This window comes from Panthera pardus, unplaced genomic scaffold (genome assembly GCF_024362965.1).
Source record: "Panthera pardus isolate Hobbes unplaced genomic scaffold, ASM2436296v1 HiC_scaffold_12, whole genome shotgun sequence".
Taxonomy (NCBI): Eukaryota; Metazoa; Chordata; class Mammalia; order Carnivora; family Felidae; genus Panthera; species Panthera pardus.
This window is the reverse complement of record NW_026526677.1, coordinates 39302863-40456295: the sequence shown is the minus strand read 5'-3', so window position 1 is coordinate 40456295 and position 1153433 is coordinate 39302863. Positions and strand designations below refer to the sequence as shown.

The 1153433-nt window shown below is 45.4% G+C and overlaps 5 protein-coding genes, 3 long non-coding RNA genes, 3 other non-coding genes and 1 pseudogene across 27 annotated transcripts; 7 read left to right on the top strand and 5 right to left on the bottom strand.

Annotated features, from left to right (window-relative positions):
• Positions 1–214532: 214532 nt before the first annotated feature.
• LOC109271243 (uncharacterized) lies at positions 214533–218589 on the bottom strand. Its single transcript, XR_002081894.2, has 3 exons — positions 218359–218589; positions 216688–216770; positions 214533–215215 (listed from the first exon to the last, which is right to left on the bottom strand). It is a non-coding gene; the product is annotated as an uncharacterized LOC109271243 (long non-coding RNA).
• Positions 218590–241607: 23018 nt separating this feature from the next.
• Positions 241608–243117, top strand: LOC109271044 (RNA-binding protein with multiple splicing-like; the record flags this gene model as incomplete). The annotated part of the gene is made up of 1 exon (XM_053900617.1): positions 241608–243117. A coding segment is annotated over one exon (741 nt), but the record flags the coding sequence as incomplete, so codon positions are not given.
• Positions 243118–292608: 49491 nt separating this feature from the next.
• On the bottom strand, positions 292609–292743 carry LOC128776333 (small nucleolar RNA SNORA1). The gene has a single exon (XR_008421410.1). It is a non-coding gene; the product is annotated as a small nucleolar RNA SNORA1 (small nucleolar RNA).
• A 6492-nt stretch (positions 292744–299235) lies between these two features.
• NAV2 (neuron navigator 2) lies at positions 299236–795475 on the top strand. 14 transcript variants are annotated; one of them, XR_008421181.1, is made up of 40 exons: positions 400401–401520; positions 526700–526817; positions 537535–537587; positions 559661–559733; positions 569405–569663; positions 574313–574381; positions 582756–582922; positions 624668–625769; positions 630782–630894; positions 635889–635997; positions 637903–638292; positions 670391–670513; positions 719398–719536; positions 727301–727592; positions 728340–729042; positions 731692–732159; positions 732832–732897; positions 734277–734321; positions 736775–736935; positions 738752–738940; positions 744927–744979; positions 750217–750240; positions 750355–750429; positions 754969–755052; positions 755439–755550; positions 756800–757020; positions 760045–760217; positions 767887–768040; positions 769427–769589; positions 770313–770413; positions 772318–772413; positions 774213–774381; positions 777772–778007; positions 779769–779923; positions 780136–780207; positions 781721–781917; positions 782860–782978; positions 789099–789302; positions 791988–794440; positions 794539–795475. XR_008421181.1 is itself a non-coding variant. In XM_053899896.1 (39 exons), exons 1-39 carry the CDS (start codon positions 299516–299518, stop codon positions 792111–792113), a joined length of 7257 nt encoding a protein of 2418 aa, XP_053755871.1. In that variant the 5' UTR covers positions 299236–299515; the 3' UTR covers positions 792114–795475. The 14 variants fall into 14 exon arrangements, 13 of the variants coding, with proteins under 13 accessions (XP_053755871.1, XP_053755875.1, XP_053755869.1 ...); XM_053899896.1 differs by lacking the exon at positions 400401–401520 and adding an exon at positions 299236–299599 and having other exon boundaries at positions 791988–795475; XM_053899894.1 differs by having other exon boundaries at positions 400401–401400; positions 791988–795475.
• LOC109271245 (uncharacterized) lies at positions 320790–325086 on the bottom strand. Its single transcript, XR_002081896.2, has 3 exons — positions 324735–325086; positions 322146–322480; positions 320790–321341 (listed from the first exon to the last, which is right to left on the bottom strand). It is a non-coding gene; the product is annotated as an uncharacterized LOC109271245 (long non-coding RNA).
• Positions 452227–452298, top strand: LOC128776324 (small nucleolar RNA SNORD45). The gene has a single exon (XR_008421400.1). It is a non-coding gene; the product is annotated as a small nucleolar RNA SNORD45 (small nucleolar RNA).
• A 23324-nt stretch (positions 795476–818799) lies between the features above and the next one.
• On the bottom strand, positions 818800–819564 carry LOC109271356 (60S ribosomal protein L7-like; annotated as a pseudogene).
• A 2057-nt stretch (positions 819565–821621) lies between these two features.
• Positions 821622–826940, bottom strand: DBX1 (developing brain homeobox 1). The gene is made up of 4 exons (XM_019456670.2): positions 826492–826940; positions 825736–825837; positions 823582–823784; positions 821622–823125 (listed from the first exon to the last, which is right to left on the bottom strand). Exons 1-4 carry the CDS (start codon positions 826856–826858, stop codon positions 822766–822768), a joined length of 1032 nt encoding a protein of 343 aa, XP_019312215.1. The 5' UTR covers positions 826859–826940; the 3' UTR covers positions 821622–822765.
• Positions 826941–942478: 115538 nt separating this feature from the next.
• On the top strand, positions 942479–942585 carry LOC128776385 (U6 spliceosomal RNA). Its single transcript, XR_008421448.1, has one exon. It is a non-coding gene; the product is annotated as a U6 spliceosomal RNA (small nuclear RNA).
• A 7186-nt stretch (positions 942586–949771) lies between these two features.
• LOC128776167 (uncharacterized) lies at positions 949772–990220 on the top strand. Of its 3 annotated transcripts, none has more exons than XR_008421180.1 (5): positions 949772–949838; positions 971762–972014; positions 972839–973040; positions 987894–987985; positions 988946–990220. It is a non-coding gene; the product is annotated as an uncharacterized LOC128776167 (long non-coding RNA). The 3 variants fall into 3 exon arrangements; XR_008421179.1 differs by lacking the exon at positions 949772–949838 and adding an exon at positions 970832–970938 and having other exon boundaries at positions 972867–973040; XR_008421178.1 differs by lacking the exon at positions 949772–949838 and adding an exon at positions 970832–970938.
• A 6124-nt stretch (positions 990221–996344) lies between these two features.
• On the top strand, positions 996345–1010637 carry HTATIP2 (HIV-1 Tat interactive protein 2). 2 transcript variants are annotated; one of them, XM_019456532.2, is made up of 6 exons: positions 996345–996420; positions 996974–997169; positions 999497–999604; positions 1007308–1007445; positions 1009482–1009543; positions 1010258–1010637. In XM_019456532.2, the coding sequence occupies exons 2-6, from the start codon at positions 996975–996977 to the stop codon at positions 1010481–1010483; spliced, it is 729 nt and encodes a 242-aa protein (XP_019312077.2). In that variant the 5' UTR covers positions 996345–996420; position 996974; the 3' UTR covers positions 1010484–1010637. The 2 variants fall into 2 exon arrangements, with proteins under 2 accessions (XP_019312077.2, XP_019312076.2); XM_019456531.2 differs by lacking the exon at positions 996345–996420 and adding an exon at positions 996451–996632.
• A 2800-nt stretch (positions 1010638–1013437) lies between these two features.
• Positions 1013438–1152677, top strand: PRMT3 (protein arginine methyltransferase 3). The gene is made up of 16 exons (XM_019456533.2): positions 1013438–1013652; positions 1013934–1014069; positions 1015672–1015754; positions 1017451–1017500; positions 1018282–1018384; positions 1025371–1025530; positions 1027288–1027432; positions 1031539–1031604; positions 1042501–1042622; positions 1061983–1062082; positions 1088513–1088591; positions 1101894–1102081; positions 1104037–1104123; positions 1135486–1135536; positions 1135732–1135819; positions 1148825–1152677. The coding sequence occupies exons 1-16, from the start codon at positions 1013625–1013627 to the stop codon at positions 1148932–1148934; spliced, it is 1596 nt and encodes a 531-aa protein (XP_019312078.2). The 5' UTR covers positions 1013438–1013624; the 3' UTR covers positions 1148935–1152677.
• Positions 1152678–1153433: the final 756 nt, after the last annotated feature.

Below are 1153433 nucleotides of genomic sequence, written 5' to 3'. Positions count from 1 at the left end.
AGTAATGCAGAAGGTCCAGATGACTGCGCGGGTAGCCCCTGGGTCAGGGACTGCAGGGCCCCGGGGCAGGGGGTCAGGGAGGCCCATCTGCACCCAAACCGGGCCCACAGAGGAAGCGCTCTGGGCCTACCTGGAAGCCTCGCACCTTCTCTCCTTCTGTCCAGACTGGTCAAGCCCGTGCTCGTCTCCCTTCCTTCAGGGATGCCTGGCTGACGGACCATAGCCTGTGGATCACCGCTGCGCCTGGACTGCTCACAGCAGGCTCTGTTTCCGCAGTGCTGGGCCAGCCGCCCGATACTCAACGTGGCACGTACTCCTCCAAGCATTCGTGTGAGGCAGATGTTATTCCCATTTTACAGACAGGGAAGACGAGGCTCAGACAGGTTAGGTGACTTTGCCAGCATCCCTCAACTGGGAAATGGCAGGGCTAGGATCTAAAAATAGGTCTGCCTGGCTCTGAAAACCCAAGCTCTGTTCAAGGAACCAAGATGTTCCAGTGACTGTCACTGAGTAACAGATGTCTCCAAACTTCAGTGGCATGAGACGACCATGTATTGGACTCACGTATAAATGCAGGGAGGGCATGGCGAGGAGGGCTTGCTTCCACGCCACGGTGCTAAGAGCCTTAGCCGGGAGATTCAAAGGCTGCAGGCTGTACTCACTGCAAGGCTGGCTCACTCCCGCTCTGGCGAGGCTGGCTTGAAGGGGGGAGGGGTGGTGGCTCTGTTCCTCTCCACGTGGATCTGTCTCTGAAATGTCTCCCCACGATATGGCGGCGCCCACATTTGAGGGTCCAGAAAGGAGAGAGAGAGAGCCAGGCAGACGTCATACTGGCTTTTATGACCCGGCCTCGGAAGGGGGGCAGTTCTGCCCCCTGGTCAAGGCCGTCACAGGGGGCCGTGTGTACCCCTGGGGAGGGGAACTAGACTCCACGTGTTGGCGGAGGGGTAGCAAGGCAATGTCTGAACAGAAATATTGCCATGGCTGGCTCCTTTTGGAAAACACAATCAGCCACGTAAAGGAACGCATCCAGTGGGCTCGCTAGGGCGGCTTTGTCTCCATCGTTGTACCACTCGTAGACCCAACACATGGGGACACGCGTGGTGTTTGGTGGGTTAAATGAATAAATACAAAAAATCCAAGTCAACCTCAACCCGGTTTATTCTTCTTCAAGCTCTTTTGGGGGCTTTATTCTTCTTCCAGTTTTCCACTTAACTGTTTCCGCTTTTAACTTCTGCAGCCAAAGCATTCTAGTTCATCGTTTTGCCTCAAGATTTGTTCCTTCCACCAGGGATTCCAGGAGATGCCATTTCATTGTGGACACCTGCTTCATGCCTCGCGGGAATCTCTGGGGGAAAAGCTCTTAAAAGCCTTGAAGGCATGTCATCGAACGTCCGTCAGAGCCTTGAACTCTGAGGACAGCATCGCCTTTCCCCTTTGCCCAGCCATGCTCAAAGCCTGGGGAGTTTTCTTCCCCTTGAGCTTTCCATGGACTGTACCTGGAGGTGACAGGGGACCTGAAACTGTGGCCTTGAGGCTTGTGTTGGACATTTGAGGGCTGGCGGTATGTAGCCCCGTGACTCTCCCATTGCTGCCCGTGAGACCGCAATAGTGGCTCTATGTGGTGGACAGCACAGCTGTCTTTTTCTCCCAGGCAGGAATGGGTGTGGGGTTTTTTTTTGCGGGGAGGGCAGGAAAAGGCACGTTGCTTCTTCAGCAGAACATAGGGCACTGGTTGAGGAAGACCAGAGGGGAGAAGGGGGGCATAGCCCTCTGGCAGCCCTGGGTTTGTGTGGGCAGGTGGCCGCTGAGGGCTGGGGAGAAGGACAGCAGGTAGACTGGCAGCCCAGTCCTACCTTAGAGCTGACAGCTTTCTTGGGGAGTAGAGGGAAGGCAGAAGGCAGGCAGGCAGGGTCCCCTGCTCCTCCTGCCCGAAGAGGATGAAGCCAGCAGGTATGGCTCAGCGAATAAACCCCGTGCTCCATTGGTGACCCCAGTTAACATCAATGTGGAATTATTTCTTTCATAGGGGCTATTGCCCATTAACCAGGGAGGCACAGCACTGGCAGCTTTTGTAGAAATCATCGGGGAGCCAGGCTGACAAGTGGGGCCCAGATAACTGTGCATCTGCTGTGTTTACAGAGCCTCCAGGTGGTCTTTAAATCATTCAAGGGTCACATCCAGAGAGCTGTGAGGTTGAGAGTAGAATTAGGGAATCTATAATTCTCTATAGAAAGTAAACGTTCAAAAATTTTAAATCACAGGGAGTATGTTCAAAATGAAGAAATTTACAAATACAGAAGGTCAAAAGAAGAGAGCAAATACTCAAAAAAGAAAAAAGCCTTGGTCATATTTCCAGAAATTTTTTTTCTGTACATATATACACACAGGTAGAAAATGTTTTGAAGCAAATACACATGGCTTATACTTTACAGTATATACTTTATACTGGTGACTGGCTTCCTTCACTTTCCTACCCCTAACCCCCATGTTTCCATCAATAAGCATTTCCCTTTTGACACCCACTTTGAAGAGTGATTATTCATTTTATGGGTGTGCCATGATTTACTTTACCAATTCTCATTTTAGGACATTTAGTAAGTTTTCTTTCTTTCTTTCTTTTTCTTTCTTTCTTTCCTTTCCTTTTCTTTTCTTTTCTTTTCTCTTTCTTTCTCTTTCTTTCTTTCTTTTTTTCTTTTCTTTCTTTCTTTCTTTCTTTCTTTCTTTCTTTCTTTCTTTCTTTCTTTCTTTCTTTCTTTCTCTTTCCTTTTTTTACTAGAATGAACAGCACAATGGGCTTTCCTGCGACTAAATGTCTTCATACATCTCTTGTTCTTTCTTTAGGATGTATTCCTGAAAATATAATGCAGTTAGTCGAGGCTGTTTAAAGACAGCTTTTGAAAAAGCTGAGAAGAATGTCTCTCAAAAGTTTGTAATTTATGTAATAGCATCAGTACTTGGGGTTGCTAATAACTCATCACTGATGCTTAGCGTTTTCCATGTGACAAATATGGTTGAAGGCTTTACAGACATCGTTTCAGATTCTCCACCGACTTTATGAGACAGTGTTGTCATCCCCACTTTACAGATGGGAGAAGTAAGGCCCAACGGGACAAAGTAACTTGCTCAAGATTATTCAGCAGGAAATGGCAGAGTGGGGATTCAAGCCCAACTCAGACTGGCTCCAACCCTCTGCTCTTATTCTCATGCTACCTTCTTCCACTTGCATGATCATGAAAACTGCCATCTGAAGAAGTTTTCTTTTTCCTTTTTTTCTTACTACCAAGCTAAGCGTTCCTGCTGTTGGCCGCTGTTGTCATGGGCTGAAGAGGCTCTGAGTGACTCAGAACCATTTTTGATTAATTAGATTTTTGTTGCCAAGGAATTAATTTGCTCCCCCCGCCTCTCCCTTCTCGCTCAAAAAGCACAGGAGAAAATGATTTTAGCAGCGGGGATAATTATAGAAAATGTGGTGTTAACTCGGATGGAATGCAAATAGTTTAGATTTTTTTATTGTTCTCCAGGACCGCCAGCGTGGAAGGAAGAGAGTGAAATACACATCAGCAGACACAAGGGGAGGGAGCAGACACCAGGCGGAGAGGCTCACACTCACCTCCGTGCCCGCCCCTCTAAAAGTCTCCCAGAGAAGCAACCTCCGGGTTTGAGCCTGGATGATTGCAGGAGGGCCGAGGCCCCCTGGACGCTGGGTATGCTCACAGGTCAAAAAGTCCTCACAAAGGCACAGGTGAAGCTGAGGCCTTTCTTTTTCTGGCACTTTCCTTGCCTGGTTGTCATAGATTCTCTCCGACAGGTGCACAAATACCTCAGCCCCATTGGAGGTTCACACCTGTGGGTTTAGCCTCTGAAGGCTACAGGCGATTGTTTGTCAAGAGATAGAAAAGCGAGTGGCTCTGGATGGGGGCTGTCACTAACACGGGCCATCCAGGTGGACACGGATAGGACTCCATCCTTAGTTCCCCTTGAGTAGACTTGTCTGACACTTTCTTCATTTACTCCTTCATTTTGCTTGAACACCTCTTAGTAGCTTCGGAGGAAAGGATCCAAGAGGATAGATTGTCTTCATTTTTGCCAGCCTCGACATTCCATTGTTCAGCTCGCTCACGATTGATAGTTTGGGTATGTAATTTGGGGCTGAGAACTAGAATCTTGAAGGCATTTCTTCTTCCACATTGCTATTCAAAGTGTGGTCCGCGGGCCAGCATCAGTCTGCAAACTATCTGCCATCCATCCGTGAGAAGTACAGAAGCTGAGAGTAAGCTTTCCAAAACTTATACTAATTTGCATCATTGTTTGTCTATTGAAGCTGATGATAACATTTTAATTTGGCTTTTACTTTGTTTTGTCTAGGAATTGTTTCCTACTCTATTTTAAAAAAGTAGCAGCTAGTGACAGATTGGAAATAAGCGAATTCTTTGATTCATATTTTGAGAAGCACTGTTTTAGTATAAGGTGCTGTTCTTTAAAACCAAAAAAAATTTTAATGCTTTATTTTATTTTTGAGAGAGAGAGAGAGAGAGAGAGAGAGAGAGAGCAAGCAGGAAAGGGGCAAAGAGAGAGGGAGTCACAGAATCTGAAGCAGGCTCCAGGCTCTGAGCTGTTAGCACAGAGCCCAATGTTGGGCTCAAACTCCTGAACCATGAGATCATGGCCTGAGCCGAAGTCAGACACTTAACCCAATGAGCCACCTATAGGTGCCCCTATAAGGTGCTATTCTTGAGAAGTCCTTTGTCAGTCTGGTTTTGGTATTTTGTAAATAGTGAGTTTTTCTCTCTGAAGCTTTTAGAGTTTCCTCCTTATCCCTAGGGTTCAGAATTTTATTATGAGAAGCATTAGTGAGGGCCTTTTGTGATTCATTGTGCAGGGCTGCAATGGGTCCTTTAATCTGGAAATTCATTCATTCATTCATTCATATTAATTTCTTCCCTCTCTTTTCACTCTGTTCTCTTTTTCTGGAGTTCTTATTAGTTGGGTATTGGGCCTCCTGGCTCATATGTTGAATCTCTTATTTATCCCCATATTTTCAGTCTGTTTTTCTGTTTTACATCTTATAAGAGCCTTCAACTTTATCTTCCTATTTTTTCATCTATTAATTTAAGCCATCATTTATTATTTATATATACTCTCATTTAAAAGGAATTTCACTAAAAAAAATTTTTTTTTAATGTTTATTCATCTTTGAGAGACAGAGAGAGACAGAGCATGAGAGGGGAAGGGACAGAGAGAGGGAGACATAGAATCCGAAGCAGGCTTCAGGCTCCGAGCTGTCAGCACAGAGCCCGATGCAGGGCTTGAACTCACAAACTGTGAGATCGTGACCTGAGCTGAAGTCGGATGTTCAACTGACTGAGCCATTGAGGCACCCCAAGAATTTCATTCTTAAGTAATCTCTACCCCCAATGTGGGCCTTGAACTCACAACCTCAAGATCTAGAGTCGCATGCTCTACTGACTGAGCCAGCCAGGTGCCCCTATATGAAAATAGTTTTAATTTCAATAACTCATTCTTATTTTTTTGATTGCCTCTTTTTTGGTAATATTTTCTTCTTGTTTTTTTTTAATGTTTTTATTTTTGAGAAAGACAGAGTATGAGTGGGAGAGGGGCAGAGAGAGAGAGAGAGAGAGAGCGAGAGAAGAGACATGGGATCTGAAGCAGGCTCCAGTCTCTGGGGTGTCAGCACAGAGCTCTATGCTGGGCTTGAACTCATGAACCGTGAGATCATGACCCGAGCTGAAGTCGAATGCTTAACTGACTGAGCCACCCAGGTGCCCCCTTCTTGTTTTTGTTTTGTTGTTGTTGTTGTTGTTGTTGTTGTTTTTAATGCAGCAATCAGTTATTTTGAGGAAACTGACCAGATGTCTGTCTGTCTTTCTTTCTTTCGTCTTTGTTTCCTACATTATATCTGTTTCCTTTTTTCTATTGATTGAGTTCAGTTAGCCTCTCTTCACATTGTCCAAGATCTCGGTTGTCCATTCCTACCTGATCATAAGGCATGAAAAAGCTGATGCATCGATCTGTGCGTGAGTATGGATATAGGGGTTTGGTAGTTGGTAGACTGCACCATTGGGCAATTGGGTGGGAGGCTAGCACTGGGGGAAACCCAAACAATGGCCTGTGAAAATTTTTTTCTTTGGGACTGTTCAGATTTTCCAGGTAAAGAATTTCCTGATCTCTTCCCTGGGGAAGGGTGGTGACGGGTGAGGGTGGTAGGTGTGTCTGACCGCTGGTGCTCTGCATACCTGGTGGGAGGAAAGGACTAGGGGTTCCAATGTTCAGATACAAAATGTGTGTAGCTCTGTGCTGCCCCCGCCCTTCTCCATGGCAGTTTTTAAAGAAAAATTTTTTTTAATGTTTATTTCTTTTTGAGAGAGAGAGAGACTGACAGAATGCAAGCAGGGGAGGGGCAGAGAGAGAGAGGGAGACACAGAATCTGAAACAGGCTCCAGGTTCTGAGCTGTCAGCACAGAGCCCGACGCGGGTGGGGCTCAAACTCAGGAACCCTGAGATCGTGACCAAGCCGAAGTCAGACGCTTAACAGACTGAGCCACCCAGGAGCCCCATTCATGGCAATTTTAATCAAGTCTTGAGCTTCTCCAGGGTTCTGTGGGGGCAAACTGGGGAATCTTTCTCCTTAGCCTCCTCTGCAAACATTTTAATTTGTGCCTTTCTCTGGCCTGCTGTATCATTTCATCACTGTTCAAATAACTTTTCCCCTTGCAAAAAATTATTGAAATCTCTCATCCACTGATGTCCCGTTTCCCATTCTCTTTGTCTGGGAAGGAGAGCAGATACATGTTTGTGATCAACAGATCATTTAAAAAACAATTTTTTTAATGTTTATTAATTTTTTTTTTTATTTTTTTATTTTTGGGACAGAGAGAGACAGACCATGAACGGGGGAGGGGCAGAGAGAGAGGGAGACACAGAATCGGAAACAGGCTCCAGGCTCCGAGCCATCAGCCCAGAGCCTGACGCGGGGCTCGAACTCACGGACCGCGAGATCGTGACCTGGCTGAAGTCGGACGCTTAACCGACTGCGCCATCCAGGCGCCCCAATGTTTATTAATTTTTGAGACAGAAAGGCAAAGCATGAGTGGGGAGGGGCACAGAACGAGGGAGACACAAAATCCAAAGTAGGCTCCAGGCTCTAAGCTGTCAGCACAGAGCCCGACACGGGGCTCGAACCCACAGACCGTGAGATCATGACCTGAGCCGATGTCGGACGCTCAACCGACTGAGCCACCCGGGTGCCCCTCAATGGGTCATTTTATTATTTTATTTTTATTTTTATTTTTTTAATTTCATTTTTTATTTTTTAAAATTTACATCCTAATTAGCATATAGTGCAACAATGATTTCAGGAGTAGATTCCTTAGGTCCCCTTACCCATTTAGCCCATCCAGCAACCCTCAGTCTGTTCTACTTATAAATATGGAGATCAATGGGTCATTCTAAACCATAAGTCTACATCCTGTCAGGAGTAGATTCCTTAGGTCCCCTTACCCATTTAGCCCATCCAGCAACCCTCAGTCTGTTCTACTTATAAATATGGAGATCAATGGGTCATTCTAAACCATAAGTCTACATCCTGCTCCTTTACAGTTAACTTGTGTAAGATAGAATATTTCTCATTGGGTTTAACCCATTTTGGATCCCATTTTGGGTTTAACCCTTCCTTGTCTTCATCCAACTTAGTGATAAGAATGTTGAGCAAGAGAGGCTCCAAGAGAAAGCTCAGGGGCATATTCCTGAAACCTCCCCTGATGTAGACAGACGCTGTGGCTGTCCTGTTCGTGCTGTAGCCCCTGCGTGGGAACTTAATTGTTGCATAATGAACATTTGTTGAATGTAACAATCGTATCAAAGAAAGAAATGAGGGTGATCCTGTGAGATTTGTTTCCAGCAACCCATGCTGCGTGTAGTGCTCCCCATTTCCCTTTTGCTCATGAAATGTTATTAGTTAATTATCCCTCATAGGATTTTTGTAGGGATGGATAGTCAATTCATTGGTTGTGGCTCTTGGAATATGCCTCTTTTCTCCTTCTGAAAAGAAGAATACTGCCTTTCCTGGCTCCTCTCCTGATCTCACAGATCCCAGTACATTAGAACACTGGTATTGGAGATGCCTCCCTGCCCTGGGTTCGTTGGTGTGGGCTTGGCCCATCCATCTCATTTAAAATAGCTTAAGACCGTCTTACCAGTTCTGTTTACCTGGTGCTTCATTGTCTTCCTAAACATGTATATTCGATGTTTTCAGGTGTGAAGGTCATGGTCCGTGATAGAGCTAAAGGAGTTAAGTAGATTTTGCCTTGCTTTTCTTATTTTTCATCTGTGAGCATCTCAGACCACCCCTCCTTGTTCTTCCTGGTCTGGACGTTGATTTTAAGAAAGGGGGAAGCTAAGAAGCCACTCGATCAGGTGCCTAAAATCTTACTACTGCCTGAAGTTATTTTACTTCAGTCCGTCTTCTATCGTGCCAGTGAAAATTGGTATGTTTTCTTTGGTAGGGGAGCCTATTTGTAGCATTTTTAGAACAGCTCCCGCTGGATGCAACGGACCCAAGCAAGGTTCCGAGCCGGGGAGCGATCAGGTGAGGTTACAGGGAGAGCCAGGACTTCTGGACAATGGCAAGGTGAGGTCAAGGCCAAGCCCTGTGGCTCAGATGGCTAAGTCTGCTGTGACCTTTGACCTCCTCTTAGCCTCATCCCAAACCACACTCTCCTTGCTTACTATGTTCTGGCCAGACAGACCTTTCTGTTCCTCAGACCCACCAGGCCTGTTCCTGCCTCCAGGCCCTTGGCATTCATGTCCTCACTGCCTGACAGCCTGTTCTGTGTCCAGGTCTTTGTGTGTGAGCCCCTTCTCTTCACTCTGACGTGAGCTAGGAAGCGCCCTCCTCAGGAGCCCTTCCCTGACCACTCTAGCCAGACTGGGCCCTCCCCCTCTCTCACCATTACTTTTAGTCATTATCTTTGAATCACTCATCGATACCAGAAATATTCCCATTTGCCTGTTTCCTGGGTTAGTGTGTCCTCCTCTGTCCAGTGTAAGCTCTGGGGACTTTGTTTGCTTTTCCGCTTCTGACTTGCAGGGTTTCACGGACAGCGTGGCTCCCTGAAGGAAGCCGGTACGTGTTCCTTGAATAACTGAATGGGAACAACTTTGCCAGCTTCATACTTGTCCTGAGGGCAATCCTTGACTACTCCAGGCACTCCTTGAGGATTTTCAGTCTACACTCCGGAGTAAGGGTCTGCAAACCATGGCCCCTGCGGCACATCCAGCCCGCTGTTTTTGTATAAGTCAATTTTAGTAGAACGTGGCCATGCTCATTCCTTTCCAAATCATCTGTGGCCATTCGCCCCCCACAATAGCAGTGTTGAGTTGGTGAGACAAAGACCATATGGCCTGCAAAGCTGAACATTTCTACTAGCTGGGCTTTGACGGAAAAGTTTGCCAACTGCTGCTCTAAAGGAAAGATTCTCCGGATTACTTCAGACCTTTCTTTCATGTGAGTTGATGCCGCGGTGGCAAGAGGCTTTGTTGCTTCCCAGCTCAGAGGCATCTTTCATGCCAGCCTCTTTAGATACGGGACCAAACCTTCCTGTTCATAAAATTGTCGGCCTTGACAATCTGCTTAATTCAGGTGGAAAACTACTTTGACCCGAATCATCCGGAGAACAGAGATCAGTGTGTTTTCTCTAATTGTTAATTATCAGAATGACACGTGATATGAGCCGCCCTGCCTGTCTGTCTTTTTATCTAGAGGAAGGGTTTAGCACCGCGCCTTGGTGGCATGAAAGATAGACTTCATCTGTAAGAGTTTATTATTTTTATTATTTCCCTTTGCTTAGATCTCTATAAGAATCATGATGTTTCCAAGGCAACACATGGCTTGGGGAAATTGGAGAGAATACTCTCGATGCAAAGGGATAACATCACAGCTACCACAACAATGCTATCCTGCGTGTAAATGTCGGATGTTCAGAGGGACCAAGGCATCTTGATTAGAATCTAGGAGGCTGGAGTTTCAAAGTGGAATAATCGTGCTTCTGTTCCATAAATCCGCAAGTCTTCCTTGTAGTGCAGTGGAGAAGGGAGCACGCTTGCCACAACGTATGGGACTCGGCTCAGGTATGGGATGGTTGTCAGGGAGCGTTTTATTACCTTGCCAGGATGAATTAGATGCATTTGAATCTCTTTTCTATTGTACACGTCTACTGGGAACGCTAGTTTCCTTTTCTTACCCGCCCAAAGTATCAGGAAGCTATTCACCTTGCCAGATTGTTTTCCCTGAAATGACACTCATTTCTTAAAAAATAAAGAAAGAAAGGAAATGTTTATTACAAAAAAGAGCATGTGTATTGTAGAAACACCAGAACAGACAGTTATTTAAAGATAAGAAAGCAAAAAGATCAAACTGCTACTCTGAAATAATCATTGTTAATATTTTACTATAAACTTTTCCAGACTTTCCCTTATGGGCTAAAATAAAACAATATATATTCACATATATATGAAGCAGTCATGGCAAAGTATTATGCCCACTAGTCTGTAATCTGTTTTCTTTTTAACTGAATAGCCTGTCGCGAGAATTTGTACGCTCTGCTGTGGTCAGGATAGTGTGGTGTCGGTATCATGTACTCTGAAGCCTGACTGCCTGGCTTCAAATCCAAACTCTACCAATTACTAGCTAGATCACCTTGGGCAAGTTCTGTAACCTTTCTAGTGCCTCAATTTCCTCATCTGTAAAATGGACATGATAACGATGGGATCTACTACATCTAGTTGTTGTGACGATCAAATATGTTAATACAAAAAAGCTCACGATAAGATGCCCAAAACGTGCCTCTCATTAAATATTAGCAGTTATTATCTTTCCACGTCAATACACGCACGGTGACGTCATCATTTTACTCTCTGCGTGTCGTACTATTGGACAGGGGTGCGGACGCTCTTTTCTGCTGATCCTGGTTTTGTGGTTGTGTGTGCACTTCGAGGCTACACCTGCTTTAATACTTTGTTTTTGTGTACCGGGGAGCTGGAGTTGTGGAGTGCGTCTGAGCAAAGAGAACTGAGGAGTCCGTTAACCCTTTTGCTGTAGGAGCTCCTGACAATGTCAGGGTAGGGGGCAGAAGACTTTGCATTTGTGCTGCCCGGTAGTTAAGAGGTGATGCAGGGACCACTCATGAGCTTTGTGGAACCTGGCCTTGGACCCGCTACTTTCTGGTCATCACGAGAAAGCTACTTAGTGTCTCCACACCTTAATTTTCACATCTGTACAATTAGAACTCTTTCGGCATCGGCCTCCTTAGGTTCTTGTGAGTGCTAAATTAGATCACTGATGTGACGAGTTTAGCCTTTGCCTTGTGACCGGCAAGGCTCTTAGTAAATAGTAGATACTATTGTTAGAAATGGGAAGCTGCCATCAAATGTGATATTCACAACCAGAGGTAATTCCTATACCCGTACACTCACACACTGTCTGCTTGCACATTCACACTGCTTATCTATAGAACAGTCATTTGGTAAACTATGAATTTATATGTCTTCTTCCTCCTGTTTCTATTATAATGCTATTGTGTCTCAATACTACTTTTTATACTTGGTGTTGTGATGCTGGGGCTGGGAGCTGGGACCCTGTAAGCCCCTGTCTCCTTGGCCAGCGGGTCCGTATTAGGCTCTGGCAGCAGGGGGCGCTAGGTGGGGACTGGAAGGCTGGAGGAGGGAAAGGAGATGTACTTCTCCCTGTTTGCTTCCAGTTCCTTCCGGCATCACCCCCCTCACCTTGGCAGGTGGCAGCTGATTTCAATACAGCACCTGACCCTGGTTTCGTTTTTTTCTCACACTCTCGATACCGGTCTCTGTCCCTCCTCGGAGACCCCAGCCCCAGCCAGTTGGTGGGCCTTCCTCAGAGGTCTGGGTTCCATCTCTGGGGGCGTCCTCCATGCTTCTGGGTCCTAGAGCCCCAGCCTCTTCCCTTTGTTCCTGCAGCCACTTCGGCCAGAGTGGCTTCCTGCAGTCAGTGTGGTGAAACTTCAGTGTTCCCCCTGCTGCTTCAGTCTCCTGATCCCTGGTGGACTGAAAAATTCTCCCTCCCTGCCCCCCACCCCTGCCTGGTTTTATTGAGAGATTATTGCCATGGACCATTATATGAGTCTGAAGTGTATAATGTAATGATTTCATACATGAATTTATTGTGAAACAATTACCACAATAAGTTGTGAACAATTTTTTATACCAGATGACCTCTCTTAAAATGATGATTTTTTTTTTCTTTTCTTCTTACTTTCTTTCTTTTCTTTTTTTTTTTTTTTGTGGACGAGACCCTATCGGATACTATCCACAAACTGTGCTTTTCCTGAATGAGTCACTGGAGAGGGACACCTACGTTTTATGAGCAAAGATCTCAGTGTTGCACTGCACAAAGGGTGCTGGGAGTCTGCTCTTTATCCCAGTGCTCTGTGTAGACTCTCTTCAGAACAGCTGAGGAGACACCACCTGGCCCCTGACTGTGCTTTGTGGGCCAGGGTTGCCTCGGGGAAGCAGGGCTCAGACTTCCGTGGAAAGTCAGTCTGGTCGAGAGGGGAGAGCTGTGGTGACCAGGGGAGTCAAGAAGGACAGTTTCTGGGGAGGAGGAGTTGCCGAAGGCCAGGTGGAAAACCTGTCACCAAAGGCTGGCAGAGGCTGGGGCTGGGGAAAGACAGGGCATCCAGGAGGATTATTAGGACAGTGTCAGCCTTTCGTTTATTTACACATAATAAAAAAGGCCTGCACACTACGTTGGTCAACACCGCTTTCTTGCTTCAGTGGTTTCCAAAAGGACTCGCCACTTCCCTGCTGAGAGATTGTTTCCAGGAGCCCGTTTTCAGGTCATTCGCCATAACCTCCTCGCTCTGTGCTCCGTTCCTCCCTGTCTCTGTCTGTCTGAGTGTCTGTCTGTGTGTCTCTCTCTCACACACACATACACAGGGAGTGCCGGGAATCCCCCGGCCTCAGCTGGGATGCTCCTCCCCACCTGTACCCCAGTAGCGGTCCCCTCCAGCACAGATCTGGCCAGTGGGGGGTTTCAAGGGACCAATGGCAGAGGCACCACTGCCCTCTGACCCTTGGCTGCCTGGATCCATGCATGACCAGGATGGCTTTGTTGAGTTCAGACTGCCGCTGGGGCTGCTGATGGCGGGGGGGGGGGGGGGGGGGGGGCTTTGGAAGGCAGAGGGGCTCCGGTGGGGGAGGAGTTGGAGGACTTGGCTGCCCTGTTGTGTAGGGTTTTATGAGTCACAGCAGAGAAGCTCCTGCCTTTGGCTTAGAAATTAATTCGTGGCTGAAAAATAAAATGTAGATCTACTCTTCTTGGGAGCAGATCCAACAAGAACACAAGTGCCTAGTGCCTCCACTGAGATTTTTTTAAGACGCTTTTTAGTTTGGAATAACTTCAGTTTTGAAATTTGCAAGGATAGTACTCAGATGCTCCTCTCCTAGTTTTCCTGTTGTTCTCATCTCGCAATATTCATTGGAACTAAGGCACCACGGTTGGCACATTCCTAGTGTTAACTTAAGTCTTTATGCAGATTCCATTAGTTTGCCCATTAGTATCTAGTGTCCTTTTTCTGTTCCAGAATCTCATCTAGGATACCATATTCCATTTAGTCTTTGGGTCTCTTTACTGTCCTCTGGTCTGTGACAATTTCTCAGTCTTTGTTTCTGATGACCTTGACAGTTTTGGGGGTGTTGGTATTGAATAGAATGTCCCTTAGCTTGGGTTTGTCTGATGCTGAGACTGGGGTTATGGGTTTTGGGGGAGGAAGACCACTGAAGTGAAGTGTCCCTGTCATCACGGCTATTAACCCTTCCTCCTCCAAGTTCCCTCCTGCTTCTTTGTCTCCAACCCTTTCTCCCATTCCCAGCCCCTGGCAACTATTGTCTGTTTTTTGCCTCTATTTTTCCTTTTCCAGAATGTCATATAAATTAAATATACAGTATGCAACCTTTACGTTCTCAGGGTTTTGTTTTTTTTTTTAAGTTTATTTTTCAGAGAGAGAGAGTGAGCAGGGAAGGGGCAGAGAGAGGAAGAGACAGACTCTCAAGCAGGCTCTGTGCTGTCAGCACAGAACCCAATGTAGGGCTCAATCCCACAGACCATGAGATCATGACCTGAGCCAAAATCTAGAGTCGGGTGGGCAACTGACTGAGCCACCCAGATGCCCCTATTTTCTCAGTTTTAAAAGCAGTGTTATTGAGGTTTAATTGACATAAAATGTATTGTACATATTTAAAGTATACAATTTGATAAGTTTTGACATACGTATACACTTGTGATCTCATCACCATATCAAGATAGGGCACGTAGCCCTAAAAGTTCTTACACTCCCTGGTGATCCTTTCCTTCTGTTGTTTGGCCTCACGCCTTGTCCCGACCTCCTCCCCCTGCCCTGGGCATCCTTGCAGATCCCCTCACCCTCCCTGGTACCTGGTGCTTGTTCGCACTCTTAAGTTCTCCTCCCGCAAAGCTACCCACCCCGTCCTTTCGGTCTGCCCAAATCCTGACCATCTTTCAAGTCTCTCCTGTCACTCCCCAGACGGCTAATGGGACTTTAAAGAAGAATCTGGCTTACACTTGCCACTTCCTTCTCTGGTACTCATGTACTTATGCAGAGCCTCTTGATGGCCTTCTTTATTTACTCATGCAACAATGTTTGTATCTTACTGTCCTAAGGTGAGGTGGCCCAGTGGTTAGCAGCGTGTGCTCCGGGCTTGGATACTTGGGTTCATATATTAGCCTCAGGCTTCTTCTTAACCTCTCTGTGTCTCATGGTCCTAATCTGTAAGATTGGGAAGATAATATAATACCTACCACAAAGGGTTATCATGAGGATTGATTTGATTTATCCACATAGAGCACTTAGAAACGAATTTTGTTGGGGTGCCTGGGTGGCTCAGTCGATTAAGCATCCGACTTCAGTCCAGGTCATGATCTTGTGGTTCATGGGTTAGAGCCCTGTGTTGGGCTCTGTGCTGATGGCTCAGAGCCTGGAGCCTGCTTCGGATTCTGTGTCTCCCTCTGTCTCTGCCCCTTCCCAACTTGCACTCTGTCCCTCTCTCTCAAAAATAAATATTAACAAAAAAAAAAAAAAAGAGAGAGAAAAGAATCTTGTTATACAGTGGGCACTTAATAAACGTTAGCTCTTAGCAGCAGGATCATTATTGTTAAAAGCCCTTTAAGGGCAAAACTACAGCTCTTGCTTCACTTATGTGACCATGATGCCCTGCACAGTGGTAGGCATGTGGGAGAAACTTGGATATCTGCTGGATTTAGGATCCAGGGACCGTTCCCGTGAGACACGAGTTCCTGTGACTGGTTAACATACTACGGTGCGTGCGTTCTTGTGTTCTGCTGTTTGACAAAACAAAAACAAAACAAACCAGCTTCCCGAACCAAAAAGCTGTGACGCTTTTGTCTGGGTAAATATAGCCATGACATGTCTATTTCCATGGTCTAGAATATCACCAGTGGAAATCTACAGTGGAAAATTGAGTACAACGCTTTTGTCACATGACTCGTTTTACTCATGTTTGGGGATGCCAGCAGCCTAGGAACCGGGTGGCGGAAGCTTTCGCAGTGAGGAGTCTGCTAGAATGCGTTTTGCACAGAAGGCAGGAAAAGAGTCAGACATTTACTGAGCATCTACCTCAGGGATATGCTAGAGATGGCTCGACTGTTAAACTTTCAGGGGCTTTGCAAGCTGGTTATTAAATGCAGCTGTTATGAAAACGTATAGACTTTGTTTCTAATACAAATAATGATACTCAACTAATTATTTTCCTGGTACCTATGCCTTTTGAGGTTATTGACATTTATTGCATCTGTGTGGTGAAAATACTATATAATGGTGTGCTATGTCCTAGCTCTTCCCGTCTGTTTTCAGTGATGGCATGTTGGTAGCTTGAAATTGACCACGGTGGGAGTATTTATACCATAGATATTGGCAATCGCTTAAAATCAGGGCTGTTCATCCCCGGAGCACTGGCTGTCAAACATTTACCAGCACATCACTAACTGCACACGTGGTGTGGCAGTTGAGTGGTTTTGGTTGCCAGAAGCAGACTCGTGTTAGTTCAAGTAAAGTGAGGAAGGGTTTATGCTAAGGGCATTTATTGTGAGAAAAAGGAGCTAGACTATCCTGGAGATTCAAGAACAGGCCCTTATCCAAGGGCCTGATGGAGCTGGGGGCTGGAGGGTCTGGATCTAAGGCTACTATAGTGGCCCCAGCACACGGCCTTGGGGGTTGTGCTCTGGTTCACTGCTATTCTCATGGTCCTTACTTCTTTTTGTCCTTTTCTCAGTTGGCTCCCACGCCCCCTTTATCCTATATCATCTCTGTTATTGCTTCTGCCTCCTTATGATTTCTCATATCTTTGGCTTGTATTGATTAACCATAGCCATTCCAGCTTTTCGCTATTTGCTCCTGTTGAAGACTGTGTTACACTCTGCTGTTTATTTGCTGCTGTAATTTCTGAGGGGGGGGGGATCAGATGGGTCCAGCTCGTTTTTTCACGGAAGGTAGTATCAGTTGGTAGCTGGCCTATGATTCCCCGGGCTTTCTGCCCAACGCTCGTCTCTGGCCACTACTGGCCGGGAAGGAAGGAAGGGTCGCACAGTGCAAATTTTGGCCTCGTAGGTGAGGGATATAAAGAGGAGTTAGCTAAAGTGAAATAGACCAGACAGAGAAACTCAAAAAGTATGTATGCTATCACTCATATGTGGAACAACAACAACAAAAAGGAAGTCAAACTCATAGAAATAGAGAATAGAAAAGTGGTTGCCAGGGACTAGGAGTAGGATGGGGAACATAGAGGTTGGTAAAGGGGTACGGATTTTCAGCTATCAGATGAATAAGCTCTGAGGATCTAAAAGGTATAACGTGACTATCATTGATAACACTGTATTTTATCATTGAAATTTGCTAACAGAGTAGAACTTAAATGTTCTCACCAAAAAAATAAAAATAAAAAAAAAATAATACATATGTGAGGTGATGAGATGTATTAATTAACCAGATGGGGGAAGCCTTTCACAATGTATACATATATCAAATCTCCATGAGGTACACTTTCAATCTCTTACCATTGTGTATGTCAATCGTACCTCAGTAAAGTTAGAAAAAAGAAGATGAACTAGCTATTACTGGAATGAATAAAATCAAAAAGACCAACAAAGCTTGGTGAGGATTTGGGGCACTGCTCCAGATTTCATACATTGCTGGAGGAAATGAAAATTTGTACAGCTAGTTAGAAAACCATTCAGCAGTATCTACTAAAGCCATATACTTGCCCTGTGATCCAGAAGTTCTGCTTGTGCTCACACCCAACAGAAACGAAGGTTGGTTTCCATGACAGGACGTGCGCGAGAATTTTCCTCAGAGCGCGGCCTGTTACAGTTCCGCACTGGAAACTCCCTCGAGTCCATTCGCAAGAAAGCAATCTTGCGAATTTCATGCAACAGGAAAGAATGTCGTTGCCACACATAACAGCATGGATACGTGGATACATCTCAGAAACATTATGCTGAGTGAGCAAGGCGGTATTCAGAAGAATAGATACTGTATGATTTTGTTTATATAATCAAGGATAGATCAATAATCTATGATAAAAGAAGTCAGAGGGGCATGTGGGTAGCTTGTTGGGCTGGGTGTCAAGCTCTTGATTTTGGCTCAGGTCATAGTCTCAGGGTTTGACTCACGGTCATGGCTTGGGATTCTTTCTCTCCCTCTGTCTCTGCCCCTCCCCCACCCTCAACATAAATACATAAACTTAAATTCAGGATAGCATCAGCTCTTCTGGGAGGTTCTGACGGGGAGGGGCATGGAAGCACTGGGGGGCGATTCATCTCTTGATCTGGGTGGCGGCTCCCCAGATATAAACATGTCTAAATGTTCTTAGAGGTATACACTTAAGATATAGGCTCTTTACTGTATGTACAGTAGCCTCAGTAAAAAGTAAATAAAAGAAGATAAAGAAGAACGAGATATAGTCATTGCTTCTAGGAAGTTCATAGCCCACCAGTAGAGGGAAGGAAGTGACTGACATTAAAAACACAGAAGTGGGGGGCGCCTGGGTAGCTCAGTCGGTTGAGCGTCCGACTTCGGCTCAGGTCACTATCTCGCGGTCCGTGAGTTCGAGCCCCGCATCAGGCTCTGGGCTGATGGCTCATAGCCTGGAGCCTGCTTCGGATTCTGTGTCTCCCTCTCTCTCTGCCCCTCCCCCGTTCGTGCTCTCTCTCTGTCTTAAAAATAAATAAACATTAAAAAAAAAATAAAAAAAAAAAAACCACAGAAGTGGGGCGCCTGAATGGCTCTCGGTTGGGCTGCTGACTTCAGCTCGGGTCATGATTGTGCGGTTTGTGAGTTCGAGCCCTGCGTCCGGCTCTGTGCTGACAGCTGGGAGCCTGGAGCCTGCTTCGGATTCTGTGTCTCCCTCTCTCTCTGACCGTCCCCTGCTTGCACTCTGTCTGTCTCTCTCAAAAATAAATAAACATTAAAAAATTTAAAAAACCCGAAAAGTTCAGTTGTGAAGGTAAGTGCTAATTAAAAAACGTGTGAAATGCCCATCGGTAGATGAACGGGTAAAGAAGATGTGGTATATATATATACAACAGACTGTTAGTCATAAAAAAGAATGAAATCTCACCACTCATGACAACATGGATGCATCCAGAAGGTATTATGCTAAGTGAAATAAGTCAGACAAAGATAAATACCATCTGATTTCACTTATATGTAGAATCTAAAGAACAAAACAAATAAAACATCCAAACAGACTTATAAATACAGAAAACAGACTGGTGGTTGCCAGAGGGGAGGTGGGTGAGGGGTGGGCAGAACAGATAAAAGGGATTAAAAGGTACAAATTTCCAGTCATAAAATAAATAAGTCGCAGAGATGAAAAGCACAGCATAGGGAATATAGTCAATAATATTGTAATAATGTTGTATGGTGACGAGTGGTAACTGCATTTACCGTGCTGAGCATTTTGTAATGTATGTAATTGTCAAGTCACTCTGTTGTAAGTCCATATGGAACCAATATAGCATATGTCAACCATACTTCAATGAAAACCAATTTATGAAGTGCTATGGGACCTCGGAGGAAGGGGCAAGTGGATTCCCCTGGGAGAACAGAAAGGAAGGAATAGTTCGTGTGCACAGAGTGTCTAGTGTGTATAAGATGCCTTAAATAAGTTACCTCATTTAGTCCGGCATACTCTTCCCATGCTACAATTTATAACACAGGAAAGCTCTGAATGGGCTTTTGAGTGATACGTGGGTATTCAACACAAAGTAATGAAAACAATTATTGCAGGATTGTGGGACCATTTACAATCAAACCTTTTTGGTGCATTAGTTTCCAGAGACTGCTGTAACACATTAACACAAATGTGGTGGTTTAATGCAACACAAATTTATTCTCCAACAGTTTTTGCAGGCCAGATGTCTGAAATCTGGCAGGTCTCTGAGAAAAATCCAGCTTCGGGTAGCTGCCCTGACATCCCTGGGCCTGTGGCCGCAAAGTTCCAGTTTTTGCCCCTGTTGTCACATTGCCTTCTCTGTGTTTCTCTTTTATAAAGATACTTGTGATGGCAGTTAGGGCCCACCCTGATAATCCAGAACTTGATCTTCATGTCAGGATTCTTAATTTAGTCACATCTGCAAAGACCCTTTTTTTCCAAAAAAGGCAACATTCACAGGTTCCAGGGATTTGATGTAGACATTAGCCTACCACAAATAGTATTGAATCAATAATATATACCAGCTTATTAAAAATAGATACGTAGGTGTTTGCTAGGCAGAGGGGAAGGGAAGTCTGTGTATATAGGAGAATCCTGGACTGTGCTTCATGAGGATTATAATATATTTCATTGTATACTTGCCCCTGGCCCCAAACTCCTTGGTTGGAGGAGCACATACATTCATGCACATGTACACATGTGAGTGCACTTTGCACGCACACACAACTTTAGCCTCGTCTGGGATCGTCTAGAGATCTGGAGTCACCTATAGCCCTTAATTCACCAACCTCCATGTGCCCCTCCAGAGGGAAAACATTTTGAACTCTTGTATGTATCCTAAACCGCTTTTAGCTGTAATCCTTTTCTTCAAACAAAAGCATGTTGTGTGTTAACTGATAAAGAGCTAAAGCCTGGAGCCCCACTTCTCCTTGATGCCCTTGGTCCATTCTCCAAAGAGCCCATTTAAAAATTACTGTTGTCTCAGATCGGGAGTTGGCAAATTTTTCTAGTAATGAGCCGGAGAGTAAATATTTAGAGCTTTCCAGTTCTTATGGTCTCTGTAGCAACTATTCAGCTGTTATAAACCATACAAACACAAACAGCATGGCTGAGTTCCAAAGTTAGCTTATGGACAGGGAACTTTGTGTTTAAAAAGTTTTATTTTGTTGTTTGAGTATAGCAACATAGTGATTCAACTCCTCTATACGTTATGCTATGCTTGCCACGAGGGTAGCTACCGTCTGAATGGACACTGAGATTTGAGTTTCATATAATTTTCACATCATGACATAAAATTATTCTTTTGATTTTCCCCCCAGCCATTTAAAGATGTAAAAAAATTATTCTTTTTTTTTAACGTTTATTTATTTTTGAGACAGAGAGAGACAGAGCATGAACGGGGGAGGGTCAGAGAGAGAGAGGGAGACACAGAATCTGAAACAGGCTCCAGGATCTGAGCTGTCAGCACATAGACCGACGCGGGGCTCGAACTCACGAACCGTGAGATCATGACCTGAGCCGAAGTCGGCTGCTTAACCGACTGAGCCACCCAGGTGCCCCAGTAAAAAAATTATTCTTAGCTCATGGGTAATTCTTAGCTGTCTGTGCAAAGAGGCAACTGGCTCAATTTAGTCCGCAGGCCGTAGTTTGTCAGGCCGTCTTAGATAATAACATCTGACCAGTGGAGGCTCTTTTGAGATTCAACATCCCAGAGCCCCAGGATCGGAGAGGACTGCAGGGGCTACTAGTCCTTAATTCCCACCATGATATCCACCTGCCATCCAGTGGCAGCCTCCCTGAGTTGTCATCCAGTGCCTCCCTGAACTCCTGCGGCTGCAGGAAACACCACCTCCTGGGTCAGCTCATTCCGCTCCCCCTAGACCGCGCTGATTGCTGGAGTTCTTCCCCACGCAGAGCGGCACCTGTCTCCAGCGAGAGCATCTCCAGGATAGAGTTGGAACTGTGAAGCACAATATTAACACATCAGGTTAATTTCATGCTCTGCTTGTCTTGGGCTGATATTAACGAAAATTAAATTTTGTGCTAATCTGCCCTAGCGTTCGGCATGCACGACACAAATTTGTGGTTTCTGGCAAGGGTGGTTAAATCATATTTATGCTATTTGTGTGGTGCCTGAATAACAGGGAAATACTATTACCAACAATTAAACTCCCAGGTTGACAGATGTCACCCTGAGCAGACATAGCCGAGTGCAAGTGCAGATTCTTCTTAGCAAGTTGCAGGTGGAAAGGACACAAACCAGGAGCCGCAGCTACTTTTCAATTTCCTCCTTTCCTTTGGATAGCTAATTCTGAACATTTGACTCATGCAAATGATTTTACTCTGTGCCCTGATTTCGGCTCCTTCCCCCTCCCTTCCCTCTTTCCCCTTTTTTGGCTTTGAAAAGTACATTTTTAGGGACAAGAAAGGATTGTTTTCCTCTTTCCTGGATGCCATAGGAAGAGGTCTTTTGGGCACCTGAAAAGCTTTCTTGTTAGTTGCATCTGGCTTATTGGTGCGAGCAGTTGGGAACTTAAAAGGGAGGTCTCGTATTGGTCAGCAGAGCTGACGAGAGGAGGAGTAGATGAGTGAAACCAGTCTGCGTCCGGAGTGTCTTCCCTCTTTAGGGGAGAGATGCTTGCCCAAGCCCATGGCCAGGTCATCTGGCGTTTTATCTGCGCTTTCTCTGTGATGAGTCAGTCACTAGCCGAGGTGCTGTGTGGATGCTGTCTTGTAGGTCTTATTTCCTGGAGAAGGTAAGAGCCACTGAGCTCACTGGCCCCAGATGGATTTCTCTCCAAAGTCCCCTGTCAAGGAAGCGTCAGGGGAATCGAAAGTCCTTAGGCTCTTGGATGAACATTTCAGTAAGAGTCACTGAGTGCGTCCAGAGATAGGCTCTTGAAGGGTACCTGGCACATCTTTTTTTCTAAAGGAGACTGTGCGCTCCTGGTTACTAAGCTGCAGGATCAGCCTTGTGCCCGTGGGGGCGGGTAAAGCTTTTATACCTCCTGTCGGTAGGGCGATCAGTCAACCCAGTTGGCCTGGAACTGAGGAGTTTCCTGGGATGTGAGAATTTCAGTGTTCAAATGAGAACAGTCCTAGGCCAACTGGGGTGGTTGGTCACTCCACCAACCCCCACTCCCACCAGTGAGGCCAGACGGGCAGTTCTAGGCCACCACCCGGTAAATTGCTCATGGTCCCCCAAAAGGCTCTGGCAATTGTGTCTGGAGTTTGGCGAACCCACCTCTGGCAACAACTGGGGCCCTTCAGAGCCCCATTTTGCTCCTTCCCTTTTCTTTTTCCATGTGTCCAGGTCTCTCCTGCAGGGGCCAAAGAATCCTCATTTGGAGAGATGGGCTGGGGCAGAGGGCTGCACACCACACGCTTACTGGCTCTTTTGCTCCCTGACCCTGGGCAGTCAGTGCTAAATGATCTTGCCCCAACCCCCCCCCCTCCAGGTTGGCCTCCTCCCAAACACTAATCCCAGGCAAGTTCTACCAATCACTAGAAGTTGGCACAAAAAATTAAGACCCGTCTGTCATCTCTGCACTGGGGCGTTCCTCCAGAAGCTGGTATGACCCAAGGGACAGTTGCAAATGGAAACCAAAGTGCTGAAGGTACGACTCAGCCAGTGAAGCGCCGTGGGCACCAGGCCAAGGGGAGGGTTTGAGGACTGTGGAATGCAGGAGCCACCATGGTGGTCAACCGATCCAGGGCAGGCCCCATTTCCAGTGTATTCAGATTGGGTGCTGATCTTGCAGTAAGGGGGCTGGTAAGCTGGCCCCAGGGTCCTTGGTCAGGCTGACCTCTGGTGCCACCTGGACTCACGCCTGTGCCCTCTCTTTACCCGGTAGCCTGGCTGAGCACCCAACCTTGGGGCAGCATAACAGGCCTCTGTTCCCCCTCCTCTGTGTGGTGGGTCCGGCCTTGGGACAATGGTGCTCATGTGCACAGGACACTCCTGTGGGTGCACCTGGGGCACATTCGTAAGGCCGTGCTGGCTGCCAAAGAGTGAAAGGGTCTAACGTTGGTTGGTTGAAGAGCCAGTGCCCCGAGGACCCGGAGGGCCACGTTTCTTCTTTCGCTCCCTACCGCTGTGGCACCACTGCCCTTCACGCCAGGACCTCCAGGTCGTCTTCCCCATCCGGCAGCTGAAAGCCAGGCCTGGTGCAGAGGCAGCCTCTAGGCCTGATCTGTCGGGTCCGACGTGGAATAGTAGCACTTTCCAGTGTTATGTGATATGTCGTTCCTAAAGCCCTGGCTGCAGCCTCGCTTTTCTCTCCCACCCAGGAAGCGCATCAGAATTGCCTGTGGTAAATAGTACATATTTGGTATTTGTACCCAGAGCCTTTCCAACATCACCCCCTTTAACTAGTAGGAAACAATCATAGGAGCGAATACATCTGTAGGATTCTAGACATTTTAAAATGCGTTAGTTCATTTAATTGTCGCAGCAACTCTGTGAGGTACAAACTATTGTTATTCCCATTCTACAGATGAGGAAACTGAGGCACGGAGAGGTTATGTGCAGGAGTGTTAAGGGCAAGTGGTCAGAGGCCACCTCTTGGGGTCCTCACGCGCTCACACAAAGCATGGAACGCAGTCGAATGTGGTCCTGTACAGCAGGACATGGAGGTCCAGCCGGCCTTGGGCCAAAGCCACCCGAGCAGCCATATGTGTGACTCACACCCAGAGACCAAATGGGCCCAGGAACATCCCCGTGGATAACAGTGGGCCAGGTGATGACTGAGAAGACACCTCTTTCCCACATGCTTTGGTACCCCCAAAATAGAATAGACAACATAAAGGAGAAGAGCTAGGAAAAAAAAAAAAAAAACCAGAGTGAATAAAATTCCACTGAGATTAGGTTTCTGCAGCTCTAGTACAGAAAAACACAGAAGGTTCTATTTCTTGCAACCATTTCTTCTTAATTTTCCCTTCGGTGCTTGGCTCTGGCCAAGGATCTGGCTCTATGGTTCTGTTTCTGGTTCCCTGTTCTGCTTAATCCCCCAAAACGGGAGACGATAGGTGCCTTGTGGCCCCATTTAGCTGCTCTGAGGGGGATAACTGGAAATGCTGGGGGCAAGGAGATCTATTTGTCCACATGCCCCCTCACTTGCTTTTCCTAGGCTCAGTAATGCTTTTGAGTGTCAGTTTACTGATACTTTGTCTTTAGCAAATTTCCTAAATAAAACAGCGAGTGCATTTCAAGAACAGAAGCCCAGGGCTGCCCCGGTACTACTATGAAGTACCCAGACCATTTGGAGAAAGGGGACACAGGAGCAGACACAGAGCAGGACATTTGTTCCATTATCTTCTCGCTGGCCGCAGGGGCCAGGTTTGAGCTCCAAACCCCAAGATGTAAAACAGGTGTAATTTCGTGCAATGACTAGGGCCACTGGAGTACAGCTGTGTTAAGAAGGATCCTGAGGCTGGGTCTGGGCTCAGCAGGGAAAAAAGAAAGCGATTGATTGATAATGCCTAACGTAGGCCGGAGCATGGAGGCAAGGGCGACAGTTCCTGCCAGGTTCTTGCAGAACTTATTCAAAGTCATCCTCTCTGGAAGATGTAATGAGGGACCCCAAGCAGTAAAGCAAAGCCTGGTTTCTCCTTGATGTCAAAGTCGTAGGTCACAGCGGCCCCTGAGCCGTTAGCACCCCAAAGCAACCAAGCATGACAAGGCAGGACTGGATCTGAGACTCTTGTCTACAACCCCCAAGAGTGTTTTGGTTTGTTAATTTTGTTTTGCTTTTTAACTGCTTGGAGTTACCTTTCTATCATCATCATCTCCATGAAAGGTATAACCCCATGGGCAAAGTGGGCAACTGGCTCTTTAAGCTCTGAACCAACAGGGGGCACCAGAGAGCAGAGAAGAGCCAGTCTGCCTGCCCCCACCCCCACACCCCCTCAATACCCAGGAAAATGCTTCCAATCTTCTTCTACTCCCTTGGAAAGAGAATTCTTGTGGGCTCACAATGTTGAGCCTGTTGTCCACACAGCGGTGTGGTTCAAAGGCACAGCAAGAAAAGCCAGAGGGCGGGAGACTTTCTTTGTGGTTCAGGTGGACAAAAGCCTTTGTTGGATGCCACACTGCTGTGAGACTAGGGAGGAGGAGGAAGAATAAGAAAGAATGAGTGACAGTTACCATTTACTCAGCACCTATAAGGCCCCTCTGTGACTGTTCTTTCTATTCACTTTTTCAAAACCTCTAGTTTACAGATGAGAAAACGGGGACCCAGAGACTTACCCCAAATCACGTGACTAAGGAGGGACTGAACTAAAATTTGGACTCTCATCTGCCCAAGCCTCTGAGTTATCATGCTCTTCCAGAAAGGAGGCAGGAAGGTGCATGTGGCATTAGGGTGTCCCGGGGGAGTTCTGCGGGCCCAAGAGACGGCAAATAGCCCTCCTGGTGCAGTTTTCTCTCTCCTGACGGCCATAGATGCCCCCACCGTATTTAGCCAACTCATTGGCTCATGGATCCATTCACCATCCCAGGCAGGGCCGGGATGAGACGCTGGACCACAGTGAGAGTGCCAATGAGTGATGGTGATGGAGTGAAATCTATCAGTGAGATGGTGTTCTCATGAAGGCGTGACTATCCAAGGAAGCCCTCCAGCTGGCTGAGTGAGAACATAGAGTGGCAGCTCGTAGTAAGACCTGAGGAAGCACTTGGCCCTGGGCCAGCCATCTCCTAGGTCCTTCTTCTTACCTCTGTCCCCCGACTCCCATTTGAAGCCCTTATGTCTTCCCTTCTGCCCTCATCCTGTGCATCCATTTATTCTGTACTCAGTGGCCCAAATGATTCATCTGCTCTGTGTGGACTGGAGCCATGGCAAAGGACAGTCCCAGAAAGGGATGGAAGAAAGATTGTAGGAAGTTGTATGGAACTTTCAAGTGCTCATCATGGAGACCATTGACTTAATCACCCATCTGGGAGGTAGTTAGGTCACCTCGGAAGGATAGGGACTAAGCAGGGATTAGAGCCTCCCTCATCCCCTGTGGGCTCAGCTTCACCTGGGCTCAGAAATAAAGACTGGCCTCACTTAGGGGAGGATATTCATGCACATTCGAAATTTTGGAGGTGGGCTTGGGGGCATTGGCACCAAGGGCATCTTACTGTCAGCATTGTCCCCAATTCTGAGAACTCTACTAAAGTCATGTTCCTGAATCCAGGCCTGGTTCTAGGAACTGGGCTGCTGCCTCAGTCACTGCCCTGTCCCCTGGGTCCCCACAGTGTCTGTTTCTCCCACCCAGCAGTCTACCAATAAAACCATGTGGCTGAATCCCAGCTGAGGTCCAACTTGTGAGCTAACTTCAATTCCTGACTCAATCACTTCTTTGGTGTTGCCTTTTTTTAAAGTATTTTTTTCTGGTCATTAATATTTTTTAGAAAATATATTAAGGCATAATGGAAAAAAAAATCGCTTTTACCATCCCCTGCTTCTCGATTCACTTCTTGAATGCATTTACTACTGTCTGATGCCCCGTATCTTTTCCTTATTTATGTGATTACTGTCTGTCTTCTCTTCCAGAAAAGGAGCTTGACAGGAGGAGGGTCTTTCGTGTTTTGTTCACTGCTCATTCCTTAGTGCCTAGAATGACACCTGGCACATTTGTAGAATGAGTGAATTTAATTCTTAATGCCATGAACTCAGATCTAATTTTATTTACCATTTTACAGGGAGCATTTGTCAGTGCCAATAAGTGTTCCCCAAAAGCATCATTTTTTAAATGTTTATTTATTTTAGAGAGAGAGAGAACGAGGGAGCACGAGTAGGAGAGGGGCAGAGAGAGAGGGAGACACAGAATTGAAGCAGGCCTCAGGCTCTGAGCTGTCAGCATGGAGCCCAACGGGGGGCTCAAACTCATAGACCGTGAGATCATGACCTGAGCCCAAGTCTGACACTTAACTGATTGAGCCACCCGGGCGCCCCTAAAAGCATCATGTTAAATGCTGGATAATCGTTTCTGGTATGGACATCTAAGCTGTGTTGACTATTCCTATGGTTTTGGACACTGGAGGATTATATAGATTCAAGGAATTCTCCACTTATCAAGCTATACTGGGGCTATACCTCTGCCTTGTATGTCATTTCTTGGTTCCTTGTTCCTGGTTGAATGAATAGATGTGAATGTCTAGTGGCCCATGGAAAATTCCCGTCATTGCCCTCTTTAGCATGGGCCTAGCACTGTGGAACCTCTCTCCAGATGTCGTGGCGAGCAGCTGTCTGGGCTCTGTGTCCTAAAGGAAAGGGACCCAGGGTGAACAGAATCAAGAGTTGACCCCTGTTCTTATAGAAGCTGCCTGCATGCCCTTCGGCAGGGGACCTTACCTTTGCTCGTGTCCCCTTCTGTAAAATGCTGGTTACGGTTCTCTTACCCCTTTCCCAAGGATTTCCCAGGAGCACATGAAAAAACTGTATGTGAAAACATTTCTAAAAGTCCTCTCTTACCTCCAATTTCTATTCCAGAACAGTCCTTTATAAGAACAAAGAATTAAGCACAGAAGTTGGGAACATTTTAGATCAGCCTCAAAGAATGCAGGAACTGTGGGATCCTGCTTGATGAAAAAGGCATTTTAGAGTTTATTTGGTGAGATGAGACCTAAAGAGAGCAAAGGGCCTCGATTGCCAGCAGGCTCTCCCAACTTCGGGTCCTCACTTCAGCTGTTTCCTCCGTCTGCAGTGCCCTTCCCCTCATCTGCCTGTGGAAAGACCCCGCTTCCAAGAGGCCTTTCTGGAAACTTCTAAGTGGGGAGTGAGCTTTTTCTCGGGCACTGCACATACATAGCCTGTGCTATTCACCACTGACTGCTTTATTCAGTGTTTGGATTGCTGAGGACAGTGGTTCTCAGCCCTGGCTGCACATTAGACTCCTGGGGAGCGTTAGACTCACTTGGCCCCATGGATTGGCATCGGTATCGTTTACAAGCTCCCCAGGTCAGGCTAATGTGCAGCCAGGGGCGAGAACCGTGGGCTGAGACCTCCTCCCACCTCACATGGAATTTTTCTCCAGGTCTGTTCTCAGAGCCCACAGGCCCTTTTCCCTCTCGACCCCCAAAGAGAGACGAGTTTCCACGAAGAGAAGATCTTAGTTCTGACTTGATGTCTTCAGCAAGAAGTGGAAAACCTAATTCACCGTGTCAGCCGGGTCCTGAATTTCTGTTCCAACCCCTATGGCCAACTGGCAGCCTGGACTGGGGTGAGCGACAGATGTCTCCTGAGCAGGACAGCCAGGTAAGCATATGCATCCACAACCTGCCCAGAGAACCAAGAAGCATCTTGTGCCTAAAGGGCAGGGTGCCCATGTTTGCTGGTGAGCCCTGTGAGATGGAGTTATTTACCTGCCGTTGTGGGGTCAGCAAGATGCAATTTTTCTGGGGAATTCGGGCCCGTTGGGTCACTTCAGATCAACGGCATAGAATTCTCCAGCTTCCATGGCAAATGGGCATCTGGATGTCTGCTGTGGATTGTAAATGAAGCTTGCTTGGTCCTGGGTCCTTCGTGAAGAAGACACTGAGCTTGGGTCGCAGATACTTTGAGCGCATCGTTCCTTGCTTGTTGCCTTCCGTGGCTTGCTACTGCTTGAGCCTAAACCCTCCTTCGCCGGGTACTCGAGGCCTCCTACCATCAGAACCTCGACTTACCTTGTCCAGATCTCAGGTAGTCATTAGAGATGTCCTAACCCCACAGTTGTTATTGGGGCTCCTGGAGTAGGGTGGATGGTGCCAGAAACTTCCCCTACTGTTTTATGCCCTATCTATCTATCTATTTTTTTTCCTGAGGAACAAATCCATAACCTTCAGGTTACCAGAAGGATCCATATACCCCTGGTGGTTAAAGAACTGTTAGTATCGTCTAATTTTGTTGTTTTATAGAGGAAGATACTGAGGCCTAGAGGGGGCAGCTTGTCCAGGGCCACATAGAGCTGGTCTACAGGTGCCCCCACCAGGCCCTCACGGATCAGCCCTGGAAGTTCCCAGCTTCCTCCGCGATTTCCCCAAGTGAATGGATGCACTGTACTTTTCTTAGCTGATCTTCTTGGCAATTCTGATCAGGGCTCTGGCCGTTAGGTTGGCTGAAGCTGGTTTTCCTGGCATTTGCTCTCCCTTCATCCTTCTTGGGTCCTGAGCATCTGTTCATGCAATGGGCGACCCAGCTGGCCTCCTGTGAGGACCTTCTCCAGCCGTGAAATGGGTCTCATGCAGGCATTTTCTTTCTTTTTAAAAAAAAATTTTTTAAGTTTATTTATTTATTTTTGAGAGAGCAAGAAAGGAAGAGAGGGAGAGAGGCAGGGAAAGGGAGAGAGAGAATCCCAAGCAGGCTCTACACCGTCAGCACAGAGCCTGATACGAGGCTTGATCCCAGGACTGTGAGATCATGACCTGAGCCGAAACCAAGAGTTGAACGCTTAACCAACTGAGCCACCCGGGGGCCCTCAGGCATTTTCTCACTAACGTACTGCTTACCTTCTCTGTCCTTTGGCATCTGATTCACATGAAGTTCGGTTAAATAGGGCTTTCAGGTGTTTTTAATTTTTAAATTATTTTGATTTTCATTCTTTAGTGTTTTGGCCTCTATCAGATTACCACCTCTTGATTGATTAGTAGGGCACTTAGCATCTTGATGCTTCATTAATTTGCAACTCAGATATCAGTTGAACACATCTTACAGTCACGTGACGGACAGGAACACTGAGGCTTGAAGTCCTCGTGACTGTCTGCTGTATCGTTTTTACGATGAATAATATGGGTGCTAAAGTGTGGTGGATGGGCGCTAACCGGATGGTAACCATTTTCATTGTCGTTGCTGTTTTTGTGGGTTTTATTCTGGGGAAGACTTTGCAAATTCCTCGAGGGCAGGGATTATGTCTTACACTCTCATTATCCCGACTGCAAGCTGCACAGTGCTGGACATTTCGGCAATGCTCCGTAAATCACCGTGTGCCGATTTCAAAAAAGCTTTCTGCCAGCTACAGGCTGGGGGAGGAGATGCCTGGGAGGAAATGGTCAGACTGGGTGCTGTGTCTGCTCTAGGAAGGGTGTGAAAGAGTGACTTCCTGGTGAGTGGTCTTCCTCCCCTCGTCAGGAGCATACCTCGGTCCCAGGGGCACAAGCTGATCGGGCTTCCTACCGCTCCGTGACTGTGTGATCCCAGGAGAGGAGGATCCACAGACGCAGCCGGGGCCCCCACTAACAGTGCCTCCACTGTGGTCACTGGGGTGGAGCCTCTGGACAGACCCTTGGTCATGTGGCAGATGGTCTGTACAGATGGAAGTTTGAACATCTGCCGACTTGAGCCCAAGACCTGGGAGGTTCCTCCTACACAAAGCACTATGGTGGGACCTGGGGCTCGTGGCACTGACTCCTCACCTGCACCCAGGAGCAGGTCCTCGCTGCGCGTTCAAGATGCCAAAACAGGGCTGACTTAAGTCCGTCTCCCTTGCCCACCTCTGGCAGGAAGATGGCTCTGGGAAGACCCCACATGCACACCATTGCCCTGTGAAGTCGGTGCCTCTCTCCAGCCCCTCTCCCTGTGTCCCATCATTTCCTGTCCCTTACCTGGGATGTCCTTTTCACTTCTCTCTGAGCCAGATCTGAACTGCCTCCCCGCCAGCTGCCTCAGACCTGGCATCTCAGAACCAGGTCTACAGGGAAATGTCTTTAGGGTGCAGGCGAATTCAGGGCTAAACTTCCTGGTCAAGATCATTGACTTTGGCAGCAGACACATCTGGAATCAAAGTCCAGTTCTACTCACCGGCCAGGTGAACTTGGGCAGGAGCTTCCTCTTTCCTAGCCCTAGTTCTATCTGTAAAATGGGTGCGTGTGTGTGTGGTGGGGGTGTGGGGGGGGGTAATACCTGTCAGCATATTGCGGACAGAATTAAGAGATGTCAAATGTGAGTAATGTCTCTGGCCCCTAGCCAGCCTTCAGTAAATGGAAGTCATTTTTTAATGCCAAGCCTTCAGCTCACTGGTTTTCTAAGTGACTATGTGCCCGGGCCTACCTCTGCTTAGGACCCCCAGGATGTGGGGATGTCATTGGCACCCTGACTTTCTCGGCACGTTCCTTTGGAAAGCCTGTGGGGACTGTGAAGTGATGTTCTTCCAGAGGCTGCCCTCTGCACCCCCATTTCAGGGAGGCTGGGATGGGAGGCCGTGTCAGTTTAGATGTCAGGCAGACGTGGCTTCCCAGCCGGTGCCGGTGTCTAACCTCAGTAAACATCATTTGGATGTGGTGCAAGCCTCAGTCCCCTGACCTAGACATCAGGGTGTAGTACCTATCAGGGCTGGTGCAGGTGCTGAATGAATGAGTTGATACAACGTAGTGATCAGGAGCCCAGCCAGATTCTAGAACCAGACTGCCTGGGTTCAAATCCAAGCTCTGACACTTTCTCGCTCTTGTAATGCCCCCGATTTCGAATCCGAGAGACCACCAAGGAGCCGATACCGATGCAAACACACGAGGGTTTATTTGCAAGCTCGAGCTTGGGCCCAAGTATACCCGACACAACAGAGCAGGGACTTGGACCCCGAGGTTGAGAGGCATAGCAGTTTTATAGGCGCCAGTGGCCAATGAGATTGTTAACACACACAGAAAGTTGCATAGTCATGTCAGTCCACACAGGTGGCCAATTGAATTACAATTTACCCTATAGTAACTGTTTGAACTAGCCTATCACTCTGGTCAGAATTGGCGCGCAAGTTTGGCGGGCAAAGGGCGGGGTTTACATTCTCTTGCGGTTAGGGTTTCCGCATTCCTAAATGAGCCGGTTTCCGGTAAGGGTGCGCTCAGCGGCTTGACTAGGGTGGGGGAGCGTCTTAAGCAATAAGCAGGTCATGTGGGGGTTATACATGAGATGGTGGGTGTAGCACAAAATGGAGTTAGTCTTGCTCTGCTTGTCCAGGGGTAGGGGATTTTTGTTCAATCCCTTGGGTCCCACACTCTGCAGTTTTGAGCAAGTTAATTGCCTCCTGGTTTGAGTTACTCTTTTGGAAAGCAATATTAATATCTATTTCATAACACTTTCGCATGTAAACTCCTCACAATATAGTTTGGCAATAGGTACACACTCGGTAAACATTGGGTCCTGTTTTATGATGAGGAGAGCTCCCGATACAGTGCTTGGCACACGTTAAGCTGCTCAATGACACCTTTCCTTTCATTCGCCTTTCTGACCCGGGGTGGATGGTGGTGCCTGAGATTCCACCGCTAGGAATTTTTGATCTCCTGGAGTCTGACAATCATGTGGAAATACTCTAATTCGAGGACAAGAATCCCCTGTGTATTATCCAGTTCTGTTCTACAATATCTGGCTGTTCTGTCCCAGGTGCCCCTCTCATCAGCGATGCTAACTTGAACGGGATGCGATCCCTGCTTTGGGCTCACAGTTTCTTGCGGATTTCTTTATTCATGCATTTATTCCCGTGTACATTTGTTTGCATCTACCAGAGGCCTGAGATAATTGTGCACAAACATACAGAGTGCAGCAGGTGCCATGACGGAAGCTATGGAGCCACAGGGGTAGGGGCAGGCAAGTTTTCCTTTCAGGTGATATTTGAGCTAAGCCTTGAAGTCTGAACCAGAGGCTGGGCATGAGAGTAACAGTGGGGGTGGGAAGGACATGCCAAACAACAGTAAAATTGGAACAAAGGCCTGTGGGCTTGGAAGTGTATGTCCTTCATTCACTTACCAAACCTGTAGTGGTGCTATGCTAGGTGATAGACACGGGAGGGATGGTCTCTGCTCTCCTCTGGCCCCTCACTCCTGGGGGACACACCCGCTGTCTGGGCAAGAAGGCTGTGTCTCTCCCTGTGATCTCCTGCCCCCTCCCAAGCCTGCCAGTTGCCAAACGAGTCAGATGGCTCGTTCAGTGTTGACTGGCTCACAGTCATCAAGGAAAGCAATAGATGTGGAAAGGGGGAAGCCAGGGTGTCATTGTGCAGGAAGAAGTTGAGATCAAACCGAAGAAGTTGGGAGTTTGTGCCAGCCTCGCACAGAGAAACTGACCGAGAAACTGACCACAGCTTTCAACTCCAGGATATACAAGGTGTGAACACTATTATTTGTGATGGGAGTTTGCTGGGGGTCACTGATGCCATTCATGGGCCTGAAGGGGCTCATCTGTCCACTAGCCTGCCCTCGTCCTGTGGACCCAAAGAGAGGTTCTAAGTCAGCACAGCTGGCCTTGGAGAGGAACTCAAATAGCGATCTCTATAGTAGCTGACAAAATCCACGTCAGCTACCAGTCCTGACAAGCATAGGGATTCATTTAGAATTACAAAAAACAAAAAACAAACAAACAAACAAAACCCAAAGAGCACATCAGAACTACTAGGAGAGTCAGCAACTCCAAAGAGGAGGATCAGGCTAAAAAATTCAGAGCAAATATTTCTTTTTGTAATTTAAATTTTTTTTTAATTTTTAAATTTTAGAGAGTGCACAAGTGAGGGAGAGGGGCAGAGAGAGAGAGAGAGAGAGAGAGAGAGAGAGACTCTCAAGCAGACTGCATGCTCAGTGTGGAGCCCAACACAGGGCTTGATCTGACCCTGGGATCATGACCTGAGCCGAAATCAAGAGTCAGACACTCAACCTACTGAGCCACCCAGGTGCCCCCAAATACTTCTGACTTACATAGAATTAATGTAGAAAACAGAAGAAAAAAACCTTAAGTGTCCAATGAATATCATCAGAGGTATTTTAAAAGATACTGAATCAATAAAGAGAAGGCTGTCAAAAAAAGCGGAAAACACGAAACAGAAGTGTTTTAAGAAAAAAATAAAATGAAAAAGAAAAAAAATCAATAGTGACTAGTAGAAGGGGCTACAGCTGAAAGTAGGATTAGTTCAATTTAAAGACAACTTGGAGAAATTTTCCTGAATGCAGAGCATGAGGACAAAGCGATGGGAATTACGATGACAAATTGTGAGAAACATCTAAAATAAAGCTAGCAGGTTCAAGATCCACAAAATGAGAATACTGAAGTAGGAAACAGAGTGAATCCAGGAAACAGAAAAAAATAAAATATCCTCCTAATGGAAGGAATTGAAAAGTCTCCATTTTATCAAGGCACAATCTGGTCTACATCTGAAGTTTTAGAATTCTAACCAAGAGAAAAACCCTATAATCTTTTAAATAGGAAAAGTAAATCGGCTACAAAGGAGGAAAGGTCACGTTAGTATTGGATTTCTCATCTGTAACACTAAATGTGAGAATATGAGTTAGAGGGGGAAAATATAAGGACCTTATATATAACCACTCAAATTATTCTTATGTGAAGGCATAAGAAAAAAATTTATAAGACAGACTCAGAAAGTATGCTACCCACATAACCTTTAAAAGATAATTCCTTAAGGAAGCTCTTCAGCCAACTAAACAAAGAATTAGCACAAGACGCTCAAGCAGGAGGAAGACAAGTGCACAGGAAACAGTGATGAGTGATGGAGCTCACAGAGCATGGCTGTGCTCTAATGCAGCAGCCGAGAGTGTGCGCTCTGGTGGGAGATGGGCCGGGGTGCAAATCTTGACCCTTGTCCTGTTGCAGCTGGAGATGTCTGGTTCTCGTGACGGTTGGAGCATCAGACAATAGCTAGACCCTGACTCCTTCTTATGCAATTGAGGATACGCGTGCCACAGAAGCAGGAATGAGAATCAAAGCATAAACTTATCAATATTTGTGAGAGTGTTCAGCACAGATGGGTGGACAGGCCTTGTGGGAAAAGTTGAATTGAGTGGATGGGTGGATGGATGAATGGATCAGTAGATAGACAGATGATAGATAGATAGATAGATAGATAGAGTGAGCAAGCAACCTACAGAACAGCCTCCATCCAAATGTTTGCAAGTACAGAGATAACAGAGAAAAAGAAAGCCATGGTTAGATCTTCCTGAGGATAGGAAGTGGAGGTAAGAAACAGAGGAGAGAACTGTAAACAGTTATTGGCCTTTAAAGAAAAGTATGTGCATCAAAAGACTTCCCACTGAAGATTCTGGGCTCTGCCCCATTAAGTCACCAATGGCCAGTCCCTTCGGTAGTTAGCAGCAAAGCTGACAAGAGAATGGGCAGAGCTTGGGTTCATGGGCCCCGGGGTTGGGGGGGGGGGAATGCCCCCTGGCTCTGCATTACTCTCCTGTCGTTCTGTCTTAATCCACTGGTCTTAGGGGCCAGGTCTGGGTCAGCCAGGACTCTCCTCATCAGGAGGGTCTTCCTTCCTCTTTGCAAGGCCGTTGGCATCTGTTGCTCTGTCATGTCCTCCTGGGACCAGGCGGGCAGTACAGCCTCTGAAATGGGTCAAAGCTGAGCGTTATTTAACTTGGGGTCACTCTTAGGAACATTTCAAGTAAGCGTACGTTATCTAAAAGTTTGCTCTTACGTTGTTCATCTCAAATTATGCCCAGCTATGTCATGTACCCTCATGCAGAAAAATATTCAATGAACCAAATTCATATGAGACATTCCAAATTTGAACACAACTCTCTTCCATTTTAAGATTCCATTGAGAAATTAAGTTTCAAAATTAAATTCCTTTTGCATGTAAAATCCCAAAGGAAAAGTGTCCACAATTTCCTTCTCTGCAAATTTTTTTTTTCCTGCCCATTCTCAGCTGGAGAGGTACCACTGAGATACATGGGTGCCATCTGGGTTTCTTCTTCTGTCGCTTTAGCCCCTATTATCTTTTATTGAAATGATGAATACCTCTTCACCTTCAAAATTCAATTCACCAAACCTCAAATCTCTCACATGTTCCAGTTTTCTCTCCAGTCCCAGAGGGTCAGCAGGTCAGGGTAACACCTTTAAAGTGGGAGAGTAGACTGGCTTGGCAACGAGCTTAACCACCAGTCTCAGATATGCCTATAAATTTTGTTACTTTCTGCCATGTACCTTTCTAACAAACCACCGAATTTTTAAGGACCCATAATTTTCTATGCGATGTTTTTCTAACATTCAAGAAAACTGGCCCCAAATGGCTACATACAATTATGAATGTAGATGAAAATCATACTGTAGAGAATGTTAGCAAATTAAATCCAGGAAAGTATTAAAAGCACAACAACCATGACAGAAAAAGGTTTTGTTCCAGAAAAGACGGTGTGGCTCAACATTAGGAAATCTGTTAATGAATTCATTTTACTAATAGATTAAAAGAGAAAAAACATGTGACTTTCTCCATGAGTGCTGAAATACACTTCAGAAAATTCATCATCTTTTCCTAATTAAAACCTAAGAAGTTCTGAAGAGGAGGAAAGTCTAAAAATAGAAGGAATATGAGAAGTGAGCCGCAAACATCACACATTCAGTAATACAACAATAGAGGTCTCTCTTGTAAAGACAGGACAATGTAAGGGACCTACTGTCTCTGTCTGGGATTAGTCAGAGTGGAACTGGAATCTCAGCCAAAGCAATGAGATAAGGGAAAGGAATGAGAGGTTCAAATATTGGAGGAAAAGAGACAAACATTTTATTAATTAATTAATTAATTTGAGAGAGAGAGAGAGGGCACAAATGAGTGAGGGGCAGAGAGAGAGAGAGAGTCCCACAAGGGGCAGAGGGGAAGAGAGAGAAGTGGGGCTCACCCGGAACTTGAGTTTTACCTGAAGCAGGGCACGAGCTCACCGGTTGTGGGACTCGAACTCACGAACGGTGAGATCATAACCTGATCCGAAGTCAGATGCTTAACGACTGAGCCCCCAGGTGCCCCCAAATTATAAGTATTTAAACATGGTAAGAGTGTATGGCTGAACTATCTAAGGTCGACTATTAAGAGTTTTTAGTGGTAAAAAAAAAAAAAAAGGAAAAAAAAGAATTTTTAGTGGTAATAACTTTGTATGGTGACAGATGGTAACTAATCTTATCGTGGGGATCATTTCATAACGTATAAAAATATCAGGGGCGACTGGGTGGCTCAGTTGGTTAAGCATCTGACTTCAGCTCAGGTCACGATCTCACAGTTCGTGAGTTTGAATCCCGCATCGGGCTCTGTGCTGACAGCTCAGAGCCTGGAGCCTGCTTCCGATTCTGTGTCTCCCCCTCTCCGCTCCTCCCCTGCTTGCGCTCTGTCTCTCTATCTCTCAAAAATAAATAAACATTAAAAACATTTTTTAAAAAATATATCAAACCACTAGGATGTACACCTGAAACTAATAGGATATTTATTATACGTCAATGATACTTCAAAACACTTTTATGAATTTTTTTATCTGAAAAAAAGAGAAATATACAAAACAACAGTAACCTTTGTCTATATTGGTTATATCTAGTTAGGCAACACAATAGGGAAGAGGTTGTCACAACAGTACTATCTATAAAGGACATAGGAATAATTGTGGCTCGAAAATTTCAAGACCCATGTGAAGTAAATCATAAAGCTTTATATATGCAAGAGGAGGCTTGACTAGATGGCAAAACACACCATGTTTCTGCATGGGAAAGCTCAACATTGTAAAGATGATAATTCTCCTCAAGTTAGCGCATAAGTTTAACCTAAATAAAGAATCCGATGGGGTATTTTTGGTGAAGCCAGATAATTTTATTCTAGAATTAATGTGGAAGGATAAATATGAAAGAGCAGCTGAGAAACTCTGAGAAAAAAGCATAATGTGGGCACACTTACATTACTAAATACTAACACAAACTATGAATTTCCAGTGACTCAAAGCGTATAATGCTGGTGCAGGTGGAAAGAAACCAGTGGCACAGAATAGAGAATACATAGGAATTCAGCCAATAACAATAGTAGCATTTTAAGTCAGTGGTGATGAGAATAGGTAATTTAAATACTGTTACGACAATGAACTATCCACTTAGAAAAAAGATCTAAACAGAACCCAAAGGAAATATTGGAGAGTTATTTTTTATAATCTTAGTATATAGGAAGCTTCTCTTTCTCCTTTAAAAAAATTTAATGTTTATTTTTGCGAGAGAGAGAGAGAGAGAGCGAGAGCGAGCACGGGCTGAGGAGGATCGGAGAGAGAGGGAGACACAGAATCTGAAACAGGCTCCAAGCTATCAGCCTGATGCGGGGCTTGAACCCGTGAACCGTGAGATCGTGACCTGAGCCTAAGTCAGATGCTTAACCGACTGAGCCACCCAGGTGCTTTTCTTGAAATATATCGAAGTCCCTAATGCAATACACAAGACTGACAGATTTGGCTAGATACGAATTTTGAATATCTGTACAACAAAAGACACCATAAACGAAGGTAAAAGATGAGTGACAGGCCATGAGAAAAATATTTGCAAGTTGTATCATGGAGAAAGGATTTCTATATATCCTGTATATATTCTATTCTATATATCCTGTATAGAATATACAGGATATACAGGCATATTCTATACAGGATATACAGGCAATCCGTTAGAAAAGTGCTAACAATCTGATAGAAAATGGCCCCAAAGTATTGGATTATTTAAGGAATGCTTGCTGACGTAACACATATCCCCCAAATCTCATGCAAAGTCTGAAATGAGTGTAATTATGTGGCAGCTGTCCCACAGTAGTGACTCAGGGACCCAGAAAGCGACACATGTAGCTTTCAGGCTCAACATGCTCCACTGCTCATAAGTCAAGGTCTTGGCTCAAAATGGTGCTTTTATTTCAGTCGGGGGAGACAGACTGGAGAAAAAAACAAGCAAAAATTTAAAAGCCAGGTAATTTCAAAGGGTGGCAAGTGCTAAAGGTGGGGAACCTGAGGTAATCAGTGAGTGCCTCTCAGGAGGTGACGTTTGAGTTGTGACATTCATGAAGATGAGGGGTCACCCATGTGGGCATCTGAGGGAACAGCACTCTGGACAGAGGAAAAGCAAGAAAAAGTCTCTGAGACGGGAATGAGCTTGGCTTACTTGAGTTGCACAAAGAAGCCTGGTTTGGAGAAGTGAGTGAAGAGAAAGTTCTGGTATCACGGACGGGGGTCAGCCAGGTTAGGCAGGACCTTACAGAAAAAGTAGAGGAGTGGGATTTTATCCCACCAGCGATGTGAAACCAAGATGTCATGGTTTCACGGGTATGGGCATGACAATACCACCTGTCTCATTCCATAGAGAAACAAAGACAAACCTAGGGGCGATGCAGACAGATTTTGAAAGTACTCCCTGAAAGGCTCTTTGAACCAACCTGCGTTAGTTCTCCACCTCCTCTTTAGGCTGAGCTTTGCTGACTAAAGTCATTTAACAAGGTTTCGGCGGTGTCGAGAGTGTGAATGGTATGCAGAATGAATTACAGGTCTGTCGACGCTCGTTTCGATAGAAATAGATTCTATTAACAAAGCTCACTTTATGGAGCAGCCCCAAATGATTTATCCTGGGCTAGCTTCTCAGGAAATGTTTCAAGCCCCGTGAACTGTGAGTGGCTGATGGAATTGTTAAGAGGTGTCCCTTCGACTAGGAGCTCTAGCTGTGACTTTGGAACGTGGCTTTGATTTCTCATCGACATATAAACCAGACCCTCAATAGAACACCCAACGCAGTGCCTGGCCCCCAGCCCGTGCTCAGTGCTGATGAAGGAGTGTAAATGTCCCTTACCAAAGAGTCCTCTCTCCCCGACCATGGATACGCTCCGGGAGGATGGGGCTGGTGTCCCTAATACCTGCAACGGTGCTTGACACGTGGCAGGTGCTCAATGTGTCCGAATGGCTGAAATGTGATCGATGACATTTCGGGACTTCAACCACATTTTCACGCACAATGGACCGTACATCCACCTGGGGTCCCTGGTTTGACAACATTTCTTTCGAAAAGCGGACCATGGATTAGGACCATTGACATGGTACGCAGGTGCCTGCCTGATCTGGCACTGCCCCGTCTCCTGCGCCCTCGCCCCCCCAGTGCTGGGGCCCTGATGGCTTCTGCTAGAGCTCCTCCTCAGGGCCTTTGCAAATGCTGTTCCTCTGTGGAAAGGCCTCACCTGTACCCCATCCTCACTTCACTGATTGGTCTTACTAACTCCAACTTTCCCTTCAGGTCCCGGCTCAGATGATGCTTCTCCCAGAAAGTTTTTGTGACGGTCCCCTCCCCCACCACGATGTCCCTTTGCCCTCTCGAGCAACTTCCCCTCTCGTGTACTTCTTTTCGTAGTGATTGTCAAAGTTTATGATATGATTCTGTACTTATTTTGAGATCGCATTGTGTTGTGATCACGAGCAGGGATGAATCCCCACTGGGCTCTGATATCAGCTTTTTCGTCTACAAGCTGTATCAACCTCGGCCAGATATTTCACCTTTCAATATTCACTTCCCCGTCTATGGAAGACGATGGTAATAGTACCCACTTTTAGGGTAGTTGTGAGAATTTAACATAGAAATGTAAATGCCACCTAAAGTTAGCTATATCTGTTTGATGAATGTGTGTCTCCTCCATTAGACCTTAAGCTCCACGGGGAAGAGACACAGAGTCTATATTTTACTCGCCATTATGTCCCTGATGCTCAGTGGTGTCTGGAATGAAGAAGTGTGGAGCTTTTCTCCAGCAAGCAGGTGTGGTACTGAGGGAGGGGGCCTGCTGCAGAGAACACGCAAAGGCCCGCTGGACAAAGTGCCCGCACCCTTGGTCTGCCAGTGTGCCTGTCATTGCTAATACCACCATGTCGTAGGTCTGGAGACAGCTGGGAAAGGAAGCCCTTTCAAAGCCGACAGCAAGCACACCCACTGTGGGACAGACCCCGAACGCCGACCTGTCCTGGCCCGGCAAGTCCTCACAGCCTAGTAATTCTCTCGAACACACGCCAACGGTCCTGATAGAATGTGTTAAAATAGGGCAGTGGTTTTCCAACTTCAGGATGCATCAGACTGAGCTGCAGGTTTGTTAAAACACAGATTGTTAAGACACCCTCAGAGTTTCTGATTCAGTAGCCTTTCTAGAATTGGCATTTAAAAAAGATTTTATTTTTTCAAGGAATCTCTGTACCCAACTTGGGGCTTGAACTCACAACCCCGGGAGTTGTGCGCTCTTCGGACTGAGTCAGCCAGGTGTCCCAGGATTGGCATTTCTAACAAGTCCTAAGTACAGTGGACCCTACTGGTCTTGGGACTACGGCTTGAGGACACTGGAATAGGAGCATGTTCCATGGCAGGGGGAGGCAGGGGGATTGGATTAGACTCTGGGAGAGTGGTCACACTGGCGGTGACATTTGAACTGGGTCTTCAGGGATGAACAGGGTTGGGCAGGATGGGGAAGGGGGTCCTGTGTGGAGAAAAAGCTACAAACAAGGGTGTGGAGAGTTAAGAGTATGTGTTTGGCAAACCGTGTACGTGGAACGGGCCGGAGGCTGTGGGGGCTGCCACACTGCGGGGCTCCTGCTAATTGATCCCGTGTTCTTAGCGTGGGGAGAGGCAGCCTGAGGAGGAACCAGAAGAGGACCGGATAGGCAGGAAGATTTGGAGTGAAGACAGACCCGGACTTGCGTCTTGACTTCACTACTCACCACCTACTGGTCTTTCAACAACAAGTGACCTTTCTCAGCCTCAGTTTCCTCGTCTGTGAAATGGGACCAGTAATAATACCTGCTTCATAGGGTTCTGTGGATGAAATGAACTGATGGATATTTGGCCCTGGTGCATAGGCAGTAATAGCACTATCGGCAGGTTGGTCCAAGGCAGAAGAGGAAGGTCTGGAGACCGCGCTGCAGTTGTCTATACCTCTGCCTCCCTCACCAGGCTGGGTTGCTCTGGGCATGGGCTGTGACACTTCATCTGGGTCGGCCCACCCCTAGCAGAGCCAGAGACTGGGTGGAGCCCAGATGGAGCCCAGAAGGCTCAATGTGACTTGGGCTGGGATCTCTGCTTCCATGCAGGGCTCTGGTGGTCTGGGGCCAGCAGACGCTTGGGGAGGAGGGGAGGGGCAGGCAGGTAAGGTGAGGCAGCCTCTGCCTGTGCTCCAGCAGAGGGCTCAGCCCCAGGTGGCTGGGGCCCCAAGTTCGGGCCACAGGGATTCCTCTCCCACTGGACGCTGTAGGGAAGAGGGTTTGCCATGCCGCCTCTCATCAGAGCCTCTCCAGATGGACAGTGCCATGACCTAGGCACTCATGACCGAGGGTCCTAAGAAAGCAGATGCCGCTTGATAGCGCTGGCCTTGGAGTCAGAAGGTTTGGGTCCTAGTAGTCTCTTTCACCTCTCTTCCTTGTGGCCTTGGGCAAGTGGCTTACCTTCTCTGGGCTTCTGGTCTCCTCTGTTATGTGAAGATAATGTCTTCTGTCTCTGAATGCAGGAGGCTGGGTCACATGTTCTCTTGAAGGGAGAGGACCAGCCCTGCAGAAGGGGGCTTAGAAGCAAGGGGGATCCATCTTTCTATCTTTCCTTCCTCCCTCCTACCTTCCCTTCTGCTGCCACGATTTACTGGGCCAGATACTGCGTTTGGTGCAGGGAACATAGCGGTAAGCAGGACCGACAATGTCCTGCATTCATGGAGCTCAGACTAGGTGAATTAGAGGTCAGGAGAGCTGAACCAGGTAAGAAATCAGGTCAGTATTCAAGGAGATCACAGGAAGCTCTGGTCCTTCGGTAGCAAGTCTAAGAAAAAGTCCTCATAAGTACAGGACTAAAAGCAGCGGTGGCCCAGACCCTTTGCAGCCCTAGAATACAATGTTTCTTCAAAGATGCCAGAAAAGCCTCCCTCACTTATTCATTCATTCCACGGCTATTTTCTGAATGTCTGCTGTTTACCAAGCACGGTTCTAGGTCCTGGGGTCTCAGGGTGCAGCTGTAAACAAAGCAAAGTATTACCTTCCTGAAGTTTGCATTTAATGTGGGCAGCCAGCAGAGAAACAAATATGATCGAAACCATCGGGTGGTGAAAAGAGCTATGAAGGAAATAAGGAGGGCACGGGGGACGGGGGGAGTCACATCTCCCCCCTCCTCTTACCCCTCCCCTGTGGTGCGGGTGCCTGTCCCCCGGGAACACTCCTCCCGGAAGGAGGGGCTGTCCACTCTTGGTGATCTGGGATAAAGAATGGATTCTGCTCTCCTCCTTTCCGTTCTGCTGGGTGTGAACCTACCGTCTGCAAGCACCAGCCTGCTGCACTCCTCTAGCCTCACCTCTTCGATGTCTCGGCTGCCTAGTCTAGCAGCGCCTGGCTGGCTGAGTCCGTCTGCCTGCTCAGCTGGTTGGCACCCAGAAGCCCACTGGCCCACAGGTGTAAGCCTCATTTGCTAACATCAGTTCTATTGGAAATGAAGGCAACATTTTGTTCTCCCATCTGCCTTGCCTTCCCCCCACGCTTATTTTGCTATTGAATCAGAATTAATGTGGGGTGAAACTCTCCAGCCAAGAGAGTTACAGAGTGATGAGAGGATTGAGGAAGACCTTTCTGATGAAGCGACACTTTAGTAGAAAGATCTGAATGAAGTGAGGAAGAAAGCCATGTGGGGGACAAGCATTCTAGGGAGAGGACACACATCGTGCAAAGGCCCTGAGGCAGGCATTTCCTGGGTGTGTGTGTGTGTGTGTGTGTGTGTGTGTGTGTGTAACATCAAGGAGGCCAGCATGGCTGGGACATAGTGAAAGGAGAGAAGATGTTTCTTAAGAATTCTTGGCTTTCTGACTCAGATAGGTACTTACTTGGATTGGATAAAACCAGCAGCTAAAAAGTCTAGCGCGCCTTCTAGTATCAAATACACGCTTCCATCCGGAAGCCCACAGGCTTTTGTTCTGAGCAACCTGCAAGTCTCTTCCATCCCTGCTTAGTGCCAGGACTCCCCTCTGAGTGCCGAGAGCTGGAGAGATGTGCCAGGGACCAGCTTGGAAGATGCATGAAGTCTCTCGGGAGAGAATGGCTGGAAGGCAAGATTCACAAGACAAAAAAACAGAGGTGACCCTCAAGTTGAAAGGCTTGAACCTAACTGGGTGATTGATTACCAGGAGACCGCCCTGATTTTGTTCTCTAATTACGGTGTTTATTTGATGCATCATATTGGGCCTGAAACCCTTAATACCAGCCGGTGCTGTTCATTGTTACAATGTCCTAATTAAGCTTTGATTTATATGCTAATTTTATTCCAAGTGTGTTCAAAAGAGGGAAAGTTATTAGACTTTATTTTGAGATTACATTTTAATCCTGGGGTCTGCCGGGTGAGCACCATGTTTATTCTGTCGCCTTTTGTTTCCAGGATGTTGGTGGCAATTGTGATTATTTCCTTGGAGGGGAAAGATGATGAAGTGGTAGGAGCTGTTCAGAATCAGTGGGGCTTCTGCTAATTGGAGTTATGTAACCTCTTGCCTTTGCCTTGACAGTTTCGCAGTGAGGCTTGCTTTGACTGCCCAGCTGGTTCGGAGGGGACAACTGGGCTGTGCCTTTGGGGATGTTGCAGGATAGTAAGCGTTTGGAAGGAAGTCCATTCCACGAAGGCTTGATCGGATTTTAGAACGTGAATGGAATCTGGGCTTTACCACACGAGTCTCTCAAATTTGTAAGGGTCGCACAAAAAGTCTGGTAAGGGGGGCTGCTGGTCTCTGCTGCAGAGAGAATGCCTTTCGTGTGTTGTGTGTGTTTGCATTATCATCTATCCTAAGAAGATGACGTTTGGGTTTTTCTGTTCACGGATTAAAGTCTTGCCACGAGCAATACGTGTCTGTTTCTCTCTAGTCCTTAGACTTCATAGATGTGAAACGGTATCTGAAATAGTACATGTATCTACATGTGTATATTTTTCTGGGGAAGGGTCCAAAGTTGTCATCAGATTTTCAGGAGTATTGGTCGTCCACGATGTTGAGCATCTCAGGCTCGGACTGATTTAGCCATACGGAACAAACTCATCGGGTCACCCTTTTCTGGGACTGAAGCTGCTGTCTCTTAAAGTGCCACGCCTTTGGGGTTTGTGTCAGTTAGTGCCGGAGAAATCTTGAAGAGCATATGTACAAAACTGTTTTTAAATTTTATATTATTTTGAGACTTTGCTTCTTTAGGGTTGGGGCACACTGGTCACCCCGTCTGGCTGACAACTCTCTACAGTCTGTGGGCTGACAGTGTGCTGATCTTTTAAAAGTTTCTTTCCCTACCCAATTCCCCTTCTCGGTGAGGTTTCTGTGAGGTCTGTTGGGTGTGCATCCTGAAGCTTCTTGGCTTACAGTATACTCTCCTCCAGGGCGCTCTCTTTGCCGGCCGATTGAGAGAAAGAAACCAAGAGTGTAACTGTTTTGATAGTGAAAATTGACAAGTGTCTTTTTATTTTTTAATTTTTTTAACGTTTATTTATTTTTGAGAGAGAGAGAGAGAGACACAGAGCATGAGTGGGCGAGGGATAGAGAGAGAAAGGGAAACAGAATCCACGAAGCAGGCTCTAGGCTCTGAGCTGTCAGCACAGAGCCTGACGCAGGGCTCAAACCCATGGAGTGAGATCATGACCTGAGCCGAAGTTGGACACTCAACCAAATGAGCCACGCAGGCGCCTTGACAAATGTCTTTTTGAAATAAAGAACCAGTGCACCGCCCCCCCCCCCCCAAAAAAAAAAAAAAAAGGAATCTCAGGCTTGGGAAGCATTAGGCTTGGATCTGGAATGTAATGTCCTAAGATTGTGCGGCCTGAATAAGCCAATTAGCTAGTGGCCCCTTCTCCCTCCCCACCCAAAGGCTGTCTGCCCAGGTGCAGTTGACTCAGGAGCGATGTTTACCTTGAGCTTGTCTTACGCTGAGCAAGAGGGCAGGGACCCAGACTCTTTACTCTGACTCGCCTAAATGTCCGTTTTGTCTCCCCTCCTGAGGGAAGAGCTGCTTATAAGACATGAGGACCTGTCAGTCCATTCAGAGACACCTGGTAGTAACCTGCAACTTGTGTGGTCCCTAGGTCACTGCAGGAAATGGCCCTCCGTTGGGCCTTCAGATTTTCTGATTGGGTTTTATGGTTTGTCATCCTCCTTCTCCACCCCCTACTCTCCACTCAGCAGTGAACACAAAAGAAGACAGGTTCAACAGGAGTTTCATAGACTTTCATTGTAACTGGTGCAGGGTCTGTGGCTCAGTAATCTATTGCCTTTGACTCCTTCGTTTATTCTAAAACATTTACTTTAAGGATTCTGATTCTAAAATAATTGTAGAAGATAATGTTAATTGAGCCCTTATATGCTAAGCATTTTACCAGCCTTATCTCATTTTCTATTCCCCAAACTCCTCCAGGGTAGGTCCTATTATTATCTCCATCACGTGGATGGAGAGGGTGAGGCTACGAGAGGTTAAAGGTCATCTTGGGGTCACATATACAGTGTGGAGTTAGCTGGGATCAAAGCTGGTCTGCCAGGCTCCGGGTCCATGGTCAGGACCACTATGCTGAATTGTCTCCTATTGGGCTGTTACTTCTTAGGTGTCTCCTGTTCAAAATTTCATGCAGAGACCATTCATCCACATCTTTGGGTATAAGGACATGGAGGACGGGTCAGCTCCTCTAGCCCAGGGGTGTATCCTTCAAGGGCGTGTCAAAGGCTGGTTTGTTAGGTACCAGGACGATGCCTCTAGCCTCAGCAGGGACGTGGCCCCAAGTTGGACACACTGCCTTCATCTTCTTGGGGTGCCTTGGCTGGGCACCCCTCATCTGTCTTGTGTAGTCGAAGCCTTCCATCTGACCTAGTTTCATTATGATGTGACTTCAGGAAGGTTCTAACACTTGCTTCTGATGCTTGTATATTAGCACCTTTGCTATTCCTTGCTACTTGCCTGTATTTTTAACCTTACACTTCAGGTTTTCTCACCTTTTCCAAAAAGCTGAAATGTCCCTGTTCACTTGGTGCTGCTCCAGAGGAAGAACATTTACCACTTTCCAAAGACGTTGACCCTGGGATGGAGACATCTGTTTCATTATGGTTCCAGGTGACCCTTAAAAAGTTCTCTTTGAAAACATACCCTTTTCAAATGGATAGCATGAGGGCGCCTGGGTGGCTCTGTCGGTTAAGCATCCGACTTTGGCTCAGATCATGATCTCACGTTTCATGAGTTCAAGCCCCGCATCGGGCTCTGGGCTGACAGCTCAGAGCCTGGAGCCTGCTTCCGGTTCTGTGTCTCCCCCTCTCTCTGCCCTGCTTGTGCTCTCTCTCTGTCTCTCAAAAAATGAATAAATGTTAAAAAAATTTTGTAAATGGATAGCATGGATTTTTTTTTTAATTTTTTTTAACGTTTATTTATTTTTTTGAGACAGAGAGAGACAGAGCATGAACAGGGGAGGAGCAGAGAGAGAGGGAGACACAGAATCGGAAACAGGCTCCAGGCTCTGAGCCATCAGCACAGAGCCCGACGCGGGGCTCGAACTCACGGACCGTGAGATCATGACCTGAGTCGAAGTCGGATGCTTAACCGACCAAGCCACCCAGGCGCCCCAACATGGATTTTTAAAAAATCACATATCATCTTCCCACCTCATTATAAGGAATTCATTTGTCCTGTTTCCTTCCTTGTCTTTCTTTGTCCACACGTACATAAGTTGTACTTAGTCATGGTGATGGCATACATCCATTTTATGTTTACACTTAATATAGTGAATAGGAATTTCACAAGTTACATTTTAAGTGTGCAAAGATGGTCATTTTATTTTTCTATAACTGAAATCTCTATTTTGAATTCCCTTTACCCCTGGTGGCAAAAACGAAGGCACACACACACACACACACACACGCAAATCTTACCTAATTTAGTCAATTCTATAGAAACTTCATCATCCAAAGGTTTCCTAAACCTCTTTTGGATAAATTCAGTTGATTTAGAATGTTCTACCTCCATCCTCCCCTCTGAGAGTGTGATCAATCCCCAGGGGTCTCACATGCTATTAAGACTTCACTTGAAGGTGAGGGAGGCTTCTGATCCTCATTCGTCAAAGTCCAGTGAGGAAAAAGAGGCCAAATATAACACAGAAAGTTGGACATATCGATTATGGAAGTGCTAAGAAGCCAAACAAGGAAAGAGATTAGCTCCAGGGAATCTGCTATCACCATCAGGTTGGAGGGACACAGCAAAATGATGGTGCCCCCAAACCAGGACGTTTTGTCTAGAACCATTGCAGAGGCCTCCTTGCTGGAGCAGCATGACTACATAGGATGGGCCATTTGGCAGGACTTAGAATCAAAGGAGACAGCGTGAGGCAGGCGAGACAGAGACAGGGAGAAATACCCCGACTTCTCTCCTGCCCCATCACTTCAGCCTCTCCCCACTGCCTCTCGTTGGCCAAACCAGTTGGCAGAGGAGCCTGGGAGATGAAGTTGCCTGGAATAGAGAACAGAAATGGGGTATTCTGAGGGCAGGAAATGGATGCGAGAAGAAACAAACGACCAAGCCTGACGTTATTTGACCTATGCTAGCAGCTGTTGAGGAAGAACCAGGCCCTCTCTGATGTGTGATGGCTGGCATCCATTCATGTTGGCCTCCACTGAGATGTCCATGGGCCTTTTGTGGCCTCTAGTCATTGTTTTATAGACTCTTTATTTCCTTGTTCCCTAATACCCCTTCAAATCCATCGGACCCCCTTTCAACCCATGTACACCCCTGTTGGAGATTATGGCAAAGTCTGGATAATTCACCGTGCTCTGGAGAGGGGGCTATCGCAGGAGACTTAAAGGACCACCTCAGGCTTGCTCTGTCTAGTTTTGTCTTGCCAGCATGCCTATCCCATTGTGTGAAACCATGTTAAGGCAGGGATGATAGGGACAATCTCCCTGAGCTTCCCTAAGGAAGTAAGGTATGGGTGTCCTCACCTCTCAAATTCCCCCAATCCCATTGTTAAAAATTATTTGTATTCCTTCCAGGGCTGGCCTTGGGGGTAGAAGGAGACGAAGGATGGTGTGGGTGAGGGCATGGGACTTCCTTCTCAGAGTACCTGCCAATACCTAACACTCTCACTTCACTTCCATGTCCCTAAAGAACACTAAGGAAAAAGTGAAACTTGAGCTAACACCTCCACGTTTTATTTGGCTGCATGTGTATGGATACGTATTAAAGGAAACTTAACTTACTTAACCATTCCCTTTTTGGACATCCGGATGGTTTTCAGTGTTTTACTACCAATCAGATGGTGGATGTGTGTGTAAAAAAAGGTGGCGGAAGATGGCCACCTGCCCCTGTGCCTTTATCCCCTGCTGACCCCCTGTGCACCTTAAAGCCAGCACAAAGAGGAGCAGGGGGCTCTTGGGCTTATCCATGGCAAAAAGACGAGACTTCTCAGCTTCCATTTTGTGCTTACTCTCCCTGCCTCCCAGTCTTGGTCTCTGCTTCACGCTAGATCCTGGCTAGAGATGTGGCATCTTCTTTTTAGGCTGGTCCTTGTCTCACACCGTCTTTTTGGGTTTTGCCCAAAAAGTGTCTTACACTGTCCTTTTGGTTATACCACTCTGGGCCATCCTGGGTTACTTCCTCAGAGGGAGGAAGGACATAAGAGGTGGGCTTTAATTCCTAAGGTCTGTGTCCTAACCCCAAGCTACAGATGATACCTCCAAAGTTTATCTTCAAAATTGTGTTTAATTTTAAAGTAATTTATTTTTTTAAGTTTATTATTTTTTTTTAAATTTAAGTAATCCCTACACCCAACTCAGGACTTGAACTCATGACCCCTGAGATCAAGGGTCACACGCTCCTCTGACTGAGCCCGCCAGGAGCCCCAATTTTAAAGTAATGTAAAAAGTAATATCTGATCAGCTTAGGAGATGTGGAAAACATAGAAAAAGAAATGGAAAAAATTAAAGTTACTTCAAATTCTACCATTCAAAGGCAATCCCCACAAATTCCACAAGAGAAAGGATGTTGCTAATTTTGTTCTCTTCTGTAACTCCAGGGCCAAGACCCGTAATAAGTGCTCAGTACGTATTGCTAAATTAATAACCTTTCACTTAATTTTTTTGGCCATTTAATACAAATAGAATCATACTGTACCTACTGTTTTGCACGTAATAAGTGCTCAGTACGTATTGCTAAATTAATAACCTTTCACTTAATTTTTTTCGGCTGTTTAATACAAATAGAATCATACTCTACCTACTGTTTTGTAACCTACTTTTTGTGAAGTAATATATCATTAACATTTTCCTAAATCGATACATATTCTTCAATATTATTTTAATAGTAGTAGGGTATTCAGTTGTAAAAGTGCACTGTAATTAATTTAACTAGTTTCTTAATGTGATACGTTTAGGATTTTTTTCTTAAACTTTTTACTCCTCCAAACAACTTTATAGTCTTGCACAATTGTTCACCCAAAGGGAACGTAACACGCGTTTTCAAAGTTTATTTATTTATTTTGAGAGGGCGGAGGAGAGGAGCAGAGAGAGAGGGAGAGAGAATCCCAAGCAGGCTCCACGCTGTCAGCACAGAGCCCAATGTGGGGCTTGATCTCACGAGCAGTGAGATCGTGACCCGAGCCAAAATCAAGAGTTGGACGCTTAATTGACTGAGCCACCCAGGCGCCCCCACAGACACACATTTTTAAGGCTTTGGTGCCTTCTGCCTTCTAGGAGGTGTGTGTATTTCTAGAACAATGGATTATACTGGAATGTACCTTTTATGAAGCAGGGATTTTGTCTAGTCGTACTATACCACAGTGACCCTGGCCTAGGACAATGCCCAACACAGAGCAATGCCTAACACAGTCGGTTCTTAATAAGTATGTGTTGAATTTGCTTCCCTGTATCCAATAATTTGGATACTTACTATTGTTTTAAAAAGTTTTTTTACTTTTGTAAAGTAAATGCTTACTATTGTTTTAAAGTTTTTTTTTTTCAGTTTGATGGCAAATATAACACTTCCTACATTTAAAAATCATAAACCTGTCCTACCTTCTATCCCCAAGTGCTTAATAAGCCTGCAGTAGTTGGACGTAAATATTTAAAAACTGTTCTGAAAATCGAAAGCTAGTCAGGCATAAGCTCTTAGAGAACTGGGATCTCTGGTTTCAGAGATTCCCTGAAGCTCAAGGTGCTATGACTCGAACCTGCTCCCAACCACATAAAGCCAAGCCTCCCACCCCCGTGGGAGATTTCCGCAGGTAAAAGAAGACAATGAGATTCGGGGCAACAGCACTCATCCGGAGATACTTTACCATGAACGATACATCTTTGTTTTTTTTCCACAAAGCCAACCTATTGACCCGGAAAGAAAAAGTTGGTTTGTTTTTTTCCCTCCTTTTGCTTTGGGGATTTGGAAAATGGAGGCTTCCATCAGGCAGCCCCCGGGGAGAAGACAACAGCATAGAGTGGTGACATCACCAGACTGCAAAGATGCCTTGAAGCAGGATTTACGTGAGGGTGGGGGCCCTGGGAGCCCTGTTGGTACAGGGCTGTGTGTGTGCAGGCACATGTGCACATGTGTGCGTGTGTAAGTGTGTGTGTATGTGCATGTAAGCACCAGTCAGGAGATACCAGGAAGCTACCCAACAGAATCGAAGTCGGGTTTTTCTTCTGTGTGCCCTTGCTTAGTCTGCTGGGCTTTGAGGGGTTAGACCACTGACACAGGGTGAGAGGAAAGGAATTTGCCTTGATTTCCAGGTCACTTTCACCTGATGCACCAGGACCAAAAAATGAAAATAAACATAAACATGAACATAGAAATAAAAAAAAGGTAAGATAAGATAAGATAAGATAAGATAACATAACATAACATAACATAACATAACATAACATAACATAACACGGGGCCCCTTTCCAATGGAGAAACGAGATTCTGGAAATGCGAATACTCCCAGTGTGCTATGCAAAGTAACCAAGCCAGAGGCCCCACACCTGCCTTCCCAGGAAAGTTGCCATCCATCCACACACAGGAAGCAAGGGTGGGCCTTGTCATCAAAGCAGAGAGCCTTCCCTTTGAAGAATTTAGACAAACAAAGTATCAATGGAGAGCCACACACCCAAGAAACGAACACTATTCAGATATGAAGTAACTGTGAAACTTATTCAAAGTATGGGAGGACCCACCCGGTCTCTTTTAGACAATAGGCTTGTTCTAGATTTGGAAGTGGTTCCCTCCTGGGCCCCCACAGTCTCTGGGTGATACGCCCAAGCATTTCTCCCATCCCTTGAGTCCCGATCCTCTCTCTCTTTCTCTCTCTTGCACTGCTGTCACCACCTCCTGTCCCCACATCTGCGGTCTTTCCTGTTCTAGTCCATTCTCCACATTGGTCACCAGAGATATCTTTCCTAACGGTGCATCTGACCACATCACTCTTGTATCTCCTGCTAAACATCCTTCACTGGCTCCCTATGGTCTTTAGGAGGAAGCTGGCCCTTGAGGCGGCGTATTTCCTCACCCTTGGCTGACCTCTCACCTTCAGTCTCCGGACCTTTGGACACGGAGTGTCCTGTGCTGGACCCCCCATCCCTCTTCTTCCTCTGATTTGTTCTTGCTCTTTGCTTTCCCCAAATCTCTTCATTGATCAGTGTGCCTTTCCCATAGCATCATAATGATTGTCTTACAAACAGGATAGAGGTTATTAACTGTTTTTTTTCTTATTTTTAAAGTTTATGTACTTATTTTGAGAGAAAGCCAGAGAGGGCGAGAGGGAGAATGGGAGGGGCAGAGAGAGAGGAGAGAGAGAGAATCCCAAGCAGCCTCCTCACTGTCGATGCAGAGACTGATGAGGGGCTCGAACCTCGAACTCACAAACTGTGAGATCATGACCTCAGCCGAAACCAAGAGTCAGATGCTTAACCGACTGAGCCACCCAGGCACCTCACCTTTTTTTTTTTTTTTTGGATGAGAAACTTGAGGCTCCAGGAAGTTACCGTTCTTTACCCAGATCACAAAACTAGTGAATGGAAGGTCTGGAGCTCAAACCGGGCAGTGCACTCCGTCTCCTCTTGGCTTCGCTAGATAAGACATTGTTGGGAACAGGAGCAGCAGCTGCGGCAACATCTATTCCTGTATTTTTCAACGTCCACGTTCAAGATCCCTTCTCAGCAATGTCTGATCTAAAGCTTAGAAAGGATTTCAGATTTCAGCACAGGCCTAAGATCAAGGCCTCTGTAGCCAGACTACCTGAGTTTGAACCCCAACTCCACCCCTTACTAGCTGTGTGATCTTGGAAAGGTCACTCGGCCTCTCTGTGCCTGTTTCCTTTTCTGCAAAAGGAGGATAATAATAGTTTTTCTTTTAAAGTATAGCTGTGAAGATTAAGTGGGTTCTCTAAGACTTGGAAAAGTGCCTGGAACGGTGAGTGATACAGAGGAGCCAGCTAAGATGACTGCCAGACCTGCTAATTGTGGCCTGCAGTCCACAGCACCTTCCATGACAGACAGACCCGCCATAGGCCCGTCTGTGACAGTCAGGGGGCCTGCCTCCCCAACCTGTCCCAGAGGTGAGCACCTGATCCGGAGAGAAGAGATAACTCATAGGATGGCCTGGCACGGGGAGACAAGCTGGGTTGATCAGATCCTCCTTCTGGCACCTGAACTGGGCCTACCCGGCTGTCAGTGGGAAGGGAGGCCAGAGGGGGCTCTGGGTCTGGGTGAGGCAGCAGGCGAGCTGAGGTCCCAGGAACTCAGTGTGTAAATGGTGGAACAGATGTTCAAAGAGAGACTTACATCACGAGAGATTCAGTGATCGTGTGGGTGGTTCTTCCCTAAGGCTGCCAAGGCTCCTGCTGACTTTCCCGCACACCCCCTGGATGCTTCTCTTTCCAAAATTTATTCTAAATCGGTCCTCTCATGTCCATCTCTACCCTAAGCCAGTGTTGTGTCTTGTCTGGTGACTTTGGTGGCCTTCTAACTGGTGTCCCTGCTTCTCTTATCCCCTACAATCCAGTCTCAGTGGCACAGACACAGTGACCTTCTCAAAACGTGTTCCCTTAAAACCTTGCCACTGCATGGAGGACAGACTTCTGGGGCCTAATTCCATAGCATTCTTCTCGTCATTCTCCACGCTCTAGCCACACTGGTTTCTTGAATGCGTCAAACTCATTGCGGTCTCAGGACCTTTGCACTTTCTATTTGCTCTGTCTGTGAAGTTCTTCCCCGGGGCTTTCTTTCAGCTGGTTCCTTCTGGTCTCATTTGAATTGTTATCTCCTCAAAGAGGCCCTCTCTGGTCACCCTATAAAATACTGTTCTCCCTGACCCCCGTCATTGTTTGTCAATGACTTTAAAACATTATCCAGGTGATTTACGTGTGTCTCTGTGTAATGACTGGCTCCACTGCTAGGATGTAAATTTCTTAAGGAGAGGAAACCGACCTGCCGTGTTCACTACGGTAGGTATTTCCAGCAGTGACCATGGCGCGCTCACAGAACATTGTAGGCACTCAAATCATTCAAATCTTTTGTTTTAAATTGTAGTTTCCACTCCATTCCCAGTCCATGTATGTCCCCTCTTTTCTTACAGGTATCTTGAAAATCAAATGAGCCTACTAAAAGTAACTAATAGCTTGGATCTTCTTACCCATTTCCACCTTGCTAGAATGTTCCACTCTGAGCCCCTTTCTCTACATTTGACTCCTCCACAGCCCAAATGAGGTGCTCATGTCGCCTGTGGGAGGTTGCCAGCAGGCTTGTTTTTATAGCATCCTCCTATGCTTTAACAAGTGGCAGGGCTGGGGAGCCTGAGCCCGTCCACCCCGTTCCCACCCCCTGCTGGCTGACAATAAACTCCCTCCCAGCCACCGTCTATTTTAGATAGTGTGGCATTGTCTCCAGCCATGATCAGTTGGGTAAACAGTCTCCTTACATTGACTCTGGCTACTCGGTGTGGTAGTACCAAGTGGGGAATGAGGAGAGGAGCCCGCCAGGGCAGGAGGAGAGAGGACCAGAATATCCGCCCGTCCACATCTCCCCTCTCTGCCACCACCACCGTAACCATTCTGCAGATGCTGCTGCTGAAGTGACTTCCGTCAAGTCACTTTTCAGTGAAGCTGCAGGGAATGGAAACATAATGTGAGGGAACGGTACAGGAGGGGGATGGCTTTTCTTTGTAGGCAAACCTCTGACTGCTGTTATCTGGAACTTATGCTTCTCAAGAAGGAAACTTCAGCTGCTCCCTAAAGACTCAGAATAAGAGTAATATTTAATATGATCACAGAAAATGGATCCCCCCCCCCCCAAAAAAAAAACCCCTGTGGAATAGATTTATCCATTCTTGATGCAGCACTATTCAGAGGATAGGATCTGTCTCTGGCTTACTCTCCAATGTAGCTCCAGATTCTAGCACAATTCCTGGGACAAACTTATTGGGTGGATGAACCCTGAGCCCCTTCTTTGAGAACTTACTATATGCCCAGATCTATGCTAAGCGTTAAGAGGAGTAAAAGAGATACAGACAGTCCATTCTCTCTATCTTTTGATTTGGTTGTAAAAGATCTGCTACCAACCAGCTTCGTGACCAAAGGCAAGTTAACCCTTCTGAGCCTGTTTCCTTCCCTTTCTTCCTTCAGAAAACAAGGATAGTAACAGTATCCACGTTATAGACTTCTTGTGGGGCTTGAATGAAGTCGAGTATTTAAAGCAACAGGCATGTCTTAGACTTGCTCAGTAAGTTATCATTAATAATTCCATCAGCATAAAATATTGGCGGTCCAGATTTTGAATCATTTTTGTCAGCTGAACCCTCCTACTAGCCCTGAGTTGGTCCACTAAGTTCCATTTAGCCAATTTGTATGAAAAGCTTTCTAGGGTCGTCAAATCTTCTCTGCCTTATAAGACCTTTGTTGAATCGAGTCAGTGTTATGATGGGTCAGTGCAGTTTAATGAATGGATGAGATGTGTAAGATTGATTGCCCATCCCCTAAATGGTCCCAGATTGCCTGTACCTTTTGTTTTGTTTTTCATAGGTTTATTGGCCTCCTCTCTTCCTGACAAATTGTCCTCTCTGACTTCTTATAGTTGTCAGTTTGCCAACTGCTTGGGATAAATGCCTTCCTCTGATTTGCTTTGGCTTGGAAACTAAATAATCAGTCCCATGAAAAGTGTGAGTAAACCAAGGGCATACAGGCTTTGAACGAGCACCTGAAAGGCTATATCTTTTATTGCAAATTTTGGGTCCTCTTTTTCTGACTTCTCAGCGATTTTCTCATTCTCCCTGTGTTCTCGTTAATGAAATCATCCTGCATGGACATAAAAGTTCTTGGCATATGTAGGCACTCAACAAAATCTATCAACAAAATGAAGGAGCAAGAAAACACAGGCATAATTTACTGTAGACCTAAGGGGTCTGTGCGGAAGGAAAGGATGGAGTGGGGGAGTATAGAGGGAAGTTAATTTGAGGACTTTGAGGTTAAAGTGAGGCATGCTGGAAGAGACAAATCGAGCTGTCTTAAAAGAAAGGCAAGATGGTGGGTGATGATAAAGCTGATATCATGCAAGGGTATAGAAGGGAGGAGTGGACACTCCCCTTTCCCTGCTTGTTTTCCCCAGGCTGGTGTGAACAAGGTATTGATAGAGGATTCACTCACCCATCCGTCCGTCCGTCCATCCATCCATCCATCCACCCAGCCAGCCAGCCAGCCAGCCAGCCAGCCAGCCAGCCATCCACTAAGCATCTAATGTGTTTGATTTATACCAGGTGCAGGAGACAGGAAAAAAAAAAAAAGGAGGTGCTCCTTTGAGAAGCTCTCTTTGTAACTCAAGTAAAAAAAAAAAAACCTAGCAAAGAGTTGATGTTGTAGTCTTGAGTCCAAAGACAAGTATGGAGGCAGGATTTCTTCTTCCTCGGTGACCTCGGTCTTTCCTCATCAGACTTTGACTAACTCAATTAGTTAGTCATTAGGGAGGGTACTTTGCTTTACTTAGTCTACTGATTTAAATGTCGATCACCTCTGAAAACCTCTAAAAATGACCTCCACCAGCAACATCTAGACTGGTATTTGACCAAAAGCTGGGTACTGCAGCCTAGCTGAGTTGACACACAAAACTAACCCTCACAGGGCAAACTGGATCTTTTGGTAAAAGCCCTCCTCTGCAAGGTGCATTATTGCTTACAAAGCATTCATGGTCACATCCGATCCTCAGAACATCTCTGTCAGGAGGAATATAGCTTCTCTGTTTCATACATGTGGAAATTTAGGTGCAGGGAGAAGAACGTGTAGCTGACAAATGACAGAGCGGGGATCCCAGCCTAAGCCATTTGATTTAGTTCTGTGTTCTCGTAACTATATCACACTCCCTACAACCGGGCACACGATGTCACTCACTACCATTCCCCTGCTGGTCTTCCTTGCGTGGCCTCACAGAGACTTGCAGGAATTGGCTAAGAAAATGGTTTTCAGTTTTCATTTTTCAATTCTCCCATCCAAGCACTAACCAGGCCTGACCCCGCTTAGCTTCTGAGATGAGATGAGATCGGGCGTGTTGAGGGTGGGACGGCCGCAGACCATTTTCCAGTTCTAAGTGTGGTGCTCTGGGGCACGACCCAGGTGTGTAATGCGTGTGTACACGTTTGAGTGAGCGTGAGCACAGGTGGCCTCCCACCCCTGCTGCGATTCCCTCACGGCGGCCATCTCACAGCTGGGCCCTCTGCTCCCAGCATAGGGAGGCTCCAGCACCTTTCCTACCACCAGACTTGGGGAGTGGTAGTTGGAGCTGAGGGGTGTGTGTGCCTCGTCAGTCCCTCCTGTTCTGATGGCAGATGGCACGCCTACTTTCTGAGCTGGGATCACCTCCCACAGCTCACCCAGGGGACCAGCAGTAGAACTGGCCTTCCGTTTTGGCCTCTGTCCCAAGCTCCTGTTTTGGTGAGCTGGTGGACAGACCCTGTGGCTTAGTAGCATCTGTGGGCTCTGGAAAGGGCGGGCCACCTTCTTACCAGGACCAACAAGACTCCTTGCCTTCTTACCTTGGACCCCGCACCTTATGGAGCAAGCTTTGACTGGAGGATGAAATAGGAGGGACCCTAGCACCTCTCCTTGTACTCTATGTTTTGGAGCCCGGACTCATTTTAGGAGATCAGAGATTTTTTTTTTTTTCCCCCAGTTCGAATCTTATTTGCAAATAGTGCTGGGATCCTGAGATTCCTCCTCTCCAGGGACTTACATACTCGACCACCTCATGAAAGAGAAGTGGACAGACACAGCTGAGCACAAACCTCTCTGATTTCACAGTGGCCCTGAGGGAAGACGGAAGATGAATGAAGACGTTTCTGAAGAAGGCTCACTGGGGGGTAGGACGCACTGCCTTCTAGTTTCTGAAGTCCTGACTGTTTGCTGGGCAGGAAGCCTCGTTCTGCGTGTCCAAGAGTACAGAAATGGACCTTGGCATGGAGGCAGGCTTCAGGTCCGTGGTGGCAAGAACTTGTCCCCCCAGTCAGAGCTCTACAAGAAGAACGAAGCATTGCATGGGAGATTGTGAGCCCTCTCACCACCCAGCCGCTCCCCCTGCCCCCCAGAGGTGTTCATAGGCTGGACAGCTCCCCGTTGGGAAGCTGCCCCCAGGATTTCTGGATTTAGTGGAAGACTAACCTAGGTGACCTCACACGTCGACTCAGGTTCTCCAGCGATGCAGGTCTTCCTTAAAGTGTCAGGTCCAGGAGAAGAAGGACACCGGTAGGCAGGACCGGATGATTCTCTCTACCCAGCCCTCCTCAACTCCCTCCGGGCCCACCTTCTGAGTAGCAGCAGCTCCAGGGAGGCCCCTGCCTCTCTCTTCGGTCCCCTAGCCTGGGAAAGGGCTCGGGACCCTGCAAGGGGACCGGGATGGCGAGGTCGCCCATTGGCTGCGCGGCGCCATGTGAACGTTGTTGGTTGGTTGGCGGGAGGGAGGAGGAGGCGGTTTCCCGGGTAACGGAGGGGAAGGAGCGGCGGCAGCGGCGGCGGCCCCGGCTGAGGAGCGCTGGCCGGAGCGCGGTGCGAGACCGGCTGGAGGCTGCGGCTTCGCGAAGCCGCGTGGGCGCAGGTAGGAGCTCGCCGCGCCGCCTCCCAGGGCAGGGCTGGGCCGGGCTGCCCCGCGCCACGAGCGGCCGGGGGAAAGTTTGCAGTGCGACGGGACGAGCAGGGAGGAGAGGACTTGGGGATGCTCTGTGCTGGGCTCCGGGGCCGGGCAGGGCGGGGACTGCCGGTGGGGAGTGGGCTGGCCCCGCACCGACCCGCGCAGGGGCCACACCTCCGCTCGGGGACCCTGGCGGAGGGTCGGGGCCTCCTCAGCCGGCGCGGCCGCAGCACAGAGACCCCGCGGGCGGGCGCTCAGCCACCCGCGCACGCCGACGGCCGGCGGGCCCTTGTTCAGAAACGTGCTGGGAAAGTGTTCCCCGGCAGATGCGGGCTGGGGCGCGCGGCGCCGGGCTGCGAGGCGGTGCTGGAGCTCCGCGGCGCACTTTCCCCGCCTCGGCGGCGCGGCACACGCCCCCAGCCGGAGTGGGTGTGCGTCCCTCCGGGTGTGCGTGCCCGAGGCTGGGTGGATCTCCGTGTGCGTGTTCCCGTGTTTCCGGGTGTCTGGTGTCTGCGTGCCTCTGTGCGTTCCCCTCTGCTTGACTGTATCTCTGGGTGTATCCTCACGTCTGGGTCCCTCTGTTTGCTGTTGGCGTGGGTGTCTGTGAACGCCCTCTCCGAGTGCTTGTGTCTGATTATCTCTGCCGCTCCTTCTGTCGGCATGTCTGTGTATTTTCGGTTTTTGTGTGCGTGTGTTTCCTCTCTGTATGCTTGTCTTGTGTACCTATGAGTGTGTGGGTGTGTGCGCGCGCGTGTTTTCTGTCTGTGCCTCCGTTTTCTAGCCACCTCGCTCTGGTACCTGTTTGCGTGTGACCCTCTCTGGGTGGGTGTGCTTCCTGGTGTGTGATCTCAGCTTCTGTAGGTATCTGGGTGTGTGTGTGTGTGCCTCTAAGTCTACGTGTGTGTATGTCTGGATCTCTGTGAGTGTCTACTACGCCTCTGTCCGTGTGTGTCTGAGTCTCTTCCCTGTGTCCATATCCGTGTGTGTGTGTGTGTGTGTGTGTGTGTGTGTGTGTGTGTAGGTGGATCCGAGCCGGGGGCAGCGAGGCCGGGCCTCTCCTTTCCCTGGCGTTCTCTCTCCCACGCTGGGGGTAGCCGCAGGCCGAGGGGCGAGGGCACGGGCGGGGAGGGGGCGCCCGAGCGCCGGGAGCCGCGGCGCCTCCCGGGTGTGCGCTCCGCTGAGCCGGCTCCTTTCTTGCGGGCAAAGGGACCCCGGTGGCGGCAGAGGCAGCCCGCGCGGCCCAGCTGGGGCCCTAGTGACTTATTTTTGTGTGTGATCCTTTCTTTTCTTCAGGGAAGAGGCGGGAGCACGCTCCGCTCGCTTGCCGGGCGCAAATAAAGGCGGGGGTTGGTGGCTGGGTCAGCCCTCCTCGCCGGCTTAGCAGTAGCTGCGGCTCGGCCGACTCCCTTCGGGAGAGAAAAACAAAAAAGAAAAAAACAAACAAACAAAAAAAACCCACCCAAATTAAAAACCCAGCCTGGAAACCACCCTGGTTCCTTGGCTCTCTTTCTTACATCTTATGTAACTTATTTATTGATTGATTAATGAAAGGCTAGGTTTCCAAGAAGCTCCTCGTTTCCCCTATTGGCACTGAAGACTAATTAAAAATGCTGTGTTGGTGATGAGTGTTAATTAGACCATTGGAAAGACGGATGCACCCTTGTTTCAGAAACTGAACTACAGTTATAAGATGAAACAGGTCAGGCTTCCCTTTCTCACCACCACCGAAAACCCCCCTCCCCCAACATTTAATCCAGGTTTAAAACCAGTTTTCCCAGTCTCCAGCCACCTGGGAGAGGGAGGTTTGGTGGGGCTAGAGAGGGAGAGAGAGGCGAGAAAGCCAAGGGGGCTTTGCCCAGTTTTAAAAACTCTGGAGAATTTAAGAAGGATGTTTTAGGAAACCATATAAAATGGGCTCACAATTCTAACGCAGAGGCGGAAGGAAGGAAGGAGTGCCTTCTACCTGGGCGGGCCTGGCCTGTGGCTTGTCTAGCACCTGGAATCCCAAATTGGCATTAATCAAGGAATAGAGTTTTATTGCAGGAAGGAACCTCAGTGGGCCTCTTGGAGGGATGCCTCTATATCTGAGAGTAGATCCTTTCCTGGACCCCCATATTTGGGACTGTACCTCCAAACAGAGTCTTAAATTTTTTTCCCCCTCAGGGATTGCCCAGAAAGCAGGAAGGATTTGAGCCGCTGTGGAATGGGAAGTTGAAGCTTTTTTGGAGACTGTGTTTGGTCCAGGCCAGAGAAAGCCCTGACAGTGTGTTCAGGATGTCTTCAATATGACTAGATTTATCTTCTGGACTTTAAGGGGGAGGCGGGGACTTGCCCTAAATATCCCATCCCCCATCTTATGGTGCAATTGGGTCCAGACTCCTCCTCCTCCTCGTTCCTCCTTCCCTTACAGCTGCTCCTGGCTGACTTATGGCACAGAGAGAAGCTAGTGACATGTTGCTGCATTTAGGGATCATTCCAGCAAATGTGTTGCTTTTTCAACAATCCATTAAGTGTTCTCTTAGTCCTACCTTTCAGGTTTTTGTTTTTGTTTTGTTTTGTTTTTTTAAGTGTGTTTAAACTTTCTGAGATTTCTCTGGGCAGTGAGAAACCAGAGATTTTACATCAGGACTTGCTCCAGGGAAGCCCTCCCTCCTGAATCGGGAAACAGATTGGATACAACAGCTAGCTGACAGCAGCATCTCTGCTGTCCCCTTTCTTGGGTACCCTGTACCCTCCACCCCTCCACCACCATCCCCAGCACCAGGACAGCAATGGCCCCAGAACTGGTGGAGACTGGCTCCCAGAAAACAACAAAAGGCTCCCAGGAGGGGTTGAACACCCTCTCACTCCCCGCTGATGGGGAGGGATTTCTGTGGTGAGAACGTCTGTCCCCATGTGCACTTGGGGCGTGTGCGCCGGCTGGCCTGATGGGATGTGACAGGGTCTCACCCGGGAGAGAGAGAGCTAGGGCCGGGTGCAGAGTGAAGGAGCCCAGAGCTGTGAATGAAACCGTTCCTCTGGAGAAGCCCCTTCCAAGTAGGAGACCCTTTGGCACCTGTCTTTTTAAAAAAATTATTGTTACTCGTCACGAGGAGAGCCAGGAGCTGTAAAAAGTGTGGACTCTGGATTCAGGCTGCTTGTGAAAAGCCAAATAACAGTGATCCTGCCAAAGAGGCCCGGATATGAGCAAGGACTGTGAGGTCAGATCTGGGTTCAAATTTCAGCCCTGCAACTTACTGTGTGTCTTTAGTTAACTTACTTGACCTTCCTTATCCGTTTTCTTATTTCTAACACAGAGCTAAGAACCCCTCACTGAGGCAAGAGAGCTGGCAACAAGCCCTTGATAGAGATAAACTGAATGAATGAATGTGTAAATCAGTAGACGGTGCCTGCCCTGTGGCAAGCATTCAATACATGCTAGTGGTGAACATTTCACCTGCCCTTTGTCGGCAGGTGATCCGTCTTCCCACTCTTGCGTGCGATCATCAGCCCCACTTTACAGATGAGAACACGGAGGCTCAGAGAGGTTAAGCCACTTAAGTAACTTGCTTAAGAGTTCACTTGCGGAGATTCAGACCTACATCTGTCTGAGCCTCCTAGTTTGAGGTCTCGGTGTAGATTCAGAAAAGGGTACTTTTGCCGGAATGTATTTGCGTTGCGACCTGGAATGAAAAAGCACGGATCTGAGGTTTCACCTTTGCCGGGGATCCCTCGAGGGCGCTTTGGAGATAGTGATGCTGGGCAACCAGAGGGTGCCTCCTTCTCTGTGGAAGCTGAGCTGTCTCCTGGGCTAGCAGAGGGCCTCACCTGTGCTGCCTTTAATGTCAGCCGCCCTTGGCTAAAGGAGGTGCCCCTCCTCTGGACATTTCGTTCTCATCGATTCCTGCCAAATTCAGAGCATTTGTGACTTGGGAATTCACTTGCCAAAATCTGTTCTGGTGGAGTGTCTTTTGTGGTTTAGGACAAGCCTTCAACCTTTCTGCCACTTCTCTCCCCTCCCCGAGAGAGAAGCATTTCCCCTCTTCCTCCTCACGAGCCCTTTGTGGCTGAGTCTCTTGTCCCCCTTTTAACCTGCTTTGGCATTGAGCCGTGCGGAAGCCCTTTGTGATAGGGGATGGCGTCGGCCTCATTCCAAAGTAGCCACCAGTCAGGACAGCTGCAAGGGATGGTCTGAGGGCTTCTGTCTCGTGCCCACTGCGGCCGGATCTGCCCACAGCTCTCCCGGAGGCTGGCGCGGCCTGAATTGTAGAATGGCCAGCGAGTTGATTAGAAACGCTGGCAAGAAACTCATGCCTTGCAGTGAAGGGCTTTCCCCCCTTTTTTCTTTCTTCCCTGGTACTGCTGGTGCGATGTATGGGAAGAGGCATTCATGATTATGCGTTGGTGCCTCTTCATGGGAATTCTCAAATACGTTCCCACCTCTCGGATGCGCCCGAGGAAGGGCACACCCCGTGCGAAACGTGTTCCTGGGTGGGGAGGTCCCTCCCCTCTCCTCCCTCCCTGTCCCTTCAAGCTTCTGTGACGTCAGCCGGGAGGTGACTGGGTGCCTGCTCTGCCTGCAGGTTCCAAGGCAGGGAACGCAGCAGCTCGGTAGCACAGTCGCCTTTCAGCCCTCAGCTGATCGAGGCTGCTCTTTTTCGCCTCCCCGGCGACCCTGTCGTCCCGCTGGCCACACGCCGCCTCCGCAGCTGTAACCGAGGGGGAAATGGTGATGGCTTTTTGCTTCACAGACCCCTGCTTCCCTGGCTCATCCTACCTGGGTGCCTTATTCCTGTGGTGGTGATGGTGACGCACCCCCCACCCCGGGTTTGAAAGATAACCCATTTCAGGCTCTGGTGCGCCGATTTCAAGAACAGGGTCCTCTGTGTGCCTCTCACCAGGAGGAGTGGGGGACCCCATGAGGCCCCCCGGTTGCTCGTCCATGGATGTGCTGGGGGTGCTGAGGGGCTCGGAGCAAGACCGCTGGCTATTGCTTGGTTGGGGCTCCAGATGGTGGGCAAGACAGCTCACACCTGAGTTCTTCCACGGAAGACAAATCTGTTGAACGTTGTCTCCTCAGGTATGGGTCTGACTCCATGAAGAAAGACGACAGCCCGGGAGGGGAGCAGCCTCTGTGATGAACGCTGGCAGGAACTGTGAGGGGCGGCTTTGCGAGCAGCGTCGGCGGTGATTTATGGGAGTCGGGGGCTGCCGGAGAGGGATGTGGATGCTATCAGCGCGGTGGATTAAATGCCCATTTACATCGTTACTGACATATAAATTATCGGTGCCAAGGAGACAGTGAGGGAAAGGATTTCAGGGGCAGTAATGTGGCACGTGCCCCAGGACATGGACTCGTCTTTGCCCAGATCTGTCCCCTGGGCTCTCAGGAAGCCAGTCTTGGAACTGAAGTAAAGCCCCAATTCCCAGCTTGCACCATGCCAGCCGCAGCCGCCCTCATTGCTGAGGCAGTGATGGCGAGTGAGGTCCCCGAGTGGGTTTTAAGAAGTCGGGAAGACCTTTGAAGAGGTCGCGTGCGTTTCCTCGGCTGGAGAGGGCCGTGTCCGGCCGCGTGCATGCGCCCCTTTTGCCTGGGATATTTTCCTCCTCTGTGGATTTGGAAGCCTCGCTGAAGGAGAGAGGGATTTTGTTCCTGGGAAATGGAACCGGTTTCTGAGGCCAGCCAACAGCAGAAGAGAAAGCTGGTCACCCACGGACTGGAAGATCAAAAGAGGGTGAGTGGGTAGAACTCCTGTCTCTTGGCTTGTGGTGCTGGAATTGCTAAGCTCGATGCAGAGAACCCAGGTGGTGGTCAGAACCTTGTGTCCTCGTTATGCTTGCTTGTCTTTCTCGGGTGAAGCAGGCGGGGTGGGGGCTCCTGATTTGCTAGGTCCTAGTGCTGGGCTTGAAGTGCGCGAGGGGACAGAGGAAGAAGGGGGAGAAAACCGCATTTCTCCCGCAAGCCAGAAAGTCAAAGATTTATAAGCTGTTGCTCTAGGAGTTAACAAAAAGTGGTGTGCTCTCGAAGTCGAATATGAGCTTATTTGCACGGAAGCCCCCTTAGGGATTCACACACTCTTAGCACCTTTTGGAAATGGTGCTCCTGACAGCAGTGGTTTCGTTTGAGTTATGCTCTGCGTGGTCTGCTGGCTCTTGTGTTTACGGATCAAAAACATATCCTACTCCAGGCTTTGGCCCCATCTGTGAGAATGTCACAGCCATTTAAAAAGGCCTGTTGAGTGTGGGTCATTTGCTGTCATCGGTCTGAAAGCTGCAGTCACCCAGGACCCGTGTCTACCGGTTAAAGTTCAAGTTGCCTTTAAAAGCCAGACACATTCAGGAGTAGCACTGAGTGGCTGGTTGTCTCGAAAGAAAGCCAAAGCTGTGTCTCCTCACTCCCAGGGGAACTGCGAGGACCAGGCGATGGCAAGGGTTAAATGCAGCTCAAGCAGAGCCAGAGTCCGTGTTAATCTGAAAATAATTTCCGATATTTCCTTTGAAATGTTGTGGATGTCAGAAAAACTTCTGGTGATCTCTTGGTGTGGAGTGGAGTATTCCTCTCCTGTTTCCCAAAGACCATTTCTTCCTGGAGAAAAACAAGTGGAGGTGAAAATTAGCCTTACAACTTTGGCTATAATTTAGATGGCTGTGTGTGTGTGTGTGTGTGTGTGCACGCGCGCGTGAAAAGGATTTTGGATGGGGTTTCGCTCTGACTTTCAAAGGATAAAAGTCAACGGAAGCAAATTACATTTTATAAGCATAGATACTGACTCCATTCCTAAAGAAAAATACTCCATTCCTGAAACTACACTTACCATTAATGCAGGAAGAATGCCCACTATCTTAGGCGCCTAGATAAGTAAATTTGTTTTGTGGTGTTTGACTTACTCAGTGTATAACCTGCTGGGTCTGTCTGCTCCTATTTCTGCAGGAGCTTTCTGAGAGACTGGAGGACAATCGGTAATTGTTGTGAACAGAACCTGAGATTGACTGCATTTTACGAAGTGTTAGCCAAGTTTGGTATCCAGACACTTAGCGGAGGAACATTTGGGACCTCTGACACTGTAGAAAATTTTAATTGGGCTGGTACACCGAGATAATATGCAATTATGACGGCCTCTCCTTGGCTAGGTGCGGATGTCTGCGTTTCCCATCTGTGTTCTTGGCTCTGGCTGTGTTGGGTCCACATGTACTATGGAGCCTCTGCAAGTAGAGTATAACCCCAAGTGAGGCTCTGCAGCAGCTGGGGCAACATCAATTGGTCATGCTCAGCTGACATTCATTTTAACTTGAACTCTAGCCGTCATGGCGATTATTAAATTTATAATGATATATGTAAGATCCATTTTAATGACTCTCTACGCTTGAGTGAGCTCTCACTTGCGCTGGCAAAATAAGGCTTACTAGAGTATTACATTTCATCTCCTACTGAATTTTCCAGGCTGTGGTTGAAACTTTGCTGAGGAGGAATGAGATTGTTTTTCCCGATAGGCATCGGGATCCCGTTCTGTCTTGCTCAAGTACAGTTTTGCTCGAGTACAGTTTCTGGGCTTCTAGAAATACTGCCACCGCGGCAGCTTCTGTTGGTGGCGGCGGCAGCTTCTGTTGGTGTGTGCATGTGTGTGTTTGTGGGTAAACACACACCCCATTTGCGTCAAGTGTGAAGCTAAACAAGCCTCCCGGCGTGCAGCCTGGAATGTCTTGTCCACGGAGCTGAAAGGCGACTCCGCAGCGTTTTGGCTCAGATATCTCGGGTGAGCTGAAAACTCTCTTCAGGGGGGATTGGCTCAGAATCCAACAAAGGCACAATCAAGGCATCTGCCTGGGAGCTGGGAAGTCTCCACCAGCATGCTTAAGTTACCAGGCGTTCATTGGCACCTGATCCTTGTGGCATTGCTGTCAGTTTGTGTGTGTGCGTGCATGTGTGCACGTGTGTGTGCTCGTGCATGCATGTGGGTGCACGTATGTGTGTGTGCACGCATGTAAGTGTGCATGTGTGCACATATGTGTGCGTGTGTGCATGTGTATGTGTGTAGGACCGTGGTGGGGAGCTAGGGGGACAAGGCAGAGGGAGGGCGATTAGCTTCAATTTTGATATATTTCCTATTGTCCTGAGCAGCAAAAGTCACTTTCTCTAGGGTTTGGTTGGTTTCATGCAACTCAATGTAGCTTGGCCCTTGTTTGGGGTTTCATATAGATGGAGTGGCTAGTTTTGGGTTCCTCTTGGTGGTATTTGCCTGTGCTTTCTGCATAAAGAGTGCCATGAGCTGCTGACCCCAGAAAGCTGGGTTCAGATGCCAAATGTGCTGCTGCATGCTAGCTGTGCAACCCTGGGAAAGCTATTTAACCTCTCTGATGTTTAGATTCTACATTTTTAACAGAGGATGGTAGTATTTAATTGCAGGGTTGTTAAGATTAAATGAAATAAAGGTGGTAAGGAATTTGGCACTTGGTAATTATTTAAGTACTGTTCTGTATATTCTTGGGACAGTTTGCAATGCGGGAGTCTTTTTTTGTTCTTAGAGGGTTGCATGTGATTTTGTCTTAAATCTTAAAAAAGAAAGCCTCAAGTGATACATCCTCATTACACATTCAAACATTACAGAAGAATACAGAGTGAAAATTCCTCTTCTCTCTAATTCTATCCAGCACTGACTGCTATTAACAGTTTGATATATACCACTCCTGACTATGTTATTTTGTGTTTCTTAATAAAAATGGAATCGCATTGTACATATTTTTAAGAAACTTGCTTTTTCACTTAATATAGTGTACATCTCTGTCTGAGTCACTACATACACACCTTCCCATGCCTTTTAATTACTAAATAGAGTTCCATTGTAGGATGCGCTGATGTTTATTTGAATAATCCCTTAGAGATGTACATTTAGAATGTTTCCAGGTTTTTGTTTTTGCTCTCTGATTTTTTTTTGGTATTACAAAATTCCTTCATTCATTTTTTTCAACAAGTATTTATAATAAGTGCCTTCCATGTGCCAAACACCATCTAGGAGCTAGGGACAAACTAGATAGACAAGGTCTCTGTCCTGAAGCTTACATTTTATTTTATTTTATTTATTTATTTAAAAAAAATTTTTTTTAACGTTTATTTATTTTTGAGACAGAGAGAGACAGAGCATGAACGGGGGAGGGGCAGAGAGAGAGGGAGACACAGAATCGGAAGCAGGCTCCAGGCTCCGAGCCATCAGCCCAGAGCCCGACGCGGGGCTAGAACCCACAGACCGCGAGATCGTGACCTGAGCTGAAGTCGGACGCTTAACCGACTGGGCCACCCAGGCGCCCCGAAGCTTACATCTTAGACCAGCGCTGTCCGTATAACTTTCTGCAGCGATGGAAATGTTCTGTTTCTGCACCATACAATGTAGTAGCCCCTAGCCATGGCTGGCCACGGAGCAATGGAGATGTGGCTAGTGTGACCGAGGACCTTAATTTTAAATCTCATTTAGTTTATTTAAACTGAAATAAACACATGTGACTAGCGGCTACTGTGTCGGGGGCGTGCCTCTCCGAACAGTAAACGGCTGGCAAGTGACTACATCATTTATTTGTGGACAATGGTTTATGCTCTAAAGAAAACAAATAGGGCATAGTGGTGTAATGGGTGAGGGAGGGGTGGATTTCATATTTATAATCAGTTTTCACTTACTTTTTAATAGAGGGGTGACTTAACATCGGTAAAGTGCATGCTTCTTAAGTTTACAGCTCGGTGGATTTTTATACCTCTTATACATCTGTGTAGCTACCATACAGATCAAGACACAGACAATTCTTTGCTCCCAAGAGGGTGTGACTTAGTGGAGTGGAGGGGATGCCTCCCTGAGGAAGTGCTTGTGACTGGAGACCTCACTGATAAGAAGGAGCTGGCCATGGGACAATCAGATGGCTGATTTTAGATGTGCACATGCCCACTCTCATCGTGCCACTTAGATGGGTTCCATTCAGAACTTCCCCTCGGGTGACTCCTCTTGGCATCACTCTGGGCAGTAGGTCCCGTGCATTCCCCAGCACTTGTCAAATTTAAATTTTGTGCTGAAGTCAGGAAAAATCCAGAGAGGCACAGGGCTGCAAATTGCTACGGACAGAAATTCAGTGAGGTAAGTATTGTTCAGTGAGGTAAGAACCCACTTAACTCGCATAGATGGGAGAAGTAAAATTTCCCTGACAGACACCTATTGATCAGTCAGGGGAATGACTCTTTGATTGATTTTTCTCTACTCCTCCTTAGAAGTTTGTCCTTCACAGATGGAGCTTTCCCACAGAGGATGAACACTGTAAAATAAGAATTGTTCAGGGGTTCTTAAGATACTTGATGACTGAGTGGTGACAGAGATGGTTTAGCGTGAATTCTCCTGGCTGTCAGCTTCTCAGCATGAAAGCATCCTGGAGACAGTGTTTTAAAAAATGACTTTGGAGAGGGTGAACTCGGGCTTAGTGTAATTAAAATCTCCAAGGTTGGCTGAACTGCTCTGGATTGCCAAATCCTGCCCTGCAGAGGGGAATATATTATCCTACTGCCCTATCAGGTTCTCCTCTTCGTTTTTATTAACGGTGTCCCCAACTTCCCGGTCACCTGTGGTTGCACTCAGAATCATCTTTTGCCTTTTGCCCTGCCCCTCCCCGCATCCCCCCCCCCCCCCCCCCCAGCCAAGTTCACTACTTTTCCACACAGTCATCAGGCACACTTGCTCTTAAGCCACCATGTATCTGGCGGCTCTTTTTCCTCTTTCTGATCTCGCTACCGAGTTTCAGATTGGAGAATTCTTGCCTGGTTGGTAGCATAGTCTCCTGGCTTCTCCTGGAGAAGTCTCCATTTCTTCTTTGGTCCATCCTCCGCTCCTGGCCAGATTAGTCTTCCTGGAATCCAGCTATTATATCCTAGTTAATGATTTCCCCACCGTATCCTCTGAAGAAGACACTCTCCTCCGCTCCTGGCACTTTACGCTGTGGCCAACTTCTGGCGTGTAATGGGTAAAAGTTTGAATCTCATTGGAGTCTTGTTGACCTCAGCTTCAAGCCTGGAGAAGTTCTGTAACCTCCCTGAGCTTTGCTCCTAGTGGTATTTACTCATAGGTTGTAAGGTGCTTAGCACCGTGCCTGGGACGTAGTAAGTAATCAGTAAGAGGGGACTGCTGTGACCGTCGTAGTCACCCAGTGTCTCTTACCCAGTCCTCTTGCCAGACTCTGATTGCTGTTCTGTGAACAACCTGCCCATTTCCTCCTACTCCTGAGACTTTGCTTATGCGTTGTGGCCCCTGGACGGCGCCCCCTCGAGGCCCCTCATCCATCCTCTGTGAAGAATGGATCCTCCTCAGAGAGCCTGGGTGGCTCAGTCACTTAAGCGTCCGCCTCTTGATTTTGGCTCAGGTCATGATCTCACGGTTCAGTTTGTGGGTTCAAGCCCTGCGTCGGGCTCTCCACTGACAGCATGGAGGCTGCTTGGGATTCTCTCTCTCTCTCTCTCTCTCTCTCTGCCCATCCCTGCTCACACACTTGCTCTCTCTCAAAATAAATAGACTTAAAAAATATTAAAAAAAAAAAAAGAGTGGATCCTCCCCATGTTCCTATACCTCGCTCAAGTGCTGCCAGAGTTAACAGTTCACCATGTTTTCTTCGTGGCCCAGATGTTTTTCCACATGTCACACCCCTGCACCAGATTGTCGACTCACTGGAGAAGGGAACAGCCTCATCCATCTCTCCATCCCCTGGCACACAGTAGGCCCCAAAAAACATTGGTTGAACATGGTTGCTTTGAGATTCCTCTTTTCCTGTGGTCCTAAAGCTGGATCTGCTCTTTCAAAGTGGCTGGTTTAGTATGTCCACTCGTATAGAAAGAAGAGGGAGAAATTGGATTTAAGGAGATGGTTAGGAGTTCTGTGCGATGATTGATATGTTTGATTAAAGGAGGACAGATTGGTTGGGTCTGGTGAGTGGAATAGAAGAAAGGGGTATAGTGAAGCAACGTTTTGAAGGAAGAAGCAGGAGAGTTGGGGTTCATGGCTAGACTGGTCACCAGACCGACAGAGGCAGGGCGGGGGGGTGAATCTAAGATGTTGCTAAGCTTTGGCACTTCGGTGGCTGGAGAGAGCTTGGAGGGGGTTTGACATCATGACATCTTCTGATTGTTTATCTCCATAGAAGGGCTCTTGACTCGGTTTGCACCAGCAGGCTCAAGCAGGTGTCGTGTATTTTCAGACAAAGAAGGAAATCAAGACACACGTAGTTAAAGGTCATTTCCCAAGCACACATGATTAAACTCGGTGAATTTTTCAAAAAGGATTGAGAAATTAGATGAATAGGCTCAGGAGAGGGAAAGGATCCTATTGAACAATCGCTGGGTACTGCAGAGTGTAGTAGGTACCCCTTTTGTTTTCTCTCACTTAGATCTTGATGTAGATATTATTAACCCATTTTACAGATACAAAAGCTGCGATTAAGGGGCTCTCCAAGCCCCTTGACTGTAGCACCTCACTGTCATTTTACCTTGCCATTAGGGTTATATCTCTACACTTTTTAAAACCAGATTTTGCTTTGAAAATCGTTTCTTCCAACTTCGTTGCAGTCATACATATGTATATACATGGGTGCATACACACACGCGCGCGCACACACACACACACACACACACACACATATATATACTCCATAGCAGGATTGGCTTTGTGACACCTTACAAGTGTTTGCTTGTTTGGGAACTATGTCCATATTATTCATCACATCAGCACTACAAGCCACCCCACCCTCCCCAAGGTCGTTCAAAGGCTGTAATGAGGCTGAGCAGCATTAGAAGAATTCTCCTCTGCCCTAGTGATCTGAACTCTGAGGTGCTGCCAGCATGGGCAGGGCTGTGGACACATGGATGCTCACGCATCTGGTGAGGATGCAGGGCCTGGAGCTCTTTCCAGATGAGCTGAAATGCTTAGTCTTCAGCCTGGGCTGCTGTGCCTTTGGAGCCCGAGGTAGCAGCAGTTACAAGTTGATCTGCCTCCTGACAGCTCCCTCCCGGAAGGCCTGCCTGTCTTCCTGGCATCAGTGGAGGGGGTGGTAACCAAGTGCTCCACGGATGGACACCCAAGACCTACCACAGCACATTTCACGTGTCATTGAAGAAGGATGGAAAAAGACGGTAGCCAGACATAATTCGGTTCAGTAAGTTTTGGGGCCCTATTCAGGTATAGGAGGAGAGGGGACAGCAAAGGGGTCAGGCCAACGCCCTGCCTTCATTTCAAGGGAGAGAATGTGACACAATACAAGATCAGTCTCATTCATTCATTCATTTGTTCATCCATCCCGCGTGTGTTATTTACTATTTATTGAGTACCTACTATATGCCAAGTCAGCCATAGCATGGAGCCCTGGAGTCATAATGATGAGCTTAGATACTGTCCCCAATCTCTTAGCACTTTCAGTATCTTGGAGGAGTCAGTTCAACCAGCAGTGACATTTGGGACGTCTGGTTCGAAGAGGTCAGGGGAGGCTTCCCTAGTGAGAAGCAGACTGGAGGAAGGACTACATAAGCAGGTCCCATGGTGGACTGAGTTGTGTCACCCCCAAGTTCATAGGTGAAGCCCTAACCCCGCCATGTGGCTGTATTTGGAGACATGGCCTTTAAAGAGGTAATTAAGGCTAAATGAGGTCATAAGGGTGGAGCCCTAATCCACTGTGACTGGTGTCCTTATAAGAGGAAGAGACAGCAGGAGTGCCTGTGCATGGAGGAAGGGCCATGTGAGGGTGTAGCAAGAAGGCAACTGTCTGCAGACCAAGGGGAGAGGCCACAGGAGAAACCAACCTGCTGATACCTTGATCTTGCCTTCAGCCTCCAGAACTGTGAGATAGTAAACTTCTGTTTCAGCCACCCAGTTAGTGGTATCTTATTATGGTTGCCCTAGCAAAGTAATACGCTGGTGTACAGAGAGACAGAGAGAGAGAGAGAGAGAGAGAGAGAGAGAGAGTTGGCTAAAGGTATTTTGCCTACAACAACCCTGACTGTAAGCTCCCTGAGGGCAGATACTAAATCTGTTCCCTAGCATCTGACACACTGCCTGACGCCTGGTGCGTATTTTGTAAATATTTGTTTAATGAGCAATTGCATGAGTGAAAAGGTTGAGGAAGGAGAATGGCGAGATGGGACAGCCCATGGAAACAGTGGGGATTTTATCCTGTAGGCACTGAGAAATCACTCCAGGCTTCAGAATTGGGGATTGGGTGAAAGGGGTACTTGGGAAGGTTTTAGGATAAACTGGGGCAGATCAGAAGGAGTGTGGGTAGCAGTGTAGCTGAGAGAGCCTGGGATCAAAGAGACCGGTTAGGAGGCCACAGGAGTAATGAAGGCACTCGGTGATATGCTTCTACTCTGGGGCTGGGACACAGGGAAGGGGAAATTGAGCACAGATACAGGGGGTCAGAATTGGAGGAATAGAATTTGGCCAGCAACTGGATATGGTTCCCTCCTGTTCTAGGTGATATGGATCCCGATGCTTTAGAGCCTCCTTTCTGTGTCTGGTAGGACGGTGTCTAATAGCCCAGTGGCTCTTTGGATCATGACTCTCTAATGCATCCTGGATGCCCTGTGATCTCCTGCACTGTCGTAAGCGAGGCATGAACAAGTGACCTGACCTGTCCAAGGTCACACACCAGGTAAAGGCGAAGATCTCTTGTCCTTTTCTCCTCCAGTTTAGGGTCACTTTCCAGGGAATTACACTGCCTTCTTCAATCAGCAGAAATGACTGCTGACGTTTAATTTTTCACTGGGAAAGAAGACTTGGCATTTTGGGGGCTCAATTTTAAAGATGCTGGTAAAGTTAAGTTATTTTTTGGACCTTTTGGTGCTAGATGTTGAATGATAACCCAGGCACCTCATAGGTGGCCATTCCCATTTATCTGCAAGATTCATGTAGCCAATTCTCCAGCGGGTACCCTTATGTAGGTACCTGGGGTTGGCATATCTGTGAAAGCCCTTTTACGGATCTGATCTCTTTAAACTTCACTTTTTACCATTGGTCTGTACTGTGTCACATTCATGCCTTTCTTAAACTTTCGAAAGTGTGGTTTTAAACGGGAGGGGACGAGTGGCAATGTCACCTAGGTTGTTTGGTATTTGTTAACAACACAACCTTGGGACCTTATTACCTTGGCTAATGTATTTATCCTTTCAGCCTGTGCTGCTTCACCTTGAAAATTAGGGTGATAATAATAAAACCTTTGGTGAGGATTATGAGATATAATACACTTGAAGTATTTAACGCAGCACTTAGACACATTTAAGTATTAAATGATAGCTCTTAGAATTCTCCTCATATGTTTCTCTTTGCTCATTTGGCAAAACCCTTTAAGTGGCACATTTGGAGAATAAGATGGGGGGGTGGGGGAGATTGGGCGACTGCTGCTAGTTCATTCGAGTTTACTTTTCTGGCTAACTGAAGGTCACATAACATTCCTTCTAGTTCAAACTTTTGTTATTGCACATCTTCCTAAAGGAAAGTCTTCTGTTTTGCTTTAGAGTACAAGCAGTGAAAACATCAAAATCTTCCTTTGTGTAGCAATCCTGTAGGAACTACCTTGACCTCATCATTCCACACATTAAATTACAGTTTACAGGAATCTGGCGTATTTGAGTTAGGCTAAACCTTTTGTGTGATTCCAAGACACCCCCGCGCCCATAAATTGCATCTTTTCCTTGAATATGTTTTATGAATTTCATTCTTGACACTTTGTGGCATCCTTTAAAACCTCAGTGCCAGGAAAGATAAAAATCTTGTTACGTAGAGGTGAGTTCCAATTAATCAAGGTTTTTCCCAATCCTGTCCTCTGTTACTTTGCTCCTAAAGCTTAGATCAGATTTTTCCATGCCTGCAGTTTGAATCAAAATAATGACATCTCTGACTCCCATCCTCAGGGCATTAATTTTTAATCTTCCTTCTCTTTGGGATAATTAGAGAGGGACGTGGGGGTTGGGAAGAGAATGGGATGCGGATGGCAGAGCAAGAGTGGGTGTTTGTATAATGCAGCCTGTTCCAAGGAGAGGCGGGAGCGACGGAAGCTTTGTGTGCACTTTCCCAGTTCGCGTGGGGAGGAGGGGGGGGGAAGCAGAGGCAAGGATTAGGATGTGGGCAGGTGGCTGGTGGGGCCAGAGCAAGGTGGTTCCACAGGGTCTTTTGGGGAATGAGCCCGGGCTGTGTAACTGGATGCATTGGAGGGGGAGGTCGAGAAGTATGTTGGGGTGTATGTGGGGATTTCTCCCTTGGCTAAGCTGAGTAATGCAGACAAGGTTACTCAAAGCCTTGTCCATTTCCTACATCCATGCTCCCTTGTACCTTTGGGATCACAGTGGCACTTCAGGGACAGGAGTCACCATCTCAGTTACAACTGGCAGGGTCCTACGTCTTTCATCTTTTGTTAGGGTCTCACAGAAGTACCAATCTGGACGTCCGGGAACATAGTGCCTTTATGTTCAGAAACTAGGCGTTTGCTAGTTTCTTAGGTAGGGGAGTGAGGTTCCTCTGGTACCCCCCATGCCCACTGACGGGTGGGTTTTTTAGAGGCTACCTTGGAGCATATGATTCTAAGTTTAAGTTAAAATATTTCTCTCTATTTTTCCACTGATATAATTAAAAACGCAAGAAGCAAAAATGCTTAAGGACATGGGAGAATCTTCATGAAGGTAAAAGGTACAACAAAGAATTACAGTTCATACATCGCATGCGTCTCACTTGTATAAACCTGAATTTAATAAACTGCATGAAGTTTTTCTTCTTCCCCAGCCACTCAGTTTCATCTCCATATTCCTAACACATACTACATTGTTTGGCACGAGGTAGGCGATCAATAAATATTTGTTGAATGAATGAAAGAATGAACAAATGAATGAGAGCCAACCTCCTAAATGGGTAGGAGGGCAGGTAAAGAGAGAAAGTTAGGGCCGTCCTCTGATTCTCTATTGGACTCGGTGACATAGAGCATGTTAGAAAGGAGAAGGTTTTCCTTATCTTTGGTTTTGTGATTGGAGAGTGTCTGGAAGGAGTGCTTAGAGGTAAATGCCCTGCAATTGTATGTTTTTATGTGTATGGGGTGTCTTAACTGGGAAGACCCAGTTTTATTATTGTGAATCTATTATCCACCCCCCGAAGCTGCCCCCGGCAGAGATGTGTCTTTTTTCCTTTGATTTTCCATGGGTCCATGGTGATGGGTGACCTGGAAGGTCACTTCATTGGTGTCTGCATGAGTTGATCATTTAGAGGTGAGATGAGAGGCAAGGATGCCCTCAAAAGGGGATGTCTTGAATACGTCAGTGCAAAATATGCCCTTACGTATTGCGGCACGATGGGACAAATTCTGAGAGCAAGTAACGAGGGGTTAAGGAGGGAGACAGTGTCCTGTTGAAGCCCATGGAATGTTCTCAAATGGAGACTGATGAAACAGTCGTTGATTAGAAATACTTGAGCCTACCTGGGCCCTTTTTGTCCAGACGAGAGGGCATAGAGCAGTAGGTTTATGGTGTTATTCCTCAGGTGATTCTTACAGAGCAATGGGAGGATGTTAAAGAGGCACAGCTCCGTGCGAGAGGCGCTGATTACGGTTGGTCCTTTGAATGTCAGCCAGGGCCGTTTGATCCTAGTATGACCCAATGACCTCTCTGATCAAAGTGCCATCACTAGACTGCATATTCCTTGTTGTGAATTAGATGATTATTCTACAAATAGTCATTTCCCCCCACCTACACCCTTGTGAGAGGAAGGTACTTTCCTGCCCCACTGATGTTCGACGTAGCCAGTGACCTGCTTGACTAGTGGAGCGTGGATGGCAGCTCAGTGGTCCAGATCCAAGTATAGGCCTTGAGAGACATAGCGTGTTTCCACCTGCCCTTCTGGGAGCTTCTGACTTCCATTGTGAAAAGAACATGTCCCAGCTAGCTGCTGCCATTGCATTCTGGGGCTCCGAAACACATGAACAGACCTGAGGCAGAGTTGCCCTAGGAAACATGCTTATTTTTGGACACCACTGAGACTTTCTTTTTGGTTGTTTGTTATGCAGCAAAAGCTGACTAATACACCCTGGAATCACATAGACCTTTACTGGGCACAAAGTATATCATCATGTGTGATGGTTAATAGTTACCCCCCTTGCCAGAAAATAATAATACAATTGACAGGGGCACCTGGGTGGCTCAGTCAGTTAAGCGTCCGACTTCGGCTCAGGTTATGATCTCACAGTTCATGAGTTGGAGCCCCGCATTGGGCTCTGGGCTGACAGCTCGGAGCCTGGAGCCTGCTTCGGATTCTGTGTCTCCCTCTCTCTCTGCCCCTCCCCCGCTCTGTCTCTGTCTCTCAAAAATAAATAAACAACAGAAATACTTCTTCCTTAAAAAGAAATAATACAATTGACAAAAAGTCATTAGATGCAAGGTTTGTTAAAATTTGGTTCCCGAGCATTTGCATCAGAACGACCTGAAACAGCAGCTCAGATCTATACCCACCAAATTAGAATATCTGGGGTTAGGGCTCAGGAAGCTGCATTTTAAAAAAATGCATTCTAGTGATTCTAATGTACACTGAAGTTTGAGAAGTTTGCTTTCACAAATGGATTAAAACCTGTGACCACCCCCATCAACACCAACATCAGAGTCTGCAGGAATGGGTTGGAGGAAAAGGATTTTTATGTAATTGCATAGGTTTCACTCGAGTTCCCTTAGGCAAAAAAAGAAATTTATTGTTTGTTGGTAGAAAGGACACATGTGCTTAGGAACCCAGAGAAATGTCAAGAACCAGTCTTCAAGGAAGGGCAGGGAATAAGGCAGCTCCAGGTCCTGGCCATTCATTCCTCCTTCCGGTCATGTCACTTCTCTGCCTCTCTTGGCACATCCATTCTTTTCTCTTCTTCCTGACACCTTTCCTCCATTGCTCTCCATAGTTTCTCTCTCTTCCCTCTTAACTTCAAGGCTGACCCTGATCACCTCTACTCATCATCACCACCTATCTCTCTCAATATCATTTTCCACTGAGAACTTCCCTCTGTGTTTTTTAGTTCAGAGTCATGAGATAATCTGATGAACCCATCTCAACTTGTCCAGTTTAGAAGCAAACCCGGAGAAGTAGATTAGCCTCTAGGTTGGCTACTCACGAGTTCTGTGTCTGTTCCTGGGCCAATCAGCTATGGCTTTGGTGAGGCAGGGTCACATGGTACACGGCCTTTGAGGATAGAGTTCTCCAGGAGGAGGCAAGCACGGACAGGCAGCGGGTCACATCTCTGAGCTATTGGATACAATTTGACAGAAAGAGGAGGCTGAAGAGGAGAAGGCACTCTCTGGGGTGGGTGGTCAGGGGAGTGATGTAATCATCTGTTGAATGTTTGTCTTTCTCACTGGATTGTCTCTGCCTTCACAAAGCACACGGCCCAACAGAGCAGCCAGGCGTTAAACGAATAGTGAAACAAATATCTACGTAGGTCCTAAAATTGACAAATGGGATATACCAGGGAAGATAGAGCTTTCCACAGTGGAAAACGGGAAGCTGGATGGTACAGTGGGAAGAACTTGCGGCAATTAGGAAAACGGCGATTAGAACAACCTGGGTTTTAATCCCTGCCTCAGAAAGTACTGACTTTTTGATCCTGGGCCAGTTTCTCAACATCTCTGAGCCTCACTACCTTGTCTATAAAAAGTGGATACTAATAGTTTCTACCTTGTAGGGTTATATTAAATGAGATAATGTGTATAAAATACTTAGCATAGCACCTGCTACATTGCATTGGTGCTGACCAAAAGTGAATTCTCCTTCATCTGTCTCTGAGCTCATGCTAAGCCATGAGAAATTGCACTTTGTTGTTGAGGTCAGTGGGTCTGCTCTGGGACCACCATTCCCGGTCTACAGAAGTCTGAAGAAAAGCCACACTTTGAGAGGTCTTGGGTTCCAATCCCAGCCTGTCACCTGGAGTAATGGCTATGACTGCATGAGTCCTGCCTTTCCCTGGCCCTCCGTTCCCGCTGGACTGGTGTGAGATTCTTTGACTCCGTGGTCCAACGTTTTGCTGATATTTGGTATGTGGCTCACTTTGGGGGATCCTTCTGTCTGTAAGGCAAGGCAAAGATCCCAGCTGTAATGTGCCTCCCTCCCTGGCCGCCTTCCACAATACTGAGGCTATTACACCAAGCCCAGGGAACCAACTCATTCTGCTGATTGAGATCAAGGGTGCTTAAAAATGGGAGTGCTGGATGCATGCTCTCTCTTTTCTCATGGCCATCAATCACTGGCAGGACCAGGGTAGGACTGTAAAGAGGGAAACAGCAAATAAGCAGTTTGCATTACTAGAACAACATGAAGCGCTTTGGCTACAGTAATTGAGAAAAATCTAATTTCTGCCCATGTCCCTGGAGTATCTTCCCATTTGGATTCCTATGGAGTCTCCAAATCTTATTATCAGCACAACTGAGGAGGCAGAAGGGATTCACCCCCTGGAGTCGAGTTGTGAGGAGAATCCCGGGGCCCGCAGAATGGTGCCCGACGATAGATCACGGATCTCAGCTAGATTAAGGAGGATGAGGTAGAGATGACGGAGACATGACTGAGGGCAATGCAGATGGGAGGGTGAGGGAGGGCTGGAGAGGCCATTGGTGAGGCATTGGGGTGCAAGGTGCTTTCAGGACACCATTACCTTGAGTCCCCACTTCGTCAACATGTGAGAGGTGATGCCATTGTGCCCATTTTACAGATAGGGAAATAAAGGCTCAGAGAAGTTAGGGAACTTTCCCATGGTTCAACGGCGGCAAGTGGCAGACCTGGGCGTTGAAGCCAGCTCTGTCTGCATGACTTCAAAGCCTCTGCCCCTTTCCAACAAATACCAGTCATAATCGGACATTAATAGACCACTGACCCGATTTCTGTCATATTATTACCCCATATCTGCCTTTAAATTGACTCACTTAAAAAACATTTTAGCCTCGTCTCAAGGATAATATTGGTGAAATCCTGGATTTGATGGGCTGCTTATTTTTCCTTTCTAATATACATTAAAATAAAATCATGGCCATGACATTTTTTAAAAGTTCACTAATGCTCTTAAAATAATGTTGTATACCACCAGGGATATGCAGACCTCATTTCGGGAAACACTACCCTGTACATAAATAGCAATGTAACAACAGTGACACCTCCCAATTGTTGAACACTCAGCATGTACCAAACACTGTGTAAAGCCTCCGAGTGGGATAGAACACAGCCTTTGTAGTCAGACCTGGGGTTGAAACTCAAACTTGCCACTTCCTTGAAGTGGCCTAGTTAACTTTAGCGACCTGGTTAACTTCTTTGTGCCTCAGTTTCTTCATCTGTAAAATGGGGACAATAACAACCTTCTAAGGCTCTTTTGAAAACTGAACAAGTTAATAACACTCAGAAAAGTGCATTGCACTTATTAAATGCTATGGAAGTATTAGCCATCATTCATTCACTCATTCATTCATTCATCCAATCATCCGGACATTTGACAATTAATGTTTGAGCATGTTCTGTATACCAGAGACCATTCTCTGGTATAATCTTCTCAATAATCTGAATGATGTGGGTATTATTTTTGCTGTCAGCCACATTTACAGATGAGAACACTTAGATGGGGCAATTTCCCCCAGCCAATATGATGAAGCAGAAATTCAAACCCAGGTGCATCTGTGATCTGTTTCTACCCACAGAACACTTCTTTTTTGTTAAAAAAATTTTTTTTAATGTTTACTTATTTTTGAGAGAGAGACAGAGAGCGAGTGGGAGAGGAGCAGAGAAAGGGCGAGACACGGAATCTGAAGCAGGCTCCAGGTTCTGAGCTGTCAGCACAGAGCCTGATGTGGGGCTTGAACTCACAGACTGTGAGATCATGACCTGAGCCAAAGTCAGATGCTCAACTGACTGAGCCACCCAGGCACCCCATACCCACAGAACACTTCTGACACCAAATGTGGTGTTTGTTTCTTGACATCAGGTTTCACCACCCCCCTCCCCCAACCAATTCTCTGACACCAGTTGGCTGTCCTACAATTCAATTGAATTCTGACACCATCTACCTGGAGTTAGCGTCAGACCTCGCAAGTTTAGGGCTCCATCCCGTAAGACTGCCCCACTTCAGATGCCGTTTGGAAGTGCAGACCACTCGTACTTCTGAGCACCCAGCTATAAACTGTAGGTTCCCATGACCCTCCCCATGGGTTCAATAATTTGCTGGAATAGCTTGAAAAATTCAGGAAGACAGTTTACTATTATGGGTTTATTATAAAGGATACAACAACCAGACGGAAGGGATGCATAAGGCAAGGTATGCGAAAGGGGGGTGGACCCTCCCATCACCTCAATGTGTTCGCCAGATCTGAAGCTCCCCAACCCCTGTTGTTTAGGGGTTTTTATGGAGGTTCCATGAAATAGGCATAGTTCATTAAATCACTGATGGTTGGGGATGAACAATCTCCAGCCCCCTCTCCCCTTCCTGGAGGTTGGAAGGGCAGGGAGCTCAAAGTTCCAACCCTCTAATCACAGGGTTGGTTTCTCTGGCAACCAGTCCCATCCTAAAGCTACCTAGGCCTCCCCACGCCAAGAGTCATCTCATTAGCATCTCATTAGCTGATACCCACATTTACCAAAGGACAAGACACTTCTCTCACCCCTGTCAGGAAATTCTAAGGGTTTTTGAAGCTCTGCACCAGGAGCCCCAAATACGCATTTCTTAGTATATCACAGTATCATAGAAATGATAGCTTTTTAAAAAAAAATTTACTCTGCCATCACTACCCTACTTCCTGAAAGAGGGTTGCCTACCAACTTATTTCTCAGACGCATGGCCAGATTTCATCTTCTTGGGCCAACTGAACCTCCTTGCCTAGTTTCCTGAGAGCAACCAGTGGTACCCTGTGTGTCTCTAACGGCTTTGATTCTAGTGGTGTGTGAGTGGGTCTTCAGCTCCTGTTAGCCTGTGGTGACCACGCATCTTTGTGTCCCCCACAGTGTGCACCCAGAGCCCTAGAGCTCCTGCACGTAGTAGGTGGTCAACATGTGTTGACTACGGGACTACACAGTGGGCCCAGGGACCTGGAACAGACAGATGCTTCCATGGCAGTAACAACACAGCGTTCGTACACAAACATCTTGCTTTCCGAGGTACAGATGTTAAGGATCTGTTTTCCATTGTAGGAAACAGTGGTTTGCTTTACAGATGCCATCGTAGAGTTCTCTGAGAACTTTAGGAAATTGTGATCTCTTACTGCTTTTCGTGAATTTGTTTAATATGCAAAGCGAGGTTTACCCACACAACGATATTTCGACTTTTTGCCACCTGTCATAGGAAGATCTCTGGGCAAAATTTTATCATGAAGCACACCCGAGCTTCCTTCCTTTTGAGGGCAAGAAATTCACCTTTCTCCCACTTTGGGAAAGAATGAACTAGAAATGATCCTATCTGAGGCACCTTTTCAGGTGTGTTTAGAGTGCAGGTTCCATGGATATGGGAGACATAGGATGTAGAGACATAGCTTGTGTCCGAGCCTTCTTGGACAGGACTGGCTTTGCTCGTGGAAATAGAGGTGCTGTCTGTCCACTTTTACTTTTTCCTGCCCTTTTTCTCCAACCAGCCACCCATGGCCACTCTCCCAAGATTCACCTTATGTTTCTGGCCACTTGAAACTCTCCCTACATCTCTTCTCTCTTGCTCTTTCCTCTCTGACTCTATTCAACTCTCTCTCCTTTTCCTACCTGATACATTATTCATTGAATCACATGTGGGTTAAGAGCATGAGCTGTGGAGTCAAACAATGAAAACCCAGGCTCTGTGGCCTTCGCAAAGTGACTTCACGTCTCTGCCTTAGCTTCCTTCTTTGTTCAGGGGGGAAAACAATAGCTGCTGTATCCTGGCCTTGTTGTGAGGATCAAATGAGATAACACAGATATTTAGCAGGTGCCCAGTAGACGGAAACTATTCGGGAAATGCTGACCAGGAGCAGGGATAGTGGGAATAACGGTAGTTGTGTTCCCAATTAGAACGTAAGATGCTGGAGAGCGGAGATTGAGTCTCGTATTTGTTTTTACCCTCCGGAGTTGATCATAGGCTAACCTTAGAGCAGCACTCCATGAATACCCGATGGATTTAAAGAAGGTGTAAATTTCATGCTTTCCCTTAATGTCTGCCCAATTAGAATTGTGTTTAAGTGAATTTAGTGTTGGGCTGGTACTTAGACCTGTTTTGCAGTTATTAAATCAAGGGTTTAGTCATAAGTGTTTATCTTCTTAGAGTAAAACGCACCTGACCAAACCTGCTTCCGCTCTTGGCCGGCTAATGCAGAGTGTAAGCCCAAAGGGAGAGCCACCCTTGTTCTCTTAGTGTGAAGTGAAACAGGTCTTAGTCTCGAGGCAGCCAGAGAAGACTTAGGAGCGGCTCTGAGAAGGGGGACGTCCTGTGGGAGATGTCAGGAACCAAAATTATCTCTCCTTTCAGCAGCCACTGAAAGGATCCCCACCTGGCCCCTTCTCCCGGGAGCTGACCTCTCCCCTGTGCCGGCATGATGGGCCCAGAAGGGGCGAGAAGGGAGCAGTCATCAGCGGTCGGGTTACCAGCGGGCATGACGTCAGGAGACTCTGGCTCCTCAGAGCCCAGTGCTGGCCTCACGGAGAGGCAGCAGCTGCACTGAGGACTGAGCACGCTCTGTGGTGCCCTTCTAGGTCTGAAGCTCTGGGTGGTCAGGGGAAGGGAGGGCTGTAAACGGCCTCCCCTCACTTGTGGGGGAGCCGAGGCTGCTCCTTCTGCTCAGTTCTCCTAGCAAGGCTGCCTTTCTGCCACTTTCCCTGCGGGGCCGGTTTGCAGAGGCGAGCCAGGAGTCCCTGTGCAGGCAAGAACGTGGGTACTGAGTCGAGGAAAGGCTTCAGGTCCCTGGGATGGACCTGCTGGAGCTGCCGATGGCAGATGGGAGGCAGAAGGATGTTCTGGGGAGAGGTGGAGACCCCCGTATGAATCCGGCCCTTAGGATGGGACCATATGCAACCTGCTTCTCGTCTCTGAGCCTGTGCCCTCATCTGTAAAATGGGGAGAATAACACTTTTCAGAGAACACTGAGACTGTCCAGTGCATAGTAAGAGCTCTGTACACGGCAGATTGTATTAAACTTACATCAGCTATGCACTTTTTGTTTGGGGCACTATCTACAGCAGGTTTCTTACATCTGGTTGCATCCTGCCTTTGATAGTTGGCTCTTTAAATCTAGAGTTGTCATTGTGCACACAAGAACACTGAGGCCCAGGATTGTCACGCCCAGCGTGGCCCAGGACCATCAATCCTTGTCACACAGCACCGTTTGTAATTTCCTGACCCGTTGGGATCTTCTTACAGCCTCTGAGCATTTGCACACGCTTTTCCCTCTGTCGAGCACAACCACCTGCTGACTGTGCTAGACTGTCCTCCTTGAAAATTCAGATCAGGAGTCACCTCTGGGAAGCCTTCCCTGACCACCTTCTCCCTGGCTGGCTTGGGGACCCCTCCTCTGTGCTTCCAGGACCCCTGGAGATGACCTCTGTGGTGGGCTTCTCACACTTCATTGTGGACGGCTGTTTCCCTGTCTGTCTCCCCTGCCTAGCAATGAGCTTTTCAAGGATTTAGGCCAAGTCTTACTTGTTCTTGTATTTCTGGCTTCATGTCTGGCACATTGTAGATTCTCTAAGAACTATTCAGACAGTGAATGAATTAGTGAATGAACAAATAGCAAGGATATAGGGTATTGATTATGACGGCAGCTTTTTTAGAAAGGCTTCCCCAGGTGCTGTTAAGCAAGGTGGCAGACCTTCAGCCCATCTGCCCTTGGACACTTCTCTGCCTCCCTCTGGGCTGGCCTCCCACCGAGTAACCCATACTGCCTGAGCTCTGTGTCTACCCCTGCTGGCTCTAAGGACTGGAAACCCTGATATTTAGGAAAGCCTGGTATTTAGGGTCTGTGTTTAAGACAGCCCCTGCAGCTTTCTCGTGGCTTTGTCCTTGGCTAACATCCTTACAGGGGCTGATTTCCCAGAAGATGCAGTAATGGAGACATCACTATATTCCACTCCAGAGCTTAGCATAAATAACCCTGACGAGCATTCATTCATTCACTCATGCATTCGTTCAATGCATTTCTCCTTCCATTAGGACACATAATCACAAAGTGACTGTACATGACTTTATCACTCACATGGCTCTGGTGTCACTCAGGGTAGGCAATTCAATTTTTCCCAAAGGCCAGATTTAGGGGTCAGGAGGGCAGGCTGATGGAGCTTTGACAAGTTCCCTGATGTCAGCTTTAAAATATGCAGTAGAATCCTGAAGACTATGCCCCTCCCAGAATACACACGTCCCCCACACCCAGTAGCAGGTTTGGAGATACAACTGCTCTCTTCCCTTCCCCGGGGCAGGGAATAACAGGCCAGACCCGGAGTCCCTGCAGGATTTGAAGCCCTAACAATGGCAGCCATGATAATTTACTCTCAGAGACACAAACAAGCAAGCTTCCTCCTTCCAAGGCAAGCCTCCTTGTTCATCTCTGAAAACTGACGCAACACCGAATGGGGCCAGGCTCCCCCCGTGTACTTCAGCAGGATTGTAAGGACCTGGACCAGGGGCGTGTGTGATCTTGGAAGAGTCGTTTTACTACTGTGAGCCTCAGTTTTCTTACCTATATGATGAGGCTGGTCATTCCAGTTATTTCCCCCTCATAAGATGGTGCAGAGGATTAAATAAGGTCACGTTGGTGAAAGTGAAAAGGATACTAGCAGCGAATGTTCCTTGGGTGCTTATTACATCCCAGGCACTGTTACAGTTTCCATTTTATAAATGAAGGACCTGAGACTTGGGGAGGTGAAGCTCTGTGTTCCAAGTCCCACAGCAAATATTAGTGTGTGGATTCATTGTCTGTCTTACCCTGGACCCTGACCTTTTCATTGCTCTGCCATGTACTGTTACTGTTTCATATTTGAGCTGTGTGACATTGGGGCCGTCACTTCCCTCTCTGGTCTTCAGGGGGTACCCTCTGAAAATGAGAGACTTGGCCCGGATTAGAACTAAGGGCCCCTGTAGCTTGAGAGTCCTGCTTTCATTTTAACAAAGGATGCGGACCCACACCGCCATACAACCCTTGCTTCTTCTGGGTCTGGTCTTCTGAACATGGAAGAACTTGACCACGTGTAGCCTCTGGCCAAGAAAGTGTGGTAGAGGCTCAAGCAGATTGCAACGCACATCTAAATAGCAGAGCTGAGTCTGCCTAAGTGGGAAATGGATGTTGTAATACAAAGGCAGTTAGCTGGGTCCTTGGAGGTTTCAGCAGGATGTAATTATGGTTCTTTAAAAAAAGGCTCGCATATGTTTTTGAGCAAACTTAACAGATGCCCGGATGTCATGTCTGTATTCTTCAGGGAGTCTAGGATGACTAATTTAATACAGCAAGTTTGCATAGCACATTGGAACGGCCCATTGCAAATCAATTCCTAGGGTGCAACTTAATGAAAGCTTTCATTGATGATTCCGATTAATAATCTAAAAACCTTTATAAAATGACCACGACTTCATTTCTGCCTGGTCTACTCTGTGTTTGATAAACTCGATGGGTAATCCTCTCCGTAGTTCTAGTTTAATGTGATGCCTTTTTCCATAGCCACGCCTATGTACGGGGATTGAGGGTTTTAATGCCGTGTGGCTCATTTCTGGTGCAACATCCTTTGCAAACTTTTGGGACTTCCTCAGAGATTTTCTTTGAGCCGTGCCTGAGGGAGATCTTCTGGATGGTTCACTACCATTTTATTGTAGAATTAAATGCACATCGATTCTAAAGAATCAATGCCCAGTTAAGGCAGTTTGGAGGCCATTTCCATACCCCAGCATACTTTATCTGGAAAAGTCTTTTGGAAACCTGTGTCCCCCCGAGGCTGTTGAGAATATTGAGCAGCTGCATGAGGAAATCGAAAGATAACAAGCCTCGTTTCCTTCGGTGGGCACCTTGACATCTTTTTCCTTGTTGGAGCTCTCACCAGTCTGATACGTTTCCAATTGAATGTTTTGCATCGAGTGATTCTTGTTCCCAAGACCAGGTTGTAGCCTTCTGGGTTCACTGCTCCGTACTGGTGGCCTTGGAGCCAAGTTTTCCCCGTAATAATAATAAACAGTTGAAAACAGTTGAAGATAGAAGCCTTGCACGTGTCCAGTTGGGGCAGAATGTCAGCCTTTCAGTTGCCTCCCACTACTCATAACCCTCCATAATTTCATTGCCATCGATTTCCCCTCCTCCCTGACACGCTCTCTCATTGGCCTGTTGCCCATATCCTGTAATTGTGCCAGTAACCCTCCTGACCTTTCCTTTGCTGAGCCTGATTAATAATGTACTCGACACATTTCCCTGTTGCATCAAATACCAATTTGGCCTGAATGGGCGAAAGAATGGCTAATGAGGAAATGGTTAAGTCTTCTTATTGGACAAGTCTTTTCATTGAGCTGGTCTTGGGAGATGGGGGGAAGAGAGGAAGCTGCATTATAACATTTTGTTCAGCAAGTTTTTCTCCAACTCTGCAGCAGAGTCTGATTCTAATTACCCAGATGCCGCTTTTGTACAGGAGAGAGTATGTCATGTGATATCAGGGGACTCTGAGCCGTAAAGGCCTCGTGTGACACCGCTTTGTGGCAGGTGCTTGTCTGCCTTTCAAATGTTTCTGCTAAATATTTTGGGCCGAAAGGAGAGTAATTGCAACATGGAGTAGAATATATATTTAGGAAGGGAGGGGGAGAACTGTCCTCTCTTTCCTCTGAAACTTTCTTTGTGTCCTGAAATGACCCAGGAGCGTGCTAAGTCAGAGGATGGAGTTGGGTAACCAGAGGGGAGAACGTGGCACCCGCACTTGCTGGCTCTCCGTCCTACACGGATACATCATTTGCAGTTGCTTCAAAGGCCGGGTTTGCTGACGGTTAGTGTGAAGGGGACATGTGCCAGGAGATGTGGCTTCCAAGCTGTGTAACAGCAGCCAGCTGGGCTCTCCAACTCTGAGTTTTGGGTGGATTCCACAGGTCCCTGGCAAGAGGCATTGCCTTGAGATACCTGTAGCCCCAGAGAGTGTCAAAGGTGGAGGTTCTTTGAGTCCATATAGTCCAGTCCCCATTGTACAGATGGGAAAACCGGGGGGGGGGGGTCTTGGCGCGTTTTCCTGAATTGCAGGAAAGTGGAAATTACTGCATTAGTCAAGTTTTATTGAGCACGTATTATGTACTCTCCTGTATTATTCTGTACGAAGAATTCTAGGTGCATTATTTCATTTAGTCTTCAGAAAAATCCCAGCAGGCAGGTACTGTTCATCATCTCCATTCTACTGATGGGACAACGCGGTTTTGAGACAGTAACTTTCAGAGGAGCCGGCACTCAGATCCTCACCACCTGACGCCAGTCTTCATTCTGAATCACCATGTTCTTACCTCCTTTTGACTGAGTCTAGTTTAACTGCCCCTCATTTTACAGGTAAGAACACCTGTAACTCCAACAAGAAAAACACTTGCCCAAGGCCACTCACAGAGGAAAATACTGTTATTGCTATTGAAAGTAGCGGACATTTATTGAGCACTTACTGTGCACCAGAGATTGTGCTGTGTGCTTTACATTTTTTTCTTTCATTTTTCCCACAATCCTAGAAGAAGACAGGTGCCGTTAGGTGAGGTAATTAAGGTCTGGAGGGGTTAAGAGTAACTTGTCCGGTGATTGATAGGATTCCAGTGGAAACTCCAAAATTTGGCTATCCTAATTCTAGTTTGTGAGGCCTGGCATCTCAGAATCTTACACACACCCATTTCCGTATCTCATTTAATCCTCATGGTGACCGCAGGCAAGGACTCAGGAAACCTAGGTGTAATCTTAGCTTTGCTACTAAATGCATCGTGTGCTCTCATGTAAGCCACTTCCCCCACTGTGGGTCTCAGTTTCCTTATTCGTGGAAGAGGGGTAGCTCCCTTATTTATGCCCCAGGGGCTTGTGAGACAGCGAATGTGCATGTGCTTCCCCAGCTAAGGAGTGCTCAATGGGGATTATTTTGGTTCTTTCCATTAGGTCCCTTTATCCTTTGAGGCCTGGCAGCTTTCTCTGTAGCTCCATCCATTCAGATCACCACTGGAGGGCCCACATTTGTTGTGAGTTAGATGACAGCTGGGTTTGTTATTTTCTTCGGATGGAGCGTGGCCTGGATCTTAAATGGCTGTCAGCGAGACCTCTTTGCTGGCTGCTCAGAGGGACGACAGAGCTGGGCTGGCAGTGCTCCCTCCGGATGTGTGGGGTTGACCGCAGAAGAGAGCAGTGGGACCTCCAGCACTAAGTCCCTGTGTCTTTGGGCCTGAAGGATAGTGCACAAAAAATAATGGCCCCACACCGAGACAGGATGAACCCTGCTTCAGGATCCTGCTCCACTTCCACGAGCTGGGGGAAGAAGGACCGGGCCCGCAGGGTTTTTGGTAATAAGTAATGCTGAGAAATGGCGGTAGAAACCAGGTTTCAGGGCCTCCCGGCGGCATCAGTGATGTATTGTAAACATTTCACAACGTTTGGCCATTTGGGCCCTTGGGGTTTCTAGAAAAAATTCATTTTAACCTTAACCAGGCTTATTGTGTTCTTTTTTTTTCTTTTTCTTCTTTTTTTTTAATCGGGATGAGGAATATTGTTTCTTTCTCTAGTCTACACTGATTTCTTCCTTCTCTGAAGTCCTGCACTACCTAATTCTCTCTGAAACCTAGGGGAGGCAGGTAACATCATTGAGAGCCCTCTCTTTGCTGGGCAGTATGCTAAAACTTTTACATACATTATCCTGCATTGTTCCCACAAGACCAGATCACTCTCTTCTTGTAACGTTCACATTCTCTTGCTTTTTCTCCCATACGAACGGTTTTACCTTTTCAGTCTCTTTCGTTGGTTCCTTCTCTGAACCTCAGGTGCCCCTAGCTCAATCCTTAGTCCTTTTTCTTCTCTAGGACTTCGTCGGTGAGCTCGTCCAGGCCTTTGGGTTTATCATGCATCTTTGTGCTGAGAATGTCTAAGTTGAGGTCTCCAGACTCTAGCATCCTCCTGTGCCCCAGACTCCCATGCCCCACTTAGAAGTCTGCAAGAAAGCTTGGCTTCTGCCTGTCTCTTCAGCCTCTTCCTCTCCCCGTGAGGCACAGTGGCCTTTGTGCTGTTCCTTGAACCTGTCCGTGTGTTTCTCCCTCAAGGTCTTTGCATCTGCTGTTCCCTGTGCCTGGAAATGGTTCCTCCGGTGTCTGCCTGGCCGCCTCGCCCTTCCCCCAGGGCACCTCCTCTGAAAGATGTGCTCTGATCGCATCATCTAAACAAGCCTCTCCTGAATCCCACCTCCTGCTCTGTGCCCTTCTCCTGCCCTTGTTTTGGTCACAGCTCTTATCCTACCTGCACTGGTGTTGCATGCTTATTTGTTTGCTATTGGTCCCTCCGCCTCCGAGATGTAAAATCCACAAAGGCAAACACATTGTCTTATTCACCTCCTGAGCACCAGCACCTGGAATGTCGCGGCGTGTGGCCGGGGACTGATGAATGTTTGCTAGATGTTGAATGAAAGAATAATGTGAGAGATACGTACCACTTTCCCAGTTTTATAGGTGAGGAAGTGGAGGCTGAAAGATAGAAGACTCCCTGTACCAGTCTTTTTTCCCCCTCAGAAAAGGTGTAATAGTTTTAATTGAGATGACCTACATGAAAACACTGCATTGAGTTATTTTGATAATAACTTTTTTTTCAATTTTTAGATGTTTATTTATTTTTGAGAGGAAGAGACAGAGTGTGAAGGGGAGAGGGACAGAGAGTGGGAGACACAGAATTGGAAGCAGGCTCCAGGCTCTGAGCTGTCTGTACAGAGCCTGATGTGGGGCTCAAGCTCACGAACCATGAGATCATGACCGGGGCTGACGTCAGACGCCTAACTGAATGAGCCACCAGGCTCTCATTGCAGAGATCTTTCTTTGCTGTCCAGACAGCAAAACTCAGTATGTGCATTGCATAACAATTACAGTAATGGATTAGGATCATAATTTACCTCATGTATGACCAGTCTGTTTTTTCCTCTGAAACACATGCTTTTCTGACCTCACAAATAATCTTGTTGTCTTGTTATTTATTATGTGGACAGTAATTGGCACCCGTAATTCTTCGTCACTTCCAGCAGATGACCATTTATCTAGGAATCTAAATACCCGACGCATTCAAAGAGAATTTTTCTTAAAAGATTTAAAAAGTAAGTATCCATTTAAAAAACTTCTCATCATGGGGCGCCAGGGTGGCTCAGCCGGTTGGGCGTCCGACTTCGGCTCGGGTCATGATCTCGAGATCCGTGAGTTCGAGCCCCGCGTCGGGCTCTGTGCTGACAGCTCAGAGCCTGGAGCCTGTTTCGGATTCTGTGTCTCCCTCTCTCTCTGCTCCTCCCCTGCTCACATTCTATCTCTCTTTCAAAAATAAATAAACATTAAAAAAATAAATAAATAAAACACTCATCACTGTCCTCACTGAAAAATGATTTGCCATAGTGCCTGGTGCAGGATAATGGGGTGACCCAGGGTCAACTGAATGGTCGCAGGACCCCATGGTCTAGTCTCTGGTTGCACATAGTTGGGGGGGGGGCTCAGTCAGTCCTGTGCTTCAGCAGAAGCCAGTTGTTTTGAACTTTTGTGTTGCAATTATGCAAGTGTATTTTATGTATCCATTCTCAATCTGCACAATGGGAGGAAACAGCAAGAGAATCCCACTTGAAGCTGCTGAGCCAGGTCAACAACTTTTTTTCTTTTTTCTTTCCTTTTCTTTTCTTTTCTTTTCTTTTCTTTTCTTTCTCCTTCCTTTCCTTCCTTCCTTCCTTCCTTCCTTCCTTCCTTCCTTCCTTCCTTCCTTCCTTCCTCTTTCCTTTTAATTTTGAGAAGGCTCCACTCTGGAAATATCCTAAATCCAGGATGTTCAGAATCTGGATATTCAGGGTATATAGTCTTTCCCCCACTTGGTTCCCTAACTGTACATCCCAGCTGGCCGTTGGGCGTCCTTGATCTCACTCAATTGCCCTGCAGGGCTTTTTCTTCTCTTTGGATTTGACGCCTGTCCCAGTCTCTCTATGTAGACCTTGCTCCACCTCCCTTCTGACTGGCAGTTCTCTGGAGGCACACAAAAGACGGACTTTGATTGTATCTGTTCCTCCTGGCTGGATGCTGCCTGAGTCACCCAAGCCTTCGGATCAGGACGAGGACCCTGATGTGAGCCTCTCTGGCCACCTTGAAAGCTCCTCCTCGACAATGACGCTTCCACGTTTTAGCCCAAGCCTGGCTTCCTGGAGCCACTCGGTAAAGATCCATTTGTCCAACTTCTTGGCTGGTGGCAGCTAGTTGTTGCTGTCCATGATCCCCTCTACACATGTGGGTAAAGATTCTTCACGACATTATGGCAGACGATGCCCGCAGGAGCACTATTTCCTCGCTGCAGCTGCTCAAAATCAGACATGTCAGAATCCATCCTAGAGGAGGGTGGGCACAGACCAGAGGCCATGCATCGAGAAAGCTGGCGGTGCATTGCTGTTTGCCTTCCTTCCATTGCAGCAAAATTCTTCGGGGTTGTTCTTTTCCTAGTGCTCGCATTTCAATAGCTACTCCCTCCGCTCCCCTCCAATCTCAGCTCTTGCTGTGCATCAGTCTGAATTTACTGTTCTCCCAGCCTTGCCTTCCTATTAAATGAGATATCAGAAGTTTCCATCAACGGGTGCCGTTCTGGGGGTACAGTTGGCAGTCTCTGTGCACGACCCGTCGGATGCTGTGGCGTGACTGGATCTGCATTAATCTACAGAATTACACGAAAGCCCCGTGCCTTCATCTGTGCGGGCGTTCAGGTCCTGTCACCCCTACCTAGTAAAACACTAAGATCCCCTGGAAGGTCTCAACAAAAGAATCCGGTGTTATTATCTCTGGGCATTCCCGTAGCTCCTTATTTTTTAATCTGCAAGTGCTGATGGGGGGTGCGTGTGTGTTTACGAATATTTTATCAGCCTTTCCCCAGAAGATTCATTTTTATTAAAAACACAAATATCACTGTAACTATCTTGACAGGGAAGTTGAAGGGGATTCCAGGAGAGACTAGGCCAAAGGACTGAAGGTCTCTAGGCTTGACCTGTTGCTTAAGCAGATGGCTATAGTACAGCCACGGACTTTTCTTACAGGAAGCCTTAGTTCTCATTCAGATAGGGTTCGGTGCTAAAAGCTTGGTGTTTTGAAGCCAGGCACATCATGGAGGAAAAGGGCAAGTTTGTGGAGATGATTTTAAGAAAAATCACGTTTTCTACTTTCTGTAGTCATTTTCTGCTCCAAATGTTTCCGAGTTGTGCATTTCTGGTTATGTGAGCCAACAGGTTTCCTTGTTTAAGCTAGGTTAAAATGGATTTTCTTTTGCTTGCTGTCTTGGGCGTCCTGATTGGCAAATGCAGGTGACATGTATGCAACACTCAGGAGTTTACAAAGCACCTTCACATTTATGATCACATTCAGATCTCGTGACAACCCTAGGTTGGGTACATTCAGATTCCCCTAGCACAGAAGAGGAGCCTGAGGTTCTGAGGGGTGGGAGACTCATCCAGAGCCATACTGCCCACAAGTGGTAGAGCTGCACTTGAACCCAGGTCCTTTCGTTTCTGCTTCAAATTCTTTCTATAATCTCACACTGTCCTACAAAGAGAGAGGTTGTTCGATTGCCCATCCATGTGCCTGCCTGCCATCCATCCATCCATCCATCCACCATCCATCCATCCATCCATCCATCATCCATCCATCATCCATCCATCACCCATCATCCATCACCCATCCATCCATCTATCCATCCATCATCCATCCCAAACCATTCATTAAGCACCCATTGTATACCTGATACTGTCTGGAACTCCAGTTTGGCAGGGAAGACAGTGAGTGAATGGAAGGATAATTATAGTCAAGTATGACAGGTGCTCAGGCATTAGCATCAGGGCTCTGGAAAAGCAGAGGAAGGATTCCTGGCCTGGGCTGGTAGTCAGGGAAAGCTAACTCAGTGTATTTAACAAGCATTTATTTACCTGAGTGGTATGTTTCCTATGCACTGCTTTTCTGCCTTGCCATTATATCGCTCTTAGTGGAGCTCAGTTGTGAAGAAAGCAGTGGGGTGGAGATAGTTCAGGAAGGAAGAGCATTCCCAGCAAGGGAACTTGGAGTGACAAGGTGGCCCAGAGAAGCCTGTGAACACATGGATGGAGAAAGTCCACCAGCCAAGAATTGGGAGATCTGTTTCTGTTGTCTTGCTTTCTTACCAGTGGTATATAGGAGTTGGATCTTTAAAAAAACTGACACGTGATGTCCCAAGCAGGCAACGAGAACAGGGCGGATAGGAGTGTTGTCAAGGAACTTGGCAGGATAGGCTCATGCCTACACTGGCTCTTCCTCATTTGGCCTGCCTGGAATGCCTTTGCCCATCTTGTCCATCCGCTAACCTCTAACTCACCCCCTGCCCTGTTCTGCCTGTTCCCAGGCAGATACAGAAACCCTTCTCAGTTCCCACGGAGCCCCGGGCTACAGCATGTTCGTCCCACAAACCATGTTTGGATGTTTGCATGCTTGATTCTCCACTAGGCATGGGCTCTATGGAAGAGGGACCATACGTGTTCCCTCTGTGTTCCTAGCATGTAGAATGTGTGAATGAACAATGGGGTGCTATGGGCTTGGTTTGATGATAGACCTTTGAATTGGAAGAGGTTTCCAAAAATGGTTTGGGTATTCAGAATATTTTCATGCCCACTATACAGATGAAACTCTCAAGGCCCAGAGAGGTTAAAGGACTTAACTGAAAATAACAAGCCAGGTCTCCTGCTTCCCAGGACAAGGGTTCTGTCATTCCATCAAGACTGCCGGGATTTCAATTGCATTTCATTCCTTTGGGAAAACGGAAGAGGCATTTTTTGCTGGTGTAAGCTTTTTGTTTTTAAAAATTTTTTTAAATGTTTATTTTTGACAGAGAGAGAGAGACTAGAGCCTGAGTGGGGGAGGGGCAGAGAAAGAGAGAGACACAGGCAGAGAGAGAGAAAGAGAGAGAGAGAGACAGAATCTGAAGCAGGCTCCAGGCTCTGAGCTGTCAGCACAGAGCCCGACGCGGGGCTCGAACCCATGAACCGTGAGATCGTGACCTGAGCCGAAGTCGGACATTCAACTGACTGAGCCACCCAGGCGCCCCTTTGCTGGTGTAAGTTGAAGGAGCCAGGAGCTGGGATATAACAGCTTGAGGAGAGGAATGATGGGAAGTGTGTGAAGGTTCATTTGGGTAACAGCCTTTTGAATAGATTAAGATGGTGAGGCTGTGGGGGCAGGTGGAAGATCAGAGGAGGCAGCATTTGACAAGGCGGAGCTGTCTGGGCCCGGAACAAACAGCCCATCTCTGGGGAGGGAGGGGAGGGTTTCAGAGAGCGTGTGTGTGAGACAAGCTCCGTGTGCAGTGAAGTGATGTGTACCACAAACACGTTTCTCCCCCCGCCTCGGCTGTCACAGACCTGGCCCGTCTGCACATGTCATTTTTATTTCCATTTCCAAGTTGCAGCGGACTCTTTCAGGCCATCGGAAAACAGGGGCTGGGCTTCCTGGGGGTGCCTGCTTCGTTCTCAGGTCCGGTCTTCATTGCTTTGGGGTTTTGCTTTGGTCTTTGTTCCTCTACCCCTGAGTTTATTCCTTGGCAACGTGTCTCTGGCTCTGTGGGGCCCCTGGCGTGGCTTCCCGAGCTGCTGCTTGTCAAAACCCAACGAGAGGCACCTTATCAGTTCCCTGGCAGGCGCAGGGTGGTGGCGCCGTGTGCACGCACTGAATCGCTGATAGACGCCACTCGCGGGATCAGCACGCGCCTTTAATGAAGAGCCCCGTCTCGCTATTTGCTATGATAGGGCTGGTCGTGATAAAAGCATCTCGTTCGGATTGGCTTTTTAAACGGCAGATGGAGAGCTGGGCGGGGTGGGCAGGAGGGGTCCCTGGCAGAGGAGACGCTCCCTTTTGTAAAAGCTGACTTCGTCCCTGCCAGAGCCTCAAGGTGCCTGGCTCAGAGCAGGCTGGACACTCCCTTTGATTGTGCATTTCTGCTCCTAAAGAGTAGATGATCAATCTACACATTCCAGGCACTGCTAAGACGGTTCTCCCAGGATGTTGGCCAGACCAGCCTCTGAGCTCCTTGAGGGCAGGGCCTTTGTTGTATTTTTCTGGTTTCTCAACCCAGGCCCAGTGCCAGGCACATGTCTTTGTGGATGCCCATGGGCCCGAGTTCAGCCCTGACTTCACCCTTTGTTAGCTGCGTGATCTGAGGCCAATTGCTCAACCTCTCTTGAGTTCTTTTCCCAGTGTGTGCAGAGATGGGGGGCAGAGATGTTTCCTGGATATGCTGCCACCCAAACTGAGTCTTGATGAAGGAGGAGAGGTGGGGCTCCGTGGTGGGCAAGTGAGGTTGGCTGCATAGACTCATGCAGCCAGTAGTGAAAAGGACTGGAAACTTGCAGTGTGGTTCAAGGTCAGGCAGGCTAGATGGAGGGGGAGCAGGGAGCAAGGACACTGAAGTCCTGGGAACAGGGTGGAGAAGCCAAGAGGGTTGGAGAGAGACCTATTTAGAGAGTGAGAACAAAGTCTATTGCCGGAGAGGAAGACAGGTAGTTGGGATGGGGTGCTACGGAGCCGTGACAGTGATAGGGAAAATTCCTAGTGAGATCTGGGCGAAATTTGTACCTCACACTCGACTCACTAGAAAATGTCCATCTTCGGGGCGCCTGGGTGGCTCGGTCGGTTAAGCGGCCGACTTCGGCTCAGGTCATGATCTCGCGGTCCGTAGGTTCGAGCCCCGCGTCGGGCTCTGTGCTGACAGCTCAGAGCCTGGAGCCTGTTTCAGATTCTGTGTCTCCCTCTTTCTCTGACCCTCCCCTGTTCATGCTCTCTCTCTCTCTGTCTCAAAAATAAGTAAATGCTAAAAAAAAAAAAAAAAAAAAAAAGAAAATGTCCATCTTCTTTCTGGTTCCCTGTTACGTCCTGAAGCAGACGTCTGAGTGGCTACTATGGAGGAAAGGGGAGAGATAGGTCAGTGAGAACCACCTTGGACCCCGACACCTGCTGGGCATGGCCTCCTCCACTGCCCTGAGGCCTCTCTCCCCCAGCATCGCTCTGACCTGGCCATGTCCCCAGGGTGCTGACCTCAGCCCCGTGTGTGCTTCTCAAGGGCTTTTTCTCTGTCTCACTTCAGACTGCCTGAACTTTGCTGGGCCCTCCCCTGAGTCCCACGTATCTTCCTTATGGCTTTGCCTTCTGCATGCAGACCCCTTTGCAGGAGCTCTCTGCTCGCCTGCCCGCAGTGCTTTCCCAGGGAGCACTTCCTGCCTCCACCAGCACCAAGAATTGAACAAGCCCTTCCAAATCACCAACAGAACATCTTAAAAGACAGATATAATTAATATCTTGGGTAGCTACCGTGTCTATAATTATAGACATTTATAATAAAGTTATATAATTAATATCTTATACGATAGTTGCACAAGGGATAAATACTGCCGTGACGGTTTTTACCTTCCAGACATCCCTTTTGTCTAATCCTCCTCACCCCCTCATTGTTGTATTACTTGCAATTAACCATGCAAGTGGAATCTTTTTATGCAAACAAATAAAACTAATAAATAATAGAGTACGACTTGTCTTCACTGTGGCAACAATCCACTTGGCCTTAATGAGACTTGAACCAACACAGCGATATTGATATCCATCAAGCTTGTTATAGTGGGATCCTCTCTATATTGGATTTCCTGAGGCTGTTGGTATCCCCTTGCATTAGAGACATTATCCCCGTGGCTCTGCAAGTCTGGAAGACACTAGCTAGGAATTGTGCTGGTTTGGGAAAACCATGGCATGCCTGAACTGTCTCTGGAATTTCCACGTTCTGTCATCTAATGGGCTGCCCCGGGAGCAGAGTGCTTCTGAGCAGGTTGCTGGAGACGTGTGTGTGGCGGGGGGGGGGGGGGGGGGGTGTGAGAGGGAAGGGCTTCCATTCCCAGCAATCCTCTGTGATGTCCTCTGTGACAGCAGGCCGTCAGGAAGTGGCAGAGCCTTCAGGTTCATGGCAAAGTATCAGTAGTCAATGCACTCTGATGTTGTGTTGCCATTGTTGATGTGCCCCGTGTGCCCGACTGCAGAAGCCATTGGAGTAGGCTCTCTGCATGTTGTAAATACGGATCTGATCATGTCACTTGCCCACTCATGATCCTCCATGAGGTCCTCGTCACTTTTGCAAACTGTCCAAGCTCTTTAACTCGACAAAGAGCTCTTTGACTAGGGTGACTAGCTGCCCTACTTTGCCCGAGCTTGAGAGGCGTTCCTGGGATGTGGGACTCTCAGCACTGAAACTAGAAAGTTGGGGCAAATGAGACTGAGTTGGACATCCTATAACCACCACTTAGGCCCACCCATCTGCAACCCCAATCTCCACACCTCTCTATCTACTGGTTCAAACTGGGTTATAATGGTTACCTGCTATTTCCTGCCTCTTTGCCTATACCCCTGCCTGGAAGTCTGCCCTGCTCCCCGTTTGCCTGATTCTCTTCCTCCTTTAAGACTCAGCTAGGGACAACCTCATCTGGGAAGCCTTTGCTGACCCCCTGAGCTGGGGAGTTTCTCCCCTCTGTGCTTGTCCCCATTGTTAGAGTCATCGCTTTGTCCCTTCATTATGTATTTTGGCGGAGGCAGGAATATGACCTATTACACTTGATACTGCTGGCACCTAGCACAGCGCCTGGACATAGGCATTCATTAAATATTTAATTAAAAGATTTATTCAACTATTTAAATATTTAAGCGAATGGATGAATTAAGTTACAGTCCAGGCATTGGTGAACTTCCGAAACTGTGCACCTGCATTCTACTGATAAGCATGTGGAACAGTTCATGAAAGACAGGGAGGGACAGGGTGACTCAGGGCCCAGGGAAAGTGGGGCTGGAAGTAGGGAGGGGATTATGGGATGAGGGTGGTGGCAGTCTGGGGCTCTAGAGCATGCTGGTGTCCTGGGAGCTACGGCGGGGGTGGGTGGGTGGAGAGAGAGGATGATCTGGGTATAAGTGACCCAAATATAACATCAGGGAAAATGGAAGGTCATTGGTCAGGTGGCTCTTTGGTACCAAAGAGATATGCTTAAGTAAGATGTCTACCCAAATACAGGTTGGGGGCCAGAGAGAGAGAGGTAGGAGATCCAAGAAGATGGCCAGGACAGAGGTTCCTTTCAGAGAGGCCCTGCCTGGGCTTCTAAGGGCGGAGTGGAGCTGTGAAGGCACCAAGCCGAACCTGGTAGAGTCAAGGCTCGGATGGGCAGTGTGTCCGGGGCCAGCCTGCTGGGTGGTGGCCAAGACTAGTCCACAGGCCGTTCCCTGGGCTCATTACCACCTGGCCCCCTGGTGGGCACACTGCCGGGAAAAGAAGTCCCCCCGGGCCTTCCGAGGGGGCTGGCTTGTGCGCTGGAATTCTGTCTGCAGGATGAATATTTCAGAAAGGCAGCTGGGAAAGGCAGTGCCTTTTTAATCTAAGCTGAATAGGAGCCTGAGGGGGAAGGGCACGGCGTCCTCAGGAGTGGAATAATGTGCTGGCAACACCATGTTCCCCGCGTACAATGGGACGGGAGACGAATGCGGGAGAGGGCTGTGATTATAGAATTCTTTTCCTCTCTGCCAATACTGAATGAGAGCCTGGAATTGTCGCCAGTGACCTTCGACAGCAACGCAGGGTGAGGCAGTTGTGCCGACCCTGATGAATTGGAACATGTGGGGGAATCTAGCGGTGCCTGCTGTTCGCGGAGCTGCTCACTCCGACCGGATGCTGGCTTGCGCTTTACGTAAATGACTTCACTGTGTCACAGCAACAGCCGGGGGGCAAGACATGATCTCTCCCGCCTTACAGAGGAGGAAACTGGGGCCCAAAGAAGTCTAAGAACTTCAAAGCCCCTAGCACGATGCCTGCCACACCATCTCAATCGTAGTAGCTTGGTTTTAGATAAGGTTTGCTCTTTGCCAGCCATTGTGCCAAGCACTTTTATAAGGACAGCACGTTGAATCCTTCTAACCACCTGGGACGGAGGTTCCATTATTGGCTCCATTTTCCATATAAGGAAACTGAAGACCGAGAGGTTAAGGACCTTGCCCAAGGCCACACAGCTAGTAAGTAACAGTGCCAGATTTTGAACCTAGGTACTCTGACTCCGAATTGTGAGCGCTCAACCATTTAGAATACTATGTTGTATATAGAGAATGCTCCAGGACGCCTGGGTGGCTCAGCCGGCTAAGCGTCTGACTTTAGCTCAGGTCATGATCTCACAGCTAGTGAGTTTGAGCCCCGCATCGGGCTCTGGGCTGACAGCTCAGAGCCTGGAGCCTGCTTTGGATTGTGTGTCTCCCTCTCTGTCTCTGCCCCTCCCCCACTAGCACTCTGTGTCTGTCTCAAAAATGAATAAATATTTATACAGAGACTGATCCATAACTGTTAGCTGCTGTTATGTTACTCTTATTACCTCCCCCTGCCCCCAAAGCATACAGCTTGTGAGGGCAGAGTTGGAATTGAACGCAGGATGTCTTTTGACTCTAAGATATCTGCATTGAATGTCTATATGAGGCTGAATGAGGGATTTGTGGATTTTCCTAATTAACTGGGGGTTAGTAAGAAAGCCCAGTTGCTGTCAACACTGTGACACGCCCTGCTAGAGCCCACTAGTATCTGCGTTTTCTTCCTGGGCTCACAGCCCCATTACATGTCCCTGCTTCCTGTGCAGTGAAATGGGGCCACGCCAGTGAATTCTAGCCAACAGAATAGGAGCGAATCGTTGTGCACTACACATTTGCCCCCATCCCCCAAATAATCTTTGCATCCGTGATCCTCGAGGACTTGAAGGAGGGTCACAGATGGCAGGAGCCTGGCAGCCTGAATGACTACACGGAGCAACCTCCCCCCCCCCCCGCCCCCTCCCCCCCCCACTGGACTATGATGCAAGCAAGGGGACATCTTTATTGGTTAAGTCACTGAGATACTGATATTATTATAGCAGTCAGCTTCCCCCACCCCTAATAACGTAGAGCTTTTTAAAAAGCCCTTGAGCAGTGCCTTCGTCCATTTCTCCACCACGGTAAACAGAGGCTGTGAAGGGGGGGGGGGACGGTTGGAAAGAGCACAGGCTTTAGGTCAGACACAAGGGAGTTCCAGGCTTGTGACTCAGCAGCCCTGTGCCTCAACCTCCCGAGCTGCACAGGCCGGCTCTGTGACATCGGGGCGATACCACCCATGCTGGGTTGTTGTGAAGAGTTAGCCAGCTCAGCGCCTGATGCTCACTAGCTCCGTAAATGTTAAAGTTTTTTCCCTTTGGTGAGAGAGCAGTTGTCCAGTATGTGTCTGAACCTAAAACGTTTGCATGGCTGTTAACCGAACAATTCCACTTCCAGGAGTTTATTCTAAGAAAATGATCTTGGATGCTCAAAGATTTCGCTATTGAAATGTTTATCCCAGTGTTGCATTTAAGTGAAAAATTGGAAACAAGCTAAATTTTAAGCAGTAGGAAATTGGTTAAATAAACCGTGGTTCATCTATTCAATTGAGAACCACCCAGCCATTAAAGATTATGGAATCGAAGGACATGCAATGGTATGAAAAAATACTCACAGTAAAAAAGTGAAAAAAGCAGCTTATAAGACAGTATGTATTGCACGGACCCATTTTTTTAAAATAAAAATAAAAGATATAGAAATATATACAGAGGAAAGAGACTAAAGGATTATACCCTAAAATAGTAAAGTGTTTACCTTTGGGGAGTGGGGTTGTGAGTTGTTTTCTTTCCTTTCCTTATCTGTACTTTCTAGATTTTCTATCGTAAATAGGCATTACGTTGGTAAAAGGAAAAAAAAAAACTAAGTAATAAAAATTCTTTTTTGGCCTTGTCTGCATTTGCCATGACATTGGACATCTGTATCACTTTGTGTGGATGTTGACTTGGATGGTGTGAAAGGCAAAGACAAATGTGAATTGACACAGGGTGTCTCAGGAAATATCTAGCATGGGGTTGTATTGCTGTCATTGGTGGTTTCGTTGGGTGCTGGTTATTGGATGTTTAATATTATGGGTATTATTTGCATGGATGCACCTGCACGTGAATCTTTCTACTCCTTCCTGTGCCTGAAAAAGCGCTGCTGCTAAGGCGAACCTTGTCCTTAATCCTACTCCATGTGCCCTGAGACACTCTCCAGGTGCCCAGTGACCATGAGACCCTCTGGACAGACTAATGACCACAAGATGAAAAGTGGAAACTCCCAGCCTTGATATAACAAGGCGTCTGGCATGGAAACATGTGGTGGAGCAGACTTCTCTGGGCTGATAGGCTCACCACCGGCTCTCTTCCCACCTGCCCCCACTCCAAGCTGGGGACTGATGGATGTATAGGACTTTGTTTTAAGCTTGTCCACAACATGCTTTTTCAGGAATAAGTGAACCACAGACTGGGAGAAAGTGTTCACAATGCATACCTCTGGCAAAGGACTCCCTTTTATATGTCCAGAATATATAAAGATGTCCTACAAACTGACAATAAAAAGACACCTCAACAAAAAAAAAGGGCAAAAACTTGAATAAGCTCTTCAAAAAGGAAGTTACAAGAATGGCCAATAAGCACCTAAAAGGAGTTCCACATTATTAGTGATCAGAAAAATGTAATTTAAAGCCGTGATGAAATACCATTCCATACCTATTACAATGGCCAAAATGTAAAAAGTCTGATAATTCTCAAAGTTGGTAAGGATACGGAGAACTGGATATGGATCTCAGTTCAGGGCTGTTTGTAAATTTCTGTCCACGTACATTCTGTTCAAAATCATTTGATTTATGTGATAAGGTACTTTCAGGATAAATATGTTTACTCATGCATTGATCTAACAGTCATGTAGAGTTCATGATAGATAAAACAGAGTTGATGTCTTCAAGGGGCATATAGATAGTTTGCAAAGTGAAGCCTTGTTAAGTCAGCTACCCATATAGCTAGTGTTATTAACTATATTTTCTTGAGTCTCAGATACGCGTGTTAGTTTACAACCAATCTCAAAACTAATCTGACAACGGAAGAAAAAAAAAACGTGTTTTTGCACCAAAAAATGAGAGTCTCCAGGTGCCTTTGTCTGCATGTCATTCTTTTTCACCCTTGGGCCTGGCTTCCTCAGAAAAGAGACCATTCTCATCCTCTTGCCCTTTGCCTCCAACATTTAAGTTTTTTGAAAAGAAGTGAATGGGAATGCATGGCATTAAAATGATATTGTTTCATCTGTTCTTGCTTTTTCCTCTCTCAGTCTCTTCTTAAATATAGCTGCATTTTGACCTTTCAATATAAGAACATTATCCTGGATGCATACAGTCTTAAGCTGTAAGTCGGCATGGCTTTATTTACTTGATTCTGATATGAGAAACTGATATCACTTTACAATGAGAAGGGCTCTGAGCTTAGGGGAATGTGCTGCACTGTCTTCTCTATATGATCTTGGGCAAGTCATTTTAATTTTCTGAGCCTTTGCTTTCTCCTGGTTGGAAGGAGTACAGTATTACCTATCTTATGTGGTTGGTTTAATGGATCATGTAAAAGAAAAACCTTGCATTGTGATAGGTGCTCAACGAATGCATGTTGAATCTGAATCTCAACAGAGACGCCAGATGTCCCTGAACAGATTCTATGAGACAACACGAGACAGTGCAGGGCCTGTAGTATGAAGTTCAGGACTGGGATGGCACGCCTTTTAGAGTGACTTCTATCCAAGGATGTTTCTGCAGTTTCCAGTGAGTCATAGGACAGCATTTGGAAATGTGTCTCTAACTTTGACCTTGGTTTGGTAGAGAGGAGATGTGACTTGGCAAAACTGAAGTGAGTTTTGAAAGAAGCCTCAAACTATTGTCTCCATGATGCAGAAGGGCGGCAGGTGAAGGGTTCAAAAAGGTGATGGCAGGGGCATGGTAGTTAGAAATAATTTTCTGGAAAAGAAGCAGGCTTGTGGGGCATCTGGCTGGCTCAGTCGGTGGAGCACATGACTCTTGATCTCAGGGTTGTGAGTTTGAGCCCCATGTTGGGTATAGGGGTTACTCAAAAGTAAAATCTGAAAAAAAAAAGAATCAGGCATGAAAAGGGCCGGTGGTAAAAATGGGGAGAGAGAGAGGTGAGGGAGGCCACCCATTCAGTGGGAGGACAGGCGGCCTTTGTTTTGCCTGAGGTATAGGCAAGAGGTGGTGGGAGTGGGTTCTCAAGGTTACACAGGTGGTTAATTCAGGATGAGAAACTCACATTGTGTCCCCAAATATCCTTTTTTGTCTCCTTTCGAATTTTTCTTCAGTAACACTTTCTCAGTCTCTCACGTGCTGAGTGGGTGCACACACACACACACACACAAACACATACACACACACACACACACACACACACACACGCACACACACACCACCCTGCATATGCATATACAAGTTGGCAAGCCCTATCTGTGGGAAACAAGTTTGGTTCATCAGTTCACATTTCTGACTTAAAATCTTCCTTATCCTGGGGCACCTGGGTGGCTTAGTCAGTGAAGCGTCTGCCTCTTGATTTTGGCCCAGGTCGTGATCTGGCGGTTTGTGAGTTCGAGCCCTGCATCAGGCTCTGCGCTGACGGTGTGGAGCCTGCTTGGGATTCTCTTTCTCATCCCCCTGTCTCTGCCCCTAACCCGCTCACACTCTGTCTCTAAATAAATACATAAATAAATAAACTTTAAAAATTAAAAGAAAATCTCCCTTATCCTGTTCGATGTGCTTTAAACGTGTGTGACGCAGGCCAGCCTGGTGCCATGGGACATGGAGGCTGCTGAAGGAGGAGCAGCAAAGGGGAAGGTGCCGGCTGAGACCCAGGGTACCGGGAGCTTCCCTGAGCTGAGCTTAAGGTTGGGTGAGGGCACCAGGCTGCATAAACAGGGAGGGGCTCAGGGTAGAAAGGCCCCTCACAGCAGGTGCAGCGGCCCAGGGCTGAGAAGCGGGGAACATTGGAGAAAGCGCTTGTGGCTGAGGCAGGAGTATGGACTGTGAGGGAGGACGTGGGGCCGAGTAGCTGCTGAGGCTCTTGCATCTCCTCCTCCGTGGGACGTGTTCTTTCTCGTCCCAATGTGGCCAACCAAGTGAACCAGAAAAGTATTTTCTTCCTCTGAAGTGCCAGGGGGATTGGGTAGGTGGTGGGTGTTGAGTGAGGCTGCCGGGTGGCGGGAAATGCAGGGGCTCTGGCTGTCCAGGGAAGGGTGGACTTCAAGACCCTTGACCCACAGAGTCCTGGAGACGGTGAAGAGAGGGCAGGGAACTTTGTGATGTCAGTGAAGGTGGCTGAGGGCGGTTCAGAGTAACAACCTTGGACAAGTCATGCATTTTCTTTAAATCTTGCTCTTTGCTGTAATTTACTTGAGTTCAAAGCCTCACTGAAGAGCTCTGTTCTTAGGAGAAAAGCTCAGTGAGAGGAAAAACCTGCTGATGTCAGGCCTCCTCTGATGAACCCCGGGCATTAGGTACCCACTATATTCCTCACACCTCCCCACTTGTATGTGACCAGTAGCAAGGGCATCGGCCAGGGACTCACTGGAAATGCAGAATCCCAGGCCCCTGCCAGCCTTACTGGATGGGAATCTGCATTTTAATTTTAACAAGAGCCTTAGGTGATTTGAATGCACATGACAGGCATGGAAAAAAATAAATAAATGCCGATGATAGAAGGCATGGCCAGCTTTCCAGGAGGTGAGACCTTGAGAAGGCCATGCTAAAAACCTCACACTTTGGAATGGAAGGAAAGGGAGTTAAGGGGTTTTAGAAACAATGTGTAAATCTTTGTTTGGGAATACTTTGTAAAACAGCGGATTATAAATTGCATGTTGGAGTTTCTCCGGATAACGGGACATGTGTGACTCCCCTGGCGAGCGCATCGCTCTTCTCTGACAGACCTTGCAAGAGGATGGCTTTCTCCAGCTGTTCCCAGTCCCAGAAAAACCAGCTTTACATCCGACGTGCTTCTGGCTTCTCCGAGGTCGAGCCTCCCTGGAGATGTTGAAAGTTTCCCCGCTGATCCTCTTTCTCGTTCTGAAGATTTTAACTGCCGGGCATTAAAAACACCCATGTGATACCATATTCCGTCTGAGAATCTGTTTTTTGAAACGCCTTGCAATGGAATCTGTACAGAAAGATTGAGCTGTAGATGAGAGGCGGCTTTGCGGCCGGGAGGAAATCTGAGGGGGAGTGGCCGTGGTGGTGAATTTGGGTGGATTTGGAGAATGGCTGCGATTCTAGCGATGGATCATAAAATAAACATCAACAGTGTCGGCACACTGCGCCCAACAAAGTCTGTGAGATCTTATTCTGTCATGGACATCAGCCCTAAAATTCGTAATAGCCCAAGTGTATCAAACACCTCACGTTGCAGATTTTATATGCATTATCTACAGCAGCCGCACCACGCAGGTGGCATTCTCTCCATGTAGAGGTGAGGGAGCCAGGGTTCTGAACAATTAAATACCTTGTCTGAAGCCATAGCACTGTCAGGGATGCCGGGATCAGAATCCAGGCCCTTTTAACTCCAGAGCGGCGCTCTCTTTGCTCTGCCCTCAGTAGTCCATTATGAGCCAGATTCATTTTGGGCATAGCATGCCGCAGAACCTACCAGATTTCTTTCTCGACTGGTGGAAGCCAGTCTCATGAACGTGTTCATCCACGAACAGTGGAGGGTGCCCTGGCCTGTGGCCCATCCCGTCTGGTAACAAGTCAGTCTACCGGCTAGTCAATTCCACCAACATTGGGTAAATAGCTACTGTGCACAGGCAGGGTTCTAGGTCCCAGAGGGAGGTAGGAGTTGTTAAGACAGGGTCTTTAGTCTTATGGGGCTGGGGAAATAAATGCACTCACCACACACCTGTACACGCTAAGAAGCATATTGACGGCACAGTGTGCTTTTGCAAAGTCTCTTGCATTTCAGAGACTGCCGCAGCCTATCAGAGAGGGCACAGAATTTGGACTCTGGATGTCTGGATTTGAGCCTTGCTCTCCTATACACTAGACTGGTGATGCTGAACAGATCCGTTTTCCTCTCTGAGTCTCAGGTTCCTCCTGTGGATCATAAGAAACTAGGAACGGGCATCTCCAAGAGCTGTTATAAGGGTCAAAGGCCGTACAATGTATGGGAAGGAGCCAACACGATGCGCGGCACACAGTAGTTGCTTTAAACATGTTTATGGACTTCTGGGTATTTAGTCTTTATTGTTTTCAAAGCTTTGCTGTTCCCAACGTCTCATCTGTGCTTCTGTGGGATAGATAGGTTGGCCTAAGCCTCTTGAACTTCCCTGAAAGCCTTCAGCCCAGCCCCCAGGCCTAAGCTCTACAGAGTGAGGAAATAGCTGTGTTCCTGGATCACTTCTCACCTATGAGCTGCTCAGACCAGGAAAACCGAGGCCTAGGGTCTGAGGTAGAACCCCATCTTCTATTCAGTGGCCCAGGCTGCTCTCTGTCCCTGGCCACATGTGATATTTTTATCCTTTGGCCAGAGTTTTGTAATCACCATTTGTACAAACATTCCAGGAAACAATTGTTTGTACAGGCTCATAAATTTGTAGGACAGTTTACATATGGAGTCCAATTAAATGATAATCTTCTGGAGGCTCAGGGCCCATTGCGGGGTCCTCCCTGTAGCTCTCCCTTTCTCCTGGGCCCAGCTGTGCGGGCCCTGGTGGCCTGAGGCTGTAATGATTCTCCTCTGGCCCTCTTGACGATTTCCCTCAGCCCCTCTGTGGCCTTTCATGATGGCTGGTCCCTCACCCACAGTTTTCTGCCTCCTGCATCTTCCCAAGCAAGAGCTCACTGTCTCCCCACCTCAACGTTCGTTCGGTCTTTGGTGGAGAACTTCCAGATCCGTCCTGCTCCCTTGCCTGCAGAACAATAATCAATATGAATTCCATCCTTCTGCAAACACTCACTGAGCTCCCACTATGTGCCAGTCCCGGGGATTCTGGGTGAATGTGACAGATAGCCCTGCTATCACAAACAAGCAAAACAAAGAAATGCATCATAAAGTTTCAGTTGGGTGGTGGGCGGAAATGAAGCCTCGGACCAAATGGTCAGGGAGGGGAGAGACTGGGTGGACGGCCTGTCTCATAACCGAGAACAAATAAATGAGCCACACCTCTGGTGTGCCTACTCTGAGGAAAGTAAGGGGAGCTGGGCGGTCTGGGGAAAAGGAGGCAGAATGTACAAGAGGCCCTGAGGTGGGAGAAGTATGGTGGGTTTGAGGAACAGTGGCCATTTATCGTGCAGTGAGTAAGTGCCAGGCACTGTGCCTGGTTCTTCATCCATCCTACGAAGAGATGCTAACATTACCTCTTCCAGTGACTCAAGACGTGGGAGCGGCTCCGGTCTCATTCCTCCTCTAAGGATGGAGGCGCTGGGGGGGTGGGAGGCTAAGTGGCTTGTCCGCAGGTGTCCCAGACCAAGTGAGTGGTTTCACCAGTTTCTCCCTGGCCTCTGTCCTCTGGTGCTCACTGCCTCCTTTCTGATGGAACTTCGCCTCCTGTCTTCACTACACTTGCCTCCAAGGGGGCTCCCCTCCCACGCCTTACCCATCCGAGCCCCTCCATGCCATCTCTGGCCCATCCCGTGCCTTGCGCCCAGTGCCCAGTCAGTTCCTTTTCCGTATTTCACCTCTGTCCCTTCCCAGTTGCATTTCACCTGTTCCCAACTCTCTCAGCCTGGCTTCTGCCTGTCCTGTCCATTCACCTTTGCTGGAAGAATTGCCCTTGTCTGTGACTTCCTCACCACCCTCGAGTTAAACCTTCGGTGACTTTGAATGCTCTGAATTTCAAAGGAGATCAGATAGTTTAAACCTTATTAGCGACATTAAGGAGGACCCTTTGAATTTGAGGAGGACACTGGAGCGAACAAGACGTTGACTGTTAATGTGTGTCCTGAAAAGAGTCCTGTGCCTTTAAGTAGCAGAAAGGGTGGACGATGACTTTGAATTTGGGTGTTGTGAATGGCATCACAGTAAAAAGGTAATAGGGATTTTAGCACCTATCCTTGGGGTGTGGGCAGTGAGAGAGGAGCAAGAACGGGTAGAGGAGGAGGATTTTATATGTGCATATAAGCAAACACTGGAGTTCAATCTTTAAAAGAAATTTTTTAATGTTTATTCATCTTTGAGAGAGAAAGAGAGACAGAGTATGAGCGGGGGAGGGGCAGAGAGAGGGAGACACAGAATCCAAAGCAGGCTCCAGACTCTGAGCTGTCAGCACAGAGCCTGACGTGGGGCTCGAACTCATGAACCGTGAGATCACGACTTCAGATGCTCAACCGACTGAGCCATCCAGGCGCCCCATGGAGTTCAATCTTAACTAACTGTAACTTAAAAAAAATCTATGTGTCTAGAATAATGAATGACAAATACTTAGCACAGTGCTGTGCACATAGATGCTATTAAATGTTAATTTCCCACCCCCACCCCACCCCAGGAGCTCAGCCCACAGCAAATTAACCAGATATCCTGGATATGTGTTTATTTTAAAGTTGTTCTCCTAGAGAAAATAATATTTAAATAAAGCTAAAAAATAAATAATGATTACAAATAATAGCTAAGGAGGGAATACATTAAACTCTTGACCAGAATGCCCAGGGAATGGAGAATGTAGGTTAGTGTTTTCTGAAAAGTGAGAATCAGACTCTGTTTTAGGCAATGATTTGATGATGAAGAATCAGGCTACGAAGGTACTGTGTAGTCGTTGTGGGTACAGACTTTGCCAACTGGGTTCAAGTCCTTACAGGTGCCAGTTGCTAGCTGTGTGAAGCAACTTCATCTCTCCAAGCCTCAGTCTTCCCATCTGTAAAATGGGTGTGACAATAATTCGTTGCAGAAACCTTTTGCTCTGTAAAAAAAAATCCCAACGGTGACTTAAAGCAATGACAACACTTATCTTGCTCACAATCTATGATTTGGGCAGAATTCAGCAAGGATAGTTTTCTTTGCTCCATTCAGCCTCAACTGGGACAGAAGCTGGAATCATCCAGAGGTTCACTCAGTGAGTGAGTGAGTGAGTCAGTCAGTCAGTCACTCTCACTCACTCACTCACATATTGGGTCGTTGGTGCTGATAGTTAGCTAGGGATCTACCTGGGCCACATGTGGCCTCTCTATGTAGCTGGGTTACCTCGCCACATGGTGGCTGGATCCAAAGGAGAGCATCCTGAGAGAGAGTGAGGGATGCTAGACAGAAGACCGATTGTCTTTAGTGACCTAGCCTCAGAATTGGTCCCATCTCACTTCTGCTATATTCTATTCATTAGAAGTGAGTTTTGAAGTCTGGCCTAAATGGGGGCGGTGGGGTGGGAATTAGTTTCCACCTTTTGCTGGGAGGAGAGGGAAATGATTTGAAGCCCTGCTGACAACCACCACAGAATTCCCACCTCCTTAGGCTGTCGTGAGGATTTGAATGTCATCTGGCAGTAAAGCCAGGCACCCTGGCACAAATATGTAACGGCAACAGCCATGTGACGTACATCAGACTTCCAGCTTGCAGTTGAAGAAACTGAGGCTCTGCATGGTTAAATGACTTGCACGGATTCCTGGGGAGTACCGGAGCTGAGGCTGGGACCATCGCTTGCAGGCTGTGCGCGGCTCCATCAGAGGCTGGCAGGCAGCACTGACTGACGTCACTGAGCACATCTGCACGTCGGGCCAGGTTGAAATATGCCGTCCCCGTAGTTACGGGAAAAGCATCTGTGAACTGAACGATCTAGCTCTGCAGCCTGAGGTCGTCCTTCCCCTTTCCCAGAATGTCCGTCCTTCCGTCTTCTTTGAAAAGGGCCTTGGTGGTTGATTAGGTGAGGACTGTGCTATTTTCTTTTGCCCCGTGCCCCCAGCTGAGGGAATGACACCATAGGGCTGTGATTCCATCTTTCTTAGGTGGTCATCCAGGAGGCCCGGGCCGAAGGTGCCGGACGGACCTGGACGGCACGTTCCCCCACTGCGCCCAGACCCCCTTGGACCTTGTCCCCACGTACGGCCTGCCGCCTTGCCCTGGAAGCTCCTGTTTTCCACTGCGGCCATTCACTCAGTTGGGCTGATCTGTATCTTTAAAGCATTTCCAGTGTGCTGCACTCCGCTCGCTGTGCTCCGCTGATTTAGAGGGAGGGTGTGGATCCCTTTGTCTGTTTACAGGGCTTGTAAAATATGAGTTCTGGCTGTAGCATGAAATTCTATGTGTCAATAAAATAGTTTTTTAAAAAAATTGACAAAACGTGTTTTAATTTTACAATGGGAATCATATCAGCTGTCAAATTAAAATGTATTCCTCTTCCTTGAAATGAAAAGTACCTTTTGTAGATAAATGTGAGGAAGAAGACAATGTAATTGGGCCACTACCGCAGGCTTTTGCATTTGGATTTTCTTTCTTTTTGTCTCCCCTATACGTCTGGCTATTTTTCTCTCCTGGTAGCAATTTGCCTGTTTTATATTTAAGATGTGCTGAATTTAGAGCCATTTTCCTCCATGTTATTTGTTATGTTTAAAAGGAGAATTTATGACTTAAGATGTTTTTTTTTTTTTTAAAGTCAAATCTCACTTACGAAAGTGTGAAACTTACATAGACTCTGGTCTCAGGAACTTCTCTTTCCATTTGGACTGTGAACACTTAGCTCTTTAAGGAGCAGCATCGTTGAAGACCTGCTTTGTGGGAGGTGGGGAGTGCAGTGGGAGGTGGAAGGACACATCCTAGGTTTCTTCTGGAAACTAAAATGCAAACTACCCTGCATGGTTCCCCTCCCAGTGACCATGTCACAGCCAGGAAAGTAGTTGGGTCCTCTCAGCCTTCTGGGTGCTTCATGCACCGGCATCTGGTGATTTTACTGTTTGGGGGACAGCTTTGGGTGGTGGGAAAGAAGATATTTTTCACTTCTGAATTTTCTTTATGGTATAGATACTACTTTTTTTAGGGAAAAGAAAACCTTTTATTTGAAAACAAAACCACAACACCCAAGGAATTGCAGTTTGTAGCGACTGTTTCCAGGGTTGTTGGGCGGTCAGTCATTTATACCTTTAGGCAGGATTTTCTGAAGCACCTCCTATGTTCCAGGCACTGTGCTCGACCCTGCAGACATCATGGTAAACATAAGTAGCCATGGTTCCTGTCCTTATAGCATTTGGGAGTCTGTGCAAATGACAACAGTAATCATAGGAGCTCACAGAAATGGAGCATCCAGACAGGGATGTGGTGCCATTGGGGGGTAGGAAAGGGAGAGTCAACCCTGGCAGGAAGGTGAGATAAAGCTCTCCTGAGCTGCAATCTGCAGGCAGAAAAGGAGTTGGTGAGTACAAGGGGAGGGAAGAGTGTCCCAGGCAGGGGAAATAGCATGAATGAAAAGCCCAGTGTCAAGAGGAAATGGAGGCAGGAGGGCTTGAAAAAGGCTCAGTGTGGCTGCGATTGAGCCCTTGGGCCAGGAAGTAGGAGAGGTGGCAGGGACACTCCACCTAGCGCTGCAGACCGCATGCAGGAAGGCCGTCTTTGTCTGGGAATATGGCGAAGGGCCTGGTGTGGTCTGCTGTGTGTTAATGAGCAGTACGAACCCTGTAAGGGCAGAGGTGCAGGAAGCTGCTAAACCCCTCTTGTGAGCGGCAAGCCTTTCTCAGGCAGTGAAGTGGGAGAAGGAGCCAGTTCCCATGACCTTCGGGTGTGGGCAGCTGTTGTGTCTTTGGGTTCACACAGTGTCTTGGAATCTTCTGGTGCTGTGCTTTGGGGTCAGTGAGGGAGAAGGAGGCCCGTGAGCATGTCCCATGTGTCTGTGTGTGCATCAGTCCGTGTCTGCACCCGAGGGGGGCACATGCCTGATTGTCGGCCCTGCGAGGGGAGAGGAAGCCCCCACATAGGCCCACCCGCTACTACCTTGGACAGCGCTTGCTTTACCGTCCTTCATTCATTCAGTGTGCATTCATTCAGTGAGGGGCTCCTCTGTGCCAGCCGCCTGGGATGGAGAAAGGATTCTTGCTTCTGACAAAACCACCCCAGAAGAACATCCAGACAGGGTTCAGGCCACTGCTCTGCAGGGGTGGCTGCCTCCAGCTCCCCTTTGCTCAGAGGCAGGTGTGTCTGCTCACGTTCTGGCTGAGGAGGCACCATCTTCGCGGGAGGGTGGAGGAACCCGTGACTCCTTGTAACACCTGTCACAGTCCATGCTGTGCTCAGGGCAGGGGGGCGCCTCCAAGGAGAGGAGGGGCTGAGCCTGCCACGGGTTTCTGGGTGTCCTTTGGAGGCCAGTGCCACGCACTGGTTGCTTCGGTTTTTATTTCAGCCTCATCCTTGACAACGTCTTTCTCCCCACTTTTCTCCTTTTGGTCTCTGCTTTTGTTTCCGCCCCTTCTCTGTCCCTTCACCCCAGAGTGCTTGTGACAGAACCGTGTCTTATTTCCTACCCCATCCCAGCCTTGGAAGACTGATCCCAGCCTTGCAGTCCCCCCAACAAAGGCTTAAGTTGGGAGAATTTTCCATTGGCCTCAGGCAGGAATTGAGAGTTTCCTCATCTGTGCTATGGGTAAAAATACCCACCTCCTGCGGGGCCCCTGGGTGGCTTAAGTACCAGACTCTTGATCTTGGCTCAGGTCATGATCTCATGGTTCGTGATTTTGAGCCCCGCGTCGGGCTCTGTGATGATGGCGTGGAGCCTGCTTGGGATTCTATCTCACAGACCAGGCCTCGGCCCCACGATGTCTGTATTAGGTTGGTGTATGATGTACAACCGTTGACCTACAACCCGTGAGGATGGCTACACGCCGATTCTCTGTGAAGAGTTACGGCGTTATTCAGAACGCCCTAATACTGCCATTCCTCTCATGTCCACGGCTCACCCAGGGCCACGCCGTGAGATCCACGAAGTCTGCAGGGTTTCCAGAAGGAATCTCGTGCTCCTTCCTTCTGGGGGCACCGCGCCTGATGAGGGAGTCTCCGCTGTGAGCTACTTCTCAGGCTCTCTGCCAGCATCCCTTCTGAGGTGCTCACCTTCTGAGGTGAGGAGGAGTTGGGTAATATTAGGTGAAGGGGTGGCCCGTGGGGCGTGCGTCTCATGGGTGGGGTGGGGCCCTCTGCAGCAGCGTGGCTGGGTCGTGCAGTGGGGCTCTCCGTTGAAGCAGATCTTCCCTCTTCCAAAGAATTCAAACCATCCAAGCACATCATCCTTCCTTAGTGGTTAGGCTGCTGTGTGTGGACTTAGGGACACTGGATTCTCCTAAAGTGGGTTTCATGAGTCTTCACTGGAGACTGCTGCCTTGTTTTAAGAGGGACATGGAGGGGTGAGGGAGCAACAAATGTGCAGTTCTCTGTGGTCGGGGCCCTGGTGATGTTTGTGGGGACAGGTAATCCGGACCATGTCCTGCAGGTACCACTGACAGAACCGGTGAGGGCTGCCTGGTGAGAAGATTCCGAGGGCTTTGGGTAGTAGTCTTAGATTCTTGAAGGCCTCCTTAAAAGAGGAAGCAGTGTGTTTGGGGTTGTCAAAAGGTCTAAACTAGGGCTGTGGGTAGTCAAGGTTCTGTTCAGTTAGAGGAGGACCTCTCGGACCACCAGAGCTATCGATCAGTGGACGGGATGCTTCCAGAAGCAGTGATCTCTCTTGGTGTTGGAAGTACACAAGTCAGGACTGAGGGACCACTTGGCAGGCCTGTTGGAGAGAGGATTGGATTCTCTGAGGTGTGTGTGTGTGTGTGTGTGTGTGTGAGTGTTGGGGGCACTGTCCTTGTGTCTGTTGGGGGCTGTAGACTCCTGACCCCTGATGTCCCAAACTGTTATAGCGACTACCAGTGGTGTGTGTGTTTGGGGGTAGGTGGGGAAGTGTATCATCTCAATATTTTATTTTTATTTATGCGTATTTAAGTTGAATTTGTTACAACAAGCAAGCATTGGTTTTATAATAAAAATATATCAAAGTCATACCCTCAATTAAAATTGCCCCTGAATTCCATGTCACAGAAAGAAGACTGGTAGACTCCAAGTCAGGAGACCTGGGGTCTAGCCTCAGCCTCACTGCACCCTTGCCCTATGACTGGGCAGGGTACAATTCCACTCTGGGCTCAGTTTGCCCATCTGTAGAAGGGAGGACGGGACTGTATATGCTAAGCATGGACTTGTACAGCTCTGATACTCAGGTTGGCTGCTGTGGGGGGTCAGAGAGGGACAAAAGGAGAAAGGACAATATCAGTGTCTCTATACGATCGGGGTAGGGCTAGTGACAGCAAAGGGACGCATGTCCTTGGACTGCATCACTTTGTCAATACTGCTCTGTTCCCCGATTCTCCTAGGCAGCCTCTGCCTGGGAGATGTGCGGGAGGTGTTGGCACATCCCTGGTGTCCCAGAAACTCCATGATGCCTGGAGGGCTGGTCTCTGGAGAAGCTGGCCTGGGGGCTAGCACTGCTGGCGTCCCCGTTTGTCGGCCAGTCTCTGTCCCTTCAAACACAGCTGGCTTTCCTGTGCATTGTGCTTCTGCCCCCATGATGGCTGCTGGCCGTACTCACGCACTGGCTCATCATTCCTGAGTCCCCTCTGTGCTCCACCCACCCCTCTGCACTCCCATCCCCGAACTCCTCACCCCTGCTTCCATTCTCCTACCTACTGGAGGTCCTCCCTCCCTTGCCACTGAACCTCAGTTTCCCTTCAGACTCTCAGCTCCGCCCAGCCCCTCAATCCTGGTTAGACCCACAGCTGGGGACTAAGAATTGCCCTGCGAGTGTCAGCTGCGTGCAGCTTCCCCTCCTCAGCAACAGCCTGCCCTGTCCCCCTCTGACACCCCTGACCTTCCAGGAGAGGAGGATTTGGGCCCTTTCCTTCACCCGTAGACATGCGCATAGTTGGTGGGTGAGCAGTGCTTTTGGACACCATCTCAGCCCCTGGCAAACACCTTTCCTGAACCCTGGGTCACTATTGCTTAAGTCACAGCTGGATGCTGACTTCAGAGCACACTGATTTCTCCCAGGACTTTAATAACCCTGAGCTTCGGTTTGCCTATTGGCTCCTTTGTAATGTATCAGTCTCATAAAATGGTCACTTTTGGTTAAAAGATCTTATTACTGCAAAAAGAGATGTTGAATCACACTTTCAAGGTCGCTGGTGAAATGTGATCTTTGAGACTCATTGGCTCTGGTCCAGGGCACGGGGAAGTGGATATTAAGAAGATAAATTAGAAGTCAAAACACAGTGCTGTTTTCCCCTGTGTCTTAAGCTGAGTGTCTGTGATGAATTTTGCAAGGAAAAAAAAAAATTAGAACTCCCTCTCCCTGTGCTGTACTCCCTGCCACCTTCAGAAGTCAGATTCCAACCTGGAAAGATCGTCAGCAGCTCTTTATTTCAGCCTCGACATTACCAGAATGGTAATTTCTCTGGGTAGTCACATGGGCGGCTCTCTTCTCTCCTACAAGTCTCCAAGGTTGGATCTACCCCTCAGCCCAGGTATTTTCAGTTCTGGGCAGTTCAGCAAGCCCTTATGGATGGCCTTGCTGTGTGCCAGGCACAGTGTGCTTGGACAGGGGACACAGAGGAATAGGACAGGGCTCCTGACCTCAGAGCCTCCAGGCTTCCGGGAGAGAGATGGGGAGATGTGGTCAGAGCCCCCTTCTGCCCTCAGTGCTTCTGGGAGAGATGGCAGGCCCTGCTCTAAGTATTCTATGTACATTCTTTCCTCTATCCTAAGCTCTAGGTACTTGGGCAACTCCATATATGGTGAGGAAACTGAGGCGTAGAGAGGTTCACATGCCCCGGGCCGGTGGTGGAGCCAAGGCTGGAACCAGATCTGCCGGTCTCCAAAGTTAGCCAGCTCATTACCCCACATATGGGACTGCCCCTCTCGGCACCCAGAGAAGCCCCAGGCCCTGATCCAGATGCTGGAGAAGCATCTTTAGCTTGTGAAGCCAACCCCCTTGAATGCCATTTTCACATTAATAAACATCCCATGAATGGTTCTCAGTAGCAGGTTAATGCTCTCAAATGACAGAGTCCTGCGTCTGGAGATGAGAGACCAGTCTGCCTTGAGGCACTGTTTTGAGGCCAGGGCAAAAGGGACCATGCCTGTTATCCAAAGGGTGTGTTTAAAGAAAATTGGGGTGGGTGCTAGAGTGAGTCGAGGGACAGCTGTGGACTCAGGTAAAACCAGCCTCAAGGAGGGTGGGAAAGTACGCCAAAAAGCCACCTCTTCCTGTATCCCTACCCTAGCCTCGCTTCTCCCCGTTCAACTCTGCAGTAAACACGGGTGCCAGCACCCACCTGGAGACGGTGCTCCTAAGGTTGACTCACTCTTTGGTGTGGCTGGGCTGTCTCGTAGAGAGAGTGGCAGAGAAATGGGGACAAGAGGTTATTTCTTCCCCTATCTGCTACTAACTAAATCTTTGTGTCTCTAGGGTACTAGTATCCCAAAAGATCCACCATTGTAGCGTTTCATCTCTTTGCAGAGATAACTCTAGATAAGAGCTCTGTAAAAAACCTGGAGATTCCTTGGGGTAAATACTCCACTACCTAAGGACGATCTCCAGGGAAGGTCCCAGAGCCTTCCCACTCATCACTGGAGGAAGGCACAGCAGGGACTGGGCCATGAGTCTGGCCTGTTGGGCTTTTCTAAAGCTCTTAGGACTACTTTGGACTGGCAGATATTTTTGGTTAGTTTCTTGGGCCTCTGAACACTTTCCTGTCTACCATTCATTCGTTCATTCATTCATTCATTGGAAAATGACTCTCTGTGTTTCTAATGTGTACCAGGCACTGTCCTAGGCACTAGGGATGCAAACAGATGAGTCCTGTTCTGAGCTTATACTCTAGTGAGGAGAAGGGATAGTAACTAATCAAGATAAAATGAATAAAACATATAACATGTTAGATGGTTATAAGCGCTGGGAACAAAAACGAAGGCGGGTACAAAGCCTAGAAACGTGGTGACAGAATGCTGGCGGTATGTTACCCAGGCTGGTTGGGGAGGGCCTCGTGGGCATGGCTCACATTTCAGCAGAGTCCTGAGGTGACAGACTGAGGCATGAGGGTGTGTAGAGAAGAGAGAAGAGCAAACACAAAGGCCTTGCAATGGCAGTGTGTTTGGTGTTCCAGGATGAACAGGGAGCTGCTGTGACTGGAGCCGGGAGAGCGATGGGTGCTTGGGGTCTTATAGGCAATAATAAGGACTTTGGTTTTTACATGGAGGGATATGAAAACCCAGGAGAGGGTTTTGAGCAGAGGAAAGACAACATCTGGCTTACTTTTTCAAGGATTCACTTGAGCTGCTGTGTGGACGGTGCCTGGAAGGGGTGTGAGGGCACGAGGAGAGCAGTTACAAGGTGTTGCAGTGATCCTCATGGGCGGTGAGGCTGACCCAAACAGTGGCTGTAGCCATGGAGGTGTAGAGAAGTGGACTGAATCTGGATATGTTTTTAAGTTTATTTATTTTGAGAGAGAGAGAATATGAATGCATGAATATCCCAAGCAGGCTCCTTGCTGTCAGGACAGAGCCCAGTGCAGGGCTCGATCTTGCATTTTGTGGGATCATGACCTGAGCTGAGATCAAGAGTCAGATGCTTAACTGACTGAGCCACACGAGTGCCCGTGGGTATATTTTGAATATGTGACAAACCATACTTGCTGATGGATTAGTTCTGGATTGTGAGAGAAAGTGAGGAGTTAAGGAAGGCTGAAATTGTTGGCCTGAGCCAGTGGAAAAATGGAGTTGTTCTTCAATGAACCTGGAAATGCACTTGAAGAAGCAGGTGTGGGGAGAAGAAAATGTGGAAGGTTAAACTGTGGACACACTAAGGGTGAGATGTCTCTACTAGGGACCTCCAAGTGGAGGTGCTGCGTAGGTGGCTGTGTAGGAGTCTGAGGTTCAGAGGAGAAGACTAGTCCTGATATATACCTTTGGAAGTCATCAGACTATAAATAAATGGTATTTAAAACCATGACACTGGGAATAAGTATAGATAGAAAAGAGATCTGAGGACTGATCTCTGGGTGCTCACTCCAACATTAAAATATCAGGAAGGCAAAGAGCATCAGTGCAGGAGAAAGAAGGAACAGCCAACGAAATGGGAAGAGAAGCAAATGATGCGTCGCATTGTGACCCACATCAGAAAAATACGGTTCCTTGCCATTCTCTGCTTCTTCCATCCACTTCGGGTCTCTAACTTTGGGCTCCTCCTGCAGAGGGAGCAGGGTTCACCCTAAGAGTATATCACAGTAGACTCAGAGATGCAGACTCCTCATTCTATTGTATGTCCTGTGTAGGTTTCTAGGGAGATCCACTGGTCTTTGGCCAGGAGGACTCAGGACTACATTTCAGGTGGCAAGTTGTCTTAGGCCATCCCAGTAGTCAGGATAGATGAAGTTTGCTTATGGATGGAAGAAGGGATGAGAATCTTTAGACTTTGAGTTACAAAGCAAGAATGTGCAGACATCTTTCAGTGCGAAATCTGAGTTGGAAGTCTGGTCTTGGTATAAAGAGACCATAAAACCTGGTGACGTTTCTGGGGAGTAATTATGGAACCACTCCTGAGCAGGTGTTGGCTGCTAGAAACTGAACTGCCGTGGCTTCCACAGAAAATGGCAGAAGGAAGAGACCATTATTTCACTTCAATGAGAATGTAGCCTGGTGTCTTGGAAAGAACAAGAGACCCCATCTTAATTCAAATTCCAGATCCGCTCCTGATGAGTCATCTGTCTGACTACTTAAGATCTTGGATCTCAGTTTTTTTCATTTTCAGAAATATGTATTCAATACTGTATTTTGTTTTTTGTTTTTTTTTAGTTTTTATTTAAATGCCAGTTAGTTGACATAAAGTGTAATATTAGTTTCAGGAGAGTCAGTTGCTTTTATTTGCTTTCCTCTAGGAAGGGCTGGGGCTTTTTAGGAAGGTTAAACACACATATATATGTGCCTCCAATTCTGAAAATAGCCCTCTCTCACAAGCACTCCTCAACCATTTGGAGACACAAAGCCGCTTGCTTGAGAGCATATAGAAGAGTCCTGTGGAGGAGACAGTCTGAGGGGAGAGAGGAGGCTTCAAACATGGCTGAGCCAAGAAGGATGGACAGAGTACGGATGGGTGACCTGGAGAGAGCATCTCTACATTTAGTTCTGGATTGTCCAGAGGTGAGACAGTTAAATGAAAATCCACTTTATTTGAACTCGTTCATTCATTCAGCAGAAATTGTCAGCAACTATGGCACAGAAAATAACAGAAGTTTTTGTCCTCAAGCACTCCCAGGCTTGTAGGGTGTTTGAGATGCAAGAGAATATAAGAGAATATAAGAATAAGAGATCACGTTGATGATCCGGTGTGGTGAGTTCTCTGATGGGATGGGCAAAGGGGCTGTGGCTGCATTGAAGAGAGGCCTCTCATAGTAGACACAAACCTGAGAAGTAAGGGTTTAATTCAGTAAGAGCTTTGGAGAATCTGGTAGATCGCGAGTCAAGAAGGAGCTGAATTGTCTTCATCAAAGGAGTAGAGATGTCCTCATCGTGTTCCAGATGGAGGCTCTGGTGAGGGGCTTTGCTAGCATCACAGGGAAGCAAGGCCCTGGCTTTCCCATCTGTTCCGGCTGGTATCTTCCTTCAGTCTCCTAGAGTTAACGTTGGTCCCTCCGACTGGCCAGCTCATATGTTGTTCAGGCTTGTGCTGCGGGGGAAACAACCCACAGGATTTGAAGCCCGGGGGACTGAGTTTGAATCTCAGCATCAGTCTTGGCCAGCTGTGGGGCTGCCCAAGTCCATGTCTCCAAGTGTAGAATGGGGATAATGATCTCTGAATTGCAGGCCATTCATTGGAAGATGACTAGCTTATATAGTGCCTTTGTGAGAGTTTGAATTAGAAAAAGATATCCCTTCCTCACAACGCCTTTGCTGTCATCTTCTGGCCTATGACATGAATGGTGCCCCCTAGGGTTATATAGGATGACACATTATCCTTTCCATAAATGATGGCTGCTCCTGTTATAATCATTGTTTTCACCTTGATGGAAAATAGCTCCAACCTGACCTTTGGGTGGGTTAGTTGGATCAGCCTGATGCCTGATTAATCTAATTTCATCACAGAAGAGCAGTTCTCTTCTGACCAGCTAATATATAATCATGACAACAGCAGGGGTGTGACAGGAGCTGTGTCTTCTTATTAGAGTTTTTTAACACTTGGAGTCAAAAACTGAAGGTCACCAAAACATTGGCCATCTCTAAATTATTGTGTTGCCAAAATAACTCCTACCACAGAGCAGACTGTCTCCAGCCATTGGAGATCAAAATAGAACCTAATGGATTTAGGAAGCAATCAATGCTTCTAAAGACATTTGTGGGTTGTAGCCCATAAAATATTAATTCTCTCTGTTTGTCTTTAAGTATATATTTTATATGTCAATGCATTATTAAAAAGTGCTTATAATGTTAAGTGACTCAAGGCCTGAACATTGAATGACCAAATTTATTTTTCTCTGTGATATAAATGTAAACTATAACGACAAAAACCACACCCCACTAACCGTGCTGTCAACCAGGCGTTGACAGCCATGGGATCCATCCATACCCTTATGCCATGAAGTTGTTTTATTTGCGTCTGGATGGGCAAATAAATAACTTATGTATGACATTTCCCACCCAATAAAATGTTTCACTGTTGGATTTACTGGGCATGTTTATGAAATCACAACGGTACAGCTCAGCTTTATTTGGCCTTAATGACATCAGGGCTGGGGAGGGTTTTATCTGGATCTTCAACGTACACAATGTTGCAGTTGAAGGAGGAGTGATTGCAAATCAAAGGAAGCAATCTGGAATACTGTTTAAGATCGACCCAGAATTCACCTTCTAGACAGAAGGTACTGCAGACATTTATTTGGACTCTCCTGTGAGTGGGCACAGCGTAAACTATACAAAAGTACCCATGGGGTGTTCCTTGGTATATTTCATGGAACACTAACTACGTTCTGGAAGAAGTGATTTACTGCGCTTTTTAGGGGGCCACGGACCACAGTGAAAATTTAAACCATAGTGCTGAACTTAAGAAGTGTGGTCGTTGGGGCGCCCGGGTGGCTCAGTCAGTTGGGCGTCCAACGGGGACTCTCAGCTCTGATCTAGTCCAGCAGCCCTGTTTTTCACCCCAGAATGCTGAAAATCAAAGAGGGGGTGGCCTGTCCTGGATCACACCGTTCCTGGTGCCTTGTCTCAATACCACCGCTCTAGATGGTAGAGGAAAGTGTTAACTTGGCAGGGAGGAGTATAGACTCTAGAGCAAGACTTCTTTGGTTGATACAGTAGGTTTGCTACTTATTGGTGGTTTGACCTTGAGCAAGTCATTTATCTTTCTGTGCCTAAAATGTCCTCACGTGTAAAATGAAAACAACAATGATACCCACTACACAGACGTGTTGGTGTGAATGATAAATGGACTGATGTATGGAGAGCTTGGTACTTGAAACACAGTAAGCACTTTGTATATATTGGTTTCTGTCATTGTATATCTAGATCAAGGTCCCCTGCGATGTGCTTTCCTAGTTCTTTGTATGTTTTCTTCTCGGTCTGGTGCTTTCCCCTTCATTGTGCCCGTAATGTAATTGATATCTATCGGAAATTATCTTGACTCTATGTTTGCTTATTTGTTTTCGGTTTATTTGAGTGTAAACAGATATGGCTTCATCCCCAATATTTAGAATGGCCCTTGGCACATAGTAAGCCAACAATAGACGTTTATTGGGTGAATGAATGAATGAATGAATGGCCCTTATTATAATCTGTCCCCGTGTACTCATGTGATTAAATAGCATCTGTCTCCCTCCTACTTGGAACCTCCCAATAGCAAGTTCCATGAGAGTATCACAGAAGTTCTCTCTAGCCTTCAGTGCTGTGCCTGGCACATTGGGGGTTCTCAATAAATATGTGTTAACTGAATGTATGAATGTTTATATGGAGGCAGGACTGACTAAGAATGACAGAGGGAGAATAGAGAGAAGAGGGAAAGAGAAAGAGAAAGGATAATATTTAAGGTCCAACATGTATGGCACTTCCCCATTCATTCATTACTAAGGCAATAGGGGGTGGTGTTTAAGAGCCCAGAATCCAGAGCTGGTGTCAAACCAGCTCATTCAGTGGCTCATTTCAGCCACTTACACTGTATGAATTTGGGGCAACTTAGTTAACCTCTCTGTGCCTCTATCTATCTATCTGAAATATGGGGTTATATTAGCACCTGCCTTCTAAGGTTGTTAAAAGGATGGCGAATTAACCTCTGCAAAGTGCTTGGGGTACTGCTAGGCAAATACTAACTGCTCCATGGGTGACAGCTGTAATTATCATGTATTTGCTAATTCGGCAAACGTTTATGGAGTGTTTACTATCCTCCAGGCCCTTGCTCGGTGCTCAAGATATACAGAACAAACAATACATTCCTCCCTGGGGAGCTCAGAATCTCCTAGGGGAGAGAGAGAAGCACATCAACCGTTATGTTCTGGTGCAACGGAGTCAGCAATGGAGTCAGCAACAGAGTCAGGATAGAGCTGGCACCTTGCCAGGCCTGGGTCCAAGGCACAGGGACATGGAAGGTCCCAGAGAAGGAGGGGGCGGGGGTAAAGAAAAGCTGGGGTTGGCCTAGTGATAGAAATGGGAGGAAGGGCATCCCCCACAAAGGAACGTGTTCAGAGATAAGGAGGCACTCAGCAGCACACTATGAGAAGAGCAGACAGAACTGGATGCCGTTCATCCATTTCATTCATTCTGTCGGTATTCGTGAGCACCAACAATGTGAGGGGAAGGCACTGTTCTGTGCCCTGAGGATAGTGCAGAGAACAAAATGGGGTGAAGTCCCTGGTGCCATGAAGCCTCCATTCTAGCATGGGAAGACGGTAAACCGATGTGGGTATCTTGTGTCAGGTACCCATGAACACTCTGGGAAAGGATAAAGCAAAGTAGGGGCCATAGGGCATGTAGATAGGGGAAGGGGTGTTATCTTAGATGGGGTGGTAGGGAAGGCCTCTTTGACAAGCGACGTTTGTACAGAGCCTGATGGAAGTGAAGGAGGGAGCCATGTGACTCTCCAAGTGGACACTGGTCTGAGTAGAGAGACAGTCCCTGAGGTAGGAACGGGCTGGATCTGTTTGAAAAAATAGCAAAGAAGCCGGTCTGGAGAGTGCTCAAGGGGAGAGGGAGGAGGCATGGCGGTGTGCCATGCTCTTGGGCCTTGTGATGACGAGTTGGAAACCTTGAGTCCAGAGTGGAAAGGAATACAGAGCACTTGGGGGTTCTGACTGCTCAGGGCCCCTGGGACAAGTCTGCCAGGTGATTGGATTTTCTTCATGAGAGCCAGGGGAGCCACGGAGAGATTTTCATCATGAGCATTGTGATGATGTTGTGTTTGACAATGATAACTCTGTACTGAGAGTTTATGGGAGAGGGTGGGAGTCAGGTGAGGAGCTCGTGGGGTCACCTAGGTGAGAGAGGAGGGAGGCTTGAACTTGGTGGGGGGAGCAGACCCGATTTCACCTGGGTCTGTCTCGTTCACTATTGGCAACCTCCTTTCCCCCCAAGTCCTTCCCCCCCAACCCCAGTGCCTCACCTGGAGTAAGCATTGCCTCCTAATTGAATTGTGGGCGGGAAAGGCCAAGACAGCAACAGTCAGAAGGCACCTTGCGCGTCTCTGTGTATCTTTCATAGATACAATTTCTGCAGCTCCAAGCCTGGGTTTACAACACGGAGACATTTTTATACTGCATACTGCAATATAAATCAGATTATTTAAAAATAATGTCATCTGTCATTAAAAAATTTTTTTAATGTGTCTTTGTCTCTGTTCTTGGAAAACACTCTTAATTTTTATGCTAAAGTGAGTGATCACAGCCCAAGAGCTCAGCAAGTTTGCACTTTAAACATTGACTCCATGATTTATTTCCTTCCGATGAATTCATGATTAAATTTTAAGCCCACACTCCTATTCAGCAGGGATTCACAGCACAGAGGGTAAAATGACTTTTTTTTTCTTTTTCTATTTTTAAGTTTTAATCTGGGAGTGCTGTCTGTCTGGTCTTCACAACCCCATTGCTGAATGTCTGCCTTCTCAGCTCCCTCTCTGCACCATTCGCCTGGATCTCCAGTTCCCCAAGGCAGTGGACAAGGAGTGTGGACCAAGGACAGAGGCAAATGTGGCTGGCCTGTCCATCCTAGATATTTTGTCTCTATCCCCTGGAAGATAAGAATTGATATTCACTGTCCTAGGAGAGCCCAGAGTCCTGATGCCTCTCTGAACGTTCATGAATAAGAAGAGAAATACTCACTGACAGGATTGCCGAAGGCTGCTGGCTTTAGACCACTAGGTTCCCCCCGCCCCCCTCTCCAACCAAACAGGGAAGCAGATGTTTGCAAAGTGCCTGCCAGGATATTGATAGTTTTTCACCCAGGTTTTGACACCGGACTGACTCCCCTCCCCTTCTCCTTTCCCACCTGGGTCTCCCTCCCCCACCCCTTCTTTTCTGTAGTGGTTGGTTCTGTTCTCCACGGAATTCTTTCTGTAGTCAGGGCTGTTTTTACCCTTATGTGAAGGACTGACGTGGAGGCTATCAAAAGGTGTGTTTGTTCTAAGACCGTCACCCTTTGCACACTGCAAGCAAACCACCCCTGACGCCCCCCCCCCCCCCCAACGTACCCACAGGTGCTTGAAAACACCACCCCATTGAAAGCCAGCTTGACACAGTGGAATAAGCCACGTTCAAGGTTCAGAGAGGCCTAGGTTGGAAGTTTTACTCTGCCCCTCCCAGCTGTGGCATTGGATGAACTATTGAGTTTTGCCAGGCCTCAGTCCCCTCATCTGTAAAATGGGATTGGCAGTACTTTCTTTGTGATACTTGAGCACATGCCCATCACAGAGCAGGGGTATTAGGGAACAGTGACTGTTCTCGTTTTCGCAACTTTTATTAGGCCTTTGGGCGAAGGCACTGGGCCTCCAGACAGAGCCCTGTAAAACCGCAAAAGGGTTATGTAGGATGGATGCTGTATGATGCTGTCACCTGGATGGATCACCCTGGAATGGATTGCTTACCAGATAGGCAAGACAGGGCTATGGTGAGTAGGAGAAGCATGGCGTTGTGTGTGTGTGTGTGTGTGTGTGTGTGTGTGTGTGTGTGTGAGTTTGGGGGGATATGCAATTTGATGCTGGGTGCAAAAATAAACAAATATACAGGAAGAGCTCCTGGGTGCCTGGTGAGGCAGGTACAGGTGGAACACGTTTTGCTGACTTCCAGTGGTCGGCCCAGGCTGGCTTGGCTTCCGTGTTCTCACCTGGCACCTTGGGCTGCCTGGCAGCCTGCCGGGCTCGAGGGAGTGCACAGTTTGGACTTACCCGGTTTGAGTGGGGGCGTGGCCACTGACTAGCTGGTGAGCCTGGACAGGTGACTCTATTGTTCTGATTCCCTGCTTCCTTACCTGCTAACAGAGGGACTTAACTGCTAGGGTGTGGGAGATTAAATGGTGTACATAGGAAAGCACATGAAAGAATGACAGGGTGCAAAGCAAACCATGGAGGGGGAAGTTTTCAAGAAGAGGAAAAGGGAACACAGACAGTGGGCAACTTGCTGAAAGCCACGGCTCCCTCTTCTCCAGGCTGGCCGGCTCAGATGCTTCCTGATACTTTTCCTGGGTGTCTCCCTGGGGCGGTTCATTCCCTTGGGATGGGCTCATGGCCCTAGGAGTCTTCTCCTATTTCCCCTCACCCTGGCTTCTCTTTGCAATTAACCAAACTTCTTTTCTCTCGGAACCCCTACTGTTACCACTGCCTTGTAGGGAACGTGGGCCTCACGGCCTGAGCATCCTCTAGCCAAGAGGGTCTCATTTGCTCCTGGCCTTTAAAACACATCCATAAAGGCAGCACGTACTCGTGACTGTTTTAGGAAACTCCCTGGAATCACCTTCTTCCCCATCTGCTCCTAATTCTCCAGCACCATCTCTTATCTTTCTGGCCCCAGACTTCTCCTTCATGTGCCAAATATCTCTACCTCTGCTCCCCTATTTGGGGTAACTTCCAAGCTCCCTCTTGGAGATTTTGTTTCTGGTGTCCTGTATGGCTTTCAGCTTTGTTAACTCATTTGATCTCTGTCTTCCAGTGCCAGATGGAGCCTCCTTCGGATGAGGGCAGAGGAGGGGGCGGGGATCCCGACCTCACCCTGGCAGGATGTGCGGCCCACTTAGGACTGCTGCATCCTGCCGGTGTGAAGCTTCTTTCGTGTGCATATTTACTTATTCATCTTACAGACAGTTTCAAGCATTTACTTTGTGCCTGGCATGGGGCAGGTACTGAAAATGCCACAAATAAGGCAGACCTTGCCCCAGTGGATCGTACAGTCCGGGGAAAAGTAACGAGGCCTCAACAATACAGCTGAACGGGGCGGTGCTGGGAGAGGCTGACATGGGAGCACTAAATCCCAATTTAATGGTGGTCAGGGAAGACTTCCTGGAGGAAGCCAGTCACAGATGACACATAAAGGACGACTAGGAGTTAGCCACATGAAAGAGTGGAGGAAAGAGTGTTGCAAGGGCCCACATCCAAGGGCATCTGAATGAGTGAAGTGTGGCGGGAGTGGGGGAAAGACCAGAAGTGGTGCAGGCAGGGTCCAGAACGTGGAACGGTGTCTAAGTGTGCTAAGGAGTTTGGACTGTCTCCTGTGGACAATGGGGAGCCCCGGGATGGCTGTAAACAACAGATTTGCATTGTGGAGAGACCCCTGCTGCTGCCTTGTGGAGGATGGAACCAGCGCCCAAGCTGTGGTGGTGATAGATGACCTCAGCCCTTAGAACTTGTGCTCTGTAGAGAACGCCCCACCCCCACAGCCCCCATGCGCACCGCCCCCCCCCCCCACGGCCCCGCCCGCCAACTTGCCACTTAAAAACGAAATGCCAGCCTTCCTTCCCTTCCACACTTGGCTTTTAGTGTGTCCCAGGCTTTGTCCAATCAGCACCGGCTGGCTCAGTGCCGCTCCGTTCCCTGGCTGGGGCCTGATAATGCGTGTCCTCCTTTGTTTCATTGTTCAAATATGTGTCTGCGATGTGGTTGGGACTGATAAGTAAAGAAAATTGTGTAGCTTAACAGCAGACATTTCATGACCTCCGGAGTCCCCCAAGATGCACGCTCCCAGCAAATTGTCGGCAAGCCCATTTATCACCGCTCTGACCTGGGACTTCGTGCACATTTCCCTATGAAAACAAGCCAGCACTGTCAGTTCCCATCTGCCCCGATGCCACCGTAATGAAGCGAGCTTTAACTAACCCTGGTACCCACTGAGCGGCCCCATCACAAATGGCTCTTGGGCTGCAGACACCTGCACGTGGAATGCATCATCTTCCTAATGGTGGATTCATGTGGAAATCCAATACACCCTTGAAGCTTTATTTATTTTTGGCTTAGGTAATTGGATAGCATTAATTATTTATATTTCATGTTGCAAGCGGGCAGAGAAAGGGCAGGAAGGGGGGGGGGAGGTTGGGAGAGGGACAGCCGACCAATTGGGACCATAGCAAGCAGCTAAAATATTCTGAACTTGATTAAGTATGGGTAATTGTGTGCGGTATTCCAGATAATTTTTGTTAGGCGTTTTTTATGTGGCTCCTCAGAAACTCTTTGGTGACTCCATAAGGCAAAATAACAATTTGTCATTCTTTGGGAAGTCCCTTGGCCGTCCAGTTCCTGCTACCCCAAAACTCATTGCCCTCCGCAGTTGTGACTTCAGTGATAAGCGCAAAATGCAAACCTTTGTTGGACGTTCACCGCATGCCAGGCGCAGTGCTGAGTCGCTACAAATGTTACGCTCATTTGAACCTCACAAACTCCATGAATTTTCTGTTTAATTATTATCCCCATTTTACAGATGAGGAAACTGAGGCCAAAGAGATTAAATACCTTGCCAAGATCACAGCTAGTGAATGACAGAGCTGGGATTTGAACTTGAGCCTGGCTGACTCGGAGTCCAGCTTCTTTTTTTCTGAGGATGTTAGTACTCCAGACGGAAGATAGGCACCCCCCTACCCCACCCCAGAACCTGTGAGTCCCACTGGGGTTTTAAGCTGCCTGGTCGGATCAGGAGGGAGAAGTGGATAGAGCTCCGTCTTTTATACTTGGCTTTCTTTATGAGTTGTGAAGCTAAAGGTTACTCTGTTAATTAAATGGGGAAGAAACGGGGCTGTTGGAGGATCAGTGGCAAAGTGACTCCAATTAAACCTTTAATGAGTATATTAAGCCATGTTAATCACACGCCTTTTTTCCCCCCTTTGGGAACATCAGCATCCCTTGGTGAGCAAATCACTGGCCTACCTCGTGTCAGCTGGGGCCTCCGGGAAGCTAGGAACATGGTTCATTCTGCAAGGAAAAAAGCTGAATGGTGTGTGAGGGTTTAAGAAAGAGAAAGTAAGAAAGAATCCCCTTTCCATTGCTGGGGTTTTACTAAATGGGACTTCCAGACTTAACAAAGCAAGGAGACTAATTTAGGTGTCGCCTCGTCCTGAGCTTTCATGAACAGAACTTGGTTTTCTGGGAAGCTGCCAACCTCTGCCAGTCGTCCCCTAAGCTCTCAGCCGCGTTCTTGGGTGGTGGGTGGCACCTGGAAGCTGCCTCCTGTTCCCGTCATTTAGGGAGTCCCCTGGGCTGCCTGGGGGGGCTTTGGCAAGGATGAAGGGACAAGTGATTTGGTGCTCTTCCCTAAATGGAGTGGGGGAGGCCATGAGCTAGAGTCCAAGACTCTGGTCTGTGTAATCATTCATTCATTCATTCATTCATTCATTCATTCAGCAAATCTTCACAGAACTCCCAGGACACTCCAGGCTCCATGCCCCAGAATTGACCATTGCTATTGAATTACATTTTCTCAAAAACCCTTGGTGGTAGACTTTATTACCTCATCCCTGTTCTAAAGATGAAGAAACAGACCCAGAGAGGGTAGTTACTTACCCAAGGTCACAGACCTAATCTGTTGCAGAGCTGGGACTTGAACCAAAGTCTAATTGGCTTCAAAGTTTGGGATCTTTACTTGACCTGGAGTTGGAGAGTAATGACTGAATGTTCTAGTCTGGGCCAGGATTCAGGATTCCATGGGGGAGGGGCCGGAACCTGGGCACAGGAGACCAGACCCTACAGAGAGAGCCCCAGGATATCCACAGCACCTCTGTGCCCCAGCGTCCTCTCTGGAAATGTTTCTCTTCCTTCTAACCCATGTCTCCTGCTTGACTTCCGGGGGCACTGATGGAAGGGGCACCTTCCTGAGAGCTTGGGAACAGGCAGGGCAGTCCTGGGTGCGTTCTAAGGTTATCAAACTTTTTGTATCAGACAACTCCTGCCCCCCTTCATTGGGGCCCTTCCCTCCCTTTCCTCTATTATGTGGAACTTGATTCTGTCCACTGGTTTTCATCTAATCCCTGCTGATTGATTTACGTATTCAGCGCACACTTAAATGGTTTTAAGTGTGCCGGGCACTATTTTAAGCACTTTACAAACACTAACTCACTTAATATCCACAACTACTCTACTAAGTAGATACTACCACCCCTGTTTTACAAATAAGGATACTGAGGCATGGAGAAGTTCATGAACTTCTGCAAGACCACAGTTAGGACATAGCTAAGCTGGAATTTAAACTCAACGAATATGACTCCAGCCTCTGGACTCCTGACCACTACATTGTGCCGATGTTTCTGGCAACTCTTTGATGGGATATTTTCATTCCAAAGAAAAATTTAAAAAACAAACAAACAAAAAAACCCTTTCAGGTATGAATAATGAAGGTTTAATGGGATGGACTGCTGCATAGTAGGGTCGTCTGTCTTAACATCACACTTCAGACTGGGCGGGGAGGCCAGATCTCCCGTAGAGCCAGGCTTCCTTGACACAAGAAGGGCTTTTTCCCTTAATTGCTGAACAGATGTTTCCTGAGCGCCTAGTATATACCAGGCACTGTGCTGGGTGGTGAGGACTTACATGAAACCTCTTCACTTGGGAACATCGTAATAGAGTGCAGGGGACAGAGAAAGGGACAACGTATGACAAGGCTTAGGGTGGAGGGTCAAGAGAGCTTAATGGGTAAGACAACAGACTTTGGCACCAACTTTACTTGGGTTCAGTCTGGCTCCATCACAGACCAGCAGTGCCTCAGTTTTCTGTAGTCCCACTCTGGAAAGTGGGAATAACATTATATTATGATGTAGCTCTCAGTTCTCTTTTAAACCTGGCCCAGCTGTCAGCAAATGAGAAGTGAATGCTGCTGCCACCATTAAAAATGATCACTGATGGAACGTGATGATTTTCCGAAGATCCAGATGGCAGGAGCACACAGTTCGATTTCTAGACAAGGGTTATATTCTTTTTTAAAAAAAATTTTTTTTGCATTTATCCATTTTTGAGAGACAGAGAGAGACAGCGTGAGCAGGGGAGGGGGAGAGAGAGAGGGAGACACAGAATCAGAAGCAGGTTCAAGGCTCCAAGCTGTTAGCACAGAGCCCGACACAGGGCTCGAACCCATGAACTGTGAGATCGTGACCCAAGCCAAAGTCAGACGCTCAACTGACTGAGCCACCCAGGCACCCTGACAAGGGTTATATTCTTAAGTGGAGTGGCAAAGGGTAAAAAGAGGTGACTCAGCACTGGAAAACTCCACTTAATAGTGGTCCCAGGCATCTGGAGATGTCTGGTCCTCTAGTCATAAATTCTCCCCATACAATTGAGGCGAATGCCATTTGTCCAAAGAGTACCTGGCTGTGCTTTTTGTTACCCACAATATTTAGAACCATCGCTCGCTCTTTAGTTGAGGGCTGTGGGTCTTTTCTGCACCAAATTGCTCTTTGGAAAGACAGGTCCTGGGGCACCTGAGTGGCTCAGTCGGTTAAGTGTCCAACTTCAGCTCAGGTCATGATCTACGGTTTGTGGGTTCAAGCCCCGTGTCGGTCTTTGTGCTGACATCTCGGAGCCTGGAGCCTGCTTTGGATTCTGTGTCTCCCTCTCTCTGCACCTCCACCACCCCTCCCCCCCTCAAATGAATAAATATTAAAAAAATGTAAAAAATTAGAAATACAGATCATCTATCATTTGATCAGTTGCCCTTCATTGCCTGACTGACCTCCGTTCATTCTTTCAGACCCACTGTTAATATCTCTAGAGAGAAACCATCCCTGCCTGGCTTGGGCAGAGTGCTCTGTGCACAGCATGCTGTCCCAACAGCTGTCCCTATAGCTCTGTAGTGGTGCTGCGATTGTCAGGGTGCACGAGTAACCACAGGAAGACGAGGCAAGCACATGATCCAGTTTTGGAGCATTGTATCCAAGGATTAACAATCAAAATTAAAATTTTAAAGTAATTAAATTCAAATTAAAAAGTAACTGAAATCCATTACTTACATGTCCCGGAGACACCAAATATACTCATCATCATCTACCACAATCCTTGGCAAAGCTCCCTTTTCTCTCCTCTCTCGTTAGAGCCGACCCCTCTCTCTGCCTCAAACCCCAAATCTCATAACACATGATGTGCGAGAATTTTCTGTCTCTTTCTTCCCTCTGCATGTTCTCTATTCCTTGTCTGTGGATATAGTTCCTTTCTTCGCAAGTAAAAATCTTTCCTTTTTAAGAGAAGGAAGCAGGAAAACCAAGATGGCAATATGGGATCTTCCTTAGCAGGTGAAGGTAAATATAAACACTGAAACACTTAAAGTCAACCAATTTTTGTCCCATCACCCATAGGCTTTCTGTCCTCTCCATTGTGAGACTTTCTAGACTCAATAGGGATTGAGCAATTCATCCCTGTCCTGCCTGTAGCCAGTGTTTCCCGAGGTAACAGGGGAGGAAGGGCAGGAGGCATATATATTTGTTTGCTTGTTGAACCCCTATATTTAAGACTTTATTTGAGTTCCGGGATCATTTTTTTTGACCACGAAGAGAATCAAGGACATGTGCACAGAGCAAATTGGCATCAGGTCTGCCTTTAGCTGGTCTGGAATATGGGGAAACAGGTGTTGGTGGTGCTGGAGGGCATATGCCCACAACTGTGGAAGCTTCCATGCCACCTCCAGCTCTCTCTCATGTTCTTCTGGCCAGTTAGCTCAGAAGGTCTCCACCTGAATGTGTCATAGAGTCACCTGGAGGGCTTTCAGGTGGTTCAGGCACCATTCCCTGAGTTTCCGATGTATTAAGGTGAAGTGAGTCCTGAGAGTCTGAAAATCTGAATTTTAACAAGTTCCCAAGTGGTGCTTTTGCTGCTCTGGGATCTGCACTTTGAATATCACTGCATTAGCGGCAAAAGGTACTTCCTATTCCAGACCATCTTATGAGTTCATTTGAACTCCTGAAGAATTGAAAGTCCCTGGGTTATGGGGCGTTTAAAGGACCTTATAGGAACCAGAACACATTTTCTACCCACATGCCATCAATAGCATTTCCTTCCCCTTCCCAAATGTATCCAGAGTCTTTCTCCTTCATTACAAGACCCCAGATACATGGACGACTAGGAGCCATTTTGTGTGTGTGTGTGTGTGTGTGTGTGTGTGTGTGTGTGTGTGTGTGTCTGGCCAGGGTGTCTTTATTCTGTCAGTCTCTTCTGGCTTTCCTCCTTCTCATTGTGTCCTATTTATTATTTATTAAGAGGCTTTTAGCCCAATCCCAAGGTGCCCTGGGAATATACTAAGGGATGGGGAATGGGGAGAGGTTATGTGGAGAGACTGTTCCCTTCCATCTGGCGAGAAGAGGACCGGAGATCGTACTTACTCTAGAGCACAGCCCTGCTACGGGGTCTGCCCTGCTTGGCACGTCTTCGTTTTGTGAAGCATCTTCACAGCTGGTATCTCACTTTTTGTCACAGCATCCATGAGGTAGAAAGGGGAGGTATTACTGTCATGAATGTAGAGGTGAAGAAATTAAGGCTCAGGGGGGTGAAATCATCTGACCAAGGTAACATGGCTTGTGGCTATGGGAGTTTGGAAAGAACCCCCTCTCTCTGGGCTCCGATAAGGGCCCGCTGACAAACTGTTGTCCAAGCTGAAACTCTTATTCAAGGATAAATATTGACGGTTTAGGAGATGAGGGACAGAGAAAGGACATTCCAAGCAGAGCCCAGCATGTGTAAAAAGGTCTGCTGGCAGGAGAGAGTAGAGTATACTTAGGAAAGACCTCTGGGTCTGGAGCAAAATAAGTCAAGAGGAGAAAAGCTTGAGATGAGGCTGGAAAGGGAGGCAGCAGCCCGATCATCAAAAGGACTTTGAGCGTTTTTCTGAGGGCCATTCAAAGCCATTGGATGCCCTGTTGATGGCAACAGAGTATTGTGATCAGATTCCCGTCTCTAATGTGGCTGGAGCACCACGGTGGGGGTAAGGAGAGCAGTCGGTGAGGAGGTTGTTGTGGGAGTCCAGGTAGGAAGAGGGAGGTGGGCTGGCCTCAGGTGGTGGCAGGAAGGAGTGAAAGCTGGGGACGGATTCTGGAGAGACGGTTTGTAGGATGCAGGGTTTAATGGCATTTGGGAGGCAAGGGAGGGGAGAGGGCAAGGGTGACACCCGGCCACTGGTTGTACATAACAGTTCAGAGAATGTTTACGGACCTGAACACATCTGATGGCAGACACATGCCTTGAACGCTGAGCACTGAGCCCTGGAGGTGTGGGGGTCAGTGGTCCTGGGGGACTGGCTCAATGTTGGATTTTGGAGTGCTTTTCTCTGTCTTTCATGGCCCCTTCCTGCAAGCTGCCTGTCTCCTCTGAACCATATTCTACGCATGTATTTGTTGTTGAAATGCTATGTCTGACAATTATTTACTTTTTAGGGAGCATGTAGCTTTCCTGCCATCTTTAGAGCAAAAGTGCTGCAGGTGAGTCTCTTCCAAACCACTGGAGAAATCCATCACGAGGACTTAGAAAACTGGGGCAACGGGTCTGATGTGGATGGGCCTCATGAATAAGGTTCTCCAGGGAATGTGGGCAGAACGTGTTTCCCAGCAGTTTGCACCCATCGGGACAGCTGAGAACGGATGTTGGTGCAACAGTCCCCTGCTTCTTCCTTTCTGCACTTTGGCTGGTATGAGGAAGGGCCCGCAGCAGGTGAAGCCTGAACACCTGGCTGTTAGTCCAGAGAGAGGAAATGGGAGTGAGAGAAATGAACATTCCAAGTTCTTTTTCAGAATTCTTCGGGATTAATAGTTCTCTCTTCTTTACTGGCTTCTTTTTTTAATGTTTTAGTTTGTTTTTGAGAGAGAGAGAGAGTGATGCATGAGTGGGGGAGGGGCAGAGAGAGAGGGAGACAGAGGATCTGATGAAGTGGGTTCTGGGCTGACGGCAGAGAGCCTGATACGGGGCTTGAACTCCCGAACGCTGAGATGCTTAAACGACTGAACCACCCAGACACCCCTCTCATTAATGGCTTCTTAGTAATACCTTATACCAGGCTTAGTAATAGATGATTTGGGAATGAAAGATGTGAGATAAGGCCCCTTGCCTTCTAGCAACTGACAGTATAGGGAGGTGATAATAGGATGAGACTCTTGCCTAGATGGAGAATTTCTTGAGAGCAGGAATTGTTTCTGATTCATTCCTGTCGTCTCAGAAGCTAGCGTGCGGGCTGGCAGAGCAGGTGCTCCAAAAATGCTTGTTGAATGGAAGGATGGATGGATTGTTGAGTGGATGGATGGAAGCGGTTTATTGGTTGGATGTGTGGATGAGTAGATGGTTGGATACTCTTTAGTTGCAAGAAATCCTGAATCATAAAATGTGTGTACAGAATATATTTCGTCATTTCCGTGACCAGACTGTAGTCTTTATTCACTCAGTCTTGCTGACACTCTGTCCTTTCCAACAGCTTATATTCACAAAGACCTGCTTCATTTGGCATTTGACTTACCAGATGAATTTGGCTCAGTTTCCTCTTAGGATTGACGAAGGATCTTCTGCTTGTTTCTACATGTAGTGAGTAAACCACTCAAACGTTTAGAAACAAATCAGTCCACCATATTTAAATTGGAAGGAACGTCAGAGATCATGTAGTTCAACACCTTCTTAGAAATGGGGAGGAAGTGAGTTGAGTCAGTATAAGCTCAGTGAAAGCATGTTGGACTGGAATCAGAAGAAAATAGGCCTGGGGCACCTGGGTGACTCAGGCAGTTAAGCGTCTGACTTTGGCTTAGGTCATGATCTTGCAGTTCGTGAGTTTGAGCCCTGCGTTGGGCTCTGTGCTGACAGCTCAGAGCCTGGAGGCTGCTTCGGATTCCGTGCTCTGCTCCTCCTCTGCTCTCTCTCTCTCTCTCTCTCTCCCTCACAAAAAATAAACATTAAAAAATGTTTCACAATAAAATAAAGATGAAAATAGGCCTGAAGTTTGTGTCTGCTACTCAGTTCACAAGCTCTCGAGAATAATTTCTTCCTTGCCTGCCTTCATCAGTGTGTCGTAAGGGACAGATGAATGAGCGAGGGCTCAAGTAGGGGTTTGCGCTTTGTAAAGACGAGTAGCAGTTGTTGCCTAATGGCATCAAGCTAGTAGCTGGAGAGCAGACACTAGGCTAGGTCTTCTGAGTCGGCATCTAGGCACTCTCTACTAGACCACGTTGCTTCTGAGAAATGACATCAGCCGACGGGCTAGTCGTGCAGATTGGACAAAACCGAAATATGGGTGATTTATAACCTACCAGAATGGCTGAAATTAAAAAGACAAAAAAATCCCAAGTGTTGGCAAGGACAACTGAAATGCTCACGTACTATTGGTGGGAGTGGAAATCGGCGCACCTGTTTTGGAAAACTGGCAGGAACCACTAAACCTGAACACGTACACGTACCATGACTGAGCTGTTGCATTTCCGTGTATACACCCAAGAGAACTGAGGGCAAATATTGTGCTAGAAGGTACACAGCAACATTATTCATAACAACAAAGACCCGAGTACTATACAGATGCCCCGTAAGAGTAGAATGAATGAACTGGAGCAGGAAGTTCTGCTCCCGAGAATGGACAATTACCCACCAATGAGAACAAACCAGCTAAAGCTACATGCAACTAAAGGGTGCATTCCACGGTGTGCATGGGGGGGTGCTTGGGGGGCCTCCCCTTCAATCCCCTGACTCCAGCCATAATCAGACCCCTGAGGATACCACTCCCCTTGAAGGCGCTGGCCATTTGCTCACCTTAGTGACACAGCTTGGGCAGTCAGAGCTTGGGTTTGATGTGTGGCTGGGGGCCCTGCCCCTTTCCCGCCCTCCACCTCTTCATGCTCACCAGTCTCCTGCACCGGATCAGACCCCACAGCCCTCGCTGGCTGCATCCCCGCTGGAAACTATTCTCTGGGTTCTCAGGGATCAACTTCTGCCTCCTTTGCCTGCTTGCTGTGGTCCCGGTTCCCATCCCACAGCTGCCTCCACGCCAGCCAGCATCCACCACGGAAGACCAGACCACACGTCTGGGGAATGACCCAGACCCAAGCACACACACGCACGTCCACCCAGGCAGACAGGGGCAGAGACTCAGAGCAAGAGCTGAATGGAAGCTCAGAGGTCACCGAGTTCAGCACTTTCCCCAAGCAAGGCTCACTTGCCTCTGATGGCGTGCTTCTAAGTGTTACCTGGAGTTTGTAATTTAATTGTCAATTTCTTTTGTTGTGGATTAGGAAAGAATGTAACCAGGGCATTTACATTCTTGATTTCATGTATAGTATTACCTAGGATGATGTTAAACATTTTATTTCATTTATTTATTTTTTAAATTTTTAATGTTTTTATTTATTTTTGAGACAGAGAGAGACAGAGCATGAGCAGGGGAGGAGCAGAGAGAAGGAGACACAGAATCTGAAGCAGGCTCCAGGCTCTGAGCTGTCAGCACAGAGCCTGATGCGGGGCTCGAACTCACAGACTGTGAGATCATGACCTGAGCTGAAGTCGGACGCTTAACTGACTGAGCCACCCAGGCGCCCCGGTGTTAAACATTTCAAAACAACTTGATTTGAATTTGATTTAAAGACAAACATTAAATATTAGTATATGCGATATAAGTATATGGTAAAAGTCATGAAGGTGGGGGCTTGGGAAACACTAATCTAGTTTCCTCAGTTTACAATGGGGAAACTGAGGCCTGAGATGGGAGGAAAAGCATAATGATTCTGACTCCTAACATTGATCCTACACTTGATGCCTAGTAAGTGCCTTTAACAGAGAGGTTTTCTTATTAGATAGATTTGGCCCAGCATGAGAGGTTAAGATAATGACCATCATTCCTGACTACAAATGAAGGGGCAGGATTTCTGATGGGGCAGTGATGAGAATGTAGGTTTCAAAGCCAGATCAGACTGGAGTCATACCCCAACTCCCCATTTTCTTGCTGTGTGACATTATATGTGTTACTTAACCTCTCTGAGCTGCAGGTTCCTTATCTGTAATAAAAAACCTTATGCACGCATCATGGTGGTGTTGTAAGGCTTAAAAGAGATGATCAAGTCCCAGGCCCACAGCTGGCCCATCTCTGTCCCTAGAGAGAGGAGGGATTCCCCTAGGGCAACGTTCAGAGGCAGAGACAGACCTGGAACCCAGGAGCAATCCCTCCTCATTTCAGTTCTGCAAGTCATTGCCCCAGTGGGGCGGTGCCAGCTGGGAGGAGAGCAGCAGTGTGGTTTACCCCGATCTCTGCTGGGCCGGGCCAACTGCTGGTGGTACGAGTATCAGTGATTTTAAGAAGCCTCCATGACTGAGGCTGTGGAGCATTGGGCTGGGTCTGCCCAGCCACATGGGCTGCCGGCTTGAGTGGGAGGCCCCCCGTTGCCCTGGGGAGCAATCTGAGTTTCTGCAAGGGGAAGCAATGCACCTGTGATGCCAGCCCCAGTGGCCACCTGTGTAGGGTTCTGGGCTGGGCAGGTGCTGGAGGGTCCCATCCCCATCCAGCAGGAAACCATCCCCATGGGCCTTCTGGGGCCAAGTGCAAATGAGAGGGCCGCCCTTTGGTGTTTTATACGCTGGCCGGGCATTGCAGGTTTGGAGACCAGCAGGTCCCCATGGCAGCAACTATGCAGAAGATCGAATGGGTACGATCTGGCCTTATAGGAGCTGCTCAGATTAATTAGAGCATTTGTGAGCATCCTCCTTCTCGTTCTTACTCCTCTCTTCTGCCTCTTCTTTTCTTCCTTCCCCCTCATCTGGCATTCGCTGATTCATTTATTCAAGAGGTACAGTGGCACCTCAAGGGCCCACAGGCAGAGAGACCTGAGTTTGAGTCCTGGCTTTCCCTTTTAATATCAGGTCGATCCATCTGAAATGGCCATGTTGTAAGTCTAAAATGGTCGAGAACTGTGAGCCAGTTGCTTAACCCCTCTGAGCCTCAGTTTCCCCACCTGCAACTTCACTTGTCTCACAAGGTGTAAATACTCATTTGTATTTTCTTAAAGGTGGGGTATAGGCAATTTCATATGGTTTATCTCAGACTCACATAGCTTCTGGGAAGTTGCCATGGCAAGTCTCTTTGAACTGTTGTGTCCTTAACTGTAAAACAGTATCTACCTCAGAGGGTTGTTGTATAGATCAAATGAGCTAATGTGTGTGAAGCACTGGTGGTAAGCATCCAACAACTCCTGGCTATTCTTTTCCTTCCTTCCTTCCTTCCTTCCTTCCTTCCTTCCTTCCTTCCTTCCTTTCATTCATTCATTCATTCTACAGACATTTCTCAGCTAACAGCTGTTCCAGGCTCAGTGCAAGGTGCAGGAAACACAGAGATGAAGGAGACATGGCCGTTTCCTTTAAGAATTTGCCTTCCAGGAGGGACGCCTGGCTGGCTCAGTTGGTTAAGTGTCTGACTCTTGGTTTTAGCCCAGGTCCTGATCTCACAGGTTGTGGGATCAAGCTCCGCATTGAGCCCTGTGTTGAGCTGCACGTTGGGCTCTGTGCTCACAGCATAGAGCCTGCTTGGGCTTCTCTCTTCATCTCTGTCTGTCTTGACCCCACCCATGCTCTCTCTCAGATAGATAGATAGATAGATAGATAGATAGATAGATAGATGAACTTAAAAAAATAAGGGTTTGCCATCCAGTAGACTTGACAGGCAAAGGACTCGTGAATGCTTTATGTTGTGGGAAATAAATGGAGCTGTCAGACTGCTGAACTCAGACTGAGTTTTGTCTTAAGTGGGAGGAGCATTTATTGAGCATCTATTCTGTGCTGGATGCAACATACACATGATCCCATTTAGCTTGGACACAAGCCTAGGAGGTAGGTATTACGTGAGGATCTGTAGTTCAGAGACAGAAGTTGCTTACTAATGTCTGTCTACCTCCAGTGTTCATTATCTTCTTGCTTTACGTGGCTGCCCCCCAGGGAACAGAGGTGGGGAACAGAAGTGACTGAGGACCTGAATGTAGCAGTCAGCTTGATCTGACTTGCTATGGGTTTCCTTCCTCTGAGTTACTCATGGGTCTGCAGAGATGTCTGGGGTCAGGGGAGACTTCTGACAGCCTTTTCCATCTTGCCTGGGGTGGGATCTTTGTGGCTCAGAAATAACTGGGCACTTCCTTAGGGTTGAAGCTTGAGCTGGAGGTCCTAAAATAGCATCAAGTCCCTTTAGATAGAACTCCCCTTTACAAAGATGCCACATTAACACAGGACCTCTAGAGCCCCAAAGCTCCCATATCCTGTGAAAGGAGTGATCTGGAATGGAAGTTGTAGGCTGCTCTGTGATAAACTAATGCTCTTAGAATTTTAGCTATTCATTGTATGAGCTGCTTTGGCAGGGAAATTAGACATGCAAAATTTTAAGCTCTGGCCTTATTCATTTTTAATTAATTTTTGTGTAATAAGCTGTAAGCACATTAATATCAATGAGATACTTTCATCAGTGTGGCTAATATACAGCTTTAAGGAGCCATGGGTATTGTTTCCCCCTCTATTTGCGTTGAACAAAGATTACTGGTTCTCTAAGTATTATTTGCTGGTTCCTGGGAGATGGGGCTGCAAGAGAGGAGTTAAATTTTCCCAGCAGGCTTGAGCTGAAATGTTGTCATGGACATTTATAGCACTATATGGCACTCACCGAAGATTTGACTGTCAGAAATTAAAGGGTCTTCCATAAGAAGCCGTCACATGTGGGACCCATAACTAAACAAGCCATAGAATTTGGAATGGGATTATTCCAGTATTTTTATAAGAAGATCCAAGCCAGAATTTCAAACAAAAAATATTTATTTAATACTTAAAATATTAAAACTGTAGTAGTTTTGCTATGTTCAGACATTATGGGATTCCATTCATTCATTCATTCACTCATTCATTCATTCATTCTGTAGTAATTTGAACACCTACTATGTACAGGGCATTCTGACATTATCAGGTACAAAACATGAAATCCAGTCATGGGTCTAGGAGACTACAGTTCACTATGGAATATTTTAATTTTTTTTTTAACATTTATTTTATTTTTGAGACAGAGAGAGACAGAGCATGAACTGGGGAGGGTCAGAGAAAGAGGGAGACACAGAATCTGAAACAGGCTCCAGGCTCTGAGCTGTCAGCACAGAGCCCGACGCGGGGCTTGAACTCACGGACCGCGAGATCATGACCTGAGCCGAAGTCGGCCGCTTAACCGACTGAGCCACCCAGGCACCCCTGGAATATTTTAATATAAGGCAAAGTGATAAGTATCATCATGCAGGCAAATTAGTGCTCGAACAGTGCAGTAAAGAGATTGTTTGTAGAAGAGAGAGCATGGACATAACTTTTCAACTGGACCTTTGAGGATGCATTCTTAGAGAAAGGAAAGCCATTCTTAAGATGGAATAGCCAATTCATATCCAAGACAAGTGGGGACAGGGTCACCAGATCTGAGGAAAATAATAACATGCTTTATCAATGACGTGTCTTCAATCATGCTCTTCCCTCCTTTGAGAATGCCTTTTCCTTCTTCCAGCATGGTAGGTCTCCTTGTCCTGCTGGTCCCTCCCTGTTTTTCCTCCCATCCAAGGTCAGCCTGTGCTAATTCAACTGGCTCATCTCACATCAGGCAGAGAAGCTTAGAGCCAGAGAGTTAAAAGGACATGAAGCTACTTCTAGTAGTTATAGCCTTCTAGTCAAGGCTATAACTGGATCCTTGTGGTTTACTCTTCTCTGCATTCTATATATTTATGATCCATTATGTCAGAGAATAATGGCCAAGAAACATTCCTCCAGCATGGGAAGTTCAGTGCCGCTTCCATTAATTGCTAGACCTGGGGACAGGGATGGTTCTGGATAATAGAGGCCTATCCAGAAAACCCTTTTGGCATCAACCGTTGTTAGTTCTGAGTTCTTTTTTGTTTTTTAAGTTTATTTGTTTTGAGAGAGAGAGAGAGAGAGAGAGAGAGAGAGAGGGAGAGAGAACGAACATATGGGGGAGGGGCACAGAGAGAGGGAAAGAGAAAATCCCAAGCAGCTCCACCAATGCAGGGCTTGAACTCATGAACCGGAAGGTCATGATCTTGAGCCCAAATCGAGTCACTTAACCGACTGAGCCACCCAGGCGCCCTAGGTCTGAGTTCTTGTTCATACTCTAGTGTATACAGCACAAGGCTCATATCGAATCCCACCCCCCCCAATCTTTTTTTGGACGATTAAAGATGTTAAAGCACCCCAGGCCTGTAATTCTGAGCATCCATGCTTACAGCTCTTTATTGCTGATGTCAAGCCCAAGATAGCTGCTAAAAGTTATTGTCCAGAGCCCTCAGGTGAGATTGTTTTCTTATCTTTTTGCCTTTTTGTTTTCATGACAGAGGGAAAGAGGGAGCTAGATGGCTTCCGAGTTACCGAGGGCTCTGATATGGCAAGGTTTGATTAACTGAAGTTGTGCTCTTTCAGAGAAATGCGCTGTTTTGACAACTCCAGCTCAGTGATTTTGAGTAATGGTGAGAGGAAACGCGAGTTTGGGTTTGGAGAGACTCTGGGAATGTGGTTTTCTGCAAAATTTGACAGCTTCCTGCCCACTCTCTCCCTTACTCTGTGGCTGTAATCAGCGCTCAGAGCACTTGGCATCACAGCTCTAGATGCAAAGAGCTGTCTCTTCCCTGAAGAGGGCCTGGGCCAGGTCACAAGGGAGGTTTCTGGGATGGAGAAGTGCTGTTGTCCATCTCTAAGGAACCAGCTTTCCCAGGGCCACTGGGTGGTGGCTTGTCCCCCCATCACTCTTCCCTGGGAATTTTTGCCATCAAAATAAAGAAATAAATCAGGGATGCTCCTCGGTCACAGAAAAAATATTGGCTTTTCCACTCTAGTCGCTGGTTTCCAAAGATAGTCTCTCGCCAACGATAACAACATCTACCCACAAATGGTTCCATTAACGAGGAGGGACAGGTCAGCAGGAATCCTAGTGTCTCTCATGGCGGACTTGCCAAGAAAGGAATGTGATTCGAGCCATGGGGAGAGGGAAGCCAAGGAGGCTGTAACCAGTGAGAACCTCATTGCAGTCCCAGAGTGCGAAGTCATATCATTTTTTGTTTTCTAACGAGTTGATTGACTCCTCCCCCAGGCACTCTGTTGTAGTAGGAAATTCGTGTCCCTCTCAGGTGCTGTGTGCCCCCCCCCACCCCCACCACATTACCCAGGAACCTGATGATTTATGCAGTGCAAAGGGTCAGTCATGCTTTCTGCTCTAATCGGAGGAAGCAATGGCATTTGACGGGTTCACTGTGGCTGTTTCCTTTATGCAGAGCGGCTGTTGAAGACTGGTCTTGGCACCTCTCTCAATGAGGAAGAGGATTAAAGGAAAGCACAAATTAAATCTCTGGCATGGCACCCTGCTACAGTGTGACTGAGGCATCTCAGCAGTTGCCGAGGGCACTCTTAGCTTCTGGATTTCCTTTCTCTCCTTCAACCAAAACGACCCATATAAAACCACGCTTCTCCTCCACACGGTCCCAAGCTGTGGCTCCTTTGTTCAGCAACTCCCTATACACATCTGTCAAAGAAGGTCAAGTCCCATGGCTGCTCTGAATCTGTGTTCTCCCCTATAACAAGAGGATGACAACGCGCGGGGGTCCGTTGTAGGGGAAAAGTGAGATACTGTGCACGAAGCTCGGCGTGGCTCCTGGCCCACCGTGAAGTTGCAACAGTGCTAGACCCCCTCCGGCCCTCCCGCTGCTTCTCTTTTTCTTTCTCTCTTTTAATAGGAAATGGAAGAGCACACGCAGCTCGGATGATGGCTGGAGCTTATTTATTTATTTATTTATTTTCAAATTTTTGTATTCGAGTGTAGTCGACACACGTTATTACGTTAGTTTCAGGTGTACAACGTAGTGATTCAACTTCTCTAAACATGATGCTATGCTCACCACAAGTGTGGCTGCCATCTGTCACCGTACAATGGGATTACAATATCCCTGACTACATTCCCCACGCTGTACCCTTTATCTCCATGACTTATTCATGCCATAACTAGAAACCTGGGTCCTCCATGCCCCTTTAATCCATTTTGCCTGTCCCCCCAAGCCCCCTTCTCTCTGGCAACCATCAATTCGTTCTCTGTATTTTTAGGTCTGATTCTGCTTTTTGTTTGTTTATTCATTTTTTTTTTTTTTTTTTAGATTCCACTTGAGTGAAATCATACTGTATCTGTGTGGCAGATGGCAAGATCTCATCCTTTTTTGTGGCTGTGTAATATCCCACTGCATGTATATAGGGTGTGTGTGTGTGTGTGTGTGTGTGTGAATATGTGCGTGTGTATACCAAATCTTTATCTGTTCATCTACCAATGGACACTTAGGTTGCTTCCCTATCTTGGCTATTGTAAATAATGCTGCAGGAACTCCCTTATTTATTATTATTATTATTATTATTATTATTATTATTATTATTATTATTTTAGAGAGAGTACAAATAGGGAGAGGGGCAGAAGGAGAGATAGAATCTTAAAGCAGGCTCTAGGCTCACACGGAGCCTGATGCGGGACTCAATCCCACAACCTTGGGATCATGACCTGAGCTGAAACCAAGAGTCAGACACTCAACCAACTGAGCCACCCAGGTGCCCCACACTCTTCGTATTTTTAACTAGAACTTTTGTCTAATTACAAAAGACATGTACAAATTATCATATGTGCTGCTGAAGCAAGCACGGCATGTGCAAATTAAATGCCAAATAGGACCCAAAGTTCGTGTTTCCATCTTCCGAATGCAGGTATGAAACTCTGAAGGGCCTCTCCTCATTGGCACACATGATTAAAAGTCCGATGGTTTCTGGACCGTGGCACAAAATAGTTGCTGTTTAATTTTCTGGAGGCGGAGTTGCAGACAGCCTCACCAACAGAGTGTATTATTAAGGTTTTGGATACTTGCCATTCCAACCTGTGAAAAATGGCATCTCGATGTAATTTTTTTCTTTAAATTATGAGTGGAGCTGAACATCTTTTCTATGTTTAAGAGCCACTAGTATATCATTATCTGTGAAGTGTCAGTTTATATCATTTGCTTATGTCTTACTGGGTTGTTGATCTTTTACTTATTGATTTCTTGAAATCTTTATATACTAGAGAGGCTATACCTGTGGAATGTGAACTGCAGTTTTCCCCCAATTTGCTGTTTGTCTTTTTGACTTTGTTTACGGTGTTTCTGGTTTTTATGGAGTCAAATTTATCAGTCACTTTTTAAAAAATAGCTTCTGGATCCTTTTCTTGGGAAAGCCTTCTTTATCCTGAGGTTATAAAAGAATCCTCCAATGATTTCTTCTTCTATTATGATAGTTTCCTTTTATATGTTTAAATCTTTGAGATCTTCCAAGTTTTTAATTAAACTGCGGAAGTCAGATACTTTGCTAAACGTTCCAGTTGTTAATACTGGCAACTCACTCACGTAATATATACACATGTTCTATTGGCCTAACAAAACCACACACACGGGCCAGATTTGGTCTGTGGACCCCTGATCTGCAGTCTCTGATTTAAGACCAGACTGTCATCTTGCTTGACAATGTCAACTAATTGGGCAGCAGAGGTGTGCTATTTCTAAAGTACATCTCCATTCCCCTAGTACAGTCATTTCCCAATTTGTACAGAAGCCTTTGCCCTCTGTCTACCAGTGCCTTTGGCTTAGAAGGATTGTCTACTGGCCAGTACTGAGCTTTGACAGCCACTGAAAGTTTTGCCAGCTGCAGATAGGGGGTAATCCGATTGGCCATCGCTGGGAATTATCTCCTTGACACACTCAAGCCACTGTACTGCCTGGGCTGTATATAATTGGTTTTGCACCCAAAGAGGAAGGTGCTTATCCCTGGTATTACTTACGCCAACACTGAATTCAGTTTTGGATTACCTGATTTAAAAAAAAAAATGCAGCTCCTGTCCTTCCCCCTAAGTGCTTTGAGATCACTGGGTGAATGGTGCTACTCATACGTGAAGTTCGATACCCTGGGAGCTAAACCTTCAGCTCTGTTCCCTTTGCTCTCTTGAGGGAAGTCCTGTGCCTTGCCGTCACCTTTCCTGTCACTCAGTCACCTCCTGCTGTAAAAGTTTATAAGCAGGGAATCAGGCTGAGAAGAGAAGGGCTGATTGGCATGACTGTTAAATTATGAAATGAGCAGAGATGCACAAACTAATTGTTGGCAAACATTTTCCCATGTGATCCTTCCTTCATCTGTATCGAGAAAGCTCTCGTCTAAAAACCATGACTTGTATGCAGGGCAGTAAGGTTTTTGCACTTGAAAGTAAGCTGATAGAGGACTTTCTGTCAGCCTGATCACAGAGCTGGGGAGCTCAAATTTGGATACTCCTGAAAGAGAGGTTGCCCGGGGAGAAAGGGGCCAGGCAAAATCCTGAATGGACCTCCATCCCTTTCCATCCATCACACAAGCTCACGCACCCCTCTATGAAGACTTTCTAGAACCTCAGAGCCTTCTGCCTTCCTTCTCGGGATTGGGAGCTCAATTAGAATACAGACAGTGGTTTCCAGATCCATATCAGCTCCACTCGCAGCTCCTGGCACAGGAGGTAAACTTGGTAAAGGTTTGCTGGGTGAATGAAAACTTGTGCCAATGCGTTCATGCATCTGGCAGCTTCTGGCACGGCCAAGGGGCCAGACCTCTGGTTACTTTTCGATCAATGACTCAATCAATGACTCGATCAATCAGTCAATCAACCGATTTTCACTGAGCTATTATGGAAATGTTCGGGGGCTTGGTAGAAGGAAGACTGGCTTTGGGGGGAGATTTTGGTCCCAATTTTGACTCTGCCATCAACCTACTGGCTGACTCTGAACCTCGGTTTGGTTATGTAGAGTGTAAAGAGGATTCTGGCTCTCCACAGTCTCTTCAGCCCTGCTGTTCTAGAAGCCCACTGGTTTCAGGGACTAAGGGGAGGGGGACCCGTGTTCAGTAACGGTAGACATGCGCTGGGCACCCCCAAGTGCCACTTTCTAGATGTTGGCATAAACACTTTCATTTTAGTCTTCAAAACCTCTCTAGGAGGTGAGCATTGTTATTCCGCTTAACGGGTGAGGAATCGAAGGCTTAGGAAGGTCAGGTTTGGATGCCGTAGACCAGTGTTTCAAGTTTTCTGAACTCGGGAGGCTCTGATGGGAAAGCACATTGTTTTTTCTCCTGACAGTGCCTTCAGTATCTCACTTCCCTGTCATTTGGTGACACACAGTTTCTAGTCCTTTTCAGCCACTAAAAAGAATTCTCAGCTTGACCTATTTGAACATCAAGTCCAATTTCAATCAAAAACTTTGATATTCAGTTTAAAACTTTATAACTCCGGGGGCACCTAGGTGGCTCAGTCGGTTAAGCATCCGACTTTGGCTCAGGTCATGATCTCGCGGTTTATGGGTTCGAGCCCCGCTTTGGGCTCTGTGCTGACAGCTCAGAGCCTGGAGCCTGCTTCGGATTCTGTGTCTCCCTCTCTCTCTGCCCCTTCTCTGCTTGTGCTCTCTCTCTCTCTCTCTCTCTCAAAAATAAACATTAAAAAACAAAACTTTATCCCTCCCATCAGCTCCAAGCTGTTCTGGAACTCAGGGAGCAAGGGTGGGGAAGGAGGAGTGCCCTCTGCCTTTTGTTCTCTGTTCTCTACCTCTCACCAGCCTCTCCTCCTTACTCCCCCAGCTCTGCTCCTCAGGGTTGGGCAGAGGAAGGAGCATGGCAGAACCTTCTTCATGCAGCTGATGCTCTTTGCACTCCTTGCTTAGCTATCCACTTGTCTTTGCCAGGGTGGTTTTCCAAAGTCAGCACTTCTATGAGCAGTGGTGGGTCCTCAGAGCTCTCTGCACTGCCCCCCACAACATGGACAATTCCCCCACCCCAGCTGACTCCTCTGGGGCCTGCTGCCCTCCTTCAGGCCCCTCTCCCACAGCCTTCTTCAGTGGGGTCTTCTGAGACAGTTCAAGCCCAGCTGGCCTTCTCCAGTGTTCTCTGTCCCGTGGGTACAATGCACCCTTGACCTGCTGCCATGGCCGCCTCAGCCTGGCAATGCTTTCATTTTACGTTCACTTTCAAATTCCTGGGGGCATGCACGCTGAATTCCCACATATTTTCTCACTTCTGTCTGCTTCACTAATGCCAAGGAGTTTTTTGTTTTGTTTTGTTTTGTTTACAAATTTCTAGAACTCAACACACACCAGTTTTGGAGGTGAGAAGCCATTCTCCCCTGCTGCATGGATCCTCAGTCTCTGTAGGGTTCTTCACCCAATGAGGGGTGAGGGTGGAAGGCACCACCTTTCTCTCCCTTCCCTTTCCTCTACAAACGTCTTTAGAGAGAGAGGCCTGCCCCTCACCGAAGCTCCAGGCTCCTCTTACGCAGCCTGGACGGAGAGGGGGTCTCAGAGCTGGCTTCACCATCTCTCGGGTCATGCTGCTGAGAGGTGTCACACAGCTCTCTAGAACATGGGCTGTTTGTCACCTATTACCTTTAGTTGGAGGCTTTAGCCAAGATGTGGACACAGCAGGAAAAGCCTCTTTCCACAGCCTGTTAAAATGCTTATTGGGCTTATTTTAGTGTTACTAAAGGCAACGTGGAAGTGACATCTCCCGCCCGGGAGTTGCCAACGGCCAGTTTCACCCGCTGTCCCTCTGCCCTCGGTGGTCAGACGATGCCAGGGATAAACAGCTCATCCCTTTAAGCCAGGCTGAATTGGTGCTGCTTAAAAAAAATTTAAAAAGAAAAACTATTATTGACACAGCGGGCCATTGCTTCCTAGAGCAAGCAGGTCAGCTGTCATTTTTCCAGCTCTTTGCTGCATTTAAGGACTGCTGGAGTCACGACGGGGAGATGGAGTGTGCCCGTTGGCTTCAGCCTGCCCCAGGAGGGGGCCTGGGGGATCGTGCACGCGCTGAAAAACGAGACCAGCCACTGAAGCGCAGAAGCCCAAGAGGGGCCTGGCCTCTGCAGTTTTCAAGTTTTGCTTTTGTTTCAGGCAGCATTGTTCCCACAAACTCTTACCTGGAATTTAATTGCGTTCAACAGTTTTCCTGGCCAAAGTAGGGGTGGGGCTGGGTGCTACTCAAGCCCTCTGGTTCTGCTTCCTCTCTTCATGGTTCTGAGAGGGCTCTTGGGAATCTTTGGGATTTACAGAGCGGAGACAGAAAGTCCAGTGTCAGAAGACAGAATCTCGATTAAGTGAGAACCTGCAGGCCTGGGACCTCGGGCAGAATCTGTGAAGGCGAATCGTGAGAAGAAAAGGTTTTGCACACACAGGTGCAGGGTGGAGATGGGCAGCTTAGCAGCAGCTGGTAAAAGCACAACTTTGGGATTTTTCTGGGGGGCTTAGAGTGCGACGCGGCCATCGAAAGTGTCGTTCCGCCTGATTCGTGACGTGGTATAGGACAGGCCGAGCCAGGATAGGCTCGCCATCCTGTAAGACCCTGATGGAGCTCCTTGTGTAGAAATTGCCTGCTCCTCCCCTTCATGTTGGTTGGTCAGCGTTCTAACTAGGCCGTAGGCTGGGTGGCAGCTGAGAGGGCAACCTGTTGCTAAGACTGTGCGTGACTGGGTTGATGGTGATTCAGTGATGAAAATATCAAGTTCTCTCCCCGTGGAAGTTTTGAATTTAAATCATAGAGAATATTTTGGGAAAGACCACAAGCCACACACACAGAGGAGGCAGGTGGGAGGAGAAGCCAAGAGCCATCATGGGCGTGAGCGGGTGTCGCCAGGAGTAAGCAGATGCGAACAGACCTGGGGAATGGAGGGGGAGGCAGTTGGTGGACGGGATCAGGAGCAGCAGAAGATGGGACGGGATGGGGCTGGGGCCCCTGAGGAGCCCCTAAGGCCTCTGTGTAGTTAGAACTGCGTCATCCTGAGTTCCCTTACACTTCCAAAGCGTATTCTGGTGCGAATCCATTCCAGGGTTTCCACGAGCTCCAGGTTCTTGCTTCCTCATCTTGACTTTCACCTTCCCAGCCAACTCTACGGTTGAGGAGAGCCTTGCCTTCCACTCAGGTGATTTGTTCTCGAGCAGAAGAGCCCGCTCACCCAGAGCCATAATGTCCTGAGCACCTGGGAAGGTAGCCCTAGTCCTCTCGAAATACCTGTCAGGCTTGAGGCTGTTGCTGGAGCTTCAGTTCTCACAGGATACTGAGGAGCTGGAGTATGTTCTGAAGAAGGGTCCTAGACATTGTGCTCTATGGAGAAGAGAGGACTTTGGGACAGAGATCAGAAAAAGATAAGTGTTCAGCTTTCAGTTCTGTCATCAAATGCATGAAGAGTCAGCCTGTAGAGATGGGATTGAGCTTTTTTTTGGGGGGGGGGTGCCTCTAAACGGCAGATGTGGGACTGAAGAATGGCATTGTTGTGGTTGGCCACTTTAATTTTCTAACTGCAGTGCCCTTCAACGCTAGAGCATGCTTCTTCATCGAGTGGTGAGCTCCCCACGACAAGGGCCAGCAAACACAGGTTGGGCGCTCCATCTAGGATGCTCTAAAGGGGATTTCTGCATTTGATTGGGCAACAAGACAAAGCCCAAGAGTCCTCGCAAGTGTGAGATGCTCGGATTCTTAATTCCTGTGCATTTTCGTGGGGAACAGAGGTCTAACCCTACTGACCTGCATCAAGGGAGGAACTGGAACATGTTGACTGTTGCTTTTTAAAACTGAGTTCAGAAGCAGGCAAAACCAGGTCTATTTTCGGAGCAGCACATGCCAGCACAATTGATGTCAAACCCCCCATCTGCTCAAGTGAAAGGCAGTGGTGTGGACCAAGCATAACTTGTTGAAGTCCCCGTTTGCTACACGGGGACTGCCTGATTAGACCCACGAATCTAGTTGGGAGCTTTATATTAACTCCTTGCTGTTGTGACCACTGCTGGCAAATTGCATTTCCCCCAACTCGAAGGCAGATCTGTGCTTTTCAGAAAAAAATCCCAAATCCAATTGAAATGTTTAAGCACAAATAAAATCTGCATTAGAAAAGAGTTCTCAAAAAACAGAATTATGGGGGCGCCTGGGTGGCGCAGTCGGTTAAGCGTCCGACTTCAGCCAGGTCACGATCTCGCGGTCCGTGAGTTCGAGCCCCGCGTCAGGCTCTGGGCTGATGGCTCAGAGCCTGGAGCCTGTTTCTGATTCTGTGTCTCCCTCTCTCTCTGCCCCTCCCCCGTTCATGCTCTGTCTCTCTCTGTCCCAAAAATAAATAAAAAACGTTGAAAAAAAAATTAAAAAAAAAAAAAACAAAAAAAACCCCCAGAATTATGTTAGAGAAAATAGTGCTAGGTGCTGTAACAGATAAACCTTAAAATCTCAATAGCTTAACACAATAAGGGTGTGTTTCTCACTCGTGCCATGGTCTGAAGTGGATCAGCAGGGGTCTGTGCTTTATATAAATATTTGAGGACCCAGGCTTCTTCCAGCTCAGGGAACTCACATCACCCAGGGCCTGTTAGTATCCTCCATACCGTGAAACTATCATTGACCTTACGGACCACTCTCCGGAGTGGCTGGGTCTTTAGCATCTGGCCAATAGGCAGAAGAGAAAGCATAAAGATGATGCAGGTGATTTAGGCGCCAGGCCCGGAAGTGGCGTTTGTCGCTTTGCCCACACTCTATTGGTACAAAATAATCACATGGCCTCCCTTGAGGGAAGGGGCCTGGGAAATAGGCCAAAGAAGAAAGATAACATTGGTGAACACCAGCCGTCTCTCATAAGAAACAGAGGATATGACTTTCTATGTGTCTCAAGAGATGGCTGCTGCAAATTTATCAGTGAAGTTGGAGCCAGGCATCTGATTTGATACACAGCAGGTGATCGGTGGCTGTTGATGATGTGGACGTTAAAGATAGTAAGGCGTCTTGGTTCCTCAAGGGAGGAGGTGGCACTGGGGGGTCATTTCTGTGCAATGCAGGGATGGAGAAATGAAGAAATTCTCAGAGAAGAAATAATATGTCAGAATGGCCAGTGTTTTATTACTGATAATTAGAAAAAGAAGAATTAAAAACCAGGAGAGAAAGAAGGGAAGGGAGGGGTTGTGCAGTACAGCCTTGGGAAGCAGGAAGGAGCTGAGGTCCTTCCCATTGGAAGCATGGAATCTATCACCGAGTGAGCCTCTGCCTTCCTGGGCTCTGCGTGAGGTTGTGATCGATGGATCCACAGTGGTTTACCCCGATGTTTGGTCCTCATTGCTTCTTCTTTTCCCTCCTCCTCCTTCCTAACTTGTGCTTATTTGTGTCTGTGGGTGTGTAAGTTCTATGTAGATTTTATCACCTGTTCTAAAACCACAAAGACTCCTTATGTTGCCCTTTTATTGCACATTTCTTCTTTAGCTCCTTCAAGAGGCAAGTCCTGTTTTAACAGGTCTCAAGGTGTTTTCCTGGCTTGTGCAGTCAAATTATTCTAGACGGGGAGGTGGGAGCTAACACCTTGGCTTTGTTATAAATGAGCCTTTGAATATCAAAAAGATGTTCAATGACATTGTACATGGAAATTTCAACTGTAATTCAAATCTCTCCTACTTTTATGGTCCAATAGAAGCACAGGAAAGAAGCAAAAGCCTGTGGGAGACTTTCGCCAAGGTCCTTTTCAGCGAAGGTAATGAGTTCTTCTTGTTCCCCAAATCTGTTTTGACTTCTCACATTGGCGTTCATGTCTCCTAAATCTCGATGGTGCCAATCTGTCGGTGGTGGGGTGAGGTAAGTGGAGTGCAGAAGGGACGGCAAAGGCATTCTCGATCATGTGATCTGTCACAAAGGAGACAGTGACCACTCATGAGCTGAAGCTATTACCATCCTCAACTCTCACTTAACTGGACTGTCCCAAGGTCATATATTTCTGGTTATCTGAGGCCAACAAGAAAAATCTTTTGTTTCCAGTCCTTGCCAATTTGTCAATAACCTCAAATCTACTTTCTTTTCCAAACTTATGTGGTAAATGCAATAGAATCTTTGTTTGATAATTGAGGATTTCAAGTGTCTCGGGGTCAGTCTTCTAAATACTGATTCCTGTCAGGATGGGCCCCGTATATGGATAATAATTGCTTCTGACACCTCTGTGCACTCTGCTGTTCATCTTTCTTTTCTATCCCCATCCTTCTCCCTTCATATCTTTTTAGCTTCCTCGTTTTCCAGCAAAATTATCTATGGGGAATATTGGGGACGTAAGGGAGAGCAGTCCTTAATACTTTAGGGTGAATTCCCATTTTTTGGCAGCTAATCCTCACAAACGGGTCATGTGCCAAGTGTCTGTGAGTTAGTGAATTTCATCAAATCTCAGATGCCACTGGTGGTAAAATTCACAGCGATTTTATGTGCCACTCAGAAAAAAAAAAAAAGATTGCCAATGAAACGATGACACAATGCATTCTCATCACTTAGAATTTCCCTCCTTACTGAAAGAGTTCTCTTACATTTAATTAGACATAGCTTGCTATCATATCACTCCTGTGCGTATGAAAAAAAGACACAGGCGAGATAAATTGAGTTAGAGATTCCGAAAATGTCTCCAAGTGGAGCCTGAGATTTCCGAATCACTTTTCGAGTCATCCGTGTGTGTCTTCCCACATAACGTCATTCTCTGGCGATGCCAACACAGGCGTTGGTGGTTTCGTGTTTCTGAAATGAATTCTTAAAATGAAAACCCATTGGTGCTGGGCCCTCCAGCTGCTTTGGCAATTACGTAGAGTGAGCCTACTTTCGACTCCTGCTTCACTTGGCTTCTGATTCGCCCCATCCTTTATCTTATAAGCATTCAATTCTTGGGATTAAAAGAGTCCTTTGCTGAGGCTCCTTACGTGGATGATCTCCTTACATGCCTCCTTACACCGCTCCTTACATGGATGATCTCATTGATCCTTACAACCACCCTACGAGGAAGGTGCTGTAATGATGCTAGTTTACAGTTGAAGAAACCGAGGCTTCCAGAGGTTAATGTGTCTGAGACACAGTTAACGGCGGGTCAGAGTTTGAACCATGTTGGCCTGTCTGCTTATACCCTCAGTGCTGTTAGGATTGTTGACATTATATTGTTGACATATCACCTCAGCTATGACATGTGCGAGTCAGAGGGTTAGGGGAGGCTCAGGTCTGGAGTCACACAGCTCCCAACTCAAATTCTGTCTCCAGCCTTTATCAGCAGTGTGATCCTGGGAGAATTGTTCAACTTTTCTGAGTCTGTTTCCCCAGTTTAGAAACGATGGTAATAATATTGACCTCACAGAGAGGTGGTGAGGGCTTGGGTGGGTGATCTGTATAATAGGCCCAACATGCTACCATGTTCACTTCCTGCCCCCCACATATGCTCACTCACATATTTGGCCCTTAATCATTCACACAGTACACAATCAAGAAATATATTTTTGTGAATGAATGTCATGATGGATGTAATTTCCTAGGTAACTGGGGGTTAATTAGAAATCCTCTTTTGTTCCAACCCTTGTTAAAACTACTTGGAAAATGTCAGAACCCATTTTTCTTACATGCCGTGGGCATGATTTAATCTTTGATTCATTCCTAACATCAGTCCTCATTACCCAGGACTGCAGGTATAGCCAAGAATGATGTAGGATACTGAGGATAACATGCAAATGGGTTAAAAAAAATTAATTCCAAATGTGCACTTTAAGGCCTCCAGCAAAATGCCTATGTATTTGAAGTTATGCCATGAAGGCAAGATATTCGAAGCATTCTATCTTTATATGCAATTGTTACTCAAGTATTTGTACAATCATTCATTCAGAAAATTCATTCAGAGCCTATTATGTGTCAGGCGAAGATAGATCTTGTGCAAGACAGATCTTGGTTGCTGTTACATGAAGTTACTGTCTAGTGGGGAAGACAGCCAATTGGTAGGGGACGTCCTGGGAGCTATGGGAAGCCATGTCAGGGATTCCTACCTCGTCTGGGTTTGGTGACTGGTGACGGTGAAGGTGGTGATGGTCAGGACAGGGCAGGCATTCTGCAGGAAGTGGTCAGGCAGCGTGAGGTGACGGATGAGTTGGAGTTGGACAGAAGTAAGGTTTTCTGTGCAGGAGACACAGAGTGTGCAAGAGTGTGCCTGGGGTTATCCAGAGTGCTGGGGTCATCGTAGCTGGAACAGAGAGTAGGGGTTCCAGGGGGATTGAGAAAGGGTAGAGGAGAGGGGCCAGGTTATGCCCTGACTGACTGTATGGGGGGGGGACTTGTGGGGCTCCAGTCATTCTCCCATTCTTTCATTGGCCATTTACTTGGCACCGGGGGGTGGTGCTGGAGACATTGAGTGTGTTAGACACTGGGTACACACAATAAGCAGGTCATGGGCCTCAGGATTCCCACAGTCAATGGGGAAGAGAGTCACGCTGGTGCCGTCAAGCATGGTGGAGGTAAGGAGGTGGGCACAGATCATAAAGGAGGAAGTGGTAACTCCGCTCGGGAGGCGAAAGTCTCAAGAATGACTCTGTAGAGGACAGGACACATGAACTGTGCCTCGTGCCTGGTCCATGCCTATCTCGTTAACTGCTGGAACCTGAGTGCACAGCCCACACATCCTCTGGCAGCAGTGAGAGGCATCCGGTGAGCATTTGGTGATTGACTAACTGAACAAATGAACGAATGGGGGAGTGGCTCAACTCTCCCTGCTCGGAAGCTACTCAACGTGTCCTCTTCGGTCTGTGTTGCGTTCACGTCTGCAAACACCTCTGCCTCATCGCAATGCAGGCCAGTCGTCCTGTACGGTGTTCTGGAAATCAGTACAGGGAAAATGCAGTTTGACCTTGCTGCCGTGGAGCTCACAGTGGAGTGGGGAAGACAGGCATTAAATAACTAAGCACACAAATAATTATGTAATTAAAATGGTGACACACGATACAAAGAAGATGTACCGGGTGATGTAAAGGCACATAAAGGGGCCAAGAAAAGCTTTCTTAGGAATTGCTGTTTGCATGAGGCTCGGAAGGGGCAAAGGAGGCTGGGAAGAATGTCTTAGCCAGAAGGAGGAGCAGAGGCAAAATCTCCAAGACAAGCAAGAGCATCGTGTGTTCAAGGACACGACAGAAGGCCAGTGGGGCCAGACCCAGGTGTTAGCTGGCAGAGTGGCTGGGGATGGGGATGGGACTGGACGCAGGGCTCCTGGCGGGAGGTCTGTCAGCCACGTTAGAGGTTGTGATCTTTGGCCTAAGAGAACTGGGCGCTGCGGCAAAGTTTTAAACAAGGAAGAGACACGATCAATCACACTGTGAGGCAGGCAGATTAGAGGGGAGCCCAAAGGACACTCACCGCCCCCCCCAGACACACACACACTCACCTACACGCACTCATACCCACTCACACAACTCTCACACACTTGCTCTCACACGCTTACATACACACTCACTACATACACACTCACCCACACACGTGCACACTCACACACTCATTCTCACACACTCACCTACACTCACACACTGAGACTCACAAACTCATGTACTCACACACTCATACATTCACACATGGACACACTCACTCTCACACACTCACCTATACTCAACACCCACTGACTTGCACACTTGCTCTCACACGCTCACTACACACACTCACCCATGCATGTGCACACTCACACACTCGTTCTTACACACTCACCTGCACTCACACTGCCTCACATACACTGACTCTCACACACACATACACACTCACCCATTCACACACGGACACACTCACACACTCACCTACACTCACACACACTGACTCACTTGCTCTCACACACTCACTACATACGCACTCACCTCCATGTGCGCACACTCACCTACACTCACACTGACTCACACACTGACTCTCACACACTCATACATTCACACTCTTACACACTGACCTACACACACTCACCTACACACATGCACACTCACTCATTCTCACACACTCACCTGTACTCACACTGACTCACACACTGACTCTCATACACACACACTCACACACTCATACATTCACACATGGACACACTCACGTACTCACCTGTGCTTACACACAGTGACTCACACACTTGCTCTCACACACTCACTACATACACACTCACCTACACACGTGCACACTCACACTCACCTACACTCAGTAACGCTGACTCACACGCTCACACACTGACCTACACACACACAGTCACTCACACCCACTCATACATACAGAGCCTCCAGCCTGTCTGACAGATTTGTGTACAGATAACTGTGGGAGCCCCAGACTGAGCTCTAAGAGAGGCCCGAAATCTCCACATTATTTCTTGCTAGTCTTTCTGAAACGACTCGCCCCCTCATCCTGCGTGGAAGCTGCCCCTAGAAAGACGGCTGCCACCTGTTACTTTTAACCAATTTCACGAAGCAACAGACGCCGCTTCCCACGTGGTCGTTACTCTCAGGGAGACCGTGAGGGTCACAGCAGACAATGTGCTTTTATCAGAGCCCGTTTTCTCCCATGGTGTTGGGGGGAGGGTCCAGGCCGGAGGTGCTAAAGTCAGACAGGAGTGGAATTCACCCCCGTGTCAGCGTTGGCTGGCAAACGAGCATTAGCACGTATTCAATTTGGTATAGGAGCTCCCCTCGGACACCGAACCTGGTCCTTATCTCATTTTTCCCATTAATAATGAGCTGTTAAATCACATTGCTCATGCCGTTTGCAGAGATCGTGATGTGCTGGCCTAATTGTGGCGGCCCTGACGCCCCATCATCTTAATCCTTCTCCTAATGGCTTGGCAGGGGGAGCGGCAGCTCGAAATTACCGGTCCGGGCCTGCCTTCCCTTAAGAAATCTCCAGTTTCAGAAACAGGGACTATCGCAGCTGAAATGGAGTGGAGCTCGGAGGGGCCAGGGCACTGGGGAGGGGAGACCACAGACGGTCCCATCTGTGCGCTTCCTCCTGCCCATGTCCCCAGAGACCCTTTCAGGAATGCTAATGGGTTGAGGGAATGGGGCTGATGTGGGCGGCCGGGCCTCCACTCCCATGTCTCGTGTCTCGCTTCTTGTGTTCATTGCCTCAGCGTTTCAAGTAGGTCCCTTGCTCCTGTGTGGCTTTTGCGGGCAGCACGGACAAGCTGCTGACTTCTTGGGATTAGGCCAGCTGATAAACAGGGTAATTATGTCTGCGGGTTTGGAATCCCTCAGAACCAAAGGTGAAACAATTCACCTCAGAGGAGGGCTTTCCCCGAAGAAATGACTCATATCCTGTGGTAGGTGTGGCTAGGAAGAAGGTACATTTCTCAAACGTGGGGAGGTGACCATTCTGTGCTCTTCCTGGGGAGTCTGGGCATTGGAGGGCTGGTTGGAGTTAGGGTGAGGGCCTCAGTTTTCTGCAGAAGCCTGCAGAGTTTGGGAGATGGTGGCATCAGAGAAAAGGCCCAGAGCTCTGCTCCCAGCCAGCCACCAATTGGCTGTATGACCTTAGACAAGATGCCCTTCCGCTGCCTTGCTCTCAGAGTCCCGATCTTTAAAATGGCTGTGGCAACGGGCTGTATCCAAAGTTTCATCTCCTCCCTCTCAACCGCCATTTTCAGGCGTGTGGCTCATTTCCCTTGACCAGAGAAGCTGCACAGGTAGAGTGCCCTGTGTTCCTAACGTTTTCATCCCGGCTGCCCCTTCCATCGTGGGGAGAAAGATGGTTTCTTCCAGGGAGAGATCTGAGATGCAGTCCTGCCCCGAGAGGTCTCCCTGTTTCTCCATCAAAGTGCCTGAAATGCCCACATTTGCATCTGATTCGAGAGGGGGACCGAATACTGTAGTGGGGAGAGCTTGAGCCCTGGTGATGAGACACGAGCACCGGGCATTTTCCAGATTGCTCACACCGCCGTCTTTGTGAAGATGCTGTCGCCTCTGAGTCCCACTACCGCCTGGGGCAGCACCCTTGCCAGACAATCCGAGCTGAAACTGTGGGCCCACAGGTGCTCCACACCCTCCACGGGCCCTCGTCCTCGCGGGGTCACTCCTAGCTGTGACACGTGGATGGAACGTCACACTGCAGTTCCCGTTTGTCCTCAGTGCCCACCAAGGGGCTGAGTGATACAATGTCGACATAGAGTCAGGTCTCCACAGATGTGGGCCAATGGGAAGAGGAAACTTGGGGGAGCTGGGCAGATCCCTCCCCGCTCTCTGTCCCTCCCATGGACCACTCTGAGGTACGTCTTGTCCCTTGCGGTGCAAGCACCCCTCTGCCACGTGACCTGCTGTGTGTCGTAGCAGCTTGTGGGGAAGCGGTGGCCAGCACGGCGAGGCATCTTATTGTATCCCTTTCCCTCTTTCCTTTTCCCCGTTCTCACTGTCCTGGAGCTACACCTCCCAAAGAGTGTTTGCGCTTGAATTCCTGAAGAAGCTCTGCTTTCTAGGAGGCCCGGGCTAAGACATCCGGCTTGGCGTGTGGGTCTGCCGCTGCCCAGCTGTGCGCACTTGTGCAAATTCTTCGCATCTCCTAAAACGTCCATTTCCTTTACTCCAGAAGAGGGATCATAAGACCTATCTTCTAGAGGCTGGAAACTAGGTATAAAGTGTATGGGTGCCTTGCACACAGCCTGGTGCGTATGCATAGTGAGTGCTTAACTGACGGTGGCTTCTTTTTATTATCTTTATTACCGCCACAGTTCCTGTTTGTGACAGAAAGGGCTAGCTGTCCACCAAAGATGCCTTCCACGATGAAGAGTTACTGCTCAGAAGCCCTGTCCAACCAGGGACTTCATTCTTCAGCCTTCCTCCAATCTAGGGAAAGCCGCATTCCTAAGTTCTGGCTGATGGAATGTTCGGTAGAGGGGACGTGCCGCCTCCTCCGGGCCTGGCCCGGGAAATGGGCTTGCTGCCTTTTAACCATGTGCAGAAGCCAGCAGAGCACCTACCACTCTGGAGCCCCAAAGGGCTGCAGAGGGGAGACCTCCTGCTCACCCACCCCTCACGCCGCCCTTGAACTTTTCGCGAACAAAAAATGAATTCCTTTTTTGTTGAGCCACCAAGGCGTTGGATTCTGTTGTAGCGGGTACTATAACCTTAATAATTATACTCTTGTTGCTGTTGTCGCTACAATGTATTGTTCAGAGTAAGGCCTCGGCTGGGAGGCCCCGTGAAGGCTCTCCTAGGGGTCAAGCAGGTGAACTCTAGCACAGAATGCCTGGAGGTCAAGTCCAGCTTCGTCACTTCGCTGGCTGTGCGACTTCTGCGTCACGCTACTTTATAAAATGGGTGATGGGGGATTGTGAGGGTTGGGTGAGGAAATCTGCATAAAGAATCGGACCGTGTCCCGCACAGAATGAGTTCAAGAGGCGTTACCAGCCGCCACTGCCGTCACCACCACCACCGTTGTCTTTTGTCAGAAGGGAACTGGGTGCCGAGTAAATGGGAGGTGGAACTGTGGTCTGGCTCTGGGGTTCAAGAGGGACGTGAAAAAGATTCAAAACAGGGTTCACAGCTTGGGGAAAAGCAGTCGAGCCGCGGGAGGATGAGGTGACGTGGCTCTGAAGACAGATGGGGCCCGCCCCACGGTTTGGCGAGGAGCAGGCTACAGTCTTCTGGAAGAGGTGTCAGTCCTCCTGGCCACTGAGCATCTTCTGAGAGCCTGCCATGGATGGAGCACTGCTCTGGGCGCTGTGAGGGATGCAGAGGAGAGGACCCTGAACACCCAGGGAGCATGAGGCACCGGACTGGGCACAGTTACTTGTTGAGCCTTCGCCACAAGCTTCGTGAGGTTGCTGGGACACCCATATTACAGATGAGGAAGTCGGTGCACAGGACTCCGTGGGACCTGCCCAGAATCACACAGTAAACCGTGGAGCTGAGATCTGAATCTTAAACCGGGTAGAGACTATTGTCTTGTGAGCCACATGCCCTCACCAAGGTGAATTCAGCAGAATTTCAAAATGTAGCTGGGGAAAGGCAAGGGACATCAGTAGCCAGGTTCTTGCTTTATCTTTGCCATTAGCTGCTACTGTGGCATCCGGCAAGTCATTTCGTTGTCTCTGATGCTTTTTTTTTTTTTTTTTAATAAGTGGGGAAAGGCTCTGAAGGGAAAAGCCACACATGTCAGGTGCCATACTGGATTCTTTCAGGACAACAATGGACTCATTACCTTTCCAGTAGTTTACAAGGTAGGTGATTGTCATGGCAAAATGAGACCCGAAGAGAGTGAGTTGCTTGTCCCAAATCTCTGTGGCATAGCCAACTTCCTGGGTGTGTGTGTCAACAACATTTCAGTGGTGTGAAGTCCCAGGTTATTGTGCCTGGATGAAGACACACTTGGGTGTCTTCAAGACCTCTTCCAGCTCTTAATTTGTTCAGTCTTCTTTCTGCAGAACTTCTCCAAGAAGCAATGCAAGGAAAGCAGCCATTTGCATAAGCCTAAGATCATGGAAATGGAGCCTCGTAGGCCCTTTTGAAGCATAGGATCAGGGATCTTGGTTCTCCTGGCTGTGAACCCCTGTCTTCCTGCTCCTCCCCCGCTGCCATCCTAGCCATGGCACCCAGCTTCCTCTATTTCTTTAAGGATGGGGAGACATGGCTTCCATGCCAATTTCACATCCCTTCCCCCCAGATCTTCTACCACGTGTTCTGTGTCATTGACCAACTCCCACCCAGCACAGAGAACAAGACCAGGGGTTGTTTGGGTTTAGAAGAAAGTGCAGATACACAACTCGGGGTGTATCTGTTTCAGTGGACAGCTCTCCGGAGAGTGGAGTTTTTGGACTTGTGGGAGGGAGTGTTTTGCCTCTTCATGAGCTGCTTGTACCCCGCCAGGTGACAGCAGGGGGTCAGCGATTGCTTTAGGGGATTTGATAACAAGAGTGAGGACTGCATCTCAGACAGAGCGCGTCCCCCCTGGCCGCATTAAGACAAATAGCTGAAGTGCTGAACTGCCCAGGCTTCTTGGGTGCATGGGAGCTGGAGAGAGAGGCGGGGCATTGTAAGGGTACCTTTGGAATATGACATCCACATCTACAGACTGGGGACCCCACAGCTGCCAGATGTGGATCTGTGTCGACAGCTGTGTGGAACACGTGCTGATATATCCTGGGCCCAGTGGAGAGAGAGAACCAGTGTCAGCCTGGCCCCTCAAGTGTCCTGAGAGTCCTTCAGGCAGGCGCGATTCAATTTCTCACCAAAGAGAGGGAATCAACAGTGAGAAAAAGAACACGGCGTGAGCCCGTGAGGTGATGGCAGTGTCAGTTGGGCCAGAAGGGTGTTCTGTGTATTCCCGTCTCAGAACCTAGATGGTTTTGCACCCACTCATTGTACGATTTGGGATCCACTCTTGTCCAGAAGGCCTGTGGTAAAAGAGGGTTCTCTCCCTTCTGATCCTGACGTGAAAGCCTTTTCCAAATGGACAAACCAGTCGGAAACAAGACGCTGGCCGTCTCTTTTTAGCCTACTTATGGCTCCCCTGAAATTGAGCGGCACGGTTCTTTCCAAAGCTTCACTGGTAGATTTTCATCAGACTGTTCTGCGGAGACCTGAGGGAGCACTGGCTTTTGTACCTTGCTTCGTGGTTTTCAAAGCACTCCCACTTACCCCTGTTTGAGCAGCTCGTGTGAGGTGCAGGTTCAGGACCTGGGCTCTGGAATCTAACGGAGTAGGTTCCGACCCCAGCTCTTCCACTTCCTGGCTGAGTCATTGGGACCATGTGTTCGGCCTCAGCTTCCTGAACTGCAAAGTGGAGATAGCAATTCTGGTCTCGCAGAGCTTTGGGAGAAGATGAAACGAGATGATAAATTTAAGGCACTAACTCAGGGTCTAGCATTGAGTCCACTGCTATTATTATCACTATAAATAATTCTCAAAATGCTATGAGCTATGAGGTAATACTCTATGAGTGACTAGGGAGATGTATGCATAAATAGTATGCATCCTTGACTCAGACTATACGTTTGCCTCATGGCCGGACACCCTATCTCTTTTCACTTACTAGAGAAAGTCACAAAAGGTCAATTTCTGGGCCAATGAGGAACTTGAATTGATTTGTGAAGACGTCCCGGGAAGAATTCTGTCTTCTTATCCTTGATGTTCCATGAACAGGTCCTTCTGCTGGATTCTTGCAGGGAGGCATGAAAGATGAGGCACAATTCAGAACACACGAATCCACACCAACCCACCTTCCTTCTCGGTCTTACAAGCAAACACCCCAGCACCATGGTTTAGCCTAAGCTATTGCCCATCACAAGTGGTGGGAAATGGTTGAAGGTGATAGGTATGGTCTGGATGCTTCTTCAGCATCCCCAGCAGGCCTGACTGTCTCGTTGCATGAATCGAAAAGATAAACAGAGGTGGCGGCCACCTCCCTCTTCCCCAGAGAGAGAGAGATGGCAAGGACGCCTAAGGCTGGGACACCCTAGGAGTTCTGGATCCCTACTCCATCCCAAGTCCATTTTATACTGGATCCTGGCATATGTTTCTCCTAAGGGAGGCCATTTGCTGTTTAGCTGGATAATTTGGGGAGGGCCATTGTGTTTTGTGCTCTGAGCTCTGAGTATTAGTTACCTGAACTTGAGTAAGCTCAAGCCTAACCTCGCTGATCCTCAGTTTCTTCATCTGTAAAATGAGACAACAATCCTTACTTCATAGTAAGAGCATTAAATGCAATAATGCATGTATATAGCGTGCTGCATATTACCTAGTACATACTAAGCACTCAGTAGACACCGTCTGTTTTCTGTTTTGTTCACATAATGATTAGTTGTATAAATAAAGCCTCTTTGGCAATGAAATTACAGTCTGTGCAGGAGAAAGAGAGGGGAGCCAGAGTCAATCTGCTAAGAGTGATAGCTGAGGAAATAGAGCTGTTTAGAGCACGGTTATTTATTTGTAAAATAAACCACCCAGGATTGTACGCAGTGTGGGATTATTTTTTTCAAACTGTGAAATGCAATTTGTATAACATGATCTATGGATTATTAAATTCACTTAGCCTCGAGCAAGCCTGAAATTGAGCGATTATTTTCACCTCTCCCTACCCTCTCCTTCCCAGCTCCAGCCTCTAGGTCTGACAAGCCATCCTGGACTTTGCCTCCACTTTGGGGCGCTGGACCCCAAACTAGGTGGGCTCTGTGCTGAGGAAAGACACATGCATGGCTTTGTCCATGGTGGTGTGTGTGGGGTGGGGGTGGGGCTCTTGAAACCCTCCCTAAGGGAGGCGTCTGAGGAATGTGGAGGCCTGGTTTGAAATGTGGGAGTTGAGAAGTAACAGCCGCAGGCAGAATGTGTGGACCAACCCTGCAGGGAGGGCTGTGAGCTCAGGGGATGCACTTTGCTGCCTAATGATGCTACTTCCGTCTTCCTAGGCAGGGACTGCCACGCCTCGTCTCGTCTCGGGTCTGATCCTCCTTGCTCTTCATGGAGGGCAAAGGGGAAGTTCAGGTGGAGTGTGGGTATGGGGGGGTGGGGAGTAGGCAGGGGTAGGAGCAAGGGGTGTGGTGCAACCTATTATTATAGTCTGTTTCCCTGTCTGCCCCCCACCCCAGGCTGTGTGGTCACGGAGGGCAGGGCTGGACCACGGCAGTGCCTTCTATGTCCCTGGTGCCTGGCACAGGGTCTGGCCCAGAGCAAGTCAGTAGTGGTGCTAAGAAAACAGTTGTGGGCTCCAGTGACCTCTCTTCCTTCTGCCAGCTTCTCTTGTACCTTGCCCTCAACCCTGAAGATTTGTGGCTTCGTTCCGTTATGCTGAGAATGAACCAGACATCCAGAGCAGGGGCCAGCAAGGAGCCTTATTTGCTTTCTGGGGAAAGGCATGACAGGGAGGGATGCTGACCTGAAAATCATTTTCAACTCACCACTGGGACTTCATAAAAAAATTAATTGCCTTAGTGTTTGGAATGGGGTAAAAAAGACCTTTTACGACGAGAGTGAGGGTCTGGTCCAGGACCTTAGAAGTCCATTTGTTGCCATACAGTGCAGCTGCAGGGGTGAGTGATAGTGGGAAATGTGTGGATTTTTAAAAATCCCCTTCTGAGGCACATTGGAAGTCAAGGAGCAGCTAATTTCCCTGAACGGCATCCAATGATTTGGCTCCTGGGTGGCACAGGGTCAGTTGCAACCAGCAGCATTCAGAGGTGCGTTGTCCCCTAATTTCTTCCCCCTTTCATTTCCTTCTTTATCAGTCAGTGTCCAAAGACCAGCTCCTTCGAGTCGCGGGGCACTGGAGGGAAACTATCTGGTTGCAGGAGAATGGCTTGGACTGTCATTTTCTGGCCAGAGCTGGCCCAGGCGAATCACTGGTTCTAAGCCCTGAAGTCATTTGCTATGCATGTAGCATAAATGGCAAAGAAAAAAAAAAAAAAAATCAAACCACACACACACAAAACCCTTTCCTAATCTGTGAATGGCTTATTCAAAGCAGCACATAATTCAGAACCTTTGCTATTCCCCGGCGGAAAAAAATGCCCTATTAATAAAAATATCAGAAACTGTCACATTTGTAGTCTCCTTTTGACTTTTGAATGAAGGTCTGGTCTCCTGCGTGTTGAATTAATAAGATTTGCCCACATAACTTATACAACTTCGTCACTCATGGCAAAATCCTGCCGCTAGACTGGCTTACTCGGTTTGGCTTGAGGTAGCAGCATGGTCGTGAACAGTGGCCACCGAGTGGCATCGATTCTTCTCTCTCAGGAACAAGGTCATGTGTGCGACCGGTCTGTCCTTGACGTAGCTGATGCTTCCTGGTCTGGGCTGTCTGAGCACTGTGGTTCCAACTGGTAGGTGATTGTTTGGGCCTGCTGGGTGGGGTAGAAGTCTATCGCAATTTCCGAGTAAGGTGTGGGCTTAGGGTCAAAGAGGACAGAACCACTTGGAGGCCTCTGATAGGAGTGACCAGTTAGTAAGTGACCACATAGTAGGGACTCCTCCAGTTACCCTCCCAGAATACACAGGGACAGAAGCTTAAGCTCACCCCACATGAACTCTACCCTGAAGCATGGAAGGAGCTGATAGGACACAGGAATCTAGCTTTGCCCCTTAACGATGTCCACAGCTCTCTCCCTCTTGCTCCAGAACCAAGTCCCAAGGCTGCTGTGTATTGTCTCCCTCTTCTCTGTTCCCTGCCCCTCTCCCACTCTCTCCTCTTTGTTTGACACCCAGGTATTCCTAGACATCTTCCTGTCCCCCAAGCAGCACAGAACCTGTGACACCTCAGAAAGGAAAGCATATCACTTGCTAATGGGCTCATTGTCCATCTACACCTCTCCCTAAATGATACACATTTTGTCTTCCTCCCTCCCTTCTCTCCTCCACCTCTTCCTTCCTTCCTCCCTCCCTTCCTTCCTTCTCCCTCCCTCCCTTCCTCCCTCCCTCCCTCCCTCTCTTCCTTCCTTCCTTCCTTTCTTCCTCCCTTCCTCCCTCTCTTCCTTCCTCCCTTCCTTCCTTCCTCCCTTCCTTCCTTCCTTCCTTCCTTCCTTCTTTCCTTCCTTCCTTCCTTCCTTCCTTCCTTCCTTCCTTCCTTCCTCCCTCTCTCCCTTCCTTCCTTCCTCCCTCCCTCACTTCCTCCCTCCCTCCCTCTCTTCCTTCCTTCCTTCCTTTCTTCCTCCCTCCATCCCTCTCTTCCTTCCTTCCTTCCTCCCTCCCTCCCTCCCTTTCTCCCTTCCTTCCTTCCTCCCTCCCTCTCTTCCTTCCTTCCTTCCTTTCTCCCTCCCTCCCTCTCTTCCTTCCTTCCTTCCTTCCTTCCTTCCTTCCTTCCTTCCTTTCTCCCTCCCTCCCTCCCTCTCTTCCTTCCTTCCTTCCTTCCTCCCTCCCTCCCTCCCTCCCTCCCTCCCTCTCTTCCTCCCTCCCTCTCTTCCTCCCTCCCTCTCTTCTTTCCTCCCCCCCCTCCTTCCCTCCCTTCCTTCCTCCTTTCCTTCTCCCTCACTCCCTTCCTGCCTCCCTCCCCCCTCTCTTCCTCCCTTCCCTTCCTCCCTCCCTCCCTCCCTCTCTCCCTTCTCCCTCACTCCCTTCTTGCCTCCCTCCCCCCTCTCTACCTCTCCTTCCTTCCTTCCTTCCTTCCTTCCTTCCTTCCTTCCTTCCTTCCTTCCTTCCAGCAGTTTGTCTAGTGAACACCTGCTACTTGTCAGCTCTGGGCTGGAAGCACACAGCAGTGGAGCCCAGGGTCTGGAGGTGGCACAGCCATTGTGCCTGTGCGAACATTCCAGGTGACCCGAGTGCTGTGGAGGAGAAGTGGGGGATGCCAGAGCTCCAGTGTCAGGCCAGGGAATCTGAGAGGCTTCCCTGCCCTGGGGATATTCCCGCTGAGATGGAGGACAGGCTTCCGTTTCCTAAAAGGCAGGAAGGGGAGAGGGACAGAGCTCCAGCGGAAGGAACAGCTTCATGGCTCATTCAAAGTCCTTGAGGCAGGAAGGAGGTAAGTAAGGTCAGATACTTGGACAGGACAGAGGCTGGCTGGCGCCTGGAGGCTGAGGGATGAGCAGCACCTTGCCTAGGTGGGCAAGGACCAGCACAGCAGGTCCCCACGGGCCAGACCGAGGGCAGGGGTCTTTGTCCTGAAAGAGAGGGGTCACTGGGGAGAGTCGAGCAAGGAAGTATCTTCCCGTAAAGTATCCCCATAAGGGTGGTATCAGCTGTCCCGCCCTCACTATGTGGTTCCATTATCCTGTGATATGCAACCCTGTTTGGTCAGTTCTGTTAGGTTAACAATGTGTGTGTGTGTGTGTGTGTGTGTGTGTGTGTGTGTGCGCGCGTGCGCGCGTGTGTGTGTGTGTGTGCACATATGTATGAAACCAAAGGTCCCCTTCTCCTTGTTTTCTTTCTATTCCTTCCATCTAAGTGGATAGTCCTCCAAAAGTCAATCCAACTAAGGCAAATTTAAGGACATCCTTTCTTTTTTTATGTTTTTTATGAATATAATTTATTGTCAAATTGGCTTACATACCACACCCAGTGCTCATCCCCACCAGTGCCCTCGTCAATGCTCATCACCCATTTTCCCCTCTCCCCCACCCCCTATCCTCCCTCAGTTTGTTCTCTGTATTTGATAGTCTCTTGTGGTTTGCCTCTCTCCCTCTCTGTTTGTACCTATTTTATTTTTTCCCCTTCCCCTCCCTCATGGTCTTTTGCTCATTTTCTCAAGATCCACATATGTATGAGTAAAAACATGATATCTGTCCTTGTCTGACTGACTTATTTCACTCAGCATAATACCTTCCAGTTCCATCCACGTTGCTGCAAATGGCATGATTCCATTCTTTCTCACTGCCAAGTAGTAGTCCATTGTATATATAAACCATATCTTTATCCATTTGTCAGTTGCTGGACATTTAGGCTCTTTCCATAATTTGGCTATTGTTGATGCTGGCGAGGACGGAGAAAAGGAAATGCTTTCTGAAAACTCATTTAAAATGCTAAATAGTTGCCGAGCACCTACCGTGCTCCAGGCCACGCTGGGCCCTGAGACATGGAGGCCAGTGAGGAAGACACGCTCACAGGGTGGGGAAAGGGCCACAAACAAATGGCCCCGTGCCCTCCCTCTTTTCCAGAAACGTTACCCGGGCCCCCTCCCCACACTGTCTGGATGCCAAATGCTCTCTCTCTTCCACGGTCCTGTATTTCCACTCACACAGTAGCAACCAAGATACCACGCACTTACCCAGCGGTTACTATAGGGAACATGTTTTAACATGCATCAACTCAGTCCTCAAAACAACCCGTGATAAAGGCACTTGTTAGTCCCATTTTATAGACGTTGAAACTGACGCACAGAGACGTGAAGTAACTTGGTCGATATCACATAAACCCAAAGTCATAGGGTTGGCAAGCGCGAGAGCTGGATTTTGACCCCAGGCAGTCTGACTCCAGAGGCTGGGGTCATAACTGTGACAGCACATTGCCTATATTCAACTGTTTACTGGTGTGAATTCCCCTCTAGATGCTAACAGCAGATGCCATGTCTATGTTTTTTTTAAAGTTTTTTTTTTTTTTCCCGAGAGACAGAGACAACACAAGTTGGGGAGGGGCAGAGAGAGAGAGAGAGAGAGAGAGAGAGAGAGAGAGAGAATCCCAAGCAGGCTCTGCGCTGGCAGCACAAACCCTGATGAGAGGCTCGAACCCACGGAACTGTGAGGTCATGACCTGAGCTGAATCCAAGAGTCGGACGCTTAACCGACTGAGCCACCCAGGGTCCCCACCATGTCTCCGTTGTTCCCGCTGGATCCCTCAGCACTTAGCGTTGTACCTGGCACATCACAGGTGTTCAAAATAAACACATGGAGACTTGCTCATTTCTAATAAGGGCCAAGTAAAATCCTGGTCAACAGATATGGGGCCAGGGACAGAGTAAACCTCTCGGGACTAGAGGCCCCTGAGGAGGTCCTTAAGGAGGGCTGTGGTCCAGCCTTGACAAAATTCCATCTGGAATCTCTCTGGCCAGAGGGATGTAGATCAGTTCAGGAAAATTGCTATTTCATCTTAAACTGGATGTTATACGTGTATTTGGAGGATCCCTGACCTTGCTGACATTTTCTGGTATATGTGGATGTGTCCCCCAGAGGCCCCCTGGAGACTCCCATGAGCTGTGTCATCTCTGAGGAAACCTGCAGCTTATCCGCGTGGCCAGGAGGCTTGGCCATGCTGATCCTACCAGCCAGGTCCGTCAGCGTGGTCGGCCCGTCTGCTGAGCACTGTAGCTCCATCCAGAAGGCACTTCCTTCGTCAGGGGGCCATCTTCACCTCCCCCGGAGTACCTCGAGGGCTCTGGCTTCCTCTGGACTTGTCACAGCCCTGTCTCCTTAAAAAACTTGCTTTGAAAGCAGCTCACAGTCATTTCTTTATTTTTTTTTTTTCGATATGAAATTTATTGTCAGATTCGTTTCCATATAACACCCAGTGCTCATAGTCATTTCTAACCTCTGTTATTAATTCTTTTCAAATTGACTGGAGGGGCTCCTGGAGCCACGGTCATGGTTTTTGGCTGAGACCCCACTGGGCCACCAGCCCCTCCAAGTTTCTGCTCCTCCTGTAGCCACAGGGCCTCAGTGCTGCCCAATCCTTGAGGCCCCAGCCGCTCTCCGCCTCCTGAAATCCTTCCAGCCAGGAGTCTTAACCTTTCACTGATAAACCCTTTCTTTTTAAAAATGACTCCTTTAAGGTTTTGTCTCCTGCTCAAGGCCAGAGTCAGCTCTTTAGAAAAGGGAGGAGAGAGCCCATCCGGAGCCATCCGTCTGCCTTCCCGTCACTATTGTGCCTTAATTGAACCCCTTTATGTGGGGCGAGGCCATTACGATCATTTTTCGTTATTAATTGCTCATCCGTTTATGCTTCTGAATAGCCTTCATGGGCAATTTTGGACATCATTCTCTGCCGCCGCCGTGGACACAGGTTCTTCTCACGGAGAGATGCTGGCTTGAACAAAACAAGGGACACAGGACTGTGAGTCCACAGCTCGAAGTCAACACCCCTCCTCCCGGGGCAGTGCTGAGGGGGCTGAGGGCAGGGGTCAGACTGCAAGGCCTCCCTGGGAGGGGGACTGGAGAAGCAGGAGGAAGGGCTCGGTCCCCCAAGGGTGACACCTCAACAGTGTGGGGGTTGACTTGATTATACCAGAGGCAGGCTGTGTGCAGAGAGGGAGCCGTCCACCCGGCCTCATCTGGCAGCGGCCCACACCAGCTCCAAATAGCCACCTCAGTGCCGGCCAAGAAAGTAGGTCTCGGGGAGCTTTGAGGACACAGCCTCTCTGTGCCTCCCACTGAAGCATGGATCTCTCTTTCAGGCCCATCGCCCTGAGGCCTGGAGGTTGTCCGTGACACCTGTCATTTATCCTGTGCTCGGCCTGTGCTTAAGGGCTCTATGTGGACTGTCCCAGACTGGAACATCCCTGAGGGCGAGGGTCCTGTTCTTTATTCATTCTGCATATGCTTATTGGCGGCTCCCCACCTGCCTGCCCTGTGCTGAGGTGGTGGGCAAAGCAGAGGCAGCCCTTCCGTTGTGGAGCCCACAGGAGAGTGGGTGATGTAAGCAACGGGCACCCAGACCCAGAATTACCAGGCCAGCAGAGCCGAAAACAATACAGGAGGCAGATGGATGAAGATAACATTTCTGAGGAACTGGAAACTAATATGAGGAAGAGCCGGCCAGGGGAGAGCTGGGAGGTAGGGGGACAGATGGACAGAGGAAACAGCAGGTACAGGTCCTGAGAGGCGACAAGCCTTTGTGCCTTCAAGGAACAAAACGAAGGCCAGTGGCTAAGGCTCAGTTCTCAATGTGCATCCGGAGACCAGCAGCACCAACCAGCGTCACCCGAGAACAGGTTAGAAGTGCAATTTCTCAGGTCCGCTGCAGATCTATGGAGTCAGGGACCCTGGGGTTGGCCGCAGCCAGCCCCCCACTGCCCCCGGTGATTCTGATGCCGGCAGAGTTGGGGAGCCAGTGGGCTTGAGCCCCGTGAGCAGTGAGTCCTGGGCAGTTGCCTTGAATGAGCTGCAGAGCTGGGCGGGGTCAGGGAAGGGGCCGTAGCAAGTCCAGATGGTAAGCACTACAGGGAGTCACCGAAGGATCTCCAGCACTTGGGTGACATGATCTGACTTTTAATTTTAAATACTTCTGGCTGCCGTGTGGGTGGGGGACAGACCACGGAAGACGGAAGGCCAGCCGGGAGGCCGTTGACCATTACCCCTAGCACCTAGAACCACACGTGGTGCAGAGTATATGTTCAGTAGCTGTTTATTGACAGAACGATCACATTTTAGACCGTCAAACACTCTCAAAGCATCCTGTAAACTGCATGCATAGCATTTGCCACATACGGAAGTAAGTGACTCGTGCGTCATTGTTGGTATGTCTCTGCCTCTCTGCTACGACTTCTACAAAGCCAGAACAGGTACCAGGCACAATGCCTGCCACTTAGGGCCTGAGGGAACATATGTTGAATGAATAATCGAATGTAATCATGGCATCACTATAATGGGCGTTCTTCTTATTCCCATTTTGCAAGAGATGGAACATTTCAAGGGGTAAGTAAGTTGTCTTCCTCCCAGAGCTAGGGAGTGGAGGGGCTAGAATCTGAAGCCAAGCTCTTCAGGACTATGTTAACTCCTCCCTCCTTTGTCCTTTTACGTTTGTGCTGTTTAAGAAAAATCATCAGTAGAATTCCAGGGGAACGTCTGTGCTGGCAAAACAGTTCTGAGAATGGTTCCCAGCCTTGAGCAACTGCACCAGAACCACAGCATCAAAAGGCCGGGGATATTTTGGGGCCTGCCGGGTTGCCATGGTATTTGACCTATTGAAGTCAGAGGCATCCTTGCTGTGGCTGAGGCCTGAGTGTGCATATTCATGGGGAGGCCCGCCCTGCAGAGGGGGACGGGAGGAGGCCAAGCCGGGCAGCACCAGCAGCTCCTGTGGATCTGGGTTTGAGTACTGGGAGGTGTGGATCCCTCAGCTACCTGGATCCCTCCCATCAGCTCCTTCCAACCAGGTGAGGACCCAGCTCTGAAGATCATAATCAGAAGGCTCTTTTATAGGTAGGAGAAGGAAAGTAAAAGAATGTGCCTTTAAAGGATACATGCGAGGGTGCCTGGGTGGCTCAGTGGGTTAAGCGGCTGACTCTTGGTTTCGACTCAGGTCATGATCTCTCGGTTTTGTGAGTTCAAGCCCCGCCTTGGTCTCTGTGCTGACAGTCCAGAGCCTGCTTGGGATTCTGTCTGTCTCCCTCTCTCTCTCTGCCCCTCCCCCATTTGCACTGCCTCTGTCTCTCTCAAAATAAATAAATAACTTAAAAAAAAAAAAAAGATGATCTCCCCTGCTCACTAACACATGCTCGTGCACTCTCCCTCTCTCAAAAAGAAAAAAAGGAAGGAAGGATACATGTGATACACCAGGTGTTCCTGGGATATTCCCTACTGTGACTGTAAGTCATAACAGCTATTTAAGAGCACCTACCGCGTCCCAGGTGCCACGATAGATCCACGGGCACTATTTCATCCTCAAATACCGTTCAGAGGTATTAATGATGATTATTGATAAATAACATCTGTGTGGGGCAGCCTGTAAAATAGCTGTTACACAGCCAAAACACCTGGGGCTGGAGAGCAGGCAAAGAACTTGCCTGACCTTCCAGGTGGAAGCGCCAGAGAGGGACCTGCACCAGGTCTGTCTGACTCCAGAGCTCCCCCTCCCTGCCCCACCCCGTGCTCTCCCCTGGGAGCAGTCTTCCGGGATGGCTTGCTGGTCCCTGCCCAGGACTGGACTCTGCTCTCTGGTCTCCTACCATGCAGGAAGACGGAGGGGAGGAGACTCAGAGATGAACTCAAGGCCTTTCAGACTAAAGCTCCTGTTGCCCCGTCCTCTGATGTGCCCTTACTCTGTCACTTCTCTAGGACTCAGCATTTCTGCAAAATGTGACCAAGGTAGAGGCGATCAGGAGACTTTTCAGGTCCTTTCTTTTATCAAAAACAGTTATTGAGCTTCTGTGTACTAGCCAGACCCCGTTCAAGGTTCTGGGGATTGAAGGGGACGTGAAGCCGATAACGTCTCCACTCTCATAGAATTCGTATTCCGGTGGGGGAAGAATATAAGAAGAAGATAGATAGATAGAATGGAAGAGCAGGGAAACAATGCCACCACCCATGTCGTTTGGGTGAGTAATGCTAAGTATTGGGAAGAAACCAAAGTAGAAAGATGCGATAGACTAGGCTGTGTGGGGGGCACCTGGGTGGCTCAGTCGGTTGGGTCTCTGACCTCGGCTCAGGTCATGATCTCACGACTTGTGTTCCAGCCCTGCATGGAGCTCTGTGCTGATGGTTCAGAGCCTGGAGCCTGTTGCGGATTCTGCGTCTCTCTCTCTCTCTCTCTGCCCCTCCCCCAATCATGCTCTGTCTCTCTCTCCTTCAAAAAGAAATAAACATTAAAAAATTTAAAAAAAAGAAAGAGAAAAGGCTGTGTGGGGTGGGGAGGCTGACTCAGATTGCGTGGACAGGAAGCATGTCTCTAGGACGGTGACTTGGAGGCAAGAAGGAGCCAGGATTGTGAAGACCAGGCAGGGGAAGGGCGAATACAGATGCTCTGAGGCTCAGTGGGTGGGAGGCAGGGAACAGTAGTCCTATCTCTGGGAAGAGTGAGGGAAGAGACCTGACAGAGCCAGCTCCGGGAGGGCCTTGTTGGCTGTGGTGAGTTTAGGTTTCATTTAATTAGTGTGGGAGGCCATTTGAAAGATGGAAGCAGCAAATGACACTCTCTGATTTGCATTTTTAAAAGGTCACTCAAGCTGCCACGTGAAGGAGAAATTGCAGGCGGCGGGGGTGGGGAGCAGGAAGACCAGTCATCCCCGTAGGAGGTGCCCCGGCCTGGTGTATAGGAGGCAACGTGAAGAAAAGCAGACAGATTTTATAACAAGTTTTAGGGCAGGACTGTACTGGGCACAGGGGAGAACAGAGAAGTGTGTGACAAAGCCCCTGCCCTAAAGGACCTTACAGACTAGTTGCAAACTTGTGTTTTACCCCCAGGAAATGATTATAGAGAATTAAAGAGAATTAAGCACAGGGGTGGGTTGTGGGGGCACGGGGTGGTCTGCAGGTGCCCAAGGAATTAGAGAAGGAAAGGAGGCAGGGGGTCTCCCTCCTAGGCCCGCTTGGCTACTCCTGCCTCCTTTCTGGCCCCACAACCTCTGTCTGCTCTCCCTCCTCACTGACGGTTGGAGGACACGTAAGGCACCTGTGTGCACGCACCCTGCTCTTGCCCAGTCTGCAAGCCCCGCCAGATGAGAGCATCTGGGAGGCGGAAGCTTCATGGGAAGAGGAGGACATGAGGTGGCCTTTGGTTCTGGTGCCCATCGCTGTCCCAAAGAGTGGCTCATGGCCTGCTCCCAAAGCATGTGAACAAGAGGTCATCCCAGTGACAACCACACTGTAGCTGGGAACAGAGGGTGCCAGTGCTGGGGAGTCAGGGAGATGCAAAGGTGACCAGCCAGCTGTGGCTGCTCCGTGAGCCCCCCTCCCATGGATGTCGGGTCTCAGTGCAGAGGTGGCATTAGATAAGGGACCCTCCACATGTGCACGGAATTCACCAAAGCCTTCCTGTAGCTCTTGGTAAAGGCCAGCCCTGCACCTGCCCCTCAGACCTGCCCAGGAGTACTTCATGGCTCCCTGTGTCCTACAGACAAGACTTAGATCGCTTGTAGTATGTATTTTTTTTAATGTTTATTTATTTTTGAGACAGAAACAGAGCATGAGCAGGGAAGGGGCAGAGAGAGAGGGAGACACAGAATGTGAAGCAGGCTCCAGGCTCTGAGCTGTCAGCACGGAGCCCGACGCGGGGCTCAAACTCACGAACTGTGAGATCATGACCTGAGCCAAAGTCGGACACTTAACCGACAGAGCCACCCAGGCACCCTGCAGTACGTATTAAGCACTGCTCTAAGTGCTTTGTGTTTGTTAATTCATTTAATCCTTACAGTGACCCTTCAAGGTAGAATCTATCATTGCCACTGATTTATAGACCAGGAAGCCAAGGCACAGAGGGGTTACGAGGTTCAAGTCTCCCAGCTGGTAAGGGGTGGAGTTAGGATTTAAGCCCAAGAAGTCTGGCTCCTGAGCCCCCATGTTTAACTAGTTCTCTAAACATAGTAAATGAAGAATAGAGCTCAGAGTCCTCTCATGGCACACTGCGTGCGTTGGTCCCTCATGCCACCTTCAGCCACATCTCCCACCTCTGAAAGGCAGTCTTCCACGGCGGGTGGTCATGCGTTCAAATGCTGAGGTGGGGGAGTGCAGGTTCCAATCCTGCCCTGGCCTTGAGTAACCTTGTGACGGTGGGGAGGGGTGCAGGTTACTCAGGCAGAGAGCAGCTCAGCTACTGGCAGGGAGGCTTGGGTGTGTGAGTTCAGGTGATGACACTGGTGCTGGCGTGGGGGAAGGGAAGTCCTAGGTGATGGCCCTGGAAAGGTAGGCTGGGCTCCTGATGGCTCGGGTCTTCAAGGTCACTCAGGGGACCGAATTTCCCAGTTGTAAGGAGACTGCCAGTTGTAAGCTGTAAGAAAGTCCAACCCAAACTAGCTTCAACATAAAGCGAACATCCAGGGGTAAAGGCGTTTCGGCCCAGGCTAGATCTTGGCACACCATGTCATTAAGAACATGCATCTTGTTTCTGCAAACTACATTCTCGTATGCAATCTCCCCAGGGTGGCAAGGGGGATATCAATGGCCCTGCACTTAAAATCCCCAAGAACAGAGGATGTTTTTGCCTTAGCCCAGTCGTGGAATTAGCTCCGGGGTTAACATTGGCTTGGTTTAGCTTACTTGCCCGTACTTGAATCTATCACTGCGGCCTGGGGGGTGTGGTGCTCTGATTGGTCAGGTCTGGTCACAGGCTCACCCCAAGGTAGACTGAGTGGAGGACAGCCACCTCTATTACCAGTGTGATGAATGGTGGTCACAAATACAGCAGATGTCTTCATAGAGTCATGTTCAAGCAAAGGAACAGTGTAATCGAGCAATATTTTGAAAAGAACGCTTTGGTGGTAGGAGAAGGATGGACCTGGCCAGGGAGATGGGGAAGGAGTGGTTATCTACTTGTGCTTAAAAAGCACTGTTGGGTATGAACCCTGGAAAGACTGTTTGGATCTAGACTGAGGAGAGCCTGAAGCCGGGCTAAGTATTCCCTATGCGCTTGGGAGCCATAGTATGTTTTTGAGCGACAGAGTGCTACAGCCTGAGTTGTTTTACGACGATTAATAACCACAGTAACCTATAGGGTGGATTGGGAGTGGGAAGGAGAAGCCCTTCCGAATTCTAATCATCATGCTGTAGTGGAGAAAGCAAGAGATTTAGACTCAGGGAGTGGGATTCAAGCCTGGCTCCTCCAGTTTTAAATTATGTGACCCTGGGCAAGTTACTCAACCTTCCTTTGCTTCGGTTTTCTCATCTGGAAAATGAGATAATAATCTTGGTCTGAAAGGAATTTTGTGATACAAAAAACTTCTATGAGCACCTAGCCTGTATAGAGCAAATTTGCCAGTATGCAGCAAATAAATCCTAGTCTCGTCTTTTTTCCCCTTCCTCTTCCTGTGATCCCATTCGACTGAAGAGCTTGAGGAAGTAGGTACTGACTTAAAAGAGTACATGCTTGGGCTTTGAAGCCAGACACCTGGATCAAATCCAACCTCCCTATTTACTGGCTCTGTGGCCCTGGACAACTTAGTCAACCTCTCTGAGCCTCTTTCCTTATCTGAAAATTTTCATTTACAATCCTACCTTACCTAACAAAGAAAGCTCGGCATGTTGCCTGCTTGGCACATGGCAGGTGACCCCCAGATAGTAGTTATTAGAAATCATCATTTAAAACAACTCCTGGGCAGGAAGATCAAAGATGAACTTGCTAGGTGTGTGAATATCTCACCTGGCGGCCCTGTAGGAGAGATTCCCCCTTGCTTAGTGGGTGGAGTCCTTTATACTCCTCATTTCCTTCCACATGCAACAGAAGGAGTTGAGACTTACAGCATATTTCTGATGGGATTCATAATTTCAGGTCCTTAGAATTAAATTCGGGTCTGATTTTCCAGGAGGGGGCGATTAACAACTGCAGCGGCTTCCGTCTGCAGAGTTCAGGTGCTGTGATTGTAATTTGTAACCAGCACCTTCCCATTTGGCTCCTTTGCGGCCATCTGGTCCCTTTAGCAGAGATCTGTTTTGTTGGCAACTATTGCACAGAGCAAATGCCACGGGAAAGTCGAAATTTACCCGTCAGAGCTCAGTGCACCACGGAGATTCCCTTCTTAGGCCCCACAGAATGATCATCTCCGACCCTGCCTCCCCCCTCACTGGTCCATTGCCAACACTCCTCCATGGGGATTTTCTAGGGCTATGATTATTTTATTGCCAAGCATCAGAATAATTATAACTTTTGGAGGGATTTCCTAGGAAAAGATACACTTAGATTTATGCAGAAATCTAAGAAGAGGTTTGGAACCTGAGCATTTTATGCGGTTTTAGATGCGAACATGAGTTTCATTTCCCTCAAAAATACTTAGTGTCTACCTGATCCTTACTTCGTTGATGATGATGATGATGATGATGATGATGATGATGATGATGATGGTGAAAGCTACCATTAATTGAGCAACAGGCAATGTGCTAGGTATTTTACAAACATCTCTTCTGATCAGCCCAGTTGGAAGGGACTGCTTGGATCATTGTTTCTTTTCAAGCCATAGCTTGAGATCCACTAATGGGTCATGAAACCAATTTGAAGAACTGGAACCAGCATTTAGAAAATGAAATAGGGCAAAATGATATGAAGTAGAATAGCAAATATCAGAGAGCATTTCTAGTAGGAAGGGGAAGAATGTTGCAAGAAACGTGTGTCTCAGTTATGAACATAATGTGTGTGTTGGGGTATGAAGTTATGACGGAAAATAGATTTCTTCCTGGGGGTTGGGTGAGAGTAGTGTGAACACAGCAGGCCTCCTTCAGCGGCTCCCAAGCTTTTGTGTACATCAGAATCACCTGGAAGCCTGCTAAAGTGGCAGGCTTGACCCCTCTCCAGCGTTTCTGTAAATGGGGATGGGTAGGGCCTAAAGATTTGTTAACATGTTTCCAGTTGCTGCTTCTGCTACCTCCAAGCTACGTTTGAAAATTACTGGCCTAATTATCCCTGTCTCATAGTTGAGGAGGCTGAGATTCGGAGAGATAAAGTAACTCACCATGGTCCACCGTTGGTACGATTAAAGAGCTAGAATTCAGATCCAATCAGCCTGACCCCAAAACTGTAAACCTTGCCAGCCTTACTTTGGTTTTGGAAATAATCTGTCTTCAACGATTGGATCTGGCAGGAATTTCTCACTGTGTATTTTGTGTGTGTTTGCATTTTCGAAGTCCCATATGAACAGCCCAAGGTAGAAGAAACATGGTATTTGCAAGTCTAACCCCCGCACTATCCAGATGAGGGCCTAACACCCAGACTGGGGGAGCGATTTGAAGATCATATCGCTTTTGAGTAGCACAGGCTGGATGAGAAGCCAGGCAGCATCTTTCATTTACATCAAGCTTTGCAAGCCCACGCTACCGCACTCTGTTAATTTCCTTCCTGCTTGGGTCTTAGTTGGAGTCTTGACACACGCATTGCTTGGTTCATTGAAGATCCCAAGGCCAGGAGGAAGCCCCGCTGTTCAGGAATATTCCCTATATCAACTTTGTTTCTGGAAGGGCACTCATAAAGGCCAAACTTTGGTACTTCCTGGGCTGGGACAATGAGTATAATATTGAGAGTACAGTATTGAAAGGGTACTTGAATACAGAACTCAGAGTACTGTATTGAGTATCGTATCAGATGATACTTTTCTTCTAAGTTTAGCTGAGTTGAAAGAGGAGTAGCTATGGGACTAGAAAGAGCTGGGTTAAATCCTGGGTCTATTACAATGTGATCCTGAGCCATCTACTGAATTTTCTCCAGGTTCTGATTTGCCGTTTTTTTGTATAGGACTAAAAATACGTATAACCTCATAGGAATCCTTTGAAAATTAAATAACATACAAAAACCACTTAATGGCATTTGGTGGTTAATAAGTCCTCAATAGATAGCAGCTACTATAGTCTCCGTTTGTCAACTCACAAATGTTTACTGAGCACCTACTCTGTTCCGTGCACTGTTCCTTTTTTTCTTTTTTTTTTTAATTTGTTTTTTAAGGTCTTATTTATTTTTGAGACAGAGAGAGACAGAGCATGAACGGGGGAGGGGCAGAGAGAGAGGGAGACACAGAATCGGAAGCAGGAATCCAGGCTCTGAGCCATCAGCCCAGAGCCCGACGCAGGGCTCGAACTCACGGACTGTGAGATCGTGACCTGAGCTGAAGTCGGACGCTCAACCGACTGAGCCACCCAGGCGCCCCTCCGTGCACTGTTCTATGTATGCCAAAGCTACAAAGCTGACTATGGCCCTGCTCCTACCTTTAGGCAGCTCCCAGTCTATTGCTAAACTGGCATGTCTGTCTCCACTCTCGGAGTCCATGCTTGGGGCTGACAGGGTTAATTGTTTTATCATTTCACAGTGAGCTCAGTATGCAACTTTAGCATCAATCTCCATGGCAATTCGGGCAGCGTTACCCAGCAGATGAGTGAGCATAAACCACTAGCTTCTCTGCCTTCCCTAGGTTAATGAGTGAGACCCAGAAATGGACAATTATGTGATGTGCGTACACGTCACTTGGGGAAAACAGAGGTCCTCAGGAGCAGTGTGAGGGAGAGTATGATGTGTAAGACTTCCAGAAACACCTAAGTCTGGAAGGACAAATAGGAGTGATCAGGGAGAGGGGAGGACAGCATGCATGCACTCATACATATAAGACAGACAGGCAGGCAGGCAGATATCTATCTCCCTATCCCTATCTCTGGTTCTGGAGGTGAACAGGAGCGAGGAGCATTTGGGGACCTGAAGGGCAGACAGAGTGTGGGGATAGGATGTTTTTAAGATTGCAGCAGTAAGGAGGGGCCTTCCGGCCACGTTGGCATCAGCGGACCTTCTCTGTGGCTCTGGAAGCCGGCAGGTGAGCGTCCCCAGCTCCCTGTGAGGGAGCTCAGTGGCCACTGCTATGCTGCATGGGAGGGAAGGCTGAACTGATGCGGATTAACCTGGAGAAAAGAAGCCAACAGGCAAGAAATGTTCCTGCTCTGTGTGAAAACCCCTGAATCCCAAGAAAAGATTTAAGGGATAATGGAGGCATTTCTCTATTTCACATGGTAGTAATCCGGGTCCCTCAGGATCAAGCACAGAACCTGATTAGTGCTGGGCCAAAGCAGCCCAGAGCACCCGTTTCCATCACGAGCTGACTGCAGGCTACACTCTAATGGGATTGTTTGTTTAAAAAAATGCCATCCCTGCTTGAAAAGAATGTCCTTCTTGCTGAGCCCGAGCTCTGTTGCTACTGTCAGGGGACGGGACTGGAAAAGATATTTAAGGTCCCACTCTTGGGGATGATTGCCTTTGAATTTTGGCTGCAGAACTTTCTGGTTAATAGGCTTTCGAGGTGAGGGAGTAGAAAGGAAGTGACTGTATGTTGGAAAATACCCTCTGGTTAGTGCAGAGGGATGCAGAGGCGGCACCCCTCTCGGTCTGGCATTCAGACTCACACCTGCTGGACCTTGAGCAAGACTCTTCCCCTTGCTGGGCCTCAGTTTCTCACCTGCAGGAAGGAGAAGTTGGAATCATACTGTCTACATTTCCCACCATCTGTAACGTTCCTCGTTTAGACGGCAGTTGCCTGGAAGATTTAGTTCATAGGGAGTTTGGTCAGCAGAGTTTCCAGGCTCTTCTCATCCATCAGAGGGATGCATGCTGCTAACATGCCTCATCCAAATTTGCTTCCATGATCAGAAGCAAACCATGTGGTGCAAGAAAGTTATCCGTTGCTGGCAGGTGCCTGCTGAGACCTGTGCTGTGTCCCTATAGCTGGTTTTGGGGTCTCTTGTGTCAAACTCAGAATGCACTTTCCAGGAAATACTCCATTTGGAGGTAACTTTCTTGGCCAACCTACAAAGACGCTGCTTAGCCCTCAGTGGAACGAACATAATGTTGGTTTTATGACTAAGCTGATAATAAAACTATTTCTGTGGAGCAACCTGTGGAGCTCTTTCATGAGCTAGCCTGGAACAGTACTTTTCTGATGGACCTTCTGTGGACTAGTCCCATTTCTTTGGGTTGATCTGGAATAGTGTTGACTTTGACAGGCTGACTTGGGATGAAGCTATCTTGCAGGTGCACCCAGGAAACCATCTGTGAATTAGCATTTTCTGCTTTCCTTGGGGTAAGAGGACCCCAGGGGTATGTTTTCTCCTGCAGGTATGTCAACTATGGTAGCAAGGCCTGAGTGCTTCTGATTGCCCAAAGAGAAGGGAGCCCCCTGCTGGAGGGAGGACTGCCCTGCTGTCCTAGCCACAAAGATGTCAACATTTCTATTTCAAGATTCGTCTGACCTATGGATAGAGTAGAATCAAAGATCGTAATTAAAAAAAATTTTTTTAAAGTGTTTTTCCTATTAAATAACCATTATCTTTCCAAAGATTTTAGTTGTTATTAAATAAATCAAATTTAATTAACCAGTTCAACAAAGAAAAAAAAAAGCCTATAACATTTCAGATTCATAATGAAAGACTAGGAAAGAAACTCTGGACTTTTTGGGTGTTAGGAAGTTCCAGGAAGGGGAACGTGAGAGAAAAGTCCCCTGAATAGGGCTTTTGAGAAAGTGATTAGACCAAGTTGATGGCTGAACTCGAAGAATAGAAGATGGTGTCGCATAAAACGTTTGTTTGAGGATGTGCGGTGGGCCAGCCATCATTTATACGTAACATTTCACGTTTTCCTCAAAGCCAGCCTGCGATGTAGGTGTTTTACAGTTGGGGAAATTGAGGTTTTGCTCACGAGTAGTGGAGCTGTGGTTCAAACCCAGCTGTCTGATTCCTTTACTCTTTCTAATGTCTTAGAATTAGAGATGGCCTTTGTCCCAAGGAACGAACCCGGAAGGCAATCGGTAGAGAGGAAACGAAACAGTTAATGCTCTAGCTAGAAGAGCACCAACTGGTCCCTATAATGTATGATGCTTTCTGGAGAAACACAGGGGTCCAGAAATGCTCGTGAACGGGAGCATCATTAAAATGCAGTTCACAGTAGAGTTCATTTAGTTGAATTTCTTGTTTCCATGAGAGAGTGATGATGATGATAATATTGGTGCTGTGTGTGTTTGGTATTTTATTTAAATTTTTATAGCAACGTGCCAGATGGAAAGAGAGGCAGCATTTATAAAAGCCTTGTTGCTGCGCTGGGTGATAGGCCAAAGTGATGAGTTAGACGTTTCATTTGGTCTATAGTGGTGGGATTTCTCCTCCTGTGACCTCACTGTGGAAAATCCATTTGCACCTGTCCACAATCCTGTCCACCATCCCTTGTTTCTTCTGCCAAGCATCCCTACCGCGCCTGTCCCTGAGATGCGTCTGACAGCCACACACGTGGGAGGGGCTGTTCCCAGTTTGGGGGTGAATGGGCTCGCCCCCAGGTCCTCCTAGCTTTTGTTTGTGAAAGTCTGGGAACAAGGTAAGAGGTGTGCAGGTGCCGGAGCCAGCTGCTGCTCAGAGCAGATGAGCGTTTCTTGGAAATAGTCCCAGATGATGAATGGCTCGCGTGGTACAGAGAGATGCACCGGAAAATTGTCCATTCACTGTGCCCGCTCTTTGACTCTTGAATGCACTGACGTTTGCTTAGTCTACAGCTCCGCGTGGCTCAGGAATGAGCCACACATGAAAGCTCTGGATGAGCCACGGGAGGAGCCCCGTGTAGTCCGCCGGTTAAAGCAGGGAGGGGAAAGGTTGGTGTCTGGGACATATCACTGGACAGAGATGCCACTCTCCTGCTTCCCCTCCAGTTGTAAGACATTGTAGAGAGCTTAGAAAATTACAAAGAAGAAAAGAAATTCACTTCTAGTCTGCTACTCAGACGAAAAGGATTTTTGAAAATGTATCTCCTTCTGTAAATCCAAGAATCTCTCTCTCCCTCACCCTTCTTCTCCCCCATCTATCTATTTTTCTTTCTTTTTCTTTCCTTCCTACAGTCCAGATCGGGGTCATATTGTGTGTACAATTTTGTAGCTTGATTTGTTTTCGTTTAACCTTATAGCACCCGTATTATCCCATGATATTACATTTTCTTCAGAATTTACCTTGTTTATATGCCAGGTATGATAGTTAATTTTTGGAACGATTTTTTAAGTCAGTAAGGCATAATATTCTATGAGCACACTGCAATTTAATCCATCACCTATGGCCAGACATTTAGGCTGTTTTCAGTTTTTTCAAAATAATAAATAGTATTGTGATGAGCATCTTTGAACATAAGTCTCGGTTGGCATTTCTGACCATTTTCTTAGGGAAGATTTCTAGAAGTGGATAGAAACTATGAACTTAAATAAAAGGAAAAACCACGTGTGATATTCGTGGCTTTCTCACTTTCCGGGAAGTTTGTACCAATTTACATTTTCGTTGGAGCCCAAATAGCTTTTTTCAGCGGATCCTGGATGGACGCAGATTTTTCCTTGGGAGACGGCACTGAATTTAGAGTAAGTTGGAGGGACAGACCTGATGTCCGATGCTGCCCAAAATATGTGGGAAATATCTTGTGTCTCATGAGCGTCTGTGAATCTCTCAAGTCTTCTAATGAATCGGAATGACCTCTTGCCGCCAGGCTCAGTGTCCTGTCACTGGATGGGGCAGTCCGAGGGCAGATGGGCAAGTACCGGGTGAGCCTGAACGCCCTGCCCTGGGCTCTAGGCAGAGCAGCAGAAGACCTCACTGGATCCTGGCCTGAAGGAGGTTTCAGTCTAATAATGGAGCCCAGGCTCACCTGGACTGAAGAAGGCCCACAGAGGGGGGCTTAAAGAAAGTGCCACATGGCCCTGCACGCTCTGTGGGAGCATGGGAACTCAGAGAAGGGAGAGGCCATGTGGACAAGGGTCAACAGAGAAGGCTTCTGAGGGGAGGTGGGCCACGGGGCAGGCAGCAGGAGCCGTGAGGGCAGCGGTGCATGCAGAGGATTGACACGTACTGAGCCTTCTCCCGCAGACAGGCCATAGGCTTAGTGGTGGAGCAGGTTGGAGTCGGGCAGCCTCACATTCCATTCCTAGCTCCGCTACTCACTCTCTGTGTGATCCCAGACAAGCCAGTTAATTCCTCTGAGCCTCCTCATTTTTCTTCTCTGTAAAAACAGAAAAGCAGTTGCCTAGGGTTGTCCGTTAATTTCTAGGCCTGCTGTAACGGTACCATTAGCTGGATGACTTAAAACAACAGCAATTGATGTCTTCACAGTCTGGAGACCAGAGGTCCCAGGGCAAGGTGTCGGCAGGGCCACCCTCCCTCCAAAGCCACTGGGGCAGGATCCTTCCTAGCCTCTTCCAGTTTCTGGTATTCGAGGTCTCTCTTGGCTTGTGACAGCATAACTCCCATCTGCCCTCTCCTTGTGCGTCCCTGTGTCTTCACCTGTCTCTCTCCTCTCTGTGTCTCTCTCCTCTTCTTATAAGGCCACCGTTCCTTGAGGCCCCGTCCTCCTCCGATGTGACCTCGTGTTACCTGATTACAGCGGCAATGACCCTATTTCCAAATAAGGTCATATTCTGAGATACTGGGGATCAGGACTTCAGTGTATCTTTTTTGGGGACACAATTCAGCCCATTACAGGTTGGTCAGGAGGATTGAATTGAAGTAAAACTCATAGTCCAGTGGCTGGCTGTAGTCAGTCTAAAAAAAACTGGAAGCTATCATCAGAAGCTGTTATTACCGTTGCTGTGTAGAGATAGAGGCCTCTCTGTGTTGTTATTGCATTTGTGGAAGCTATTTGTCCCCCATTTTTTGAGGAGGAAATTGAGGTGCAAAGAGGTTATGTGAACTATAGATCCCATAATGGTTAAGTGCAGAGATTTGGGAGACGGAGAGCTGAAGTGTGAGTTCCCACATACTCTGTCAGTGACCCCGGAGCTGTGTAATAGGGACGATCAGACTGACCTCGTGGGATCATCATGAGCTCTCATGATGAGAGGACCAAATGAGAGAATTTCATGTAATGCTCCGCGTATAGTCCCTGCATATGGAAAGTACTCAAAAACTGACAGTCATTTTGCCCACGTGGCAGAGCTGGGAGCAAACCCCAGATAAGTGCAACATCTGAGTTTCGCCCCTTCCAGGGAACCCGCTGCCTCCCAAAGGCGGATGCTCCCCTGGCTCCAGTTCTGGCCCCGAGAATGCCTATGTACGCATGCGAGTCAAGGAAAAGCTGAGGCAGGCCCCCGGGATGAGGCAGAGGTGGTGGGGAAGCCATCTCTTCAGACTGTGATCGGTGGCCTTTGCCATCAACTCTGTGGGGGTGGGGTGGGAGAAAACATGGGACTTAAAAGATCGGCCTCTGGCTTCCAGAGGATTGGGTATCTTCTGCCGTCCCTTCCAGACTGGGCAACAAAGACCCACCATTCGTAGAGCCCAGCTTCACTGACCCCGCCAATAAAGCCATCTGGTCAACCAGAGCCATTTTCCCCGAGTGGCCAGTGGTGCTGGTGGCTGTGCTGTCTCATCTCCAGTATGTCACTATGACCTCTCATCTCACCTCACCAGGTGGACTGTCACCAGCCTGCGGGATCCTGGCAGACTTTGCCTTGGCAACTTTGGCAGGCATTAGAAAGGGCAGGTGAAGGAAGGAAGAAACCCACTGAAGTCCAAAAGTTATCTTTCTGATCTGGCCACATTTGTCTCTGGCCCTCCTGCCCTTCAACCTGTCCTGTATTTTCTTGCTGGACCACTTTTAGTTAAATTTTTTTTCTTGCCGTATCGAATTTTTCCAACGAGGCAGCTCTGGCCAGCCGCACGAAAGCCCCTGGAGAGGCTCTCACTTTGATTCCCTGTCTTCTTGGAAGGAGGCAAGAATGCAAAATAAGGCAGGCCCTGTGTCTTGTCTGTCACTTCAGTATCTTTATTACTACTCAGAGAGGAGGGTTACCAGGTGACCTGCTGGTAACTTGACGTTGAGCTTGCCTCTGATTAGAGGGATAGCCCAGGCCATTACCAGGCAGCCCTTCCTGTGCCTGGTGGGAATTTGTTTCCGCAGAGATTCCCTGTTTACAAAGGCCTGGGCAGGGATGAGGGAACCAATAGGAACTGACAAAAGCAGGAGCTATTCCAAGCCCTATTGAACACTATTCTGAGGGAGAGGTGGGGCTCCATGTAAAGCACTCACAAATAGGAGTCAGCTCGTTCCCCTGTGCAAGTTACTGAACCTTTCCAAATCTCCATTTATTCGTCTGTAGGTCGGAGCTAGTAATACCCTCCCCAGCAGGTGGTTGAGATGAGAAACTGTTCATAATGCCCTTGGTTGGTGCCCGGCACATGGTCGATGCCCAGCAAGTAACAGTATTACTAATGAGGAACCGCAATAACTATTTCTTGAGCACTTACTCTGTGCTGGGCATATGTTTTTGACTTTAGGACCATCTACAGATTCGGTTCCCTTTGGTGGACGAGGCACTCTTTCCATCGCGATTGTGTCTATGCAGGACCTGAGGGGTAGAGATTAAGCAGCTGTCCGTAGTCACACGGAGAGCAAATGAGAGAGTTGCCCTAGGACTTTATTCTTATAACCATTAGCCTCTACTGCTTCTCAAGAGTGAGTACATCACCATCCTCACTTAGGTATTCACCTTTGATTTTCAACCAGCAAAGAGTAAGCGTGAAGAGGGCACTGCTTAGCCCAATCAGAGAACCTGGTAGCATTGTAGCCCCTGCTGTACCTGCTTGGGGCTGCCCTGGTACCCATCTGTCTGGCTTCCAGAGCCACCGGAACCTTCTCTTCCACTGCCAGCTTCACTCTGCTTCTTTTCCCATAGGTGCTGCCCTCAGATCCTCCCTCCTATAGGCACCTTCACTGAGCACCAGTGAGATCTGTCATATTCCCAGATCGGTTGATATAAAATATGAAGGTCAAGGGGGTAAAGAGTGCTTTGCTTTAAAATTCATTTAATGTTTATTTATTTTTGAGAGAGAGAGAGAGAGAGAGAGACAGAATCTGAAGCAGGCTCCAGGCTCTGAGCTGTCGGCACGGATACCGACGTGGGGCTCAAAGCCAAGAACTGCGAGATCATGACCTGAGCCGAAGTCAGACACTCAACTGACTGAGCCACCCAGGCGCCCCAAGAGTGCTTTGTGCTTAAACTTGATTATAAATTCCTCCCATTTCCTAGATCTCGGCTCTGCTGCCAGTATTGTTGCTGCCATGTGTGTTATTAGGCAAGTCTCTTTTCATCTCTGGTTCTCAGTTTGTCTATCTGTAGAATGGGGAGATTGGACCTCAAGGCTGTTTCTCCAAGGCCCTTGTTTCTTGGTCAGTTTGGGCAGTGCTGTTCATAAATCCGGTGGTGCCTGGAGGGAAGATGAAACTCTGCCTGTACTTCAGTGGTGGAACCACCACCGAGGCAACTGAGCCTGGTGCCGCTCCCCTACCTGAGGTGGGACCCCTCCCCACCCCCACCCCCAACCCCCCCGCCCCCAGCAGCTCAGCTGTGAGGCTCGCACGAGCACCACGACGAACTGGAGGTTTTCCAGGTCTGGATGTGGAGCCCACCCTTTGTGCTGCAGGCTGGTAGGCCCCATTTTCCAGATGAGAAGACCCAGGGCCCGTGGGAATGTCTCCCCGAGAGAGCAGCCAAGCTGGGATTGGAGCCGGAGTTTCAGAGTTTGGCATTCCGGCTTAGACCTGTACCTGCCTCTTTGGTCCTGATTCTCCCAGCTATGTTTTCTGAGATCAGAGCCAGCTGAAGCCAGAAGCTAATGTGGCTTAGTGGCATCTATGTGGGTCTATTTCCTGCCAAGTCAGGCTTGCTTTGTTCATGCATCTGACAGGATCTTTGACCGTCGCTAGAATCCTTGTAGAATAGGTCAGAAATGGGCCCAGGTTGGAGGGTACAGATAGCTCAGTTCAAAGTCATTTCCATGAAATGGGCTTGCTCATACCCTGCAGGTGGGTGTATAAATCCGCACAGGCATAGGTGAAGGGGGAAGGGCTGGTAGAACTATAGCTGTTAAATTTATTTTATTTTATTTTATTTTTTTAATGTTTATTTATTTTTGAGACAGAGGGAGACAGAACATGAGTTGGGGAGGGGCATAGAGAGAGGGAGACACAGAATCTGAAACAGGCTTCGGGCTCTGAGCTGTCAGCACAGAGCCCGATGCGGGGCTCGAACCCATGAACCATGAGATCATGACCTGAGCCGAAGTCGGTTGCTTAACCCACTGAGCCACCCAGGCGCCCTTAAACTTATTTTAAATGTATTTAAAAGTGCCTACCCAATGACTTTGAACATTAGTATATACTTTAAGCTGTTTTTCTTATTTTTAAAAAAATTTTTTTAACATGTATTTATTTTTGAGAGAGACAGAGACAGAGTGCAAGCTGGGGAGGGGCAGAGAGAGAGAGAGAGGGAGACACAAAATCCAAAGCAGGCTCCAGGCCCCAAGCCGTCAGCACAGAGCCCTACACAGGACTTGAACTCACGAATTGCAAGATCATGACCTGAGCCGAAGTCAGATGCTTAACCAACTGAGCCACCCAGGCACCCCATACTTAAAACTGTTTTTTAGAGAAACTTCAAATCAAATGGATTTAAATAGCACTCAAGTTAACTTTTCTTTCCTTTAAAAGCTGCAAATGATCTCTTTATGGCTAAACCTGCTGGGTCCTGTTGGTCAGAACCTGGCCACTTGTACTTCACCGTGCACGGGCCTGGGAAATGGGGCTGCTGTTCTAGAAGTGGGTGTGGAGGATGCTGAATCGCCTGGGTTCCTTCATCAGGGCTGACATAACCATCCCTAGCTGCTGGAAATATCGGGGACTGATGGTACACAGTGGTGTCTCTCTGGTCATTGCCCAGAGTTGCAGGGAATCATCTTGCCCAAGATCACACTCCCTTGAAGAACAGAGGCTGGAGGCCCTGGGTGGCTTAGTCAGTTAAGCGCCTGACTTCAGCTCAGGTCATGATCTCGCGGTTCATGAGTTCAAGCCCTGCGTCGGGCTCTGTGCCAACAGCTCAGAGCCTGGAGCCTGCTTCAGATTCCATGTCTCCCTCTCTCTCACATTCTATCTCTGTCTCTCAAAAATAAATAAACTTAAAAAAAAAAGTAAAAAAAAGAAGAGAGGCTATTTTTGCCAATAATTAGATTACACAGGCATAAAAAATGCTCCCAGGAGAACTTCTGTCTGCAACACTCCACACCAGAGACAGTTTCAGGGAGCCCAAATGAAGAAATCTGTGCTCTGTACCAGAAGAGAGGTAGAAGGATGCCAGGAGCAAGTCTTCCCTGTCGCCTGCTGCAATCCCATTTCTCACATCGGCTCTGAAAAAATACTTGCAAATGTGCCCCAGAACAGGGTGCAGGCCACTCCTGCAGTGTGGTCGGTGAGGGCAAAAACTGAACAGCTAACGAATCACGGTGTGGCTATATTATGGAACATGTTAAGAAGACTGAGAAAGTTCTAGATTTGCTGCCTTCTATATTCTCCAAGAGTTTATTGAGTATAAAAAGTAAATTGTGGAAACATACACGCAATATAATTATGGAAAAGTGATGAGCACTACATAAATGGGTAGCTATGGATGTATATAGATGATAAATACTTAGAAAAACAGCGGAAGGTCGCTGTAGAAGCTTCTCATGGTGGTAGACTTTGGGAAGCAAAGGAGAGATTTGGATGTGTGAGTGTAGGGGTGGGGTGAGAAGATGGAGTAGGGTGGTATAAAGAGCTTTTTAAAAATTTTTTTAATGTTTATTTATTATTTGGAAACAGGGAGAGACAGAGTGTGAGCAGGGGAGGGGCAGAGAGAGAGAGGGAGACACAGAATCTGAAGCAGGCTCCAGGCTCTGAGCTGTCTGCACAGAGCTCGATGAGAGGCTCAAACTCACAAACTGCAAGATCATGACCTGAGCCAAAGTTGGATGCTTAACTGACTGAGCCACCCAGGTGCCCCAAGAGCCTTTTTTTTTTTTTAAATTTTTTAATGTTTATTTTTGACACAGAGAGAGACAGAGCATGAGTGGGGGAGGGGCAGAGAGAGAGGGGGACACAGAATCCAAAGCAGGCTCCAGACTCTGAGCTGTCAGCACAGAGCCCGACGCGGGGCTCAAACTCACAGACTGCGATATCATGCCCCAAGCCGAAGTCAGAGGCTCAACCGACTGAGCCACCCAGGCGCCCCAACCCCAAGAGCTTTTTAAGCCTTATCTGTAGACTGTTTTGTAAAAAGAATATATTAGCCTACATTCATGGATTATTTGTTTCGTTAGAAATTTATATTAAAAAGGAAAATAGAAATCCATGCACACTCATGGGAATCATACTCCCAAGTCATCTCCTGAGGGCAGATGAAAAAAGCCAGTTTTGCTTTCCAAAGACAATCCTTTATTTTCATTTCAAGAGACCTCGAGGCCTTGGGCAAGTCACTTTACCACCCTCTAGCCTCAGTTTCCCCATCTGTGAAGTAGCAGTCACAAACCTCATCTCATGTGTTGCAAGGTTGAATAAGGTAAAACTGAAGAAGCTGTTAGCTCAGTGCACACCGTGAAAAAGGGGCTGATGAACTTCAAGAAGAGGTCCTCTGCTTCTGGAGGAAACAGCCTGGCCGCTCTTGACAGGGGTTTCGGGCTGGTCAAATGAACAACGGTCTGGCTCAGCCCGACTGGCCAGTGGCCAGCAGCTTGGACAGCCTTCAGCTGGGCCCTGGGTCAGCAGCCACAGGAAAGGGGAGGGCTTCTTTCCTGGTCACAGCCTACATCTGCGGGGGGCCGAGACAGACTGTTCCAGAACGCTCCAGGTGTTCTGGGACTGGGTCTCAGTTTCTGGGATATGAGCAGCAGCTTGTGTAGCTCCCGAGGATGTATTTTGTATTATGTCAGAGGGTTCGGGTGGTTTTTCTGTCCTCTTCTTTCTCAGAATGAAAAGGACAAAGCCTCCCTCTCTCTCAATGAAGCCCAGCAGACCAGAAAGGCTTTGAAATCATGAAATGCAAATACTGGCTGCTTTTGAACTGCGTTGAAGGCGGAGCTGCTGAATTAAATTAACATGGCCCATAAATACAGAGGTTACAAAATGGGACACCAAGTGCTCAGAGCCTTTTGTCCAGAGGAAAAGTAATCACAGGACAATGATCTAGTTTGTTTGGATTACAGGCCGGCCGATATCACATTAGCTCAAACCTGGCAATATTTATGTTGAAAACTGCTGTTTGCTGAGCCCTATTGTCCCAGTTTATCTCTGTGGGGAATCCCTCCAAGCAAAGCGAGCTGGGCGAGGGAAACCTTTGCCTCCTGCTGACCTGCCTGGCTCTGCCCAGATTGCCAGAGTGCTGGGGTTTGGCTATCTGCAGAGAGAAATGGATGGAGGTGGAAGGAGAAGGTTCTAGCACAGACAAGCTGGGGGCCCATAGGAAAAAAATTCAGGGGTTCCTGGTTGGCTCAGTTGATTAAGCATCCGACCCTTGATTTTGACTCAGGTCATGATCTCAACGGGTTCGTGAGATCGAGCCCCATGTCAGATTCTGTGCTGATAGCATGGAGCCTACTTGAGATATTCTCTCTCTCTCTCTCTCTCTCTCTCTCTCTCTCTCTCTCTCTGCCCCTCCCCCACTTGTTCAGGCTCTCTTTCAAAATAAATGAATGAACATTAGAAAATAATTTAGCCTGCAAAACATTGTTTTTTAGGAGCTCTACCATATACGTTTGTCTGTCCTGCTTGCCTTGAGAAATCAAAATAGCAGCAACATTTGAGCTGCACGTTCACGTGACAGTATCATAGGAGCCAAGGAGTGACTGTCCCCTTAGCCAGAATTCTCCTGTTCGCTGCAGTCCCTGCCACTCTCTCTTACTGCCTCCCCCCACCCCCAAAGCCCTCAGGCTGAATGCCATTGCCATCATGAGCTTATCACTCCTGGGCTATTGTTCATCTTTAGGCTAAAATTATTTATTTCACCAAACCCGTGGCATACTAAAATGTAAGATAACATGAGGTGGATCATCCAGAGGCCTCTTTTCTCATAGCCAGCTTTACTCCTGTGGGTGGTTGTGTGGCCAATCACTGGGTTACTGCTGAAGCCGCTAGGCCTGGACATTGGTCTCAGTTCTTCACCGACTGATTTTAGGCAAGCAACCCCTCTGCCCCCCACTTTGGGTTCCAGTGTCCCCGTATGTGAAAAGAAAGAGCATCCCGAGCTGTGTTTCAAGTGGCATTAGCTCTGGAACATAAATAGGGTTCCATGATCCAATAACCTGAGAAGTGATGTTAGAAACAATTAGGTCAGTCCCCAAACGCAGGCCTTTCCAGAGCCCTGAATGCACTGACATGCATCTGTTTCCCAAATGAATTTACCAAAGGAAGCCTATTTTCATGGAGCATCTTAGGACATTAGAGTTCTCTGGCCCGGATCCCAGGGACGGGAAGAGTGATGCCCAAGTTCCTGCCCAGCAGGAAGGCTCAGTGCCCAGGCTTGGCCTCCTGGTCCTGCATCAGGGCGTCTTGCCTGGTACCAGCAGGCCCAGCTGCCACCTTGCGATGGGGCTTCCTTCTGTCTTCCTCCCAGCTTCCACTCCCAGCCCCCCCTGGGCATCAGGAGAATCTGGAAGGCAAGAAATCATCACCCTCCCCATCATATCATGTTCCTCAGAGGTCCTTCACCCCCAGACTGGGGCACAGTAGGATAAAAGTAGACAGTCCTCGGCTAAGAAAAATGGTCTGTTTGGGTAAGGATATAAAGACACTTTTCAAGGTGAATCAGACACTCACACAGCCCTCCATTAATGTTGGCAGATGAACACCAGTGAGGGTATCAGTAAGAAAAAATTGCAAAGTGTGTGAAACCTGTCTTGTTTATGGCCCTTTTTGTCAGACTCTGCTGTTCTGTCTCCTGCAGTGTTTGCTGCTTGTGTTAAACCAGAAGTCCTAGAGGGCAGGGGGCTGCATTGATTTTTTTTTGCATGATCTATTATTATATCCTATACATTCAAACAGTTAATCAAAAGGATTTAGCGAGTGGGGTTGCTGACCCCTCAGGTATAGGGTCCTACGTTAGAGTTACGAATAACAAAATGCCCACAGAGTGGCAGAGTGAAAGCTGCGAACTTTGCAATCAGATAGAACAAGGATAAGATGATCTATGTGACCTTGGTCACATCGCTTCTTTTTGAGCCTCAGTCTCCTCATCTGTAAAGTGGGGATCATACTAGAAAAGTCACAGCCTTCATGAGGATTCCCGGCATAGAGCTTGGTACATAGCAGGCTACAGGAGAATACTGTTGTTGTGATGCCTGAAGGTTTGCTAGAGGCTTCCTTCCACGTACATCATCTCATTCCTTTCTCCTTGAGCTAGGTAAAGCCAGGATCTGGACGATCTGCATTTCGCAAATGAGGAAACAGAAGCTCAGAGAGGTGGAGGGGCTTGCCAGAGGTTTCTCAGCCAAGAGGACGGTGGGAACCAGGCTTTAAAGTTTGGACCTTCTCTTCTGCACTCTGGGTGGCCTCCTGCACAGCACCGGTTCCCGCATGACAGTGGTTTGCCAAATGCAGACAGCATTTAGTACATGGGCTAATGTATTGTTGTGACAAACTCAGCATTTAATGCTATGGGCAAGGATCTCTCCTAGAAAGATGTGCTGGAGCCCTCGAAGAGCCTGTATAAGGATAATAAGCTGCATCCATTAAAAAAGAGTTTTACCAGGTAGAAAGTGGTCAGGATCACCTAGAGAAAGCGTGTACATGTCTGGGGAGAGGTGGGGGGGAGGCACTGCAGCTAGAGCCCCTCTGGGAGGTGGGATTCACAGAGGCACAGCAGGAGGGACGGGCAGAGGAGGCCCCGAGAACAAAGCTCCGCATCAGCAAAGCAAAGGGGGAGTCTGGGTCATTCAGGGTGACCGGACAGGCACATCCAGAGCCAGGTGCCCGCAAGAATCGCTGATGGAGGCCTTTCAACGTGAGGGGATGACAGAGGAGCGGGTGGGGGGTTGCAGGAGACAATGTCAAAGCGATAGACAGTGCAGCCAGCTTCGGGTTCACCCACGAGGAAATCAGCAAGGGCCTAGCAGACCAAAGGACAAGAGAAAAGGAGGGGCTTATGAACTAGTTGATACATAATCAGATTTTTCAGTCCACGCAAATTTATGAAGTTCCTCCTGTGTGTCGGGCTTAGTAGCTGCTTCCGCAAGCACCAAGATAGTACGAGGTGATAGGGCCCAATCTCAGCCAAGAAGGATGAGAGCCGTAGTCCTGCCTGCTGCCCTAGCCCCTCCGCCATACGCACGCCCGTGTACATGAGTGCACAAACACACTCACGCGTGCACACACCTCCCCATTTCCTGTTTCTGCTAGTTTCTATAAATGTCACCAGGCATCCCTCCTCCTCTGTCCCAAGGCAAGGCTCCTAACTTGTCAGGTCAGAAATTCTGATGCAAATACAATGTCTACTCTAGAAACAAGGCTTTCCCCGTAATGAGATCATGAAAAAGGAGGCTTTGCCAGGCATCTGTTTTTCGTTACGTAAGACAGGTGTTTTCCCAGCTTCCAAGGTGTCCCTGATGTTGGCAGTCTGGACCTGGCCTACAGAGGTGGGTGGACTTTTCCCCCAGGCTGCCCCGGCCAGCTGGCTGGGGCTGAGTCTGGGGGGCAGCTGTGAGTTGAGCCGTAGTTCATTTGGTGGCCCGGTCACCGTGTCGGGTGTAATTAACTGAGCTGAAAGGAGGCTAAAGAAACTTCTCTGACAGGGAGGTCAGAGAGGATGAACTCTGATGGGAAATTAATGATGAGAGTCTGGAAACTCCATGAGAGGGCTGTGGCTCCCTTGCTCTGGTGGCAGACTAGTGGTTGGTCTTTCCCACTCCTTACCTCCTAACAGAACATAAGCACCCAAGGGGCCTCTTTGGGGGATTGTTTCTTCTGGGCATTCCAAAGAACACTCCACTGCTAGATAATGGTATTAGTAATGAAACTGAACTGTCATCAACAACATGAATAATTAGCGGGTGCTTACGTGACAATGGCTGTGCCAAGTGTTTTATAGTCTTTCATAAACTGTCACGTTGACTCCACATCTCTACCTCAGGAGCTGTAACAGAGCTTAAGCCATTTACCGAAAATTCTCGGAATCACTAACTGGCAGAACTGGGATTTTGACCTAACCTCTCACCTGCTGTGTTATTTGACCTTTTAGTAGGTCTTGCCTAGAAAGGAAGGCAGGGCTGGTGTAGTTCATGGCCTAGGGCAAAGATTGGCAAACTGTGGCCCTCCAGCTGTATTTTAAATAAAGTTTTATTGGCATGCACTCACGCCTTTTGTTTACACATTATCTATGGCTGCTTTCCACTGTAACGGTAGAGTTGAGTAGTTACAATAGTCTAGATGGTCGGCCAAGCCTAAAATATTTACTATCTGACCCTGTCCACAAAAAAGTTGGTCAACTCCGATTTAAGGAAACCCAGGGCGATGCAAAATTAAATAGGTTTCTTTGCCACATGACTTTGCAGACATCGTGAAGGTCCGAGAAAAGGCCATCGTATGTGGCAAGTCCTCACGTATCTGCCTAGAGGACCCCCTTCTCACGAGGCATCCTCGAGCTTTGGGGAGCACTACTGGAGACTAAACTCAGTCATTTGGTCAAGGAGAAGATGGGCTCAGAGATGACAAACTGGTCCAAAGGCGTGAAGCTTGTGTATGGCTGCACCAGGATTTGATTTCGATTCCGAGAGTTCCCCTAAGCTGTGCTGTGCCGTTTGGCCTTTGCCCGCTTCGGTAAGAGTGACTGGTGTAGGTCCAGGAGCTCCTTCTCCTGAGGGGGTCGTCAGCGGTGGTGGCCATGGAGCAGCCTTTTCTGCATTCAGCTGTCCGATTACAATGATGTTCTACAACGCCGTCTTTATGGGGCCTGTTTGTTCTTCAAGCCCAAGAAGAGAAGGAAAAATCATCATACTAATAATGAATGTCAGGTTTAATCAGCATCATCTGACATTATGAGAATTGAATTTCTACCTTTCACTGCATACATTAAATATGGGGCTTTATCTCCTCGTGCAGAATTGATTTGCTATAATTCTCTCCTTTGGTTCTTGTCATGTAAATCGTGGCATTTCTCCCCTATTGACTGCATGAAGCATAATCTGCAGAAGCAGATTAGAGGTGTGATTCCAGCCTTCCCCACCAGCTGCTGCTGGGCTCTTTGTCTGTCTGTCTTTCTTTTCTCATTCATGCTCTCCCTCTCTAGAATTGTCGTTGGGGCTGCTAGCTGGCCAGTCATGCCCTCTGCAGATGAAACCCACCCGACAGGGATGGTGGTGTGGGGGCTGAACAGATAGGGTGCATGGAAGTCTCGAGACCTCAGCTAGGGGGATCTCCAGCTCCTGCAGTGTAGACTGGTGACCAACTTGGTTTGTAGAGAGGAACCACAGGGACATTTGTAATTCTTGGTCCACGACTGAATCAAACCACCAGTATCCTCAAGAGTGCTGCACTTTCAAATATTCCCCAAGGGGCCCTGGAAAATCTGCAGCTCCTGGCACCTGTTACTGGATGGATGAGGACAGAGGTGGCTTCTGGCTGATAGAAGTGCCAGGAGCCAGGTGGGGACCTGGCCCCCGGGCTGGGCCTATGAACCGTGGCTTGCAAACCAGCGCGAGGTTTGGTGGAAAGGAACAAGTTCTTGCAAGAGCTGTCTCTGACACAGGGGCTGTATCACTTAGTGAGACTTCACGTGTGGACATCTGTACCGCTGCTCCGTAAAGCCCTTAAGCCTCATTTTTATATTGTGACTATTTCTTGCTAAATATGTCAGCGGTATTTCTGGAGGCAGAAAGACCAGGGTTCAAGTTCTATATTTTCCACTTATTAATTGGGTGACCTTGGGTAAATTACTTAACCCCTCTAAACCTCTGCTTTACCAGTCTATAAAACGGAGTCATAGCAACAGCCCCGTCCGTGAACTTATTTGGAAGATTAAATGAAATAATGCACGTGAAGCATCTAGAACAGTGCCTGGCATGTAGCAAATGGTCAATACAAAGAAGCTGCTCTTAATGATAAATTTTTGTCCTGTGCCAGGTGTGTCTGAAGACTTAACTCGTGGTAGACTTTGGCATATCTACCAAAGTGCTTCAAGGCCACTGAATACCAACAGTGGGTCTAGGGGTATCCCACAAAGGTGGGGAGGGGGCAAGCAAGAATCTACCCCTTCCTGAACATTTACTGAACACCAGGCACTTTAATAGTAAAAGGCCAATGACAGGTGGCTTCCATAAATATCACTGATAGCATGTCCCTTAAGTGTTGCTGTCAGAGACAGAATCCTGGGGAAATAATCAAGAGATCTGGCTCCGGTGGAAAATTCTTAACGCTATCTCTAGAGAAGGATAACTTAAAAGGAAAAATACAAGTTACGTTTGTAATTTTAAATTTATAATTCATTTATTGAAAGCTTGCTATGTGCAAGCACTCTGCCTGGAACTTTACTGTGATCTAATTATGTTCCACAACAACCCAAGAAGGCAGGTGCCATTATCATTCCCATTTTATAGATGATGAAACTAAAAGCCCTCTACCTCGTCACTGGAAGGAGGAAGGCATCAGGTCCAGAATCAACTCCAAGATGAATTTCCCCTACAAGCCTTCTGCTGCTCTGTGGTTAGCCTCCCGATTCTGTAGTGAGCCTCCAGTAATGAGAATGTGCTGCTGAATTAGTACCTTGTTACCTGGACTGTCTCTATCTACACTCAACTGTCCTAGACCAGAATGGAAGTCCCTGGGGACCCCTGGGTTATCCTTGCCTGTGGAAGGAGACGGCAGTTTTCCCCAAGTCAAGCCATGGCCAGAGCAGTACTTGCAGATATAGGTAAACTCACTGTAAATGGAGGTGGCAGTTGATCGTAATGACGGGGGAAGGTCAGGCCTTGGTTGATGTGAGCCACTCTGACCGCTCGGCGCAGCCCTCTCCAGCAGCCTTCACAAGCCAGGATGGCTGGCACAGGCCAGGCAAGGTCCTGAGAGGCTAAGGAGTCACCCTGAGCTGGCCAGGTGGGCAATGATCTGGAATCACTCTCAGGACCACCAGAGAAATACCCAGCACACCTTAGTGCTACTCATTACAGGTAAAGGTATTTTCTCGAAGGCAGGTGGGATAAACTTCGGCCTCTCCCTAAGCGTTGTGAGCCTGCTCACTGAGCCTGCTGACTGTGTACCAGGCACTGTGCAAGCCTTTGAGCCTGCCCTCTGGTTCAGTCAGACCCTCAAACACCTGTTGTAGGTGAGTGAGCACTGTAATTCTACTTGGTTTTCAGAAGCAGAGGTGGGAGCACAGAGAGGCAAAGTAGCAGAAGTAGCAGGAAGTAGCGGAGCCAGAATGCAAACCAAAGTCTTGATTCTGAAGCCCCGATGGTTTACTCAGTAGGTCTTAGCCACAGCGTCCCGCCCCTCTGGGTGTTACGGACCATTGTGAGATGGGCTTCAAGCACCCTGTTGCTGAATGAAGTACTGTCTCTTCTGCGTCTCGAGTCTAGTTATGCTGATCTCCGTCTCCTCCCTGCCCCTCATGACCTTGGATTTGTGACTGCTCTTCACATACACACACACACACACACACACACACACACACTCACTCACTCACTCACTCAGAGAATATTGCCTAAAGGTTCTTTCCTTTAAACCATGCTGCCTCCTGCTTCGGGAGATCGGGGGTACTTCGGGGTCACTTACCTCCTCAGCATTCTCAGATACTGGTCCAACCACTTCTATACCCCTCTGATGACGGGGAGGTCACTGCTGTTTCCACTATTGCAAAGCCCTGGATGTTAGAAAGCATCTCTTCCTAGGGAGCCATAATCGTCCCCTGGAAAACCTTGCCCCAGATGAGCAGTTCAACCAACTGGTGTTTTTCTGTGTGGAGGAAGGGAAACTTTAGCTCTTGACCCTGAGAAGCCTTTGCTTGGACCCTGAAGTCCGTTCTTTTAGACCTTGGGCTGCGATTGCTCACTGTTCTCAAAGCTGGATCCTTTTGGGGGAAGTTCCGGCTTCTGGTCTCCTTTCTTTCCCAGAGGGAGGTGACAATAGACTTTGTCCACCCTGGCCCCACCCCCTCCCTCATCAGCCTGCCAGCACCTGAACCCTCCAGCCCACACCCTTTCTAGCCACACAGCTGCCAGCTGCTGAGGTCAGGCAGGCAAAGGGCTGATGGATGGGCCAGCAGGTGCAAGGAAAACCTCTCAGTGTTGAGTCTCTGGCAGCTGGCACAGGGCCCGGCTTTTATCTGCCTACTCTCCTGCCCACATTCCTGCCCCACCCAGCACCCATCCAGACAGGGCTGGGAGGGGACTTCCATAGGGACTGATGGGATAGCTGTGCCCTCAAGGCCAAGAGAAATCTCTGCTTCTTGGGATGGCTTCAGTCCTTCCTGTGCATGTGTCCATGGGAGTTTCCTGTGATAAGTTCTAGGGAAGACACCCCCCCCCCCCCCCCGCCACTGTAAATCAGCGTGGTGCATTGGACAAAGCACAGGCCTGGGATTCCAGAGTCCCAGGATCTTTACTTTGCTATTCACTTGCTATGTGACCTTAGGCAAGTCACTTGCCCTGCTTGGGTGCTGATATTCCCATTCACAAAGGGCTTGTGTGAATTTCTGGAGAAGCCTTGAGGCCAGGTGACATCCAAGGCTCTTTCTGGTCCTGACTTTTCATCGCCAGAACCTGCTAACTTGAGATTTCCCCTGGGTGTCAAGTTCAAGTGGGAAGTGAAAGAATAGAGAAAAATAAGGTCACTTCATCTACCTCTGCCCTCCCTTCTTCCTGGGATAAGACTACTGGAATGTTACCAGCATACAGGGCTTGATTTGGGAGACATTGGAACACCCATCCACCTCTAAATAATCTTTTCCACCCTGTTAATTCAACAACGGCAGTCACTCTTTTGGGAACACGTGGTATCCAGAAGTCACCTGTCAGTATTTAAATATGGTATCTTGGAAGCGAGTTGAATAAACTCATTCCCACCCATTAATTCCCAACAGACTGAATTTGTTTCCTGTGAAGAAGATCCTTGAAGGAGCACATGGGTAGAATGAATTTTGATATGGGAGAGTCTATCAAGGGAAAGGAAGGAAGGAAGAAGGGAAGAAGGGAGGGAGGAAGGAAGGAAGGAAGGAGGAAGGGAAGAAGGGAGGGAGGAAGGAAGGAAGGAAGGATGGAAGGGAGGGAGGAAGGAAGGAAGGAGAAAGGGAAGGAGGGAGGGAGGGAGGAAGGAAGGAAGGAAGGAAGGAAGGAAGGAAGGATGAAAGGGAGGGAGGAAAAGGAAAAGAAATGGTGTCTGCAGGGCAGGGGATGGCTTCAAATGTTAAGGCACAGAGTGTCCAGGGGTGGGATGCTGTGGCATGGAGGTGCTCTGGCATAAACATGGCCTGGGTCCTGATTATGCCAACGATAGGCCCTGTGGCATTGCATTGTGCAGGGTGGGCCTGAGCCAGGCTGCAGGGCTGGGGAAAGGAACCTGCAAAATCTCCTTTACCACATGCCTCAACCTGACCCAGCTGTGGAAGCTTGGCACGGCCCACTTCTCTGAGTGGGGTGAGCTTTGCAGCCCTTCAGGAGTGGGGTACAGCAAAAGCATCTCCCCGAGTAGCCTTGCCCAAGAGGCACAAAATAACCTTCCTCTGATGTTTGCTCCAAGTAGCCTCTGGGGTGCAAGACCAACCAGGCAAAAGCGGGTGGCATCAGAATAGCTATGGGTGGAGTTGAGGGCGGCTGCCGAGGAGCAGGGAGGGTTTCCATGCGTCCACCTCTAATCTCCCCTGGGACCCTGTGCCTCTGACGCCACTGGGTAATGGGTTTCTCCACTGTTCTCTCAATACTCAGGCCTTGGGTCTTTCAGGTTCTTCCGTCTCAGTCGCCCTCCCCACCTTTCATCCTGCAAGACTCGGCTCAGACTCTTCTCTCTGAAGCCTCCTGTGAGTGAGTGAATGAAGGAATGAATGTGCATAGTCCCTCAGATCTAGAACCATCCTCGATTTATCAAAGCACTTTCTGGGATCCTTGAGTCAGTGCTCTGCACCCCCAACGAGCTCCTGGAGGCCCCCACAGGATGCCCAGGCAAAATGGCAATCAATTAGCTACAAGCTGCAAAGTTTCTCCTGAATTTGAGAGGGTAATCAGGATTGGGGTGGATATCCACCCTACCCAGAGTGGGCCTGGGCTCAAAGACCAAAGGATAGGGCCTAAGCACATTACCTGGGCTAAGTCGCTTCCCCTTCTGGGTGCCTTTGTCTGGAAAATGCCTAGAGGGCAGGTATACTGCTCCTGGAGTCTGGATCCTGAAGCCAAGAGAGGCTGACTCAGTGGTTTTAAAATGCAAAGACTTGACACTGGCGAGGTCACCCAGAAGTGATGCTGAAAGGCATTCTTGTTTAAATTTTCTTCCTAAGGAAAAGAAACATCTTCACAAAATGGGAAACGGAGATAGTGCTTTGCTGTACGTAGCTTCTGACTTATTCCTAATGACCTCTGCCTTCTAGAGTTCACTCCCTCATATGGTCCCCTCCCCTAGTGACTTGTTTTTACAAAGTAGAATACCGCAGTGATGTAGGGATGTTGCACTCCTATCAGGTTACAAAAGACCGTGACCTCTGTCTTGCTGGATTCCCTCTATTGGTTTCTCAGCTTGCTCTTGATGAAGCAAACTGCCAGTTGGAAAGATCCAGGTGGCAAAACTGGGGGCAGCCTCTGGCCAACAACCAGTGAGAAACTAAGGCCCTTAGTCCAACTGTGTTCAGGGAACTGAATCATGCCAACAACCGTGTGCGTGAACTTGGAAGTACATCCTTCCCCAGTTGACCTTTGACATGACTCTAACCCAGGTAGCACCTGGTTCGAAGCCTGTAAGAGACGCTGCAGTAGAGAATCCCGTTCAACTGTGCCTGGATTACTGACCTACAGAAATTACCGACCCACGGGGCGCCTGGGTGGCTCAGTCGGTTGGGCGGCCGACTTCGGCTCAGGTCATGATCTCGCGGTCCGTGAGTTCGAGCCCCGCGTCGGGCTCTGGGCTGACAGCTCAGAGCCTGGAGCCTGTTTCAGATTCTGTGTCTCCCTCTCTCTGACCCTCCCCCGTTCATGCTCTGTCTCTCTCTGTCTCAAAAATAAATAAGCGTTAAAAAAAAAAAAAAAGAAAAGAAAAGAAATTACCGACCCACAAATAACATTTGTGTTTCAAGCCACAGAGTTTTGGGGTAATTTGTTACAGAATAGGTAACTTACACAGGCTCCTGGGATTTGAGGGAGCCGTGGATAGAAGCCCTAAGAAATGGAGATACCCTCAAAATTGGGAAGTTCCTTCTCCAACTTCAGAGAAGGAAGGAGAACATCAGGTGCTGACACAGAATGATCTCAGACATGGCACTGGCCCTCCCCTGCCTCAGTTTCTCCATGTGTCAAAGAGGGGGTTGGGTTAGCGCGATGACCTTAATGAGTCACAACTTCAAGATTCCAGGGATCGCTGCCTTACTCCACCTTAGTAATTTTGCTTCCTGTATCAGTGGATTGAAAAGATGCAAACAACAAAAAACTACTCTAACTACAGTGATGCTTCAATCCACTTTATTAGTCCCAGTTTCACTTCTATACGTTTGAGGGTTTCCCATCCCTTTTACTGATTCAACCTGTAGGCATTGCTGGGCAGGGAACGGCTATGGAGGGAAGACGTTCTCTTTGAGCACAACGAAGACGGGACTCAGGGGCACAAACGCGCAGGTGGCAAAGTGAAGTTTGGGAGTGGGGATGCTGGGGTCAGACAGCCTTGGGTTCGTTTCCCAGGTCTGCCCCTTCCCGGCCATGTGCCACCTCTTCATCTCTGAAGTGGGGATCGCAACACTCACCCCAGTGTTGTGATGAGAATTAAATTAGGTAATAGAACTAGCAGCTGCCATTTATTGAGTGTTTGCTATGAGCAATTCTTTGGGGGCAAAACTCTTGGCATAGCATTTCAGACGCCAAACTTACAGAACTTCCAGTCTGGAGGGTGGCTCTGCCTGTTCTCATCCCTATGGGGGTAAAGCAAACAGCTTTCTCCCCTGGGATGCTTTGGATCACTTGGGCGGGCCACCCTCTCGAGGACATCGAGGTGTCTGCTCTCAGGAGTCGGTCACACAGTTGATGCTTTCCTGGGTCCAGAATCCTGCATCGCTTCTGCTCTCCCAGGGTCTGCTGCTCCCTGGGCAGAGTGGGTCATGTCCAGAAGGCTCCCCTGCCCAACAGAGGCGATGAGACTGTCTCAGCTGAGGAGAGGGTATCCCTGGGACTGTGAAGATCCAAGGCCCCCACCCCTTCCCCAGAGAGTTGTACCTTGGGGTGAAGCTCCACCTGCAAATCACCCAAACCCTAAAGCTCAACAATAGTGTCTTAAGCCCCTGTAGGGGGTGGGCAGGGAAGGAGGGTGTTCTATAGTCTGGAATCCTGGTGCCTTTCTCCCTCTGCTCTCACTTCTAATAATATGTTTCTTTGAAAAGAAAGCAAGACTCTGCATTATGACATGAAAAGGCAGAGATTCTGGTTTTAAGCACAGTAGCGTTTAATTCTAGCTTCACAAGTCAAGGCTGTTTGAGTAGCTTTTAGCACTTTTCTGTATCTCAATCCTTCATTCGTGAATGACAGTCTAGCCCCAGTCTTGCAGGAGGACACTTTGAGAGGCAAAGCAGCCGCCTGGATGCCAGGAGTTAAAACGAGATGCACAGAGTAGGTGATCAGTATGCGATGGGAAATCACCTGAGCCTGATTCTCAACTTTGCCCTGGGAAATCAGAGATGACATGGGAACTATCTTGGGGAGTGTTGGGATATACTAGGTACTGGGTAAGTGTTAAGTATCATAGTTAAAATGTTTCTTATAAAGATAGCTTTCCTCCCCCAATTCATGCCCGACTTCTAGGCCCATGATTCTCCCACTGCCTCTTGAAAAGGATACTGCCATGAGACCTGCAGGGAGGCTGGAAAATACATTCATTTTTTTCTTCCACAGTTCCACCAGAACTCCAGTATTTTAGCTGGGTGCATATTCCCACTCTGGGAAACACTATCCTTCTCAGCTTCCTTTATAGCTAAATGTAGACACGTTACTAAGTCTGTTAAGTTATCTATCAGCAGGTATTTAAAGAGGTGGGCCACTCTCTTCTTTGTCACTTCCTCCATCCAGCTGCCTGGAACTTGGTTGTGATGGCTGTGGCTCTTGCAGCCATCTTGGACTATGAGGATCAATTCCATACCCTAAGGAGGGCAGAAGGTAAGGCAGACGGAGCCTGACTTCCTCATGTGCCACTATACAATGTCTGTCTTCAGACTTCTTTATATAAGAATAAGCCTCTGCCTCATTTACGCCAGTGCTGTTTTTACTTTCTCGGCTATATTTAGCACAACTCCATCCCAATGGATACAGATAGTAAAGCTCTCTTTTCCAAAAGGGTTAAAAACCTTGTCTTCCGGGAATTTATCCAAAGGGTATAATTAGATAATGCATAATGTCACGTGCAAAAAGATATTCAGTGTAATCATTTGTTTATGCACGAGAAGTGGATACAACCTACATTTCCACTAGTAATGGAGAGGTTAGCCGGAACGTGGTACATAATAGAGCAGTGGCTGGGAGTTAAGGACGTGGAATCTGGAGTTAGAGACCTGAGTCCGAATCTCCCCTTGGCCGCTTACCAGCTCTGTGACTGCAGCCACTTCTGCTTCACCTCTGTGTGTTGTTTCCTTATCTACGAAGCAGGCTGACGATGACAGTGTGGGTCTGTAATGTTGTCAGAAGGATAGAATAAAATAAGGTGTGCAGAGCACTTAGCGTAATGCCTAGCTCAGTGTAATTACTGTGAAAGCTAGCGATCCTTCTCTCCTCTCCCCTCTCCTCCCTCCTGTTCTTCCCCTCCCCCACTCTCCTTCTTCTCCAATGGGATAGTATCCTGCAACTAAAGGAAGCTGCATCCCTACCACTACGACTAACACAATAAAGATGATCAAAAGATACGCTAGTGGAAATTGGAGAGCCCATTGCACACGTACGTGTTCAGCATGACTCTAGAAGTTTGTACGTATCAGGAGGGAAACACAACCAGCAGCACTTATCTCGAAGATGTGGGTTTTAGTAATTCTACCTTGTCCTTTAAGCCTCTCTGTAATGTCTACATTATGGCGATGGACATGAAATATTGTCATAATTTATCATTACACATGACTTATTATTTGCCTTTCCTAAAATAAAAAAGCTAGGCATCCCTGAGCTATCCCCAGCCTTGGAGGAGCTGATTCTGTAGGGACCTGGTGAGTAGAAAGCCCCCAGGTGGCTGACTCAGCTCTCTCTGGCCAGATGGAGCCCTCATGGTGGGGCAGGCACAGGAGATGTGGGAGAGACCCGTCTCTAAGCAGAGTTACCAGGGAAAACTGCTCCCTTTCCCTCTCCTGAGCATTTCCTCCCAGCCTCTTCTTTGACCTGGAGGACAGTCTCCTGCACCTAATGAATGCCAGCCAGAGAGTGGATTTCAGTTCTCTCTTCTCTATGATGAAGAAAAGTTATTTGCCTAAAAAAAAAAAAACAAAAACAAAAACAAAACCATGCAGGGAAGAAGACATTAGCCCACTAGCCACATACGCTTAGCTAATGTGCTGTGTATTTTGCAAATCCTCTTAGTAGAGAATTGTTCTATCTCCCCTCCGGCTGGGTCTGCCGCTGTGGTGCTGACGGATGCCGGCCTGGCCCCTGCACGCCCAGCAGAAAGCCTCTGGGACACAGGTCCCCCCGGCAGCTGAGTCGCTGCCCCAGGTGCTGTGGTGTTTCAGTGCCTGGTTTGACTGCCCTGGGGAACGGAAGACAAGACAGCTCAATGAGGTTGGAGCAGGGCGGTGGAGGGGCCCAGCTGGGTCACTGAGGCAGGAGCACCCACCAACTGGGTGGGGGCTTCCTGTTGTAAGTCGTTATTCACTTAATTGTCCAAGGGACTCAGGCCAGGCTCCCTGGGATCTCTGAAGTCTCGGCTCGTAGGTGACAACGGCATGGCTTATAGGTTGGTATTCTTCCTAGGCTCCAAACCTTTCTTCTTTGAGCTACCACGTACTGGTACTTACCATACACTTAATAAATATGTGCTCTTTATAAGGCAATCTTGACACGTCATTTAACCCTCATACCTCCCTGTAAAGTTGTCCCCATTTTACAGATGAGGAAAGTTAAGACTCCGAGAGATAATACCACACAGATCATTCGTAGCTGGGCCAGGGTTTGAACCCCGATGTGTCTGGTTGCAAAGCTAATGCTCTACATGTGGAAGTTCTCAGCCCAGGTCGCATATCAGAGTCGCCTGTGGAGCTTGTCTATTCTAGAGATAGTAGGACCCCACCCCGGGTTTCCTGAATCACTGTTTCGCAGATGAGTCTGAAGTACAGCCTGGCTGAAGGTCACGGGAGGTCCTCAGAATCCTGAGTGCTTGCCCTGCGTGGCTCAGTCCACTGGTTCTTATGGGAGCAGGGTTGCTAGGCCTAAGAGCCCATGGTGGCTGTGGCTGTGGCCGTGGAGCACATGGCTGGTCTGGTCTTGGGGCCCTGCCATCCTCTTCCCTGTCCTCCTCACCCCATTCCCAGTTAGCCTCCTGCAGACCCCAGCTGGCCACTGGACTACTGTGGTACTGGGACTCCTGATCAGGACCCCTGCACCCGTCTCCCCCTCTGCCTCTGCTGGGCCTTGTCTCTGTCCCTTAGGGGAGAGTTGTGGGGACACATCAGGGGCCGCCTGGCGGGGAAACTTATGCCTACCCTCTAGGGCCCTGGTCTCCAGAGGACCCGGAGGTAACTCTGTGGCTGGACAGTTGGGAGGGGAACACGCATTAACTGCTCAGGTCACACCGTGAACCCAGCTGTCTGCTCAGCCTGTGACAGCTGGGTTCCCTTATCTTCTCGGTTCTTTCCTTACCTCACCTTGGCTGTCTCCTTCGTTCATTCAGCAAGGGAGCACCAGGCTTTTTGTTAGGGCAGCCAGAGATGAGGCAGTGTCCAGATGCACGGAGTCAACTGGGCATGACAGACCGCAAAGAGACCACTGTGTGCTGCGTGCTGTGTTCTCTGCTAGGAGAAATGGAAGCAAACTCGGCTACGAGCTCGGCTGGAGGATCCACTTCTAAGACGATTCAGTCGCATGCCCGGCATGTTGGGGCTGATGGTTGGAGAAGGTCCTTGTCTGGTGGACCTCTCCAGAGGGCTGCTTGAGTATCCTGACACCATGACAGTTGACTTCTTCCAAAGCAAGTGATTCGAGAAGGAACAAGGCATGTTCCCCAACATGTTTTAGGATCTAGCCTTAGAAGTCACAGGACATCAGAGCTGGAGTGTCCTATTCGTTACACAGGTCAGTCCTGTTCACTGTGGGAGAAGACTATACACAGGCATGATTACCAGGAGGCAAGGATCACTGGGGGCCATCTGGGAGACTGGCTGTCAAAACAGGCACCTAAGAGAAATCTGTTTTTAAAATGACATGAGGTGCACCTGGGTGGCTCAGTTGGTTAAGCATCTGACTCTTGATCTTGGCTCAGGTCATGATCTCACAGGTGTGAGATCAAGTCCTGTGTTGGGCTTCATGCTGAGCATGGAGCCTGCTTAAGATTCTTTCTCTCCCTCTCCCTCTGTCTCTTCCTGTTCTCTCTCTCTCTCTCTCTCTCTCTCTCTCTCTCTCTCTCTCTCAAAAATGAAGTGAGAATTATTCCAGGAAATTTTTGGTAAGTCATCACTAAAAAATCCATTCAGCTTGACTGTTATTGCTTAAGGCCAGGTTGGCTCCTAGTGACAAAACAGGGAGTACAGGCTTTGAGTTCATCCAAACCTAGGGTTAATTCGGAATTTCACTTGTTGTGTTTGGACACGTTACTTAATCATTCTGTGCCTCAGATTCCTCACCTATAAAGTGGAGAGCGATGACAGCCACCTTCTAGATTGCTCATAGGACTCACGGTGAACAGTAGCCATCCCAGCGTACAGAGTTACAGAGTTGAATCCTGGTGCTACCAGATATTGGCTATTTGACTTTGAGAAAGTTTCTTTACTTCTCTTTGCCTCTCCACTTCTATCAAATGGCAATAGTCACAGTCTCTGCTTCATGGGGTTGTCACGAAGATTGAACGAGCATTTTTTAAATGAAATTTATTGTCAAATCGGTTTCCATACAACACCCAGTGCTCCTCCCAGCAGGTGCCCTCCTCGATGCCCAGCACCCTGAACGAGCATTTTTATAAAGTGCTTACTTAGCACTGTGTCTGGCACATCCTAAGTGCTATGTGGATATATGGGAAATAAAATAGTCTTAGTATGTAGTAGGCGTTCAATAATGGGTAACTCTCTTCCCTCCATCCAGGCTTTTGCCCCATGACAGAGACTGAAGGTACCAGAACGTACTGGGGGAAAAAACGTTCATTCCCCTGGTTGAGAGGGCACTTTTAGAATGTGGGGTGGGAGCCTCCCTGGAGTGGTGTAATGTGTTTGCTGTTGCTTGGCTTTTCACTGCCTCAGATTTCCCAGGCTCCCTTCCTATTTTAGAATTTTCTCCTTGCTTTTCCGTGGTTATGCAAACAGCTGCAGCCCCAGGCCCCAGGATCCGCATGGCTCCGGGAGTTCAGGAGTCATTAATCACAGAGTGGGAGTGAATGAATTTTGCTAACCAGGGGGTGAGCCCACCACCTGAACTTGTGACCTGAAAGCCACAGAGAGAAAATGCAGTTCCCTTTCAGAATGTCTTGCTCCTAAACATCAGCTGGCAGAAGGTCCCCCAGGAGTCCCTTTCTGCTCAAATGTTGAGGTGGGGGTTGCCAGGTTTGGAGCGGCAAGCAACAAAAAGGAGCTTGGAACAGCCAACTCTAAGAATGGTCATGAACATCCGTGGCTTGCTTATTCTCAGCCAGATACTATTAGAGCTCATCCTGGGATCATTTTATCTTTGTCCTAATTTTACAGATAAGGAAACTGAGGCACTAAGAAGTTAAGTAACTTGCATAAGAACACGCACTTGGGAAGTTATAGAGCCAGGATTCAAACACAGGCAGCGTGACTCCAGAGCTCAGGCTCCGGGCTCTATATGCTGCCCTAGTGGTTCCAGTCTCTCTGGGCCGTCCCCATGCACTATATGGCTCCTTTGGAGAAGAGGACAACAGACCCAGGCAGCTCCCTGATTCTTATTTGCCACAGACCCGCTGGGGGCTGTGATTAAATCATTGCACTTCCCTCTGCCTCAGTTTCCCCAGCTGCAAAACCAGATCCCCCAGAGTCCTCCCAACTCCCAGTGAGAAGGGCACAGGCTTTAGGAAATTGGCAGACTTAACTTTGAACCCTGGCTTCTTTGGCCAGGTCCCCTAAGTAGAGGCTCCCCTCTCTGAGCCTCAGTGTCCTTTTCTATACACAGAGGATGGTTAAACCAACTCTGGAGGCGTGCAGTTAGAACTGAATGAGAAAATGTATACATCATGTTGATCTCCAGAAGGTGCTCAGTAAATGTTTTCTTCCTGTTCCCACCCAACCCTGTAAATATTGTGGAACTTGACTTTTAAAAAATCCACACCCATTTATTTATTCCGCAAACATTCACTCCTACCTGTTTATCCCCAGATTTATGCTGTTACATTCATTCATCTATCCATCTGCCTGTCCGTCCTCCTCCTATCCATCCGTTCACTCATCCACACATTCATTCCCTGAAATATTGATTGAACGCTGACTGTCTGCTGGGTTCCAAAGATGGGAAAACTAAGGTCCTTGCTCTCAAGTAGCTCACAATCTGGGTTCAGCATATGGTGTCGAGTCTCATGTCACAACCAGACATACAAAGCCTCGTTCAGTCAAGTTTAATTCACTAAGTTGACAACTCTGTTATGAAAGTAGCTTTTCCCCGAGGTTTTTTTCTCACTTAGTAGCGAGGTACTATGGTTAAACCATTAGTTTAACCTCTCATCATGTTCAAATCTGTGTTGTTGAAGTAAATCCACAGTCAACATTTGTCTATAGCCCATTCATTTTATTTGAACCATATGGCCCAGGCAACCTGCTCAGACCACCTCTGGGCTGTCACGTAGATTTCTTAGAGAGCAGAGCCAAACCCTAGGCAGGCACAGCTGCCTTTGCTACCTGGGTAACGTGATTTCTCCAGGAGTGCTCACCTCATCTAATTGGTGTAAGTGGTGAGCAATTAATGACTTGGAACCTCTTTGAAGGCACTGTAAATAAAAGGCCGGGCACCTAAGATTGAAGTGAACCAGAGGTTGCCGTAACGATGATGAATTGTTTCTCCTAGAAGGTTTCTGTTGTTGCATTTTTTTTTTAAAGGAGCTAGTTAGCATCTCTCAACCATGATGACACCACACCAGGGTAAAGGTGGGAGAAGGTAGGGATTCTCTTTGCAGTTGGTGATGTCTGATAGATGCTGGAAGGGGGAAGTGTCATGAGTCATTTCTCAGGAGATGTGGACAGTGCCGGGCACTTAAGTGTCTCTTAAACCAATGAAAGAACGTTTTTCAGAGTGGAGTGGAATGAATCTGGGTTTTGGAATGAGATCGATGTAGCTCAGTATCTTGAACTTGGGCATCTACACAGCTCCACCTTGCTCAGCTTTGATTTCCCTGCCTCTTAAATAGAGATGAGTATAGAGATCATCTTTCAGAGCCACCATACAGTCAATGAGGTAACATAGTGTTTGCAGCTATGTCCCCAGTGACTGACCTGGGCCTGGCACGTTGTAGGAGTGCATCAAATGCTGTTCTTTTGCTCCTTGAGCACTCATGTTAGGCATTCCATTAGAAAAAAGGCTCCCTCCCTAAGAGGTTTTGTTAATCTCCATATCCCCTAGATGAGTTTCCGATTTACAGTAGGCGCCTAATAAATCTCAAATAAAGATGACCCAGTTTTCTTTGCTTTCCTTCTCTGTGGTAGATTAACTATAATGGCCCCAATTCTTCATACGCACGTGCACACACACACACACACACACACCATTCTATCCATGCCCTTAGCCATGTATCCGCACTTCCTTGCACTAAAGAACCATTTACTTGGCTCTAAGGCTCAACCCGTGACATGTTTCGGCCAATGGGATGTTACCTGTGACACATACAGAGGTTTGAAAAGACATTGGCACATCTCTGCTCCTGCTCTTGCTTCATTCTGTTGCCATGAGAAGATGCTCAAGCTGTCCTGGTAGATGGTGAGAAGCACACAGACAAGAGTTTGGTCACCCAACAGCCATCTGGCCACCAGTCATGAGAGTGAACTGAGTCGCGGCCAGCACTTCCCAGACAAGCCCAGCCTAAACCACAGACCCACAGGCTCGTGAACGAAATTAATGTTTATTGTTTTCAGCAACGGATTTTTCAGCTATCTTGTTACATAACATTACTGTGGCAATAAATAGCTGATACGGCCCTCCCCAGTTAGTATCTGGGATGGATCTTAAACAGCGGCCGGGCGAAATGATGAAGCACTTGCTGTCATTTTTTTTTAAATTGTGCCTGGGAAAATATTTGGTCAGGAGGAGGCTGGCATTAATTGCTTAAATGATTTTTAAGCCTTATGAATTGGAAAGTCCCAGCCATCCCAGTTGGGCTGTTTCTCGCATGGAGTGTGGTCAGCTGGAATAATAACATTAATGATATTAAAATCTTACCTCCACAATGCACTTTAAGACTCACAAAACCTTCCCTACTTCTGATAGATGAGGTGACTCAGGCAGGGTCACACAGCTAATGAATGGTGGAGAACTCTTAATACAAGGTATATTCATTTTCTATGGTGGCTGTAGCAAACTATACCACAACTATAGTGACTTAAAACAACACAAATTTATGATCTTACTGTTCTTTAGGTTAGAAGTCTGACAGGGTCTCAAAATTGCGGTGTCAGGAGGACTGCGATTTTTTTTCTGGAGAATCTAGGAATAAATCTGTTCCCTTGATTTTTCCAGCTTCTAGAGACTACCCATGTCTCTTGGTCTGTGGCCGCTCTCCTCCGTCTTCAAAGCCAGCAATGTTGCGTCCCTCTGAACATTCATTTATAGTCATAGCTCTCTGACTGTAGTCTGGAAGTTTCTTCCACTTTTAAGGATTCGCATGACTAGGCTGGGTTCACCTGGATAATCCAGCATTCTCTCCCTATGTCAAGGTCCTTCACCTTAATTACATTTGCAAAGCCCCATCTGCATGTAAAGTGATATATTCACAGGTTCCAGCGGCTACGATGCGGACATCTTTGCAGGATGTGCCATACAAAGGGTCATTTCCAGTGACTTAACTCATCAGGCTTTGGCAGGTTATTGACCACTCCCCCCCCCCCCCCCACCTTTCTCCTGCTTCTTTTTCTTCTTCTTCTTTTTTTTTTTCCTGGACAGCTATAGTTCTATAGCTCCACTGGTTATGAAATCAACGTTTGGCCAAGCAGAGAGAAATGCTAAACACTTTCCCCAAAATAGATCTTGAGGCAGAGTTGCATTTGAGTACTTTGAGTCCAAGGTATTTTAGATTCCTATAAAATCACTTATCATTAGCTACAGACACCTTTCTGATTAAAATGGTCCAAAGGGTGTGTTCCTTCAGCATTTACTGCTTACTCATCTCTGTTGGTGCAAAGAGACCAGATCCTGTAGGAGAAACGGATGTGTTTTATGGCGGGGCAGCAGCAGCAGAAATTACTTCATGCAAATGAAGCTTGGCAGTGTGACTTCATGAATAAGAAATGAACCAGTGCCTCCTCTCCCCACAGGCAATATTGCGCACTGGGAAATTAATTGTGGCATTCATTGGGTGGCCCCGGCTTCCCTGTCAGGGTTTCAGGCAGACACAAAGATGCTTCCCTTCACCCAACTGGATGTAAAACATCTATGTCCTTTACAGCTTTGCTCCATATTGTAAGTGAACAATGGGTGGGTCTCAAGTCTAAAAGCTTCTAAAGACCATTAAGGACTTGAGAGCTTGGGGTGGAAGTCAATGTGGCACTGAGCCACACACAGTGGCCATGAGTTCAGATCACCTCTGAGTTGACCTAAGACGGCCTGGCTCTTTCGAATGACGGTCTCCTTAGTGGTTAAGCGCATGGTCCCAGGAGCCAAAGTAACTGCGTTCAAATCCCTGCTTTGTGCCTCTCTAGCTACGTGGCCTTTGGCAAGACACTTAATCAGTCTGTGCCTCAGTTTCCCTATCTACCGATTAGACCTTATAATAACATTTACCTCGTAGGGTTGTTGTGAGGGTCAAATAAGTAAATGGGAAGAAAGCACTTAGAACAAAGCCAAAGAAGTCTACTGACACCAGGCCATGGAAGTGCCAGATAATGTTACTTCAGCTAAAATTGAAATGAATGGTTGGTGATCTTTGCTGCTGATGGTCTAGATGTTCACAGTGTCATCAAGATCAAATAGAAAAACAAGACTAAGAATGAGAAGTCTTGGGTTCCAGCCCCACCTGTTGGTCCCCAAATGTCTGGATAATTCATTTACCTTACTCAGTCTCTGTCTTCTCATCTGTTGGATGAGGTAATAATTGTTCCAGTTATATGTCACCACGTAACAAATCACCTCCAAAGTTAGTGACTTAAAATAACAACCATTTTATTATAATTTATAATTTTGTGGGTTAGGAACTCGGGCAGGGCTCAGCTGAGTGATTCTTCTGCTCCATATGGCATCGTGTGGAGTAAGGTCACTTGTGGAATTCAACCAGCGATGAGTTGACCTGGAGGGTAGAAGATGGTTTCACCCAACGTATGGGGCCTTGGCTGGAGAGATGCCTCGAAGGCTGGGCTCAGGTGGAACTCTGAGCTGGAGCACCTACACCGGGCTGCATCAGCATGGTGGCCTGAGGGTTTGAAGTCCGATGCTCCCAGAGACAGTGTTCCAAATGACAGAGGATGGGAACTGCCAGCTTCATAAGGCCTGGCTTTGGGAACCGGCACGGTGTCACTTCTGCCATATTCTATCAGAGTGGAAATAGAGCCCACTCAGATTCAAGGGGATGGGACGTAGACTTCGCCTCTGGATGGGCAGTGTGTCAAAGAATTTGCCATCTTCAATCTTCGAGATGATTCTGGCCTTATGATCATGGCGTGTGGACACCAAGTACTGTGCTAACATGGTGCGTGTGAAAGGGAGCTATCTGTTGTCTTTTTCGAAGGTCTCTCCTTGGCTCATGATGGTGACGTACGCAGAAGAGCTTCAGGCTTTGATCCCACGGTGTTACAGAAATCTGGAACTTCCAACATGTCAAAGACTCCAAGCCTGTTGGAGGAGGCAAAGTAAATGTCATAGCTATGTAAAACTTGAATGTGCTGCCTTTGTGAGGAAGTGAGCGTCCTGTCACTGAAGGTATTAGGGCCAAGCTAAATGACCACTTCTTGAGGATTTTCAAAGTGGTCCGGTGTGAACGGTGAAGCTATGTGACATGTGAGGTAGACTTCGGGGATGAGAGTTTATGAATCTTCAGTTTCTGGGGGAAGCCTCTGGGTCTTGTTCTCTCAGTCTAGAGTGCTAGGATGAAGACAGTTCAGAGCGACTCACAGGGCTTTGTGACTACACCCAATGGGTCCCGGGGCCAGAAGCAAAACCTGCCTCTGCAGATAGTCCCCACCACCGACTTGGGAGACAGGGAAAGGGAGTCAGCATTTTGAGCAGATATTGGGGGATGGGGAGCAGGCTGTGCTACGCATGTTATACGCATGATCTCATTAGATCCTCACGCTTACCTTGAAAGATGGTGGTGTTCTCCTGATTTCTTAGATCTGGAAACTGAGGCACAGAGAGGTTAGACTCCTTGCCATGGAGTTCAGGACTCATCCCCAGGCCTGTAGGCCTCCCAAACCCAGCCTCTTCCCACTTCTACATTCCACTCCCATCAGTGGGAATACACTGTGCTCACTGGGCTTCCTTTGGTGGTCCATGACAGAGACGCCATTCGGATGGCATTGGGTAACAGGGGGCGTTTAATGGAAGGTAGTAGATAAGTACCTAGACCAAGTAAACCCCAAGGAGGGTAATAGAGCAGCTGAGCTTAAGGAACACAGGATGCATGCCAGTGACAGCCAGTAAGTCTCTTTCAGTAGCTCCTGCCTTGGTTTCTCTTGGCGTGTTGGCAGAATTCTTCTTTCGTGCCACAGGCTGACCTTATTTAGGTGGCAGACAGCATGGCCACTAACCACTCACGAGATTTCTTACATCCAGCTGTAGATCCTGTGGGTGTTTGTTTCAGAGAGAGTGTGTAAAGGAAAACAGACTGAGTCACTTAATCCCCGCTTTTAAAAAATCCCAAGGAAGGGAGGAATTCATTGGTTCAGCTTGGGTCAGGTGTCCCCAGTGGACAGATTAACCATGGCTTAGGGTGGATGGGAGGGTCCCCGTAAGACTAGGATGGAATGGGCAGGCCGGGAGAAGAAGGAAGACTAGCGCTGGTCAGCAAGGCTGGAAATGACCACTGTATCTTTTAGATGGGGGTCATTCCTACAGCTCATGGCAGGACCAAAGAGCCATAAATCACACCTCACTTCCAAGTTCAGCCTTCCATATGGAAGCTCCACCTTCCATAGTGAGAAGGCAGTCTGCCTAGATGTGTCTTAGACCAGCTTCTCTAGGATACAGAGCCTGAAGCAAAGATGAAGATTTGGATGCTTCATTTGGGGGCTGCCAACCCAGGCCACGAAGGTGAGACAAAAGGGAAATGAGGTGAGAGGATGCGAAACAACGCTGTGGTGTCTTACCTTGATGGCTGTTGTCTCACAAAGAGCCATGGAGAAACACCCAGGTCACCACACAAGATCTCTTGGCTTGGCGCATGGGGATTCTGTGAACGGGCAACAAGAGGAGACTGTTGTGAAATAGTCCATGGAGAGAAGAAGAGAAGGGGAGGATGTGGCCAGCATGCCCCAGTGGGAGTTCACTCTTCTTAATGACTGTGTCCCCCAGTGCCATCAGCAGCCTCTGGGGTGTCAGTTCTCACACCAGGCTGCATAGTATTTCATCCAAGTCGAGAAGAGGTCAGAGGAGCCAGGACCTCTGGGCAGGTGGCTGGGAAGGGCCCCCACTCCTAAGACTTATAAGAGGTTTGACAGAATCACCTGGGCCCAAATGAGGCACAGTAGCAGCCAAGGGAGAGTGAGCGGCCTTGAGAAGGCCTTTGGGACTGTTCATAAGATTTATGTCCCAAGGACTTTGGGAAGTGACTGGATTTCTCTGAGCCTCAGTGTCCTCAACTGTAAAATGGATTTGACAGTACCCACCCATTTTCCAGATCAGAAATCGTATCAGTTCCAGTTGAGTGTGGTGCCCAGCACCTAGCCAGCACGAAGCACAGAGCGACTATTATTTGTAGGGTTATGAGTGGCTCCACTCTGGTGACGTTAGCGTGGCTGCATTCCCTGGGGGAAAACCATTGAGTTTTGATAAAAACTCTTAAGCTATGGGAATGCAAGCTGGTGCAGCCACTCTGGAAAACAGTGTGGAGGCTCCTCAAAAAACTAAAAATAGAACTACCCTACGACCCAGCAACTACACTACTAGGCATTTATCCAAGGGATACAGGTGTGCTGTTTCGAAGGGACACATGCACCCCAATGTTTATAGCAGCACTGTCAACAATAGCCAAAGTATGGAAAGAGCCCAAATGGCCATCGATGGATGAACGGATGAAGAAGATGTGGTATATATATACAATGGAGTATTATTCGGCAATCAAAAAGAATGAAATCTTGCCATTTGGAACTATGTGGATGGAACTGGAGGGTATTATGCTAAGTGAAATTAGTCAGTCAGAGAAAGGCAAAAATCATATGACTTCACTCATATGGGGACTTTAAGAGACAAAACAGATGAACATAAAGGAAGGGAAACAAAAATAATATAAAAACAGGGAGGGGGACAAAACAGAAGAGACTCATAAATATGGAGAACAAACAGAGGGTTATGGGAGGGATTAAGGAGGGGGGGTGGGCTAAATGGGTAAGGGGCACTAAGGAATCTACTCCTGGAATCATTGTTGCACTACATGCTAACTAATTTGGATGTAAATTTCAAAAACAAACAAACAAACAAACAAACAATAAAATTAAAAAAATAAAAATACATAAAAAAAAACCCTCTTGAGCTAGAATATTGGGTGGATTCACAGATCTGAGAGAGAGACGAAAAGAGGAGGAAAATGCCATCCAGAAAAGAACCGCATAAAGTACCTGTCCATTGCTCACTCCTCACATTGCGTATTTTGTGGGGATCACTGCAAAATGGACACGCGCGGCCCCTCGTTTAAAAATTATTAAGAATTTGAAGTTGGCAGAAGCAGAGCACTAAACCAAGCATGGACCCTTCTGAACGCAGAGCCCTATGCGACTATATAGGTCACACGCCCACGACACCGTCCCCATCCCCACAGTTACACATTGTCACCGTGAAGCATATGCTGCTGTGGGCCAGAACTTGGCAATGATCCCTTTTCCCTAGCAACATCTCTCCCTGCCTGTGCCCGCTTGATGGGGTCTTGGAAGCATCCTAGAAGGGGGAGAGATTTGGAGCGGATTGAAAATGCCTCGACCTGAGCCCTGATGGTGTCATCAGCGAGTCAATGTATAATGTAGTGTTTAAGGGCAAATATAGAACATATACGTATATATAGATTTTTTCTGTTGATGCGATTCTATGTACTCACAGGAGTGTTGCCATGGTGATTGGCAGGGCCAGCTGTTGTTTCGTTTCCCCCAAAGAATTGTACGGTAATGATGGCCCCCTGGAGAGTTCCCCTGGGGCAAGGAATGATATTAAAAATCTGCAAATCAATGAACAGGTAGTGTATAGAACCTCATTCTCATTAGTTGTAATTAACAGGATTTTACAGCACATTGATGAGAAGTGGCCAACTTGGGATAGAAATGTAGAGAGTGGACTGCTTTTAGAGCCCGAGTGTGAATCTTTATTGTCACTTAATAGCTGTGTCACTGAATTCCTCCGAGCCTCAGTTTCCTCATTTAGAAAATTGGGATCATTGTGCCAAACTGTGGGGGCATTCAAATTAAGGTATGTGAAACACTTAGCTCAGTTTCCGGAATATTGTAGACATGTGTTTCATGGTTGTTCTGATGGTGATATTAATGATAATAATTAATAATAATAATGCAACTTCCATTTATCGAGGAATCCCACCCATTGTCCTAATGTTTACCTACATTGTTTCATTTAATTTTTATAAGCAACCCTATCAGGTGAGTAAATTGTCATCTTCATTTTATAGATGAGGACACAGAAAGGTTAAGAGACTTGCCTGAGGTTACATAGCTAGTAAATGACAATGTCAGGATTCAGACCTCTGAGGTCTAACTATAGAACCCAAGCTCTTAAGTGCTATATACAGTGTCCCTGGGATAAGGATTAATAAAGACATGAAACCCGAAAAATACTGGGAGCCATGTGGTCTTCTAGATTTCAAGTTGGTTCTGGAAGATGGGTCCTTGATGAAATAGGAACACATTTCTTTCTGTAGCAAAGGCAGTGGTGAGGCAAGATTGGGGCAGGGGGTGTTTGAATAAGGGTCTACCGGTGGGGACTGCTCTGTGGACCAGCCTTGCTCAGTCTCAGGGGTTCAGAGATCTCTTCCTAGGACTGTCTCACCCATTCTTCTGGAGCTGTAGCAGCTCCTACCCTGGTCTGAATTATGGGTCAGGATCAGTGGGTTGACTCACTGACTACCCCCTCCAACGGACCTTCCTCCCCAGGGCTCTGGGGCTGATGATCTTCATCTTCCTCTGAGTGAAACAAAAACAAATAAGTATTCAAGCACAAAACCAGACTTCTCTCTAGTCCGATCTGGTTCCTCAAATCTGGCAGGTAACTCCTCTCCCCAAGGCCTCTGCACTCGTCCCTCTCACTTTCTGAGCTGCTCGCTCCAGCCCTCACCCCTAGTCCCACTCGTTGTTGGACAGATACCTGATCATCCTTCATATCTGAGGGAAATATTTCTTCCTCGGGGAAGCCTTCCCTGACTACCCCCGATCCCAGGCTATGCTAAGTCCTCCTGTTATACGCTCTTACAGCCACCTGTCTGCCTTTTGTATCATTTATGAAAACTTTAATTAACTATGAGAGTAATGATTTGATTAAGATCTGTCTCTCTTAGTAAATCTCTTATTACTCTTGTATCCCTTAATGCTTATAACAATGACTGACTCTGAATTTGCTGAATAAATAGATGAACGGATATAACTTCCAAAGTCCTCCCATCTGCACTGGGGGGAAAGCTTGTGCCTCGCAAGGGGAAAATGTCATAGCTTTTCCGGCTTCCTCAATATTTGGCGGGATGGCTGTGGTCCTACTAAGTGTTCAAGAGAACACAAAACAGAGTCATTACATAGCAGGTCAGCATGGGAAGGAAGAGAAGAAAGTAAAATTACTAAGCATGTATTACAGTTAGAATTTAGTCCTCAAAACCCCTGAAATACAGGGGAAATGATTTGCATTTGACAAATGAGGAAACAAAAAAAGAACAGAGCATTAATTAGGGCAAATTAGTCCATACTCTGCACTCCAGTGCTCTGTCCTGTAAAATGAGGATAGAGATAGGTGGCTGGGACAACCCTTGAGATCCCTTTCAACCTGGGGGTGCCTGAATGGCTCAGTCGGTTAATTGTCTGACTCTTGATTTCAGCTCAGGTCATGATCTCATGGTTCGTGGATTCAAGCCCCCCATCTGACTTTCCACTGACAGTGTGGAACCTGCTTGGGATCCTCTTCCTCCCTCTCTCTCTCTCTCTCTCTCTCTCTGCTCCTCCCCTGCTCATACATTCTCTCTCTCTCTCTCTCCAAAACTTAAAAAAAGATCCCTTTCAACTTGGTCCTTCTGACTGAAGTTTAGCCTCCTGATGTCCATCTGTGTATGTGTGTGTGTCTGTAAGTACACAAAATCATCTGGAACAGGAACGTTGTCATTAGCACGAGCGCAGGGGCTGCAAATTCTCGGAGGAGCACCCAGCCTTAGATAATTACATCCCAAAGTTTGGACAGGAGTGTCCATGTTCTGTGCACCCTGGGGAGGCTGGAATATCTTGTTCAGCTCTTATACTATGCCATAGGAAGGATTATAAAGGGATTAGATGCAAATGCATTTAAGATTTGGCTGAATCAGGCTTGTATTTCCAGCACTGATAGTGGGATATTTATTCAACCCAGGATCATAGGATGCTTCTCCTAGCTTTTTCCTGCTGAGCTGTGATAAATGGTAATGCAATCAGCAGAAGCAAGATGGGAAGGTAATCAGTTGTCCCACCTTCTTTTTGCTGGTTCTTTGCATTTCACCAATGTGTACCCCCTTAAGCCACTGATTTGCCATGCCTAGAACTCTAAGGAAGAAATGGAATTTTATGCTGGAGGCTGATCAGTTGAACCCTTGCTATTTGCTGGAATTGCTTTCATCTTGCCCAAAACATTCAGCCGGAAAGGTTATGAGCTGGATCTTACAGGGACCCATCCCAAAGGATGGGTCTGGGTCTCTCCTCCTTCCCCAGGGTATTAAAGAACTATCTGGTGGTTTTAGTTCCTTGACTTTTATAGGCGCAGACAGACTGTCCAATGAGACTGGAAAGCCAGAGGCCGTTTTACAAGTTGGGGATATGCCAGAAGGACACTTGCAATGGAAAACAGGGACCAGAGAAGGTATTCAGGGAGAGGAAGATATCCAGTGAAAGGAAGATACAGTGAGAGGAAGAAATCCAGGGATTGGGGTTGGTCCATGAGGAAATGAGGAAAAACCCTTTTAGGAAGTAATACTAACCAATCCACCTACAGCTCTGTGTGCCAGGCACTGCTCTAAGCACATTATGTGCATGAACCCACCGAACCCCGCAGTTACCCTATGAGTTTGGTACCATTTGTGTCTAATTTAAACATGAGGAAACTAAGGCATAAAGAGGTGGGAGCCAGTGCTCTTCACAGATTGGCTAGCCTTGCCTTCTGATAATGGCAGTGATAATTACAACCACGATGATATTAGTTAGCAGTGGTGGCTACAATTCACTACTGACCAGTAGCCCAGCTCTGGGCTAAGTCCTATCTCAGGTGATCCGAGCACACACCTCAGGAGGTTGTACCTATTTTTATCCCAAATCGTGCAGGGGAGGAAGAAGGTGGGAGGTGGTCAATTGGGCTTCCAGAGGTGACAGAACAGCACCCACCATTAGGCCCAGGACCATCTCGGTCCAACCCGTTTTTCATCACTGCACAGCACCTTTTGCATTGACACCCTGCCCAGTGAGGACGATCCTGTCATTTTCTCACCAAAGAGCACCGAGAAGTGGGCAGCTCTTCTCTTCCTGGCTTGTCAGGGTAGCATCTCTTGAGTTTTCTTTGGCAACTGTGTCCTAGGCACATGGAGAAAAGAATATGAAGAATAAAGGTGGGGGGTGCCTGGGTGGCTCGGTCAGTTAAGCATCTGACTTCGGCTCAGGTCATGATCTCATGGTTCGTGGGTTCGAGCCCCGTGTCGGGCTCTGAGTGTGCCGATAGCTCAGAGCCTGGAGCCTGCTTTAGATTCTGTGTCTCCCTCTCTCTCTGCCCCTCCCCTCCTCATGCTCTCTCTCTCTCTCTCTCTCTCTCTCTCTCAAAAATAAATAATGAACATTAAAAAAGTGTTTTAAAAGAAGAGTAAAGGTGGGTGCTGGGGCAGAGGACTTGGAATTATCAGGGTAGGAAGACCAGCTCTTTATTTTTCTTTATAAACTCAAAAAAAGCTGGGATTGGGCTCTATTTATTTGCATGTGATGTGCTTTATCATGTACAATGTGTGTGTTCACACGCCCCATCTTGGTGGGTCCTCGCCGCAAGGCTCTGGGACACTTGTTTATTAATCTTGGTTTGTGGCCAAGGGACAGGTCCAGGAGGCTTGGTCAGGGTCTCACACCAGGAAATGGCAAAGCCTGTCCCTCTGCCCATATTTCCTGAGGCCGAGGCTGTGGCCCCAGGATGCTTGAACTGGGTCCCAGGGTGGGGCTTAAAAAGTGAGGAAGGTCTGATTTCACTGACACGAAATATCCAGAACAGGCAAATGTAGAAATAGAAAGTTGATTCATGGTTGCCCAGAGTTGGGGAAGAATGGGGGGAAAGGAGTGACTGCTTGTGGATGTGGGGGGTTTTTTTTGGGCGGGCGTAAAAATGTTCTAAAATTGATTATGGTGATGGTTGCCCAACTCTGAACGTATTAAAAACAACTTAGTTGTGCACTTTAATTGGATGAATTGTGTGAGCAAGATGTATCAATAGAGCTGCTATTATCTAAACAAACTTGAGGAAGGCATTTGGGGGTGAGGAAAAGCAAAGGGAAGTGCGTGAGAAGTGCCGGGCTGGGGGCGGGAGCTTATTCCAGCAGCCTTTCTGGTCCATAAAACTTCTGCAAAGCCGAGGCTGCTGACTTCTCATCAAACAACTGCTATTTCTCTGCCAGTCTCCGTCACCCTTCTGTTTGGGCCTGGGAGGTGATGCTGGAGGGGATCTCTGCCCTCATCACCCAGGTATCAGTGCCCTGAGGACCACCCCATAGGGCCTCTGCCTTTGCTGGGGCCCTGGAGAGCCCAGCAGCCTCGTCCTGGCCTCAGGCCTTGCCATCTGGCCCAGCCTTTCCCTTCTGACCCCGGGCACTTTGCACATCCAACCCAGACTGAAAAACAAAGTCCTATCCAAAAACTGCATTTGCCAAATAGGAGTGGATGTAGCCAGTAACAACACATTCTGGTGTCTAATGGCCAGAATTCTGCACGCTGTCCTCTGGGGTCCCTGCCTAATGCCTTTTGTACCCCAGCCCAGTCTTTGACATAGCTCCGCCTGGACAGATTCCAAAGGAAATAGACAAACTCTGTTGTCCTTCCCACCAGGAAGCTACTCTGTTCCCTGGGGATCTCTCCACCCAGAAGGTTCTGTTGGGACCCTTAGGTGCCCTTCCTGAGGGTGGGAGGGAGGTGGGGGTGTCTGGTCAATGCTGAGAGATGGGGGCCGCAGGGAGGGGGTGAGTGGTACTTTGCAGACTCCTCTGACTTTGTCTCCAGGGAAAATAGCCTCTTTCATTCGCTGTAACTGAAACCCATAGCTGGCAGCTTCCTTTCTTGGGCAGCCGCTGGGCGCAGACGCTGGGACTTAATTAGAGATGAAGGCGGAGGGAAATCTGAGAAGGGAAGGAAGCTATGGGAAGTGGTACGTATGGAGGGGCCAACTGCCAAGAGGTCCAAGTGTCTGGGGAGCCAGAAGAGAGGCTTCGCCAGGGAGCGGGGGGAACAAGGAAAGAGAGTCCCGTCCCCTGATGGTAGGCTAACATCACGCGGTGACTGTAACGCATTCACATTTTATTTAAATTCTTAGAGTAGAAACTCAATTCCCTAGGATGGGGCAAAATGGCTAATTTGAATTTCTAGGTAGCTCAGGCACAAACCACTTTTCTGTTTCAAGCTTTGCAGGAAAAGAGTTTGGAGGTAGCCTCTGTCTCCTCCTTGTCTGTCCTGGGTGGCTTTCTAGCAATATGTCTCAGTGTCGCTATCCCACACCCCTTCCCAGGCATGCCCACCAAATTGCGATCAGATCCCCAAGTAAAGTTGGCTTTTGCAGCCACAGAATACACGTCCTGTTTCCACTGGTCTGGGCGTCGCGACGACGAGGGCGCACAAGCTGCTGTGGATAAGAAGTAGAAAGTTACTTCTCACGATTGACTTGAAAGATGTGAGAACTTGGCTTGGATCATATGTAGGAGAGCACAGAAAGGCCAATAAAGAACTCCACTCACACAAGTGTGACAGCTGGGCACTTTTATAGAAAGGGTGAAACTTGGTTCTGTTGCAGCGGCAACGATGTGATTATCGCCAGCTCGGTTCGTGGTGCCTCACGTCTTTTTATTGCTCAAGAGCATGTCATCCGCAGCTTTTGTACTTGAAGGGGTGTTATTCTCAACCAAAAAAAGTTGCGCCCCAGTAGGGTCAAGGAGCAGGTGGAATGCGTAATGACCCTATTAATTGCAGCGGCCGTTTGTATGGAAAACCGTGTGGTGGGGGTGAGTGTCCCCCAGGGAAGGCCTCTGGGTTCTCAAATCCCAGAGTGGTGGCACCCTGATGTGGCTGCCGTGCTCTTGTCATTGAGCAGCAGGGTGTCTCCATGAAAGGGACGGACGGGCGTTCCTGGGCCGGATGGGGCTCCGGTGGACCGGCCGGTGCACAGTGATGCACACACTGTATACGTGCCCTGCCCCCACACTCCCATTATTTTGTTTCTTTTGTGGCCAGTTGTTATGGGTAGAATCACATCCCCCAAGAAGATAGATTGAGGTTCTAACTCTCACTGCCTCAGAATGCAACCTTATTTGGAAATAGGGTCCTCACAAGATGCAACTCATTCAAATGAGGCCACATTGGAATGGAATGGGCCCTTGATCCAATATGACCCGTGTCCTTATAAGAAGAGGAGAGACAGACACATGGAGAGCAGACCGCCATGGGATGATGGAGGCGGAGATCAGAGTGGGGCAGGCTGCCAGCCAAGGAATGGCAGGGATTGCCGGCCGCCCCCAGAAGCCAGGAACAGGCAAAGAAGGATCCCACCCAGAGTCCCAGAGTGAGCATAGCCTGCTGACACCTTGATTTTGGATTTCTGGCCTCCAGAACTGTGAAACGATACATGTTGCTTTATTTTTTTAAATTTTTTGTTTGTTTGTTTTTGTTTTTATTTATTTGAGAGACAGAGAGAGCACGAAAGAGCGCGGGAGTGTGCACAAGCAGGGGAGGGCCAGAGAGAGAAAGACACAGAATCCGAAGCAGGCTCCAGGCTCCGAGCTGTCAGCACAGAGCCCAATGAGGGGCTCAAACCCACAAATCGCGAGATCGTGGCCTGAGCCAAAGTCAGACGCTCAACCGACTGAGCCACCCAGGAGCCCCAGTAAATGTTGTTTTAAGCCACCCAGTTTGTGTACCTTGTCACGGTAGCCCTAGAATGCTAATACGCCAACCCCCACCATGCCCCGCCATTGCAGCCTGACGTGCATTTTTTCTTTAAAAATTCTAATACCTGCATCGAGGGCAGCATCCAGGCCCACAGGCCTGTGGGCCGGTCTTCCTCCTCAAGATGCTTTTGCAGTGCTCTGCTCCAAGCCCCGTTGTGTTTGTCTCTAGGGTGCCTATAGCGGGGGAAATCCTAATTTGCCCATTTTCAAGCTTCAAGGTGGGACTGTTGTCCTCAGAACCTTACTTTTACAGACATTTTAGGTGAAATTATTTGCCAGCCACCCAGCTCAGATCTTCCCATCAGGCCACAAGAGTCACTCAGGTATGGCTCCCACCCGACACAGCCTGAAAGCTGCTGATGGGACCAGAGTCCACTTTCTCCTCATCTCCGAGCAGCTCACTAGCTTTTTTTTTTTAATCTCTGATGTTTGATTTGGAGGTGTATTTGACATTTAACCCAAGGAAATGCTCCCTAAATCAACTATGCATTTAAAGCCTGGGAGGAAGCCACTCAGGCTGCCCAGGGCGAACTCCTGCCTCCCAGGCCAGTTGGCTGCTTGGCCATCCATAGCAGAGCTCCAGGCTTTCCGAAAGCCTTCCCTGTAGCAACTCCTTCTTTTATGAGGGGGAAGCTTTGGACTCGGGAGCCTGACCAGAGCAGGCGGCGTGGCCCAGGCAAGCCCGGGCTGGCCCAGGCTGTGTGCCAGGCTGAGACCAAGCCCAGAGGACGAGTGTTGAGGGGCTTCTGAGCACATCCACCTTCTGTTTTAAAATAGGACAGCTGACCGGGGAGTTTGGAAACTGAGGCTCCCCACTCCCACTAAATGTATGACTTTGTAAAGGAAGAAAATAATAGTGAAGCACATGGACTTGGGGTTTTGGACCCCAGCTCTGAACATGACCAGCCGTGTGATTCTGGGCTGTATAACATAACACCCATAAGCTTCAGTTTCCTCGAATGTGGCACGAGGTGACGTGGGGGAGAGGGAAACACCTAACCTGAGACAGCTCGTGGGACGAGTAATGTTACGGTGTTTATAAAGCACGTTGCACGGCGTCTGGCACGCGGGAGGATGAATTCGGCTTGGTGAGAAGATGACAGAAGGAATCATTGCTGATTCCCTTGCTCGGGCCCCGCGGTCCACCCTGTCGGTTGCCCGGGTTGTTACGGGGTCATCTCAGAGCTGTATCTTGCAGACGTGCTCGGTTACCCTAGTGCCAGCCTGGAGGGGCTCTGGGTGTGGTTGGCCACCAAACGTCTGGGAGTCATTCCGGAATTCCAGGTCCAGCCACAGAGCTAGATGAGGCTCGTGACTAGGCTTACCCAGATGTTGCACCGGGAGCCAGTGACACACTGGCCAGGTGGAGTGGTTCTCAACCGGGGTTCCGTGGCCCCCAACTGGTATGCCCAGCACCCTTCACGGGGGAGAAAACCAACTAGAATCAATGGGTGAAAGTAATTTTGTTATAACTGGGTGGTAGAGCTGGGATTCGAACTCCGCCCACGGAGCTCTAGAAACTCCAGCAGTGGGTAGCACAGCCTGCGGTCTCCCACCACCTACGGGATAGGGGCCAGTCCATACATATTTGCTCAGTGAATGAAGGCATGCAAGGCTGACCGCCTTCCAGCTCTGGCATTCAGGAAGACTTTCCCCGGCCGTACCTGCTTTAGCTTGTGATCCAGCCAAGCTCACTGGTGAGCCATATTATTCCTCCTGACTGAGCGGACTTGGCCAGGGCACGGGAGTTCACTGAGATCAGACCTGGAGGAGCTGTCCTTCGGCAAACAGCTCTTGGGAGGAAAGAGCATGAACGCCACAGGAATGATGATTCCACAAAGCCTGGCCGGCCTCTCCGGGAGATGCTGTGCCTCCTCTGGGGATGCTGAGGCTGGAAGCAGGATGCGCTTTTGAGAGACAATTCAGCTGCAGCATGAACTTGCTAATTAGGGTTGTGTTTATTTTGTGCTACATAAAGCAGATTTGATGAACTGAGCCGGACGGAAACGTTTTGAGGGAATAGTTCTTTCTCTCTGGCGGGGACTTTGTTCAGCTCTCTTTGGGCCTGAGGGCCCCGAGGTCCTTTCTTTGCTGGCCCAGAGAAGGCAGAAGGTTTCTGGCAGGGCACCTGGAGCTGGGCTGTCCTCCAGCTCAGGTGGCCCCTGGCTTTAGGGATGATATGGCTGCCTCTAGCCCTTTTACGTGCCATGCACCTGTAAACAAACACGCATGGCAATTTTGCCAGATTATGGTCCAGATGCTAACACTGTACCATTTTAAGGCACATGTGGCCATCTACAGATGAATTTAAACAGTTTGCTGAAATCTAGGAAACTATTAAAGGACTTACCCGTACAGAAGAGAACAAGCCACATGATGCCTATAGCATGGCAAAATTCTCCCCATGGCCTATGCCCCTCCCCAACTGTCTCTGCCCCATCTGTTCGGCACTTTTCCCATCCTCACACCCTACTCTGTGCTCCAGCCACACTGCTTGCTTTCTGGTCCGATGCCAGCTCCTTCCTGGCTCAGGGTCCTTGCAAACACTGTTCCTTCCTCTTCCTTCCTCTTTTCTCCTCCTTTGGGGATGCCCTCCCCTAGTTTACTCTGTCTTTAGGGACTCCAACTGCAGGCCTCTTGCAGAGAACACGAGCTCCCCAGTAACATGAAAGATGGTCCGGATTTCCGAAAAGAAGAGTAAGAGAGCCCAGTGGTGTATTTCCAGGTATCTCTGGGTACCAGACATTCTGCTGGTTTCTGTCATGATCTGGCATTCACAGGAGGAAGGGGTGTGGGCCTCGAGAGAGCAGAGGCCACTGCCAGCTGCCACTGTCATTTCATTACTCATCTGCTAATTGTGGCAAATGGGGATTTTACAGCTCCCCTGGCCCTCATTGTGAGCTGTGGCAGTGTTTTGATGGAGAAGGGGTGGGGGGAGGAAGGCCAGCCTGAGAATCCTTTCAAGGGGCCCATGTGTCTGCCTGGCTGGTTCATGTGGGTCTTGTGAGCCTGAGACTGGGTCCTGTAACCGTTTGGTGATGAGGCAGGGAGGGTAGGGACCCATAGATTCCAGGCCGAACCCTGCTTCTCCCGCGTCTTGGCGAAATCGGCAGCTTGGATCGTTCACATCTGGTGGTCAGTCGTTCCCACTGGGCTGAGAAGAGTGCTAGGTCATGTGTGGCTGCTGGGCTGACCTTCTGAGGGGGGTGGTGGGGGCCAAGGGTAGACACAGGACTTCCTTCTGAAGACCACGGATCCAGAAGCCAGTCCCCAGGTCCTGGGCGGCCATGGGGAGCCAGAACAGCAGGGAGCAGGGCTCTGGAGAGCATAGGCTCAGGAGGCTGACCAGCAGGACCTGGCTGGCTTCAAGTGGCAGGTCATTTCATCTCTAAGTCTCAGTTTCCTCACCTGTAATGTGGGAGAGTAATCCTCCCCTCTCCGGGCCGTGAGGAAGATGAAATTAGACATGTGCATAAGTGCTTAGCAATAAAGGATGGCTTCCAAGAGCCAATTGTCAGGGAGGGAGAAAATTCTCATGCCCTGCCCAGAGCACAGTTCCGTTCTTGGCTTATCTTCCATGTTAGTGGGGCTGTTTGAGGAGCCCCATCCTATCTGCAGCTCTGTACTAATAACCATGAACCAGAGCTGCCTTTAGGGAGCACTTTTTAAAGGCCAGAGCTTAAATAGCATATTTCTGGCCTTACAACCATGCTAGGGCCTCTGAGATCCATTTCCCAGGTGAGAACGCAGGAATCAGAGAGGAGAAGAAACTTGCCCAAGGTCACTCGGGAGATTCAAACCCAGGACTGTCCCTCTGCCTGGCTTGGGACCAGGGGTTGGCTGGATCCTTCCTTTCTCTTTGGCCACTGTCATTTGGTTAGCCAACTTTAGGGCCCCAGCCAACTTTATCTTTCCGTCTCCTGCTCCAAGAGGTGGAATGCAGCCGGAGTTAAAGCAGGTTTGGGGAGTTCAGACAGACGAGCGTCTGGATCCAGCCCAGCCCTTACTAGCTACATGGCTCAGACAAGTCGTTTGCCCTCTTTGGATCACACCTCCCTGTTTGTGAAGTGAAGATAAGGTCTGCTTCACAGAGAGATCCCAAAAGAATAGAGGAGTTCCCGGATATGCCAGTGCCCAGAAAGATGCCAGATCTCTGTCCCTTCCTCAGGGACAGCTGTGCAGCTTGGAAGTCTCCACAGAGCCTCCTTCTGCAGACCAGCGAGAGGGTTGGGGGCAGACTGGACATGAAGCCAGAGTGGGCCCCTCACAAAGGCCTGCCCTTTCTCAGTCATCTCCATGCCAGGGGACCCACCACCTCATCCTTTTTAATAAGAGAGGAATGGTCCACAGAGCTCCTGTTTCTATGGTTACAGGAGTGTGGCCTCCAGAGGCTTCTTTCTGATCTGGTGATGAATGGCCCAGGGAAAGCGGCCTCACACCTTCAAGGGGCCCGCAGAGATGCCTCCTCCTTCCTACCTTTCTCACCAGCTGGGGGCAACCGAGCCCCCCACCTCTGACCCCAGCAGGAGCGCCTGAGGCCCTCTCGTTCTCCCTGTGGTGTGCACCCAGGCTTCAGACGGTCACTGGGCCCTCCACGGGCACCTTGCGGCCTGCATTTGCATGTGTCAAAAGGGCCTTTCTTCACTATAAAGCCATCTTTCCACACAGGAGAAAAATCAGGAAACTTCTGAAGAGGGGACTGCTGTGTTATCCTTCAGGAGAGGAAAATATGCTCCGGCCGAGCCGTTGTTTCGTGTCTGTGCTTACCACCCCCCACCCCGCCCCCCCGCCCATGACTCTCCCGTGTCAACAAGATCAAGAACACGTGCCTGAGCTGGCACTCAAAGTTCTCCATGCACCCCGACCCACCTCTGGGATCATACTAATAGTTATAGTTGTGATGGGGAATAATGATGGTTGTTGATTAACATAATCAGCCATCTACCTTTGAGGCCTCACAAGGCGAGAGGTGATGTCCTAAGCACTTTGCTTGCGTTACCTCGCTGAATTGTGATGACAACCTCAGGAGGTAGATGTTAGGTCCCCGTTTTCCAGTGAGGAGACTGAGGCCGAGAGAGGGCAAGTCCAGAGGCTGCTGGACTCCAGAGCCCAGACCTCCCTCTACAAGACCATTACCCATAGAGCTAAGGCCCAATCTTCTCTTCCTGTGTGCCTTCCACCATCTTCCCTCAGGCCTGCTCATGCTATTCCTCTACCAGGAAGTCCTTAAGAAGCAGCATGGTGTAATGGGTAGGACACAGGCTCCAGATAGAGTCAGGCACACCAGGGGTTGGAGTCCTGGCTATACCGTGTCCCAGCTGCCAACCTATTTAGGCTCCCTGGGCCTCAGTTTCCTCACCTGGAAAATAGGAGCATGGCATGGCCTCGCTGATTTGATGAGTCAACATATGCTTAGCACCTGGTTGATAACACGGCTCACCTGTCCGAGTTCTGCCTGAAACTGGAGGCCCAGCCCTGGCGTCCCCTATATCGTCCCCTCCATCGAGAACTTCTCTGACTGACCCAATCAGTTGACATTTCTTCTTCTGAACTACTCTGTGCCACCACTATGTATGTCCCTTGCTCGTCATATCACTTGAAGGCAGAGGCTGACATTGACCTAGTTCTATCCCCTGTAACATGCAAGAGCTTGATCAAGATTTGTGGAATAACTGCCGCAGGGCTCTTCACCGTCTGTACGTCGTCTCCCTCTCCAGCACCCTCACTCTGTACCCCAGGGTCTTGACCCTTCGCTCCCTCATCCCACACTTGTGCCCCACCGTGCCCAACTGCCTGTGCTGCCTCAGACGTCAGTGTTCTCTCCTCCCTCCTAGTCCCTCTGTCTGTATCGCCTACCTCCATTCTTTCCCTGGGTAACTTCTGCTCCTCCTTTAAGACTTGGTTCAGGCAGTCTCTCCTCCTCCAGGAAGTCTTCCCTGATACTCCAGGCTGGTTAGATACCCCTCTTCTATGTTCCCTCGGCCCCTCTGCTGACCTCTCCTAGCACTTGTCACAATGTATTTGCTGTATTTGTCCAGTTGTCTATCTTGACTGCTAGGCTGCGATCCCCTGGGGGCAGGGACTACGTCACGGTCATTTTTGGAGCCCTGGCATTTGACACAGCGTTCACCGTAAAGCCAGTGGTTGTTGAGAGGATAGAGGGATGAATGGATGGATGAGTGCCTGGCTGAAAAACTCTCAACACTTGCTATTTGAAGTATCTGCTGACTGGCTTATGCACTGTCTGTGCCCATGATGTGACTCGGCCACTTTTGCCGTTGCATCCTGGAGACTGCACCAGGCTGTTAGGGGACAGGACCCAGAACTGCAGAACTGTGTCTAAATCTGCATGTGCATTTCGTGCTTCCAATTCAAACCTTGTTCATTAGCACAGCAATTAACAGCAGTGCCTAATGACAGATGGTCCGGCTGCGTGCCTGAACCCCTGGCTCCACAGTGGGTTTGGAGTGGGGCAGACACGTCTGGCAAGGTTGATGTTTTCATTGATCTAGCAAGTCTGAGCTCCCAGGGCTGCCGGCAATGGAAATAGTGAGCTGACGTCAGCGCCGGCATTGGTGGGGGCTGGGCCTAAAAGGGCCAGGCCTTGGAACTAGCGCTTGGAGAGGCTGGGAGCGCGTCCTGGGGCCATTCTAATCCTAGCATTTTTGTTTTTTTTTAAAGATCTGAATTTCATATTGGGAAGCCCTTGATTTTCTCAAGCCACTAAGCTCTAGAGAATTCTCTGGGAGCTGGTGTCCCTTTCCTATTAATTCCTTAGAAGCTTCTGGGCTTTCTGCAATCATTTTTTAGACTTGAATGACCAGGCCCCTTGGGTTAAGCTAATGGACACGTAGAATTTAGTATTAGGAGTTGTGTAAGATCTATGTTTGTATAAACACAATTATATTTAGGTGACTTCGGGGAGAGAATTTTTTTTCCTTCCTTTTAATCCCTGGTTTGAATTGGCTCAGGAATACTCATTCCTCCATGAAAGAAATATCAGATTGGCATTCAGATGGCTGTCTTGGTTGTAAATTCAAGCCAGAGTGTAATATCCTAAACCAGAGTGAGTTTCACAGAGCTGGAATCCATCCCAGAGTTATCCTGCTATCTATCCTGAGATAGAGCTAGAAAGGATCTTCTTTTCCATCCCTTCCTCCTCCCCACACACAGGGAAACTAGGACCCAGAGAGGTACATTGATTTGCCCAAGAACACACAGCAAGCTAGTGGCCCAGCTGGATCCTCTTCCCTACACCGTGTTTCAGATCATCAGAAATGCTCAAGCTTTGCCATGTGCCCACCTCAAACCACTCCAGCAGGTTCTTTAACAGGTACGGGGTATGCTTTCTCCATGGCCTGTCAACAGACTCAGTCTGAGTCAAAAGGAAGAGAGGGTGTGGACTGAGGAAGGCTGTGGTCTGTTGTTAGTCATGCAGAAAGCACACGTCTCATTGTGAGAGGTGTTGACAAGGAGCCCTACTAGAGAAGAATGTTAGCTACGGTTGAGGAGTCCCCCAGTAGGGAGCCTTTGTGCCATGGCACTTCTCTTGGATGGGGGGCTGCAGGCAGGATTGGTTCCCATAAGTGCTGGTAGGAGAGATACCCGTGGTGTAATGACCTCCCCTCAACAAATCTTCTTACCAAATGGACAGACTTCCTGGAGAGAACCTTCCGGTGCTTCCCATGCTCCATTTGCTATAGGCCCTCGCTCTCCCCTTCCTCCCTCGTCGGTCTGTAATCCTAGGTATTGATCTGATGACCTGCTGAGGGCACTGTGAGGAAGAACTTGGTCCTCCTGAATCTTCAGCCTTATGTGCAGTTTGTCATCAGAGGACAGAGAAAAGGATTCCTGAGACCAATGTCTTAGAGCTGAGGTCCATGTGGTCTTGGTGACCCAGGGACAGGTCCCACCTCCCCTGGCAGTGTTCCCCACCCCCCTGTCTGGACATGCCAAGGTTTAGGGGGGCATTGTAAAAAGTCCTGGAAGAAGGGTTCATTCTCTCTCAGCATCATGCCAAGAATGTCCACGGCCTTATTCTCAGTTGTCACTGGGGCAAACCTGTCCTTTCTTTGTCTTTTTATTTTTTTTTGAAGACTTTTTAGTTTTTCAGTAATCTCTGCACCCAACGTGGGGCACCAACTTACAGCCCCGAGATCAAGAGCTACGTTCTCTACCAACTGAGCCAGCCAGATGCCCCTGTCTTTGTCTTTGTCTTTTTATATTTTATTTTATTTTATTTTGTTTTATTTTATTTTATTTCATTTCATTTCATTTCATTTCATTTCATTTCATTTCATTTCATTTCATTTTTTTGGTCTTTGTCATTTTAGAAACTTGTCCCAGGGCCCTACCACTAAAGGAGGGTTCAGGCACACATTCCCCTCTTAGGACACAAAACCATGATCAAAATTTATCTAGTCTTGGGGACATTTTCTCCTTTTCTTCTTGGAAGACAGTTTTTTTTTAATCAAAATATAAAGGTAACAGGAAGAAATTTTGATGGGGAAAAAAACATTTCTCCTATAACCCCGTCATCGTATCATAATTTTTCCTTCCAGGCTTTGCGTGGGCACGTATATTTCACGTAACTGTCACTTTAGTATAAATATAATTTTCTTTGTACTTTTAAAATTTAGAAAATTCATTTTATGTGCTCTATTAGGGTGCAGAATAAGCTTTTGTTACTTTGTTTAACAAAGAGCCCCTAAAACCAGTGGTTTGAGCAAAGCGGAAGTTTATTTCTCTTTGATGCGAGAATCCAGAGAAAAGTGTCTACCTTTATAACGACCATCACCACTATACTAGTGTTAGTATATTACCACATCACGCTGCTCCCACTACTGCTATTACCCAAAATTCATTGAGTAGTGCTGTGTCCCAGCTAATGTGCTCTGTGCTTGAAATGTGAAAATTCCTTCTAATCCTGACCTTATCCTTTGGAGGATTACCATACCCGTTTCACAGATGGGAAAAAGTCACCCTCCCGGGGTCCCTCAGCTAGTATGCGACAGAGCTAGGGTAGGACTTCACATGCTCTGCCTCACAGTCTTTTTGGGGGAGCATGGTCACCAAGACCGGAAGGGCCAGAGATAGGATCTGGGCCGGAGTCGCCTGGCCAAAAGTTCCCGCCCTTGGTAGAGGTGAGATCGGGAGTCTCCACGGCTGGAAGAAAGCAAGGCAGATAGATAGATGCCTGGGGTGCTGGGGAAGGACTTGAGGCTCGCTTTGGGGACTGGTTTCGAGGAGCTGGGGAGGAAGGGCGTGTTAGGGTTCCCGATGACAAGAAACAAGGAAGCACTCTTGCTGCAGTAAGGAAATGAGTTCACTGATAGGAGGCAGCTTGTGGACCTGCCAAGAGGCTGGAGGCCAGGCTTAGGAATGGGCAGGCAGGGGGACGCCGGGGGGTGGCCAGGACCCCACCAGGTGCCTCAGGGGCAGTCTGCTGGGGCTCCCGCAGTGGCCCTGACCCCGTTGGCTTGCACGGCTGTCTCCCGTGGGCAGCCTGGCTGCAGCCCTTGTCACAGCTGCCACGGCCACCGCTGGACACTGAACGTGGCCTCTGCTGCTTCTGCCATGCCAGCGGAATGCTCCTCCTGGTTCCTCATTCCTGTGCGCTTTAGTCAAGCACAACTCTGGGGATGAAAGGAACGACTTCCTCTTTGTCTCTGATGAGTTTTTCTGCTTCTCTTGAATGAAAACGCAGAGAGGTCCCCTGACTTGTGCATGCACTGTTAGGCATATGTTAGGTCACTGGAAATCACAAAGCCCAGTCTCCACCCTGGAACTGGGATGCCGGGTCCTGTGTGCTAACTCCAGCTCTGCATGCGGTTTAAAGGGGGAATCTCCGGGGCGCCTGGGTGGCTCAGTCGGTTGAGCGTCCGACTTCGGCTCAGGTCGTGATCTCGCGTTTCATGAGTTCGAGCCCCGTGTCGGGCTCTGTGCTGACAGCTCGGAGCCTGGAGCCTGTTTCAGATTCTGTATCTCCCTCTCTCTGACCCTCCCCCATTCATGCTCTGTCTCTCTCTGTTTCAAAAATAAAGGTTAAAAAAAAAAAATTAAAAAAAAAAAAAAAGGGGGGAATCTCCACTTCTCCTTCCGGGGCCAGCCTCAGGGCCAGCCTTGTCTCCGGGTGTGCGTAGGATCAGACTCTCCTCCCTCTGTTCTCCCTTCACCCTCGGTTGACAGACTGCCGGCTCCAGGCTAGGGCAGAGAGAAGGAGAAGGGGAAAGTAGGAAAGAGAAGATGTCACTGAATTGGCATGTCGTGGCAGCCGGCTTTGGGCTGCTCCGTGGGGCCGACACTTAAAGCTGCCTCTGCAGCCGGGCCCCTGCACACTTTCTCCTAGACCCCCGTGTTGCTCCTGCAGTTCCTGACCCTGGCTGCTTGCACTTGACCCTGAAGTCACTGCTGGCCTGGTGCCCCACAGGAAGCCTGAAGCTTTCTTTCTGCTGAGGTCCGTCATATCCTCGGTCAGCTCCTCCTGCATAGCTCTCCCTTCCACGTCTGGAAAACACCATTTTTGTATCCGCAAACCCTAGGAATAGGGGAACAGAAACTCTTCTTTGTGTCCAAGTATCCCATATGGCTGGTATTTCTATAGAAGTCCCAGGTCCCTAGGGTTCATGCCCCCTTAACCACTGCTGGGGAGGGAGAGTTAGTTTTTGCTCCGTGCAACAGCACCTCTGTCTGTCTGTCTCTCTACTGACAACCATGCTCCCTTGCCTTTAATTTTCTCAGGCCAGTATCAGGCACCGGCCCAATGAACCTCCAGTCTCCGGTGGACATCCTTCAGGCTCTCCAGCACTCTCCACCACTTTCTCTAAGCTTGAGGTAGTGGCCCCCTCAGCCCCCACTGCTGCCCCCGGTAGCCCTCTTCAAATCCAGGACTGTCTTGAATTTATCAGACACTGACCATGAACTTCTGCATCCTGGCCTTCACGACACTATGCAAAATACACAATATCTTTTTGTCTGTCTTCGGGTCTTGGCTGAAATGGACTCTTCGTCCTGATTCACAGGCTGGGCTGGTCCCTTCTGCATGGTGGGGCCTGTCTCCCACCAGAACCCCTACAGTGGAGAAATCCGCAGGCTTCCCTGAGTCTCCCCCTGAGGGCTGAGAGCAGCCAGATCACAAGGAGATAACCCCCTCCTCCCCACCAGTCCTGAAGATTAGGCTACAATTGTTCCTCTTAACAAATGGTTGGGGCGCGGGAGGGGAGACTTCTCCGGGAGCTTTGTTAAAGCAAACCGCGTTCGTCCCTTCATTCCCTGCTCTGCGATACGGTGGCAGACATGAAGGGTTAATAACTTTTGCGCCAAGGAAACATAACACACTCTTAGTGCCTGCCCCCCAGGCCAGCTGCACTTTTCAATCTTAGAGAGGGCCAGGGGGCAGCAAAGGGAATGAAAGAGTGATGGTAGAATGGAAAAAAAAAAACAAAAAAACAAGAAGAAGATGGTTTCAGAGAAGACCTTTTGCATGAGCCCCCGTTAAATCTGCCCTGGTACATCCTGGGCATTTCCCCTTCCCCTGCCCTTTGGAACAATAATGAGTATTTTGCAGTTTAGGGGCAGCCTGTAGATGACTGTATTTCTCACATGCGCAGTATGACTGCCAGAGGCCTGAACCCCATCACCCCAGCCCCAAACCAGGGACGAATCTGGCAGGTGCACAGAGTTATTCAGGAGCATTTACCATCTCCCTCTAGGAGGCAGCCCGTTTCCTTTAACCTTGAGGCTGCCAAGGAGAAAGGCTATGAAAACAGTGGTTCCCGTGTCTTTGGATTTCACAGACCAATAACATTTTTTAAGGCTGGGAAGAAACTTCTTTTGTCAAGGAAGGGCATCGAAGAAAAAAGAAACCTAAAAGAACATTTCCTAGCACCATCATTTCATAAAACAAAGGACATCGTAGTGTGTGCACATACACACAAACGCACACGCACACACACACACCAAGTAGGAAGGAACCTAATCTCAGAATACACAACCCTTTATGATAAATGAATTTAGACTTTTGTCTGAAAACGGTCCTTACTTTTCTTATTTCTCACTTACAGTGAAGTTAAAACTTCACTGTAGTCTGTTCCTTGGATTAAAGCTGAGAAAGCATGAGCTGGAGTCACTGAATTGGTCACAAGGTTAAGTGCAGTCGTGTATACAAACAGTGGCATATCACTGCATTTACTGATGTCAGTGTTTAACATACGGGTGTGGATTGCCTAGTTCTCCCTGGGCGCTGGGTTTGTGTGGAGATACACATGGCTCCCTGACTTCAAGGGAGTGTGTACCTGGGTCTGGGATATGGAACTGTCACCTCCTCAGAGAGGTCCTCCTAGACTACCCCATCCATACTGGCAGCTGAGACCCTCCCCCCTCACCATCCCCAGTAATTCTCTAATGTCACCTTTTTTTTTCCTTCAGAGCCCTTGCCTTCATGGAAATTGCCTAGTTTGTGTCTTTGTGGCCCATCTTCCTTTGTGGCCCATCTCTGCTCTCTAGAATGTAAGCCCTGGGGGTGCAGAAACCATTCCCTCCTGATTCACCACTGATGCTCCCACATGGAGGAACCGGGGTTCCCCAGGGCGGTTGGGGTAGGGAGGGATCCCAAGGCTGGAGCAAGGGGTGGAATGAATGGCCTCACTATCCTGGGCCTCCTCACCCTGCACATAACCTCCCACCTGCTATGAATGGCTGACCTGGCTTCTGAGTCATTGGAGCTCCAGTCACGAAAATAACTTGGAGTGGAACAATAGTGTTTCTTTAAAGGAAGGGGAAAAAAAAAATCTGCCGTCTACCATTTAGTTCCTTTGCTCAGAATGTAGAGGTTGCTGGAAGGTCATGGACAATATTTAAAATAGAAAACTGAAAAGGTTCCCCACTGCCCTCCCTCCAGTGGAAGTCAGTGAGCCCAGAAAAGCACACTGGGGGCAGCAGGACAATCTTCCTCACTGGCTCACGTCGGAAGTGGTCAGAGAGGTCTCAGGCATTAGCATCCCCGTCGCCCTGGCAAGGAGGCAGGTGTGGGGACTGCCTCTGTGTGGGGCTGGGCACAGTGTGGTTGTTTCTCAGGGGATCGTTGTAGTTACAGAGAAGCGACTGCAAGCTCCTTCCGCTGGGTGTAGCTACAGGAAGACAGGCTAAGGTGAAGCTCAAAGCCACGCCCTGGGCGTCAGGACCCAGAGAGTGAGCTCTGCGTTTGTGGGAGAAGCCGGTTAGGTGGTAATAATGTGAGTTAATATTTGCTTAGAATTTGCCATGTGCTATGTGCGTGCACCAGAAATGCTCATAACAATCGTATAAAATAGATGTGATCATTATCTGCTCTTCATGCGTGAGGACACTGAAGCTCGGAGGGGTTAGGTATTTCCCCTGCGGTCACACTGCTGATGTATGACTTTGCAGGGACTCGGATCCCAGGCTGCCTGCCACCCCCCGCCCCCTCCCGCTCCCACTGAGTGTATGCACACCTCTGAGCTCACCTCCAGCACGCCCTGGTTTGGTGATAAGCCCCAGAGCTCAAATTCTAGAGGTTGGAACAACAAGAATAATAATAGTAATAAATGACTACAGAGTACCTAGTAAGTGTCAGACACTGTGAAGGTGCCTTTTTTTTTAAGTTTATTTATTTTGAAAGAGAGAGAGAGAGAGAGAGTGCAAATGAGTGGAGGAGGGGCAGAGAGAGAGAGAGAGAGAGAGAGAGAGAGAGAGAGAGAGAGAGAAATCCCAAGCAGGCTCTGTGCTGCTAGCGTGGAGCCCAACATGGGGAGCCTTGAACCCACGAACTGTGAGATCATGACCTGAGCTGAAATCAGGGGTGAGACACCTAACCGACTGAGCCACCAGGCGCCCCTGTGCAGGTGCTTAGTGAATATTAACTCATTTAATCGTCACGACAGCCCTGAGAGGTACATCTTCCCATCCCCATTAATGCAGGTGAGAAACAGACCCCAGTAGTTTGAATGAATCTTCCCACTCACACAGCCACAAAGCAGTAGATTCAGAATTTGAACTCAGGTTTGTCTGACATCAGTGCTCCCTCAGAACCATCATCCTGGGGGAAATAATTCATTCAAATATTTATGGAGCACCGACTATATGCCAGGCACTGTCCCAGAGGACAGGGATTAGGCACTAAACAGGAGAGACAAAAATCTTTTCCTTTGTGGGGCTCGCATCCTGGTGGAGAAAACAGACGATAAATGCAGAAAGCAATAACCCTGTGTAATTTCAGCGAATTATAAGTTATTTAAAAAATTAAACAGAGTGGGGCACCTGGGTGGCTCAGTCAGGCGTCCAACATCGGCTCAGGTCATGATCTCACGGCTCGTGGGTTTGAGCCCCGCATCGGGCTCTGTGCTCACAGCTCAGAGCCTGGAGCCTGCTTCAGATTCTGTGTGTCCCTCTCTCTCTGCCCCTCCCCCGCTGATGCTCTGCCTCTCTTTCTCCCCAAAATAAATAAATGTTAAAAATTTTTCTTAAAAAATTAAACAGAGTCATGAAGCAAGAGTGAGGGTGGTAGGGAGCTGGGGGGTCCGGCAGCCTGTCTTAACCACCGGCCCCCTCCAGTGGCACACGGAGTGGACACTGTAGGTGGGCGGGACAGCAGGGGACCAGTGCAGAGGCCATTGCTATAATCCCGGAAAGGGATGGGGGTGGCCTGGAGCAGGGTGGTGGTGGTGGATTGGTGGGAGGCGGGTGGATTCAGGGTTTATTTTGAAGGGAATCAGCAATTTGTTGATAGATTGGATGTAGATTAAGAAAGAAAGTGAGGGGTCAAGGGTGACCCCCAGATTTTAGGCTAAACAACTAACAGGGCGGAATTGCCAGTTGCCTAGCCAGGGAAGGACCGGAAGGTCGGGAATTCAATTTCATTATTTGTGTTGGAGGTGTTTATCCCCCATCCAAGGGGAGATGTTGAAAAGCCATTGTGATTTATGAGTCTGGAATTCAGAGGGTATTCTGCAGTAAGCCTGTACCATATTTCATCAAATATGAGATGCCACTGACCGGGACCCCCATTATTTTATGTACTAGTATGAAAACGCGCTGCCAGTTAAACTAGGGCATGTCCCAACTTCGAAGATATTAAAATGTGTCTTAGAATCAACAGGGTATCGTCAGCGTGGGAGTTTCCAGAATAGAGATGTTACTCAAGGTGGTGGGAGGGGAAGAAATCACCAAGAGCGTGACAGAGCCTAGAGAGAGACAAGAAATGGAAGTCTGAAGACTCTGTCCACCGGACGGCAGAGTTTTCAGCAGGCACCCCCGTGGCCCCGTTCCAGCCAAATGCGAAGTCAGGCGGGTCACACTCTTCTTCACAGGCAGGTGCCGTCAGGCCCCTCCCCGTGAGGCTCCAGCCTGAGGGTTCAGAGCTCCGAGTCCGGGCTGGCTGCACAGCACACGGCATCACCTGGCTCCGGTACGTGGCGTCGTCCAGAAAGCCTCACCTGGCTTCAGTCCTGGCCTCGGTTTCCTCACCAGAGACACACGCATACCGTGTCCGCTCTACCCTCCCCAAACCCAGGAAACAAGCCGGTCTCTCTTCTGGGCCTCGGATTCTGCCCCTACAAAATGAAGATGTTGGCCAGAGTAATCTCTCAGCCCCCTTCTAATTCGGGCGTTGCGGCAATAACGTGAGCAGCAGGGCTTTGAGCGTCTACAAGGTGATTTACAGAGCTGTTCATCATCACAAACAACTATTCAGCCATCCTGGGAGAAGGTCGGACCACCGAGAGCCCAAAACCCCGTTGCACCCTGTTGGTCAGTGACCTCCCGCTGGGTGTCAAACCTTGGGAGCTCTCTCTGCTTTTCAGACCGTTTCGGGGCTACGAGGGTTCTCTGATAAAGCTTACATCTAAGCGGCCTGCAAGTGTTGTCAGCTCTGACAGTCGCTCAGAAGCGGAAGCCACAAAGCAAGCTTTGAATGGCATCCACTTCGATCCCCAAGTTCCACAAACGCTGCTAAAGGCAAACCCGAGTGTGGCCAAGAACAAAGTCACCGGGCCTCCAAACCGTACTTCTCTGCCCAAGATCGACCGCACGCAGTTCGCCACTGGAGACCCATGTGAGCCCACGGTGCCCGTGCCTCACCCCAGTAGCCCTCGCACACTCTGCACCCGGTGGAGTTCGCGCCTGCCCTACCCCCTCCCGCTTTCAGCTCCCCCCATTCACTGCAGCCCCCGTGCCCCTGGCTCCAGGCTGGAAGTCCCCACGGTGCTGCTGAGTACCGGGTTCCCGGTGCGTGAGGGGGACGGCCACCTGTCTTGTGGATGTCGATGCAATCTTCGTGGCCGCTGCTCCCAAGCTGTTCTACAAAACTGGAGCGTGCTGGCTCGGAGCAACTTTGTGTCCAGTTTTGATCCCTTCGAGAGTTTGCCACAGCCTCTATCACACTTCCGTGTTTCTTGAACAAAAAACAATGTGATACGAAGTTTTACTTAAAAAAAATTTTTTTTAATGTTTCTTTATTTTTGAGAGAGAGAGCACAAGGGGAAGAAGGGTGGAGACAGAGAGAGAGAGAGAGAGAGAGAGAGAGAGAGAAGGAGAGAGAATCGGAAGCAGGCTCCAGGCTCTGAGCTGTCAGCACAGAGCCGGAATGTGGGGCTTGAACCCATGAACTGGGAGATCATGACCTGAGCTGAAGTTGGATGCTTAACTGACTGAGCCACCCAGGCGCCCCAAAAAGTTTTACTTTTTCACATGGTAAACAAAAAAAGACCGTTCAAGTAAGTATATTATTAGTCTCATTTCACACGAGGTAGCTGAGATCGAGAAGTGGGGCAGGCCACTCAGAGCAGTGGAGCCAGGCTGCAAAGCTGAATATTTAAAATTTTTTTAACGTTTTATTTATTTTTGAGACAGGGAGAGACAGAGCATGAACAGGGGAGGGTCAGAGAGAGGGAGACACAGAATCCGAAACAGGCTCCAGGCTCTGAGCTGTCAGCACAGAGCCCGACGCGGGGCTCGAACTCACAGACTGCGAGATCATGACCTGAGCCGAAGTCGGCCGCTTAACCGACTGAGCCACCCAGGTGCCCCAAAGCTGTGTATTTAAAGCCAAGGTCTCCGGCTTCTAACCAAGCTGCCTGTCCCCCTGCTGGGACTAATGTGTAATTCTCGAACTAAACTTAGTAGCATGGTGGCTAGCGCCCAAGGGTGTCCCCTTCCTATAATATGATAAATGAATTTCAGGATCTCCCATGCTCTTATGGAAATGGAGTGGCTCCTGGAAAAGTGAATAGAAAGAGGGGTTGGGGCGCCTGGGTGGCTTGGTCGGTTAAGTGTCCGACTTCAGCTCAGGTCATGATCTCACAGTCCGTGGGTTCAAGCCCCGCGTCAGGCTCTGTGCTGACAGCTCAGAGCCTGGAGCCTGTTTCAGATTCTGTGTCTCCCTCTCACTGTGACCCTCCCCCGTTCATGCTCTATCTCTCTGTGTCTCAAAAATAAAAATAAAACATTAAAAAATTAAAAAAAAAAAAAGAGGGGCAACTGACATTGGGTGTAGAGGTAACTTATACCCAATCCTGTGGACTCAGAGTCCAGTGCTCTCTTAGACCACATTTTTACATGTCAAGGGCCATTGTCTACACAGAGTGGTGCTGAATGGGGTTCCCTTGGTCAGAGCAGCTGGCCAAGTTTGCCTGATCTCCTCTGTTGTCATGAGAGGGTTTCTTGGGCAAGAGGTGGGAGGGAAAACCTGGATTTGGGTGAGTTTGTGTGACGGGGCAGAGCTGACTGTTGGCCTAGGCCCAGAGCTGCCCGGGGTCAATTGCTGTCAGCACCTGCATCACCGTTGTAGTGTAAATCTTGGCACTGGGGGGATGTCCTGTGCATTATAGGATATTTAGCAGCATCCCTGCACTCTACCCACTAGATGCCAGTAGCGGCCCCCCAACCCCAGTTGAGACAACAAAAAATATCTCCAGGCATTGCCACGTGTTCCTCGAGGAGCAAAATTGCACCAGCCCCTTCCCCCGTTTGAGAACCATCAGTATGAGCAATTTCCTTACCCTCCAAAGAAGGTCATCAGCTAACCGCTTCTTTGCATGTCCCGGGGACTTCCTGGGGATTCTCCACGTGGCATCTGACTGCAGGGCAGAGTGAAATCTGGACTCCAGTAAACCAGGTTCTCCCTGTCCTTTCACTAATTGTCCTGCTAGAGCCACCTCAGAGCGAAACCTTCTCTGGACAGGTGCTTTCTCCCACTCCCTTCTATGTCCACTGGGCACCTTCTTCTTCTCCTCAGACACACTAAATGTGTTCCCACCTCGTTCTGCCTGTCTGTGCATCTCCTTCTCATCATGCAGGTCTCCATTCACACTGCATCATCTTATGGGCCCTCCTGATTATCACTCCAGTTATGACTTGCTGTATCTCTCTGCCTGAGTTCCTTCAGAGCATTTTTCCACACACTGGTATCATCTTGTTCGTTAATTTGCTTATTGGTTTCTTGTGTTCCTCCCCCACGGGACTGTAAGCTTCCCAAGGACAGAGACCTGGTCCAGTCTGTTCCTGGCTGTATCCACAACGCCAGCTGCAGGGCATCGGCTCATTGTTGCTTGAATGATTTTGGCGAGCACTTATTAGGCACCTACTCTGTGCCAGGCACTGTGCTAGTCGCTGAGAATGCCAAGGTGAATAGCACAGTCCCTGCCTCCTGGGAACTCAGTGCCTTGTGGAGGGACAGCAATGAAGGAAGTGAGGATAGAGAAGTATAGGAGCAGATAAACCTGCCTGGGAGGTGAGGAAAGATCTCTGGGGAGGTCGTTCGAGGGGAAAGGGGAACACACAGCAGCCACACAGTCATGGACATACAGGGGATCATGGATGACGCTAGGGGACAGAGAAGGAGTGTAGCCCAAAGCTGGGCGCTGCAAGAGGGCTAGTGTAATGTCTGATGCAGCAGGAGGTGAGGATGTGGAGTACATGAGGCCTGGGATCCCATATGAGGAAGCTGTGACCTTATCCCGTAGCAAATGGGAGCCACAGAGGCAGCATAGGCTCACGGTTAAGAACTTTGGTGTTGACGTTCGTTTCAGATCTTGGTTCAAATCCTTACTCCGACACTACCGCATTGCGTGACTGTCCCAGAAACGTCATGTCTTTTAACCTCAACTTTCTCGTTTTTGAAATGGGGTTAACGTTTATCTTGTTGGGTTGTTGGGAGTATAAGACGAGTGCTTAGCACAGTGCCTGGCACATAGTAAGTACTCGGGAACTCATTGCTGTTCCTCCTGGCGTGGTTAACAGGGAGGCATTGGGGCTTTTCCAAACAGACGAGGGATGTGACCGTAGCATCTCAGCAAGGTCGCTCAGGCAGCGGTGGGAAAGCAGGTGAGACGGGAGCCAGTTAGGAGGTTGCTGGAATGAAAAGGGAGGCGGGGGGGGGTGGGGGGGGGGTGGGGTGGGGCATGTGTCCTGGGACCCGGAGCCTCTAGTGCGGCAAACTGCAGTGGCAGGAGGTGTGGCCATACTCCACCCCTCAAAGGAAGGGCATGGGGTGTAGAGGAGGAGACCCCAAGCCTGACAGGTAATAGACACCTAGTGAGGACAGGTGGGGACTACAGCTCAGCCTGACCTGGGCTCCCTCAGCGGCTCACAGCCTCTGCACCCCTGGAAGATACAGCCAGCCCTGCATTTCAGACAGCTCTCATCGTGAGAAGGGGCGGCTTGCCGTTTGCATGGGTGATATACTTTTAATTAAAATGGTAATCATTTGAGCATTCCTTAAAGTTTTACTTTGGGAATTTGCCTTCTTGCCAGCTCTGCCCTAATTTGCATTCCCTTTATCTCTTATTAATAAATTGTATCTCAGCAGTTTCCTCCACCTCCTTTGATCACAGAGTTGCAGCATTTCTGAGCCAAACTCCATTCCGTGTTGACATTCAGGGTGCCGTAGACCCAAACTTGGGGCTTGAGAATTAGGGTCCTCGACTCCCAACAACATAGGGACCCATCTTCTTGCTGCCCAGCTGAGCCGCAGGTAAACATACAACAGGTGCGCCTCTGAGGTCAATAGTGCAGGACCCCATGGGGGCAGACCTTTTGAGGAAGGACCTAGATTAGGCAGATAGGCCCGAGGCAGTGGCCACAGATATATTAGGAATCCAGGACCAGAACTAGGAAAACAGAAACAGGAGCTAGTGGGGTAGCTCATGCTTCAACCCCAGGCTCAGAAAAGTTAAGTAACCTGATTCGGGTCACAAATTCAGGTAGTCAAAGGTTAGGGAATCAACAGAGACTCACATTTACTGGGTATGTACCATGTACCAAGTCCCACGTTAGGTGCCCTATGCTCATGGTCCCTGGTACTAGTCCAAGCCAGCTATGCAGGTGTAGACAATTTTGTCTCCAGTCTCCAAAAAAGAAAACCAAGTCTTGGTGAAATTAACCAATATCCCTAAAGTTACCCAGCTAGCAAGAGGTCCACTGGCGTTAAAGTCAAGGTCTGTCCATCAAAGACCTCTCAGCTAACTGCACCATGCTGCCTGCGTTAGAGCCAAGATCTCCTGGGTTGAACCCCCTGACCTGTCTTTTAAGGTCCCATCTGGAGGGTGTTGTTAGACCCTTGCTACTCAAGCTGTGGTCCAGGGACCAGTACTATCAGCTCACTTGGGTTCGTGTTACAGATGCCGAATCTCTGTCCCCAAACAACACGTGTGAAGAATCTGCATTTTGACAAGACCTTCAGGTTGTTCCAATACTCACCAAAGTTCGGGAAACAGATTAGAGATTTGATATTTGTTCCGTACCTACTACATATCTGCACCAGCCTGCCAAGGTCAATGCTATTACAACTGAACAAACATGGAAAAGGGTTTGTGACTTCTCCCGGGTCTTATATGCAGTTAGTGGCAGCATCCAGATGTGGGCCCTAGGCGTGGCCTTGACCTGGATTCTAGAAGCTGAGGTCTGAGATTATCCTGTTATTTTCAGGTTGGTGTCCTTGGACTTCAGGAAGATGGTTATGGCTACTGGGAGCCATTTTTAGCATTCCTCAAAGCCCAACTGTTATCTCCTACTTCATTCTAGTCAGATCGTAGGGACATGAGCTCAGGCACAAATGCCTTTGCTTTTGGCAAGAATTATAATGGGCCATCCTGGAAACTGGTTATTTCCTGGGGAGAAGGAGTTTGGATTGGCAATCATACATGTCCTTGATTAATGAAAAATGGAGACATAAATTAATTACCTTTCAAAAATTTGACGTGTATAGGAGACAATGGCTTTCAAATTGCAAACTTCATAGTGGGGAGGAGATTATAAAAGGAGTCCCTAGGGGTTTAGTAACAACTTTTCATTTGTGTTGAAGAAGAAAGCCCGTGGACCAACGTCACTAACCATCAGGGAAATGCAAATCAAAACCACAAGGAGCTGTCACTTCACACCCATTGGAATGGATATTATCAGAAAGACAAGAGATAACAAGCACTGGAGAGGCTGTGGAGGAAAGGGAACCCTCACGCACCCATTGGTGGGAATGTAAATTGGTGCGGCTACTGTGGAAAATAGTAAGGAAGTTCCTCAAAAAATTAAAAACAGAACTACCGTATGATTGAGTGACTCCACTCCTGGGCATTTATCCAAAGGGAATGAAGACACTAACTTGAAAAGAGATGTGCACCCCCATGTTCATTGCAGCATTATTTACAATAGCCAAGACATGGAAACAACCTAAGTGTTTATTGGTGGAAGAATGGGTAAAGAAAATGTGGTCTATGCACGTGCATGCACTTGTGCATGTGCGTGCACGTGCGCGTGCGCGCACACACACACACACACGCACACACACACTGGAATATTATTCAGCCATAAAAAAGGAAAGAAACCCTGCCATTTGTAATACCACGGATGGACCTTGGGGGTATTATGCTAGGTAAAATAAGTCAGACAAAGACAAATACTGTATGACCTCACTTATAAATTTAATCTGAAAAATCCAAACCCAAAGAGAACAGACTAGTGGTTACCAGAAGTGGGGGGGGGGGGGGGGCTGGAGGCTGGGGATTAAGGGGAACGTGTGAAGGTGATCAAAGGGTACAGACTTCCAGTTCAAAGTTGAATAAGTCCTGGAGATGTAACGGACAGTGTGGTGACTATCGTTAACAATGCCGTATCGTATATTAGACAGTTGCTAAGAGAATAGATTTTAAAAGTTCTCGCCACACGTACACGCAGAGTGTAACTACGTGAGATGATGGATGATGGATGTGCTAACTAGACTTATTGCGGTAATCATTTTGCAAAACATACAGATATCGGATCATTACAGTGTACTCCTTAAACTTATGCAATGTTACATGTCAGTTTTAGCGCATTAGGGCTGGAAAAATCAAATTAAAATTTCCAAGTTAAAAGAAGAGAAAACCCGTAGAACTGCAGGGAGCGCTGACATGGGTGTTATCACACGGGGTCTCTATTTCTCACTAAGCCTATGATAATTGCAACGGTAACAGCAACATATAATATTAATAATAATAATGGCATCCGATATGAAAAAACTGCCCACTCTGTGTCAGCTGATGTTCTAAGCCAGCCTCCCAAAATTTTATGAGGAAGGACTACCATTAGATCCATTTGTCACCCCCATTTTACAGCTGAGGAAAGGGGGACTCGGGGAGAGTACGTGACTTGCCCAAGGCAACTGACCTGATAAATGGTGGAGCCTGGATTCAGACCCATCTCCCAAGTACCCTGGGAGTACTTTCCACAGCACCCTGCCTCTCCTGCTGCATGGCTTCTGTTTGTCATGCCATTGAGGCTGACAGCTACACTTCAGCATTTCAGAGTCAGGGCTTTAGAATTGACCCTCTCTCAGCAGCCACTAAGTGGACCTTGTCTTTTCCTCCCGCTCTTAAGTGAATTCTGGACACGGTCACCTTTACTCTCCATTTGCAGACTGGCTTCTCTAGTTCTGGACACAACCTCACAGCTATTTCAGGTCTAGACCAAGTGCCTTTTTCAAGTCAAACAGACCTGGATTCAAGTCCTGGCTTTGCCACTTTCTGCGTGACCTGGGCAAGTTTCTTCATCTTCCTAAGCTTTGGTTTCTCTAAAATGGAAATAACGATAGCATCCACCTCATAGGGTGTGGTGAGGATTGAGAGGTAAAATATTTGTGAAAGAATTGGCCTGGAGGTTGCATTTTGCAGGGAAAGCACCTGAGTTCCAGAGGAAGGAGCAACTTGGCAAGGTTCTGAGGCTTCTCAGAGGAGGGGCCGGAATCCAGGCCAGGGTCACTTACCTCACCTCACCTTCTGCACCATCTGTGCTCTGCAGTGGGTTTGATGGCAAAATGCCACACAGAAAGCCACTCAGACCACTGGAGAATCTCAGTTTGCTTTTTGGTTCCCATCCCTTTACGTATCGTTGACATTGGAAGGGCCCAGGTGAAGTCCAGTAAGGCAGCTGAGCTAGAAAAGGTGACTTCTCTAGAGTGGCCTGGCCCAGAGGGCTCTCACCTATCATTCGGTTTAACTGTGAACTTTTCTTTTTTTTTTAATATATCTTTTAATGTTTATTTATTTTTGAGAGAGACAGGAAGAGAGAGAGCGAGCGAGAGAGCACGAGTGGAGGAGGGGCAGAGAGAGAGGGAGACACAGAATCCGAAACAGGCCCCAGGCTCCGAGCTGTCAGCACAGAGCCCGATACGGGGCTAGAACCCACAAGCCGTGAGATGGTGAGATCATGACCTGAGCCGAAGTGGGACACTTAACTGACTGAGCCACCCAGGCGCCCCCTAACTGTGACCTTTTCTGAGAGGTCTCCCCTGACCAAGCTTTGGAAACTCACTGTTCATATCCTCGTATAGTCCTCTGTTTTATTTTCGATTTACAGCTTTCTTATTTATATTTTTATGCTTCATGCCATTCTGCATGTAAGTTTGTGTTTTATTTAATGTCTTTTTTAATTAAACTTTTGATTTTGAAATAACTCATATGCTGCTGTAAGAAGTAATACAGGGAGATCTTGTTTATCCTTCATCCAGTTCCCCCCAATGGTCAAACCTTGTAAGATTATGGCGTAATATCACAACCAAGATACTGACATTGTGTTTCTTTTTAAAAAAAAAAAAAAAGTTCCTTCCAGGGGTGCCTGGGTGGCTCAGTTGGTTAAGCGTCCGACTTCGGCTCAGGTCATGATCTCGTGGTTCGTGGGTTCGAGCCCAACGTCAGGCTCTGTGCTGGCAGCTCAGAGCCCGGAGCCTGCTTTCGATTCTGTGTCTCCCCCTCTCTCTGCCCCTCCCCTGCTTGTGCTCTCTCTCTGTCTCTCAAAAAATGAATAAATGTTAAAAAAATTTTTTTTATAAAAAAAAAAGTTCCTTCCACTAGAAATTTAGGCCATTAAACCAGTGACGTTGTCTTGTTCAGCACAATATTCTCAACATCTAGAACAGCACCTGACATACAGAGGGGTATTGTTAAATGTTTGCTAAATATATGAATAAAAAAATACAACGCAAGAGCCTGTGTCATTTTCCATCCGTTCCCTCTCTCTACCCAGTCTTTTAGTGTCTCTGTGATACCCGGACAGCCTTACTATGGAAAAGTCACAAGTTTATCCAAGCTCTGCGTACTGAGTCTCTGAGTCTCGTTAAGATCAGTTAGCCTTCAAAGTGGGGTGAAGATTTTGCGGGGGGTAGTAAGTATGCATAGTTTGAAGGGACTCAATTTCCAGATACTTACTCAATTTGTTCTTCTGCTCTTTTCCAAGACTGATCTGCCCAAGAAGGAGACCTACCCAGAAGGGTTCACAGAGGCTCTTCTCCTACTTGACAAAAAATAGACCCCTCTCATCCCAAACCTTAACAGGATGTTTTGCCCTTGGATTTCAAGCCACCTGCGGTGTCAAACAAAGGGATAAGTTGAAATGCTAGTTTGGAGTAAGTCATCTTTAATGATTAACTATGGTACCTTAAACACACAGAGCTTTCTGTCTTTTCCTGAATTGTACATATTCCTGATATAGGCAAAGCATAGCACTGGAAATACGGTCTTTGAGCTTGCGTTGAGATGTTTTGAATCCAGAATACACAAAGAAGTATGGCTTGGTGATATTGATCTTCTCAAGGTGCTTGGATGTTTTTCAGGACGACCATTTTTTTCAGGCTGTATTGGTAAAAATCCATGGACAAAATTGATATGTGATCTCTTTCCTATTTGATATGCTTTCTTCCATTAAGGTGGTTCAACCTTATTTTTTAAATCACGTCATGAGATACTTATTCCAATTATACCTCCTTCTAATTTTGTTCCATCTTATAAAATGTATACTATTTGCTACTTCCTATTAACCCAAAGTACACTTATGTATATGCATAATGACAACTTTGAGCTGATCAGTTTAATGATGCACAAATGTTTTTTCAACATTCTTGGTGGGGGCGTGATTGGAGCAAAAAGATTGAAAGCCACTGACACAACACAGCCATTTGGGAAGCCCATTATCAGCTGCCATTTTGATTCAAGATTTAATGTCGTTGGCATTTGGAAGCTTTTTTATTGCATCCCAAATTTGATGCAATTAGTCTACTCCCTGAAAAGTTATCAAGAAGCAGCCAGGCTACAAATGCTCAGGGTTGAATAGTTCCCTTGAAAGAGGCCTCACTGTGCTGAGCTGATAATCAAACGAATGGCTACATTGAGATAGGTCGCCAAGGGGGACCCACCGCACCCCCATCCCTTATCCAAGCCTGGGCTCTGTTTCTCGCCCGATAGGAACGCATAATCCCATCAGCGCCAATGGGAGTTATGTGCCTGCGGTACTGGAGACAATAGGCCGTCTGAGAGGGACAATTGTTCCCAGCAACTGAGGGGGTAAACACAATTGGCTGTTCCCAGCCACCATCCAGGAAGGGCCCGGCTGAGACCCCAAAGCCCTTTCTTTGTTAGGCTGCAGAGCTGGAGGATGGCGGACGAGGACGTGGCCTCCCTTCTCCTTCAGTGACTGCCATCCCCACCTCCAGTGGCGACCTATCTCTGGGGCATCTCCCTAGCTTGCAGCCAAGACTAGTTGTAGGAGGCCTTCCCACCTTCTCTCCTCCTTGCTTCTCACTCTTTCTAAAGACAAACCCGAAGAGCCTTTTCTAGTTCATTCTTCACAACGACATCATGATCGTATCAATGATAAGAATTGCAACCATTTATCGAGCACTTATTATTAGCCCAGACACTAAGCATTTTATATACATTGACTCATTTAGCTTCAAATGCTTTTGGCAGGGTAAATATCATTGTTCCCATTAAACAAGGCAAAACAGAGCCCTGCATCTGGTAAACTCTAGAACCCCTTCCCAAACTCCCAGGGTTATTCAGTGTCCAAATGCCACGCCCCAAGTTCTGCAACTGTTTCCTTGGAGATACTCTGAGACAAAGTTTCAGAAATGCTGTGCAATATACCTGCCCACTCCCTCCCAGTCCCTCTCTTGGAGATTCCCAATGCACTTTAGTTTATTCAAAGGTCTGGACGTCCTGCAAGAAGGAACCTTGTGAACTTGCTTAACTCAGTATACCCCAAGTTTTTATCCTTTTTCGCACAGCCCAGATCACACTTAGTTAAGGTCAAGGCCACATTGTGTTGATGCGGGGAGAGGGGCTAGAAGGAGTTCTAAATGTGTCCAGCTCTTGCACTCACAGCCCCTCCACCAGCCGTGGCAGAGCTACTGACTGCTGCTTTGGCTTTGGGTGGCCGACGAGGGAATCACAGCCACGTCCTCTTACACTGCTCTGGCGGCAGCTCAGAGCTCCACTTTCCAGCGTCGAAGGAGAGATAGAGTGCTGTTTTGAGACTCTCCTGCCCTGAGTTGGAGCTGAAATACACCAGGGCAAGAGTTTTAATATACATGAAAGCTTTGGGTCCTGGTCCACCTCTGGACTGGAAGCCCACGGCAGGGTCCCCATGTGATTTTGGCTGTCCCTGGGGCTCTCTGCAGCAGCAGGCTGAGGCCAGGGCTCCTCCACTGTGCCCCGGGGGCTCCTCCTCTACACTGGGATGTTCTCACAGCTGAGGCCCCTCATCTCTTTGTCCCACTGGAGGGAAGGGACAGAGCCTCAGGCGTCAGGCAGAGCACGAGGTCCAGGCTGATGTGGGACATGCCCAAATGACATGTCATAGGGATTTGTGGGCCTCACCGGAGCCATTTCCTCCAGGGGGTCATTTTATTTAGTTCCAATTGGACCCTGTGATTGGTCTCAGCCCTGGGCCACCTGGTGTCCTGGCTCCATATGGCAACGGCTAGGAAGATGCCATTTTTCAATTGAAATATGCTTCTGCCCTACTGCGGATCAGTCTGTAATTGCCTTTGGCTGAAAGGGGGGCTTTGATTTTTAAAACTAAGCCGGGAAGTCATTTCTTCACTTCTGATTTGTTGAGCTGATGGGTCAGTGTCTTCTCTATTAATTCAAAGTGAGGGTCACAGCATGGGAGTGACAGGCAGGGTTTTAGAGGTCAGCAAGGGCCACCGTTGACCTCGTACAGGAATCCCTTCCACCTACCCTTGACAGATGGCCTTTCATCTTTGGCTGAGTGCCACCACAGACGGGGAACTCACTCCCTCACTGTGCAGACCTGCCTGCTGCTGGCCACCCCTCAGTTCTTTGACCCCACTTGGAGCTAGGAACGTGTGCCCTTTGGGGAATGCTCACTATCTGCCAGACTATGCCAGGCATTTCCTGTGCAGGTCTTCTTTCATCCTTGTAATAACTCTCTAAGGTAGGTACTCTTATTATCCCCACTTTGAAGAATGAGCAAAACAAGTCACAGGGGGTTCAGGAAGCTGTTCAGGGTCTCACAGGCAGTAAGTGATGGAGCTGGTGTTTTCCGGAAGGCTCATTCCAGAGCTTGTAAGCCCGTGGCTTTCGGCCTTGGAGAAGAAGAGCTCATGTTGGTTGAATATTTACTAGAAACCGGGCTGTGTTCTGAGGTGTCCCCTATATGCTGTCGCGTTTCATCGTAACAAGCTGTGAGGCAGTTCTTAGTGTGCCCGTGTTAGAAACGAGGACCGGAGTGTCTGGAGACCGTGATTCAGCCAAGGTCACCAGCAGAGCCACACTTGTCAAAAGCTGCCATTCTGGAAACTGAGACTCTGGAAATTCAGGAGTTTGTCTGAGGTTTGAGCTAGAAGTCTGAGCAGAACTCAGGAGGTGGCCCGACTCGACCATGAGCTCTTCCTTGGCTTCCTGCTCACCTCCAACACTGCGCCTTCCCTCTCCTGTCACCTGGGTCCTGGAAGACAAGACAGGGCCCTCTGAGGAGAGGCTAACCCACCTCCCTGTCTCCCCCAATAGCTTTAACATGCTTTCCATGTAGCTGGTTAAGTGTGGGTCTAATTGCCCAAGTGTGAGGACCACCCAACTAGAGACAGCTCATGGTCTCTTCCAAGTTTGGAGTTCTAAGAATCCCTCCATCTCTCCTTGGTCATCTTCAGAAGAGGGTCATGTAAAGCAATGTAAATTTGGAAGTCAGAAAGACGTGGGTTCCAATCTCCTCTGTGTGACTAAAAGCAGATTGAGCAACCTCCCAGAGGTGCGGTTTCCTTGTCTACAGGATGGAGATAAAAATGACTGCCTCGCATGGTAGTCAGTCTGCCTGTTTTGGAAGAGGGGCTGCCTCCTAGAAGTACTTTCTTCTTCTTTTTTTTTAATGTTTATTTATTTTTGAGAGAGAGAGAGAGAGAGAGTGCGAGCAGGGCAGGGGCAGAGAGAGGGGAAGACATAGAATCCAAAGTGGGCTCCAGGCTCCGAGCTGTCAGCACAGAGCCCAATGTGGGGCTCGAACTCACGAGCTGTGAGATCTTGACCTGAGCCGAAGTCGGATGCTCAACCGACTGAGCCACCCAGGTGCCCCCCCTCCTGGAAATACTTTCTAAAGGTATCTCTGAAGTTCCAGGAAACATAGCTTGAGCTGTTGATACCCTGCGTTGCCCACTAATATAGCAGCAACCACTGCTGTGGCTGAGGAGCCATCCCTGTGTTTTCTGTGTTTGCTTGCACACTCTCATGTCTGTTTGTGCTTCCTTTGTCCCCACAACAAACCCCACCTAATCCCATTGACCCAGTCTCTCCAACTTGACTCCTCCTTTAAGAAAGGTTCAGCCCGTTGTAGGAGTTAAACTCCACAGGCTCTGGAGTCAGGCGTTTTGCCGCTGTGGGCTGTGTGATCTCACACAAGTCGGGCAATCTAGCTGAGCCGGCCTCCCTGAGCTAGAGTCGTTCAAGGTTAAAGACGTGTTTCTCGTCGCCATCAAACATCATTTCTCTTCCTATTCCTTGCCCTCTGCGCTCTCCCTTTGGCCACCTCTGAGGCCGACCTCCCAGCAGTATCACCTCCTCTCCCTCTTGTGTTTCCAGGCTCATGCTCTTGGTTTGAGCTGAAGGATAATCTATCAAGTGTTATGATGGACACAAGTGTACTTTATAGCCTTATAAAAAGGAGCATGCCAATGTAAACCACTTCTTTTTGTCCTTCCAGGCCACATCTTGTGAATTAAATACATTACTATAGCAATATGATTTGCGCTGTATGCATGCATATTTCTTGAGTCTCACGTAGGTATGTAGTGATTATACTATGCCTGGTGCATAGTAAGTGCTTGATAGATGTTTGCTTGCTGAATAAATGATTGAATGAATGAATGGATTACTTCAAGGTAGCGGGACACGGGCAGAGCTGGCTGCCATCTAAACCGAGTGACTTAAGGGGTGTGAGAAGGAGATAGACTTTGGTTTCAGACCCTCTAACTCTTGAGTTCTTTCTGCTGTGAGTTTCCAGTATGAGCAGGATGGGATCCGTGCTATAAGCCAGCCACAGATTTCAGGGGTGACAGTGTAGATGGAGGTCACCATAAAGGCCGGTTCAGATCTGTCATCCCCAGCACTCACTGGTTCCAGGGCCCTGCTTAGGCAGAGTTGGAAACCCAACGTTTTGAGCAGCCATCAAGGCTTGAGCTGGGTTCTGCCTCCCGGGAGTCTCTGTTCCACACTTGGGAAATTGAAGTCAGGCAGGAGTTGGGCGGGCCGTGTTTCACTGGGGGCACTTGTCTGTGCTGATGGCTGGAGTCGGGGAGCGAATCCACTCTTCAGAAGAAATGGGTTTTCCTGTGCAGCCTCTTCCCAGTTCCTCACCCCCTGGCTGCTTACCTGGCCACCCCATCCTCCCAGAAACAGTGAGAAGAAAGCATGGGAAGCCAGAGTGGGCGACTGAGTCCAGCAGAATGAGCCCTGGCTCTGGAGCCAGGCAGAGGTAGAAGGAGCCTGGCTTCACCCACTAGCTGTAAGACCACAGGCAAATCTTCCAGCCTCTCCCTCAGCCTAAATCCTTGCAAATGACTTAAAGCAAAGGGATGGGAACGGGAATCATAACACCTGCCTCATCGAAAGGCTCCACACGTGTAGAGCACCTAGCACGTGCCTAGACTATGGTCAACCTTAGATTCTCCACCTCTCCATCCTGCTTTCAGCACAGGAGGCAGTGAAGCCAGTTTGGAGGAGAGAAGTCACCGAGATTAGACCCTTTCCTCCCACCGAAGCTGCTCTGGGCCCTGTGGTTCTCATCCATCATTTGTTTTCTCGTCCGCCTCCTGTATGCCCCAGCCCTCCTTGCCAACGTGGGCATTTATGATTAGGAGCTCCCAGAGGGCCAAGTTGCTGGCCAGCCCTAACTGGCGACCGTTGTAAGGTTTCCTAGGGTGGACAGACGTGCATCTCAACGCTGCCTCCAGCTTGGTTTGCACATGGCAGCCCATGGAGTTATTGGCTACATATGTGCTTGGTCTTCATCCCTTTCCCTTGGAGACTCTTGTTTCGTTTCATTTTTTTTTTTTTTACGTTTATTTATTGAGAGACAGACACAGAGCATGAGCAGGGGAGGGGCAGAGAAAGGGGGACACCCAGAATCCAAAGCGGGCTCCAGGCTCTGAGCTGTCAGCACAGAGCCTGACATGGGGCTTGAACTCATGGACCATGAGATCATGGCCTGAACCCAAGCTGGTCGCCTAACTGACTGAGCCACTCAGGTGCCCCTGTTTGGTTTAAAGACTGACGGTTGTGTTGGGTGTGGCCTCCAGGGATAGAGCTCCTTCCTATAGGACATCTGGCCCACCCTGAGGATGGTCAAAAGACGAAGGTCCTGGGGGGTCGTCACCTTTGTCATGGCGCTCCTGCCTGGAGACCTCACTCCTGCCTGGAGGCTGGTGTTGAATAACTAGGAGTCAGCTTCTTGTCCATTTAACTTAGGATGAATAGGCCACAGTGCATTTTTTTTTCCTTGAGGGTACTAACCATTTGGGGAAATCACCTAATAGTTGTAACCTTTGTTTAAGCAGAGGAACTCTTTTGTTGTTTGTCCTCAAATAAAATTGTACCTGAGCTGTGACTGAAGGCAGAACAGCTCTCAGTGGGTCAGGCTTCTCTCCCTGCTGAGAAAGTTTCCAACAGGTGCTGCCAGAGAACACTAGAATTCCACGGAACTGTTTTATTTATTTATTTTAATGTTTATTTATTATTGACAGAGACACACACACACACACACACAGAGAGAGAGAGAGAGAGAGAGAGAGAGAGAGAGAGAGAGAGAGAAGGAGTGGGGGAGGGGCAGAGAGAGAGGAGACACAGAATCCGAAGCAGGCTCCAGGCTCCGAGCTGTCGGCACAGAGCCTGATGTGGGGCTTGAACTCATGGACCATGAGATCATGGCCTGAACCGAAGTCGGACGCTCAACCGACTGAGCCACCCAGGTGCCCCAGTGGAGCTCTGTTTTAAAACCAAGGGAAGTCCTTCTCCAGAAAACCACACCAAACTGTGTTCAAGCAGGCATGGAAGCAAATAGATGTGTTCTTGCAAAGAAATCTCCTCCCCATTTGGTCTTAATTTGGAGCCTCTAACAAGGCCCAACGGATTTCTGAAGAGCGGATGACAGGGGAGCCTGAGTCCCTAGCTGAGAGACTTCCTCTGCTTTCAAGCCTGGCTGTTTCATAACTGACGCCATACTGAGGGCGGGACTGACTGATGGACTGACGGGTGGGGGTCCGGCTGCCGTGACTAATGCAGGCGCTGTGGTGGCCCGTGCTGGGGGCCCAGGGTGTGGGGTCTGGGTGGCAAAGGCTGAGCCGCTGGGGGCAGGTAGGAGAACAGCCTGGCAGCTGGGTAGTGGAGCCGGCTGGACTGCCTCAGCTCAGAATCCCAGGCTCTCCAAAGCCACCTGCAGGGTGGGCTGACTTGGAGGAGGGGTGGGGGGAGGAGGGGGGAAGCACTGAAGGAGGGGCTGGTTCCCGTGGTAACCACCCTCTGTTGTCCAAACTCCAGCGTTAATCACCCTGGGCTATTTGGAGGTGTTTTCTATTATTTAGATTGCCTTGGGGAACGTAGAAAAGATTTTATTTCCCAGGTTTTGAGCTAGTGCTCGCGCGCTCTTTCTTTAAAGTTCCTCCAAAGTAAATGTAACCATTTTAGACTCTTTTTTTCCTCCATTTTTCTCCTTGAGATGGGAAGACCCATGCCTAACACATGTCATTTTCTAACCCCCAGATGCAAACATCTCCCCATCTATACAAGGAGCCTCTGGGTACCCTCTAGCCAACACCACTTCTGACTCATTTTTAGATCAGGATCTGGGAAATCCATTGAGATTTAGGCCATAGTTAATACGTGGATTCAGGAAGCCCGGCTTAGGCTTCGTACCTTCCTTCTGAATGGCAGGTAGAGAATGAGGGGTGGGTGCACAGAGACCGTGTCACGTGTGCTGCCGGGGGTGGGGGGCGGGGAGCAGATATTGACAGAGGAGGGTGGGCCTCCCAGCCCTGCATGTGGGGTTTAGTGATGCAACTTTAACTCCGGAGGCCAACTCTCAGGTTGGAGTGCAGTTGTTAATTGAGGTAGCGGAGCCTGCGAAGCCCTCTGTGGAGCCCAGTGGAGCGCCTGCTTTCTGGCCCGGCAGATGGAGGGCCCCAAAGAGGCTGCAGACACTTGAGCCCCGCTCGCCCACCCCCAAATGTAATGCCAGATAAAAGCAATACTTCACCACGAAACACACAACTGGGACGTGAAAATAGCTTCCTTCTGCTTTTCCTGACTGCAGACTTGGGATAAGTGGTTGAAGCTGGTTTCCCCGCCTTTTTCCTTCTCCCGCCACTGCCCCCCTTGGTGGAGGTGACTGTGTTCTTGCTCTGCAGGCCGGACGGTCAGGCATTGACAAGAGGCTGCTGGCTTCTGGCCGCAGTTCCTGTCTTCTCTCCCTCTTCTGTGGCTTTCTAGGTTTTGTCTTCCCTTCCCTTGGGGCCCTTTATACGAAGGATAAGCTGGTGGCTGAGAGGCTGGGGGAAGACCCTGCCCTGCACTTCTCCTTTTCTCCAAGACCTGCCCATCCTTGCTTCTGGATTAGTCACAATAGCGATAATGATGATGATGATAATAACAGCAAAGGGCATGAGAACGCACTTTCACTAGAGGATTGGGCTGGCTTTCTGAGATGTTTCTGGGCTTCGATTCCTTGCTAATTAAAACACAGCAAGTGCAGAGTGGAGGGTAAAATTTCAATTTCTGCAACTTGGTGGGTCTCTTTAAGAAATGGTTGAGATTCGGGCAGCCTCACTCTGGCTGCATTGATCTTCCCTGAGTATCTCTGTTCACAGGGTGAGGTTAGTTAGCCATGATGTCTGTTACTTGACAATTTCATGGCTGTCTATAATGAGTATCTCCAAAGAGCAGTTCACCGTGAACAAAAAGGAAAGAAATTTAAGGAAAGGGCATGACAATAAAGTGAAATCCTGAAACTGCAAACACGAGCAGTCAAAGGGAAGTCAGATGAAGGGGGACTTCGGTTACAGCCTTTCGCTCCCACCCGCAAACATCCCTGCAGCACGTACTGGGTGCCAGGTGTAATTCTGAGCGACGTGGCATCCCAGGCCCCAGGAGGTGGGACCCATTCTGGTCTCCATCTTGCAGATGCAGTAATGGAGGTACAGAGATACCAAGTCATTTGCCCAAGGCCACACCGATAGTGGAAGAGTGGGGATTCATGGACCCATATTGTCGAGGCCACACTTTGCCTTTGTAACAAAAGAGGGTGCCCTTTGCCAATTACCTGCCAACCATGAGTAACAAAATATTTGAAAACATTCTGGAGTGTTTAAACATGTGTAAGCTCCTCAAAGATGAGATAATTTGTAGTAAGTAGGGGTGACTGATTCTCTCCACACCTTCCTTCTTGCCTGACCTGGGGTAACAGACAAAAGAGATGAGACTATCCTTTCGAATTACTGATTCCCCAACCCTTCCCCAAGAAGGGTTCAGAGGTCATCTGGGCCCCAAAGTAGGTGAACGTCTCAGCTTTGGGGACCCAAAGTCATTCTTCTCTTTATGACTATGACAGGATATTAAGAGGGACATTTCTTACTGTCTTGGAGTTTTGTCTGAGGCTCCTGAGCTGACGGCAGGTGTCCACACTTTGTAAAGCAGGAGCTGAGCCGTCCTCTCTGGACTGGCTAAGAGGTGACTAACATCACTCCTGAGGTTCCTACTTCCAGGGTGAAAAAAGGCAGCCTGAGGTGGGTGATAAGGGAGATCCCCTGGAACCATTCAGAGAGACTGAGGCTGCCTTCAGGAAGGGAGACTGGCATCTTATCCCAGCCATATGCCTGCCAGTCCTTGTGGAAACCCATAGGCATCCTCTCTCCGCCTTGTGCTGTCTCTTGGGATTGAAGGACAAGGGTCCCCAAGAGCTTGCGGGTTCCCCTGACAAAAAGAGATGCCCTTGACTCCAGAGCAAGGAAGACAGGCACCATGAGAGAGTGTGACCTTTCCTCAATAGTGTGGCAAGTGGACAGTGAGTGGTAGTCAGGCTGAGTCATCTTTCAGGACCCCATCCCGGAGGGAGGGCTGCGTGCCAGGGAGAGGGGACAAGAGCAGCAGAATTTCAGGGGAGTGCTGGAGGGCAGGCTCCCAGGAGGAGTAAGAGGCACCCACAGGACGTGGAGGCCCCAGGGGGCAGAATTCAAACTGCTCCCATGAGCACCACGTCATCCGCCATCGAGGGCTCCCTAAGCCAGGTGACAATGACGTCACTCACACTACTTGTGTCCGAATCTGCCCTTTCCCCGTAGCCTCTCATCCCCTTCCCCTGGCTCTAGAGGGGCCAGAACAGGAAGGCAAGTGGAAGGGAGATGGGGCCAGGAAAACAAAGCAGGAGACCGCCTCTTCCTGCCCTCTTCTGCTTGTCGGGATCCACGGCTCACACCTCAGCCAGGGACAGAGGACACACGTGGAGCTGGAAGAGAGCCACGTTTTGGTTTAGATGGCACTGGACTTTTTATTACCTGAAAATGAGATTGTTCAAATATCCAAAGGCAACCAGAGAAACTCTGGGACCTGCCTGAGATCTTGTCTAGGGGCAAGGAAGGGAAATCTGACAGGGCAATATCTGAAGGGAGACACGAAGAAAGCTCTTCCTGGCGTTCATTTAATAAACTGGCCACGTGAAGGGAATCAACGGCGGAGAAACTCCAAATGTCCTTCCAGAGCCCCTCTTGTAACAGGAAAGAGGAGGGGAAGAGGATGCACATTAATTAAGCACTTACTGAATGCAGGCACTATGCCAGAACCCTTGTACCTAAAACATCATTAAATCCTGCCAGTAGGGGCGCCTGGGTGGCTCAGTCGGTTAAGCGTCCCACTTCAGCTCAGGTCACGATCTCGCGGTCTGTGAGTTCGAGCCCCGCGTCGGGCTCTGGGCTGATGGCTCGGAGCCTGGAGCCTGCTTCTGATTCTGTGTCTCCCTCTCTCTTTGCCCCTCCCCCGTTCATGCTCTGTCTCTCTCTGTCTCAAAAATAAATAAACGTTAAAAAAAAATTTTTTTTTAAAATCCTGCCAGTAATCACATGGGCTTGGGATTAACGATTAATAATTTCTATTTCATAGATAAGGAAACGGGGACCCACAGAGGTCAGGTGACTTGCCTGAGGGCACGGACACGTGGAACCTGGAGCAGGGATTAGAATTTACAAGACCATGTACCACATGGGCAGGAACTACGTATGTGCGCTCACTGCTCTGTCTTCGGGGCCTGGCACGTCATGGATGCTCCATAAATATTTGCTCAGTCAAAGCCCACCTCGTGGGGGACTTAGAGTAGCTCACCCACCTCTTTCTTTCTGCAACTTGCGTGAGACTGTGTGCAGGTAGCAGGCTGATTTGCACTTGGGATCAGGTTCCAGAGCGTACACGCTGCAGGGGAACAGACCACTTTCTCTCGCCCACAGGGACCTCCTGAAAATTACCACCTGAGGAGGGGGTAGGGGACCGGGCTGAGCATCAGAGAGGTCACGGGACATACCCCCAGTCAGCCAGCGTGTCCTCCTTGCTGAGCCGAGGACCCAGGTGGCTGCTCCGGGCCTGGCCCCCCGCAAGTGTTCCTCTGGCTCGCAGCGTTCCCCCCACCTCTGGCCCTCAGCCCTCCCCCCTCCCCTCTGGCCTGGCAGCCGCCAGGTGTGCGAGCAGTCAGCTTCCTCTGCGCCGTGTTGCAGAACATTGGAATTGGCAGGGCTGACGAGGCTCCACAGTGCGTGGTTCAGACTAGTAGCTTAAGCAGATGTCTTGTCAAAACAGAATAAGAAACTGTGAAGAAATAGTCTGTGAAACCCAGCCATGTCCTGCTTCCTCTCATTTCTGGGGTAAAACAGCAGCGGGGGGAAAAATGGCTTTTAGTTCTGTTCGAATGGTGCGTTTCATGCGTGATGCATGCACAACTTCTAGAATTGTTATTCTAGGTCAGGTTGATTCTCCTGCCTCTCCTCACCCTTGCCTTCCTCCCCCTCTGCCCCTCACCCCTCGAATCCTCTCCTGGCTCTCCCCGCCTCTCTTCTCCTTTGGAGAGGACTTTAGCTGCCCGACTCTACAGCCCTGGGTTCCAGGCGCGAGGCCCGCACATTCCCCTTTCCTTTGTCTGAAGAGCAGAGGGGAGGCTGGTGAATAATTGATGAAGTGCAGCACTCCGGGAGGCCCGGGGCTGAAGCTGGGGTGGCCCGGGCCCCTGGAGAGGGCACAAGACTGGTCAGTTTGGGAGCCTGTAGGGTGCAGATGGCAGAGTTTCTGCAAGGGGGAAAGTGCTTCTCACCTATGGTTTCCTCTTTGCTCCTCCTGGGAGCACTGGGGTTACTGGGAATCTGCAGACAGATGGAGCCAGGAGAGGGGAGGGGTGTGTGTGACTCCTGTAGGGAATTCACAGTTTACCGTCACTGGGTGTTCAGCCTCCCCACTGTGCTCCTCTTCTCCGAAGCAATTCTTAGAGACCCAAGGGCAGCCCCGTCATGGCGAGGGGGCCCGGAGGCCAGTGCCCGCCTTGCTGGGGTCAGGAGCAAACCCCACGCCCGGCCCCCTGCCATCCCACCCAGAGCAGGGCAGGATCTCCCCCAGCCAGAATCCCATTTGGGTCCAAGAACCAAGAAGAAGCTCCATTTGTCACAAGGCCATGGAACAACATTCAGGGGAACCACTCTGAGGCATGACGGACAGGCAGAACCGTAAGTTATTCAGAGTAGCAGATCTTATAGGCATTTTGGAAAGAAAGTGAAAAAAAAAAAAAAGAGAGAGAGATTATTTCAGCGCTGTAGTCTGAAAGAGCTGAACCACATTCATTGGCCAGCATGCTGTGAGGATTTTCTGCCTTAAAGTAGCTTTCTCTGAGGAGCTGTTTCCTGGGCAATAATTCTATCCAAGGAGGAATTTGCTTACTCCGTTAGCATTAATGTTGAATTGTGTGTGCATGTGCGTGTGCCTGTGTGTGTGTGTGAGAGAGAGAGAGCGTGTGTGTGTTTGACTCAAGACGGTGAAATTAATGTGTAAGCAGAAATTCTCGTCCGCTGCATCTATGGAGTGATAAGGCAGATTTCGGCAGCCCTGTCTCTGCCCTCGGCAAGGCTGTGTAATGTGCTCTCCATGAACACACTGTACTGGAAAATGTCACTAGGGTGAGGGGAGGCTGTCCCTGTCCCTTGAAAGAGCCCTGCTTAGATGGATTCTTGAGAAAGGCAGCACTCTTTGGATGCATGGTCCTGGACCATCCCAGGAGGCCCTTCAGCCAGAGCCTCTTTCTAGAAGGTTCCCCAAAGCTTTGCCTGGTCTCTAGAATCTGAGATACAGGAAATCAACATACACTCTGACCCCAACTCTGGGCTTTTCACTTGTTAATTTCACTGTCTCGAGCAGGACTCCCATCTGTCAGGGGGCATGTGAGGGCTCTGCTCCAGAGTTTGCCCAGATTCCCTACGGAAGGAGGAAAAAAGGTTGGGGGGCACCCCTGCTTCACTCCATGTTCCCTCCTGGTGCCCTTCACTTAGGGCTCATGGCCTCCAGAGCATCCATATACTCAGATGAAGACAAAGCACGTGCACACACGTGCACACACACTTTGTCTCTCCCTCCCCCCACCCCCAGGATGGCTGAGCAAAGACATTGGCCACCAGGTTGTCAAATGCCCAGGAAACGGTGGGCTGGGGTTGCTGGTGGCTGCAATCTGGTTCGAATCTCCACCTCCAGGCTGCATTGTTTGTAACAAATGGAGGTGTTTAACAGAAGAGCCCATTCAAACATGCTTTGGCATCGCAAATTGAATCCAGCCTTTGCTGCTGCTGCAACAGCTGAAGGTCTAGCCATTCTGGTTTTGGAGAGACATTTCACAGCTGCCTGGCTCCAGGAAAAGAGAGGTTCCGAGGCTGGACCTGGCTGTCTGTGGGAGTCTGGGAAGTAGTCAGATGGTGGAGGCCCTGAATGGGTGGCAAATCCTCTGGGCTTTAGGCAGAGTGGTGCTGCCCTCTGCTGGCAAGTCTGGGCTAAGTCACTGCCTAGGTAGCACTGATTCTTAGACATTCCCTCCCTGGTAAGGCTCAAAGGGCCTTGCACCCAGTGGAAAGGGAGGCTGGCTTCTGCCCTCTGGCACGGAGAGAAGGGGACAGAGAATCTGATCTAATTCCATCCTGAAAATCTGTGAGTGTTCTTTCTTTTTGGAAATACTGTGCTCTATGCCCAGGTGGTAATGCAAGATAAGGGAGGCCCTAGGAAACAAAGGCTGGCTCGTGCTCTCTAGGGCCTGGAAGTGCTGAAAAACCTACATATAGGTTTTTATTTTAATGTGTGGCTCAGTGAATAACTAAGCTGTCCTGAAGACACAAAGCTAGCAAGCTGCAGAGTCAGGATTGAATTCAGCATGCCTGATGCCAATGCCCATGCGATGACCACCATACAGGTCAGGATTTCTCTCTGGATGTGAGAGTGAGGGCAGGGGAGATGCCAGACCCTGTGGGGGAGACGCCAGCCTTCAGGGCCCTGCTTCTCCCCACTAATGGAATCAACTCCTGTCTAGATAATGGGTTATTTTAAACAAAGCTAGTGAGAGGCAGTCTTGTGGGACCGAAGCACCATTCGTCCAGCTTTGAGCTCGGACTCTGATGTTTATGGGCCGTGTGACTTTCAAGTCACTTGCCTTGTGGGATTCTGTGGGATTCTGTTTCCTCATCTATAAAACGAGGGAGTAGGCGGGGACCGGAACTGGATGTTGTTGTTTTAGCCCGCAAGGATCTTTGTAAAAATGGTTTCCTACCTCATGGGCACCATGTTTTGAAAACAATCATATCTACCGTTGTGTGTTGTAATCATTTATTCCTTCTCTGATTTTTTATTAAATCAAGATATGGAACCGTCTTAGGGTTCCCAGAGAATGCAGAAAGTCGGGGTTTGCTTTGGCAAGCCATCCGTGAGGGAGTGAGGGAGGGCGGTGGGAGTGGGCAGAAGAGAGGTTGGAGAGATGCGTTTGAAACAAGGGCCTGAGTTCATCCCCAGGCAGTGCTGATCAGAGGGGCTGTGGAACTGTCTCCACTGGGTGAGGGTGCTGGGCCTGTGGACCAGACATCAATCAGGCCGGGGCCACAAGCTTGGGTAAGACAGCTCCCTTCAGGCCAGTGCAGCTTCTGGGGAGGGACGGAGCCATGAACAGAGCTGGGGACATGAGGGCCTCGGTCCTGAAACTGGGATCTGGGAAGCACAGCACAGCATCCACTATAATAACTGTGTGTTCTTAAGGAACAAGAGACTGCAATGACCTTCAACCTATAGAGGGTCATTGTTAATTTTTATTCAATGTTTCGGAAATAAAACATGCTCATGAGCCCACATTTGTGCTTCCCCAGATACTATAGGCCCAGGCTAAAAATGTGCTTCCTTCTTTGTAGCATTATCTAAGGGTATGCTTGTATATCCCAGAAACCTCAGGAGATGCCGCCACTAGGGAGCAGTGGTGGATTTCTCCAGTAGGTCTGCCTCTGTTCCCATGGTGCTTTTGGGAAGACATGCCTTCCTCTGGGCTGTCAGCCCCAGGCATTGTGCATGGATTGTAGGGGAGACTGAGTAGAAAGCTCAGCGCATAATTATCACCTGAGTCAGATACCCTTGATCAGTGCACAGCCTGCACACATGTCCATGGCAGCCTTGTCCTCCCATTTGTTTTTCTGGCTCTACAGCCTCTCTTTCCTGTACCTTTTAAAGCATTCTCTCTTTTCTCTCTCTCCTGATTGTGAGTGCATTCTGCACTCTGGGAGTCAGGGAAGATGTCCAAGCTTTGAAAGTGTTCACTTTGCCACTGCTGGGCGTCTTTGCTCAAGGAAACAATCTAAACTATGCAGGAAGATGCTTCTCCCGATGTCATTTATAAAAGTGACAGATTCAAACCATCCTGGCTGGTAGCCAACGATAGGGGGATGGTATATTATGGTGGATCAACAAAATAGACTATTATGCCACCATTAAAAATTATAAGGCAAGAGATACCATGAAAACATGTTTGTGGCTAGTTAACAATGCGGGATACAAGGTTGTAATACACAACCTGATCACAACAATATGAAATAAGACTGAGAAGACAATCTGCCCTGTTCATGGGCTTGAGTGGAGACTCCACAGCAGTAGGACTTACCTCTCTGTGGGCAACGAAATCTTTCTGGCTGCTTGGTAAGCCTGTGGGCCCCTCTCAGCATGTTTTTAAGTGTGTGAAATATACAACATAGAATTTCAAAAAAACCCAATGATATTGAAATATGGATATCAAAGTGTTGAAACAAATTTGCCATATAGTAATGTGTATGCTTCCTTTTACTACCTTGAGTAATAAGGATTATCTAGCAGGAGGTCAAATAACTACTATACCTACGAAGGAGTGACAAACACAAATAAAATTTCAAAATCCTTGCAGAAATTAAAATGTGGCATAAAAATGCCTGGGATTTCTATCAGGGACAGTGTAGCTTGTACAGCCAAGACTTACTGTGGTTTGATGCCTGTATTCATAATGGATGGAAATGCTGCATTTTAGTTAGAGCCCGATGAAGTAAGTATGTCACTTTTCCCATCCAAGTTCATGGACCCTCTGAATGGCTGCTGATTTAAAAACCCATGCATCAAAGTCTTTCTTTCCTTTGCCTCCTTCCTTCCTTCCTTCTTTCTTTCTTTCTTTCTTTCTTTCTTTCTTTCTTTCTTTCTTTCTTTCTTTTCTCTACCTCCCTCTTTCTTTCTTTCTTTTTTTTTCTCTATTTCCCTCTCTCCCTCTTTCTTCCTTCTTTCCTTCCTTTCTTTTATTCCTTCCGTCCTTCCTTCTTTCCTTCCTTTCTCTCTTTCTTTCTCTTTCAGTATCCAAATTTTATGTAACAAACATGCATTACTTCTATAATGTAAAATAGTAGAGGAAAATTAAAACTAAAAAAGCAAATGAGCAAAGAAAATAGGATTCAGGCTTCTTGATCGCTTGGGCTCTGAGGCGTCATATCATTTACTCCCAGGTTAACTTTGTGCTCTCACAAAGCATCTCTCTAGATGCTGTCAGGATAGCATTTTGCGAATGAACACTTTGAGGCCAAGGGAGGTTAAAGGACTTGTCCGAGGTTGCGCAGCCAGTAAGTGATAGAACCAGAACTCGAACCCAGGTCTGTCTTTTTACTTGATAGATTCCACTGATTCTTCTAGTCTGTGGCTAATGATGAGTAAGGTGAATGTTGCATGTGTCTGCTTGGTCTGTCATAGCCACTGTAAAACAATTTCAATGTGAACGTCTCCATTTCTGAAGAACAGCTGCCTTTGATTACATCCTGTCTCTGCAGTTCTCGGTATGCTGGGCTTGGAGGAAGAAAACTAAGGGTTTCTGGGAGCTTCGCTTCCGCCGATGGTTTGGGCAGGGGCGTTCTCTTTCCCCAACTGCTCTGTCGGTTCTCCAGGAGTCTGGAGGCACCTCAGCTTGAGCTTCAGGTGGGAAGCTTTCTTCTGAGCAGTTAACACGACAAGCCATGGCTGAAGCAAGATACAAACAGAACGGAAGGGAGCTGCAGCTCCAATTGGGAAGCATGGGGGCGGGCTCAAGAGGGTTCCTGAAGGAATGACACATTCCTAAACTGCCTGCCTTTGCTTGGGGATGTGTCATAGGCCAATACAAGGCTATAATAGTCAGTGGCCACTGGAGGGCAGCATTGAGTCAGATTACAGAGGGGCTTTTGGTCCAGTTACTACCTGAGCCCACGTGGAGCTTCCTCTCCGAGGAGGGGATGCCACTGCGGGACCACACTCTGGAGGGACAGTCTCCTTAATGACTCTGAGAGGCATGTGCTTTTATAACGTGGTGCTTACAAACGTGGATGATGGAGTTAGCTCGCCTGGGTTTAAATACAGCTCTGCCATTTGTTGGGTGTGTAACTTCGGGCAAGTTCTTTAAACGTTCTGTGCCTCAGTTTCTCCATGAAGAGTAAACAAATGTATACAAATTAGGCACTGGTTTATTTGTCTACCTTCGCAAAACAAATCACCCAGAACAGCAACCGTTTGCTCACGATTCTGCAATTAGAGCAGAGCTCCGGGGGGGGGGGGGGGGGGGGTGTGCAACTCTTTCCTCCATATATGATGTTGGCCGGGACAGTTCAAATGGGGCCAGATGATCCACGAGGCTTCCTCAAATGTATGGTAACTCATCTAGGGGCTTGCCGGACCTCTCTGTCCAGCAGGGTCATCAGAATGTTTTTACATGGTGGCTCAGGACTCCAATGGAATGAGTATAAAAGCTGCCACCCTCTTCAGGCCTAGACTAGAAGCTAACAGAGGAACTTGTACCACATTCTGTAAGTCAAGGCAAGTTACAAGGCCAGCCCAGATTCACGGAGGGGAGAATAAGCCCCGTTTCTTGATGGGAGTACTGACTTGCACTTCAGCGATGGGGGGAAATATTGGTGGCCATCTCTGCAAACAGTCGAGCACAGATACTTAGAACAGTGCCTGGCACAGATGAGACTCTCCCTATACGGTAGTCCCTGTTGCAACTGAGCAGACCAAGGCCGAGAGGCACTACAGAGATTTTTCCCAAGTTCCCACAGCTGGTAAGGGTAGAACTGGAATTTAAACCCAAGGCTTTCTGAATCCAAAGCACATTCACTTACCTCATCATCCACGCAAGCTGTGTGCCTTTGGCTGAGTCATTGAACCTCTCTGAGCCTTTTTCTCCTCACATGATACCAGACGGATATAGTAGAGACAACGACGTCATGAAATGACCGTATAGATTAAAGAAGGAAATGCCCGAGAAATCATCTTATAACCTATGAAGCATTGTGGGAGCAGGCATTATTTGGAGATGTTACTTTGAACCTCATTCATCTGGAATTTGTCTCTTGCTGATAGAATCTGGATTCATGTTTACCTTCTCTGGCGCTGGCAGTGAAACTAGTCCGGCTAAGGGTAGATGACTGTAGAGGGTATACAGTGCGTAACCCACAAGCAGTAGCCGTTTCCAAGCCTTTGGGAAGCAGCCATTGACATGAATGTTAATTACAAGCCACTCTGATCTGTTTAGTAAAAAATTTCCCAAGAACCTCTTTAATATGAAAGATGAATCTGGAGACAGGAAGTTGCTTTCTTTTAAAGCCTCTGGGCTTTTCTCTTTCTCAAGGCCAGTCTGGTGTTTGTACTGTCTCTTCTGGTAAAGTCTCCAGAGCACTACCCGCCCCCCCCCCCCCACCTCAATAAACTGCTCTGCGCCCTGAGCCCTTCTGCTCTTTGGAGAGTGGACAGACAGACCCCCCTCCACTCCTGCCTGTTCTACCTTGAGTCTCCACTTCCTGAGTGGCCTCCCCCTTAGCCATTCACCTCACGTGCCTGCCTGCTGTAGCTGCAGGGACCAGAAGCCATGCTTTTATTAAATTTCATCCCCATCAAAATTGCATTTGGTAGTTTTCCAAGTTATGACTTCCTAATTAGCTCTTTGTTGAAGCTATTTTTCATTGCTTCGTTCGGAGTCAGTGGTAAAATGGCCCCCATTTTCTTGATGGTTTGGCCTCCTTTGATTATTTCCCCCACTTAACAAAAAATAAGAGAGCAAGGATATGCTTCCTGAGACATCTGATAACTAATCATAGCTTTGGAAAAACCCTGATATTCCCAGGTTATCAGCAGCGCAGACATCTGCTTCCTGCATGCAGGGAAACAGCGTCTGCTCGGCAGCTGGGCAGGGGCTGGGAGTTGGGCTCTGCAAACTTTCTGGGTTCAAACCTTGGCTCTGCTATTTCCCAGCTGTGTGACCCCGGGCTCATTCATTGGGTTCTCTGGGCCTCCGTGTCTTCATCTTTACAATGAGAAAGATAAGTACATACTTCAGAGGTCTACCGCATAGCTCAACTAACGTCCTATCTGTAAAAGCCCTGCCTTGGAGAAGGCCCTCAACAACACTGACGACTCTTATTATATCCTGAGGATAAAATGAAATACCATGAGGGGCGCCTGGGTGGCTCAGTCGGTTGAGCATCCGACTCTTGATTTCGGCTCAGGTCATGATCCCAGGGTTGTGGGATCAAGCCCCATGTCGGGGGCTCTGTGCTGAGTGTGGAGCCTGCCTGGGATTCTCAGTCTCTCTCTCTCTCTCCCTCCCTCCCTCTGCCCCTCTCCCCTGCTTGTTCACACTTTCTCTATCTCTAAAAAAAATAATAGTAATAATTAGCGATCTGGCCTTGGGTAACTCTCATTAGCTTTCCAGATATCTGGACTAGATAATGGGTTACAAATTCAGTTGCCTTCAGTAAGCAGGGATGTACTGAAAATGAGTAAAGTGGACCCGGTAGAAGTGTTATGCCCATAGTTATTAGTATAGAAAAAAGTTCCAAAGTTAAATAAGTTTGGGAACAAAATGGAACAGGTATCTTTATGCAGGGTTCCTCTGAGCCTTTAAAATGCCCACCTGCGGGGCGCCTGAGTGGCTCAGGACTTCGGCTTGGGTCATGATCTCGCAGTTTGGGGGTCCGAGCCCCACATCAGGCTCTGTGCCGACAGCGCGGAGCCTGGAGCCCGCTTCGGATTCTGTGTCTCCCTCTCTCTCTGCCCCTCCCCTGCTCACACTCTGTCTCTCTCTGTCTCTCAAAAATGAATAAACATTTAAAACAATTAAAAATAAAGTGCCCACCTGCACAGTGCATAAGGGCAGGAGAATGCATACGTGTGTATAGGGTTTTCCAAACCTCTCTGACTCCAGAACCATTTTCCCACTAAGACCAGTGTTATATTGAATGCCCTGGCACTTTCCCGGCCTGATCTCAACCATCCCTTCCAGTGCTGCTGTTCGGCCAACCCCCTCTTTTGCTCGGGTCTGTATGTCAGAAAGAGGAATTTCTCATAGATGATAAAAGGCGTGTGGGGTTTTTCCTTTTATTGTTGATTGTCACCAAAATTACAATGAATTCTGTTCATATGAGTATAGCTTGGTGTGGTCAGCTATCAGTGAAGCACATGTCTGGGCATAGATGCTCCCAACCAAGCTGAACTTCCATCAGAGACAGAGACAGGGGAGTCAGTGGGAGGCCGGGGAAGGGGCACGGTGCTGGGGTCCCTCTGTTATTTGGGGAAAACCAGGAATCGTCCGGACTTCTCATTGGCTGGGCTCAACCTTGGCATAACAAGGGTGAGGTTCAGAAATCCAAGGTCTGCACCAAAGGCCATTTGAGGCTGGCCTTTGCTTTTATTGTGCTAATACTTTGACTGAATGTCTCCCCGTTAGTGATGGAAGAAAAGTAAATCAGTGAACATTGTATGAGCACTCACTATTACTAGGCATCCAGAAGTCACTTAATCATTTCCATCAACTTGTTTAATTTAGGTATATGATGGGGACTCCCTAGCATCTCAGTTGAATTGCGGTGAACCCCAAATTCCATAGCCTACAGGTAGGAAAAGCCCTTCCTAAGATTTCTGCTTCCTACACCTCTTGGACACTGAGTGCGTTGAGTGGGACCTCTGTCTCCACCCTCTTTCTGTTTTCTTTTTCTTTCTTTCTTTTTCTTCTTCTTCTTCTTTTTTTTTTTTTTACCTCACAGGGTGATTGAGAGAGTTTAGGGAGGTCAGCCAGGTAAACTCCTTGGCATCTTGCAAGTGCTTGTTTAGACATAGTCCCTGTTTTCAGCTATCCACATGGAGGCCACCTGGAGGTCCTGAGGGGTCCCAGGAGCCGGTCCCCCACTCAATCCTGCTCTACCCCTCTCAGGAGGCATATGCTAGTGTAAGAAGTCTGGACCCACCCTGTCCCCCCACAGTGGCAGCGGTCTTGGTGGGTGCAGTGGCAATGGCCACCTGCAGGGGGAGCCATACACACACACATTTCAGTGCCAGGCCCGCGGGCGATCCCTGAGGAAGAGGGCTTTCTATGGGGAATGGGTTGAAGCTGGCATCAGCATGTTTTCTGGAATCTTCCTCCCATTGTGGAGAGGAGTGTCTGGGGATATTCACAAGGCAAGGTGCTGCTTTTCCTCTGGTTGCTGGAAAAAAGTGAGAACTTGAGCTGGCTTGATGCTGGAGGCCTCCCCTGAGGCCTCAGAAAGCGCCTTATTAGCTGTTGATTTTATTTTCACCACCCAGCCTGGCTCTGGCAGGCCCTCCGCAGACTGCTGGCTGCAGTGCCTTTCTAAGGAGCCTCTTGGCAGAGCTGTGAGCTGGGCCTCGTGTTCTTCGCTCCATCTGAAGGAGCAGACCTGCGCGGGGTGGCTGGCCATGCTTAGCAACCTTCCTTCACCTCCGAGTGGGGGCGGAGAGTGGGGTGGAGGCATGAAAGTGTACAGACCTGCCCTCCGATCCCCAGCTAAGTCCGTTTGCTGCCGTTCCCTATGGAACAAGGGACGAGGAAGCCAGTCACCGTGGTGTGAGCACCTCTGTGACCTGTTCTGCAACCTCAAGAGCATTCTACCGAGGTAGAATGGAGGCTCAGAGAGGTCTGGTGACTTGCCCAGAGCCACACAGCTAGCAAGCAAAGATGATAATGCTATATGCCACTAACTGAGAGCCTCACCGTTGGCAGGCTTCACGGCAGTCGCATCACATATGCTCAATCCTACAACCAGCTTTGTAAAGCCCGTCTTCTGCCCTCAAGTCCGCACTGCCTCCGGACCCTTCAATGGACCACTCTCCTGTTTCCCCGGTCTTTCAAATTGCTGAAATTCCCTTTTGCCCCACGGTTTGAAGTCCCCTCTTCCCTCTTACCCAAGAGTACTTTGGTGAGAGGGGCCATGGTCCGACTTCAGCTCAGGTCATGATCTCGCAGTCTGTGAGTTCGAGCCCCGCGTCGGGCTCTGTGCTGACAGCTCGGAGCCTGGAGTCTGCTTCGGATTCTGTGTCTCCCTCTCTCTCTCTGACTCTCCCCTGTTCATGCTCTCTCTCGGTCTCAAAAATAAATAAACATTAAAAAAAGATGCACTGCAGGACAGTGCCCGGCATCCCTGTCGGAGGGCTAGCCTCAGGGGTCATTGTAATTTACAGTGGTTACAGGCAGGATAACAGACTCTCGACTCTAATGACCTCTCTGAATCCAAAGGAGACTGGGGCTGAATACCACCGTAAGCCTCAAGGTTATCTGTAAACTTGAGTTCTGTGAACACCATTTGGCACAGTTCTGAGATTCTTTCTGTCGTTGTGATAGCCGTCCCAGTGTCAGAGAGACGAGGAGCCCAGGCAGCTTGTGGCAAATGGCCTCGTCTTGGTACTACTTGGGGACTCGGGCATTTCTGACCTGCTGCTCACATAGGAAGTTCATGTGGTGGAGAAGACCAGAAGAAGAGAATTTACCTTGACTCAGCACCCAGATGCTCCATCTTATGGTCATATCATGAAGATGTCTGTATAAGCTCCATGTAGGTATAGGACCCAGCCCATGGTCACCCAAGTGGCACAGAAAGGTTCCAGGAGCAAATCTAGGTAGGTCTAACGCAAATCCATGCATTTTCACTATTGCCTGTGGGATAAAACGTCCCAAGTATCACAGAGGTGCGTCTTCATTTGTTTTATGGAAAGGGGCCCATACTTTCTGTCGCCGTCATTTCTGCAGGCAGTGAGAACACCGTCCTGGCGAGGGAAATCTACGTCAGACCAGAGACTGGACAACGGAAGGTTGTTTCTGAAATATTTATCCCTGCAAAGTAAATATTTCTGTCTCCATCATTCCAGAATTTCCCAGTTGACAGCTTCACAGCTTCTTTTTCTTTCCTCTTGAACATTTAGCCGTCGCTAGAGACAGGGACACAACTGGTTCTTTTCATTTTCGACCGTGGACTTCTTGCCACCAAAGGAAGGAAGGCAGGCAGGCAGGCAAGTGACCCAACTAGGGTCCCGACCAAGGACAGGGAGTGGGGCTGGGGAGGGGGGGGGCGTCAGGTTGGGTCCCCTGTGGTAATCCTGGGGGAAGACTCACCTGCTGGAGAGCCAAGCTAGGGTGCAGGTGGTTCTTTGAGGTCATCTTGCAGACTTGCTGCTATAATGTTCTCACATCCATTCTGTCCCCTTCTCTTCTTTCTCATCAGTACCTCTTGGAGAAGTTGAATAACTTGCCCAAGGCCTCGCAATTAGTTAGTGCTGGCTTTCCACCTCCCTAGTGATGACCTTGCCTACTGCTCCTGCTGCTCTGTAATCAAAAGGCCCTTGTCCCCAAGCTCATCCTCGGGCACCTCACGATAGCCCTCTCTGCTCCGGCCTGCTGTGTACCAACCCCTCCAACGGAAACTTTCTTCCTCGTCTTTAGACCTTGCTGGGGCCGCTCCTGCTGCCTGGGACTCCCTTTGTTCATGTTGTCCTCTCTGAATAAGAAAGGTCCTCAGGGAACCTTCATACAGTCATGCTCAGCTTAAAGATCCCCTCTTCTGAGGGGTCTCTCGTCACTTATTCACCTGCTCCTCCCTAGTGCACATACCCTGTCGCCCGCCTCACTCCTTGTAAAAGGCTCCCCCCTCATCCCAACGCTGATCACACTTAGTGGGACTTCTCATTTCATTTTCTGATTCCCCGACCATGAGCTCTCTGAGGGTGGAGGCTTCTTTACAGCTACAACCCCAGCAACTGATGCCCGGCCTGACCCACCGTAGGTGCTCAATAAACATCCAGTTGATGAGAGCGTGAGTGAGCAAGCTAGAGAATAAGTAAGGGCCTGTACTCATTTGTCACCGTGGTCCCCTTGGCCTGACACACCCTCCTCCGTGCTTCACACTTACGTTCTGTGTGAGTCTGCTTAAAGGGCTTGTCTCTCTGTGCCTCGGTTTCCTCATCTGTCAAAGAGGAAATAGTAACGGTGTACCTGAAAGCTTCCGGCACTGTGCCTGGCCTGTGCTAGGTGCTTAATAAATGACGGTGATTTTGTGATAGGTCGTAGCGGGATATTAATTAGCATAATCACCCGGGGAAACCTATGCCAACGCGCTGAAGCTTGCCAAGGACAACTTCCCAGAAACGGCACACCGCGAGACCTACAGGGGACAACATCATTTCTTTTGAAAACCTGGCCCCAAATTGCATTTTACAAAATCTCTCGTTGACTTTTTGTTCGGGACCTGTTTGGTCTCTGAAGCCTAGGGAGGATTCCGCCTTGGCGTTTCGGCTCAGAAGGCAGTCCCCTTCCTTCCAGGTGTGCCCGGGCTGTGTCCACTGTCTACAGGTTACCCTCTGCCCCCCGATGGCCAAGGGCCAGCCTCATCACTGCCTGTACTTCTCAGAAGTCACCCTCTTGGCGCGCCCGCCCCGGCCACCCTTTCTGACCCTCCGGCTGCCTCTCCCCCACTTCCTAACCTCCCTCTCATCGCGCTTTTCCTTGTTCAGACATTATCCGACCCGCTGTATCATCGGTGCCTTGTTGATGGTTCCCTCTCCTCCCCCAGCCCCCTAACTAGACGGCAAAGTCTTTGAACTCAGAGATTTTGACCGTTTTGCTCATTGCCTTTTCTCCAGGGCCCAGAACGTGCCAGGCACAGAGCACGGGCTCCGTGCATGTTTGTTATGTATTTGAGTGTATGGGTGGGAAGGAGGGTTTGCTGGCAGGTTCTGAATTTAGAACCCACCTGATACAGGTATGTGCTTAGCAGGGAGAACCAGTCTTCCCTGAGCTGTCCGTCTGGGCCAGCCTTGGGTAGTGCTTGACGCCTCACTTCCTTCCATCTTCACGGTGGCCTTCTGGATGGGAAAGTTGGGGCTCAGAGAGATGGAGAAGCTTCCCTGTTACACAGTTTATGGGCAACAGAGCCTAAGGACTGTGCCCTCCCATCCTGGACAGAAAGCAGTGCCTTTGCCCTCTGCCGCACCCCAGCCTGTCGGGGAGGCCTCCGCGGGTGGTTTCTGAGCTGGCTGCTTTGCAGGGCCAGAAGGCCCATCCCTCCTCACCTGTCTGTGTGCGGAGGCGTTTTTGGCATGTGCACGGAGTCAGGTGCCCCAAGCAGCTTTCAGCGGTCGGAGGTGGCAGGCTAATTATCGGCTCCGGGAGCAGCGGGTGGACGTACTGGGGATTGTCTGAAAAGTCTGCCTAGAACCGTGGCCTGGAGCAGGACGCCCTCCACCTCCTTCCCTGGGGGAGTGGGGTGCAGGGCAGGGCCAGGACAGGCAACGTGACAGCGTGAAGGGTGTTTTCTGCCCAAGGGAGATATTAGACAAGAGTTAGAAAGACCTGGATTCTGATCCTGGCTCTGCCACTGACAAGTTGTGTGAAATTGACTACGTTTGCTCAATATCTCTGAGTCCTCTGCTCATACAACCCCAGCGGTAACCCAGGCATGCCTCCCAAACTTGGGGGCATGATCCACGAGACAACGTCAGCAGCATGCTTACCGCAGGCACAAAATAGATGCTAGCTGTTTTATGTTTATCCATTGCAACATGTGACTTCCTGTCTTGTGAAGCGTGGAATGAAAGGTTTCATTCAGCAGAACAGGCCTGGCACACAGTAGGCACTGAATAAAGGTCAGTCCCCTAGCTCTTCCCCTTCCCATCCTTCAGCGCCAAGTTCCAGGCCTCTTTGTCCCTGGGGACGTGACATCCCTGCCCCTGCCCTGGGGGGGTTTCTGTGGGCTCCTGGTTAATGGGGGACTGGTATGGTCATTTTGGAACGATTGTGTTAGAAGCCCCCCTCCCTTCTTCCTTCTTTTCTCTCTCCCTTCCTTTCTTCCCTCCGTCTCTCTCTCCTTTCTTCCTTCTATTCAATTCATTTTCAGTGAGTACCTACTAAGTGTCAGTCACCGTGCTAGGTGCTGTGAATACTGCTGTGAGCAAGACAAGATCCCTGCTATCATGGAGCTTAAGTGTAGGTGGAGTCTGGTGATGGAGGAGAAAATAAACAAGTATACAAGGAAATAAAATAAGCATTATAAAAGCAGAAAATAGAATCATATACTAGGAGCTGAAGGAGGGCTAGTAAAACTACTTTAAATGGGGAGCCAGGAAAAGCATTGCTAAGGAAGCAATATTTGAATCCAGACTTGAAAGATCAGGGTAGGCCCACCACGTTCAGCCTTGGGAAAAGGGGTCTCAGGCTGCAGGAGCAGCGTGTGCAAAGGCCCTGGGGAAGGCTGTACTTTTCAGTGGGGACAGTGGGCCCCCAAATGAAGCCCCATCTCTGCTCCCCCGGCTCAGGCAAGGCAGGCAGGCTTTGTCCTCGAGGCTTGGCTGCACTTAAGATCCTGCTCCCAGGATGTCCTCTCTGCACTTAATTTGCTGCAATTGGCAGAGGTTAATCCTGTTCATGTTCCTCAGGGCCCCTGCCAAAGCCAGCCCTTCTCACAGATGCTGGTTTAAATTAGAGGGATTGTTTTCAGAAGATGAGATTCCAAACTGGTCCTATTTCTGAGCCTTCCTAATGGCAGGCAACAAAAAGAATGCTGGGCTAGGCTGGCATCTTGACAGGTGGGGGGGGGGGGGGGTGCCAGGTCCTGCCAGTCCAGTGAGAAGCAAGTCAGGCCCCAACAGCCCCCCTCCTGCCAGAATGCCGACCAGACCTGCTGGTCCCCCATTTGAGGTGCTCCAGGCTTGGCCCCCACCTGGCTCCTCCCTCTTCCTTCCTGTGCACGCCCTCCTGCCTAGCTCCGTGCCTTTGCCTCCCCTGCCTTCTGTCCCCACATGGGAAGGTCTGCTCACTGTCCCAGGATCTGCCTCCTAGAGAAAGACTTTACAGACACTCCCTGGGGGAACCTTTTCTCCTTTAGTCTCCTCATTTCTCTTATGGTCTTTAAGGCATTGGCCGTAGTGTCAATTGAGCTGGGGAGACTGAGTTCCACTGGAGTGTGAGCACCTTGAGGGCAGGGCTCCCAGGTGTTCGTCTCTGCCTTTCCGGGGCCTCGCACATCATGCATTCAGCAAATGTTAATTCATCCAGCCAACGTCTGCTCTGTCCCAGGCTCCCCGAGAGGCAAAGGGGGAATAGCTCTGGGTGAAGCATGCCTCTTGCTCTTAGCTTGCTCCTGGCTTAGTACTGGGGACAGGCCATGAAGAGACATTGTGACACGGAGGAGGGCTGAGCGGATCAGGGTGCATGCTCTCGTAAGGGGTGCCCAGGAAGGTTTCTCAGAGAAAGTGATAGCCATGACACATAGACTGAGGACAGTGAGGGCCAGGGGGTAGGATGGCTGGCCCCAGATCTCCTGTGTAGCGCATGGCAGAGTGAACTCTCAAATCGGGGCCCACATCAGTGCCAGAGTGGGTTCCCTGCCTACCACACCCCCCCAGTTAGCACACTCCTCTCTGATCCTGCCCCACAGGGTAAGAAGGAAAAGTGTCAGACCCACTTGCTCAAAGCCTTGCCACATTCTGCTGCAAAATCTTCTGTTTCCAAGCCACTTCAGACTTGTGATGACTCACCAGGTCCTTGGAGTCGCAGAGACTGTCAGCAAAATCCGAGGCCAGTGAATAGATTTCCCACCGCAGGGTATTGTGGGACAGCTCGCTTCCTACTGACGGTTGTTTCTTCCCCCCCGCCCCCGCCCATTTCAAAATAATGCATACTAATTGTAGAAAATTTGGGGAGAAAATGCAAATCGCCCATAATTTCACGACCCAGAAATAACCATTGTTAACGTTTCGGCGTACTGAGATGGTTACTTTGGGATTTTATTTAGAAGTCGCTACAATATATAATTACTGCTTATTAATATATGCAAATATATGAATATAATTTACCTTGTATGTATTTAGCTTATTGTAAAGATTTGCACCCTCTACTGCCTGGAAACCTCAAAGACGGAGAGCGTGAAAGAAGTAGCTCTGAGGCGCCTGGGTGGCTCAATCGGTTAAGCGTCCGACTTCGGCTCAGGTCATGATCTCGCGGTTCGTGGGTTCGAGCCCCGCATCGGGCTCTGTGCTGACAGCTCAGAGCCTGGAGCCTGTTTCAGATTCTGTGTCTCCCTCTTTCTCTAACCCTCCCCTGTTCATGTTCTCCCTCTGTCTCAAAAATAAATAAATGTTAAAAAAAAATTTGGGGGCGCCTGGGTGGCTCAGTAGGTTAAGCATCCGACTTCGGCTCGGGTCACGATCTCGAGGTCCATGAGTTTGAACCCTGCGTCGGGCTCTGTGCTGACAGCTCAGAGCCTGGAGTCTGCTTCAGATTCTGTGTCTCCCTCTCTCTCTGACCCTCCCCCGTTCATGCTCTGTCTCTCTCTGTCTCAAAAAGAAATAAACATTTAAAAAAATTTTTAAAAACCTTTAAAAAAAAAATTTTTTTTTAATTTTTTTTTTAACGTTTATTTATTTTTGAGACAGAGAGAGACAGAGCATGAACGGGGGAGGGGCAGAGAGAGAGGGAGACACAGAATCTGAAACAGGCTCCAGGCTCTGAGCTGTCAGCACAGAGCCCGACGCGGGGCTTGAACTCACAGATCGTGAGATCATGACCTGAGCCGAAGTTGGATGCTTAACCGACCAAGCCACCCAGGCGCCCCAAAATTTTTTTAAATAAATAAAAAATTTTAAAAAAGAAGTACCTCTTATTGCCGACCTACTATGTGCCCAGCTGCAACTCACACTCTTTGTACTGACAATGCGAGAGTCGCCCTTCTGTGATGAAGCAGACATTCTCTCATTTATCCTGATGGCGACCCATCAGATGGCTATTGTTCTTATTTCCACTTGACAGATTAAAAAAACAAAACCGAAAACAAAATAAAGGAGGCAAGACCAGTAATCCCTTAGCCAAGAGCACAGAGCTGGGATGCAGTGGGCCTGGGAGTGAGCTCCTGGTCCGTCCTGCTTTCAAAGTGCATGTTCATTCTCCCTGTTGTGAAGTCCCACGTCCTTATCAGAGGCCTCGGAGAGAAGGCACGCATGCTGCCCTTAGAGATGGCCAAGCGGAGGTGACTAATGGCCAACAGCTGGATGTCACCATCATTTCTTTATCCAGCCCTCTGGCAGACAAACCCGGGGCCAGCCTCTGGGGGGCTCACAGGGAAATAGGCTTCTCCCAGTATTCTGAGGTTGCTGAGAGACCTCAGCCTTCAGAGGAGGGAAAGGGTCACAGAGATCAGCTAAGAGCTGTGGCAGTCACTGCACTTGAAAGAAGAAACAGGGTCTGAGGTTGTAGATTCCCCGGGAGACACCTCTGCTGGCCACCAGCCAGAAGGCCTCCCAAAATAGATCTCCTGTCATGATGACAGCAGCCCAAGGCCTGACCCTAAGCCTGTAGGGCCCAGAAGCTGCCTCGTAGCAGCCACCTCCCACACACCAGTCGATACTCCAGACATGAAGCTATTGATCTGCAGGGTGTTGCAGCCCGGATTCTGCAGGTTGAGATGGGATAAGAGGTGTCAATGGCGTCCCAGGGAGTAACACCTTAGAAAGAAGAGGGCAGAAAGCGTGCTTGTGCAGGAGAAGCCTGGGTGGTGATGCAGACAGGACAGAGCCTCTGCCAGCCCAGGAGAGAGCAAGCGCCCAAGCAGAGATTGCCACCAGAGGGGTCTCACGTTGGACAAAAGTGGCTGGGGCCTTGCTACGCTGCCTTGCTCAGTCACTGAGGAAAGCACGCCCAAAGGCACATCACACGCCCTGCAGCTGGGCATCCGGTCCTTTTTGGCAGGAGGACTCGAGCCACGCATCTCTGTGTCTGCCACACAAGGAGAAATCTAACCACCACAGGGTCTAGAAGGCTCCTGTTGGCTTCATCAGTGAGTTCACCCCACATGGAAGAGCAATGTGGGAAGCCAAATAGGATCCGAAGGGTACTGGGTGGGCATGGAATCAGACCATAGGAATTGTAAAATCGAAATCCTTAACGGCACCAGGCTGAGGTAGTCTGACAAGGTGACAAGCTGACCTGCTCTTACGTTAGGCTTTTATTGCCCCTTGTATTAATTTGCGAGGACGGCCATCACCAAGTGTCAGACTGAATAGCTTACACAACAAAAATTTATTCTATCTCTGTTCCGGAGTCTGGAAGTCAGACGAAGGTGCTGGCGCCCTTGGTTTTCTCTGAGTCCTCTGTCCTTGGTGTGCACATGGCTGTTCTCTCACTCCCTCTTCACATGGTGCCCCGATGTCTCCCTGTGTGTCCTGATTTCCTCTTCTTACAAGCACATCATTCAGGTTGGTAAATTTCTAGGGGACATAATTCAGCCCATAACAACTCCTAGCCCCTCTTTACATGGACAGAGTCTGCCTAATGTAACTGATTCGGACACAAGTCTTGCCTTGATGAGTCCATCCTGCCTCTATAGGGCGGAGATGGTTGACAGGGGATAAACTTGTAACGAGATACCCGGCCATGAAGGCCCTTGGATGTCAGACTAACGAAGTTGTATTTTCTTCTGAAAGCCAGGGGGAGCTCTTGGTGGGGCAGTGGCATGATCAGATGCATATTTTTGGAACATCACTTTGCCCATCACTTGGAGCATGGATTGAAGGAGGCAGGACAGGAAGGAGGAAGGTTCATAGTGAAGAGAGGATTGTACTAGTCCAGAGAAGAGATGATAAGGCCTGAACTGGGGTGGCTGCCCTGGGAATGAAGAAGAAAGAATGACTTTCAGAACCTTTTAAGATATATCCTTCCACAGTATCGTGGCAAGGGCTGAGGGAGGCGACATTCAGATGGCCAGTACACTCATTGAACAAGAGAACCTAGTCACGTGAGTCATCTTTTTAACATCAAAATACTTCCTCCGGGTGAAATCTTAAATGGGAGATAAGCATATAAACAGCTTATATAGAGAGGTTATATTTTGTTTGGGCAAAAGTCATGATAGGGATCCCAAACCTCTGCCTACGGGGGTGACCATTGTCTCCTAGTGGGTTCTAGAGACCCTGTTCCCATCCTTAGAGTTCCTCTTCCTTCAATTCTTCCTCCTTTTGGGGGCAGACATTTAGCTGGCACACATTGGTACAACCACATCTCAACCAGTTGGTGACATCCACTGCCCTGAGCCCTCTATGTGCCTCCCTGCTCAATAGCCTCCAAATATCCAGCCCCTGCCACAGTTCTTAGACCTCCCAACAGTCCAGCAGCCAGTGTGGGCAGGTCCAGGCACACAGAGGGGCTCTTGGACCCAATTCTCCAGCACTGTGGCCAGCATCTGTTGACTGGTTGGACCTTTGCTGTGGCAATTATTAAATCTGTTGAGTATCACTAGTCCTTATATCTTGCACACCAGCCATTTCCAACTATGGACATTGTTCTCAGAAATACCATGGTATTTGTTCCTTCTCATGGGAATGCTTTCTTCTCCTTTCTGCCTGGCCGGCTCCCGCACATCCTGCAAGACTTAGCACATATCACCTCCTGAGGCCTTCCGTGCTGCTCCCAAGGCAGTGTGCATGGTTCTCTTTTAAACTTAATTCTCTTGTGGTCCTTTTTGTGCCCCAAAGACATGTATCTGTTCACCCCTGTCTTTTTGTTTAATTGTGTGTGTGTGTGTGTGTGTGTGTGTGTGTGTGTGTGTGAGAGAGAGAGAGAGAGAGAGAGAGAGAGGGAGAGCCATGTGCACACACGTGCATGAACACATAGGGGACAGGCAGAGAGAGAGAGAGAGAGAGAGAGAGAGAGAGAGAGAGAGAGAGAGAATCTTAAGCAGGCTCCACACCCAGTGCAGAGTCCAACGTGAGGGCTTGATCCCATGACCCTGGAAACATGACCTGAGCCAAAATCAAGAGTTTGACGCTTAGAGGACTGAGCCACCCAGGCACCTCCTACCTGTCTTCTCTACCCAGTTTTCTTTTTCAAAAGGGTAGACCGAGCCTTTCTATTATTCTTTCTCCAGAATGTAATGCATAGTAGGTACGTAGAGTTGGAAGGACTGTCTGTGACAAGGTGCCGTGGGGCTCTTCGATTCAGCTGTTTCTGGGCGAGCAGTGCTGGTTCTGTATTTCAGAGGAGCGTTCTCCCTTCCCTGCTGTGTCCCCCAAGGAATTGAAATACCCGACAGCAGGATTTTATCTTCCTCATCAGAGTAGGCCGGGTTCCCAGGACAGCGCCTGGTACACAGAATGTCCTCAGTCCGTGTTCGTAAAAGCCCAAATGATCCAAATAATGCCGCTTTGGTAGTTAGAATGCAGGTATTATCACCACAGCCCTATGACATGACTCTAACACTGTGTTTATTTATCACATAAGGAAACTGCGGCTCAGAGAAGCTAAGCGGTTTGTCCACGGTCACCGTGTTAGTGATGGAACCCCAAAAGCCAAGTTCTTGGTTAGCCTCTACCCTGCACTCTACCCGCTTCCCCTGTGGGGCTGCATTTCAGATCCCCATCCTCCGACATCTGTCCTACTTGAAGGAACTTGCCAGCTCACCCTCTTTCCCTGCCTTGAGGCCAGGTGACACAGCACAGGATTGGTACCCCTGAGTGCGAGCGCAGACTGGGCATCCAGGTGGCCGTCCTGGTCTCTGGGCTCTGTCCCAGCTACTTCTGGGTTCCCCGGACTATCACCGTCAGCCCCTCTTCTTCCTCTGTGTCCTTCACCGCCGATCTTTTTCACAGCTCTGCTTCCCCTCCCGTCAACAGATCTCTCAACAAATGTTTTCCATCACTGCTGGCTATTTTTATCCCTTTATCAGAGTTATTTCCTTTGGTAAATAGCTCCCTGGCACAGGGTGGGTAGCCTCACTCAGGTGCCAGCAAGCACATGCAGGCAGGAGGTGCGGGGCCGGTGGGCATCTGGGAGAGGGAGGAACGAGCGACAGGGGCCGGGCCCGGCGCTGGGGGACTGTGTTCGGTGCTGATGGCAGTGGCAGCAAGAGGTTCATTCATCCGCGCCCCCCCCCCCACCCCCATTTCAATTTGTTAAAACCATTCTCTGAGAAGGCAGTGTGTGCCGAGGGGCCTCGGAAGCAGACAATCAGTGACAGGCGCCCAAAATAGCCTCGGAATCAGCAGCGTTTTGTTTTGCTCCAGGCTTTTCATGCCTGCGAGGGGAGGAAAGAAAGGATCCAGAGCATTTTCTGCGTCCAAACACACATCTTTTTTACAATAAGACAAATGACTCGTATTCCTGCTATTAAACCCAGCAGCGTCCCCTCCCCACCAGCCACCCCTTCTCTGAAGACCTCGCCAACATTTCCTTTTGTGGCTGCAAGAGGAGAGAATAGCAGCTCACGCGGGTTCCGGCGCAAGGAGCCTCTGCCTCCCCGGGCTTGCCTTTTACAAGCGGGGATTTTAATAAATTAGCGCCAGGGCGCGTGCCGCTCACTGCAGCTGCCGTGACAGCTCTCCAGGAGGGCCTGCGAGAGCCAGGCCCTGCTGGAGAGGACCGAGCCAGCGGTTTGCTGGTGGGAGCCCCTCGGCCTCAGTCCCAGCTGACACCAGCCCCGCGGTGGCCCCTCTCCGGCCGCGGCCCCTCGCAGCGCTTACGGGACCGGCCTCAGCTTCTGGAGGAGACTCCTTGGGGTCCGGGGAGGCCGCGTGCATCAGGAGGAGTCCCAAGGGGTTCAGCACGACCCCTGGACTCCAGTCTTACCCCTGTGCTGACTCCCCGAGCGGCCTTGTCCAAGCCGCCGCTTGCCGTGAGACCGGTTCCTGGGGAGTCAACTCTCAGAACAGGCTGCTCCCTCTCCTTTAGAGCGCTTGCCCCGTGGGAACTTAGCTCTTACTTGTGGGGCAGTTTGGCCACTTCGATCACGGGCCTGCATACTTTTTAGGCCCATAGGCCGTATCTGGCCATACGCGTTTATGTTGTCTGGTCTGTGGCTGCTTTCACAAGACAGTGGCAGAGCCGAGCAGTTGTCCTGCAGAGGTGGGATGGGCCCTAAAACCTAAAATATTTACTCTTCAGCTTTTGACGGGAGAAGTTTGCCACCCCCTGGTCTAGCTGGTGAGTCCCACAGAAGGTTTAGAGACACTTCTCAAGATTACTCAGCCAGGCCTGAAAGGAAATATGAATGCGGAAGCCTCAGTGCCCCAGACTGTCAGGGATGTTCTCAATTAAATGTGCACAAGTAGAGTTGGGATTTGCTAGAACAGGAATCCCTCCCAAGCTAGGACATTGCCTGGCAAATACTGGGGGCCTTCTCCAGCCCTGGTTCCCCCCACTGGTCACAACTGAGCTCCGACTGGTAATGGACGACATGTTCTATCCTAGCCTCTATCTGAAGGTCCTTCCTACACGGCTTACATGGCTAGATAGAGAGAGTAAGGGTCCTGGGATCACGAGGGGGAACAGGATGTAGAGGCTGAAGACTTGGGAATCACTAGCTCAAAGCTTGGTGTTACTACTCATCGAGCCACATAACCTGGAGTGTGTCGGTAGACCTCTCCGAGCCTCACTATCTGAAAGGCAGAAGGAAAACTAGAGCCTTCCTTGCAGGGTAGTAATAAAGATTAAATGCAATAATGTGTGCTGTGTATTCAGCGCAGGACCTGGCGATCCAGAAGAGTAAATAGTAAGCATTTAGTTGTTGTTCCCCTGCGGAACTGGTTTAGGTTTATTCCAGCTTTTCCTGAGTTTCCCAGGACTGGTGGCTATGGGTGTCTCTAGGCCCCTCATGGACTTCACCTTGGGAGTGAAAGGCTCTGACAAGTCCTCTGTTTTGTCTCACTGAAGTGGAAATTTCTATAAAACCCAGAGGCACCACATGCCAAACCAGCCTGCTACGCTCCTGGCATGGGGACCAAATAGTGACTTTGAAAATGTGTGTTTTCCTGGATAAAACCTCTAATTGGACAATTGTAGGTCTTCTGGCTTTATGTAGACTTTATGACTTTGAAAGCTCTTAAGCTGGGGCGAGAGAAAATTTATGAATGGGATTTCTTTATTTCTGTAACACTCTGACTCATGCTGTTGATCCACTTGGGGGGCTGGGCTTCCGTTACTTGCTAATTTCTCTTTGCCAGGTGGTCCTTGCTCTGCCTCAGTGAGCCACAGCCAGTGGGTACTGAGCCCCAGAAGGGGGTCAAAAGGGGCTAAAAAATTGTTCTGGACCCAGATTGATTTCCCAGGCAAAGAAATAGAGTGCTTGGGAATTTCTCAGGGAAGCTCTATAGTTTTTCTCTTAAATTTTGAAAGCTTGTTTTTACCGGGCTGTTTCAGTTCCTCTCATAGGAAACTCTCACTGTCTACATAAGGCACTGGTCTTAGAGAAAGGGCCGATTTCTGGCTGAGGGACGTTTCCTCTGGGTGCCCTCATCCAAGAGCTCGTTTGAAGGTAGGCAATGGAGCTACCAAGATGTGTCTCGATCAGCATACTAATGAGACTGACTTTACTTAAACCGTGTTGGTTAGGGTAATGTACATTTCTAAAACAAACAGATTCCAAAATGGATAAAGGCTCAAACACAATAGAAATTTGTTTCTCATTTACATAGTCATCCAAGGCTGATATTTCTGGTAACAGTGGGTGGCTTTCATCCACCCAGTGATTCAGGAACCCTGGCTCCTTCTACCTTATGGCTTCATCATCCTCTCTAGAGCCTTGAAGTAACCTGCATCTAGCCAATGGAGTTGAAAAAGGGCGCAGGGAAGGCTCACCTTCTTCATATAAGCCTTGGCCCAGAAGTGAGTGTTACCATGCCCTGCATTCCATTGGTGAAGTACACGGCTATACCTAAATGCCAGTGGGGCTGGGGACTGCAGTCGTTTGATGGGAAACCGCTTCACATGGACAACTGTGTGCAAAGGAAGGGGGCACATGAATTTTAGTAGGCAATCAGCAGTATTTGCTATAGAAAGAGAAAAGTATCAAAAGAGAAAAGGCCATCGAAGATTAAATACAGAGAGGATGCCATTGGGTCTAGCACCTGGCCAATAATAAGGACCATAACTATCCTTGTCTGTGAATCCCCATCCCTTAGAGCAGTGCCAAGCATACAGTAGGTGGTGAGTAAATGTCTGTGAAAGAAATAAGTGAAACAGAAATGAGAAAGTGAAAGAAATAAGAAATAAGTGGCCCAGAGTGCAAGGGTTGGCCCAATGTTTCCCCAAAAGGGATCCAGACGCTTATAGTTACTTATTCAATTTACAAGTTGCTTTTATTGAAGGCAGTAAAAAATCATATAAATTTGGGACTGTCCCGGACAATCTAGTGTATAGATGTTGTACCCAAGGTTTCACAGGATTTCTGATTAGAAGATCCCTTCGAGGACATCGAGGCCCATAACTGCAAATGTGTCCCAACTCACAAGCTAATGCAGTGACCGCCTGGCATTGGATTCTGCAGGAAAATGTGCTGTGATTGACTAGTGATGTGTACCACAGGCAAGGGGAAGAACAATATGGTAAGCTAAGTTTTTGACAAATCCTATCAAGCCTAAGATTTCCCCCATAATTTATATATAGGGGCGAGGCTCAGAGAGGAGAGTGGTGGGCAGCTGCCTTTGGAGACTCGTTGGAAGGCCTGGATGAGGAGGTGATTAGAGCCAGGAACTAAGTAGATGATGACAGAGATCGGAAGAAGGTATGCTGGAAAATTCTCTTGGAAATCCAAGGGAGCCAGGGGCTACAAGACTGGTCTATCGTGACTACTTCCGAAAGAGAAAAGTGGAGGCAGAGCACCATTTCAACTCTTTGACTGACATGCTTTCTACTGAGCTTGGTCAGCCTTAGAGGGGTTGTGGTCCAAAGCGTATCTCCCCAAAATTCATATGTTGAAGTCCTACTACCCGGTACCTTGGAATGTGACTGTATTCTGAGACAGGGTCTTTGAAGACGTCATAAAGTTAAAGCGAGGTCATTGGAGCAGACTCCAGTCTAATGTGATTAGTGTCCTTACAAGGAGAGGAGATTAGGACACGGATACGTGAACAGAGGGAAGCCCACGTGAAGACACAGGGAGGAGACGGCCATCTACAAGCCAGGGAGAGAGGCCTCAGAAGAAACCTACTCTGCTGACACCTTGGTCTTAGGTTGCCAGCCTCCAGAATTGTGAGAAGATAAGCTTCTGCTGTTCAAGCCACCAAGTCTGTGGGACTCTGTTATGGCAGCCCTAGCAAAGGAAAAGAAGGGGAAAATGAAGTCTGCTGTTCTTGCCTGCGTTTCTGTCTAGGGCATGTGCCATAAGGCAGACCCATGAGGTCACTGGGCAGTCAGCAGATGGCTCGAGGCCTTCCTGGGCCTCTAGGACTCCCTGGAGTTTAGAGTCCAGCAGGCATCTCATGGTGACCTGGACACAAAGGGCACCATCCAGTCCACGAGCCCCACAACCCATCACCAACTGGTCCCTCCTCTGTCCCTGCCCGTGCTGCCGGCTGGGGGTACAGAGCCACAAGGGTCATGGCTCCCAACCCTGGGTGAGCTCGGTCTGGAGCGAAGAAGAGTAGTGTGTTTCCTGGATCCTAAGGCGACGTTGATGACAAAATACGTTATCAATTCAGCAACGGTGTTTCAGGAGGCAAGAAATACTCCCAAATTAATGAGAAGCACGGGTTGGCGGAACTATCCCGATTTTAGTAGAGTAAAAATAGGACCACCTGCACGGCTTTGAATCAAGAAAGTGGAGTCGATCAATGGTTAGAGTACTGGGTGCTTTGTGCTGTTACGGGGAGGGTGGTGGGGAGGGTGTGATTATTCCTGCCTTGGCGGGAGGTCAGGGCCCTAGAGAGGGGACATCTGAGGAGCAGTGTGCCAGGCCGACAAGTCAGGAAGGGTATTCTCAGCAGAGGGAACAGCACCGGCAAAGGGCCAGGGCGTATGCATATCTGCAACCGTGTACACAGAGGAAGAGACTGAGGTGAGGGTGTTCAGACAGAGCAGCCTGTGAAGTGCCTAGAATGCCATGTCCAAAGCCCACTTCCGCTAGAGCAGAGGGCGAGCAATGAGGCCTCAGGCCAGGAGGGAGCGAGCCCCGGCCCCGTTCAGAACAGCATTGTAGCCAAACCGCCCTGGCAGCTCCTCTCCGTCAGCGGCTCCCAGAGCGGGAGCACAGGTGCGTGGCAACCAAGAGATGGTCTGTGTAAAGCCACTTGCGAGCTGGTTCTGGAAGGCACACTGAGGATGAGGGAGAGAGGGAAGGAGCGCGTCGGGAGGAAGACGCTCTGAGAGGAAATTGCTCTGCCCCTGCTGAGCACCCTGTGGGGTGTGGGGCAAGTCCCTGCTGCCCTCTGGGCCCCCCCTTCCTTGGGACCTGGTAGTGGAAAACCGTGCAGGTGCAGAAGCCAGCTGCGTGGGTTCAAAGCCAGGCTCTCTTGCTTATGATCTTGCTTAGATCGTATTGTTAGATCAGATTGCTTAGATCAGTTGGCCGAATTACATAACCTCTGGGTCTAAGTCTTCTCCTATGTGGAATGGGATAATAATGGTACCTGTTCTTTAGAGTTGCTCTGAGGATTGCATGAGACAATACATGCAAAGCACATTTAACGGTGCCTGGCACGCGTGAAACTCCCCAAATCAGCTATTGTGAAAAGTGGTGGTGATGATGATTGGTTGTGTAGGACTAGCTTAGTGGGTTTTAAATCTTAAACCATGGAACCTTTCTTCCAACATATCTGGAACATCAACGTGCAGAAAAGGTTACATTGAGCTCTTTTTTTTTTTTACTGTTTATTTATTTTGAGAGAGAGAGAGAGCAAGCGAGCCAGCACAAGGTAGGGAGGGGCAGAGAGAAGGAGAGGCGGAATCCCAAGCAGGCTCCGCACCATCATGGCAAAGCCCGATGCAGGGCTCAAAGTCCCAAACGGTGAGATTATGACCTGATCCAAGATCAAGAGTCAGACGCTTAACCGACTGTGCCACCTAGGCGCCCCAAGCTCTTTTCGTTGAGGCAGGAGACCCTGAGCCCAGACCCTCAGCACCCCCTTCCCCAGAGCTGTCTCCCAGCCCAGCGGGGGCACCTCTGCAGAAGCCTTAGGCTGCAGAAAACCAAGATTGAAAGCAGCTGTCCCAGAGGATCTTTGAGGTCCCCCTCAGCTGCTCCTTTTTATCTATTTCTTCCTTCTGTAGCTTGAGTATACATCTGGAAAAACTATCTGTACAGCTCAAAATCATGTTCCAAAAGCATTAGCCGAGCCAGGCCCCGGGAATAGCCCAGTGAGGGCAAAGCAAAGTGGACACGCGAGCAACAATCCTGACTGCAAAGACCCACAGACAACTAAATACCAACCCCACATTTTCTTAAGCCCATAAATTTTTATTTAAGAAAGTTTACATGTTATGATTCATTCCACTGTCCCTCAGAGTCACTTTAGTTCCTGCAAAGTCTGAGTCAACTTATTTTTAAGATAGACCTTTTTGGGGTGCCTGGGTGGCTCAGTCGGTTAAGCATCCGACCGGCTCAGGTCATGATCTCGCGGTTCATGGGTGTAAGCCCCACGTCCGGCTCTCTGCTGACAGCTCGGAGCCTGGAGCCTGCTTCAGATTCTGTGTCTCCCTCTCTCTCCACCCGTCCCCTGCTCACACTCTGTGTGTGTCTCTCTCTCTAAAAATAAATAAACATTAATTTTTTTTTAAAAGATAGGCCTTTTTAAAAGATCTCATGTCTCTTGAATAGACACTTCTCCAAAGAAGACATCCAGATAGCCAACTGACCCATGAAAAAATGCTCAACATCGCTCATCATCAGGGAAATTCAAATCAAAACCACGATGAGATACCACCTTATACCCGTCAGAATGGCTAACATGAACAACTCAGGCAATAACAGATGTTGACGAGGATGAGGAGGAAGATGATCTCTTTTGCATTGTTGGTGGCAATGCAAGCTGGTGCAGCCACTCTGGAAAACAGTATGGAGGTTCCTCAAAAAATTAAAAATAGAACTGCCCTATGACCCAGCAATTGCACTACTAGGCATTTATCCATGGGATACAGGTGTGCTGTTTCGAAGGGACACATGCACCCCCATGTTTATAGCAGCACTATCAACAATAGCCAAAGTATGGAAAGAGCCCAAATGTCCATCAATGGATGAATGGATAAAGAAGTGGTGTATATATACAATGGAGTATTACTCGGCAATCAAAAAGAATGAAATCTTGCCATTTGCAACTACGTGGAAAGAACTAGAGGGAATTATGCTAAGTGAAATTAGTCAGTCAGAGAAAGACAAATATCATATGACTTCCCTCATATGAGGACTTTAAGACACAGAACAGATGAACATAAGAGAAGGGAAGCAAAAATAATATAAAAACAGGTAGGGGGACTAAACATAAGAGACTCTTGAGTATGGAGAACAAACAGAGGGTTACTGGACGGGTTGTGGGAGGGGGGATGGGCTAAATGGGTAAAGGAGCATTAAGGAATCGACTCCTGAAATCATTGTCGCACTATATAGTAACTAATTTTGATGTAAATTAAAAAAATAAAATTAAAAACAGAAAAAAAAAGTAGAAGAAAAAAAGATCTCATGTCTCTACAAGCTGAAACGCAGAAAGTACATTGCTCTTTTGGCTAGTGATCTAAAATGTATTATTCCTTAAAAAAAATAAATAAATAAAATGTATTATTCCTTGGGGCACCTGGGTGGCTCAATTGGTTGAGCATCCAGCTCTTAATTTCAGCTCAGGTCATGATCTCATAGTCATGAGATCAACGAGCCCCACATCGGGCTCGGTGCTGACAGCACGGAACCTGCTTGAGATTCTCTCTCTCCGTCTCCCTCTGCCCCCACTCTCTGGCACAGGCACAGTCTTTCTCACTGTCACTCAAAATGAGTCAATATTTTTAAAAACATATTGTTCCAGGGGCACCTGGGTGGCTCAGTCGGTTAAGCGTCCGACTTCAGCTCAGGTCATGATCTCACCATTTGTGAGTTCGAGCCCCGTGTGGGGCTCTGTGCTGACGGCTCAGAGCCTGGAGCCTGCTTCGGATTCTGTCTCTCTCTCTCTCTCTCTCTCTCTCTCTCTCTCTCTGCCCTCCCCTGCGTGCACCCTCTCTGTCTCTCAAAGATAAATAAACATTAAGAAAAGTATTATGTCATAATACATTTCTAAGATGGAGGTCGTGTTGCTTTCAATTTCCCTCGTGATCTTAGCAAAAAAATTGCAGGTCTCGCTGTCACGGTTGCAAGACATTTACTGAGATGGAAGCATGATCTGTGTCTCAGGTTAGCCCCATTAAGAATTTCTGGACACCGGGACCGACGGTGCCCATTCTCATGGGAAGTGAGGCTTCACCTCCTCAGTTTTTAAGACAAGTTATGTCGACGTGACTGTCTCCGCTGGCCGCGGTCGGCCCTGCCGTTGCCCTGAGTGTGGTGCACCGGGCTTGACTCTCCCCCGCTAAGGGGCTGCGTCTTGTTCCTTCACCTCCAATCCCTGAGCACAGGGTCTGCGTGTAGCAGGCGCCCAATAAGTCAACACTGGGTCCATCGGATGGAGTTGAATCTGGACACCTCTATGAGGTCGACTCCAACCTGGGTTCAGCGATGACCCAGATAGCCTTCGATACTGACCACACAGAAGTTATTGTCAGGGAAGGAAGATAAATAAGTAAGTACAAGTGTGATAGGGTTCCTAACTCACTGTTGAGACTTAAAACTCCAAAGCCCAAGATAACTGTTGTGGGGCTGTGGGACGCACAAGAGACAGAGGTTGCTAGGTGGGACCTCTGTTGTGGGCAACAGAGGTTGCTTCAGGATCTGCTAGGTCTGGGCCTTGGAACGACCCTGGAAAACTTTATCTTGAGGTCCTTAAATGGACCTCAAGGACCTCCCCGCTTCCTGGGAGCCCAGAACCCACTGTGCAGCTCAGCCTGACTGTTTCAGCATAAACAGAAGGCTGGCCCCTTGTTGTGTACTTTGTTTTAACTACACGTGCACTTTCCACATTGCCTTTCAACTCGCCGGGCCTTTGCAGGTTACAGTGAAGGAGCCCAGTCCCCAGCCTGTCATCCAGAGCCCATCTTCACTGACTGCTCTCTGCTTTTCCTTCATCTGCTGTCACTACCCTGGGTCATTGCTGTTCTCCAAGCACTCCCGCCACTTAACCATCAAGTTCTTTCTGTCTGAAATGCCTTTTCCTGTACCGCTATTCCCTTTCACGCCTACTTAACCCTATTCCTCTTTCTTTTAATGTTGGTTGTTTTTTTTGTTTTTTTTTTTTTGAGTGAGAGAGAGAGGGCATGAGTGGGGCAGGAGCAAAGAGAGAGAGGGAGACACAGAATCCAAAGCAGGCTCCAGTCTCTGAGCTGTCAGCACAGAGCCCGGCGCAGGGTTTGAACTCACAAACTGCGAGATCATGATCTGAGCTGCAGTCGGACGGTTAACCAACTGAGCCACCCAGGTGCCTCTCCTACTCATCTTTCAAAACAATCCCAAATGCCACCTTCTCCAGGAAGCCTTCCTAGATCTCCTCAGTTGAAATCCTATAGTCTATCTCCTGTCCTCCCACAGAACTTAGGTTCTGCTTGGGTTTGAGTTATATCTCTTACTTTGGTCACTATGTTATAAGCTTGACTAGAGCAAAGATTTTTACCTTAGTGGTCTTTGTACCCACATATATATATATGAGGTCTATGGATTTGGGCTTCAATTTCTCAGTCTTTCTGGGTATGTGAGCTTAGGCAAGTTATCTAACGTACCTTAGTCTAGCATTCCTGTCAAAAAAATGGTAAAAAAAACAAAACAAAAAACCCTTCCTCATAAGCTTATTGTGAGCATTAAATGAAATGACTTCTATGATGTAATAATGAAAATGACATAATAATCATGACAGCTAATATTGATTAAGTACTCGCTTAGGCACTGATCTAAACTCTTTACCGTTCGCTTAAAACATGGATTTGCAGAAGTTGCAAAATAGTACAGAGTTCCCTCACACCCTCCACCTGGTTTTCTCCAGTGGTTACATCTTACATAATTGTAGTACAGTATAAAAACTAGGAAACTGACATCCTTATGATGGCGTGTGAGTGTGGTTATACGTTGTTTTATCATTTGTGTAGATTTGTGGAACCACCACCGCAATGACGATGCAGATCTATTCTGTCTCGGCAAGGATCTCCCTTGTGCTACCCCTTTATAGGAATACCCAGCCTTCTCCCTTCTTCCATCCCTAACTTCTGGCAACAATTCGTATGTTCTCCATCTGCAGAATTTTGTCGCTGCAACAGTGTTATCTACATGGAATGACATAGTACGTGACCTTGTAAAACTGGATTTTTTTCACTCAGCGTAATCTATCCAAGTTGTTCTGTGTACCAATAACTAGTTCATCCCTTTGTTGTTGCTGAGTAATATCCCAGGGTATGGATGTACCATAGTTTAACCATTAAAGGACTTCTGGGTTGTTTCTAGCTTGGGCTATTCCAAATAAAGCTGGGTATATAGATTTTATTTGAACGTAAGTCTTCATTTCTCTGGGATGAATGCCCAGGAGTACAGTTGTTAGGTTATATGACAAGGATATGTTTAGTTTTTTAAGAGTCACCTGTTTCCCAGAATGGCTGTACCATTTTACATTTCCTCCAGTGACTCCGTTTTTTCACATCTTTCCCAGCATTTGGTGTTATCACTATTTTTTATTTTAGCTGTTCTAACATGTGTATGGTGGCATCTCATCAGGGACTTAGTTTTCATTTCCCCAATAGCTAGTGATGTTGCGTATCTTTTCAGGTGCTTATTTTCCATCTATATATCCTCTTTGGTAAAATGGCTTTTCCTGTCATTTGCTCGTTTTCTAATTGAATTGCTTGGTTTTTTAATGCGGAGTTTGGGGAGCCCTTCTATATGCTAGATAGGAGTCCTTCGTTAGCTATGTGGTTTGCACCACTTGCTTGTGTAATCCTCATAACATTCCCATGAAGAGGACACGAAGATTGTTTCGATTTACTAGATGAGGCAGTCGAGGCACTGAGTGGTTATTCTGACGCCCGGCACACAGCAGACGTTTAGTGAATAATCACGGGGAGCTTTACACAGATGGAGCTCAGACTAAGGCACACACAACTCATGGTGCTTTCGTGGAAATGGTGGGGCAGCTGGAGATAAGATAAGAAGATGCAGGTTGAAGCCGCAAATAGGGGACTTAATACCTGGCTGCAGGCCCATTTGACAGGCTGAGAAGTTGAGGTACAACAATTAAAATCGACTTCCGTCTGTCCAGAAGTCCCAGTAAGCCTGCTAAGACTGTTCCTTCTTTCCATCGACATCCTATCCCTCTCCTAAATTGCAAGTTTAATGCACAGCCGGCCAGTGTCCACCTCAGGGTCTTGTTTCTAAGGGAGGGGATTTCTCCCATGCCTGCCCTTTCCAGGGTGCTGGGAGGCCGCCTGCTGTCATGGGAGGCACAGGGCCGGGAGTCAGAGTGCCTGGGGCTGGTCCCAGCCTGCAGGTGACTAGTGTGGAAACTGAGTGCTGTACTTTCCTGAACTTTCCATCTGCACATCTGTCAAATGGGAGAAACAACAGGTGCTAACTGGCAGGGCTCTCCCCTTTCTATGGGTTTCTGTGTAAGCTTTCTATGTAACCTTGACCCAAGAGCTTAAGATTTCTAAGCCTCGGTTTCCTTATCTGGAAAATGGGGACAATCACAGTTCCTACCTCAGAACATCTGGGCAAAGATTATATGAGACGATGCATATCAAATATTTATACAGATCCTATCTCAAGAGGGATATGCTTCATACAAACTAATGCTTATTGAGCACTGACTTTGTGCCAGATCTGCTTGTCTTAAGTTGGGCTCATCCAAAATAAGATTAGGCACCAGAAAAGGGTATAGATGCAGGAAGTTTATTTGGGAGGGGATCCCAGGAAGCAGAGTGAGAGAGGGGCAAGGAGACGAGGAAGGGAGTGCTTCCATGGGCCAGTGGGGCTCAGCCCCACTGGGCACCCTCTGAGAGACTGGGGGGGATACTCAGACTTTTAATTTTTTTTTTTAATGTTTATTTTTGAGACAGAGAGAGAGAGAGAGACAGCATGAGTGGGGGAGGGGCAGAGAGAGAGAGAAGGAGACACAGGATCTGAAACAGGCTCCAGGCTCTGCGCTGTCAGCACAGAGCCCGACGCGGGGCTCAAACTCGGGAATGGCGAGATCATGACCTGAGCCAAAGTCGGACGTGGAACCAGCCGAGCCACCCGGGTACCCCTGGGGGCATATTCAGAATCCCTGCACTGAGGAGTCCTCATCAGCTGAGAGCTGCTCCTGGGGTATTAATTCCACCACACTGACACTCGCCTTGGGCTCGCGCTAAGTGTATCCCACAGCCAGAGAGCACCCTCAGGAGAGTGACTCAGGATGCTGTTGGCACATGCTGGGAAACTGGACTACCTCCAAGGGGACATGGGTGGTGCTGGTGGCCTGTGCTCCACTGCTTCACCCACTTAAAATGTTAATCCATTCAGGGCCTACATCAATTCTATGAAATGGGCACGATCTCTATCCCCATTACAACCCAGCTCCCAAACACGCTAAAGAAACTCAACCTTCCACAAGGCAATGCTAATCCTTGCTCTGTGCAGTGAGTGCACTCTAAGATTTTCTGGTCTTCTTGTTTGTTTGTTTGTTTGTTTGTTTGTTTGTTTAATCATGTTATTTTTAAAATGCTATTTGTCGGGGCACCTGGATGGCTCACTCGGTTCTGTGTTGGACTCCTGACTTCGGCTCAGGTCAGGATGTCACAGGTTCGTGAGTTCGAGCCCCGCCTCTGGCTCTGCACTCAGCCTGCTTGGGATCCTCCCTCTCTCTCTATCCCTCACCTGTTCACACTCTGTCTCCCTCAAAATAAATAAACTTAAAACAGTCTTTTAAAATAATAAGGACAACATTTTTAAAAATTTAAAAACTGATATTTATTACCCACTAAACTGGTTTCATAATCCAGTAATGGGCTGCAATCCACGGTTTTGGAAAAAGCCGGTGCCCTAACATTCTGTTTACTAGGACAATGTTGATGGCAGTGATGATGTCATAGGCTGGCATCAGGCCCGGTGCCCAGAAGGTGCCCAGAGAATGTTGGTTTCCTTGCTTGCCTTCCTGGCAAACCAGAGCCTGCGAGCAGCTGCCTTCCAGGCTTGCAGACAGAGGCTTGGGCTGGCCCCAGCGTGTCTCCTGCTCTGACCCAGACTTGCCTCGGTGGGGTCTACACAGCCCCCTCCCTGGAGATGGGCACCATCTTGGGCTGTGACCTTCAAGACACCAGCTCCCCAGAAGCCAGCCCCTCCTTTGGAGGCGAGGTTATGCCCTGTCCCCACGATGCTGTCACTTCCTTCCCCTGAGTCTTTCTGAGTGGAGATTGTTCCCCTAATCAGGATGGAGACGCAGCTCATTACAAGCTGGTGAGGCAACGGCTCTGTGCTCCCGGCCCGAGACAGGCTGTCTGGGAGCTTGGCCAGCTTCCCGCTGCCCCGAACACCAGGGCAGTGGCCTCAGAGCTGAGCCAGCCCTCTGGGTTTGTTTGCCCCCTTCCCAAGGGACAGAGGCAGACAGACACTCTACTGAGACCTCCATGGCTTCCACTGCTGCACAAACTCTGCCATGCTCAGATGATGAGTTTGCTGCTTCTGAGAGCATCCGAACAGCTCCTGTAATAACAGCTGGCATTTACTGGACATTTGTCGTGTGCCGAGCACTGTACAGAATGCTTTATATGCAGCATGCTGTGTCGTCGTTATCGCAAACCCGCTAGATAGGCATGATTAGCCCCACTTTGCGGATGTAGAAACTAAGGCATGGAATGTTTTGGTAACTCGACAAGCTCTCCAGTCGACTAGAAGGGGGCCACATCCAGCTGTCCCCACTGACGCCGCACCTGCCTCATATCGCCATGTTGCCTGTGAGAATGCGACCCAATGTTTCCCCGTCCTTCTGGGTTCCAACCTTGGCTTCCCTCTCTGTAGCGGCCAGGTGAGTTCCCACAGGTGACATCACTTCTCTGAGCCCGGTACCCTCATCTCTAAAGCAGTTCCTCATGGCACGTCCTTCCTAAGGTTGCTAGGAGGAATAAATGAAATCGTGTGTACACATGCATCTCTTGGCCCTCGAGACAAGTTAGAGGTGCTCAGTGAATCTATTTATAAAAGAGCCAACTCAGCTCTTTTCCCACTGACTTGACAATAGCCTGCGGCCCTTTCCCAAAGGCATGATGTCACCATCCCCAGGGGGACGGCAGCCCATCTAGAAACCTCCATGTGCTCCTCAGCTTCTCCCGTTCGAGCCTTGTCTCGCTCCGCTGCCTGGCCGTACTGACTTCCCCGGCAGAAACCTCCAGAATGACTAAGATCTCTTGGAGGACTGTGAAGAAGCCGTTCGTTTTCTCTAACAACAGACCCCTCCGCCCGGGGAACCAGGGGGCTGGAGCGGTGGCTGCAGAGCGGTGGTGCTGAAATCCTCGTTAGCTGTGGTTTAATTACTGCCTGCAATATAGGTTTTTAATAACCGTGAGTCCCAATTAGTTGCTCGTTACTTCAGAAATAATTACCGATAGTGGCCCTTTGTCTTTGTTGTAATTCCCGCTTCATTCTCAAGCTGCAGGAATCTGAGTGAAAAACTTGGGGGTTCCGGGGGTGCGTGAGGAATGTTTGCACAGAACCGTCGGTGTGGCTAGGGTGCATGCACCTGTCTGAAAGGGCCATCCCTGACCCCTGAAGACACCTCTGGAGTCAGGGAAAAGCCCGGGGCCTTTATCGTGAGCAAAGGATGGAGATGGGGTTCTGCTGTCGAGGGCAAGTGGGTCTGAGACATGCTGCCCTCCTCGCAGAGAGACCACAGAGCTGCCGGCTTCCGGTTGTGAACCGTGCCTGTGCCCTGCCCTTCTGCGGCCCCGGGGGGCCGGCCTCCGGTCACTAACCACAGCAGCGACAGGCACAGCCGGATGGCAGAGCTGCTTTCCAGTGCAAGCAGGGGCTGTGCCCGTTCCTTTGCGGGGACAGAGCCCCAGTCTCAGCCACGCTTCTGGTCTGCCATCTATCCGGGCCTTTCTACCACACCGAGGTGAACTTGGGAATGCCGGGGGGACCTCAGAGCTCTCACTGCACCTGTGGCACGCACAGCCATCAGCCATCTGTGCTCCCTCACAGCTGTGCACAGGTAAGGCCATCGCGGCTTTGTTCTAGGCACGACGGTCTCCTGGCTTCCGGGAATCCTTCTTTGGTCTGACCCGCTTTCATGCTGCTTTGCCTTTTCAACTTTTGGTCTGTTGCACTTGTGAGAACGTTGTAGTGCCGGGGAGCTATTGTCTACTGAAGCCGTGTGGTAACTACAGGTAACGCATCGGGTACTCAGGATACGCCAGCTCCTTTTCCAGGTGCGCTAGACATACTGACTCATTCAATCCTCGCAGACAACTCTCTGAAGTGGGTACGTTTATTATCATCAGCTCCGATTTGCAGATGGGGAAACGAAAGCACACAGAAAGGTCAAGCATTTGCCCAAGGTCACCCAGCACATCAGCGGCAGAGCTGGGGGATCCCTTCAGGAGGTTTGGCTCCATAGCCAAGCTTTTGCCCAGTAGGTCATCCTTCCTCCGACTGGAAGAGCCTGAACCCCTGGAACTGGGGGCATTGCAATGCAAATACCCCCCACCCCCCATATTTTCTTTAGTCAGTTCTGAATAATACATTCAGATATACTCTATAAATATTAATATGAATAATATATAATATATTCTTTCATGGCCAGGGTTTTTTTTTTCTTTTTTAAAAAATCCTTGTGTTGCTTTTTCACTCTGACTGCGTTCCCTGAAAGCTTCTCCCCATGTGGACCTTCCAGGGCACTTCCAGCCAGATGACCTGCATTTCCAGTGTTTCTACAGCTTTATTCGTCACGAATAAAATGGGCAGGGAACCTTTGGGACCCAGCCCCGGGACTGTGACTTCAGCAGCCCTCATTCTGAGGTGACACGGTCCCCCTTCCCCATCATTCTGGCCAGCTCTCAGCCCTTTTCAATGTGTCCTGTCCCCGTTCCCTCATGACCGTCTTGTCAGGGGAAGAAGCCACGTTGCTGAGCCAGTGATTTTCTTTTTTCCATCATGTTCTTTGGTCTCCTTCCTCCTGAGCGTCCTTTTCAAGGAAATTGCAAACCATTTGTCTGGAGGAACCTGCTGAAAATTCATCCTGTCTCTTGCTTTTTCTTTTTGCCTCCCGTTCATTGAATCGTTGAGCCCACATCGCAGTGCTGTCTTACGGTTCATAAGCTGGGCTCTTCTGTGTTTGGAAGTTCATTTGGAAAACGGTGTCCGAGAGGCCGAAATGCTCCACTTCATCCCCGACACAAAGGGGCCGTTTGAAGGTGCAAAGGGCCTGGGATTAAGTAAGTAAGCAAACAAGTATGGGCTTTGAGTAGAGGAGTATGGGCAGGTGGGGAGAAAAGAAAATGGCCTCATGAAACCGTGCCTCAGTTTATTTAGACCAGAGGGGCTCATTTGTGCACGTTCTACACTCATGTCCCAGAGCTTCAAGGAATGCCCCTGTGTGCTACTCCATAGGCACCGGGGATCTTGCCAGAATCCCTTGATGGCCAGGCTTTTTGAAGTGTCGAGTGAAATGTGGGCTGAGGGGCTGTTCTGCTTGAGAATCGGTGTGAGGGGAACCTGGTCCAGGTGCCCTTACTGGGAGTTTCCCCTTCTGTCCGAGGGCTTATCTGTGCCTCTCCTCTCTCTAGCTCTTCCCCTGACAGCATCCAGAAACATCGCAAGCCTCAACAGGTGATATCTCTTCTTTTCCTCTCTCTCCAAACTGATCCGCGTCGTGTCTTAGCTTTGTCCTCCAAACAGACCCCGAGGGAGGGATGGCCATGCAAGTCGTTGATTTGGGAAGTGATCCCATGGGCTATTTATTCACTGATTCACATGCCTCAGGATGCTCCTGGGGTGTGAGCACCCCAGCGCTACCGGCCTGCCCTCTTCGATGGTCCAGCATCCCCCTCAGAGAGGGAGAGAGGGAGAGAGAGAGAGCGCCTCCATGCAGAGGGGCACTGTTACCATTGTGAGTGACCGCTAGGCCAGGCCAACAGCGATGCCTGAATGTCAACAGCATCTGCTACAGCAGCCAGATGGTCTAACACCACCACGAGTGTGGAACAAAACAATAACCATGGCCAGTATTTACCTCTAACCACTAACCAGCTATGTGTATATTAACCTTACCGGCCCCCAAAACCTCAGAGATAGGACTGCTGTCATGGATTTTGGAACTGGAATAAGTAGGTTCAAATGTCATCTTTTCGGCTGAGCTGTTGGTTGTGTGACTCAGGCAAGTTACCTAGCCTCTTTAAGCCTCAGTTTCCACACCTGCAAAATGGGGATAACTATAGTACTTATTTCAGAGGGTTGTGTTGATGCTCAAAATCGCTGACACATATAAAAGCGCTTGCAACAGGGGCACCTGGGTGGCTCAGTCTGTTAAGCGTCGGACTTCAGCTCAGGCCATGATCTCGCGGTCCGTGAGTTCGAGCCCTGCGTCGGGCTCTGTGCTGGCAGCTCAGAGCCTGGAGCCTGCTTCGGATTCTGTGTCTCCCTCTCTCTCTGTTCCTCCCTGGCTCATGCTCTATTTCTGTCTCTCAAAAATGAATAAACGTCTTAAAAAGTTAAAAAAATAAATAAAGGCACTTCAACAGTAGCTGGCATACGTTAAGTGTTCAATAAACCCTAACCATTGGTGTCATTCTACAGACAAGGACTTTGAAGCTCAAGGAGGTTATTATGAGCTGAAGGTTGTGTAGCCATCAAACGGTGGACTCAAGGCCTTAACTCGGGCCTTCTGCAGCAACAATCACCACTTTCCTACTCTGCCACATGACCTTGTAATCATTTATGTGTGAGGAAGCACTTTATAAACTGTAAAGTGCTCCCTAAATGCTTTGGTTATGTGCTGACTCTGTCTCAGTCCTTGTAACAGCAGATACAGTCTTGTTCGCTCAAGAGCTCTCGTCTGGTTTTTGAACTCTGCTATCTGTCATCGCTCCACAGCTGGCACTGGGCGCGGAGCCTGGCTGGACGTCAGCTAAGCGGATGAGTTGCCAGAGGCCCCAGGACAGGCCCCGCTCACACCTCCCGTCAGAGCTCCCACCTTGGAACTTCTGTCCGAGTCAGGCCCTCCCCACCACTTGCCCCCGATGCTGTCTCTGTCCCACTCCGCACTGTCTTCTGCCTGCTCCAGGGATCACCGTCACCCACACCACGGCCTCCGTAGTGTGGTGTCTCCTTCCCCTTGCCTCCCCCAGCAGCCCCCCCCCCCGACCACCGCCCCCCACCCCCCCGGGCTCAGAGCATCCTTCTACTTTCTCCAACCCCTACCCCGACATGTGCTCCATCACAAGCTCCTCACGAGCTGCTCTCTCCCCACCCTGACCCCAGGTTCAAGGGCAGAGATGGGTGGCATTCATTCCTTTCTTCATCTGTTTGTCCACTGTGGTTCCAGCCACCGTATCCATTTGGGTAATTGACTAGGAAATGGGGACCCACACATGGAGATCATTGCATGACTAGAGGAGCTCAGTCTACAGGGAGACTGGCATGCGAACACCACTGGCGATGACAACGAATCTTGGTGGGGACCCAGAGCTGAAGGCGCCCCAAATCTCGGGCCTTCTGTCTCCACGAAGTGGAGTCAAGGAAGCCCTTACAGAGGTGACACTGGAGCTCGGCCATTAGATCAGGATTGATTTGGTTGGAAGGAAAAGCAGTTTTCTCAAGGAAAAGCCAGGTCGAGGGAAAGTGGGGTGGGGAGGTGGATAACAGAGAAGTACAAGGGAGCCTTTGGAAAGCAACGAGCAGGACCTTCCCTCTGGGAGCCAGAGAGTCGTCATGACCCCTGGTCTCCTTTGTCGCTGGTGTCCATCCTGCACACCTCTGCTCAGCTCCCTTTCCCTGTACGACCCCATGTGTCCCAGCTCTGAGCCTGGATGACCTTCCTCCATCAGCGCCCGCCCTGTGGCCTCACCATGCAGTTCCCAATGCCCGTGCCACTGTCTGGCCCAGCCTGGGCCACCTGCCTATCCTTGGTCCAATCAGCTTTGGCCAGGGAAGCAGGGGCATCTAAGTGCAGAAAGGTCACCTCAGACCCAGCACGGCTGGGAGCCCAGGACTGCATCTGTACAACAGTCTTGAAGGGGAGCATGCGAATTTCCTGTGGCTGTTGTAACAAATAACCACAAACTTGGTGCCTTAAAACGACAGGAGTTTATGCCCTCACCGTTCTGGAGGCCAGAAGTCCAAAATCAAGGTGCTGGCAGGTGTCTGGGACGTGTCTGTTCCATGCCTCTTCCAGCTTCCGATGGCTCTGGTGTTTCTTGGCTTGGGGCCACAGCACTCCAGTCTCTGCCTCTGTCTTCACATCGTCTTGTCCTCTGTATCTTCTCTCCATCTCGTCTCTCACGAGGACGGCTTGTGATTGGATGCAGACCTCACCCTAATCCATGATGATCTCATCTTGAGATCCTTAACTTAATTACATTTGCACAGACCCTTTTTCCATATAAAGGTCACCGACACAGGTTCTGGATGGACACATCATGGGGGGGGGGCACCATTCAACCCCCTCTAGTGAGTCTGACAGATGGACCAAGCTGAAGGAACAGTGTGAGCAAAAGATCACCGTGACTCAGGGGACAATGACACACTACTGCTCCAGGAGAACAGGGTTTGCTGATGGCAATAGAGGGATCTGAGGCCGGGTGGGACCAGACCCCAAGAGAGCTTCTATATGATACAGTAGTTTCGCCCTGTGGGCAGCAAGGGGCCACAGGTGGTTCTTAAGCAATGAAGGAGCATCATATGATCTGTGTTGTGGCAAATGAAACTGGGCACAGCATGGAGCTGTCTTAGAGGGGGATAGGAATGGAGGGAGAGAGTTGTTCAATAAATGGTTACAAAGCACCTACTATGTGCCTGGCATGTTTCTGCAGACTTAGAATAAAGCACTGGGGAAAAGCAACGAAGCCACTGCTATATTAGGGCTTAAAATAGAGGAAGGAGGGGGGAAAAACCCACAAAACCCCCAGATTTATAATATTAACCAGCAATAAGCTAAAAAGGAAAATCAAGCAGAGAAATGGGCATAGCACATGATGAAAGGTTTTTCTTTTTTTCTTTTTATTTGGGCGGGGGGGGAGTATTTGTTTATTTTGAGAGAGAGAGAGAGAGAGAGAGAGAAGAGAGAGAGGGAGAATCCCAAGCAGGCTCCTCACTGTCAGCATGGAGCCTCACGCAGGAACTCAAACTGACAAACCGTGAGATCATGACCTGAGCCTAAATCAGGAGTCGGACGCGTAACCGACTGAGCCACCCAGACGCTGCTGAGGAAAGGTTTTTATACGGGAGGTTCGAGGAAGACCTCTCTGATGAGGCGACGTGTGGGCAGAACCTGACGGAAGCGAAGGAGGAGCCCTAAGGTTTCTGAGGGAACAGTGTTTTAGGCAGAGGGAATAGAAAGTGCAAATGCCCGAGGCGGGAGCATTCTTGGCAGGTTTAAGGAGCAGGAAGGAAGAGAGTGTGGCTGGGGAAAGTGAGCAAGGGGAAGAGAAGGAGGTGATAGCATCCCAGAGGAGGGGGGTCTGGGTCACGTAGGACCTTCTAGGCCCTAGTGAAAACTTGGCTTTTTAAAGGATTACTCTGGAGGCTGTGTGGAGGAGAGATTGAGGGCCAGGACGAGAGAGTAGCATAGGCTACTGCAGTAGTGTGTACGAAAAGTGACACTTAGCTTGGAGTGTGGTGTCGGTCGGGGGCTGAACCCACCGGAGTCTGAATGTAAGTGTGGAATTGACAAAATTTGCAGGTGGATTGCCTGTGGGGTATGAGAAAGAAAGGAGAGAAAAAAAAATGACTCCAAGCCTTGGGACCTAAGCCACAGGAAGGATGCGGTTGTCGTACTGAGATGGGGGACCAAGGAAGGACTGGGGTGTCCCAGGTGGGATCAAGAGGTTGTTGCTGGTGGTTTGGGACATACTAAGTTATTGAACCTTGCTTTGTGCCGAGCCATGTTCTAGATGCCTCACGGGTATTAACTCCTCTGAAACTCGCAGCAGCCCCGTGAGATGCATATGGTAGTGCCCCATTGACTGGTGATGAAACTAAGGCACTGAGAACTTAGTTACCTTCCCTGCGGTCTCCCGGTGAGGGAGCTCAGGTAGGTTCCCGATCACGACATAGGACGGCCACTGGACTTTTGGAGAGGTCGAGGGGGGGAGGCAGGGCAAGGGGTATTTGGGAGAAAAACGCCCAGAGGAGATGCTGATGGGCCCCCACCCAGCCTCCTCTCGGCTCTTATTCTCATCTAGATCTTTACGCCTGGAGAGAAACTCCTGGCCCTCCAGCCCAGCCTCAGCTAAGATTCTCTCACAAGGGGGGTAAGGTCGCATTCCTCTATGCTGATTTTAAGTGGATTTGCCATCATTCCCTCTTGGTCTGTTTGTGAGATGCTGGCTTTGTTTCTATCTACTTAAAAAAAAAAATACACCGTGGCGGGCGCGGGGGGAGAGGGGGGCGGGGAAATAACTCAGTGGAAACGTTGAAAGTTTCCGGGTCCAAAACCATTTATAAATATTATTCCTAAAAAATGAAAAAAAAAAATCATGAAAAGTGGCCTAGGCTGTGTCTAGCCCAGAAGGCCTGAAGAGGGGGAGGCCGGGAGAGCAGAGAGGAGGGAGGAGGGCCCACGCCCGGCCTCGCAGACAGAGCCTTCCTGGCAACGCTGCCTCCTTGGCTTGATTTGTTTGGGAAGGATTCATTCTGGAGGCTGCCTTTTTCTGAGAGCTTCGACCGAGGACCCGGAAAAATGGGTCATTTCTTTTGTTAGCTTCGACAGGTTTCAGATTCAAGGCCCCAGGCCCAGGCTGTGCTGTGTCCCCAGGACGCCCGGGTAGGGTGCCGTCCCCTGCAACCTGCCGCTGCTCTTGGAGGCTGTGATGGCGGAGAGAGCAGGCCAATAATTCCAGGAAGTCGGGGTCTGTGGAATCACACCAGTTCAGACCAAAGCAAAAGATTGATGGGAATTAGCAAGAGGTCTGCATTCAGGACTGGTTTTGAATTCTATAATTGTGTCTGTTTGAGCTCCGTGTAAGGGCTCATAATCGCTCAGAGGCAGTTCAGCAGAGAGGCAGGAGGGGGGTGGCTAGCTTTACTGAAGAGTTGGGGCTAATTTGTGGCTGGCTTCTTGGTAGCACAAGCCAAGCTCCTTTGTTTGCCTGTCAAGATCCCGCATGGGCTTATTTGCTTTTTATTTCCAAATGTATTGGCTATTGGAGACGGTTATGGGCCAAGCAGTTCAGTGGATGCTTTCACAATTGTTGCGTTATTTAGTCCTTATTCTAATCCTGACATCTAAATGTTTAGTACTCACTTATCGAGAGGAAACTGAGGCTCAGGGAGTCAGCCTGCCCCAGGTGTCACAGCCGATGAGGGTCAGAGCCCCAGCCCTGTGTCCAGAGCTCCCCCGTGACTCCACCCTCGCGCCTCTCTCTTTTCCACCTGCCTCTCTCTTATCTGCCTGCCCCCCGCCCCCCCCAGCTGCTACAGCTAGGCTATGCTGGGTCCTAGCCCTGCGTCTCTACCTGGTGAGTGTCAAATCCACATCCAAATCCCTGAGCCCTGCCCTAGCCCTGCTCCTTCTCCAGAATGGCACTCTGGGGAGCCCCAAAGGCCGGAAGAAGTGAGAGCGCTCTTAATTACCTGTGCTGAGAGGCGTGGCGCCCAGAACACTGTGGAAGTCAAGAGAAAGGCCCCCTGCCAGCCCTTGCCTTGTTTCTGTGTCATCGTTTACCCTGATGCTTTTCTCAGGCCAAGTGCGGTCCGCAAGGTGGGCCAGCAGCACGGCCCCGCCTGAGGTCTCCTCGAAATGCAGAGTCAGGCCCTGCATCTTAGGTCTGCATCTTAGCAAGGCCGCATGTGATTCAGGGCCCACACCCTGAAGCTGGAGGGGCGCTACTCTGGCTGGGGTACTCCCTCCACACCCACGGCCCAGGGCCCGGGCCAGGGAAGGGAGCAGGGGTTTGCCCACAGCTGGGCGCTGTTCCCCTCCTCCCTGGTTAGAGACCCTCTCTTATTTCGTATCCTCTGGGGTCTGGTGAGGGCACAGTGGGGAAGTGACCCCAGCTTCACAGTTAGCCTTTCAGCTTCTGCTCAGACGGGCCCCTGGGGGTGAGCGTGACCCCCCATCCTGACTTCTTTCCCAGATCTCCCCTCTTGTCTGCCCTTGGAGCTGGGAACCCTCTGGGTCCAGGGCAGAAACAGGATGATTCCTTCTTAGCCTTCCTGTCTCCGCTCAGCACAGGGACCAGTTCTGCAAGGCAGCCCCTGCCTTGGTGAGCAGGGAGGCACTGCCTTTGCAGGCAGAGCTGGGGCACCTGTCATTTGAGGTGGCGGCCAACGGATGGCCGGTCCTGCATTTAAACGTGCCCGGCTGCTACTTGAGCCCATCCTGAAGGTTTCCTGCCCCATCAGCGGATTGTACTTCTTGCTGCAGAGGTGGGAGTAAGTGGCCACTTCTCCTTGCAGACTGACTGCTCCACTCCCCAGCTCAGCTCTTCCCCCTACAAGCCTCAGAGCCTCTGATGGATGGGTCTAGCCAGCCTGAGAACACTGCTGGGGGGGACAAGAAGGAAAGCAGGTCCATTGAGCAGGACCGCAAGATGGGAAGCTCAGATTACAGGCGTCTAATCACAGCATGGAAGAGAGGCTTCACGCCCAGAGGGAACCCAGGAAAAAAATATTTCATGCCTTTTGGAAACCTTTCAGCAGAGATTCCTCCAACGAGATAACTGCCCCCAGAACCCTAGTGTTATTTCTTTACCATCATTCATTTTGACACCAGATCAGGGGCTAGGTGCAAGAGCTACCATGGGTCGAGAGCGATTTCTCTCGGGGGCGCTGTGCGATGCACATAAACGCAGTGTCTCACTGGGTACCCAGAACCACCCTATTCTCCCATTTCACAGATGAGGAAAAGAACAGTAACAAACCCAGGGACCACAGCCGGTAGGAACCAGCATTCAAATCCAGCTTTCGGCACTGTTCTGCATCGCCGTGTTCTACGCCGTTCCACATCCCAACAGAGCAGGTGGGCCGGTTTAAGACTTTTCAGAGCTCCATTTGTCCAATAAAAGGTCTGGGGTCCTTCTTGTAGAACGCACTTTTAACTGCAAAAATGTAGGTACATTTACAAGTGGTAAAAAATTGCCATTGGGACTGGGGCCGCCCTCCCCCCGTCATTCACCCTCCTGCCCTCTCTTGCACGGTACCCGGAATGCCAGCTGAAGACCTGCAGATGTCACTGCGAAAAGAGAGCACAAGGAAAGCAAAGCCAACTGCCTGGCAGTGCTTATTAGTGCGTGAAGACAATGATACCCTTGATGTCTTTCAGAGGAGGGGGTGTGCAGGCCAAATCCACTTCGGCATGTGAGCCCCTCTCCACACAAAGGTTCAATTGAGAGGAGAGCGTCCATTCATTCTGAGGAAACCTGTCCTGTGTCAGCCATGGTCTGGGAGAGAAAAGATGTCCATATGCCATCTGGGCAAGTCCCATCATACACACACACACACACACACACACACACACTCACTCTCTCTCTCTCTCTCCCAGAAACTCTGGTTGTACTGACACTAGGAAATATAAATTCTCCTGTGAGAAACAGTTTCTCTCTCTCTCTTCTGAAGCCAGCTGTATTAGTCTCCTACTGCTACTGTAACAAATTATCACTAACTTTGTGGTTAAAGCAACACAAATTTATTATCTTCTGGATGTCAGAGTCTAAAATCAAGATGTCAACAGGCTGCGGCAACTTCTTACTCAACACGTCTCTGGAGGCAAGGGAAACAAAAGCAAAAACGAACTATTGGGACCTCATCAAAATAAAAAGCTTCTGGGGTGCCTGGGTGGCTCAGTCGGTTAAGCATCCGACTTTGGCTCAGGTCATGATCTCGTGGGTTCGAGCCCCACATTGGGCTCTGTGCTGACAGCTCAGAGCCTGGAGCCTGCTTCGTATTCTGTGTCTCTCCCTCTCTCTGCCCCTCCCATGTTCATGCTCTGTCTCTGTCTGTCTGTCTGTCTGTCTCTCTCTCTCTCTCTCAATAATAAATAAACATTAATAAAATAAAATAAAATAAAATAAAATAAAATAAAATAAAATAAAATAAAATGCTCTTGCACAGCAAAGGAAACAATCAGCAAAACTAAAAGGCAACCGACAGAATGGGAGAAGATATTTGCAAATGACACATCGGATAAAGGTTTAGTATCTAAAATCTATAAAGAACTTATCAAACTCAACACCCAAAAAACAAAGAATCCAGTGAAGAAATGGGCTAAAGACATGAATAGATACTTTTCCAAGGAAGTCATTCAGATGGCCAACCAACACATGAAAAAATGCTCTACATCACTCATCATCAGGGAAATATGAATCAAAACCACAATGAGATACCACCTCACTCCTGTCAGAATGGCTGACATGAACAACTCAGGCAACAACAGATGTTGGCGAGAATGCAGAGAAAGAGGATCTCTTTTGCATTGTTGGTGGGAATGCAAATTGGTGCAGCCACTCTGGAAATAGTATGGAGGTTCCTCAAAAAATTAAAAGTAGAACTACCCTACGACCCAGCAATTGCACTACTAACATTTATCCAAGGGATACAGGTGTGCTGTTTCGAAGGGACACATGCACCCCCATGGTTATAGCAGCACTATCAACGATAGCCAAAGTATGGAAAGAGCCCAAATGTCCATCGATGGATGAATGTATAAAGAAGATGTGGTATTTATATACAATGGAGTATTACTCGGCAATCAAAAAGAATGAAATCCTGCCATTTGCAACTACGTGGATGGAACTTGAGGGTATTATGCTAAGTGAAATTAGTCAATCAGAGAAAGTAAAAAATCATAGAACTTCACTCATATGAGGACTTTAAGAGACAAAACAGATGAACATAAGGGAAGGGAAACAAAAATAATATAAAAACAGGGAGGGGGACAAAACAGAAGAGACTCATAAATACGGAGAACAAACAGAGGGTTACGGGAGGGATTAAGGAGGGGGGGTGGGCTAAATGGGTAACGGGCGCTAAGCAATCTACTCCTGGAATCATTGTTGCACTATATGCTCACTAATATGGATGTAAATTAAAAAAATAAATAACAATCGGAAAAAAAAAGGTAAAACATGAAAAAAAAAAAGATGTCAACAGGGTTTCTGAAGGCTGTAGGGAAGACTCTTTCCTTGTCTTTCCCAGTTTCCAGAGGCTTCCCACACCCCTTGTGGTGTCCCCGAGCCGGAAATCCATCCCATCATTGGGACCTCCATTTTTTTGTGTGTCTCTGTCCCCTCTTGTGCTCATCAACCTCTCTCATCCATCTTTAAGGACCCTTGTGATTTCATTGGGTCCACCTGGATAACCCAGGATTATCTCCCTGTTTTAAGATCCTTACCTTAATCACATCTGCAAAATTTCTTTTGTCATGAAAAGTAACATATTCCCAGGTTCAGAGAAGTAGGTCATGGAGATCTCTAGAGGGCCATTATTCTGCCTTACACACTAGCATAGGCCTTTGTAAAAGCAGGTAACACATAAGATTTATTAATAAATTAATAAAATTCACGTGTATTTTGGGGTGCCTGGGTGGCTCAGTTGGTTAAATGTCTGACTTCGGCTCAGATCATGATCTCATGGTTCATGGATTTGAGCCCTGCATTGGGCTCTGTGCTGACAGCTCAGAGCCTGGAACCTGTTTCACATTCTGTGTCTCCCCCTGTCTCTGCCCCTCCTCTGTTCACACTCTGTCTCTCTCTCTCTTTCTCTCTCTCAAAAATAAATAAACATTTAAAAAAATTCAGGCATATTTTAGCCATTTACATTACTACCAAAAGGACAGTAACCAATTCCAAATATAAAATTGGGACAAAACTCGAAGTTGACAAAAGGGAGAGGAAGGGAGGGAGAAAAGGGCATCACAAAATGTGGCAAGAACAAATGGGTAGAAACACAAGTTAAGGAAGACGTGCAGAGGAGAGAGATGCGAAGGGAGGCTTGTGGGATGGAATGGTGTTACAGGTGGAGGGAACAGCGTAGGCAAAGGCCTAAAGGCCAGATGGAGCCACACCCAGCTCCATCTTCCTGGGGCTGTCGCTGGTGGTTTGCAGGTTGGCCTCCCTTGGTAGACACCGAGCTCTCGGCCAGCAGGGATCGTGTCTTCACTTCTGTACACCCCGAAGGCTCAGCAGACAACCTGACCCCTGCAAGCCTCCTCCAGCCCTAACTAGGGGGGCTGTTACCATTCAATATCTGGGATTACTTGAACAATTGGTTCTCGACCATGGGAGCCTCTGTGTTCTCAAAGATTCCATTCCTGCTCCACTTTCAAAGGCTGAGCAGAAGGGAGAAGGCACTGCTCAGGCTGTCCACACAGGCTCTGGTGCAAAGACTTAAACTGGCTTAAGTCGTGGCCACCTTACACCCACCAGCAATCACAGCCAACCCTACAGAGCTTACCACACAACCCTACAGAGCTTACCACACATCTTCCCAGCAGTCCTGCAGGCCAGGAGCTGATCGGATCCCCATTTCACAGTGAGAACACCAAAGCGGGAGCCCCCCTCCTCGGATGCCCCGAATCAGGCCTCACGGTTGCTTCTTAAAAGGCTACCGTCCCTTGGCCAACAAGAGGCAGCACTTTAGTCACATCCTCAGGGATCTGGGTGAGGGTAACAGGGAGTGTTGAAGTTTCTGCTCGGGGGTTTGCCGGGGAGCTCCTCTCAGTTTCTGAAATAAATCCCCTCTTGACTCCAGCTGCATGAGTTCAATGCAATCACTTTTTCCCTTCGTGATTCAACCTGATTCCAAAAAAGGATGCGAGGAGGCTTAAAATATATAAGCTAATGCAAGGTACTAACCTATATGCAGTCAAGAAAGTCAGAGGAAGGAGGAAAATAAGGAGAGAAGAAATCAGGAAATTATTTCCAAGGCAATGAGTGCCCTGGGCTCATACACGCTCCACGTATGTGGGCTATAATTGTGGCACTGAGTTGTCTATAAAATGAACTCCCTTCAAAGTCTCAGAAATCTCGGGGCGGCTGGGTGCCTCAGTCGGTTAAGCGTCCGACTTCGGCTCAGGTCATGATGTCACAGTTCGTGAACTCGAGCCCTGCATCGGGCTCTGTGCTGACAGCTGAGAGCTTGGAGCCTGCTTTGGATTCTTGGTCTCCCTCTCTCTGTCTCTCTGACTCTCTCTGTCTCAAAAATAAACATTAACAAAACGTTTTTATTGGAATCCATCCACGCAAAAAATTTTTTCCCTTTTTTTGAAATTGCCAGCTTTGTTTCTACCACTGAACAGAGTAATTTGCTTGCACCTTGTCACTTGCAATTCTCATGACTTAGTGCTGTCAATAACTAAGTCATGGGTTTTGCAATGCTTTTCTATAGAATATGGTAATGTTAATGAGGAAAGTGGCGTTATTGACCAACACAATAATAAAACAGAAGATAGGTTGTGATTTTGCCCTATAGATTATGTGTGTGAGTCTGTGTGTGTGTGTTTCAGACAGGGAAGGACTGTATGAATATTATACAATGCATTAAAAATATAATTCTAAGTGCAAAAAAAAAAATAAACACTAACGAAAACATTTTCTAAAAAGTCCCAGAAATCTCTAATTGCTGTATAATATGTACGGAACACAGCCTCTCACAATTAAAATGCCTCATGGCTTAGGGGGTTTTGTCACAGCCTGCCTACATCCACTGCTCACATGGCGACCTTCAGTCTTAGCGAGGAAACCCAGAGGTCAATCAGCTTCAGAACAGATGTTGGCATTTATTCTTTGTAGTTCCAGCAGGTGGATGGCAGACAACCCGGATGCTGCAGCAGCGGGAGCCTCAGTCTACCTGCCCACGTGCCTGGACGTTAAGCACCGCCTCATCTCCCTTTGGGCCCAGGTCAACCCCTTCCCAGATCGGAGGGGCCTAGCGGGCAAAGTTCCACGAGTGGCGGAGGTCCACCCGGTGTCTGAGCTGAGGATATGAATGGAACGAGAGGCTGTAGGAAAAGAGATGTGTTTTCAATTTTTCTTTTTTATTACTGTTCTGAATATTTCTTCCTGTTTCTTTTCCCAGCCTGTTTCTGCATCAGACAGGCCTTGGGTATGGGTGGATCTCCTGGAAAGGGCTGCCCTTGGCCTCCCAGGCTGGGCGTGTCCTGATGTTTACTAGGTGGTGGGGAGCTGGCCGTGCCACGCCCTGCCCAGACTGCAGTAACCTCCTCACGAGGAAATGGGAGGGCATCTGAGCTGTTCTTGAGATCCAAGCCTGGACCCCACCAATAACCTTCCCTTGGACTTGGGGGATCGCCGTAACTCTCCTAGCCCAGGTTTTGCTGGGTTGAAACAACTGTTCGTGGTGGTTCAGAGCCAAGCTGCTGGAGTTGGGATGTCTGCTGTTGACTGGCTGTGTGACCTTTGGCAAGTTAGTGGACTTCACTGTGCCCTTGTTTTATCAATAATTATATTACTTACCTCAGGGCGCCTGGGTGGCTCAGTCAGTTAAGCGTCTGACTTTGGCTCAGGTCATGATCTCCCAGTGTGTGGGTTCGAGCCCCGTGTCGGGCTCTGTGCTGACACCTCAGAGCCCAGAGCCCATTTTGGATTCTGTGTCTCCTCCTGTCTCTGCTCCTCCCCTACTCATTCATTCATTCTCTCTCTCTCCCTCTCAAAAAGAAACATCAAGAAAATGAAATAATATTACTTACTAATATTAGGTTAGTAATGAAGATTAAATGGGTTAATTCCTGTGGGGCGATTCGCACAGTGTCTGGCCTGTTGTAAGCAACTCAATAAACGTGACATAAAAATTGCCCTGAATTGCCTTGCCCACCTCTTAAGATTTGCTATAAATCTCACAGGAGCCATTCAATCCCGTGGTAAATAATTATTGAGCACTTTCTACATGCCCAACCTGGCAAGAGGGCCTAGAGGTGAGATGCCTGCCTTTGGGGCTCTTTTGTAAAAGGGCTTTGCAAACTATAGGTTGTACGCAGAAGAGGGAGGGCTGGGGTCTCACCCACGTTTGAGCTCTGAACGGAGGTCTGTAAAACATGACTCTTCATCACAACACTCATCGAGTGGGGTTTATGCAGAACCCCAACCGATAGAACAAACAAAAACAGGGCAGCAGTGGCTGGGGGGCGTGGGGGTGACACAAGGGGCTGCATGCTGTTGCACCGAGGGCTCTGTTGCTCTCTGCTCTTTCGCCGGCCCTGGTGGCCTGGAGGACGCCTCCCAGAACCTCCTTGGCTACTTAGAGCACGGTTGAGACTCTTGGACCTGGAGTGGCTTGTGCCTTTTTTGGGGGCGCCACACCTCTCTCCCTCTCCCTTTTTATTTAATACAGTTTACTTTTTTTTTTTTTTAATTTTTTTTAACGTTTATTTATTTTTGAGACAGAGAGAGACAGAGCATGAACGGGGGAGGGTCAGAGAGAGGGAGACACAGAATCTGAAACAGGCTCCAGGCTCTGAGCGGTCAGCACAGAGCCCGACGTGGGGCTTGAACTCATGGAGCGTGAGATCATGACCTGAGCCGAAGTCGGCCGCTTAACCGACTGAGCCACCCAGGCACCCCTAATACAGTTTACTTTTTAGAGCTGTTTTATTTTCACAGCAAAAAACAAAGGGAAGTACAGAGAATTCCCATATGCCCCCATGTACCCTGCGTCCCTGCCTTCCCTGCTACCAACTTTCTGCCCCAGCGTGGTGCGTTATCACCCCAAATCTGTGGGTTCCTTTAGGGTTCACTTGTGGTACCCCACTGTCTTTTGAACATACATCCCGTCAGCATGGCAGGTACATGTCTGGATGCTGGGGCCCCAGGCACTCAGCTCGTGGGCCAGGTGACCAAGGTCATGCTGAGTGGAGACGCCTTTGGCTTTCCTCTTCTCCTTGGAGCCTCTGTCTAGAATGTCCCTCAGCTCCTTCTATACAGTGGATGGCCAGGCCCTGCAGGCCTCAGTGAGGATTATGATCAGAACCTCCCCGGATCCCTATATGCTCTCTGGTTTTCTTTGGAACTTTTCCTTAATGGCCCCTCTGGCTACCATAAAATTCTCATTTTTAATATCCGACATGGTCCCTTCTTTGTGACATCTGGACTACCTCTGGCACCGTCTCTTTATGCTCAAGATAACGTCCAAAAGAGAACCATAAGGGTCACCAAATAGCTGCCTGCCCCAAACTGAGGAAAACTCAGAATTCATTGCATGAGAGGCTAGGATTGTTGGTGTCCACTTGACTGTTCTGGCTGACTTCCTTGACAGTAAATAACACACACACACACACACACACACACACACACACACACACAGAGTTTTTTAGCACTTAAGTGGATTTGTATTCATATTCAAACTCCACTTGGGTAAATTTCCTCATCTGTGAAATGGGTATAAAATGCTACCTCCTCATAGGGTTATTGTGAAAGCCAAACAAGATAATATATATAAAGGGGCACCTGTGTGGCTTAGTCGGTTAGGCATCTGACTTCGGCTCAGGTCATGATCTTGCAGCTTGTGGGTTCGAGCCCCGCGTCAGGTTCTCTGCTCTTAGGGTGGAGCCCGCTTCGGGTCCTCTGTCTCCCTCTCTCTCGGCCCCTTACTCGTGCACGTGCTCTCTTCCTCTCTCTCTCAAAATTAAATAAATATTTTTTAAAAACATTAAAAACAATTTCTTAAAGCAGATAATACATGTAAAGTGCTCAGGACAGTGCCTGGCACTGAGCGAATATTCAATAAGTGTTGGTTGTTGTTTTTGTACTTATTACAAATGCATCTCATACACATATGTGTTCTTTAAAATATTTCTGAGACATACAGTGCTATAAGGAATCAGCTCGCAAAGGGACAGTTATCAAAGGTGACAATGGACTGATTCGTGTCACCGTCACCGGTGGTATTTGTGAGTGTAATCACATTAACGGCTTCCCCGTGTTCAGTCCCTGGGATGTGCTGGGCGCAGTGCTTCCAATGTGATTTCAGTGAATCTTTCCAAAGCAACCATCAGGGTAGGCTTGCGGTTTTTTGCTTTTTTGTTTTTGTTCCTTTCAGGAAATTGAAGCCATAAGCCTATCAGCTACAGGCTCCAGCTGTCTCTGTCTCAGCCATCGGGGGACCCCGCTCTCGATACAGCCTTTACCTCAACCCTGTCGGCAAAGCGCCGTCCTCCCCCCTCCCCCGACATGTTCTCCGAGCTGTTTGTTTTCGTGATCCCCACTTTATCTGAGAGCCCACACATAGCTACACAGCTTGGGGGCATCTCTCCTGGCTGCAAAATTTTTAGACGCAGCACACAGTGGAAACATTGGCAGGATCTTTTCCCCTATTTTCCAAAAGACAGCCCTGCACACTGTGTATGTGTCCACATTTAGCCCTACGTGTCCCTGTGGGTGTCCAGGAGCCCAGGGCAAGTGGCATCTGGGTATTTATGTGCGTGTGTGTTTAGTGTGGGCCCAGCGCTCTTTATCAGTATTCAAAGATAACCGTTTCTGCCTGTGTGTGTGTGTGTGTGTGTGTGTGTGTGTGTGAGAGTGAGTGGTCATCATGGGTCTGTGGGCTGGTCTGTCTCCCCCAGGCGGTGTCCAAAGGCCCATTCATCCCTGTGCGTGTGTGTTTGGAAGCCTGGGTATATGACCCTCTCTCCCGAGGGTGTCCATAGATGCGTGTCAACTATCCCTCTCTTCTGTTGTTGAGACTCTCTCCTAGGACACTCTGGCCAGTGGAGCAGGGAGAGCTGGGAGAGGGAATGTTTAGTCTGGCGGCCAGGCAGGCTGCCGAGACTCCCCGTGGAGTACCCAGGCGGGTGAGCCGGACCCCATGGCCGCTCCAAGTGCCCCAGCGGGTGGGGAAGACGGGGCTGTCCACGGCGCAGGATGCCCCTGTTTGGCCAATGCTGGGCTCAGGACGGCTCTTCTGGCATGAATACAGAGCCGGCTCTTAGCCTACCCCAGTCCCACGGAGACAGGCTCCTTACTTTTATTTTCCTTTTCTTGGTTCTTTTCAGACCTCTGAAGGATAGATTTTTGTGCTGAATTGAAGCTGGGTTGGCACAGGCGTGTAGAAAGAGCATGCAGTCTGGCGTCTGGCAGTCCTAAGACTGAATGCTGACTCTGCCATAAACTAATCACGCAGTACCTAGACAGGGTCAGTCACTACACTTCTGAGCCTCGACTTCCTTACCTGTAAAACAGGTGCAAAAACGTGGCATTGCAGGCTTGTTCAGGAGCCCAGTGACGAGGTCTATGTAAAGTCCTCAGTAGATTCTCTATCACTTCTTGCCCTGCTTGGTATTGTGGAATTCTCTGGGTAACAGCTTTGTGACTGGACCAGCAGGGCAATAGATAATCGCTAATAAAAGAGCTGTTTATTTCTGATGACCTAGTCGAAGGGCAGAGAGAAAGGCTCTGCTTTGCAAATGGCTTCTGTTAGCTTGTGGTAACTTGGGTTTAAACCCCGATATTCAACTTTAGGGGGTGTTAGCGGGCAGGAGGGCCAGGATGGAGTTTCTGCAGGAGGCACGCACCTGCCTTCCCAGCAGGAGCCAGGTTTATGAGCTGGTAACCGGCCTCACTGGCAACGTGCAGCTGTTAATGGGCCGGTAGGAGGGGTGGCTCCCTACTTGCTGCATTGCCATATAGCACTCTGGTGCTGAGAGGCACTCCCCTAGGCCGTGGGGACTCCACACGAAACGAGACAGACACAAGGCCTGCTCTCCGGCAACTTTCACTCAGGTGGATGAAGACACAGACACAGGAACCAAGGAAACCCATATTAGCTAACTTCCAGAACAGCACGTGCTGTGAAAAAGATGAAACATGGTCGTTGTGATAAAGAGTGAGTGGTGAGATGCGGGGTGCCACTTAGATAAGGTGGTCCTAGGACAAACCTCCCTGAGGAGACGGCTTTGGTTCAGACCTGAATGATAAAAAGACAGCAAAACAAAGATCTGGGGTGGGGATGAGAAGGAAGAGGAACTTCTAAAGCCCTCCTCGTCTTCAGAGTCCAAATCCAAGTCGGGATGGTGGCTGTCACGTCCCTGCACAATCTGACTTGCTCCTCTATTACTCTCCTCCGGGTCATTCCACTCCAGCCATACTGGCACATATCCACCTCAGGACCTTTGTACTTGCTGTCTGTTCCACCCGGAGCATTGTTCCATGGATAGCCACGTGGCTAACTCACTCCCTCTTTCAAGACTTGATTAAAGATCACCTTCTCCATGGGCCCTGGATTCTCCTCACCTTGTGCTATTTTTTCTGTTAGCCATTGTCTTCTAACATACTCTGTAATTTACTTATTTATCATTTATTGTCTTTCTCTCCTTCTTCGATGATAAGACCCATAAGAGCAGGTATTATTGTTAGGTTTTATTCTTTGACGTAAACAAATATCTAGAACTGTGCCTGGGATATAGTAGTTGTTTAACACATATTTGTTGGATGGATGGATGGATGGATGGGCCCCTGGTGTCTCAAGGCTCACCCTTATCATCAGGAGAAGCAGTGAGTACCGTATGAGTCTCTACCATGGGCCTAGCCCCATGCTAAGCCGTGGTGATGGGGAGCTCAAGATCTGACATGGAGATGGGACCGGACAAAGAAAAATCAGCTGAAAAACTTAGAGTCGGGTAGAGGAGAACCAGGCTCTGTGAGGAGATATGTGGTCTGAGGGCCATGAGAAATCTGAGAAGGGGAGAGTCAGCGGGGGGAGAGGGACAGAGACAAGTGGAGTGAGAAGGAGGAGGGCCTCTCTGGGACCCCAAGGGCTAGAGCTGAAGGGTTGGGGTGGCAGGAAAAAGATGGAAAGATCCAACACACACACACACACACACACACACACACACACACACACACCACACACACACACACACATGTATGCACATGCCTGACCGTATTCTTATAATTCAGTCTCAGATGTCCATCTACAGAAGCACATTGATGTTCCCACAGACCTGAGTTCCTATCCTGTCTCTGCTCCTTACTCAGTTACATAGCAGTTCTGTGCCCTGTCTCTGATCCTGGACTAAATATTCCCTACTTCATGAGAATATCATAGGTCTAAAATGTGATAATCTAATTTATTAGAAACATGGGCTCAAGTTCAAGTTCTGGTTCCAATTTTTACAAGCTGTGTGTCCTTAAGAAAGTGACTCAACCTCTCTGTTCCTCAGTCTCTTTAATTGTAAATGGACATCACATCAACCTGATAATGTAGTTATGGAGGTGAAATAAGATAATAAATGGAAAGTGTGATATGTGTCATTTATGATATGAAAGGGCTCAGCGCATGGCCTGGCACATAGTAGGACCTCAAGTTCTAAAAAGGTATTTGGAAAAGGCGAGGCTGGCTGAGGGGTATAGGAACCTCGGCGCTTCCAGTCTCAGCTCTGCCTGTGCCATCTTGTGCAAGTTCCTTCACCGGAGCCTCAGTGTCCTCATCTGCCCAAACGAGATCGTGGTAATCCCTAGCAACTATGGCTGTAGGGAGGCTTAAATGAGTTTATTCATGTGAAATGTTCTGCACGGGGCTGGCGCATGGCAAACACCCAATAAATGATGGCTACTTTAATCACCCCGGGAAGATCTCCTGTTGCTGACACTCTTGGAGCCGGTATGTTTCCCTCCCACTCTGCCCCCGGGGTTTGGCTCCCTGGATGCTCCCTGTCCTGGTCAGGAAGCGCCTTGCAGCCCAAGACAAGGGAGTTGGACTCATCGGGCAGGAGAGGAGCCAGTGGACATTATGTTCCTTCCCAGGAATGGGAAAGTGGGAATGTTCTTGGGCAAGGAGCAGCGCTCTGGGGCAAGCACGCCCGGGAACATCTACTCCCCCTTCCCTGCTGCCCGGAGCCTCGCCGGCTGTGCCGGACCCCAAGGGGAGGGAGGCACGCTGCAGAGGTTGTTGGGTCCCTGGCACATCTGTGCACACACACAGAGTAGAGGGTCTGCACATTTACAAATCTCCCCACAGCCCTACACACACATGGAGTGACACACAGCCGCGCTCACAGGCCTTCTCACATCCACACCTACATGGCCACTGCTTGTCTTTATTCATTTGTACACACGTAACCACACATCCTGAAGTCCAGGCCCCCTATGCACGCACTCCTACATATATGGGGTATTTCTGCATTTCCATACTTACACGTACTCACACACACACACACCTGCACGACCACACAGGTAGCGGCCCTCATGAACACACTGATGTAAATATGTATCATGGAAACATGCACACACGTGGCCAGGTACGCCAAACACCCTCACCTTTTAGCCTTCTGGCAGCATCCATCGCTTGACCCTCCAAATCAAACAGCGCGTGCCCAGTCCCCCCTACCCTGAGAAACCCCCTCCCCCCAGCACGCCCAGGTGTTCACCCCTTCCATCCGTGATGCTTCTGTCTTCCTGAGCTCACTCTCAGCACTGGAGACTCGAGCTCCCTCTCCTGTTGCCCATCGCCATTCCACAAGCCATCGACATGAGGTTCCCGGGGACACCAGACCTTTTCTGGAAATACAGGAGTAGGCAAAAACAGCTCGATGTTCCCAGAAAGAGGGTGGCCGTGTCCTGTCCCCCATAGAGTGCATCTCCTACTACGTTTTGGGATTCTGTCTTCATTTCCCTTGTCACACTCCATTTCTGAGCCCTGCCCAGCTCCACGACCCAGCCTTCACGCATCCAGCCTGTGGGGCTTCCAGGGAGCAAAGCTCAAATGTCATTTCAGGTAGAACAGTTTAGCCTCCTCTTTGTTTCTCCTTCCCCTTCCATGCCAGGGACCAGAGAGGCCATCAAGGCATTTTCCTAGAATAAGAATAATAAGAAGAATATTTATGTTAATAATAAATCTATGTTAGAACAACTCCCCCATGGTTAATTGTGGCTCTCTAAAAGAAGGGAGAAGTAGCTTCAGGTAGTGTTTAATATCAGTGGTATTTTGTTCTTATGTGCACACACACACATGCACACATGCACACACACACACACACACACACACACACAGCCTGGGAGTATTAATTTCCTTTTTCCTGCTCTCTCCTTCTTCTGCCTCCCATCTTCAGGACAGTTGCTGGAAAGAAAGAGGCTAAACCCCCAACAGATCCCAGAAAGGCAAGGTGGGCTAGGGTGGGAAGGACAAATCCTGTTCGCAAAGGGGACAGGGCAGAGGCTGAGCTGATCTGTTTTGGATGGTTCGACCGTCACACCCGGCGCTTCTCTGCCTCTTGGCCTTTGCTCTCCGAGCCTCTCCTGTTTGGTCCCATCAATGATCCCAACTCTGCTGGTCCAAGTATCCCCTTTTCAAAGGCCCTTGCCCCTGTCAGTCCTGAAGGACTCTCTGCCATTCTGTACTCCTCATGGACTGTCATGGGCACTTTGGATAAAATTTCCTCCACCCTCTGGTTTGTGGGGCAGCCCTGGGAGCCCCTGTCTGTCTCCCCAACTCTGTTGTGAGCTCCTGAGGAATAGGGCCCATGTTCCCCCAACTCTGGGCCCCTTATACAGCCACACAGCCCGGTACAAAGAACACTCAATAAATGATATGCCTTTATCTTCTTTTCTCTGTGTCTGTACACGATGAGTATCTGCATCACCTATAGCTATACCCACCTGCATAGTAGGTGAGAGCAGGGAAGGCTGCCGGGCCCAGCCAAAAGCCCTTGACCTGGACACCAGGAAGCTTGATGGCTGGTTGTGCCTCCACCGCTTCCTGGCCTTTTGACACTGGACAGATCACTTTGCTTCTCCAGATCTCTGTTTCCCACGCATGAGGTACAGGAATTGAATGCGGACAGTGCTTTTCAGACTGGATTCTAAGGAATCCCAGGGTTCCAGGAAAATGTGATGGTGAGAGCAAGGCAAGAAGGCGAGGCGAGGCAGCTCCTCGCTCTGTTTCGTTGACTACGGTTCCACTCGAGATTGCAGCTAGACAACGTGTCCCGTGGCTAAAAAAGGAAAAAGAAAACTTTGTAAAACATGGGCCTAGATGCTGTGCGAGGGCCTTTCCAGCTCTGACAAGCCAGGATTTGTCATCTGTGTCACCTCATAAAATGCCCATGGAAGAGAAAGCAAAAGCAATTCTTTCTTTACAGATTTAGGGCTGTCTTTCCTTTTGTTTCCAGAGTCAGTGACCACCTTTCACCTCCCCAGAAAGACCAGGGGTGTGTAGATAACCTCCCCTCGCCTCTACTTCCTCTTCTAGCAAATGAGGACGCTTGAGCACTTAACTCGCGGGCTTTTAAGGAGACTTGTCTTCAGGGGGCGCCTGGGTGGCTCAGTCAGTTGAGCGTCTGACTCTTGGTTCCGGCTCAGGTTATGATCTTATGGCTTTGTGGATTCGAGCCCCGTGTCAGGCTGGAGTCTGCTTTGGATTCTCCCTCTCTCTCTGCCCCTCCCCTGCTTGTGCTATCTCTGTCTCTCTTAAAATAAATAAATAAATAAATAAATAAATAAATAAATAAATAAATAAATAAATAACACTTTAAAAAAAAGAAAGAGACTTGTATTCAGTGAGTGATGAATGCAAATCCCCAGCGCAGAGCACGGCACCTGGAAAGTGTGCTCTGAGCGGTGGTTTTGGTGACCACCGGAGTCCCGGGAGCCTCTCTGGGCATCGTGCCCGGCTCGTGGCTGGGGTTTGCAACCCCCAGTGAAGAGTGCTCTGTGATTCGGAGCCAGTGTGCTGTGAGACATCTAATTAGCCATCATCTTCCCAGGAGACAGCTCAGTTGTGTAATTTTTATTTCCATATTTTATACACCCTCCCTCAGCAAAAGAGACCTGGGCCAATCTTTCACCAGGCTCATTGTTTGTTTGCATTCCAGCTGTGCCAGTTGCCCCCTTCCGGCTTTGCACGGTTCCCACCCACCGGGGAACACGTCTGCCGGCGGGCAGGGTAGGGGTGCAAGCAAGAAGTTTTACATGCTGCTTCAAAGACCCATCCCCAAGACCAGCACACTGAGAGCAGCTCGGTCGGTTGGACGTCCTGACTGGCTCTGGGGAGGGCCAGTGACTGCATACCCCCGTTCACCATATGTCTGTCTGGCAGGCGTGGAATGGTGTGAAGGACACTAGGTGTGGCAGCAAACAGGACCCATCTCTGTCTAGCAAAATCTAATGCACCTGAGCCCTGGCTTCCTTATCAGTTAAATCAGGATCCTAATTCCTTGCATTAAGAGACGATTGCAAGGCTCTGTCCTTCGACGCATATTGATGGGGCTCCCCCAGATGACATAAATAATGTTCGTGATGGAGCTTCACAGACTGAGAGTGCTGTCTAGAGGGGGCTGATTCTCACGATTGCTGTCTGCCCTTGATTATTCAAGGAGGTTTTATCAAGTTTAGACTATCCAGACTCATTATTAGGAGATTATTAGGCTCTGGCTACCCCCTTCCCGCCTGTCGTTGCCTGTTTTGTGGTTTTCTTCTTGGTCCGTTCAAAGAGGCTGATTCCTTGGAGCAAGCCCAGTAGAGGGAGACTTATCTCCTGAAGTTATTATTGAGGGCAGTTTCTATCCCATCAGGATATACATTCAACCTCTCTCTTACTTGGAAAACTAAGTAAGAAACCACGGGTGCTGTGAAAGAAATAGAGGCTCAGGTCCCTGACTTCTACACAGTCCGTCTAATTGGAAGGGCCAAGATCCTGTAGCAAGCACCATTTTTATGAGCAAAGTACTTTATGAGCAAAGCACTTATGCGCTTCTCCTCCGAACCTTTTAAGTGGATATCATTAGTTCCATTTCACAGACAAGAAAACTGAGGCCCAGAGCGTTCGTCACTAGTCCAAAGCCACATAGCCGATAAGGGGTGCAGCCTGAAGAAGCTGAGTCCCTTTGACACCTTGCTGAGATTGTCTGCCCTGCGTCCATCACCCCCTCCAGACTCTGAGCTCCTCGGGGGCAGGAGCTATCTCTTTCCGTCAGAGTGGCTGGCAGAGGCCCCCTCTTCAGATGCTGGCCACTGAGAGCGCTCATTCTGGCGCCCAAACTCTTCCCAGTCTCTCCCCACTAACCTCCCCTCCTAGTCACATCCCACAAGGACTTCTGCCTTCCCGATCTGCCCCCCAGCATTTCAGGGGCCTCTGCTCAGCTGCCAGGGCGTTGAGGCAAGCGAAGTCTTGACCGGGGCCTGGGGCTCCTGGCCGAGCTTCCCAGACAGAGGGGGAGGTCCCTGGCATGCAGGACCCTGGGCCCTTACCTGCCAGCAGGGCCGGTGGCTGCTCAGCCAGCCAGGAGGCTGTGCCGCTCACAGCTGCCAGTGGAGACAGAGCCCAGGAGGCCTGGTCAGCGGTTGCCTGGGGGTTGAGAAATGTGCTGGCTCCGGTCTGGCTCCTTCATCTGAGAAACAGGGGAACCTGACCCAACAGCCCAGTGTTTGTTTCTGCAGCGTCTGGAGCAGTCATACAAATCAGGCCTGCCTGACAGAGCCTGGGCCCGGGGAAAAGCAGCCTGTTTCTTTACTCTCTCCTCCAGTCCGTGTTCAACAGGCCGCTGCTAGGAGAAGCCTTCGGAGCTTTTTTGTCAGGCCAGGACTGATGTGCGGGCCTCATATCTACACGAGGCCCAGGCCCTGGGTGTCGTGGAGAAACTAGGCATGTCTGGCTTCTCCTTTTGTCTGCTGAGATGCATTGGGTGGAGCCCCTGCTCAGAAGACGGGAAGGCCCTGTTTTGGATTCCAGCTCTGCCACTTACCAGCTGTGTGGCCTTGGGCAAGTCACTTAACTTCTCTGAGCCTGCTTCTTTATTTGCCAGATGGGGATAATAACAGCAAACTTACAGGGTTGTTGTGAGGACAGACTCGCTGAAATAATACTTTAAATTGTCTAGCATATGGCAGGTGCTTAATGAAGGTGCATTCCTTTCTCCTTTCACACCATGCCAATGTTTCCTGACATATGTCTTGCCTCTCACCTGTGTCTACAACATGCAGAGAACCCAGAGCTCTGGCTTCTACACCGACTGCGGTCCAGCAAGTTTGCTATAAGGGCTTCCCTACAGCCTGGGCTGCTGACCTAACTGTCCCCACATTGTCCTCAACACACACAAGTGAGGGAGGTGGCATTACGTAAAGGCGTAGGTTATTATCAGAGAATAGCCTGTTCACAAATCTATGTATTAACCTACTTCATTCATTCGTCCATAAAACATTTACTCAACTTCTACTCTGGGAAGGGACCCCAGAAATGCAGGCATGAACAAGACACAGTCCCTGCCCAGAGTCTAGTTACTGGAGCAGATGGGCAAGGAAAGAGATAATTAAGATTCCTTGGGTGGGGGCCCCGGGTGGGGGCCCCTGGGTGGCTCAGTTGGTTAAGAATCCGACTTTGCCTCAGGTCATGATCTCACGGTCAGTGAGTTCAAGCCCCGCGTTGGGCTCTGTGCTGACAGCTCAGAGCCTGGAGCCTGCTTCGGATTCTGTCTCCCCCTCTTCCTGTCCCTCTCCAGCTCATGCTCTGTTCTCTCTGTCTCTCAAAAATGAATAAACATAGGAAAAAAAAAAACATATTCTTTGGGTGAGGTACACTGTGTGCACTGAGAAAAGCACAGAATTCTGGGAAACTTCAGAGAGAGGCTCCTAACTCACCCTAGAGAACTAAGGTATGCTTCCCAGAAGAGGTGATGCCAGAGTATTACGGGATAAGTAGATATTTTCTGGGCAGAAAAATAAAGAGAAAGAGGTTGTAGGGAGAGAGCGCACACTTGCGAAGGCCTATTGGCCAAGAGAACAGGCCGTGTACTAGCTGGAATTTTCCGACTGCTGTAACAAATGTCCCCAAGTGTCAGTGATGTCATACAATAAAACTGTTCCTTGTTCGTGGTGTTTCTGATTGGGTGGTTCTAGATGCTGTCTTCCAAACAATGATTCAGGGACCCAGGCACCTTCTGTATGTGACTCTGCCGTCCTTGAGAGCCTCGTCATTCATCACTTCTAGCCATGTCCCTGGGAGGAAGATGAAGTGCCTTTTAGTGAGTACATAGCACTATCTCCATCAACCTGTGTGAAAAATTTCCAAGAGTTGGAGAAAGTGGGAACAAGTTATACAATGGCGTGGCAAGAGACGTGGTTGTATTGATAGGCAAGACCACAGCGTGAGGGTGAGATAAGCCACATGACCTGAGACGAAACCAAGAGTTGAGTGCTTAACCGACTAAGCCACCCAGATGCCCTGAGTCATCAGAAATTTTTAAGCAGGGGGTGACATGATCAGATTTGCTTTTTAGACCAATTACTTCAGCTGCTGTGTGGAGGATAGATTGGGGGAGAGAGACTGGGGGCAGTGGAACCAGCCAGAGAGATATTCTGGTGATCCAGGCCATCTTACCTTAAGGATAGTGGGCAGGTGGGGGTTGGAAGGAAGTGTGGGGATTAGAAGTCGTCCTAAGAGGCAGTCTGGGTCATCGATTGGCATCCGCATCGCTGCAAAGCCTCAAATAGCTTTCGTTTCCGTATCTAGCTCAATGGCTAATTGAACTTCATGCTCATGAAATTATAGTCAATACAGAGCAGCTTGTCTGAGTGCTGTTTCCACCAGCCTGAATCTCATCCATTAGCGACCAGTCAATAGATTTGGACAACACATTTGCTAGCTTTTGCAGGAATCAGACATGTTTGTGTTGTTCTCTGAACATCTGTGTCTTTCTTCCTGTCGTGCTCTGTTCTCCAGGCCAGTTTCTCAATACCTTTGTCTGCCCCTAGAGAAGCAAGGACTTGCTCTTGAGTGTCAGGGGGAAGATGGAGGTTTGCTTGCCTTTGGTAAGGGGCTCTGGGTCCATGGCTCTCTATTCTTTGGAAGGCCCCCTAAAACTCAGGGGCACACCACCAAGAAGAGGCCCTGTTGCCCCCAGTTCTTGAGTCCAGAAGGCTGCCCTTTTGCTTCGTGCTGAGTGAAAGAAGAGATCCAAGTCCCTACAAGCCGTTCTTCTCTTGAAATCTTTGAGTCTTTTACTTACTCTGAAGGGTGCTGGAACTTTAGGGTGCCTCACACCTTCTGGATTAAGATACAAGACCTCGTCCATTCAGACCCACTTGGCAGAGACCCACACGTTGTGAAAAGTGATGAGTTTCCTCTTGAGAAAAGGGGGTTTTAGCACTGGAGATTAAAAATATTCCAATGGGAGGGGTACCTGGGTGGCTCAGTCTGTTGAGCATCTGACTTCAGCTCAGGTCATGATCTCGCAGTCTGTGAGTTCGAGCCCCGCGTCGGGCTCTGTGCTGACAGCTCAGAGCCTGGAGCCTGCTTCAGATTCTGTGTCTCCCTCTCTCTCTGCCCCTCCCCTGCTCATGCTCTGTCTCTCTCCCTCTCTCTCTCTCTCTCTCTCTCTATGTCAAAAATAAACATTAAAAAAAATTTAAAAACAAGTTCCAATGGGCCAAATGCTGGTCCCAGTGTAGCTCATCCTTTCCAAGGTAAGGCTTCTCTGAAGTAGCAGGTGAAAGAATTTCTGAGCCTTCTTGTTTCTGTCCATCCAGGAGTTAGGGTTTGATCTCCTGGCCACATGAAGGACCATGCACTTCTAGCTTCTGTGTTCCCTGGCTACTGGCCCTGTGTCTGCCTTCCACTTCTGCACACCTGTTTTGAGTCCCAGCTTACCTCTGTGCTCATGATTCCCTGACACTGTTCCTTTCCCCAACCCAGCCTACCAGTGCCGACACATGTAAGGTGATCTGGGGCCCATCGTAACTAGTGGGAGTTTGATTCTCTTTGTTTCTAGGAGACTTCTTAGGCTAGACTGGCAAATTGGCTTTTATTTCAGATATAGACTTCTGATGAAATAAGCACTCATTTATTGAACACTTATTGTGTGCTCAACATTCTGCACATGGTACTTTATCAAATCCTCACAGTAATCCTGGGAGGTGCATAGAATTATCCCACTTGTAAGGCACGGTTACAGGATTGTGTGCTTCGAGTCCCCTTTTCCAGGAGTCCCTTCTGCAAATCCATGTGGTTTCAGCAGGAGCTACCTGACCCCACCCGCTGAGCCCACATGAGTGATCCCAGGGTGAGCACTTGACAATGGCTGAACCAGTTCCTTCCCTAAGAAGTTTGGTGTTGGGACTAAAAGAAGGAAATCAGTTTCTCTCTCAGTGTCTGAACAGTAATGAGTAAAACACGGGGACCTTCCATAGCCATGCTTTCTACCACATGAACCGAAAAAAACAAGCCTTGGGCTTGAGAAAGCAGAACTTTCTGGAAGCAATAATGTGGTAGAATAAGATAGATGTGGTGGAATGAAACAGACCAGGATTTGAAGCCTCGCTTTGCCAGTTACTACCCATGTGGTTTGGACCAATAATACTAATATTATCTAACGCATATTGAGTCCTTACTACGTACCAGGCGCTGTTCCAAATGCCTTATATGCAGACTTACAAACACTATCCCTTTGCCCTCACAACAACATAGGGTAGTTTCTATTATCACCTCACAAGGACACTTTTTACCCATGAGGACACAAAGGCCCAGCATAGTTATCAGAGTACCTGAATGTGTACAGGTGCCTGGATGCATGTCTTGAGCCTTAACCAACCCATCTGGGAACAGAGAGAGTACTGGCCTTTGTGCAGGAAAGAGTTAAACACAGCAGGCTGAGACCGCTCTCCTTATGAAGGTTGTCCCTTGTCAGGTGGATTTCTGGAGGGCTCCCGCTATTCCTTGAGAAGGGTGCCTCACTGTGCTTAAATATTTGGGCAAACAACATGGCTTTTGCTTGATGACCCCTGACAGGTCTCTACCTCAGCTCTGTTGCCCTAAGGAGGGGAGGAAGTGGATTCACTGCTTTGGAGAGGGTCTGGTCACCAGCAGTGCCGATGAAACAGACGCTCTGTGAGTGCCCCCAAATAGGGGGCGTGGCCTGCATGCTGGCCCCTGGCGTCCTTCCACTGCCACCCCCATTACTGTTTTTATTCCTCCGATAACTGTTCTTTAGGACTGGTATCCCGCATCGAATGGCAAAATACTTCTACACATTTTCTCAACAAAGGAAGTATTTATTTCAAGAGGTTTTCCAGTTTTTAATAAGGTTGTGCACGGAGAGGACACTTACCGTTGCTGTGTTTTTAGGCTGCTTCTCTGGGAAACTGAGCGCCACAGGCCCACAGAGGCTGAGGTAGCTGATAGAGGCCTTCGTGGTCTCCTACTTTCTCCTCAGAGGAGGAAATGGGGGCCCAGAGGAAAGAGATTTTCTGGGTGTCTCACAGGTGGCCCACAGCAGAGTGAGACCTGGCTGCAGGGCTGGCCACAGGGTTCCCACTTGTCCTAATGGAGCCAGGGGACCCCACACTGACCCACCAGCCTTGTGTGCGCTCAGAGAGGTAGAGTAGAAAGTGGGAAAAACACGGAGAAAGGGCCCAACCATTGGGATCCCCTCTTAGGAATGGGCAACAGAGTATAAACATTCAGTTCCATCTAAGACCTGGTTGTCAGCCATGGGATGACGAATTTGAATTTGGTGGGGCTGAGAGGAAGGAGGAAAGGCAGCTAGTGGCTTCCAGCTTGTTCATCAAACCCAGCGTGTATATGTAAATGAAGCTGGGTCTGTAAGCGCCAATAAAAAAGACAGAACCCACTAAGCAAGTTATGGAATTCAAAAACACCATTTGGGCTTGAAAACATCTAAATGGTTCAGAGCAAAGTGGGACTTGGGGCTGAAGTTCCCCGTTTAACAAATTCCATGTCATAACTCGGTCACCTGGAATGGTATTTCCCAAAGTAGAGCTATTAATAGGAGGTGCTCTGGGAAGGAAGGTTGCTTTGGTCGATACGTTTAGGTAATGTACTCGTCGACAAAGTTGAGTGGGAATCTTCACTGCAGGACTTGTGAGAGCCTGCTCATGTGCATTGTGAAACTCCAAGAGAAGTTTCCGGCAGAGTATTCTAATATATACACACACATACGTATGTGTTATGCAAGTATCTGTAATATATATACGTATATACGTGTATATATATGTATGTATATATACGTATGTATATATACGTATATATACACGTATATATATACATATGTATGTATATACATGTATATGTATACGTGTATGTATACATACATATATATGTATATATATGTGTACATACGTATATATGTATATATATACGTATACACACACACACACACAGCATTGCCCAGATGCATTCATCCAAGGATCTCTTGCTGTGCAGTATCTTATGGGGTCATCATTTCAGGGCTGCCTTTGGGAAACAGAGTTTTAGATGGTGATATCCCATTCCCAAGACCTAAAAGAACAGGGATAGGGTTTAGCCAGCCCAGTTTCCCCGGGGCCAAGTGGCAGGGCTATGACCTCAGGGATACAAATGCAGGGTTCTTAGCTTCTTGTCCTTTGGGGATTCTCTGAACTTGGATGTGTTGAAGTCTACCCGGGTGTCACACTTGTGAAGGAACATTGTGACTCTGACAGAGTTCAGCACAGCCAAAGGAGAGCTCTCCCGTGACCACTGCTGACTATCGGGCCATAGGCAAGTGGACCCTGGAGCTGGTCAGCTCGCCATCTCATGCGAGCAGGGACTGATGACCTCCCGGTGGGCCAAGGATCCATTTAAACTCTGGCTAAGATTTCACGGAGGTCTCTCCCAGCCATGGGCTTTTTGAGTGTGGGTAGTTGGACTTTGTGAATTGACTGATGACGGCATTCCCAGTCCCCTGACCTGCTACGTTCAACCCATCAGCAAGCCCATCACTTCTATCTACAGATGAATCTCAAATGCACCCTTCTCGGTCCTCCTCCACTGCCCTGTGCTATTTCAGGTGACCATCACCTTGTGCCTGGAGTGCCGTAGAGTACTTCAGTACTGCCTGGAGTACTGTGGCCTCTTAGCTGGTCTCTCTGCTTCTCTTCTTGCCCTCTTTTAGCCCATTCCCCTCAGTGATGATGGAGTTAAGCCTCTTGGAAGAAGGACACCCTCCTCACCCACCCGCAAAGCCCTCCCTGAGCAGACACAGGAGGCTCTACGCTCGCTGTGTGAAATACAGCTGCCTCTGCTCCCTGCGTGGCAGGTCCTTCTCACCCTTCAGGTTTGGGCTCGGATGTCACCTCCTCAAAGACGCCTCTGTGGTCACCCTATCTAAACGAATCCAGCCTTCCAGCCCCACAGCTTGTACTTACTCTCTCTGTGTTTCAGAGCACTTTGTCTCCTTCCTGGCACTTCTAATAATCTGAAATATAAGTTTTATTTACTTGTAACCCCACCCATCTCCCTCCCCATCCCTCCCATTTCCATCTAAAACGTAAGCCTCCTCGGGGAGAGACTGTTTTGTTCTCAGAAAAGTGTGTGGCAATTTCAGGTTGAATTAATGAATTAGTGACCACTTTATGTGTGTTGGGGGGCAGAAGGGGTGGCAGCGATGGGGGTTCTCTTGGTTGTGTACCATAGGTGAAGAATGTAAGCCGGGAGGATTCCCCTGGAGCTCCCTATGTCTCCACTGTCCCACAAAGAGCTGCACCTGCCCCCCCACCATGACTTTCCCATTCATACCACACACACACCCCACTTCGAATATCAGCCAGGCCCACCCAGCAATGCTCCTGGGAGAGGGGCCAGTCCACGAAAGTTCTGGAGTGTTTCATCAGACCTGCAGCAAGAGACAAAGCCCTTTCTTTTCCTCGGTGTGACAATTGCTCAGTACAGGGTTAGGAAATCTTCTTCCCTGGAGGGCTTTTTAAGCAGAGAGATTCTCGTCCTTCTGGGGTTGTGTGGAGCGAGCCGACTTCCGTCTGGAGATGGCGAGTGAGACAAGCTAGGGCCTTAGATGACCTCAGGAGTCAGGAATCGAAGGCTCCGTTCTTGTCGGATCTGGCGTCCCACTGCTGGGCTCTCCCTGGCTCCTAACCGATCGCTCTGGCTTCTTCCTCTCCACCTGGGCTCTGGATGCACCAAGGCACCGTGCACTGAGTTGACGGCTTTGATTAAGCAGCTTTGATCTCTGTTGAGCATCTCAGAATAATATCTTTGCTCTCAGCATCTGTGCCAATTCCCAAAATAGTTTAGCCCAGGCAAGCAGGAGGGGGGCTGGATTGCAAGTGTATTATATGAGAGATTTAAAAAGAAAAGGCAGCTGCAAACAGTCAGGGGTATGTGTGTGTGCCTGTGAGTGTGTGTGTGTGTGTGTGTGTGTGTGTGTGTGTGTGCGAGGGCTCATGTTAATGTGAGCACCCAAGGCCCCTGGGAGATGATTACCATGCTACCAGTGTGCACCGGCTGAGAGAGCGGGCACCTTGCAGCAGGGAGCCCCTTGAACCAAGAGGCAGTCTTGTTGGAGAAACAAAAACATCAAAGGCCTTTGCTTCTATGTACTTGGCTTTTGCTTGTTTTCACGAAGACATTCGGAGATGGTGTGCCAGGTGGCGTTCTGCATGGCTGTCCGTCTGGCGTGGGCCTCGGATGTGTGCGTGAAGTGGGAGTCACCGTGGTTTTCAGGTGTGGGTCCTGGGTGCAATCGTATGTATGCCACAGTATGGATGTGTCCATGCTTCCGAGGGTGCGTGACATGTTTGGGCACATGCTCACCGTGAAGTTGGTATTTAGCCACCTCCGGGCAGTTAAACACACAAATGTGTTAGTGTCTCGGGGTGGAAAATAGGTGCCCCATCTGTATGCACGGCGATGCCTCCACGTGTGCCCTGTCATCGCGGGGATGAGCATGTGGGTGCCTGGGGCTGTGCGTGTGCACGCAGACATCCGTGGAGTGGCATGCTGGGTGGTGTGCATACCTACACGTGTGTACTGTCTGTCTTTTGGTGGCTTGGGTGTCCTGGAGGAGGATGGTATATGCACACAACAGAAGGGTGCATGTGTGGTTGTATTTGCGTGGGGTGAACGCCAGAAACGGATGCGAGGGCAAAGGTGTTTGATCTCAGGGCATTTTGAACTGTAAGTCATTATTTTTCCCCCTTTGGTGCCCATCCCCTGGGAGCCTTGTCCTTGTCTGTAGCTCCTCCGCATTCACAAGTGGAAGAAAAACATCTCTATTTGAGACCCTTTGTTCCTCTATAGGAAGCATTCCTCTGTGCAGGGTGTTGCTGCAAGAAGCCTTTGTTCCTATGGTGGCCACAGGCCAGTGGATATGAATTTATGCATCTAATATAACCTCTTGTGGTGAAGGCCTTTGTACTGAAGCTGAGAGTTGTGGGGGCCAGGAGGCAGGCTGTGGTCTAACATTCCTTCTGATCCAGCCATTTCATGTGGCTTCCTTTGCTCAGAGGATCCCACAGCTATGGGTCACGAGGCAGCCACGGAAGCTAGGCCTTTGCTGGAACTAGAGAATGAAGCTCTGGGAGGGAGCAGTCTGCTTTCTAGGGCCATTAAGGGGTCTGAGCCTACAGGAAGAGGTCCAGAGATGGTTGGGGTCATTGGGTTTCAAGCTAAGGGGAAGGTGTGCGTGACGAGGTAGTAAAGGTGGGACCAAAAAGGTCCCAAATTAGGACAGATGGGCCATTGGGCCAGGGCAGACTATAATCAGAGCACTGCAAGATGAACCAGTTAGTGGCATTATGTGTACCCGGGGCGGGGGTGGGGGGCGGGCTTGACTGAAGGCCCCATCTGCTATTTCTCAGTGGTGGTTGCAGGGAACACTCTATTGGGAAGAATTCTCAGGCCAAGTGCATTATTATGGGGAAAGATGATGATGGGTATATTAGTTTCCCATTGCTGCTGTAACCAATTACAGAAATTTGGTGGCTTATAACACAGAAGGTTATTCTCTTCCAGTTTGGGAAGTCAGAAGTCCAACACGGTCTCGCTGGGCTGAAATCAAAGTGTCAGGAGAGCTACATTCCTTCTGGAGGCTCTAGGGGGGAATCGGTTTCCCTACCCGTGTCAGAGTCCAATAGCCGGTCATATTCCTCGGTGTGTGGCCCCTTCCTCCGTCTTCAATGGCCAGTGGAGTCTTTCACACTGCATCTCTCTGATACCGACCCTCCTGCCTCCCCCTTACAGGCATAAGGACCTTTGTGTCTGCACTGGGCCCACCCAGATCATCCAGCCACAAGATCCTCATATTAATCACAGCTGCGAATTTCCTCTTGCCATGGTGCATAGCACATTCACAGAGTTCAGAGATTATAATGCAGACATCTTTGAGGGGCCATAATTCTGCCTACCACAATAGGGATAGATTAGTAATGTCTGCCAAGGCCCTGGTAGGAGTTTGGGGTGATAAGAATGCCAGATATTCACCATCTCTAGTCTGGTAGCCGATTACACATCAAGTTGGATGAGGGACAGTAACAGGCTGGCGGGGGTGAGGGGTGACAAGAAGAAAAGGGGACTGACATTTATTGAGCCTTTACTCTGTGCCAGGCCCCTGCTATATGACTCAGAGGCACATCTCATTTCATTATCGTCACAACTCTTTGGGTAAACCGGTAGCTAGTATTTTACAGTGGAGAAAACTGAAGCCCAGAGAGGTCACGGGACTCACTCGAAGTCACCCAGCTGGTAAATGACAAGGTAGAAATGCAAAACCAAGTCCTTTTTTTTTTTTTTTTAAGTCTATTTATTTATCTGGAGAGAGAGACAGAGAGGCAGAGAAAGGGGGAGAGAGAGAATCCCAAGCAGGCTCCACACTGTCAGCACAGAGCCTGACATGGGGCCCGAACCCATGAACCTGAACCCACGAACTGTGAGATCATGACCTGAGCTGAAACCAAGAGTCAGATGTTTAACTGACTGGGCCACCCGGGCGCCCCGAAACCAAGTCCTTTAAAGTGGGGTTGGCTGCAAGGGCAGTGGTGCTGTGCCGGATGGCTGACTGCACCTGACACAGAGCTTTCCCCTGGAGCCTTGCCCACCTTGCAGAATATTCCCGAGCTGTGCAAGTGGGCTTGAGTGAGAGGCCAGGGCTGGGAGCTTCGGCCCCATCAGCAGAAATGCTCATGGCCTCTATAGCAAACGTCAGAAAACGCACACCCAGCATCTCTGAGTGTGACTTTGCGTGAACGTGGTTTGCGTTCCAATTGTCTTTATTACCGACCTCGAGGGGCTGCGGAGTGAAGCTGGCTGAGAAAAAAATGGACGTGTGGTGTGGGAGCTCTGTGTTTTTAATACAAATATTCTAATCGGCACATCAGGACTATTTGAAGTGGGGCAGAAGTGTCCGGCAGGCTGGCTTCCTCCTGCCTTTTGTCCTTTGTGCGGACAGGGTTGGACAGCCACACGTGGCAGGCAGGGATGTGGATCTATACGCCATCCAAGCTGAGGGCCTGTGGTGGTCCGTACACATGTTTAGAAGGAATCACAGACAACAATTTGCGAGTAGTGGTTATGCTCTGGGCACCATGCTAGGTGCTTTAAATATAAAATCATTAGGGGCGCCTGGGTGGCTCAGTCGGTTGAGCGTCCGACTTCAGCTCAGGTCACGATCTTGCGGTCCCTGAGTTCGAGCCCTGCGTCGGGCTCTGGGCTGATGGCCCGGAGCCTGGAACCTGCTTCCGATTCTGTGTCTCCCTCTCTCTGTGCCCCTCCCCCATTCATGCTCTGTCTCTCTCTGTCTCAAAAATAAATAAATGTTAAAAAAAAATTAAAAAAATATATAAAATCATTAATCCTATTCAAAACACCATCAGGTACGTATCATTGATTTCCCCCAGTTTGGAGATACGGAACATGAGGCCCAGAGAGGTTGAAGCACTTGCACAAAATCACACAGCTGGGATGTGGCAGAGCCAGGACTTGAACTGAGGCGTCACTCTGTAGCCGTGTCTCCCCCCAAGTACTGAAGGCCGGCACTAACCCCCTCAAGCCCGAGCCTCCAGAATTTCTGAAGGATCTGCCGCAGGGAGGGGGTGGGGGCCTGGGAGATGCCAGCCTCTTCTACGCAAAGCAGAGGCAGGGTAGGAGACGGCACTTTCCCTCCGGGTCTCTGGCTTGAACTGCTGTAACCGGCCGGCCGCGGGTCCGTGGTCTGGATTGCCCCGACACGGTTCCCATAACAAACTGCCCTCAGCGCACGAAAACCACAACCCTGAGGGGGCTGAGGCCGAGTGCCCACACACCCTCCCATGTGTGCGTCTGTCCACTGCAGCAGACCCGGGTTGGGATCTGTCGCTGGACTCCCAGTAGTCACGGAGAAGCAGGCACCGTGCGTCAGCGTGGGGAACGGTCCTCGGGTCAGACCCAGGGTGAAAGCTGCCCTCTGCTCTCTGAAACGTCCCTGCCCCCTCCGTCCCCACCCAGCTAAGACCTTAACTTCGGCGCAAAATGAGCCTGTGCTGGACGGCTGGCATCTGCCCTCACCGCCAATGGCACCAGCCCCATCTTCCATCGCCGTTATGACTATGAGGCAGGCAGCCGGGCCCCTTCTACAGACAAGGAAACTGAGGCTTAAGAAAGTGAAATGACTTGTGTCGGCAACAAGTAAGAGGCAGCAGCAGCACCTGCTTCCAGACGTCCCAGCTCTCCAACCTGGATGCCCACCACACCTTGCTGTCTCTGTGGCCGGTTCCCGTTAGGGGCTACGCCCTGACCACTGACAGGTGTGGAATGGATGCAAAGTCAGACCTCCTGACCCACCCTTTCCCGAAGGGGGAGAATGAAGGGGGAGAAGCGGAGGTGGGCCCAAGGGGCGGAAGGGCGAGGGGTGGGGTGAGCTCTGGCTCTTCCTCCTGTGTCTGCTTCAGGGAATGTTTGGAAACTAATGGTCACGGAGCACCTCTTGTGTGCCAGACACAGTGTAGGGCTTTTATGTTAATCCACCCTCCCCGCCCCCCCCCCCCCGCCTCCACTGCAGCGAGTTAGAGTATTAGTCTCATTTTACAGAAAAATGAGAACACGGAGAGGCTCAGGCAGTTTAATAGCTTCCTTGAGCATGCGTGGGGCAGAGGCTGTCTGTGAGGGAGGGCGGCCGGGTTTGCAGGGGTGTGCCAGAGAAGGCTAGTGCCTGTGCATGAGAGCCGGTGGCTAATTCGTTAGGAATTTCATGAGCTACTTGTTCAAGACAGTTGTTGTTAAAAGTTCAATTACATAACCTGTCGATGAAATTCAAAGTATTAAAAACAAAGGTAATAACTCCAAAGTCATCGCGCAAATCGCTTGCTCGATAACTTTACGGGTCTGTATGTGCTCGAAGTTATTTACGTCACCTGTTGCACTGCGATGGGAATACTATTTAAAATACTGTACAGAGGGGAGCGGGGCTCCTGGCTGGCTCAGTCGGTGGAGCATGTGACTCTTGATCCTGGGGTTGTGAGTTCGAGCTTCATGTTGGGTGGAGAGATTACTTAAAAAATAAAATCTTAAAAATAAAATAAAATACTATCTTATGGTTAGTTATGCACATTTCTTCCCAATGCCACATTCAGAGATGTCCCATCAGTAGCTTGAAATCAGCCACGAGTGGGTATTCATACCACAGAAATAAGCAAACACTCCACAGGCACCTGGGTGACTCAGTTCCCTGGGAGTCCGTCTCTTGATTTTGGCTAAGATCACCAGATGGTGGGATCCCATGGTTCGTGGGATCGAGCCCTGCGTCGGGTTCCCAGTGAACCGCATGGAGCCTGCTTGAGATTCAATCTCTCCCCCTCTCACACTGCCCCTTTCTGTGCACTCTTACTCTGTCTCTCAAAGTAAATAAACTTTAAAAAATTAAAAAAAAAAAAAAAGAAAGGAAAAGGCAAACACTCCAAATCAGGGCTGTTTTTATTTTTCCTGGACATCCAGCTGTTTACCATTTACCTGCACACCACTGCCCGATAGCCCTCAGCTGTGTCATGTTTCAGGCCAGCCCAGTCATCCCGAGGAAGGAGCCTATGGTCACGAGTCTGAGTAGCCCAGTCCCCACTGAGGATGGCTCTTCGCTTGGCTGGGAAGTCGTTTTGTCCCACTGTCGCTGCTGATGGGCTAAGATGTGTGAGGGAAGACCACTCCTCGAGAGTGGCTGCTGATGGGGCCCCCTGGGAGGTCACTGGGGTGTGCTCTTTCCACTCTGCTATGGTCAGCCTTTAGGATTAGACAGGCAGTGCCAAATGTGTGTCCTTTGACCATCGTGCCCTGGCAGTAACCCAATTCAACACTTGTACAATTATTAACTAAATGCAGAGAAATCAGAGAAGACAGAAAAGTCAAAAGGAAATAGAAATGACCCAAACACCCACCATCTAGAAATAATTACTGTTAACATTTAGATATATTTCCTACCTATCTTTCTACATGGTTGGTGAACACTTTTAAAAGATGATATTACATGTATGTTTTATAACTGGCCTTATTTTCATTGCACATTGTATTATAAGCATCTTCCCATGTTAATTTTTATGGTATTTGTCTTAGTGGCTTAGTGTCTTAGTGTTGCATCATATAGACTTATGGACGCATCCTGTTTTAGGGCATTTAGGTTAATTCCCGTTTTTCTCTAGTAAACACTGTGCTAGAAGGAACATTCTTGTCGCTTAATCTTTGTATGTCTCCTCTGGATAAGTTCTCTAGAGTAAGACTGCTGTGTTAAGGGACATAATACCCTCCAGTATTTGCATCTAGTCAGTGGGTTACATGTTCCTACCCCTTCCGCCATTTAATTTGAGATTGAAACAAAGAAGTCTAAGGGATTTTAGCATGAGACTATAACTCCTGTTTTTAAAAGTCTGTGGAGGATATATTGTAAAGGACGCTTACAGTTCAATAAGAAGGTAAACAATTACAGATAAAAATTGGGCAAAATATTTGAACGGACTCTTGACCCAAGAAGATGTACGAATGGTGAATAAGCACATAAAAAGACACTCAATATCACTGGTAATCAGGGAAATGCAAAATAAAACCCTAACGAGATGCCTCCACACAGCCACCGGAATACTTAAACACAAAAGTGTGATGGATACCAAGTGTTGGCAAGGCTCTGAAGCAACTGGAACTTTCTTATGTTTGCGAGTGGACGTGTGAAATGATGCTACTACTCTGCAAAATAGTTCAGCAGCTCTTGGAAAGTCAAACGTCTATTTACCACGTGTTACGGTTTGAACTGTAGCCCCCCCACAGAAGATATGTGGAAGCCCTAACCCCTGGTACCTATGAACTTGACCTTATTTGGAAATAGGGTCTGTGCAGATGTAGTCGAATTAAGACGAGGTCATTTGGGTGGCCCTAACCCAGTGTGACCAATGTCCTTAATATAAGAAGAGGGAAATTTAGCCACAGACACACAGGAGAGAGTGCTGTATCATGACACAGACGAAGAGGTGAGATGGCCCAGGAAACAGAGCCTGAGCTGGAAGACGAGGCTGCCGGAAGCTGGAAGATGGAAGAAAGACTCCCCGAGAAGGTTCTGAGGCAGGGCCCTGCCGATACCTTGATTTTGGATTTCCAACCTACAGCTCTGTGCGCAACAGATTTCTGTTGTTTTAAGCCCCCCAGTTGGTGGTACTTTGTATGGCAGTCCTAGAAAACTGTATACACTTGTGACCCAGAACATCCCTGCCTAGGCACTTAACCAAGAGAAGTGAAAATACTGAGTTACACAAAAGACTTCTTTACTTACATACGAGCACAGCAGCTTTATTCGTAATAGCCCCAAATTAGAAACAATCCAAATAGCCAGTAAATAATGGATATGCAAATTGTGTTATAGCCACACAATAGAGCACTAGCCACAAATTAAAAGGAATAAACTGCCAATACGTGTGCCAACATGAATGAATCTCAAAAATATGTTGAATGATAGAAGCCAAACAAAAAGACCGCATAGCGAAAAATTCCATCCATGTGAAATGCTAGAAAAGACAAATTTAATCCTTAACGACTGAAAGCAGAAGGTGGAGCTTTTGGGGCGATGGAAACGTCTACATCTTGAGTGGGGTGGCGGCTACACCGTCACATTTAAAAAACCCATGATGGGGCGCCTGGGTGGCGTAGTCGGTTAAGCGTCCGACTTCAGCCAGGTCACGATCTCGCGGTCTGTGAGTTCGAGCCCCGCGTCAGGCTCTGGGCTGATGGCTCGGAGCCTGGAGCCTGTTTCCGATTCTGTGTCTCCCTCTCTCTCTGCCCCTCCCCCGTTCATGCTCTGTCTCTCTCTGTCCCAAAAATAAATAAAAAACGTTGAAAAAAAATTTTTTTTTTTAAATTTAAAAAATAAATAAATAAATAAATAACCCATGAAACTGAACACGTAAAGTGGGTGCATTTTGTTCTACGTACGTAAGTTATTTCTCAATAAAGTCGGCCTGAGTGGGAGAGCTATTTGCCCAGGGTCACACGGTTCTGATGGCCAAGAGGGAACATGAGTCCCGTTATCGGAGTCTTAGTTCAAGACAGCTCTTGGGAGAAAAACACCATCCCACCGGGTTTGCTGTGCGAAGCCCTTAGGTGTGCTGTATAGACCCTCTTGACACGCTTGAAAAGCTTTTCCCTGGAAGGCATTCTTTACAGCTCATCGGGGAGGATGTCTTTTCTCAAGGGCCCTGTAAGAGCACAGAAATGAAGTAAGAGCTTGACTCAAGCATTTTCAACCTGCCAGGCCCCACCGGGGGAAGGGAGGCTCAGGTGCACTTCCCTGTGGGATGGAGGGATGAGTAACTCTGGGACGTGTTGCGCACAGTGGGACACATTGTGTGGCATATACACAGGACAGGCTCGACTGAATATCCTTCACTGCGCACCTCAGCAGGCCACTGTGACTGCACAGGCGCCCACACAGCCCTGAACCCCCGCTGAAGAGTATGGCTGAGAGGTCAAGAACCCCCTTTCACCCGATGCTTGCCGGGCCTCGGTTTCTTCATCTGTAAAGGGAGCACGTGATACGACTGAAATTTCACCGAGAAATAAGTGAGACAATATCTGTGGAGCACTGAACACCTCGTGGCATAAGGTCAAAGCTCCACATGTGGGGACCTGTTTTACCATTTTAATTGGCATTACCCTTCTGGCTTCATTTAAGAGTCTGCGGATGATCCAAAGGAGAAATGGAGGCGGGGAGACTGGCTGGTTATCCGCTCTAGGCTTCAGAGCGAAGACGGGGCAGATGGCAGCTTTGACAGATGGCATCTGTTTCTAGAAACCATTTCTGGCAAGATGAGTCGCAAAGCATTAACAGGATATGCTTTCTTTCTGACCTAGAAGGATGAGTGTCTGGTTAGGCCAGATCCTGGAGGACCTTGAGTGCCGGGGTAAAGGCTTTGTTTTGTATTCCATGTACCGTGTTGCAGTGGTGGACCACAGAGCATCCTGGAGCAAGGAGCGACCGGGCAAAGATGAACCGAGGATATCAACAAGTCAAATGAAATTTACTGGGAAAAATACAGTCTGTGTCCCTATGATCTCAGCTCACAGAAGCCTTCATCCAGAGTCTCCACCAGGACCAGGGGTTCTGGGAGGGAATGTTTGGAGGGGTCTTGGCTGGGCAAGCACTCTTTGGGACCAGCTTCCTCCTGGGGCTGCTCTGGCCTGAGCAGGCATGGCTGAGCCACAGGATGGGTTTCTGCTGGAGCCCTGGGTCACGGCAGCCCCAATCCCAGCCCCAATCCCCACCTGCAGAGGTGCCCAAGAAGCAGGCCGAGGATTGGCAGCGAGGGGTGTGTGTGCCTGCACATTTCTCTGAATCAACCGTGATGTGAGTGCAAGACCAAGCTTCCTGCAGACCCTGAACATCCTTGACTGGATGTGCTTTTGGGTTTGTGGACAGAGAATTACTGGTTTTCGTCTCCTTTTTCTCTTTCCCTCCCTTAACTTCCCCAGTACTACATGCATGCGACAACCAACAGCATCCGTGTATATGTGGTACAAAGCAGAAGCGTGGCTTCAGCCTCCATGCTTGCCCTGGATGCCCTCCCCCCTCCCCCCGCGCGGGGGTAACCACTATTAACAGTTTGGTGCACAGCTCATGCATTTACATGCATATATGTCCATATCCAACTATAGAGCTTTGTTAGCATAAATGGAACCATCCCATACAGAGCGTTCTCCACCTTGCTTTCTCGCTTGGCAGCTTTCCACAGCAGCATATATAAATTCACTTCTTTCCTTCTGATGGAAGCAGAGTATTTCATACTTTGCACGGACTATAATTTCTTTAACTAGCTTCCTGCTGATGAGTATTTATGCCATCCCCACCTCTTTCGAGACTACAAAGCATGGGTTTTTCTTTGCAAAGCTCTGGGGAAGGCAGGAGGCCGCCCGGCACTGAGCCCTAGCTCTGCACAAGGGACCTCCTCGGTCATCATCTTTTTCTTTTTCCATGCTCTGCTTCAGGCTCCCCCTCGTCTCAGCCTCTCCTGCCCTCGGCCTTAATAACATGTGACACTTGGCACAAGAACTACAGAGCCAAGGAGGAGCTCCACTCTGTCTCTGATGCGCTGTGTTTCTTTAAGTGCTCTTGTTAATGTTCCATGATGGATGGCGGTGAAACCTGGGAAATGTACCAGCCTGGATTCTTAAAGTATCTGCTCGTGCTAACTTAATGTATTCATTTATTCAGTGTGACAGTAAAAGAGGGGAAAAAAAGTACTGTGAATGCAGAGGCGAGCTCCAAAGGGAGGTAAAGGAGGACAAGAGGGAGAACATTAACATTTATTAGATCCATAGTGAGTGCCAGGCATTTTAGATTGTGCGCTCATGAATACTCCTCGTGTACCCAGGATGTTGCTATCGATATCCTCATTGTGCGGATGAGAAAACTGAGGCGCGGCCACTTGCCCAAAGAACTACAGACAGGCAGAGCTGGGATTCAAAAGCTAGACGTGCCTGGCATCACCTCACGCTTTTCCCATCCAACTCTGCCGCCCTGGGTGCCGCATTATTGGAAGACATCAGAGATAATGAGGCGTGACAATAATAGCGAACACTTGCTGGGCGCTTACTACGTGCCAGGCACCATTCTAAGCCCACGACGTGCATGAACACATTTCTGGTCGTGGGAGGTAGTGAGCCACTCTTGTACCCATTTTACAGACAAGGAACACAGGCTGAGAGAGCTTATGTAACTTGCCCATGGTGACATAATCCTAGCTAGCAGAGCTGGGACTTGAATCTGAGCAGGTTGGCCCCAGACCCTCTGGATGACCCAACAGGACAGACCTTTAGAGGGGATTGCAAAGATCAGACGGCAGCTTCCCATTCCTCTGGGCTACTGGCTGGAAAGATTGTCCAGCTGCTCTCCTGGTTTCTAAGGAGTCAGGAGTCTGATGGGGGCTGGGGGGGGGTGGTTACCTGGAGAAGACTTCTCTGAGTAGGGGCTCGAAGGTGTCAGTGGCCCTGCTGCACCCTGGTTATCTCACATCACCGTCTCCAGCTACCTTTCTCTCCAAATAGCAAACAAATGACAGAAGGCAGAGCACAGAGGGACTGTGTGGAGGCACCAAATTTCCAGGGAAAATGGCTGCAGCAGCTGCAGAGTCGATTCTCAGGGACGAAGTCCCATCCCCCATCTCAGGAGAGAGTCTATCTTACGTGTTTTCATGGAGCTTTGCACTGTACTGGACTCTGCAGCTCAGCATTGATCTCACAGAGGGACCCGAAAATGCAAAGTGCTGGAGACGGGAGGCAGCTTGGTTCATTTGGGGAACAGAAAGAAGGCTTCTGTGGTGAAGTGCTGTGAGCAAGGGAGCCAGACTGGGCTGAGACTTGCAGGCTGGGATTTCCCTCCAAGTTGGAAGGGAAGACGTCGGGGGGGCGGTTTGAATAGGGGAGCGATTTTATTTGCTTCACGTTTTAATGTCAAGCCCCTGGCTGCTGAGGAAGTGGACAAGAGAGGAAGCAGGGTGACTTTGTCAGAGGCTCAGTGCTTCCCAATATGACTCGGGCACCGGGCAGCACCCACCTCACCTGGGAGTGTGCTTGAAACGCGGACCTTCAGGCCTCACCCCAGACCCACTGACTCGGAATCAGAGAGAAGCACTGCTCTAGAGAGAGAGCTGATGGTCTCTGGACTGAGGTGGGGACAGGGGAGAAGCTAAGAAGTGATCAGATTCAGGCTGTATTTTAAAGGTAGGGCGGACAGTGTTTGCTAATGATTTGGGTGTGGGGTGTCTGGCAGACAGAGGAATTACTGGCTGTCACCTAGGCTTTCAGCCTGAGCAACCGGGTGAATGGAGGCGCCATTTACTCAAGATGGAGAATGCCAGGGAGGGAAGGCCCGTGGCGGGGAGGGGGACACCTGAGTTGTGTCTTGACTGTGATACATCTGAGACACCCTCTAGACACCCAAGTGGTGCTGTTAGCTCTCCAGATCCAGAGCTGAGGGGAGAGGTCAGGGCTGGGGATATAAATCTGACTGTAAGAAATCCATGGGGAATTCTCACAAGTATGAGTAGAATAGAGTAAGGCCAAGGACTGAACCTAGACTTTCAATATTTAGAGTCAGAAAAAGGGGGAGAGCCTAGGGCAGATTAGGAGAGCCACCATCATGGCCACTCCTTTTTAAGGACATAACTTACGGCAGGTGCATAAGTATGTTGTTAGCTTGTTTGTACGTCTCCACTGAGCAGGTAGAACTTGTTTTACACATCGAATATGCAAAAAGGTACAAAAACAAGTGTGAGGTTCAGAGAGGGTAGGTATGGAGCTGAGGATCTGAACTCAGGTCAATTTTCAATGTCTGTGTTCTTTTGACTCTATGCCCCCATCCGGGGCTGATCTTCACGTGGATTCTATGTATGAGGGAAATGCGCCTATGTCTGAATTGTTGCCCATTTCCCACCATCCTGTGCTGCCCACCCCCGTAGGCTCTCTGAACGCACTCCAGTCCTGTATCCCGAGAGGGCCAGGAACACGTGAGTTGGTGACAGCAGACAGGTTAGACCAGATGGGGAGGACCTTGCATAAAAGACGGTGCTCATGTCTCTCAACACTCAAGCAAGCTTCATCGGCTGCCCTGAGGCTCCAGGGCAGGCAGGAAGTGAGGAAGGGAAGCATGAAGAAGAGCCGGTGTTCCAAGAGGATTAGACAAACAATAGGTCCAAACAATAAGGCCTCCCCAGGGAGAGGAGCCCAGGGTAACAGAGCAGCTTTCTGGATACATCATTAGATCAAGGACAGAAGCACTGAGTGGTATATATTAGATCTGGGGCACAGCCGAGGACTTGGACTGGGAACATAGTCCAACATCAGGTATTATTAATAATGAAAGCTACTACTATTTACCAAGCCCTTACTGTGTGCCAGGTACTATGCTAAGGACTTTTATATGTGCTACTGACATTTAGTCCCAAACAATAGCAGCAGAGTTTTTACTCTGTTAGACATTATGCATTTGTGAACTCGCTTCATTTCCGCAAGTCTATGAGGCAGATACTGTTCCATTTTACAACTTAAGATGCCTGAAGTACAGAGAAGTTGAGTAGCTTTCCCAAGGTCGCACAGCCAATAAATGGCAGAACTAGGATTTGAACCTAGGCTGTCTGACTCCAACTTTAGGCTTTTAACTGCTACTCTATAGTGAGCACTTTACACAGAGAAACTCACTTAATCATCATGACAACCACATAGGTACCATTATTATCTTCATTTTATATATGAGGAAAGTGAGTCTTAGAAGGCTGTGTGATTTGTTCCAGGCCACATAGCTGGGAGGCAGGGGAGGTGGATTACGGATACCCAAGTCCAAACTTTGAACCACCAGCCATAGCACCAGAACCATGCCACCTGGCCAAAGGTGGAGTCGGCAAAGAGGATGCTTCATGCGGAGCCCTTTGAGCATGGAAGTCAAAGTCCTTGAATCCCTTACTGAGGATCAGATGGGCTCTAGCACCAATGACCCCAGCAAAGTGCAGATGTGGTCTCTTATTGTCTCACAAGAGCTAATTGCACTCGTTCTTTCCAACTCTGCATTCGCTGCATTATGTTGGTTGCTTAAAATCAGCTACAGTGGGAGTGATTACACCATGGAAATCAGCAAGTGCTACAAATCAAGGATTTTTTTTTTTCCAGAGAGCCGATGTACCAGAATACCACTGATTAGACTTGAGCTGACATTTACAATCAAGTGTGCTCCGTTGGGGCCAGAGGAGGGTTGTGGAGTCAGAAAACCAGGTACATCTCTCCAGTGGCCCTAGGGGAGGCAGAAATCAGTAAAAACATTCTATAAATGCATACCTAGTGTTCAAGAGTGCTCTGTTGTCATGAAATTAGGCCATGAAACTATATCAGTGACTTTTAACAGACACGCCTCTGATCCTGTGAACCTTATATAGTCCAGTGGGTAAGATGGATTAAAAAAAAGGAGAAATGAAGAAATGTAAGCATACATTTTCAAGTTGTGTCATCGTGAAGGAAATAGAGGAGAATCTAGTTGGATAAGGAGGTAAGGAAGGCGACTGTAAGGGGTTGGACTTTAAACCAGAGATCTCTGGGATGAAAAGAAGCCAGCAAGACCCAGGAGACAGAGGAATGCATGTGAAGTTCAGGTGCTGGGAAGAAACTTGGCAAATGTTGGAGGCCAGCTCAGGTGCAGTGGGTGGTGGGCGAGGGAGAAAAAGAGCACAAGATATGGCTAGATGGTGTCCTGTGCACCATGGGAAAGGGTGTGGTGCAGTGGGAAGCTATCAGAGAAGGGTTTTGGGTGGGAGTTAGGTCAGGCTGGCGACATGTTTCGGTTTCTCGTAATGAAAGAATGCCTTTGGTGTGGGTATGGAAAGTAGACTGGCGGGAGGGTGTCGGAGCAGAAGGAGGGAGATCTCTTAAGAGGATATGGTAGGGATTCAGGCAAGAGACGATGGCAGCCTGGACTAGATGGGGACACATTTGAGATGTATTTCAGGAGGCAGAATCATTAGAACAAGCTGATGGACTGATATGGCCTTTAAGGCGAGAGAGAGGGTAGAAACAAGGATGTGTCCCTGGTCTAAAGCTCAGTTTCCTTAAGACACTGAAGACAAGAGGCCTGAACCAGACTCCCTGAGTTCAAATCAAGACCATCCCTCTTCCTAGCCCAGTGGCTAGTGACTCAAGTGACTCAACCCCCAAGGGCCTCCGTTTCCCCATCAATAAGATAGAGTTCTTCCTTCACAGGGTTGTTGTGAGGTTTCAATGAGTTATTTTGGATAACGTGCTTGATATAATACATGAATACAGCGAGAACTATGTGAAAAAAAGAATTATTGTCATTATTATTAGTCTATTGATAGTTTTTCTGTCTGCCATCAAGAGATTGAGTCTTGCAAGGCAAACAAGTCTTGTTTGGAAAGAAAATGTTCTGGAGTGAGTACCGCAGGCGTCCCTCTTTCCCTGTGTTTGTGTTCCCTTCCCCTGCGTGAGTTTGGCAGGAGAAGCTGTTCAAAATAAACACAGGTCCGGTGCCCCAGAAAATATCAGGTTAGGCAGCACAGCAAAGGCCAGACACACACCCCTGTTGGACAGGACAGGAGCAAACAGGCTTGCTTTATGCTGACCTCGCCAGCTCGCTGCGTCCCAGGGGCTGCCCAGCAGGGTGGGCCACTTTGGCAGGTGGGGCCATCATCTGCAACTCATCACCTGTGTTGTCTGGTCCCTCTGCAGGTGTGGCATGGAGTGAGTCACCACGGTCATTCACCACTTCCTGGCCTGGACATTGTGATTCACAGGCTCTTGAACCTGATATCCAGGCAGCAACAAGAGGTGGGGTCTGGAAGAAAGCAAGTGGACAGTGGGCGACAGTGCAACTAGGCTATGTCAGGAGTAATTGGAGGTCTGCAGGGCCCTGGGGAGGAGAGAAAGGCAAGCACATGGGGGAGGGGATGGCAGATCCTAACCGAAGCCGGAGATTCCCAGCTACCTCCAGCCTCAGACGCCTCGACTCAGGGTTTCTCAGCCTCCTGGACCCATGTCCAGCCTGGAAGATTTGGACAGGGCATGTTACAAAAGTGATCAGTAACTCTGCTTGCTTTCTAAATGTAAAATGACAATATTGAATATAATTTCTAAACCGTATATGTCTGCTACACGGTTCTGATATGAGTGTGAAGGGGCGTGGCTCCAGTAGAGAATGGAGAGTTGCCTTCTGATTATGGTGGTGGTAATAATAGCCATTTTCTGTGCAAATCTCTAATAACTGAGGGAAAACGGAGCTTTTACGCAGTATCAGTCTTTTCTTTTAAAATTGTAAAATGTACGTAAGGGGTGCTTGGGTGGCTCAGTCAGTTACGCCTCCAGCTTTTGATTTTGGCTCAGGTCAAGCTCTCACGGTAACGTGGGTTCGAGCCCTGCATCGAGCTCCATGCTGACAGGGAGGAGCCTGCTTGGGATTCTCTCTCTCTCCCTCTCTCCTGCTATCTCTCTCCCTTGCCCTCAGAAACAAATAAATAGAACTTTAAAAAGATAAGTTAACCCGTCACCACCATCCATCTCCAAAACTTTTTATCTTCCCAAACTAACACCGAACCCATTAACCAATAAACTTCCTACTCCCCCACCCCCACTCCTAGCCCCTGGCAATCACCATTCTACTTTCTGCCTCTGTTGATCTGACCATTCAAGATACTTCGTAGAGGTGGAATTATACCATATTTGTTCTTGTCTGCCTGTTTCATTTAGCACAGTGTCTTCAAGGTTCATCCATATTGTAGTGTGGTGTCAGAATTGCATTCCTTTTTAAGGCTGAATAATATCCCACAGTATAGCCCATGGATATACCACATTTTATGTATCCCTTCACCCACTGATGAACCCTTGGGTTACTTCCACTCTGGGGCTGTTGTTGCAGTGTGGGTCTTGAGGCTAGGTTTGATGACATGATTCGAAGTCAAAACAGCCTATAAAGTAAGAGGCGTGAGTATCTTTTGTTTGTGCAGTGTTTTTAACTTGTCCGAAGGCTTTTGAAACTAAGGTGTGGCAGAATAGGAGTTTGAAGGCCAGGTGGGCCTGGGTTGTGATCCTGGCTTTGTCCCTTACCAGTTGTATGACTCAGCACAAGGTCCTTAGATGTGCTGTGTCTCCGCGTCCTTATGTGCCAAGCAGTGAGGCGATTATGCCTGGGATGGACAGTTATTGTGACAGTAAATAAGAGAGCAAGTGTGAAAATGTTGAGCAGAGGTCCGCCACTTGTATTTAATAGATGCCATTGTTAATTTCATGTTATTTCATTTCATCCGTCCGATTCAAATGAGAATTTGTGGTTAGATAGGGTGTGTGACATTTGTCTCATATAATGGGTAAGGACACGAAAACAGTTGATTAATGGCAAAGGTCAGATTGGAACCCTGTTCTCCTGTTTGTCACGTGAGGGATGATCACGGAGCAAAGCACATTTAATTACATGTCAAACCCCGATCGATTGCCAGGGCTGCCTGGAATGTAGTTGAAGAGTTTTGTGCTTGGTTAGCAATGTCTGCCACAGGTATGGGAATGAGGACTGGGCCACGGCAGCCGCATACATGTCTCCTACCTCTGGCCTCGATGATAGTTTCTGGCATTTTAAAAATCATTATTTTTTAAACTTCTGAAGGGAAGGAACCTCTGCTGTGTATTTTTAAAAAAACATGTTCATTGCAAACATAATAGAAAAAAAAAATGATTGCATAGATGTTAGATTTCTAGTTTGCCTACCATCAAAGACCAGAAGGTTGTTGTCCAAAGCGATTAAGAGCAATATTATGATTGGCAGCTGATCCCACGCCAGAAGGGTACTTGCTGTTGTCAGAGTCCCTCTGGATTTCAGAGTAAAGAGGCAGCCTTCCCAAGGAGGCCTCGTTTCCCACCCACACTTCAAGGATGGCCCCAGGAGCCAGGCAGTGGGATGGTCTGATAGAAACTGATTGGTAAGATCCATCGTTGCATGTAGGATCAGACAGATCCCTGTGTCCTCAGGGAAAGAGTGGCGATTATCCTTCCACCTGCCTTTCAACCTTTCAGACCCCAAGTGAGCCTCATGGCCCCTGTCTGTCCTTCCTGCTAGCCACCATGTGCCAAGTAGCTGCAGGGATGTTGTGTGACCCTGCGCAGTTGGCACCCCAGAGGCACCGGTCAGTCCTGCCCTTGAGCCTCCTTTCCATGTAGTCACGTTCTGGTGATGACGCTGTACCATTGGCTCAGGGATTCCCTTTGTGGCACAAGGGTTCCGTACAGCAGCACCTCCCTGCATCAGCCATGCCTGAGACACTCACACCCGAAGTCCAGTGGCAAGCGGACTATGCATTTTGGACCTTCCCTAGCCTGGTGTGCCCTCCTCTGGCTGCATTACTGCCTGATTTCGTGTACGTGTAACCCGATGCCAGCCGGAGCCCTCTCCATTCACAGGGCCAGACACCATTAGCTTGAACTCCACCTTCCATACCCAGAGGAAAACCAAAGGTCTCCTCAATTTCAGTCAGTTCCTGACTGGGGTCCTGGTAAAAGAGCCATTGGCACAGTCGCCTCACGTCACACGCTGTTGCCTCCTTAGTTGAATGGTCGTCTTCCCACATGCCCGTGTTGATTCTGCATCATATTTCCGGGTTGGGAACCCCGTCCCTTTCACACCAAGCCTACGAAAGCATATGAAAAATTTGCTGGTGAGACAAAGAAGGGGTACGTATTTCAGAAATGTGTTAGTTTCATATTGAATAATGGGCACTGTGTGTGATAAATAAAAATGACAAAAGCTGACGTTTATGGGGTGCTGATCATCATAGGAGGCACCGTGTGAGTACTGTATATACATGACCTGATTTGATGGTCTCCATCACCCTATGGATTAGACATATTGTTATGCCTACTTTACAAATAAAACGCAGGCTTAGAAGGGATAAGAAACTTGTTCAAGATTACACAGCCTGGAAGTAGCAGGGCTGAGGAGTCAGACTCAGGCAGTCTGGTTCTAAGCCTGTCACCCCAACTGCTCCCCTGGTCTCCAACCTCCCACTCTGACTGGCTTGGATTTTTCACTGTCTGCTTTACCACACAGCTCTCTAGCCTCACACCAGCCCCATAACAGATTCTCTTTTCTTCCCATTCTCAGTCCTCAGCCGCATCTCCTTCCTTCCAACTGAGCATGAAGACTCCTGTACTTTCTCCTTGTGTTATTGAGAAAAATTCTAGGCTCCCCAGCCCTTTGTTCCCAGCCTCCTCTTCTATGTCAGATTCCATCAACGTTCTCGGCAGAAGAGAAGGCTTTGTGTGTAATCGCATCCACACACCTTTGAGGTTAGGGGCGTGGACTCATAATACGCACGTTTTCTGCTACGAGGCAGGGATGACAAGTGTGTGGCATGTGGCTACCACTCCCCGCTCCCATACCCGTGGCAGACATCACAAATTAATGACAGCACGCCTTCCTGTGGAGCTTGGACGCAGTTTCGGTACCCACGGCACAGAGCCCCAGCAAGCCATCGCCAGCTGATCTGGCCAGTTGCATAAAATGAAACCTGCTTCCTTCCCTCCCATCTGGCAAAGCCATGACTGTACAGAAATGAGACCAGGCTGCCCTTCAAAGGGAAAGGCAAAACCCAACTTTAGTCATTAGAAGAGACTGGACTTGAACGATTGGCCTTCTACTGGCCCTCAACTCCTTTCTCTGGCCTCTCTCTTCAGCCTAGTCTGTTTTAGTTGAAGGCTCTTTTGGATGAGAGAAGAAAGTTGACTCCTTGTCACATGGGTGCACGTCTCACAGCTGGGTAGGTGCCAAGGATTTCCTGTAACAGTATGGGGGCAGCTATGAGGACTCCAAACTGAAGCCAAACCAGATTCGCCAGTTTCCTAGCACTGCCTGAGTCTCCCTGTTGCTATCTCAGAGTCTGTAGTGGTCATGTTACATGTCCGATCCTGGTCATGACTGGTCTGCAAGACATAAATGAGGAGCTTGTGAGTCCAGCCTTAATTTAGAGCCATTTAGAGAAGCATCCCTCCCCCCGCCCCCACCACCACAAGTCAAAGGGTTAACCAGAGAAGTGAGTCTCCCAGAGGAGAGTGAGTCTGTCATCCTTAGATGTGGTAAGCTTTAAAAAAGGGTGAATTATAGAACTCTGAATCTCATTAGAAACTGAGAGCCAGACAGCATTCAATTCTTGAGCTTTAGTTTGCCTGTGTTTGAACCAGTACATCCCAAGAACTTCAAGATGCCAGGAAGCTCTTGCCATGGAAGAGAATGTTGGCCTCCACCTGCCCAAAGAAGGAGGAATTGATGAACATTTATTGAGCACCTACTGTGTGCCTGCAACGTACAAGACATATTTATATCCATTCCCACGTTCAAACTTCAGAACAGTTAAATGGGGGATAGATTATCCCTCCCTCACACAAGAAACACCTAGAACTCAGAGAAGTTAAGGAACTTGCTGAAGCCACATAGCTTGTGAGTAGCAGAAATGGAATTCAGATCCTTGTGAATGCATCGCTGAGGCTTGAAAGCGAAAGAGCTTATCACCTGTATTTCCTGTGGGGGCTCGTCGGGGAGAGGCAGTCCCAGGCGTGAGAGGCTGAGCTGAAGGACTGAGCAAAGAGAAAGCCATTGTGGAGACCAGCACCAAGAGAACAACAATGAGCACTTAACCCCAAGAAAACCAGAGGCATGCTTGCATCCACTCCAGGGACAGCAGCTCCTACCTTGTGGCTCTTGGAGCTCCCTGGGCTGCAGACGACCAGCTGGGGTCCTCTTTCTCTTCAGCTCATCATTACCCAGGAGTCCCTTTGGGCCTCTGGAGCAGATGCTGTTTTCAAGGCTGGGAAGGAAGTGGGGCAGGATCTAGGGGGTGGCTTCCTGACACCCTGCTCATGGCTGACGAGCCAAGAAGAAGCTTGGGGCTTGTTCATTCTAAGGAACTGGCCCTTTTGTAAAATGAAGATATATTAATATTTACCTGGAAAACTTGTCACTCATATTAAAATCAATATATGTAAAAGACTTAAGAGATTACCGATACCCCATTGCCCTTACTGTTATTATCTCTTGATTTCTGATTCATTAAGATATAGATTTGAGGATAAATCTATCTCAAACATCTCACCATCAAAAGTATTTATCATCCCCTCTGGGAAGAGCAGAAAGGCATGACAAAATCAATTTAACAATGAAACATTTGGCAGAGTGTTCTCATCACTGTTCTTATAAAGAGCTTTTTTTAATCAACCAAAGTATAGTATGTGAATGTATTTATGATCAATTATGGGCATAATTGAAGATTACGTCATCCCATGATTATGAATTGCAACCTAATTTCAAAGAATGAAATAGCAGCAGCAGCAGCATCACCATTATCCCATCATCACTATGACAGTCTTCCATCTACGGAATTGGACCCTCCACATGCCTACAAATGAGGTACCGTCAGCCTCCTTGTGCAAATAAAATAAAACTGGGTCTTCTTTCTGCAAAGCTACATAACCGTATAGCTTCAAATGGCAAAGTCTCAGGGCTAGAATTTGAACTTTGTTCTCTCTGATTCTAAAAGCATGCGCTTTCCCCACTGTATAGCTGGCTTCCAGTATCTCATATCTTTTTTCACTGGCCCCACCAGCCAGTGAGACCAGCCCCACTGACTCAGGTGGTCTGGATTGGGGCCCAACACATACAGCGGAAGCCGGGTGCCCTTCCATCAGCATCTGGGATAGTGTAGAAAGGCCACCTTAAGCCTTTGCAAAAACCGATGGTCACCCTGATGCCATCACAGGGCACAGCCCCTACCTGGCTAGGTGTTTGTCACAGTGCCTCCTCCAGCAGCCTGTAAGCAGTAGAAGATAGCCACCACTGAGCATGGCTGTCATCAAGGGAGGTGACAGCTCGCACGTGGGAGGCTGGAGCCTAGGAAGTTTGCTTTTCCCCTGTAGCTGGCAGCCTTCCAGGTAGCTGGTAGAACTTGGGGTGTCCTGATGCAGGCATAGAGCTGAGATGCTGCCTCCCTCCCAGTCTTTGCCTCCACCTCCCTATGCTTCTTTGAGTTCCTAGACTATGCTGTGCTCTTTTCTAGCTCAGGACCTCCACACATGCGGGCCTGGAAGGCTCTTCTTGCTCACTACACACAGCTACCTCCATATCCACCTTTATACAGCTTAATGAGGCTCTACCCTGGCCTCTCAAATTAGAATCAACAAGGAAGTTAAATAATTAATTAATTAATTTTCAAAAAGATGACGTTCAGGCCTCACCTTAGACCAACTGAATCAGAATTTCTGGGAGTGAGTCCCTGTCTCCAGATTATTTTTATATGCAGCCAGTGTTGAAAACTGATGATTCTAGCTATTTCCACTTGATTCAAATGTCACTTCCTCCAGAAACCCTTCCCCAGTCTAGCTCCCACCCCACCACAGGGCCCCCATCTTCAGACTAGAAGAAGCCAGTCAGTCTCCCAAGAAGCTGTTAGCTCTTGGGCAGAGTGACCCAATCCGCCATGTTTACTGCCTGGGCCTCACAGCCAGTGCCATGTATGCACCTAGGAAGGACGTGTTCTGATTGGCTGGCTGATGGAAGGAGACCAAACAGACATTCTGAAATTCTACCACTATTCACTGATACTTATTCACAGGATACTTGCCAGATCCCGTGCTGGGCCCTGGGGATTTAAGGCTCAGTACAACATGGCCCTTGATCTTGAGATGCTCAAAGTCAGACAGGGAAGACAGACGTGTGAACAAATAGTTATGATATGACATCTGACTAGAGGCACAGATGGAAGGTTGACAATGTCTTCAAGCCTGAGGACCCCAGTTGGGACACCTGTGGGTATGCCTTGAGGGCACCCGGAGGTGGGGAAAGAGCGTGAAAATGAGGCGGCAGCTCAATTGGTGAGTTGTAGGATCCAGGACTGGGGCTGGGGAGCTGGGGGAGCTGGGGGGAGCTGGGGGAGGAATTTGCTGGGTGCCTGTTAAGAGCTTGTTGAGCGAATTGATGAATAAATGATTGAATGAGGCCGATCAGTGCCTAGTCTCAGGAACCGGGGAACTCACCGGGCAAATATCAATGTGTGTTTTTTAGATTTCTTTGCCATGAGATTAGTTAAAAGAACACAGTTTGTAAAACAGTGACCCACGGGCTTCAGGCCTGGAGCAGTGTCATGGTTAAAAGAACATTTCAGAGGCCAAAAGGAACTTGAACAAAACTCAAGTCCTTTATTTGTATTTCCCAAACACAGTGAAAGAGACTGAAAATCCACTGTGATGCGTCTCAGGGTGTCTGTTGGCTTATTTTTCGGCACTCCCATCCACTGCCCTTACCCCTCTCAGTGCCCCTGGAGCCCATCTTAGCCAAAACCTCCCCAGTTCCCCCAGCCCAGACCCCCAGGCCCACCGAGCGTCTCCTCTCTCCCTGTCCTCCTGCATCCAAGAGGACACCTCTGGGGAGGAGAGAGGACAGAGGCAGGAGGGAATCTGAGCAGGCAGAGCAGGAAAGGAAACACTTTAAAATGTACCAAAGAGAACTTTTTTTTGATCAAATATAAGTAAGGTCTGCCCTTCCCACGTGAAATGCTATTCCATCAACTGCCTCAAAAAGCAACCTTGGGTTCTACAGCCCAGTGATTTGAAGTGTGTCTGCAGCTCTCATACCCAGTAGTGGGGTATGAGACAGGGAAGACAGAGAGTACGGTATGCACTCTGGGAATGAGTGGGTATGCTCTCATACCGTTTCAAGTCTAGGGTGAGATCCCCCTCATTCTGTCCCTCCTCATTTAGGCCTTTCACTGAGCCCTGCTTCCAGGCTGAGTTGGGGAAGGGGACACTGAGCCACCTTGTCCGGGTGCCCAAGCTGTGGCTGCCCAGAATTCAGGCTCTTTCCTGTCAACTCATCTGCTCGCAGAATCAGAGGTGAGACCACTGGCTCCCTGCCTCCCTCCGCTGGGGTATTAAATAGGATTCTGGGGAGGCAGGACATTTGCAATGGAGAAGAGCATCCCGATTCGTTCTTATCAAGTGATTTCATCTATGCTTCAGGCCTATGGGAGACAGTTAGGAAAACTGGGGATTTCCTCTACTCTCCATCTTCTTGCGGGGCCAGCACAATGAAGGACGAGCAGATGGACAAGTGGGCAAATGGAGAGATGGACAAGTGACCACCACACACGGCAATCAGAGAGGCAGACAGCTCCAGCCGATGCAGGAGAACAGCAGCACAGAGAGGTGCAGCCGGCAGCTAAAGATGTATTGAACTGCCCCTTGGTGTCCGAGCTGTACCGGGCCATTCCGTATGAAAGGCCATTGAACGGCACAAGACATCTGCAAGGTGGGCTCCAGAGCGCTGCCCGTGTCCCACAGGCTCCAGACATGTCAGAGCCTACGTGCACGGCCATCTCCTTGGTTCTCCTCAGCTCCATTTCACCTGGCTTGCCTATTCCTAAGCCCTCAGTGACCTTTCTCATCTCTTTCTCTCTTCCTTCACTTATTCATTTGAAACAGCTCTACCACTTGTTGGCTGTATAGCCTTGGACAAATTACTTATCCTCTCTGGGCCTCAATGTTAACATCCGTCAAATGTGGCTAACAATGGCACCTCTTTCATAGAGTCTTGAGTTTTAGAATGAATTAGTATATGTAAAGCACAGTGCATGAGGCACACTATGTTCTATATAAGTGCTACCTGTATAGAACCTACTAAATGCTGGGCAGCTCACAGCATTCCTCCTCTTCCTTCACTGGTGATATCCTGCCTCTGATGTAGTTCAGTACTTGTGAGCAGGGGCTTTGAGCCAGAAGCACCTGGCTGAGGGGTTTGAGCTTGGTTAGAGGGTCCTGCCCTACCCTCTTCCCGTTTCTCTTAGGAAATTCCAGATCATTTAACACCCCTCTTTTTTTTTTTTTTCTATTTCACTGGGCATTATACCCTCTGCATCCATCCATGTTGTTTCAAATGGCGAGATCGCCTTCATTTTTATGGTCGAGTAATAGTCCATTATGTGGAATACATACACATCACATCTTTATCCATTTATGTATGGATGGACTTGAGTTGCTTCCATATCTTCGTATTGTAAACAATGCTGCAATAAGTTTGGGGTGTGTGTATCTTTTCAAATGAGTGTTTTGGTTTTCTCTGGGTAAATACCCAGTAGTGGAATTACTGAATCAGATTGTGATTCTATTCTTAATTTTTGAGGAAGCCCCATGCTGTTTTCCACATTGGCTGTACCAATTTCCACTCCCACCAACAATACATGAGGGGGGTTCCCTTTTCTCCACATCCTCTCCGACAACTTGTTATTTCTTGTGTTTTTGACTTTAGCCTTTCTGACAGGTGCAAAGTGATATCTCCTTGTGGTTTTCATTGGCACTTCCCTGATGATTAGTGTTGCAGAACATCTTTTCGTGTGTCTGTTGGCCTTGTGTAAGTCTTCTTTGGAAAAATGTCTGTTCAGGTCCTCTGCGCATTTTTTTAAGTAGGCTCTGTGCCCAACATGGGGCTCTAACTCACAACCCCAAGATCAAGAGTCACATGCTCTGCCAACTAAGCAAGCTAGGTGCCCCTTATAATTGTAATTTTTTTATGGTTGCATACCATTCTTTTTTTCCTCTGCCCATTTTTAATCAGATTATTCATTGTTTTGGTCTTGAGTTGTATAAGTTCTTTGTGTAATTTTGATATTAACCCCTTATTAGATACATGATTTGCAAATATCTTCTCCCATTCAGTAGATTGCCTTTTTGTTTTGATGATGGTTTTCCTCACTGTGCAAAAGCTTTTATTTTGATGTAGTCCCCGTAGTGTAATTTTGTTTTTTATTTCTCTTGCCTGAGGAGATGTATCTAGAAAATTTTTTCTACACCTAATGTCAAAGAAATTATTGCCTTTCTTCTAGAGGTTTTATGGTTTGAGGTCTCACATTTAGGTCTTGTTTTATCCCTTTTGAGTTTATTTTTGTGTGTGGTGTTCAAAAATGATCCACTGTCATTCTTTTGCATGTAGCTGTCCAGTTTTCCCAGCACCATTCATCAAAGTGACTGTCTTTTTCCCATTGTATATTCTTGCCTCCTTTATTATAGATTAATTGACATATAAACACGGGTTTGTTTCTGGGCTCTTTGATCTATGTGCCTACTTTTGTGCCAGTACCATACTGTTTTCATTACTACAGCTTTATAGTATGTCTTTAAATCTGGGATTGTAATACTTCCAGCTTTGTTCTTCTTTCTCGAGATTGCTTTGTTTATTCAGGGCCTTTGTGGTTCCAAACAAATTTTAGGATTATCTGTTCTAGTTCTTTGAAAAATATTGTTGGTACTTTGACAAGGATTGCATTAAATCTGTAGATTTCTTTGGGTAGTATAGACATTTTAACAATATTATTTCCTCCAATCCATGAGCATGAAATTCCTTTCCATTTGTTTGTGTCACCTTCAATTTCTTTCATCAGTGTTTTATAGATTTTGGAGTACAGAGTCTTTTACCTCCTTGGTTAAGTTTATTCTTAAGTACTTTATTCTTTTTGGTGCATTTGTAAATTGAATTGTTTTCTTAATTTTTCTTTCTGCTACTTCATTATTAGCATATAGAAATACAACAGATTTCTGTATGTTAATTTTGTATCCTGTGACTTTGCTGAATTCATTTAGTTCTGGTAGGGGTTTTTGGTGGAGTTTTTAGAGTTTTCTATATATAGTATTATTTCATCTGCAAATAGTGGAAGTTTTACTTTTGTCTTACCAATTTGGATGGCTTTTATTTCTTTTCCTTGTCTGATTGCTGTGGCAAGGACTTCTAGTATGTTGAATAAAAGTGGTGAGAGTGAACATTTTTGTCTCTTTCCTGAATTTAGGGGGAAAAAGCTCTCAATTTTTACCATTGAGTATGATGTTGGCTATGAGTTTTTCATATATGGACTTTATTATATTGAGGTATTTTCCCTCTAAACCTACTTTGCTGAGAATTTTATCATGAATGGATGTTGTACTTTGTCAAAGGCTTTTTCTGTATCTATTAATATGATCATATGGTTTTTATCCTTTCTCTTATTTTTGTGATGTATCATGTTGATTGATTTGGGAATACTGAACCACTCTTGCATCCCCAGAATAAATCCCACTTGATTGTGATGAATGATTTTTTTAATGTATTGCTGGATTTGGTTTGCTAATATTTTGTTGAGGATATTTGCATCTATATACATCCGAGATAGTGGCCTGTAATTTTTCCTTGTTTGTTTGCTTGTTTATTTTTTGTAAAGTCTTTATCTGGTTTTGATATCAGGGTAATGCTGGCCTTGTAGAAGGAATTTGGAAGCTTTCCTTCCTCTTCTATTTTTTGGAATAGTTTGAGAAGAGTAGATATTAACTCCTCTTTAAATGTTTGGTAGAAGTCACCTTTGAAGCTGTCTGGGTCCTGGACTTCTCTTTGTTGGGAGTTCTTTGATTACTGACTCAATTTCATTACTGTTCAGATTGGTCTGTCCAGATTTTCTATTTTTTCCTGATTCAGTTTTGAAACGTATATATTTCTAGGAAGCTATCCATTCCTCTAGTTTGTTCCATTTGGTGACATATTATTTTTCATGATATTCTCTTATAATCCTTTATATTTTTGTGGTGTTGGTTGTTATGTTTCCTACTTTATTTCTGATTTTATTTATTTAAGTACTCTCTCTGTTTTTCTTGATGAGTCTAACTAAAGATTTATCAATTTTTCTTGTCAAGCAACCAGCTCCTGGTTTTATTGATCTGTTCTGTTGTCCTTTTGAGTCTATATGAACCTGGCTGAGTGCTTGGAGCTTGGTTAGAGGGTCCTATCACATCCTGTTCTTTTTGTTTTAGTGAATTCTAGGTCATTCAACATCCTGTTAAGGTCAAGTGCCCACAAGTGGACTTGGGCTGCCCATGATGGCCCACAGTGGGTGGGATTCCTTCCTCCCTTGTCCTGGATGATACCCAGTGTGTCAGACATGGAATCCCACTTGGCATCCAGATTTTAAGTTCCTCTAAAATATTAATCTAATCACATCACTTCCCTGATGTGATTCACTGATCACATCACTGATACACTCAGGAAAAAGTCCTAATGCTATCAGCTTGCCACAAGGTTCCATGTGATTCAGCTCCCACCCATGTAGATTAGGGACTCCAGTTCCTCCTCATCATGCCCATGTTGCACTCGATGACCCAGTATCTCTGAACCTCAGCTCCTTAGATGTGCACACACGCTTTGTCTGGCTTCTGCTTACACGCATGCTCCCTCTGTCTGGAGTACCATACACCCACACCTCCATATTTACCACCAGTAACCTCCCTTGCTGTGCTATATGTCTGCTTGGGCCTCACCTCCTCCAGGAAGTCTCAACCCTCAAAGTCTGAGTGTGTTGCCTCCTTGCCTAACCCTGAACTCACTGGGCAGTCTCAGCCTTGCTGAGCTCCAAGAGGAAGGGCACAGGCCTCTCCTCTTCATTGCTGTGTCCCTGGTGTCTCTCTTGGAACTCTATAGAGTGTAGGCTCAGTAAGTGCCCATAGAATGAGGTGCCCGCTTTTGCATTGCTCAGGGAGCTCTGCGGAGAGGGAACAGTGTGCACGCTTCCATGGCATTCTAAGGAGACAGCTGTAGCCATGCTGTGGCTCCTCACCCCATGCTGCCCACAGCCCCACACTCAGGATGTATGGAGTCCTCAGGGGCCAGGCCAGCAGAAAGGGGCTGCTGACCAAGCATCTCTCTGACTCACTGGGCAGAGAAGGGAGGAGGCGGGTGCTAATTGCCTGATCCCTCCACACCCAAAGAAAGGCCCAGCCTTTGAAGCTGCAGCTGGGCCATGGAGGGGGTGGAAGCAGCCAATGAGGAGATGCCTTGGCTGTGGGCACCTCTGAGCCCACAGGAAATTATTAATAAAGAAATAACAACCGCAGAGCACTTTGTGTGGATAAATAATGACACCCTGTCTTCCCTGACAGCCTGGCCTAAGCACTTTCCAGCCACAATCTGGTTCATCCGGCCCCCTTGGAATGCCAGGGCAGATAATGGAGGAGCCCTGCGCGTCCTTCCAGCCCCCCTCCACCCTAGTGTAGCCTACCTGGCTAGGCCAGCCCTCCTGACTCCTGTCCTCAAAGCCCTTGCTGTGCCAAGATCTGGGGACTCCATCTAGTCTAAAGATGGCAAGTAGGTTACATCTTGCGCCTCAACTCCAAATGGGAACGGGGGGCTGGAACTTGGGTTGCAAGGTGTTTTGAAGCTGCATGCAAGCCTATCATAAAAGAGGGTGGTGGTCAGTTAGCACCCTTCACTATGCGTCTCTGATCTCGTTCTTGCGACCTGCCTTGTTTGGCATCGTTTGCTCTGTTCTTGTTTCACCAACAGCTTGTATATGCTTTACAAACTCATTACACATACTGAACGATCTCTAGCCCACGTGCGCACACATGCGCAGATCCATCCCTCCATGGCTCTGACGGTGTGAGCCCTTGGGTATCGTGTCCTTCATACAGGGCCCCTTACTTCGTTTTGTCTTTATGTCCCGTCCTTCAGCTGGGAATACCTCTTATTTGTGGTGATTCTGGAAATTGTGTTCACCCTTTGAACTTAGCTCCTCCTTGAAATCTTCCTGACACTCTCTGCTCCAGCCTCGTGCTGGCATTGTTCACTCTCTGCTCTGTTCCTCCTTCTGCCTCCTGTCTTCTCCTGCGGCCAGATAAGCTCCTGGGGGTCGGACTGAACCCACTCATCCTAGTAGCTCCATTGCCCCATCTGCCCTTCAACACTGAGTTTCAACAGTTTAGAGCAGGAGTTGGCAATTTTTTTTTCCGTAAAGGGCCAGATAGTAAATATTTTGGGCTTTTGCAGGGCCACATGTGGTGTCTGTTGTATATTTGCATTTTCGTTTGTTTACAGCCCTGTAAAAATGTAGAAATCGTTCTTAGCTCAGAGGTCATACAAAAACCGGCCAAAGGCCATGGGCCGTAGTTTGCCAACTACTGATTTAGGTCAACAAATTTTCAGGTGCCGCTGCTGTGTGCTTAGCATGATTCTGTGTGTGGGAAACCCAAGGATGTCCAAAGCACAGCCCGTGTCCGCAGGGAACGCCCTGACTGGAGGGAGAGACACTCACCAATAGGCCACAGCGTGATGGTTGCCGCAAGACGACGGCGGGAATGCAGACTTTCCGGGGAGATTTTTGAGCTGAGCCTGAATGTCTAGGAATGAGATGGAAAGCAGGAGGAATGAGACAAGGCAGAGGGACCAGCAGGGTGAGGGCACGGAGGGGTGAGCCAGCCTTGCGTGTTCTGGGAACTCCGAGTGGAGGTGCTGGCCCAGTACCTGGCACACATTAAGTGCCCACTGAGAGTGCAACGCACCGAGCGGCTCCGTCACGTCAGCCAGCTCCACGCCAGGTCCTGAGCCTGTGCTCAAGAAACAGTCAGGATTTACGGGCACCCAGGTGGCTCAGTCGGTTAAGTGTCTGACTCTGGACTTCAGCTCAGGTCACGATCTCACCGTTCGTAAGAATGAGCCCTGTGTGGGGCTCTGTGTTGACAGCATGGAGCCTGCCTGTGATGCTGTCTCTCCTTTCTCTGCCCCACCTCACTAGTGTACTTTCTCTCTCTCTCTCTCTCTCTCTCTCAAAATAAATAGATATTTTAAAAAAGAGAGAGATAGGATTTGGGTGGTTGCTTTTCTTCTCAGGATACTTTATTTTCATAAAGGCAGAGGGTGGGTCTACATCTGACCCTTGGCTGTGGGGCAGCCCACCGGGGTGCGAGTCAGTGCGAGTCAGAGGGGCACTGTCGGCCCTGGGTTCTATTCCCGGCTCTGTCACTAACTGACCTTGAGTGACCAAGCTATTCCACTTCTCTAAGTGTTGACCTTCTACCTGCAAAGCGGGCATGATGATGAGGCCTGCCTCTTGGCAGTGTTTTTGGGAATTAGTGAGTGTCTGGTAAATATCCTGCAAATGGTGACCAGCATTTGGGACCAGCATTTGGGCAGGAGGGATGCACTGAGGATTATTGGCACAGACCGGGTAGGAGCACATGGGGAAGGAGCCTAACAGAAGCTCAGAGCTGGCACATCCCGCACGAGCCAGGCCTAGGAGGGGCCTGCAGCCCGGCAGAGTGCCCTCCGTCTTGGAGTCAGGGACCAGGGGACCATGCGGCTTTAGGCCAGCAGGCATCTTCCAAGCAAGAAGATGTGTCTTAGCGAGGCAGACGGAGAGACAGGAGAAGTTTCTTATGGTGCAGAATGTGGATTTGTGAGTGTTTATATGTTTATTTGCCCTTGGCCTTTCCCAAAAAGGAGTTTGAGACAGGTTGCGACAAACTACATGTCTACAATATGATTGATGGAGAAGTCAGAAGCAGCCATAGCCCAAGAGCTGGATTAAACATTGGATTTAGCTCGGAACCTGTGAGCAGTTGAGGCATTAGCGGAGACGAGGGAGAGAAAGAACAAGGGACGAATACTGAGGACATAGCGAGCACCATTATCGTGGAGGGCATTTGCACGCAGCAACCCCGTGGCGATAAATACTATGATCTCCATTTACAGGACGAAGAAGTTAGAGAGACTATGTTGTGTTTTAAAAATATATTCCCGTATGCCTGTGTTTTTATTAAGCATCTACTACATAGCGGGCAGTGTGCTAAATGTCTCACACACAGGATTCTAATTCTTTTAATAATTCTCAGAAGTAAATATTATCGTTATCATCACTTAACAGACAAGGAACCATCCAAGATCAGAGAGGCGAAGTGATTTCCTCAACATCACACAGCCAGTAAGTGCCCAAGCCAAGATTCACACCCAGAGGAGTTTGGTTCTAAACCTCTTTCTTTCACCACCTTGTTAACCCAGCTTCTCCGAGAATAGCTTCCTCGGCACTAAATTCTATAAGAAATTTCTCACATAGACTCTTAACTAGGGGGAGAAGGGGACATTGAGTGACACAATAGGCAACTTTCCAGAAATCTCAGAATTGGTTTTAGATGGCGGGTTGAAAGTGTTTGTTCTTTGTCTTCGGTTTTGATAAACAGCATATATGGACCAAAGCCCTTGGCCCATGTCTTTTTCCTCCTGGGACCTGTTACCTTCCTTCCATGAGCAGCTAGGCCTGGGCACAGCAGGGCTCAGGGACAGGGACCCGGCATGCTTTCAGACAGGGGTGGGCAGCAGCTGTTCCAACAGTGCACCAGGACGATTTGAATTTACTAACCTGCCCTCCCCTTTCCCCTTCTTGGGCCTGTGTTTTTATGACCCTTCAGTTTGCTGCTTCTCGGGCCCCGGGTGCCTCCTCTGAGCGGACCCAGCCTTTTATGGCCATGGAGCTAATTAAGTAACAGCGACGCAGGAGTGCTTGGAGAGCAGCTCTGGTCCTCATCAGGCCTGGGCCAGGGAGCCAAGTGCCTCTGGCCTGGGCTGTGGAAGGAGCTCCCGGCTGAGTGTCCAGCTCTCCCTCGGCCCTCTCTCCTGCCGGTCCTGACTCACCTTCCCTGTTCCCTGTGATCAGGAACCCTTGAAGCCCCTTCTTCCGTGAGCTACCTAGAAACCTTCTGAGACTGGCTTGAGGATCACTGAGCCCCAAATGTCGTTTCCTTTTCCACGCTGGGGTAATTTTGGCACAAGAGGGATGTGAGGACAGGATCTCAGGGGGAACACATGCACGTGTCTTCTTCCCTGGAAGACATCCCTTCTCGGGGCCAGCCTTTGGGCCAAGGGCCGCCCTTGACAGGCAGGAATGGTGCAGCCCCCAGCCAGCAGTTTTCCTCAGTGGAATGTTCTAAGCAACCAGCCCTGAAGGTGGAATTCCTCTGCTCCCTTCCTGCAGCTTTGGAGTGGCGAGTTTGTTCTCAGAGGTGTGGTCCCAGGCCAGGCTTACCTTCTCCAAGGGAAAAGTGGGGGCAGGCCCGGAAAGGAGCCTAAGTGGATATGTGGGGACAGCCAGAAGTTTCTGCTAGCGAGGTCACACAGACAAGCAGGCTTTCCTGAGTGTCAGGCTTCCTGGGTATTTCTTCAGTTCTCGGCCTGGAACCTCAGGCTTTCTACTCTCGGCCTCTGCCATCACCACGTCCCCCTCAGTCTCTCCTCCCCCAGCCCCAGGCCTACTGCCCTCCATCCGATGTCACACTTCTCTCCTGGCTTCTTTGAAATGTGCTCCCTGTCCATAGTAGGATGCAGAAGCCCCTATAAGGGGAAGAGCCAGCCTGCCGAGGTTCAAATCTGGTGTAGACATTTGCCAAGCCTCAGTTTCCTCATCTACAAAATAGGGAAATAGTTGGACCACCTTTGGAGGCGAGGATTAAGTAGGGAATCCTTGGAAAGAGCTCGGCAGGGTGCCTTGCAGAGAATAAGAACCTGAGATAAAGTGTGGCTCTTCCATTAGCCTCGGGCTTCTATCCCATCCCCCACGAGCCTGGCAGACCTCCCCATCACATCAGCACCCAGCTGCCTCCTTCCCTTGACTCAGCAGCAAAGCACAAAAGGCCCTATACCACTTGGCCATGGCCCTCTTTCACATTTCGTCTCTCACCCTTGCCACTCCTCTGGACTTCCCCAACTCTCTGCCATGCATATACACAGGAAACTGATCACTCGTTCCCCAAATGCCCTGACACCCTTGTAGGATATCTGTTCCTCCTTCCTGGTGTGCCCTCTCCTATTTCTTACTTGATAAACTCCTACAGATCTTGCAAGACTTACTTTAAATGCCCCCTTCTCAGAGAAGTCTTCCCTGCCCACCATTACACACACACACATACATTCCCTCACATTCCCTCACACACATACGCTCACATTCCCTGTAGGACATGCCTCCCCGTCTTTGGACCCCCACTGCACATCCCCCCTATATGAGGCATCACTGTAAATGAGTAGTCGGTGCGTGTGCCTTTTCTGTCTCTTGGAGAATGGGGCCATGCCCTATTCCTGTATTCCTCCTGGCACAGGATATGGCACATTCTAGGTGTTCCATAAATACCTGTGGGACTAATGCATGCGTCACCTTTCTCACTGAGGGATGCATGGTAGGAAGCTTTCTCCTATCCTCCAAATAAATCAGGGCCTCTCTGGATGGTCAGCATACCACCGGCGTGGCCATTCCCAGAATCCCTCCCCAAAGTTGCCCAAGACCCCCCTAAATTAATTGATGTTTGCACAGCAGTTCATAATTTATAAGTTTTTGCAAATAGTGTAATTAACAGTGGTAACAATACTCAGAATGCTAACATCTACCGAGTGCTTACTCTGTGCCATGCATTTGACATGCATTATTTCGCTTAATTCTTACCACCCTGTGAGGCAGATAGGGCTGTTACACCCATTTGACAGAGGTAGGAACTGAGACTCAGACTGAGAGTAGGGAAAATGGACCTTATCCTCGGGACCTTTGAGGCCAAACCCTGTGATCCTTCCATCTACCCTGAGGACCTGCTGCTAAGCCATCAGAGGCTACCAGGGTCCTCATTCCTCGGCTCACATTTCTGACTGAGCTCCTTTCCCGTGCTTTAGCTCCCCTATCCACTCCCTGCTCCAGGGCCTGGCCTCATGATAAGAACAATGTGGGTTGCAGGATCTCCTGAACCCCAGTATATGATTAGAAAGAGAGCAGGCACTGGAGTATGACAATATTGAGTTCACAACTGGCTCTGGCACCTTCCATCTGTATGTCTGTGAGCAGGTGTCTTAGCCTCTCTGTGCGTCTATATTTTCATTTGAAAAATGGGGAGAATATTACTAAGCCTAGTGGTTTGCTATAAAGATTTAGAACCTAGCCCAATGCCTGGCTTACTGTAAATACTGAAATAAATGTTTCCCTCCCCACCTCTCCCTGAAAAAAAGCAACAAAAATCTTAAAAAAAAATTTTTTTTTTTGAAAGCAATTTCTATGGCATTACACTCAAGGAAACCATAGCAACCAGTTTCCTGCAGCTTGGTTTCCGGCCTTCCCCAGCTGTACAACAGTGCTGGGACATAGCCTTTGTTATCCCAGTACCCCAGGGAAGATATGGAAGTCATAGCCCAAGCTGATGCTGGTGTCATTGTTATTGGCACCTTGGCTCCCAGTTGAACTGAGGCTATCCCAGTCCTGTCCCTTAGCGATCAGGCCACAAGGATGACTTGTGGTCAGGCCCCACTGGTGACTCTATTCATCTTCTAAGGCCTGTTTCGTTGTGGGTCAGGCCAGAGCAGCTGGCTGGCTTTTTTTATGGGGATAAAAGCAGCATTTGGTTGGGTCTGGAGAGCTTCCTGACTCCTCTTAGATCTTTAAAACATAGGATGTAAAGACCACAAGATTACCCTGTGATCGTGTGTGTGTGTGTGTGTGTGTGTGTGTGTATGTGAGTGTTGCGTGCGTATTAACCAAGCCAGGAGTGAAGACATTGACTCTGAAGGGCACAACAAAGCCTGCCAGCGACAGAGGCACTAAGGTTGGCCTTGTAGAGCAGGAATCTCCACATCCCTGTAGCCACTGTGGTCTGGTCCAGGCCACGGTGGCACCGCACCCAGCCTGCCTGCCACCTTGCTCTCTGCAGAGGAGTTGTCTCGGGTGCCTGGCATAATCAGATGTGAATCGTGGATGATTAGTCACTATCTATAGTAGAAATTGGCAGCATCAAAAGAGAAGAACAAGTAGGATGTTGGGGAAATCCAGGCATGTCATATTCTGGAATACCAAATAGCCACGTAAGTATTCAGGATCAGGGCCCTGAATGCCAATGCCTGGATCAGCCGGGCAGGTGATGTAAACAGAGAAGCCCATCTCATTTGTATAGGACAGCAAGGAAAGGCGGGGTCTGCGGAGAACTGGCTAGCACATTCCCCAATGGTAGGTGTTCACGTGCACGATTTTCCAGCACCCCCAGGGGCCAAACAAAACCTCCATCAGGCCAGATAAGTTGTGGCTAATATTTATTGACATGAAAAGTTTCCATTATATATTGTTAACTGTAAAAAGGAGGTTATGAAACAGTCACATTACTATATTCTGGGGTTTTCTTTTTAAATATATCTGTCTATACACATAAAACTATGCCAAGGAAGAAGGAATTACTCCAAAAATTTAAGTAGGATTTCTGGGGGCTATTATTTTGCTTCTCTGTGTTTTCCTCCATTTTCCCCTTTTTTTGTACAATAAACATATTATTTGCCTATGTCTATTTCTTTCTTTCTTTCTTTCTTTCTTTCTTTCTTTCTTTCTTTCTTTCTCTTTCTTTTTTTTGAAAATGATTGTATTCTTTTCCAATCCACCATCTCTGAATTCCCACTCTTCAAGATTCAACTCAAACATCGCTCCTCCAGGGAACCTCACTGGTTCCTAGAGTAGCTTAGGGGCCCCCAGAAGGGCTCTGTGCTCCCTCCATCAGAGCCCTTCTTTGGGAGAGGTCATTGTCCAGTTACCTGTGGGTATCTGTTCCCTGCTCAAATGGACACTAGGGTGGGGACGGGGGCTAACCCATCTGTGTGTACCTCCAGCAGGTGCACTGAACTTAATACACGGGATGTGCTCCATAAACATTTGAGGAGTGGGGGACCGGATTTGGAGCTGAAGGCAGGAGGTAGGGCCCCTGTGGAGGCCCAAGGGTGGGGGGCTGAAGCACCTGGAACAAGGGGCAAGGACATTCCAGGAAGGAAAGAGAACCGGGATGCATCCCTGGCATAGTGGATCACCCCATCTCTCTGGATGGGGGTGTTTGAATGAGAATGGAGGGAAATGTGGTTGAAAAAGATGAGGGGGGCTATAGATGGGGGCTGGCCCGTCGAACATGGGAGTCGGATATTGTTTCAGGAACCAGGGTAAGCCTGACCCCTCACTTACAGAAGCTACTCTGGCCCCAGTTCATCTTTCCTTTGATTTCCCTCCCCCCTCACCAGAGCTTGTTCCTGCCCTTTTGGCACTAAAAACAGTGCTGGCTTCAGTCCTGAGCACCGTGGCCTCCTGCCCATGACTCAGGGGCTCAGCCATTCCTAAGTGACTAAGGCTATCACTTCCCGCCAGTTTCCCGTAACTGCCTGAGTAAAGACTCAGTCTGAATCACCGTTTATTGTTTTTAGGGTTTTTTTTTTTCCCCTACCGTCCAGTTTTTAAATATCAACCACCTCAGCCAGGCCGGCAGAGCTGCTGGACGCACCCACACACACGAGGGACACAAAGCCCCGTTCTGTTCAGGGAAGCAAGCCAGCCGTGGAGATGGGTCCAGATAGACTGACGTTCGAATCCTGCTTTTATACCTGCCTACTGTGCTCCCTTGAGCGAGTCACTACACCTCTCTGAACCCCGGCTTCCTTATCTGTAAAATGAGAAGAATGCCTATTTTGGAGGGTTATTATGAGGATTGGAGGCAGTCTGTCAAGCAACTGGCACTTGGCAAGCATTCTAGAAATGGTAATTATGATCCAAAAGGCGGACTCCTCTGCTGAGGAAGGAGCTCATGCAGGTGTGGGTCTCAGGCCTTCTGCTCACCTATCATTTCAGGAAGACAGAACAGTAATGAGCTTCGTGAAACTCATACTTTTGGAGTTTATTGCAGGCTGCTGGTAATTCATTGAGCTCTACTGGTAATAACAACCTTCACTGAGCACTTACGGTGGACCAGGTACTGTGCTCAGCATTTTATGTTGGGAAGTTAATCATCATAAGCCCGTTTGAAGTAGGTGTTTTTATTATCCCCAAGTACATATAGAGAAGCCGAGGCACAGAAAGGCTCACTCGCTTGCTAGAGAGAGACAGAGCCAGGGTTTGAATAGAAATGAGTGGGTTTTAGGAGACGATGCATGCATGGCAGGAAGAATCTCTCAGGGACGTCCCTGGCCTGGCTGTCCTTATACTTTGGCCTAACTGGGTCATCATTAATAAGGACAGTCTGTTGGGGCTCCTGGGTGGCTCAGTCCATTGAGCGTCTAACTTCGACTCAGGTCATGATCTCACAGTTCATGAGTTCAAGCCCCGCGTCGGGCTCTCTGCTGTCAGTGCAGAGCCTGCTTCGGATCCTCTCTCTCCCTCCTGCTCTCTGGCCCTCCCCCACCTGCACTCTCTCAAAAAAAATTAACATTTTAAATAAAAAAATAAATGACAGTGTGGCAGGCAACGTCCTGAGCACCATCAACCTTCGGCTTAATTTTCGCAGCATTTATAAAAGACAGTTTCGATTGTCCTCCTTTTACAGATGAGAACGTTGAGGGTTTGAGTGGTGAAGAAACACCCAGCGTCACTTAGTGCCAGAGTCAGCCCCGAACCCAAGTGTGTCGAAAAGTCTGGCTTATTTCCGCCACTTTGTGTGAAGTGACTGGCCATGTGGAGAGCAGGTCCACTTGGTGTTTTTGAAGCTTACTGACCTGACCATTTGTCATCAGTGACCCACTGGGCTGCCTAAATCCCCCTGAACAGGAGACCAGTTTGATGGGATCCAGCAACAGCTTCCCCCCCTTGCTCCTTCGGGCCAATGGTCTGTGGCTCTCAGAGGATCTGGCCAGTCTCTGGCAAGGGAGGGTGCGAGGTCCAGGGATACCCTTTGTGCAGCACATGTCTACAGTGTTCAGAGCCTCTCGCCAATGCCTAGTGAGCATTTCCTCCAGACCAGATGGTCAGGAAGCCACTTGGGGAATCTGCCGAGACACCAAGGGCACATGTGAATGGAATTTCGTGGAATGGAATGTGTCAGGTGGCTGACAGTCTCGGAGGCTGCCTCGTGGTTCCACACAGGATTTAGGACCCCGGACGGAATACGCTGACCTGGGAACTAGATGTCCAGATCCTTGAGGAAGCTAGTGTTGGCCACCTGACCCTGATTAAGCACCACAGGGAGGGACAAGCCAATGGAGTAGACTTCACCCTGTGGGGCTCCGGGGCTGCTGACCACCGCCAGAGCCTCAGGCTGAACAGTAAACCCACCTGACAGCCCCTGGCTCACCATAGGATGTACTTACTCATGGTACACCTTACTTGTTGCGTTTTTCACTTATCTGCATCAAGGCGTGGAGGCGAGGGGGAAGAAAGGAAGAGACAAAGAAAGAGCTGATAATGATAATATGCTAATAATAGTTGTTTCCATGGGCTTCTTATATGCTGAGCACTGGGCTAAACCTTTTACATACATCCATTAGCTCCTATAATCCAATCATTATCCCCACTTAACAGGCAGGAATATTGAGCCTTAGAGATGTTAGCAAAGTGCCCAGAAGGAAGTATATACTGATTGCTGTGTGTGGGTCCACAATAGAAGTGTATCAAAATATCAACATTATTTTGATCGATTGTCTCTAGATTCTTGACATTAAAATATCCTTTCCTTTACCAACGAGTGATGATGAATATAAATATAGCAGTTTTGGGTTTTTTGTAATTTCTTAGGAAAATTACAGTCAGCAACCGATGTATACTCCACAGAGTTGTTTTTTTCTAAGTAGGCTCCACCCCCAGCGTAAAGTCCAACACAGGGCTTGAACTCACACCCCTGCAAGACCTGAGCTGAGATCAAGAGTCAGATGCTTAACTGACTGAACCACCCAGGTGCCCCTACTCCCCAAAGTTTTTTAACTTGCTCATTTGTGAACTCTAAAAACTGGAAATCACTGGGGCACCTGGGTGGCTTCCTTGGTTAAGCTTCTGACTCTTGATTTCAGCTCAGGTCATGATCTCACAGTTGTGATATGGATCCCCACGTTGGACTCTGCACTGGGCGTGGAGCCTACTTTGGATGCTCTCTCTCCCTCTCTCTCTGCCCCTCCCCCCTCAAAACAAACAAACAAACAAACAAACAAACAAACAAACAAACAAACTGGAAATCACTGACATAGCCTCTCTGAATACTAGCTTCTTTGTCTGTAAAATGGGGATAATAAGTGATGCCATTTCCTTTGAAAAGTGAGGTCATATATAATCTGTACGCTCCTGAATTCAGTTGAAGTGGAATTATACTTCCTTTTCATGCCCACAGTTGCAGCCCTTGTTGCCATGTTCCCCCCACCACCACCATTTTTGAGGAGTTTCCCAGGGCATTGGCTCACATGTGCTGCAGAGACAGTCCTGAGGCCTTTCTCTTCCATGGTATCCCTCTTGTCCCCACAGCACAGTCTGGGTTTTTAATGTCCATGTGGGGTCACCACTTGCCTGGCCCAGGTGTCACCACCCCTGGCTGTCTCTGAGACCGCAGAGGCGATCCAAGGGACAGTGGGGGCTGCTCTCTCCTCTCAGAAGAGGGGCAGGCACTCAGATATGCCCTGGAGCATTGCTGAAATGCTGATTATCACCAAAACACCAAAGAAGTGTTGCTTCTTTGAGCTGCTGCTGCTTCCACCGTGGTGAACAGTGGCGGAGGCCAGGGGCTGCCCGGCCCCTGGACGGCCTCCACGTAGCCACTTCCCACACCCCCACTGCTCACGGCCTCTCCGCACTTCAGGTCCCACAGGCACCCTAGTGAGGAGTTCCTGTCTCCCTCCTCCAGTCCCGAAGGCTCATTGCATTTCCTGCTCTTTTCAGGAAGAGCAAATATGGGAGCACCCATTCCCTTCTGGGGGAGAGCCCTCCTCTGCATTTCAGGGCTGCTCTTGCCAGGGTGGGCTGAAGAGCCACAAGTTAGGTCATTATAACCCATGTGCCACCCCCCAGCACAGTGCCTGGCACATTGCAGGTGTTGATGAGCCTTGATTTCCCATCCTGAGTCCGTCACTCCACAAGAGCACATCTTCAGGCGGGCCTGGGACCTGGAAGTCTCTCTGGGAAAGAGACAAAGATTCTACCTGTGGTTAACATGGATTTGGGGTGGAATGGGAGGAAAGCCCAAATGCTGACCCCAGTCCTGACCTTCAGAGGAGGGCCCGGTGGTGAAGCCCCTGCCCTGCCATGCCAGGCCCTGCCTCCACCACAACCCCAACACCTTCCTTCCAGAAAGCCCAGCCAGCTTCCAGCTTGGGGCGTTTGGATGACTTGTCCTACCCTCTCTGTTCAGAAGCTGTGCCACCTGGCTCTACATCACCTTAACCTGCAGCCTAGCAGATTTCCTCTTATTTCAAAGGTCCTTGATCTCATCTGTCAGTGGGGGCCCGTTGATGAAGAAGCCTTGGGAAATTCCAGATGCCAGCAGTGGGGTGGAGGGAAGCAGGCTTCGGGCAGCCGTCGACTAGGAAAGGTCTGCAGATGTGGCCAGGTGGGGGCATCAAGCTCTGCAGACTCCAGGATACTGTGAAGAAGAAGAGGATGGGAGAATGGAAGGCAGGGGAGAGGATCCAGGGTCCCCACTTACATTCCTTTATTCTGCAAAGATGTATTTAATGCCTCTAGACAAGCCGTGTTCCTGCCCATTAAGAGCCTATTGGTGTATTTGGGGCCGAAAGATTTTCACACAAACTAGTGAGGCAACCATGCAAGGCAGGTGCAGCAGGGACTGTGCTGGAGACCTGGGGACCAGACCTAGCCCTGCCTGTCAGGTGCTGAGTGATCCTGGGTAAGTCACCCTCCCTCGCCGGTCCTCAGTTTCCCTATCTGTCTAATGCAGATGCATCAGTCCCTCGGGGCCCCTACTGCTGTGGCCCTGGAAACTGTGTGCAGCTGTGGGACCCCTCTGACTTGCTGCACCAGCTGGTGTCTTTGGACCGGACTAGCTCTCAGGGCTCGGGGATTTGCTGAAAGGCAAATCTCATCAGGTCACTTCCCAACTTAAAACCCTGTGGAGGCTTCTCACAACCCACAGGATAAAGTCCAGAATTCCCAGGGTGGCTCTTGCACACCCCCTGGCTTCCTGAGCTCAGGCTCCAATTCTTCATGCCCACACCTGCCCTGCCCAGTGCCTTCCCACACGTCCTCCTCTGCCCTCTTCATTTCTCTTAGGCACCCCACCCACGTGCTATGTTCCCCCTTGCTTTTCCCTTAAATAACCAGCCCATCTCTTGGCATCACCATGGTCTGACATCTCTCCACCCATGCCCTCCCATATTGTGAGCTCCAGGAGGGCAGGGCCCTTCTTGTCCTGCGTGTCATCCCCAGCACCTGGCCTGGCCACCATGCAGACCCTCCTTGTTTACTGGAAGAGTCTCTCTTTCCCGCCGAGCTGTCTTACTGCTTGGTCTCAGGTTGTGATTCACAGCAAAGCGCTCCTGCCATGGTGCTCACCGCCCGTCCCCCCCCACCCCCAACCTGGGGATCAGCCCACCAGCAAAACTGCACTCACCCCAGACCCTTGTCTAAAAGTTGCATGATCCACAATAGAAACCACACGGCTTGAATGAGTCAGGTATGGCAGCACGGTCATGCCCTGTGTCCCCAGTGTGGGGGAAGGGCAGCATACTGGTCCTTGTCATTGTAACATCCTGGCTCTGTGACCTTCACCAAGATAGTCCCTTCTCTGGGTCTTGGTTTCCTCATACAAACTGAGGGGGTTGCACTCGATTATAACATTTAGTCTTTAATGGCTACTTATATTTTTGCCAGGCCCTGGGCTAAACTCTTTATATGCAGTGCAGGTAATTCCCACAGCAACCATGTAAGACAGGCACTGTTATTAGCCCCATTTTACAGATGAGAAAGCTGAAGATTAGAAAGCTTATATAACTTTCCCAAGGTCACATGGCTAGAAAGTGGCAGAGCCAGGGTTTGAACACAGGTTCACCTGCCAGACTCCAGCCGCTCATCTCTTGCCCATTTTGCCTCTCCTCTAACGACCTCCTGATTTGTTCTCCTAGGAGTATGAATCTGCCCAGAGCCTTAGAAAGGGCAGTGTGAAACCTAAGACCAATATACTCTCTTTTTAAAATTTTTTTAAATGTTTTAAAATGTTTATTTATTTGAGAGAGAGAGAGAGAGAGAGAGAGCAAGTGTAGGGGAGGGGCCGAGAGCAAAGGAGAGAGGGATTCCCAAGCAGAGGGATCTCACAAACTGTGAGATCATGACCTGAGCAGAAATCAAGAGTCAGACCCTTAACTGACTGAGCCCCCCAGGCGACCCCCGTATGCTCTCCCTACAGCTTTCTCCCTGGAAGCAGGGAGACAGTGCCGGCCTTCAGCCCACATCTTCGAAACATGAGCGGCCCTGGTAGTGCTACAACAGTTGTGAGCTGCACAGAAAAGAGCTGGAAGTATTTCTTACCCAAACAGCAGGTCTCCCAGTTACAGCCTTCTTTCTCAGCCGCAACCAGGTCCTGTCCTTGTTTTTCAATTTAAATTTTCATTGAGTATCACATGCATTCAGAAGAGCACATACTACACATATACAGCTGAATGAATCATCTTAAAACGAACACACCCGTGCCGCTACCACCCAGGTCAAGGCAGAGAACATTACCAGCAACCCAGAGTCTCCATCCTGCCCCCTCCTAATCATTACCTTCCAGCCCCTGTGTGTTTTGATCTGAGAATATTCTCTGGAGCTGTGGAGAAAGGCTGAAATAAGTGAATTTTCAAATTATCCTTTCATCTCCAGGGAACTTGTAAGTCTGCAGGAATGAGGTGGAGGAAGGGAGGAATTCAACCTAAGATGTACTAAACCTTCAGATATGGCAAAGGGCTGCAGGTGCCAGAAAAAAAGGAAGAAAGACTTGATGTTCTTGGACCGGACTCCGTGTGTGTGTGTGTGTGTGTGTGTGTGTGTGTGGTGTAGGACATTACTTGGTGGGAAGGGTGCACAGGGAGATTGTGATATCACAGAGGATGAGTACTTCATTCTATCTGCAGAGTTAGGTCAGGCCTCACAAAGGGGGGCACGCTTAGCTGAGTTTAGAAGATTTGACCTGGGCCTCTGTGCCCAGCCTGCCTTCCATCCTCCATCCAGAAGACATTGTTGCAGACTCCAGTAGGTATGCCTGCTGGGGGAATTGTCCTTGGGTTTCTTCAGAAACTGTGGAATGGGGTGAAGAAGGGATGGCGCCCCCAAAAACACCTCCCATTTGGAGAGGGTCTCCTACAGAGTTGGCCTGTTGTCAAGCTCAAGAATCTACATGAAGGATGAAGAATCCCATCTGGGGCCTTGAGTGCATGATCAGGAAGCCCCTTAAGACTCTTGAATGGGGGGCTGTTGGCCTTATATTTGCTGTACGTGGTGGAACAGAGACTCAGTAGAGGGGAAAGTCAAATGCTGAGGCAAGTCCAGACTCTGAGCTAGACCCTGAGCTGTGGGATTCTTATTCATTCCAACAAATGCTGCAGAAGTGGTGAGTGTGAGCTGTGTTTACCCCCCACCCACCCCCGTCCGGTGAGAGGCTGTTGTCATGTCGTGTTTTTCAGATGACAGCGTAGAGTCAGGAGGTACATACACAAAACCACGGGGAAGCCTCTTCCTGGACATCGATTTCACTTTAACTTTTGAGACCAAAAAAAAAAAAAAAAAAAATGTAGTAGGTAGTTGTTTTAAGAAAGAAAACAAGAATATGTTATTAAGTAGAGTGACAAAATTCACATGCCCTTTTGAGACTTCAAAGAAAAGTTCTGCTGTCAAGAAGCTTTAGGTGTCCCTTTGTACTGTGAACCTGTCACCCGGGGGTACACACGTGAGCTCTCCTCTGCATTGGGGTACTTTGGCGGACCGGTCTGAGTGATACAAAACAGAATCGGTATGTATTATACAACAGAGGAGTACAGTTATTATCAGGCTTTATCGCTGAGAAGAAAGTTGGGCTGTTGAGTAAGGGTACTTTATACCCCAGTCAGCCTGGGGCAGTCTCAGTTTGTGCCTGTTGTCCAGACATCATTATTAAGAGCATCCTCTTCCACTGCCAAAAGAGCTCAATTTGAATGAAAAATCGTATAGTCATTCTAGCTATGAAAACCCAGGATGATTAGGGGAGGAGGCCTGGATGCACATTCCCTGGCTGGAAGTAACTCAATAAAGGGAGAGCCTTGTATATCCCCCCCCCCCCCCCCAGAGAACTCTCAGAGACTTTGGGGATCTATAAGAAGGGAGAATCCTGATGTGGCCACTATCAGTGGTCCATTCTTGGCCCCCTTGGTCAAGGCAAACTTGCTGTGGGCCAGGGTCATGTGACAATGCCAGGACAGAGTCAAGGAGGGCAGCCTGACTCAGCCTCAGCCAGTCTCTGGAGCAGCCAAAGAGGCATAGTGTCCGGGAACAAGTCAGGGAGGTTGGCATTAAAGTCAAAATAATGGGTCAGTTCCAAGGGATAAGTACAAAGACATCATCAGATGAGGCAAGAAACCTGCAACCAGGAACGGGAGGAAAAGTTTGGGAAGAGGAGTACAGGGTGATGGGAAAAGGGAGTGTTGGGAACAGGGCTCAGACAAAGTTGGCCAAGGCTATGGCAACTTCAGTGGCTGGAGGCTGGCATCAGAATGGGTACACCAGGGCTGGGGAGGAGCCATCGACTGGCCAGGACAAGCCCACCCCCAAGTGCATTCACAGCCAGCCAACCAAATTGCCTTTTGATTTCTGGCTCTGGTGCATTGCTATGATTAACTTATATGTAGTTATTTTTATAGAAGAAATTATTCATGAGAGAAGAGAGGGAGCTTAAAAAAAGAAAGGGGCTATTTTAGCATGAACCCTTTTCAGATCATTTCCTTGGGGACAAGTTAATCAGCCTGGCCCGTCTATTAAAACCAACCTTGCCATAGTGTGTGTGTACTGGGTATTGATGTCAAGTGCAGCAACAGGACAGAGTGTCTTCCCCATGAGGCTTCTGTCTTGTGGGTGCTGAGTTGAAATAGAGAGATCACCATGGCTATCAGATGCACGATATTGACACTCGTATGACAATCCAACCAATTGTACAGAAAGAACCGAGGGTTTGTTCTTGTGCACTGATCTGATTCATGAGTATCTATTTTAATACTGCCTTTTTTCATGCCTATTTTTGCCACCTCGGCCTGCCCATCTAGACCACTCCTCTCTTCACCAGTCATGACCACATAGCCAGAGGCTGGGAACCCTGGTCAGCAGTCAGGGTTTAGTGCTTGCTCCCTGGACAGAGGGATGGGCTTATCCAGTGATGGGCCAGGAGGCAGGGGACAACTAACAAAGGTGATGTTCTCTGGGGTTTCGATTTCAGCAATGTCAGGGGGAAATTTTGGATCCTGGAAACAAAAAGCAAATGTGGCAAGTTGAGAATAGGCATCCCTGGCAGATTGGGGGCTGAGAACACGTATAAGGAGTTTCAGAACAGCCCAGAGGGAGTTCCTTATTTTGGTCAAGAACAAAGAGTTGAGCTTACCTGGAATAAAATCCAGATTTGACCACCTACCAGCTGTGTGATCTTGGGCAACTTAATTGATCTCTCTGTTTTTTTAATTGCCTCAGATATAAAGAAGTTATACTGAGCGTTACTTCTTGAGGTCATTGCAAGTATTAAAGGAGATACTCCATGTCAAACATTTACATATAATCAGTCCTAACACACAGTAAGTGCTCAATATACTGTAATCAAAATATTAATTCATTAACTAAAGTTCTCAGGACCCAAAGAAGGACTTAGTAGAACATACATATTGGTTCCCCACCGTATGTGGCCACTCTGAATGGGATGGATACAAAGCCAAGGTGAAAACAAAACCATCCCAGGGATTTGTCTTGGATGCTTGGTAAAAGGAGGAAGTTCCAGTCACACCAGCTGATGTGAGGGAGAGCTCTTGCAGGAGCTTTGAAGGTCTTCGACTCCAGGTTCTACAATTGCAGCATGACTAACTGGCCCCTCAGGGGCAGTGACTCACCCAAAATCATATAGCAATTTCGAGGCAGACCCAAGAATAGAAGCAAGATCCCATGACTTCCAAACAAGTCCATAACACCACGCAGACCAGATGTTTTTCTCTTGGGGTCTGTTCTGCCATAGCCCTCAAAGCTGGCCCAATCACCTACGGTGAGGTCAGATATCCAGGGAAAGACTTAAGCCAGGGCTTCTCAAACTTTAATGTGCAAATGAACCACCTGGGGCATTTTGTTAAAAATGTAAATTCTATTTCAGTAGGTGTAAGGTGCAGCCTGAAAACCTGCATTTCTGACAAGCTGGGGGGGCGGGAAGGATACTGCTACTGCTCCCCAGAATCACTCTTAGAATTAACAAGGCTCTAGGAGCACGTGGCTGGCTCAGTAGGTAGAACAGCAACTCTCAATCTCGGTGGGGGGGGGGGGGTGGTGTTTAGGTTCAAGCCCTATGTTGGGTGTAGAGGTTACTTGAAAAAAAAATCTTGGGGCACCTGAGTGGCTCAGTTGGTTAAGCATCTGACTCTTGGTTTTGGCTCAGGTCATGATCTCACAGTTCATGGGTTTGAGCCCCATGTCAGGTTCCACGCAGACAGCGTGGGGGTGGGGGGGGGGTCTGCTTAGGATTCTCTCTCCTTTCTCTGCCCTTCCCCTGCTCATGCTCGCATTCTCGTGCACGCTCTCTGTCTCTCAAAATAAATAAATAAACTGAAAAAAAAGAGAGAGAAAGAAAGAAAGAAAGAAAGAAAGAAAGAAAGAAAGAAAATCTTAAAAAACAAGCAAACAAAAAAGAGTAAGTGCTGTCCAGTAGAAATAGTGGAGGAGGCACATAGTTTAAAATTGCATGGTGCATAGTAGCGGGGCGCCTGGGTGGCTCAGTTGGTTAAGCGTCAGACTTCCGCCTAGGTCACCATCGCGCCGTTCCTGAGTTCCGCCCCTCATGGGCTCTGTGCTCATGGCTCAGAGCCTGGAGCCTGCTTCGGATTCTGTGTCTCCCTCTCTCTCTGCCCCTCGCCAACTCGTGCGCTCTCTCTCTCTCTCTCAAAAGTAAATAAACATTGAAAAAAATTAAAATTGTGCAGTAGCAACATGAAAAAAGAAACAGATGGCATTCACTTTAACGTACTTCATTTCATCCAATATATCTAAAATATTCTCATTTTGACATATAGCCAAGATAAAAATTATTAGTGAGATATTTTGCATTCTTTACTTTCGTACAAAAATCTGCAGAATTCAATGTGCATTTAACACTTAGAGGGCATCTCCATTCTGACTTGCCACGTTTCGGTTGTGAAGTTGCCACATGTGGCTAGTGGCTACAGGGCAGTTCTAGACAATCCCTGAGGGGATTCTAGCCCCACGCCCCATCCTCCGCACCAGTCACATGTGGCCTTCTTGGGTCGTCCTCTGGCTTTTCCCACCTTGGCAGACCCGCCTAGCCCACCCTTGCACCCTTGTCATGGGTGAGGTCTGCTCCAGCCCTCAGCCATGAGGAATAACAGCCCTGACTCCCACCCATCCCTGGCCTCCTGGGAATATAACAGCCTGGATAGGAAGGCCAAGACCCACCTTCCCTCCTTCATTTTTGGGTAACACTCAGTTTATCTGAGCCAAAAGGCCTCAGTCTGACTGGCTCCGTGGTGTTGGAATATACCATTAAATGCTGGAAGGCCTGTGCACTCTGCTCTCAATTGAAAAGGGGGACTGAGAACACTTTCCACATGACTCAGCCCCTGCCACTGTCGGGCCTGGTAATTTGAAGGGTTTTGCGTGGGGCCAACCACGATGGTGAGAGACGTAGGCCGTGATTCCGTGGCGGAGCGCCAGTGTGACATCCGCTGGCCCTCTGTGACTTCGGGTGAGGCTCTTCTTCTGCCGGAGAGGCATCAATGGGAACATCCCACAGCTCTAGCTGAGCTCGCAGACTCACCGGGAGAAATCCCCGCACCTACTCAGGGCCTCACCCTGGGGGTCTGGGTCCTCTGAGCCGGAAGGAAAGCTACAGGATTTTCCCCAGTCTGTGACTTGCGGGTAACTCACCAGGCACTTCTGTTCCCTTGTACCCCTCGAAACCCATGTCTGAGAAGCTGGTCATTTGTCTCCTCAATCAAATGTTTGCTTTTTGTCTAAGAAAACACGTAGCGTGGTGCTACCTGATGCTAAACATATGGATATCTGGAAACATCTAAATATGCTGCACGCTATAGACAAAACATCTACATAGCGGTGGTCTCATGAATGGCATTTTCTGCTAAAGCAGAAACTGTTTCTCTTTCGCTGGCTATTGTTGCAAATCCTTCTAAACTTGGATGGAGTCTTTCCTGCCTTAATAAGTAGAGTATAATGAGCAAAATCAAATGTTATCTAATGCTTCAGTATCATTAGCTGCCTCCGCTGGCATTTTTGTATATTGACCGTATAGGCAATTATAGTTCGTTCATTCAATCAACAGATATGTATTGAGTACCTGTCATGTACCAGGTGTAGTTCTAGGCTCTGGGGAATGCATCAGAAAAAAAAAAACAAAAACAAAAACCTGCTCCTGTGGAGCTTATATGCAAATGTGCTCGTGTGTGTCGCTATGAGGGGGGGGAGGGACAGAGATGGACAAGAAACAAATGAGCAGCATACGGATTGTACCGGGGCGGGGGGTGGGGGGAGTATTCTGTGCACCGTGTGCACTTGATAGGCTCCAAACGGAGGTCACAGGGCAGACAAGGCTCCCAGACAGCGGGCCGCACCCCCCCCCCCGCCCCCACCAAACAGAACAGGTTTTGCTACCCTGCCAAGACCTTCTCTTCATGTTCAATAGCTCCCTGTTTATTAATGGCTGGGACGTGCCAATTAGGCAGGTCATTCGGTGCCCTCCTGCCCCCGTATTTTCAGATTCATGTTCTGTCTTTCACTTACGGGCCACCTGCCTGTCTCTGCCTGGCTCTCGGTTTCCTCTGTGTTTGAAGCCGTGACTGAACATGACTCTCGCCTCCACAGAGTCCTCTCCTGATGGGAAGGGAGGGGACGCTGTGTTTGGGGTGAGATAGCAGATGGGTTGTTTGTGTGGCCGTAAACTTTCCCCAGCGTCATGAGGTTGGAGCAGTGATAGCGAGAGGAAATATAAACAACAACCTTCCATGCACTTTTTACGTCTCTGGCAGCCAGGAGTGCCATGCCCACGTGAACACAGTCTTCATTTGTCCAGTGTTGGGAGCTAAAATGAGCCACAAATACAAATGGCCCTTCAAAGCGTTGGTCCACGATGTTGGCTTGCTTTAAGAAGCCACCAAAGTCATCTTCTCAAGGAGATTAAATAAAAATATGCTTACAGAACACTGCCCTCGGGGGCAGTTGAAAACATTTTTCTCGTTTACGATCTGTTCTTTTCCACTTCACAAATATTGATCACTCTCCCCCACCCACACCCCTGCCCTTTCTCCTATTTTGGCTGAATTGGGTGGGGCTCCAGTTCACATGGTCTTCTGATAAAATAACAAGTGCCTCTGTGCCCAGCCCAACCCAGTGAACTGGGGAGACGGTTGAGGCCAGCACCATTCTGGGAAGGATGGAACAGGTAGAGAAGGCACTGACTTGGGAACCCACCAGGGCAGGCCCTGATCCTCGTCAGAAAAATATTCTCAGTGTAGCTGGTGGGAGACTGGATCATTAGGTTGATCCATATCAAATTACCATTTTTTTTTTAATGTTTATTTATTTTTGAGACAGAGAGAGACACAGCATGAACGGGGGAGGGGCAGAGAGAGAGGGAGGGAGACACAGAATCGGAAGCAGGCTCCAGGCTCTGAGCCGTCAGCCCAGAGCCCGACGCGGGGCTCGAACTCACGGACCGCAAGATCGTGACCTGAGCCGAAGTCGGACGCTCAACCGACTGAGCCACCCAGGCGCCCCAAATTACCATTTTTTAATTACAAATTGTCCTTACTGGCAACTTCATCTGGTCCCATCTAAAACTAAAGGGCAGTGACCATTTATTGATTACTGTCTGTGGACCAGGCACTGAGCTGAGCACTTTACGGGAATTATATCATTTAATGTTCACAATGACCCAGAGGAATGGCATCTTAGGTTGAGTGCCCCAGAAGTGGACTGTAAGATGAGGATCCGTGATTTGTTAAAGAAATGCTCGGGGACAGAAGCAGGACAGGGACATTTCAGGCACGGTCTCAGCCTCAACCTGATCCTGCCGGGGGATCTGGAGCTTCAGTGACACCTCCGCGTTTGTCCCACCTCGAGACAAGCAAGCCGGGCTCTCGTGTGCCCGCAGTCCCTCACTGGCTGTGAGCTGCCCCCAGGGAGTAAACACTGAGACGTGTGCACTGTCTGTACGCGTGGGTGAAGCGCTCTCGTAGCCCAAAGGCAGGCCTCTGAGCAACAGCACAGGCACTGGCCACGGGAGGCAAAGCACACGGCGGCTGTGGGAGGGAGGCCAGTGGCAATGCTAAGAGATGGCCATGGGCCTTGGCAGAGCATCTTTGGAGACCGCTGGAGACAGGTGTTCATTTTATCACCGTTTTTGCGTACAGAGCAACTGAGATTCAGAAAGGTCCAGGTAGCTCCGCTCTGATCACAAAGAGGCAGGGCCAGAACTGGCCACAGGCTTATACTCTCAATGTCACCTCCAGCGTCCTTGGTCACTGGGGTCCAGCTGGTGGTACCTGGCTCCTCCCTCCCTTAGAATGAGATTTTAGAACCAAGTTGGCTCATGCAGATGGATTTGGAGGGGCCCAACCCAGCGGCCAGCAACCAGAGTTTGTCCAAGTCGATTTGACAACAAGCTCGTCACTAGCTTCTCCCTCGTACCTCTGTAGGCTGGAAAGGGGATCTTCCCTGCTCCCCGCTCTGTGGGATCTGCTGTGTTCCTCTACTGTCCCTGGAGTCTGTCCTCCCACTCAAGGGTCCCCCTGCATAGGCAGCTGTGACCTACTGCTCTCCATGGCTGTGGCCAAAGAGCTATCCAATGCCGGTGCCTGAGAGGCCTCTTGCTTCTTGGGTGAGGAGCTCACTCCCGCCTGAACAAGACCAAGGGACACATGAATAGCAGAACACCTGGTGAGGGATCACCACCAACCGTGGCACTCCCCCGGCCAAGTGCCATCACTTGCCCTTATTTGGCAGAGAAGGTGGCCTTCCTGAGGGCGCTGAGTCAGAACTTTCTGGCTCAACACATACCACAGTGGGAAGGATAGAGACTCCAGAGGCTGGGATCTAAGTTCACAGCCCAGTTCAGCCATGTACCAACGGAGTTGGTGAATTTCTTTGTATCTCAACCTTGTTAGCTATGAACAGGAAATAACAATACCCTGCGAAGATTAAACCAGACGTTATCTGTAAGTGCCTACCGCAGAGTGAGCATTAGAAATGTTTGGTCCCAGCCTTTTTTTTCTAGGCTTTGCTGGCATTGTTTTCTGTCACATTACCTGTCTTAACCTTGGGTCACTATGTGCATTTAATACAGCCTCGCTGCCCTGGTCTTGATTGGGTACAGGGTGAAGGCTAGGGAAATGTGTCCTTTATTGTCATGTGTTTTAAAAGGTTTTGTCCCTTCTTGGTTACTGTTCTGTCAAAGAACACCGGATGGCCTGCTTCCCCGCCCCCCCGCCATCGATCTTGACTAATGCAAAGCTAGCACCTGGCCTTCTTCATTGAATTCCATTATACTCCGTATGCTAACAGCTCCTCACACGAGGCCCTCTTGGATGGCATACCACAAGAAAAGAAGCAAAATGGTACATGACACTGAGATGCTGGGTCATGCCCCGCTCCACCCATATCCCCCATACATAGAAATGCTGTCCCAGTTTCCAGCAGCCTAATTGAACATCAGTCGTATAAGAAAAGAACCTCGTTTGCCACCCACACCATTGTGCTAAGAATAACTTCTATCCCAGCAGCGGGGCTGGTCAGAACCACTTCCCCGTGTTTCCATCTGGAATCAGGTGTGAGGATTCAGAAAGCGTATTTGTCCAGTTTCGAGTCGGAGGCTGACACGGTCCCTAAAGCTTGGAAGCCTGTCACAAAAACAAGAAATATGCAGTAAATGTCCAAACGATGACTTACCTAGACTCTGTCTCATGTTGAAAGTCTTCTTTTTCTCTTTTGTGTGTTACATGCATCTCATTTAGTCTGTACTTCCTGATGTGTCCAGGACCCAGGTTTACATCTCTATTGACTCAGACGGGACCCAGTTCAGCTCAGCGTCTCATAGCAGAGCCCTCAACCAGAAGGACCTTTTCATGACCAGGGTCATGGTCTGGTGGTTTCAGGCTCAAATTGGGTTTTGGTAGTGATTGGACGTCTGGCTTTGGGGCCAGGATCGTTTACCCTTTAATCTTCCAAATAAATAGAATCATCCATGCATTCAAAATTTATTTCCAGAATGCCAGCCTTGTGCCAGGCACTGTGCGCCGAAGCATGTCGGCCTTGAAGTACACACAGTAAGATGCCTTCTCCCCTCTCTTGGACATTAGTCTGATACCAGAGGTTCCCTGACCCTCGCTACACATTGGAATCATCCTGGAGCTTTTTAAAAGTACTCTTTACATGTATTTTTGTTTTAGTCCTCGCAATAATCCTACAAAATAGATGCTGCCATTGTACTCATTTTTTAGATGAGGAAACTGAGGCATGGATTGGTAGAGCGGCTTGCTCAAGGTTATACAGCATCACAGAAGCAGAACAGGACCATGGGCCGTCTGCCTTCCGAGAAAGGTGCGTTCCTCTGAAACGTTCGGCCTCTTCATGTGTGGCAGCACAAGTGGGACAGCGTGTCTGGAAACGGCTGAGCATGTGGCAAAAGAAAAACTAGGAGAAACAGATGGAGAAGTGGGCAAGAGCAGGGCAGGGAGGGCCGTAGGAACCCACCCTCAAAGGCTGGGTTCTATCCAGTAGACATCGGGATAGCTCTGACCTCTATCAACTAGGGTAAGAAGGCAGTAGCTGGGGGACTCGGGATACATGTCTACACAAGAGAAAAGTAGGTCAGTGTCTTCGGAAGAGAGCTGTGAGGTGCAGGCTCTCTGTGATGGCAATTGGTTTTGACAGCGGCTTCGTGCTGAGGAGGGAGGGATACAAGAAAGGCCTCCCGCCCCTTGCCCCACTGAACTCTTGCTTCCACACATCACCAGGACCTCTGGGGGCAGCTCCAGAGCAGCTGGCCCGTGCCTTCCTTCTGCACAAGCTGCACTGCCTACCCAGCATCTGGGCCCGCACTGCTCATCAAGCCCACCAGAACCTTCCATGCCATTGTCCAGGACTGGCTCTTCACAGGGCACAGGCCTGAGTGCCGAGGGGGCGGCCGTGCAAAAGCCGGAAACCCACGTCCCTGCCCATGGTCTAAGCCAGGAGAGAGGCTACCCCCTTGGAAGCAGTAGGTGGTAATCATTTCACAAGTGAGCCAGGGTTCAAATTCCACTCTACCGCTCACGATGCAATTTTGCGCAAATCACTGACCTCTAGGAAGATCAGTTTTTTCACGTATAAAATGGGGTGGCCATTCCTACCTTACAGGTTTGTTTTAAGAATTGGGGGTATTCATAAAATATCTAATAAATGTCTCTGAGGCCCTCAACAAAGGCAGCTGTTATTATGCCTGGTTAATTGCCATTGCCATATTCGAAGACCCTGCAGGTCCAAAGAGCCCAGATGGACCCCTTATTTGCAGCTGAGATGACTGAGGCCTGAAAGGGACCAGTGGCTTTTCCAAAATCACCTGGAATTTGAACAGCAGAACCAGGGACAAGAAGTACCTGTGAGAGGCCTCACTGAGCAGGGGTGAGAAGTTCAATTCCAGCTTGGCCGCAGCCACTGACAGCCTTTGCTCTGATTTCCTCCCTCCATGATGGCACAGATACAACCTTTCTGGAAGGGTTGTATGGACGAATAAGCTGTCATTCCAGGGTGCTGAAAAGTACTCCGCAGGTGCCAAATCATGACTCTCTGTGGATTTCAACACCTCAGCTGGCATGCCTTCCTGTCAGATGCAACTGCCTAAGGACAGCATGCGCGTGCATGTGTGCGTGTGCATGTGTGTGCAAGAAGTAAGGAAAGGGAGGGGTAGGGAGAGGAGCACATAGAAGCCTCAGATTTTCCAGAGACTATTTCTGTACCTGAACTCACACCATGGCTTAGTCCCCTGCCCTATGATGCTTCTCGGGTCCTCTGCATCCCCATTCACCCCATGGTGAATCGGGGTCACATTGCTGAGGGGCAGTGATTTGCCTCAACTTGAGCAAACAAGGAGCAGAGTCGGGGACTCAGGGCAGGTTGCTAGTGTCAAACTGGGTGTCACGGAGAAAGCGTGGATTTGGAATTAGTTCAGGATTTGAATCCCAGTTCTACTGCTCCCGAGCTGTGTGATCATAGGAGAAGGACTCCTTTACCTGTCTGCACCTCTGTTCCTTCATCTGTAAAAGGAAGATCTATTACTTACTTCCAAGCACCATTTAGAGACAGAGATGGAGACTCGGACACGTAACTGTTTCATTCCCACTCCAAACCCCGTCACCATCCCAGTGGCTTTCTGCATCGGGTTATCACAGTGCCCGGCCCATGATGTGTTGATATTGATGGCGGATTTGGACAAGTCCAAGAGAACACCAGGATGATGAGGCGGTTGTTGAAAACAAAGCCTGTCTCCCCAGGCATCTCCCCTGGAGATGATGGCCTCAGGCCGTTGGTGGTGATGGGGAGACGCCTGCATTTGGTACCCCATGGCAGAAGAACGGCACAGCGCCGTGAAGAAATGTCTTAGAGGAAACAGACGTGCTCTTGGCCTGACCTTGTACCCCTTCACTGGGTCTGGCGGGAGGCCAGGTGAGGAGTGGGCAGGTGTGAGCTCAGGCTGCAAGGAGAGAGGCTAGGCCTTGCCGTGCGTCTAGCGGCCTATAGAGCTGCAAGGAGACTGTTTACAGAGAGGTTCCAGCCCCTTCTCTCTAGCTTCTCTTTCCTGCCTGGCCCATTCTGGATGCTCAGGTCTGGGGATACAGATCCCTCTCCCAGAGTGCTGGGTGGTGCCTTAGCCCCTATCAGAGAGGCACTGCTCCCCATGCCCCAGGTTCTGGGTCTTCACTTGACGTCTTAGCAACAGAAATTTCCACACACAGCTACACCCACCACAAGGGGTCATGTGGTGACTCCAGGGTGGGTGGGAAAGGAACTATGGCTTGAGCACTTACTGTATGCCAGGAAAAATGATAATCATAGTGGCGGTACCAGTGACCATGTATCAAGCACTGATTTAGTGCTTTGTACATATTAACTCATTTAATCCCTCCTTCAACCCTGTGAGGGAGGGACTGTCATGAACCCCATTTTACAGATGAGAAACCTGAAGTACCGAGAGGTTGAGTAATGTGTCCAAGGTCACACTGCTAGTAAGTGGCAGAGCTCAAGCCCATGTGGTCACATTCATGCAAACTCCAAAGTCACCATCCTTTTAACCGCTCTGTCCTACTTAACTGCCTCTCGTTTAATTTTCCCCTAAAGTCCCAGGAGGCAGGTCTCATTAATGACATAGGTGGGGAAACTGAGGCTCAGAGAGTTTAAATGACTCAGCCAAGACCACGCAACCAGTTAAGTGACTGTGGACATGTGTCAGACTCTTCCCACTGCACTAAGGGGCTTCCAAAGGAGCGACGGAAACCTTGACGTTGTCTCTTACGAGGGTATGCCAAGGGTAAAAGGGAGGAGGTTGTTGGGGGGACCCAGTCCAAACCTCTACCCCAAGCACACTGGTGTAACCAAACTAATGTGAATTTGCTCCTTGGGGAGTCACAGATAGGTGAGCTGTAGCACAAAGGAAACTATTTGCAGCAAATAAGGAGATCCCAGGGGATAATTTGCAAACTTGTGACTCCCTGAACAAGGGTGAAAGGGTGTCTTTTACTTAGGGTTAGGATGAATATTTAGATGGGGAGCCATGTCACCTGTATGTAGAGGCAAGTATAAGGTCACACACGCTCCTTAAGGAAACATGCCTATACGTACCTTGTATGTTATGTCAAGGAGGTTTGTGCTCCTCTGTGGGTGGAGATTTTAGTATTCTAATGAGGTAAAGGTAACTGTCCTAATCCCCTTCGTCACTCCTCTGTCCATCTGCATAGGCATGAGTCAGGGGTTAAGCTCAAACTGGTCTGGGCCACCTGGGCCAATAGAGCTCTTGTCCAGGCAGTTGTTACTGCTTGAGGGGTAGTTTCAGTTTCCATCACGAGATGTTATGCCCCTCGGGTCTTTTGCCTGAGTTAAGAAATAAACCGGAAAGAAGAGTTTGAGGAAAACTGTGGAACAAAATTTCAGTGGGTACAAGCAGGTGAGGAGTAAAGGTCAGCTCTTGGGGTCTAGCTGATGACACTGGCAGGTGGGCATGAAAACCCCATTGCCTGGCTGCCCTCTTTACCTTTCAGACCTCACCCCAACATCACCCCAAACATCACTTCTCCAGAGAAGCCTTGAAGCTTTGACAGTCTAAAGGGGTCTAAGTTCTTTATCTGAGAACGTAGCACTTGCCTCACTTAGTAATTACACATTCACTGATGTGAGTACGTAATTATTATCAATTTCCCTGATTACATTATAAGCTCCATGAGAAATGAACTTTGGTTCTTACTAATATCACCGGTGATTAGCATGTTGTCTGGCATTCAGTAGCATTAAAATACTATTTCAATCAATGAATGAGTGTAACACCTGTAAGGTTCTAGACTCACACCAGGCCCTCTGCCTCCATTATCTCAAATCCTCCCAACAATCCTGTGAAATAGTTATGATCATGCCCATTTTACTGATGAACAAACTGAGAGTCAGAGAAGCAAAGTGATCCTGGCTCAGTCAATCTCAGGTGAAGTCAGGATTCACACTCAGGTCCGCCTGCCTGCACCCCCACTGTTTTCTTGCCTTTGCTCCACTCTGTCAAAAAGGAACCTGGAAACAAGGGGTATTGATAAAGGGGCTCTGCTCAAGTTCCTCCACTGGGGAGAACAGAAGAAAAGGGGTTGTGGAGGCCAGCCAGGATTGAAAGTCAAGAATAAAGGATCAAAGGCAAGGAAAGAGCTAAAATGGTCATGGGAGGGGATTCTAGAAACCTGTCTTTGATAACTCAGCAGGAAGTCAGCTTTGCAGGCCAGATGCCTTTGAACACTGGATTCTCCATCTTCAGCCCCAACCCCATCATGGTCTCCTCCCTCCCCCCCACAACGGGAGGGATAAAACCCTAACAAGCAAATGATTCTGAATGCGAGTTCATTCAACATCCCGAAGTTTGAAAAGATGGTTTTTGTGGAAACAAGGAAGCCAGGATGACAATTCTTGACAATCTCAGATGCAGTCTTTAGAGAGACTGATTTTGTCAGATTCACATTTGAAGCATGTCCAGACTGCCTTGAGGAGAACATTCTGATATATTTATCAGTGAATGTCTAAAATTCTTGCATAACGTGGAGTTTCAAGAAAGTTGTCAAGCCAAAAAAAAAAAAAAATGTTTTTAAGATTTAATGGTGTCTTGCCCCACTGTTTGTAAAACAACATCTTCCTAAGCCAGAAAATAAAAGAAAATCCCTGTATATTTTGCTGTTTTCCACCCATTTCGCTTTGAGGTTTTATTTGCCTCGGGTTTGGAGAGTGAGCGGAAATCAACACAGCTGTTTATGTTTAGTGGCTTCGAATGATCTCAGGGCGCAAAAGATCCTCATGGGTGTCTCTGCTTTGTTGATGGTTTTTAGACCAGCTTTAAGCTCAGCCAAGGGTAGCGTGAACTAGAATTCCCTTTTACAAGTGCCTGGCAGAGTTCATTTCAGCCATACGGGGGCCCGTTTTCTTCCTCTCTCTTTCTGCAGAAGGGTTGTCTGCAGCATTGTTGGTTATAGAAACAGCATGGTAGATCAGTCAAAAAAGAATTGATTTCCTAGCCCCTCTGCACAGGGGTGGTCTTGGCAGTTCTGTAGAGAATGATTCCGTTAGGAGCTGCTTCCTTGGAAGGAAGGGAAACTGGGCAGGTTCTCCGGAGTAACAGGTCCTGATTGTCTTATAAGGAGAGAACCCTATGTTCAGTGACTTTGTTACATATACATAGATAGCTTTCTCGTTAAGACTGGATCTTTAATCTTTGACAGCTAACAAAGTGTTTGTTTCCTGTTTGTTTGGGAGAAGGCTTATCTCTCCTGCCTGCAAAGACAGAGGGCAGAGTTGGAGATATGCTAGCTAACTTCCATATCATGGACATTTGGCACGGTTCTTGGTTCACCATAAGGCTTACTAAATGCTTCCTGAGTGGATAGAAGATTAAAACAAGTTCAGACATTTATTTGAAATATACAGAAAATGCCATGGAAAAGTAAGCTAAGATCACTCATAATTCCAACCCTTTAGAACAATGATATAAAATAAGAAGAAATTATCAGTCTCCTAACTTACCCCTCAGAAATAACTGCTGTTGGGGTGCCTGGGAGGCTTAGTTGGTTGAGCGTCCGACTTCGGCTCAGGTCGTGATCTCACGGTTCGTGAGTTTGAGCCCTGCATCGGGCTCTGTGCTGATGGCTCGGAGACTGGAGCCTGCTTCAGATTCTATGTCTCCCTCTCTCTCTGCCCCTCCACCGCTCACACTCTGACTCTCTCTCTCAAAAATAAATAAACGTTAAAAGAAATTTAAGAAATAACTGCTGTTGACATATGTTTCATATGATTCCTTCCTTCCTTTTCCTTCTTTGTAAACGTACTTATTTATACATATGTAAACACACAAATATATGAGTAAATTTTAATAGTAATGAAACATACATGTAAATAAGATAAATACCCCCGCTAAGAATATATTTAAATAAAGCAAAAAGAGTCACAAAATGGATACCGAAGCCCTAAGTGATTTATTTTTTAAGTTATCCACTGCCAGGATTTTTCACGCCGGCGCATTCTTTTATGAGCACACAGACCTCCAAGAGTTAACTGTGCTCCAAGCTCTCCTTTGACAGCCCTGAACCCTGGGCACCACACGCCTTCCCTGTGGGTCAGACATTGGCCAGGAGCGCCTCTCCTAGCCTCTCCCAGCGGATGCTCACCAGGCTCTGTGCCTGGGGCAGAGTCAGAGGGTAGGCATGAAGGCTCCCAGGATGATCACAGTAACCAAAAGAGGAAATGCGGCCGAGGGAGCAGCGGGGAAGCATCGCCGCTCCTTCCCTGGAGGCCCACACCCAGCAACTGTCAGGCTGCTTGATGTCATCCGCAGAACGGACTGGAGGCAGCGTTTGGGCACTTACCCAGCTGTGTTCAGGCTACAGGGACAGCTGAGCTGGCTGAGGGTGTCTCTCAAAGAGAAAATCCTGCTCAGAAAGTAGTAGAAGGCCTGAGTTTTTCCAGATTGGCTGTTATTGATTGGAACTATCCAGGTTTTTGCCATAATAATCCTCCCCTCTAAAGCGTTGATTTGTAGTGTTTCTCAAAGCCCATGCTTTCCCATTTGCCTACACGCGGAGAGCTTTACTACCATGCAAGTGTCTGGGCCCCATTTCCAGAGAGTCTGCTTTAGCTGGTCCAGGGTTGGGCCTGGGCAGCCTTAGTTTATTAATTCCCCAGGTGACTGTCATGGACAGCCAAGGCTGCAAAGCAAAGAGTGAGGACTAGCTGATTCAGACTCCCCCTTTAAGATGCAGATTCACAGATTCAGCATTCTAGGGTGTTTTTGGAGGAAGAGGGTGCTTAGGGATCTGTTTCTTTAACCGGCACCCTTGGTGATGCTTAGGTTTCTTATCTGAGGCCACTGGTCCAGGCGTCTTTGCCTCCCGGTGGTCACCAGCAGGCAGCTCTGTCTCAGAACCTGAGCATCACCCAAAAAAACTCTCCATAACCTGTGTGGTGCTCATCCTTTGCCTCGCTATTAACACCACTATCATTCACAGCCTGGGCCGTTACCAAACCTTTTTCCTGTTTCTGCAACTGCAAAATGCAGTAATTGTGCCTCCCTACAGGGACGCTCTACTGTTATTGTTATGAAGACTAGTCTGTGGCTAGGAGTATTCAGAGTCCAGGCTCTTGAGTCTGAGTGCCTGGGTTCGAATCCAACTTTTCTGCTTAATTAGCTGTAGGGACTTAGGTAAAACACTGAGCCCTCTCTGGACCTCAGTTTTCTTTTCTGTGTAATGGAAATGACCATTAATGATCCACCTCGTGGGATTGTTGTGAGAATGCTTACCACAGACCCTGGCACACATTAAGAATAACTTCATGCAACGCCTAAGTGGCTCATTGGGTTAAGCGTCTGACTTCGGCTCAGGTTATGATCTCACAGTTCATGGGTTCAAGCCCCACGTCAGGCTCTATGCTGATAGCTCAGAGCTGGAGCCTGCTTCAGATTCTGTGTCTCCCTCTCTCTCTGCCCCTCCCCCCCCAATAAATAAACATTAAAAGCATTTTTTTAATTAAAAAAAAAAAAACAACAAGCAAACACAAGAGCTTGAAGGTAGGATCCAGCTATAATCTGGACATATTCAGCTCAGTCCCCTTAACCCTTACTACCTGCAGGTATAGTCCTAGGTGGTGCTCACTCTACAACATAGGAAGGTTTGAACGAAGCCACTTGTGCTGACTGGTTGATAGCCAAAGGCATGGACTAGAGAGTCCAGACATTTTATTTTCCTCTCCCCCTGCTTCCCCTTTTTGCCCACACCTATAACCTCAATATTCATGTTTTATTTACATTTTCCCTGGTACTGTCTATTGGTTGGGAGACATTCTTATTTAGATTTGCTTGGCAATCCCCCCCGCCCCAAGTGTTCTGCAAATCACGGAGTGGGGTAAGGATGTGAGGCAGGGAGGCAGTTTCCATTCCCTTGGCATTCCTGACTCTGAAATTTCTGCTTCAATTAAACTCAGAACCTCACTATTCTCTTTCTTCTGCTTTGAAAGGAACCCAGATTCAAAACTCAGCTCTTTTTAAAAATAATTCTCTCCCATCAAAAGAAAAATCTTGGCACTCAAGCGTTTCGTAGCGCAGTGGGCTTTACTGCTATTTTGGGGAAAGGAAAGGGTTCTCCTATGCCACTATGCTCTGCTTTTTCGGTTCCTGTCATGGGTCTCTTTACAGTGCTCTGGCCACTCTGTTTTAGGGGGCCCTTTACATGAAACCCTCCCCAGGAAACTGAATCTCTCTTATTTGTCATAGACAACCGTATAGCTTGGCTCCTGAGCTCTGGGCTGGCCTTCAGAGATCTCGGTGATCACTAATGTTATCTCTAAGACCACATACTCAGAGGCTCTTTCTTCAGTAGCCCTGCACTGGCTGATTTGGGATTCTAGACTTGTCTATTTAATACACTGTCTGAAGAGGGTGCCTGGATGGCTCAGTCAGTTGAGCGACTGACTTCAGCTCAGATCATGATCTCACGGTTTGTGAGTTCAAGCCTGCATCAACCTGGCTGCTGTCAGCATGGAGCCCCCTCTGGATCCTCTGTCCCCCTCTCTCCCTGCTCTCCCCCACTGGCACTCTCTCTCTCTCAAAACCAAATAAACATTTAAAATATATATTATATTATATATATATAATAAAAATATATATAATGTAGATAGATAGATAGATAGATAGATAGATAGTCTGAATATGGAAGGGATGTATGATTTGTATTCCCACTGCTATGGCTTATTTACACATCCTACCCCACCTTCAGAAGGCAAAAGTAATCACAGTCTACGTTTTAAATAAGAATGTTTCCTCTACCACGTTTATCCTTTATTTTTTTACTTGAAAAAAATTGTATTCTTTTTCGAGAGAGAGAGAGACCATGAATTGTAGAGAAGGGAGAGAGAAGAGATAGAGAGATAGAGAGAGAGAGAATCTTAAGCATGCTCAGGGCAGAGCCCAATGTGGGGCTCCATCCCATGACCCTGGGATCGTGACCTGAGCTGAAATCAAGAGTTGGATGCTCAACTGACTGAGCCACCCAGGCGCCCACGTTGCATTTATTGCTACTAATATTTAGACATTATTTTATTGAATATGGGCTTTTCTCAAATCCTTTGTGGAATGAGGGAAGATGTCAACAGAAGAATATTTACTAGGGGCGCCTGGGTGGCTCAGTTGGTTAAGCGTCCGACTTCCGCTCAGGTCATGATCTTGCGGTTCGTGAGTTCGGGCCCCGCATCGGGCTCTGTGCTGACAGCTCAGAACCTGGAGCCTGTTTCAGATTCTGTGTCTCCCTCTCTCTCTCTCTGACCCTCCCCCGTTCATGCTCTGTCTCTCTCTGTCTCAAAAATAAATAAACGTTAAAAAAAATTTTTTTAAAGAATATTTACTAGACTTAACTTACAAAGATGGGAGAGTGGACCATTGTCACTTAGAGTTTCAACACTAATGGTGGAGAAAGGAGATTTCTCTCCATTACCCTTCAGTGTTTTGTTGGTCAGAAAGTTGCTTTACAGCTACAGGGGAAAAAAAAACCCCAATTCCATTATTAGCAGATCAATGTTCTTTTATTTTTTTTATTTTTATTTTTTAATGTTTATTTATTTTTGAGAGAAACAGAGACAGAATGCGAGTGGGTTAGGGGCAGAGAGAGAGGGAGACACAGAAGCAGAAGCAGGCTCCAGGCTTTGAGCTGTCCGCACAGAGCCCGACGTGGGGCTCGAACTTACAAGCTGTGAGGTCATGACCTGAGCTAAAGTCGGACGCTCAACCGACTGAGCCACCCAGGCGCCCCTCAATGTTCTTTTGATATGAGAGTTTTCTGAAATTCTTAAGTATAAGGGGTCATAACAATTGTGAGGAATTGGCTGTGCATATTTTGTTTTATCAACATTTTCCCACAACTTTTAATAATAATGAATGGAATTCATTGGAAAAAAAAGAAAGTTTCATTAATCAAAGTAGTTGCTAACCTCACAGAGAGTGGATTCTCCTTTGTGCCTCATTTATTGCAGTATATTTTGCACTACTCTAAAACTATTAGCGTATTAGTTTTCCTACTTGTCATTTATTTCCCGGTTTGCTCCCCTTCCTAAATTGCGTAAACTAAGAGCCATCCTCACATCAGGATGCTCCAACTGCATTGCTCTCTGATCCTCAGTATCAGCCACTGGTGATTAGGTGGGTGTGAATTAGGTTTCAGAGCTGACCTGCATCGCTTTCAGATTTCCATTTTTTAATTGTGTAAAAGGGCAATCTTCTGACTGGGAAACAGCAGGTGCATCGTTCTTTGGACCTTGAAAGCAGGGAACAAGAGTTTACTCTTGCTTACTCTCTATCATAATGCCCAAAGTCTGGCACACAAATGACTCTCAACAATTTATTCATTGAATTAATGATTGAGCCCCTCCCTATTTGAGTGAACGCAAGCATACACGCATGCGCACGTGCACACACACAAACACACTCCCCACAATCCACCCTCTACAGGTAGGCAAACCCACAGTCTCCCAGAGGTCACCATTATGCATATTGCTCTGCACACAGAGCCATCTGGAAGAAGGTAGGTTAGAAGTGAGCGAGGAGCAGGGTGAGTGGGCTTTCTAAAGAGCTGGGCTAAGATTCTTAGCCTGGCTTCTCTGCAGTCTGAGATAGGTACGCTCTCGATTTGGGCCCTACCAAAATGTGGGTATTTGTACCACCTCTGAGATATGTGTCATAAGTTGCCAACCCATGCCCATAGAAAATTAAGGAAAAGTGTGTTTTCAAAAATAAGCTGGTGTGACTTTTTTTTTACTCCCGTATAAACTCATGAATGCTTTTTATATTATTCCAGAGACGTGCAACCTTTCCCTTCATCATTTATAGTCAAGGGTTTCCAAGAGACTGCTGACTTTTTCTCAAGATCCTTCCATTTTTCTGTGACAGGCTGGGGTTTAGATGTCTCAGGTTCTTCGCAGGACTGTCTTCTTGGGAGGTCAGGCACAGCGAGGGGTCTTTCACTCAGATGAAGGATGGGTTGATGGGGCTGGTCAACTGCAGGTCAGCTCTGAAGCCTAATTCACACCCACCTAATCACCAGTGGCTGATATTGAGGATCAGAAAGCAATGCATTTGGAGCATCCGGATGTGAGGATGGCTCTTAGAACCTGGGAACTGTCGGAGCTCTTAGGATGATTCAGTGATCCTGAGAGCTTTGGTGGCAAGTTTCACATTAGGCCATCACTGACACGTGGGTGAGTTGGAAAGTTCAGAGTGAGAGAAAAGGAGACTTGTCAAAGTTGAGATTTAAAATGGTAGGCTATCCATAGTGAAAACAATTAAAAATATTTTTGGGGGGGCACCTGGGTGGCTCATTCACTTAGGCGTCCAACTTCAGCTCAGGTCATGGTCTTGCAGTTTGTGAGTTTGAGCCCCACATGGGGCTCTGTGCCGACAGCTCAGAGCCTGGAGCCTGCTTCAGATTCTGTGTCTCCCTCTCTCTCTGCCCCTCCCCCACTCACACTCTGTCTCTCCTTCAAAAATAAATAAATATTAAAAGAATTAAAAAATAGATAGATAGATAGATAGATAGATAGTTTGTTCTTTCCAAAGCAGTTTGCTATTCTCTGAACCAGTACCTTCTTTAGCTGCCAATGTCAAACATATTGATTTAAAATGACTTCTTACATGTTAACATAGCATACATATGAAAGGAGTAACTTTATAGGACATTTTTATAATTTGCAATGATCTTATTTAAGGAGGAATCTTGTAACTACCTTTTTTGCCCCAGGGGAAAAGTAGATTTACTCTCATTTTGTCTGGTTATGATGATAAATTATTTTGCTTTAAATAAGGAAAATGAAGGTTAATAGGAAAGATATAAAGGGAAATGAAAAATGTTCCGGGAAAGAGCAAATAACATTATTAAAGGATGAAGAGGTGGGCAAAGAAGTTGGAAATAGACTAAAAGATTCACTCAGCTTCTGTCAAGAAAGATGAGAAATTAGCAGTCTTTAGTTATAAACTCACAAAGGGTTAAGGTGCATGCTCAATGTTTACCAAATTCTAGAGGATTAGGAAGAAGTCCAAAAAGAATGTACTGTTTTTCATATTAGCACATAGTTGAGGGTCTAAGAACCCAAAAAATGACCTTGGCAGCAAATATGATTTAAACAGGAGATCAAAGATGGCAAATACTTAGCACGTCTGTCACTATTTCTATTTCTGCATCCATGACAGACATTATTAATTGATTAGGCTGCTGTTTCCAACTAAACTAGGTAGATGCACCCTCAATTCTTTTCAGCACAGTGTGACAGAAAATCACTTAAGTACAGATGGTCCTTGAGATGAAACCCTTTTGTTAAATACAGTTTAGCCTTACTACTCAAAGTGTGATCTCCAAGCCACCAGTAGGGGCATCGCATGGGAGCATATTCTGAAAGCAGAACCTCAGCCCTATTCCAGAACTTCTGAATCAGAATCTGTATTTTAGCAAGATCTCCAGTACTTCCTATGTACATTAAGGTTTAGGCAGCCCTGGAAGAGCACTGAGTGCCTGGTATATTCATTAGGGTGTAAGCTGTCAAACTTTAATATGCATCAGAATCACTGACTTAAGCACTTGTTGAACCTAGATTGCTAGGCCCCACCTCCAGATCTTTTGGTTGAGTTGCTCAGGGGTGGGGTTTTCAAACAAGTTTTCAGGTGCTGCTGCTGCAGCTGGTCTGGTAACCATACTTTGAGAAGCACTGCCATGGAATTACTTTGGAATATCTCTGTGAACTTTATTGAAGACTGCAATATCTTCCCATGACTCTTGGTATATCTGTATGAAGCAGAATTCTGGGGAGAGAGTCCTAAGGTTTAATATAGGATAACGTGTCTTATGACATTATATACCTAAATCTAAAAGGCTCCCTTCCTGGAGAATTGCTGCTATCATCCCTTACTCATTTATTCGATCACACTCTGGGTAGCTGTTGGGTCCACCGCATACTTGATGCCGAGAGACTCTAATGAAAGTTCAAAACACAGTTCCTAACTTCATGAGGCTTACTCTCAAAGAAAATAAAAATGAAACGATAAATAACGGTGGCATCAGATGGCGAAGAGCTGAGGTTAAGTAAGTGGCACAGACCACATATGATTTAATTTCAGAGAGAGGGGGAATACCTGGAACTATATACAAGACTATGTACTTCAGCCTAGCTAGAGTAGAAAGTCGCCGTATAGAATTTGTGGAAGATAAGGTTGGGGAGGGAGCAGGCCAGGGTGAGAAAGCACCTTCTCATTTCTTAATGCCTTTTCAAGAGGTTGTTTTAAAACTTTGAGGTTTCCTCTGGTCTGGATAATGATAAATCAATGCTATCAGCATTGTAAATCATGCTACAGGGTGGACATACTGGGAAAACCTGTATCTAGAGACAGAGAGAAAAGACAACTTATAAGCAGAGATGACTGGGGGGGGGGGGGCGGCGGGAAGTAGCAGTAGTAATTTAATAACAGGGATAATAATGCCCAATTTGTACTGACCCCTTTACACTGCCAGGTACTTGTGCTTAACAACTGTCATGCACTATTCATTTAATCCAGACAACAGCGCATGATATAAATGTACTCAAACCTCCTTGCTCCAAGTGAAAACCGAAGCTTTTTAAGGATGCATTACGATTTAAGGTCTCGCCCAGTTTAAATCCAGGCAGTTCTCCAGGGTGTGGGGTCCCAGTCCATGAATCGAGAGGGCTCGGGCCTGTCTGGATCATACGTTCCAGTTCTCATAAACTCTGCGTCAGCGAGGAACCCAAAGAGCAATTGAGAGGAGAGAAATCCTCGGACGCATTAAAGTCGAGGAACCTGTGGGGCCAGTGCATCCAAGGCGCGGACAGGGAGGGGCTGCTACATGAAATGCAACAGGGGTTAGCCTGAGCCAGCCGGGGTCATGGAACCTCTCCTGGCTTCCTCCGGCCACTCTGATGACAGAATCTGTAGTAGGTTGCACGGGGGAGCTGACTCGGGGCGGGAGGCTTCCCTGGGTAGTGTATTTGCCTATGAATACTTCAAATAGTTAAGTGAAAACTGAAGGCTTTGAAAGCGGGAGAGGAAGCTCTTGGGAGGGCCCCCGGCCCGCCTGGAAGTGAGGCAGAAAGAGGAGAAATGGCTGGCGAGTCTTTAACGCCGGAGACGAGGAACAGCCCTGCCCAGTCCAGATGGGGGGCCGCAGGGCGGCGGGCGCGATTCCGGAAGATTCAAACCGTTAAGGTGACCAGAACAATTTGAAAAAGGAAACAAACTTCCCCCCGAGCCTCGCCCGCGGGGCCCCGAGGCGGGCCTTTGCATTCGAAAGGGCATTTTTCAAAAGAGGGTTTCAGGGACGCGGGAGTGTCGGCCCGCTGGGAAGCGCGCAGCAGGAGCAGTGCCGCAGAGCGGCCACCAGCCGGCTTTCTACTTGGCGGCCAAGCGCGGCCCGGGAGTTTCGGCCACGGCCCGGGAGTTGAGGCCACGCCCCCTTTGCAGAGCGAGCTGCAGTCGCTGATTGGCGCGCCACGGACCAATGGGCGCGCCGGGGCGGCCCGGGCTGTCAGCGCGCGCCGCAGCAGTGCCGGCCGCAGCCTGTCCTCCCCTGCTCGGAGCCCCGCAGCCAGCGCAGCCTTCCCGGGAAGCGGGACCGCCGCTCGCGAGCGCAGCCCTGCCCAGCCCGCCAGCCGCGCGTCCGGGTGCCCGCGCCCCACGGCCACAGCCTAGCTGCGCTATAGCTCACGGAGCATGTGCAGACCTACAGGCGCTAAGGTGCTATCCGTCCGGGGGACTTATGAGCAGTCGTGACTGTCACGCCTAGAGAGACCTTTCGGGGGCTGTCGCCGCGCCTCTGCGTCGCGGGTGACACTGCGGTGCTCGCGGTTAGGGCAGCAGCTGCCTCTTGGTGGAGGCGTCCTGGGCTCCGTGCGTCCTCCCTCTCCTTCCTCCTCTGCTCGCGCCTTCCTCCCCCCGCTGCTCGCTGCTTCCCTCACCCTCTCACACCCGCAGCCTCCCGGAGTGGGAAGCCGCGCGGCCCCGCCGTTCCTCTCCCTAAGGGGCCTCCTCACTTCGGAGATGCAGTGACAAGTTAATATGGGCGTCCAAGCCTCGGTTTCCCAGGAGGAGAATCGAAAGAGGGAACAGCCCCTGAGCGCCCAGATCCCTTGAACAGGCCGCCTAGGACGCGCGAGAAACCCGCCTTCAGCATCCGTCCAGGTGGAACCAGCTGAGCGCAGCGACCAGTCCTCTGCCCCATCCTACAACCCGAAGGCGCGCTCGCCGGTTTGCTCTGACTCCCAGACCCGGGGTTTTCTTTTCTTTTCTTTCTTTTTTTTTTTTTTTTCCTCCGCTGGTGGTGGGCGCCTCGCGGGCCGAGGCCCGGCGCCTGCTCTGCTGCCCGCGCTGCCTTTAGCGGTCGCCTCCGCCGCCGCTGCCAGGGACGTGCTGGGAAAGCCGAAGCCCCGGGAGAAGATGCCGGCCATCCTGGTCGCCTCCAAAATGAAGTCGGGACTGCCCAAACCCGTGCACAGCGCCGCGCCCATCCTGCACGTGCCCCCAGCCCGGGCCGGCCCCCAGCCCTGCTACCTCAAGCTGGGAAGCAAGGTGGAGGTGAGCAAGACTACCTACCCTAGCCAGATCCCCCTGAAATCCCAGGGGCTGCAGGAGCCGGCGGGGGAGGGGCTCCCGCTGCGGAAGAGCGGCTCGGTGGAAAACGGGTTCGATACCCAGGTGAGAGGCGATGTGTGCCGGGGCACTGTTCTGGGAGGGTGGGCGGGCGAATACTTCTTGGGGGGAAGGTGGCACGGCTGGAGGAGTGAAAGGGCTACCCGGTGGGCGGAGAAGGGAGCCGTTCTACTTAGGCTGGCAGATCTGGGGATGCGCTAGGAGAGTGGGCTGGCCGGTGGGTGTGGCCCGGGTGCCAGAGGTTTGCCTTCAGGAGCTTTGAGAGACCGGGGTGGGGGTATGCCAGCAGCTTCCTTCTGGGGGGTACGGGTGGCGTGTCCATACACACACACACGCACGCACACACACAACCGTGCGGCTCTGGAAATGTCAGTTCCTGCATGTTGAGAGCTTGGCCTCAAGAAGGCAGTGTCTTCTGCAGCGGCTGGTTGGCTGTCGGTTCTGCAGAGATTTTGTGTCTGCCAAGCAATGGTCTGAAAGTCTCTTGGGCTCGATGCCCCCTGGTCTGGCTGCAAGATCCAGGAAAAGGTGTCTGGGGGGTGCAATCAACCTGTTCCCCTCGGTTTGAAGATGACCGGCCCCTGCCCGTCCCTTGGGCCGACAGGATTCCAGGCACTGTGCTGGGATTGCCCTAGGAGTGCCCGCTGCACCAGCGGGAAGCAGGCAGCTGCAGACTCCTGGCGTCTTGACTGGCTGTTGCAGTGGGGGGTGAGGATGGCGGTGAGGGTGGGGGTGCCTGTTTCCAAATGGCTGCCTGAAGTTAAGCCCCTCCTTCCTGGGTAGTAAATCCTGGCGCTGGTAGCCTGGGTGACTGGGTGTGGGGATGGCTGGTGGCTTGGGCTTGAAGAGAATTGGTGACTTCTACCTTTCCAGACAGAGCCTGCATCACCCAGTCGGGCTGGGTGACAGGCCTTGGCCATGCAATCTCTTTTAAGGAAATCAGCAAGGGCCAATCAGTTTCTCTTGGCCTTCTGCCCTCCCTGCTCCCTTTTTTTTTTTTTTTTTTTTTTTTTTTTTTCCTCATCTGGTAGGAGGGAGCAGGGGCATGCTGTATTTTCTTGGCAGTCATTCAGCAGGGACTTTTGGGGACAGGCTGACCTGACGGATGTGACTGTCCCAGTCAGGAGAGGCAGGAAGCCAGAGGGGGAGGTGGTTTGGGGCTGGTGTCAGGGAAGTGGCAACAGACCAGCTGACCTTTTTGGCACTTTCTTTTCTGCTGACACTGTCTCCACCTTCTCCTGGAGCTTTCTCTGATCAGAGGCTAGAACTCAACACATTGCTAACCTTTTCGATGGAGGAACTGGAGCTGGGAGCTAATTGTAAGCAGACTTTTGGAACTCTGGGCTGGAGAAGGCTCTCGAAGCAGATTAAGCTCCCAGGCCAGGCTGATAAGCATGCCCCTTGCTGCTGCACTTGCTAAACATTTTTGGAAGCTGACAGGTTTGAGTGATGGCGTGTGGGAGGAAAACAAGATTTCACCCTGTGCTCCAGAGGGCCTGTCTCTGCTAGGAGTTTGTGCTGTGTTCTCTTTTTCTGCTGTTAGCCACAGGATTTGTCCAGTGGGCTCCCAAATGGGAATGAGCTCAGGGATTCACTCTTGGGAGGTTTTCCTATCCATCCTTGGAGACGGGGTTTATGAGGTATGGTGGGTGGTATGTGGGAGGCCAGAACAGTGACTCTGGGATGTGACACACACCCTCCAGCCTGATGAGAAGGAACTGAGGAATGAGAGGGAAAGTAGACACAGGGATTGTTTCCACCCAGGCAGCTGTTCTGCCTTTGCCCATTTGACCCTATATTTAACAAACATGGTTGGAGGACTTGCAGGGGGCAGGTTCTGGAAAGGTGATTCATCACCTTCTTTCCTGAAAAAATATTCTCCAGCTGTTCATGGAGGGGCTGGCAGGGGCCCGGTCCCTCGGCTTTGCTCTCCTCCCTCACTCTTGGCCCACCATACCCAAATGCCCCCATTGCACCTGTCTTGCCCTCAGGGGAGGAGGCCAATCGTTCTGATCATGAGGATGGTTTGGATGGACAATTTCCTTGGCAGGAAATTGACTCCTTCCTGGTGGGCTATCCGATTTTTTACCAGCCTGCTTTCCTTATCCATGTTTGGGCTTCCTGAGGGCTCTTCCCTGCGGCAAGCAGCAGATCCTTGTCCTTACTTACTGCCCCACACTGGCATCAAAGTGACTTTGGCAAAGGCAGTTTTGCCTTCTTTGGACAGGGCCTTCTTTCACTCTACCTAACATAGTAGCCCATTCGCCCTCCAGGAAAGCCTCTCTATTATAGCTTAAGGACTGTGTCTGGCTGGACTTCTGCGGTCTCGAATACAAAACCTGGTATTTATCACTAGAAGATACTCAGGAAATGTCGAGTTATAGGGCAGATGATATCTTGGGGCCTCTGACTCTCCCTTTTATTCAGGGAGTTTCTCTCAGGAGGATGAGTTGTGCAGGGGTCAGTACACAGATTTTAAAGTCAGGTGGATATCCGTGGTGTCCTGTTTCTGCCATGCACCAGCTGAGTGACCTGGTCAGTTAACCTCTCTGGGCCTCAGTGTTCCCCTCTGTACAAATGGGCAGAAACAACCACACAAATTGTAAGGACTGAGAAAAATAACCTAGGAAGTATTTAGCCCGGTGTCTGGCAAGTAAGCAACACTTAATATAATTAGCTATTTATATTGCCAAACCAAGAGATAAGGCTATTAGAACCTAGATCTAATAGCCTCTAAGTGAGAAAAGGCATAGCTTATCTCTCTAGCCCTTGAAAAGGTATTCATCATCAGTTCACAAGAATTTACAGAGCATCTCTCAGTACCGGGCATGGTGGGAAGGTGAGGGAAGGGCATGACTACTTGTTTAGTGCTCACGGTACCCGGCTTTTTATATATGATATCATTTCACCCATAGTAACATTTAAAGCAGTTGGGACCTTTTGTATAACAATAATGTTCTATAACAATAATAATACAATAATGGCAATCCGATAATATAATAATGGCAAGTCCAATGATATAATAATGACAAATCAATAATGATATAATAATGACAAATCAAACAATACAATTACTTCCTACATGCCAGGAATTGTTCTAAAGACTAGTACGTAAAAGACCTCATTTGATTGTTATGACAATGCAATGACATAAATGTTAGTATTCTCATTTTACACACAAGGAAACTGAGGCAAAGACCGGGTTAGTAACCTGGGGAGTAGCAGAAGTAGAATTAAAACTTGGACGGTCTGGCTCTGGAGTCCATGCCCTTAACCACTATACACAGGTAAGCACAGAGACTTTCGGCTTACTGGCAGGCCCTAGTGAGACCACTGCTCTAACCCTTGAGCTAGAAGAGCGAGTGAGACTCTGCAAGTCTGGGGGAACTTGCTCCAAGTCATCGTGCTCCAGTGTGATGGAACAGAGAGTCCGACTCAGGTTGGTGTAGCTTCAACACTGGTGGTCCCGCACCCTTCATAGCTGCCTACCTCCATCATTTACCCTGGCGGGTGGATGGGGTACATAGACATGGCCTGGGCCTTGGGGATTTCCTAGTCTAGTTGGGAGATGTAACCAATGTGCCTAGCAACAGGACACAACACAGAGAGGGCTGGAAGGGATGCTTGGGGCTCAAAGGAAGGGAAGGGCCACGATGGCTGGAGAAATCCAGAGGGCCTCCTGGAGGAGACTGGGCTTCAGAGATGGGCAGCCCTGGTTGGGTGGGGAGAAGAGGAAGTGACACGCTCATGAGAGGGAAGGATGAGGAGCAGGGCCATGTGTTGGTGCAGAGCAGAAGATGATGTCACTGCAGAGAAGCCGCACTTTCATACAACAGGTAATTGTTCTGTATCTAGTATCTTCCTTTTTAAGAAAAAAATTTTTTTAACGTTTATTTATTTTTGAGACAGAGAGAGACAGAGCATGAACGGGGGAGGGGCAGAGAGAGAGGGAGACACAGAATCGGAAGCAGGCTCCAGGCTCTGAGCCATCAGCCCACAGCCCGACACGGGGCTCGAACTCACGGAGCACAAGATCGTGACCTGAGCTGAAGTCGGACGCTTAACCGACTGAGCCACCCAGGCGCCCCTGGTATCTTCCTTTTAAAACATGGTGATGAGGGAACAACAAAAGCATCTGGCAGTTGAAGGATTGGCTCTTTCTAAAGTTTGTTTGTTTTGAGAAGGAGAGCACGCATGTGCGCGAGCAGGGGAGGCACAGAGAAAGAGAATCCCAAGCAGGCTCCGCACTATCAGTGCAGAGGCAGAGCCCGCCGTGGGGCTCGAACTCACGAACCGTGACATTATGACCTGAGTCGGACACTTAAGCAGACACTTAACCGACTGAGCCACCCAGGTGCCCCTGAAGGATGGGCTTTGCATGCTGGCTGGTGAATGAGAATTCTGCGCATGCAGGCTCCTTAGGAGAAGGTGGGAGGTGGTGTCCATAAAGACCTGGTTCATAATAGACCTTTGGGAAATGACAGTGATTATCGTTATTAGCTTGGGGTTCGGAATATTCAACATGGTAGTTACAGGGGAAGAGAGGCAGTTCTCATGGCTCCTTTTATTATGCAGCAACTCTCTTCGGCCAGTGACAGCCCTCTCCTCCCAAGCTGGCTCTCCATGTCCAATAAGTGTGAGAAGACCTAAGGTAGCCAGCAGACAGCCTTAGGTGCGGCCCCTCTGTCAACTGCCCAGGCCCCTCACCTTGAACCTCTCCCACAAACCTACAGCTCCGCTCCACCCCCACTGGGGGGAGGGGACTGCTGTGGAGCAGCACATCCCTCCCGAATTCTCCTCCTGGTGCTGGGATACCTGGGCCTTCCCCCAATAGTGAACATTTATAGCATCTGCTCTGTTAACGTGGTGTATAAATTATGACCATATGCAAAGAATTGTTTTAGAGGCATGCTCTGCGTTAGTTCAGAAACCCTGGCCGGCCGACCTTCAGATAAGGAATGCGCATGAGCTATTTGAGGAGAGGTTAGCTTATTTTTAAGAAGCAGCTGCAGGGAAAAAATTATATATATAATACTTTGATATTTCCTGTTTTTAGGAGCCTGGTGTTCAACTTGCAACTCATTTCTTTAAAAAAGTAATTAGAAGTGATTGAAATCCTCTGTGGGTGTTTTAGATGTTTAAAAAGAAAGAGCAGGCGAGGCCCCTGGGAGGAGAGCACAGCTCCAAGCTTACAACCTGTTGCAACTTTGTCCCATTGTGTTTTGATTAGACTCCTTACTCCATCATCAAAGTTGATTATGGATTTGATTAGTGCATTTTTCTGCCATTGTGTTATTCCCTTTCTTCTCCTTCTCAGTTCTTCGAGGGGAATGTATAGCATGGTTATCTGCCAACATGCAAGAATGTTTATATTTCACATATTATTGCTTATTCCGTGGGTTAATTTTCTGAAGACACTTTAAAGGTGGGACTGGTGGCTTATTTAGGATATCGTTATGTGTGTGTCTATATGCATGTAAATACATCTACTTCTGGCTATGCGTAATACACATGTATACACACACATATACAAACATATACACATGGAACAGCTTAAAGTAATGAGCACATGGAAGCAGGCACACACACATCAAAGGCCCGGCTGGAGGAGTTGCAGCCCGATTTCCAGCTTTCAGGATAGCTGGATTGGCCTCCCCCCTCCTCGCACCGTCTTCCTCTGTGACCGAGGCTGAAGCAACCAAATCTTGGTGTCCTGTGTTATTGACTTATACGGCAAGAGATGGGGCCGTGAGAGAGGTGTTTTAATTAAGCCTTTGTGAAGTTCCCGAGGCTCGTCTGAAAAAGACAAACTGCCCTGTGAGATTTTGGCTTGGGGTCAGAGATTTGATATCTTAGAATCAGCCTCGGCTGCAGGGAAGGGGGCATTCATGGAGTATCTGCTACGTGCCTGTTAGTCTCTGCTGCTTTAAAAAAATGTATATATGGTCGGCTTTAGCTCAAGCGGTTACTTCGCATGTGGTTATTAAACATATGTATACATATATTATATATATAAAACAAACATATATTTGTTTTGTAAATGTATTTTGTACATATATTGCTTTATACACCTATTTCTTAAATATATATTTGGGTGTATTTGTTTCTATACGACTCGAGACACAAGAAATGGGTAAAATGTAAAGAGGGCTATGCGTTTCATATGAGGAAGCTTAGAGCAAAGGAAATTTGCATTTCAAGGCAGTTTTACATGGTAGATTGGGCTTCACTGAGAGACACAGCAGGGTTTGAATCCAGGCTTGGGGCACATTACTTAACGTCTCTAATTGTCAGTGTCTTCACCTATGAAGTAGAAACGGGTACAGGTAGGTTATTGAGCACAGTGCCTGGCATATAGTAAGCATGGTTTTGCCTATTTTTATCACCTAAGGTCAGAGCCAAGTTCGGAAACCAGATCTGCCTCATTCCAAGCTCATGTTCTTTCCACCCTCCCTACCTCTCTCCCCAGCATACGGTTCATTACTTAGAAGGACAGATGTGAAAACAGAGAGCGTAGCAGGGCTTTGGTTAGATGAATGGGAAGCAAGAATAAATTAAGAACAATGGCCTCTAAATGAGTCATATCCAGAGTTGTGAAATGAAACCTCCACATTTTGGTTCCAGACATGCCGTCCCTCTAGCACCAACCAAGCTGAGGGATCTATTGCACACCAAACTTATGGAAAAGTCTTCTTTGTAACACTGTCTGAGCTAGCACTGTAGCCACTGGACAATATAACGGCCTTGCCCAGGACCAAGAATGGAACAGTCCCATTGATTGGGCTTCTGAATGGCTGCTTATTGTTTCGAGGGTAGAAGGAAAGCCCTCTTCCCTCGCGGCTGGCATGATTACGGTGGGAGCCGGACCTTGTGATCTGTTTGGTCATTGAGTTGCCCCAAGGCATGGCCGGCTGCTCAACGGTGTTTTACTAATTGCCTCGTGGCCAATTTGAATGGCTACTCTGTCTCCTGCTCACATTGTTCAAGGAGATGGACAATGTGTTCCTAGAATGTCTTGGTCAGGATGGGTCATGTGATTTGGGGAATAAAACTGGGTCAGGCTTTTTGTGTTTTCAGTCCACACCCGACAATAGTGAGTGACACAAAAGTTTTCTCAGGAACCTCAAGTCACCCACACAGAACCTAAAGTATGACTCATGATTTATGTCCCTTTCCCAAGAAAAACAGACCCTCTCTTGTGTTTTGCAAACAATGGCCCCACAGCCTCAGAATATTCTGTCTTTCCTTCCAAGCGAAACCTTCGTACCTTCAGTGAAGTTTAGGTTGTTCTAATCCCCACCCTGTCTTGGTGGGAGTCAGGATAATTAGGAGCCTCGTTCCCAGAGTTCTTGTGGGGCCTTTGAAACAAAAAATCCGTTACTCACAGCAGTGTGACACCATAGAAATAATGATAATAAGGGTCACTGACACTGAACATAGCCTCTGTACGAGCATAATGCATAGCACCAGACATGTATCATGTCGATCAAGCCTCACAACATCCCATGAGGAAGATGCTACTTCCTGAGGAGAAGTGGAAATGACAGCTCTGGGAGTCAGCAACTTTGGTTCTAGTTCGATCGCGTTGGACACTTTGCTGCATGACCTTCGACAGGTCCCATTGTCTGTTGAGCTTCAGTTACCTCACCTGTGAAATGGAGAGGATCATTCTTGCTCTACCTTTTTTGAAGGGTTCTTGCAAAGCTTAACAGATGCAACGATTAGGACCGAGACACTGGCTTAAGCACCTTACACCATAAATATCCTTTAAGCAGACCAAGGCTGAGAGAGGTTAAACTACTTTTCCAAGTAGCACGGCTAGTAAGTGATAGACCCAGAATTTGAGCCCATATCTGTTTCACCCCAAAGCAAGGGTTCCTCAATAGCAAGGGTGAAAGCACTTTGAAAAAAATACATGATCCTGGGTGGCTCAGTCAGTTAAGCCACTGACTCTTGTCCGACAATCAAGTGTCCGACTCTTGATTTCAGCTCACGTCATGATCTTACGGTCCGTGAGCTCGAGCCCCGCATCAGGCTGTGTGCTGATAGCACGGACCCTGTTTTGGATTCTCTCTCTCCCTCTCTCTCTCTCTCTGCCTCTCCCCTGCTCACATGCATGCATGAACTCTCTCTCTCTCTCAAAATAAATAAACAAACATTTTTTAAAAATCTGAAAAGCGGAGCACCTACGTGGCTCAGTGGGTTAAGCGTCCGACTTTGGCTCAGGTCATGATCTTGCAGTTCATGAGTTCGAGCCCCGCGTCAGGCTCTGTGCTGACAGTGTGGAACCCGGAACCTGTTTCCGATTCTGTGTCTCCCTCTCTCTGCCCCTACCCCGCTCATGCTCTGTCTCCCTCTCTCTCTCTCAAAAATAAATAAGCATTAAAAATTCTTTAAAGAAATCTGAAAAGCCATTGTTAATACTGAATCAAAGTAAATCGCTGTAAAATTTCCTTTGGGTTGGCACATGTGACATTTGGCCCCTCCCCTCTGCCCCTGGAGTTTGGAAATATTGAAAATATTCTTTCAAAATTAAATAAATGTTAGTTTATTTAGTTATTAGTTAAATCCCTCTGGGATTTGTAAAATTCCAAGTACACTGAGGCCACAAGGTCCACTAAGTGTTTATCGTGGTGTAGCTGGCAGGGCTGGTCCTGGAGAGAAGGGAAAAATGAGGAATTTGATCAGAATCATTTGTTAGCATGAGGAAGCAATCAGGTAAATTCAGATTATGGATCATTCTTTAAAACAACAGGCCTGGTGTCTTCAAAATGAACAATGTCATGAAAGACAAAAAATTTTAAAAGGTAGATGGAGACCAAAGACCTATGATGACCAAATCCAGTGAGATTCTTGACTGCATCCTGGATGAGCAAAACCATAAATTCTAGAAAGTTCCTTTTGGAGACAATTGGAGATATTTGAATTCAGATGGTGTATTAGATAGTATTCTTCTATCAGTGTTAATGGTATTAGGGTTATGTAAGAAAATGTCCTTTTTCTTGGGAGATACATACTGAAATATCTAGAGATATCAGCAACTAATTCTCAGATCATCCAGGGGAAAAAAAAGGTTAGTATATCTGCAGAGAGGAGAAAGTAAATGTCATAAAATGTTAACAGCTGATAAATCTAGGTGAAGATACATGTGCAGTTCTTTCCACTTTTCTGTTTGAAATTTTTCAAAATAAAATGTTGAGAGACAAAGCAAAGCCCTGGCTAAAGAGTACACATTAGCAGTCCCCTTGACGTCTACAGTGTACCCAGGAGAACATAAATGAGATAGGAAGGGGTGAGTGAGTGAGTGTGAGTGTGTGTGTGTGTGTGTGTGTGTGTGTGTGTGTGTGTGTGCTCGCTGATAATAAATAGCCCAGCCAAGTTTATTTCACTGGATTTAGGATCTGGACTCTTTATCTCTTTTCTGGTGCAGTGTGAGAATCTTGGCTTCATTCCTATTCTTTCATGAGAATAGTTGCTGACGGTTTATGGAATCACAAGATTCAGGTTGATTTGATAATCTTTTGTAAAAATCTAAGATGTTTCCAAAGTTGAAAGCATAAAAGAAATTGTTTTTAATGAGGGAACTTTTAAAAATATCAAAACCCCTGGTTGAGTCTTACTCATCTACCACTACGTAGGTCTCCTTTGACTGGCTAAATCCTCCTTGTCCTTCACCCATTCAAGCTCAGGCTTTGTGTCACCTCCTCCAGGAAGCCTTCCACCATCCCCAGGATAGTATCTCTCCTATATGGTCCCATAGCCTGCTCTGTAGCCCCTACAGCTTAGCCTGTGATTGCTTATTTAGCCAGACCATGGCTTCCCTGAGTCAGGGATGTGTGTCTTTTGATCTCTACTGATACAGGGTCAGCACATAGTAGATTCTTAGTTAATATTTGCAGAAGAAAAGAAGGATGGGAGGGGGAAGATGAAAGAAAGAATTGAAACACAGGAGTAAGTGGATATTGAGCACCAGCTGTGTTCATGAAGCTATGGCTAAGCCATGTGTTCTGCAGAACTCCCTCTTGGCTTGTGCACTGAGAAGATCATGTGATGGTGGGTGGCCAAGTGTAGGAGACACAGAGAGGGCAACCTGAACCTTGGCTGAGGCCAGCATCAAAGCTCTCCAACACCAGGTCTTAGAGAAACGCAGCTGGGCTGGCTGGGTAGAAGAAGGAGGCAGATTCCCTTACACAAGGCTGTTTCCAGTGTCTAAACTGTCCGGCTGATCCAATGGAAGACCTCTCAGGATGTGACAATGACTGTGCGGTAGACTGGAGGGGTGGAGGGGGAGAGAACACTGTGGGCTCTGGAAGGCTTCGGCAGATACGTGCGCGCACACACTTTGGAAGGGGGACCTGAGAAAGGTTGTGAAGGATTTTAGCTGGTGAAGAAAAGGGGAGGGCTTCAAGAGTCCCAGGATGGGACAGCCTTCCAGGAATAATGATGACAGCAACCATTTACGTGCCATTTCCATACACTTAATCCTCACACGAATGTCCTGAGCCAATATTGATCCTGTTTTACCGGAAAGGAGAAAAATGAGGAGTCAGTAGGGAGACAAGCCTGAGAGGGGCCGTGGAACTTACTCAAGTCACACAGGTGGTATGGACGGGCGACAGAATTCATAGCTGGGTGTCTCCAATTCCCAAATCTCTTGACCTCTGCCTTCTTGTGCCAGTAACTGGAGGAGGCCTGAGCCCCGTACGGAGGTGCTGCTTTAGACAACCAAATGTCCAAACCCTCTTCTCCTTGGAGCCTGCCCCCCACTTCCCTGGCCTTGGCCTCCTGTTTCCTTCTTGCCGGGGCCTTCCGTGCCTGACCCAGCCCCTCCCCAGAGGCTCCGCGTTTACAGAATAAGGATCCCCATTGGCTTTTGCCCACATCCTGCCGCCATGCGGGCACGATCTCGTTCTCTCACTGCCGTGGCTGCCGCCCCCCAGGTCACCCCTGTGCTGCAGGGCCCAGCGGGGTCCATGTGCTTAACAGCTGGCAGGACCTCTCTTCCTGTCCTCTCGCCGCAGGCCGCTCGGCTGCAGCACTGCAGACAGTCCCCATTTCATGCTGATTTGCTTTGATTCTTTTCAGACCTGGGAGTGACGCATGTTTACGTCAAAATGTGTGGGCCACAAGTGTTCTAGAGCTGTCAGACCTTCCGGTGTGGGAACTTTGGTTGTTTACTGTCTCTGGACAGAAGGCAGCTTTGGGGGGAAAAGCGCTATGTAGGTGACAAAACCAGATTCAGAATAACCAGGCTTATTGGGATGTCTGCTTAGCGATCGATCTGTGCCTCTCTGGACTAGACGCTTGGGACATCTGAGCCAGGGTGGGCCTTGGAGGCCTTAGAGGCCTATTTCCACAGCTCCATTGAGCAAGTGGGGACAGCATGGCCCAGAGAGGGGTAGGACTTGCCCACAGTCACCCAGCTATGAGAGCAGAACAAAACTGGAACTTAGGCCTCCCGTCTCCTGGCCCCAGGATTCTTTCCACCTCACGTATGGTAAGAACAGGGTCTACTCTCCTGAGTGGAGGCCTGATGGTTTGAAGAAGTGGAACCAGCCCTAAGCTATGTTCTTTTCCCCCTCCTTCTACCAAGTAATTAAGTATTCTTAATCCCTTCGTATTTGAAAGCTTTTGCATTTGGTTCAGTGAATCAGAAAACCAGGATCCCTTTGTGGTTGGTGCAAGAGACTATCACTGAACACCTCCCATGGGCCAGACACTTTACACCCATCATCTCATTTAAGCCTTACAACAATGTGATAAGACGGGTGGCATTTCTTCTACGTTTTGTGTGAGGCTCAGAGGAAGTCAGTGGCTTGACCAAGACTACACGGAGTCAGTACTGAAACTCTGATTTCATGTCCCTGCTCTTTCTGTCCAGCCTCTTGGATCCCCTCCACCTCCCAAGCTGGAAGTGAGAGCGACCCGGCTTAAAATCTTACCTCCTCGTTTATTGCCCAGGTGTCTAACGTCCCCAGTGCTGGTGTGGGGCCTGGGACACTGCAGGCTCAAGAAATAGTTGTTGAACTGCAGCTTAGGCAAGACAGTCCCACCAAGCCTCAGTTTCCTCAGGGAAAGTGTGGCATCTCAATGGGTCGTGCAGATTCAAGCAATTAGCGTGTGTGTAAAAATGCCTGGTGTGGGGTAGATGCTGTTATTTACTGAGGACTTACTATGTGCTGGATAGTCTTCTAGGCATTTTATGTGGATTTTCCGACCTAATCATCACAAAAGCAATCGCCTCTGAGTTAGGCACTTCAGTCATTGTCTCCGCTCTGTAGGTGAAGTAAGGCAAGTAGAGAGAGCTCAGCGACTTGCCCAAGGTCCCCCACCTATAATTGCAAGAGCCGGGCTTGCAACTCAGACAGAACCTGCAGAGCCTGAATCTTTTACCCGTTGCGTGGTCCTCCGTCTGTGCTGCTTCTAATTAAACCCAAGGCTAGCTGAGGGTGGGGAGGAGAGAGACACATAGAGCTGAGGGCACAGAGAGGAGAAATGACTCGTTGAAGGCTGTCCAGCGAGAGAAGTAGTAAAACCCAACCGAGACTTGCCTTCCAAAGAAGCGTGGGGCTTAGTTCTTTAAAAGGCACTGTCTCTCCAATGGGAAGGGACAAACTGCTCAGCCCTGGGAAGCACTCCCAAACTGGACGTGGTCACCAAGAATCAGTGACTCCCAATTGCCTGGTGGACTGTGTGCCTTTCCCCTTTGGTCCCTCCTTCACACTCATTTGGAATCGTTCCTCCTCTGGATTGCAGAGCAGAAACCAATATAAATTTGACCTAGTCCCTAGAAATGTTTACCTGGCTAAAAATATGCCGGCTTTGTTATATTTTTAGCCAAATTTAGATTGAAATATATGAATTGCCCACACCCATGTATTAGGCATGAACTGTTGGTACATTTTGTAACAGGAAGCTGCTGGTTTTCCATTCCAGAGAACTGGAATTCGGTCAGAAATTTGTCATTTACAAATGCCAACTCTCACCACATTCCACTGCTGTTTTTAAGAGCGTCTCGTCACCTGGATTCAGAGGAAGCAGACCATGGGTGAGGCCAGGCTGGCCAGGCTGGCTTGGTGGCTTCTCCAGGTCTGGTGACTTCCAAGCGACCTCCATCTGGCTCTCCCCAGGCCCACACCATCTGCAGCGTGTTGCCTTTGGATTCGTGTATGGGCAGACAGGGTGCTTATTTTAGAACTGGAAGGAGAGGAGATGTATCAATAAAAAAAAAGAAAGAAAGAAAGCGAGCAAGCAAGGAAGGAAAAATCCATTCAGTGGTTTTAAAATATCTCACCCTTAACAGGGCAGATTATTTTTGTTTCTTAAAAACAATTGGTCATTTGCTCCTCGAAACAGAGCTAGAAAGAGAGATGTACAGGACTATAAAAAAGGAAAGGACTGGCAAGGTGTCCTGTTGGTTGTACCACCCTGACCCACCCCCAACCTCCAAAGCCTCTCCGGCTCCTGCTGGGCAGACTTGGGAACCTTAGAGCTATATCACAAAGACCCTGTTTTCTTATCCTTTATTTTATAGATGAGAAAGCCAAGCCTCAGGGCCTTTGCACTTGTTCTTTCTGCCTGAAATGTATTCCCAGATATTGACATGGTTCATTCCGTTACCTTTGGGCTCTGTTCAGATCTCACTCACTTTATTAAAGGTACCTTTTCTGACCACCCTGTATAAAATAGCAATCTGTCCTTTTATGTCTCCTTATCTTGCTTTATTTTTCTCCAGAACCAGAGCAGTCTCCTGGCGTGTTATGTGTTTATTTATTATGTGCCTTCCTCTACTAGGCTTTCAGCTCCATGAGGACAAGGGATTTGTCCATTTTGTTCACAGCTCCATCCCCTGCACCTAGAACAGTGCCCAGCACATGGTAAGTGCTTACTAAGTATTTAGTGAGTAAGTGACAGGGGCTCATGCAGGATTTTAGGCAGAGCTGGGACTAGCATCCAGGTATGACTCCCAGTCGAGGGCTCGGACTCTGTTTCCTCACACCCTACTGAGAAATCTACAGTGTGTTCCTTAAGATGCTAATGGGCTGGGGCTCCTGGGTGGCTCAGTCGGTTAAGCATCCGACTTCGGCTCAGGTCATGATCTCGTGGTCTTTTGAGTTCGAGCCCCGCGTTGGGCTCTGTGCTGACAGCTCAGAGCCTGGAGCCCACTTTGGATGCTGTGTCTTCTTCTCTCTCTGCCCCACCCCTGCTCACGCTCTGTCTCTCTCTCAAAAATAAACAAACTTAAAAAAAATTTTTTTAAAGATGCTAATGGGTCAAAATGTCATCCTTTTGGCAGTTTTATGTCTTTCATGGGGGCTCTTAGTGCAAAGAGTGGGTGGTTGTCTTAGCCCAAAAGTCAGTGTCTTCACACAGAGATGTGGGTGAGTTAGGTTTCTGGGAAAGGGTAATATTTTTGCTCAGGTTGGGGAATTCTTAACTTATGAGCAGACTCTTACTTTGTCCAACTTTAGGGCTGGCTCTGAGATGTTCACAGTAGAATGTGGGGCTAAAAAAATTGGGTTTGCCAACAGGCACTGGCTCCATTTTGTCTTCAGTTTCCCTTCCTTCTCCCTTTCCTTCCTCCTTCCCTCCCTGCCTTCCTTCCTCCTCTCTCCCTGCCTGTCTTTTTTCAGGCCTCTTTTTGTGCTTTAACCTTTGTTAATAAGAGTATGGTCTGTGGACCAGCAGTAATGACATTACATGGAGGCTTGGTAGAAATGCAGAGTCTTGGGCCTAGTCCCAAGCCTTCTGAACCAGATTTGCATTTTAACAAGACCCCCCTACCCCAGTCATAGATGAATTAAAGTTTAGGAAGCAGAGGAGCATTTATGCCCTTACCCCTTCAGAACCAGGACTTATAAGAAGCCCCCTTACTATACTCAGTCACCACCTCTGTCTGGAGGCACAGGCCCCATTGCTTACAATTACTTTACCCTGTGATTAGGGATGGGAGGGATGGACAGGGCAGCCCTAGAGGGAGGGTATCATGAAAGAGACTCTAGAATCCATGCCCACTCGATTTCTTACATTGCTCTGTCTTATTGGCCTGTGTGCTGGGCTTTGCAGCTGATGTTTGGTCAGCATGATGGGCGTCTGTGATCTCTCTGGTAACTGCAGAAGGAGGGGAGAGCTAGTCTTTGATGCAAGAGCTCAGGATTAGAGTTGCAGCTCTCCACCCTGCCGGGTGTGCTCTGGGCTAGTTGAGATGGCATCTTCCAGAAGCTGGAGGCAGTTCCAGCTTCTCACAGATGGGCTGTGAGATCCTTTTTAGCCCCTTCAGCAAACGGAGGACAGCCATTCCCACTGCCTTACAGAGCCCAACTCCCACAATCCCTTGCTGTTTGGAAGTCTCCTTCCCATTCTCCTTGAATTGCAATTGGAAATTAGATTGCTTGATTTCAGCACGTGGTTGGGAAGGAGGCAGGATGCATCCTCTGAGTACCAGGGGGAGGGGCTCACTGCGGTGATTCTGGGCCTTCCTTCTCTGCCTAGGGAAGCCTTCTCAATGGGCAGGTGCCGTGCATATGCAATCTGCCTGCCTGCTGAGGCATATCTTTCAGTCATGCTGTGGTTATGTATTGATTTGGGGACAACCCATTGATAAGAGTGGAGCAGATTAACTGAGCCTCTGAATCAGGCTGTTTGGTGAAATTGTTGTCTAATGCTGACATTGGAGCTTTTTTGCTGCATTCTGTATAAATCGGGGCTATTTAAAAGCTGCTCATATGGTCACTGGTGCCATAGAAACGGCCTGTCCTTGTGCACACCCCTGTCTCAGTCAGGCATGGGCCATTGCAGGAGGAGAAAGAGGCTTGGTGTCCTCGTGGGAGTCTGCAGGAGGAAGAAAGTTAGTGGAGGGGGCAAAGGGGTGCTTTCTTCCCCACTCCCCAGCTCCTCTAGACTTGTCTCACATAACTCCATCCAAGTCACGTGGAGGAGACATCCCCAGCCACCCTCAAGTCCAGCCCTGGCCCTGAGTGGAGGCAGAGAAACTGCCCTGTGACAAGCCTGATACCGAGAAGGTATTTGTGTATGTGTATGCATACGTGCATGTATGCGTGTGAGCGCCTGTGTGTGCACAGGCACGTGTACGTGCGTGCGTGTGCACAAGCATGTGTGTGTGTGTGTGTGTGTGTGTGTGTTTCTGTCCAGATGCTCCTTGAGAGGCTGTAGAAAATCCATTTTGACCCCTAGCAGCACCATAGCAGCAAGGCAGTGTGGGGAGGCTGAAAGAGCACTGTTCTTGGAGTCAAGAGACTTGAGTTCTCTTTCTAGACCCTCCTTTAACAAACCGCGTGACCCAGGCACATAGTTCTTTGCCAGGAGCATGTGGAGTTATTCAGATAGTACACATGTCCAGACATCTCCCTTACAGAGGCAGGCCTGGGGTGAGGCTTCAGCATCTGTATTTCTTAGGGTTCTGCAGCAGATTCCAAGGTACACGTCGGGGTGCGATTTCTCAGACTTGAGACCAGCTCCGTCAGAGAAGGCAGGATAATGAAGTGGGTAAGAGCGAGTGGTCACGGCCACGCAGACCAGGGTTTGGATTCCGGCTCTCTCCACATAGGATACCAGCTTAGGTGGGTTGCTAAATTTGCCCCCGCCTCCTCATCTGCTCTAGGGGCGTGAGATGAATGACCTCACAGGGCCGCTCTGAGCATTACATGCCACAAAGTATATGAAGCATGTGGCAAGCACCTGGCATGTGATGAGTTCTCCATAAATGTTAGGTCTTGGGTATGTGTGTGTGTATTTTTTGCTGCACCCTAATATACGGATAGAAACCTCTCAAGTAAGTCCAAGGCAGAATGCAGTCGAGAAATGAGATGGCAGAGCTCAGTTATATGAGTGTTATTTGGCAATAAGGAAACCAGCTAATGCATTCTTTGTAATAGTTATTAACAGGAAAGGGAGTGTGCAAAGAGTGGTCCTATGGGAGTGTGCTCTCTTGCTCCACAATAGTGATTCTTCAACTTCAGTGTGCATCGGCATTGCCTCGGTGCTTGTTAAAGGGGGCAGAGCCCTGGGACCCCGGCCTCAGAGCCTCTGATTTTGCAGACCTGGGTGGGGCCCGTGAATTTGTATTTTGGTCTGTAGCCCCTGCTCTGACAAAGACTGGTCCAGAGTAAAAGATCAAATTGGATGATGAAGAGAAAGGGGAGCTAGGTGGGTCGGGCGGGCCAGAACGGGGTCCCAGACAAAGTGAGCGGAGCTGAGGCTTGAATGCATGCATCCGGGATCTAGAGACAATGGGGCAGCATGTTCTGGATTCGGTGTGACGAGCAGATGGCAGAGGGCTCTCGTGAACAGGGAGCCCTGGCCCTTCTCCCTGCTGCCAGCGGCTAGCATTGCCATGTAGGATAGGCAGCACACGAGGATGTCAGCCAATGGGAAGGGTTAGGCAGGCGCCTGGTGAGGGGTGATGAACCCCGAGTGTGTGTCCCTTTGTCCTCTGTTGAAGGCCCGAGCCCAAGCTGGCTGCCTTTAAGTTGCCCGACCGTGCCCGTAGAGTTCAGCATCCGTGGCTCTGTGTGCTCATTCGGAAATCAGGGCTTACGAGCAACCTGGGGTGGGAGATCTGGGTGTGCAGAGCAGAGGTGAGATACTGAGGACGCAGGAGTGGGGTGGCAGACGGAGCCCCAGAGACAGGAGGAGGAGCTGTGGATTTGAATGCCAGTGGTCCTTGTTATAGGCAGTGTGAGCTGAGCGGGGCCGCCGCTGGAGTCCCCGGTCTGCGAAGGGCCGGTGTCCTCTTGATAACGTCTAAACCAAGATATCCCCGTCAGTGGCCTTTGGATCTGCTGGTCACAGGAGAGCACATTTTCTGGGGTCTCGAGTGGATCGGGAAGAGCTAGACATAAGAAGGGATAGAGGGGAAGGGGGTGTTTATTCAGCACCTATGTGCCAGGATCCATGTTCCAAGCTAATGTGATTTATCTCCTTCCAGCTCCACCTGAGGAGGTAGGTATCGTTAGGCTCATTCTACAGATGGAGAAACAGAGGCCCAGGGAGGGGAAGCAACTTGCCTAATCGATCCACACAGCTAGGATTTGGTAAAGCCTGGGCTTGAACTTTCTCTACCTGCCTCCAGCGAATCACCTCAGCTTCTCAGTGAATGTAGGGGGGAGGCATTGCTGCTCTGTCCTCAGGTGTAGGCCACTCCGAGGCCCGGCTGCCTCTGGTGGGGTGAGGGGCACAGTGTGGGCAGAGCTCCCTGAAGTCCCGTGACGTGTGGGGCATTTCCATGCCCTCTGTCAACAATCCAGCCTCAGTAATGTTGCCCCGGCTGCCGGCCGCTCTCACCACAGCCAGACCCCCCACCCACACAGGCGAAGGCTGTGGCCAAGGGCACTCTAGAGGGGGAGGAGGAAGTGCCCTCCAGAGGGGCCTGTTTCGAAGCCCCTGAATGGCCCCATTGAGGCCGGGCAGGATGACAATGGGCCTGTTGGGGCCCTCAGTCAGGGTCCACTGAGGTGAGAGGGCTGGGGCTGGGCAGGCAGTGCCGGCTCAGAGGCCAGATGCTGACTTCCAGGGCTGGGAGCCAGCGCCTCTGACGTGCTCTGAAATGCCAACTCTGCTTAATGGGGAGCAGCTGGGGCGGGCTCCACATTCCTCCCCATGCCAGGAAGACCACGTGAACCCCGTCCCTGAGGCCATGGCCAGCCCTGGGCCTTTTCCCTGCTCATCTCTCTCTGGGCTAGGCCCTGCTCCCTGGCCCCCGGAGACTGTGGTTGGCCCTTTCCAGCGTCCCTTTGGTTCTCAGGAACATTGTCCTCAGCCCCTTTGGAGAAATAACACCCCTCCCAACAACTTAGGGCACCCACAGCTGGGGTTGCTAGATAAAATGCAGTTAAATCTGAATTTCAGATAACGTTTTAAGTATGTAACAAATATTAATGAATGATAAAGACTGAACCAAGTTATGGGCCCCTTGGTTATGTCATGGGTCATACCTAAACTAAAGAACTATTGGTTGTTGGGACACCTGGGTAGCTCAGTGGGTTAAGCGTCTGACTGCGACTCGGGCCATGATCTCATGGCTCGTCAATTTGAGCCCCAGATCGGGCTCTCTGCTCTCAGCATAGAGCCTGGTTCAGATTCTCTGTCTCCCTCTCTCTCTACCTCTCCCCTGTTGGTTCTCTCTTTTTCTCTCAAAAATACATGAATAAACTTTAAAATAAATAAGACTATTTTTTCTAAAAAAAAATAAAAGGGGGAAAAGAACTATTGGTTGTTTCTCTGAAATTTCAACTTAACTGGGTACCCTCAATTTTCAGTTGCTAAATCTGACAAACCGAGCCAAGGGAGCCATATGGGCTCATATTTGGGGGCACTAGCACTCAGCTAGGTTTTCTGGGATGCCACCAAGTGGGGCATGGGGAGACAAAGCTGTCCACCTCCTAATTCCCAGACATAAAATGCAGCCCCTTTCAACACAGCTCTTGTCCTGTTGTTACTCACCCCTACTTCCGGGAGCTGGGTCTCTGTCCCTCAACTCCCATGGCAAGAAGGGAAGCTTCGAGGTACATTTCCAGTTGGTGACTCTGTATTGAGCACCTGATTTCACACTGGCTGAATGCTGTCGATTTAATGATAGATGAGCCCGATATACCCTCTGTTCTCAAAGGAGCTCACAGGCCAGTAGGGGAGACAGCAGTGAACAAAGAGCGGCCATGATACAGCAAACCATAAACACCGTGGGTAGGTGGAGGGAGTCATGGGCTCTGAAATCCCAGGAGGACATCTCACCCACACCTGCAGGGCCAGATTAACAAAGAGAGTCGGGCCGTGGAGGTAGAGGATCCAAGTGGATATGCTGGGCCATGTCACAGGGCTGACCAGCTGTGTGGCCCTGGGCACATCATTCAACCTCTCCGAGCCTCGGTTTTCCTCATCTGTAAAGTGGAAACAATATGCCTTGCCTCTGGGGACCACTGTGAGGCTCCACGTATGATGAGTGTGAACTTGTACTACCTACAAGGTAGGGTTCTAAATGGAACATGTGTGTGTGTGCTGGGGAGTGGAAGTAAGAGTTAAAGGAGGGGAGAAATACAGGGGGTGGGCAGGAATGCATGAGTCCCATGCCTGCTCCATGCCCCTCCTTACCAGCCGCCTACGGATGCTAGTTCTCTGTCTCTACTTGCATCTCGGGGCATCATTATCTCCCTTCTCTCTCAGGCGAATAGCAGTGATAACAGAGTTTGTATGGTGTTTTGCTGTTGGCACAGCACACTGATTAAGAGCATGGGCTGGGGATTCAGACTGGCCTGGGTTCAAGCCCTGTCTCCACTCTGTGATCTCAGGTAAGTACTTACCTTCTCTGTGCCTTAGTTTCCTCATCTGTAAAAATGGAGCCTTCGCGGGGACCCTGGTCCATAGCAAATGCCCCACAAGTGGGACGCTGTTAAAAGGACCTTGTTTATCATGACAGCCTTGCGAGGTGGTCATTATCAGGTAGAGAATGAAGCTCGGAGAGGTTAGGTAACTAGCCCAAAGAGGCATAGGCAGAAGGAATGGCTGTGGGAGAATAAACCCCAGGCTTCCCAGGAGGCCTTTGGTCAGCTAAGCCTTGAGGGGACTCTGCCTTCTAGCTTTCAGCCAGGAGCCTCTCCAGGGTCTGGCCGCTATTCGGCCCTCCTTGCATGGTGGCGGTCTGGTCTAGATAGCTGGGTGTCTCCTGGAGATCTTGGCATGCCTATTTGTGTTAAGTCGTGCCCTGCCCAGCCTCCTGGAGGCGGTCGGGGGCGGGGGGGCGGAGAAAGAGCATCCTTTAGGCATCGGAGGATTTATGCGCCTCACATATCCACTCTTCCTTTGCTGGGCTTGAAGTGTGAGATGTGGGCGTTTTTATTACCCTCTTAAACCTTTCTGTTCACTGATGCCCGCACAGTTATGCTAGTTGGCGTGGATGCTAGTTTCATTGTCTTGAACACAAAAGCAGCTTTAAAAAGAGGGGGCATTTCTGGGGAGAGGCTGGAGGTGGGCCTCTCACAGAAGGCAAACTTCCCCTGACCACATTCCTCTCCTGTGGGAGCAGGCGGATTAAATTGCTCCTTTAGGCCGTACTCTGGTTGGTAATAGAATAATAATCAACAACCCGTTATTGCTGGTGATTGTGCGTCGAAGGGAAGGAGAAGGGAGCTAACCTTTCCCGGGTACTCGCTGTGTGCCGCGCTGCAGCGGGACCCCTTCCGCAGCATCAGGGTAGGTGCCCCAACTGCCCTCTGGGGTTAGGCCTTAGAGCCACTTTGCAGATGAGTAAAATGAGCCGGAGAGGCTGGCTGATTTGATCTAAGTCAAATGGCTGGTAAATGGTAGCACCAACTTCTGAGCTCCCGAGTGACTCTGGAGTCCCTGCCTTGCTATCACCCGTGTGCCCAGCTCCCCTTCAAGGTTTTAGCTAAGGAATAAGGTGCCCCACCTGCCACAGAGTGGACATTAAGCCACCTGGTGCCGGTACAACTCGACTTCAGAACAGAAGATGGGAGAGATGGGACAAGAGCTGTGTTCCGATCTCACCTCTTTTCTTAAAGAGGATAAAGGATTTTGGATCCATGGAGGGAGGAGAAAAGGTTTTCTTTTTTAAGTTTGTGTGTGTGTGTGTGTATATATATATATATATATATATAGAGAGAGAGAGAGAGAGAGAGAGAGAGAGAGAGCGAGCAGGATGGGGCAGAGAGAGTTTGTGTGTATGTGTATATATATATATATATATATAGAGAGAGAGAGAGAGAGAGAGCAGGATAGGGGCAGAGAGAGAGGGAGAGAAAGAGTCCCAAGCAGGCTCTATGCTGTCAGTGCCCAGCCAGATGTGGGGCTTGATCCCACAACCGTGAAATCATGACCTGAGCGGAAACCAAGAGTCAGACGCTTAACCGACTGAGCCACCCAGGCGCCCTTCTGAGGAAAGGAAGTGCTGTGCAGTGAGGGATGATGTGAGGAGACCGGCTCCGGACGGGGTACGTCAGGGAAGGCGATGGCGCGTGGCAGGCTGGAGGCTGAAGAATGAGGGCCTTGGAGATAGTCGGGGACATTTGGTCTCAGTCCCAGAAAGTGGGAACCGTGATGGGATTCTGAATAGGGGAAGGCAGGCTGAAAATACTGTATAAGGGATTACCTCAGGACACTGAAAAGGATGGAGACTAGAGGCCTGACCAGGGATTGTTGCTAATCTTGGTGCTGCTGTTGACGGTGGTAATGACGGCCAACGTTTATCGAGGACGCACTGTGTGCTAGGTACTATTCTAAGAATTTTACAGGTGTTAGCTTATTTAATAATTGCAACTGTCTTTTAAGGAAGGAACTATATAATTAGCCCCATTTTACAGCTGGGGCAGCTGTGGCCCCGACAGGCAATAAAGGCCTGGAATCGGGGTGGGTATTGAGGCGGAAGAGGAATGAGTAGATCTAAGACTATCAGAGGAAGAATGAACACAGGACTTGGTGCCTCCTGTCGAGGAAGGGAGGAAGGCAGAGAGGCCCTGCAAGGATTCCCGCTGTAAGCTATTGCTTTTTTTATATGAGCCAGTTTCCTGGTGGGAGTTATGGTGGAATTGCCACCTGGCCAGCAGAAGCAAGGTAGCCATTTCCTAAATGTGATATGTTCAAGGAAGAATATGATAAACCAGTGCCAGACACAGACAGCTCAACGTGAGTAAGAGCATCAGCTTCAGCACGGGGAGGATGGCTTGAGAGGAGGGGACCCTGATGGGTCAGTTTTGAGACCTGTACCGGCCAGTGCCTTCCATTAGGGCTTGCGGCCTCAAAACATGACTGCCTTGGGTCTCTTTGTCTTGAACCTCTTGCCCTTCCTTCCTACCCACCCTCAGTCTGACCCAAAACAACCCACACGCAAGCACTTATGGCCAGTCCTGGGTTAGTAAGCATCCCTCCTTCCAGGTCATGCATTGGCATTTTTTAAACATTCATTCATTCATTCATTCATTCATTCATTTAGAGACAGAGCCCACGAGTGGGGGAGGGGCAGAGAGAGGAAGAGAGGGAGAGAATCCCAAGCAGGCTCCTTGCTGTCAGCACAGAGCCGGACGTGAGGCTTGAACCCACAGACCATGAGATCGTGACCTAAGCTGAAGTCAATAGCCAGACACTTAATGACCTGAGCCACCCAGGCGCCCCCGCACCTTGGCATTTTAACAGACTGTCAGAAGTTTGGCTAGTGGAGGTGGGGCTATGGGCAATCCCTGTGAGCCGGGCAGGGACAGGAGAGACTTATGCATTCCCCAACCCCCCCCTCCCCGCACCCCCGCAAAATGTACAGTAAGAGAGTTGGAGTCTTAGCTTGGGCTTCACGCAGACAGTGCCTGGAATCCAGAGGCCTTGGACCCAGATACCCACTAAGGTCATAAATCACACACACAGCCAGATCTGCCATGGAAGGCGGGCTCAGGCCCACCATCCTCCTCTCAGGCCAGCAATGTGGAAAGCAGCCCTCAGCCCTCCCGTCCCATCGCAGTGGTATGTATTATGTGGGCTCTCCAGTCAGCTGGGCCAGAGTTGGGCCCTGGCCTCGTGGGTACTTACTGTGTGACCTTAGTTTTCTCATTTGCAAAATGGGGATAATGGTATTACCTTCCTTGTAGTGTTGGGAGAATTGAATAGCAAAGTCCTGGAGTGTGCTAATTCAAAGGCCTGCACGTAGTGAGTGTTCACTAAATGCAAGGTGTGCTCGCTGCCCTGGTCCCACTCTGAACCCCTCTAGGAGATCCAAGCCTTCTCCACGGGCGTTGTGACTAAGCCTGGTACCTAGCAGCTCAGTGCTACTGTTGCTGGGTGGCAGTGAGCTCAGCCTGGGCCCTTATCCGCCCTCCCTGGCTCTCTCTGCTAGATACATGGGTTTCCGGGGTTAATGTTGCTCTGGGAGCAGCCCTCACCCCTGGAATCCTAGATGGGGCCTCGTAGAATTCTTTTCCAGCTCCACCAAGATTTACATCAGAGGTAATATTAGTTCTAGCCATTACTTACAGAGCACCAACTAAGTGCCAGGCACCGGCTTGATTAATTTAATCCTCGCGACCATCCCGTAAAATAAACGTTGTTGTTACTCTCATTTTGCACGGGAGGAAACAGAGGTGCAGCCAAGCCAGATCGCTTGCACGTGCTTGGAGTTGTATAGCCAAAATCAGAGGCACGATCAAGCTCCTAACCTCCCTGCCATTCCAGGCAAAGGAGTTTCAAGCCATTACTTCTGCACGATGCATGAAATTTTAATAACCTGCCAACAGCCCGGGAGGTTTGCTGTTTCTCTGAGCACAGGGGACCAGAGCCATCTGTTGGGTGCTTTTTCGAGGGAGCTGGTGTGACTTGTTTCAGGGTAAAATGCAGAGAAATAGCATCACTTTTTTTTCCCCCGTGGTAAAAATAACCTGCACGGATGGGAGAACAAATGGAGGCTGGGAGGCTGACATCGTGGCGGGGGGGGGGGGGGGGGTGGGGGGGGGAGGAGGTTGAGTGCAGGGTGCCACCTGCCTATGTGATGCCATCTGCCCAGCCTGGGGACAACATCAGCCCGACCTGCCAGCACCTGTCCGACCACCAGCATCAGCCTTTGGGAACCCAGTGTCTTTCCAAAGAGACTTTGGCCCAAGGCAGCTCAAGGGACAGAGCGAGGTCCGCGGGGGGAGGGGAGGTGCCATTTAAAACAGGTTGTCCATTCGTAGGGTGCAGCAGTGACCACATAGCTCTCTCTCTTTATATCAACCAGCTCTAGACACAAACTGGGCATGGCTTTTGATCATGAAGCCTGTTTTTAAAAAATGAAAAACTGGAAGTAGTTGGTGAGGTTGAGATTATGTTAATATATGCAGTTTCCACTGCTGCTAGGATTAAAAATAGCTTCCTTTTAGGAAAACTGGAGCTACTCACTGTCAGTCTGCCTTCTAAGCCACCTCTCGTTGAGTTCCGGGACTGGTGGACACAGGGCACAATTAGGAGGACCTTCGGCCATGCCAGGCTCTGGAGCTTTGCTGAAGTGGAAGGTAAAAAGACAAGAGCAAAGCCTTCACTGAGCTTTACTGAGAACACTTATCAGCATTAAATACCCAGGGAAATATTCTAATCCCTCTCAGGGAGTATCTGCTCTTTAGGTCTGGATCTCCTGGGGCACCTAGCCAACTGTGTTAGGTGTGTGCTAAACAAAATCTTGATTGATTTGAAGGTCAGTTTCAAATCCAGTAACCATAATTTGTTTTTGTTTTTTGTGTTTTTTTTAATGTTTATTTATTCTGAGAGACAGAGACAGATAGTGTGAGCAGGGAAGGGGCACAAAGAAAGGAAGAGACAGAGAATTCCAAGCAGGCTCCACACAGCCAGCACAGAACCAGACACAGGGCTAGAACCCATGAACCGTGAGATCAGGACCTGAGCAGAAATTGAGAAAAGGACGCTTAGCTGACCGAGCCACCCAGGCGCCCCCAATAACCATAATTTGTTGAGTGCCTACCATGAGTTGATTTTTTAAAATAAGATTTCTCATGTCTTGTTCATAATAAGATTATAAGGAAATTACAATTATATCCATTTCGCAGAAGGGATAACTGAGAGTTACTCTGTATAATTTACTTGCTAAAAATCAGAGAACTAACTGGTGGCAGAGCCAAGGTTTGGACCAGGTGTCCACACTCATAATCACTTTGCCAGCCTGCCTTCCCAGCCATCTGGAGTCAGATCACAAAATGCGAGCACAGTGATCAATGTAGGGTTTAGGAGCACCCACACTCTGAACAGTTGAAAATCCACGTATAACTTGGAGTCCCCCAAAGACTTTACTAATAGCCTACTGTGACCAGAAGCCTTATCAATTACCTAAATAGTTGATTAGCACATACTTTGTATATCACATGTACTATATGCTGTATTCTTAAAGTAAGCCAAATAAAAGAAAATGTTACTAAGAAAATCGTCAGGAAGAGAAAATGTATTTACAGTATTGTATTTATCAAAAAAAAAAGTCCACGTGTTAAGTGGACTCACGCAGTTCAAACCCATGTTGTTTTTTAAGGGTCGACTGTAATTTGGAAAGATTTGGGACTTTTAGAAAAACCATCACAGGGCTGCCTAGGTGGCTTAGTTGGTTTGGGTGTCCTGCTCTTGATTGCGACTCAGGTCATGATCCCAGGGTCACGGGCTCAAGCCCCAAGTCACGCTCTGTGCTGAGCATGGATCCTGCTTGAGATTCTCTCTCTCCTTCTCCCCTTCCCCTGCTCTCACACACTCTCTCTCTCTCTCTTTCTCCCTCTCAAATAAAATAAGTTTTTCAAAAGCCTATCACAAAGCTCCTACGCCAAAGTGCTTACACTTGACTCCGCAGGAAGGTAGGATGGAACTTGCCCGATGTCACTCAGCTGGCCAATGACAGAGCTGGGATTCGAACTTAATATCTGCCCCCTCCAAAGCCCAGACTCTCAAGACCTCTTGTCCCCCAACTCTGCCATTCTGGAAGTTGATTACAGCTTCCCTTCGTGTTCTTTTTCATCAGATTTCATCAATATAAACATATTGGTGTGGTCTTCCTGTGGGGAGAGCATAGACCCAGCTTTCCTAGGATATTTAGGGTCCCCGACAAGTATTTTTGAGGGATTCCTATCTATATGAAAAAAGTTTCTCACCAAAAGTCAATGTGCCAGCACCATTTGGACAGGCTGACCTTGCACAGTCACATGAAGGAACTGTAGTCCAGCCAGGAGGAGCAAACACTTACTCTTCTGGAATTGAGAGGCCCGGCCATAGAGCCCAAGGCAACAGCATTGGAGTAATTGCTGGAGCTCCTTGGGGCATCTGCTTGACACCACGAGCAGGTGGATGTTCAGTGGAGGTCCTGAAGGGAGAACTGGGGACAGGGCCCCCCACGATTCCAGGTCAGAGTGGGGGCACCCTAGCCACCCCCAGCCACTGGAAGGAGTCTGAAATTTCTAGGAAGGCAATCCAGAGCCTGATTTTAAGGTCAATAGTGAGCACAGAGACAAGACAATATGAAGGAAAGAAAGGAAGAAGGGAGTCATTCTGTTTATTAAACATCGTCTATGTGTTCAGTCCAGTGTTTGGAGGGAGAGGGAAGTACAGGGTGAACAAGAAGGACAGAATTCATGTTTTCATGGGCCTTACAGCCAGGTGGGGGGAAATATGCATGAATCATATCATTTCAAGGAGGAGGGGAGGGAAAAAAGAGGGAGGAATAGGGCCAGCTGTCCAGTAGATAATTCAAAGCAGGGTAGCATGGTGGAAAGTGGTATGTTATGATCACAGACTTTGGAGTCAGAGACTGGATTCGAGAACCCTCTTGCTCCTTCCTATGCAAGATGCTTAAACTCTACACTTGGTTTTCTTATCTGAAAATTGGGGATAAGAGTTTCTACCATGCAGCGTGCTTGGGAGGGTCCAGTGAAATTGCTTATGGAAAGAAAGCACTTAGCAAGAATGCTGTCCCCCATATAGTGCCCAGTGAGTTGTGGGTATTACTGGTGATAATCTGATTTCTCAGACCTAAGCAGACCCAAAGCAGCTGATTAGGAGGGCTAAGTAGGTGCTCTGACAGCCCATTCAATGTGCACAGCAAAACCTCCCACAACTTGATAGCAAAGGAAGAGGGAACCCAAAAATCCACAGTCTGATCAGTCCGTAGAGTGATTAATGATGGTTTTGATGCTTGTTGGGCCATGAAGAAAAGGTAAACTTCTGTTCGATGCACTCTGATGTTTGGGAAGGTCAGAATGTATAATACAGAACTTCATGGGGGATAAAAAGGGCTAAAAATGGTTTGGGTACCAGTTATGCTTCCCTTGCCGTGTGGTCTGGGCCCAGGCAGAGAACAGGGGCCCCTAGATGTTTGTCTGCTGAAGAGCCATCCAGAGCCTGTCAGCCTTGTCCGGGCTGGATTTCCAGTTTCAGAGATGTAGATCTTAAATGTGGGTGACAGATGTGGGAGAGGCCCATCTAAGAGATGAAAAGACAACCCCATCTACTTGGTCTGGAGGAAGTGTGGAGACCATGATAAGTGGACGATGGCTTTTCCTAATGGGGAACTTGTGGGTGAGTTTTCAAGCAGGGAGAAGGTGTTCACAGCTGACATGGACACCTAAACCTGATATCCTGCCTCTTGATGTGGTGGGCGAAGTTGGCAGATGGGGCTTGCTTGTTAGGGGACACCAGGGAGGGGATTCCTGGCCACTGTGGTGAGTCTCTTCCCCGCAGTGGAGGTCACATAGGTTTTAGTGCGTGGGCTTTATGACGGTTCTTTGAAACTGTTTTAACCACCGCAGGTGGAAGGCTTCTGCTGCCGTAATGTCTGGCTGCCTATAGCAGTGCAGAGCCGTATTCTGGAGCCCAGAACCCCCTTAGAGCTTGGCCATTTAGGTTCTGTGCCCTGGACCACACATTGGTACCTGTCGGGAGAAGAGGCAATAGCTGGGGAGAACGCACAGCTAATACCAGAAGGTACGGCATACTTAGAAATGTACACAGATCTGGGGCTCCTGGGTGGCTCAGTCAGTTAAGCAGCCGACTCTTGATTTCATCTCAGGTCATGATCTCACGTTCATAAGATAGAGCCCTGGGTCAGGCTCTTGCACTGATAGTGTGGAGCCTGCTTGGGATTCTCTTTCTCTCTCTCTCTCTCTCTGCCCCTATCCCCACTCATTCTCCCCCTGCCTTTTTCTGTCAATAAATAAATAAACTTAAAAAACAGAGGGAAGAAGGTCTAAAGTCTTTCCAGACTTTAGAGGACTGAAGAACTTCTGGGGCCTTAGGTTTTGCTTTTGTGCTCAAAGTTCAGCTTACATGAATTCAAGGTTCATAGTACATCTGAAGGGGACAATGGAGAGGGAAATGCTTTATCCTGTCCTTAGGGAGGCAGAGGAAAGTTCTCTCATATTTATCAGGGCTCCAAGCAGGCAGGCCTTGCAGCCATTCAGCCCTTGGCAAGGTGTTATTTGCACTGTGCACTTTTGGGAGCACCTACTATGACCAATGTACTGTGGGAGATTCTGGGAGTGGTGCCTGCATGCATCTGGGGACAATACAACTCATTCATAAAGAACTAATTAAAGGCAGACTGTACTCATTTGTGGTGGGCCTTGAAGTTCGGAGGGGTTTATTCAAAAGAAGTAGGGGAAATGGCACTCCAGGTATAGAGAACATGATGGACAGAGGCACAGAGGTCGGAAAACACAGATGGCATTTGGGGAAGGAGAGTCACTGATGTTCTGGAAGATGTGGAGGGGAGGAGCATGACCAGAGAACCAAGCCATAGACAAAACTTGCTTTGTTAGACCAGTCATTAATAGGAGCAAGTGCTTATTGAGCACTTACTGTATATCTAGGGAGTGTTAAGAGCACGTTATATATCTCATCTCCTTTGAACTTTACAAAAAGCCTGCAGGGTGAACGTTCTTCCTATCATGATCACATTTGCAGATTAGGAAGCCGATGCAAAGAGCTCGGGGTCACGTTCAGGGTCACCTAGCTAGTAACCCAGGCAGTCTGGCCCAGAGCCCATGCTTCCTGACCTTGGCCCCGTGCTCTTTCCAACAGCGGCCTGCTGAGCTGGTACAAGGGATATCAGACTGTGGCAAGAGATCAGGAGAGGGTTAGATGCTGGTGGCACCATTTTCGAAGCTTGGAATCAAGGCCCTTTCCTGGATGGCATGCCCTCCCCTTAGTTTGTCTTCTCCCACTTACCCCACCCGAGCACCTTATAGTCCAGCCCAACCAAGAGCTCAGGAAGAGCATGAGCTCAGGAGTCATGTGGGCATAGGGTCAAATTCTGACTTACCCCTTCCTACCTCAGATGACTCTGGGCAGGTTACTTACTGTCTTTGAGCCTCTGTTCCTCATCTGTAAAACATGGGTCTTAGCAGTACCTGCCTCATAGATTTCTCATGAGAAGTGAAGGAGGTAAGTGCAAGGCATTTAACACGGGGTTGGCACATAGGCATTGCCCAACAGACAGGTGCTCTGAACACAGAATTCATTTCCCAAGTGACCATCACACAGGTCTAGGATTGGCAAGTGTGTGTGTGGTGTGAGTGAGGGTCCATGAACTGCGTGCTATCCTCCATGTGAGGTGCACCAGGCAGGGCCTGATGGCTGACAGTTGACGCAGCCTTGCTCTGCTGGGTGCCTGTGCAGATAGTTGGGACACTGGGGCCTGGCCTGGTGTCAGCCCTGCGTGTCTCTCGAGAGTGAGAGAGCAGCCATCCTTCGGCCTTGGTGCCCAGACGGGCAGGAAATCAAGAAGCCGCCTCTGCTCTTGTCCAGATGCATCCATGTGTGGAGTAGAAGCTATAGCTCTGGAGCACTGAACCTTGTGGGTGGCCGACAAACCCATGTTCCCCCGCACCCTGCCGGCTGTCCTGGGAAGCTGTGGCTGCTATTGCCACCTGGTGGCGTTTTGCAGCAACACATGCATAGGGACATCTGCGGTATCATTATGGCGATTGAGCTCACCACATCCTGGGAAGTAAAGCCTTATTCAACCTGCTCACAGTACGGAGGGACGAAGCTGAGATCCAGAGGGTCAAACAGTGAGGTTTAGGAGAAGGAGCCCTGTGAGAGGGGTCATGTGACCTAGGTTCGTCTTCCACTCCCCTAATTGGGATTTCAGACAAACGACTGAACTTTTAGGAGACTGTTTCTTACCTAGAATGTGATAAAAATCCACATCTACGCACAAGGCCATTGTGAGGCTCCTGTGAAGGACTTCATAAACTTCCAAGAAGCTTACAAGTGGGAGAGGTGGGAGAGGTAGTGGTTACGAGATAGCTGCAAAGCGATATCGTTGCTCCTGAACTAGCCTCTCCCCTGACCCTGTTGGGAGGGACCACAGACCGCCTAGGCCCAGCAGGGAGGCAGGAACAGGACTGGATGTGGGTCCTCCCTCTTTGCTGGCCCAGCATATCTTTAGGGTGAGAGGCACACCGAGGTCTCCAGGCCTGGCCGTGTGCCCAGGCCCTTTCTCCTCCTGGGCCTTGCCTGTAGCCTGCTTACCCAAAGGCAGCTTCAGGTGGAGAATGAGTAGTGCCTGCAGTTCTCGGCTCTGGGCCTGCAGCTTGTGCCTGGGTTTCCCCCAAGGACAAAATTCTGAGTCTGAATGAGGGACACAGCATTCCAAGATGAGGCCGTAGAGAAGGGCTGGTCTCAGCCCCGGGCTGCTTCTCCAGCCCCGGGAATGCAGTGGTATCTGGGCCTGGTCATGAAGTACTAGCTCATCCCTTCCTGCTGATAGGCAAAGGGCCCTGGGTCAGACAGGCATCCCAGAGGCTCCTCGCGGTCCTGCTAGGGCAGCTGTCTGGATTGATCCAGCCCGGGAAGCCTGGAGTGTGTGTTCGTCCCACTAGCAGTGGAGGGTTGAGGTCAGGTCCCCATCCTCAGCCCCTAAGGGTCCTCTTCCCATTGCGATGTGCTCCCTTGCTCATAGCATCCCCTCCCTTCCACTGGCTTCAGAGGCAGTTGGTGTTTACTGAGTACCTACTATGTGCTAGACATTGTGCTGAATGTTTAGATATGTCTCATTTCTTCCTCAAAGCAGTGCTTTAAGGGTGAGGGCATTGTTTCCCTATTACAGATGAAGCAACTGAGGCTGCCACTAACCACTCAGTTAGTGAAGTCGGAGCTTGGTTTTCAGCTCAGACTTTTCCCTTGCTTATCTTTATGCCATCTGAGAATGCAGGACATTCCAGAAAGAGACCTGGAATGAAGGCCTAAACTAGGGGGTGAGTCCCAGGCTTCACTGAGCAGAGGAGAGGATCCCAATAACACACTTTGCCAGAGACCCCTTGAAATGCGTCTCTGCTGGGGCACCTGAGTGGCTGAGTTGGTTAAGCATCTGACTTCAGCTCAGGTCATGATCTCACAGTCTGTGAGTTCAAGCCCCGTGTCGGGCTCTGTGCTGACAGCTCAGAGCCTGGAGCCTGCTTTGGATTCTTTGTCTCCTCTCTCTGCCCCTCCTCCGCTCATGCTCTGTCTCTGTCTCTCTCAAAAATAAATAAACGTTAAAAAATTAAAAACAAAATGCATCTCTGCCAGCCTCGTCCTGGCAAGGCCTGGCCGTCCCAGCCAACCTCATCCCTACTCTCTCCTAGCCGTCGCCTCTGTGATTAGTTACTTGTTCATCATTCCAGAAATTTTTGTACAAAAACAAGCATATTTGAATACGTCTTTCCTCCCCCACTTGGAATCTCTCCATATTCACATCCTACAGAGGTCTTTTTTCACTCTTCACCATCTCTTGACACAGTGATCACATGACCTCTTTTTAACTTCTGTATTACGGTCTCTTATATGGTTGTTGGCTATATGCAGTTTATTGGTTATTGCCCTCCTGGTGGACATTTTGGCTGCTCTGGGTTTTTACCGTCATGAACATCGTGTTCATTATACCTTTATCTTTGCACAGTTGCACAGGAAAAACTGTGAGATGGATTCCTGGAAGCAGAATTGTTGGGTCAAAGTACAGACTTCTCAGATGTTGCTAAATACTGCCAAATGGCTCTCCGGAAAGTTTGTACCAGGTTATACTCCCACCAACAGTGAGGGGAGAAAGTATCTCCACCTGGAAAATGAGTCAGTTCAGTAGTGAAGTTGGACACCGGTTTAGAAGGCATGATTCCAGAGGCACCGAGGGACCACTCCCCACTTCCCCCTTCAGGACTCTCCCCTTCCAACCTGCCAGGCTGTCAGGAATTTTCACCCATTCCTTGACCTGGAATTGGCATTGCCTCGTGGCATTCCTGGCGCTGTCTCCAGAGGACACAGATGTCTAGGAACAGACATCAGTCTCAGGGGAACAAATCTGGGCTCTGGGAATGGTAGCAAGGAAAGCCTGCTGCATTCATCAGCGATGGCCTTGGTCAGGGCCACGTTATGACTTTCATGAGCCCTTGGCTCTTCTGCCTTCCCCTTCCTCCATTAAAAAAAAAAAAAAAAAAAAAAAAATATATATATATATATATATATATATATATATATATATGTTTATTTAATGACTGCATTGGTATAAAACAAGTATAATCCAAGCTGGATTATATTCATTTTTTTCTTCTGATTATAAAAAAAATAAAAACATTTCCATGGGCTCTGTAAATATCATGGATCTTGTAGCCCTAGACTTGTTCCCCAGGTTAGCCCTCCATGCACCTGCCTCGCTACCTGTTGTCTTCCTCCTTCACCCTGGCTTTGACACTGGAAAGGTATGAAATTCAGGCCACCCGAATATAGCTGGCCACCACATAGAGCACCGGGCAACCTTTGGACCAGGTCAGGGCTGTTAATAACCACTAACAGCAGCAGAAAATTGCAGTTTCCAGAGTGTCTTACCAACATGGTTATCTTAAAATACAGCCCATTTTGCAGATTAGGAAATGGAGACAGTGAGACAGAGAATAGAGAAGTGTTTTGTCCAAGACATAGAGTTGGTAAGAGATGGAATTACAGAAACCCCAGCCTTGGCCCGCTTCACACCCTCCTGCACGGCCAGCTCTCCTGGCCTCCTTTAGCCCAGAGACTGTGATACATCTTTGTCCTTTGAACATCCTCCAGCGTGCAACTTTACAGAAGACAGTGCCACCTCCTGACAGGCACACAAGTGAAGCTCCACATATTTGGGTGACATATGGAAGCCAATTGCAGCCATGCCTCCCAAATCTCTCCCTAAATAACGAAACTTCAGTTTGCGTGTGTATGTTTTTTTAAAACTAGAGGAAAATTGATTGTCACACATGCCTGCAATCTTATTTTAATGTAAGTAGAGCATGATTTGAAATTCAGAATTAGATGGCTCAGCATTAATTACCTCTCGATTGCACTTTTTATTTATGGAGCGTGGTTGCTGTCGTTAACTAGGAGGTTGGTGGAAGGGCATGGAAGGATTAATCAAAAGAAGGTGGATTTAATAAGTAGTTGTGGATGGAGAAATTAGAAATGGATTTATTTCCTTGTTAGTCATATTTCATCAGATTCCCACATTCTTCTGGTTCATCTAACCCCTTTGCCACATGCCCCCTCCATTTCTCTTCTAGGAATCCTGCTTCCATTCCCATTCTGTTGCCCTATGCACAGTGTCAGTCATATCCACCTTCCAGGATGCTCCTCACAATCTGTACCCCTGACTGGCAGGGGCTGCAGGTTAAGCTCGGTAAAGCTGGGCTCTCATCATTGCGTCCGCTCTTTAAAAAAAAGCCACTGTGATTATTATCATTATTGTCTACCTTGTATCGAACACTTACTGACATCACTCATGTTATTTTACCTTCCAGTAATGCTTTGGGGTAGGAATAATTATACCCAGTTTATAGATGTGAAACTTAAGGCTCAGAGAGGTTGAGTCCATAGTCTAAGGCCACACAGCACAGAGGACTCAAGTTAATCACCTTCTATCACACTGACTGTGCCATTCTCAGACAGGATGGCAGTCAGAAAGGGCTGAATAAAACAAACCCACTAAATAGCCAGAGGTGAACAGAACCTGGGGTAAGAACTGAACCTCCATGTTTGAACCGTCTTGTGACAAAAGCGAGTCAACTTTTGTCCCATCCCCGGCCCCCTTTGTGTCTCCCTGAGTGTCTCCAGGCAGTGGTGTTGATCTGGTTTCAGGCTGTGTGTTTTCTTGAAACCAAATCAAGCCGAGCTGGTGTAGACGATTCACATAACACTTTCCCTGGGCAGTTATTTCCCTTCCAGGAAGGAGCCAGTGATCCTATCTGGAGACCAAGAACTCTCTGCTCAGATGGAGCCCTGGGAGCCCCCCAGGGCGCACTGACTGGGCACTGGGGAGGTTGTGCGTAGCCCAGGAAGCCTAAGCTCGTGGGCCGTTGCGTGCAGCACTTGTGGGATCTGTCAGGCAAGGAACGGAACCTTCTGGAGACTTTGTGGGGATGGCTCGGCTGTGGAGGAGGGAGCTCTCTGGCCCAGGCACTGCTGACCAGTGGAATGGTGGTACCAGGGAGATCGTGTTTCTTGTGGAGCACAGGGCGTCCAAGGTACATTTGCTTCCCCTGACTTGTTCAGAGGCCCCTCCAGATGCCCGTGTGTGCCCTGGGGTCTCACATCAGCCGCAGGGGACGGTGAGGCAGACCCACTTACCTGCATTTTACAGATGGCTAGCTAAGGGTTGCAGAGTTCAGTTAAGCCAGCCCCGGTTAGTGAGCATCCGTAAGAAAGACAGCCAAACACAAGAGACCCAGGCCCCATTTTTGAGGAGTCTGGGGGCAGGAAAAAGAAACATACCTGGACGGCTGGAACGAAACAACTCAGGCTGGGTTCGGGTCGCACCTCTGCTACTTCCCCCTAATTAGCCCTTTCTGAGCCTCAGTTTCCTCTCCTGTAAACTGGGTATAATGACGCTTATACTACAAGCTCCCGTAGGTCTGCCTGCTGTCTGGCATGGTGCCTGGCACAGGGTACATGCAAATAAACACCCAGTAAGTGAGGGAGCGTTTCTGCGAGTATTAAATTGATGATGTGGGTAAAACACGCAGTTCGGGGGTCTGTGGGAAGTGCTTGTGGACAATGACTTTCATCCTCCCTGGAGGGCTGAGTACCACTTCTGCAGAGAGGTGCGGACCCAGGAGAACCAGGATTGGCAGAGAGTGAAGGTGCCTCTCAGCCAGGCTTCCAAGGCAGATGGTGATGCTGAAGAACAAAGGTGTGTGTGAACAAGATCGAAGATATTGACGGGCCAAGACGGGGCAGAACCGGACCAAACTACAAGGCAGGCAAACGCCAGCATTGAAACCCAGAGACTCTAAACTCTCAGTGTCATTTCTGGACCATTCTGAGGTCTCTTTTTTTACTCACTTACATTTTACCAACAGATTGTGTAGCCATCCGCCTGTAAGATGCTCTTAGAATTTCAGATGGACTCTTATTTTTAGAAGCAACTTCACGCTGAGCCTGTGACAATGATTGATTCCTTTCTCGGCTTCTTTTTAATAAGCTTAAAGGCTATGGTTGATAATCGTTTATAGACAGAGTTAACACAGCATTTACGGCTCCTGACTCCACAGGGCCGGGACTCTTTGCGTCCTCATTAAAATGAAGACACCGAGATGGGAGAGTGGGTGGAGGCATCCCTGTCACAGTGTTGTCCCCACCTCTTGGAGCGTCTGGCTTTGCCACTACAGTCACCGGCTGCTGCGACTTGGTTCCCAGTTTGACTAGAATGTCATTACATGTTATTATGACTTTATTCTTTCCGTCAGAAGCCGCTTGATTAGGAGCTGCAGGCAGGCAGTAATTAAGCTTACCTGTCAGAGTTTAGCTCCAGTCAGAATGAAATACGCGTTCCGACTTCCGCCTTTCATTTCCCTGGATGTCAAGGCATCGGAATTAAGCTCCTTATGGGAACAATGTCTGACCCAAAAATGTTAGAGCAGGGATTACCAAGATGGAAATTCAGTCAAGTTTACCTACTCGTCATGACGAGAAGAGCTGTGAGTTCTCAGGCTGCTTGAGAAAACTACTTATTTGGGAGGAAAAATTGAGTTCCAAGCCATAATAGCCAGTGAAAGCAATTGCTGGGATCACAGCATTCAAACTCGATATTCATTCGTCCCCAATTCCCCCCCCTCCCCCCCGAGAGAAGAACTGTGGGCTAGTCCAGAGACTTTTATAAAGAAAAGTGCAAAGTCCACAGAATCTTTCAGGGCCATTTGTCATCGGCGGGCAGGCCTGCCTCATGTCTGTGGCTTTGAGGGAGCTGTGTCAGATACTTTGTTCCTACTGATGGTCCGAATGAGCCAAAGGCTACAGGGAGCTTTGTTCTTGACTCCTGAAAATTATAGTCTGATGTACTTCAAAGGGATTCTAATGAGGACATTGGAGGCACAAGGAACTGAGCTGTACAGATTTGGTGTACAAGTCCACGAGGTTGGCGTTACTTTGTTTCTCTAGCCAGCCTCTCACTCCCCTGCCTGTGCCTGGTGACAGTGCTCTTAGAGCCGTATCGTCCTCACCTTCATTTTCCCCTGTGCCTCTGCGATGCTCCTCTCACCCAGCATCTTATTTGCAGCTCCTTCCCGAGTTCTTTTCTCTCTTTACATGTGAGGTTTGGCACACATAGCCCTCCTTCCTAAATTGCCTTTTAGGGGCGCCTGGGTGGCTCAGGTGGTTAAGCATCCGACTCCTGATTTCGGCCCAGGGCATGATCTCACAGTTTGTGAGTTCAAGCCCCACGTCAGGCTCTGTGCTGACAGCGTGGAGCCTGCTTAGGATTCTCTCTCTCCCTCGCTTTCTGCGTCTCCCCCGTTCGCTCGTGTGCACTTTCTCTCTCTCTCTCAAAATAAATAAACGTTAAAAAAAAATAAATAAAATGCTTATTAAAGGCATTTTTCTGAGAACATATTAATCCTCAAACTACTCACTCAGATCTCTTTTTTCTCTCCCCACTGTCAGGTATCTCTCTCTGTCTCTCTTTCAGGTGTTTTCCTCTTGACCTTTTAAACAGTTCTTTGGTCTTTGTCAGGAAAGAACTCACTCAGGCTTGCCGTCCTAGACTCTGTACCCATTTGCCACCTCTGTTCAGGTAGCTTTGAATAGTGGTGAGAATCCAGGGAGCTCCATCCTACCCTTATGATGCCCTGGTAACCCGTAACCACCCACTCTTTCCAGTGGTGCTTCTAGAACAGTCCCTGAAGTAGGAAGTTGCAGAATGTCCAATCTGGAAGGAACTTTATAACTAGCTCTGTCCCTCACTTCAGATGGAGGAACTGAAGCACAGAGAGGAGAAGCAACCTGCCCAAGGTCACACAGGAAGCAGAGACAGGGCCAGAATAAGGCCCCACCCCTCCTGTTCACCCTCTGCTGTCCTTCCTTTGAGGATTCATTTCTACATACAAGAGCCAGACCAGGATTCAACATCCTTACTGAGTAAGAATTACAGCTCTCGGGGCACCTGGGTGGCTCAGGCGGTTAAGTGTCCGACTTCAGCTCAGGTCATGATGTCACGGTTTGTGAGTTCGAGCCCCACATCAGGCTCTGTGCTGAAGCTCCGAGCCTGGAGCCTGCTTCGGATTCTGTGTCTCCCTCTCTCTCTGCCCCCTGCCCCCATTCATGCGCGCTCTCTCTCTCTCTCTCTCTCTCTCTCTCTCTCTCTCTCAAAAATAAATAAACATTGAAAAATTAATAAAGAAGAATTATAGCTCCCACTTATAGAGTGTTAACTGTGTGTGATGCATGGTGCTAAGTGCTTTTTATATACACCTCATCTCATTCTCACCAACTACTCTATGAGATGAAATCCATTTTAAAGATGAGGAAACTGAGGCGATCACTGAGGTGATGTGAGCTGGCGGGTGCTGGCTCTTGAGAGCCAACTGTACCTGTCTCTTCCTAGTTCTGTAGTCAGCGAGTGCACGTCGCTCGCTGAAATCAGCCACCGTGGCTGTATTTATACCACAGAATTGGCGAATGCTGCAAATCGAGGCTTTCCTCCATCTCCTGCACCCTCTTCCCCAGAAGATCCACGTTATCAGCACACTCCTTGGCTTCGTATAAGCTAAGCAGCTTGCTCAGGGGCACACAGCAGGGATGTGAGAGAGCTTGGACGTATACCCACGGGCGTCTGACTTCAAAGCCTGAGCTCTTAGCCATCACCCTGTGCTGCCAGTCACCAAAGCCAGGTTTTCGGGGACTCATTCCCCCTGTGGATGGTGGTGGTGGTACAGAGAAAGCAGCTTCCTTGGGTCTGATTACGTAGGATGGTGGCAGGGTGTGAGACGCCCACGTGCCGAGAACCCACACCCGGTTGAGGGGGAAGGTGCCCCCAGGGCGTTTCCCAGACGTCACAGGACGTCTTGTGCTCTTAAGTCTTCCGAACACACTCAAACTCAGGGCCTTTGTGGCTGTGCCCACGGCCTTAAATGCTTTTCCACAGGGAAACACAGAGCTTGCTCCCTCACCTCCCTCTTGTCTGTGCTCTTCCTCGAGCAACCCATCCAAAATGGCAGCGCGTCGGTCTCTATTCACACCCTGGCATTTATGTTCGTAGTACTTATTGTTGCCTATCTTCGTGGCACACGTGCCTTTGCTTTTCAAAGTCTTCCTCTCTGGGGGGACGTAAGCTCCACGCAAGTTAGAACCGTGTCGCGCTCACGTTGTAGCTTCAGAGTGTAGACTAGGGCAAGCTCGGATGGATGAAGTGCTCAGTCTCAGCTGTTACTCAATCCTACCTGCTGCCTTTCTTAGATGTGCCTTAGGTGGTCGACTGCCAGCCTAGATATTCACTTGTGAAGGCAAAGGGCCTTCTCCTTGGCTCTCTGACTTCACTGGCCCTTCAAAGACTACAGCTGCCTTCTGTCTACCCTGGAGCTGCTTCTTTCATCTTCTTCTCTCCCCCCCCCCCCACCCCCCCCCACCCCCTGACCTGCCCAATAGGCCAACAGTCACATCTATCATTGCTGATTTGCTGACAAATAATTATTACACATTTTTAAAAGGAACTTTTGGCTCCAAGAACTAATGGCATTCCCACCTTAGAAGGTAAATGTGGCTATGCCATTGACACTGGCTATTTAAGGAGGATGGTTGGGGCTGATTGAACATGACCTTTGAGAAGAGAATGTGAAAGGACTCAGGTAACAGCCCACAACACAATGGGAGTGGCTGCAGGGACCCTGGGCTGAGCGTCTTTTCACTCATTCTGACCTGCAGGGTCACAGTGAAGCTCTTTCTCACATTGCCTGGGTCACGTCTGGCAGTAAATACATAAACTCTCTCTCTCTGTGTCTCTCTCTCTCTCTCTCTCTCTCTCTCTCACACACACACACACACACACACACACCCATCCCTTCCTTTCTTATTTCAAAAATCTTACATGTTTACTGTAGAAAATTTAGAATATATGGACAGGGTAAAAGGATAGCTAAAAGTTACTTTTAATGATACCTCTGAGGTAAGCGTTGTGACTATTTTGGTCAGTTTTGCTTTTCTAGTCTTCTTTCCCAACTGATTAACATCTGTGTTTTTTCTGACCTACAGTTTAAACAACTTCATCCCTCGTGGACATCCCTCCAAGCTACACACCGTCGCTTTTACTAGCTAGAGAGTATTTAGTTGTACGCAGGTAATTTATTTTACCCATCCCCGACTGTTGGGCAGAGAGGCTGTTTCCAACTCTAGATTGTTAATACTGGGATAGACTTTCTCATTGGTATTTCTTGGAACAGATAGTGATTATTCTCATAGTCATTAATGTCAATTATTGCAAACTCAATCTATGGACTGAATGTGTGTGCCCCCCCCCGCCCCCTCCCCCCAACTCATGCGTTGAAGCCGTAATCCCCAACGTATTAGGAAGTGAGGCCTTTGGAGATGATTAGGTTCAGATAAGGTCATGAGGGGGGAGCCCCATGTTAGCATTAGTGTCCTTATAAGGGGATGGAGGGACCAGAGCTTGCTCTCTCCGCCATGTGAGGATTCAGTGAGAAAACAGCCATCCATCAACCAAGAGGAGAGCCCTCGCCAAGAACCCCACCGTGCTGGCACGCAGGCTCCAGAACTGTGGGAAATAAATGTCTGATATTTATGCTACCCAGCCTCTCCTGTTGTTATAGAAGCTGCTTCACTGAATCCTCCACATATCCTTACAACAGTGGTGTCTATATGGCAACCATGACTTTGCCTCTGGACCTTTGCATGTTCTGCTCCCTCTACTTGGCTAACCCTTTCCAAGCTTCTTCACCTGATTATCATAGGATCTTCCTGCTGCCCCAAGTCATACATTTCCTTACATTTGAATATTTAAAAAGATGATGAATCTAACAGCCAGTGTGTGGATTTGTGGTGGTAGTGAGTTGTAGACATAATCCCTCTTCACTCTTTAAGGCACAGCTTAGCCCAGGCAGTAATTCCTGGGTTGTCCCAACCCATGGGCTAATCTCTCTTTCTACTACTACTCACACTGCATTGCCGTTGCCCGCTTGTTTGTCTCCTCCTGATTCAGGACCTTCCTGAGAACAGCAAACATGTATTTTTTTGTTCCTGTATACCCAGCTCCTAGCAGCTCAGTAGCCGGGCCCCAGGACAGGTGCCGAGGGCAGGGGTAGGTGGGGAGCAGGTCTCATTGTCTCCTTTCTCCCCCGCTGAATAGGTAAATGGACTTATTTCCTCATTCCAGGCCCATGGAGAGCTCCTTCTCAGAGCTCTTTGTGGGTAGGTCAGAGCATTTCACCTGCCCCGCCTTTGAGGGGCCATTTCAGACCATGGTGGATGTATTTATTTGCTCTGAGCAAGAGTGGGGAGAAAGCTTGGCAGAGGGAAGTTTTGGTAATTTGTGTCCACATGGCTGTAGAGAGCTTCCAAGAAACCAGTTACCAGCACAGCAGCTGTTTTCACGGTGCCTCGCAATGACAGGGGAAATGCTTGAGTTTCGGCTTTACAAAAAGGCCTGCTGAAGATATCACCTTTCCCCTGCTGGACCTGCCACCAGCCCCAGACAGTGACTGTGAATGAAGTTGGCCATTTGAGCTTTTCAGTGTCCTCTCCTCCCACTTTCTCCCCTCCCCACTCTCCCTCCTGGGTCTTTCTCTTTGTTCTGAGGTCATCTTCCCTTAATCTGCCTCCGGGTGACTTTTTGTCTTGTTTTTTATTGCTTAACTCTAACTCCAGATAGAATATAGTACCTGTTGTATGGGAATATGCCCTGCCCACAGCTAAGAGATAGAGGATGTCCCTTTCCAGCTGGGAAGGTGGGAGAAGGCTTCAGGCAGGAGGCAGCTGATTCTTGAAGGATGGGTAGGATTCAAATAGCTAAAGAAGTGGTACAGGAAGGGGAAACATCATTCCAAGCTCAGGCAGGAGTAAGTTATGGTCAGGAAGGTGAGGACCGAGGCTGAAGGAAGCATTCGTGTATAATGTTCACAAAGTGCATGTGTGGGTAAACCAGATGTCCCCCAAGTCCTTGGTTCTGCTCACGGATTGGTGTGGGCTCTCCTCACTTTACTCCTATGACAACCCAGCCTCTAAACTCAGTACCTCTCCAAACTCAAGCCTAAGGAATCCATGATCATAAAGCCATTGGTACCCAGTATAGAGTTCAATGCATATGTTGTAGAAGAGATGCGGGAATGGGCTTACATTTTAGACTTCACCACAAAGAACTGGAAATATCCATTAGATATTTCTGTTCCCCCCAAACTCCCTACTCACACCATGGTGTGGAGGGGTGTTGCTCCCTCCTTCCCCCAGTCTCCGTCTTACTGGCCCTTTTTATCTTCTCGATTCTTGCTTATGAACTTCACCTTTCTCACACTTCATCAGCCAACTCTTACCACCCAACTTATATACTACCGATGTATCCTGTTAGTCAACAGAGCCCCTCAGTTTCTTGATCTTAGCACTTGGAAGCCACCATCCTGCAAGGAGGTTTATTTGGCTCAATTTTCCAAGCAAATATAATGCCTTCAAGCCCCAGAGAAATTCTGTGGCTGATACAGTCTCCTTCTTGTTACATGCACATTTTCTCCTTCAACCTCCTACAACTACCCTTCTGTTATCTTCATGGTATACATAAGACAACTGAAAAAAAAAGAGAAATTAATTGCTTTGCCCAAAGTCACACAGCAGCCAACAAGGCAAAGGTGAGACCTGAACACTGTCACTTTTTAAATGTATAACAGCTGCCTCTTCTACAGGGAATGTGAGGAAGGTGACTTGGATGGGAGCAGGGTTAGACAGGTAGATTGGGACCTGTGCTAGGTTCCAGGGTTGCCATTAAAAAAAAAAAAATACCACGCCAGGGTGTCTTCAAACAATAGATGCGTTCGCTCATCATTTTGGGGCTCGGAGTCCAAAATCAAGGCATTACTGAGGTTGGTTCCTTCTAGAGGGTTCCTCCAGGTTCCTTCCTTCTGAAGGAGAATCTGCTTTCTGCCTCTCTCCCGGCTGCTGATGGTTGCCAGCGATTCTTGGCATATAGACGCAGAGTTCTGATCTCTGTCCTCGTTTTCGCATGGCATTCTCTTCTCTGTGTGTCGCTGTGTCTTCACATGGCCTTGTTATGAGGACACCAGTCACTGGATTTAGAGCCCACCCTAGTCCATTGCGAACTCATGTCAACTAATTACACCTGCAAAGACCATATTTTCAAATAAGGTCACATTCTGAGATTTCAGGTGGATATGATGCTTTGATGAGACACCATTCAACCCAGTATAGGACTGGTTCATAAAGGTCCTGGAAGGTGATGCTGAGAAATGCAGATGGTGGGCAAGGAACAATCATGAAGGGTTTGTGAGGAGGAGGATGGCAGGATCCGACCGAAAATCCCTCGCCCGGTTCCGTGTGATTTCCTTATCGCCACAGCTCCTTGTGCCTTGTTGCTTTATTAAGGACTTGAACTGGGTGGGCTTCCGCCAGCAGGTGAATGCTTTCTGAGAGTGGCAGCCTTTCCTTTCTCTTGGAAACTTTGCACTTTTGGAGACGTTTTGCGCCTGCCTCCATCGTGCCTTGGGCTAATCACTATGCCGCTTGAAACTATTTAAAGCCTGATGCATTAGTCACAACAAATCTGCTCCCGCTGGGAGTTGAAAAGACTGAACAGGGCGCCAGCTTCTTTTGGGTAAGTGCGGTTTGTTTTCCCCCTCACGTCATTTGCACCCAACCCCTTGGATTCCTTGGACTGATTCAGGCACAGAGTGCCTTTCCTGAGTTGTCCCTGATGCAGGGAGAGCTGCCAAAGGCTAGTCGGGGCACCTTGGAAAGGGCAGACGAGGGCCAGGGGCTGAGGCAGGGCAGGGAGTGAGAGCAGGAGGGGCCGCTAGGCTTGCCTGATCCGCGGGAAAGACCCTGACGCTCAGCGGACACACCGTGCCAGCTGGAAGCAGTTGAAAAAGCCTGGGGTGACCTTGTCAGTGCCCTGCTCTGACCCACCCCCAGAAATGCTGGGCTATGTTGATGTGCCTTGAAGCTGGGAGAGCACTAGAACTTTGGCCCTGCTCTAGTGGCAGAAGCCACAGTCCCCATCTGCCTTTGTGGCTTTGCCAAACCCTCAACCCGCCTGCAAGGGAGCCGGCTCGGGAGAGACACGGTTGGCCTCAGTGAGCGCGCAGAGGCCCAGGGCTTCTATTTATGTTGAGCAAGAATATGCAAAGAGCATGGCAGGCTTTCCCCAGCCTGGGCCTGACCACGTGTTCAGATTCCAGGGCTGTAGGTCAGGCGAGGAAGCAAGCACGGCGTGGGGCTAGGAAGAGAGTTTTGGGGTCCTGAATCGGAGGCTTTCTGTCCTCTGCTCTGGCTAGCTGTATGATCTCGGGCAAGCTGTCCTGAGCCTCAGGTTTTTCAGCTGTAAAATAGAGCGGGTAGGTAATTCCTGGCCCTCGGAGGGTTTTAGAGGCATGAATGAGAGGATTTACATACGTGTGCTTTGCAGGCTGTATCGTGTGCAGTGGGAGAGTGGGACAGAGGGTATGCGTTCTTGTATCTGCTACGCAGTAATAGCTTACATTTATCGAGGGTGTGATACGTGCTACAGGTTCCTCTGAGTACTTCTCGTGGATCGTTTAATGTAATACGTACAATCGCCCTGGGAGTTAGTACTGTTATTATGTCTCTTTTACCGACGAGGAAACTGTGGCCGAGAGAAGTTAAATAATTTGCTGAAGGCCCAAAAGCTAATTAGCTGTGAGGGTCCAGTTCAGACTCTGGGGCCTGCAGGCCTCACCGCCAGTCTATACCACCTCTCTCCCATGCCCAAAGAATGAATTTAAAGCTTCCAGTTAGTGGGACCTCGTCTTGACAAACCCTGAAAATATGTCATCTCTCACCCTCACAGAAGCCTTGTGAGACAAAATTATCTCCTCCACCTTATGAGTGAGGAATCTGTACACGTTAGTTCCCTCCATTTATTGGGCACCTACTACTCCATCCAAGGCGGTGGGGACACAACCGTGATCAAGATGAGGGGGTTCTTGCCTTCATAGACCTTATATTTTAGTGCCAGGGAGACAGGCAGTGAAAGGCATGAAGAAAATCATTTCAAACCATGGTGAGGGTGACGAAAATAAAACCGAGTGAAGCGACAGAGGGAAGGGAGGCCAGGGAAGGCCTCTCTGAGGGGGGGACGTTGGAGCTGAGACCAGAAAGGTAGTGAGATGTGTGAGGAGGGGCTTTCTCAGGTGGAGGAACAGTGGGGGTCTGAGGAATAGAGAGGGGGCTGGAGCAGCTGGAGGAGGGGAGCCCGGGGAGTGAGAGGAAGCATGGATCGGGCCACGGGAGCAGGAGGCAGTGGCCACGGCAGAAAGTGAGGTGACTATCAAAGGAGGCAGTGAGGGCCAGGGACCTTCTCTCACTGACGCCAGTTTCTTGGCATTGTCGGCCATGTGTCCAGTGAGGGATGATGGGATGATGGCTGAGGAAAGGCCCAGGCCCGGGCAGGTGGGCAGCATCCTTGGTGGATGGGCTGTGGCTTGCAGCCTGTGGAACCCTCTTCCATTTTGCTGCAGGGCAAACGGACAGCGGGTCTGAGGGCTTAGGGGTTCCCTCCACAGCTACACAGGCTGGTCGTCATAGTCCCATGCATCCAGGAATTGGCGTGGCTGTGACTAAACAGCTGGCTGCCGAACTGGGAGTGAGACCTTCCCAGCGGGGCAGAGCAGTTTCTTTCTTTTTTTTTTTTTTAAGTTTGAGAGAGAGAGCATGGGGGAGGGACAGAGAGAGAGAGAGAGAGAGAGAGAGAGAGAGAGAATGAATCCCAAGCAGGCTCTGTGCTGTCAGCGCAGAGCCCCACATGGGGCTTGAACCCACAAACCATGATATCATGACCTGAGCCGCAATTGGACACTTGACTGACTGGGCCACTCAGGCACCCTGGCAGAACAGCTTTCTTCCGCCCACCTTCTCACACTCTCCTGCCCGGGAGAGTGTTGATCTTATTTAATAACCTCCTCTGGGGATTCTGCAGGAACCTGTCTATGGAGAATTGCAGGTGTATGTTCTAAAGAGCCTAATAAGATTTTTTCCCCCCTTGAGAGGAAGGAGATGCTTTGTGTGATAGGTCAGAATGAGATCCTGAACTTTGGACCGGAAGACACTCGAGACAGTCCTGCCCAGCACTCTCACTGATGACAAGAGACTAAGGCTCGGGTGGTACTTAACCCAGCGTTACAAAAAATAGTTGGTGAAAGGCTTTCTGGGAAAGAGAAAAAGCTGACTAAATACACTTTTCCTGGCTTAGTAAATGGAATTAATTGATCCTTCCACTGAACAGAGGCTAGCAGCAGATGAGAGTGGAGCTTCTGGTGTCCAGTGAGGGGCTGGTCCCCCATGCAGGACTCATGGGCGGGCGGTTCTTGGGCAAGTCCCTTAATGTCTGATTCTTCAGCTTCCTGGTCCGTAAAATAGAGACAATAATAGACAGTCACCTAAAGGGGTTTTTATGGAAACTGAATAAAATAACATAACCTATATCAAGGGCTCATCGCGCAGTGAGTGTTCAATAAAAGATTACTGCTATTACCATTTGGGGGTGCAGATCAGCAGTGATGGAGAGCATATGAAAATGCTCAGGAAGGGCAAGCCCACCTACAGATGACATTGCTGTGACCTTGAGCTGAGGCTGCCAAAACATCCCTCAGAGTGAATTTTTATCCATTCCCCCCAAAAAAGTTTATCTTTCCATTTGCCTCTATTTCCTGAAAGGCAACATCTAAGAGAAAAATATCCCCTAGTCTATCCCAGCATCTGAATTAGAGTTTTAGAACAGTTTGGTCTCTATTCCACAAGCCGCCCCAGCTCATCTGCCAGCGTGTGAGCCTAGACACTGTTGCTGTGACAGGCAGGTGGAAGAGAGGTACCTAGCCTCACCCAGCGGTTGTGGGATCCCATCTTTTGTCCCAACTCAACTCAACCCCAGGACAACACAGAAGATTTGTAGGATGACAGCTCATCTTCTCCTACAGGTACCATGTTATGATTTCAGGTGAAATCATCACTGGACAGTGATGTCTGTGATTAGTCATTTCCCTTCTGGCTTGGGGAGGAGACCGCAGGCATGTGGAAGGGACCAGAAGCCCCATGCGCACAGCCAGTGACTCACAGGCCCTGAGAACTGACCACTCATGGTGACTCGGCATTGACTCGACCCTCGGCATTGACTCTGCAGGGGCCTGGCTGGGCCTCACCACGTCCTGTTTCTTTCCCCTCTGCTGAATGCAGTCCCCATCTTCATGTTAGGAAACATCTTGTCGAAAACAAAATTAGAAGAACAAGAGAGAAGAATCAAGAGCCCTTTCCAAGAAGGAATTTAGCTGGGAGAACTGAATCCTTTAGCTGGGAGGACTGAATCCTGTCTAATACCCTGGGTTAAAAAGAACCAGCTATGAACTACAAATGCAGTTGACTTTGGCCCTGAGATCTGTAGGGAAAACCAGAAAAAGAAATAGTAACGAATCAGCAGCATAAGTGATATTTGCTTGTGAGCTCTTCTAGCCGTGTGCGTGAATAAGGAATTCTGTCCCAGGGTCCTATAGAGTTTGCTTTGTGCCCCAAAGTGTGGAGTTTGGAAAAATACCAGCCCTGGCAGTTCTTCTGCTTTGGGGAATAAAAGGAAACTCCCATGAGAATCCTGTTTCTTGGAAAACCGTTACTCACCTGAGCCCTGTGTTCAGACGGAGGTTCAGAGTGAGTCTGAAAGGGCTCGTGGGGAATCTGAGCACAGGGGCCGCTCAGTCTGTGCCCAGGCCCAGAGCCAAGGACGTCTATGTTGCCCAGGGAGAAGGCACTCGGGGGGACCTTGGGACTCTGGGGAGTCATTTACTCATTCATCTTCTTTTTACTGAGGACCTGCTGTGCACCAGGCACTGTGCTAGGCACGATATAACAAGAATAGCAAGGTTTCTGTCATCATGGAATTTACCTTCTCGTGGGGAGATACAGACAAAACACAAGTAGGCAAGTGCATTAATATGTTTACTTCAGAGAGTGGCGAGTGCTGTGCAGACGGGAAAGCAGGGTGACATGTTCACGAGCAACTGGGGGTGATGTTAGACCATGTTAGAGCTGAACGACCAGCCGTGGGAAGACCAGGGGAGCCTGCCTGATCCAGGTAGTGGAATCACCAACACAGAGGCTCTGAGTGGGGACAGCTGTGGCTCCTGCAATGTGTATAACAATGGCCAGTGTCACTGGAGCCTCGAGAATCAGTGGCTCCTTTTCAGATTGATACGTGGCGTGCTAAATCATCCCACTGCAGTGTCCACTTGGATAGCCATCTCCTGGAGGCAGGGTGGGAAGGAGGGTCTAGAACTCCTTTGGAGATGAGCAGGAATGATTGGTTAGAGGACTAATCCTTCCCTCCTCCTCACCTCCACAGTTAACCCACCATCAAGTCTGTGGGCTCACGCTCCCCGTTTTCTCTTAGGAAGTCCACTTCTCATCATGCCCACCACTTTCACCCTGATTCAAACCACCCAGCATCTCTCCCCAGGTCTACTGGAAAGGCCTCTGAAACTGGTTTCTCATGCATGGTCTTGCCTGTCCCTGGTCTACTCTCCACACTGTGGTCAGAATGATCTTTTAAAACCTCAGATCTAGGGGCATCAGGCTGGGTCAGTCCAGGAGCATGCGACTCTTGATCTCGGGGTTGTGAGTTCAGGCCCCGCATTGGGTATAGAGATTACTTGAAAGTAAAATCTTTAAAAATAAATAAATAAAACAGTAAAAAGACCCTTTCAGAGCTAATCATGCCCCATACACTTCACAGTACTTTTCCATGACTCCCCATTGCTGGGTCAGGATTCAGACCCAAGTCCCCACAATGACGTGCAAGGCTTTGTCTATACAGAGCCCTTATTTCTTCTCTAGCCTGTTTCCAGCCATTTGTGGCTCCACTTTCTGTTCTGGCTACGCAGGCTTTCTTCCAGTTCCTCCAATACGCTGTACTAGTTTTGGCCTCAGGGCCTTTGCACAAGACTCAATGGCTCCTAATCTCTTCTCCTTCCATGCACCCTGGCCTTAGCAACTTCTACTCAGGCTTCAGCATATCTGTTACTTCAGCAGGGATGTCTTCCTTGCTCTTCACCATGGTGATATTACACTGGGTCGTTGCTTCCATGTTCCCAGTAGTGCTTCATAATTGTTGTCCTAACTCTCAACACACGTATATTTGCTTGCAATGGCTCTTTCCTGCCTTAGTCCATAAGCTCCAGAAGGGTGGGAACCATGCCTGTCTTGTCCATTACTGTGTCCTCAGCACTTAGAAAGCGTCTGGTGCACAGTAGACACTCGATCTGTATTTGCTGAGGCAGGGAAGGAATGAGTGCTCGCAAAGACCTTGACTCTTAAATGTTCCACTTGAATGTGCTACTTGCTTTCAACAAAATGAAATAACAGGAGACTGTCTGTATTTTCTGTTCCTTTTCTCTACCCTATAGAGATGGTGATTGATATCTGGAGTTCAAGAATAAGCATAGTGAGCAGGAATTCTGGCAGATGAACAACCTGCTTAGGAAGTCTGTTCTTGCCTTCGACTATCAGAACAGGATTATTTTCTTTGGCCCCAAAAAGTCTAAGACTGTGTGTACTCAGGGAAACGGTATAGACCCACAGTGTGGAGCCAGGGCCAGGGGTGAGACTCAAATAATAATCAAGTGGAAGAGGGTTGTGTGAAGCCTGGTGGGGGACATTGCCTTTCTCAGCGGCCGAGGAATTGGAACATTCCCCCTTGTGTCAATGTGGAAGTGAATGAATTAAGTTCCGTTTTATGCCGTGCCTGGAAAAATACCAATGCTATACTCGCGTAGTTTCTGAAAGCAAACCCCAAATGCCACTCAGTCTCGGCTCTATGAGAGTCTGTTACAGAGGAAAAGAGTCAACATTCACTCACAGATTATGGGAAATACCACTGAAGTGGAAAAAGATTATGGCCGTGGATTTTTACTTTTTTGAGGTTATGTACCCCTTTGCAACTCTGACAGAAGCAATGGACCCTTGCTCCCCTTCATGTCCCTGACCCTCTGCAAAATATATGTCCATATAACAACATCCTCTCATCCATGGAGACCCCTGGAGGGCCATAACCTCAGGTTAGAAATTCCAGTTACTGGGTCTGGTTGGAAAGTGAGCAGAAATAAGCTAGTAAGAAATGACGTGGAAGGACAAGTTACACAATGTTTGGTCCAAAGAATAAAACAGAAGCACTGTGTAATTAGATAGTTCTTTGCAAGTTGGTTCGCACAGGGTGGCCATGTGCATCAGAGCAAAGTAAGGCAGACCTCTAGGGTCTGAGGGGAAGCTACTCCGAGTGTTTCCCTAGATTTAGCCAACCATGGTGATCCCTTGACCAAAATCCGCCATGAGGCCAGGATCTTAGTCTGTCACGTTCAGCACTGGTCCTCAGTGTCTCACTCCAGTGCTTGGCACTTAGTAGGGGCTCAATAGATACTTGTTGAGGGGCGCCTGGGTGGCTCAGTCGGTTAAGTGGCTGACTTCGGCTCAGGTCATGATCTCACGGTCCGTGAGTTCAAGCCCCGCGTCGGGCTCTGTGCTGACAGCTCAGAGCCTGGAGCCCGTTTCAGATTCTGTGTCTCCCTCTCTCTCTGACCCTCCCCTGCTCATGCTCTGTCTCTCTCTGTCTCAAAAATAAATAAACGTTAAAAAAAAATTAAAAAAAAATAGATACTTGTTGAATGAATGAATCCATGAGACTATCCTGGGTTGCCTCACTTCACTCTGGCTTCCTCTCCTTAATTTTGTTCTGGATTTATCAGATTTTAGTTTTTCTTTAGTTGTTCAAGAAATGTTTGTTGAGGTCGGTGATGTGGTGGCATGTGTTAGTCGAATTCAAAGTTGAAGTCAATTCTAAAATTACACTAAACTCTTGGGTGGGGAAAAAAAAAGCGGTATTTGTTAGAGCCTTCTGGTGGGCCATACTTGTTCTCTAAGCACAGAGTGACATGAGATTGAAGAGCCTCTGCTCTGGGAGTGCTTGGGAGTGACAAGAGCCTCAGTTTCTCCAAATGTAAAATGGGACATAAAATTATGCGGTTAAAACGCTTAGCACAACTCTTAGCACACACCTACATATTGTCTTAATGAATGCCTGCCATTTTTATGATTACCTAACTCCTCTGCTGCACAGTTTATTGGTTCCTTTTGGGTTCTCTTCCCTTACTGAGCTCACAGCTCTGAACCCCAGAAACTGTTGCTAACTATACAGTGGGTCAAGTGCAGCCTTTTAAAAGTCCCAGAATCAGGGGCGCCTGGGTGGCTCAGTCAGACAAGTGTTTGGCTTTGGCTCAGGTCTTGATCTCATGGTTCGTGACTTTGTGCCCCGCGTCAGGCTCTCTGGTGTCAGCACGGAGCCCTCTTCAGATCCTCTGTCTTCTCCTCTCTCTCTCTGCCCCACCCCTACTTACACTCTGTCTCTATCTCAAAATAAATAAATAAACTTTGAAAGAAAAATGTTGAAAAAAGTCCCAGAATCAATCATGGCTACATTTAAGGGCTGTGAACATTACTACTTTCCTCCCTTCCTATTTTTCCACATTTTAAAATTTCAATTAACAAGCACGCGTTACTTCATAATTTAAAAAGTACTGAATGAGAAAAAGGTAGTGTAATAAAAATGTGTTTATCCCATGTTGCTAAATTCAGAGGTAGAAAACAAGAACATTTTATCGTCTCTGGTCCGTAGAATCAATTCCAGGAAACCCGGGGGAACCCAACTTGTCCATTGTGTTGCCCACATAAAAATGCCCAAACACAGGTGCCAAGAAAGGAAGGCTGCATGCCGGAGTAGACAGGGATGTGCTGCTCTGTTCGGTGGTCGTGGGGTTAAGCGCAGGGACCCCTGGCTTCATCTCCCGGCTCTCCCCACTACCCGGCTCTGTGTGCAACTTTGGAAAAACGGCTCAACCATTTCAGCCTCACTTTCCTCATCAGTAAAGTGGGAGAGACAGATGGAGAGATTCTTGCTTATAGATTGTTGTGGGAATGAATATCAGATACTTCACGCAGCAGAGTAGCTGTTCCATACATTGTTTCCTTTCTGTTTTTCTAATAGCGTCAGTGACACCGTCATCCTTTACGTTACGTGTGTACATTTTGCATACGCGCGTATATATAAATGTGTACATACGTGTCTGCACTGTGATGTTGAATCATCGTCTCAGCCTGATCATGGCCACACTAGAACTCTTGATTTCTCGAACCTGCCCCGCCAGCTGCTCCTCCCTTAGCCTTTTGCACCGACACTCCCCTAGTTGTCCCACCTCAAAACCCGAGTTGTCCTTCGCTCCTCTCCCTCCCTCACATCCCGTATCCAGTGTGGCAACTCTGCTGATGTGCCTCAGAATCAGCCCCTTCTTTCCGCAGCCACTGCCCCCATCCCAGACACAGCCACCGTCCTCGTCCTCTCACTCCCGTGTGAGTATAAAATCTGCCTGCACCCAGTGCCAGACCCCACAGCTGCCTCCCCACGGGGAGCCAGAGTGAGCGCTGACCTGCGCCAGCCTTGGCTTGTGCCACTTCCTTGCTCAGAACTTCCTTGGCTTCCTGTGATGCTGGAAATAAAACCCAGATGGCTTACTGTCCCTCAGATCTCTATATTGGGGAACAAGCAAACCTCTTCGGTACGGGGCCAGGTAGTTAATATTTTATTTTTTTATTTTTAGTTTAAAAAAAATTTTTTTAATGTTTATTTTTGACAGAGAGAGACAGAGCATGAGCGGGGGAGGGGCAGAGAGAGAGGGAGACACAGAATCGGAAGCAGGCTCCAGGCTCTGAGCTGTCAGCACAGAGCCCGATGTGGGGCTCGAACTCACAAACTGTGAGATCATGACCTGAGCCGAAGTCGGACGCTCAACCCACTGAGCCACCCAGGTGCCCCAAGTTAATATTTTAGATTCTGTGGGTCCCATAGGAGTCTGTCACATCGCCATCATCTTCTTATCCTTCTTTGTCTTCATCATTGTCTCCCTTTTTTCTCCACCTTTGTTTCCTTCTTCTTCTAACCCTTTCAAAGCGTAGTCACTGTTCTTAGCTCATTGGCTGACAGAGTCAGTTTGCAGTAGTTTGCAGACTCTTGCGCTGCGGGCACTGGCCTCAACTTTTCTCTCCAGCTCATCTGCTCTCACCCTCTGCCTTGCTCTCTCTGCTCCAGTCTCAGTGGCGTTCTTGCTGTCCTTGAGCACACTGACCACATTCTGCTCAGGGCTTGTGCGCTCCTGTCCCCCTGCCCCTGGCACTGTTCCCCCAGGTGTGCTACAGGGCTCACTTCCTTTGTTTGAGTCTCTGCCGGCAGGTGCCTCCTTGGAGAAGCCTCTCTGGGCTGCCTGTCTGTAGGGCACGCCTTTCCACCCCCAGGCACATTCTGTCCCTCACCTGGCTCTACCTCTTGTGGTACTTACTATACATTTACTTGCCTATCAGTTCTGCTGCCCTTGTATGTAAATTCCTTGAGGGCAGGCTTTGTCTGTCTTGTTCAGCTGTGTGTCTCCCCAACACCCAGAAAAGAATGGGGGCGCTTGGTGGTCATTCAAGAACATCTGTTGCATGCATGAATAAGTGTAAGGACAATTCTGCTCTGCAGCTAGTTTTCAACCCCTGCAATACCACTCATCTGCAACAAGGCGGCCCTCTTTATAAATTTTCAGCCGTGTTGGTTGTGTCTATTAACAGCACCAAGCTGGGCTCTGAGTGACGGTGAGGACAGTGAGAACCCAATTCCACGTGCTGTCAGGGTCTGCAGGCTGAAGCCAAGTGTGGACATGGGGAGGAGCAGGAGGAGGAGGGAGAGCAAAGCAGGGTCTTGAAGTGAGGGGAACTGTCCAACTCTCAGGAAACTGATGTCATTAGAGCACCCCTGGATGATAAGTGCTCAGTGGAGCCAATGCCTGACATCTCTTGAGGAGGGAGAAAAGCATGTCTTAGAGCCAGAGGAGGAGCATTGAGATCAATTGTCCTTCCCAGGAACACACAGCCAAGACAGCCTGCAAACCACTTAGTGCGGACATTGAAGAGATGGTGCTTATTGGGCCCAGATGGGACACCGTGTAAAAATCTGGTATTTCTGGAGCCACTGAGTAGAGAACATGGCGTCTCCCAGCCCCAGGCACAAGTCTCCTAGAATCTCCTTCTAAGGAAGGGCTTTGGGATTTGCAAACTAGAGGGGTGCATCTGCAGCAGTCAGGTATACCCTTCTCCCACCCTGCACCCCCACCCTGCCTTGCTCCAGTCCAGAAACCTTAGGAGAAACGGGTTTGGATCTGTGTCCTTGCAGAAGAGAGCCTGGGCCCCTTCCTGAGGACATTGTAGGCGGCTACTCAGGAGATGCGCGGCATGGGGCGTCCCATGGAGGTCTCCAGGACGACTGGGTACTGTGCACTTTCGAGTTCTGGCTCAGGGTCAGACAGTGAGCCTTGGGTTGGACGGCGAGCCTGGCTGTAAACTTGAACGCTGGGCAGGGACCAGATAAGTCCTGGCCTAGAAACCAGGTCAGGGAGTGAAATCTGTTCCTTGGATGCCCCTTAGGATAGAAACCGGGAGGCATGGGACAAGGGAGCCTGTGTGGTGTCCAGATTGGGGATTTTAGGTCCAAGATCACATGTCTAGCTCTTGATTTTAGAAAATAAGACAGCTGTAGAACATGAGGGAAAATGCAGTAATAGTATAAATCAAACTGTCCCTCATAGCCCCACCCCAGGAGCCCAAGGCAGGAGATCAGATGGTCTGGGATCTGGTGATGGGTCTGCTGTGTGACCTTGGACTAGTCACTTGACCTTTCTGGGCTTCAGTGTTTTCACATATACAATGGTAATGATAAATCTTAATGTTCTCGTCTCATGAGCTGTTAGGCTCGAACAAGAGAATGAAGTCTTTGTAAAGTTAGAAAGGCTCTCGTCATGCATCACTTGCTCCCTAACCCAGTTGTATAAAGCAGTGTACCAAGAGGAACAATAAGCATCCAGTGAGCACGGACCGTGTGTCAGCTACCATGCCCGCTGTTCATATGCATGTTTCACGTGGGCCTCACCGTTGAGAGACAGGCACGGTTATCATTTCCACGAGCAGATGAGATCACAAGACACAAAAAAGTTAAACAACATGCCCCAGGTCACACAGCAAGCCGAGGTAGACCAGACTCTGAATTCAAGCAGTTTGTCTCCAGAGTAGGCACTGGGAGCTTGCATTGGGAGCTTGAGGGCCTGTAGCCAGATCTCCAGGCTCCCAACCCAGCCCCCGCCTTGGCTTCCTCAGGGAAGATAACCACAAGTCCGTCCAGTGAAAACAGACCCATCACTATCTCTTCCCTGCAGACTGGTTGATCACTGCCAACCGCAGAGAGGCTGCGGGGCCTTGACATGGCCTGATGTTTACCACCTCCGAGAGCCAAGGGTTCCAATGGGGCTGGTGGACCCCTGCCAATCCTGGGAAGGAGGAGGAGATGCCAGGGAGCAGGGGCTCCTCCGGGTTACTCAGAGTGGGCACATAGGGGGGATCTTCCCCATCCAGGATGGGCCTCCCTCACTGCACATTGGGTGGGCTTGGGGGAGAACATTTCCTAGAGAAAGCAGAGGCAGGGAGGCAATCTCTGAAGGACAGGCTGCCATTTTCCATGCCTTGACCAGGTAGAAGAGAAGGAAAGGCGGTCAGCGCCCCCTCCTCGTGCCCTCTTTTGGGACAGCGTGGCCAGGCCGGCTGCTGTTGGCTCGGCTTGCCCGAAGAAACTATTCCATTAAGTGGAGTGTGCTGAGTTTGACCAACGGAAAGTGGCAGATGAGGGCTCGTGGGGATTCCTCTCTGAGAATACTTCAGGAGCCTTTTCGGATGGACTGGGACAGATAAAGGACACGAAAACAGGTAGAAGAGGAAGTCTTGAAAGAGCCAAGGCCTTGGGCCTGGATAAGAGAAGATCGGACAAGCATGGGCCCTGTCAAATATCTGAAGGGCTGCCCTGAGGCAGTCTAGTTCAGACTGAGTTCGGTGGGGTGGGGGAAGGAATGGCAGGGAACAGTGCGAGGAAACATGCAGAAATCTCCACAGAAGGAAGAACTGCCCTGGGGGCAGTGAGCTGTCCATCACTGCAGGGGTTCGAGCAGAGGCAGGAGCCCCTGTTGGCAGGGGCCTTGCTGAGGTCAGGGTGTGCACACGGGTAGGAAGAGAACTCAGGGATCCTTAAGGCCTGCACAGCCCTCTATGACCCTGTGGCTGTGCGAACAAGTGGGGTGGGAATGGTGTCCCATATTCAATGCAGGCATGCCTTGTGCTGGCCTCAGGTCTCCCTCCCTGTTCTGTCTCGGTCCCTAGTGACCTGCGACCGCCAGCCCTCACTATTACTTTTTCTTCCTGGAATAACTCCCGGCCCTGCACCCTGCCCTTCTGTGCGCTGCTTGTTGCTGGGGGACGCTAGTAGACAACGGGCCAGATGACTCATTCTGGGGCTTTCTGAAGAGACAGCCTGAGTACAAAGCTCTTTCCTCTGGATCAGTGATTCTCCATCTTTCGCGGGCATCAGAATGAGCTGCAGGTCTTAGAAGACAACAACAACAACAACAACAGCAACGATGAAACACAGACTGCTGGGTCGCACTAGAGTTTCTCTTTCCGCAGGTCTATGGCGGGTGTGGTCTAAGACTTTGCATATGTAACAAATCCCTGGGTATTGCTGACGCCGTAAGTGCAGGGACCGCACTGTGCGAACCACTGCTCTAGAAGACCTACAAAGCCTATAACCATCGGTACAAGGCTATAGATTCAGACAAACCCACGTTGGACTTCCACCATGGAATTCTACCATTTATGAGCTGTGTGATGATAGGTAATTTACCTAACACCTTTGTGCTTCTATTACCTGTTCTGGATACTGGTGATGGTACTGCTTTCAGAGAGTTATTGCGAGGATGAAGATGGTGATGTCGATAAATAGCTTAGTGTCTGGGATGTGCTAAGTATGCAAATACTTGATAAATATTAGCAATTGTGTTATCAGAATAAGACAGTGGCTATTTCAGACACTCCGTGTCCACCTCTATAGGACAGTGGTATCGGAGCAAAGGCGCACATCCTCCTCCATCTGGGCACCCCCCCCCCCACCCCCGCTGATGTAGGACCAATCCCATTGTCATTCCTTACCATCTGCTCCATGCTGGAAGGATGGGGATTCATTATCAGTAAGGCCATCCTTCAAACCTTGGTTTTGTGTCGGGGGCCTGCCACATATTCCGAATGACTGACCTTCAGTGTGACTGCAGGAGCCCGCCTGATAGAAACCAGATTGTGTGTAGGACACAGGGGTGGGGTCATCTGAGTTCTCTGGTCATGTTTCTGTTGGAGCCCCAAGGCCCCCACGGTCCCATCGCTCATATCCTGTGGTCTTTGGACTGGTAGTTATAAGGATAGAAGTGCAGGCTTAAGTCTCCCGCCGCAGGGTCTCAAAATGGAGTGAGAAAAAAATCTAGGGGTGCCTTCAGATGGCCTCGGGCTGCTCTGAACGTTGCCGAAGAGGAGGGCCTGCTGGGAAAATATATGCCAGGTACAGCCTTGCGGGGTACCGATCCTGAAGTGTGTTCCTTGGAGCGGTAGCTTGAGAAGTGTTCCACCTGAAGGATTCTGCCGGCAAATACCTTTGGGCAGTGCTCCATTTCCAAATGGTTGGTTAGAGCTCTGGGCTGCTCACTAGCGTGTTTAAGCTTCCCAGAAGTCCTACAGTTAAGACACATAGGTGAGGTGGTTGAACAGACTGAAATGTTTCCCGTCAATTAGTTTTGGGAAACTAGTTCTAGGAACTTAGAGTTTTTCAGGGGCCTTCATATGTCATAGCTCCCCTGATTTTAAGTGGTCAGTACGATCATACCCATTTCCGTGAAGAAGAGGCTGAGATGTAGATATGTTTACAACTTGCCCCAGGTCACAGAGCTATTTAAAACACTGCCTACTGGGGCACCTGGGTGGCTCAGTCGGTTGAGCATCTGACTCTTGACTGAAGCTCAGGTCATGATCTCTGTCTGGTTCACGGGATCGTGCCCCAACTCAGGCTCTGCACGGAGCCTGCTTGGGATTCTCTCTCTCCGCCTTTCCCCTGCTCGCGTGCATCAAAATACAGAAATCTCTCTCTCCTCAAAATAAAGAAAATAACATTAGAAAAAATAATAAAATAGAATACTGCCTACCATTGCGCGATCTGAGGAAGAATTTGTGGATTCAGTGGAAGTTTATTTGTAGTGGCAGCAATCATTAAAGCCAAAGAAGGAGAAGCAAAAACCAAAACCAAAACCTCCACTAACTGGGAATAGCACCTATTATTTGTAAAAACCCTTTCAGCGAAGTATTTATTTTACTTTTGATCTTAGGCTTACATGATGATTATGATGTCACCACACAGAGAGGTGGAACAGCACAGGTTAAGAACATAGATTCTGTAGCTACACGGTGTTTGAATCCAAGCAGTGTCACTTACTAGCTCTGTGACCTTGGGCAAGTTATTTGACTTTCCTCTGCCTGGTTTCCCCTCTGGGCAATGTAATTTTCACACCTATATCGTATGGTTACTATGATGATTCAATGAGATAGTACATGCAGACCTCTCAGAATGGTACGTAGCACATAGAAGATTCACTCCTGAAATCTATTTTATTATTAGCTCTTGGTTGCTGCTATTAATTCTGTTGAAAATAAGAATACGACGCAAAGTCCACTTGTCTTGAGAACCCAGGAAGAGGGTATTTAGAAGGAGCCCGTAGGTCTAAGACTTAATGTGGCCTGCTCATTAAGCAGCTGTGCAACTCTGGACAGCTCATTTAACCTCTCTGTGCCTCAGTGAGTTCTTCGGAAAACGGGATCAGGCCAGCCATCTAGCTTCGATTACAGAATGGTTCTAAGAATAACCACCTGGGTAACTGACAAGAAAGTGCTTTGACAAACATGAAATTAGGTCATCGTGAGTTCTCGAGGTCCACATTTGACCCTAGCATGACCAGGCAGGAAGCTGTGGAAGGGGGCTGGCTGGGAAGAACCCCGCTACTCACTGTGCTCTAGGAGCTGAGAAATGCCCATGAGTGTGGAGGCCATGTGATCAATAGCAGTGGTAATTTCACTGGCCGCACAGAAGCCAAAAGTGAGTCATTAGCAGTGCTGAAAGTTTTCCTTTGCTAAACAATGGTGCCCTCATTCTGGGATTTCCCAGGTTGTCCTTGTTGACTTTGGAATAGAGGGTGATTGTGTATACGCACACTGTCTTGGTAGGTGCATCTCAGACATCTGTTTCCTCCTGTTTACCCTCATCTCATGCCCTGCGTACCAGACCCACGGTGCCAGCCCCCTCGGCATTCATCACCGGTAGCCTCTCTTGGGCTGGGGGAAGGAGGAGGCCCTCAGCGGGGTGTGTGTGTGTGTGTGTGTGTGTGTGTGTGTGTGTGTGTGTGTGTGTGAGAAGCAATCTCCTGTGAAATCAGGATGCCTAACAAAAGTGGAATCAATTTACCTGCCGCTGCTTTTGTTCCAAAGGAAAAGCCTCCAGAGCCCCCACTGGGGAATAATATTTAACCCACTTCGAGGGTATCTGTGTCCCTTTCATATCTCTATCATGAAAAGCAATGGCATTTCCTACAACATAAGTATTACTGGGGAGCCGCTGAGTTCCTCAACGGTGCCCAGGAAGTGTGGACCACAGCCCCTTGGGAAAGAAGACTGCCTCGTAAATTGCTGACCTTAATCCCTGGTGACCAGAACCGGCCCAGAATGAAAGGGCTGATCCCACAGGGAAAATAAAATAAACAAAACCACACCACCCTCTCCCCCACCAAACCACAACCACCGAAAACAAAACAAACCAACACAACCCAGTGAGAGTTTGAGGACAACTCCATTCCAGACCGTTCATCTGAATCACTCAGTCGCAAAACCAGAACAGAGGACAAAAATTAGAAACCATTTAACTTTCTTAAGTGCTTTGACAATAGCTATCCATATTTCTGTGGCAGGATTTTTTAATCTTTTTTTTTTTTTGCTTGCTTTAAACAGTTCTATTTCACCTTACATGAACCCCTAGCTCAATGGAACGGGCTGGATAAGCCTAAAATGTCTTTAGGCTACCTCCAGAAATGTCTGCAGTCCCCATGCCCGGACATCTCACTGGGGTCAGAGCAGGAGATGTGGCTGCTCAGAGGGTGGGAGAGAGGGAGGAGGGAGGGCTGGCAGTGTGGAGGCCCTTCAAAGGGGGGTCAGAGGTCACCCAGAGATTGCACAATTTCCACCCTTATCTGCCTCATTGAAGGAGTGGGAGGGGAGGGGGCTGGAGGAGGAGCCCCTGGGCCTGGGATGTTGAATAGAGCAAATAAATACCAGGGGCACCTGGCAACCCTGGGATCTGAGGGAAAACTGTGCCTGCTCTTCGGAAGTGTGCTCTAAGTTGCTTGGGACCAGTTTGGCTGCTTTGGAGAAGTCAAAAGCCTCTTACCCCAGAGCTTTAAAGTTAGTCTTTAATTATTTGTCCATTCTTCCTGAAAATTATTTTTTACCCTAAGCTCCTTCTATGTTTGGCAGTGTTTGGGAGGCCATAGAGAAAAATAAGACATAATCCTCGCTCTTCAAAAGCTCTTCTAGCAATATTTAAAAGGAAATGTCCAGTATCCAGGTTCCTAGCAAGCAAGTGAATCTTTAGTGTGGCAAGGTCACCGCGGATTTCGGATTTCTTCCTGAGAGCCTTCCCGAGATGCCATCGTGTCCTGTGTCCAGCCTCCCACAATTCAGTTGGATTTCTTTTTAGTGCACTTCACACGGCACAGCGGAAGGCGTTCTATAGAGGTGACCTGGATTTTCCTGGACAATTATGGGGGGGGGGGACTGGATGATCTTTAAGTCCCCTATAGTCCTGACCTTCTGAATGTATTAATTCTGTTTGGTGTAGTGCCAGTGACAAGCCAAACCCTATTCTGAGTGTTCAAAGGCGAGTGAGTTAGAGTACCTGTTCCTAAGCAATTTGTGAGCCGGTTGTGATAATACTCCCATCAGTACTAACACTTGCAACAGCTAATGAGATGTGCCCACCCCCAACTGCAGAAGGAGACAGACTGTTACAAAGGCTGTTGAGAAGATGGAAACAAAGAGCTGGGGACCACAGAAGAGAGGAGAGAGAGTTCTCCAAGGGGAGGGATCTAAGAGAAGTTCACCAACTGAGTTAACTTTGCTTTGGGTCCTCCCAGATCTACATGATATCATTTGGCAGAGAATGGAAGGAAAAGCACTTCCATGCAGAGGGAACAGCCCGAGCAAAGGTGTGGAGATGTGGCTATACCCGGCCTCCTCCAGGAGAGTGAGCAGCGTGTTGGAGGGGCCATGGGAGACACTGTACCACTCAGACACTGATCCCCATCCCTGGAAGGAAGAAAGTGAATTGTGGGGGGACCCAGAAAGCCACACATTAAACACTGTTCAGGGAACAAACCGAAGGCAGTGGCATTTAGCATGTGCACTGGGAGATGCCTTTACATAATTCTTTATCTCAAGAAAAAAGTAAAGGGAGGAGGGAGGGAGAGAAATCCTTTGCTAGCCCAGCCCAGCCCAGCCCTTTCGAGGAGGGCCGTATTCATTCATTTGTGGGCTTGTCAGTGTGACATTGTATCTGCCTCCTGAAAGCCATACATCTTACTTTCAAACCCTCCAATCGCTGTGGACCCCCTGCAGACCCCAGTGTTCCCAGTGACCTTTTGGCAGGGGGCTCACTCCCCTCCAAAGCTGGTGGAGGGGAGATGGCATCTTCTGTGCTCGCCCTCCTTGTCCCAGCTTTCTTCCCCGAGAAGGATTAGTGCTTTGCTTAGATTTGACTCTCAGTTTCTAAAAAGACTGCCTGCTGTGTACTTCCCCAAATCTTTTATTTTCACTTTTATACATCTTCCTCCATATCCGAGATCTCCAGGCCCTCCCAGAAAGGGAAGGGGACTTAGAATAAGCCTTAAGGCCACTTGCAGAGACGTCTGCTCACAGACCGTCTTCATTTTCCCAGGGACGGCATTTCTGAGATTTCCTTTGTTGTACATAGTACGGCAATAGCGTGCACGCTACAGAGATAGGGGGCAGGCAGGCCGTCTCAAGTGATGTTCCTGTTTGGCAGTGTCTGAAGTGACTGGACGGAGCCAGTCACTTACCCTCTCGGAGCCTTTATCTGCAAAATGGGGAAGATGGCTTTTCTGAGCATTGCTGTCATGAGTAAGCGGAAATTGTCCTCTGCCACACTTATGAAACACCTGCTACTATGGCTAGGATTTTCACTGGACAGATGATGCTGAACTCTTCTGTGCTAATTTACTATTCGCTCCTGGTTATTTGGGGAAAAAATAACAGACTCCCTATGTTAAGCTTTTAGCTTATTCCCTACCTCAGGGGGTGGCACGCTGCTTGTGGTCTTTCCTTTGCCATCACCATGCCACGTAAGAGCTGACATCTGTCCACAGTCAGCCTCGTGCGTGGGTGGAAAGGCATCAGCCCACATTCGGGGCAGCCTAGAGAGCTCGTTTTGTCTGATGTTCCCCGGGCTGGCCCCTGCAGTGTCTGAACATTTCCCCGTTAGTCACTGCTCTGGCTGAAAGAGTGGAAGATCCCCTGTTAAACTGGAGTGCGTTATCTGGGAAACACATTAAGCCATTAACAGCTGGACACAAATTAGTTTATCAGACAGGGGCTGGCCTTGCAGAGTGTAGGAGGGAAAAGGAACTTTATAGTTCTTATAGGTGAGGGAAAGGAGGACTGCGAATGAGCAGGTCTTTGGGACGCCAGGCCTCAAACCGGGCTTTCTGGCCCAAATCTCTTCCCCTCTTCTTCCTGTCTTGAGGAACAAGATAGACACTCCAGCTTTCGTTCTGGAGATAGTTATCACGTGCCTCCCCCAGCTGGGGAGGTGCTAAGAATTCAGAGAAGTAGAAGAGTAGGGAAGACGGACGTGCAAGTAAGCAAATGCTGAGCCATATGGGGCACATCTCTTGGATGCTGAGGATGGAAAGGTCTGGAACAGGACACTGTCAGCAAAGGGCAGATCCAGCCTCTGGGGAGGGGAGGGGGTCAGTGCCACAAAGGGTTGCACAATACTAGGACCTAGGACTCTACCTTGTGGCTACCATGAGAGTACAAGAGAGGTCACGTTCAGGGACCTAGGCTAAGGTGGGGGTCACTGTCTGCAAGGGTGAATGCTGGACTGTCAGGTTCAGGGAATGGGTCAGAAAGCCATGAGCTGAAAAAAGGGGCCAACGGTTAGGAGGAACAAGGACACACTGTAGGACCGACCTTCACAAGCATTCCCATTGCTTTGTCCCATGTGGTCAACACAGGCTGATGTCTTTCCCTTAAATCACCATCAAAGGACTTGGTGGAAGATCACAGAAATAGGAGGAAGGAGAAGAAAGGTGCCAGGAAAGGCAGCTTGGCGCATGATAAATAGCTCTCCAAGATGTAGGAGGTTTTAAGGAGCTGCTTCTGTTTCTGAAATTCTGCAGGGTCCTGACATCTGCTTGGATGAACTCAAAGCCATTACCCCTGTGAAGCACCCATTGCATCAGCAGATTGCTGGTGATGTCAGCGTCCTTTTCTCTACACTTTGCCTTATTCAGGTCTTCATTCTCTATCCCCTGCGTGATTTCAGCAGCCTTCTAACTGGCCTCTCTCCCTCCAGCCTCCACCTTTTCAAACTTGCCTTCTTGCTGTTACTAGAGAGGTCCTTCTAAAATGGGAAGTCAGTCAAATCATTCCCCTGGTTTATAAGGATTAGGGGTAGGATCCCCTTTACAGGGACTTGACCTGCTCCAGCCTTACAAATAGCCCCATTTCCTGCCCCTTGATCTCCACCTTTTGACCACACAGAACCTGCCATGCTTTTTCACCCCTCTCTATACCCTTGCACATGCTGTTCTACCTTCCTGGGATGCTTCCCTCCTCTTATTGAATTTGCCTTGATCCTTCCAGATGTAAGTCAGTGTCACCTCTGAGAAATTATTCCATGCTTCCCAGTCTTGTGCATAGCTTTTTTCCTTTATGGCCCAGCTACACACCATACAGCCCTCCTTTGTAGTACCTGTCACATTGTATTGCAACTGTAATTGTATGTGTTCATCTTTTAATAGACCGTATGTGTGGGTGGTAGGGACTCCTCTCTGATTCTCAATACGTAGCACAGAGCTGGGTAAATGCATTATGGTGGATGTTCAAGGAATGTTGGCTAAATGAGTCAGCATACCTATGGTCTGAAGTGTGTGAGATCTGAAAGGCAAGGCAACAGGATTTATTCTTTTTAATTAAAGCTGGGCATCCTCTCTACTGCCACCCCCTGATTCCTCCTTCCACCATAAGTGATATTTTCTATCTTTGACCCGCAGATATTTTTAAAATTTTTTTAATGTTTATTTATTTTTGAAGGAGAGAGAGACAGGGTGTGAATGGGGGGGGGGGCAGAGAGAGAGGGAGATACAGAATCTGAAGCAGGCTCCAGGCTCTGAGCTGCCAGCACAGAGCCCGACGTGGGGCTCGAACTCACGGACCGTGAGATCATGACCTGAGCTGAAGTCGGACACTTAACAGACTGAGCCACCCAGGCGGCCCTGGCAAATGTTTTGATTGGGAACTAATGCTCATTCAATGACTCTCTGGGAATGTGTAGTTTTTTAAAAATGTTTTGGGTATCCTAGAGAATGTGAGAAACCTATAGATGCTTCCCCCCAAAATGCACAAATACCCAGTCTCATAGCATTTTCATACAACCAGAAGGTTTCTGGGCTGTACATCTTCCCACCCAGCTCCAAGAACCCCTGGCTTAACACAGCTGTGATAGAGAGCTTGTGTTTTGCTCTCTTGGCCAATATGATCTTGTCCAGCTTTATTTTCAGAGGAAAAAAAAATAGTTATTTTAAAATCTCATTTTCTAAATACATAAGTATACTTTAATATGGAATATGCTTTCTCGAATGACATATGCTGTTTCCCCTCCTGTGTTTCGCTAGGATGTGCCCCTTCTCTTTAAGCAGCAAATGTCACTGCCTATGTTTCACTCTCCAGAAATATATGTGGTGGTGGACATAACAGGGTCTTTTGCAGTCACTCAGTTCAGGTCAGGGCCCAGGCTGGGTATGGGATGTGCTGCCCTGGTCTGGCTCTGTCCTTATTGCAGAGGAAGCTGCAGGAACTTAGGACATTGTCAACAGACTTTCATTTGGGAAACATCTACTGAGTTCCCACTATGTGCCACATACTGTTCCAGGCACTTGGGGATACCATGGGGGAACAAAACTGATGAGGCCCCTGCTCTCATGCAATTCATAGCCCAGTGGGACAGGGCAAAAAATAAACAAGAATACAAGTTAGCTAAAGTTCACACAGTGAACAGAACAAAGGGAAGACAATAGTAATAGAAGAATATGGTCACCACATTAAGTTAAAAGTCCCTTTGAGGAGGTGACATTAGAAATGAGACCACAGGCAGGTCTAGGGGGAACAGTGATCCAGGGAGAGGGACTGTCAGGTGCAAAGGTCCTGAGGTGGGATGGATTTCAATGTGTTTGAGAAAAAGAAAGACGACCACTGTGGTTGGAGCACAGTAGGTAAAAGGGAGAGGATGGGCATAAAGTTGTAGGCCATAGGAAAGAGTTGGGATTTTTCATCTGTGAAGGGAAACCAAATCCTGAAAGCTTCAGGCATAGCAACATTTTGATCTAATTGCTATGTTTGGAAGATCACTTTTAAAAGGTTAGGACCCATTTTATCACCTCCCCTCATTTTAAACAGTTTTGCCTATTGAAATGAATGTGTAATAAAGCAATTCCATGAATTCTCATCATAGCTCTCTATCAGCAGGGGCCAGCCAGGTATTCATCCTAAAATGTCACTGCCGCCCAAATCAGAGACACGTCCTGAGATCTGGGTAGCCGGTGCCATCTTGCCTCGAGGAGCTGCAGGGTTGCTGAGCCTTTTCAGGCTACTGAAAGTTGCCAGGGATCCCAACAAGGGCTGGACAGGAAGGTGAGGAGGTGGCCAGCGCCCCCCTCCCCCAATCTCAGAGGAAAGCACCAGGTAGAGGGTGCTTTCCTAGGCTCCCTAGAAAGAGCCTGTGGCAGGTGGGGCGAGCAGAAAAGGAAACAAAGGCCACATGGCCTTTCCCCTTGTCTGCCTCCCCTGTCATCGCCTGCCCCACCTCCTCCCCGAGGCCCACGGAAGTCCCATCTGTGGCAGCGGCCAGGTGTGTTTAAAAACACTGGAGCCCCGTCCTTCACGTAGCAGGAAACAAATGAGGCTGGGGAGCGGCGTGTGGCTGGGGCAGGGCCTGGGCGACTGTGTGTGTGCGCGCGCGGAGGGGTGGAGGTGCTCCAGCGGGTGCTGGTTCATCCATCCCACACTTACGATTCCAGCTGCTGGGGGGGCAGGGGATGATCCCGGAGTGGTTACTGTCAGCCAACTTGAGTGAGTTCGGTGCCGAATGCAAACGCGCACAGAGCCGAGCAGCCACGGGGAGAGGCGCTGGCCGTGTCCGGAGTGAGGACCCGACAGCCACACACCGCGCCCCCCGCAGTCCTCCCCCGCTCCCCCCTCCGTGCCCCTCCGTTTGTGCCGAAGGCCGGCCCGCCTACCCGCGCCCTTCCCGAAAGAGTTAAGTACCTCCCCCTCCTACCGTCTTGCCCCTTCCCCCGTCTCCCCTCCCCCCCCCCCCCCACGCACCGCGGGGGCGAACCGGCCCACCGGAGAAAGCCGGGGGCCACGCGGAGGGCCCGCGGACCGGCGAGGGGGCGGGGAGCCCGGCGGCCCCGACTCCCGCCCCCACCCCGTAGCGGCCCCAGCGGCCTCCGCGCTGCGAGGCGCGGGCGCTCGGACGCAGGGGGAGTTGTTTGATTTGGCGGAGGCGGGGAGGCCGGCAGGGAGAGAGCGGGGGAGGCACGCGAGCCGGGCAGCGCGGGCGCCGGGCTCCGGGCAAGGTCCCCGCGCGCTCAGCAGCGGCCGCCGGGGTGGGGGCGAGGAGGCCGCGGGCGGCGGGGATGCCCGGAGGGGCCGGGGCGGAGACCACGACGGGCCGGGCCGGCCCGACCTGCCGGGCGCGCGGGCAGGTGCTTCGGCCCCCTCCCCCTTTTTCTCCCGCTTCCTCCCCCCACTTCCCTCTTCGCCCTGAAGTAAGATGAGCGTGATGCTGTGGCGCTGGGAACAGAATAACACCACCATGAAGCTGGTAAGGTGGACCGCAGACCTCACTCCCGGGGGCGCCGTTCCACTTTTTATCCCCCACCCCGCTTCCCATCCCCGCTGGGAATCGTCTCCCGCGATGGAAAGCCCCTGAAACGCATTTCGTACTTGGTGTTTCCCGTATTATTTTGAAGATAGATTTCAGGCTTTTTTTTTTTTTTTTTTTTTTTTAAGCCAGGAAAGTCGGGGTGTGTGTGTGTGTGTGTGTGTGTGCGTGCGCGCGCGGCTGAAAGGGGTGGAATGGACTGCAATTTCCCCCGGTCCCTTCCACCCACAAATTCCTGGGGTTGCACACGCGCGGGATTGTGTCCTGCGAGTGGGTCTGCTTCCTCACTGCTGTCCCGGGTCGGCATGGTCTGCATCCGCCCCGGCTCCCCGCCCCCATTGTGTTATGATACTTCGGGTTGCACGCGGGTGTTGATCTGTATTGCGGTTTGGCTTGTTTTGGGCGGGGGGCGGGTGGGGAGTGAGCCCAGCTTGAATAGCATCCAGTCCTGTTCTCCCGCCTCTCACAATGGCTTAGTTTTCTTTCTAGTATGCAAGAACCATCTAGGCTGCAGGTACTTTTTCCCTCCTTTTTCAAAAATAACTGCTCATCACTCCTGGGAGGGCTGAGGAGAGCAGCCTTTTCCTCTCTGCCCTAGGGAGCCTGACTTGTTTCTCCAGCCCAAGGAGAAACTGTAATCAGAAGGCTCTTCTCTGGGTTTTTCCTTTTGTGATTTATTTTTTATCAGATGGGTTTGAGGAGACCCTCATTCCCCACTGAAGTCAGCCAGTGCTGTGGCCAAGTTGGCTGCCCCTTTGGATGTCAGCTTCCTCCTGACTAAAATGGGGCAAGTTCTCACCTTGTATTGCTGGTGTGAGGGTAAGAAACCATATTTGAAAATTTCCTGGCACATAGTAAGAACCTATACCTAAAGAATAGGTGTCATTAATAAACTGGAATTCATGCTGATTGAGCTCTTTAAAGATGCTACCAAAAAAGTCACAGCTGCCACATTGGATAACAAGATGCTGAAACAACCTACATTGGTTCTTCATATAATGAACTTATTTGTTGGAAAAATGGCACCTTGCTTTTCATACTTCTTGTGTTATGGTTGGCCTGTCTAACTTTAAGCTACAATTTTACAACTTCTTTTAATGTGCTGTAACATTAGCAGACGTTATGCACCTTTGCTGCACTGTGTCAGGACTCCAGTTCCCTAATCCTTTCCTGGAATCTTTCTCCAACCAGACTGTCGTGGGAGAGCCCAGAGTTTCACATATTTTCTCTCCAAGCTCCACCTGAGATGTCACTCCAGGATATAGCACGGGAAAGTTGGGTCCTGGTGTGGACTAGATAGTGTCAGGCTGCCAGACCTAGAGGCTTCCAAGGAAGAGAGAAGCAACAGAATTACTTGGCATGCAGGGAAAACTTGGAGCATCCCAGGGGACACAGCTTGGTGGCAGGTGGCTGTGGTGAGGGCTGGGATGTCCTCACTGCTTCACCATAGCTGCCTTTTTATCCTGTGGAGGGAGCTTTCCCCAGTGTTGGTCAAAGGTCAGCCTTTATTGGGTCTGTCTGAGTCTTTAGACCTGAGTCTCACTTTTCCAATTAACTGTGTGAGGACCACCCAACGATAGTTGTGGTCCACCATTGTACTCCCCTACCGGGTGGAGGAGGGACTGGAGGAGCTCCAAGAAACTGGAAGCACTGGGAGGGTAGCAGCTACTGCCCTTGTGCACCCCACTGCCCCCAGACTGCGTCCCCACATTCCCATAGCCTCGGCTATACTCAAGCATGGGCCTCAGCTTTTCTGCAGAATCCTGGAAACCATGGCTACGTCATTTGTTCACACATCATTAGCTTGCTTTTTGTTTTATCATTTACTGGCAGGTTGATCTACTAGTTATTTGTTATTTGTGTGCTCACTGTATGCAGAGCCCAGTGGTGGTGGAGGCTGTGTTCATTGTGAAGGGTTTTGCTCTCAGATGATTCTTGGTTTGAATTCCAGCCTGGTCACTTACTAATCTTGGAATCAGTTTTCCTCTTTATCCAGCAGAGTCTGAAACATGGGCGTCTATACATGGGAACAGCTGTTGTTGTTGTTGTTGTTGTTGTTGTTGTTGTTGTTGTTGTTATTTTCTCTCCATGGTGAATGGTTTGGTCTTCTAATGAGCTTGGGGAAAATAAACCTTTCTTACCTTTGAATCATGAGTAGCCCTCAGTAGGAAGGAGCTCTCTGGGAACATCTTGGAAGTCAATTGTGTGTGAATAACCATCCCCAAATGCGCCCTGGGGCCAGAGGTGAGTGTCTGAACTTTTATCACCCATGCAGTTCAGTAAACATGAAGTCAGTTAACCTGCAGGTTGAAAATTTGCTGTTCTGACTGATAAATGGAACCAAAGGTTTTACTTTATGTTCTATTTTAAGGCTAATTGGATCAAAATAAGGCCAAGAGTAATTAGAGGCAAAACTTGAATTTTAATGTGTTATCCCTGCAGGGGAATGTCAGAAATGCACCTGCCCACCTAGGGTAGAAGCCAGGAGCCGGCAAATCCTGCTTCTGTTCAAATCCTACCCGACAGGGTCACCAGGGCTTTTGGTGGAAGTGAGAGGGGCTGACTGCTCAGGCCTGAAACACCTACTGGGAAGGGTAAGCTCCGAGCACACCCCCCTGAGCATGACATGGGTGGTTCTGACATTCGTGTCACCCCTTGGTCCCTTCTTTTAGATTCTTCCAGCTTAGGCAGGGCAAGGAGAAGAATGAGACCCTTTCTGGAGCAGCTTAGATCTAAGAGCTAAGTGTTCCAGCCGGAGAGACTTGCAGTCACAGCTCTGTTCAGGAAGTGCTGGCTTGTGTGACCTGGGGGCATCGGCACGGCCTCTTCCAGCCTTGGTGTCCTCCTCTGTAAATGGGTCCCACAGCGTCTCACAGACTTACTGTGAGAATTAGAAGTGTGGTTGGTAGGCAGTGGATGGTTGCTCTTAGGATTAGAAAATGGTCCAGTAGTGTGTGTATGTCTCCATGTGTGGAGAAAAGACACAACAGAAACATTCCTGTATTAACAGTGCTGAGCTCTGGAGGGAGATTTTTTTTTTTTTTTTTTTTTGGTCCATGCTTTTTTTTATAGTCCAGATTTTGTCAATGACAATACATTATGCTTATCAAAAAAGACAAAAAATATTACTGCTAAAATACTCATATTAATAGCTAACGTATACTGAGCCTTTAAGCTTTACTCATTTCAACCTCTCCATAAGCCTGTGAAGTGGAAACTATTATTATCCCCATTATTCAGGTGAGGAAGTTAAGGCTCAGAGAAATAAGGGACTTCCCTAAGATTCCAGGACTGGAAACTTGTAGAACCTCTGCTTTGTCTGATGGCAAAGGCTGTGCTTGAAACCGCTCTAACTGTAATAGCTTGGGCATGTTCTGGAGAGCGGCAGGGCCCTCGGCTGTGCTCAGTATAGGACATATGAGTATGCCTGTGATACACAGGGCTAGGTGCTTCTGTGAGTTGCTACCCCCTGGATACCTGCTTTGCTCAGGGAGATGCTCTGATTGAAGTGGAGAGGAAGGGGAACATAGTGAGCAGGCCTGGGTTGGGTCATTGCCCTTCAGTGTCCTGGAAAACACTTAATGGGGCCCTTCCTCAAAATGAAGGAGAAAGTGGCTCAGAATGAAGAATAATTGAGAGTAATGATGACTGGGGAATGTGCCTCTGACCTTTGACCTTTCCCCCCAGAGGTTGGTCAGAGACCCCCTGGGCCTGTCCGAAGCCAGGCTAACAAGCAGATTAAAAGAGGTCAGTGGGTTAAAGGGCCCCAGCTGCCTTTCTGCAGTTCTGTTGCTCCCTCCCAAAGGCAGGGATGCTATGGCCCCTGCAGTTCCTGAGCTCCCAGGTTCCGTGTTGAAAATACTACGATCCTTCAGCTCTTCCTCCCCTTCCTGCACATAAACTGATTGCCCTCTTAACAACTTCTAGTTTTTGTTTTTTGTTTTTTCTGAATAAAGCTCGTTTACCGCTCATCTGGAGGTACTCCCCTCTTCTGCTGGAAAATATCAGTCATTTCCACTATTGGGGACTTCTAGAACTTTCTCCTGCTTTCCACTAATTGTGACTGGCCTAGATTTTACCATCTCCCAGGGTATTGAAATCATGTCCATTTTCTGTTAATTCCAAAAATCTCAAGGGAAGAAATTCCATCCTTTCCTGGAGAAACCAGGTTGAAATATACAGGAATGTTTCCATCTGCATTTCTGCTGCGGGTAATGAGCCATCATAACCTTGATACACTTTTTGGAACTGAAACCAAAGCATGGAAGGAAGGTTTGACTCAGGTTAATTATTGGGAAAATTAAGAATAAAATATTGGGAAGAGAAGAAAGAAAAACCCTGAAAGTAGTAAGTGACTTCCTTTGGATGACATTTTGAGGTAACACATTTTCCTTCATTTTTATGTTAATAGAGACATAGAGATTTATAATCGGTCCCTTTGGTGATGCAGCATTCTTGTGTTACTTACGCAATTGTTTTTGAGTGGACTCAGCAAAAAAAAAAAAGGTTTTTTTTCTTTTTTTGGTTTCGTTTCTGGCTTCCATCATACTTTGCCAACCACCCAGAAGGCGTGTGTGGCTAAGCTTTTCTTTCTGTCTCCAGGGTTGTCCAGGATGTGTGGACCAGACTGCCTAAGGCTGGTGACACGTGGGCTATTCCCAAGGATTATTCTTCTTGACTCAGATGTTGCAGACGTGATGTCATAGGAGATGCAGCCAGGGAGGCTGAGAGGCCGTGAAACAAGACGAGGGGTTAAAATGAGTTGACAGAGGTTTAAACAGAGAAACAAGAAAGTGTGATGGAGATATTTAGGAAGACTGGGAAGTAGGAGAGGACTGTCCTTGCCACCAGAGATACTAACCACATGTGGTCATGATGCTGTGGTGTGGGAGAAGAGTAAACGCCTGCATTATATGTTCTCTTTGGCATAGTGAGAGAAGGGCTGCCCGTTCACAGGGACCATGAAGGGACCCTACGCACAAACAGATCTATAGGGAAACAGGTGCTTTAAACAGAGATTTTACCAATTGCAGTATATGCCTTGGCGGCAGAGGGTCCAGAGGTGAGCCTTGGTCCTCACCTGTAGCTCCTGTCAACTTCTCTGACGTTATTATGAGGCTTCCGGAATTGAAATTGCAGACTAAGTTGTTTCTGGTCCGAAACCTTTTGTGAGGAGTCCTGCTCACTAGTGAATGAAGTCCGATTCCTCCACGGTGTGCAAGGCCCTCTGGGTGACAGTACTGTTTTAAATCTTACTCTGCGGGGCAACTTCTGCAAGAATTTGTTCAATCCCAGCAGCATGGCCAGCCCTGTGATTTTCCGCGTTCACTACTACTTCCTGGGACTAAACGCTTCTTCTGTCTCCATGTACTATCCTGTCTTCCAAAGCTCAAATCAAGTCCCCTTTCTTCTGTGAAGCCCTGCCTGACCATACCGCCTCCTGGGATCTCTGAGAGGCAGTAATGCTAGCCTGTCTTCGATCCCATACTGCCCCAAATCCTGAGCTGCTGGTGTGCATTACCAGAGTAGAGGTTAGGAGTATAAAATGCCAGCCTCAGTACCCTCCCAGCTCAACTACCAAGTGCAGCGTGCCCTGGAGCAGGTACTGCCTCGTCTTTCTGAGGCTCAGTTTCTCCATGATGGTGGTAACTATTCCAAACTTGGGCTTGTTGGGGTTGTTTGATAAAATATATGTCTTTTGAGCGACACCCAGTGCATAGTAAATGCTCAATAAATGTTCGCTTTTGTTATGATGACGTCGGTACATTCATTCATTCATTCAACAGGTATTTATGTAATTATGAAACAGTTACTACATACTGGGGGATACACTCCTAACCAAAAGGAAATTTTTGCCACGTGGAATTTATACAGGCTCCCTGCTTCCGCTGAAAGTAGAGTGTTCCTATAAAACCTTTCTTAAGATGAAATCATGTAAAGTGAAGAAGCAATTGCCATTCATTTATATGGAAATTTTTTTGAGTGTTCTCCTGTTCTCCGACCCCAAAGACATCCTCTCTTAGGTTGTTCTGATACCTTAGGACACGTCTCGCTAACGGATACACAGAATAAGTCAAGATAAAGCACAGATGCTCACAGACACAGCTCAAAGCCCATGGCAGCTTGAGATGCTGAGTGTAGTTCCCTGGGAAGGAGCTTGGTGGTGCCACTCGCTGCTCGGGATAGGCGCTGCCTCGGTCAGGGCTGCCTGCAAAACAAACGCAGAATGCAATTTTTGCTTTTTGCTCTTTTTCGTAAAAGTGAAAATCCCCTCCGAATATTTTTTTGGTGAGAGAAAACAGGTACTAATGTAGGTGTTTCATAAAAGTACAGTGGCATAATGTGAACTTCCGAAAAGTAGGAGACATCTGTATTTTAGTGAAGGGATCAGGCAGTAAATAAAATGCATATTCCTTTTTCATGGTGATGGGTGGTATGGAGAAAAATACAGCAGGATAAGAAGGATAGGGAGTCCAGGAGAGGTCACCGTTTAACATAGGGTGGTTAAGAAGGGCTTCACTGCAAATGTGACGTGACTGCGTAACAATCATTATTATCGCTCCTCAGGGAGGCATCGTGACTATGTGTATAATTTATTATCCAAGCTAGAGCACGTCTGAGAGCGAAAGGGGTGCTATCAATAATTGCAGTAGGATGTGGGTATAAACCAGGCCTGTCCTGGGCAAAGTGAGATGCTTTTATACTTAAACTTGCTTAGTCTGAGTGTGGTAAAACCTTGGATTGTAACTTGTTCTGCAAGTGTTCCACAAGCTGAGCAAACATTTCTAATAAATTTTTACTTAAAAATTAACTTGTTGGGGCACCTGGGTGGCTCAGTCGGTTAAGCGGCCGACTTCAGCTCAGGTCATGATCTCGCGGTCCGTGAGTTCGAGCCCCGCGTCGGGCTCTGTGCTGATGGCTCAGAGCCTGGAGCCTGTTTCTGATTGTGTCTCCCTCTCTCTGCCCCTCCCCCGTTCGTGCTCTGTCTCTCTCTGTCTCAAAAATAAATAAATGTTAAAAAAAAAAAGTTAAAAAAAAATTAACTTGTTAATAAACACGCAATGTCTGGCAATACAAGTAGCATATGATGCCAAATGTCACATGATCACAACTGAGCCAATGGTTCTTCTCTCTGTCTCAGTCTCTCTGTCTTACTGTGGGATTATGGGTGATTGTCAATGCAATGTCACGTTTCCGTGAAATCCTCAAAAGGAGGCAAAAGCAAGTGTTATTAGATAGGTTCCTTGTTAAAGTTGCGCGAGAAGAAAACGATTCCATCGAGCCAAGAGGTAGCAGCGATTCCGTTAGTGATAGCAAAAGACGTCCTACACGGTAACCCTCCTCTCTCTCGTCTCCCTCACACCAGCCATGAAGGTTTTCAAAGGTAAGTGCAGGTTAATGTTTATTTTCCTTTATGTTTTGTATTTTCTTTATTGTTTTGTATTATATTACGGGATTATAATAATTTTTATGTGAATATTTTTGCGTTGTGGAACGAATCGTCTGAGTTTCCGTGATTTCTTAAGGGGAAATTCGCTTTGATATACAAGTGCTTTGGATTACAAGCATGTTTCCAGAACGAATTGTGCTCGTAAACCAAGGTTTTACTGTATGGAGATTGGCTAAAAGATAAGACAGACCCAGATTCACATCTTGGATTCTGCTGCCTTCTAGCTGCGAGATCTTGGGTGAATCATTTAATCTCTTGATGCTTTAGTTCCCTCATCTATGATGTGTATGTAATAGGGATTTTGTGAGAATTAAATGGGATAATGCAAGTAAAACCTTCAGTGTAGAACCCAACACTTCATAAGCACTCAATAAAAATTCATTATCATCATCATAATCATCATCACCAAGGGCAAGCATTGTTCTTTTTTGTATCTCTCACTGTAGGGTAGGGATTAGCGAGATGCAAAGTGGATTCATTAGTGTTAGGGTTAGAAGTGTAGCCTAGCGGTACACTTGGGAGGTGAGCTGACTGGGTCTGCCAATAATTGCTTCCATCCATACTCATAGAAATTAAGACCCACAGTGCTTGAATGTTGGACTCAAAGCTCAGATGGGGGACTTCATGCCGGGGCAGCCAGAGGAAGAGTTAGACAGTTGAGTCCAAGACTGACAATTTTGGAAAGTGAGTTCAGGAAGGGGCCTATGACCAGTGCCCCCCAACAATCCACTTCACAATGGTGGAAGCAGGGACCCAGAGAGATGAAATGATCTGCCTAAGGTCTCCTGGCCTGTAACTGGTTTTAATGCATCTGCCATTACCCACCTTGCAAATTGGTATAACAAAGATTATACAGAGCAAGAAGGGAGCACTTAGAATTCCACCTGGAAAAGTTATGCTGCTTTGGAAATGGGCCACAGATGATGTAAGCCTGCCATATCCCATTACCCAGTACTTGGCTAATCTTTGTATGAAACTTGTTTTGGTGAAACTTGAGCCTGGAGAAGCCAACTAAAGTACACTACTTTCTCACTATTGAATGCCTTCTAGACTTGGGCTAACATTTAATCTAAAGAGTAAGGTGATATTTCCTGAGATAGCTGTGAGTTCATGTTTTGAAATTAAATGAACTGAGTTTATTGCGTCGGTTGGCTTTTTTTTTTTTTTTTTAAGCACTAAGTATGGTAGTAAATGTTCTCTCTGCAGAGTAATGTCTGGCTGCTGTATGGGGAGGAGTGGGGAGCTGTAGACACGGGAGTTTTCAGTCCTCAGAAGTTGTCTCTCTGCCTCTCTGGTTAGGTACTTTTGCAGACTGAGCCATATTGTGGTTTAAGGGGACCCCTATTTGAATAAATCGATTTCTGACCCTGGCCAATTTGGGGACCACGGGGTTTGTTTTCCATTATATGTCCTGAATACATGCTATATACTTTCCACTCCCCCTTTTTTCCTAGATGCTTATCACTTAGTAAAGGATGGGTACCTTCCTACCTTATACCAGGTAAGGAGGAGAAAAGTTCTATTCGTGGATATTTTGGGAGAGTAAGTTGGTTAAAACGAGAAAGAGAGCATGTGTATAATCAGACAATGCTAGGAATTTGGTGCATTATCCTTTCACTTAACTCCTGGAGGTTTCCTATAGTATAACAATATGAAGATTGACGTTATGACTGAAATACACTTCTTCAAGGAGACCGTTCGCGTTTCAAGGCCATGTATGGTGCGGTTCCAAGATGTTTTGGGAGCCAAACCCTGTTCATTACGTCTCCACAGTAGCTATTGTGGGTAAAGGATCCCATCCGCCATGCCATCCCTTTGCTTTCAGCTTACCTTGACTCTCTGCAGACACCTATTAAAGCATAAGCCTTGGTTGGGAGTTGGGAGAGTGGTGGGGCAGGGGTTGGGGGACAGCAGTTGAATCTCTGTCATCTTTGTATTCCCCGGACCCAACACAGCACCTGGCACACACTATGTGTTCAGTTAATGGGGCGACTCTGACATCACCATTCTGATTTTCAACATAATGCAAAGTCGAATCACCTAAAATGCAGGGTTGTTTATCGTAAGGTTAATGAAATAACTTGACTGAATCCGAGCAGTGGCTAGCCAAGATTCCTGGGTCTTGGTCCAGGGTGTAGTCTGGCTCCCTTGCAGTAGAGGTCCACTCCAGATCCAGTGTTGGTTGAGTGTTTCCAGGTTTGTAGCTGCTTGGGTTGTCTAAGTCATGGCAGTTAGTCTAGGAGTTTCCCAGTGTGGTGGCTCCTGGGTGGCTCCCCAGGTAAGACAGGGCCTGGGGAATACAAGAGATGTGGGGATCCACCTTGTACCTTCCAAGGAGGAGGGGCTGCTCATCTCCCTATCTCCCCAATCCTTCCCTCCCCTCTCCTTCATGCATGCATGCACACAGATGCTCCCACACATGGAACACAAGAGAAGATCTTTACCTACTGTCATCTGAGATTGGGGTTCTGGATGGAGTTCCGGAGCAAATAACCAGACCCTTTATATCGGAATTCAAGCTGTCGTGAGGCCCAGCTCTCTCGGGCTTTTACTGTGTGTCCCAAGCTAGTAGTTGTTGACCGAAGGTAGAGTTCACTCACCTTGTGCCCTCTGTGAGGTATGGCTGTGCTCTGGCAGCAGTGGAACGTGGGGGTCTGACCGATTCTGATCGTTGATGTCCCGTTTGGAAGAAGAAAAGCTGCAGCCCATGCCACCTGTCCCTCTTTGAATTTCATGGCTTAAGACTGACTGTGGGAAAGGTGGTTTTACAGCTGCTCCAGCTTGTGGACATTTGGTGTGTCCCAGTGCTGTGTTCATTTATGGGGAGTACAAAGGTGATGGAGAGGCCATAGCTTTCCTCCCAGGGTTTATGCTTTGGGGGGCTTCTGTAGATAGGGCCAGCCAAGCCTAAGGTGTTGGCATGGCAAAGGCATTCTTTTGGTAGGGATGCTGTTGTGGAGGCAGAATTGACAGAGCTGGCTGACCCGATCGTTACCGGCGTGCAAACGGGAAGGAGGATTGAGAGACTCCTGAGGCTTTCAGCCTGGGAAATTTGGACTGCAGCACTGTCACTGAGAGAAGTCAGAGGGTCAGGAGGAGGAGCAGGTTGGAAGGACGGGAGAACGAGACATGATGGGTTGGTTTGGCAGGACCATGCTTGAGGTTATTTATATCACTTTCCAGGTTTTACTGAATGCTTGTCTACACTGTGGTGCAAGCTAGGTGGGGGGATGAGAATGCAACATAAATCAAGACTGTGCCCTCACCTCCTCTCCCTCCTGGGGACAAAGACAAGTGGGCTTTATTCACCTGGCAGAGCACCTTTTTGGTAATCACCTTGTAACTCCTCGACTCCGGGACTGCTGATGAATTCTAAAGAACACAACTCAGGCCTGAGTGCAAAGGGAGGCTTCCTGCCTTCGCTCCCCTGAATGGGTCACAGGGTCCAGCGAATGTAACCTGCCACCTAGACTCCCGGGTGGATACAAAACAGAGAGGAAAAGAGGGCCCAGGAGTGTCTGCATCCCAGAAGTAAAGGAAGACTGCTGGGAGCCTGATTCCTGCCTTTGAACCCCACCCCCACCCCATCCCACCTCCCCATCCCCCGCCGCCAGTAAGTCAGGGCCCTGTAAGAGTACTGATTTCTGCCAGGTCAGATTAGACACCGAATCTCCTGTGGGTGTGGAGAGGGAGGCCAGAAATAATGGTGGCACTTCCTTCTTCAGGGAATCCAAATGGGATCTTGGGAAAGAGGGAAGAGGGGAGAATTTCCTCAACATGCTCCCTGCCATCAAGCTCTTGACAGACCAGCTGGTGAGGCCAGACTAACACAGGGGGAACACGCATCTACAGGTTATTGAGCAAGAACTGTGTGCCAGCTACTCGCATGCACGGGTAAACCGTGTTCCGGGGAGCTGTGGTCTGAGGCAGGACCTAGTCGTCGTCCAAAGGGTGTAGGTGAAGCGCTGGGGGAGATCAGAGGGAGGCAGCCCACATAGTGCATTGATCTCGGAAGCCAAAAGAACTTGGTCCAAATCATTACTTAACTTGTCTGGGCTTCAGTTTCTGTATCTGGAAGATTGGTGGAATCTTTTCCTGCCAAGGATGTCAGAAATCTTGAAGAGATATGTATGTGATAACGTGATGGCATACCTAGAGAGGGGCTGGCACACAGCAGGTGCTGAAGAAGTCAGACTTGTCTGAATTCAGACACAGCCAGGATGGGTGTCTTTAGGGAAGCCTCACAAATCTAGGACTTAGTGCTGGGCTTGTACACGGAGCAGAATTCGGAGCGTGAGAAAGGAAGGGTTGCAGATAGGGTGAATGGCAAGTGTAAAGACTCCTGTTGCCTTGATTTTATGAACTCTCTTTCACAAGTTAGCAGGTGAGAGGATTATGAGTAAGACCACTGGGTTCTCCTGGCTCAGAGAGAGAGAGGACTCGTTCTCTTCTCCTCAAGGGAACCAGGATATCAATCTTGCTTTTTTACTTTCTCCATTCTGAGCAGTGTGGTTCCAAGGACAATTTAACATGAATATTTCAGATTTAATATGTCCCAGATGTGGTACTAAGTAACCCCTCAGACCGTCTCCTCACCTCACTCTTTGCACTTCTGGAAGCCAGGCTTTCTCCGCCTTGGGGCTGTGGGCGTTTGGGGCCCACTAATTATTTGTTGTTGGGGGCTATCTTGGCATCGTGGGATGTTTAGCAGCATCTCTGGCTCCTACCCGTTATAGAATAGTCCGTAGCAACGCCAAGTGGCGATAATCCAAAGTGTCTCCATGAATTCCCAGATGTCCCCTTAGGGAGCAGAATCACCGCTGGTCGAGAACCACTGCAGCAAAGCGTCCTGCCATTTACCAGCTGCTCAAGCCAGAGCCCAGTTCCTCACTAGAATCCTTGATTTCCTCCTTTTCCCGCAGACCTTCACTCCAACACGTAGTACTTCGGTTTGTACCTCCCCAGCAGGTCTAAAACCTGACCGCATCTGGTTTTCTCTTAGGACACCATCGTCCTTCACTCGGAGAACTTCGGTGGTCTCCTGACCAGTCTTCATAGTTTCACTGTTGTCTGCTGTCAGTCCCTTCACCGTACAGCACCAGGGGAGGGTCAGAATAGAAGTAGCACCATTTCACTCTCCCGCGTCAAGTGCGTTAAGTGTGCTTCGCCTCCCACAAAGAATAAAACCCCAACTCCTTGCCGTGGCTTAGAAGACCCTGCACCATCTGCTCTGCCTCCTCTCCTCTCTCTCCTGCATCCTCTTTGGTTGCTCACCAGCCTTCAGCTGCAGCATCTTGCCTTGAACTCACCAAGTCTTTCCCAGCTCGGGGAGCGCACCTGTGCTATTCCCTTGACCCGTGTGCCCTTCCCACTTTTCACAGGACTGGCTCCTTCCCATCTGTTAGAACTCAACCCAGGGGAGATCCTTCAACAGAGGCCTTCCCTGGTCTGTCCATCATGTAGGCATCCTCTTCAAAATCTCAGGCCCTTGTTTTTGCCTTTATAACACAGTAATCAGCTGTCACCTTAATCAGGTTGTTAGCCTCCGAGATGGCAAGAACCATGCTTGACAGCTTTTAAACGTCAAGGTGCAGGATAGGTGCCCAATATATGTTGACTAAATAAATGAGTTAAGGAGAGATGCCATTAATCTAGTTTAAAATTGGTAGCAGCTTGGGGCACCTGGGTGGCTCAGTTGGCTAAGCATCCGACTTCAGCTCATGTCACGATCTCAAGGTTCACGAGTTTGAGCCCTGCACCAGGCTCTGTGCAGACAGCACAGAACCTGGAGCGTGCTTTGGATTCTGTGTCTCCCTTTCTCTCTGCCCTTCCCCTGCTTGTGTTCTGTCTCTCTCAAAAATAAATAAACATTAAAAAATAAAATAAAATTGGTAACAGCACATCTTTGGAATTAGACTTTCAATAAAAGAAGTAATATGCCAGTTTTCTTCTTTGAACCTCTCAGGACTGTCAGCAAGTGCCTGATAAGGAGTGGTTGCCAAAGAAGTAACGGTTGAATGAGCGAATCACTGGTTCTTATGTAGTAAGAATGTACGTGATAAGTATTATACGAATGCATAATGATTAAGACAGACAGACCTTAAGCAAGTAGTTGAAACCCCAGGATCCTTCTTTGACCTTTTCAAACCTTTATAGGGGAGGTTTGATCCCCCAACCTCATACCTAGCTCGAAGTCTAAGACGCTGATGCTATTTTCAGACATTATTGTAGCCAGAATGTACAAATGGGGTACTGCCTGGCCCATAGTATGTTAGTATGTGTTCAGTGCATGTTTATTGACTTGACTTGAATCAAGGCACTCAAGGAAAGGAGAGGAGGATTAGGCGGGTTGGTGTACAGGGAGGTATACTCATATCTCACCTTGGAAATGAATCAGGAGCTCGGCAGGTCTTGATTAGAGACAGACACATTTCATATCCTCTGAGAATTTACTGTCCGGTGGGAGACATGAAGTCTTTGGAGAACAGGATAGTATATAAGTATACTAAACAGCACGGTACTCTTTTGAATATCTTCTGAGTTGCTTTAAATTAGTGTTGGGGCTTTTTCCCCTCTTTCTGGACCAGACTCTTCGCTGTAAGAAGCATGGAGAAGTAATGAAGATTCTTTACATTCTCAGACTGCTTTCTGGGAATCCTGCAAAGTCCCGACTTCTTCTCTGATTACTCTTCTCATGGCTGAGTTCAAGAGCATTTTGCAAACCCGGACTTTGAATCTGGGAAAATGCTTTATGACCATTTTTACGACCTCAAAGCAACCCACTAAAGCAAGTTATTTCCCTGTCTTTGCCAAAGGGGAAAAACCAAGGGCCTGGTAAATTGCCCAGGACCTCCCAGCCTCAGATGCTCACTTGTGGGCCGGCCTTCATGCCCCTGGCCACATGCTGGCTCCTTCCATTAGACGTGCTTTGGCTGCTCTTGGAAGGGCCTGTCAGCAACCTCAGCCCACATTTCCATGGACTTCATGGTCTTCCTCAGGAAGGGGGAAGGCCCATTTCAGAGAACCATATACTGTTAGAGCTGTACATTTTCAGTGCAAAGTTCCAGTCCAAACCAACCCTTTTATCCTTGGGCCAACTGAAATCCAGAGAGGGAAAGTGATTTGCTTAAGGTCACAGCCCAGAGCCTCCTGACTTCCAGCCCAGCTCCTTTTTTATTCCAGCACAGTTGTCTCTTATTAGGAACGTGTCTTCCACTCCCATGAGGTTTCATTCTGAGAGGCAGGATAGTGCAGTGAGCAGAACAAGGGTTTGGTTTGGGTTTTTTTTGTTTGTTTGTTTTTGGGGTTTTTTTTGAGAGGTACTTAGGGTTAAAGAAAGCCTCTGGAGCCAGCCTGCCTTGGTTCCCAGCTGTTCACTGCATGACTTTGCTTAATCTGTCTGGGCCTCAGTTTTCTCATCTGTGAAGTAGGGATAGTCACAGTACCTCCCTATCTAGAGTGTGCTGAGGAGTAAATGGATTAATATATGTAAAGGTCTCAGAACAACACCTGATGCAGTGTAAGGACTACAAAATGGTGCTCTTGTTGTTGTGTGAATCCCAACCACGCACTAGCTGTGTGACTCTGGTCAAGTTACCTGACATCTCTGAGCCTCAGATTCCTCTATAGGAATAATTCTGCCTCAGCGGGATGGTTGACTAGATTCGAGGTCATGCCTATTGGAAGCACCTGCCTGGATAGGAGGTGCTGAGGCAATGGCCGGATCTTTTATTGCCTCTAAAGGGATGAGAATGTTGTGCTTCTGAGGCAGTCCACGCAGAGTCCGCCCCCAAGTGGGTTCTTAAGCTGTTCCTTTCGTTTTCGGTTTGCAAAAGGGAGGACTATGCGGGTTGGATATTCTGCTGCTTCCAAGGAAGACCTTTCACCTCAGCGACATGTGTTTAAAAAGTATGCATGTTTTCTACTAGTAACAGGCACTGAGCACTTGCTAGGTGGCAAGCATTATTCTTTACACGCATCATCTCATTTCATCTACACATTAGCCCTATACTGTAAGTGCTGTTATTATCCCCATTTTATATATAAGGAAACGAAATCCCCGCAGATAGTAACTTCCCTGAGTCACAAAGTTAATGAGAAGGGGAGCCACGCTACTGAACCCAGATCAGTCCAGCTTGAAAAATCCATACTCTTAACCACTCACTGCCAGTAACTGTGCCAGGCCTGGTTGTAGACGAGGCCTGCAGGGGTTGACATCACTCACACCAAGGACACCAGAGGAGGATGGGGCATCCCTCCTGGGCTAACCACTGCTGCCTCACCAGCTGCCAGGTGAGGAGGGCACGGCAAAGGGACTCCTCCCCTTGCCTTCCCACCTCACCCCACACCACACCACACCCGCCTACACCAATCTGCTGCAGCCCATGAGTGTGGCAAGCCGGCCAAGTTCCCTTCCTGGCCCAGGTGCAGAGCCATGGGAAGCAGACGTTGGCGTGGCAGGTCTCTGTGCCCAGTGCCGGGCAGGAAGAAGCTGTGCCTGGAGCTTTTCAGAGGACGATCTTAATCTACAGAGGTAAGAGACCCCATCCCATTGCTGTTGGTGAATACACATAGCAGAGCTGGGGTGCTGTGGAGATCTTTCCTTCCCTTAAAGTTTCCACATGAGAACCTCTGTGACTGAGCACCTTTCTTAAGCTAGGTAAGAGTTTGGGGCAAGCTGAGTGGTTGGATAGAACCCTGGTTCTATCCTGAGGGCAGTGCTTGGTAGGTGTGGAAAGCATGTGGGACTTGGGATCGATTCCTTCAGATTTCAGCTCTGTTGTGCACCAGTTACGTGACTCTGGGCCTCATTTACTCCCTCCCGGTATGGAGATGGTCAGTCCTTCCCACCTAAGAACATTTCTAGTGGGGTTATATAGAGGCCTTACGTCAGCAGAGATGCTAACACGGTGCTGAGCCCCTAGGAGATGCTTTGCAGATGTTCACCTTCTCCTGATGGCTCCGTACAGCCCTCCCACTGGGCCAACATGCGGGAAGGACTACCCTGGGTGTGGGGGCAGGGAGGGGTACCTGTTCTGCACACGCATGGCTAATTGATGAACCTAAATGGTAGTGGGAGGTGATTAAATTCACCTCGTTGCCTGCCGGTCTCTCTAACGCACACATACTTAGGTCCAGGTCACAGGCTGTCAGAACTATGTCGTGACATTCCTGCCTGCCATCAGCCCCTTAGCCTCTCCCTTTTCCTCCACAAGTTCTTCTGGAGGGCAGAACCGTCACTGCCAGGGGGGAGTTTCCCCTAAGCCGTGGAAAGCACGGTCCCTTCTTGGTGCCAGTCCCAACACTGTGGTCTGCTGCAGAGGACAGCACTCCTTTTAAACAAGAACCTGAGTTCTGCTGAAGGCTTGACTTCTGCTGTCTGGCATGCACGACAAACTTCCGGAGGGATGGAGAGAAACCTCCGCTCCTCCCTGCTCCTCCTCTCTGCTGCTCTTTGAGGAAGCTGGGAAGCAAAGGCCTTCTCTGCAAGCGTGTCAGCAGTTACGGAGCTCAGCCCCTGCCGGGATGCGGGCTCTAGTTTGTGTCTCCCTTTGGGACATCTCTTCTTGATTAAGGACTTCCGGCTTCATTAATAGGTACCTTTAATACTCTTATCTCCACGTGCCTTCTGGGTTTACCGAAGCATGATGCCAGAGCACATTGCTCCTTGGAAGTTACAGCTTGTTCTGGGGAGGTTTCGGGCTCTTAACTCTGAAACCACAAAGTTAGAATGGGCTCGGATTGTGGGGGGAGGGGAGAGGCAGAGGAACACAGGGTGCACCCAGCAGCTTATTGTTGGGGGGAGCCATTTGTCTTTAATAAGGATGGAGGTGCTGCCCTGAGCTTGTCTGAATGCACATTTTGTATGACAGTTGGCTGTCGTAGCATTCGAAGATGTTGTTTGTTGCCCATCTCTGCTCTAGAACCAGTGGCTGTATGTATAATCTGTTTCACTTTCAGGATGATTGAATTGAGGGAAGCCAATCAAATCAGGTAGAATTCCAGCCAAGTTATAATTTATTCATCCGAGAAGTATTGATTCAGTGATGCAGTGTGCCCAGTCTTCATTCGTTGCTTTTCCTCACGTTCGTTGGTCTCCACTCCCATCACCGGACCCAAGCCTCTTGCTCCTGGACTATTCCACTAGCCAGGCACCTGGGCTCCCTGCTTCCACTCCTGAGCCCGTGCCTCCATTGTTCCCACAGGTGGCCAGAGTGACCTTGTGAAAGCTTAGATTATGTTGCTCCCCACTTAAGCCTCCCTAGGACCGCCCGTTGTGACGAGGCTTGGGTGGGGGGGTCTCATGTCATCTACCCCCTGGTAGTACCCCACATTACCCTTTTCTCTTTGAGGGCAGGCACCAGGGACTCCTTTATGTTCTTTTCACAGTTTCTGGCTCTTTGCCACCTCTAAGCCTTTGTCTCCGCCGTTCCCTTGCCCTGATTATTCTCACCCGGCCCTTCTCATTTTATCCTCCGAGAACTCCCTCTGACTTTCATTCAGCCACTACCTCACGTCACTCTCTGTCCTTCCCTCATAACACACCGCAGGCACTGAAATTGTCGTTTATAAATGTATCAACTTGTTTAGCATCCATCTCACTCAACTTGTAGGTAAGTTTCATGACTTCAGGGACATGTCTGACATTCTGCTGAATTCCCGGTACCTAGTACAGCGCCTGGTTCAAAGGTTCAAACTATTTGCCGAGTGAATGGATGCCCGAGCAGACAGGCAGACCACGCGAGCAGGGTGTTCTGAAGTGGAACCTGTATCTGGAGCTATGAGGAGGCATCCTTCTTTCCTCACCTAAGCCAGCAAGGTTTCCTCCCCCACCAGCTATTAGGATCCTATACCAAGCATGCTCTTGTTGCATTGGTTATACTGAATTGTGGAGTCTTTCTTTTTTCCTTTTTAACATGTTTTATTTATTGATTTTGAGAGGTAGGGGGGAGGGGCAGAGAGAGAGAGGGAGAGAGAGGATCTCAGGCAGGCTCTGCGCTGCCCCACCCCCCACCCCCGACGTGGGGCTTGATCTCATGAACTGCGATGTCACGACCTGCGCTGAAATCAAGAATCAGACGCTTTACTGAGCCACCCAGGTGCCCCCGCAGTGTCTTTCTTACACTGTGTTTCTTGCATGCTTCTCGAGATCCTAGTCTTGTGGGTAGACTTTGTGTCTGAAGAACCTGACTCAGTTGCTTTATGTAGCAGGTGTGGCCCCACCCTCCAGAAAACATTGGGAGCAAATGTATCATTTGTAGTGAGTATAACAACTATTTCTCCAGAAGACTTTTTCCCTTACCAAGCACATTCCAGGCTATGATTTGTGACATCTCTGCTCAAAATGACTGTGGTAGATCCATAGGGAATTTGGTCTCATCCTGCACTGTTGGTAGTGAGTTCCTTCCTTGGCATTGTTTCCAGCCTTTTCTCGTATGCCCTCTTATGCTGAGTTTGGGGGGACCCTCAGTGCCAGCAGCATCCTTATGGGATGGCTAGAGAGAAGATCACCCACTTCCACTCCCTCTCGTAACTGTGAATCTGCACCCTGGAGTTCCCTTCCCTCTGCAGTCATGGCTCTGCGGCTAAGGAAGTCAGCCACAGCCTAGCGCTACTTACATTTGGGGCCACTGCATGCTAACACAGCTGTTGTTACCTGCCTTCTTTGGAAGCCGGATCCTGAGACGAGAGCTGGAGCATCTGCATCCCACTTAGGGCACCTGACCCTTTGTTCTGTCACATCTGGTTGGAACAGGAGAAGCCCATGCTTCTGAGGATTGCCCAGAAAGTTCTTATCCCCCTCTCTACACTGGAACAAAGGGGGGGTAGGCTGTTTATTCTAGCCTCAGTATCATTTGTGTTAATGAATATTCACGAGGACTCAAAATAAACAAGTATTTTTAAAAACAGACTAGCTCCAGATACTAACATTTTTCCCAGTTAACATTCATTTATTTGAATAATTTACTCCAAATCTTGATCTTCCCTCAACTCTAGGAATATACATATGTATATATGTGTAGATATGTATGTATGCGTATATATATGGCATTTAGATAAATAAGTTCAACTAAAAGCAACCATTGAAATTAATGACTTAATTTAGAAGATGTAGCCGTATCCTTGTGCTCTACTCAGTAGTGCCCTGTGGATCAAGAGGCGTGTGCACTGGCGTCTTTCCTCGGGCATGGGAGTGAAGCAAACAAGGTTGAATAACCTGCACAGTGCTGCAGTCTGCAAACGGCTCTTGAAATTCCTAACTCCATCTGACAGTCTTCCTTGAAGAGCCCCAAAGAGAAGTGGGACAGAACATTATTCAAAAGGAATTGGGAACATTCTTAGAGCTATCTCCTACTACCCCGATAAGCCAAGTAGATTAGATCTGTGAAATTCCCCAGAAAATATATTTGTAAGATTTAAGTCTGCGTCACCCAGACATCACTGTTCTTATATCATATTCATATTTATTTGGCTATATTTGTCTACCGCTCGTATTGCGTATGTATTTACTAGTTTCCTTCAGGTTGACCACTTAATTTTCAGAAATTCATTTAAAGAGGAAACTGTCTATTCCCGTCTCTAAAAGCAAAAGCAGAATCATTGGGCATAATAAAACGTAATCCTAGAAATAAATACATAGCTATTAAAATACCATGTTGGGGCGCCTGGGTGGCTCAGTCGGTTAAGCGTCTGACTTCGGCTCAGGTCATGATCTCGCAGTTTGTGAGTTCGTGCCCCGTGTCGGGCTCTGTGCTGACAGCTCAGAGCCTGGATCCTGCTTTGGATTCTGTGTCTCCTTCTCTCTCTTTTCCTCCCCTGCTCATGCTCTGTCTCTCTGTCTCTCTGTCTCTGTCTCTCAAAAATACATAAAGATTTAAAAAAAATTAAATACCATGTTTTCCAGAGCGCAATCCAAACTTTTGCAAAGTGTGCCACAGCAGTTTGTCTGCCATACTTTGTGACACAGGTTGATAAAGGAAATCGAACTCCTGTTGACTAGAGAGAAAGGAAGACAGACCAGGGAAAGGAGGAGGGACTATCAAAGGGCACAGAATGGTCAGAAAGATTTCATCTGAAAATTAAGTGCTGAGCTAGCCGCCTCATAAGTGTGGTAAAAATCTGTTCCTGTGACAGGTCTGGTTTTGTCATCCAGGTTTGCTCTGGGACAGATGTTGGTGGTTATTTCCTTTCCCAGAAGACAGTTCTGCAGATGTTCTGAGCCCTCCTTGGCTGTGGGAACTGCTGGGTGATACACAGCCTAGTCTGTCAGTCCCGCAGACCAGTGGCTTTCAGAGGGGCTGCGGTGCCTGTTTGGATTGAGCCAGCTTCCAAGGGTAATATAAATCTGGACCCTGGATGGACTCTTGTAGTGAGCAGCTCCTAACACCAGGGCCGAACCCTTAATTGCATAATAGATAATGTGATACATAGTTACTGAGCTGAAGGTGCTGAGCAAATTGGGGACTTACTTAGTTGGGGTCCATTGAGGAACTTGGAATCATTCTAGGCAACTCAAGCAGGAAGGGATTTAATACCGGATATTGATAGCATACAGAATTGATGGAAGGACAGAAGAGGATGCAGTCGTACTCTTGGTTTTGAGGCCGTACCACCACATCGGAGATCTAGAGGGCCTGGTGATGCCGGCCCTGTGCTGCTGCCCAGCTGCCGCCACCCACCCGCCTTTGACTCTCATGAAGCTGATGACTGCGTGTTGGAACCCGGAATCTGGCTTCCATGATCATTTCTGTCTGTGGCGGGTTGCTCGCCAGCTCCCTCTGCCTCGCTCCTGCCTTCCAGACCTCATTGGCAGAACCTAAATCACACCCGGAAGCCCAACTGCAAGGGAGTCTGGGATGTGCGTCCAGACTGCAGTGTGGAGATGGAGGAGAGTGTAGGAAGGGGTGGGAGTAAATGCTGTGTGCCAGTAGACAATATAACCATGGGGAGATACGGCAGACAGTTAACCAGGGGAAGCGTGCAAATCCCAGCTACGTGCTAACAAGCAGTGACTACCAGCGAGGTCACGAGAAGGGAAGAATCGTTTGGGCTTGATCCGGACCCTGCAGAATTCTGGTCAGGGTGTGTAGGGGGGATGTGGTAGAGAGGCTCTTGGTCAGGGGAAGTCAGAGATGGAGCAGTAAAATGCTACCAACCTGTCTTCTGGCATGAAGGCTTGAAACCTCCCATCTCCTTTTTCTTGGACACTCTCCGGGTTCCATGCATTATACTAAACATGTTTTACGTACAGTGTTTCAGTTCTCCACCCCCCCCCCCCCCCCGAAAGTGACTTCTTCCCATTTTAGCCTCAGCCTTAGTAACATACCCAAGGTCACACGTTGGTACTAAACCCTGGTAAGCCTGACACTGAGGCCGGTGTGCCCAGTGACAAAGCCACACTGCCTCTCTGAGGCGGGCAGGGAGGGTGAAGGTGAGACTGAGCCACGAGTGCCAGGCTAGGGATTCTGGACTTGATCTCAGATGATAAGGGGCATCTTTGGAGGTTTGAGAGCAGGGGAGTGAAATGATGGAGGCACGCAGATAGAGGAGCAGGAGAATGTAGGCTGGAGTGACATGGGAAAAGGCCAGGGGTGGAGAGAAGCTGGGCCAGCGGGTGGTAGATGAGATGTTCCTGCAGGTTCTTGCTCATCTTCCTCATTGGTTTTCCAAGAGGGTGAGCTCTTTGCCTGGGATTCCTGACTCCCAGGTGATTTTAGGCTTTCAGCTTGGTTGGTGAAGCAGATTCCTTCTCAAAAGCATTTTTCCTTTATTCACTGATAGTTTTCAGCTTAGACTATGGCCAAGGGTCAACTTTCCGACACAAATCATTCTTTTTTTCTTTTCTTTTTAGTGCCTTTTTTTTTTTTTTAATGCTCTGACCATGACGTTCATGATTTATGTTCCTACCTGAGCTGCTCCGGTCCAGGTAGTCAGTGGAAGCGGGCCAGCCCCTGTGGAAACGGACCGTGAGATGTGGCAGTTCTGGTGGAAAGGAGCCAGTCCCTGGACAGTGGATGAGTTTTCCATCAGAAATACCGGGTTCAAATTCCTACTCTGCCACTTTGTGTTCGGAGCTTATAGGACTCAGAAGACTAGCTTAGCTTCTCGGAGCAGCGGTCTCCTCCTGTACAGAGTAGGGATGGCAGTGCTGACCCTCATGAGGTGGTTGTTAGGACTCAACGAAGTCATGTGTGGGCGTGCATATGATAGGAGTTTGGGAAATAATTGTCACCTTCCCTTTTGAGCTCTTTGGGATCTGTGGGAGGTAGTTCCAGCCAGCTGAAGCCATTTGCTGTGCACTTCGTCCTGATGATTTAGCTTCTAGGGCTTTTCTCTCCTAGTGGTCTTGATCTGATTCCCTCCCTCTGGTCCCTGCCACAGGTCTCAGGGGAGACAGACTCACATTCCAAACCTACCCAGGAGAAGGGCTGGCGAGCCAACCCGGGAGCATGGTGACCTACCAACGAATGAGAGCCCACCCCAAACGCCATTCGATGGTGTTTGAGTTCATCTAGCAGGTGCAGCGTGCGCACTCGGTCCACTTAAAATGCGTCTCTTCTTTTCCGTTGTGGACAACGTGCACGCCCTTCTCAACTGAGTGAAACCCTCTGACGCGAGCTCCTTGACAACTCCCACTTCTTTGCCAGGGCACAGAGCTTGAGGCTTTTGCAATTCTCCAAGCATCTGGCCCGTCTTATCCAGATGACATTTGGAATTTTAATCTTCTAGTTATGGGTTTTCATAAATCTGGTTTGAAATCATCACTGCCAGTCTCATCTGCTGTGGGAAAATGGCTTGAAAGAGACACAGGGAGAGGCTGGCTTGTGCCTGCATGGGGATGCCTGGAGAGTGCGTGGGGCATGTTGGGAGGGAGGCTGTGGGTGGGGAGCGGCACTTGTTTCTGACTGTGGACCAAGCACTGCTTTACAGTAACTCCGCTTTGGAAGCCTGCGCGAGGGCTTTGGGATCCAGAACTTGCACTGTGCCGGGCACTGAGCTGGGTGCTTTATGTATGTCATCTCACTGCTCTCTTCACATGACACCCATTGTACAGATAGAGGAAAACTGAGGTTCAGATGTATTAAGTAACTTTCCTGAGGTCACCAAGCGGAAGCTGGAGAGGATTTTGAAGTCTGGGTTTAACTGACTTCAGAGCCCATCTCTTTCCAGGATACCTGACAGCTCCCATTCATCTGTGGATTCTTGGAAGCAAAATCCCCAAATCCATAGATCAGAAACACTGGGACTGCCCTAGCTGGCATTCTTTTAACCCCTCAGCACCCATCCCCTCCGCTGCACTCAGGGGTGGGGCGGGGGGGTTAAGGCAGGAGAGGTGCACACAGGCTGGGCCCTGAAAGACTTTGCCAAGGCTCGGGAATAGTTGGTGCTTCATCTCAAGGGTAGTGGGATGCTGTTGAAGGCTTTTGCGGGAGAGTGGCATGAATCCACGTCAGCGGTTACTCATGGTCTTTTCTGTGGGACACGTGCAAGTCCTTGTCCTCTTCCTGGTGGTTGACTGAAAGCATTCTCATGTGCCTGGGAACTCTCAGAGACTCGACTGCTCTACCTTCAAGGACCCCAAGGATCCTACGCCCCCTGGTGGGGAATCTGCCAATAGAGAACATTTTTGCGGGATCTAGAAAGGTGAGGAAGAGTAGAGAGGGCATTCTAGGTTACAGAGCTTCACCGAGGCAGTTCTGTAAGTGCTCAGACTGTTGTGTCCCTGCCACCAAAACTCTGCGATGCAGCAGCAACCCCAGGTGAATGGAGCAAACCACCCGATGGGTCTCGCGTGTGGGCAGGCAGCGTGTGATCGGGAGTCAGCGGCCCGCTGCTGTGAACCCAGTTTTCTGCCAAGTCTGTGCACCTTAGGTGCTGGGCTGCAGCTGGCCAGGGCATCTGCCGTGCTGGTGTGGGGACTGGGGACCAGGGGAATCCCTTGAGCCTCAGAAAGCCTGTTGCCTGCCTCTGCCAGGACAGTCCAGCGTTTGCTTGTTTCTCCCGCAGAGCTTTTGCGAACCCTTAAGGAAATAGAGGCCCCAGTGCAGCAGCAGCCCCAGCAGCAGGAAGAGAGCAGGTGTGTGGGTGCTCAATCCACGCTCCTTTCTTTGTCTTCTCCTTGCCTTACTCCGTGTATATTGGCGAGAGCACCTCAGGGCTCCACTTTGTGTGGGACTCCTGCGACTTTCAGCAGTCAAGAGGAGGCTGCATGCTCCTTTTCAGGAGAGCAATTTGATGGAGAAATTGTTTTAACTGACTGCTCCTGGGTTTCAGCCCAGGGCCTCAAACTTGGATAAAAGAGTCTATCTTGGCAGCTTTCCGGAGCCCAAGGGAGCCCCTCATCTTTTACTAAATTGACACACTTTGTTTGATTAATGCAGGTATGACATTAGTGATGGTTTTATAATGCTTCCCCCACCACCACCATTGCCCCTGCTGCACCTCCGTCCTCCCCCCAGCTAGACTGAAGTCCCCCGGCAACTCGAGCGTGCTGTCCTTGCTGGTAGGTCTGCACAGAGAGTGGCCCCGGGCCCGTTGCTGACAGGCCTGGGTGGTGTGTGTCCTCTGGCTGTTCCAGCGCTTGGGGGTGCCTCACGAAAGGGGAAGAGAGGACCCCATTGGTTTCCAGGCAAAGCTGCCCCTTCCTAGGCACATCTGTACATTGTACAGATGTTAGCAAGTCCCCAGGGCTTGAGGAACAAGGAGAATTTCCATTTTCCCCATCATATCACAAGTAAAGTAATTCTTCCCATTTCTATGGAGACACCCGGAAACCTGTCCAGTAAAGTCCTCTCGTGACCAAATTGTTTTACTCTGAAGATCCAGACCCCGGACTGGTCTGAAACCCAGTTATCTTGAGGTGTAAGCTTTCTGTGGGTCTGGCTTGGTGGCCTGGAGATTCCTTGTCTTTCTCGAGAGAGTGAAAAGGAAGGAGAACAGATGTCTGTGTGTTTGTGTGTGTGTGCGTGCCTGTGTGTATGTGCGTCTGTGTAGGTGTGTATGTGCCCTTTGGAACCTTTTGTGGTTTCATTGCACCGTGATTAACACAAGAGGATGTGTGGGAGAAAAGTTGGGGTATCCAAACACCTGGGATCCCAACCTGATCTCTAGTGTTGGGTAAGCTCTTGCAGGTCATGGCTTCAGAAAATTTCCCCACCTTAGACAAAGCATGGGGCCAAGTGGACGTGAGGGTCTCATCTAGGACCCAAACATATTCCTTAATTAGTGTCTGTCTTTCCTCGTGGAGTTTTGGGGACTGAGAATTTCAGAAGCACAAAAGAGAACTTTATTTTTCAGGGAGTTTTTTTTTTTTTTTTTTAACCCCTGAGGTAACCTTATCGTTTATTTTTCCTTGTCTGATTGCAATCTCCCTAGTTGCTGACAGTTCGCCTTTGAAATGAGTCTGCTTTGATCAGGGATATGGCAGCCAGACAGGTCATTTTTACTGTCTGTGACTTAGTCCAACCAGTTTGGCAACAGCAGGGTCCCGTCCGAGCGTGGGGAGTGAAAAATGGTGGGCACGGAGTCAGCCTGTCGTACGGCAGCCTGCCCCCTACAGCCAGCACACCGGCCCATTTCCCCCCTTGCCCCCATTGGGTCTCTTGTCTGCAGCTTTCTTGGCAGCCACAGGGATGAGCCCTCCGCTGTATCCACCGACACCTCTCCCTTTGCCGTGCCTTCTCTAGGCTCAACATCCCCCCGGACTGTTAAATGATACACACTTTGTCTCTACTGCCTCCCACTTTTGTTTTCTGGACCCTCTTTAATGCTCCTTCTACCCGGGTGGAGTGCTGCCTGTGCTTGTTCGAGATCTGTATCTGCCCAGTAGAAGGCAGTTTGGGGCTCCACTGGAGGGAGCACGTGTCAGGCCCACGGACTTCGGTAGCCCTGTGTACCATGAAGCAGACTGACCATATCAGGGGCCGTTTTAGCAGGATATGGCTGGATTGGAATAGGGCCCGAACAGAATGCTAGTCCTGAACTCCCAGGGTTGCTGTGACAGTTTAATTACAAGTGCCTATAAAGTGCACAACATAGTGCCGTACAGTACGTGCCTCATGAGTGAGAGCTAATATCGTTGCTTTTATTTTCATAATCATCGTCATTGTTATTCATCATCACCCTGTCTGGAGGAGAACCGCGAGGGACTGAGAACCAAAGCCTTGTTCCACGAAGAGTATTTATAGGAGAGCAAAACATTATGTGAGGTCTCATGAAGGAGACATGGTGCTCAAGGCCCAGAAGGATTAATCTCTGGGGTTCTCCCCACCAAATGAAGACCAAAATTCAACTTAGTGGGAGGAAGAGCTTTATTTATTTATTTATTTATTTATTTATTTATTTATTTATTTTTAAATTTTTTTTTAACGTTTATTTATTTTTGAGAGAGAGAGTCAGAGTGTGAGCGGTGGAGGGGCAGAGAGAGAGGGAGACATAGAGTCTGAAGCAGGCTCCAGTCTCCGAGCCATCAGCACAGAGCCCGACGTGGGGCTCGAACTCATGGACTGTGAGATCATGACTTGAGCTGAAGTCGGATGCTTAGCTGACTTAGCCACCCAGGCGCCCCGAGGAAGAACTTTTAAAGGTAGTGTCGGATGACTTCCTTGGGGGCTGGCGGGGGGGGGGGGGGGTTAAATGTTTATTTATTTTTGAGAGGAGAGAGATAGAGTGTGAGCAGGTGAGGGGCAGAGAGAGTGGGAGACACAGAATCCAAAGCAGGCCCCGGGCTCTGAGCTGTCAGCACAGAGCCCAACACGGGGCTCAAACTCACAGACCGCTAGATCATGACCTGAGCCGAAGTCAGACGCTCAACCACTGAGCCGCACCCAGGTGCCCCAAGGGCCGGGGGGTCTTCATCCTTGGATTTTGGGGAAACATGGCATGGGGTTTCATACAGAGGCTAAGTGCATCAGGGAGGAGCGAGATTGGGCAAGAAGACTTCCCGATTCCGGGTTCCAGGAGGACCTGTGCTGTTTGTCTTTTAGGAAAAGCCACTTAGCACAAGATGCCACATTCCCTCCTTACTCGGTGATGTTTACTATGTGATTGCTGAGGCCTCCCCTGACCACCTGGGGTCTGGGAACTGGCTTCTTATTGTGACATCTTTTATGTGAGACAGTGTCCATGCTCTTAATTTTGGCTTGGCTGAATGATTACTTTAGGATGCTTAAAGCAATTAGACCTCATTGTGCTGGCCGGGCTCAAAGCAGTATGTCCATGTTTATTCATCCCGGAGAACGGTTTTGTGGGACAAGAGTCAGTGGGCACAGGCAGTTTGCAGGACTTTTGCTCTCCTGCACAAGTAAGCCTGCCAGCAGAGCCTGAGTTGCACAAACTCAGAATACGTCTTCATTTGCAAAAAGCCAGTGAGCCTAACTGGAGGACGTGGAGGTGAGGAGCCCTGTCCTCTCTGTTTGTTATAAACAGTCATTTTGATCACAGAGAAAGGCTTCCTTTCCATTCCTCTCCAGGTTTGTCACGTCCTTGTGCAAAGAAGGGCACGTGTTCCATGCTGGGGTTTATTTTTACCAGCGATACAGATGTTTCTGCTCTTGTGCAAGATTTCATTAAAGCTCAACCAGCGGTTTTCTGTGGCAGGAGACTGCCAAGGTTAATATTTCTGCAATACATTCCCTTCTGTTCATTCTTGGCACCAAAGAACTCCCAGGTGGGCATATCGTGCTTGGTGCCATATATCAAAACTGTACAAGGGAATCACCAGTGCATCTGTTTAAACTCAGACGGGGCCTCTGATTGCACAGTGTGTGGTGGCTTCGCATCGGGAATCATGCCGGGCGACATTTCCTCTGGTTTCAGCTCACCTTTAACGTTCCTCTCGAGCTGCGGAGGCTGCCACAGCTATTCACTCGGGGACAGGGGCAGAGGACGAGAGCACGTGGCAGCATGGAATGTTACATCCTTCTGAGTTCTCTGCTGAAGTAGTGGGAACAGAGCTTAATGATGGCAGATGTGGGTTCAAATCCTGTGCGGCTGAAGTGAGTCACTTCACCCTGCAGAGTGGCAGTTTTCTCAACTGTACAGTGGGGTGGTAATTCATGCCTCAGAGGGTGTGAGGATTAATTGGGACACTGCCTATCATTGAGAAAAAGCAGGAAGGTGCTTGTGAGAGGGAACTGTCAGGAATCCCGGGAGCTCCCCGGTGGCAGAGGATAAGGTACCAGCCAGGGAAGCCCCTCGCAGTTCTCCGTGCTTTTGTGACACAGAGACTGTGTACGACACAACCGGTTCTACCTGTGAGCGCTGAGGAACCAAGTTAAAAATAATAGCGGCCTGACTTGTCTGACGTGTGTTTCCTCTGCCTCACCCCATCTGTGGCTGGTGGGTTTGGGAAGTAGTCAGACAAACAGGGGCCATGTGTATGGACGTTTGGCAGAGGTGAGGAGAGCTTGAAGGCAAGGGGGTGCTGGGATTAAGGACGAGACAAGAGTGTCATGTTATAATATGATCTCTGGCTGGTGTGCTTAATGACTTATACTACTGACTTTCTGAGCTCAGGTCTGCTCATTGGATCAGAATGGGAAGAGCTCGATCTCCTGCAGTTTGGAGAGTGTGTGTGTGTGTGTGTGTGTGTGTCCTTATCCCTCTGCTGATTTGTAGTGCCATCTAGTTAAAAGTATGTAATGTTCAGGGCGCCTGGGTGGCTCAGTCAGTTAAGGGTGTGACTTCGGCTCAGGTCATGATCTCACAGTTTGTGAGTTCAAGCCCCGCATCGGCTTCTGTGCTGACAGCTCAAAGCCCGGAGCCTGCTTTGGATTCTGTGTCTCCCTCTCTCTGTGCTCCTCCTCTGCTCATGTTCTGTCTCTCTCTCAAAGATAAATAAACATTAAAAAAAATTTTTTTAAGTGTGTAATGTTCATATGGGCTTTTTATAAGACTCCACTGAAGAAGGGAAAGTAGCAAAATTATGTGTTTTCAATTATGTTTTCACCAAACTTATGTCTAATTATCTCTGATGGTTTTTAAAAAATTTTAACTTATTTATTTTGAGAGAGAGTGAGAGAGAGAGAGAGAGCAAGCAGGGGAGGGGCAGAGAAAGAAGGAGAGAGAGAATCCCAAGCAGGCTCTGTGCTGTCAGCACTGAGTCTGATGTGGGGCTCAAACTCACAAACCATGAGATCATGACCTGAGCCGAAACCAAGAATCGAACTCTTAACCAACTGAGCCACCCAGGTGCCCCATCTGTGATGCTTTTAATCAGTACTCTGCAAACCCATCCTTCACCACAATATGGCAGCAATGGTGAGATTCCTAACCCTGAGTCTTGCAGGATATCCAAGTGCTTTGTGAATTGTCAACCAAAGACAGTCTTGTTTCCAGTCTTATGGTAGTTATCAGCGGCCAAATCTGTGAATGGTGTTGTGGGAGGAGCTCTGCCTTCATCAGACTGTTGTGATGGCCAGGACATGCCCTTTCCTGGCTGTACTAGATGACAGTGACATAGTGGATAATGTGTTCCCTGCTGTTGCCTTTGTAACCCATCAAATCCCTCCATTCTTCCTTCTGTCCCTCTTTCCATCCGTCCATCCGTCCAGCCAGCCAGCCAGCAAACACTTCTTGGCATAGCTGGCACTAAACTGCCAGAGAATATGGAGGTAATGATCATAGATCCTGCCCTCAGAGACCTTAAAATGGAAAATGGGAGTCAAGACATTTAACTTGACTTGACAAGACATTTAACTTGAAGATGAGATGAAAGCTCAAGGAAAATTTTGGTGAGGGAAAGAGTGGGCTTTGAACCGACTGCTCTTTGAGAAATACACAGGATCCCAGTGTGTGAAGACTGTCCATCCTCACCGTAGGCGTGAAGGCCCTGAGGCTGGAAACAGGTGGGTCTTTCTGAGGAATCACCAGCATTTGCGTTGGGCTGAAAGGAGTGTGCATTTAGGGGCACCTAGGTAAACAGCAGTTCCTAGAAGTCAAGTTAAGGATTGGGACTCGCCTCTGTAGGCATCAGAGAATGCTTTCACAGCAGGTGTGGCTAAGGGAAGACTTTCTGGCCCTCACCTGAACCTGAATGCATGCTAAGAGATTTTGAGAAGTCTTCTACCTGTTAAAGAGTAGGTATTAGCTGAGAGATGGGGCCGTCTCACTGATGGGTGGTGGCTGATTCAGCAGGCATATGTAGCACGACCTACATTTCCTTCTCCTTTCATGGTTTCTTTTCAAACCTCTCCTTACTTTTCGGTTTTTCTCACTTTTATTGACAGTTTTTCCCACCGTCTTCAGCCATTCCTGTAAGACCTGTTCTCCAGCCTCACCTCCCAGCCCTCCAGGAATTTGGGAATTTGGAGAAGGGAGTTCAGCCTCCATGACCTTTTCTATCTTTGGAATCTGTTCCTTGGCTATAAATAAGGCCGTTGCTTAGTGCCACCATCGATGGTATTCGCAGCTGTCCCCTGGGAGATGGGCTTAGATGAATAACCCATTTTCAAGAGGACCTGGCCATTAGGTGACAGCTATTTATGGTTCCTATTGACCAGGGCCAAACCTGAACTGCCAGTGACATTAAAATTTCATTTGCAGTGAAGCTGCCTTTCCCTATTGGGCTGTCTCTTTCCATTTATTTGAAATATGTAACCACATTGGTCTAAGTCCTTAAAAAAAGATGAGCAACAAAGTCTTGGGGGACTCCTGTGTTCTGGCTTCTGGGATTTTCCAAAGGCTAAGGGGCTTACCCAGAGTCACCAGGTCAGTTGGTAAGTCACAGAGCCAGAATTCAAACCGACTCCTGCCTGGAATCAAAGCCTAGATAATTTCCACGAAACCATGCGTGTCTGATTTCTGAACCTGGCATGTCACTACCGAGGGTTTTATTTATTTTGTCCTCTGATGTGTCACTCACTCGGAGCTCAGTAGTTGATTACACGTGCAATTGTTAAAAGCTCGTTCATGCCGAATTTGCCTCAGTAGTCACAGTGCGCCATCTCTCCAGAGTTTCTTTCCCACCCCCTTCTGGGAAAATAAACAAGGCCCTAAAACGTCAGGCAACATCCCTTCTGGCTTTCTAATCCGATGTACTTGGTAGATGGTTGAATTCTCTAGTATGCTTCTCATTGGAAAAGGTTCTCTTCCTGAATTCTGTTTCTCCATCAAAGGGATATCACATGGTGCGTGATCCTTATTTCTTAGTGGCCTTGACGTTGAAGCTCTTTCACCTGTACTGTCACCCGATTCCTTCTCAAGTACCTGCCCCTTCTTTAGCTTGAACTGTGGAATACGGTCAGGCCCAGGGCCAGGGGAGAGAATGTCTTGATCTCTACATTAGTGACAGTTGTTAGAAGGAAGGAGGTGCAGTGGTTTGGGAAAGCGGAAGGCCTGGGTTGAATGTCAACCCTGCTTCTTGTTCATTGCCAGACCTTAGGCAACTAACGTCTCCGAATCGGTTCTTTATAAAGTGAAGATTCCCCTCTGGAGAGAGGGTAGGGAATTGGCTTTTGATACTCTCATATGGTCTGTGTGTGCCACTGGAAGCTAATACTTTGAGATGAGAAAGAACAATGCTCAGGCCCTCCTTGTAGCACATACTTAGTAACCGTGCTGCCCTGTTCACCACGTGATACAGATTATCTAAATATTAAGAAGTAACAGGTGTGGATGAAATGCTCCCCCTTCCTCTTTCCAGAGATAATTACCCAGATTATCTATATGTAGAGCATGATCTGATCATTCTCAACCCTGCCTATGCATCAGAATTCTCTAGAAAACTTTGAAAAGAAAAAAACCCAAAAAGGCAGATGTGTGGGTCATTCAGACGTACTGAATCACTCTTCAAAAGTGGGGCCTAGACATCTGTGTTTTTTAAAACTCCCCAGGGGGGCGCCTGGGTGGCTCAGTCGGTTAAGCGTCCGACTTCAGCTCAGGTCACGATCTCGTGGTCCATGGGTTCGAGCCCCGCGTTGGGCTCTGGGCTGATGGCTCGGAGCCTGGAGCCTGCTTCCAATTCTGTGTCTCCCTCTCTCTCTGCCCCTCCCCCGTTCATGCTCTGTCTCTCTCTGTCTCAAAAATAAATAAACGTTAAAAAAAAATAAAAAAATAAAACTCCCCAGGGACTCTTGACCAGCAGCTAGAATCGAGACTACTCGTATAACCAGCAAAGGGAGCAAGTGTGATGTGTGGATTATGGATAAAGTCCCTTGGGGTTTTTTTTTTTTTTTTTTCTTTTTCTTTTTTCCTGCCACAGGACTAAGGCTCTCACAGCTCGTGGCCTTTTCTGCTCGTTTATACAGAGGCCTGTGATCACCATAATTTGCAAAGATAGTCTCAAATGAGGAATTTGAATATCCCTGCCTGTAATACTAATCAAAAACTCCCAACTTGGATTCTGATCAGGACCCTGCAAAGGGAGGGTGAGAACAGTTGGCCTTCCCTCTCCACTCCCGGGGAGCTGTGCACAACCAAAGATGCCTACACAAAGGTGCCTTCCTAAGCTGGTTCCCTGCTCTGTTGAAAGCTGTGGTTTTCTTTTGTGGGGTGCTTCAAGGGCCCCTTTCTAGGACCCACGATGAACCCCAGTGTGCAATCTCTCCAAGGAGATACTCAATTTTCTTGCCCCAACAGCGTGGTCTACAGACCAATCCTAACCTGTCATGGTCCCTGGCTCCACCACTGGAACCATCAGCGATGCCCTCTCTCTCCCTCAAGATTCTCAGGGCAGAAAGCAGATTTCAGACCATGGCAGGAATGCTCATCTCAAGACCCCTCATGACCGCAGTGAAGCACCAGGTTTGAGCAGGTGGGTAAGAGGATGTGCTTAGAGTACAGAGTTCTCCAATGACACCCTCCTCTCAAAAAATCCTCTCTCACCACACTTCCCTCTCTTTTTATATCTGCCATCTGATGGAGCAGGAAACGACTTGAAACTGGCTTTTTGATATTCCCTTGAAATCCTACATTTTGCACATTTGTCTCACACTTACCTTGGTGCCTCTGTTGAAGCCCAGGCTTAGAAGCAGCTCAGTCTGTCGCGATGAGTTACCTGCATAGTGGCCAAAGGCTTAGGCTGGGGGTCAGACAGCATTGGTTTTGAGACCTTAAGCAAGTGGTTTAACCTTTGTGGATCTCTGATTTCTCAGTATTAAAATGGGACCAGTCATAGACACTAAGTTTGACATTGTAAGAATTAAATGTGACAAGTGTGTATAAAGGGCTTTGTGCTTGACACCCAAGAAAGTGGTACCCATTATCCAACCCAGTTCAGCTAAAGCTCTAGCCATCATAGCTGCCTTCTTTCAAACTTCATTCACGAATAGACAGCCAGCTGGAGAGAGGGACTGCTTCACGGCTGCTCTGGGGAGAAACACTCTGGCTCAGCAGGTTGCTTGTCTAGAAGTCACCAGGGGAAGGTCTCATGGAGCACTGGTCACAAAAGCAGGGTCGCAAGAGCTAACTGAATTAAGCAAGTTATCAGGCAGTGGAAAATCAGTTTGATTTGCATCTACGAAGCAGATGGCCAGGACAAGATGATGAAATTAGTTTTATTATGTTAGGGGAAATTAATTTGTCACTTTTTTTCTTTTGTTTTGTTTTTTTTTTTCCTTAAAAGATGTGATTTTTGTCTCTGGTAAAAGCGATTTGTCGAGAAAGTTTATCCTTTAATGGAAAACCAGGGAGGTAGTAGGACCTTGAAAACCCTTATATTCTAATTGTCTGTTAATAGTAAATTATGTAGAATGTGGCCAGGAGAACAGAAATGCTGCCACCTATTGCTGGCAAAAGCTGGCTTATGTTTCCAAGCACATGGGGGATTTAAAAAATTATCCTTAAAAATCTTCAGACAGTGGGCCATTGATTCATTTTGGAGACATTTTTCCTCTGCTGACGTTCTCGGAATCTGGTGTTTTCTAACTTACCTTATGAATTACAGTGTCTCCCATCACTTTTGATCTGGTTAACCTGGGGGAGCCTCAGGGATTTTGATTCCTTCTCTTGAAGGTGAGGAAGACTCAAATGGAAAATCTTTCGGAACAAATAGGCTCTTTTGAGATTGGGCTCAGGGTTGTTAACTGGGAGATTCCCGACAGTTGTTCTTTGGGCACAAATAGTTCTTTTCATGGCTCTTTTGAAAGGATCAAAGCAAAACTTGGAGTTTTGAATGGCTTCTCTTTTAAGTCCTTTTATCGTTCAGAGTTACTAATGAGCATTCCAGGCAACTCACCCACACTGGAAGAGCTTCTGGTACATGGTAACTAACGTATAAACTTTATACGTATACCCATGTGTGGGGTGTGTGTGTGTGTGTGTGTGTGTATACAAGTGAATGCTGTTTGTGAAGTTTTGTGGTCTCAAATCTAACTTCAGGCAAGGCATTCTGCCCTTGAAATGGCCGAATCCACACACACTCATGGGGTATTTAAGAGTTCGGTTTTCAAACCTGGCTGCTCACTGTCATCAGTTGTGGAGCTTCATAGTTTGTCTTTTCAAGTAGACTTTTCATTTTACAATAGATTTGAATTTACAGGGAAGTTGTGAAGATAGTACAGAGAGCTTCCATTTACTCCACATCCAGTTTCGCCTCGTGTTAGCAACCCCTTTCACTATGGTATATTTGCCACGATGAATGAACCAGTATTTTTAAATTATCATGAGCCGAAGTCTATACTTTAGTCAGAGTTCCTTAGATTTTTAAAAAAATCTAATGACCTTTGTGTGTCCCCATCCAGGACGCCATGTTAGATTTAGTTGCCCTATCCGCTTAGGTCCCTCTTGGCTGCGACGGTTTCTCCAGCTTTCCTTGTTTGGATGACCTTGATGGTTTTGAGGATTACTGGTCAGGTGTTTTGTAGAATGGGCCCCTACCCCACCCCCAGTTGAGATTCGTCTTGTGCTTCTCTTATGATTGGACTGTGGGTTTTGGAGGGAAAAACCAGAAAGGCAAAGTGCCATTTTCATCACATCCTATCAAGGGTGCGTGCCATCAACATGACTTATTGATGGTGAGGTTGATCTCGACCGTCTGGCTGTGGTGGAGTTTGTCAGGTTTCACACCTGTAGAGCTACTCTTGTCCCCCTTTGTGTACTGTTCTCTGTGCAGCCCACACTTGAAGAGTGGCAGTTCACACTCCACTTCCTTGAGAACAGAATATCTACGTAAATTATTTGGCATTCTTTTTGCACAGAGGATTTTTTTACTCTCCCCATTTATTTATTTATTCAGTCCCCTAGTTATATCAGAATAGACTCATGGATATTTGTTTCATACTTTGGGTTTTAAGCCAGTACTGCTTCATTGCTCCAAACTGTTCCAGCTTTGGCCATCGGGAGCTCTTTCAGTTAGCTCCCGTGTTTCTGTGACATATCCCCGTCAGTGTGTTTTGGTGTGGGCACACATCATTACTCTCTGGCACTATGATTGCTCCAGACCCATCTTGAATATTTCCTGTCTCATTCCAAGAATCGGTGGTTTCTCTGAGGATCCCTGGTTCCTTATATTGGAGAATGGTGTTAGAAACCAAGATATGGGTACTGAGTGTGCTTGTTGTTACTAGGGTGTCACTGTTTTTAGACCTTTTCACTTGGCAGAGCAAGGAAATAAATGTGTGTATATTAACCCATGTATATATACATAACTACAAATATTAAGATTGAAGTAAACATTAGTTTGTAGTTATATAGTATATAGATCAGTATATAGTTTATGCCGATAAACTGTATTGTCATTTAGTTTATAAGCTTAGCTGATAATTTATATAGTATTTCCAACTCTGATCAATTACCACATGGATCATTCCTGCCTTCCCCCCCTTGCTTGCCTGTAACCCCGACTCCAACAGTGAGAAGCATCTGTGAGGTTTGTTAAACATGCATGTGCCAGGACCCATGTCCTAAGGTTGAGTGAGATGCCCCCCTGGAGCCTGGGCATCTGTATTTTAAAAAGCTCTCGATAGGTTGAAAAATCCCACTGTAGGCTCATAGTACCATGTACCCATCTTTACAGCATTTGCCACAATTGTTCTCTGACATCTTCTTATATCTTTATTTGATATCCTTATATGATTAATGTTTGTCACTCTCTGAAGACAGTAAGCTCCTTGTCTGTTATGCTCATCACTCTATATCCCCCAGTAAGGGTGCACGGTGCATAAGCACTGTAAGTATTTGTTGGATCAGCGAATGCAATTACACATGGCAGTAATGAGGGAAGGGAAAATAAATATTTATACACCCCTTCCTACATTCCCAACACCTTTCTAGCTGCTTTTTGCAATATTGTCCAGTTTGGGGATTTGAATTGGGTCTGGCTGACAACAGAATCCAAGCCCTTTATGTTACGGAAATCCTACCATAGGAGGCCCCTTGTTTCCTGCTTTGCATGTCACTGGAGCTGCCACTGGCCCTGATGGAGCTGTGTGGGTGGCCCAGGAGGAGGCCAGAGGGGGAGAAATGGCAGCACCCATTTAGAGTCTCACCAAGGCCCCATTAGGAAATTGACTCCAATTTGGTTTGGGGAGAGCGGTGTTTTCTCCTTCCTTTTCATGCTCACAATGAAGGTGACATTGATTTACAATTCAGTGGGTTGGAGCAGGGAAAGGAGGCTTCTATGGGTGGAAAAGATCAATTAAATGATTATCCCAGCTGCCACACACTAATGCCTTTCTTACTGAGTTTCAGAATCAGGAAGCAGAAGGCCACCACATTTAGCCTTTTACAGGAAATCTAATTGCCAACTTTGTGGTGCCAAGTTTTATTAGATTGGCAAGAGTCAGTCTTAGCGGCTGCCAGTATCAGGCACTCCAGAAAGCTTCCCCCTGGCCACCTGGGTTCTAAATGACCTTCTCTGCTTCCTTTGTGAGTGCTTTTGCTGAAGTTTTATGAATGTAACATTTTTACAGTTTGTATCTTTTTGTGATTTTTGTCTGGCTTCTAGAGGCCGGGACTGAAAGCCTGGCCAGTAGTCAGAATTATTTATTGGTTTCCTACTATGTGGTAGGCACTGAGCTAGTGGCTGGGGATTTTAGCGGTGAGCAGAACCAAAGATTCCTGTTGTTTATACAGTCCTCCACCTAGAATGCTTTTCCCCTAGAACGGTGGGTCCCAAAGTGTAGTGTGTATGCGAATCACCCAGAGGGTTTGTTCAAACCCAGACTGCTGGGGCCCACCCTCAGAGTTTTGGATTCGAGAGGTCTGGAGCGAGCCCTGAGAATCTGCATTTCCAACAGATCCCCATGCGATGCTGATACTGCTCTGGGAGAACCACTGACCTTCATCGTTGCATGATTGTCTTCTTCTTATCAGTTAGGTCCCTATGTAAATGTCCCCTCCTTAGAGAGGCTATTCTTGATTTCCTTACCATAGTATCTCTCCACCCTTGCCATTCATTCTCTATTGCGTTTTCTCCATGGTATTTATCATTCTCTGGTATGAGCTTGCTTGTTAGGTTTATTGCCGTTTTGTCTCTCTCCCTCACCCCTCCTCCACAATAGAATAGAGGCACATGAGAGCGTGCCTTTTGACTCTGACTCCTCCAACGCTCAGACTAGTATCTGCTGCAGAGAACATGCTCAGTAAATACTTGAATGAATGAAATCCTCACAAGCATGAGTGTTATGAAGGAGAGGCCTCGGATGCCATGGGAGTGGAACTGGTAGACCTCAGGGAGGGCAAAGACATTCCATTGCATCCTACAGGGAGCAATGGTGTGGCCGTGACGCCTATTTCAGATACTGTACCCCAGCGTATTGCTTGCCAGGTCATAGGCCACATGGGATTTAATTGTTCCATAGCCTTTCCATGGTCCTTTCCACATTGAAAAAGGTCATCTCGAGAGCAGACCAGAATTCCCTCAGGCAGGCATCCGACCCTTGTACAGACGGGTTCGGCCAACTGCCGGGTCCCAGATTACCAAGCTTGGCAGGATGCAAGGAAGGCCTGCCTGCAATGCGCCTCTTCTAATGACCTTCCTCCTGGTATCCACACCCATCCACTCGCCGAGATCTGGAACCCGCAGCCATGTGGGGGCCTGGGTAGCCCTTTCCAAACCCCTGCAAGGTTGAGTGTGAGAGGGCTCACACTCTCTTCCTTTTGCAGGCGTGAGACTTTTGGGGTGGGAACAGGTGGATTCCTCTCCTTCATCAGCCCCTCAGAGAAACGGAAGGGCCTGTCGTTCCTCTCGGAGAGAGAGTGTGTCAGGCAAAAGATGAGACGCTTGTAGGCAACACACACAGAGGTTGTCAAAACCGCACTTCAGGAGATGCAGGCACGTCAGGCTTCTGCTCTTGTGCGGCCCCAGCAGCCACCGCCTCAGACGCGGCCTCAAGCTTCCTCGCTCAGCCTTTGCTAAGCGGGGAGCGAGCCCCCAGGTTTGTTCGCCTGGGACAGCCAAAGGAACCGCGATTTATTTCCCTTGAGTGTGTCATGAAAATGTCAGCACAGAGAGTCGGGTTATTTTGGAGGGCGAAGAGAATTTGGCCGGGGAGGTGGAGGGGGCCGCATCACAGCGCTCTGCAGCCAGGGCTGAGGGCCAGAGGGCCGCCCAGCGGGCCGGGGTAACATAAGCTGCCGCTATTCAGGAGGTGGCCCGTGTAAGAAAATCTGACCACAGCGGGAGCGTGACTTCAGCTAAAATTAACCTTCGAGGCTTCACACGCCTCCACAGTGCTTTGAACTAGACACCCCGAGAGGGTGCAGGCCGGTGGCTGCCCGCATCGCGCGGCTGTCGGGGACGAGCCATGCCTATAAGCATCAACTTGTGGGTTCCCGCCCGGGGCCAGAGTCGGGATTCCTGCGACCATTACAAAGTGGTAAGCAACGCTCAGGGACGCCGGCAGGGTCTCTGGGGAGGGTGATGAAGTTTGTTTGAATCAGGCTCCAGTGTAGACATGGTTCCAGGTGGTTTTCTATGCCGGCTGGGACCCCAAGGGCTCCACGGGGGGGCCTTTCATCTGCCTAACACTTTGCTGGGCTGGCCGCCACCTCGTGAGGACCCAGCGGTGTATTTTTAGAGCAGGTAGAGAGGACTTGTCTGGAAGTTGTTGATGGCCTTAAAAAATACACTTGCGTAAGCCAACAGGTGTGGTGTGTTTTCTCAATTGTGGGCCTCAGCAGGTGCAAATAGGGAGAATGATTGACCTCTGTTAAGGGTTTGAAGAGATATAAGGGGGGTGTTCTAGAGGGCTTTACCGTAGAAAGGATTTGTTCCGGGGCAAATTGAAGCAACTTGTCTTCCCGTGAAGCCCGGGAAGAAGCACGCTGCTGACCTCTCCCACCCCTGGCCGGGGTCACCCTCGTGGGATCTTTCAAGCGAGTTGGTAACTGCCTCTGTGACTTTCCACTTACTGTGGGGAATCCGTGTGGGAGCTTGCAACACAGGGCCAAAGGGGGAGATTTCTTTTTCTTTATGCCGCCTTAACCTTCAGCCCTGGGGCTAATGACGGTCCTGATGCTCCTGGTCCAGTGGCACTTTGGTGGCAGAATCAGAATGGTCACTTTGATGTGGTTTGCCTAGTTTGCAAAAAACGAGATCGTTTATTCCCTCCAGCCCCCATGCCAATGTCACAGGCCTCATTCATGTTATAAGGCTTGGGAAGGACTCCTTTTCCAGGGTGGCGTGTGTACCTCTCTTATTTGCTTAATGATGGCTGCGTATAAGTGACTTTGGAATGGTTCACTGTAAACTGTTTAAGCCTCCAAAACATTTCCTTAGGTGAGCAGGTCTGGATTGCCCTTATCTTCAAGAATAGGAATGGTGTTGGTATGAATGATGTAGGAAAACTCACTGTAAAAAGCTATCTCTTGATGTCGTTTTGAGGGCACTTTTCCACGTGAACCGCTCTGCTGAGCTCTCTGAATTATTTTCATCCTCTTGTTACCTCACTCCTCTGGGGCATTGGCTTATAAAAGCTGGCAGGCTGCTGGGATGCCGGAGCTGGTGTGTCTTTTGTGCTTTGTATGTCTGACACTGCCCAGGCTAAGCACAATTAATGGGGGCGTCTTTAGATTTTTTTCGTATTTTTTAGCTCCCAGATCTAGACTCGTTGCCCTGTGAAAGAGATTCCTTTCGAGGTAGGACGTTAAAAATAGACATTTCAGTAGAGGAAGCTATGGTATGTGGTTCCAAGCTTTGATGGACACCTCTCACAGGCTGCATGGGATCTCTGTCTCCTGCTGAACCTGGATAGACACTGACCTCCAATTTCTATTTTCTCCGGAAGAGAGGGCTCTCCAGTTTCGTCCTGGAACTTCCCCACCCCCCCCCCATCCTGGACGTCCACTGACCTGGCCTGGGTTTTATGACTGCCATGTGACCCCAAAATGGCTGGACTGAGTTTGAGTACCTGGGCTGCAGTGCTGATGCTAAATCTTGTCCAGCTGAGCTCTCCCTTTCCCCATCTGTTAAATGGGGAGAATGTGTGTGGCTCTGATTAGATTGTGTTTATGAAAGGGCCTTATTAATTGTAAGCACTGCGGATGGGAGGCCGAGGCCGTGCTGTTGTTATTAAGTCTTTATTCTTCTTGAGCTGAATCAATCGGGGCTTTCTTCAGGACCCAATAGAATAAATACTATCTTTGTGCTCTGGGCCAGATTGTCTCCCGGGTAGGGGAGACGCCCCTTCTTTCCTGGGTGCCAGCTTGGTATCTGGTAGTCTTCCTAGTAAAAGCCTATTATAAAAATACAAAACATAAGTAACCTGAGATGCCCCAGGCCTGACATCTGGGCTTGGAGAAGGGCCCGGGGCACAACAGCCACTTCCACTGTGGCCAAGTCTCTTGGCCATGAAGTTCCTGAGAAGGGCAGCAGCAGGACAGCATTTCCTAGGGCGGGGAAACGCCAGCCCCTGCTGGGAACTGCTGGCCCACCAGAGATTTTAAAGCCTGTGTATCTTTCCCCCAAATGGCACAGAAGTGTCTTGGCCAGCACTGTGCCCAGTGGGATGTAGCTCCCTGAACACTTGTGAGGATGTCGGACCTTCTAAGGTCCCCCTGGGCCCAGTGACTTTGAGTACCTGGGCCTTCTTTACATTTCACTGAGTACCTGTGTGTGTGTGCGCGCTCACAGGTGCTCACATTTTTTTTTCCTCCTTTGATCCTTAGAAGTTTGTGCTAGGTGCTGTTATTTTCTCCGTTTTATGGATGAAACTGAGCTTGAGTTTCAGTGATTTACCTGGATTTGTGTAAGAGGTAAAGCCAGGGTATTAAAAGATCAACTGAGGCACACTAAATATTGTTTCCAAATGTTTATCTTAGAGCACGCACGCACACACACGTGTGTGCATGCAAGAGCAAGCATGGGGGATGGGCAGAGAGAGAGGGAGACAGAGGATCCGAAGCAGGCTCTGTGCTGACATCAGAGAGCCTGATGTGGGGCTCGAACCCACAAACCGTGAGATCATGACCCGATCCAAAGTCAGATACTTAACTGACTGAGCCACCCAGGTTCCCCCATATTAAACATTTTAAGAGCTTGTTTGAACAAAAAATCGATTAGAATCAGACTGTGTCCAGTCTAGCAGATGGAAAGGGTCCCAGAGAAGACTTTTATCGGCAAAAGGGAAGACTTTTATCGGCAAAATTGGGCAGATTACCTAGCTAGGGCTGAACAGGTGATTGACTGACAGTTTAAGATGATTTTCTGGGGGAGGCAAAACTGTCATTAAGTCTCAAGTTCAGTGATGTGGGACTTAATATAAGCAACTCCCCTTTAGGCCCATTTTCTTGTTTTCAGCAGAGGTCTGATCTGACTTCACACTTGTAACTAAGCAAACATTTTCTCCTTGTCACAAAATAGATGTTCACGGAAGTTACCCTTGATGTGCCAACCATAAACCTGCTTGGCAGTGGGGAGAATAAGGAGATCTGGGCCCCTACCTAAGGTCTTGTACCTCCTAATTTTTCTAGGTAGAACTAAAGAAGGACCCTACCACCTTGCCTTAAGTCACACCTTCTCCTGCTGGAAAGGGGAACTGTCCATACCCCACGCTTGGGACCCTCTCTGAGGGCTTCTCCCTGATAAATCAGGCTGCTCTATAATCTGTTCTGAGAAATCTGACCCAGGGTTAATCCTTTAACTAGCATCCACTACTCGGGCTTCCTGGGCAAGGGAGCATCCTTAAACAACAAGCATGCGCAAGGGTTTGCCTTGGGTGTTGTGAATTTTAATAAGCAATCTACAGGTTATATAGCCACTCACCTGCAGTGGTCTGGGATTGGCCCTAAGAAACCCAAACCACAAACCTTTTTACCATTTAAAAAAAAAAAAAAATCACTCCTAAGCCTGCCAGAGTGATTACATTTCCTCATCCGAATCTATGGCCTTTAAACCATTGATGATCCCATTTAGAGATGTAAATGTTAGCTGGGAACAGTGATTCTCACCAGGCCATCCCTGGAAAGCAGCAAGCCTGGGACCTAACAAGCCTGATGGAAAGAAATGAGTCAGGGGAGTTGGGAGCACCCTGGTCGGGGTGAGACAAGGTCAGGCCCCGTGCCTGGGAAGGTCCCCCGTGCAGGGAGACCACTGTAAGTAGGGCCAGTTGAGACACCTTCAGGGGCAGGGGGGAGTTGGTGTGGGGGGCCAGGAGGGGCCAGGAAGCTGTGCCCCATAAGGTTAGAGAGACCTTCACCAAAACCCAGGAGGCCTGTGCGGGAGGAGGAATGACGCAAGCCGAGAGAGGGTTTCAGCCAGTATTCCTGGAGCAAGTGCCCCCATGACAAATTCCCCATTGGGTGCTGCAAAGGGACACCATGAACTAACTCCCCGTCTACCCACTTGGCCCTGTGGGTAGACCCCCGCACTCTCTTAGCCGGAAGTAACCTAACCTGGGTTCAGGCTCATTCTATCCAGTCCTGTCCCTTCGCTCGCCGGGAGGCAGGCCTTGGCACCTCTAGGCCCTCCTCGGAAGAAGTCCGCTTACCCTAGAAAGCACTGGTAGGAGTCCAGATTTTATTGAAGATTTCAGAGGGGAGCATTTAGATAGTGTACAACTTTATTAAATGCCTCACGATCTTGTCTCCAGGGTTTCTCCCTCCTCCCATCCCACAACCTCTCCGCTTCCCAGTCTCTGGAGTTCCAAACCTCCCCTCCCTCTTCTGAATTCACTTTTTCTCATGCAAAGCATTTAATCTCCGTCTCCACTCCCCTACATTTGCATCCCCTGGCTCCTTCTTCTGCATAACAAAGAAACCTCCTTGGGGAAGGTGGGGGTGGGAATAAGTGACATAATTTTTTCCCATTTCACCTTTTGTATCCTAGTGGCATTTAACAATCAGTTTTCCAAGGAAAAAAATCCTGATGAATAGCACTTGATGTTTTCCGTGGTAACTCTTTCTATCAAGGCTGACTTTACCAAAATGACCACTCTGCACAGGGTTGGGAAGAGATGTGCTCTGTTTGCTTCACACAGATCTAAGAGCTGTAAATAACCCGAAGAGCCTAAACAATAGTCAAATGTCATAAAGTAAGAAACAAGGAGTTTTGAGTAGTACCACCTTTATGGAATTTAATTGTTTTATATAGTTTTTCAAAAATTATACTGTATGTAAATTAAACTGTTTATACAGTTCTAGAAAGGCCAAATGAACCTGTAATGACATAAAGCAGATCTGTGTTAGCTTTGCAACCTTAGTAGAGCTGAGGGATAGACTCTAAAGTGTTGCAAGGTATCCTGAGAAACTTAACAGAAACCCATGGGGGAGGGGAAGAAAAAAAAGAGGTTAGAGTGGGAGAGAGCCAAAGCATAAGAGACTCTTAAAAACTGAGAACAAACTGAGGGTTGATGGGGGGTGGGAGGGAGGGGAGGGTGGGTGATGGGTATTGAGGAGGGCACATTTTGGGATGAGCAATGGGTGTTGTATGGAAACCAATCTGACAATAAATTTCATATATTGAAAACAAAAAAATAAAGTGTTGCAAGGAAGTTCCTGGGGCTGGGAGAAACTTTGTTATCTTGATTGTAGGGATGATTTCATGGGTCAGAACTCATCAAATTGTACACTATCAGTATATTCAGGTTGTGGTATGTCAATTAAATCTCAATAAGATTGGAAAAGGAATTTTAATGAGACAATTTTAAATATTTTTCAGACTGTTCAGTTTTTATTAATTTTTTTTATTTTTATTTTAGAGAGTGAGAACATGAGCAGGGGAGAGGGGCAGAGGGAGAAAGAGAATCTCAAGCAGGCTCCATGCTGAGTGTGGAGCCCAACGCGGGGCTTGATCCCACAACCCGGGGATCATGACCTGAGCCTGAAATCAAGAGTCAAACGCTCCATCGACTGAGCCCCCGCCAGGTCCCTGCAGACTGTTCACTTTTCTAAGTTAAGCTTGAGGATCCACAAGAACGACATTTTTGCTTCATGTATTTGTTTTTTTTAAGTTATGGCCTTATTTTTAGGAAAATGCAGTGCCATATATTTAGGGTTGGGGGTAATATAAAAATAATTCCATTTCAATGGGCTTTTTTTCCACTATAAATTCAGGGGTGTCTCAGATCACCACAGGTTCTTTTGTCACTGGTTCTGTAATCGTAATCGTGGATGAAGTGGCCTTTGGGGATTCAGAATCCCTCCAGAAAAACACTGGAGAGGGACCAGCAATATCTAATCGCAGAGATCATGTTAATCCCTTCAGAGAATATTTTGAATAATTTTAGATCAATTTGGTAATGCAAAGTTGGACAAGCAAAAAACTGCCCAAAGATGAAAACCCAGTCTTTGAATTAAAGAATAAAATATTAGACACTTTATTTAGAACCAGTTCACCCATTTCTCTCCTCCCACCCCTTCCCCGCCCCCCCCTTCCCCCCCCCCCCTGCTCCACTGGCAACCACCAATCTGTTCTTTTTATCCATGAGCTTGTTTTTTAAGATTCCACATACAGGAGAGATGATCCGGTGTTTGTCTTTCTCTGACTTCTTTTACTTCCCATAAATGACCTCGGGGTGTATCTGTGTTGAAACAAATGACAAGATTTCATTCCTTTTTGCTGCTGAATAATACTCCTATAGATGTATCACGATTGCTTTATCCATTTGTCTGTGGTGGCTCATTTCCATACCTTTGTTACTGTAAATAATGCTGCAGTGCATATGGGGTGAATGTATCATTTCAAGTCCGTGTGTTTTGTCCGGGTAGATGCCCAGAAGTGGAGTTGCTGGATCATCTGGTATTTTTAGTCTTAATTTTTGGAGGAACCTCCACACTGCTTTCTGTAGTGGCTGCAGGACGTGACATTGCCACCAGCAGTGAAGGAGAGCTTCCTTCCCCCCCCCCCCCTCCTTGTGCTTTGGAAAAAGCTCTTCTGACAGGTGTGAGGTGGTCTCTCCTTGAAGTTTTGATTTGCATTCCCCTGATGGTTACTGATAAGCATCTTTGCCACCACCTGTTGGCCACCTGTAGGTTGTTCTCGGAAAAGTGCCTGTTGAGACCTTTCTGGTTTTTCAGTCACATTCGGTTTTTTGTGATTGGATTTTAGAAGGTCTTAATAGATCCTGGATATTAGCCCCTTATGAGCTATAGGATTTGTAAATATCTTCTCCCCTTCAGTAGGTTGCCTTCCTTTGTTGATGATTCTCTTTGTTGTGCAGGAGCCTTTTAGTTTCATGTAGCCCTGCTTGTTTGTTGTTAATTATTGGGGTGTAAGTCACATACGCTGTTAGTTTCAGATGTACAACATAGGAATTCAGTATTTGTATACACTGCAAGATGATCACCACAGTAAGGCTAGTTACCCGACACCATACAAAGTTAATACCGTACTATTCATTGTGTTCCTCATGCTGTACGTGAGCTCATGACTTTTTTAAGAGGACATTTGTATTTGATTCTCCTTCAACTGTTTACCCCCTTTTCCCTCACCTCTGGCAACCACCAGCCTGTTCTCTGTTATCTGTGAGTCTGCATTTGTTTGTTTTGTCTTTGCTTTCGGTGTCCGATTCAATGAATTGTTGCCAAGACCTATGGCAAGGAGCTTACCTCCTGTTCCTCCTGTCCCCCAGGACTTTTATGGTTTCAGGTCTTACATTCAAGTCTTTAATCCATTTTGAGGCACTTTTTGTGTATAGCATGACAGTGGTCCAGTTTCATTCTTTCTGCATGTGGCTGTCAAATGTCTGTTTTTATGCCAATAAAAACCGTTCGGATTACTCTAGCATTGTAATATAGTTTGAAATCAGACCATGTGATGCCTTCAGTTTTCTTAAGATTGCTTTGGCTATTCAGGGTCTTGTGTGGTTCCATACACGCTTTAGGATTGTTCTATTTCTGTGGAAAATGTCACTGGAATTTTAATAGCAATTGCATTGAATGTGTATATTGATTTGGGTAATATGAACATCTTAACAGTGTTTTTCCAATCCATGAACATGGACTATCTTTCCATGTGTGTCTTTTTCAATTTTATTAATGTTTTATAGCTTTCAATACACCTGGCTTTTCACCTTGGTGGTTAAATTTATTCCTAAGTATTTTATTCTTTTTGATGGTGTTTTTCTAATTTCTCTTTCTGAGGAATTCGAGCCATTATAAATAATGACTGTTTTTAACAACCAGCTCACAAAGGTTCATAAAACTTATCGACTCTCCTGACCCAGTATGAGCCCACTCTAGTAGACCATTGTATGTTTTGTGTGTGTATGTATCTCGTTACATAGCTTTTAAATGCCCGCTGTCAAGAGGGTCCTGCTACTATGCTCCTGGAAATGGTCTCAGCAAAACGTTACCTACCAGTTCCTGTTCTAGGCCTTGTGCACTGACTGGTCTGAAAGATAGGTGAAACACCATCCTGATTTCATTGACTTTCTAATCTAGGCAATGAAAAGGAACAGATTTACTCACCCATTCTATCTATCCATCTGTCTACTTCTCTCCCCATTTAATCATTCACCTATCTTTTCTCGTACCCACCCATCCATATGTCCACCCATCTGAACATTAACCAGTCTGTTCCTTCATTTTGCTTCCATTAACCCATCCATTTACCCTCCAGGAAGTCAGCGCGTGCTTGTTGATTAAGCCCCTGCAGTGAGTCCGGCATGGCGCCAATGTTTCAAAGATGTTACAACACTTGTGCTCTATTCCGGGGAAGCTCCTCACTGGAGAAAGGTGAATAGGTATAACAGCCATGATAAACACGTGCAAAGTGCTTTTGGATCCAAGAAGAAGGAACCAGTAACTCTGATGAGCGTGAGCAAGTGGGCTGGGAAGGGCTTTAGAGGGCTTGACCCTTGGCCCGGGTTTTAGGAGACCGAGTAGACATTTGCCAGGCAGTGGGGTAGTGATGGCACCGCTGGCAGAGAAGACCACGTGGGCAAGAGCGTAGGTTTTGGGGAGCCAGCACACAGGATGTTTGAAGCGTGAGGACCCCAGGATCTCAGAAAAAGGGAGAGAAGCCTGCAGTCGGGTTTGGTGTCTAGGAAAAGGGGCCATCCTGCTGAGTGGAGGGGATGAGGGAGGACACGCCAGACCAGAAACCGCCCCCCCTCCAGCGGCGACTGAAGGTTGGCATGGCACGGAGCCTGTGCTGTGAGTGGTGGGCCAGAGGGGTTGGTAGTCGGGGACCTGGAGACGAGGCAGGAAAGGAAACAGACATCTGAAGGTACCACCTGCGTGCCAGACGCTGTGCTAAGCATCTTGGAAACGTTATTTCCGTTCTCATGATGGACACCGTAGTCTTCATGATAACAGATGGATAGCCCATTTTCCAGGAGTGGAAGCTGAGGCCCAGAGAGAGGTCGTTTGCCCGTGGTGAAAAGGCCCTGGTGTGCTCTGTGTCCAAACACATGTGGGGTTCTTGAGCTGTGATATCCAGTCACTGTCGATTCAACAATCCTGCGAAGAGGAAACCGACTTGAGAGGTCAAGCAGCCTGTCAGAGGTCACGCGGGACTCCAAGGTCTTGGTTGGGCCTGGTGGGGCCCAAAGTCCTGGGGGTGCTGTGCCTGTCTAGCTGAGCTGAGGCCTTTGGGCTGGATGGAGTGGCCAAGAAGCACAATTGCTGGTATCCCCTCACCTGTGGTCTGCAGATGAGGGGCCTGTGGCTTTTTGGAAGCCAGATGGAGGCTAATACATAAAAGGCACATTGATGAGCAGACTGGAGAGTGCCCGAATACTAGCTCAGGTGGTTGTCAGCCCCTCAGGTGTGGCTGCCCTGCCAGGCATCCCTGAAAAGCTCTTGAGTTTTGAGATGGTTGCTGTCAACAGAGTGTTTGCAGCGGCTGCCTCAGCTTCTGGGAAGGGCCTGATTTCCATCACAGCCACGGAGGAAGCCCTGGGAAGGAGGGCATGTGTATTCAGTAACTAATGAACCTAGGAAGGGAGAAAAAATACTCCCGACATTTCGAGTGGGCTAGGACACCTGGCTCTCTCAGAGCCACCAGATCTCGTGGTTGAATGTTGTTCCAATCCTGTGCCTAAGGTTGGAGGGGGTGGGAAGGAAGTCCTGCAGAGGGGGCCCTGATTTTGTTCTCAAGCAACCAGTAAGCATTCCAGTCTTGATCCTTGGGTGGCCTTATTTGGCTTTTAGGCAGGCCCAAGGGAGACTTGGATCCACATTTTGTTGTTGTGAGAGGTGGTGGCTGTGGGGCGAGGCTTTCTGGGTCAAGTGGAGGATCCCCTTTTATTAGCTGTGTGACCCTGGGCACATGTCTTAACCTTTTAGAGCTTCTGTTTTCCAGTATATAATATGGAGGTGATCATTCATTTATACAACAGGTATTTAGTGAGCACCTAATACACGCTGGGCATTCTACCAGATGTTTGGGGAAAATGCAATGAATAAAACAGCTAAGAATTCCTGTCCTCTGGGAGCTGGCACTCCTGTGGGGAGAGCCTATAGATGAGAGCACAGGTATAAGACACGTGACACACAGTAGGCCCTCCACAGAAGCGCACACCTCTCGCAGCAGGTGGTCGTGAGCAAGTGGGGAAAAGAAGGGAGAGTCCCACCTCTCCTGTGAGGTACGGTGCGGTGCACCTCCTGTTCCAGGACGACAGCAGCAAGAGAGGGGATCCCAGGCATTACTCCATGGTGTGGGATAAGCAGGAACCTATGTACTCATCCTGGAGAGTTCACCAGCCTGGTGTATTTATTTTTTTAAAGACCGTTTCAAAACCTCTGAAGCTGCTGTGCACACCCGCCTGTGGCTTGTCATTGCTCCTGACAGACAATGCCATCATTGTACGGCTGTGGGGCTATTTCCAGGCATGGCCCCTAGATCTGCACAGGGTCCTAGGCCAGCCTTGCCCTGCTTCAGACTGGAAGAGCTGGAGCACCTGACTCCTGAGCATTTCCCGATTCAGGGGCAGCCCGACCATGGTAACTCGTGTTATATTGGCATTTCAGGTTTTACTATAGTGATGCTGCTGTGAATCATGTCGGCCTTGCGCTTTGGTGACATGGGAAAGTGTCCGTTCCACTCTTAGATCTGTTAGTCCTGAGTGACAAGCGGCCAGCTCTGTTCCCAGCGGCAGGAGAGGGTGACACTGTGGCTATTATGCAATAAGCCTTCCTCCCTTGTTGCTTTTCCCACACTGCCGTGACAGTTGACCTTCTGTGGATGGTGATTCCTTGGGGGGGCCTCTCAGTAGCAGTGGAAAGTTTCCGAGAGCCAGTCACTGCCTTTAAACCCTGCATACATTTCATGTGATCTTGGGAGAGTCCTTTCAGCTCTGAGCCTCAACTTTCTCATCTGTAGAATGGGGCAAATAGTATCTTCCTCACAAGTGAGCGGGGCACTAAAGGAGTCCATTGTTTGCAGGGTGTTCACCTTGTAGGTCATCATCTTCATGGTAATTAGAATCCTAGCTAACCTACCTACTATGTGCCAGGCATTGTTAGGTGATCTCCGCTCAATCTCAGAATAAACTGAATAGGTGGTTGACTCATTTTACAAATGAGGACACTTAGGCTTGGATAGTTGAAGTAACTTTCCCAGGATAAGTCTGCCGGGAAGCGGTCGAGGCATGGTCGGAACTAAAGTGGTCTGACTCTAGAAGGCGTTCTTTTACTCCATTCATCGCAGGCATCTGGCCGATGGGCGTTGCTGTCCTACACAAGACCACAGCAAGAGCAGAACCTGGCACAGGTCGTGCTCAGACTGTTGGCGTCAAGGCGTGCATGTGGCTCGAAGTGGTTTATATTGATTTGATACTCGGAGGTCAAGTAGGAGGAAGGATGGTGCCAGAATGTGGAGCAAGATGGAAACCCAGAGTAATGAAATCCGGCAGTGGGGTCCTCCCTTCCAATGCTCCTATCTTCTGGCTCCAGAGAAAGAGGTCTATTCCTTGGTATATATAAGTGCATGTTAGAAAATGTAGGTTGACAGTGGACAGTACTATTCTGCATGTGCCCAGGTAAGGGATCTAGAACCCAGTCAATGTCTCACTCAGTGCTCTTGGAGCCCAGCTTTCTCGCACTCTGACCTGACTGGAGACTGACCAAAAGCCTTCCCTATTGAACCTTGAGGCAGCCGAAAGGTGTGCCACAGAATCCTCTGCTTTCATATCTTCGTTGCTGGAGAAGTCTCTTCAGAGTTCTTGCTTGAACGTTAACTTTGTACCCAATTTTAAAGGACTATGGGTTCTTTAAGGAGGGCTCAGCAGGCCCTAAGGGCATCTGTGTGTGCATCAAAACGCTGTTACCTATGCTAATGTCTGTGGGCCGTCAAGAAAAAAGTAAAATTAGGTTAATTTAAGAAGCAGGGATCATGATAATCCATTTGGGAAAGATTTCCAAATAGGTATGGCTCTCAGAAGGATCAACTCTGAGCAATCTAGAATGATTTATTCCCCCTAACTTAGTCAAGGGTTTATTGATTTGAATGTCAGTAACCCCCACTTACTTAATACTGTGTGCCAGACATTGTGTTAACCACTTACATACATGCTCTTCTTTAGTCCATAAAGCAACCCTGTGTATCACTGCCACACAAGTGAGGGATGCAGATGCTCAGTAGGGCTGTGACTCACCAAGGCCACCCAGCTGGTAAGACGCAGAGCCAGACCTCCGCCCTGGTCCGTGCCAGCTCCTGAGACTGCCCTTGTGTAGACACCCTGCCCTCGTGATGACTGTGGTTGATGGAAAGACCACAAACGACCTGAGTAATGCATCAGATGGCCAAGATGGGGATGGAAGGAGAGTCCTTGCCCTTCAGGGTGGGCATGTTGTGAGCACTGGGGACGCAGAACAGAACTGGATTCTTCTCTTGAGAAACCAGGGGGCGGGGCCACCGGTCCAGCCCAGCCTCTCCTGTGCTGTGTGATCTTGAACAAAGAGGTTGATTCCTCTGTGTGCCACCTCTTTCTCCAGTGTGTAGGGATACCATTTCACCGGAGTGTTTGTTTTGAGGCAGTGGTTTTATTTATTTATTTTAAATTTTTATCTCTTTAGAGAGCATGTGAGCCTGAGCCGGGGAGGGGCAGAGAGAGAGGGAGAGAGAGAATCCCAAGCAGGCTCCGTGCTCTCAGCACTGTCCCATGAACCATGAGATCATGACCTGAGCCGAAATCCAAAATCGGGTGCTTAACCGACTCAGCCACCCTGGCACCCCTCGAGGCAGTGGTTTTAAACAAGGCAGAGGTCTATATTGAGAGGGGGGGTGTGGGGGAAAAGGTCAGCAGCTACTCCGATGCCCCTCACCCATCCCATGCAGTTAAAGGTCCTGTGGACATGTGGCTGCACCTGTGGGGTAGGTGCCATGGTCCTTGCTAGATGCCGGAGATGCAGCAGTCAATGTGTTTCCAGCTTTGCCCTTGATAACAGATGGTACGTTTTGATTTTCTTGAAACTGTTAGTCATTGAATAGTTATTCTTTGTGGTATTCAGGCACTAGGTGAGTGCTCTAGATGTTGTTGCAATATCGTTCTTCTACTTCAGAAACCGTCAGAACTAAGCCATTTAATCACATACTGCCTAGTCATGGAAATACTGGGTTGATGACGTGGCCAAAGTCTGGAGCCAGACCTCCACTGAACTGTAGCCAGACAGCAGCATTTCCTTTGCACCTGCTTGACTGGAAACCACCTCTGATGCTACATGACTGGTTGACTTTAATCTCTGCCTTGGCACTTCCTTCTGAAAGCTTGGTTCTGTTGTCTCTCTCCTGGAATGGCTGTCCTCCTGCCCACTGCCTTCTGGATCCATCGGGCTGTCCGGCATATTGGTCTGGGGATTTCTAGCTGAGTTGTAAATGGCCCCAACTTTTAGTGCAGTTCCTCAGTGGGATTGTTCTTGGGTTTCGCAGAGTGCTACCCCCGCCCCTTCACTGAGGGCTAATTGCCGTATAAATTTAGCAACATTATCCCCACTGATTGAACGCAGTGCAATTATTATCGGTTTTCTTGTTACAACTAATAATCAGGTTTTTGACTTCAATTGATCTGTCAAAATTTTCCTGCTTTGATTTCTGCCTCTGTGATACGGAATGATGTGGATACGGAATGATTGCTTATAAGCAAACAAATGACGCGCTCCTTGAAATTCTGTCAGGGGTAATAAGTGAGTCAAAACGAATTCGCTCTTCAGCTGTCATTGCCTGCTTTCCCCCTTTTATCTCTTCCAGCTTCTGACAGCAGCTTCTCTCCCTCGCTGAGTGCTTCTGGAGTACTGATTCTCCTGTTAGGAGGGGGTGGGGGAAGAGGCAGCTGTTGAGATGAAGGACCGAGTGAGAAAGACTCCTCAGGTACTAGTACAGAGTTATTCTGGAGCTTTGTTCTAGAATGATCTGATTTGGAGGTGGAGGTGGGAATGGTGGTTGCGCTCTTTCCTACCACGAGGTCCTTTTTTCTCCATTGCCACTGGAAGCTCGGAGAACGAGGATCGCTCGGGGTAGCAGCATCCGCAGCCCCCAAGTCTTTACACCCGTGGAGCTCTCCATCCGCGTTGCTCTGGAACAGCTGATTCTGGGACGCTGAGGCTTGGACAGGAAGCTCTGCGTGCTCTAGCCCTGGCTTAAAATCTTTGAAACACGCATCGCTGCAATTTTTGTGAGTTGCCAAAGCCGATGGAGTCCGATGACTAGGGATGTTGTGAGTTCATTTTCCAAGGGTGCCCCTTGAAAGAATGGTACTCCACGCACGTGCTACTGAAAGAGCAAGTGAGGGAGATGGGGCTGAATAATGTCTATGCTTAGCCTGGCCCCTAAAAATGGGTTCTTACAATGAATCTAGGTGTTTGCTTGTGACTTCTTTAAAAAGTTGAGAGCTGGGGAGAAAGGAGGGGAGGGGAAACTCCGGGTAATTAATGACTCTTATTGGATGGGTCCTGATTAATGAGCTTGAGCCACAGCATGATTTATTTTCTCTGTCCATTCCTGTTTGAATCAATAAAGAGCTGTGAAATCCTGGTTTGAGGATTTGCTGAGGACTTACATTATTTATCTCAAATGTAATTGGTTTCCCGGAGATTTGCCCTCTTTCTCTGTGTTCAGCTCAACTTGGCAACCACATACGGCCCCCTGCTGTGGGCCTGCACCTAGGGAGGCACTGCTGAGCAGCAAAGATGGGTAGGACATGGTCTCTGCCCACATCTGGTGGTGAAGGTGGGAAGATGGCACCGACATCCATGTTATCTACAGTCTCTGCATCGTGTGTAGCTCAGGATGCAGCCGGGAAATCCAGAGTGACTTCATGGAGGGACTGACCTAGAAATTGAGCCTTGCCAGGTGACCCTGGTGGAGGTACTCAGGCAGATAGGATGGCATGAATTCAGAGATGGGGAATTGTGGGGTCAAGTTTTCCTGAAGGTGATGGTAATCATGACCACTGAGCACTTGGTATGGTGGGCGTGGTCTCTCATTCGGTCCCTGTAACACTGGCAAATCTTTTCTGTAAAGAGCTGGAGAGTAAATATTTAAGGCTTTACGGGCCAAAAGTTCTCTGTCACAGCTGCTCAACTGTGCCACTGTGGCATGAAAGCATCCAAAGATGACAAGTGAGTGTGGCCGTGTTCCAAATAGAGCTTTGTTTACAAAAAAACAGATGGTCAGCTGGGTTTGGCCTGGGTCACTGTTTGCCAGCTGTTTTACAATACCTTAGGTATAATCCCCATTTTATGGAGGGTAAAACTGAGATACAGAAAGGTTAATGGAAATTCATTTGCCCGGGGCTGAGGGCCAGCTGTACTTGGTCATTTCCAAAGCCTATCCTCTTAACTTCCACATACACCGCCTCCCCCGCAAGGGTTGAGCACGGTCTGGGATAGAGTGGGTGGATCAGACTGCCTTGAATAGCAGTGTGAAAAGCCAGACTTGAATTCAGTGGGAAGTGGGGAGCGGTTGAGGAGGTTTTTTTTTTTTTTGAGCAGGAGATAGGTTTAGAGCTATGCTCCGGGAAGACAAAGTTGCAGTGGTGTGTGGTAGGTAAAGTGAAAGAAAGGCTCTTCTTTTACATAGTTTTGGGTAGAGAAGCTCACTTCTTCGGCAGAGCCATTTCTGACCACTGTAGAAGTTCTTCTTGGTATACCAGATACCCACATGGCCCCACCATGGCTCCAAGGTGAGTGAGTGAGTGTGTGTGTGTGTGTGTACGTACACACATACACTTGTTGAAAGAAGTTTGCTTAACCTTGGTTTCTTGCTGGATTGTGTGGACACGCAGAAGACTGGTTTTGGAGAGTAGATCTATTTTAAAGTACCTTTAACTTCCAGGAAGAGAATGAGCAAAAGGGTACCAGCATCACCTCCCACTCAGCAGTATCCTTGTCCATGACCCCTTCTCCCCTCAGCTGATGACCTTGGGGTGGTTGGCTTTAAGCCTTGGAATGTTTCCACAGTCCTTCAAACGTGGCTTGTGGGATCCCTGTAGGGCTTGAGGGCATCTTGGGTGCATCTCCTAGCTGGGGAAGGGAGCTTGGCTCTAGGAACCAGCCTGGTCAATCTCTGACCTCCTTTTCTTTCAGTCCATCATAGTTTGTGATTCCAGATGGTGGATGGTTCACTCCTGAAATTCTACCTTGTGAGGGAGAAGGAGAAGGAGTCCCTGAGTCGTCTGTGTCCTGGTGGTTCAGGGGAGAGGCTGGGCTGATTTTGCCCTGGCCCATTTCATAATGCTGGTAGCCACATTTCTAAATACTTTATTTACTGAACACTTAGCATGTGGCAGATGCTATGCCCTTTAGATGTAAAAGTCTTCGTAACTGCTTTCTGAAGTAGCCCATCTTACAGCTGAGTAAACTGAAGCTCAGACAAGTTGAGTAACTTGCCCCAGGGCATTCAGACAGCAAGGGATAGAACTAGGCTTTGGGTTTTTGTTTATTTATTGTTCAATTCTTTCAGCCAGAACATAACTGAATAGGGGAATGAGCCTAGAGTCCGTAGGAGGGTGTCATGGAGGAGGTAAAAGCTAGGAATAACATTTGTATTTGTATTCAGAGAAGCAGCATTGTTGAATGTCTAAGGGATTACAGAGCCAGTCAGCCTGGGTTCAAATCCTGACTCTGCCACTTGTTACCTCGGACAAGTTAGTTTACCTCTCTACGTTTCACATTTCTCTGGGAAAAAAAAAAAAAATAGACCTAACAATGGTATCCACCTCCCAGAATAAGTATTAAATGAATTAATATGTGCAAACTGTTTATACTGGTGCCTGGTATACAGTAGGCACTATAGGTCATTTATTAACCTCCTGTGCATAAATGCCTTTTTTTTTTTTAAAAAAAAAAATGTTTTATCACTCAGTCCTCATAATAACTGACAAGTAGATGGTGTTGATCCCATTTCATGGCTAAGAAAAACTAGCTTCATTGAGTTTAAAGAGCTTGCCTGAGGTCCTTCATCCATTCTTCACAGACACATATTGAGAACTATGTGCTAATGCTGTAAGCACCTTGGACACATCACTGGACAAAAGCGATGCAAATCCCTACCCCATGGAACCTCCAGAACTGGGACTTGAACCCGGGTCTGCCTCTTTTCCTTCTCATGTTTTTTCTCTCCCTCTTAACAATCTAATAATCATTGGCATTTAGGACTGGCCGTAAAATGACCAAGATGGCTCCCCATGTCCTTTGCTTTCTTGGTGATCACAGAATCGAAGATGATCTTGCTTTATTAGACTTTTGATCTCTGACAACTTGAGAATCCTAGGGCAGGAAAGTAACATGGATTTAAGAATTAGATGCCTTGGACCTAGGTAGGACACAGAATCATCCTGCGGTGTACGTCTTCAGCTCGTGGGTCTCTGTGGTGGAAGACCCAGCTCTGAGGTTGGGGGTGGGAATAGCCAGGGGGTGTCTGTCCCCCGCTCTTGATGAAGTAGGAAGTGCTTCTCTGCCTTGCCCCGTTTTAGAATGAGGCTCCCTAACGGGTCCCACTCTGCGAGTCCAGGCCCTGGCCTTGTTGTCCCCATTTTATGAGCCTCAAGGGGCAGTGCCCCATTGCTTGAGATTACTCTGGGCCCATTGGAAGAATAGAATGGAGGAGAGCCAGGGTGAGGGGAGGGCTCCCCCTGCTCTAGAAGTCACACACAAGATCTCCGAGCAGGCCTGCTGGAGATGCAGTGATCACCTCCGTTTGGGTGGAGACGTCATGGGAGTTAGTATGTGAACTTGTTACTAATAGATGGACCAGCAGGGGTACGGTATTCTCTTTTGAGCAGTCATTTGTTCGTATCCCCGTAGGGGAGAAGAAAGGGTGCCGATGTATAGGGCCTACATGTCCCTCCGTAGACTCACAAATCTGTGGAACCTAGCACTCAAAATTGACAAGGTGTCTAATTTTGTTTTTTGGCCTTTTTTTTTTTTTTTTTCCAGTTAGGGAGAAAGATCTCAGGTGAGTTTTCTTGTGCTGTTCTGCAAGAAAAGATTCTCTTTTAGTGACAGTTCTGTGACAGGAGTAGGTCTGTATGTCCCCAGAGGGGGTCTGTATGTCCCCGAAGGGGGTCTGCTTTCCTGATCCCACGGGTGACCTAGCCTCTGCCTTGCAGGATGCTGTGTGCACCAGTGCTGTGTTTAAATATGTCAGAATTTGCTGGATTTTTAAAATTCTTAGTCACAGAATCCCAACAGTGAAAATGATGCTGGGCTTTTAAATGAAACTGATTACATTCGAGGCGATCGTGAGGCCGTAAATAACACCACTCACACACGAGTAATTGAGGGGCTCTGTGTTTGTGTACTTGGCTTCTTTACAAGGGACCCAGGCTCCTGAGAGCTCTGCTAACTCAATAGCCCTCCTTACCCTGAAATGGCCCATTAAAAGATGCCTGTTGGGTGGTAACCTCCCCATACGTTTTCTCAATAAAGAGAAAAAGATGGGCAGGGGCGGGGGGAAGGGGGGTGATGGCGGTGGGGCGGGGGAGGCTTCTCTTGCCTTTAGAGGCACTGCCTCTCAAAGCCGTCTGGAGCAGACTGTTGAGTTCTGTGTCCCCATCCCATTCAGGCCTTTGCATGCTTTGAAGCTTTCTTTAGCTTTTCCCTGCCTCTTGATGGCAGAGCTCTCAATAGGCGAAAGCCCGGCTATGGGTAGTTGAATGGCCCTCAGCACGAGGCTCTGCATGTTAATGGCACCGGCTGGCCCAGGGTAGCGAGCTGGTGGGACCCTGGCTGCTGCGCAGGCCCCAGCAGCTGCCTCTGACACGGGATAGGATCTGAGCGGGTTCCTAAAGTTGCCTCTTTGGTTTTTGTTTTTGTTTTTGCAGATCTACACGGACTGGGCCAATCATTATTTAGCCAAGTCGGGCCACAAACGTCTCATCAAGGACCTCCAGCAAGATGTGACAGACGGCGTCCTCCTGGCTCAGATTATCCAGGTTGTGGGTAAGAGTGGGTTTTACGTCGGGGATTGAGGAGTTACGGTGGAGACCTAGAAGGGGTTGTTGAGCTGGGCAAGGGGCATGGCACACTGAAATCTCAGGAGAATACAGTGTTTCTGCCACGTGGGTTGACCATTTATTCGATTCTGTTTTGTGCTTGGGGGTCGTGGGTGCCAGCTTGCTTTTTCCAATAAGAGGACCCCCTTGATGCTCTGAGAAGGGCTGGAGGGAAGTGCTCGTGGTTTGGGGAGGGCTCTCTGTCCCTTTCTTGCCCCTGATCTGTCTGGCTCTCCATTCCCCCCTCTGATGGCATTTTTTTTTAATGGGTTATGTTGGAAATAAATATTTCCAAATATTTGGTAAATACCAAAAACAAAAAAATGCACTACTCGACTGGTTTAGTCCTGCCAACTTTAATTGGGACTGAGAAATCAAAGGATTGAATTTTGCAGAAGCTTGGTTTTGGTTTTAATACTGGGGGAAGGGAGCTGGGGCCACATGCTTGGGAGACAGGGCTCTCCCTGGGAAGGCAGGCACAGGCTGGGCGCAGCTCTGCCTCAAGCCTTAAGACTTAAGGGAAGTGCCCCCTGCATCCCTGCTTGAGAGCTCAGACTCAGGAGGCAGGAGGTCAATTAGATGACATTAGGCTGATTGTTGTCGCTGGCAGCTTCTGTGGCTGCCTCATGCCCAGGGAAAAGGCATAAGGACAGAAGCCCCAGCCCCTTGGGCATGTGTTGTTTTGGAAGAGTTGCTTATCGTTCCAGTGTGAGAAAAGTGGCCTTTAATAGTTGTAGCCCTGCTCACATCTGTGGAGATTGTACCTAAAAACATAGGCAAGCTGGCCTTGGCTGATGACTTTTGGAGAACTGCTGCCACTCAGATACAAGGGTCCCTGATGTCCTAAGATGGGTTTCTTAAGATGAGCTTGAGCCTGGTTCCCCTTCTCTGTCTTCCCCCCCTTGTGTTAGCTGCCTCTTGCCATGGAACACATGGCCACACATTTTGCATGTACGTATCGTCTCGTGGTTTCTGGGGGTCAGAATGCAAGCATGGCTTGGCCGGTGCCTCTGCAAGGCTGCAGTCAAGATGTAGGCCTGGGCTGGGTCCTCACATGGAGGCTTGACTGGGGAGGGGACCAGGTTCACTCAGTGTTGGCAGGATTCACTTCCTTGCAGTTATAGGAGGCAAGTCTTGATTTCTTACTGTTGGCTGGAAGTCTTAGCTCTCAGAAATCCCTCTCGGCTCCTTGCCACGTGCATCTCTTAGTGTGGTTGTTTTTTTATTTAATGTCTGTGTATATTTTTGAGAGAGCACACACGTGTGAGTGAGCAGGGGAGGAGCAGAGAGACAGGGAGGCAGAGGATCTGAAGTGGGCTCTGAGCTGACAGTAGAGAGCCCAATGTGAGGCTTGCACTCAAAAACCATAAGATCATGATCTGAGCTGAAGTCAGTTGCTTAACCAACTGAGCCACCCAGGTGCCCACCCCCTCCTGCCGCCAGTGTGGTTGCTTTCATTTTTTTCAACACCAGAAAGGGAGAAAGTTTCTAGAGCAAGTTGGCTAGCAATTTGTCATCTACGATGTAACATGATCGTAGGAGTGACATCCCATGTCCTTTGCCATATTTTGTTAAAAGCAAATCGCAGGTCCTGTCCTACTGGATGCGAGGGGACGGTACAAGGGCTTGAAGCTGAGTGGGAGGAGAGTTGGGGGTCCTCTAGAAGTCTGTCCACTACACTTCTTCCTTTTCATCTCTTTCTCCTCCCACGCTTTTTCCCCCACAAGCTTTTCTGAGAATTGTTGACCCCGAATGTCACGTGCATTTCAGGTGTACAACATAGTGACTCAACTCCATTGTTATGTTATACTCACTGCAGGTGTAGCTACGATCTGTCCCCATACAATGCAATTATATTATTGATTATGTTCTCTATGCTGTGCCTTTTATCCCCATGACTCATTCATTCTGTAACTGGAGGCCTGTATCTCCCACTCCCTTTCACCCATTTTGCCTTTTCCACCCCCTCCCCTTCCCCCTTCCTCTGTGGCCATCTTGGACTGGAACCTATTTTTTTCTTCCTCGCACTCTTCATCACTCATGCTAGTCTTTGACAAATTTCTTTCCGTTTCCTCAACATCCCTACAAAGTAGGCGAGATTCACCCCATTTTACAGTTGCAAAAACTGAGGCTCACTGAGTCTCAGCTCAATATTACCCAACTAGTCTGCAAGGGGATTCTAACCTGGGTTATTTTGCTTCTAAAGCTTCTGTTCCTTGTTCTGCTATATCCTATATCTCCCCTCTCAATCTAGAGACATGGAACCCCGTACAAGAATCTACCTCCCTTCACTTGGCGTTAGTAACTATTTCTGGAGTCCTGACTGTGTGCCAGCATTGTGCTCCAAGCTAGGAATAAAGAGACAAGTGTGCAAGGCCTGTAACCTTGGAAGAAAGAGCAGCATCTTCTTGGTGAGGTCCTCAGAGAAGAGAGGACTTGCACTTGAGCGGAGTTTTGACCTCCACATCAGCCGTGTCCCATTCGATACGTTAGCAGCACGACTGTGGCTGAATCTTGGGGCGGTGCAGGATTTCTGCCAGGACCTTCTCTGCTTCCAGCCCTGGGAGCAAGAGATAAAGGGGAAAGGGTGAAAGCAAGAGGCCTCACTCTCATCCCAGCTTCCTTGCTTCCAACCATGGGCCCTCAGAGCCCTTTTCCTCCGCTGCCTGTTTCTCTATCTTTAAAATAGGCATGGCCTGATTTTTGTAGCAGTCTTAGGAAGTGCAAGGTAAGTATCGAACATGAAACATGTTTGGAAACCAGTGTTCCTGGTAACCGCCCTCTAGAAAGGTAGGAGTACGAGGATGACAAGGCTTTGGTATCCGTGTTAGAGTGTGCATGATAGATGCGTTAGGTCTGTCAGGGCTCAGAAGAGGTGAACGGTAGCACGGGTGTCCAGAATTGACGAAGTATGGTGCTACGGAAATGTCTGCCAGCACAGTTTTTATCCTTGCTCATGGGGAGGCTTCCCTGAATGTATTGAGATGATATGAATTCGCCTAGACAGTGACCTTTCTAGGCCTAAGCCACTGGACCAGTTCCAGGGCCTCTAGTTAGTCCCAGCGGGTGGCTGCATGTGAGGCCCCCAGGTTGCTTTCCCTCGCCCCTCCAAGCGAGGCTCGGTTGTGCTGGGGACTCTATGAGTAAGGCAGGCATTAGCACCTCTGTCTCTGCCCTGGACTTTACTGGGCTTACACCCTGTCCTCTGTGTGTAGAGGACAGAGACCCAGAAAGTGAGGAGCTGAAAAGGTAGGTACACATAGGAGTTCTACGTGACTACTCTAGATTGTTTATCAGCCAGTTCAGAGCATTTAATCTTTGAGGGTCTTGTGAATACCCATCTCTTGGTGCAGGAGGGGAGTAGCGTTTTCTGACCAGGATGCTGAACTATTGACCAATTGTACTCTTTACTTTGAAGTCCATGCCTTCTCCCACACGTGTCCTTTAAAATAAAATGTAAAAAGGTACATACGTATGTGTGTATGTATTTAACATACACATATGTGCGTGTGTATCTCTGTTGGTCTAAGATTTTCCCAGAATTGGAGTCTGTTGTGTGCTGGACAGAATTTTGGTGTTGCAGTTGTTTTGGCTGATGAGCCCCCACTCATTCTGGAAAAGTCCCTATCTTTCCTAGCTCCCCCAGGCAGAGCTGGAGGGACTCTCCTCTATCATTCCATTGGTTTCTGTGTTGGGCCTGGGTCTGAGTGGTCTTTTTCGGCTCCTGGCATTTAACATGGCGGCCGGTGTGCAATGATGGTCAAGAAAAATCAAGAGGACTAGGGATTAGACTTTCACTCATCGCAGCTCCTGCTTCTATAAGCCTGGTTGGATTGTGTCCAACGGGTGGCTGGATGTTTTCCCTTGTCAGCAGTTAGTATTCTTCTGAGTATGCCTCTAAACTAGATGTCCTGCTCTCTTCCTTTCCAGGATTCTGTCGCAGGTCTCAACTCAAAGGTTTGGAAGGGATCTCTAAAAGCCCCAACGTGATACATGGTTTTTTTTCTAGAAAGAGCAGTCAACAGACAGTTAAATACTTCCTGTGATGGGCAGCTTACTACTTCCCCAATCAGCTAGTTCTGTTGATGGCGATTTGGAATCCTTCTGAACCTTTTCTTTGACTAGGTCAAAATCCACCCTCCTTGGTAGTATCTCCCTGTAAGTGCTAGTTGTACCCTCTGTGGCTATGAAGAATGACCGTAATCTGAGCCAGGAGCCTCAAAATTGAGGACAGTTGTGGATTAGAACTGTGAAATAAACTAGGAATTCCTATATAATAGGGATAGGAATCTGTACTGACAGAAACATCTATCGGGAGAAGACCAGACTTCACTGTACTGGAGAACACTGACTAACAAATATAGAGGAAGTTGCAACCATGATGGTAAAGATTAGTTAAGGCAAGAATCCATGGATGCTGACATCTGGAGGAGAAAGTTTGAGGGTCAAGCTATTTGCGTGGTCTCAAAGTGTCTCTCCACTGATGGCTTATTAGTTGTAAGGGGAAGGTATCCACACAGGGGAGTATCCAGATGTCATGACCAGGAGATCAAAATTGTATCATTGGCAAGGGGTAGATGGATGTCCTGTGCTTGCTGATGTGATGCCCTGAGAAGAACATAACATCACTTATGTTGAATTCCAGTCAGGGATGGAAAGCCTGAAACTAATCATGAGGAATCTTAGACAAACTCCAATTGTAGAACTTTCTATTACCAAAAAAAAAAAAAGGCCTATATTGTTCAAAACTATCACTTCTGTGAAAGCCAAAGGCTGAGAAATTGTTCCAATATAAAGGAGATTTAACAGCTGTGACAATTAAATGTGCTACTAGATCCTGATTAGGGGACTAAAATGCTATAAAGGACATTTTTAAGGCAGTTGGCACAATTGGAATGTTCTAATTGTACCATGAGATAGTATATATTTGCAAAGAACAAGGATGTTAGTTAAGTATAAGGAGCAAAGGACATGATCTATGTCGTCTAAACTAAAATGATTTCAGAAAAATAATACACACATACATACAGAGGAGAGGGAGGGAGGAGATGAGAATGGATGGTATATGTGGATTTTCTGTACTATTCCTGTGACTTTTCTGTCAGCATGAAGTTACTTCAAAGTAGAGAAAAGAACACATTGAAAAGAAGGCCCATCAGAGGCACCTGACTGGCTCTTGGTTTCGGCTCAGGTCATGATCTTGCGTTTCATGAGTTCGAGCCCCACATCGGTCTCCACATTGACAGTGCGGAGCCTGCTCAGGATTTTGTCTCTCCCTTTCCCCATGCCCCTCTCCTGCTTGTGCTCATGGGTTGCACATGAGCTCACTTGCTCGCTCTCGCGCTCTCTCTCTCTCTCTCAAAACAAATTTGAAAAATGATAGATAAATAAGAGCAGGCCCATCAAAACTTACAAGCAGAGAGATGGTCCCTTTGAGAGGACAACCCCTATCTAGGCCGGGGAGTATAATACATAATGATTGAGGACCAGTGGTGCTGTGAGACCTGACCCATGATAGAGTATAGGGGGTAGAATCAAGGAAGGGTTCCTTGAGGAATTTACCTTTAAGCCAAGACCTCAAACTTGGAGTTAGCTAGGTGGAGCAGTCAGGAGGGCATTCCTGGCAGATGAAGAGTGTGCAGAGATGCTTGGGGGGTAGAGAGCCAAAGGGTCAACGAGGCAAAATCAGGCAGGCTGCCAGGCACAGGGCAGCGAATTCTGGGCTTCTGCCTTAGCACCGAGGCTAGTGGTTGAAGAGTTAATTTTTCACAGCGGGGAGTGCTATGATCAGATGTGTGGCTTGAAGGGAACCCTGAAGTGTTAACCATAGACACTGCTCCTGAGTCTTCAGCTACCCTGGATAGATCAATTCTAGAGTCCGTCTACCTATCCCAGGAGTTGGGTTTCTCGGGTAGTGGGATGATTTGGAGCCCATGCTTTTATACCATCGCTTCTGCCCTTTAGGCAGAAATGGATCTTTCCCTCCTGCCTTTCGTGTCCTGCTTTCCGTGACCGAGGGTCCGGTCTCTGTTCAACCTCTTATTAGTGTGATTATCTTCTGGAGTCATGAGCTGCCCAAAGCCGGCAGTTGCCTGCCAGCCCATCACGGTGCCATCGCCATGAGTTATTAGAGAGGTTTACGAGGCCAGGATAAACAGCATGAATCAAGAGGGAGAGACAGGCCTCCCTCCTCCAGCTTACATTGCTGTCACTCAGGGAGAATGCCAGAAGGGGGTGGAAGGAGGGTAGGGGAAAAGGGGTGGGAGGCAGGGATGAAAGGAGAGAGAAGGAGGGAAATAGGATGAACAAAAGAGGATTGGAGAGAAGGAGGAAGCAAGGACAGAGGATAGGGGAAGAGATTTCCCATCAGAGGTGACGAGAGCTGATAGCAGCCCATTTTCCATCACCATTTGGGTGGCCTCTGAGCACAACCAGGAAATTCAGACAACACCTAGGATTGTGCCCTCTTTCCATTGATGACCTGCTACTGTTGTGTGTCTTTGGGTAAGTCCTCTGCCTTTCTGGGCAGCCAGTTTCTCTCTCTCCTGTTGGCCAGGCTGCCAGCTGCCCTGTGCATGGATGCATATGAAATGTTCTCATCCCTTCCAAAGAAGTCCGCTGGAAAGCAATGAGCTGATGCCACTCTCCTTACTTGAAAAGTGCACTGAAGCTTTCCAATTAATAACTTGTCACCTTGTGTGCAGGCAGGTTACCGCATTCATGGATTGAGAAGGTCTTGAACCTGCTAGAATACATGAATGGGCACTGGCACTTAGGGATGCCAGTTTGAATCGTAGTTGAAGACTTTGGGGACAAATGCCTTTGCTTCTTTGGTTATCTACTTTTGTGTTGCAGCCAAAGACCCCCTACCACAAGTTAACCAAGTTCTTCTTCCTTTTCGGCAGAATCAGAACTGCTGTTATTGCTCTGAGTATTTATGACAGTTATGGAAATTCTTGAGAATTTAAGCAAAGGAGAAATATTTAAATTACATGAAATTGGAAACTAGGAGGTTCAAGATATTTTTTTGCATTTTTATTAAGCTTTTTGAGTTTGGGCTTAGGCATTTAGTTGATCTCTTCCTGCATATTCTTTAGAGTGGTCATCCATAGGCTCCACTCCATTGGTTTATTTCTAATGTTGTAAAGTGGCATTAAGCTCCTAGGAGCTGCAGTATTTGAATTCAGGCAGCACCTGACTGTGGTTTAGGTGACAGACTACAAAAAGGAAGTAGAGTAACAATTAGACCAAGTCCTTTGGCATTTTTATCTAGATGGTATATAAAGAATCTTTAAAATGATTTCCTAAGATCGCAGTTATCCATCCTTTACTTGAATGAGCACTAATGACCTAATGCTGAACTGGGTATTGATCAGAATCTAATGACTTATGACTTTGGCCATCATGAATATCCAATTGGAAGATACCTTGAGAGGCCTGGATTCTCAGAAGCCACATATTTATTCTCTATTGTTGTATATCAAAACCCAGGGTCTGAGTGCAGGTCTGCCATAATTTCCCTTGTTTGAAGGCATGCCATTTGTCCAGGATCTTTTTTTTTTTTTTTTCATCTTTAGTATGTGCCTCTGTATTGACAAGTGAAAAGACCATTGCCTCTGAATAGGCAGTAAAACTTTGATTCTTTGAAGCGTTCAGAATACTCATTCCTTAGCTCCTTTCAACAAATATTTGAGTTGGCTTCTGTGTGACCAGCACGGTCTTAAGCTCTGGGGTTATAATAGGAAGCAGATGATAAAGCTTGTTCTTCTGGAGCTGACATGCTAGCGACCTATTCTGACTGATTGGAATTCTGTCATTTTCTGGTGAACTAAAGAACAGATACCCATGAGTCATCCCATTCACTGGGCATTTCTCATGTGCTTTTTAAAGGCTTTATGGCACCTCTTTTGGGGGTAAGGGAAACGGGTAGAAAAGGCTTCCTAAAATGTCTATCCCAGTGTTCTTAAAGAGTTGGATCTCTGAAGATTGACATCTTCTAAGGTAGATCATAGAGTGGAATATCTGTTAACCTGAGCAAATTCTAAAGAAGGTGTAGATTAGGCTGAATGTATACTAACCAGACTATCTCCTAGGAATGAGATTTTTAAACAATCTTTTTTCTTTTAATAAAATTCATTGTCAAATTGGTTTCCATACAACACCCAGTGCTCATTCCAACAAGTGCCCTCCTCAGTGCCCATCCCCCATTTTCCCCTCTCCCCCACTTCTCCCTTAAACAATTTCTTGACACTAGCTTTATTTCTCCCTTCTTTCTTGACGTAGGGAACACCAGAGGGGTGGGGGGGGAGTCCAATTGAGGTAATGCTGAGCTGTATTATGTATTAGATTCAGGAGTTCTAAAATTGGAGCTTGGGACACTTTAATTTGGTTATTCTTTTCAGATAGTTTTTAATATCTTTCCTCTTCATGGGGATTTTTGGCATCATATTCATTAAAATCTGACATGATTGTTTGTTTGTTTTTGAAATTTGATTTTGTAAGCACTTCTTGAGCCCTGAACACACAAATGTGAAAACCAAAATCTGTATGTCTGCCAGGCTTTCAACAGCATAGCTGGCAGAGACCAGAAAAGGAGTTACACCTTAAATGATTCAGACCAAAACAGAGGAAGGTACACAGTGCTGAGAGAACAGAGACTTGCATGTGCTTTCTTCTTCTAGGGATGGGGACCCTAAGTATAAGGACTAAGGGGACTGGGGAGGAAGCTTACAGGGGCTTCCCAGAGGCAGCAGAACCTCAGTGCTTGACTGTGGACTCCTAGCTGAGTTTGTGGGCTTAACTCAGATGGAGACCTCAGAAAGGAAATTCATATCTTATATACTTCACATAAGTGGTATGTATTATTGGGTAAATGATAGCTGCCATTTGTAGGATACTTACTGTGTGCTAGGCACTGCATGAAGTATTTTTCTGGCATCCTATAGTCTATCATAGCTCCTCCTCTAAAGCAGGTAGTATTAGCTCCATCCTATAGATGGGGAACCTGTGGCCCAGAGAGGTTGAGGGACATGGCTGAGATCACACAGCTAAGAAGCTATAGATCTGAGATTCAAACGTGGAGGTATCTTTGCCTCCCAAGGCTAGTGCCCCAACCTCTACATATGCCGCTTTTATGTAGTGCTGCTGTGGCAAACTGAAACCCCCCTGCACCCACCATAGATAGTTTGGGCTGTGTCTTATAGGGATTCCTCCTTACTTCACTGTGGGAATCTGGGCCTTTCTTCCTTGTCACTTGGATCGATTTCCAGTTAATTTAACACAACCTCTTTCTCCCACTTCTCTAAATAGCCAGGTGCTATGATGACTTTAGGAGCGTGTTTCAGATCTAACCTGGACTCACTATGTGGCCTGGGATGCATCCCTTTTAAGTCTCGTGCTCTTATTTTCTCTGTGTGCTACCACACAGAGGGAATAGGATTATTAGTAATCCTATTTGTATTAAGCAATATTAGCATTTCTGGTTAAAGATGAGGTGAGACGGCCAACAGACACATGAAAAGGTACTCAACTCGCCAGGGAAATGCAAATCAAAACCACAATGAGATCACCTCACACCTGTCAGAATGGTTAAAACCAACAACACCAGAAACAAGTGTTGGTGAGGATGTGGAGAAAAGGAACCCTTGTGCACTATTGGTGGGAATGCAAACTGGTGCAGCCCCACTGCAAGACAGGATGGAGGTTCTTCAAAAAAATAAAAATAGAATTACCATACGATCCAGCACTACTGGGTATTTACCCAAAGACTACAAAAACACTAATTCAAAGGGATACATGCCCCCTTATGTTTATGGCATCATTATTTACAATAGCCAAACCATGGAAACAGCCCAAATCTTTATTGACAGATGAATGGATAAAGATGGACAAATAAAGAATGAAATCTTGCCATTTGCGACATGGATGGGCTAGAGAATATAATGCGAAGTGAAAAAAGTCAAAAAGACAAATCCCACATTATTCCACTCAGGTAGGACTTAGGAAACAAAAGGAAAAAAATGAGACAAAACCAAAAAATGGACTCAACTACAGAGAACAACCTGATGATTATCAGATGGGAGGTGGGCGGGGGATGGGGATTAAGGAGTGCACTTGTTGTGATGAGCACTGAGTCATGTACAGAACCGTTGAATCACTATATCGTACCCTTGAAACTATAATGCTGTATGTTAACTACACTGGAATTAATTTTGTTTTAATTAAGTAAAAGGAAAGGATGAGGTAAGATACTTCATCTGTGCCTTTTGTCCCCAGGAGTGGAGTTCTAGCTGGACTGACCCACTCTGAACGATCCCATCTTCTGTGGGGAGGTCGTAGCTGTCTAAGAGCCGAAAGCATAATCAGAGCTCTGTTTCCCAGTCTCCACACATTTCTGTGATGTCCCAGTGCTCCAAGACTGTCGTCAATGCAGTTGTCTCTGCTTTAGATGCTGACGACCTTGCCCCAGCTGTCCCTGGAGGACGGTGGCTGGATGAGTAAGTCCTGAAGCTTGCTAGCAGCGGCTCAGCGTTTCACATGCCTGCGCTGATTGGACGGACCCCAGGATGGGCCTTAGGACTTGGTTGGCCTCAAGCGTTCGAACATCACTACTCAAGGTGTTGGGGATGATTGTTTATTTTTCTGACTTGTGTTTCCTTTTTCAGCCAATGAGAAGATTGAAGACATCAATGGCTGTCCCAAGAACAGATCACAAATGGTAAGTGGTACATGGCTGGTGAGTGTTTATATTAAGGAAGTAGCCCTTCCTCTCAATGATAGTGACCGTCTTGGAAACAGCCACACTGTAAGCTTTACTCTAAGGGATTATATTAATAAACTTAACAGCTATTTCCAAGCAGCCGTGTTCTGCTTCTCTCGGATATTTGTTGGCATTTACTAAAAAGTGGCCATGATTTTTACAGAGAGTCTTAGGTCAGCATTTCACGTTCCCTGTCTTTCTTGTAGAAACACATTATGCAGACCTGGTGCAAACCTACGCTTGTTGAGAATTTGGACTGTTGGGACTCAGTTCTGCTTTCTCAAAGACACACAGCGATTTCTGTTGGTGTATATGGTGCTAGGGCACAGATGAGGTCATGGCGTCTTGCTCAGAAATGGGGGCATGTGATCTGATTGCCTTCAAAGGCTGGAATGGTGTGAAATCAGAACGGTGGCAGGAAATGTGAAGTGTACGATACTATCCAGACCATTGTTAACGTGACCTTGACAAGGGATCTTCTCTCTGGTGTGATCTGCTTAAGCTCTGATATTAGAGCTGTTAAAAAAACAAAAACAAATGAATCTTTTAACATCTGTTCTTGTTATGTGTCCTCATAATCTTTGAATTAACATTCATGATCACTGTTGAGGTCAGAGCATGTTAAATTGCAGTGCTCTTAATACCTGGTTTTTCCCTTCATCGTGCTTTTCAGATGTGAATGTTGACACGAATTGTGTACATATCAGTTCGTTAAGATGATGGTCCTACCTGCTTGACATATGAAGGTGGCAATTTAAGGGCAACTTTTTTCTTTTTTTTTTTTTTTTTTTTTTTTTCAGGACCTTAATTTGCTTTCAGAAATCTAAAACTGAAAAAAGGCATAATCTGTTTTTTCTGACCTCCCCCTACTCCCTTTGAGTTGACACAATTTGATAGTCTCATTCCAAAGTATAGCAAAGTGATTGGCGATCCTTGGTTTTACTTCTTAACTTTCAGGGTTGTTAATGCCAATGAGTCGGCCAGACAGCCTTTTCGGTGACCTTTATTTTTTACTATAAAGAGGAGTGTGTGTGGTGTGATGGGAGTCATTTTTCAGTTTATGTTTTGAAACAAGTTTTCTGTTTGTTTTGGGTTGGTTTTTTTTTTTTTTTGTCCTTTCACTGGAGATTTTTTTCTGTTGGTTTGCTCCAGAGAGCAACCACTCCTTACATAGGAAAGTCCCCATGCAGATCTCCCCTGGCCGCTTTGACTTTTGGAAAAGCTTGGCTGCTATTTTTGTTAGAGCTACTGCAGCTGTCTAGTATATTAATAATTGGGAAAATGTGGAAGATAGAAGACTTAATTTAGGGTAAGCATTTTACACATGCAGGTCCTCTCTTCGCACGAAAGAGGGGCAGTACTTTCCCCTGGGAAAGATACCGATGCATTTGTCCCAGCCCATTATGATGCATGTGTAGACCTAGTATTTGAAGGCAATGAACCTTTTATTCTCTTTGGCACTTCTGTATTTTCTGCGCCTTCTGTGGGAGGTATTAAAGTCCACTTTCAAGATTATAAAATAATATTGCCACCTCAGATTCCGTGGTGCAAATTTAGCTCTCCATGCAAAATGTTATTTATAAATGCTACCATGGCACCGATGCAATTTTGTGGCTTCTCTAACTCTTTCAGCTGTGAAAGTATTGTTTTTTTATGGCCTGTGTTTTTTTTTTCTGTTTTTTCTGTTTTTTTTTTTTTTTTTTTTTTTTTGAACATAGGAATATAAAATCCTATAATTGTCGGTGATAATTAGTTCCAGCGTAAGGGCAGGGAGGCAGACACGGTCTGGTGGTGAACGAAGCAGAGAATATTTCATACAGGATGTGAGTCCAGGAAAATGTGAAAACCACCACCGCAGTCATTCTGTTCTATAGGAAATGAGAACGATGATAAAGACAACAGGGCTATTGTCATTTTCCCTACATCACGAACTGTGACAAATGCCTAAGGCAGAAGCTCCCCTAGAGCACGCAGGAAGTGCTCCTTAGACCAGCATGGGTGGTGTTCCATCTACGAGGACCCCTGTGTGTGTGTGTGTGTGTGTGCGCACGCGTGCGTGCATCCGTATGGGCAGATACAGAGTTAATGCATTTCTACTCATGGGAAGCATCCTTTGGGGATGTGGCACAGTGGTGAGCCACCACTTCTGGATTCCTAGAAGGTCAGACTCCAAAGGAGGCTTTATTTAGGGCAGCCAATGATAACAGATTTGGAGGAAACCGAGTGGGAAGCATGTGGGGAGCACCATGTTGGTAGAAGGGAGATGACCTACAGAGAGATGAGAACTTGGGCAGTGCACCTGCTCAGAGGATAACTGAAAATAATCAGCAGAGCTGATGTGCTCACTCCCTGAGAAAGTAGGGACTCTTCAGGGGCCTTGAGTAATGGAGCCAAAGAAAAACAATGATGTTTCAGAGCAGGAGGAATGGATGCTGTTCCAGTTTTTAAGGGGCAAGTTCAGTCCATCAGCTAATCTGGGGGTTGGGCCAAGAGCTTTGATTTTGGTGGGTAGGAGGCCCAGCCCCCTTGCTTCTGACCCACTAGGTTGCTGAGGAGCTCAGGTCTCAAACTCTTGCACTCCAGGCTCTGCTTCAAATGTCCTTTTCCAGGAGGATGGGGAAGTGAGAGCAGATGCCTGTGGCATATGGATGTGAAAATCCCAAGGGCACTGATGCACAGACATGATGGGTGTGGCACTGTCACTTGCAGCCTGCCAGTCAGCATTCACAGAGTGCCGACCAATGCCAGGCACTGGGGTGGGCCAAGTGAATGCTCAGGTGATCCCTGCCCTTAAGGAACCAGGAGACCAGAGAATAACAGTGCAGCTGTTTCCATAGACCTCTGTGCACGGCACAGTGGGGCCCGTTCCATCTGAGGACAAGGGGAGGTTTAAGAATGACTTCTCGGGAGGGAGGCTGAAACGTAAGAGGGTGCACCACGGGGGAGTGATAGGTGGAAGAAGATTCACATCCCTGGGGCATCTCTTTACTAAAGGATGTCCAGGATCATCATTTGTTGATGATCCTGCTGCAGTGCCATAAGCTGTCTCTGGTGAGACTCCTCTTCTGAGGTGAGGAGTGGGGCACGGAAGAGACAGAGTACAACACACCCCATGGGCATGGAGGTCTTTGGGTCTGGGATGGGTCCGCATTCATCATCACTACCCGGATCACCGCATTTTGGGAGGGCAATTCCCGTTGGGTCCTGGAGTGAAATTTAAAAAACCACAGCAACAAAAAGTTTATTTTTGAGAGGGAGCATGCAAGCAGAGGAGGGGCAGAGAGACAGGGGGACAGAGGATCCAAAGTGAGCACTGACAGCAGCAAGCCCGTTGCAGGCTTGCAGGCACGAACCGAACCATGAGATCGTGACCTGAGCTGAAGTCAGATGCTTAACTGACGTGAGCCACCCAGGTGCCCCCTGGAGTGAAGTTCTTTAAAGGGAAATACCCATGGTCATCCAGCCTTGTGGAGGGAAGTTCAATCATGGGATCTGGAGGTGAGAACCCTACCTGGTGGGAAATGGTCATCCATGATTTTACTATCAGCACTAACTTGTATCTGCACAGTGCTGTGAGGTTTGTGAGACCGTTCATACTTACGGGCACATTCTGTCCTCCCAACTCTGCTGTGGGCCTGCACAACATGCCCCCCTTTCTGGTGAAGAGAATGAAGTGCCAGGTGGTGAAAGGCTGTGCCCAGGAAGAGGCAGAGCCGGGACCGTCGGCATATACTGTCACTCTTTCCTAGGCCTCCTAGGACAAGACCGTGACTGTGACAAGACAGGCACGGCAGGGACTTCCTTTCCCTAGCAAGCTGGCCTCAGCTTGTGTTGAAGGAGTTCTTTGCCCGGTTTCAGGCTGACCTAGACACCGTGGGGGCCACATCCTTGGAGACGGAGCCGTGGAAACATTCCCACCCCCTTTCACCCACCAGTCCATCCATTTGGCCCTTAAATAAGTTTGTGTGTGTGCGTCAGAGCCGGGTAAAATGTTTTGTCTGTTGAGCATTGCCATGGCAACCCAGAGGCATCTTTTTGGCTTTCAAGCCGTGAGTTCAGCAGAGTTCTGCATAGTTTGGAAGGAGAAACCTTGCCTGGAGCCTGGCCCGAGGGCACTGCCTGCCTCCTCGAACCTGAACCCTGTACTCCAAGACAGGGCCTCACTTTAGAGCCTTGGAATGGCTGCCACAGGGAGTGGTTTTCCGTTTTAATCATTATCTTACATGGCTTGACTTTCTCTTGTCGGTTAGGAGAGGTGAAAGTTAGCAAGGCCTGCTGGCCCTTTCAGCGGAAAGCCCCAGGCCTGTTTACCCCTCTGGCTGCTGATCTCAGGCCCGGGGTCATCTGGGGGCTTCCAGCCCACAGCCTCCTCCTGAGCTGTCCGAGAGGGCTCTGCCTTCTTCACTTAATGCTTCTAGATTGAGGGCCTGCTGGGCTTGGGAACCAGACAGGCCAAGTTTGAGCTCCTTCTCTGCTATTCTGTGGCCTTGAGCTCACTAGTGAACCTTTTTGAAGGCTCTATTCCTGCTCTATAAAGTGGGGTTGATAATATGTCCCTCAAAACGTTTTTGTAGTACTAATGAGGTGGTAAAAGAGACGATAATGGAGAATACTGATCACCGTGATAAAATACAACTGGAGCCTGTAAAGTGTCGGCCTTGTGCCAGGTGCCTTGCTAAGTGCTGCCCAGCCGTCCTCTCCCTCCATCCTCCCAATAGCCCTTGCAGGTAGGTGATCTTACCCTCATGCTCCTCGCCTATGAGCAGCACTCAGAACATGGTAGTTTCTCTGGTGATGATTTGTGCATTGTAGTTCATGTGTTGGAAACATGGAGTCCTCTGGAAATCTGAGGAAAGCTAGGGCTCCCTCCTTCCCAGATTGTACACACCCCAGAATTTTGCATATGGCCTGAGCAGATTGTAGATCCCAGAGGCTGGCCTGCGTGTCCCCTACGGCTCCACAGACCCAAACTTCAGTGCCCCTGCTGCTTTGGGCACAGCTCTGCACCCCGCCCTGTCCTTCAGGGGTCTCCATGGAAATGGTAGCCCTGAGTTCCCAAGACTGTAGGAGTTAGCACATAGACACAGAGAAGGACCGGGCAGTAGTTTTCAAACTTCCATTGCATGAGCAGAATTCCTTTTTTTCCCCTCCCCCCAAAAAATCGTACATGGGACTGAGGCTTTTCAAGGTCTTTTTGTTGTTGTTCTAGATTACTGACCTAGGAAGCAGAGTTGGAGCTTGAACCCAAGTCTGTCTAGTTATGGTGTTGACTTCTGTGGCAGAGAAGGGGTGTAATAAAAATAGTCTGCACCTCCCAATCCCTGCTCTTATTTTTCACCTGTGCATACAGCAGAATCAGCAGAAGGGAAGAGCTGGAGTATTTCTGGAAAGGGCCTGAGTTGACCTGTTGATGAATCCATAAGAGCTGAAAAAGGAGTAGGGGCCCCTAGTGAGAGGCAGCCCGTTAAGATGGTGTTGGGGAGCCCTGGCGCCAGGTACCTCCCGCTGCGTTCTCCACAGAGCTTCCTGGGCCACGGGAAGGCCATCTGCAACAGAATCGGGTTTCCAGGCCCAGTGACCTTGAGCCCTCCTAACAGCTGAGAGAAAGCAGGCCACATGCCTAGGGAGTGTCTGAGCTCCTTGGGCAGCTGAGTTGCCTCTTCCCCGGGCCCCGGGCCTATTTTTACATCACCCTAAGGGCACACACATGTTACAGAACCAAGAAGGAATGAAGAAAAGTCTACAGGCCACTTAAAATTTAAAGCAAAGTGGAAAGAGTCCAGGGCCAAGGTTAGTAGGTGGCATCCACCACTTCACTCAGTGGTACTGTTCTGGCCAGCAGTCTCTTTCAATGTGGAGGCAACTTCCAGGTCTCCCTCTCTCCCTCTCTCCCTCTCTCCCTCTCTCCCTCTCTCCCTCTCTCCCTCTCTCCCTCTCTCCCTCTCTCCCTCTCTCCCTCTCTCCCTCTCTCCCTCTCTCCCTCTCTCCCTCTCTGCCTCTCTGCCTCTCTGCCTCTCTGCCTCTCTGCCTCTCTGCCTCTCTGCCTCTCTGCCTCTCTGCCTCTCTGCCTCTCTGCCTCTCTGCCTCTCTGCCTCTCTGCCTCTCTGCCTCTCTCCCTCTCTGCCTCTCTGCCTCTCTGCCTCTCTGCCTCTCTGCCTCTCTGCCCACACCTCTGTTTAAACCCTCCTCGGCTACTCCTTTCCCCTTCCGTACTCTGAAGCACACATGGAAAATCTTTCACAGTCGAGTTACCAGCGTTTCTTGCCACTCGGCCACTCATCCTCTACGTCCCAGGCATACTGGAACTTGAGGTGCCCACAGAAGACTGTGCGCTCCTGTCTTTGTACTTACCACATGCTCTCCAGACTGCCTGGAAGATCTGATGACTGTCCCACCTGGATCATGTAACCTTTAACCTTCAGGTCAATCGTTATCTCAAGGAGTTGAGATCTATTAGATGCCTGATGGCTTGGGTGTCCCCAGGTACCTGCGTTTCTCATAACACTCCCTTGTGGTTGAATTTTCTTCTTGAAGGAGATACCATGTCTTTCACCTGAGTATCCTAACTTAGGATGTACTTAGATGACTGGCGTCTAGTAGACGTTTAATAAACGTTAAATGGACGGACGGACGGATGGATGGAAAGACTAAGAAGGGAGCTGGCCTGGACTTGTCCATGTGACTGAAGGGTTGTAACATTCCACTCTTCATCCTTGTCTATGGCTGAGCAGCCATGTGGGTATTATAAGTTTTCCAGCATTACCCTAGAAGTATCTTTCCTTCTCAATTCCTTTTTTTTCTCAGCTTATCCATAGGACATTGCAGTTAACTTTTAGTTTATTAAGTTCGTTTATGTTGCTTGAGGTAAGCATTTTTAGGTGTCCTTATGGCCAGAAATTAAAAAAAAAAAAAAAAAAAGGTAAGTGCTTTACATATTTTAACTCCTTTTATTTTGCTAGAATGGGAAATAGATTTTGTCATTCCACTAAATGGCTTTGGAGAACTTAGACCCTGATGCTGCGCTCTGCCAGAAGCTAAGTGTGAGTCATGTTAAAGAACCTCTCCTTGGGGCGCCTGCGTGGCTCAGTCGGTTAAGTGTCTGACTTCGGCTCAGGTCATGATCTCACGGTTTGTGAGTTCGAGCCCTGTGTCGGGCTCTGTGCTGACAGCTCGAGCCTGGAGCCTGCTTCAGATTCTGTGTCTCCCTCTCTCTCTCTGCCCCTCCCCTGCTCATGCTCTGTCTCTGTCTCAAAAATAAATAAAAACATTAAAAAATATATATATATTTTTTAAAGAACGTCTCCTTCTTTTCCACTTGTGCTGTAGAGCCTGGGGTTATGGCCCTTGTCCTGGATTCTGTGTTCTTACGTGATTAGAATAGCAAACATCTATCCTATATACCTATGACTGGGCAATGTCTTAGACCTCTGCATTGATGGATTTTAGCTCCATAAAACCCTATGAGAGCAGTTACCTTTATTCTCACTTCACAGATAAAGAAACAGAGATTTAGTAGTGTGCATGAGGTCACATAACTAATAAGTGACAAGCTGGGGCTTGAACTCTAGAAGCCTGACTCTAGAGTCTGTTTCCTTAACTGTTAGTCTATTCTGCATATAAGGAAATTGAAGTAGAAAAAAGATGGAATGTGACACGGAGGTACAAAGATTACATTTGTAGTACTCGCACTTGTGTAGGTCTAGATGGAGCCTGGAGATGAGGCCTTCCATCTTGGGAAAGAGATTTGGTTTGAAGAAGAATAAGAAGACTGGAATCAGGCAGACTTGGGTCTCCCATCCCAAGGCATGTGTGCTGGGCAAGTTACTAAATCTGAACCTTTCTCATCTGTGAAAGGGGGGTTATGATGGAAGCTGCCCCCTAGGGTTGCTGCCAGGGATGGATGAGCGATGGGATGATAATCATCTGGCATTGTCCTGGCTCGTGGAGAGAGCACGTCTCATGTCCGTTCCCTTGCCTGCTTACAGGTCCTGTATATCCTAACTATTGTGCATTGAAAGGTTTTTTCATACTCCAAGTAGGCACCCAGTACGGTAGGGTGAACAGTGGACCCCCAAAGATGTCCACGTATTAATCTTCAGAACCTGTGAATATGCTAGGTTACATAACAAAAGGGACTTTGCAGGTGTGATTAAGTTAAGGGTTTTGAGACTGGAAAATCATCCTGGATCATCTGGGCAGGCCCGGTGTGGTCACCAGAATCCTTCTAAGAGGGTGGCAAGAAGGTGAGCGAGGACATTTAACTATGGGCGCAGAGGGAGAGTGGGGGACGAGAGATTGGAAGATGCTATTCTGTCTTTGAAGACAGAAGAAGGGGCTATGAACCAAGGCCTAAAGGTCTCCTCTAGCAGCTAGAAAAGAGGACGAAATAGATTCTCCCCTAGAACCTCCAGAATGGATACAGCCAGCCGACTCCTTGATTTTCAAGCTCACCGAGAATGATTTTCCTCTGGAATCATAATTTTAGGCTGCTTGAAGCCACTAAATTTTGGCCACCTGTTGAAGCACCAGTATGAAACCAATACTCTCTGGGAACCAACCAAAATATTTCTTGCTATATTGGACAGTAAGCTATTTGGGTTGCTAGCAGAGGCTCATTTTGCTACTGCAAGCTCCTTGGATTTCTGAGTTGGCTGGAAGTCACTTCCATTGTTAGAACACTTCAGAATAGAGTTTTCCACATTTGTACTGAGTTTACATCAGGTCACTGTAGGGAAGTATGGGGAGAACAGAGCCCCACATTTCATTTTCAGTACTGCACGTCCTTGTTGTGGGTCACTTCAGACACTAAGCTGTCATGGGAGCCACAAGTGCCAATTAGAAGTTGGGCTCCAGGTATTCCTGACCTCTTTGTGGACATACACTTATGTGTAGGTATTGTGTTCTTCAACTAATGCACGTTTGTCTTGTAACTAATAGCACATTTAAATAAATTTTGAGGTCTTTGTCACATTTTGTTATTTAATGACATCAAAACTTTATAATACATATAGTGTTTTTCATCTTTTAGTTCAATAAAAATCTGCGTATTCTTGGCACCTGGCATGGTGCTAGGTGCATTGGAAGTGCTCAGCCCGTGTTTCTTAGATGAGTGAGCTCAACAAATAATGGCCCAACTGTCCAACAACTTCCCAGATAGTGGGGGTGATGTTATACATCAAATTCTAATACGTCAAATATGCAATATGGATTTTGTATTTTTAAATGCTGTAAAGAAACTTGAGTTGTCCTAAGAAATTCTCTCAAATCTCTCACAGTTTTCTATTTTCACTTCATGATAAAGGTGTGTGGAAAAGACACCATTATCGCCGATTATTTTCATCAATAAGGGAAGTAGTGTTTGGTTTGGCAAAGCCTCCTAGGGCAGTGCTGCTCCAGCCTTAGTGTGCATGAGAATCACCTGGAGTGCTTGTTAAAACAGTACAGGGTCCTACTCCCAGAGTTTCTGAATCAGGACTTCTGGGGTGGAGCTGGAGTATTTGCATTTTTAACAAGCTTCTTGGGTGATGCTGATGCTGCTTGCCTGGTGACCACACTTTGCCAATGCTGTCTTCAAGCCAAGTACAAAATGTCTCTTTTGGGCTCTGCCTGTGCAAACATGCATTTAAGCATAAATGAGTTTGCAGAGTTGTTTAAAATTTAAAGAATTAAGAGGATCTCTATAGGGTTTATTGAAATGTAAATATTTTGAATGAGCCAGTCAGTTGGCTTTTTTTGGAAAGGTTAAGCTGCTGTAGACATCCTCTTGTCTGAGCACTGTAGTAAGCTCTGCATGGATAAGATCAGAATCGTGCACGTGGCTGTGGTCTTGGAGCCTGCAAGTGCATTCTCTACTACCTCTTCTAGCTCACTTAACCCGTGTGACCCTTGGTTTCCTCTATTGCAAAATTGAAGCAATTTTGTACTTGAGCGCAGTACTCTACTGCCAATGTCCAAGTAGACATTAACTTCTTTGAGGGCACTGTTGCATCTGTCCACCTGTCCCCATCACCTGGCACTGGTAGTTGCTTTGTGAATATTTACTTAAGAAATTCTCAGCACAGCCTTAGGACTGAGGCACTATGAGTGGCAAACATGGTGCTCGGTAAGGTTGAAGAACTTAGCAAATATGAGGGTAAGTGAAGGAAGAATAGCTACACATCTTTTTGAGCTGAGAGGGAAATCGGATGGTAATTTATAACCATGTAGACTGTGGTTTATATAACAGCCATCTGGGCCTCATGCTTGGATCCACCTCCCTGCATATGTCTTTGTGGAGTTCTTCTCTTTCAGCATCATGTCAAAAGAGTGTTTTTGTATGTGTTTGTTTTTTGCTTTTTGTTTTTAAATTTTTCCATGAAGCAGAGCTTAGCAAAGAATTCCTGTTTGCATTCTGTTAAAGCACAGTTAGCCTATGACATTTGCATACTGGGAGCCGGTCAGTAGGTGTGCTCACTTCAGCAAAGGGAGGTGGATGGATGCCAATCTGAGGTCAGGCCCCAGAAGACCTTTTATTTATTTTGTAAATGATTATTTTGAGAGAGAAAGCACAAACAGAGGTGGGACAGAGACAATCCCAAGCAGGCTCCATGCTCAGCCCAACACAGGGCTTAAATCCACAAACTGTGAGATCATGATCTAAACCAAAATCAAGAGATGCACGCTTAACCGAGTCACCCAGTGCCCCGAGAAGGCCTTTTGCAACAAAAATAAAAACCAAATAGATGCTATTAGTTGAAAATCCATCTACTTCATAAAAATTGATCTTCTAGCTTTTTCTTTTTCTTTTTTTCTTGTTTTTAAAGAAAAGGTAAGATCTGCCAGTGCTGGGTTGGCACTCCCTAGGCCCAAGTTGGCTAAAACTGGGTAGCAGCTGCCCCTTTTAGATGGTTATGGGCTGCATTTGTCCTACTCCCCACCATTCTCTATTGTCATAAAACCAGCTTTTGTTCTTTGTTACCTGTTTGCCCCCTGCACACATTTGAGGTTTGTGACCCCCAAATTGTCCTGTTCTTACAAGTATCATGAACTTGCTCAGGGATCCTAAGCACTGGCATATGGTGGTTTGAAAGAGCCCTGTTGGGAGAGCATTTGTACTTCAAAATGATGCTCATAAATGCTATATTGTATTAATTTCTGCTCCTAAAGATTTCTATCAGTATAAAAACATAAATGTCTCCTGCAAAACATGTAGAAAAGAATATGGGAAAAGTCAGCTCCTTCCTCTGTGAAGTGTCCTTCGTCCTTTTGATGTGAAGATGAGATTTCATTCAAAGGGATTGATTGCCTGCCTGGTCTCCTGGTCAGCTGGAGTCCCAGGGTAGGGAAGGTGACTGGAGTGGTCAAGAGCGATAGTAAAGCTCCTGCCATTTGGTTGTTAATATTCCGTGTTTGTAGAGGGCCTCTTAGATCCCTTTCCATTAAGTGTTCAAATTCTAACTCTGCCGTTTAATGACCGCAGTTTTAGGAAGGCACTTAAGCCCCTTGTGCCTCCATTTCCCCATCTGGAAAATGGCAATAGTAGCTACCTCATCTAGTGGTGAAAATGAACTGAAATAATAATGTATGGAAAAGAATTTATCCCAGTGTTTTGTGTTTTCTGAGTGTAAATATTAGTTTCTTGGCTTTCAAGAAAGGGATAATTATCCCCATTTTTCTGAAAAGAAAACTGGGACTCAGGGAAATCAAGGACCTTGCCCCAAAATAGCCAAGGAGCTGAGAAATCCAGACTTCCCCTCTGGTCCCATGAAATCCCTAATTCCTCTCTCGGAAGGTAAAACTTCCTCTTAGTAATGGCTCCAGATACCGTGTAGATGACATTTGGACAGGAGCTTTTCCTATGGAGGGGATGGGGCAGGTGACAAAATCCCCTCATTCTCACACTTTGCCCTGAAGGAGCAGGAAGACCGAGAACATGCGATCAGGATTCTCTTCACTATTGTGAAGGATAACTAGTTACCTTTTCTGCAAGGTTTTGAGGGGAAACCAACTCGGAATTAAAGCCTTTCCTGGGGCCTATTCTGGTTCTCTGTGGGAATCCTACAGAGGAAGCCCTAACTAAAACAGAAGGCCTTTTAAGGGTTAGCCTGAGGATGGGGCATTTCTTTTGAATTGATTTTTCCCCACTCTGTCTTGTGAGACCTCTTTCACAGAGACTTGCAGAGATTTCATTCTGAGTTTAAGATGTACTGATAGTTTATTTACGAATAGCTCTCAAGCGCTCCGTTTTTATGGCGACCCAACAGCTTAAGTTTCACCTTTAGGAGGAGGCTATCTTCCTAATAATATAGGTAAAATTATATTTTATTAAGTGGCCAATATTTAACCATTTTTACCTCCAAAAAATTGCAACCTTGCTCGACTGAATACTTGACAAGGACAGAAATAGTAACGGAGATTAGCATTATATGACACGTTAAAAATTGTCACTATTTCTTCCCAGGTGCATTAGATATCTTATAGCCTTGGAAAGCTCAAGGATATCCTGAAATAGAGACCTTCCTGGTCTAGCTTGTTCTCCTCTTCCAGTGGAATTCGTGCCTCCAACATGCTGCCTGTGGCAGGAAACAGAGTTGAGGATTATTTTCATTATTAATAATCTTAATTACTTTTGATATCCTGTGTTTTCTGATGGGTTGTCATGTAGCTCTTTGCTCAGATCCGTCACATCTAGTTTCTTGGTATATTTTGCATACTACTTGCAAAATCTCCCAAGTTCTATATTAATCATCACCAGTGGTCTAGAATTCAGGCTCTGCTCCATAGCCATACCTGCTAACAGCTCTTTGAACTTAAAAAAAAAAAAAAAATAGATTAACGTCCTGTATATGAACGGTGCTAATAGTGTGCCTGGCATATAATAATGACCCACTAATTGCTAGTAGCATCTGGAATTGGAGTGGAAAGGGAAGGGCAATTTTTGAATTCCATCTCCTGCAGAAATGAACACTGCAGGGTGATATGTACAGGCACAGGATGACAGCAGGTGCCTTCATGCCAGTCGTCACCAGTGAGAGGGCAGAGTCTTACAGGATTGAGTATCGAGGCATTCTGCTTGGCTTTGCTTTCCGGGTTAGTGATGCTGCCAGGGTGTCTTGCACTTGTGTGCTGGTTATCCTTGGAATTGCAGGGTTGACGTCCACAGACGGGCCGTTCATGGGCAGCCTGGAAGGACCATAGCTGCAGATGATGGTAAATCGGCTGAAGCACAAAACTGCATTCAGAGGCTGCTATGAGGGAGCTGGCCACCAAACCGGGGAGCAAGTTTAACTCTTGGCCTTCATCTGCAAATGATTCCCGTTACCCTGTTCCTTTCTATGTATTTGCTTTGTGGGTAAAATGATCTGTTCTAGTGGTATTGCCGAAGTGGAGGGTTTGCTGCCCTTGTGGAGTATATCAGAGATCTGCTGTTTTGTTTTCTATTGCATTTATACTCTGTCTCTTGAAGACCTTGTGGTGGTTTATGGGTTTCAGGATGTAAATATGACAAAGCTACAGAAAGAAGCAGGCTAAAAAGAGCACAGTGAGTCAGTGTCAGGCTTTTGAGTTGGTGAGCTGATAAGTGTAAGCTAACCCTTACCTCGTTGGCGACCTCTGTTGAGTAGGGAGTCTGCTCTTGTGTGCGCTGTTTGCTGCGTGAGGAAGGACCACGCTGGCTTGTCACTTCTGTTTCCCCTTCCTCTAGAGCAGAGGCTGCAAGAGAGTAAATAGTCGTTATTCATCAAGGAATGAATGAGGCGACCAAGTTTTAGTTAGCTCCTGGGTGGAATTCTCTAGCAAGTATCCACAGTACCACTCTTCTCTGTTGGTTCAAGAGGCAGCCACGCATTTGGGGTCCAGAAAGCACGATGTTCTTGTTTAGGTTGGCGTCTGGGTTTGTCCCCTTCTCTGTAGGAAAAGCCAGGGTTTTCTGTGAAAAGTACTTGCTCCTTCTTAACGGAACTATTGGTCTGCTGTCTTAGGGTTTTTTATGTCACTTAGTAAAGGATAAAGGAGACTTTGACCAGAAATCTTTCGGGACGGGAAGTGCTAATTCTAACAGGGTCAAAATGGATTCTAGCTACAAGGAACCCACTTGTAGAGAGGCCATACTAGCATCATGCACTTTAGCGAGCTTCAGAGCATCTCACAACTCCAGAGTGATCCCTTACTTTTAGGAGATGGCCAGTGATATATGATATTCTGCCATTACGGAAGGGTATGAAGAAAGAGTCTTTTGAAGCTCTGGCTATATGAACTTCCAGACCCTTGGTCGAGGTCAGCCTATCTATGCCTCAGCATCTCTGTTGAGATAGTTACCCACCTTCCCATGTTCTCGAGGAGGAATTTGAAGCTTGAAGCAGTTAGTAATTTTGCTAGGGTCTTGTGGGTAGTCTGAGACAGCCAGAATCCAGCGGGGAGAAGCCCAGAGTCTGTATTCTTCCAACAGATTACGGTCCTCTAATAATTGTGATGGGATACAGGTACCCGTGGGAGACATAACCCATGGGAAGACGGCAGCAATCCCTCTGCCCTGTTGTGAATTAGTTTACCGCTGTCTTTTTAAGAGTGGGCTTGCTGAGACCTAGGCCCGACATCAGATGATAGAGAGGACCCAGAGTCTCCGTCTGGGCTTGAGGGGAAAGTCAGGAGCAAACGGAAGGCAGCCCAGGTAATAAATAAGCTTGTCGAACTCTCTGCTTTGCCAGGGGCCAGCTCTACACATAGCCATGGGCATGTCATAGTCTTAGAAGTATAGTACAGGGATGTCCTGTCAAAAATGATAACACTGTAACAAAAACTGCTAGTTATGGGGCACTTAGGAAGCACCACGTATATATCCTCCACCACCCTGTGCAATGGGTGTTATAATGCTCATTCCACAGATCAGGCCATGGAGGTAACTTAGTGGAGATCAGGGGCAGAATCAGGATTTGAGGCCAGGTTTGTCTGACTCGAAAACCTGGGATACATCCCTGAATGCCACTCCTTGGCCCTAGTCACTTCCCTCTAGCATTTGGGTCCAGCTCCTAACTTGGAGGAGCTTAGGCTCCTCCCTTTGGGGAGTATTAGGAAGTTAGGCCACATTCCTCTGAAACCGGAGCAGGGAAGATGGTGTTGGCAATGGCGTGCTAGATAAACGCACCCAGGGGCATCTGTGCGCCTTTCTGACCATGCCGATGCCCAGAGGACTTTTCCTCCTCATCCCTACAGAGCTCAGGTGTAAGCGTTTTTTATGGGAGCCTCCAGAGTAAGGACTGCTTTCTAGAATTTGAGCTATACCTCCCTTTCCAGATTTCTCTTTGTCTCGAGGGAAAAATGGAGAAGTCAGAGTGTAATAGGAAAATGAAATAGTCTAAGCATTTGGAAGCAAAGTGGAAAAAGATAATCACTGGGGGGAATTTGAGATTCTTGTTTTCGATTGTTGTTTCTCCTTGAAAGGATTTTTTGTATCCATATGGACTTAGCCATGTGCCTTAACAGCAGAGAGACTCCTATAAAGTTTTTTTTTTTTTTAAGGAATTCTTGACAACATCTCAGCTGAAGTTATAAATATCATATACGATAAGGTGGATAACATTGCCAAATTAAAGGAAGGAGCTGGGCAAAGCACTAGCAAGAACAGACCTAGGAACCGAAGCCCCATCCAGCCCCCAAGTCCCACATGCTTCAGCTGTTTGAAAGGCACCAAGAAAGCGAGAGCTGGTATGAATGGCCAAAGCTGGGACACAGGACGTGGAGCCCCTCGTGCTACTGGGCTAGGATGGCTTCTTGCATCAGCTAAGCTAGCCGCAGCTTGTGGCACTCACAAGGGGAGATGCTCTTGAATATCTCTCCACCTGAGGTAATTCGAAGTACCACCATACATGACTCCCATTTCTGCGGTCTCCTAAAATGAAAACTATAATGTCTAGGCCCCACCACCTCTGTCTCACGGGATTGTGTCTCCAGGACCACATTGTGGCCCACGAGCCTCGTGATCATGGGATGATGCTGGGCTCCAACACTGATGGAGGTGTCCAAAAAAAAAAAAAAAAAGTTCAGCTGGACAGATCCTGCATCAGGCCACGGCCTAGGAACACAGAGGCAAGAGACATCACAGATGAGATGGGCATTTAGGAAGAGTGTTTCCCCAAAGTTCATTTTGCTTTTTGATTTGGTTTCACGGTTGGATTTCTTTTTTTTTTTTTTTCTTCCTCTCTTCTATTTTTATTTTTGGAAAGGGGCAGAGGAGGGAGTGTCAGAAAGGCACGGAGGCCTGTTGGATAGGAAGCAGACCTTCCTAGTACATGTGACCACAGATGCTGACCTTCCCTTCCCATCCCTCCCTGTCTCTATGCCCAGCCTGGATGTCACTGGAGCCCCCACATCAAGGATGCTGCTTGAGCCATCCCTGACACAAAATAGCCCATCCTCAAGCTTTCAGATCAGAAGGGCTTGGTCTGGCTGCTGTTGCCCTGGTAATGGTTGGGGAGGTGACATGGTTCAAGGCTTCCCTAACACCTAGGAGGACCTCTGCCTTCTCTCTCCTGTCAGCTCTTGAATGTGGCCCCATGTGGCCAGCCCTCTGCTCTTGCTCAGTGTCCTGTCTTTTAGCTCTTGTCCTCTGCCACCTGGCTGCCAGCCATGTCAGCTCCCTTTTGGTTGCCAGAACGTGGTAAGCTGCATCCTGCCTGGAGGCTTTTGAGTCTTAGATTCACTAGGTGTAGTGTGGTTTTTCTCCCCGCTCTGTGTCCAGCTAACTCAGGTCTCTGCTCAAATTTCCCATCAGTCAACAAAATCGTCCTGAATATCTGCGATGGGGTCCTCACTGTTCTGGGTGCCTGGGGCGACATCAGTGAATAGACCAACAAAAAGTCCTGTCTCTGAACCTACATGCTGTCTCTTCCTTGAGAAATTTTTACCTACCTACCATGCCCCTGGCTAGATCCGGTCTTCTGTACATGATAGATGTTGTCTATACTTACTTGTGCATTGACTTAATGCCCAGTGCCCTACACTAAACTGTAGGTTCTTTTGAGGTCAGGGATTATTCACCACTGTATACCCAGTACCGCACATTGCCTGACATCCAGTAGGCGCTCAGTGAATATGGGTCAAGGAATGGATTAATGAATGACAAGTAGCCGTGCCAGGTGTGAGGGTCACACTTCTGGAAGGAAGCTGTCTGAGTGGATGTATGGGGCTCATGAAGAAGCTGCACTGTGCTTTTAAAGTCCCCAGAACCTGAAGGTTCTTACTCAACCTTGTCTGCAGTCTGGATCTTCCATTGCCTAGGCTTTAGGTATTTCATGATTTCTAGAAAATGGCTGTAACCGTGCCTGACTTGAGTGCGGCTGCTGTTTGCCTCTCTTCCCAGGATGGAGATCTCTAAGGGGCCTGATGAGACACTCTTAACTCCTGAAAACTAGTGCCCCATTTACCTGTATGCCTGGAGCCCATCCTCCCCTTGGCCGTGGTGGTGCCCATAGAGATGGTCTTCGTTTGCATTAATCATTTTCATGCGCTTTGCACTCAGCTACACTGGTATTCAGAGAAAAATGCTGCCATGACAACTGCGACAACAGATGGTATTTGATCAGTCTCTAAGCTACCAAGAAGATCTACAGCAGTTCTTTCGAGCTTTGCATATTTTACTTTATCATGAGACCCAGTCCAGCCTTAATCATGGTTGAAATGCAAAGTTTTCCATTTGCCTTCTGTCCCTCCCCCTTGTCTTTCCAGTTGTTTGGCATTTGTTTTGACTTTCCTTGCTCTCTGGCTGGCCTGGGTGGAGATGTGCTCTTGGAAGTGGGAAACAAAGACCACAGCAGACACAGTGCATGGAAGTTGCCTTGCATGTCTCCAGTTCCAAGGTGGTTGAGAAACGATTCACCTTTGGGATGGAGTTACCAGCTGAGATGGCAAGAGAGCCTCCATGGCAGCCTTTCTCTCCCAGATCTTCACAGATGCACATGGTGGAGGCCCTGTGTGGCCCCAAACAAAGGGAGGACTGGGAAATGCATCTTAGTCTTGTTTTTTCCCCTTACTCCACACGTGCCTTATCCAGCCCCTTTCTGCTCCCAGGGTCTCCAAGTTACACTGTGGTCCCACTTCTGGGCTTCCCCGCTCCACCCCAGCTGATGCTCCAAACTCCAGGGACTCCATCAAATGGCTCCTGGACCCATTTCTACAGTAGCAACTATGACAGCCTTCTCACCCGGTGTGAAGTGCCGCTTTCCACCCCTGCTCAGCAACATTGGAATGTCCGGCTTTGCAAAGATTTTTTTTTGGCTAATTTTGGAAAGTAGTTTATATTGGCTGCTATGTGTTAATGAACAACTTGGGTTGTATTTACATACTTTGCTGGTTAAGAGCCTTTCCCATCACTCTGTATCCCAACTTTAACCAGATCTGCCTCTCACACTGCAGGTCTGGATTGCACATGAGCCATGAGCCTCATTAAAGATGGGCATGTGGACACCCTTGTGCTATGAGTGCCCGGGACATGCCCCTTACCTGGTGTGGTGGCAGTTTGCAGTTTCAACAGGGCAGGAGAATGAATTGTTTACCTGTATGGTACTGGAAGAAAACCTTAAGGTGAATTTTAATCACAAGAGAGGCTGGATCAAAGAAACATTCTCCCCTTCTGATCTCCTTCCAAGTGAAGCCAGGAGGTTGGAATGCACATCTGACCCTATTCTGCTTCCCAGCCCTGCTCTCTTCCTGGGGTGCAGATGAAAAGAGCGTGGGTCTCAGCAGCCTTGTCAGGAGTGATTTTTAACCTTAACAGAACATTATTAAAGAGTGGATTTGAGGCTTGAGGAATGTTTTTTGAACTCCTTCTGTGAGCAGAGAAATCATAGTGGAGGGGGAACAAATTCAAGGCGCTTGATGAGCTTATGAATCGTCTTTTAAATGATGACCCGAGTTCTTATTTTTAGTTTTAACATATTCCAGGAGTGCAACTCAGCCATCCAAATATTGCTCCCTGTTTTATCTCCTCTTTAGGAGAAAGCATTCTTGATGACCTTAAGCCTTCTCTCTTCGCCTAATGAAGATCCTGGTGCTTCCTTTGTTCATATGCTCTGATTCTCCCGGAAATGGATGTGAGTTGGGGGGTGTGTCGGTTGGCCCTCTGGACCCTAAAGAGAAGGGTTATGTAAATGTGGGCTTCTGAACAGGGAGGAGGACTCTGTACCAACATGGTGAGAAGAATCAGGCACAGTGCCTGGAACAGAGCAGACATCTACACAATTAATTGTATTGATTGAATGACGAAAATCCTATAATGCAGGTTTCTCATCCCTAGCACTATTGACATTTTGGGTAGGATTTCCTGTTATGGGGGGACAGTCCTGTGCATTGTAGGATGTTTAGTAACCTCCTTGGCCTCAACCCGCTAGATACCAGTGGCACTCCCACATTGTGATAACAGAATGTAGGCAGATGCCGCCTGGGGATGGCCCCTTCTCTCCCACTCTCCCTGCCCTGTAGAGAACTGATCTAAATTATGAAATCTTTGAAAGCATGATAGGGATTTTCAAAAGCAACAGGAGGAAAAAGTAGTCTAGGTAACCTATTTAAACTTCTTCATTCCTTTACTAGAACTTAAATTAAAAGAAAGCCCAGTAGATGGCCAAATCGAAATGAACCAAGTGTTAGCCTTGCAGGAAGAAATGACCATGTACTTTAAGTGATAAATGTGTTGAATTGCTCCGTGAATGTGCCAAGTAAATGTGCTTCATGCCCTTTGGAAGGGAATTTCTATAGAATTACAGTGTTCTAGGAGAGCGGTGCTTTTCTTGAATATGTTGGTGGGTGTCTTTTTTTTCTTTTTAATCAATGTCACTGTGCTGCACTGTTCTTGAAAACCTTAACCTGCCCATGCCTGTGCACCTGTGCTTGCCAGGATAAATACCAAGTGTACTATTTTTGATTTTACATTAACAGATTCAGCAGTGGTCAGCTTTCTCTTTTTCTCGTTTTCTGTGGGGACCTAATTGCCAAAGCCTCACTAGTCCACCATGTGCAAGATCTACTGAAGAAAGTAGGGTAGGATTATTCAAAGAAAAAAGGGGTAGAAGAATTATATAGTTCTATCATGATTTAAATATCCGTGCCTCTTTGTGGGGGCAACGAATCCTCTTGTGTGGTTTTGGTAGATTACCTTTGTGCACACTTGAGGAATTAAGGACCGATGGTTATTTTTAGCAAAAGCAGGGGTTTGTAATGGGGAAAGAGCATTTAGAGAGAGAATTTTCATCAGTTACAAATGTAAGCAGATGCCTTCAGAACACCTTCCACGGGGCCCTCCTGGCCATTCTCTTCCTTCTTTCCCCTTCCCTCTAAGATGGTAGCACCTGGTTGTCACTGCCGTCACTCTGATGTGGAAGGAAGGAAGAGTTAAAAGCAATCCCCCTTTGCACTCGCCTTGATAAGAAATGGCTTTCTGCAGTGGCGGCAGGCCTTGCTCATAGCATCAGCGTTGACTTAGTTTGCAGGAAATTGCATTTTGCCCCTTTGCCTGGAGATAAAACACCTCCCAGATGAGGATCTTTGAGGGAGAGCTGGAGGCTGGGAGGGAGTTGGGAACCTGTGCGAAAAGCTGCAAGGTTGGGGGTGTGTGGGTGGCTCAGTCTGTTAACCATCCAATTCTTGATTTTGGCCCAGGCCATGATCTCCTCCTGGTTCGTGAGATTGAGCCCTGCATGGAGCTCTGTGCTGACAGTATGAAGCTGGCTTGGGATTTTCTTTCTCCTTCTCTCTCTCTGCCCCTCCCCTGCTTCACTCGCTCTCAAAATAAATAAACTTAAAAAAAAAAAAAAAAAAGGATAGAGCAATCTCAGGCTCCGGGTGTATTGGAGTCTGTAAAACCAGGGCAGTTTTATTCAGGTGGCCCATAGCTTAATGGAGTGCTCGGAAGGTCTGCAGACGAGGAGCAGAGAAGGAAGATGTCAGACATGCATTTCGGGAAGACTGCCTTGGAGCCCTACTCTACTCGTGAGATCTCTTACACTGTAGACGCTTAGCTCTGTGCCTGGTGAAATAGCCTTCGGAATACCACTTGGGGGTGGGGGGAGTGGTCACAGGTACACTGTGAAAGATGGTCATTTATCCGAGATCCACTTTGTGGGTTAAACGCCTATTTGAGTTCATAAGAATGCTGATAGAGCCCAGGAAGTCGGGGGGCGGGCTGTGGTGAGGAGGCTCTCCATTGTGGATTGCAAACTGCAGTTAGTTCAAAGATCCTTGTGCCAAGTCAAAAGCAGTTTCTTTTATTTATGGTCACCATTGACGTTAATCGAGCCTGAACATTTTCCTGTAGACTAAAAAATCATTAGCCCTGACAACTGAAGTCAAATCAGACCTTTGGGAATGACCTAATTGTTCTTTCCCGAGGGCTCGATGTTAGCTTGCCCTTGGCCGTGGCATCAGCCCTGCCAGTCCTGGGAGGCCTCCCAGACTGTGGCAGGTGGGTTCCTTCTTGTCACAGAAAACACAAAGGACAGAGGGGCTCGTTCTGTCACAGCCCTCCCTCGTCATCTGCAGTGCCTGCCGTCCTGAGAGTTTTGTGAGTAAACGCGGCCCAGGGCCCTCCAGAAACTCCCGTTCACTGTTTTCACATTTGACGGTGTGCCACCTCCATGCTGGAAATTCCTCCCAGCTGCTGGTGGACGGGTGGGTCCGGTATCCCCCTTCGTCCCCACTCCGTTTTTCTGGCAGCTGCTCAAATTTTCAGGATAGCTGTAGTGACAGTGGTGAACATAGGGACTCATTCCACCCTGGTTATTTTTGGCAGCCCTGAGCAAGCCAGGGCCTCGACTTCTGGAGCTGTGTGGTTGGGATATTAGGTAACTTTTTCCTGTGCAAGTACAGACAAGGAGTCCTGACCCGCACCCGTCCCTCCGTCCATCCATTCATCTGCTGTTTCCGAGTCGTTTTTGCTTGTTGTGAATCTTTGCAAATGCACCATGAACCCTCTCTCTGACATAGCCCTTTGTTCCTGATAAAAGATGGCTCTGGAGAAGGCTGAACGTTGATTGAGTGTATGTCGTTTTTTTTTTCCCCCCTAGATTGAAAACATAGATGCCTGCTTGAATTTCCTGGCAGCTAAGGGAATAAACATCCAGGGGCTGTCTGCAGAAGGTGAGTCAGAGCGCTGGTTCTAAAGCTGCCTTTTCATCGTTAGAAGCGCCCACCTGTTACTTACTGATGCCTCGAATACAGCTCAGCCCAGGGGTGCTTGTGGGCTCTTCTGCTTTTGTTTTCCTATTGGTTTTAAGGCAGCTCAATGCTTGTCTAGACCGGAGGATGCCAGCTTTTTGACACATCCCGAATCACTCCAGGAACGTAGAGCCCACCATGCCTGGCCGTGTCTGCCACACCGAGCGGGTACCAGCGGTGGAGCTGCTTCTCTGGAGAAGGGCTTAATCAAACAATACTGATCCGATTCACCCGGCTAGCAATTCAGTTAATTATCAAGCCAGGCCTTATCTGTGGGAGAGAGAACACTTAGCCACAGCACATATTTAAGTTGTACAGTTCCCAGGGAAAAACGCCCAATCCTTATCTCTGACTTTTATTAGAAGCAGCAGCAGCACTTTTCCTAGCTCAAAGAAAACCGAACCCCAAACACGTGATGCATTAATGAGATGCTACGTTTTGACATCCCGATTAGTTTTTAATTAACTCCAATTGGGTGGCTAATTAGCACATTAGCTTGTGCTGGTGGTTTGCTATTCAATTAGGTATCGGTCTGGAGATGGCTGGTCCGAATTCTCAGCCGCCTCAGGCAACATCTCGCCCTGGAATCTTTTGCTCTCTCCTGTTTGTAAATACAAGCAGCTGCCAGCTCAGAAGCTGCCACAGGCCCCGGCATCCTCCCAAACTCCTTAGGCTGCACCTGCCTCCAGTTTTCCCAGAACAGGTAAAGCAGTTTGGGCTTTAGATGACACCACCTTTTCCCTAGCAAGGTTGCTGTTTGAAAAGATGCCTGGTAGCATCGACTCCGGTGGTCAGGGTGGGGAGGGGGGCGGGCAGTGAGGAAGGAAGCAGCCCAGTGGAGCAGGTAAGTTTGCCAGCATAATCTGTTTGGGGCCCGTTCCTTGTCTTTGCCCTGCGGTGCAAGCTTGGTTTTCCCGGCTGTTGGAACGGTAGTCTCTTCCGGTATTGGGGCCGGGTGGCTACTCTCGGAGCCTCGTGGGCTCGTCGTTTCTGAACGCGACCTCTCCTATGCTGGGCCTGCCCCAGGTCAGGGATGGACACACTCCTTCCAGAGGTCTCCGTTGCTGCTGCTGGGTGGTCAGCCCCAATCCCAGCTCTGGCAGGGGTGGGGTGGTTGGAGGGTTCCTTCTCCCTGGGGAATGAGCTCTCCTCTGTGGGGAGGAGCTCCGGGCTGAATGAGTCTGGGCTTTGCGACACAAATTGCCGGGGCGTGGGGGTGTTGGTGTTGGTGTTGGTGTGGTGTTTCCATGGGTAAGTACAGAGATGCAAATTGCCTTTCCAAGGAATATCACTTCCTTCTGGTTCAGAGTTCTTGTGCTAGCTGGTGGGTGGCTGGCACACACTCTTCATAGTTTGTGGAAGGAGTTGGACCCCGGGCCTCTGCCCACCGGCAGAGCATCGGCAGGGAGTTTCAGAGTCCTGCTCGGCAGAAAGGGCTTGAGGCAGTGGGGGAGGGGGTGGACTCTGTCTCCCGTGGCCTGGAGGTGACAGCCGGCCATCTATCTCTGCCTTGTCCTGCTGCCTTGTTTGTCCCTCTGCACCATCCTCTTTATACCTTCAGGCATAGATTATCTATTTCACGTACTTGCTGAGTAAACAGGTACCCCCTGTGCTCCCAAGGCTTTTCGATGCAGCAGCTCCGGCATTCACAACTGAACTGGGAAACCTTGGGGAAACCTTGGCTTAAAAAGGTTGCAGGTGACAACCTCAAGGCCTGTAGCTAGTGAACGGAAGACAGGGTGTGAGCCCAGGTCTGTGTGATTTCAGAACTCCTATTCATGGTGTCCTTTGAGACAGCAGATGGGTAAAGTCTAGGCATGTTGTGTACAGGTGAAAGAAATCAGAAAAGATTTAGAGCTTTGTGGGCTGGAACGTCAGAAGATAATGTGCAGTCCACAGAGGCGTATCCTACAGATACTCTGCCCCAGCCTTGTCCACATTAGGTTGTGACCTTAGGGGGGTTGTGACCCCCCCCCCCCTTGGGGGTCTCTGAGCCTAGAAGAGCACAGTGTAACCCGTGTGCTGAGGTATCAGTCATTGGGGCATACCTGTGAAGTGGGTTCATAGTGTTTTAGTAACCGCCCCCATCTTTCCTGCTGTCGAGACTCACTTGCTGATGTCTTGGCCAGAATACATAACTTGTCAGCCATGGTTAGTTATTAGAACAGTTTTATGTCAGTGCTTATGACTCTTTTGTTTGTTTCTAAACTTTAATTTCAGACTCAAAGCTCTTTTTTCACCCCTGTGCCCCAGGGCAAGTGGGTTTAGAAGATTGAAGAGTGATGAGGGCCTAATGACTTCTTTGCCTCCCCTCCTTCCTTCGCCTGAGCCTCCAGGATGGGACAGAGAGAGCAGGCAGAATTCTGCTGAAGTTGCTGCCATTTTCTTGGGTGGCCATAATTGCCACTGTCCCCACGTGGGAATCTCTGCATGCCCTACTAACCATGGACTTGATCCCCTGCTGCTCCCAGGACATTAGGAGCCTTTCTTGAGATTTTCCCGGCAATTCTGGCTCACTCTCAATGGGTAGCATTTATGTTCCATCCCCCTGATTCAGGCCTTCATTGTCCCCACCTAAGGTGGTCTCAGTGAGACCGTAGACCTCAGTCTCATCATCCCTGTATTCTGCACTGTAGAACCGGCAGGAAGGTGTGGACACCGTCTTCCACTTGCAGTAGGTGGAACCGTCTTTCTGTCACCTGGAAGCCCCCACCATACACTTTCTCTCCCAACTCTTTCATCCCCAACTTAGTGGCCAAGAGGCAGATCTGCCAAGTCTGTGCGGAGTAGATGTCCAATTGGGGACCGGAATGCAGCACCCGACTTGGAGTGATTTTCTTGGTGCCTCCTTTGTCTTCAAGGAGCACAGGGACCCCACCTTCTTGTTCTTCGGTGAGGGGAGGAAATGACCGGTCTCTGTGATCATCAGACATTACAACCCTCCCCCACTCTGTGATACTTTCTCATCTAGATCTTGAGGTTTTTGTTGTTTTTTTGTTTTTGTTTGTCCATCGAGGCATTTTATTTGCACATATATATTACATCCTTAGAAAAAGAATCCCAGGATTTTCCCTCCTGTATTTTCATCTTGCTTCTTCCTGGTCCATGATGCCCGGTGAGATGGTCAGTATCATGAAACCAAACTGGTGGGACAGAAGCAGATTATTCTGCCATTTTTCTAGATCTTGAAGTTGCACATCCAATTTGGGGCCGATCACTCCACTCTTGTTTAACCTGCGTGTGAGGTTCACAGCCATTTCTCCGGCTCTGTGATCATCAACGATTTGAAATTGGCCAACGCAACCGTGCTTCATCATCAACCGTGTTTGTCAGCTGGACGATGACTTTGGAGCATGGCGCAATAAGAACCTGGCATTTGCCTGTCTCTTCAGCATTGTTAACGTTCTTGAGAACATCTGCCAGGACATTAATGCATGCCATGTGGCAGCACGGAAACATGGCAGGAGTCCTCGAGATCTTCTTACACTGACTCTTGGGGTTGGGCGATGATCATGGTGTTTGGTAGTAAGACTGATTCTGGACTCATGCAGTCTTGTGGGAAGGTAACTGGCCCCAACTTTTGTCAGCTCCTTAAACTTATAAAGCAAGGGTACTTAGAGACTTTTATCCTCAAATGGGCCTTATTTACAATTTGAGGGTTACAGGAAACCTCACTCGACATACTGTTAAATTATAGGAATAGAAGCCATTTGTGGAGAACCCACCATGTATCAGTCACTGAGCTAAGTGCTGTGTACATGTTGTATATCTTTTTTTAATTCCCTCAGCAACTTTTTGAAATCAGTAATCGTACTATCCCCATCGTCTACAGATGAGGAAACTAAGGCCCAGAGAGATTGAAGTTCCACGTGGGCAAAGGGAGGCCCACTTAGGAGTGACTAAGCTACTCACGTCAGTTTCAGAGACCTGGTATTTTCTGCTACTCCCCACTGCCCACACTTCTAACCACCTGCATAATTAACTAGAAAAGCATGATACTGTGTAAAGAAATAATGCAGTTGTAATGCTTTTTGTTTTCCTTTTGAAGACTATGGAGTGCCCCGAGGCTCCTCCTCTGATGAGAACCATCAGCGGTTGGAAAGCCCCATAGGTACTTCTCCGCCCTTTTCCAGTGACTGAAGCAGGGTTTGGAACCCCGGGAGGGTTTAGGTACCTGTCCTTGAAACAATCGCAGCAGACCATGCCCTGCCCCAGCCTGCCTGTTAGAGGACCACAGAGAGCTTGGTTCCAGAGTAGATCCCCATGGAGACACTGCTGGTTTGGGGCACTTCCCCTGGACTAGGCCCTCCTACCGCCTCTGTGTTCCAGAAGGTTGGGCCCATCTGTTTGCTCTTGGAAACCTGTTGGAATCCTGTGAGCTTGGGCCTCACCCTAAGCTGGGTGATGTTCAAGATCCCTTGAACCCCTCCCCAGCACACACTCCACCTGTCATGACTGTCTGTAAACCCGTCCTGTGAGGAAGGATGGCCTTTATCCTTAGGAGTTTTGACAACACCTGGCCCCGAGCCCATCCTCCTATCACAGAGAAGGTCTGGGGATGAGGCATATCCTATTTAGTTCAGCAAACGTTTGCTGGGCACATCCTGTATGCTAGGCATAGCATCAGTCGTACAGAATGAACTTTAATTTCAATTAGTAGGAGAGTTGTGCTAACGGTACGTTCAAGAGCTGAGCAGTACGTGCACAGTAGTGCCCAAAGAAGGGCAGTGTTTAGCTCTCTGAGGCGGTCAGGGGGCTTTACAGAGGCAGTGGCATTAACCCCTGGGCTTTACAGGATAAATAGGCATTCACCAGGCAGGAAAGGCAGGTAGAGGGAAATCGAGACAGAAGACGAAGCCTGAGTGATATGACAGGAGCAAAGACTAGCTCTTTATCAACCTTGTGGAGCAGAGAGACAGAGGCAGGAAGATCCTTCCAGGCGCCTCCAGGAAGGAGTGTATGCTTTTGGAGTGAAATTGCTTGCTGACTTGATGAGCTCAGACCCGGTTTGGCCAGAAACCTAGACGCTGAGCTTGTCCCCCTTTTATTCTGAGCCAGAGAGCAGAAGGTCTTTCTGGACCGTTAGGAGAAAAGCAGCAGGTTGATTGTTTCCGTTTCCTCCTACCCACATCACCTGTTTGGCAGTGAGTGGGACCGATTGTGTCACTCACCCCCTTGTCCCACTTCCCCGGTCAGGAAGCCTGTGACTGGCTTGGTGAGCAGTACACAGGAGCGCTGCAGGAATCGGGTGGGAAGTTATGTGGTGAATGTCGGTTATGCAGATGGCCGCAGGATCCACATCCCGAATCAGCTGGGTGAGCCTTAACAGCCCTGTGGTTTAAGGGAACTGGTTAGGAATTCTGACTCTGCGGTCTGGTCCAAGGTAGCCCTCCCTTTGGCTCCCAATCAGTCTCTTTCTCCAAAGCAGATTTCTTCGTATTAGAGTATTCCAGTGTTTGTGCCTTTGTAAACCAGGCCTGAGATTTCTCTTAAATAATGTTGCAAGCAGAGAACTCTGTTCTTCCTACCCTTTCCTGCCCAACATCTCCTACCACATCTGTGCAGATTCGTACCAGCCCCGGGGAAGCAAAGAAATCAGCCAGTGCCCAAGGGAATTAAGAGTCAAGGTGATACTGAATCCTAATGGAAATGGAAAAATGGTCTGTGCAGTTTATTCATTAGACATGGGCGTGGCCACAAGCAGAGAAATGCAGTCAGGGTTCTCATGCTGGTTTAGATACTAGCTAGCTAGTGTCAATTCTAGCTAGGTCTACGGTTTTTTTTTCTTCTTTTCTTTCTTTCTCTAGAAATCAAGAGAGTAAGGATAGTTGATCAGACACAAAATGATACTCTTTTTCCAGACCTTGGGAAATGTCAGGAGGGAAACATTTTTGTGGGCTGATGGATTTTTTTAAGACTGCCAGTGCAGCTGGCTTACTTAGGAGGCCTCCTAGAACACAGACACATGCCACTTGGAAATGTGGAAAGGATACAATTCTAGCTATTTTGGATACTGTCTGTTATAGACCACCCATGGCATAAACTGTGTGGCTTCCAACCCCAAACAGAGCATTTACCACTCTCTAGTTTTTGTGCTCTGAAAAGAAAATTACAGTCCAGACGTCCACCAACTGGTGAACGGATAAACACGGCGTGGTACATCCGTACAATAGGGTGTTACTCAGCAATGCAAAGAAACAAGCCAATGAGAACTGCTCTAACACGGAGCAACCTTCAAAACATGCTAAGTTGAAAGAAGCTGCATGCAAAGGGCTACATGTCACATGGTTCCATTTATAGGGACTGCCTAAAAGAGCCCAACCTTGTAGAAACAGAAAGCAGATTCAACATCACCTGGGAATGGGTTTGGGAGTTGATTGCAGAAAAGCATGAGGACCCTTTTCAGGGTGATGTACATAGTGTAAGATTAGAATTTACGGAGCTTACTGAAAATCATTCTACACTTTTATGGATGCAAATTACGCTTCAGGAAGGCCGTTTAAAGAACCGGAAGCTCACCATCGACTTTTCTCTAATAGGAGATTATTCACGATTAATTTCCTTCTTGAAGCCTGTCACTTCGGCGTAAAGGGGGGAGGAGCGCAGGGAGGATGGACAGCTTCGTAGGCTTCCTTCAGGTGCAGAGCCCGGTGGTGAGTTCTGAGGAGACTAGAGGTAGAGTGGCTACATTTTTGGAAAAGGAGAAGTAGAGTCAGGCACTGTCCTGGGTGTTTTGTACTCATTTCCCCATTTAATGTTCACTTAATTCTCCTAACAACCCTGTGTAAAAGGTGCAGTGGGGCCTATGCCCATTTTAAAGATAAAGAGTGAGGCTCAGAGAGCTTAAGTCTTCCGAAAACTCAGTCTGTACATGAACCGTAGACATTCCAACCCAGGTTTTCCTGACTCTAGAAAGAAATCCGTGATCTTTGTGATAAAAATGCTCTCTCCTAAGAAGTATATTTGCAGGAGAACTGTGCGCTTTGACAGAACGTTTGAGGGAAAAATGCTGAGATATGAATAGGAAGTGACTTCACAACCACAGTAGGTAGAGAATATGACAGAGCTGTCTCCGTTTGCCCTGGGTTGGGCTGGTCTGTTATGAGGTGCTCATGTGGACATGCCTGCCTCTTGCAAGGGACAAACTATCAGCCCCGGGGTGTGCTGAATTTTTAGTTCCTCCCTCCCTCCTTTGTTTTTTCTTCCATGGGTCAAAAAAAAAAAAAAGTATTGTGGAATGTTTGGCACATTCCACAATAGAACACTTACAGAAGAATAAAGAATACTTAGATGCCCACCAGCTAGCTTAATAAATAAAACATTAGCCGGTGCACTTTTAAATTTACCACATATGATGGGTATACAAGTAAGCCAGGTTACACAGTGTTGGGAGACTGGGCTTTGTGCTGAAAAAGCTAGATTCAAATCGCAAATCCCAGCTCCAGCGTTTATTCCCTTGGAGAGGTCATAAGGTTTTATGAGCCTCTGTTTCTCTTATAAAGGGGAACAATAATATTCACTCCCCAGGTTGTAGGGATTGAGTGAACTCATGTACATAAAGAGCTTAACCTGATACGTACTAATTAGTAGCAGTCCTTGTTATTACAGACCTAATAACGTGACAATTATAAAAGGCACTAAAAGCAAGTCTTACATAGATTTCACCAATCTCCATGAGTAGCTCTACCTTCCCCCTCCCTTGAATTTGATTTTGAGGGGAAATTATTTCCCAACTCTCATCAGTGCCCAGCTGGGTGACCACAGGAGTGTCACTTCACCCTCCAGAGCCAACTGATTCATCCCGTCCAAACCTCACATTCTGTGACCCTGATGTGTTTGCAGGAACATTTAGAAGCAGAAACCGAGCAAGGTACAGGGGTGTGTGTGCTGCTTTTTTTGGTTTCCTTAGGATGGAGAAGGGAACAGCACAGAAGGGTTAAAGCTGAACTACTTTCAGAAACGGGGGGTGCGGGGGGGCGGGGGGGGGGGGAGCTCAGATCTATGGGGCTTTCTCCCCATATTGCACGTGATAGTTTATAAACCTCCTCCTTGGCCAGATCAATCCTGGCTTACACCTGTGCTGACACAATTAAAAGCTTCCCCCTTTCACTCTCAAAAACTATCATGGATTGCATGGTAAGTTATAAGATGATCTTAGTAAAGCCATGTCTAAGGCATATGGATTGGGACCTGTATGGCAATCTCCTGTAGGATTCTGGGAGCTCCTGTTATTCATAACCAAGACCAGTGAAGGACTTCACTGTTCGCGGCTTGCTTTCACAGATACGCTCTTACTGGATTTGAGAGCAACCTTGTGTGATGGGGCAAGCTGCGTCCATAAGGCCAGTGAGGCCCAGGGATGAAGTGACTTCCCAGAGTTGCACAGCTAGTACGTACTGGAGTCCAGACTGGAACCCACGTGTTTGCATCGTCAGTTGCAATCTCTCTTTCTTCAGAGTCTGGCAGTCATTCAGCCTGGCCTCATCATCACGCCCAGGGCACCGGCAGGCGTGCAGGGAATGGGCTTGTTTCTGAAAGGACCCCATTCATACCCTCTGCCCAGCAACTGCTGCCGGAGGAAACCTGTGCTCCTTTATCAGCGGTCTCTTCCTCGCCTCGGGCTAACCTGGACATGTGCATTCCCCAAACAGGAGATACTCTTCTTCCTCCACCCCCCTGACCGGTTAAGAGAAGGAAATTGAGCCTTGGGTTGACACAAAGCAGAGGGAGCCCCTAAGATTCCTTCTTCCTGTTCCTCAGGCTGGGTGGCCCCATTACCTCACCCTCAGGACCAATTCAGACCCCAGCCATTGGATCTGGTGTTAAGAGAACATAAAAGGAGGGATTCCCCAAGGAGAAACACCCTCGATCCATAGCTTCTGCCTGTGAATAAATATTTTATTCCTTCTCTGCAGCTTTTTATGCATGCCTTGAGGCAAATGCATTTTAACATCTAAAAAATCCTGTCTGGAATAAAAATGTTCTCACCCCCACTCTGCTTTCATTTTTTTTAATACGTTATTTTTTGTGTGCTTTCTCTGTGAAAGCAAGGCCTATCCCCCACCCATGCGAAATTAAAGTTAGTGATTCAGTGGATGAGAGGGACACAGAGCCGTGTGTCCGGGGGCAGGGCGGTCGGGGAGAGCAGAGGGAGGATGGTGGAGGGGGGCAGGAGCCGCTTGGCACTCACACGTGGCTGACGGCACAGAGCACAGACTTGGCTGAGCTCTCGAGTGGAGACCCATGAATCTCCCCCAGCGCCCGAGAGCACCTCTGTCCCGGATTGGTTGCTTTGCCTGAGAACAAGCACAGTCTTGCTCGGGACTCGGACTTTTTTTGGCTGTGTCCTTGCTGAGAATTTCCTCCTGGCACTTGCCAGACATCCAGCTGAAACTTGCCTGGCGTATCCGCTCTAATCCCAGTGGGGGAGAGGGAGCTGATTTCTTTGTGGCTGAGGCCCGACTCTGATCGACGGTGATGGCGATGAAGTGTGCAGGAACTCGGTCCTATCCTCGAGAAGCTAAGCTCGTGAGCAAGAAAGGGCTCCCAGGATGGGACTCCTTCTCTAAAAGAATTTCTTTATTGTCTTGCAGAAATCAGGAATGGCAACCTCAAGGCCATCCTAGGCCTCTTCTTCAGCCTGTCCCGGTACAAACAGCAGCAGCAGCAGCCCCAGAAGCAGCACCTCCCTGCTCCACTGCCGCCTGCCGCGTCCCAGGCGGCCGGGGCCCCCTCCCAGTGCCAGGCTGGCACTCTTCAGCAACAGGTGCCGGCCACTCCCCAAGCCCCGGGCCAGCCTCTCCAGCCAGCGCCACATCAGCAGTCAAAAGCACAAGCTGAAATGCAGTCCAGGTGGGGGCTCCTCGCCAACGGATAATTCTGTTTCTCGTGGGTCATCCTCCACACTGGCCGAATGCTAGCCTAGGCGAATGCCTTTTCATTTGGGCCTCTTCAGGGCTGAGAACTACTGGTGGCGGGGGATTAGCATGACCTTGAAATAGATGCGGCGGGCTGCCTCCTGTGCCTGGCGGAGATGTGTGCTTTTATAGGTCACGATGGCCAGCGGCCAGAGCTAATTAGCTGCTCTGGCCTATTATGCACATGCTCCTGTGCAAGAAACAGCCCCGAAAATAGACTTCAGACTTGCTTTGCGTGTTTGCCTACAGGTTGGGTATTCGATGTCATATGTGTGAGTCGTTTTACTTAGCGGAGGCTAGAGTTCTGCAGCAGACGCCTCTGCTTCACCAGAGAAGAGATAGCAAGAACACAGAAGGAAGGGGGCAGCCGCCTTCCCCGAGAGGGCCCGCAACTGGGTTCTGCTAACCTTAAAGAGCTGGCAGCAACCTGAGGGGTGGTCTTCAGTGTTATAGGATTAGGGCTCAGGTTTGGTTGATGCTCCCAGGGGGACCGATGCTTGCTAGCGGGACTTGCCGTAGGGTGACGTGTAAGCAGAGCATCAGGGTACTTACGTCCACTGTGTTACAGGGGGCATAGGTGTATTCCTGAACAGCTCTGCAGAAGATCGCCTTGTAAAACCTGCGTTTTAATGGCAGGGGCGTGGGGGAAGGAGGGAATTAGGAACTAGAAAGATTTTTTTTTAATGTTTATGCATTTATTTTTAACTTTATTTTGAGAAGAGGGAGAGAAAGCCTGCATGTGTGAGGAGGGGAGGGGCAGAGAGAGAGAATCCCAAGCAGGCTCTGCCCTATCAGTGAAGTGCCCGATGTGGGGCTCAAACCCACAAACCGTGAGATCATGACCTGAGCTGAAGTGAAGAGTCAGATGCTTCACTGACTGAGCCACCCAGGCACCCCTATTTATTTATTTTTGGGAGAGAGGAAGCGGGGGAGGGGCAGAGAGAGGGGGAGAGAGAATCCCAACCAGGTTCTACACTGTAAGCTCAGAGCCCGATGTGGGACTTGAACTCAGGAGCTGTGAGATCTTGACCTGAGCTGAAATCAACAGTCCAGCGCTTAACCAGCTGAGCCACCAGCTGCCCCAGGAACTAGAAAGTTTTTGACTCCTAGTCAAACCTGTGTGGAGAAAAGTCCACAGTAATTGTCGTTTAAAGCTGTATACCTTTTGTTATCAAACCTGATGTCACTAATGAAGTTGATTGCTTGATTTCATTTGGTATGTGCTAAAGAGTAATGGCTTTTCCTTTCCAGGCCCCCAAAGCACCAGCGTTAATCACTAGGCTTAGCAGCCCATTGTAGTTGGGCAAAGCACAGAGTGGTTCACACAAGACAGGTGCCTTATAGATGGTTGCAGCACCTTCCTCCCCGCAAGAAGGGCTATTTCCCATTCATGATGGTGTTAAAACCAACATGATGGATGTGCTGTCCATCAGACCCCCTAATTAATTGTCTAATTATATCCAATTTACATTATGGAAATTTGTAGACTAGCAGAAATGCCTGGACTCGTGGTGAAGAACAGCCAGCCAGGCAGCAAGCCTTGGCACCCTTCCCCTGAAGAACCACCAGAGTGAGAGCCACTCTCTGATCAGAGGTCCCTGATGGCCCTGGGTGATTGAATGATCAGGATATCATTTCCCACACTATGTTCTACAGAGTGGTTATTCCCTTGATGGTAACTTGCTAGGGAAAGGGTTTCATAGGGGGAAAAGTTGGTAAATAATCTGGGTTGGGCTGTTAGAACTGTTCATACAGACAGGTCTACTCAGATCCTTGCATCTGCTATATGTATTCATTTATTTCGTGTCTGAATGCCTTCTGTGTGCCAGGCACTGTTTTAGGCACTTGGGGTTCACGACTGAATGAGATTACCAGTGTGCCAGCTCTCTGCCTTCTACTGGAGGAAGAAGGCAAATAAACAGGGAAGAGAAATCTCAGATAGTGGTATTACGATAAGATGATGGGATTCAGAAGGATTGGGTTGATAGGTTGGACTGATAGGAAATTCTCTCTGGGGATATGATACCAAAGTGAAGATAGGAATGACACTGAGCAAACCATGTAAAATTGAGGTGTAGAATAGATCAGCCAGAGGAAGCAGCTGGTGCAAAGACCCTGTGGTATAAGAGTATGCTTGGAAGGTTGGAGGACCAGAAAGAAGGCTGGTGTGGCTGGAGTTTAGTAGGTGAGGGGAGGTGGGAAATGATAAGGTACCTGTAAGCAAAGCCTCTTGTTTCCATGGTAGACAGTGTGACCGATGGCCCCTGGAGTTGCATAGTGCTGTTGGCCATGAGGCCAAGTCACAGAGTGCTAGCTAAACTGGGTAAAGAGTCTGCATTTCATTTTATAGATAACAGGAAGCCACTGGGCTGGGGCGGGGGGCAGTCTTGAGCAAGAGAGAAACTTGATTTAACTGACAGTTAAAAAAATAATAACTTCTTATCTCCTCTCTGGAGATTAAGACTATTAAGAGGCTTTTGTAGTCCTCGGGATGACAGTGGCTTGAACCAAGGGGTGGAGCTGACATGTTGATGGGCCACTTCAGGAGGTTGAGCCAAGGGGACCGAATAGATGGCCTGTCTGGAGTAAGGGAGAGGAATCACAGATACTGCTGGGTTTCCGGTGTGAGTAGCGGTAAATGGCGCTATTTATTGAGAAGAGGGAGCCTGAGAGAGGAACACGTGTGCACTGTGACTCTTCAGAAGAGGCTGTAGAAAGCATTCCTCCAGCTCAGCCACGGAACTTGTTTCATAGAGCATCTCATTGCATATACGATTCCAAGGAGCATGTGTTGAGAAACCCTGGGTTGTGTCACTAAGCTGTGCTAGCCTGAGGCACCCATTTCCATGGTAAGTGTTTGTTTTCTTAAAAGAACCAGATGTCCCAGTCAGGACGCCCATCTCCCAGTTAAAAAAAAAAAAAAAAAATCCTACTACTAATAAATGCTTTACCTAAAGAGCAGCCAAACTTACTTAAGGCGGGTTTTTATATCCACTTATTCCAGAGTGATTCCTCCCATCCTGGCCCCCTGACTCTGCACTGTGGTGACACGGACTGGGCTTCAGAGTTGCTCGGTGTCCTCACTCCTCCTTTGTCTGGCCCAGACTGGGTTACTTCTGCAGACAACTGGCTTCATCCATTATGTACTGATACTTTATCATTTCACTTCCAAAGGACAATCTTATTCTCAAATTCTAGGGGTCTAATATCTCCTGCTTACACTCTGGCTGTAGATTTAAGACTGGTAATATGGCATCACTGGCTTAGTTCCACTGTATTTCTATCCCAGATTCTGTCTCTGATAATCACAATCCCAAGGGTAATGGTGTGGGCCCTTGATCATCAGTGTCAAGTGTTGATGGAAGCCCCAGACGCCAGGTTTGTTTTAGTCCTTTGTTAGAACTCTGCCAGATACAAATAGGCCTAAACACTGTACCTCATGGGGTAGCAAATATTAAAACTTGGCAGCTTTTCCATGAAATTTGTTTAAGAAAGGACTCATGGAAACTGGCAAAGGAAATTCGAGATGCTGGCATGAGGGAATCAGAGCGACTCCTTGATGATGGCCAAATGCAGGCTCACGTTTACCTCCTCTCTTCTCGTTAATCTGCGTGAGGCCGAGAACTTGATCCACGTTCTACCTCATGAAATTCCTCACCAGTCCCAGAGTCCAGGAGAGGAGCATACTTCCCAAGACTCGCTTCCTTCTTCCTCTGTGTCTACCTTACATATTATCAATATTTAGCTGTGTAGGAAAAATCCAGACAGTTGATTTTTTTTTCCTGCCGTCTCTCCTGTCTCTTCCTTTACTTTCAGAGTCTAGTGACACCAACGTTGTTTTTCCCGCCTCAGATCACTGCATTAGGGTTCCAGGGAACGTGTGTTGAGAAACACAGGTTGGTACAGGGTGAACCTGGTATACGGTGTGTGGATACAAGAAAGATAAATATTTCTCCTTTCACAAGACAGTAAATGAGCTTACCTTTTGATGAAGCCCAATCAAGATTCTTCATTACACCAACTTATGGTCCAAAATCTAGAATATAACAAGCTCATAAGACTAAAAATGAACATTTCTAGATCACTGAGAGCAAATATTCCCAAGACCAGCAAAACTTGTACACATCCGTACCCTTGTTTTGGGTCAACATTTTATGACACGTTTTCCGAAAAGCACCCTGGTAAAAGAAGCATGTGAGATAGAAGCATCTAGATGCTCTGAGGAAGTTGTCAAGTTTGTTTACGTGTCCAAGACCCTGCGCTTCAGTGTTTTTTTTTTGCGGGAAGAAGGCGGCCTCATGTCACAGGTAGTAGAAAAGATACTTGGTCTTGAGAAAAACGAAAAAAAAAAAAAAAAGAAATCAAATGTTCTTAGATAATCTTGATAGCAATTGCTTCACATTGGAATGTCACCAAATCAGAAAAACCAGACTCAGAAGGAAGGCTGCCCATTACGGGAAAAGTGGGCAGAGGGCAACCCAGGCGCATCCCCGTTGTCACGGACTCCCGTTAGTGATGTGTGTGTCTAACGTATCTTCTCTCCCCTCACTCATCTCTCCCACTTTTTTCTTTCCTGTCATGCAGTGCATCATCCAAGGACTCCTCTCAAAGCAAAATCATCCGCTTCACTCTGGGTCAGAAAAAGATCTCTAGGTTAGACTTTCTCTGTGTCCTGCAAAGCATGGTTTCAACCCAACTCATTGATCCCTTTGTTCTGGCTAAGTTTCCTTTTGGTCCCTCTGCCCGTTTCATGTTTGCAGTTTGAGAAAACCAAACATGCTTTGGCTAATGACCCAATGTGGGAGAGTTTGGAGACTGCCTGTGGGGTCATTGAAAGGGGGAATGTGTGTATCAGTGTGTGTGTGGCTGGCGTTGAGGTGTATATAAATGTTTCAAATCAATGCATTTCATTGATTTGGGCTTTCATTGCTTCGTATCAAAATCCTTTCTGATTTAGGGAGAGGTAAGTTTCTAGGTGGTTTTTGTGGTGGTTTTATGATGAGTTTGGCTCCCTGCTCTGGCCTGGCCCTGATCCCACATCATCTGCACCTCCTTTATGTGTGTTGTGCTTTTTATCGTTGCTGTTATTGCTAAAATTACTAATGCGGGTTTGGTTTCTCTTGAGTTCTAAAGCACCCAAAGCATGAATCCAATTGGTCGGAGGAGACAAAGCAGCAAGGTGGCTGTGTCTCCTTTTCGTTTCCGGATGCTCTTTGTACCTTGGAGAGATTGCCTCAGTTACCTAAAAATAAAAGTTAGTCTTGCTCACTAACTAATTCTCCTGACACAGAGTTTGACATTTACTGCATACTGTAAGGACCGATTCCAGGGTATGGAAAATGCCAGTCACGTCTTTGGGATCTACTCTTCTTTTAAAGGCAGCAAGAGCTGACATTTATTGAATGCTTGTTATGCATCAGTTTGAATGCCTTATCTTATTTAATCCTCACTTTAGTTTTCATGCGGCCACTCGTTATTATCCCCATTTTACAGATAAGAAAACTAAAGTCTAGGAAGTTAATTAAGTTACTCAAGATGATACAGAAAGTGGAAAAGCCAGGATTTGAGCCCAGTTGACCTAACTCCAGAACCCTCACTTTAACCACTGTGTTTACACTCTTTCTCTCTTCCTCCCCCTTGGATTCTGGTGTTTATGGGGTTGTCAAGGCTGCTTTTAAAAAATCTTACGTTTTAGCTGTTACTCTTGGCCTTTTGCCTCACTTTGCCCTTTGTAGCATCCTAATAGAACCTGATGCTGGTTCATTATTTTCATTGAATTCTCATTTAAAGCTAAAGGGATATCCACACTACACTTTTTTTTTTTCAATGTTTATATTTGAGAGAGACAGAGTGCAAGCGGGGGAGGGACAGGGAGAGAGGGAGACACAGAATCCTAAGCAGGCTCCAGGCTCCGAGCTGTCGGCACAGAGCCCGACACGGGGCTTGGACCCACAGACCGCGAGATCGTGACCTGAGCTGAAGTTGGACGCTCAACCGACTGAGCCACCAGGCGCCCCCACGCCACACTACATTTCTATCTGTATTCGTGTAACAAATACATACTGAATGTCTGCTTGCTGCCCCACTCTGTCAAGTTCTCAGTGCCTTTTTCTAGCCAGAGTTTACTTTTTCTTTTCTAAAAAGTTACACATAGGGAGACCCAACTCAGGATCTGCCTGGCTGTTGGGGAGAAGCCGCGGGGCCATTGCTTCTCTGTAGAACAAGTCCATATGTTACCCAGACTTGGTTCTGGGAGACAGGAGGGAACCGACGTTCGTCAGTGCTTTTCATAATCATGCGCCTTTGTCAGTTTGGGCTGCTACAACAAATCACCATAAACTGGGTGACTTAAACTGTTTCCCTTATAGTTCTGGAGGCTAGGAAGTCCAAGATCAGGGTGCCCGCACAGTCAGATTGTAATGAGGGCCCTGTTCCTGGTTTCTAGATGGCCATGTTCTTGCTGTGTCCTCACACGGAGAGCAGAGAGAGAGGAAGCAAGCCCTCTCCATTCTCTTCTTACAAGGCACCGAGCCCATCATGAGGTCTTCAGCCGCATGAAGTCCCTCCCCTAAGCCCCATTTCCAGATACCATCACGTGGGGATTAGGGTGAGGACACCTGAATTTGGCCAGGGTGGGGCTGGAGGACATAAACGTGCAGTTCACGACACCGGGCTAGAGAGTGCCTGCTTTCCCTGAAAAATCACACCAGGCCTCCCTCAGACACCCCCTGCACTGGCAAACTGGGTTCCCAGTTTTTGAGCGTCAACCTAAATAGAGACGTAAACTGAGGTGAGCTCAAATTACCAAACTCAAATCGAGTTTATTTGGGAAGAGCAGGGGAATTGCAGTTTGGGAAATGCAGCCATAGCAAGAAACAGGTGAGTCTGTTGAGGGTTCCGGGTGTGCTGTATTGATGGGCCAGGAGTACAAGAAGGGGGGATCTAGCCAGAGTCCAAGTGGTAAGTTCATTGGCTTGAGGATAGAGAGGGATTCTAGGCGGGTAGGTTTCTGTCTTCTGTAAGTCAGGCGTTTATGGGAAATGCGATTTTCAGTTTTTAAACTTGGGTCATCTGAGGGCACCTGTGTGGGATTCTCCATTTCCCATTCTCCAGTTCCATTGCAAATTGAAATCCTTTCACAGATAAAAGGAAAGGAAGTTAAGTGAGCTTGGAGGGAACCTGAAGTCTGGTGTTTGTTCCCACGATGTACTCAGTTCTAGAAGATAAGCAGGAGCTGGCTGGGAAAATATTTAATTGGAAGCACATGCCCATCCCGAGTGTGAGTGGTTATCAGTCCCAGATGATGGAAGGAGGCAGTGGGAAGAGCGGAAGAACCGAAGGAAGAGGCCGTGTCTGCCCCTGACCCCAGGGTGTGCTGGGCACAGGGCTTCCAAGTTGACTAAAAGCCAAGGTCTGGCTTTCTTTCAGGGTCACATCCCTCACCTAGAGTTTCTTTTGGATGCATCTTTGTCTCTGATGAGGCCAGTGAAGGGATGTTCTTTCATTATTTGCCTAATACTCCTCCTTGCCTTCCCTAACCCCCCTCCATTTCCCATCCCCAGCCTTGAGCACAATTCTGATAAGCGTTTTAGCTGATCTGGGCATCACCAAACGTAGCTGTAAAATTAGTTGTCAAAAGAAACCACCTTACCCCTGCTGGCTAAGCAAGACAACTCTCCCAGAGCTTTGGAAATAGAGTTCAAGTGCAAACTTTGAACACCTGCCAGAGTCAAACACCTTGTATAAGTACCAGGGATATTGAACAGGGTAAGAAGCCTCTCCATTGAATCTGGATGCTTATAGAGGGAATCCATACAGGGATGAAGGATTTTCATGAATTTCTGCCTTCGACTACAATTATCGTCCTTTGGCAACCCTGGTGAGCCCTGGGTTTGCAGGTGTGTTCTATCTGTGGAGGTAGAGAGGTACGTGGCTGGGAGTGCAGCTAGTCAAACCTAGTGAAAGCCCATCTTCATCACTTACCACGTAACCTGGGTAAAGTCTTTATTCTCCAGGAGCCTGTGTTTGCTTACCAGCAAAACAGGGTAGTGCTGCCTCACTCATAATGATATATGGATTAAATAAAGTCATTTCCAGTCCTTTGATATCTGGTCTATACACCATAACTAGCAGATACAGTGAGGTTGGTGTTTGGGATTGATCTGGGCCAGGGAGGGCCACCAGACCACCTGTCTCCAGCAAAACCCCACAGAGTTGATCACATGCCCATCTCGTGGAGAGGAAGCAATGGGACTGTTACTTCTGTCCTCTTTGTCCAGCTGCTGAAAAGCAGAGGCCATGGAGATGAGAGATTCAACATTTAATAATCTCCTCTGGCAGAAAGCATCTCCCATCACAATGCCTGCCACCTGAGGTCCCAAGCATGTGCACACAAGCTGCCATTCCCCCTGGGAGGGCCATCTTCTCCCGGCCTTTGAAGTGGTTTTGCAGGGGAAAAACAGCTTTCCTCCCATCAGCACACACAGCGCGTGGAGCCGGGATGTACTGCGAGGTCATGTGCCGAGAATGACAATTTACCACCCTGCCTGCTCGGCTCTACACATGTTGGAGAAATTGACCACGGCTTCAATAGCAGCAGGATTTCTCTTCTGCCTCTCTTTTATGCCACTTCCCTTAAACTTATTCTTTTGATACAACACGTGTATGTTTCAAAGAACCCATCTGTGTCCTCTGTCATTTCGTAACTACGTTTGGAACAAGGAATGGTCTTGAGAAGTGGAGTTGTGCTTGCACAGGAGCCTTGGAACTCTTCTGGCACCATAAATGATACAGGTTGACTTGATGTGCTCCCCTCTCCCTGCTTTGCTTCACTGAGGCAGGCACCTTGGGCAGCGTCTGTTTTACCCATGGCTGTTCCACATGAGCGAGACCCACCTCTTCTGCAAAGGATCCTAAAGTACAGACAGCAGCTGTTTCCAGGCTGGGACTTGATAGAAGTTCCTGTGATGCATCAGGATGTTAACAGTTATGAACTGGAGAACATGAGCTGGAGAGCCTGAGGTCTGCATTACTGTGAACTAGAAGATACTGCTCCCAGCCTCCCTAATTTATGACTCATTGCTGGAGAGCAGGAAAAAGTCCAGATTCATACTGCAACATACTAGGGCCTGTCTATTCTGGCCCTGCCTGCTTCTCCAGCCTCCTTTCCTCCCAGTCTGTCCCCCCACTCCCCAGCACACACCAGACCCTCCTTCTTCTGCACTTTTTTTTATAGGCTTCCCTCTGCCGGAGACCTCTGCGTCTCTCCATGACTCCGTACCTTCTTGTTCTCCACGCACATTTCCATTCCACATGGCACCTTGCTCTGGGGTCACGTCTATCTGGAACCTTCCCTGACCATCCCACCAACCTCCAAGGTTATCATTTTCCTTCTTTGAATTACTTCTGACCTTTGCATATTCTTTTATCAATACATGGGTAATTTAGATGTTTTCTAGAATCAATCAGCCTTACCCTAAGATCTAGATGAGATCGAACTAGAACCCTGTCTTTGTTTGGGCTGTCACAGTGAAATACCACAGACTCAGTGGCTGATACACAACAGAAATTTGTCACTCACGTTTCTGGAAGCTGGAAGTCCAAGATCAGGGTGCCAGCCTTGCCAGGTTCTGGTGAGTGCTGACTTCCAGGTTGCAGACTGCTGACTTCTCCATCCCTACCTGGGGCCAGCCAGCATTCTGGACTGTCTTTTATAAGGTCATTAATTTCATTCATGAGGGCTCTGTGTAATGACCTGATCACCTCCCAAAGTCCCCCACGTCCTAACACCACCACACTAGACATTAGGATTTCAACATATGAATGTGAAGGGGGGCATAAACATTCACACCGTGGAAAACTCTTCTTCAACCTGCAGAAAGTCATGCCCCAATGATTGCTCATATACCTTAGGTCCTCAAGGTCAGCATTGTCTTTGAAGTGAAACATTTGAAATCCTATTCCTAAAATTCAGCCTGAATCAATTTGGTAGATTGACTCACAAAGAATATTTTGGTTCCCTCATGGGTGGATCCAAAGAAGCCTTTTTTCTTCCTACCCACCACACATTCATGGCCTTTGTGTCTCAGGCAGACTTTGTTGAAAATTTCAGAGGGATGGAGGGGGCTTGCTTTGGAGCAAGCAACTACTCAAGCCCATTCACAACTCACAGTGTAAAGCATTGTGTTGTTATAGACACCCACTGAAACTTGGAAGAAATTACTTGGTCTCCACCCTGTCTTCCCATTTGGTCAAGTTCAGGTTGCTGAGCTGACTACAGTGTAAAAGTGATGGGGGTAGAAGATGACATGAGTTGGCTTGAACTTTGTGGTGGCCCTTGCTAAGTATGTGCCAACCATTCTTTTCCTTGTCAGCTGCCCTCAAAGCCTTCAAGAAGTCCTTCTTGAAATCCTAGAAAACTTGGTTCAACCCTGTAGCCGCTTGATGGCTATGCCACTCTCATCCGAGGTGTACCTCTAGGTCCTGACCCAGTGAAGAGAATCTGATGATGACGACCCAGGAGAGACCAGAACTAGCTTATTGATCCAAGACCAGGAATGTTTCACTGTGGGGAATGGGGCCTACAGATGGCTCGGAGATGCCCTAAGTAGAAGGTCTTAGTCATAGATCTTCCTCTTCTGGAATGTTCCTCCATAGAGCAGTTCCTCTTCTGGAATGTTTCTTAGGGAAATAAGTACCATCTGCCAAAGCCTGGCTTACCTTTTTGAAAATGTAGATCTCTGTCTTGTGTATGTTGATTTTTGTCTGCTTTCTTCTGATACTTTCATCTAGATCCATCAATGTCCTTCATTATTTTGTCTGATTCTTTTTTGTACCAAAGCGTGTTTCCTTTATGACAATGCCCAACTCATTTATAAATTTATGCTCAACAGAGAGGATGAGAAGGGGAAACTAACAGGAATTGAATACTCACAACAGGCCCGACATTAAGCTCCATTTCAAACGAACAACTATCCCATTGGATAGTTTATTATTATTCCAAAGTTATCTGATCTGGAACATGAATCTTGGAGAAATTATAAGACTGGTCCAGTGTTCTGTGTGTGGGAAAAGTCCTTATTTTATCCATTACTCCATGCTGCCTCACAGAGGACCAGATTGCCTACCCAATTCAAGGTTGTACCCATCCCATCCTATGCTTTGATCGATCTTATTTCCATAGAGGCTCTGGAGACCCCTGAGTTGGGGCAGTGGGAGCTCTGCAGCAGCTTCAAAAGGAAGCCTGTTTTCCCTTCTTGTTGCTTTTTGCTTACCTACTTCTTGCAAATTCCCTACTGAAGTAGAATGCTATGGCCTGTTACCCTGTTCCACATAATACTATTGCTGTGACATCATCTTGAAAGAAGTCTATAATTCTTTCCCAGGCCTGTCTGTGGGCATTAAGGCTCTGCAGACTATAGCTGGGTTAAAGGAGTCCAGCCCAGAGGACCCCATGTCTGTATCTGCAGAAGCTCTGCCATTGGCTCTGAGTACTCAGCTAACACTGACCTGGAGGGCTCTTGGGATGCCATTTGTATTAAAGGCAGAACCAAGAGGTACCAAAATCCCCTTGCCGGGCCTCCTTGTTCAGTTGTGCTGGCCACATCTGGCACCCAAATATAGATGCTGGCTTTATACCCCACTCTTTGCCTGTCTATGTGGGGTGAATCTTTTCTCCAAAACAAGATGGGGTAAAAGGGGCAAATCGTCCTAGTGCAGTGGAAAGTGCACTTCCCTCTGCCTCTTGTTAGGGGAGAGAACTCAGCCCCTTCCTTCCCTCCTAGCTCCCCGTCAGGGAATTGGGCCACCTTCCTAACTGTATAAATTTTACAGTCTTCTCTCACCAGCTCATGTTCTCTGTTTATTCTACAACCATCTTTCTTGCTCAGCCAGCAAGAAAAAAGTTTAAAGTGATCGCCTGCTTATATCTAAAATGCTTCCAGACTGCAGACTTCTTTGGCGCTTACAGATTTGCAATGGGGAGAGAAAGTTGAAAGCTTTATGGGTTGAAAATTCAGACTTCTCACTAGATCTTTTGCTAGTCAGCGGAGGTTCCAGTGGCTTTTAAACAGCTAAGTGGGTTTTAGCTGAAAGATATAACTAAAGATTTCATTATTTGTTCCCCTTTCTGTTTTTAACGATTAGAAACAGCCTGCTTAGTACTCTCTGACCCAAAATTCTGAGGGAGTCTTACCCTTAACTCTTTGGGGAGGAGGCCGTAAGATCTGTAGACATATTACAAAAATGTCCACTAACTTTATTTCCCAAACCACTCTAAATGAGGTACTTTACTTAAGAGAAGGTGTATGTTTGTCCTTAGGTTAATAGATTCCTGCTTATTCTACAGAAAGAACGTATGATTTTTTTCTGTCTACTGTGCAGAGAAGCTGGGCTTCAGCCTCTAAATAATACCTACAGGGACAGGTTGTCAGGTGTTGAGGGAGAATGTATGTCTGAACACATGTTTTCATCCAGGCTGTGAGTTTTCTTGTTGCAGTTGTATTGGGTCCTGAGTGCTAACGGTTCTCTATTATAAATTACGTCATTTTCTTGATACTGCAACCCTGGATTATGGCATTATTATTAATATGGATTATGGCCATATTAATACCTACTAGAAGAGATGTACGCAGAAGGTAAAAAAGTTTAAAGTCTTAATAGGCCCTTATGTTCCACACTTAGAATTAGAGTTGACATGGTTTGACCCTATTGAAAAATAAATTACTCATTCAAGAGAAAAAGGAAGATAAACTTCATATTTTTTAATCAGCAAACATATTCATTTACTTTTCCTTCCGAATTTCTCTTTGCTCAAAGGAAAACTCATGTTTAGCTGTTGGACTTTGCTGGGGTCATTAGTAGCCTAGATGTTTGTGGTAGTTCCATTGAATTTTTTGACTGGCAAATCTCCACAGGCCCAATGTCTTGAATGGTTTCCTCTACCTCCTGCATGGTTGCAGTTCCTTCTTCTGAGACACTGCTGTTCTCCTGAGACTGAATCCATTTTCCTGTTGCTTTTGCATTTTAGGCTTCCAGGTCCTACTGCAAGGGTATCCACTGCAGGCAGTGAAGCCAAAACGCGTGGAGGGTCAGCCACTGCCAACAACCGACGCAGCCAGAGCTTTAACAACTATGACAAGTCCAAACCGGTCACCTCCCCACTTCCACCACCACCGCCAAGCAGCCACGAGAAAGGTAAGTCAACTTCTTGAGGGTCCTTTTTGGCATTTTCCTGTATACAGATCCAGTTCCTTTGGGCGAGTTTGCTAGGGTTGGGAACAAGGTTGCAAATAGCATGGGCCACAGGACATACTTGGCTGGCAGGAACTTTGCTAGCAGAGGCATTAATAAAGTGGTGGAAATAGGTTCATGGTTGCCAGCAGGAGTATTTGTTTTAGTAGGGACCTGGAAGACACCTGGCTACAGAGAGAAGCAATATAGCATTTACAACTTGAAAGTAAACTGTCACAGAACGTGCTCTGTATGATAGATGGTTTTCCAGAAATGCAAGGTTCTCGGAGTGTGCGTTTTGTGACCTGATAAGCTTTCTACCCATTAAAAGTGATATGAGGGAAGTTAAGAACAAGGGAATTTTCACCCTTTGAAAAAGGCAGAAATGTGGGTTGTGTAAATGAATATCTTGGCTACATATGAGGAATATGCAACATTATTCTTAGTGTTCCGATGATGTAACTTTTACCAAAAGAGGATATGACTTTTTGCTCTACATAGCCCTGAGATCTTAGGATGGGGGAAGAGGTGAGTAGCTGTGTGGGGGCTATTGCACAGAAGATGGTGAAACAAACATTTGCTTGCTTCAGTCTGTGTCTCGTGAGACCTTGGAGACATTTGTTTGCTTCAGTCTGTGTCTTGTGAGACCTTGGAGAAACTGAGCTTAGAAGATTGTACAGTCAGAAGCAGAGCCCTCCTTCATTCCTCCCAAGCTAAGTGGTCTAGACTTCTTGGTGGGGGTGATGTGCCCAGATCTCTTGGAAGCATTTTCTACAGTAAGAGTTGTCCTAGATGTGCTCCTCAACTCCCCCGAGACTCAGGAGAGCTGCCTCCCACTCTGAAAGTGTTCCAGGAGCCTGGGCAACCTTCCCACTGTGAACGAGATCCGAGGCTCCTGGACCTACCCTCTAGCCCGGGATGGTTTCATTTAGTGGAGCTTGGTTTCTGCCCTACCCTCAGCTAGCATACTTGAGAAAGTAGGAAGGGAGGTTTGGTATGGCTGACCTATATATGGCACAAAGTTTTGCATCAGGGCATTGGAAACTCTGCGGCCAGCAGTGGGAGGTCTCAACCAGACAAATTCTTTGTGATCCAGTCCTTGGCTCCTGCCTTAAGAAAATCATTTGTCGTCTTTTTCCCTCTTTCTACCTCCTTCCCCTCCCCTCCTTTTCTTCTCTTCAACCATAGCCAAACATGTTCCTTTCAAAAGTATGGTCTTCTTAAAAGTGTGTTTAAGAGGCACCTGGGTGGCTCAGTTGGTTAAGTGTCAGACTCTTGATTTTGGCTCAGGTCATGAGCCTAGGGTTGTGGGATCGAGCCCCACGTCGGGCTCTGCACTGAGTATGGAGCCTGCTAAAAATTCTGTTTCCCTCTCTGCCCCTAGTCTCCCCTCGCATGCGTGCGTGTGCGCTCTCTCTCTCTCTCTAAATAAAAAAATAAATAAAAATAAGTATCATTTGCCAGGGACTTTGATTTTCACTGTGTTACTTGGTCTTCTCAAACATTCTGTGTGGTAAATATCATTAACCCAATTTTACAGATAAAAGAACTGAGGCTAATTGGGATTTAGTAACTTGCCCTCTCTGGTAATTGAGCACTGGAATTCGGATCAAGGTTTGAGTCCTGGGTTTGAACTCGAGCTCTGTCCTGTCTCCTGGGAGGATCGAGCGAGGTAGTAAGTGTGAGAATATCTTGTGAGCTGGGACTCACAAAATCCCCTAAGGATTCCCTCCCAGAATGATAAAAATAACTGACCGGGGCTCCAGGTGCATGGGAGAGTGCATTTATGATCCCTCTCCTAGCCTGGAGAGCTTAGGTCAAGCAGGCTTCGGCAGACCCGGGTAGTTTTTATTCTAATACTTTCCCCACCATTCTGAGGTAAAGGGACAGCACAATTGTACCTAAAGAGGCTTTTGTATTTCCTCCTCCTTTCTCACAGTCCCTGTGTCCTCTGTTGAATCTGACCTTGATGGCAGCCTATGAGGTAGCCAGCTCCATGCAGCATGGACCATGTGGTGGGAGAAGTGGCTCCCCCACCTGGCCATCGAGAGGCACAGCAGGTTTTTGGGTGCTCAGGGTAGCATCCCTCATCTTGACAGGTCCTGGAGAGGTGCACACTAGTGAGCAGATACGTTGTAGCTCAGTGTGGTGGGTGCTGTAGTTGAGGTATGGACTGCTTTCAGATGAGTTAAAGTCCACAATATAATCTCATGACCTATCCTTCTCGAAGCTGTCTTATGAGTCGGACAGGCCTTGATCGCATTGCATGCTGGCATTTTCTCTCAGGTAACGCATTTCGTAGGCTTGTACATGTGACCCATTGGACCAGGGATTCTTCTAGGAGTTGATCTGATCCCACCAGAAAGGGGAACAAGAAATTCACTACTCTTCCAACATATGACAAAAATATTTCAACACTTAGTCTTGATTTTTTAAAAGGATAAAAAGGAATAAAAGCAAATTATAACAGGCAGCTTTTCCAAAGCCCTGGAGCACTTAATGCTTTGTGAGGAAATAACTGAAAGATTCCTCCGAAAATCACGTCCAAAGAAGTGAATGCCTTCCTGCCATCATCGCTGAATTTAGTTCTGATCAACTGAGATGTGAAACAGAAGAAGAGTAATAGATCTAGAAAATACTTATATTTTCAGTATTCAACTGAGCAATCAACTGAGATGTGAAACAGAAGAAGAAGAATAGATATATAAAATACTTCACAGTGGGGAAAAAGTCTAGGGACACATACACACACACACACACTGTATTGGCTTAGTCCATGAAGTGACCAAGTGCACGGTTGGTGTGTAAATCCCAGGAATTTGTGAGGTTTGGAGGAAAGTCTACAAATCCTTAGCCTGTAGGAAAAGCTGCTAGTTGGGCAGTTTTCACTAGCGTAGTTAGGTTCGTCTTTGGCTTCCCCCACTCACTCCTGCAGGGGGCAGCAGTGAGGCACCTTGCTTTGCCCGCGGGATGCTGTGAGCAGGTTCCCCTGAGGATCTGTTGAGGGATGGCCTGGAATAGGGCGGCTCCTCGCTTCCTCCCTTGGCCCTACGGCTCCAGACCAGAATCACAGCTTTTCAGGAAGAGGAAAGAGCTGTCATTTTCAACATTGGTGACATTATCTTTTCCTTCCATCCCCTCACTTACATCCTCTGGATGGGTTAGCACTGCCAGAAATCAAATAAATTTCTAAAGTATTTGGTCCATCCTATGAATTTGAAATATTTACTATTCCTAAACTAAATTCTGTGCAAATGGAAGATGGTCTCTCCTGAATAATATGGTTTTCTTCATTTTAGAGAAAGTGTATGTTTATTATATTTTCATGATAAAAATCGTCATGTAAAAAATTTTTAAACAGCATAAATTTATTGAAAGAGAACCCTGCATAACCCCTGCTCTCAGAATTAGCCCCTGTTTATCACTTATATTCTTCTGTATTTTCTTTATGCATATACTATCACGTTTTGATAAATTTTTCCTACTGTTTAATATTTGCCAAGTACTGTTCTAAGGGCTTTGTAAGTAATAATTTAATTGTTACAGGAACTCTGTACACAGACACTCTGACATACATTGTATGTGACTTAAAGTCTTGTAAATGAAATCAACCAATCATGGACAACCTTTTTATAGTTTATTCTCTCTTTATAATAGTTGCATAGGACTCCATCGCATAAATTCACTTTAATATTCCTAACTACTTTCATTTTGGTTGCTTCCAATTCTTTTTTTTTAATTTAAAAAAACTTTTTAATGTTTGTTTATTCTTAGAGCACGAGCAGGGGAGGCGCAGAGAGAGGGAGATACAGAATCAGAAGTAGGCTCCAGGCTCTGAGCTGTCAGCACAGAGCCCGACGCAGGGCTCGAATTCATGAACTGTGAGATCATGACCTGAGCTAAAGTCAGACGCTTAACCGGCTGAGCCACCCCTAATTCTTTGGTATTATAAATAGTACTGAAATTAACATCCTCATGTCTTTTTTGCATGTGTATACCATTTCATTTAAGGGTATACACATTTTGCAGGTGTTTTAACATTGCCAGATTTTGCTTCCAAAAGGTTATACCTACGTCTGTTCCCATCAGCAACGTGTGAGAGGTCAGTTTCCCTACACACTTGTTTTCACTCTCTTGGACAAAAAATACTGCCTTTGAAATAAGGCGGGTTACAGTAAGCTGAAATAACAAGATCCTTTGCTAACAACTGGCCCTTTTAACTGCCGCCTTGCTATGAGTTATGACTAGTGACATGGACAGACTTTGGCATGTACAGAAAGCACTTGGGTTTGAGATCAAGCTGCCTGCCAACTAGTGTGGCCTCACTCAAGATGCTTAATTTCTCGGGGTGCCTGGGTGGCTCAATCGGTTGGGCATCCGACTTCAGCTCAGGCCATGATCTCACCGTCTGTGGGTTTGAGCCCCTCATCGGGCTCTGTGCTGACAGCTCAGAGCCTGGAGCCTGATTCGGATTCTGTGTCTCCCTCTCTCTCTCTCTGACCCTCCCCGCCCGAGCTCTGTCTCTGTCTCAAAAATAAATAAACATTAAAAAAAATTTTTAAAAAAGATGCTTAATTTCTCTGGGCCTCGGTTTCCCCTTCTGTAAAGTGAATCTGAGGTCATCCGTCCCTAAGCCACTGTGAGGTATGAATGCTTGTTTTCCCTGGCCCCTTGGCCTTGTCTAATGGGAGCCCTCTAAGTGCTCTCTCATAGGTTCCCTCCCCTGGACTTCATCCTATGTCATTTTCTCCCTCTTGTTCACTCTCTGCTGTCATGAGTAGAAAAGAAGAGCCAGACAGGGGTGGAGACAGAGTTTTATAGCCTTCAGCACTATATCTTGGCTGAGTAACACTGGAGCCATTGATTTAGAATCTCTGTAAACTTGTCACTTTATGGTTGGCAAAGTAAGTTATTTATCTGAGTTAATGATTGGGAGAGAGAACTGTGAAGAAGTTGCCCATGGCCTGCCATTAACCAGGATTCTGGCATAAAATTACAGGTTACATGGGATTAATTCAGTGGTCCACATCACACAGAAAAGCATACGGTTGGGTGTTCCCGTTTCAGGTTGTTTCTTTCATTTGTTCATCTTGTCACTGCTTATGTCCAGCCTTGGGCTTGTCATCATGACTGAAGGGACTGAGACACAGATTCAGAGTTTCCAGGGCTCACAACCCCAGGGGCGGGTGGGGGGGGGGTGCTCACAAGTCCTGTAAGAGAGATTCCTTCAAAGCCATGAGGAAAAAGAGGGGCTTAATCAGGAAGGCTCCAGGAGGACTTCCGAGGAGTGATAGCATGTGCAGTGATTTCTAGCTCCAGATTTTCACGGAAAGAGAGCGGGAGGCTGGGAAGGAGTGACTCATCCCACTGTTTGGGTCCAGGTGTTAATCCAACAGGACATCTGCTGGGGTCACTGTGTTAGTAAACTTTTGTCCTATGGAAGACCTGTAGAGGGAAATGTCTACAAGATCATTTCAGCGGTGGGGTGAGGCTTCCCTTGGCCATCAGGAGACCCCAGCAGTTGTAGGGCAGTCCTGGACCAGGGAGAGCTCGCGTGCCTGTCCGTGCTCCGTCCTCTCTGGTTGGGAATCAACCGTGAGGTCGCCTTGACCCTCTGAGCAGAAGCCTTAATTGTCTGAGGGCAAAAAAAAAAAAAAAAAAAAAAAAAAGCCAGTTTAAAAAGATTTGAACTGAGGAGGTATCGCTGGATTTAAAGGAGTCTCAGGGGGGATCATCTGGAAATGGAATCAGTGAACTGTTAGATCAGCTGTTGAGGCTGGGCAAGCAGGATGAATTAAAAGTGACCAGCGAAAAGCGACCTCACACCTGGCACTGGGAGGAGAAAAAAAGCCTAGCAAGTATTTGAGAAGCTGCGCCAGTCTCTTGGGCCAGAATATAGTTATCTTGGCGGGAGTTTGGGGGAAAGTAGGGGAAGGTTTAGAGCCTGCAAATAAACAGAGAAAGACTTTACACTGAAGCAGACAATTGAGTTTGAGCTCTGGCCTTCCAATACTTCCCAGAAGTGTGGCTTTTGGGGCAAGTGTAGTGCTCACCGGGACATCTGCTCAGGATCCCCCTTAGGACGACCATGAACCCCACATGGCACTGTCCTCCTCAGGATGTAGACAGGAATCACAGGTTGCTGGCAGAGAAAGTGTTTCTCTCCCATAGGCATGGTCCTGTACCAGGGGTTTGCTGCATAGCCACCCAGATGCTGTCACTGCCTCCTCCCACCTATGGGACCACTCAGGTGTGAGGCTACAAGACTCCCACAGGGCAGATGCAAGAGTCACTCTAGCATAAGGGCCACATGCTCCGTGGGAGCCAAGATCTCTCGTAAATACACAGTATGCCCAGCTAACTTCTACGGTTCCTGCAAGGATGAGGTCTGATTAGTAGTCACAGTACATAGAGAAACCTAAAATGATGGTGTCCCCCAAGAGGTGTTTACACTCCATTTATAGCCCTTCTCAGTCCAGATGTGGTTTAACTACCAAGGGTCATTTTTACCAGGAGGAGTGTTGCTTAGTAACATAGCTGGCATTCTATCTTTATCAAGTTTCCAGGGGAACAGAGTTACAAGGTAACCTGAAGGTTAAATTCTCATGCAGAAGGGGAAGAGATTTTGTCAATCCTTCTCCCACAGTAGGTCAGCTTACCTCTCAGAGATCCAGTTGATTTATCTGTGGAGTGGCATCAGTCTGCCCTAGCCCAAATGATGGTAGAAAGTCAGATGTGAAGCATTCTCTTTTTTTGCATGGCACAATCCACGTTTTGTCTTTGTTGCCTCTACCGATTGCAGACATCTAGCTATGAAGTATTATGACTTCTTGTTTCCCGATAGCTGGAGCTTATTGACCTTGTGGGTTTCGTTGCATGGTGTGAAAAAATTGCTGAGCTCTGAGTGTTCGAAACGTGGTAGAGTCCGTTCATTTGCTGTCTGTTAATGGTGCCCTTTCACAAGCAGGGCAGGTGGAGGTCAACCGCTCTTTGGCAAACGCAGGTTTCATTGTTTTAGTTTGTATTTCACACCAGTTTCCTTTTGTTCTAAACGAAGGATTGACATTGTCTAACTGAATAGATGAAAAGTCCTAAACACGTGGTACCAGTCTCCCAAATAACACCTTAAACAGTAATATTGTTCCACTCTGACACAGTGTATGTAAATTGCCCATATGCAAATCCAAGAAGGGACAGCGTGGTAGGTCTCTGTTAAGTCTAAAGGGCGCAGCTCAAGTCCCATGATCTGGTGGGACAGTACACTCAAGACTCTGAAGTGTTGTCTCTCAGGGCGTGATTAATGGATCGTGGACACCAGCATCCTTTGAGGTAATTGCTAGAAACACAAATCCCAAGGCTTTGCAAACCTAGTCCTTCTAAGTCAGATTTCTGAATGAGCCTGGAAATCCACGTTTTCTACCCCTGATATTCTTACAGCAGTGAAGTTTGAGAACCCCTCTCCTAGGGAGGACTTCTGGGTCACCTTTGAAAGGGCATGCCGCCCTCCAGCTGCCCTTCCATTCCCAGCAGCCTCTTTGTAGCGTGTTGTTGTAGGGAATAGAGATAATGTAGTGAGACACCCAGACTAATGCCTGGCGTGCAGCAGGAGCCCAGTAAATGGGAAACCATTCAAATTTGCATATACGTTTTGCTGTACATATATTTAAACTTATTCTCAGCGCCCGTAACTTATACTGGGTGAACTTACCTCCTTGTTTGGGTCTTCATACCTTCTTTTGGCTCCGTTCCATTGCCTCACTAATCTGTAGTGGAATTCTTATTGTAATTAAAAAAAAAATCTTCAGTATTACCTTGTGTCAGCTGAGCTAATAGAAAACAAAGGAAAAGGATTTTGATCCCGTACTTAGCCTAGAAATATGAAAAAGGGAGCGTCACTGTGGGGGTCTCAGTACGGTTGCAGAGGTAGTGTGCTGCAAAGAAGTGTTTGGGGGGGAAAGTCAGCCCACCCTTTCTCCGATTGGAGAATCATCTTCTGGTTCTTTCCCTACTTGGCACTTGAAGAGCTTGATGTTACTTTACCAGGGCGCTGCCCTATTCAGAGGGAAGGATGAACACTAGTAAAACTTCCTAGCCAAACTCCATCCTAGCTACTGTTCTTAGCTGGAGCATCAAATTAAAGTCAGACATGAAGGTGAAAGAAATCGTTTCTGGTAGAGTCTCTCTGGTGACCTTTGGGAGCCATTTTCTTGATCTACTGTGTAATTCAGAAGGGCCGTCAGAGAAGGTGCATCAGTCCTTCTAATGTGGGAAATTAATAACCTTTAATGCTAAAGCCATCCTTTTTCACGGAGAAGACGACAGATATAACCATATTTGCTTTCCTCTAAATATGGATGTGTTTCGAAGCCAACGTGTGAGCTTATGGCTCTCTGCTGTGTGTCCTGTTTCTAAAATACAATAAACCTGGCCTGTTGTAACAGGAAGAATGAGTAAAGGAGAGAGAAAATAAATCATTTCAGGAGATGAAGTATCTATTTGATTAGCTTGTGTCAGGAATGGAAGATGGCTCGTTGATGTGCTTCTGATCTTCAGATGATAAATCTCCACATTTCTTTTGCTTCCATCTGCTATGTGGCAAGCGTCACACATACGTGAATTCAATTTAATTTCAAGGATCATTGGTAGGGGAAAGTATTTATGTTTCTCAGTGCTCTCATCGTCATTTTTATCCAGGTCTCATCTGCAGCCAGGGCCTTGCTGTCATTCCTTTAAATGTTCTTTTTAAATATTTAAGTATTTGACAAAGTTGATGAGCGCGAGGAGATAAATACATTTTGGGACAAATGCGCTTAACTTTTCTCTGGGCACAAGTGGCCCGTGTTCACGACACACAGAAGGAATACTGTTCTGATCAAACGGACAAGAACAGAAGGCTGGTCAGAACGAGGGGAGAGCTCCTGAACAATAAACTCGGCAGCTGGCGTAGCAACTCGACAGGGAGTCGCTTGTGCATGCGTATGTGGCTTCTCTCTGTGTTGAGGACTTGGCATTCTGGGGCTTAAATGAACCTCATGGATAAAATGCCCGTTTCTGCACCATAGCCTGCCTTCACAATTCTGCCAGCGTGTGTTTCGTTAGGATTCCGACACGTAGCACATACGCTAGGGAACTGTCTTCCCCTGATGAGAATGACAAATGAGGGGGTCACCTGGAGAACGTTTGTTTCCAAGTCAGCGGTCCCCATGCAGCCATATCGTGGTAGGCGTGACGCACAGGCCATCTGCAGGCGTCGTGCCATGTTAGTGGTCATGCTGCAGAGTGGTTTATGCCAAGGCACTGTGGTCACAGTTTACGTGCTTAGTGTCCCAGGAGCTCCTGTCATGAATCTTTGGCTGCAGTCACGTTGATTCATGCGGTGAGCAAGGCTGTCGGAACTTTGTGGATAGACGCTAGCTGCTGCTGGAAATCCGCGGCCTGGCCTGCTTGCCTTGTGAGAACAAAGGTAAATAAGGAAGGCCCCTCAACACCTAATGCTCTCTTTGCCGTTTTCAAAATGAGAGAAGCACGGCATTTTTATGAAATATGAAATGGAGGTGGGAATCGGTGACTTGTAATAACTCACCATGGGTAAAGCAGTTTTACAAAAAAAGCTTGCCTCAGGGCAGTCCAGACACTGAGTCTCTGCTGCCCCCTACTGCCCAGGTTCTGTATCGTGTCTCCGGGTAGAGCCTTGTGTTCTGCCTGGCTCTCTCAGGGCACTCTGGGAGGATTATGACTTGACATTGTCTAGGTGTTTTCTTCCGGACAAGGCCTCCCCACATTTGCTTCCTCATTTGAGAGAACGCGTGGGAATGGAAGAAAAGCCACGTTCTGGACGCGACCAGGCTCATGCGGCACGGTCAGGAGCTGACAGCAGGCCCAAGCTAAAATCATCTTCGCAGGGCCATCCACCCCCTTCAGCAGCCACCAGCTGGTGGATTTAAGAATCCAATTTAGCCCTAAGAGTAAGGATCTATGAAGGCACTGGTTGATTTTTGCTACAGGAAAAGTTCTGCCAGATGTGGCTTTATTTTTAATCATGCCAACCCGAATGTACAGTGTGGAGTACATGAGTCTCCCTTCTTTTATGCACTCATGTACTTGAAACTCAGTTCAGCACATTATTGGGTGCCCTCTAGATATCCAGCCTCATGCTAAATACTCAAAAGCGAAAGAGTCAATAATGTCATCTTTGCCCTCGTGGAACTTAGGGTCTGGTGGAAGAGACCAATATTAAACCACGAATAATCTCATGACATTTTGTGTCAACTGCTTTTTTTTCCCAAAGACTAATAACATACGTTCCTCTCCACCAAGTCCTGTGTTAAGTGCTTTTAAGAAGAAGATAAGGTGTTAAGAGGGAGAATAAAGGAGAGATGAAGCCAATTCTGTGCGTTAGGTAGAGCCTCATTGGGGTGACACCCAGAGAAAGTCTGCAGGGGTCTACTTTGCACAGAGCAGCCACTCTCGTCCAGAGTTTAGAAATAAAGGATGTTTTAGTAAACAGTTTTGTGAAGAGAGGTCAGTTTCCTTTTAGAAATGAAAGTCTAAGGGTGCCTGGGTGGCTCAGTCGGTTAAGCGTTTGACTTCGGCTCAGGTCATGATCTTGCGATTCATGGGTTCGTGCCCCACGTCGGGCTCTGTGCTGACAGCTCAGAGCCTGGAGCCTGTTTCGGATTCTGTGTCTCCCTCTCTCTCTGTTCCTCCCCCACTCATGCTCTGTCTCTCTCTCAAAAAATAATAAAGAAACATAAAAAACAATTTAAGGGGCACCTGGGTGGCTGGTGGGTCAAGCGTCTGACTTCGGCTCAGGTCATGGTCTCGAATCTCATGGGTTTGAGCCCCATGTGGGGCTCTGTGCTAACATCTCAGATCCTGGAGCCTACTTCAGATTCTGTATCTCTCTCTCTCTCTCTCTCTCTCTCTCTCTCTCTCTCTCTCTCTGCCCCTCCCCTGTTTGTGCTCACTTGCTCTTTCTCTCAAAAACACTAAAAATAAATAAATAAATAAAAAATAAAAAAATAAATGAAAGTCTATATCTTGGGCCAGCTTTTTTTTCTCTCTCTGGTCACAGGAGAAGTAAAAAATCACAGGGACTCAAACTTTTGGTGCAAAATTTCAAAAAGAACTTATTCACATTTTTCTTCTCACAGTTGAACAGAGGCTCATCATGGGAGTAGAGAGTTTCCTGACCTCATAGAAACAGAAACAGAGGCTAGATCGTCCCTCACCGACGTTACTAAAGGTGGGGTTTCCTGTATTAGCAAATGGACTGGGATAGATATTCTCTAAAATCCCTGGCCGATACAGGATTTGATTATCTTAGGCAAAGGGTAGAGTTGGTATGATTTTAGAGGTGATATGGTTCTGGAAAGGCCTAATAATGACACGTATCCATCGTGGTTGATCAGCGTTCACAAAGGCTCGCCTTTGGGTTGGTTCCTTTGAAGGTATTCATTCCTTCCAAAACAGCATTTTATTCTGGATGGTGCTGCTTCCATTCTGGGGTTCATTTCTGTGCTGAACAAAAGAAGTTGCGTTTTATGTAGGCAATGGCCTGTGTACAGTTTATGATGACTTCTTTCCCTCCATTCACACAGTTGGGAAAGATCTCTCCTGTAACTTCAGATAAGTTGTCTAGAACTCGCAAAGCTCATACTGTGAGGCCATCAAAGAGGCCACAGGCCAGGATCTCTACCATGTAAAAGAAGTCGTGGCTACTGAGTGAGAAGTTGTTCAGGGGTGGTTTCGATCATTTAACACTTGGATTCATTTCCTTGTCCTCTTCTCAGAAGAGCCAGATACAAATATCTTCAGGGAGAATTTTATATATATATACATATACATATATATACATCTGTGTGTGTGTGTGTGTGTGTGTGTGTATATATATATATATATATATATGTATGTATGTATATATTTAACGCACATGCTGTAGGGGGCAGCATTCATTAAGGAAAGTCAGAGGATAGCCCGCCAGAAAGAGGAATTATTTAGACCTTTTAGGGAAGAAACTGGGCCCCGTTTGTAAAGATTTCTATGCACCAGAGACACTCATAGTGTCCTGTTACTCATTTATGGACAAGGCTCTGGCCCTTCAGTAATAATATTCTTTAGGGCGCCAGGATCACCTTGTCTCCTATGAAATTTATCTGGTCTGGAGTCTATACCAGTGAGCACCTGTGCGGGAGAGTGACTTTTCCACAAAGGATGTATATGCTAGGGTGCAGATTCTGACCCTGATGGCTGATGCCAAGCTTGTGTTCTTTTAGCCATGTTCTGAGCCTTTGCAGTCTCCAGCCCTCCAATGAGAAACAGTGACTATTTGGGGCGCCCCGGTGACTCAGTTAAGCATCTGACTCTTGACTTCAGCTCAAGTCATGAGTTCAAGCCCTGCATTGGGCTCTGTGCCAACAGTGCAGAGCCTGCTTGGGAGTCTCTCTGTCCCTCTCTCTCTGCCCCTCCCCCACTCACACCATCTCCCGCTCTCTCTTTCTCAAAATAAACTTTAAAAAATTACAAAAAAAGAAGACATAGTGACTGTTTCCCATGGAACTGCTTCAATCCTGTTACTGCCCAGCAAATCATAAATATTAGTGAAACTTGTGGGGGCTAACCTTTTTCTGGATCCTCCCGTCCTGAGAAAGTTGGTGAAGCAGGTTGTGACTTGTTGGTTGACCCCTATCTCCCCAGGCCCTAAAAATTAGGGCTTCGAATAATAGCCATGTATACGCCAGCCTACAGGTTGATGGGACAGCTCTGCTGAGGCGTGCCAGGCTTGGCTGATCTCACTTGGACTCGCTCATGCATCTGGGGTCATCTGGGTGTCCACTGGATGCTGGCTAATCTGTACTGCCCTCATCAGAGATGCTCCCCTTTCTCCCCCTGGTCTTTGGTCCTCCAGCGGGCCAGTCCAGGCTGTCCTCGTGGTGGATGAGTTCCAAGACGGGCTAAGAGCACAGCCCTGTGAGACCTAAACCCTGGAAAGGAGTGGAACGTTGGTGCTCTTCTACAGCGCTCTGTTGGCCAGAGCAAGTCACATGACCTGACCAGGTGCATGGGATTGGGAATCCTGCACCAGTCGAGGGAGGAGCTGCGGAGCCACACTGCAGAACGTCTGTGATATGGAGAGGGTGGAGACTTGGGCTGTTTTTGCAGTCAGTCTACCACAGTAAATAAGCAGGACACAATGCATGTATATTAGTGATGGATTGATTCCACTTGTCAGGGTAATAGACTGTTTTCATGGAATCCCATGAAAATGAGACTCCTGCTCTGAGCTCATAAAAGATAGGCTGGGGCGCCTGGGTGGCTCAGTCAGTTAAGCGTCGACTTCGGCTCAGGTCTTGATCTCGTGGTTCGTGGGTTTGAGCCCCGCGTCGGTCTCTGGGCTGACAGCTCGGAGCCTGGAGCCTGCTTTGGCATCTGTGTCCCTCTCTCTTGGCTCCTCCCCCTTGCGCTCTGTTTCTCTCTCTCTCAAACATAAATAATAAACATTAAAAATTTTTAATAAAAGGCTAAGACACATGTCGTTTCCTGCAAGTATGGGGGTATATCGCTCTGCCAGCTCTCAGTGGGGTGAGTGGCTGAAGGATCCTTTTACTCCAGCCCCACAGAAGGTCTCTGAATAGCAGACACAGCCCCCTTGCTGTCTGAAGCCCCCTCTGGCCACACCAGGAGCTGTCTGCGAGAGTAGCATCCTGCAGAACGGGACTGGCTCCGAGTCAGCCGTGTCAGGCCTCTGGAGTCCTTGGTCTTCAAATACCCATGCTGCTCTGCTTTTTCTTTTTCGTGCCAGCTGGTGCAAGTTGTGTGATGAAGGTGGTCTGAATGCCAGACTGGTGTTCAGGGCACCAGGGGTCTGTTCCCAGCGATCCCACTTGATGGCCACGTGACTTGAACATCTCTGAACTTGTGGTTCCTCAGCTCTGAAAATGGAATCAAGAGTAGCACCAACCTCATAGAGTTATGGTGAGGGTGACATGTGATGAAACATAAGGAAAAAAACAACACTGAATTATGTATGTCGTGATTGTCAAACGCGTGAATTAATTCATGAGTGTATACAGTCTAAAATGACTACAATGGGCAAAGTAACCACGGCAGCTGGACGCAGAACCCCTAGGAGCCAGCTCTCCACTCCCGGTATTTTGCTTCAGATCAGACGTCTAAAGTGCCCGTATTACAGCGTCTTAGCTACCTCTGTCATGGATGAACTCTCGTGAAGGATGTTTTTGAAAACCAAAAGGACCAAGAAACCCAGAGTGACCTTCAGTAAACAAAACAGCTTCTAACAATTGAACACTTGTCATAGCTCAGTTATCTTACAAATGTGTAACCTATTGATTCTTGAAATCCCCCACTGCACTCGTCAGGGGAGGGGAGGTTCAGGATAAAAGTATTGATTTAGACAAGTGAACATATTGGAAGAAGCATTTGTTAGCCATTTGTATTTTTCATAATTTGGCTGCTAAAGTAGGAGAAAGAAGATACATCTTTCAACAGAGTCCTGAACAAAAGGATATTATTAAGCAAAAGGATATTAGCCAACTTAATTATACTCCTAAAACAACTTAAAAGGTCATGATTGATGGTATTTGCACAGTGTTTTGGAACAAAGGACCCTTTGACTAGTAAAGGAGTTTTTTCCTAAATGTGATTCTATTTTTCCTTTTGTTTGTCCATCATCCTTCAGTCTGCGTTCTCTGATCTTTTTTAATGCGTCCAAACCTACCGCCCCACTCCTGGGGGCTGGCGACTGGAGCATCTTTGGACAATGAAAGGAAAGACGTTGTAGCTGAACTAAAGAACGGTCCAAGGAAAGGGGAGGGGCGCCCACCCTGAGCATGGCGATTTCTGAGCTCCCTTCCATCTGTGCAAGCCAAGATGCCATGGCTCTGGCCTCGGGGTGTTGGTCAGCCTTCGTGGTCATGTCTTGGCAAGCGAAGTAGCCACTGCTGGCCGGAAACTGACCAGGACTGTTCAGTCTCATTTTGGAGCCCCTCAGATCACCTTCTGGCATGAAACGCTTCAGAAACCATTAAACGGCCGAGGTCGAAGCTGGATTCCTTGAAGTGCTTCCAAAGGCTTTGGCGTGTCTGCCTTTTGGATGAGCTTAACTAAACAGAGAACTTTTCAGGTCTGGTGTCTGGGTGGCGGGAGCTCCCCCTGGGCACTGGAAGTCACCCCGAGGTTGGGGGAGTAGGAAGGATGGGAAGAAAGAGAGGTTTGGCTCTTGGTGGCTCGCTGCTTATTCTTTGTCTTCTCCTTTAAGCCGTTCTTGCTGTCGCTATCCACCTGAGAAGGTAACTGCCCAACGCCTGGAGGAACAGACATTTCCCAGAGAGCGAGTAGAGTGTGTGGCTGAGCGACAGACGCCTCTGATTCCTTCAGGGTAGTGCCATCCAGTAGACCTTTCTTCAGCTCCACCTGGTGGCGCCCCCCATCGGTGCTGCTAGGCGAGTCAGCTGGCTACGTGGGGCTATGAGGCCCTTGAAATGTGGCTGCTGAGAGGAGGAACTGACATTTTAATGTTTTCAATTTTAGTGAATTTAAATGGCCACACGTGGCTAGTGGCTCCGGTATTTGACAACATATCTCTGAATGAAGTCTATCATTTAGAAATGGCTTCCTCATCACTAAAGACCAAATACTGCTAGATTCCATTAAAAAATTTTTTTTAATGTTCATTTTTGGGAGAGAGAGTGCAAGCGGGGGGTGGGGGTGGGCACTGAGAGAGAGAGGGAGACAGAGAATCCAAAGCGGGCTCCAGGCTCTGAGCTGTCAGCACAGAGCCCGATGCGGGGCTCGAACCCACAGACTGCTAGATCATGACCTGAGCTGAAGTCAGACGCTTAACTAACAGAGCCACCCAGGCACCCTGTTAGATTCCATTTATATGAAAATGTGGAGAATAGGCAAATCTCTAGCAACAGATAGCAGTATTTGCCAGGGCTAGGGGTCAGGGTGGGCATGTAGAGAGAAGAGCCGTGGTGAATGACTGCTAATGGCTACAGAGTTTCTTTTTGCTATAATAAATTTTTTTTTTTAACATTTATTTATTTTTGAGAGGTAGAGACAGAGTGTGCGTGGGGGAGGGTCGAGAGAGAGGGAGACACAGAACCTGATGCAGGTTCCAGGCTCTAAGCCGTCAGCACAGAGCACAATGCAGGTCTCAAACCCATGAACCGTGAGATCATGACCTGAGCCGAAGTTGGACGCTTAACCGACTGAGCCACCCAGGCGCTCCTGTAACAAAATGTTTTAAAATTAGATTGTGGGGATAGTGGCCTAGCTTCATGAATATACTAAAAAGTATGGAATCATACCCTTGGTGAATGTTATGGTGAGTTATATCTCAGTGAAGTGGTTTTTAAAAATCGTTTGCTTTCTTTTTTTTTAATTTTTGTGAAGTTTGTTTATTTTGAGAGAGAGCAAAATAGTTTGCTTTCTTTTCTTTTAATTTTTTTTGAAGTTTATTTATTTGAGAGAGAGAGTGTTGGTAATGGAGAGAGAGAGCTCATGCGCGCAAGCACAGGGGAGGGGCAGAGAGCGAATCCCAAGCAGGCCCCACACTGTTGGTGTGGAGCCCAACGTGAGGCTTGGACTCCCAAATCGTGAGATCATGACCTGAGCCGAAACCAAGAGTTGGATGCTTAACCAACTGAGCCACTCAGGCGCCCCCAAAATAGTTTGCTTTCATGCCAGATCCAAGTAGATGTTCGGACCCTAGCTCTGCAGCTACCCAGTAGAGTGCGTGGTTAAATACCTGCCTTTCCCTGAGCTTCAGTTTCTCCTTGGTAAAATAAGGGTATTGCCTTTGCCTCAAGGGTAGCAAAGAAGAGAATTTCTGGTCCTCCGTTGCATCTTTATGACTTTAGTCCATTTCAGGTAGGATGGTCCTGGGTATAGAGCATGCACCCTCTTTTTCTGGGAACCTAGTTCCAGAAGCTGCCTGGTTCCAGGAGAGCCCCAGGCACTAAACAGAGCTTTGAGCCAGTAGTATCCGCCCTGTTCCGTCCATTCCCTCTGTTACTGCAGTATAGAGAGCCTTTGGTGCTGGTCTAGGAAGGTTAAGTAACAGCTAAGATAGTCATATGTTTTGCCTTTGATCCAGATAAAAACAGATTGTAACTTTGAGTTGTCAGTTGATCTAATGGACAGAAATGGCTTTCCATACCCTTAGCAAGCAAAGATTCCTAGGGGACAAGGAGGAGATTCCTGGTTGTAAAACATCCTGCAGTTTTTCATGGTTTGTGGTTTGTAGAATTTCTGGGAAGGACATTCTTCAGGAGCATGTCTGAGCGGGTCTTTTTCTTCTCCCGCTTCTCCTATGGGCTTTTGAGAACAAAGGCCTGCCAAAGCGTCACAAATCAGTGACTTCAGAGGAAGTAATTGTTACTGTTGTCTTCCTCCTCCGCTTTGTTGCCATCATAAAGCCTATAGTCTGGCAACAAGCAGATGTTACAGATACCTGCCTTATAAGTAACTTTAGGGCCTGTATTTAATGTAGCTCAGGCAATGAACTGTAAACAGAAGGACTTGTAACAACGAAGTGATGATAATGGTACCTGATGGTTATTAGGTATTCCTGTATGCCTGGAGTTATTTTAGGTACTTTGCATGCTGGCCTCCTTTAATTTCTTATACTGGAGAGGGTCATAGTACCTTCTCCATTTTATGGATGCACAAACTGAGGCTCAGAGTTAAATAAGTTGCTAATATCAGGCAGCTGATAAGGCCGGAGCTGAGATCTGAACTAGGATCTACATGATTCCGAAGCTGGTATTTTGCTTTTAACCATCGTACGATCAGACAAGCTGGCTTCGACTAAATTCACTAATCATCGAGCCCCTTTTTTTGTGTCAGGTGCTGTACAAATTTCTCAAGATGCAGCAATGACTGAAGCCAGCAAATGTCAGACAGGTGTCGAATTAACTACACAGAAGAGGAAAGAGTGTTTTAGAAAGAGGGAATCACATGCTCCAAAACTAGGAAGAGCAGGGCCTCATCAAGGACATGAAAGTTAAGTGTGTGTGTGTCTTTCTGAAGCAGGCAAAATGACTTTTTCACTTCTACCCAGCAAATCAGGGCTAGATGGAGTTCTATGAGGGCAGGGAGCATGCGATCATGTTCAGTAAAATCTTGTCGAAAGAATAGCCAAAATGGGATTAGAACCCAGGTTCCCTGAATCTGTTTAGTGTTCTGCCCCGTCATATCACTCCGAGAACCCTTGGACAAATTCCAAACTGGCCTTGGACAGTGGATGTTTATAGTATTGTGATTTATAATAAGTCCCAAATTTGGTCTTCATCCCCATTTCTGGCACAGAGCTAATAGAATTCTTGGAATTTCCCAAGTGATGAGCACAATAAAGGTGTTTGTCTTTATGCTAATGAAGGGACTCCTACCACACCCAAGGATGGGGGCTGGTTGCTAGTGGAGGCAGCCAAGTGACTGAAGGACTGAAACTTTCAGTCCCACCCCCTGACCTCAGGAGAGGAAGGAGGGGCTAGTGATTGAGTTCACTTACCAGTGCCCAATGATTTCATCAATCATGCCTTAGTAATGAAGCCTCCATAAAAGCCCAGAAGGATGGGACTTGGATAGCTTCTAGATTGATGTACACATGGAGATGTGGGGACAATGGTGTCACGGAAGCTCCATGCCCCCTTCCCCCTGCCTTTCCCTATGCACCTGTTGCATCTTGCTGTTCCTGAGTTATATCCTTATATAATGGTCTAGTAATCTAGTAAGTAAAATGTTTCTCTGAGTTCTCTGAGCTGCTTTAGCAAATTAAACCCAAGGAGGGGTTTGGGGCACCTCCAATCTACAGCCAGTTGTTTAGAAGCACAGAAGCATTAACTTGTGCTTTCGACTGGTGTCTGAAGTGTCAGGGGTTAGGGGACAGTCTTGTGGGACTGAGCCCTTAACCTATGGGATCTCATGCAAACTCTGGGTAGACCGTGTCAGAACTGAGTTGAAATGTAGGACACCCAGTTGGTGTAAGAGAATTGCTTGGGAGTGTGGGGAAACCAACTACCCCTGCCCACCCCTCCCCCAAATCCTTGTAATGACCTAGTGTGCCTACACAGGCCGGTCATGGCAGAAACCAATTTTCACAGTGCTGGAGTAAGAAACCCCAGCCTGGAGATAGGGCTGCAACAGAGGTGGAGAAAAGAAACTTAACGAAGTTCTGTCCAGAGGCTTCGTGGACCTGATGGGCTTACGGTAAAAAAAAAAAAAAATGGACAGGACATCAGATCCAGTGACAGGTTTATCTGTGGACCCAGGGAACCTGGCAGAGCTCTCAGTAATTTTCAGTGTCTGTTAGCAAAAGGCAGCCCTGCCTTTGTGAGCACACACGGTAACTTTTACAGCCAGTGTGGCAGTTCTAACAGGTGAGATGATAGACGGCAGGGATGTAACTTCTTTTGGTGCTTACGTTCTAATTTTTAAGCAAAATGCCTGTGTTTGGTAGTAATGCTTTAACTTTATCTCATTAAATAAAGGTGAATGAACTATGAACAGCAAGATGTCTAGGGCCATTGTTACTCAAATTAAGAAAGTGGAGGGGTACCTGGGTGGCTCAGTTGGTTAAGTGTCTGACTTTGGCTCAGGTCACGATCTTGTGGTTTGTGAATTCGAGCCCCGTGCCGGGCTCTGCGCTGACAGATCAGAGCCTGGAGCCTGCTTCGGATTCTGTGTCTCCCTGTCTCTCTGCCCTCCCATGCTCATGCTCTGTCTCTGTCTTTCAATAATAAATAAACGCTCAAAAAAATTTTTTTTAATGGAATTTTTATCTGGACTCTGGGATGCCTTTGCCTCTTCACTTGTAGAAAAGATGCACAAAAATGATTCTGCATTTTCTTTATCTCTTGAAAAAGCCTACTTTGCTTTCAAACACCTGCAGCTCTGAGCAGATGTTTATGTTCTACTTAAACACACTTGGACTTTAATGTCCTTGCTGTTGGTTCCTAAAATGTTAAGTAAAGGAAACAGGGAAAAGATTGTTTAAATGTAATATTTTAGGATGCCTGACTCCTCATCTGCCCCCCAAAACTGGTCGCTACTGATCTCTGTGTTGTCGGCACCTGGCACGGAATAGACCTTCATTCAATGAATGAACACATCTGCACAGTCCACATCAAACACCCATCTGCACGAAGACCATCCCATCAGTCTAACTGGAAATCCTCACCCTTGGGAACATGGCCCTGTGGGATGTCTCTTTCTAACCCTTGAATGAGTTTCCTGGGGACCCAGACTATGTCTTACTTTTCCAGGTACCCTACACACCCTTCCAAGGAGCGTCCCTTTTTTTCGACATTTGCTCACCCGGCATGTTTAGCTCTCTACTCATTTCTGTGAGCTGAAAACTTGCAAATGAGAGAGAAACCCGTTGAGGCTGACCCATCCAGTGTGCAGTTTTACTAAAGGCAGGGATGGGGCATGTAATCAGAGTTGTCCGAGGGAATCCATGCATTCCTGGCTGCTATTTTAAGACTCTCCTTCTAAACTGATATCCTTCAGGTTTATTTGGTTTAACTCCTGCTCTGGAAGCTGGCTTGTTTCCGCGCATCAGAATGGTCATGAAAGCGGCTCCTCCAGGACTCGGGCTGGACAGCTGCAGAATAGCTGGCATTTTTCTGTCCTTCACTCTGTATTGACAGCAGGTTTGAATCACCCTGCCCTGTTTTCTGTAACATAACCAGGCCAGAAATCATTTGAAAAACATTTCAGATGCCTAATTTGATCTTTTCAATGAGAGGGAGGCATTGCCTGGTACATTTTGGGTTTGGAGATTTATTAAGAACATACAAGGACCTCCCTTTTCTGCCCCTCCTAGTTCCCGCTGATCAGCATGGGAGTGGGGGATCCTTTCACACTTAGGAATATCCCATCAACCCACTGCTTCTACCCACTTGGGGTAGAATTCTTGGAGCAGTCTGCCCACTCACCCATTTGCTGCTGGCCACACCAGTTGGGCCTTCTCTGCCTTTCAGCTGGGTCTCTGGCTGGTTGTCTTAAGCTCCCCTTCATAGGGGACACAGCTCTTGTCCTTCATACAGAGGGATTCAGGTGTTCTGTAAATGGTAAGCCTGTGTATGCCCCCAGCCAGGTACAAGCAACACTCATGCCTGCCTTTCCCTGAGAAGGGAAGCTTTGAGACAAGAGGGAGGCTGGTAGCCCCCACTCAAGTTCCAGATCTATTGCTAATTCAAAGAGTGATCTTGAGCAGTAATCATACTCTCTGGGTCTCCAGTTTCTCCTCTTTCAGAAGGGGCCTTGCACTAACTGACCTGGGCCTTTTTTTTTTTTTTTTTTTTTAAAGAGTCTCCATGCCTAACATGGGCCTTGAACTCACAACCCTGAGATCGAAAGTCACATGCTCCACCCACTAAGTCAGGCACGTGCCCTCCCCACCCCCACCTGAGTGTTTCCTTTCAGCTGTAATGTATGTTGATCACTCAGTGGTGCCCACTTCTATGCCTTTCTCATCCCTTTGCCTTCCTTACTACCTTACAAGTATTGTCTAGTCTCTAAGAGCTAACATGACGCTGGATAAACCTTTTTCTTGTCAAAGCCAAAACGAGGACTTCATCCTTGGAAAGTGCCTTTAACCAATACCAGCTCTGTGGACTCCTGAGCCAGCGATAGGCTGAGCCGGCTGAGCCAGCTGAGCCAGCTGGTACTGGCTCATGAGAGCCAATTTCAGAATTTTTAGGCGTTTTCCAAAACTGTTGATGCCATGTTGGTAGTTGGAAATCTTCCCTAGCGGAATATTTACACCACAGAAATCGGCACACTCTGTACATTAGAGCGTTCCTTATTTTTCTCCAGAGAATCGCCTGTTAGATGTTCACCAGCCTGCCACTGAAATTCAAATGAAATTGATCCACCAGCTAACAGGTGGAAGAAGACCTAATGTCCTTTGCAATCTTTCTGGGAGTGGTTTTTTTTTTTTTTTTTGCTTCTTTTGTTTGATTGGTGTGAGGACCCGGTTACAGTACCGTTGGTCAGTATCTTCCTAGTTACTGTTTTGCTGAAATACCTGAGCTTTAGGTCATGTATCTTACCATTCTATGTGCAATATCCTTCTCTCGCCTACTGGAACTGCCTCAACTCATTCTGTCTTCCAAAGAGTGACCTAAGGCCTTGGGCATAGATTTTTCCTGAAGGTTTAAGGCCATGGAGGGGTTATAGTGTTGCAATCAAAACAGCTTAAAATTGGATATTGGATGTTCCTGTTCTTTTCTTTCTTTCTTTTTTTTTTTTTTTTAAGTTTGTTTTGAGGGAGAGCGTACATGAGTGGGGCTGAGGCCAAGAGAGAGAATTCCAAGCAGGCTCCACACAGTCAGCACAGAGCCCAACTCGGGGTTCAGCCTCATGAACCATGAGATCACGACCTGAGCCAAAATCAAGAGTCAGTTTTTTAACTGACTGAGCCACCCCGGCGCCCCTGGATGTTCTGATTCTTAAAAGTCCTTCCGCTTCCCTGTCACTGGGAATTTCTCAGGGACCAGCTTTTGTTTTTAAAATTTCTCCTCCTGCTGTACTCAGCTGTCCTTCTTACCCTCTCCCTTTCTTATACAGAGCAGTTTATCTCTGTTTTCTTATCTCCTTCCAGACCCTGCCCTCCAGAGCCTCTTCTTCCATACTTGGCGTGGCCTATATTCAAGGCATTTCTTTTAACCAGAGCTTCTAAGACCTCTGGTAGCAGCTGTTAAAATCATACTGTTTTTTCTCATTCCTCTCCAAATGGGTAGCTGACTGTCTCCAGTTAATAATTCATTTTAACTCATAGATGATACACAGCTCTGCTGCACCAATCCAACGTATCCATTTGGTGCACATTTATTAAGTGTTTGCGCTAGCCATTAAGGTTTCATGGAGTCCATCAAGGGCTTAGTTTTTGGTGGGGTGGGGGGGAGGGTGAGTGGGGGCTGTGGAAATCCCAATCAGAAGTTACCTGTTTTTCATAAAGAAGAAAATTACTTTTACTGAGAAGAGGGAACTTAGGTAAACCTCTAGAACATGGACTTTGGAACACCTTAAGTACCATTTCTGCTCTCTGTTGGACCTTTCAGAGGGTGAAGGCACATCACCATTGCCTAGGAGATCCCATGAGCTGGCCTGCTTTCCCATGCAACTCCCTCTGGAGGGCATAGGAGCGGTTCTGTGCAGGGACCTGTTCTCTGTCTCATCCGGTCTGTCAGTGCTCTCTTTTGGAAATGTTCTCCATTCTCATCCTTCCTTGTTCTTCCCACCAGATGTCCAATTCATCTTTTGTATGTTTCAGGTTAGACTTTGTTTCCTCTAGAAAGCCTTTGCTGACCCCTGAGACTGAGTTTGAAGCCCCTTCTCCCTGTGTCCCCAGCACCCTGCCCTTACTCTCTGGTTGTCCTCATCATGCTGTATGGTTATCTTGCCAATCCTTCCCTAGCAGGCAGGCTCCTTGAGATTGGGGACTGAGCCTTATTCTCTTCTCTCTCCACTGCTGTCACAGAACTTGGTATACAGAGATTCTCAATAGATATTTGTTGGTAAGGTGAAAAAATGAATATGTGGATGAGCTACAGGGTAATTTATTTACAGCTCAGACACTGGACCCAGCAAATATGTACCTGTCATTTGATATTGGACAAGCTACTTAATCTTTCCAAGCCTCAATTTTCTCATCTGTAAAAGGGGCATGTATCAGTGTTTACTTCTTAGGGTTCTTGTGAGAGTTAAATTAGACAGTGCAAGTAAAGTACTTAACACAGTGATTTTTATACAGTACATATGCTCAATCAGTTATTAATGATTAATCATATTGAATGATTGAAATCAGAAAAGCAAATGATAAGGAAATAAGCTGATATTTTTGGTGTATGTACCAAAAAGCAATAACTTCCAGCGTTTAACTGGAAGACAAATTATCCTATTTCCAAATAACATCTAAAGCTGTATCTGTGATTTTCGGTGGTCGATACTAATATTGAGAGCTGCAGCCTGAAGCCATCACAGAGGGTTTCCAATTAGACTCAAGTTTACTGAAGAAGAGAAATGGAATCATGTGCTTTTGAGGAAAAAAAAAAACAAATCAAATTCCTATTGCTGTTAACTGGCGTAACTACAATATAGTTAATCAGGATATCTCTTTTTAGTTAAGGCATTTCTAAAATGTCTTTATTTTGCCTCTGTTTTTGAAGGACTTTTTTTTTTAATTAAAAAAAATTTTTTTTGATGTTTATTTAGTTTTGACAGAGAGACAGAGCATGAGCAGGGGAGGGGAAGAGAGAGAGAGGGAGACACAGAATCTGAAGCAGGCTCCAGGCTATCAGCACAGAGCCCAATGCGGGGCTCGAATCACGACCCGCGAGATCATGACCTGAGCCAAAGTTGGATGCTCAACCGACTGAGCCACCCAGGCACCCCTTAAGGCATTTCTAATTAGCATCTTTGTAGTAACTGCTCTATTAGGTTCCTGACTTCATGTTTATCCCTCATGCATGCATTCACCCACTTAATCTGGCAACATTTATCCTGTATCAGGTACTGGAGGGACAAGAAGATGAAACAGAGCCCCTGGCCTCAAGGAATTAATATTCTGAAACGAGGCCTAGCAAATTTTCCCTTATATGGCCAGATGGTAAATATTTTGGGTTTTGTGGGCCGTGGAGTCTCTGTTGCAGTTACTCAGTTCTGCCACTAGAGTGAGAAAGCAGCTATAGACAATATGTAAATGAATGAGCATGGCTGTGTTGCAATAAAACTTTATTTAACTTTATTTACAGAAGCAAATGGTGGGCCAGATTTGCTTTGCTGACCTCTCTGCTAGAGGAAGAGTGCTTAAAGTGGGCTCAGTCTGTACCAGACTGGCAGTCAGCACAAAGGGCTGTCCATCCATGAAGGACAGAGGATGGAGAGAAGAGGCTGAGTTGGGCTGTGACCCTCTCTGGGGGAATAGCTTAGAGAAATGGCAGTGCCGTGCGAGGCAGGGGAGAGCTAACTAAGGCCAAGAGGGAGCTGCAGGGCTGGGCCCTGATGTATAAACTGGTGTAGCCAAGAGAGCCGCTGTCCTGGAGCAGCACCAATCAGGCCGGATACTCACAAAGACCTTCCTGCTCTTGGGAGATCTGACTCAATAGCCTTGACCCCCTCCTCAGGATTTCCGCTTTCCTACAGCGCTCTGTGAAGGTTGTATCCAGTCCGCCCTGACAGCCTGCACACAGAAGCCTGCCTCCACAGCAAGCATTTCCTAATGTTTAGTAACTTTGATGACAGTTTATTGTGATGTCACAGGGAGGGAAATGGTGCACATCATGTCCCCTAGCTTGCTTGGCCCGCCCACTTTTTACCTCTTTTCTCACTTTTTTTTTTTTTTTTTAATGTTTACTTATTTTTGAGAGAGAGGGAGTGAGAGTGGGGTAGGGACAGAGAGAGAGTGGGACAGAGGACCTGAAGCAGGCTCTGTGCCAACTGCAGACAGCCCTATGTGGGTCTTGAACTCATGAACCCCGAGATCATGACCTGAGCCAAAGTTGGACACTTAACCGCCCCTCTTTTCTCTCTTTTTGATGTAACCAAGCAATTTGTTCCTTGTCTTCTGCCAGACAGGTGCTCAAGTTCCCCTCGGCTTGAGCTTCTGACCCAAAGTGGCTTATCAAGGAATTGTCCTACCAAAGATGGCTCTCCCACCCTAACAGAAAGTCTGGTGCCTTCATTACCCTCATGAACAGTGGCTTCCAGAAATCTTCTGCTACCCCCCTTCTCATTCCACACACCCACTCTCGTCCATGGCTTTGGTCCTGCAGGTGTATTAATTTTCACAGAGGAGAACAAGGCTGAAGCAACAAGTCGTAGTGCCCATGTGGACAGACCTCAGCTTGAACCCCACCTTTGCAGTTCCCTGTTGTGTGATATCAGGCTGGCGACTCAACCTCCCTGAACTTATTCTGTAAAATAGACTCGGTACCCTCCTCAGGGGTGTCGGTGAAGATTCAGGACAAGAACCCGGCTGCCATGTTCGGTCCTGGTTGATGGGAGGCTAATGCTTGTTGTCTTTTCCTGCCTTCGTTTCCTCCTCTAGGTCTCAAATTGGGAATATAAAATTACATTTGGGTCTTGGTCACTCATTTACGTTTTCATTATTGCGATATATAACTCTTGATGGAGGAAGTGTAGGCGTTTGCATCTACTCGTGGCATCTGGATTGACAACTGGGAGTGACTAGATCAGTGCTCCGTTTGATAGTATTTGAAACCGTCAACTTTGCTTTTGGCTTGTCAGCCCAATTTGGGAAAGAATGAAAGAGTCAAGTGTGCATGCCTATTTTTCCCAGCCCAGACTAGGAGGTGACTTGTAAGGGACCCTTCGTTGTGGGAATAAATTCAGTACATGCACTGAATGAAGAAGACGTGTGTGCGTGGTGAGCGGGGAAGGGGAACATTCTTGATGAAGCTCTACGTCCCATTTTCCATTATGCCTGGATGCAATGGATATGCCCCTGAGATTCCTGGTTATGATTAGTATCACAGATGCACTTGGCTGACCAGATACTACTCTGATCAAGTGGAGAATCTATATATATATAAACTGTCCTTGTGAGTTTGATTTTAGTCACTAGGCTTGGGTACCTAAACACTTTACTTGCTTTTAATACTTTGTAAAGAATCAAGTTCTAAAAGCTCTAGGCAGAGGTGGTGAAACATGGCTGGAATGACTTCCTTGATTCCTTTCTTCCACCTTGCTCCCAGACCCGGTTGGATGACCCTCTTTGTTATCCACACTTCCTGACACGTTCCCAGCACCTGGAAAAGTACCTGGAACAGAAGTGTCAAAAATGTTGGAGGGATGGGATGGGAGAGGATGGATGGAGGGGCAAACACTAAATGTCATGGTGGTTTTAGGGTTCCAGGGACAAACATCACCAAATAACTTTGAGCCCCAATCATATACCCTGGTTACTGTACTTCCAGAATTCATTATTGAAGATGACAGAGGTCCCCTGGAACAACATTTTAGTAAGCTTTGGCGCGTGTAAGTGTGCATTAAAACCTCCAAGCTGATCTGTGAGCAGCCTGGTTTCCACATTATATCTCCTCGCCCTGCACACGGGCGAGAGGCTCCTTGAATTCCTTTTCACCGTCATTCATGGGAAGAGCCCTCTGAGTCTTACAGAAACAGAGCAGATGTTGCCAGGAGTGTCTGAGTCATCTCGCCAGACAGAGTTGTGTGTTCACCAGGCTGCCTCCAGCAAGCCTGGTGAGGTGGATGAGGGCCACGGGCCAAAACCTGTCCGTCCCCCCCCCCCCCCCCCCCCCCCCCCCCCCGTTTGGAGAGGAACTAGGATAGGAGGGGCTTGCCTCCAGTCTGTAGTCAGCCTGGGTGGGGCCATAGGGAGCTACCTGCAAAAGGTGGGAGCTTTAGAATGCACAGGGCCTCCAGGGGGCAGTCTCGCTTTCTCTATAGAGTCGGGTCAGCCGGCCCTTGTGCCGGGTCCCCGGGCCCACCCTGCCTCAGAAGACAACCCTTCCACCCATATTGGGTACGGCTACTATACCTCACTCTGAGAAAGCCCGGTATTCGTAGGGGGAATGAAGACAAATCTGTGTGCAGAGCTCTTTTGCAGGATGCTTTTTTCTGTCATTACTCCTTTGTTCCTCGTGGTGAAGAAGGCAAGCTGTGGTCAGCGTCCTCATTTAGCGGAGTCTGTGGATTAAGAAGAACACGGGCTTGAGTGTTTAAATCCTTGCTCTGCCGTTCCCTAGCCATCATAACATCTCTGAGCTGCAGTAATCCACTTCACAAGATGCTTGTATGTGAACTAAGGAAATCCTTAAGTGGATTCGTTAAATGGAATTATTTAAATCACTTAGTACCATACCTGGCACACGGTTGGCACTCAGCAGATGGTAGTTATTGGTGTTGGTCTTATTTTTACTTACGAATACAAACCGGAGCTCAGCTAGACTAACTAACTCCAGGGTACCGAGCTATTAAGTTGGACTTGAGCCCATCCCCAAAGTCCTAAAGGTGGGGCTCTGAGCACAGAGCAGAGCAAGACCTTTACCTTGGCACTCCTTCCACATCGTCACGTTTATCCTGTTTCTCAAAGATGTCTCAGCCTTACAGAAGTTACTAGGATTCATCGGAATGAGCACTCTACCTACAGAACCTTCATCTATCCCCAACTTGTCACAGCCAGGGCTGTTGTATAAAACAAAACAGACACCTGGAGGAAATTGCTTCCTGATTTAGGTGAGTAAAGCCAGTGAGCAGTCTCCAGGGCCATTTTCTACCTCAGCATATTTCTTCTTTTTTTTTTTTTTTCTTTCCAGAAGAAAAATTCTGTCTTTTCATTAAGAAGACAACTGTCAGGTAAAAAGGCTCAGAAGTCTGTGTGGATCTGTGACATCCGTGAAGCCCTGAAATTATTTGATCTATCTGATACCAAGTGCCTGTATACTTGGCAGAATCAGGATGAATGACTGCTTTTTTTCCTTCTGTTTCTGCACATTTGGCATAATACAATCATAGGTAGTGAATAATAGCGCAATTCAGCTCTCGGTTTCTGCATTGATTCCCCCAGAGAAATACAATAAGCCAGTTCTTTGGTTGGCTTCTGATTTTGATTGGCAGAAAAAATAACAGCAGAAAGATTACATTTTGCTTGCATCCTAAATTTTGGAGAACAAAAACCATACTCAAATTATTGCTCAGTTGTTTGACGTTCCCATTTTTAAAAAGAACTTCCTGGAGGGAGAAATTCTCTTTTTCCTCGGGGAAGAAGTTATAGGTCAGAGGACTTTGCTGTAGGATCTCTGCAAGCTGTTGACAGAGACTCGATGAAAATACTGTATCTTGTACCAAGAAAGGAGCGTGGGCTTTGAAAGTTTACTGTCCCTTCTTGGGGGGAAGGGGGGAGGACAGGAGGGTCACTAGGGTTGCAGCTGAAGTATGCGGACTTTGAGGTAAAGGAGCCTGGCAGTAATCTGTTTGATCTTGGGTGACCTACTAAAGCCCTGTGCCTCAGTTTCCTCATTGGTAAAGTGGAATCATTATTACCTACCTCACTGGATTTATCCTGCAAACGACAAAAGAAAAAAGTCAGTATAATAAAAATGCCTTCTGGCAGTGTCTGGCACAAAATGTAAGTAAGTTCCGTAAATGTTGGCTGTTACTAATATACGATTATTAATATGGTCAGAGGGTCCCCGCCCCCCAAAATGGAAACCTTTTGTCAAATAGAATCTTCTGTGTACAGAGAGCTGCTCTGGTCGAAGTGGAGCAGAGAATATATTAAAGCAGGTTGGCTTAACTCCCCTTTTCCACAGCTGCTGTCAACATCCCCCACCCGCTCTGGCTGTCCCCTAAGCTGCTCCATGGAACCCCGGGGCCTTGCACCCTCAGTGCCATAAAGGGTCCTTGGCTATTCACAAGAGCACACACTGAACAGACGTGAGTCCTGGGCCTGTCCTGACAGGTGTGGCTTTAGCCCGTTTTTGCTGCTGTTCAGTGTCAGTGGGCAGAAGGATCAAAGCGGAAAACCAGCCGCCATAGAAGAGTTCTTCCACTTTTACTTTCTTCTAAGTCCTCTTTCTTCCACGTTGAATGTCTCCATCCTTTCTGGCCACTCTTTGTTGAGAGTGGTTTATGGTCATCCTCAGATTCTACCCCCATCCTGGGAAAACTGCGGTTTCTCTGTGCATGGTAGTAGTGTTCACATTCTTCAGTACCTGCTTTTCCAAGTTCAGTATGGATGACAGTCACCCGAGGAGCTAGTTAGAACTCTAACTCCCTGGGTCCATCCCCAGAGAGTCTGAGTGGCTAGGTTTGGGAGCAGGGCCAGCAAAGTTACCTTATTGAACAAGCTTCAGAGACTGAAGTCCAGTGCCACTCACTGATGGCGAGACCTTGGAGAAGTCATTACCTGCCCAGAGCTCTGTTCCTTCCCTTTTTGGGAAATGAGTGACTTAAAATAACAGATCTCTAGGACGACAAATTCTGATGTCGTGTACCATCCTAGCTCTGGTCTGAGCTGGGCACCGCAGGGCAAGATCCTCACTTCCTTTGTTCTGAATGTCATTCTTGTATTAATACAGGTCAAGATCACATCCGTTTTTGTGGTTGCTGTGTCCCAGCCCTGAGTCACAGGGAGCCTAACTGTTGATGGAAATCTTTTTAGGCATGCCACCGAGCAGCCATCATTCCTGCTTCCTGTTATCGTACTCGTTTGGCTTTAGTGCAGAGCCTTAGACTGATCTTATTGTAACAAAAGGGGACAGATACGTGTTAAGGATACTTAGCGCTCAGAATGCATATCACGAAAGATTCTCCAGTCTACTAGATTATAACTTCACAGGAGGAAAGGGGGTACATCTTCTTCCTCTCCCTTGTATACCCTTCCTGGTTAGTGATGGTTACCTGTTGGACAGCTATCTTATCTGAGTTAGGTTACGTGCCATTTTCTACCCCCTCCGTGGAGACAGGGTTTACCAAAATGCATACCATGACAGGCTATTTCCTGAAACTGCCCCGTAAAATCAGTTTGTGGCAAAAATACATTTAGGAACCATACTATCCCATTATCATTTTGGATATTTCCCGGTGCAAGTAAGCGTAGTAAAGGCTCTGAGAAGTCCTGCAAGCAAGGAAACTGACCACCATTTAGCCCTCTATTTTCCCAACTTACCTAACCTTGGAACTCCTTCTCTCTATTAATGCCCGTTTGCATTGTTCCTTGGAAGGCATTCTGGTGTAACGCTGGTGTGGAGCCTTGTATTTCGGAGTGTCCATCTTTTGCCCCGAGAGTAAGGGAGATTGGGCTGGTATCTTAGGGGAGAAAGCCTGCAGAATTCCTTAACTAATTCTGTCTTGGATGTATTTATAATAGCATACTGCCATTGCACTCTGCCAAAGAGCTGTTAGCTGTGGACAGTGACCTCTTGTAAGAATAAGATTTGCCCCCTTGTAAAGTGTTTATAATCTCTCTGTGAAATTTCATATGCCCTTGAAAGAAGGGAGAAAGTTTTCTGCGGCCAGTTTTGTGCTTTCTTATAGCCATATATGGTACAAGATAGAGAAATGGCTTGACCAATTAAAACAAAAGCTTTCTCCTGAAGCCTGTTGCGTGGGATTTCAAACAAATAGTTCAAGAGAGAGGAAGGGGGTGTTTTGAGGGTGATGTGCCTTCAAGAAATGAAAGATAAAGAATAGGAACCCTTTTTATTTTTAAATGTATTTTCCTTCAGATGTCAGCAAATGATTCGTCTCCTTACCCAGCCGAGGTGGGAGGGTTTTAAAAATATGCATAGGACACCTTTTGATGTGTGACGTGTATGGGGGAGGGAGAGAGAGATTTTACGAACTCTCTTTTTAAGACGTTACTACGGGGGTGCCTGGGAGGCTCAGTCGGTTAAGCATCCGACTCTTAGTCTCGGCTCGGGTCAGCATCCCACAGTTCGTGCGTTCAAGCCCCGTGTCGTGCAGAGCCTGCTTGGGAGTCTCTCTCTCTCTCTCTCTCTCTCTCTCTCTCTCTCTCTCTGCCCCTCCGTGTGCAGGCGCGTTCACTTTCTCTCCCTCCCTCTCTCTCAAGTAAAACTTTTAAGTTGGTTTTTTTTTTTTTAAAGACCTTACTGAAAGTCCTTATGTCAATAAGGCCAACTGTATACTAATATTTCCAGTAAGCCAACCTTCGTGTAGCTTTACCAGTTTTTCACGGCCTTAAAGTGGGATTAGAAAACGTGTCTTGTAAAATTGCAGACCATGTAGTGAACACTGGGTAGGAAAGCGCACGTCGTGATTTTCCTTGACTGCTGTTTCACTGCCAGGAGAGAAACGGATGATCTCATTACCCATCTCTTCACTCCATTTTATCTGAAAGGAGCCACTGAAGAAAAAGAATTACCTTGTCATGTATTAAAAAGAAACACAACTGTACTTGCTGCAGCTGTCGAGGGCCCCTTTTTTCCAAAACTTCCTCTGGGGTGAAAAAGTCAGTGAGGAAGACCGGGAACCCCCGCAGCTCACACGGTGAGGAGCTGCCTTCAGCCTAATGGGAAATGCACTTGTACATTCCGTGCATTTCTTTCTGGCCACACCCTTCCAGGATACCGGAGTTTTTGGACATGACCCTTTCGGTGACCTGTTGCAGCAAAATTTCCACCACAAGTAGAAGGAAAAGCACTAAAAGCACCACCACAGCTTCTAGTCTTTTCGGTTCACTTAGCTTTAAAGGGAACTGGCATCATCAGCCGAGAGGCTGAAGCCCGGCACACCTGATTTTAATTTCGAGCCATGTGGAGGGATCGAGCGTGGGTAGTAGGTTTTATTTGTTTGTTGGTTTTTCCACCAGCCACACTGGGCACCTATCAGTGCATCAGCCATTCTTGTACGTAAGGGAAGTGCGGCTGCTATAACCCCAATACAGGCCGGGAAAGGTCAGGGACCCCAGAGAAGCCTCAAGTCAAAAGTCATGGCCTCTGTGTGGGGGTTCTGGAGGTTTCCTGGAGTGGAAGGTAAAATGGAAGGTCTGGAACATAAACGGGGGGATAATGTTGGGTATGGTGGGGGAGCAGGGAAGGGGGCAGTGAGGCACCCCGTTCAGAGCAAACAGCTTGGCCAGAGAGCTGCTGACAGCCAGTTGAGGGAGGAGGAATTCAAGTGATGTAGTTTGCTTGTCTACTAGGGTCTGTTAAAAGGATCGCTGTTCCTTTGATGCAGAAATTGTTTTCTCAGTCTGGAGTAAAATACTACTAATAAAGTAATATGCCGACTACATAATCTCATATGATTAGTTAACCATCACACTAACAGAAACGTTTTCTTTAATTTAGCAAATATTCATTGAGCCCTTTGGGGTGTGGCAGTCCTGTGGTAGGAGCTGGGAATAAGGTATAGGCCACGACGGTCAGAATTCTGTGTCACTCGCAGCCAAATACAATCTGATTTTTTTTTTTTTTTTTTTTAACGTTTATTTATTTTTGAGACAGAGAGAGACAGAGCATGAACAGGGGAGGAGCAGAGAGAGAGGGAGACACAGAATCTGAAACAGGCTCCAGGCTCTGAGCTGTCAGCACAGAGCCCGACGCGGGGCTCGAACTCACGGACCGCGAGATCATGACCTGAGCCGAAGTCAGACGCTTAACCGACCGAGCCACCCAGGCGCCCCCTGATTTTTTTCATTGCGGTGAAATACGTCTCATATGATAATTACCATTTGAACCATTTTAAAACATACAATTCCATGACATTAAGTACATTGACCTTGCAGTTGCAGACGTTACCGCCGTCTCCAGACGGCATCTTCCTGAACTGAAACTGTCCTCGTTGTTGCCCCCCTCCCCTCAGCTCCTGGCAGTCATCCTTCTGTGAATTTGCCCACTCTGGGGACCTCTTCTAAGTGGAACCGCACAGTCTTTGTCCTTTCATGGCTGGCTCATTCCACTCGGCATAATGTCTTCAAGGTTCATCCATGCTGTACTATGTGTCAGAATGTTATTCCCTTTGAAGACAGAAATGATATTTCATTGTATGTATATACCGTGTTTCGTTTATCCGTGTACTTATGCAAACAATATCCATTGTTTATCCACCGATGGACACTCAGCTTGCTTCTGCCTTTTGGCTATTGTTTTTTTGTTTTGTTTTTTTTTTAATTTTTTTTTTTTTAACGTTCACTTATTTTTGAGACAGAGAGAGACAGAGCATGAACGGGGGAGGGTCAGAGAGAGGGAGACACAGAATCTGAAACAGGCTCCAGGCTCTGAGCTGTCAGCACAGAGCCCGACACGGGGCTCGAACTCATGGTCTGCAAGATCATGACCTGAGCCGAAGTCAGCCGCTTAACCGACTGAGCCACCCAGGCGCCCCTGGCTATTGTGCATAAGACTGCTGTGAGCATAAGTGCACAAATATCTGCTCAAGTCTCTGCCTTCACTTCTTTTGGATATATACCTAGAAATGGAATTGCTGGATCACAGTTTAGGTTTAAATTTTTTGAGGAACTCCCGTTTTGTTTTCCACAATGGCTCTTACATTCTCATGGTAGTTTACAAGCGATCTAATTTCTCCACGTCTTCCACAAAGACTTATTTTCTGGGGTTTTTTTGTTTTTGTTTTGTTTTGTTTTGTTTTTTGAGGGGGAGGGGGTTTGGTTTTTTTTTTAAATAATAGCTATCCTAGGGACACCTGGGTGGCTCAGTCGGTTAAGTGTCCAACTTCGGCTTAGATCATGATCTCACAGTTTGTGGGATCGAGCCCCACATCGGACTCTGCTGACAGCTCTGAGCCCGGAGCCTGCTACGGATTCTGTGTCTCCCTTCCTGTCTGCTTCTTCCCCGGTTGCACTTTGTCTCTTTCTGTCAAAAATAAATAAAAACACACAAAAAAAATTGATAATAGCTATCCTAATGGGTATGAAGTGGTATCTTATTGTAGTTTCAATCTGCATTCTCATGATTAATGATATTGAACATCTTTCCATGCGTGCATCGGCCATTTGTGTATCTTCTTTGGAGAATTGTCCATTTGCCCATTTTTCCATCGGATTGTTGTATTGCTGTTTGTAAGTTATAGGAGTGCTTTATATATTCTGGCCATCAATTCCTTATCAGATAGCTAACTTGCAAGTATTTTCTCCCTTTCTGTAGATTGCCTTTTCACTCTGTGAACAGTGTCCTTTGATGCACTAAAGTTTTTCATTTTGATGAAATCCAGCTTACCTGGCTTCTCTTTTTTTTTTTTTTTTTTTTTTTTTGCCTGTGCTTTTAGGGTCATATCCAAAAAGTCATTGCAAATCCAGTGTCCTTAAGCTTTCTTCTAAGAGTTATAATTTAGCTCTTGCATGTAGGTCTTTGAGCCATTTGGGGTTAATTTTTTATATGGTATAAGATAAGAATCCAACTTGATTTTTTTTTTTTTTTGGATGTGGATATTGTTTGCCCAGCACCATTTGTTGAAAAAGCCACCCTGACTTTATTGAACAGTATTAAAGACCATTTGACCATAGACACAAAGGTTTGTTTGTGGGCTCTCAAGTCTAATCCATTGGTCCATTTGTCCTTAGGCCAGTACCACACCAGTTTGATTACTGTAGCTTTGTAATAAGTTTAGAAATCAGAAACTCTGAGACCTCAAACTTTGTTCTTTTGTAAGATTATTTCGGTCATTTGGAGTCCTTTAAGATTCTATATGAATTTTAGGATGTGTTGTTCTCTTTCTGCAAAAGTCATCATTGGGATTTTGATAGGGATTAACAGAGCAACTTTGTAAAAAACGTTTGTTTAGGTAGATCGTCATTCTTATTCTAACTTGGATGTTCTCAGAGCCTCTGAAATTGCAGACACAAGAAGGTTCTTAGAAAGTATGGGTCCCAAACCCAGCTCCATGCCCTGGCACTTTCCTGCCCACTTTCCTTGGTCGTTCTTATACCCCCTTCTCTCTCTTTCTATACCTGCAATGATCCTCCCTAAGAAGGATCAGAGAGAAAACTATGTTTAAGTCCACACTCTTAAGATTAGACATTGATCACAGCAGTGCTGAGAATGCTCCCTGGCCAGGTTTAAGGAATCCTCCAGAACTATTTAGCAGATCGAGCGAGGTTCCTGTGCCCCTCTGTGATGTGGTGGGTAACAAAGTTGTTGAGAAATTGACCTGAGCAACTCTGAAAACTGTCTCCAGCCTGTGTGGCTAGAGTCCATGTACTTTCAAACACACACACACACACACACACACACACGCACGCACGCACGCACAAAACAGGTTTCAGTTATCCTAACAAATTTGAATGCTCAAGATTGACACCTTGACAAATTGTAGGAAATTGCAAACATTTTCCCAGACCCAATTATCAGGTCTTTTCCTGAAGACTACTGAGAGGATTTAGGCGGGGAAATGTCCCCAGGGCAGGTTTAAAATCACAATGGGGGTGACAGGAGCTGGGATCAGCCAGCCTAGAACATGCTCCCTGGGTGCCTGCTGGCATCAGGATCAGACCACCAATGTCCCCCTAACTGGGAGGCTGGGGACAGAAGGGACTGGTGGCCAGTGTTGGCCCTGTCGGAGGGAGAGAGGAAGAAATGCTTATTTATCTGCCTTAGACAGTATTTTCATTTAGAAAGTATTTTGGTTACTGTCAGGGAAGGTTAAGGCTGGTTGCCAGAAAAACCAAACTTTCCCCCTCCCTCCAGGAGGATTAATGTTCTCTGTAAACCCTGAAAAAAAAGCAAAAAAGCCTTTTCTCTTCTTCAAAGACATCCTGTCTGCACTGTTTCAAATGAGACTTTTCCTTCTTGTGGTGGTTTGTCAGTTGGTGGTGGGTGAACCTTGGAAGCTGTCTTTTAGAACTGAGCTGCTGAGGCTTCAGGGCACAGTGCCCTCGAGGGTCATAAAATCTGTTCAGGGGCTCAGTGATAGGCGTTTAAAAAATGGATTAGGGTAGAGTAGATCAGAGTCTATTGCATATAATAGTATGTCTTGATATTTTTCAGTTTTGCATATGGACATTTGGATATTTACGGGGGGTGATGTAATGTGTCATTCTTACTGGTCAGTAGTCCAGACTTGGAAAGCCATTAGTTTTTAAATGGTCTTTGGCTAAACAAGGCCTGGTCATGGTGCCAGTGCTAGGCTAGCCATTCTCAGCAAAATTCTCTGAACGAATACACACAAAGAAATAAAACTCTAAAAGGTGGCCATTTCAGGTTAGCTTTAAGCCTCGTCCTTATTTAGGCCTTCTGGTTTGATTTCTGTTTTGTTGATTACGTTTTCCAAAAGCATGGACTTAACACAGGTAGGTATTTATAAAATATTTATTACAGATTTTATATATAAAATAAGCATTTCTTGATTTAATGGAGAAGTGTCTCCCCAGCTTCAGTCTTCCACAGACCTGTGTGAGTTTTGCCAAATCTGTGTGTTTTTGTTTCTTGTTTTCCTTAAATCGGCTCCAGTTTTAAATGTATGTCTAATAATCATGAAACTGTTCATTTATATATGGGCTAGTTATCTGTTCTATTGCAATAAAATATATGACTTTTAAAATATAAAAATACTCATCCATGTGCCATTGAAAATAGGCTCACCTACTACAGTGGCCCGCATACCATTAATTGCCAGAGAAATACTGATGTTCAGAACATTCTTTTATGTTTTTCTCTTTCCTCCCTATTAGATTCCTTTACTCTAACAAAGGTGTGTATACATGAGAGCCGAAACTAGAGCTGTTCCTCATTAGGGAGCGAAGTGCTCTTAATTTTATAGACCTCTCCCCACCTTCCCTTCCCCAGGCTTGTTTTCATAGGATACCAGAATTTCTGAATTCACAAGTCCCTCATTCAAGGCTGACTGTCCCTTGACCCAGCCAGTTTTCACTGATGTCTACCAGTAAACATCGTAAGAGAGCTGTGGAGGGAGAATGTTTGAAGGTAAACACCTGTATGCCACAGCACAGAGTAGTGATGGAACTGAGGGCTGCATTCTCTGGCCTCAGCCTCACTGGGCCTCTCGGAGACTCACTGAGCTTTGAATGGAAGCAGAGTGGAAAAGACTCTAGAGAAATAGCTCATCCTTCTTACAAATGGGGCAACTGAGGCCCAGAGGGGCAAAATGGCACATCGTGGGTCACACTGTTGGTTGGTAACAAAGCTTAAAGCTTCACTCACCTACCCATATCTCTCTCATACTTACTTCACTGTCTCAGAAGCATGGTAAGGACAGTCTCATGCTGGGAATCACAGAATCCCGGCATTAGGAATGGCTGTTTTCCAAAGAAAGAAGAACAGGCCCTAAACAGCCAAGGTCACTGGTGTGAAACCTTCAGAATGATGGGAACATGGCAAAACCACTCGTGACCTGGAACCCCCTTCACTATTAAGGGGATTTCTAGCCATGACATAAGTGCAAAGTATAGATTGTCTTATCCTCAGGTAATCTGGTGCCCTGCAGCCCTACTCAGGAAACTCCTGTTCTAGAAACCAAATTCAGATCATCTCTGCAGTTAACAGCTGCAGCGAATAGCCTTGAAATGTCCCCATGATTCCATAACCAGAGGAGCCCACACCACATGCTAAGTGGAAATTCTGGAACTCTGAGTCCTGATAGTGTTTTTTGGTTTTGCCGGAGTTTAGGCTAAAAACTTTTGACTCATGACTCATCAGAAGGCTGTGGCTCTGTTGCCTTAACTGTGAATTGCAAAAGTCAAAGCTACCAACCTGCAATCTGATAGCCACATACCAAGGGTTTCCTATGCTCTGGCAGGCTGTCGGACACAAAGATGAGTCAGGGGGTGTGGACCAGTGGGCTAGCCAGCCAACCTAGAGCAGAAACATGGTGTGACAAGTCAGAGGTCATTGGCTCTGTGAAGGTTTCCCAAATGGGAGAGTTAATGGATCCCAACCCTTAGGTATCATGGTACCCTACACAGCCCTCTGTAGTCCTTTACATTGTTCTCTGCTCTGCTTGAGGCCTGTTGCCTCTTTGGACAGTGAGTTCCTAGTGGGTAGACCTTATCTTGTACTCCTCTGTATTCCCAGTGGCTAGAATATGTAGGTGGCCCTCTAAAATCCTTTTATGGGGAGGTATGAGCAAAGTCCTCGGAAAATGCCATGTGACGCCAACCAAGTGGGTCAGTCAGCTTGAAGGTCTCAGCGTGACACGGAAGGCATTTGAGCAGGGGTTTAAAAGACACGTGGAAGTTTCTGGGAGCGAGCTGTTTTGGCCCAGGGTGGTATGCGTCCTACCTACATCGTGCGAGCCCTTCCCCAGCCTCCCTCTTTCCCCCGCCCCTGGCCTGGCACCTTGGATCTGAAGGAGACAACATCTTTAGCTTAGTCTGCCCATTTCACTTAGATGAGCCAGGTGTCTGTTTCACTCTCGGTTAGTCCTTGGCTAGTTAGTTGTTGGTTGATTTCTAGCTGTGTTTGTTAGTGTTAGAAATACACAGACCTGCTAGGTAGGAGCGTTTGTCAAACCATTGCAAGCAAGCTTTCTTGAGGTTCTAAGGAATGTGTGGGAGCAGAGAAGTCCTACTGATCTGTGCACTTACACTCAGTGGAATGTGCCTAAGACTTCTTTAGGAAAGAGGGGCACACCTCTGAATATGATGCAGTTCTTGTGAGGACATTGTTACAACCTGCCCCAAAAGACCCCCTTTTCTTTAGCTCATATTTTCTAACAAATGATAAAATTTATCAGCCATGTTAGTTATCCGTTCCTCTGCTGGACTGTAAATTCTAAGAAGGCAGGGACTTTTGTTTTGCATTGATGTATCCCAGGTGCCTAGAACAACGTCTGACATACACATTGAATGAGCGAATATTGACATGAATGAATATATTGAGTGAACAAATGAATCCTTTGGCCTCAGATCTGAACCCAGGTTAAGGGAAAGACTGTTGCCTTATGAGAAGTGGAACTCGGGATTGGAGGTCACCAGTATTTACTGCAGAGAGCCAGCCTCTGCACTATAGGCTGCCTCCTTTCCAGAGGCTGGGCTGGGCTGTGCCCCAAAAAGGATGGCATGAACATACCTTAGCAACAGAAAAGTTGATGCCTAAAAAGCACTCCTACCATTTAAGTCCCTCTTGTTTAAATATATCCTTCACCAAAGGAGGTAGCTGTGATACAGTCCCAAGAGCACTGTATCAGGAGACCTGGGTTCAAGTCCCAGCTATGTCCATGTCTAGCTCTGTGGTTTAGGGTCGGTTACTAGCGCTCCCATGAGCCGCGGTTTCCTCACTCATAAAAGGGGGATAGTGAGCCCCTCTTCACAATGTGCCTAGCTCCGTACCTCCTGATACCAGGAGACCTTCCATAAGCAGCGTCAGGCTGCTGGAGACCCTCTGAAAGGCCGGCAGTGTGGGTGGGTTCCCGAGCCTGTTTGCAAGCCGGTCTCCAGCTCTCCCCAGGAAAAGATCCAGCAACGCCTCGTGAGTTTTGTTAGGGAGGATTGTGCAGCACCCCCCGCTCTAAACCCAAATCCCCAGTAAGTCAGGAAGATGTATGTGTTTTAAAACATTGGGAGGTCTGCTTTGGATCACCCTGGAGCTGTGGCTTCCCGGAGCAGCTGGGAGTGAGTGGAGGAAAGCCGTTCCTCTGTCGGGAGTTCTCCCGGCTCGGTGCTCATGTCCCACACAGGGGCTGCCTGCACTCGGCTTTGGCGGCCGTTGACTTTTAAATCATAAAAAGCCGCTCTATACACAGTTTACTCTGTTGCTAGAAGGCAGCGGAACATAGGTATTAAAAAAAAAAAAAAAAAAAAAAAAAACGGGCAGAAGAAGCAGCCGTTAATCCCGCCAGGCTTCTGGGCACTGGAGCAGTTGCGGATGACAAAAGTTAATTAGAAACATGAGCAGTTTAACTGAAAACACTTGTGACAATTGGAAGGGCAGCCTCTCCGGTCAGAGAATTTTTCCTAGGGAACCGTTGTGGGAGAAAGTGGCTGCCGCTAGGTAAGTCGTGTTGTGGTGACTTTGCAGGCACGGACGTGCTCTTCGGGGGCTGAAGGGCCGCATCCTCTTCGTTCTGTGCACCAGGCTGTGTGGGGTGTGGGTGGCACGGCACTGGGCTCAGCCGTGACGTGCCTTCCCGGCCACTTTCTGTCTGACAGCTGCCCCTGTGTGGGCGATAGAGCTGCTTGGTTCTGAGTGCTCGTGGAGGAGGGCATCCCTGATCTCGTTTCCGTGGTACGGGCCGCCTCGGCCAGCAGAACTCCAGTTTGGAACCCGCCCTTCTTAGAATCATTCTGATTCCACTTTGCAAATATCTTAAGGCGTTTCTGAGAAGAGAGTCTGGCTGGGGAAATACACCCTAAGCGCCAAAGGGGAGACCTTGACTTTCAGATAACCTGTGTGTTTTCATGCCTACAGTAAATCGATGTGCATTTTATACTCTTAAGCTAAAAAATCTTTTTTAAGTCTTGCCTGAATCGTGCTGGTACCGCTTTCAAAATGTCAACATAGGAAAAAGCGTCTCTGCTTTGATAGGACTTAGCAACTTCCTTGGGTAATTATTCTTCTGTAAAGATTATGCTTGGTTTCTCTTTCTTTTTTGTTCCGTTTTAATGTCTCTCCTACATTTTCTTAAAGGCGGCTAATTTTCAATTATTTCGCATTAACCGGGAAATTGGGTTGTGGGTTGAATAATTCAAAACAATATGTGTTTCCTACATCTTTCGTGGTGTAGGTTTTTGGTTTTTTACCAGAAACGCATGCTTAATTGTGCTTTGCACATGTTGATATTAAGATCAGTGTGCATTTGCACAGCAGATACCAGGATAGGACGGGAAATGTGAACTGTGTGTGATGGAGAGGAGGAAGTCAAGGTGGGATTTAAAAACTTAACCACGGGTGGGGGGCGCCTGGGTGGCTCAGTCAGTTAAGCGTCTGACTTCGGCTCAGGTCACGATCTCACGATTCGTGAGTTCGAGCCCCATGCCGGGCTTTGCGCTGACAGCTCAGGGCCTGGAGCCTGCTTCGGATTCTGTGTCTCCCTCCCCTCAGCTCCTCCCCTGCTCAGACTCTGTCTCTGTCTCAAAATAAATAAAGATTAAAAAAACTTAAAACAGCTTAACCACGGGTAAGGCACGGGAGGGTGGTGGAGCTATCTGAGCGTTTGGGTTGAGAGTGATGAGCTGTGGAACCATGGCCCACCCTCCCTGGCCGTCAGCGCAGGTCCACAGGTGTAATTCGGGTTTCCTTCTCTTCCCCGTCTCTGCAGAGCCGTTGGCGAGCCCAGCCTCCTCCCACCCCGGAATGAGTGAAAATGCACCTGTTCCTCTGGAAAGTGGCAGCAGCCCCTCCCCTGCTAACAGCGGCGCCTCCTCGGCCATCCCCCAGCCCGGTGCTGCCTCCAAGCCCTGGCGCAGCAAGTCGGTCAGCGTGAAGCACAGTGCCACGCCGTCCATGCTCTCGGTCAAGCAGCCCGTGCCCGAGGCCCCCAGGCCCAGCCCCGAAGCCATGAAGCCAGCCCCCAACAGTCAGAGGTCCATGCTGGAAAAACTAAAGCTTTTCAACAGCAAAGGGGGTTCCAAGGCAGGCGAGGGCCCGGGGTCACGGGACACGAGCTGTGAGCGGCTCGAGATTCTACCCAGCTTTGAAGAGAGCGAAGAGACGGAAGCCACCAGTCGCTCGCTGTCCATGGCGGGTCCCGCTTCCAACAGCCCCAAGATCGCCCTCAAGGGCATCGCCCAGAGAACTTTTAGCCGGGCGCTGACCACCAAGAAGAGTTCCCCGAAAGGCAACGAGAAGGAAAAGGAGAAACAACAGCGGGAGAAGGAAAAGGAGAAAAGCAAGGACCTCGCCAAGAGAGCCTCTGTGACAGAAAGGCCGGACCTCAAAGAGGGGCCGAAAGAAGACCCCAGCGGGGCGGCGGTGACTGAGATGCCAAAAAAGTCCTCCAAGATCGCCAGCTTCATCCCCAAGGGGGGGAAGCTCAACAGTGCCAAGAAGGAGGCCACAGCCCCTTCCCACAGTGGAATACCAAAACCAGGAATGAAGAGCATGCCCGGGAAGTCCCCAAGTGCCCCTGCCCCTTCCAAGGAGGGGGAGCGGAGCCGGGGTGGGAAGCCGAGCTCGGGGCTCCCCCAGCAGAAGCCCCAGCTGGACGGCAGACACTCCAGTTCCTCCTCCAGCCTGGCGTCCTCAGAAGGAAGAGGCCCTGGAGGGACCACCCTGAACCACAGCATCAGCAGCCAGACCGTCAGCGGGTCCGTCGGGACCACCCAGACCACAGGAAGCAATACCGTCAGTGTTCAGCTACCTCAGCCCCAGCAGCAATACAACCATCCCAACACTGCCACCGTCGCGCCTTTCCTGTACAGGTAGGTGCGGCCGCCTGTCCGCCCTTGCTGGGCCGTGGGCAGAGGAGCCTTTCTGGTAGGTCCCAGGTCTTTGAGGGCAGGAACCCGGCCTGCCCTCCAGGAACATGAAAGCTGACAGCTAACGTACGCCTTGATAAGCTCCCAGTAGAGCCATACACGTGTGCTTGAGGGAGCGACTAGTACAACACGGCTTGGGGGAGGGGGAGAGGAAGCAAAATTCGAGCTGACCCCAGGATGAGGAGGAGTTGGCCAGGCACGTGGGGACCCAGGGGCGTTTCAGAAGCAGCCGCAGCAGGAGCAGACGCGGTAAGTGTGGTTTGGTATCACTCAGTGTGACCGGCCCCGACATCGGTCCTAACATTTTCTGAACGTACCTTAAAAAATGAGAAACACAGATGTCACCTTGCTGAATGGGTGAGACCTCTTCTCACAGAGGCGTTCGTCTTGAGCTTCCAGATCCTCACGGCTGCTTACACATGGCACGTGTTAAGTATTTTTTCAGTCCTTGCTAGAATCTTTCTTCAAGAGAGCAGCATGAAAGGGCAAGGTAGTGATAGGAAGGGATCAGTTGTTTTTTTTTTTTAAGTTTATTTTGGGGGAGGGAGGGGCAGAGAGAGAGAGAGAGAGAGAGAGAGAGAGAATCCCAAGCAGGCTTTGCACTGACAGTGCATTGGGGAGCCTGATGCAAGGCTTGAACTCATGAACCGTGAGATGGTGACCTGAGTTTAAATCAAGAGTTGGATGCTTCACTGACTAAGCCACCCAAGGAGCCCCAGGGAGAGATCAGTTCTAGAAGAACAAAAGAATCAGGTTATATTGAGGAGACAAGCCTGGATGCTTGCTTGTCTGACTCCATTCTGTCCATTATCTGTCCCCCACACTCTCTCTCTCTAATGGCACATCCATAGGACTGCGGGAGACCACGTGGAGCCAGGTGCCGCTTGCTCTGTGTGCTTGTGGCCTGTGAGAGCCTCTCATTGCCCAGCCCGCACCACGCACCTTTGCAGGATGGAGGACACGGGCTCTGGGTGGTCCTTGGCCCATGTGGACAAGTCCTCTCCAGCAGATGGCAGCTGTGGTTTAAGGGAATCCCAGAGCTTTGCTCCCAGTGCCCAGCTTAATCCTGTACTTGAGACATGGAGTACATTTGGCCATTCTGCACAGCAGAATGTTACTAATACCTCTGCATAGCAAAAGGGGCCTGATGAGTGAATGCCGTTATCTAGGCACTTACTTTACAGCTTCTGCCCTAAGTATGTATACATATACACTGCACACACACCCACACACCCCCGGACGCCCGTAGGCATGGACGTACATTGACAGCCACGTCCAAGTATGGACACAAGTTCACATACATATATAAAATGCTAGTGTGCATATGCACACATATATTTTCACACCTGTTCGCATGCAGACTCGTGCCCATACTTTCAGCTTCCTGTGTTTGTATGGTTCCCCCGAAGAAATGGATATCCCCTGTCTCCCTGCCTGAGTTGTGTTCTCGTAGGCTTTGTTACCGTGCCTGCCAACAGCGAGTGGGAAGACTGGCCTGAGTGATTCAGAGTAAAGCCAGGCAGGTCCAGCCAGTGAGGCAAGGCCAGGCTTCTCTTTGTCCCATCCCTCCTTCTTTCTCTTCTGCTTACCCTCCCCCTCAGCAGGGGTCACACCCGGACTTTTTAATTGGGAGAAGGTCATCTTTTTATTACATCCAGTCATTAGCTCAGCTAACCATTGGAGAAGAGTGCCAGGGCTTTTAGATAATGACTCAGCATTCGTCTCCATGCAGGGCTTTTAATACAGTTGTTCTCTGAACCATGGAGGCAGCTGAATTGCTCCCCATGAAATTTTTATCATTCCAGTAACATTAATAGTCTTGAGGTAATACATATTCAAGCTACTGCTCCCAGAGTCTTGATTTGCATTTTCGAAATTAAAATATATGATGGTGTTTGGACACCATCCATTTCACTCCCTTTTTCTTTTTTTCTGGAATGATTTGAAGGATTGTAAAACATTTAACCTCTTTTAAAATTTCACGCTTCTCTGTGAGAGGAAAACTCTTAACGAAAGAACAAATGTCTGACAAATACGAGAAATGAGAAAATGTCACTCGTATCTGTCAAGCTGTACTTGAATGTCCATGTTCACCCTGTGTGATGTCCCTCTGGCCCCTCTGATGTGCTTTTCCTTCTCAGGTGAGCCAGGATGGGAGTCAGGATGCCTGGGCTCTGTCTTTTATTAGCTTACAAATCGCTGGGTGGTCTGGGACCCTTCCCTGTGGGGACAGCTATGGAGCACATGCTACGTATGTGCAGAGACCCTGCCAAGGCTTTTCATGCCTTCGCCCATCGAATCATCCCCGAGACTTCACAAGCTCGCTACTTTTGAGATCCCCGTTCTGTAGGTGAGCAAACTGAGGCTCTGAGCGATTAAATAACTCACACCAAGTCCAGAGCTAATAGCTAGAAGAGCTAGTGTCTAAACCCAAGTCTGTCTAACTAGAGGGGCCAAGTTCTTAAGCGCCAAACAGTCTTGGATCGCTGAGTCAGTGCAGCTCCCTGAACCTCATTGTCTTCATCTATAGAGCAAGGAGATGAGATGAGATGAGAAGATTTTTTTAAATGGGTTAGACTCCCCTCGTGCTCTAAAATTCTCTCGAGTTCATGGGTTACTTACCGTAGAGAACTTGCCGTCTTCCCCTCCCCAGAACCTGTCAACATTGGCGATGTTACCAAGGCGTAAAAGAAAGATAAGTCATCTTTTTGAATCACACTGAATGAATTATATTGAGAAGTGACATGGACATGTATCACTTTACACTTGACCGAATGCTTCTTGAGTCCTGTCACGTGATTTTTGTGGCAGCCAGGAGAGGTCACTGTGGCTAGCCCTGCTGTACACATGGGGGACCTGAGGGTCAGAGGTGTGAAGTGACTTCTCACATGTGCGTGGCTCCCTGCAGCCAGCGAAATGTTCAGACTCCAAGTCTAATGCTCCTTCTAGGACCCAGCATCTTTCCAGACTTAAACATTTCTCGTTTATACATTCAGTACACCCTGCTTAAGGGCCCGCTCTACATGTGAACTTGAACAGCTTGAATTCTTACACGTACATGTCCAAAGAGCCAGTCTCTGCTTTCAGAGAGCTCTCTAGTTGAGGCAAGATTTATTAATTAGCTCGCATTGTAATACATCGGCATCAGGAGAATAAGAAGGCTGTAGAAACGCACAGGTGGAGCGCTTAGCCAGCAGAGTCAGGGAAGGTTTCCCGGCCAAGATGACATGGGAACTGTGTGTTAAAGGCTGATTAGGAGCAAGAGAGGAATGAAGAGGAAAAGAGCCTTTAGGCACAGGTCACACTAACTACGAAGGCAAAACCCTTAAGGGCATGGTGTGCTCTAGGAATGAAGACACAGGTGGAAGAGAAGGCACGGCAGGGCTGTGTGTACAGGGCAGGGTGGCACAAGACAGGGCTGGAAATGAATACCCATGTGGGGCGTTGTCTACCACAGTTAGGACGTCAGACCTTACTCTGTGGGCCATGGAAACCATCGGAGGCCTTTGATCAGAGGGTGATGTGATCGTATCGGTGTCGCAAAAACCAGTGGAGGATGGTGTGGGGAGTAGACTGGACCTACAGGCAGTCTAGAATAGAGGCCACAGACTCAGATGCCTGGTTCCGACCCAAAAGGTCATAGAAACGAGTGTCCGGGGATAATGGGACCGCGGCAGAAGGAGTGCTAGACTGTCTAGAGGGAGCAGCCATCACTTGGCACCAGCAGGTGGCGCCCTGCAAGAAAGGCCGTGTAGACTTTCTTGTTTTCACTGCAAGTGGAGAAACGGACGAGGCAGAAATCCAGATATTTCTTGTGAAATCTCCCAATTTTAAACCGTTGAAATGAATTCAAAAAGCTTCAAAATACTACACAGACCAATAAGAATCTACGGGCTGGTTCCGACACCTGGCTGCCGTTTGCAACCTCCAGGCTGGAAGCAGTGTTTACAAAGTGCTTACAGGTCAGAGATGATGAAAGCCTGGACTCCGGCCAGTGGGTCAAAAGGAGCAACAGGAATCCAAAAATCCTCAAGGGGTGGGGACTGCAGGAATTTGGAATTGACGGCTTCATTAGGAGGGCGAAGGTGGGGAAGGATGGGTGACTTGAGGTTTCTTGGTACGTCCCCCACGTTTAATTAAGACAGTCCACATTCCTGGCAAACACTTTTTTCACAGAGAGTGAAGTCTGGGTGAATGAGTTCAGGATGCTAATGAATTAATAACGCTACACCCAGGGTTACGCATCTGAGTGTAATTACACATTTGCACGCCTCGCCTAGGTCAGCCGAGGTAGTTGTGGCAAGAACGCATTGCATGAAGCAGTGGCCTTGATTTACTGGACAAATAAAGGCACAGAGAAGGTTTGGGGAAGTACAGATTTCAAAGTGTTGAAATAATGATCGATGAGACCTTTCATCTCCGAAGATCTGAGCTCTGAATCCGAGACGTAGAGGGCCAACACACCTGCTTGGCACCCACTCCTGACCGGTTTTGTAGTCACCTTTCCAGAGAGAGCCATGACAGGAGGATTTGGGGAGGGCCACGGGGCTGCCAGTGGAGTCATCTTTATGCTTGACTTTCTGGTATTGCTGAGTACTTAGAAGTTGCTCTTTGGCGGAGGTTAAGTGATCCAAACCACTCAGTACTCTCCAGCCTTTTTCTGGCCAGACCTAGCTCCCTGATAGGGATTCGGAGAAGCATTCCCCAGTGAGGGATTGCAGACCCTCCATTTGGGCAATGAATATTTCATCTTTTACAGTTCGGTGGCTCCCTCCGTTTCTAGGACATTGCTCCACATGTGCTGATGAATTATTTAGAGTCAGTCTGCTGGTCTGCTCTGTTCTAAAGCGTCTCGTTGAAGGGGGTGATGGCGTGTGCTGTGGTCAGACCACAGTGGTCCAGATGTGGTAGCTACTGCTCGTGACAAGTGTGTCTGCTTTGGTTTGTGTGTGAAGGTCCCAGACAGACACCGAAGGGAATGTTACTGCTGAATCCAGCTCCGCGGGCGTGAGCATGGAATCCAGCCACTACACTAAGAGTGGACAGCCTGCTCTGGAGGAGCTCACTGGTGAGTATGGAGCCCCAGAAAGTCTGTGTCTGCTGCCGATGAGACCTCCCACATAACCACCCGGCCTGATTGGAGTCGCCTTACTGTTGCACTGACGGATAACCTAAACAAAGTTACTAGTGTTATTTTTTTGTTTTCCGTCTTCTCTTTCTTCCCTGTCCTCTCTCGCACAATCTACTCCCTTGTCCCCAGAATTATAAGTAAATCTCTTGCTTACTGGCAAATCCTGTTTTAATACATGTTCCATTTCATTCGTGTAGCGGACCTGGGCTGCTCTGACACTTAACTTTGAATCTCCTTGTTCACTCTTCAGATAAAGTCACTTTTGAACAAGATCTGGAACTATCATATCTTGCCTTTTTTTTTTTTTTCTTTCCTGTGTGGAAGCACTGGTTGAAAATGCATTCTTGTCATCCTGCATTAATCGGAAAGGAGAACACAGCATGCTTCTTCTACCAAAAATAAACATATCTAAATTTTATTTAAGTTTAACTTAGACGATGATGATTAAAGGGCTATTATGTTACATGAAAACATAAAATCCACGGTTGCCATGTAGTTAATTCCACGGGTATTGATTTATTAAGGTTATAAACCTGTCACATCCTCAAAGGAGAAAAGTTAGCGTATGAGTCAGGATTCCTACTGCGCTGCATTCGGGGTTTATCACCACCTCTGTCTGTCTGCCCCGTTCCCCACTTCTGTGTCCTATGTTCCAGCAACTTCTAATCAGGGAAGTGAGTGGTAAACCACACATTTAGCAGTGGTTGTGTTATTCTTTGCATATCTTACCACTTCCAGGGTTGGCTTAAAAATCGAATCCATGTTTCAAGTCCATTTATTAGGCTAAATATCCACGACCACACCGTTTTAATAGCCACATCACAGCTGTGGAGTTGGTCTGCAGCCCACGTGAGGGGATCATACCCATCTCACCATTAGCTCTGAGTATTAATTTCAGAGGATCTGAGCTATTTAACTATTTCCTTCTGGTTCTGCTGGCCGGGCACAGTGATGAGGCAGAGTTTTCAAGCCATTTAGAAGTGATCCATCTTGCAGTGGTTCAGGACCCCACATTTGGGATTGATTTTGTGCTTCCTTTTCTCCAAGCTTTGTACCTCCTTGCATATGAGGACATGGCTAGCCCAGCAAAAGAGCCCGCTACGAGAAGGGTGTGGCGTTCAGTGACTACTCAGGTCTCCACACACATTCCAGACTGTATTCTTATGTGCACACATCAAAAGAGGCAGGCTAGTGCTCCGAGAGCCCGGCATATATCAGATGTGTGTCCCGTGGAGTAGTGTGGATTCATGTCAGACTCTGAGGCTCTGCAAAATTCACATTTGAAAAGCAGAAGCAGCGGCCAGAGAACATTCCACATCACACTTCCCTCCCTTTTTCCTTCCTTCCCTCCTTCCTTTTTTTTTTTTTTTTTTTGCTAAGTGGAATTTCTTAGAGTGACTTGTCTTTACGTTCAAGCAGTAGACATCACATGTGTGACTATGCTGTGAATCATTTTGTGGACACAGCGGATAGTAGCATAAGGTCGAATTAACCTATCCACAGCTGATCCCTTGAAGTGACAATGAGTAGCGGGTATATTCAGAAATGGACATTTATGACACTGACCGATTGCTTAGTTCTGCCCCTCTTCAGGTGGCGAACTAGGTGGGTTTTCCCATGGTGCTTTGTCATTTGTATGACATTACAGTTGAGACCTTGTAACTTGGATCACAGAGTCAGAAGGGAGCACACACACCTGTTGATTATCCAGTCCACGAATCCCTCTGTCCTTCACTGACAAATTGTCTTTCAGTCTCTGCTTGAATGTTTGTGACAGGAAATTATTCCTTCGTAAGGCAGCCCTTCCACTTTTTTGTTGGCCTTCACTGGTAACAGAAATTCTTTATTCTTTCGTTTCTAGTCACTGGATATAATCCATCCTCTTATAGCCCACAGCTGATTTCCATTCTTTGTCGTACAACAGCTTCTCCCTTGAGCCTCCTCCCTCCAAAGGAAAATCCCGGGCTCCCTCCATGTTCCTCTTGTAACACCCTGACGTCCTCCAAGGTCAGCCCTGTTGGGTCACAGTGTGGTGTTCTGTCCATCGTGGCCGGTCGCCCAAGGGAGGGCTGACCTTGTGAATACAGAGGAGCTGCAGAGGGACAGGGAATACCTTAAGACCTCTGTATGCGAGCAGAAGGGCCTCCATTTCCACCGGAGCACAGTTGTGTGTTCATTCTGCTCAGGCTGTGAGCTGGTGCACATCCTTGCTCAGATCGTGCAGCATCTGAGGAGACAGAAACGGCAATTGAGAATGTGATCACCTGAGCAAGGTGGGTGGGTCCTAGTTTGCGCTTCTGCGCTGCTCTTGGAATCTGGTATGTGTCGTGCTCTGGGCTGGGGCTGGGGGGTTGCAGGCGTTTCCCAGCACAAAGCCGCACGCCCCAACAAGGGAAACAGGAAACTCGAATTCAGCAAGCCCTCATTTTGTGCCAGGCGTATCATAAGCGTCTCATGCGATCCTCCTACTGCCCCTTTCAGGGAAGGTTTTTATCCCCATTTGACAGATGACATTCAGAAAGGATCAAATGACTCACTCGAAGTCAAGCGGCTAATAGATAGCATCGCCAGAGTTCAAACCTTTGTCGAAATGCAGGCAGTCTGTGCTTTTTCTTTCAGCCCTACGCTGACCAAACATTTTTGGACAATAAATATCTCTCGGGCAACTGCAGATTTGTGTGAGAGTTACTAAGAGTAAGGGTGAGATACCTTCCCATCTCAAAGGTCTTTTGAATTTCTGAAGGAGAGTTTACAGGTGAACATGCCAATTAGGAGAGACATGGGAAAATAGGTACAATTATGATGCTTTTATAGGTGATTAAGTTAACTAATTGGGAAATTTGTGCCTAGATTTAGCTTTCTTTATTATTAATTTATTTTAAGTTTGTTTATTTTTGAGAGAGAGAGTGCACATATGTGCATGGGAGAGGGACAGAGAAAGAGAGCAAATCCTGATGAGGGGCTCGATTGCACAGACTGTGAGATCATGACCTGAGCTGACATAGAGAGTCGGATGCTTAACCGACTGAGCCACCCAGGCGCCCCTAGGTTTAGCTTTGATAAATGTTTACTGCAGGGCCTAGAGCTGTCCCAAGGATCAGTACCTTTTTGGCCTTCTTATGATAGACAGAATATGGCCAAAGTGACAGCAAAAGATACTGGATAGGCCAGGAGATAGATGTAGTTACATTCTTCCAGTGCCATGCAGGAAGGGAAGTAAACTTTCATCACTGCTTTTGTTTGAAAACACACATATATATGTATGTTTAAAGAATTGGGTGGGAAATGCAAGCCTGGACCACTGTTCAGATAAGAGAAAAATGCCTTCCAACTTTCTCTTGGTTCAAAAGGAGGAGAAAATTGGAAACACTTGGTATTTTCAAGGACCAGAGAGTTTGCTAGAGCAAATTTCCTCCATAAAATCACACATGTGTCATTCAGTCCATCTCCCGGTCTCCAGGCACTACCGTGTCAAGAACAACTATAGAAGCTTTTCTGCCTCAGAAAGAAAGTTCCATAACATTTCTTAGCTGCCTGTTCCCTTATTTAAATTATTTTTAATGTTTATTTATTGTTAGGAGACAGAGACATAGTGTGAACGAGGGAGGGACAGAGAGAGAGGGAGACACAGAATCCGAAGCAGGCTCCAGGCTCTGAACTGTCAGCACAGAGCCCGATGCGGGGCTCGAAACCGTGAACTGCGAGATCATGACCTGAACTGAAGTCTGACGCCCAACTGACTGAGCCACGCAGGTGCCCCGTTAGCTGCCTGTTCCCTTATTAATGACAGCTGCTGGGAGTTCTATGTAGTTCCTGATGTCAATTCCACTCGCTGCTGCCCGTCCATGTGTCCCAGTTCTATGCGGACATGTCCTTAAAAATGTTGCTCAAAGCTTGAGATAGTCACAGGCTTTTAAGGAGCCTCGATTGTGGCTCTTCAGCAGGCTTCTCAGCCTTCCCTGGAATTACTCTGAGGGACAGGTGTTTGCTTCCTTCCATCATTCCCCATCTCCTCTGCCCCATGTAAGCCCATACGAAGCAGAAGAGCCAGAGAGCCCAGAGCAAGGCTTCTCTGGAGGGCATGTGGCTTCCTAGCTTGTGTAGGGCCCGTTTCTGCTGGTACCCTTATGCCAGCTTGACCTCTGACTGGCCGGGTGTTGTGTGGAAAATCTTGCCCAGAGAATGGAAGTTTCATCCCCTGAAGAGAAACCCTCGGTCCTCTTGATGGCTTCCTGCTCTGCAGCACCAGCTGGCATGACTTTGTGCCTGAGGTGGATGCTGTGCTCGGGAATCTCCAGGCCCTATCCCATTTACAGCTGTCCTACGTCGGTACTGTTACTGTCCTCTTTTGAGGACTGTGGAATCTGAGCGATAGAGAAGGTCAGCACCTTCCCCACGGTCACGCAGCCAGTGAGTTAGAAGAACCAGAATTTGAGGTGACATAAAAATCCAACAGAAAGAGGCAAACCTCTCTCTGTAGAAATATTTGTGATTAATAAGTGAAGATCTTTTAGGCGCTGCAAGTCGTGTTTACCAAATAGGGCTGGTAGAAAGCAGAGTGTTACCACCAATGGGTGAGAAAATAAAATGCTTCACCCACTTCTGCACGGGCAGAAAATGATTGGTGGGAGGTGCTTAGACCTAACTTGTGTTTGTCTTTATTGGAGACAGTTTGTAAATGTGTTTGCCCTTCAGGCCAGGTGCTTTGCTTCTCCTGCAAGGTAGACTTTACCTGTTTCAGAAGGGACCTGGAGGGAAAAGAAAGACTTCTCTCCTTGGATTTAGCGACTTCCTTTGGGTGTCCATCCATCCATTTGTTCTCAAGTCCTTAAGCGCCCACAGTGAGCCAGGCCCTGAGCATCGAACATGGCGTGTTCCATGGAGCTCACGATCTATCAGAGGATTAAAAGTCTTACGCCTCATCTTTCCAGGGGAAGACCCTGAAGCTCGACGGCTGCGAACAGTGAAGAACATCGCTGACCTGCGGCAGAACTTGGAGGAGACCATGTCTAGTTTACGGGGAACTCAGGTCACACACAGGTGAATGAATGTCTTCACTGAATCACGGGCAACTTGATTTTCATGCAGCTTCTCCTATGTTTGTTCATGCCACCAGCAATGCGACTTGGTTAATAATGGAATAAATAATTTTGATCCCCAAATGTGCTGGAATTCACAGAGCAGGCCATACAATGTGCAGAAGAGAAATGTCAGGGGCAAAAATCACTATAGACTGGTTCCTCCCCAAAGCAGAAGGTCTCTAAATCCATTTGTCAGTGGATATTGTGGACCAGTTCCATTTAAATTTCACTTGACTTGCATTTTCCAAGCCTGTATTGTGCTGTTAAAATGAGCAGGTGAACTATATTTGACCTGTGTGATAAAGTGAATAACTTGAATTCCTACCCAGTCTTCTGATACACAGTGCTCTGTAATGTTGTTAGTCATGCCCGCGTATGAAACACGTAAGGAAATATTTATAAAAACTTATGATCGTGTTTAAACTGTGATTGCGTTGGATGAGATCTAGGATTACATTGGAAACATGCATCAGGTTGTTTTCATTGTTGAGCGTGAAGTCGAAGAGGTTGCAACCCTCTGACACTCTTTGTGGATTTTGGCAGAACCAAAGTTGACGGTTTGCCTTTGGCCTTGATGATGAAGGCAAAGTGCTAGTTACCCCAGTAACTCCCAGGGAGTCTCCCTTGCTTCTCCAATTTCAGTTTCTTTGATAAATGAACATAGCAGAGGGACAGCAGGGCTTCCCCAACTCCCGGCAGCTTTGGCAGAACGGGGCTGAGCGCTGTGGGTTCTATCTTAAATGAGACAGGAGCCTGAACCTTAGGGGTCCCCAGTATGAGGGTAGTAAGGCCGCTTCTAGGATGAAAGGGAAACAGAAATAGTTGAGGCACCAAACTGGTTCTTCCCGAGGACAGTAAACTTGACGGGTCGTAGTGTGGTGCCCCCTTGCCAAACCTTTACCTATTTGATGGCATGGAGCCAGCTGCTAGACCCCGTGACGCCGTGATCAAGTATGAAACATCCCTCTTTCCACCTTAATCACCGAAACTGACTTGCTGGGGGTTGTGGCAGTTTGGTGGCTTTCTTGGTTTGGGCTAGGACAGTCATGACAGCGGGGAGACCTTTGATGGCTTTTCTTCAGGGAAGGCTCTCTCAGCTCAGTTGGGAGACCCCAGTGCACTCTGCAGAGGTACATTAACCAGCCTGCTTGTGCCACAAGATCTGCAGGGCTGGAAAGAGTGATGTGAGAGTCTTTCTAATGGCCAGGGATGCACGCAGTCTCCTGGCAGATTCAGGTCCTTGTAACTTAATTTATTATGGACCTTCAACCTGGGTAATTACCACTCTCCCAGCCTCTTGCCCCTGAAATTTAGTTGTCCTTTTGGACGAGATGTGGGAGAAGAAAAGTGTGGGGGGAAATAGAGCTTAGAGTTAGAAAATCAGGGCTCTCCCCACCTGCTTGGTGTAGAGGGAGCTGAGCATGTGACAGGTGACACTGGGAGCTCGGGAGTGGAAAAGGGGAGCTGTCACACAGCATCCTGCAATGTGTGGGTCAGAGGATATGTTATGCCCCCTCCCTGTCATTTTGGCATTTTTCCTTTCTTGGGTTGGAAAGAAGAGTCCAGTAGTTAAGATCATTTCATTGAAGTCAGGGGTAAGTGGGGATCTGGTACCATGTTTTAGGGGGAAGGTCTCTGCTGGGCTTCTCAGAGTGTTCTATTCACGTACAGCTTTGTCTTCTCATTTTTAACAGGAAATACGGTGGGTAGTGCATTGGTGGCTATTGCTTGATCCTGTTTCGTGTATGGGAAGTATTTCATAGTTTTAAAAAAAAATTACATAATTCTAAAAAAAAAAAAAAAAAAGCTACAAAGGATCCTGAGTTAATGAGGTTCTAAGCCAAGGCCGCTTTTATGTTTTCAGCACATTGGAAACCACATTTGACACCAACGTCACCACGGAGATAAGTGGGCGCAGTATCCTCAGCCTGACAGGCAGACCCACTCCTCTGTCCTGGAGACTCGGCCAGTCCAGCCCCCGGCTCCAAGCGGGAGATGCCCCCTCTATGGGCAACGGGTACCCGCCTCGAGCCAACGCCAGCCGGTTCATCAACACCGAGTCGGGCCGCTACGTGTACTCTGCCCCTCTGAGGAGGCAGCTGGCCTCCAGGGGAAGCAGCGTCTGCCACGTGGACGTCTCAGACAAGGCAGGAGACGAGATGGACCTGGAAGGCATCAGCATGGACGCCCCCGGCTACATGAGTGACGGGGACGTTCTGAGCAAGAACATCCGGACTGATGACATCACAAGCGGGTGAGTCCCTGGGGCTTCTCTCTCTCCACAGAGCGGGAGAAGGCTTGGCAGCTGGTTTCTCTCTGGTGGGGCCTTGTGTAAGTTCTCTGAGATCAGACTGTCTACTGCACTCTGCTGTCCCTGTCAAAGGTGGTGTGGTGTGAGGGGGAACTTTCTGGGCTGACAGTCACCAGACCTGAGGCCCCAGTCCAGACTTAGCCAGTAACTTGCTAGGGGAGGTCTAGCAAGGTTCCACCAGGAGTGGAAGGTTCCACCAGGAACAAGGAGTGACACTTGGCAACAGACTGATCGTGTTGGTCCTTTAAACCAAGACTCGCGCCTAAGATGGAATCCAGACTCCTTAGTTCGGCTGTCGCCTTCTTAGAGGTCCTCCTTCTCCATCCGTCTTGCTTCCTCTGCTTCCTGGCTTCCTTCTCTTCCTCATTCTCATCAAGCTTCTTCCTGCCTCATGGGCTGTGGGCTCTCCACCTGGATTCGGTTCCTGTGATCCTTGGCCAGCAGCTCTTTGGAGGAACCCTCCTCGACTACTCAGCTTGAAGTAGTTATGTGGCCTGCCCCGTGCCCTGATCATCTCCATCGCCATCTTATGCTCCGCCGAAAACTTGTCCCTATTGGAAATTATCCTGACGACATGTTTATATTTTCTTGTCCCCCTGCCCCCTCCTGCTTGCCACAATAAAGCACCATGAAGGAGGGACATCGTCTGGCCTATTCGCCGCCTTATCCCCCATGCATGGTACACACAGAAGCTTGTATCATAAATATGGCTGACTTCATGAATGTGTGGATCGAGAGATGAAGGAAAAAACCCAGCCTCCCTGTTTCTCCATTTGTTCACATGGGAAGTTAAAGTGAGCGGTGGGATGATGTCTAAGTTGCCCTGTGGCCACGTATGGCACGAGGCAAGGCTTCCTGATATTAACTTCACTCCCAGATCTCTGTGAGAACTGAAGGAGCCCCTGTTTATTTCACTTGCCTGAGACTTCTTCATTTGAGAACTTGTGCACAAACTCTCCAAGATCTTTTCCTCCTCTCCCAAAATTAGCAGTCAGAATTGCAGCTAATAGAAATCAGGCATGGGGCACCTGGATGGCTCAGTTGGTTAAGCATCCGACTTTGGCTCAGGTCATGATCTTGCACCCCGTGGGTTCGAGTCCTGCCTCAGGCTCTGTGCTGACAGCTCAGAGCCTGGAGCCTGCTTCAGATTCTGTGTCTCCCTCTCTTTCTCTCTGCCCCTCCCCTGTTCTCACCCTGTCTCTCTCTCTCTCTCTCTCTCTCTCTGTCTCTCTCTCTGTCTCTTGCTCGCTTTCTCATTCAAACAAACAAACATACAGTCATAATAATCATCCTGCTCATTTCCATGAACAGAGTGATCAAGATCCCCATGGGTGAGTCAGTATTTAAATAATTTTAATAATAGCTAATGTTCCCACTACGTGCCAAGCACTGTGCTTCATATACGTTATCTTGTTCTGTGTCACAACAAGTAGGTGATATCATAATCCCCATTTTTATGAATGAGTAGGAAGGGTAAAGAACTTGCCTAAGGTCTCAAAGTGATGAGGAGACAGAGCCCAGGGTTCGGGGCTTCAGAACCTGAGCCTGTTATTAAACCATCTTCTCCAACATTTTATCACTACACTAAAATAGCACAACTACTGGAGTTTATTTCAAAATTAATTGACTTTTGCTCAGTTTTACTTGTCTTAGTAGAAATGTTCTTTCATTTCATGAAAACCTCAGCTATAGACATGCTTTGGCTTTCTGCCCGTCCCTTTTAGAACCATCTTGGTGAGCAAAATCTTGGGAGACAGGAGCCACCAAACCCTTACAGTGGGACAAATTTCTGCTTTCCAGAATGGCTGGGAACATTAATGGACTAGTAAAATCTGGTTAACCGAGAGCATAATCATATGTTGCTAGTTTTCCATAAGCACGAGAAACAATCACATATACCTATTACTAAAATTGCCTGTAATTTAACCTTTTTATTATTATTTAGAAGACTTTTGGTGTCCAGTGTGGCCTCAAGATTATCATTACCAATTCCCACTGGAATATGCTACGAAAATATTTTTTAGTGATTCTGAGATTTTTTGTGCGTGTGTCCTCTAATAGTTAATTTTATTGTCAAGCTAGTCTTTTAATCCTCAGTAGACGGTCAGTGTCTGGTTTTGAGGTAGTGTTTACAGTTTCCACAAGGTGGCGTCATTGGAACACTCTCCACTGAACCTGAGTGCTGTCCCAGTGAGATGGTCCTAGATTTTTAGCTCTTCAACCATAACCTTTATCCCTGCTAAGTAGCACAAATGTTTACATTTCAGTTCCTGCTTCGGGAAAGCTTACATTTTTAGCAAGTGAGATATGCTCAGAGCAAGTGCAGATAAAAGTGCGGAAATGTAAGCAAACCACCCAATTATTGACACTGGAGAACTCTGGTCTGGTTTCCTTCCCCATTTCTTTTAATGCAGAACTTTACCTTCAAAATGAGGAGAGGGAAGCCCGGATGGCATCTAATGCTCCGGAACACGAGTTAAGTAAGACTCCGCTCTATGGAGACGCGTGTTGAGTTTTCTGTTTTGAGGCCAAGTTACCTGTTTGCCTTCATATGCTGAGTTCAAGGCAGGTTTAAGGTTCTTGGTACTCTTTTCTTTTTCCCCTTATACACATGACTATGTGTAGGTGTTGAAGGACTGAGCTATTGTTCCGTGCTTTGGAATCTGCTAAATAAGTCCTTGCTGAAGCAGTGGATGTAGTGGAAAGAAAACAGACCGAGTCGTGAGCCTGAGCTGGAACCCTGCTCGGCCCCCTTGCAAGCTCTGTGACGTTAGTACAACATTTAACACCCCTAAGCCTTGCAGCACTACAATTAATATGGTCTTTACCCCTCTACAATTAGATAGTTCTCTTTGAGGTTGTGTCTGGTTAATGGCAAATATCTGATGAAGACACAGGGTTTCAGACAGGATCTAGGTGTCTTATCAACCTCAAACATCCAGACACTTGAAAACAGTGAGATGATTAAAGTGTTCATCCAGATGTTTGTTTGGCTTAATGGGAGCGGCCTTGATGTGTGAGTAATATATAAATCCGTGTGGAGGCTCTTAAAGTTTTTGTAAAAGTTTACACCAAGTTTATTTAGAATGCCTGATGTGGAACTAAGCTTGGTTTCTGAAAACCCATGACCTTGGGGTTTAGAATGACACACTGTACCCCCCAGCTTGGTCTAGCAGCTGTTTTTTGCTGTCTCTAGTTCATTGTCTCCACTGGATATGTATGCACATGCACCTGTGTGTATCATTCAAGTCTCCCTAAGGTGGGGCTGAAATTACTCTGTTTCCATTGAGTTATGCTAAGAACCTAATAGCAAATGCCTTTTGTCTTTATGAGTGTGTATTTATTAAACTCTTCTATCGCACTTAGTATGCACCAGGCGTGACAAAGAACTTTATAGTTGTCACCTGACCTCACCACTTCCTTTTATTAGATTGATAAATTGAGCTTTGGCTGTACTTCATGGAAGAGAAATGAAAATAACAGACGAAGATGTTTCTTACTAAGTTTTGATCTGTGAAGTCAATCCATTTACTGATCTTCTAAAAATTCAAAGTGCCATATGGTATAGAATAAAATTAAAGGGACCGGCTTAGCGTCCATATGTTTGGAAAGATGATTTTTTTTTTTTCCTTTCAGAGGAGGCACTCAGTTGTATCATGTTCCTTTTGCAAGAACCTTTGATGACTTCCCATTTCTTGTAGGAACAGATCTCACCTGAATGTGGGAAGCTCTTTATGGTCTTTTCGTCAGCTGCCCTCCCTTCCTTAGCCCTGGCCACAGCCCACCTCACATGCCCCACGGTCCCCACTGCTCTGGGTTACCTGCTATTCATTACCAAAGACTATGTGTCCTGTATGTGTAAAGCTTGGTGCCTCACGACATGGCTGTTTCTCCATGGCGTTCCTTTCCCTCAGGCCCATCTGACTGATTCGAAAAAATAAACATCCTCCGCCAAAGGTGGAGCTCCTGGAAGGCAGGCAGTACTCAGTATTTTTCTAAACTCAGAGACCACAAGTGGGTATTTAATGAATATCTGTGCATGACCTGTTCTCCATGCGTACCCTCCCAGGACCTTGAGCTTCTATAACTTGCCACCATCAGCTATAAAACCCAATGATGCTATCTACAGACCTGGGAGAAAATCAACTTCAGCTGCTTTGTCTTTTTGGTGCGATGCATAGCTCCATCTAGTGGCCAGTATGGGATGTGATGCTATGGTTTTGATTGCTTTTAATTCTGCCTTCTGTTGCTTTGGGACTCAGGGCTCAGGAAGTGGTAAGTCTAGTAGCTGGTTTGTCTTTCACATGTGGCCTGACCAGGAGTGTGGTGTGGGAGGGAAAGCAGGGTTGGGAGCAAGCTGGTCTTCCGGGCTGGCCCTGTGATAGCTGCAGTCTTCCCCGTTAGGTGTCAGGGATTTCTCCATCAACAGATAGTACATGTGTGCTGGTCCCTGCTGGGGGACTCTGATCTTCGGAAGTAGAGCAGCCCATGCCCCCTGAATTTCCTATAGCTCCGTAAATATGTCGGGGCATGTCTTAGCTCAGGCGGCTCTAGCAAAATACCTTGAACTGGGGGCCTTAAATAACAGACACTTACTTCTACAGTTCTGGAGGCTGAAATCCAACATCAGAGTGCCAGCATGGTCAGGTTCTGGTGAGTGCCCCCTTCCTGGCTTGCTGTGTCCTCACATGGCAGAGAGAAGTGTTGTGCTATGTCTCCCTTTTCTTAGGAGGGCACTAATCCCATCATGGGGGCCCCACCCTCTTCATGACCTAATTGAACCCAGTTACCTCCCACAGCTAATTCAACATGTGAACAACATACAAACATACGAATTGGTGGGGGTGACGGAGACAAGCATTTAATCTATAACACAGGGTGTTTGATGCTTCTGTGTATCATTTGCATGTGCACCACCTGTGCCTAGATTGCTTTTTCCATCATTGCTGCCAGGTCATCTCCTCGCAGAAGCCTTCCGTGATTCTTTCCGAGTGGAGGTGGGGACTCTGGGCACCCGTGGTATTTGACTTGCCCATAATAGTAGCACTACATCAGAATTATTATAAAAATGTGTATGGGGGTGCCTGGATGGCTCAGTCAGTTGAGTGTCCTACTTGGGCTCAAGTTACGATCTCACAGTCCGTGAGTTTGAGCCCTGCATTGGGCTCTCTGCTGTGAGCACAGAGCCCTCTTTGGATCCTCCCTTTCTCTCTCTCTCTCTGCCCTTCTCGTGCTCTCTCTCAAAAATAAGCAAACATTTAAAATAAATAAATATGTGTGTGTATAAAATCAAACAAGGGACCCCCACAAAATAATTTTTAGACTATTTCAGTGTGTTAATTCTGAAGAAGGTACAAAGCCCACACCTGTTGCAGCCTCTTAAAGGTGAAAGTCACATCTGTCTTGGACGTTCCCGTGTCTTCATTGGTTGGCGCAGTTCCTGTTGCATAGTAAATAGCCAATAAATATTTGTTGAATGAATGCTGCTACTGACCGTGAGCGAAGCAAGACCAATCACACGCCCCTGAATGAATGTGTAGCTAAGTTAGAAGCCCCTTGAGTTTAATTCAGGCCCAGCTGCGTTGTCTGCCCTCTGCTTGGCCCTGTCTTCTGTCGGATTATTCCAGACCTTTGACCACCCCCATCACAGTAAGCTGGACACGGACAGTACAGGAAAAGCGAGACAGCCCAGAACATTAGGGCCGTGTGCCCTGGGGGTAGCGGAGATGGGGTGCCGCTGTTCTCTCCCTTCCTGCATTGACCATCATGGTCGGATGTGTGAGATATTTCTCACCAAGTCAGCATAGATCACGGCAGACAGCACTGAGAGTCGAAAAGAGGGCACCAATGGCATGAAAGGCTCTTTCTTATCTGGTGAATGTTTCTCATGGTCTTTCCAGGCCAGACCCGCAGTGACCTTGACAGGCTGTTGTTCCTGGCAGATTGGTAAGAGAGGAAGCCAACATAAATGATTTTAGGTGAGACTGTCCTGAAAGGCCCTGGGTCATGGCAGGGCATGGCAGACACCCCTAGCATTTGGGAAGGATGGGTTCTTGTTTCTCCAGGTTGGTCCCTCTGCAATGACCTTGCTTTGTTAGGGCTCTTAGGAGGCTTGGGAAGACCAAGTCGCCAGTCAGCCACTGGGCAGGTCCTGGTGGAGTTAGAAAGGTTTCGTTGTCATGGAAAGGTAAAGACTCAGCCCTGTAGGCAGACTGATGTGTAAGGCCTTGGGTAAGTCACTTGTCCCTAATGCACTGCACCCTTTTCACGTGCTCGTGTGCACGCACACACAATACACACACACACACACACACACACACAAAGTATAATGTACGGGTGTCTGGGTGGCTGAGTCAGCTGAGCATCCGACTTGGGCTCACATCGTGATCTCACAGTTGGTGAGTTCCAGCCCCACGTCGGGCTCTATGCTGACAGTGCAGAGCCTGCTTTGGATCCTCTGTCCCCCTTGCTCTCTGCCCCTCCCTCACTCACTTTCTGTCTCTCAAAAATGACATTAAAAAAAGGAAGTAAAAACTGAAAAAAATAAAAAGTACAGTGGAGCTCCAGCATGAAGCCACAGGCCCGGAGTAACTCCACAGGCCAGTGATGAGGCTGGGCCAGGCCCCAGTGCACAGCCTGTCCGTTCCTCTCTGCTTCCCTCAGTGTTTCCTCACTGACAGGTCTTAATGGTGTATGAATTCACAGAAACCATAAATGCTTTTCCCTGTCTAATATTTTCCTCAATGTTAAGTATCCCAGGCAAGTACAGTGACCCCTGTTTTCCTAAAAAGCTCGCTTTAGAGCAAGCAAGCACAGGGTGTCGTGCGGGGGGCACGATTCATTTCCCCAAGCGTTGCAGAACCAGGGACCGCTTTCCCCGTGTGGTTGTGGTGTCATGGGACGTGGTGGTTTGGCTGATCGATGACTCTGGCTACCAGTGTCCATGGTCCCTGATGCCCGCAGAGGTATGGGTTGCACACTTCTTCAACCCACAGTCGACCCCCTTGATTTACTGAGTGTGGGAAATCTATCAGCCCTTATCGGCAGCTGGGTAGGCAGTTTTATCAGAGAAGAAAGAACAATCGAGCTGACAACGGGCTGAAAGTAGAGAAATTCCCCAGCATTCCCGAGCTGACTCCAGCCACCATGGGTGACGATAGATTGAGTGGGCAGAGACCAGGATTAAAGAAAGATTTACTGGGAACAGCTCCATGAAATGACGTGTGGTCCGCTTTCGGCATGGGCAAGCTAGACTGCCGCTCATAACTAATAGCAAATGTTGGCCTAGTAATTTATGGGGAAGAGAGAAAAAAGGGGGTGTCTTGTCTTCTCAGGAAACCAGGCCCTGACTTCTTGAGAATTTCCTAGCTTGCTTTGGGATTTGAATCCCTTCCTACCTCCCTCTTTTCCCCAGCATCCTGCAGGAAAGGAGAGGGAAAGGGAACAAAAGTGGGTGCTTTGAGAAGAGAAAGCCATACCTCAGGCTGCCTTGAATGGTCCTTAAAGGGGCCTGACTGCCTGCTCTCCACCCTTACCAGTACGGGTTCCAGAGCTTCCCAAAGCATGGGCTCTCATGGATTTGGAATCTGGAAAGCCTCTTTGGCCTGCCTTCTGGGGAGGCTCCAGGTAAAAGGCAGTAAAATTCCATATATTTTTTTTTCAAATGTTTTATTTTTTTTGGGCGGGGGCGGGGGGGGAATGTGTGAGCCGGGGAGGGGCAGAGAGAGAGGGGGACAGAGGATTCAAAGCAGGCTCTGTGCTGACAGGAAAGAGCCCGATGCAGGGCTCGAACTCACGAGCCACAAGATCACGACCTAAGCCAAAGTCAAGAGTCGGATGCTTAACCAACTGAGCCCCCCTGGCGCCCCGGTAAAATTCCATTGAGACATGTTTATTGAGTTAGAGACTATGCTAAAGGCACTGAGGTCAAGAGAAATGAACAAGACCAGTCCTCTACATCCTGCTGTCACGGAGAGAAGCTTATGCCACAGGCAAGTGCATAAATCAATATGGATGGTGTGCCCGGGAGACCAGTGGAGATGCAGTGAGCTCTGTGGGCACCACTGATGGGGAACACAGAGTGGACTGCAAGGTAGAGGCAGCAGGCAGAGTGTGGGCTGTGGAGTCCCTCCGGGGTTCCGGAGCTGGCTCCCCCACCCTTAGATGTGTGTCCTTGAGCAAGTTTCTCCATCCCTTCCCACGGCGTTCTCGTGTGGCTTCCCTGAGGTGGCACACGGGCACAGCACCCAGAGGATGCTCACTGCCACAGCATCCAGCAGCTGCAGCACCCTCAGGGCCTATGAGCTGGGCCTTGAAGGATAAACAAGCAGCCACACCAAGGTCAAGAGCAAGGGCATGAAGACATACGGGCACAGGCATGTTTTTATGGTGGGTTGGAGACTGAAGACTGGAGGGGGATGGGCACAGAAGCTGTGAGAGCCAGACAGCAGTGATCAGGCTCTGGGAAGGCCAAGGCCGTGGGAACACACGCGCACAAGGGTCAGAGAGACGTCACATTGAACACAGCCTGACGTGGGGGCCGGATGGACGAAGGGCATGAAGGCTCCAGGACGGCTCCCAGGTTTTGGCCTGTGCCGAAAGTGGCTGGGAAATAGTTGGCAGTTGTCCTCAGCACCCTCCGTCCTTTTCCAGATTTCCCTCTTGCGCGTGGGCACCCCCCTAGGGCCCACAGGTTGCGTCAGCCTCCAAGGAATCTCCAGACCAGGACTGGCTGAATGTTTAAGCAGAGTACGCGGCAGCCTACAGAATGTCCCTCTGGGGGCTTGAGGGAAACTCCAGTCCCACAACTTCCAGTCCTTGCCCTGAAATAGCTCTGGGCCCAGTGGCAAAGAGTGCCTTGTTGGTCAGCATTTAATTCTAACACAGGGCAGGTGGTGATCAATGCTAGCATTGAGAAGCAAAATGTGTGGGCTCCAAGTTGGGTCTGAGAATAGAGTGGGCCCTGGGAGGGGGGTGGGGGGTGATCTTTTATACTTTGTCTTTATGGGAAACCAGCTTTTCTCATCTGCAAATGAGAAAAACCATGCCTAGGGTTGCTGTGGATTGGATGAGATCACGCATGCAGAGTGCCGGTACGGTGTCTGGGCATTGTGGATCCTTCCAGAGCATACCTTTTTTTAAAAAATTTTTTTTAATGTTTATTTAATTTTAAGAGAGAGAGAGAGCATGAGCAGGGGGAGGGGCAGAGAGGGAGGGAGACACAGACTCCGCGGCAGGCGCCAGGCTCCGCGCTGTCTGCACAGAGCCCGACGCGAGGCTTGAACTCAGCCGTGAGATGAGATGACCTGAGCCAAAGTTGGACACTTAAGCAGCCGAGCCCCCCAGGCACCCCCGGATCATCCTCTTAATCGTGATGGCGTTGCCCAGGCTCAGTGGGATGTGATGTCTGTACGTTACCTAGTTCAGTGCCTGGTGAGGGGTGAAGGTGCTCACTGTGTTTCCTTCTCTTCCACCCTTACACGTCCTCAGACCCCAGTGAGACATCTCGTGAGGCGTGGGGTTTGAGGTGAGGCCATAACTGATACTCACGTGGGAAGCGTGAATACCCCTTCCCATCATCTGGACTGTCCGCTGTCCTGTTGGAACAGACTCCCTGCCCCTCACGGGGCTCTTTGTCGGTAAGCGGCTCCCACAAAGCACATGGCAGCCTTTGGGCATCACTCAGATTGGCCCCAGGTGTTCAGCCAGGGGAGCTTCCATCTTGGGTCCATTCATCAGTGCTACAGGGAGACTGTATTCAAGTTCTCTCAAGTTGACAAACGTTTTTTACACTTAAGTTTATGTACTTATTTAGAGGGAGAGTGCAGGTGCACAGGCAGGGGAGGGTCAGGGAGAGAAAGGAAGAGAATCCCACGCAGGGTCCACGCTGTCAGTGCAGAGTCCGACACGGGGCTCCATCACGTGAACCACGAGATCGTGACCCAAACTGAGGTCAAGAGTCAGACAGTTAATAGACTGAGCTACCCAGGTGCCCCGTCAAGGTGACAAATACTTAACAAGTATCTCCTCCTTCCCGGGCTGTGCTCTGGGGTATGACTGACAGAATTTATTCTCGGGGCTGGACCATTTGGTACTCTTTATTCTGGGGACTCACTTTTGATCATTGCAGGTCCTTCTCAGGGCAAACCTGGGACCCATGAGCTCACATGAACCAAGAGGTACTTACACATACAGGAAAAACACATTCCAACCCTGTAGCTCTCATGAGATGACAGGGAACAGAGGCTAACGTCGCACCCCTTCTGAGGGCTGAGTATCTTACACAGCCCCCAAACTCGGGCCTTATATGGTATTTCCATTTTCTCATTAAGGAAAACGAAGACCCAAGAGGATAATGTTTTCAACCAATAGAAGAGATGTTTTTTCCCTTTGTGGGCTGGAATTTCAGTGTGACTGTGGTGCCTTTGCTGCTTTGCTATAGTCAGATAATCGTGTATCCTTCACAGCCCCCTTCCTTGCTGAAGTGCTCCTGATGTCTGCAGGCTCCTAATGTACCTCAAATGGAGAGAACTGAGGTGTCCCTGATAGACCCCAAGGCCCCCTAGCATGGCTATTAAGTTTTGGTGTAGCTCTCATCTAGAAAACCCAGTCCAGATTTATTTTTATCTTAAGCATATAGATCACTGAAAATACCCTTCTCCATTAGTTCTCAAGGGGTCAGCAGCTACAGAATGGCTCAATAGATTTATGATGGTGAGGTTGCAGAATACTAAGTTCGAGTTGAGGTGAATATGAAAAGAAACATTTGGATGAGGTTAGGAGTATTTTGGCCCTGAGACAGTCAGTCCATGTTGAAAGACTCAAGAAAGAGAGAAAGAGAGAAGGAGAGGGGGAGAGGGAGGGAGGAAGGAAGAAAAATAGGCTGTATGTGCCTTTACTCAGATCAAGATAAGAAACTGTAGTTTTCATGGGAACTCATGACCCTCTCATTCGGCTGCTCTGGAGGCATGGTACAATGGCAGAAACTTCGGACTCTGCCCTCAGAGGACCTGACTTCATATTCGCTTGCCAGCTGTGTGACCTCAGGGAGGTTGCTTCCTTTTCTGAGCCTCTTCCCATCTGTTAGATGGTAGCCTACTTAGGTGTGTGGTGGGAAACAGCGTTTGTAAAGCGTTTGACACACAGAATGGTAGTTCCCTTTCGCCTTCTCAGACGAGTTGCATTTATTTGCCTTCCTTGTTTTCTATCCGCTTAGAATATGCGCTGAGATGATCTCCTGCCATTTCTTACTCTTGAGTGCAGTGTTCACATTTCTACTGGCTGCATCAGAGTGGATCTGTGTATTAGTGGCCTCCAGAAGAAAAGTGGATGTGTCAGTTCAAGTCCAAAGGCAACCTGGAGGCGGAAATTCCCTGCTCCTTGGGGAGCGGCAGCCTTTTTTCTCTTCTTTTTTCAACTGCTTAGATGAGGCACACTGCCATTTTGGAAGGTAATCTGCTTTACTCGAAGTCTACTGGCTTCCAGCAACGGCTAGTCTAATGTTTGCCCCAATATCTGGTATCACAGCCTAGTCAGGTTGACGCACAAATTAACCATCACAGTCTGCAAGCAGGCCTTACATGCGATCAGTGGGAATGAGTCATCTGGGGGCAGGAGGCAGCTACCTGTGGCCCAGAGACAAAGAGCGACGCGTCAGCTTGTGGAAACATCTGTGAGGATCCGGCTCGTGCGTCCTGCCTGGGGTACGATCACAAATCAAGGGTCTGTGCATGCCTTGGAAGAATCAGCGCATCCCTTCCAGAATCCCCAGGGTCCTGATAAGAAATCTCCCTGAGAAATGGAGGTTTTGACCTCTTCTCTTAATCCTGAAATAAATGTGGAATGAGACAGCTACCCTGGCACGGACACTTCTGGAGGGCTCATGATTTTTGAGACCCCAAAGTAAAATAAGATTCCAAGTCTAAAGAGAAGCTCAAGTCCGTCTCTAAGCGTCTTCCAGCTGTAAATCAAGCCCGCGTTCAACTCCTTGATCTTGCGACAAGTGGGAGAAAGGCGTCTGTGGTTCTCTGCTGCGTCGCGGAGTCCAGGTCCCAGTTCCCAGAGCTTTGAGCTTGTAATCGCTCAGTCATCTGTTTTGAAATGAGAAATCTCACATACTTGAGCAGTGAAGTTTAAAGGGTAAAGTCAACTGAAGTTGCCAGAAACATGGGACAGAATAAATGTAGTGTTGGCTCTTGCAGGGGAGGGGTAGGCTGGGGAAGTCGCCTCGCAGTGCCTGCCGGCACGGGTCTTTTCACCCATCCTGTGGCAGCGGTACAGGAATTCGTGAGGCCACACTGTTTTTGCGGCTCTTTCCTATGCTGGGCACTGTATCGAGGTCTTTCTGCACATTGCCGATTCTTTACACCAGCTCTTTGAGGGAGAGAGGCTGTTTTTCGTCCCCCTTTTAGAGTGGGGGAGACCAGGCTCAGAGAGGATACGTTTCTTGAACAGATCACGTGGGTGGTGACTACTGGAACCAAGTATTTGATCGGGCTGAATTCAAAGTGTTCCAAGAACTTTGAAGCGTGGCTCCCTCTGTTGCCAGATCCTGCGCTCTGAGTAGATGGAGAAAGCAAGACCAAAAAAGAAGAGTGGATACCCTCTGGGGCATTGGAAGCCCTGTGCCATTTTGGGAAGGAGAGAGAGAGACGGAAGGTGGTGTTCAAAAGGGTCAGGCTCAGAGGGCTGAGTTGAGTTGCATGGGAACTTGCACATACTTGGTGACTGCTTGAGCAAGAACCTTGGGGCCAGCTGGAGCAGGGATGAAGGCAGATACCTTTGCCTCCAGAGCATTCTTACGGGTTTCATTTCTATTAAATGTCACAGGCCTCTACTGAAGCATTGGAATCGCTTGTGGCGCCATGCCCTAGGCGCCTGTGTAGAAAGTGGATGGGGGCAACAGTGGAAAGGAGAACTGAGGAGGTGCTCGGGGGCAGGAAGGTTCAGATCTAGAGTCGTCTTACACAGTGATTTACCGGAGCGCCTCGCCAATGCATGGCTTCCTGCTGTTAGGTCTCAGGCAAGTAGGCATTTCAGTGACCTACAGTTTCCAGTCTTCTTCAGTGTGATACATGAACTCATCCAAGGGAATTCTCCTCCCTCCTGTAGCCCCCACCTGCTGTGAACCCAAACAAAACACACAATTACCAACTCCACGCCACCCCAAGCCCTCAGAACGGCGCAGAACAAGGCGGAGCTTTATTAATCGAGGGACTTTTGCCTTACTCTGTGGGAGTTGTTAATTAAAACCACTCAACCATTGAGTTGGGAGAGAGGGAGGGAGGCAAGGATGTGGGACAGCTCACACACTGGCTTTCCTCCTTTGCAGCCTGCGTACCTAGTTAAGAAGTTGACACGGACTTTACGGTTGAATGAACCATTCACCAGAGATGTGTATGCGGTTCCTTGGGAACAACTTTCATGTGCTGCCCTGCAGCCGGGCTCTGGGGACAAAAAGCCTGCCTCGCCTCTGACCAAGTATGCCTATGAGTTAATAATAATGATCGTGGCTGTAACAATAGCAGCTACCACTTACGGAGCGTTTCTGAATGCCAGGCGCTGTGTGCCCCACTTTGTATGCATTATCTCATTTCACCCTCGCTTGAATCCACATGCTCTTTTTCCCATCCCTGATGAGGATCATCAGTAATACACCCAAGGTCACAGAGCTGGTGAGTTAGGGAGCCCGGACTCAGAGCTGGAGCTCAGCCGTGGTGGTTCAGGCTTTTTTCACTGGAGCCAGGTAAACATGATGGAAATATAACTCCTCTTCTTCCCCCGCCCCCCACCCCCGCCAGCCCTGTTTCTCCTCCTGTGTTTCCATATCCATTTCCCTGCCACAGCCAGAACCTGGAAAGACTCTCAGACTCTTCAGTTCATTGTTCTTGGAACACCAGTCGCTAAGTGTGATGGGGTCGCTCTTTAGTATCTCACGCTGTGGTTCTCTCTGGCCTCGCCGCTCTTGTCTCTCCCTAGGCATCCCTCCGTCGCTTTCCTTACCTCTGATCTCAAGGCCCATCCAACAAGTCCATGCGACACTTCAGCTAGAAAAATCTGTCCAGAGCACATATTTGACTACACTGTCACCTGCTTACAATGGCTCCCCGTTGCCTGCTGAGGAGACCCTGTGTGTTGGTTCCTGTTGCTGTATGACCGATGCCTTCAAAGTCTAGCTGCTTGAAACCACCACTGTATCGTGCTTCCGGGGTCTCTGTGTCAGGAGCTGGGGCGAGGTGCAACGGGGATGGCTTGTCTCTGCTCCACCATGTCTGGAGCCAGCTGGACAGCGGGGATCCACACCATTCCAAAGCTGTTCACTCACGTGTCTGACGCTTGGGCTGAGGTGACTTCAGGGTTAGGATGAACGTGGCTTTTCCATGTGGCTTAGCTACCTCACAGCGTGAGGCCCCAGGATTGGCAGACTTTTTACCTGGATGCTTAGGGCTCCGAGGGCAAGTGTTACCGTGAAGCAAAGTAGAGCTGTGTCGCCTTTTATGAGCTACCCTTGGGAGTCACAGAGTGTCACTCATACCATACTGGATTGGTCAAAGCAGTCAGCCCTCCAGATTAAGAGGAGGGAAGGGAACACAGATGTCCTCTCTCAGGGGGAAGGTGGCAAGGTCACCTTGAGGAAGAGCCTGTGGGATGGGAGATATTGCTATGGTCGTCTCTGGAAGATGCAGTCTGCCACATCATACACCCTATTTTGCCCAGCACGGCATAAAAGGCCCTGCATGGCCCCCACGCTGAAGAGTCAGCTTTGTGGAGCCCTAGACCTTGTCTGTCTTACTAGCTAGCTGTTATGCCTAGCACAGAGCATGGTCCACAGGAGGCACTCTTTACATTTGGGCAGCTAATGAGTGTTCTGCTTGCCCAGCCTCATTTCTTACCATCTCCTCCTCCTCCTCACTGCCTGTCTCGCATGCTGATTCTGCCACTCTGGACCACTGACGTTGTCCTTGATGTAGGCCCCACACTCTTGTACCTCTGTGCCTTTGCCTGTGTCCGTTCTCTCTACGGATTCCTCCCCCCTCCATTCCCAGCTGCCTGCCATAGTCCTCTAAGAATCTGCTGAAGCTAGGTAGCCTTCCCTGGCCACCCTAGCCCCTGGTGACACCTTCCTCTCACTTCCTCTGGTTTGTCTGTGTGACTGTCCATCTCCTGGACCAGGATATCCTTGAGCAGAGGGATTATGTCTTTTTACTCCTGCATCTCTTAACAACTTCTGCCAGACCTTCCGTATATGCTTAGCGATGTGCATGGAGTAAAGGGAGAAAGGAAGAAGGTGGTGACAGCAGCACTGTCACCTCTGCTACCATTAATAGTAATAATGGCAGCCAGTGTTTGTGGGGTGCTTTCACATAGTGCGGGCACTTTCCAGGTATTATCTCTTTGAATTCTTAGAGAAATCCTAGAAGGCCTATATAACATGTTATTATCCCCGTTTCATGGATGTGCAAACAGAGAAGTCAGTGGGAGTATGGCCTTTGGCAAGGCTGGTTTTCCCAGTGGAAATGAGTGAAGTCACCTGTCCGGGCCATAAAGTTTGGGGGAAGCTTGAGGACTCACTCTGCTGTTGAGATTCTAGCCTCTTCCCTTTTGGTGCTGCCACCTGCTGGGCCTTAGGCTCTGAGACCCAAAGGTTTCTGTAGGTTTAACCTTCAACTGGATGAACAGAACAGTGATGTGGGAGGCAGCAGATAATCTGTTAGTTAGACAATGCCTGCTTTGTTCTCAGTGTCATGTTTTAAGGAGTTCAGAATCAGGCAGAGGTTTGTTTAGGGAAGGGGAACCAGGAAGGCCAAGGGTTCAAAACCCAAAGCATAATAGAAATGTTTGTAGAAACTAGATATTCTTGGCATGGAAAATACTTAGGGAAGCAGTAGTTTCCAGAGGACCAAACTTGAACTGTAGATGGAAGTTACACTTACAGTTTTCATTTCCTACACCCCAAGGTGACCGTTAATCAGTGTTAGGAAAAAAACATGCTGAAGATTAGATCTGCAAAAGAGTGGGTGGGTCCTCTTGCAAAGGCATGAGCCTCCTGTTCCTGAGAGTAATCAAGCAGGATGTGGGAAACTGGCCCCACATGTTGCAGAAGGGATTCCTGCATGAGGTGAGAAGCTGAGAGAGAAGACCTTTAAAAATTCTCCCAGGTATAAGGTCAAGGTGCCCAGGTTCCCATAGGAATCACCAAGGTTCTGTTACAGAGGGAGCAGAGCTGGGTGTTCGGGAGGAAGATGTCTCTTTGACCAGCCAGGTCTACATATGCCAGCCTGGGGATAACAGTACTCAAGTCGTTTCTTCTGAAAATCTTCTCCCCCGTTTTCTCCCCTAATAAACACAAAAAGTGTGTTGCCTCCTTCCCTGGCCCCCAGCTCTGATCCGGATGATGTAGGGGTTTGGAGGCGGAGTGGACTATGGCTGTTGAGAATCACTGTGAGCTCAGGGTCTGCACAGCAGGCGAGACGTTAGTGAACGTTGCCGTCTATAGTTTGTGTAATGAAAATGATAGGTTTTAAAAGCGTACACGTTATAATATCGGATATGCTCACTCTAACTAGACAGGCTCTAGGGAATTTGCCCCTGCCCCACTTGAGTAACTACTCGAGCTGGTCTGTCTCCCATCCTTGTGAAAGTGGAAGCCCTGGGACAAATTGGAGAGCGAGAAGAAGTCAGGGGCCCTGTTCTTTCGTCTTTGTGACACCAGACAGCTGTCCTCCTGCACCGATGGAAGGTAATTTGAGCATCCTGTGGGCAACAACTCCTGCTTGATTCCTGCTCTGGAGGTCACTGGCCTGTATTTCGGCTCCCTCTTAGCCTGCCCTTCCTGCTAGAGTGCTCCAGCTGCCGCGGAGGTGCCCCCACCACCCCCAGTTCATACCGCCCTGGGCTGCTCTTTGTCCGCAGGCTGGCCCGTTTGCCTGCGTGCTTGGCCGCTGGGCTGCCCGTGTCTCGTGCCTGAGCTCCCCCCGGGAGCCCTGGCAGCCGCCTTGCTACACAGAGAGACGTGCTTGTCAGCGGCGTGTGCTACACCTGTCCCTCCTCTGAACACGCCTGTGGCACCATCCAGGCCCACACATGTCAGAATTCTAGGGGGAAACTGTTTTTGCCTTTCAGACTGAACTCCCTGCTCTACTGGTTTTGCTTTTTACTTCTTTTTTAAAAATCACGGACAGTGGGGAATTTAGCCGTGGGCAAGGAGACGGCAGTCAGCTCAGATCTGGGATGCCGCCCGGTACAGCACGACAGTGTTCACTAGGCTGTGGACTCTGCTCAAGCCATGCTGTCCCTTGAATGGGACCCGTGACTCCTCCCTCCTCCATCTGTAGCCTCCTCTACCCGGAAGGCCCCTTCTTCCTCGGAGTCTTCCTTGGAGTCTTTAGGGTTACATAGCCGACTATTAGTAGGGTCTGGCTTATCTAAACAGATGCAAGGATGTCTTATTTTTCTTCCTATTCCCCAAATGCTTTACATACATTAGACATAAAAGCAATTAAATCCGTGGTTGTTATTTATTCTTGCATTCAGTACACCAAAAATGTTTTTAGGTACCTATCTCAAGAGTTCCTATTCCCCAAATGCTTTACATACATTAGACATAAAAGCAATTAAATCCGTGGTTGTTATTTATTCCTGCATTCAGTACACCAAAAATGTTTTTAGGTACCTATCTCAAGAGTTCTAGGGGCAGGGGATAGTGAAGCAAAAACACAGGTCCTAAAATAATAATAGTGACAACAACAGTCCTGCCTTTACTGAATTTGGTGGGTCAGAAGCTGGAGCACAAGAAGATAGATAAGCGGTTATCCCAAAATGTAGAATAAAGGAGCCAAGCTTCTATTTTATTATAAAAGACAGATTTGTTGGGGCGTCTAAGTGGCTCAGTCAGTTAAGCGTCCGACTTCGGCTCCATGGTCTCATGGTTCATGAGTTTGAGCCTCGCTATGGGCTCTGTGCTGTTGGCTCAGAGCCTGGAGCCTGCTTCGGATTCTGTGTCTCCCTCTCTTCTCTCTCAGCCCCTCCCCCACTCGCACTCTGTCTCTCCCTCTCTCTCAAAAATTAATAAATGTTAAACGTTAAAAAACACAGTGAATTTATTGAACACAACAACGTGTTAAAATGAAACCATATCAATGCCTGCTCTCTAGTTATGTGTCCCTGAGCACATCACTTAAACTCCGTGACTCTCAATTCTGCATCAGAAAACTCATTAGATCAAGTCATTAATCCTTGAGAACCACCTGCCCTTCCCCCAGATCTGATATTCTGTAGTTCTGTGAAACTGCGTATTATTGGTGTTTTACATAATGTTCAGTTGCATTTAAGGTGAAGTTTGAGAGGTAGGACCTCATCCTAAGTGGGAGATGGGGGCGTGGTCTGCAAAGGCCTTCTGTAGTTCAGCTCTGAGGAGCTGGATGAGGCAGAGTGTGTGGACTGAGACCACCCCACGTCAGGGGAGAGGAGCACCGTGTTTAGTCACTAAGGAGCGCATCATCTTGGGGTTTGTACCGTGTCAGTCCCCACAGGCACTTCTTGGAGTAGGACACGCTTTTACCGGCTGTGGTAGAAAAGGGCATTTTTCTCTGGTTCACCTGAGGACTCAGATGTTACACCAGATGTGCCCAGCTGGAGGCTGGGCTCAGTTTTTGCTTTTGATTTTGTTGTAGTTTTAAGATTTTCGGAATTTCAGTGGGGGTGCCTGGATGGCTCAGTCAGTTAAGCCTCTAACTCTTTTTTTTTTTTTTTTTTTTTTTTTTATTTTGAGAGAGAGAGACAGCCCAGCTAGGGAAGGGCAGAGAGAAGGAGAAATAGAATCTCAAGCAGGCCCCACACCACGAGCAGCAGCACACGGCCCAATATGGGGCTCGAACTCACAAACCGTGAGATCATGACCTGAGCCAAGATCAAGAGTCGGAAGCTTAACCAACTGCGCCACCCAGGCGCCCCAGCATCCGGCTCTTGATTTCTGCTCAGATCTCATGGTTTGTGAGTTGGAGCCTCATGCTGGGCTCTTCATTGACAGCACAGAACCTACTTGAGATTCTCTCTTTCCCTCTCTCTCTCTGCCCCTCCCCTGCTTGTGTGCTCGTGCTCTCTCTCTCAAAATAAATAAATAAATATTAACAAAAAAGATTTTCAAAATTTTGACCATGGCTTATCTTACCAGGATTATGCAGTGCAGCTTTTTTTTGGGGGGGCGGGTCGGGGGGGGGGGTGTTGGGACCCCAAAGAGGCAGCTGTGAGATCAGCCGGAGCTGGCTGAGGCCTGAGTGAGCCTTTCTGCACTCACAGCCACAGCCTTCTCATGTCCACGGGAATGGTGCCTCTGCCCGTTTGTGGACAACGGACATAATTTTTGGACAGTGTCTTAATATGGAGGCCTGCTGCTTCAGTAGTTCAGAATCTGACCTCTTGAAGGAAAAATGGCTGGCTCTCATGCTCACACATGTTAACTCACTGTTTTTCCAACTTTTTTGTTTTCATCCCTTCCTGATGAGCATAACGAGATCACACTCTGATTTTTGGAGAGCAGGCTGTGGCAAGGGCAAGAATAGGCGTGACTTTGGAGAACCATTGTGTCTTCAACAGTTCCACACCAACCAAGATTGTGTCAAACTTTTATGTACAGAGTAGATTACAAAAAACATTGGGTGTTTTTATTTGTTTGCTGAAAATGGTAAATCTGGGGGGGCACCTGGGTGGCTCAGTCGGTTCGGTGTCTGACTTCGGCTCAGGTTGTGATCTCACAGTTCGTGAGTTCGAGCCCCACATCGGGCTCTGTTCTGACAGCCCGCAGCTTGGAGCCTGCTTCATATTCTGTGTCTCCCTCCCTCTCTGTCCCTCCGCCACTCGCACTCTGTCTCATTGTTCCTCTCAAAACTAAATAAACATTAAAAAAACAATTAAAAGTAACAAAAAAAATAAAATGGTGAATCTGGTATGTTCAGAGTCCTGCCCCACCCCCAGGTAGGTCCGCTTCCACCCACGACCAGTGTGCCTGGCTGCCTGGGTGCTTTTTCTGAAGGTGACCCAGTGCACTTGGACGCATGGAAAAATGAATGGGGTCAGGCATCTGTGTGTCAGCTGTTGTGTCTACGGGTCTTGCTGGGTTTAGTGGCAGGTAATTTGAGCATCCTGCAGTCACCCAGTTTGGGCTTAATCCCTACCCTTGAAAGCCAGAGGCCCTGCGTATCTGTTTCTTTGAATTGGAATACATTTACTGAATCCCATTTAGAATGAGCGCTCAGAATGATGTTTTTTGTTGTTTTTTTTTTAAATGAAAATGCTACCTGGTGGAACGTTAGCATCTAAGGCCACACAGTGAATTCATTGTACATCTTTAGGTCCTTTGGATTTGCACATCTGTATCTCCGTGAAGTACCTAATTTTCCTGCCCCTCCCCAAGGCTGCCTGGCAAATACCTTCTCACCCTTCAGGATGCTGCTTGCACGTTTTTTTGCTGTAAGAAGGCTTTTCAGCCCCTCTCTGTGGTCTGGCCTTTGCTGAATCCCATGCAAACATCTGCATGTCTACCTTAAGCCCCTCAGGGCCTAGGACTAAGTCTGATTCTCCTCTGCCCAGCACCCAGGCCAGTGCCTGCCTTATAGTAGGAGCTGCACACATGTGTCTTGCAAATGACAGCACCTCAAAATGGGGGCCACCTCTAGAGCAACAGCCTAGACTCTAGTGCTCTGCTTCCTGCAACCCTTAGGTGCTTCCAGAAACCAGGTTGTTTGTGGGCGTTGGATGATGTTCCCCAGGCCTGCTTTCCTGCTTCGATCTACAGAAGGGGTCTTTCTTGCACTGAAGAGTTAGTTACAGTCTGTCTCTGTCTATCCTCTGTGCATACTGACATTGCTTTCAGCTGCAGTCTAGAGAAGACAGGGCGAAACTTGCATGAACCTGAACCAGAGCACCATCTGGACTCTCCCCAGTCCGGTAGTGACTGTGGTTATTACCTGGGGGTGTCTCCGTGAGATCCGAAGAGAAAGAGACACTGGAAGTCTGATTCCACCCTGAGGTTCTAGTCATCTCCGGAAGAGATCTCACAGTCCTGAATGCCAACATAAAAGTCCTCTGACCTCCTGTGAAATGTATCAGAAGTCACAAGAATGAGGGGCGCCTGGGTAGCTCAGTCGGGTCAGTGTCCGACTCTTGATTTCAGATCAGGTCACGATCTCACAGTTTCGTGGGTTTGAGCCACGCATCGGGCTCTGTGCTGACAGCGCAGAGCCTGCTTGAGATTCTCTCTCCTTCCCTCTCTCTCTGCCCCTCCCTTACTCATGCGTGCTCTCTCTCTCTCTAAATATACTTAAAAAACTAAAAAAAAATTCGCAAGAATTATCAGATGTAGCGGCATCCAGGGGATTGGCAGGCATGCCTCCGTGTAGAAGTGCCTGGGAGGAAGGATTCTTCAGGCAAAGCGGAAGGCTTTTCCAGGGTAGGGGGGCATCAACTTATGGCACCCTCACTGAACCACCCACATGTTGCCCATGATCCTCGCTATTCAGCACGCCTGGTGTTGCCTCCTCACATTCCCTCTTGGCCTGGGCTTCCACACTGACATGGTTCTGAGGTCTGCAGGTCTGTAAGTCCAAGGTTATGAATTAATTGGTATTTTAGTAAAGCCTTGGAGTTCTAACAACTCTTACTGACCTTTGATCTGAGATGGAGCGGCCATCAGGGATCAGGTACTCATAATATCGAGGTCCAAGACTAGTTACTATGAGGATTTGAGATTTAAATTACCATTATACTGTAGTCACATTGTGGCGAATATTTACCTCTTAGGGAAACTGAGGCCAGTCTAGCTCCCAGTTCCTCCACCCAAGCCTCAAGATTTAAGGCAGCATTTCTCAGAGTCTGGCCCTGACTGCTTGCAGGAGAATCACTTATGTATCTGTTAAAAATGTGGGTTTGGGGGGAAGGGATGAATAGGGGGGAACACAGGGCATTGGGGGGGGCAGTAAAACTACTCTGTATGACACTATAATGGAGGATACGTGACATTATGCATTTGTCAAAACCTGTGCCACACAAAAACAGCTGGACCACACAGAGTGGACCCTAAGGTGAACTATGGAGTTTGGTTAATGCAACTCTGTCAGCATTGGTTGCATCAGAGTGCAGCACACTGATACCAAGTATTAACAATAGGGAAGCTGGTGGAAGGGGAGAGGGGCTACGTGGGAAGTCTGCTTTCTGTGCAAATTCTCTGTAAACCTCAAACCGTTCTTTTAAAAAAAAATTGTTGTTGTGGTTTTAATGCACAGTTTGGGCCCCACCAGTGATGTTCTGCATCTGCAAAGCCGGGGCCACGGAATCTGCATTTTCTTCGGTTCTCCCACTGACTCAGGTGTATTTTAAGGTTTGAGGATTCCTGGAGATAAGTCAGTCAGCTCTCACCATCTGTTTCATTCCAAGGAAGAGCTTAAAGGGGCTTTGTCTAGAGAATTGTCTCCTGCGTGTGAGAGTGTGTTTCATCTTTCAGTAGGTGGACAGAAAGCTTCCTGCCAGTGCTAGAAATACTATAACATCACACTGACAGTTGAACCACAGTAGAGAGAATTCAGGCCAGACCAGATTCCAGACACGGGGACTGTCAGAGCTCCAAAGTGTGCAGCCCTTCTTCAGAAAGATGCCCCACCAGCCCCCATTTTAAACAAGCAGAGTTGTGGAGTATCATGAAAATTTTACATACGTGTATTTATTTAAATAGGGGGGACAAATCCACTGTCATCATAATCCCTGGCTGGCTGTGTGATTGAACGTATTCTGGAGTTTTTTGCATTCAGATGCTCGTTCGAGTTTCTGTGTGCCTAGATCCTAGGTACTAAGCTAAACCAGAACACTCTGGATAGTCCTGCCAAGTGGAATTTGGTTGAACCTGTGAATATTCACATTGCATGTTGCAAATACACAAGGACCTTCGCAGCAAGAATTTTCCCGCTTGATCAAGTCACTCCAGCTAGGAGTTTGAGGAAAAAGCAAAAGCAAGCCCAAGGCCGTGGTGAGATCGAGTCTGTGTGCTAAAACTCAGGGTGACGTGTGAGTTACAGCCATGCCATGTGCCACTGCTGAGTCAGTTTATAGCAAACAGACGCAAAAATCCTGTGCGGAAATTTGCAGAATATGCCGAAGGGACCCACTCAGCCGGGATCCACTTCTGCCCAAACTCAGAGGCCCTGGCAGGGGCGTTTGGGCTGACTCCAACTGGGTGCACATTTTACACATATGTGAGATGGGGTCCATAACTTAAGAAAATTTAGCAATTTCTGCTTTAGATAATGGTCTCTGAACGTTTTGATTGTGTTAAAAAAAATCTGTTGCTGCTTTAGACACTGTGTTTTCAAATACAGTATATGTACCACCTTACGCAAATATGGCGCACAGTATAAAACCTGCACAAAACTTAGGAAGGAAGTGGGGGGTGTTAAGAAACACATGCAAATAGAAATACTTTAGTTTTCTAAAGTATTAGAAAATATGGGTCGTCTCATCTTCCTCATCGCAGAGACCGCTGCCTGAAACCCGTGCTTCCCACTCTTTAATGTGTATTAGAACCGCATGGGGGGTCTTCCTGCACCGGAGTCTGATTCGGGAGGTCTGCAATATTGCCAGTGACACTAGAGCTGCTAGTGCGTGGCCCCCGTTATGAGTGGCAGGTGGGGTGAGGCACGTACGTGTTGAGTTCTGTTGCAGGAACCTCTACGGTGTGCCTTCAGTTCACTTCAAGCAGCTTTGCAGCACCTAGTTTTAGGAAATGAAGTCTGTGGCACCAGTTTGCCCCATTGAGGCTTAAAGGGAGCCCCTGGGACCCTTTGACTCCTCCTCTATCCAGGCCTGCCTTTTCCTGCCACACCCTCTGTCCCTGTGGCCTCCTGAAGCTGAGCTCTTGTCTGACTAGCTTAGCAACGTCTTTGTAGTGCTCCCCAGAGAGGCATGCTCTGGTGACGAGGCTCGCCAGAGCAGCCTCCAGGCCTCCTGCTCCCTGCTCACTTCTGCAGAGGCTTTACCTCCTGCCACAAGCAGGATCAGAGAACTGGGCCAGGTTTGCCTGGTCATCCGGCCTACCTTGCAGCCAGGACTCGGTGAGATGGAAGGGAAATGCGGACAAGCCAGGGAAGGGGCTGGTGCCCGTTGAGCGGTGGGTATTCCCACTTGGTGGCTCATGGTCGTGTTCTGTGCTCTGAGCCGAGGTGGCTCATCGCGTGGCCTCGGGTGGCTGCTCCAGACTTGAATGAAAGGAGAAGGGAAGATTTTGCTGGAGATGAGAAGTGAACTCCCACATCCTCCTAAAAAGAGCCGTATACCATCCTAGTGATGTCCTGAAGAGCTGGCAGTTACACAGCACAGTGGGAAACAGGGCTCAAAGGTACCCCAGCTCTGCCTCAAGGAGGAAGGTAGGAAACTGCTTGGATCTCTGGGTCCATGTCTCCCCTCTGCCTTTGCCAGCAGAGTCTTTGGAAGGGCCCCCCAAAGACACGGAAACCAAAGAAATGCTTCTTGATGACTTGCGTCTTCTAGTCCAGGTTAGAGTCCTGTTGTCACAGGGAAACCTACTGAGAAGGACGTTCAGACCTGAGACTTTCCCCAAAGGCAGCTGCTGATTCTGTGTCATTGGTGTCCGTTTGAGATGACCCGTAATAGGGAAGCAGCAGCACCAGGGTGTTCGATTAGAGCTCAAAGTTCGAGCCCCAGGTTGGGTGTAGAGATGACCTAAAAATTAAAAACTCATTTTGAAGAGCCTGGGTGGCTTAGTTGAACATCCAACTCTTTATTTCAGCTCGGGTCATGATCCCACAGTTGTGGGATTGAGCCCTGTGGTGTGCTTTGCCCTGAGCAATGGAGCCTGCTTAATATTCTCTCTGTCCCCTGCTCACAGTCGTTCTCTCTAAAACAAAAATAAATAAATAATTTTAAAAAATTAAAAATCTTAAAAACAAACAAAAACCATTAAAGATATGCCACGACGAGGGTATTAGAGTCACTCAGTGACGTATCTGTGTAGTTATCATTTGGGGTGAAGGATGGGAGTGGGTTGGCCTTGGATAAAAGAAACTTGCTGCATTTGCCTCAGCTTTGGTGCCAAAAAACTTTTAGAACAAAGTGGTTTCCAAATGCCTCCTTAGTAGAAACTTAAGTCTTTGCTTAAATTTTAGTACTACATACAGTTTTAAAATTAGCATGGAAAAATTAAACCCCCTTTTTCCCCCCGACCCTATTTTTGCATTGCCAGTGCCTTCTCCTCTCCCCTTAATTAAGTCAAGGGGAACAACTTCCTTTCTGTCGTAGAGATCAGCTCTCTTCAAAAGGGTGTAGGCAGTTTTGTTGGACTGGCTTGTCCGATTGTCCTTCTGTGACCCAGAGTGAAGTTTCTTCGTCTGACTTCTAAGAGGCCCGAAACTAAAGGCATCCTTTTCCAGGTTTGTCCAGAAACTCCGTTAACATCCTCATAAACCTAGAGCGTACATGCGTCCTGCCACATTGCGGGAGAGCAGCGGGCACTATGAAAGCACATATTGTTTAGGGTCTTGGACGCTGGTGAAATGCTCCACTGCAGGGACTTTTCATCAGCCCACATCGTTTTCTTTAACGGTAGACGACAAAGTATGTGTTGACATACATGCTTATATAGTTATATTGATATTGGCAAGGAATTGTGTATGTGCGTGTGTATTTATTTCTTTTATTCCATTTTCTTTGCTATCTTCACATTTAAATCAAAAGTGCATCCAGAACATATAGACAGGTTGACACGTCTTTGAAGAAAAAATAATCACCTCGGCCTGATTTTTTTTTTCCCCTTCTGTTTTGTACTACTTTAATTTCTTGCCTCTGAGTATTTTTGTTGTTCTTTTGTTTTGTCTTTTAATGTCATGCTCCATTAGAAACGCACTGAGCCAGATCAGGTCAGTACAGATTTCTTCCCCTTCCTGTCCACCCCTCCTCCCCCAGCCCTTGACAGAAGGTGATTTCTTCTGCACCCAGTGGAAGTCAGTTTGTGTTACTTACGCAGGTCACATTGAACTGTGAACTTTGGGAATGGGGAGCCACCTTCCCCCTCCTTCCGAAGGCGAGTCACAAAGCCAGTTTCATTTATTCCACATCGTTGTCTCATGTTTAAAGAAGGAATCTCTTAACTAAGCACTGGATTCAAAATCTGGTGTATCTGTTCTAACAGGTCCTATTAGATTCCATAAGTATTTTGTAACCGGTGTCAGTTACATAGGATGCACTCTTCTTGTCTAGAATGTTCCTCTTAAGAGGCATTTGGCCCTCACATGTCTCTCCTGGCCTGAGCGATGGTGAGGCCACCCTACAAGTCTGGTCATCCTGCAAAGGTCTGAGACGACTCAGATGGGATTCAGACAATGTGTATTCTGAAAAGTCTGTAGAAGGAATTATTGATGAGAAGATGCTCCCCCAAACTGGAGTACTGAATGATGGAAGTTTTGACAAGTCAGTGCTCTCTTTGGCACGAAAGCCAGAGCCTGCTAGTCATTTGCTTTGTACCTTCATAGCTCTCCTGGCTCACAGCCAGTGGTCTCAAACCATCTGGCTCCCACACCCTCCCTGACTGAGCCCCGGTCCCCACGCTGCCCGGCTCCTATCTATTCCTGATGCTCCAGCAACAGTGAACTACTTGCCGTTCTCCTAACTTACCTTCTTCTCTGTTTCTCTCTGCTTTTGTATGTGATACCAATGTGCCTAGATGGATCCTCCTCCTTTGGCTGGCAAACTCCTATGCACCCTTCAAGGGCCAGCTTAAATAGCTCCTCTTTGTCTCCTCCCCATGTGCTCTGAGCCTGTCCTGCACCCATCTGTAATACTGCTCTTCATCTGTTCAATGTCTGGGTCCCCTGTAGCTTTTGAGCTTTACCAGGACAGGAAGTAGGTTTTTCCTCCTCTGTAACCCCAGCCTGGTACAGAGCCTGGTACCTAACAATTGTGGTATCGAAAAATGAGAAGAGGGTACACAGTTACTACCCTGTGGTATGGGCAGTCACTGCCGTTGATAATCACAGCAGCTAATAAATTTGAAGTGCCCCCAACACACCAGGCCCTGGGCTTTGCATGCGCTGGCGTATTTAACCCACTGCAGCCTTGTGAGATTAATCTGTAGTTCTACCCATCTGGTAGCTGAGGGAATGAAACTCCTAAGAATTATACCAAAAAGCGTGACAACGCTGGGATTTGAACTCCCCTACTTGCGCTGTGATCCTGACCACAATTTCATTTTCCTCGTCTGAAAAACAGATAATACACTTAACGAGAGTCTTGAAGGTACAGTGTCATGGCTTATGGGAAGCACTTAGCACAGTACCCAAACAGCCTCCATATCCATGAGTTGTTTTGTTTTGTTGTTTTTATTCTTGAGACAGAGAGCGACAGAGCATGAACGGGGGAGGGGCAGAGAGAGAGGGAGACACAGAATCGGAAGCAGGCTCCAGGCTCCGAGCCATCAGCCCAGAGCCCGACACGGGGCTCGAACTCATGGACCGCGAGATCATGACCTGAGCTGAAGTCGGCCGCTTAACCGACTGAGCCACCCAGGCGCCCCCATATCCATGAGTTTTTATCAGTAATGATGCATCCAACATCTCCCAGCTGGCAAGGGACAGAGGAGACATTTGAACCCAGATCTTTCTGACAACAGAGACTTGTTCCTAACTCTTATACTCATGGGCCAGTCCAGGGTGCCCCAGCCTTGAATGGAAGATACCTCCCACACACCTTGGGTCTTTAGCAGGGGCTCCATTCGGGGGCCTCTGGGGAAGCTGTGGAAGGTGGAGGCAGAGCCCCTGCACCCATCACTGCAGAACTCGAGAGGATAATGAGTAAATTGTTGAGTTGCTTGGTGACCTAGGACCTCACCAAGCAAACATTAGGATGTTACCAGCACATCATTAGGCTCCAGCACTAATTATTTATTTCCCCAAAGAGAAGGAACGTTACAGTGTTGGTGCTGGGAGATTCAGTCCCTAGATCAACTGCTTCCTTTCCTTGTGACCTCAGGCAAGCCCTTTCATCTATACCAAGGGTGAGCCTTGCTAAGGCTTCCAAAGACGGGGCATGGCTATCACTTCCTGCCCCCCCACCCCTCAGCCTTCAAGCCTTCCTGAACAAGGGCTGCTGATTCAGATGGGTACAGCAGCGATTGCTTCACCTGCAAACTATGCTTTCTTAAGGGATTAACCTGATGAAGGCAGTTTATATTAATACGTTCAGTAGCCAATTCCTACACAAATTTGGGTCAAGCCAAAATTATATTTTTCATTGAGAGTAGAAGAGTTATTTAAATATCTATATGGAGCTCTTTGTAAATGAAGCTATTGGAATCAGAGTGTAATATTTTAGAAATAAATGTTTTATTATATATTTTTTTAATGTTTATTTTTGAGAGGGAGCATGAGCTGGGGAGGGGCAGGGAGAGAGGGAGACAGAAGGGCAGAGGATCCAAAGGGGACTGCACTGTCAGCACAGAGCCCGACGCGGGGCTCGAACTCGTGAACCACAAGATCATGACCTGAGCTGAAGTCGGACACTCAACCGACAGAGCCACCCAAGTGCCCCAAGAAATATTTTAAGTTAGATTCTTGAGTGTGAGCCTCGTTGTAGTGACATGCTATGCTGTCTCCTAGTGAGAGAACATATAACAGAATTAATTTTTAAGAATATCTTAAAAGATACATGGTTGAATACATGTTTTCATAAACGCCTGGGAAAAGAGGTAAACTCCCCATTTCCTCATTTCCACCACCCAACTTCCGCACACAGTGAATGAGATAGATTCACAGCAAAGCTGGATCATGGTCAGATTACTTGCATTCAAAGCACTTTAGTTCCCTGTGCATTGGAGAAGGCAGAAAATCCGATGGATCCTTGCCTTTCCCCTCCTCTCTGCCTAAACAAAATCAGAATTCCCCGCAGCAGTGGACAGGCCAAGGTCGCCATCTCTCCAGGGTCCTTCCACCTTTCTAGGTTGTCATTTTCAACAAAACCACGCTGCTCTGCTGGGGTGTTGCTGGGTTGAGGGCCATGGCACGTCTCAGCATGGTCTCTGGAATGCTCTCTGGGCCCTGCTCTGCGCCTCCACGGAAAGCCAGGGGTGTGTACGTGTGGGCCTTGTCTGCACGCCTGGGTGCATGTCATTGCCCATCCGTATGTGTTGTTTCACCAGGGATGAAAATCCAGCAGGGAAATGAACGCTAAAATTTGTTTGTCCTTTGATAAGATCCCTGCAGTTAAAAAGTTTTCATTTCCATGGCTGAGTGGGCTTTGCTAAAATCAAAATTAACTGCCTTGCTTTATGGTGCAACAGATTGTGTTCTGAAGAGCTTCCCCTGAATTCTCCTTGAAAGGACATTTGATCTGGGAAGTCTAGCTTCTGGCAAAGTCGCTGCATTTTGACGTAGGTGGGTTTTTCTCGTTGTGCTAGTGTAGAATGTGTGCAGAGAGCCTACCACTGGACCCTGGGTCACATTGAATGGGTGGGTGGATGGATGGACGGATGGATGGGTACACAGACAGGTAAATGGTTTAATTTGCATTTCTATGTGTCTTAGATGTCATGTTCCCTGACATTTAAGAGGAAGGTAAACCTGGGCTTCATCGGCAGAACATGCGGCTCTTGATCTCGGGGTTATGAGTTTGAGACCCGTGTTGGGGGTAGAGATTACTAAAAAAAAGTAAACTTTCCAAAGGAAAAAAAATTATTTAAAAAAAAGGAAGGGCTGCTGGCTGGCTCAGTTGGAAGGGCATGTGACTCTTGATGTCGGGGTTTGAGCCCCACGGGTGTACGGACTACTTAAAAAATAAAATCTTAAGAAATAAATAAAATAAAAAGAGGAAAGAAAACCTGTAATTGGTGTCCTCCCAAAAAGTTTTTGCTAGACCCCATTCTGGTCTTCATTCAACAAAACCCGTTTGTCTTAAGCACTCAACACGTGTTAGGTACGTGGGATACAGATTTAAACAACATTGTAACAGTCCCTGTCTTCAGGGAGCTCACTGTGTAGTGTAGGAGATAAGCGTGAAAGGTGATTACACAAATAATTGTTTAACTATAGCTGTTGTCACTATGTTTTTTGTTTTTGTTTTGTTGAGATACAATTCATAAAATTCACCCTTTAAAGGCATATAATTTAGTGGTCTTTGGTGTATTTACAAAATGTTTTTTTGCTTTTAAAACGATACGGTTGAGGGGCTCCCGGGTGGCTCAGTCAGTTAAACGTCCAACTTCAGCTCAGGTCATGATCTCACGGTTCATGGGTTCGAGCCCCACGTCAGGCTCTGTGCTGACAGCTTGGAGCCTGGCGCCTCCTTCAGATTCTGTGTCTCCCTCTCTCTCTGCCTGCCTCAACTCATGCTCTGTCTCTGTCTCTCAAAAATAAATAAATGTTAAAAAAAAAATTAAAATGATACAATTGAGTGAAAAATGGATTCTAATCTGTTGTTGTTTTGTTGGCACAACCACAAATAATTGGTTTGACTGCTCCGACAGACTTTACATTATGTGGGCATTGCATTGTCTGTGATCTTTAACGTCATAAAGGAGGGGTGGGAGGGGACATGGGAGAAGTTCAAGTTAGACATGGTGTCCTCGGAGCTGCTCTAAGGAAGAATTCTTTTGACACACGTGGAAGCTGCTTCTTACCCCAGATGCTCCAGTGAGAACTTTCTTCTCTGCCCCCAACTTGAACTTAACTGGTTCTGGGCCGCCTCCCATAGTATCCTCTAATTCCATTTTTCTGAGAGTATATCCCAAGAAGGTCCCAAACGAGAAGTAGAAGAAAGTCAGGAATTGACAGCCCTCAGGATCTACCCCATATATTCTAAAGTTCAAATTCCAAAGGCAGTACAACCTTCCGTGATGCAGCTCAGCTGACTGTTTCAGGAAAATCGCCACTCGTTGGTCTTCTTCGTACGTGTCATTTTACTTGAAACGTAAGGCGTCTGCATTTTCAGACACCTTGCAGGTTTACCTGCTGGGGGCCGTGTGGGAATTAAAGGGATCTGAGTTTGGTTTCTTGCTCTTTGGTTTGTCTTCCTGTTCTCTGAAGATGCAAGCAGTCTCCCTTATGGGGTATTGTGAAGGAGACAGTGTAGGAGCGCTAAAGCTGCTTTGTACCTGAACTACCTCCTACTGGTGGCTAAGCTCTCGGGAACTGGTCTGGTTGGCAGACAGCCATCTGTGCAGAAGTTCCAGGGGCTACGCTTTCCCCCGATAACACTGACTTCCTCGGAAGATAGCGTTGTGGCCTCACCAAGAGATCTGGAAAGGGGTAAGTTAGGGTGAGTGTTATTCAGAGAGTTTTGTGACAGCCCTCTTAAGACATTGGTATCAAAGGTGAAATTCACCATTGTAGGTAGATACTTCAGGATGATGACAACCATAATAATGTCTCCCACGTGTATGGTCTTATACACATTGCAGAGCACTCTCATATGCCTTATCTGGCTAATTCTCATGTCTGCCTTGGGAAGCAGGAAAGCTGTGGTATTCCCATGGTTTAGATGAAAGGCTCAGAGCCCAGAGAAGTAACTTGCCCACGATGACAAAGGTGGCTCATCTGTCTTCGGTCTTTTCTTTCCACTCTTAAAAGCTTGCCTACTTTCTCCACTGCGCTGTTCTGTAATTTTTCCCCCCTATGATTCGCTAATGATTGTCAGTCCCATTCGCATTACTTAGGTAAAACACCTGCTTGTATAAATGCTGACATTAAAAAGAATGTCACGAATACATCTGACAGTTAATTTTATTCACTAGTTCCCTTCTGCTCTATAGATTCCTGTTGAGTTTGGGTTAATTAAGCTGTGTTCTATTTTTGCTATCAAGTGGGTGATCTTTTGTGTTGAATCAACAGCTGAGTTATCCCTGGGCTGTGATTAGTGACAGAGCCTCGGGAAAGCCTCCGTTCCTTCCCCCCTTAGAGCACAGGGTGGCCATGGAGAGCTTCTGGATGTGAACAACGGGACTGTACACACATTGCTTTTGACCATACATTTGCATCATCCTGTGCTCCTATTAAAGGTACATGACCGATGGTGGACTTGGCCTCTATACTCGTCGCCTGAACCGGCTCCCTGATGGGATGGCTGTGGTGCGGGAGACCCTACAGAGAAATACCTCCCTGGGCCTCGGAGATGCCGACAGGTAAGTTTGTCGGCACCCGGGAATGACCGGGTGCAGAGATCCTTCCAGAGTGGGCTGAGGAACGAGGGTGTGATATTGAGAGCGAGCCGATGGGCACTGCTTTAATCCACGTGGGGGGTTGGGAGGCCTTGAAGCCGTGCCTGGGGTCAGGAGCTGGCACAGCAGGTAGGAGGCAGCTGCTGAAAGGGGTTCTTGAGTCCTGCTTCTGGCTAGGGTAGTGCTCCTGATAGCAATAATAGAGGGAGTTCAGGCTCGGGTACTCTTTGTTTTGTTTAGACCGTTGCTACTGCATCTTTAATTCAGCAGGCCCCAGGGATCTGCTTTACTTCTTCTATTAGCAAGCTTTCTAGGTATTATGTCTTGGAACAGAGTCCCCAATGATACACAGAAGGTCTGTGTGCAGAAGGGAGTGCTCTTGGCTGTGGCTGATCAGGCTTCACTGTAGGTCTGCTGTGGCCTGGCGACAGGAAGCAAGGCCTAAGGATGTAGTTTATGGTGAGTAGCTGACATTATAGGGCTTGGCCAGTCTTCGCTGCAGCCACCATCCGAGATGAAAAGAGCTTCAGAGACCATTACAATATAGAGGACTATTTGGTAATCCTTAGTCTGACACAGATGCATTCTATGGCCTTGAGCAATCTATTAAAGTAGGGGTTTGGACCTTATGATTTCCAAAATCCCTTGCAGCTCTGATGTGCTGTATTTGATTTCAATACCTTTTGGTGATCTGACTGTTGAAGGATTTTACTGGCTTGCTTGACATCTTTCATGTGGGGTGAGGAGACAGAACATGGAATTTAGATGTGTGGGCTTGGAGTCACCTTACACTTTTGGGCGTGAATCCTCATGTGCCAGAAAGCCACATATTCGTAGCACAGACCTGGTTTCTTGCTGTTCTCTTTGCCGGACATACTTTTTACAAAGAGCTAAGTGACGTCTGTGATTCTCTGGCTTCAGAGAAATAGGGCAGCACAGTAAGGAAACAGAGGCTGAAGTTACCCCCAGGAATGGCATTTGCACAAGAGGAATCTTCATCTTCTCTCCGGGAAGGCTCAGAAGCCTGGGCTGCGGTAGAGAACACTGAATTCGTTGTCAGGAACTTGGGATCTGGCCCAGGCTCTGCCACTAATTTGAATGTGTCCTTCTCAGAGTCCTCCCCAGTGTCCAGGCTGGTGATTTATACCCACATGACAAAGGCTTTTCACCACAGTGCCAGTTCAGGTCAGCTTTGTTCCTGTAATTAATTCATTTAAAAGTATTGGTTTGAAAATTCCATAGAAAGGTGGACCTTTTGAGAACTGCTCTTTCTAAGGCTAAAATGCTCTGTAACTAAAATCTTTGGAGGAAATACTATCAGGGAGAAAATCAGCTGCTGTAACACCCCCACTGGAGATTTCACAATTTACCCAGTTATTTTGGTGATTGGTCTTTTCCTGTAAACATGTATCTGGTTAGTAAATCTATGAGAGTGAAATTCAGGCTTTACAAGGTACATTTTCCCTTGTAGCAAAAGAAGAATCTGTGCCTAGGCAGTTTAATTTAATGCTTCATTGCAGGGTTAATAGAATTATTATAGATCACAGCTGAGCTCTTTTCTGCTTTTGGAGGTAGAGGATTGCAGTGGGGGCTAGAAAGCTGGATGGTGTTTGTCATGTTGTTCTAGTTTAGCCTGTGTGATGGGACCAGTTGGACCACAGTGTCTTCTGGTTCTCCCCAGACTGGACTGCTCAGATGTGATCACTTAAGACCAAATGGATAACTGGCCAACTTTTAAAGAAAGATTTCAGGGGCGCCTGGGTGGCTCAGTTGGTTAAGTGTCCGACTTTGGCTCTGGTCATCATCTCACAGTTTGTGAGTTCGAGCCCCACGTCGGGCTCTCTGCTGTCGGGGCAGAGCCCACTGTAGATCCTCTGTCCTCCTCTCTCTCTCCCCCTTCCCTGCTCGCGTGCGCTCTCTCTCTCTCTCTTTTTCTCTCTCAAAAATAAACGTTAAAAAAAGAAAGAAAGAATGAATTCAGATGGATTTTTTTTAAAGTAGGATTTAATAGGGGCGCCTGGGTGGCTCAGTCGGTTAAGCGTCCGACTTCGGCTCAGGTCATGATCTCACGGTCCGTGAGTTTGAGCCCCGTGTCGGGCTCTGTGCTGACAGCTCAGAGCCTGGAGCCCATTTCAGATTCTGTGTCTCCCTCTCTCTCTGACCCTCCCCCATTCATGCTCTGTCTCTCTCTGTCTCAAAAGTAAATAAACGTTAAAAAAAAAAAAAACCTTAAAAAAAAAAAGTAGCATTTAATAATGCTTCTAAATTTCCTATTTCATGTAAGTTTGGACCTGGAGGCAGTGAGATACTTTAGGTTGTTCTCAAATATGTTAAATTTCTTTGATTCTGAAGTTGACCACGTAAATGCTTCAGTTTGGCTAAGTTGAAATAATAGATTTGTTGCTCTAAAGTTCTTCATGTACGTCTCTTCCAAAAACTGTATCCTACCTGAGTGTTTCCCAAAGTGGGAGGCTAACATTAGTGTTACAGGAAGTAATTTTAGATAGTAGACAGGGAGATATTTATTTTCAACAATTACACTTTAATTGTAATGTTTAAAAAAATTATAACTAGTGCATCAAACCCAAGATTTTACAAATCTTGTTTAGGGTAAAGAATAGTGTAGGTGTGAGACAACTGAATGTGAAATATCAAGGAAGAGATCACAGATGGTGTGCAGATTTTTTTTTAAAGTAGTATGCAAATGACTGCAGACTAGGTAGTCCTTTAAATAAGAAATATGTTCTTTACATTATTTAAATTAGACAAGTGAAAAAATATAGACAAAAAAGGCAACACCTTTCCAGAATTCTTCCCTTTTAACCTGAAAAAAGAAGTTCCCAGAGCAGAGGTATTCCCAGGAAGTTCTTTTTAAAAGAGACAGCTCAGGGGCACCTGGGTGGCTCAGTCAGTTAAGCATCCAACTCTTGATCTCAGCTCAGGTCTTGATCTCAGGGTTGTGGGTTCAAGCCCCACTTTGGGCTCCACGCTGGGCATGAAGCCTACTAAAAAAAAAAAAAAAAGGAAAAAAGAAGCCCACTTCTTAAGGATTCATGCATAGGTAGCAGACTACACGAGTTCCACAAAGGAAATAGGAAAGTACTGAGCAATCAGACCTCAGCCAAGGGAAGAAGTGCCCAAGACGGACAGATCCCCTCACCGCACCAGTAGGAAAATCATTAACCACAGCAGCTTGGCTGTGGAGAACAGCTATTCCAGGGTAAGGCCCTAGAAGATGCTGACCTACCAGACAGACCATGGCTGTTTGCAACAGGATGTGGCTTGGGTATCTTCAGGGCTATTAAAAGTAACCGATAGGAATGTGTACCTTCGGAGCCTGGGAGATAGGGGCCATGTCGGTCTGTGAGTCTTGTATGTCAGCAGCCGGCTTCTGAGTAATAATAAATGATGATAATAAATCCACAGTGCCACGTCTGCCCTTGATCTCCTGTCACTCTTTGGGGTTACCACCCCTGGGCTCCAGCTTTTACCTGATAGTCATCAGTAGCTACTTCCAGCAAAACTAGAGCCAGCCGGCTGAGGGAGCAGGATCAAAAGGGACAAATGGAGGCAGCTTGTTACAAGTCACGGGCCCCAGATAGCAGACAAATAAAGAAAAGCTGGGCATGGAGGCCCCTGGGTTGGCAGCCTGGGAGGAAGAAGAAATACAACACGGAGAGCCCAGAGACCAGTCTCGCAGACAGTCAGATGGTTTGTTGAACTCCCCGCCGGTTCCTGCATGCTGTCCCCTCAGAACCCATCAAAAGTTCTTACACTCCCGCAAGTTGAGTGCTTTCATAGCTTAAAGCTCAGCTCTGGAAAGTTTCCATCCCCAAGAACATTTCTTCGTCCCTCCGAAACATTGCTGTGCTCGTGGCCTTTTCTGTCATCACTGTCATGCCGTTGTGTGCAGTGGCTGACGCAGCTAGAGGCTTCTAAATGGCATCCCCCAGTCACACAAGTGTCACTGAGGGCTTAAGGACAGAAATCGGGCTCTTTGTGCACATTTAGATCGGGGGGGGGGGGCTACGGAATTACTTGGTAACTTTCTTCTAAACCGTTAGAATGTTTATTGAACTCCACTGGTTTTTATTAACGAGTAATAAAAATAGCAAAACACGAATGCTTGCGTGGTAACATGTCTGCCTGAGACTTGCACAAAATGACAATTGCCCTCTGATGTCACGCCAAGAAACTGAGCAGGAAGAAAAAGCCATTTTTATTCCTCCTTTACAAGGTTTTCATTCCCCTCCAAATTCTGAATGTTTTCGCTATTGAGATTGCACTTTCCGTTAGGAGTCACAGGCATCCTACAGACTTGACCGTCTGCATTTAGGGCCCTGACCTTGGTGCTCAGAGCTGTCCCAGTTTCAGCTTGAATTGAGAGTCCCACGGTGTGAGGATGTAACTATGCAACCTGGTATTTGACCAGCCTGCCAAGCCGAGCCTTCCTTCTCACCGGTTATGTCACAAGATCTCCAAGAGCCCTAGGGCACTGCTGAGCTTTGTGATTTGTGTAGAACAGGGCTGCCTCCTGGCACCAAATCATGTATTCACAGATTCAGGCCTGACCTGCAGAGAGGAGTTTAACCCAGGCCAAAGGTCCCCAGCCAGCTGATGGAATCGGTGGGACCCCTTATCAGGTGGTAGGTGCCCAACTCAGGTATTTCTTGGTTACAGCCCCTGCTGGGGTATGCAGATGAGAGGAAGCCCAGTGGGAACCACTCCCTTGCCCTCCCTTCCAAGCCCACGTAGACCGGGTAGTGGTCCCATGGTGTCCACAGCCTAGTCCCCAGAACCTGTGGATATGTTACACTGCACGGCCAGGAGGAGTTACAGTTTATCAGCAGATGTTTAGATAGAGGGATTACTCTGAATTATCCTAGCAGGCCCAGCGTGATCACAGGTCCTTAAAAGTGGAAGAGGTGGGCGGAGAGGAGGCAGAGCAGGGAGATGTAAGAGGGACCCCACTTGTCCTTGCTGGCTCTGAAGACCGCCGAAGGGGCCACAGCCAAGGAGTGCCCGTGGCGTCTCTAAAGGGGCAAAGGCAAGGAACAGATATTCTCCCAGAGCCTCTCAAGTGAGTGCAGCCCTACCAACACCCATTGCTTTCGGTCCACAGGACTCCACTTGGACTCCTGCCTTACAAAATTGTAAGATAGTACGTTTTTGTTGTGTGGTTTTTTTAAATTGTTTTTAAAGTTTATTTATTTTTAGAGAGATAGAGACAGCACGAGCAGGGGAGGGGCAGGGAAAGAGGGAGAGAGAAAGAGACTCTCAAGCAGGGTCTGCACGGCTTGAACCCATGAAAGCATGAGGTCGTGACCTGAGCTGAAACCGAGAGTCAGACGCTTAACCAACTGAGCCACTCAGGTGCCCCCATTTTTGTTGTTTTTGACACCATGTTTATAATAATTTTTTATGGCAGCAATACAAAACTAATACAGTCCCTTACCGGGTGACAATAAAAACAGTAATAGTCGCCATTTCCCAATGGATCCCTGTATGAAGCACCTGACATGCATGATGTCCTTTCCTCCTAACTCCGAGCCTTTGAGGGGCGGTATGATCCCGGTTTCATAGACTTGAAGCAGTGGTGCTCTGAGAGCGTCAGTAAACGTGCTAAAGGTCATATACACCCCTAACAGGTGTCCAGGCTGGGTGGAAAGCCAGGCCCTCCAGACCCTCCCAGGTGCTCTAACCACTTAACATTACTGCCTCTTCAGGGAGCCCTTGGTGCAGAGATTCTTGGATTCCCTTGTTCCGGGCCCTTATCCTGGTGTCTTCTCTTTATTTATTTACTTATTTTTCACGTTTGTTTATGTTGAAAGGGAGGAGGGAGGGGCAGAGAGAGAGGGAGAGAGAAGGAGAATCCCAAGCAGGCTCTGCGCTGTCAGCACAGAGCCCAGCATGGGGCTCGAACTCATGAAACAAGATCATGACCTGAGCGGAAACCAAGAGTCTTGACAGTTAACCGGCTGAGCCACCCAGGCGCCCCCTGGTATCATATCTTTTTTTTTTTTTTAACGTTATTCATTTTTGAGACAGAGACAGAGCATGAACGGGGGAGGGTCAGAGAGAGAGAGAGACAGAATCTGAAGCAGGTTCCAGTCTCTGAGCCATCAGCCCAGAGCCTGACATGGGGCTCGAACTCACGGACCGCGAGATCGTGACCTGAGCTGAAGTCGGACGCTTAACCGACTGCGCCAACCAGGCGCCCCTGGCATCATATCTTTAAATGAGCCCCTAGTCACTGAAAATGCAAGCACCTGACCTCCTCGAGGAAGGGTGCAAAACAATTTGCCTTAAGAGGGACAGGGGGATATTTTATGACTCCTCTCCCCTCCCCCCATCCCAGACTATTGGCACCTGGACACTGCAGGTGGGCTTGCCCTCACCCCCTTTTCCATCACTGCTCTCAGACCTCAAGGAAAAGGCCCTTTCTTACACAGAATGAGCCCGTTACTCTGTGGCCTCCTGTGGGTTTAGACTAGTGGTGCTCATTTTTTAAATCTGACCTCTTGCAGACTTGTATGGTTGGCTAGGGGAGGAACCTCCCCAAGTGAGGGCTGGTGCTTCCCTTTCATGATCCAGGACATCCAGGCCCCCTCCTCTCCCCCCCCCCCCCGCCAGAGTCTACAGAGAGCCTGCAGTCATCTGAAAAATTCTCTTTCCCGGTCCCGACTAACCACTCAGTGGTCCCTGAACCACTGCTGGAGTCTCTCTGCCCAGAGCGTAGAGGGCAGTGGGCCTCCGTGGCCGGGCCATGATTTAAGGAGCTCCCCCACCCCTTCCTCCCTCCTCACTCACTGCCCCCTTCTGGGTCTGCCCTGCGCTGCGAGTTCCTCGCCAACACCAGGAAAGGCACAGGGGAGTTTTCCTTCTCTTACTGTTAATCCCACCTCATGCCATCTCTAGGTGTCAGTAGTTGAACCCCGTTTCCCTTACAGTCATGTGGTGGGAGTGAGAGAATATAGACCGGCACTGCCCAGTAGAAGAGCCACTAATGAAATGTGGCCATCGGAACGTAAAATTAACAGAAATTGAAAGGTGGGTTTCTTAGTCGCACTAGCCACGCATTCCAGGTGCTCCCAAGTCCCATGTGGTTCCTGGCTTCCCTACTGGACAATGTAGACGGAACATTTCCATCACTGTAGAAGGTATTTTTGGACAGCACTCAGATAAACCACCTAGTCATATTTCAGAAGGCAGCCATGGGGGCGTCTGGGTGGCTCGGTTGGTTGAGCGTCCGACTCTTGATTTTGGCTCAGGTCACGGTCTCATGGTTTGTGGGTTCAAGCCCCATGTTGGACTTCTCACTGACAGCGTGGAGCCTGCTTGGGATTCTCCCTCTCCCTGTCTCTCTTCCCCTGCCCACTCACGTGTGCACACATATTCTCTCTGTCAAATAAATAAACACTTTTTTAAGAAGGCAGCTGTGGAGGGGCGCCTGGGTGGCTCAGTCGGTTAGGCGCCCGACTTCGGCTCAGGTCGTGATCTCACGGTCCGTGAGTTCGAGCCCCGCGTCGGGCTCTGTGCTGACAGCTCAGAACCTGGAGCCTGCTTCTGATTCTGTGTCTCCATCTCTCTCTGACCCTCCCCCCATTCACGCTCTGTCTCTCTCTGCCTCAAAAATAAATAAACGTTAAAAAAAAAAAAGTTTTAAGAAGGTAGCTGTGGAGTGAAGGGAAGAGGCGCAGGGTTGGCTATAAGGAGACCCAGGTTCCAGTCTTCACTTTCAGGCAAGTTCCTTAACTCTCTGTCTTTTGGGGGTTTGTCTCTAACATGAGGACAGCGCTCATACATGTCTCCCAGGACCGTTGTCCTGAGTACACGAGATGGAGGTGGTAAAAGCGTTTTGTAAAGTACTGAGCAAAGATAAATACTCGGATACTCCTCAGTCCTACAAGCCGTTCGGAGCACTCTGGGCTCTGCCTCTTTGTGATTCTCTTTTCTTTATATTAATTAACATAATTAAGCCCTCTTCTTTCCACAACAGCTTAGAATAACTACATGAAATAGAAGGGTTGTAAATTAAGGCAGTGAAGCATGAGGACCGTGGGCTGGGGATGTAAGTTAGAGTAGGGCATGTAGAAGAGGGAGAGAATTGAGAATACAGATAAACTCACCAGAAGATCCTACGTGGTGGCACATTTTAGCGGTACCTCAGCACTGAGCCTCCTACCAGCTTAAGTGAAGTGAACTTCGACTTGCTTTCTCCTCTCTTGTGACTTTGCCCATCCTAGTCTGCGTTGATCTCTCCTTGCTTGGGTCCATCAGCTGATCTCTCCCTCTCTCCCTCTCTCTCTTTCTCTCTTTCTCCCTCTCCCCTTCTCCATCTCCCACCCCCTTTCTTCCCTCTCTCATTCTCCTTGCTTTCCCCTTTTGACTGCCTGTTAACACCTACTAGTGCCCCTGGGCATTTTCTTAGTTCTGCATTCAAGGCTTATGCTCCTATTTTGGGGACAAGAAGATGCCTCTAGCACAGCACCCAGCATCCATGATCCTTTCAGTCCCTCTCCCCCTTCTCTCCTGCTTGTGGACAGCAAGGGAGACAAAGTGGGAGAGAGTGAGAGTCGCATTCATCTTCAAGCTCATAAAAGGAGCCTTAGAGGCAAATCGCTATTTCCGTGGTAACAGGGTAGTAATTACTGCATTGGCTTTTCCCAAGGGCCTCTTTGCTGCTGGTACCACTGGCTTCCTTTTCAAGGAAGCGCTGCTTCTTGTGGAATGGGTGGGCAGGGGCCACCTGTGCTGAACAGGAGGGTGGTGCTGACAGGAAGCAAACCATCTGCACTTTAAGCCACAAAGGAATTCTCCCAGAGGGGTTGTGCAGAGAAGAGAATGAATAGTCTGTGGAGTATCATTGCATGTGCTTGCCGTGTTTTCACTTAACAAAAAAAAAAAGAAAAGAATAAGGCAGCATCGTGGCCCCAGGAGAATCTTTCAGTCGTCACTGCTGCCCGACTTCATAACTGTGTCCCAGGTCACACGCGAGCAGAAGCACAGCTGAGTGTGTGTGCGCGTGGGGGTGGGGCGCGCAACCACTCCTCCAAAGTACATTTCCCAAAGCTAGTGCCTTTTCAGTAGTTGTGTACGGGTAGTTTTTAGACTTGATGGTGGTTCAGAGTTTGAGAAGACATCTAGCAATATGAACGCAGGCACGCGAGGTCAAAGAGAGAAGCCAAAATGGGGCACCTTTTTCTGTGCTTACTCCCTTAGCAACCCAAAGCTTAGCCCCCAACCCCAAGTCCAAAATCTGACTACATCTGTGCCCTGCAGCAGAAAATGGCATCGTGTGTTTTAATGCAGGTACCTGGGCAAGTCTTTGCATCAGTCAGGATGGGATCGTCTGTGCTGTGTGACAAACGACTCCAAAACACCCAGTTCACTGCAGCTCAGTAAGAGGCTGTGTTGTACATCATTTTCACTCAGGACGCAGGGTGCCAGAGTCCTGACCATTTAAAGCACTGGCAAACCATGGCCAGGAGGAGGAGAGTGTGGTGAGCCATGTGCCGTCTCTTAAACTTCTGCCCAGACATGGCCCATATGACTTCCACTGATTGGTTGTTGGCTGAAGGAAGTCACGTGGCTACAGTTCAAACGTGAATGCGAGTACAATTCTACCACATGCCTGTGAGAATGGAAAATATATCATGAACCGTACTAGTGACTGTCACTGTTTTATTACCTACAGGTGACTGCCCTGGCTTCCTACCACCCCCTCCCCATTATTTAACCAATTCTGTATCATGCAGTCCATCACCTATTTATTTGGTACCTCTGCATTGTCAGGCACTGTGCCACCAGTCTGACTGATGGTCTTTGGTAGCTCCTCTGGGCTGGGAAGAGGGAGGAAATGGCTGAGGAGTACGATAACTGAGTTAGAAAAGGCATCGTAACCAATGCTATGGGTCAGCTGCGTTTCAACAAAGTATTTGGACCGTGTTTTGATATGTGACAGCTTATGGGAAATGCTTATGGGGTTATTTAATATTTACTGAGTACCTACTATGTACTAGGCCCTGGGGATCCAGGGATGAGTAGGACATAGTCCCTGCTCCCTGCTGTCAGGAAGCTTGCAGTCCGGGGCGCCTGGGTGGCTCAGTCTGTTGGGTGTCCAACTTCGGCTCAGGTCATGGTCTTCTGCCTCATGAGTTCGAGCCCCGCGTTGGGCTCTGTGCTGACAGCTCAGCCTGGAGCCTGTTTCGGATTTTGTGTCTCCCTCTGTCTCTGCCCCTCCCCTGCTCATGCTCTGTCTCTCTCTCTCGAAAATAAATAAACATTTTTTTTTTAAAAAAGCTTGCAATCAAATAGAGGGGTTAGAAGCCAAATAAGCCATCATAATGCACTTTGCCCAGGGCCATAGAGACTTCCACCATGTGGCACGGGAGCAGAAAGGACCAGGAGTATCCCTGGGGGTTAAATGTCGTTCTAAACTTGTTATCATAGTAAAACGTAGGGGAAGGTTCTTTTCCTGCCGGTGATGATTTGAAAGATCCTGCAGAAACATTACCCAAGTGTCAAAATAGGCCTGCTTATCTCATCTGTTTGAGATTTTCTTTTTATTTCCTTTAATGTCCTTGGTCATTTTTTAAGAGCACCCTAGCCTTGACTTCTGTTACTGAAATGGAAGAGCTGATTGAAATAAGCCCTGTGGATAAGGCAGCCCTTACACTGGCCTGTGAAATGTCCCTGGTTACAGTGTAACCTTTAGACTTGTGTCACGCCGGACAGCTGTGCCAGCCCAGGGTTTTTATTCAAGGTTACCTTGCACGTAAATGTGTTTTCCCCAGACTGCCTCTCCCAGGCCAGTCCATATGGAATAGAAGGTTACAGAGCAAAGCTGTTGGGGAAGGAGACCTTTGGAGTCACCAGTTGCAGCCCTCTCCCTTTGCCAAGGGAAACTGAGGCCCAGGGAGACTGTTAGTGGCCCAGTGACCAGTCTGTCTTCCAGGCTTTAGCAAACAGGGTGACATCTCAGTGTGAATTTGGAAAGGATGAACTCAAGAGTAACTCTTGGGGCGCCCGGGTGGCTCAGTCAGCTGTGTCCGACTTCGGCTCAGGTCATGATCTCGCCATTCATGAGTTCAAGCCCTGTGTCGGGCCCTTGCTAACAGCTGGCAGCCTAGAGCCTGCTTCAGATTCTGTGTCTCCCTCTCTTTCTCTCCCCTCCCCTGCTCACTTGCTTGCTCTCTCTCTCTCAGAAATAAATATTAGGGGTGCCTGGGTGGCTCGGTCGGTTGGGCGTCTTACTTCAGCTCAGGTCATGATCTCACGGTCTGTAGGTTCGAGCTCCACGTCGGGCTCTGTGCTGACAGCTCAGAGCCTGGAGCCTGTTTCGGATTCTGTGTCTCCCTCTCTCTCTGCCCCTCCCCTGTTCACACACTGTCTCTCTCTGTCTCAAAAATGAATAAACGTTAAAAAAAAAAAATTAAAAAAAAGAAAAGAAATAAATATTAAAAATTGAGAGAACGCACAGGAGGGGCAGAGAGAGGGAGAGAGAGGGGATCCCAGTCCCACATTGTGACCGTGCAGAGCCCAATGTGGGTCTCAAATTCACAAACGGTGAGATCATGATCTAAGCCAAAATCAAAGAGTCGGTTGGTTAACCGACTGAGCCACCCAGGCGCCTTGTGTCCTCCAGTTTTTCATGTGCACTCAGGCTGATTCCAAGGTCCCCAAGCTCCTGAGTCATTGTTCGTGTTTGTCACTTAAGGGCCGAGTTCGCAGAATGACTCATGAGTGTAGCTCATCCGCACAGGGCGGGGACCCCAGGACCTTTTCATCTCCGATAGTCATGATGACAGGTGTCATTGTGTGATGGTGTGTCAGTTCAGAGCGTGGTTCTTTCCCAAGGCCTCTGGTGTATGCAGATCCAGTGGGCTGAGCACCGCCCTCTTCTGCTAGCAGACCCCTTCCAGAAGAGAGAAAGCCTCTGTCCTCACTGCTCTTCAAAGCCAAGCCTGTTCTAAGCTACTGCTGATGGTGAATGCAGGGGAAGGCCCCCAGATAGAAGGCCCAGGATGAAATCGTGCAAAGGGGAATGGTGGGATGGACAGAGCTGTGGATGAGTCATGGCACCGTGGACCTTCCTGATGCTTTGGAGGGATTCTGCAGTCATACATTGCAGTGGATTTTGCTCTAACTTGGAGCTTCACCAAAATTACATTAGGAGTTGCAGCTCATGGGACTATAGTCTTATTTTCATCGAGATAAAATTCCAAGTGACGGATAAGCAGCGAATTGTGTTTATTTGGGTGGGTGTTTTGACTCAGGATTTAGTTAGACTTGGATGTACATTGCTCCCTAAATCAGCACAAAGAGTGGGAGCTGCCTATGCAGAGAGGGGACAGCCCGCCTTGGGAACAGGCGTTGTCAGGAATTTGGAAGGACTTCCCTATGCTGTGACTTTTCATCCAGTTGTCAGGCTTTGCAAGATACACCGGAGTCCTGAAGGGCAGAACAGCACGTGGAGTGGGTTCACACAAGAAGACCGTGGGTTTTCCGTATGAGCAATCAGGCTCCGAAAGGTGACATTCCTTCGCCAAAGCCACAGTGCTGTGCAAGGCCAAGTCAGGATTCGAACTCAGGACTCTCTGGGCACAAAACCATTGTGTTTACCTCTTCCTTTGTTCAACAGCTCAGTTTCCAGCCCTCCTGAAGGTGAAATTTACGTGGGGCTGCATGGGTACTTGCTGGGCGTCTTCCTGGTGCCTAGCACCAATTTAGAGACTCGCAAGGGGGACAGCCTCTGGACTGCTGACCTTTAAGACGGTCCTTTCCCCAGGTCTCATTGTGCCCACCTGGAGGCTCCGTGAAAGGAGAGCCCAGGGGGTAGCTCAGCGTCATGCCAGCCTCTGCTCTTGCTGAGGGAACTCTGTCCCTTACTTGGGAGGATTTTAGGGATGCCTGAAGCCGTGAGCGTATCGTTTTCCTCTGAAGAACATTGAACGACTTCGGTGTCTGAACCTCCAGCCGTCTTCAGAGTTGCCTTTGTCATAGTGGACCCCTGGACCTTTGGGTCTGCCGTCCACCGCCTTCTCCCAGGCACAGACCCCCGGGTCTCAGTGCTACAGGGAGAGGGGGCCGGCTGTGTCTGCTCCCCCGCGGCCCTGTTGTTTCCCCTTGTCCACGGTGCACTTTGATTTATCTCCCTCATTAATCTGTGATGCTTGGCCCTGTCACATTGCCTGAAATGAGAGCTGAAGAGAGACTCTGACATGTTGAGGGATGTCGCGGGAGTGTGTGGAGGAGATTAAACGGGGACTGAGGGAAATGAGGTGGTTTCATGGCTCGGTGGGCTCAAAGCCACACCTCTCCCTCAGCTTAACCCTGAGATTTGGGGACAGGGACTCACAACACTACCAGGGGCAACATGAGGCTTGAAAAAAACTTGCTGGCTGCTGCTTTGGGCTGTCGTGACGTGCATTGGGGGTAACCCACGAGCACGTAGTAGATGCAGATGTGCAGCGGACCCACAGGGCATGGGATGAATCTGCCGTGTCACCTTTTGCAGGGTGCTCAGGTAGACTGGAGGCGAGAACAGGAGCCACTTGGGGTGTCCTCCAGTCAGCCAGAGCTTGCTTTGCTGGCTGAGTACCGTGTGGACAGAGGAGGGTGGGCTCTGGGACCTTTTGCCTCGGACCACAGGAGTTCCTGTGGGGAGAAGGGATCCATTTCTCCACTGTCAGGGTGGAAGCAACTCACGAGGCTCTGGGAGCGCTAGGGACAGAGGTTCCTTGGGAGGCTGCCTAAATGCACGCATAGGGCTCAGCAGTTTGCAGTCTGTGCTCTGAGTCTCGTTAGCAGCAACAGCTCTCACTTCTTGAGCACCCAGCGTGTTCCAGGTATACTCTCAGATGGTGTGCATATTTGCTTGAATGTGCCAAAGGACCCCACAGGACAGGCGTCATCCCCGTTTCACAGATGAGGAGTCCTGGGTCAGTGAGTCGAAGTGACTGGCCCAGGGGCACACAGCCAGTGAGTGGCCCCCGTCTGTCTGACTTCAAAGCTAATATTCTCTTCAGGACATCATGATGCCTGTCTCTGAAAGGGTGGGTGGGTGTGGGGTGTGCCAATGACAGTTGGTCCATGTGTCCAGCTCTCTCTTTGAATAATCAAGAATAACCTCCCGGCTTCCTACCAAGTAACCTTCCGCTCATGCTTCAGGACTGGCTCCAGCCTTCCTTGGGAAGCCTCCCTGCCCTCTCTGCTTCTCCCATAAACCCAGACAGGGTCCTCTAGGCATCTCTCATCCACCCAGGGTCTCCCTGTCACCTATGCTTTGCTCTCTGGTAGTAACATGCATTTGGAACATGGTCTCCTTTGGGGTGCCTGGCTGGCTCAGTCAGTACAGCATGCGACTCTACATCCTGGGGTCATGAGTTCGAGCCCCATGTTGGGCATAGAACCTACTTAAAAATACTTATATGGTATGTGGATTGTGGTGCCTCCTGCTAAACTAAGAGAGAGGAACCAGAAGACTATGTTACTCTCCCTGGCATTCCCAGGCTTTGCAGAGCCTCCATATATCGTAGCAGGTGTTTGCTGTATATTTAGTTAATTAATATTATCCTAAGAATGATTAGTAAGACTTAACTGAAAATTTAGATTCCCTCTCCTTTTCCATCCCATCTATTGGCAAGTGTTGGGCACACCCCTCCAAATGATCTCTCAAATTTCTCTACTCCCTTCTCTCTCTTTCGTTCTCTCTTTTTCTCTCTCTCTCCCCCCTCCCCATATCTGCCATCACATGGATCCAGGCTGCCCTCATCTCTCACGAGCTCCTACTGTGGCCTCCTGCCTGGGCTCATTGTGTTCTCTGAAAGCTTCATGTACATAGTCTAGCCACTGTGATCTTCTGAACACATCAGATCCCCTCTGCCCCCTGCCTAGAACTTTACCTTAGTGGCTTCCCACTACACATAGAATAAAACCCAGACTCCTTACTATGGCCTCCAAGGACATGTTCTAGCCCCTGCCCATCTCTCTGGCCTCACCTCATCCCCCTTTCCCCTCCGTGACTCATGCCTTCATCCAGTCCCTTGAGCTTTCTCTTCCCTCTGCCTGGCATGTGCTTCCTACCCCTCTCCCGTTCCATTTACAAGGCCAACTCACCCTGTCCTTCAGGTCTCAACTCACACATCAACGTCCTCTCAGAGACACTGCCCCTGACCATTCGATCTAACAAAGGTCTCAGCTGTTAGTGTCTTTTAGAGGATCCAGTCTATATCACATCCTTGATTTTTTTATTTGTATGTTATGTCTCTCCATTTAACTGTAAGCGTCAGTAAAACAGTAACTAGGTCACTTCTGTTTGCAGCTTATTCTCCTTCCTAGCACAGTGCCTGGCTCAGAGGGGTGTTCATTACCTGGACCATGAATGGACGAATGACTGTGCAGCTCTGTGATGCAGGGCTAATGTGCAAAATATTTAAAACCATGTGATATAGGCACCACCCAACCAGATCAAGGCACTGGCCAATCAGAACATGACACTGACCAAACAGAACAAGGCACTGGCCAATCAGGCATTAGCAGCTGTAAACAACTCATGGCCTCATAAAATTAATCTGATGCTCAGGCTTATAGTGAACCAACCAACCAACCCACTAAGTCCTCATCTAGTCTGCAATAAGTTAACCATGGCCCCAACCTGCCTTCAAAAAAATGGGTTTGTTGGTGTCCAGGAGCTTCTCCTATGGAAGACTGAATGGTTTGAGTCAGTCTACTATCTTATTTGGAAAAATGATTTCAAACCTTTGACCCTCCGACGTGTTCAGACCCCAACTGTGCCACTTTTCAGCTGTGTGATTTCTCAGCTATATAAGAGGTCAGTTAATTTAACCATCCTGAGCTCCCGTGTCCTCATCTGAAAAATAAAATTAATGAGCCCACTTCATAGAGCTGCTGAAGGACGAGTGAGGGTCGTGCCGGGATGGTGTCAGCACAGTGGCTGAGCCCAGCCCACACCCTCAGCACCTGGCAGCAGGTTTCACGTAGCAAAGGACTGGCATGCCAATGGCATAGGTGAGGAAAGGGAGGCACAGAAAAGTTCTAGTAGCTAAACTGGGGAACCAGGAACGAGACATGGGTCCTTTCAGCCTCAGGTCCAGCACTGTGGCCACCTGCCGGCAGCCCCTCCATCCCTCAATATACCCTTCTCTTTGATTCTGCTCACCCAGCCCTGGTCCCCCTGCTTCTCCTGGCCTTGGGGCACTCTGTCGGGAGAAAGGCAGATGACGCCATTGAAGGCCTGAGACCCCAGTGGGTAACTGGCAAAAGCCAAAGCATTACACACTCCACGTCCCGGCAGGAGGTCCTGCTCTTTGGAACCAGCAGACTAACCACCATGTAACAACATCAGAGGTGCAAACCTGTGAAAATCCCTAGCAAAGGTCTTAAAACAGAACTTGAAAGGGTTTATGACCCTGTGGATTTGAACGTCTCTCTGCGCCAAGCTATAATTCCCGCTCGCTTTTGGAAGTAGAGATCAGAGCCATAATTTGAAGAGGGCCTTGGATCGTGCTCTGATTATGTTTCAAGACACACGCTGTGGGACGGGGTGAAGCTGCCGTGGGAGGGTCTGGGGTGCTGAACGGGCAGGGGGTATGGCGGGGAGGGGAGAGGAGAGTCAAGCAGGGTGTCTAGCTGAGGCAATTAAATGTCCTTGCTTCTCACTTTAAACAGAGGCCCGAGGTAGTCTCCCAGAGGGCTGCGCTCTTAATGATCTGGAATAAAGGGGTAGAGAGCAAAGCCAGCAAGCCTGTGTGGCTAATACAGCCCTGGCCTTGAATGGCCCTGCAGGAAGTCTGTAGGGGAGCTGCTCTGTCCACAAGCAGCACTTGTCATGTTAATGACTCAGCCACTCTGGTGCCACTGAGGTCAGCTCCCAGATTTCAGATTTGAGCTCTGCTAAAGCTGGAGCCAGAGAGCTGCCTCTCTGTCTCTGTCTCTCTGTCTCTCCTCCCCACCCCACCCCCCTTCCTGGCATGTTCTGTGGTTCCTGGCACAGTCCCTCTGCTGTATTGCCACTGTCCTCTTACTCATAACACCATCCCCAGCACAGACACAGCGATCTGACTGTGTGCATCACTCACCTGCTTAAAATCCTTTGTGGCCCCCACATCACAGACAAGATAGAGTGCCAGCCTCCAGAGGTCCCCCAGCCTTGGCCTTTGCTGCCACACCAGCCTCACTGTCCATGTCCTAATCCACAGCACCAAACTCTTAGCTGTCTCCAGCATACTGCACGGAGATGTTCTGAGTCGCTGTGCCCCTGCCCATAGAATCCCCTCTCCTGAGCCTGCTTTGCCAGGCTGACACGCATGCTTCTGTCAACATTCAATTCCAGTGTCACCTTGCTGGGCATCTCAGACTTAGTAAGTTTCCCTCCTTGCACTCCCAAAGGACCCCATGCGATCCTTTAATTTCTAACAAAATCTTGTCCTTCCCCCCACCATTTTCTCTGAAGCTTAAAAGCAGGGATTATCTTATTTATCACAGGGTTTTTAGGACCTAATAATATAGTGTCTGACACGTAGTAGGTCCACAGTCAATACTTGTTGAACTGAACTCCAATTCTAGCCAGATGAGTCCTGTCTCCCCAGGTTTTTCATTATGAACACCCTTGTTTTTCTCACTCTCAGCACCGATTCAGCCCTTAGCAGAGTGGCTGGCACAGAGTAGGTCTTCAGTGAGGATCAGATGCAAGTCTGATGGAGATGACTGGGTGTGACCGGCCCACCCATCTGGCTCGGCACTGCCAGAAGCTTACCGTGTATGAGGTGTTGTGCTAGTCCTGTGGGGACACAGGGATCTGGAGTGGAGCCTTCTTTACAGATACCAAAGCCCAAAGCCCTCTCCCTTATCTCAAAGACCTGGTCATGGGCAACTGAGGGGAAGGGCAGTGCAGACAGGGGAATGTCACTGCTTTCCAGTTCAGAGGTCAAAATGAGAGCACTGTAGTCTCAGTAGACTGAGAAGGATTCCTGGAAGAGGGGACTTTTAGGTGGGTCTTTGTAAGACTGGGCTTTGTAAGTGGTGAGGAGGAAAAAGAGCAATCCAGGTTTGGCAGGGAGGGAAATGGGACAGAAGGAAAGAGGAAAGCCTAGGGATTCCATCTCTGGGAGAGGAAGTCCCTTCTCCGAAAGCTGACTGTACTTTCCAGGCTGGTGGGTGCTTCAGTCTGGCACTTAAAGCCTCGCCTCTGGTAGCCACGTCCCACCGTGCCCTTTGGAAGTAACCTCCCCACCTCTAAGCTACTTCCCAGGTTATCCCCGTGTCCTTCAAGAGAAGCCTCCTGAAAACAGACACTTAGAGACTGAGGCAAATAGCTGACTTATTTGTAGATGTGCTGGGGCTCATGGTGTTAGAGCCGGTCACCTCCTAATGATTAAACACTATACAAACACCCGGGTGTCCCACTGTCAATGGATTGTAAACCGGGAGTTGGTGGCGGGGGGGGGGGGGGGGGGGGAGCAGCTGTCCTCTGAGCTGGGAGGAAGTGAGGCTGGAGAAATGCTTTCTGCCCTAAGCAACAGATCCATTTATGCAACCAGGAGGGAGGTCAGAGAGGAGAGAGCTAGGGTTCTGAGGTCACTGAGAGTGGAAAATAACAACTGCCCTCCTCCTCTCCCCTGTGCTAGGTGCTCTAAACGGGCTGTGCATTAGTATGCATTACGGCCTGGCAGATTCGATATTGTAGTTGTGGAAATAGAGGTAGTAATTGATGGGCCTGCACTCAAACAAGATCTGCATTGATATCCCATTTCATCTGCATGCCCATCTATGAGGGGAAAACTATCACTACCATCCTCTAGTTAGATGATGTAACTGACTCAGAGAGACTAGGTCATTTGTCTGGAGTCACAGAGCAAGCAGGACTAGAACCCAGTTGTCTGACTCTCTAATATAAGCTTCTCCAATATCTCAAATGATTACACTTTGCCCCCAGCCATTCCCGGGGTAAAGTGACTCCAAGTACAAGATGCAGGACATTGTCTCTCCTATTCTGTCTGTACCCACTGTCACCATCTTTATGTTAACTGCACTTGAGTCCAACAGGTGAAAGAAACACACCTGCTCCTGTCTGTTGCCTCCCAAGAAGGAGGCCACCAGGCCCTACCAGTAGGAAAGGTTCATGCCCACCTACCTGCACATACTCTCTTCCTGGTGGTGTAGAAGGGCTAGACCCGGGCTGTGGATGGGAAGCCGACCCTCACTAGCATCTGAGGGCCAAGAATGAGAGCAAAGCCCTCACTTGCCACCGGCCATCTTGAATTGTAGGATCCAGGGCTCCCATTCTTCAGTGAGGAAGACAACCATTCCATTAGCTTCTGGTTTGGGCATATTGTTAATAATATCTGGTGGCCACTGGAGAGCATGGAGGGCTTGTGTGGCATTAAGGAAATTTTGAGAAAAGAACATCTAGAACTCCATCTAGTCTGAGTGAGCTGAAAAAACTTGCTTGTTGGCAAACCCCAGCAATCGTTGAGAATTGGTTCGGAAACACCCGAGCTCTTGGAACTGCGGTGGTGGAGACACCTGTAGGCCATCCAGAAGCTCACCTGGTATTCCCAGCAGCTGTTGTACCTACACTGGCCCTACATTCCCCTCCATGGCATCTGGAAAGGCTGAACTTGTTCCGTCTGTGTCTGTATTGCGTGTCAAAGAGTGAGCCTACCCAGCTGAAATGTTCTGAAGAAGAACCTTGAGTTTTAGGATCCACGTTTCTAGTGTAATCCACGCCACCTTTGTGTTTCAGCTTCTCCTTCTGTGAAATGGGCACAGAAGTTCTGGCCTTTCCCTTCCTGTGGAGTTTGCTGCCTCCCTAGGAGCTTGGCCATATTGCAAATGGCCGGGCCCTGGCTAGAGCAGCCGGGACTCTCCCTGCTGCCACCGAGGAAATGGTGGAGCATAATGGAACATAAAGCTTTGGGCTTGAATGCTGGGCCCTTTTGATGTCCTAATCAGGTTACAGTTAATTCTTTCAGAACCGCCCTCCCTGAGAGTCTAGACCTTGCTTTTCTCACAAATTCCCTCTCCCTGCCTGTGCCTTTGTGTAACATAAGGCAGTACTGAAAGAAGATCCATCTAGATCCGCTGGGTTGCTTTTCAGATTACAAGCGCTAGCCCCCATCCTGGCCGGCACTGGCCACGGCCCTTGTTCCAGAAACCACCAAATGGGCTTTTGGGGAGTCAGAGTTTCTCGTCCGCCTTTCTTTTCCTTTTCATGCTGCTTTTGATGCAAGACCTTGAACCTGAGGCAATATAATGCAGTGGCTAAGAACAGAGGCCCTGGAATAGCCTCTTACCTAAATAATTTGGCGGGGATAACAAAATCTCAGCTCAGCCACTTACAAACCAAATGACTGAAGAGTCAGTTAATGCAGATAATAAAGGCCCTTCTTGGTGGAGTTGGTGTTGAGGCCCGCCTGTGATAAGCCCAATAAATGGTAGCTATTATTCCGAAGGAAGATTCAGCTCCAGGGCAGGGCAGGAACAGAAATGTCTACTGATTTATTCTCACTAGACTCTCTGAGCTCTCTGACAATAGAGACCCTCTCTGTCTGTCCTGGCATAACCTTAAGAGCCAGGACCTGGGAAGTCCTCATCACCTACCAGAAATTGAATAAATGTTTGTGGATGATTTCAATCCCAAGTGGTTCCGCCTATTTTTAAGTCATTCTCGAACAACAGAACAAGGGGAAATGGTTCCCATCTGGAACAAGAGAGGTTTTCTGACATTTTTGAGCTCTTCCTGTGTGCCTGGCAGTGGGCGAGATGCTCCAAGGATTTGACCTCATTTCATCCTGTAAGACTTCCTCCTGCAAAGTCAGTGTGACCTTTACTGTTCAGGTCAGGAAACTACAGTGAGGCTCAGGGAGGTGAGAGGTGAGCTTGCCTGAGGTCAGACAGCTGGGGAAACTGAGGAACAGCAACAACAGAAGCAGTGGTCCTAGCAGTAGTAACAGCAGCTGACATGTATGGAGTACTTAGGACAAGCCAGGCACTTCACGGAAATCTGCTCACTTGGCCCTCTTGATAACCAATGAGGTACTCTCATTTTACAGATGAGAGGACCGAGGTACAAAGAGGTTTGATAATTTGGAGGTGCGGCTGAGGCTGGAGGCTTGGTCTCCGAAGATCATTTTCTTCTCGTCTCCCAGAAAGCATCAGTAAGGACTCTGTAGCGATGAGCTTTCTGAAACAGAAGAATTAGGTTCCTACGTAAAAGGGTGGCACTTCCTTTCCTACAAGTCTTTAAAATGAGGCTCACCGCCCTGTCCGTGTACCCACGGTGTGTGGCAGGAATTGTTCCTGGAGGTGTAGGGCCAAGAAGAGAGAATCCAGGAGTTCCCCTGGGGTCTGGCTTCATCTCCCCCCATTGCTTGGGGTGGCAGTATTATTGTCACGGGAGAAACATGATCTGGGAAGGGCACGTTGATCTGCCCTTGTCTGGAGTGAAATGAGAGGTTCGAAAATGCTCACATCATCTAAATTTAGCCGGCAGTGTATCCGTGGTCATCGGGAGAAAGATAGGTTTGACAGGTTGGCTAGAGGACAAAAGCCAGCCCTTAAAGAAATCAGTTCTCCTTTGAAAGGTAGGGCAGAGTCCGTATTTCTGTTGAGCCTGGAGTGGGAGCCCAACGTACAGCAGCTGCAACAGGAGCATGGAGTGGTGGGCACCAGGAGGTGGAACTGTCACTAGCGGGCACTTGTGCTGGGGCCGTCTCCCCAGATCAGCCGGCATCAGCTGTAACCGGCCACTACACCCAGCCCCGCACCTTGGATCGTTTGTTTCACGGTGCTGTTTAGAATTTGTCAAAATACTTTATGTCCTCAAAATGGGAGAAGAACATCGTTATGCTTAACACCTTGTGCACGTCTTATGAGACTGTTGAACGCAGGAGCCCTGTTTTGTGGAGGCAAGGGAGCAGAACGCAAGGGTTTCAGAATTCTCAGCTCCTGTATATTAAGCTTAAGTCAATCACTCTGCTTTTCCCCTACTAGACCTTTTTATTTAAATTTATATTGAAATGTTCTTTGGGTGAAGTTTCATTTTCAGTAAAATGTCTGTCTTCATCTGTATCTGTCTTTTCTCTCTCTCTTTCTCTCTCACCTTTCTTATCCTTTCCTCAGCTACTTCTTGAGGTCCAAAAACTTCCAGAGCTTTCTCTGCCACTTCCCCCCCCCCCCCCCCCCCCCCACCGACAGCCAACAGATATTTCAGGGACACAAGCAAAGCATGCTTGCAATCAGCACCTTCAGCTTGACCCTTTGGACTCGGCTCAGGCAAAGATAGAGAGAGGCTCAGTTGAAGTTCATTCACACCATGGCCATGGCCACGCAACAGCCAACAGACCTGGAAAAGAAATTATCCAGTGTGGGGGACGACTAAATTTAGTATTTCTTTTTCTGTTGCTTGTCTTTGATCCACTTGGCCTTTGAAAACTGAAGTTCCTCAGATGTGTTCTTCCCCCTGGTTATTTTGCTAGATAAACCATTTGCACAGAATAACGTGTATGCCTGCACATGCTTAATTTCCCTGGCATCTGATAAATGTTTTGAAATAGGGTAATGCTGGAAGCACTTTTCATTACCTTAAAGCGCTTGGTGTAAATGGAATTGATTCTTTTCCTCAACTGCTGTGATGTTACTGCTTTTTTTCTAGTGGATAAGATCGCTCTAACTAGCTTCCCTTCTTATCATTTCCATCCTGTTCAACCATCTTTCCCGTTCCTTCCCGGGTGTTTCCTGGCAAATGAGACTTCATGTGCCCGCATGGCTGCACAGGTGTGTGAGAGACCTCTGTGACTTTGGGATGGGAATTTGGTGTCCCCGGTCTCAGTGGAGAGAGATGGGGGGGGGGGGCAGGAGGTAGAACAAAAGCATGAGTCAGGGGTTGGAGATGTGAGGTCTAACTTTGAATCTACCACTAAAACCCAAGACTTCATGCAAAGTACTTGCTCTCCTCCTCAACTCAGCCTTGAAATGAGGGAACGGAGGCAAGTGGCTCCTCAGCTTTCTTTTCAGATCTGCGCGTCTGGGGTGACCTCAGTTTACCAGATAGCCAACGCTGCTTAAGATGTGGGGGTTGATGATTGAAAGTAAATTACATGGAGGTAGGTGCTTGTTGAGATCGGTAGTGTCTGCACGGAGACTGTGGGACCTGCCACAGATGGGCTCTGAGATAGTGGTGTGGTTCAGAGGTTTCCATGGGGTAGACCGCATAATTTGAAAAATGCTGAGGTTGTCAAAGGAATGAGGTAAAATGAACACAGTAGAGGGAGATTTCTGAACTGGGAAACAAACCTGGGGTAATTTTCCTTTGGTAGGTCTGCATCCCTGCTTCCCGAGGCTTTTCCAGAAGCGGTGAATGCATCAGAGCTCCCCAGTCTCCCTCGGGGGGGAGTTCAAACTCTGTTACTAGGCTTTACTGTGAGATCTGGCCCCATTATTTCTTGGCCCTTCTCCCCCTCTCTCCAACCACACTGAACTATTTGCCATTCCCCGAAAAGTGCCTTTTGTCTCATTTCATAGCCTTTGCAAAGGCCATTCCCTCTAAGTGCAGTGTTTTCTCCACCTTTACCCCATCGCACCCACAGCTTGGCTCTTACTCTTCAGAGCTCACATTACATGTTACCTCCTCCGGGAAGCCTTCCCTAACCACCCCAATCCCCAAGACCAGATTGGGTGACCCTCCTGTTTGCTTACGTAGTCTCCCGAACTTTTTCTTACCATAGCACCAAACACATCATATTTTAAATGTCTGTTGCTCTTCTGCCACTTCATCTATACGCCAAGCATCTTGAGGGCAAGGACCTGGCTTATCACCATTGTATTGTCAGTACTCAGGCCAAATGAGGAGCCTGCTCAGACAGGTGGGTGAGCTCGAGTTCACATAGCTCAGCTTGTTCACGGAGCCAGAATTCACCCCTCAGAATTCACGTTTCCAAGCCCCACCCCTTTTCTACTCTGTAAAACTTCTCACCTTCACCTGACCTTCTAATTGTGATGGAGTCTTCTCTCTCTCTTGCTACCTCCTATGATCTGGTAAGAAATGGTGAGGGAAAATGGAATTTCTCTGGGACACGGGATTCAGAGCCTCATCGACAAGACTGTCTGCTCCACAGATGTAAGACTGAGGCCTTACATCTACTGGCTTAAGAGGGAGTGCCTTGCTGATGGGGGCTCAGTAAGCGAATCTCTCTTTATTTTCTTCCTAGCATTTGTCACAACATTCCCATGCCAGACGCATTTGTGAGATAAGTGCATTGGCCCCTTTTTCCAAAAAAAAAAAAAAAAAAAAAAAAAAAAATTGTGAATTTTGAAATCTGAACACGCTTTCCGCCTCTTGGATTCCAGCAGCCTTAAATGTCCTTGGATTTTGTAAGAAGGGACCCAAGTCTATAATATGTGTACAGCCGTGGCTCTTATCAGAATGCAGACATGCCTCTCATTACCGTTAATTGCAGCTCTACCCCTGGGTGATCTGGGCTCAAACCTCCTCGTTCTGTGACGGGTAACCTGTTTTATAGCTTGGCTACATAGGATCCATTACAGTATCTTCAAGACAGCTGCTCTTTAGGTAAATTAATACCTGGGGGTCTTTTTCCTTCTCTAGGAAACTTTAAGTACTGTAACAGGCTTTCATTTAAGGCTGTGCAAGGCTTATTTCACCAGATTGCTATTTGGAAGTTCTAACAAAACACCTTTATGAATAGCGGCCGTAATACCCTTAATCCACTAAACTTCCTGACATTTTTAACTAAGTGGATTGCTACAAATGAAATCAGGCTTTCCCAGCTCTCTGCCCTCTTCCTCTCCACAGTCCTGCCTATGCATATTTAGAGCCAAGGTGCTAGGGTGCAAATTCTTTCTTGCTCTTAGGGCACCAAACTAGAAAGGACCGGGAAACACCACTCCAGGATTTGTATTACCTGGCCTGACCCACAGTTTTTTTAAAACACGAGTTTTGGTCAAGTTTCTGTTTCTCATTAAAAGTTTAGGATTTAAAAAAAAAAAAAAAAGCGGTCTTCTTTCGTATTAAAGAAAAAAAAAAGCTTATGTTTTATTATGGAAAAATAGAGAATACAGATAAGCAAACGGGAAACGGTAAAAGGTCTTAAGATCATATGATGCAGTGATATGCTGTGACCACTGGTAGCACCTTGGTGCCTTGCAGACAATTTTCTATTCATGTAAGCACTTACACATTTTATTTTCTAAAGGATCAAAATTCCTTGAGTACTTGCTGTGAGCCAGGCACCGTTCTAAGCTCTTGACATATACTGATTCCACTTTTTCAGTAACTCTAAGAACCCACTGTATGGAGGATGAAACAGTTGGACACTGCTTAAGCCACATGTCCAAAGTCAGGCAGCCAGAAGTGGCAGACCCAGGGAGCCTGACTCCCCAGTCCTTGATTGTAACTGCTACACTCTACAGGCTCTAAAAGATAAGATGTGTTTTATAGTCTACTTTTGTAATTCGATACTGCAGCGTGGGCATCGTTTTGTATCCAGACTTATCAGCATCATTTTTAATGGCCACACAGTATTCTGTTCCATAGAGGAGCTACAGTTTGCTTAACTCTTTCCCTACTGATGGATGCTCCCGACGTTCCACTCCTTTTGTTCTCAAGAGACAACAGCGCAAAGCCCATTCTTGGAGCTGAATGTAGGCCCACTAGCTTGGGCTGTGAATAAAGGCCGTATTCTATATTTTCCTAATAATTCTGACATTTGTGTGGCCAGATGATGCTCTTGAGGCCCAGTGGAAGAACATAGTCTCAAGTATGTTGTGGCCATGGTGATGGGGCTGCCGTGAACCATTCACACCCTTTGTGTATCCATACTCCATTGTTCCCGCTGCCGCCGCCTCGTATGGGAGAAGGTTGGCCAAAGAATGGCGTTTCTGTGGAAGTCCAGCTAGCTGCCTGCAGCTGAACCTACAAATGCAACATTAGATTACACTATGCTGTGAATTGAATGAGAGTTTTTCTCTTTCTCGCTGAACTTAAATGAAAGCACAGAACTAGGAATAACTGCGTTGTTAACCTAGCCGTGGGGTCACCTGCTCCTGTCGGGATGGAAAGAGGAAGGGAAGGAGAAAAAGGGCCGCATGGATAAAAGTTGTCAATGCATTCTTAATGTGCCACCAGTGTAGTGGCTTTTGGTGACACCATGAAAATTGTCCCCCCATGTGCCAGATACTTGGCTCAAGGCAAAATTCAGAGATAATTAAGGTGATCTCAATCATGGACTCTGCCTAGTGGGTTCTTATCAGTGATGTTGGCCTTGGGCAAGTTATTTAGCTCACTGCTTCTTAATATCTTCATGTTGCTGGGGATGATAATACCTACTCCATAGGGAATGGCAGAAGGATTAAATAAAACCAGAGAATTTAGCGCAGTAACCTCCATGATGAGACCTCAGTGAAAATGAAAGCTTAAAAAAAAAAATCCAAGGATACTGATTTATGAATCAGGCAGACGTGTGCTTTAGCCTTTATTAACTGTGTGACCTTGAACAATTTACCTAACCTCTCAGAGTAGATTATCTGTGAGTTGGAGATAATAAAATCTATCTTACTCTAGGGTATAGTGAGTTTTAATAGCAACACTGTACCTCCCTGGCACACATGTGGTTTTCAATACCCATAGCAAAATTTGTAAGCAGTTACTATGTGTTACTGTGTTTTATTTCCCTTCCCTCATTCAGAGCAGTTTTTCTCTTAGAGAATAGTGGTCAAATAGAAGGAGTGTAGTTCTTCTAGGGCGCCGGGGTGGCTCGGTTGGGTGTCTGACTTCGGCTCAGGTTGTGATCTCGCGGTTCTTGGGGTTTGAGCCCCGCGTCGGGCTCTGTGCTGACCGCTCAGAGCCTGGAGCCTGCTTCGGATTCTGTGTCTCCCTCTCTCTCTGTCCCCCTCCCCGGCTCGTGCCCTGTCTCTCTCTATCTCTCAAGAATAAATAAACGTTAAAAAAATTTTTTTTGGAAAAAAAGAAAAAAGAGTTTAATTCTCAGCCAGTCTGTAACTTTTCAGCTAGCCTCACGACTAGGCAAATACCTAGAATGACTTGGGCTCTTTGCCAACTTAACTTTTTTTCTTTTGACTGAGACAAGATTGTGGTTTAGAGATTGTGGAAGGTTTTGTGAACCTATTTTATAGCCCCTATAAACTCACAAAGGAAACAATGAAATACCAAAGCTAAAGTACAGAACAGGTTTTCTTACAAGAGACTGCTATCTCATCGTGTTGCCAGAAGGGTTCTGTGGGATGAGATATTTGCCTCATTTGATACAACACCTGACACCTAGAAGGTCTGCAGTAAGTTTAGGGCTGTCGTCCCCAGCAGGGGACAGATGGAACATCAGTCAGATTCACAAGGCAAATCAGTTTTCTCTCGAAAAGGGATTTTTCTCTCGAAAAGGGATTTCCGTGGGAGATGGAGGCGTCTTCAAGAACCTCGGGGTGGGCTCGGGGAGGCCGTCGGCGCCTTGAACAGGCGAGCGATCTGAGAGCTCCAGCCAGGACACGATCTGGCCAAACTCAGCTCCCGTTTGGTGGTTTCTCCACTGCTCTGCAGTGGCCTCCACAGTGTGAGAGCTGCTGGCTTACATCACAGTCGGCTCCAGGCGGACCCTGACTAGTACTTTCCAGGTTTCCTTCCCAGTTCGGCCCTCCCCCTCCCTCATTATCTCACCCTGCTGTGGGGCACGCTTAAAGATGTCCTTGTAGGGGCGCCTGGGTGGCTCAGTCGGTTGGGCATCTGACTTTGGCTTGGGTCATGATCTCGCGGTCCGTGAGTTCGAGCCCTGCGTCGGGCTCTGTGCTGACCACTCAGAGCCTGGAGCCTGTTTCGGATTCTGTGTCTCCCTCTCTCTCTGACCTTCCCCCATTCGTGCTCTGTCTCTCTCTGTCTCAAAAATGAATAAACGTTAAGAAAAAAAAAAAATTAAAAAAAAAAAATGTCCTTGTAGCTGGAGCCACGTTAGAAAAAGCCAAAGGGTCGCTTTGAAATATCTTATTCATGACCCATCCATTCTAATAGAGATCATCTTGCAGCTGCAAAAATAAGCATTTGAACTCTTAGGACTTGCCCTGGGCACCTGTACCACCATGATATAAATACAATTCCTTATAGTCAGTGGTATGATTTTAAATTTCCTTTAATTTTTCTGTTTATTAAAAGAGCAGATTGCCGCATGGATTTGCCACTTTGGGGCTTTTTTTTTTTTTTTTTCATATTTACTTCTAAATAATCACATTTATTACCAAAGATGCAGGAAGAACTTAGCTCTAAATTGTTTCATAAATACCAGAGGAACTTTTTTTTTTTTAATTTTTTTTAATGTTTATTCATTTTTGAGGGAGAGAGAGAGACAGAGTACAAGCAGGGGAGGGGCAGAGAGAGAGAGGGAGACACAGAATCCGAAGCAGGCTCCAGGCTCTGAGCACAGAGCCCCACATGAGGCTCGAACCCACGAACCATGAGATCATGACCTGCGCTGAAGTCGGCCGATTAACCGACTGAGCCACCCAGGCGCTGCCCCCCTTTCTAAATGCTTATTTTTGAGAGAGAGACAGAGCCTGAGCAGGGGAAGGGCAGGGAGAGAGGGAGACACAGAATCCGAAGCAGGCTCCAGGCTCTGAGCTGTCAGCACAGAGCCCAACATGGAGCTTGAACCCACAAACCACTAGATCATGACCTGAGCCAAAGTTGGCCACTTAACCGACTGAGCCACCCAGGCGCCCCCAGATGAACTGACTTGTGATGTGCTCTTACTGCTGTTGGCCTTGGACACAATGACACCAGAATCTTTGTGGCTGCCATTGTTAGCCAAGGGTGTTTGGATGGGATTTTATGGGATAAGCTAGGCCCAAATTTGGACATTTTCACCAAATTGCCAACTTTCAGCATTACACAGCATTCTTAGGCAGCCTAGCAACACATTTTTCTGATGTTTATGGACAGTAATCTTCTCTTTTCCCCTATAATATGCTCTCACAGCTTGCTGTTCTTTCATGGCACGTCTAATGGTTTGCAATGAAATGTATGTTTTTTACTCCCGTACATCAGACTATAAGCTTCATGAGGATAAAGCCTTTTGCATACCACTGGTGCCCCAGCACAATGTCTGGCACATAAAAGTCAACATCCAGCCAGTACCTTAAAGAGAACAGTCAACTGGGAGTATAGCAGCAGCCGTGATATCATGGAATTTGGTAAAAGAGTAGACCTAGACTGGACCAAGCCCAAAAGTGTGAGAAGCGGCTAAAGGACTTGGGGATAACCTGTTAATGTCCCACTAAATGTGTTCGTGGCATCTGTGGGCATACGTTGGAGGTGTTCGCTGCTCTGTTCAGTGTGGTGGCAGAAACCAAACGGGATTTATAGCATTTGACGGTGTGGTCTTCAGTCTGTCTCTTAGCAGTTGTAGGACGATGAGTAAATTTTCTGAGTTCAAGTTTGTTTTTCTCTAATAATGCATGTTAGCATAGTTGTGGCAATTAGATGAGATTTATAGGCGGTGAAGTCTGTAAATCTGAATTCTTTTTGTCATTGAAAAGAACTCGGGCCTCACGCGTCCTTTGGTGGAAAAGAGGCTGTTTAGGAATGGATTTGTAGTTGACCAGCACCCTGTTAAAAAAAGGCATCTCTGATGTTGGATTAAGGATGGAATGTCTGCATTTTGATTTGATTGAGGCAGAAGATGCTGGCACTCAATGGTCGCTTTTCCAGGCTTCTCCGTCCAATGTTTCTTAAGGAGCATCAGGTTTCAGATTCAGAATGGGAAGGGAGTAAACATGGATCACAGATCGAAGATCCTCTTCCTGACGAAGAAAGCCTTTTGTTTAGAGACAGAGGAGGAATATGTTTGCTTTTAGGTCTGAAGACCCACAAGTGTGGGCTCCAGACGATCCTGACACAACCAGTTGAAGGGAACAGAAACCTGCAAGTCCACAAGATAAGAGATTTGAAGCCGAAATGCAGCCTGTCGTCTTTGTAATAAAATTGGAGGACAGGACCTCTCCCCCTCACTGGAGAAGTAGGGCAGGATCCACAATGTGTGTAAATGCAAAGAATAAGCTGGGCCAGGACAGGTGCAAGCAGAGATTCTGCACAAGCACCTCAACAGGAAAGGGGGATTTCTCATTTATGCTACAGATCCTGTGGCCCCGAAAAGAATTGAGGAAATGGAGAAAGAAGGCTGGAGGGGCAGCCTTCTCCGGGTATCTCCGGAGTTCCTTATTGACGCCTCACTGGGATCACTTGTTACTAATGGGCTTGGAGTTCTCCAGGGGACGAACTTCCTTTTCCATTAACACCTCCCCACCCATGCTCTAAATACGGTAGCCACCCTTGGGTTTCTCAAACACACGGCTCTTGCTTCTCTTTGGCCTTTGCACTTGACATCCCCTCCTCCTGGAACACCTGACTTCCCTCCTTTGGATGGCCGGCTAACTCCCCCTCACCTTTCACATCTAGCTCCAATACCACTTCCTGAGATGCCCTTCCCGACCACTTTATTTCAAAAGGTGCCTCCTGTGACTCTGTCTCCCGGCACCCTGTTTGTTTCCATCATCGCTTTTGCGGTAACACGCAGAATGATTTTCCTTTCCTTCTTTGTCTCTTTCAAGTAAGTAGTCCCATCAGAGCTGGGGCATTTTCTCTCACTCGCCCTCTGTTTCCCAGTGTCTGGTCTGGCACAGGTTAGACACTCCGTGGCTATTTGTTGAATGTTCATTTTCTAGGCCTAATCTACCTAGTTTCTTATGATTTCTGTTACAATCACAAAGTCCCTAATGTTGACTCCTGTACTTTGAAAGCTTTGCTAAAGCCCTCTGGACTATTTCTCTGCTTTCCACCATCTAGTGCAGATCACATTCAGTCAAATTCCACAGCAGAAGAGCAATGCTTCTTGTTTGCACAGATCTTTGAACCTCTTCCCATTCTTTTTTGTCCATTCAGGAGAGCCTGCCTTCCTTCTCTTTTTTTTGTGTGTGTGTGTGTGTGTGTGTGTGTGTGTGTGTGTGTTATTAGCAAGTCCGACGAAAGCAAATGAATCTAAGACTGGCTTGTGAATGAAGGAAACAATCGTAGTGTAAAAGTGGGACTGGACCTTGTATGAAGTCAGTGCCATAAAACTCAGAAGCAACTGCCCTTAACCTGGGGTTGATGGACAGGCTTCAGGCGGTCAGCTAATCCCTGAAATTGTGTGCAAGATGTTGTCTGTATGCATTTTCCTTATGGGCAGGCAGACCTGAGCTTCCATCCGATTCTTTTTTTTTTTTTTTTTTTTTTTTAACTTTTATTTATTTTTGAGAGACAGAGCATGAGCAGGGGAGGAGCAGAGAGAGGGAGGCACTGAATCTGAAGCAGGCTCCAGGCTCTGAGTTGTCAGCACAGAGCCCGACATAGGGCTCAAACCCACGGACCGCGAGATCATGACCTGAGCCGAAGTCGGAGGCTTAACCGACTGAGCTGACCGACTGAGGCATCCCTCCATCAGATTCTTAAATGGGTCTTTGACCAAATATACGATTAAAAACCATTGAGCTAAAGTCCTTGGAAGTACCAAGAGTCCCAGAGACTACATGGAATGTTCAGTTCCCTCTTTTGTATTCCTGTGCCCATTTGGTTCAGGACCACATCAGTGGTACCATTGACACTGGGAGGAGATCACTCAGAACAATAGAAGGTATCACACCTATCCTCAAGGAGCTTACTTATTTTTTGGAAAATACAAACACCCCTCCCCAACAAAAAGGGGTAATGTGCTGACTGGCAAGTGCCAGGAAGTATCATGGGGTAGAAAGTAACTGGGCCAGAGTCTAGGGAGCTATCCCTGAGGAGGTGACATCCCAACCAAGACCTGAACCATGAGAAGGAAGGCAGCCACAGTCAGAGGTGGGGACGGGCATGCCAGGAGGAACCCTAGCAAAGGGCCTATGAAATGGGGAGAGGCTGGTACATTGGAGGGCCCAGGCCCTGTAGTTGAACATAATGAAGGAGAGGGGCAGAGTGGCAGAGAGAGTGGGCAGGAGCCAGATGATATAGAACCTTCTAGGCGAATTTGGATTTTATTCCAAGTCCCTGGTAAGCTCTTAGAGAGTTTGGGGCAGAAGGTAACTCAACCTGATGTACATTTGAAAACAAGAACTGTCATTGCCATGTGGAGGCTGGAGCCCCGCAGGGCAAGAGGGAAGCTGAATGACCAGGGAGGTGGCTGTTGAAGGAGAGATGGTGGTGGCTTAGACCAAGGCTGTCTTACCGTAGACACTGAGTAATGACCAGTTCACAGTATACTGGGGAGATGTAGCCAAAAGGACTTGTTAACGGATCATATAGGAGGCAGTAAGGGAAGACAGAACCAAGGGTGGATAAGGACAGTCGTACATTCGCTGAGACGGAAGACTGGGAGAGGAGAGTGCAGAGAAGCTGGAAGTTGGAAGCAAGAGTTTCGTATAAGGTGCAATAGGTTTGAGATGCATCAAGCACCCAAATAGGATTGTCTGTCTGTGTCTCATGTTTGAAGCCCTGGGTAAGAACCCCAAGGAAAAGACGAGGTAGAGAAGATAGGGGATGAGGTCTGGAACCCTCGAGGTCTAGAGAGGAGGGGAGGAGGGCCAGCTAAAGAGACTTAGGCACAGGCAGTGAGGGAGGAAGAAACCAGGCATGGAAGCTAGACAGGAGACCCAGTCAAGAAGGAAGGCCGCTCTCATCATGCTACAAGCTTCTAAAAACCCAGGTAGGATAAAGGCCATTGGCTGTAGCAGAAACTAAGCTGTGGATGCGCTTAGGAGAAACAAAGCATTTTTTCCTTGAAGTGGTGGGGACTCAAGTTGGAATGAAGAGAGAACAGGTCAGAGGAGTTGGAATGCTGTCAGCTCCTTCAAGGTGTTTTTGGGTTTTTTTGTTTTTTATTTTTTTTTATTTTTGGGAGAGAAAGCATGAGTGGGGGAGGGACAGAGAGCATGAGAAGGACAGATGATCCTGAAGTGGGCTCTATGCTGACAACAGTGAGCCTGATGCGGGGCTCGAACTCACAAAACCTGAGATCATGACCTGAGCCCAAGTCAGACACTTAACCGACTGATCCGCCAGGTGCCCCTCAAGGTGTTTTGCTGTAACATGGAACAAAGACTGGCGTGGTTGCAGAGGAGAATACAGACATGGGGGTTAAAGAAAATTGGTTTTATTTTGGTGGAATGGCCAGTGGGAAAGAGTCCGTAAAAAGGGAGAAACTAACGACGTTGGAGGAAGCAGCAAAGTATCTTTATTACTATTGTTTTAATAAAGCACTCATTAGATATCACTTCAGTGGTTTTTTGTTTTCTCTAATTACATACTGTAGCCCAAGAATAATGTTTCTTTCCTGCTACTCTTTGGTACCTGGGCAGTTTATTGGCTCCTTTTTGGTTTACAAAATGGCTCTGTGAATTCACCTGGGAGCCTTAACATGATTGATAACACTGTTTCTATGGAGAAGAATGCTCTGAGTTCTAGAAGGTCTTTGAAATTTGGCCTGTTTAGAAGTCAGGTTCAGAAATGACAGGGGAAGATTGGCTCTTTGAAAACAGCCAAAGGTCATCAGTTCTGATAGAGTTGGTTGACCTACCTTGCTTCCCCTCCCCACCCCCCCACCCCCGGTTAGATCTCTTAGCCACATTGATGGGTATCTTTCATAGCATGAAAACGCCCTGCCTAAATTTGAACCTCTAGCTACAAATTCAGTATTTCATGTTAAAGATGTGATTCTTTTTTTTTTAATGTTTATTTATTTTGGGGGGCGGTGAGAGGCAGAGGTGGGGGGCACAGAGGAACCACAGTGGGCTCTGTGCTGACAGCTGACAGCTTGATGCAGGGCTCAAACTCACGAACCATGACACTATGACCTGAGCTGAAGTCAGGTGCTTAACTGACTGAGCCACCCAGGTGCCCCTAAGGATGTGATTGTTTTAACCACAGAAAAAGGACTGAGACCCCCCCTTCACGCACATTGTCTTGTGCAATAAATTTGCCCTTGTAAAATTTTTGAATAATTAAAATATATTTAGTGTTGTAGGAGATTTAAACAAACTTTTATTCAAGGAGAAATTCCATTGATTCACCTTCCCGTGCACCCTCTGTGAGAGGAAAAGCCAAGATACAGCAATTTGTCAGGCTCTCCTTAAGTATCTTCCCTCCTCCCTTTCTCCCTTGCCCCTTGGACCTGACCTACTCCTGGGTTTCCCTTGCTTCACTGTTTTCTCTGCTCTAGCCACAGTGGTTCTTGGAATGAATGTGTAAGTTGTATCCTGCCGCAGGACCTTTGCACTGACCATTTCCTCTCTTGGAAGGCTCTTTACCCCCAGATATTCACATAACCAAATTCTACAATTCATTCAGGTCTATAGTAACAATCATCCCCTCAGGAGGCCTTCCCTAACCACCTTATGAAAAAATTTCAGACACCACGCTCCCCCAAAAATCACAACCTCTTCCCTGTGTTACTTTTCTTCCTTAACATTTATCACTGATATACTATATAATTTACATTTTATGTCATTTATTTTATAGTTCCACCTTTAAAAGGTAGGTTCCATTAGTATAGGGAATTTTCGGTCTATTTTGTGTCCTCAGCAGTTAGAACAATGTGATTTGGCATATACCAAGTGCTCAATAAATAGCAGTTAGTTGAATGAATGACTAAATGCATGGATAGACAGCCCTTAATTTCTGTTGGCAGTTAATCTGGATTTTTACACATTTGCCTAAAACAAGGAACAGTATAGCAAACAGTGGAAATTTTTTGCATGTGTATGTGCGTGTGTATACATATGTCTGTATGTGTTCATGCATATATAGTCACTGCCTCATTCTACCCAAATTAACACAGAAGTCAACCAGATTATCAAGTCTTGTTATAAAGATGAATTCAGTTCCCAGGACAGTGTAGAAAGTACACAGAATGGTTTACAGCCTCTTTGTCAGCCAGAGCTTGGATCCATCCTGACTTTTTGTCTCAAATCTGAGCTACACATCTCCCCAAATCCACCCCTCTCCCACCCCTTGGCCTCTGTCTTCCCCCCACCCCACCCCCCTGCTACAGATGATGGCAGCATTTTTTTTTCTAGTGGGGGAGGGCCCGAGGGATGAGATGCGAATGATTAACCTCGGTTGGGACTCCTTCAAGATTACAATCTCTGCTCCTGGACACGTTTGCCTTTTGCATTCACCTGGGAAGCCCTACTAGACCCTGTTTCCCTTTTGAGCTGACCTTTTATTCCCTCCCTCTTGGTTGGGGGAGGAATGGCTCTTCATTCGCCTTTGAAAGGCTTCTGTTTGCTGAGCAAAGGCTGACCACACAAGACCCTGTACTTCTCCCTGACCCCACCCCACCCCCAACACACACACACACACACACACACACACACACACACACACACACTCACACACACACAACCCCCTTCTTCCCCATCCTTCTAGAGAGGCGGCCAACCAAGGGGGGGTGGTGGGTAGGGAGGGGGCAGCGGGTAGCTTTTCTCAGAGAAAGTCTTTGAAAGCTGCCAGGAGCCAACTGTTAGGATTTTTTGGAGAGCGAGTTGGGAGTTTTGGAGAGCATCTTAATCCTTCTTCGTTTTAAAATAAAAGCTTGTGGCTATAACATAATTTTGCTTTTGAATTTTCAATAGTAAAACAGTTGTTCATTGTTCACAGCATCTGTTTACATAGTTCCTTCTGAATTCCTTGATTACAGGTTTTAATAGGGATTAGCCGGTGCAACCCCTTCCCATCCCAGAACTGGGACTCTCTCCCATCCCACCTCCCCTCCCAGCCTTTGTACCGTAATGTTTAAAGTAGCCATGCATAAACTGAGCCTCCTTTAAAAAAAAAAAATAGCATCAGGAATTAATGCCTATTTTTGTTGGCACCGCATCAAAACTGACATCACCGGAAATTATGTACATCATTGTTCACTATACAAATAGGTATCTTCCCCTTTAGGTTCAGAAGTTACTTGTGTAGGCTAATCATTTCAATCAAATACTTTGTTTTCAGTGGTCTATGGAATGAGCTGAGAAATGTTATCACGAGTGGTTTTTTTGTGTCGTTGTTAATAGCACTTTTGGCTGAAAGGACTTTTCCCAACATTTTGGCACAGTCCAGGGGGACTAAAAATATTTTTTCACGTTTAGGTTTTATTCAGCTTGACCCACTGTTGCAGATTCCCCCGGGACCATAGCGAGGGCCCTCCCACTAGGTGCTTTACGGTAATGGTTTCAGAGTTTGGTGTTAGCTTTTGCCTGGCTGAAACTTTTCACAGCTGACTTGATGCTAGCACTCAGGCCTGACCTCTCGCTCCTTCAGCACTTAAGGGGTTAATTTTGTTGGTGGATCAGATTTCTTTTCTGGGCTGGGGCATAGTGATCCCCGTCTGACTGGTCCTTCAGTAGGAGAGTTGCTGGGTGCCCGGGATTCCCTGGCCCAACGTGGGCCAGCTCGGCTGGCTGGCTGGCTGGCTGGCTGAGTTGCCATCGTGAGACTCATTCGGCTTCTTTGTCCGCTTTCTCTAAGGACCACAATGTAGTGAAATGCTCTGGCCCGGGAACCTTACCAGGTAGGATGATTTCCTCAAATTTCTGGGGCCTGGGGCTGGGTGTGCCGCGTGTCCTGCCTTGTCGTTCCTTGGGTGATATTGGAAAGCCCTGCAGAGCAGCCAGTGGTACAGCTGCCAAAATCCCCGTGGGCTCTGCGATGGGGGGAAGCGGCTGGTCCGGAATTCAGCATCCTTTTCCCTGCCACCCCCAACTCCTTTCGTGCCAGCCTTGATAATCCTGGAGGAAGCCGGAGCCTTCCCCAAACGTCCTTGGTCCACCTGGACATTTGGGGAATGTCAGGCTTTTACAGACCAACTTAGCAAAGGAGGCTCTTAAAACTGAAAAACTGGGTGTTGACCTCCCAACTGTCTTAGATCCTTATTCCAGGGGTTTTTTGTTTTTTGTTTTTTGTTTTTTTTGAGGGGGGGACCTTCCAATCTGGGGGGAGGAGAGAGCTCGAGAGAGGCCATGTGGGCCCCAGCAAGGGTTGCTAGTGGTTTGGAGGGCCCTGATGAAAATGACTTGCAGTTGGAGGTTTTGTTTGGAATCTAAGAAGCCGGGTGAGTTTGCGGTTATGTTTACTAATACTGCAAATTACTGGGTGGCTTTTTTTTTTTTTTTTTTTTCTGGAAACTGGGCTCCAAGAGAGATAGCATGGGAGATTTAAATATGAGTACTTTTCTTATTCGCTGGGGCTGCTATAACGCTGCCCGAAGAGAAGCGTTTCTATTTTAAGCCAGACAAGGGGGAAGAGAAAAAAAGATGTTCATTATCACCTACTGCTCTCCAAGCATCTAACAGACACAGTCTCATGTAATTTTCTTTGCAGAGCCAGCAATATTATCCTCAATTTCGAGGTGCGGCAATGGGAACCAAGAGAGGTTAAGGAATTGCTCAAGGTCACACAGCTAGTAAGAGGCCAAGCTGGCATGGGAACCTGGGTCTAGACACCGCTCTGCCTTCCTTGTTGGGCTTGGCAGATGGCTCGGGATGGTTTTAGCTACAGGTTTAAATGTGGATTCAGCTGGACGAAGGGCACTTTTTGTTGCAGAGGACTCACCAAAGCGCACATGAGACGGGCAAGCGTGGCCTGCCTGGGCTTCTCAGATTCTGCTTATTTCAGAGAGGGCGGGGGTGGGATATTAAAAAGCAACTCTGCTTTGCAGCAGGACCTGCCTGGGAGTTCTCTCATCCCTTTGAGGCTTCTGGGCCGGTGACTGGGTTTGTGCTTGTACCAGGTTCAGCGGGGCAGGAGCCCAAGTGGAAGTCAAATCTGGGACAGCCAGTGGCCTTGGAGCTGGCCTTGGGCTCCTGGGACTGTGCCCTGGAACTCTGGGGCTGCTCCTGGGAAGCTGGATTTATTGAGTCCTGAAGGGAGAGGTTTGGAAATGAAAAAAAAACAAAAAAAAAAAAAAAAAAAAAAATGGGGACAAAAAAAAAAAAAATAAAAAAAGGAGAGGTTGCTGAAGTGTTTTGGGGCTGCAGAGCTGATTTTGAGTGGTTGTTTCTGGACCTGAGTTCTCTTTCCTTCCCTGTTGCCCCAGAAGGGATAACTTGTAAGGTCAGGCCCCCGACAAGACAACACTGCAAAACGAGGCCGGGGAGATTGGTTTGGGGGGACACTCCCCTCTCTCAGCTTCCCTGGGGCAGTTGTGGTTCTGTTTTGTGCGTTCAGGTTGGGAATTAGAGATCCCAGACCTCTAAAGAGGTATTGGGAATTGAAAGTGAGTGAGTGCGTGGGTGTGGCAGGGTAGGTGATAGAAATGTTGGGACTCCGCATCCCCCTTCACCTACTCTAGACCTAAGGCAGCCAGCCAAGGCTCTGTGTGGGATTTGCCCGTCCCCCCTTTCATTTACCTCCTTGGAGATGTTTTAAGAACAACTTCATTGCATGAAAAAGTGTCCTGGGCTTTTTGGATAACATGTGGGAGTTGTAAGTTCTTATATGACTGGGATCTAGTTAAAAGAATCCTTCCTTCTGCTCTTAAGTTGAATGAATGCGGTTAAGAGCTTGGGTTTAGCATCGGCAGATCTAGGTTCCAGTTCAGCTCCGTTTATTAGGTCTGGCGTCTTGGGCAGATGGCCTGGGCTCTGGAAGCCTCAGTTTCCACATTTATGTAAAGGAAACGTTAATAGTCTGTGTCTCATAGGGTAATAGAAAGGAGTGTGTGGAATAATGTGTGTAAAGTACGCACCAGCGGGCCTAGATCCCACCTTTAAAGTTTGTCACCTCGTTGTAGGCATTTGCTATTATTTGCCTTAGCTGTGTATAACGTGCTGAATCCCGTTGATGTTTAGGGTACACATATCTCCTGGTAAACAGAACACCAGGATGAGTTTGTTGAGATCTTTGGCAAAAGCTGACCGGCAGCGGACCAAGTGTCAGCAGCCCTCTCTGGAGGAGCCTTGGACGGGAGACGGCTTTGTGTAGCTGAGGTCAGCAGACACGCTGGTGCCTATTGTAACAATGAGGCCAGAAGGCATCCCTCTGGGGTTTCTAGCCCCACCAAGGCCCTGGAGCCAAAGGGAGGAATTTCACGCTTACTCAGGGGACCACCTACTTGTTAAAGGAATGAGTTACCAAAATGGGACAAAGGTGCTGTGGGGTGAAACTCAACCCCTGGCATTCTGAATGCTGCTAAATCCCCTTGGAGCCCTCTTTATGGGGCTCTTGTTTCTCTCCACCCCGAGTGATTGGCCTTGCACCTGGCACCGTCTGTAGAGGCTGCTTCTCCCCTGGGACACCACCGAAGCCGCGAGAAGCAAGTTCCTGCCCTGGTACTTTATCATCTCTTTTGTAGCGTGGGCCTGCATTTCCTTCCTGCGGTCCTTTCAGGCTCCCCGGATTCTGTACTGCAGCTGACGTGAGCTGGTTATCTCCTGAGCGCCTGCAGGTCTGATCTGGTCCCCACAAGAGGCTCATGGGGCCTGGTGTTAGCACCGTATCACACAAAGGGAAGCCTGGGTCTCCTGCGCAGGGGTAGGGGTCTAGCGGGGAGTGGGAGGAGGTGCCTCTGACAAAGTAAATGGTGGAGCCAGGCTTCAAATAAATCTATTTTACTTTTCTCTCTGGGGCTGTGTGCTGCCTCCATCTGGAGCCTCCAGGGCTTAGTGGTCCCCTGGCCCACTGCTAGAGGAGACTAAATTCACTGGGGTTCGTGTCTGCCCTTACTTTCATTCGAGCTCAAGTTCTAGGACATTTTGCAAACCATGTAGGCTGATCTCAGAAGGTGAACTCTAGAGACAGGAGGCTTGCTTATGGCTTTTTTTCGAGTAACTGTCTCTTTTTTTGGTGTGGAAAATTTTGAAGTCCTTGTTGTTTACATGATAGGCATGGAATAAAGGATGCCAAATGAATAAATAAACGGGGGTGGTTGAACACTCTTGGATCTGTGTTTGAATCCCAGCTTCAGCATTTCTTAGCTGTATGACCTTTGGGCCTTTCTTTCCAAGCCTCAATTGTCTCATCTCTAAAATGGGTATAGTGTTAGTACCCAGAGAAAATGTAAGTGACAGGAAGGACCTGGCACAGAAGCAAGCCCCCAGTAAGAGTTGTTATTTGTACCATGGAGTTGTGGGGATGAAAGGAAATAATGCGTGTAATTAGCATGAGGTCTGGCACAACTTTGAACTTCATTTAAAGTTGGCTATTACACTATTATCATTCCCAGATAGACAATGAAAGGTGGGATTCTGAGGAAGTGCTCTTGCTTTCTGTGAAGGTAGGTTTTCTAAATAGACTGCCAGCAGTGGGTGGAGGAGGTGATGCCCTGGAGAATACCTCCTGGGAAGGAAATAGTTAACATACCTGTCTGGTGGGAAGTGAAGGTAGCCAAACCCTTTCCCTTCCCCAGGGGTTACTACTCAGCCTACAGTTGGGCTTGCTCACTCATCCACACCAAAAGATCTCATTCCGCCCGGGCCCTGGGGTTTCACAGGAACAATTGCCTTGAACAATAGCCAGAAAACAAGTTCCACCAGTCTGGGCTTTTGCAACTGAATACAGCTGTCTGGCGGGGGGCACAGGGCCGTGAAAATGAGCTCTGCTGTGATTCTAGGGCAGAACTGGAAAAGTAAGCAGGTAAGGCCTGGGCCCAGCCCTTGGTGTCTCTGAATCGAGCACTCAGCCACCAGGAGAGAGGCAGAAAGTGGGGCAGGGGCTGCCCCCGACTGCTCCTGAGGACGCGCTAAGGGCCTTCTGGAAGTGGACCCAGTCTTTGGGGTTTGGGGGGTTGGGTGTGAGGAGCTGCTGCTTTGTGACGACTGCTTTCGAGAACCACAGTTAGAGTCCTTCCTCTCTGCATGGTGATTTATCAGTGAACAGACAACAAGTATGTATCTGCAATCTGATTGATTTTTTTTTTTTTTTTTTTTTTTTTTTTTTTTTTTTACAACTTGGGTTAGCATGTCTTTCCCTTGAGTAAACAACATTATCTCACAGGGAGTCCATTTGAAGAGTGTAATGACCCTCTGGACCCTTCAGTAACTCCTCAGAGTTGGAGTCTGTAGCTGAAACCCAGGATTCCTCACACATGGGTGTGTAAATCCTAGTGGAGAAATCTGTTTAATCTTTCCTCTTTGCTTTTTTGCTTTATGGGAGATGAAGTTACAAATATAAAATCGCATTAATTCAGGACCATTACCAATTCCTGCTGCATTTGGAAACTCCCCGGAAGAGCTTGATATTAAAAATGTGTCCAGATTAAAGGTGGTTCTTCAGGGAAGGGGGGAGGGGGTACACTGGTGAAGGCAGGTTTCTCTCCTCGGTTGTGTGGAATGCTCACTCCCCACAACAGGGAGGAAAACAGGGAATGTGAGGAGCTAAAATAATTTATGATGCTTTCACCTGCGTTCTTCATAGCAGATAGCTTGTTTGGCTGTTAAAATTGTGCTTTAAGCCTTCTGAGTGGCATTTGAATTCCTGACACAGTGATGTCAGCATCTCTTATAAGACTGAAATAGGATCCTCCTGGCTTTATGGGTCTTTCCATTTTTGAGTGGATTTTCTGATCACTTTTGGCGAATCATTTCCCATCCGTATTTCAAGAGATAGTAGACAAACAGTTGAGGCCATGGTTCTGGTCAAAATGCTGTGTCTTGTCCAAAATGGGGTCCCTTTTTGATACACTTGGTTGCTATCAGCTGGTGGAGGTTCTTTTGTGATTACGCTGGTTAGCAGACAGATTTCCAAGCTGATCAGTATGTGGTTGATTTCAGACGAGCTGGAAGGGTGCATGGAGTCTGGTTTGAATCCCATTCCTCTGATGAGCTCTGGGCCCTAAGCCTCTGTTTCATCCAGTGGAAAATGGGAACGGAATAATATATATAATGTGCCTAGTGGGGTACCTGACATTTAGTAAACATCTTCAATGGTGCCTATAGATATTAGTTAAGATCGCATTCTGTTCCTTTGTGGATAAATAGTGTGGTCTAACGCAGACTCTATGTTGTGACTTGGGTTGTTGCCTCTCTAGGAAAGTTTGCAAACTCAAATTGCAGGGTGAGTGAAGAGGCTCAGCTAGGGGTTGTGTCAAATGGGAAAGTGCGTCTCTGTCTAAAAAGGGCAGTTACTACTCAGGGCTAGCTAATTGTCTCCTATGTACAAGATATTGGCATCTATTCCAAGTATTTAAAAGATTGTGTGGGCTTAGGGGCGCCTGGGTGGCTCAGTCAGTTAAGCATCATACTCTTGACTTCAGGTCATGGTCTCACGGTTCATGAGTTCCAGCCCCGCGTGCTGACAGTGTAACTCCTGCTTGGGGTTCTCTCTCTCCCTCTGTCTCTGCCCCTCCCCTGCTTGCTATCTCCCTCTCAAAAATCAGGTGAAAACAGAGGAAAGCAAACCATAAGAGACTCTTAAATACAGTAAACAAACTGAGGGTTGCTGGAGGAGAGGTGGGTGGGGGTGTGGGGTAAATGGGTGATGGGCATTAAGGAGGGCACATTTCAGGATGAGCCCTGGGCATCATATATAAGAGGTGAATCACTGCGTCCTACTCCTGAAGCCAAGATTACGTTGTATGTTAACTAACTTGAATGTAAATAAGTAAATAAAAATAAACTAAAAAGAGAAAAAAGATTGTGTGGGCTTAAAAAAAATCAGCTGAGGGGTGAAATTAGCGATGAAGTAACAAACCCAAAGACTAGAAGGTGCAGTTACCTGTTGGGCAGTTTTCACTGAAGGAGGGGAGATGCTCTGAGATCCGTGGGGACCTTCCATGTGCCCATTTGTCTCTGTACCAACTTTTCTCTGAGTTTAAACTCCTAGGATGTCAGTTAGAAAGCAGCCTTTGAGGGGCGCCTGTGTGGCTCCGTCGGTCAAGCGGCCGACTTTGGCTCAGGTCATGATCTCTCGGTTCATGAGTTCAAGCCCCGTGTCTGAGTTAAAGCCCCGTGTCGGGCTCTGTGCTGACAGCTCAGAGCCTGGAGCCTGTTTCACATTCTGTGTCCCGCCCCCCTCTCTCCACCCACCCTTACCTGTGCTCTGTCTCTGTCTTTCAAAAATGAATAAACATTAAAAAAAATTAAAAAAAGAAAAGAAAAGAAAGCAGCCTTTGGGATGGCTGCATTCAGCTCCCTCCTGATTTGGAAGTCTGGGGCGTAGAGAGAAAATGAGTAACAAGGAGTAGTTCTAGGGATGGCTGAGGACAGGGCCTGGCTCTCCCGGCCCCTTTGCCACTTCCATGCCTTGAAGGAGACCGCCGTATAGCAGCGGGTGTTGGTGGACCTGGGATCGGGCACGCTGCAGGCTATTCCTGTTACCGTGTGCTGGTACCCGGCTGGTGGCTTGAGACATCAAACGCTGTAGAAATGTCTGGAACCAGTGCAGTTTCTACTTGGTACCCTTTGCTCATCTTCCCGATTTACATGTTCATTTGTGTCTGGGCTAAGTATTCTTGTCTGTCACATCCACTGGCCTTGCTGTCGGGGGTAAGGACAACTGGGAGTCATCACTGTGTCTCCACTGCCTTGTACGGTGTCTGGCACAGAGAGGGTGCTGACTGGACTGGGTAAGATGAACAGATGAATTCAAAGCCCTTGTATCAGGATCCAAAAGTGTTGAGTTTAGGAGTCTTAAAGAACAATAGCAAATGTTTGATGGAGTTCCTTCCACCCACCCATTGGCTCCAAATGGTGGAAGGTTGTTTTCAAATCGGATCACTGATCACTCCCAGGCGCCATTGTATGACTCCACCAATGGGGGACACTTCACTGAGTAGTGAAAAAGGTACATGCCTGTGATCTGGCTGGGAAACGATGTGTTGGCATTAATGGTTCTTGAGGAATCAGTGGAAGCATCTTCCTGCCATTTGTCTGTGTCTCTGCCAAAGAATTTATAGGGCATAAACATGATATGCTGTCTTGAAATTTTTTGAAAAAGACAGGGAAACCAGCCAAGCTCTGCGTCCCACATTCCTCTGAATTTCCTATAATACAGGCTGTGAGGCAGGAGGAGGCCCTGGGATTCAGTTCTCTTCCCAAGGATGTCAAACACAGTGTCGTTTCCACCAAGATTTGGGGAGCAGTTTTAGAATGGCTTTGGAAGTCTTGCAACGTAGAGCGAAGATGAACTGGAGCGGGAAAAAAAACTGGAGAGGAGGGGTGCTCTCTTGGGTTCATTTGTTCTTCTGGTCGTTCATATAGAAATCATTCGTTCATTCACAGAACGAAATCTGCCTTAATAGTTTGCTAATGTTTAAGGAGCGCTTTTGTGCCCAAAAAGAACGTCTTAGAATTTATTAGGTTTTACTATTCAGTTTATTAAAGATTTAAGTTTTTTGATTTTTTTTTTTTTTTTTTTTTTTTTTTTTTGAGAAAGAATAGAGCACGAGCAGGGTAGGGGCAGAGAGAGAGGGAGACAGAGGATCTGAAGCAGGCTTTGTGCTGACAGCAGAGAGTCTGATGCGGTGCTCGAACTCATGAACAGTGAGATCATGACCTGAGCCCAAGTTGGATGCCTAATCAACTGAGCCACCCAGGCACCCCAAAAGCTTTAATTTTTAAACCTAGGTTTTCTTATAGATCTCATCTATACAACAAGTATTTTTGTATAAATTAAGCTGATTTCCATTTGTTATTTGGTTAGTACTTTATAAATTTAGACTGAACAAATTGAATTTTAATGATTAGTACTGTTTGGAAACTTGGATAATTAAGCTTCCTTAAACATTTTAGATGGCATTCATAAGTTTAACACGCATGGTTTCCTCGAGCTCTTCAAATGTCTGACAGTGGGGACTTACCGGCCTAACAAGCAAAATCTTTCTAAGCGCATAACTCTTGCAAGTCAAATAAACTAAAGTTATACGTGTCATAAATTAAGTTTTCTCAAGTACTGTAACTCTTTTTACAGCCTGACTCCCAGTCCTTAAACCTTTCATCTTAAAAATCTCAAGTCAGAAATCAGTACTCATTCAAAATTGAAATCACAAGACCCTTTTTCTTTAGATTGTTTAATATGCCCCCCTGTTCTTTTAAGTGTTATACATACACAGAGATTATCCCAGTGATGACAAAGATTTCATCCTATATTTAAGCATTAATATTATGATTTACTTCATATCTCCCTTCATCTTTTGAAACCTTCATCATCTCCGGCAGGCTCCGGGGCCATTGTATGGTGTTTCACAGTCAGATTCAAGAGCAGAATGCAGGGATGGCCACATCATATTCCAGAGTGATTGTTCCAGAGCCGTTGCTGAATACACTGTAGTTCTTTCTGCTGTGTCACCCGGGTCCCTTGAGCCTCGTAGCTGAAATTTCGTCTCGCCACATAGCAAACACAGATCCTCTGTGTTTCTTTCACATTTCTGTTGTAATCAGTTTCTGTAGTCCCTTTCACCATCTCTCCCCCGACCTGGGTCAGTGGACTTTCGTACCCCTGGTGCAGGTCGTACTCAGTTTCCTCTGCCACTCGCTTGGACGCGACTCCTCTTGTTAACCGCATGAATGAATTCCAAACGCTTTTCTGCGCCTTTCCTGTCAGACTCTCAGCCACATGCCTGGAGTCCTTTTGCAAACACATCACAGTTCCCCATTCGGTAGCGCGAGGATACCAGCTGACACAAACCTGAGCAAACTCGTTTGGAGCAAAAGAATGGATTTATCCTCACATTCGGTCTCCCAGGGGTGCTTCTGTCTCTTCGGAGCCTCAGGTATGGCTCCATACGGGCGCTCACACGACATCACTCCCCCCGACTCTGCTGCCTTCTTGGGCAGGTGACGATGGAGTGGCCGCTGGCAGTTCAGGCTCTACCTTCATCTCCTCCCGAGTTGTGCTTTGTTCTTCTCAGCATCTCCTGTGTGGTCACGCAAGTTGGGGGACTGTGTTTTGGGCCAAGTGAAAGAGATCATCCCAGCACTTCACAGCTGTGAAGACGTGTACAGAGAACGTGAATGTCTAAGAGGGGCCCAGAAGAGCCAGCAGGTAGCCCACATTCCCTTGTGAGGGTGGCACTGTTATCGCAGGGCGTCTCCTGGAAGTATTTGGAGTCCGTCTTGGAACTCACCGACTCTGATCTTGGTGGCTCATGGCCACTTCCACCCTGAATTTGGGGGAAAGGGCAAGTTCCAAGTAGCCGATTTTACATCTAGCTAGCGTTGCCAGTAGCCCGAAGGATCCAGAAGTGAAGGAGGCGTGACTGGTTCTCCAGGCGCAGGGACAGCTGGTTTCTGGCAGAAAGAATGCTCTTGCTCAGCCGGGGCTTCCCTCGGGGTCCCTGCCCCTTCATCCTTGTCACTGGTTTCCCCACTCCCACCTACCCTGGCTTCTCCCCATCTGGGCCGGCTCAGCCAGGGTAACCCCGTGATGCTCCGGGCACCAGCGTGAGAACAATCTTGTGTACAGTCAGTGCCACACTCGCCTCCAGAATAACAGCTTGGCGTTGAAAGGCCATACGTGAGGAGCGAGTCCAAATTCAGAGCAGAATCTCTGGGGCTTGGATTTATGGGCGTCTGTTCCTAACTTCCCTCCTTCCTCCTTGCCAGCCACCCTACCCTCCTCAATCCTCCTCCTTCCCTGGATTATAGGAAATCTTAGATATATTACATCGGTAACTCCAGAGAACAGGTGCAATTAAAGACTCATGTGATTTTTCACCCCCCTCCCCCCCCACACACACACACTTGTGAGAGTAGATTTGGGTCCTTTTCCATCTGTTAGGTCACGCTTTCTGCCACAGAGCTTCACATAGGTAGCCAGCCTAGTGGTATCATCCACGTGTCACCCATAAGGAAACTGAGGCACAGGAGTTGTGACTTGTCTAAGAATGAGCTGGGGGAGGGGGCTGAACTCAGAGCCCCTAGCTGGTGGCAACTTTTCGTCAGAGCTTGTCCTGTCTCGCTGAACATGAGTTCAGTCTAGAGGGGTTAATCATGTACCGTGTGCCCGGAGGTGGAGGGGACAGACTCACCCTGCAGGCGGAGGCAGGGAGTGAGGAGGCCTTTGCAGTGAGGCCCTCCAAGCCCGGGCTTCCTCCTGAGAAAGTGAGCCGTGCCACACTCCGACGTGCACTGAAAGTTGACGTAATGGAAAGCCATTTGGCCTCCCAGTAAAGAGGTAGCTCTGGAGTCACAAACGTCTGGATCCAGGTTCTGTTCCTCCTTTTACTGGCTAGCTGGTCGGTCTAGGGCAGCGTTGCCTTCTTACCTTTCTTTCTTTTTTTTTTTTAACGTTTTTATTTATTTTTGAGACAGAGAGAGACAGAGCATGAGCGGGGGAGGGGCAGAGAGAGAGGGAGACACAGAATTGGAAGCAGGCTCCAGGCTCTGAGCCATCAGCCCAGAGCCCGACGCGGGGCTCGAACTCACGGACCGCGAGATCGTGACCTGAGCTGAAGTCGGACGCTTAACCGACTGAGCCACCCAGGCGCCCCGCCTTTCTTACCTTTCTAAGCCTCGGTCTCTCCACCTGTGCGATAGAAAAACAGTAATACTTACCTTGTTCCACTAGATCGAGTAGATGGGGTTTCATTTCTGTCGGAAGCTTACTTTGTGGAGCACTCGACTTTTCACTCCCGTGAGTTTAAATCCACAAGTGTTTACCGAGCACCTGCTGTGTGCCTGCCACCCTGCAAGCAAACAGAGGAGAAGGTGCAGCAGGCTTGGTTGGGAGGGAGGTGGGCCTTGTAGATGCAAGGACTAGGGGAGGCCTTTCTGAGGAGGTAACACGCGAGATGAGAAGGAGGCAGGAGCCAGTGTCCAGAAAGAGGGAAAACAAATGTAGGGTCTTGAACACAAGAACCCTGTTGGCCTAGAAGGAACAGGAACCCACGAGGCCGGACGGGAGAGGGAGGCCGGATCAGAGGGTCTTCAGCAGCAGAGTAAGGAGTTGGGGCTTTCAGTGCCTGAGAAGCCCCTGCTCAAGTATTATTAGGCAGTGGAGCCATAGGATATGTTCCTGTTTCGGAAGGATCGTCCTGCCTGTCTGTTTTCTGAGGAAAACAGATTGTTAGGGAGAGGCGGGCCTGGCGGCCTCTTTGCAGTAACCCAGGGGGTGCTGAGAGCCGCCAGAAGGGCACAGCGGCAGGAGAGGTGGAGGGCTGTGCGCACGAGGATACATTTTGCAGGGAGATGTTGCAGGACCAGGTGATGGGGTGGGAGACGGTGATGAGGAGGAGGAAGAACAGTTGCTTGGAGACTTGATTTGAGCAGTAGGCGTGGTCTCAATGGATTTGTGGGTTGGGAAGTGAACTCTTTTAGATATATGCTGGGATGCTTTTAGAGGTACAGCTGCTAATGGAGTTGACAGGCTTCTGCCAACTGCCGTGGCTTTCCTTCCCTTGGCATCTCACTTCAGGAGTGGAGTCCAGAGAATTCGGACTGCAGCCTGTCTTCCCACTGTCACCCCAGGGAGCATGCTGCTCTTGACTCTCCCTGTCCTGCTTCCAGCAATAGTCCCCACACCCGTCACTCTTCCTCCGCTGCCGGGTCTGGGAAGTAACCATCGGCTTCTACAGAGTTCCCGAGATAAAGTTGAGGGAGGTGGGAGGTGGGTGGGTCAGCCACCTCTGCTCCGGAGAGCGTTCTCCTTTGGCAGGAAGGTTTGTTTCAGCCATTTCACCCATCTGCCCATCCAGAAGAGCAAGGGTAAAAAAGGTGGTGCCCTTGAGATGAGCCACATTAGGGGCGCAAGAACTTTGCCTGGGGTCTTAGGACACGGGGACCCTTCGGGGACGGTATGCACTTGTCCACATTGTTGGCTTGAGCTGACGCAACGTGAGGTTTTTGTGCTCAGGATGTGTTTGTCTCGGCAGCTGGGATGACAGCAGCTCCGTCAGCAGCGGCATCAGCGACACCATAGACAACCTCAGCACCGATGACATCAACACCAGCTCCTCCATCAGTTCCTATGCCAACACACCTGCCTCCTCTCGCAAAAACCTCGATGTGCAGGTAAGGAACAGGCTCCCCCAAAGGCCCCTGCCAGCAGGGAGCCTCGCGCTTGTGGACCAAGGGGGCCATGTGGGGTGAGCAGAATCCCCAGGTCCGTGAGATGAGGCCTGATCCGCTCAGTGCCCGTGCACTCATTTCTCCACCTGCGAGAGAAAGGGAGTCAGGTAATGGGGCACCAGAAACAGAAGTGGAGACGCCTCACCGTTGTCTCTGAAGGCCTTGATAAAACCATATTTCCTTCCTGAACCTTAGTTTCAGAATTGTCTTTTTGTTGTTGTTGTTTTAAAGAGGACGCTGGACTCAGTTGGTCATTCTGAACCTGGAGTGTGTCCCCTCCTGGGCCCCAGGAGCCACTGCCGTCCAGGGCACATGCTGCTCTCTGTAGAGTAATGAGGTGGGAGCAGACACTGACAGTCCTGGGCTGGAAGACCAGCCTGTCCTGCCCAGAGGTTGGCATCCGTCAATCTGTAGGTCACACCCTCCTGCTGGTGGGTTTTCTTTGCTTTATGCTATCCTTCTCTTTTTAAAATTGCATCATTTCACCTGAAAAATGAGATTCTGGCTTCTCCTCAAAAATCGGAAGCTCTTGCTCTCTTGAACCTGTGTTCTCCGCATGGCAACAGTCAACAGGTGTCCAAGAGTCCCCACCCTTCAGATACATGTCCCTGTGTGCCACAGTTGCCACTGGCCAGCTGCGCCCTTCAGTGTACCTGCCAGATGCCCAGGTGGTTAGTTTTCAGCCCCTCCTTGGAAACTCTGAGATTGTATTCCCCGGGTACTGTACCACCTTATATTTGCTTCCAAAGTAGCTTCATGTGGGCACGTTCACTTCCTTCACAACGCTCCTTGGTGGTCAGGGGGACTGGTTCTAGCAAGCCTGTTTTACTAGTGGAAAACTGAGGGGCCCTCCTCATCACAAGCCTCCAAGTTGGGACTGACCAGCGCAAGGACTGGTCGACTGTGGTGGCACTGGGACTGGGAACTTTCATGGTGGGTCCCTCCCACCAGTGGGGGCCACTGCCTCCAGTGAAACCACGTGAAGATCTGATTGGGCCAGTCTCCCAGAAGGCTCTCGGGGAGGGCAAAAGTGACCCTGCCCCCCTGCCTTCACTCCCTTCCACACTCGTCTCCTCTCTCAGCTCTTTCTCTGCAAGATAGGACCTGCTTTGGAAATTTCTGTGCTTTCAAAGGTATCTTTTTTTTTTTTTTTTTTTTTTTTTGAGGACAGGGCTAAATAAAGAACATGTCAGAATGTGGGAGTACTTCTGTCCCACAGAAATGTGGACACTGACTGCCTGAGGAAATATATTAGGTGTTAGCTCTGGGATTGCCTGTGACTTTTTGAATTTGCACTTTTGCCAGAATTTCTAATTATTGTTGAGTGAGAGGTGAATTGTGGTGGTTATTAAGGGGAAAAAAACGTGGGTAGGCACAGAGATGTTGGAGGTGCTGATAATATTCTAGATCTTGATCTCAGTGGTAGTTATAGAAGTATGTTAATTTTATAAAATGCATTCAAGCCGTGTACTTAAGATTGTGCGTTTAGTATATGGATGTTATACTTCTATTTAAAAAGGTGATCTAAATCACCTGAGATTTAAATCACTGCCTAAGAAGCATCACTGATCAGTGATTAGACACAAGTTAGAAACACCCAGCCAGCCTGTGTCCCTGCCGCCTACCCCTTGCCAACTGTCACAGTATCTACCTGTTTTCCTTTCCTCATGGACGCTTTTTTTTTTTCTGAGACTCTTTCTAATTTCAGGGTAACAATAACAACCAAGCTTTTAGAATCTCCTTAGATACTGAGGTGGGGAACCAAGAGAGGAGAGAGAGGGAGAGACAGAGAGGGACGGCCGGGGGTGGAGAAAGAGAGGGAAAGGGGGGAGGGAGGGAGAGATGAGTAAATCATTAGGTTTCTCTTTTGTTTACTTTTGAGGTAGGATGAGTCTTGCTTTTTAAGATGACGTTGAACCAACAAAACCCTGTGTTGGAAGAATCTCCTTGTCCTTTGTTTCCCTCCCGCAGAGCCAAAATTGGTATCTGTTTCCCACGTTGATACAGAGTAAGCCTCTGGGATCTGCAAATGATTTCCTATTTGATATACTCAGGTCTGGTTTATGCCAGGACCTCCTCCTCTTTGACCATCTTTGGCTTTGATCCAGAAAATGTCACCTCAAAAAAGGTTCAAATATTACACAAACATGTCTTTTGATCAGGCTTAGAAAGTTAATTTCAAGGGATGCAAGGGGTTATATTCGTCGTTTTCTTTTCTTTGCTATAAAACTACCTGAGTTTAAAATATTTAAAGAAAAATTAAGCAGGTAGGTCTTGGAATAAAATAAAGGCAGACTTGCACCCATGGTTACTAGGATTCCTGCAGAGGTGGTTTCTCTGGCATCTCTTTGTTCCTGTCCAGGGAGCATCTCCAAATATTTGAATCAGCGTAAATTGCAGCCTCCCCCACTCCTCCCCTCTTACCACTCTGAGGAAAGCTAAGGGCCATTACTCCTCTCTGAGTAGCATCAGGCAACGGGAAGATGCGCGCTGCCATCATTCCCCAGGGCTCGTTCAGGTTTCTGTCGCAGACTGGTTTCCCCCGATCGAACGGGGAGCACACAGTGTCCCAGGCAAGGCATGGAGAGGCGGGAAGCAGCAGCGGGTCAGTGCGTCCAGAGAGAAAGCAGGCTGAGGACAGGTTGCCCGGCTGGGTTTTCGAATTTGGAAAGCCTCTGAGGAACAGCTAAAAGGAAATACATCCAAGGATCGGGAAGGTTGTTCAGAAGCCTAAGGAGCAGCCTCGTTAGCGGAGCGGATAACAGAGGAGCCGTCCCTGGGAGATGAAAGTCCCCTTTGTCTCTGAGTGACTGTTCTCCTCGAGGATGTTGAGGGGCACGGAGGGTGCCCTCAGCGGGACGCGTATGCCCAGGTGTCCAGCACTGGGCCTCCGGTCACTGCTGCGCGGCTGGGCAGAGGATCTCCCTGCTTGAGGTTTGACAGCCTCTTGGTAGACGTTCCCCATTTGCACTGGTGAGTCTGCTTGAGCAGCCAAACCAATTGCGGTGTCAGGGAGGAGGAGAAGACTCTGAAGTCAGGGTTGAGCTCCTGCTTCTGTGGCATCCTTGGATAAGCTGATCAGACTCTTCAAGCCTCTGCCTCCTGGTCCATAGCATCACGGTAATTAGACTTGTCTTGAAGGACGAGTGTGGTGGTGGCATGGAAATACTTATCTCAACATGCTCTCTCGGTGTCTAATTCTTGGTAGGTACTCAAGTTTCTTCTTCCTTTTTCTCTTTCTTCTTTCTTTCCTTTCTTCCTTCCTCTGGGTTACCTGTCCCTCTGCCTCCCTCCTCCATTCATGTCAGTAACCAAAATTTGACTGTGTTCTTAATATATTTTGCAATTCATCTTCTGTTGTGCCGCGTTTTACTTTTAGGACGATGTGTTGGTGGCAGATGGCTTTAACAAACAGCCACGCATCTCTCCCCCACGTAATCGTCTATCCATTCACACCCTTGGTCACTCAGTGTTTCCTCTCGGTCTGTGGAATGTTTCATCCCAGGTGCCAAGGTCCAAAGAGGCCTATGGCACACCGCCTTACATTTTCACTTCCTGTGAAGTTTTTAGTAAAATATGCAAGGCGGGGGATATAATTCCGTGTGAGTTTAGTTTTTGCTACTCCAGGAAATAAAGTTCTGAATTCCGTGGCAGGGATTCCTGTCCTGTGTGGCCTCCAATGAGCCTGGAGCTCTCTGGATGTTCTCTGGATGTTAGACTGGATTCAGGGATAGGGTTTGGCGAGGAGGAGGGGCGCCCCTTCTGCTCACCTGCTAGGTGCTGCTGTTTGTGACTTTAGGCAGGTTACTTCCCTTCTTCACCCCTGTACTTTCCTGGTCTGTGAAATGTGATAACAGTACAAGGTCAGAGGATTAGATGAATTAATAACGTAGGCAGAGGGACGCGGTGCCTACCTGGCAAGAGAAGTGGCCAGGGATAATGCTGACGTTGCTGATGTTTTCTGTAATTATGATAGTTGAAGCTCTGAGTTTCTTGATCTGCAGGGGATGTAGGCATGAAGAGGGCAGGGTCCTGGCTTCTAGAGGCTTGTGGCCCCAAAGCCAGGAAGACGAGTACCCTGTTCACCCTAATGCAACACAGAAACGGGAGAAATGCTAAAGAAGGACAACCAAGTGCTAGGGATTTTCAGAGGTGGGAGAGTTGCTGACAAAAGAGCCACTGTTTGAGTTCCTCCACACTTAGCTCATCAGGTCTCTAAGACTCCTGTCTGTCGTATCTCCATTTTATACACAGGTCAGAGCCCCAGAGGAGGTAAGCCGCGCCCTCAGGGTCACACACAACAAAGGACTGGCAGCACCCAGTATGTGAGCTCACGCCATGCCCGTGTTCTCCCCCCCACATCGGGCCATGTGGCCCCCACCTCGCTTCTCAGGCCCACCTGGCTTCCACCCTCTCACTTTCCCCCCTGTGATCCCGGAGCGACCTGGGCCCTCAGGGGTGAGCCCTCCAGAATTTCGGGCCTCCTCCCCACCTATGTATGGTTGTTTCCCCGCCTTCCCTCTGGGATGTTGAAGGAGTGAGTGGACTTCCAGGTAGGGGCAGTAGGGAAATCTTCTCAAAATTAGGCGCCATTTGAAATGAGAACAACTGATGAGGGCATTGAGAGCCAAGAGAAGGGAGCGGCTCTTTGTACGTCCCCCTGCAGCTGGCTTGCCGCCCTTTGCTTCTCAGCTCTGGGAACAGAGACACTGGGCCTTCTTCGTTGTATCCCTAGTGGTGCCCCCATACGAGCCAAGAGAGTGTCCCAGGACAGATGCCCGCTATACAGAGTAGAGCGGGGAAGGCTACCCGCCCTGGACCGAGTTGGGGCTGTGATGGTTGGACGATTGTTCTTTCTAGAGGGGGATTCACACCACAGTCCTGGGTCAAGACCACGCACGCGCTCTCTGCCTCTGGTTACGTCAGCGTTCTGGGGGGTCGCACCCAAGGCTAGGCTGGAGCTTCTCCACGGCTGGAGTTGGGGAACAGCCAACCAGCCAGTACGGAAGGAGAATCTACTGGGCGTAGGTATTGTGTTAGGTGTTGCTAGGCATGCGGAAATGTCTCATGTCCTCGGACCTCTTTTCCGGGAAGGCCGTGTGGCAGAGTGGTTAAGAGATGGGCTCTGCGTTTCAGATTCCCTAGAATCCTCGTGTCTCCGCTTTTTCACTGTGTGGTCTTGGGCAATTTTCTTTTCTACTCTGTGCCTCAGCTTTCTTATGTAAAATTGAGAACATGAACTGTAACTTCCTCAGAGATTTTTTTTTTTTAGCCCAGTGCCCAGCGCATAGTAAGTACTTAATAAATGTTAGTTGTTACTGCTACTGCTTTTGGTATTGCTACAATTTGATCAGGGAAAATAAGGTACGAGAGCATGAAAACAGTAATACAGTAACCCAGACTGTGGTATGTGCTACATTCTCGGTACTTCCTAGAGTGCATTAGAATGGGTCCGGGGGCGTCTGGGTGGCTCAGTCGGTTGGGCGTCCGACTTCGGCTCAGGTCATGATCTCGCGGTCCGTGGGTTCGAGCCCCGCGTCGGGCTCTGTGCTGACAGCTCGGAGCCTGGAGCCTCCTTCGGATTCTGTGTCTCCCTTTCTCTCTGCTCCTCCCCTACTCATGCCTGTCTCTCTCTGTCTGTAAGAGATAAATAAATGTTTAAAAAAAAAAAAAAAAGAATGGGTCAGAATGTACTTGAACATAAACTCCAGGAAATCAAGGACTTGGACTTGTTCTTATTCATTGTAGTATTCCTAGTCCCTGTAAGTTTGCCTGGCATCTAGTGGCACCCGGTAAATATTTGTGGATTGAATCCTTCCAGAGCCAGTCTCTTTCCTGCCTCGGGGCCTTTGCATGTACTCTTTCCTCTGCCTGGCATCCTCCTCCCTAAACTCTTCTCAGTAAGTTTCTTGTCACTCTTGAGGACACTTCTTCCGAAAGGCCTTACCTGACTGCCATCCCCCACCCTCATCATCATCGTCTAAATTACATCAACGTACTTCACTCGCATACTCCGTGTCCTTTTTCATGTAAGATTCTTCATAATTCACGACAACTCATTTATTTGTATTTATCCAACCTTTACCTCTTTCACTGGATTGCAAATGCCAGAAGGGCTAGAGATTAGTTTTACCCACAGATCCTCAGACCGTCCATGGTGCCTAGCAGACAGCTGAGGATATTCTGGTTGAATTAACAAACTGAAGTGTTGACAGGAAGGAACACGGGCTGTGGTAGTTGGGACTAGGACTGGGAGTGGGTAGCTTTGGTCTCAGCTCGTCTGTAAAACTGAGGGGTGCTGTCCTTACCTTCCTTGACCAGAGAGTGGTCAGGATCAGAGATCATTCTGTTGAAGTGTGCAGTACCTTGAAAAGCTTGTGTTTCTTGGTCCCCTGGTTGAGCTCCTGCTCTGTGTTCGGATGTGGGAACACCCTGTCTTGTGTCCCTCGCCACAGGTGAATGGGGAGCTTCCCACAGTCAGGGAGTGAGCGTCCTGTCCCCCTCCTATTTCTGGCACCTAGTACCCAGAAGGAACTCAGTATATGTTTGAGGAATGGCGAAACAAGCGAAGCCACACACAGGGTGGCCGTGATGGATGAGAGGAATTTATAAGGGGTGCGGGGTTGGGTGGGGGTGGTAGAGAGGCCACGGTGCTGACAGGCGATTTAACTGGGGCTGCTTGTCTGTAGTTAGCTTTGTCTCATTCGGCAGTGTGTCTGCAGAGGAAGGCACGGGTACTACTCTGGGAGGAAAGGCATTAGGCCAGATTCTTGCCAGGTAATCATTCTCATTTCCTACCCTGCTGGCATTGCCCACCGTTGGTATTTGAGTATAGCACACACAGGAGGTGTAACTCAGGGTGGCCACCTTAAAGTGTTGCTAACTCCCATCCCCATTCTCTGCACTGTTTCTCCCCCCTGGCATCCCCCCCAACTGGCCCCAGCCCCCTAGGGAGGCCCCCAAAGCATTCTGGTTAGCTTTGCGCTTTTTCACCACAGTGAATCATTAACATCACACTTCTGTCCCCTCCTGGGTTCCATGGCCAGCAGGTCAGGGCTCTTCCAAAGAAAGCTGGCTAATTATATCCCTTGTCTGAACAAAATCCCACAAGAGGAGGAAAGCGGTGGCATATAAATGGAGCCGGGTGGGAGCGGGCACCTCTGACTAGCACGGGCAGGGGGGTGGGGGGAGTGGCTTTTGAGGATTTGTTTCCTCCCAGCCCCTCTCTCTCCCTGATCCGTGTGGAACTTGCAGCCACCCTCGCTTGCTCGGGCTGTGTGTTAGACTGTGGTGCTGTGCTGTATTCAAAGACTGCTGCCAGTGGAGTGATAGGAAGACGGCAGAACAAAGGGAAACAGGGCAGGAGGCTGGATGCTGGATGAAGATTGGTCTCCGGAGTTAGAAGCCAGGTGGCAGAGAGTTGGCTGAATTCTCCCCACGTCTCCATCTGCTCATGGTTCTCCTCCGTGGGGCTCTGTCCCCCTTAATCCCCTGGCCCCTCCTACTCTCCCTCCGTACTCCCTTCTTGGACATAGTTATATCCTCTACTTTCCTTGAACCAAAACAGGCTTTCTAGCAAGATAACCAGACTGCAGAGGCCCAAACATTTTCAAGTATTTACCTCTCATCGTATTGGCATTTTTACTCTGGGCTGAGGGGCTCCTGGCCTGGCATTTGGGAAGGACTGATTCAGAGTCTCATCCACAGACCGACGCTGAGAAGCACTCACAGGTGGAGAGGGGTTCCCTGTGGTCGGGCGATGATGTCAAGAAGTCAGACGGAGGGTCAGACAGCGGCATAAAGATGGAGCCAGGGTCTAAGTGGAGGCGGAATCCCTCGGATGTGTCTGACGAGTCTGACAAAAGCACGTCGGGCAAGAAGAATTCTGTCATCTCCCAGACGGGGTCGTGGCGACGAGGCATGACGGCTCAGGTGGGCATCACCATGCCCAGGACGAAGGCGGCTGCCCCGGCAGGCACGCTCAAGACCCCAGGCACTGGTGAGTAAGAGGTTGTGCTGTCTCACCTCTGCACTTGTCGGTCTGAAAACCAAAACTGCAGTTTCTCTAGCGAGAACTTGACCTTGTTTGTAAGTCCCCATAAATGCTCAGGTATTTCTTCTTAGAGTTTAGACTCTGCTATTAACCAGCTTTCAGAAAGGTTCACATCTCTACCTTTTTCTAAGCGGAAATACATAAGTGTGCAAGCCTCAAACTCCAAAGGTGGTCCTGCTGCTGAGACGTGTTGATTTGGTTTCACCATGTGCTAGGGAAGAGCCAACATGCCCCAGTGCAGGCTTTTCAAGGGCACGTGTTGACGAGCTGTCTTCATGTCGAGTTAATGTTGTCTGTGATTTAGGGATGTGTGTAAACAAAGCTGGTGTTTTTGCAGGAAGGCAGAGGGTGCTGTTAGGGACAGCATCTTAATGGACAGAGAAGGAGAGGTCAGGAAAGGGCAGGATCTCTTTCCCAGACATATCAGTGATTGGCTGGCTTTGCTTTGTCCTGGGTAAATTTAGACTGCTTTTGCAAAGGAACGAAACCATTGACATCTCCGAGAAGGCTCACGGTGACAGTGGTAGGCTCGATTATCTTTATAAAAAGCTCTTTCCTTTGCCTCCCAAGGCTACTGCTTTCCCCAAGGAGAAAGTGAACCAGTTCTTTGGAGGAGGGGAGGGTTTTTAACAAAAGGAGTCGTACAAGCTGGCTTCTCGGTTTGCAAGCTAACCTTGCTGCTCTCTCTCTTAGGAAAGACAGACGATGCAAAGGTGTCTGAGAAAGGAAGGCTGTCTCCCAAAGCCTCCCAGGTGAAGCGGTCCCCGTCCGACGCAGGCCGCAGCAGTGGTGATGAGTCCAAGAAGTCCCTCTCGGGCAGCTCCAGGACGCCCACTGCCAATGCCAACAGCTTTGGGTTCAAGAAGCAGAGCGGCTCGGCCGCTGGTCTGGCCATGATCACAGCCAGTGGTGCTACCGTCACCAGCAGGTCGGCCACGCTGGGCAAGATCCCAAAGTCGTCTGCGCTCGTCGGTCGGTCTACCGGCCGGAAGACGAGCATGGATGGGGCTCAGAATCAGGACGATGGGTATCTGGCTCTCAGCTCCCGGACGAACTTGCAGTACCGGAGTTTGCCCAGGCCCAGTAAGTCCGCCAGCCGGAACGGGGCTGGCAACAGGTCTAGCACCAGCAGCATAGATTCCAACATCAGCAGCAAGTCCGCAGGCCTGCCGGTGCCCAAGCTGAGGGAGCCTTCCAAAACGGCCCTGGGCAGTTCTCTGCCGGGTCTGGTCAACCAGACGGATAAGGAGAAAGGCATCTCGTCCGACAACGAGAGTGTGGCTTCCTGTAACTCTGTGAAAGTGAACCCAGCATCCCAGCCTATGTCCAGTGCGGCTCAGGCTGCTCTCCAGCCAGGGGCCAAGTACCCCGATGTGGCCTCTCCCACGCTCCGCAGGTAAGGGGGTAGACGGCACTGAGCAGAACTAGTACATGGAATGGCCTCCTGAATGAATAATTTTTTTGTGCCTTGGTGAAAAGAGCTTCTGTTTTTCTCCACTTCTGTTTGGTTGGATCCTGCCAGTGGTTTTGCAGGCAGTTGATTATTTATATTTTCCCATATTGGGATGAAAAACCTGAGTCAGCATCCTGGGTTTGAATCCTGGGTCCACCTTAAGTAGCCACCATGTATCCTTTCTTAACCATTTGCTTCAGTTTGCTCATCTGTAAAATGGAACACCTACCCAAGAGTGCTTGCGAAGATTAACCTGTGTAGCCATATCTGGCCCATGGGAAGTACGCAGTCAAAGCTGGCTACTGTCCGAGATGAGATCTTAATATACCCCTAGACCCGGGTGGGTACAGAGGGAAAGGCAGAGGGCTTTTTTACCCCCTTGTCTTACTAGTTCTCTGGGTGAGATTCTTCATCATTATGCCAGACTGTGATCTCAGCCAGATCCTTCTCTCAAATAGCCCAGTATATCCCCCACCTACTTTTTTTCATACTGCATGCTTGATTCCAAATTTGTCTCTGAAATTTGAGCTTCCTTTAAAAAAAAAAAAGAAAGAAAAAACCTTTTAAAGCAGAAGTGTTTCTGAAAAAGAGAAATTAATTTCTTATTACCTCAAAAAGACATTCTCCCTAATTTCCACACCGAATGGAAATTCTCATGTGAAAATACTATTATTTTTTAAACAGGTCCTTTTAAATTTAGACAAATTCTATTTGTTTATATTGCCTCGTTATAATGGCTACCGGACCGTCCTCAAACTGCAGCCGCATAGGGCAGAACTCATCTTCCCTGGAAATGTCTTATCACAGGAAAGAGTAGAAGTCCCAAGAATAAAAAATTAAGTCGTGAAAAATAAAAACTACGTGCACGTGTATGTATTTGAGGGCGAATAGGAATGTTGGAAAAGACTTCAGAAGAAGCCTGCCATGTGAAAGGTATAATGAAGCAGTTCACTGGTCTTTGTCTGGACTTGATTATTAGAATTTCAGTAATGATTAATTTTTCAGGGGAAGGTCCTCTTGAGCTGCTCTTTGTTGTTTTAGCAGATTGCCTTGTAAATGAAAGTTTTCTCTGTTTCTTGCCTCAAGTATTATATGTAATATTCACTCTTTGGTATTATAGATTTCCTTTAGTAACTACAAAGGTATTTTACTAGACCCTTAGGCTACTGTAATAGAATACTGGAAAATGCATGCAGATTCTTAGGCTCTAGATCGACTAACTTTCAGCCAATGCCTGTTAATTACATTTTTCCTAAATCATTAAGAAGTGTTCTCAATTCTCTCTTTGTGCATTAGTATGGAGAGGAGAAATCTTAGATGAAGCGATAAGCTCACTTCAAATGATTTGAAGGACTAGCAGACAAAAAGTTGGGCTTCCTCTGTGTAGTGGAGAATTAGGGACAATGAGTAAAAGCGAAAAAGGTAGATCAGATTTCGGTTTTCTAGTGGTTGGGAAGTGCTTGACAATGGAGGGTGTTACCCTTTGAAGTAGTGAGGTTCCTGTTACTGGAAGTATGTAAGCATTCTAAAGCCAAGATTCCTTGAGCAAGAGGCTATTTCATTCTCTGATTGTCATCAGGCAAAAGTGTTTTCTAATCTGTCACCAGATACCCAAGTGAGGACTGATTATGTGTGTGGATGTTTGTTTTTACAATAACTGGGATTTCTAAGGACTCTTCTGGAGAGAACAGAGATCGGGATCATACCATTGAGTAGCTGGCTGAAAGGCAACCTGCCCATCATAACACATAGTAGTTTCATCCCTTTGCAGAGATGCACATTCCACAAGGATTTTGGTGGACAGAATTATTTGTGTTACTAGAGCACATACCCGCCCTTTGACTTGAAGACAGTTCTTCCACTCTTACTGGAGAGCCCTGTTGCCAAAGGGAGAGACATACGTGCCGTTTCCTGTTTTTGGACAGCACATTTTTGGTCACGGGCGGGGGGATGACTTGGAATGACATTTCTGTCACAAAGACCCAATGTGTCTGGTCTAACATCTTGTGACCCCAGCAAGATCTCTCTCTAGATCCCTGGGTAGGACTAGCCACCCAGCTTTCAGACCGGGTGTTCATGTGAGCGTAAATCTCTGAAGGGCCCATCCAGACCTAGACTCGTGTTCTTGACTGTTCATGTTGTCCTTAGACGCCAAAGCACCCGAGTCCCTTGGAACAGAGCTGTCATAAACTGAGCACCTGCTTTGTCCCTGGGGTCTCGGATACAAAGATGATTTTGGTAGCTCTTTTCCCTCTAGATGTTTCCTGGGCCAGGCAGTTTCCCAGCTACTCCGTTTATGGAAATAGAGGGAAGTAAGATCTGGGGCCACCATGGCTAGGCCTTAGAAATTATTCTGCATTGCCCTTGGGGTCTCGGCTGCAGCTTAGCACTTGAAGCTGGAGCCTTGTGATGGCCGGTGTCCAGGCCCGCTGCGTGGCGGCCTTTCCCAACGGAGCACCGTTTCAGTGGCGATGACCGTGCCCCTCCCCAGGATTCCCACCGCTCCCGTACCTGTGCCCCACCCTCCTTTAACTGCTCGGCGCCCCCTTGGTGCTGGGTGTCCGACCCGCACAACCCTTTGTCTCTTCACAGACTCTTTGGTGGGAAGCCGACCAAGCAAGTGCCCATTGCCACAGCTGAAACCATGAAAAACTCGGTGGTGATCTCCAATCCTCACGCCCCCTCCACCCAGCAAGGTAACTTAGAGTCCCCCTCAGGCAGCGGCGCCCTGAGCAGCGGGAGCAGCAGCCCTCTCTACAGTAAGAATGTGGATAGCAACCAGTCTCCTCTAGCCTCCAGCCCCAGCTCAGGCCACTCGGGCCCCTCCAACAGCCTCACCTGGGGCACCAATGCCAGCAGCTCCTCGGCGGTCAGCAAGGACGGCCCGGGCTTCCAGTCCGTCAGCAGCCTCCACACCAGCTGCGAGTCCATTGACGTCTCCCTGGGCAGCGGAGGGGGCCTGAGTCACAATTCCTCCACGGGTCTCATCGCCCCCTCTAAAGACGACTCCCTGACCCCCTTCGTCAGAACCAACAGTGTAAAGACCACACTGTCGGAAAGGTGAGTGCCGTGCACCTGTGTCTCTCAGAAGGACACCCTTCCAGCAGTCCACGGGTTATGTTACGAGTCCCGAGCGTTCATTCCCCTTTGCCTGGAAGGCTGCGCTCTTTCTAACCGCTGCTGTCTTTCCACGGGGAAGCCCGTTTGGGATGGAAATAAGCTCGGCTCTGCTTCCTGTCATCTTTTCCCGCGTGATTATCCTCCGTGCTTGGAGGTGCTGGAAGTCTCTTGGGGGCAGGTCTCACGCTTCCGTCTGAAACGGCATTCTGCCTTTGAGGTCCTTCCTTTTTATTCTGTTCGCTCATCAGCTGCTTGTTTGCACCCCCCCCGCCCCCCGCCCCATGATCATGCAGGCAGAGTAGGTGGCCGGCTGGCCGTGGCGTGGGTGGCAGAAAACTCGAGGCGGCTGGGTGGATTCGGTGGTCATCACGGCAAACACCCTCCTACCGAAGGGTTGCCAGCCCGAGCAGCAGGGCATCAAGAGGCTAAAAGCATCCTCAGCGCTCTGGGTTCTGCTGCAGTGTGGTGTGTGTTAGTCTCTCCACATAGGCAAGAACGCCGGGAACAGCACTGGGAATGAGAAGAATGTTCTAATCGTTATGTGTGACCACACCTCCCCTTTCTTCCCGTCTAACGTTCCTTCTCTTATTTTCCACCTGCCTGGACTTCTAGCCCTCTCTCTTCCCCTGCCGCTAGCCCTAAGTTCTGCAGAAGTACTCTGCCCAGGAAACAGGACAGGTAATGACATTGTAGGCCGGGGACCGCACCGAGCCTCCGGGTCCCTCTGCCCGTCTGTGTCGAGCCAGACGTCTTGTGTGAGGCTGTTGGCCTGACGCTTCCGCTTGTGTTTGTGGCTCTGGTGCACTCTGTGACCCCAGACATGCCAGTGAGGGTCTGTTCCGCTGTCCACTGAAGCCCCGGAGGCAGTGGGGTCGGGCTGGCCCCTCTCCCTACCCAGCTTGGGACCTTGGGACCGGGACGGCAGAAGCTCTCACCTGCATCTCAGCCTTCCCGTGGCATGTTCCTGCTTCCCGGCTTCCCACCCTTTCTCCCTCATCTCTCCCCTCTCCCTCCCAGCCCAGAACCGATCTACCACCCACCGTGCGTGCCACTCGACCCTCACCTTTGTCTCCCCCACCCCTACTCCCCACACAGCTGGCCCTTTTCCCTGGAAAAGTCCTTTGCTGCCCTTTGGCTGTTGCGTCTTGCAGGCTGTTGTGTTCTGTGTGCCCATTTCCCGTAATGATAACGAAAAAGAATCCGTGGAGTGTTGAGGCTTTACAAACTAAGCGGCTTGTGTGCCCCCAACTGCCCTGTGGGTGGGCCTCAGAGATGGATACGGACCTTCAATTTGTGGGGGAGCCACAGCTTGGCCAAGCATAATAACCAGATGTTGTTTTATGCTAGGGAAAAAAAAAATAATGAAAACCCTCTTTACCCCGTCAACGGCAAAAACTTTGCTTTTCGTTGGACTCCCAGACCAAGCTTTTACACCCTTGTTCTTTGGAAATGCAAATGCCTTGACTTTATCAGCCAGCAAGTTGTAACCTGCCCCAGCTCGGCCAGGGGGGGCTCAGCTCCCAGATACGCCAAGCTAAGAGGGACCTGGAATTCACTCTGTTACATATGAATTCCAAATATGCAGACCGCTGGCCTCTTGAAAGCCTCCAGCAAGTCCCTTCTCTCGCTTGGAATCATTGTCAGTGGCATTTAAGGCTGGGCCAGGGTTAGGGGTGCAGGGAAGCTGGCATCTCTCTCCCCGAGAAGCAGTGGTGGTAGGACAAAGGTGGGTGACTGGGCAGCAGGAGGTGTGGGCTCTGCTTCGACGTGGGGCGGCCCCTGAGTTGTGCTGTGAGCCTGTGGAAAAGGAGGAGGAGTCGGAGTTGAGTGGATGCCTCGGGCCTCCTGGTGACTTGGGGGAAGGTACGGACTAGGGTCAGCCAGCCCCAGGATTAGGCTTCTCTTGTTTCCTGTGGATGTGTTGCATGTGCAGCTGGATGAGGGAAAACTCCCTGGTGACGTGAGTCTCTTGCTCCGTATCTTCGGCCCCTCCTCACCTTGCCTGCTTTTCCCTGCGCTTCTCTGAAGTTCTCATTTTTGTTTTAACTCTCCTACAGTGACCCGCACCTTGATAGGAACACTTTGCCTAAAAAAGGACTCAGGTATCTGTGTTTCCTCCTTGCATCCATGCCATCCGGTGTGGCTTTGGGGCTTGGCTGTGTGACTCTCATGGCTGGCGGGGGTTCGGGCTGGGCTGGGGTCCCTGCTTTGGCCACCGCAGCGGGGCCTTCTGAACGATGGCTCCCCTGGCACCTCTCATTCCCCTCTCTCCATTTGTTGGCTTTTTTTTTTTTTTTTTTTTTTTTTTTTTTTTGCTTGAGCAGAGGCTGTGCTTTTTCAGGCTTCCTGTGGTAAAAAACCATCTCACGAAGGACATCCCTGGGCAAGCCCAGAGAGCAGTTACTGCTACTTCTGGGGCCAGTGGGTTTAATCGATGAGCTCTTCACCATGATCATTCTGTTCACGGCTGTCTTCCAAAAGAAAGGACATGACTTACAGCATGTTGGTTTGTTAGCCAGGACAAGGGCAGAGGAGATAACGATTTCCCTCGAGTTTGAAAATACTTAACTTTTCGGCCCGCAGAAGATTGCCAAAGACAGAGCCTTTGCGCTTCCTAAATGTTCTGATCAAAAGGTGTGTCAGTTTTCAGTGCCCAACAAGAAAGCACAGCTGTGATTGGCTTTGGTGTAAAGAAAGAAAAGACTGCCAGGAAGGAATGTCCTTCCATTCTTTCTAAGACATGGCTCACTTTTGGGTGGGTGTCCTGGTTAAACAAGATGCTGTAAGTTCCCCATTGCTCACACCATCTCCTTCACTGTGCCGACCAGCGGGACCCCAGTTCTAATGCCTGTCCCGTGGTCTTATGGTCGCAGCTGTCACTTCTCCTGCTCCTTAAACATCTTGTTCTCTGTAGCATTTGCTGCACCCTGCACTAAGCATTAAGTGCTTTCGCAAAAAAAAATGGAACTTGGAATGAAATGTTTCATTGCTGTCATGTATGTCTGTAGTTAATAACCTGCCGCTCTTAAGGCCGAGAGCTTTTTGAACAGTAATGCGAGGTAGGTATCAATGCTGCCTTTCAGTAGGAGCTCAAGGAAAGCCAATTCTGAGAATCTTAAGAATAAAAGTATTGAAAATTTCCCAAAGGACGTCCTGTGGGAGGAAGTTCAGCACCGTGGCCATAGAGAGGGGGGAGTTGGCAAGGCCTTTTGTGCTTAGCAGTTTTCTTCATGCCTATGAGGGCTGCTTGTGAGTGCTTCCATGATGGCCACTCTTCATAGGAGTCTGACACTGATGCCCCACTGTTGCCCTAAGAGGAAGCTAACCCCTCTAAATATGAATATTTTGAAATGATATATGTGTATATATGTTTCTGCAGCAGATCTAATCTATCAAAGTGATGCAGCTCTGGGTTTTTTTTAATTATTTAAAAAATTTTCAGAATAGAGCTACGTGCTAGGCTATCTTCATGCAATCGATGTGACCTAGAAAGTTGAATGTCCGTCAACCATAGCCAAAACATTAAGGGAGAAACTTTTTTTTTTGTCCCCTCCCACTCTGCCTCCCCCTCCTAGCTCCCTCCCTCCCCACACATTCATGTCCGATGCCAAAACACCAACAACTCTTTTTCTTGAGTCAAGTGAAACCCCTCTGTTGACCTAATCAGTAGTGACCCCATGGTAATCTGTATATAAGTCCAAAGGCACACTGGCCACTGTGCATTTCAGAAATTTGAGATGCTGCCCGCGGGCATAATGCGAACAGCATGGATTTTGGAATCAGACATACGATGGATTGGAATCTCAGCACGTGATTCGAGGCAGGCCCTCCCCTTCAATGAATATAAAATGGGAATGACAGCATCTGCCTTGCCGGCTGGGTTGGAGGCGTTGGCAAGATAATGTCTGTGAAGGCCCCCAGCACATCAGAGGCTTTCAGTAGGCCATGACCAGATACATTTCCTAATAAAGGAGGAGGTGGGCCCGTGACTTCCGTGAAACCCAGTGATTTGGGGTTCCTTTTATGGAGACTTCTCTGATAATCGATTGCATCAAGGACTGTAAGCTGGTGTCCTCACGCCTTCCATGACGTGTCTGGTTTCTGATACATAGGGATTCATGGCTACTTGGCTTGCGCTCTAGAATGCAGATGCCATGAGCTATCTAATTAAAACATCCTCGAAGCTCTGACAGCAGCTCATTTTGTTGCTTCAGTCCTGTCAAGGTGGGGGCTTTGAAATGACACTATCATGAATCAACATGCTGCAGATACGCCCAGTGACGGCTCCTTTGAGCATTTACCGGTCTTGCTTTCTTGATGTATTCCCTCCAAACTGAAAGGAATTACAGTTTTCCCCAAAGGCAGCCAAGTAGCAAAAAGGGTTTGGAGAAACTTCATAAGTTTCAGGATGTGGAGTGATGTGGGTTTTTTGTTTTTTTTTTAACATCATCTTTGGATCTGTATTTCTTTTTTGTATGTTTATCATCGGCTCCACAGTGTTCATTTTCATAAGCGCTGTTCATAGTTAATCCCAGCCTAACTTCGGTCTGTCCAGGTATACTCCCACCTCCCAGCTTCGCACACAAGAAGACGCAAAAGAATGGTTACGGTCCCACTCTGCGGGAGGCCTACAGGACACCGCTGCCAGTTCCCCTTTTTCCTCTGGCTCCAGTGTAACTTCTCCCTCCGGAACAAGATTCAACTTTTCCCAGCTTGGTGAGTAGCCTCTGATCATTAGCTACGTTGATCAGTTCCATGGGGCAGAGGTTACTCTTCTGTTGTGAAAGAGGCGTGTGGTCACATCTTTCTCCGTGTCTGATCAGCTCTCAGCAATGTGGTTTCATTATAGGAGATTGGTGGCAAAAGAAAGAGGAAAAAATAGAAGAGATTTTGGTACTCTAGTCAGTAATTCATTTACGTGTTTGTTGTAAGTAGGGTAGTAGCAAAGAGCAAATCGTTCCATTTTTGAGAAGAATGTATTCCATTTCTAAGACCTCTGAAGATGTAAGTTTCTATCTGAAGAAATAGTAGCATACCCCATGTTTGGTCATCTGTATTGCTCTGTTAAGCTGGAAAATAAAGATCAGGTTTTGAGTGAACAACTATTCTTGGAAATGCCTACTACTGACATAATGCTTTGACTGGCACAGTGGGGAGAGGAAAAGAATTTGTAACACAGTCCCTGATGACATGTTAATGGATTCTTTTTCAGAGGAACAAACACACCCACACAGACTCATAAATAGGGTAAAAGAGAACAACCCAAAGCTTTGTATGAAACCATGTAATAAAAACCGAATATGATCAGGTAGCAAGTATTAGAAAAAGAGAAGATCAGTCCTGGCTAGAATCACTGGGAAGGGGGGCCCCTGGGTGGCTCAGTTGGTTAAGCGTCCAACTCTTGCTTTCGGTTCAGGTTATGATCTCGTGGTTCACGGGACCAAGCCCTGTGTCAGGCTCTGCAATGACAGCACGGAGTCAGCTTCGGATTTGCTCTCTCCCCCTCTCTCTCTGCCCCTCCCCCACCCAAAATAAATCAGTAAACATTCCTTAAAAAATGATTGGAAGGATGGGAGCTCACTCTTCAAAGACCGATGGGGGGAATCATCTTGCTCAATCTCCTCTCACTCTTCAGAGGGCAGCCTTTTCTGAATATTGTGAATAATAAACACGGAATCTTTTTTTAATATTTATTTATTTTGGGGAGAACAAAAGTGGGGGAGGGGCAGAAAGAGAGGGGGACAGAGGATCCGAAGCAGGCTCTGCGTTGACAGGCTGACAGCAGGAGTCCTGTGTGGAGCTTGAACTCCCGAAATGCGAGATCATGACCTGAGCCAAAGTCAGATGCTCACCTGACTGAGCCACCCAGGTGCCCCAAAACACAGAATCTTTAAAGGACAGGTGTGGCTTGTAATCAAGTGAGGCTTGACTTTTCATTTTTAATTAACTGTGAATGGATACTTTGGAAATACTGTACTGTACTGAAATGGAAAGGACTTTTAATTTTAAAAGCTCGTTTGAGCCAAGGTGGATGTACCTCTTCGCACTGAAGCTCTTTGGGGCACCCTTACCAAGTGGGCCCCATTGGAGGCAGCGAGACCTGTGTTCATATTGTTCCTTCCCGGAGTAACTCTTTGAGGCAAGAGTTTCTTGTCATGCACAAATGCTTCCCGTCTGATCAAAAGCCTGGTTGGACTATTTTGGGCTTTGGCTGTAGAGGGAGTTGTTCCAGATGAGACCAGGGAGTAATTAGCTCATGCCTGGAAGGTGACACCAGCTTGTCCGAACGTGCCAAATTGGAAAGCTGAAGCCCAGAGCCTTGCTTTGGAACTGACCCACCTTTCCTCCCTTATTTTTAGCTCTCAGTTTGTTATTCACATGCTGGTGTGACTACCTTCTAGAAAACAGACAAGGGAGGGAAGTTGGCATGGACAGATGTGGCTGATACCAATCAGTCCCCTCGCCGTCCCCTTCCAGGATTTGCACAGAGACGTGAACTTCCAACCTTTCGGTTCCTTTCCTTTTATTCCAGCAAGTCCCACCACTGTTACCCAGATGAGCTTGTCCAACCCAACCATGCTGAGGACCCACAGCCTCTCCAATGCCGATGGGCAGTATGACCCGTACACTGACAGCCGATTCCGGAATAGCTCCATGTCCCTGGATGAGAAGAGCAGAACCATGAGCCGCTCGGGTTCATTCCGGGATGGCTTTGAAGAAGGTAAGCAAGGAGGTTTACCATTTGAGGTTATGCAGTGTGGTTAATTGGCCCTCCACACCAAGTTCATGACCTGAGAGCCCACCTCTAAGGGTTTCCAGCCAGCTGTCTCACTCACTCTGGGGGTTGGGGCTGGGGAGCTCTGCATAGCAGGGTCTGGCTCGTCATTGACCTCGCAGACTTCAGGGAAGAGGCTTCTGAAGAAACATGAGTGAACTTGGAGCTGACCAAGTTCCACTCTGGGCTTCTCCCTCTTGGACTCGGGCCACAGCTTCTTGGCATGTGCCTCCATCTTGAGGTTCCGCTGCTGGCTCACCATGTTGGCAGAGTGAGTTTCTGGAGAGTTAGTGCATTTCCCTGTGCTGACGCACCCTTGTGGCTCTGGGGGCCTGTGGGCAGCTCCAGAAGTTTCTGTCTCTCAGTTTATTAAGTTTATTCGGTTAAACCCTTTCCCTTCAGGTATGCCCTTTTTCTTCTTTGCTCACAAATTGTGAATACGTTGGGTCGGATCTTTATGTTTTGTTCATTTTAATCAGAATTTTGGGAGAACATAGCTGTGGGCTTCTTTGCCAGCTGTCTTCCTAACTCGGTTCATCTCTCTGTCCCTTTGTTCTTTCACTTAAGGTGGGAGCTAGGGAAGCAAGCAGTCAAAATGCTGTGGAGGGGCATCAGCCCCACCCCTGAAAAGCTTCCTGAAGGTGGGAATGACAGGACATTAGAATCAGTCCTCATTTGACTAGTGGTTAAAAAGATGGAGGAAGACTTCGAAGGTCTGAATCTAGTGCCCCAACTTGGGTATATGATCTTGGACGGGTTGCTTCGTGTCTCTGTACTTCCTTTTTTTGTTTTTTGTTTTTGAGAGTGGTAATAGAAACCAGCTCATGAAATTATGAGAATTCAATAACATATACAAATGTTAACCCAGTAACGTTATTATACGTCCTAGGCTGTAGACTCAGTGTCAGCAGAGATGTCTTGGCAGCTAGGCAACTAGGAGTCCCTAGCTAGGGGATGGGGACTCCCAGAGCAATTGAAGCCCAGGCTAAAGCCATAGCTCTAGTTGTGCCTTGTGCGTGCGTGCGTGCATGCGTGTGTGTGTGTGTGTCAGTGGCAGAAGAGAATGTGGAGGAGGGGAGGGTGTTATGGGTGTTTCTCCCTACTCCCAGCCCCTGTAAGAGTGGGAAAGTATATGCCCAGCATCCTTCTGGGAGGAGACAACAAACTTGTCTTAAGAAATCCCTGAACAAATCAAGAGGGAAAGAAACCGAATAAAAGCTTCTGCTTTTGCCCAGTATACTTGTTTACAAAAATTGTAAGAGTTTAGTTACAGGGCAGTAGCCCCCTGGTTCATCTTCCTAGAGACTTCAGTCCCTTCCTTCACCCTGATTTATGTGTCACTTGCATCCAGTGACATCCAGTGAGTGACAGGGAGCAAGTCTGTAAATCCATATTTGGGAGCCTGCTGGGACAGAGGATTAAGGAAGGGTGGAGCCTGAGTTCCCGAAGAGTGTTTTGCTGGATTGAAGAGCTAGAAATGAGCTCTCTAACCACTCGGGGCAGTAGTAATAGTGGATATGTTGACCCTAAGGTGAAGGAGTAGGCGGTTTGTCTTGAACTTTTTTCTAGTCAGTGTGCTGGCCAAAGCATGGCCACAGAGCATCCCCCAGCCCTCCCGGTGACAACTCCCATAGGGAGTGGGTCCTGTGCTCTATTCATCTTCCCTGTCGTGTGTGTACCTGAGTGAACCGTGTTCAGAACTGAAACTTGTCCAAACAAGCAGACTTCGCCTCATAAAGATCCAGAACCATTACAGTATCATCATCAGAGAGCTTTTATTTATTCCATCTGGAATCAAGCTGTCAGGCAGCACAACCGTTGAATATCTGGGATGTCAAAGTGACATTGATAAAAAATGCTTGCCCACAAGCAGTGTCTAGACTTTTGTAAACCCTAATGATTCATGGTGATGTGGAACTGAAGGGCAGAGGTAAAACTCAAATTTGAGAGGTAGAAGGTAGGGACTGCGGTCGATATACTATGAACATGTAACAATTTCATCTTTTGGGAAATTTTGCATCAAATTGATTTTCTTTCTTCCAGGGATATTACATTACAAAAACAAAATAGAGCTTGTGCAATTAGGTGTTTTCAATTCCGCTGGGTAAAGAGTCCCGCCCCCCTTTTGAATTTTTAAATCCCCGTGTTGTGGAAACAGTTGGGGGAAATTTTTACATCTCATGTTTGGGCCAAATGGAACCTCCTTACAAGAGTCCATTAGGTATATCATCTGCCAGAAAGCAGGATAGAAATTTAAAAAGAATTAGCACAAGTACTTGTGTGAGGTTTTTGTGGGATTTAATTAGCACTTTCCATTTTGAAGGAAGTTGGAATCATAAATATGTAGATTAGGTGCAGGCATGGCCCAGATGCAACCTTTCAAAGTTATTTCAGGTAAATTAATTTCCATCAGATGCATTATGCACTCAGAGTCAACTTTAATAGCGCACGTTTAGGGAGATGCTTGAGGCATTTTTAAAATGTATGTCTTTGGATGAAAAAAAAATCCAGGGACTTTACCAATCATCCCTAATTGCTAATGCAATCTAAATCGGTTCTTATGGAATCCATAGGAACAGAACAGCTTGTTAATAAATCCTTTTTTTTTTTTTTTTTTTTTTTTTTTTTTTTTGCAATTTACTTGTGTTTCTAGCCCCTGAGTCGTATTTGTGATTTAAATCCTGTCATGTCTGTTGCTAGCCATGAATGAGACCTTGGGTAAGGGACTTGGCCCCGCTCAGCCTATTTCCTGTTCTCTAAAAGGTAGAAAATAATTGTACCTGCTTCAGAGGATTGAAGGGAAGATTAGGTGAGATAAATCCCGGAAAGCATTTAATGCAAAATGACTTCGAAAGAGGTTTATAGCAAGTATTCAGTCAGTGGTGGCTATTGTTAAAATTGTCATGTTTGGTTTTATCCTCCTCCCCAAAGGCCATTTCATTGCTGTTTTATTTATGGCAAAATCCAGGCAGAAGAAGTAGCCTGGGGGCTAAGGTCCTAAGCTCTCGATTCTCAGCCTTCTGTTTCTCTATTCAGTCCTACCTTGACATTTGGCTCTGCCTTGGTCACAACTGGGCTTTTTTTTTTTTTTTTTTTTTCACCTGATCCTTCATCAGTGTGTTCTCTGTTTTCACTTATGCTCATCTTCCAGAGGGTGGTCCATTTGCCATCTGAACGGTGTCTACAAATTCTCTGTGGTGATGGGGATCACTTCAAACAATAGTGTAAATGAGAAAGCGCTTTGATTAATATGAAGCTGAATATATATATGTATATATACATGAGATGCCAGGTGTAGCAGCAGGGGCATTTGATTGCTTTTTTGGCTAGAATATGCCCTGTTGTTTCACTGTGTCTATACACACACACACACACACACACACACACACACACACACACACCTGTGCTTAAAGAGGGGGTGAAACCATGTTTTTCTCAAATATGCATTTTTCGCTTGTTTGGTTGCAGCTTGTGTCTGTGTACATTGGATGAGGGGCTGGGGAAACCATTCTAAAACATACCAGAAGGCTTTAACAAAAAAAGCCTTTCAGAAACCAGTAAATCCAGTAGAACCAGTAAATCAAGGGCAAAAGTATCTCCAGACTTCTGATCAGCAATCCCGTTCCTGAATGCTGTGTGACCTTAAGCAGACCATTTAACCTCTCTGGATTTCAGATTACTCAGGGGCAGAGATGGCCCACACAAGCCTCTGCTGGGCCTCGTAGCTTCAGAGTTTTAGAGCTATGGGTATAGGGTGGGAAATGCATGGCGTGCTTTTGCTGTTCTGGCTTTGTAGGTCTTGTGTGCATTTTGCTGTCCAAAAGTATCCAAGCCACATAACCCAGGCTCTGATTTGGTTCAGTTCACTTGAAACAAGGCCAACTGTAATGGTTCAGGCAAGCCACATTCAGTTTGGGGTTGACTCTGGAAATCAAGAAATCTTCTTTTGGATTGCTATTCTTTTGGCCTTGCTATTGCTATTTACCAAGTGAGAGGAGTTAATTGCAGAGAAAAATAATTACCTCCACTGAAGCCTGCCAGATATGCTGTTCTCTGCCTGCGGCCCTAAGCTTGCACTAGGATATTGCTGAAGGCAGTGTCAGTAAGTCTGTGTGTACAAGCTAGAGAGAAGAAAAAAAGTTCCATTTTCCAGCAGCCCAGTTCCACACTGCAGCCCCGTGCTGGCTGAGCAGGGAGTGTGACCGAAGGGTGGCTACGTATTACCCACGTCTCTTCCCCCAACTTGGCCTCCAGTATAATCTGCCCCTACTACCCGTGTCATGGGACTAAAGTTACTTACCCCTTTAGAACATTAGGCCACTAGGTTGGAGCATGAGAGGTGTCTGCTAACATCTGAACGTATTAACACTGAAAGCCGTTATTGGCCATGAACACCATAAACTGATTTCTTATGGGCCATGGGCCAGAGAAGTCGTGGGTGGAGAAGATCTGTAACCCTAAGCATTGCTAAGGAAGGTGGATGTGAGTGATGGTATAAGGATAGCCTCAGAAAAGCAGGCTCCTTCTAAGAGAGAAGAGGGCTGGACAGGCAAGCAAGGAACTGTGTGGGTTCAGAGGAGGGAGGAGGTGCATCCAGTGGCGGCAGGCAGGGAAACGAGGAAAAGGTCCATGGAGAGACATTGTCTGAGCTGATCCTGGCGATGCGGGTAGGCAGAAATGAGAAGCGTCCTAAACAAAGGGAACTGCGTGGGCAGAGACTCTGAGGCAGATGAGTGCAATGAAGGGCATGCTCGAGAGAGAAGTGCGGGATTCAGAATGTGATAGGAGCGCATAAAGGAAGAGCTGGAGGTCGGGAGGTTTATGGGAACACAGTGTGGAGACATCTGGGTGGCGGGCTGAACTGTTGGTCGGATATCTTGTGGGCAGGTAGCTTCTGCCGACTGCTGATCTAAGTTGAGCTCGCTTCTTGGGTGGTAAGTGCAAGCTGTTTAGTGCACGTGGAAAGTTAACTCCCCAGCCTCCCACTCTCAGACCACAGGGGACAGCGAGTGTGGGGGTAGAACATTCCACTCGTGGTCAGGAAAGCTGTGCCCAATTAAAGGTCTCTGATGTCTCCACGGGCATATTTACATCTTTCACAAAGTTGTCGAGAGATTCCTAAGAAAATGTCGTTAAAGAATCTAGTTCCCAGAAAGAGAAGTCAGCTGGGATACTTAGTCCAAGAAAAGACCATGTTTTAAAGTTGTATGAAAACAATAAAATGTCTCCCCTGGCTGGGGACAGGAAGGGGCGCGAAGAGGGTGTGAAGATGGTTCTAAGTCAAAGGTACCAGTCAGGAACGAAAAAGAGGACACCGCTTGCTTGTCATTTTGTACACATGGTAGAAATCGAAAGAAGAATCTCTGTTTCAGTAGATGTATCTTCTAGACAAGTGCTCTACTACAAGTACATCTAGAATGAATTTGCTATGGTCAGCAGCCAGCCTCCTGTGTTGATAACAATCGGCTCATCTTTGTGCATACACAAGTAAGAGTTGCTAGCAGGGTACAGAATAGATGTGCAACACAATCTCAACCCTGAAGGAATATGTTAGAAAAAAAGAAAGGAGTAAAATGTGCTGAAATGGAACAGGTAGCAGGTTGCCTCTGGGTAATAGAATTATGAGTCACGTAGATAATGGCAGTGAGTATGTTTTTTTAACACTTCTCTGTACTTGAAAACTTTTATTTAGTAATCATGGGTTATTTTCATAGGGGAGAAAGTTATTTAGAGGTTGTAGGAAAAAAATGTGCTAAAAGAGAAGAGACTCCCTTAGCAAATTATTTTATTTGACTCTGTCACCAAATGAGGAAAAGTTGGGTCCAGGCGAGATTAAGCTGCCTATAATGTTGAGTTTCTCTTCCTCTCTCCTTCTTAGACTCCATAGTAGCCGGTTGTGCAGTTCACCTTTTTTTTTTTTCTTTCTAAACAGTTCACGGATCCTCGCTCTCCTTGGTTTCCAGCACGTCTTCAATTTATTCTACGGTGAGTATAAATCAATGCTGTATGCATTGCTATGATCATGAGAACTGGGGCTCCTTTATCAAGTGTATCAAGAATAAAATATAAAGTCATTTCTCCTAGAGAAAGCATTTCCATTATAAGGGAATCGTTTAATAGGGAACAAGATTTGAAATTCACAAACAGCTGTTGATCATAATGTATCAACCAGTAAGTCAGGAGCTCACTTTGTTAAAGTGGCATTGTGCTTTGGGTGGTAACTAGTTAGAATGTGTGAAAAGCCTTGGCCACCTGCTGGTAGCCTTAGAAAAGAAAGGCCTTAAATAACTTAGTCTTCTGTCTGCCTCAGTTTCTTTATCTGTGAAGTGGAAAGAATAGCAGCCCCTACTGTGAGGGAGATGGCCTTTCACGACAGTATAAATTCCTTCAGGGCAAGGACTTTTTTTGTTTTCATTCCTAGTGCCTAGAACAAAGCCTAGCATATAGTAGGTGTTCAGAAAATAGGCTTGAATGAAATAAGAAAATGCATGGGAAGCACTAAATACAGTGTGCACAGCACAGAGTAAGCTCTCGAAGGTTGGCTATCATCATTGAGTGGTCTACTGAACAAAAGCCAAATGGAATCGAAAGATGGTACTGGATTTGTTCAGAGGTTTTTACTTTTTATAGCTCTGTGCATGGCTATTTATCTTAAAATTTTTAACTTGGGAATTCCTGTAGGAAAAAAATCATTTTACTAATTCAGAATTGGAAATCCTTTAGCCCTTAGTTCCATGGAGGACAGATATTTTAATAAGTCAGTTTTTGGTAACGCCAGGCTCCTGGGCTAGAGACCTCGCGGGACAAACTGTCTATGGCCCCTTATAAGTTTAAAGGCCATGCTGGAGTCAAGTTAAAGAGACCAGAGCCTAACTGCTCTTTCTTAGGCCGATAGCAAGCACAAACAGACTTCAGTGAGCGCTGACATGCTCTGATTTGAAGGACCTAGAGAGGATCTTTTCTGCTCCACCTACCTTGCCACCTCCAAACACCTCGTTCCTCAGCCAGTCACCTTGTCCGAAATTTCATCACAGAGTCCTCACTTTCATTAGTAAGAGGGATTGCTGAAGCCACTACCTACTAAGAAAGCCATAGACATGACCTTCTAAATCTCAACTAGTACATACATGAAGTCCTGTCTTCTAGAGGGCAACTCTGCGACATGGGTGCCAAGATAGTACTTTCAAACCTAGATTTACTGCTTTGACAGGATTTACTGGCCCTGTGTGGATGTGAGGCTCTGGGCTACACCCCAAGGATGTGGTGCGGGTGGGCAGAGGAGCCTGCTGCTGAAGGAGGAAGCCAGACGCACCCAAGGACACCTCGGGACCTGGGACCCTAGTTCCATAGGGTGGGTGCAGAGTGGCTACCACAGGCATCGCCATCCCCAAGCCCCTTGTTTTCCCAGTGGAGTGCCCGGGGTTTTCCGTCAGCGCGGAGCAGGAAGGTTCTTCTCAGAAGAGTGAGAAATGGGGGCCGGCCTGCACCGGCCAGCCTTGGAGGGAAAGAGCATGAATCCGCCCCCCCCCCCTCCCCCGCTGTGAGAATTCGGACCTAGGAAGCCATCACTTGCGTTTCCTGGCTGCACTGCCTTTGTGCAGCCCGCTGGAGGCTCTTAGCATCCAAGGCCTTTCAGTCGCTCTTGCTCTGGGTGTGTGGACAGGAAGCTGATGTTTTCATGAAATTTCAAATTATGCTGAGTTGATAAAAATTCACACGTTACCAAAGACCTAATAATAAGTTTCAACTTCATGTGTAACTAGGCAAGAGCCCCGAGGCCTAATCTTTGTTTTTTTCCTCACTATATGACTTTGTACAAATTATGTCATCATTCCGGGTAGTTGTCAGTTTGTCCTTGCTGTCAGGAAGCCAGTGGTCTCAGAGGTAGGTGCCCACAACTTCTGACATTCCACCAAGTCATTGATCAAAGGTTCCCCTATACTGTCCTCTACATGTGCCTTCTCTGAGCATATAGGTTACTTTTGCAGACTTAAAAAAAAAATAAGTCTAACATTTGCCTGTTTCCACGCCAGAGTAGTCTGCGAATTCCAAACTGTATCTGACTACGTTGCTGCCACCAAGCGTGGACATGTGGTCCCTCATCTGTTATCAGCCAGTTGGTAATAATAGAATTCTGAGACTCAGACACCTTGGCAAATGTTAAAGCGAACAAGTTCTCGTTCTAAAAAGAGATTGTTGGAGTTTCGTAAGTTGCCACCAACCCAGACCAAAGAGTCTGTTTAAGAGCTGAGTGCTGTTGAAGGCTCTTATTGGATGATAATAGGTTTTTCCCTGAAATCTCTGTAATTCTTGGATATTCAAGAATGCTCATTCTGGCTGAAAATTGCCTGTGATTTTAATTATAAAGGAAAGAAAAGGCAACAGTTGCTGAGCGACTGCCATGAAGAAGTCATGGAGTAGACTTTGCCTTGCAGTGGAGAAAATGGAAGGTGCCACATCGGGCATTAGACCGGCTTTCTTGGCCGGTAGAGGGCAGGAACTGCTAAATGGAGGGAGGCTCCTAGCTTCACTTAAGAGCTCCCAGAGCAGCAGCCGGGGGTAAGATTAAGAACAGGGGTCCAACCCTGAGACAGTGGGCAAAGTGACAGTGGCAGAGGTACGGGGAAGGGGGGGAGTATTAGGCCCGTGGATAGGAGTGTTTATTTATTTTTTTTTTAAATATTTCTTTCTTTTTTTAATTTTTTTTTAACGTTTTATTTATTTTTGAGACAGAGAGAGACAGAGCATGAGCAGGGGAGGGGCAGAGAGAGAGGGAGACACAGAATCAGAAGCAGGCTCCAGGCTCCGAGCCATCAGCCCAGAGCCCGACGCGGGGCTCAAACTCACGGACCGCGAGATCGTGACCTGAGCCGAAGTCGGACGCTTAACTGACTGAGCCACCCAGGCGCCCCTAGGAGTGTTTAGAAGTAGGGCTCATCCCATATGGATGGTTCACCCTGCTGACCGACCTCCGTCAGCCACCCAAATGTTAGATAGCTGTGACATTGTCACTGTTAACTTTGTCCTTTGGGTCAGACTCAAAAGTCAGGGACCTTATTTCTGGAAGGCCTCCATAAGAATGTAGCCGTAGTAAAAGAGCAGGAGAATGTGCTTGTTAAGATCCTAGACTCGAGAGCCAGACTACCTTGGGTCCAGTCCCACCTCTCCCTCTTAATAGCTGTGACCATGGGCAAATTATTCAACCTCCCTGTGCCTCAGTTTCCTCATTTGCGAAATGTAAGTGAATAATGTTAGTACCTACCCAAAGGGTTGTTATGAAGACTAAAAAGTAGAAAGGGCTTAGAACAGTCTCTGGCACGCGATAAGCATTCCGTAAATGCTACTTATTACCAGACTGTAAGCAACATGCGGTGAGGGACTTTGTCATGCTCACAGCTGTATCCCAGGTTCTTCAAACAGTGCCTGGCACACAGTAGGATATCAGCAAATATTTGATAGGTGGTGGTAGTGGGCATGAATGGATGAACAGGTAAACAAAGAGGGACGGGTGAATATTCCCAGAGAGGGAAGAGGAAGTCCTGAGGACACCTCCCAGCATTTTCCTGAAAGTGTTTCTTAGATGAGAGTGTCCAGCTGTGTGACTTCAGGCAAGATAACCTAACCTCTCTGTGCCTCATAAGGAATACGGACCTATTCTGTGGGGTTACTGCCAGAATTAAACGATTTGGCCCCCGTGTTCCTAAAACCCAGCTACTGCTGTTCGAAGCCAGCTGGAGGAAGGACCCTCCTGGAGAGGATCAGGAGTCAGGGCAATGGGGTGAGGAACAGGGCGAAGGGAGACCAGACAGGAAACAGCCCCCACCTGCCCCAGCCGATGGGTGTAGGGTCTGCAGGGTCTAATGAATCATACTGGTAGTTCTGCATTCTGAACTAATAACAAAAGTAGACACCAGAGTCAGATGCTGATATTTTAATAATGGGTTTATCACTGGTGAAATTGGCTTAAGACACACATCTAGCACCCAAGGACAAAACAGTCCTTACTGATTTTTCACTTGCCTACCTGGCTCCCAAGTCACTGCTCCAACCCTGGGGAAGTGCAAATGGAGGGGTGGAGAGAAGGTGGGAACACTTCCAACATTGCCCAGAATTGGAGGGGGAGTTTCTTCCTTTCTGGGCCCCTGTGAGAACCCAAGGAGAGTGAAAGAAAGGTTCCCCCTGCTGCAGGTTCCCCCTATAGGAGGAGAGAGGTAGTCTTATGGTCCCTGGCTAGCAGGTGGCTGTGTCACCACAGACACAGGGCCCTGGATGGAAGATTCTGCCAGTCAAGGGCCCACGGGCTTCACCTTTACTTCCCAGAGTAGCAGGAAACTGGGGGACTTGAGTTGGGGCAGCAGGAAGGTGAAGGCCCATTCTTCCTCACAACCTGGGGAATCAGCAGACAGGCTGATGGGGCTCCCACCTTCCCTCACTTCGGAGGCAGTGCCCCGGAAACAGGAGAGGGAGGAATGACATGGGCAGTTACCCCGTGAACAGTCCTTTTCCCCCAGCTAGGATTGCCAGATTAAATACAGAACGCCCAGTTAAATTAGAAATTCAGATTGACAACAAATAATTTCGGGGGCGCCTGGGTGGCTCAGTGGGTTAAGCGTCCAACTTCAGCTCAGGTCATGATCTCACGACTCGTGAGTTGAAGCCCTACATCGGGCTCTGTGCTGACAGCTCAGAGCCTGGAGCCTGCTTTGGAGTCTGTGTCTCCCTCTCTCTGCCCCTCCCTCCCTCCCTCCCTCCCCCCTCCCTCCTCCTCCTCCTCCTCCTCCTCCTCCTCCTCTCTCAAAAATAAACATTAAAAAAAAACCAAAAACCAAATAACCTTTTAATATAAATTGTCTCCAGTGTAGCATGGGATATACTTATTTTTATTTGCTAAATCTGGCATCCCTACCCTGGCTCATCCCCTTCTCATCACACCTTCTCCTGAGCACCCAAACTTATTATCTCCACACGGGAGCAGAGGGGCTCCTCACAACCAAAATCACAACCAAAAGTCTTCCTAATTTCTTAAAATAATATGCCGTCTGTACTTGGCCGTTCTGATTGGTCAAATTAACTGAACCAGTTTATCCAAAAAAATAACACCAGGAACAAAACTCATAACTTTGGGACTCCCGTAAGCATCCAAATGTGCTATTCGCCACAGGCTGCATTGCGCTGTTCTTTGTTCCTCAACTGGTCTAATTTCCCTTATGATTTCTTTACAGCCAGAAGAAAAATGCCAGTCAGAGGTAAGGAACAGTTTGCCGGCTGGATTTCCTCTGTCGCTATTATCAGTTACTTCACCCAGCGCCAGCTGGGAATGGACGCTTTGAGCAAGTAACTCTGTCCCTTGCCGTCTTTAGATTCGCAAGCTGCGGCGGGAGCTGGATGCCTCACAGGAAAAGGTTTCAGCTTTGACCACCCAGCTGACAGCAAATGTGAGTACAGATACAGGGCGGTAGCTATGGGAGGGGGGCAGCCACTGCTTCCTTCCGACATTTCCTCACAGCCGCCTGGCCCCGAGCACCATGGAAGCAGTACGGTGTGAAGGGCAGGAGCTTTGAGCATCGTGGGTGTAAATGTCCGCTCCGGCACTTTCCGGCTCTGTGTTTCGGGCAGCTTCTTTCACCTCTGAGCCTGCACGTGCCCCTCTGTGCAGTGGTGGATGGTGATACTTAGCTCTCTGGGTCGTCAGGTGATCAGTTCTGGAATCCATTAAGTGGTCAGAAAAGTTCATTTCCCTTTTCTTCCTCTTTCTGAAAATGTTCATCTTCAGGAGAAAAAAAAAAAAAAGCGAAGGCTCCAGATAAATAGCTGACTGTTCTGTAATTATAATATGCACAATTACGTGTTCAGGAAGGGCTGCCAACCAGCATTCAATTCAACAACTGTTTATGTGCCAACTATGCCCCGGGCACTGTGGGTTCAACAGCAGAGCAGACACCGTCACTGTCATCTTCGTGTTCTTTGGTACGGCAGAGAGACAAAACACTTTTCTATAATAGGCTAACTGTTAAGAGAGAGAGGCAGAAGGTTGTGGGAACATGCAGGAGGCACGCAGAACTCAGTCTGGTGGTGCGGGGGGGAGGTCAGGAAGGGCTTCTTGGAGGAGGTGACCTGAGGGATGCTGTATAGGGGAGGATGCATGGGGAGGGCAGCGTTCTACCCAGTGTACACATACATGTATTTGTGCAGACGCCCAAGGGGAAGTCTTGGTGCATTTAGAAAGTATAAGTAAGCTCATTGTAATTAGAATCTATGGCTTGGATATGGGACAGTGGCACGGGTGGAGGGGAGAAGGAAGTCAGGAAGAGGCAGCAAAGAAAAGCAAGGGTCAGGTCACATCACACTGGCTCCCAGCTGTTAGGGGGAGAGTTTGGGTTTCCTACTGAATCTGTGTGTTTCAAGCAGAGCAGTGTGGTGGTTCAATTTGCTCCTCATGAAGCTTCCTGACTATGGCATGGTTATGGAATTAAGGGGTCCGAGTGGAGGCAGAGACCTCTGGTCTGCAAAGGAGCCCTGCTGAAGAGCTATGAGCCAGGGAGGGCTGAAGTTTAGCAGGCAGAACCTGCAGTTTTAAGAGGCACTGAGATGTTCCTGAAGCAAGGCTTCCTGCGGGAGCGCGTGGGCCAATCTGAGACCACAGATACATGTGTGGGAGCCTGTCCCAAAGCAGCCTGCACAACCCCATAGTATGCTGGTAAGATGAAAAGCAACTTCAAAAGGTTGTCTTCCTTGGACCAGGAAGCTGAGTCAGTACTCCAAGCAATCATTTGCCTGGGGTTTTTGCCCAGGTAATGCCTGGCTTGAGCCTGAGTCAACTGGAGGAAACTATTTCTCTTAAAATCTGCACATGAAATGCTTCATGTGGTACTTGACCTTAATTAAAAGCTCAGTAACTGGTAACTTCTGTCACCATTGTTCACTCTCCTGAGTTCTCTCACATTTCTGGGAGTGTTTGAATTTTTTTAAACCCTCATGTACCAGGCCACTGTGTGTTTCGTTATCCTCCTTTGTTTTCTGCTTCCACCATCAGTAACGCTATCAAAAGAACATCAAAGATTGAGATCTGAATTTTGTAGCTTAGAACTTATTTAAAAGAAAAAAACAACACAGAGATGTTCCGTGGGTTAGTCTTCATGTGGGTACCATTCGAATCCAAAACCAAACCCCAAACTCAGCGAGGCAATCTGGATATAATCCAAATGTGAGACTTAATAGCAAGCCCCATCTCAGGTGATTTTTGGAGCTACTCCCCTGGTTAAGGATTACTGCTCTCAATTGGTGCCCCCTACATATCAAAAAAGTGATGAATTGACTTATCAGAAAACTTGGGTTAATTCCTCCAGTGGCCTTGTGCTGCCCAAAGGGCCTTACGCTGGGCCATTTGGAACTCTACCCTCTGCTCCAGAAGACTCAGGGTGAGGTCTCTTACATCATCGTTATTATTCCAAAAGTGTGTTCTGCTCCTCACAAAAGCCATTGAAATCCAGTATTGTTTCAAAGTAAATATTTAGTCTTACCACACACCACCGGCAGCCCTAACGTGTTTTATTGTCTGCCGTCTTTCTCACAGGCCAAGCTGTATTTGTTTTTCTAGGCCAAACTACTCAAAGCCACCTTCTCTGGGTGTTTTTATACCACTCGTGTTTGTTTTCCTGGGAATGTGAGAATGGCACTTGGTAAGAAGGCTGTTGTGTGGCTTTAAACCAGGCTCGGAACGGCCTCTCGGCCTGTGTTTTCACAGTTGCTCGTGACCTAAAGTCAGTCCTTTCTCTCGACAGCAAAATGCAAACCTCTAGCTCTTCAGAGCAAACACGGCTTCTTCTTGAGTTTGCAAAAACACTTCTCAATAGCTAGTCTTCTTGGGTTAGGTTTTTGTCTTTAACTGAACGGAAAGTACGAGTGCCTACAAGTAGAGGCCTGGGTGGCAATCAAAGAATTAAGATGAATGGAAATTCAGTCCTTTAAATTTAACCTTGGCGTTCCTTTGAAATGGCAAGGTTAACAGTCATTTCTTTTCACCGTCTTTGCCCTGGCCCTGTTTCCTTCATCCACTGTGTAAACTGTCTTAAATTGATTGGCTTTGCCATATTCTCCCCGCAAGCTGAAGCTTATCTCTTGATTTCAAACTGCATCGACGTTTTCTCAATTTTTAATGATGAGAGGGCAATGCAATCAGAAAGAAACTGACTAATCCACTTAATATTTTTATTATAAGCGGTCCTGCTCCCTGATAACTCCTACAGCTGTTAGAGAAAAGACCCAACAGTTTATGCTGGATATGTCTTCTCCTCACCTGTCCCTGCTTGATGAAGTCTAGTGACCAAGGGCTCTGACTTCTCCCACCTCTCCTCTTTAAAGTGACATGTCTGCTGACCCTCTCCACAACCCAGGACAGTGTCCCACCCCTCCCCTGGTTGTTACCTCACTTTTATTCTTCACTGAGTACCTCGGTCCTATGTTCCTCTAGAATGTTACATATGTGGTCAGATCTTACTTCTCCCTCCTCCCCAGACTCCCACTTCCTCTGCCTCCTGTATCTTCCCACCCCTCTCCTAGAGCCCTTTCTTGATCTCTCCCCACCTGTGTTCTCATCCTATTTTTTATTGTTTTCCCAGCCCCAAACCTCTTCCTTCCCCCCAAAGTGCCCATTCATTCCTGTGTTTTGCAATTCCATAACAGTACAGACCATTTTTGCCTGTGTTGTTTCACTTGAGGCTCACCATAACCCTGGGAAGAAAACAGACATCGCCCCCATTTTATAGATGGAGAAACAACAGTCAGTAGGATCAGCTCACTTGTCCATTCTTTATTCTTGGTTTTAACCATATTATCAGGATCCTCAGTCAACCAACCGATATTTCACCTGCTGCTGTACAGAGGAAGGAAGAGGCTTCATGTTAGGACACAGGCTTGCATCTTACTCTTGAAGAAGGTTGCGGAGAAAGGGGCAGATAGAAAAACATTGCATTTCTCAATTCTAAGATACATGTTTTTTTCCCTACATTTTTAACATGTCTGAAAGTGGGATACGTATTTTTCAAGATGTCCTAGCACTATAGAGAATAGTGGTGTGTCTGATGTCGTGTTCTAACAGAAGCGTATAAAAGTAGAGAGGGGCCTTGGGGGAAAGTCCTACCTCCCTGGAGGAACAGGGGAAGGTTTCTCCAAGGAGGCAGCAGATGGGCCTTTCGGTGACTTTTTATTAACCAGGATTATAACAAGCAAAATAATGCCAACCGCTTTGTTCATCCATTTGTTTGGTTTTTTTTAATTTTTTTTTAACGTTTTATTTATTTTTGAGACAGAGAAAGACAGAGCATGAACGGGGGAGGGTCAGAGAGAGAGGGAGACACAGACAGGCTCCAGGCTCTGAGCTGTCAGCACAGAGCCCGACGCGGGGCTCGAACTCACGGACCGTGAGATCATGACCTGAGCCGAAGTCGGACGCTTAACCGACTGAGCCACCCAGGCGCCCCTTTGTTCCTCCATTTGTACAAACATGCTTGATATGAGCCTCTCCTGTGAGCTTGGCATTTAGTGAACAAAAGTGCCGTAGAGCAGAGGAGATAGAAATGAAGCAGCAGTCACAGGAGTGCATGTGTCTCTGACGGTGACACCATAATGCACATAGGTCAGCAGTCCACGTGCTTTTGAGGGTGAACGTGAGAAAGCCGTCATGAAGGCGTGAGCTTACATCTCTTGAGAAGGTTGTGTAAAAATTAGGGAGACAGCAGGGAAAGCACATCTGAAGGCCCTGAGGTGGGAAGCAGCATGGGATTTTTGAGGATGTGAAAAGCTGGAGTGACTGGATCCCAAAGAGAGATGGAGACTGGGGCTCCAAGGGCTGAAGAATTAGGCGGGGGCTAACTCACATGGCCTCCGTGAGGATTGCAGTCCTTAAGACCCAGCACCCAATAGGCTCTCTTGCCTTGCAAGGTGATCTAACTGAGGTGGTGTCTTTTCTCCTCCAGGCTCACCTGGTGGCAGCCTTTGAACAGAGTCTTGGAAACATGACAATCAGGCTCCAGAGTTTGACCATGACGGCTGAGCAAAAGGTAAAGCAAGAAAGGGTGCTTCCCTCCTCCCTGCTTGGGATGAACAGCACACCTAAGAATAATACTCTCTTTGGTTCCAGAGAGTAGTAGAGATTTTAGTGCACTTGAACTATGGGAATTGAATCGTAAAGAGTAGGTCTGTTGAGTGCAAAAGTGACCTAAACGAAGGGGCGGCCCCAGCATCCGTGACCCATCTCACAGTCCTATTTCTACGGCTTCTGTGTGCTTATGTGCCCGTTGAAGATTGATGCAACCTAAATACATGGGACAGAGGTTTTGTGGAACTCCTTCGTTCCCTCCCCGCCCGTGCTGAAACCGAGTCGCACTTCTTTTGAGCTCGGTCCAGAATGATGGTAGGGTGACTGGTATTTTTTTCTGTCCCCCAGGATTCAGAACTGAATGAGTTAAGAAAAACCATCGAGCTGCTAAAGAAACAGAACGCAGCTGCTCAGGCTGCCATTAATGGAGTAATTAACACACCAGAGCTCAACTGCAAAGGTAAAGGAAGGAGAGCGGCCTTCTAGACCAACCACCTGCCTGCCCTTAGGAGCCCTCCCCTGACAACACGCGCTGCAGTCTCCCTGCCCCAGGGTGTGTGTCCACGTCAGTCACTCAGGTCCTGGGAGGCAAACACTTTGAATCCAGTAACTCCAGGCCTCCGGGAAGGTAGCTCTTCTGGCTCAGCCTCTTCCCTGCTGTGTCTCAAAAATGGAAGAAAATACGTTTCATCGGCAAAGTGGCGAAGTGTTTCGCTTCGCCTGTGTCCTTATGCCTGAAGCCCTTAACCTCAGTCATTCTCTGGTATTTCCATATTGACTTGGGCTACCCTGAAGTAGGCATCTCTTATTTGTCCAGGAAAATCTTCCCGAGCGAATTGCTTCATCCGCGTGTGTCTTACTTGCGGGGAGAAATGGAGCTGTGAGGCGGAGTTGCCCTCCCCCTCCCACAACGGTGGCCTTAGTGGTCATGGTAGAAGTAACGGTGATAGCTAGCATTTATGGAACACGCGCTGTGCTCTAAGCCCCTCCGCTCAGTGTTTTCAATTATTAGTTATCTCGTTCGTTTCCGCAACAACCTTATGAGCGCAGTGCTGGTCCTTTGCATCGGGCTGCTTGAGTCACTTCCAGAGTATAAGATGCAGAAGTGGGACTGGAACCCAGGTCTCTCTGACTCTGACACCAGTGCTCTTAGATTTCGTTCTGTGCTTGTGCAGAAAACTGGCTGCAAATTTTATTTCGGTGTCACTGCTCTTTCAGACAGTGTGATTTCTGGCGTCACCGTTATTTCAGCTGTCAGGCCTCCTGAAGAGTAATGACAGGATCGAAATGGGAGGGATTGGCAAGAGCCGGCCAGCCCAAGGAAGCGCAAGGGGCATTCCAGGAAGAGGGAATAGCACACGTTAGGACCCCGAGATGAGATGGGCTCGGCATCTCCAAGGAGACAAAAGAAGGCTCGTGAAGCAGGAGCGTACAGAGCAGAATGGGGCTCGGGGTGGCCTGATAATACAGGTGACTTGTCACGGTTCAGAAACAGGATTGGGTGCCTGTCTCAAGCTTGAGAGAGCTGGTGTTAGGGGGGGATTGTCTTGAAGCCTCCGCTGACTTCTGTTTGGTGAAGCGGATAGAATGGGCCCTCATTGAATTGACTAAAGGGGGCGTAGCTTCCACCTGCTCACGGATCTTCAAACCAGCTGCTGAGAGCAGAAGGTGGTGTCTAATGGGAAATACTCGGGTGTGTGTGGATTCAGGTATAAAAGCCATTCCCTGGGACAAAGGACTGGGCTCCAGGCAGCAGCTGCTGATCTCCTGCCTTGGGTCTCCAGGAAATGGTACCTCCCAGTCTGCAGACCTCCGCATCCGCAGACAGCACTCCTCTGACAGCGTCTCCAGCATCAACAGTGCCACCAGCCACTCCAGTGTGGGCAGCAACATAGAGAGTGACTCGAAGAAGAAGAAGAGGAAGAATTGGGTGAGTGTGCATCCCAAGACTTCCGTGGGTCCTAGCAGACCAGTGCCCCACCCCCACCCCAGAAAGAGCCCAGGCTCGCTCTTAACTTCAGAGCATAGGCCTTTGAGACCGGGTCCAAAGAAGCCTATGGATAGGTTTCTACCAAATTCAGTGCTGTGCTCAGCCAAACACCAGGACTTACGAAACCACCACCACCTTGTAGTTTTTCTGTTTCATGAGACTTTATGTGGCATACTCATCTTCCATTTCATATACATGTTGTGTCGTCATCATCACATGCTATAGCCACAGAGTTCCAGGCACTAGAGCAAGGATACTCTGCAGTGGTTTCTCCTTAGCTATTCTGGGGTGGAGGGTGTGTGTTACCAGTTATCCCGTCATCATTGATAATCCTTATCTGCTTACTGACACAATTGACTGCTGTGACAGCGTTAAACCAACTTTTCTCTAAACGGTTTTTGACCGCGTCCTGTAAGTAAAAGTGTCATGGTGTAGGGGCGCCCGGGTGACTCAGTCCGTTAAGCATCCACTCTTGGTTTTGGCTCAGGTCACGATCTCAGTTAGTGAGTTGGAGCCCCGTGTCAGGCTCTGCACTGACAGTGAGGAGCCTGCTTGAGATATTCTCTCTCTCTCTCTCTCTCTCTCTCTCCAAGAAAGAAAGAAACATTAAAAAAAAAAAAGCGTCACAATTTAGATGTTAGGAGTTAGGACAAGGTTTTAAACTGGAGAGTTGTACTTCAAAACAGCGAGTTTGATAGACCCAGTTTCCAATACATTGTTTCTCCATGTTTCCATAATCCCAATGAACTGCTTGAATTTCTGTGCTGTGGTGTCTGGAGCAGTTTTTTTCCCATTCTCCTGGAAATATTTCACACGCCCGCCATTTTTTTTAAGTAAGCTCTACCCCCACCATGGGGCTTGAACTCACCATCCTGAGATCAAGAGTTGCACAGTCCACGGACTGAGCCAGCCAGGAGCCCCCTACCCACCCAGTTTTAGTTGTGTGGAGGCTGTGGAGTTCTGAGACATTTGCTGCCCCCTGTCTTCAGCACAGGGATACCCCAGATTGACCTGGAGGGGGCTAGTGCTCAAAGGGCCCCATCTGTCAGTGCTGACCGCATCTTGTGTTCAGAGTAGCTTCAACGTCCTCATTCATCCCACATACTTCTCCCTCATTTCGTGTTATCTTGGATGGGTGGCGAGGTCTACCAATAGAGGAGTTGAGGTTTGAGCGATTTCGGTTGTTGATCGCTTGCGCTAGAAGACTGTAAGGCCGGTTCAGTGCAACCCTCTCCTAATGATTAAATTTTTTCTTTGTTACTAATGGCTTTCAGTCAGCTCCTTCGCCGTGCCTTTTAGAGGATTAACGTATGTTGCTGTTTCTAATATATTGTTGGTAACTATGGTCTGACTTGATTGTCAAGGTGATGAGAGAGAATTCTTTTCTATGAAAAACAGTGTATATCCATTTTCTCCAATTCAAAAAATAAAACATATTTATTTGCTGTAAGACAGTTCTAGGTTATCAGTAGAATTGGGGAGGATGGATAATTGACACTCTCAGATCATCCCAAAGCTTAATTCTGTCTGATCTTTGCAATCTCCTCTTCCACCTGGCCTTTGACCACAGGGAGAGGCAAGGATTTAGGTTGATGGCTTGTGTACTAGATCCTTCTGTTTCTATAACTGGAAATACGGTGAAAAGCAGGAAATGGGAACTTGATCAGCCACACGCTGGACATGCCATTCGTTATGGATGAAATCCTGATGGGTAAAAAAAATCCCATTAATTATTTCAGAATGGCCTGTTTCTGAATTCTTTAATGGCTAAGAAAACCTCCAGGATGTTTTCAGAAGGAAAGAAGGATTTTAGGAAAAAGGAAATCCCTTTTTTAAAAGACCTTTTTTTTAAGACAAAACTTAACTTTTTGGCTCTAGAAAATACGTGCTTGTGGCTTTCAGAGAAGACCCTGCACTTTAACTCTTGATTCTCACTAGAATAAATACTCTCATTGGACTTTTCAGATCCGTCGCATGATGTGGGGAATTTGTGAGGTACCAGTTCCCTGTACCCAATATGGCTAATGAATTTCTCACAAACACCCACTGTTTGAGTAGTAAGCCAGGTGGCTAGTTCCCTGCTTGTTCTTACGCGTATGCCAGGATAGCAGGAACTCCTGAGGAGATCTTCCAAAGGGCTGCGATGGGGCCTAGTGCAGCAGTGAAGCCCTTCTTGCTGAGAGAAGAAGACACAGACATGCCAAAAACAAGTTAAGGCGCAGAGAGATGGCTGATAAAAGACACAGGGTGAGAAGCACAGGAAGGTGGGGGCCGTCATTTCAACTAGACAAAGAAGCTGGAAGAACTCGGACTATAGGGCCTTCCAGAAGCACTAGTCCTTGCCTTTCCTCACGGAGGAAGATGCCCCTAATGCCCTGAAAGATTCACGTTCTTACCGGAAACCTCCTGTGTGTGTGGTGTTTATCATTAGCCATGTCGTGTCTGAGAAGTCCGAAGCTTTCCCTGTCACTGGCTTTCTCTGTTAAAAATTGTCTTTTTTCCTTCCCCTCCCCCATTTTTGCTTGCGTTTTCCCTGGCAGGTCAATGAGGTAAGCAAGACCACCGTTAATATCAGATACCAAGCTAACCCATCCATTGATATGACTAATCTCACCCGCATCCGCCACCATGTCTGAGCATCCTGCTTTGTTGCTGTGTAACCTCATCCTCCCGACATCCATCTGCTGAGCCAGGCTCTGTCTTGCTGTTGGCATCTAGCCTCGAAGCAGGAGTAGGCATGGAATGTTACCCACAGGTCCAGTCCTTTGAGCTGTCAGCACCAGATAACTCTTCTTCCCTTACTGCACTGATTCAAGAGAGCTGTTGGGAACCTCTGTCATTGGTTGGGGGGTTGGGGGGGAGTCGTGGGAGAATTAAGTGCTCTTTTGTCTGCATGTCTCTGTGTTGCCGAGGCCTGGGTGTTGGGTGGCAGCCCGTGCCAGGCTGACAGTCTCGGATATTCAGTTACGCAGCTCCTTCAAGCAAGCCTTCGGGAAAAAGAAGTCCCCCAAGTCTGCATCCTCTCATTCAGACATCGAGGAGATGACAGATTCTTCGTTGCCTTCCTCGCCAAAGTTACCACACAATGGCTCCACGGGTTCCACTCCGCTGCTGAGGGGCTCTCACTCCAACTCCCTGTAAGTCTGTCTGTCAGGGACACACGCTGGGCTGATGATGCCTTTGGCCTCTAGGAACTCCCTCAAACAGGAAGGGCTAGGTGTCCTGTTAGGATACGTCTGCCCCTTGGGGTCTTGTATGTCATGTTTCATAGGACTGGGCATTTTCCACCAATGTTTCAGGACTGGAGAGGTTGAAAGAGAAAGGAATCTTCCGTTGTCCCAGTGGCGTTGCTGCAGCAGCCATGAGCAAGTTGCTTGACCTCTCTGTTTACATTGTTTTATTAGCCAAAGTAGGATAATGGTTCTTGGCTACTTATCCTGTCCTAAGGATTGAACGAGATAAATGAATGGGAAAGAACTACAACCATCTTACTGGGAGGAAAGATGGTGTTATGCGTGTTCACAGATTTTGCTGAAGTTCCAGTTCATTTTCGTGACAGAGCGTAAAGAGATGATGCCATTCTTCTGTGATCAAAATTTGGTGTTGACTCTTTTCTCCAAGGTCAACACTCAGCATTTGGAAGTTAAAAAAATGGAGAAGACTCGGTGACAATTGTCTTTACCAAAGGGTTCTATCTTTGGTAAAATGATTCATCTCCATGAGCTCGCCTAGTGAATTAACATACAGTGCAGTATTGGTTTCAGGAGTAGAATTCAGCGATTCATCATTCACATACAACACCCAGTGCTCATCATAGCAAGTGCCCCCCTTAATACCCATCACCCATCTAGCCCATCTCCCATCCACCTACCCCTGTTGACCCTCTGTTCTCTATCGTCAAGAGTCTCTTGTGGTTTGTTTCCATCTCTTCTCTCCCTCCCTTCCCATATGGTCATCTGTTTTGTTTCTTAAATCCCACCGCGTATGAGTGAAATCATAGGGTATTTGCCTCTCACTGATTGATTTATTTCACTTAGCATAATCCATTCTAGCTCTATCCACGTCATTACAAATGGCAAGATTTCATTCTTTTTGATGGCTGAATGGTTTACTGATTAACTGAAATCTACGGATAGTAAATTTTAGATGACTCAGTTTGTACAGAGCTCCTTGGGAGCGCCGCTGCTCCTGTTAAGTGAGATAGGCCTTTGCTCACGTGACCTTGGCTTCTCTGCTATTCCCCTTGGCAACTAGGTAGGTAGAAGAGAAGAGTCGCCAACTTCCCGTGATTTCCACTGAGCACCCACTGATCATTGCTCCATCAGAGGTATAGGGAGACAGTCCTGTGCCCCATCTAATAACAGAAGGCCCAGACTCCACAGACAGAAGTGTGTCAGGAATGGCTTGGGATGGACAAGTGGGGACCCAGGTGTCAGCTCCTGGAATAGTGAGAAAGATTACCCTTGCCCCATAGGACTGCATTCCCTTAGAGACCATGAGTATACCAGGCCAAGAGTGAAAGACCTGGAGCTCGTGTGGTTTGCGGTACCGTTAGTAAGATGAGCCAGTACCCAGGAGAAGAGAGCTGCTGTGGCTGGGGTCCAAACAGCCACTGAGCTAGGGTTGGACAAGGGAGTGGGTCATTGTAGACACCTCAGTTTCCTCATTGGTAAAAAGGAGATTAATTACATCTGCTTCCCTGGATCCTCGTGAGGGCCTAGTCAGACACTGTGCATAAAGGGCCTCCTTCCTCTTCTCCTTCAGTCTCAGGAAGCCAGGTATGTGGTGCTGAGTCTAAGTCCGCTTAGCCATCCGGCCGCTGGAGCTGAAGACAGCAGCACCTGCTGATGACAGCAGCCTGCATAAGTGTCCGAAGGCCAGCTTACCAGATGGGTGCATGCCCTGTGAGCAGGGGGCTCGGCCAGGTCTTTGCAGCACACCAGCCACGTGGTCACCATGGAAGACAGAAAGTGGAAGACAGGAAAACAGCCTAAGGCCTTGAGTTTTCAGCAATCCCACCCACCCATGAAGTATGGCTCTGTTGGGGGGTCTCCGTTTTACTTAGTTAGATTAGCAGCTCCACTGAGGACAGGGCCACAGTGCGTCTAGGCCCGTGTTCTTGTGTAAAGAATTAGGTAAATGCCCAAGAGTGTGAGTCCTATTTGACCCGCTAGGTGCCTCAGAAGTTAATAAGAGGCCAGTTGCCTGTGACACACATGCCATCATCCCAGAGCACCTCAGTTTGTCTGACCAGGAGAAAAAGGAACTTGCCTGTTCCTTATTTGTGGATTTAAACATTGTATGTATCAACCCATGTAAGCGGGGCACAACTCTAGATGTTCTGAAGAGGCCTAAGGTGATGCTCACCAGAGTCCCACCCCTAGGGATTAGGGACCAGCGGGGACACCACCCAGTGTAGCTATTTTACTTCTGAGCTTCTGCTCTGGCTCTATGCCAGTCACCGGTTACAAGGGCGTACAAGACGGATAAAGTTCAGTTCTGGTAGACCAGGGCGAAAAGCAGACATCAAACAAGTAAATCTGAATAAACGAGAAAACAGCTCAGGGTTAGGTTAATGCTAGAAATTAAGATAGGGTGTTGGGATACGGAGTACTACAGCAACTGTAGACAGAATGGTCCAGAAAGGAGGCAACATTGCAGCTGAGATCTTCAAGACAAGAGGGACCGCTGGTTAGTTCTGGTCAGTGACCCTAGCTGCTGTAATACACGGAGTCCCAAAGCTCAGAACCCAGTTCTGAGTCGGGCAGCCTGCGTGGAAGACCCCTTCCATCTGGATCCAGCCATCCCACTGGATCTGAGTCCTTCGCTGAATGCTCTGTGTCCAGCCAGCAGGTGAGGTGGGGGAGGGGAGAGAGTGCAGGGGTTTCTAAGAGGGGTTTCTCTTAGAGAGTTTTATGGGCCAGACCTGGAGGAGACACATGTCCTCTCTGTCCACAGTCCACGGAACAGGGTCATCCCACCCACAAGGGAAGAAATGAAATCTCCACACCCAGGAGGGAAAGGAAATAGATTGTGGGGAGCAGGGCAGCCTTTGCCCCAGATAGTGCAAGGAGCCTCAGGTGGAGACTGGGAACAAGGGATGGCCAGTGTGTGGCCAGTGTGGCTGCGGTATGGTTAGGAAGTAGGAAAGTGGTAAGAAAGGAGGCCATGGAGATTAGGCAGGGCCAGACCACGGGAGACTTTGAAGTCAAAGTAAATTTGCATCTGCTTCTATGTGTGATGGGTTATCAACCGTTGGAGAGGTTTCTTTTGTTTGTTTGTTCTTGAAGTTTATTTAAGTAATCTGTACACACAATGTGGGGGTTGAACTCACGACCCCGACTTCAAGAGCCACTTGCTCTAGTGACCAAGCCAGCCAGACAGCCCATTCACTGGAGAGTTTTAAGCAGGAATGTAAGATCATCTGAATTCATGTTTCACAAAGATCAGTCTCCTTTCTGTAGATAAGGAATAGAGAGGAAGGGCAACCACATAAGAGGCCAATAGCACTCTCCTCCTCATCCTCCCCACTCTGGCCTGGTTCGTGTCCTTTGAGCACTCTAATCACACCACCCCCTTGCCCTTTCTTTGTTCTCTGCCTGGTACACTCTTCCTCTAGATATTCTCTTCCTTCACGTCTCTGTTCAGTGTTACCTTTTCAGTAATGCCTTGTCTGTGCACCTTGTGTAAAATAACGCCCCCATGACCGCCAGCACTCCCCATCACCTCCCTTTCCCCTGTTTTATTTTTTACCATGGCACATACCACCACCTGACGTGTAGATTGCCCCAGGTTATTTGTTTTTTGTACCCCCCCCCCCCCCGCCAACACACACACCACCACCCAAAAATCTACAGTGTAAGCTGCATGGAGGTAGATACCATTGGATTTGTAGACGTTCGGATCGTAGGTGAAACAAATGGTAATTCATAGCACTGGTGAGTTTAAGATGTGTTCAAGAAGAAAGTTGACAGCACGTGGTGATGTAGAGTGTGAGGGGAAAGAGAAGAATAATCCTTGAATATTCCTAGATTTGCAACTTGAGTACCTGGGTATGTGAAGGTATTGTTTCTTGAATCGGTAAGAGGTGCAGATGGGGCAGAGTGGGGGAGCATCAGGAGCTCTGGTTTGGCTATTTGAAGTCAGAGCTGCTCAGGAGGCATCCACATGGACATGCCAACCAGCCTGGGACTCCTGGAGGCGTAGATCTGGTGGACATGGGCTCATAGGTGGTATTGAAAGCTGGAATCTGGAGGGTTCTCTACGGGGTTGAATGGAGATGGAAAAGAGCCAGAGGGCCAAGGACTGAACTTTGGGTGCTCTGAAGAGAAAGGAGAGCAGCCAGCGAGATGAGAGGAGGTGGGAGGAAAACAGAAGCAGAGAGAAGAAACTTCTGGTAGCAGGGTCAAGTGCTGCTGGGCGGCCAGGGAGGATGAGGAAGAGAAAGAGAGGATGCCGCACTGGGCTGTGCAGCGCTCCCCGCGGCCACTGCGAGAAGGCTCCCTCCAAACCACTTTCCCCGGAGGGATCGGGTGGGGCAGACTCTGGGCACTGCTGACCTTCTCTGACATTCCACAGCATCCATGCACACTGGAGATGTTTGTTTTGGGTCTGGTTTTCCAAAGGGTGGGCAGAGAGCAAATGCTTCTTTCCAACCTTGAAGGGTTTGTAAGAATGTGCAAATCTAGATGTGAGAGGAAGTTCAAAGAAGAAACCCAAGGCAGAGAAGTGGAGGGTGGGGTAGGGGGCTCAAAAAAGTTCCTACCCTGTGGGCGAAAGGAATGGTAACGTGGGAAGGCAGTGTTTCCCATACTGGAGGCATTTAAAATTAGGTATGCCACCAACCCTGCCTTTGGGCCAAGACAGTGGAAATATGGGAGTATCATGTTAGGGACTGAGTAGGAGAAAATCTACATCAGGTTGCTTCAGGAAGTAGTCCATGAAGCGGATGAGCATGTATTGAGTGCCTGCTGGATATAATTCAGGAGCATGGGCTCTAGAGTTACATAGACCCACCAGACTTGATCCTGATTTTTTCATTTTGGGGAGCGGGGAGGCTTGTTGTTGTTTTTTAATGTTTATTTATTTTTGAGGGAGAAAGATCATGAGCAGGGGAGGGGCAGAGAGAGATGGGGACAGGGGATCCAAAGCGACCTCTGTGCTGACAGCAGAGAGCCCAATGCAGCACTCATACTCACGAACTGTGAGATCATGACCTGAGCCAAAACCAAGAGCCAGGCACTTAAACAACGGAGCCACCCAGCTGCCCATGATTCTGTCATTTTTAATGGGCCTGTTAATATCTCTAGGACTCCTCCCCCCCCCCCCCTTTTAAAAGGAGATCATGGCAATACCTCTTCAAGGAGTTGTTAGTAGATGTAGTAAATTAAATAATACGCTTCACATGCCTGGCATAGTCGTTTGTGTATTCCATATGAATTTACTGAGCACCTGTTACATTTGATCAGTGTGATCAGACACCAGAAATGATTCAGAGAACCCTGGTCCTGGAGCAGCCAGCCATGTAGGGGGTAACCTGTTGAGTGCAACCAAATTATCAGAGATGTACAAAGGTCTAGCATGGAAGGAACCAAGGGAAAAAGTGCTGTCCTGGGCAAGAGGGATAGATAGAGACTAAAACCTAGCTGGGGCTGCTGCAGAAGAACTTAATTTTCAGGGCACATACCTAACTCAGTCAGTGGAGCATGACGCTCTTGATCTTGGGGTTGTGGGTTCAAGTCCCACGTTGTTGGGTGTAGAGATTGCTTGAAAACAAAATCTTTAAAAAAAAAAAAAAACCTTAATTTTCAACATCTCTGTGCTAAGTAGGAGGACATCCCCTCTCATTGGCCAAGCTTCGAGAAGTAGCTCATGTGATACAACCCACAGAGGTGGGTGCTGAAGAAGTCTTGTCTGTCTTGTTGGGAAAGCTTCTGGGGAAAACGTACAGATCATGTGAAGGAGACTGGGGCAAAATGCCTTGCCCTGGAGCGCCAGATGCACCCGACTGATGGTGTGAATGGAGGCTTACTGTTCTCTGCAGTGAATTGGAGCCTTCCAAGTCTGTGCAGGGCGTGGTTTAGCGAAGCCTGGAGTGTCACAATGGAATTTTGCTCAGACTTTACTCTCCATTTAAACCAGGAACCCGTACTCCTCTCTCAAGAAGAAACTAGTGTTTGCAAGCTCCCATTGCAAACCTTGCAAACCGGAAAGGCATGCCAATTTAGTTAAACCTTACAAACTATAGCCTACTCACAGCACAGAGAGGGGTGAGGGTTGGGGGAGGGGCAAGATCTGATTTCTAGAGACATTTTCTAGCCCTCTTAGTCCCAGATCTGTTGGCCTCAGTTTGTCATGGGTATAGAATGGGAATGATCCTAATATTTTCAGGAGTCAGAGTTTTTAGAAGATTTTTAAAGCCAAGAAACTCCCTTGGCTACTGACAACTTTTAAAAATAGGAGGTGGTTTTCCTCTCTTTGTATCCCTCAAATGAAAACCATTCAGGTGTAGGTCAAGAAAATAACAACAGAACAGTTTGGCTATTCAGGTGTTAAATTTTTCTTCTAGTCCTTTCTGCCCCCCAAATACAATTACACTTCTTTCAACGATTATAAATGGTTTCCCCCTGGCAATGAACACTTCCACACCCTCAACCCGTTTTACAGGTCAGGCTTTTTTTGGCCTCAGATCCAGAATTTGGTCTTGGAAAGCAGGCTGCACAGTTATTTCTGCAGAGACCACATGTTCATCATATCTTTCAGAGATAATCAGCTTCAGCTTTGTAACTTTAGGAACATGTCCTTTTTTTTTTTTTTTTTTTTTTTTCCAGTCTTCAGTCCAAGAAATGTCAAAGCTTCTTATTCTGGATCACCCCTCACCCCAGAACCAATGATCTTTGAAATCACCATCCTTTTTTTTTTTTTTTATAGAGCCACCTTTTCTAACATGGAGATTTGGTCTTCCACTTAGTGCTGACCTGCCAGGTATCTGAATAGCAAACCTGACTAATCACATAGGGAACCCAGCCTAGAAGGACCACCTTTGAAGACAGAAAGACTCCATGGTGTCCCCTGATAATGGCGTATGGGTGGAAAGGACGACACTGAAAAACGCTGTTGCTCAATTTTCACCTAAAACTGGCTTCTGTATCCTATCACCCTGTCTGCTGACTCTGCACGATGTTTCCCTTCCTTGTTGAGAGCTTATGAAGCAGTGTGGATGGGTGGGGGAAGGAAGGAATGTTGTTCTCTCAAGACACTTTCAAAAGACTGAGTTTCAGAATGTGACCAAAAATAGACTAACTCCCTCCACAGGAATCTTTAGGTTACTTTCATTTTGGGGCAAATAAAAATCACTCCTCAGCTTTCTGACCTTAGAATGTCTAATCTTTAAAACAGACAGTTGACCTTCCTTCTCCGAGTGGGTTCAGATCTCAAGGAGCATGTGGTGTCATTAAAGGGGCCCAGCTGGGTACACATTGGAGCGGGGGGTGGTTTCAAGCCCCAAAGGTTACTACTCCCTTTGGCCAGCTCCTGCTTATCCCAGATTATTGGAACTTTGTCGAAAGGCACACCAAAGCCATTCTGAGTGCCAGAGCTCTGCGAGGGAAGATGGTAGAACAGTAATACAATCTGTGAATTTCAGGCGCTTTGATCTTATTGCCCCCAGGAAGCACTGGGAAGATGGTTAGACAGGGTCACTGCTGCACAGACCTGCTGATGGACGTGGACCAGTGGTCAGTGGAGGACTGGAGGGAGATGAACTCAGAGCTGTTCTCATCAGTAACACCCACCCCCCTTCCCTAGAATTTCAGAGTGCATGGATAGTGAAGCCGAGACAGTCATGCAGCTCCGAAATGAGCTGAGAGACAAGGAGATGAAGCTGACAGACATCCGCCTAGAAGCCCTCAGCTCCGCACACCAGCTCGACCAGCTCCGGGAGGCCATGAACAGGATGCAGGTGAGCCCGGGAGCATGGGCTGGGCCCAAGGCTGTCTGGGGAGGGAGTGGCAGGAGGCTGCTCTCCGCCAAGCTAGGGCTGCAGACCATTGCAGCCCTCTGCTTTCCTAGCCTCTTTCTCTCTTTTCTCTTTCTTTTCCAAAGCAGCAAGGCTCCTCCTCTTTTCATGTCCTCCCAGATATTGCCCAAAGATGAGTCTTTTCAAGGTGTAGGAGGAACCATGCGTCTCCCCTTTGTGTAACTTTCAGTGGCTCTGCCATTGGCTCTTGCAAGTTTGTTTATTTATTTTTGAGAGAGAGCGAGCTGGGGAGGGGCAGAGAGAGGAAGAGAAAGGATCCCAAGCAGGCTCCGCACTGCCAGCCCAGAGCCTGCACATGGGGCTCGAACTCACAAACCGTGAGATCATGACCTGAGCCAAAACCAAGAGCCAGATGCTCAGTCTACTGAGCCACCCAGGCGCCCCCCTTTTTGCTCATAATCTACTACCCACCTATTCACAGTTCCACTTTCCAGACTCAACTCAATGGCCAGAGGGAGCCCCTGCTCCCTTTGGCTGCCCAGGGATTTCTGTTTCATCTAGTTCCCTCCACAAGGATCTCTTTCTGCACATCTGAATTGGACCCTTTCCTCAAAGTTGAGCCTCTTACTCTGCAAAGTTTTCCCAGGCCCTGCATTCTGGAAGCGTTAGTGCCCTCGTCTGAATTCCTCTAGATTTGTTCTTACAACCCCTTGCCTTCCATCATGGATTGGAAGGCATTTGGGTCTTTTAGCTATTTTTTTTTTTTTTTTTGCATCCCTTTCTCAGGCTGTAGCACCCATGCTTTGCACATAGTAGGGTTTTCTCTAAATATTCATAAAAATGAAAGAGCCCTGTGGGCTCTGCTGAATGGGACCTCACTGGAGGACAGCATTTTCCAAAGGGGGTTCCATGGAACACTCGTTCCAGGAGAGGCTCAGCGAAAGGAGAACTCCTTGATCAACTGTGTTGAGGGTTGCTACACATTGTGTGCCCCTCTGAGCTCCCCAGTGCAGAGGAGTTCATAAAGCCTCTGAGTCCTGCAGGAAAGACACCTGTCAAGCCCAGAGTCACTCAAACCTCTTAGATTGTAGGCCCCTTGTTCACCTAGGACTCGGGCAGCAGACTCTGGGAAACATTTGAGTTCTTTTCAGAGGCCATCTCTCCGAAAGGATGGCTCTTGCCCTGCCAGACAGGTCTTGTATATATGCAAACAGCAACCACAGCCGAATCTCTCTGGCGGTGTGACTGACGTCCTTGGCTGGGATACCCACTTGATCCCCGCAGGGAACCTTCCGATTCCTCCTCCAGAATAAGGCTCGTCTGCGTTACCTCCACCTAGTAAGTGAACCTCACCCTTACTCTTCGCAGAGTGAGATAGAGAAGCTGAAAGCTGAGAACGACCGGCTAAAGTCGGAGTCTCAAGGCAGCGGGTGCAGCCGGGCGCCCTCCCAGGTGTCGCTCTCCGCCTCCCCTAGGCAGTCCATGGGCCTCTCCCAGCACAGCTTGAACCTCACCGAGTCAACCAGCCTGGGTGAGTGGCATCACGGGACTGGGGGCAGGTCGGGGCCTGCAGCTGGCACTCCACTCTCCAAGCAAGAGCCCCGAGATAAGCAGGTGAACAGATTAAATGGAGAGGCAACAGGCGTGTGTGCACTTGGGGTGTGTGTGTGTGTCTGGGTGTGCGTCTGCTACCAACATGAGCCCAGCCGTTAGACTGCTGTCATGCTTTGCTCCAGTGCCCCGAATTCTCCAAGCCACATGCTTGGATCCTCTCGTCCACCATGTTGAGTTCTGTTTGATCCATTTGAAGAGGCTGTGACCTGCAAGCCGAATGCTGCATAGAAATCCCATGGTAGCAGGTCCCAGTTGGGGCAATGGCTTGGTGTACGTACGGTCTTCCCGCCTTCAGGATGGATTCCAGGCCGGCACCGTAACTAGCCAACACGATCTAGGTTTTCTTTGTAAGCATATTGAGGCTGACGCTTTGATTTCTTACCCATGATGCTGCGTTGCTGTCGTTTTGGTTGAGCCTCTGCCTCGCACTTCCATTTGGCAAGGTACATCGTCAGCCTGCTGGCTCCTCGGTCGGTCCGCCATTGGTTTCTGTGGTTGCATTCTCCATTCCGCCCTCCCCCCTTCCCCGCACCCCGACACCTGGTTTGTCCCGCTGCCGTGCGGACAAGCAGCGGGGGTGTCAGGAAGCCGGCTTTGCTGTCCCCATGTGCCTAAGGCTGTTGATGTTTTCCATTCGCAGACATGTTGCTGGATGACACTGGTGAATGCTCGGCTCGGAAGGAAGGAGGCAGGCATGTTAAGATAGTTGTCAGCTTTCAGGAGGAAATGAAGTGGAAGGAGGTTAGTTGGATCCCTTTCCCTGCTCTGCTTGTCCCTTCCCCCAGGTAGAACTACCTAGCTTAGTGATGTCATCGTCAAACCGGATCACCTCAGCACCTGAGGTGATCTGGAAATACTACTAACCCCTTCCTTCACTAACCATAATCCCCAGCAGCATCTTGACACAATTAAAGGGAGCAAACAGCTCTTCCCTCCCTCTCGTGTTTGCAAAGTCTAATAAAGGGTACTAAAAATATTCCCCTGCTGCCTTTCCACGGAACCAACTAAACGCTGACGTCAGTCAGAAATGGCCTTTCTGGGGTCATGTGTTCCTAAAGCACTTCTGAGGCAGCTAAGCACCGTGAGCACAGAAGGCACAGAAGCAAACTGACCAATCCCAGCTGACCCGAGAGCACCAGTTTTGCCCGGTGTTCAGAGACTGCGGAGAACATGGGAGACTGAGGTGGCCCGGTGACACACGTGGCTAAAAGTGAAGCCAGCGGGGCGTCCTGACTCCCCGAAGCTGAGGAATCTCAGTTTTCTGAGGAGTTTCTGTTCTCTTCCAGAGTCTGAGGAGGCCACACCCGTACTAGGGACTATTTTGGGGTAGGGGTGGGGGTTGACAAAGTTCATTTTTAGTCACTGATTAAATCCAAATGACCACCTCATATAAGTGGAGAAAGACTTCACAAGTTGCTATTTCAAGTCCTCTTCAGTATTTTGTTGGATGTTTCTTAGCATTCTCGCCAACACACTATTTGTACTCTCGGAGTGCTAGGGAACCCACAGTGCCCACCGAAACAAAGCGTGTGCGGCCAGACTTTCTTTGCCAGAGGATTCCACTGTGTGCCTGGCCCTTGAGTCTTACGGGAGGGGATAGGCCCAGAGTTTGGAGCTGCCAGTGATTTTCTCATCATCTAGCCTAAAAAAGATCCAATACATATAAAGAGCTCCATTTTCAGAGCTTGACTAGTGATAGGACTATCAGGGGAAAATCCATTCTTGGAACATTCTTATAAAAAAAAAAAAATCAGGGGATACCTGTGGATTTGCATCATTCTCGTGGTCCTCAACATGAACAGGTAAATTGTACATTTCACAAAAGTTTGAGTCCCTCTTAAAAATTGGATCACCACAGCATCCAGATGAAGTTGGTTGACCAGATGATGTCACCTCAGTTTACAACTGAGAAACATAATGCCTGAGCATCACTTACTTAAGATTACAAGGGAGCTGGGGAGGCCAGATCTTCTCACTGCAAGGCCGGTGCTCTTTTCTCTGCTGATTTTGCTTAATTGCCCCATGTGCCACTGTTTTGTTTTCTGAATCGAGTATGTTTTAATTAGCAGAAAAGCAATACACGTTCTTAAAAAGAAGACAAAAATTGAACATACTCTATCCTGAGGGAGTTTAAGATTTGGCAAGGAGACAAACTTGACTTACAAATAAGACATAGATACCTAAAAATAAACAAGTATAGAAGATGTCAATATATAAGTTACGTACGGAACCACTGAAGCATGTCAGCTCTGAGCCTGGTGGATTAATCATTGAAGGCTTCTTAGAAGAGGTGAGTTTGCAAGCAAGGTTTGGAAAGGGAGAGATGGCAGATAGGAGAGGGGAAAGCATTCCAGGCAAGGGATGTGATCTACGCACCTACACAAGGTATACCTTTGGTAGAAGGTCCTAGATTCCAGAGAGGAGATCCTCTTTTCCTGACCCACGGATTGGTATTTTTGCAGTGGTGCGGGGAAAGATTTAAGACCATTGCATTCGATCTAAGTTGTAATCTGGTGTTAAAACAAATAGGACTTTTATTTCCCTCTCAAACCATTGGTGGAGTTCTAAGGCAATCTGAGTCCTTGCTAACGTGTGTCAAAAAAGATTCACCTGTTTTTCCCCTGCATACATTTCCTTACCCTTAGGATTCCAGACCACACCTCTTTCTTATTGGCTGCATTGGAGTTAGTGGCAAGACGAAGTGGGATGTCCTCGATGGGGTGGTTAGACGACTCTTCAAAGTAAGTGTCTAAGAAGACAGCTGCAGTAGTCTGCCTGAAGTGGGTGCCTGGGCTCAGGGAGGGAAGGGGCGGTTTGTGTCCTGAACCTGGCCACTTCTTGGGCCTGCTCCCCACCCCATCCTTGTGTTGCTGGGACTCGTCCCCTGGCACTCAAGTAATAGGAAAATGGTAAGTACAGACTGATGATTGACCACACTGTTCTCGGATACCCTTGGCAGTGATTGGCCGGCCAGCGAGGGTCATCTCCCCAGCCTTGATCAAGTATTTGAGCCTCTTGTGGTGAGCTGCTTATGTTCAAATTCTCCCTTCACCTTAGAAGCGTGTCCTGTTGAATACGCTTTGGAGTGAGTGCCCTGTGGCCAAAGCTAAAACGTCAAATTTCCATTCTTCATTTCGGGAGGATTTGACCTGACTTGCCCAGCATCCTTGCCAACACTGCAGAGTCTGTGATCTGTGCTTCATGTAACATTAACATCTCATCAATGGCCAGAGTCAAAGATGTCGGCATAGTTATTTTTGTAGTTGTTCTACTGGAGTGGGTGGGTGTTTGTCACAGGAGAGATAACTAATGAGTCCTGAAGTGAACCTTCAATCACAAGGTGGTTTTGGAAGAAGCTTTTCATACATGTTTTTTCTATCGTTCTGAAGTGAGTCAGCAATCCTATGTGTTCATTAATCGTATCCCCTGAGCAATAATGGTAACCTATATTTTTGGTGCTAGAGGTCATGCTAACATAACCCCAATTTATCTTCAGGCCTGTGAGGAAGGTCCTATTAGTTTCCCACTTAAAGAGGAGGAAAGTGAGGGTCAGATCACGTTACTTGCCCAAGGTTGTGGACCTAGAAGTCAGCCATGTTGGTCTAATTGAGCTGGTCTGACTTCAAAACCTGACTTAACTAGTATACTCCAGTCTTTTTCTAGCATCTGGTTTCAGGTGGTTTCACACATAGGAACTTCTGTTCTCTGACCAGAGATCATTCCCCATCTTGGCAGGCTGCAGAAATGTGACTGGGCAAGAGATGTGAATGGCTGAGGGCAACCCACTCCTGCTGCCTAGAGCCAAAACCTTAATTCTGCTGATGGGCAGTCGGGACATCCTTGGATCAAAATGACCAACAGTTTGGGCTGAAAAGAGCCTGTTGGGGCATCATTTGTGAGGAAATGAGACCATTAAAGGTAGAGAGGCCTGTTACCAGTATTTCACATCAAGTCATTGTCCAGCCACCACCTAGCCCACGGACCTTTGGTCCAAGTTCACTGACCTAAAACCTTTTGGTCACTCACCTCAGAGGGAACACCTTCCAAATTAAACCCAACTTTTCCTGTTTAAAGATCAGGAGCTGTTTTTTTTCTTGCAGCCCCAGGGCGTGTTCCCTTTGTCATCGGTGTAGTCTTTGCTCTTAGCCAAGGAAAGGGGCCAGTGGAGGGATTTCTTGTCAGAATTACTTTCTCGTGCATTTTCCAGCACTATTCACAGGCCCTGGCACCTTAAGGACTTCAGCTGAACTGACACAACGCAGCCTAAGTTTTCCTTGCTTGGTTCATCCAGACTAAACGTTCACGATTGTGTTAGGGCTCCCCCCACATCACTAACCAAATAAATCTGTACTTTAAGAGGCCTGTGATACTTGGGAATCATCCCCATGGAAAGCCAGCTCTTCTCACCTCGTTCCACAGCTCGATTTCAACCCAGGCGTCAACTGAGAAAGAAAATGACCATAAATCACCCAAGGAAAACATGAGTCATGGGCAGATTCTAGCCACATCTTTGATAGGGTCTTGATTTTATTCTTCCCAGGAGTACATCATTCACGTCGACCCCGTGAGTCAGCTGGGGCTGAATTCAGATAGCGTTCTGGGCTACAGCATTGGGGAAATCAAGCGCAGCCACACCTCGGAGACCCCCGAGCTTCTTCCCTGTGGCTATCTGGTCGGAGAGAACACGACCATCTCCGTGACTGTCAAAGGTAACTCGGCCGATTGTGGAGGTCGGAGTTTTCAAGAATTGAGCTTTTGTCTTGTGACTTGGCAAAACATGGTTGGAAACCATGGCCACAGTTTTGTTTGCACGTGTGTGTGGGGGGGGGGGGTTGGTTTCTCCTCCCCCACCCCCGCCCCACTGCAACCGCAGTCATTCTTACCTAAGCAAGTTGAACGGTTTTTAGCTTTTTCAACCACCACCGGAAACAAACACTTTTAGTTTATTGCCGAAATTATATAACAAAACGTCCCATTAGCCTTCTGACTCTAAGATGATGGAATCTTAATAACCCTGCTGAAGTGGGGCTCCACCAATACCAGTGGACTCCTCTTGCCAGCTAGCCTTGGACATGGTCCCATTCTATGGATGGGAGCCACAATCTGTTCTAGAGGTATTGCTCAGAGCACTCTGATGAAATTTCTGAAGCTCTTGCCCACACACAGTGCTGCTGGTGCTTCCGATTGCCTCATCACCTGGGGATGTTAAGCCCCAGGCCAAAGTGTATTCCGTGGAACTCTAGGCCCACAAAGTATCTTGTGGGGGGGAAAAACAGTGTCATGGCCAAATAAGTCTAGAATACTACATCATTATACCCATTTGGATGTAGGGGCAGAAAGAGAAGAATGTGCTGGTGCACTGACTCTATAACTTAATACACTAACTCTTGCCGTTAAAAAGGCTGTTTAATCCAGTCTGACACAAATGTATTTGAGTGCAACCCCCTTTTTTCCCTGTATTTTATGAACCCACAAAGAATAGATTAATAAACAGTATATGAGGCTCAGCATTCAGGTTGTCCCATTTCTTAATTCCCTGGAAGGCACAGCTCTTGACTGGAGTTTTAACAGTGCACTTTTGGGGTGGTTTGATGCAAGCTTTGTTTCCTGGTTGCAAGGTTTTCCAGAAGCACCTCACCATTCCTTATCAGCAAAAATCTATATGCTTGCTCTGACGATGGCGAGCTGTCTGTTACCACTCCTTGAGCCTCACCCACAACCTTCTTATCTGGCTAGCGAGCAAAATTGCACAAATGTGGTCTCAGGCTGTAAGTGACAGAAACCTACCCCAAACTAGCTTTATCAAAAAAGGAAACGCACCTGGAAAATCCTGGAATACGCTTCAAACACTGCTTGATCCAGGTATCCCAAGAGTGCCATCAGAACCAGACCCACCTCAGCCTTGCGTATTATCTGAGTTCTCTGCATGTGGCTGCTAAAATGGCCCTGGTAGCCCTGATAAATCCTTCTGGCTTGGGATTCACCAAGAAAGAGAATGTCCTTCTGGAAAGGTATGACAGAAAATCCTTACAGGTGATTCTGGCCCACCTGGGTCAAATGGCCATCACCGAGCCAGTTATTATGACCAGGGAGATGGTTTGGCCCAGCCTGGCCCCACATTCGCCCCTTGGTGGCTGAAGGTGCTGGGTCGGCCCCTCTTGAACCACCTTGAACAAGCCCCCCATGAGAAAGACGAGTCCTGCTATAAGGGGCAGGAGGAGGGGGGACCAGGCACACCGAAACAACGCTTCAAGGAAAGCCTCTTATGTCACCGGTTCAAGCCGTGTCTCATCCACGCTGGTGAGCACACGTCGTCACTTGTAGGCGACAGCTACAGGCATTGAGGGGTGAAAGAAGTGACCCACTGCAGAGACCAGACCTCTGCACAGACAGTGACAAGGCGGTCTGCCGCAGTGGAACGTGCCACCCCACCACGGAGCCCAGTCTGCCACTGTCAGCACACCAGGTTGTTCAGCATCTCGAGGCATCAGCTCAGGTTTATTTATTTAATTTACTTTTATTTTTTAGAGAGAGAGTATGAACAAAGGAGAGAGGCAGAAGGAGAGAGAGAGAGAATATCAAGCAGGCTTCATGCTCAGAGCAGAGCCCAATGTGGGGCCCAATCCTACAACCCTGGGATCATGACCTGAGCCAAAATCAAGAGTCAGACGTTCACCCGACTGAGCCACCCAGGTGCCCCAGCTCAGGTTCATTTTTAAGTGACACCTGACTCTTCTGTTTTCTGGTGGTGCTTGAAACTTACGCCTTCAAGGCATGATAAACCACGCAAGGGTTTGAGCCAAGAGGTCCGTGGGCTGTGGATGCTCCACCTAAGTGGTACCAGAGGCAGGGATGTGACTGAGCATGCCTGAAGTGAGTTCATCTGCAGAACAGTCACTCCCAGGGGGTTTTAGGGCAAAAGACCAAAAGAGCAGCCTATATGTAGAGAGAGTTGTTTTTGTGGGTTTTTTCCTCCCTTACTATTAAGTTTAGACGAGAGACCTTACACTCTGCACTTCGCATCAAGTTTGAGCCAGTATAGACTACACTGAACTCAGTACCAGGAAAGTCTCGGGCCTATACCCAGAAGCCAAGTCATTCAGGAACCTCCACCTTGGTCATTCTGGAATAGTCCCTTGCATTTAGTGACTGTTCTCGGTTAGGGGAGGATTAGAGACAAGCATATAAATGCATTTGAGGGGTCTGTTTGCAGTGAATTATTATGTGGAAGGAAGATGCTATTATAAAATCGAGTAAATGGGGGAACCTGCCTGGCTCAGTCGGTAGAGCATGTAATTCTTGTCACAGGTTGTGAGTTCAAGCCCCACACTGAGTGTAGAGATTACTTAAAAATAAAATCTTTAAAAAATAAAATAAGAAAGAATAAATGCTCTTCTTTTTTTTTTTCCACATACATATACTGGTTTTCTTGAGGTGAGTTTTAACAGAATTACCTTAGGTTTCAGACAGGTAACCTTGGATGGACCTTCTTTTGAGAATGGTATCAAGACAATAACTCTTTTTAAAAAGCCAACAGCCCTGATTGGTGGAGATGTCTCAGGTGGGAGAAGGGAAGAATGCATTTCCTCTTGACTTTGAGACTCAGAGGTCTTAGCATTTAGCCTTTGCCTGCCGATCATCATATCCCCGAATCAAATTGCATTTCTTTGTTTTAAAGATGAAAGTGTTGCTGCCTTTGTGGCGTATGTGAGTGTGGGCAGCAGTGGCACGCGGGAACAAACAGGGTGACAGGGCAACCCCTGGGGTCCTGGCAGACACGGGAGACCCAGGTTTGGTTTGGGCAAACCCCAGTGGGTAAATCCAGACAGGCAAGCAGAGCCCAGTCTTAGGAACTCTGCAGAGGACAGACGGGGGCCCAAGGGCCCGGGTGTTAAAGCTGAGTCTGCGTCCAGCCAGGGGCTGGAGCACGTGGTACTCGTGATCAGGGAGCAACGGCCACTTGTGCCCAGCCTGCCACGTACCTGGGTGGGCAGCGGTCTCCAGACAAGTGGCCGCCACGGAAAAAGATAGGCTGTCCCAGGTGGCAAGTGCAGAGCTTCCCCGGGGCTTCAGATGCTTCCCGTCCCTCTCCAACGCAGGGCTCGCGGAGAACAGCCTGGACTCGCTGGTGTTCGAATCCCTGATCCCCAAGCCCATCCTGCAGCGCTACGTCTCCCTGCTGGTGGAGCACCGACGGATCATCCTCTCCGGCCCCAGCGGCACCGGGAAAACCTACCTGGCCAACCGGCTGTCCGAGTACCTGGTGCTTCGGGAGGGACGGGAGCTGACAGACGGCGTCATCGCCACCTTCAACGTGGACCACAAGTCCAGCAAGGTGAGAAGGTCATCCAGAGGCTGCTGTTTGGCCCTTTCAGAAATGTTGATGCAGAGTGCCTAGATGGCTCAGTCGGTTAGGCGTCCGACTTCGGCTCAGGTCGTGATCTCGCGGGTCGAGCCCCGCATCGGGCTCTGTGCTGACAGGAGCCTAGAGCCTGCTTCTGATTCTCATTCTCTCTCTCTCTCTCTCTCTCTCTCTCTCTCTCTCTCTCTCTCTTTCTCTTTCTCTGCTCCTCTCCTGCTTATGCTCTGTCTCTCTCAAAACGAAATAAACATTAAAAAAAAAAAAAAAACTGTTAATGCCACTGCCACCCTGATGGGAAAGCAGCATTTCCTCTGTGTTCTCCCTTGGTGGTTATGAAAGCCTGGTGAAGGAAGTCACGGTGGGGGAGCAGAAAGGAAGGCTTTCATCCACAGCTTCAGTGAAGAGCGTCATCTGTAAGGCGAGCTGGCTCATTCCTCACTCGTCCGCTATGAGCCGTGTTTGAAGCTCAGTGTTAATAGGTCTTTAGGTTCGCCCCCAATGCATCTATTGTAGTTTACCAAGAACTTGTCACTTGCCATCTCGGTGCTGTCGTTTCTCCCAAATGTAACCTCTTCAGGAACAGCAATGACACTAATGATAACAACAGCTCACATCACACACTGCTTGCCATGACCAGCAAACTGACTGCCTTACAGCAGTATCCTCACAGGAGAGGTTGTTGTTACCTTGGTATCACAGAAGAGGAACCTGAGGCTTGAGGCAGGTGGCCATGTGCCTAGGACCCCTTGAATGGTACAGGGCAGTGGACTAGGGCTCAAGTCGGAGTCTTAGACTCTAGAGCTAGCAGATGGGCTCAATCCTGCTTCATGGGGACCAGTGGAGATGTTTAGACCTAGGCCCGGGCGAGGGTTGGGAAATGTTTTCTCAAACTTGATCACTGTTCAACACAGTGGGAGGTGATGGATGGTTCGCTCTGGCTGGCCCTGAGTCAAAGGTGATTGGGAAATGACTCTTCTGCCTTGAATCACCTGGCATGCTCAAAGATGTAGATTCCTAGACCTCATTCCCAGATGATTGCTTTCAGTAGGTTGAATGGGAACCAACTGGCCAGGAAATTGTGCCAGCTCAGTCTCTTCCTCCTCCTCTTCCTCCCCTGACACACATCCCTAACCCTAGCCGTGCTGGGCTGCATACCAGCTCCAGATCAAGCCAATCCCCCTTGTGTTCTCCACAGTTCAGTTCAGAGCTTACCCTTTCCACCAGATATCCCGGGGCTTCCCGTGCATGTAGACCCCCTGCCCCTGCACTGTTGGTTTTCTGTCTGTGATGGCACCAGTCAGCAGTGCTTACCTCTCTGTGGGGATGGCTCCTTTGCTATATTGATTCATCGAGGGCTTCTATGTAAACAGCTCTCAGGCAAGTGCGAGCTTACTGGAGGGTGGGCATGATAAGCAATATCAAGAAGAATGACAATACTTCTAGGAAAGTGTCAGAGCAGAGACAAAACTATGCCTGGGCACCCCATGGTGCTGTGCTCCTGCCCCAGGCGGAAGGAATTCTGTTACCTGGTGAATTCCAGGAGTCTGGACCCAGGCCTTCCCCACCCCCTGCCCAGCCCAGTGCTGTGCAGTAGATGGGCACGCAACACTTGTTCACCGCACGGCCTCCTGAAAGGCCTTTGCACCTGCGTTGACCTGGGCAAAGTGAAGGCTCCGAGTATGTGCATCTTTCCAGGATGCGTTCACCCACTTATTCTTTACCTGGCTTCCACAGGAATTGCGCCAGTACCTGTCCAACCTTGCTGACCAATGCACCAGCGAGAACAACGCTGCGGACATGCCCCTCGTCATCATCCTGGACAACCTGCATCACGTCAGCTCCCTGGGCGAGATCTTCAATGGGCTGCTCAACTGCAAGGACCATAAATGGTAAAGGCCAGTTCTGGGCCTCCTGGCCCCTAGGAAGCCGGCGGCCACGTGATATGTGCTGCGTGGGCACCGTGCTCACGTGGGGGTTGGGGGGGGGGTTGGGGGGGGGGCAACCAGCCACCTGCCTGGACGCTCGGACAACACGGGCTTCTGTGAGCACCTGCTCTGGCTTGGCTTCAAGTCACAGAGCCTTCTTTTCCTGTCCCCCGCAGCCCTTACATAATTGGCACAATGAACCAGGCTACCTCTTCTACCCCCAACCTGCAGCTTCACCACAACTTCAGGTAAGGGATCGCTTTTCGAGGGCCAGCACTGGGTTGGGCGTCGTGCTGGGGATCCCCAGCCTCACTCATTTAATTCTCATGGTAGCCTCACTAGTTTATCTTGCTGGTGGGGAGACCGGGGCTGAGAGAATTGATTAGTGTGAGGTCACACAGCTGGCCTGTGGAAGAGCGGAGACAGGAGCCCAGGTCTCCCCGACTCTCCTCCCCGGGGGTGGCAGTGTCATGATGGCAGCTCTGGGCTTGCGTCCCCTGTGCGTTTCTTGTGACGCGTCTCTCCATCCCTAGTGAACTTGAGCAACGGAAGCTCTTGCTTATGAATGTCCCCTCGTCGCTGGGTCTGTGGGCCTGTGAGTCCCCCGCGAGTCCCTCTGCCCCAGCGCTGTAGTAGGGGGCCGTCCCTGTGGGGGTGCAGGAGGGGCTGTCCAGATCAGTCGTGCAAGGTTGTGTTGCTGCTTGCCTGGGCCCTTATGTGCGGCTGAGAAGCCGCTCTGGCGCGACCCCCCGCCTCCCTTACACTGGCGGCACTGCACGCATCCTAGAGGGCGATCTGTTGGAAGTGGACCTGCATCGTAACCGTCAGAAATGGCGATGCCCCCGGGCCTGACATCATGGCCACCTTTGCACCCAGGCTGTCCTGTCCCGTCCACGCTTTCTCCTCCTGCCCCCGGCACCACCCCGTCTCCCAATACACCGCTGCGATCATTTTGTGGCCAGTGGGCCTGCCTGCAGCTTGGCTCCCTGCAGGCAATCTCCTGTGCCAGCGGCATCCGAGTGAGCATTCTAGAATTCAAATCTGAACATAAAGCCCTTGTGCTTAAAGTCCTTCAGGGGCTCCCCATTGGCTCCAGAATGGAATCAGACTCCTTAGGTGGGCTGGTCAAGTCTAAACACTGAATTACACTGGTTGCTCTGAATCTCTGGCAGTTTCCCACACACCCCACGTACGTGTGCAGATGGTGCAGCATGGCCTGCGGCCCCCACCCCAGCCCCCTTCTGGTCTCAGACATCCCCTCCTCTGAGAAGCCTTTCCTAATTCTCCAGGTTTCATTATGTCTCATTCCTCTGTTTGCTTCTCTGCTTCCTCCGCTGGGCTGTGTGCTTCTAGGGAACAGGGACTTAGTTTCTTAGTCTTGGTTATAGTTCCAGAGGCTGACACAGGGCCTGACTTCCAACACAAGAGGCAGCAGCCTTGGTGGTTAGAGCCCAGACACTGGGGCAGGACTGTCCTAGTTCTAATCTTAGCCCTTCTATTAACTAGCTGTTTGATCTCGGACAAGTTGTGCAACCTGTCTATGCCTCAGCATATCTGTCTGTGAAATGGGGATGGCAGTCATAGGGCTGCTGTAATGAATTGGGAGTTCATGTGTGTCCAGCATTAGAGCAGTGTTTGTTGTATAGTGAGGCCTGTCCTATTAACATAGACACTCTCCAGATCTAATGAGCTTTGACTGGGGAGGCTGGTGTCGTTTTTATCAGTCATCATCATTGAAAATTATCACTGACTTTCCTCCAGGTGGGTGCTTTGTGCCAACCACACAGAGCCCGTGAAGGGCTTCCTTGGCCGGTTCCTAAGGCGGAAGCTCATGGAAACAGAGATCAGTGGGCGGGTACGGAATGTGGAGCTGGTAAAAATCATTGACTGGATTCCCAAGGTCTGGCATCACCTCAACCGCTTCCTGGAGGCTCACAGCTCCTCGGATGTTACCATAGGTAGGTGGGAGGCTGGTCAGGGGCAGGTGGGTGGCCTGGCTGGGGGACAGGCACTGCTCCTGGAGCTCTGGTGTTCTCAGATGAGTGTACTCAGGACCTTGGCCAGGAGAGCACTTTGCAGGCACAAGTCAGCTGGACATTGCACTGTCCATATGGATGAGAAGGGGACAGAGGGACAGTCACAGCCCGAGGCAGACCCTAGACTGGCAGTCATCTGCGTCCGGTGCTATGTCTCCACCGCCCCGCCAACTCGGCCCAGTGCACTAGGGCTGATCAGCAGCAGAGAGGGGCATCCAGCCTTGGCCATTGCCAAAACTCCTGGCTCAGCCAAGAGCCCCCACGACAAGGCTCCCGCAGGAGCAAACCACCCTGCAACACTGGCTTTGCTTTAACAATAAAGTGTTATCAACATTCCTGAAGCTTAGGGTTCAGAGAAAAAAAGGCCACCGATCATTCCCACATCCTGACGTGATCATCTTAATTTGAGCTTCTGTTTTCTGTGTCTACACAGACGTGCTTCATGTAGTTACGATCCTAGTGTGCACACAGGATGCTCTTTTCACTTTGTCCTAAGAGCAGTCTCCGTTTTTACAGTCCTTTTCAAAGGCTGCAAAATAGGCAAATGTAGGTGTACCTCTGTTTGCTTAACCGTGTCTCTTCTCTTGGACATTTCATGCGCTTCTGTTTCAAAGGTCAGGATTAATAATACTGCAGTGAACATCTTTCTCTGTAAAGCCTCTCCTCTCTTCTGCGCGATTTTTCTGGGGGAGAGAGATCCCAGGGTGGGGTTAGGGATCCCGAGTGTAATGCCCTGTGCCCACCACCCGGCAGTTGGCATTTCTGCTGTCATTCAGAAAGATCACAGGAGCCCTCTGTGGGGTTTGTTCGGAATGTGGCTTAACACCCCAATTTCAGCTCTTGATTTTTCCCTCTCGTCCCCAGGCCCCCGGCTCTTCCTGTCCTGCCCCATCGATGTGGATGGCTCGAGGGTGTGGTTCACTGACTTGTGGAACTACTCAATTATCCCCTATCTCCTCGAAGCCGTCAGAGAAGGACTCCAGGTGAGGAACATACTTGCCACTGGCCTCAAAATCGGGGGTCATTTGGGTGACCAGATGAGTTGTTTTCATCTCCTCCTCTAGGGGTCTGACGTGGGGTGCCAACGCCTCACCGGCGAGGCCATCAGTCCAGCACAGAGTGGGACACACACTGAGCTGTAAATCTGGGCCCTGCCACTGTTATGTGGGACCCCAGGCAAGTTGTTCAGCCTCTGTGCCACAGTGCCCTCACTGATGGAAGAGGAGAATGATAATCCTCTGCCACGAAGGGTTATTGTGAGCGCTAAATGCGGTCATGGCCGGGAAGTGCTCAGCACAGTGCACAAGAAATGGAAGCATACCTGTGTGTAGCACTTCACAGTTTGCAAAGTATTCTCCTGTCTGCTGTTTGATTCAAGCCCTGCATTAGTCACGGGACTTGAGCAGAAAACATTTTTGGGTCTTCATTTTTCAGAAGAGGATAGTCGAGGCTCAAAGGGAATAAACGACTCACCCAAGAATATAAAAGTGAAACTTGAGGAATCTGGGATTGGAGTCCAGGCCTCTGGCTCGAATTCCAGGTTCTGAGGCCTCGACCCCGTGCACTTATACCTGTCCCAGGACCCCTCCCGGGTGACCCTGGGGCCCACAAGGCTGCAAGTCCTGGCCCTGCCGCGGCAGGAAGGCAACACCCTTTACTGCTCATTCAGCCCAGCATTGAATGCCAGGGGCTGAGCAGTAACTTGAAGCTTGCAGTGGTGCCCCTGTTGAGCCTGGAGGCCCCTGCAGCTTTCTTGCTGAGTTAACAGCAGGCATCAGGCACAACTGAACCAGCCGTGTCCCCAGGGGCTCCTCGGTGTCCTCCATACTGGGCAACGGGAGACACAAGGTGCTGTCGTGAGCCTGTGGGAGGTGTGGGAGGGGCACGCCCACATGCACGTATGGGGTAAAGCCCATTAACGGCTGCGGTCTGTGCTCGTCCCTTCTGTATGTTTGGCTGAGCCTGGCTGCTTTATGACGTGCAGCAGCACCTATGGTTTCAGAGGCGTTCAGGATGACGCCTTTATTCCCATGATCTGTTAGCACCACACACCCAAGCAGCCACGCAGTCACTCCTATTTTGTGGGGACCGTAGAAGCATCTTCCTACGTGCTGGATTCCTGATGCCTGTTTCGTTTCAGAAGCCCCTCTCTGTTCTCCATCAGGGGCCTCCGGGGGCTGTGGTGTCCCCTGCACCTCTGGGAGACCCACACTGCTCAAAAGCAGCAGGGGAGTTAGAAGTGGAGGAAGTGTACCGTTTCCTCTTATTCTTGCCTCACCTGTCAGTTGTCCATTTGCTGCTTCTTTGCTCCAAATCTGTCTTGTGATGAGGGATGGGGAGTAACTTCAGAGTGTGCTTGGAAGAACCCATGGGCTCTGTTGGGTAAGGGCCTCCTTTGCCCAAGGAGGCACAAACCAGCAGTGGGAAGGCCGTGCTGCAGCCCCGGACCACATACACATCAGCTGGCCCTTTGTCCTCACCAAGGATGGATATGCCAAGACGCTGCTCCCTTGGACCTGAATTTCAGAGAAGGCCTTCTGGGCATGGCTGTAAAGGTGGAGTCTGAACTCCCTTCCCTTCCTGGAGCTCACTGTGAAGGCACACTTGGCCTCTTTCCCACCGAGAGTGAGGAGGCAACAGGTTGAAAGAATTTGGGGACGGCTATAGAACAGTCCATTGGGGCAGGGAACAGAGACCTGCCACCATCTGATGGGACTCACCAGTTCAGTACGAGGCAAGAAAAGTCGCAGCTTCTCTGTGCTGTGAGGTCATTTATTTTTTTATTTTTTATTTTTTTAATTTTTTTTTAACGTTTATTTATTTTCGAGACAGAGACAGAGCATGAATGGGGGGAGGGTCAGAGAGAGAGGGAGACACAGAATCGGAAGCAGGCTCCAGGCTCCGAGCTGTCAGCACAGAGCCCGACGCAGGGCTCGAACTCGTGAACCACAAGACCTGAGCCAAAGTCGGGCACTCAACCGACTGAGCCACCCAGGCGCCCCTGTGAGGTCATTTAAAAGACAATCTTTTAAGAGTGTGGGAGCTACCAGGGGGAGGCAGCCAGAGTTAGCATTTTCATTTTACCAAATTGCTCAAAAGTGAGCCATCTTGCCTGTGACCTCATCCTGAGGAGCCAAAGGAAAACCCACAGAATCTGCTGGTTCATGAGGAAACCTGGTGCGTTCTTCATGCCTCTGGTTTTGAAGGAAAAGGCTGCTGACGTTTACTGAGGGCCTGCTACTTGCTGGGCACCGTGCGAGGGGCCTGATGTGCACGCTCTCATTTAGTTCTAACAGCTCAGCGAGTATACCTCATAAACGAGACCAGGCTCACAAGAGTTTTTGACTGTTACCCAGGTTCACACAGTGGGGTATGATGCACCAGCATTAGAGCCAGGTCTGGCTGACCCCTCCATTACTTCTCTGATTTGCAGGCTGTCTCGAGGACCCCCATAACTCCCAGAAGCCTCAGGTGGCTCAGGGAACAAAGTGTTGTGTTTTATACAATGGTTTTCTACGTGAGATGGCATGTGACAAAAGGGTTCCTTGATCTTTTTTTTTTTTAATTTTTTTTAATGTTTATTTTTGAGAGAGAACACAAGCAGGGGAAGGGCAGAGAGAGAGAAGACGACACAGAATCTAAAGCAGGCTCCAGGCTCTGAGCTGTCTGCACAGAGCCCGATGCGGAGCTCAAACTCATGGGCTGCAAGATCCTGACCTGAACCAAAGTTGGACACTTAACCGACTGAGCCGCCCAGATGCCCCAAGGATTCCTCTATCTTAGAAAAAGTTTGATTCCCTACTGTCCTTCGTGTTACCTTGAGTCCACGCTTACTGTGTGCTGGGCGCCGTGTGGGGTCATCGGCTCCTCACCTGCCCCTGCAGAGTGAGTGTCATGGCCATGAGGGGAGTGCGCTGCAGAGTCAGAAGGCTCACAGAGGCCCAGCTTTTAGTTCCCAGTGTCTCGGCCCACAGTTCCTGAGCCAGTGGGCACGGCAGGCTCCTCCCTGCCTTGGGGCAAGTGCATGGCCCATCTGTCTGTCTCTCTTTCCATCTGTCTCTGCTGCTTCCCAGAGCTGCCTCGGGGCTCTGCAGTGGGGCTGAGGAGCTTTTATGATAATTCCTGTGCTTGCCACGCTACTTACCCAACCATTCATCACCTGGTCTTGAACATGTCTAGTGGCAAGTGTGGAGGCTTGTAAAAATATTTTCTGTTCTCGCAGATGATGTTCACATGCGCCTGATGTACGTTTGTCTTATGACTCAGTTCCCAGTCCTGTTACCCTTTGGAGCTGTCACTGTTAACATTTGCCAAAGTGTCCCAAGTCTACAGAGCAGCTCAGAAGACCTGCGTCCCTCTGGTGGCCCCAGGGGGGGAGAGCTTTGGGCCATTTATCAGATAGCCCAATCTGCTCTGAGACCCTGGGCAAGTCTCCTGTCTGTAAGCCTCAGGTTCCCTGTCTGTGATCTGAAAAGCTTAGACTAGAAGTATTTTCTCATATTTTCTCCAGCGGTCTTCTGTGGAGCCCAGAAGGTGCTCAGATTCCTCGGTGGTGGGGAAGAGTAAATATTTGAAAAACCACTGGGCCATATTATGTCTAAGGGCTTGATGAGCTCCACATCCCGGCCTCTGTTGCTCTGCAGCCCGGAGCCTCTCCTCCTCCAGACTGGCTCCAGAAGTAAGGGTCTGGTTCAGCCTCACCCAGGAGGTCTGGCTTGGGAAAGCTGGTCCAATCCTCCCTTTGGAGGGGGAAGCTTCTAAACATTGCAGGAATGTTTCTAATCGAGACCAACCTTCTTCAGTTCTGAATACCCCCCACACGCGGGTGTGTTCCCTCCCTCCCCAGCATGCACGCACGTGTACACACGCACTTTCCTTCAAGTGATCTCTTCTCACTCAGACTATGAGTTGCCTTTAGAACACCAGACTGAATGCTCAGGCCCGAGACTCACCATTGCCCCAGGGTTAAGGAAGGTTGAGTGACAGACAGGGTCAGAGCGCTAGACGGGAGGGGTGCTAGCGTCTGAGAAAGCAGTGAGGTCACAGGAGGCTGTGTATGTGTGTGCTGAGTGCAGAAGGAGCCAGTGGCTGACGGGGAGAGATGGGTAAGCGCCTCTGCCCTGCACGCAGGGCAGGCGGCTTCCCGGCAAATCATACGTAAAGGTCACAGGTGCCTTAGGCAATGGTGAGTCAGCCAAGTTGACACGTCCTTGTCTGGTGGACAGTCTGGTCTGCATCTCTCTGCTCCGGGTTTGGCTGAGTCACGTGGCTCTCGCTGATACCGAGGGGTTCAGAGTGGAGTCATTCAGGAGGGCTGGAGAGGGGAAAGGCCCAGACAAGGAAACTGAGGTCCTAGGTCTAATCCAGCTCCGCCCCATAACCTTCCACAGCTGGTGCTTCTGTCTAGTCCCCGACTTCCCCATCCGGTCAATGAGGCTAGGTGACCCCAGTTCCTTCCAGCCGGGGCAACCTATGACTTGTAAAGATGTGGTTTTGTCAGAGCTCGGCTCTGTTCTGTTAGCCAGTCCTCTCTCCCCTCTCCACTGGGAGAGCAGAGAGAGCAGACAGGCTGGGGGCTGGGGGCAGTTTCACTCCAGTGCCCCCTGCACCATTGTGGTTCAGGAGTCTTCGGTCTTTATACCCGTGGTCCCCTGGAGAAGGGGGCGTCTTCCAGAGCCATAGCCGGCACCACGCTGGGCGAGCACATCTACCCCATCTCCTTAGACTCAGTGCTGCGTGGAGGCGGACAGACTTGGACTCCAGTTCTGCTGTCTTTCCTCCCTGGGCCTGTCCTGTCATCTGGGAGACTCGGGTCGTAGGGTCGTCCCTGGGAACCACATGGTAGTTAAACAAGATATTCGTAAAGCGCCGCTGGCACACCGTAACCTATGAGATGTGGCCGCGGTGCCGGCGTTACAGAGAAAGGATGGAGACGACACCTAGCCTTGCCACATTCAGAGCCCGGCCTTGGGAGGTGCTGCAGCCTGGGCTTCTGTCCTTGAAAGAGTATATGTGTCTCTTGACATTGCTCGTAGAAGTCACTGGAAGGGGCACCTGCCTGGGCAGCTCAGCCTGTTAAGCGTCCAACACACGATTTTGGCTCGGGTCATGATCTCACAGTTCGTGGGATCGAGCCCCACGTCAGGCTCGGCACTGACAGCACGAGGCCTGCTTGGGATTCTCTGCCCCTCCCCTGCTCACATGCTTGCTGACACCCACACCCACTCACTCTCCCTAAATAAATAAATAAACAAACAAATAAATATTTTTGAAAGTCACTAGAATAGTTGTATCAGTATTTAAAGCTTAAGAAAAGGCCTTGAATTGCTCATGTAGTTTTCTGTTTTAAAAGCAAATTAGTTATTAGTTTGGAAGGATACATGAGAGAGAGATTTAAAATTCCAACGCCTATGTGTAACCTCTGTTAACAGTCTGCTGTTTTGAAAGTGACCAGCGCTGCTATAGAGGGCCTCGGAGAGTCCGACCTGCTTCAGGAAATGGGGTTTTCTCAAACCAGGGCTGTTTGCGACCCCTCCTGTGGTGTTGATGCCCAGCACTCGATCTGTGTGGGAGGTCATCTTTGCAGAGGGGTGTACCGAATGGGATACTAGAACCGGCCTGTGTGAGCTGATGGTCAACACCTCCTTCCAACTCCAGGTTCAGTGATACCATACTGGTAGTTTGAAATTGGCCGTAGTAGGTCTATTTATACCACAGAAATTGGCAAACGCTTCAAATTACATGGTGGTCGTTCCCCCACCCCGGTGGCTACTTTTCGGATTAGGTCAGCAAAGCTTAAAGCTTAGGGTGACACGGTGAGGCAGTGGCAGAGCTAAGAGGTGAACCCAGGTCAGCCGAACTCCAAAGTTGGCGCCTTTGACCCCCAACCCCCCCCCCCCCCAGGTCATGTTGCCTTCAGTCTTAGTACATCGAACTGTGTGTGCCTTGGGTGACCTCCTTAAGGTAGAATTCTGGAAGTGGAATTGTGCCATCAGGGAAGGCATAACGCTGGGCTTGAGGAGTTTTTCAGATGACTGCTACACCAGGCCTGCAGAAGAGGTCTCCAGCCACACCCAGACTATTCCTTCTTTGCCTGTTTTCAGCTCTACGGAAGGCGGGCCCCCTGGGAGGATCCTGCCAAGTGGGTGATGGAGACCTACCCCTGGGCAGCCAGCCCACAGCAACACGAGTGGCCCCCCCTGCTGCAGCTCCGGCCTGAGGACGTCGGCTTTGATGGCTACTCCATACCTCGGGAAGGGTCTGCGAGCAAGCAGGTGCCCCCCAGTGACGCTGAAGGAGACCCGCTGGTGAGTCCTCCGCTCCCGGAGCACTACTGTGTATCCATCATCATGCAAGGCATGCTGGGAATACAGACATGACCGAGCCCGGGTCTTGCTTTGGAAGGCCAGACCCATCCCAAGATTAGTCACATTTTTGCCAATATTTTCTTCTATGGTGTCAGTTTTTCACTGTCCTTTAACCCTCTGAAATGTGTTCTGGTATAAGGTAAAAGGTTAAGAATTTGATCCCCCTCCCCCCAAACATCCCCGTACCACTCTTTGCCTTCTGATCTGAGTGCCATCTTTATCAAGTACTGTCCTTCTCCATTTATCTCTCCCCCTAGTAACGGAGCAGAGGCAGGGAAGATTCCTAAGGAGCAGAAGCCCAAGCCAACTGATCAGGAGCACAGGCAGGGAGAGGTTTGAGGGCAGGAAGGACTCGCAAAGGACAGGGAGGCCTGAATACGGGTCCCAAGGCCAGTGATATGAGTTAAGCCTTTAACACCGCCTAAGTTTCTTATTTACCCCCACCACTGCTAAAGCAAATAAAGGTCCTTTGAGAAGAACCTGGACCAGAGACGATAACACTATAATTACAGTGTTCCCTGCCTATGAGACCCGTACATAGTCCTACTGCGAAATTACATCTAATAAATCAAAAGCTCCATAAAAGAAGGTGGAAGCACATATCCCAGAGCCTCCCATACTTAAATGACCATTATCATGCCTTCAGTTTACCCTTAAGCTACCTTGGCAGCTAAGGCAAAAGGAAAAACACAGCAGAGAATATTACTTGCATTACTTAATGAAAGAACATATTCATAAGGGATGCAGCAGGATTAAAAGGCAGCTAACGTGTTGTTCTATGCCTGATGACTAACTGATTTGCTAGATAAAAATAACAATAGCTGCTTTGGCTTGTCTGCCATCCTCCCGACTGGCAGCAAGGAGCTGTGGTCCTGTGGAGACTTTTTAAACAGGATCTCTGTTCTAAATGGTGTTATTATTTGTTATATGCACGACCTCATTTACAGCGTTGACAAACAACAGTGTTGCAGAAGAAAGGATTCGGCTTGAAGAAGCCGTTTCTAACATTAACGATGGCTGAAAGCCAGAGTCATGGCGAGCTTTTTGTGGCTGCAGGCTCATGAGATCTTCCCTCAGGAATAAAAGAGAACTTAGGAGATATCTAGAGGGAGGAATGGCTCCCTCATCCCCAGACCCTCTTTTCTTACCCAGGAATATTTGTGTCCCTGATTAAACCTGAGGGGACTTAGGTAAAACCCAGAGCTCTTGGAACAGTTACCCAGAATTCTCCCTCCAACCCCGGGCCCTCAGAAGGGAGTTGTGCCAGCTCCATTCCCCCCACTTTATAGTTGCTGTTTCTCCCTGCCCGGCGCCAGAGATCTCTGTTAGAATAGCTCTCTTGTGTCCTGGTCTGTCTCCCTCATGAGACTGAGACCTCCAAGAGAACAGGACTGACTGGTTTTTGCTCCAGAACACCTGCTGTAAGTGCCGGGGGTGGGGGTGGGGGGGTTGATGAGTGAGGAATCACGGCCGCGAAGGATCGTCCATGGTGCCACAGCTCCATCTCTTCCCCCCTCGCGGCTTTGCGGGTAGGCACCAGCAGATGGTGTTCCCGTGCCCTGGCTCACCCTAGGATGCCGCACAGCATCCTGAGGGCCAGCTGGCGAGGAAGCAGGTGGATTTCCTGCCCAGCTGCATCACGTCCTGGCCTTAGCTCAGAGAGACCCTACTTTCCAACTTACTTGCTACATAGAACATAAAATACCCAATTGGCGGTTGCAAGTAAGTTCCCAGTTCCCCCCTTCACTCCTAAACAAATGACCAATAGAGTATAGACCAGGGAAGGTTGGAGGAACACCCTTCAAGCTCTTTAAGGCAAAGGATGGCACTTGCAGATCTCGTGTATTGAGCACTTAACCAGGCGCCGGGCCCTATTCTGAGGGTCTGATGCACATCACGTCATCTTGTTCCCTATTTCAACCCTCTGAGACATGGGCGCTATTGTTCTCTCCACTCTATCGATGAGGAACTGGTGGCTCAGGTATCTTAGGTAATTGTTCGGAGTTCTCTGACTTGGAATCCAGGTTTCTGTGTGCCTCGTGGCTCTGCTTGTAACCGGTGCTGACCTTTCTCTCCCGTGGCGGCCTTGACAGGAGCGGGCACACGGCCGGCTCCGGGCTGCCCTCTGGCCAGAGCCAGATGCACCCGTGGGCTGGATGCTCCCTGAATGGGGAGCCGTGTGCGTCATATGTCAGCAGCAGGGACGCTGGACTGGCCTCTTTATCCAGTTTGAGGCCCGTGTTTGAGTAAGGTGTGTCCCTTCCAAATAAAAAATAAATCCTGTGTTCATAGACGACTTCCTATTTTGTTTTCTGTGCTCTACATATGTGAACTCAATCCACACCATAACGTTGTGGGACAGGTACGATTATTGTTCGCCTGTGGCCAGTGAAGAAACTAAGGCACAAAAAGGCTGAGTAACTTACCCATGCTTATGCAACTAGTAAGTGGTAAAGACAGGATTTGAACCCTGGAAGCGTGGCCCATAGCCCACACCTGTGTCCACAGCCCCCACTATGGGCGGCAACCTGGAGCAAGTGTGGAGGAGGTAACGTGAGCTTGGAAAAGGCCAGAGGTGGGCAGCTGCCAGACTGAAAGCTGCTCATGCTCTCCCTCTCTCCCCAGATGAACATGCTGATGAGGCTGCAGGAGGCGGCCAACTACTCCAGCCCCCAGAGCTATGACAGCGACTCCAACAGCAACAGCCATCACGATGATATCCTGGACTCGTCCCTAGAGTCTACTCTGTGACAGGGGCCAGCCATGGAGCCCGCCCACCTCCCCCCGTCCTTGCCCTGCTCCACCTGCGTCCCCTGCACCATCCTGAACATGCCCTCCTGAGCCAGCCCCACCCCCCCCCCCCCCCCCCCCCCGGCCGCAGCGTGAGAGCTGCAGGGATACCCAGACCCCTCATCCTCCAGCCTTGGCCCCGGGTGCAGGCCTCCCGGGCCGGCCGCCTTGGGACCGCTTCCTTCCACAGTGAGAACTGCACTATCTTCCGTTTATTTTAATTATCGTTTGCCTTGTTGCTGTGACCTCCCTAAGACACTGAAGATACTTCTCGGGAAAGGATCGTCACCGTTGAAATGAAAATATTATAAAAGAAAAAAAAAAAAAAAAAAGGAAACCAAGAACCCACTAGAAGCTCTGAAACCAAACAGCATCCTGCCAAGGAGCTGCCCTGGGCAGAAGAGGCCGGAACCAAGCTGGAAATGTGGACTCCCTAGCTTCCACTCAGCACAGAAACCGCAACCGGGTGGTGTCGCCAGCACCCCCGCATCTGCCTCCCCGCCTTCGACCCCGCCGACCCCGGAAGAGAACTGTGTTAACTAGGGCACTACAGAGCTACAACACAGGGAAACCTTAGGGAAAAGCAAAGCGCGCTTGCTGTTTTGTTTTGCTTTTTTAAATGGTGCTCTCCTTACCCGAGAGGTATTTTGCCTGTTCCAGTTCAACCACACCTTTCAGATCCGTCAGCCTCCAGTCGATCCCTACGCGTGAGCGGAGCGTGCGCGAGCCGATGTGGCCGCGACGCAGGCAGCACGTGTCTACTTCCTCCTCCTCTAGAAATGAATCAGGTTTTTCTTTCTGCAAACACTGTGTACAGTGAGAATTGGTCTATTTTGGAGAACTGGTTACCCCTTTGCCAGTGAGGTTGAGTTTCCCCCTTTCTGACTCTTTGATTTTGAAGATTCCCCCCCCCCCCCCCCCCTTTGGTCAGAATCAGTCCTTTGGTGAAAGAAAGAACCGCAGGAGTTGAGTTTCGGTTTGGTCCTGCTGAGTTCTGGTTTTTCAGTTGTCCATCCTCACGGTTTTACACCTCGCCGCCTCCTGCTGTGGCCGGGGGGTGGTTGTGTCCTTCCTGGTGGACCAGGACCCCATCCTCCACGCGTGGGTGAGCCGGGACCTTGCCTTTCCTTCTCGTCCTTGAGGCTTCAGAACGCACATTGACACCTCAGGCGTGCCAGCCCCAGCCTCAGGTGGGGGTGCTGAGGTCACCTCGCAAAAGACTTGCACTTTCCTCAGAACCAACGCGACGCAACTCAGCAAGGGGCCGGCGGCCGCTCCTTTCCAGAAGCCCCGGCCTCTGTCTGGACGAGTCTTGCCTGACCTCTTCGGTGCTGACCTTCCCAAAGCGATGCCTTACTGGTTTTGTACTAACCGTGTTCATTTACAAGTGTTGTGCCTGCCTGGGGTCCATTTTTTGTTTTCCCCATCAGCAAACAGGGCTAAAAAGTCATCTACCCATTAGGAGGACTCAAGTTGCTGTGACTTTTCTCATCCAAAAGACTCATTTGTGTGGATGTGTGACCATGAGAAAAAGAAGAAAAAAAAAAAAAAAAGAAAAGAAGCATTTTTTTTTTTTTTAGGTTCTTCTCAGTCTCCAGCTAACACTCTGACTGGACAATGATCTGTCTTGTGCAGGAAAAGGCAAAAGTTCCTACAAGTTCACATGACATTGCTGATACATACCCTGCTAGTATGCATCTTCAACATACTGGTATTTTCTTTACGGAGAGTGGTAAATCTTTAAGTTGTTTGTTTCTGCTTTATAAAAAGAATCTTTATTGGACCCCAGTGGGGGTGTCTCTGTTAATGATCAGGGTTTTTATTCCATCTTTCCCATTCCTATTTCTGAAGGCCCATCTCTATACACTTTCATTTTCTTATCACAAGAACTTGACCTGAAACTGCTCACATGATATTGGACGACACCATTTTCTTCCTCCTTAAAGGAAAAGGAGAATGTGTCCCACTAGCTGGTGAACGGAAAACCTCTCCGTGCCGACCTTGCTTTATTCACCGTAAACTCAGACTCTCTTGTGCGCAGGCTTCATTAGCCATCTGGGTGTGTGTGTCTTGTTCTGTTGTTGTTGTTTTTTGTTTTTTTTTTTTCCATAAAAATTTGAAACCATGAATTTAGCCTGTGACCACGGGCCACACCCTGAGCCTTCTGGTAAACCTGAAGAGTGGTCCTTCTCAATCTGTTTCCCCACGATGACCTTACACGCTCATACTGTGAATTTGGGAGGAGGTAAAATGGACTTCTCCTTGGGGGCAGTTTTCCCAGTCACCTTGTGAGTAGACACCTGTCAATATTGTTTGAAAGTTTTTAACTTTTTTTTTTTTTCTTTTTTAGTGATACCTTCTCTTTCTCTTCTCCCCTCTCCTACAGACTTCCCTCCCACTGGGTCCAGGCTCAGAACCAAGATCTCTGTCCCTGGTGCTGCCTGACTAGTGACTGGTGATTTCAAGTAGCGTAGCCCTTGTGTGATTCACAACTCGGTGTCCTTCCTAAAGTTTCGGGAAGCAGGGTTGTCTGATATGCACAATTCTTATTTTGGCCATATTTTACTTTAGTGTCACTCACCTTTGACAAAGTGGCTTTGTACTCATTTAGGGCTCTGTCCAAAATGCTTCCATTTTGCCTTTTTCTACAGTTAGGCTAATCTTGAAATGTATGAAATTCTATGCAACATTTATGTTGAGTTACCAATGGAAGCCAAAAGTCTTCTTCCCAAACTGCCAAGAATTATACAGGCCATAAATGAGAGGGGAATATCTTTTAATTTAAATTTGGGGGTGGGGTAGGGGTGGGACAAGGAACGAGACTTACCTAGACCTTTGTTGTGTCTTGGGGACATTTTTTATTTTACTGTTGATGCTTCAACTTCAAAATTCTGTGTATTCAAATTTGATCGTGGCGAATCTACTTCAAAAGGAAAAACGAATCCAACTTTGTGGATATTAAATGGAAGGTTTGCTGTTTTAATCTAGTTTCCAGTGGAGCAGTTTATGAAATATGTCCTATAAGATGTACATTTTTTCATTGTAACATAGAAATTGTAAATAATTGATTAAAGTGCTGCATTTTGATGAATTTTTTCTAGCCATTTTTAAAGAGAAAACTAGGAATTGAGTATTTTGTGTACGGTATGTTTCCTTCCTCCTTCCCTCCCTCCCTCCCTATTTAATTTTCATTTGTCATGAGGTTTTTGGATTTGCCAATGATCTACTGGAGATCATGCCCCACGTCATAGAGAATAAAGCTGATGATTGTACCAGTCTTAAATTATTCATGATTCAATAAAATTGATGCTTATTTATTCAGATTCGTGGTTTGGCTTTTCTGTGCTGGAGCAAGTCCTTGTCAGAGTTCAATTTCATTCCAAGAGGAAGCCATTCTTCCTTGGGTACAGCAAACAGGGAGAGCCCAAAACACTTGCAAACCTAGCTTTGCTGCTATGTCATCAACACCCTACCTCTTCTCAGTTTCTCATCTAAGTGACTACTTGTGTGGCGCTTTTTGGAAATGTAAAGCTCCAGACTCCTCTCCACCTTTATGAATCATTGAGGATCTTGTGGAAATGAAGATTCCGATTTGGTGGGTCCAGAGTGGGGCCAGGTTCTTAATTTCTAACCTCCTTCTAGGCAGCGCCAGTGCTGTGGGCCCTACACCACACCTCGAGCAGCAAGCTATATCAGTCTCCAGCTGGACCCCCGGTCAACTCCTTGGCACAAGAAAGATTTTTTTTTTTTTTTAATGTATTGAGAACCTATTAATGGTCAACTTGCTTTCCCAAGCGCCCCAATGTAACCTGCAAAATGACCCCGAGGAGGTAAATATTCTTCCATTTTACAAATGAAAAAAAAAACAGGCTCAGAGAAAACAACTTGCCAAGGATCCTGTCGGCTAAGAGGTGTGGGAGTTGGGAGTTTCAGCCGCATCTTCCAAGTCCATATCCTGCCTCTCTGGGCCGCCTCTGAGGGGCCCCATTCCACGCAGCAGCTGGCGTGCATTGCAGAACACAGGCGGTGGGAGATGATATCACGCCTTAGCATTCACGTTTAACAGCAACAACAAAAATTTTACAGGCTTGAAGTGAGGCCTTTGGTTTTGCTCTGAACCCGATTCTACACAGCTAGCTCAACTGCTAGCCATGTGAGGTGTCCAACTCCTAAGGCACCGCTCCTATAATGCACCGCAGTGGCCCAGCCAGGGAGAGAGAATCCAGATGTTTAGCAGAGGCAGTTTTAAATGCCGGTGGAAAAAAACGAAGGGGAGCTGGTACAGTGGTCTGGCAACTAGATATCCTGGTTTCTGAGCGTTTCCACATCAAATATTCTACCCGTGGCTACACAATCGTTTCTGATGGTCTCTAGGAAATGGGGTCGGCATATATAAAGGACGTGATTAGCTGGAGGACTTCAAAAAGGAAGAAGGAACGGAGCTGTGCATTGAAGTCTTTCCTGTGTGCTGGACGCCGTACCGAGAACCTCACTTCATCACGCACAGTCATAGCATCTCCAAGAGGTGGGCGCTCTAGACTCCGTTTCACAGGGAGAAACCCGAGGCTGAGTAACGTTACAGGACTTACCGTATTGTAGAAATGGAGTTCTCGGTGTGTCTGGTTCTAAAACCCCCGCCCTTTGTGCCACATGATGCTAGTCTCTTAGGTTGGACTTTGAGGGGGAGGTTTACACATCCTTTCCGCGCCTGTTACTTATTGCTGTGTAACAAATCACCCTCAGAATTTAGCAGCTTCAGGCAATGAACATCTTCTCTCAGTTTGTGTGAAGCACATGTGGCGTGGCTGGGTCATCTGATTCGGAGTTTCTCACAAGGCTGCCATCAGCACGTCTTAAATATTTACAAGGAATATTCAAAAGCAGGAACTATAGACAGCATCGTTTATTTTAATTTTTAAGTAATCCCTACTCCCAACATGGGGCTCGCATTGACACCCCCAAGATTGAGAGTCACATGCTCCACCCACTAAGCTAGCCAGGCACCCCAGAAATCGTATTTAATTATAAAATGTCAAATGTTTTCCTGTGTAGGAGGCAGATCAAGTGCCTGTCACCACTTAATATCACAGTAGAGACCGTAATCAGTGGAGTGAAGCAAAAGGAATAGAAAGGAAAAAAATTACCCTTTTTGTTCACAGATGACACTATGCAGTTAGATAATCTGAAAGAATTCACAGATTATTAGAAATAATGAGTTGGCTACATTTGCTGGATACAAAGTCAGTACACAAAAATCAACTGAACAGGGGTGCCTGGCTGGCTCAGTTAGTAGAACAGGTGACTCTTGATCTTGGGGTTGTGAGTTCAAGCCCCACATCGAGGGTAGAGCCTACTTGGAAAAAAAAAATTTTTTTTTTAATTTTTTTTTTTAACGTTTATTTATATTTGAGACAGAGAGAGACAGAGCATGAACGGGGGAGGGTCAGAGAGAGGGAGACACAGAATCTGAAACAGGCTCCAGGCTCTGAGCTGTCAGCACAGAGCCCGACACGGGGCTCGAACTCACGGACCGCGAGATGGTGACCTGAGCCGAAGTCAGCCGCTTAACCGACTGAGCCACCCAGGCGCCCCGAAAAAAAAAATTTTTTTTAAATCAACATCTATATGCAGCCCGAGTTTAAAAACTGAAAAGGTACCAGTTTCAGAGCATCGAAAATATCTGATACCTTGGAAAAGAATGTAAGATGTGAAAGACTTCTCTACAGAAATATATAAAACATTGTTGGGAGAAATGGAGGAAGACCCAAAGAAATGTGGAGATACCTATTATGTGTGCGGATTAGAAGAGTTAATGTAAAGAGGTCAGTTTTTCCAAAATGGACTATAGTTTGATGAGGTCCCACTCAAAAGCTCAACACAGTCTTACAGAATTGACAAGGTGATTTTAAATGTATTTTGAAATGCAAATGGTGAAGCGTAGCCAACGAAGAAGAAAACTGAGAGATCTCTCTACCAGATATCAAGACTGACTATAAAGCTGACAATAGTTCAAGAAGATAGAATAGACGTTCCCCAAATAAGCCCAACGCATGCTTGCTTTCCTACTTGGAGTTGTGAACAACATCTCAGACCAAAGGACCTATTTCATGGAGAAGGGAACTTGACCAAGGACTCATGACGGTAGGATCTACTGATCCCTACTGTAAAGCTGGAGGTTGAACTATCCTCTTAAAGACTCAGGACACCAGCTTGGGAAAGGCATTCTGTGTTAGAGCATTGTTTTCCAGGAAACAGTACATTTGCAACCATTGTCCACTATCTGTTGCTGGCACCCAATACATGAGTTTGGTGGGGCGGGGCGCCTGGGTGGCTCAGGTTAAGTCGGTTAAGCGTCCGACTTCGGCTCAGGTCATGATCTCACCGCTCACGAGTTTGAGCCCCGCGATGGGCCCTGGGCTGACAGCTTAGAGCCTGGAGTCTGCTTCAGATTCTGTGTCTCCCCCTCTCTCCGCCCCTCCCCTGCTCACACTCTGTCTCTCTCCCTCAAAATAATAAACATTAAAAATTTTAAAAATAGAATACATGAGTTTGGGGAATGAGGAGTGGAAGTGGGAGCGGCCCCTCCAGCAACCCGCTTAGGGAATTTTTTGCTTCCTGTCCTACAACTTTAGGCTCTGCAAAATTAGAGGTGCCTGTCCCTGGTGTGTGTGGGCAGACAGGGGAAGGTGGGAGGAGGGATACTTCTCTTCTACCACTGCATTTAAAACTACCTCTGCTACCGGACCACTTGGGACCTCCGGTGCTAAGTGACTGGAGGTACTGTGCTGGCAGGGTAACTGACCCTGATTATCACGAAGAGCTAGGGCCGCATAATGGGAGCAGGGGCAAGTATGTCCCTGCCTGGTGATAACTGTGAATGGGCATTTGCAGCCAGCGTAGCCCAGCAAGGCCAAGTTAGTTGCTCAGACCCTTCAGGAAGGAAGCGCTGGCTGAGGGTAACACAGAAAGCAGGACTGAGAAAAGAGATGCTGAGTATCAGTGATGGCCCAAGGACCAGCTGTTAGCATGTTCCACTAACTCTCCCACCGGAAGTGTTCTCTTTAGAGATTGTGACGAGCAATGACCTTGGACTGTCAGCAACAGAATAGGCTCGATGCACCGAGTGAAACATGCAAGAGAACATTGCAACGTTCTCTTGCAAGAACGTTGTTCTCTTTGTGAGAACATTGCAAGGCATGAGCTGTAGCAGACACTGCTGATGCCTCAATCCATACCCCTGAGTTCATCCGAGCCTGCAGTGGTCAACTGGCGTGCTGACAGCATCCCGCCACAAGCCCCCAAGTGTCCCCGCTCCCCTGACACCCTTCTCCAGTGCCGCTGAAGCTTCTTCAGCCCAAGTGCAGAGCAGCCCACGGGAGATTTAATGCCCTGCGGAACAACCTGCAACCAACAAGGTATAGGAGTTGGTGGAAGAACACCCAGCATTCCCATCCTTCTGTGGGATAAGTGGGAGGCACGGTCTCCAGGGCTGTTTTGAAGCTCCCAATGGGACTGAGTCCCAATTGCCCACAGTGGCAGTTAAGGGGCTCTTTATTGGCTTTCCCTCTTCCTTGTCACATCTGTCTCCTCCTTCCCTCGGGGCTGCTTGAGGATGACGGAGCGAGGGCATACCCTTGAGAGTGCGTCTGCCTTAAACTCTGTACCCCGGACAGCTCACTTACCTCACCTTGGTCCCAGCCCTACCCTCATTTGTGCTTCCTGACACCACAGGACAATTCAGCTATCTACACTTGCGTCCTTTCTCAGAATCGGATGAGCCAATGCAGCAATTCCACTCTTACTTGCTATTATGGTTTGAATTGTGCCCCATGAAAGGATATGTTGAAGTCCTCACCCCCAGAACCTCCAAATGTGACCTTATTTAGAACTAGCGTCTTTGTAGATGTGATTAATTAAGATGAGGTGCTACTGGAGTAGGGTGAGCCCTTAAGGCAGTATGACTGGCGTCCTCATAAGAAGATCGTGTAAAGATACGAGGGAAGAATGCCATGTGGAAATGGAGGCAGAGACAGGAGTGGTGTAGCTGTAAGCCGAGGAGCACTAAGGACTGATGGAAGCAAGATTCTACCTGGAGTCTCAAAGGGAACTTGACCCTGCTGACACCTTAGTTTTGGACTTTCAGCTTTCCAAAATAGAAGAGAATACATTTCCGTTGCTTTCAGCCAGTTTGTGGTACTTCATTATGGCAACTCTCGCTGATTGATATAGTTATATGCCGAACAGCAATGCACACACATGTATTTACGTATAAAGAAATATACACACAATTGTTAATAGCAGTTCTAATATTTACCATAACAAACCATGGGAACAATCCACACACGTCCACTGGCCATAGAAGACAAGTAAAATCGCGATAGGTCTGTGTCACACAGCAGTGAAAATATTTGTAGATAAATGTTGAGTGAATGTTGAGTGAAAGCAGCCAGACGCAGAAGGATGCCAAAAGTATGATTCAGTTTATATGAAGTGCACACCACCATTCAGGGGTGGGTGCGTGTGTAGATGGTAAAACTATACAGAGAGCAGGGGCAGGGGTCGGCAGGGGTAAAGGGCCTCGGGGCTGCTGGCATCATCCTACTTCTTGACTTGGATGGTGATCCCACAGGCAGTTGCTTTGTGAGAGTTCACTGGGCTGCGTGTCTTTATTTTTTGTGACCTTCTTTTCTGCGAGTGTTATACTTCAAAATGAGGTTTTGAGGAAGTAAACACTACTCTGCTCCAGGCGGCCCGCCTGGCCACCACATTCAGTGAGCGCTGCAGGGAAGCCAGAATGCGGCTCTTGACAATGAACAGAGGAAGGTTTTGACCCTGATCCCACCGCTGGCTCATGGTTTGAATTCTCAGAAGTTGGTTCCTGAATCCGTAAATCGAGGGCGCGGTTTTCCTACACCTTTGACACTGATGGACGTGGGAACTTGGACAGGTTAATGCCACTTCACGAGGCCTCAGCCCCCCTTGAGTGAAAGGGGACTAACCACACATGTCTTGCAGGAGCCAGCAGGGTGATGTGTGCAGACCGCGCCAATGCCGTGAAGCACTTCCTCCATTTTCCTTGTCCTCCGGGCTCGGCCTTTTCTGGCCTTGTGATCTCTGCAGTGTCAGAGGCTGGAGCTGTGGGGCCTCAGAGCCTGGAACTGGGTGCAAAAGGGGAGGATGCAGAGAGGCGTGCGGGGCTCCGGACAAGTGGAGACGTCCTACTGTCACAAACAGGGAAGAGGCTGCTTTTTAAGACAGTGGGTGCACCATCCTCATGGGAGTCCAAGCGAAAGCTGGAGGGCCACCTGACACGGTAGCAGCAGAGGGATCCCCACCCTGGTTGGCAGGTGAGTCCAGGGTTTAGTTTGCCTGGCAGGATTGCTTCAGGCAGGACACAGTGGAAAGAGTGTCGGGGTGGAGAGACCTGAGTCTTTGGCTCCTACGCTGGCTGTCTGCCTTAGAGATGTCCCACCGACTCTCAGGGCCATGGTTTTCTCATTTGTCTAATGGAAGGATTAGACTAGCTCAGTGGTTTCCTAGTGTGGCTCATCACCACTAGCCCAGGAAGCAGGACAGAAACAGACTGTGGCCTCCCCTTGGTACTGGGGAACTAGAATGTGCCTGGGACAGCTGACCTCTCCCAGCTCCTGCATTGCAGGCTGCGGTTATGGGCGGCTTATTACCCTTCACAGTGGCCACGAGGGGGCAGCAAAGCCCAGGCAATGCCAATCCTCCGTCCGGCTGGCTTGCCTTTCTTGCCAAAACTCTCTAAGGAAAGGGCATAGAAACACTGATATTATCATACAACTAAGCACACTTAGCAGCCAGATCTTGATTTCTAAATACCATCCTCTACTAAGAAAAAATAAACCTGAGCTTCTTGGAGAAGTGGCTGATTTCAGGCATGGCGCAGAAAAATTACAAGGTAAGCCCGGTGCTCAAGAACCGTTGGAGACATATCTAAGGGGCACAGGAGCCAGCTTCAAGGGGCTCCTTTTGGCTAAGTCCAGAAAAAAACTGCGCATCAAAAGAAATACTAGTGGTGATATATTATGACATAATGGAAAGAAACGAAAATCTGCAAGTCCATTTCGATAACAAAAGGCTGAGAGTGTCATTACTCAGACACATACAACTCAGCCATGAGCCTCTTTCTTTGCCAGGCGGGCATAAAAGGGACCATTTTAAAGAAGCTGGGGGAAAGTAGAGGAAGTGTCCACGGTCCTGTATACGCGATGTCATAGAGACTTCTAGGTAGAGACGTAGACAAGGTCTCCAAACCCAGTGGCTTAAAATCCTGCAATCACCCACAGATATGTGTCCTCACCAGTTTTTTTTTTTTTTTAATTAGGAACATGCACTTAAATTCTAGATTTCCAGCTTCTCTTAAAAACCAGGCAAGCTGACCTACATTCCCACATGGAAACAATCAGCTAGAGCAAACAGGACTTAACCTGTTCAGTGTGCTCCACATTCTGCGACTCACCAGGGTCCCCACCAGAGCCCTCTGCACTGACTTCTGTCACCTGCCTGACCCCCAGAGGCATTAGAATTCAGGTTTCTACTGGACTGCCTCTGAGAGGTCGTGTCTGTCATTAGGAGACAAGTGCGTGCGTGACAGTATTTGATTCAACATTGCTTAACAGAACAATTGGGAGAATGAAGAGGTGAACTCCCCCTTATAAAGTTTAGATTTGAAAAGATTCTTCCTGGACTTGAGAAAAATGAGAGCATCAAAGTTCTCTTTCCTAGTCCTGGAGCACCCCACCTGCCCCATTTGTCCTACAGATGCCTCTTTACCTCCTTCAGGGTTGAGGGAAGGGATGGTCATGTAAAACAGAAGGAGAAAAGGCTAGAACTGACGTAAGACTTTTCCCTAGGGGTAAGGAGTTTTCCAAAAAGTCAATGGAAAGCTTTCTGATTAGTGTGTGAAGAGGGAAGTTTTTTGAAGAGAGACCAAATGCAATGATGAGGTAGAGTTGAAGGGCAAAGTTAGGAACAGAAAGAAGGACTTAAGTTCTTAGCTGCTGCAGAAGACCCTGGTGGTTGTCTGCCCAATCCTTCTCCCACCCTTTTTGACTAACAGCGTTCCAATTTTCTTCAGGCAACAATGTGCCCAAACACAGAAATTGATCATAATTGGCCAAAGCCAAACTGACAGCTGCTTTGCCTATGATGCACAAGGGTCCAGTTCTGTCCAATGAGACGTCAGATGTCGGCTGGAGGCTTCTGGGAAGGATTTTCCTCCAAGGTAAAAGAGATTTGTGTGTGAAAAAAAGTTCCCTTTGCCATTGTCCCTCTTACTTTCTATTATGAATGCTGTCATGTGAAGTGATGCTTAGAACTGCAACAGCCATTTTGCCACCATAAAAAAAAAAAAAATTTAAACCCACGCTTATACGGTCAGCTAATCTGTGACAAAGGGGATAAGAATACACAACAGCCTGGGTGGCTCAGTCAGCTAAGCATCTGACTCTTGATTTCAGCTCAGGTCATGATCTCACATTTCCCAGTTGGTGAGTTCAAGCCCCGCATCGGCTCCGTGCTGACAGTGCAGAGCCTGCTTGTAATTCTCTTTCTCTCCCTCTCTCTCTGCCCCTTCTCTGCTTTCTCTATATATAGTAATTATTTAATTAAGTAATTAATTAATACTTTAATTAAGTAATTAATTAATTAATTACAAAAATAATATACAATAGGGAAAAGACAGTCTCTTCAACAAATGCAAAAGAATGAAACTGGACCACTTTCTTACACCATATACAAAAGTAGACTCAACATGGATTTAAAAACCAGATTTTAAAAAGACTCAGAACAATAAAATTCCTAAAATAAAATACAGGCAATAATCTCTTAGAATTGACCATAGCGACATTTTCCAGATATATCTCCTGAGGCAAGGGAAACACGCATAATTGAACAACTGGGACTACGCCAAAATAAAAAAAGTTTCTGCACAGTGAAGGAAACCATCAGCAAAACAAAAAAGCAATCTACTGAATGGGAGAAAATACTTGCAAATGATATATCTGATAAAGGGTTAGTATCCGAAGTATATAAAGAATTTACACAACTGGGGCACCTGGGTGGCTCAGTTGGTTGGGCGTCCGACTTCGGCTCAGGTCATGATCTCACAGCTCGTGAGTTTGAGCCCCGCGTCGGGCTCTGTGCCAACAACTCAGAGCCTGGAACCTGCTTCAGATTCTGTGTCTCCCTCTCTCTCTGCCCCTCCCCTGCTCATGCTCTGTCTCTCTCTGTCTCAGAAATAAATAAAAACATCAAAAAAAATTAAAAAAAAAAAAGAATTTACACAACTGAACACACACACACGCACACACACACACACAAATCCCACAAATAATCCAATTAAAAAATGGGCAGAGGACCTGAACAGACATTTGTCCAAAGAAGACATATAGATGGCCAACAGATACCTGAAAAGATGTTCAACATCACTAATTATCATAGAAATGCATACCAAAACCATGAGTTATCACCTCACACCAGTCAGAATGGCTAGTACCAAAAAGATGAGAAATAGCAAGTGTTGCTAAGGATGCAGAAAAAGGAACGCTTGTACACTCTTGGTGGAAATGTAAATTAGTATAGCCACTGTGAGGAACAGTATAGAGGTTCTTCAAAAAACTAAAAGGTGAAATACCATATGATCCAGCAATTCCACTTCTGGATATTTTCCTGAAGCAGATGAAAACACTAATTCAGATATATCCCCATATTTATTGTTGCATTATTTACAATAGCCAAATATGGAAGCAGCCCAAATGTCCATCGATGGATGAATGGATAAAGAAGATGTGGGATATATACACAATGGGGTATTACTCAGACATAAAAGGAATGGGTTCGTGCCATTCACGACAACATGGATAGACCCAGAGAGAATTACGCTAAGTGCATTAAGTCAGAGAAATGCAAATAGCACATGATTTTCACTTATATGCGGAACTTGAAAAACAAAACAGACAACAACAAAAGAGAAGTAGAATCAAAGAGAACAAGCTAGTGGTTGTCAGAGGGGAGGTAGGTGGGGGGATGTGTGAAATAGGGAAGGGGATTAAAAGGTACAATTTTCCAGTTATAAAATAAGTTCTAAAATAAATGAGGCGTAGGGATGAAAGCCAGCTATGGGCATATGGTCAATATTGTAGTAACTTTGTATGGCGACAGATGGTAACTACACTTAACCGTGCTGAGCGTAGCATAACGTGTACGATTGGTGAATCACTATGTTGTACACCTGAAACTAATACTTCGACTATTTTTCAATTAAAAAAAAGCACCTCAAAAGCCCACATGCCGAGGAAGGTTGAGTAGAGGATGAAGGATGAACAGAAAATGGGCCTCAGTGGGGCGCCTGGGTGGCTCAGTCGGTTGAGGGTCCGACTTCGGCTCAGGTCATGATCTCACAGTTTGTGAGTTCGAGCCCCGCGTCGGGCTCTGGGCTGACAGCTCAGAGCCTGGAGCCTGCTTCAGATTCTGTGTCTCCCTCTCCCTCTGCCCCTCCCCTGCTCATGCTCTGTCTCTCTCTGTCTCAAAAATAAATAAAACATTAAAAAAAAAAAGATTTAAAAAAGAAAAAGAAAAAAAAAGAAAATGGGCCTCGATGATAATGTTGACTCAACTCTAGGATGCCCTACATCTGATTTTCTTATGAAAGGACATAATAAATGCTCCTACCATTTAAGCCACTGTTAGTGAGATTTGCATCCGAAACACTCCTAACTAGTACACCTGCTTTTTTCAAGGATTAAGGGAGCATCGTGTTTGCTGTTCAGCTGGAAGCTTTCCCCCTTTAGTGACTCTGCCCTTCAGAAAGCATGCGTAGGGGGGTGTAGAACCTAGGGACACAGCAGTAAGGGGAGCATGGCTTGGTCCACATTCACTCCTTCATCAGTGCCCATGGGGAGGTGGCAGGATCTTAGAAGAGGAGTCCGAGTGTCTTAAATGGTGGTGAGCCAAGAAATGAGTGATGGCCCTTGGAAAGCTCTAAGTGGCAAGAGGGCCATTGTGGATGCACTACCAAGCAAAAACTGGAAATAATTTAAGAGGAAAACCTCCTTTTTCCCAACGAGAAGCTTAACATATGAGGGAGGTTGATGATGCCAAATGGTAAGAAAGCATAAAACAATTGTTAGTATGCAATATTCTACCTACAGAGCATGAAAACCATGCCAGAGAACTCCAGCTTCAGTTTCTTTTCTGCTAAAGAAACGTGGCATTTGATCACAGACCTCCACACCCTCTGTGAGCTGCTTGGTGACTTGTTGGTCTGTATTCATTTCTTTTCTTATTTCAACAAAGATGTGTGATCTTATCCAATGTTAATTGGTAGATCAAAACATGGTCATTTAGAGCCAATTCCTTTCTCATTCTCCTTGGCCCCTGCCAGTATTCTGCCATTTTAATTATGGAAACACTAAACACTTGAGTGTCTTAGCCAAGGTACAGCAATCCATGGCAGACTTAGCCAAGATACACGCGGCAATAAATGGCAGAGATAAGACGTGAGCCAAGATCTCTGTCTTCTCATAGATCATATTGCCTCTCTGATGATACATTTTACCTTAAAAGTTAGTTCAAGATCAAAGAAGTCTTGCTACTCTTCTCAGGCCACACAAGTATGCTTAGCAGAGGTTTTATGGGCAGTGCCTTAACCAATTTCAGTAGCATGCCTAGCACACAGCACATGCTCAGCAAATGACTTGTGGGTGTAATTCAGACCAAATAGCAAGTTTGAGGCACAAGAGGACAGACACCGAGTGGGGGAGGGGGTTCTTCCGTTATTTTCCTAATAATGCCCTTCCTCTTGTGATCCAGTCATGTCTGGAATAACTGTGTGCCATCTACCATAAAGTAGCTAACTATTGGAGGTGGTATAGACTAGTAATGATTAGGAGCATGGCCTCCAGGGGCAGGATTGCTTAGATTTGAAGCTCTGTTTTGCCACTTCTAGTTGTGTGACCTCCAGCACACAAGTGTCTTAACACTTTGTACCTCAGGTTCACTATCTGTAAACGTGAAACAAGTTTATTCAACAAAACCGACCATCTAGGGTTGTTATGATGAGTAAGTTAGGAAATAAATGTATGATTTGTAGACTAGTACCCAGGAAACAGTAAGAGGTATTTAGATGTTATTACTCTGTCTACCTGTAACTTGGCCTTGAGTATGAGAGTGCCAGCTTGGCCTCCCCGGTCCCCATGTCTGGACTGGAATTTAAAGCCCTGTGCCTGTCTCCCCTCTGTTCCCCTTTATCAAAACCCACTTCTTTCTCCCCACTCCCCCTCTGCAGGAAACCCAGATTCCCCAATGTACCTTTGCTACTTGCCCTATTCAATGTCTATCCCTGAGTCTACCCCAAGGTACACGACCCCTGAGAAAGTTCACCTCCTAGATCACTTTCTCTGTTTCCGGGGCATCTGTTATTCAGTTCACTTCCCTTTGGCTTACACCCCCAAGTCTCAAGCAAAACTGATCCTCCCAGGGTCCCCGGTGATTTCTATCTAGTCAAGCAGCTTCTACTTTCGTCTTTATTGCTGTTTTAGAAATTTTGGGTACAAAGACATGTCCCTACTTCTTGAAATGTCTTTGCCTCTACGACAACATATTCTCCTGGTTTTTCTCCCACCTCTACGGCTGCCTCCCTTCTATCTCCTTTGGTGGTGCCTTCTACTCTACCCAGTCCTGGCACAAGCTCCTTCTCCTTCTCCAATCCTTCTTTGGCTTAAAAAAAAAAAAGTACACAAATAACGCATGCATGCGTTCCCAAAGTAGACAAATGAAGCAAAGCCTGACCATAAGGGGAAATGTGAAATGTCCTTCCATCAGTGCTTACCACCTGCTTCCCCAACAGAGGCACTGTCGACAGCTGGGTGCACAGAGCAGAGAACGAGAGTTGCCCACAATATCGAATCTCCCCTTCGCCTTCTGTCATAGAAGCTCCCAGGAGTTAGATTACACTTCCCTCCCTTGCAGTTCTGTTCATTTCTGTGACGGAGTTGTGGCTCACGGCAGCAAAGTGGAATTAGCACGTACAACTGCAGGGACTCTTCTTTTGAGGAAAGGACAGGCCCTTCTCCTTCTCTTTTGTCCCTTCTACTGTTTGATAGCCACAGCCAGAGCAGCCTGCCGGGACCCTCCACTATATGGAGTTTTTCCCCAAACCAAGCAATCTGTGATGCCAGCTGGTTGTCCTACAGTACGACTCAATTCTGGCATTCTCTACCCGGAGACAGTGTCAGATCCCACAGGTAAAGGACTCAGTCCCACGAGACTATGCCCACTTCAGATACCAGCTGCCAGACCCGGTTGTTAGCTGTGCTGCTGATCGACTGGCTATAAGGTGGAGGTTCCCACAGTCCCTTCCTTGGCTTCCATTAATTTGCTAGAGGGGCTCACAGAACTCAAGAGACCAGTTTACTTACTAGATTACTGGTTTATTACAAAGGGATAGAACTCAGGTGGGACAGACAGGTGGAGGAGATGCATAGGGCAAAGTCATTGGGGGTGCTCCCTCTGTGTTCACCACTCTCCCCAAATCTCCACATGTCCACCAACCCACTAGCTCTCCAAACCCCATCCTTTGGGGTTTTATGGAGGCTTCATTAGGTAAACAGAACTGATTAAGTCATTGGCCATTGGGCATTGAAGTCAATCTCCAGCCTTTCACCCCTCCCCAGGCGGGGGTGGCACTGAAAGTTCCAAACCTGTAATCACATGGTTGGCTCCATGGGCAACCAGCCCTCATCCTTAGGTGCTTTCCAGAATTCACCTCATGTCATTAACATGACTTTATCATCCTAATAATCACTTACAAAATCGCAAGGATTTTAGGAGCTCTGTGCCAGAAACAGGGGCGACAACCAAATACAAATTTCTTATTATAAATCACAATATCAGAGACCCCAAAATGGGAGCTGTGTACTGAGGAAAACAGAGAAAGTTCCAGAAGGTCTGAGATGCTGATGAACTTGGAGCCACCATTCCAGCCCCATATGTGTATATAGAAAAAGAATGTGTATATTTTTGTAAACTGTTGTCATTTGGGATTCTCTCTCTCTCACACCCAAAATTGACTTACCAGCTCTGACTATATATTCTTTAGAATATTTATTAATAAATGTACCTCTTCTTTTTCATAAATGAATCCACTTATGGTCTGTGGCTGATCTCTTTACTGAACAATACATTCCTCTGACTCTCTCCCCTCCCGCATTTAATCGATTCCTACAACCTGTTGATTCCCCTTTTAGCCCCTGATCTCTTTTCACCCTCACTGCACTCGCCTAGTCCAGGCCACCATAATTCCTAACTAATGCCAACTGATTATCCTGCTTCCACTCTTGCCTGAGATAGAACTAGACCAGTCTTCAATCCATTCTTCATCTATGTTCAGGACAGTTTTTTAAAAACACATATCAAATCATGTCAATCCATACTTAAAGCCCTTCTGTACTTTCCTGACCTGCATGAAATGAACCTTAAGCCCCTTAATGGGCCCACCAAGCTCTGAGGGATTCCCTCTTTGCCCACCTCTGACTCCATCTTGGTCCAGGCTAGCCTTCTCTTTGACCACATCCCATCTCTTAGTTCCTTGGAAGCATCTTCCACCTCATCATGCCCTTTGCAGCCTCCATAATAAGTCTGGAACATCCTTCCCACAATACATGTCCCACTGGTCCTTCTGATCGCTTGCTGCTAAAATGGCATCTTTTTTAAAAAAATTTTTTATGTTTATTTTTTTATTTTTGAGAGAGAGAGATAGAGACAGAGCGTGAGCAGGGGAGGAGCAGAGAGAGACACACACACAGAATCCGAAGCAGGCTCCAGGCTCTGAGCTGTCAGCACAGAGCCCGATGCGGGGCTCAAACCCACAAACCGTGAGATCATGGCCTGAGCTGAAGTCAGACGCTCAACCGACTGAGCCACCCAGGTGCCCCTAAAATATCATCTTAAAGAGGCTTTCCCAGCTAGCTTTGCCACCTGTTTCCCTGATGGCCCTCAGGATAATCTGTAATTGTCATTGCCTTCACCAACTTGGTTATTCTTTTCCTCTTCCACTGGACTATAAGCTCCCTGAAACCAAGGTCTGTGTTTATTTCAGGTACCCCAGGAACAACCAGAGATCTAGCCATAGAGGAGGCATTCAATAAATATACTTGTCAAATGAAAGATCCCTGACTTACAGTTAAGAAACCTTGGTTTAAGCACCTTTACTATTTACAAGCTGTGCCAACTTGGGGAAATCAATCAACCTTTCTGAGCTTGTGTGGAACATGGAAAAAATTAATCCTGCCCTGATTATCAGAGGGTTTGCTGCAAAAACCAAAGGAGATGATGTGAGGTAAAAATGTGAAACTCTGAACACATATGAGGGGTAATTTACTATTGGGGCAAGGAGCCCTTGGGTGAACTTCGTATGACAGCCTACTTTCTCAAATACTTGTACATAAAATAGGTCTCTGTAAACTAGTCAGTCCAGTGCCTTGTCAGTAATTAATTAGTGTTCATTCCTGGTCATCTCCCCTTATAACTACAGCTTCCAAATGGGGAGTTTTCTTGGAATACAAACCTTAGCACTACTTAATCATCAATCCCAGTGGGAAAAAAAAAAAGTCCTTTTGACTTGAGAATGAGGAGTTTAGTGACAGCTGTTAGTTGGAATGAAACTTTTCCCTAAGAACAATAAAAACTCAGCTCTCTCACCCCTTGATCTGCTTTGCTTAGTTGGTTAGTGATTGCTGGGGTGTGGTATTGACAGAAAAGTTTAGGAAAGTGTAGGGGGTGGCCTGTCCTTTCACGTAGGGATGCCTATGTGGTGTAAATAATCCTCTTTCCATCCCAGTCTACACATGGTCCTAAAACAAGATGTTTGTGCCAAAAGGAATTCCAGGAGGCATTATCCTGGTGGTGGGAGGTGGGGGTGGGGAGTAAGGATGAGTGGGTTAAATAATAGAATCATCAGCCCCACGGAGTTCGGGCAGGGGGTGGAGTGCACACTTTTGTTGCTTTGGATTACCAAAGAATGCATTGAAACTTCGCTTTTCCTCCTCGTAAGCACCGCGGTTGGGCAGTATTTTTGCCATTTAAACTAGACAGAATGTAGTCACGTTTTCTCCTGATCACATCTATGCAAACAGATTTGGATTCAAATTTTTTTTTTTTAATTTTACAAGTTTTACTTGGGGATAATTTTAGGTTTACAGAAAGAGCTGCACAAATAGTACAGATGTTGGGTGCTCATCTTCCCCAGTGTTGACACCTTACCTTTCTGTGGTACGCTTGGCACAATTAATAAGCCAATAATGATACATTTTTGTTAACTGAAGCCAATGCTTTATTCCGATTGTCTCAGTTTTTACCTAATGTCCTTTTTCTGTTCCGGGATCCCATCTGGGATTCCAAATAAATCTGCATTTAATTAGGTTTGGTTTTACACTAGCACCGAATAGTCTGTTTTCTTTCTTTCTTTCTTTTAAAATCTTTTTTTAAATGTTTATTTTTGAGAGAGAGAGAGACAGACAGACAGACAGACAGAGCATGAGCAGGGGAGGGGCAGAGAGAGAGGGAGACACAGAAGTGGAAGCAGAGAGGGAGCACAGAGCCTGACACGGGGCTTGAACTAATGAACTGTGAGATCAAGACCTGAGCTGAAGTCAGAGGCTTAACCGACTGAGTCATCCAGGCACCCCCTTTTTTGGCGGGCCCCTTTTTTTCTTTTAAAGTTAAGCCATCAACTTAACATCAGGGAAATGTTTTTCTTTCTGAAGAGTGTAAAGTCAGAGACTGAGGCAGGTCTTTGCCAGGAAAACCATTTCCACAGTTAGTTAATACTGTCTTTCCAAATTCAGATGGTGAGGCTCCAGCTAAAGACACTTTTCAAAGGGTGTAAATATTCACCGAAAGAACCCGGGTTGAGGCTGAAGTTGGTAGTGGGGTAGGGAAGGGGGTGGAGGTTTGGGTTCTGTGGCGCCTCTGCCCTTTTCAAAAAGCAAGTGTGCTTGAATCTCTGTCATCTGGATAGCTGGGGGGATAACTCAGCCTCAGTTTCCCATACTGTCACCTGCAGATGCTGAGAACTCCCAAGCAGGGTTGTAGCAAATGTTCCATGCAAAGTAAATGAAAGCTTTAGCATTCTACCCGGCCCACCAGGGCTGAGTAGTCATTGTGGTTATTCTTTTATATTAAAGAAAAGGAAAGAGGCATTTTTGGAAACGTTTTGCTCAGCGGTTGCTTGTTTTAACTCATTGCCTCCAAGTAGAAACATCTCCTCATAACATCAATGTCCTCAAACACATTCCAAAAACATTCCGCCCTCTGCTCTCTTTCTTTTAAGTCTTTCTTGAACTGGTCTGGTATATGGTTGTCTCTTCCTACCCCCTGAAAAAAACATACCATCCCTCAAGGCCCTGGTCCCGTTTCTCCATGAAGCTTTCCCTGATGCTCTCAGTGCTGGGGAAAGGGGATAATCAGGAAAATCTCTGAGTCTGTTTCCTCATCTGTAAAATGGAATTAAAAAGTCATCATGTAGGGGTGCTTGGGTGGCTCAGTTGGTTACGCATTCGACTCTTAATTTCAACTCAGGCCATGATCTCACAGTTCGTGAGTTCAAACCCCAAGTCAGGCTAAGCACTGACAAAGCAGAGCTTGCTTGAGATTTTTTTTCTCTCTGTCTTTCTCTCTGCCCCTCCTCTGTTCTCTCTCTCTCTCCCTTTCAAAATAAACAAACTCAAAAAAAAAAAAAAGTCGTAGTGTAGATTAAAGGAAATAATATATATATAATGCCAGTCTGCATTTAGCCTATAAAAATAATAATAAAATAGCTTTTCTTTTAGATAGTAGCAATAAGAATGAAAAGAAGAATAGAAAATCTCTTAAGGACTTAATAAGGGACAGGCCTTAGTGGTTGATTCCTTATACAGAGTGGATGAGAGGGGAAGCGATGTCAGGAACAGCACTTGGGTTTTTGAGCAAATTTTTTGAGCAAGGGAGATAAAAGCATTTGTGGAGTTAGGGGCAAGAGTATTTTGTTTTGCTTTCCTTTGTTTGAATGGAGTGTTGCAACTGGAAAACACGGCACTTAGTCCTGGGCATGTGGAATTTAACAAGTTCTTGAGACACTCAAGGCCAAATATCCAAATCCTGTTGATTATCTAGGTCTGGAATTCAAGAGAGAGATCTCTGAGATTGGGACTCATCAGACAGATGTTAGCTGGAACCAGAGAGGAGAGATCACTGACGTTGCTTGTACGGGACGAGGCAGCGAGCGTTAAGGATAGAACCTTTGAGGAACATCGACAGTTAAGGGAAATACAGAGGGTGAGGAGACCCAGAATGAGGCTCAGGCAGCTCTGGGGGCTGAGAGACATCTCTCTGGCAGTAGCTAGAGGGAAACAGCAGAAAGAGATGCTTCAGGGTGTGTTCCGGGAAAGGGATAGACTTGATCGCATTTAAATGCTCATAGGAAGGTCCCAGGTGAGAAAGATGGGCTGAATGTGGATGGAGAAGGGGTTACTCCAGGAAAGACAAGAGCTGACAGAGGAGGGGGTGAAATACGGATGTGTGGAAGGCACATATGGTTGCAGCTAAGTTTTGTACACGGGGCAGTAGGAACTTGGCCTGCTCGTTTTCTGCCATCTCTCCTCTCGCAAATCTCTTTATGGTTTTAAATAAGTGGTTCTCAAAGTGTGACCTGGGGGACCCCAGGAGTCTCCCCAAGTCCCCTCCAGTGGGATTTTCCAGAGGTGGCATGTGTCATGGTGTCTTCTTCTGCCAGCTATCAGAATACGTGATTACAGACTCTGTGTTTCTTAGAATTTTCTAAGATAGTAGACTTAGACTGATGTGCGTTTTTAGTGTTTAACTCAGTTTCTTCTCTCAGTACTTCTACTGTGCTCTTACTCTTTTCAGTTATATCTGCTATAACATCAGTAACCTCATAATCTTCCATTAAATTATTGTTTTGAAATCCCAAGATTTCCTTGAGTCTACGCCAAAACACAAGAAGTACACTTTATTGTCTTGTTTAGCAACAAATATTTTAAAACTTCTTGAAAATGTTCTGTACTGTAAGATTTCCCCCAAAAGTGCTATTATTGTAGAGTCCTAGATTTTATTGTAAAGTAAAAGAAAATGTGTCATATGAGTTCTTATATTTAAGGATAAATTGTTGGCTTTTGAAAGGGGTGCTAGAACTCTCCTTTTCTTAATCCATGGCTGCACGGTCTACTTCCAAAGATACCAAAACAGATGACAGTAATACATCAGGGATCTCTGACTGCAGAAGGGAGGAATATACCCACTCCAAAAAAAAAAATGGATGCAACTGTAAATAAGAAAGAAAATATGTTGGGGCACCTGGGTGGCTCAGTCATTTAAGTGTCTGACTTTGGCTCAGATCATGATCTCACTGCTTGTGAGTCTGAGCCCCACGTTGGACTCTGCTGACAGTTCAGAGCCCAGAGCCTGGTTTGCATTCTGTGTGTGTGTGTGTGTGTGTGTGTGTGTGTGTGTGTGTGTCTGCCTCTCCCTCGCTCATGCTCTGTCTCTCTCTGTCTCAAAAGTAAATAAACATTTTAAAAATTTTTTTTAAAGAAAGAAAATGTGTCCAAAGTTATCTCTCCCATCAGCTTCAAGGATGTCAGTAACTTACCTTTATTGTCTTACACAACAGACAATTTTTGGACAGTATCATTTTTCTAATGAAATTGTGCTATCCTTTCGAAACCAACTGGTTTTTTTTAAACAATTTTTTTTAACATTTATTTATTTTTGAGACAGAGAGAGACAGAGCATGAACGGGGGAGGGCCAGAGAGAGAGGGAGACACAGAATCTGAAGCAGGCTCCAGGCTCTGAGCTGTCAGCACAGAGCCTGACGCGGGGCTGGAACTCACAGAGCGCGAGATCATGACCTGAGCCGAAGTCGGACGCTTAACCGACTGAGCCACCCAGGTGCCCCTCGAAACCAACTGTTGAAGTTTAAAGAAAGGAATTGAATTTTTAAGACCTGGATGTGAGACACTCTTTAAGAACCAGAAATTGTTACAACCTTTCAGACTAGAGATGAAAAGGCCACTAAAGCATCTTACAGAGTAAGTTGGCATATTGCATTATCTAAGGAAGAATACTCAGTAGCTGACAGTAGAGACTAATTAAGTAATAGAGACTAATTAAACCCTGTACACTTGGCATTGCTGGATGAAAAGTCAGCAAGAGAAATCACAACACAAGAAAAGAAAAGTCAGTAAGAGAAAGTAAGTGCCACATTCCAATAAGAGGGTAACTTGTCAAGGACCGAGTTAACAAATCATCTGCAAAATTGTGCTTTTGCTTAGAAAATGGACAAATCTACAGAAGCGCCTGGACTTCCTTTTCTGCTTGTGTTTGCTTAGCATTCGCAACACCTAATCATCAAAGAAGTTACATGCATTCTTGACAACAAGCGCAAGGGTGGCTGAAATATTCAAAGTGTCGAATGCCTTTTTGAATCTCATGCTCTATCCTGGAACAACTCTATTGACATTTTTATTGGTAGTGCAAAAGCCACCGTCAGTAAGACTGCTGGCACCATAGCACAAATCAAGGAAATGCTGTAAGTGACTAGTGGTCACTGCATTCTCTACTGTCTCATCTTACAGACAGCCAGCTTCCCCTAAGGATGTGCCTGATGGCAGGAGGTGGGTGGGGGGTGGGCGGAATGGGTGATGGGAATTAAGGAGGACACTTGTGATGAGCACTGGGTGTTGTATATAAGTGATGAATCATCAAATTCTACCTGAAACCAATTTTACTATAAGAGTTAACTAAAGAGAATTTAAATAAAAACTTGAAGAAGCAAAAAAAAAAAAAAAGAATGTGCCTGATGGGCCAGTAACAATTATTGTCATTAAATTTCAACACTTAAGGATAGAGTATATAATCTTTTTTTTAAAGTATGTTTATTTTTGAGACAGAGAGAGCGTGAGCAGAGGAGGGGCAGAGAGAGACGGTGACAGAGGATCCAAATTTGTTCCTCACTGACAGCAGAGAGCCTTATGGGAGCTTGAACTCCCTAATGGTGAGATGACAGTATGAGCTGGAGTCGGTCGCTCAACCAACTGAGCCACCCAGGTGCCCCTAAAATATACGATTTTTGGATAGTATGCACAATGAAATGAGAAGTGTGAATAAAGCACTTCTGCTACGCACTGGTGTGATTTTTTTTTCAAAGACTAGGACTTGTGCAGCTGTTTGAACTAACACATTTTTTGTGGTACTTCATCTTGAAAGAATGACTGACAGTAGTATCTCATAAACATTTTCTCAAAAATGAATGAAGTGAGCCTTTTGTTTGAAAAACAAAAAAGAACTTGTCTCAATAATAAAAACTGAGATTTCAAATACAGATGTAAAGTTTGGAAAACTTGTATCTACCACCATGAACTTAACAGTTTCTCAGTACTTAAAGACTTTTATGATGAGATGGGTGGTGATATGAACAAATGTGTTATTTGATAATACATGAAAGTGTCAACATTTAGCATAGCTGCATGACTCAATGAACCAATATTTTCCAAATGACCGATGCATGATGTTACAAAACCATGCATGGGTAAAATATCCATTCAACGTGCAAGATAGACCAATAGATGACAGAGTATCACAGTTGGATAGTTCACTGATAGGATTTTAGATTCCAAATTGTGACTACCCTTTAAAAAAAAGACCTACCACTTGTCAAGTTTTGCCATTGTATCAAAGAATAGCCACAATTATCTAAGAAAGCTGTACAAATACGCCTCCCTTTCTAATTACATATCTGTGTGAAGACAAATTTTCTTCATATCATGATAGAGTGAAGAAATAATTAAGAGAGGGGCCTGGGTAGCTCAGTTGGTTAAGCGTCCAACTTCAGCTCAGATCATGATCTCACAGTTCACGAGTTTGAGCCCCCCATTGGGCTCTGTGCTGACAGCTCAGAGCCTGGAGCCTGCTTCAGATTCTATGTCTCCCTCTCTCTCTGCCTCTCTCCTGCTTGCACTCTCTCTCAAAACTAAGTAAACATTTTTTAAATTAAAAAAAAAAAAAAGAAATAGATAAGAGAATCCAGTTGTCTTCTCTTAAGCCAACCATGAAAGAGATTTGCAAAAATGTAAAAACAATACTCCTTTATTTTTTTGTTTTATAATATGTATTTATTTTTCAAAAATATGGTATTTATATTGATATTTGATGAAATTGTTTTAACAGGAAGCGATGAATAAATATTTTATTTTCCTCGATCTCAATCTCTTCTACCAAAAATGTAGATAGATAAAGCTCACGGTTACAAAACATCTTTTAGATATTCAATGATTTTTAAAAGCATCGGGGCGCCCGGGTGGCTCAGTCGGTTAAGCGGCCAACTTCGGCTCAGGTCATGATCTCATGGTCTGTGAGTTCGAGCCCCGCGTCGGGCTCTGTGCTGACAGCTCAGAGCCTGGAGCCTGTGTCAGATTCTGTGTCGCCCTCTCTCTGACCCTCCCCTGTTCATGCTCTGTCTCTCTCTGTCTCAAAAAATAAATAAACGTTAAAAAATAAAAAATAAAAAAAATAAAAGCATAAAAGAGTTTTAACACCAGTTTGAGTATCACTGATTTAGGCCACAGAGAGGCAGTCTGGTGATACAGTAGGAGATTTAGGAGCATAATAAAGGTTTTAAATAACCATTGATTTTTTTTTCCCGGTAACTTCAGAATATTAAAATGCATAAAGCTCTAATAGAGAGTTCTTACTGGTTGGAGTTTGGTTAGGTGGAGTTTTACCAGTTTAGTCAAGGGAGCAGGATGGCGTTGTAGAGTTAAATGAAACTGAGTTTGAATTCTGGCTGAGGTACCCATGGGAAATCACTCAAACTCCCAGCCTCAGTTTTTGCATCTATATATGGGGATAATAGTATCCACCTTAGATGACGTACCACAAGGATAAAACTCATGTGAGTATCAAGTCGTTGCTACTTAAAGTGTGTTCTGAAAACCAACAGGGGTTAGCCATGTTGCACACCCAGAGCTCTGAATCCTGATCTACATTTCGATGAGATCTCCACTCAGCGGAATGCACCCAGTGGAATGCCTGCCTGCCACACATTTTAGTATTTTTTTTTTTCCTTCAGCGGAGAGATACAACTATTTCAGTCTTTTGGATTAAGCTAATTGTCTTGACTTTGAAAAACACATTTGACCAGGTTATTTAGTCTCATTGTCTTAATTATTGACCTAAGTTATCCTTCAACTCATTTGAAAGACTTATAACTTCCAGATTTATGGTCTAGGCTCTTGAGTGTCTCACCTTGTAATTTATTTATTCGCTCAACAGAACTCAAACACTCAGTATGTGTCAGGGGCTATGCATATCACCAGGAAACAGTGTGCAAAACGGGCATGGTCCTTCATCCTTTGGTTCAGCTAAAAGAGACACTAAAAAGCCAAAACATGGCATTTGTAGTTCTGAAGATGTAGACCTTTGTGATTATAAGGGAGTAGCATACACATTTTAAAAAGTTTAGGGTGGTTTTTCTTTCTTTTTCTGAGTTTTCTTAACTTCTCTCTTTTTCTCTCTCTTTCTTTTTCTCTCTCATTTCCCTTTTCTTCTTTTCTTTTCTTTTTTTCAAATTTGAACATAGTCCTTTATTAACTGACCAGATTACAAAAATAATCATGGTGGATACCTTAGTTCATCCTTCTAAGAAGCCTATTGATCTGATTTTCTCTGTTGCCAGCATCCACAAAATGGGTAGTCTTTTTCTTCATTGCTTCTTGTGGAGAAGATAATTTGAAGGGCCATAGGAAGTTGTTTGCTTCTTTGAAACATTCTCCAACAGTATAGATGTCAAGAATCAGATCCTCCATGCAGATGATGCCATATTTACCAGGAGATAGAGCAATCAATGTGCTCTCTGTCGGGGCAATTCGCTTCTTGTTGATTTTTCTCTAACCACGCTTGTAGATCAGTTCATTCACTGACTTCTGGTTTGGGTACCCCCATGCTATATAGATGGTTCCACAGTCCTCAGCAAGTTATCTGAAGCCTTGTTGAGCTTTACAAAGGTGCTGTTGAGTATCTGACAAAGGCAAAGGAGCTGCAACACCTTTCAAACCTTTGGGCTCACACTATTGATACCTCTGATCCTGATGACAAAAGTCAATTTGGGTTCCTCAGGTTTGTAGAAGTTGCCAGCTTTTCTGGCAACAGAATCTCATTTTTGTCCATCTGCCTATATTCCTTGTGGTAATGCTTAGCTTTTTCATAGATAAGCTTCCTCCTTGCCTTTCGAAGCATCTTTTGGGCAAACTTCTTTCTCAGATGGTTGATTTTCAACTCTGCAAAATTCCTTTGCTATTTTTAAAGGGTTTCTGCCACAGCAGGAACCTTCTTTTTCTTCTCTTGTGCACCCTCCATGAGTCCATCTGGAAAAGAGGAAATTCTGTCTCTTCTTTTCTTACGTAAACCCTACTGCCAACATGGGGCTTGAACTCACGACCTGGAAATCAAGAGTTGCATGCTCTACTGACTGAGCTAGCCAGGTGCCCCGTTAACTTTTCCTAATATAGAAAAACTTTTACACCATATATTGCTTCTTACATTATATTATGCAATACATTCACATTGTGTTATGATAATATTGCTTACCATGAATTTTTTCATTTGGTCATAATTTTGACCATTACTGGACTTTTAATTCTTCTAACATGTGAGTTATTTTTCCAGTTTATTTAAATTTTTTTAATGTTTTAATTGAAATTAAAAATCACACATTTTCCATCTTAATCGTTTTTAAATTACATTTCAGTAATGTTAGTCGTATTCACATCGTTGCACAACAAATCTCTAGAACTTTTTCATCTTGTAAAACTGAAAGTCTGTACCCATTGAACAACTGTTTCCCCAACTGACCCCAACCCTTGGCAACCATAATTCTACTCTCCGTTTCTGAGTTTGAATGTGTTGGATACCTCATATAGGTGGAATCGTATAGTCCTTGTCTTTTTTTTTACCAGCTTATTTCACTTAGCATAATGTCCTCAAGGTTCATTCTTGTTTGGCATGTGACAAGATTTCTTTCCTTAAGCTGAATAATAATCCGTTGTGTGTATATACCACATTTTCTTTATTTATGCATCCATCGGTGGACATTTAGGTTGCAGAAGCTATTGTGAATGATGAGATGTGAATATCTCTTGGCTATTGTGAACAATGCCACTTTGGGGTGCCCCCAAAGTACTTTGAATGTAGACACTAATCTATCCCCATGCCTGAAAATAGTTCTTGACGGTAAGTAAGAACTGTGGACTCGAGCTAGCAGGGAGGGTAAAGTGGGCCACTCTGGTCAGGATCCCATCTATGGATGTCCAGACAACAGTGGAAGGAAGGAGAAAAAATAGCCTGAATCACTCAGAGCAGAATTTCTTATTTAAAAGATTATATGCCTACCATGGGCAGAACACCATGCTAGGTGCTTTCGTATGTGTTGGGGCGGGGGGGGGGGGATGTGGAGGGTTTCTTGGATTAAGATAATTAGGACAATAAGATTTTTTTTTCAAGTTCTCAGGATCATTTCTAAATAATAATGAAAATAGTGATCACCAGTGTCAGGAACAGGCCCAGCACAGGAAGATATCAGAACCTTACACGGAGAGAGGGCTCGTGTTATTTGGAAAGAGAATTAAACTGAGAATAGAAAAATTCAGATTTCAGATAGGATACAAACTATTGAAATTTAAGTTTAACAACTTCCTCCCCCCCCCCCCCCCCGACTATTGGGGTATGGGTTAGGATAATTAAGTGTGGGTCTGTGTGGCTGAGGCAGCAAATACCAATCTCTGAAAGCCCACAGAAGCCTTTACCAGGGTTCTACCTGATGTTTTTTGTTCCTACGTTGCTGTTGAAATTGTTTCTGTTGAAAGCTAGTTTTAAAGAAATTTAGTTTCACTTGTGAGCCCCAGAGTCTGTATCTGGGCCCACAAGTCATGGCTATGGATGACATTCCTGAGAAAATCAGCTTACACACAAAAGATAAGACCAATTTTGAGCTTCGCTGGGGAATAGAAATTGTATAAACTTTCAAGAAGGGAAAGTAAAGCCATCATAAACTTGAACAGCTTAAACTGACTTTCAATGATTTCAGGCCTTAGAGAAGAAGGATTACTGCAGACTCAACCTGTTGGTACCACTTTACTGGAGCTCCTTTCCTCGGCACCATAGCAAATGTGGTTATCGATGGTACAGGGAAGCAGAAAAGACACTGGCCTGAGAGTCAGAGATGGGTTCTAGTTCCAGCTCGGCCACTAGACAGCTGGATGGCTTTAGACATGTGCCATTCTCTCTCGAGTGTCAGCTTCCCTTCCTGAAATCCCAGTAGCACTTGGATGAGAAGCTCACCATCCCTTTCAGCTCTGACATTCTGTGAATTAATGATATACTTGACCACTATGTCCATTCTACTGTTTATTTGGCATTTGTTCATTTGATACATATATACATATATAAAAATCTGTACAAGGTAAAAATACAAAATAAGTATTTCTTTATAAGTTATGCAATTAAACAGCTACCTTTTTAAAGTTTAAAAGCCATTGCAGAGAGAGACAGAGAGAAAAGTCTAGTCAATCCTTTATAGTCATTCACAATAACATTGGTATAAAATATCATACATGTGTACAAAATAGTGTACAGTTCATAAAAGCTGTGCAAAGACAGCAAAGTTCTGTAAAAAAAAAAAAATCAAAATCAAAGAGGCTGTGGGTTCTCTCTCTGCTTATGTCATGCCCAGTGCTCGAGTCTTGCAGGTCTGTGTAATCTCCCTAGAAATAATAAAAGGGCACAAGGTAGAGTGCTTGGTGCATATACTATGGATGCAGAAATTAAAAAGAAAAAGCTCTGAAAGACACATACAGAAATAGAGACTGACTCTTCCTTCAATAACTCACTTCTTTGCCCAGAGAGCATTTGGAATACAACAGGAAGGACTCGGTATTTATGTTGTGCCTTAGACCAGAAGGTGTATATGTGTATAAAATTAAAAAAAAATTTTTTTAAATTCAGATATCTAAGGGAGCTGCTATGGAAAGACTGGGTTACCAGAGTCGACATGGGTAGGAGACCGTTCCACCAAAGACAGGGGGGTGGATCTAGGAAGTCAGAGGTCTTAGAGTTATATGCTTGATGTTGTGACTCCTAACTTCGTTTCCTTCTCCATAAAGAGTTTCCTGTCTTACAGAGTTGTGGCTTCTAAAGACCAGCAGGGCCTGGCTCACAGCAAGACCCAGGCTATAGGAGTGAACACCCCACTGTGTTTTAAATAGCTGGCAATAAGCAAGATAGGAGCTCCGGTGGGAAGTTAAGGCTGGGACCAAGACCTAAACTTCACTTACGTGGAGAGAGCTGCTGGGAGGTGTGTGGGGCAAGGAAACGCCATTTTGGGCAATGGAAGGGGCTGCGGCGCCCTTGACCAGGCTGAGGTTCTGCAAAGGGAAGCGGCAGCGTCTGGACAGCGGGGACTAAGCGGACAAGCAGACTGAATCACACCTCTTCAATTTCAAAGTACTTTGAAACAGTACGCAGGGCACGGGAGGGCTTCTAAGACACGGTGATCTCCTCCTCTTCGCCCTCCTCATCGTCCTCGGAGTCGGAGAAGTCCGAAGGCTTGCCGGGGCTGCTGGAGTGAGCCGGTGAGGCAGGCAGCGGCCCTTCCAGCCGCGGGTCCCGCAGGTGCCGAGGGTCGGGGGACGCGTGATAGACCAGGCGGTGGCGGGGGCTGCCCGGGCCGTCGTCTTCCTCCTCGTCATCCCCTGGGCCCTTCTGGCCCACGTCGCTGAGGTCCGGGTGCGGATTGAGTTTCGTGGGAAGGGTCTGCTCTCGGCAGCCCCCGCTAGACAGAAGCTCGCGCTCCTTGGAGTTCCGCCACTTCATGCGTCGGTTCTGGAACCAGATTTTCACCTGGAGCGGGGAGGAGAGAGAGCGGGGGACAAGCAGCGGTTATCGCAGCTGCTCCCCACCAAGGGCGTGGGGGAGGGGCTCCGGCAGGACCGTCGGGGAGGTAAGAGGCTCTGTCCTTCTCCCCCTCCTTGCCCGCTGCCCGGTGAGTTCAGATGGTCAAGGACTCACCCTACCCTCACCCCCTCCTCAGCTTCTCGCTCCTCTAGCCCCATCCTCACGCACCTGACCCGGCTGGGCGCAGGTGGGCGGGGGGGGGGGGGCGCTGAGCCGGGGAGAGAAGCAAGCTGTCCCGAGTGGCCTCAAGGAAGCTGGCTCGTGCGCTCATTCCCTCTCTAGACTTTACTTTCCCCATCCGTAGGAGGGGACCTAACGGGTTTCAGAGGACCCTCCCAATTGCACGATGCGTGGGGGAGGGGTGAAGCGGGGAGGGTGGGGCTGTGGGGAGACCGCCCTCACTTGTGAGTCTTTCAAGCCCAACTTGGCCGCCAGCTTCTTGCGGTCGGGCTTGCTGATGTACTTCTGCTTCTGGAACATCTTCTCCAGCGCCTTGCGCTGCACGTCGGAGAACACGGCTCGTCGCAGCATGCCTCGGCGAGGCTTGCCGCGGGCAGCAAGCGGCCAGGAGAAGGTCCCCGGGATGGGCACGACGCTCGAGGACGCTGCGGAGGGGTGGGGTGGGGGGTTGCGAGTGAGTGGGCGGCGTCCCGCCGCGGCAGTAGCGTCTGCCCCTCCCTCGTGGCCTCCCTCGGTTTTTCTCTCTGATCCCTTCATCTCTTTAAAGCTCTCCTTTTTCTCCCCTTGGAGAATAGACCAGGAACCTACAAACCTGCGAGACTGAAAGGCGCTTTCCGCCCAAATAACTTTCCCTTTCAACCAGGCAAACCCGGATTAGGTAAAACCACGGAAACACAGAAAACAGCCTCCACAATAGCCTGTTTCGTTTTTCCATTCAACAGTCTCAGGGGAACAGTGTCAAGGGAACAAACCTGCGTATATCGGCTAAAATAGCAAAAGAAAAAATTTACAAAAATAAAAACAAAAATACCCAGCTGAGGCCGCTGGGTTTCCCCCTTATGCTCTTATCACCTTGGTGGCTTTTGCATTCTTTAGATGAAAATGAGGTGCCTTACTTATTTGACAGAAGAAAATCCGCTTTGGATTTTTTTTTTTTTTTTGAAAAATCCAATCAGCATTCATCTTTTTCATATTAATCTTTCTTCCCCTCCCCCACAAAACGTAAAGAATTCGGCCCGAATACATGAAAAGTGGCAGCTAATTAGCACATTGACCGCTCCCCAATGGGTATTGGCATGATAAAAAGGGGGAGAGTTTTCCTTTAAGGGAGGGAAAAAAAAAAAAAAACCAAAAAGAAACAGAGACTCTAATGAAGCGTGAATGGTAATTGTGTAGTAATGAACTAACAGAAAAAGACTGAGGACAAGCAGCGAAAGCCATATATTACTGGGACAAAAGAGATTTACACTTTCAAACTAAACACAACTGCAGGCCAAGACCATTGGGAGAATACTGATGGCAGAGGCTTCTCTTCCCGGAATCATTTTCATTAAATGGACATGAAAAGCTATTTATAAAGCTCGGGTTGTTTTTGTTGGAGCATTGAGATGAGGGAGAAAGGCAGCAAATTCCATTATCAGCAGCAGCATGAATGGTGGTGGGGGGCTGTTGGTGAATTCTCTCTCCCCCTTTTAAAAATCAATTGCTTATTTCTTTCTCTGATATTTGGGAGTGTTGTGGTTCTACCCATCCCCCACCAACCGTGCCCAGTCTCCCTTCTCTTTATAGGCTCTCCTCTGTCTCCTGAGTCTTGACCGGTTGCTGAGTTTTCAGCTATACTTTGAGGCACCACTGGGATTCCAGGATGGATAAAAACCTCGTGTAAACTGTTGAAGGTGTTTCTCCTCCAGACTAGGACCCCATTACGGGCTTCCCTCAGACTTATTTTAGAAGTTGATGGTCTTTAAAAAAGATAAGGCGGTGGGGGGAAGGGTACGAGAAGAGGTTGGGAAATCAGGTTGGAAATAGAAGGTTGGGGTTGTGGGAGGATCTAGTCCCCCTCCCCGTGGGCGACCCCAGGCATCCCACACAAGAGGGCACCCCATGTGGTCTTGTGAAAAGCCCGAAACCCTGAATGAGTCTTAAAGAGAAATTAGCCCCGGCTGGTAGGTGTCTCTCGGCGGCGTGGAGGGGCGAGGGCCGGTCTGTGTGTGGCTGCCCGGAGGAGCTGACCAATTGGTCATGGTGCTGAAACCTTTGTGGCGGAATCGTGGCCAAGTGCACTGACTCTGTGGGAAAACGGCGGCGTGAAGGGATGCCAACAGCTCCTCGCCGGGAAGGGAACCGCCTCAAATTGGGACCATGACAATTCCTACTAATTTGTAGAGCAGGGAATTGGTGCAAAGTGTCAAGCAGTCACTGCTTGTGCTAAATAGGGCATCAAATTGGCGCGACGGATTCGTGAATGTTGTACGCCTCGCAACCTCTGAACCAGAGCATAACCCCGAGGGGTGGACGGAGAAATATGGCTTTCGGAGCAGGGAGCGACGGGCTGGGGCTGGGGCGCCGCCCCCCAGGAAGGGGAATGAGACCTACCTGGGAAATAAGAAGATCTGATGAAAGGCTGGAAGGAGCCTTCAAAGTAGGGAAAGGCGAAGGTCTTGGGAGGGACGCTCTGGAGTAAGGCAGGGGATGTTTCTGGCAGAGAGTAAAGGAGAAAGGAAAAGAGAGAGAGAGAGAGACAGAAAGGGAATTTGATTAGGTACTTGATTATTGTACAGAACATTGAATATATGATATGATTAACCCTTCAGCTGGCTTCAAAGGCATCTTTCTCAATGTTTTGACAAAGTAGAAGAAACCTTTTCCTAACATCATGTCATCTGTGGAGTCCTTCCACCACCACCACCACCCTCCCCCGCCCCCCCCCCCCCCCACGCACCTCAGAGTTGGCTCCCTGTCCCGATTCTCATCCTAGGTACTAACGAGATATGCAGTGTTAGGGCGGGTAGGAAAAGAATTGTAGATCCATTATACTAGCTAAGCTAGTAAATATAATTGTCTTGGGTTTATAAAAACTGGCTTCCAAAAGTTTGAGGGCAGAAACACAACACGCCTAGGGGCGGGCGCTCTCTCCGACTGCAGGTAATCAAGTTCGTTCTGAGGGTGGGGCGAACCTGGAGGCTTTTCTTCCGGGAATTGGCTGGACCGGAGTCTCACATTGCGCGAGTGGGGTCCCGGGGATCCTGCGTAAGTGTATGTGCGCAGATGTGTGAGTGGGCGAGGAAACAGGAAACCGGGGCAAGAAGGACTCGCACCTGGACCGGCCCTCAGTGTCCTGCGCTCACTTACCGGTTCTGGGAGCAGAGGAGAGGATGGCGTTAACCCCAAACTTCAGAAACGTTGGCTCGCTGGCAGGCGCGGCGGCCGTCTGAGGTGAACCGTCCGGTCGGCTGCCTGGACCCGGGGAGCCCAGGTCCGAGGTCCCGGTGTCTGTGAGAGTCGCGGGGGCCCCCTGCCTAGGGGGCGACATGCTGGCCGTGGGTAAGCTGCGGGGCAGGTAAGCCGGAGGCCGGCTGATGCGGATCAGATCCTCCACCAGGAAGCTCGAGTGGCCGGAAAATGCCGACTGCAGGGACTGGGGCAGCGTTAAGGTGGGCGTGGGGCGCAAGAGGCTCGGGTACCCGGCGGGGGGCGCGAGGAGGCCAGGGAACATCATGTTAGGCGCGGGGCGGGCGGAATAACCCTTCTTCCAGTGGCCTGAGGGTAAATGCCTCGCTTCCCGCCCCTCCCGCCCCCGCGATGCCCTCTCTCTTGGGCTTAGCAAACGTCTCCAAGTAATGATCCCACTTGGGCGTCTGCGAGTCCTCCGTGGTCCTCCCGTCGAGGTGATGGTTTTATAGTGGCCCGCCCGTTAAAGCGCTTTGAAAAGTGACAGCTCTGACAATGAAGTTCAACAAAGTTCTCCACTCGAGCTTCATTCGCCGGAGGCTCTGGGCGCTCTGATTGGCGCAGGGGTGCAATTTATGATTGGATTAGTCTTCATAAGCATGGCCCGCACAATGGGCCGGCAACAAAGGCTGGCGCGCATCAATTCTGCATATCGACCGCCTCTTTGCAATACAGTGCGCCCCCAAAGCTCTCGCCGGGAGTTTTTGTTCCGAAGCAACACCCGGGCTAATTAAATGCCTATTTAGAAGTTTCAGATGACATCTTGCCTCATAGAAAAGGAATTATTTAAAGAACGCACTAAATTTATTTGCAGCTCCCCTGCCGAGTCTGGAAAATAAATCAATAAATATTCATAGAAATTCGTCTCCAGGCAATCAGTAAAATAGCCCTCCCCCTTGTGGGGAGGGCAACGGAAGATTTCAAGTCAGTGAACACGAAAATATACTCCCTCTTCAGTCTCTAGCTGTATAGGTTACTCCAGCTGAGGCATAAAGCAGATGTGAGGGGTGGGTAAAATCAGTGTTTGTGGGGTGCCATTCTGACAACACAGGGAGATTGGGAATTAATGCTTTGGGGTTATTGGGTGGAGTCCATAAGGATGGAGGGGGAGGTCTGGATTTGAGTTTTTTCGGGTCGGGAAACTAAGAGTTTGAGAGAGTTGGTAGATACCTGAATAGTAAAATGTGTCTCCTGCAAACTCCCAGAAACTTGGAAAACGATTTCAGCGAGATTTCTTTAGAAGTGTCAGCAAGGAGCACTCCGCAGCTTGCCTGGGGGAGGATCAGAGGGGAGCAACGCACAGGGTCCAGGCTGCTGGATTCCACTTGAGCAGCCTCAGGCCAGGTGACCTGAATGCTAGAACTGCTATGCCGGCCCTTTTCCCACCTCAAGGAGCCCTCAGAAATTTCATTTGAAACTTACGGCCTGAACTTTTGAAGCCATAGCAGCAAAAGTTGAGATTCCTCGAGAGAGCCCTACCCATTGCCGGGTGCTTAACTTTGGCCAAAGTTTTGCAGCTTCTTAATTAACTGCAGTATACAAACGCCTGAAAACAGCCTGGGAAGAACGCAGTTCTCAAGAATGCTGGTCCCACGTCAGGAGACCCAATGCTTAATCGGGGACCTCAAAGGAGAGTCTTCCCGGAGACAGTCTTTCTCTTCACTGGGGGGTTGGGGCTGAGGGAACGCTGAACCTCAATCCCCCCGTTTCTCTGTTCGGCGAGATAACAGATGTGTTAAACGTCCCATTCATTTCTCTGGTGTGGCTGAACCTCCCCAAAGAGAAGTGTGCAGCCCAGCCAGGCCGCCCTGATCCTATTAACCATGAACTAACTGTCACCTTCAGCTGGTTTTCCTTTTTGCTTTTTAACACAAAGCTTTCTCAAAAATCTTATTAACCAGCTTTATTTCTCTCGATGGTTTTGTTCAGGGCGTTTTGTGTTGATGATCTCCATGTCGCTGCTTTAACCATTCAATAAAAGTGCATCTGCGATTTATATCACATTAAACCAGAAACGGAGTCCGCTAAAGCTCTCCCTTGATTCAAATTAAAAAGTTATTTAGGGCCAGGCTCTGGAGCCGAATTATAATGCTTTACGATGACGCAAGTATGGAGTTTCTGAGCGAGACTCTTATGGAGGCGTACTGGCCAGGCAGGCTGTCAAAAACCTCTAAGGAAAGGAATGACTTCTAAATAAGTGGGTATTTAAATATGGGAAATGCATCGCTCCAGTTAATTGGAGACCTCTGGAAACGGACGAGGGACGAGAACTTCCAAAGTTTCTCTTTTTGAAGTCTTGCAATAAAATAGGGGAGAAAAGTCTAAACTGTTTGAACACCTGCGCTTTCATCTTGCCACAAGACGAAGTTTTCCATCGCAGTCCATTTCCCGATACCCCCGTCCCCAACTGCTTTGTGGAAGCTGGAAGATCGGCTCTGTTTTTTGCATTCTCTCCCTCCAACTCTTCTCATCTCTAATTCTCCATCGCCAACGCCTCCTTCTCTTCCTCCTCCTTCCACCTTCCTCCACTTCTCCCTCCCTCCCTCGTTCCTTTCCTCCCCGCCTGGAGCTGCTGCTTGTTCCAGGGGTGGAGAAGAGCGGTAACTACCGGTGTTGAATTACCCATCAGAGAAGGGCTTGCCCAGGTCTTCCGGAAGATCGGAATAGAGCCTCGGTTTGCAGGGGTTTTGGCAAGGAGGAGGGGAGTGCTCAGACCTCAAAGCTAGTCTGGGGCCTTCCTAGTGCCATCCTCTTCCCCAGGCCTCCTCTCCTACTGGGGTATTTCGCTGGGTGTAGTTTTTAGTTATTATCCTGTAGATTGACACGCTCCATTGGCCCTTTACTATCACGCGCGCGCGCGGGCGCGCGCGTACACATGCCTCCCCCGCTCCCGGGTCATTCTGCCTTACTATAGACTAACTGCTGCTAACTTCGCCGCTTGTAAAAGGGGCCCTGACATTTTTGGAAGGTGGGTCAACCCCTTGCTGAGATCCACGTGGACCTTGCCTCCAGCGGTCCGTCTGCAGAGTCCCCTAAGGAATTCCTAAGGCGAAAAGAGGAAAAGTGAGGGCGGGGGCGAGGGCTGGCCGCCCGTGAAAAGGCAGAATAAATCCTAAGGAAGCAAGAAATCGGACGAAAGGATCTTACTTTAAGTGATCTCCTTGAACGCGTCTTTTCAAACTCCGCGATAGCCTAAGGGGCTGCGCGGCGCGGCGTCTGTGGCTAAGACCTGTGACTAATGCCGTTTGACCTGAGCCCATGGGGTTTTGTGTGTCCTGCCATTCATTGTAATGTCGTTATCTTCAAGTTTATTTCAAAGAAGTCGCTCACGTCCTCTCTCCCAGAGCTGCGTTGTTTATTTCTCTTTCAAAGGAAAAAGCGCAAGAGGCAAAGAGAGAATCGGAGGCCCTGGCTGCCTTCAAGGTCCTTGCCTGTGCCGCGGGCGCTACTGCTTGCTGCGGGAGGCTGCAGCAAAGCTGGCCGGACTCCTGGGGCCTACAAAGCCAAAGCTGCCAGAGCCTCCCTGGGACCGCAGGGTGGGCTCTCAGAACCCGCTATGGGGAATTTCTTTCCTCTCCGGCAGTGGAGAGCGGGCGGGTCCCAGCCCCACGCGCCAAGCTCTTGCAGTTGTGGGGCCCCCTGCAATATGGGCGGAGCCGGGAGCACCTCGGTAACCGCAGGCCGCAGAGGGAGAAGGGCCTGCAAAGTAGAGTGACTTAAGATTCCCGGCCGTCAGAAAACATAACCAGTTAGGGAAGTTAGGGAAGGTTGGGACCTCAAGGTAGCACTTTGCAAGGGTTTGAACCCCCTGGCCGTGGCTCTCTGGGGCTGGGGCTGCAGACAGTTGGAGCACGCCTCGGAAGTTAGGACGCAGAAAGGCGGCAACGGGGAAAGGGCCCCGCTGCCTGGTTTCTCCGGTCTTGGGGGAAAAGAGGGAGCTGACCCCCTGGGCAAAGGAGGAGGGCGACGAGGCTCGGGCTGCAAGCGCTTTCCAGTCGTCCCACCCTCTAGGCAAGCCGCTCTATTAAGACACCTCTAAGGGGTTCACCTTCAGAATAGGCCACTAGGAACTACCGGCCTCCCCAGCCCTTTCTGTCGTCTCTCCCCACCCCTCATCCTTTCACACTCACTCCCCCCCCCCCCTTTTCCTTGAAAATCCTTCTATTGTGCCAATCAAGCAGATGGTTTGCAGGAAATATAGCTTGGCCTCGCTGACCGAAACTAATTTTAACTAGCTTTCCAAGCCTGAAACGTTTGTTTTGCTCTTACAAAATAGCCCCCAAAACAGCTGGCAAGGGTGAATTAAACCCATTAAAGACACATTTATAAGAAATTATATTCACATAGATTGCCTGAACCCCCCTGTGCAGCCTAAGAGGGGAGATGAGCGCATTTAAATGAAAATGTCGCCCAACGCTCCCCTCCTTAACGTAGCCTGAAAGTCTCAAAACATTTTACTAAATAGATTAACTTGACTATTGTCTTGCATCACATTTATCAGCTTCATTAAGTGAATAGCTGAACAAATATATTACGCATGCATGAAAAGCTCTTTTTCGAGGAGCCTCATTGTATCCTCAGCCCTGACAGGTGGTTAACTGTGTGTTGTGTTTTTTTGTGGGTTTTTTGTGTTTTCTTTTTCTTCTTCTTCTTCTTTTTGAACCCGAAGAAAGAGGATCTGTGTAGAGCAGCTCGGCGAGCAGTGCCTGCCTGGCGGGAGTTTACTTTAACCCGGGGCTTGGACGCCGAGGCCCAACGATATTAACACGGTGAGGCGTCGGCACAGGCGATCTCGGCCCATTCAAAACGATCAAAATTAAATTTAGATGAGTTGGGCCTTGACTACTTTTTCTCTCCATCACACCACACCATCCCCCCCCCTTGTCTGGGAAATCACTTTCGTATTGTTTCTTCTCAAAGCTAATGTTTCTCGCGCGCGCCTTAAAAATAAGTTGCCTTCGCTTTTCCTTGCTTGACCAGCTCTCCCTCAGACTGCCGAGTTAAATATCCTTTTAACTCACATTTGGATCCATTTCACTTCACTGGGGGGTCCTTAGTGACAGCCCTCGTCTCCCGGGCCTCAGTGTCCCTGTGTGTGAAAGGAGGGACTCCCCTAGCGAGCTCTCTATAGGCCCTTCCTTCCAGATCTGACCTTCTAAAGTTTAAAAACGCTCAGCTCTTTGTCGCCCCACCGCGGGCCCCATCAGCTCCCAGAGCCTCGTCCCATCAGGCCCCTGGAAAGACAGCATTTCCGGGTGCCCAGGGCGCGCCGGGCGTGGAGAGATCGAGCGCCCAGTGCGCTGGGGGCTTCGGGGCAGAGCGGCCAGCCCGGGAGGACTGCGCCGGCGCGGTTCCTGCGTCTAGGGTCTCGTGATCCCCTCGGTGCGGAGAGCAAAGCCCCGGGGCCCCTGGGCCCTCGGGTCCAGCCCCGCGTCCTACCATGCATCGCCCTCTGAGCGCTCTCCTCTTCCGTCTTGGTCCCGCCACGAAGTGTGGCCCGACGCCAGGGGTAAAACAGGTGATCCCCCCCCCCCCCCCCCCCCCCCCCCCGCACGCTCCCTTGGTCCTGGAAACGCCTTTCAGCCGCTTTAATTACCCGTAGAGGCCCCACAATGAACCGCCTTCTCACCGCCTCGCCACCTCCCCACCAACCTGTCCCAGCTTCCCTTTTCTCCCCGCCCTTTCCCCTCGCCTCGAGCTGCAACTATTGATTTCCTGTCCCAGAGTCCTTCTGGATAAAGAGGCTTGGATGAAGGTGAAGTTGGCTGACCTGACGGGGCGCTGGGTGGGAAAGGGTATAGGACCTTTCCCTGGGCCTGAAAGGGCCGCGTTTGTCGACGGCTGGAGGGAGAAGAGAGAGTATGGAATCTATTCCGCCTTCTTTCCAGGCCCCAGGCCCCAGGCCCCCGGGATCCGGAGCAGAGGCCTCTTAGCGAGTCTGGTTTCGTGTTGGGGTGGAGCTGCCCCCTAGGGTGCAGGGGGGGAATTCGGTCTAGTGAGTTGGGTGACAGGTCCTGGAGAAATGAACTGGCCCACTCCCACCGCCCCCACCCCCACACAGGAACAGGGGACCCCAGAGGAGACTGGTCTTGTTTCCTTTGAGTGGGTGTGAGAAGTCGGTGTTGTGAGGTTCACACCAATGTTAAAACTACCTCTGGGTTTGTTGTCTTGATATTAAACCCACTCGTGTCCAACACTTAAGAGCCCACAAGGGAAAAAGATGTTTGCCTATGCACTGAGACACTCTTTTCCAAAACAGAATCTTGTTTCACCTTCTCCTTTTTCTTCCTCTGTTTGTTAAACAACAACAAAAACAGATGGTATGTTCTAAAACATAAAGGAAAAGGAGTCATTGTTAGATTTAGGGTCAGTTGATTGGAGGGGGTAGCGGGGGAAATATCCTTGTCTAAACATCCCAAATTCTTAAACTCATTTTCTCTGAAATTTAGAGATTGCTTTTTTGGGACAAAGAGGTATTTTTCCAGTGCAGATACCCATGGGAGGATTAGAGGTAAGACTACTAGTTCTTTATAATGTGGTGAAAATTAGCTGTAAGAAATATTTTTCTTCTAACAGGTAGGGAGTCTTGATTTGGTTAGAGGAGGAACCTATCAGATACAAAGACTTAAAAAAAAAGTTTGTTTATTCTAAACCCAACATGTGGCTCGAACTCACAACCCCAAGATCAAGAGTTGCATGCTCTTATGACTGAGCCAGCCAGGTGTCCCTAGAGAGGCTGTTTTGAATCATGAATCTGTATTTCAGAGGTAAGTATTCTGAAGTGTGTGGGCCTCTAAGTTGCTGGAGGTTTGTTGGCAGAGGCTGAGGTGGTTCTAGAGGTAATTTCAGGAAAGAGGGAAAGGAAAAATCCTCCCAAGACTTTTACCTGCTATGTGGTTCTGTTTAATGTAGGGAAAGGAGAGGGAGACTTGGGAAATGTGACATCTCTTGCATTGAGAAGGCGTGTGGAAAATAGCCTTCCTTATCTTAGGGTATTACCTATACTGTACAATGGCCTTAAGTCAACCGCCATCTACAGGCATTAAACCAAAACATTCCCTTGCCTGCTTACCTCATCCACTATCAACCTTCCCCTCTAACTGCAGAGAGCAAAAGAGATGGTTATTCGACATAAATGCCTCCCATTTCCTTCCTGCCAACTTCCTTCCCATTGTATTCACATTTCCACTTAGTTAAGTCATCTTCTGCCTTCTTGGGGACAGTATTAATTATTTATTCTTTGTTTGCCCTTGCAAATTTACTTGCAACCTTTCTTTCCCTGCTTTTACCTGAAGAGGCTGGCCTCTAGGGAATGCATTGCCCCCGGGATACTTTGCTGGCTGGTTTCTTCTAGTTGGTTTCAGTCCATGGCAGGCAATTGCACCAAGTCAAGGGCTGGAGGAGAGGAAGGCTGAGGTACGTATTCCTCTTGCTTTCTTCTTGATTTGTTGAATTTCTGGGAGTGACTGCAGCCGCAGATCCCAAGCTCCCTAGGCTCTGGCAATATTATCTCAACAACCTACTGCACTTACAGGCCTAGGGATATAATGGGATATAATGGCTTCTCACTGTTGCTCGTCTTTGTTGCATTGACATCCCTTCTTTAGTTCCTTAACCCTGTCCCCATTTCTGTAATTGGTTTCTGTTTTGGAAATAATTGCTGCTGAACTCCTCACCGATATGGGGACCTAGTTTCTCTATCTGTAGCTTCAATATCCCCTTTACCACAGATTTGTCCAAACGATGCTCATTTTGGGGGCACCTGGCTGGCTCCATCAGTAGAGCATGTGACTCTTGATCTCAGGGTTGTGAGTTCAACCCCCCCACACTGGGCGTAAAGTTTACTTAAAAGTAAAACAAAACATCAAATAGTGCTAATTTTCAAAAGCACCCTCTCTTGGCCTCATTCCATCACCAATAATTCCTTCTTACACATTTCCTCTAAGTTTTCTGAGGCCTGAGATAAGACTGTAGGTGGAAGCCTGTTGCACACCCTACTTCACTTCCCATGCTGACTCCATCCTACATCATGAATGGTCATGCATCCAAGAGTGCAGACGCCTGGTCCACATGTCCAAGATCCATCCACACCCTTCTACCCCTAACAGTCATCCGTGATCTGTGCCTCAGGTTTAGAAATGAGCATGCGAGGGGCTGAGTTAACTCATGGAAAGAGAGACCTAGGAAGAGGCTTGTGTAATCTTGGAAAGTAGACTTGGTTCCAACTGAGTAAAGAATTCCAAGGCCTAAAAGGGAGTGTACGGGCTCTAGGTGAGCATGTGCCCTTAGCCACATGGACATGGGTGGAGCTGGAGGGGAGCCAGACTGGGGGCTCTCCTTAAAGTTCAGGGCCCAGGCAAGTTCCCTGATGGTTCAGGTCTAAGCATGATGCTTTTTTTAACAATCATACTTTTTGAAAACAACATCTACCCTTGGGTTCTCTTATTTTTGCCACTTCCATGACCTTTCTCAACCTGCTGCCGTCACATTCCATTGAAATGGCTGTTGTCAGTGTCACTGATGTCCCCGTTAGGATTGTCAGTGAACTCACTTTACTTGGACCACCTGCAGCCTTCATCACTGCACATTTCTCCCTCCATCTTGGCCTCACGGTTTTCTTTTTTTCCTTGTTGGACTGCTTCTTACTCTTTTTATGAACTCGCTTTTCTCTGTTCATCCCTTAGCTTGCGGTGTTATCTTGGATTCTGACTTGGGCTTTTCTCCTACTTATTGAGATTATAACCTATTAGTTACTCTATTCCTGTTGAGCAACCTGCTCTTCCTCAAGTGTGCCCTGCTCTCTCAAACCCCAGTGCCTTTGTGCACATCACTCCTTCCATACTCTCTTTGCCTGGTGAACTTCTGCTGGTTGGGAAAGATTTGGCCTAAGCCTTGCCTCCTCTGTAACCTTTCTCTGACATGTACTCTGTGGTCTGCATTCCCTTGGAGTACCTAATATCCCCTTTGATCATTGCATTTTTTGACCTTGTATTTAGAATTGCCAGATAGAATTCTAAATGCACAGTTACATTTGAATTTCAAACAAATATTATTTTTTGTATAAGTATGTCCCAAATATTATGTGGGATATACCTATACTAAAAAAGTTATCTATTATTTATCAGAAAATTAAATTTAATGGGATGGTCTGTATTTTTATTTGCTAAATCTGGCGGCTGTACCTAGAATGTTAGAATAATTTACGTTTGTTTCCCTCGTAGACCATAAACTCATTGAGGGCAGGCACCATATCCTTTGTCTCTGTGTCCTGGTGCCTGGCATGTGGCATGCATTAAGAGAAATGTGTGCAGAGTGACAAGTTCTTTAAGTTCTGGGAGCACTCTCCTGTCTCATCTAAAAGGACCTTTCCTGCCTTAAAGTTCAGTGTATTTCATTCACTGATCTCTCTTCTAGCCTCTTATAAAGTCTTGTCGTTCACAGTTCTTCATTTATACAGTTTGGTTCTCTAGATGATAGTCAGATTGGGAAGCTTCAGATTTTGTCAAAAGGCTGTCTAATTTTCATCTGTATGCCCTAGGCGAGTCCTCTTTGCTGATTGAATGATTAGGTGATGACTTTAGTTAGTACTGTTGGCCATTAGCGGACATTATCAGTGAATATGCTTAGTTGACAAAACATGTGTAATAAAGAGTCACATCCCATAGCACAGGAACCACACTCAGGGTAACACATATGTACTAACTCACAGCATTAAATGGAGTAAATGCTTAATTTTTATAGTGTAATTAATGGATGTACTGGCAGATCCTTAACCAGCCTCATTTACGTTCTTAGAAACTATGTGTATAAATATGTGTCTGAATGAACTCATCTCTGAGAGAAATTATGTGACCCGGAAAGCCAAAAGCTGCTATTCTGATAACTGGCATTTGCCAAAGAAAGGGGTTCCAGCTAATCTTTGTGCCCTGGGTGCTAAATTAGCTGACATGAGTCAGAAGCCCAGCACAGGGTACAGAGTAGCAAAATTGGTTAATTCTGGTGGAAAGGAAGGTAAATAAAATGGGAAGCCAGAGGTGGGTAAATAAAATGGGAAGATTCAGAGAAGTCTATTATCTGAAAGAGTCAGAGTGGAGAGCTAGTGCCATACTGTCCAATTCAGTAGCCAATAGACACAAGGGACTATTCAAATTCAAACTAAATAAATAAAATGTAAATAATTTAAATGTAAATAAAATTTAAAATATAGTTCCCCAGTCACATTAGCCACAATTCAAATACTCAAGAGCCACACATGACTCAATAGCCACATAAGGCCACCATATTGGATGGGACAGATATAAAACATTTCCATCATTGCAGAAGTTTCTTGGACAGTATTGACTAGAGTTCCTGAATATGGGAAACTGATGCCAAGAAGCTGAGGCTGTCGGTCTAAGGACGTGGAGACTGCGGGGACATGACTGCCATATTCAAGTATTTGAAGGGTTGCCGAGAGAAAGAAAATAAGTAGCCAGTTCTGTGTTAGTAGGAGGAACCAAAGAGAGGGAGGAGGTATACTTTACAGCAACTAGAGATTTTGATATATAAATTATATCTTATCACCCCATCCTTTCCTTCAACCAACAAACGTTTATTGAGATTCTACAGTGTACCAGCAGGCACTATTCAAGGTCTGGGAATACTGGAGTGAACAAGCCAGACACAGCTTGTGCCATGCTGGATCTTCCCATTCCACTTAGGACCAAGTAGAAGGAATGAGCCCCGCACAGTTGCTGTCCCCGCCCATCCTCTACCACAGTTCTGCCTCCTCATTCTCTTCCCTCCTCTAAGGTGCCAGGCTCTTTCTAATCAGTATACCTTTACCTATATTATTCTCTCTGCTTGATTCATTTGGTTAGCTCATGCTCATCCTTCAAATTACAGTTTCTTTTTTAATTTTTTATTTTTAAAATTCTTTACATCAATAAATGTGTATTTATTTTGAGAGAAAGGGAGATGGAGTGAGCGAGCATGTGTGCACACGTGAGCAGGGCAGGGGCAGAGAGAGAGAGGGAGAGAGAGAATCCCAAGCATGCTTCCCACTGTCATCACAGAGCCTGACTTGGGCCTCGATCTTACAAACCATGAGATCATGACCTGAGCCCAACTCAAGAGTAGGATGCTCAACCCACTGAGCCACCCAGGCGCCCCCAAACTGCAGTTTAAATGCTACTTTTTCATCACTCAGTTTTGATCACCCTGTAATTTTTTCTTCTTGGCCTTCTGTGGACAGAGAGAGAGAGAGAGAGAGAGAGAGAGAGAGAGAGCGAGCATCCATTGCTACTTTACTAGCTTGGGTCCAGTTACTTAACCTTTCTGTTCCTTAGTTTTTTCAAATGTTTCATCTAAGATGGGTGTAATAATACCTTAAAAGACTGTGACAAATGTTTTTGTTTAGAACAGTGACTGGCCAGTAAGAAACTTAGTTCCCTTTCTTCTCAGGAGACTAAACATCCTAATGCCTGATTTTCTTTTAAATGTCAGTGAAGGACATTTAACCAAATAACATTGACAACAACATAATTATAAAGATAATGATAGGTATTAAGTATTTTCCATATATTATTTAAAATAATCTTCAAAACAGCCTCGTGAGGTAGATCCTATTATTATCCTCACTGATCTACAGAAGAAGACACAAAAACTTAGATTTAAAAACGTAACTATGTTGGCTTTGCACTGTGTCAGCCTGGCTAGGCTAAAGTCCATTTTTCAGAGTTGTCTTTCCCGTGGAATCCTAGTTAGGTTGGGCCACAAAACAGTCTTGAGCGACTGGGAGGGTGGAAAGAGCAGTAGCCACCTTGTAGGCAATCAGCTGGCTCACCTCACTGATAGGAGGCAGTCTCGAGGCAGCACGTGTCCCACCTTCCCCAGCTTGTTTGATTCCTGAGCCAGGTGTGTGTGTGTGTGTGTGTGTGTGTGTGTGTGTGTGTGTGTGTGTACCTCCCTGGAGAAGGGCTCTGGATTTTGCAGGGCAGCCACACCCACAAGGTCAGATGCAGCAGGGACTGACCTAGATTCCAGTCCGTTCTTGTAGAGTTCCAGCCTATGTTTGTGGATTTCAGCCTGCTCGTGATACATATAGGATATAGATGGTATATTGCCTATTGGTTCTGCTTCTCTGATTGAATCCTGACACGCAGTTAATCCCAGAGCTGAGGTTTGGAGCTCGGTCTCACGCGGGGACCTATGTTCATAGCCATTATTCTGTACTGACTCAGAACCAACCTCTGAAGAAAGTTTTGGGATTTAAACTAACTTGTGGTGTGGTCCGGAGCCCCTTCCTTCTGCTTTTAAGTACAGTGGGATTAAGAAGTCCTTATACTCATAGGCCGATCAGAGGACATTTCGCAACTGATAAAATTTACCTTAGTTTATAAAAATCGAAAATTCTACTTCTACTAGTAGTAATGACATAAGTATGTATTTAGCATTTACTGAATTTCAGGTACTGTTCTAAGTGCTTCTGTATCAAGTCAATCTTCACAAACTTCTTAAGAAATAGAAGCAGTATTTCAAACACTTGTTTTATTCATAAAAGTAAGCATTAGATTTATAAACAGTGAACTTTGTGTGGGCAAGGGACCCAGAGTTAGGAGAGCTCTTAGTTCCCTGCTCTGATAAAGGGAGGCAGATATATATGAACCACAGGTCTCCGTTGGCTCTATTTTGGAGAGCATTTATCTAAAGTGCTTAGTGCATATCTGTCTGTCAGCTGTGGTACTTCTGGCTGCGTTAGCAAAACACCTATTCAAAAATAGCAGAAACTGTAAAGAACAGTTATTATGTCATAAAGCAAGAGTTCCAGAAGCACAACAGGTTCAGAGTTCATTAACTCATTGTCTCATTGATAACATTAAAAATCAAGATTCATTCTGTCTGTCTTCTCTGCTGTCCTTCACATGTTGGCTTGTCCTCTTTGGCCAGCTCCCTCATGGTCTCTGACGGCTGCCCCAGCTCTAGCATCACATGCAAGTGACAACATTCAGCAGGAGAGTCAGTTTGTCTTCTCTTTCCTTTTATCAGCAGGAAAAAAGCCCACCTGGAAGATGCCTCCTCCTGTCTCATTGGCCAGAGTAGTGTCAGTTGCTCACATCTAAGCCAGTCATTGGTAAGGAAAATGGAATTAACGTTTTTAAAAAAATGTTTATTTATTTTGAGAAAGAGAGAGAGAGAGCGCGCGCGCACACACATGCAAGGAGGGGAGGGGCAGCGAGGGAGAGAGAGAATCCCAGTCTCTGGGCTGACAGCTCAGGGCTCGATACTATGAACCTGTGAGACCATGACTTGAGCAGAAATCAAGAGTTGGATGCTTAAACGACCGAGCCACCCAGGATCCCTGGAATTAGCATTTTGGGGGTATTTATTTATTTGTTATTTTTTAAAAATACAATTATTGTAAAATTGGTTAACATACAGCGTATACAGTGTGCTCTTGGTTTGGGGGGTAGATTCCCATGGTTCATTGCTTGCATACACACCCAGTGCTCATCCCAACAAGTGCCCTCCTCAGTGCCCATCTAGTGTTTTTAATTAAATAGATCAAGGGTCACTTTCCTAGAGATACATAGGTATTCGATTTCTGAACAGACAGGATCCCTATTAAGAAAGGTAAAGGGGTATGGTTTTATATATGCAACAGACAGGGTCTGTTATGACATCTTGAAACACAGTGCATGAAGTGTGCCTTACCCAAAGTTAGACTCACGGCTGAGTCCTGGTAGCTGTTCTTTACTACTATCTGACTCCTGTTTTATAAAAAATTTTAATGATTATCACAGATATTCATTGCTAATGCCCACCAGTAGTCATTTTTCTCCTCCTTATGGACACACAGACAGCATTTCCTAGCTTTCCTCACAGTTAGATGGAGCCATACACTCAGCTCTGGGCAACAGAATGTGGGCAGAAGTAATGTGCATCATTTCCAGGCTTAGCATATAAAATCTCTTATACACAATCCTTTTTCTCTTTCCTTCCATTAGGGCAAGGAGGCCCCACGATGGAGTGGAAGAGGTACAGCATGTAATGAGAGCGCAGATCCCTGAGTCATGGCTTGGAGGTGAGCGACCCATCTTGTATTGGTCTGGGACATAGACAAGAAAAAAGCTTCTATTATAAGATTTTGGAGTTATCAGAGAATGTATCCCGTTTTGACTAATGGACCCACCCAAATCATCTTCCTCATGCCCAGTGAGCATATGGGTTGCACATGTGGTGTGCGTGTCTGGTACCACCAAGATGGTTATCCTAATATGCATGAAGTCCTATGCATATTAAAAATAAAATCCCTTTCATGTTAGCCTTACTTAAACACTTCCAGCGATAGGGAACACAGTATTTCTAGGAAGAAATAACCTCTAGTTAATAAGAGATAACATGGATTATAGATGGCAAATAGACTTTAGTTCCTGTGCTGAATCTCACTGATTGGAAGTGGCATCTAAAGTACTATGTAGAGAAGGATTCTAAGACCAACTCTGGGTAATTAACAATGCCTCCAGGACTCTGGAGGCAGGAATGGTAGACCCACGCCTCCGTATAGCTTCTGTGCTCTGAAAACTATCAGCAGTGGGGAGAAAGCTTATAGGAAGTAACAGAACTCAGGGGGGTTGGATCTTGGGGTACATTTCTAGGGATGATAATATAGTTGCAATGAGAATGATGGCTTCATTTAGTGAGTGCTGTGCTGGTGCTTCATAGATGTATTATTTCCTTGTCTCATAACAAGTCCATTTTATAGACAAAGAAACTGAGACTCAAAAAGCATAAAGTAGCTTACAGGGCATCCTGTACTTAATTCAGTGGCAGAGGTAGATTTGACTCCGTGTTCCTACTCGGTAGCCTACGCAGCCTGTGAGATTGGGGAGGGGACTGATTATAGCCAGTTTTCTTAACTTCAGTTTTTGTTTGGGGTGCTATGTGGTACACTGTAGGATGTTTAGCAGCATTGCTGACTTCTGCCCATTAGATGCCAGGGGTACCCCCCTAGTCATAGGAGGGAGCCCAAATTGCCCCTGGTTGAGGACCACTGGGTTAGAGGAAGGCCAGCTCTATATTTGAAGCAATTCTCGTTCTGGGCAGGCAGGTGATCTGGGAAGGGACTGAAGAACAAGAAGACAAAGGGTCAGTGCGGGAACTTAAGGGCCAAGGGGTCAATCTGGGTAGCCTGGGAGCCTTTGTCACCTGCTGAGGGCAACAACATGGAAGGTGACTGACTGCTGAGTCCCCTAAGTTCATGAACTACGTCTCCTCGATGTTTCTTATTAGGGGGCAGGACTGAGTAGGGCTGAGCTTGCCGCAGAAGACTCCTGTGGCCTCAAATTGAAGGTAAAGGAAGGATGTGGAGTGAGGATTTTAACCACACTGTTCATCCTAAGTACAAGAGAGCCTGCTGCTGTGGCACATCTAGGAACCATTCGTTGTTGAATGAATAGTGAACAACCAGGCCAAGGGAAGGGAATAAAGCAGTTGTGCCTATTTTTGACTAAAAATATGGTATGTAACAATGTTCTTGAATAGCCACTAAACCTGCATCTGGCAGATCCCAGGCAACAAATTTTAAATGTTTGGGCAAGGCACCAGTACTAGGATGAAAGGAAAGAGAGTGTCACTTTTAGTGATAATTTATCACCAAAATCTAATAAATTCACTAAGGGCCTCTTTTTCTTTTAAACAGAAGCTTACTTTATATGAAAACAGAGATGTTCTCCTCTGGCATAGCAGAAAGCAAGTTGCTTTGGAAAAATATGAAAGGTATTTGGTAAAGCCATAACTTTCCTTGTAGGTAGCTGAGTGAGTGTTCATGTGTTTCAATTCATATACTTATTTTTCTTTCTCTTATTTCTAAAAAGTGAATGGCTTCTTAATATACATATTTAGGGGGGCGCCTGGGTGGCTCAGTTGGGCATCTGACTTCGAGCTCAGGTCATGATCTTGCGGTTTGTGATTGGAGCCCCAGGTCAGGCTCTGTGCTGATAGCTCAGAGCCTAAGGCCTGCTTCAGATCCTGTGTCTCTCCCTCTTTCCGGTCCCTCCCCTGCTCATGTTCTCTCTCTGTCTCTCAAGAATAAAATAAAATGTTAAAAAAAAAAAAAGATATTAAAAAATATGTACATATTTAGTTAGAACACGTTTCAAAGGGTTTCTCAAAATTCAAAGCCTATTGTGGGACTGTGGTTACAGAAGGTATTTGGCCTTCATTGATTCAGAAAGAAAAGCATTGCCTCTAGGGTCACTGTCCTCTATTTTAGACGGTGCTAAAAGGAGGCACCGAAATGTTTAAACTAATTAACTACAAAGCTAACAAACATTGTTGATGAGCATATATAACTTCTGCCCTTTTCTCAAAAAAACAAGTATTACGATTACTTGCAGTTTTTTTTTTAACACAAAGCTTGCTTTGTTTTCTTCCTCTCTCATTTCCACGTTCAGCATAGAGCACTTCACAAATCCATATTTTTTTCTGCCACCGTTCAAGATATTTTGCGATGAGTTTCGTGCTTAAATGGCATAAAGAATGAAGAGAGTGGGGACTGTTTTGGTTGCCGCTGTTCACGTTTGCCTGTTAATCTAATTACCAAGGTAGGGGCTCCAGAAACTGAGCTGCCCACATAGAAAAGCTTTCCCCCCACCTGGTGGATTATTTAGCCAAGCTTTTTAAATGGGCAGAGTTTGGGGGGTGGGGATCGAAATGAATCTTTTTTTTTTTTTTTTTTTTAAGTTTCTATGCAGAGCAACGGAAAGAATTTAGTGGTTGTCAACATGAGTTTAGTACAAAGGTATGGTTTAAAATGTAGGTTCATTTTGACTGAGCTTCAGGTCACGCAAGCCAAGGGAGACCTGTGCTGCTGTTTGTTTTTTGTGTGTTTTAAAAAGAGTCCTTAAGACGTAATGGAGGGAGATGAAATGGGTTTGGGCGGGAGGGGAGGGGTAGGGAGCGTCCCAAGGGAATGACGTCCATTAAAGGGTGGATACTTCAGGGGTGTTATTTCCAGAGGCTCTTAGTGACTGATTGTGTGAAAAGGGCAGCTTTGAATGAACAGCCCCAGCCAGGCCTGATTTCGAACTGTTTTTCAGTCCTTGATTCCTACAAACAAAATAAAATACCTTGTCGAATGGAGCCCATTGAGTGAGGATGATGGGTTAAGAGTGGGGGTACGAGGTGGCAGCGTGGGCACTTGTTTATCAAGGAGGAGTTGTCTGTTGTTCCTGGAGCCGGTGAAAGGAAAGACGCCAGAATCTGATGGCTAGGGTAGCATTGATGTGAAGTTACGGGGTAATCGGATTGAAAGGGGGCCATAGTATTTATGTCAGTTCACATTTCGTCAAAGGAATAATATGAGGTGCTACCTAGCTGAGGCTTTGGCCTGGGGGTTCAGTTAGCAAGCATCCAGGCCTCATTGGATTCAAATATAAATTAATTCTCACAGGAGCATTGCCTGATTAATTTATTTGCATAATAGTAGAAAAACTACAGAGTGGTTACTTTTTTTTTTTTTTTTTTCCTTCTGTAGGGATTTGGACAAGAAAAGGTTTAAATTCATTTGAAAGAAGAGTGTGTGAGAAGTCAGAGCAGCTAAAGCCCCCTCTGGGGCTCCCAGAGCTGTTTTCTGGAGTGAGCACGGTTGGAGCTGAAGGAAGGCCTGCTCTGTGCAAGAAGTTTAACTCTTCCTGGGATGAAGCAACTCCTTCTGAGGCCCTTTCTCGGTACTTGCTCTGGGGGACTTAGCTCTTGGCTCAGACGGTGGTGTCAGCTTCAGAGAAGGGACAGGCTGTCTGGCCCAAGCGAAATATCCCGTGGGTTCAGGTTCTGGTCCAAGGACATCCATAGTTTCAGAAAACAGATAGGTTCAGTTTTGACTTACTCAGCTTCACTGGTATTTCTGAAAAGCTTTTCAGGTCTGTTTGCCATCCCAGAGAGAAACAAAGTAATTTGGTTTACAAAACTTCATGCCATTCATGACCTGTTTTGACTCAGCATGTTTATTTAATAAGTACTTGCCTAGCACAGCCTGGTTCAGTATGTGATGGTGGGTGTGCCAGTGGGATCAGTGTTATTTTTTTAAAGAAACTTACATTACAAAAACAGAATGGAAGAAAGGGGGCTGAAGATTCATGAGTTTCAGATTTTCAATATCAAAGTGATTTTTCCTACATACATTTCAAAAATAGAAAAGAAACTTTAAGTATTGCTATAAACATTGCTTAGCAAATCCAGCTTTGATTACTTCCAGCCTTTGCTCAAGAATAAAGAGCTCTCTTTTCATAGGACTACAGATACTATCTTTAGTATTTCTTACTCATTCTTATTACTTTTATTCCCTCATCATCCATTGTTGTGGCAAATAAAGCACCAAAGCCATTCAAATGAAGCTGCCATGTTGGCTCAAGTTCTATTTCTACAAGTTCCAGATGGAGATACTTTAAAAACAATAGCAGGGCAAATCCTATTTTCTAATTGATTGCATGATTAATTCCAAATTTTATTATGAGAACTTCCTACTATCAAAGAAATGCCTATGGTAGATGCTCCATTAATGTTACTTTCACTTTCTCTTTGCTTAAATGTATCCAGGATGACAATTAGCAAATGCCTTCGTTACTTAGGAATATCAAGGAACAAGAGCCTAATAAAGTAGAGGGAAAGGCTGTTCTACACAATTCCACTCAGCCTACTACCCCCCTTTCTTTGGAATCTGTACTCCCCCATCTCCTATGAACATGGGTAAGCCTCTAACGGCTTTTTAAAAAAGACACTTGTTTTTTTATTAGAGCAATTCTAGATTTACAACAGAATTGAGAAGAAAGTATAGAGATTTCCCACATACCCCTGCTTCACATGTGCGTAGCCTCCCCCATTATCAACCTCCAGAACTGTACGCTTTTTACCAGGGATGAACCCACATTGACATGTTATATTTACCCCAAGTCCACAGTTTACCTTAGGGTTCACTGCTGGTGTTGCAGTCTATAGGCCCGGACAAGTGTATGATGACATCAATCCATCATTGTAATGTCATCCAGAGGATTTTCACTGCCCTAAAAATCCTCTCCCTACTTATTTCTCTCCCCCACACATCCTTGGCTACCACTGATCTTATTGTCTCCATAGTTTTGCCTTTTCAAGAATGTCATGTAGTTGGATTCATACAGATTGGCTTCTTTCACTTAGTAATATGCATTTAAATTTCCTCCATGTCTTTTCATGGCTTTGGTGGCTCATCTCTTTTTGGTACTGAATAATATTCCATCGTTTGGGTGTCCCACAGTTTCTTTACCCATTTACCTACTGAAGGACATCTTAGTTGTTTCCACGTCCATGCAATTTTGAATAGAGCTGCTATACACATCTGTGTGCAGGTTTTTGTGGACATAAGTTTTCAAGTCAGTCCTTTGGGGGTAAATTATGAGGAATACAATTGCTGGATTTTGTAGTAAGGGTAGGTTTAGTTTGTAAGAAACCTCCAAATTGCCTTCCTAGGCACTCGTGTCATTTGGCATTCCCACCAGCAATGTATGAGAGCTCCTATCGGTCCAGATTCTTGCCAGTGTTCAGTGCTATCAGTGTTTCAGATTTTGCTCATTCTAATGGGTGTGTGGTGGTATCTCATTGTTGTTTTAATTTTTATTTTAGAAAGAGAGTGCGAGTGAGGGAGAGGGACGGAGGGGGAGAAAGAGAGAGAGAGGGGGGAGGGAGAGAGAGAGAGAGAGAGAGAGAGAGAGAGAGAGAGAGAGAGAGAGAGAAAGAGAGATCCTTAAGCAGGATCCACACACTCTGCATGGAGCCCGACGCAGGGCTGGATCCCACAACGCTGGAATCATGAAATCATGACCCGGGCCAAAATCACGAGTGGGAGGCTCAACCGACTGAGCCACCCAGGTGCCCCTCAATGTTGTTAATTTGCATTTTCCTGATACAAATCAAAGAGTATACTTACGCCTAAAGAGAATTAGCGATTTATATACATAAAATTAGGCTGGCTACTAAGAGAGAGGGAGAAGTTAACCAATTCTCATTCCCGTCAACATCTTCTTATATATCAGGGACACAAACACATTCCCTCCTACATACGTGGATTCTGACCAGTTGAGCATTTGTGGGAAGCCATTAGGACTGAGGGCCAAAATGATCGTGGTGCTCGCTTTGTGTAACCCATCACAGATATGGAGAAGTCACTGAGGCCAGTCAGGGCATGTAGCCTTGTGAGCAGCGTGTGGAGGCTCATCCTGGCTGCTACTAATGGTAAGCAATGGATCTCAGGTTCCAGGCACGGAATCTGGTTTTGTCCCGGGTGGGTCTCAGCTCTGATACTGCACTCAGTCCTGGGTAACTGCTTGTGGGAGGCACTGAAGAAAGCGGAGGGGTTCTGAGGACTGCAGTGAGTCTCGGAGAAGGAAATCAGGCCCATTCCACATGGCCCCAAGCAAATAGAACTGGGACTAGTGGAGGCACCCATATTTGGCTGAATATAAATAAGACTTTATTTTAATAGTTCCCTCTCCAATCCATTTAGTCTCAACCTAGCAGTGACAGCAACCTTCTAAATTGCTTGGAAGATAATATTGAGGAAGGCTCCAACGTGCTTGGTAAATGTTCTGCTTTTTAATTTGGGAGGCACTTACATAATTGGGATTAATTTGTGAGTATTTAATGACCTGTACACTTACACATGCATTTTTCTGTATATATGATATACCTCAATAAATAGTTCAGAGATTTAAAAAAAAAAAAACAACCCATAACAAAAAAAATAATAATAAATTGCATCAAGTTATGCCCCTGCTCAGATCCCGTTCAAGACTTCCCATTGTCCAGACCCCTCCCCATGGCCTCCTGTGCTCTGCCTCAATGGCCCCTGCCCATGTCACTAGCCTCCTCTTACTATGTTCCCTCTGTGTTCACTAAGTTCCAGCTCCTTTGGCTTTAGGTCCCTGGAAGTAGCCATGCTCTTCTGTGCTTTTAGGGCCTGTGTGGAGGTTATTCTCAATCCTGGCTGATTCCTATCCATCCTGGGATAGAGTAGCCATCCTGGTGGCTCTTTGAACTTGACAGGTGTATTCTCAATTTAAGGCCTTTGCCTGGATGTTCCCTCTGAATGCTCACCTTCCAGCTACTCACATGGCTCATCCCTCACCTCCCTCCTCCAATCTCACCTTAATTTAGCTAGTGAGTCTCTTCCTGAACCCCCTATTTTAAGGAGAACATCCCCACCCCTTACAGTCCCAAAAGTAGAGGCTTGGAAAGAGCTTGACTCATTCAGGGGCTTATGGTGGTTTTCGTATGGCTGGAGCCTAGGAATGAGATTGTGGGGAGTAGATAATCACTTTGGATAAAGTGACTGCTGTCAAATTGTGAGACGTATTCAAAGCCAGACCAAATACTCTGGTAGGAAGTGAAGAACCCTTGGGAACTTTTAAGTAGAAAAAGTCTTGGTGAAGCCATTGTTTCAGGCAAGTTGGTAAGTTGGTGGGGAATTTACCAGGCAAATGGGATGTTACTGATGAACACGAGCTAAGCGCAGGATCCTGTGAAAAGCACTTCAGATATTCTACATCGCTGAAATCTGTTTAATTCATTACAAGCAGGTTGTGCATATATTACATAAAAACTACACTTGGGGCATATAAAGAAAGAGACAATGAGGCCTCTGCCTTTACAGAGATTACAACACAGCCAGGCCTCTGACAAATGGGGCATCTTGGCCTGACAACGGGGTTTTACATTTCAGGGAAACATTCTTCCGGAGTTTCTGAGTTTCCCTTTGTGCTGGGAACTACCGTCACTGTAACTGCACCTACATCCTCCCAGAGTGTGCTCCTGCACACCATGTTGAAGAAGAAAATCTTCAATGACTGTAGTTTCCAAAGTAAAATCATTAGTTCTTACTATGCATTATTAGTAGAGGTGAATTTGGGTCTGCAGAGCCAGGTTGATTACCGATTTCCTTCCAGACATACGGTTTTCTCTGATTTGTATCCTGCCTCCAGGAGACCAGGGGTTAGGTCATGGCTCCAGCTGTTCTTTTAACTCACTGTGACCTTGGGCAATCACTTAACCCTGGCCTCCTGATTTTTTTATTTTTAATTTTTTATTTACATTCAAGTTGGTTAACCTATCGGGTAGTGTTGGTTTTACTGTCTCCTGATTTCTTTAGAAAGTAGAGACATTTTTTTTTTTTTACTTTTTACTTTTTTTTTTAAATATGAAATTTCTTGTCCTAAAGTAGAGAAATGAATATGTAACTTCCTCAAAGGGATATCGTTGGGGGGAAATCAGTGAATTTTTAAAGGACCTAAAACATATACTATACGTAAACGGCAGTTATCATTGGTGTGATGTCACCACCCCTACAACAACTACTAAAATAACTGGTAGTGTACTACCATTGGGGATATTCTTATTCTATAGGTGTCTTTCTACTTCTTTCTCTTTCTACAACCAGAACTGAAAAGCGGAGAAATACCAGATCATGCCCACATCCCTGGCAACCAATTTTCTTTTCCTTTGTGATCACAGCCCAGAACCTGGAGCCTGCTTTGGATTCTGTGTCTCCCTCTTTCCCCTCCCCCACTCATGCGCTCGCTCTCTCTCTCTCTCTCTCTCTCTCTCAAAAATAAGTAAACGTTAAAAACAATTTTTAAGATGTCAAATCTGGGGCATGGTAGTTGATAGTTAGATCAGAGATGATTAGACCCCAGGGGCCAGAGAGCTAGACCACAAGAGTGAGGCTTGAGAGATAGGAAGCACAAGTCCCATGCAAAGAGAAACAAGCAGGTAGCGGGCATCAGAGAGATCTTGCAGCCAAGAGCTGACAGAGATGCTGTAAGATGACAGAGATGCTGTAAGAGATAACAGAGATACTGTAAGGAGAGAAACGAAGAAGTGCCAGTGGCAGGGAGCAGGGCCCTGGAGGTAGAAATGTGGGTCAAGTTGCTGAATGAAGGCTACTGGCAGACAGGAAGGAAGACATGTTGAGAGCTTGGTCAGGGGGAGTGTATGCATTTCCTAGGGCTGCCACAACAAATTAACCACAAATGTGGTGGCTTAAAATGACACAATGTCTTCCCTCACAGTTCTGGAGCCCAGAAGTCCAAACCCAAGGTACTGGACAGCTACACTCTCTCTAGAAGCTCAAAGGGGAAGACACACTCTTTGCTTCTTCCAACTTCCAGCAGCTGTCAGCATCCCGTGGCCTCATGGCTTGTGGCCACATGCCTCCAATCTCTGCCTCTTTCTTCATACTGCCTCCTTCCCTTCTTGACTTTTTCCTCAGTGTGTTTCCTACGAGGAGACTTGTCATTGGACTTAGGGCTCACTCAGATAACTCAAAATGACCTCATTTCAAGGTTCATAACTTAATTACATCCCTGGAGACCCTTTTACCAAGTAAAGTAACATTCACTGATTCCAAGCGTTTGACATGGATATTTGGTGTGGGGGCAGGTGCATTTTTCAGCTTACCGTGGGGAGTCAAGTTGAGTGAGAAGTTTCTGGAGCTGGGCTGTGAAGTCAGAGGGGGCCCACTGCAGGTGGTTGGGATTAGTTCCAGGCAATGAAGGACATTAACATTTATTGAGCATCTGGTACTGACAGGCACACTGCTAAGTGCTTCATTATCAGATTTCTTTAATTCTAACAAAGATCCTCTGAGATAGCTATGCCGTTTTTTCCCCCTCTCAACTTTGTATTTTGAAAAATGTAAAATGCAGAGAAAAGTTGAAAGAAAAGTACAGTGAACACCTGTATATCCTTTACCTGTGTTACCATTTTGCCACATCTATTCTCTGTGTGTGTGTATGTGTATATATATATATATATATATATATATATATATATATATATATTTGGGGAGGAGGAAGCTGAACCATTTGAAAGTAAGTTATAGATATCATATTTCAACCCTAAATACATCAGCATCCTTATTGATTTGACAAATGAAAAGTAGTTACTTTTATTTGACAAATGGGAAAATGGAATCTCAGCAACGTTAAGTAAATTTCTTAGTCTCAGAACTAAAGTACAAAGCCAGTAGTTGAGTACAAGTCTGTCTAGCTCTCAAACTCATGCTCCTTCTGCACATTTTTATTCATTTATGTATTTATTCATTCAGCAGTTTGGGTGGGTGGGCAGCTACCATGCACTAAGGATACATTGATTGAATAAGGTATGCAAGGCAGAAAGATGAGCGATTAATGAACAGATAAATGACCAAGATAAGTCAGGGTTCTGTGGTGAGTAATGACTAATGGGGGAAAGGTGCTGGATGGCCTGGGAGATTAAAAGAAAAATAGCCCATGACCCCTGCCTTAAAGGAGATTGCAATGGAGCAGGATTCTCAGAAATGAGGAGTGAGATTCTTAGCAGTGAGAAGACATTCCTTCCACCTTTTCTCAAGAAGCTTCAGAAGGAGACGCTTTACCACATCCAAGGAAGAAGACTTGGGGTCCTAGAAATAAGGGATCCAAGCCAGGAGAGAAGCAAAGGGAAGTCTGGGGCAGCAGGACTAGAGGCTCCAGAGAAAAGCAGGTGGATGGAATGGCCCAGGAGAAGCCAGAGAGCTAATGATCATCTGATTCATTTGACAACGTGGAAAAGAGGACAGTATTTAGAGCTGTGCTATAATTCTGAGGGAGAGTTTTGGAAGAACATAATGATAGCTATGTAGAGAGTTATGTAAATAAAGAAGAAAACTACAGTGGGGATATTTTCCCCAAAGAGTATCTCTTTTCCTGAGCACCACCTTATTTCTAGCCTATTCTCATCTCAGGGGCTATTTGGACGGTTTCTGAGCTATGAATCATTTCACCAAATTTGATCTCTGTTGAGAAATTTGTAGTGCGGTTAGGGGTGCCTCGGTGGCTCAGTCGTTAAGCATCCAACTGCAGCTCAGGTCATGATCTTGAATTCAGGTTCATGAATTCAGGTCCTGCGTTAGGCTCTGTGCTGACAGCTCGGAGCCTGGAGCCTGCTTCGGATTCTGTGTTTCCGTCTCTCTCTGCCCCTCCCCACCTCATGCTGTGTCTGTTTCTCTCTCAGAAATAAATAAACATTAAAAAAATTCTTTTTAAAAATTTGTAGTGAGGTTATAATAATCCTCATGAGTGCATGGCAGTTCCAGGTGTAGCTCATCCAATAATAGCTGCTTAAGATGAAAACAGTTATGGTCTTGTTCCCAGAAGAATGACTGAGTTACTATGAAACTGTCACTTGCAGAAATGGATCTGGGAAGAGGTGGCCTTTCTTTTTACCTCTGTGATGCTTTATCAGGCTTTGGTGAGTAATTCTAAACTTGTCTTTTGAGGTTTTTTAGAATTATGAATAAACATGTGGTAAGAGATTTATGTAGAGGATCATGATCTAATCACTATATTACTTGATATCACAATAAAACAGACCTGATCATTGTGAATGACAGTGTGAAACAGAATATTTTGTACCTAGTGCCCATCTCCAAAATTACCCCCATTTTGTCCCAGTGTCTGAGTGCCCAGTAATGAATCTTTTACTACAGAGAGAGAGAAAAAAATTTTTAATTCCAAGCCTCCAGTACCCTAAACAGTTGCCAGGAGAGAAACCAGGCTGTTTTCTTTCAAAAGCCTAAACCGAACCTTGGAAAGAGTTCCAGCCTCTGGGCAAGAGATCCAGAGGGCTGCTGTGAAGCTGCCCTGTGAAAACATTTTTCTATCTGCAAACATTCTTTTCTGACTATCCAACTCAGCACTGAGATTCTCTCTCCTTGGAGTCCTGCCATGCTACCCTCCTCACCTTACTGATTCTTCTGCAGAAACAGCAAGGAATAGTGTCCCTGTGTGTGTGTGAAGCTCATCCTTCCTCACTTTACTCCAGCTATAACCCTTTCCCTCCACCACAGGGCCTTTGCACGGGCTGTCCCCCCTGCCTGCAATGCTCTCCTGCACTCCCACCCCTATCTCATTGCCACTCATTCTTCAGGTGTCATTTAAAATGTTATTTTGGGGGCACCTGGGTGGCTCAGGTGGTTAAATGATCTTGCGGTTTGTGGCTTTGAGCCCCACATTGGGCTCTGTGCTGAAACAGAGAGCCTGCTTGGATCCTCTCTCTTTCTGCCCCTTCCCTGCTCACATTCTCTCTCTCAAAAATAACTAAACATTTTTTTAAAAAATAAAGTGTTATTTTTTCGGGAAGCCTTCCCTCATTGCCAGTCTACATGGGGTCTTACCACCACAGTGTTGATCACAATGATAATTAACTTATTTTATGATTATTTGTTGTTTTTTTTTTTTCTCCTCCAGTAGATGGGACAGGGATCATGCCTGTTTTGTTTATTGTTATTTCCCTTTGAGCATATTGCCTGACAGAAAGTAGAAGTTTAGTATGTATTTACTGAGTGAGTGAATAAAAGTTGTCACTTAAATGCCCTGAGCCTCAGGCTCATATATCCTACTTCTCATGCTCGTTATATGGGTGAAATGAGGTCCTGCACTTGAAAGCATCTTGGACAGTGTCTGCGTCTAGTAGACATTGATAGATCTTAGGCAAATAACGAGCTTAATAATAATAATACTTCTTAAATATGTGGAACAGCACTTAAGGGGAAGGCCTGAGTATTAGCAACACCGTTCATCTGCTGCTTTATACTTAACAAAGCTGTTTCCTCTATACAAAGTGGCAGATTGTATTTTCCAAAGATGGCCCTATGAATATCCCATCTCACATCACCTTCTTACAAGTTCACTGACACTCTACCTCTGGAGAGGTGGGGTCTATGTTCCCTCTTTTGGAATCATAGTAGGAGTTGCAACTGTTGTAACTAATGGGAAGATGGCGGATGTGATGCTATGTGACTTCCAAGGCTAGGTCACAGAACAATATGGCTTTGGCCTGGTGCTCTGCCTATCTCGGGCACTTTCCCTTTAACCTGCTGCCATGTCATGAGTAAGCACTGAGATAGTCAACAGTCAGCACTGATTGCCAGGCATGTGAGTGCATGAGCCTTCTGAGTTTCCAGCCCCAGCCATGGAATGCCCTAGCTGATAGAACCAAGTGGAGCAGAGACAAGCTATCTCTACCAAGCCCTGTCCAGATGGCAGATTCATTAGCAAGGTCAAGGGCAGTGTTGTGGTTTTAAGACACTATATTTTGGGGGTGCCTGGGTGGCTCAGTCAGTTGAATGTCCAATTTCAGCTCAGGTCATGGTCTCATGGGTCATGAGTTCTAGCCCCGCATAGGGCCATTGGACTCTGTGCTGACAGCTTGGAGCCTGCTTCGGATACTGTGTCTCCCTCTCTCTCTGCCCCTCCTCCACTCACGCTGTCTGTCTGTCTGTCTGTCTCTCTCTCAGAAATTAGAAAAAAGGACACTATATTTTGGAGTAATTGTTACGCAGCGATATATAACCTGAACAGAGACCTTGCTGCACTATTCAGTCAGCAGAGTGTGAGTATCACCATGTATTTCCATTTTTTAGATCAGGGAGCTGAAGCTCACAGGAGTTAAGTGACATCCCCAAGGTCACATAGCTGGTGAGTGATAGATAAAGCCCAAGCATCTGGATTTCTAGGATTTGTTTTCCCAGTACCCAAAAAGTCTTGACTTTCCTTACATGGGCCTTGGAACTAAGGGGTGGTATTAACCCTCTGAGAAAATTTATATTCTGTTTAATTGGGCTTGAGAGGCTTAGAGCCCCCTTCTCTTGGGGCATGGGCTCCTTTAGATATGCAAGTGTCCTGGTCACACACTCGGGAGACAGGAAGGAGAAATTGGAGCAGATGGTAGCCTTAGATAGCACAGAGTTTTTCAAGGTGCTAGCAATCTCTGATGCCATAAAAGTTCTATATTGAAGCTTGGCAGATGTCACTGACACACACAGCAGAGAGAGAAAGGTTCAGAGAGATAAAGAAACCAATTGGAGGTGGGTCCATGCCTCTTGACCCCAGACATGGATAGAATTTTTCAAAAGGGTTATCTGAAACCCCCTCCCCCCACACCCGGACACAAACTTGATTCACTGTTTTCATCACAAGGAACTAAGTGGAAAATAAACTCCCACGGAGACATCAGCTTTGATTTCCGCTGACTAGACAAAGGGTACCACAGTACATGGTACATTGTAATGCTCAACAAGAGCAGGCTTGTGTCCAAGGCCCCTTGCAATTACAGGATAAAAACTGAACTCCTGCACTGGACACGCACAAAACTCTTTACGACTTGGTCCTCTCCCTGCCCAGCCTAGTCAGAATTCTGCCACATGCTTCTTGTACATCATACTCCAGCAACAAGAAGAGTGTTATTACCTACCCCTCTTGCCTTCGTGTCTGCCTGGGTTGTCTCCTTTCTGCCAATCTGCTTGACAAACTTCTCTTCTTTCTTTTTGTTTTTTAAGTTGATTTACTTATTTTGAGGGAGAGAGAGCGTACGAGCAGGGGATGGGCACAGAGAGAGGAAGAGAGAGAGAATCCCAAGCAGGGCCCTGGTTGTCAGCACAGAGCCTGATGCAGGGCTCAAACTCATGAGCTGTGAGATCATGACCTGAGTGGAAACCAAGCGTTGGATGCTTAACCGGCTGTCACCCAGGCACCCCTCTTCTTTCAAATCTCAAGAGCTATCTTCTCTGAGCTCTCTCTCATTCTTCCAAGCCAACTCAGAGAGTCGCATCTTATGTCAAAGCAATTTTATTTTCCATGCACTAAAATCAAAGATAGAGACATCCCCTCTCAAATATTTTCATTTCCCAGCCCTAAATCCTGTGCCTAATGCCGAGAAGGAACTTAGCAAAGTTTATGGAAAATGAATGCTCTCATTTAATCCTTACGACCACCCCATAGAGTGGGTACCTTTATAATCCCGTTTTGTAGGTGGTGAAACTGTGCTCAGAAAGGTTAAGGGGCTTAGGTTTCCATGGCTAAGCAGTGGGGGCAGGTATCAAATCCAGGAATGTCTACTGCCAAAACCCTTGCTCTTTCTGCCATGTCGCACCTGCAGCCATCTCTCCATCCGGAGATCGTTGGTTTCACAGCTGGGGAAGCAACAAGAAAATCCTGTGTAGACCAAGGCCACCCTGGAGCTGTCTGCACTGCTCTCAGGAACTTTCCCACCTGCTCTGTGAGTCAGCACAGCTTAGAATGCACCTTTCAAATTAGCTGGTGTGATTAAGGAGGATTCTCTGCCCTTTGTCATTCTTGTGATTTTTTTTTAAGTAGAGCTATTTCCCTGTTTATTATGCCTATGCTCCAAACTCTCCAGAATAGCTTTAGGACTTGGGCTGCACCTGATTCTGAAGTTTTTATGTTCTTACTGACCCCCTGTCTCCACTTCCAGATTAACCTGTGTTTGAAGTTTTGATTCATTTTATTCTGTATTGATGGGGGATTCTGAACTCTCTGCTTCTGTGAAATAAGCCCTACTGGGTCTGTCAGCTGTATGGTTGCAGAGGAAATGATCTTCTGTCACATAGCTATAGAAAGCCGAGTGGCAGAAGTAAATTAGCCTACAATTTCCACAAAAGGATATGCTGAGAATTGCCAACAATATTTATGTGGGCATTGTGCTCCCAGATACACTTGGATGGCAGTGAATTGTCAGTTACTATGACAAAATGACTGAAGAAATCAATCTGCCAAGTATGAATGGCTCTCAATGGGCTTCAAGGTTCTCAGGTTAAGGGACCCGCAAAACTGACAGAGGTTGGGTCTCATATTGATATGACCTCCATTGGAGAGCATGTAAATTAGCCAAGATGTAGGCAAAGAGGTCTGGTCCCCCTGCCCACACTCCCCACCCCTACGAAGGGCATTTTCCAATCCTCACATGGAAATGAAAGACCATTTTAGAAAGCCTGGAAGTCCAGTCATGTTAATGACATTCAAATCAGGCCTTTTCTCTAGAAGAAGGTTGAAGGCCTTTTTAAAACACATACCTGCCCAATTCCAGACGGGAGGCATGAATTTCACCTTTTCAAATGGCCTTTTTTTTTTCTCCTTACTCATCCTCACTCCAGCTAAGTTGTATTGGATTGTACAAAAATAATGCATTGTGTGTAAATCAGCTATGATCCTTTCTTTCTTTCTCTCTCTATTTCTTCTCCATCCCCAATAAAAAGTCATTTTTCAGATTCCTTTCCAGATTCTAAGCCATCCCTAGAATCTTCTTCACTTCAGAAAGAGTGATTTTTATTTTCTTTTTTAATTTTTGTTCTTTTACAATTTAAATTCTAGTGTAGTTAGTATGCAGTGTTTTATTAGTTGCAGGTACAAAATATAGTGATTCAACAATTCCATGCATTACTCAGTGCTCAGCATGATAAGTGTACTCTTAACCCCCTATACCTATCTCACTCATCCCCTCACCCACCTCCCCTCTGGTGACCATCAGTTTGTTCTGTATAGTTAAGAGTCTGTTTTTTGGTTTGTCTCTTTTTTCCTTTGTTTGTTTTGTTTTTTAAATCCCACATTTAAATGAAATTGTATGGTATTTGTCTTTCTCTAACTTACTTCGCTTAGCATTATACTCTCTAGCTCCATTCGTGTTGTTGCAAATGGCAAGATCTCATTCCTTTTTATGGCTGAGTTAAGTATTGCAGTGTGTGTGTGTGTGTGTGTGTGTGTGTGTGTGTGACTTCTTTATCCATTCATCTGTCGATGGACACTTGAGCTTCTTCCATAATTTGGCTATTGTAAATACAGAGAGTGATTTTTAAATGCAAGTGTTTTCTGAGTGAGTACTGGGTAGGTTCCCATTCTAATAAAAAGAAAGATAAGGCCATTCATTCAGAACATCTAAATGATTTGTAAAGACTTCTGGAGCAAGATTTGGGAGGAACCAAATGTTGAAAGCCATTGGGTGACTCATGTAAGTCCTTTATATATAAACAGCCCATAAAATCAGGTTCTGGGGAAATTTCATATTCTTTAAAGGCAAAGAAAGTATCATAAAGTAATTATGATCAGGAAAAAAAACAAAGAGAATTCAGTATTCTTTACAAAAAATCCAAAAGACTTTGTTCTGTTTCTTATCAACTAAGTCTCCTTTGTGAGCTCTTTGAATTGTGTCTCATATATTTAAAATGTTCTCTCATATATAAGAGAAAATGTGAAAATAAGTTTAGGATTTTATCTCAGTTTAAACACCCTAATGTGAGAATTGGGAGGTGCATTGTGGGAAGAGTCAGAAAGCTGGTCAAGTCCTTAGGGTGAACATGTAGTAGCTGATGGTATGGGCTGAACTCCCAGTCCCATCATCTGTTAAATTACAACACTGTCAAAGCTAATGACACTGAGAACTCAGAGATGTCAAGTTGGTCATCTTTGTAGTTGTTAAAAGACATAAACTCTCTTCTGGAAAGTTATTATGGAGGACAAAAGAAAGAGCTCCAAAGGCTTGTTAAAAGTGTATAATTCCATATTGAATATTGTATCAGGGTTTTAGCAGCAGGAGACTGGAGTTAGGGTTAGAGTCAGGAAAGGCACAATGAAAGATGCATAATTTGGTCTGGGCCTTGAAAAATAGGTCAAAGTGTAGTTTTATGCAACTACTTAATATTCTTTTTTTTTTTTTTGGAATTATTTAATATTCTCAATATGCAAAGAGCTCTTTAAAATCAACAAGTCAAACAGACCAATAACAGAAAAGGCAAAGGACTTAGAGATTATGCATAAAAGACAAAAATATCAAGAAACATGTTAAAATATTCAGCCTAATAATGAAGGAACTTCAAGTAATAATATATTCTCTCCTTTACATTCAGTTGGTTGACTTTTTTTTTTTTAGTCGTAAAAAGATTCTGTATTTTGTTCATGGAGGGCAAATGAACACAATCATTTTGGAAGTGTTGATGAAATCATCAGAGATATCCACAAAATACAAAATACTTGTACAACATGAAGCAACTTATAGTAGCAAAAATTAGAGTTACTAGGTTCTCAACTATAGGGAATTGGTTTAATAAATTATGATATACAGTATTAATAAGAATGTTTCCAAAGACTGACTTCTTAATGGCATGGGAGAATGCATCTGACATAAAATTAGTGATGAAAAAGAAAATTACATATAAGAGGAGCACCTGGGTGACTCAAGTGGGTTAAGCATCTGACTTTGGCTCAGGTCATGATCTCATGGTTGGTGAGTTCAAGCCCTGTTTTGGGCTCTGTGCTGACAACTCAGAGCCTGGAGCCTGTTTTGGATTTTGTATCTCCCTCTCTCTCTGCCCCTCCCTGCTAGCTAGCTCGCTCTCTCTCTCTCTCTCTCTCTCTCTCTCTCTCACACACACACACACACACACACACACAAATAAACATTAAAAAAAATTTTAATTACATATAAGATATACTATTTAAAGTATACCTATACATGTATACTATATATGTAGCTATATATGTATGTTTACAAAACAAAAAAGAAAGAAAAGAAAATAGTGACTATCTCTGAGTATTGGGACTGGATTACTTTTATTTTCAATTTATAATTTTTGAATGTTTTCTAACTTTTCCAAGTGTTATTTGTTCCTTTGTATGTGTTGTGGCTTTCCACTTATTCTTAATTTAACAGGGAAGTACTAATGCTATTGTTTTGCTTTGTAGGAAATCAATCCCAGTTTTTTGGAAGTCTCCATCTTTGTTGCTTTTTTCACATTGGGTCAATGATTTATTCTTGCTACTCTAGAATCTTGTTTCCATGCCATATTTCCCATTGAGTTAGGAAGCACACATCCTCTTGCCAGATTATACAATGTCCTCTCCTTCTTTGGCCAGATCACTTGTTTTGCAGGACTACAGTAGTAGCCGTCAGGAACGATGCTTGCTTAAGGGCACGGACTCTAGACTGCCTGGGTTCTGTGAAACCTTACGCAAGGCATATAACCTTCACCAAAAACCTTTGGGGAGTGGTGGAAAGTAAAAGATGCTTAATGAATATTTGAACTTGTTGAAATGAATGATGCAAGAACAGATAATAGAAAAAGACAGGGGCCTCAATACCTACATCTCTGTGTACCACTTCCTGTGAACATTTAACATGTGCCTTCTGAGTCTTGAGTAGAGTGGCAGCATGTTATTTTAGGAGAGCCTTGAATCAGAATTTCAGCCTCACCAAGTAGTTGCTGTCCTTCTTGTGCAAGAAACTTGAACTTTCCAAACTCATTTTACTCATCTGTAAAAATGGGGATCAGAGAGAAATCTTGTGACCAATACCCATCTAGTAGGACTCTTCAATAAATATTACTGTAAACCTCTATCCCCAAACCCTTTTCTCCCTTTCCCAAACAAATGAAGTGTACCTTTCCAGGCACTTGATCTCTAACCCAAAAATTAAGGACACTCAAGAATGACTGTTCACTGTAGCTTCTGAAGTACCTTCTACGGAGCTTGATTAACTCAATGGTAATGGCAAACCCCCTTCTGATTGCTCCTATATACAAATAGTTCCCTTCTAGTCATTCACTTTCAAAGTTCTTTACCTGCTTTTACGCTTAAATATTTCCCATGTGAACTTAATCTACAGAATCAGCTTCTATCAATCATTAAGCTTTCTTGTTCACGAGAATGTCTTTTTCTATACAGTTTTGGGAAAACTAGGCAAATTCATTCTTTTTAGGGGAGTGATTATTTGATAAGTGGTTGCCCCTTTACCCTAAATGTGGTCATATTTAGTTTTTTTTTCTTTCTCGTGTCTTCCTAAAAAAGGGAGTAAAACGAAGCCCTCTTTCATTGAACTTGACAGATGATTATGAGTGCCTTCAGAAGTAAATCCCAATAGCCTATGAGACAAATGATTTTGAGCCCACCCTGTGTGACCCAAGATCTTTATAGTTTTTAAGAATATGGGAGATCTGGGTTGGGAAGTAATTATAAGAGCCAGATCATTGCAGCAAAAGAAAGTGAGAAAGAAATCAATGGCACTGAATCCTAAAAGTCTGCCAAGCAAGAAGCCAGGGTAGGAGATATGTAGTTCAGAAAAGGGTTCAACTTCTTTTGAACCTTTATATTCTCTAATCCTTAAAACAGGTTTGCTCTCTTGTTCAAATTCACTAAAGATCCAAAACAGCTGGGTAAAATCTGGAATAATATAGGGTTACTGTTAACATGTTTAGATTGAGATCAAATCTTAATCTTTTTCTTTTTCTTTTCTTTTCTGTTTATTTGCTTCAAAGGGTTTCAGGGGCAATGATGTGAATTATTCTGCATGTGCTTGCTAGATTTCAGGCTTTATGAGAGGCAAGATGCCTGCTGACTTTGTGAGCATGAAAAGGCCACTCTGGGGTTTTCAGATTCAGTTAGTCTGAAAGTAATGACTCATGTGGGTAATTATTCCCACAAAGGCAAAAGACTTGTCTAATTGGACTAGCTAGGTAGCATAACAGGTGACTTATACCAGCTTGGCTTTTCATTTAAGGCAAGCAGAACATGTTTAGATGAGAAATATTATTCCAATTTGTAACAAGGTTCACAAATTAATTTTCAAATTGCCGAGTTCTCATAAAGCTTGGATATCACCATACCCTACCACTTTACTCTTCTTCTGTCTTGCCTTAACTGAAATTTATAAGCAATTACAGTCATTATTTTTCCTTTTCTCCCTTTCTAAAACTTCTGGAGAAAGTATCAAAATCAAATGAAAACTTTTCCTCAAAGAGCCACATTAAATTGACTAATGTGAAAGGTACATTACTCATAATTCAGCTACAACATAGGATACTTAAATTTGATGATCTTATGTCCTCTTCATAAAGATGTAAATTTGACACTATTAGTTAGTGAAGGAGTTAAAAATAGCTTCATCTTCTCTAAGTGACTTTTTTTTTTTTCACTGCTCAAGATATACCCCTGGAGAGGTATCCCTAGGTTTTATATATCTCTTATCATTTTCCCTAATGAGAGAAAATATCAAGTGTCCTTAAAATCATATGATTTTAAATCTATGACATAATTATAAAAGTGACATTTAGGCCCCCTTTTTTGCTGACAAAAAAGAAATGCCACCCAACCTATTTAGTTTGTATTTGGTTCTGGAGAACTCTTAATTTGAGGACATTATGTGTGTATAAAACAGCTCTTCTGGTTTAAGAAATATCAGATATACCAAACAGATCAATAGAGGGGTGTTTAGTCACATTAGAAAAGTCTTCTTCACTTCACAGAATAATTTGCACCCATGTTCCTTTAAATGCAGTTTTTGTACATTTGTAGTATGATCTTGTGTACACAGAATTTTTCAGAAGTATGTGCTTATTGGTGTTCAAACTAGTACTTATGTTTTATTGCATTGGTCTAATTATCCAGATAGTTATGGCTTAAAAAAAAAAAAAAGATTCACTTGAATCACTCAAAGTGAAATGTTATTTATAGATTAGAACTGGAAGGGAATTTAGAAACGTTTAATGAGGCATGTATCCATTTAGTTCTTTAATGTTGACCTTACTGTAGTTGGAGAGAAGCTGATAGACATTTTCAACTTAAACCTGCTCTCAGTTTGATAGTGTTTGTATGTGTGCTTGTGTTTGGTGTAAGAAACTGGCTAAAATTTAACAGCCGGAAAATGATGAAAAGCACATTTTCTACAACCTTTTATTTGGCAAGTGGCCAAGGATGTGGAAGGAATCTTAAAGTATGTGCTTTTCATCGTAATACATGCCATTCAGCACAGATATATGTAATAATGTTAACTGCCATTTGGCCTTTGTTCACCTCCACCCCACCCCTTCTCAATGCTTTTTTCAAACTTGCAAATTTGAGGTATCTTTTGAAACTACCCCCCCCCCCCCCCCCCCCCCCCCCGCCGCAGGCCTGTAGACTGAAGATTACACAGACTCTGAGTCACACCAAAAAGAACTGGTCAGAGAGGGAAGCAGGAGGATCTATGCACACAGAGTTTTTAAAGAAAACTATCAAATGCAGTTGGTGCGGTTTTGCCAGGGACAGTGACAGTCTCTGGACCTGCCAGGCCGTCTTATGACCGTTCAGTAAAAATCATGTTCAGAAATGGCGGAAAGGTTAGGCGAGGCAGATCGCGAACCAAGAAGAGGCAGAAACGCGGAGGAAAGGGGTGCGCCCACCGTTTTGTAGACTTAATGGAGCGACCCGCAGGGGCTGCTTTGGAACGGGCTCCGGCTGCCCCTGCACGCAGCTCGGGCGGAGAGCTGGGCGCGCCCTTAGGACCTTTTGAACTCTGGCCGCTCGACAAAAACACCCTTTTGAAAAAGTGGCGTCCACTGAGCTTTCAGAATCAAGCGACACCAAATTAAGGCTCTAACATAAACGTGTCGGGCTTCGAACTGTGAGTTTGGTTTGATTCTCGACGTTTTGGATTCCTATCAGGTGCGAATTTCAAACATCTGGGGCAGCTCTTTGGAGGAAATAAGGAAACGTCATACTTTTTAAACTTTTTTTTTTAATGCTAGAAGAGCTGGTGGGAGGGTTGCATTTCTTGTCACCAACACCCCAGTAGCATTAATTACATGCAAAGGGAGTGACTGTGAAGGCAGGAAAAACCATCGCTCTGCCTTTCTCCAGGTCCTGCTGGGAACTGAGGGCCCGCCGGGGAGGCACGATTTGCACGCAAAGGGGCTGTGCACAGGGCGGGAGCCCGCGCTAACCCGGGGAGGGGGTGGGGGCTGCGCCCGAAGGTAGGCATGTAGAGGCAGCCAGATCTGCTTCCTACAATCATCAAGGGTCCTGTGGACACCGGGCCCGAGGTCCTCCCCAAGGCTGGCTGGGAGAGCACTGATCCTGGAGTGCAGTTCTTTCTCCTTTTGAGTGTGAAAACAAAGGACCTGATTGGGCCTCCTGGTCTGCGGGTGTTCCCATCTGGTAAATCATCCACACTTGCGCTCCCATCCCATACTCCTCGGTTTTGAGAGCAGTGGAGCCCACGGCGCGATCACACTTGTCCCGGTAGTCCGGTCGGTGGAGAGCCCAGAGCCGGCGTGTGCAGAGGCGCGGGCCACCATGGGTTGCTGCTTTCGCGCGCGTTGCCTCCTCCGGCCGGCGGGCCCTTCTTATTTCAGCACAAAGAGTTTGAGGTGCATTGCTTTCTTTGGCGTAAAGCCCTCGCCGGGTCAGAGTGAAATCTCCGCTTTTTTCAGGAGCATTGTAACACAAAAGGTTTAAGGGGGGAAAATGTTAAAAGGAAGCCCTTTTCTCTTTAGGCTGAATGCAGTGAGGAGATTAAAACTTTCATTTGAGATTTTGCCGTATTCATGGTGGTGGGGCGGTGAATAGGACTGAGTCAAAGCCCCCAGCGCTGCTGTGTGCCCTTTTATCTCGGGCACATCTTCAGACACAGGTTGTTTTGCACTTGAAAGAGGGGAGAGAGGGGAATGTGGGATTTTGACAGCTGATATTGGCCTCTGAACTCTTGATGGGGATTTTCTAATTAACCCCAAGTACCCATCAGGTGGCCAACATGGAATGATTTCTGTCAGAGAGGGCAAAAAGTTTCCCATTTTGATCAAACGGATGGGGACAGTTTTTAACGTTCAGAGTAAGGAAATTTAGGAAGGGTCTCTGCTCACAGAATTTGAAAAGCCAGTTGGAGCATGTGGGGTTGGGAGCCACAGCGCGAGGACGCCAGTAACAGGAGTTGTGTAAGTATCATCTTGACATGGCCAGCATCAGAACATCGGGGAAAGGTAAATGTGGTTCCTGAGACTCAGAAACTAACACCGTTTGCTTCTCAGAGCTAAACCAGCTCAGAAATTTGAGTGGAGAGCTCTAACCTGCGGTTTACTCTTAGGTCTGGACTTGGGGATTCCCTGTAAGTTGGTTTTAATTCTAGTTCAAACCTCTGACTCTTGGCCAGGACCTGGACATACCACGCATATGCTAAAATAAATTCCACGTTGTTTTCCTGAATGCATCTCTAGTTTCAGAGATTTAGGTGGAAACGGTGTATCAGTCTTTGTAAATGAAGAGAGGACTGCTGATTCATTGGTTCAAGAGCAAAAGTGTGAGTTGTTTTAAAATAAGTCCCAGGAAGAAATAATGAGTTTGGACGATGAACTTCCAAATTCGAAGTCCCTTGGAGATTCAGATTAAGTGTATTTGGGGGTGAGGTCCCTGGAAAGTATATGCTTGAAAAGGGCCCCAGGCAGGTGATTCTTCTGAGAGGGCTGAGCTCTAGGGTAATGTTTCCTAGGCTTCTCTGATGGTAACAAGACTAGGAGTACTTGCTTAAAACACACACACACACACACACACACACACAATTTTGGTGCCTGTCTTCATACTGTAAACACCAATGGATATTTCTGAAAAAATGTATATTTCTAACAAGCTTCCCAGAGAGCTTCCAAGGCCCCCATATCTCCTGGCTTTTCCCCCTGTGCCACTGGCCGCTGCTTCTCACTCTCCCTTACAGGTTGCTTTCCCTTTCCCTTTCCCTGACCTTTAAACGTTGAGAGAACACCATGGGACAATCTTTTTTTTTTTTTTTTTTTTTTTTTTTAAGATTTATTTTAATTCCAGGGGCGCCTGGGTGGTTCAGTTGGTTAAGCGTCTGACTTTGGCTCAGGTCATGGTCTCACAGTTCATGGGTTCAAGCCCCTCTTCGAGCTCTGTGCTGACAGCTTGGAGCCTGGAGCCTGCTTCAGATTCTAGGTCTCCTTCTCTTTGCCCCTCCCCTGCTCATACTCTGTCTCTGTCTTTCTCTGTCTCAAGAATAAACATTAAAAAAAATTTTTTTTAAGATTTATTTTCATTCCAGTTAGTTAGCATACACTGTTCTATTAGTCCAGGTGTACAATATACTGATAAAACAATTCTATACTTTACTCAGTGCTCAGCATGGTAAGTGTACTCTTAATCCCCATTACATATTTCACTCATGCCATCACCCAGCTCCCCTCTGGTGACCATCAGTTTGTTCTCTATAATTAAGACTCTTGTTTCTTGGCTTGTCTCTCTCTTTTTCCCTTGTTTTCTTTCTGAAATTCCACATATGAATGCAATCATATGATATTTGTCTTTCTCTGACTTATTTCACTTAGCATTATACTCTCTAGCTCCATCCATGTCATTGCAAATGGATTTCATTCTTTTTTGATGGCTGAATAATACACCATTATATATATTATATATACATGTTATATATATATATGAAACATATATATGTTCACTATGTATACATGTATACATACATATATATACATATATATGAAACATATATGTTCACTATGTGTACATGTATACATACACTATGTATACATACATTCACTATGTAACATGTATATATAATATATATAATGAAACATGTTATATATGAAACATTTATATATATATATATATATATAACATGTATATATAAATATATATAATGGTGTCTTATTCAGCCATCAAAAAAGAATGAAATCCATTTGGAATGACATGGATGGAGCTATATATACATGTTATATATTATATATATTTCATATATATAATATATAACATCTATATACACATATATATACATTGCATACATTATGTGTTATATAATATATGTTATATATTAACATGAATATTATATATACATTACATACATTATATATCACATCTTCTTTATCCATTCATCTATCAATGGACTCTTGGGTTCCTTCCATAATTTGGCTATTTTAAATAATGGCTGCTATAAGCATAGGGGTGCATGTATCCCTTTGAATTAGTGATTTTGTATTCTTTGGGTAAATACCAAGCAGTTTGATTGCTGTATTGTAGAGTGGTTCTATTTTTAACTTTTTGAGGAACCTCCAAAGTGTTTTCCAGAGTGGCTGTGCCAGTTTGCATTCCCACCAACAGTGCATGAGGGTTCGTCTCCGTATCCTCGTAGACACCTGTTGTTTCTTGTATTGTTGATTTTAGCCATTCTGACAGGTGTCAGGTGATATCTCGTAGTTTTGATTGGCATCTCCCTGATGGTAAGTGATGATGAACATCTTTTCATGTGTCTGTTGATCATCTGTATGTCTTCTTTGGAGAAATGTCTGTTTGTGTCTTCTGGCCATTTTTAATTGAGTTATTTGTTTTTTGGGTGTTGAGCTTTATAAGTTCTTTATATATCGTGGATACTAAGCCTTTATTGGATATGTCATTTCATATATGTTCTGCCATTCCGTGGGTTGCCTTTTAGTTTTGTTGATTGTTTCCTTCACTGTGCAGAAGCTTTTTATTTTGATGTAGTCCCAAAAGTTTATTTTTGCTTTTGTCTTTCTTGCCTCAGGGGACCTATCTAGAAAAAAATTGGAATGTCTGATGTCAAAGAAGTTACTGCCTCGGCTCTCTTCTAGGATTTTTATGGTTTTAGGTCTCACATTTAGATCTTTAATCCATTTTGAATTTAATTTTGTGTATGGTGTTAAGAAAGTGGCACAGTTTCATTCTCTTACAAGTAGCTGTCAAATTTTCCCAGCACCATTTGTTGAAGACACTGTCTTTTTCCTATTGCATATTCTTTCCGGTTTTGTGGAAGATTAATTGGCCATATAATCATGGGTTCACTTCTGGGTTTTCTATTCTGTTCTATTGATTTATGTGTCTATTTTTGTGCCAGTACCATACTGTTTTCATAACTATAGCTTTGTAATATAACTTGAAGCCTGGAATTATAATGCCTCCAACTTTGCTTTTCTTTTCTTAAAAAAAATTTTTTTTAATGTTTATTTAGTTTTGAGAGACAGAGCATGAGTGGGGGAGGGGCAGAGAGTTAGAGGGAGACACAGAACCCAAAGCGGGCTCCAGGCTCCCAGCTGTCAGCACAGAGCCCAACACAGGGCTCGACCCACAAACTGTTAGATCATGACCTGAGTCGAAGTTGGATGCTTAACTGCCAGAGCCACCCAGGTGCCTCTGCTTTTCTTTTTCAAGATTGCTATAGCTATTTGGAGTCTTCTGTGGTTCCGTACAAATTTCAGGATTGTTCTACTTCTGTGAAAAATGCCATTGGTATCTTGATAGAGATTACATTAAATGTGTAGATTGCTTTGGGTAGTATAGACATTTTAACAATATTTGCTCTTCCGATCCACGAGTATAGAATGTCTTTCCATGTGTTTTGTCATCTTCAATTTATTTCATTCATGTTTTATAGTTTTCATAGTACAGGTCTTTTACCTCGTTGGTTAGGTTTATTCCTAAGTGTCTTATTTTTCATGCAATTATAAATGGGATTGTTTTCTTAATTTCTCTTTATGCTTCTTCGTTATGGGTATATAGAAATGCAACAGATACCTGTATGTCGATTTTGTATCCTGCGACTTTACTGAATTCATTTATCAGTTCTAGCAGTTTTTTGGTAGAGTCTTTTGGGTTTTCTTTTCAAGTTTACTTACTTATTTTGAGAGAGAGAGAGAGAGAGAGAGAGAGAGAACACAAGTGGGGGAGGGGCAGAGAAAGAGAGAGAGAGGAGAGAGAGCATCCCAAGCAGGCCCCACACTCTCAGTGTAAGCCCAACGTGGGTCTTGTACTCATGAACTGTGAGATCATGACCTGGGCCAAAGTCAGATACTTAACTGAGCCACCCAGGTGCCCCTTTTTAGGTTTTCTATATGTAGTGTCATATCATCTGCAAATAGTGACAGTCTTCCATCTTCCTTACTGATTTGGATGCCTTTTATCTCTTTTGTTGTCTGATTGCTGCAGCTAGGACCCAGTCTTTAGTTTTCTCTTTTTCTAAATTCACCTCCTTGGTGACCTCATCTACCTTGTGGCTTCCTACCTTGTGGCCAGACTCCTGAAGTTACAGCTCCAGCTCAGATTTTCCCAAAATTCTAGACTCTTCATCTATCCAGTTGCCCGCGTGGATCTCCCCTTGGCCTTGACTTTTAGCCTAGGATATTCTCTCCCCACCTACGAGAGAGAAGGCTAGTGTGGCTGGAGCATATCATGCAAGAGTGGGAGGGCACTAGAGATGTAGTTGGAGAGAAAGGCAAAGGCCAGATAATTAGAGCCTTGAGGCCATAGGAAGGAGTCTAGTCTACCTGATCTAATTGAGATATTAAAAGAACACTCTAGCTGCCGTGTAGAGAAGGAATTGGAGAAGGGCAAGAAATACAGAAAACAGAAGCTCAGTTAAGAGTCTTGTGCAATAATCCAGACAAGAGATGATGGTGACTTAGTCCAAGTAGAAGCATTGGAGATGGAGAGAAATGGACAAAGAAGGCATAATTTTGAAAGTAGCCACAGTTGGACTGGTTGGAGGACTTGATTTAGAACACGAGGGAAAAAGAGAAGTCAGGATAACTTCCAGGTGTTAGACTTAATACTTTCGATGATGGTACCATTTATTGATAGAAGTAGAAGGCAGTAGCTCCTTACTTTTTTCATGTTATGACACACACACAAAAATAACATTCGAAAGATACAGTAGTAAACTTGAGGGGGATTTGCAGATGTCTACATGAGGTCTGGTGAAGTTTTTTCCTTATATTTTCTTTATATGTCATGTAATGATGATAAAAATAAAATACAAAGTACTAAGGAACATATATCAAATATGTTTAAAAAATACCTGTCCAATGGAATCTTTTAAAAAATGTAATGCTGAATTTGCTTTGGAACACTGCTTGGAATCAGTGAGCTACGTTGCCTTAGTGAACATGACTTTTTAGTCTTTTAATATCAGGTTTCAAACTTGAAGTAGCTACACCCAATCATGATCAAGACTGTTTAACGATAAGCTCTTCAAATTCTTAAAAAACTCAACAATAAAACCTTTGTCACTGTACACAGGAGACAGAATTTGAAATAGTTTTCCAACCATTCAAAAATTTCAAGAATTAAAATGAAACTTAAGGACTTTTAAGGTGTGTATAGAAATCTTTTGTAATATTTCTGATGGATTTCAAACCCAGCCGAATATTTCCACTTGTCTATTTGTTTATTCAACGATTATTCATTGAGGCTTGCTAAGTGCCAGGTACTATTCTAGGCACCTAAATAGCAAGTGCATCGAAATAACAATGAAGCTCTAAGATGCAGAATCTGCTTGCTTGCCACTAGCTCATCTGTTACAGTCTGTCATCTGATCTCTGTGAAGGGAGAGGGTGGAAGCCACCACCTGGAGCCTCACCTGTGTGGCCTCTGGCCCCTCTTTGTCCCGTACTCTGTGTTCCTCGGGCACCTGGAACTCCTCCAGTAGCTCCTTGGTGCTCTGCGGCTGTCTGCCAAAGAGATTCTTGGCCAGGCTCAACCCATCAGTCAGAAAAGTGAGGGCCAGACATGGCTCATTTTACTGGCTGGTTTTGGGGTTCATGAGATTGCTGGCATGGCGTCTGGTCCTGCCCGGTGGCGCTGCTTTCAGAGGATGCTTGGGTAGCTGCATGGCACCCCTGACGGCCCCAGAATTCAATCGGCCACCCTCCTAAGCTGACATCCCATGGCACACACCCGGGTGCTGTGGCACTTTGTGTAAGGTGCTCTCTCTTAACCAGTTCTAGTCGGTGAGCAGAATTGTTAGGGACAGAAATGTGTCCTTCATCTCCCCGAGTTCATGTGCAAAGTCCTACCTTCCAACATGACTGTGTTTGGAGACAGGGCCTTTACGGAGGTGATGAAGGTTATGTGAGATCATAAGGGTGGAGCTGGTTAGAAGAGAGACAGACACACGGACATCAGGGAAACACAGGTACGGAAGAAAGGCCACGTGAGGACACTGAGAACACAGTGAGAAGATGGCCATCTGCAAGCTTAGGAGAGAGGCCGATACCTTGGTCTTAGACTTCCAGGCTCTGTGCTTATGAGAAAATTAATTTCTGTTGTTTAAGCCACCTGGTCTGCAGCATTTGATTGTGGCAGCCCTAGCGAATATAGGAACGGGGCCAAATGCAGGGGTTATCGAACTTGGCTTCCAGGTGGGACCACCTGAGGCACTGTAGGCAATATTCATCAGCCTGGGTTTGACGCTCAGAAATTCTGATTTGACCGGCCAGGTGTAGTTCCACAGGTAAGCCTAAATGTCAGCCAAAGTGCGAACTGCTGAGGGAACGGATGTGAAATTTAAAGGAAACGGATTCACTTCCACCAGAAAAACAAACTTTTGTTTTGGGTCTGCCTAACAAAATGGTGAAACCCCCTTCACGGAAAGCATCTGAGCAGATGTCGGAGAGAGTGAGCCTGATCACCAGAGGACCATTCCTGCTGGCAGATGGAACATCTGTCCTGTCACCCCCAGGAACCATCTTCACCTTCGCCTGACCCCACACACTGTGGGCAGTTTACGAGGGCACCCTCAGTCTGGAGTTTCTTGTCCCACCTCTCATTCCCTGCCATGTCTTACATGGCTCTTTCTCTGTGCCCTTCCAGGTCCTACCACTAACGGAGAGGCTAAACTTGATGTATTCTATGGTTTTTTCCAGATCTCAGATTTCTTCACTTTAATCAAGTAAAAATACAGCTTCCTGATTGTAACAGGAGATGAGAATTAAGTTAGCAACTTCAAGCCCTATCAAGTTCCTCTCCAAGAGAAAAGCAGATTTAGTCCATGAGCTATGCCTATTTCGACACAAATTGAATTAGTGGAAAATGAAAGGGTCACCTGCTGAAGATGTCCCTTTGGCCCTGAGCAATAACTGCTTTCTTAGCCTGACTGCCTGGGAAAGCTTAAATTCGTTGTGGGGACACCTGTCAGCTTCATTGGTAGGTTTTTTTGTTTGTTTGTTTTTTGTTTTGTTTTCTGTAAGACGCTTATTATCCTGCAAGTCAGGGCAGTAAATCAGCGCAGAAAAGAGAGGCAGTATCAGACATTCAGATGATATCTGTACACCCCCTAACCAGCGCTGGAAATCGTGGACTTTTGTGGAAGGGGGGACATCAGAGGCCCTTCTCCCCTTAAGCCTTAGAACCTGGCTTTGGTTTGCCTTCCTGTGTGCTTTGTTCTTGTCATGGATTTTGGGACCCAGCCTACTCTCGTGACTTTAGGTCCTCCTCCCCAACTTTCCTCTTTGGGATTCTCTCCTTGATAAATATAGCTAGAGACTAGAGTGCACCCTGCTTTGCTGCCCTTTTATGCCACATCAGAAACTAGCTGTGACATTTTGGCATTGAACTGTTTTATGACTAATAATGTGGGAAACAGGCAGGAAATAACAAAAGTAGCCAACCTGAAGATATTACAGTGATTTTAAAGAATCATATTATATATTTTTAAAGTGTATTTATTTTGAGATAGAGAAAGAGTGTGCGTGTGTGGGGAAGGGGCAGAGAGGGGGAGAGAGAGAGAGAGAGAGAGAGAGAGAGAATGAGAATGAGAATGAGAATGAGAATGAGAGAGTCCCAAGCAGTCTCCACACTGTCAGCTTGGAGCCCAATGTGGGGCTCAAACTCAAAAACTGTGAGATCATGATCTGAGCTGAAACCAAGAGTTGGATGCTTAACTGACTGAGCCTAGGTGCTCCACTTTTAAAGAATTTTAGAATTTAGAGTCAAAGCCCCTGGCCTACTACTGAGATGGAAACTAAAAGCCTATAATGAGAATGGACATTATCAAATTCTTCCTATTCTGTGCTAACTTCATAGGCACTCTCAAGGGTTTCCTAGGAAACAGACCCATAGGATACACATGCACACGCACACATGCACAAACATGTACACATATGGATAGACATATATATAGAGAGAGGTATTTATTTTAAAGAATTTTGGAGGCTAGCAAATCTGAAATCTGTAGGGCAGGCTGGCAGACTGAAAACTCAAACAGAATGGATGCTGCAGTTTTGAGGCAGAATTCCTTCTTTGGGGAACCGTTTTTTCTCTTAGGACCTTCAACTGATTGAATGAGACCCACCCATATTCTCAAAGGTAATCTCCTTTCCTTAAGGTCAGCCATTTTAGGTATTAACTACTTATTGCCCTTAATTACTTTCTTTCTTTCTTTCTTTCTTTCTTTCTTTCTCTTTCCTTCTTTCTTAAAAATTTCTTAACGTTTATTTTTGAAAGACAGAGTGCAAGCGGGGTAGGGGTAGAGAGAGAGGGAGACAGAATTTGAACCAGGCTCCAGACTCTGAGCTGTCAGTGTAGAGCCTCATATGGGGCTCGAACCCACGAACTGTGAGATCGTGACCTGAGCCGAAGTCGGACGCCCAACCGACTGAGCCACCAGGGCGCCCCTTAATTACTCTTTCTTCAATAATCTAGTCTCTCTGTGGAGATTGCCCCCATTAAAAAATTAGTTTTGAAGGTCAAAGTCAAAGAGGGTGATAGAATGATGTTGATGGAAAGGACCTTTACAGAAGCTCTCTTAAACAATTTTCACTTCACTAATTCAGATAAAACACTGCTTTCTATTCTCTTTATACAGACCCAGGCTTGAGGCCCCATGAATACTCTTGGCTTGTTGAGCACTCTGTAGCATATTTATGTGTGTCTGCCCTCAGAGGTTGAGCTGTATGCTTACCAAGAGTGAGTTGTCTGTTCCCAAACTTGTTTATGCCAGTTGCTCTTGCTATTCTCTCCTTATTTGTAAATCAAGGGCCTTGACCAGATTATCTTTCTGCCCCTCTTCTCATCATCCTCCCCTGATTTCCTTCCTCTCGAAACCTCAACCAATCAAAGGCAGAAGAGAAGTGGGCACACTCTAGGACTTGTCAAAAATATACCTCTTTGTCGAAGATATACCACTGGAATTGAAAAACATTTCAAAGGGCAAAACTACTCTTTGGTAGGTCTCCTTAATCAATCATAATGGTACTGCTGTGTAGTGTTTGGATTGTACAGGTGTATATAGAGCCTAATGAAGCTGGTAAGAGGGCAAGATGGGCAGGGTGGTCATGTCAGAAGGCGGCATATTTGGCCAGGCTGTCAGCTTGCGTGGCCTTCAGGTTCTGCCTGATTATTTATCCCTAACCCGTGCTATAAGAAGAAGGCACAGTCAACATGGTTCTGATGAGTGCTGGAGCCTATAATAGTAAGTCTAATCAATCTCGCTAACACTTCCTGTTTCACCTGGTGCTATGACAAATTGTTCCTTTGCTAAAGTTCATCCCACATATCAGTGGTGTGTGTGTGTGTGTGTGTGTGTGTATTTTGGGGATTGTTTAAGGAAGTGTCTAAATTTTAGGAAACTGTAGAATGCCTGGTGGAAGTCACAAAAGTAACTACTTCTCAGTTTATCTTATATGAGTCTTCTCATTTAATTTTAGTCCCAAATGCAGAAAGTGGCTTTTAATTATAGTCTGTGAACATTTCTAGTTTATGTGTTGGAATGTTTTATCTCCAAATGACTACATGAAAAGTTCCTTTATTGAATTATTGTATATAATTAAAAAAATTTTTTTTACATTTATTTATTTTTAAGAAACAGAGTGAGACAAAGCATGAGCGGGAGAGGGGCAGAGAGAGAAGGAGACACAGAAGCAGGCTCCAGGCTCTGAGCAAGCAGTCAGCACAGAGCCTGATGCGGGGCTCGAACCCACAAACCGTGAGATCATGACCTGAGCCGAAGTCGGACACTCAACCGACTGAGCCACCTAGGCACCGCATATATATATGCATATATAATTTAAATCCCTTCTTTGGGAGCCTAGACATGCTGACATTTCTATAAAATAATTCCTATCCAAGGCAGGAAGGTTCCCATTGGGAAAAGATTTAATAACAGAAACCAAATTCCTTTGTCTGTCTGTATCCATTGGTAAAATCCACAGGTTTTACTCTCTCCATGTGTCTGTCTCCGCTTTGTATCAGTGATTTTGAGTTTCCGACGTAGAACTTCATACATTTGAGGATTGGAGGAAAATTTGGGGGGAAAGTATCTTGTAACAATGACAGATGGTCTTTTATGGTCTCTTATGGTCTTTTGAGTTACAGCATTTCTTGTACTATGTTTTCGTACATTTTAAGCTATTTACTTAGAATTTCATTCAAGTGTCGCACTAGCACCTTAAAGCCAATATGTGATAATCATGTTATTTCCTGGCCTACATATTTTTCTATTCTCTTTTTCTATTCTCTACACTAGTAATTAGAACCATGAAGCTCAGAGCTGTCTAAGCTACATCCCAAAGGGAATCCTAGACTTTTCTCTCTCTTTTGTGCTCTACACCTAGGGAAAACATATAATTTGTCCCTCAAATCAGGACCCTTTTGTAAATCCAAGGGGGGTACTGTTAATGATTAGGCCAGAACAGATGTAAATTGAAATTGTCTTGGGCAAACTGGGACCTAAGGTCTCCAAATTATTTCCACTGTACTCCTTAAATGTCACTCAACATATCTCCTCCTTTAACTTGCCTTTGCCATTGCTTTGGTTTAGGCCCTCATCAGCCCTGACCTGGACCGTTATACCAACTTCCTAACTAGTCTCCCTGCTTCCAGGCCTGGCCTTCTTCAATTCGTCCACCCCATGTAGGTCACTCTCTGGCTTAAATCCCCTCAGTGGCTCTATGGACTAGAGGATAAAGACCAGACTCCTTAGTATAGAACACAAGTCCCTTCTTGATGGCTTCTTTCCTTTCTGGCATCATTCCTGCCCATTTCTTCTCTGCATGCACTCTAGTTTTTATGACTTGCTTACACTACCTGACACAAACCATCATGTGTCATGTTTTTGTACATGATATTCCTTTGCTTAAAATGCTTAGCCCTCTTGCTGCCTGCCTGAAATAATTCAAGATTTGGCTCAAAGGACCGTTACTGGGGATGACTTTTGTAATTAACAATGTGTGGATTTAGCGTAAGAGTACCTGGAGGGTGAGATACTTTCAAGAAGTTTTGGGCTTCAGGACCCCTACTGATCTTTGTGTGAACTTTAAACAGGGGACCCTCTGGCCAGTTACAGCTCCCATAAACTCACAGTTGGAAAGCAGAGCTTCGCCTAGATTTTGGGCCACTAATCCTACCCACTTTTTGTTCAGTGCACAGACTGTATTCCAAACCAAAGATGCAGGTCATGCCAGTACTCTGCACATAGCAGAGCCTGGGTGAATATCTGATGGCTGAATGTCTTCTAGGCTGTGAAATCACCTAGTTTCATCATTGTTACACCAAGTCTACCAAAGGGCATGTGCTATAACACCACCCTCCCTGTTGGCTACTCTCTTCTCCCTGAGGATGCCTTCTTATTTGCTGCCACCATCCTCCTGCCCCATCACACTGGACTCTTCCCAGTGAGTCCTTTGGTCCTTTATTTCATTTTCTTGCCATCTTTTTTGGCTGGTAATGCCAGTTCAGATTGTCAATGTCTTTTTTTCAGAATGACATTGACTTATGTCCATTTATGTAACCTTACCTTCTTGACCTACTCATTTGATGAACACAGCAATTTATAGCCATCGTTTATTCATGTGATTTCTTGATGAGAAAAGTATGCTTTAATGGTATTTCTAAGGTTGCCAATGAGAGCAACTTAATCTGAATAAACTTAAGCAAAAGGGTTCTTTAGTATGTGGATTCTGCTATATCTAGTGGACACCAAGGACGGGGCTGCAGTGGCCTCAGAGCACCTGGGACTAGGCACAAGAATGCCATCAGGATCCCTCTGTCTCTTGCATTTCTTGCCCTATGCATGCCTGCTTTATTTGTCTCTCTGCTAAGTTGTTGTCTCTGTTTTTCTGGCTACACAATAAAAAAAAAACAAAGTCATTGAGAGGCCCTAGGTTTTTGTGGTGCAACTTTATCTACCTGAGAGAGATTGAATGACTCTCTTAATGCCACTTCCAAAATTCCGACGCAGAGTGTTGGTGTTTCAGTGTGAGCCAGATGTACTGTCCTGGCCCAGTGGGGAACGTCACATAAGAGCATGGTAGCTTCTACAGCAATCATATACAGACAGAGCAGGAAGGGAGAGTTCATTAATTCACTCTCAACAAGGGTTTACTATGTACCCGATGTGTGTCCACACTGTGCTAGACACTGGAGAGATAGTGGTGAGAAAGCAGACCTGCTCTCTTGGAGCTTATATTATAACAAGGGAGATAAACCATTAGCTAAGAGCCAAATGAACAAGGTTAAGTTGATAATGGGTATAAATAAGATCAAAGAAGGCTGCTCTGAAGAAGTGACACTTAAACTATAAGTTGAAGGATGACAGTGAGCCCTTGTAAGAGCTGGGGTAAAAACCTCCCGGGCTTCTCAGGGACAAGGAGAGAGCAAGTGCAAAGGCTCTGAGTTGGAGGGAAGGTATGGGGGTCTGGGAATCAGAGGCAAGCCCTCTAAAATAACAGAGTGAGTTGAGGATGCACGTGTTCTGAGATGATGTTGGACAGGAAACACTTGCAGGCCACCATAGTGACACTCAGCAGTGGAAAGGTTTTGAGAGGCATCAGCATTGCTGGGTCCAGAGGCTGTATGGGAGGCATGGATATTGGACAGGTGGGTGCAAATGTTGGGAGACTGGGGAGCTTTGGGCACTACAGACGATCCCCAGCTTACGGTGGTTCAATTTACAATTTTTCAACTTTGCCATTGTTTGAAGGCAATATGCCTTTTGTAGAAACTGTACTTGGAAGTGTGAATTTTGATCTTTTCCTGGGCTAGTGATATGCAATAGGATCCTCTCATGTCACGCTTGGCAGGAGCAATGAGCCACAGCTCTAGGTCATCCGTGCAATCACATGGTGGAACAACCAATACACTTAAAATCATTCTGTTTTTCACTTTCAGTATAGTATTCAATAAGTTGCATGAGATATCCCATGCTTTACTATAAAATAGGCTTTGCATTAGAAGCTTTGGCCCAACTGTAGGCGAATGTGAGTGTTCTGAGAATGTTTAAGGTAGGCAAGACTAAACTCTTGTTCAGTAGCTTAGGTGTATTAGACGCATTTTTGATTTATGGTATTTTCAACTTACAGTGGATTTATCCGGACATAAATTGAGAACGATCTGTAGATGATTTAACCTCTGATGATACTAGCAGAAATCCATTGGGCATTACTTGGATAGGGAAATGAGGAAAAGAGAGGAATCCACAATGTCCCCTGCGATTTGGCTTGAATAGTTGGGTGGGTCATTGTGGTATCATTTACTAAAAAGCCTGGAAGGAGTTATAGCCTGGGGTGGTGGGATGGGATAAAATCACTAGGTCCATTTAGATGACTAATTCTGAGGTGTCTGTAGGCTATCCAAGTAGAGTCATCAAGCAGTCACTCGGACACATTAATTTGGAGCTGTTAAGAGAGATGGAGTCTAGACACTGAAATTTGGAAGTGCACACATAAATCAGGATTTCAAGTGGGAACACAAATAATGTGCTTGATAACTAACATGGGTCATTTAACACTCCCTCCTTTACATAACAAAATATTTTTCATAATAGTCATGTAACAGTTGGTAATACTCAAATTTTCTTGATTTATTCTTTAGTTTTAAAATAAAAAATTAATTAAAATTAAAAGAATGCATTTTCATTTCAAAGATGTTCTTCAAATTTAGTAAAATATTTATGAATTACATTTTATACTTACCAACAAAAATATTACCCTTTGCCATTCACACTCAGCTTCACTGTTTTAAATGTTGAAGACAAATACTCTGAATGCTCACATAGCATGACAGGATTGAAATAACTTTGATCTTGTCATTTTTATAGTCACTGTGCTGTCGTTCATTTTGAATCAACTGCCTAATGCCACAGGAATATGTGGTACTCCAGGGGTTAGAGACATGAACAGTATCTGACACAAAATTGAATAACTTCATAGTATTGTGAACCTCTCTTGAAAGGAATGCATGTAGCTGAGTATGCAGGTGTTCTGTGGGAGAAGGGAAGGACTGACTGAATAAATGGTTTTTTCCAAATTCCCTGTAGAATATAACACTTGCTAAAGAAAAGTATTAAAAATATGACAATTTGAAGCATTCGTATGTTTATTAAAACTCAACAATTAAACCATTGTTCAGAACATAAATCAATAAAAGAAAGCTTTCCCTCTAAAAAGAGTATTTTATGACTGATGGTGCCTAGAATTGATGATACTAAAATTCAGACCCATACATAATTGATCTTATTGTTTTGAAAATCTCTATAGACCATGCACTCTCTTATTGCTGGTACCAGGGATGAGCAGTACCCTCTGCTCTGCCCTTGGTATGCTTCCAATTTTAAGCCTGGGAAGAACGTACATCTGGAGAAAAAAGACTAGGACCACACCTTGCCACATTCTTATATGCGGGAAGTTAGAGAAAGAAGGGCGAACCAGCAAAGGAGGCATAGAAAGAGCAGCCAGTGAAGTAGGAGGAAAATCAGGAGTCTAGTTTTGTAGAAGCAAGGACAGAAATGTGTTTCACGGAGAGTGCAGTTGGTGGGGTCCAGTGCTGCTCAAAGATCATGTGAGATGATGACTAAAACATGACCTTTGAATTCTGCAGCCAAGATCTGGTTGCTGACTTTAACAGGGTCACTTTCAGGGTAGTGATGGGAGCAGAAGCCAGGTAGAGAAGCCAGCTAGAGAAGAAGCTGATCATGGAGGGACCATGCATCTGGATAGCTGATGTGAAAAGTTTCGTCAAAAAGGAGACAAAAAAATAAAGAGCAGCTGGCGGAGAATCTGGATCAAGGAACGTTTAAGATTGCATATGCTGGAGTGTACTTGTATCCTAACAGGAAAGATTTAACAGAGGAAGGTTCAGATGATGCAAGAGAAAGAGGGAATAACTGAAGGGGTACATACAGTCCTGGAGGAAGTGAGAGGGAAGAGAATCTGGAGCAGTATTTCTCAAACAGTGATTCCCCAGTGATACTAATGCTGGTGGTCTGTGGACCACATTTTGAGTAATGAAGATCTAAGACATGGGTCAGAAAATTGCATTTGGTAAAAATTAGGGAAAACTTTGGTGCATTTGAGTATGAGCTTTAAAATTCTGTAAAACAAAACCCCCCATAAATGTGAGAGAGGGGAAAATATTTGCAATTTATGTGACAAATGGTTAATTATATTCATGTTGAAAGAATATACAAAGCCCTAGGAAAGAACAACACAATAATAAATCGACAAGAGAGATGAACAGGTAATTCACAAATGAAGAGCTCAATAAACAAAAAAATTCTATCTCCATAGTAATGAAGGTAATTAAAATAACTGAGATACACTACCATACTCATGGCAAAACATGAAAAACTGACAATGCTAGAGGTGAATTAGAATCAACTCCCAAACACAGCTGGTGGAAGTAATTTGGTAATATTTAATAGAGTTGAAGATGCTCATACACTAAAATATAGAAATTCCACTTCTAGACATATATGCCAGAGTAATTCTTGTAGATATTACACAAAAATATGCACACGAATAGTAATTAAAATACTGTTTATAATAGAGAAAATGACAAGCAACTTAATGTCCATCAATAGGAGATTGGAAAAATATATCTGGTATAACCATGCAATTGAAAACTCTTCAACACTGAAAATTAGTAAACTAGTGTTGTACATCAACATAGAAAAATCTTTTTTTTTTATGTTTATTTTTGAGAGAGAGAGAGCAGGGGAGGGACAGTTGAGGACAGAGTATCAGAAGCTGACTCCGTGCTGACAGCAGAGATCATGACCTGAGCTGAAGTTGGGTGCCCAACTGACTGAGCCACTCAGGTGCCCCGGCGTAGAGAAACCTTTTTAAGATGTTGAGTGAGAGGCACCTGGCGGGCTCAGTCAGCAGAGCATGCAACTCTTGATCTTGGGGTCATGAGTTTGAGCCCCATGTTGGATGTAGAGATTACTTAAAGAAATAAATTTAAAATGTTTTTAAAAATTAAAATATTGAGTAAAAAAGTAAGGCATGGATTTGTAGGTACAATATGATAGCAATTTATATAAAGTTTAAAACCTATGAGACAAAGCTATATATTGTTTATGAATACACACAGGGAGAAGTATAAAATATTCATGGGTCTGATAAATGATTATACAATTGAGGTTGGTGGCTACTTCTGAGGAAGAAGGAGGGAGAGACAGAGGATCAGGGAGGGAAATACAGGGACAACCGCGTCAGTAAGGCTTTATTTCTTTGTAAGAAATATGAAGCCAACGTGACCACGATTTTAGGATTGTGTAGAGCTGAAGAGTAGATACAAGAGTGTTTGCTTGGGATTCTCTGTATTTTTCCCTGCGTTTGAAACCTAAAAAATAAATTTCAAGAAAAGGAATAAACAACATTAAGTTCCGATCACTTGAAAGTGAACAGTAGTTCTTTTCAGGGTCATCACAAAAAATCTTCATTGGACTCAAGGCCTCTAGCCTAAACATTATTCTAGTTGACTGCATTTCCCACTAGTAAGTACAAGAATGGGATTGGAGTGGAGTGGGGGATGGAACCGAAACTACTACTGTCTGGTGGGTAGGGCACAGAGAGGGTAGTAGATGGTGAAGAAGCGCTTGGAGACTGGGCACTCGTTTTCTCACAGGTCCCTTACTATCTCAGTGGTTCAAAATATCTGTATAGGCACCCTCCTCTAACAAAACTTGCTTTCCTAAGGCACCTTTCTAGAAGCAATAAAAAGCAATTTCTGGTTTCATGCTAATTTCTTCTTTATTAGTTTACTAGAAACTATATTATTTATTTTTAGAGTACATTAGCAACGCGTACTTGTTTCTTCACCCTTATGTACTGATAGACTCGTTAATTAACTTGGGAACCTAACAACACTTGTTATCTTAGGAATATGTGTTCCAAGAGTCAAATAATAGAGTACAATGTACTTTTGGATTCCAATCTATTTGTAAATTTGGGGCAACCCTTTTCCAAAGAGATCATTATGGTGGCTTCCATTCTTCCCCTTGGCAGTGTTATTTTGCAGTTCCTCACATCCAGAGATGGACTCTGTTTCCCTGCCTTTGAATCTCCACTAACAATGTCTTATTTGGAGCTAACAGAAGGTAGTAAAAAGACTTTGTGTCAGTTCTGAGGCCAGAGGTCAAGAGGCCTTGATTGCTTTTATTCTCTCAGAACTTTGCCATTGCCGTAAAAATAAATTTGGACTAGTCTGCTGGAAGACACCTCACCATGTGAGGGCAGAGCAAAGTCATACCAGAGCAGCCAAAGCCATCAATCGACCAGTCAACCCCCAATGAGCATTATGAGCGAGACTGAGATCAGCCGTATCTCATCCACATCAGCGAACTCCTGAGAACTTAAAGTAGTTAAGTCACATTTTGGGTTGACTTGGTTATGGCTAAACATGACACAATTATGTAGCCTTGAGCCTTGGGAAATCGTACTAAAGATGGAAGCTGAGTGCTCTGTGATTACATAGAGCAACACTTACCAATTGCTTGAGAATTCAGTATCGCACATGCCAGAAATGCATTGCTCTGAACATTGCGTTGTGGCTGTTATTAGTTCATAACGGAGTGATGAGTTTTTGATGTATTCTGTTGAAAAGCATTCATGGGAAAAGGCCAGGTTAATTTTACTTAGATTCTTTAACCCTGACTTTCTTCATGCCTGTCATATGACCGTCTCGAATCTCAATGTTATGGCAACATAATCACATTCTTTTGCTCATTAAGTAAGTAGTAGGATAGAATTTCAATTTGGCTACTTCTTTGAGAGCAGAAAATTGCTGAAATGATACTAATGAAATGCTCACTGACTTACATGCCCATAAAAATATCTCAATTATTTGTGTCATTTTCTTTTTTCTGGCCTTTTTCCATAAGCATCCACTTGGCATATTGCACAAAGGGATGTTTTCCAGCAGAGGGGGAAGAAAATGTTCACCTGTTTGAAAAAGCTGCCACCAGGATTCTGACACAGGCAAAGATTTTTTTTTTCTCTCATCCCCATATTACTTCTCTGAACAGACTGTAATTTCATCAATTTTCCATGCTTATGGTCATGAATGCTTGGCATTACCATATCTTAGTGTTAACAAAACGGGAATTTCATGGCTCCAGTCTTCACTTGAAGACAAGGAAGGCGTGAAGACCCCATCAGAAACATGGTGTGTCTCATATTGGCTTGAACATGCCTCTGGGTGTAGGCTTTCCTTTGCTTTCTCTTTCTTTTGTGTTGATGTCAGTGGCAGACCTTACTCCCCACCCTCCGGGCTCCACCCACCCATCCCCTTGCCCAGTCTCCTCAGGTGACAAGAAAGCCAAAATCGTTTCCAAAAGTCACTTGTTTTTGAGCCCTACAATATTGGTGCTTAAAAAGTCTGGCTCTTCTTTTCTTCCCGAATCAAAGTAAAAGCCATGTATGGGGAAACTTGGGTACCATTTATAATAACAAATTTACTTCTCTTTGCGTTTCCTACACCACTCATATGGCTTTAAAATGAGAATAAATGCATTTATTCTTTTAAAATGTATTGTTGTAAATTATGATAAAACCTACTGAATGTTGAAAGAACTATGACATGTGGGGGGAACTCATTGCTGCTTGAAATTATTTCTCACTGTCCTAATTGTTGGCTATATGACTCTGGGCAAGTTTTGTAGTTTTTCTGTGCCTCAGTTCTCTCACACATCAAATGATAATAGTAATACCTGCTTCAGAAGATTGTTATGAGGGGCGCCTGGGTGGCTCAGTCAGTTAAGTGCCCAACTCCTGATTTTGGCTGAGGTCATGATCTCATGGTTTCATGAGTTCAAGCCCTCCATTGGGCTCTGTGCACTAACCACCCAGAGTCTGTTTAGGATTCTCCCTCTCTCCCTTGCTTTCTGCCCCTCCCGCGCTCAAGCCCTGTCTTTCTTGAAATAAATAAATAAATAAACTTAAAAAAAAGAAAAAGATTGTTATGAGACTTAAGTTTGTTAATACCTCTAAAATGCTTAGATCAGTGCTTGGCACATACAAACACTCAATAAATGTTAGTTTTAGTTATTCTTAATTTTTATTGAAACTGTTCATACAAGGGCACCTGGGCAGCTGGGTGGGCTAAGCGTCTGACTTGGACTCAGGTCATGATCTCCCGGTTTGTGAGTTCGAGCCCCACGTCCGGCTCTGTGCTGACAGCTTAGAGCCTGGAACCTAGTTTGGATCCTGTGTCTCCCTTTCTCTCTGCCCCTTCCCCTGTTTGTGCTCTGTCTCTCAAAAATGAATAAATGTTTAAAAAAAATTTTTTTAAACTGTTCATACATATTTTATTTTTAGGATTATACTCTTCCTCATAAATACCTTCTCATACTCTCTTACATGAATTTGATGTTTTGTTTTAATGTTCATTTACTTATTTTGAGAGCAAGAGTGCGTGCACGCAGGTGAGGGGCATAGAAAGAGGAAGAGAGAGAATCCCAAGCAGGCTCTGCGCTGTCAGCACAGAGCAGAACATGGTGTGCTGTCTCACGAACTGGGAGATCATGACCTGAGCTGAAATTGAGAGTCGGATGCTTAACTGACTGAGCCACCCAGGCGCCCCAATCTTTGCTTATTTTTAAAGTAGGTTCTCTTCTTATTATTGAGTTGTAAGTGCTCTTTGTATTTATTCTGGACACAAGTCCATTGTCGGATATATGTGTCATGGTTATTTTTTTTTTTCCCAGCATGAAAATTGATCTTTTGGGACGCCTGGGTGGCTCAGTCGGTTAAGCGTCCGACTTCAGCTCAGGTCATGATCTCATGGTCCGTGAGTTCGAGCCCCGCGTCGGGCTCTGTGCTGATGGCTCAGAGCCTGGAACCTGCTTCAGATTCTGTCTCCCTCTCTCTCTGACCCTCCCCCGTTCATGCTCTGTCTCTCTCTGTCTCAAAAATAAATAAACATTAAAAAAAATTTTTTTAAAAAGAGAAAATTGATCTTTTTTTAAAAAAAGATGTGTATTTATTTATTTTGAGAGAGAGGGAAAGAGAGCTAGTGAGCAAGCAGAGGAGGGGCAGAGAGAGAGGAGAAAGAGAATCCCAAGCAGGCTCTGTGTTGTCAGCTGAAATCAAGAGCTGGACCCTTAACCAACTGAACCACCCAGGTGCCTCTAAGATTGACCTTTTTTGTGTGTGTTTTTTGAAAATAAGACTTTTAAATTTTGGTAAAATCCAATTTGTCAATATTTTTCTCTTATTGCTAGTGTATTTGTATTATGTTTAAGAAATCTTTGCCTATCACAAAGATTAGGGTTTTCTTCTATCTTTCTTCTAGACATTTTGTGGTTTCAGGTTTTACGTTTAGACCTACGACCCATTTTGAGTTTATTTTTGTAGTGGTGGGAGGCAGTGGTTAGTTTATCTTCTCCCACAGGGGTAACCAGTCGTTCCAGTGCCATTAACCATTAGTTGAAATGAATTCCTTTCTTTTACCATTGAATTATGTTATTGATACGATTTTTGAAAATTAAGTGAACTCTCCTTCTCTCTTCATCTCTCTGTCTCTCCTCTTCTGCTCTTTTCTCTTCTCTTCCATTTATCTTTATGTTTATCCTTACTGTAATCGCACACTGCCTTGATTGCTGTAACTTTATCAGTCTTAAAATCAGGCATCAAAAGCCCTCTAAACTAACTCTTCCTTTTCAAAATTGCCTTAATATTTCTAGTTATTTTGCATTTCCACATTTACCGGCTTGAATTTTCATTTGAACACTTGGAATATATAGATCAATTTATGGAAAATAGACACTTAAGTGATAATGAGTCTTCTTATCCATGAACATTTGGAACTTCTTTAATTTTTATCAGTACGGGGGTTTTTGGTTTTAATGTACTGATCCTAACGATATTTTGTTAAACCTATCCCTAGGTTTTCATGTTTTTTGATGCTTTTATAAGTCATTTTTAAAGTCATTGTACAGGGCCACCTGGGTGGCTTGGTCGGTTAAGCGTCTGACTTTGGCTCAGGTCATGATCTCACGGTCCGTGAGTTCGAGCCCCACGTCAGGCTCTGTGCTGACAGCTCAGAGCCTGGAGCCTGTTTCAGATTCTGTGTCTCCCTCTCTCTCTGCCCCTCCCCTGTTCTATGCTCTGTCTCTCTCTGTCTCAAAAATAAATAAACGTTAAAAAAAAAAATTTTTAAAAAAGTCATTGTACAGATTTAAAGTCATTTTTTTCTTTCCTTCCAACATTAAAAAAAAAATGTCATTCCATTATCTTTTGGTTTGCATTATTTATTGTGAAATCAAGGATTATCCTTCTCCTCATTCCTTTATATGTATTGTCTTTTCTTCCCCTCTCTGATTGATTTTTATTTTTAATTTTTTTTTTTTACATTTATTTAGTTTTTGAGAGGCATAGAGAGACAGAGCACAAGTTGGGGAGGGAAGGAGACACAGAATCCGAAGCAGGCTCTAGGCTCTGAGCTGTCAGTACAGAGCCCGACACGGGGCTCGAACTCACAAACCGTGAGATCATGACCTGAGCTGAAGTCGGACGCTTAACCGACTGAGCCACCCAGACACCCCTCTGATTGCTTTTAAGATTGTCTTTTTATAACTGGTTTTTAGCAATTTGATTAAGATCTACCTTGTTGTAAGTTTTTGTGTTTATTATTTTTAGAATTCATTGTGCTTTGTGTATCTGCAGATTAATATTTTTTATTAAATCTGGAAAATTTCCAGCCACAATTCATCAAATTTTGTCCTTTCCCATCACTCCATCTTCTCTTTTCTGGGAGTCAAATGACCACTTCACGTTATCCCACAGTTCACTGAGGCACTGTTAAATTTCTGAACCTTTTTTTCTCTATTGCTATAGTTTGGATCACTTATGATGCATGGTAAATTCACTAATATTTTCTTCTGTAGTACCTAATCTTCTATTAAATCCATCCAGTGAGTTTTTTTCATTTCAGAAATTGTCTTTTAAAGAAAAAAGAAATTGTCTTTTTAAAATCTAGCATTTCCTTTTACTTAATTTTTATAGTTTACATCTGCCTCCTTATTGTATTTATGTTTTCCTTTAAGTCCTTGAGCATATTTATAATAGATGTTTTCAAATCTTTTTTCGCTTCTTCCATATTTTCTTCTGGGTCTGTTCTAGTGATTTATTATTTTTTTTTGTAAGTCATGAATAATAATTTCCTATCTCTTCATAGGCTCTGATTTTATTTATTTTTATTTATTTTTTTAATGTTTATTTATTTTTGAGACAGAGAAAGAGCATGAACGAGGGAGGGTCAGAGAGAGGGAGACACAGAATCTGAAGCAGGGTCCAGGCTCCGAGCTGTCAGCACAGAGCCCGACGCGGGGCTCGAACTCACGAGCTGTGAGATCATGACCTAAGCCGAAGTCAGATGCTTAACTGACTGAGCCACTCAGGTGCCTGAGGCTCTGATTTTAAATTTATACTCTGGACATTGCGGATGCTAAATCTTTGAGAGTCTGGATCTTGTGGTCTTCCTTTAAAGTGTGTTAAATTTTATTTTTTTCAAGTAGCTATTTTTCTGGAAGATCAGATTTATCTTATAAAGGCTTTTTAAAAAATGCCTTATTAGGGGGAGACTAGAAAAACTTTTTCCCTTAGGCTAATTTAACCCTACCTTTAAGTTGTGATCTTTCTGGAATCTCTATTACATGTCCTTGATATTCTGTCAGGTCTCACCACTCTAGAAAATTCAAATGTTCTCAGCCCTGTGCACGCTCCTGTTGCTTTCCAGCAACTAACACTCCAGCACTTATTCTGTGCCTGGACCGTGGTGCCTCGCCCTGTGCATGTGCAGCTTAGTATTTAGCCAAAGACTCATGGGACCTCATATAGATTTATAGGGATCTTCTACTATGTACTTTCCCCCACCCCAAATTCTGGCTGTCTCAGCCTGTCTGAAATCTGACCTCTGTCTCCTCTATTCAGTGAGACTACTGTGCTCTGCTTGGATTCTTTGTATCTGCAGTGAAGTTTAGAAAATGACTATGGAAAGAAATCTGGGACAATCATATGACTTACCTCATAGCCCTGAGCTGACTGTTGTCCAGTGTATGAAAGTACTTATTTCATATTTTTTGTCCAGTTTTCATGGAAGTTTCGTGGAAGTTTATGATAGGACGTTAATATTCTCCTTCCAGTTTTTAATTTCAAAGACGATGGGAAATTTTCTTTATCCCCAGGATTTATTGGTAGGGTGGTGTATAATTTATTACCCAAACCTTCACTGTTTTGAAGGTGAAAGAGAGTGCTCTTAAAAATTAATTCCATGGACACCAAGAAGGTCATATTCTGTCGTAGGTACCATAGACTCCTGAGATTCTGAACATAGATACAACAAACATTCTCTTCAATGGTTTCTGTCAAAATGAACTCAAGTTGCCTCTGGATACATAACAGAAATTCAGGGCCAAATATTTATCATAGAAACAAATATCCACCACGCTGCTTTGATTTAATTCTCTAAAGAATCTTGAAAACTTCGAATAATTTTATTTTGCAAGGATCTTATTTTTCCTACTAGATTTCAAAAAATATGAGTCTTAGAAGGGATATAAAGTTACAGATTGAGTGAAGTGCCCATCAGGTGATAGATATTATATTCAATTTTTCACAGTAAAATTCAGGATTGCTCCATACAACAATCCCAAAGGACAAAGACAAACAAAAATCTTTTAATGACATAGTTGTTAGTCACACAGTGAGAAGAATGCTGGATTTAACTTGAAGAATTAGGCTTTGCCAGTTATTTGAAATAAGGCTGTCAGCAAGTTATGGTACCTATTTCAACTTCAAAGGTTTTATCTGTAAATACCCACCTATTGGTTTCGTGTGAGCTAATTACATAGTATTTGCAAGATAGGTAGGCATTCAAACAAAGTAGCTATTATTGTTTGTAAAGTAAGCATCAAATCTACAGCAGGCATTCTGTTGATGGCTGTTGTTAATATTACTGTATTCTCATAAATATAAATTATATTTCATCTTAAATCTAATCAATAGTAACACTAATAATAACCACATATCAAGTGTTTACTATATGCCAGGTTTGTGTTAAGTATGTGACTTGCATTATTTCATTTAACCCTTAAAACAACCCTTTGAGGGGCGCCTGGGTGGCGCAGTCGGTTAAGCGTCCGACTTCAGCCAGGTCACGATCTCGCGGTCCGTGAGTTCGAGCCCCGCGTCAGGCTCTGGGCTGATGGCTCGGAGCCTGGAGCCTGTTTCCGATTCTGTGTCTCCCTCTCTCTCTGCCCCTCCCCCGTTCATGCTCTGTCTCTCTCTGTCCCAAAAATAAATAAAAAACGTTGAAAAAAAAATTAAAAAAAAAAAAAAACAAAAAAAACAAAAAAAAAACAACCCTTTGAGGTGGGAACTATCTCTATTCCTACTTAACAAATGAGGAAACTGAGGCTAAGAGTGGGATGAGGGAGGATGAAGTCACACAGGTCATGTAACTATTAAAAACAGGAGGCAGGGGGTGTCCATCTGTACAATTACTTGGGCAAGAACCAGAAGCTTATCTGTTTTGTGTCCTACTTCCTTTTCTTAATGTTTGTTTATTTTTGAGAGAGAGAGAAAGAGAAAGAGACAGAGCGTGAGCCGGGAAGGGACAGAGAGAGAGGGACGCAGGATCCCAAAAGCAGGCTCCAGGCTCTGAGCTGTCAGCACAGAGCCTGACGCAGGACTCAAATCCCATGAACCGTGAGATGATGACCTGAGCTGAAGTTGGATGCTTAACCCACTGAGCCACCCAGGCACCCCTGTGTCCTACTTCCTAAGGAGAGTGTTGCCTCTATAGCACTAATGTTAACCTGCAAGAGGAACGTGAATGAGAAAGATGCTGAGGGGTACCTTTCTTCCTGGAGAGAAGCACTAGCTTAAGATGCTGTCCCGCAACGAACACGTTGCTCAGTCTCCCTGGACATCAGTTTCTTAATATGCCAAGTGACTGCACTGGATTAGATGAGCCTGCTGAAAATTATTTTCCATGTCCCAGTGTTTTCATCTTTCCATAAAGTCGTAGCCTAAAAACTTCTCAACATGTCTGGATCCTAAAAACTTCTCATGACAGCCTAAGTCACAACTCTTACCTGCCACCAGGGGGCTCTAATGCAGGCAAGACGAGCCAGGTTTTCATTTGGGACCAAAAACCCTGCTAGGATTTTTCTGTTAAAATTCTTAGGAAAACTTGAGGCTTTCCTCAGACTTGAGAAGCACACTTTCTATGGAATAGCTGTTCAGTAAGTATTTTTTGATGATAAATAAGAGGAGACCAGGTGATGAAGTAGAGGGAGAGTCAGAAGACCTGTGTTCTGGGTGCTCACTCCTCTACCAGGTGGCTGTGAGGTCTGAGGGAAAGCCACACAACCTCTCTGGGCTTCTGTGACTCTCTGTAAAATGAACATAATGGGGTTATTGGGGGAAATGAAATAATACCATTAAACATTTTTTTTCAAATCTATATTTATTTCTGAGAGATAGAGACAGAATGTGAGCAGGGGAGGAACAGAGGGAAAGGGAGACGCAGGATCCGAAGCAGACTCCATGCCCTGAGCCGTCAGCGCAGAGCCTGACGCAGGGCTCAAACTCACACAGCAACCGTGAGATCCTGACCTGAGCTGAAGTGGGATGCTTAACCAACTGAGCCACTCAGGCACTCTGAATAATATCACGTTTAAAAGTCATTTTGAAAAGTATAAATATAAAGAAGTGTAAAATATATGACAGATAAATGCCCCTATGAAAACAAACCCAATTTTTTTTTTTTTTTTTTTTTTTTTTTTTTTGTGCTCACCGGTACACTATCTTTTTTTGTAAACCCTAACCCACATAGCCTTTAAATATGTTTGCTGACAGGGTGAGGCCTGCTCCCTTTCCCCAAAGTTCATGAGGTCTTTGTCCTGGTTAGCACACTTGTGGGTGCAGGGGCAGCTCATATATTGGCTGCTCCGATAAGGAATTACAGATACCCTCAGGGGTGATTCTTATCTTTTCAGTCCCTGGCATTGGACAAGCAGCCCAGATCTTGCCTCGCTCTCTGGGGGAACCAGTAGATTTGGGCGCCAGGCGCGTCCACGGTTCTCTGATAAACTGCGTATTCCTCAGGAACACCTCTTATTGCTTTTCCAATTAGCAAGAAATGGCAGTCTTGAAATTTACAAACCCTAACTCATCAATATGCTTTTGGCACTTTCTAGCCCAAGGACACAAACCTCTACATTTTTGCTGTCCTGAAATATAGTCTGCTGAGATTATGTTTCCTCCTTCCTTTTCTAGGCTGCCCCACACAGGTTAGCACCTTCAGCATCTTACCCTTCCCGGGATTCAAAACCTCCAATGGTTTCCCACTTTCCAGAGAATTAAGTCAAACTCCTGCAGGTCCCATGATGTCTACACATCTCCCTTTCCAGCCCACCCTCTCCTGTGTAGGTAGACCCCACTACCAGTCAGCCTGAAGTGGTTTCTGACTTCTGTAGTACTCCAGGCTTTCCCACCTGCCTATGGCCAAGCCCCGCCCAACCTTCCAGGCATAGTTTAAATGCCATCCCTTTTATGGAGTGATTTCTCCCACCTCTCCACCCTCACTTAGTACTTTCTGCTTCGCATTTTAGGGGGCTATGACTTTCTTCCTGTGGTGTCCAGGGGGCTATGACTTTCTTCCTGTGGTGTCCAATTTATTTTTGCATTCCCACAATATCAGTACACGATAGCCGCCCCCCCCCCATAAATACATGTTAGACAACATGAATGAGTGCAATTTAATCCAAAACATCTTTCGATGGTATTCCATTCAAATACGTGTTTATCCAAAGTTAAAGATTCCCTTTTATTTAGACATGGCTATTCGGGGCCATTTCTACTCTTCCAGTTCCCTGGCTGACCCTTTACTGAGGCCTGTGCCTGCTCTTGCTAATTTTCTGCTTTTCTCCATATTAAATTTACAGCTTATATCGAGCCTGCTTGTTTAAATTTTTTTTTTTCTGTTCCCACTGTTCTCATGTCCCTTTACAATGTATGCAATTACATGAGCTGCCTTTGAAAGCAAGATTAGATTTTAAATCTTGTGATTAACCTTTCACATTGCGAGATTGCCAGCTCCAAGTTTCTTGTGCGGTTCTCTTGTTTTGCTTTAGATTAATTTCTCTATTTCATCTCTTCTGTTTTGTGTTATTTCGCAACTCGTTTCTTGGCTACATAGGCCCAGCTTGGGAGAATTTCTTGCCTTGCTACATTGTATAGAATGACTCTTCTGCACAAAATCAAACAAATCTATACATGTTGGAAAGCACTCAACCTAAGTCTGCCGGTTAAGAGTGTCAGTGTAGCTGCTAAAATTGCAAAGTTCTTGTTATTTTGATACTTTGAACACAAGGTCTTTGAGAGGGAAGTTTTGAAAATTTACTGAAAATACGAATTATATATATTTACACATGGACAAATTTTCCTGAAGAGAAAACTACTTAGCTTTAAACTGGAACATCAAATTGGAAGTCTTTTTGAACTGATGAAATACTGAGTTTTCGTCTGTATTTTTGAAACTTTACTTTTATCTGTCTTGTTATTGAAAGAAGAGAAACTGTTTTGAGCTTAGGAGAAGAACACTTGAACTTTTTAGAGCTCAATGGAAAAGTATTTTGCCATTCACCCAACAAAAATGAGAAAAGTGTGTATTTTTTAAAATGCAGCATATTCCTTCTGGAAGTAACCAATGGCTGGTCTTAAAAGTGAGGATTGATATTTTTAAAGTATTTTTTCTAAAGATAATTGCAACAACTTTCAATTATACTCGATTTCCTGGCAGTCAAAATAAAACTAACATGAATAAACAATCAGTATTTAGACCTATAAAAGAGACTCATTTATAGTAATTGGTTATAGTCAACATCCTAGGCATGAAATTAATTCAAGCCCAATCTGAAAACCCTGATAGTGTTAAAATGGATGTTTAATGTGTTATTAGTTAATGATATTTCATCTGAGGACCTTATCAAGTTGCACACTGCAAAGCTCTTGTCATTATTTTTTACTCTCCCAAAGTGACACTTTAATGAAATGTGTCAGCACACCAGTGTTAGGATACGTTTCATTAATGCCCAGCACTTTTGTTCTATGCTTTACATTTGGAAACAGATTTAAGTATTAAGTGCCTCTAATGTCTGCAGCCAGGGAATCCTTTCCGAATTTGTAACAGTGACCAGAACAGACCGCATTACACTCTCCAAATGGTGCAGTTTTGCATTTGAATGTCTGAATTATCCCGGTTTCTTAGAGACGACCACAACACCAACATCTTAAATCCTCAAAATACTGTCCGCTTCATTGAATGCTCGTGATCTAAGCATATGTGTAATTATTCTGTAATTCTCCCCAAAATGTGATTCCTTGGAAATGCATACTAGGTTTCCCCTATTGTAAATCCAATGACTATTTCTTTGTGGCCACTTCTTTAAATACGGTAACAAGCAAGTCTGTGTGTCTGGGTGAACCGCCTTGATAATGATGATTTCTTCCCAAGCTCTCCTTGGGACACCCATCAGGGAAAATATGCCCTGCATTTGTTTAAGGGTAGAGACCATGATCACAAAAAGACCATTTAAGATGGTCTACATTATAACTAGAGGATTTCTTGCCAGAAACGGGCCTGATGTCACTCACAATAGCCTTAGAAATAGTCTTAGATAGTAAGTTAGAATTTGCAAGTGTTACCAGAGCCAGCTGTGGCAATGCGCGGCTGCATATAGATTTTAGAGAAGAATAGAATCCCATGCCCCTTAAAACAGCTTTGGATGTGGTCAACCGTGGAAAATTAAAACATACACTTTAAAAACTGACAGCTGGAAAGAAAGGTGGGGGGGGGGGCGGTGGGATGAAATAGAAGGGTATCTTGGGGTTATAGTTTAACCTTACTTTTAATTTTATAGTTTTGCACATTCTTTGGGGAAACTCATCGGTAGTGACTTTCCCAGGGCACAGTCTTAGTGTGGCAGTGATTTCAAGCCACAAGTGAGATCCCGTGTGTGGAAGTCCTGAGCAAATTGTTAATGCCTCGTTCAGATGTTGCCGGGCTGGTGTTATTACAACCCCTCATTAACTCCTGTGTGAGTTGCTTAATTTGGCCTTTTGGTTTAGCAGAGTGCGGGATTTGTGGGTGTTTACTGGTAAATACAAAAGACCGTGGAGGGGGTGGGGGTGGGGGGGGAAGGAAAGTCAACTTGCAGGGTCATAGTTACGCTGTGGATAATTTGATAATCGCTCCGTAGCAGGTGTTTGCATTGAGTAATTCCTCGTCTTGGCATACGTTTGCAAATCGCTTGGCTTTTACAGCCCATGCCGCTCCCACAGCACCATTCCTAATGGTAGCTTTAAAAATGATTTCAGCATCACGTGAGCTTGGACGTTAGCTGTTTACTAGTCCATTTCGCGTACTTGTTTATTCTTGGTGAGGTTTTGGTTTATTCCTAGAAGTCTAGAATCTGGGAGAAAACATTGTGACAGAGTAGGAAAATCAGTCTTACTGATCATTGAAAAGAATTGTGGAGTTTGGAAGAAGGGACATTTGTTTTAATCTTTCCAAAAATACACAAGCAACAAGTGAAGAAGTGACAATGTTGGCAACTTTTGTACTTCCGAGGGGGGGTTGCAGCTGCCGGGCAAAAGCAACCCTGAGACAGGAGACTGTCCCCTCCACTTGCCAGGCCCTCACAAGTGGAGCCACGGCCATATTTCTGTTTGTTCTCCTTTAGGGAGGACCAATTTTATGTTGGAAAGTCATTTTATTTTATTTTATTTTATTTTATTTTATTTTATTTTATTTTATTTTATTTTATTTTATTTTATTTTATTTTATTTTTTCAAAGGTTTATTTATTTTTGAGAAAGAGTGAGCAGGGGAGGGGCAGAGAGAGAGGGAGACACAGAATCGGAAGCAGGCTCTGCGCTGACAGCAGTGAGCCCGGTGCAGGGCTTAAACTCACAAACCGTGAGATCGTGACCTTAGCTGAAGTCAGACACTCAATTGACTAAGCCACCCATGTGCCCCTGGAAAGTGATTTTAGAAATTAAAAAAAAAATGAAAGCAGTAACTTAAGAACCCAGAATCCACTCTTGCTTAGAGATTTAGATGTCTTCTCAAGAAAAGGCTGATGTGCATAAATGAGCAAGAGATCTCTGAATTCTTCATGTCTGTTTATATCTACTTTATTAAAGTACTGTGCTGTATCATTTATTCAGGCATTATTTATTTGCCAATCTAAAGAGAAAGCAAAATTAAAAAGGCTTTTGAGCAATCAAAATAAATGTCCATAAGTCTGCTCACTAACTTTATGACTGAGAGCCCCTTAGTACTCACTCAGAGCCTATTTACTCTTATATTACAAATACTTCTAACAAACATGGATATCTGCTGCCCAGCACACAATAGATTAAAAACAGCATAGCAGATGGGAAACAAATGAGGAGAGGGTCTCAGACATATTGGGAACAGCAAGAAATAATAGCTGACAGCTTGATTGTGAAGGAGGAGACAGAAAATCCATATAAAGCAAACATAAAACTATGAAAGCTTAGCAGTCTGGAGCCATTCAGGGTTTTACAATTACCAACCCCAGAAGGTCTCACTGTATTACAGCACAGACTAGAAACTGATGCTCATAATTATGACTTTGAGTCAAGACAAGATTAAGTGTGATTAAATGTGCCTGTATTTAAAAAGGCACATTTAAGATAATTTCCACTGAAATTGGTTAAAATTAAACTAAAAGTCTTTGTGATTAAAAAGCTGGCTCTTAGTAGTTTGGAAATTTGTATTTATGTGATTCTTTGTCCGTAATGCCAAATAATTAGTACATAAAAAGCCCTTGTACTTTGAGTTCTGGCATAGCCAAATGTTCTTACTCAAATTGAATTTTATTAGTATAATTCTTTCTATAATGAGACAACTGGTATAGTGATAGGAAAAAAACACTAAAATGAGAACCAGAAGATGGTTTTCTTGGTCCCTGTTCTCCGTCTGAGATGTCAGATGTTATGGGGAAGGCAGTCACTCTCTGGTGCTTGGTTTTCTCACCTATTCAGTGGGTTCTCAGACTCCATCCAACTTGACAAACTAAGATTTCCTGGAAACAGTAGCTCAAGAAATTATTGGCAATTCTTTTTGTGCTTGACACAGCGCTGAACTGCCTTCCATCTTGCAGGGATTAGAGGGACCAACCTCCACGTCTGTACTCACCAACATCCTGTCATGGTATTTAAAAATGACTGTAGGGGCGCCTGGGTGGCTCAGTCAGTTAACCGTCTGACTTCGGCTCAGGTCATGATCTCACGGTCTGTGAGTTCGAGCCCTGCGTCGGGTTCTGGGCTGACAGCTCAGAGCCTGGAGCCTGTTTCGGATTCTGTATCTCCCTGTCTCTCTGCCCCTCCCCTGCTCATACTCTCTCTCTCTCAAAAATAAATAAGTATGTAAATTTTTTTTAAAAAATGACTGTAAAAGGACATGGAACACTAATCATAATCATAATCATAAGTAAAAGGACTTGGAGCCTAAAATGTTAATGACCTCTATCTCTTAGAGGTGAGACTATAGATTTTTATTTCCTTATTTATGTTTCTCTTTTAACATTTCTAAATATACATATTACTTTTTATAAGAAAAAAAGCATAAAAGCTCTTTTTACAATACAGACACAAAAGAGAAAAGCTTGAGACTCGAGGCTTTCCGAATACTGAGAGAAACTCATTGTTTGAGGCAGAGCACATTTGAAATAGAGGATTGATCATGTTGCGTCCCAGAAGCAGAACACCCACTTTGAGAGACATCTTTGCAACTATTATCCCTGTCACATCCATCTCTCAAAATCAGTGGCAATTTCTCAGATTTGGGAAGTCAAAGTAGCATCTGGCAAACCAGAGCTTTAAACCATTAAAAGCAAAACCCCCAGACAAACAGCTTCTTTTAACTCTGGGCTCCCAACGGCTCCCTGTCTTCTGGAGTATTATGGCAAAATGTCCTCTTTGCCAGGAACAATCTCATTATGATTTGTCAGATGCTGACTGATAAGGAAGGAGTATTGTTCTAGACTCTGAATCTCTGGCTGTGTTCCCTAGGATCATCTCCTTATACAATTGTTAGAAAATCTGCAGCCGACCAGAAACCTGCATAAAAAATATCGGAGAAATAGAGAAGGATCCAGGAGGCTGAGGAGGCTGTGAATGTTTAATGTCCCAGGAAACTGGCTGCCAGGACACTGCCAGCAACTTGGGAACGAGTCGACTGTGGCTCAGGAAAATGGGCCTGGCCTGGACAGCCCCAACCTGGCAACAGCTTGTGGAGAGTAAATCCTCTCACTGAAGGTTTTGCTTAATCTGAATAAATTCAATTTCAAAATCTGCCCTTGATCTAAGCCCCTTAAGCTTCTGGGGAGGACTGAGGGCCTTCAGGGTCAATGCCAATAACAAAAGATAGGAAAAAATCCACCTTTCCTCATATCTCATTGCTGCATTCTATAAGCTGTTAACTCACTGCAGAAAATGTTCCTTTCAATAAAGTTGTCTTTGGAGAACCCTCCTCCCTTTGTTACGGAACGAGGCTGGAACACTGGCGGAAAAACCAAGCCGCACTCGGAGATCTTGGTGGATCGGAGATTTATTTAACACCGATGGGCTCAGAGGAGACCGTTTCTCCAAAGCTTTGAGCTCCGAATGAAGGGGGAAGTGTAATTTATAGTTGTCAGCTTCCCTATCTGTGGTGGGTTTTCGCGCGCGTGGCAAACAGGGCAAGAAGAACCTGGAAGAGGGGTCTCCAAGCTAGAGACCAGAGCTTGTTTTAGCCCCCTCGGCCATCTTATGGTGTAAAACTTTATTCATTTTCCCAACGCCTTGATTTTAAAGATGACATTCAGTGCTTTATTTTTAGATGTTCAACATGTCTTGTAGAAGGAATACTGGACAGAATGTGAGGAAGCCTGGGTTTTAACACTGAACGTGCCACTGTAGGCAGTGGGATTTTGGCAGAGCAACTGGTCTGGACTTCAGTGTTACCATCAGGGCCCTGAGGTGGTTGGGCTAGACATTTTCCTTCTAACTGTAGTCTTTTCAGTACTTGTCCTTAGAAGTGTATTTCCTGGAGGGGGGCTAGGGGTATGGAATGATTACAATCAAACAAGCTTGGTAAAGACCACATCCTGCTTGGAGATTCACAATGTCCATTAGCATATTAAAGGCTCTGAGAGGTCCTGTAGTAAAGAAACTTCACGAAAATACAGTATGTTGAGTTCAAGCCTCATGTTGGGAGCTAACAGCTTGGAGCCTGCTTGGGATTCTCTCTCTTCCTCTCTCTCTGCCCCTCTCCCTGCAAAATACATAAATAAACTTAAAAAAACTATATTCAACTCAGTATTTCCCAAACTTCCTTACTAAACCACAAAGTCCTTTGTCTGGTAATTGCTTTTGTGGAACAAGAGTCCCACTCTGACAATGACATCAATGAATCCTGTGTTTGGTCTTCATTTTAGCAGTTACATGATTATATATGCAGAGGGTGTGATTTTTTTTTTTTTTTTTTTTTTTTCATTGCTGCAAGCTTAAGGTTGGGAGAATAATTTAATCATTGGTAGAGGGAGTTAGGATCCAAAACGACTCAGCAGTTGCATTAGCTTCCTGTGGCCACTGTAACAAATTACCACAAATTTGGTGGTTTTAAACAGTAGAAAAGTGTTTCTTCATAGATATTGTATTGGTATTGTGTAACTATCTGTACAAATGTAATATGATGCAGAGTTATAACCCACGTTCCTATGTGCTGTATAAGGCCCCTTGCCACAGGCCATATAAGCAGTATTATGTAGTGGTGAATGTAGTATGAATTCAATTCTTGTAAGCCTCCATTTTCCCATCTGTAAAATGGAGATAATTAAAGTACCTGTCTTGTAGAGGGTTGTTGTGAGGATTAAATGAGATAAAGCTTAAATGAGATAAAGCTTGTGGCAAGAATTTAGCACAATGCCTGGCTAATAGTAAATACTTAATCTCTCTTGGCCATTATGGTTATGATTATAATTAACAGCGTGGGAGTGTATTTGGTGAGACCTCCAGAGGAGTCCGAACACTGATAGAGGCTCTGGAAAAGGCTGTCTCTGAGGGAAAAGAGATCTGTCTTCAGGTATCTGAAGCATCGCATAAGGAAGAGCAAGCGGGCTTGTTCTGTGTGGCTGCAGCGGACTGACTCAGTCTATTTGTAGAAGGTGCAGAGGGAGAGATTTCAGCTCAGCAGGAATGTCTGACGAGGATAGTTCCAGAAGTGAGTTTCCCATCATAGGAAGAGTTCAAACAGCCTGGGCAGCTGATTGTCAGGAATACTGTAGAGACTGCTCAGCCCCGAATGAGCTTCTACGAGGACATGGCTCAAGGCGAGGTTCTGTGACTCTTCTTTCTTAGCATCTGTTCTCAAGTTTCTTAAGTAAAAAGGTGACTTTTTTTTGTTAATGTCTTGATATTAGCCAGGATTGTCACTGTTGTTTTCCACAAGATAGAAATCCAGTTTATATTGGATTAAGCGGGGGGAGGGGGAAGAAATTACTAGTTTATCACCCCTAACTAAAAAACTTAGAGCAATACTAGCTTTGGGTCACTGGACACAGGAATTTAAACATTGTCCTTAGGATTCATCTCTTTCTTTCCCATTCTCTGTTCTGCCTTTCCTCTGTGTTAACTCCATTCTTGGCCCGGCTTTGCAATGACACCAGGCTTCCGCTTAACTTCTCAGCGGTTCAGCCAGGTTCCAGAATATTTTGGAATTGATTTTCAAGGTTGTCTGGCATCCTTGTAGCACAGAATTTTTTTTTCAAATGTGGACAATCCAGTATTGAACTATAATTGGCCGGGCTTAGGTCACATGCCTATCCCTGAACCAAACCCTGTGACCAAGGATTTGAAATGCTGCAACTGACCAGCCTGGGGCACATGTTTATGCCCAAGGCCCTGTGGCTTAACAGTAACAGGAGTGAGTTTTCCTAAGCACAGTGAGGAGCATTTCCAGAAGGTGTGGGAATGAACGACAGATAGATAAAAGCAATAAGTGTCCACTTGTTATGCCCAGAATTCGTGATCCCCAAATACCGCCAGGGAGCCGAGTCCGATGTAAAAGCAAAAGAGCCTTTATTCGAGCTAGCTCGAGCTCAATCCCCTACCTGCACCGACGCAGCAGTGAGATACCGGGGAGAGAGAGCGAGTTTCAAAAGGACAAAGGTTTTATTGGGGCCTAGGGGCAGTTGGTGAGGTAATGGCTATGGCCTCAGCCGATTGGCTGGGGAAGGGTCCTGGGGAAGGGTCCGAGTCCTGTTAGGCTGGTGAGGGGGTGGTTACTCAAGGGGAGGAAGTGTGGTCAAGGTGAAAGACACAGAACAAGATGGAGTCGGCTGGTGTAGGCCCGCCCTTTCACACTAAGGCCACATATAGGACCTAGTGGCAAATAATGAATAGAACCTTTCTTCCACCTGGCTGATTGCTGGTTTGTTGTTCTGGCTGGCTCACTGTCCCCTAAGCAGTCTAGTTAGAAAGAGGCGGAGATTCAACCAGAGACCATCTTAACATTGCCTGGGGCTGCCCTGCTTCTATGGTCCATGGGCCCTAGAGCTCCTGAGCATACAATGTATTATCCAACCTGGGGCAGTGTGAGAGTAAAAGGGCTGCTATGAATAATTATGCCAGGACAATAGGCAGAAGCCAGACTGTCCTAATTATCCTATTGTGAATAAACCCAGTGCAATTCCACTCAATTCAGCCGGTATTGACAGAGCCCTTACTGTGCTGTCTCTGGGGCAGTGAGATGAAATGACAGCAATTTGGAGTGCTCTGATGTCCATGCCCGCCTTAGCAGCTCCACACTCCCTCTCTCCTTCCCCAGCTCATCAAAGCCTGTTTGCTGGCAGAAGTATACAAGTCTATCTTGTTCCTCAGCATTAGAATGAGCAACCTCTGTGCTAACGCCCTCAGAGACATAAATTTAAAGCCTGTTCTTTTGTTCTGGAAAGCTGGTTCAGGCTAAGGAATTCAAAGCCTGAGTGAGTAGTTGGGTGTGGTAAGTTTGAGACAGTGTCCTTCCCTGGCCCTTAAGATCACACCCCAGTTTCCCCAATCATTTATTAAAGAGACCGTCCTGGGTGTCTGGGTGACTCAGTCAGTTGAGCGTCCAACTTTGGCTTATGTCATGATCTCATGGTTCATGGGTTCAAGCCCTACATCAGGCTCTGTGCTGACAGCTCAGAGTCTGGAGCCTGCCTCGGATTCTGTGCCCCCTTCTCTCTCTCTGCCCCTGCCCTGCTCTCCCTCTCTCAAAAATAAAATAAACATTAAATCATCTTTAAAAAATACAGAGACCATCCTTTCCCCAGTGAGTGTTCTTGGCTCCCTCGTCAAATATTAGTTGGCCATGTATGCACGGGTTTATTTCTGGGCTCTCTGTTCTGTTCTGTTGGTCTGTGTGTCTGTTTCTGTGCCAGTCCCATACTGTGTTGATTACTATAGCTTTTTAATATAGTTTGAAACCAGGAAGTGTGATGCCTCCATCTTTTTCTTTCTTGAGATTGCTTTGGCTTTTGAGGTTCCATAGGGATTTTAGGATTGTTTTTTTCTTTTTCTGTGAAAAATGCCATAGGAGTTTGGATAAGGATTACATTGAACCTGTAAATCACTTTGAGTAGTATGGACATTTAATAATATTAATTTTTCTAATTCACGAACACAGGGCCTTTCCATTTCTTCAAGTCTTCTTCAATTTCTTTCATCAAAGTCTTATACATAGTTTTCAATGTTTATATCTTTTACCACTTTGGTTCAATTAATTCCTAAGTATTTTATTCTTTTGATGCAATCATAAGTGGGATTTTTTTTTCTTAATTTCTTTGTTGGTTAGTTTATTGTTAGTGTCTAGAAATACAACTGATTTTTATATGTTGATTTTGTATTCTGCAACTTCATCTAATTTGTTTATTCTAACAAATTTTTAGTGGAATCTTTAGGACTTTCTATATGAAAGAGCATGTTATCTGCAAACAGAGGCAACTTCCTTTCCAAATTTTATGCCTTTTATTTCTTTTTCTTGCCTAAGTGCTCTGGATAACACTGCTAATACTGCACTGAATAGAATTGGTAAGGGTGGGCACCCTTGTCTTTTTCCTGATCTTAGAAGAAAAGCTTTCTTTCAATCTTTCACTGTTAAATAAGATGTTAGCTGTGGACTTGTCATATATAACCTTTATTATGTTGAGGTACATTTCTTCTACACTTAAATGTTGAGAGTTTTTATCATGAACGGATATTGAATTTTATCAAATGCTTTTTCTGCATCAATTGAGATAATAATAATATGATTTTTATCCCTCATTCTGTTAATGTGATGTATCACATTTATTGCTTTGCATATGTTGAACCATCCTTGCATCCATCCCAGGGATCCACATACAAGTGAATAAAATTGGACCCTTATCTTACACCATACACAACACTTAACTTGAAATTAATTAAAGATTTAAACGTAATACCTGAAATCATAAAACTCTTAGAAGAAACCATAGGGAAAAAGCTCCTTGACATTAGTCTTGGCAGTGATTTTTTGGATATGACACCAAAAGCACAGGCATCAAAAGCAAAAATAAACATCAAACCAAAAAGCTTCTGTATAGCAAAAGAACTAATCAACAAAATAAGAGGCAACCTAGAGAATAGGAGAAAATATTTATAAACTGCAGATCTGATAAGGGTTATTATATAAAATATATAAAAATTCATACAGTTCAATAACAAAAAACAAATGATTCAATTAAAAGGCGGGCAGGGGTGCTTGGGTGGCTTAGTCAGTTAAGCATCCGACTTCAACTCAGGTCATGATCTCACAGTTCATAGCTTTGAGCCCCACATTGGGTTCTGTGCTGACAGCTCAGAGACTGGAACCTACTTTGGATTCTGTGTCTCCCTCTCTGTCCCTCCCCTGATCATGCTCTGTCTCTCTGTCTCTCTCTCTCTCAAAAATAAATATACGTTTAAAAAATTTTTTTAAATAAAAAATAGAATAAAATAAAATACAACAAAAAGTGGGCAAAGGGCCTGAATAGCCATTTTTCCAAAAGAAAAACATATAGATGGCCAATAGGTACATGAAAAGATGCTCACCATTACTAATTATCAGGAAAATGCAAATTACAACCACAATGAGATGTCACTTCACACTGGTTAGGATGACTGTTATCAAAAAGACAAAAGGTAATAACAAGTGTTGGTGAGGATATGAAGAAAAGGGAACCCATTATACATTATTTGTTGGGAAGCAAATTGGTACAGCCAGTTTGGAAAACAGTATAGAGTATCTTCAAGAAATTAAAAATAGAATTACCATACGATCCAGCAATTTCACTTCTGGTTATATATTCAAGGGAGATGAAATCAGTCTCACGAAGAGATATTTTTATTCCCATGTTCATTGCAGCATTATTCACAGTAGCCAAGATATGGAAACAACCTGTGTTTGTTAGCAGATGAATGCATAAAGAAAATGTGATACATAACACTCAAAAAACAAATAATCCAATGAAGAAATATGCAGAAGACATGAAGAGACATTTCTCCAAAGAAGACATCCAGACGGCCAACAGACACATGAAACAATGCTCAACGTCACTCATCATCAGGGAAATACAGATCAAAGCCACACTGAGATACCATCTCACACTGGTCAGAGTGGCTAAAATGAACAAATCAGGAGACTATAAATGCTGGTGAGGTTGTGGAGAAATGGGAACCCTCTTGCACTGTTGGTGGGAATGCAAACTGGTGCAGCCGCTCTGGAAAACAGTGTGGAGGAGATTTCTCAAAAAATTAAAAATAGAACTACCTATGGCCCTGCAATAGCACTGCTAGGAATTTACCCAAGGGATACAGGAATGCTTATGCCTAAGGGCACTTGTACCCCAATGTTTATAGCAGCACTTTCAACAATAGCCAAATTATGGGAAAGAGCTTAAATGTCCATCAACTGATGAATGGATAAAGAAGATGTGGTTTATATATACAATGGAATACTACTTGGCAATGAGATGCCATGAAATCTGGCCATTTGCAGCAATGTGGATGAAACTGGAGGGTGTTATGCTGAGTGAAGTAAGTCAGTCAGAGAAAGACAGATACCATGTTTTCACTCATATGTGGATCTTGAGAAACTTAACAGAAGACCATGGGGGAGGGGAAGGGGGAAAAAAGTTACAGAGAGGGAGGGAGGCAAACCATTAGAGACTCTTAAATACAGAGAACAAACTGAGGGTTAATGGGGGGTGGGGGAGAGGGGAAAGTGGGTGATGGGCATGGAGAAGAGCACTTGTTGGGATGAGCAGTAGGTGTTGTCTGGAAACCAATTTGACAATAGATTATATTTAAAGAAAGAAGAAAATGTGATATATACATAATGAAATATTGTTCAATCATAGAAAAGAAGGAAATTTTTCCATTTAGGACAACATGGATGAAACTGGAGAGTAGTATTCTAAGTGAAATAAGCCAGACACAGAAAGAGAAATACTGTATGATCTCATTTATATGTGGAATTAAAAAAAAAAAATGAACTCAGAACCAGAGGATGGAGTAGTTAGTCGCCAGTGGTTGAGTGGTGGGGGAAATGGGGAGGTATTTGTCAAAGGATGTAAACTTCCAGTTATAAGATGAATAAGTTCTAGGGATCCAATGTACCTCATGGTGACAATAGTTAATAATAATGTATCGCTAAGAGAGTAAATCTTAAGTGTTCCCATCACACATACACATGCACACACATGCATACACATTCAAATGGTACTATGAGAGGTGATGGATGTGTTAATTAACTTAGTTGTGGAAATCATTCATCATGTATACATATTAAATCATATTGTACACCTTAAATATACACAATTTTATTTGTCAACTATACCTCAATAAACCTGGGAGAAAAATTATATCCCAGGAAGCCCTGAGTATATAACCTTTGGAAAATAGTTCCTTTCTACATGGACTCAAATCTGGGAGTGCTCCTGATGGTCAGCTGTGAGCACTCTTTTTCTGTCCACAGTTTCAGAAGACTTCAGCAGGCCAACCACTCAGGTGACTTTTAGAATGTATCTAACCAAGAAGAGGTGAGTATTGCACAGGAGAGTAAATTAAAGCCAGCCATTACTTGGGTTACATCTTATTTCTGCTAATGAGCTCTGTCATCTTGGGTTAGATGATCTCTGAATCTCTAAGTTACCATCTGTAAAACAGGGATACTCATACCTCCTTTAGAGTATCATGGTGATGATTAGATAATGCAGTATACTTTTATAAGATAACACATTTAAAAAAGCATACATAAAGTACTTGCACGGTAAGTTTTATTTAGAGAGATGTTATGTAAATGGAGGATAGGAAACAATATCAGTGATGGGTAAAACACCATGCCTAAGAAGGGTACAAAACTGAGAGTCAGATCAAGTTCTCTGCCAGTGATTTGTTTTATGACCTTACTTTGACTCTGAGTCTTGGTTTCCCCATTTATAGCATGATTGCTAATATACTATTAAGAATTTAAAATTTGTTTTTCAATTTGTTTTTATGTCCAGCAGATTCCATGGCGAACAAGGCCAAGGGAAGCAGGGTTAGATTTCTGTCCTCAACTACACCAAACTTGTTTCCAAGATTGTTGTGATTTCTCTCATCATTTACATTCCTCTGGTTAAGGCTTATGCTCTGCCTGACTCTCTGGTCACATGGGGCTATCTCTCAGCTTCTCTTTATTCTAGGTTCCTCATTGAGGAGGAATCATTTCCAGGAACAGATACTAGAATTGGTGGGGAAACTAATGGCTTTTATCCGGAACCATGAATAATGGGCTGATAGATACACTTCTCCCTGTGCCTTTCTGCACAGGGCACAGATTGGCTACAGGATGGAGAGGCAAATCTAGCCTACAGATGTAAAATTTTTGGTCTGGCATGGTGCTTTTTATATTTTAAATAGTATGGCATTAGGTGAAGCACATACTCTCCCAATTTATTGTGGCACTGCCGTATCAGTGTTTTGTATCAGTCCAGTCCACACATCTCTATACCTGCTTGGCCACTGTAGGCAATGGAAGTTCATGACCCATCGTGCTTTAGACGTAGATGTGCTCATCTATTCTAGTGCTCATCTAGAATATTGGAATATTCTAACTCCAGTCTAATCACAAATAAAATATGATGCTGCAGAAGATGGATGGTAGGACAGCTCTGTGGATCATTTGTGTTTCTACTATGGTTCCAGTGTCACGGGCTCCAACTATATTTTATTTATTTTCTCCCTTAGGTAGAGGATCCTGGACTGGATAGAAAGTGTTCTTTTTCTCCTTACATTAGCTCCTGCCTATTTAGAGTTGTATTCCTGAGTTTAGGGGACTCTGAGAGTAACTAGATGAATCCAGGTGCCCTCGTATGATTTTGGTGGTCTCGTGCTATTTGAAGTCTCTTCAGATTCTTTCTTGGGTTATCTCACCTCTAAACAGTGGATTGCTGAGAAGTTAAATTTTATCATTCTTTAGGCAAATATGGGCTGGGGCTTAATTTGACAAGTGCATTAGAGTAAATAAAAACTAAGCTGAAATACTCTCTATTTCCTGATGAGAAGAAATAGTCTATGAAGCCTCTATTCAGATTAAAATGTTCCTATGAACTGCTTATCACCTCAGTAACAGTTCTTGTAGGATTTAATAAACAGTTTACCTGTTACATCTTCAGAGAAACTTCCTCTCTTAATTTCTATGACAAAGCATTTGTATATTCTAAGACCCATTTCTCATTACTGTTTTTCTCTGTATAAGAACCAATTTCTCCTTCTAGACTATCAGCTCCTTGATTAAAGCCTAATACCATGCTATCATGTCCAACAGAGGGCAAAGACACACAGGAGGCACTCAATAACTGTTTGGTGGATGACTGGACATATAATTTGAAACGGGAGGGGAGGATTGTGTTGCAGTTTTAAAAAATAATACATTTTTTACAAAAAAGGCTTAGAAAACACAGAGATGAATAGAAAAAATAAGTTGTCCATACTCCCATTGTTGACATTGTAAATACTTCAATATCTTTTTTTGTTGTTTAAGACATATTTAGACAACATATTGCACCATGACATTGAAATAATACTGGAATCCAAGTGTGCATCATGCTTTATTTTTGCTCCTTGTTATGTATTGTGAGCATTTTCCCAGTCATTAAGTACTATTCCAAAATACTATTTTGATTGGCTACAGAGTATCTCAGTGATGACTAGAAATAATGTACTCATGGGCATTGGACTGGTGTTGATAATGGGCTACTGCAAACACTACTTTGATGGACTTCCTTTTACAAAAGATAGGATATATATTTTGATACATTCTTAGAAGTAAAATTATTATGCCAAAAGTTATGAATGTTTTTGAGGCTTTTGATACACATGTCTACAATACTCTTTTATTTTCTCCATACTTGTCCCAAGCAATAATTTTTCAGATAGCACTGTATTTACGATAGTGGTAAAAGAAAGGACCAATTTATGAGCAGCAGTAGCAGCAGCAATAATAATTACAAGAAAGATAGTAATAATGGCATCTCTGTAAGTTACAGTTTAGAAAGCACTTCTCACTTGTCTCCTTTTGTACTTAAGACTTATTTCCTTTTGTACTCAAGGAGATATTATTTCCATTTTACAAACGAAAGAACTAAAGCTTGAGAAGATTAAATGGTTTGTTCAAGGTCTTACACCTCAGCAGGAGTGTTACACGTCCTTTTGACCACAGCAAGAGGGCTAGATACAAAAATGAACAGCAGGGTAAATTTTGAAGGTTCTCATCACAAGACAAAATTTTGTCTCTGTGGGTAACCATGGATGTTAACTATATTTATTGTGGTGATCATTTCACAGTATGTGCAAAATAGTGAGTCATTATGCTTATACGTGTGAAATTACTATAATGTTATAATAACATGTCAATTCTATCTCAATTAAAAAAGAATAGGAGATGGTGAAATGGAAGGACAAATACAATGCATGTGATAAAAACAAGCTTTGAAAATTGGAAATATAACCTCAAAGGAGAGAGTGGAATATTTTGTGAGAAAAAAACTATTGGAGCTGGAGGTATAAATGAAAATTTCAGGAACATTTCATAAAGAGTGGTTCCTTAAGCTCTTATACTTCAGAAATACTTTCCTAAAATACTCTGATCAGCTTGTACTTCTATGGGCCCCCAAATGTTTATGGTTGGAGATAATGAATATTCTGGGCTGGAGATGATTTTATCAGAGAGGGAAGGATATTTAGAACTTGTTTTAAAATTTTTTTTTTTTTTAACGTTTTATTTATTTTTGAGACAGAGAGAGACAGAGCATGAACAGGGGAGGGTCAGCGAGAGGGAGACACAGAATCTGAAACAGGCTCCAGGCTCTGAGCTGTCAGCACAGAGCCCGACGCGGGGCTCGAACTCATGGACCGCGAGATCATGACCTGAGCCGAAGTCGGCCGCCCAACCGACTGAGCCACCCAGGCGCCCCTAGAACTTGTTTTAAATGCCCAGACAATGTCGGTGCTGGAAGGGACTTCAGAGATCATCTTCTCTAACTCTGTCATACAAACCACATCTCATAGAGGAGAATTAACTCATTCAAGATCCCACAGAGCTTCCATGTCATGCTTGAGGCCAAACCTGAGAAATGCAGTAGGATCTGAACAGAGTACAGAGAAGAAACCAGTTTAAAATAAAGCAAAACAAATTTAAAGTTCTGGACCAAAGGAGGTCTTAATTCATTTAGCATAGTATGCGTATTCCTGTTGTTTCACATTTTTTTTTTTCAACGTTTTTTATTTATTTTTGGGACAGAGAGAGACAGAGCATGAACGGGGGAGGGGCAGAGAGAGAGGGAGACACAGAATCGGAAGCAGGCTCCAGGCTCCGAGCCATCAGCCCAGAGCCTGACGCGGGGCTCGAACTCACGGACCGCGAGATCGTGACCTGGCTGAAGTCGGACGCTTAACCGACTGCGCCACCCAGGCGCCCTGTTGTTTCACATTTAAATGCAGTTCCAGTTCACACATAAAGCAAAGAAACATTTATGTAACTCAGTCAAGTAAGCTTTTCTGTTTTCTTTATTTGTGTTCTTACATTTTTTTTTTAATCTTTCACTAAGTACTTTTATTTAATAGGATCATATGAGTCATACAAATAAGAAAGTAGAATCATGCAGTATAAGGCACCTTAGTAAAGTGTAACTAACCAGACCTGTTGATTTGCAAAATCACTTGGGGGACTTTTGAATATGCAGATTCGCGGAGCCCCTTCCCAGAGAGTCTATTCAGTAGATCAGATGAACTTCACTATATCCTTCCAAACTTGCTTAAAAACAAGGAGTATGCAAGCATTTTCATTTTTAACTGAATCCCGGCAAGTAAGACTGAATTCTCAAGAAGTCTTAAGATACAACACAGAAAGATTTTTTTGACATGTCAAAGCCAAGTGATCATTCCTGCTTAAAAACTAAATTGGGGCAGTAACTTCTCAATGTCTGTTCAAAATGACCCTATACTGAGAAATGCCTGAAAAAGTAAGTAAGGGAGGCAGTAATAGTCAATAAATGGATTTTCTGTTGTGTAAATGTTTATACAGATGTTGTAAGTGAGACTTTTCAAAAAAAACCCCCATAGGTTGCTGACAGGGGCCAACTTTGCATATGTGTGTTAACAGGAGAATGTGCTGTGTTTCAAATGAATGGGGAAGCGGGTCTAAATGACTTTCAGATTAGCTGGAACAGATGGAAGGGTCACAGTTGAACAACTTGACACACCAGCATAAAGGCAACGTTGAAGTGGAGTTCATTGCCTCTGACAGATACTGTCAATCAACCCAGGCGCTCTCAGTTAACCAACAGCCTGGATCTTCAAAGATTTAAAAAAGAATTTCTTAAAAAAAAAGTATTTTGAGGCAAGAACTGGAGTTGATCTGATTTTTGTGGGCTTTTTGTGTGCGTGTGTGTGTGTCTTTTTTAAGAAACAGAATAACAGATTATGTATAGACATTTTTGAAACGAATGGGCTATTAACTTGGCATTTAGGAGCTTTCACTAATAAATCGTTTTGTAAATTTAGTCTACATTATGACTTCTGAGGGTTCTATCATCACACTAATTAGAACACAGTATAGAATACCAGAATAAAAGAAATGTAATTTTTAAAAACTATTCAACTTCAGTCTTGATCACCTTTTATCAGAACAATATATGCAAGCAAGGATTAGAATGTATTATATTTAGGTCATTCTTTTTCTAGGTCTAACTTTGTAACTTAATATGTGTTCTTTTGCATGTGGCCCAAAGAGTAAAAAATAATTAACCGGATGGTCTTTGTTGTGAGCTACTCCCCAAGACTAAGGTGGAGCATGGGTGGTAGCCTTGCCCCCTTCAGGCCACTAGGGGACCCTCACGGAGTCGAAGGCCCTTCCAGACCATCAGCCTTACGTGGGTATTCTGCAGATAGCTACCATTCTCTTTTCTGCCTCAACACAGCAGATTAATCCAAATAAACACACTGGTCCCTACATGCTTCTGTGCATGTTGTTAGAAGGTTGGGGTCCTAGAAAGTTCAGCAAGGAATTGCACTTCTCCCTCAGGGAGGGACTCTGATCTTGATCACTGGCTGACTGTAGGCCCTAATAGTCTGAGAGTACCCATGGGTAGTATAGAGGTGATGCCAATTATTAGAAGATTGCTGATGGTATTTCAATGGAAATGGTGGTGTTTTATATCCTAAAGACATTTTCGTAGGACCGTGGACTGTGGCCCAAAGCTTTGAAGGTTGGAAAACCATGCCCTTAACTCTGTGTTTACCCATGTCACAGCATCACCATTTCCCCCATCTTAGAAAACCTAGCTCCCTCACAGTTTATAAGAGGAAGCCCAAAGAACTGTGTGAATCCAGCCTGGTCACAAGTACTTAGACTGATGTAGATACCTGGCCTAAGATTAGCCACTTAGGGTTTCTCTCCTGCAAGTTTGAAATTTAGGTGGAGATTGAGCCAGTAGTCAGTGCTGGTCATTGGAGCTGCAGGCACATGGGATTTGGGGAGAATATAAACTAAAAGCTTGACAGAGGAAACTAATGTATAGAGAAAGAGTAGATGAGATATGGACAAAGAAGCCAAGGTAGAAATCCACATGGCTTCAGGTAAGGGGAAAGAGTGGATATTTTTTCTGTTCTCATAAGACCCTGCTATACTTCAGCAGCTTGGTTATGGGAAACTCCCCTTTATCCTCACACTAAACTCACTTTTACTTAAACTAATTTGGTGGTGTTTCTGTTCTTTACAAGCAAATCCTGTGGCTAGAGCACTATGAAATTTCCGTGTTTTAATTTAATTTAAAACATTTATTGAGCACCTACTATGTAACTGGCATTGTGGATACAATAATGAATGAAAAAGGCAGGGGAGACCCTCTGTAGGGGTTTACAGTTCATGTCCACGTCTTGTATTTCCCTTCGCTGCCTCCTTCACCTCCTCCAGGCCACTCATGGAGCATCTGCTGATGAGCACAGGGAAATAAGCTCCAGTCTCCCTCTTCTCCAATCTTTCTTCCCTTTTCCCTTTGTTTCTTTGGTAAATTGCCCCTTAGGTGTCAACATGCACTTGATGTGAGCCACTATAAGGTGGACTTTTTTCTCTTTGTTCTCTGCCTTCCCATCTTACAACCTCCTTCTCCATGTCTAGTTTTCTAGGTCCCTGCTGAGGAATAACTGTGCATTAAGAGGAGGGAAAAATGAGGCACCTGGGTGGCTCAGTCAGTTGAGCGTCTGACTTAGGCTCAGGTCATGATCTCATGGTCCCTGAGTTCGAGCCCCATGTCGGGCTCTGTGCTGACAGCTCAGAACCTGGAGCCTGCTTCAGACTCTGTCTCCATCTCTCTCTGCCCCTCCCCTACTTGTGCTCTGTCTCTCTCTCAAAAATAAATAAACATTAAAAAAAAAAAAAGAATCTGCAATTAGGACAGGTCCTCGTAGAACAGCTCTGTCTATGATTCATGTGGTATCAGTGGGGGTAACTTAGCTCAGAACTGGAAGATTCCTTTTCAAATGGCTCGTTTGCTTGGCTGGCAAGTTGATGCTGGTTGTCAGGTGGGAGTGCATCTGGGGCTATAGGCTGGAGCCGTCCGTGTTCCTCGGCATGGGCCTATCTGCTAACTGCTTCAACTTCCTTACAACATGGAGTTGGGTTCCAAGAGCAAGTATCCCAAGAGGACAAGACACTTTTACAACCTAGCCTTGGAATTCACATAGTGTCATTTCCATAGTACAGTATTGGTAAGAGCAGTCACCAAGACCCACCCATACTGAGGGGGAGAGGACATAGATTTTACCTTTCAACTGAAAACAGCAAGGTTCTAGAAGAGTATATGGTATAGGAGATGTTACCATGTCCCTCTTTGGAAAATACAGTCTCAGTATCTCAGCCACTATATCTCACCTAGATAAATATGCATCTAATTGGGCCCCATTTTAAGCAGAGCTCATCCAAGAAAACAGAAGGCCCCCCAAACTAGTGCAAGTTAAAGGGAGATTATAAGAAGGAGGCAAGGAAATCTCACAGTAACAAAATATAGGAAGTACAGCTCAGCCCCAGAGGAACTGGAAATTGATCAGATAGCTGTCTTTCTATCTCCTTCTCCTTTAGGAGATACATGATCTCTGACACAACTTCTCCCTGGGCATTTGGTTCAAAATCCCACAGACTGCATTGTCAGCATTCATGTGGTTGGAGATGGATGCCCAGCAAACTCCGTATAAACTTGTCACACAAGCCCACAATTCTCTAATGTCTCCGTGTCTCTTGGTCAAAATATAGAAATGATTCAGCCTAATCTATGGATTGATGCCCTGGTTCAGATGTCAAGCCAGCCCCATTCCCATCAGCTGTGGCATGGGAGGGATGTCACATTATATATGAACTTGACTTCCCGGCAGGGGTGTGGAAAGAGACACTGCCAAAGAAAGAAACATGGTGGTGAGGTGTGAAGAGTTAGGGAATGAAGTGGTTAAGAACGCCATATTTTGTGAGGATTATGTTATCTGATATAAGTAGGGTTTTTGTGAGAGCAGTCATATAATAATGGCATATTTTAGGGGTAGATAATGCTCAGTAAATATTTGGTATTTTTGGTTTGTATTAGGGAACCATTGTCCAAACATTGTCACTCCACTATCTTTTCCTCGAAGAATAAATACATCTGTGTTTTAGACACTCTGACTGAGACAGTACATGCAATATTTTGGGACAAAATTATACTTGGAATCAATGCTGAATGATTGCCATAAAAAACAGTTCAGTATTTGTACTGAAAACAACTGCAAAGGTAGAAAAGATAATTAATAGAGACATGCACACTCTCTTGTCTGGAGTATGCTCATGGTAAAAGAAAATCCTTAATAAAGTAAATAGTAGAAGTTATATTGATAAGAAGTTTAATTCACAGGAGAGAATCAATAGAACTTTTATGGGTCAACTAATGAAGTATCAAAAATAAATAAAGCCAAAATTGTGTGAAATATAAAGAGAAATCGACAGAGACAAAATTATTGTGAAAGATGATATCATTATCCAATATCAAGTAGACAAAAAGGACAGTTTGCAGAATGTAATTAGAAAAATGTATATAACAGAGCTTTTTAAGCAGTCATGGATCACTCATATAAAATATTGAAAATATGTTAGTCCACAAAGAAAGCCTCAGCATGTTCTAAGAACATTAAATGCCCTCTGTAATTGAAACAAAATTTAAGTATACAATTTAAAATGCTCTTCTGAGGGTGCATGGGTGGCTCAGTTGTTAAGCATCCGGCTTCGGCTCAGGTCATGATCACGCTGTTCATGGGTTCGAGCTCTGTGTCAAGCTCTGTGCTGACAACTCAGAGCCTGGAGCCTGCTTCAGATACAGTGTCTCCCCCTCTCTCTGTCCCTCTCCCACTCACGCTCTCTGTCTGTCTCTCTCTCTCTTTCTCTCTCTCAAAAATAAATAAACATAAAAAATAAAATAAAATACTCTTCTAAACAACCAGTGGGTGAAAGAAAAAAAAAATCAAAACTTTAACAATTGTTTAGGAAGTGGCATAAGTGAAAACACTGAATATCAGACACTATCAGATGCAGAAAAGCTATATCTGCAGCAACACTGATGAGCGTAGAGGTATCAGCTTTTAAATATAACTAATAATTAAATGGAACATTGTGTTTAAGAATAAATGAAAGATTGGGGCACCTGGCTGTCTCAGTTGGTTAAGAATCTGACTTCGGGGGCACCTGGGTGGCTTGGTCGGTTAAGCGTCCGACTTGGGCTCAGGTCATGATCTCACGGTCCGTGAGTTCGAGACCCGTGTCGGGCTCTGTGCTGACAGCTCAGAGCCTGGAGCCTGTTTCAGATTCTGTGTCTCCCTCTCTCTCTGCCCCTCCCCTGTTCATGATCTGTCTCTCTCTGTCTCAAAAATAAACGTTAAAAAAAAAAAAAAATTAAAAAAAAAAAAAAAAAGAATCTGACTTCGGCTCAGGTCATGATCTCACAGTTCATGGGTTCGAACCCTGCATCAGGTTCTGTGCTAGCAACTCAAAGCCTGGAGACTTCTTTGGATTCTGTGTCTCCCTCTCTCTCTGCCCCTTCCCAACTCACACTCTGTCTCTCTCTGTCTCTCAAAAATAAATAAACATTTAAAAAATTATATTAAGAAAATAAGTGAAAGATTATATACACAACAGAATTGCTCTCACAAAAACTTGTATGTGAATATTCATAGTAGCAATATTCATAATTGCTTAAAAAATGGTAACAATCCAAAAGTCCATCAATTGATGTATGAATAAATAAAATGTGGTATATTCACATAATGGAATATTACTTGGTCAGGAAAAGAATGAAGTACTAAATACATGTTACAATGTGGATGAGCCTTGAAAACATTATGCTGAGTGAAAGACGCAAGACACAAAGGGTCATATGTTGGATGATTCCATTTATAGGAAATGTACAAAAAGATAAGCCTATAGAGACGGATAGTATAGTAATGGTTGCCAGGGGCTGGGGCAGTGAGGAATGCAGAGTGACTAATAGGTATGAGGTTTCTTTTGGGAATGATAAAAAATTTCTAGAATTAGATAGAAGTGATGGTTGCACAGCATCATGAATATAGTAAAAATCACTGAATTGTTCACTTTAAAAGGGTAAATTTTCAGAGTACAGGTCTTCTACTTTCTTTGTTAAGTTTATTCCTAGGTATTTTATTCTTTCTGATGCAGTCGTAATTAGGATTGTTTTCTTAATTTCTCTTTCTGCTAGTTTATTATTAGTATATAAAAATGCAACAGCTTTCTATATATGGATTTTGTATCCTGCGACCTTACTGAATTCATTTATCGGTTCTAGCAGTTTTTTGGTAGAGTTTTGGGTTTTCTGTATACAGTATCATGTGATCTGCAAATAATGAAAGTTTTATCTCTTCCTTACCGATTTGAATGCCTTTTATTTCTCCTCCTCCTCCTTGTCTGATTGCTGTGGCTAGGACTTCCAGTACTATGTTGAATAAGAGTGGTAAGAGGGGACATCCTTATCTTGGTCCTTATCTCAGAGGAAAAACTTTCAGTTTTTCCCGATTGAGCATGATGTTGGCAGCAGGTTTTTCAGATATGGCCTTTATTATGTTGAGGACGTTTCCTCTAAACGTACTCTGTTGAGAGTTTTTATCATGAATGGATGTTGTACGTTGTCAAATGCTTTTTCTGACTCTATTGTGATAACCATATGGTTTTTATCCTGTTTCTTGTTAATATGGTGTATCACTTTGATTGATTTGTGAATATTGAACCACCCTTACAACCCTGGAATAAATTGCACTTGGTCACGGTGAGTGATTTTTAAATGTATTGTTGGATTCAGCTTCCTAATATTTTGTTGAGGATTTCTCTATCTATGTTCATCAGTGATATTGACCTGTAGTTTTCTTTTTTTGTAGTGTCTTTATCTTATCTGGTTTTGGTATAAGGGTAATTCTAGCCTTGTAGAATGAATTTGGAAGCTGTCATTCATCTTTTTTTTTTGTTTTTGGAATAGTTTGAGAAGAAAATATAAAACTATATAAAGAACTATCACTTCTCAGCCTTTTGGCTAAGATCAAGTGTAAAACTATATAAAGAACTTACACAACTTAACACCAAAAAAATAAGCCATCCGATTAAAAACTGGGCAGGGAACCCGAATAGACATTTTTTCAAAGAAGACATACAAATGACCAAAAGACACATGAAAAGATGCTCAACATCACTAATAATCAGGGAAATGCAAATCAAAAGCTCAATGAGATAGCACTTTACAGCTGTCAGAATAGCTAGACTCAAAAGACAAGAAATAACAAGTGTTGGCAAAGATGTAGAGAAAAAGGAACCGTTATGCATTGCTGGTGGGAATGCAAACTGAGGCAGCCACTATGGAAAACAGTATGGAGCTTCCTCAAAAAATTAAAAAAGAATTACAATGTGATTCAGTAATTCCACTACTGGGTATTTATCCAAAGGAAACAAAAACACTAATTTGAAAAGATATATGCATTCCTATGTTTATTGCAACATTATTTACAATCATGAAGATATGGAAGCAACCCAAATATTTATCATTAGATGAATGGATAAAGAAGATGTGGTGTATGTGTATAAATATAATAGAATATTATTCAGCCATAAAAAAAGAACGAGATCTTGCCATTTGCAAGAACATGGATGGACCTAAGGCGTGTTATGCTAAGTGAAATAACTCAGAGAAAGACAAACACCATATGATTTCACTCATATGTAGAATTTACGAAACAAAACAAAGGAACAAAGGAAAAAGAGACAGACTCTTAAATACCAAGAGTGAACTGGTGGTTGCCAGAGGGGAGATGAGTGGTGGAAAAAAGCAGGGAGGTGAATTTCATGGCATGTGAATTATATCTCAGTAACAAAATATGCAGAGAAGGAGAAGAAGAGAAGGAGGAGGAGAAAAGGAAGCAGCATTCAGACATGAGAGCAAAGGAAGGCACACTGGCCATCAAGCTCCCATCTCTCAGCTCCACACTCATCCTGCTATTCCCTGCTCTGTGATGCTGGGCCTGGATTCTGGAAACCACATTCCTCTTCTGCTAGTGGATACCTCGTAGGAGGAATTGGAGAGAGATTGGAAAGCTGGAGGAGGAGGAAGTGATGTGCTTCTGCTGTTGCCTGCTGCTTCTCTATCGTCTCACAATGTTTCTTCAGCATGGAGGCTACATTGGGTCCCGTTTCCTGCTTCTGTCCACCCTCCCAGAGCCAGCCTCATCATGACGCCTCAAAGATTCTTGTAGCCGCAGATAACTGCCCCTCCTCAGAGACCAGCTCCCAACTTTCCAGGGTTCTCTCCTCTAAGACTCCAGGTTCTAAAACCTCAAACTCTGCCTTTGCTCCCTTGGGGACTGGCAGCTGTTGTTTGTATTTACTGGCTCTGTGCCACCTCAGAGACCCCTCTACCTTGTAAGTCTGTGCATACTTATTTAACTGATTCCTTATGATCCATATTCTCTGTTCACATATTGTTGTGGTTTCTATTTTCCTGATAGGATACTAGATGATACAGAAGGAAATAATGCAGATAAGAAAAGAAGTCACTGAATTAGAGAAGAGAGAGACTGAATTTACAGTTATCATGCAGTAGTTCTCAGATAAAATCAATAAAAAAGGCAAGCCTCAGGAAAATCATGAGAGAGAGAGTAAAAATACATATGTTTCAAAGCACAGGAAAATATAAAGTGGTGTCCAATTTTAGTTTTTGAAGCAAACAAAGTGTTAATATATACAAATTTATCCCACAAGAAAAATACAGCCGGAATTTCCCAATGGTATTATAGGCAACACACTTCCACATTATGAACACTGTTCCAGTAATACGTGTGACCTGAAAAATGTGTCCTGTGGTCAGATAAATGTGGGAAATTCTCAGATCTTTGCCTTGGAGATTCACAATGCATGTTTGCATATTAAAGGCTCTGGGATTCCTGCTGTAAAGACACCCTGCTAAAGGCCTTTCCCCAAATGTTTTCCAAATGTATTTGATGTTCTGCAGATATTCCAAGGCACCAGCATGGAAACGCTGCTATGGATCTTCTCATTTATGAATATGGATGGGAAAAAATGCTGTTACGCTGAATTCAGTAGTACCTTTTGACCAAGTAAGATGTATAACAGGAATCAAGAACAGTCTGCTCTAATATATAAGTAGAAGTTATTATGGCAAAACAAAAAATATCATTATCTCGATCAATGAATGTTGAAAAGGCGCTTGATAAAATTCAGGACTAATTTCTGATTAAAATTTCTGGTCAGAATACTAAGAATAGATTAACTTTAATCTAATTTTTATTTATTTATTTATTTATTTATTTATTTATTTATTTATTTTTATTTATTTTTGGGACAGAGAGAGACAGAGCATGAACGGGGGAGGGGCAGAGAGAGAGGGAGACACAGAATCGGAAACAGGCTCCAGGCTCCGAGCCATCAGCCCAGAGCCCGACGCGGGGCTCGAACTCACGGACCGCGAGATCGTGACCTGGCTGAAGTCGGACGCTTAACCGACTGCGCCACCCAGGCGCCCCTCTAATTTTTAAAATGTATATCAAGCCAACTGTCATTTATCACATTCTGAGTCAGATTAATGATAAAATAACTTTATTTTAATATTGAGTTAAAAGCAAAACTTAAAATAACTCAAATATTGTACAATAAAAGAATCAGTAAATAAATTATGGCATGGCCACACAATGTAATTTTTTGCAATTATTATCATTTTTATAAATTGTGGTAAAATATATATAACCTTAAAATGGACTATTTTAACCATTTTAAGATGTATAATTCAATGCCACTTATTACGTTCACAGTGTTGTGCCATCATTTCCATCATCTAGTTCTGGAGTATTTTCATTATCCTAAAAGGAAACTCCCTACCTGTTAAACATATCACCCCAGCCCTTCTTCCCCAAGCCTCTGGCAACCACTAATTTACTTTCTTCTCTATGGATTTCCCTATTCTGAGCATTTCATATATATAGAATCATACAATATGTGGCTTTTGTGCCTGGCTTCTTTCTTTCACGTAATATAATGTTTTCAAGATTTATTAATGTATCATGTATATGCATTTCATTCCTTTTTATGGATGAATAATATTCCATTGTGTGGCTATAACACATTTTGTTTATTGATTCATCAGTTGATGGATATTTGAGTTATTTATACTTTTAGCTGTGCGAGTAGTGCTGCCATGAACATTTGTGTACAAGTTTTTGTTTAAATAAATATGTTTTTGGACTAAATAAGATGATATAGAAAAATTACAAAGTATCACATAAAGTGACAAAAGGCCTATAACACTATAATTACAGTAGAATTCAATTTTATATTCTACTATATAAAGACTAGATGCATAGAAAAATCTCCAAAATAGTCACAGTAATTGTCACTGAATCACAAATCTATGGATGATTTTTATTTGATGTATCTTTTTACATTTTTCAAATTTTCTACAATAAATATTTTACTACAGGGAAAACCAATTCACTTAACAGCTGGTTTAAGCAACTTATTTAAGGAACAGTGCTTGGGAAATGAGAAAATGGAGGTAGTGTCACCTATTCTTTTGGGCACCATGTCTGGGACAGGAGATGATAGGTGATGTGGCACTAGTGAAGGGTAAAGAATTGCAGGATTTTTAAAAAGATGGGTGATTTGAACACATTTGTAATCTGCACAGAAGGACTCGGCAAAGAATGAAAGGGTAATGAGGTAGGAGACAGAGGAAGAAAGAAGTCCTGATCTTAGGCAAATCAGAAAAGTGGGGGGGGATCAAGGTTAGAGATGAAAAGACCGGCATTAAAACAGGAAAATTAACATTTTCCTCTTAGATTCGAAGATTTTTAGGTGAGAGGGCAGGTAGGTAGGAATTGGGTGTATGTGTACAGAGAAAAGTTGGAGCGATTTCACACCTAATAGACTTAACTCTTCATGAAAATGGTGATGTCAGATGCTGGAAAGAGTGGGACAGACTGTGCTGTAAGCTTGAGGAAGAAAAATAAAAGCTTGGAATGTGCAACATGGGCAACCAGGGACGCCCAGGTTTCTGCAGTATTCAGTCTGTTGTTTATTGCCTTCGCTGCATTCTGAAGTTCATTAGTCATACTTTCTTCATTTGAGAAAACTTTCCTGTACATACATTCTTTTCTTTTCGTTGCAGGTTTCATCCTGTATTATAGATGCAGTAGCTTCTAGAGCTTACTGACAGTACAAGCTGGAGTGGTTTCTGTAGTTCTCCTTTGTTTCTTAGGGCTCCACATTTTCTCATCCCTTTATTGGCCCTTTCTTTTGAATTGCTGAATATTCCTGTGTATGCAAGGAAGTCTCTCCTTTTGCTCATGTTTATAGTGGAAAGTATTTGTCCAGTATTGAACATTCTGTGATGAATTATGTGTGACCTTTATGTAACTCTTTAAGCTCAGATGAAGGGGAAAGTGCACACTTCAGAGTTACTATAGTTTTACTCTTTGAATCAGTTAGAATTAGGTTGGGCTGTATTAGAGATATGAAATAGCAGTATTTTAAATGAGATAGAAATTTGTTTCTGTCTTATATAAAAATTCGGACATAATCAGTCTAGGGGTGGAAAGGCAGCTCTCTCCAAGTCCTAAGGGATACAGGCTCCTTGTAGCTCCCTGTAGCACCATAAAGGTGTGTTCCTTATTTTCATGGCCCAACATAAATTTGCAGCTGTCACAGCCACATTCCCAGTAGCAGATAGAAGAAAGGAGAAAAAAGAGACTGGCAGAGGTTTATGGAAGCTGCCATGTGATACTCCCACTTACACCCCATTGACCAGACCTTAGCCACATGACTAAATTCTAACTGCAAGGAAGGCTGGGAAATGCTCTTTTTATTCTAAACAGCCATCCATCCCAGTAAACATGTCATTACTTAGGAAGAGGAGGAGAATGGCTGTGAAGGGCAACCCATTGGTCTCTGTCCATCTTTCACTGATTAGAGACACCGTCACCTGATGGGGCAGAAGGAAGTAGCCAGCCACCAGAGGTGTCAAAGCAGGGATATATAATTGTGTGTGTGAGTTGCTTTTTTCCTTGGATGTAGTTGTCTGAATTTACCTCACCACATTCTTTTCTCTTCCTTACAGGACCACTCTTGCTAGGAGCCACCTAGGGTGGGTTCTTCTGGGTGTTCTGACAGACCATCCATCCATGTCAGGTATGGTCTCCTGCAGCAGGGCTCCTGATTCTTTTGGATGATAGTACTCTCTCCTTCTGCGGCTTAAAAAGCTTGAAATTTGTCCCTTCACTGATTTCCCCAAGAAATGATGCAAGTTAGGGACTGTTGTCTGGGTCCATAGAGGTTTCTTCCTTTATAACTCAGGCAGTCTTTTTTCCCACATGGCATATTGTTAGTCCCTCCAGAAATATGGTACTGCTTACACTGCAATCTGCAGAAATTCTTTAAAATTGTTGACATGTGAGTGGCACCATTCCCTAGTTTCCACGGAGAAAATGGATTTTTCCTCATAACAGTTGATTTTCTTTGATAATTTTAGTAGAAATTTTGTCGTGAGAAGGGAAGTTAAACATAAGGCTTACTATCACATTCTTGGATCAGAATCCAGTCTTTGTCTTTCTTATGGTTTCCTGGATTGTAACTTGGCATATCCCCTCTACAACTAGACTGCATCCAAAGTTGAGATATTGATGTGCATCAAGACTTTGTTCAAAGGATTGGAATCACTTTTTCCGGGAACTTCCAGGGGAGAGAAACACTACCATGCTTAGAGATGTTTGGTTATGTAGGATCATAAATCCACTCAACTAACCTTAAGGAAAGGGGGGTTTTTGTAAGGATGCACATAAACTGAATCTGGAACCAGAAAACTACCTGTATCATGGGTATCTGTTCTCTATGTCTCTCTCATGGGCCATGTGGTTTCTCATAATGAAGTTGCTATTCCTGTTTATGTCTAATCCAGTCTCCCAGCTGTCTGTCAACTGGCTTCCTCCTAACTTCAGTGTGCCCATGGTCCCAAGTGGATACCCCGGCCCCTGGTCTGCCTTGAGATTTCTCTGCTCAGCTCTAGCCGTTAGTGTCTTGTTCTTTTCAAATTCCCCAAAGAAGAATCTGATTAGCTCAGCTTAATTTTGATTCAGGCTGTTAAAGCATAAATCACAGGTTATGGACAGGCTGCCCTCAAACCCAAACTGACTTCAGTTCATGTCAGCTGAGGTGTAGAGAGCAGTGTGAGAAGCACATGATACAGAACATGCCTGTTTAGAGAAGACCTTGCCTGCTATTGGCTCTAACCTCAGTTGTATCTAGGACTGTTCCACGTTCATTGACTACTCTCTTCACCAACAAGAACAAATGACAACCTTCTTAGCCAAGCATCCAAGGCTTCACACTCCTGAATGTGTCCACCCTGCCAATCATGCCACCCACTGTCACCCTCTTTGCCAGCCTAACTGAAGTATTTGCTTTGCACCCAAATACCCACCATGCATATTCCTGCCTCCAGGTCTCTGCTCATACTGTGCCTACCTTCCCTTCCCCCACTCCTGCCGTCCTTCAAAGACAGGCTGAACTTACTTTCTTTATAACCAATGACAGTTAATATTTATTGGGCATCAGCCACAAACTAGGTATTCTCTTGATACTTTATATATGTATATATGTGTGTGTGGTGTGTGTGTGTGTGTGTGTGTGTGTGTGTATGTGTGTGTGTATATAATTTAATTATTTCTCCATATCTTTCAAAGTAGGTGTTGTTACTCTCACTCTCATTCTATAGGTAGACAAAAGAAAACTTGGAGAAGTTAAATTACCTACCCAAATGCACTCAAGGAATAAGCGTCAAAGTTGGGATTCTGAACCCAGGGCCTATCTGACTTCAAAGTCTATGCTTCTTCTGAAACTATACTTAGTTATGAAGAACTTCCTGGGGACTTGAACCCATGGTTTTCTTGCCCTCTTTTGAATAGCATCTGATGTCTATTCTGAATGACTGATTTGACACTGAGTAGATGATACTGTTGATTGTTTTTTGGGGTGTGAACTTACGCCCCTCAACTGAACTCTAAGTTAGTGGTTTTCAACGGATGTGGCTCTGTCCCGAGGAGGCATTTTGGAAATGTATGCATGTGGGGATTGATCATCACATTAGCTGGAGAGGAGCATTATTATTTACTGTGCAGGGCAGTGCACAGGACAGTCCCAGGCAATGATGAAGAATTATCCCATAGCCCGTAAGACTTTCCTATGTTCTATTAGACATCCAAAGTTAAAGACTTGTTTATAATTATCCATAAGGCTCAAACCTAACTCTGCTTTAAATATAGACTTTAAGTAATTTCTGTGCAGTTTTAACATATAGAAATTTTCCAGGAGTGCAGGGACCATTTTGGGGGGGGGGGGGGGGCGGGGAGAGGATGATTATACTTTGTTTAGCTTGGCCTTTGGCCAAGAATTTTTCACCATTTCAGAAAACTACATTTACTGATGGCAACACTGCTTGTGGTATTTGAGTCTCCAACAAAATACAGCTATTACATTACAGTCAGCTTTTATAGCTATTCCATTTACAGCGATTCTATATGTGGATGAAAACTTCTGACCTCTCTAAATGACTAGCATAACCTACTTCAAGTATTCACATATTAAAATACATGTTGTCCCATTACAAATTCTTTTCTTTTTATTTCTCCTTTATATTACTGATAGGGCATACATTGCTTTTTCTGAGATGACATATGCCGGTAGATTATATCATATGTGATAATATCTATATTTCAATACAGTAAAGGGGATGTTAACATTATAGTGTTGGGAGAGGAGAGGACCAAGAAGCAGGGCCATGACCCCTGGGAGGACAAGGACCAAGTTTCATGCCGGTTTGACTTCCTAGAAATCCTGGTAGTGCTTTGCCTCAGGGAACTTTGCACTAATCTAAAAGGGGGAGTAACTAGAATCATGCACGAATATGTTGATTCTTATTACAGAAAAAAATCCTAATGTGCTCAGTGGGGCAGCCTCCTCTCTAGCCTCCAACCCTACTGGTTTTTTGAAGATCCACATACCAATCAGCATGGGGATTAAATCCTTTCTGGTTTCATCAAGGAAGTGCTTGCTTGGTATTTCAGAATTGAGATCTCAGAGATGGATCTCCTTGAAGTCTGCACATTGTATCAGTGATGTTCCAGGGACATGCTGGGGGAAAGGGAAGGGCGAGGTGCCACTACCATGCTTAGACTCATTTGCCTCTTTCTGGCTAAAAGGATCTTTCAAAGGATCTTTCAGTCTTTGTGGAAGAGGAGAACAGAGCATTCATTTTGTTTATTTCACCCAATGAAATCAAAGGAGAGCAAGGAGTACAGAATAAAAAGAACAATAATAAAAATCTCAGATGATTTCCTTCCTAGATATTCTTATGCCTGTTGCCTCGGTGACCTTAAAACAATCCTTTGGGGTCCCAGGGATTTCTACTCTAATTATTTGGATGGGGAAGTATATCCATGTGCATCTACCTAGGACATTTTAAAGAGTTGGGTTGTAAGCGTTACGGACGGAGTATTGTCTCCTTTACTGAGAAGCCAGATTAGAGAGATCTGAATAGCAGGTGGGTGAATATCCTTCAGAAGCCAAAGACTGGTTTAAAGGGGCTCCTAAGAGTCTGATCAATCCAAAAAAGACCGTAAGAAGAACAGAGTAATAATTAGTAATGAAATCTACCTTTTTACTGAGCTCTCTCTCGTACTGAGCATCTTACTAAATGCTTCACATAGATGATCTATTTTACCCTTTGAAAAGAGAGAGGGGTTAACTGTATTTTATAGTTGAGAAAGCCATGGCTCTGAAAGTCAGATGACTTGCCCAAGGCCCAGGGAGAGGTAGAGCTTGTATTCAAATCCAGCTTGGTGCAGCTCTAAAGCTCACGCTCTTCTAGGACTCTCTGAACAAACATGCCCCCAGAGACTCTAGGCCCTATAGGGATGCCCTTCTTTCTCAAAACCAAAAGAGACAGGGCTCAGACAACAGACAGAGGCTTTTTCCCTTTACAGAAAAAAAAAAAAGTCTCCTACAACTCAAATAAATAAACCCATAAGAAGAACAGGAAGAAGGTCTGAGCCACTGGGAGTTGGCCTTCACCTGCAGAAGAAAGCACAGATTCCTCCTGGGGACTGACGGCCCAGTTTTTTTTTTTCTCTTGTTTTGGAAAGAGGCTTGGCTGTCAGGCTTTGATTCAGAACAGGAGTGCATTCAGAAGCATCCTCCGGCGAGGCTGGGAAGCTGCTCACATCCCCGGAAAATTCAGTGGGAGAAAAAGTTTATGGAAGCGAGTAGGAGTTTATTCAACAGTGTCTGAGCCCTTTCAGAACCATGAGTGAGTGTCTATAAAGGGGCAGTCAAGCATAGGCTGGGAATTATCCCTGTTGGGTGCCTACCTGTGACAGGCCCTCATGAGCTGCTAAGAGGCTCATTCAGTGCTCAGGGGACAATGGCCAGTGGGGACAAACAATTCGGAGGAGTCTATCATTCTGGTGGTGTTATCTTTAGCACTGAATAAAACCGGAGTTCCCCCTTTCTGCCTCCTAGTCAGCACTATTTTTAGGAGCCAGTGGTACTTTTCAACTCTCTTTCACTATTTTTCAACAGGTTCACAAGGGCACGAAGTGCAGTATATAAAAAGAGGATAATGACTTGACTTGAGTGCAGGAAAAGGCCCAATGAACAGAGCAGCCAAGCTTGCCCGGACGAGAATAGATGAAAGTTTGGAGAAGAGTCAAGAAGAAATGGCATTGTCTGCATGGTGAGACTCCCCATTTTCCATACAGTACTTCTGAGATGCCAAAGTAGACTTTCTCAAGTTCAAAGTTTAGACAAGAAAGAGTCAACTCTGAACAGTTAGCAGTGAGAAGGTGGAATAATGCTGGGCGGCCTTCTCTGTTCACAGTGGTCTAGTGTGTGCCTTTACTACACAGTCCTGATGCAGTAGCTCTCTTTGCGTGGCTGGCTTAATGGGTTTGTGACCTGTGCAGTTATACAGGACCCTGTGCTTGGAAGGGCCCTGCACTTGGTCTAATGCCCTGCTCTAGCTATCTTGAAATTCATAATATTTAAACAAAGGCCCCACATTTTTATCTTGCCCTGGGCCCAGCAAATTATGCAGCTGGTCCTGGATTAGAGAGACAAAGAGCTGTCACATTACACAGTCCCAGACACCAGGCCTTGCTGTGTCAGAATTATATGGGGAGTTAAAAATATAATTTATGTTTTATAAATCCCTGACTGGCATAGCCAGTCCTGTTTTTTTCCATTTTATGTGTTGTTCCTGTTACAGGGAGAAAATCGGTGCTGGATTTTCTTTTTTAATGCATGTTGTTTTAAAATTCCCCAAGGAAGTGGTCGTCTTTGTCCAAACCTGTGTCTGCGTTCTCTGGCTAATTCTTACCCCATATTCCATATGGGATTCTGCATTCAAGATTCTCTCATGTGGTTCCATGGCCAGAGGCTCAGGAGGAAATGAGGTCCTTACTGAAGTCTAGGGGGAGCTGGATTCATCCTGGGGAGACTTTTTCTTGGTCTGCTAGGTACGGAGAGGAACAAAAGGAAAGTCAGCCAGCCTTCCTGTTTCTCACAGAACAAAGATCATAATACCTGCTGTTTCATAAGCCCAATCACAGCCCCACAGTTGGTGATAGCCAGAAATAAGACGATATTCACAGAAAACAAAGGAGGAATACAGATTAACTCTGTGGGGCAGTGTCTCCCTGGACTGAGATTGGAAACCTCTCACATTAAACTTCGAGCAGGACCAAGGGCACACCCTGGGCAGGGGTGAAGAGAGATATCATGCCAAACTATATGTGATCTGTAAACTTTCTACCCTTTAAAAACTTTCTAATTTTAAGAGCAAATTTATAAACAGTAAAATAATGACAACAAACATCAGAGACATACCGGAATAACGATTATAGATGTGGCTTCCAATCTTGATTTCTGCATTTCTAACTCGGACGATGGGCAATTTCCTATCGGTTGCTTCACCTTAAAAAGCTGGAGGTAATAAGGCCTATCCTGTACCCTACACAAGGTTTTTGTGAACCTCAGACGTGGTTAACGTGTGCCTTAAGCCACTTGAAAGTGGATAACATTGTCATAAATGGGTACAGGCAATGCTCAGCATTCCAGACTCTCTTATTTGGACAGAGTCCTTCCCATCTCTACCCCCTCCCGCCTTCTCTTCCTACTTCAGCTTCTCAGTCTTACTGTGCTCAGGGAGCGTGTCTGGGCCCCACATCTGGAATGTCCAGGCTGCCTGCGGGAACCGGAATCTTTGTCTAGGGAGAGTTCTGGAGGCCCCACTCCCAACCCCAACACGCAGTCATCTTTGTGGGGTTACCATCCCGATGGCCATCGTTCCCTCGCCACCGGAGTGTTACCTCACAGATGGAGGACCTAGTCTGTGGGAAAGAAGAGACCATGACTTATCGGAACATATGGTTTCTTAATTCAAGTTAAAATGTCTGAACCCTGTTGCATCTGGTGCCATTTTAGTTTGTTAAAAATGCCACACAAGGCTGTGACTAAAGGGGAAGAAATGGAGAAAAATACAGTTATTACACACTCAAGAGCCAGGTTTTGCGGCTCATTACCCAGTGGCCTCCGTGACTAATTAGGTTTTGTCACTGTTGCTGGGTCATTATGCCTTAATTTTTTTGCATAGTTATTCAGCCGTCACTTGAGGAAAAATGAAGTAGAGAAATACCCTTCTCTGTCTCTCCTGCTCTGAATCACTCAGGCTAAAAACTCTCGGAGCAGAGAGTACCCAAAACTGATGAAATGATCATTTTGCCACAAAGGGACAAAGAAGTGTTAGTGGATTAAAGAAGCGCTTCTTTATCTGATGGCATAGACCTCATTGAGGAGTGGAGGGCGCAATTCAGTGGGGAAGATCATTAACTTTGAAGTCAGTCATCCAAAGATAATGTTTGTCCCTTTGCTTCCTTTGTTGCCCAACTGGCCTTAGCAACCTCTATTTTTTAACTCATCCTTGAAAAACTGGGGGAAAATGCATAATAAAATAAAGGCCTTAGGTTTTCTACAGGCCGGAGACCTAGGTTAATTTTTGCTGGCAGCAGAGGAAATTGAAGACACCATGGTATTAGCACAGTGGGGCTTGTGTTGGGTCCGGGATAGTAAAAGGACCCATGGTGAGAGGGGAGACATTGGTGTCAATCATGGGGTGGGACGCCACAATGGCTGGTAATTGGCGTGGGTCCACCTTCTACGTCTGTCCCGCTGAGCCTGCAGCCCCCGGCCCACTCTTGAGCCCCATCGCTAACAAGTAAACAATTTATCAGGGTTAGGTCTCCTGCGGGTTGCCCCATCACACGCTCCATTCAGCCCCGGTACCCCCCCAACCCCCGTGCCAGGCCCGCCACACACACAAAAATTTACGTACACCGTGCAATTTGGGGCAGACGCAGCATGTAACAACAAATTTACAACAGGCCTACCATGAAAATGGCTGTGTCAATATAGCTTCAAACTGGGGTAGCCGAGCAGCTGTGTCGGGCCAGAACTGGTGGCCCCCAGAGGATGTCAGTGGAGGAGGGTCGCAGGCATTGGATCATATCAGAGCTAATTATGACCCCTGCATTTTTGACACAGTAACTCACACAGATGTTCACTAGAATCAGTCAATGTCTTATAAGTACCCTAGCCCATTTTGATGTTGTTCTCTGGATTTGTTTATTCTGAGCTTCGTCCTTTCAATGGGTTGTGGCTCTTCAGGACCCAGAGTGTGGGGCTTGGGGCCTGTGATGAGTATTTTGATGGAGTTGGCTGTTGTATAGAAAGTAGGGCACTAGACTGGAAACCCCAGCTATGTCTCTTTCACCAGGTGTGTGACCTTGCTCAGATTACCAGTTCCTTACCTGATGGGCAAGTTTTGCAGATTGAATGAGTTTTATTTATCTTTGTTTAGCTATCTGTCCAGTATAACAAATAATTCTATATAAAAAGAGAAATAGCATTTATTGAGCATCTCCTATGTGCCATGCTTTATCTCATTTAACCCCACAACTTCTGGGAAGGAAATGTTGTAATCTACCTTTTACAGATCAGGTAAGTGAGGCTTCAAAACAGAAAGCAAGAGATGCCTGGGCAGCTCAGTCAGTTAAGCATCCAACTCTTTTTTTTTTTTTTTATGAATATAATTTATTGTCAAATTGGCTTACATACAACACCCAGTGCTCATCCCGACAAGTGCCCTCCTCCATGCCCATCACCCATTTTCCCCTCTTTCCCACCCCCCATCCACCCTCAGTTTGTTCTCTGTATTTAAGAGTCTCTTGTGGTTTGCCTCCCTCCCTCTCTGTTTGTAACTTTTTCCCCTTCCCTTCTCTCATGGTCTTCTGTTAAGTTTCTCAAGATCCACATATGAGTGAAAACATATGATCTGTCCTTCTCTGACTGGCTTATTTCACTCAGCATAATACCTTCCAGTTCCATCCACATTGCTCCAAATGGCATGATTTCATTCTTTCTCATTAAGCATCCAACTCTTGATCTCAGGTCAGGTCTTGATTTCAGGATCGTGGGTTCAAGCCCCACACTGGGCTCCATACTGGTCAGGAAGCCTACTTTCAAAACAACAACAACAGCAACAACAACAACAACAAACCCAGAAAGTGGATAGTAAATATTACAAATACAATTTAGAACCAAGTCTGTCTGCCCAAAGTTGAGTCTGTTTCCATACTGTTTGGCTAGGAGCCAGGTACTCTCATATTCAGATTGTGAACTAGTACACAATCTCATATTCAGACTGATAAAACAAAATCCACCTCCCGGAAGATATTTCTTTGGTGGGTTGGGATGGGGAGGGAAATGCCTTTAAGATGAGCAGAGTTTGCCAATACAAGAGGTTTTTTTCTTTGTTTATCAATTTCAAACATTTTGTCATTGACTTTCACTGGGAATTTTTTTGCTAATCCAAGTTACCCTCAATTGTTATCCACACCATTATTTTATATACCACCAAGAAAGAAAATATCCTGCCATTTATAAGTGGCTTACCCCTATTGGAACAATATTAAATGTAGAAAATTATGCGTCTTGGAAATCAAGTATATGTATTTGGATCTCAGTATCATGGGGCTGGTGAATTGTTCCAAGTTCTTCTTCAAAAAACAATTTGCTGTTTCCCATCTCTTTCTCAGAGTCCAGGGTTCTGGAAAAATCAGTACTTAGCAAATGTCCAGAACATAGTAGCCAGTGCATAAATAGCAAAAGAATAAATGAGTAAATGAAGGTCTCCGGTCTTAACTTTCTACTCTTGAACAAGAGTAGAAATTGCACTTTAGGGAGGAGTATTTTCTGTCCTGTCCAGGTGTCCACCCTGTTTCATACTTAAACATGTCCTGTTTCATACTTAAACCCAGCCATAAAGGAGGTTGGGGCCAGAACGCTCTCCCCTTGGTGTTTACAGTTCGAAGTCTGCCTGATCCTGGTTCCCTGGGGTCCTTGTGTGGCCTGGCCTGTTGTGCTCAGGGCAGAGGAAGGGAGAAGGAGAATCTCTCCAGGCAGGAGTCTCCGTGCCCTTGTCCTTTCTCGCAGCTGAGACAAAGGAGCAATTTTATGCTAATCAGTGTACATGAAATGAGCATTTTTTACAAATTTTACTTCTTTCACTTGGAAACCTGATAAATGAGCAGAGGCTGTGCAGCCGCATTCTTCAGCAGAGGCACACAGCTGGTGGGGCCTTGGTCAGGAATGTGTGCAGGCAGTGGAGAACGTGACACAACCCTCCTGGCCTGGCCTGGCAATCTCTTTAGTTCGTTCTCCAGCTTGGGGTCTATGGATTTGTGGGCAGTGTCACAGTGGAAATGAAACTAATATACTCACCTTTTTGAGGAGAGGCTAATCTGTATTGCAGTTAGAGGGGAACTATCTCCAATGTCAGAGGCAAAGGAAAGTAGAAAAAAGGCTGCATTAGCCAGACCTACAAGAGGCAACTATATAGGGAAGGCTTCTAGAATAAGGCCAGTCCTTTGAAAAAGCAAAACACTTACACATACTCTGGTGGGCACTTTCTGTCCTTCACAATGTGTCCCCAACCTCCTAGATGCCCTACAAGCCTCCTATGCCCTCATGTTCCTGCTGAGCAGTCTACGAACTCATCAGATTTCATGCTTTGCCCTTGACTGCGCTGCTCTCCTTCCTCTGTGGTTGCCTTCTGTTCATCTACCTTATCTGCCTCATCTGCCACAATCATACTCATTTTCTTCATGTTCTGAGTCAACCCCCATCCCCACCAGTTTTTCCTCTTTGTTTTGTTTGGTTGGTTGGTTGGTTTTTGTTTAAAGAGGCAGAGAGGGGGGAGAGAATCCCAAGCAACCCCACACTGTCAGCACAGAACCCTACATGGGGCTCCATCCCATGCACTGGGAGGTCATGACCTGAGCAGAAACCAAGAGTCGGACGCTTAACCAGCTGAGCCATCCAGGTTCCCCTTTCCTGATTTCTTATCTCAGAAAGGATGTGGTCTTTCCGTCCTGTTTAAAGATAAACTGAGGCTTACAGGGTGCCTGGGTGGCTCAGCTGGTTGGGCAGCAGACTTTGGCAGATCATGATCTCACAGCTCGTGAGTTTGAGCCCCATGTCAGGCTCTGTGCTGACAGCTCAGAGCCTGGAGCCTGCTTCAGATTCTGTGTCTCCCTCTCTCTCTGCCCCTTCCCTGCTCATGCTCTCTGTCTCTCTTTCTCTGAAAAATAAACAAACATGTTTAAAAACTTGAAAAAAAGATAAACTGAGGCTTATTAAAATTTTTAAGAGTTTATCTGAGAAAACAGTGACTCTAGTTGGACTACACTAGACCAGAAGTGGTTAGGAGTGCTCTACCATAGGAGCTAAGGGAAAGACTTTTACAGAGAAGAGTTACAAGCGAAGCCAGGAAATTATTTGATCGGCTGTAGTGCAAAGCCCAGGTGGCTGTTGGTGATTGATGGTCCTTAGGTTTTGATGCCAGAACCGTAAGTCGTTAATAGGGTTAGATTTTGGTTTGTATAGGGGATCCTGGGAAGATGGCGGCGTAGGAGGACGCTGGGCTCACCGCGCGTCCTGCTGATCACTTAGATTTTGGTTTGTATATATACACTCCCATTGCATTAGACCCCACCAGAATCTAATGGTCCCCTTGTTTAATTAACTTACACTTCAATTAACTTACACTCCTTTAACCCCAGTGGCACTGTCTTAGAGCTCTCATTGTGCCTATGTGATTGATTATCATTTGTGTTGTTTCATGGATATAGCTTAAGACTACCCAATACTTGCAGTTGCCATGATCTGCAAAGGAATTGTCTGGGAAAAAGACCCTCTAGCGGGCAAAGTATGACACTAAGACAGACACAGATATAGACACTCACAAGTACCGTTCACCAGGCTGAACACAGAGCAACTTTTATAACTTTCTTAAGAATAAAAATAGAACATCTTTAATGTTAAAAAATACAGAATACTAAAAAGAAATTTTAAGCAGTTGCTGATGTGACTCTCAAACACCACCTTGCCTTGACTTTCAAATGCATTCTTAAATTTTCTGCAGCCATTTAATTAGGCTAACTTGAAGAGTCTTCTACTGACCTAAGCTGGCACGATTTGAATATCAATGAGTCTAATAGCGACAATGGGTTGAACACATTAAATATAATGAAATTCATAATTCAGAGTGCTCATCAGAAGATTCCAAAATAGAGCTTCATTTGTGATCTTTGGAAAATCTTAAGGAACCAACTCATTATTTTAAAAATTGATAAACAAAGGGAGAAAAGTTGAGCATTGATCCTGCCTTCCTATGCTATCAGATCATTATAATATATTCTTTCATTTATTCATTTACTTCTTCAGCAAACATATACTGAAACCATCTCCCTGCCAAGCTCTGTGCTAAACACGGGAATATAATGAATATGAAATCAGAAGTTATCCTATCGACTAGGGCAACATTATGGCTGAAGGTAGGCACTAAGTGACCACAGCAGTGAGTCGGGGGGGGGTCTGATGGATTGTGTATCTGTCTTCTACCCCTCCTCAAAGGCAAGTTTCTCAGGTGTTTGGATCGCTTTGTTTTGCTCCTTTAGTGTCTATCTCTATGCCTTGGGCATCAGGGGGTGCCAGAAATAGTTTGATAAATCAGCCTGGGCTTTTGCCTGTAAGCCACAGAAAGTATCTCTGGAAAACTTAATCCAAAGAGGACCATGCTTTAACGAACAAGATAGATTACCAAACTGATGGGCAAGTTGGGGGACTAGGTTCAGGAAAAGGGTTATGCAGCAAGAAATAGTACTAAGATCATGACACAGCAACAGTCTCATGGGGATCCTGGATGTTAATGCTGCTGCAGGTGTGAATACATCCCCGAGTGTCTGAGGCCCCATGGGAACATTGGTCATGTAGCATGAGGGCCTGTCTGATTTGTCAGTTACTGCCGTGGGACGCAGAGTTGAATCTCATACTAAGACCATGAAGGCAGGGAGGTTGGTGCTTACTAGCCAAAAACAATGGCAAATGTCTGCTACAGTTGTTTGAAATGAAATATCAATCAAAGAGATGCCTTTTTTTTTTTTTTTCTATAAATACATTCCTGCACTGTAGGAGAAACCCAAGGAGCCTACGTGGGTAATATGCTTTTTTGTTCACCTGCCTAACTCTGGGGGGTGCCTTTGCATCCTGAACTCTACTTCTGCTTCCTTTCTCTCCTAAGCCACCCAGATAGAAACAGTGGGATCAGGAGCACCGCAGTCTTTAGAACTTTCAGCCAGAATGGCTGCTCAGCCAGCTGGCTGTGGGTGGGGCATCATTCAACTCACAGAAAACTACGAGCTGAGGCCTTCCAGTAGAGCCTAGCTTCTCCTCTGGCCAGAATCTCTCCTTTCCCTCCAGGAGACAGCATATCTTAGATGAAGTGGAAGAATTGGGATATTTGAAATTACAACAGTAATTACCAGCAGGTCACATGTACTGAGCACTTACTTTATGTTAAGCACCGATGTAACTTTGCATAATTATCTTTTTTAATCTTCACAACAATGCTATGAGGTAGACAGAATTATTACCTGCATTTCATAGATGGGAAAACTAAAATGCAGAGTGAAGTGACTGTCCAGGTCATTAGCAGAAATCCTAACCCAGAGCTCATGTGCAATCAAAGAACCACAGAGCCTGAAATATCACCAAGAACACCACAGCTGTGGTTCAGTGACTAATTTGCAAAGCTGGACTTGAACCCGTGTCTGGCTCACACTAACGCCTATTGTTATGAATTGACCTAACCCAATTGCTCCATGAATAACTCAGGTTCGTTCTGGTAGATAGTTGTAGTTAGTGGTGGGTAAGTTAGCTTTTCTCCCAAACCCTGTTACAAGATTGTAATGAAGGTAAGTCTTAGACTAAACTCTGCACACATACAGACATTTATTAGCAGTTGTATGTGGTTTCCATACTGTGTCCTGTGGGCTTGATTAAGTGCCAGCTATCTGTTCTGTCAGGTATTCCAACCATAACTTGCATGAAAGATTCACTTGCAGTAGACACCGCAGCATTTCCGGGTAATGTTCTCTGCCTTCTAGTTAGCATCACACAACCAGAGACCCTCCTAAAGCAGTGGCTGGATGCAGGCCCAATTAAAGGTCAAACCATGAGTGCCATTCCTAAGGGGTTGCATATAGCCTCAGTAGACTCGAACACCTGGTTCACACAAAGTTGGGGTGGGATCCTAACCTGTTTTAGTCCATCCCTGTGACTTGAATGCCTCTCACGTCACCAATGACAGCCACCCAGCCCAACCATACTATCACACAATTACACCAAGGTATTTTAAGGCATTGCAGACATCAGAAACCACATACTGCTGACCGCTAAACTGAGCTGTTGACAGGAAAAGTCCCCTAGTCATACAAGCAGAGAGGCAAGAGTCTTTCTTTAGTAGTTTTATGTCCTAGATCCGTTTTACCTCTGAGAACCTCCGTTTCTTCATCTAATATAGGAATAACTGTACCGGCCAAACCTTACACCATACAAGACTGTTGTTGAAGTGAAATGGAAATTGGCATCCTCTCACTATATCTCTGTCTACTGACCTGTCCCAAGCTTCTTGGAATCACTTTTTTAAAGTTTATTTGGTGATTGAGGCTCTGTAAAGTAAAAGAATGGGTTTAATCTCCAATTTAGACTCTTTGTGACACCGAGATGTGTTGAAAAATGAAATTAAGCAGAATATCTATTTTACCAATACAGGACTTAATATTCATATATTGCAAAGCATTGCAAAGTCTTCCTGACTTTTTTTCAGATTTCATCTGAATGCTGAATAGGCCTGGTCTGAGCTTTGGTTTGGACATTAAGCCCTGCTAATTAACATTTGCCTAATCCCCCCTGTGGTTCCAGGGTTGTGTTCTCAAAAAAAGTGAAAAAGAGCTAATTATTAGGGCTTTGATATGAGAGTCCAGACTTCCAGAGTTTTCCCCCCATTTCAGTCTTTGGTGGTACAGAGACAAAGCACTTGAGAGATTAACTTAATGTTTAAATACCAGGTTTCATTCTTTGTTGTGCAAAAGGAAAGATTTTAACTCTTTTTCCAAGAACAGAAACCCCTTTCCTCTTTGCAGGAATGCACACAACCAAGACTGTCTCTTGCATTAACTTGATCAATTTTCCCTTTTACAGTTTTAAAAAATGGGACAAAGTCTTGTTGACATTACTATTTCGCTCTTAGGCCATTTGGTCTCTGTGGGTCCATTTCTTCATCTTTCAAAATAGGCAGGATGATTCCCCACCTAATGGACCCATGGAAACTGTGATAACAAATGAAGTAGTGAAATGAGCCACCTTTGGAAAATAAAGTCTAAAGTCCTTAAGCCATCGTCTATAGTGTATATGTGAAGTTTTCATTCATGCATTTGTGTCTTTATGTATTTATTTAATGAATTCAACAGACATGTATTGAATGCCTTCTATCTGCCAGGTACAAAAGTGCATAAGATATAGTCTTTGTCTTTAGTGAGAGTCCAGTATGTTGGATACAGAGGATTCTCTTGCTTTCTCCCTTTTTTAAAAATGTTCTTTCCCCCATCTCTGAATCGTCAGTGTCCTTTCAAAAGTGACACAAACCCATGCTGTTTTGGCTGGACTCAAGGTTGACGCAGCAAAAGGTTGGCTAAAGTGGTGGATGTGATCACTTACCGGGGACAAAAGGCAGCAAACTTTGGCCATTTCACATTCATTCCACTATGAGACCAGCTCTTTCCTAGCAAGTCGAAGAGTAAAACATTACCTTATTTCAGTGATTCCAATTTTTATGAAACAAAAATGGTATGAATTCATACACATGTTTTTCGGTTTAGCTCAACTATTTATTGTGTGCCTACTGCTAGCACTTGAGTGATGGCGATTGCATCCCTCCGCTGATTTCTTTCACAAAGGCAGTAGACTGTAGGTGTTGTATACAATGTATAATTCATGCCAAAATATCCGCATGTCTTGCCTACACAATACTAATCATGTGTATCTCACAAATTTGACTTCATATCAGCAATATATCTGGATTATTAATTCATTTAAAAATGTTTGGACCCTGGTTAACAAAACAGAACAAAACAAAACAACAACACAACACAACACAACACAAAAACAACAACAAGAATAAAGGAAGGGAAATCTGGTGATTCAAAAATTGCAGATGCACCCAGGAAGCCATTCTGCCCTGAGGATGCTATTGCAATTTTGATATGGATGATACATTTGTTCGTGTCATTGATCTCTAAAATCTCTCTATTGTGAAAAGTAGATAGCTGTATTTCTGTTCAGTCATCAAATGCAGAGGAAGAACTACTCCATCGTGGAATTGGCATTTGTGAGAGAACTCTCTGAAGTGGCTGTTAATACTACACAGTCTGATGCGTAATTGGTTAATTTCTTCTCCTGGTGGCAGTGGCTGTATGGGAGAGCATGAAGTTTGAAGTCAGTGTTTCCTTACCATCTAGTATCTGCAGGACCTAGGAAAATAATTTCTCTGCAGCCTCTTTATCTAAAAGTGATAATAATTTTGCAACTTACAGAGTTTTCATAAGGATCAAGTGAGATGGTGTATCCCATTGTGATGTGTAAGAGGTAATGAAATATTAGTTACATTTATCAATTTACTTCTAAATAATGACCATTAAGCTCTCAGTGCTAGTTATCACCTTACATTGCCGGGTTCTCATGGTACATTGGTGTTATTACCACAGAGTTAAAGCTGTGTCCTTGCTTTTTTCTGCTACGTCTTACTGCCTTTCTGCAAATGCCTAGACCGTCTGGATTCCAGAAGCTTGCTTGAAACTCTTTCCGTGATTAAGAATTGTAGTCCCTCTCACAATCTCATCCAAGGAACATCTGCTCAGAGAAGCCAGTCAATATTGTGGAGAAGTTCAAAGAATGCAGACCATTAGTAGTGTCAGCTTTACAACCAGGAGGTAATGGCATTAAAGGGAATGGTCATAATACCCAACAATAGTGACCTCATTAACCAGTGATTTATCATGATGAAAAGACCTGTTTAACCTTTGGTCTCCACAAGCTTTCTCCTTTTAACAAAAAGGTCTATTATTTCAACTTGTCAGGAGATAATTTGTGAGTTGTTAAAGGACAGATTCAATTACTCTTAAGACAATTATATGGAAACTGTACTCACTGCAAGGTGCCTACACCACAATTTTTGTTTTCTTCAGTCGTTTTTCTGGGAACAAACAAAAAACACAGGAGTTCAATGAGTTTTGCCACAAGAAACAATTGCAGTTGTACATTCTTGTGGCTCTGCTGTAGATATCGGATTAGAAATTGGGCTTTCTTTGAAACTAGCGTAAGGGGGACTTGAATGAGGTAAGCTCATTGACATATAAGGTGACATGTCAACTCCTCTGTCAATCCTATGTAACATTTATGGAGGACCTATTCTGAGATGCCAAGTTGGGCCTTGTGGCAGGGGATACAGCAATGAGTAGGCTGGGCTCTGCCTTCCAGAAGCTCAGAGACTTCTGTGGGGATGTTCTCTCAGCTTGCATTTATTAGACCCTTCTAATGGCTCATGAAATGATTGTGTTCCTGTAGGTCTCCTGCTGCTTAGATCTGGCAATGACTGAGGGGCAACTTCTCTCTCCCTAAGGAAACATATCAGAACATCAGGGAGATAGGAAAAAAGAGGTAGAAAAGGTGCCTGTTTGGGGCTGTACAGATTGCTTGGAAGGATTAACTCTGCTGTGTGCATTTTGTCCCCCTGTTCCAAACTGAGAAAATGGAATGAGAAAAACTATAACATCTGTGCCACCCCAGATCTGGGCCTCTTTAGAGCAGAAACTGTCAGTTGTGACAAATTGAGCCCAATTGTACGGAGGCTTTTGTGAGGTAGACAAATGTCCATCAGGGTCTCAAATGACCACCAAACTCAGTTCACTTGTGCTTTCTCTCTAATTTACGCCCTGGGTCCCTGAGGTGAGAGACCCTGCTATTTGATCGCCTGACCACAGTAAATAACACCAAGCTAGAGAACGTTTAAATGAAGATGTTTAGAAACAGTCCAACTTTCCGAATGTGATGGCAGGCACTTCAGTTGCTTGCTCACATTGTTTTACCGCTGATGCAGGGGTATAAGAGATAGTGGAAATAGGATCATCTTTGATGAAGCTTGTATTCCACAGTAAACCTGAACCCCAGAGTTTGATCATAGGTTGAAATTTTTGATGCTCTCCTTAAGAAAACATGTTGCTTATCATTCATGTTGCCCAAATACCTTGTATATTATTTTGGATTTTTGTTCTTAAAGACTCATTTCAGATGTTTACACTGGGATTTTCTTAGGGAATAGGATTCCCCACTACCTGGTTTTAGCTGCTTGTGCAATTTTTAATTTTTGCTTAAAAAAAAGTCTTTTTTTTTTTTCAGCAACCTAGTAAGTCATCCTTGATTTCATTAGGAGGGAATATAAACAATATCCAATTTTACTGTAATAAATATTTCTACCTGATTACATCATTACGTGGATTTCATTGAAAGAAATACATCTAGGCTCTTGGAAGACCTTAAGAGGTAAGTAATTAAACAAAATAGTAGTGAAAATAGAGAAAGGATCTAATAGAACCTGTTCTTAAACAGCCAATATTAATTTAATCAGTCTGCTTTTGAGTTGTATACCTGCCAACTTCCACAGAAGTTCTGAACTTCAATAAAGTTGCAAGACAGATTTTTTAAAGATCATATAAAGGAAAGATTAAGTAATTATAAACCGGAGACATAACTTTTGGCTTAAACCAAAGGGAAATATGATAAATTATATAAATCCTAATTTATAATTAATGGAAATACATGGATTTATCAGGGAAGTCAGACCTTATTCTAAAAGAAAAAAAAAATCCAGAAAGAAGTTTTTTATTGATGGTTGGGTTTTAAACAATTAGTTTCAAAATGAAAATCATTTAGATTATTATCTCTTAAGGTCCTGGCCTTCATGTTTCAGCAGAGAAAAAGACTGGAAGATAGAATCTCTATATACACCTTATATTCCACCATTTGAAAGTATCAACAAACCGGAGGAAATTAATGCTGTGTGTATTATTTTGGCTGAAGAACCTCTAAGTAAAGATGTAAGTAAATACAGAAAAATTTTAAGCAAAATCACAAGACAATAGGATAAAACAGTGGTTTATCAAAATCAAGCTTATTATCTAATTGCCTGTTACCTAAGGAAGAAAACCCAGTTGAATGTTTTTTGACCATTTTTGATCTCACTGGCTTTGAAATCACCATTTTGAAGAACAGTTCTTATCATAAAATAAGCTATACATTCTTGGAGGACACAGATTTTACCTTGTTCATCGTCCCTGTTATAGAGCTATTATATGAGCAGGGGCCTGGTAAAGAGTAGGTAGGTATCTATAACCATTGGCGAGGTTGAAGGGAAGTGTCCACGATGGTGAAAAGGACTAGAGTAAGGAGATTTCTCTGTGCATTGACTCTGGCAAACAACCCAAGCATTGTTTGTTTGTTTGTTTTAAATAAACCCTTGGTAGAATCTTAGGGTATTAAAACTGGAAGGATCTTCGTGTTAAAGTTTGATGTGTTCAATCATACCCCCTGCCCTGCCAATTTCAGAAAGAGTTGAGAATTAGTCACAGATTGCCAGTAGAGCTGTATTGGAAAATACTTTTGTACTCGAGATCCAGTGGAATTTCTAAAATTATTACCTGCTTATGAAGAGAAGATTGGGTCTGCAGGACGGACAGAGACCCAAAGCAGTTATAAGGGAACACACACACACATACACACACACACACACACACACACACACACACACACACACACACACACACACACAGATGGGCCTCTACGCCTGCCTCTAGAATGGTACTTCTAGAACTATCTGTGCTAAAGAACCAATTTAGAATGAAATTTTTGACTTTAGAAAATTTAGATAATTTAGACAAAAATGAGAGTAAAATCACTATTAACATTTTGACTTAGTTTTCTAATATGTTCTAGTATCTAATACCTAGGATGACAAACTCTGTGTCCTTTTAAACTGTGATACCTTTCAAAAAGTTCTAGACTCTTCTCAGACCTTAATGTTCTGGATGTACTTAAAATTATATTTGGGTTTTAAAATATTCAGTTGGAATTTTTATTGAAAATTCATTAAATTTATAGATTAGTCTGAAAAGAATTTACATCTTTATAATAATCAGTCTTGTCACTGAAGGACATGTTAGGTCTCAGCATTTACTCAAGTTTTAATTTATGTGCTTCAGTAAAGTTTTATAGTTATTTTAGTTTACTTATTTTAATTCCAGTATAGTTAACATACTGTGTCATATTAGTTTCAGGTGTAGAATTTAGCAATTCATCACTTATATACACCACCCAGTGCTCATCATGATGGGTGCCCTCCTTAGTCCCCATCACCTATTTAACCCATCCCCCCCCCAGCCTCCCCTCTAGTAACCATCAGTCTGTTCTGTGTAGTTAAGTGTCTGTTTCTTGGCTTGTCTCTCTTTGATCATTTGTCTTGTTTTTAAAATTACACATATGAATGAAATCATGTGGTATTTGTCTTTCTCTGACATATTTCACTTATCATTATACTGTCTAGCTCCAACCATGCCATTGAAAACGGTAAGATTTTATTATTTTTTTCGTTTTTTTTTTTAGTGTTTATTTATTTTTCAGAGAGGGAGAGGGGGAGAGAGAGAGAGAACACAAGCAGGAGAGGGGCAGAGAGAGAGGGAGACAGAGGATCCGAAGCAGGTTCTGTGCTGTCATCTATTTTCTTGCATTTTCTAAATGGCCAATATAATCATATAATCTATAAATAATTAGCACTTTCTCTACTTTTCTGATTCTTCATTTCATATCTTCTTCTGGTGTTTTATTATTTAGAAGAATCTTGGCTGATAATTGGAGATAATTTCTCATAATGGCATATTTTAGTAGCATAGTAGGTTACATTGTTACTTGTTTATTGAAGTTTTAAGTCAGGAACAAATGTTAATAGATAATCTTACATTGAAACATTTTTGAAATTTTACAATAAACCCTATTTGGCCATGTTACATCACTCTTTTAAAAATATGCTCAAATAGGGGCACCTGGGTGGCTCAGTCGGTTAAGCGTCCGACTTTGGCTCAGGTCATGATCTTGCAGTTTGTGAGTTCAAGCCCCGCATCAGGCTCTGTGCTGACAGCTCACTCAGAGCCTGGAGGCTGCTCCAGATTCTGTCTTCCTTTCTCTCTGCCCTTCCCTTGCTCACACTGTGTCTCTGTCTCTCTCAAAAAATAAAATAAACATCAAAAAAAAATTTTTTTTTTAATTTTGCTTAAATAGGGACTCCTGCGTGGCTCTGTGGGTTGAGCATCCCACTCTTAATTTTGGCTCAGGTCATGATCTCAGAGTCATGGGATCAAGCCCTGTGTCAGGCTCCACACTGATCATGGAGCCTGCTTGGGATTCTCTCTCTCTCTCTCTCTCTCTCTCTCTCTCTCTCCCTCCCCCTCTCCCTCCTCCCCAGCTTGCGCTCTCTCTCTCTCTCTCTCAAATAAGTCTTAGGGCACCTGGGTGGCTCAGTTGGTTAAACGTCTGACTTTGACTGAGGTCATGATCTCACAGTTGGTGGGTTCAAGCACCTCATCAGGCTCTGTGCTAACAGCTCAGAGCCTGGAGCTTGCTTCAGATTCTGTGTCTCCCTCTCTCTCTGCCCCTCCCCCACTTGTGCTCTGTCTTTCTCTCTCACTCTCTCTCAAAAATAAACATTAAAAAAATTTTTTTAATCTTTAAAATAAGTTTTAAAAATGAAAAAAAAAATATGCCCAATAGGTTTGCTGTTATTTCATCTGATATATTTATATCTATAATCCTACCCTGGCATTTTTTTTAATTGCTATCTGTTAAGATGTGCTATCAGTTTTGAACTATATTCATGTTGTAACATTAGGAAAGTCTTCATGGTTTTCTGTTCTCTGGAAGAGTTTAAATGCAGGAGCATACCTGTTCCTTAAGAGGTACACTTATCTCGCATAGTGGTTTTATTTCTTTCTTTCTTTTTTTTTTTTTTTTTTGTTTTTGGGTTTTTTTGTCTTGTTTTGTTTTTCAATATATGAAGTTTATTGTCAAATTGGCTTCCATACAACACCCAGTGCTCATCCCAAAAGGTGCCCTCCTCAATACCCATCACCCACCCTCCCCTCCCTCCCACCCCCCATCAACCCTCAGTTTGTTCTCAGTTTTCATAGTGGTTTTGTTTCAAACTCTTTTATAGGAGGCATCAGTCATGACACTCTAAAAAAAGGACTCAGGTTTGTTGAGGTATAATTTACATAGAGTAAAATTCACCCTTTTTAGATGTATAACTCAGTGAGTTTTGCGATATATGCAGTCACGTAAACACCAACCACTCTAGATATAAAATAATCCGGTTATCTCCAAAATGTTACCTCATGCTAGCCCCTGACAACTCTGAACCTGTTCCTTATAGTTTTGCCTTTTAAAAAATATCATATAGTGCTCATTTTGGCAACACATATACTAAAATTGGAATGATACAGAAAAGATGAGCTTGGCCCCTGAACAAGGATGACACACAAATTTGTGAAGCATTCCGTATTTTTTTTAAAGTCATATAAATTTAAAAAAATTTTTTTAACATTTTTTTTATTTTTGAGAGAGAGAGACAAAGCACAAGCAGGGGAGGGGCAGAGAGATAGGGAGACACAATCTGAAGCAGGCTTCAGGCTCTGAGCTGTCAGCACAGAACCCGATGCGGGGCTTGAATCCACGAACCATGAGATCATGACCTGAGCCAAAGTTGGACGCTTAACCAACTGAGCCACCCAGGCACCCCAAAAGTCATATTAATATTAAAGGGGATTCTTTGAATGGAAAGGAAAGACAAAAGTGACAAAGACAAGAAAGGAACAGAGAAAATCTCCAGAAACAATAACAGAACAAGTAATAAAAAGTCATATAAACGGAACCATATAGCACATAGCCTTTGGTCTCTGACTTCTTTGACTCAGCATAATGCTTTTGTGATTCGTGGTGTCATTACATGTATCAGTCATTCATTCATTTTCATTGTTGAGTAGTATTTTTCATTGTTGAGTAGCTGGATTTAACAAACTTTGTTTATCCATTCACCAGTTGATAAACATTTGGGTTATTTCTAATTTTTAGTGACTATGAATGAAGTTGCCAGCAACAGTCACCTATAGGTTTTGTTTGTACATGTGTCTTCATTCCTTTTGGGTAAATAGCTAGGAGTGGAATTTCTGGGTCATTTGGTAAGTACATTTTTAACTTTATTAGAAGATATCAAATTGTTTTCCAAAGTGACTGTACTATTGTATATATCCACCAGCAATGTATGAGAGTTCCATTTGCTTCACATCCTCACTTGTGCTTCCTGTTGTCTAGCTTTCTTTCCTTATGGCCATTCTAATAAGTGGTATCTCATTGTAGCTTTAATTTGCGTTTCCCTAAAGATGTTAGCATGTTTACATGTGCTTATTGGCCATCCAAATCTCTCTTTTGGTGATGTGGATGTTCAGATTTTTTGCTAATTACATTGTTTTCTGGGGCACCTCAGTGGCTCAGTCAGTTAAGCCTCCGACTTCAGCTCAGGTCATGATCTTGTGGTTCGTGGGTTCGAGCCCCGTGTCAGGCTCTTTGCTGACAGCTCAGAGCCTGGAGCCTGCTTCAGATTCAGTGTCTCCCTCTCTCTCTGCCCCTCCCCTGTTCGTGCTCTGTCTCTGTCTCTCTCTCAAAAATAAATAAACATTAACAGTTTTTTCTTATTACTGAGTTATAAAGAGTTCTTTAGACATTCTGAAGGTAAGCCCTTTATTAATTTTTTTTGCAGATATTTTCTCTTTGTGGTTTGCTTTTTATTTTCTTAGTAATGTCTTTGAAAGAACAGAAATTTAAATTTTTTATTAAGTCCATTTTGTCGACTTTTTATGTGTCTCAAATTTAAGAAATATTTGCTTAAATATAAAATCATAAAGATTTTTTTCCCGTGAATTTTATAGTTTTGGGCTTTACATTTAGGTCTCTGACCATTTTTGGTTAACTTTTGTATATGTGGTGAATAAAATTGAGATTTTATTTAACTTCAATTTTTTTGGCATATAAATGTTCCATTTATCCATCACCATTTCCTCAAAAGATTACACTCTGTCCATTGAATTATATGGAAACCTTTGTCAAAAATCAGTTGACTAGATGTGACATATTTGTAGACCCTCTATTCTGTTTTATTGATCTATATGTCTTTATCTACTGGAATATCTCACTGTCTTTATTAGTGTAGCATTAGAGTAAGTCTTTTTTTTTTTTTAAGTATAGTTGATGCACAATGTTACCTTAGTTTCAGGTGTACCACTTAGTGATGTAACAAGTTTTTATAATGTGCTGTGTTCACCACAAGTGTAGCTACCATCTATCCCATTCCACCCCTATTATAATATCATGACTATATTTCTTATGCTATGCTTTTTATTGCTGTGACTTACTTATTCCATAAGTGGAAGGCCGTATGTCCCTCACCCTTTACCCATTTTGCCTATTCTCCCACCCCCCTTCCCTCTGGCAACCATCAGATTGTTCTCTGTATTTATAGGTCTGATTCTGCTTTTTGTTTGGTTATTCATTTGTTTGTTTGTTTTAGACTGCACTTATGAATGGAATCATATAGTATTTGTCTTTCTCATTCTGACTTATTTCACTTAGCATAATACCCTTTAGGTCCATTCATGTTGTCTCAAATGACACAATTTCATCCCTTTTAAGACTGTAATATTTCATTGTTTATATATGCTGTATTTTCCTTATCCATTCTTTTTATTTATTTATTTTTTTTTTTGAGAAGGAGAGAGAGAGTATGTGTGTGAGTTGGGGAGAGGAGGAGAGGGAGGGAGGGAAGAAGGGGGGAGAGAGAAAGAGAGAGAGAGAGAGAGAGAGAGAGAGAGAGAGCATCTTAAGCAGATTCCATGCTCAGCATGCAGCCCAACATGGGGCTCGATCCCACAACCCTGGGATCATGACCTCAGCTGAAATCAAGAGTCAGACACTGAACTGACTGAGCCACCCAGGTGTCCATTCATTCATCTACTGATAGACAGGTTGCTTCCATATCTTGGCCATTGTAAATAATGCTGCAATAAATATAGTGGTGCATTTGTCTTCTTGAATTAGTGTTTTCATTTTCTTTGGGTAAATACCCAATAATAGATTTATTGGATCATATGGTATTTTTATATATATTTTTTAAATTTTTTAATGTTTTTATTTATTTTTGAGACAGGGAGAGACAGAGCATGAGCAGGGGAGGGGCAGAGAGAGAGGGAGGCACACAATCCCAAGCAGGCTCCAGGCTCCAAGCCGTCAGCACAGAGCCCGATGCGGGGCTCGAACCCACAGACCGTGAGATCATGACCTGAGCTGAAGTCAGACGCCCAACCGGCGGAGCCACCCAGGCACCCCAGGTATTTTTATTTTTAATTTTTCGAGGAAGCTCCATACTTTTTTTTTATAGTGGCTGTACTAATTTATATTTCTGCCAATAGTGCACGAAGGTTCCTTGAAATCAGTTGATGTTCTATTTTTTCAAAGTTGTTTTGGCTATTTTAGGTACTAGATTTTCTGTATTAATTTTAGAATAAGCTTTTGACTTGTAATTTCTGCAAAATATCCTACTGGAATTTTGATTGAGATTGATTCAGATATATAGATCAATTTGAGGAAAGTTGACATCTTCCCAGTATTGGGTCTTGCAATCCATGAATGTAGTATATCTGTTTATGTAGGTATTCAATTTCTTTCATCAGTGTTTTGAAGTTTTCAGCACATAAATCTTGCACATATTTGGTTATATTTATTTCATTTTTTTGATGCTATTGCAAATAGCATTTAAAAATTTAATTTCTGATTTTTCATTGCTAGTAGATAGAAATAATTGATTTTTGTATATTGACTTGCAGACTGCAGCCTTGCCAAACTCACCTATTCTAGTACCATTAAAAAAAAGTATATTATGTGGGATTTTCTACTTAAATGATCATGTTGTCTGCAAATAGTTTTATTTCTTCCTTTACAATTATTTTATTTCTTTTTCTTGCATCTTTGCATTAGTTACAATCTCCAGTATAATGATGAATAAGGGTAGTAAGAGTAAACTTCCTTGCTTCTTTGATTTTAAAGAGAAAAGCATTTCAGTTTCTTACCACTAAGCATAACATTAGCTATAGGTTTTCATAGATGGCCTTTATAAGGTTGAGGCAGTGCCTTTCCATTTCTAGCTTGCTGAAAATGTTATCATGAATGGATGTTGGATTTTGTCAATATTTTTTTTTTTTTTGCATCTATTGATGTGAGGGCAGAGCATTTTGGTTTTAGTTCATTGACATGATTGGTTAACTTTCAAATATTGAATGAACCTAAATATTTGAATGTCCCCAAATATTTTGGGGACAACCTCAATTTGATTGTGTTATATAATCTTTTATATGTTGATAGATTCAATTTGACAAAATTTTATTAAGGATTTCTGTGTTAGGATTCATAAGATTCTCTTCCTATAATGTCTTCCTCTGTGTTTGCTATTGGGATGATGCTGGCTTCATAAAATGACTTGGGAAATGTTTTCTTCTATTTTATGTACACATTTGTACAAAGTTGGCATATTTCTTCCTTAAATGTTCACCAGTGAACCCATCTAGGCCTGAAGTAGTTTGTATCTTTCAAGGAATTTGTCCATTTTTCCTAAGCTATCAATTCATTGGTATAAAGATGTTTACAATATTATCTTATTATAATTTTAGTTTCTGTAGGGCTTATATTGACATCCTCTCTTTCATTGCTAATGTTGGTAATTTGTGTCTTCCCTCTTTTTTTTTTTTTCGTGATCAGCATGGCTAGAAGTTTATCAATTTTATTGATCTTTTCAAAGAATAACTTTTAGCTTCATTGATTTTTCTCTATTTTTCATATTTTATTGATTTCTGCTTTTATTATGTCCTTCCCTTTGCTTGCTTTGATTTTAATTTGATTTCTTTTTTTTTTTAATTTCATAAATGGAATCTTAGATTATTGATTAAAAGACTTACTTGTTTTCCAATATAAACATTTAGTGCTATCTATTTTTCTCTTGGCGACATCAATGTGAAAAATGAACTTGTTTCATGCTTTTTATTTTACCCAGTCTAGGTTGAATTGACAATTTCTAAATGCTTAATGACAATGTCTGCATTACTTATCATTGATTGGTCATAATCATTTTGGTCAGCAGGTCACATTTGAGTATCTCTGCTTTAGATAATAGAACCTGGGTTCTAACCCAGGTTTGCTCACCACATGGATTAAGTGGTGAGGGCTGGAAGGAGACTACTGCACCTGTAACCTGTGGGCCAGCCAACCAGAAAGAGAAAGAGACAGGCCTTGTGGAAACAGCAACTTTAATGCCTCACACACCCCCAGTAGAGAGAAATAGCTGTAAGGAATCAGACTCTAGCCCTCTCCCACCTTAGGGAGTAGCCATTAGGAGGAAGGACTAACTGTCATTCTGATATCCAAAAGAAAGTAGAAATTCTGTCTCCACAAACCTATATAAATAAGGAGAGAGACAATGATCCCACTCGCCTTGTTACTCTCCTATTACATCCACTTCCCTGATTTGCCCACCTTAAAAATCAATTATATTTAATTGTTTCCTAACTAAACTCACAGTGCTTAAGTGCTATGCATAAACTCAACCAGCTTGTTAGTGTTAACAAAGAGAGTGAGAGTTCTTGACTCTTAGCCTAATGTATTCTTTTCACAATAGTAAGTTTAAATTATCTTTCCCTTGCCTTTTAGCTTATAGTCAAAGTGAAGGTGTGTGTGTGTGTGTGTGTGTGTGTGTGTGTGAAAAGAAAGAAAGAGAGATGTGGATTTTCATTATTTAAAGGTTTTGATTAATCAACTTCTGGTTAATAGATATGAATATCATAACAAAGATTTCTGTATTAAGAAATAGGAATTTGGGGTGCCTGGGTGGCTCATTCGGTTGAGCGTCCGACTTCGGCTCAGGTCATGATCTCGCGATCCGTGAGTTCGGGCCCCGCGTCGGGCTCTGTGCTGACAGCTCAGAGCCTGGAGCCTGTTTCAGATTCTGTGCCTCCCTCTTCCTCTAACCCTCCCCTGTTCATGCTCTCTTTCTCTCTCTGTCTCAAAAATAAATAAATGTTAAAAAAAAATAAATAAAAAAAAAAAAAGAAATAGGAATTTGAAGATACCACATTGTCAACAGTGAGATATGTCAGAGTCACTGAACTTTGGAGCTGGGATCTGTATGACTCAAAACTCTGTACTCTTTTCATTTTGTCTCTTTGCTTCTGACATGTGATTACAAGTCCCAAGTCATAAAGGCACTTGGCTGTCGAGTCCCAAAGGCATCATTTTCTTGCTGTTTTCTCAATTGCACAACACTTGCCCCCAGAGTACTGACCCTGGGACATAGGGCTCTACTGATTGCCCTTATTCTCACTTTACAAGAGGAACGAAGGTTTTCATGAAGTAGAGTGTTTGAAGCTGAAACTAGTGTTGAAAGAACAGTTGCTCCTCTTACTAAAGTGTCCCAAGAGCAAGGAGTCCATTTGCTTTCTCCTCCCAGCCAGCCTCCCACCCCCAACTCACACCCCTTTTACCAAAGCAAAGGAGTATGCGTCTATCTGCATAGTCATTAAAATGCACCAAGTCTCAGAACTGGCTTTCTCTCCCCCCATTCTACTGCTTGACAAAGGATTTGTGACAAAAGACCTTCTTCCCGGTTTGTAAAACAGTTGTGTAAAACTCGGACTGTAAAGTCACAGTTGACTGCTTTAATGTGGAACAGCTGGGAGGGTGTAGACACACTGGCAGGTTGAGACAGGGACTGGGAATGGTCCCCCATTCTGCGAAGGGTCGACTTAGTCACACCACCTGCTGCCCCTATTATTTCAAGAGCAAACCAGTCATGACAGCCTCAACAGACGGACACACGGCACCAGACGGTGCAAGGGAAGTTAAGAAAAGATAAATTAAGTGATCAATAAAGATAAGGGACCTGCTCAGCAGTAAATGGTGCTGACAGACCAGACAAAACATGAAGCAAACGGGCATTTGATAATGTGGGGGGGTGTGGAGCTTAGCGTCAACCTTCATAGTATTGACATTTCGGACACCACTGGGACATTGGCAGTGGATTTTCCTGGCTAGGCTGACTTGAGTTGGAGGTGGTTGCCTTTATCTTTCCATTGTACATGCAGAAGAGTTCAGGGTCCATTTTAGAAGTGTACTAAGCTATATACATGGAGGAAGTCACAGCCGGCATTGACCTAAGCCAAACTAGATAGTGCATGGGTATGAAATTGGAGGTTTAAGGTCCACAAAGATGCCTCTCCTTTTGACTTATTTGAACATTCATTAGTTTGTTCACTCCATCTAATCTTGAACAAGCATCTATTATGGACTAGGCACAGTGCTAGGCCATACTAGGTATGGGGGTATGGTGGTTGTAGTGGTGATGGTGGTACAAAATTGCAGTCATTTCCCTGAGGGTGTTATAGACTAATGAGAGAGACACTCCCAACACCCCACCCCCAAACTAGTTTAGATATAATACTACCCTTAAGTAGTATAGTGGAGGGATGTACAACATGCCAGAGAGTGACTCAGTCTGCTTGAAGGAATCAAGAACATGTTTACAGAGGAGGGTAGGAGAGAGAAAGTCAAGGAAAGACATTTCTGGCAGAAAAACAAACAACGCAAAAAACACAGATATGACAAATGTGGCCTTCCTTCCCAGTTCTGTATGTGAGGAATTCTCAAAACCACAGTCTACTCAAGGGTGAGTGATTTAAATAGTTTGGTTTTATTAATGTAAACACAAGTATATAGTAAAGGAGAATGAAAAGTCAAATTAATTTTTTGAAATCAACTCTAATGCTTCCAAGAAATTCTGGGCTTTTCTATAAGTCTGCTTCAGGCTTTCTCCCCAGATATTCCTGGGGCTTATGCTTATTCTTCTCTGCCATAAGTAGAAAGAGTCGAAACTTGTGTTCAATTTGATATAGCTAGAAAATGAGATGCCTGGAAGGGGAGGTTGGAATGGGCAGGAGAAGAGAGAAGGAACAGGGCTGGTCAGAGGAGGTACAGCCATACTGAGAAGATGTCTTGATGCCTCCTGTTTAGATGGAGTTTTACAATATACAAAGTACTCTTACAGAAGTATTTCATCTGACCTTCATCCTGACCCTACCAATGACTTTTAAATGGGGATAACATGGGCATATCTGTGGACATTGTTGTTTCATATTTGAATTCAAGAAAGGCTCTCTGGCTTTTGTAGGAAGAATGAACTTGATGGAAAGAGAGGACAAGGAACTACAATTATTGAGGGCCTACAATGTCCCAAACATTTTAACATTCATTATCTTACATGGGTTTGGCCACAGCTGGCAGAAAACTCAAAATAAAATTAGCTTAAAGAGGTGGATTATTTTTAATTATTCATAAGGTTATTCAGAGGTGGTCTTTCCAGGGCTGGCACGGGAGACCCACTGTCTCAGGATTTAGGCTCCTCCAGCTCTCTGTTCAGTCTTCCTCAGGGGCCAAGGAGTTTGTTGAGTTCTAGCCATCATGCCTTTGTTCCAGGAAATAGGAAAGATTAAAGAAAGGCATGGGACACTTCTAACTAAATCTTACTGGCCCAATTTAGTCATGTGACCCACAGCTAGCTGCAGAGGATGTTGGGAAATGTAGTCTTCTAATCAGGCAGCAACATGCTCAGATAAAAAGGAAGAGCATGGACCCTGGGGTTGACAACTGGAAGGTTGTTTAATTTTATTTTTTATTTTTTAAAATTTACATCCAAATTAGCATATAGTGTAACAATGATTTCAGGAGTAGATTCCTTAGTGCCCCTTACCCATTTAGCCCATCCCCCCTCTCACAACCCCTCCAGTAATCCTCAGTTTGTTCTCCATATTTATGAGTTTCTTCTGTTTTGTCCCCCCCCCCCCGTTTTTATATATTTTTTATTTCCCTTCCCTTATGTTCATCTGTTTTGTCTCTTAAAGTCCTCATATGAGTGAAGTCATATGATTTTTGTCTTTCTCTGACTGATTAATTTCACTTAGCATAGTACCCTCCAGTTCCATCCACGTAGTTGCAAATGGCAAGATTTTATTCCTTTTGATTGCTGAGTAATACTCCATTGTGTGTGTGTGTGTGTGTGTGTGTGTGTGTGTGTGTGTGTGTGTATACACACCACATTTTCTTTATCCATTCATCCATTGATGGACATTTGGGCTCTTTCCAGACTTTGGCTATTGTTGATAGTACTGCTATAAACATGGGGGTGCATGTGTCCCTTTGAAACAGCACACCTGTATCCCGTGGATAAATGCCTAGTAGTGCAATTGCTGGGTCATAGGGTAGTTCTGTTTTTAGGTTTTTGAGGAACCTCCATACTGTTTTCCAGAGTGGCTACACCAGCTTGCATTCCCACCAACAATGCAGAAACGATCCTCTTTCTGTGAATCATTGCCAACATCTTTTGTTGCCTGAGTTGTTAACGTTAGCCATTCTGACAGGTGTAAGGTGGTATTTCATTGTGGTTTTGATTTGTATTTCCCTGATGATGAGTGATGTTGAGCATTTTTTCACGTGTCGGTTGGCCATCCGGATGTCTTCTTTGGAGAAGTGTCTGTTCATGTCTTTTGCCCATTTCTTCACTGGATTATTTGTATTTTGGGTGTTGAGTTTGATAAGTTCTTATAGATTTTGGATACTAACCCTTTATCTGTTATGTCATTTGCAAATATCTTCTCCCATTCTGACAACTGGAAGTTTTGCCATGGAATTATCACCTAGGTGTTCAGAGAAGGTAGATGATTTGTTCCAAGTCACAAAACCATAACACTGCAGAGCTTAGATTCAATTCTAGTTCTTACTGAATCTGAATCTGATGCTGCTTCTACAGTTGTGCTCCACTTGGACATGGGCTCATGATACGTAAGAAATAATAAAATTAAAGCTGAAAATTAGGAGTACATCGAATAGCATAATGAAGATCTGAATTGATGATAAAATAAAGCCATATATTTGAGAATATATCAAACCATCTATTTAATAATAATAATTAACAACCATATCTTGAATCTTGGCCACATATAAAGCTTTATTCTACATTAGCTCATTCATTCTCCCAAATTTGGGAGATAGTTATCATTTGTTCTTATTTACAGATCAGGAACCTAAGACTCAGAGAGGTTAAATAATATGCCCAAGTATGATTCTCTGTTCTATTTTTATGCCATGCTATCTCTCAGTGTATCACTTGAAAATAAATATTTTGATTTATGGGTTTTTATTTATCTACAGTTTTTCTAAAATATTACTATCATTGATCCAGAACTGAAAGGAACCTTAGTCTTCCTATTCAATTTCCTTTTCATTGATAGTGAAGACAGGAATGTAACAACAGCAACAACATCAATGACAGTGATTATAGTTACAGTACATTGGGTGCTATAAGGTAGGTGAGTCTCCAGCCTTGTCTCCCAATGCCTACCTCCACTCACCATCTTCCATGACCCCTGTCAAGGGAAGAAGAATTGCTAAACGAATAACAAGAATCTAAAACATTGAATGGGCCATGGCTGTCAACAGACAAAGTCACTATGCTAAAACACTGCTACCGTTGGGGCAGTAGGTGGAGCATCTGACTTCTTCAGCTTGTGTCATGATCTCATGTTTCATGAGTTCCAACCCCACATCTGGCTCGCTGCTTTCAGCAGGGCCCACTTTGGATCCTCTGTCCCTCTCTCTCTCTCTGTTCCTTCCCCATTGCACTCTCTCTCACTTTCAAAAATAAATAAATCTTTAAAAAAACAAAAAACAGTGCTACCATTTCCTCCTACCTTTGTGTGATAAGCAGATCTAGACAGGGCCTGGCACATCAGTGTGGACCCAGTCATCTCTCCTTTTCTTCCTTTTCCGCCCCACCCCTCCTTCCTCTGCTGCTGCTTCCTTTATTTTTTCCTCCCTTTTTCTTCTTTCCAAACCCGGACAACTTTTCCTTTTTCTTTTCTGATCTTTTTTTACTTCCTTTTCCTGTGAATCCCCTTGAAGGTAGATGATTCTCAGGTTGAATTTTGGGAGGAGTGTGCAAACGTTCTACCTGGTTGTCAAGCTGAAACCATGTGCTCCACCAAAGCTTTTCTGAAGCTCAGAACAAGGGTGTGCCAACAGCTAATGCCAAAAAGGGAACTTTGATTTCCATCTGCTTTTGTTCTTCACGTGTTTAGCTCCCTCAAAAGGAGGGGAGATTGCAGGGCAGGATTTGGTGCTGCCTAGGCTCCTCACTCTGATATTATCAATTCATCCCTCACCCATAAGAAGAGTTTACCATGCACCTGGCTCAGTGTTCAGCATTTCATGTGCAGGATTTCACATACTCCACACACATCAGCCATCTAAAGGTACTCTTATTACTGAAGAGGAAATCAAGATTCACAAAGTGAAGGACTTGCCCAGTGCATGACCATCCCACCAGGATCAAAAACCAGGTCTGTCTGACTGCAACCCTGCTCTTTCTGATGGCATTTCTCTATCCCCTCCAATGTGCAAAAGGAGCCCACATGTGCCAGTCAGCCCTGGCCTTGGAGCTATAGCAATCCTAGATTTCATGGAAGATCCCCAGTCTTTTACAAGCTGTTCCGGTCATGACCATCCTAGTCTTTGGTTAATGCTTTGCATTTGTGAGATGATTACAGTCCAAGCTGGCCATGGAAGTATTTCCTTTTATGAACTGGCCTCCATGACTCTAGGCCTAAGAAGGCCATGGTCCATTAGTGCTGTCAGATCTTCTCAGTAGGCACACCACATCCAAGCATGATCTCAGCAAACAACTGCAAGTGTTATGCCAGGATGTGGAATGCACCAATGGCAGCCATCTTATGCTTCACTTGGCTCTGTCTTCCTCTAGCCAAGTTTTTCTTAGCAATTTCTGGGCATCTTTTTCTTCCTCACATGACAATTACTTATCTAAGTAAGTGAGACACTGAGACATTGTGGAAAAGCTTATAAAGGAGTGCCTGAATCATCAGTCCTAATCCATGCTCTTCTCCCTGCTAGCTTTGGACTTCTCCAAGGCTTAACTTCTCAGCACACCAGTGTCTTCAGAGCTTAATAGGGATGACAAAATGCTATTGAGCTCCAGTGAGTTAGTAATGCATAGCAGTATCTTGTGAAATAACCAAACAAATGACATTTTTTGGGTAATATTTCTCACTCTAGAATCTGAGCTTTTTGAGAAAAGAGATCTGTTGCCAGAGAGAATAACACCTAAACTACCAAATTCTTTTAAGAATCAAATGAAAACCTCTCTGTAAAGCACCCAACATGGAGCCTACATAAAGAGGTGGGAAATGAATATTAAATCTCTCCCACCAACCCCTTTGTTTTGTGTCTCCAGCTCTTAGCACATATTAAACTTTAGCACATATTGAGATAGCAGTACAACATATGGATTATGAACAACAGCAATAACAATCATTATTAATACTCGTGCAGACTCTGTGCCAGGCAGTATTCTAAGTGCTTTATATATATCTACTCACTTAATCCTCATAATTGCCCTTCTAGGAAAGTCCTGGTATTATCCTCATTTTACAGATGAGGAAACAGACAACAAGAGGTCACTTACATTTCCCAAGGCATCACAGCTAACACCTAGCAAAGCCAAGATTTAAACAAAGACTGTCTGGCTCTAGAGTTAAAAGCATAGATCACAGACCATGTGTTCAATTGCAAATGATCAACAATTCTTTATAGCTCTTCCCATTAAGAGTCAGACTCTATTTGCCCACCCATTGAGCCTGGACTGACTTTGTGACTTGCTTCGATCAACAGAATGAGTTCCGAGCCTGGACCTCAGTAGGCCTTGTAGTTTCTGTTCGCACCGTCTTGAAAGGCTGCCACTATCTGAACAAATTGGCATTAGCCTCCTTAAGGTTGATGTGGAGAGAGGACCAGCCCTGTAAGTGAGACCATCTTAGACCATCTAGCCCCAGCCACACCAGCCCAGAGCAGCATAACCTCCGAGCCAAACCACAGAATCATGAGAGGTAATAAGATGGCTGTTGTTTTCAACCATGAGGTTTGGAGTGATTTGTTATGTAACAGGAGGTTGATCTGCTTAGGGGCTGTGTGTCCTTGGGTAGGCTGCTTAGCCTCACTGACCTCAAAGTCATTACTTATAAGTGAGACGAATTTTTCCCACTCCACAGGAGACTGTGTGTTTGGCATGTATAAGGAAGTACTCAAACAATGTTAAGTTTTTTCCCCATGAGGAATATATTATGCAAAGACAAGCTTTAGAAGGATGCAAAGTGGCTAGAAGATCAATTTGTAGATTAGAATTACAAAAATGTAAGGACATGGTAGGTCACAAATGCCTAGACAAGGAAGGGGGTATATTGAATTTTTGCTAAGAGGGGATTCAGAGTCTCGGTTGCATGGTTGGATTTGAGGACCCTTAACATTCTTTCTGTTCTCGAGATTGGATGAATCTCTGGCATCACGGATCATATGAACCAGGTTAAAACTTTTCCTCTTCTCTTTTCCTTACTATCTTTCCTAACTATATTTCCTTTAATGCATGCTGGTAATGCCCAATTGTGGTTGAAACTATGCATGATTTGTCGAGTGAATGTCTTTGCTAACTAATTTAAGCACAGCAGAGGGTGGGGGCTCAAAAATGTTAGCTAAATTGAGCATCCAACACGGATGATCCAACCGCTTTTACTAAAATCTTACCAGGAGTGGACAAAGTAATTAAAATAATAAAGGCAGAGGGAGATAGAAATGGAAATCTTTGTTTTGCAGGCTGGTAAAACACACACCAATGTGCCCATAGGATGATTATGATGTGGTGTTTTTATTCATCTGTTTTTCTGGCTTGCTAGCTTGGTTTTTCATTTTGTTTTTAAAGATTTGACTTTACAGTGGGAAGCCTTTTATAACAACTGGTCTTGCCGAATCTCTGTCTGTTGCTTATAGGGGTCTCATTTGAATCCCTGAATCCCACTAGCCAATTTCACTAAAAACCCCGTAAATGACCAAACTCAGACACTCAGACTTGCATTTGGTGGATATTTTAATGTGTTCCTTCGGTAAAGACATTCAGAAGCATAAACCTAATTGAAATGGAATATTTCAACAATTGATAAAAGGTATTTGCACTGTCCATTTCACATCAGAATTTGGGGTGTGTGTGCAGGGGCTGTGGCTTTTAATAAAGAAAACTAAAAATATAAAATCAACCCGCTGAGAATCGAAGTGAGTTGAAATATTCTCCTATACTTCTCCAATATTTTTATGGAGGAAAAATAAAATTCCTCGTCCGCGTTTCCCTTCTGTATTCCCTGGCTTCAAACTCTGGCCTTGTGATCCGTCCACATTCCCCTTCTTCACTCTTTCCTGGTGCCAGTTATCTCTCAGCTTCGCAAACCCCAGCACTGCTGATGAATAAACATCGTTCCGTCTGTGGCGCCCCATACACTTTGGAGACAATGTTCAGCTTCAAAGTTTTCAGAATTGCCTGGTCCGGTTTTGTTAATGACATTAGTGGGACCGCATTGTCGGGGTTAGGGGCGAGACAATGGCGCATCTCTTACATCATCAGGCACAAGGAGCTCTGTCTCCAGCTGTACAAACAGCACAGGAAATGGATTTTTTTTCTTCGTGTTATGTTTCGTCTATTAAAATTATGCAAACCCGGCAGATACAATTGCTTTGTTAAGACTCCGAAATGTCTAACCATTCATTTCCCAAGTAAGGAGCCTGCGGCGCGTTTGATGCTGAGGATTGTTAATCCCAAACGTGGAGAACTAATAAAATAATCAAAAAAGGACCCCAGAAGTGTTGATAAATTTCAATTATCTCTTGCTCTGTATCCCAGGATTGGACTAGCAGATTGGGACTGCCTTCAAGTAGTACTTGAGTCGGGGCTGCGTTTTCTCCTCGTTGGGCCCCTAGGCACCGACGTCTCTCCTTTGTGGCTGAATCGCCTTAGCAGGGCTGGTGTTTGGAGGTGCTCAGGGCCAGAGGAGACAAAGCGGGCCCGCTGCACAAAGGCGAGGGAGCCAAAGAAAGCAAAATTGAATCTCTAGCACCCTGCTCCTGAGTAAACAGACAAAACTAATGGGTCTGCCATTTCTCCTCCCATCCAATTACTGGGTTCCAGTAGAGAGAATATGGCAACATCAGCTCACACAAATCCTAATACTCTTAATCCCTTCCATACATATAAACCTCACATCCACCCACATGACTTCATTACCCAAACCACCCAGGCAGACAGTGTGAAGGAATGGGCCCACCAGCTGCAGAAACCTGCCTTCTTCAGGTTTTAATCAGCTAATGAGGGATATGTAAATGAAAAGCTTATGGGATTATGGCTTGTCCGACAGCAGTTCACCCCTAGTGATAGAGGACTAATACAGGTGTTAGTAAACGGGTTATTAGGCCCGGCCTAATTTAGGTCTATTCATGCTGCGCTTGCACTCTTAGCCTAAACATTTGTCCTCGTCCTGGGGGCCCAGCAGGAGCCATCTTTAGGCCTGTGGTAGGTCTCACATGAACTCCTTGTTAAAGATATGAAGTTAATAAATCCGGCCATTGGGTGTTTAGGCATACACAGCGACATCAGAGTGGCCTCTGGTAGGGGCTTTTTTCTTTCCCCACGGGGGGAAGGGCCTGAGAAACTGCCGGGGAGCAGTGAGAGGGAGTCTGACTCAACATCATTCACCACTTACTTTGATTCACAAAGAAATAGGGACATAGACATGTTTAACAATCAGCTCTCTAGAAGAGGAAAAAAAGGCCCTGATTCATGAGTCCACTGATTTCTATGGAGTAAATGCTCCTACCCTGGATCACACCAAATGGCCAATGTGACGTCGAATGTCTTGCAAAGAATTCTCAAAAAGTTAACGAGTCAGCTCTCGCGAGCCACGAGGTGGCTCCAGCACCCCACTGGACACAGGCCTTGCCCCCATGTTACTTATAGTCTAGCACAGTCATTCAGCGTGAGTCTGTGAGGTCTCAGAAAATTTTTACTTTATGCTAAGATGCTATTTGCCTTTGTTTCCCAGGTTGACATTTGCCCCGTTGGTGCAGAAACAATGGTGGTGTAACTGGACGCTTAGCCCAGATCAACGCTGTTACAATCTCTGTGTTTTCCCGCCACTGGCTTGCAGGAAAACAAAAAAATTCCAGCCTCTCTTAAGAATTTCCTTGATGAAGCAGTAAAAATCATTAATTTTACCAAACCTTGACCCTTGAATGCATGTCTTTTTAATATTGTGTGTGACGACTGAGGAAGTGCCTATAAAGCATGTCCTCACACCAAAACATGATGATTACAAGGCAAGAACTGAGTGATTGTTTAAGTTCTGAACTGAACTAGCTGCTTTCTCATGAAATGCCATTTTGACTTGAAAGAGTGACAAGCTATGCTTATTCAGACCTGGTTGTTTGACAGACATTTTCTTGCAAATAAATGAGATGGGTCTGTCATTACAACTCACCGTATCTGTTGCTAATGGTAAAATTTGAGATTTCAAGCAAAAATTAAAACCTTAGAAAGCTGTCTCCCCCCGTCGTGAATTTGACACATCCCAATATAAAGACTTATATGAGATTAGCAGTGATATTAGTGCAAGTGATATTTCAAAGTTGTATCATGAAATATGTCAACATTTGGAAGATCTGCCTGAGTGAACTGATATTTTCCAAATGATCAGTGCGCGATGTTATAAAATCAGGCATGGATTAAAAAAAATCCATTCAGAGTGCCAGATAGACCAAGGGGTATGAAAATCCCATTAAAACAGTTTGAAATTTCATGTTGCAACTCTAACCTTTAAGAAATTACTGCTTGTTGGGGCGCCTGGGTGGCTCAGTCGGTTAAGCACCTGACTTCAACTCAGGTCATGATCTTGCGCTTCCAGAGTTCAGGCCCCGCATCGGGCTCTGTGCTGACAGCTCAGAGCCTGGAGCCTGTTTTGGATTCTCTGTCCCCTCCCCCCTCTCTGTCCCTCCCTGGCTCTCTCTGTCTCTCTCTCAAAAATAAATAAACATTAAAAAAATTTTTTTAAGAGAAAGAAGAAATTACTGCTTGTTTACTTTAGGTATAATGTTGAAGAATAAAACCCAGTCACATGAAATATTTATTAAAATGCTCATTTTTTCACCCAGCCACATATCTGTGAGGCCAGATAGTCTTCATACACTGCAACCAAAACAGTGTATCCCAACAGACCAAGTGCAGAGGCAGATAGGAGAATGCACCTGTCCTCTACTGAGCCACACGCTAACAGGATTTGCAAAAATGTGAAACAAAGCCACTCTCTTTTACCAAACATGTTTTGTTTTGGAAAATAGTTACTTTCATAAAAAAAAATGCTATCTATTTTGCTTTTATTTAAATTTTTTTAATATTCAGAAAAGCTTTACTGATAATAGTAAAACACAAAACAAGAAACAACACCAATGTCTACTGACAGAATGGAGAAATTGAGGCATATGCATAAAATATGATGCAGTAAAGAAAACAAATCTCAAATATAATGTTCAATGAAAAAAAAGCAAGCCCAGGAGACTATGTACAGTCAATATCATTTACAGAAAGTTCAGTTAAAGAACAAAGATAAGCAATATATGTGGTAAAGCAATAAGCAATAAGAGATTGACAAATATCAAATGCTAAAAGGTCTAGTGTAACATCGATATCTGGCCCAAACCAAATATCACCATCATGGAACAAACTTATAGGATCCAAAAAAAAAAAACCCTGAAACTTCATTTTTAAAATTAATTATTGCTATATTTTCATTAGTAAACATTTTATTTTTTTTAATGTTTATTTTTGAGAGAGAGACCGTGCACGCTCAAGAATGCAGGGGAGGGCAGAGAGAGAGGGAGACCCAGAATCCAAAGCAGGCTCCAGGCTCTGAGCTGTCAGCACAGAGCCCGATGCAGGGCTTGAACTCACAGACCGCGAGATCATGACCTGAGCTGAAGTCGGACAGTTAACCAACTGAGCTACCCAGGGCCCCCGGATGTGTTATGTTTCTTTTAATGAATAAATATTTTTAAGCTTTTCAGTTTTAACTTATCATACTGCAAGTCTCAAGAGATATATAACCCTTACCAACAAAAACCTTTGTCATTCTCAATAACTTGTAAGAGTGACCAGGGGTCCCGAGACCAAAAGTTTAAGAACCATTGGTCTAATGAACAGTACTTTTTGTCATAAACAAGGAGTAGGAGTTTGCTTGATGAAGGTGATGGGAAGGAGAGATCAAACAAGAAGTGCAAAGCCAAGAGGACATGTACTTGGCCTTCCGTGGGAGAGTCAGCACGACCGGGGCATGAGGTGTGTGTGGCAGGAGGGGAGCAAGCTGGGGCAAAGACAGCTTGTAAAACTACAGGAGTAGGTGGGGGCCTTGTCCCCTCCCTACATATTTTGTGGCATCCAGGAGCCACAGGAAGCCTTTAAGCAGGGTCATGACCTGATCTACAACTTAGAAAGATCACTCTGACCTCAGGGGTCTTAGCACATTTATCCAGGGGCCAAAGGCTGATGAGTGAGAGCCCAGTTTCAGAAGTTTTCTTTAGCTGGCACCGTGGTTTGAAAGTTTAGAATTTGACAACTGTCTTGTTCCAGGCCCCATCATTCTCTGTGGTCTTACACTCCCCAACCCCTGTGTTGATGTAATCTTCCTAGTCTTTATGATGTGTGAACCTGAGAACCAAGGGGAAGATGGGTACACTCATGGGTACATTCTCTCTACTGGGCAAAACTGGGGACTTCTCCATGCTCTGTGAGGGTTCTCTTTGGTCCAAGGGTTTTTGAAATGCAGGTGATCTTTGGCACAAACAGAAAGAAAAGAAGGGCTTGTGTAAAGGGCAAAATCAGGCTTAGAGAATTTTAGATCTCTTTAAGGGTTCTCTAATGTTCTCTTAGTGAAGAAAGACCATTACATGTTATGAGTTGATTTTCTACAAACTATCTTTTCTGGAAAATAGTAAATTTACATGCCTGTTGTCATAAGGAGTATCTCTTACTCTCCTGGGAACAATCTTACAATACGTTGGACTTTTTTTTTTTTTTTAAGTTTATTTATTTTGAGAGAGAGAGAGAGGGAGAGAGAGAGGGAGAGAGCAAGCGTGGTAGGGGCAGAGAGACAGGGGAGAGAGCGAATTCCAAGCAGGCTCTGCACGGTCAGTGCAAAGCCCCGTGTGGGGCTTGAACCCACAAGCCGTGAGATCACGACCTGAGACGAAATTAAGAGTCAGACGCCTAACCGACTGAGCCACCCAGGTGCCCCACGATATGTTGGGCTTTTAAAAATTATAACTCTTATTTATTTTGCAAGGATCAGTGAGACATAATGAAAAGCCTCAGGTCAAGGGGGAGGAAAGAAAGACAAATTACCTCTAATCCCCCTCCACACAGTTTTTATTATTTTTTTCATGGTCTCTCTCAGTGTTGGCCCCCACACATACATAATTATTATGTAGTTGTCATCATAGGCTGGAAATAATTTTATATCCTACCCTTACTTTTCAGTAAGGCAAAGAGAAAATGGACACACCTGAATGCCTGCTCCATGCCAGAGATTGCTAGATGTTATAACATGCTTTATCTTGTTGATTCTTACAGGTACTTAACAAAGTGGGTATTATTCAGACTTTGACGCAGAGGTTACATGACATAATTAGAGGTTCGACTAATACGAATTGGTTATCAAGTTAACCAGCTCGTGAATGACATTGAGGAAGGATTCAAACCTCCTTTCTCTGGCGGGACATCCCCTTCCTCTTTGCGTTGTATTTTCTCCATGTTGCTTCATCATTTCCAATGCTGTAACTCATGTTGGCTTCACTATAATCTAGTCCATTTCTAGTCCATTATAAACTGTCTGAAGGTAGTTTTACTTGTCTTTATCCCAGCACCTAGCACAGTGTCTGGTAAGTCGCAGGTATTGAATCAATACTTGTTGGATAAATGCAGCCCCTGCACCCACCTTTCTCAGAGTTTAGGGCTAATGAGGGCCTCCTCCTCCTTGCTTACTTTATTTGACAAAATTTAATTAAACTGATGCAGGCCAGCCAGGTCCGAGAACCCAGGGGAGGGTCCCACAGGACCAGCCAAGAGGTGTCCTTGGCTTCACACAGGATAGAAATCAAACACAAGCCAGAGAAAGTGGGAACAGTTTATTGAATAGTATGAGTGACAGAGAATAGTAGATGGAGCGTGCGGGAGACTAGGAAAGGAGAGAAGAAAGTCTCATTGTTGCTTGGGGTTAGGGATTTATATTGGAAAGGGGTCCAGGGTAGGTGTTCTTTTGGGAATTTAGGGTAGGGTCCTATCAAAGGTATCAGGCAAATTGCTGAAGGTAGGGGTATTGATGCCAATGTTAGCTGAGGTTTGCTTGAAGCTAACATCTTGGAACATGTTTAGGATCTGGCTCTTCTTAGGTGTTAGCAGGTATTTGGGGCTCAGGACAAAAGTCAGAGAATGATTAACTTTCTTGCTTTCCCCTTAACTGGGAACATAGCTTCTTTGGCTTATTCAGAGGCAAAATATGGAACATGAGTAAATGGGGTCTAGCAGGAAAACAGCAGAGACAAAGCCTTTCTAAAATCGTGTCCCTTCAGTTCTCCACTTGAAAACTAGTATGTCCTGGGCCCTTGACCAGGTACAGGGAAACAAAGCCCAAAGCCCCCTGAAGGGTCGCAGGCAGGATACTGAGACAGAAATGCTCCATGGAGGTACCCACAGGCAGCGATACAGGGAGAAGCAGCTAGGAATGTGTGAGATCATCTGGGATAGCTCTCCAGGAGAGATAGCTTTGTTCCATCTTCTACAAATAGCACCTCGATCTCCATCGGCCATCTTTTGAAAATGTGCACTTGGTTACAAGAGGCCAGAGATGAGAAGAATTTCATGTTGCTAAGGGTTGGGGTTTCAGGCTTGTTGTTTACCTTTGAGGCATTTTATTTTAGCTTACACAGAAGGTACACGACTCACCTTTTTGTTTCCTGTATATCATATTTAAATCCATTAAGGCATCTCGCAGTCTGCAAGAATTCTATTTGCAGTTCCTTCTGTAAACTGAGTATTTGCCACCGCCATTGCCCCTCCCCCTTTTACCTTTTGTCTGGATCCATACACTAAATTCTCTAAATTTTGTACTTTATAGAGTTTGGAGTTAGTGTCATGTACAAAAACTTTGGTTTTTAAAATGTTCTGCCCTGTCATTGCAAAATCAAGGAAAACTCTTATTTGATTGCTGTCAGTTTCCTATGGATTCACTAATGTGATTCTGTGTGTTCTATCTGTGCCAACACCTTCAGAACTCAGGGAGATGATATGAGAATTCTGGTGCTAGATGAAATTGACCAGGTACCTTTTCAGAGTATGTTGTACAAATGCCTGAAGAAATGCTTTTTTCTCCCTTCAAAAATGTCATTTTCCAGGCACATGATCTCATTGCTCTAGAATTCCATCTTTGGATAACAACATAGCCAAAGTCAGTGCTTAAGGACTTTGCAGGATGACTGAAGAAAATTTTTCTGGCCTTTGGAGTGCGTGGGGTTAGGGGGTGGGGGCAGGTGTCCAATTACACTCTTCTTTCCTCCAGCTCTAAAATGGTCTCCTTCTTCCTGCCCTTTCCCCAAGCCTGGATTTCACTGGAGAATTCATAGTCCTAAAATGTAGAAAAGATATTGGAAGTATTTAGATGCCAGAGTACCAGGCAATCGTAGGTACTTCTTGGAAGTTCTGCTTGGCCTCAGTGGGAGAGTAATTCCAAATGAAAGTTGTTCAACAGGGAATTGTGCCAATTGATGCTGAGAACTCAGAACACAAAACAAGCTTTATCATTTTTTATGTTTAATTGTCTCCTTGAAATAGGGGTGAAATTTTTAATGTTTTTGGTTCCCTTGGAGAAGAGAGGACCCAACTAGATTTCTTGAATTCTTCCTTACAAAAGTCTTTTTTTTTGTTTGCTAAATACTTTTTCTGTTGGAAATAAAGAACTCCGCAGAGTTAAGTCCTTCAGCAAATGTTCTAAACACCTAATTTGGGCCGACACCTTGTCCTGGGATTGGCCTGTTAACCTTTCACCCTTTACCCAGGCTGCCATGGGGGAATGATCCTCTTAGAATCCTCCCCAGGCAAGGCCACAACATGGGATTCTTAAGTCTATTTAACCTCGGGATTTGGGGAGGCAGCTTTTCCACCCGGCATTGTTCATCATCGGCATTTGTTTTCTGTAGTTCCTTCCAATTAGTTGGCCAGGGCTTTGACAGCACATGTGATTCTAGTGCCTTGTAGACCATTCCTCTATTCTGACAATGAGAAATGAGAGCAGGCTCATGACACTTGGTAAAATGGCATCATGCTTACAGATCCAAACATAGTCCATAAAGAGGTATCCCACGTATTTCAACATATATTAATAACTATAATTGACATTTGTGACACCATTTGGAATTCAAAATTATTTTCTATGTCTAGCTTCCTTAGCTACTTACAGTAAACCTGTGGGGTAGGTGGCGATTCTAAATGCCAAGTTTTCAGACAAGCAAACTAACAGTGAGAGAAGCAGTGGAAATTTCCAAAGTCGTTCAGTTAGGTAAAACTGACTTGCCTGTTTCCATTTCCTTTTTTCATTTGAATAATACACTTTTAAAATTTAAATAATTTGCTGTTTCACTTGATTAATTCATTTTTCTTATTAAATAAAAACCAGCCAAGGAAAGTAGGACTTACCATAAGTCTACTGCTCTCACAGTATAGGACTGGCAAGAGCATAGAAAAATAAAAGGAAAATAAAGCATTGGAGCCAAATAAAAAATCTCAAAAAAGATCTAATGCATTGAGAACTTAAGATATGAGACATGGCGTTCTATTTTAGGAAAAATAAATGTTTCATTTTATAAATGGTATTGACTACCTTCCTAGAAGAAAAAGACCCCCTTAACTCACACCTTATATAAAAATTATAGGTGGATTAAATATTTCAATGTTTTAAAATAAAATTATAATTTTATTTTTACTTAAAAAAATTTTTTTAACATTTATTTGTTTTTGAGAGGCAGAGCACAAGCACAGAAGGGGCAGAGAGAGAGGGAGACCCAGAATCCAAAGCAGGCTCCAGGCTCTGAGCTGTCAGCACAGAGCCTGACGCGGGGATCGAACTCATGAACCGTGAGATCATGACCTAATCCAAAGTTGGATGCTTAACTGACAAAGCCACCCAGGGTCCCCTAAAATAAAATTATAATTTTAGAAAAATATTTGTAGAAACCTGTTTGGTTGGAAATGTTTCTATTCACAGGAAACCCAGAAGCTATAACAGAAGAGAGATGTTTTTTATGTGACAGATATACCATGACAAAATTTAAAAAGCAGTGGTAGCCGAGGAAAAAATATGAAATACATGGCAAACAAAGCTTAATATTTCTACTATACTATGTGCTCCCATAAATCTTAAAAGCAAACCTTAGAATGGGGCAAATAGTATAAACAGGAAATTCACATAAGAGGAAATCCAAAAGTCCTGAAACACAAGAAAAAAACACTTAACCTCAGCAATCAGGGAGATACCAAATACAGTAATAATGAAGTATCATTTTGACCCATCAAACTGGCAAAACATAAAAAGAGCAATATCGTTGTGAATTGGAGAGGATGCTAGAAAACTGTTACTCCCATAAATTAATGGGATGTGGGTAATCTGTCTATTACTACAACCTTTTTGGAAAGTAATCTGGCAATATATATCAAAATATACTTCATTTTAATATATGAAATTTCCATTAGCTCTAGCAATCCTATTTAAAAAATATATTCTGTAAAAATAAAAACATTAAAAATAAGGTTCTGAGTTCAAGAGTGCTTACTATAGCAATGCTTATAATCATAGAAATAAAAATAAAACAAAACTGAAAAGTATTCATTAATAGTGGTATCTAGCAAATGGTAAAATAAATATTTTTAGAATATCTATAGAATATTTTCAGTTTCTAAAGAAATTACATGATATCTTTATCTCTCAGCCCAGATGAACCACGATGTATTTATTAAATGAAAAAAAGAGATAGAAGTGAATCTGGTATGGTACGTTTTTACTTTATAAAATTTTACGAGTGTGTGTGGAGGGGGGTGTATCTGTATATACTATCAACTTGTCTAAGCCAATTTAGTTATGCACCACTTTTAGGGTCATATTGGTAAATAATATTAACCTTAAAAGTTTTAGGTAGGTTTAGTTAACGAGTCTCAGACTCAATCCCACTGCATGTATGGACATTCATAGCCAGCAAGCACACACAGTTCATTTCACATCACCAGTTCTGGAAGCTCAATTAAGTCGAGCTCGATCCTTCAGTTGTTATACTTAACATCCTGCATGACAGGTTCCCTTGAGCCCGATGTGACAATATGGCAGGAGCAGGATTCTGCTCCCTTTATGGTCTATATCAGGCCATCAGAAATCCTCCCAAACTGGACCAGGACCCTTTAGGATCAAGTCTTAGACACCATCTGTAAAGGAGCAGGCTATACAGACTTTGCTAGACTTTTAAACCTTATCCATGCATGGAAGTGGAGTGGCTCTTAAAAGAGTTGAGGTAAGTCATTGAATACCACCAATTTCACCAATGGAAACCCATTTTAAACATCTATCATGCAAACAAGCTACAAATTTAACCTGTGAAAAACCCATTTCTAACATCCACTATACTAATCAGCAAAATGTCTTTGCATTGTCAAAGATGAGGATTACTGATGCAGTTTATAGGAGCCACGTCTGAATTAAAGCAACAGACTTTTCTTGGCTTGTGACTTAAACCAACTAATACACGTTAATGTCACATTGTCTGGTTTTAAGCATTTTAAAACAAATTAGCTACACTTAACAGCACAATAGGAAGGAGGTAGAGTATTCTACACAAGAGCAGTTCATATTGGTTTGGAAGAAATGGCATGAGGATTGGAGAGAGAATATTAACTTATTTTTATAGACCTTTATATCATTTCATTTGGCCCAACATACTCATATCATTTTTGTGCTTAACAATCTTAGCATTGTTTTTGAAAGAGGGGGTAACTTTTAAAAAGTAAAAGCAAGGAGGGGCGCCTGGGTAGTTCAGTCGGTTAAGTGTCCGACTTCGGCTCAGGTCATGATCTCATAGCTTGTGGGTTCGAGCCCTGTGTCAGGCACTGTGCTGACAGCTCAGAGCCTGAAGACCGCTTCGGATTCTGTGTCTCCCTCTCTCTCTGCCCCTCCCCCACTCATGCTCTGTCTCTCTCTCTCTCTCTGTCTCAAAAATAAACTTAAAAAAAATTTTTTTTAAGTAAAAGCAAGGGTTGCCTTTGCACATGCTGTTCTTTCTATGTAGAACATCTCCCTCTTGTTTTATGTTAGCAGTGGTCTGTTCTTCCTCCAGTTCTCAGTTTGAACATTAAGTCCTTTGTGAAGGCTCCAGACAGTCACGTGTTTGTTCTCTATGCTCCTACGGCACCCTAAATATTTCCTAGCAGAAGAATCATAACAATTCCTACCTGTCTGTTTTTCCTGTTATGTATGCATTTTGGAAGAGTAGGAACTTTGGCTTGAATAATGCTATGCCTCCTAACACCAAGCCCAGCAATAGTTAAATGCTTGACAAATACGTGCTGAACTCATGGATGAGTGAATAAGTGAGTGAATGTTGAGATACAGCATTTAGGTTTTTTGTGGGATTTTTGCCTTTACAATGCTTATGAAATAGGCTCAATAAGATTTAAACTTTCTTGCTCAGCCAGTTTCTTATCATCTTTTCATGCAAGAATATATGCGTCACCGGCCTAATTTTCAGTACCAACATCTGCAATCCATAAGGAGGGAATAAAAATCTCCTCCTATAATAAGTTGTCAGGCATCATGGAGTAGTAGGTGAAATTATACTCCTCCAGACCTACTTTTTGAGTCCTGGGCTCACCATTTATTAAGTGTGGAATTTTTGAAGAGACTTTTAACAACTCCCTCTGAGTTTCAATTTCATCATCTGTAAAATGGAATAAAAATTGCTACTTCAAAGATTTATGGTAGGGATCAAATGAAATAATATATGTGAAAACACCTTGTTAACTATAAAGTTAGAGGTACATATTTTTGATTATAATGCAGGAGGATGAAATAAGTCTCACATTTACTCCTGGAGCATTAAGGTTTTTCTATTGTTAGGACTAGGTGCGCCGCATTTAATTTTTTGGGCACCTCGGAAGAGAAGAATCATAGAATGATAAAATATTAGAGCCTGAAGAAATCACAAAATCCTAGGCCACTCTCCCATTCTGTAGTTAGGAAAACTAAGGGCAAGGGAAATGTTCTGACTTTACTCAGGCCATAGGGCAAGTTAGTTCAACGGAGGTCATCATATGCAAAGGATTGTCTTAACATCCTTTCACCAAGTCACTTTTTTTTGTGCTGCAAAAAGAAACTCATTTCAGGCAGAATTTGCCTTGCTTTGACAGAAAGAAGTACTCTTAATCCCAAGCACAACACAAAGACTTCTTTGAGGAATTTATTCATGTGTTGAGCAGTGAATTCAATTATTGCAATGACAAATGCAAATTTCCTTGAAAAAAAAAATGTGTCATCTGTTGGCCAATTCATAAATGAATCTTACTGCACAGTCTCCAAGAGCTTGTGTAAGCCTTGTGCAGCCCCAGGGAAACAAATATTAATGGCTATGAAAAAACCCACCAAAACCCTCAAGTCCAACACAATATAAAGAAAGACTGTGAACCACACTCTGCCGTCCCATTGATTATTGCGTTTGGGGGAATTGTTTTGGGAAGAGAGCTTGGGGTTTTGTTTTTAGGGTGGTGACAATAACGATCCCTTACATTTCTGAAGGCCTTCAGAATTTTCAAAGCGAGATCACGCACATTCTCACTTTGATCCTCACATCAGCCCTGTGATGGAAGCATGCAATTTTCTAAGAAAATCCACTCATGTGTTTCAACTGATCTCCTCTTTTGTTTCAGGCATATTGCAACTCAAGGAGCTACAAGTCTCAAGTGCGAAGAGTCAGAATAATTCAGAAAGACAAACATAATGGTTGAGTTTTTCTGAAGGAACTGTGTGTGTGTGTGTGTGTGTGTGTGTATGTGTGTGTGTGTGTGTGTTTATGTGCATGATAAAGAAATAATAAGCGAATGTGGGAGAGGGGTGGTGGAGAATAAGAATTCCAGTAGCCTATGGGAATAGAATACCCACAGCAGCTGGATTTACTCTTTAAATTTTTCTATTTATATGCTTCTCTTCACATAAGGCTAAAGACTTTGTAGCCTCAATTTTTAGTAATTTTTAAGTTTGTCATGGTAGTGGTAGGCATGGCTGGATGGTTTCTCTAATAACAGACATCACCAGCCATATAATAGCAACATTTGGGACAATATGATATGGGGGGTAGGAGCGTGGACTCTGAGTCAGACTACCTGAGCTCAAATCCCAGATTCAAAACTTACTGGTTGTATGTAGTGTTGAGTAAGTCACTAAACCGCTCTGCTTCATTTCCTCTTCTGAAAAATGGGTATAATAACAGTACTTACCTTGAAGTGAATTGAATGAGTTAGAATACATAAAGTGCTAGGGACAGTATCTGATACAAAATAAGTACTGTATGTGTGTGTACTATCATTTTCGTCACCATTGATCATCAACATTGTTTCTGAGTCTGTGTCCCCAACCTCTCTTTTCACTAGGTATTGGAGTGCTAGGTGTGTCTTATGAGGTACAAGATTTTATAGTTAGGGATCCGTATTTTCTGAACCTTTTCACATAATAAATTGGTGTGAAAGTATTTTGCAACTCATTTTGGAATTTCTCACACGGGGATTAGGAGTCCTGGCTCTAGAGACAGACTACATGCACCAAATCTGTCCTCAACTACTTGTAAACTATGTGATCCAGGCAACTTATTTAATCTAACGGTACTTACCTCCCTGGGTTATTTGAGGCTGAAATGAGATAACATATGCAGAGAGCTTACAAAAAGGGCTCCATATAGTTGTGGAATTACTATTCATCAGCATAAGAGAAGGAGAAAGAGAAATATACTTGCACTCAGAAACTAAACTTCCATTTAAAAAAAAAAAAGGAATCAAAGGCTAAAATGTAACAGGGACTTACTGTTTGTGCCAAATCTTATATTAAGCTCTTATAAGTCTTATATTAAGCTTATATATGTACATTATCTCAAATAATTTTATCATTTACAAATGATGATAAAAATAAATATTTGCTGTGCAAAACCTTTAATTTGACGTAATCCCAATAATTTATTTTTGTGTTTGTTACCCTTGCCCGAGACATATCTAGAAGAATGTTGCTAAGGCCAAAGTCAAAGAAATTACTGCCTATGTTTTCTGCTAGGAGCTTTATAGTTTAATGTCTCACATATAGGTCTTGAATCCATTCCGAGTTTATTTTTGTGTATGGTGTAAGAAAGTGGTTGGACTGCATTCTTTTTTTTTTTTTTTTAATTTTTTTTTAACGTTTTTTTTATTTATTTTTGAGACAGAGAGAGACAGAGCATGAATGGGGGAGGGGCAGAGAGAGAGGGAGACACAGAATCGGAAGCAGGCTCCAGGCTCTGAGCCATCAGCCCAGAGCCTGACGCGGGGCTCGAACTCACGGACCGTGAGATCGTGACCTGAGCTGAAGTCGGACGCTTAACTGACTGAGCCACCCAGGCGCCCCTGGACTGCATTCTTAAGAAGATGCTCAGTTATAATCCCTGTTCTTCTTTGAGAGCTAATGCTGACTAAATAGATAAACTGCTAGCCGCAAAAGCAGCTTGATTGTTTGAAGGTATTGATCATCCTTTTGCTCTAAAGCAAATCCTGGGTTGTATGGTATGCCTGTTATAGGTGATGTTGTATATTTACTCTAATAACTAGATATTATGAAAACACTGATGTAGGTTTTATGCTTTATGTTCACAAACCATATAGATAATGCAGACCCTTTTGGCTGAAATTACTACATCGGCACAGCAATGGTAAAAGTGTTCCATCTTGGCAATATTCTCTGTGGTTGTCACTGTCCTCATGTGGCTCTTGAGCACTTGAAATGTGGTTAGTGCAACTCAAGTATTGAACTTTTAATTTTACTTATTTTAATGATGAATTTAAATAGGCAGGGAGCACTATTTTCTGTGGCTCTGTGGCTTCTTCTTTTAAAGTTTCACTACTGAGAGAACCTGGAGCAGGAAAGGGCCTAGAAGAAGCAAGATCCAAAAGCACAGTGATCTAGTTAGTGCCCAGATCTTGGCTCTTAAATACCATTCTCTACTAAAAGGGACCACAGAGCTCCTTCGAGAAATGACTGATTCAAGGGCAAGGGCAAGGAAGATATGAGTCCAGAGTATCTTGTTGAATCAGAAAGCAAGGATGTGTTCAAAGAATAATGGAGACACATTAAAAAAACACAGAGGAGTTTTGATCAGGATGGAAAACGCATACTTCACTCCACTGCTTCCATTGGCTACAACTAAAACCCTGTATAGAATGTGTGAAGCAACCATCAGAGGACTCTGGAAGGGGGATGGCGCAGGGGAACGTGTCAGGAAACCCATTGTTTGAGGGACAACCCAGCAATGGACCTCCTAGACTGCTTCTCTTCCCTCTCCTAGATATCCTGTCTCAGGCCCTAGGGCAGCCTGTACCCTAAAACTACAAGTGGGTGCCGACAGAAAAGGCTTTAAGAAAAGCCCGTGCTTTGTAACGAGATGACTTAGAGAGGGGAGTCCTGTGAGACACAGGTCTTTTGACTCTCCCCCTCCAAATGAGAGCCAGCAGGTCACCCCTCCTCTTCAGTGGCAGCAGCAGCACTGGAAGTGGCCCCTGCAGTGTGAAGCTCCTGGGATTTTCCCCACCCTTTACCAGGTGAGCTTCATAGGTGTGGTTGGAGGTTTCCACCACAGGGCTGAGCCCTTGTGAGTTTCCAACATATACCAAGCGAGCACCAGCAACAAAGGGGCATTACTGAGATACTCTTTCTGCTATGGCCAACAATTCAGGATGGTTGTTTCTCCTTGAGTTGGAAAAAACCTAAATCCTTTAGCAATCCTATGGATAGTACAAACAGAGGAAGGAGACAGAATATAGAAGAGAAAATAATATTGGGACCTCAGTATAACCATGCAACAGAGAAGCCTGACCCTCTCTATTGCTCCTAAACACCTGCTGCTGTGTACTCCCGATCTGGCTCTTGTAGACAGCCATCCATTGGGACGTAGCCTGGAGGCAAGAGATCATGCACTATTTCCTACCTGAGGATATTATTTTGCTTGCTTGCCACCAAGGTGACACCTGGTGATCAGGGTGGGAAATAGAGTGGCAAGATTCTTGCTGGGAGACCCAAACCACAAGACTGGTGTCTCTATTCAGGGGTTATAAACAGGATTTCTGGCTTTGGACCTTACTCCACTGCCACTAACAGAATACTCACAGTCTAGCAGCCTACCCTGATTTCAAGGGTTGTTGTTGCCAGAGAGATCACAAGCTTGCAAAATAATGTCTTGAAATCGATCAGCTTCGTTTGCAATCCCTAGATGCCAGAATTGAAACCAGTAGACAGAACTGCTAAAGCAGTACAGCCCTCAGAACAGGAATTCCCCCAGAATATACCTTCCTGGAGTGGCCACGAGGCAAAAGACAATTGGATTTCTGTCACTTGCAAACTGAAAAGCCTTTACTAATACAAACAGAACTTTGTTTCTCTCTTTTCCTGGCGAGGATGTCTCAAGACGCCTGATGTATATACTCCTCCCAGCTCTTACCAGACCCAAGATCCCCTCTGGGAGTCATCCCTCCAAATTCATCCTGAGAGTAGAACTGAAAGCAGAGAAGAAAGAGGGACCATATTCCCTTTGAACCCAGCCGACATCTGGATGTTCCAAGCCTGGCCTGGTATGTTTTTCCCACTTTAAGAAAGATCCCAGTTTTGATAGACTTCATCACTACTGATTGCAATTTCCTTATTATCTGTTAAATTGAGAGTTTGAACTATAAGAGTATTCAAGTTTTTTTTTCCAGATTCCTCTGGGGCATGGGACTCAGGCATCTCATTAACTAAAGTGCACCCTATTTAAGGAGCCACGGCATATGAATGGGTCCCTCTAATTCCCTGGCACAATGCCATGGCTTCAGTAGGTTTCTTAGTTACTATTCTATTGATTACTAATCTGGGGCAAAGCCAACACAGCTAAACCTTTTTCCATATAGGTTCATTTTGCCTTACTGTTCTTGCCTTGGGCTGTTGTAGTCTTTTGATGAAGGTCTTAAATTAACAAGCTCATTTCACATCTAGAACTAAGACAACCCTTCCTGTTCTCCCCATTCCAAATGAGAACAATTTCATCCCTATCACTGCAAGATCCCTCGTCCCCAAAAGCTCAGATACCAATTAGCCTCCATTGGAGATTAATAAACAATACAATAATGACAGATAAAAAGACTAATTCTTTGGCTGGGAGAATCACTTTAATTAATTTAATCCCGGCTGAAAGATCAGCTGTGCTCAGGCCTGCTCACCAGCAGGGTCCATTTATCCCAGTCTGTCCCTTCCTTGAAAGCCAGGGTGAGCCTGGGAGCTGGCACTTAAGCAACAATGAGAAACAGATTGTACTGTCAGGCTTCATTAAAGGTCATCATTAGTATTCCAATTTGAAGACTGTCGCTCTAGCTCAACCTTTTACCAATTCTTCCCTGGCGCATTGTGAAGTTTGGTTCAGCTGTGAAACGTAAAAATTCTCCCTGGGCTCCCCATGTCAGGATGGGTATCATTTGACGCCTGTCGCTTTGCAGCTTAAGGGGAAAATCCCCTGGGAAGTGACGGTCCCAGGACTCTATTTGAAAATCAAGCCATGTGCAGCTGCCTGGGATCCAAACATTTCAAGGGTTGGAACTTTCTAGGAGTCAGCCATAGCAATCAGAAATAGGACGGTCTCATCATCTTCCCTGGGAATCTATTCCAACTGTTCTCTTGCAAAATAGCTGAAAAGGGATTCTTAGTGGAACCCAAGCTGGGGACAAATAGGAATCACCATCAAAGTGGGAAATAGCTCTGGGTCAAAGACTCAATAGAATGACGGGAAACTACCCTGGTCTGCTTTCCAGTGCTCAGAGCACATACTCAGCTGGCTTTGGGAGACCGTTTTCAGCCTGCTCACTTTGCACCGGATATGAAATGATCATTTTCTTTCTCTGCAAACAGCCAATTTTTAACTGCTTTCCCTCTGCTGAAGCAATCTTTATTTTTAGGTGATTTTGTGCACAGGGGTAAAATTTTACGTGCTTTTTACTCCTTTTTTTCTAGTAAGTAGAGCAACAGCCTAGTCTGCCTGTTTTTGGAATTAGGTCACCTCCACTCGGTACTGCTCCATTGCCTTTCTTTTCTCACTTACTCCTGCCAGGTTGTTTCCAGCTGCTTATTTGGTTGTTATTATTTTGACTTTTTTTTAAATTTTTTTTAACATTTATTTATTTTTGAGACAGAGAGAGACAGAGAATGAACGGAGGAGGGTCAGAGAGAGGGTGCACAGAATCTGAAGCAGGCTCCAGGCTCTGAGCTGTCAGCACAAAGCCTGACGCGGGGCTCCAACTCACGGACCATGAGATCATGACCTGAGCCGAAGTCAGACACTTAACCAAATGAGCCACCCAGGCGCCCCTCTTTTGACTCTTAACCTTCTTGTCTCACATCTTATTTGGTGCTGGGCCACGCTGTTCCTTTTTAAAACTCTCTCTCTTTTTTAATGCTTATTTATTTTAGAGAGAGAGATACAGAGAAGGAGCCAGTGGGTGAGGGGGACAGAGGATCTGAAGTGGTTCCCCACTGACAGCACAGAGCCTGCTGGAACTCAAGAACCATGAGATCATGACCTGAGCCAAAGTTGGATGCTCAACAGACAGCCACCCAGGTGCCCCTAAAACTAGTGTCTCTTTTGCACTGGATTCTAATCTCCAAATCAACATGTCTCTGGAATAATCTCTATCCCTTCCTTCTTTCCCTCCTTTCCACCATCCCTCCCTTCCTTCCTTTACTCTCCCTTCCCTCCTTCCGCTCCTCCTCCCTCCCTCCCTCTCTCTCTCTCCTTTCTCTCTCCTTCACATTCTCTCTGCTTTTCCATTGTTCAGGTTGGTAAACATTGTCTAGTAGAGAAAAAATTAAAAAAGGAAAATAAGGGGGCGCCTGGGTGGCTCAGTCGGTTAAGCATCCGACTTCGGCTCAGGTCACGATCTCACAGTTCATGAGTTCGAGCCCCGCATCGGGCTCTGTGCTGACAGCTCAGAGCCTGGAGCCTGTTTCAGATTCTGTGTCTCCCTCTCTCTGACCCTCCCCCGTTCATGCTCTGTCTCTCTCTGTCTCAAAAATAAAAAAATAAACGTTAAAAAAAAAAAAAAAAGGAAAATAAGTGGACTGTCAACCACACTTGTCAACAAATCCCTGATCTCACAGTGGTATGTTACTGATGACAAGGTCTCACTGGGGACATTTTAACAAAATCAGGGGAGAACTAATTTTTAAATAACTGCACATATAAATGAGCCAAATTAAGCCTAAATCCACCTTGCTCCAGTAGTTTCTGTTTCATGAGTGTCTTCTGAAGCTGGATATTTTGAATGCTACAGCATTAACCGTAAGGATCAAGTCTTAACATTCACAGATCCGTCTGATGAACTCAGCTTCTGACAAAGCTCAGCCCATGTCACTGTTTCCTTGGAGCTTCCTCTGACACCCTCTCTTCAATTAAAAGTAACAGCAGTGGGGGCACCAGGGTGCTTCAGTCAGTTAAGCATCAGACTTCGGCTCAGGTCACGACCTCACAGGTTTGTGGGTTTGAGTCCCGCGTCAGGCTCTGTGCTGGCATCTCGGGTTGGGATTCTGTATCTCCGTCTCTCTCTCTCTCTCTCTCTCTCTCTCTCTCTCTCTCTCTCTCTCCCTCTCTCTCTGCCCCTGCCCTGCTCATGCTCTACCTGCCTCTCTCTCTCTTTGTCTCTCTCTCTCTCTCCAACAAACAAACAAATAACATTAAAAAACAAAGAAATAACAGTAGCCTTCTCTGTGCCTGTAGCTGTCCCAGTACATATTGGATGATAATAATTTTAGTATGTCATTCTAGCTGCTTATTTGTGTGTTTGTGAGTAGCCTGTCAGCAGGGAGGAGTTGTGGTTGTTCTCCTTTATTTTATTTTTTTTAATCTTTGTACCCCCAGCACAGGCCTGGGAGGAAATTATAATCACCACATGGCTCTCAGCCCTCAGCCTGCTGGATTGTAAATTCCGTGAGGACACGGAATGCAATATCTTGTTCGCTGCTGTATCCTCGGCAGCTACCATAGTGTCTGGGGAATATAGTAAAAGATCAAATGCTCAAAAAATAGTTTTGGAGTTCCTTCCTCATCAACACAAGGCTCTAGACTTCTGGAAACTGAAGCAAGGATCATATTTTGAACCTCTCAAATCTGCTCCATAATCATGTTGATAATAATGGAAATCCCTAATTATCTGTGTGATACTCTATAGTTCACAGAGCCTGGCTCTCTAACCTGTCCTGTTGGACCTATGGTACCAGTGCCTTTCAGAAATAGTGAGTCAAGAAAAATGTTGATGATCTCTTGGAGATCATCTTGTGTTTTGCTAGACAGATCAATCAGTTGACAAGTACCTGCTGCCTGGGAGATAGCAGGTACATGAATATTCATCAAATGAAAAAATTAGTGAAGTATTTACTGAGCATGGACTGAATATACAGCTCTGTGTTAGGGGTCCTGGGAAATATGTTTTTTAAAAAGTAAAAGACACAGATTTTTGCAAAATAGGCAGAGGCAGCCCTCAGCAACCCTGTTTGTGCCCTGCCCTTCTGCCCAAAATGGCCCTACTGCCTTCATTCACCTGGATATCTGTGCTCTCTGTGGTTATAAGTCCTACTAGTTATAAGGAAAACAGATCCAATAGTCATTCACACTTTAGTGTAAATTAGTGACAAAAACTCCCACCATAGGTTGAATTCTGCTTCTCAAGCGTCCAGAGTAGGGCCAAGCACTGAGTAGACAATGTATAAATTTGTAGAATTTGATTGAAACAGGAGTGGAGGAAGAGGACCCCAAAGGAGGGTGTCACCAATGGAAGGGTTTACAATATATACTAAGGTGGCAGGGTCTGCTTGCGTTCTGTTAAGCCCTAAACAGTAACGCTTTCTTTGCCTAATCCACGCAAGACCCCATGCATTCCGCAGAACCGTAAGAGATCAAATAAATGCCCTCTGTTACAAATCATTGAGTTTGGGGAATGGTTTATTATGCAGCTTTATTGCAGCAATAGATGACACAGTGTTGCACAGGTACCTGGAGGGGCTTGTCGGGCGGGGGCAGGGAGGATGTGGATGAAGTAGGGGAAGCTACCCAGGTGGCTCAGGGCTGCACCCAGCTTTAATCACGGCAGCCGTACTTTTATCTACTTTACATACCAGGCTTTGAAGAAGGGTGTCCAAAGCAAAAGCATTCTCAAACCAACGTGCTATTTGATCTAACGATTTTTACAGATTGGAGCTGTTAGGATTCTAAGAAAACTCCCGAGTTCTGAATTTTAGCCTCACTGGAAGTAAATGTGAATCCCAGAAATAAATACCGCAGGGAAGGGGAAAACAGCCCTACCCATTGGACCTTTCCCGAGCCATTCCTCAGACACCCTGCATGTCACACAAATGAGACAAATGAGAATTTGGAACTTCGTTAGGTCCCTTCTTGGTACTCATCAGTGGTGCTGTCTGGCTGCCCATATCATGCTACCTTTCAGTCCCCGGGTGGTGGGGTAGGTGGCTTTTTCAGATGGCAAGCTCAGTTGTCTTTGGAAAATGCTTTAGTGTAGAAGCCCCTGTACTGGGCAATTGCCACTATTTGGCTGCCCAGCAATTAGTCCCACTACGTTTTAAAAATGCCTTTTATTGAGATAGAATTCATACACAAAAACTGCACGTATTTAACATACACAATTTGATGAGTTTAGACATATGCGTACACCCATGGAACTAACACCACAATGAAGGTAATAAACGTAACCTTCACCTTCAAAAGGTCTTTTGTGTCCCCCTTTTTTCTTTTGTGTCCATCCTGGTAAGAATGCTTAATGCGAGATGCACCCATTTAATAAATCTTCAAGCGCACAATACCAGGCTAACTATAGGCACGATGTCGTACAGCAGAACTTTAGAACTTATTCATCTTGTATAGCTCCTGGCAACCACCATTCTACTCCGCTTTTATAAGTCTGACTGTTCATGTAAGTGGAATCCTAGGTATTTGTCTTTCTGAGATTGGCTTATTTCACCTCCAATGATGTCTTCCAGGTTAATCCATATTATTGCAAGTGGTAAGATTTCCTTCTTTTTTAAGGCAGAAGAGTATTTCATTGTGTGTATATGCCACATTTTTTTATCCATTCATTTGCTGATTGCAATTCTTTTGTATATATACCCGGAAGTAGAATTGCTAGATAATATGGTAATTTAATTTTTAATTATTTGAGGAATCTCTATACTGTTTTCCTTAGGAGCTGCACCATTTTGCGTTCCCACCAACATTGTACAAGGGTTCCAATTTCTTCACATCCTCGCCCATGCTTATCTTTTTTTTTTTTTTAATAATAGCTCTCCTAAATGGTGCGAGGTGATACGTCATTGTGGTTTTGATTTGCATTTGCCTGATGTTAGTGATGTTGAGCACATATTCATGTATCAGTGGCCATTTCATATATTGTCTTTGGAGAAATGTCTATCCAAGTCCTTTACCCATGTATTAATCAGGTTACTTGGGGTTTTTTTGCTATTGAATTGTAGGTAGTCCCGCTTCTTATTTCCTTTCTGGATACTTCTCTTTTTTGTGTAGTCTTGGTAGGAGGTAGTAGCTAGTTCCTACCCCAGAAGTCCAAAGTGCTAGATTTCACAAACTTTGGCTTGACTGTTGGTGTGGCCGATCCCGATGCTTAACCTTCCAGGTATCTCATGCTTTCTTCATTGTCTCCAAGCCTGGTCCCTCAGCCTCCCGTCAATTCTGTGAGTACCTAGTGTCTACTTATTGGACTTCTTTTTTCCCTAATATGGCCAGAGTCTGTTTTCATTGTTGCAATAAAAAAGTTTCAATGATATTCTCTGTAAGTTCATTTTCCATCTGCCTCTTCCTCTATAGATTCCCATGTGAAGAAAGTGGTGTATGTATTAAATGTTCGAAGGGACAGATACAGGCAAGAGACCTGAGCTCTTGTTTATAGAGTATCATGTATAAACATGAGTCTCAGACCTCTTTCTCTCTGAGTACCTTTGGAATAAGAATAAATGGACTTGTGCTTTACCAAGTAGTTAGCTTAGAGCCTTATAGTCATTAAAGGTTGTGACAGGAAAATCTGGAATAGACTATGTTCTTCCAACCTTGCTCTTTCAGGGCTATCCAATGGTTCCCAGTCTTTAGTATGCTTAAGAGTTACCTGAAATATTATTAAGACATAAACTTCATGGATACTCCCTCCCCACCCTACATCCCCGGATTCTACCTCAATAGGAGATTTTGATGAGGGTGACCTCGGGATCATACTCTGAAAAACGTGGAAAGCCCGTCTGAAGATGAAACCACTACAGAAAGAAGGAGAAATCAGAGAAATTCAGAAAGAAAGGTAGAGCCCTAATCAAGCTGTGCCTAAAGCTCAATCAATCTATGGAGTTAAAATAATACATTCCTTGTATTATTTAAGCCAACACTAAAATTGGTTTTCTGTTACTTACAACTGAAAGCATCCTAACTGATATGAAAACAGTTTCATCTCATACATATGATTGGTTAATCACAACCACCCATGAAGACAGTTTTAGTTTTAGTCCTGTTATCAGATGATGAAAACAGCTTTTTTAAAAAGCTGGAATCATTGCTTACATCAAGCATAATTTGGAGCTAGATCCATGGAGATAGGTCTTCTTGAGGCTTAGGGACCCTCTATTAAGAAAAATAGGATTTTTGCCCCTACTCATACTCATTTTGTGTTCCATTATCTTCCTGAAGTCTTTTCTAAAAACTGGGCCCACTCTGATATTCATTATGTGGCTACCAATTGGAAACAGGTTCAGTGTCACATATAATTTAGTTGTTCTTATATAGTTTTATGTTTCAATGTTTTTCTTTTTTTTTCTCCAACTCGACTGTGAGTTTCTCAAAGACCACATCTTGAATCCCTCACATTCCCTAGACGATGCTCAACCTAGAAGATTGCTAGTTATTGGTTAACTGAATTAAAAGGACAGGTAAACCTAGGGGTAGAATAAACTGGTTTATTCAAATGTGTAACTTAGTTCCAGTAGTTTCTGACACATAGTTTGTCCTCAGTAAATGTTTGCTGAATGAATGAATGAGTATCAATTGAGCCTTTCTTTTATAATGAGACTCTACATCCATGACATTGGAGAGTGGGCCTTTGAGCGAAATGCTGAAAAACTAACAGCAGGTTAATAGAAGGTCCCACTTTGTCTTCAAAGAATAACGCTTTGAGGCTGACAACAATTTGAAGGTTCTACGGGATGCTTTTACATCAGTGCTAGTAGCACTAGCCATGAGATGTTTATAACCCAACTTTCATATAATTTAAGACCAATATTTCTTCTTTGTTTTACAGTGCAGAGCAAGAACTGCATGACACTCGAGGAAAATTCCAGCATACTCAGACCACAGATTAGGATCCATATGGCAAAAAAGATTTAAAAATTAAGGCATCCAAGCACTCCCGAGGACCAAAGATAGGGATTTTAGATTGTATAATATGTGCCTACCCCATTTTAGTAATATTAATAATTACAAAATCTTATATGTTGCCTAAGTCATAAAAGTTCAAAAATCTGCCCAGAGGTTGGCATTTCAACATGACGTGTTCGACCCAAAAGCAATTATTTTAGACTAGAATACCTGATTCCATTTCCGGCTCTAACACTTACATGGTATGGACAGACCTTAGGCAGTTCACAAACCTGAGACTTCTTTCCTCTTCTGCAAAAGGGAGATGACACTAAGACCCACTCTACCAAGTCATTGTGAGGGTCCAGTCATAGAATATAGAATGAGAAAGTACTTTATTAGATATATCATTTAGGATGATGTGTGTGGCAAGGACAGAAAATCAATTTCAAAGTAGCTTAAATACAGAGAGAAGGTATTGGCTTTCATAACTGAAAACCCTGAGATGGATTGGGCTCCACCTCTTTTCTCTATGCTTCTCTGCTCTGCTCTTCGGAGTATTTATCACTGGGTTGGCTTCATTCTTAGTTTTACAATGGCTTCCAGCAGTATGCTGGGCTATGGACTTTCTCATTCACATCCTGGGAGGAAAAGATGCTTCCTGTATCCTTCAAACAAAACTTTTAGGTTTTCTTGGGATCGGACTAATCCTGAATAATGACAGAGGTCAGGATTATTCAGATTGCCCCGGAGCTATCAGGGCCAACCCTAAGACCAAAAGATGAGGTCAATACTACCAAAAGTACATAGATGCTAGAAAATGAGTAATGTTTTCCCAAAGGAAAGTTAGGAAATGGGGGGGGGGGAGGGGAGAAAATAAATGCTGAGAGGGTACAAATCCTCACTCCGCTGTATAAATGGCACAGCTTTATATTTTGATTGATATTAGTGTCATACTCAACTTAGTATACATCTGTGTATTTAATCTATATTCCAGTTTGGCTTCAAGATATTTAAGTGGTTTAACTCATGCTATTTCCTTCCTTACTTTTGTTGCCACTTCTCAAATTACTGGGAGTGTTCCCATAATGAGAGTCATATACACATTTGATTTGTAGCATATGGAAGAGCGTAGAAAACTGGAAAGCACAATGCAAATGGCAGATATTTTCCCTGCTACTTTGCTTGTCAATATGGGCCTTTGACTTTGGGGATGCTAACTAGCATGTTAGGGCTGTGTGATTCTCTGGATGGTCAAATTCCTTGGAAGCTACATTTATTCATAAAGGATATGCTTTATAGGTTCCAAGAAGAAATCCCTCAACCCAGACCTTATTAGACAATCTAGCCTCAGGCTTTTCTTAAACAGGTGGCTCACTGGCTCTTCGTATAATAGTAGTAGTCATTTTGGTAACAGCTTAATTTGTGTAATTCTGACAGTTCATAGACTGCTTAAAAAGAGTCTAAGAGCAGTGGATGGATGTGGAACTTTTATAAAATTTAAGCCTAAGTGTCAGATCCCTGAGTGAGTGGTATGTCTAGTGTAGCTTGAGAACAATCATAACCAAAATTCCGAGTAGCATAATTATTTAAGATATAAACCCTAAATCTTTATTTATTTATAAACTTCCTAAATGTCTGCAGTTTTATAATTACTGTGTGTTGTCACATACCTTAGCCCATTTGATTCCCACAACCTCCTTTGAGATAGGTAAGGATTATTAGCTTTACTTTACAGATGAGGAAACTGAACTCCAGAAAGGATAAAGGATTTGCTGAAGATCAAATAGAAAGTGTCAGTGCACCTGAGTGACTCAGTTGGTTAAGCGTCTGACTTAGGCTTAGGTCATGATCTCACAATTCATGAGTTCAAGCCCTGCGTCGGGCTCTGTGCTGACAGCTCAGAGCCTGGAGCCTGCTTCAGATTCTGTGTCTCCCTCTCCCTGTGCCCCTCCCCTGCTCAAGCTCTGTTTCTCTCTCTCTCAAAAATAAATAAACATTAATAAGATACAATAAAACTAAACTAAACTAAACTAAAATAAAATAAAATAAAATAAAATAAAATAAAATAAAAAGTGTCAAGTCCAGATCTTTTGATTCCAAGTTCAGTGTGCTTTCTACATGCATACTGGATTCACTCTGGACTCCAGGGAAGGACTTAAACATTTGTGTTAGTAAGCACATAGAATCAATTAGTAAGATAGGAATAGAATCTTGGGGCGTTTTACAAAGTCAGAAGACTCTCCACCTTAATCCAAAAGAGGCTGCAGGAAGAACTAAATGGCTTAAAAATTCCTCCAACTCTTAAATTCTGGAATTCTGGAATCCATAGTTCAAGGGTACATCTTCATTCCAGGAGCTTTGATTACATTGTCAGGAATGACTTACCCATATTAAAGCATCTGTTTCTGGCAGTTAGCATGTTTTGCTAACAATTAGGTTCACTTTTGAACCATGACGGCAGAATGAACTAATGTTCTCTGGCAGTCCATCTTATCCCAGGGAAAGAGTAATACCAACCAAATGAATCCATGTTGGCCCTGTCGGAAGTATGTGATCTCCTCCATGCAGTTCTAAGGGAAAGGGCTATCCGGCTTTAAATTGAAGAATTTGGTTGACAGATCAAGTCATTAATGTGGACACTAATCATAGTTACCCAAGTTTATAAGCATCACTCTCTTAGAATTAGACTAGGTTTGACTTAAATCACTAGTTTTCCTACAAAGAACATATTTTTGCTTTGTGTTGTATAGTCCTATCTACATAGTCCTTGCAATTCAGATAGTTGCAGTGTGCATTTCATTACAAAAGCACAATACATTTAAGATATTGCTTTTGATATCCATTTTTGTACACTATTGGAAAACTGAATGATGATTTTGTAATAAGGAGAGCTAATTAAAGCTGATGCTTTTAAGTTACAGGGGAGGGTGGTGAATCATCTCCAATCTAACATAGATGTGGGGAGATTGTGTTTTGTTATATTAGCAAAGCAAGAACATTGCCCAAATTATGTCATCTTCAAATAAATGCTTGAGTTTTGGGTGTTTTATCTTCATAAGCATGTAAAATTATTTTAACACAACAAGCACATGTTTATCTTAAAACTTAGTTACTATGTTTGCATTTCATTTCATTCATTTACATGTAGTTGCTTTTGTACCAAAAAGGATATAAGGCAGGATGCTACATTTTAATTAAAAAGTAAGATTTTTTTAAATGCTTATAGGGAGAGTATTTCAGATCATCATCAACAACAACAACAAAACCCCAAAATACTAGCAGCTAACTTTGCACTCTTCCTTTTGTTTACGTACAAATTTGAAAATAAACTTAAGCCTTTCCACTTTTTAATTCCCAAATGAATTCTTGATTCAGCCTGAATTTGTCCAGGCCAGTAATGATAGTAGAAATCTCTCTGAACCTGCAGAATATTTACTGCTATTAAATATTAGACTCTCATGCAATAATCGCCAGGGGACAAGGGAGCTTCAGTGACTCCTGGTCATTGATGCTCCTTTCTTAAAACTCTCACCAACCAACGTTTATTTGCTGAGTGATATATCCATAGCACAGTAATTTATTGTGATTGACATCATGGCAGGATGGCTGTTGCATGCCCAGGTGAATTCTTTTTACCAACGAAGGCTTGGAAAAATAATCACTAACATTATCGTTACTACTGTTATTAAATCAGATATTGGGATTTGACAAGAAAAATGGGATTATGAATTCTTGGCTTGCTTGGCTCTACTCAGAAACCTTTCTTTGTTGTTGTTGGTGGTGGTGGTTTTAAGATTTTATTTTTAAGTAATCTCAACACGCACCATGGGGTTCAAACTTACAACCCTGAAATTAAGAGTCACATGTTCTACCGACTGAGCCAACCAGGTGCCCCTCATAAACCTCTCTATAACAACATTTTAATATATAATAGGACCTTTTCATCGGCTGTGTCTCTGCAAGAACTCTAATTTCTATATTCAAATGAGTTATACTGATCTCCATAGTCATTACATGGTTTTTCGGCCTGAAAATGAATGTGGCAGGCCTAACATAATTACACTTTTCACCCAGGATGAGGATGAAAATGAACTGTCTGCTGTTGTAATCAGATTGTGTATTACTTGTTTTGTTCAGAAATGGTAAGTGTTGTGAAAATAAAATTTGGCGATAATAATCAGTCATGCTGCTGCTATATTGTCCCAAGCGCTTCTCATGCATTTATTTAATCCTCCCAAGAATCCTGTGTCCCAAGGCATCCATTTTACAGAAAGTGTGTACCCTTTTATCAACTTACCCTACTTCCCCCACTTCCCAGCCCCTGACAAACACCATCCCACTCTCTATTTCTAGGAGTTGGACTTTTTTCTTTCCTGATGGCCTGTTTGTCTAGAAGTCTTTGCAGTCAGCTCTGAGATATTTAGCACTGCACTGCCCTCTTGTGTTTTTGTCTGCATTTACAACATCAAGACAAGTAAATACCTCTCACTGCCTCCCTCCCACCCAATCTTTCCTTTTGCACTTCAACAGTTGAGTTTGCCCTCTAGTTTTAAATTTAAATTGAGGTTTTAGAAGGCTCTTACCAGATAATGGTGTCTTTGTCCACACTGGAATCCTGAATGCTTCCTCCCCTGCACTCAAGATTTTCTCCCCTTCATTGCTCTCTCTTAACAGTAAATTGCATAAAAGTGGTAAAAAGACCCAAAAATAGCCAGTTTCTCAGAGCTCAAATGTTTGAAAGGGAAACTGCAATATTGATTGAGCTAAGAAGTTGACTATGTTCTGACAATTCATTTTTATAATTACTCAATTATGAATTCCCGGTTATAAATAATTAATCAATGCTAAACAGATCTCCTGAGAGGAAACACATTTAACAAATGACCAAACTGATGAAAAACCCAACTCAAAGGAGTACTTAAAATGACCTAATAGGAAAAGAAAAGAAACAGAAATTCGTCAAAATGACAAAAATGCTAAAAGATGTTAAAAAAAAAAAACCCAAAAAACAAAAAACCTCTCTCCCCAAAGTAAACCAAACAACCAATTTTTGTAAAACCAATAACTGAGAAAAATAAGTCTTCTCACCGAACTATTATTTTGGCCAAATTGTCCTATGACTCAATTCATTTCAACCTAATTGCTTTCTTCCAAATCAGATTTGTCTAAATTACTTCCAATTTGCATTTGGCCAAATCCTATGCTACCTTCACAAGTCAATCACTATAAGGAATTCAGTCATCAAGAGGAGATTTTTTTTTAAACTTCTTTTACCCAGCAATGGTATATATTAAATTTATGTCTTCCTGGGGCGCCTGGGTGGCTCAGTCGGTTGGGCCGCCGACTTAGGCTCAGGTCATGATCTCCCGGTCAGTGAGTTCAAGCCACGCGTCGGGCTCTGTGCTGACAGCTCGGAGCCTGGAGCCTGTTTCAGATTCTGTGTCTCCCTCTCTCTGACCCTCCCCCGTTCATGCTCTGTCTGACAGCTCGGAGCCTGGAGCCTGTTTCAGATTCTGTGTCTCCCTCTCTCTGACCCTCCCCCGTTCATGCTCTGTCTCTTTCTGTCTCAAAAATAAATAAATGTTAAAAAAAATTTAAAAAAAAATTTATGTCTTCCTTTATATATCTTGCTTGGTTTTTCAGCCTTTTCATAACCATACAGTTTGATCCTCACAAAAAGCTGAGAGATCATTCCTATTTTACACCTGAGGAAACTGAGGCTCAGTGAAGCTAAAGGATCAGCCTTAGCAAGGCTAGGATGAGACCCCAGATCTTTTAGGCTCTGTACTGGGGCCAATGGAACCTAGAACAGAGTTTAGGAACACTCACATTCAGTTCCAATGTACTAACCAGGCACTCGCAGGATCCTGCTGTGGAATCTGCAGGAAAGGATTTCCTTTTAAGGATAGAGTTGAAATATCTATGAGTCATTGTGTGTGTGTGTGTGTGTGTGTGCGTGCTCGTGCATGCATGTTTAGCTCCTACAACATGACAATATAGAAGAAATAAACAAAAAGGGATTTTTGACGAATGTTGTCAAATGTGTAATGTTCTCAAATAATCTAGTCTCCAAGTTGCCCAATGTGGTCAAGGAAAGCTAACCCACATTTGTTCATTCATTCATTCAGAAAACATTTATTTAGTACCTATATTGTGTCAGGCATCATCCTAGATGTTGGGGATACAACAGTGAGCAACACAAAGTCCTGCCTTCATAGACTGTTCATTCTAGTAAGGCAGTTACTAAATAGGAGCGCATAGTAGGTAGAGGGATAAATCTGGGGGCTCTGAAAGTGACCTTGACCCATACTCAGGGAAAGGAAAAGTCAGTAAAGGTTCTAGTGATGTGGAAATGTGCCTGTTACATGCAGCCTCAAGTGACCGAAGTCATGCTTTCTAAACATGTTGCACCAGCGCATATTTTTTGTCATTTCTGGGAATATCAATTTTGTAATAAGAGTAGGACTCGAAATGGATTCAGATTTTGATTCTTGCATTTATTAGTTACATGACCTTAGGTGGGCTACTCTCCTAAGTAATGGTTTTTACTCTCAGTTTCATCTGTAAAATGAGAATGATATCTCTCTACCTCTCTCATCTCTACCTCATAGAGCTCTGATGAGAATTAAAAGATATGGAGAGCGCTTTGCACAGAAACTGACACAAGTTTAAAAATTAATAAATATAGGGGGGCCTGGGTGGCTCAGTCGGTTAAGCGTCCGACTTCAGGTCATGTTCTCGCGGTCTGTGAGTTCGAGCCCCGCGTTGGGCTCTGTACTGACAGCTCAGAGCCTGGAGCCTGCTTTGGATTCTATGTCTCCTTCTCCCTCTGCCCTTCCCCTGATCATGCTCTGTCTCTCTCTTTCTCTTTCTCTCAAAAGTAAATAAACACTTAAAAATTAAAAATTAATAGATATAGCTGCCGTGTCAGTCAGGATTCTTTCAGTTGACCCACTTAGTTGATTGAAACAAAAGGGAATTTATTTGCTTGCATAATTATATCAAAAAATGCCTTAGGACCTAATCTCTCCATCTGTGATTTCAGCTGGACTCCCAAGGATGGGTAATATCTGAATGTGAATAAATAGACACTGAGCTCTTAAACATGACACAGTTCCAAGCACAACACCCAATGAGGTACGTACTGTAACCACCCCAGCTCACAAGTGACGAAAGGAGGGCCCAGAGAGGTTAATAGCTGGAAAGTGGCAGAACTAGGAATCGAACCCAGCTGTCTTACTGCAAGGCCTTTGTGCTTATCCCTTCCATGCACTTCCTGTGAAGACATTTAATGATGAATAGATGAAGGGGATAAGGAGGGTTCCAAATAGCATTATGAAAATTTTGACTTGTGAATTACTAATGGGTTCAGTGGAAGATCATGTGTTCACTTATTGCGGTACTGACAGCATCCAACCAGCAGGCACACAGAAAGCAGCTAATAGACGTTTGACAAATGAATTAACTCATCACCTGCAATCTCCTTTACTTCTGCATTCTCCAACACCGCTTACTTATTTTAGCTTTTTCATTTGTGAGCTACCCACCTCGCCCAAAAGTATTAGCCAGTGAACTTAGGCACACAGTCGTTTCATTTTTTTAAAAAAATCAAAAGAACTAATAATAAGCATCCTTATACATACATAAAGATCAGAGAGGATTTTCTAACACTGAGGGTTGGGGGGGGGGGGTGGTCTCTGAACAGAAGTTTCTGCCTTCTGTGGCGCCCCCTGGTGCTTTGTGGTAGAAACTAATTGAGGCCGCTGATGCCGGCTGGAGCTGAGGAGGCATGCACCTGAACGTGGGTTTGTCTTCTGCATCGTACACACACAGCTTTACAGATCACACTTTTGTTTTCTTTCTCAGCACGCTACTCTACCAGTGCCTGTGCCAGTAATTGTAAAATATTATGTGACCTGGGTTTCGCCAGTCCCACTAGGCTGTGATGGACCTTATCAACTTGACTTTGCTTCAGCTCCTCTTCCTAGAGACTCACACAGCCTATAAAAGGCATTTATAGGAAGTGTGTGTCATGTGTGTTGTCTGGCAAGACTGTTCTCATTGGCCTCTCTCTCTCTTTCTGTCCCTTTTCCTCAGGCCAACAATCTGAATTCCTTGAGAGGTTAAAGCTGAGGGAAGTTCTCTTTGGAAGAAGACGCACCTGCTCTCCATTCATTTTCCCTTTACTTAAAGGGGCGCTCAGAGCACCACTGCTTGTCCCTCGGTGAAGGCACTGAAGAACAGAGCGTGTTGTGTTGCTGCTAACAAAATGGGCCTTGTACCTCTTCAAGTCCTCCTGCGCACCGAAGGACCCTTACACGCGAGTGCTGGAAACGAACAGAGGTTCAGAAGTTAATGCAAGTAACAGGTCCCACGTTGCCTTGAATCAGGTGTCCTGCTTCAGCAGCAGGAAAATAGGCTCAGACCCTTAAGATTCTTAGACTTAAGCTGGAACCTGCATTATATTTCCATGTAACTGAATAATTAGTGATAAGTATATTAAAATTATGAGTAATAATGGCTGACTTCCATTTGGTGCTTAGTAAATTCTAAATACATCGCTAAGTACTCTACATATAATCTCTGTCTTCATTTTCACAAGTCCCCTATGAAGTAATGTTACACTTTACAGATAGGGAAAATGAGGTTTAGAGAGGTTACATGCGTGAGAGACACTATAACTTTGAGAGAATCCGTTTGATGTAGTTGTTCAAGCCAGAAGACTGCCCTTCCAATACTGGTGCTCCCTGCCACTTTTTAGCTGGGTGAATTTTGGGGAGCTGCTTAACCTCTCTGTGCCTCAGTTTCCTTATCTGTAAAAACAAAAATTCCTGCTTCATAAGGATGTTGTGGGTATTGAATGAATCAATACATATAAAGTGATTAATGGTACTTGACATATAATTAGCATACACCTTTTTAAAAGGAGAGGTTAAGCTCAGGATGCTTCAGGTCACTTATATCGTCTCCTTAAAGACTGTGTTTGTTCTCCTTATGGATATTATTAGGAAATGGATCCTAATAACATGTCCTGCCAGGGTAAATTTCTCCTTTGTGCAACAGATTCATCTGAGGAGCTTTAAAAACTGTAGATCTTGGGGCGACTGGGTGGCTCAGTCGGTTAAGCATCTGACTTTGGCTCAGGTCATGATCTCCCGGTTTGTGAGTTTGAGCCCCGCATCGGGCTCTGTGCGAACAGTTCAGAGCCTGGAGCCTGCTTTGGATTCTGTGTCTCCCTCTCTCTCTGCCCTTCCCCTGCTCATGCTCTGTCTCTCTCTATCTCTCTCACAAAAATAAACATTACAAAAAAACAACTATAGATCTTGATTCAGTAGGTGTAGGGCAAGGCCCAGACATATTCGTTTTTCTGAAGCTTCAAGAGATGTTTCCGTATAGTCAGAATTGCAAGTCACGGTCATAGTACTTAGATTCTTTTTTTTTTTTGACAAAGTTTACAAAGTTCTTCCTTGTAATAAGATGTTTATTCAGTGCTTGCTACATGCTACGTACTAAGTGCTTTATTTATTTATTTTTAGTGTTTATTTGAGGGAGAGAGAATGAGAATAAGAAGGGGAGGGGCAGAGAGACGGTGACAGAGGATCTGAAGCTGGCTCTGCGCTGATGTGAGGCTCAAACTCATGAACCATGAGACTATGACTTGAGCCACAAAGTCCCGACACTCAACCGACCGGGCCACCCAGATGCTCCACTAAGTGCTTTATTTGGATCGTCTCACTTAACCCCACAACAAAACCTCCACGATAGGTCATTATTATCATTCATGCTTTACAGATGGAAAAACCAAGGAATAGAAAGTCTAAGGAACTTGCTGAAAGTCCCTCAGCTAGCTGGTGGCAGAGCCGGGATTTTAAACCAGGTGCGCTGATGCCATGGCATATACACTTGACTACTGCCTGTACTGCCCTCCCATGTCCTAACTTGAAATTTGCCATGAAGCTGCCCAATAAACTGGTTTTGCCATTACCCACCCTGTCCCATTTATAGATGAGGAAACTACAACCAAAGACTTGACCAAATGTATACAGCTAGTCCGTGTATATAAGCTGGGTGTCAGTGTATATACCAAGGATGATAGTTATTTTATAAACTTTTTCATATGCATTACTTCCTCCTCTTTCCTGCAGTGATTTTCTGGTTCACGCCTTCATGCCATAGATTATTCTGGCAAGGGCTTCAACCACAAGCCTTCTTCTGTCTTTATTCCTTTTCTGCAACTACTTCCGGCTTCATCTTCATCCACTAAATGTAGAGCTCATCAAGCAACTCTTTTTTAAGAAATTTTAAAATTTCCCCATTTTTACATGCTGTATGAAATGTATCAGCAGTAATAAGTACTAAAAAATGTACTAATAGTAATTAAAGTAATATGCCACTACCTTAAATTGAAGAAACCATTGAATATACAATGAAAAGAGATCAAGTTAGTCAATTTAAAAATTAAATAGTAATTACACATGTTAATTTATCTTATGAGGTCTTCCGGTAAGAGTCTGGACCCCACCTGCCTCTCCAGTGTCATCTCCTCCCCCCCCCCCCCGCCCCATTCTTTTGTCCTTCTATTTCAGCCGAATTGCTTTTTTGGCCCCTCAAAACCAGCCACACTTCCACCTACCTTCCCTCAACATAGATCACTGAGAGGACATACCCCAAAATGCTAGGGAAATTGAATAATACAACAAATACGGGACAATCGGCTAATTTAAGAGGCGCTATGCTTTCATGGAAAAGATCCTAGAATTGCCGTAGATATTTTGTCATTGACTTGGATATCTAGGTTCTTGTCCTGATTAACTCTGATCTTAGATAAAATATTTAACAGATATGTGACTCAGTTCTTCCACCTCTAAAATGAAAAACAAATTAGCACGGAGGCAGGAAACATAGGCACGTATGCCAGCAGCTCTCAGCTCCCACAACTTTCAAAGGGGAAAAAAAAATCACTGTCAAGAACATCATAGAAAACTAAATCAGCTACCTAAGTTGTTGAATGCAATTAATGGTTACATTTGTCCTGTGATAGGGGAATATTACCAGATTTTCTTCTAAAACCTACCTCTACCAAAACCTACCCCTACCTCTACCCCGCCTTTCTGGCCCAACCACATGTCTCAGTCATGCTGTATTTATTTATAGGTCTCCTTTGCAAAAAAAAAAAAAAAATTATCCTGTATAGATATTTAAGTATAAATGGGATAACAAATGGAGAAGTATGGCCACTTTAGATGCCATTTTACATCCATGCTTCTTTCTTTTTGTAATAGTGACCCCTACTTTCCTTGGGGGCTCTACCTCCTCCCCTACTCCCAGATGTGTGGAATGAGTTAGCCCCATCCAGGCTTCATTCCCTCAGTTACAGGGATGATCAGGATATAATCCGAATGAAGGAGACACAGCTTGGGACTTTGGCCTACAATTGTGCCCTTTTCTGCTAGACTTGAATCTGGGATGTTGCACTTGATGTCTTGAATGAGCCACCCTCCTCATTTCTTCCCCCTGCTCTATGCCCTGAAGAAACCTGGTCTGCACAATATAAGTTCCCCTAACTTCTAGTTGAGTTCAGCCAATTAGAAGTACCAGCAAGAGATCAAAGGGAGGGAGAAGAGAGAGGTTGGGGTATTATTCCCCTGACTTCTCCTTGGTGGGGGTCTCTTCGACTGAAGATCACAGCTCCTATGAGACAGTCCTGTCTAAGTTTTGGTAACTTATCCCCTCCCCCACCTTTGATCTTTCAAACACCATCCATTTAGTATACTTACCCTAGATTACCCACTTGAAGTGCCATTACCTTTCCTATCTTTGACCTGGGTAAAGGGCTGGAGCTGCTCACAACCTTCAGGTCATCATGTGGCATATGAGAGAAGATCAACATGAAGGAGACCAGAGCCAAGGGAGCCAAAGGGACTGAATCCTGGCCCTGTTGGCCAGGGCCTGACTCCGGTTATGTCTGAAGCTGTCACACACACTAATTTTTCAGTTGCATGAGCCAGTATATTTTCTTTTTTGTTGAAAACATTTTCAGTTGGTATTTCAATTGCTTGAAATGGAAAGAGTGTTAATTAAGGTGTAACTAAAAATATAGCTCTAAAGTGAAGATGCATGGATCCCCAATCCTAAAGCCCCTCCATTTGACCTAAATACAGAACTGCCTTCCCATTCCATCTCCATGAGGCCCAATCCTACAGAAGAACCTATTTTCAGATTTCTCTGAGATTCTGTCTCCCTTACACAATTTGTGTATCCTTATAATATTCACCATCTTTACTCAAGTTTTCATGCGTGTGTCTCTGTTCTTTGGAGCAAAATGAACATAATAAAATGGTTCCCATTTTACAGATAACAAAAAGGAGGCCAAGATAAATGAAGAAACTTCACTTAAGTTAAAGGTGGATATCAAACCTGGACTTATCAGGTAGGTCTTCTGGCCCGAGATTTTTCTTTGTTCCTTTTTCCCTCCTTCCCTTATGCCTTTCTTTTCCTATTTGCCATAATCGTTTGTTACCCTATTGCCCTAGTAGCCTAGGACATGTCACATTATCGCAGGGCCTTGATGCTAGCCAACTGTCAGAGAAGAAAAGTCATGGGTTTGTCTTTCTCTGAGTTTCCATTTCTTGTGTGTATACTCATTTGGCATTTAGCATGTGCTACCCTATGAAGGTTTGGGGATGCTTGATAAGGTTTACATGTACTTCTATTTAGCTCCCGAAGTATTCATGACTTGCCGCCTCAGGTGAGAGTAAATTTATCTGGTATCTGATTCATCTTGGAAAAATCCATAGTGCCTAGCACAGTATTTACCTCACATTAAATAATCAGTAAATATCCATTGACAAGATTGACTGAAAGGATTTTATATAGGGCAAATGCTGGCTAAGCTGCTGAAACAAAATTATGGTAGCTCCAACATGACTTTAGTGTACTTTTCTCCCATTGCCCACAGATGGGCAGGCAGTCCAGGGTAGGTAAGTGTCTCTGTTCTTTGAAGTCATCCAGGGACTCGGGTTCTAACTTCTTGCTCTGCCATCTCCTAGGGTATTTTTCTTCCCAGGACCAGAGCTGGCCCACTAGTACCACATTCACATTCTGGCCTAATGATAGGAGGAAAGGGAAAATGAAGGGAAAGCAGGTAACTTCCTTATTAAAATCTGATTCAAATATGTACATATTATCTCTGCTTGAGGTTCATTGGCTAAAACATTGTCACATGGTCACATTGTCTTGCAAGTGATACCAGGAAATATAGAATCTAAATGGACAGCCATATGGTCAGATATAACTTAGAGCCCTATTGCTCAAAGAAAGACGAGGAGCCCTGTGATCATTCAACATCCACTAAATGACTAAAATTAAAAAGTTCAATGATACCAAGTGGGTAGGAGAAGAAAATGGTATGTGAACCTTAGCAAACGCTTTGGTCCTTCCTCTTGTAGGTATTTACCTAAAAGTTATGAAAACATATTCCCACAAAATGACTGGTACAAGAGTGCTCATACAAGTCTTATTCATAAGAGCCCAAACCAGGAAACAAACCAAATGTCCATCCACAGGAGAATGATGGAACATGTTGTGGGATATTCATGTAATGGAATGCCACTCAGCAACAGAGGAACAAAGTACTGATACAAATCTAAATTTAAATTTCTTTAAATTTCTTTAAAATCAGGAGGAAAAAAATGAACTTTCAGGCTGAAGAAAACATTTTATTAATATATAATATGGATATGTTTGTTTTTATAGTAACACAGTTATAAAATATAATTTTTTAACTTCATTTTTTATGAAGAAAGGGGCCCATGAAGTCCCAAGGGCCCACGGAGGTCATAATGCAGCCCTACAAACAACAGGGATGAGTCTTAAGAACATTATGTTGAGCAGAAAAACTTGGGGCACAAAAGAGTATATGCTGTATGGTTTTATTTAATGAAGTTCTGTAACAGCCAAAGTAATCTGTATCAACAGAGATCAGAAAATGGTTGCTTCTGGGATGGGGAGGGATTCCCTAGAAAGAAGAATGAAGGTGCTTTCCAGGTTGACAGAAATGTTCTATATCTTGTTTTGGGTGGGTTACCTAGGTGTATATATAATTGTCTAAAATCATGGAACTGAACCTTTAGGACCTGTGCCTTTTATTGTATAGCAATTATGCCACAACTAAAAACAGGAAAGAAGGGGAGAATGGACATTGGGGACAATTAATCTCTGCAACAGATATGATGAATAAATTCTTGAGACAGTGCTAGTTGACAAGATTTTAAATTGCATTTTAGTGGAAAAGCTTTAGGAGCTCAAAGGGAAGGGTGCAAACACTGTGACAGGTCAGTGGGGAACAAATCACTCTGCTTTGTATCATTCAAGGTTTTTTATTGCAAGCAAGAGAAGTAGCTCTGGCTAGCTGAAGCAGAAAACGAAATTACAGGAAGAATAGCAAACTATAAAGAACAGGCTCTGTAAACAGGCAGGAATTAAGGAGGCAAAACACGGAAAGGATCACACCATCAGCTCTCTGACAGATCAGAGGATGATGCCCTTATCCTATGGCTGGTTCGCCCAGTCGAACCCTATCTGAGGCTTCCACTGCATCTATTTTCACTCCCCCAGAAGTGAAAACCTGGATGGCAGTGTCTGATGAGCTGAGCCTAGGTCTCACCTATATATAACAATTCACAAGGAGTTGGGTGAGGGAACACATAGTTCACTTGGCTTCTAGAGGGGGAGGTGGGGTCCTGTGTCCCACTTACTTTGGAACTCCCAAAAATAGGGATAGAGTTTGAATGCTGGGCAGCCCAAAATAACCAACGTTTACAATGCAGTCTGTCTCTGTTGTTCAGATTCCTACTTGTGATTCTAATTCCTGACAAGGACTTCAAGATCCAGGGCAGGCCCAATGTAGATTGTTATGTTGTAAACACCACTGATCTGGGAGAGTGAACCACGGGATCAGGTGTGGAAGATCACCCTGGCTCACAATCTGGGACCTGGGTAGGGAAACCAGTTTTACTGGTGAGCTCTGGTGAGAGAATTACACAAGAGAAATGTCTGAAAGGCATATAGGATGGCAGGACTTGGAGATTAATCTGGACGGTGGAAAGGCCAGGAAAAAGGAGTCAATGGGGACAGCCCAAATTTCTGACTTGAGAGAGGAGGGGTGAGGATGTGAGAATGTATAGGCAAAGCAAGACCCAGGGGAGGCAAGGAGGTTTGTTTAATTTCGGTTTGGGGTGGTTGGATGGGAACGGTTAAGGTTTTGTCATGGTGAATTCGAGATAGAGATGTCCAATACACGACTGAAATGACACGTTTTAGAAAGAGACCAGCGAAGGTCGCGTCTACTGGCCGAGGCCTCGGATGAGGGCGACCTTAGCCTAGGTGGCGGCACGAAGGTCGCAAAAAGGATGCAGGCGAAGGCTGGCATTTAGGAGGCGGTCTCCAAGCTTCCCACCCAGTCGCGCAGCGCACGTGTTCGCGGCCCGCCCCGCGCCCTCCCCCCAGGCCCCGCCCCCCCCCTGGGCGGGGCGAGGCAGCGGCTCTGCTAAGTCACCGGAAGACATAGTCGGGTAGGCGCGCGCTTGGGCAGCCAGCGACCCCTGCGCGCACTTGGGAGGGGCATCCGCCGAATGGGGCGAGGGGACGCGGATCCGCGGGGAAGGGGGGATTCCCTGATTCCCGGGCCCGCGGCGCTAAGCGCGGCGGCGGCGGCGGCGGCGGCACTGTTGGCCGCCTTGCTCCTGCTGTGGCTTGAGGACGCGGGGCCGGGGGCCGGCTCCAGGTAACCCCTCCGTGCAGGGGACCGAGCTAGGCCCCTGCATCCCAGTGGGCGGAGGAAGGAGGGGTTGGAACCGGAGGTAACGGTGGAGAACCAGGCCCATGGGTGCCGTGGCACCTGGGCGCATTCTTCTTAGGGCCCCTTCCGAGCGGTAGATTGACTCAGGTGCGGGGACGGCCAGGGCGCCACGCCCTGCAGGTGATTCAGCATTTTCCCCTGGGCCCAGACTGCGGAGAAAAATAGTACTGTTTTCTAGAACAAATAAACCACCATTGTTCCCCAGGATAAGCAAGGGCTGTCCTTTAAACATCCCAAGACCACATCTGTCGATGTTATTTCTGTAGCATGGCCAAGACTGAGGCGCTGCCGAAGCTTCGGGAAGACTTCAGGATGCAGAATAAATCTGTCTTTATTCTGGGGGCCAGCGGGGAAACCGGCAGAGTGCTCTTAAAAGAAATCTTGGAACAGAACCTGTTTTCCAAAATCACGCTCATTGGCCGGAGAAAGCTCACCTTCGATGAGGAAGCTTATAAAAATGTGGTGGGTATTTTAGCTGGGACTCAAAAATGTATTTGCAGCGATTCTGCGGAGTGAACATATTTTTAAGCCTAAAGGCTCAACATTGCCTGTGCAGTGGTAGAGGTGATCAGAATGTGGCCAAGAATGGTCTGTGAGAGCCCTTTCTGGAAGTTTTTGTCGCGGTTTTAAGCCCAGGTCAGCGTACCCACTCACTGTGTGACCTTGGGCAAAGCCCTTCTCTCAATCTAGACTCCTGTAAGGCCGGCCTGGATTGTAATGGGGCCTGGGGGGACAGAGAAGAGCACATTTTCAGGGTCATTCAAGCTGGGTTCTAGAAGCAGACCTGTAACCTGGGGCAATTTTCTAAACCACTTTGCTTGTCTTGTTTACCTGTCCACTCAATACTAATGTCAGTGAATTACAAGCAGAGTCTATGGCAATGAAAGGTGCGGTTATTCACTTATAAGATTGCCCTCTTAACTTCCCAGGGCTGCAGCCTTGTAGATGTAAGTGGAATATTCTCTCCACTGCCATGCTTACATGGTTAGCCAAATGGTATATGCCAGATTCCCCTAAATATTTGAAGTCTGAGCTTTGTAGAGATTCCTTTCCTCATTTAAAGGGAGTTGTGAACTGTGGCAGATTAAACTATAATGTAATTCTGAGACCCCACAACTACAGAACTTGGTCCCATAGGCTTCACAGGTGGAACATTCTAGGTAACAAGTGTCTCACTATACATGTTCTTAACCCCTGTATACCCACGGTCAGTCATTTTGCATAGATCTTATGTCCACCAGGACTTTTCTATTTAAGATGGACATCTTTGCTCAGACTTAGGTAATAAGTAGTTTTCATAGTCTGCCTTCATGGAATATGTCAAATACTCCTGGTAATTAAAAACGGAAATTGAGTTCTGTGCTTTGATAAATGAGTTCTGGTGGCACATCTTTTGGTTATGCACTTAATGCGAACATACTTTTCTTCAGCATTGCACATAGTGCCCTGAAAATCCTTTTGAAAGAGTTGTTACTAGGGAAGGAAAACTACATTTTATTTGAACTCCTGGGTGATGGGAACTTCTCAATCTTTTTTTTTCCCCAGTCTTTATTTATTTTGACAGAGAGGGTGCACACACAAGTTAGGGAGGGGAAGAGAGAGGAGGGCAGAAAATCCTAAGTGGACTGACAGCAGAGAGCCCTATGCGGGGCTTGAACCCACAAACCGAATCCACAAACCACGAAATCATGACCCAAGCCAAAATCTGATGCCTAACCAACTAAGCCACCCAGGCATCCCTCAATCTTTCTTTTTTAGGTTTCACAACAAATTTATGAGGTTTCATGAAGGTTCTTAAACCTGAGTGAGCATGAAAATTACTGAGGGTGCTTATTACAAGGGCATTTTCTGCTTCAGAAGTATTGGTGCAACACCTAAGAATAAGCCTTTCTATCGAACACTCACTGGCCGATTCTAAAATAGGTGGTTCATGAATTGGACTGAAGGAAAGATTATCATTCACATTTTATTGGTGGAAAAACAGGCACATGGTAAATAACTTGGCCAAAATCATAGGCTTAGTAAATAGCAGGCTCAAGAGTCGAACCTAGGTCTTTGAGGTTCCAAACACCATTCCTTGCCCTGAAATTATACCTCACTGATATCCCTTCTGGTGGTATAGACAGGTCTTATTTTTCCAGAGAGAAAATGATAATTGAACTTGACTTTAGAGATCTAGGGATCACTTATAGTCCAATTATATATACCGTGGACATCTAAGTGCATTGTTGATTTTGAATTCAGATTAATAACTTTTTAGTGGGAGAAAATGAGCTTGCAAAATTTTTAAAAAATATGAGTATGCATTTTCCTTAATTGAATTTCTATTATGTTACTAAACTTGGTTTTTCTCCCGGCAAAGTATCAGTTTTATACATAGTATCTGTAACAATCCTGTGGTCATAGGTCTTAAAAACTACCCAGTACCTTATTAATTCTGTATAAAGCACAAATGTGTCCATGCTTAATGTCTAATGCCCCAGCTTTCTGCCACTCTGCACCAGTGCCGCTCTGGCCCTTTCAGAGGTTTCTTACTAAGTAAAAGAAACACTATGCAGCATCGCAATTTCCGTACCTAGGAATCTGCCCTGCTAAATAGTCTAACATGGAAAAGATAGAAGGAGACTGGCAAGAGAAAGAGATGCCAGAGCAGAGAGCTCGCAAAATTTAATGGTAAGTGGGCAGCCTCTTCAATAATGTTCTGTAACTTATTCTTTAAATCTAGAGGGGTATTTTTCTCTGTCTTTTAATAACATCAAGTTATATACAGCTTTGTCCTTGTCGTCTAGAATCAAGAAGTGGTGGACTTTGAAAAGTTGGATGACTACGCTTCTGCCTTTCAAGGTCATGATGTTGGATTCTGTTGCCTGGGTACCACCAGAAAAAAAGCCGGGGCGGTAAAGAAGAAATAGACCCCTTTCCCTTTTGCTGGCCAGAAACGTCAAAGATTCCTTTCTTCCTCTTTTTCTTTATGTTTGTGGTGCTTAAATGTAAATAAGCTCTTATCATTTAAGATTTCATAGGCTGCCCTAGCTTTTACTATTCTTTGGATAGTACTGATAAATTCATCTTTCCTTCAAAGTAATCCTTGAGTTCAGTCCTCGTGCTGAGAGATGTCGTAAATATTTGCAAAATCTTGCCTCTTGCAAATGTTGCTGTCACCACATCCCCTGATGAAGGCAAACCATTATGTCTGAGTAAAAGTAACTGGCTCATGCTGTTGGCAGTAAACTTTTTTTTTCTTTATAAATGTTTTAAACTTAAAGCGTTCTCTCTCACATGAATGATTTGCTGGAACCTATTTTCATGCCAAGCTTTAAACTTCCGATATAGGACGTCAGAACAGAGGCACGATTCAGCTAGCCTTTAGTGATGACTCAGCCTTCGGCGATGATTCAACCCCAGTGGTGATTCAGCCTTAACTGACGCAGAACTGTTCTAATCCATGTTTTATTTTCTTTTTAATGGTATTCTAAATTGCATCGGCCTCTGTCCAGAAGGCATAGTTTACTACCTAGTTAGAAGTCATTGCTTACTATGTAGATTCTGGGCAAGTGTTAATACATCTTGATATATACCTTGACTATAGTTTATCCCTCTGGCAGAAGATTGCTGGAGCTAAATGTATCTGTTAAATATGCAGGACCACAATGCTGCTATGGGGGCTTATCATAGATTTATACACAGGCCCACGCATCAGCACCATTAGGAGAGTGCATGACTAAGAACTCTTGGTTTATACCAGCTAAGGAGTTTAGCTCAGATGTGTTTCTCTGGGCCTGCTGGTGATCCAAATAATAATTCTATTGATGCTTTCGGTAAGGATGTATTTCCAAATTTTTGCAGTTCTGTTATGTCCACTTGGAACCCAGCTGGGTTTGAGCTCTGTGCTGGAAAGTATGGATTATAGAGAAATTGGACTTTCCCGGGAATGGGCAGATTATGTCTCCTAGAAAGGGTCATGTTCCTGCTCAGCAGCTGGTGCAGGCTTTTCTGTCCCAGGGCCAGTCACAAGCAGTGTGCCCTCTGAGAGCATTGAAGAACTTTTGTTCTAGTGCATTGCAGGTTGAAGTGTCTCAAGTGCCAACCTGATTTTGGTGGTGACTCAGCAAAATTAAAAACACTGCATTAGGTATGGAGCAGTTGATATTCATGACACAAGGCAAATCTCGTTATAGGATGCTCCAGGAAAAAGTCTAAATTGTTTTGATGTATTCAAATCACGTAAAGCAGTTTTAATAAGAGGAATCGGGTGTCTTCCCTATCCAGAATATTTTTTTAGATGGAGTTGGTTCTCCTCTCGCCACCCCATCCCACCCTCAGGCTACTCGATACCTTTTGTTCTCCAAAATCAGTTTGAAAAGAAAAGTATTGGTGGGGAAGCAAGAGAAATAACCACTAAGCCAGCTATAATCTCAGAAATGAGTTGGGGTTTAAATGGTTCAAGAGGATAGTGGCAGCAAGTAAGTTGACGTTTCCTCCAGAAAGTCTTTTTTTTTTTTTCTAATTTGAAACTAATTTAGATTGGATGCAATATAAAGTTTGGGAGTTGTGACAACTTTAGGTAATTTAAAAAAGGTGACAGTTCACAAGTGGCTGGGTAATAATAGTTGTCTGAAGGGGGATTGTGGATTTCCAAGCTCACCCTACTCCGAATTATGAGTTGGCAGCCCTCTCTATAGAAAAAGAGCTCATCAGGTGAATACTGTAAAGCCAATGCAAGCCTAGTGTCATTCTGTAGCTGTTTGGTAACTGGAATACCCCACATTTTTCCTCGGCGATATGACTTTCCATCAGAGAAACTCCAAGAAACTCATGGTTTCTGTCTCATTCACTGTTGACACTCTGAGTAGCCATCTTACCTCCTTATGATCTTCAGTGTCTGAATTTGCTGTGGCTCTCATAACAAGGTGCCATAACCAGGGTGGCATAAACAACAGAAATGTAGTGTCTCACAGCTCTGGAGGCTAGAAGTCTGAGATCCAGGTGTTGGCAAGTTTGGTTACTCTGATGGCTGTGAGGGAGGGAACTTTTCCAGGCTTCTCTCCTTGACTCATAGATGACCGTGTTCTCTGCGTGTCTCTTCAGTTGGCGTTTTTCCTGTGTGTGGGTGTGTGGCTGTGTCCAAATTGCTCGTTTTTACAATAGTCCAATTGGATTAAGAATCATCCGACCCAATATGACCTCACCTCAACTAATAATGTCAGGAATGACCCTGTTTCCAAATAAGGTCACAGTCTGAGGTACTGGAGGGTACGACTTCACAGGAATTTGGGGGAGAATATTCCAACCCATAAAATTCAGTCAACCCAGATTTCTCTTGAAACTGGAGCTAGGGATAGGTCTGTTAGCCTCATCAGCTGTTTGGATAACCATTTCCTTTAGTCGTGTTAGGTGCTGATCTTCTTTTTCACCTTCACAAGCCCCATTTGTCTCATCGGTGCAGCGGCTTCCTTACTTGGCCTCCGCCCAGATCTGCTGGATCAGAATTACTAAGGTTGGAAGCTTGGCAACTTATTTTTAGCAAGCTCCTTGGGAGATTGTGATGTGAGCCAACCTTCCTCTTCTTGTTGGACCTGCTTTCAGGAGCCTGCTTTTCTAGGTACTGTAGTCCCCAGGTGGCCTTCACCTTGCTTTAATACATAACTCGTGTGCTAGTGAAGGTTGAAATACCCTTTGAAACCCAGATCTACATTGGCCTGGGCTGTGGAGCAAAAACTCACAGATGTCACTGAGAGTAGTGCTTTCCCCTTATGTGTATTAAGGGAAGGATGTGGTTAGTGAGTTTGAGGTGGTGTAATATGGTTTCACCTCTTCATTTGTTTCCTCGCAGTCCAGGTTCTTGGATTCTGTTGAATGGACAATGCCGTTAATGTGATTCATGGAACGATTGTAACGTTTATTAGGCATCATTAGAGTCTCCTGGCTTCTGATTCTAATGATACATTCTTTTAATCCAGGTTGCAGACCACAGACTGTGGGTCACATCCAGCCCTCCTGTTTTTCTACAGCCCATTTAGCTAAGAATGTTTTTGTATTTTAAAATGACTAAAAAAAACCCCAAAGGGGAATAATACATCATGACGTGAAAATATAAGAAATTCAAATTTCATTATCCACGAGTAAAGTTTTACTGGAACACAGCTGTTCTCATTACCTAATGTATTGTCTGTGGCTGCTGTTGTGCCCTGCTGGCAGAGCTGTGTAACTTAACATAAGCCTGCAAATCTGACAATTTTTGCGATCTCATCCTTTATAGGAAAGGCTCTCTGACTCCTGTCGTAATCTGTACTGTTTAATTTGATGCCTGAGAGGGTGCTTGGGAAGTGATAGGGCCCCCGCTGGTTTGAGGCTCTGGATACCAAATAGCCATGGGTGTCCTGGTTAGCTCCCATGGGCCACTGCCTCCTCGTTGGTAATGAGAAGGAGGTGACCACTGAGACCCCTTTGGTCTGCAGAATTCTTTGACTTCCATCACACAGAAAGAAGAATGCCCCAACTGGAAACATTTTGTGAGAACGTAGAGATGAACTCAGGAATCTCAGTACCTGTTTGATTTTTATTTTTTTCTCCAGAGCTTTTTCTCTAATCAAGATCTTGGTTCCCGCACTGTGCATCAAATACAGAGATGCCCTCCAGGACACAAACAGACGGGGTTCAGATTATACCATTTGTTGTTTGTCAGCATCTCTGTTTTCTAGTCTAATTTTATGGGCTGGATTGCAAAGGGAGTAAAGGAGAAAGAATCTGAAGCAGGAATATGGCTAAGTGGGCCCCTTTACAGGATGATAGATCCTCCCTCCTTGGAGAAGGAGTCCCCAGATATTGAATTGTTGTGGCAGGCTCGTTGAGCATGCCAGTCAGCGCTGAAATACCTTGTTAGGACGAGTTGTATCTTAAGTCACAGTGTTCCCACTTTTGAGACATGTGTAAAGAAGATGAGAAGAAATACTTAGTAGCTTTGGATTTTAATACAATTCAAAGAGTCAATGGAGAATATGTCTCCCTGGATGTTTGTGGAGCCTGTGAAGATATGTCTGCTGAGTTGTATTACATTGTGCTTATTCTTTTGAGCAGGTGCTGGGAAAGGAAATTTATAGCGGGAACTTATTTGATCAATTCTTTTTTCTAGCTTAAAGTAAGGCACACTGGCTATAACAGAATGGATGTAATGTTCTCAGAAGAGATATCTTTTTCTCCTGCCATATGGTTAGGGAAACTAAACACTGTTTTTCCAAAAATTGTGTTTCTTGGATATGAAGTAGCTTGTTTCAGCTTGTTTTTCCTATTGTTTTTTTATTTGTGCAGTTAGAGAACAAGAAAGGATGTTATTAAGATTTCAAAGATAGCTTCCTCCTGTCTCTAAATGGAATCTTCCTCACTCCAGAGAAAATTAGTCTGGGTTGGTATCTCCGAGTCTGTCACCAGGATCCACGTTTAAGTTTGGTTTCTAAGTCCTTGAAAGCCGTTGACCCCTTTGCTTTTGAGTTTCATTCACAGCTAAAAGGCCATGCATCAGGGCGGGGGAAGTGAAATTCAAAATTTGTGGGCTTGGAAAAATGCGTATTTATAATCAGCTTGAGGGCTCAGAGGATTTGTGAAATCATTTTGGATTAACAGCCATTGATTGCTAATAAAACAATCTTTAGCTTTGTCCAGAGAACAGCAATGGAAAAAGGTATGGGCACCTTGTCAACAGGGCCCATTGAGCAGGGATGACGGGCTAAGCGTGGGGGTCTCTGCGGCAGCGTGGGTGCTCGTCCTGCAAGGAGTGGTTGTCAGTTGTTCGCCGGGCCGGTGAAAGGAAGGACGCCAGAGTGTGATGGCTGGGGTGGTATTGATGTGCTTTAGCGGACTAATCAGATTGAAAAAGTCCCATGGCATTTATGTCACTCTAATTTTCATCTAACAATTGGAGACGGCAGCACTCTATTAAGGAGAGGTTGATCCAGAACTAAAGCCAAATAAATTAGGGTCTCAGTTTAATCAAATTATCCCTTTACTGGCCCTGGATTAAGCGAGAGAGACAGCGTCGGTCCAGGCACTTGTGATTGGCCAAATCTTTCCTTTATTTTTACAGAAGCCGATGGAAGAGAAAGCATTTTAACAGCGACAGCTATGATAACGCTCCCAAGCAATAGTGCTAAAACAACTGAAAAGACAAAAAGGAATTTATTCCCCTAGTCCACTCTGTAATTTCATTGTGAATAACGAACCTGTTATTGAAATCAGAGTTTGGGGAGTGGGGTTGAGGGGGAGAAATAGATGTGGAAGAAGAGCCGAGGGCTTTAGAATTTTTCTTTGTAGCTTTGCATTATTTTTCTTGGCACACGCTCAGCACATGCAAAATCTCAATTCGGAGACTGGCCCTGAAGGGAATGCCATCCCTCTCTCAGGATGAGCTGAGTCGTAAGCTCAGTTTGCTTCATACTGGTGTGAAAGAGCAGCATCGTGAGTTGGAATGAGTGTGTAGGGGAGTGTGCTGTGAGGAATGAAAGTGCAAGTGTACAACACAGAAGGAGATGGTGATGACGTGTGGGGACCGACTGAAGTTTCTGTTGTCTCGAATAAGGCAGAAACGTAGCCCTGCCCTGCAGGTAGTGGATGTAGTTGGAAATGTACTCTCAGTGGTGACCAAGGACAGGAGAGGCTTTTGGGGGAGGAGTGACGTTCTAGTTCTCGATCTGGGAGCTGGTTGCTCCCAGAAGATGTTCAGTTTATGAAAATTCATCGAGCTCTATATTCACGACATGTTCACCTTTACGATCTGTTTTTATACAAAGTTGGAAAAGTTTGCTTGGGCCTGTTGTTTTCAAACTGAAATCTCTTAGTTTCCTATTGCTGCTGTCACCAGTTGCCTCAACTTTAGTGACTTGGGACCACATGAATGTATCATCTTGCAGGTCTATAAGTTAGAAATCTGACACAGATTTCGCTGGGATAAAATCAAGGTGTCGAGTGGGCTGTGTTCCCTTCTGGAGGCTCTGGGGAGAAATCCATTTCTGTACCTTTTCCAGCTTCTAGAGGCTGCCTGCATGCCTTACTTCACCGTCCCCTCCCTCCATTTTCAGGGCCGGCAACAGGGGACTGAGTGCTCCTCACATTTCTCTGCTTCCTTTTTCCACCTCTAAGGACTCTTGTGACTAATTGGGCCCAGTTACATAATACAGAATAATCTTATTTTAAGGTCAGCTGATTAGCAACCTTAATTCCACCTGCAGCCTGAATTCTCCTTTGCCGTGTAACCTAACATATTCACAGGTATGGGGGTCAGGACATGGACATCTTTGAGGGGCCATTATTCTCCCCCCACCCCCCCAGGTTATGAATTAGTCATTGTCATTAGCTAGAGGCAGTGTGAGATAAGAAGGAAGATGGATACAATGGAGACACCACTCAGAGTCAAGAATTTGCATTCCACTCTCAGCTTTCTCTTCTTAGAAGGAAGTTCACCAGACGCTGGCCCTTGTTTTCACATCTTCATGATGACGGGGTTGGACGTGATGCTTCCTGAGGTGCAAGACAAACGTCTCCTTACGAAATAAAACATGTAGGATCCAAAACTACTACAGGGAAAATTTTTAGTGAAAATAAAAAAAATCACCAGGGTAGTAATATGGTCTTCAGATTTGGAATTGTCATAGAAAACCTCATCATAGAGTTGTGGGTGTGTATGAAGTTCAGCTTCACTAGGCTTTAGACTCCTGTCCAGCCGTGTGGAGATCGAGGATGCCAGCATCCTGGTCCTGAGAAGCCGTTGCTTCATGGAATTCTGTGTTTTGGGTACCGGCATGTGACCTTCTGTTAGTTAGGCCCTGGAAGTGAGTTTCCGTTCTGTTGTTTGCACCATGCTTCCCCTTCCTCCTTTATTGCTACTTAGTTCTTCTTTTTTTTTTCTAATTGGATTTGCCTTTTCTCTTCTTTCGTTGGACTTGTATTCGTTCATTCAGATATTTTTAGAGTACCTCTTGTGTGCCAGGCACACACCGATGCTGAGATATGAATTAAGAAGAAAGACCCAGCCACTGCCCTCACCAGACTGAGTCTAGACCGGGGGCCCCCAAACATTCCCGATCATATACCTCTCAGTAAAACAATTTGAGGATTCACTCTTCATTAATATGTAAAGTATGATGTAAAACATATACAAAAATTGGAAATTAAATAGGCTTCATTCTGGTAGTGCCCAGATAGTGTTCTCGGCTGTGCCTTCAGACCCTGTACGTTAAACCTGACACAGACAAAACAGAGAAAAGAGAGAGAGGGTTGTAAGCTTGTAAAGTTATTAAAAGACAGAGAAATGTGTGAGTTAAAGCAGTTTCTCAGCCTGACCTTACTGTTCCTTTTGCTCCTTGCAGATTTGTTTGGTGTCTGTGTTTCCATGTCACCGTCCTTATTTTCTCACTGGCCTCGCTGCTAAAGCTGGTCTGTCTATCCTGAGGATCATATTTGGAGTCTTTCCCAGGGTCTATGCTTGGTTGCATTTTATTTAGATCCCCATTCCCCTGCAGGCCTCCTGGCCTGCCACCCAACCTCAATAGTAATCTTTAAGATGAACTCACAGCTTTTTGGAAATAACTCCCATCCTTTTCACCCTCAGGAAGGATTTGTTCGTGTCGATCGAGATTATGTCCTCAAGTCTGCGGAGCTGGCAAAAGCTGGAGGCTGCAAACATTTTAACTTGCTGTCCTCTAAAGGAGCTGATAAGTCGAGCAATTTTTTATATCTGCAAGTTAAGGTTTGTGCACATTTCTGTCTTTCATATATTTTGGAGAACCCTGGTTAATTGGCAATACTAAATAACGTAAAATTATAAATAATACAGAAAGGCATTAAATGCATTAGATTCATTTTTTTAAAAATAATGACAGGGACTGTTTTTTGCAGGGGTATGTTTAATAAACAGGAGTGATTGGAAAGATAATTCCCAGTGTCTTTCCCCCTGTTGAATATCTGGTAATTATGAAATAAGATGTAGCAGCTCTGGTCTTGAATATTAGCATGGAATCTTAGCATGAGAAAAGACTTCGAGGGAGTGATTCTTAAACTTCCTGAGTAGGTGATATTTTATTATTGGGTATGGCTCTTGCCCTCAAGTTTTCTTGTTCGGGGATCCCAAAGGCTAGCCCCCAGTTTGGCAAACTGAGAGAAGTTCTCACAGGCCTCAGCATATAGTTACACTCACAGCCACAATTTATTACAGGGAAAGCAAAGGCAGTAAACAGGGAAGGATGAATGGGGCGAAGTCCAGAGGAAATAGGCACAGGCTTCCAAGAGTCCTTTCGCAGTAGAGTCGCACAGGCTTAATATTGCCGCAGTGCATGTTGAGAATATGAGAGAAAACTTTCTGACCCCAGGAGTTGAGAGTTTTTATGGGGTCAGTCACATTGGCACCCTGAGCCTGGAAAAAATTATAAACTTCCAGAAGGAAACCAAGTGTTCAGCATAAACCACATTGTACAGGCAGTTTAGGCGCTATAAACTACCCTACCGGTTGGGTAATGACAGGGACACTCCTGAAATCCAAGTTCCTAGACACAAGCCAAAGGTCAAGTGGGCCTTTCTAAGATAGTAGAGTCTCAGCCTGCTATCTTAACTCTTTTATGCACGCTGCAGATAGAGACAAAACATACCTTTGTAAAAACTAAGGGATTTGTCCACATAAACACTTGCATGTGAATGTTCATAGAAGCATTTTTCATAATAGCCAGAGTGTGAACAACCCAAATGCCCATCAGCTGATGAATGGGTGAATAAAATGTGGTATATACAAACAAAAGAGTATTATTCAACTATAAAAAAGGCATGACACATGCTATAACATGGGTGGACGTTGAAAACTTTATGAGGGGCTGGTCACAAAAGGCCACAACTTGTATGATTCCATGTATATGAAATACCCAGAATAGACAAATCTATAGAGACAGAAAGATTAGTGGTTGGATAGAGCTTGTGGGAAGGGGATGGGAGTGAATGCTGGTTGGTGTGGGGCTTTTCTGGGGGGGAAGGTGATGAAAAAATTCTAAACTTACATGGTGGTGAAGGTGGCAGAGCTCTGTAAATATAGTCAAATACATTAATTTTACAAAAGTGTTTAAAACTACCCAAGATTATGTGATGCGTCAGGTTAGGTGCCGAGTGAATGGTATGAACAGGCCAAGAAAGAGGGGGAATTCGTGCCACTGAATCCACACGGCCTTTAGACGTTCCCATGGCCTGAGCTCCTCTGGCATTTCTGTTCATAGAGATGTCTGGCATGAAAATTCATAGTTTGTTTAATAAATTTAATTGAAAGCCATCATGTAGATGTAATCTCACTGTCTCTTGAAATTTGATGGGATTTGTTAGGAAGACAGTAATGTAGAGGATCAGTGGGTCTTCTGACTTTACTGGAACTACCTGGAAACCAAAAAAGGGTTGATGTTCATCAGCCTGCGACATTAATTCTAGACTAAGGGGAGGTTATTCATTGATGGTTGAACGCCTAACATGTTACTTACCCTCTGGATCTATTTTAAAATCAGTCACACGAGAGGCCGGGCTGACCATGCAGCCATCCTCTCATTCAGTACATCTTTTTGAAGTCTCTACTGCCTATGAAGATTAAATGATTTCTTCCTTAACTTCCCAGAATCTAAAATTCTGGATAAGGATATTTATAATTATTCAACCTCCAGAAGCAGATTATCTTCAAAACCCCAAGGTATTCCCTCTTAAGCATTATGATGCATTGGTCTTCTTGATTAAACGCTAAAATTTGGTTTTTATTAACAGGGAGAAGTGGAAGCTAGGGTTGAAGAATTACAATTCGAACGTTACTCTGTGTTTAGGCCTGGGTAAGTATTCATCCTGGCCACGAGTATGCTGCTGTTCATTCTTCCCTAGAAGTTAGTTTTTCATTTGAAGCGGCTGACAACTAAGCTCTCGAAGATATGAAAGAAGCTGGCTGGAGATAGATTGCTCTCTGAAGAACATATCTTTGGCTTTGGAGGAAAGGGTGGACAGTTTGGTAGTGCCAGGTTCAGAGTAGTCTGGAATTTCCTGGGTAGCTTTTGCTGCCTTAAAAAAAAAAGTCCTCTTCATTCACCAAACAAAATATCTTTTACCCATTGGATTAATCTGTTCAGGCTGCCATGACAGAATAACACCACAGACTGGGAGGCTTAAGCAACAGAGATTTATTTTCTCACAATTCTGGAGGCTAGAAGTGCAAAATCAAGGTGCCATCAGAATTAGTGTCTGGTGAGGCCTCTCTTCCTGGTTTGTAGATGGCCTGACGTGGTCTTTCCCTTGTGTGCACATGGAAAGATCTCTGCTATCTCTCCCTCTTCTGTAAGGATACCAGTCCTATCAGATCAGGGTCTTACCCTTATGACCTGGTTTAACCTTAATTACCCTCATAAGTCCACTGTTTTCAAATATAGCCACACTGGGTGTTAGAGCTTAAACATGAATTTGGGGGAGGGCATGGGCACCGTTCAGTTCATAACACCCTCTATGGTCTGAGTACAATAAACCATCTCTTCCTCGGTTTTTCTTTTTCCCTTTAGAGTTCTCTTGTGTGATAGGCAAGAATCTCGTCCAAGTGAATGGTTGGCTAGGAAGTTCTTTGGCTCCTTACCAGAATCTTGGGCCCATGGGTACTCTGTGCCGGTGGCGACTGTGGTTAGGGCAATGCTGAACAACGCAGTGAACCCAAGTGGCAAGAAGAAGGAACTGCTGGATAATAACGCCATCCATGACCTGGGAAAAGCCGATGACTCTCTCAAGCCGTGACCACGCTGGGGAAATGCTTCCCTCTGTAAAATGCAACACTCCCCACCTAATTGGTACTCTCGGTGTCTAAAAGAAGTCATTGTGTCTTAACTGCGGTTTCACTATTCTCAGCTGCCCAGATCCAGTAAAAAAATTATTGTGTTCTGCATCAGCAGTGCAGAGCCTGCTTGTATGTATATGTACGTCACCCAGGGAGCTTTTCAAAAGTAGATTCACAGGCTGTGCCTCAACCTCTGAATCAGAATCTTCAGGGTGTGAGCACAGCGATCTGTTGATTTGTTTTAGCTTCCCCTGGTGGTTCTGGTGCCACTGGTGGGGAGGCCTGCTTTGAAAGGCTTGTCTGCAGTCAGAGCAGCAGTACAGACCTTTCATATTTTGCAGGTGAGTTCTGTTCCAAAATTGTCCTATTTGTGTTTCTTAGTTACCCGGTGCTGACTGCTGTATTTGTGTAAAGGAACATTGTGCCTTACTACTTCTTTAGAATATGTAATAAAATGTATTACATAACTGAGCTTGTATAATCATGGGGAAATTAAACATAGGAAGGAAAATAAATGAACAAGTCCCGGGTGCCTCTTATATGGTTAGGAAATGTCCAAGTATTAGTGGAAATATGTAGCATTTTGGTCAGTTGGGTGGTATAATACTGGTTAGTATTTATCAAGTGCCAGCCTTTACATATGCTATGTGTCTTGTAACCCTCCAACAATCCTTATAATCCTTATAGGTTTGAGTATTATCCCCATATCTTAGATGGAGAAACTGAGCCTCACTGTGGTTAAGCGCCTTGCCCCAAAGTCCGAAGCTGAAGACCTGAAGCTAGGAAATGGCAGAGCCAGGATTCTAACCCAAGTCAGCCTGACTGCATAGCTTGTATTTGTAACCGCTCTATAAAAGCCTCCAGTATCTGTGTATTTCCAGGAAGTTCCATTAATTGTGACTGGATTAGTACATGCTATGGATGAATAAAATTGAAATATGTGGTTTCTTTTATAGGGTCTAGGATCCCTGTAGTAATTAACCATAAAATGTTCACATAGCCAGTAGAAGTGTATGTCAAGGTGCACACTTTAAAAACTATGGACAAAGAAAGAAAGATGCAGAAGGAAGGATCAAAGTCAAGAGGAGTACACAGTGTTAATTTCCATCCAGGAACAAAGGGTAGTGGTGAAACTTGTCTTAACTTCTGTGCTGAGGAAAACAAAGTGATTTGAGTGATTCAATTTTTACAGGGTCTAGGGGATGCCAGGTACCTTTAAAGCTTCAGTGAACACCAGAGGATAAAGGCTATCCCCTTTAATTGGGAGGGTCTATCTGTAGAATGGACTGGACATTCCCATTCTCAGTCACCTAGGAAAGAGATGTATTTTAGGATGGGGTAGGGTCTTAGGATGTGGACTTCAGAAAGGAGAGGGAACATCTTGCTCCTGCCAGGCGGGGTTCCTTTGGGGCTGGACTCTGAAGAGCCTGTGGTTTGGGTGATAACAAGCGTGGGCTCCAAGAAGGGAGGCATGAAATGAGGGGACCCTATGAGGATATACTGAGGCCTGTGGGAAACTAATATTTGATAGATACTGTCCTCTAGGAACGGAATACATTCAGAAGAGTTTAGCAATACAGGGCATCATTTTCATTCAGCAAATTTAATGAGTACCTATTAGGAGTTAAACCATGTTTATGTGCCAGAGAAATGAAAGCAAAGAGACAAGGCCCTTACGTTCATACACAGTGCTGGGGGTAAGACAAAAAAACAAACAGAAAACAAAACAAGCAAATGGTAGGTGCTAAGAAAGAAACTAAGTGGGGGCTGCTGGAATGGCAGTGGAAACTTTTAGAAATGGTGGTTTGTATTTGTAGAGTATTCTTAGCAAAGGCCTCATTAGCTCTAAATCAGAGGCTGGAGGGTGGGACCCAGAGCGAAGGGTTGAGTTGAGATGGAAGTCAGGATTACGCCCAAGCCAAGGTAGTACATTTAATGGGATAAACGTGCTAGCCTCTGGGACTAGAAGCCTGCGACAATTCCCTACAGAAGCGACTGCTGTCAACTCCCACCTGACAAAGCATTCTGTGGCTTGAGTACATGCTCAGAAGGAGGAAAAATGGCATGAAGTAGGAGAACGTTTGTGTTCCTCCCACATAGTGGCCGTAACATTACTTTATAAACGTATGGAAGAGCATCTCTCCTTCGCGTAACCGACAGGGTCAGCTGCTTCCCATTGTTCAGGACAAGTTAACACTTATGTCTAAGCACTTTACATGTATCAAGTCATTTTATTCCTACAGTAGTTCTGTGGCTAGTGAAGTCACTATCCCCGTTTTGTAGTTGAGGAAGTGGCGGCGGTGAGAGGTCTTGATCTTGCCCAAGACCACAGTAACAAAGTGACGGAAGTAGGATTCAGACTGAGTAGGTCGGCTCCGGAGTCTGTGCTCTCACTTAACCACTGCACTTTAAAGACTAAAATCCTTAAAACGGCGCCAGGCTTTGGTCCCTACGTAGGCTCTTGTACACCCACAATGCCTCCTGTAGTTCCCTCTCCCCACCCTGTTGCACCCTGCTGTAGGAGATCAGGTAGCTCAGGAATTAGAGTGGAGGCCCAGGCTCTTGCCTGCGCTCCGCCGCCTCCGCCACCAGAGGGCGCCCCAAGCGGGCCGCTCCTCCACTAACTGCCGGTTCCTAGAATAAGGGACGCACAGAGGGCGCGGTGCCCGCTGCAAAACCGCTGTGGCGTCTCTCCGCCTCTGGGCTCGGGGGCGCGAGTGAGAACCTCCCGCTAAGACCCGCCGCAGCGCGAGGAGGAGACAAAGTCACGTCAAAGCCTGCGACGTTCAATCCCCGCTTCAGCGCTTACTCTGCACGCACTACGTCAACCCGGAGGCTGCAGGAGGCGGAGCTCGGGCTCTCGCCCCGCCCACCAAACTCACGTGACCAACAACCGTGGCCTCGGGGCCGGAAGCGCTCCCGAGCCCACGCGCGCGCTCTCGCGTTTCCAGGCGACCGGGAGCCTCCCCAACTCTGGGCCCTGCCGCGCGCTGGCGCTCGTTCCCGGTTTTCCGGGCCCGGAGAGCTCGGAAGCGGCTGCGCGCACGCTGCCCAGCCCGGTCCCCGCCCCCAGGCGCGCGGGGTTCCGGGGCAATACAGCCATGTGCTCGTTAGCGTCGGGCGCTGCGGGTGGGTATTCCTGGTCCCTTAGCACCCGGTTCGCCCAGCCCGAAGGCCGCGCCGCAGCGGGGCGGGAGAAAGACCCTCCTATCCTGCTGCGTCCCCTGGACCCGGGGTTGGACGGTGGGGCCTGGCAGGGAGGGTGAAGGAGGTGCGCTGGCAAGGGCCGCGGGGAGCGGGGCGGGGGCAGTACCACCCCCCCCCACCCCCCCCCCCGCCCCAGTGCTTCACGTGTGCCCTGCTCGCACTGGTGTCCGTCTGGGGCAGGGCTAATCGTTTGCGTGTGCTAGGCGGCCGGGGCGCTATGGAGGACGAAGACGACCTGCCAGAGCTGTCCGACAGCGGTGACGAGGCCGCCTGGGAGGATGAGGACGATGCTGATCTCCCCCACGACAAGCAGCAGACCCCCTGTCTGTTCTGTGACAGGTTCGTCCACCCCAGTGCCAGGCGTCACCCCCAGGGTGCCGGGCCCTGTGGGTACCTGTGGTCCGCAGTCGAACCCGAGCGGCCTGCCCTCAAATCCTTGAACCAGTGGAGTGATGGTTTGTTGAGAAGGCAGAAGCACAGTAGCTATAGAGGGAGAGCCATGAACTGGAAGGCAGGTTATACTAGTTCTCTTCGACAGCCTCAGTTTCCCCTTGTGTAAAATAAGAGGGTTTGGACAGAATCTATGGTTCCCAAATCTAGTTGAGCACCCTTTAAAGTCTCACCTGAGACTTTGAAAAGATACTGAACTCTGCACCACAGCACTTCTAAATCAGTCATGGGATCTAGGAATTTCCTATTTTTATAAAGACATTTTCTGAGGTTATTCTAATGAATAACCCGTTTGGGAGTCACTAAACTAGATAATCCCTTGGGACCCTTCAAGCTTTACCATTCTATAATTCATTTATAAGTAGAGAGCTACTCAAGTTACAGCAGAGCTTCTCAAGTTACAGCATTATTTCCATTTGAACTACCCAAAGAATCATCTTTCCTAGGTAGGAGCTCCCCACCTATGGAAGAGAAAGGAATTGATGCATTTTTCACTTAGGGAAAAAGAGACTGCAGTTTCAATAACTGGTTCAAGGTCACAATGCTGTGGTTTTCTTATATCCAAATCCCTATACTTTGCACTTAAAAGTTCTGCCTATTCATCTCAGTAAGCTTTGACTTTGGCCGACTTTCTGGGCAAGTGGCTTGGCATTGGCCAGTATTACTTTCATAAACATTTGCCAGTTTCCCATAAATCTGGGCATGGTGCTGATTGGTGGTGTATTAACTCCTCTTGATTCGTCATTGTTCTCACATGTAGCCTCATTTGCGTAGGTACAGAATGTCTACGTTTCCTTTAGTTGTCATAAAATAATATTTATTGAGCATCAGGGATGTACTTCTCTGTGATAGGCTGTATATAAACACAGCAAGGTAAACATTGGTTGTAAACTAACTGCTGCATTTGTGCCAGGCGCTCAGAAGTATGCAGCTTCTCTGCTGTGTATTTCTCTCTTAAGTGTCCTTCAGTTTTGCAGGTCACATAATAAAGAGGCCTGGTCCTCACAATGTCCGTAACACAAGTACTTTCAGAACACTACAAGATTACCTTTGAAATATGGCACTTTGGGAATATGCCGGCTGTAAAAATTACATGTTATGCTTTATTTCTAAAAGCAGTTTGAGCTGTTGCAGTTCAAAGCCTCTGGAAGCAGCACTGACAGAGAGGAGAAAAGAATCTTCTGTAGGGAATTTTCATGTCTTGAGGGAAATAGAATCTATCAAAGGGAGTTCTCTTCCTTAAAAGCCTTCTGATCATCTCAGTGCTATTATTTGGCAAATAAATTAACTTTGACATTTAAAAAGGTTGTTAGGGGTGTAAAATGGGACTCAGAAGTTCTAATTCCCTGTAGTGGTGCTGGGTTCCTCTCATGTACAGGTACGTTTGGTTTTTTCTTAGAAACCACCAGAAGGGGGGTATATATTTTACATGAAATCCATATTTAGACTTTTGAGGGGACTGTTTCATAAAGCTGTCACTTGATTTTTCAGGTTATTTACATCTGCTGAAGAAACATTTTCACATTGTAAGTCTGAGCATCAATTTAATATTGATAACATGGTCCATAAACATGGTGAGTATTTTTTAGAATAAAGGAAATTTTTGTTGTGAAATTTAAGTTCAAACTTTGTATTCTTCCAGAACTTTCCCTTCCTCTACAAGTTCAATATGGTGAAAAATATAGGAGCAGCCTATCTAATGAAGTTTTTTTGACAAGTGGCCTTTGAAGGACTAATTATAAGTCATTCTTCTAGATAAGATTCACTGTATTTAAGCTTATATTGACTTCACAACTAAAAAGGAAAAAACAACGTTGGCATGTGATTGCATTTTTATCGTATTAGAACTAGGGAGAGCAAGGACAGAAGTGGACTTTGGAAAAGGTGGTGGTCATTATGGGAAAAGCTCACCAGGTCAAAGCATAACATGAACTTCAGGGCATACAAAGTTGAGTTTGGTAAGAGTATAGAAAAAGGAATGATGAAGTTAAGGTGGTAAGCAAAATACTTAGATGATGATTCTTTTGAAACTTGCATTTACACATGCTTTATAATTAAAGTCTTCTACTTCTTTAAATGGATGCAGAAGTGCTACACTATTCCACTAAAATTAAATACAGAATTGTTTTTTTAGTCCCTGCATTTACTATCAACTAGAAAAGACATTAAACATGTGATACGTTTATAAATCATAAATTCAGCTGCAACTGCTTTTGTAAGACATGAATGACTTATTCTCATTCGTTTTTTTATGTGCATTTTTTAATGTTTATTTATCTGAGAAAGAGAGCGTGCGCACGAGTGGGGGAGGAGCAGAGAGAGAGGGAGAGAATCCCAAGCAGGCTCTGCGCTGTCAGTGCGTCCCTTTATGTGCATTTTAAAACTGAACTGGAATCATACTTTAAATATAATTTTGAGGTATGCCTGGGTGGCTCCTTTAGTTAAGCACCTGACTTCAGCTCAGGTTCGTGAGCTCAAGCCCCACATTGGGCTCTGTGATGGCAGCTCAGACCCTGGAGCCTGCTCTGGATTCTGTGTCTCCGTCTCTCTTTCTCTGCCCCTCCCCTGCTTGTGCGTGCTCTCTCTCTCTCTCTCTCTCAAAAATAGTTACGTTTTTAAAAATAATTTTGTAATTTTTTTCATTTAATAGAGGTTTTTGTATGCTATTACGCATATAAAACATTTTCAATGCTGTTATATTTCTCATAACAACATTATTCATGACAAATAATACCCAGTTGGTTGGACATTCTATTGCTTTTCCTTGCTTTAAATCCTGCTTCATTTCCGGAAAGAAGAGAACCAGAGAACAAGCCTCGTTGTTTTTTAACTTACATCATTTAACTTAATATAAAAGCTATTTCACTTTGTATACTCCATGTCTGACAAAATTATAATTTGGTAGGCACCCTAAAAATAGGGGATTTAAAACTTTTGGCTGTAATATCAACTGTCAAATAGTTGTTAAAATCTACAACCAAATTTTCCTGATTTGTGTTGTTTTTACAAATGAGGATTTGAATTCTAAAAATTAATTTCCTACTTTTTAGAAATGCAAGAAAAACATTAAAAATTGTCATCCATGTGGCTGTTTCTTCAGATATTCAGAAGTATTAAAGTTACTATTTCTAGTTCTTAAGAAATTCAAAATATTGTAAGTTGTAGTTTAGAGGACAGAAATATTTTATTATTTAACCTCTACAGAACAGGTCAATTAGACAAACTCCTCTTATATGAAAATAGATGAATTATCTTTTTTTTCCTTTTTAGGACTGGAATTTTATGGCTACATTAAACTAATAAATTTTATTAGACTTAAGGTAAGTTGGTAGCTTAATTTATAATTTTGTTTGGAAACAAAAGAAACACCACAGTGACTAATGATGCCCTGGTTTTAGAAAAATACAAAGAACTGCTAAATGAGAAACTGTTTTAGATTTAGTAGTCATCACATTGGGGGAATCGTGGACGTTAGGAACTTGTCCAACATGCAGCACCAAGTAAATGAATACACACCATGCTTAGTAACGTTTCATTTTTAACTGTGTCTAGGAGGTGAATTGCTGTTATGTGAAAAAGTAATTGAGTGTCAAATAATGGGAAATACTGATACACAATATTTCTCTAAGATCAGAAATAATTTCTAGTGTGATTCCAAGTACTGTGGTTGTCTTTTCTATTTTTCAAATACTTTGTCCTTTTTTCTCTTCTACTCAAATGAATGTTTATGTTGCCACTTCCTCCAAATCCAAACAATATTGAATCCAACATTGAAACCATATTGCATATTAACGTAAGCAGTCATCCAATCAAGTTAATGAAGTGAGAGGTGAACATAGACTCCGTAAATAGAGGTTTTACGTAAGGTAGACATGGTTCCTTTTTTTTTTTACTTAATTTTCCTAGTTTTTGCTAGGGGTGGTTTGTGATTATATACAATGGAAAAACATGCAATTAATTTTTTTTGTTTGGGAAGACCTTTATCTCTCCTTCTATTCTAAATGACAGACTTGCTGGATAAAGGATTCTCGGCTGCATATTTTTTCTGTCTAGCACACTGAAGATATCGTGCCAATAACATGCAATTAATTTTATATCCAGAATCCTACAGTTGAGTATATGAATTCCATATACAACCCAGTGCCTTGGGAGAAAGAAGAGTATCTGAAGCCAGTATTAGAAGATGACCTATTACTTCAATTTGGTAAGATGAACTTACAGTATCTAATGTAGGGTCATTTGTAATGGCAAAAGGGTGGTTAAAAGTGTTCTAGGAAAATATATTACCTCCTTAATTCTCTGAAGACTTCACCAGGTGGTTGGTCTCAATAGGAAAGTTAACTTTAAGAATTGCTAGTCACACTGATCATTACCAGAGAGAAATTTAGAAGTAGGAGCTTGTTTAAACATTGTATACAAGATGTTCTGAAACATAGGGAGATTTGAGAGAATAATTTTTAATTGTAGGCTACTTTTTAGTCTACTAAAATTGACTAAAATTTTAATTTAGTTTGCTAAAATTAATTAAACTTTTAATTTATTTTAAATTAACCATAATTTTAAAATCTACTGATTCAAAGTAATTTTAAAGCAGACAATAATATTTGCTTTTGTCTGACATATTTAAGTCTGATAATTGACTTTTCTTAAGACATCCAGTTTACTGAGATTTTATTTTGATGCAGAACAGATTCCACTCATTTCCTTGGGCTTGCCTACATGCACTAACTCTACAGCCTTCCTTGGGGCAGGGCCACTCTCATCTCCTGACTGTAGCTTTCTTACTTAGTTACTTGCTCTGTGCATTGACCGTTCCTTATTGAACAGGGATCTTATGAAAATTCTGTTGGCTTCTTACAGATACTTGAATGTTCTAACTTACCAGGGTTAATGATTTATGTTTTTTCCCCTTGTTTATATTTGCTTCTATGTTTCTTGTGTCAGTAAGGTGAGGTAGAGGGTTTGCTCTTTTCAGACCAGTGAGACCAATCTAAACAGACATGTACCTTCACATATAGTAATTTAACAGTGTGTATTTGAGCAGTTCTCTGAATAGTGAGAACTGTGGAAAACTACTCATTTCCTTGAGTAGTACCATCATTTGGTTGTGTGGTGGTACAGTGTAGTATTAAGGACCTTAATGTAGGAGTCAGGAACTATGTGACCCTGGACAGAGCTTTCTGTTTTTAGGTCTTCATGTATAAAATGAAGAACCCAGACCAGATTTCTGATATTCTTGCTAGTTCTAAAATTTGTTGAGTCCCAGGCTGATTCTTTACTGTTTTTACAAATTCTCCTTAATCCAATTTCTCCCCAGAGTGACCAAAGTGATCTCCTTAATAAATGACAAGTGCCCACTAAGTGTTCTTCATGACTTCCTAAATTCAAAGTCATTCGCTGAGCACTCACAGGATGAAAGTAGTATGTTAAATGTAGTAGAAACATGAATAAGTGAATCCTTCCCATAGGGAGTCTGCAATCTTAATAAGAGTGCTTTGTTTTTAAATGTCTGTCATGTATGATAGTATAAGGTCAAATATGGTAAGTTTCATGAGAAGTAGAAAAGGTAGTACAGTTCAGAAGAGGAAGAGATTATTCAGATCAGCAAATATTGAGTGTTGTATGCTGGTCACTGTGGGTACAGATCAGTATTGAATCTAACTCTCCAATGGTATAATAAAGTTAATTTCTTTCAGCCTTAACTTGTAAAAAAGGTGATAATGAGCCCTACCTTATAAAATTGTTGCAAAGATAATGTGTATTAGCACAGTACCTGTCAGAGGGCAAGTGCTTAATAAAGGAGAATTTATTGTTATTAGTAAATGACTAAGGCCTCCAGGAGTTTGGATGAAGTCATGACTGTGATCTGGAACACTTAAAGAGACCTAGTTAAAAAAGGAGAATTTGAACCAGGCATGCCCTTGAGTGCACTGCCTGTGTTCTCTGTCTGTGCTCCTAGCCATTGGTGGCGTGGAATGGAAGAGAAGGTCGTGTCTGTTAAGTATTAGGCTTTGAGGATGTAAAGATGCTAAATTAATAAAGATGACTAAGAAAATAAGCAATGAAAGTATAAGGGAGGAACAGTAACTTTACAAGGGATAAACCTGGCAAACACTACCATAGCCAGATAATCACATCAAAGATAAACCATGTTGATAGTGTGAGCTCTTTGTATGATGTCATGAGAATGGTACTTTCCCTCTGGTCTTTCTCCCCAAAACTGATAACCTCAGTCTGACCATGAAAAACCATCAGACACACAAAGTAAGTGTCATTGTCCAAACTACCTGACCAGTACTCCTCAAAACTGTCAAGGTCATCAAAAACAAGGAGCGTCTGAGAAACTGTCATTGCTGCAGACAGGCTTAAGGAGACCTGACAATTGAATATACTGAAGTATCCTGGATAGGATCTTGGACAGAAAGGAGACATTAGGGAAAAACTAATGAAATACGAGTAAATAAAATGAGTTATTTTTTTAAGTACTGTGTAATATTTGAAACATACTCTACAAAGGGTTAATATTCTTTTATATAAAGAACTCTTAACCACTGAGAGACAAAGATCTCTTGATAGAACAATGGGGAAAATTACATGATTAGACAGTTCACCCAGAAAGGTTCAAAAATTGCCCAACAGTGAGATACCATTTCTCACCTGTCAGACTGGTAAGTATTTTTAAAGTATGACAACATTTCTGTTGTCAGCGTTGTGGAGATACAGGCAGCATTGTGGAGATACATTGCCAGTAGAATGCGCGTTTGGCAACACCTCACCAAACTGCATATGTACTTACTTTTCAATACAGCCGTTTCTCTGATAATAATCTGTCTTGAAGGTATACCTCCAACAGCCTGAAAAGACATATACACAAGATTATTCAATACAGCATGATAATTTCCAAATATTGGCAACAACTTAAATCCCCATACATAGGAGAGTGATAGAATAGGCTATGGTGTGTCCACACTATGGAGTAGTATACATCTATTAAAAACCACGGAGATCTCTGAACTGATAGAGTGATATCCAAGACATACCGTGAAACGAGAAAAGGCGGAGCTCAAAGGAGTATCTATGGTATGATACTCTGTTCATGTAAGAAAGAAAGGGATTTGAGAAAGTACATGTGTCTGTTCGTTTGTTGAAAGAAATACAGGAAGGATACACTAGAAACTAGAGAGAGTAGTTACTTACAGGACTTAGTGGGACAGGGATGGGAAGAAAGGCATAACGGGGTTGAGGTTACAGGGATAATGAGGGAGTGACACTTCTGTGAGGGTACCTTTTTGTATAGCTCCAACTCTTAGAACTGTGGGAATATTTCTCCTAGCCTTCGTGTAAAACAACAACAACAACAACAAAGCATCCTGGATGTGTGTGAGGATACTGGGGGTGCAAAATGGAATACAAACACTAACAAATGAACTTAACTATATTACAGAGGAATAATGTAATAGCTGAAGTGGGTAGGGAAGAAAAGAACTGTGTGAGTAACTGAAATCTTGACTGGATATTGTGCTGAGGCTATAGGTAAAAAGAACTACATAAATGCTGTAATCTACTAAGTAAAGGTGTTTCTCGCAGAATATGGATTAGCAATTCTGGCACTACTTTCTGTATGTAACAGCATGGACAAGTAAGTAAATATATTATGGATAATAAGAGCTAGGTTTTCACTGTTGGAGAAGGAGGTTTCAAATAAGGAAATAGGGAAGGATAAAATGAGTCCTATGGTGATAGATTGGAATCAGAAGTATCAGTATAAATTCCACACTTTTTAATATATATTCAGATAAATACAAAAATATAGATGTGTGTGCATGTGTGGGTTAGTATAGACACATATATTTCCTAGCTCTGTTGAAAGAGCCTAGAAAAACCCCAGTAGCAATGAGTACACTTACTGCCCAGATTTTAACACCATTATCCAGTAAAAGGAACCAAAGCTCTTTAGAGAAGTGAGTGATTCCTTGGATGGGGCAGGATGATACAGGATGAGTCTGGGAAAGCTTGTGCCACAGATTAAGGACGTACTTGAAAAGGTGGTGGCGGGGCGCCTGGATGGCTCAGTCGGTTAAGGGGCCGACTTCGGCTCAGGTCATGATCTCATGGTCCGTGAGTTCAAGCCCCGCGTCGGGCTCTGTGCTGACAGCTCAGAGCCTGGAGCCTGTTTCAGATTCTGTGTCTCCCTCTCGCTGACCCTCCCCTGTTCATGCCCTGTCTCCCTCTGTCTCAAAAATAAATAAAACGTTAAAAAAAAATTAAAAAAAAAAAAAGGTGGGGGAGGAGGGGACTTAACAAAAGAATACCAGAGCCAACCTGAAGGAATCCTAATGGTCAAAACTGGAGTAATTTGAGCAACACAGAAAGTGATACTATTGGGTTTTATCCACATGGATATTAATAAATATCCATGAATCCATAATAACATAGTCAATCAAATAAATGGAGAAGGAACAGCTTGATCTTAGAGTAAAATTTTCATTAATAAATGTGGAAGAGAAGAGAGAAATAGAAAATCACTGTTAGGCAAACACCACAGTAATAATTTGCAGAAAAGATCCACCAATGGATGCTAAGATTAGTGGGCAGAAATTTAAGGTGAAACAGGTTCAGAGTATCTCCCTCAAGAAATTTAAGTACAAAGGAGATGTTAACTTTTCCAGCAGACACTACCACAACCAAGTGATCAAGGTTAACATCATCATTAATGAGTCATACTGACACCAAGAAACCCCTTGGTAAAATGCACTCGGAACACAACATCATTTTTCTGCTGTTCTTGCCAAGAATGTGTAACTTTATTCCACTAATGAAAAAACATCAGACAAACCCAGGTTGACGGACAAACTACAAAATTAGTGATCGGTACTCTACGAAAAGTGTCTGATACAGTTCTTGGGTGCAGGATTCTAAAAATAATTCGTTCAAGGTGCTGATTATTTTAGTTCTGACTTTTGTATATTTTTGGATTTTTCTAATCTAATTCATCAGTTGTTGATAGAGGTGTATTTACATTTCTGTGATTGAAGAATTGTCTTTTTTTCCTTTTAATTCTATCAGTTTTTGCTTTTGTGAGATTTATACTCATTTATAATTGTTATGTCGTCTTGACAAATTGACCATCCTTTGTGGTAGTTCTCAGCTGCCAAAATGAACCTCCTAAGACAGAATGTAGGTGATTTGAACCTCCTAAGACAGAATGTAGACGTGGAAATTCATCTTCCTGAATATGGTTTAAGACTTTGAATTAGACTGTTTTGATAAATTGTAGTTATGGATCTTAATGTTTACTGGATCCTTCCTCCTTTTCAACATTTAAGCTTTAGTATATGGTTGTCTATGTATTATTAGTGTTGAAAGTTTTTACTTTGCCTTTCATTGCAGCAAAAAGCAAAACAGAAACTTGCTAAAACAAAGAAATCAATTCCTTTAATCAGTTCTAATCTGTAACTTAAACTAACAGCTTGGCTGGCAAACTGTGTAGAAGTTGTTTTTGTTTTTTTTTTTTAATGTTTATTTTTGAGAGACAGAGACAGAAAGACAGAACACAGTGGGGGAGGGGGCAGAGAGAGAGACACACACACACAGAATCCAAAGCAGGCTCCAGGCTCTGGCTGTCAGCACAGAGCCCGATGAGGAGCTTGAACCCATGAACCGTGAGATCATGACCTGAGCTGAAGTCAGGCACTTAACCGTCTGAGCCACCCAGGCGCCCCTTGGAGAAGTTTGAAAATGAGATACACAGTGAAAGTTGTAGTACGAAGTAGAAAATATGGTGCTGTCCTTAAATAGTTTGGACATACTTTGTTGCTCTCGTTAATTTTTGGTGAATTAAATAGTGAATGAATCTATAGTTTTTTAAAACAAATGACTCAGTATTCTGCCAGATGGATTAGAGTTTAGTGGTATACTGCTGTACTGTTTTTATAAGAAGTTGAACTTAGGCTCTAGTGTCTAAGTTATAATATTCTAATGTACTTGTTTCCCTTTTTTTTTTTTAATCTTTATTTTTTGAGAGAGAGAGAATCCCAAGCAGGCTCCACGCTTAGCATGGAGCCCAACACAGGGCTCAGTCTTACGACTGTGAGATCATGATCTGAGCTGAAATCAAGAATCGGATGCTTAACCGGCTGAGCCACCCGGGCACCCTCTCGTGTATTTGTTAAGCTTGGTTATTTTGTCCCAACTCTAAAGAAGTGTCACCGCTAACAGCTGGTGATAAGAAAAAAAGCCATATTTCTCCCAGTGCTATACTGAAGAGAAGATGTATCTTCATTGCTTTTATTGCTTTATGTTGATCTGAAAGTTAATTGGACTGGTAAATAGACATGAGATTTTATAACACTCACTAGCTCCATGTATTAACCTCTTTTTGCAGAGTTATTAGTTCTACACTGGAAGTTAATAATTATACATAGTGAAATCAAATTTAAACCAAGAATTTTTAATAATGTTAGGAATCAGGATATTCAATATCAGCAATAAGACCTCAGTGTATAGATTGCACTACCCCTTACGCAGGATGAAAAACTTACCGGACTATATAGAATTCTTTATGTGCATACTGTCCTTAGTGAATATGTAAATGTAATACCTGTTATTCTATAGATAAAGACTCAGAGTCTGAGAAGGAACCATGTGTAGTGGCAAGAACGTGAGCTAGGAGGGCAGGCATGGTGGGAATCTTAGTTTTTTTATGAAACGTTCAAATGACTTTGGGCTAGTCACTTAATTTCTCTGAAATTTATTTTCCCATGCCCTAAAATAGAAATATTTATATCCTAGGTTTGTTTTGAGGAGAAATGAAATGTAATATGTGTACTTGAAAGAAATATGGTGATAAGTACATATTAGAGCTGTTTCCTTCTACTTTTTTGTTTCTTCTTGGGTTTGGTTCAGTGTAATTAATGCCTTTTTGTTTCTTTCTGGGTTTGGTTCAGTATAATTAACACTTTTATATGTGGTTAACTTAGCTACCTAATGAAAAACTTTAATAACATGCTCTTTAAATTTAAATGGAAACAGCTTCAGTATTAAATATTTATTTAATTAAAAGTACTTTTACAAGTTTTTCTCAGCTGGCTGCATAACAGGCCCTCAGAATATATTTATTCTGAGTTAACATGTTTGTATTTGCTTCATTGTTAGAAGATAGCTTAATAATAACGTCCATTCTTTCCTTAGATGTAGAAGATCTTTATGAACCGGTGTCACTCCCATTCTCGTACCCCAATGGACTCAGTGAAAATACATCTGTTGTTGAAAAATTGAAACATATGGAAGCCAGAGCACTGTCTGCTGAAGCTGCATTAGCTAGAGCACGTGAGGATCTGCAAAGAATGAAGTAATTTATCAGTCTTAACAGAAAATTCGTTATTTAGATTCTGAAAGTAATACGACTTATATAATAAAGTGGAATATGGTAAAACATTTTGTATATTGGAAAGCACAATGTAGGTATCTAACGTTAATTTATTTTAAATTAATTTTAATGATATGCAACATTTTAATATGTTATAGATATAGTTGATTAACATAAAATTCTGTGGTTTTACCTGTTCTCACATACTTCTTTATAATTACTTTTGTACTAATGGTAATTTTTCTGGGAGTGTTACCCTCTTGAGAGCTTTTGTTCTTTGAATTACTCCATATCTAATAGATTTCTCCATTTTACTTTTTCTCTCCTAGGCTTTTAAAGGGAAGTGATTAATATTTTTTAGGTTTGGGGAAAATACAGTGTTGAAATTTTTGTTTTTAAAGAATCAAAGTATAATTAGGTAGTATTTAATTAGAAAACCACTGGGAGCCTGGGTGGCTCAGGTCATGATCTCATGGTTCTTGAGTTCAAGCCCCGCATTGGGCTCTGTGCTGACAGCTCAGAACCTGGAGTCTGCTTCGGATTCTGTGTCTCCCTCTGTCTCTCTGCCCATCGTCCCCTGCTCATGCTCTGTCTCTCTCTCTCTTTCTCAAAAATAAGTAAATATTAAAAATAATTAAAAAAAAAAAGAAAGAAACCAGATACATAGGATGATTTTCTTCAGTGGGTAAATTAGCTTTCTACTGGCACTACACAGAATTTAATGTGCATATGAATCACCTGGGAATTCGTTAAACTGTAGGTTCTGAGTCAGAGATCTGAAACAGGGCCTGAGATTCTGCATTCCTACCAAGTATAGTGTTAGCTATTGGATTTGTAAGTTGGTTGCCATTCCCTCAGTACCCATTTGATGGTTTGCTAGAATGTTCAATAGGGAAGATAGTATAGGTGATTGTGGTTCTCTTTCCCTGTTTTTGAGATTATATGCTGGGTAATCCAGTAACCAACAACAACTCTCCCCCATTATATACATATAGATTCTTTTTTTTTATGTTTGTTTATTTTTGAGACAGAGTGAGAGAGCCCATGCATACTTGTGAGTGGGGGGGGGGGTTGCAGAGAGAGAGGGAGACAGAGAATTTCAAGCAGGCTTTGTGCTAGCAGTGCAGAGCTCGATGTGGGGGCTCGAACTCAGGAACCGTGAGATTATGACCTGAGCTGAAATCAAGAGTCAGATGCTCAACTGACTGGGCCACGAGGCGCCGCATTATAGATTCTTAATGTATTGTGATCAGAGAGAGAACTGAGTTTTAGAGCTGGAGTACATGGTGGTGGTGTATGTAAATAATTCTCCATTTGGGTCAACTTTCTGCCCTTAACTACCTTTCCATGACATACATAATATGGTTTTAAAGAATATTAATAGTGTTGAAATAAACCACATTGATTCAGCTGCTACAATAAGATTTTAGAACAATAGAAATAATAAAGTTGAATAAAGACAATGTGCTTTTGTTCAGTCGAAAGATACAAACAGCTCTAATCTGCAGTTGGCAGTGTTTTTGTGGTTTGCAGAAGGAATGTTTACAACCGGGTTTGCATATGCCATTGCTTGAGATCCAGCAGGGGGAGCTTTCAGTTGCTCAAGATAGACTGGAGTTAGAAGGCTCATCACACTGCACGCCCCACTCCCTCCCCATTCCTCTCCCTCAACCTCTAGCCTTTCCTTTTTTCACGGTCCAATAAACCTGTCTCAAGGGTCTATTTCAAATTGATTACAGACAATTTGCTCAGGATTTTGTGATGAACGCAGATGTCAGAACCTGCTCGTCATCTACTACTGCCATTGCAGACCTCCAGGAAGATGAGGATGGTGTTTATTTCAGCTCATACGGGCATTATGGGATACATGAAGAAATGCTAAAGGTTAGAGAAGAGCACGAAAGTACCAAGTCCATACTAAAGGAAAAATAGAATAAAACAAGTTCTTAATACATATGCTATAGGAGAACTGGTCATTTTTTGTTTTGTTTTGTTTTGTTTTGTTTGAACTGCTTGTTAAATCTCTTTGGTGCTTAATAGCACATCTTGGGTTCAAAAGGCTACAGGAGCATCACAGTCACTGTAAATTCTATTGAAGATCATTATTAATCTTTATTAGGAAATCTTTTGCTTGAAATAGAACATCGGAAAAAAACAACTGCTGCTGATTTTTGTCTTCTCAGGAGCAACTGTTAAATAGGAACAAATAAGTTATACATTTGCCTTTTAATGTACAAAGGGAATGATTAATTTTAGTATGTTATATGGTAATATTGACCTCAGTTTGAGCAAATAATTCTTTGGTACAAAGTTAAGAAATAATTCTCACAGTTGTCATGGCATAACTTTTTTACATTTGAAATCAATTTCCTAAATTGATCAAATCAGGTTTTTAAATTTGGTTGGTTTTAATTTTTATAATGATAAAACCTATGTAAAATATAAGTAGATCTCTAGCTGTACCTGGCAATTATGCATTGTATCATGTATTATAGATTATAAAACAGTAAGGTGTAATTTTTTAATGCATTGAAACTAAAAGTATTTATAGTAAAACAAACATTGGAATGTAAAAAATTTATTGAAAATGTTAGATGTTCATCTCTGTGCATTTTTGGAGGCCACTACCTTTTCTTAAAACCAGCCAGCAAAAAATTCATTCGTAAATCCTTCCACACAAGATTGTTTTATTTTATGGAAGCCCTAAGACCATGTTCCCCTGACAGCTATGCATTTAAAATAACCAGGGATATTTAATAACATGTATGTATTTATTGAGTCAGATTTGCAAGATCACAGAGTGGAGGGCTGCTGATTAATAGTAATTGTAACTACTTGGGGTCTTTTAAAGTAGTGTCATGTCATTTCTTTACCAATGACATGTCACGGTTGTACTTCTTGTTGTCACTTGAGTTATGGCATAGCATTACAAATAACAGTTATCTTATAAATGATAAGTTATTTTAAGTCCAGAGTGAGTTTGTTTAAAAAAAATTGATTTGCTCTGTGTCCTTTGTTAAAATTAATTTTACCGCATCTAGAATTTTTCTTTTTAAGGAATTCACTTAAGCCCATGTTTGTCATTTTAAATCACCCCATCAATTTAAATGCCATGAACCTTTAATGGCTTTGGTATGGAAACTGTGTTGGATTTTCTGACAGATAAGATTACTGAGACTTCAAGTAGGTAGTACATAAAAGTGTCCTAGGTACAGTCATCAGGGAAGTCCAGTTTGAGTACTTACTTCCAAATGTCTGTCGTGGACATTTGTAGCTGTATGTCCATAACTAGAGGATTTTCACACCTGATCGTATATCTGTAAGTCATTTTGACATACACGTGGATTTAAGAAGTTCCGTCTTGAAGTTTCCAGTGCTACTTTTTTCATTTTAGAGAATCATTTAAGAATTCCTATCAATCCAGTTTTCCATGCCTCACTTCCTGTTAGCTGTTACACAACGTACTTACCTCTCCTTGGGGATGACCTGATTAAGTGTTCATAGGAAGTAAGTGTCTGCTCCATGCAAAGAGAACTATTTATCCATTTTATATTTTGCTAAGCTATGTGCTGTGGATGAGTAGGAAATGTTCTGTGTATCGAGTAATATTTTGTTTCTTATCAAAACATTTTTTAGCATACATAATCTATTTAATGTTGTGCTACTAGATCTCACTTGATCTTTGTCAAGAACTTAGAATGGAGAAACACGTATACAACTTATCTTAATGCTCAGAACTGGCCTTGCTTTTATAGGAATAGTATTTCGATTTTTGGTTGCTTAGCCTCAGATAGTTCAATGACACTGTTTTGGCATATGCTGTGATTATAATTATAAAGAAAGGTACTTTGTGATCTTACTTTCTGGAGTTCAGATGAAGATAATGGTTTTGAATTCCAGAGATACAGTCAGTGGAGGGATGGATTACATGAACTTACAAAATCCTTCGCCACTTTATCTTTCTGAAGTCATTGTTGACTAATGTTGTAAGTCTGAGATGCATCACTCTCTTTTTTTCCAAGAAAAATACTGTTCATCCTGGTGAACGTTTATCACAGATCATAGTACCATTAAATAACTTTTCTTTACCGCATTCTTCTCATGGTGTCTGCAGCTGACTTGTGCAGTCCCTCCCCCTTCATCAGCCTATCCATTTGAAACACACTGCTGTTTATATGTACATAAAATTTATGCTATATAACTCTTCTGTAGTCTCATTTTTAATATTTTTTTTTTATATTTGTAGGAATAATTCCATGGGACTTGACTAGTCTTAAAAGATTGTTTTGCTTCTTAGTAATTCTATTTTTCTTGTGTGTTTCTTAGTTTTAATAGGTTGGTGAAAACGGTAATTTTTAAAATTTCTATTTATTGCCTTATTCTGTATTGAAGTGTTAGTCTTTTCTGAGAATACATTCTTAGAAGTGGTTAGGAGTGCTAGTCTTTTATTTCTTGCATTTTCATGTTCACTGGATTTTTTTTTTCAGTTATTAAATTGAAACTCTGCTATGTCCAAGGCACTGTGTTTGGTATACTTTGGATTTTATTGCAGCAGGGTGAGCATGTGAACGAAAGCACATGAATCTGTAGGATGAGCCCGGCATGGAGGAGACGAAGGACTGCAGTTGCGGGAGCAGTGGTGCACGGATTTAGGACAGGAGTTGGGGTGCGAGTGATGAAGTTGGAGTAGTGGTGAGGCGGTGTGATTGGCGAGAGCTGACGGGCTGATGTTCACGCAGCGGAAAATCACCGCTTGTAGTGTATGGAGAGTATAAAAATGACCCAAAAATGTATGGAATGGTATATTTTTTTTAAAGAGACTTTTCATTATTTAACATGTGTGAGTTTATTTAAACATTGGATTCTCTCAGTAATTATTAAAATAACTTCAGGGAAAGGATTAATAAACCTGATTTAAAATTTTTGTTTGTGAAGCAATTAGAATTCCAACAGAAAACACAGAATTTTAATTGTGCACCTCCCCATTTTTATATCCTGTAATTAAGTAAAAACTACATGGCTTTTAATCTGAGAACTTCTTTATATTTTTTTAATAAAAAATTTCCCGGTATTGGCTTAAAAATGTCTTTTGAAGTATATGTATTGCCGAAATTTTGATATTGTAGCACTTGGTGTAACATTTCTTTTTACCTGGTGTGAAACCCCAAACTGGAATTGCTGACCTCTTTTTATTGTGCTCATTTTATTTACTTGGCAGCAGAGCCCCTTCCTGCTTAATTCGCTGTCTTTGTAGGTCTCAACTGAAGTAATTTAAAAGGGAATCTGCTCTTTTCATGAGCGAAACTAAGTGTTCACATTCGATGCCTGTCTTAGGTACAGGTCATGTGAGACTTCAGAGTGGAGAAGGCTCATAAATGTGGGCTGCAGGGCTCCAATGATTTATCTTCAGGATTACAGGCTTTTAAGCATCGTTTCCTACAACAGACATTTCTATAAACAAAACAAGATTATAAATCAGATAGGTGCTGATCGGTGACTTTCTTAGAATAACCATACTCAGTGTAAATTCATTTTTTGTATGTAACTGTAAGTTTTACATTTATCTGTTTTGGGTATTTTTCTCCCATGTTTTGATACAGCATTTTAACATTTAACATAGCAGTGTCCCTCTACTACAAGGAGTCAGCCTCTATTGAAAGGAGCAAGACATCATGTTCATCTTCTATTAGCTTTAATTATTAGTTGAAGTCTTATAATGACAATGCATGTCAAGACAAAAAATGTATACATCTTTTAAGAACTTCGATTCTGTTTGACTTTTAGTGATTTTCTGAAACATGTCCTTTGGGTGTTGCTGGTATTTCTGGTTTTTTATTGTTTCCTTTTAGGACAAAAAAATTAAGCTTGGCTTTCCAAGCAAAAAATAACTATGGAAATTAGCAATTTGTGATAAAATAACAAATAGCTTCCTAAAACGTTTTATATTTTTAGTCTATCCTGTAAACAGAATGTTTTTCTCTCCCCTCTAGGACAAAGTGCGAACAGAAAGTTACCGAGATTTTATATACCAAAATCCACATATCTTCAAAGACAAGGTGAGTAGCACAGGTTACAGAATTATAGCCACATTTCATGTGGATCTTGGGTAGTAGAAGTCCCCTCTTGGGTCATCGTTGTGATAGCAGTTGATTCAGTGCACTCTGGCTTTATTTCATGGAAGACTTACGATGCTGCTCTGTGGTGCAGGATACTGATAGCAGGCATGCTCATCGATGCTATCATTCAGTATACTGATTTTTTAAATTGAAATTCATTAATTACAGTGATGTGGTTTTAGTTAAACTTTGCTTATCCAGATTATGTTGCTGAAACCATATTTTTGATTTACTATGATGCCTATGAATTTCCAATGTATCAGATAAGCCCCATACCAAAGTGTACTTTTAATGATTACTCTAGTTTGTGTTAATTAGTTAAAAAATAATAATTTTAGGAAGTTATTAATAAGTAGGGGCAAATATTGTAAGGTAGGACTTACGTGCTTTCTTTTCAGATCTCATTTACTCCTTTATGAGACACGTTATATCTTACCATTAGTCTTAATACTCTTTCAGGTTATGTCAAAGATGAAATTTCACACAGTGTGTGTGTGTGTGTCTGTTTGAAATTTGTGTCATTTATTTTTCCTCCCTGTGAATTGTGTTCATTTTTTCTTCTTCACTTCACCTCCTCCTTCCCTCCCTTTCTACGATGGCATGTTGACCTAAAAGTTCAGGTTTTCTGTTCTTCCTTATTGGAAATTAGTCCACTAATTTAGTCAAATATCATCTCTGCCACATGTATATCTTTGGGAATTTCCTCCACTCTTTCCACATCAAGAACATGTGTATTGATTACGTATCAGCTTTTCATAATTCCTTCTTCACCTTCACTTTAGAAGGTACTTCTCCAAGCTCTTTCATAAGCTTCACATGATATTGCAGCAATGAATAACAGTTTTTATATTTTGAAAAATTTCTTTCCTTGATTCTTATATTCTTTGGAATATAATATGGATAGGCTTTTCATTTTCCATATCTATTTCCCAAGAGCAGTGTTTCACTTATGACTTAGCTGAGTTAACTGAAATTTGTTTTGTTTTTTTTTAATTTTAATGTTTATTTTGGAGATAGAGCATGAGCTGGGGAGGGGAAGAGAGAGAGGGAAACACAGAATCTGAAGCAGGCTTCAGGCTCTGAGCTGTCAGCACAGACAGCTATCAGCACAGCCCCTGACATGGGGCTCAAACCCACAAACTGCGAGATCATGACCTGAACAGAAGTTGGAGGCTTAACCGACTGAGCTACCCAGGTGCCCCGACAGCTGAAATTTATATGGTACTCTGCTCTCTTGGCCAACAAAGCATTACCTAACATGAGAGGTTTATGATGGTATGTGTTTCTTTGTATTTGCTGATCCCCCTCTAGAGATAAATAGGTGATTTCATTTTTAAAATCTTAGTTTTTATCAGTTCTTTGTATTCAGCTTTTTTGTATGCTTTTTATATGTTATTACAGCAGAGACTAAGAATTTTTTTATAGTTGGCTCTTACATTTATACCCAAGTGCTGGAACATTTTATCTTACATGTCTAAAAACCGACTTTGTTTCCAGCGAAACAAATATATTACCATTAAAATTTTCACTTTATGTTTATAGTTAGATTATGTCCAGATTTTTATTTTATTTTTTCATTAATATGTTGTGGAGAAATTAGGCATGTACTGGTCTGGGCATTTTTAATCCTGCTTGGCTTCTCAGGAAGCAGATATATAATAATTTTAGACAAGCAGTGGATCTCTTTAGGCCTCATCTGTAAAATGAAATCATTTTAACCCCTCTGGTTCAAAACTTTTATGATTTTTTTTAATTGTAAAATCATGGTCTTTGAGCCATCTTTTCTTAATACTTTTTGATATGAATACAATATGAATTCATTAAGTAAAATTAAGTTGAAGTTTCTTTTTCAGTATGCTTCTGAATAGACTTTTGTCCTATAATATGTAAGAATACACTGAAAAGGCACAAATTTTTTTTTTAATTTTTTTTTAATGTTTATTTTTGAGAGAGAGAGAGAGAGCGCACGAGCATGAGTGGGGGAGGGGCAGAGAGAGAGGGAGACACAGAATCTGAAGACGGCTCCAGGTTATGAGCTGTCAGCACAGAGCCTGACACGGGACTCAAACTCACAGACCGCAAGATCACGACCTGAGCCAAAGTTGGACGCTTAATCGACTGAGCCACCCAGGCACCCCGAGAAAGCGCAAATATTTGTAATCAGAAGATTAATCATTGAGAAATTAAGTAATTCTGAATATTTCTGTGTATATAGAATACATCTTACTAGATTTATCAATTTATATACATAGTTACTTTCTGCTTCTAGTTTTTTGTTTGCAACAGTATTATAGAAATGTTACGTATAGGGGGTGTCTGGGTGGCTCAGTCAGTTAAGTATCTGACAGTTGATCTTGGCTCAGGTCATGATCTCATGGTTTGTGATTTCAAGCCCCGAGCCCTGCGTCGGGCTCTGTGCTGGCAGTGCAGACTCTGCTTGGTATTCTCTATTCTGGCTGCTCCTCCCCTGCTGTCTCATGCTGTCTCCATAAAAATAAATGAAAAATCTTAAAAAAAAAAAAAAAAAAAAAAAAAAGTTTTGTGTATATTTTATACATTTTCAGACAAAATACATGCCTGTGGAAAATAATAATGTTTCAGTTATTTTGTGTTTTACTTACTGTTCTTACTGAAGACATTAACTCTGCCAAAGTCAGGAAACAGCTAATAAATAAGTTGGGAGCACTTTTCCTTAGCACTTTGTCTAAAATGCTTTCATGTAAGTTATCTATGTGTTATTAGTTTTGCTTGGCACTTACGACTTCTCAAACATGTATTATAATGTAAAATATTATACCTATCAATTTTTAATTCCCTAAAACACTTTCAGGGTTTAATCTTCTGTAATTATTAATATTAAATAATCTAGAGCTTTCATATTTTTAGATGATGTGGGATACTGTATTATGTTATGGCTACAGAATTAGAAAATATACTACCATATATTTAAATAGCACTTGATAATTTATAGATTGCTTTCAAACATGTTGTCTCATTATTAGTATACAATAACTTGTAACTGGGTAGGGCAAATATTTATCTTCTTTTGCACATGTAGGTATTTGAGGTTAGTAGGTTAATTGACTTGCCCTAACACAGGCAACTAAAACAAAAACAACTTACTCCTTGTTGAGTGCCTTTAACCCTGTGCCACTACACTTAAAACACCATTATGTTAGAATGAGTAATTAGGGTGAGATGCATTAGTTATGCTTTAGTTCACATTATCTTTTATATATAGGTTATATGATTTCTGTGTGCCATGACAGAAAATTACTTAATTCTTTTTAAAAATTTATGAAATGACTTGTTTTCCTGAGTTTTATTATCATTGTTTTTATTTGCTTTTATTTCTCATCAGGTAGTCAAACTTCATACACTAGCTTCTATATTATATTACGTAGTGCATAGTAGAGATTTATTTTTCAAAAAAGTACTAATATTTAAAACTGTTTCTTCTGCCTTTCCTTCTCTTCTTCCTCCATCCCTCGCTTCCTGCTTCCTTTCCTTGGTTTCTTTTTTTTTTTTTAAGTTTATTTATTTTGAGAGAGAATGTGTGTGCACACGAGCAGGGGAGGAGCAGAGAGAGGGGGATGGAGAGAAAATCCCAAGCAGGCTTTGCACTGTCAGTGCAGAGCCCGACTGCGGGGCTCGATCCAGCCAACCGTGAAATTGTGATCCACCGGAGCCAAGATCAAGAGTTGGAAGCTCAACCGACTGAGCCACCCAGGCACTGCCCCTCCTTCATTTCTTTCTGAATATGGTTTCGATTCACAAAGCTCCTGTGGAGGCCATATGGTTTCTCAGATTTAATTTAACTTTGGGTGGCATTTAACCGTGTTATCACCCACTCATAATTAATTTCTATTTGCAGTACATTGAAGAAATTCACAGTTAGGTGCCTTCTCTATGCTTTTGGTTATTATCCACAGTTAAATAGATTCACTTTCTTTTTTTTCTTTCTTTCTTCCTTTCTTTCTTTTTTTTTTTTTTTTAGAAGAAGTGACTCAAATTACTTCATTATTTTATAAAATAATGCTGGTTTATCATTTCTGCCTTCCTTTGATTCTGTTAAGTTTTAGTTTCTTACCTAATTACCTAATTTTGAGCTAGATGTAACATATCATTAATGTATAATTAAAAGTATATTTTAAATATATGCTTTAGAAGCAGATTGACCTTTGTTTGCATGCCAGCTTTACAAATTACCAGCTATATTATCTGGGACCTATTACCTTCTCTCTCTAAAGCTCTCTCACTTTCCTCATGTGCAAGATGAGGACTGAATAAGACTCTTATATATATGCATATGTATACAAATTATATATATGTGGTGTATGTATATATGTACATGTTACAAAAGAACACATACTCTAATTGAAGTATATGACATATATTCTTCTCTATTAGCTTTCTTACTCAGCAACTTTTCTTAGAGATGATTCCTTATCATTCTTTTAATGGCTCATTTGTCCAATGTAAGAATGTCTGTAAGTTTTAATTTTTAATATTAGAAACAATGCATATAAAAATATAAAATACATGTGAGAGTCCAGTAATAAGATAAAATCCTAACAGTGGACTTCCTGGGTCAAAAAAGTAATTTATTGAGTGCATGGGTGGTTCAGTCAATTAAGCATCTGACTCTTGATTTTGGCTCAGGTCATGATCTCACAGTCCTGAGGTTGAGCCCTGTGTCAGGCTCAGTGTGCAGTGGGGCCTGCTTGGGATTTTCTCTCTTCCTCTCTCTCTCTGCCCCTCCCCCACTTGTGTGGTCTCTCTCTGAAAATAAATAAATAAATTACTTTTTAAAAAAAGGTAATTTATACCTTGGATGGAGTTAGTGCTGCCAGCTTGTCTTTCCATAAACAGTATGTGAGTGCTGATATTCCCAGTCACCTTTGCCAAATATTATAGTATCAAATATCTAAATTCCACACTGACCATTTAGGTTTAATTTTTTAATTTTGCAGATATCTTATTTCAGTGAAAGTTTCTGGAAACTTATCACTTACGATTGTGTTGTATATATTTTTCCATTTTTATTTTAGCCATATAATATTTCAAAATAATGTACCATAACCATACTCTAAGCATACATACTATCTATTACAATATTTTCTTGCTGATATGGTTAACACATTTTATTGGTAACATAACAAAATGTTTCCTTTTTGTTTGCAATGATACATAGTTTCTGTCTTAAAATTCTTAACTTTTTTTGTATGTAAAAGTACTTACCTTAAAATATGTTGACTCTCTCAGACAGGCCACATGTGCAGGAAACAAATTGTCCCTATGAAAGCATCCGGGCCTTGTCCTTCTTGGAGGGGCACAGGATAGGAGACACAGTGGTAGCCTTTCAACAACTTTATTTCTTCAATAGAAATCAGGCTGTTTAATAGATTTTCTCTCTTCTGGAGTCAGTTCTGTAAATTATATTTTCAAGACATAATGGATTGAAGGACTCCACTTGACAATAGTAAACAATATAGAAGATAAAACGCATAGGAACAAACTTAAATAATGTGTAGGACTTACATGAAAAAGAATTTTTTTTTTAAACCTGAAGAATATGATAGATGATTTAAACAAATTGAAAATTTTACCATCTTCTTAAATAGGAAAACTCAAAATTATCCATTTTCCCTGTATCAACTTATAACTTTAGTTCAATCCCCATAAAAATACTAAGACTTTTTAAAAAGCCTAGATAAGTTGATTCTCTTGTTCTTATGAAAAAATAAATATACAAAATTTTCCAGAAACATTGTGAAAAAAATTTTGCAGTGAGCATGGACTAGAGAGTGGACCAACCTTTTTAGATACTAAAACATTCTGTAAAGCTTCTGTAATTACAGTGGTTACTGGCACATGATTATATAAATTAATGGAGCAAAATAAAAATCCAAAAGTAGACCAAAGTATGTACAGAAATTTTACTTAATGTTCAAGATCCCTGTGCATTTGGGTTGCTACAACAAAAATACCATGAACTTAGTGACTTATAATTAAAAATTTTTAAATTGATTTTTCACAGTGAAAAGTCTGGGAAATCCAGAATCATGGCACTAACTGATTGTGGTGAAGGTTTGTGTTGTAGTTCACCACAGGCATAGACATGCCTTCCTCCTCCAGAGAGGAATCTTCTGGGCCCCTTTTATGAGGGTACTAATTCCTTTCACGAGGGCTTTGCCCTGATGACCTAATTACCTCCCCCAAATCCTCGCTTCTAGGATGTGGAGAAATGGGAATCCTCTTGCGCTGTTGGTGGGAATGCAAACTAGTGCAACCGCTCTGGGAAACAGTGTGGAGATTCCTCAAAAAATTAAAAGTAGATCTACCGTATGACCCAGCAATAACACTGCTAGGAATTTACCCAGGGGATACAGGAGTGCTGATGCATAGGGGCACTTGTACTTCAATGTTTACAGCAGCACTTTCAACAATAGCCAAATTGTGGAAAGAGCCTAAATTGTGGAAGAGCCTCCATCAACTGACGAATGGGTAAAGATGTGGTTTATATATACAATGGAATACTACTTGGCAATGAGAAAGAAGAAAGTCATGCCATTTGCAGCAATGTGGATGGAATTGGAGGGTGTCATGCTAAAAGAAATAAGTCAGAGAAAGACAGATACCATGTGTTTTTACTCATATGTGGATCTTGAGAAACTTAACAAGACCATGGGGGAAGGGAAGGGGAAAAAACAATAGTTACAGAGAGGGAAGGAGGCAAACCATAAGAGACTTTTAAATACAGAGAACAAACAGGGTTGATGGGGGGTGAGGGGGAGGGGAAAGTGGGTGATGGGCATTGATGAGGGCAATTGTTAGGATGAGCACTGGGTGTTGTATGTAAGCCAATTTGACAATAAATTATATTTTAAAAAAAACTGTCCCAGATGTTGGGTTTACCAAAGACTTTAAATCAAATATTGTAAATATGTTGAAAGAACTGAAGGAACCATATCTAAGTAATTTTTTTAACTAAGCTACAATTACCATTGATAAACCTTATGTCACTATAGATTGGTTTACGAAGTGTAGGATTTTATAAATGAAATTATATAGTATGTTTTCTTTTTTATTCAGCATAATTAAGATTAATCCATGTTATTACATGCATCAGTAGTGTGTTTCTTTTTATTGCTGAGTAGCAGTTCATTGTATATACATCCAGCCTTGGCAATTCAGTTGGCCAACTTCAGCTTGTTGTTGGCCAAATCTGACCATCCCTATCTGCTTGTATTATTGTTTATAGTCACTTTCATGCTACAACAGCAGAACTGAGTAGAGACTATATGGCCCAGAACACTGAAAATATGTTTTATTCGTCTCTTTACAGAAAAAGATTGTATGCCCTTGTGTACATATATAATCATTTTTTAATCCATTCACTTGTTGATGAAAATTTAAGATTTTGTTTTAGTTTTTGGGTTTTAAAAATAAAGTTGTTAATGAACATTCATGTACAAAAAAAAAAAAGATCTTCTAATACCATCCTCAAAACTAAATAAACTAAAAACAAAGTATATTAATGAAACCATAAATGTACTAGAAGAGAATGTATGAGGATAAAATAGAATGAAATAGGAGAGAATATGGGGAAGGTCAGTCTAATTATAATCAAAATCCAGCAGGAAGCCATAAAAGAAATGATTAATGAGTTTCACTGTAAGTAAAGAATTTCTGCATAGCCAAAATCACTATAAGCAGAATCGAAACACAAAAATATATGCTGAGAGAAACCTTGCAGGTTATATTATAGAGGTGTCATCTTCTTCACTTACAAAGAACTGTTATTTGATAAGAAAATTTTGATTCAAAATTTCATAAGAAAAAGCTCACTGGAAAAATAAAGAATATAAGTAGATACTTTACATAAAAAGAACTACAGATGGCTCTACAACATAAGGAATGATGCTAAACCTCATGATAATGGAAATGCATGTTATAACTATGCCAGTGTATCATAATTTCGTACTTGCAAGATTGGCAAAAAGCCAAAAGTTTGATCATATGGTCCATAGGCTAGTCTCACCTGTAAGGATATCAACACTTAAACATTGCTGGTTAGGGCCCTCATGAGCAGAACTGCCCTATGGAAGGTAGTTTGGTCATATCTGACACAATTATAAATATGTATATTCTCTCTTGACACAGTATTTTCACTTCTAGAAATGTATTCTGTAGATTTACTCATGTGTGAATGGGGTTAGATATAAAGCTATATTTACAGTAATGATTGTCATAGCAAAATTTCAAAACTACCTAAATGTCTATCAGAGAACTAAATCACTAGATTATGGTATAGCCATAATACAGAATCCTTTACACCCATACGAGAGAAAGAAGTTCTGTAAACTGATACGGAAAGATCCCTACATTACATTGCTAAATACAAAAAGCAGTGTGTAGCAAGTGCAGTGGCATAATATGCTTCTGTTTATGTAAAAAAGGGACGGAAAAAATGTGTTACATCATCTTTACACGAAAATTCTCTTGAAGGATAAATAAGAAATACAGTTTTTGATGTTAAACTATGTGGCCTATATTACCAAGCTGAAGAATAAAGTAATGTTGAACGGTTTGATAGATTTTTAATTCTAGTTCTGTTGTTCTTACGGTAGCTTCCCATTACTCAGAATAAAATCCAAAGGTTCTGTGTGATCTGGCCTCTGCTTAACCTTTACCTCACTATCGAGCAACCTTTTCTCACCCAGCTCAGCCACATTGGTCTTCTTGCTTTGCCTGGAATCTTGTGTTTTGCTGTTAATATCCTCCACTGCTTAGAAGAAACTCCTCCAGATCTCTACATGGCATATTCCTTTATTTCATTCAGTTCTCAGCCCACATATATCAGAGGTGTATTCACAGACCTATTTAAAATGCTTAAAGTATGTATCCCCTCTTCTCTGCTCTAACTTCTATTCCGGGGCTTGATTTTTCTTTATAACACTACTGGCTAACCTTATTTTGTATTTATTTATTCATTGTCTGTAGCTCCATTAAGACAGAAACTTGGTCTTGTTTGTTGCTGTACCCCATCACTGTGATCATGATTGCACTTAGTGATGCTCAGCAAATATTTATAGGAGAATACTGAAATAATTTCATTTTTTGAGATAAGTACATAGGAGTTTAGGCCATTGATATTGAAAGATTTAAGGCAGTGCAGGTTGCAGTCATTTCACAGAAAATACTGTATCTCTGACTATTTTGTTTAATATGTTTCCTCAGTAATTTGTTTTTGTTTTTTACTTTGAATGGGGCAGGTTTCACTATACTATATTGGAAATAGCATGCAATTCTTGATTTGGAAATAATTGCTTTTTACCTGTCCCCAACATCATCTTAAACTTTGATTCTTTTTACCTTCACCATTGATAATGAGTATTATTTTTAAAAACTTATATTCTTAAATGGCTGAATTCTAGAAGCCAGTTTGTTTTTATTGTACCTGTATTATTTAAGTGAATTGAATATTTAATTTTGGAAATGGAGGGGGTATGGCAATATTCTACATCTAGGATTCTTTTATAAGCATTTTTTAGTTGTATTGGATGATGCTCTCCTGCTAAACTTAATTCTTGTCTCTCAAACTTGGAGAAATTTATTTCTGCTACAGTTTAGAACTACTAAGCCTAAATTAGAGCATGCATGCAATGGGGAAATTAAAAATAGAGAATATTATGGTGCACCTGGGTAGCTCAGTCAGTTAAGCGACCGACTTCAAGTCAGGTCATGATCTCACAGTTTGTGAGCGAGCCCCACGTTGGGCTATGTGCTGACAGCTCAGAGCCTGGAGCCTGCTTCAGATTCTGTGTCTCATTCTCTCTCTGCCCCTCTCCCGCTTGTGCTCTGTCTCTCTCTGTCTCTCAAAAATAAATAAATGTAAAAAAAAGTTTGTAAAAAAAAATAGAGAATACTTCCCTGTTAAGTCTGTAGAAATTGCTTATTTTGTGTAAAACATCTCTTAATTTACATTGTTGCATCTGATTGTAGCAGAATATGGCCAGTATGGCCAAAAAGACTGTTAGGAATTTAAAACAAGTTGGGGTGCAAACAACTTGGTGTATGTACCTGGCTAGCTCAGTCGGTAAAGCATAGGACTCTTGATCTTGGGGTCATAAGCTCAAGCCCCATGCTGGGCATAGAGCTTATGTTTAAAAAAAGAAGAAGAATTTAAAACAACTCATTGTAGTGATATCTTCAGCTTCTTCAAATAGAAGTCACTACCATAATTGATCAGTAAAATTTTAAAATACTGTGATCAATTGGGGTGTCTGGGTGGCTCAGTCAGTTAAGCTTCAGCTCAGGTCATGATCTCACAGTTCACGAGTTCAGGCCCCTTGTTGGGCTCTTTGCTGACAGCTCAGAGCCTGAAGCCTGTTTTGGATTCTGTCTCCCTGGCCCTCTGCCCCTCCCCTGCTTGCTCTCTGTCTCTCTGTCTCTCAAAAATACATAAAAAACATTTTAAAATTTTCAAAAAAATATTGTGATCAATTACTTGCCAGAAACATCATAATATGTGATTAGAACTTAAAATATTAGACCTATCGGGGCGCCCGGGTGGCGCAGTCGGTTAAGCGTCCGACTTCAGCCAGGTCACGATCTCACGGTCTGTGAGTTCGAGCCCCGCGTCAGGCTCTGGGCTGATGGCTCGGAGCCTGGAGCCTGTTTCCGATTCTGTGTCTCCCTCTCTCTCTGCCCCTCCCCCGTTCATGCTCTGTCTCTCTCTGTCCCAAAAATAAATAAAAAACGTTGAAAAAAAAAATAAAAAAAAAAAATATTAGACCTTTTCAATAATACCTGTTTTTTTTATTTTACCAGGTAGTTTTGGATGTTGGTTGTGGAACTGGAATTCTCTCTATGTTTGCAGCTAAAGCTGGGGCAAAGAAGGTTCTTGGAGTTGATCAATCTGAAATACTTTACCAGGCAATGGATATCATAAGGTAGATGTATTTTGAGGCTTGATTTAAGATTATTTTTAAACATGATGATTAACAGGTCTTCTTGTCTTTAATAGCTGTCTAATGCAGACTCAAGACATTTGTCTTTTAGTAAAAATTCATTCCAAAATAATAGGATTTTAGGTTATATTGAGCCAGACATGTTTAAACTATGAATAATCTCTTCACAGTTCTCGTTGATGGGAATTACTTTTATATAATTTCCTGTCTTTCCAGTTATAGCTATAAATATGCTAATTATAATAATACAGAATTAGAGGGGTGCCTGGGTGGTTTGGTCCGTTGAGCGTCCAACTCTTGATATTGGCTCAGGTCATGATCCCAGGGTCATGGGATAGTGCTCCCCATTGAGTTCTGCACCTAGCGTGGAGCCTGCTTAAGATTCTCTTCCTCTGCCCATCTCCCCCATTTGTGCCCGCACATGATTTCTCTTCCTTTCTCTCTCTCTCAAAAAAAAAAAAAAAAAAAAAAAAAAAAATTAAACCAAAATAATAATACAAAATTAGAAATTATTGACATAAGCGTAGTAATTGTTAGAAGACTACAAAACTGAATATTTCAGTTATGTTTCCTTTAGCAAATATCAATCAGACTAAAGACTAAGGGGTATCCTTTTTTATAGCACTAACCTTTGTGCCTCAAAATTAAAATAAGTAGAGTATCTCCTACTTCTGAGGAGTTAGGTTAATCAATCAAGGATTGATTTTTATGACTGGCTTATGTCATAGTAAGAAGGCCTTTATTCGAACTACAGCTTGTAGAACTAGATATCTTTAGCTGTGTACTTAAAAGCACCTTACATTTGGAACTTAGGAGTAATTTTCAGAGTAAATCACTAATAGGAGCTTCTCAGTAATTCTCTTTTCCCCCCAGCTTTATTGAGATATAATTGACACATAGCATTGTATTAGTTTAAGATACACATTGTGTTGCATTGATATTTTTATGTATTAGTATAATTATCACCATAGCGTTAGCTAACCCTTCAATTGCATCACATAATTACCATTTCTTTTTTTTTTTTTTGTGGTGAGAATATTTAAGAGCTATGCTCTTAGCAACCTTCAAGTATATAAATACAATATTATTAACTCTAATCACCATGCATACATTTAATGCCCAAGTTCTTAAGTGGTCCTCCCATTGATACTTATGTTCTGTTTTTAAAATTGATTAATGTTAATTCTTCCTTGTTAGCATAAAATATACATAAACATCTTAAGTATAATTAAGATGTTTAAGTTTTTAGATATTATTGCATAATGTAGAAGTATAGTGTTGTGGTTAAGAGTATAAGGTTTGAGTCAGGATTGGTTTGAATCTGTACTGTCTCACTTACCAGTTAGAAGTGAGATATACATATAAATACCTCTTTGGCACATTGCTTGGCACATAATAGGTATTTGAAAGTTACCTACTATTATTATTATTAACAAGCGCCAAATTAATGTTAATGAAAACATTACATTGATCTTGCTTAGATTTTTCATAGATCTAGGTTTGTGGTTATGATTTTCTTTTTTTTTTAAGTTCATTTATTTGAGAGAGAGAGAGAGGGAGAGAGAGAGCAGGGGTGGAGCAGAGAGAGAGGGAGAGGGAGAGGGATAATCCTAAACAGGCTCTGCACTGTCAGCACAGAGCCTGACATGGGGCTCCATCCCACAACCCTGGGATCATGACCTCAGCCTAAATCAAGAGTTGGATGCCTAACCCACTGAACCACTCAGGCGCCTCTGTGGTTATGATTTTCATATTGGAGAATGTGCATATGTGTCGCAACTCTGTAATCTGGTAAATTTTTTCCTAGTTCTTATGGTACCATATGGACATCTTCATCATTTTTGAGGTTCCATAAAGAGTACCTACACTTGCTTGTGCTTTGCCATACAAACAAATATGAAAAACACTAAAGAAGATACTGTTTTAGAAGAATTATCAAACATTTATTGTGGATAGTAAGATTATGGTCAGATATTTCTTTCCTTCTTTTTTTTTTTTTTTTTTGAGAGAGGAAGTGCAAATGGGGGAGGGGGAAAGGGAGAGAGCATCTCAAGTAGGCTCTATGCCTGGTGCAGAGCCCCACCCGGGGTTTGACCCCACAACTGTGAAATCATGACCTGAGCCGAAATCAAGAGTTGGATGTTCACCCGACTGAGCCACTCAGGCACCCTCATAAGACATTTCTATTAGAAGCTTTATCTTGTAAAAGATCATGTCCATTTACTTGCCATTTTTAATTTCTATGAAGTGAGACTAGATGTGTTCTCATTTTAATTTCTTTATGGAAGAAAAGGAAAAGGATAGTAATAACACTCATTTTATTTTGTTTTGTTTCATTTTATTTCACATAAAATTCCTACTGACTTTTTAGAAATATCTTTATGTAGTGATTATATTCATATTCATTGTGTATAAAATGTAGTGCTGCTGTGTGTGGAACTTTTGCATAAGAGCATTTATTGAAAATAACTTAGTACTCAATTTTAGGTGCTTCATTTTAACAATAAAAATTGCTAACGTTAATTTAGTACTCTCTATTGAATTTCTTTTGCAGTAGATATAATTACAATATATTATTATCCTTATTATAGAGATTAAGAAATTGAGGCACAGAGATTAAGTTACTCTCCTTATTTGTAGTGGAGCCAGGATTAGCTCCCAGGCAGCCCGACTCCATCTTCATTCTCACAGTCAATTTACTGTGCTGTATCTCCCTTTAACTACTTACAGGGCATGTGTTAGTTGCAGTCAATAGTTTGCTTTACTTAGAATCTGTAGAGTTTGAGGGATACCTGGGTACCTCAGTCAGTTAAGCATCCCACTCTTGATTTCAGCTCAGGTCATGATATGTCTCATGGTTCATGAGTTTGAGTCCCATGTCAGGCTCTGTGCTGACAGCATGGAGCCTACTTGGGATTCTCTCTCTCCCTCTCTGCCCCTCCCCCACTCGTGTGTGCACTCGCTCTCTCAAAAAAATTTTAAAAAAGAATCTGTAGAGTGTGAAAATCCAACCTTTTTGCTTTAGATTAGTTCTGTTTTGGATAAGCCAACATTATACCATTTCTTCAGAGATATTATCCATTGCCTGTTTTATATTGTGAAAAAGTTACTTCCATAGTGTCTATAAGCATCTCTCCCTTGTCTTCCATTTAAAAATTTGAAATTTATACTTGGGTGAAATAACTTCTGTTCTTCTGTTTGTGAATGTCTCTCTAAAAGGATATGCAGGAAACAGTTTACTGTTAATATTCCCACAATTTACTGGCTCATTATTCTACCAGTTGAAGAGGAGTATAGCATATTCCTCTCAGCATCTGTAATCACATGACTTGATTTCTGATTTTGGCTTTTTGATTAGCTACATGATAATGGGAAAAGTACTTAACTTCTTTAGTCTCTGGTTTCTTCATTTATAAAATGAGGTTGATGGTGATATCTATCTCCTAAGACTGTTATAAGGATTGAATCCATTTATGGTGCTTTGCAAAGTGTCTGGCATGTGACTGCTTATTAAATTTTAGCAGTGATTGTAATCATATTAGTTAGTAGTAATAGTGGTATATTTAGCTTGGCACCAGTGCCCCAAATAATATTTTATGTTTGTTGGTTATGTTTCTAAAATAATCATTTGGGGTGCCTAAAATAATCATTTGGGGTTCAGTTCAGTCAGTGGAGCATGTGGCCCTTGATCTCAGGGTTGTAGGTTTGAGCCCCACATTGGGTGTAGAGATGCTTGAAAAAATAGAATCTAAAAACATAATAATAATATTATAATAATAAATAAAAATAATCATTTATTGTAGTTGTCCCCCCAAAATATGATAGCTCTCTTTTCTACATTTTTTCACAGTCTCTACTTTTCTGTGCCATAAAACTTCCAGATTTGGCCAGTTTTTTTTCTGCACGGACTCTCTTTCCTTGAAATCTACTCGCAACTTCTCTTATATTTGTCTGTGTTGTATATTGAGGCTTTCTGGAACTATCATCAGTCAGTGAAAACAGCTCTTCCAGTTAGCAGGCTGTGAGTTGTCTTTGGCTCTTCTGAGGCTTCTTTGTCAGAAATGTGTACACAGCAGAATTTCTGTAAAACTCTGTAAGCTTACATCTATAAAAAAGTACTTTAAATTCTAAAAGAGAGACACTTTTATTTATTTATTTATTTATTCAGTATATGAAATTTATTGTCAAATTGGTTTCCATACAACACCCAGTGCTCATCCCAAAAGGTGCCCTCCTCAATACCCATCACCCACCCTCCCCTCCCTCCCACCCCCATCAACCCTCAGTTTGCTCTCAGTTGTTAAGAGTCAGAGAGACACTTGTAAATGCATTTTTCATTACTTTTAAATATACTTAGTTTACAGTCCTTGAATTGTGTTCAAAATGATAAAATAATTTGTATCTCTTTTTTTTTTTAATTTAAAAGAGAGACCTCATGTTTTAAAGAAATGAGTTTAGAATGGAGTAAATATTGATTTTAATGTAAACTGACATACATATTAGGGCTTATATGTAATATATAGATATATGTATATATTAGGGCTTAAGGTTAGGCTTGCAGTTTTGAGGTTGCAGACTTGAATAAAATCAAATATAGGTTTTCAGAGCTGTTACATTACAGGGGCAAATAGAACTCAAAGTGATACATGGAGGAAATGAGAAATTGTTTCTTATCTGTACTGTCATACTTGAAACTCTGCAGTGAATGATCATTTTAGAAACAAACTTACCTAAGGATAGGAAAGCTATTCAGTGGCAGACAGTCGTATGCTGTGTTCGCCCTCAGGAAGCAGGGGTAGCTTCTGGTAATACTTTTACCATTACCCCGGCTGCCTTTGGCTTCTCATTGCCTCAGCCATGGAATAGCTCATTATTCAGACGCTGAATGTTATTGCAGAGGAGCTTTCATGAGAAGGCTGATCCATCGTACAGCTGCAGTGCAATACTTTCAATCTCACTGTGACATTAAAGATGCAATCTTTTATATTGCCTGTATCTAGAATACTGTTAGAAATGAAACATTAAGAAAAGCCTAGAGAATATTTGATCTGTTGTCGTGTTTATGTAAGTGTCCTCTAGATTCTAGGATGGGAGCTATATCTTCTCAATCTTTTTATCCCTAACACCTAGCAAAATGTCTGAATCACAGTAGATGCTTAGTACAGGTCTTTGAGAAGAACAAATTTAACATAATGATTTTGAAGATAGTGGTGACCCCACTATGTCAGATTTGGAACAAGATCACAAAATGTACCAGGAAAAATTCTTGAAGTAAGGGATGTTCCTTCATATTTTGTTTCTAAATTTCATGGAAATAACATAGAAGAGTAAGTTAAAGCTGAAGAGAACTTTGAACTGCTGATGAGGCTGAAATGGTGAAAAACATATTTGCTGCTAAAAAAAAAAAAACAGAATTCTACTAAAGGTAGTGAACGTGATCAAGACACTTTACAAGGAAACTAAATTCATTTCTTATCCCACCCCACTAAACCCTTAATTTCCTGTCCACTCAGTGCTCCTGGCTTGGGCTCTCACAACTACCCGCTAGTTCAGTGGTTCACTGGAAGAACAAAGCTTAATATAAAGTTGTATCCACAGCTAAGATTTGTTACAGCAAAAGCCACAGTCCAGGGACAGCAAGAAAAAGATATCTATCAGTTATAAGTCATGTACAGGCTCCCAGGTAATCCTTTCTTTGCAAGAGTCACACAAAATGTACTTTTCTCTCTGGATGCAAAACTCAAAGACACATGTGAGATGTCTCTACCCAAGGAATTTTGCTTGAGTCTTAGAGTCTGTAGTTCTCAAAAAGAGCTGATCGTACGAGCACCTGCTATGTGACCCGCCATGGTGTACATGCATGTCAGACACCAGGTGCCCATCAGGAACATTCATGTTTGTTTTAAACATGCTGTCATCCTTGTTTAGCTTGGTCCATGGCTTTGCGCATATAGAATAGTATCATTACCCAGTAACTATGTGAATGTTCAGTTGTTTTGTTAGAGTTTGGCCAAGAATTACTGCTATGGTTACAGAGATAAGTAAGAACTAAGGGAATAGACCTGCATTGACTCTTTTCTCACACGTAAAAATTGTAAACCTAGGATTCATACTTGACCTTTGCTTCTTTTTTACCAACATACCTATTGGAAAGAGTCCTGTTGATTAAGAATCCCCAATGTGTCTCGATCCATCCCTTGTCAGCCATTGAGGTTCTTAAATCTGTCTTAATTCACATTTTTACTTTTCTCACCTAAATTAATACAGCTGCATGTAACTGGCTTGGTTATTTGTACTTCCTCTTTGCCTCCCAGCAGCTGTCATCCATTGTCTCCAGGAGAGCCAGACTGATTTCCCTGCTCAATTTTCCTCCCCTTTAAGTAAAAAGGAAAGGGGCAGTGGGGGAAGGATGTATTTTGTGTTGGGAACACATAAGAGAGGATAAAAAAGAAACTAAGATTACCTGTGATCCTAGTATGAGAGATCACTATCGATATTTTGGTAAGGCTTTTTAAAGCCTTAGGTCACAGGAGATGAAATACATAGAAATGGAAGCTTACCAGAGTATCAGCTCCTCAAGGTTAGACAGGAATTTTTCTCTGTTTTGTTCATTGATGTGTCCCAACCACCTGGAAGGGTAACATGACACATAATAGGTATTCAACTTAAATACTTATTTAATGAATGAATTCATAAATTCATGAACTTTCAAGACCCAGAACATTGAACATGAAAGCCAGGTAAATCATCATCAAACCTGAAAACCCATTGTCTCTGCTTGAATCCAGATGATTCTTTTCATCTTTTTTTTTCATCGTATTAGAAGTTGAGTTATTTCTCGTTTTAAACAATAAATGTTCTCAATGTTAGTAATTCCACAGCTGCACATCTGTAATCACAAATGATACATTCGGGAGGGATGCAATTCGTTGAGTAGCTTTATTTTGGCTTTGTGTCTGGGCCCTGCATTTGAAATGATCAGCCTCGTAGTGTTTATTTTTCATGAGATGTACTTAATCTGCCCTTTGTCTCATATGTTTGAGAATCCTTGTTTTTTTATTTGCATTTATGAATGGAGAATTAGGTTTTTTTAATAAAGGTAACTGGTATATGTTTTGTCTCTGATGGGATTGGAGGGGAAGCTCCCTTTCTTCCATTGATTTTTCAGGCTCTTGTTACTTCCACTTTGTATACCTCTTGACTCGAGGAGTTTGTGTTGTGAAGAATGGCTTCTACCTCCACTCTAATTTTCTCTGATAGGTGCACTGAGCACTGGATCCATCAGATTTACCAATGTAATTTAATCCCCCCTTTTCTCCCATGAAATTATCAGAATCTTTGCTTTTGATATCACCTTCTAAAATCTTTATGCATTTATAAATTTTTTATTGTATTTTATATTAATTTATTGTCAGTTTGCTTTGGGAACAAAAGAGAAGTATTTGCCCTTGGATGTCATAGTGAAATGAAAGCAAAGTAATATACCGTGTGTATTTTTATATGAGGGTATTCCCTCCCTGCCCTTCTCTAGTACTTATGTATTCTTCTAGAGGAACTTTATAATTATTTTGTCACAAACTTTAAATGCCACTTATTTGACTAGGTATTCATTGCATGAACTACCATACTTTATGCTGCTTACATGTCCATTTCTCTACTAGACCATGCTCTTCTTTGGACCTAGACCAGGTCTTTGAGTCACATTTGCAGAAGTACATTACACATTTGATCCTATGTTTCCCATTTTAAAAATCCTGAAATGACTCTTTATTGTCTTGGAATAAAATCGAGACTCTTTAATATCACCTTTATCTCCCAACCCTGTCACTATATACCTTTTGTTGCTCTAATCATACTGTGAACTATTTATAGCTCTTCAAATTTGCCATTTCTCTTCCATTCACACACACACACACACACACACACACACACACACACACAGACACAGAGGCAGTTTGTGCACACAAAGATGTATGCACTTCCTTATCCCCATACCCATATACGTCTTCATGGGTGCTCTGTCTTTTCCTAGTTAAACTCAAATGTCTCTCACTTAAGGGCTTTTTATATAAGCTGCTGTGGTACCCTATGCTGTTTACTGTTCTGTCTCCCTTAGACCATGTTCCTAAGTGTGTGGACTGTGTCTTTGATCTCTGCATGCTCAGTCTAAGAATTAATCTTGCTCATGTTCCTATATCATGAAATAAAAGTTAAATTGCTACTTTTCAGCTAGAACAACTATACTTTCCTGTCTTATTTCCTAACAAAATTTTCACTCAGAAAAATAGGTGATTTCAGTGCTTATTGGATTAGTTAAGAGACATACTTAAAATACCCTTTTTATTACAATGTTATATTTCTGTAGATTAAAGCTATGCTAGTTTTTGAGCAAGTAATTCTAGAGATAGAATTCATTGGAATGCTTTTTTGCTGAAGAAAGGTTTAGTGAGTAGCCACTTGAGAAAAAGTAAGTAAAATGTATAGTTTTTTTCATGAATGGGAAATCAGGTGGTGATTAAGACGAACAGTCCCATGAAAGAGGTTATCTGTGTGAATGATATCTGTGTTGAGCTGTTTAATACAGAATTACTGGGAATTATGGCCTTTGTGTGTGTGTGTGTGTGTGTGTGTGTGTGTGTGTGTGTGTGTGTATTGCCTGAAACCTTAATCTTTCCTGTTATATTTATATTTGAACAAGTAATTACTGATGCAAGTAGGATTATGACTTGTAGCAGACAATAAACAGCCTGAGCAGATGGCCTCTTACAAAACACATCTTGTTTCAGCATTAGCATTCCGAAGGTATTTCTAGGCAATGGGAACATTTTGCTCTTTTAAGAAGCTCACTTTTTGTTTCCTTTGAAGTGTTTGTAATTCTTAGAGCCTTAATAAATATTTCAGTAAATAGTAAGCAACTACAGCAGTTCTATTAAGAAGGATTTTATTAACTATTTCTTTGATAAAACCTAAATATGATGGAAGCATCCTTTTCTTTTACTTTTGTGTGAAATATAACATACATATTAAAAGCTCATAAACCATAAGTAATGTTATAATATGCATAAGTATGCACAAAATAATAAGAAATAGAATATTACCTCACTTTTGAATCCCACGCACCTGTATTGCCCTTTTTTAGTCAGATGCTGCCCATCCTGATTAAGGTTACTCCTGTCCTGACTTTGATGGTAATCACTTTGTTTGCTTTACACTTTAGCCACTTATATGGCCATCCATTTAAGATAGTTTAGTTTACTAAACTTTGATTTTTAAATAAATGAAATGATATGTCAGGCATTCTTTTTGTCTAGCTTGTTTTGCTCAACATTATTTTTAGTGTTCATTCATGTTATGTCTAACCGTAGTTCATTCATGTTTATTATTGTAAAGAAAGCCACTAATGAATATATCACAATTTATCTGATCTGTTCTTGATGGACATATTTTGGGTTTTCCAATCTATTATGAACAATTCCGTTACGAACTTTTTGTACATAACAGTTCTGGTTGGCGTTGTCTTATCGTTAAAAAAATTTTCCAGGTGGTCTTATAGCACCTCATTGCAATTTAAATTTGCATTTCTGTGATTATTAATGAGGCTGAGCACCTTTTTATGTGAATATTGGCCCTTGGAGTTTCCTTTTCTGTGAAATAACCTGTTTATATCTTTATCATATTTTTGTTAAGTTGGATCTTTTTCTCATTTATCTGTAGGCGATCTTTATATAGTTAAAAGTTTTATTTATTTATAGGTTTTATGTAATGCAGATGTCTTCTTTCATTCTTGCTTGCCTTTTTACTCTTTCGTAGTGTCTTGAGGTACTGATGTTCTCAGTTTTCACGTAGCAACATTCTTGTTTAAGGCCACTATTTGTGAGTTGGGTACAAAACCTTATTGAGATATTCTTTTATATCTCTTCTCGGCCTTTTGGCTAAGATCAAGTGGAGATATTCTTTTATATTCTGTTGTAAATGCTTTATAGTTGTGGGTGTTTTTGCATTTAGGCATCGTATTGGGCATTGTTTTAGTATATGGCATGAAGTAGGGGTCCAGTTTTATTCTTTTTTTTATAATCTTTTCATATGACTTGGTTGTCCCAGTCTTGCTTATGACAGAGACTGTTCTTTCCTTTCCACTTTGCAGTGTCATTCATCTTTGTCAGGAATCAAGCATCCATATATGAGGGCAGTATAGCCTTTATACCAAAATTCTACTGAGGCAATAGAACAGAAAATTACAGGTTACCCATTCATGAACATATATGCAAAAATCTTCATCAAAATGTTAGAAAACTAATTGAGCAATATATTGGAAGGTAAAGTTTATCCCAGGAATACAAGGTTGGTTAAGTACAAGAAAATCAACCAGAACAATCTATTGAGATCATCTCAACAGATACAGAAAAAAAGGTTTGATAAGATTCCATGTCCACTCAGTACATCAATGTATTAAAATTCTTAGGAAACTAGAGCTAAAAATGAATGTTCTAACATGATATATAGTATCTCAAAACACACAAACAAACAAAAAGAAATCTACAGCCAATATCTTGATGAAGCTTTGAAAGCATTTGCTTTAAGTTCAGGAACAGGCCAGAGATAACTGCCATCACCTCTTCAATTTAATACTGTAAAGAAGATCCCAGTACAGCAAGGCAATAAAAAGAAAGCTATAAGAATTGGAAATGAAGAGAGAAAACTATCCTTACTCATTAACAATATGTTTGCAAATATGAACTTCAGAAATAAACTATAAATAATTCCAATAATAAAATTATCAAGGTGCTGAATACACAATTAATACATAAAAATCCATTTTATAAGGAACATAAAATACTTAGACATTAAAAATTAAAATATATCAAAGTATATTGTTAATATTTCTAGACTCCCAGACAATGCAAGGACATTAAGTCACTTTTAATGGAAAATTCACCCAGGGGATGAATATCCCCCAGTAAACACTGTGCATGAGTCATGAGTCAGCTGTTTTAACTTCTTCCCCAGTCTACCTTCTGACCTTGGTCACTATCTCATTGCCTTACATTTCTGTAACATTCTGTATCTGTAACATTATAACATTTTCTGGAATAATTTCTGCTAAGAATAAGCCTGTAAAGACCCTAACAACCCTACCATGATTTGAACCATCCTGTACAAAGTTTGTTAATAACTCCTCAATGAAGACCTCATCTAATTCCTCCACTGTTTTTCAAAAGCCATTTAAACTACTTTTCTCAGTGAGCTGGTGTTTGTTTCTTCCATCTTTTTTTTCTCTTACTGATGCTCCCTTTCTTTTGTGTATGTCAAGAACATCAGGCAATCCCATTCTTGGTAATTAAATAAGGTAATCACATACTCCCTCTTGATTACATATCAAGGTTACATAAAATGGTCAAGAATGAAGAGTCACTGAGTCCCACATCTATCATCATCTCTGTCAATAGCATTCAATTATATTGTTTTTGCAAAGCCAGTCTAAGTTTATTTGCACTCACAGTTTTCCTTCTGCTCTAGAGGACTATCTGTGCATTGGGAAGAGGGCAGAGCAGTTACCCTCTTGGAGGTAAGCACAGTTGTAGACCAGTTTTCACCCAGTTTATTTGTTGCCTGTTGTAGCACCTGTTCGTTGCCACATAGGGATGGATCTATCATCAACCCAAGTAATTATACTCTGTTGTATGTAAAATAAGTGATGCATCCTTCTGATTGTCCATGCCAATAATGATTCACCAGGCTTTTCTGGTATGTGTTTGTGAAATACCAGACAAGAAATACGCTATTTCTTTCACAGAATACTCTCAGCACTCAGGCGTTCTCTGACCTTGACCTCCGCCTACCTATAGTATCTTTGGGATAACTTATAGCCTTAAGTTCATTACTTTCTTAGTGGATATTTCATCTCCCCAGAGTAGCCATATAAGCACAAGAAGGCCTTCCAGTGAGAGGAAAAACTGTTCTTATATTTTTTTCTCTTGCCATTATCTCCTCCCTAAAAGGATTGGCATTTATCAAACATGCTAGTAACAGCTAGACAATAGAAGTTTTCACTATCTTCCCCTCTGCCTACTGATCCCTGTCAGGCTAGTGGCCAGTTTGTCAGAGTCTTAAGTTTTCCCATTTCAGACCAAAGAGGTCTAGGTAACCATCCCAGGACTATATCCTCCTGGTTTTTTTTTTTTGTTTTTTTTTTAGTCTCCTCCTTTTTCTGGCTTTAAAAAGTACCCTAAGCCTTTGTGATTCATGGATCTGTATGAGAGTCCTCCTAATAACATCACCCTGAGCTAACAGATTTTCCAGTCAGACTCCCACAAACCTGATTACCCAGGGATGTTACCCAGTATTAAGCTTCATTAATAATTTCAAAGACATTGGCAATCAAGAGATTCACAAGTAGGGAGCGATCTGGTACATGGAGAGGAGCCTCTTACTTAAAGACCATGTCTACTCTGGGTGACAGAGTACATGCCTGACACAGAGAAGGAAAGACCTAAGCAGCCGCCTTTATCTTTAATGTCCCAGACTTCTCCCTAATTACTCTGGACCATTTAATTGCCCCTATTTTTAAAATTGTTTGTAAAGCTTGACCTTGGATAAAATCTGTGGGTTCATGTGAGTTAGATTTCACAGTCTGATCCTTTGTATTCACTCACCCATATATGTCCGTCCTCTTTTCTTATTCCTTCATATTTCACTATCTTGGATCATTTTCCTTCTTCCTGAACTAATTCTTTAACATTTTTTTCATTGTGCATTTATGGCCATAGCCAAACAACAATGATGTTATTTCATTCGAAAATGTATTTTGCTCTGTCTTGGAGGTGTTTTTCTCTGCATGGAGACCTTAGGTTGGTGGTGATAATGCACTAATATGGAAGTCAATAAACTTTAGCCATGGACCAGCCATTTGTTTTGTAAATAAAGTTAGGACACAGCCATACCCTTTTGTTTACATATTGTCTATGGCTGTTCTCATCCAGCAATAGCATTTGAATAGTTGCAGCAGAAACCATATGGTCTGCAAGTCTAAAATATTTATTATTTGGCAGTTTAATAAAAAGTTTGCCCACCTTTGCTCTTTGGTAATATCATTTCATTGCCTTCTGGCTTCTGCTTTGGTTATTAAGAAGTCACCTGTCACAGTAATTGTTATTTTATTGGAAGTAATCTGTCTTTGTTGAAGGCTTTTTCTTTGTTTGATTTTTTTGGAGTTGTACATTATGTAATATATGGATCTAAAAAAAATAGTCTTTTGGAGATTCTTTGGATTTGCCTGTGGCTTCATTCTTTTTATCAGTTCTGGAAAATTCTCATCCTTTATCTCTTCAAATATTTTTCTGTTCCTTTTATTTCTTCTCTTTCTGCAACCTCATTTAATTCTATTCTAGATGTTCTCATTATTCTTTGTCCAGCTATGCTTCTGTAGTGTTTTTTTTTCTTGAAGTTTATTTATTTTGAGAGAGGGAGGGAGAGAGCCAGTGGGGGAGGGGGAGTGAAAAAGGGAGAATCTCAAGCAGGCTCCATGCTGTCAGTGCAGAGCCTATGTGGGGCTCAAACTCATGAGACCACAAGATCATGACCCAAGCCGAAATCAAGAGTCAGACACTTAACTGACTGAGCCACCCAGGCGCCCCTCTGTAGTGTTCTAAAGCAAGTGTTGGCTTGCTTTTTCTGTAAATGGCCAAATAGTAAATATTTTAAACTTTGTGGGACATCTGTGGTCTTTGTCACTTGTGCTGCTGATGCTTCCTCTTTCTTTACAGTGCTTAAGCCCTCAGACTGCACAAAAATGGTCATAGGCTAGAGAAAAAGGCCATAATTTTCCAATCCTTGTTCTAAAAATCCAGTTAAAGGAGATCATTAGACCAGATAAAAAGTAAGACCCATCTGTTTTTTGTCTTCAAAAAAATCCAGTCTAAATATAAAAATACCATAGGCTGAAAGTAAAAGAATGGAGAAAGATATGTTACGAAAACACAAAATCATTTAAAAAGTTGAAGTGAATATATAAATATCATACAAAGGAAACATTATCAGGAATAAAGAAGGATATTTCATAATTATAAAGGAATCAAATAATCAAGAATATATAATAATACTAAACCTATAATCATCTAATAAAGTCTTTAGAATACAGGAAGCAAAAACAAATTAAAGGGGAAATAGACAAGTTTATAATCATGCTAGGAGATATCAATACTTTTCTGTCAATAATTGGTAAAACAAGTTAGATACAAAATTAATAGCAGTATGGAAGACCTAATTGACATTTATATAACACTTTATCCAAAAATAGCACTTTTTAAGTGTACATAGAATATTCATCAAGATAGATTACTTGTAGGACAATAAAAGAAGTCTCAGTAAGTTGAAAAATATTTAAACCTTACAGAGCTTCTGAGCTTACTGAAATTAAATTATAAATCCATAACAAAGATATCTGGTATATTCCAAAATATTCAGCAAATAACATACTTCTGAGTAACCCATGGTTGAAAGAAGAAGTAACAAGGGAAAGATTTTAGAAAATATTTTGAACTGAACTAAAAGCACAGTGTATCAAAATTTGTGGTAAACAGCTAATGCCATACTCAGAAGGAAATCTAAAGTTTTTTTTTAATATGAAATTTACTATCAAATTGGTTTCCATACAACACCCGGTGCTCATCCCAACAGGTGCCCTCCTCAGTGCCCATCACTGACTTTCCTCTCCCTCCCACCCCCCATCAACCCTCAGTTTATTCTCAGTTTTTAAGAGTCTCTTATGGTTTTAAATGCTTATGTTGGGAAACAAACAAACAAACATTTAAAATCCATGACCCATTGCTTGGGTGGCTCTGTTTGTTAACTGGCCGACTTCAGGTCAGGTCATGATCTAGTGGTCTGTGAGTTCGAGCCCCACGTGGGGCTCTGTGCTGACCGCTCAGAGCCTGGAGCCTGCTTCCGATTCTGTGTCTCCCTCTCTCTCTGTCGCTTCCCTGCTTCTCTCTCTCTCTCTCTCAAAAATAATAAACATTAAAAATATATAAATAAATAAAATCCATGACCCAAGCTTCCATCTTAAGATATGGTAGAGGAGCACCTGGGTGGCTCGGTTGAGTGTCTGACTCTTGATTTCAGCGTAGGTCATGATCCCAGGATTATGGGATCAAGCCCTGTGTCAGGGTCTGCACTGAGCATGGAGTCTGCTTAAGATTTTCTCTTCCTCTGCCTTTTTCCCCTGCTCATGCACACTCTTGTGCTCTCCCTGTCTCTCTCTCTCTAAAATAAAAAAAAAACTTTTAAAATTTTTGAAAAGATATGGTAGAGAAAAAGAAAAGTTAAATGTACCTGAGAAAAAAGGTAAAGAACAGAAATCAGTGCAGTACAAAACAATAGAGAAAATTAATGAAATGAATACAAAGTTAATTTAAAAAAGAATTGATAAACTTTTAACTAGAATTAACAAGAAAAGGGAAGATACAAATTACCAATATTAGGATTGAAGGGGAAATCTCTACAGATCCTATAGATAAAAAGAATAATAGAGGAATATTATGAACACCTTTATGCCAATAAATATGACAGTTTAAAATGGAGAAATTGTCTGAAAAATGAAAGTTATCAAAATTGATTAAAGAAAAACTAGAAATTCTGAATATCTCTAGATCTAGTAAAGAAAATGAGTTGGTAGTTATAATCCTTCCCACAAATTAAACTCCAGTCCCAAATAACAAACATAACATTTAATGAAGAAGTAATACTAAACTGTTAGAAGTGGACAGAATCTTTTGCAACATATTTTATAAGGCTGGCATCACAGTGATACTAAAGCTGAACAGAGTTTCCAAGAAAAGTAAACCACAGACCAGTATGAACATAGATGGAAACATTTTTTAATTGAAAAAGCTAATATACAATATTACATTAGTTTCAGGTGGACAACTTAGTGATTTATATACATTATAAAATAATCACATTAGACATTTATATACGTTACAAAATAATCAGCATGGTAAGTCTAGGAGGTGGAAATATTTTAAATAAAAAAATTAGCAAATGGAATCTAGTAATATATAAATAGGATAATAAGCTATGACCAAGTGAAGTTAATCCTAGAAAGGCAAGATAGGCATAATATTTGAAAATTAGTATAATTTATCATATTAACAGAAAAGAAAAGAAAACTAGAGAATCATCTTAATAGATGCAGAAAAACTATTTGTCAGAATTTGAAAATCATTCATAAGGAAAACTCAGCAAACTAGGAAAGAAGGGAGCTTTCTCACCTGGTAAAGATAAGTAGTGTCATATTTAATAATAGTTAATGAGTGTTTTCCCCCTATAATTGGAAGCAAAACAAGGGATGTCCACTCCCACCACTTCTATTCACTGTTGTCTTAGGGAATCTAATAAGTGCGATAAACCAAGAAAGGGAAATAAAAGATGTGAAGGAAGTAAAACTGTCATTACTTCCAGATGACATGATCATGTACATGTAAAGTCCTAAGAAATCTATAAAATAAATCACTATATTGCACACCTGAAACTAATACAATACTGTGTTAACTATAAAAAGAAATGAGTAAAATATATATTTTTTAAAGACATCTATAAAATAGCCATTAAAACTGCTAAAACTAAAACCTTTATCGCAGTCATGGGATTTAAGGTCAAAACATGAAAATTAATTATACTTCTTTTTATTAGTAGCCACAAACAACTAGAAATTGAAACTTAAAAAATATACACTGTTTAGAATACAACCAAAATCATCAAACATGTAGGAATAAATTTAACAAAGTATGTCTAAGATATCAACACTGAAAAGTACATTACATTACCAAGAGCTGATGCTAAAATTTATATAGAAGCACAAATGACCCAGAATAGCCAAAAGAATTTTCTTAAGGAAGAATAAAGTTGAAAGATGTACACTGTCAGATTTTATTACTTAATGAAAAGCTATAGTAATCAAGAAAGTGTTGTATTGGCATAAGGATGCTTATCTAAATGGTGGGGTGGAATTGAAAGTCCAGAAATAAACCTACACATATATGGTTAATTGATTTTTGACAAGGATACCAAAATAATCCTATGGGTTAGTGATACTTTTTCTTCAAGAAAGTTGAAACTATCCCTTGTGGGAGATTTCCAACACCATATCAATAGGTATTGATATGGGGAAAAAATGAAAATGATAGCATATGGAAAAATTAACTCAAATGGAAACAAAAATGTTAAAAGAAAATACAGGTGAAAAGATTTGGTGAAGGCAAAAATGAACCACAAAAGAAAAAAAAAAAAATGGTTAATTGGTCATCATCAAAATCCAAAACCAGCTCTTCAAAATATGCCATTAAAAAATGAAAAAAGCCTGGGGCGTCTGGGTGGCTCAGTCAGTTAAGCGCCAACTTCGGCTCAGGTCATGATCTCCCAGTTCATGAGTTTGAGCCTCCATTGGGCTGTGTGCTAACAGCACAGAGCCTGGAGCCTGTTTCGGATCCTGTGACTCCTCTCTCGCTCTCTGCCCCTCCCCCGCTCACACGCACTCTCTCTCTCTCTCTCAAAAATAAAACATAAAATTTTTTTAAAAAATGAAAAAGCCACAGTATGGTAGAAATTATTCACTATGAATGTATCTCACAGAGTTTTTATCTAGAATATGTCAAGAACTCTTAAAATTCAATAATAAGAATACAGCAGATCCAATTTTTTAAATGGGCAAAAAATTGGAACAACAGGTGATGTGGGAATATGACCAATAAGCACATGAAAAAAATGCTTGGTCATTAGAAAAATGCAGTTGGTAACCATGAGATCTCATCACACAGATAAAATCTAAAAGCTTAATAATACTAAGTGCTGACAAGGATGTGACACAGTAAGAATGTACATATATATTGCTGGCGGAATTTAAAAATTTATATGTACTTTGTAAAACAGATTGACAGTTTCTTTAAAAGCTACATAGACACTTTCATTTGACGGAACAATTTTACTTGTACCCAATGTTTGTGGTAGCATTATTCATTATAGCCCAAAGCTGGAAATAATCCAGAGTTCCATCCACGTGTGGATAAACAAAATTGTTTTATCCATGCAGTGGAATACTACTTAGCAACAATAAAGAATGAACTACTGGTATACACAAAAGTATGCATGAATCTAAGAAGTATGTTTATTGAAAGAAACCAGACACAGAAAGGTACATTTGCTATGATTCCATTTATATGAGACTCTACAAAACACAAATCTAATATGTAGTGAAAGAAAGAAAATCAGTGGTTGCTTCTTCAGGATGATTTTCTGGGAAGGGGGTGCTAATGAATATTTTTGAGGAGATAGAAATGTTCTATATATTGATGATAGTGATCGTTCAAGTATCTATGTTTTAAAATTCAACAAAATTTACCCTTAGAATGAATGCATTTAATTTTATGTAAATATGTCAATGAGTTTGAGGAAAGACCCTATCCTTTGTTAGCAGAAAAAATCCTTTGTAATTGAGATGTACATCCTCTGAGGATTGAGAGCTTATTTATTTAACTAGATAACAACTTTGTAGTTTGCTTTTAGCTTTTTAAAATAATCTCCTTAACTCTGTTGTTTATTTCAAATTGCAAAAGGAGGATGAAAAATATATGCTAGTCTTAGATCGAACATATAAAAATACCTAATGAATATCACTCGACAAGGTTAAATAATTTAAGATTGTAGTAGATATTCAGGTTTTATGCAGCATATATTTTGAGAAAATATGTGCTGAGGATGTATGTGCTGCTTTCACAAATCCTTGATTCTCCTAATAGGCTATGAAGTAGAGCAAGTATCATCCTCTTTTACACGTGAGCACACAGGCTTAGGGAGATTATGATAGAATTTGGTGAAGATTGCCTAGTGCTTGCTTCGGCAGCACATATACTAAAATTGGTGAAGACCACTTAGCTGACAATTACTAGAGGATCTGGAGTTCAGAGAAAGAGCTTTTGGCTCCTAGTTCTTTCTGCACTGTGACACACTACTTGCCTTTAAAATATACTTTTGTCGTCTGGTTTATACGTCTCTCTCCTCCCCTCCCTTAAAAAAAACACAGTAATTTTATTGACATGTCTTCTTGATAAAATTCAAATTTCCTTTCAGGCTATAGTTTTAAATATTTGTTCAGAGTATTGCCATATTAATCAGAAACATTCTTGGACATTCATGTAGTGATCAAAAGTAATTCTAATGCCCAGGGAATAACCAAACTTTGAATATGAAACAAAGTTTGAATACGAATAGTTGCCAAGAAATTATGTAATTTGACTAGTTTTCTGAATCTGTTTAATGTACTAATTTAATTCATTGTGATAATTTTCAGACTAAATAAACTTGAAGATACTGTTATACTAATTAAAGGAAAGATTGAAGAAGTTTGCCTTCCTGTAGAAAAAGTGGATGTTATTATATCTGAGTGGATGGTAAGCGTTTGCAGAAAAAACTACTTTTATTGGTTTTAAAAAAAAGAAAACAGGGAGGAAGTAGTTTTTCTGCATTAAATTCTGTTTGACAACTGGCAGAGTGGTGGGATTATTTTAAAAACAGCTACAATCTTTTTATGGTAGTTTATTCTGATACGGCACTTGTTTACTGACCATTCATAATCTTTTTAAAAAGAGAAAATTAGCTTCTTTACTTGTAAAATCATTATAAAGAATTATTGTTTTTCTACTTTCTAAATTTGTAAAGACGTGATATGTTTGCTAAAAAGCCTCTGAGGACTAGTAATAACTTGTGCTGTTTCATCAAAATTAACAAGATGTTGCCACTATTGCTGTCATACTGAATGTGCTTTCTTATGTCTGGTCATGTAATCAGTGTTCTTTATCACAAAAAATAGAACTTATTAGCATTATTAAGATAATAATATCAAGATACGTCATATAGCTTTAGAATTTGCTTTTGAAATTGTAAGTTAAGCACAGAATGTTTATTTTTAAAGGTATATAAAGTGAAACTCATGGTATTTAACAGGTGATTTGACTTGTTGATATGCCAATTTGATGAAGACAAGTTAGTATTTATAGATAAAGATTTCCTAACCATTTGGAGAGGTTTTAAGACTTAAAAATTATATGATACATATATTTTCACTAAATCAATTTATCTAAAAATTTTGAAAAGAATTCATTTTGATTTATAATTATGTATAAATTTTGAATAAACAGTAACAATTATAGCAATATTTTAGCAGGAATTTCGGGGAGCTTTTGAAATGTGCAGATTTAATGTATTAGTAAATTTCACTCGAGTCAGTGATGGTCACTGTTGTTGGTAGTTACTCTTTTGTACATGAAAAAGTATATTAATTTTTTTATCCTAGCATTGGCTTTTAATAATTCTTTTTTTTTTTTTTAACATTTATTTATTTTTGAGAGACAGAGACAGAGCATGAGCAGAGGAGGGGCAGAGAGAGAGGGAGACACAGAATCTGGAAGCGGTCTTCAGGCTCCAAGCTGTCAGCACCGAGCTGGGCTCGACACAGGGCTCGAACTCACGAATCATGAGATCATGACCTGAGCCAAAGTCGGACACTTAACCGACTGAGCCACCTAGACGCCCCGGCTTTTAATAATTCTTAATCATAGTGTCTTATAGTAAAGGATTTGTATCAACACTGATTTTTTTTAATGAATCGAATAAAAAGGTATGGATTTAGTTCATATAATTAAAAATCCAAGGTGTGCTAGGGCTTGGATGGCTCAGTGGGTTGTGTCCAACTCTTGATTTCTGCTCACATCTTGATCAAGCCCTTGAAGGTGCTCTGCACTGAATGTGGAGCCTACTTAAGATCCTCTCCCTCTGCCCCTTCCCCACTCGTGCTTGCTTTCTCTTCTCTTTCTCTCTCTCTCTCAAATAAATTAAACCTCAAGGTATAGAATACAAAAATATTTTAAAACATAAATAAAAACCCAGCATCTCTTTAAGGGTAACAAAAAGGTTCTTTGGAGAAAGCACATTAGAGACAGTTACACAGCAATAATTTAAAATACTGTATACTAAATGTTGGCTGACATCCTTATTTTTCCAAGGACCGTTTTATTTTTCTTAGAAAATGCATCTCTTAAATTATTCTAAATTAGGCTATAAGCAAACTAAAAGACAGACTTTACTAAAATTCTTGTCCCCTCAGTTGAACATTTTTTATATATCTGGCTATAACTATTTGAATAATTCTTGCCCTACCTAGCAGAATTTTAGTTATAGATACTGATATTCTAGGGATTTTCATTTTAAAATCTGAAAAGATGATCTAGAAATATTAATATTCAGTTAAAATCTTAGAGCCTGTTGGCATAATAACAAAAAATTGGCTTGACTGAGTGAACTTATAAGATTGTCACATTTACAATATGAATTTTCTTGAAAAGGTATACTGGTCTTGGACTTGTTTGCCCTCAGATGCATTTTACACTCTTCTCTTGCTTGCTTCTGTACTGAATGAGGACTAACACTGCAGGCCGCAGTTTCTAGGCTTCAGGGACAGCTATCTTCCACAGTGTTTGGGAAACATGGAAGATTTCAGAAAGGGAGAAGCCAGGGCATTTCTCTGCTTCTGTTCGCCTCTAGTTATATTGCTGACAGAAGCTATTTCTCTTGTGACTTCAATTCCCACTGGACAGGTATGTCATAATCCCAGTGTCCACTGTATGACTCACCCTGGACTCTTGCAGCACTGCTTTTTCCTTCCATCTCTCTAGCCTAGGAGTGTTAGTTATTTCCTGGTGTCATTGATGTCCAGTTGTCTCACTTCCTTCTTGATGACTTTGTGTAACCAACTTCCTGCGTTAATTTTTCTCTATTTTCATAGCCTGTGGTTTCTGCTCTCCTAGACTCTAATTGATGTAAAGGGTACCTTTCATTTTGGAAGATTGGTCAGGTGTAATCTCTTTGTGTTTGTAACACAAGTAATAGTCAGTCAATAGAACCTAAAATGTAAGCCAGTTGTTTGGGACCACTTGCTTTCAGAAGCCCTTCACTCAGGGAAGTAAATCAGTGTATTCAGGAAATGTTAATTAAGTAAGAACTTTCCTTATTCCTCTTCACAACGGTGTAACTTGAGTTTGCATTATCGTACTGTCTACCCTCCTTTTAAGCATCAGTGGAACTGAAGTCTAGCAGATTGTGTTAATTGCATTGGGTGGAGCATTAGACACTAATTTACGGCAGTCATTCTAAGGCAATCAACTTTGGACGGCCTTATTTCTCTAGTGAGATTTGCATTAAGCTTTTTAAGTAGGCTTGTGCTGGAAAGTTTTGAGACAACTTTGTGGATTGGCAATATCATTTATAGTACCTTCTAAATCCTGTAAACTCCCTCCTAACTTGGGTACTTCTAATAGGATTTCTGAGTTGAGTAGCTGGAAAATTCCAAGTATGTAATGAAACAAGGAGCGGGTATGCTTTCTAAAATATCCAACATTTTTCACATATTCCTACTTGGGCTGAAATGAGGGGCAAATGGTAAATGGCTGACTGTTTTAAATGCATTTTAAAGCCACATTTTCATGAACCAGCATTTTAAAATTAAAATATACTGCATAGAACCCTGTCTTTGATTTTTTTTCTTACATATAGTGGTAAGGATGCAAAAATCTAGAAAAAAACACAATTTTGAGCCACAGCTTACATTTTTTTGTCCATTTTTAAAAGTATTTTCAACAAGGATGGACAAAAAAGGAATATACCCTACATAGTTGGGCACAGATGTTTAATGGACTTGTAATGCAGTATGGCACCGTAGGCATCCTGTATTGCAGAGATGTCCATCTGTTCTCTTCTCCTGTGGTCCACTAAGTATTCCACGTTAATCTAGATATGCTTTTTGTCTACAGCTATTCATGAACTTTGCCTTTATTTTGGAAGATGTTCTTAGTTAAGAATGTAATTTTAAAAGCCAGGTCATTGCTGTTGGCGTATTATTTAGTAAACTATCACTTGCCTCTTATGTTTATGAATTTCCAGATTTAGGCTTCCCTTGAATTTTACATTTTCATTTTTATTGAATGGGATTTCTATTTGATAAAATTATTAGTTAAATAACTGATATTAAGTAAATATCATTTAAATCAGTTTAATCTCCACAAAATGTTAATATTTATTCTTATGAGTATCTCTTTTCATTTTTCATGGTTTACTGTACCTATAGAGCCATTCATTGTGACATCTTATTTCTGACTGCCTAATAAAACTGTTCAAAGTGGGGTGCCTGGATGGCTCACTCAGTTAAGCGTCTGACTTCAGCTCAGGTCACGATCTCACTGTTGGTGAGCTCGACCCCCACATCAGCTCTCTGCTGTCAGCACGGAGCCCGCTTTGGATCATCACTTTCCCTCTCTCTCTGCCCTACCCCCACATGCTTGCTCTCTGTCTCTCTGTCTCTCAAAAATAAACTTAAAAAAAAAAAAAAAAAAACTATTCAAAGTAAACGTCCCCAATTCTGTGCTACAAACCAGTTAAGCCAGATTGACTCATTTGGTGTTGCTGTTTTCCATCTATGTTTTTATTATGACCTCCTTAGGAATACATAGATAAGATCCTCACATCATATGGTACTGTTGCCTATGATGATTCTTGTTTGCACCTTTGTTTTTTTCTGTCATCAGGATTATCAGCAGAATTACACATTAGGTGAACTTTATATTTCATTGTCATGATCATTCATGACATACATTCAAATTGTCTGAAGTCCCTTGTAATGTTTCTATCTAGGCCTGCTTTTCACAGAAGCTACCTAAAATTTCTCCTTCTTGCATTTGTCCTTGAAATTTAAAGAGTTAACTTCCCTCCCTTCACCAGCATGAGTGTATCTGTGTGATATGCATTCCCAAACCTACACCCATGTGATGGGATATCTTTTATTCATATTTAATACTCTTTATAGTTGATGAATAGCGTTTCAGGATATCATTTAGAAAACATGGCTGTGATTTGGCTTATCAACAATCTTAAAGTGACCATGAAGCCTGTCACAGGTCATATTTTAAACTGGTGGATGTTGAGGTGTTTTTGTTGACTTTAGTCTGACAGTGAAGCCATGCTATTTCAGCCAACTGCCATGAGGATAGGTGGCCTTTCCTGATCTGTTTTTAATAACACAAATTTTCACTTATACAGGTGCACTTTTACCTTTCTTCTTTTGGCAAGAAATATGCTTATGACCCAAATTTAAGAATTTTTAAAAACTCTTATATTTTTCTTCTTTTACATATATTACTCTGAAAACTTTAAGCTAACTAAATTTTACAAATTTAGTATGTATTGTTTACTTACTTAAAATGTTTTTTGGGGGTGCCTGGGTGGCTCCATTGATAAAGCATCCAGCTTCAGCTCAGGTCCTGATCTCTTGGTAAGTGGGTTAGAGCCCCCATGTCAGGCTCTGTGCTGACAGCTCAGAACCTGGAGCCTGCTTCAGATTCTGTGTCTCCCTGTCTCTCTCTCTGCCCTTCCCCTGCTCGTTCTCTGTCTCTCAAAAATAAATAAATGTTAAAAAATTTTTTTCTAAAATAATTTCAAATGTTCAGTGGATCAAGATAAGAAATATACTTCTTCCCTAACTCTATACCACTTAAACATTTTTTTCTTGCATTTTTTTGTTCCTTTATTGTTCCATTAGAGAAAAAGATACCTTTTCACTGCAGGATTTGTGGTACTTAAAAAAAATTAATAAAAATAAAAATGAATAATAAAAATATCACCAAATTTAAAAAAACAAAAATAAATGACAAAGTTACATAAAATGGACTCTTCAAAATGTTCTTTTGATGACAGAGATTATTGTTGTTTTAATGTCTTTTATTTCTCTTTCTTGTTTTTAAATGTTCATTTATTTTTGAGAGACAGAGTGCATGAGAGGGGAGGCGCAGAGAGAGAATGAGACAGATAACCTGAAGCATTCTTCACGCGGGCAGTGCAAAGTGCAATGTGGGGCTCAAACCCATGAACTGTGAGATCATGACCTGAGCCAAAGTCAGATGCTCAACTGACTGAGCCCCTATTTCTATTATCGTGTTTTTGTTAGTGTATTTCTAGCAGAAACAGTTTGTCCCTTAATGGAAGATAATGATGATTAGTGAGAACAAAATACGTGTTAGCAAATTGTCTTATTTTTCTTAATGTGTTGTATCTTCCCTGTCTGGCAGACTCTTAGTAGTTCTTTTAAGACTCATCTCAGACACCACCCCCATGAGGCTTTCTGATTTGTTCTTTGATCACATATAAAATCTCTTTTCTCTCTCTTTTATACTTCATTTTAAGCTTCTATTTTCCGGTTTTCAAACAGGTATTGTAATTAATTGTTCATGTACCTTTTTCCATTCTCTCAAGATGGGAAGCCAGGATTTATTTGGTATGGCCAGATTTTATCACAGGGCATTGCATTAGTGAATGATGACAGAATGTACATGAGAGAACTTTCCCACATAGAAATTCACTGGCCACAGATATGATCTTATTTATAATTTTCTGTACAGCACATGAAGGCAGGGAGGTAGCATATGACAGGGACGTGGCTGAAGAACATTCTTTAGTGCTTTCCCCTTGGTTTATGAGCCCTTTGTTAAAGCACATGACCCTCTGTTTTCGTGGCTAGCATTTACTCCTTGACCCTGCCTATAATTAGTGCAAAGAAGTATGAAAATAAACTGATAGATGTGGATTATTAGGGCTTGGGATACTTTTAGTATTTTCTTAATGTTAATTAAAATTATATGTATGTTTCATGCAAAATTCTGTTTGTCCTAGTATACAATTTCTAGGCAATACTGACAATATGTAATATTTTAAGGAAAAGTATAAAATGCACATTTTACAGTAATATTTTTTTTAGTACTATAAGTATTAACAGGGAGACAGTTACAGTTCTTGAACAATGAAAGGAAAGTTGTGGTTTATCAGATTTTTTTTCATAGATATGCTGACATCTGCATTGAGAATAAAATGAAAACTAAGAGAATAAAAATGTAATTAAGAATATGTCCCTTATGTATAATTATTTCAGTTTTATAATATTTACACTTATCTGAGCTCTTAACTACTCCCCAGCCTCTCCTTTATTGAATAGTACTATTTGTTTAAATTAGAATTCAGATCGCACTCTGCAGCCATTTTATTTCATACTCTCGCAAGGGGACTATTTTATAATAGTAGGACGTTGGTATCTGTAGAGAGCATGTAACCCTTTGAGAAATCCTTAAAGTGGAACTCAGGCTATTTTATAGTTGCAGGTACATAAAAAAGTTTAGTAACGTACATTATTCAAATATATGCTCTTTTTTTCCTATGCTTGATACCAAATCTAAGTAAAAATATTTAGTGCTTTAAGCAAAGTCGTCTCTATTGAAACAATTATGTGTTATAGGGAAATTTTATTTTAGGTGTTTTGTATTATTTTCATCAAATTTCTGGAGATTGTCTTTGCCAAGAGATTCAGCGCATCATGTGTGATTGATTTGATTGTATTTATTTGCTTTTTTGGCCCTATATAATTCCCTTTGCCATATTCCATTTTAGGTGCTTCTATTATGGCCTGTTACGAATTGCTTTTTTAGTAAATCTTTTTGTTCATTAAGTAAATTACCCTGATTATGAAGATAAAGAGGATAAGTTATTCAGGAATATGAGTCAGTTGCCCTTATGAAAATTTCTCAAGCTAGTCTGAGAACATGAACTGTTTGTTAGTTTTGATCTCAAACTCTGAAATTATGTATCAATTTATGAATTTGTCAGTAATACTGTTTACTTCTACCTCATGATGAAAGAAAGCTCCTAAAATTTACAATATGCATTTTCAGATATTTGGGCATTTAATGTAAACACAGATTTTCCTATGTAACTGAGTTGGCAGTTGTAATTATGATGATTAATATGAAGTGGCTCTATTTAAAAATTATCCATGAACAAATAATTTGATTCACAAGACTTGAGTAATCCTATAAATGCTACCAATTTGTAGTAAAGAAAACTTGTTCCTGTACTTGCATCTGGATTTAGATAGCTGCCAATCATGTGTTTGAGCAGTAACAGGTTAGATATGGTATGAAGATTTGGGAGGAAAAAGCATTATTTATATATTTTTGGAGTGGAATATAAAATTCTCACAAAATTTTATGATAAACTATTAGCCTTCATAGCTACTTGAGCCCTTGCTGTGCTGATTTTAGTAAGTCCTTCCTAGGGAATTTCAGTTCATTCTCCTTTGCCTTTAGAGATACTTCAAGGGACAAGTTTAAGAAACCATGACTTACAGTTCTTTTTGAAACTGATTCAAAAGGGCTTGATGAAGATAATTGTCCTCTTTGGTTTTCTTTGAGTATAGATCTTTCACATGTTATACTATCTATAATAGAGTCTCCAAATTGGCAAAATTTAGATGGCAGGACTATGAAGTCATTGTTTATTTAAGTGAGAATTTTAGGGTAGGAGTTAGTTACAGTAAATGTTGATCTGTTCTTATGAATGGTTTTTCTGACCTGTTCTTGGTAGATTACTTACTTCGAGTAAATTTTTCAGTAGTGGTGATACATTGATTTGGTCTGCTCCATTTTCCATTCTCTTCCCTCTATCCTTTTTTAATACTAGAATATTTATTTGGGAGTACCCAATTTAAAGTAACTTGAAGTTGAGTGAATGTGAGGCTAGCTGACCTTTCCTGGAATTCAGTCTTCAGGAAGACTTTTATTACTTACTTACTTTTATTAATATGTGCTACTGTCCAATAAAAGTACCATGACCAGAGACAAACCCAAGGCTTAATCTATTCCCTGTTATTAGGAAATAACATGTAATTTGTCTTGATCAGTTTTGCTAAGGGTTTGTCCCTTACTGCTCTTTTCAAAGAACCCAAATTGTGGCTTTGTTGATTTTTCTTTATCAACATTTGTTTTCTTTTGTACTGATTTCCACTTCAATCTTTATTATTTCCTTATTTTCTCTTAAAGTTTGATTTGCCGCTCTTTTTCTAGCTTCTTGAAATGGAAGCTTAAGGGCGTGTGGTTGGCTCAGTCAGTTAAGCATACAACTTCGGCTCAGGTTATGATCTTGTCGTTCATGAGTTTGAGCCCCACGTTGGGCTCTGTACTGACGGCTCCGAGCCTGGAGCCTGCTTCGGATTCTGTTTCTCTCTCTCCCTCTCTCTGCCCCTCCTCCACTTGCCCATGCTCTCACTCTCTCACTCTCTCTCAAAAATAAATAAAAACATTTAAAAAAATTTTTTAAAGTGGAAGCTTAGATCATTGATTTTCAGCTTTTCTTTTTCTAATATTTGGCATTTGAAGCCAATATTTCTTTTTTATATATATACTTTTTTTCATTTTATTTATTTGAGAGAAAGTGTGAGTGTGAATGGGGGAGAGAGGCAGAGGGAGAGAGAGAGAAAGAATCCTAAGCAGGCTTAATGCTCAGTGCAGAGCCTGAGGTGCGGAGCTCTATCTCCCGATCCTGGGATCATTACTTGAGCCGAAATCAAGTCAGAAGCTCAACTGACTGAACCACCCAGGCGCCCCAAGGCCAGTATTTGTAAGTACTGATTTAGCTGAATCCCACATTCAAGTGATTTCTAAAAACAGTTCTAACTATTACTTTTTTCTTGAATTATTATTCTTCATGCTATTATTAAAGAAGAAACACACCAGTACTATCATATTTGAGAGATAATTTACCATTAGAAAAACAAAGGCATTGGCACTTTTGCCCTCCACATAAGTTGACTAAGTGCTCTAAGGAACCCTTGTTACAGAACCAATAAGCCCTGAAGAACAAACATTTTGTATTTTTTTTCTTATGGATATTAGTTTTGGTGTTATTTCCTCTTCCCTTGTTCAGTTCTATGTGACTACTGTGTTTTAGAAGAGAATGAACACACTTTTCTTATTAAATAAGCATTAAGCGAGAATGTGATGCACATCACAGGCAATTGCTAAGAGATTGCAGAGACAGAGATCTCCTCTTGTATATATCCATGAAGATACAACTAATGCATTACAGGCATGTTCCCAAGATAAAAAATAATAAATACTTTGACTATTTCAATTGCTAGTTTTTTCCATTTCATTTTGTATTCAGAGGGAAATTCTGGAGTACAATTTTATGTAAGAATTTCAGAGGGAGTACATAATTCAAATACTTAATAATGTTTAAGAACAATGTGTGCATGGCTCATTTTGGCATTTTCAGCCAATTTCTTTTGCCTGTCTTCCTCTTGGGGCTTTTTATCTTTTTATTATTTTTTGAAAGAGTTCTTTATTTATTCTAGTTGCCAATTTGTTAGAGCTCTTCTGTCTTCTGCCTCTCCTGGTTTCTGGGCACATATTAGAATTTTACTCTATCTCCTTTGAAGTTAGATGTGGCCCTGTGAATTACTTTGGACAGTGAAAGTCGTATACACACAGAATGTTTAACAGCCAGTACACAATTTGCCACATCCCCTTTCTATATATCAGTGATTGTGGAAGCATTTATTAATATGAACCTTCTGTCAGCCTGACTCCTGGGTAATTATAATAAGCAATGACTCTTGTCAGCCTGTGATGTAAGAAATAAATCTTTTTTTGTTTTAAGTGATAATTTGGATATTGTTTGTGAATGTAGGGTAACCTAGCTTGTCTTGATAATTGTCTGTCACTTGTTTGTTAGCAGCATGTGGCTTGTCATTGCACTATTTTTTTGATGTGATTTGATGAATAGACATTCTTAACATTTAATGTGTTGTCAGAATTCTTTTATCATTTGAGTTTTTGTATCTTATTTAATAAATCTTTCTAGAATTGCTATCACACATTTATTAGACTTCTCTATCTTCTATACCTCTCACACGACTTTGCATTTTCTATTGTTTTGACTTTTGGGGTTGCATTCCAGATAACTTCTTCAGTTCAGTCTACCAATTCACTAATTTTTTCTGAAACTCTTTCTAATTATCAGTTAAACTCATCTATTGAGTTTTCAAAATTTCAGTTAATCTTTTTTTTTCACTTGTCTTAGGGTCTTTTAAAATTTTGCTTGCTTGTTATGATCTTCAAGCCACTTTTAATCTCATGAATCATAAACAGTAGCAGAGAGTTTGCACATCTGCTTTTGCTGATTGTTGTTTCTACTAGCCTTTATTCATGGTGCTTAGAACTTGTTTATTTGAGTGTTTAGTACTGTTTGATATTCTGCTATATATTGACCTAAGGCTTTTATTTTATCTGTGAAAAATTCTTTGATGCTTGGGTTTTACCCCAAATGATTTGTATTTGTTTTTGCTTTGTACCTGGGACATAAACATATGCAGACCACTGTTACTTACTGTTTTTGATTTTTAAAAACACTTTATTAGGGATATTTTCCAATGTGAAAAATTTAGAATGAATGTTTCAGTGAACAATTGTACCTATCACCCTGCCTCAACAATTATCAGTGTTTGTAATTTTTGTTTTATTTATCTTTGCGCTATTATATATTTTTTTGCTATCTTTAACTGATAAGTACTTATAAAAGTGTGTGCTTATTATGCCTTTATTCATTATATTACTGAACCTAACAAAATTACCAATGTAGCCACAATTCCATATTATAAAAATATTCTTTAAAATTTTTTTTAACATTTATTTATTTTTGAGAGACGGAAACAGAGTGTGAGTGGGGGAGGGACAGAGAGAGAGGGAGACACAGAATCCAAAGCAAGCTCCAGGCTCTGAGCTGTCAGCACAGAGCCCGATGCAGGGCTCGAACCCACAAAGCATGAGATCATGACCTGAGCTGAAGTTGGATGCCTAACTAACTGAGCCACCCAGGCGCCCCTTAAAAATATTCTTAATATTCAGTCTGTTCACATTTCCCTGATTGTTGCATGAATTTTATATATATTTTTACTTTTGATTTGTTTGAATCAGGATCTGAGTTCTGTATACATGTTGAATTTGATTAATTTGTTTCATAAATCTTTTTGATTAAACTTTTTATTTTGAGATAATTGTAGGTTATCACATGCAGTGGTAAGAAATAATACAGAGAGATGCCTTGTACTATTTACCCAGTTTCTCTCAATGATAACATCTTAACTATGGTGAAGCAGCACAACCAGAATATTGATTTTGGTACCATTTAGATACAGAACAGTTTCATTGGTACAAGGAACCCTCCTGTTATCTTTTTATGGCCATACACACTTCCCTCTTCCCGTCCCCAGCCTTGACCTCTAGCAACCACCAATCTGTTCTCAATTTCTATAGTTTTGTCATTTCAAGAATGAAATGGAATCATATAGGATGTGACCTTTTTGGATTGGCTTTTTTCACTTAGCTTAATTCCCTGGAGATTCATCCAAAGTATTGTACATATCAATAGTCTCCCTAGTTTCTGAGTAGTATTCCATGGTATGGATATACCATAGTATTTTAACCACTTAACTTTTGAAGAATATCCAGTTTGGGGCTATTACAAATAAAGCTGTATGAACATTTGTGTATATAATTTTGTGTAAACATACGTTTTCATTTCTCTCATATATATGCTCAAGAGTACAATAGCTAGTCATATGGTAATTGCATATTTAATTCCATAAGAAACTGCTAAACTGTTTTCTAGAGGGGCTGTACCATTTTATATTCTTACCACCAATATGACTGTTCCAGTGGCAACATCCATCTACATTCTTGCCAACATTGTATATTGTCACTGTTTTTTGTTGAAGCCATTCTGATAGGTGTGTATTGATATGTCATGTGATTTTAATTTGCATTTCCCGGGGGCGCCTGGGTGGCTCAGTCAGTTAAGCGTCTGACTTCAGCTCAGGTCACGATCTCACGTTCCATGAGTTCGAGCCCCGCGTCGGGCTCTGGGCCGATGGCTCAGAGCCTGGAGCCTGCTTCCGGTTCTGTGTCTCCCTCTCTCTCTGCCCCTCCCCCGTTCATGCTCTGTCTCTCTCTGTCTCAAAAATAAATAAACGTTAAAAAAAAATTAATTTGCATTTCCCTAATGGCTAATGATGTTAAACATCTTGTCATATACATATTTGCCTTCTGCATCTTTTATTCAGTAAAATATCTATTTGTGTTTTTTGCTCATTTTCTAATTGGATTGTTGATTTACCGCCAAGTTTGATAGTTCTTTTTTGTGAGTTTTTTATTCGATATGTGGTTTGCAAATATTTTTTCCAGTCTGTAGCCAGTCCCCTAACAAGGCCTTTCACAGAACAGAAATTTTTCATTTTGGTGAAGTCGGTGTTTATTCATTTGTATTTTATGGGTCATGCTTTTGGTATCAAGTCTAAAATCTGTAGTCTATAGGTTCACCTCTTCTTTTTCTTGCCATTTTTCGAAGACACTGGGTCTGTTGTCCTGTAGAGTTTTCCATATTCTAGATTTTGATGATTGCATCCTCATGGTGTCATTTAACATGTTTTTCTATCCCTTGTATTTCTTGTAAACCATAAATACGAGGAGGTCTAGAAATGGAGGATTAACAAATTAAAGTTGTGTGTGTGTTTTTTCTAGAATACTTCATGGAGGGTGGTGGTAGTTTGTTTCTCTTGCATTGAATCAAGGGACTCTTAATGTCTCTTTCTATTATATTAAGGTTGATAAGTGGCTTTTGGAGTTGTCAGCCTAATCTATTCATTATAAACCTACCTAATGGTTTTAGAAGCCAATGAAAATGATTTCTTGGATTCATTATTTCATTAAAAGTTGCAAAATTTTGATATTTTATATGTATCATTTGTTCTCCATGTGTTAGCTGAAATTATTCCTTAAGTATATTCTCTCATCAAATATTTGGTTATGAACTATAGTTTATATAGGAAAATTAGGATAAATTCTCAATCTTTTCTATTTATTTACCATTTTCAGATTAATGAACTGTCATTGGAATGTCATTGCTTGTGTGTGTCTTTTAGTGGACAGATGTAGCTATTTTTTAATATAAAAAATATGAGTTTATACTGATTTTTCCAATTTAAGATTATAGAATTTTTACTTGAAGTTTTTAGTTTTATAGTTGTATTTTTTCCATGCAGAAAATCTTGATTCTTAAGATAATTCTAATTATTTATTTGCTTTATTATGGTTTCACAAATTTTACACCAACTTTACTACTAAACAGTAAGGCTTCTAAATGCAGTTGAAGGTCTTTTATATTTTGTTCTAGAATACATCTCATGAGAAATGTCCAATCTAAATATTGTGTTTGAAAGTCATTTGAAGGAATTACTTTCACTGGTTATGTAACCAACTTGACATACAACCAGACTTATTTATTTCCTTTTTCTCCAATTTGGGGAATTGCTTTTTCCTTTGTTTAGTTTAATTGTTATGTTTTAATTATGAGGAAATTATGTGGTTCCATTTCTTTTGTCCCTAAGTGAATAGATAACCTTTTTAAAGCTTTTAACTTATTTTTAAAAATAGTAGCTATGTATCTATTTATATTTTTACCCTTATGTCTTATATGCAAAAGATAGCATACTTTATACATTGTTATATGTATATATATATGTATGTACATACATATATATACACACACACACACACACACACTTTAATGTAATTTTCTTTAATAAAAATGCTAGTTAATATTTTAGTTGCAATTTTTAAAGTTGACTATCCAGTTATAATTAAAGATTTTTTTCATCTGGCATGGGGATTAGGAACACTTTTAAAAATCAGTACGCATTGGGGTGCCTGGCTGGCTCAGTCGGCACAGCAACTCTTGATCTCGGGGTTGTGATTTCAAGCCCCATGTTAGGTGTAGAGATTACTTTAAAATAATTTTTTTTAATAAAAATTAATATGGATATTCTACTCTTATCCTGGGAAACCAATTCTGTAACTCTGGAGTAAGGGGGAGACCCACGTGTGCATATGGAAAGATCTTGAGATGATTCAGTTTTGCTTTTGATATACTTGCTTATTGGACCATTTGCTGCAATTTGAAGAAAAGAACCAATTTAACTCTCAGTCTTTTGTTCATTAAATGAGAGTGCCATCTAGTGGGAGAAAGACTTTTAAACTGATAAAAAGTTTTTCAAACTTTAGAAGAGAATGCATAAAGAATTATTACAACTATATGTTGTGAGGTATGAGAAGAGGCAGGAAGTAATCCTGCAGGGGAGTAGCAAGCACATAATAGTTGCTTAATAAATGGTAGTGGGGATGGGAATGCAAGCTGGTGCAACCGCTCTGGAAAGCGGTATGGAGGTTCCTCAGAAAACTAAAAACAGAACACCCTATGACCCAACAACTGCACTACTAGGCATTTATCCACGGGATACACGTGTACTGTTTCGAAGGAACACATGCACCCCCATGTTTATAGCAGCACTATCAACAATAGCCAAAGTATGGAAAGAGCCCAAATGTCCATCAAAGGATGAATGGATAAAGAAGTGGTGTGTATACACACACACACACACACACACACACACACACACACACACACACAATGGAGTATTACTCGGCAATCAAAAAGAATGAAATCTTGGCCATTTGCAACTACGTGGATGGAACTGGAGGGTATTATGCTAAGTGAAATTAGAGAAAGATGAAAATCATGACTTCACTCATATGAGGACATTAAGAGACAAAACAGATGAACATAAGGGAAGGGAAACAAAAAAAAAACAGGGAGGGGGACAAAACAGAAGAGACTCATAAATATGGAGAACAAACTGAGGGTTACTGGAGGGGTTGTGGGAGGGGGGATGGGCTAAATAGATAAGGGGCACTAAGGAATCTACTCCTGAAATCATTGTTGCTCTATATGCTAACTAATTTGGATGTAAATTTTAAAAAATAAAAAATTAAATTAAAAAATAAATGAATAAATGGTAGTGGGGAGCCTGGGTGGCTCAGTTGGTTAAGCGTCCGACTTCGACTCAGGTCATGATCTCATGGCTCGTGGGTTCGAGCCCCAGCATCAGGCTCTGTGCTGGCAGCTCAAGCCTGGAGCCTGCTTCAGATTCTGTGTCTCTGTCTGTCTCTGCCCCTTCCCTGCTTATGCTCTGTCTCTCTCTCTCTATCTCTCTCTCAAAAATAAACATTAAAAAAAAATTTTAAATAAATGGTAGCTACTAGAATTATTCCTCTTGTATGGAAGATAGTGATCAAGTAAAATAATGAAATAGCTGCTCTGACAAATTATTTGTTATATACATGTAAAATTTTATTATTGCTTTTTGACTAATAATACATAGAAGTTCCAAATTTCATCTTGTCTTTACCACTCAGGACCTACACAGAATCCCCCAACAAAATTTGTTACCAGTTTCTAGTGTATCCTTCCTGAGACATAATAAGTTATAAAATGGGTATTTATACTCCTTGGCACACTCATTCCGTGAACAAATATTGTGTGGCTTCTAGGTGCCCGGCACTGTTCTAGCTAGGATAAAACAGTGAACAAAATACCTGACAAACCCCACCCTTAAATTTAGGGTAGGGTAAGCATATTTTGCATATTGTTCTACACTTTGCTTTTTTCATCTCTTAAATAAATTTCCCATTATGACCGTTGTAGCTTTATCCCATGATTTTTTTTATTCAACTCAAAATATTACCCTGGGATCTCTGCTTTGATCAATGAATTATTTCGAAGTATGTTGTGTAATTTCTAAGTGTTTGGCAGGTTTTTTTAGGTATCTTTCTTTTACTGGTTTATGATTTAATTTGGTTGATATCAAAGGACATACTGTGTATTTTATCATTCCATTAAATTTGTTCAGACTTGCTTTATGGCCCAGAATGTGGTCTATTTTGTTGAATGTTCCACATTAATTTGAGTGAATGTGGATTCTGCTGTCATTGAATGGACTGTTACATAATTGTCAATTGGATCAAGTTGGTTGATAGTATGATTCACGTCTTTTAAATGCTTACTATTTTAAGTCTACTTGTTCTGTTAACTATTAAAAGAATAATACAGTTTTTACCTGTACTTCACTTTTCACTTCTGTCAGTTTTTGCTTCAGATATTTTTATGTGGTTTTGGGGTACATTTACATTAGAATTGTTATGTATTGTTGATAAGGTTTGGCTTCTTTATAATTATGAAGTATTGTTCTTTGTCCCTGATAATATTCTTGGTCCTTTAATTTACTTTAGCATTTTTCTAATTAATTGTGTACTATTCCAGATGTGTTCTAAGCATTTATAAACAGATTTGAGTATGTGTTCCTTTTGCTTTCTCCCAGACTATTGCATGTTATATAACTAGGCATGTAAATCTTTCTTTTAATAAGTTGTGAAATATAACATACACAGAAGATTTGCTAAGCTTACAGTGTAAGAAATAGTTATGTAATGAACACCTGTATAATCACCAGTCAGATCCAAATATAGAAAGCAGCTGCCAAGTATCTTTTCACCTTTCTTTAGATATCTTTATATTCTAATTTCATCTTCAAATGTCTTTCTTATATATTTTTTCAAATGTCTTTTCAGTATCTTTTTATCTTTTAATTATATGTGTTACAACTTCTTTCCTACCCCAGAGAGGTTACCACTCACCTGACCTCTATGGTGATCATTTCCTTGCTTTTCTTTACATTTTTTCCACTTTCATCAATATTGCTAGTATGCATAATTTGTTCATTTTCATTTCTATATATTCTCCTGTGTGAATATACAACAGTGTGTTTATTATTCTGAAGTTGGTGGGTACTGGATCATTTCCATTTCTTTTACAATGACAAATAATAATGTTATAGTATACTTGTACATGTATGATATAACAGTCGAGTGTGCTTTTTTAGAAGTATTTTTAGAAGTAGAATTGCTAGGGGCACCTGTGTGGCTCAGTTGGTTAAACGTCCGACTTTGGCTCAGGTCATGATCTCACGGTTCGTGGGTTCGAGCTCCATGTCAGGGTCTGTGCTGACAGCTCAGTGCCTGGAGCCTGCTTCCAATTCTCTGTCTCCCTCTCTTTCTACCCCTCCCCACTTGTGCTCTGTCTGTCTCTGCCTCTCAAAAATTAATAAACTTTAAAAAAAATTTTTTTTAAGTAGAATTGCTAGATAACAGGGTGCACTGCTCTTCTGCATTATTAGATAATGCCAAACTTTTCCAAAGTAGTAAAATTTTTCTTTATTACTCCATATACCTGTCAACACTGAACATTGTATGGCTTCATAATTCTTGCCGCTCTGTTATCAGTAGTAGTTTCTCACTGTGTTTGAATTACTAATGAAGCTAATCATTACCATATGTACCATCTCTACGAATGATTATTGACTATTTGGACTTCCTATTTTGTGAAGAAATTGTGTATAATTCTTTTGTCCATTTTCTTTTGAATTGCCTGTGTTTTTCTTAATGATTCGTTTTCTTTGTAGCAGGTAAAGGGGGTGTGTGTGTGTGTGTGTGTGTGTGTGTGTGTGTGTTTGATATCTTTTCAAACTCGGATTTGCCTTTTAATTCTTTTTATGTTTTTTGATGAACACAGGTTCTGAATTTTAATCTAGTCAAACTTACTGGTCTTTTTCTTTATAGTTAGTTCTCTCCCCCACCCCACTCCAGAATATGAAAATATTGTCTACAAATTTTATCTCTTTTTTATCCACATATAAGTCTTTAATTCAGTTACACAGTTGTGAGGATAAAAATTGTCAGTCTTTCTGGAGGCAGCTTGATGATACGGATCAAAATCTTTTTTTTTTTTTTTTTAACGTTTATTTTTGAGAGAAAGAAAGAGAGAGTGGGGGAGGGGTAGAGAGAGAAGGAGACAGAGGATCTGAAGTGGGCTCTGAGCTGACAGCAGAGAGCCCGACGCAGAGTTTGAAGTGAGATCATGACCTGAGCTGGAGTCAAATGTTTAACCAACTGAGCCACCCAGGCACCCTGATACAGATCAGAACCTAAATGTGCCTGCCCTTTAATCCAGAAATTCTGCTTTAAGAAATTTCTTAGCTAGACACATAAAACATCGAGAAGATATCTGTGTGTGTGTGCGCTCATGTGCGCATACATGTGCAAACATTATTTTTCCTACCCATTCTATAGTAACTTAATGTAAAGAATACAGATATTCTTGTTGCTTAATATCAACAGCTACCTTGCATTTGCCAAGTGTGTAAGCATAATATCTCTCTCAGTGATTTTAGAGCTGTCAGTAAGGAAAGTACCTTACCCAAAATGATTTTATACATAATTTTTAAATCTCATATAATTTCATTATCACATTTGTGATAAGTTCATTAGCATTAGCACATTTTAAATTAAAAGAGTCAAGGGATAGACTGGGGAATCATTGAAAAAACTTCACAGTTCAGGTATTCAGTGTGTAAGACTATTATGAATGTGACAGTGAAATAAATAGAAGTTACATCATATCTTGTAAAAACTTAAGTTTGGCACATTTTTAGCAGAGAGCACTGTAGATTAGGAGAAAATACTTATCTAATTACTTTTTTTGATATTTCTAGAGCAGTGGTTCTCAGTGGTGAGGGGTGTCCAGTTTTACCCACCTGGGGATATTTTGGCAATGAGAAATGTCTGGAAACATCTTAAGTTTTTACAATGGGAGGTTTGGGAGGGAGAGAGACAGGAGGGGAGTGCCGGTGGTTTTGGTAGGTAGGAGCCAGGGGTACTCCTAAACGTCATACAATGGACAGGCTTGCATCTACAATAAAGTATTATCTGGCCCAAAATCTGTCAACAGTGCCAAGGTTGAGAACCCTTGCTTTAAAGTTCTCATTTCTGTGTATTGATAATAACTCAATCTCTAAACGACATTATATTATAAAGCCCACCTGACCTAGTATGGGACATAAGAGAAAATTTTCCTTAAAAGGTGGCATCATTAAGAATACATTTTGTCACATGAATATACAATAGACACTTCTTTACCAGCCTGTGTTTAGTTCATCAAATTAATGATGTTCTGAATTCTTTTTTTGTATAAGGTGCTAAATTCCATGCCTAACTGAACACTTAAAGCTGATAAATTACCTTTTATTGTGCTGCTCTTGTTTTGCTCCTATTAGTTGTATTACATGTTTACCAAGAGCTTATTGTGTTTGTTTCCCTGCCTCTTTATGTAATATCAGTTAATATTAACTATATCAGTTAATATAAGCTTTTGAACAAGATTTTAAAAAATATTCCTGTTGAATAAAGTAGTAACAAATCAGTTGTGAAAGACTAGAAGCAGGAAGGTGGGAGTCACTGTATTCAGAGATTCTCCACTTGCCAAGTACCCTTAGATTATTTTTTCTATTTTAAAATAGCCAAAACTGGAGATTACTTACAATCCATTATGAATATGGTTTATGTAAGGAAGATTGTGAAGATTCTAATTCATAGATTCACCCTCAAAGAGTATTAGTAAACAAAACTATATGTGTATTTGTATTTTTTTTCTTAAAAGTACTGTTTTCAATTAACAACAAACTAATAGTCCCAGTACCATTGGATAACAACTCTGTCTACAGTAAACTTAATAGAATTGAGAGTAGTATTGGAAAAAGATGTCATAAATATTTATTATGCTTCAGAAATATACTAAAAATTGGGGTTTAGATTTGATAGCCATACTTACTTGTTAGAAGTAATCTTGTACTTTTATCTTTAGATAAATTCAATTATTGAGTATTTGTCACTTGACTTCCTAGATTAACTCTTCATTTTATTTGTGATCTCTCCTGCCTCTGTTTTTTTTAATAAGTTAATTCTGCCTAGGAGTATATCTGTAATTCAGTTATTTGCATGAAAAAAAAAATTAGAGAAGACCTTAGACTGAAGGTATCACGTTTCTTTTACCATTAATTTATCCAGGATATGAGCAAGCACTTTAAAAATAAGATTCCCATTTCAATGAACAGTGTTAATATCTTAGTCCCAGATTTAATCCTGTGTGTTCCTTTTGTAGTAATTAATTTTTGAAGTGTAAATGCAAATTTTAATTTTAAAAAGTAAATGTCAGTTTGGAAAGAAGAGTGCCCCATGAGCATCATGGGAGAAAATATTGGGTATAATTCTCTTCCAGATGGCACCCCTACAGGTGAGGCAGCAGCCTGTGAAATTACAGTCTGAATTACACTGCAGATGAGCCGGGCATTTGGAGCAGCGCCTTCTGATATCAGTAATAAATGACTTGGTTCAGAACCAAGGACAGTTTCCAGGAAATTAAAGGCTATTCTATCACATAGGGAGCCTATAGTAGAATGAAGTTTAGCAAAGTGGAAAGTTGAGGGAAAAGTCAACAGTTAGCAATACATATATGAATCTTTTCATCTGCTAATATTTTAAGCTAAATGTATTTTTCTCATAGACATCATGTATTGGTTCTACATATATTCTAATGTTTGCATTGATTTTCCACACATAATTTTCATAATGGACAGTGGCTAAGAGCCAGTTGCCAACCAATTATCACTTTGAAATATTATAAATCATATATCTATTATAAATTCTAATCTTGTTTAATATGCTCTATGGGAAATTTTTCATTTCAAAACACTTGAGTCCTTGTAAATACTAAATCTTATTTTCAATTAGGTAAATCAATTTAAGAAGCAACATAGAATAGTTATACAGAACATACTCTGCAGTTAGACCAAGGTTCAAATTCTGGCTCATTCAGATGTTTCTGTAACTATTAACTTTTTTTTTAAAGTTACTCAACATTGTAAGCCTTATCAGTTAAATGGAAATAACAATAAAATGTGCTTTAGGGAAGAATTAAATAAGTTAATCCTTATAAAGATACTTAATACAATACTAATCACTAATAACTATCACTACTATTGCTATTTGAGAAATTTAATTTGAAAGCAAAACAGCATTTTAAAATAACCAGTTTTATTTTGCACCAGAAAAATAGCAAAAAGCAGATAGTTTCATTTTAACAAATATAATGATGTATGATATTAGTAACTCTGGTTCTTTTATTCATTCAGAAATTCCTTACTGAGTTACTTCTGTCTACCAGCCACATTTGTAGCCTTAGTAATATAACTTCAAACAATATAGATAGAGGCGCCTGGGTGGCTCAGTTGGTTAAGCGTCCGACTTCGGCTCAGGTCATGTTCTCACAGTTCATGGGTTCGAGCCCTGCATTGGGCTCTATGCTGACAGCTGGAGCCTGGAGCCTGCTTCAGATTCTGTGCCTCCTTCTCTCTCCCTGCCCCGCTCACTCTCGATTTCTCTCTCTCAAAAATAAAACAGATATCTAGATAGATAGATAGATAGATAGATAGATAGATAGAGTTCTTGCACCTCTTGGAGCTTACATTTTAATTTTAGTCAGAAGTTAAACACAAAAATACACAACATTTTAATTCATGAGTGCCACAATGAAATACCAAGTAGGGTAAAGAGATAGAGCTCAGAGGAGGAAAAAGATGATATTTTACGTGGAGATATCAGGAAAAACCTTTCTGAGGAGGTAATACTTGAGCAGAAATCTGACTACTAAGTGAAATGAATGGCCAGTAAAATGGCCAGTCTCCATTGAGTAGCATATTTAGGAGGTACGTTAAATATGAAGAAATGTATAATCTATTGTTGGTTCGAAGGAATACTTTTCTGTTAATTTACTAGTTCAGCTGTTCTTTAACTTAAGGTTTATAAGCTATTTAGACAGAATAGAAGCCTCATCATATACTTACATAAGCAATACCTTGATGCTGAAGTGAAAAACATATCAGAAATAGATTCAGAATACCATTTTTAATTGTATACCAATGAAGAGAGAAAAAGATAAAAATGGGAACAATGAAAGAAGAAAGACTTGGTTTAGCCTTCTGCTTCTAGCCATTTTAGCCCAGTTCTACCACATGGTAGCTGACTCCACATAGTGCCTTCTGCCAAACTAAAGAATCATGTGATACATCCTTTTATAGGTTTTATGTGTTAACCCTATGCCAAACACTGTGCTAAATCCTTTACCTGTATCAACAAAAGCGTTTCATCATCTGCTTTCAGAAATTCTCGGACCTAATAATGATGACTGTCTGAAAAAATGGGAAGGAAAAGCATGGCTTTTAAAAAAGGATATTTTTACTGCCAAGAATGATTGTCTTCTTCTTTTGTTTGTTTGTGCTTGAGTTTAGCAACAGTAGGAATTGAATCTTAAAGCCAGTGTTTTATAAGGGGAGCTAAAATTTGAATGGTATTATTCATCTGATCATATGACTTAAATCGTTTAACCTGTCTAGTGCTGATTTCTCTAATGTGAAAATTAGGTTATTTGAATAGTTAGAACTTTTGAAACTATCTCTTACTGCTTGATCAGAATTTTAAGCTTAGCTAAGGTAATCATTATAGGGTATGTGGAAAAATGCTTATTGATGTTTGTTATTTTATTTATTTATTTATTTTTTTTTTACTGTTTATTTATTTTTGAGAGAGAGAGAGACAGAGACAGAGCACAAGCAGGGGAGGGGGAGGGAGAGAGGGAGACAAAGAACCCAAAGCAGTCTCCAGGCTCTGAGCTGTCAGCACAGAGCCTGACACAGGGCTAAAAACCCAGCCGAAGTCAAACAGTTAACCAACTGAGCCACCCAGGCACCCCATATTATTATTTTTTTTAATGTTTATTTATTTTGAGAGACAGAAGCGGGGGGAGGGGAAGCAGAGAGGGAATCCCAAGCAGGCGCTGTGCTGTCAGTGCAGAATCCAACTCAGGCTCAATCTCATGAACTGTGAGATCATGACCTGAGCCGGAATCAAGAGTTGGATACTTAACTGACTAAGCCACCCGGGCGCCCCTAATGTTTGTTATTTTCAATAGAAGAAGACATATGGGAGAGTCATAAGTATAAATACCAAAGTTTGAAGTATTAAATAAAACTGTTTTGTTTTTGTTTTTGTTTTTGTTTTTGCCTAGGGAAAAAAAATCCCTGTGATTATCTTTGTGAGAAGAATCTTAAAGTAGGAATTCCATGGCACTAATTTGGTGAATGTGGCCAAATTATTTTTATTGGGTTTAAAATTCTGTTTCTTAATTGTATAGAAATTTTGAGCGTTTTTGTTTTTTTTTGTTTTTTTTTTTTGTATGTGCACAGATATGCATAGTCTAGCCTGGTCTGAGAAAAGAAATGATACAAGATCTCTGAAATGATTCATAGATCCCTGAAAAAGCAAAGACAGGAATTTCAGTTCTGACTCATGGATAGTAATATAGGACCATTGAATAAACATATGATTCTGAACAGACTGATAAGCCTTTATTCTCCAATTTAGTAAACATAATTTTAGGGGCGCTGTGTGTCTCAGTCTGTTGTGTGTCCGACTCTTGGTTTTAGTTCAGGTCATGATCTCATAGTTTGTGAGGTCAAGCCCCACGTCGGGCTCTGCACTGACAGCCCGGAACCTGCTTGGAATTCTCCATCTCCCTCTCTTTCTGCCCCTCCCCTGCGCGCACATGCTCTGTCTCGCTCAAAAATAAATTTTAAAAAACCCATAATTTAAAAAAATTGATTAGCCTTTACAAATATATTCTTAAATAGCTCTTAATTTTTTAGCTAAATAAATAAGATTTATTTTTCCAACCTTTTACATGTATTAACATATTTAATCCCCACAGGAGCCAATATAAAGTAGAATACCATAGTTGTCACTTTACAGATGAAGAAACTGAGACACAATGATGTTAATTTAACTTGTCCAAGGTCACATGGAGAAAAGAATTTCTCTGGGATTTAAATCCTGAGGTGTACCCTCTTTGCCACTACACTATTGGTATTGACTGCAGCACCAGTATAAAATATGCTGCAATTTAATCTCTGGTGGATGGCTAATAATAACTTTGTCATAAATGCAGTAAATAAGCATGTTGTTAGAAGGAGCTACTTTCAGTTACTGATGGAGAAGACTTTTGGTTTGTTTGTAGTACATGGAATTAAGACAGAGTTTGGACATAGGGAAGTAAAGTACTTAGATTTTGCCAACCAGTTTGAGAGTAAATACTAGAAACGGTTTGACACACTGCCAAATCAATGACAAACTAATTTTTTTTGCCCCCTTCCAAAAAAGACTAGACTATAATGAATAATTTTTACCAATATGTGAATTTATTTTATTTATTTTAATGTTTTAATATGCAATAATCTTACAAATATGGACAATTTTTCACCTAACCTATTAACATGTTTTACCAGCTGATCTTTTTCCCATAAGGTAAATAGAAGACTTCTTTTTTAATAATTCCTTGGCATAAATTATAATTTGCTTTAATCAACAGTTGAGTGCTTATTTATAAGCATTTGTGTGCATTGATCTGCATGAATTATGTTAGATTGATAAAGATTTCTTAGTTGACTTCCAAAAGTTCCCTGTTCTTTGAGTACACAGATGATATTAATAGGGAACTAACTTGTAACAGTCAGACGTATTACTGAAATACTCTAGCCAGAAGAACAGTTTTCACCAAGTCCTTAATTTTCCTAATGTTAACACATTAATAAAAGAGCTTTGTTGCTTAGTCTTTTTTTTGTAGGCAAGCATTTTCTTCTCAGTGAATTGGTGTGTTGCTGGGAGTGGGTAAACATCAATGTAGAGTTGCTGGTGTCAGTTTAATTAGGTTGTTTTAAGTGATTCAGGCTTGAGAGCTATATTTTCTATAGGTTAAATGTGCTGTTTATTAATCTTTTGTGAAGATTATGCATCCCAGGTGTGCAGGTTTTTCTTGTTCTCGAGACCCCTTTAAAAAGTCTTTGCTCACGTGGTTAAAGAATATTGTATTTATCCTGTCAGTTATTTGTGCACAGAACAAATGAAGTAAGAGCAGTTTTGATTTAGAATGCTGTCATTAGGGCAGAATTCATGTTGTTTCACTCTAAGCAGTAATAAAGTGTTTTATGTGCTAAGCACTGTGCTGAGCCCTTGGCTGTCCCTGCTGCCCCAGGGTAGTGGGGGGGTGGGGGGGGCGGTGTCCTCTAGAAGGAGAAGGACTGACTCAAGCTGACATCTGCCCTTCACTCATGATACCAGTAGTGGTAAATTTTCTTTTCACCTGTACTGAAATTGTCCTTTCATAGCAGAGGCATTACTGGTCTCTAAAATCTGGAGTACTCCAGAGCTATAGTCCATGAACATAGAACAACACTAGTTGTGCAAGGTGTTGATAGGTGTAATACGTGAAAAAAAAAGAGGTTTGTAGTCAAAAAGTGGGTAACACATGGTTAAGGTATGTTTAACAAATTTCTTTAACAGTTTCCAGAACTATTGAAGCATCTGTGTTTCTTAAAGATTCCCTCCCTTCCTTTTTTTTTTTTTTTTTTTTAAAACAAAAGAGAAAGTCACTGGACAGGAAGCTCTTTGGAAAATGGTGTTTTAGACTAGGATTTCTTAACCTTAGCCCTATCGACTTTTGGGGTTGGACAGTGTGTTGTGAGGTCTTCCTGTGCATGTTGTAGCCTGTTTGTCAGCATCTCTTGGCTTTACCTATTAGATGCCAGTAGCATCCTACCTTCCCCCGACCCCGCCAAGTTGTGACAATCAAAAATGGCACTAGACGTTGCCAGATGTCCTGCAGGGGGGGTGGGGGGGGGGGGGAGACGGGGACAAAATTTAGTTGAGAATCACTGTCTAGATTATTAATATTGCAATACTCCAAGGGGAGTTAGAGGGTATTTTAACAATTTCTGTCTCAGACTTTCCTTTTAATGAGGAAGAAATAAATAGTCTAGAAAGTGGAAGCACAGATAAAGAAGGTTCAGTACATTCAACCATAATAAACTTTCTGTGTCCACGTTATAATTACTTGGAGAATTTAATGCAAAAAGTAATTTCAACTTTGCAGAAAAGTATATGGCAGAGACAAAAAAACATGCCTTTTATAAAAAGAGTAGCCCAGATATTTAAAATGTTCTACATATGAAGATATTGATTGTGCATTTCTAAAATCCTTTTTTGTTTTTCATGTTTTTTATGCAGGGCTATTTTCTTCTTTTTGAGTCTATGTTAGATTCTGTCCTTTATGCAAAGAACAAATACTTGGCAAAAGGAGGATCGGGTGAGTATAAAATTCTCGTTTTAATAATGTAATTTTAGTCTGGCAGAACCAAGTGAGCCTTTGGATTTCAAATAAACTATGCATGACGGAGAAAGTTCCCAATAGAAATGAAAGATGTTTCAATTAGCTGAAGCTTGAAGACAGTCGTTTACTGTTGATAGTAGAACATTATAGAAGATATGCAGGACTCTAAGTTAATGGTATTCTCAAGAATGCTTTTTCAAAAAATACTAAGGACTAGACTTAGAAGCTATTTGATAATTGAAATCAAAATCTAACAAACTCCTTTTGATTCTTAATCCTTATGACATTTAGTTGTTGTTTTTTTTCCAATAGAGTATTTCATACTAGGTTGGAAATTACACACTTTACTGGCAAATTTTCCATGACTTCACTAAATATATAAACCTGTCATCTCTGTGTTTTAATGAGAACATTTAAAAACCGACTGGTTTCTAAGTTTTTAAAGTGTAGCATATCCAAACAGTATTTTTATACTGTATATATTAGATTTTTTATCAGTATTTTTATTGGATCCCAATAAATTTGGAAAGCTTTCTTATATTAATTCTGTATACACAAAGTGAAATTGTGTTTTTATAAGCCTTCTGCTATGAACAGTTATATACAAACAGTCCCTTTCAGAGCAGGGATTATGTTTTGTTCATATTTGATTCTTCAACGAGCTCCACAGCTCCTGGAACGTAGATGGAGCATCATGTGAGTTTATTGAATCAAATCATTAAAACTGAATTGAATAGCATCTGTCTCCCTTTATTCACCTCTCCCTGCACCTTCACTTTCTCCAAAGTGTCAATATCATCAAATGGTTTCCACAGTCAGAGTACAGTTGATAAAATTGTTATATAAAAGTAGATGAAAATGAGACATTTTGAACTAGTGACATAAAGCACTTAATCATACTTATGCCTCCTGCCCATCCATATTATATGAAATCACTTTGGCGATTATGATACAGTAAAAATCAGTGAGACCAAAACATAAAGCATAGAAAATTCTCCAGCACAATAGAATTCTCTTATAATAGCTTTTAAATGGATTGCCTTTCTTTTTCAAAATGCTCTCATTTATTTTATCACTATATTTTCTGCAAGCATTTCAAGATGTGTTCCTGATTTCTGCCATGAATCTGGCTAGAATTTTTAGATATACTTTACCCTACAAAAATTAGCTATATCTGATATATTCTATAATTTCAGTGGCTTTTTTAAAAATGACTATTATACCTAATGACTGAAACTAATATTATCTACTATTTGTGGATTGTCTACCAGCTGCCAAATACTATACTTTTTTTTATATTATTACACATGTAATCCTCACAACAGCCAAAGGTGTCCTAGAGGATACATACTAAGTGGCCAAGCCTTGACTTTTTTTTTTTAAATCGCGATCTGTCAGTTCCAATATTCATGTTCTTTTCAGCATCCCTTTTTATTTCCCTGTTAAAATGCACTTTATTAAATCTGATTCTCGTTTTGATGTTCTAGGGAAGATTCAGTTTCCATACCTCCCTGAATGGTATTCATTGATCTTGCTGAAGGACTGACAGCAATTTAATACATTTAAATTGACTTCTTGGTGAAATTCATTAAGAACTTACAGCATGAATATAATGAGGTTATAGTTGAGGAAACAATAGCAGAGTATTTCCCACCATCAGGAATGAAGTGAAGGCTCCTAACTCTAGTTCTTTTTGTATTTTGATATAGCTAATATTAACATTGAGGTAATCTGGAGGCATATTGAAGACAGATCAGCATTCAACTGCCTAGGCAGTGCTAGTGAATGTTGCTTGTTAACAGAATTAAGAGAAAAGAAGGAAAAGTCAGAAATGAGTAACATGAGGTAGCCTATTTAGCGTGTTTTGTGTTTGAGTGTGCCTTCCTGAATATCACCAGTCATGTATTGTGCTTGTTCTTCTGTTGCAAGGAAAGTTTTCTTTACGTTTTTCTGAAGGAAAGATTTACTAAGCAATTAGTAGTGCAAAGACTTTGGAAAGAGTTATTGAATTATGAGAGAGGGAAAATATTAAAATTTCATATAAGCATAAAGGAACCACGGTTTATTTTTACATGACTTTAGGTTCAGTGTATGTCTCACTATATATATAATGGTATGGAGTAGAAAACACAGTCAGCCAGTAGTGAGTATTTATTCTCCCTGTTATTGCCATTGACAAGCAAATTCTGTAGTACTTTGGAGGTATTCATTTACTGCTATTGCTATTAATAAAAATAGTTTTATAAAGTTAATGAAAATGGGTTTACTAAAGACTACTTCTGTTTTTAGCTAAGATTTGGTAAGCACGAGTTGTATGTCAGAAATTCTGGTGTTTTGCATTCAACCAACTTATAGATGAAGAGGAAAACTTAAAAAGATGATTTATTATCAGAGGGAAGGAAGATACATTAAATAGGTAATGGGTATTAAGGAGGACATTTGTGATGAGCACCAGGTGTTTTATATAAGTGGTGAATCACCAAATTCTATACCTGAAACTAATATTGCATTGTATGTTAACTAGCTGGAATTTAAATAAAAACTTGGGGGGGGGGAGAAAATGATTTGCTGTGACCAATGCATATTTTTACAATTAGAATTAAGACAAAAACAAATGTGTGTTTTAGGATAACTACAAAGAATGTAAATATTTTATACTCTAACAATGTCAAATGCTGCATCTTACAAAAATTGGAAAGAGAATGCAGAAGGCAGGTGGGAGGAAGTGTATATACTTCAGTTGCTTTATCTTTGATAGGAATTCATTGAATCTCATTTAAAGCTGACAAATCAAGTAATAGAATTATAAGCACATTTAGCACTACAAAGTTAATGTTAAAATAATACTATTGATTAAAATTTACCATTGAGGTTTGTGACCATAGATTTTGTCTATATCTTGATTGTGGTGGTGACTGTATTTATCAAATCACGTAGAACTATACACCAAAAAGGCCAAAAAAGAGTGAGTTTTATTACTGTGAATTATACCTTAATAAAAGTGATGTTTAAAAAGAAAAAAGTGAAGTGGCATTTCCCACCTTCAGGTCAATTGAATTATGACATGTTTTGATTTCTAACTTTTCAAAAACACTTATTACAGCTGTGTACTAACTCTGTGCCCACCTCTGTATTTGCTGTTAGTATTATCAATACATCTCTCTTTTAATTAAAAAAAATTATAATGGAAAACAAGGAAGGGGAGGAATAAAGAAATATACTAATTTTATGATTACTCATGATAGGAGATTAAATAGTGTTGAAAATAGACAACAAAATGTATTTTATAATGTAATTACAAAGTTAGCTAGTACTAAAACAAAAACACAGAAGTTCTTAAATAGAAGAACTAATACTTAGGAAGAAGTCAAAAAGACCATGTAGTCAACTACTTAAAAACAAAACAAAACAAAAACTAAAGATACAGAAAAGATAACATAAAATGGTGGAGTATGAACAACAACAACAAAAAATGTCCTATCAATAAATGTAAATTAGGGTTAAACTGACCTATTCAAAGAAAAAAAACTTCAGATTGGATCACCAAAAAAAAAAAAAAAACAAAAAACCTAATTCTGTATGCTTTATAGAGTCACACTTAAAACAAGATCATTTGGAAAAGTTAAAAGGATGAAAAAAGATATTCAGTGAGCAAATCCCTCCAAAATGAAAGTAGCAGTCACGGTATTGATACCAGACAACAGGAACTGGAACAAAATATTATCTAATCAATCATATGAATAAAGCTTAGAGCTAAGGCATAAAATCATGCCCATATTCATAGATACTAAAAAGGTTTTTGACAAAATACAATTTACGTTCTTGTCTTTTCTATGAGAAAATAAGAATAGTTGGACCCTAGCTTACATGATAAAGTAGATTGTTTCAACTGAAAGCCTGCATCATGTTTAATGGGGAGATACTAAAAACATTTGCCCTATAGTCAAAACAAGATTTGGATGGCCACTATTATACCATTTACTTAATATTATACCATTACTTAGTATTTTATCAGAGGTACTAGTCGGTGCTATTAGAAAAGAGAAAGAACATAGAAGATAAATAAAAAGGGAGATAAAACTAATATTATTTGTAGATTCTGTGATTCAAAGTAGGCACCTCAAGTGAATCAACTGAAAAATGATAACAATAAAAATTTAGTACATTATTGAGTTACAAAATAACATAATTAGAAATAAGCAAAATTTATATGCAAACAGCATTACTACTAAAGGACAGAAAGAAGATAAATAAGTGGAAAGATAGACCATATTCTTGGAAGGAGAGAACAAGAGAACAAGTGCCATAAAGATATCAGTTTTCCCAAAATTAATTTAAAATGTGTAATCCAAAAACATTGACATTTGTTGAAGACAGATAATAAGTACATGAGAGTTAATTATGCTTTTTCAATTTTGTCTGTATTCGATATTTTTTATAAGATAAATTTTATAAAATGGTAATTCCAACATACAGGGTTTTTTTTCTTTTTTAATTCGGCTTTTTAAACTTTTTAATGGCAAGAAAACTGAGATAGAAGGGTACCAGACTAGCAGACTAGTGCTACCAAATATAAAACATATTACAAAGCCTCAATAATTAAAACAGTGTTTATTTCATTTTTTTTTTAATGTTTATTTATTTTTGAGACAGAGAGAGACAGAGCATGAATGGGGGAGGGGCAGAGAGAGAGGGAGACACAGAATCGGAAGCAGGCTCCAGGCTCTGAGCCATCAGCCCAGAGCCCAACGCGGGGCTCGAACTCACGAACCGTGAGATTATGACCTGAGCTGAAGTCGGACACTCAACTGACTGAGCCACCCAGGCGCCCCTTATTTCATTCTTGAATGGACAGATAAGTTGAACAGAATTGAGAATCCTGGTATAAATCCAGCAATATATGGCATCTCATATAATTAAGGAAATAGTTTACTGTAGTAAATTATGTTGAGAGAGTTGGGTAGCCCTCTGTGTTAAAAAAAAAATAAGAAAAAATGAAAAAGTAATGTTTAATCCACACAATTAATTATAAAGTAATAAATCTACACAAAAAGTCACACACTGTAAATATTAAATGAGTCAAGGTTAAGTGCAAAAAAGAAAGGATAAAAATACTAGGAGACATAGGCATATTATTTCTTTATAAACTTGGGGAGAGAGGCTTTCTAAATAAGAACTTCATTCAGATGCGTGTATTGAAAGAGAAATTGATAAATTTGGCTATATCTAAATAAATAAATTTCTAAGTGGCAGCATATGCCATATGGAAAGTTACAAAAGAAGGTACAAACTGAAAAAATTGGTCTGACCACAGACTGGATAGAAAGTTGGGCAGGGACACATGGGTGGCTCATTTGGTTAAGCATCCAACTTTGGCTCAGGTCATGATCTTGCGGTTCGTGGGTTCAAGAAGCTCAGAGCCTGGAGCCTGCTTTGGATTCTGTTTCTTCCTCTCTCTGCCCCTCTCCCGCTCATGCTCTGTCTCTGTCTCTGTCTCTCAAAACATGAATAAACATTAAAAAAAAAAAAGTTGGGCAAAGAATTGAATGGCAGCTCCCAGAAAAGGAAATACAGTTGACTCCTTTAAACATGTGCTCAGTCTCTTGTCATATTAAGAAAAATATCCAATATAAGAAATCTTTGTCTTTTTGCATAGAATATTCCTGTGTTTTTCTTGAAGTTACAACTTTTCACGTTTAGGTCTATGATTCATTTCAAAATAATCTTTCTGTATGGTACACAGTAAGGATGGATGTTAATATTTTCTAGTCATTTCTTTGTTGAAATGACTATCCTTTCCCATAAGTTGCTTAGCATCTTTGTAGAAAATTAATTGGCCATATATATGTGGGTATGTTTTTGTATTCTGTTCATTTAATCTGTAAGTCTCTCTTTCCACCAATTAGCATGCTATCTTAATTACTGTAATTTGTTTTGGCAATGTGGTAGTGTGTGTGTGTGTGTGTGTGTGTGTGTGTGTGTGTGTGTGTGTGTTTAAAAAATTTTATTTTATTTTTAATATATATTTTTAAAGTTTTTATTTATTTTGAGAGAGAGACAGACAGAGACAGAGAGAGCGAGCTGGGGAAGGGCAGAGAGAGAGGGAGAGAGAGAATCCCAGGAAGGCTCCATGCTGTCAGCACAGAGCCTAACACAGGGCTCAAGCTCACAAACCATGAGTGAGATCATGACCTGAACTGAAACTAAATGTCGGACGCTTAACCAACTGCACCACCCAGGCTCCCCTAAAACTAAATTTTAGAATCTTATCAATTTGAATCTGTCAGTCTGTCAATTTTAAAGAGATTGCTAGCATTGTGGTAGGATTGGCTTAAATGAATAGATCAACTTGAGAATAATCAGCATCTTAACAGTGTTGAATCTTTGAAACCATAAACACAATATACCTTTTGTTTCTTCTAAGTCTTTAATTTCTCTTGGCAATATTTTCTAATTTGCAATATAGAGATCTTGCACATCTTCTGTTAAGTTTATTCTTAGGTATTTAAAATTTTTTGTCATTCTTACAAGTGGAAATTTTTAAAATTTCATTTTTCAGTTGGCTACCGCAAGTATAAAAATACAATTGACTTTCGTTTATTAACCTTGTATCCTATGACCTTGCTAAGTTTACATGATAGTTCTAGTAGTTGTTTAATAAATTCCTTAAGTTTTTCTATGTGACCATTCATGTTGTTTGCAAGTAGAGACAGTTTTTTACTTCTACCATTCCATACTTTCTACCTTAAATTTGGGGGGCAGGGTGGGGTGCCATAACTCTTTGAATAAAATAGGAAACAAGTTTATTGAGATATAAATAAATAAATAATCTGAAAGTTTGATTAAGATTGGAATATTTACCTATTTTCAAAGAACCTCCCCACACAGTATTTACTAATTACAAAAAGCGTAAATTTCAGCCCAGAAGCCTACCAGTCTCCACCTTCACCATTAATCAGGGTTGACATTCTCAGGAATGGGTCAGACTAAAATTGTGGTCTGATAGGAGCACATAGAAATAATTCATTTCTTTGAAACTTCCTCAAAACTGGTAATAGTTTTGTAAAATCGTAATTGTTGCATAGAAATGTTAGGGGCTCATCAAAGGAGATATCTTCTTCCATATTACTAGAAAAAATGTTTTCATTTCCTTTTATTACAAGCAAAATGAAAGATTTTTCCCCCTCACAGGACTAAATTCACATTTCTTATGGGGTTCTTCAGAATATACATCTTTGAGTTGTAATTATCAACATTAGGGAGTTGAGGATTGCATCCAGTACGATGCGCAATTACTAAGGCAGCCAGTTTCAAACTCACTGTTTTCTCTTCTTGACAGACCATCACCGTCACTGGGGTCTTTTTGTTAAAAATATGGATGTTCGGGCCCCACATCCAGATGCTTTTGAACCAAAAAGTAGGAGGAAAGTCTTGTTTTAAAAATTTATTTAAAATATACATTTTCCTTTCTATCAATCAAAGGTATTGTTGGAAGAAATAGAAATCTACCCTGGCTATTCAACAGAGAAGGAAGGACTTTATTAAAAGGATAGGTAGGGTAGGTTACTAAGTTTTTATGAGAACTAGAAAACCAGGCTGGAAGGTTATGCAGCCAGAAGTAATGTCCAAAATTATGTTACAGGACTGGTTTAGAAGTGATACCACTACCCTGATACTGGGCACTAGCTGACATATTACATTGCTGATCTTACCAACAGAAGGCATTGCTGCCTCTGAAAAGTAGCCAGAACTTTAGGTGCTTATCATTAGTGGACGTAGGTCATGTGTGCATGCCTAACCTGCAAGGGAGAGAGGGAAAGCAAGCTTCTGTCGTTTTCAGCTTCTGTAGGGTAAAGCTGGCCCTGCCTTGTAACATAGAGAATTTCACAAATAGTTTACAAGGGGGCAGCAAAATAGAGTGGCAGATACATAAATATATATTGGTCCACAATAGATCTGTCTTGAAGGTTTTGCATTGGAATTTGCATTGGAAACCTAACCTATGCTAATAAGAAATTAAGAAATTGCTTCTGTTACAAAGTCCGGATTTGCTGCTTTATCTTCCTTATATTTCCTTCTGTATGTGGAAAGCTGAACTGTACAGCTTATTCACTGTTCCCTCATTTCTACTTGTTTGCTTTCCTTTTTAGTGTTTCTTTTTGCCCCATGATCTCCTTCCTTAACTCAGCTCGAATAAGTAAAGCTGAACGTTTCCGTTTTCTTCACTTTGCCCTGAAATTTTATTAATCTCCAATCTTTCTCAACTCCTTTCTCCTTCCTCTTTCTCTTCCAACTAGTACCCATTTACCTAAGGAAAATAGGGTTCCTCTTTCCCTTTCTTCCATTTGAAAAGCATAAAATGTAGCATCATGCATAATGGAAAGCATATAGATCTTGCAGTCAGACCATAAATTGACCCACCTTTGTCAGATGACTTGTTATCTAGTTAGCTGATTAAGACCAGTAATTTGGGCAAATTACTTTACCCCTTGGAACTTTACTTTTCTTATCTGTAAAATGAAGATTATGATCTAGCTTTAAAGAATCAGACAAAAGTCTAAATGAGATGCTTCAAATGAAGTAGTTGCTCAATAAAGGTGAATTCTCCTGAGTTACATCTGGTAAACTGTAGATTTATAGTAAAATGTGCTATAGCTAGTAAAATGAAGTTAGTGTTAGGTTTATACCTTATAAAAGTTTCAAAATGAATTTGGGCGTCATACTATTCAGACTTGATTTTCACATAGCTTATCTCAGCATAATCAGCCACTGACCATGGTTCATAGTGTTTGGAGGTTTCCTTTAGTATTTCCATAATACACTACTTCCTCCTCTTCAGATCTGTGTTTTTCACATTAGTTACTTTTCTTTTGTCCAGTGATACTACAGTAGTACCGTTTTCTACTTTTTTCAGTACATAATTTTTCAATGCATATTGCAGCTACATTTTAGCCTAGCTAAGCTAGGATGTAGATATCCATATTATATAAATTAGAAATTTATTTCTAAGCTTACTCAACTCCAGGATATTTGCTCATTTAGTAACTTAGTAGTATACGTCCCTTGATGGATATCAATCATTTTGTCATTGACCATTAGTTTACTAAAATCTTTCTCCATGTTGTTGATGTATATTGTGAAAAGAATAGTTTATTTTTGACTTATTATCCTTCTAAACCTTTTTACTCTCTGGTTTTAATATATATGCAGTGATGCCAGTGCTTACTAGGAATTGTTTCTTTACGCATCTCAGTCTTATCCTTTAGTGTCCCAAAGTTTTTGAGGCATTTCTAAGGGATAAAGGATTCCCATCTTTATCTGTTCACCATGTGAGCTGTTCTAGTGACAAATGAATTCTGGGCAGTGAATCGAGAAGGACACAGATGTCAAAGCCATGAATTTATAAATGGTCTGGTAAGAGGGTGCTTTGTCCAATCAGCACTTTGTTAATTTCACCTACAAGAAGGAGTAATTATTCAATTATGCTTCTATCTGACAAAAATCAAATGACAAATGGGTCAGGATGTGAAGGTAAAGGGTTAGTCAGGATTCTGGCAGGTGGCCCAAAATTTTAGACAGCTGTGAGGAGGTGGATATGGAACTAGATTGACCTATAACATTGATTACAGGTCCTTTATGAATATTCATAGCTCTTACTAACAAAGATTAAAAATAATTTCATTTCCAAATGCTAACAAATACAAAAAACATTTTTTCTGTACCTTTGTGAAATATAATTAGCTTGAAAAATATACCTCAATACTAGAAAAAGTAAAATCATATTTCTCTTTACTTCTTCTTAGTACCAAAATATTTTTTAAACATTTGCAAGTTTATTGGGGTAAATTCTAGTTTTTCCTTATGAAAAAGTTATCCTTACTTCTGAGTAGTATTGCTAGTATATCCTATTGCTTGATACAGAGCCTGAGGACAGCAAACTTTTCTACAAAAGGCCAGATAATATATTTTCAGCTTTGTAAGCCATACAGTCACTGTCTCAACTACTCAACTTTGCTACTAGAACACAGTGTAGCCATAGACCATAGGGCAATAAATGAGGGTGGCACTATTCCATTAAACTGTTTACAAAAACAGCCAAGGGGTTGAATTTGACCCATGAGCCACAATTTGCCAGCCTTGATATAGAGACTTATGATATTTTAAATTTTTTCACTAAGATTTTAATAATATCTGAAATAGAAGAACTCTGTGGGCTGTAGTAAGTAATTTGAATGTCTGTGCACTGCACGACTCCAAAGGCTATTCAGTTTCCCATAGACTATAGTGTGAATGGCACTCCCTGAAGGTTTACAATATGGTGGCCCTGATAATGACCTCCCTCATCCATTTCTCCCACGTCTATATCAGTGGTATCCATATCTGGCCTGCTGCCTGTTTTTGTAGATAAAGTTTTATTGGAACATAGCCAAGCTCGTTTATTTACATATTATCTGGGGCTGCTTTCATAGTATAGCAGCAGAGGTGAATAGTTTCAACAAAGACCATATGGCCCATAGAACCTGAAATAGTTACTTTATAGAAAATGTTTGCTGATCCCTGATCTGTGCCCTTATTATATTCCTCTTTAAGTATAAAATTACAGGGCAAAATGTGGGAAACTTGTATGATTGTCGTATTAAGTCCACCAAAGGATATCTAAAGAAGTTGCCAAATATCTAAAGTTGCTGTAAAATTTGAACTCTTCATTGTTTCTCATATAAGGACCTGGTTTGAGAAAGTAAACATACTTCCACGTAGCTGATAGTCTTACTGGTTCAGCATATTCAACAAAAAGTCACATTCTTTGAAGAATTTGTATTATCAGGAATTTAAACCCAGTCAAGAGGCTCACCATGTCTGTGAAGGAGAGTAGAAGTAACTCACCTTACACAGCAGTCAGCTCGAGCCCAGTCAGCTGTCACATCTAACTCCCATGCCCCCTTGCGGATGACTTGAGAAACTTCGCAGTGACATAGCACCAAGTATTTTGTCTGGATGTCTCATGTCAGGCTTGAAAGGAGCAGTTGCTTTGATGCCAACAGATCTTATCATGGGCTTTATTTGGAAGATAATTTAATGCTGCTGTCATTGAATAATAAATTCCTAAGTCTGTGGATAGAAACAAAATTTAGGGGAAGGGAAGGGTTATTTCTCTGCTGTTCAAATCCGAAGGCTGGTTAATAATCATGAAATTATTTTTGTGCATTTCTTTGGTACATACGTACTTGCTTTCAGTTTATTGATATAAGAAAATTTGATTTATATTTTAATTCATGAATCCCCTGAATCTTACTTGAAGGACAAAGTTAACTTTGTTATTTACTTATCAGAGAAAAAATCAAATCAATATTATTTTTTAAATTTGGTGTTATACAGACTTTTTAACTCTTGGAAGAGAGTTTCTTCCTGAATTACTCTCTTCCCTCCCCTCTCTTAACACTTACTCTCTTGGTTTTCTTCCTACTTCAGTGGCCCCAGCTTCTCAGCTGTTTATTACCAGTCTCCTTTTCTTCTATACGTACCTTAAATTCTGGTATGTATCATGTACTCTCGCTAGATGACCTCATGAGCTCGCATAACTTACACTTCGCTTTATATGATGATGGTCCCAAATTTATATCTTGAACCCAGATCATCTCTTGAATTTCAGGCCCATCTATTCAATTGCTTATTGGATACTTTTACCCAATTGTCCCATAGCGTTGGACTTTCATATTCCTCTTGAATCTGACCTTATTTATTCACTAATTTAATGGTTACTACTACAATCTGCCCAGCTGCTAAAACTAAAAACCTGTGAGCTCTTCCTCCTAAATATCCCTTGAATATGCAATTGATCCCTTGAACAATGTTGGAGTGAGGGGCATTAACTGCCCCACCCCCTGTGTAGTCAAAAATCTGTGTAACTTTTGACTCCCCCAGAACTTAACTATTCATAGCCTACTGTTGATGGAAGCCTTGCCAATAATATAGTCGATTAACATGTGTTTTGTGTGATATGTGTATTATATACTGTATTCTTACAATAAAATAAGCTAGAGAAAAGAAAATGTTATTAATAAAATCATAAGAAAGAGAAAACACATTTACACTACAATACTGTATTTATCAAAAAAAAAACCATGTGGAAGTGGATCCGCGCAGTTCAAACCCTTGTTGTTCAAGGGTCAGCTGTATGTATCTACCCCTTTCCATTCCCACAGTTGTCACTCTTACTTCAGATCGCCTGGGCTATTACAACTATCTCTTATTCTGTCTCTGTCTTAATCTTGCACCTCCATTCGTTCCCCACATTATATTCCATCTGGCTTTTCCAAAACCAACATCTGCTCAAGTTGCTACCCTATGTAAAATTTTTCACAGGCTTGTCATTATTCTTAGGATAAAATCCATTTTACTAACATGGTTTATCCAGCCATGTTTTCTTTGCTCCCTTGTTATCTTTGTAGCCTTATATCTCTTTCTCTTAAACTAGAGCATATATTAATTGTGACCCTATATGCACACTGCCTGCTGTACCTAGAACACTGCTTCCCACCCCCACTCCTAACTTATGTGGTTTTCAGTTCTTATTTTACATAATATCCCTGCACCCCTGCGATAGCCAAATATGAATTAACTATTTTTGCTGTGAGCTTCCCCAGTACCTTATACTTCCCCTTTCTTAGTATTTATTACATCATGAATAATTGTCCATTTATTTATCAAAATTGTCTAAATATAAGTTTCTTGATAGTAGGGACATGGACATGGATCCACAGTCTATAAATTAGAATAACTTATCTGGCACATTCTTGATGCTCATAAATATTTCCTTTTTTAATAAATAAGAGAGGTTAATATAAACTGGTCTTCTGTACAACTGTCAAATTCCATCATAATGTTTTTTACATGTCCCATATATTTTTAAATGATGTCTCTGTATGTTTCAGAGTAATGTATAAAGATTTAGTATCTTTTTAAAGTAGGCATATTGTAAGTTTAATGTTAATAAATTTGTTCTTTTCATGTTTATTTAATTCTGCTATCTTGTTTTAATTATTGTAATAGGAACCTTATTTTAATTTTGCCATTACCATAACAGAATTTTTTTTTTAGAGATTACAAGATGGAACTTGGTTCTTTTCCCTGATCTACACCTATGTTAATACCCCACCGCTAGTTATCAATTGCTAATAATTCATACTGATGATTTTGGTGTTTATACTTAGCCTTTTAAAGTATATCTTGCCATAAAGGGAGATAATGGTAAATTGTTGGGTATTTTATCTGTTACAGTGTACCCTGATATTTGCACTATTAGCCTTGTGGCAGTAAGTGATATGAATAAACATGCTGACAGAATTGCTTTCTGGGATAATGTTTATGGCTTCAACATGTCCTGTATGAAGAAAGCAGTTATTCCAGAAGCTGTCGTGGAAGTTTTAGATCCAATGACTATTATTTCCGATGCTTGTAGTATTAAGGTAGGTGTTTTTACCAATTTTATTTTAACAGACTTGCCGTTTTTATTAGTTTCCATTTATGAGTTCAGTATTCGAAATTAATATATTGATATTATGTTTGGACCTTAAAAACTATGATTATTCTTCCTATATTAATCAGTCTAAGGTACCTTGAGGTTATAATATTTACCAGTTGATTATATCAGCCTTTGGGATCACTTCTGTTTGTATTGAAATTCCTTATACTGAGGGGCTTACAGACAAAAAGTCATTTCTGCTTCATTACCACCTCCCTGGCCTTATTCTGGTTTCTCATTTACAGCCAGATTATTCATTCATATCATATATTCTATACAGTTTAACTTCCCACATTCACGTTTCTTCCACTTTTTCAGATTAAGTAATAACAGTGAATTTGCCTATGAAACTAAAGTCCAACTGTCTTCAGATTTCTCGGTTAATTCCTTTTCTGTTTTAAAATCTTATTATTCACAGTGTCAGTCTCTAGTTTTATTGTGAATTTTGCTGTGTCAAATTTACATGGGTTAAACAGTAAATTTTCAGTGAAAAGTCATATTGCTTCAATTAGATATAAATGAATATAGTTCAGTTTTAGGTTCAGAACATTGTCTGCTTTTCATAGTCACACTGTTACTTTCATAGCATCAATAATTGTTCTCTGCATAAAATGGATATTCAGTAAATATTTGTTAATTTTCTTAATAGGTAAAATATTTAAAGTTGGCATAGAGTAATAACCATGTAAAGTTTCTCAACAAGAGCAAGCTGATTAAAATTGCTTTCAGCTTTTAAGAAAAAAAACTATAGCCTGGCTAATGATTATAGGATTGTTCAATGCTGTGGTACGCTGATAGTAAGAGATTTATTTGGATTTTTTGGTTCAGGGTAGGAATGTACAGTTATAGCCAACTCAGCCTCAAGGCTAAGCAGCAAAAAGGAGAGTTGTTAGGGGGAGGGGCTAATTTTTGTCTCCAGTGATCTCTCTGTTTAATGCCAAAGACTACTATGAATAAATAGTTGAAATACAAGTCTTTAGACTGAAAACAAAGGTGTTTAAAAGGTACACATACCCTTTCTCTTTGTTTTTTAAACATCAATCATTTATTTGTTTAGGTAAATATATTTTGTTCCCTGTTCCACAGTCCTCTACAAGTAACAGGCAACCAAACTGTAACTTCTTTTAAATTTTCTGAAGCTCTCTTAAAGAGGGTAATGCCTCAAGTATATAGTCCTGTGCATGGTGTATGCTGTGTCATAATCTGCTCATGGCAAGTCAGGCCTCCACAGCATCCCTTCTGGTTTCCCTGCCCTGGCTTGTCTCCGTCCGCTCCCCATAGTCAAGTGAAGAAGGGCTTGAACTAGGGCAGAACAGGAACATGAGGTTCTTTGGCCATTTTTTTCCTGAGTGGAACCTTCATAATTGGTTTGGCTCGTTGGTTATAACTGTTACCGTTTTTCCTAATATCTAACAAACTTCAAATCCAATTACAAAATAGAATTCTAAAACAACTTATCCTTTTCATTACCATATGTTTTCAAGTTGGCATTTCCTATGAAAATGTTGACTCTTATCATGCATAATTTATAGCAAATGTGTACCACTGGTTGTATACAAAATGATTTTAGTTGGAGCACAGGAAAAAATTTGTATTTGAAAGTATTTGAATGTATCTTAGAAAAACTATCAGAGCCATGATTTGATATATAGTATTCTTACAAGAAGTCTAACTAAAAATACTAATTTGGTTTAAATAAAAATTAACTAAATGATAGTGCTAGTAGCCCTTAAATTTGCAAACAATCCCAGAAGTGAGGTTTGAATGATTAAACCTTGCAAAACATCTGTTTACAGTAATTCTTTTTGCATAAAAAAGAAGTAATATTTACCTGTTTGTTTTTGGTTTTGTTTTCACGATTTTAGTAAATTCTTCCCTCTACTCTTTTTTAACGGGTAGCAAATAGATTGCCATACAACCTCTGTCTCAGCTTTGGAGTTTTCTTCGGATTTTACCCTGAAAATTACAAAGACATCCATGTGCACGGTAAGCTATTTCATTCTACTCTCACAAATTTCACTAGCAGTACAGTTGATTGTCAGGCTAATGAATTAATTACCAGACTTGTGATAAATGGAAAAGACTATTGCCTTTGACAGTCTATCTTTGCCTTTGTTAGGCTATTGAACAGATCTGTTTTGATAGGTCAGTAGACTTCAAAAAAGTTAGTTTAGTTCAGAGGAGAAAGTCATGTTTGCATAATGATTTTTTTATAGACTCTTCTTTATTGCCTCTCATGTAACTAATTGAGAACACGCATCTTTATCTTCATAGACAGAAGTTCATGTCATACAACTCTTAATAACTCTTTTAACACTCCATGTAGATGGAAGTAAAATACGTTTATTTGGTATAATATTTTATATTCCTGTGTGAGACATAATAAACTGATGATTTATCTTTCCTTAAAGAAGCATCATGGTGTAACAGAACAAGTATGGGCATTAGAAAAGTTAGACAAATATGGATGCACATTTGGTTCTGCCACTCACTAGTTTGTTACTTTATTTAAATTACCTAAGTAATCTATACCTCAGACTAATCAACTGCTTTAAGAAAGATGGTAATAATTTCTATCTTAAAAACTAATTAAACAGATTAATGAGTTAATCTATGTAGAAGCACCTAAAAAGTAGCCAGAAGGGTTATTAAAATATATAAATATTTTTCTTAAATAATTTGTAAATGTATGTTAATACTAAGATAACAGTATTTGTTTTTTCCAGGAGACTCAGAATATTAATAAAATGTGGGCCTTTACTTAAAAAAGTATGAATTCGGGGCGCCTGGGTGGCTCAGTCGGTTAAGCGTCCGACTTCAGCTCAGGTCATGATCTCGCGGTCCGCGAGTTCGAGCCCCGCGTCGGGCTCTGGGCTGATGGCTCAGAGCCTGGAGCTTGCTTCTGATTCTGTGTCTCCCTCTCTCTCTGCCCCCCCGTTCATGCTGTGTCTCTCTGTCTCAAAAATAAATAAACGTTAAAAAAAAAAAAAGTATGAATTCACATAGGCGATATTGATATATTATTTAAAAAATTATATAGGTTTTGAAATATTAATCATACCTATACAAAATTAAAATTTTGGGGGCGCCTGTGGGGCTTAGTCAGTTAAGCATCCAACTTCAGCTCAGATCATGACCTCACGGCTCGTGAGTTCGAGCCCCACATTGGGCTCTCTGCTGTCAGTGCAGAGCCTGCCTTGGATCCTCTGTCTCCCTCTTTGTCTGCCACTCCCCCACTCGTTCTCTGTCTGTCAAAACAAAAATTCACTGAAAACTGTATAGTTAGGAACTGTGTGAAACAGATTATAGTTATGTTAACTTTGACTCTTAAACCTGATTTTTTGAACCATTGACACATAAAATATTTTACGGCTTTTTAAAAATTGTCTCAGTTTATTTTGATCCAATAATTATTTTACATCCAAATGAGTTTAACAGTGTGCTCTGATGTTTTGAGGAATTCTTTTTGTTAAAGTTGGTTTTACAATTTTAAAAGGTAAATATCTAGATTACAGATTTATGATTTGGGGCAATCATTATATTCATTTAACTGATAAAAACAAAATTTCATTCTTCTCATTCATTTCTCTCAGATTTTCTAATTGTCCGTTTTAGTAACTAAAATGATTTGGTCAATTGAAATTATAGGCTAAGGGCTTTAACTCTTAGATTTACCCTGTGTTTTGATGTTAGTGATCCGTGAGAGTTAAAAAAAAGAAAAAAAAAGACCTCTAGATTAATGACATTTGATCTATCTGTAAAGGAATTCTTAGATAGAAAATGCCATATTACCAATATTATTAAATAATATTATTTCAAATCTACTTTCAGTGTCCTTTGCATGAATCAAAGTAGAGCAAATGTAAAACTGTAGTGAAGACCTCAAAAGCTGTTTTCAGTTGTGCATATTTTTTAACATTAGGTAGACAGATGAGTTTATTGAGTTTTTTAAAATGTTCTCTATTTTTGGGGTTATTGGTCAGGGTTCTTAGTTTCAGACAACAAAGTCCAAATCACTCGTTAAAGCAGAAGGGGATTTACTAAAGAGTTAAATAACATCGTTCTCAGACACATTGGAAGAGGTAAAGGAATAGACTGTGTTTTGAACTTCTAGAAAATACTCTTTTTTTATGTTTATTTATTTTGAGAGACAGAGAGAGAGAGCGTGTGCACATGCACAAGCAGGGCAAGAGAGGGAGATCTTGCAAATCCTAGGTAGGCTCCAGAGCAGGGCTCGTTACAGGGGCTTGAACTCCTGAACCACTGTAAGATCATGACCTGAGCCAAAACCAAGAGCCAGATGCTTAACCGACTGAGCCACCCAGGTGCCTCAGTAGAAAATACTCTGAAACCACATCTGAGAATTAGCCTGCTACAAAGCTGCCCTCGCCACTTCAGGCCCTGTAAGCCCTAGTGCCCCTGGCCCACTCAGTAAGTGGTAGCCACCACTGTCAATCCCAGGTGAATAAAACTCTTCACTATCATCCTTGTTCCTGTGCCCCCGGCCCAACTCATGCTGTCCAGTTCCTCCTTACAGATCTTCAGTCAACATATCTGTTTGGCTACACATAGGTCATGTTGTACCCTAGCAATTAAAAAGCCTTAGAAAGTAGTTTTAGCTGCAGTAGTGTTAATGCTACAGAAAGAGTTTCACAATGCATATATAGAATTATTTTCTATTCCTATTATTTGCCATAGAGTACAAGAAACTTTATGTTGGAAGAACTTGTATGTATCTGTTAATTATCTTTGTTTTATTCTGTATATTTAAAAGAGTAAAATAGAAATAAAACATGAAAAAAAGCTGGTAAAGTCTGTTTAACACAAAGATTGTAATCAAAACTTTTGTATTAAGGAATATATCAAATAAGTATTTGCTGCATTTGTTCCTGTACAGTGTTCCATAAGAAAAATGAATAAAAAATAAACTGTTCTCTTATATCTGTAAAGAACCTTTTAGATTTATATTTTTATTTCCAACTTGCCTGAATGATTTTAATGTAAAAGTCTGGAAATGAGAAAGTGGCAGAAGATTGGAGTGGACTTGTATATGTCTGATCACTGCTGAAAACATAGTTTGTAATTCACCTTGAGAGGAATGTATAGTTTCAAATGATATGTATTAGATGCATGCCAGGTACCAAACATATAAATTCTAGTACTTACTCAGTGTTAACCCTGCTGAGATTATTCTGTCAAATAATTAGTCAATATAAACTGTCTAGGTGATAATGTCTAAGTCCTTGAACACTCGCATGTCAGGCAATGTGCTAATCACTTTAAAAACATTATTTCATTTGGTCTTCTTAATAACCATTTGAGGTGGGTACTAATATTCCTACTTTATGGATGGAGAAAAATAAATCACTATGTTTTGCTTTTGAAATGTCTTGACCCCAGAAGACCACCTTGGTGGGATTGTACAAACTATTAAAGAACATAAAGAAACTTAGGAATGAGATATTCCAGATGTGGAAGCATTCCAGGTAGCATGTTGCATTTGAAACAGATCTGTAAAATCTGAACCGTGTTGCATATAAAACAGATATGAAAAATGTGATTCTCGGCCTGTAGTCTAGCAGTTCTTGGAAGGGAGAGAGAAGGAGAGTGTGATCAAAATGCACTCTTCCTCAGAGATAGGGCTGACAGATTTATATGATAAAATAAGTCACATATCCCATCGTCCTCTTTGCTGCAGAGAAAAAGTAGATCTTCGGAAATTTTTTCTTCACTCTTTCAGAATAAATGTATCGTTATTTGGTCAAGCATCTACATTTCTTGGGAACTTTCCTGCCTTCCCAGCATGCTTATCCTAACACGAGCCTGGCACGAGTAAGGTTTTGTGGCCTGTGGTGCCTTTATTACGTTTTCATTATTTGTAGAGTCCCAACTATCCATCCATATCTACTCCAACTATCTTCTGTTCTTTGAGGTGGTGCCAGCTCCTTATACTCTTTTGCTACCAACCATCTGGAGCTATTATGCAAGCTTAGTCTCTAAGGCTACTTTTGAATAGATAGATTATTCGCCTGGTTACTTGGGAATAATCCATAACAAAGGTATTAAAAAGGATGCGTGCCTAATTGGAACTTTGTTTCTCCTTTATATTATAAGAAGAGTTAGTGAAAATACTAAAGAAAAGCGATGCCTGGCAAAAAAGATGGAAAGAGTTACTTTGGGGAGGGAAGAGGTGTGGCTTTTTTAGATAGAATGAAGAAAAATTTATCTGGTTTTATACTGCTAAGTACAAACCTTCAAACGTAATACATACTTCTTTTCTTGGGCTTAAAACTTGAATGCATAGCTAGAAAGTAAGATGGATGATCTCTCCGAGTAGTTAAGCCCATTTTAAATAAATGCATAACCATGTATTTCTAATGAGATTCCAAAATTGTAGCCTAATTAAAATATTAGAGGAAATTGGATTTTTCAAACTAACAAGATGCTAAGAACACCCCCTTTGCATTTAATTTCAAAAGCATGTGTGCTGTAGACTGATAGTGTTTTTAGATGGCTTTCTCAAGTTTCTTAGAACCCTTAATAGAAAACATCTTTTCTTTGTGGTCTTCACCACCAACACACACAGGCACATACACATACCACAGAAGAAATTTGATAGCAGTTTTAATGTAGTGTTTTGCATTAAGAAACCGGTTTCTGTGTTTTGGGGGGAATTTAACATGATACGATATTCATATGTCAATGTCTTGGGTCTTGGTTACAGGATAATTTTCCACTGAATGCTAGTAGCACATACATAGCAATTTTCTGAGCATTTTTTATGTATCATGATATTATTGACAGTTTAGGTTACATTGCCTTTGCTTTTATGATGGGATATAAACTTTAGTTAGCAACTGACTTTCTATCATAGCAGCCTGCCTAACCTTGTAGTAAATAAACAATAAGGCCCATAATTTTATGGAAAGTGTGTAAGTGTTCAAAAGCAAATGGTTTAAGGCCATACAATTTAGAACTAATATGGTTTATGTTGTGAGTTCTAGTTTATTTTTAATGTCATTTTTGTAATTGTGTAATATTCTCTCCCTCGTATCCCAGCAGCATTTATACTGGCATCTGTCTTTATAAGCTCCTTAAAGTTACAGCCAAGCATCCTTTTTCATAACCCTAGTTATACATTAAATGACTTTTCATCCTGCCTTTTGTACACAAATGAGTTGTTTACTTTAAAAATGAAAAATTTAGGATGATTTTTTCAGGTTACGTACTCACATAAATCTTTGACATGTAAAGATTGATATGTTGCTATTGATATTTGATACAGTTGATATGTTTCCTTCACATACTTATAATCATTCTTTTAAGGTCCATTTGCTACTTCCCTGAGCCAACTGTGATTCTACTTCTGTGGCTTTTTTTTTTCTTTTGATTATGGGTCACATTTTGCTGTTTCTTCTTATATTTCATAATTTTATATTTTGTGGTAGCCACTATAGGAAAGGACAATACAGACTAAGATAGGTAATATTTTCTTCTAGAAGGTCTTCCACTTATCTCTGTCTGGCAGCTAGGATTGTTGGGTGGGGCTGATCCTTTCATCTAATCTGGAATTGAGCTTGGTTAGGGCTGGGTATCACTGCAGTTAATTTCCAAAGTCTTGGGCACAGGATCAGGCCCCCTTCCTCTCACGAACTTCCTGGGAAGGCCATCGAAATACAGCTGAGTTTAGGGAGGAAGACAAAGTCAGGATATTTATAAGGTTTGAGAAATCTGATTTGCAGTGGATCTCTCAATGCAGAGCAAGGGGTTTACCAGGGAGAGGAAAGGTCCTGACATGGATTTGGCATGGCTCATGGCCTTGCTAAGAATTGGTAGACCCAGTGAGAGGTGAGTTTCAAAGTGAATCTTGAAGAATAAAGTCTAGTTGAGCCTCCTCTTCCTAAGAAGAGGGTATTTGCTCTCAGGATTAGTTGAAAGGTCTGTTGTTCATATAAACAGGTTTTCTTGAGGTGCCTGAAACAACCTCGTCTTCCTGGGCAAGAGTTTCTGGAATAGCAGAGAGTTGAATGGTAATATCATGTTAATGGTGACAGTGAATTGTGTGGTTGCATATGATTTTGGCTTTGTGATCCAGGCATTGCAAGAAAACCTCTGCCAGCTTTGCAGCACCACCACCAGCTTCATCCACCTTCTTGGTTTGCTAGCTCTGCCTTTCAGGCTTCCAGTTTCTAGTGCACCATGCTAGCTCAGACCCGCCCATTAAAATTGCTTGGGTTCCCCTTGTCCCAGCTAAGTTGCTGTGCCTCTGGTGTTTTTGCTCCTTTTCCCACCCAGGGCCTAGCATTGGGTAAATGCCATTAGGTATGAAAGCCACTGCTTCTCTCTCCTCAGCTAGGAGGGAGAGCTGGCTCATTCCTCTCTGAAAATAGTTTATCTAGACTTCTTTGCATCCACGGCTCTTCGATGGTTAATGAAAAATATGATGATTTAGCTTTGCCAATGCATTTTTTTTGTTATTGTTATGTCATAGTGAGGATCTTTTGCAAACCTCTAAATCCTAAGTAGAAACAAAAGTATGTGTTGTTTTTAAAAGCCGTCTGGAAAATCTGGGCCTACATATTGAAGAGTTTTGAAAGTTAAGAAAAGAAAATGAACATAAACAAATTCATAAACTAAAAATAAATCGTGTGTTGCTTCCCAATTCTCATTTTGGTTTTTTCCCTTTTTTTTTTTTAAATGAAGTACTTGATAAATGGTAGAAAGATATATTTAAGAGGCACTGATATTTAGCTTTCAATGGAGTCAAAACAAGTCTTTGGGTTAAAGGGTTTTTTTTGTTGTAGTTTTTTTAGGATACAAATTGTATTTATTTATTTACTTACTTTTTTTTTTCAATATATGAAATTTATTGTCAAATTGGTTTCCATACAACACCCAGTGCTCATCCCAAAAGGTGCCCTCCTCAATACCCATCACCCACCCTCCCCTCCCTCCCACCCCCCATCAACCCTCAGTTTGTTCTCAGTTTTTAACAGTCTCTTATGCTTTGGTTCTCTCCCACTCTAACCTCTTTTTTTTTTTTTCTTCCCCTCCCCCATGGGTTTCTGTTAAGTTTCTCCGGATCCACATAAGAGTGAAAACATGGTATCTGTCTTTCTCTGTATGGCTTATTTCACTTAGCGTCACACTCTCCAGTTCCATCCACGTTGCTACAAAGGGCCATATTTCGTTCTTTCTCATTGCCATGTAGTACTCCATTGTGTATATAAACCACAATTTCTTTATCCATTCATCAGTTGATGGACATTTAGGCTCTTTCCATAATTTGGCTATTGTTGAGAGTGCTGCTCTAAACATTGGGGTACAAGTGCCCCTATGCATCAGTACTCCTGAATCCCGTGGGTAAATTCCTAGCAGTGCTATTGCTGGGTCATAGGGTAGGTCTATTTTTAATTTTCTGAGGAACCTCCACACTGCTTTCCAGAGCGGCTGCACCAATTTGCATTCCCACCAACAGTGCGAGAGGGTTCCCGTTTCTCCGCATCCTCTCCAGCATCTAGTCTCCTGATTTGTTCATTTTGGCCACTCTGACTGGCATGAGGTGATATCTGAGTGTGGTTTTGATTTGTATTTCCCTGATAAGGAGCGACGTTGAGCATCTTTTCATGTGCCTGTTGGCCATCCGGATGTCTTCTTTAGAGAAGTGTCTATTCGTGTTTTCTGCCCATTTCTTCACTGGGTTATTTGTTTCTCGGGTGTGGAGTTTGGTGAGCTCTTTATAGATTTTGGATACTAGCCCTTTGTCCGATATGTCATTTGCAAATATCTTTTCCCATTCCGTTGGTTGCCTTTTAGTTTTGTTGGTTGTTTCCTTTGCTGTGCAGAAGCTTTTTATCTTCATAAGGTCCCAGTAATTCATTTTTGCTTTTAATTCCTTTGCCTTTGAGGATGTGTCGAGTAAGAGATTGCTGCGGCTGAGGTCAGAGAGGTCTTTTCCTGCTTTCTTCTCTGGGTTAAAGGTTTTTAAGGCTAATGCAAGTGTTATTTTTAAAAACTTTTTTTAATTTAATTTAATTTTATTTTGATAAAGAGTGAGTGAGCAAACAGGGGAGAGAGACTGAGGGAGAAAGAGAATCTTAAGCAGGCTCCATGCTCAATGTGGAACCCAATGTGGGGCTCAAGCCCACAACTCTGGGTTCATGACCTGAGTCAAAACCAAGAGTCAGACACTTAACCAACTAAGCCACCCAGGCACCCCTATCAATGCAAGTGTTATTAAATAAAACTTTAAAATGTTTAAAATTCAAACTTTAGTGATTCCTTACTGAATAGTACTCTTTTGTTATTTTACTTTTTAATTAAGCTTTAAATTTTTCTAATAGCTTACAGAAAAACTTTAGATGAACCTATTTCTTTGTAATCGTGTATTTAAATCTTCTTTCAAGGCTCTTGAAAAATCTCTGACAGTAGAAACCTGCTAATTCCAAACTCATTCTTGGGTTTTAAATCAGTTCTTAGTACTTTTAGGTGTAAATTGACCTAATTTTGACCTTGCAAAGCTAATCAGCTAGAGAAACTAATTATTAAAACACATCTGTGCTGCTTAGAAATAGTAAGATTTGTTTTGAACTTGCATCATAGATTCTAGTGGGACATCTGGTATATATTTTAATAGGCTTCATTAAGTAAATTTTATGTGCAGGGGGAGAACATTTGTAATTATGTGATTCCATCTCTACAGTCAGTTTTAGGTTTCTCCTGATATAAATGACCATATGATCTAAGGCATGGTCCTGAACTTGGTACTCTTCTCTGAAACCTGAACCTTTGTAGTTAGTTTTAGATGGTGGTGAGGATACTTAAATCTCTTCACGTAGTCCCAGAAACTATTTTTGAGTAGTATTATGTGCTAAGAGCTACAAGGCATTGGGAATATAATAATAAGCCAAAACAGTTTACGAAGCATAAATGAGGGAAACATATTTAAATTCACCTTATGTTACGTGTAATAAGGGCATTCTAGTTATATAAGAAATGTCCATATTTTTCAGAGATATAAATTGAAGTACATATGTAAGGGAGAAATGACTTATCAGGCATTTGTTTCAAAAACAGCTCAGCAAAAAAGGAGATAGAGGAAGAATAGATGAAGTAAATGTGCCAAATACTGGTAGCTTGAATATAGAGGATAGGTACTCAGAGGTTCTACAATTGTATATATGCTTGAAAATTTTCATACATGGATGTTTTTAAAGAATCACACTAGGGGCACCTGGGTGGCTCAGTCGGTTAAGCATCCGACTTCGGCTCAGGTCATGATCTCACAGTTTGTGAGATCAGGCCCCGCATCGGGCTCTGTGCTGACAGCTCAGAGCCCGGAGCTTGCTTCCAATTCTGTGTCTCCCTCTCTCTCTGCCCCTCCCCCCCACGCACTCAGTCTCTCTCTGCCTCTCAAAAATAAAGAAAACTAATAAAAAAAAAATTAACAAGAAAGAAAGAAAGAATCACACTAATGACTGCATTCTAAGAAATGCATAAGAGTGATGAGGCAAAGGCACTGTGCTCAATTGTTTCCATACATCTCAGCTCCTTGCTACAGCTATCAAAGCTGAACAGGTGCTTATTCTATGGCTTAACCATTTCACTCTTAGGTCTTCACTCTTAGAGATGTGTTCATATGTTTACCAAAAGACATGTACACAAGTGTCCATTGCAGTATATATACTTCATTATAATACCAAACTGAAAACAAGCTAAACATTGTCAGTAGTAAAATGGATAAATAAATGTGGTATATTTGTGGAGTAGTATACATCAATGAAAAAAGATGATCTTGACTGTACATTACAACATGGATGAATTTTTCATGAAAGAAAAAGCCAGATACAGAAAAGTTTCAATATTTAAATTTGTAAAACAAGCTAAACTAATAATGTAGTGATAAAAATGTAGGGAGTACTTAATCATTGGAAAGAGGATGATAAAGGTCTGGGGTATCTTTTTTTTCCTTTAAAAAATTTTTTTAATGTTTAGTTATTTTTGAGAGAGAAAGAGAGACTGTGCACAAGTAGGGAAGGGTCAGAGAGAGACAGAGACACAGAATCCGAAGCAGGCTCCAGGCTCTGAGCTGCCAGCACAGAACCCAACATGGGGCTCAGACTCACAAACGGTGAGATCATGACCTGAACTGACGTCGGACACTTAACTAACTGAGCCACCCAGGCGCCCCCTGGGGTCTGTATCTTGGTCTGAGTAGTGGTTGAGTGTACTCACTTTGTATAAGCCTGCTGAGCTAAATCACAATGATTTGCTCACTTTTATACATGTGTGTTGTGTATTTTATACTTGTGTACTTCAGTAAAACTTTTTTTCAGAATAGAAAATAATTCTTACATTAGCTTTAAATGTCTGTATCTTTTGCATGTATGTAATATTTAAATTAAAAAGTTTATAAAAGAGAAACCAAAAGAAGGGCATGTAGTGTCAGAAGCATAATGAATGAAAGGGCTGGTGAAAGAAGCCCAGGCTGGAACATGGAGACCATGGTATTTAGGGAGGGTGGAGAGCTGTCTGGGTCATTAGCACCTTGTGCTATTGGGCCTTTTCCTTAGACTAGTGGGAAATAATCAAAGCTTTTTAGCAGAGAGTGATGTATCTGAAGGGCACTTGGGAAAGATCATGGCTGGAACATAGAGAACAAATGGAGATCAAGATGGATGTGAGACACCTGTGAGTAGGCTGTTATGGTAGCTCAGGCAAGAAATGGCAGTGCTTTACAAAAGGCAATTTTATTGGAGATGAAGAAAAGTAGACTTATTCAAGAGTGATCTGGAAGGTGAAATTGACAGGACTTGAGAATGGAATAGATAATGGAGGATGAGGAAAGGAGATGACAGTGGTAACTCCAAGGTTTCTTCCTTTTACATTTTGAAGAGTGATGGTACTCTCTTTTAAGACAAAGAAAACTGGAAGAACAGGGTTAGAGGTTGAGGATCGGAGCTCAATTATTATATGTTGAATTTGAAATATCTTTAAGATATCCAAGTAGTGATATCCAGTAGAGAATTGGGATACTCATTTATGGCTTGTCTTGTCAGGTCTGACCTATGGCACACTTGGTCCAGATATGATGGATGAGAATAGAACCAAAGGATGTTTTGTGGGAAGATGTTTTGAAAATATCCCTCAAATATAATGACACTGTTTAACAAAGCATTGAAAAGCAATTATAAAATTACATAAATTGCTCTTGAACTTAGGATGTATTTTTTAACTTGTGCAACTTCATGAAGTTAATGGGCTCTAAAATGTTTTTTAGTTTGTTTGTTTAGCAAATCCAGTGGAGTAGCAGCTTGTGTAAATATAACTTGATCCAAATAAACTATTAAGGTTAAAAAAAGAGAGAGAGAGAGAGCCCAAGAGAGAAATAATGGTCTAAATGGCGCAGATGATTCTACCTTCCATTTTATTTAGTGAACATGTACCTCCAAATGAGGACAGTGTGGAAAACACATCTGCCATTTCTTCGGTTATTATCAGCTTCCAAGTCTTTCTCTAGTATGAGCATCTTGGTGGAGTGTATGTGATTCTTACCTCTAAAAGTATTTGTTTTAATACAACATGGCACTCTATTACGAGCCATCTACTTCCTCTGGAGCCCAGCCAAAGAAATTGTGATTTGTGCCATTGCCAGGAGAACTGGTTGTATTGAACTTACTGAGGGTTGATATATACGTGAGTCTCTAATATAAAACTTTATTAAGCATTTTCCAAAGTAATTTAAATTACCTGAGATTTTCCCATTATGTGACTAATTCTGTACGTAATGTAGGACTGTCCTATAAAAGGAAGCGTTGTATCATATTCTATCTAGTTCTAATATTGTTTAGATTTGATATAAGTCCAGGTATACCCTACGCATTGCCTATAAAATTTTGGATACTTTCACTTGATTCTGCTCCCCTGCCCTTATCTTTCATCTTTCCCAACCACAGAGTCTAGGCTTCTGAATTGGACCCCAGAGGATTTTAGCCTTTTTAAAATCTGGATTTCTTCAACTCATTTTCCGTGTTTAGTTGCTTTTCTATCTATTTCTGTACTCTCTCCTTGAAAACATAAGAAAAAAATTTTTTGTTCTTTTTGAGAGAGAGAGCGAGCACACATGAACAAGGGAGAGGCAGAGGAGAGAGAGGGAAAATATCATAAGCAGGCTCCACACCCAGCATGGAGCTATGTGCTGGGCTTGATCTCACGACCGTGAGACCATGATCTGAGCCGAAATCAAGAGTTGGACACTTAACCGACTGAGCCACCCAGGTGCAAGAAAACGTAATTTTTTAAAAAGACACGTTTCCCACTTCTTATTAACTTTGAGGTGTATGTTCATTGAGTAGAGGAAACACCTGCAGTATTAAAACATTATTTAAACCTACTCAAAGAGGATGCCAAAGTCCACAAATTAAAAAACTCTGAAGTTGAGTAAAATAACTTGTCCTTAGAGTGGATAGAAATTCCTCTGCCTTAAAATACCTAGGAATAAATCTAACCAAAGATGTAAAAGATCTGTATGCTGAAAACTATAGAAAGCTTATGCAGGTAATTGAAGAAGATATAAAGAAATGGAAAGACATTCCCTGCTCATGGATTGGAAGAATAAATATTGTCAAAATGTCAATACTACCCAAAGCTATCTACACATTCATTGCAATCCCAATCAAAATTGCACCAGCATTCTTCTCGAAACTAGAACAAGCAATCCTAAAATTCATATGGAACCACAAAAGGCCCCGAATAGCCAAAGTAATTTTGAAGAAGAAGACCAAAGCAGGAGGCATCACAATCCCAGACTTTAGCCTCTACTACAAAGCTGTCATCATCAAGTCAGCATGGTATTGGCATAAAAACAGACACATAGACCAATGGAATAGAATAGAAACCCCAGAACTAGACCCACAAACGTATGGCCAACTCATCTTTGACAAAGCAGGAAAGAACATCCAATGGAAAAAAGACAGTCTCTTTAACAAATGGTGCTGGGAGAACTGGACAGCAACATGCAGAAGGTTGAAACTAGACCACTTTCTCACACCATTCACAAAAATAAACTCAAAATGGATAAAGGACCTGAATGTGAGACAGGAAACCATCAAAACCTTAGAGGAGAAAGCAGGAAAAGACCTCTCTGACCTCAGCCGTAGCAATCTCTTACTCGGCACATCCCCAAAGGCAAGGGAATTAAAAGCAAAAGTGAATTACTGGGACCTTATGAAGATAAAAAGCTTCTGCACAGCAAAGGAAACAACCAACAAAACTAAAAGGCAACCAACGGAATGGGAAAAGATATTTGCAAATGACACATCGGACAAAGGGCTAGTATCCAAAATCTATAAAGAGCTCATCAAACTCCACACCCGAAAAACAAATAACCCAGTGAAGAAATGGGCAGAAAACATGAATAGACACTTCTCTAAAGAAGACATCCGGATGGCCAACAGGCACATGAAAAGATGTTCAACGTCGCTCCTTATCAGGGAAATACAAATCAAAACCACACTCAGATATCACCTCACGCCAGTCAGAGTGGCCAAAATGAACAAATCAGGAGACTATAGATGCTGGAGAGGATGTGGAGAAACAGGAACCCTCTTGCACTGTTGGTGGGAATGCAAATTGGTGCAGCCGCTCTGGAAAGCAGTGTGGAGGTTCCTCAGAAAATTAAAAATAGACCTACCCTATGACCCAGCAATAGCACTGCTAGGAATTTATCCAAGGGATACAGGAGTACTGATGCATAGGGGCACCTGTACCCCAATGTTTATAGCGGCACTCTCAACAATAGCCAAATTATGGAAAGAGCCTAAATGTCCATCAACTGATGAATGGATAAAGAAATTGTGGTTTATATACACAATGGAATACTACGTGGCAATGAGAAGAAATGAAATATGGCCTTTTGTAGCAACATGGATGGAACTGGAGAGTGTGATGCTAAGTGAAATAAGCCATACAGAGAAAGACAGATACCATATGGTTTCACTCTTATGTGGATCCTGAGAAACATAACAGAAACCCATGGGGGAGGGGAAGGAAAAAAAAAAAAAAAGAGGTTAGAGTGGGAGAGAGCCAAAGCATAAGAGACTGTTAAAAACTGAGAACAAACTGAGGGTTGATGGGGGGTGGGAGGGAGGGCAGGGTGGGAGGGAGGGCAGGGTGGGTGATGGGTATTGAGGAGGGCACCTTTTGGGATGAGCACTGGGTGTTGTATGGAAACCAATTTGACAGTAAATTTCATATATTAAAAAAAAAAAAAAAAAAAGAAATTCCTCTGCTTGATCCTCCTTTGAAAGCCATGGAATAAATAGTGCCTCTGAGTTGGCATTTTAAAAAATTCATTAACGGTGATTTTAAATCTGCCAGTTGAGTTATATTATAAAAGGATTAGCACATCATATTGTTCTAAAATATAATTTGAGTAGAGTGTTGAAATTCTTAAGCTGTATTACAATCATAATTTAATTCTAGATGGGAATAGGGTCATGCTTGAAATCATTAATGCCAAGAGGCAGAATAAATCTGAGAGAAATAATCACACTCAAGCAGGACTGAAATAGTTATCTCAAGCACAGCAATAAGCATAAAAATGGTTTATTTATCAAATAATCAATAATAGTGGACTCTTGATTAGACATGTCAGGGGAGTTCTCCTTGGACTTATCTTAGAGGCTGCCAATTAGCATTATTAGACTGTGATAGTAAATGAGTTTGACCAGGTATTTTCCTCTTTGATTCAGGCAGTTATCCCTGGAGTAATAACCTACAAGGAAGTAATCTTTCTCAGTTCAGATTTCCTTTGACTTGTGCTCTGGCAGAAGCCATCGTGAATATTGGCATTCAGAAATTCTAAAAATCCTAAAGCACCTAATGCTTTGGGATACTTAACTGACTGAGCCACCCAGGTGCCCCTATTTTTAACATCCATTTGGTAAGGGGGATTTCAGATTGTGAGAATTGATAGATGGAATTTACTTTTTCCATCAGGATTGAGTAAGCATGATTAATCTGGCTAGAAGTACCACCTCACTAAGACTGGTTTCTTTACAGGCAAAGGTAATGCAATGAAAACTCTAATCTGTCCATATACCAGAATGGCTAAGGTATTGGAGAAATGAGGCCTTTCTTCAGAATGCTTCATTTATGCATATCAGCTGCTTCTCAAATCAAAATCTCTTCTTTTCTACCTGCAGTTTTACAAAGAGTCACATTTTAAATTTCTAGATCGCAAAGACAGTGACATAACTATTACAGAATACCCTTTGCTTTATTTAATAAGTGATATGTCCTGGCTGTCCCCAAAGGCTGTACCATCATGTTCCGTCTGATTTCTTTTTCTCTTTTCCTCCTCATCCTTTCATTCATCATCCAACCCCATGGATATAGGATGGGCCAGAGTGAGTCCTGGGGCCCCAGAGATGTATGTCATTGTCTCACCCAGCAGTGTGCAGAGGTAGCACTCAAAACAAACAAACAAACAAACAAACAAACAAAACCCACTGAAATTACACATATAAAGGCAGAACTTAAGACAACTGGTATAATTACCTTCTTTGAAAAACTGTAGCCTCAAAGGACACACATAAATGAATGCTACCAGGTTTTTAGATCTCACTTCAGATGCTGGATACTTTTTTTAGTAAGGCTCACATGACGAAGTGGAAACCGTCTTTTTACCTCAACGTTTCAAAAGAGAAAATATCTCGTTCGTTTCTGGAAAGTAAAGTATATCACATCTTCTGCCTACCCCTTTACACTTTCTGTCAGAATTTCTTTCAGTGTTCCGTCCCTTCATTTGTAAAACAAAAGGCTTGTAAAGACAAGTAGCATTTGGTAGAACTTGATCACCTAGCCACAAAAGTGAATTAATATTTTTTAGTTTTAAAACTCTTCAGCTGTCACAAAACTAGTATCCTTTTTCTTCTGCATTGATTTTTAAATTCAATATATTTTCTATTTTGTTCTTAAAATGTATAACATTTACTTACCTCTGGTAGTATTTTCTACCATTTGAGGAATTAGGAATGGGCCATAGAGCCTTTGGGCGATGGTTTCTAGGGAAAGCATGCTGCCTTTTAATGGAATATAAGGACATTTCAAAGGAATATAAGGAAATAATAAGCACTGATATAAAATAGTGAGAAACTGATGATATATCAGGAAACAGGTAACAGAAATCTAGAGAAGCAATGGGCTGCAGGAGTTTTTAAGTGGCAAGCACACACACACAAAATACTTCCCAAGACAGCTTTTCATTTAAGCAGACCTGTGTGTTAGGCACTGTGAATATAACACAGAATATAATCTCTGACCCCGAAGACCTTTGTTTAGTAGGAGAGGCCAACATATAAATAGATCATTGTAATACAGGATTCTATGAGAGAATTTAATAATAGAGGCATGTAAAAGATGCCCTTGGCCTGGTGTACTACTACCTATTTTTCCTCAATAATCCTACTCATATTTAAGATTATACTTTAGGTGTGGCTTCTTTCAAGAAGCCTTCCTAATACTGTAACACTAGATTAGTAGAGAGTGAGTAATTGTTGGGACAGACATCAAGGGTTGTTTCTCAAAAGTAGTTGACATCTAATACCACTTTAGAATTTTAAAAAATAGTAAGTTATAAGAGGTAAAGCATCATGATTTTCTTTTCCCAAAGGTTGATAGGAGTTGAGCATATTATGTCGTTTCATCATTTATTTTTTGGTTCACTCAATTAGTGAATCGTTATTAATTTCCTATAGTCCCTGCACATCCCACACTCTTTCATGCCTTTGTAACTGCACAGTTGTCTTCACTGTTGAGGTAGAATGTCCAGGCATTGTGCTTGGGCAGTGAGGACACGGAAATGAGCACAGACATAGTGAGACTGCCCTTAAGGGCCTATTAGGGTCTGTAATTAAACAAAAAGCATTATCAGCATGGGAAGTGTTATTACAGGTAGTGCAGAAACATCTATTCTGTGGGATTGGGGAAGACTGCCCAGAGGAAGTAACATTTAAATGGAGACATAGTAAGTGAGAAGAAGCTAGTTTAGGGAATGGGGGAGAGTGTTACAGGCCAGGAGCCTTAGGTAGGAAGAAATAATGCAATAATGAATCTGCCTCCTGTAATGGTGGACTACACAAAATGGAGTGACCCTTTTGCTAGAACAACTACAGAATAAAGAAAATACATAAAACACTGTCTGTTTGAAGGCATCACAAAGATAAGTTAGTAAAGCATTACCAAGCTGAGACTCAGAAAAGAAGAAAATCCAAAGAAATGAGACTGACATTTGGGACTGCTTTTGCCTCATAGGCATTTACTAATTCAGAAGAAGCAGTTAAAAGACTTATGTAGCCCTTTGATAGCCTCACATGGATCAGAATATAAAAATAGGGCCTTTACGATTTCTCAGTGTTTGCAACGTGATCCTGAAAGACTGCACCGAAGAATAGAGTAAAATTAGAGATAAATAAACCTTTGCATGGACTGCAGCCTAGCTTCAAATCATCTGGGTGGCCCAGGAAATTCTCAAACCCCATTATTAGATTTAAGATGATCTCAGTGTTTGCTAGCACTCCTAGATTCCTTGCACAAACTAATTCTTTTTAGAAGATTATCATAATAGGTCTTAAATTATTTCTACAGTGCTTCAGACATAATGTTCAGAGCATAATCAAAGGTAATCAGTCACCCAAGGCCACAAGACAACCAGCTGAAATAGTAAGCAATGAAAACAGAGCTCCAGGTGCTCCAGGTATCAGGTATGGACTTTAAAGATAACTATGTGGGGTGCCTGGCTAGCTCAGTCAGTAGAGCATTCAGCTCTTAATCTTAGGGTCATGAGTTCAAGCCCCATGTTGGGCATGGAACCTACTTAAAAAAACGAACAATAAAAATAACTGTGCATACTAAGTTGAAGGACAAAAGAAAGTGCAAATTTCAAGCAAAGAGTTAGAAACATTTAAAAAGCAGTATAGCAGATTTGAAAAAGTCAAACAGATATTCTGAAACTGAACTTAACATGAATTTAGCAGCAGATCTTAACACACTGGTGTAGAGAGGTTTATTGAACTGGATTTTAAGTCAGAAAGAAATATCCAAAAGGAAGCATGGAAAGATACAAGGATGAAGGTTTGGGAGGGGCAAGAGATACAGAGCATACAAGAAAAGGTCTAATATAAGTTTAAATGGGAGTACCAAAGGAAAGGAGGTGAGAATATTTCAAATAGTATTTCAAGAGATAATGGCTGAGGATTTTCTAAAACAGATGACAGACAATGAGCTGCAACTCAAGGAGCACAACATAACTTGAATAGGATTCTTTTTTTCCCAATTTTGTTTTTATTTAAGTATGATTAACATACAGTGTTACATTAGTTTCATGTGTACAGTATAGTGATTCGGCAGTTCTGTACATTACTCAGTGCTCATCAAGATCAGTGTACTCATAATCCCTTTTATTTCACCCAGCTTCCCCCCACCTTCACTTCCCCTCTGACAGCCACCAGTTCTCTGTATTTAGGAGTCAAGCTTTTTTGGTCTCTTTTTTTCTTTGTTTTGTTTTTTAACTTCAACATATTAATGAAATCCTATGGTATTTGTCTTTCTCTGACTTATTTCACTTAACATTATACCCTCTAGATCCATCCATATTGTTGCAAATGTCAAGATTTCATTCCTTTTTATGGCTGAGTAATGTTCCATTATATATGTAAACCACGTCTTCTTTATCCATTCATCTATGGATGGACACTTGAGCTGTTACCGTATCTTGCCTATTGTATATAATGCTGCAGTGAACATAGGGGTCCGTGTATATTTTCAAATTAGTGTTTTCATATTCTTTGGGTAAATACCCAGTAGTAGAATTACTAGATAATATGGAAATTCTATTTTTAATTTTTTGAGGAGCCTCCATACTGTTTTCCACAGTGGCTGCACCAGTTTGCATCCCCAACAGTGCACAAGTGTTCCTTTTTCTCCACATCCTCACCAGCACTTGCTATTTCTTGTGTTTTTATTTTAGCCATTCTGACAGATAGAAAGTGATATCTCATTACGGTTTTAGTTTATTTTTCCCTGATGATTAGTGATGTTGCATATCTTTTCATGTGTTTGTTGGCCGTCTGTATGTCATCTTTGGAAAGATGTCTGTTCAGGTCCTCTGCCCATTTTTAATCAGATTATTTGGGGTGGGGGAGGGGGTTGGTATTCAGTTGCATTAGTTCTTTACATATTTTGGATATGAAGCCCTTATCAGATATATCATTTGTAAATATCTTCTCCCATTCAGCAGGTTGTCTTTTTGTTTTGTTGATGGTTTCCTTTACGGTGCAAAAGCTTTTTATGTTGGTGTAGTCCCAATAGTTTAATTCTGCTTTTGTTCTCTTTGCCAGAAGAGACATAGAAACAAAAATGTTTATACAGCTGATTCAAAGAAATTACTGCCTATGTTTTCTTCTAAAAATTTTATGGTTTCAGGTCTCACATTTAGGTCTTTAATCCATTTTGTGTTTATGAATAAGACTGATTTTACCACTTCTAGGTATATACCCAAGAGAAATGAAAACATGTCCATACAAACGCTTATACATCAATGCTTATTGCAGCATTATTCATAATAGCTAAAAAGTGGAAACAAACCAGATGTCCATCCCCTGAAGAATGAATAAACAAAATGTGCTATATCCATACAGTGAAGTAATATCTGGCCATAAAACAAAATAGGTTCTAGTACATAATACAACACAGATGAGGCTTGAAAACGGTATGTTAAGTACAAGTGCTAACTACAGAAGGATTCCATTTATGTTAAATGTTTAGAATAGGCAAATCTGTAGAGAGGGCTGGGATTAGAAGGGGATACAGGATATCTTTTTGGGGTAATAAAAATGTTCTAAAATTAGATTGTTGTACAAGTCTGACTATTCTTTAAAAACTGAATTATACAGCTTACTTAAATAGAATTTTATATGTGAATTGTATCAGAGGAAGAAAAAAACCTACACTTAGGACATCCTAGTAACGGTATAGAATTCAAGGAGAAAAAAAATTTTCTTTTTAATATTTATTTATTTTTGAGAGAGAGCGCACGCACAGGGGAAGGGCAGAGAGCAAGAGAGACAGAGGATCCAAGCAAGCTCTGCCCCGTCACCGCAGAGCCCCATGTGGGGCTCAAATTCACGAACTGTGAGATCACGACCTTTGCTGAAGTCAGGTTCTTAACCAGCTGAGCCACCATATGCCCCAAGGAGAAAATCTTAAAAGCAGTCAGTGGGGCTATGAGTAGAGTGCTGGAATTATCTTCAAGGGAGCAGTAAATAGACCAATAAATGTTATCTTAACAGAAACAACAGAATTAAAAAGATAATACAGTGATGATATCCTCAGTGTACTAAAAGAAAATAGCTGCCAACCCTGAATTTTACACAACTAAAATATCTTTTAGAATGAATCTGGGGGCACCTGTGTGGCTCATTTGGTTGAGCGTCCAACTTCAGCTCAAGTCATGATCCCACGGTTTGTGAGTTCAAGCCCACATTGGGCTTGCTGCTGTCACCTCAGAGTCTGCTTTGAATCCTCTGTCCCCCTCTCTTTGTCCCTCCCCCACTTGCGTGCTCGCTCTCTCAAAAATAAATAAATATTTTTCAAAAAGATAAAAGGGGTGCCTGGGTGGCTCAGCTGGTTAAGCATCCGACTTTAACTCAGGTCATGATCTGGCAGTTTGTGGGCTCGAGCCCCATGGTGGGCAGGCTGGAGCCTGCTTCGGATTCTGTGTCTCCCTCTCTCTCTCTCTCTCAAAAATAAACATTAAAAAAAAAAAAGATTAAAAAAAAGAATGAATCTGAAATTTAAAAAATTTCAGATGAACAGATAAAAAGAGGGAAAGACAGTTTGTCCCAGACAACCTGTACTAACCTATATTATACTCAGGAGATACAAATAGGTATTCAGGCAAACAGAGAATGACCCCAATGGAAGGCCAGTATATAGGAAAAAATAAAGATTAACAAAAATGGTAAATACGCACATACCAGTAGTTCCACTGTTAGGTGTATACCCAACAACAGTTAATACATATGTTCACCAAAAGACATAGTCATAAGAGAATGTTCATAGCACTACTCATAAAAGCCCCGACTTAAAATTACTTAGTGCCTGTCAATCGTAGACTGGATAAATAAACTGTATAGTCACATATGCCTTACAGCCATTTAACAGTTTAAGTAATACACAACAGTATAAATGAATCTAAAAAAGCAACAAGGAAAGTAGCCAGTGACAAGCACTACCTGATGTATGATTCCATTTATGCTGAAGTATATAATCAGGAAAATGAATCTGTATTCTTAAAAATCAGTATAGTAGTGAGGTAACAAGTGTTGGTGAGGGTGTAGAGAAAAGGAAACCCTTGTGCACTTTTGGTGGAAATGTAAATTAGTATAGCCACTATGGAAAACAGTTATGGAGGTACCTCAGAAAATTAAAAATAGAACTAACAGGCACCTATGTGTCTTAATTAAGCATCTGACTCTTGATTTTGGCTCAGGTCATGATCTTAACTTCAGGTTCATTGGTTAAGGTGCTGGCAGCGCAGAGCCTGCTTGGCATTCTGTCTGTCTCCCTCTCTCTTTGCCCCTCCACTGCTTGCTCTCTATTTCTTTCTCAAAATGAATAAAAAACAAAAACTTTAAAAGAAAATAGAACGAGCATATGATCCAGCAATCCCACTTCTGAATATCTGTCCAAAGGAAATGAAAATAGGATCTCAAGGAGATAGATGCACTACCATATTTTTTGCAGTGTTATTCACACCAGCCAAACTATGGGAGCAACCTAAGTGTCCATCAATAGATGAATGGATAAAAAAGATATGGGGGGGGGGGTGTCCACACATAATGGACTATATTATTCAGCCATAAAATGAAGGAAATCTTGCCATTTTCAACAACATGGACACTCCTTGAGGGAACTACACTAAGTGAAAGAAGTCAGACAAAGACAAGCTGCATGCTATCATTTATATGTGCAATCTAAAAAAACTAAATGCATAGGGGACGCCTGGGTGGCTCAGCCGGTTAAGCGTCTGACTTGGGCTCAGGTCATGATCTCGTGGTTCGTGGGTTCGAGCCCCCCACCAGTCTTTGTGCTGACAGCTCGGAGCCTGGAACCTGCTTGGGATTCTGTGTCTCCCTGTCTCTCTCCCCCTTCCCTGCTCGTTCTCTCTTTTCTCCCTCTCTTCCTCTCTCTCTCAAAAATAAACATTAAAAAAGTAAGACAAAAGCTTTTTAAAAATGAAAATGTTAATAAATGTCAGTGAGTTTCGAGTGTACAAAACAGTATCTTGTGTTTATAGCTAGGAAGAAATGTAGAGCAGTTAGGATATGTCAAATATCAATTTATGAAATGTCAGAGGGAAAGTACTTTTATTCTAGGCTCTAAAGAGGTGATCCCTTCTGCCCCCTAAAATCACTTTAATAAGCAAGTTTGAAATTACAAGGGAAGCAGACTAAGTAAATTTAAAAGAAATTTCAGTTATAATCTGGGACTATTTTATGTAGATCAAAAATTAATTACATTAAGGTTTTCAGTAAAGATACCTTTTTAAAAATATTTTTAGACCTATCGTCTGTTTTGCTACTTCCCATATTGCTTGGTCTATTTCTAAATGCTACTCAATTTGGCAGTATCCCTTGAGAGTTATATGGCACTTAATGTGTATTGTTCCCTAGAGGAATCATGAAAGAAAAGAAAGATGCAAATTTTCTCTTGGGATAAAATAGAAAATTAATTGAAGAAGAAAGAGTCCATAATTTAAGCTATAGTTAATATTGTGATAAAATCATAATGTATAATTTTCATATTGATTGATTACATCTTCTTAGTTTAATTACCAGTTATTACTAGCAGTGTTTGTAGTCTTTATGCAGCAGCTTGCATGGTTTATGTTTGTATTTTCATCTCGTTTGTATACACTAATGTAAGCTGTGTAATCATTCTTAGGCATTATCTTCTTACTCTTTCTTTACTTGTTTCAGACTCATCATCAGTAGGCTTTTGAGTTCTGTATTAAGATTTTGAAAGAAATACTCCAACAAAAAATGAATTGTATTTTTGTCATAGTGATTCTGCTGCATGGATTACAAACACTCTATCTCCATGCTTGGATAAACTCCATCAAAAGCACATTATCCTCCTACTTCTGTGGCCAGCTGCCTAATTGTATCTGCTGTAACCACACGCTGTTGGAACATGATACCAATGAAGAACAGAAATGATAAATTACTCCCTGCAGGTGATAGTGATAATGATAATTTTTAATTTCCTTCTTCCTCATAACGTCTAGTCTGGTCTTATTTCATTGGCTGCCATCCTGTTACATACACACGATACGTTTTCTTTAAAGAAATACTCACTACACGAAAATATATGAGAAAATAATTTATTTTTATTCCAAGTCATTGTTCTTCAAACGAGCATGTGTAAAATGAACTGCATCTACCTTTGTGTATATAGGATAAACAAAATGTGGCTTAAAACAGATTTTTAAATATTCAGTTTACAAATATTGTCAGTTCTTTTCTTCCTTTTTGTGAAACCCACAAAGAAGAACAAAGAACTCATTTTGAAAAACCGTATTCTAATGCTTAGGAATGTTTAAGATGCACAACAAAGCTATCTGCCTGAATTATTTTCGTGTATATACTTCAAATGAATTGTGGAGGATTCGCACCAAATTACAAATGCGATCAAACTGCCCAGAAGTTTACCGTATGTGCATGTATTTTCCTTTTATTCTGTTTACTTCTATTATAATCCTTCTTGTTGTTAATTAGCACAGATTCTCCTATCTCTCAGTCTAAGGACGTTTTAACTAAAATTTTTCTGAAAGTGGTACAATTCAGTGAAATTTTATTTATTTAACTGTGACCTTGTCTCCGAGGATTAACCCAACTCCTACAGATATTTTATTTTAATGCTTATTTTTCCCCTCAGCAGCTCCCTTTGCTCCTGACAAGATATACATGTGGAACAAAAGAGAAATTTATTCTGTGCTCAGGCCTTATAACCTATCTGATCTTTTTCAAGCACGTGTCAAGCTGTGCTCCAGTTATTTATTACCATTGCCTATTAGTCATCATTTTCAATTTCCTGTGGTTGTTGTTTATTCTTACATTTGAATGACTTTAACAGAAAGAGTGTAAGTTCATTGAAATTAACATTTGAAAGACCTAGAGATAGTCTGTCAAAGTGCTGGTAACAAGGTGGTGAAACTAATTGAAAAATAGTGTGGCATGTTTACGTTCTGCAGCAAAATAAATAACTTTGTCTCCAAGTCAGCTCACGTATTTGATTGGTTATAATGGCTTTGCAGAAATAAAAACACTAATCATGGTTCAGTTGGGTTTTAGGACTGTGATTCAAGTTTAAGATTTTTTCCTCTTTTTTCTAATACCTATTTTAATTATTAAGGAGCACTTATACAGTGGCGGGGGTGGGGGTGGGGGGACATGGTGGTAGAGGGAGCCCTTTCCCTTTATTTAAGTGGCATTCTATTTGAGGGTTAACACCCATTTTAAAACCAGAAATTCCCTTTGGTTTTTTCAGAGCAAGAATTTTCTACTTGCTCAGTTAGGGGGATGTTCAAAACCTGATGAGTAGATAGATTATTTGCACATAATTTTTTATCATAGGTGAATTTCTTCCTAACTTCTCATGGTTCTGCTTAATGTATGCTATGGAACTGATTTTAATACTACCCTCCACCAGACATCATTAGGAAGGTAAATCTGCTTGAGGAGTTGAAGAAACTCCATTTCAAAGGGAACTGTAAGCTAGATGTGATTTCAGATCTATCTTTGTCATAGATCCCTGCCAAATTCTCAAAACCAAAGTGAATTTATGCTTTTCATTTTTATTTATTCATCTTGAGACATAAAACCTGTTTTCTTGTTACCCCAAACTATGTAGTATCTCTTTCACTGTATTTTTGGGGGGTTAGGGGAAAGTTAGTTTCTTTTTTGATTTTGAACTAAATTTGATAGGTAGTGCAGTTTGGGGATTGGAAGACAGTTCTAAAGTATCTTTGTATTCACAAATATTTTGACTTTTTAATTTCACTGTAAAGTCATGCATCAACCTCTTCTCTTTGTTATGACCTTCTCTTTGTTATAGTGTATTGTAATTGCAATTGTTCTACCATGATAATATTGCCAGTCTGTCTTTTACCAGAGTTAAGTATAGGATGTTTTACTTTGTGTGTTTTATACATTTCAGACTTAGGTCACATTTTCTGATCATGTATATTGTTATTATTATAGAAATGTTATTGTATTGTAATTGGGGAAATTGTCTTTATTTTCAAATTCATGTAGTTCCTGTTACGTATTAGATACTGCCGTAGCCCTGGGAGTGCAGATATGAGTAGTTTTTGGGTGTTAATAAGGGAACTGATACAAAGGTAATAGTTGAATTGAGTGCATCTTCATGCAGTACTGTAGACCATTTAGCTCAAAAATGATTTATTATTATCACAGAAGCTGTTTATTTTTTTGGGGAAATGTAAATTATAGATAAGGATTAAGAATATGAACTTCCCAAATCTGTCATCCACTTTCAGTAGCTTGGTGAATATCTTTTCAGACATGTACATATATACTCATGTTTGTATAACATATAATAAGTGCCCATAATACATGTACTATTCTTTTTACCTAATATCCAAATCGATAAATATTTACCTACAAGATTACTTTTGATGGACAAAATGTTATTCCATGATATGGAAGTATTATGATTTATTAACTGGTGACCTGTTATTGAAAATTTAGGCTAAAATTGGCCTCTTGTGGCTAAATCTTTGCAAGCATACTTGATAATTTCCATGGAATTTTTTTTTAAGTTTAGAATTACTGAGTCAGTGAGTATATGCATTTGATTGAGTCCACAACACATACATACACAACAGAAAAGTCCACAAATCTTAAATGTAGTTTGAAAAAATTGAACAAAGTGAATGCCTACCGTGTATCCAGCACTCAGCTGGAGAAATAGAATATTACCAGCAGCCAGGAGCCCTCCATCTGAGTCTTTCCAGTTTCTATCGCTGTTGCAAGGGCAACTACTATCCTGACTTACAACACTGTAAGTTAGTCATACTATTTTTGAATTTTCTATATATAGATAGAATCATATATTTTGTGTCTGACTTCTTTTTAATGCAAATGTCTTGCCTTTTAATATGTATTGCTAACTGAGTTCTCTCTAGAAAGGTTATTTCAGTTTGTTCTCCCAGTATGAATGCTACTTTCCCCATTTACTGTGGATATTATTAAAGATTTGTTTTCCTCATCATTATCAAAGAAAACTGTATCTGGTTGTTTTGTTTTGTTTTTAATTTTTTTTAACGTTTATTTATTTTTGAGACAGAGAGAGACAGAGCATGAATGGGGGAGGGTCAGAGAGAGAGAGAGACACAGAATCCGAAACAGGCTCCAGGCTCTGAGCGGTCAGCACAGAGCCCGATGCGGGGCTCGAACTCACGGACCGCAAGATCATGACCTGAAGTCGGACGCTTAACCAACTGAGCCACCCAGGCGCCCCTGTATCTGGTTGTTTCAATTTACTCTTTTTTCTAAGTAGGTCAAATATTTTTTATATATGCTTTATTATTTGATTTTTCTTTTATAAATTTCCTGCTTTATCTTAATTTTTGACATATTCTTACTAATTTTGTAGTAGCTTAATGTACAAAGGACAGTGACTCTTTGTAATATATATTGCAAATGTTCTCAGATTTATTCAGCTTTTAATTTTTACACTAAAATTTTATTTTTTTATTGAAGTATAATTAACATAAAGTGTCATATTAGTTTTGGGTGTACAACATAATGGTTTAACAATGCTATACATTACTCAGTGCTCTCTGTGATAAATGTAGCTACCATTTGTCACCATAGAACATTGTTACAATATTATTGACTATATCTTCTATGCTCTACTTTTCATCTCCATGACTTACTTATTTTATACTGGAAGTTTGTACCTCTTGATCCCTTTATCTGTTTTACCCACCTCCTCCCACCTCCCCTGCAACAACTGCCAGTTTATTCTCTGTATTTAATAGTCTGGGTTGTTTTGTTTGTCTGTTTTTTAGATTCTACATATAAGTGAAATCATGTGCTGTTTGTGTTTCTTTGACTTACTTCACTTAGCATAATACCCTCTACATCCATCCATGTTGTTGTGAATGGCAAGATTTCTTTTTTTTTTTTTAATTTATCTTGAGAGAGAGAGAGAGAGCACGTGGTAGGGTGTGGGGCAGAGAGAGAGAGGGAGAGAGAATCCCAAGCAGGTTCCACATGGTCAGCATGGAGCCTGACATTGGCCTTAAACCCACGAACTGTGAGATCATGACCCAAGCTGAAATCAAAAGTTGGACATCTAACCTGATTAAGCCACCCAGGCGCCCCTAGATTTCATTCTTTTTTATGGCAGAGTAATATTCTGTTGTAAATATACACATCCTTTTTATGCATTCATCTGTTGATGGACATTTTAGGGTGCTTCCATATCTTGGCTATTGTAAATAATGCTGCAGTAACCACAGGTGCATATATCTTTTCAAATTAATATTTTGTTTTCATGGGTAAATACCCAGTAGTGGAATTACTGAATCATGTAGTATTCCTGTTTTTAACTTTTTGAAGAACTTCCGTATTGTTTTCCACAGTGTCTGCACTAGTTTACATTCCCACCAACAGAGCACAAGGGTTCCTTTTTCTTCACACTGCCATCAACACTTACTATTTCTTGTGTTTTTTATTCTAGCAATTTTGACAGATGTAAGGTAGTATCTCATTTTGGTTTTGATACCAAAGTTTTAAATTTCCATTATATTAGTTTCTGCCTGTGTGTGATGCTTAAAAAGCCTTCTTCAGTTGCAGATTTTATAAACACTTGTATATGTTGGTGTAATTTTACTCTTCCTCCTTCTAACCCCAACCCCCTGCCCTGGTCTTTTTGATTACATAAGCATACATGGAAAAATGCTACCAGATGATACAATTTTGCCTTAAACAATCATAAGTATTTTAAAGGAATTCAGGGGGAAGAGGTAGTCTTTTGTATTTACCCAGCTATTTATCATTTCTATTGCTTTTCTGTTATTTTTGATGTTTCAGGTTTCCTCCCCGTACTGTTGCTCATTAGCCTGAAGAACTGGCTTATTTAACATGTCTTCTGAAAACTCTTTTGGCAATGAATTCTTTTAGTTTTCCTTTACTAGAAAATGTGTTTATTTTGCCTTCATTTCTGAAGGATAATTTAGCCAGATAAAGAATGTTTAAAAGTCTTTCCTGCTCCAATATTTTTTTCTTTTCAATCGGAATTTCCAATTACATATATGTTAGATCCACGGGTCCCTGACGCTCTTGCATTTTTTTTTAATCTTTTTCCCCGTTTTTTTTTCCTTTTTTTGAGAGAGAGAGAGGGAAAGCACACAAGCAGTGGAGGGTCAGAGGGAGAGAGAGAGAGAAAATCCCAATTGGGATTCTCTCACAAGATCATGACCTGAGCCAGAATCAAGAGTTGGACACTTAACCAACTGAACCACCCAGGCACCCCCACCTCTGGTTTTTCAAATTAGATACTTTCTATTGATTGGTCCTCAAATTCACTGTTTTGTTTTGTTTTTTCCTCTGTAATCTCCGTTCTGCAATTCAGTCCAGGGAGTTTGTTTCAGTTATTGCATTTTTTAATTCTAAAATTTCCATTAGGTTTGGGTTTTTGGGGGGGCGAGGGGGGGTTTCTATTTCTCTACTGAGAATTCCTGTTTTTCACTTCCATGTCAGTGTGTTTTCTATAACCTCATTTCTATTCCTTCAAAACAGCATAGTTACAATTCCTGCCTTAAGATCTTTGTCTCCTAGGACTCAGGGTCATCTCAGAGTTGGCATCTTTTCTCTTGAAAGTTAGCTACATTTTCCTGGTTCTTTGTATGTTGAGTAATTTTGGATTATGTTCTAGATGTGCATGCTATGTTGTGTGTAATCTCAGTCATGTTATAATCATCTGGAAAATAGTGTTTGGTGTAAGCAGGCAATCATACCAGTTAAACTCAAAACATGAATTCTGTCCACAATGCCTGGGCAGATGGTGGTTCACATCTCAGTTTTATTCTCTGAACATTTGCTATGCTGTTTTGGGTCTCTCCTGCACATAAGCTGTTCAGGGATCGTCTGACTTGTACAAGTTTTTCAAATCTTTGTTTTGTTCTCTAGATCTTTACCTGTTGACTTAAGGTTTTCCCATGCACATTTTATTCAGAGTTAATCCTGAGACCTGTGCTAGTGATTCAGGTTTTAGTTCCATTCCCTCAGCCTTTGTTATGTTGATTTGGATCTAGCCTGCATAGTTCAGAGGTTAGGTTGAAACTTCTGTAGGTTCATGCATAGAATTAATTAGAGGATCCTCTCCTCCCCATACGTAGCTCACATTCTTCATTTTTTTTGGAGTCTAAAATTATTAGTTCTAAGTTTAGTTATTCATTGATTTCATAAAGTGTCCCAACTACAGAAGAAGACTAGCTATATTTAGGAAACTGAAGACTGAAAATTTTAATTAAAATTTATTGAGAACCTGTTATTTAACACACTTGTTCTAGGTAAGGGGCACAGCAGTATGAGTTACACATAGGCTTTCCTCTTAAATGGTTTGCAGTCTGGTAGGACAACTAACTATAATATGGTAAGTACTGTGTATAATAAGCACATTCTCTCAGCAAATATTTACTGTGTACTATGGGCCAGGCACTGCTGTAGGGACTAAGGATACAGTGGTGAACAAGACTGGCATACAGGAATAAATTTAAGAAAACACTTGAACTAACCTGTGGAGGAAATCAACTGAAGAAAGTTATGTTTTAGATATGTTCTGATTAACTGCATGGTTTTCTATAATAATTTGTATTTGAGTACCATATTGCTTTATTTATATCTATTTGACAGAATTATAAAGAGTATTTTGATTCCCTCTTGGTATCTAAAATATAATGAACCTCAACATTGAATAGTGAGCTGGTTTTGGACCCAGTTCATATTAACCTTACAGACCAATAAATTAACTTCACATTCTCAACAAAAGCAGCAGGATACACAAATTATCTTTATAGTGATTTTTCAGTAATCAGTGTCCTGTTTTTAACACTTTATAAGCTTTTTTTTAATGCCGGTTTTAAAAATAGATTATGCTAGGTCTATTAGTGAAAGAAAAACAAATGGTATCACTTAAATTTTAAATAAAAAAATGAAAAATATATATTTATCTGAATAATCATCTTTTAGAGACCTCTTTATACTATCGCAGTAACCCTTAGAGTTATTTCAGAGGTTCTCCTTTGGGTATATGCTTAAACATAAGTTTTACTTGAATACTATCACATGGTTTATCATCAGAAAAAAAAGTGACATTTAAAAATTCCATTGATTTCATCATAAAAATAGTCATAGTACTTTAAGATTGGATGCACAAGATCAGAAGAAATTAAATGAGATCTTTGTATAAAAGAGTATGTTTAAATTACGTTTATTGCTGTGTAACAAACCACCCTAAAACTGAGTGCCTTGACATCGCAGTCATTTGGATTTATTTGTGTATGATTCTGCAATCTAGACTGTACTTATCTACTGTTTCTTCTGCCGGTCCCTCCTCGGGTCCCTCATGCTGCTGCAGTTGTCTGGTTTGACTGGAGCGAAAAGGGTCCAAGATGGCTCAACTTGTACAGCAGCCTCCTTGGGACAGTGGGTCAGCTAGGGGCCGATTGAGCCTTCTTCCTTCGTGTAATCTCTCACCTTTCAGTAGTCTACCACAGTCATTTCTCTAATCAAACATGTATTGATTATTTGATTAGCCTTGTTGCCCTTCTTATTATATTGTTTCTGTGGGGGAAAGTCAAATTACGTTACTTTATTTTTACATGTAACTTCTTTTACGGGAAAAATAGTGACCTATCATAAGTTTAAGAAGTATCTAGTCTTTGAAATGGATTCTTTTGCTAAGTTTTTTTGTTTTGTTTTGTTTGTTTGCTTTTAAGAGAGAGTATGTGAATGGAGGAGGGGACAGAGTGGGAGAGAGAATCTCAAGCAGGCTCCACGCTCAGTGAGGAGCCTGACACAGGGCTCATTCCTGCTACCCTGGGATCACAACCTGAGCTGAAATTAAGGGTCGGACGGTCAACCAACTGAGCCACCCAGGCTCCCCTCTTTTTGCCAGGTCTTGAAAGACTGAATAATTATTATGTCATGTAATTAGTTTAATAATTATTTATATCTCTTTTCTTAAAAACAGGCAATTGCTGGCTACTTCGATATATATTTTGAGAAGAATTGTCACAGGAGGGTAAGTATCCTGAGTTTTCTCGTAAGAATTAATTATGTGAAATACATTTATTTTATTTTTGTGCCCCCAGGTGTTTGATCATAAGCATTTTGATGTTGTAAGCAATTGGAGCTTGTATTTGATGTCGTAGATTAATGTAGCATGATATTAAAAATCTTGTACTTCATCAGATACTTTTGAACTCTACCAATGCAGGTTGTGTTCTCCACGGGCCCCCAGAGTGCCAAAACACACTGGAAACAAACAGTATTTCTACTGGAAAAGCCATTTTCAGTGAAAGCAGGTGAGAAGTAATAGTAAAAGGGGAGAAGTGTCTTATTCATTTTGAAGTTAACAATATCCCTTCATTCCGCACAATTTTTTGTGTGCCCACTGTATTTAAGTAACAACAGATCTAAGATAAGATGTTCTCAGAGCTACATGAATTTTAGATGGAATGTTATTTCATTAAAGTAGTAATTTAAAGAAAACTCTTATTTAAATCTAGTTCCCACCAGTTAAAATGTATGTGACTTACTATGTGGCTTTTGAGTACCACAAATAATTCAGAAAACGTTTCTTTAAGCAATAACTAGTATTTCCTAAGTTGCAACTATAACTAAAAATATTTTCGTTTCCAAAGTGACTAAAGAGAAGTATCACCAACAGAGGTGAAGTATAAATTAAAGAGAATGCCACTCAGTAGTTATTGTATTCAATATATATGTCTAGAATGCTCTCCACTGTCATCACCTGCTCAAATCTTAAAGTGTTCAAGGACTGGTCCAATTCTACATTCTTTTGTTTTACACCTCATTGATTTTTCACTTAGATGAGCACCTATAGTTCTGATATACCTACACCCTTAACTCCACAAGTTAGAATTTGATTATGGAATCTTTTTTTTTATTTAAATTACTCATTACATATAAGTTGTCCTGTCCCACTTTCACTGAAACCTTCCTGACTATCTTCTTCCTTCGTGTACAGAGCTGAATGTACAGCTAAATGTACAACTAACTTTGATGAAAAGATACTCAACATCACTAGTAACTCAGGAGAGGCCAGGTAAAACTATGTAAAAGACTGTGTTTTAAACATCACTACAGGAAAAAACACGTAAAATTTAACAATGCTGAGTGCTGACAATAATGCAGCCAAATGGAACTTTTAAACTCTCCTGCTGATAGTCATGATTGGTACAACTTTAGAGAACAGTTTGCTGCCATCAAGTGAAGTGTAGATGTATAAGTATCCATCACTACAGCCAGTTCTCTTCCCTAGGCATGTATTCTGAAGGGTCTCCCCCACAACCTGTGTACAAGTATCTTGACGACAGTATGGTTTGTAGAAGTGAACAGTTGGAGGCAACCTTGATGTCCATTAACTGAAGATAAATATGGTAGTTACATACAATAAAATCTCTGTAATAAATCATATATGCGTGTCTGTCAGAAGCAACTTTAAACAAAAGAAGTTGCAGGATTCCTACAATACACTGTTTATATGGAGCTTGAAAACATGTGAAACAATTATACATACACACACATAGTAAAAGTAAGAAGCAACACTTAAAAATGATAACTACGGAATTCAGTGAGTGGTCACTTCTGGGGAAAGGTAGAAGTAGGATCAGGGAAGGCTATAAAGAGGGTTCGGTGCCATATATCTGAATCATTCCTTTTAGAAATTGAGGGAACTGTGGGAGGATGGTAGGATTTGGCAAAGCCAAGTGTTGGGTCCCGGGTGGTCATTATATTGTTCTCTGTATGTTTAAAATACAATTTCATAAAATTCATTTCTAGCTTTGATTTCATTGTTGATCCATAAATTGAATTTAGTAGATGCAAATAAACACTATTAGAGTAAAGCAGCACCTTGTTGCCCTGTTTTCACTTTAAGATCGCAATGATATGGAATTAACACCTTGATAGTATCATTTTCTCTTTCTCCAAAAAGCTTGAACACAGCAAAGCAAGTGAAGCAAGCACAAATGAAATTTTATTGCATTTTCTTTTTGTTTGGTTGGTTGGTTTTTATATACCTTTGGTATTTGGATGATATTTGGAAACTTGAAAATGTTGCTTTCTTCTTTACTGTAACCATTTTATTGTTTCAGTGCTAGAATTGTATTTTTTTTTTTAAGTTTATATATTCATTTTGAGAGAGAGAGACAGCACAAGTGGGAACGGGGCAGAGAGATTCCCAAGGAGGCGTCACACTGCCAGCGCAGAATCCAATGTGGGGCTCAAACCCCCAAACCGTGAGATCATGACCCGAGCTGAAACCAAGAGTCGGACTCTTAACTGACTGAGCCACCTGGGAACCCCTTAATGCTAGAATTTTAAATACAGTACTAATTCATTCATGTTTTAATTTTAGAGGAGATTTAAGATAATATTTTCATTTTCTCCTACCTAATTATAACAAAATATTATTTGATGTCTAGTGAAATTTTGAAATCCTAACTATACTCTACCTAGTAATCCTTAGACTAATTGATTCAGCTGTTTTAGAATACTATGAAGGAGGTGTGTGATTTTAATGTTTCCTTCTGGCACCATCTACATTCTATATTTCTTTCACTGCTATTGTATATGTACTTGTATTTAAATAAATAGTAAGGCCAATACATCAAAAATATTAGAATCCCCTTTTAAAGTACAACCAGGAAAGTCTTGAAGGGGAAATTTCAAAGTAAGGAAAATGTGGTCATTTCAGCTATGGAAGTATAAAGGAAGAATTATACAAGGAAATATAACACTTTTTTTTTTTTTTTTAACCCTGCTGAGCCTCAGGTGGTAGTACTAAATGAATAGAAGCTAGAAGTTGCAGGGCCAAGTACTAAAAAGGACACACTAATCAGAAAAAGAGCTCCAGAAATCTACACATGATGTCCCCTTCTGTTTTGGATGAGTACTAAGATGTATATGTGTAGGATGAAATGCCTGAGGTTAGGCAGAACATCTGGGGCAGCTGTGAACCAGACAGTTCCCAAAGTTTACAGGAGGCTGTTTAGGGTTTTGACTTTCAACCAGCAAGAGTGGGGAGTCCGTAGCTTTATAGTGGAAATAAACTGTCCCTAGAATAAAGGCTAACCTGCATGCTCCTTAACAAAGCTTAAAAACAAGCCTTAAAAGAAAAAAACTGGACCCAAGTGACTTTAATGGCAACAAAGGAAAACAAAAAACTCAGACATTGCACAACATGAAATTCATCATGGCAAAAACTTTTCATCAGTGACTTTTCATCAATCAAAAAGACTTTGTTTTCTCATTTTTTAATTTGGTAAAAGATAATTGACTATTTAAAGCAAAAATAATGTACTATGGGTTTCAAAACATAGACTGAGGCGCATGGGTGGCTCAGTTGAGCATTCAGTTCTTGATTTCAGCTCAGGTCATGATCCCAGGATCGTGGGATCAAGCCCCACATCAGGCTCTGCAGTGAGCGTGGAGCCTGCTTAAGATTCTCATTCTTTCTCTGTCTCTCTCTTCCTCCCTCTCCCTCTGCCCCTCTCCCCCCTCTTGCTTTCTTTCTAAAAAAAAAATAATAATAACTTTAAAAACATGGAGACATAAAATGTATGGCAGTGATCAAAGACATTAATGAGAAAATGGAAATACATTAAGTTCCTACATGGTACATGAAGCAATTTAATGGTAAATTATGATAAATTAAATATGTACATTGTAAACGCCAGAGGAACAGATTGAAAATTTAAGCTACAAAATATAGCTAATAAGCTAGTAGTGAAGATAAAATGGAATCTTGAGAAAAAAAAAGAAGATACAAACATAACCAGGTGGACCAGTAAAAAACAAATGGTATGATGGTAGACTTAAATTCCAACATTAATAACTGTATTAACAATGAATGGTCTATCCATCAACTGATGAATAGATAAAGAAATTGTGGTTTATATACACAATGGAGTACTACATGGCAATGAGAAAGAACGAAATATGGCCCTTTGTAGCAACATGAATGGAACTGGAGAGTGTGATGCTAAGTGAAATAAGCCATACAGAGAAAGGCAGATACCATATGTTTTCACTCTTATGTGGATCCTGAGAAACTTAACAGAAACCCATGGGGGAGGGGAAGGAAAAAAACAAAAAAAAAAGAGGTTAGAGCGGGAGAGAGCCAAAGCATAAGAGACTGTTAAAAACTGAGAACAAACTGAGGGTTGATGGGGGGTGGGAGGGAGGGGAGGGTGGGTGATGGGTATTGAGGAGGGCACCTTTTGGGATGAGCACTGGGTGTTGTATGGAAACAAATTTGACAATAAATTTCGTATATTGAAAAAAAAAAATGAATGGTTTGCACACCCACACAATGGAATATTTTGAGTGCTAAAAAGAAATAAACTATCAAGCTATGAAATGATATGAAGGAATCTTAAATGCATATCACTAAGTGAAAGGAGCTCATCCGCAAAGGCTACCTACTGTGTGATTCCACCTATAGGACGTTTTGAAAAAAGCAAAACGACGGAGACAGTGAAAAGAACAGTGGTCGCCGGGGACAAGGGATACAAATGAGTAGAGCACAGAGGATTTTTATGGCAGTGAAAATAAGCTCTTTCACTGAATGCAACTTCAAAACCAGAATGCATGGAATAGCTACTTGACATCTCTGAAAAATAAATAATAGCAGATAAATTGGAGAAGACCAGAATTCAAAGTACCCTGAAGTGGTGGTAAATATATGATTTATTTGCTTCCAGTATCCCCCAGTCTGGACTCCAGGCAGCCTGAAACCCAAAAGGAGGGCATTAGCACAGAAAGAACTCCCAACAGAGCCCTCTAACTCTAACTTAAGGAATGGGGAAAGGGTCTTCTAATTAATGCTCAGAGAGAATGGAGGAAATTCCTTTTTCTTTTCTATTTCTCTCTGTTCTCTCATACACCAATCCCCAGTTAACCCCACAGTAGTAGCAAAAGTAACAGTGGCAGCAATGGGGACCCAAAGACAACTTAAACTGTGGGGAACAGTAGGTAAATGAGTGCATATGGCTGTGCCCCATTAAATTATATTTACAAAAACAGGAGGCCAGCCTCAAATCCATCTCCAGGTATAGATTGCTTCATTGCAAATTCTTCCAACCCTTAAAATAGAAATAATACCAATTCTACACAATGTCTTCCAGAAAGTAGAAGAGAACTAAATTTGTGAGGGCCTTGATACCAAAAACTAGATAAAAATTGTACAAGAACATTAAACTACAGAACAGTGTCTCTCATGAATATAGATGCACAAATTTTAAACAAAATACTAGCAAATTGAATCCAGCAATATATTTAAAAAAAAAAAAACAAAAAACAGCACACTATGACCAAGTGGGATTTGGTCCAGGAATACAAGACTGATTTAATAATTTAAAATTTTTTTTAATACTTTAGAATCTTTTAATGCAGTCAACCATGCTAACCATCTAAAGAAGAAAAACCATATGGTCACATCAGTGGATGCAAAAAAAAAGCATTTGACAAAATTCAGTATCTATTCATGATAAATACTCATACTAGAAATAAAAAGAGAACTTGCTGAACCTGATAAAAGGTGTCCACACAAAGTCCACAGCTACTATCATACTGACTGGAGCAAGACTGAATGTTTTCTCTCTGTTTGGGATAGGGCAAGAATGTTCACTCTCATCACTCCTATTCTCTTATTTTGGAGGTCTTAGCCAGTGCAATAAGGAAGGAAAAAAGAATTAAAAGCCCTTGGAAGGGAAGAAATAGAAGTGTCATTATTTACAGATAACATGATTGTATACACAGAAAATTCCAAGGAATCTCCAAAAAAACCTACCAGAATTAGTAAGTGAATTTAGCATGGTAGAAATCGATAGGCTGATTCTAAAATTTGTGTGCAAATCCAAAAGACCTAGAGTAGCCAAGCAATTTTCCAAAAATCATATTGGAATCCTTACACTATGTGATTTCTAAACTTATTAAAAAGTTATATTAAGCCAGACAGTAATGTATTATACTATAGATAGACGTAAACATTGATGTAACAAATAGAGAACCCAGAAATAGACCCACTTTTGTATAGTTAATTATATTTTTCCAAAGAGTCAGTGTAATTCAATGGGTAAATGATAATCTTTTCAAGAAGTGGTGCTTAGAACTAAATATTTGTATAGGAAAAAAATCTCAATGCTTACCTTATATAAAAACCAACTCTCTCTCTCATGGGTCATAAACCTAAATATAAAAGTGTAAAACTGCCAGATTTCTAGAAGATAACATAAGAGATAATCTTTGAGACTTGGAGTAGGCAAAAGTTGGCAAAGATGAGATAATGGTAAAACTCATTGAACTGCACATGTAAAATATGCACATTTTACTGTTAGTAAATTATGCCTTACTAAAGTTAATAATTAAACAAAATCCCTCACTGGATTGTCAATATCTCCAGGATAATATCCAAATTCCCTACCATGGCCCTTTACAATCTGACCATTTTTCATCATTTCCAGCCCTACTCTGTTACAGCCCCACATAATAAACACATCATATGCTCCAGCTCATATGGTCTTAGACACATTGCTCATTTTTTAGCTAACTTTCCTTTCTTAGTCCTTGTCTTTGTCTAAGATAGTCTACCTAGAAAGCTGTTTTGACCTCTTTCACTTGATAAATTTCGATTTTCTCTTTATTGCCCAGCTTAGTTTTGTAAATCTTTACTCACTGTCCTCAGAAAACTAATTGCTGTCTTTGTTCTCCTAGATCATTTCATGCATACATCTGTGTTATCACATCTCAGTGTGCTGTGATAAAGGGTTCTAATAGAAGATGAGTTGTTTGTCTTTCTCCATTTTGATCTGATGTAGTATTTGCCATATTGTAAATATTCTGCAAAATCTACAAATAAGTATAGTAATATGCAGTGTCATTGAAATTTAATTTCCTGTAATCACCTTGGTGATATCATGCCAAAGGCATTTACTAACTTTTATTTGGTGGTCCCATTTTGTCAACTCTGATGTTCTTAAAAATTTCATCATACTATTGCCCTTGAATAGACTGGTGTTCAAATTTGCCTTGGCATGACTGAAGAGTTCTCTATAGTTGGGTTTAGTTAAACTAAAAGTAGTTTTTGACTCATTATTCTGCTCTAAAATTATTAGATAAAATTAAATAAAGCCAAGAGTCTAATCAGAATGATTTACTATATATGTAAATCTTATCTTAGTGTCCAAAAAGTAATATAATATTTTTAAAATAAAAACATTATAGATGTTCCTATAGAGTTATGCTGCCTAGATTGGGGGCGGGGGAGGGTGGATGTCTTCAGTAATGGTAAATCTCATCCAGTAAATATCTTCAGTAAATGGTAAATGGTAATGGTAATTCTACCCTTCAGGGTAGCCTTGATATTTAGAAAGCAAGAAAAAGCATTGTGAATAGGGAATTTCTCAGATTAAGAATTGTACATTTGGCCAAAAGCAAAATGGAACATAAAGTAATGAGCCTAATTTGTTTTGTTGTGTTTGTTTTTATTTTTTGTTTTTTGTTTTTATTCACAACCTAGATTTAAAAATAATTCAGAAAAAAAATGTTCTCAACATTTGAGCCCTTCCAGCATTCTGGGAGTAACAAACCAGCCTCCCAGAATAAATACTTTTAACACTTAGCTTTAAATTTTAAATTCACCATGTTTTTCCTCTTTGCTTTAATGTGCAGTTTTATTGTGCATTAAATGTACAATACTTGTACATTTCACTGCCAATGATGGCACTGTTTACTTTTAAAATCCAGATATTTTTCATGTAATTTGGCTTTGAAAACATGACTAAAATCAGTCTATTTATTTTTCTTTCTTTATATATATCTAGTAAGCTTGATGATAGAAAAATCCATTTATTTTTTTCTTTCATTCTTTACCTCTAAGCTTTAATAGTGATAATAATGATTTTTAAGTTTTTCTCCTTTCTGGGGAAATGAAATTTCATTGCTCTAGAAGAAATTAATTTAAAAAAAACACAAGAACAGAATTGAAATGAAATCAATTTTGTTCCTTACTGAACGCAACACTGCTTTGTGGTTCTAATAGCCGTCTGCCGATGATAAAAACAAGGTGATACAGCTCAGCTTCACAGAGTGTCCTTTCCAGCTCTCACCACAGTATGCACGCTTAACAACATCAGTCATTTTATATCTATTTGACACTGATAAATGACTACGATCTATTCTCGTATTACAGCCACTGTCTTGGCACTTTTGTCAGGCCTGAACAATTGAAGGGAGTTCAGCAGTGTGAATTATGTATTTATTACCGTGACCCTTCGTGCTATTTAATTAACTTAAATAAGTGCTGTTTGCACCCTCATTTTGAAATTAAGATTATTAGAGAAATAGTTGTTTTGCTTGTATTTCATTTTAAGACATTAAAATTACCATATCAGCTTATAAGGCAGTTACTGTTAAGACTTTTTAATTATTCAGATGTTTTGTTTAATATTGATGCTTAAATTTTTTTATGAAAATGTAACGAAGGTATCCATTACTATTTTGACTTGTGCTAGATTTCTGAATTAAATGAAACAGCAGGACGTGCAGTAAAAAGAAATAATTGCAGCAGTACCTCATATATATCAACAAAACCACTCACAGGAATGCACAAAGGATTTTTTTGTGTGTGGTGATTAAGCATTTGAAATAATTGAGATAATACCCTTCATCACTGATAATCACTGAAATGCAAAACAAAGCAGGCAGATTCTGGGGGTTGTTTATCTAAATAACAAAAATATTTTTATTGTTTTCTTTCACTCATTTTTTATTTGGTTTCTTTTTTTTTTTTTTTAACATTTATTTATTTTTGAAAGAGCATGAGCAGGGGAGGGGCAGAGAGAGAGGAAGACACAGAATCTGAAGCAGGCTCCAGGCTCTGACCTGTCAGCATAGAGCCCGACGCAGGGTTTGAACTCACAAACTGTGAGATCACGACCTGGGCCAAAGTTGGACACTTAACTGACTGAGCCACCCAGGTTCCCCTTTTGTTTGGTTTCTCGTAACACCTCGAGTTGATAAAGATGGCAGGAATGTAAAACTGGAATATACTTTATACCTTTTGTGAAGGTATTCCATTTCTGATCATTCTTCTTAAGGAATCAAATCAAAATTCACTTTAAGTATTTGTGATTCAAAGAAGTGAAAGGAATAGTGTTTTAAGTTGCTTTTCTTTCTTTAGAGTATCTTATTTTATAGAATTTTGTTTTTACTTTTATGTAATCAAATCTTCAAACTTTTCCTTTTCATTTCTGACCGGCTTCTTATTGAAAAAGATTGTATTACTGTATTTACTGTGCACTAAATTGCGATAATGGATTTTTGGTTTCTCTACTATATTCCATTTATCTATGAGTCACTTTATTCCTAAGTCACCACAGTTGTTAAACAGTTCTATTCTATAATTCACATATAATAAAAATTCACATATCTTTATTGTATGCCTTGATGAGTTCTGACAAATGTAGGCACCATTTGTCTAATCAAGATAAAGAGTATTTACGTCAATACAAAAAGTTTCTTCCTTGATCCCCTGTGTGGTTAGTCATCCCAGCTCCAATCCCCAGACCAAGACAACCATTTATCTGCTTTCTGTCACTATGTATTAGTGTTATTACTACTACTAAGGTATTAGTATTCTTTTAGAATTTTACAATCAAAGTAGTTCTGCAGAATGTACTCCAGCTTGTTAGCATATTTGAGCTACGTCTGTGTATCAGTAGTTTGTTCCTTTTTATTCTCAAATAGTATTCCTTTATATGGCAGCACCACAGTTTACTTACACATTCACCTGGTGCTAGACTTTGGATTGTTTCCAGTTAGGAAACATTATGCATTATGAATGAATGAAGTTCGTTATGAATGAAGTTGCTACAAACATTCATGTAAAAGTATTTCTTCATGTGGACAGAGGTTTTCATTTCTTTTGGGTAAATACCTAGAAGTGGAATCATTGGGTCTTAATGGTAAATGTATGTTTAACTTTATAAAAAAACTAGCAAATGTTTTCAAAATCACTCATTATTCAGCAGTCCTACCACCATTGTGATTTCAGCTGCTCCCCATCCTTGTTAGCACTTGTAGGAAAGGTCAGTCATTTTAACTGAAGTCATTCTGTTGTCTGTGGAGCAATAGCTGTACTTCTAATTAGCATTTGCCTGGTGGCTGACAATGTTGAGCGTCTTTTCATACGTTTATTGGTCATATGTATATTTTGTGGGTGTGAGGTTTCTGTGAAAATGTTTTGCTGCATTCTTAATCGGGTGTTTGTCAACTTACTGAATTAAAAGAATCTTTATATATGTGGGTACAAATTCTTTGTCATATATATGTGTTGCTAATGTTTTATCCCAATCCCTGGCATGTCTTGTCGTTGTCTTAACATCTTTTGAAGTTTGTACTTTTGTGTCCTAATTAAGAAATCTTTGCTCCCCTAAGTCTTTCTTACATGTTTCTTCTAAAACTGTTACAGTTTTGCCTTGTACATTTAGGTCCAGAATGTATCTCCTGTTAATTTTAAGAGTAATAGTTCATCTTTTCCCAAACGTATATTAGGTTATTTCATCATCATTTCGTGAAAAGTCTGTCCTCTTCCAATTTAAACACTTGGCTCCTTAGTCAGAAATTAATTGACCATACATATATATGACTATTTTTGAGCTCTGTTTTGGTCCATTGGTTTGTGTCTATCTTTATGGCCGTTAGACACTGTCTTTATAAGATGATATAAGAGCTCCTACTTTGTTGTGTTTTTTTTCAAAATTGTTCTCACTATTCTAGATCCTTTAAATTTCCATGTACATTTTAAAATCTAGTTGTTAAGTTCTACACAAAAAACCTGCCAGGATTTTGATTTGAATCTATAGATTACTTTGAGGAGAACTGACATCTTCACAGTATTTTGTCTTTCATCCACAAGCAAAATGTATCCCTCCATTAATAGTTGACTCTTGAACAATGTGGCCAACCCCCCCCCCATACAGTTGAAAATCTGCATATAACTTCTGACTCCCCAGAGTCTCAACTACTGATAGCCTCCTGTTGACCAAAAGCCGTTCCAAAAACATAAACAGCCTTGATGCTATTGTAAATGCTCTTGTGGGTTTTTATTTCAGTTTCTAATTCTGCATGGCTAGCATATAGAAATGTGATTTTTTTATATTAACCTTATATCCTAAGATTGCTAAACCATCTTACAGTTCTAGTAGCTTTTTTTGCATATTAGGATCTTCTTTTTTTTTTTTTTTTAATTTTTTAAAAATGTTTATTTTTGAGAGACAAAGCACAATCGGGGGTGGGGTGGGGGAGGTTGCAGAGAGAGAGAGAGGGAGACACAGAATCTGAAGCAGGCTCCAGGCTCTGAGCTGTCAGCACAGAGCCCGATGCAGGGCTCAAACTCCCAAGCCATGAGATGGTGACCTGAGCTGAAGTCGGACGCTCAACCGACTGAGCCACCCAGGCATCCCGCATATTAGGATTTTCTGTAAGATCATGTGTTCTGCAAATAAAGACTGTTTCGCTTCTTTTGTTTTTTCTCCAATCTATATCCTTTTTTTATTCCTCCCCCCGCACCTTAATACCCTCACTAGTACATCCAATAGAATACTGATTAGAGGTGGTCAGAATGATCATCCTTACCACAGTCCCAGTCTTAGGAAGAAAGCAGTCAGTCCTTCACCATTAAGAATGATATTACCAGGAGTTTCTCATAGATTCCCTTTATCAACTTGAAGAAGATTCCTTCTATTGCTAGCTTGCTGAAAGTTATTACAAATTAAAGTTGTCAGATGGTTTTTGTATATTTTATGAGACAGTAATATGATTTTTCTCTTTTGTTCAAAGGATGTTTGAATCTTTGTTTATGAGGGATATTTAGCTGCAATGTAATGAATTTATCTTGTTTCAATATCAGGGTAGTGCTGCCTCCCAAGGTGTGTTGAGGAGTATTCCCTCCTTTCTTTTTTGTAAGAATTTACGTAATTTGTTACTATTTTTCCTTAAACATTTGATAGAATTCACCAGTGAAGACCTCTGTGCTTGTTTTCTTTGCTTTCTAATGTGAACATTTAAAGCTATAAATTTTTCCTCAAAGCACTATTTGAGCTGTAGGTCACATATTTTTGTATTTTGTGATTCATTATTCAGATTAAATGCTGCCTAATTTTCCTTCTGATTTTTATTTTGATTTATGGAATATTTAGAAGTCTGTTGTTTTAATTCCTAAATGTTTAGGATTATTCAAGTATTTTTATGTTTAAATGTATTAAAAACATTTGTTTTATGACCCAGCATGTATAGATGTAATCGATCTTGGTTCTGTAGATGTCAGCCAGGTCAAGTTGGTTAATAGGGTGTTAAGTCTTCCATATACTTTCTGGTTTTCTGTGTAGTTGTTACTGCAATGTTATTGCAATTATTGGAAAAGGAGAGGAGAAATTTCCAGTGATAATTATGGATTATCTCTTTCTTCCTATGGTTCTGTCAGCTCTGCATCATGCATTTTGAAGCTCTGTAATCATACATACATAAAAGTTTCTTATGTCTCAGTTATGAATTGAACACGTCATTTTTAAATGTGTCTCTTTATCTCTGGTTATATTTTTTTTCCTGAAGTCATCTTTGTCTAAGATTAATACTTCTATTTAAAACTCTTTATGATTAATGTTTATATAGAATATCTTTCTCCTTCCTTTAGTTTGACCCTGTCTTTCTATTTAAAGTATATTGAACACATTTCCATATAATGTTATTATGTGTGATATATTTAATTCTGTCATTTGTTAATTTGTTTTCTATTTATCCCCTCTGTCATTTATTCCTCTTTTCCTTCTTGCATTTTTTTTTGATTAAATACTCTCTATTATTTCATTTTATCTAAACCCTTGCCTGATTAACTATACGTGTTGGGTTTGTTTTTGTAATTGTTGCTCTAGAGTTCCAGCATGCATCTGTAGCTTACCACAGACTACCATCAAACATTATTACACAATTTCATTTATAGTTTAAGACTCTTTCAGTTTGATACTGTCATTTACACCCTCCAATCCTTTGAGCTATTATTATAAAAATTTCACTTCCCCAAATATTGCTGTACCTGTATTGTAGATCTACTTTGTTAAAAAATTAAACATAAAATTGCCCTAAAAATTAAATGTTAATTTTTTTTAAATAATGAAACATCTCACAACAACAACAAAAAAAGAAGTACCAGGTATACATTATTACTTTTCTGCTAGATTGTATCCCTTGAATTCTCAAACACATATTTTGCCTTTCTTTTATAGGTGAAGCCTTGAAAGGAAAAATCACAGTCCACAAGAATAAGAAAGATCCACGTTCTCTCATTGTGACCCTCACATTGAATAATTCAACTCAAACTTACGGTCTCCAGTGAAAAGCCCACAAAAGCACAACTAACTTGCGGTTTTTATTATGGAGGGTGGGACATGGGTAGGGGGTGGAGAGAGGGGCTTTGTGTGAGCATGTGGATGATCCTTCCCTAATGATTCTCCTCAGTACCAGAAACACATGGTAGGAATCTAATATAATTCAGCTGAGGGGAACCAACTGATCCTAGTGGACTGCCTACATAATCACAGTCTTAGGAGTCTGGTCAGCAAGATTTTACTAGATATAACCCCTACATTGAGTTTAGCTGCATTGAAGATCATTTCAATAGGCCTAAATTTGGAACAGAGATATTCTTTTGTTGTTTTTAATGTTTCTTACTATAAATTTAAACACTAGTAACTGATTATTTGGATAATGTTTTATTAAACTAGTAACTGTACACAAGCTATTATACATTTTATTGCAGATTTCTGCTCTGAGGAGTAGTTTTTAATTGTATTATTTAAAAGAATATCAGCAAGTGGAATGGACCAAAATATGGAAAAGAGCGTCACACAAATCACATTTAAAGGACAGCTTAGTTGATTATCCTCTAGTTCTGAACTTCTCATTTTGTAGCTGCTTTCCTCTTTGCAAACACACAGTTTTCTAGTGCTGCCCAGGAAGTCTAATTTCAGTACATTTATCCTAGGTTTCATGTATGTTTTCAAAGGTTGGGAAGAATAAGTACTTATTTACTAATATATCTTTTTCAAACTAGATTTATGTGCAAAGTTAAACATGTAACTGTTAATGTACTTCTGTCACTCTGTACAACTGTGTCACTTACAGCTATTTACACAGTTTGAAGTGCAGAGTAGAAAACATTCAATAGAATATATACAATAACCGCTAGCATTATAAAATGATATTTTAACATACTAAAGCCTTTTATACAATCAGAAACATTTAAAACAAGTCTTAAAGGAATCATCCTTAAGAAAACAGGGATTTAAGGACAGCTGGGTCACAGTTTCTTTTCAGTTCAAAAGCTGGTTCTTTTTCAAAATAAGGCACACACAAGGCAGCATAGCATAGTGTTGAGAATCATGAGCTCTGGAGTCAGTGCCTAGGTTCAAGCTTTGGTGCCTGCTCTTACTTGCTGTGTAATCTTAGTCATGTTCCTAACCTCTCTCCCCCACTATAACGTGCCAGTTCATGAGTTAATACATTTCAACTACTTTGATCAGTGTGTGGCACACAGAAGACAATAAATGCTGGGTGGTAGTATCATAACTATGCAGTCAAGGATCCCTTCCGTGGAATATGTGGTGTCTACATTAGATTAGGAACTGTCACTTCAATGCTACCCTTAAGTACATGAATGCATGGGAAGATTTCAGCAAAACTTAATGTTTAATATAGCAAAAACTATCAAAAAGTTGTCTTTTGGTGTTTATTAGAGAATTGGAGTTCTAGCAATGGGAGAATTAACACCTTCAGATGATGTATTTCAGACCATACATAGTCTCTTAAGTCTTGCTTCTTACATAAGCATGATTTCTGTTTTCACTGGGTTAAACAAGCCAGCTTGTTTTCACCATTTGAATTCAGAACATGACTGGAAATGTGTGGTGCTAATAGTATAGTTCAGAGTACTTCAAATTTTGTCTGGAAGGGCCTCATGTAGAAATTTGAGTGTGTTGGGGTGATGAAAGTAAGGAAGCCCCCATAAGATTTAATGGATGTTTAAAGTAACCAAAAACCATCTATTTTTTTTTTGCTTTGTTTTTCTTTCTTGTAAGTGCATAACCATTTTTTTTTTAAGTATTTCTTAACAATGATTTTTTTTCCCAAAACCCTTGTTTGTTTTACATGGGATTTTCATCCAGTGGCTCTCTTCAGTTTCTCCCGGTTATAAATAGCCCAACCACAGTTGGTAGATCTCTGTTCTTTTCAGTTTCCATTTTCAGGGTAGAACATTTTAATGTATGTACCTAAACATTTTATGAGAACACGAGAGTCCAAATATTAGCTCTTTGATTGGAATTTCAGCTGTCAAACTACTTTGAAAAATAAGTACTTCATATTCTTTAACAATGATAAATACAGTGTCCTTTCATGCTGTGGCAGCTGCACATTTATGAATAGCAGACTACTTTGTTGCAAAGATTTTATTTCATTTCAATTAAGAAGATACATTTTTCCTCCTATTTTTCATTGTGAAAATTAACATTGTTATGTTGTAATGTGTGGGGTTCATCCAAATATAATCATCATCTCTATTCAGTGGAACAGTATTTTCTGAACAAGCATTTGGAAGGACCGTTTCAACCAAACAACTCTTGAGGGCGTACAGCATTGCACAAAGTGGTCTAAGAAGTAGCCCCAACTGCTAAGAACACACTTTAAAATAAATTAGGGAGCTGTCATTTCACTTTGAAATAATCCCTGTTTGAAGGGAAGGGCAAGTAATTCTGGTCCTACAGAGTTAATTGCTTTCTTACCACTTAATCTGGATTAACCTGGTGGTCCACCTGTGTCTTTCAGCATTCTACCTTTCTCAGTTTTTAAAATGAAATATCTAAAACGTATTGTGTGAAGTAAAGGACTTGAGATCAGCCCATACCGATCTCACCAATCATACTATCAAGTGAGGCAAGTATGCTAACAGTACTGCTAAGAATATTCAATAGGAGAGATTAAAACAGGATGATACGGATGATACATTACTTAGCTCCTGCCAGCCATGCCAGAAATGATCACTTAGGCTACTGGGCTGTCGCACACACCCAAAACAGCTAGGGATTCAGATTTTTCTGTGGAGAATATTCCCAAAACATATTAAGCATGCAATACTGTCATGGAGTTTGAATCTATGATGAAAGGAAAGGTCAGTGAGATAGCTGAGGTCAAGCATTGCCTGCCGTAGGGTTAGCAAACTATAGCCTGGGGCCAAATCCACCCCATTGCCCAGTTTGATAAAGTTTTATTGGAGCAGAGATAGCTAATACTGAAGGCAGAATATTTCTTCACAAGATTCATTAATGGCCATGGCAGAGAATATACACCCAATAGAGCACATTACAAAGACTACAGTGTTTACAAACATGGAGCTAAGCAACTAGATGTACTTCATTTATGAGACTTCGAGGACTAACCAAGACTTACCCTAATTTAAAAAAAAAAAAAAGTGTGTGTGTGTGTATATATATATTATATTTACATACTTGAGACTGGTGTCTGGAATTGTAACAGTTGTAATTGTGCAAAGGGAATCCATACACTAAAACTTTATAGCTGATAATCAATTTTATTTAGAAAGTTTTAAGACCAGAAAAGGGTACAGAAGAACTTTTCAAAGTTAGAGATGGATGAACCCCGCCCACAGCTACAAACTCAACTAATAAAGAAGGACTTTTATGAATCTCACTAACCTCTGGGTTTTTAAGAGGGCTCTGGATCCAAAACCAGCTGCCGACATTAGGAGAGACAGTTGGGAAAATTGCTTTATATCTGCACTTTTCAACATGCCTTGGCGTCTTCCTTGCTGGGTTCTCATCGTAGAATGTGGTGTTCCTAGTTCCCATGCACTAGGCCCCGTGGGAAGGTATGTAAAGTTCCTGCCCACCTATCAAATGAGACCATGTTGCCTTAGAGGTACATATATTTTTAATGATTTTGTTTCTTTCCTTGCTATAAAGTTAGGGTGAACTTTTCCAAGCAGAATGATGAATGAGCAAAGTACTTTTAAAGTGTCTTAGCAATTCACTTGTCCTTTCCAATAAAGTTTTGGGTGCAAAAAAAGTGTGGGGGGGTGCCTGGGTGGCTCAGTTAGTTAAGCGTCCGACTTCAGCTCAGGTCATGATCTCTTGATTCCTGGGTTTGAGCCCCATGTTGGGCTCTGTTCTGACAGCTTGGAGCTTGGAGCCTGCTTCAGATTCTGTGTCTCCCTGTGTCTGCACCTCCCCTGCTCATACTCTCTCTCTCAAAAATAAATAAAATATTAAAAACAAAAAAAAAGCCTACAAAAGAAACGGTTTTCATATATTGCCACAACACCTTGGCTGATGTGGAATGGTTAGCATTCATTTATCTCTAGAGTGTAGCTAAATATATACAGAAATTGTCTATCATTGAGTTCATTGTAATTGTTTAAAATGAAAACAACAATAACTTAACAAATAGTCAAGGAAGATGAAGCCACTGCCTCCCAGATTGTTCTGCATCCCATTTCTTACCCCAATACAGTTCTGTATATCTCCTTTTCTCTCTTAAAATCCCTTGCCCTTCTGAGGATATTGCTTACCCTGTGGACCTCATATTGAGACTGTCCTCTCCAACACCACTAATCTCCCTAGACTTGGGTGTGAGATAGGTGACTTCCGTGCTTTTGGTTGCCAGCGATACATCATTCTCCCCCAGAGTCCTTTCCACCCCCTCTCATTTTTATCTCTTGTCAAGACTGTAACACAAACACTTTTATTTTGTTGCTATTGACTCCCCACCTCCAGATCAGTCTCCATTCCTTAAAAGTTTTAGCTGCCAACACTGCCACACAGT

Coding starts and splice junctions, on each gene's coding strand:
- NAV2 (XM_019456512.2), top strand. CDS start 401,263: ATGCCGGCCATCCTGGTCGCCTCCAAAATGAAGTCGGGACTGCCCAAA. Junction 772,414..774,212: donor TGGTTAGACGACTCTTCAAA/GTAAGTGTCTAA, acceptor TATTCTTCCCAG/GAGTACATCATTCACGTCGA. Junction 779,924..780,135: donor AACTGCAAGGACCATAAATG/GTAAAGGCCAGT, acceptor TGTCCCCCGCAG/CCCTTACATAATTGGCACAA.
- HTATIP2 (XM_019456531.2), top strand. CDS start 996,481: ATGGGGCGAGGGGACGCGGATCCGCGGGGAAGGGGGGATTCCCTGATT. Junction 996,633..996,973: donor GGGCCGGGGGCCGGCTCCAG/GTAACCCCTCCG, acceptor TTATTTCTGTAG/CATGGCCAAGACTGAGGCGC. Junction 999,605..1,007,307: donor CCAGAAAAAAAGCCGGGGCG/GTAAAGAAGAAA, acceptor TTTCACCCTCAG/GAAGGATTTGTTCGTGTCGA.
- PRMT3 (XM_019456533.2), top strand. CDS start 1,013,625: ATGTGCTCGTTAGCGTCGGGCGCTGCGG. Junction 1,031,605..1,042,500: donor CACATATCTTCAAAGACAAG/GTGAGTAGCACA, acceptor TTATTTTACCAG/GTAGTTTTGGATGTTGGTTG. Junction 1,102,082..1,104,036: donor CCGATGCTTGTAGTATTAAG/GTAGGTGTTTTT, acceptor TTTAACGGGTAG/CAAATAGATTGCCATACAAC.
- DBX1 (XM_019456670.2), bottom strand. CDS start 826,858: ATGATGTTCCCTGGCCTCCTCGCGCCCCCCGCCGGGTACCCGAGCCTC. Junction 823,785..825,735: donor CAGATCTTCTTATTTCCCAG/GTAGGTCTCATT, acceptor ACCCCTCCGCAG/CGTCCTCGAGCGTCGTGCCC. Junction 823,126..823,581: donor TGGGCTTGAAAGACTCACAA/GTGAGGGCGGTC, acceptor TCCCCGCTCCAG/GTGAAAATCTGGTTCCAGAA.